General features: G+C 43.8%; 3 protein-coding genes, 2 non-coding genes and 1 pseudogene across 7 annotated transcripts; 4 read left to right on the forward strand and 2 right to left on the reverse strand.

Moving 5' to 3' along the window:
* The first annotated feature begins 38,148 nt into the window (after positions 1 to 38,148).
* LOC126195088 (uncharacterized) lies at positions 38,149 to 167,318 on the forward strand. Its single transcript, XM_049933550.1, has 2 exons — positions 38,149 to 38,269; positions 166,592 to 167,318. Exons 1-2 carry the CDS (start codon positions 38,189 to 38,191, stop codon positions 167,222 to 167,224), a joined length of 714 nt encoding a protein of 237 aa, XP_049789507.1. The 5' UTR covers positions 38,149 to 38,188; the 3' UTR covers positions 167,225 to 167,318.
* Positions 47,019 to 47,093, reverse strand: Trnai-uau (transfer RNA isoleucine (anticodon UAU)). The gene has a single exon. It is a non-coding gene; the product is annotated as a tRNA-Ile (tRNA).
* A 13,364-nt stretch (positions 167,319 to 180,682) lies between the features above and the next one.
* LOC126196665 (U5 spliceosomal RNA) lies at positions 180,683 to 180,801 on the reverse strand. Its single transcript, XR_007539123.1, has one exon. It is a non-coding gene; the product is annotated as a U5 spliceosomal RNA (small nuclear RNA).
* A 166,584-nt stretch (positions 180,802 to 347,385) lies between these two features.
* Positions 347,386 to 405,943, forward strand: LOC126195561 (uncharacterized). Its single transcript, XM_049934184.1, has 2 exons — positions 347,386 to 347,513; positions 405,550 to 405,943. Exons 1-2 carry the CDS (start codon positions 347,386 to 347,388, stop codon positions 405,941 to 405,943), a joined length of 522 nt encoding a protein of 173 aa, XP_049790141.1.
* A 107-nt stretch (positions 405,944 to 406,050) lies between these two features.
* Positions 406,051 to 876,243, forward strand: LOC126195028 (nucleolar protein 4-like). 3 transcript variants are annotated; one of them, XM_049933468.1, is made up of 8 exons: positions 406,051 to 406,651; positions 681,125 to 681,176; positions 860,567 to 860,682; positions 861,196 to 861,360; positions 861,515 to 861,730; positions 862,068 to 862,211; positions 863,414 to 863,795; positions 874,872 to 876,243. In XM_049933468.1, exons 1-8 carry the CDS (start codon positions 406,610 to 406,612, stop codon positions 875,030 to 875,032), a joined length of 1,278 nt encoding a protein of 425 aa, XP_049789425.1. In that variant the 5' UTR covers positions 406,051 to 406,609; the 3' UTR covers positions 875,033 to 876,243. The 3 variants fall into 3 exon arrangements, with proteins under 3 accessions (XP_049789425.1, XP_049789427.1, XP_049789426.1); XM_049933470.1 differs by having other exon boundaries at positions 863,426 to 863,795; XM_049933469.1 differs by having other exon boundaries at positions 861,515 to 861,721.
* Positions 509,961 to 510,078, forward strand: LOC126196368 (5S ribosomal RNA; annotated as a pseudogene).
* Positions 876,244 to 1,153,433: the final 277,190 nt, after the last annotated feature.

Raw genomic sequence — 1,153,433 nt, forward strand, 5'->3', positions numbered from 1 at the left:
ACACACACACAAGCCGCTACGCCTGCCGCCGCTGGCCCCATTGTCATGCAAACGAACTCACTTATTCATAAATTGATTCCGTCAGCTTACGCGGGCGTGCCCGGATGGCTCCTTAATTAGGTGCCGGCCCGCGGCTGGCGGCCCGTCTGCTTTTATCTAATTGTGTGGATAAATTTAGAGGTCGCCATCCTTCGTGGGACACGGCGACTCAGAAGTGGTGTGTGTTGCGATGCGCGAATAGCTTGCGAGCGGCGCGTTACAAAAGCACGCGATGTAGACTCGTGCCGGGGTTCTGCGACCGATTCAATGGAACTGCTCTGTTCGGGAGTGTGAACGTGTGTATACACACGCAGATCGCTTGCTGGTCGAAACATTAGAAAATTTTACTCCACGTTGCCGTGACACACGCAGACTACCCGGAGTGAAGCTCCCGTTGTACCTGTCCCACCAAAACATTATTTCTCTATTTTAATACACTCCTGGAAATGGAAAAAAGAACACATTGACACCGGTGTGTCAGACCCACCATACTTGCTCCGGACACTGCGAGAGGGCTGTACAAGCAATGATCACACGCACGGCACAGCGAACACACCAGGAACCGCGGTGTTGGCCGTCGAATGGCGCTAGCTGCGCAGCATTTGTGCACCGCCGCCGTCAGTGTCAGCCAGTTTGCCGTGGCATACGGAGCTCCATCGCAGTCTTTAACACTGGTAGCATGCCGCGACAGCGTGGACGTGAACCGTATGTGCAGTTGACGGACTTTGAGCGAGGGCGTATAGTGGGCATGCGGGAGGCCGGGTGGACGTACCGCCGAATTGCTCAACACGTGGGGCGTGAGGTCTCCACAGTACATCGATGTCGTCGCCAGTGGTCGGCGGAAGGTGCACGTGCCCGTCGACCTGGGACCGGACCGCAGCGACGCACGGATGCACGCCAAGACCGTAGGATCCTACGCAGTGCCGTAGGGGACCGCACCGCCACTTCCCAGCAAATTAGGGACACTGTTGCTCCTGGGGTATCGGCGAGGACCATTCGCAACCGTCTCCATGAAGCTGGGCTACGGTCCCGCACACCGTTAGGCCGTCTTCCGCTCACGCCCCAACATCGTGCAGCCCGCCTCCAGTGGTGTCGAGACAGGCGTGAATGGAGGGACGAATGGAGACGTGTCGTCTTCAGCGATGAGAGTCGCTTCTGCCTTGGTGCCAATGATGGTCGTATGCGTGTTTGGCGCCGTGCAGGTGAGCGCCACAATCAGGACTGCATACGACCGAGGCACACAGGGCCAACACCCGGCATCATGGTGTGGGGAGCGATCTCCTACACTGGTCGTACACCACTGGTGATCGTCGAGGGGACACTGAATAGTGCACGGTACATCCAAACCGTCATCGAACCCATCGTTCTACCATTCCTAGAGCGGCAAGGGAACTTGCTGTTCCAACAGGACAATGCACGTCCGCATGTATCCCGTGCCACCCAACGTGCTCTAGAAGGTGTAAGTCAACTACCCTGGCCAGCAAGATCTCCGGATCTGTCCCCCATTGAGCATGTTTGGGACTGGATGAAGCGTCGTCTCACGCGGTCTGCACGTCCAGCACGAACGCTGGTCCAACTGAGGCGCCAGGTGGAAATGGCATGGCAAGCCGTTCCACAGGACTACATCCAGCATCTCTACGATCGTCTCCATGGGAGAATAGCAGCCTGCATTGCTGCGAAAGGTGGATATACACTGTACTAGTGCCGACATTGTGCATGCTCTTTTGCCTGTGTCTGTGTGCCTGTGGTTCTGTCAGTGTGATCATGTGATGTATCTGACCCCAGGAATGTGTCAATAAAGTTTCCCCTTCCTGGGACAATGAATTCACGGTGTTCTTATTTCAATTTCCAGGAGTGTATATTCCATCTTAATTTCCAGGCTTCTGTGCTTCGTATTGGATCTAAAACTTTCCTCACGATTCTTTTCTCTGATGTTCCTAGTTCAATATATAGGGTATAACAGGTATAAGTACAAATCTTGCTACTGGTGACTAAGAACGGTGAGGCGCTTCAGTCCGGAACCGCAGGTTCGAATCCTGCCTCGGGCATGGATGTGTGTCATTTCCTTAGGTTAGTTAGGTTTAAGTAGTTCTAAGTCTAGGGGACTGATGACCTCAGATTTTAAGTCCCCTAGTGCTTGGAGCCATTTGAACCATTTTTTGAACTTAGGTCGGTGTAGTGAACAACATTACAACAGTGTTTACGTCACATCCATACTAGTAGTTATAGATGTTACAAGTCGTATGCCCTTAGGCTGGTTACTGACTCCAAGTACATGTGGCAACAGAAAGCCATTTATGCTTATTTTGTCCTGGGCAGCAGGTCAGGTGTTGAACTGCGGACGTGTGGACGCTGAACATTTAGTCTATACTTTCAGCCGTCGTTCACTTCGCGTCCCAGGTACGGCCAAGCAGAAAACATCAGGTCGTAAAATTTATGGCGTGTTTGTGAGAAGACTGTTCGATGCAGACAACAGGATGTCCGAAAATTCCTGTTACAGACGTTTAGGACTTGTAGAGAGGAATGAGTACAGAATATTTCGGGAAACGTACCGTTTCCGTTCTACGACTGCGTCAATTCAGTCGTTTAACTCATTTCTGATGTTTAACTCACTTCAGATGTTTAACTCATGTTTCTGCTCGAGGAATTAGGCGTGATGCATCACAAATATTAGGTAACAATTCGAAAGGAAAGATTTCGAAACACTCGTTTATCACTTGCGCAAATTTGTTTGTATTAACTCTTAAACATTAAGTGTTTGCATTAATCCAAAACAAAACAGAACCCAGCATATTGTACGTACGTACAACAGCGGCTCGATGTGGCGACCACCAACGCTATTACAGACATTGTACACACTCTACATCCTACCTCGTGTCTTGACAGTTTTTAGTGCAGCGGCCATAACTCGTGCCGGCAGATCTTCCGCTGTCTCTTCAGGAGTCTCGTATATTAAATTTTGCATACGACCCCACAACAAGTAGTCCACAGGAGTAGCACACGTCATACTTTCTACCCTACTGCCTACTAGGACAAGCAACTGGCTTTTCTCTTTTCCTCAGCAGACGTGGACGCGCTACACGTCTGAATTGAAACCGTCGTAGAACGGGAATGGTACTTTTCCAGACATGAATTCCTATTCGAAATATTAAGTACTCACTCTCCTCCTAGAAGTTTGCAACGGAAATTTCCAAACACCCTGCATAAAAATGTCTGCTCTTTACCCGTTACACTTTGTACAGTGTGGAGCCAATAGAAATGACCCGGAGACGAGAGTTCCAAGGTACAAAGAAACAAAGCAGAGAAAAGGAAATACAACTCTAACCTGACTATAGCACATGTTGAAAGTGGCCACCATTTATTTCTTGGAACTTAGGGATCCTGGTAAGGAAGCTACTAAAGGCGGATCGAATATGGACTGCTGGAATTACTGCAGTCTCATCCGAAATGTTCTGCAGCAGTTCTTGAAGTCTATGCGAGTTGTTGGGATACACTTTAGACTTCAGGGCTCTTCATGCAAAGTAATCCCACACTGACAGATCAGGCGACCTGGATGGCCAGCTACGGCCGCGACCAGACTGATCTCTGCTAACAACTCTGCCAGGCGTGAAGATTATGTAAATGTGCTCCAAGGAAGCGAAGGTGGATCATGTAGCGGCCGTACACGTGGTGCGCGCGCCACGGGGTGTGGTACATGCATACATTTACGTCCAATCGTACCCACTCGTCCAGTACACTTTTATTTTCCCCACCCTGTATAATTCAGTGCTACGTGTTCGCTTGCTTAGAGATTCTTAGCTACTCAGCAGAGAAAAGCGTGGAAGGCAAGAGTTTAACGTCCCATCGACGACGAGGTCATTAGAGACAGAGCACAAGCTCGGTCTGTGAACGGAAATTGGCCGTGTCCGTTCCAGAAGAACGATACTTGTATTTGCCTTAAGCCAGTTTGGTATACCGCACATAATCTAACAGGGACACCGCACTGCAGTCAGAGTTTTGTATTTTTACATATTTTCAGTAAGTGAAGTTCAGAACTCAAATAACAATCCGAAAAAGACATTTGATGCAACTCTCAAAAATTCTCGAGAATTTCGACTGTGAAGTTTCCCGAGCGTCTGTAATATTTTAAAACAAGGTCATTTATTTGCCAGGCAGTGTAGCTTTGTGGTATTGTCTCGCCTGCTGTGTGACTTGTGCACTTTCGAGTCCTGGCCCTGATAAATTTTTAACAGATCTCTGTTTTCTACGGTCATGAAGCTGAATAGAAATTTTAATTTGTAATGTTTCCTTTAATTTAAACGATATTTATTAACGATATTTTATGAAAGATCGACAGTTAAGAATTCATATTTGCAATCATAACTGAATTTTTGTTTGTGGTATGAAATTAGAAGTAAAACACCCAATTTCACAAAACGATAATTGGGCATGTGTCAGTAGGCATATATTTGATGAACTTTATATTTGAATAACCTAGTTATTCGAACCAAATGGAAAATAAACGAAAAAATTATGACTGAAACGAGACTCGAACAGCAGTTACCCGTTCTTTTGTCGAGCGTTACCAACTTTTTTCTATCTTTTTGTATTTTGTGCTTCAAGGAATAGGACATGCAGTTTTGTTCAAAAATCTTCTTCACCTAGGAATCGAACAGAGGCCACCCACGTAGTATATACAAGCACTCTAACACAGAGCTATGCTGCCTGTCGATAAATTGATCTTTCTTTAGGGTATACAAGATATTCGGAAAATTTCAAAGTCAATTTTCTTGACAATCCTTGAGTAGCATTGACATGCTGAGACTGGATAAAAAGAAATTGGGTATTGGACTGCGTCATTGTAAACTACTAATAAACCTAAATGGTCTAAGTTCCGACCGACTTGCTGCTGTCCTGTTCACGGCGGTTGACTGCTGTATACTGGTGAATGTCCTCCTTTATATACTGCTATTTCCGGTTATTTGGTGACTACCGACGTCACACATCTGAGATGTCATGGGAAAATTTGAAGGAGTTGTGCTACCGTGGTAGTTGATTGAAAGGCAACTCTAATAGGTGACTGACAGAAGGTAGCGTCTAGGCTGACTGTTGCCTGTGCCCCTCTGGTAAGTGACTGGTAGGCAATCTCTTTGGGTAATTGGAAGGCAACAGCACACCGGCAGCTTGCAATCAAGGAGTAGTGTTTTACAGATAACCACAAATGACAGTATAAAGACAAAGACATTCACCAGCATACAGCAGTGAACCACGTAAAGAGGGCCGCAGCAAGTCGGTCCAGTCATCGGCAACTTAGTTTTCTAGTAGTTTACAGTGACGCGGCCCGATGCGCAAAATTATTTTATCCAAATGACACCGGCAGTGGAAGCCTAAAAACTCATACGCTTAGGTTGATTGATGTATGAGTTTTGAACATCACGTACTATAAATATAAAGAATTACAAAAATTCTACTGCCGTGTGATATCCGTGTATGCAACGAAGGCCAGAGAGGGGATCGGTGTGTAACCACTGCGGCACATTGCTCCGTCCCTACACGGGGTGTATCGAAAGCGGTAGACGATACACAGAGATAGGATTCCTCACGTAAAATCAGAATAGGTCTGTAACTGCTCAGTTTCCGAGTGACGAGGCACTAAAAGTACACCGCCTGAAATACACTCCTGGAAATGGAAAAAAGAACACATTGACACCGGTGTGTCAGACCCACCATACTTGCTCCGGACACTGCGAGAGGGCTGTACAAGCAATGATCACACGCACGGCACAGCGGACACACCAGGAACCGCGGTGTTGGCCATCGAATGGCGCTAATTGCGCAGCATTTGTGCACCGCCGCCGTCAGTGTCAGCCAGTTTGCCGTGGCATACGGAGCTCCATCGCAGTCTTTAACACTGGTAGCATGCCGCGACAGCGTGGACGTGAACCGTATGTGCAGTTGACGGACTTTGAGCGAGGGCATATAGTGGGCATGCGGGAGGCCGGGTGGACGTACCGCCGAATTGCTCAACACGTGGGGCGTGAGGTCTCCACAGTACATCGATGTTGTCGCCAGTGGTCGGCGGAAGGTGCACGTGCCCGTCGACCTGGGACCGGACCGCAGCGACGCACGGATGCACGCCAAGACTGTAGGATTCTACGCAGTGCCGTAGGGGACCGCACCGCCACTTCCCAGCAAATTAGGGACACTGTTGATCCTGGGGTATCGGCGAGGACCATTCGCAACCGTCTCCATGAAGCTGGGCTACGGTCCCGCACACCGTTAGGCCGTCTTCCGCTCACGCCCCAACATCGTGCAGCCCGCCTCCAGTGGTGTCGCGACAGGCGTGAATGGAGGGACGAATGGAGACGTGTCGTCTTCAGCGATGAGAGTCGCTTCTGCCTTGGTGCCAATGATGGTCGTATGCGTGTTTGGCGCCGTGCAGGTGAGCGCCACAATCAGGACTGCATACGACCGAGGCACACAGGGCCAACACCCGGCATCATGGTGTGGGGAGCGATCTCCTACACTGGCCGTACACCACTGGTGATCGTCGAGGGGACACTGAATAGTGCACGGTACATCCAAACCGTCATCGAACCCATCGTTCTACCATTCCTAGACCGGCAACGGAACGTGCTGTTCCAACAGGACAATGCACGTCCGCATGTATCCCGTGCCACCCAACGTGCTCTAGAAGGTGTAAGTCAACTACCCTGGCCAGCAAGATCTCCGGATCTGTCCCCCATTGAGCATGTTTGGGACTGGATGAAGCGTCGTCTCACGCGGTCTGCACGTCCAGCACGAACGCTGGTCCAACTGAGGCGCCAGGTGGAAATGGCATGGCAAGCCGTTCCACAGGACTACATCCAGCATCTCTACGATCGTCTCCATGGGAGAATAGCAGCCTGCATTGCTGCGAAAGGTGGATATACACTGTACTAGTACCGACATTGTGCATGCTCTGTTGCCTGTGTCTATGTGCCTGTGGTTCTGTCAGTGTGATCATGTGATGTATCTGACCCCAGGAATGTGTCAATAAAGTTTCCCCTTCCTGGGACAATGAATTCACGGTGTTCTTATTTCAATTTCCAGGAGTGTAGTACTAATCAGTTTTGATTATCAGTATAGTGAACTAAGTAAGTTACTACTGTTCTTCTGACATACTTCGTTAGTGCTGCAGTCATATGGTATTACTGTATGGATTCATGGGACTAAATGTATTATATGAGGGGGAACTTCAACTGAAGGTGTATTCAGGATGTACATTTACAGGTAACAGGAATTTAATAAAAGAACGGGAGATTTACAATGTGCCACTTCTGTGTTGCAGGACGGAATGGGTCGCGAGCGGCAGCTGTTCAAGAAGGTGGCCGTGGTGGAGAACTTCTTCGACATCATCTTCAGCGTGCACGTCGAGATGGAGGGACGGGCCGGCAAGCACGCGGGACAGAAACGCACCTATCGCGCGGTGAGTGCTGCTCTGCTGTGCTGTCCGTCGTTTCACACTAATAAAACTAAACTCCGCCTGGAAACCACTGCACCAATGTACACGGCACTCACTGTGCTGCAGGCGCAGCAGTACTGTTGCCCTTGGGTCACGGATGCGGAACAGCGGCAGTGTTGCATGAGAATTCATTCGTGTGTGCAGACGAAATCCATGCGCATCTAACAATTTGCAATGCGCGAGACAAACAGTGCTACGTATTGCACCACTGATTGGCAGGGAAACGGTCGTAAGGGACTCGGATCACTTCTCCGCAGTACTCTTTTTCGTATCCTTCCCATTCTCCAGGTAGCCCATTCCCGACGTTATTAAATCTGTAGACTGAGCACGCTGCGAAGGAAACCAAGAAGAAATTTGGGAACTAAATTAAGCTTCAGTAAAAATATATGAAATCTCGAGGTTTTACGCGTAACATTGTAATTATGTCAGAGGCTGCAAAATAATTGGAAAAAGCACTTGAACACAATGTATAGTGTCCTGAAAAGAGGGTACAAGATGACCAACAAAAGTAAAGCAAAGCTTACTGAATTTAGTCAGATTAAATCAGCGGAAGCTGAGGATATCGTAGGACGTGTTATACTAAAAGCTTTGTTATTTCAGCATCAAAATAACTGACGATAATCGACGTAGAGACGATATAAAATGCGGATTGGCGATAGCAAGAAAAGTATTCATCGAAAAGAGAAATTTGTTGACGTCGAATAAAAATTTATGTTTTAATTTTCCTTCGATATTCGTCGCAGTTGCAGTAACAGTCATATCTTTGCGGTGACTAGTTCGGACCATCACGTCCATTTCCAAACCATGACATACAAAGATTTTACGGTGTTAACAAAGGCAAAATTGCATTGTACGTCCATGATTGCACATGCAAGTTGGACGTTACACAAAGCATTACAAATATTTTTCACCAGTGCTGTACAGGTTTTTACTTAACTTAGACGTAAGTGTAATCATACAGTTTCCACCAATGTACATGCGAGTAACCGAATATTTATTACTTCTCACCAGTAATCATTACATGGATACAACATGATAAACTTCGGGTAAGTATACATTGTGAATTCGTTCCATTCGAAAGCAACAAACTGAAGCACTGCACTACGATAGAGGTCGCTAGCTATGATAATCAGAGTCATATATAACTGAAACATCAGGCTCTTTTAATTTGTGATAACAGACCACTCTTAACAGCACTAACCTTCGTTACAATTGTTACAGTTAATTACAGTCATTTACATTTCCTTTACATATGTAATTGTGGCACATACGCTTTATAATAAGACGAAACCAGGGTCGCAATATGGCGTGCCCAAAACCTAACACCTGTCAATCATGACAGACATACCAAGTTGCAATTATAAAATTGAATTTTTTTCCTTTGTAAATTTTATTAAAATAATCTTCAAGCGTAAATTGGTAAGACTGACACAATTAAATAATAACTTTTCATACATGCGCTAAGTACCTGGTTGACCGATAGTCCATTCTTTATTTATACATTAGATTACTAACGCTTTTCATTAGCATGGCTGGTAGTCCATAAGTATTGGTACATTAAATTAATAAAGGCTCTCATCTGAGATGTACTTTGAGTACAGGGAAAATAAAGGTTTAATACCCCAGGTTGCTGGTCCTACCCTCCATCAGCATGATGGAACTTTATAAAAATTTAAGTGGTAATATGTCTTTTCTGAAAGTATTTGACTGGAGTGTAGCCTACTGCGGAAGAGAAACGTGGACGATAAACAGTTCACACAAGAAGAGACTAGAACCTTTTGAAATATGATGACGGAGAAGAACGCTAAAGATTAGATGCTGAAGATCGGAGAGATTCTGAATCGAATTTGAGAACAGCTGGTGGAACGACTTAACTGAAAGAAGTTTATGGAACACATTCTGAGACGTAAAGGAGGGAACTGACCAGGATGGTGGGAGGATTTGTAACGGCGGTGGTGGGGGGGATTTGTAGCGGGAGACCTAGGATTGACCTTTTTTTTTTTGGGTCATCTGTTCTGACAGCTTTGATGAGGCCCGCCACGAATTCCTCTCCTGTGCCAACCTCTTCATCGCAGAGTAGTACTTGCAACCTAAGACCTCAGTTATTTGTTGGTTGTATTCCAATCTCTCACTTTCTCTACAGTTTCTGCCCTCTACAGCTCCCTGTAGTACCGTGGAATTCATTCCCTGATATCTTAACAGATGTCCCATCATCCTGTCCCTTATCCTTGTCAATGTTTTCCAAATACTCCTTCCCTCTCCGGTTCTGCGCAAAACCTTCTTATTCCTTACCTTACCAGTCCACCTAATTTTCAAAATTCATCCGTAGCACCGCACCTCAGATACTTCGATTCTCTTCCGTTCCCGTTTTCCAACAGTCCATGTTTCACTATCATACAAGCTGTGCTCCAAACGTACGTTCTCAGAAATTTCTACCTCAAATTAAGGTCTATGTTTGATGCTAGCAGACTTCTCTTGGCCAGGAAAGCCCTGCTTTTGATGTCCTCCTTGCTCCGTCCGTCATTGGTTATTTTGCTACCTAGGTAGCAGAATTCCTTAATTTCATTTACTTCGTGACCATCGATCCCGATGTTAAGTTTCTCGCTGTTCTCATTTCTGCTGCTTTACTTTCATCTTTCTTCAATTTAGTCTCAATCCATGTTCTGTACTCATTATAGATTGTTCATTCCATTCAGCGTATCATGTAATTATTCTTCACTTCCACTCAGTACAGCAATGTCTTCAGCGAATTGCATCACTGATATCCTTTCGCCTTAAATTTTAATTCTAGTCCCGAATCTTTCTTTTATTTCCATCATGCTTCTTCGATGTACGGAAAGGCTCCCAGCATTCGTTCTTGGTCGTCCACTCTTGTTATTCCCCGTCTCTCCCAATACCTTACCCCTATTTTCTCAGAACATCTTCCACCATTTTAAATAGTGGAACGCATTTTCTAGGTCGACAGATCCCACGAACTTGTCTTGATTTGCCTTAGTCTTGCTTCCATTATCAAACGCAACGTCAAAATTGTCTCTTTGGTGCCTTACCTTTCCTAAAGTCAAACTGATCGTCACATAACAGTAAGTAAATTCAAATGGATGTAACTTGCACAGGACATAGGGCAGACTAGTATTGAGACCTACATCAACGACTTTGACTACGGAGGTGGCATATTCATTAGTAGGTAGAGTGACATGTTTTTTTTAATCAGTGTATCCACATCATCATGCGCGTATGAACCACTCCAACCATCACACTATCCCTTTTCCCCATTCTTTCAAATAATTAATTTTTAAAATTGTTTGAATATGTTACGCATGAATGAGAAACGTATAATTAAATGATTTCCTTTGCTAGTTCGTATTTATTGTGCTACGAGAACATTCCCTTCTGGTGTGGTCGATGTTGTAGGTGTTAGGTTCGAGATCACTGGTTTTGTTCACTTGCCTGCTCCTCCCCGTGGAGGAAGTTAATCCCAGAAGGCGTTGGCGCCTTTGAGACTTCCGAGCTAGTCTGGAAACGAGGCGCGGCAAGGAGCGAGTTTCAGGTTCGCGAGTTCGCGGTCTCCGGCACTGCCTCCGCGCACGAGGGCGCTCGTGTGTGTGTGTGTGTGTGTGTGTGTGTGTGTGTGTGTGTGTGTGTGCGCGCTCGAGCGAGTCAGTGTAGACCTGGCGGCGGGCGGAGGAGAGGCGGGAGTGGGGAGACGGGGGTTGCTGTTTTCAGTCTGTTCGCGTGGGCGTGTAATGAGACGACTCGGTGAGGGACGCACAAACAAAACGGCGCCACTCAACAGGTGTGGCGGAACGCGGCGGCACAAGAGGCGCCGGCTGAGAGCGCAGTGCCGCGCCGCTCCGCTTCGACTCGGCGCGTGGCGACGCGTCTCGACTGCGGCCGCAGATCGATGTGCAGGTCGAGAGTCACGTAGCGAGGGTGGGCCGCGCGCCGGGACATGCGCCCTAATCAGGCGGCCCGCGATGGCGTTCGGTTCGCGCCTTTTACGAGTCGCTGTGTGACATCTGACTTATGGTCCAAAGGTTCTAGCTGGAAGCTCAACGGTTTGTTTCTGTGAATCATACCGAGAAACTGTATCTCTTTACCGTAAGGATGGCAGTTTTTCAAAATGACTGTTCGGGTTAACATCGATATTATTGTTTCTTCACAACACTTGTTACTATTGATCGTCGCGCAAATACTGGCTTCGGGCTAGCGCGTGTCACATATAACGCCTGACAAAGTGGAAGATACTTGCCCGCGCAACACATATGTTTCGCAAATCACAGAATTATAACAAGTGCAGGCGTTTCTCACAAGTACACTGAAGGAAATGTAAAGTCTTCAGTCAAGAAGAACCAATCCAGTCCGGAACCGCGCGACCGCTACGGTCGCAGGTTCGAATCCTGCCTCGGGCATGGATGTGTGTGATGTCCTTAGGTTAGTTAGGTTTAAGTAGTTCTAAGTTCTAGGGGACTTATGACCACAGATGTTGAGTCCCATAGTGCTCAGAGCCATTTGAACCATTTTTGAGAACCAATCCAGTACTTAACAAAGAACGGCACGTAACGGGTATTAAATGATTAAACTTTCATTCTATTCGGAATCGATTACCATTGTCAACATCAGTATGTCATCTTGAGGAATTTCTAGCTATGCCTGAAACACCTTGCTGGCTGGAGGCTGGTATGAAAGTATACGTCTTCCCACATGTGCTCTATGAGTGATAAATCTGAGAATTAGGTAGCCAGTCAAGGACCCCTGAATTCCTTCAACTTCTGGAGAGGTATGGGTATCGCAAAATTGCTGCTTCCTGTGACGTTTTACCAGGTCGTCTACGGTCACGTTAGTGTCGATTTGACTTCCATAACCAGAAGCGAAATTTATCATCGAACACCACATAATGCCACTCAAAATCCCTGCTCCACACCATGCAAGAGGCTCTACCCAGCTTGCAGTAATCGGTTGCAGATGTTTCGTGGTGACACACTGCCTGTAACGTTTGCCCTGATTTCCGCTGTGGTCATCCGTCTATTCGTCAGAGCCGCTCCAACAATCATGTGATCTTCTCGTTGTAGTCCTTCTAGAGGATCTACACCACAATGTGCTGAGTCCATTTTGTCACCACTCATATGAAGTCAGTGCATTACAGCCAACTGTCCTCATGCAGTGTGTCGGTATGATTGTCTTCTGTTCCTCATGCCAATGAGTCGGCCTTTCTCAAAATCCTAAAGAAGACGATAAGCTGAACTTGGACGTCCTCTGGGCAAGCTGTAATGCGGTGTTCACATGACAAGTTTCAGTGACGTTAGACACGCTCAGTAGCCTTCAGATGCTCTCTGTGTTCATCATCCGTAGGAGCAGGGTTTTTTTCTTTAATGAAATCAAGGCTGTATAAGAATGAAATATTAATCAGCGTGTTACACAGGCCTGGAAATACTGGAGTATCAGTTTGGTATAGGTTCGGTCAAAGGCTGATGGCACAACACTTCCCATTTCCATCAACATATAAATTAAACTAGAGTTTCCATATGGTAAAATGTTCCAGATGAACACGTTGTTAAAGAAAGGACCTTGTATTATTCAGTGCTCTTTCCTGCTTCATTTCATCGTCCGTTCAGAAATTTATGTCACTAAAAGTTACCAATGCGAATATTTGTGTTCTCAAGATGATTATTAAAATACTTTTATGAATTTTCTTGAGCTCTGCTTTTTTGTGAAAAATCTTGCAAAGAAATGATCGGTGTCGTTTATTAGCTGATGAGGAGAAAGAGTTGATTCACGAACGGCCATGAGATTATTTTTGATGTCTTAGATTGTCTGTGAACCTTCGAAGACCCCAAAGAAACTTGGCATCATTAACTTTTTCTTCGTTAAAGTGCCTGTTCAGCTTTGTAAGTTCAAGCGTACTCGTTACTTGAGATGATCGACACATTCCAATTTTTCTGTGTTGCAATTGAAATTATGTCAATCTCAAAACAAGAAAAGGTAGACCCAAACAACGTAACTGAATATAGGTAAATAAGGCTTGTACACAAAACATATTTGATGTAAATACGGCTCAAAAGCAACCTGTGTCCACAAGTTATCCAGAAGTTTTCCGTACAGCAATCATTAGCCATTTTGGCAGATTAGTTTTACGTGACTGTGTTTTAGTAATGGAGATATCTACGTACCACAACCTGTGAAAATGCTTAAGAATAATAATCTTATCACATTAATTTATGCAGGGCGTTTCGAGCCGCTAGACCACATCAAAAGGCATGAAATCCTATAAATCAGTTAAACATGATTTATGTTGTTATTACTAATGGTCTAGGGGTAGCGTCTTTGACTAGTAATCAAAACGTCGTTGGTACCGGGTTCAGCTCGAGTTATTCCTTAAATCATGAATAAAAAACATAAACATTGACAACCGAAGACTTCCGGCCTACAGAGTCAGCCTCGTTCTGACAACGACCTTGTCAAAGAGGGCGGAGGAACGAACAGAGGTTCAGGACACTCTCTTGCCCTCGAGATAGGAAACTGCCCCTAAAATATGGGAGAATCAGCTATGATCAACGGCATTGAGAACCACTGCATTAAAGACACACAATGTGTATATATATGGACATATTCATTGTAATTGAAAAAGAGTCATAATGATCTCTCCAGTCACAAAAGATTGCAGATCAGTGTCTGAGCCAGAAGTCCGGAGGTGGGGGGAGGGGTGCGGGGGAGGATTGCCAATGGGAAAGTAACCATGAGAGAAAATATCCAATAATCAACGAAAGGGTACCATTCTACGGATGGGAGTATGGACTGTCAGAAGTCTGAATGCGGTGGGGAAGCTAGGAAATCTGAAACGTGAAATAAATAGGGTCATTGTAGATACAATGTGAGTCAGTCAAGTGAAATGGAAAGAAGATAAGGTTTGCTGCTTTGAGAAATATAGAGTAAAGGGGACAGGATTCGTTATGAGTAGGAATGCACGTCAGAGAATGAGCCACTTTGAACAGTTCAATATTATGGTTGCTCTCATCAGAATCGACAGCAAACCAACGCCAGCAACACTAATTCAGGTGTATATGTCAGCGTTACAAGCAGAAAATGAAGGGGTAGAGAGAGTTTAAGAGGTTTTTGAATGAGTATCTCAATATGTGAAAGAAATAGTAATATGTTCATGGGGGATTGGAAGACGGTCGTAGGAGGACAAACTGAAGACGGAATTACGGGAGAACGTGATCTCTATCGTTGGAATGAGGGAAGAGAAAGGCTAGTAGAGTACTGCAAGGAACTTTGGCTGGTATTAGGGAACGCACAGTTCAAAAATCATAATAGGGGGTATACTTGGAAAAGGCCTGGAGGCACGGAAAGACACCAGCTGGATTGCATCGTTGTCAGGCAGAGATTCCGAAATCAGATATAGGATTGTAAGACGTGCCCAGGAGCAGAGATAGACTAAATTTAATAATGATGAAAAATAGGTTGAAGTTTAAGGGAATCTTACCGAGGAATCAGTATGGAAGGAAGTGGGATACTGAAGTGCTGAGGAATGATGGTGAGCATTTTGAAGTTCTCTAAAACTGTAGATTCTGTGATAATGAATATCACAGGAAGCAGTTCACGTGAACAGAAATGACATTTATAAAGAGGTAAATCACAGACGTTGAACAGACGAAGGTGTACTTTTGGAGCACGGCATTGTAGGGAAGTGAATTGTATACTGTAGGAAAAGCAAAAATGAAGCGAATCGAAGCATTTGAGATGTGGTGCTACAGAAGAACTTTGAAAACTAGGTGGACTGATAAGGTCAGGGCTGAGGAGGTTCTCTGTATAATCGGTGAACAAGAAAATCTGTGGAAAGCACTCTCAAGGAAAAGAGACTCCATGACAGGACACGTGTTAAGACATGAGGGAATAACTTCTGTGGTATTACAGGGAGCTGTAGACGGTAAAACATGTAGGGGGGAGAGGGGACAGATATTGAAGTACATCGAATAATTGCGAAGGTAGATTGCAAGTGCTTTTCTTAGATAAAGAGGTAGCGGGCCGCATCAAACCTGTCAGAGGACCCCTCCAAAAAGAACCTAATAACTAGGTTATCACTAATTTCTTGAATTGCCAGTATTTTCATTAGGTCCCCAGCATGTACCTTGCTACTTGTAAAAGGAAAACATGTATGGCATATATCCTGACACGTAAATGCTTACGCTGGTGGTGCTATGTTGCTGAGGTACTACATGTATATTCATTGTTTGTGTTAAGGCACCAGAACAGTACCGCCCCAAACATTTACATGAGAACACGTCTTCTGTGAAGAAATACACCATACATGTTTCTTCCGAGGGTCATTTCATAAATTATGCACAGGTTGGCACCTCTGCAGAGTAACTGGCGCATCAATAGCATTCCTAATGTCAGCGGTAGGATATGGCTTGCGGAAGAAGTATGTTTTTTTTATTATTTTCATCGACATTACGATTTGTTTTGTGTTAACGGAAGTTAGAAATGGCGCCCGCACTGTTCTCATTTATCGTCAGGTATCGTACATTAAGATCGATGCCTTAGGTGGTAAAAATCCAATCGAAATACACACTGTTTAACGTGAAGTTTGTGATAAGAACAGACCATAGCACTTTCTCTCATGGAGCTAATCGTTTTCGTGAAGGTCGTATGAGAATAAACGCCGACTCAACATCCGGAAGGCCAAAAAATTCAACAGATGAACGAAATGTGAAACACGCAGGCAGATGGTGTTGAAGAGGGTCATTGTGCAATGACATTTGTGAAGCCACAGGGATTTCTTAAACATCAGTGCTCCATATTCCGCCAATGAAGTTGAACAAGAGAAAAATTTCTGTGCGACGGTTCCTTCTCCTCTTGAGTGCTGAACAGAAGCGGAAACGCCTAAACACTGTAAGCTGACTGAATCAATGATCTGACGTTAAAGGCCAGCTGTCTTGCATCGAACCGTAAAGTTTCACAGGAATGTATTATTATCAATAATAAAAAAAAGGAAAGACTGAAATAAAGAAATTGTGCGTTGTATATGAAATGACCATCGTATGTCGATATAGGGAAGAAATTAGTGATAGTTTAGAACAGTATTAGTGATTTCTATGCTGGAAAGACTACGCAAGTAAATTAATGTCATGAGAATAATGATCTTAAACACTGCGACTGTTCATGGTACATCCGATCATTTCGCACCTATAGTACATCCATAATTTATCAGCTGACATATCTGAAGAACCAAAGAAAATGGTACAACTGCCTAATATCGTATAGGGCCCCGCGAGCACGCAGAGTCCACAGCTCGTGGTCGTGCGGTAGCGTTCTCGCTTCCCGCGCCCGGGTTCCCGGGTTCGATTCCCGGCGGGGTCAGGGATTTTCTCTGCCTCGTGATGACTGGGTGTTGTGTGATGTCCTTAGGTTAGTTAGGTTTAAGTAGTTCTAGGGGACTGATGACCATAGATGTTAAGTCCCATAGTGCTCAGAGCCATTTGAACCATTTTTTTGAGCACGCAGAAGTGCCGTAACACGACCTGGCACGGACTCGAGTAATGTCTGAAGTAGTGCTGGAGGGAATTGAGACCATGAATCCTGCAGGGCTGTCCATAAATCCGTAAGAGTACGAGGGGGTGGAGATCTCTTCTCAACAGCACGTTGCAACTCATCCCAGAAATGCTCAGTAATGTTCACCTCTGGGGAGTCTGGTGGCCAGCGGAAGTATTCCTGGAGTCACTCTGCGGCGTGTCGCATTGCCCTGCTGGAATTGCCCAAGCCCGTCGGAATTCACAATGGACATGACTGGATGTACGTGGTCAGACAGAATACTTACGTACTTGTCACCTGTCAGAATCGTATCTAGACGTATCAGGTGTCCCGTATCACTCCAACTGTGCACGCCCCACATTATTGCAGAGCCTCCACCAGCTTGAACAGTCCCCTGCTGACACGCAGGGTCCATGGATTCGTAAGGTTGTCTCCATACCCGTACAACTCCATCTGCTCGATACAATTTGAAACGAGACTCATACGAACAGGCAACATGTTTTCAGTCATCAACAGTCCATTGTCGGCGATGAGGGGCCCAGGCGAGGCAAACAACTATGTCGTGCAGTCATCAAGGGTACACGTGTGGCTCTTCGGCTCCGAAAACCCATATAGATGATGAAACTTCCTGGCAGATTAAAACTGTGGGCCCGACCGAGACTCAAACTCGGGACCTTTGCCTTTCGCGGGCAAGTGCTCTACCATCTGAGCTACCGAAGCACGACTCACGCCCGGTCCTCACAGTTTTACTTCTGCCTGTATCTCGTCTCCTACCTTCCAAACTTTACAGAAGCTCTTCTGCGAACCTTGCAGAACTAGCACTCCTGAAAGAAAGGATACTGCGGAGACATGGCTTAGCCACAGCCTGGGGGATGTTTCCAGAATGAGATTTTCACTCTGCAGCGGAGTGTGCGCTGATATGAAACTTCCTGGCAGATTAAAACTGTGGGCCCGACCGAGGTAGGAGACGAGATACTGGCAGAAATAAAGCTGTGAGGACCGGGCGTGAGTCGTGCCTCGGTAGTTCAGATGGTAGAGCACTTGCCCGCGAAAGACAAAGGTCCCGAGTTCGAGTCTCGGTCGGGCCCACAGTTTTAATCTGCCAGGAAGTTTCATATCAACGCCCACTCCGCTGCAGAGTGAAAATCTCATTCTGGAAGCATATAGATGATGTTTGATTGAATGGTTCGCACGCTGACTTGCTGAGGGCCTAGCATTGAAATATGCAGCAATCTGCGGAAGGGTTACTGTCACGTTAAACGATTCTCTTTAGTCGTTGTTGGTCCTTTCTTGCAGAAACTTTTTCCGGCCGCAGCGATGTCGGAATTTCATTTTTTAGCAAATTCCTGATATTCATGATACATTCGTGAAATGGCCGTACGGGAAAATTCTCACTTGATCGCTACCTGAGAGACGCTGTATCCCATCGCTCGTGCGCCGACTATAACACCACCTTCAAACTCACTTAAATCTTGATAACCTGTCATTGTAGCACCACTAACCGATCTAACAACTGAACCAGACACTTGTGTTATATAGTCGTTACCGATCGCAACGCCATATTCTGCCTGTTTACATATCTCTGTATTTGAATACGCATGCCTATACCAGTCCCTTTGGCGCTTGACTGTAAATCTGCTTGATGATAATAGTATAATGATACGAGAAAAATAGTTTCAGGTGACAGTCATGAAGGCTACCGCGACTACTACCCTAAAATTCTCTCATTGACTACAGTCGTGTTGACGCAGCGGGCGCTCCGTCTTATTCGCACTGGGTCGTTGCGGACTCGCTGCTTGATCCAGAAGGGGGGAAGACACGAGAGCGCCCAGCGAGGCGGCCTTGACTTTCCGAGTCCCGCGGAAGGCCGGCCGGCGTCTGTTGCACAAGGCCCATCCGCCGCCCTATAAATCGCGGCGCTTTGCATGCGGCCCTGGCTGCCACTGACGTCCGGGTGGCAGCCGCCGCGCCGCGGTCACAAATGGCAAAGGACGCCGGGCCCTGCCGCGCCGTGTCCCACACCCGGAACCACGCCTCGAAACTCCGCCGCTGCGGGTTGCCCCACTCCCTCCAGCTCGGCGGCATACGATTTACACCTGGCTGTGTGTCACACACCCACGTCAAGACCGAGGTCGCTAACGCATGCCTGTGAGGTGGCGCTCGACTCGGAGGCGAGCCGGTTCGAATCCAGGTGATGGATAGTGTTTGACCGACAAGGGAAGGAGCTGTGGTGGTCAAGTTCCCTGATCACCAGTCTTTGCGCCAGTGCCATGGCTTAAATTCCAAACTTCTCCGCAATCTATATATTCTATATAAAGATGAGTATCCGTTTGTCTGTTGGTTTACGTGTTTGTAATTTATACAAATCTACAGTTTTATTCCGATGTTGGTGAAATTTTGCCCACTTTACCTTCAAGTCAAGATAGATATCACTGTCTACTTTTTCTTAATCTAACTTGAAGCATACATGCATGTAGTATATGAAGGGAAGCACGCCCGGTTGGCCGTGCGGTCTAACGCACGGCTTTCCGGGCAGGAAGGAGCGCCTAGTCCCCGGTTCGAATCCGCCCGGCGGATTTGTGCAGAGGTCCGGTGAGCCGGCCAGTCTGTGGATGGTTTTTAGGCGGTTTTCCATATGCCTCGGCGAATGCGGGCTGGTTCCCCTTATTCCGCCTCAGTTACACTATGTCGGCGATTGCTGCGCAAACAAGTTCTCCACGTACGCGTACCCCACCATTACTCTACCACGCAAACATAGGGGCTACACTCGTCTGGTGTGAGACGTTCCCTGGGGGGTCCACCGGGGGCTGAATCGCACAGTAACCGTGGGTTCGGTGTGGGGTGGCGGAGGGGTGAAGTGGACTGTGGTAGTCGTCGTGGGGTTGTGGACCACTGCGGCTACAGCGGGGACGGAGCCTCTCCGTCGTTTCTATTTCCCCGGTTAACATACAATACAATACAATATATGAAGGGAAAAGTTGTTAACAAAAATCTCTAAAAGTTCTTGGCGATTTATTTCAAATTTCTACAGGATCCCCCAATGAACATTTGGTTAGACATAGGCCATATATTTTTAGTATACACAATATACAGTAAAGCGCCAATGAAACTGGTATAGGCATGCGTAATCAAATACAGAGGTATGTGAACAGGCAGAATTATGTCACTGCGGGTTCGAATCCTGCCTCGGGCATGGATGTGTGTGATGTCCTTAGGTTAGTTCGGTTTAAGTAGTTCTAAGTCTAGGAGACTGATGACCTCAGATGTTAAGTCCCATATTGCTTAGAGCCATTTGAATCATTTTTGTCACTGCGGTCGGCAGCGCCTATATAAGACAAGTGTCTGGCGCAGTTGTTAGATCGGTTACTGCTACTACAATGGCAGGTCATCAAGATGTGAGTGAATTTGAACGTGGTGTTATAGTCGGCGCACAAGCGACGGGACACAGGATCTCCGAGGTAGCGATGAAGTGGGGATTTTCCCGTACAACCATTTCACGAGTGCACTCAGAATATCAGGAATCCGGTGAAACACCAAATCTCCGACATCTCTACGGCTGGTAAAAGATTCTGCTAGAACGGTACCAGAAGAGAATCGTTCAACGTGACAGAAGTGTAACCCTTCCGCAAATTGCTGCATATTTCAATGCTGGGCCATCAACAAGTATCAGCGTGCGAACCATTCAACGAAACATCATCCTTATGGGCTTTCGGAGCCGAAGGCCCACTCTTGTACACTTGATGACAGCAAGACACAAAGCTTTACGACTCGCCTGGGCCTGTCATTATCGACGCTGGAGTGTCGATGACTGGAAATATGTTGCCTGGTCGGACGAGTCTCGTTTCAAATTGTATCGAGAGAATAGAGTTTTACGAGTATGGAAACAACCTCATGAAAACATGCACCCTGAATGTCAGCAGTGGCTGTTCAAGCTGGTGGATGCTCTGTAATGGAGTGGGGCGTGTGCAGTTGGAGTAATATGGGACCCATGATACGTTTAGATACGACTCTGACAGGTGACACGTACGTAAGCATCCTGTCTGATTACCTGCATCCATTCACATCCATTGTGCATTCCGACGGACGTGGCCAATTCCAGCAGGACAGTGCGACATCTCACACGTCCAGAATTGCTACAGAGTGGCTCCAGGAACACTCTTCTGAGTTTAAAGACTTCCGCTGGCCACCAGACTCCCCAAACACAAACATTATTGAGTATATCTGGGACGCCTTGCAACGTGCTGTTCAGAAGAGATCTCCATGCCCTCCTTCTCTTATGGATTTGTGGACAGCCCTGCAGGATTCATGATGTCAATTCCCTCCAGGACTACTTCAGACACCAGTTGAGTCGATGCCAGCCACGTCGTGTTGCGGTACTTCTGTATGCTCTCGGGTGCCTTACACTATATTAGGCAGGAGTACCAGTTTCTTTGGCTCTTCAATGTATTTATTAATAAACAAAATATATAAATATATAGATAAAATGTACAAAGGCGAAAAGTTGTAGCCAAACATTGAAAGGTCTCTGTTGGATTCCTTTCATGTTTAATTTCTCAAATTTGTTGTCTTTTATGGAATAAATTCCTCTTCTAAATTTACTATGGCGTTTCTGACTATCTGGGAGGAGACTGAGTAGTGGAACGTGTTACTTTTACACGTAAACAAGAACGATTTGTCACACTACTACACTTTAAAACACAGTATATATGTAATTCATGTCACACAGTCTCATACGGAACCTACATCCGCTTTCTGTTATATACTGTATATGATAAGATACTGTCATCCCCCTTCCCTTCTGTGTGAGAGGATGAATGATCAAATGTGTTTGTAGTTGCATGCTTGAGGGTAGCAGACAAGGCTGTCTGCTAGAGAACAGTAGGACCAACGTCGGAACAGGTAGCTACGGTTCCTAAAAGCAAAGAGGTTTCTATTCTTAGTATGGTCCGGTCCGTCCCTTGTCATGTTGGTATAGGAAGCTGCCCCTCTGGCCCCTTCCGTTTGTCTTTGTGAGCCACCCTCAGGAAGCACGCTGGGCAGTAGGCAGTTGCAGTCTGGCGGTAGGCAGTTGCAGTCTGGCAGTAGGCAGTTGCAGTCTGGCGGTGGCGAGCGTCTGAAATGGTAAGATCTCCGGCGAAGCGCGTGTCTGCTAAGTCCGTAGGACAATGGATTTGTTTTAAGTTCAGCCTAACTGAGAGTTTAATCACCGTGATTTCAGGTTTAGCTCTAAAATATCTAATGCTATCTTAAATTGCAGCGGAGTGTAATTCTCGTGTCAAGTTCAGATTATTTTGCGGTAGTTGCTTTGTCATTACTTTGTGAGATCAGTACCACGTGCTTATATAACTGTTTGACCCGTCAGGTTAACAGTAAGACGTTAGTAACCAGTTCAAGGTTTTTCTTTTGTCAATTGCTTTTCGATCTAATTTATTTTTATTATCTAAATTATTGTGGAGTTATACGCTTTCTGTAAACCAAGTTGACCACGTGAAGCATGTGGTGTAATCATCAAAGTAGCCCTCAGCTATTCTTCTTGGGAAGATTTCACAAAGAGTTAATATGAATTTAGTATACCAGTGTGTGGTAATTACATGACGGACAGGATTGTGCTACGAACGTAATTTCTTTGACTGAAAATTTGAATCTGTTGGTTGTGGTTAACTTTCTCTTGCATGTGTTTCAATGTTCTTTGTGTGTTGTTTTATGAATGCAGTGTTGTATCCAGTCTCCCAATCTTGGCTCCATATTTTATGTGTTCCGTAAGATTCCAATCTCACATTTTCACAATCGTAAATAAGGCACCAGCTCAGTATAACTCACGTATAATATGCTGAATTTCAATGATCAATCTTAAAACAAATTTGCAAATATAAACTTATTTCTTTCTTTTTATTTTTATTCTCCTTTTTTATATATAGATATATTACCGGTTGTTGTATGACTGTAAAAGATTATAATCAATGTTAGTCTGTTTGGGAATTTGGTAAACCTAGACTAGATACCCAGTCGTGAAACTGTTGCTTAGTAATGCAAGATTAACTTCCCCAGACAGCTCACGGCTTGTAACCCGGTTTCATTGTATATTAGCACCGATTTCAGCATATTATACTTGAGTTATACTGAGCTGGTGCCTTTTTTACGACGGTGAAAATGTGAGATTGGAATCTTACGGAACACATAAAATATGGAGCCAAGATTGGGAGACTGGATACAACACTGCATTCATAAAACAACACACAAAGAACATTGAAACACATGCAAGAGAAAGTTAACCACAACCAACAGATTCAAATTTTCAGTCAAAGAAATTACGTTCGTAGCACAATCCTGTCCGTCATGTAATTACCACACACTGGTATACTAAATTCATATTAACTCTTTGTGAAATCTTCCCAAGAAGAATAGCTGAGGGCTACTTTGATGATTACACCACATGCTTCACGTGGTCAACTTGGTTTACAGAAAGCGTATAACTCCACAATAATTTAGATAATAAAAATAAATTAGATCGAAAAGCAATTGACAAAAGAAAAACCTTGAACTGGTTACTAACGTCTTACTGTTAACCTGACGGGTCAAACAGTTATATAAGCACGTGGTACTGATCTCACAAAGTAATGACAAAGCAACTACCGCAAAATAATCTGAACTTGACACGAGAATTACACTCCGCTGCAATTTAAGATAGCATTAGATATTTTAGAGCTAAACCTGAAATCACGGTGATTAAACTCTCAGTTAGGCTGAACTTAAAACAAATCCATTGTCCTACGGACTTAGCAGACACGCGCTTCGCCGGAGATCTTACCATTTCAGACGCTCGCCACCGCCAGACTGCAACTGCCTACTGCCAGACTGCAACTGCCTACCGCCAGACTGCAACTGCCTACCGCCAGACTGCAACTGCCTACTGCCCAGCGTGCTTCCTGAGGGTGGCTCACAAAGACAAACGGAAGGGGCCAGAGGGGCAGCTTCCTATACCAACATGACAAGGGACAGACCGGACCATACTAAGAATAGAAACCTCTTTGCTTTTAGGAACCGTAGCTACCTGTTCCGACGTTGGTCCTACTGTTCTCTAGCAGACAGCCTTGTCTGCTACCCTCAAGCATGCAACTACAAACACATTTGATCATTCATCCTCTCACACAGAAGGGAAGGGGGATGACAGTATCTTATCATATACAGTATATAACAGAAAGCGGATGTAGGTTCCGTATGAGACTGTGTGACATGAATTACATATATACTGTGTTTTAAAGTGTAGTAGTGTGACAAATCGTTCTTGTTTACGTGTAAAAGTAACACGTTCCACTACTCAGTCTCCTCCCAGATAGTCAGAAACGCCATAGTAAATTTAGAAGAGGAATTTATTCCATAAAAGACAACAAATTTGAGAAATTAAACATGAAAGGAATCCAACAGAGACCTTTCAACATCTCGAAAAGTACTTGACTGATGTACTTCAAATATGCCCTTCGATTAAAAGCGACTGCAGTTTCCCATGCAAATTGCTTCGCTATGAACATTAACAAGGCACCAGGCCAATGACTTTGTGTGGCAGATATTAAACATCCAGTGCAACGTCGGACAATATAGCTAGTGTCCCATAAAGTGAGCAAGTAACAATGTTGATGGAGATCCGTCCCTCGGATGGGAACGTTAAGCTGGACGGCCTCTTTGGCGACACTCCGGATGCGTAGACTACGCGTCTGCACCGAGTTTCCTTCATCCGCTGCAGCACAGACCCAACACTACAACTACAGTGTAAGAGCACTCACCACCGTCAGTCACACGCTGCAGAACATACTAGACACTTCATAACAAGTCGGAGGAAGACAGTAGCGAATCTTGCCACGAGCGGCAAGCGCCGAAGCGGCGGCTCATATCTCCTGTAGGTAAACGTTCGTAAGCGTTCCACAGCTCAGAGCTGAGTTCAAGTGTGCTAGACTAGTTGGCAATGTAGTATTGTTTAGCGACAACTGAGTCATCGATCAGAATATTTATTTCCTGTTGTTCTACTTCTTCGTTCTACGTATACTTCTTGTTCTATTGAAATAAAAAGTGACATTTGCCGAAAGTGTTGTAATTCTGTTGCAAATAACGTAGGATCTGGGAGATCAGCTGGACCAAATGGATAATGGCGTGAAAAAGAGGATACAATGTCAACATCAACAAAAGTGACATAATGGTAATTGAATGTATGCGAATTAAATCCGGAGATGCTGAGGGAATGAAGTTAGAACATGAGATACTAAAAACCGTCGACCTTAGTACTATTCGGGCAGCAAATAGAGAGGATTTAAAACGCAAGATGGGTATAGCATGAAAAAGTTTATGAAAAAGAGAACTTTATCAACATCAAATATAAATTGAAATTGCAGGATTTTTTTTTAGTAAGTGCTTATCTGGGGTGTAACCTAGTACGGAAGTGAAAGGTGGACGATAAACTGTTCATATAAGAAGGTTTTGAAATCTTGTGATATAGGTGGACCTCATAGCTAACGAGGAGGTAGTGAATCCAATTGAGAGGAAGAGAAATTCGTGTCTTAAGTTGACTAAAAGAAGGGACCGATTGATCAGACACATCTTGAGGCTTCAAAGAATGGTATAGTTGCATCAAATCAGCCTTCAACCTGAAAACGGTAACAACAACAATAACAACCACAACTACATCAGGTGTCAGTGCTACATGCAGTCACTACCGTCCTCTCTACCTAGGAAAGCTGAAACTGTAATGATTATCCGTCATTATTACTGACTACTTAATACAGCCCTAGAAATCCATAAGACGTGTCGATATTAAACCTCATCCTATTGCTCAGTCTATTTCAATAATAATTCCAGTCAAGACTGAGTGGTAAAATTAGATCACTTGGAAGTCAGCCCACAGCACCCTCACTAACATCCGGTCAAGTCTTTGTCGTCTTATTATTTTTATCGCTCTATTCCTATCACCACAGCAGATCCCAATAAGGTGTTCCTTCGTCTCACACACACTTTTTCGTTCTTCTTCGTATCGTACTTTACCTGTCGCTTCAATTTTTAACATTTTAATTGACTGTATTTCAAATGCTTCCTGTTTCTTGCTCTCCGGGTTTTCTGTTTCTTGCTCTCCAGGTTTCCTGTAGGTCACGTTTCACTTCGACACACTGCTGTCCTCCAAATATATCATACAAATTTTCTATTTCGATGAAGGGAGGTTTGTGCTCTGGACCTAATGAGGATCCTAGCAACTCAAGAAAATATCTCTTAGCAGCAGAGCTGTATTATTGAAGAAAGCTTTCAACGCCCGCTGTCAGTCATCTGATATATGCCTTGCTCCGACCATCGTGTATAATGTTGCTTGTTAGATGGGAGAAGTCTTTACTTCTCTTTGACGTTAGGGAAGTGGTTATTCTTTTTTTCTGCCACCCTCCATCAATTTCTTCTTTGCTTTGTTCATCCTTAAGCCATTTTCTGCGCTAACTGTGCTCTTCTTTCATTTCAGTATGTCTAAGCCTTTCATAAATCTGGTCAGAAGATTTGTGCTGTCATCTACCTGTTCCATTTACACTTTTGTCCTTATTACAAATTTTTTCTCCACTACTTCTGTTCCTCTCCTACAAAAAAGGCAGAGATACTTGCACAATCCTTCCAGGATTGCTTAATTTCGTAATCTGTTGTCCTGGACACTAAAATGTTGACAAAAATGATTATAATTCGTTCTCTCCTCATCCACCTTCTCGTCTTCTGTCCATATCCTAGCTCTTTTTCCTCCCTCCCCACATTTTCTCTCCCTCTTTCTGCTTCTGTCCCCCTCACTCTGTCTCTATCATCTCCCGTTCTCTTCTCCTGCCTCTATCCCATCTCTCACACAGTCTTTCCCCCCTATCCAAAGTTCCCTCAACAATCTCCCCACCCCTATCTCTCTCTCTCCCTTCCTACCCCACCTGCGAAACAGCAAAGCTCCAGTTGCAACCATCTCCGCACGATACATCGACACGAGATGCGGCGCCGAGTTTGCGCCAGGCGGGCGTCGGCCGTTTGAAGCGGCTCCCTCGGCCGGCGAACCGGTCGCTGTGCAGCCTGGCGCGACACAGCGCCGGAAGAGGCGGCCAAGTTTTACGTCTCACAGCCAAGGCCGGCGTTCAGCTCACAAGCCTCGGCAGCCGGGCCCACCTGATGCCAAAATACAACGGAGTGAAATTATGTGGCGGTAGGGAATGTGAAATGATCCCTTACCACACAAACTGTAAGAGTGCTGTACTTCGGATTTAATTACAGAGGTCTGTTACTCCATTTAGCAAGTTCTAGAAGCAAACCCCAGGGAGTGATGTCAGTCATTTGCCATCCGCATTCCGTAAGGTCCAGTTTGCAGCTCACAGGAAGAAAGTGGCGAGATATACAAACAGTTGACAAAAGAAGATTAACTAAATAAACATTCTTATACCTCAACAACTTTTTTTGTTGCTTTGCACGTAATCAGAATCGCAAATCATTCAGTGTTAGTCCGTTGAGTATTTTGTATTCTTACTCAATATAAACCGCATTTTATACGTAAAAAAAATTAGCTGATAGCGTAACTTCTGCGTAACAACCAATGCAATTACTTTTGATGCAAGTATAGTTTACAAGCACCAACTAAACACAATCTATGTACTTATTGTTGTCGTTTTGTACTGAACAGGGCGTTCGTCATCGTGATAAAAAGGTAACCGTTTTGTTGTTGTTGATAAATGCGAAAGTTGTTTATGAATAACAGAAACATGTTTCACATAATTTCGCCGAAGTATTGAAATGATGTTTCATATACACTAACGGAATAAAAATCGCAACACAAAGAAGGAGTTGTGTGACATAAATGAAAGTTGTTAGGCGTCTTTTTAGTACTGAAAGCTTATGTCTGTTCAAATATAGCGCCAGTCGCATAAGAGTGGCGCCACTATCAGGATGCAAATCAGGTTTGCTTTAGATATGCGCTGTAACGGTCATAAGCGTTACTTACCTTTGGACGTGGTGGGTTGCTGTTAGTCAAGAATGTCTTTAAGACGACAAAGACGCCATTATCAACACATCGCGGTGTTTGAACGAGGTCGTAAAGGGGCTATGAGAAGCCGGATATTCCTTCTGCGATGTTACAGAAAAACTTGGCAGGAATGTAGCCACTAAAAATGATAGCTGGCAGTGGCGGTCAATCGCCAGGGGACCGGTCTACATCTACATCTACATCCATACTACACAAGCCACGTGACGGTGTGTGGCGGAGGATACTTTGAGTACTTCTATCGGTTCTCCCTTCTATTTCAGTCTCGTATTGTTCGTGGAAAGATAGATTGTCGGTATGCTTCTGTGTGGGCTCTAATCTCTATGATTTTATTCCCATAGTCTCTTCACGAGATATACGTAGGAGGGAGCAATGTACTGCTTGACTTCTCGGTGAAGGTATGTTCTCGAAACTTCAACATACCGAGCTACTGAGCGTCTCTCCTGCAGAGTCTTCCACTGGAGTTTATCTATCATCTCCGTAACGCTTTCGAAATTACTAAATGATCCTGTAACGAAGGGCGCTGCTCTCCGTTGGATCTTCTCTATCTCTTCTATCAACCCTATCTGGTACGGATCCCACACTGGTGAGCAATATTCGGCCAATGGGCGAACAAGTGTACTGTAACCTACTTGCTTTGTTTTCGGATTGCATTTCCTTAGGATTCTTCCAATGAATCTTAGTCTGGCATCCGCTTTACCGACGATCAACTTTATATGATCATTCCATTTTAAATCACTCCTAATGCCTACTCGCAGATAATTCACGGAATTAACTGCTTCCAGTTGCTGACCTGCAATATTGTAGCTAAATGGTAAAGGATCTTTCTTTCTATGTATTCGCAGCACATTACACTTGTCTTAAATCGGTGCCGCCACGAGGCACTAACGAGAGGGAAGACCGTTGTGTTCGGCGCATGGCTCTGATGCATCGTATTGCATCTGCAGCAGCAATTTGAGCAGCGTTTAGCACAACGGCGACACAACGAACTGTTAAAAAACGATTACTTCAATAGTATCAAACCAGAGCTCATTCGAGGGCAGGGTGGAGATACGTTGTGTTTTCTGATGAAAGCTGGTTCTTGATCGGTGCCAGCGATGATTGTGTGTTGGTTAGAAGGGGGCCAGTTGAGGTCTTGCAACAAACCTGGCTACATGCTAGACACTCTGGACCTATAAGTGGAGTTATGGTTTCGGGTACGGTTTTTATGACTGTACTCTCGTGGTTATCCCACGCAAACTGACTAGAAAATTGTACGCCAGTCTGGTGATTCGACGTATTGTGCTGACATTCATGAACAGCATTACAGGGGATGTTCTCCAACAGGATAACGCTCGCCCACATACCACTGTTTTAACCCAACATACTCTACAGAGTGTAGATTTTTTGTCTTGGCCTGCTCTATCACCAGATCTGTCTTCAGTCGAGCACATAATAGGACATCATCGGACGGCAACCTCAGCGTCATCCACAAACAGCATTAACCGTCCCTGTATTGACCGACCAAGTGAAACAGGCATGGAACTGCATCCCACAAACTGACATCCGGCAAATGTAAAACACAGAGCATGACATTTTGGCGCTTCAATCGGCTGTTGATGTACCAGTTACAGTAATCTGTGATCCTGCAGTATTAGTTAAATATGTTACCTAGACAAACGTATTCCCGAAATTTAATTACTTTACATTAATTAATTGTTGGTGCTGCGACATTTTTCCGTCAGTCTATTTTTTCGCGTTTCTTTTATCATTATATTGAGGAAATTTCGCTTTTTAGCGCTATAAAAAAATCTGTATTGTTTTCATCATTTTGATTAAGCATTGTTTCACGCTACAAACCTACAACTTTCGAACCTGAATTAAACAGTGAGATATAAAGTTTTGGTATAAACACTGTTTTTTTTCAGTAACAGACAGGAGGATAACAGTATAGAACAAAAATATTTGGTAGGGTAGGCGTTTCTTCCATTCCCACTAAGTATGTTGACAGTTTACAGCGTCCAGTTTTTAGGGGAATGTAGGTAAACACTGATTGCATACATAATGAAAGCAAGCGTTATAACGAAACGCCGGATAAATACGTAACAATACGCAATGTACAGATAACGCGGGTACATCCTTAACTGACAAAAAAAAAAAAAAAAACCGTCCGGACAGACTTTGAAAGCCCAATGGCGCCGACCGGCCGCCGGGTCATCCTCTGCCCTTAGGCTTCACCCACCGGATGTGAATACGGAGTCGCATGTGGTCATCACGCTGCTCTCCTGGCCGTTGTCAGTTTCCGTAACTGGTGCCACTATTTCTCAGTCAACTAGTTCCTCAATTGGCCTCACAAGGGGTGATTGCACCCTGTTTGTTGACAGCACTTGGCAGACCCGGACAGTGACCCACCCAAGTACTAACCAGGCCCGACAGCGCTTAGTTTCGGTGATCTGACGGGAACGAGTGTTACCATTGCGGCAAGCGCATTGGCCTTACCTGATTATAGCCACTACAGACAGTACCGTAGTCTTCGCTTACTTACTATAGTCTACAGTAGCGTAGCCTACGATAGTTTTACAACTCTTAGCAAGTTGATAGCTCCACGGCCCCTGATCATCAGTGAGTGGTATTCATCTGGGAAAGGTATACCTGAAGAAATTTGTGCATTTTCAGCCTCGCCCAGTTGTCCACTGTCAAGGCTAGAGCCGGTACTACTGTCTCCTGGCGCAATGTCTCCAGCGGATGGCCAGCTTTTTAGCCAACAGTGATTTTTTTTTTCACAACGGAATGTTCGACGGTAGGGACGGAAGCCAGAGGTGTCGGGCCTGCGACGCTGGCATTGTTCTAGTGGCAGGAGAGGAGGGACAGGAGAGCTGCAGGGAGCAGTCACGTGCTGTGTGCGGCGGCTCAGCGCCAGGAATAGCGTGGGCAGTAGGCGCTGGCGCCAGCAACCTCTGCTCTTCCGGGAAACTGCGAGCCGAGCGGCCCAGCGTGCCAGGGGTCGCCGGGCAAACGCCAGGTGCAGAGCCAGGTGGTCCAGCCAGAGCTCCTCCCCAAGGTCTGCCGGAACGGAAAGGGGCCAGCGAACATCACAGAAGCTTCGCGTGTTTGGCATTAAATTCGTGGGCAAGGCTAAATGATAATAAGGAAAGAAAAGAGTGGTGGTGGTAACTCGCTATGGGACCAAACTGCTGAGGTCATCGGTCCCTAGGCTTACACACTACTTACTCTAACTTAAACTAACATACGCCAAGGACAACACACCCATGCCCGAGGGAGGACTCGAACCTCCGACGGCCGGCCGGAGTCGCCGAGCGGTTCTAGGCGCTACAGTCTGGAACCGCGCGACCGCTACGGTCGCAGGTTCGAATCCTGCCTCGGGCAGGAATGTGTGTGGTGTCCTTAGATTAGTTAGGTTTAAGTAGTTCTAAGTTCTAGGGGACTGATGACCTCAGAAGTTAAGTCCCATAGTGCTCATAGCCATTTGAACCATTTTTGAACCTCCGACGGGGGGAGCCGCGCGAACCGTGGCAAGGCGCCCGAGGCCGCGCGGCTACCCCACGTGGCTGAATGTAAGAGTTTGATTATGTAACATACAGGGCGATTCCGTGATGATGTTACAAACTTTCGGGGATGATGGGGAATGGTAACTGTATCACTTTGAGCTACGGTACCCTCGTCCGGAAAAGACCGACTCGACAGTTATAAGCAAAAGTCGTTCACATATATCTGACACTGGAACACAATAATACTCCAACCTAGGCTAGCCCTTTTTACACAGATCCGTAGCTACACGATTCTACTTCCGTTTTGCACGAACCTGAGTTACACGATTCTTCTGAGCGCCGCGCACCTCTATTCCTCCACTACGCCCACACTGTGTTCGACTTACGACAGGTTCGGACGTGTTTCGAGCACGATCGTTTTATCCGCGGATCTGGCTTGATTGATAGATTCTACCTGTCATCCAAACGAAGCAGAATTGATTTATTTGCATCGACCAAAAATAAAATCATTATCTTCGAATGTAAACTTAATATTATCAAAGACTTCGACGCAAAAATTAATATTTGTGTTGTGTACATAGTTCCGCGTAGTCAGCGCGTACACAACTTTCCCAATAGAGCGCGCCCCGCTGAGCACAACAGCACAGGCGCAGCGCTCGTCCGTCTCCGCACTACGAGATAGCGCTGTCTTTAGAGACGGACCAAATTCTGCTTCCGCCGATCCGTGTATTGATATGTAACGCAGCCAATGAGATTGCTGCTACCGTAGAACCTTTTCTCCTCGCGGATCACACTCGTGCAGTGATACCTCGAGGTATTATAACGAGTGTACAGACCTCTGATTAGTCAGTCTGCATTAGTCTGCATTAGTCTATAGTCAAGTTTCAGTCTGCACCCAATACGATTACCATATTCCTGTACATAGCCATGATGATAAATGAATAGACACTTTGTCAAGTATCAGAGATATGTGAGAATAAGATTAACGTACCAAGACCAAAGGAACTTCAGATTGTCAATTGTAAACAGCATCCAGAATCAAGTTATCTAATATCTATGCTTTTTATTATTTTAATAAATGTGTGTGAAAATTAATCATGTTCTGTTTAAAGTAGTCACCGTCAATCTGCTACTCTAAGCGTGCAAGTGGCATTTCTATGGTCTGAACTAACGGCAGAAGATAAACACGCCACGATAAGACCACGAGACATATTGCTGACACTCTCCTACTTCGTTAGAGCGACAAGTCAAATAATCTGATGGTGCGTGTACCGAAGGTCTTACAGTACGCACACCACAATTTGTGAACTGACAAAGAAGTGTAATCTACAGGAATCTACACTTAGAACAATAAAAAATAAATAGAAAACTATAGAAGATGTGGAAAATGTTCAGTCTTTGAATTCAAGTATCATTCTTAAACGTCATGGTATTGTCGTTCGGATGAAAACAATGTTAAAATTATGGTGTGATAACCAAGGAAGAGTGAAAAACTGTCTTGTTGGTTAGAATAAGGTCCGCTCTCAAGCTAAGCTGATTTTTGAGATACTGAAAGAAGCTAGGGAGGCGGAGAGAGATGAAATGTTTAAAGCTAGAAACGGTTGATTTAGCCGATTCAAAAGTAGTTGTTATTGGCATAAATATGCAGAAAGTGGAGAGGTGGCAAACGCTGATAAATAGCGTTGCACCATCGATAGAAAGTCAAGGCATTGATCGAAGAAGGTGATTATACCATCCAAATCATATTCAACGTAGATGAAACTAGTCGTTTGGAAGAAGATGCCTAAAAGAACTTTCATTGCGCAATAAAAGAAAACCTTTCCAGGTTTTAAAGCCGCCAAAAATCAAATGACAGTGAAGGCTGTCGCAAATGATGCAGCTGGTCACTGTAAATTAAAACTGTTGTGTCGCTCATACAGCATAGACACAATGAGGTAGCTAGGTGCACGCTAAACTAACGCAGACGGGCTTGAAGTTCTGGAACATGAGACTTATTAATGTATAAGAAGAAAAGTACGTAGATGTTACTTAACTTTTATTCTCTTGTTGGAATACATCTCTCTTGAATATTAGTACGCTATTAGCACTGATACAAATGGCGCCTTGCTAGGTAGTAGCTAGGGACTAAGCTGAAGGCTATTCGATCTGTCTCTCGGCAAATGAGAGGAAGGCGTCGTACTTCTGGTCGCAAGCAATGTCGTCCGTACAACTGGGGCGAGGTCTAGTCCGTGTCTTGTGACCTGCCATGTGGTGGCGCTAGGTTTGCGATTACACAGTGGCGACACGCGGGTCCGACATGTACTACAGGACCGCGGCCGATTTAAGTTACCACCTAGCAAGTGTGGTGTCTAGCGGTGACACCACAAAAACCTCTCCTAGTTTGAGGCTCAGAAAATCCAAAACGTTTCAAAGATACATCTAAAGCTGGGGTGCCCGTGATTTGGAAGTCGAATCTAAGCTTAGATGACAGCTTCCGTTTTTGAGGACTGGTTTGGTCATCACTTCATACCGGAAGTCGAACGTTATTGCCAATTAAAACAAATCTCATTCAAAGTGATGCTATTAGTCGACAATGCACCAGGTCATCCCCATGTTACTGTAATTAATTACGACCCACGTGTGAAAGTTGTATTTTTGCCACCGAATAGAGCCAGCTTGCATCAAGCGACGGACCAGGGACTCATTAAACCATTGAAAACTCACTACACGAGATGATCGTTTCCGAATCTACACGAAACTATTATGAGACAAAACAGCGAACTCTCTATTAAAGACTTTTGGAGGCAATTCAATTTTTTAGATACCGTGAGAATTATTGGACAATATTGGAATGAAATTTCAGAAAAACTTTTATTGGCCTCTGGAAAAAATTGTATCTATTTTTGTACACCACTGAAAACCTAGGGGAATCAGCTCCAGGCCCTGATTAAATCGCTGGATTCCCACAATCAGGAGCTGACAACTGATAAGCTTACACAAATGTTTGAACAAGAGCAAACAGTTGACAAACCTGATGCTTTAGACCCAGTTCAATCAGAAGATCAAATGACGGTTGCTGCCTTGGCAGAAGGCCTCAGTTCAGCTGAAAAAGATTCTGTTTTCAAGACACTATCCGCACATCTGCTCTTCAAAGACATTTACCGTCTCTGACATAATTACAATGTTATCGGCAAACTGCGATGTTTTTATTTCTTCCTCCTGAGCTTCAATTCATTTTCGAAATATCTCCTTGGTTCCTTTCATTGCTTGCTCTATGTACAGGACCGAGCGATGTGGTGCTGTGGTTAGCACACTGGACTCCCATTCGGGAGAATGAATGTTGAAATCCGCGTCCGGCCATCCAGATATACGTTTTCCGTGATTTTCCTAAGTCGCTACAGGCAAATGATTATTTTGGTAAAGACACGGCAGACACTGTCTTACTCCATTGTCGACTACTGCTTCTATTTCATTCCCTCCGAGTCTTACAACTTCAGTTTGGTTTCTGCAGAAGATGGAGATAACTTTTCGCTCCGTGTATTTGACTCCTATTACCTACACACTTTCAAACAGTGGTAGCGCAGTGGTCAGAAGCTTTCTCTAAGAAGAAGGCCACATGCTAATCTCATTTTTGTAATTTTTATGTTTTCGGTACCTGAATCTCAGAACTGAAATATCAGTTAACCAAAGAAGGTCGATGCAATTCTCAAACGTTGTCGAGAAAATCGACTTTGAAATTTCCCGAGAGTCTTTAACATCCAAAGTGAGGTTCGTTTTCAGACAGGCAGCGCGACTCTGTGGTAGAACGTTCTCCTGCCACGGGGAAAAGGCGTTTTCTATTCCTGGCTGATGCAAATTTTTAAACAAAGGTGCATGTTCTGCGAACCAATCCGTGAGGCGTAAAATACATAAAGGTGGGGAAAAAGGTCAGTAGAGCTCAAGTCTGGCAATCGCTGGATCGCTAATCCGGGTGTCGTTTTTGTCATTATTTTTTTCTTTTTTTTTTCGTTCAGTGGAGAATATCTACGTCATTTAAACACAAAATTCATCAAATATATGCTCATTAACACATACAGGGTGTTCCAAAAAGACGTCGACAAACCGCAGAGTACAGGTTTCTTACACAGAAATGAGTCAGAAGTTTCTAGTAAACATGGGCTCTAAAATTTTGGGAGGAGGAAGTATTGACCAAAACAAGAAAAAAGTCTAGTAAACATGGAGTCTAAAATGCATACTTTAAGAGCTACGAGCACTTGTTTAGAATGAAACACATTTCTTCTTCTTAACAAGTGCTCATAGCTCTTAAGGTCTGCTTTTTAGAGCCCATGTTTACTAGATCTTTTTATCTTGTTTTGGTCCATGGTACTGCTGCCGAAACATGAAAAGAGTTTGCAGTAGAAGAGATGTGTTTTATAGTATCGAAGATAAAGAAGTACGCATGTTTCTTAAAATATGCACTTCAGAGCCCTTGTTTACTACATATGTTTTGTTGTTTTGTTTGAAGGAACCTGTTCTTAAAGTTTCTCGACACTGGCACACCCAGTATATAATTCTCATTTTTGTGAATAATGCACATCTTATTACTACTCCAGTTTTCATTCCAAATTTAAATTCTTAATTACCGGTCTTTTATAGAAAAGTGATGATAGAGATGACTGAAACTAAAGAGAATAATTGGAATCCATTTTTTCCACCTTTATGTATTTTACGCTCCACGGAAATGCTCGTAGTATCTTTGTTTAAAATTTCGCGCTGCCCAGGAATCGACCCCAGCCGCCCTTCCCCTCAAGTGCCAAGCAAGTATTCTACGACACAGCCACACTACCTGCGAAATAAATGACCTTACTTAAGGATATTCAAGGTGCTCGGAGAACTTCAAAGTCGAGTTACATTGAACTACTTATGGCAATTCATATTTCAGGTCTGAACCTAGCGTACCATACAGATTAAAAAATATAAAGATCTGAGTGCCGTGTAAGTCTAGAAATGGCATCAATGTAGGTTTGCCTTTCGTCAGTCTTCTAAGATTGCTGCCGGTATCGAGGCCCAAAAATCTGCGGCGCATGCGTTGCAGTACGTGACATTGCAGGTAATACCTGCGCCAGCAGCTGTCTCCGGCGGGGAGACGAACTTAATAATTCTTAAGGGGGGTAGGACGTCAAACGGGCCGACATGGAGCAGGAGAGGCACCACAGGACATTTTATTTGCTACTGTCTACACTTTTAAAAATAAATTCATAAAAGTATGCCAGCATGACCAGGAAGGATTCAGGATTCACACTCATAGTAGTAGAAGTGCAAAAACATAACAAAATAAATTTTTTTTAGATATCAAATTTCATCATTTTTTTCACTTACTGTTGGCTGCATTTGTTGCTATAGGTACATTTTTCTTCACAAGTAAGAGAGATTCTTTGATGAATTTTGCAGAGCATACAAACCATACTTACAGGTGTATGAAACTCTAGAATTTTCCAAATCTATTAAAAACTGTGCTAAAAATTGAGATAATTAACCATAAAATTTGAGATTTTTCTAAACATGAAGTTTAAAATGTAACAGCTCATTCATTTTTTCATTAATTAAATAAATTCTAGAGTTTCATACACTTGTAAGTATGGTTTGTATGCTGTGCAAAATTCATCGAAGAATCTCTCTTACTTGTGAAGAAAAGTGTACCTATAGCAACAAATGCAGCCAATAGTAAGTGAAATAATGATGAAATTTCACATGTAAAAAAAATTATTTTGTTATGTTTTTGCACTTCCGCTGCTACGAGTGTGAGTCATGAATCCTTCCTGGTCATGCTGACAAAGTTTTATGAATTTATTTGTAAAAATGTAGACCGTGGAAATTAAAATGTCCTCTAGTGCCTCTCCTGCTCCAAGTCAGCCCCTTTGACGTCCTACCCCCCTTAACTTCGCGTTTAAATGCATCCAAGCTCTCGATAGCACACGACGACGTTAAGTTCTTTAGTGACCGCCTTTTCAATGACGTTTTGTTTTCCCTTGGGCCTGCACTGAGCCGATCGTTCACGGCATATGGCGGACAAGGTGACTAGTATGACGTCACAGATTCGTTGTGCGGCCCGTACTTCTCGTCGACCCCAGTCGGTGTGTCCTCTCGCGCTCCCACATTCCTCGGGAACCCGAATTGATGTTCCCTGAGATCGCCTCTACACCTCGCGAATAGGACGGGAGTCAATTTCTCATTTGGTCCGTATTTGCCCAGAGCGGAAGAAAGGTAAAATGTTCGGATGAGGACTGTGTGCGACCTGTTGTAGGCAGTGTGTGGCTGGCGCTGATGGCCGCGGGCGGTCGCGTGCTGCAGATCACGGAGACGTACGCGTTCCTGCCGCGCGAGGCGGTCACGCGCTTCCTGCTGGGCTGCACCGACTGCCAGCGGCGGCCGCGCTCGCCGTCGCCCGCCGCCTCGGCGCCCGTGTCGTCGCCGCTGCCGCCGCCGCTGCCCGCCGGCTCGCCCGCGCCCGCCGCCACGCCGGCCACCACGCCGCCCCCGCCGCCCTCGCCGTCGCCCTCGCCGTCGCCCTCCGCCGCCGCGCCGCCCTTCGTGCTGCCGCTGGCGCTGCGCGGCGCCGCGGGGGCCGCCGACCCGCCGCCCCCGCCGCCGCGCATCGACTTCAGCATGCCCATCACAACCACCTACCTCAAGCACATGCGCTCGCTCGGCTACAGCGACGAGGACGCCCTCCGGATCGACGTCGACGTAAGTACACTCGCTCTCTCCTCTTTCCGCCTTCAGCTTTTTACCGATAGACAGAGTAACTCTGCTACCGCCTGTGTTTCCGGAACAAGCTTCCACCTTAATAAACACAGGAGTCGACTGCTGGCGGCATTGAGACCATTGTAACTAATGTACAGAACACAGCCACATGTCACGAATTTTTATTTATTTTGACGGGTTTCGCTCGTCAGACTCGAGCATCACGTGGTTTGGAAATTACTGTTTACAGGAGCTTAAGGAGGAATTTTCTCATTCTGGGAAGACGAAAGAAGCTCTCTGTTTAATTTGCTAAAAACATTCAACAGCTTAGGTCGCATAAATATGTCTTTATTTAAGACAACCGGTTTTGACAGACTTTTAGTTATTACAGACCTTTTATACACAACTCGCCGTTAAAATTGCTACACCAAGAAGAAATGCAGATCATAAACGGGTATTCATTGGACAAATATATTATACTAGAACTGACATGTGATTACATTTTCACGCAATTTGGGTGCATAGATCCTGAGAAATCAGTACCCAGAACAACCATCTTTGGCCATAATAACGGCCTTGATACGCCTGGGCATTGAGTCCAACAGAGCTTGGATGGCGTGTACAGGTACAGCTGCCCATGCAGCTTCAACACGATACCACAGTTCATCAATATTAGTGACTGGCTTATTGTGACGAGCCAGTTGCTCGGCCACCATTGACAGACGCTTTCAGTAGGTGACAGATCTGGAGAATGTTCTGGCCAGGGCAACAATCGAACATTTTCTGTATCCAGAAAGGTCCGTACAGGACCTGCAACATGTGGTCGTCCATTATCCTGCTGAAATGCAGGGTTTCGCAGGAATCGAATGAAGGGTAGAGCCACGGGTCGTAACACATCTGAAATGTAACGTCCACTGTTCAAAGTGCCGTCAAGGCGAACAAGAGGTGACCGAGACGTGTAACCAATGGCAACCCATACCATCACGCCAGCTGATACGCCAGTATGGCGATGACGAACACACGCTTCCAATGTGCGTTCACCGCGATGTCGCCAAACACGGATGCGACCATCATGATGCTGTAAACAGAACCTGGATTCATCCGAAAAAATTACGTTTTGCCATTCGTGCACTCAGGTTCGTCGTTGAGTACATCATCGCAGGCGCTCTTGTCTGTGATGCAGCGTCAAGGGTAACCGCAGCCATGGTGACCGAGACAATAGTCCATGCTGCTGCAAACGTCGTCGAACTGTTCCTGTAGATGGTTGTTGTCTTGCAAACGTCCCTATCTGTTGATTCAGGGATCGAGACGTGGCTGCACGATACGTTACAGCCATGCGGATAAGATACCTGTCATCTCGACTGCTAGTGATACGAGGCCGTTGGGATCCAGCATGGCGTTCCGTATTACCCTCCTGAACCCACCGATTCCATATTCTGCTAACAGTCATTGGATCTCGACCAACGCGAGCAGCAATGTCGCGATACGATAAACCGCAATGGCGATAGGCTACAATCCGACCTTTATCAAAGTCGGAAACATGATGGTACGCATTTCTCCTCCTTGCATGAGGCATCACAACAACGTTTCACCAGGCAACGCCGGTCATCTGCTGTTTGTGTGTGAGAAATCAGTTGGAATCTTTCCTCATGTCAGCACGTTGTAGGTGTCGCCACCGGCCCCAACCTTGTGTGAATGCTCTGAAAAGCTAATCACTTGCATACCACAGCATCTTCTTCCTATCGGTTAAATTTCGCGTCTGTAGCACATCATCTTCGTGGTGTAGCAATTTTAATGGCCAGTAGTGTAATTTGCTGATGTTTATCCACATGACATCTTGGCGTGATGTCCAACGTAAAATGAACACATAACAAAAAGATTGTTTAAGACCGGAAGATGATAGCAAAATCTGTCGAAACGGGTTGTCTTAAGTATATAAATACTTACGCCATTCATACTGCTGAAAATTTTAGGAGATCATAGTGGTGACTATCTCGAATAAAACACTCCGTTTGTGTCCAGATTTTACTGGTTACAGGAATACAGCAGGTTACAGTTTGTATACCTGTCGCTATGTGTTTATTTATCGACTGCCATTCTTGTTTTAAAATTCAAGTTCTGCTTGAGTTTAAACTGCTGTATTTTATGTGATTGTAGTTTGTTGGACAGTTATACAGTGTCGTTGAAGCATATTGCACGTATTTACAAACGCTGAATGTGCCGATTTGGTACTTGCGTTTCGGCTTCGTAATGGAAATGCTACTTGTGCAGTATACCTTAGACGATTTCCTAACTGAAGAGTCCAGATTCAGCAGTGTTTACACGTCTTTTAATTAAACTACGTGTAACTGGTACAGTGCCTTCAGCCGTATTTCTTCAGAATGTGGACAAATGAATGAAGTAGAGGACATTTTTAAAGTATGAGAATATGGCAGACATTACGTATTCACAGCTTCTACGTGTGTCATTTACACCGGATTCAACAACTTATAAATAGCTATGAAGGTGGACGACTGGAATTTGGTGTTTGGGCGATTGCAAATCGACGCGTAATCCATCAATACTGTCCGTTGATGAAGCAATCTGTACTTGTGACGGTATCGGTACCACTGTTAAATCTCATCGGTGGCGCGACGAAAACCAGCCTGTCTTTATGCAGACATTTTGAGGAATGCTTCTCCGTACATGTGGTTGGTCCTGTTGTGTTACCACATCCCCTTCCAGGCCCCGTTACCAGTTCCTGCATCGTTGGAAGAGGTTCCTTTAGCTAGAAGGATGCATATGATCTACCAGCATGACGGGGCCCCTACACATTCTAGGCGTCAGGTACCACAACATCGAAACCTAAGGGAAGATAGGTCAGCCCGGAACGGTCAGGTTTCCTAACCACTAAAGACCCCGGACCTTACGCCTTTAGATCTTTGCCTGTGAGGATGGTTAAAAGCACAGTCTTTAAAGAAAAAGTAAGCCAACTGATCGTTCCGATTATGAATAGTGGTGCCTCCAAAAAAGAGGAGTTACATGTGGTGTTGTCAACAAAATTCGAAAATTTGTTGAAGTCAGAGGTGGAATTTATGAAAATGAACTTTGAACTAAATAATTTTCCTTTGCTTGGACCCTTCTGTAAGTGTGGTTGGGATTACATTCCAACAACTGCATCCCTGTACCTAGTAAAAAGTTGGACTCACGTTATATGAACGATTTACTATTTCTCCTGAAAAAAACCTGTATAACAACAGCATCACACAAACTTAATCACAAAAACTCGTCTTACTTACATTCATTGCCCTAGTGACGATACGTTTCACTTTAAAAGCAGCGCTCGGGACCACCTCAACACAAAGTAGTGGAAGTTGGATCCGCCTTGTTTATTGTAAACCCAGTATCCAGATGTATCATCCAAAGCACAGCTGCTAAAGTTACCATTGGGAAAGTAAGAACATATCAATGTACAAAAGTGAAGAGTTCTTACATCACGTGAACCTCGTTCATACTGGACTAAAACATGCAAATATACAAGCTAGCACAGTTATCAGACACGCTACGAGCTCTTACCGATCCCATCCACATATTTTGTGAGCGTTCTTAGTAGAATGTTTATTCTATTTGCATAATTGTTTAAACGGGAAATGAGATTCATTAACAAAAACAGAATAAGAAGTGTAAAATCATATGGTTCACAAATAAAATACTAAAGGTATAAATGACCACGAAGCAAGAGGTGCTTCTTTTACGTACTTCTATTCGTGTTAATCTGAAAACGACAGGCCTATATTGCTCCCACCAACAATAAACCAATGGGAGCCTGCCGTTTAGTACGAAAATGTCTCAAAGACTAAGACGCCGCCTGTTTCAAGAAAAAAACACAACTCTTGCCCCACTTAAGATTAGGAACACATTTTAACACTTATTGTTTCAGCAATATTTGCAATAGTAGTTTTAGTTTAGTAGTACTGCGTACATAGTATGTTGTGTGCTGCTATACTTTGCAGATCTCACCGTTCTCCAGCAGGTAAGTAACCGCCGTCTTGCGTCACAGCCTTGTTTACTGCCTGAATTCAAAGGTTATCGTCTAGCAAAAGTACTCCACTCGTTCTCATTACTCACCAATGATTCATTATAGAGAGAGCAGCAGTAAGAGACTCTTAGCTGGTGACTCTGGTGTTTGCGAGAGAACATCGTCACTGGATAATTACAAGGAAATGCAGTACGTCTCTTGTACATTGTACAATAGGTCTTCTGGAATGTGGACGAACTGATAAAAATGAAGTATCTCTGTAATATCAGATCACTGCATTCGTTGTTACCTTCTGGTAACATCCGTCTCGTTTAAATCCCTAGAGACACTATGAAGCGGCAAGAAATGGTACGAATAATTTCAATAAGAACGCAAACCCAAGTTTTGAATTTATTTAAAGGACTCTGAGAAAAGTGCATGAGGCAAAGAAACGGCACGCAAGACTCTGGTATGACCTGTTATAAAGTACCACCTCATTGTTTGAGATCAATTAAGGCTGCCAGAAGATGTAAAAGGAATGCAGTCATGCTGTTAGGACCACAGAAGGTTGGCACTGTCCATACGAAAGTGTAACATAAGCGCTCGGTAAAAACTTACCTGGTATTAACAGGGAGACACGCGACGTTCTTTCTTGCTAATTCGTGGAGGATAAAATTGAGGAACCGGACTCGATTTACCACGGTGCACTTAACACCATTGCATACGTAGTGTGAGGAGAACGAGAATTGTATAAGAGTAATTCGGTCGCACACTGAGGTATGTGCTCATTTCTTCTTCGCTACGTAAGAGGATGGGACGGAACCGAGTGTGGCTCATATTGGTATTCTTCGTTCGTTCATTGGGCATTAGCTTGATGAGAATGAATGTAGTTGTCATGCATGCATGGCGTTCAGACATGAACTAATACAAAACGATCGTCGAAACCAGTGTGTCTGGTGTGTTTGTGTTTTTATAAATGGAAAAATGCTCTCGAAAAAGTACTTTTTAATTTTTTTTAAATTGGTAGCATATTTGCGATGGGGCGTATTCGTATAAGAACAACAACAAAGGTAGCTATTTACTTGAGGAGGTAATGGCAGAGAATTAAAAAAACTATGTTTGGGAGATACCACAGCGCATGTGTTACCGAAATGAAATCAGTGCATTACTTCAACGTCACATATTGACTGCTCGTGATGTACACTGCCCGCAATAGTGACACTACCGAGCCGAGTACTATGACAGGCACAAAGTGCTGTATCGCACCAGGAAAAACACAGATAACTACTGGTCAAGTAGATCGCGTACAGAACATTTTTAGTGTAGTGGAAATCGGTTTGTGCAGTGAAACAGACTTCGATAAGTCGAAGTCCACAATCGTTTGTCATGTCGAACACAATCGCTTGCGTCTACCACGTTATAGTCTACTAGTCCTGTTATGTCCAGAGTTCCCATTGTTTTCCAAAACCACTTTCTACACATTTCACTTTCTTATATCTTTAATATGTCATCTAACCACGAGCTTCTCAGCTCGTTGAAGCAAATATTATATTAAAATTAGTAAAAAAAAAAACAGTTTGATCGGGCAATCATTTATTAAAAATACGACCGGTTTCGGCCTCTGGTAGTAGGCCATCTTCAGGTAATGCGCCACACGTCTGACTATGATGAGGCTTGGAACAGCTGTGCTGACCCCAGTCGCAAAATATTTTTAATAAATGACTGTGCGAGCAAGACTGTTTTTTACTGATGTTACTTTACTGACAGATCGCTGTCCCCAATAGTGTTATCCATAATGTTATATTTCCAACTTAAATTCTGACTATCATTGACCCTGTGGTGAACTTACTTTTAAGACTTCCAGAACAATTACATATGTCAGATGACACATCAAGCAAGTCGTTTTCCTGCGTCCTTACAGTCACGATAAGAGTAATGCTTCTTGAAGGAATGACAGTTCATAGACAAGACGTTCTGATGTGTCCAGTTTTTAGACCGAATCAAATGAAGTGTAAGAGGAGAGATTTGTGACAATAGAATAGAAGAAGGCGACGTGAGCGAGGCTTAGGTATCACTTAGAAAATAGCCATGCCTTTGTGCTCACAAGCTTTCCACGCAGAAAACGTCCAGATGTTTCATCGCGCAGGACACTAATTCTAACTTGAAGAGCTAGTAGTCCGACGCATGTTGTAAAACTCTGCTTAGACGCAGTTTACCCTTTAATGAGCGTCACTATAGCGGCGACAAACCGTCACATCTGTTTGCCTGCTTTAACTTCCCTTGATGCTGTACAGAACAACATGTCACCAGCGGAACGACTCGGGCTTCAGTTTACGAATCCCTCTTTGGTGAAGTTGACAATATTTCTCTTTTGCTCTTCGAGGAGATGTAGCTGAAACCAGAGGTGCTTTGTATTTTAACCTTTTCATCAGATGAAAGGTGTTGCGAATCTGAGAATTCCGCAGAGAGAAAAAAAAGTCATTGTTACACGAGCACCTATTGGCTGGCCCACCAGCACACACTAGTCAGCTGTATTAGGTAGTAACTCTTTAAGTAACCTGCATTTCCTGCTACTAAATTTATGATTTAAGCCATTTTTAACTTTTGGTACACCTTTAGGTAATTCGCTGGAAACCTAATTTTTACTGACATGATTCACGTCATTTTATCGTTACTGCGGCATTTATTTCACAGAAGAATTCTAGCATTTTTAATTCTTATTTCTTTTTCTTCTTCTTCTTCTCGTTAACTTCATGGAGCAGTCTGTTCTTTCTCCACGGAAGCCATCTTTTCCTCGATCGTCCTGTATCTCTCTTTTCTATTGGTTTGTACTTGATTACTTGTATAATGTGCGGTCCTGCCCACTCGTCGCTTACAGGGTACCTATAGGATGCTGCGTTCTCGGAATGCTATACAACAATTCAAGCAAGTCATATTAATAGTCTTTATTACAAATAAAGAAGATTGACAATACTTAACTTCGAATTTACAATGGTGTCGCAAGCGATGGGCGATATGCAAACAATCAAAGTCCTTTTCTGTATACAAGGTCCATGTAAGCAACTGAGATGGATCACACGTCACTGCTATCTTAGTGCTCTCCTAGTACTGTGCGTATACTGTGTGCCGAGGCTGGCAGTAGCGGTGCTTATATTCTCTTCGGCTAGAGGGCGAGAACAGTAGCAGTTAGACTTAGCCGGCCGCGGTGGTCTCGCGGTTAAGGCGCTCAGTCCGGAACCGCGCGACTGCTACGGTCGCAGGTTCGAATCCTGCCTCGGGCATGGATGTGTGTGATGTCCTTAGGTTAGTTAGGTTTAAGTAGTTCTAAGTTCTAGGGGACTGATGACCACAGAAGTTAAGTCCCATAGTGCTCAGAGCCATTTGAACCATTTGAAGTTAGACTTATGTACTCGGATTCCGAGTACATAAGCGCTCCAGTCTTGTTAAATAGCCAGCGCGTGATGAATATTGATTCCAAACAGGAACAGAATAAAATTGTAGCCAATCCCCACCTTCCACTGCTCAGTGACCTGGTAAACGCTGTTCTGCAGAGACCATCAGCAGAATCACTTTTGAGGGACAGTTTCAAAATGAACGACCTGTGGAGAGACCATTGGGAAGTCGTCAAACCAGCTCAGGCACCACCCACTATTGGCGCTACTTCACCACAACCAGGAATGGAACTGCCTCGCCACGTATGAAGAACAGTCAACAGCAGAAAGACGTCACTTGGCATCTGTCCAGACTCATTATACAAATGCTGGCTAACCGAACTACGGATCTGCGACTGGCCCGCATCTCGTGGTCGTGCGGTAGCGTTCTCGCTTCCCACGCCCGGGTTCCCGGGTTCGATTCCCGGCGGGGTCAGGGATTTTCTCTGCCTCGTGATGGCTGGGTGTTGTGTGCTGTCCTTAGGTTAGTTAGGTTTAAGTAGTTCTAAGTTCTAGGGGACTTATGACCACAGCAGTTGAGTCCCATAGTGCTCAGAGCCATTTTGATCTGCGACTACGGAGAATCTCGTCAGACTGATCACAGCGTTGTTACCGAATGCCGACTTAACAACATGTCAACGTCATGTCGTGCAGTATGACACAATTCGTCATTCAAATTTAGGATTAATGCATCGCCACTTTGGGATATTTGCTATTATAGATGCACCCCTTTTTCTCGGATACTTCCTGCTGCAGAAGCATCCCACTCTCTAGAAGCACATAAATTTATGTCTATCTGTTCTTAAGCTGCCAGATAAAGCGAAAAGCTGGTTCCCCTCTTTTACATCCCCAACTCCGTGCAGGACATTTTCACCTTTTTTTCATCTTGGTTCCTAAATTTTACTGTATCAAAATTTTGACAGTAGACTGTCATAGCTTGGCAACCGGTGTAGATTTTTGTTGACTAAGGCGACGACTGTTGTGGTATAGATTTCCGTATTGTCTTTCGAACCATGTTACTTATATCTTGGCGTCGGGTGAACCTTTGATAAAACAACAGGACGGCCATTAATTACGTGTATTTTTGTAACTTTTTACAAAATTTGAACTGATTCGCAGAAATTTGAAACATAGAAGTGGCGTGCGTAGAAAAAATTTTTAAAAAAAATGTTTTTCGAGTATATATGACGGTAGTATCTGTTCTCGAAAGAACACATACCGTGGATGACCATGCAGCTTTGCTAGAAATGAAATGATAATTAAATAGACACCCTAGCTGCAAACATGCGTTGATATACTTCACTGGAGAGATGCTGAAAATGTGTGCCCCGACCGGGACTCGAACCCGGGATCTCCTGCTTATATGGCAGACGCTCTATCCATCTGAGCCACCGAGGGCACAGAGGATAGTGCGTCTGCAGGGACTTATCCCTTGCACGCTCCCCGTGAGATTCACATTCCCAAGTGTGGACATGTTGGAAGTCGGCTTTCAGCCGTGATACCGTGCGGACGGGCTCGGCGCGCCGGGCAGTGCTCCGCAGGTGTTGTTGTTTACCCGCTAGCGCGCGGTCGCGTCGTTGTATTGCCGTATAGTACCTGTACCGACCCGACATGGCGTTCTCATATCGAAAAGCTACAATCAAACTAACGTTCAACGCATCGTACACGAGACCGAAGGCCCATGAAATTGAACGGTTTCTACGAGACATCATGCACATAGAACCACAAGAACTGATAGGAATTCATCTGTCTATTGTAACCAGCACAGTGTACCTCAAACTGATTGACGAAGCGGCCTGCGACAGATTACTCCAACGATCTACAAACGGCTTTCGCTTCTGTCACGCGGACGGTAATGTGAGCGTGGTAGGAGTTGACCATGCTGGTCTGGGGGTGCGTACCGTGCGCATCTTTGAACTACCGTTCGAAGTTCCTGCCAACCTAGTCGTTGATGCGCTGCGGCCATACGGCACAGTTCTGAGCCACACAGAGGAGAAATGGAACACATTCGAAACGTACCCTGTCCTTAACGGGGTACGACAAGTGCGCATAGAACTTAAGAAGCACGTTCCATCGTATGTTTTCGTTGGTGGCTGCCGCGCAATTGTTATATATGATGGACAACCGAGGACCTGCTCGGGCTGCGGCCAGGAGGGCCATGTTAGAACTGAGTGTCTGCAGCGTCGCCTCGTTCAGGTGCCCCGCAATGAACTTCCCCACCGATCCACTATGACCTCTCTCCCGCTCACATATGTGGAGGCGGCACGACATGATGTGATGGATGATCAACACCTGCTACCTCCTAAAGCCGCTGCCAGCTCCGTTGGAGAGTCAGCGCCGTCGACGACGCCGCAACCCAACGGTGCAGATGTTCCTACAACCCCTGCCCACCGCAGCGTCGTGGGCACCCAGCCACCGTCACTGTCGGGATCGGACACAGGGATTCCTAGCGACCGAGACTGTGTCGAGCCCCGCCCTCCAGTGGATGTCGAATCTCGGACCCGCAAGCAAAAATCACCCAAGCGACACAAGAAGAGGCGATTGTCAGCTGACGAACAGGACAGGGATGTGAAGCCGGCAGAAGACATCGACTTCGTTGACTCGTCCACAATTGCAACGGACTCCAGTGGCATCATTCACCAGAAGGTGCCTGAAGACAAGGAACACTCTCCTAACTCTGGTGGCCCAGAAACCGAGGCGCATTACGTCGACTCCAAAAATGTGGGCTCCTGTGAAAGCGACCAGCCCCCAAAGACTTCACAATCGTCTCTTGGTGATTGGGCAGACGATATGGAGGCAGATGATGCACAGAAAACATCGATATCTCCACCAGAGCCCATGGCTGACATTGAGCCCGGAGGGCTCTGCCAGTCAGGGACTCATACGGCACAGTAATGCACAGCATGCAGATGGATGGCTGTGTGGTGTGTGAGATCACTGTGGGCTTGCACCGGCACACTGCCTCCGCCACTTGATATGTCTCAGTCATACCGTGTGGGAACAGTCAATGTAAATGGTGTCCACTCCACTGTCAAGACCCGCATGTTACACGACATGATCAGTGCGGCAGACTTGGACATTGCCCTCCTCCAGGAGGTCCGTCCCGAGCTGCGTTTAGACCTATATGGCTACACCACGTACAGCCTACCCGTAGGTGATGGCGCAGGAGGAACGGCCATCCTTCTCCGAGATGGCATAGACGCGACGGACGCGACGTACTTGCCGAACGGGCGAGGCATCGCACTCACACTTGGCGCAGTCCGCCTCATTAACGTCTACGCTCCCTCCGGTAATTCGCACCGTGGTGACAGGCAGGTCTTCTATTCGGAGGAGGTAGCCCCACTTTTTCAAGGCAATATGGACCATTACATAGTGGGCGGCGATTTTAACAGTGTTCTGCGGCCCGAGGACCAGATACCGCATTACGTCCCATGTCCAGCTCTACAAGCATTGATACGTGACCTCGCGCTCCACGACACATGGCTCGTACATCATGGGACCCAGAGTGGATATACGCACTTTACCAGCCATTCTGCCAGCCGTCTGGACCGGATATACGTCTCGCGTGCCCTCCGCACAGCAACCCGTGATGCAGAACTCTGGCCGACGGCCTTCACGGACCATCTCGCGTACATCTGCACTGTCACCTTGCCCCGGCAACTCACAAGACGCAGCAGGGGCCCGTGGACGCTGAACGTCTCCCTCCTTCGCGAGGAAGCGTGTCGGCTAGCAGTCACTGACACGTGGCGTCGATGTATCAGGCGCCTGCCCATGTATGCTTCCACGTTGCTGTGGTGGCTGGGATGTGTCAAACCTGCACTCCGAAAGACCTTGATGGCCTACGGGCGTGACAGATCGAACTGGCAAAGGGCAACATCGGAATTTTACTATACAGCGTTACGTGAGCTGGCGACGCAACCGCCGTCTCCCGAACGTCAGATGTCCGTACAACGCATCAAAGCTCGTCTACTTCGCATCAGGACAGAACAGCTAGAAGGTGTCCGCATCCGTGCGCGAGTGCAAGACTGTATCCCCAACGAAACAGCGTCAGTGTATCACATTGTGCGCGAGAGGCGCCACCGCAAACGTCAGCTCATTACGGCGGTAAACACGGAGGAGGGCGGCCGCGCAGTGACACAAACGGACATCGCGCACACGTTCGCCAGACACTATGGGACCTTGTACATGGAAGATCCGCGAAATGTACGTGATTATGACGAGCTGTTGCACGATTTTCCCGCCCCTCGGGACGTGGCACCCGATGATAGTCTGCTGTTGCCCATAACACCCGACGAGCTGACATCGGCCTTGGCACGTGGAGCACCGAACAAGTCGCCTGGACCGGACGGCTTACCCCTGGAATTCTACCGCACTTTTTACCACCTTATGGGTGACAAGTGGCTCCAAATGTTTCAAGACCTGCTCCGCCCTGATTTCACTGTCCCCACAGAATTCACAGAAGGCATCTTGATCCCAGTACCGAAACCGAATGGTGGTTGTAGGTGGCAGGATTTTCGCCCACTCACACTCCTCAACAACGACTACAAGATCTTCGCCCGTATCCTCCGCGCGCGTCTCCACACCGCTATCGGGACTGCCATCCACACCGATCAGACATGTTTAGGTGGTGTCAGCAACATTCATACGGCGTTAGGAGCATACCGCGACGTTATTGCTTTGACGGCGGCCTGCAAAATACGAGGCGCCCTTGTCGCCGTAGATTTTGACCACGCATTCGACCGAGTCGACCACGGCTTCTTACGCGCAGTTTTGCAACACATGGGCCTCTCTCCGGAGTCTGCACAGGTGGTCCTTCGACTGGTCCACGGAGCGCGCTCCCGCATGATGGTCAACGGTTATCAGTCTGGTCACATTGTTGTTGGACGGTCAGTGCGACAAGGGTGCCCCCTGTCGGGTATATTATTTGCTGCAGCGCTTGAACCAGCTTTACATGGTCTACGGCAGCGATTAACTGGTATCTCCTTGCGGGACGTGACCTTTCGTTGTGGTGCATTCGCCGATGACGTGGTGTTCCTGGCCAGATCAGAGGATGAAATGCATATGGCGCTACAGTGGCTACGCCAGTACGGGGCGGTCGCTGGGAGTGTCATCAACGTGAAGAAGACAAAATACATGGATGTCGGACGGGGGCTTTCCCACACAACGGCGGTGCCCTTTGACAAGGTGCCCGTACTCAAGTGTTTAGGAGTGCAATTCTATAGCAATGTCCGCCGCACGGCGGCGGCTACGTACCGTCGGCTCCTACACCAGACACGTGCTCTGCTGCAGGACAACAAACTGCGTCGCTTGGATATGCTCCTCAGAACACGTTATGTCAACACCTATCTTGTCTCAAAACTGAACTATTTTGCGCATATCCTTCCCTTGACAGCTACGATGGCCGACAGATTTCAAGCAGCATATGGACATTTCGTAAGCACCGGTCTGGTTTTTAAAGTCCGATACGCCACCCTGACACTGCCGCAGCGGGCGGGCGGCATCGGTTTAATTAATGTATATAACCGTGCGCGATCGCTTTATATCAACACTATGCGTCGCCAGTGGACCTCTGCCCACGCCACTCTGACGGGCACCCTGATTGCGGAAGTGGCGCCACACTCTCTGCATCCCCCGGTTTCTGTAGGACACATTTCATCGGCACTCACCCACATCAGAGAGTTCTTGATTGACTTTAGCTACTTACGGTCAGAACTCCCGACGACACGGAAGCCCAGCACAAAAGACTATTATCGCCTCTATCAACAGCAGCAACCTGTAAATACGGTCACCCACAGACAGCCTGAAGTCGCCTGGAACACTGTGTGGCGAGCGGTACACACGCCTTTTCTACCTACGACGGTGCGTTCATTGTGGTACGTGGTTGTGAATGGGAAGTTCGCTACTCGTCAGAGGCTACATTCCATACATCTGACGGACGACCCCTTGTGTCCGACATGCTCAGTCGCTGACTCGGATGCACACCGTCTGACGTGTGCCGCGACCAGCGAGTGCTGGCTACTGACGCAGCGCATGCTGGCGTTACTCTTGCGGCGATTGCCGGTGTCTATCTCCCCTGATGACGTATTGCGCCCCGACGGCGTATACTTTCCATCAACCAGAACGAACGCCGTTAACTGGCTGAAAGGCATGGCCGTTTACTATATATTTTGCGATGCTCCCAAAGGCACACTCGACTTTTGGTCCCTATTGATGACGACACATGCGGCTTTCAGCCGCCACCCGAAGTACAGAACTCGTTTCGCTAATTATTTAGGTTCATTATTTGCGGATCCTCCTGCTCACTGGGGCGTTCCGGGTATGAGACGCTGAAAATGAAGAAGAATTCTGGAGCATATTGATCCTCTACGGACGGAATAGGGGGGAACCCCTCCCAACAGACGAGAAGACGACCCGGACGCTCGGCTACGGCAGTTGTAGGATCTTTCTTTGTAATGAAACAAAATAAATCTATAATACAAAAATAAATGTTATAAAAATTAAAGAAATAAATAAATAAAACAACATCGACAAACCCAGTACATCCTCTTCCTTATCCTTCGATCCTCGAACTCGAACACGTTGCTTGGGCGTGGCGGCGGGATGGCCAGGCTTCGGGTGTCGACCCCTGCCCTACCCGTCGTCCTGCTCCTGCAGCGGTTCATTCGATAAAAAAAAAAAAAAAAAAAAAAAAAAAGATGGATAGAGCGTCTGCCATGTAAGCAGGAGATCCCGGTCGGGGCACACATTTTCAGCATGTCCCCAGTGAAGTATATCAACGCCTGTTTGCATCTAGGGTGTCTATTTAATTATCATTTTGTTTTTCGAGTGTAAAATTCGAATGAAGGTCGATTTTTGAAAGTGAGTTTTCTTTTTATCGTAAAGATGCATTTTTTTGTTATTTTGATTCACTTTAAATCGTTTCCGCACATTCGGTTCACGTAATAAAGAATTTTCCGTGGTACACTTAGCTCGACTTAAAACCATCGTATCTCATCTGTTAAAAATATATTCTAAAAAAGAATTTGTTTCGATTTTATCCATTTATCTACCTTAGTGCAGAGTTTGAAGCGATTCCTACAAGTTTAGAGTACAGAAGTGGCACCCTTCAGAAACCTCCCAGAAAAAGGTGGTTCTTGCACGAAAATCCGATCTAAGCATGAGTTTTTCGTACGGTAAAAATTTATCTTAAATCGAGGTCTGATACACCGGTAGACCAAATTTGAACAATTAATCTCGTTCTAGTCCGTATTATTTAAGGGAGCAGTTTTTGCACGTAAAATTCAAATAGTGCACATACAAATGGTACCATTGCCTGAGAATTGATTTCACGTCATTTAAAATCTTCTGCAGAAGGAATTAATTCTTCGCACAATTTGCCAGACCTTGCTTAACATACTGTAAACAGCTACAGGAAGACAGATGTTGGAATGGCTACGCTAATGGCCACTGATGCGGGCCAAACCAAAACCTTTTTACCCCACATTCCTAGCTCAAATAAGAACCGAGAACCAAGACCCACCAAACCGCTATTCTGCGCCCGGTCTTTCCATCGTACGTTTGTTACAGCGCTTCCGCGTTGTGACGATTAAGTGATACTGAGAATTCTTATGCTTCTGTCATTCACATTTATTTTTGAAGGCATGTGACGATAATGGCTACACTGTCCGTTTTTGTGCAAACAGTTACTGGACTTACAAACTTCATTTATACCCTGAACAGCGATGGGTGAACAGCACTGACATAATGATTCTGCCGAAGTAAAGAAAGTCGTGCCTACAAAAAACTTGTCTCTCCTTTGGGGGGGACCACAGTCAAGTAGAATTTTCGGAAAGAAATTTCCGCCGTTTGACTGTTAATTGATCATGTATTTTACACAATCATAATTTCGGCTTTATAGCATGTTGAAATGTTAAAAAATTTTCTCAGCTGTCTGTGACATGTCATAGCCTAAATACCGGGTGATCAAAAAGTCAGTATAAATTTGAAAACTTAATAAACGACGGAATAATGTAGATAGAGAGGTAAAAATTGACACACATGTTTGGAATGACATGGGGTTTTATTAGAACCAAAATGCAGGATGGCGCTCCACCCCATATTGCTAGACGCGTGAAAGATCTCTTGCGCGCGTCGTTTGGTGATGATCGTGTGCTCAGCCGCCACTTTCGTCATGCTTGGCCTCCCAGGTCCCCAGACCTCAGTCGGTGCGATTATGGGCTTTGGGGTTACCTGAAGTCGCAAGTGTATCGTGATCGACCGACATCTCTAAGGATGCTGAAAGACAACATCCGACGCCAATGCCTCGCCATAACTCCGGACATGCTTAACAGTGCTGTTCACGACATTATTCCTCGACTACAGCTATTGTTGAGGAATGATGGTGGACATATTGAGCATTTCCTGTAAAGAACATCATCTTTGCCTTTGTCTTACTTTGTTATGCTAATTATTGCTATTCTGATCAGATGAAGCGCCATCTGTCGGACATTTTTTGAACTTTTGTATTTTTTTTTTTTTTGTTCTAATAAAACCCCATGTCATTCCAAGCATGTGTGTCAATTTTTACCTCTCTATCTACATTATTCCGTGATTTATTCAGTTTTCAAATTTGTACTGACTCTTTAATCACCCGGTACTTTAATATTTCACTATGCACTTGAGAATGGCCATAAATCCGAAAACACGACTGTGCAAAATAAATGAACAATTGCCAGTCAAAGAGCGGAAATTTCTTTCTGAAAAAAAAAGACTAGAAAATGCCTCGCCTAAATTGTAAAAGACATGACGCACTGTACACAGTGCTTCCTGTAAGGAGTGAGCAAAGACGAGATAGGCCTGCACGCAGCAATCGTGCAGCTTGGCACGCCGTGGCCGATCCCGGTTTAGTAACATCAATTGGGCTACATGCAGCGTGGCCACGGGCGACGAGGTGTTTGCATTGTACACGCGTGTGCTGGCGCCACAGGAGCGCGTGTCGGATCGAATGCCAGGCTCGCCTTTCACGATGCACGCGCAGAAGACAATGGCAGAGCCGTTCGGGTTGCAATTGCAGAGCTGTGTCCCGGGGGCGCCTCGACGACGGGCGCGGACACAGTGGACGCGGCATGCTGTCGCGGGCACGAGGCAGCAGGCCCGAGGGCAGAGATCGTCTGGCCAGCGAAGGGCTCCGCCGGACTCGGCTGCGCTGCTGCCGGAAGCGAGAGCGACGCACAAAGGGCTGCGCGGACCTCGCAGTGCGAGCCCTTCTGACGCAGCGCAGCGCTGTCCGCAAACGCTGGAAAAAGACCAGCGGTGGCTCCTCATTAGGGCAGCCGTGGCCAGCGCTCATACGCCCCGTTAATGACAGCTTGCGCGCGCAAAATTGTTTATGGTAATTAGCGGGCTGGGGGAGGGAGGGGGGGATGGTATGCCGGCGTCGGATTGCGTAGCGAACGCGCTGCATCCCCCCCACTCCCTGGCCAACCACCCCACTCCTCTTCCTACCCCCCCTCCCCACCCTCTGTAATAAATGCAGTTTCGGAGGCGGCCGGCAGCTGGCAGCCAGCGCAGTTGGCGCAATGCAGCGTGATGCCAAACCGTATGCATTTACATTAATTCTCTGCGCACGGCCCCGTACAAGTGTGCGTGAGTGCGTGTGTGTCTGGGGCGGGAGAGGGAAGCTGTGCACCAGTTTTATGCCTTACAGTGGTCTCCATTTCAGTTGTTGATACGAGCGAGGGTAGAACGTTGCACGTATCTCTTCCCTGCAGCGGAAGCAGATTGACGTGCCGAGTGAAAAGTAGAAGCTGTTCTTTCTTGTGAGTCTAGACATCCGCGGCTGTTGTCGTTTTCAACAAAATTTTTCCCACTACAAGACCGTTTAGTCATGTCGTTACTGTGATCAACAGCTGTTCTTTGTAATGCCCAACAGATATAATAATAATAATGGCGTGTGACGAGGGCCTCCCGTCGGGTCGACAGCTCGCCTGGCGCAAGTCTTTCGATTTGACGCCACTTCGGCGACTTCCGCGTCGATGGGGATGAAATGATAATGATTAGGACAACACAACACCCAGTCCCTGAGAGGTGAAAATCTCCGACCCAGCCGGGAATCGAACCCGGGCCCGTAGGAATGACAGTCTGTCGGGCTGACCTCTCTCTCTTTTTTTTCCCGCGCTGACCACTTTTACATATATAATCTTTATTGAACAAACTGAGAGTATATATATATATATATATATATATATATATATATATATATATATATATATAAAGCAACAGTTCTTCAAGGTACCAGTTAAACGTATACAAATGAGTGTTACGGAAACAAATTATTAGAATAACATTAAATACAACAAAATATAACATATTCTGTCTTCTTCCCTTTTTTTTAATAATCTTTATTGAACAAACTGAAAGCACATATATATACACTATGCAAGAGTTCTTCAAGGTACCATTTAAACATATACAAATGACTGTTATGTGATGTCCTTAGGTTAGTTAGGTTTAAGTAGTTCTAAGTTCTAGGGGACTGATGACCATAGCTGTTAAGTCCCATAGTGCTCAGAGCCATTTGAACCATTTTTGAATGACTGTTAGTTAAACAAAAAATATTAGAAAAACATTAAATACAACAAAATATAACATATTCTGTCTCCTTCCTTTTTTTTTTCTTTCGTCGATGCATGAGAACGTGGATAAGGGTGTTGCATCATGTGACAGGTAGGCATGGTACACCCCAACTTTGAGGGGGGTCAAGGAAGACGCTGCGGAGATAACCGGCAAAAATTTGTCGGTAAGATCGTTTTCGGGTGAGGGTGCTATGTGCGGTCTCAACTTTGTACCAGAAGTCAAGGACTGTATGCGGACCACTCTGAAAGAGGTATTCTAAAGCCTATCCACGAAACCAGATTAGGGTATGGTGCTTAGCAAGAGGGTAGTGAAATGTCTGGGGCAACAACAGGAAATCCGGGGTAACCGTCGTTGGCGGGCACGGAGGTAAAAGCCCACGATTCGTTGGATGAGGAGCCATACGTTTCGTTTCGTTTCAGGGCGGCTGGTAAGACGGTGTTCGTCGGTGTCTTCGAGCTGACAGTCAGGGCAGAGTGGGGAGGTGGCCAATCCTATGCGATAAAGTCGGCTATTATCACTCAGCTACTGGGGGCGGACCCAACAGATATAAAATATACAGGGTGTTTCAAAGTCCACGCATCAGTCATCAAGGTCTGACAGATCAAGTCATGGGAAACAATTTCTGCTAGAGACAAAATTTTAAATACAAACTTTCACGGCCGGAATTGTCACAATTAATAAAATATTCCGGGCTATTATGCCGTGGTCGAAGAGATTTCACTTTAAAACCCCAAAATGTTCACTGACGTTTCGCGGTGACACTAGGTATCATTTACTATTCGCCGGCCCGAATATCGCCGAGTTTGTTCCGAATATCCAGCAGAAGTTTCGCTGGGAAGCCCTTACACATCCTCCACAAAGTCCCGATCTCTCTCCACGCGTTTTCTATATTTTTGGAGCCCTCGAGAAAGACATTCGTGCCCTCGATTCGCTTCAGACGAGGAGCACACTCCTGACTACAATAACGATCCCGTAGGCAATTGTAAAAGTCTTCCCATGGAGGCAATGACCGCCTTCTTCCACAGTGCGATAAATATATTAACAGTTACATCGATTACTTTTGAAATAATAAATAGTTTACTTACTTTTTAGGGTTCCGTGCCTACGTCTGTAAAAACGGAACTCTTAAAGAATCGCTTTGCTGTCCGTCTGATGTCTGTCTGTCTGTCTATGCGACTGATACATTTTCTCAGGAACGGGTTCATAAAAATTTTAAGCTTCTGTGTCAATGCAATCAAATGATACGGTCATGTATGAGATATATTTTGATACTCGAAAACTCACTCATCAAAATCTGTAGGGTACTTCCCGTCGACGTAGGATAATGAAATTTGGCAAGAAATAAGGTTTCACAGTACTACTAAAGTAAAAAAAATCTGAATATTCTTCAATTGTAATTTTATCACTTAAAAATATTTTTCGCCGTTAGAATATACTTTGCATTATCATCCGTAAAACATAATAGACGAACGTTCCCGCATGCAAACATAAAATGTAAGTTGTCACATTTTAGTAAGTAAATAATTTTTTTTTATTAAATCTTCTGTATCTACATAAACTGAAGCCCTTGCTCGCTTCTTTTTCTATGTCCGGACTAGTCTGAGGAAACATAGTAGAGATGTTGATACGATCTTGGAATTCCGGGGACCGATATCTTGCACTATCTACATCGAAATTAGGCAAAAATCGCTGAGATTTTCGATTCCCAATATGGACTATATGCACGACAGCCTCAGTACGCGAATCTTACGCGGACTTGGACAATTTCGTTTCATCTGTCTTGTTGTCACTTGACTGTCCCTTATAGTGACGTCTACTAATCAGGTGTGCTAGCTACACCAGTAAATTGTCAGAACGACTGTCTACAAGAAAACTTTAAGAACAAGAGTCTGTGAGTGGAGAAAGATATTTTAGAAACGATGAGGAGCTTTAATTTTGCTTGGCCTACCCATTCCATAAGGAATAGCTGACTGGATTACAGGCAAAACGCAAGGCATAGGCGTACTACAGAGTGGCTACGCTCTGTCGCTCTCAGGGGCATAACCTACACAAAAGGACGCCTTACGTCCCTAGCAAGCGTCAGTTAACATTCTGTCTGTAACAAAAGGTGTTCCCCATGACGCGATCTATCACCCCTAGGCCCTGCGTTTAGACCTAACGATGTCAAAACAAAGTGTTTTACAGAAATGAATAATGTACCCAGTGGGACGGCATAAACGTTCTCAGACATGTTTGGGCGCCAAAAAGAGACAACGAAAACAATCGTTAAAAGGAAGAGGTATTTCCATAAAAGTTGCATCTGAATTCCTATAGTTTACTGTTAGAGCTTGAGATCAAGGCGAGAAAATTCAAGCATCATTTCGGACACAGATGCAGTGGCTTTCCTCAGGGTGATACATTAAATTATATAAAGGTAAATGTTAAAGCCTGTGACAGAAGCCTATCACCGGGATACTGGTCTAATTGCAGGCTGAGTGGAGACTTTCTTCGCCACGGCACTAGGAAGGGGAGGGTGTCGAGCCCATGTGTGCAACTAATGGGCATTTGATGCAATTTTACTAACGCAACTGGCCATTTTCCCTCTTTATTTCGTCCGCAGCTCGTGGTCGTGCGGTAGCGTTCTCGCTTCCTGCGCCCGGGTTCCCGGGTTCGATTCCCGGCGGGGTCAGGGATTTTTCTCTGCCTCGTGATGACTGGGTGTTGTGTGCTGTCCTTAGGTTAGTTAGGTTTAAGTAGTTCTAAGTTCTAGGGGACTGATGACCATAGATGTTAAGTCCCATAGTGCTCAGAGCCATTTGAATTTGAACCTCTTTATTTCCTGCATCTTGCGAGGTTATGATTTACAGCCTGGTTACCTCAGAACGGAGCTTTTAACTACATCGTGTCAGACTTGTTGGTCCATAATTTGAATGCATTTCACTGCATGACTGTAGTTAATGATGATGTTTTTCTGTGCATATTTAATTCTGTTTTACGATTTGAACAATCTGAAGATGGTTGTAGAAAGCATCTGAAACTAATCATCACGCTTTGTGTAACTAAAATTACGGTCTACACGTTAAAAGTCTTTTTCAAAAATGGTTCAAATGGCCCTGAGCACTATGGGACTTAACATCTGAGGTCATCAGTTCCCTAGAACTTAGAACGACTTAAACCTAACTAACCTAAGGACGTCACACACATTCATGTCCGAGACAGGATTCGAACCTGCGACCGTAGCAGTCGCGCGGTTCCGAACTGAAGCGCCTAGAACCGCTTGGCCACGACGGCCAGCAAAAGTCTTTTAGTATTTAATAGATTACGATAAGAACGCTGTCTCCTTCCTGACAATGCCAGGCCTCACTTATTTATTGGATCTTGAACCAAGTGAGCGTTGTTGGTTGGATGTTCATACCACCGTCGCAGCCCGTTGCAGCTCACGTCGGATGAAGTGATACTGCCTGAATCAACCCAGGGTCGTCTGCGTGACTACGGACGAGTTGGTGATGGATCTTATAGGACGTCGGACAAGAGAGACTTATGAGAAGCGATCTTCTCGCGCAAGTTTACCTTAGCTGCTTTCCTCCTCAGATCTTGTGGAGCAGTGTTAGGTAGGACACGTAACTAACGAATGGGAGTAGGTCTAGATAACCCTCATTGCTTCATTAACCTGCACACCAGTCTCTCTAGCGTGGGTGCTATTTCCTCACATATGAGCGCAATATTCACCAGTAGAATACACAAGATGGAGTACAGTAGAGCGTAGAGTACAGGCGTCCGCACCCGAACTGCTTCTGGCAGTCTTGGGTTGGTGCATAAGTTCGTGGGGTTCATCCATGAGTTTAATAATAAACCCATCATGTACACATAACAGAGACTTTAGTAATCAATAATATGATCTCCTTCACTATTTACAACAGTCTGCCAATGCTGGAGTAACTTTTCCATTTTACGACTGTAGAAACCACATGTTTTGAGGTGAACACGTCGAGCTATGTTCGGAGCGCATTGGCATCCGTAAAGGAAGTTCCTTGAAGGTTGTTCAATAGAGGGCGGAGAAATTGAAAATCTGAGGGTGCAAGACCAAGTGAATAATGTCGGTGCGGAATGAATTCCCAACCCAACTCCGGTATAGCGTTTGCTGTCAGTCTAGCAGAATGCGGGCAGGCTTTAACGTGGAGTACCACCAGTTCACGCAGTCTCCAAAAAAATGGTTCAAATGGCTCTGAGCACTATGGGACTCATCATCTGAGGTCATCAGTCCCCTAGACTTAGAGCTAATTAAACCTAACTAACCTAAGGACATCACACCCATTCATGCCCGAGGCAGGATTCGAACCTGCGACCGTAGCAGCAGCGCGGTTCCGGAATGAAGCGCCTAAAACCGCTCGGCCACAGCGGCCGGCACGCAGTCCTCCTGGTGACTCTTCGTGGACTGCTTGTGTAAGACGTCTCTCTTGTTGACAATAAATGTCAGCAGTGATGGCTACACCTCGGGGAGGCAGTTCGTAGTGCACCGTACCGTCGTTGTGCCACAAGATGCGTAACAATATCTTTTGTGGATGCGTGTAGGTCTTGTTGCTTTGTTTGGGAGCAACCATTCCTTTCTTTCTCTTACGTTAGCATGAAGACACCATTTCGCGTCACCAGTAACGATACAGAATAGGAATGGTGGGTTTTGTGCACGAGCCAATTGATGACGAGCAAACAGAGATGCACATATGGTCACACGCTGATTTTTGTGATCTTAGGTTAGAGCATGTGGTACCCATACACCCGATTTCTGAACCTTCCCTACTGCATGAAAATGTCGCACGATGGTGGAATGATCACAGTTCATCACATCTGCCAGTTCTCGATTACACTGACTTGGATCATTGTGGATTACGAGGTGTGGCTAGAAAAAAACCGGACTAGTACTGGTGAAACAATAAAACGAATGCAATAAGGCTGAAAGTCGCGTGGCCTGTCACGTGACTCTCGCTCCGCCTACTGCTCGAGTTTCATCTGCCTCCTGCACTCAGTCTGCCCGTGGCGTCTGTTTTAAGTAGTTGACGTTTTGTCTGTGCGTCGGAAAATGTTGAGTGTACAGAAAGAACAGCGTGTTAACATCAAATTTTGTTTCAAACTAGGAAAATCTGCAAGTGAAACGTTTGTAATGTTACAACAAGTGTACAGCGATGATTGTTTATCGCGAACGCAAGTGTTTGAGTGGTTTAAACGATTTAAAGATGGCCGCAAAGACACCAGTGAAGACACTCGCACTGGCAGACCATTGTCAGCAAAAACTGATGCAAACATTGAAAAAATCGGTAAACTTGTTCGACAAGATCGCAGTTTAACAATCAGAGCAGTGTCTGAGTTAACAGGAGTTGACAAGGACAAGTTTACCGATTTTTTCAATGTTTGCATCAGTTTTTGCTGACAATGGTCTGCCAGTGCGAGTGTCATCACTGGTGTCTTCGCGGCCATCTTTAAATCGTTTAAACCACTCAAACACTTGTGTTCGCGATAAACAATCATCGCCGTACACTTGTTGTAACATTACAAACATTTCACTTGCAGATTTTCCTAGTTTGAAACAAAATTTGATGTTAACACGCTGTTCTTTCTGTACACTCAACATTTTCCGACGCACAGACAAAACGTCAACTACTTAAAACAGACGCCACGGGCAGACTGAGTGCAGGAGGCAGATGAAACTCGAGCAGTAGGCGGAGCGAGAGTCACGTGACAGGCCACGCGACTTTCAGCCTTATTGCATTCGTTTTATTGTTTCACCAGTACTAGTCCGGTTTTTTTCTAGCCACACCTCGTAATGCGTTTAAACGATCTTCATGTCAACGCTCCTCTTTAAAGCGAGAAAACCATTTTCTTGCCGTGCTCTGTCCAGTGGCATTATTCCCATAAACAGCATAACTGTTTCTGGCTGCCTCCGCTGCTGTTACAGATGAATACAGGGTGCGTCAAAAAAACCTATACACACTTTGAAGCGCCATAGAAAATTTATTTCCCGTTCTACAATGTTAAAGTTCTGGAAATGGAAAGCTTAAAGTTCAATTGGAAAAATAAATGTACTTTGCAAATGTGATTAATGTTCAAACTGGTGGCCTTCAGCATCAATACATTTCTGAGTACGAGTCACCACTGATTCCGTACATCGTACGAGATTTCTGCGCACACCACCTGATTCTCATTCCAAAGTGTGTCCAGGTTACGTGGGTTACGTTTGTACACCTTATCTTTTACTGTGCCCCATAAGAAGAAATCCAGCGGCGTGAGGTCTGGAGAGCGTGCAGGAAACTCGATTGGTCCCCTGCGTCCTATCCACTGGCCTGGCACATTGTGATCCAGGTGTGCTCGTACCTCCCTATGATAGTGCGGCGGGGCGCCATATTGTTGGAAATAAAACTCATCATTACGGCATAATGCACGAACGGCAGGGAATATGGAGTCAGCAAGCATTGTTAGGTACGTTTCTCCAGTAACAGTACCTTCAAAGCGGAAAGGTCTAATGAGTCCCCTTGCAGACAAACCACACCACACATTTACACCAGGCAAATTCACAGCCTTTTCAACTGTAATGTGAGGATTATCTTCAGCCCAGTACACACAATTGTGCATATATGTCGTCACTTAGCTGTTGCATCAGCCTTGGAATGTACACACGAAACTCGCCTTTCTTCAGAATGCGTAGCACACTACTGGCACTTACATTACTCTCACGTTCCGCTTGCCTTGAAGATTTTTGAGGCGAACGCTGAAACAGTTCCAAGACCGCAGTTGTGGAATCATCACTTGTAGCTCTACGAGGTCGCCCTGATCGACCTTTATGCACATCACACACTGTTCCATGAATTTCGAATTTGTCTCGAAGACGTGTAATTGTTAACCTTGAAGGTGGTTCTGTACCATACTCACTTCTCCACTGTCTTCGAACCGCAGCTACACTCTCAAACTTCCAATACCTCTTAATGATCTGCTTCCGCGCTTCAAAGCTCAAACGCACGTCCGCCATGTTGCAGTTACTTCCTTGCCACTGCTGCCACCTGTTGAAGAAACATAACATTACTTTCTCACAGATATTTAACCTTGTAGAACGGGAAATAAATTGTCTATGACAGTTCAAAGTGTGTATACATTTTTTTGACGCGCTCTTTATATCGGAATCGTTCTTATTTCTCCACTTCGCACTCCATTTTCTAGCGCCCACAGTTCCACTTACTACCTCCAAAATGATAAAATGACAATATGCAAACTCAAATAGCAACAGTGAACTACAAATAAAAAATTACAACCGATAACGAAATCTATAGCACCCGAAATGCCAGCATGCAAAACAAAAACGCTGCGAACTTACCCACCAACCTAATAGATTCGTTTCTGAGTCAAGTTCCTTACATAACTTGACGCAATGTTGTTTGAATGTAAAGGACGGATCCATAGTGATTCCTACATATATCAGATTGTAGTTATCGGGCACTTAGGTTCACATGTAGCTTCATCTTATCTTCTTTATCTACTGCAAATAACACAATCTGACGGTAATAGTGCTGAAACTAGAAACCTGACAGTTTGACAGATTGGCGATTCAATAAATTATCCTCGATTTACGTATTGCATTGTTGAACAACATGTGCAGCGAGATCGAAAAAGTAGTAATATTTATAGAACTGCAACCGCTGGTGCGGTATTGCGGTGTGGGGCTCCCCTTCTCCGTTCTAGAAATATCTGGCGCAAGTAAGCCAGCGTCGTTGTTGTACTTTGGCTCGGGTGCGAGGACGACGGTAATACCGTATAAACTAAGTGTGTGTGCGCGTCGGAAGAGGCGAAGCCTTCCGGATTTTATGGGAGTAGTGGCTGTGTTTGCTGCAGGAAGAGTGCGGCCGACCGTTGCCCGTGGCAACGCTGTCCTTCCGGCCACTCGTGGTGGAAAAGACGCCGCCCCCGGCAGAGAAACGGGGCGGAAAGGGCGCCGGGCGCCGCCACGATCGAAAGCGGCGGGGGCGGCGAGGGTGCGAACGGGCAGGCCTTCCGCAGACACCCCGAGGGCAGCGAATACCTAGCGCCCAGTCTTCACTGTGTGGCGTTTCCCATTCTCGCTGGTGCTTTTGTTTTCCGTAGGCGAGTGCGTGTGCAAGAAAATACCGCCAAATAAACCGAGGTGGGATAGCAATATGCTCATTGGGATAGCGATGTGTGCCGGCCATGGTGGCCGAGCGGTTCTAGGCGCTACAGTCTGGAACCGCGCGACCGCTACGGTAGCAGGTTCGAATCCTGCCTCGGGCATGGATGTGTGTGGTGTCCTTCGGTTAGTTAGGTTTAAGTAGTTCTAAGTTGCAGGGGACTGATGACCTCACAAGTTAAGTCCCATAGTGCTCAGAGCCATTTGAACCATTTTTTCGATAGCGATGTGCACATATAGAGGTGTCGCATACACAAGGTATAGTAGGGCAGTGCATTGGCTGAGCTGTCACTTGCGCTCATGTGATTCATATGAAAAGTTTTCAGACGTGATTATGGCCGCAGGACGGGAATTAACATACTTTAAACATGGAATGCTACTTGGAGCTACACCCATGAGGCATTCCATTTCGGAAACCGTTAGGGAATTCAATATTCCGAGATCCACAGTGTCAAGACTGCGCCGAGAATACCACATTGCAGGCATTTCTTCTCACCACGGAGAACGCAGTGGCTGACGGCCTTCATTTAACGACCGAGAACAACGACGTTTGCGTAGAGTTGTCATTGCTAACAGGCAAGCAACACTGCGTGAAGTAGACGTAACCACAGAACTCAATGTGAGACGTACGACGAGCGTATTCTTTAGGACAAAATAAAAAAAGTGGTGAAATTTGTCGTTAATGGACTACGGCAGCAGACGACCGACACAAGTGCCTTTGCTGACAGCACGACATCGCCCGCAACACCACTCTGGGATCGTGACCATATCGTTTGGACCCTAGACTACTGGAAAACCGTGGCCAGGTCAGATGAGTCCCGATTTCAGTTGGTAAGAGCTGATGGTAGGGTTCGAGCGTGGCGCAGACACCACGAAACCATGTACCCGTGCTGCTGACAAAGCACTGTGCAAGCTGGTGGTGGCTCCATGGAATGGACTGGATCCTCTGATTCAACTGAACTGGTCATCGACTGGCAGTGGATATGTTGGACCACTTTGAATCCATTTGCAACCATTCATAGACTTCATGTTTCCAGATAGCGTTGGAGTTTTTATGGCTGACACTCCACGTAGTCATTAGACCACAATTGTTACGTGATTAGTTTGAAGAACATTCTGGACAATTCCAGCGAATGATTTACCCATGCAGACCCCCCGCCATGAATCACGTGTAACATTTATGGGACTTCATCGAGAGGTCAGTTAGTGCACAAAATCCTGCACCGGTAACACTTTCGCATTTGTGGACATGAGGCAGCATGGCTCAATACGTCTTACTTGTTGACCCATGCCACGTCGAGTTGTTGTACTACTCCGGGCAAAAGGAAGTTCGACACGATATAAGGAGGAATCCCATGACTTTTGTCACCTCAGTGTAGATGGTCTCCAACAGATTCTTCAAATTTAGCATGTTGTCTAACAAGCACACTCCTGGAAATGGAAAAAAGAACACATTGACACCGGTGTGTCAGACCCACCATACTTGCTCCGGACACTGCGAGAGGGCTGTACAAGCAATGATCACACGCACGGCACAGTGGACACACCAGGAACCGCAGTGTTGGCCGTCGAATGGCGCTAGCTGCGCAGCATTTGTGCACCGCCGCCGTCAGTGTCAGCCAGTTTGCCGTGGCATACGGAGCTCCATCGCAGTCTTTAACACTGGTAGCATGCCGCGACAGCGTGGACGTGAACCGTATGTGCAGTTGACGGACTTTGAGCGAGGGCGTATAGTGGGCATGCGGGAGGCCGGGTGGACGTACCGCCGAATTGCTCAACACGTGGGGCGTGAGGTCTCCACAGTACATCGATGTTGTCGCTAGTGGTCGGCGGAAGGTGCACGTGCCCGTCGACCTGGGACCGGACCGCAGCGACGCACGGATGCACGCCAAGACCGTAGGATCCTACGCAGTGCCGTAGGGGACCGCACCGCCACTTCCCAGCAAATTAGGGACACTGTTGCTCCTGGGGTATCGGCGAGGACCATTCGCAACCGTCTCCATGAAGCTGGGCTACGGTCCCGCACACCGTTAGGCCGTCTTCCGCTCACGCCCCAACATCGTGCAGCCCGCCTCCAGTGGTGTCGCGACAGGCGTGAATGGAGGAACGAATGGAGACATGTCGTCTTCAGCGATGAGAGTCGCTTCTGCCTTGGTGCCAATGATGGTCGTATGCGTGTTTGGCGCCGTGCAGGTGAGCGCCACAATCAGGACTGCATACGACCGAGGCACACAGGGCCAACACCCGGCATTATGGTGTGGGGAACGATCTCCTACACTGGCCGTACACCACTGGTGATCGTCGAGGGGACACTGAATAGTGCACGGTACATCCAAACCGTCATCGAACCCATCGTTCTACCATTCCTAGACCGGCAAGGGAACTTGCTGTTCCAACAGGACAATGCACGTCCGCATGTATCCCGTGCCACCCAACGGGCTCTAGAAGGTGTAAGTCAACTACCCTGGCCAGCAAGATCTCCGGATCTGTCCCCCATTTAGCATGTTTGGGACTGGATGAAGCGTCGTCTCACGCGGTCTGCACGTCCAGCACGAACGCTGGTCCAACTGAGGCGCCAGGTGGAAATGGCATGGCAAGCCGTTCCACAGGACTACATCCAGCATCTCTACGATCGTCTCCATGGGAGAATAGCAGCCTGCATTGCTGCGAAAGGTGGATATACACTGTACTAGTGCCGACATTGTGCATGCTCTGTTGCCTGTGTCTATGTGCCTGTGGTTCTGTCAGTGTGATCATGTGATGTATCTGACCCCAGGAATGTGTCAATAAAGTTTCCCCTTCCTGGGACAATGAATTCACGGTGTTCTTATTTCAATTTCCGGGAGTGTAGTATGTGATCTTCACTGAAGTTGGGCCACAGTTGTGACATATTACTCATTAAACTATTTGACGCAACCTACAGGTCACCACACGGTTTCGAGAACACTCGATGATATGAACTACCTGATAAAAAGTATCCAGACACCTGTTACTGGACATTAATATTGCGTGTGCCCAACCTTAGCCTTTGTGACGGCTTGAACTCTGCCACTGGCACTTTCAAAGAGGTGTCTGAAAGTCTGCGGCGGAATGGCGGTTCATTCTTCCTCAAGACACAAAACTAGAGAAGCTTGTGATGTCTGACGCTAGAGATTGGAGGACGTTGGCGTCCCAGCTCAACCCAAAAGTGTTCCGTTAGCTTCAGGTCGGGATTCTCGGCAGGTCAGTCCATTTCAGAATGTTACTCCACAAACTATTGCCTCCCAGAAACTGCTTTATGATGGGGTGCATTGTCATGCTTTTACAAGGGCGTGCTGAAAAGTCTCTGAAACTTTTTATGTCAAAATTATAAAACTTTTTAAATAAAATAAGCTGTATTAATATCCTACACCATTATTCTTCATGTCTACACATTTATTTTTCGGCTTAGTTATCCTGGTGACGAACGTCTTGTCTGCCATTATCAAAGTGAAGTCCTCGAAGGTGTTCTTTGCGTTTTCGAAACAGATGAAAATCAGACGGACCATTTCGGGAGCGTATAGAGTATGGTCGATGACAGCAAACCCAAGGTGTCAGTATGTTGCATATGTCGCAGCGCTAGTGTGTGGTCTGGCATTGTCACGCTGAAGGACAGGGTGCCCCATGTGTGGACGAACTCTTCGAATTCACACCTCGATTACAACACGCTGTTTCTCACGCACTGACATAGTTAATTTGCACACCGCCATGTTACATGGCACAATTCGGAGTCCTCTAGCCTCAGAAGGTTGCAACTTGCGCCAACAAGACGGTAAAGTCGATCGAGTAACATACACGACATGTAATACTTCAGCTGATATTAGGAACTGAACAAAAAAAATTGGAAGGCATCACTTTTAAGCACGTCTCGAACAGTCATCATCTCCGAACCGTTTCCCTACAGTACACAATGCTATGGAGAGGGTTCACATTCTTCCTCGCTTAGCGCAATAAGAGGACTACACCCAACCACGGAAAAACATACCCACACCGTAGTAATACCTCCTTCGTACTTCAATTTTGGCAGTAGACATCATCGTGGGTAACGTTCTCCAGGTACTTCGCAAACCCAAACCTTTCAATCGGATTGCCACAGGGTATAGCGTGATTGTTACTCCAAATCATTCGTTGCCAGTTACCTATTGTCCTATGGCGTCGCTCTTTACACCACCTTAACCGTCATTTAGCGACCCAAAAAATTGTCTTGCCTTTCAAGGTGATTTTTGTACGCGTGTGGTGTAGTCACAAGTACTATTATGACATTGCAGTTAACAAGGTATTCAACTCAGTGTACTGTACAACTTCTGTCTACGGTCTCCGTCAACGAAATGCTTCTCAAACATTTCAACCTGGAAACGTATCTTCAGGTGCACGTTGAATTCAGCGCTTGTGTGTGAAGGTGTGTGTGTGTTTGTGTGTGTAACACTGGGTTTGTTGCAGAATATTATACGTATAAACCGTTTTCAGAATCACCATGGACGATGCTTTCCTAATACAGTTGAAAAAAAGAAACGAATAATAGTTTTTACGTAACAACTGCTGCAGAAGATGGTCATCCAAACGTACCATTTATTATCTGTATGAAGCTTAAGGCGACGCCAGAAATGTCCTGCACAGGCAGAGGAGTAGTACCGGTAATGCAAGAGTTTGGCCGCGTTCCCCTCAGACACCCGGGAAGGCAGCTTTCTCGAACTTAGGCAACTTTAGCGATTATAGAAGTTTGATGAGACTGTAATTACAGTTCATCATTATTTTTACTTAGCCTCGTTATTTAATCCACAGTTAAGTAATGTTGTTCGCAGAAGAAATATGATATATTTGCGAAGCAGAAGAAAAATGCGGAAATCTTAAAAATGTTTTTTTTTTTCCTTTTTTCCTGACTTCCTCACGGTCGCAAAGTAAACTCTCTAAACGAGAATGTACATGTAACCATGAACAGACAGAGGACATTTGGAACCAGTTGCAAGAGGTCACTGCTTACAGCGGCACACACGAGGGGCGTTCAATAAGCAATGTTACACTTTTTTTTCTCGGTCGGTTTCGATTGAAGAAATGAGGAATTTGAGACGTCGCAGAATACGAGGTGTGGCTAGAAAAAAACCGGACTAGTACTGGTGAAACAATAAAACGAATGCAATAAGGCTGAAAGTCGCGTGGCCTGTCACGTGACTCTCGCTCCGCCTACTGCTCGAGTTTCATCTGCCTCCTGCACTCTGTCTGCCCGTGGCGTCTGTTTTAAGTAGTTGACGTTTTGTCTGTGCGTCGGAAAATGTTGAGTGTACAGAAAGAACAGCGTGTTAACATCAAATTTTGTTTCAAACTAGGAAAATCTGCAAGTGAAACGTTTGTAATGTTACAACAAGTGTTTGAGTGGTTTAAACGATTTAAAGATGGCCGCGAAGACACCAGTGATGACACTCGCACTGGCAGACCATTGTCAGCAAAAACTGATGCAAACATTGAAAAAATCGGTAAACTTGTTCGACAAGATCGCCGTTTAACAATCAGAGCAGTGTCTGAGTTAACAGGAGTTGACAAGGAAAGTGTTAGGCAGATTCTTCATGAAAGTTTCAACATGAACAAAGTGTGTTCAAAAATGGTTCCAAAGTGTCTCACAATTGAACAGAAGGAACGCCGAAGAATGATTTGTTCTGACATCCTGGAAAACATTGAAAGTGATCCCACCTTCTTACAAAATGTTATTACTTGCGATGAATCGTGGTTTTTTACTTACGATCCCGAAACTAAACGCCAATCGATGCACTGGAAAACTCCTGGTTCTCCACGACAAAAAAAAGCACGAATGTCAAAATCGAAATTCAAGGCAATGATGATTGTTTTTTTTGACATCAAAGGGATTGTGCTCATTGATTGGGTACCAGAGGGACAAACAGTGAATCAGCATTACTACATTAGCGTCCTGGCTACCCTATGTGAGCGAGTACGGAGAAAACGGAACGATTTGTGGAGAAAAAAGTCATGGATCCTTCACCAAGACAATGCCCCAGCTCACAGTGCGTTGTCAGTGAAGACGTTTTTGGCAAAACACAACATTCCCATCTTAGATCATCCACCCTACTCACCTGATTTGGCCCCCTGTGACTTTTTTCTTTTCCCTAAAGTCAAGTCAGCTTTGAAAGGAACTAGATTTGAGACTGTTGAAGCAGTAAAAGAAAAAGCGACGGAAGTAATGTATGGACTTACCGAAAATTATCTGCAGCATTGCTATGAACAGTGGAAAATTCGTATGGAGCGGTGTAGAGACCGAGGAGGAGAGTACATTGAAGGAGATAACATGAAATTGTAAATAATTGTAAATAAATGTTTTTTTTTCAGCATCAGTCCGGTTTTTTTCTAGCCGCACCTCGTATACCCACTTCAGTCCCTATAGTTTCATGAATTTCCGATTGTTGGTATAGGTAGCCTTTAAAATGGCCTCTATGATGGAGGTGTGTTACAAGCAGAAGACTGATATTGAGTTTCTTTTGATCGAAAACCAGAACGTCGCAGACATTTATGGGCACTTGCAGAATGTCCCCGGAGATGTGGCACTAAACAAAAGCACGGTGGGCGAGGCGACCTTCGTCATCGCAACAAGGTCGACCGCGTGGGCGATCGCACACAGCAGTGACTCCTGCAATGCTGGAACGTGCGGACACCCGCATTCGAGGTAATCGACGGATCACACTCAAACACCTCGCTGCTTAGATGGACGTCTTGTTGGTCGTGCTGAGACACACGTCCAACAGTTGGTGTTCTAAAAGGTGTGTGTGCTGCATTCCTCGCCGCCTAACAGAAGACTGTTAGTAGCAAACGAAGGACCAACTCTGCACCACGAAGATGACGTGCTACAGACGCGAAATTTAACCGACAGGTAGAAGATGCTGTGATATGCAAATGATTGGGTTTTCAGAGCATCCACACAAGGTTGGCGCTGGTGGTGACACCTACAACGTGCTGACATGAGGAAAGTTTCCAACTGATTTCTCCCACACAAACAGCAGTTGACCGGCGTTGCCTGGTGAAACGTTGTTGTGATGCCTCGTGTAAGGAGGAGAAATGCGTACCATCACGTTTCCGTCTTTGATAAAGGTCGGATTGTAGCCTATCGCGATTGCGATTCATCGTATCGCGACATTGCTGCTCGCGTTGGTCGAGATACAATGACTGTTAGCAGAATATGGAATCGGTAGGTCCAGGAGGGTATTACGGAACGCCGTGCTGGATCCAAACGGCCTCGTATCACTAGCAGTCGAGATGACAGGCATCTTATCCGCATGGCTGTAGCGGATCGTGCAGCCACGTCTCGATCCCTGAATGAACAGATAGGGACGTTTGCAAGACAACAACCATCTACACGAACAGTTCGACGACGTTTGCAGCAGCATGGACTATTGTCTCGGTCATCATGGCTGCGGTTACCCTTGACACTGCATCACAGACAGGAGCGCCTGCGATGATGTACTCAACGACGAACCTGGGTGCACGAATGGCAAAACGTAATTTTTTCGGATGAATCCAGGTTCTGTTTACAGCATCATGATGGTCGCATCCGTGTTTGGCGACATCGCGGTGAACGCACATTGGAAGCGTGTGTTCGTCATCGCCATACTGCGGTATCAGCCGGCGTGATGGTATGGGTTGCCATTGGTTACACGTCTTGGTCACCTCTTGTTCGCATTGACGGCACTTGGAACAGTGGACGTTACATTTCAGATATGTTACGACCCGTGGCTCTACCCTTTATTCGATTCCTGCGAAACCCTGCATTTCAGCAGGATAATGGACGACCGCATGTTGCAGGTCCTGTACGGGCCTTTCTGGATACAGAAAATGCTCGACTGCTGCCCTGACCAGCACATTCTCCAGATCTCTCACCAATTGAATACGTCTGGTCAATGGTGGCCGAGCAACGGGCTCGTCACAATACGCCAGTCACTACTCGTGATGAACTGTGGTATCGTGTTGAAGCTGCATGGGCAGCTGTACCTGTACACGCCATCCAAGCTCTGTTTGGCACAATGCGCAGGTGTATCAAGGCCGTTATTACGGCCAGAGGTGGTTGTTCTGTGTACCGATTTCTCAGGATCTATGCACCCAAATTGCGTGAAAATGTAATCACATGTCAGTTCTAGTATAATATATTTGTCCAATGAATACCCGTTCATCATCAGCATTTCTTCTTGGTGTAGCAATTTTAATGGCCAGTAGTGTACTTGCGCTTTCCGAGGTTGATCGTGACAATTTTTAATTGGACGTGGATTCACCGCATCGAACCGGAAACAAAACGCCAATACATGGAGTGGCGCCCCACAACCTCACTATGAAGAAAAATTTCAAAGCCGCACCCTCAGTCGGTGGTGTCATGGCGACGGTCTTCTGCGACCTCTAAACGGTTATTCTAATTGATGCCCTGCCTCATGGTGGAACGATCAACTCTGAAGTGTGCTGTGCCTCCCTCAGAAAATTGAAGCAACGACTTGAGCATGTTCGTCGCCACAAAAATGCAGACGAACTTCTCCTTCTCATGCCAGCGCAAGGTGTCACGTGAGTCTGCACACCCGAGAGGGGCTCACAAGACGTCATTTGAGTGTTATTCCTCACCCACACTACAGCGCAAACTCGCACCTTCCGACTTACATCTATATGGCCCAATGAACGATGCACTCGGCGGGAAGGAGTACGTGAATGATGGGGGGGGGGGGGGGGGGGGGGGGCTATTGACGCACCAAGACGTTGGCTCAGATGTTCATCAATAGAGTGATAACATGCGAGCATACAGGTCCTCGTAGTAATGTGGCGTAAGGCCGCCGCATTAATCGGAGATTATTTTGAAAAAAATTGTTTTGTAGCGAAACATGTGGGGGATAATGCGATGTATTTGAACCGTGAATATAACCAATCTGCTTTCAGAAAAAATGTGTTGCATCATTTATTGAAGCCCCCACGTAAAGCTGCTCGTGTTCAAGAGGCCAACTTACAAAGAAACTGTTCAGTAGATGACTGGAGACGTGTAATGTGGTCGGACGAGTCGTGATTTTTCCCTTTCTCAGATGATGAAAAGTGTCTCGAGCGAGAGCACCAACGACCCAACGACGCCTTTAACCCACCGTGTGTTGTGGCCGTTGTTCAAACCGGAGGTGGTTCTATTACGTTTCGAGAGACTATCCAACTTATTGGGTTACCGTGCACAACAATTAGTTATTTCAACATTCTAGGTGAACAGGTGTTGCCGTTTCTTCTGCATCTCCGTGATGACTACGCTGCGGACAATTCTGTCTTCAAAGATGACAACCACTGCATTCACAGGGCTGCAGGCACACGTTCCTGGGATGGCGAACACTCGGGCACCCACTGTCTCACTAAATCATCCGATTATAATCCCATAAGAGAAGGCTCGGACTATGTGAAGCAGCGGGTAAAACGTACCAATCAAAGCCCGCTTAGTTTGGTAGCCTAAGGAATGCATGGGTATAGCTGAATTCGGCGTACTTTAAGAAACATATAGAGTATCTTCCAGTTCGCATTGAGACCATTATCAAGGCTGGCGGTGTTTTTCTTAAAAAAATAAATAAATAAAACAACACACACACTTCTGATGTGCCAACCTAATAATTTGTTGGATATAATCCAATTCTGTCCTTCCTACATTTTTTTTTCGTCTACTACCATGTAGATGATTCCTTGATATCTTAACACATATCCTATCCACCAGTCCCCTTCTTCTTGACAATGTTATCCACATGTACCAGTCGTCCCCGATTCATTTCTTGTCTAATCAGTCAGCTAATTTTCAACATTTTTATACAGTACCGCATCTCAAACGCTTCGATTCAATTTTTTCCTAGTTTTACGAAGTTCGCGATTCACTGTCATGCAATGCTCTCGACATTCATTCTCAGAAATTTCTCCTCAAATTAAGGCTATACGTCATACCAGGAATTTCTCTTTGCTTGGGCTAGTCTAGTTTTTATGTCCTCCTTTCTTCGTACGTCATGTGATGCCTCCCTTCAAAGGTAGCAGAATTACTTCACTTCGTCTACTTCGTGGTTCACTAATCTAATTTCTGCTACTTCTTATTACTCTCCTCTTTCTTCGGTTCAATGTCAGTCCACAGTGTGTCCTCATTAGACAGTTCACTCCATTCAGAGTTAAAACACTTCCACTGGCCAGCGAACTCCCCAAATATGAACATTATTGAGCATATCTGGGATGACTTTCAACGTGCTGTTCAGAAGAGATCTCCACTCCGTCGTACTCTTACGGAATTATGGACAGCCCTGCATGATTCATGGTGCCAGTTCCCTCCAGCATTACTTCAGGCATCGGTCCAGTCTGTGCCATGTCGTGTTGTGGTCTTCTGCGTGCTCGCGGGGCCCTACACAATATTAGGCAGCGCCAGTTTCATTGGCTATTCAGTGTACCTTTCAGTGTGACGGCACTTTCTATAACGACAAAACATTTGCTTATGATGAGGCCGTACTACAGAATATGGCGAAGAAAAATAGTTCGAGTAAGAGCACAAATAAATATGAGCGGTATCTGTCCCTATGAAAACAGTACAGATACAGGGTGTCACAAAAAGGTACGGCCAAACTTTCAGGGAACATTCCTCACACACAAATAAATAAAACATGTTATGTGGACATGTGTTCGGAAACGCTTAATTTCCATGTTAGAGCTCATTTTAGTTTCGCCAGTATGTACTGTACTTCCTCGATTCACCGCCGGTTGGCCCAATTGGAGGAAGGTAATGTTGACTTCGGTGCTTGTGTTGACATGCGACTCATTGCTCTACAGTACTAGCATCAAGCACATCAGTACGTAGCATCAACAGGTTAGTGTTCATCACGAACGTGGTTTTGCAGTCAGTGCAATATTTACAAATGCGGAATGGCAGATGCCCATTTGATGTATGGAATAGCACGGGGCAATAGCCGTGGCGCGGTACGTTTGTATCGAGACAGATTTCCAGAACGAAGGTGTCCCGACAGGAAGACGTTCGAAGCAATTGATCGGCGTCTTAGGGAGCACGGAACATTCCAGCCTATGACTCGCGACTGGGGAAGACCTGGAACGACGAGGACACCTGTAATGGACGAGGCAGTTCTTCGTGCAGTTGACGATAACCCTAATGTCAGCGTCAGAGATGTTGCTGCTGTATAATGTAACGTCGACCGCGTCACTGTACGGAGAGTGCTACGGGAGAACCAGTTGTTTCCGTACAATGTACAGCTTGTGCAGGCACTATCAGCAGCTGATTGGCCTCCACGGGTACACTTCCGCGAATGGTTCATCCAACAATGTGTCAATCCTCATTTCAGTGCAAATGTTCTCTTTACGGATGAGGCTTCATTCCAACGTGATCAAATTGTAAATTTTCACAATCAACATGTGTGGGCTCACGAGAATCCGCACGCAATTGTGCAATCACTTCATCAACACAGATTTTCTGTGAACGTTTGGGCAGGCATTGTTGGTGATGTCTCGATTGGGCCCCATGTTCTTCCACCTACGCTCAATGGAGCACGTTATCATGATTTCATGCGGGATACTCTACCTGTGCTGCTAGAACATGTGCCTTTACAAGTACGACACAACATGTGGTTCATGCACGATGGAGCTCCTGCACATTTCAGTCGAAGTGTTCGTAGGCTTCTCAACAACAGATTGGGTGACCGATGGATTGGTAGAGGCGGACCAATTCCATGGCCTCCACGCTCTCCTGACCTCAACCCTCTTGACTTTCATTTATGGGGGCATTTGAAAGCTCTTGCCTACGCAACCCCGGTACCAAATGTAGAGACTCTTCGTGCTCCTATTGTGGACGGCTGTGATATTCCATGGGACGAAGGGTGGATGCATGTATCCTCGCTAAGGGTGGACATTTTGAACATTTCCTGTAAGAAAGTGTTTGAAGTCACGCTGGTACGTTCTGTTGCTGTGTGTTTCCATTCCATGATTAATGTGATTTGAAGAGAAGTAATAAAATGAGCTCTAACATGGAAAGTAAGCGTTTCCGGACACAAGTCCACATAACATATTTTCTTTCTTTGTGTGTGAGGAATGTTTCCTGAAAGTTTGGCCGTACCTTTTTGTAACACCCTGTATACAGATGTGCTCATACAAATGTAATACGCCCGAAGCATTGGGCAGTGTGTGGAGGACGTGCTTGACAGAGTGATTATCTGAGGAGCTCCCAGCTCTCAGCCGGATTGGGGTGGGGCGGAGTTGGGGGTTAGGTGTGGATGGCACTCCTGTGATGGGGCGGGAGGCGTCGCCGGCTCGCGGAATTAGCTGCAAAGCCGCGACCGCGGGCGGCGGCGGCCGCTAAGCCGCCTCCGCCTCCCGGCTGCCGCCCTCCGCCCTGACAACGCCCCATCGACCGGCCGGCGGGCCGCGCCGGATCGCCGGATCGCGCCTCTAACCGGCGGCACAATTAGCAGATTGCGGCGAGGAGCACCGTCCACAGCTCCTCGCCTTAATGTTCAGCCGCCGTGGTCGCACACCGAGAAGATTAACACACTGACTCCTAGTCCGCAGGTACCGAGTTCGAATACTATTCTGGCTTTACTGATTTACATTTCGTGTTAGTTTTCCTAAGTCATTTTAGGTAACCGATTACGTCGTTACCGTGGTTCAAATTGCTAAAGCCGTTCTCACATGGGACGTGTTTGTCATCTGGAAGTCCACTAGACGTGGTATCCGCCGTGGTCACTGCACGGTCTGCTGTGTCTGACGGAACGTGCTCGTCATCGTGACTTGTGACCACTGCGCTCTCCAGCGGCAGTTATCAGTTGGGTGAAAATCACACACTTTGTTTATGGAATTGGAAATGAGCGTTTGGCGTCAATGGCCGAGAGGCCCCTTACGGGGCCTAGTGGCGAACGTTGTGAGCTTGTCTCTGCTATTCTGTCATTCTGCGCAACGGATTAATCTGAGATCTACCCTTTACCCTGAGGCTCCTGCAAGACGCAATTTCCACCCCCACACTACAACACAAGCAGGGTACGATTTGTTCTTTTACCAGTGGGGGGGGGGATGTCTTAGGGGGTTAGTAGAATTAGATATGTTACTAGCTTGGACCGTGGCGTTACATATGGTTAAACAGCTATTTATAAATAGATGTTAACGTCGAAACTCACTATTCACGCGTATGCACTATCAGAAAAGCCATCCCTTGTTATATCTTTAAAAGTACATTATAGGTAAAGCTTATTTACATAATCATCTCATACAGGTATGCGAGAGGAATTCAAAAAGTAGAGGCACATTTGTGAAAAGCTGTACTTATTCTGATGATAGAAAACTGAAACATATTAATAGTATTAATAGTAAGACATATTAAAAACTTTCAGTATTCAGCTCCACAAATTTAAATTATATGTAAAGTTTTACTCCAGTGCGTGGGAAATAAACATCCCAGGTTGGGATGCATAAACTAAAACCAGAGGAGGGGATGGTCTGATGCAGAGGGGGGCAAATCCCCCCCCCCATCCCCCCCTGCAAATCGCACACTGTACAGAAGTCAGACAGACGCTCCTAACGTTCTAAAGAGAAATGCCTGAAAAACTTTCAGCAATAAATATCTTCTGGAGTCGTCCGCTGTAAGGGTATGACACAAAAATTCACGAAATTTCTTACATAACTAGTGGGACACTTGGGTACTGGAGAAGTGCTAGTTAGTGAAAGAAAAACATGAAACTAACGATGATTGTTTTTTTTTTTTTTTTTTTTTTTTTTTTTGCAAAAATTCTGAGAAATCACAATGGCACGTTCAGTTATGAACTGAACAAGTTATTTCCAGGTTCTTTTCGGAATGTGAAGTTACCTCTTAAGGATACGCTAATGAAATTTCTATGCAAAGTTTAAGATTGTTATTGACTTGGCAGAACGGCTGAGAGCCGCGCCTACTCAAGTTGAATAATTATCCGTTAGAATGTTGCTAGGTACGGTCGAGGCTGTCGCTTGTGAAATGCAGTGAAGTGTACTGTTGTGGAGGAAATATGGGGCTCGCAAGAGCTGTAGCGCACAATACCGTAAGCTGCGATGACTGCTGTCTGCGCCGCTCGCTGCTGCCAAATAAGATAACTCTCGTTCTATCTGGATTGACCTTCGCCAATCAAACTCTCCCTACGCCTTGATGAAGTCAAGGACTCCTATTCGCCCCTAGTCTAACTATTGGCGTGGTACACCGGTCAGATAACCAGTCCACCGTGATGCCACTCAAAAATTCGCTCGCAGGCGTTTAACTGTAACTCTTTCCGTTCATACCGCATAATAAGTGTGGCGGCCAACACAGTGAACGACGCTTAATCGCAAGTACTCAATATAGAGTCGCACTCCGATTCGCTCTCGACAGAGGTGCTCTCCCAGTGAAGTGCTGAAGAGAGACTCATTCCTCGCTCTTTGAGTACACATACGAGCGCACACGCTCTCGTTACGTGTTCTCGCTCCAAGAGCGACAACGGAACGGCCCTTCTCCATGCCATACGTGAAGGGGTATATATTTTGGTCTCTTCCATTACTCCTTCAGCTCAAGGCGTCAGGAATACTGTCTGCCAATCACATTGCTCTTCTAAAACGGGAGAATGACGTTTCATTTAAGGCGACCAATCCGGAAATCTGTAGCATCGGCGTTTGGTGTTTGCTGTCTCCTGTGAAAACCTGTGAAACTGTGTGCTATGTTTTTAAAGAATGCGTAGGCTGGGCGATCTCACACAATGTAGGGGAATTTGCTTTTAAGCCAAACATGGGGTCGTTATGCCTTTCACTCGGGTAAACGCTGTCTGCTCTACGGACGGTCGCCGGCCGACGTAGATAGGTTGACTCGTCCTCTGAAGGGACCGGCCCCCCGGCGTGCGGTTTGCCTCTCCCGAACTAAAAGCCTCTGCGACCGTCGTGTCTTGAATGTGTGTGTGTGTACGCCAGCCTCGAGTATTTCAATCTCGGTGCGCACTTGCGATTTACTAGTTATTTGCATATTGTTTACATGAATTCATACAACATTGACTTTATCTAATCGAGTTTGGGTTCGAATGAAGTGTCTTGATGTGCGGAATATGATTGTGAGGGCAGAATATGTAAGCAATGAAGGTCAGGAGACTACGACGTCTTACAGCCTGTTATACAATATTTAATTATTTTTGTCATATTTCACAGTTACGAGTTGACGTGCTACAGGGTCTTTGTTAAGATGTAACGTAACAAGCTGTGTGACTGAACTGAAACCAAATGGAGCTACTGAAGTGTACAGGAGCTGTTGCGACGAAATCCAATAGATAACCACATCAAAATTCAGCTAACGCAACATTGTGACGTCAGGTTTGCTCATCGACGACTATTTCTTCTAAATACTGCTCCGTTTCGTCTAATATGTGTGCGGCATTTCGCTTAAAGTGAGACCATACCCAAATAAAAACCGTAACATTCCTTGATGCACGTGATGAGGCGGACATTGGCCGCAATGCAAACCTCCAATATTTTCGGTGTGCGGCCAGTTTAGCAGCTAAATGCTCAGCCCGGCGCCGCAAAACGTATTTCCTAATTAAAATCACGGACGTGGTGTTGCAGGCAGTTGAGCGGAGGCTTGAGTGAAAGATAGCGCACTTCTTCTGTCGACCTCACCTGCCGCTGCGGGGGTGGGAATATTGCCGCGGGGTAGGAGACGCGGCTGATAATTTAAGTGCGAGCGATTGCGGCCACGAGGGAAACGCCCACGCTGGAACCCAATTACGGCAACTGGCCACTGTACGTAGGGGCGGGGAGCGGAAAACACGCCGGAAACTCAAACTTCCACGTCGAGGAAAAACAAGGATTTATGCAGAAAGGGGAGTTTTCCTCCCGAAATGGTATCGCCGCTATCGTTGCGGAGGAGCGGTACTGAATAGGAATTCACCCTCGGTGCTTTCTTTTCGCCAGGGAAACTGGGGCTGGCGGCTGCTGGGGCGAGAGCCGGGCAGAAATTTGAGATGCAGCCCGAGGGGGCAGCGGGGGGGTTGCTGGCTGGCGTAGCGCCGCGGGGAGGAGATGCGGCAAAATATGAAATACAGAGAGAGCAAGCGGAAGAAAAATAAATACGCGCCCGACTCACCGCTCTGACTGGGGTGAGTGTAAGTGGGAGAGGGGGGGAGGGGTGCGAGGTTCAGACCCGCCCACAAGATACTGTCAGCCGGCCCCCGAGCCTGGGGCAAGCAGTGCGGAATTAGAAAGGGGATGGCCTGGCGCTAAGAGAATAACCCCTGCCACGCTGCCGGACGGGTCGCCTAACTTCTTGCTCGGCGCAGCCTGCGCATCTTCTCAGGGGGTTGCGGACAGCACGGCCCCCGGCGAGTGAGTCACCCCTCGTGGCGGGGACCCGCTCGCTTCGCAAATCCTCGCACCCGTCGCCGGGCGGTCCGTCCCGCACGGCTTGCGGCCGTTTGTGTTGTTGGATTAGGTAAATAAAAGCGGAAGTGCTCGCGGTGTTTGATGTCACCCTACCGCTGTTGGACGACTCTGGTCCTCCGTAAATTATACGCATCGTCGCACTGGATAATCCCATCCGGCTACTTACACCTTTCTTCTTCCCTGCGGTCGTTTGTAAAGCGTAATCTCGTTAACGTTTCGTACTGCTCAGCTCAGTATGAATAATAAGGTAACGTAATAGCTAGCGTCTCTCTTTCCTTCAGGCCAGCCTCCTCTCTCTCCCTCCCTCTCTCTCTCTCTCTCTCTCTCTCGCTCTCTCTCTCTCTCACACACACACACACACACACATACGTACACATACGTACCGGATGGTTATAATTGAAGTGCAGCTACTTACCGAAGTCAAGTGTGGGTTGTAATTTCGTATACCAGCAAAAATTGTTAGATATGGAACAGATTCGAGCTGGAAAATTTAATCCGAAGTTTGGCCACCAACTGAAAATCTGGCGCTGTGATTGGAATGTTTCCATATGTAATGGATTATGAAGAAGACTTGGTCAGAAGCGGTCAAACAAGTGAGAGACGCATAATTTCGATTTTATTATTGACCACCACTTCCACAATTTGTTCCATATGAGCACCTGTCACGTCCACAACTCTCTGTACAGCGTCAGATTTGCACCTGGTGGCGAAAATTGCAACTAATTTTTTCTCCAACGTATATCGGTTCCGCATTAACGCGATAGCGCATCTACTAAGTTTCGGCGCCATATGATAATTACAGCGCACAGTAGACCTCCGTCAGTAGTTGCACTGTTATTATAACCACCTGGTAAATGCACACTGCACGCATCCACAGAGAGAGAGAGAGAGAGAGAGAGAGAGAGAGTGGGGGGAGAGATGGGGCGGAGGGAAGAAGAAAAATGTTGGACCGGGGGGGGGGGGGGGGGGGAGAGTAAGAAAGATACATATTTTCGAAAAGAGTAATATTGAACCTGCTGAAACCAAGCGTCTGATAGAGCTATGACATCATCAAAATGACAGTGAAAAAAAATGTTTCAGATGGCTCTGAGCACTATGGGACTTAACATCTGAGGTCATCAGTCCCCTAGAACTTAGAACTACGTAAACCTAACTAACGTAAGGACACCACACACATCCATGACCGAGGCAGGATTCGAACCTGCGACCGTAGCGCTCGCGCGGTTCCAGACTGTAGCACCTAGAACCGCTCGGCCACCAAAGCACTGAATTCCTCTGTTTTATTACTTCTCTACTGACATTAGCCCTTCTTAGTGTGATTTGTAATACTTGTACGGCTGTCAGTATGTTGTGGCACTTGGTATTTAAATTGTCACTATGGATGTTTTATGAAAATCAGACGTAACCGATAAAACAAACGTTTCGTATTTCACGACTTACGTAATAAGCTCCGACTATCGCTAACCTCTCCTGAACTTGGCAGTACAGGAGCCTACCAATAATGTTTTTGAGTTGGCTCCCCATGCAGCTCGCACGTTAGGACGAGGACCAAACTAATACCCAGCGAGACGATATAGTCTTTCGGTAAACTGAACAGCGAGCAGGCGAGTCCCCACTCCCTCTACTCAATTACGTCACAAGAAGCGCCTGTTTCTCAGTGTTATACCGGCGTTACCGCAGTGTGCTTTTTAAATACGTTACAGCACCGAGCTCAGACATTACTGGTAGTATTTATTTTCCGCTAACAGTGTGAACAACATACGGAGTACAAAAATTAATAACCAATATAACAAACGAAAGAAAAGCACATGAACAGAAGCTATGTAATTCACCATAAGCTGCACCGTACTTCTAGATGGGAAACTGATTCTTTGCACGTATGTAAATAATAATCATGTACTTGGCGTAAGCTGCTTTTTTGTGGCAGCTTCTTTCATATGACTATTTCGGGCTTTCGCCAGTAATCGGAAGTATCTGTATTAGAAAAGTTAAATATTTCTTATAGTATATAGCTTTTTATAAGTATATGGTTTTCTACATGATTGTAATGTGACTTGCCTCAAATGTATTGCTTTTTGCGTGTGCCAAAGATAATGTTTCGTCGTAATAACATGTTTATATGATTTATATATGCAACCAGCATATTAAATTTTTACGAGAATTTGTAGTTGTCAGTGGCATTTGCTGCACATGCAAAGATCATTATTTGTTATATATCATAGACTATATATAATATTACTTCTGGTTTCTATTATCTCTGTTAACAGACTAAAAAATGTGTTGAATGCTACACAATACTACGCAAATTTTTGACGAATTTCTTGTCTATTAGATTGATCTGTCTGTTTCAAATAATGCCAGGCTGTGTCATTACAGTTGTTTGGTTTCCTAGAACGATCTGTACGTTTAAAGTAATCTCAGGCTGTTATATTACAATTTTAAGTGTATAATTAAAAATCTTGAGATCATTTTAAACGAACAGACCGATTTGAAAAACAAAAAATTCTTTGATAACTGCAATGGTATTCTTTAGCATTCCCTTGCTCTTTTAACAGAGCTAACACAAATTAAAAAGTCTATGGTACACCACACATAATGATTTTGCATGTAGAGCAAATGCCACTAACAAAATGTATTCGTAAAAATGTCTTATGCTGATTGCATATAGGTGTATAATCATATTGTTATATGATTATTATGAAACATCGTTTTTGGCATATGCCAAAATGCAGTAACGTAAGGCAAGCCACTATAATACTGGAAACTTCATGCTCATAAAACATTATATGGTATAAATAAGCGCGGCCGAAGTGGCCGAGCGGTTCTAGGCGCCACAGACTGGAACCACGAGACCGCAACGGTTGCAGGTTCGAATCCTGCCTCGGGGATGGATGTGTGTGATGTCCTTAGGTTAGTTAGGTTTAAGTAATTCTAAGTTCTAGGGGACTGATGACCTCAACAGTTAAGTCCCATAGTGCTCAGAGCCATTTGAACCATTTTTGATATAAATAATTTATTAAAAGAAATATATTGTCTTCTATAATACAGATATACGACGTTCTCCATGTAGCAGACCACCATAATGTACAAGACACTCTAATGCTTGTCCATCCTTTGCGGCAGGCAGGGCGTTCTTCTGGGGAAGACCACTTCCCTCGCCATAAGCACTGCTCGTTCTTCAGTTTACCGACAGATTATATCAGGGAACGAGTGTACAGGGTGACTAACGTCACGTCTAGTGTGCTTGCTTCGTTACGTACACTTGGAAAGCATGCCTTTTGCTGTACTTGATGTTGCAGACCGGCCAGCTTACTAGGTGTACATTTAATGAGCAGCCCATTACTCACCACTGGAAGCACCTGCCTGGCGTATTTCTTCCCTGTTACGTAAGCGCAGCCGCGACAGTACGGGGAGCCCCACCCCCTCCCCCCAACCACTCGCGCTCGGTCTTCACTGTGCACCCCTCGTGGGCCCGCAAGGGCTGCACAGCAATTAGTGGGACAGTGGCGACCCCCGCCCGTCGCGCCAGAATTGCCCCCACCCACACACCAACCACCCCCTCCCTCCCCTACCAGCATACCCGTGTGCCTTCCCCCTCGGACGCCAACGGTCGACGGTCTCATTTTCTTCCCCGTCCGGCACTCTTCCCCTAAACCACCCCCCACCTCACCATCCCCCAACCGCGCCGCTGATTTTCCTGGCAGCCACGCCGAATGAGGGCGGCAGGGGGTGATTCCGAGAGGTGGGTTAACCGCCGCTGCCAATTAAATGAGAATATACCTCAATGCGTCAGAAACAAAAGAAATTTATTTTTTCTCGGGCCAGGGGCGGAGGGAAGCGACAGGAGAATTATTTTGTGTCTGAAATACGTCTCGCCGAGGCGGCGAGAGAGAGAAATGGTGCGCCAGGGACCTAAACCAGACGGAGTATACTCGCTGTGATTCAGAAATGTAATAGAATTTAAGTCATCGAATACCAAGAGAACAGAATGGTGACAAGGCGGAGCAGCAGCTGGACAAGAGTACTAGAACAAACCGGGTAGGAGGCACGTCTATGGAAAACCCTTACGAGATGAAACAAGTTCGTGTGAGGTGCGTGCTAAGGCAGTCGCACAAGAGGATCGCACAAAAGAGCGGCACGAGGAACGGAGGGGAGTGGGACTGGGGGTGGAAGTGGAAGGAGAGGAAAGAGGTGTTGAAATGTAGGACAGACCAGAAATAAAATTTACAAAAAGAAATAGCGATTCTGACTGTTGTAGGTAATAAGTCGAAAGACGGGCACAAGTATTGAAGAGATTAAAGGCGCAATGCCCAATCAATCTACAACCATAGGTCCTCTAATCCTGAAAAGGGAGTGACAACGCCTATAATTACTGTTGAAACGCGGCAGGCAAATTCACACGCCTTTTTTATTTAATATGAGATTGATTCTGCAGTCACCGGCCGGGGTGGCCGAGCGATTCTTGGCGCTACAGTCTGGAACCGCGCGAGCTCTATGGTCGCAGGTTCGAATCCTGCCTAGGGCATGGATGTGTGTGATGTCCTTAGGTTGGTTAGGTTTAAGTAGTTCTAAGTTCTAGGGGACTGATGACCTCAGCAGTTAAGTTCCATAGTGCCCAGAGCCATTTTTTTTATTCTGCAGTCAGAGGCTGATAACGATCCGGATTTCATTGGCAATGTTTTTAATAAAATATATGGGATCATAGTGACTGCGTTCAGTAAGCTCTGTGTAGCTTCATTGCCTTTCATTTAACATGACGCTGGACTCACTTGCTTTGCTGCATGATTTTTGTGTGCATGGGAAGCGACAGGCGTGTTGAATCTGGGATATTTAATATAAAGCTGTTCTTATTAACTACATGTGAAATTTTACAATTAGACAGGATTTCGGTCATATTTCATGGCGTTGTGGTCGTTTAACAAAGTTGCAGTTTTCTGTTGTGTACAAGTCCCCGGAAATGTCAAAATGGGTCTGAGCACTATGGGACATAACATCTGTGGTCATCAGTCCCCTAGAACTTAGAACTACTTAAACCTAACTAACCTAAGGACATGACACACATCCATGCCCGAGGCAGGATTCGAACCTGCGACCGTAGCAGTCCCGCGGCTCCGGACGCAGCGCCTAGAACCGCTCGGCCACCGCGGCCGGCCCGGAAATGTCAGCAGGGATCCTTCTGAGTCATTGCTTTAGACAGTCACTACCTTTTAAGCTTACAAGGCAGTACAAAAGCATCCAAAATTTTTTGCACAAAAACCAAACAAATACAAAATCACCACTCTTAAGCTTACTCCTTAATTACAAGTATTAGTTGGATTTTGATAGGGATCCCAACTTACATTATCTGTATTCGTTGCAGATTAGGTTCGGTTGCCTATTTTAAGGTGGATGAAATATTTTCTAGCCCAGACCTATTCGGTCCACCCTTTGTTTAAACTGGGATCTTGCACAGCATTGTGTCTTGTACTGATGTTGTGCTGACATTATGGTGCATCTGAAATGGTTGCATGTACGACTGCGGGAAGCGGATTTTACTGCAGTTATTCAGAGGGAATACGTGAGAATGAGGGGACCTTTATGCTGCTACAGCGCCACTTCACAGTGACGTCTTCTCCCCCCCCCCCTTCCCCTTCCAAAACATCCATGGACGCTAGCACTGTGATACGTTTACCTGCGGTAGGAATAAGCAGGAGGAAGAAACTGGGAGGAAAATTATCCCGTCCATCATATAAGGAGTTTCTTCACCAAACACAGCGGAGCACCCGAGACAGAAATTCTTTCGTCCTCGCTAGGACGAATTCTGCACACTTCGCCGAATACAAACATCAGTGGAAACTCGAGGTAATGAGACTCCGTTGTATTTGAACAGTGGTTAAATATTCTTCCTTCGCATTGTCCGTATGACGTTGAATAAGAAGCACCTTGTACCAGCCGCCAGTTTAAGAAAGCAAAAACATTCGAAGAACAAGAGGGAAGGACACTTTTCTCTCTCGCAAAGTATGACATGAAACAATGGCTGGAACATCGACAGTGTAGGAAAAGATAGGTTGCTACTTACCGTAAAGATGACATATTAAGATGCAGACAGGCACAATTAAAAGCCTCTTACAAAAGCTTTCTGCCACAGCCTTCGTCAGAAAAATAAAAATACACACCATTCATTCACGCAGTCAAGCACATCTTACGTATACATGAGACCGTTAACTCCGACAGCTCGAACCAGAAAGTATAATGTGAGGCAGACTAAAATAACCCAGTCTTCCTCATTTTTCGTCGTTTCCAATCCAGCTCTGAGCACATTCACCTGCGCTTCTTCACTACTCTGGAACGAGTCCGATAATTGGAAGCAAGGCAGGAATCATAGCTATATGTCGCGATCGAGACAAATAGAAAGTAGGAAAGTGGTATTCACAGAAATAAAGCTTTAGGGGCGGCTCATGAGTCAGGCGAAGAGTTTGAATTCAAGCCAGCAACATTGTTACCCGATGGAAGAAGACTTCTGGAAAATTCATGTAAAATTACAAAGAAAAAAGATTCTAAAATGCAGGCTGTTTTGAGACTACAGATGAGAACGCTTGGAGACAAAGTATTGTTTTGGGTAACTTTGATTTTTTTAAGTAACAGCGAAGAAAATTATGTGTTTTGCGTTTCGCATCCAACTTTATTTCTATCCAGTTCTGTTAGCAAAAATTTGCTCAAAATCAATTTCATCTACAACAAATTTCAATAATTCATATTGTTAATGTGGACATCGCATCTTCTCGTTCTTATAATTCACTAAATTTTTTTATTTAGGAGTCACGTATATTTTGTTGCAATAATTGCAATTCTGCTGTTTAATCTCTCTGATCTGTACGTAGTACTAAAACACACCTCCCCCGCCCCCCACCCCTCCCTCACCCATAGCGTTTTTCTGTCGGTTGTTGTTGTTGTGGTCTTCAGTCCAAAGACTGGTTTGATGCAGCTCTTAATGCTATTCTATACTGCGCAACCCTCATCTCCGAGTAACTACTGCAACGTACGTCCCTCTCGATGTGCTTACTGTATTCATCCCTTGGTTTCCCTCTAGGAGTTTTGCCCCTCACGCTTCCCTCCACTACTAAACTGGTAATCTCTTGATGCCTCAGAATGTGTCCTACCAAACGATCTCTTCTTTTAGTCTGGTTATACAACAAATTTCTCTTCTCCGGATTCTATTCAGTACCCCCTCATTGGTTATGTGATCGACCCATTTAATCTTCAGCTTTCTTCTGTAGCGCCACATTTCAAAAGCTTCTTGTCTAAACTGTTCATCGTCCGTGTTTCATTTCCATACATGGCTACACTCCGTGCATATACTTTCAGAAAGGACTTCCTGACACTTAAATCTGTACTAGATGTTAACAAATTTGTCTTCATCAGAAACGTTTTTCTGTCCATTGACAGTCTACGTTTTATATCCTCCCTACTTCGACCATCATCCCTTATTCTGCTTCCCAAACAACTGAACTCATTTACTACTTCAAGCCTCTCATTTCCTAATCTAATTCCCTCAGCATCACCTGACATAATTTGACTACATTCTATTATCCTCGTTTTGCTTTTGTTGATGTTCATCTTATATCCTCCTTTCAAGACACTGTCCTTTCCGTTCAGCTGCTCTCCAAGTCCTTTTCTCTCTGACAGAATTACAACGTCATTAAATGGCTCTGAGCACTATGGGACTTAACATCTGAGGTCATCAGTCCCTAGAACTTAGAACTACTTAAACCTAACTAACCTAAGGACATCACCCACATCCATGTCCGAGGCAGGATTCGAATCTGCGACCGTAGCGGTCGCGCGGTTCCAGACTGAAGCGCCTAGAACCGCTCGGCCACACCAGCCGGCACAACGTCATCGGCAAACCTCAAAGTTTTTATTTCTTCTCCCTGGACCTTAATTCCTACCTCAAATTTTTCTTTTGTTTCCTTTTTCTGTTCGTTTGGTTTTTGTCGGTATGTGAATGCTAATCTCCGAAGCTACTATAGGGATTTTGATACAGTTTTTAGTGACTGACAGACTGATTCACGAGGAAGGTTTGTTTATATATGACCGCTACCCCAGACAATTCGTCCGGTAGTAGATACTGCCAACCGTGCTAAATCGAGGCGTGTCTCTAGTTTACGTCTAAAACCAGTGCGCCATACATCAACAAAGCAAAGAGAAAATTGCAAGAAGAAGTTAAAATCAATTAATGCTTTTTAGAAACAGTTATTTTCTTGTGGACACAAAATGTACTTTTTTAAATTAATCACTTGGTCATTATAAATAATTTGATGCATGTGTTCATTATGATTAAATTCCGCATCACATTTTACAGTTTTGTAGTTCATTGTATTACAGCACTCGTACTAGAGTTAGCTCAGTCGGTAGAGTATCTGTCCCTGTTAAGCAGGATCGGCACTCAGTTTTAATATGCCAGGGAGATTCAAGACCTCTAGAATTATACTCTTATATTCAGTGCTCTATAACGTGACCAAGCCAAACTTAAAAAGAAAAATAAAGTGAGCGAAACGTTGGTACAAGTCCATTAGGTACGACGGTCATAATTTTGAAGTGATGCAGTGTACCATGAAACGGATACATATGACTGAACGAATGTAGTTTGTTTCGTTTCGTCCGTCGTAAATGTGAAGCTTGATACAGGGGCGAAGAGCTCCCAAGTTAGTGCAGGTAAAGCCTTCCTTGTTCTAAGACCGCGTCTAAAACTCCCGTCATACTTTGTAAATCACTGTGACGAGGGTGGCAGAGAGTACGTCCGATTGTACCAGTTATTAGGGCTTTTGCCTGTTCCACTCACGTATGGAGCGCGGGAAGCGTGATCACTTTAATGCCTCCTCGCGCGCAGTAATCAGTCTATTTTGTCTTCGTGATCACTGGATTCATCACTTAAAATTGGCTGTAGAAAGTTCCTAAGTGGGTTTTCACGCGATAGGTTACGCCTGTCCTGATGCGTGTGGCAGTCCAGTGCTGTCACCATCTTCATGACGCTCTCCCGCGAGTCGAACGAACCGGAGGCCATTTTTCTGCCCTTCTCTGCATGTGTTCAGTACCTCCTGTCAATGTTATTTAGTATTCTTCCCACAAAATTGAGCAATACTCTTTTTGTATGAAGTGTCTTTTGTAGACCGATTGCATGTTCCTAGTATTTTACCAATGAACCGCATTCTGCTGTCTGCTTTTCCTACATGTATTCGTTCCACTTCATATCCATATAAATATTTTACATGAAAATATTTGCACGAGTTGTCCAATTTCAACTGTGACTCACTGATACTACAGTCACAGGGCACTATGTTTTTTTGTTTTGTGAATTGCATGATTTTACATTTCTGAACATTTAAAGCAAGTTGCTAATATTTGCACCATTTTGAGATTTTATCATGCTCTGAACAAATATTTGTGCAGCTTCTTTCAGAAGAATTTTTATAGTCTGATTTTTATTGGCTTAAAATGTTCCTTAGAGAATCTATTTTTAAGATTGATTCATATAAAGTGTTCCATAAACTTTGAAATAAGTTAAAACCGCGATTTACTACATAGGGGTCCGGCGCAATGAACACTCGAATGCAAGTGATGCGATAATGTAATAGCTACCGGCGGAAGAGGGATCCTGTTAGCTTCGGATAGTATCGCAGAGGGCATTAGTATCAAATAAGATACTAGTTTCAACAAGCTCTCTCTTCCTAATATGATTCGTTTGTGGTGAACAGTCTGAATGCACGTGCTTGTCTCGCGTCTGCTTAACGTGTCATTTCGCTTGTTTTTTATACGAAGTAAAATGTGAGTGCTTGAAAATGACAAACAAACGTATTTATAAGGTACAGGAAAGGTTCCAAAAGCAATCGCAGTCGTGCAAAAGATGCCTCGATTGATAAGCGAAAGCTAGTTAACCGATATAATTTCGTCAATGTGAGAGTGTTTCGACATTGGCGGAGGAAAGGCCAGCTGTACGCTGCCAGGATTGCTGATTAAAGATATGTTCAACTTCAGTATTAAAAAACACAAGATGTAACTTAAAACGCTTGTTTTTCCAAAACAATATTTTTCACGTGGCGGGAGCTACAACACACGAGATATACGTACATGCAGTTACATCGGTTACATTATAAATCTTTTGGATCCGCAGCTCTTTGCCTTTTTTTCGTCTTTGCAGTTAAATTATACGATACAGGTTATGCCTCTCTGCCAAAATTTTACCGAAACATGTTTCGGCACCTACATCAGTGGGTTTCGTGTATTAAAAACTGTAAAAAGTGAACATATTTTAGGTTGTAACAGAACTATCGAAATGACACAATGTCCATTAATATGGGTGAGCAGTGCCCGCAGAATGCAAAAGAAGAAGGATCAGACACAACAAAATGTGAGTAATAAATATACACGCAAAACATTTTGACACGCCAAAATCACTTTTTTTAAAAGTCAAGGAATGTATTAACTCGTAGATGAAATTCACATTTACGTCGTTTTGTTTGCAAGTGACAAGCTATCAGTGCAGGACACCATACAGATAGTCCTGCAAAACCGTATAATGAAATTCACGGTAAGAAGCAAAACGAACAAAAACTGTCTTAAGGTCTCACTTTGTTAGGGCGGCTACAACCTAAAATATGTTCACATTTTACAGTTTTCAGTAAATATAATCCACTGATGATAGCAGAGAGGTGCCGAAACATGTTTGGGTAAAAAGAAAAAGCAGTGTTTTTGCAAAAAGGTGGAACCTATATCTCACAATACATTATGCATTTTTGTAACTTGTAAATCAGCGTTTTTTCTACAGTAGTATGCAGATTTTTTGCCACATATTTTCATGTCGATTTTTGGTGAACGTTTTATTACGACATTTTTGTCGAAAAAAGTAACTTCTATTTCAGAGCGCCGCCATTTTGTTTAAAAACTTTAAAAAATATATACGTATATACTACGTGAGACAGTATCATCAGTTTCAAACCAGTCTTTGGGATTTTGTTCTAGGTTAAAAATTGTTGCGTTCAGTGCTCCCACCCCTCGCATTCCGCGAGGGCCTTCCGTCGATATTGTGCAGTGTCCTCTCGTACTTAAAGAGACACATAATACCATCTTAAGGGTGTACAATAAAGATGTAAAGTATGTTTTGTAATTTGTTTGTTATTTTATTGAAAATGGCTCTGAGCACTATGGGACTTAACTTCTGAGGTCATCAGTCCCCTAGAACTTAGAACTACTTAAACCTAACTAACCTAAGGACATCACACACATCCATGTCCGAGGCAGGATTCGAACCTGCGACCGCAGCGGTCACGCGGTTCCAGACTGTAGCGCCTAGAACCGCTCGGCCACTCTGCCGGCCAACCAGGGTTAGGAGAGAGTTCTGAAGAAGATCCGAGAGGGGTCGAACCGTCGACTACTGAAAATGATATTCGTGGAGGAACGTGATGCCGCCTTAGAAACAGGAACATTTCGCCTTCAACGACAAAGGGCACGAAAGCCTGTTGCCCTGTATTGTTATTTCGCAGCGTGTAGAATTGTTTTGCGACTGACAGGGACCTTTTCGCTGCGAGTGGCACCGTCGCGACCGCTTTGTACGAAACTGGCAAGAGGAGGAGGAGGAGGAGGAGATGAGGGTGGAGCTCAGAATTTAAGCTGCTAAAACTGGCCGGTCATCTCATTTTCGCGTCCGCCCGTGTTCGGGACTGGCGAAAATTGAAACAAGCGGCGCCAGAGCGGAGGGCTGGGTTTTTCCGCGCCGGCCCGGGTCCCCGCTGGCGCGGGCTCTCTGCCGGCGTTTGCACCCGGCGTTGCAGGTGCGGGTGCGGCCGAGGCGAGGCGAGGGGCACATTAACCCGCGGTCGTGCGCCGCGCTTGTTCGCCGCTCGACCGTGGGCGGCGGGGGTGGGCCGCTCGGTCGCCGCAGAGGGGCCCGCCGAGCGCCGCACGCACACCTTTATTTCTGGCGGCGCCCGGCCTGCTTCTCCGTCTCTGCCTCTGCTCCGCCACCTCTCCCTCCCTCCCCCCCCCCCCCCGTTTCTCTCCCTCTGCCGCTCTTCCTCCGCGCCGCGCCTCGTCCACGACCAGCCGCTCCTTTCTCTCCTACAGAGGTTCGCTTTGCGCCGCGCAGCGAGAGAGAGAGAGAGAGAGATAGAGACCCCTCCCCCACCTCCCGGCCACCCCGAGAGAGAGAAAGGGCGCGGGCGCCGCTGCTCCCCGTGTATCTCCTCCCCCACACCCGCCCCCACACCCCCACACCGCCACCCCTCCGGCAGACCCTTCCCCTCTCGGCGCAGCGTCGGCGGCGGCAACGGCGGCGGCGCCGCACGCAAACCCTACATGTTCCCTGGGACCTGCGAGGGCGAGGGTCTTTGTGCCTAATATCGGAGCGAGCTGCGCCCGCGCCCCCACCCCCGCCGCCGCCGTCGCCACCGCCTCGCTGCCACACCCCCGCCCCGGCCGCAGCGCCAGCCGGCTGCCTGGCTGGCGCAGAATTTCAAGAGACGTCGGCAACTGCCGCCCTCGCAAAGTACGCGACCGTCGCCGCCTGGCGCATCCCTCATCCCCCTTTGTGTCCCTCTAACAACTTGCGATCGCCCGCGCGCAGCGTACAACCCCCTGCGCCCAGACCGCACGGACAGGCTCCGCGCTGCGCCCGCTTCTTTACGACGGCACAAATTGCACGCCTCGCCGTCTGCAGCGAATCATCGAGCCGCCGCAGCTATCCTGCCCACCCCCTTCTTTCCTCACCCCTCGCGGCGTCACTTCTGCTCTCTTAGCCACCGGAGCCATTGACGCGGGTCAGATAGACCGTCCCACCCCTCCTGCGTCTTATCTATTCCCCGTACCGCCCGAGCAAGAGCACCCGCAGGCCGCGTCTGTTGTGCCGTACCTCGGTAGCGCCGCATTTTACGCATTCTCTGAATTGCCACCCCTACCGGGTAGTCGCGTCTGTTTCGTAGACTTTCAAACGCCACGAATTATTAGGAAATACTTCGTGTCACAGGCACAAGCCAAAGCACGCACGGAATGTTCTATGGCAAAGAAACGTGTTCGTCGACAGTACTGCTGACACGTTCAGCGAACGGTCGCTTAAAAAAATTGACAAAAGTATAGTAAATTCCCTAAAGCTGCCTGCAGTCAAAGTCTGCATCGCCCAATATACCGGGTGATCAAAAAGTTAGTATAAATTTCAAAACTGAATAAATCACGGAATAATGTAGATAGAGAGGTAAAAATTGACACACATGCTTGGAATGACATGGGTTTTATTAGAACCAAAAAATATAAACGTTCAAAAAATGTCCGATGGATAGCGCTTCATCTGATCAGAATAGCAATAATTAGCATAACAAAGTAAGACAACGCAAAGATGATGTTCTTTACAGGAAATGCTCAATATGTCCACCATCATTCCTCAACAATAGCTGTAGCCGAGGAATAATGTTGTGAACAGCACTCTAAAGCATGTCCGGAGTTATGGTGAGGCATTGGCGTCGGATGTTGTCTTTCAGCATCCGTAGAGATGTCGGTCGATCACGATACACTTGCGACTTCAAGTAACCCCAAAGCCAATAATCGCACGGACTGTCTGGGGACCTGGGAGCCCAAGCATGACGAAAGTGGCGGCTGAGCACACGATCATCACCAAACGACGCGCGCAAGAGATCTTTCACGCGTCTAGCAATACTTTTTTTTGTTCTAATAAAACCCCATGTCATTCCAAGCATGTGTGTCAATTTTTACCTCTCTATCTACATTATTCCGTGGTTTATTAAGTTTTCAAATTAATACTGACTTTTTGATCACCCGGTACTTCAATTTACTATTACGACGTAGTTTCAGCTATTCTCGTCATTAGATGAAAGCGTTCAACTCGGAAAACAAAGTTCAGTGTCAGTTGCAATAAAACTCAACTCTCTGTGGGGCGTCACCTGTCACTGAATTTTGTTTTACGAGCTCAAAGTGTTACTATGGTTGATAACACTAACCGAAATGTAACAATAAACGTAATGTATCAAGCAATGAACACAGCTTATTAAAAAATAAACACGGGATCCGTTTCTGGTATATAAAAAGCATTTCTAATTTCTAATGTTACTTCATCCTCCTATTCTTGTGCCTTTGTCCCGTATCGGCGAAGTGTCGCCGTTGTGATTAACGGATTTTTCATGGTTCGCTTAAGGGGTGGCCGGATGCCCTTCCTGTCGCCACCTTGTGGCAAATTCATATAGCACGTAATCAATATACAATCTAAGACAAAACAAAAGGAATTATCTTAATGACGTCGGGAGATCTGATTTGGCCTGCCGGTGTGGCCGAGCGGTTTTACGCGCTTCAGTCTGGAACCGCGCGACCGCTACGGTCGCAGGTTCCAATCCTGCCTCGGGCATGGATGTATGTGATGTCCTTGGGTTACTTAGGTTTAAGTAGTTCTAAGTTCTACGGGACTGATGACCTCAGATGTTGAGTCCCATAGTGTTCAGAGCCATTTGCACCATTTTTTAGATCTGATTTACATGTACAGATAAACAAATGGTTGTAGTTTCAGAAAGATTTGATGGTTTACTCAACAGAAAGAGATTCAAAAATTGAGCAAGTCAATATCGTGTTGGTCACCAGAGGTTAATTCGAAGCGGGACTCAACACTGAAGACATTTCTACTCCATTCAATGAGATCCCAGGTCCAAGACGTGTGTGAAGACGCCGCGGACATCGGTGGGATGCTAACCTGACCGTCGCTCGCAGTATAGCCGACAACTAAGAGCGATGCTATGGGGTGCCATTGCCTTTCATAGCAGGACCCCTTTGGTTGTGATCCGCGGCACCCTTACAGCACAGCGGTACGTCGACGATATTCTGCGCCCCGTTTTGTTGCCCTTCATGGAAAGCCATCCCGGCTTACATTTCACAAGATAATGCTCACCTGCACACGGCGAGAGTTTCTACTGCTTGTCTTCGTGGTTGACAAACCCTACCTTGGTTAGTAACGTCGCCGGATCTCTCCCCAATTGAGAACGCTTGGAGCGTTATGGGCAGGGCCGTCAAACCAGCTCGGTACTTTGACGATCCAACGCTCCAATTGGACAGAATTTAACACAGTATCCCTCAGGAGGGCATCCAACAGCTCTGTCAATCAATGCCAAACTTAGCTGCTTGTATAAGGGCTAGAGGTGGACCAACGCGTTATTGACTTGCTCAATTCGTGATGCTCTTTCTCTTAAATAAATCATCCAATTGTTCTGAAATTGTAATCATTGTTTGTACATGTACATCACAACTACGGATTTCCGCCCCATTCGTGTAATTCCTTCTTGAAGCGTCGGGTTTTTATTTATTTATTTATTTTTTGAGAGAGAGTGCGCCATCTGTTGAAGGCAGTTGTTTTCCTTCCCACAGACAGTTTGGCACATGGTTCCACATGCATGAGAGCTATATTTTCAGTACCTTATATGCCCACTTTTTGTGTGGTTTGCTTTTATACTTCATTGTAATTATTCATGAAAAATGCTGTCGATAGTGCATATATTTTTCCAGAGGCATCTTTTTATATTCTGTTTCTTTGATATTACTGCAGCTACGTCTGAAAATGATGTAACGAAACGCGTCAATAATTTGAGACCGAGATTTTCCACAAGTCATTCTGTGCCTATTCTGAATGGTCGACTGCCTCATAGACGGAGGCATTTCTCTATCAGTGGAAGTTGCTATCGTAGTGAAAGGCGAAATCTAGATTTCTTTATGCATCAATAGCTCCTAAAATATAGAAAGCTCTTAGAAGAGACAGACTTGTCTATTATGACTGTCTTAAAAATAATGATAACCGAAAATACGAATAATTATTAAGGGAACCTTTGGAATGATTTATTTAACCCTGCTGACCACATGAGATACTGACGACATTATTACATTGCCTGGTGAAAAAAAGTGGAGCACACGAAAAGGAAGGAGGGACAGAAATAAAATTTCACGGGTTGATACGGTATGTTATTTCAGTGATTATAAAATCGAATCACATTTTCAATAAAAACTTGGCAGTATGAGCCACTTATCAGTACGACGTTGCACCCTCTCTGGCCTGGATACGTGCAACGATTCGGTTGAGAAGCATGTCGTAAGACCGTTGTATTCTCACTTCGGCAAGCCGGCCCACACATGATCAGACTAGTCATTGAAACAACCACTGGGACGGTGCTGACGATCGACTGTTCTATCAGTGACAGGGCAGGGCGGTATCTAAACATCAGGCAAATAGTTTATAGTGATGCGTGCCATTTGTAGACGAGCATTGTTTTGTTGACAAATAGCACCACGATACTGTCGCATGACAGGTGACTCATGAGGACGCATGATTCGCTGATGTAACGTTATGTCGTCAGAGTTTCCTCAATAGCTACTGGACCTGGAATCATAGCCGATGGCTCCTCATACCATGACGCTACGAGTAACACCGGTGTCCTTCTCCAAAACTGGAAGAATGGGACGGCTTCCTCTTCCCAGGTCGGCGCCATACTCACCGATATTGGCCATCCGGGATAGCGCAGAAGCGCGATTGATCGCCGAACGCTGGCCGGAGTGGCCGACCGGTTCTAGGCGCTACAGTCTAGAACCGCGCGACCGCTACGGTCGCAGGTTCGAATCCTGCCTCGGGCATGGATGTGTGTGATGTCCTTAGGTTAGTTAGGTTTAAGTAGTTCTAAGTTGTTCCGTAGTGCTCAGAGCCATTTTAACCATTTGATCGCCGAACACAGTGCGACGCAGTGCATCAGCAGTCTGTGCTTCCCGGTCACAACACCAATCCAAATGCAGCTGTTTGAGTTTGGTGTTAACGGCAGCCTACACAGAGGACAGTAATTCCCCAGTTCAGCTGCTGCTAGTCGACGAGCAATGGTGCGGGATTATACATAATGTTGCGGGGTGTCCATTACTCTCTGATGGCAGACGCAGATGGGAATGGGTTACGATAGGCTCAGTGTGCAGAGTGACAATCCTGCCTTGTGATGGTCAGACGTCGTCGATGGAACCTTGACGACGAATATTAAAACCTTTACGTTCCAGTGCTGTTCAACATTGGGCAATTGTCACTTGCGATTGCCCCACAAATCCGAGTGTTTCACGACTCGACCATCCGGTCACATGGAGAGCCAAGATGAGGCTCTTTTCGAACTTTGTCAGGTGCTGATAACATAGTCTCACACAAGTACGTGGCACTTCCGTGTTCTTCGCAATCACCACTCAATACCAGATACTGTCCACGTCTTTTATACAACCTACCAGGCCTGGTAACACCAGTAAACACGAAAAACTCTAAACAATTCTTGTGGCCGTTCTTGCGGCCACAAAAAATTGGAACTTTAATGATTTACATGCCCGCAGATGGTGTGGACGTGTATGAAATTATATTGACATCCGACCACGTCTTGTGCGTGCTTTACTTTAATTTTAAGTCTGCAGGCTTTCGTAGCCGTTGTCACTGAAGTTGAAATCTTCTGGGTTATTAGGCCGCGTCATGTTTCTTCTAAAATGATCGACGTTTCGACCCCTCTGCTGAGATCTTCCTCAGTATCTTCTGGTGTCCACTACTGCTAGAACACTGAAGACTCAGATCAAAACTGTTCGAAATCTTCACGTTCAAAATAATACAGATAGTGAGGAAATATAGATGCTTCGATGGACTCTTAGACTGACTTGATACCACCACATTAGAAACGAGGACGTTGGACGAAGTTATGGCGTCGCTTCAATTGCGCATAAAGTGAGGGGAGCTGGTTTCCACTGGTAAATGAGGCAAAAACTCCAGTGGACGACCAACTTAACAGTGCACCGACATCAAGTCCGACGTTGACTTAAAACATGAGTGTACCAACAACAGAGCGATATGGATGGGATATAGTAAAACACTAGAACCCGTACTTGCAGAATAAACACGAAGAAAGAGACATCAACGTCCCATCCTTTATTCCTTATCTGTTACAGAGGATGTATTACATATAGTCGAAAGACGTTTAGGATGCCCTGTATATAAGCTGTACACAGTCATTGTGTAAAGGACTTCAAAGTCGCCTTTGACTATAAAACCATTTTCAATATCCTCTACTGCAATTTCAAGTGGAATAATGCAAATTGCAAAAGCCGAGAGTACAAACATAATGACACATCATCCCATGCTTATAGCAGTTATATTGCATAATGAAATATTACTCACATTGTGCTTCCACACACGTCAAAACCTTAAAAAACATCCGACTTGTATCGATGTCGTCATCACGTCCATATTTAGGTGTTTAACTGCAACAATGGGTCTACATTAATCGAGGACGAAGCATTGTACATCATAAAAAGGGCACAAATTGTACATGGTGTTATAGCAGTGCTATCAGTATGTACGGTTCAGACCATTTTTACGAAGTTCGTAGTCTCGTCCTCGATTAATATAGACGTATTCTTGCACTTAAATACTCAAATACGGGCGCGATGATGACGTTTATGCATGTCAGATATTTTTTAAGGTTTTGACATGTGAATGGTATGTTATTTTTTTGCGGTTTTATTTTATGCACGGCATGACGAAAGTGTCATTCCGTATGTACGCTGTTTCTGTAGTCCGCTTGATAATGGCTACACGGTCGAAATTAATAGTCAAATTTATAAATAAGTAATTTTACAGTCAAAAGCGATAATTATGATATTTAAAGAATGCTACATGATTGTGAACGCCAGCTACGATAAGTTAATCTGTACACAGGAACCTACAACAGGAACCTGAGTAATGGCAAATTGCATTTTATTATGAAAAAGGGTATTGTATGTTCTTCTGTCTTTATTAAACTTGATGGTATGCATTTGATAACGAATCCTTATGTTCTGAAAACCGTTATTTTTTGGTGTGCATCAGTAAAGGCGATTTACGCTAATGTGGCTCTGAGCACTATGGGATTTAACTTCTCAGGTCATCAGTCCCCTACAACTTAGAACTACTTAAAGCTAACTAACCTAAGGACATCTCACACATCCATGCCCGAGGCAGGATTCGAACCTGCGACCGTAGCGGTCGCGCGGTTCCAGACTGTAGCGCCTAGAACCCCTCGGCCACTGCGGCCGGCTACGCTTATGTATGGTGTCAGTAACTGTGATGAAGTACTTTCAGTTGTCATGTGATTCAATGTTCTTTTATTCAATTAGGAAATAATGTGGTGAAGACATGACAATTCTGCTGTCGTACATAGGAATAAAATCACTTGTTTGGAAAATAGTTTCTTGAGGTAGCGCTACGAACGTCGACTTCGGATTCAATTGTTTGCTATAAAACAATCCTATGTGTCGTACATAATGCTCATTCAAGATCTCGCTTATTGCCTGAAGTATTCATTTCCAACCACTGGTTCTTTATTTGAGAGCAATGATTCCAGGTTCTTCAACCATGTTTAAAATCTCGATCCTAAAGGGTCCTGACACTATTTTCGAAGTCACTTTGAGACACCACACCAGCCTCCATTTTGAAATACAACTTAGTATCGCAGGTAAGGAAACACTATTTATGGGGAATATACGCTTTTCAGCTACAGCAGGTATTCAACCGCAGTGTAAAGGCTTTTTTGTTTTTTCGCGTGGCTATTTTAAAGCGCCGATCTCTTCAACTCCCGATGTTTTAAAGAAGCCTACTCCGAGATAGGACTGCAGATCGGTGAATGTTATCGGACAACATTTCAGACGGGATCCCGTAACGTTTTCCCAACAGGTATTGAATTTTTAGTAGCGCTGCCAACCCTGTCTGGGGCCCGAGAAATTTCGGGCAGAACGGTAGCGTGGGCGTCGTATCTGGCAACGGCGACCTCCGGGGCTGGGAAGGGGTGGGGGGAGGGGGGACGCAGACGCCTCCTCGCCGGCGGCGGCGTCGCTGAGCGAGGGTGGAGCGGCGGCGGCCTCGGCGTCGGCGCTGGGGGTGTGGCGCTGGGGGTGGGTTGCGGGGGCTGCAGGCCTGGTGGGACGGCACGAGACGGGGCGGTTGAGATTAGTGCCACGGGGAGTCGGCCCCGGCCCCGGCCCGGAAAAGGGGTAAAAAAAGAAGCCCGCCAGGGGGAGAGAGCTTGCTGCGCAGGGAAGGGGGTGAGGGGATGGGTTGCCCATCAGGGGGCTGCAGGGGGGAGGGAAAGGGGTGGGGCTGGGGCTGCAGTGGAATTAGGGGCACACCGCCCTGCCGCCGCCGCCAAACTTGGCCGGCCAGGGCCGGACCCTGCTGGTAGACCTGCCGGCCGACGGACCGGCTGTGCCTACCTCGCGGTTCTTGCCACCCTACGCTCTGCCCAACTCACACTCGACGTCTGGCAGTCTGTGCTGTCAGTGTAAGAGTGAGGATGCGAGCGGCGCTCAGTCCAGGCGTCACTGGTGCCGACTGCTGGATGGAGGAAGGCGGAGACGAGAGGGGGGGAAAACAGCAGCGGACGACAGCGCCAGATGCACTAAATACTGTAAAGAACCCTTATCAGTTTATTCCTCCTCACCTGAATAATGTAACCTCTTCCAGGAGTGCTGGTCCTCCAAAATTCTCAGGAGAACTGCTATGAATTTCGTAAGATAGGAGATGAGGTACTGACGGAAGTAAGCCAGTGAAGATTGGTCGTGAGTCGAGCTCGTGTACCTCAGGTGGTAGACTACGTGTCAGCGAATGGCAAAATCGCCACCTTAGAACGGAAGCTTCCAAATGATTGGAAAAGAGCACAGGTAGTCCCAATCTTCAAGAAGGGTCGTCGAGCAGATGTGCAAAACTATATACCTATATCTCTGACGTCGATCTGTTGTAGAATTTTAGAACATGTTTTTTGCTCGCATATCATGTCGTTTCTGGAAACCCAGCATCTACTCTGTAGGAATCAACATGAATTCCGGAAACAGCGATCGTGTGAGACCCAACTCGCTTTATTTGTTCATGAGACCCAGAAAATATTAGATACAGGCTCTCAGGTAGATGCCATTTTCCTTGACTTCCGGAAGGCGTTCTATACAGTTCCGCACTATCTCCTGATAAACGAAGTAAGAGCCTACGGAATATCAGACCAGCTGTGTGGCTGGATTGAAGAGTTTTTAGCAAACAGAACACATCATGTTGTTCTCAATGGAGAGACGTCTACAGACGTTAAAGTAACCTCTGGCGTGCCACAGGGGAGTGTTATGGGACCATAGAAAAAAACCGGACTAGTACTGGTGAAACAATAAAACGAATGCAATAATGCTGAAAGTCGCGTGGCCTGTCACGTGACTCTCGCTCCGCCTACTGCTCGAGTTTCATCTGCCTCCTGCACTCAGTCTGCCCGTGGCGTCTGTTTTAAGTAGTTGACGTTTTGTCTGTGCGTCGGAAAATGTTGAGTGTACAGAAAGAACAGCGTGTTAACATCAAATTTTGTTTCAAACTAGGAAAATCTGCAAGTGAAACGTTTGTAATGTTACAACAAGTGTACGGCGATGATTGTTTATCGCGAACACAAGTATTTGAGTGGTTTAAACGATTTAAAGATGGCCGCGAAGACACCAGTGATGACACTTGCATTGGCAGACCATTGTCAGCAAAAACTGATGCAAACATTGAAAAAATCGGTAAACTTGTTCGACAAGATCGCCGTTTAACAATCAGAGCACTGTCTGAGTTAACAGGAGTTGACAAGGAAAGTGTTAGGCAGATTCTTCATGAAAGTTTCAACATGAACAAAGTGTGTTCAAAAATGGTTCCAAAGTGTCTCATAATTGAACAGAAGGAACGCCGAAGAATGATTTGTTCTGACATCCCGGAAAACATTGAAAGTGATCCCACCTTCTTACAAAATGTTATTACTTGCGATGAATCGTGGTTTTTTACTTACGATCCCGAAACTAAACGCCAATCGATGCATTGGAAAACTCCTGGTTCTCCACGACAAAAAAAGCACGAATGTCAAAATCGAAATTCAAGGCAATGATGATTGTTTTTATTTTTGACATCAAAGGGATTGTGCACATTGATTGGGTACCAGAGGGACAAACAGTGAATCAACATTACTACATTAGCGTCCTGGCTACCCTAAGTGAGCGAGTACGGAGAAAACGGAACGATTTGTGGAGAAAAAAGTCATGGATCCTTCACCAAGACAATGCCCCAGCTCACAGTGCGTTGTCAGTGAAGACGTTTTTGGCAAAACACAACATTCCCATCTTAGATCATCCACCCTACTCACCAGATTTGGCCCCCTGTGACTTTTTTCTTTTCCCTAAAGTCAAGTCAGCTTTGAAAGGAACTAGATTTGAGACTGTTGAAGCAGTAAAAGAAAAAGCGACGGAAGTAATGTATGGACTTACCGAAAATGATCTGCAGCATTGTTATGAACAGTGGAAAATTCGTATGGAGCGGTGTAGAGACCGAGGAGGAGAGTACATTGAAGGAGATAACATGAAATTGTAAATAATTGTAAATAAATGTTTTTTCCAGCATCAGTCCGGTTTTTTTCTAGCCGCACCTCGTATATAAATGAACTAGTAGATAGTGTCGGAAGTTGTCTGCGGCTTTTTGCGGATGATGCTGTAGTATACAGAGAAGTTGAGCATTATAAAATTGCAGCGAAATGCAGGAAGATCTGCAGCGGATAGGCACTTGGTGCAGGGAGTGGCAACTGCCCTTAACATAGAAAAATGTAATGTATTACGAATACATAGAAAGAAGGATCCTTTATTGTATGATTATATGATAGCGGAACAAACACTGGTAGCAGTTACTTCTGTAAAATATCTGGGAGTATGCGTACGGAACGATTTGAAGTGGAATGATCATATAAAATTCATTGTTGGTAAGGCGGGTACCAGGTTGAGATTCATTGGGAGAGTCCTTAGAAAATGTAGTCCATCAACAAAGGAGGTGGCTTACAAAACACTCGTTCGACCTATACTCGAGTATTGCTCATCAGTGTGGGATCCGTACCAGGTTGGGTTGAGAGAGCAGATAGAGAAGATCCAAAGAAGAGCGGCGCGTTTCGTGACAGGGTTATTTGGTAAGCGTGCTAGCGTTACGGAGATGTTTAGCAAACTCAAGTGGCAGACTCTGCAAGAGAGGCGCTCTGCATCGCGGTGTAGCTTGCTCGCCAGGTTTCGAGAGGGTGCGTTTCTGGATGAGGTATCGAATATATTGCTTCCCCCCACTTATACTTCCCGAGGAGATCACGAATGTAAAATTAGGAGGCTTTCCCGCAGTCGTTCTTCCCGCGAACCATACGCGACTGGAACAGAAAAGGGAGGTAATGATAGTGGCACCGTTTGGTGGCTTGCGGAGTGTAGATGTAGATGTAGATTTCTGGTTTGGCACACAGTTTTAATCTGCCAGGCAGTTTCGTGTTGAATATTCATAAACATCAACTCAGCTCTGCGTTTATTACGCCACACCTTGTTCCATTGTACAGAACTTTAGGTGAAAATGTACCGGCGACTCAAAAAATACCTAATCGCCAGACAAAACGCTAGAAGGCACATGCTAGAACACGAAGAGCACATTGATTCACTTAGCCGAGCGACTGGGACAAAGACAGGCCGACACGCTTGGATCTTGGGCACTACAGAACAAAATTAACATTGACCCTACTAAAGCAGCAACAGTACTGTTTTCCAAGAAACGATCAATACGGTATTAGCGTTATTATGACAATGGGATTCTCTGGGGAGGGCAAACAAAATACCTTGCTGTTCGGCTAGGACTTCTTTTTACCACCCACGTTAAGAAAAAGACCAATTGTGAGTCACCATTCGTGAAGTCAAAGCATACTGCAATTTTTAAGTTTAGTTAAGTGTATAACTTCATATTTATTTACATCGAATGATAAATACCAGTTTCGGTACCAGGTTGAGTATTTGTCGTGATATGATTGGGCATTACAACATTTTTGTCGATTATAATTTCGTCATAGACAACCACATCAGCCAAGAAAAGCATGAAATAACAAAGCATGAAATAACAATAGTTTGGACAAGAAGAGAATAGAAGCTTTCGAAATGTGGTGCTACAGAAGAATGCTGAAGATTAGATGGGTAGATCACATAACTAATAAGAACTTATGAATAGAATTGGGGAGAAGAGGAGTTTGTGGCACAACTTGACAACAAGAAGGGACCGGTTGGTAGGACATGTTCTGAGGCATCAAGGAATCACAAATTAAGTATGAGAGGGCAGCGTGGAGGGTAAAAATCGTAGAGGGAGATCAAGAGATGAATACACTAAGCAGATTCAGAAGGATGTAGGTTGCAGTAGTTACTGGGAGATGAAGAAGCTTGCACAGGATAGAGTAGCATGGAGAGCTGCATCAAACCAAACTCAGGACTGAAGACCACAACAACAACAACAAAACAATTATACCAACCGCTAAGTTATAAATGTAAAACATGGGAAATAATGCTATTTGACAGTTCCCGGTACACATCAAGTATCTCATATGTGTCTACAGCTGAGTTAGCAAACGACCTAATGCGTTGTACCGAGATTTCTCGGTTCAGACCCAAACCTAACAGCAGTCCGGTCAAATCAAGCCGCTGTAATTTGATACCACTTCGTTCTGTTTCTCTTCCCCATCTTCATCGTTATCTCGCTCTTATTTATTACTTATTCCTGTGTTAATGATGCAGCTTCATTATCCAGCAGGTTTGCTCACATTTCTTGAGCCCTATCAGCATTTACCAAATAAATCTGCTCCGTGATTTTTAAGAGTATACGCTCGTAACCATTGATGTAATTAACAAAATACGGGCATGTCTCTCGAAAGGTATAGTGCTGATATATCTGGTCGCCTTAACCACTTTGGCTATGCAAGCCCGCCTCCAGGGACGATCCGAACATCCGTGTGTCACGTAATCACAACCATTATACTCTCACAATTCGTGATTCCCGCACCGGGAGACAAATATTATATCGTCATTTTAGTTCGTTGACGCATGGTTACAATGTCTGCGTGTATTCAGTGTCTGTGTCTTCACAATAGTATGGCCTTCAGACATGCATGCTCGTCTGAAGGAACAGACACTCTCACTGAATATTATAGCTGTGGTGAGCATTACGAAACAGATTCGCATTCTGAGACTATGCATTCGCGATAGCTGAGTGCGACCCATGACAGTTTGTGCCAGACAGACTCGAACCTGAGTTTTTCGCTTATCACGAGCACGTGCCTTACGACTCTGACTATCCGGGCCCGCCTCCAGGAAAGATTCAGATTTCCAGGATATGTCAGATAGCTACAACCCGTATGCTCACACAATACGCGATTCCCGGACAGGGAGATAAACATCACATCGTCTTTTCAGCCCTCGAGGGCATTATATAGCGAAGATGTGGGCACTTTATAAACACAAACACTGCAGCCATCAATGATGTAACAGACAAGTGTCACAGCTGTGAACGTTCGCGCTGCTTCTTCCTGATTTTCAAAAGAGGACACTTCTATGCACACACCGATCTCCAAAATGGTTCAAATGGTTCTGAGCACTACGGGACTTAACATCTGTGGTCATCAGTCCCCTAGAACTTAGAACGACTTAAACCTAACTAACCTAAGGACATCACACACATCCATGCCCGAGGCAGGATTCGAACCTGCGACCGTAGCAGTCGCGCGGTTCCGGACTGCGCGCCTAGAACTGCTCGGCCACCGCGGCCGGCTACACCGATCTCCGTTACCAACGTCATCCCCATGCGCACGTAAGACGTAACACCCCTTTTATTTTGCGAACGGATCCAGATATCGAAATGAGTTTTTCAAATGGTTCAAATGGCTCTGAGCACTATGGGACTCAACTGCTGAGGTCATTAGTCCCCTAGAACTTAGAACTAGTTAAACCTAACTAACCTAAGGACATCACAAACATCCATGCCCGAGGCAGGATTCGAACCTGCGACCGTAGCGGTCTTGCGGTTCCAGACTGCAGCGCCTTTAACCGCACGGCCACTTCGGCCGGCTGAGTTTTTCACCAAATCATAGCAAGCTAAGGGGCACCTATTTTGCTACATGGTAAAGAATCTCAAAACTTGTGTCGATCGAGATACTGAAGCGAGTATAACTTTTGTAAAATAGTGTGATATATATTTTAATGGCATCCGGAAGCGCTTGAAAAGATAAATACTGTGATATAAGCCTTGATAATTTTGACATTGAAACTCTTCGCAGAAGAATCCCAGAAATATTCTAAAATTGAAAAGACGCTCATGCCAGGTTACGTCGTTGTATGAAGTCTTTCGACTGTTCACTTCTCTGCACTGCAGAACTAGTAGGAACTGTGTTGCCCATCAGCAGGCCATTTCTGCTTCAACACATATGCATAGCGACATCTACACCAACGAGAAGTTGCACATGGTGCTTTTATTCGGCGAGTGTCAAAAAATTCCGTCGAAATGGTACGTTTGAAATAGATTTTCTAAGCCCCATCTGATGTGCCAGAAGCTAGAACACGCCGTATTTCAATACACGAAATCCATAGCTGACCATGTATCTGTGTCGTATTGGAAATGAGGTTTTATCTCAGTAGCATAGGCTTGTCTTGCTGCATGTAACTACGGAGCTTGGCATCTGAGTTCTGCTCGGCGTTGTTTACACGACAATGGCCGACACTGACCTCATTGCTTTCCAGTTTCAGCGTATTTCTCGGACTCTTTTGCTGAAGGTTTCAACGTCAATACTAACAAGCGCTATATCACCGTAATAACTGCCTTTCCCAGAGCTGTTGAATGCAGTGACGGAAAATATACAGTTATTCCGCCTCGGTAGCTGCGCGGTCGGCGCGGTGGATTCATAAGCGAAAGGACCCCGGTTCGATTCCCGGCTGAGTCGGAGATTTTCTCTTCTCGGGGACTGGGTGTGACATTGTCCTGACGTTCGTATCGTCATAACTATCGTCCGCAGAGCCTAACAAAAATGAATATAGTTCCATTAAAGAAACGTTATTTGTTTCAGTATCTTGGTTGACATCAGTGTTCAGAACACTATTCATATAATACACTACGTGCCCCTCAGAATACAATCAGTTACAGTTGCGTTACGATATGTGGAACTGTAACTCACCCTCTGTAGTCTCTTCTTCCGTTGACTGCCCTTGCCGGCCGGAGTGGCCGAGCGGTTCTAGGCACTACAGTCTGGAACCGTGCGACCGCTACGGTCGCAGGTTCGAGTCCTGCCTCGGGCATGGATGTGTGTGATGTCATTAGGTTAGTTGTGTTTAAGTAGTTCTACGTTCTAGGGGACTGATGACCTCAGATGTTAAGCCCATAGTGCTCAGAGCCATTTGAACCATTTCTTTGACTGCCCTTATACACTGCGGTGATAAAAGTCATGGGATACCTGCTAATCGTGTCGTACCACCTTTTGCCCGGTGTAGTGCATTTACTCGACGTGCACGAGCTCAACAAGTCGTTGGGAGTCCCCTGCAGACCTACCGAGCCATGCTGCCTCTATAGCCCTAAATAATTGCTACGTGTTGCCGGTGCAGGATTTTGTGCACGAAATGGCCTCTCGATTAAGTCCGGGCGATCTGTGTGGCCAAATCGTTTGCTCCAATTGTCCAGAGCGTTCTTCAAACTAATCGTGAACAACTGTGGCTCGGTGACACGTTAGGGAACATGAAGTTCATGAATGGCTGTAAATGGTCTCGAAGTAGCCGAACATAACCATTACCAATCAATGACCGATTCACTTGGACCAAAGGAGCCTGTCCAAACCAAGCACCTACTATGAAGCCACGACCAGCTTGCACAGCGCATTGCCCGCATCTCGTGGTCGTGCGGTAGCGTTCTCGCTTCCCACGCCCGGGTTCCCGGGTTCGATTCCCCGCGGGGTCAGGGATTTTCTCTGCCTCGTGATGGCTGGGTGTTGTGTGATGTCCTTAGGTTAGTTAGGTTTAAGTAGTTCTACGTTCTAGGGGACTGATGACCATAGATGTTAAGTCCCATAGTGCTCAGAGCCATTTGAACCATTTGAACCGCAGCGCATTGTCGACAACTGGAGTCCATGGCTTCGTGGGGTCTGCGCCACACTCGAAACCTACCACCAGCTCTTACAAACTGGAATCGGTACCAATCTGACAAGGCTACGGTTTTTCAGTCGTCTAGCGTCCAACCGGCACAGTCACGGGCGCAGGTTAGGGGTTGCAGGCAATGTCGTGCTGTTAACAAAGGCACTCGTGTCGGTTGTCTCCTGCCGTAGCGCATTAACGCTGTATTTTGCCGCACTGTCCTAAAGGATACATTCGTCGTACGCCCCACACTGATTTCTGCGGTTTGTTAACGCACTGTTGCTTGTCTGACAGCTCTACGAAAACACAGCTGTTCTCGGTCGTTAAGTGAAGGCCATCGGGCACTGTTTTGACCGTGGTGAGAGGTAATGCCACGATGTTGGTATTCTCGACACACTCTTGATATTGTGGATCTTGGAACACTGCACTGTAGCTCCTTCTCTAGATTGTCGCACAGATGACAAAATGCTAGATATCGAAATAGATGACAGAGGGATAGAAAAACAATTAAAATCGCTCAAAAGAGAAAAGGCCGCTGGACCTAATGGGATACCAGTTCGATTTTACACAGAGTACGCGAAGGAACTTGCCCCCCTTCTTGCAGCGGTGTACCGTTGGTCTCTAGAAGAGCGTAGCGTTCCAAAAGATTGGAAAAGGACACAAGTCATCCCCGTTTTCAAGAAGAAACGTCCACAGATGTGCAGAACTATAGACCTATATCTCTAACGTCCATCAGTTGTAGAATTTTGGAACACGTATTATGTTCGAGCATAATGACTTTACTGGAGACTTGAAATCTACTCTGTAGGAATCAGCATGGGTTTCGAAAAAGACTATCGTGTGAAACCCAGCTCGCGCTATTCGTCCACGAGACTCAGAGGGCCATAGACACAGGTTCCCAGGTAGATGCTGTGTTTCTTGACTCTCGCAAGGCGTTTGATACTGTTTCCCACAGTCGTTTAATGAACAAAGTAAGAGCATATGGACTATCAGACCACTTGTGTGATTGGATTGACGAGTTGCTAGATAACAAAACGCAGCATGTCATTCGCAATGGAGAGAAGTCTTCCGAAGTAAGAGTGATTTCAGGTGTGCCGCAGGGGAGTGTCATAGGACCGTTGCTATTCACAATATACATAAATGACCTGGTGGATGACATCGGAAGTTCACTGAGGCTTTTTGCATATGATGCTGTAGTGTATCGAGATGTTGTAACAATGGAAAATTGTACTGAAATGCAGGAGGATCTGCAGCAAATTGACGCATGGTGCAGGGAATGGCAATTGAATCTCAATGTAGACAAGTGTAATGTGCTGCGAATACATAGAAAGAAAGATCCCATATCATTTAGCTGCAATATAGCAGGTCAGCAGCTGGAAGCAGTTAATTCCATAAATTATCTGGGAGTAGGCATTAGGAGTGATTTAAAATAGAATGATCGTATAAAGTTGATCGTCGGTAAAACAGATGCCACACTGAGATTCATTGGAAGAATCCTAAGGAAACGCAATCCGAAAACAAAGGAAGTAGGTTACAGTACACTTGTTCGCCCACTGCTTGAATACTGCTCACCAGTGTGGGATCCGTACCAGATAGGGTTGATAGAAGAGTTAGAGAAGATCCAACGGAGAGTAGCGCGCTTCGTTAGAGGATCGTTTAGTAATCGCGAAAGCGGTACGGAGATGATAGATAATCTCCAGTGGAAGACTCTACAAGAGAGACGCTCAGTAGCTCGATAGGGGCTTTTGTTGAAGTTTCGAGAACATACCTTCACCGAGGAGTCAAACAGTATATTGCTCACAGAATGACATTTTCACTCTGCAGCGGAGTGTGCGCTGATATGAAACTTCCTGGCAGATTAAAACTCGGACCTTTGCCTTTCGCCGGCAAGTGCTCTACCAACTGAGCTACCCAAGCACGACTCATGCCCCATCCTCACAGCTTTACTTCTGCCAGTACCTCGTCTCCTATATTCCAAACTTTACAGAAGCTCTCCTGCGAACCTTGCAGAACTAGCACTCCTGAAAGAAAGGATATTTCGGAGACATGGCTTAGCCACAGCCTAGGGGATGTTTCCAGAATGAGACTTTCACTCTGCAGCGGAGTGTGCGCTGATATGAAACTTCATGGCAGACTCGAACTCGGGACCAGTTTTAATCTGTCTGTTTTAATCTGCCAGAGAGATTGGAGCCCACACAGAGGCATATCGACAATCTTTGTTTCCACGAACAATACGAGACTGGAATAGGAGGGAGAACCGATACAGGTACTCAAGGTACCCTCCGCCACACACCGTCAGTTGGCTTGCGGAGTGTGGATGTAGATTTAGATATTGAATTTCGTAACAATTTCCGAAAAGGAATTTCCCATTTTTGCAGCTCCAAGTACCATTCCGCTTTCAAAATCTGTTAATTCCCCTCGTGTGGCTTTAATCACGTCGGCAACCTTTTCGTGAATCACATGAGTGCAAATGGCAGCTCCGCCAATGCAGCGCCCTTTTTTAACATGTGTGCGCGATACTAACGCCATCTGCATATGTGCATATCGCTGTTCCGCGACTTTCTTTACATCAGTGTACGTTGTGGTGGAACAGCTCGACACAGCTTGTGCGGTGCGGTATGTTGTTACACGGGGCGGCGGCCAGCTCGTTCCGGGAAGAGCCGGGAGCCGAACCGGCGGCCCGCCAGCCAGTGGCGTGGTGGCTCGTTTGCGTTGGCGCGGTGCGGCACTGCAGCAGGCGGCAGGTAGCCGGTGGTGGCTGGCGGTGTTTTAGCGGCTCGTAGCGCTCGGCGCGGCCTGGCCTCGGCTGACCCCGCGCTGCCAGCCGGGGGCCGGCGCCGCCCCCGCCCCCACCCCCGACCGCCGCCCCCGCCGCCCATCGCCGCTGCCGCTGCGGCGCGCGCGCACACAATTATTTCCGTAAAATATAAACCGGCCGTGGCGGCTGGCGCGGCGCGGCCCGGCCGGGCCAGATTACGCCCACGGCAGGCGCATGGCATGGGCTGCCCAGGCCAGGGATCCAGTTTCTCTCTGCTCCGGTCTGTTCGTGGCTGCGCCACAGATAAAACAGCGCCGCGCCGCGCAGCGCAACGCAGCCCCAAAAGCCGGAATAAATAGAGGCGTGCGTGCGGTCGCCGCCGGCGCGGCACTGCGCTGCGCTCGCCGCATTACAAATTTGTTATCCCTTCCCTCCTTCCCTTCCCTCCGCTGTCCCGTCTGTGTCACTCTGCGCCGCGGCGCGTCAATGATGTCGGCTGCGATAGAGAGCTCCACTGTAACAGCGTTCCCGGCTCTAAAATAACCACGCAGAACGAAAGTACATCAACAAATAGTCGCTGATATTCTCTTCTCTCTCTCTCTCTCTCTCTCTCTCTCTCTCTCTCTCTCTCTCTCTCACTGTGTGTGTGTGGGGGGGGGGGGGGGTGAGGGTGGTAATGCGCAGAGTGAAATATAAACTAATAGGACAGGCCTCGGGAGATGAATGCCGACAAGAATAAGAACAAAAAGTTCATATCCTCATATGCTCGAAAATGGATTGTCAGTCTGGAGTAAAGTAATTACTAACCTCAGGCGCGGATCCGAAGGGGCGGGGTAATGAGGTACGTGAAGCACCCACACATCCCAAAAAACATTTTAATAGAACAAGCTTTAATATTTTTGGCCAACGGCCTTACCGCAGTGGTAACACCGGTTCCTGTTAGAAAAATGGTTCAAATGGCTCTGAGCACTATGGGACTTAACTTCTGAGGTCATCAGTCCCCTAGAACTTAGAACTACTTAAACCTAACTAACCTAAGGACATCACACACATCGATACCGCAGAATTCGAACCTGCGACCGTAGCGGTTGCGCGGTACAAGACTGCAGCGCCTAGAACCGCTCGACGACTCCGGCCGGCTTCCTGTCAAACCACCAAAGTTGAGCACTGTCGGGCTTGGCTAGCGCTTGGATGGGTGGCCGTCGGGGTCTGCCGAACGCCGTCGGAAGCGGGGAGCAGTCAGCCCTTAAGAGGCCAATCGGCGATCTCTTTGATTAAGGAGTACCGGCTCAGGTCATGAAAGCTGACAAAGGCTGCGACCACATCCCCTTCTATATATCCATCCACTGACACCTATCGCCGGCCGGAGTGGCCGTGCGGTTCTAGGCGCTATATTCTGGAACCGAGCGACCGCTACGGTCGCAGGTTCGAATCCTGCCTCGGGCATGGATGTGTGTATGTCCTTAGGTTAGTTAGGTTTAATTAGTTCAGGTTAGTTAGGTTTAATTAGTTCTAAGTTCTAGGGGACTTATGACGTCAGAAGTTAAGTCGCATAGTGCTCAGAGCCATTTTTTGTCACCTATCAGCTGTGGAAGACACGGCGATCGGTCGGTACCGTTGGACCTTCAGAGGCCTGTTGGGGCGCAGTTTGTATGTTTTTCCACACACTGGCAAACAACAAAAGTGTAGCACCTAGGGGAGGAGAAGACAAAATGAAATTTCAGTGCTTACAACACGGAGTCAGATGTACAAAGAAGTAGGTGGTATGAGCTCACATTGCAACCTGTCGTGCCTGCATGCATGCAGTGATTCTCTTCACTACCACTACAGTAAAAAAAGTTTAAATAATAGTTGCCAGCGTCACCTTGAGTCACTGAACAGGGTCAAAAGTACCACTGCCTGTCACACGTACAAATTAACTACTTTCAGAAAGATCCGAGATTCGACAACTGGACAGGAAAATGTGGACTGCACTGGTGCTACCTTCAAGCGGCTCTTAATAACGTTCACTGAAAATTTTCACTAAAATCAGAACAGGATAACAGTACAAGGTCAGAAAGGAAAAAGTCACAAGAAACACTACATCTCGAGTTTCCCCAGAAACAAATTTAATTTATTGGCTTGAGTTTACATTCATCAGAAACCACCACCAGCTAGCTACCAGGGATGGCAGAAACCGACCAATTAAAACCGATACAGCTTCTGAATAAACGGTATTTTTCGGTGTTTGTACTAATAACCGTGCAAAAAAAGCGAACTATCAGCAATAGCAGCAGTGCCAAAATTTTTCGTTATTGAGTACACCTTTTGTAGAAAGAAGTATAGTGTTATACGTAAAATTTTCATTGGTTTAAACTACAGAGTTATTATAGAAAATGGGGAAAGCTATCAGTGATGTTTTGATAGCAATTCCGTCCGAAAAGAACAAAAACCTTGTGGCATAAGAACTCGTACAGAATAATGTCTCTGTTGCCGTGTGTTGTGGCTCAAGGTATGCATGTACGTGCAGTGTGCAAGACCTGTTCCCACCTGGTCTATACAGTAGTTTCTCGCTGTCGTTGCCGGACATGCGTTGTACTGCAGAATAGAATCAACCTAGTCTGGGAATATCTTTATGAAGTGACGCAGCAATGAAGTACAATGTTCCATTTGCTGCAAAAGATTGATGATTTGCTTGTCATTTCGATGAAATAATAAAAAAAAAAACAAGAAAATTATTGTAAGAGTAATAGACTAAGAATTTAACAACAATTCACTCATAGTATACAATAAAAATAGGAAATTGCTGAGCAGCTTCCTGTGGCTACATAATGTGCCTTTATCTGCTTGTAGCCTTTGAAAATCGTCAAATTGACATGAAAAACAGTGTTCTTCGACATCAGTTTCCATCCCTTAACACTGACTATTCGTAATACCACAACAGCGGTGCGATCCCCGGTTACAACATGATTTTAGAGCAGAGTTTCAAAAAATTAGAATACTGCTGATTTTTGTGGTAGTAAACAACTTACAATTTTTCGAGAAAAACAGCGAACGGTGGACGAACTAAGTTTCCTATCATTTCCCTATTTAATTTAACATTTTGATTCTATGTGTAGTGGACTGTTAAGGCAGCCAGTCCACAGTGAAGTAGCCGAAAGGGCACGCGTAAACTCACGCCGTCTTGCGTTAAGTCTGGAACAGGATTCGTAATGAATGTGATAAAGAAAAGAACGTAGCTACTAGAACACTCAACTTTTATATCGTCCTTTGGTATACAGCAATCTTGATGATACAAGTGAGACTATCTTGATATACATGCAATGGTACAAATGGCGCCTTGCTAGGTCGTAGCCATTAACTTAGCTGAAGGCTATTCTAACTGTCTCTCGGCAAATGAGAGAAAGGCTTCGTACGTGTAGTCGCTAGCAATGTCGTCCGTACAACAACTGGGGCGAGTGCTAGTCAGTCTCTCGAGACCTGCCGTGTGGTGGCGCTCGGTCTGCGATCACTCAGTGGCGACACGCGGGTCCGACATGTACTAATGGACCGCGGCCGATTTAAGCTACCACCTAGCAAGTGTGGTGTCTGGCGGTGACACCACACTATGTATCTTGAATCTTTCAATCTTTGTTCGATTTGTACATTTATTACAGGAAATAATAGGAATAAAAACTGAAAATCAATTATTTCAGTCCGGAACCCCGCTGCTGCTACGGTCGCAGGTTCGAATCCTGCTTCGGGCATGGATGTGTGTGATGTCCTTAGGTTAGTTAGGTTTAAGTAGTTCTAAGTCTAGGGGACTGACGACCTCAGATGTTAAGACCCATTGTGCTCAGAGCCATATTAAAGCATTTTTTTTAATTATTACAAAAAACCTGTTATTTTGGGCGGTTTTCATAGTTTAAGATGGCGTGAAAAGAATCCGATGCAATCAAAAACCGGTTGTTTCAGTGGTAACTGCCATCCCTGTTAGCTACTAGCGTTGACTGTTACCTGAAGTATCTGCCCATCGAACATGTACATGTTAACCCGAAAACAACACACACCTAAGTAATCGGAAAATGTTTAGTGAGAATTCTTCATCTATGTATGAGAAAACACACTCAAACACCACAGCCTGCTTCAACTAACAGTGCGCCCCCTCAGAGTGCTTCTCTCTTCCCAGATTTTTGAGAAGTTCATTTTCAGCTTGTGCTGGAAACACCTGCGTTCATGGGAAAGCCCCTAGCTCTTAAGCCGATGTAACAGGTTCACACTAAAAATAGGTTTCTACACTCCTGGAAATTGAAATAAGAACACCGTGAATTCATTGTCCCAGGAAGGGGAAACTTTATTGACACATTCCTGGGGTCAGATACATCACATGATCACACTGACAGAACTACAGGCACATAGACACAGGCAACAGAGCATGCACAATGTCGGCACTAGTACAGTGTATATCCACCTTTCGCAGCAATGCAGGCTGCTATTCTCCCATGGAGACGATCGTAGAGATGCTGGATGTAGTCCTGTGGAACGGCTTGCCATGCCATTTCCACCTGGCGCCTCAGTTGGACCAGCGTTCGTGCTGGACGTGCAGACCGCGTGAGACGACGCTTCATCCAGTCCCAAACATGCTCAATGGGGGACAGATCCGGAGATCTTGCTGGCCAGGGTAGTTGACTTACACCTTCTAGAGCACGTTGGGTGGCACGGGATACATGCGGACGTGCATTGTCCTGTTGGAACAGCAAGTTCCCTTGCCGGTCTAGGAATGGTAGAACGATGGGTTCGATGACGGTTTGGATGTACCGTGCACTATTCAGTGTCCCCTCGACGATCACCAGTGGTGTACGGCCAGTGTAGGAGATCGCTCCCCACACCATGATGCCGGGTGTTGGCCCTGTGTGCCTCGGTCGTATGCAGTCCTGATTGTGGCGCTCACCTGCATGGCGCCAAACACTCATACGACCATCATTGGCACCAAGGCAGAAGCGACTCTCATCGCTGAAGACGACACGTCTCCATTCGTCCCTCCATTAACGCCTGTCGCGACACCACTGGAGGCGGGCTGCACGATGTTGGGGCGTGAGCGGAAGACGGCCTAACGGTGTGCGGGACCGTAGCCCAGCTTCATGGAGACGGTTGCGAATGGTCCTCGCCGATACCCCAGGAGCAACAGTGTCCCTAATTTGCTGGGAAGTGGCGGTGCGGTCCCCTACGGCACTGCGTAGGATCCTACGGTCTTGGCGTGCATCCGTGCGTCGCTGCGGTCCGGTCCCGGGTCGACGGGCACGTGCACCTTCCGCCGACCACTGGCGACAACATCGATGTACTGTGGAGACCTCACGCCCCACGTGTTGAGCAATTCGGCGGTACGTCCACCCGGCCTCCCGCATGCCCACTATACGCCCTCGCTCAAAGTCCGTCAACTGCACATACGGTTCACGTCCACGCTGTCGCGGCATGCTACCAGTGTTAAAGACTGCGATGGAGTTCCGTATGCCACGGCGAACTGGCTGACACTGACGGCGGCGGTGCACAAATGCTGCGCAGCTAGCGCCATTCGACGGCCAACACCGCGGTTCCTGGTGTGTCCGCTGTGCCGTGCGTGTGATCATTGCTTGTACAGCCCTCTCGCAGTGTCCGGAGCAAGTATGGTGGGTCTGACACACCGGTGTCAATGTGTTCTTTTTTCCATTTCCAGGAGTGTATCAGTGAACCTATATTATGAAACGGCTATAATAGCAACTTACTTAAAGCTGCAGGTTGCCTACCTAACTGTTTCCAGGCGCCACAAATATTTTGTTTTCACTATTTCACACAATTACTGACCGAATTTAAAAATTCAAAATGCTGCCGTAATCTAACCATTCAGAAGAATCATCTTAAGTTAAGAATTTAACACAGTAATCCAAGTATTCCAGTTAGGACATGTGTGTCTTGAGACACTGAAACTCACAGTGCCAGATTATATTCATCCAATATTCGAAAACGAGAGAACCTAACGACATCCAACAAAATTGCAAACTACCTCGAAACTTTTCCTTGCTTATACCGCCCGCGCTCCCCGCCTGCCCCACAAAATAAACAAGATATAAAAGGTTACTGATTGTTACATTTTAGCTGTTCATGCAGTAAAACTTCAGCATCAGGAATGGCGTTTTAATTTTTTAGTTCTTTACTACGAACACTATCTGTAAAACATTTTGCAGTCACTATCCATGTACTAGGTCTGTTCAAAAAATTCCGGAACATTCGTAATTGCGCGTCAATGGTGTGTTGGGTGAGCTGGAGCGAAATACGGTTGGCATTCCTACACACTCCTGTGTTTAATGTGAAACTGTTGGAAGTTTCATTGTTGTATGTCTGTTAGTTATTGTTCAGTGCTGCATTGTGTAAAATGTTGTGTCGCATAATTTGCGAATTGCGAGATGAAAGAGTCGGAAGAGCAATGTGTCTGCATTAAATTTTGTGCGAAACTCAAGAAAACCTTTACAGAGACACAACAAATGGCGCAGGAAGCCTATGGTGATGAGTACTTAAGCCGAACTCGGTGTTACGAATGGTTCCCACAGTTTAAAAACGGCCAGATGGAAGTTACTGATGGCCCTGCTCAGGATGCCCTTCGACACCTACCGACATCGCTCATGTCAGGTACGTTAACAAAACTGCGCGTGCCTATAAAAGAGTGACTGTCCGAGAGTTGCAGAAGAATGTAACATTTCAATTGGATCATATCAGCAAGTACTGACACAATGTCTTGGAATGCAATGTTTTGCCGCCAAATTCGTCCCACGGCTCATGAGTTATGACCAGAAAGACATTAACTTCGCCATCTCATAGCCGGCCGCGGTGGCCCTGCGGTTCTAGGCGCTGCAGTCCGGAACCGCGGGACTGCTACGGTCGCAGGTTCGAATCCTGCCTTGGGCATGGATGTGTGTGATGTCCTTAGGTTGGTTAGGTTTAAGTAGTTGTAAGTTCTAGGGGACTGATGACCTAAGATGTTAAGTCCCATAGTGCTCAGAGCCATTTGAGCCTCACTTCGCCATCTGTGAAGCGCTTATGGATCGCGCAAATGAGAACGATATTTTCCTTAAGAGAATCGAAACTGCTGACGAGACGTCTGTTTACGGTTGTGACGTTGAGACCAGGTTAATCTTCACAATGGATCGGAAAAGGTTCTCCAAGACCAAAAACAGCTCGTAGGGTTATTCAAATATCAAAGCCAAGCTGATACCTTTCTTTGACTTCGAAGGGTTAGTTCCACACAGACGTGCCACAGAGACAAACTGTTAATCGACGCTACTATCGGGACGCGCTGCGTCGCCTGCGAGAAAATGTGAGAAGGAAACGGCTTGAAATGTGGCGAGACAATTCATGGCTGTTGCATCACGAAAACGCAGCCGCACTTTCATCCCCGCTGGTGTGTGACTATTGTACAAAAATCAAAATCACTGTGCTGCCTCATGCTACTCTCCAGAAATGTTCCCTGCGAACATTTTTTATTTCCAAAGTTGATACCCCATGGAAAAGACGAAGATTTGCAACAGTAGACGAGGTAAAAATAGTTCGGGGACGGCGCTTCGTGGGATCCAGCAAGAGGCGTATCAAGGCTGCTTCCGGAAGTGGAAACGGCGTTGGGGGCGGTGCATCGATTGTGCAGGAGAATATTTCGAAGGAGACCATGCACAATAAGGAAAAGGTAAGCGCAGAAAAATTTTGTGGACGAAGTTCCGGAATTTTTTTAGCAGACCTCGTATACCACTGGAAGTACGTGCAAAAAAATGGTTCAAATGGCTCTGAGCACTATGCGACTTAACTGCTCAGGTCATCAGTCGCCTAGAACTTAGAACTAATTAAACCTAACTAACCTAAGGACATCACACACATCCATGCCCGAGGCAGGATTCGAACCTGCGACCGTAGCGGTCACGCGGTACCAGACTGAAGCGCCTTTAACCGCACGGCCACACCGGCCGGCGAAGTACGTGCAAAATTAAATCATTTTACGAAACATGGTTCCGGAGATACGACGTCATATATATTGAGATGTGAAAAAAACCACCTTTTTTTAAAAAAAAAAGTAAATTCTCCAGAATACACTCATTTAGCGTTTGACAATAATTTCGTGTCGCTCAGACGCCTGCCGCAAGTCTTTCATAAATTGGACTCAAAACACACAATTTATAGTAACGAGGTATGTATAAAAAGCTTTTTGTCTGTTTTCAAATTTGTGAATACTTTTCACAAAAGCTGAAATTTCTATATCCGTAAATAGTAAAGGGGAATTTTCCTGCCATTTAATAGCATAAAAGCTGAAATTTCTATATGCGTAAATAGTAAAGGGGAAATTTCCTCCTGTTTAATAGCAAGGAAATAAAAAACCCGCAGATAATGCTGTACCTTGATCGAAACGTATGGGTGAAACGCAGAAAGAAAATTGTTTGCTCAAGGCGAAACCTATCCAAACACAATTTTATTTGTAAGGAGATCCGGACACAAGAGTTAGATTCAACCACAAGATGAATACTGGACGCCACTTTAACGACTTGCATGTCGCCCAGTGTTCGTGAGTTCCAACAAACTCTAATGTTTAACACGTTAACTCATTTGTAAAACAATTTGACTTTTCAGACTGTTTTATACGTGGGACTACGATTCTTTAGGGGGGGGGGGGGGATTTACCGATATTATTGTAAAAGAATCACTCAGAATACCTTTTGCTACGGATATAACAGGACGATAGATTTTTAATCCTTCGCTATCCGGCAATGGTTACACGTAACTGACCCTTTTGTATGCTACTTGTGACTGGTTGTGATGCTCCAGTTATAATCCTTGTAATAAGAGTTAGTTACACATAAGAGTTAGTTACACAGGTGTCTCGAGACTGGAAGTGCTTCCCTTTTTGGGAAACCTTAATTTTTTTAACGTCAACTACGTTATCAGCACTGTGTGCCATTGCTACAGGCACCTGGCGCTGGTACGCCGCATCACATTTCCGCTCCTACAGCTGGCATCGCGGGCCGAGCAGACGGCGCGAGCCGTGTGCCCTCCGGGGTCACCGCTGGGCACCGGAGGACGCGCGACTCATTATTAATCCCGTTTGCGCGCGTTATTTATTTCCACGGTTGGGGCGGGTGGGGCGGGGCCCGTGTTTGCGTGGCGATGGCTGCGACTTCGGCGCGGCTGCTGAATTATGCAGCGACGCCCCCTCCCCCCCCCCCCCCTCCCCCCACAGGCCACCGTCACGCCGGGTCGCGTCTTGCCCCTGGCTCTCCGATACCTCCTCGCCGGTCCCCCAATGTCTGCTCTACCGGGCGAGCTTCTCCGCCCCGCCAGCCTCACGATAGCAACATTCGGCATTCCCTATGTATTCCAAGGGCTCTAGCGCCTGTCTCGGCACTTGAATTAGCAACAATAACAACAGGGCCATCCACGAGTTTTTCTACGAGACATGTTGCCAAGCTTGTTTAGAGTATGCTGCAGAAGTTTCGCTGGAAACCCCATAAACACCCTTCATACAGCAAACAGTCATTACGGGTTTGCCGCCGGATGACGTTGTGCAAATTACACAATATTTCCTCAGGGCAACTCTCCGACATCTTCAGGTCGTTGAACCTTTCTGGTGTGTAGATACGACTGACAGTAACAGCACGTCGACGCCCAGTATATAGAACAATCGCGTGAAGAACGCGCAAGTGCGGAAATCACGCATGCGCAATTATGGTGCCATGCTCTTAACGCCCTCAGCCGAAGATCGCAGAGAGACCTTCGTGTGCGTGCGCTGTACTTAATGTGTGCTAACAGTGCGGGCAGACATTACTCACTAAAAAACAGTACTAGAACAATGCCATGACCGGTCTGTTATCGAAAGATGTTGATTTTCTCGTCGTGATTTAATACCAGCTAATGCAGGGTTCCAGGCTGTTCTCAGCTGCAATCCTGCATTCCTGTTGAAGAAATTATCAGCTCTACGGATATGTATTACACTACTGGCCATTAAAATTGCTGCACCAAGAAGAAATGCAGATGATAAACGGGTACTCGTTGAACAAATATATTTTACTAGAACTGACATGTGATTAGATTTTCACGCAATTTGGGTGCATAGATCCTGAGAAATCAGTACCCGGAACAACCACCTCTGGCCGTAATAACGGACTTGATACGCCTGGGCATTGAGTCGAACAGAGCTTGGGGATGGCGTGTACAGCTACAGCTGCCCATGCAGCTTCAACGCGATACCACAGTTTATCAAGAGTAGTGACTGGCGTATTGTGACGAGCCAGTTGCTCGGTCACCATTGACCAGACGTTTTCAATTGGTGAGAAATCTGGAGAATGTGCTGGCCAGAGCAGCAGTCGAACATTTTCTGTATCCAGAAAGGCCCGTACAGGACTTGCAACATGCGGTCGTGCATTATCCTGCTAAAATGTAGGGTTCCACAGAAATCGAATGAAGGGTAGAGCCACGGGTCGTAACACATTAGAAATGTAACGGCCACTGTTCAAAGTGCCGTCAATGCGAACAAGAGGTGACCGAGACGTGTAACCAATGGCACCCCATACCATCACGCCAGGTGATACGCCAGTATGGCGATGACGAATACACGCTTTCAATGTGCGTTCACCGCGATGTCGCCAAACACCGATGCGACCATCATGATGCTGTAAACAGAACCAGGATTCATCTGAGAAAATGATGTTTTGCCATTCCTGCACCCAGGGTCGTCGTTGAATAAACCATCGCAGGCGCTCCTGTCTGTGATGCAGCGTCAAGGGTAACCGCAACCATGGTCTCCGAGCGGATAGTCCATGCTGCTGCAATCGTCGTCGAACTGTTCGTGCAGATGGCTGTTGTCTTGAAACGTCCCCATCTGTTGACTCAGGGATCGAGACGTGGTTGCACGATCCGTTACAGCCATGTGGATAGGATGCCTGTCATCTCGACTGCTAGTGATACGAGGCCGTTGGGATACAGCACGGCCTTCCGTATTACCCTCCTGAACCCACCGATTCCATATTCTGCTAACAGTCATTGGATCTCAACCAACGCGAGCAATGTCGCGATACAATAAACCGTAATCGCGATAGGCTACAATCCGACCTTTATCAAAGTCGGAAACGTGATGGTACGCAATTGTCCTCCTTACACGAGGCATTACAACAACGTTTCACCAGGCAACACCGGTCAACTGCTGTTTGTGTATGAGAAATCTGTTGAAAACTTTCCTCATGTCAGCACATTGTAGGTGTCGCCACCGGCGCCAATCTTGTGTGAATGCTCTGAAAAGCTAATCATTTGCATATCACAGCATCTTCTTCCTGTCGGTTTAATTTCGCATCTGTAGCACGTCATCTTCATGGTGTAGCAGTTTTAATGGCCAGGAATGTACTTCCTTAATTATGCTGGCATAATCTTTCTGGGATTGTGTCATTAGGGAAGGACTACATATCCGTACAGCTGAAAAATCTCTTCAACAGGGATGCGGGATTTCAGCTGAGCATAGCGTGAAACCTTTCATTGGCTGTTATTAAATCACGACGAGAAAACCAAGATTTTTCGGTAAGAGACCCGTCGTAACATTGGTCTAGTACGATTTTTTTAGTGAATAATGTCTGGTCTCGTTGGTAGTAGCGATTGCGTATAGCGTATGCGCAGGAGGACCCTCTGCGATTTTCGGCAGAGGGCGTTTTAGTATGGTACCATCTACCTGCAAATCATTGTGCATGCGTGATTTCCGCGCCTGCGCATTCTTCGCTCGCGTGTTCTAGAAACGGAACGTCGACGTGCGGATACCGTCAGTCGTACTTCGCCGCCATCAAGGTTCAACCACCTGAATATGTCGGACAGTGGCTCCTAGGAAATATTGTTGAATTCGCACAACGTCATCCGGCGGCAAACCCGAGAAGATTATTTACAACATATCCGCCTGGAAAGCTGAAGAGTCACATCCTTCATGTATGGAAGTCAAACGTGGACGATAAATAGTTTAGACAAGAAGAGAATAGAAGCTTTCGAAATGTGGTGCTACAGAAGAATGCTGAAGATTAGTTGGGTAGATCACATAACTAATGAGGAGGTATTGAATAGGATTAGGGAGAAGAGACGTTTGTGGCACAACTTGACTAGAAGAAGGGATCAGTTGGTAGGACATGTTCTGAGGCATCAAGGGATCACCAATTTAGTATGAGAGGGCAGCGTGGAGGGCAAAAATCGTAGAGGGAGACCAAGAGATGAATACACTAAGCAGATTCAGAAGGATGTAGGTTTCAGTAGTTACTGGGAGATGAAGAAGCTTGCACAGGATAGAGCAGCATGGAGAGCTGCATCAAACCAGTCACACGACTGAAGACCACAACAACAACAATATTTGACCGACCGAAACATACTGAGCTACACAGATATTGATTAAAATCCCTAAACTATACACAACCTGATACTGAAATACACACATTGAAGGTATGTATTAATAAATCTTTTAAGGCATAGTTCTTGGAGATCAAAAGTACATGAATATGAAGGATAAAACAGTATACAAAGTGTGCACTGACTCAGACAACTATGGCATATGGGAGAGTTCCAGATATCGGTGAATGTGTTCAGTTGGAAAAAGGAGGGAAAGGGGGAGGTAGGAGACAATGTATTGTAGCGAGAGGCAAACAGTTACATCATATACAACAAGCATGTCATCATAGACTGAGACTATTACTATTTAACTGCTACTACTTGAGCAATTTCTGTATAGATGCATAATGTTTAAATCCCACATATCTTTGGAAATAACAGTTTCTGTACAGATAGAAGCTCCGGTTATATTGCGTCGACTGTCCGTTCGATCTTAAGTTGTCTCACAATGTACTAGAAATTCGAAAGCTGGTTCACAACAAAAGTGAAATAAATATTATTGTGGAACATTGACAATGTGTATATCAGTTTTTAATATGTCTAGGTTCCTCCAAGTACCGCCGGAATATCCCGCAAGTTCCAAAATATTTCATCATCACGTGCACCCTTACTCAAAACTTGAACTCTTCGGTGATCTGTCAACAATATTTTATTACTCCCGCATCATTCGCTTTTTTCTGACGTCTATAAAAAAACAGCCATTCTGTTGTTTGTACTGTATCCAAAAACTACTGACCGATCGAGGAGACATAGTGGTTTGTCCATCGGATTCGCATTGAAGAGGGGCAGAGTTCAAATCTGCGGCCAGTAATTCAGCTAAAGTAAGATTGTTTGTTCTTATCACCACTAATGTTGGTACTAAACACTGATGAGATCTTGAACAGTTGCTACTGAAAGGCAGGATTCCATCCCTTGCATACTTAACGACCTGCAGTTACGTCTACTCTCTTCTTATGCAGCATTTCTAGGAAAGGAAGATGGAGTCTGCTTTATAATTAACATACATCCGCAACAACATTAGCTGTTCACAAGCTATGTGTTGTTAATGTTCTAGTATGCTAATACGACTCGATCCCTTTCCCATCTACTGGAAAATGTACTGTCGATACGTCTCCTCGTACATCTGATTATCTCTAATTTTATCATCATGAACATTACGTGAGATGTGTGTGGGTGGAGTTTTATTCCTGTTACTGTTGGGGACGATGTAATCAAACAATATTTACATAATTGTGAGACATTCACACCTACATTTTTACTCTGAAATTTACAAATAAGTGCCTGGCACGGGGTTCGTCGAACCACATTCAAGCTATTTCTCTACAGTTCCACCCTCGAACGGCGAGCATTTGAATCTTCCTGTGTGAAGTCTGATTTCTTTTATTTTATCATGATGATCATTTCTCCCTATGTAGGTCGGCGCCAAACGGATGTTTTCCCAGTCGAAGGAGAGAGTTGATAGTTGAAATTTCGCGAGAAGATCCTGCCACAACGAAAAACCCCTTTGTTTTAATCATTGCCATCCCAGTTCCCGTATCATGTCCGTTGTACTCTCTTCCCTATTTCACGATAATATAAAGCGAGATCCCCTCTTTTGAACTGTTTCGGTGTCCTCCGTCAGTCGTATCTGATGTGGATCCCATAGTGCACAACAATAATCGGGAAGAGGGTGGACAAGCGTGGTGTAAGTGTTTTGCGAACAAATCGCGGTCTTTCGTTTGCATTACCTACATCATTTTCTACGTGATCTTTCCCATTTAAGTTATTCATAACTGTGATCCCTAGGTATTCTGTTGAATTTTTACAGCCTTTAGATTTGTATGATTTATCGTGCAATCGAAATTTAGCGGAGTTCTTTTAGTACTAATTTGGATGACTTCAGACTTTCCATAACTTGGAATCAATTGCAGCTTTCGCGCCATTCAGATATCTTGTCTAAAGCATTTTGCATTTGGTTTGATCAAAAATGGTTCAAATGGCTCTGAGCACTATGGGACTTAACATCTGAGGTCATCAGTCCCCTAGAACTTAGAACTACTGAAACCTAACTAACCTAAGGACATCACACACATCCATGCCCGAGGCAGGATTCAAACCGGCCGGCCGCATTTGGCTTGATCATCTGATGACTTTACAAAACAGTAAATGACTGCAAACAATCTAAGAGGGTTGCTGAGATTTCCTCCTATGTCGTTTATGTAGATCAGGAAAAGCAGAGGGCCTGTGACACTTCCTTAGGGAACGCCAGATAATATTTCTGTTTTGCTCTATGACTCTCCGTCATTTACTACGAACTGTGACCTACCTGACAGGAACTCACGAATCCAATCACACAACTGAAGCGATACTCCACAGACACGCAATTTGATTAGTATCAAGTTGCCACTGCTGCTACGGTAATATGATGTACCGCTTTCTGTACACTTTCTGTTGCTGGTTCGCGGTGACCTGCCGTGCACCAGCGGTCACGCGGGCCACGTGCTACATCCAAGTTGTTTTTGTTCGACATTGTACGTGTATATTCTGTTCGCTCTGACGCTTCCACGGAACGAAAAAAATTGCATGCAGGGAACTGGCCTGTACACCATTTCTCGTGCTGCTGCGGGGCCAACCAGCGTATTCTCATGCATGGATGTCGTACAGGTAAAACACCGCAGTAAATTCGTCCATTCTACCACCTAACGGCGAACATTGACACAACGTGTATGCTGTACGACTTCTAGCGTTCCGTGTGTACGTTTTCTCTCGTCGCATAAAACGCCGAGTATATCGTTTCAGGTGTATTTTGTTTTGAGGGGAAAAAACCTGGCAACGGTCGTTTTCTAATTGGCATACATCGTTGTATACACACTGCAGCCGCTCAGTATATTTTACAACATTGTGTCCAGCAGTGATCTTCGTTCACCTTATGGGTGAAAATTGAGTGTAGTGCTACACAGCTCATCTTAAAAAAAAAAAAAAAAAAAAAAAAAAAGAGTAGACACCGGTCACATATTATGTCCTTGCTTCCTACAAGGCAGTACGAGGAGTGATCTATGATGGTGGGAAATGTGATCAGCATGTCGTCTGTCCTTCCAGCCGTTATTGTCTGTACATGAATCCTGATGATGATGATGACGCTTCTTTATTAAAGCAGATCAGGACTGAGTGGACCCAGTAGCAGAACCCCCTACCATGGAAAAATCTGAGACGGCACCGGGAATCGAACCCGCGTTCGTCCGCACAACAGGCAGCGACGCTAATCAGTCGGCTACGGTAGCGGTCCTAACCCTAAAATGCATGTGAACATAGAAACAGATACTGCTCGAAAGCTCTACCGCTGAGGAATCTACTTAAGGACTGCAGGGCCAGGAGTGTTCCCTGACTGAAAACTCAGAACCAATACAAAAGTTATTATCTATGTTCTAAGACATGTGTTAAAAAGTTCCGCTCAGCTACAGAGGAAGTGGAGATGGAAAATGGTAGCATTCACCGTTAATAACAATAAGACTTCCCGGAAACCGGAATTCTGACATCTGTGTAAGAAACTATACTCCCTGCCCCTAATATGCAACTATTTCTAAGATAAGGAACAGTGGTTAAGCTTCATGGAAATGGTGTTACAAACATGTTTCCTGAATCCGAGAAGGACAACGCATAGCGCCCTATAGGACGTCCCAAACCTTTTGGGGCAAACTGAAACATGTGACAGTGCGTCCTCAACCGATTATATTGACACAGAGAACCAATGGTCAGAAATGCATATTTATTGTGTTACTGAAATTCACAGGGAACACAGCATAACAGCAACGTAGCTAATACTAATTGTTCAAAGTGAGACCACCAGTCTCACAATCAGTGCATATGTTGCCACAGTTCTTGGAGGCTGTACCACTTGTCCGCGAAAGGACGTGGTTTCAACTCGACGATGCACCATCCCACTTCGATGTAATATCCGCGAGCACAAGAACAACACGTACCTTAATCGTTGAACTGGGGGGTGAAGTACTGTCCCGCGGCCAGCGCGATCGCCAGATTTCACACCAGTGGACTTTTTCCTCTGGGGTCACGTCATGACGCTGGCGCATGAAATGCCCGTAGTAACGGATGAAGACCTGCTTGCTAGGGTCCAAGCTGCCTTTCTGCTGGTATACCAGGCACCAGGAATCTTTGAGAGAGTATGGCAGAACTTCATGCGCCGTTGGCACGCATGCACTGCGACTGGCGATCATCACGTTGAACAATTACTATGAGCTGCGTAGTTGTGCGGTGTGCTCAATGAATACGCATTTCCGACCATTGGTCCCCTGTCTCAGTATAATGAGTTGTGGATCCTCTATCACCTGTTTCACTTTGACCCAAAAAGTTTGAGATACGCTGCGTAACTTTGCGAGGGGCTTAAAATTTTAGCAGCTGAGGAAAACCGACGGCCTCCCACAGGGTTCAAGTTTGAATTCGTTCCTGTACCATATTCGAAGGGTAGTCATAATGCTTTAATGATCACGTCTAAAAGTTCAAGCTCCGATCACGAACTTTGGTTTTAATCCCTTTTTGTGCAACATTCTTTACCCAACAATGGATGACCTGGTCGAGACGTCGGTTGCAGAATGCTATATTTGGCTGTACAGGAAATGCTGGAACTCGCAAAGCACCTCATCGTGACTCTACCAAAAGCCTGCCTGCACAATGGGTGCTTCATCCGAGGAAACGGGCACAAGTCTCTGGGTGCCGTGTAAGAAGAATACGAGTGGGAGCGTAAAGTAAAATACGTGTCCAATTGGTTGGGGCGTTGTCCTTGGACAGCTTTCAAAGAAGCTGCCTCTTGATACCTTCTCATAAACTCGTCAGCGATGTTGGCTGGGTTTTTGTCTTTTTTCGGCGGCGATGATTCTATTTGTTTCCACTAATTGCTTGTCTTAGTTCGGCGGCGTTTAGAATGGCTATGATCACTTTCGGAAACCAACGCGTGGCGACGTCATGTTCAGAATGTCGTGATAATGTTGAAAACTGATCCATGATTGATTTTCAGTCTTCCCACTATCTCGTCGGACGTGATTCACCGGACTCCGAGCATCAGTACTCAAATATAAGCTGGAAAGTATGACGTCACCGATAAATCTGATATTTTGTACGAGGGTGTGCTGAAAAGTAATGCCTCTGAATTTTTTTACAACGTATTCACCCTGCCGACGAACACATTTTCCCCAACGAGACCACTTTTTTGCTACCGGCAGCTGTAGAATGTTGGACTTCACTGACGGAGCCACAGCCTCACCTCTGCTTCCACCACTTCATTACTATCAATGTCCTCGAAAATGTTCTTTAAGCCCGCATCTCGTGGTCGTGCGGTAGCGTTCTCGCTTCCCACGCCCGGGTTCCCGGGTTCGATTCCCGGCGGGGTCAGGGATTTTCTCTGCCTCGTGATGGCTGGGTGTTGTGTGCTGTCCTTAGGTTAGTTAGGTTTAAATAGTTCTAAGTTCTAGGGGACTGATGACCATAGATGTTAAGTCCCATAGTGCTCAGAGCCATTTGAACCATTTGCCATTTTTGTTCTTTAAGTTTTGGAAACAGATTAAAATCGGATGGGGCCAAGTCGGCACTATATGGACGACGATCGATGGCAGTAAAGCCAAGGCGTCGGATACTTCTGTGTTCTTTATCTGGCTGTTTATCACACACCGACACAGTTACGTTATACAGTATAATTCGTCGCTCTGTAGCGGCAGAGGGTTCCAGCCTGCGTCGGCGAAGCGGGCAACTCGACCGAGGAACGTGCATCACGTGTAATACCTCAATCGATATTTAGAAAAGAACGAAAAATTCCGGAACATTACATTTCAGCAAGCCTTCGTATCAGCACACCAACAATATTGCTGTAAGTTTAGTAATAGAAACAGCAAAGCGCACAAAGGAAAATTTCCAACAGAGTTTACAATATGCCAGCATCAACAACCCACTGTAACCGAATCGAGCAAAAATGTCCCCCATCGAAATGGGACGTCATCTGGAGATACGTACAGATCGATCATCATCATCATATGTGAAATCTGAATAGCACATCATCGTCAGTGACAAATTCCCGAGCACTGAAAAACTCCACAAGACACACCTTAGTCTGACCAATGACTGCATTATATGCAAAAATGTTGATGCATTAATCCACAGATTTATTTGTGGACACGCAAGTGATATGTGCAGATTCCTCCCCAGAAATGAGCAGTGACCAACAGGACAACCGCTGACTGAATTGATACGCCCGGAAAGACTCTGGTATCCGTGAACAAAGAACAACGCTGCAGTCTGGATGCTTGTGCATAATGTAACATATGTAACACATCACCAAACATCAACGTAGTATGACTGTTTATCATTTACTGAGAATGAACTCTGCAAAACCACGGCATATGCCAAATATACGAAAAGTTTGGACATTGCATAGTCACAGTCTGGGGTGAAGGGGGAGGGCTGTTTCGAGAACGCATTTTCACTTTGCAGGGAAGATTGGAAGATGGGAGGTGAAAGTGAAGCTGTGAGTGATGCTTGGATAGCTCACTGGGTAGAGCACTTGCCTGTGAAATGTGAAGGCCTCAGGTTCGAGTCACGGTTCCGGTACACAGTTTTAATCTGCCAGTGAGTTTCAAAACTATGACTTCCTCTCGTACTCAGTATTCTTAAGAAAGCGAAGGCTTCATTAGGGCTGGAAGCACAGTAGTCGCAGTAGAGGTGACCAGCCGGTGAGCGGGCGCCCCACTGAGCTGGTAGGGCGGCTCCGATCCGTCAGTGTCAGCTGGCGGTTGCCTCCGCCTCCGCCGCCCCCGCAGCCGCAAGTGTGCGCCCGCTGTCGACGAGAACGGCGACGTGTCGCGACTTGCTGCTGGCGTGCTCCGCGGCGCACCGCCCCTCTATCCATTGTCAAGTACAGACGACTCTCGATAACGGGAAGAGACCTCAGAAAAATATCGACTGATGTGTTCGATTTAAAGAAAGTTTGGCTGAACTAGATCGAACCAAGAAAAAGCCGAAATAAGTATGTCAAGTTGAAAAATTGTACTCTAGTTTCAGTAGAACTAATTTTCTTTACAATGCGAAGCAGAAAGTAAATACTGGCGCTAGCTGCATGGTTACCTACGAGATGACGTTCTTTGTTTACATTTGTGACGTCACGTGACACAGGACACTGGCTTCGAAATGAGGTCATTAGGGGGCTTGGCTTATGACCCCAACGAAAGATCAGTGATCTCTTCTCAAGGTCAATGACCTAGGCTACGTGAAGTCACACATGTAAACAAAGTGCATCAGATATTAGTTAGATATACCATTAGCGCTCATATTATAAGTACTGGCTTGCCTGCTGCCGCTCAACCGCCTTCCTGCTTAGTTCTGCTATCCCCTTCGTTTTAAATAAGGACTACCGCTTTTAGCGCGCTATTTGTTTACAGCATGACGTGAATGATTGGTAGTGACTTTAAGGCAGTTACCTCTCGGCGATGACCGTTAAAAATTTTTTTTATCACTTGAGGATGCGTCTTCTAGTAGCACGAAACCAGTCGTGGCTTTTCATAAAAAATATTCTACAGCCAGTGCGGGTTATATCTTTCAAAACGTTGAAGTTTGGCTGCTCTTGCCCGCAACATGCTCAAAATTAAAAGAAAGTTAACTTTTCCGTATTTTTATTTGATTTCAGACCAACTAAGTACCATACTAGGATAAATATTTATTTCTCTTTTTCTTCATCATTTTCCAAAACTCTTTCATTTTTTTGAGAATGAGCTTTTTTCCTCTCATTTGACCAATTGATTGTTTTGCTGTCTGTTTTATCTTCCTGAAAACCTTCAAATTTCTGGATTTGTGGTCTGAATTTGTTGATTAAGGTCTCCTACTTAATCTATATTTCTTCTAAGTCTTTTTTGTCTTGCCTTCCGAGACACATTCTTTGTTCGTTTTCCTGTATTGGAACAATGTAAGGATCTTTTTTGTCAATGTCTTCCTTCATTCTCTCTGTGTGTCCTTTCCTGATCTCGGCTGACGTTTTAGGGGAGAATGGGTATATTTGGTCTCAAAATCCAATTTTCATCCTTGTTCTTGATTGAACTTAATATTTTTTGCAAAATTCCTCTTTCCGTCTTTTCCAAATGTTCTAATTCCACCCACCCGTTTAGCCGCTCGTGTTAATGCGTACGCTTAGAGGTCTGGGAAGTATCCCGCACGGCGGATTAACGAAAGCGGGGAGGGGGGGGGGTCAATTGTAGTGGACTGTTAAGGCAGCCAGTCCACAGTGAAGTAGCCGAAAGGGCACGCGTCAACTCACGCCGTCTGGCGTTAAGTTGCGAGGTGCCGGGGCCAGCAGTGTATTTAACACTAAATTCTAGAATCTACATATGTAAATGATGCTCTAAGCCCCCCCTATTCTAACTCCGACTTTTGCTGTTGCACAAGGATTAAAAAATTATACGCGAACTGACTGTAATCAACCCTGCAAGTGGAGTAGAAAAGAGTTTGGCACCTGCAATAATTTAATTTGATAAATAAGTTAAATAAAGGAAGGTTTCATAAACGTAGTGAGAAATGATGGGTTGCTCTACCGATTAACAGAATGAAAGTTCTGTCCAAAATAACAATATGATTTATTAAGACTAAACACAAAATAATGAACAAAAACACATGAATTCTAATTTATAATACATCAAATTGGCTCAAATTGGATACACATACAAACACTGTAAAGGTGAAGTTGTCCCTAAACTAGATCGTGAGGTTTAAGACGAAGTGGTATGTGGAGCCAATTCCTTGCCACTCAAATGTCAAGAGAGACACACAGCTAACCCAACAGTAATTGCTGCTACTCAAGACAGAACAAAGTTAGAAAAAGACGAACAGGCGCGCTCTGCTGAGCTCTGATTATCACCTAGGAAAATCCCTATCTGCCGGTGCTGCGGACATACATTACCAAACTGTCTTCTTAACTGCCAGAACACGATCTGGCGTACAGGAGGCGATGGCTGGTTGCTTCGACGTCCTCGACCGAAAGGGGAGAGCCGACTACTTAGAGCACCCGTACAGGCCGAACACACAACATTCCCGCCCCCACGACAGTGGGCGTGGTTAAACGTTCCAATCAGCAACTCGAAAACCGGCGGAAATTCCACTCCATTGCCGGAGCACTACCATTCCACCAATGGAGATTCTTGGCGCCAATTTCTGTGCTGATTTTGCTACGTCACGGAGCTATGCCCTGAGCAAGCCAATCACAGTTACTATTTTACAGAAAGCGCGGGAATTTTCCCGCCACAACTGCCTGGGTACACAAGTCATTCCCACGCCTCGCTGGTAGCCCGCCAGAAAGTGTTTTCGCTAAGATTCTGCGAAGTAACGGAACCTCTAGCCCAGCCGCTACTTCAAACCCCTCCAGGCGTGTCTTTTGACAATGTCGGCGTCTGCAAAGCATCCACTCGACTTCCTCGCACCCGTCGGCTTAACCCTCTCCATTTCAACAGATCCCGCCTGTCACCGGACCACCCGGGTGACGAGAGACGCAGCGTGGGAAGTCCGCGTGTGAAGGAATAGCAACTTTCCACCACATGCAATTAGAGAGGAGAATCGTAAGATAGAAATATGAGAGGGGGCTCATGCCACCTCTCAAAGTCTGGAACAGGATTCGTAATGAATGTGATAAAGAAAAGAACGTAGCTACTAGAACACTTAACTTTTATATTGTCCTTTGGTATACAGCATTCTGGATGATACAAGTGAGACTCTATCTTGAGGTACATGCAACGTTACAAATGGTTAATGGCGCCTTGCTAGGTCGTAGCCATTAACTTAGCTGAAGGCTATTCTAACTGTCTCTCGGCAAATGAGAGAAAGGCTTCGTCAGTGTAGTCGCTAGCAACGTCGTCGTACAACTGGGGCGAGTGCTAGTCCGTCTCTCGAGACCTGCCGTGTGGTGGCGCTCGGTCTACGATCACACAGTGGCGACACGCGGGTCCGACATGTACTAATGGACCGCGGCCGATTTAAGCTACCACCTAGCAAGTGTGGTGTCTAGCGGTGACACCACATCAGTATGCCAGCCAGCCTGGGTGCGACAAATACTTATAACACTTTCTCAGACTTACTTGCAGAATGTACTCTATACACAGACAGATTGGTGACATTGCTTCTGTCCTGGGGGCTGAATGGGAAATCATCGCTATTTGGTCTCCTTAGACACTCAATCAGAATCTAATTCTATTTTGTATTCAGTGTAAACAGTGTTTCCGATCCACTGTGGAGTCTGTTTTCTTAATTACAAAAAATGGTTCAAATGGCTCTGAGCACTATGGGACTCAACATCTTAGGTCATAAGTCCCCTAGAACTTAGAACTACTTAAACCTAACTAACCTAAGGACATCACACACACCCATGCCCGAGGCAGGATTCGAACCTGCGACCGTAGCAGTCCCGCGGTTCCGGACTGCAGCGCCAGAACCGCTAGACCACCGCGGCCGGCTCTTAATTACATTAGAGTGCCTTAAACTAATATCTTTAGAAAAATATTTTTAGATTTTTTTTCTGTTTACTTATATTAAAATTTCAAGCAAAAACAGCTACAAATTACCAAAGATACAGAATAAAACTTCAATTTCTATTTTGCGAAGAAGCTAGGTACCTTTTTCTGTTTTAGTGACCTCCAACGTGCTTGGTGAAGTGCATTTTGTACTTTAATTAAACCCGTCAATACGTTATCATATAGTTCCATTCTAGGGATGTATATAACTACGTTTCGAGCACTGTATTTGCCTCTTTCGTAATCGCAGACTTCCGCGTAAACGTCGAACTGTACGAAATAATCAAATGTTCTATCTGCTCGTAGGTCTGGAAGAGGGCCCCAGGTACCATAAACTTCATAAACATTTTTTATGTGTTTGGTTTGTGGCTCCTTGATGGATCTGCAGTTCCTGAAATAGTTTGAAATCATCGTCGGGTTAAAGCTACTTATAGCCATGAGATAGCTGCAGAAACTTTTGTGCTGGTCTACGACCATCTTCAGTGCTATCCAACACTATCGTCGTAACTTCTACACTGTACAGTTTTACAGTTTTAAATTATTCCCTGGTCAAGCAGCTGTAGTTTTGAAGTGGTGTCAGCAGGGAAAACAATGTTTCACATTGTCTGCAGACTTTAGCTTATTGTGAACTGCGCATTGGTCCAGAAAAAAGTAGATTTTTTTGTTTCCGTTTTTTCATATCCTTGTCAATACTTAACAGCTACTCATTAGTCGTTATTTATGTCTTTTAGCTGTAAGTCTACTTTTTTATGTCATTTTTAAAACTGATTTATGTACTACAGTATGTCATACAATAATCAGTAAACAAAGATGCGACGCCAAGTGTTGTTAGATAGCCACTGACTGCGATGTAAAAAAATACGTAGGATTTATTCGATTTGTCGAGGTTTGTTCAAGAGAGTTTATAGAGGAATCCGGTTTATCGAGATTCGAATTAGCAAGAGTGGACTGATTTCGCTGCCCACGATTCGTTGTGTGTTCGCTTTCCCTTTATTATGCTTCACTATTTCTTTGCTGAAACGAAAATTTTGCGAGCAGTCAAAGGTTGCACTAAGTTGGACAAGATTCATAATGAAAACATTAGACAAGAACTGAATATTTTTGCAGTAAATCACAAAACAGAGGAACATAAGCGAACCTGTAACGAATAGAAGAAACAAGAATTGCCAAGACGGCATTACAATACAAATCCAAAGAAAAGAGGAACATAGAACGGACAGTTAAAAGCTAGAGCTGAGACCGGAACAGATCGATAGGAGTAATCTGTGGGAGATGGTCGAAAGGAATATGTAGATTTTGCTTCTTTTATGTACATGTTTTACGTAGTTTTTTTCCCTTAAACACCATAATGATTAGTTATACTAATACATTTGCAATTATGGTAAAATATTTTGACCTATATTCATGCCAATTCATGTGCAACATCTGGTCTGTTCTTGTATCAAGATAACATACTAAAAGAAAATAGTAAATAAATAAATCTGTGAAAGGCGGAAGAAAAGGAAGAAGAAGAAGATGCGCGGCCAGTTGCATCATCAAGCTAAGGACAGACATACAAGATGTCTGTCTTAAGAGCAATCAGGCGCCTTTTCTATGATGTTTCAATAGATTCTTGCAATTTCACTTTTGCAATATGTAGTTGGTGTCAGCCAAAACGAATACAGCTCATCACATCTTTCATGCGACGCGCAGCACATCACATATTCCAAGCGACGCTCTGTGTCAGCGGAAAGCTCCAGTTCGTTTCCCATCACAAGCAAACTGATTTTTGAAACGGAGTTTTACATGCCCTTTTGTCAGAGCAGCGATCGATGATTGGTCTAGTGCGATATTAGTTTTATCGATGTGTATTAACAGGGACAGAAAAGCGCCAAGAATAGCCAGTACTCTGGCAGTGGCTGACGTGGAGAACACGGCAAGTGCCATAAACCAATTTCCCCGAAACTTCGCTCAGCAGAAGAGGGCTCAAAAGAAGCGAACGCTGTCTCGGCTTGTCCGTAGATAACCGACTGTATCTGAGAAAACGAACATCAAAGTTTTCGACTTAATTTAGATGCCTTTTAGCGCGTGATAACATCAGCCCAAGTCGTGGCACAGTGACTACCGTCGCAACGTCCCGCGTCCCGCGTTCCGCGTTCGAAATCTGATTACTGTATTCATTTATTTTATTTTTCCATTTATGTATCTATGTCCGTGAAAGGTTACTACACGAATGTTTCTTATCAGGTTAGGGCAAACAAGGGCGTCATATTACTTGTAAAATTACAACTGTGTTATGTAGTAAGTGTCATATATTTATTATATAGTATAGATGGTGACAGTTATTGAACTAAATGAAAAAAAAAACGTAAATTAGTTACAAACTACGACGTGCACATACTCTATTCAACATGTAAACATCACTACAGATGTTCGGATTCAGGTTATGACATTTTCGATATCCCTTCCATTATTAGCGATGATGTGGCGCAGACGAATAGTGGAATTCTGCATGACCCGCTGAAGTGTCCGAACAACGATGCTGTCGATGACCTCTTGAATGGCTGCTTTCAGCTCAGCAATGGTTTTGGGGTTATTGCTGTACACCTTGTCTTTAATATAGTCCCACAAAACGGAGTCGCATGTGTTCAGATCCGGAGAATATGGCGGATAATCGAGGCCCATGCCAGTGGCCTCTGAGTACCCGAGAGGCAGAAAGCGGTCCCCAAAATGCTCATTCAGGACATCAGACGCTCTTCTGCTTCGATGGAGTTGAGCTCCGTCTTGCATGAACCACATCTTGTCGAAATCAGAGTCACTTTGGATAATGGGGATGAAATCATCTTCCAAAATCTTCACGTACCGTTCGGTAGTCACTGTGCCATCGAGGAATGTCGCACCGATTATTCTGTGATTCTGTGACTGACATTGCACACCACACAGTCACCCTCAATCGCAAAATACGAATTCTCGGCCCTTCCCCCCCCCCCCCTCCCAGTGCACCACTTTTGCTTATCGGCGAACCCATCGAAATGATAGTCGGCTTCGTCGCTAAACCAAACATGCATGCGTATACCAATTCCCATCATGCCCCGCAGCCAACCGTTCAGTTTCGACATCCTAACGTAAACCGATCAGAAGTTATGACGATTTTATTTCATATAATTCAATAATTGCCACGCTACGTGTTTGTATGATATTTTCAGGTGTTAAATCTTTCTATATTCTTATATTTCATTCTCACATCATTTCTTAATTCTTATATTTTATTATGTTTATTCTTAAGGAAGATTTGGTTAATTCCCTTGGATGATACCGATCGTGTAAACACTCGCAACAAAAAAATTCCGAACACCACGAGCATCGCACAACGGATAACTTTTGCTAATGTTTTTTATTCCAGTTTTTGATCACAATATCAATTCTTTAGACGATGACCGGTTTCAGTCCGTAATGACCATCCTTAAATCTTTTTTACACCATGGTCTAAAGTGATGAGGTCATAATGGCATCGTCAAAACATATAAATATAATCAGCACTGCATCGTCACATAGATCTAGAGTAAGGTGTAGAGTAGGCCACATGGTCCACACAGTCATTATTGGATCTGAGGATGGTCATTACGGACTGAAACCGGTCATCGTCTAAAGAATTGATATTGTGATCAAAGACTGGAATAAAAAACATTTGACAGTATTGGATCACTGTTTGTATACGCGACCATATCGCAGTTGGTGAAACTTTTGCTAAAACTAGCGCTCGCAATTGATTATGAATCAAGATACGGTGCAGAAATTTCACCCGAAACAATATCAAATAATTTTTCTATTCATTTTTTTTTTTTATTTTGACCTTCGTTTTCTCAGAAACGTTCGGATATCTATGGATAAGCCGAGACATATGTTGTCTTATTTTGAACCTTCCTCCACTGAGCGAAGTTTCTGGGAAATCGGATGATGACACTTACTGTGTTCTTCTCATGAGTAGTGCTGTTGCATGGTTTCTCCAGTCAAGGCAGGGTGGCGCTATTCAGTCGCTGCTGGAGTATCAGTTACTTTTCAGGCTTTGCTGGTAAAAGTGATATCGCACTAGACTAACATTTGGCCGTTGTATTGAACAGGCAGGTGAAATTACGCTTTAAGAATAATTTTATTTGTAATGGGAAACAAACTGCCGCTTTCCGTCGACACAGAGCGTCGCATGGAATATGTGATGTGCACTTCTGGCTGACTCCAACAACACATTTGAAATACAAAACTGCAGATATCTGTCACAATGCGAGATACAAAATGTGCATATGGCATATTTTGCCTGTATTCCACTTCTGGGGAGTTCGGCCGTTAGGTGCAAATCTCTTTATTTGACGCCACTTCGGCGACTTGTGCGCCGATGATGAAATGATGATGAGAACAACAGTCACAGTTTCGAGAGAAGAAAATCGTTGGCCTCGTCTGCGAATCGGACCCGGGATCCCACGATCGAGAATCAGCGACGCTAACTACAAGACCGCAAGCTGCTGACCGCAACAGCGACGACTATTAGAAAAATGTGTGTGAAATCTTATGGGATTTAACTGCTAAGGTCATCAGTCCCTAAGCTTACACACTACTTAACCTAAATTATCCTAAGGACAAACACACACACCCATGCCCGAGGGAGGACTCGAACCTCCGCCGGGATCAGCCGCACAAGTCCATGACTGAAGCGCCTCAGACCGCTCGGCTAATCCCGCGCGGTGACTATTAGAAGAAACACCCGGTAGATAAGACGGCATCCACTCAGCGATGATGAAAACGAGTAGTAGATAAATATAAATCCCGTGACTGACGCAAAAACTGAAATATTTTCATCACGAAATCCAGTCTTGCTGAGCGGATCCTCGTTAAAACTTGTCGTCAGCAGCTGCGCCGGCATTTCGCTGGCGAGCAGGTGGTGGGAGCGCACGAAGAGGAAGAAATAATAATTAAGACAGGGGAGGGAGAGGAAAATTTTCCCACAGCGTTGCCTCGCCGATCGCGGTTGTTTTTGCAGGAAGCGGCGCAGAGCGATGTTTATTTTTTCCGCTCTTCTTTCGCCCGACGCCCGCGGGCCCGCGGCGTTCCCACGTTCATTACAGCGCGTTCCGCACGTCTCTTGTCTACCGCCGGCGGTGGCGGCGTCGTAGACTGCGCACCGGCGGCCCGACGGCTGCAGGCGCTACCTAGCTCGCTTCGCCTCCTGAAATATATATTCCCCCGTCCCGGCGCCACCTCCACGAAGGGGGCGTGCGTCGGCGTCGGCGTCGCCCCCCCCCCCCTTCCTCCGCGGGCCGGCGGCTCCCTCGCTGCGCTCCCTGCCGCCCCGGCTTCCATCCCGCCCGTTCCGTTCCTTCGTTAGGCCCCCAATTCCCAACTCGGAGCCAAGTATTCGCGGGGGTGGCGGCGGCGCTGCCTCTCTCGTTACACCCCGGCGCCAAACACCCCCGGCGCAGCCGAGCGGCAAGCGAGCGGGCCGCCCCCACCCACCCACGCCGCCCCCGCGCGCAGTGGCCTGCTCTCATCTGCCTCACCCCCGGGCGCGCCGCCACAGCCGGGCCCCTCCGCGGTCGCTCCGTCTCTGTCTCGCGCGCGGCGCCCGCTAGCTCCGTCCTCGCCTCTGCGCGCCCCCACCCCGGTCGATACGGCTTAGCGCCAAGTCTCGCCCTTCCACCCCTCGCCGTAGCCGGCCTCCTCTATCTCCCGTCTCGGTACCCTGCGATAGGAAGGAAACCCGCGGAGGAGAGGAGGAGCAGGAGGAAGGAAGAAATAACGCTAGCTGGAGGAGGAGGCGGAGGATGCGGGATGAGCAGGGTATGGGCGCGGCGAACGACAAAAAAAAAAAAAAAAATTATATTGTACCGAAGTAGTGGGCCAGGTATACGGCGCGGAGCCCTGGCGAGCGCGCGCTACGCCGCGCCACTCCGTTAATTAAAAATAATTATCAAAGCCCTGCGCGCCGCTGCCGCCGCCGCCGCCAAGTTGGCCCCGGGCTGACGGGGCGGGGACGGGACTGTACCTACTTCCAGCCGGGCCCGCCACGTCAACTTGTCGGCGGAGTTGGAAGTAGCGAGGAGGGGCGGCCGACGGGCCACGCCGGGTCCTGAGAGGCGGGGGCGGAGGAGGGGGCGCTGGCGGCGGAGGCGGAGGCGCCGTGGGCGAAGGCCGAGGCAGGCGGCGCCGCGCGGCAAAAGGAAAAGAGCCGCGCGAGTGCTTCCGCCGTGATGGATGTCGATGACCCGGGTTCGATCCCTCCCGCCGTAATCAATTTGGCGGAGAAAATTACCGGTCAGGGAGAACGGGAACCGCAGGCGTGGCGGCCAGCCTGGGGGGCCGTGCGTTATGCTGATGGCTGAGACGCGTAGGGGGAGCGCAGTTGCATTTGCATCCCGCGAGGGCGGTCCGTGCCCGCGAGATTGTCCGGCGCCTTGTGACGGCCGCCCCATCGGTCACCCCTCGCTACCACCCCTACTCGGGCCTCATTTGTGAAGCACTCAGCGGCACCCCCTGCCCCAGCCCCCGTGCACTCCGTCGGAGGGCAGAGGGAGTTGGGTGCAGCTAGGGGTGACCGGGGCTTTCACGGTAGCTCCCTACACAATGTACCAAGCACTGGCAGCACAATACTAAGACACAACTAGCGCATATTCGAGGAATCAGCAGACATCCGTGGCTTCGGAATGTTGTTCCAGCGTCCCATTTGGCGTGTTTGTGATGTCTGGTTTGTTGCAGTCTATCACGACATCCTTTCCTGCGCCAGCCTCTTTATCTCAGAGCAACACTAGATATCTTATCTGAAGTGGAATTAAGTCGAGCGTCCACTAATAACGTAGAATCTCGAATCCACAGTTTCTGGTGATATGACTGAATTTTCTCATGTTGAGGAGTGAGAAGAAGCGATCTGCTTTGCTTGTAAAAATTTTTGTATAACCAAGATCCCCTAATTACTTCTTTATTTTCGATAATCGGTTTTGACAGACTTTGCCGTTATCTTCTGGTCTCCAAAAATTATTGTTACAAAGCGAGTTCATTGTGAGTTGAAACCTCATGCCAAGTTGTTAAGTTAGTGCGTAAAATGTAACACTTACGCAAAGGTTTGTCAGAAACAAAACGTGTAAAATCAAAAAGCTCCTTGTGCACAAGACCATGTCGGTACAGGGTGTAACAAAAAGGATGGTATAAACTTGCACGGCTGAAAGTACACGATAATAGAAGCACAAATGTCAAGTAAACATGGGCTCGAAAACGCATACCTTAAGAGCTCTGAGATATTCTTGATTTTCAATATTGTGAAACAAATCTCTTCTACTACAAGCTCTTTGCTTTCCCTACTTTGGGAAATGGTAGTATGGACCAAAACAAGAAAAAAATTTCCAGTAAACAGTAAACATGTGCTCTAAAATGCATACCTTCACAGCTATGAGCACCTGTTCATCTTTGGTACTTTAGGATACAATTCTTCTGATGAACAAGTGCTCATAACTGTTGGATAGGTCGGCTGCATCAGAGACTCACAAGTCGCCGAAGAGGCGTGCAACTAATTGAAAATCATGCGCCAAGCCATCGAGACAAACGATATTATTATCATCTCTAGCAATCGATCTGGAAGAGATTGAGTGGACGCAACCGACCTCAGAAATTATGAGAAGAACAGCGAGCTAAATAAGAGTTACACAACACATTTACACCCGAATTCCTCAGCTATGTAATGCTCTAAATTCTGAGGATGCAGCCGTATAAATCTTAACTCTTTTACCAATGTTTTGACCTTATACCTTCCGACCGTCAGACTGACAACAAGGTGCTGCTCTCGACATCCTATTAGTGAGTCTCTTTGTTCACGCCAAGACTGGGCGGAAAATACTCGGTAGAAATATTAGTAGGACAGTTGAAATTTGTTCAGCTGCACGCCCGAGAAGTAGTTGGCTATTCGCTATTCGTTACGCCGTGAAAAGTTGAAAATCCTCATCAATTATTTGTTGCGTATTCCGCTGACGTTTTTGTGTCTCACTGTAGTAGCGTGGAAGTTATTACGTTACCTCTTAGGGCCTATCATTCTGTCGTTTCTTCTACACAGTGTTTTCCATATATTCTTTCCCTCGTCGATTCTGCAGAAGATCACCTCATTTCTTTCACATCAGTCCACTTAGTACTCAGCGTACTTCTGCAGCATCACATCCAAAATCTTTTGATGATCTTCCTTTCCGGTTTTCCCACAGTCCACAATTCACTCTCGTATAATGCTGTGCTCCAAGCGGATATTCTCATTAATTTCGTTCCCAGGTTAAGAATTTTATGCTAGAGCACTTGCCCGCGAAAGGCAAAGGTCCCGCGTTCGAGTCTCGGTCGGGCACACAGTTTTAATCTGCCAGGAAGTTTCATATCAGCGCACACTCCGCTGCAGAGTGAAAATCTCATTCTGGAAACATCCCCCAGGCTGTGGCTAAGCCATGTCTCCGCTATATCCTTTCTTTCAGGAGTGCTAGTTCTGCATGGTTCGCAGAAGAGCTTCTGTAAAGTTTGGAAGGTAGGAGACGAGATACTGGCAGAAGTAAAGCTGTGAGTACCGGGCGTGAGTCGTGCTTCGGTAGCTCAGATGGTAGAGCACTTGCCCGCGAAAGGCAAAGGTCCCGAGTTCGAGTCTCGGTCGGGCACACAGTTTTAATCTGCCAGGAAGTTTCATATCAGCGCACACTCCGCTGCAGAGTGAAAATCTCATTCTGGAAACTATTAGACATCTTTAGTGAGGAATGTTCTCTTGGCCAGTCTGGTAAAGCTGAAGTTCCGTGTTCCTTTGAGGCATGGTTGTGTCTTTTATGTGTACCGTTTGTATGTCCTGGTATCGAGAATATATGTCCCGTGAGATCTAAAACGTAACCTAAGGGCAAGGAATGCAAATAACTGATTTATGTGAAGAAGAGTAACGAAGTTCACTTCACTCATGAAGGAGGTCACTTACAAAACAACTGACCTATAGAATTTTGCGTATTGTTCTTTGGCGTGGAACCCTTCCTATAGAGAATTCGAAGATAAGTAGCGCAGTTCGTCACGGTTTTTTATTTTTATTTTTATTGTTTTTCCTCGACTCTAGACTGACAAAGTAGTGCTGAAAAGCGTGCAGTATCTGTAAAGAATCCTTCAAGCTACCCTGACGTAGAGCTTGCATAACGACCAGAAGTGTAAAACGTTTGAAATTTGGGCGTACACGGACTTTTTTTCTTCCCGCTACCAACCATGAAACGAGAATAGAGAAAAAAAATTCTTGTACATTCTATACCCTCCGCCACAATACGAACGGTGATATGCGCTGATAGGTGTAAACATCAGAACGTTGACAGAAAAAGTTTCAACTGACGGTGGTGTATATCCTCCATACTGGATGCTTTCGAAATGCGAGCTATATTGTAAAAGTGTACCACTGAAGTTAGTCTACAGCCAAGTTACAAACCGCCATCTAAAAATAACTGTTCATTAATTCTTTCATTCATTCATTCACTCACTATGACACTGTGTCCTGCAAATCCGGTACGTTCAGGTATGTGGAACAAGACAAGTTACACGGTAGGCCGAAAGAGTCCCTGAAGGTTACTTCTGTAAAATACACTAACAACAAGTTAATTATGATTATGTTGATCTACTCACACTGATAGTTACGAGGATTACTTGTTGATTATGTATTTCAGGAGAAAAACAGGTATTTTTAAAATGCCTTCTTTTATATCATACAGATGCTTCTGTTATCACATTTTTCGAACAAAGTATTTATGTAACTTTACACAGAACACTTTTAACCTTTCTACTGGAAAGTTCAATATATATATCACATTTAAGTAGAAGTTACATTCTAATTACAAATATTCTAATAAATTTATTTTATATTTGAATGTCTGGGGCTTTTCAATTACCTGCCTTCTTTCCTCGCTGCTGAAATAACAACGTACAGAAACTATAGAGCGCCGATCGGCTCCATAGAGAACTTCAGAAGATATCACAAGGCTTCACGATGCACTGACAATCACAAGGTTCACATTTTATTTATTTCTCTTTTAGGTAGCACAATAACGTACATATAAGCTCTGTGACTTTTGTCTTATTGGCAATAGCGCTCTATTGCATATTTCCGCTGCAAAAGTTTCGTATACTAATGCTCAGAGCAGTTCGACACTACTGCACTGGTTTTCTCCAGCCAGCCCTCTCCTGAACTCGGGAAAACTTGTACGCCCGTTAGATTGCTTTTCGTTCCCTGTATACGACGTTTCTAAATTCTTCGTAAACTCGTAGGACATGTGGAGGAATCAGGGTGCTTGTTGGCTTGAACAGGCACCCTTGCACATGTATTAAACTTTCACTCTACCACATATAGTGAGCGACAAAGTTATAGTAATTTGATTTGTTTTGGATGGTTTATTATATTATTTTTAAATCAGTTAACCAAAACGGCCTTGCTGTTGTGGTATTGCGAACGGCTGAAAGCAAGGGGAAACTACAGCCGTAATTTTTCCCGAGGGCATGCAGCTTTACTGTATGATTAAATGAATGGGGGAAGGAAATACACTAGAAGAAGAATGGGTAGCTTTGAGGAAAGAAATAGTGAAGGCAGCAGAGGATCAAGTAGGTAAAAAGACGAGGGATAGTAGAAATCCTTGGGTAACAGAAGAGATACTGAATTTAATTGATGGAAGGAGAAAATATAAAAATGCAGTAAGTGAAGCAGGCAATAAGGAATACAAACGTCTCAAAAATGAGATCGACAGGAAGGGCAAAATGGCTAAGCAGGGATGGCTAGAGGACAAATGTAAGGATGTAGAGGCTTATCTCACTAGGGGTAAGATAGATACTGCCTACAGGAAAATTAAAGAGGCCTTTGGAGAAAAGAGAACCACTTGCATGAATATCAAGAGCTCAGATGGAAACCCAGTTCTAAGCCAAGATGGGAAAGTAGAAAGGTGGAAGGAGTATATAGAGGATCTATACAGGTGCGATGTTCTTGAGGACAATATTATGGAAATAGAAGAGGAGGTAGATGAAGATGAAAAGGGAGATATGATACTGCATGAAGAGTTTGACAGAGCACTGAAAGACCTAAGTCGAAACAAGGCCCCGGGAGTACACAACATTCCATTAGAACTACTGACAGCCTTGGGAGAGCCAGGCCTAACAAAACTCTACCATCTGGTGAGCAAGATGTATGAGACAGGCGAAATTCCCTCAGACTTCAAGAAGAATATATTAATTCCAATCCCAAAGAAAGCAGGTGTTGACAGATGTGAAAATTACCGAACTATCAGTTTAATAAGTCACAGCTGCAAAATACTAACGCGAATGCTTTACAGACGAATGGAAAAACTGGTAGAAGCCAACCTCGGGGAAGATCAGTTTGGATTCCGTAGAAATGTTGGAACACGTTAGGCAATACTGACCCTACGACTTATCTTGGAAGAAAGATTAAGGAAAGGCAAACCTACGTTTCTAGCATTTGTAGACTTAGAGAAAGCTTTTGACAATGTTGACTGGAATACTCTCTTTCAAATTCTGAAGGTGGCAGGGGTAAAATACAGGGAACGAAAGGCTATTTACAATTTGTACAGAAACCAGATGGCAGTTATAAGAGTCGAGGGACAGGAAAGGGAAGCAGTGGTGGGGAAGGGAGTGAGACAGGGTTGTAGCCTCTCCCCGATGATATTCAATCTGTATATTGAGCAAGCAGTAAAGGAAACAAAAGAAGAGTTCGGAGTAGGTATTAAAATCCATGGAGAAGAAATAAAAACTTTGAGGTTTGCCGATGACATTGTAATTCTGTCAGAGACAGCAAAGGACTTGGGAGAGCAGTTGAACGGAATGGACAGTGTCTTGAAAGGAAGGTATAAGATGAACATCAACAGAAGCAAAATGAGGATAATGGAATGTAGTCGAATTAAATCGGGTGATGCTGAGGGAATTAGATTAGGAAATGAGACACTTAAAGTAGTAAAGGAGTTTTGCTATTTGGGGAGCAAAATAACTGGTGATTGTCGAAGTCGAGAGGATATAAAATGTAGACTGGCAATGGCAAGGAAAGCGTTTCTGAAGAAGAGAAATTTGTTAACATCGAGTATTGATGTAAGTGTCAGGAAGTCGTTTCTGAAAGTATTTGTATGGAGTGTAGCCATGTATGGAAGTGAAACATGGACGATAAATTGTTTGGACAAGAAGAGAATAGAAGCTTTCGAAATGTGGTGCTACAGAAGAATGCAGAAGATTAGATGGGTAGATCACGTAACTAATGAAGATGTATTGAATAGAATTGGGGAGAAGAGGAGTTTGTGGCACAACTTGACTAGAAGAAGGAATCGGTTGGTAGGACATGTTCTGAGGGATCAAGGGCTCACCAATTTGGTACTGGAGGGCAGCGTGGAGGGTAAAAATCGTAGAGGGAGACCAAGAGATGAATACACTAAGCAGATTCAGAAGGATGTAGGCTACAGTAGGTACTGGGAGATGAAGAAGCTTGCGCAGGATAGAGTAGCATGGAGAGCTGCATCAAACCAGTCTCAGGACTGAAGACCACAACAACAACAACAAATAATGTAATAACAATGCCCATATCACCATCAGTTGGTACAGGGTGCTTAATTACCAGAGGCGCTATAAATCATTATCTCTCTTTTACCCATCAATAGAGACGGTGGAACACCTCATTATCTTATATGTTCTCGTGAGACGAAAGAAGTACTTCTCCGGACGTAGCTTCCTATTCATTTCTTTATCTGTCCAGCATTCTTTAAACGTTGTTTCGTTTCTAAGAATAATTTAGATACACTCTGCATACTGTACTCCATTTTCCTTGTTCACAGTCGGAAAACCGTCCACCAGGTCCCACGCTGCTTGCAACGATCCACCCCTGTCCTCATGATAAAACCAACTCCAAAGTTTTATAAGGATGTTTTGTGTTCTACATTTTATTCGTTGGGTCTGTCAGAAGACTACGATTATTTGATCAGGATCTGCTTCGTCTAGTCTCTTCACTTATTTCTCCGCATAAAACTCTCTAGTGCTTCGCTTGTTTACAACAGCAGGATATTTGGTTTGAGGTAGTTATTCTTATAACGTCTTGATGTCTGTGGAGGGTGAAGTTTTTTAACCTTTGACTGTCCACACAAGTAACTAACATCAAGCGATTCTATATGAGCCGTAGATGATGGTCGTGTATCTTCGACTTAAAAGCGATGCTCAATGTATAATTACCGGAAATAATTAAATACATAGTAAAACATTAACCTGCTTTGCTTGATTATGTTTTCGATATTCCGTCATGTATGCTGTCCTAGTGATACGATATATTTTTTTCTGTGCTTGTAGCAAATGAAAGTAATGAGAAAATATGGGATGTTCTCTGTTAACACAGACTGGCTTCGAAATGTAAACAGCAGTAAGTTCTTAAAACTGCTGATGTCACTGTTATTGTACAAAAGAATGAACGAAAACTTCTGATAGTTCAGTTACTGAGTTAAGACAGGTAACGGTCATCATACTGTCAATCTAAGAAACATACTTTAAGCTGCAGATTATTTTCATAGTTTTACATTTTTTCTTTGTGTCCTTTGATAAGCAGTTCCATTCTTACGCAGTTATTGATTCTATTCCTCTGTAATTTAAAATTCTCAGTCCGCTATTCTTCACCAATAACATCTTTAATTGATGAAAAAGGAGAAAAATAAGTTGTTAGATGTATAAAAAAACAAATACGAATATAGTGAAATGGATAGTGACGTCTTGTTGCAATTCAGGAAAATGAGAATGACTTGTAAAGACTTTTTACGTCATGTCTTCTAGCTGGTGTGATATGGTGTGTCGTGCTTTCCTCTCCTGGGATGATTTCTTCTTCTCAGAGTGCTCCATTATTTGTTGAATGTAATGCAATATCTCTCTTTCCCTACAATTCTTGATTTCTAGGGCACCTAATTTCTCGTCCCTATTTTTTACACGGACTTTTCCTCGGTGATTCTGCGAAAAATCATCTTATTTAATATCCATCATCCCTATGCAACAGCCATTCTTAAACGCTTCTTTTCAGTTTTCCCTACTGTCCATCAGTCACTTCCTTAGTATAGTAGTGCTCCAGACGTACATTCTCAGAAAGCTGCTTAACAAACACACGCCTATGTTTAATGCTGTTAGATTTCTTTCAGCGAGCAATGCTCTCTCTGCCTACGTCAGTCTGCTTTTTGTGTCCTCTTTGCTTCGACCGTTACTCGTTATCTTGCTTCGAAGGTACCAGAATTTCTTCAGTCGAGCAACTGTACATAACCTACTCGAAATTCATTTATTTGTGAACCAAGGTGTTGTAGATAATATTGCCGTACAATACCTGTCTGCATAGTTAGCGATGATGCATCGCCACTGCTCATTTATAACAGCCAAATATCTTCCATTTCAATTGCCTTGATAAGTAAAGGGGCTATGAAATACTGCGATGGGAGATAGTACGCTGGCCAATAGCGCTTCGCAGCCGTGAACTCAGAAGTCAAGAAAATCCTCCACTGACATTCCAAGTCTAACCTCTCGGCCGCGTCGCTGAACGGTTCGTCCCCAGGCAAGTTTTAGACAAGGGAATGTTTACCAAACAGAGATACTCCTGCGGAGCCGTCAAACGAACCGCGACAATCGTGTTTTCCGGTTGCGAGCCAATTATTTCTCGAGTGTTTCTTTCTGGCCCCCGCGACGTCTCCGCGCGGAGTGACTGCTCTCCACGCTATCGGAGGGTCGGGAGTGACAGCAGAGAGAGCGGCCCACTCCTGTGGAGAACGTAATACCTCTTCCCCCCTCCCCCTCCCCATCCCCCTCTCCCATCCACAGAGCACCGCTAAAAGCGGCTCAGCTCTCTCCACTTGCTTTGCCATTTCAGCGTCCCTCTGTCTCATCGAGACACGCGGACAATGTTTCCCTCCTGCTGCGGTATACTCAGGGTCCATTACTCCTACAAGAGGTGATGCTGCCTCTTTTGCCTGTTTAACCCAAGTACCCCTCCAGCACATACTGCTTTAAACCACTCTAGCTTCAGTAGCATTACTTCATAGAAACATGCTTTTTGTTTGTCAAAGAAGACGATGTCACACTCCACACAACTGGACATCAAAAAAAATTCAAATGGCTCTGAGCACTATGGGCCTCAACTGCTGAGGTCATTAGTCCCCTAGAACTTAGAACTACACTCCTGGAAATTGAAATAAGAACACCGTGAATTCATTGTCCCAGGAAGGGGAAACTTTATTGACACATTTCTGGGGTCAGATACATCACATGATCACACTGACAGAACCACAGGCACATAGACGCAGGCAACAGAGCATGCACAATGTCGGCACTAGTACAGTGTATATCCACCTTTCGCAGCAATGCAGGCTGCTATTCTCCCATGGAGACGATCGTAGAGATGCTGGATGTAGTCCTGTGGAACGGCTTGCCATGCCATTTCCACCTGGCGCCTCAGTTGGACCAGCGTTCGTGCTGGACGTGCAGACCGCGTGAGACGACGCTTCATCCAGCCCCAAACATGCTCAATGGGGGACAGATCCGGAGATCTTGCTGGCCAGGGTAGTTGACGTACACCTTCTAGAGCACGTTGGGTGGCACGGGATACATGCGGACGTGCATTGGCCTGTTGGAACAGCAAGTTCCCTTGCCGGTCTAGGAATGGTAGAACGATGGGTTCGATGACGGTTTGGATGTACCGTGCACTATTCAGTGTCCCCTCGACGATCACCAGTGGTGTACGGCCAGTGTAGGAGATCGCTCCCCACACCATGATGCCGGGTGTTGGCCCTGTGTGCCTCGGTCGTATGCAGTCCTGATTGTGGCGCTCACCTGCACGGCGCCAAACACGCATACGACCATCATTGGCACCAAGGCAGAAGCGACTCTCATCGCTGAAGACGACACGTCTCCATTCGTCCCTCCATTCACGCCTGTCGCGACACCACTGGAGGCGGGCTGCACGATGTTGGGGCGTGAGCGGAAGACGGCCTAACGGTGTGCGGGACCGTAGCCCAGCTTCATGGAGACGGTTGCGAATGGTCCTCGCCGATACCCTAGGAGCAACAGTGTCCCTAATTTGCTGGGAAGTGGCGGTGCGGTCCCCTACGGCACTGCGTAGGATCCTACGGTCTTGGCGTGCATCCGTGCGTCGCTGCGGTCCGGTCCCAGGTCGACGGGCACGTGCACCTTCCGCCGACCACTGGCGACAACATCGATGTACTGTGGAGACCTCACGCCCCACGTGTTGAGCAATTCGGCGGTACGTCCACCCGGCCTCCCGCATGCCCACTATACGCCCTCCCTCAAAGTCCGTCAGCTGCACATACGGTTCACGTCCACGCTGTCGCGGCATGCTACCAGTGTTAAAGACTGCGATGGAGCTCCGTATGCCACGGCAAACTGACTGACACTGACGGCGGCGGTGCACAAATGCTGCGCAGCTAGCGCCATTCGACGGCCAACACCGCGGTTCCTGGTGTGTCCGCTGTGCCGTGCGTGTGATCATTGCTTGTACAGCCCTCTCGCAGTGTCCGGAGCAAGTATGGTGGGTCTGACACACCGGTGTCAATGTGTTCTTTTTTCCATTTCCAGGAGTGTAGTTAAACCTAACTAACCTAAGGACATCACAAACATCCATGCCCGAGGCAGGATTCGAACCTGCGACCGTAGCGGTCTTGCGGTTCCAGACTGCAGCGCCTTTAACCGCACGGCCACTCGGCCGGCAACCGGACATCAATAGGATTTATTATAAACACGTGCACTATCTAACACTGCCTGCTCACAACTAACTGGTGGAATGCACCATCTGATCATCTGTCTTTTACAGTTGTTATTTCAAGCTGCGACTGTAGTTACTATGCTGACATGGCTTATATCCGTCTCGGAACATTTTTGACGGATGGTGTACAGTAAATGAACAGCCTGCATACAGTCTAGGTTATGTGATGTAACGGATGAACAAATATGTCAATCACTCAATAAGGAAACGTATCGCCAGGTAGACGAACTAAGATATTCGAGGCGTGATAAAACAATCAGATTTTCGAGCCAATTGAGCTTTCAATACCGCTCGTCTTCTTTGACCAATGACGTCGTCAAAATGACGGACATAAACGCCTCATGGAAATCCCATACGCAGCATATTATTCTTATGACATCAAGTTCTTTGGCAAATTATAGCCTCTCAATTTAACCTAGACTTCGAATTATGCTGCAATCAGTTTGTGATAACAACCTACATATAAAAAATATAGACGCGCATGTACACCTGTACAGCTATGACGTCCCACCCCACAACATCTTGGCGGATTAAAGCCGACGTCTGTTGTCAGCTAATAAAATCTACCCCAAACTCTTTGCGAGGTGATTTCACCAGCAAATTTGAGAGGAATCGGACGGATACACTGCGACTTAAGTGTCAAGAAACCCGAGAACAGTTTATCACATCATCAGTTCGGTTCAAATTCCCGTCTAGCAAGCCAAATTTAAAATTTAAATAACTGCATATATTATTTATTTTTAGTTTCAATTCGACATATTTTAAAGCGCGACTAATTTACATCCGATCATCTTCAGATCTGTGTAGTTGCGCAAGCAACCTATCTTGTCTTTATAGAAACGACGCACCAGAGCACTTTGTTGACTTAAGTTCCCCTATGGACACTACATAGATCTACAGATTATCCGGGGTGATATAAACTAATGATACTACACTGTATGACAGTTGCTAAGGAACAGAGACATTGTTGGACAGGAATAATCACAGTCATTGCTGTACAACATGAAACAGTACATACGGAATGGTGGTGGAGTGCTAAAACGAAAACTGGTACAGATTTCATCAAACGGGAAATCAGGGTAACAGACATAAATAACGTTCATGTTTGACACATTTCAGATTCCTAACATAAAGGTCAATAACGCACTCCAAGTGAGGAATATGGCCTCCACGGGCACTAATGTACATTTTGCTTCTGTTATTTATGCTGGCTGCCAAACTGTTGAGGAGTCCTTGAGTGATGGTGTCACATTCCTCTCTCAAGGCGTTTTCCAGATGTTGCACCGATCGGGGAGGAGGTGTTCGTTGAGAAAGGTGTCTGACAAGACCATCCCAGGCCTGCTCTACTGGGTTTAGGTCCGGAAAGTTCCCCCAACATTCCATGCGTTCATTAGCTTCACTTTACAGTGTGTCCAACACCTCAGCGGTCCCATGTGGGCGGGCACTGCCGTCCATAAACAGAAACTCAGGACCTGCCGCACCCCTAAACAGACGGGCGTGGTTTCGAATAGTATCGCTGTGCTGCAAGGTTACCTCACACAAATATATGTAGCAGTGTCACACAGCATAACACCTGCCCACGCCATAAGGCCTTGAACATACAGATGACGCTCATGAACATAATGTGGTATGTAACGTGTTCCCCTCTCTCTCCACACTAACTGGTGGCCAGACAGAGGAGCAATATCCGTCGGAGAACGTCACTCTGGACCACTGTTGTTGAACCCAAACAACATGCTCCCTGGAAAAAAGAACTCTTTCTCGACGGTGGCTTGGTTGAAGTTGGATACATTTAACAGGTTTTCGAGCATACAAATCAGCCGGATTTAATCGCTGCAAAATGGTTCTGGTAGAGATACGTGTACCGGTAGCGGCTGCAAGATCTACAGCTATCTGCCTAGGGGTTAGATGTCCGTTCCTTTTCGCCACTAGGGCTATGTATCGACCATCTTGTGGTGTGGTGGTCCGTCTACGACCACCGGCATGCTTTCGCATACCATTTCCACCCTCAGCGATCTTTTTTAATCGCGAAATGACATTTCTGGCCAGCCCCAGTACTGTGACCACTTTTTATCGGATTCAGCGAAATTTCGCGTTACTTTAAGTGAATGAAGTTAATACTCAAAATTGCAAATTATTTAAGTCTCTGTTATGCAATACAAGAAAAATGGTTCAAATGGCTCTGAGCACTATGGGACTTAACATCTATGGTCATCAGTCCCCTAGAACTTAGAACTACTTAAACCTAACTAACCTAAGGACAGCACACAACACCCAGCCATCACGAGGCAGAGAAAATCCCTGACCTCGCCGGGAATCGAACCCGGGAACCCGGGCGTGGGAAGCGAGAACGCTACCGCACGACCACGAGATGCGGGCTGCAATACAAGAACGAACTGTTACTGAGGCAGGAAATTTAGACAAACTGGTCATTAGCAAACTTGCGATTTTCGTATTTTTGACAACATTAGGTGATTGCATGGAAAGGAAAGGGACTCTGCTTGGGAATAATTGCTGAGGACAATGACAACACGGGTGTCCTGCAAGTTCTAACTATTGCAGGTTGTTACTCAGTCATAAGTTGTGAAACAAATGTCACTTGGTAGTGCCTCTACATGTTTACTTGTATTTTATCACTTTACGGCCTTACGATGTTGTAGCTGTGCGGACGACGAAGATCGTAGCCGACGACAATGCTGATCTGCCACTGTTGCTGGTTGAGAACCCCGATCGTCTACAGGCCATGGATAATTACGGGACAGGCAATAGTTACAACTGCAGCCTCCTCCACCTGTCCACTCCTACCGTGCTCTCAATACTCGCGGGTTAACGAATTAGGCGAGTCTACACTGGCACGCCGGCCGGAGTGGCCGAGCGGTTCTAGGCGCTTCAGTCTGGCACCGCGCGACCGCTACGGTCGCAGGTTCGAATCCTGCCTCGGGCATGGATGTGTGTGTCGTCCTTAGGTTAGTTAGGTTTAAGTAGTTCTAAGTTCTAGGGGACTGATGACTTCAGATGTTAAGTCCCATAGTGCTCAGAGCCATTTGAACCATTTTTTACACTGGCACGAGCATAGGTCCACACCGCCTCTGCGGCAGCGCCCAACAAACACTTCCGCACTCTTTTTCAGGACTCGAGCTGATCTGCCGTCCTCTATGCTCGCAGCCCGAGAGAGATCCTCCGTATGCAAACAACGGCACAGCTACTGCCATTTCGGCGTTGCTATCGATACATTAAAATAGGGTTCCCTCCGCTATTACCCAGCAATTTACAATATAATTACAATGTATTATATACAGTCAGAAACAAATACACCATTACATCGATTACGTATTAACTATAGTTTCTGTAACATAGCTTACATATTCAGAATCAGAAATACAGTACAAGTTATTAACGGATATTAAACGGCGAAAAATTTTGGATAATGGAGAAGGTATTTTGTGTGCATTATCGGTGTTACATCTGTTCGTGTGTGTATTCCGTTCCAGTAACCTCTTAGTCAAGAGATATCTACATCTACATCTACATTTATACTCCGCAAGCCAGCCAACGGTGTGTGGCGGAGGGCACTTTACGTACCACTGTCATTACCTCCCTTTCCTGTTCCAGTCGCGTATGGTTCGCGGGAAGAACGACTGCCGGAAAGCCTCCGTGCGCGCTCGAATCTCTCTAATTTTATATTCGTGATCTCCTCGGGAGGTATAAGTAGGGGGAAGCAATATATTCGATACCTCATGCAGAAACGCACCCTCTCGAAACCTGGACAGCAAGCTACACCGCGATGCAGAGCGCCTCTCTTGCAGAGTCCTCCACTTGAGTTTGCTAAACATCTCCGTAACGATATCACGCTTACCAAATAACCCTATGACGAAACGCGCCGCTCTTCTTTGGATCTTCTCTATCTTCTCTGTCAACCCGACCTAGTACGGATCCCACAGTGATGAGCAATACTGAAGTATAGGTCGAACGAGTGTTTTGTAAGCCACCTCCTTTGTTGATGGACTACATTTTCTAAGGACTCTCCCAATGAATCTGAACCTGGCATCCGCCTTACGAACAATTAATTTTATATGATCATTCCACTTCAAATCGTTCCGCATGCATACTCCCAGATATTTTACAGAAGTAACTGCTACTAGTGTTTGTTCTGCTATCATATAATCATACAATAAAGGATCCTTCTTTCTATGTATTCGCAATACATTACATTTGTCTATGTTAATGGGTCCGTTGCCACTCGCTGCACCAAGTGCCTATCCGCTGCAGATCTTCCTGCATTTCGCTGCAATTTTCTAATGCTGCAACTTCTCTGTGTATTACAGCATTATCCGCGAAAAGCCGCATGGAACTTCCGACACTATCTACTAGGTCAATCTAAAAGGGGCAATCTAAATGTTTCCGTTTGAGGGGTTTTTCTGCGACGTATATGCAACGTACTGCAACTCCAGTACGAGTATATAAGCACCGACATGTAGGCAAGCAGTCAGTGTGGTATTCGTGTCTTTCCGACGTGCGTGTGGTATACGCGGAAACGTGAACTATGGCGACGTTATTATCAAATGCTTCCGAACAGAACCAATGTGTTGCTATTATTTTCTTGGCTGCCGAATGAGACATCCATCGGAGAATGAAGAACGGGTATGGAGCAGCATATCTGTCGAAAACCACCGTTGTGTAGTGGTGCGCTATGTTCCGTGTTGGTAGCACAAAACGCCCATCGATCTGGGAGGCCAGAGGTTACGCCATCTGAAGTGGAAGACATTGGAGCATCCGCTCTGTCTTTTCCCATGCGATTACCATGCCTTCTGGCCCCAAAAAGAAGAGAGCCATGAAGTGTCGACTATTCGTGTCCGACAAGGATGTGCAGCAGACAGTTACGGACTTCTTCACAGAGCAGGATACAGTGTTTAACCAAATAGTTCTGCCGGCCGGAGTGGCCGAGCGGCTCTAGGCGCTACAGTCTGGAACCGCGCGACCGCTACGACCGCAGGTTCGAATCCTGCCTCGGACATGGATGTGTGTGATGTCCTTAGGTTAGTTAGGTTTAAGTAGTTCTAAGTTCTAGGGGACTGATGACCTGAGAAGTTAAGTTCAAATGGTTCAAATGGCTCTGAGCACTATGGGACTCAACTGCTGAGGTCATTAGTCCCCTAGAACTTAGAACTAGTTAAACCTAACTAACCTAAGGACATCACAAACATCCATGCCCGAGGCAGGATTCGAACCTGCGACCGTAGCGGTCTCGCGGTTCCAGACTGCAGCGCCTTTACCCGCACGGCCACGTCGGCCGGCCGAGAAGTTAAGTCCCATAGTGCTCAGAGCCATTTGAACCATTGAACCAAATGCTTCTGTTCAGCCTGGTGCGTCGGTGGTATGAGTTCCTCAATGCTAGTGGCGATTTTGCCTGAGTGGCTTACCAATTCTGGACTGTACGTCCTTCGAATGGAAACTTTTTGATCGCCCAAATACTATCCTTTCTTCTTTTATCCTTACTATTTTAAACTGCGAAGATGACGAAATGACAGTCCGTCTTCGTTACCTTCCGCTTTGTTCGACGAGCGTGCACGTGAAGAGCTGTCTTGTTTCCCGCGGACTAACTCCCAGTGTTCCATCCGCTCTATTCGGCGCAGATGCAACGGGCAGCGCGGGAATAATGCAGGCAGCGGACGTACCTGGCGAAGCGGGGCGGGCGCGGATGGCGCAGCGGCGCATTTCGGCGTGTGCACCGGCCGGGCGCGCGCGACCGCTTGCGCCGCGCCACGCCACGCGACCCAAAAAGAACGCAAAACGGCGGCACGTAATTCGCGGTCGGGTCGGCGTGCGGATTATTTTTGCAATATGCGCGTTGCGCGGGCGGCGGGCCGCGCCGGAGCCGGCCATCCATCAATTAACCGCGATTGGCCTGCGCTCTGGCGGGCGCCGGCTGAGTGACTGTCAACAGCACGGGATGGGCCGATGCATTATACACGAGGCGTCCGCCGCTGCTGGCGCCGCCGCCGCCGCCGCCGCCGCCGCCGCTGCGATTACCTGCCGCTGCCGGCAGCCGGCGCCGATCCGCCGCCTAATCCCGGCTCTCCCAAGCTAGGCCGCCTCTGCCTCTGCAGGCGCGCAACGCAGCCGGCTGTGCAGACCTCCCGCGGGACCCTCGAAAGCACTCCGGCGCCCGGGTCACACACCCTTTTCATCTCGAAGCGCACTGCGGAGCGAGTGGCGGCGAGGAAATACCGAAACCCGTTATTATTATTGGAGTATTCCGGGGATGGGCACAATTATACTGCCACTCGGATTCACATAGCTCATTTCCGGAGCTTGCGGGCTCAGAAACCTTTAACTAGGGACATTCCAGTAAAAGATACGATACGATACGTGATGTCGAAACCAATACCTAAAACCGAATCGATTTCTCGATATTGTCGTAGCAGAAACATTGAAACCGACGGTACTGCAAGATAGTATTTTACATTTTAGTCTGTTTTTAAGCCTTTTTAAAACACGATAGTACTCAGGGAACGTAGGTTTCGCGGCAACATTCTCGAACAAATGCTTCGCGGAGTTCTTGCCGCATCAGATGTGTCAGCCTGAGCTTTCGAATTTCTCCGTCGTCATCGTTAGGAAATACTTCACACGTCATAAGATACTTTAGATGGCGGAGACGTCGCGGAGTCATAGAACTTCAATATGCCACCAGAGATTATGTCGGGGTCTGTGACAAAAAAACTGATTTCTTTATATGGTGGAAGGTTTAGCTAATTTTTCTGTTGCTTTTCAGTTTATGTGGTGTCACCGTCAGACACCACACTTGCTAGGTGGTAGCCTTTAAATCGGCCGCGGTCCGTTAGTATACGTCGGACCTGCGTGTTGCCACTATCAGTGATTGCAGACCGAGCGCCGCCACACGGCAGGTCTAGTCTAGAGAGACCCCCTAGCACTGGCCCCAGTTGTACAGACGACTTTGCTAGCAATGGTTTACTGTTTACATACGGTCTCATTTGCAGAGACAACAGTTTAGCATAGCCTTCAGCTACGTCATTTGCTACCACCTAGCAAGGCGCCATATTCTTCAAGAGCGACGTTCATCATTAATGCATTAAAGTTAAGTATCAAACTAATTACGTCCGCTTTCTGAATTCTAATTCCTTGTCATTTTCCAGACCTCACTTCAGTATAGTTCTTCCCTCCTCACGCCAGCCTGCGTGAGCTAAAACGCGTGCATTTCGGCCTCCATTCGAAACACGGTGTTGGCTCTTCTGCCAACACAACAGTTTAAGTGCCTGTTTCCGTCAGCTAAATCGTTCTTCAGCTAATGAAATTACCGTCGCTGCCAATGTTCTTCCAAAAACATCGAATAATCTCTGGTAGCATATGGAAATGCGTTAGCTCCGTGGTGTCATCACGCGGAGGACTCTAGCACCTAATGACCTCCTCAAACATCTCCTGGCGATGGGGACGGAGAAAGTCCTTGAAAGTTCGAGACTGATAAATCTGACGCCGCAAGAACTCTCGACGCAATTATTCACGGAAGTACTTATTTAGTAAGTTGTTCTGATCTTCAGTCCGAAGACTGGTTTGTGCAGTTCTTCAGGCTACTCTGTATTGTGAGAGCCTCCCCCTACTTACTGTATCCTACAAGATGAGCATAAGTACCTCCCCTCGATACAAAAATTTATTTCTAATAAATTGCGCTAGGTTCACCTTCGCGGTTTTGTTGCGGATGGTACCCTCCTACGTGTGTATGCCGTCCTTCTCAAATGGAAACTTAGCTCATGAGGATTTTCTGCATAAACTTTTCTGCGTAAACTTCTAAACGTGCTCTGGCAGCTCAGTTACCGCAATTTCAACCATCGTAGTGTTTCATCAAGCTGGTGCATCGTAACGCCGGCCGGTGTGCCGAGCGGTTCTGGGCGCTTCAGTCTGGAACCGCGGGACTGCTACGGTCGCAGTTTCGAATCCTGCATCGGGCATGGATTTGTGTGATATCCTTAGGGTAGTTAGGTTTAAGTAGTTCTAAGTTCTAGGGGACTGATGACCTCAGGTGTTAAGTCCCATAGTGCTCAGAGCCATTTGAACCATTTTTGCATCGCAACACTGGGGTCTATTTTTTCGACAGTTGTTAGATGGCACTTTTCCGGACATGCCCGAAGCAGGATTCTATCCTGCGACCGTAGCAGTCTCGCGGCTCCGGACTGAAACGCCTAGAACCGCTCGGTCACCACGGCCGGCCAAGTCCACATCCTTGGGGGTTTTGAACACTTTACACACGAGTCAGGCTGTGACCCACTCCGCAGTGCCAGTCTGAATGCTGGCCTGTGGACGCCACACCCGCCTTGCCATCCCCTGGACATAATCAGCACGACATTTTTACTTTTATGCAGAAATCAAACAATGGAAAATCCAGGATGGAATGTAACAACACGTATTGCTACTTTTATGCAGTAAATTCGAAGGTCCAGACACCGAGGTGCCGCTTAGTTAGCTAACATGCGAGGGTCAGTTCCATTTCAATCCAAAAATTTGGCTTGTTCAATGAGAATGCGTCATGCCACTGAGCGCATGACGAATCACAGTAACACTGCTTCAGTTCAGTGCCAACCCTGTGATGGTAAAATGTGAGTCTTGTACTCAAAAGGTGGTAAGCTTACTGTGCTTTCACCAATTTTTCGTGAATTTTGTTAGGTTTTTGTCCGTCACATAGGTAACAAATTAGAGTCGCCTCTTTAAGTTGAATTGTTCAACAGCTGAGATTTGGGAAAGAGGAAAGAACCCTTTGAGGACTTCGGAAACATTCAGAAACGGAGAGAAGCGGTGTCGGAGCAGACGGGAGCTGTGGCCATCTGGGACTGCTTGTCATACCTTCATTATCCGGAGTAATGCGATCGGTAATCTGAACAGTTAGTACACAAATTGTGTTGCTGATTTAATTCGAACTTGTATTATGTTTCGATAATCTCGTATGCGTGAGCTCCACAGATATCTCCGTGCTTCATTCTCCATGCTTTCATTTGCTACTTCCCACAATATCAGCATTACTTTTTGTTAACCTAATTAGCAATTCGATTACTCTTGTTTCTGTAATAACTTACGATTAACTTTGTGGAACTTAAGAGTAAATAAAATTCTGTTAAAGGCAGACTTGACTTCCATTTCAAGATCTCCTAAATGTCCTGCAACTTTCCCAGTTAGGCGACCCATAACGTATAAATATAACTGGAAATACTACCAAGTTGTGCTTTACTGTGTCGGCATTGTGCTAGGGTACGGTGGCCAAATACAAGGATAATTTATTTATTATTTCGAAGAAGCTCAAAATGGCTCTAAGCACTATGGAACTCAACATCTGAGGTCATCAGTCCTCTAGACTTAGAAGTACTTAAGCCTAACTAACCTAAGGACATCACACACATCCATGCCCGAGGCAGGATTCGAACGAGCGACCGTAGCAGCAGCGCGGTTCCGGACTGAAGCGCCTAGAACCGCTCGGCCACAGCGGCCGGCTTCGAAGAAGCAACGAGCATTGTGCACACTCAGCTTATGTAGCACGATTCTGGTCAGTGCCACTTATAAGGCTTAGAAACTTTCAATATAATCAAACTGAGTGTAAATACAAAACCTTTCGGTATGTTATAAATGCTAGTTTCGTGAGGACTTGAAGTTCAGTTCATGGTAAAATCTCCGGCGATGCCTCTCACTGAGGGCTTTGGCTCCTACGGGAAAACGAAAGTGAATGTGTGGTTTCACTACTATTGGAGTTTCTTATCTTGCCGTATCGTACTAAGTTGTCTGTAAAACAAGTTTGTGGATCTATTTGTGGTTTATCTTGTATACTACTACGTTGTCTGTAAAAAAAGTCTATGGATCTATTTGTGGTGTTTTTTAAACTTGTTTTCGCGTTACTGGCGTGGCCAAGGCGTTCAAAATTTGTTTCATTGGCGTGCCGGATGTGGTACTGACATCATGACGCATAAAAACCTTTCTGTTTCCATTACATATTATAGCTTAAATATCTTTTTATAAAGATTTCTCGCCCGGGTTCCCGGGTTCGATTCCCGGCGGGGTCAGGGATTTTCTCTGCCTCGTGATGACTGGGTGTTGTGTGATGTCCTTAGGTTAGTTAGGTTTAAGTAGTTCTAAGTTCTAGGGGACTGATGACCATAAATGTTAAGTCCCATAGTGCTCAGAGCCATTTGAACCAATTGAGCCAATAAAGATTTCTGTTGTACTTGGAATTTGTTACTGCATGTATTTTATAACAATCTGAAGAAAGAGGGGAATAAGAAAATTTAAGTTGCTGCTAAACAGCTCAGTTCCGATAATCGCCCCCTCTCCAAGTCGTCCTAATACCTTCCACACTGCCATGCCTCAGTTACGTGAATGAAGTTCGGTCCTGCACTAATTTACAAGTTGTGTTTGACTGGAAGGTATCGGCCTACGACTCTCGTCATTGATGTTGATGCATTGCTTAGCGGGATATACCAATCGTGTTCAGTTAACTTTGTGTTGTGGCACTGTTTTTTAATGTACAAAGTACTTACTCTTTGGTTTGTGTATATAGGATGCTTTGATCAAGAGCGTAGGCTCGAAATTAGTCACCAAATAATATAGAAACGTAATATTACAACATGGACTGTTCTCTGCAATTTATTACATAACTTGCTAAAACTGGTGGGAGCCGATACTTACGCTAATTTCACTTACATTAGATCGTGTTGCTAGCCCATCCTGATCACCGCAGACAGTAAGCAATAGCGAACATCTGTGGAATGCACACTAGGCTTTTAACAGGCTTATACCATGCTTGACAGCCTGTACAATCAACTTTTCATTTCGGGGGCAGGTCTGTCTCCTGGTGCAAAGGTAGTGTGAATCTAGTTGGAAGCGAGCAGCCTTAATGCCTTTTCACCTCGTTTCCGCTTTCAGATTTTATGGCACTCATGTTGCAGGAGCGCTTGACATGTGCGTCCTATCTCGGGCTGTGGCACGCATGCACTCAAGAAACATTATTCTGCTAGGCATGACCAAACGTCACGCGCCACATTTGCATAATCATATTCCGCGGGAACACAAATGACACCCTTTGCTCTGTTGTGATACATGTCGGGCAGATAAATCGCCGGTCCTCTCCAGTTACGTAATACAGCACCGGCTGCAGCGCTCTATCTCACCTGATACGAGACACTTGACCATGGCGAGATTTGTGACTTACTCGTACAGAGATGCACACGTCGAACGGCAGCCTTGTAGTTCTTTTAAATGATTTTTAATGGCAGAAAGGAAACAAAAGAGTTTTGGCTTCATTGTTTGGAGGACAGTGCTGTCGTTGGTGAAGATGATGATTCTTTTTTGACAAAAGTAGTCTTCATAAACCTATCACACAACGTTTGAGTTTTGTTCTGTGGATGTACTACTATTTTTGTGTGATCCAGAGCTACCCGTATTTAGTTTCCTCTATTGTTGAGCTAGAGGGCTATGTCCTGTCACCCAATAGTTGCCTCATCCTTTGAAATAGTCTGTTACTCTTCGGACTCCAGTGTTAAGTGGAATGTGGCAACTAGACCAGTCTCCCATTCGTTAGTGCCAGCTTTACCTAATGGTAGACGCTAAGGACTACTTCTTCTCCCAGTTTGCTTATTTGTTTCTCAGTCAGGGAGACACAACTTTCTTTCTGCCTTCTCTTCATTTCTTGTGTTCTGGTACTTTCCTCCTCCTCACTCACCACTTCTCTCTGCGTAGCTGAGGACGCTAACGCACGCTTGTACAGTGGCGCTCTACTCGGAGGTAAGCCGGTTCGAACCCTGTTGGTGAATGAAATTTTCACTGGCAGTATTTGGCCAGCGAGGGGAGAAGAGGTGAGAGCGTAAAGTTTCTGATCACCACTCGTTGCGCCAGTGTCCGAGATTCATGAAGTGAGAGCATGTGACTCTGTTGGTCGGATGGGAACGTTAAGATCGGCGACTTCCTTGTTGCTATTGGAGAGAAGTGGATTCTGTGTCAAGCACCGGGTTTCACCCTCTCCCTTCTCTCATCGACATCATATAACACAAACATAACGCTCCATTATACACTCACCTACACTCCACGAACACACATACCACACAGCACCCAAGCGAGGTGGTGCCGTAGTTAGTACGCTGGACTCACATTCGAGAGGACGACGGTTCGAATCAGAGTCCGGTTATCCTGATTTAGATTTTCTGTAATTGCCCTAAATCGCGCCAGGCAAATGCTGGGATGCTTCATTTGAAAGGGCACGGCCGATTTCCTTTCCCATCCTTGAAATATTCCGAGTTTGTGCTCTTTCCCTAATGACCCCGATATCGACGTGACGTTAAACCCTTATCTTCCTTTTACATACAACACAAAGCTCACATAACAAAGATGTAAGGGGTCAATGTGCACAGAGGAAGAACATCCTTTCCAACAAGTGGTGCAACACACATGTTGGGATTTCGAAGCCAGCAATGCCATATGACATTTATGTTTTTTACCCGTCTCTCACGTCTATTTCTGACGTTGCTCTCGTTTTAAATCCAACGGATCATAATCTGTGTGCTGTTCTACTTAATATAGACCACGCTTTTTTTATATTACCACTGCTACTGGTTTCCACTGTTTACGTTATAGTTATTCGTAATTTTTGGTTCCCATATTAAGTCTTTTTGTAAATATGTGTGATGTAATGGACATAACATAATAGACTGGGTTTTAAGTAGCCCATAACGCCTTCAAATACGAGAAAAAATGAACTGGACCTTTTTGTAGGAAATTTGATGAAGTTAAATTTTGTAATGGCATATGTTTCGCTGGAGGCCACGGTTTCCGAGTTATTCAAGAATAACGAGTTTGAAGATCACTTTTGTACGTTTTCCTTGAATGATTCCAAAACATCCCAGTAGAAGATTCGACTAAGTTAAATATCCCACAAAAATCCCGTTCATTTTTTCTGTAGAGCTAATAGTTTGTATATAGCGAGCAAGACAATATGAAAATCTGGCATGTGGTATTTGAAGGCATTGTAGGTTGCATAAAAGCCAATGCTAGGAGAAGCTGTATTATCCTGCATATCTCCAGAGAGATCAAAAGTGGCTTTGTTTCTTATATTACGTTAGCGTATAAAGGAACTCTATTACGTCTCACAATTTTCCAGTGTGTGTGTGTGTGTGTGTGAGAGAGAGAGAGAGAGAGAGAGAGAGAGAAAGATTGGGTGTGGGGTAGAGAATTGAACTGAAGCTGCTTCTGTTGCTTTTTTTAAAAAAAGAGCATGGACTTATGGACTTCTTTCTCACCATGAATGGCTGTTTCAGCTGTAAGCTCTGGACATGAATCCATGTGCATTACACGGCTTGTTCACTGAGAGTACTTCTTACCGGCAGTCACTAGTTACGCATCTGCAGTCTCCCTTCTGACGCTTTTTCTTCTTCTGTTCCGATTTTCATCTTACTCCTTCCCCTACCATATCTCTTGCTACGCATCTTCACTTCACCGTCCATTTTCTTTGCATCTTTCTTATATCTTTTGTATTTGTTCCTGCAATGTTTTTCAGTGCTTTCGTAACAGCTGGATGCGCATAACTTCACTACTTCTGCCTGCTTAGCCTCCCTGCTTTCAGCGGCCTTTATACCTAAATTCATTGTGTTCACATCCACACTGCATTCAGATTCGCCAAACAACGTTCGCTTAAGGCTGATGAAGCGTGTGGGAAATGCAGTGTAACGTTAAAGACAGGCAACTTTAAAGCGGCGTATCGACTGAACATCAGCATTCTTCAAGGTTTCTTCTTTCATATTAATGTATACACAAACAAAAAATATATAAATTGAGCTTAATACCAAAGCATGTCAATATACACACAAGCAATAAAGAATAAAAATTATGAGACCACCCAGAGGGCGTCAGTGCCACAGTTGCTTTCCAGCCGCTATGGTACCATTTACACTTATTTTATTTATATATGTCCATGATTAGTTAGGTACATTGGCATTTAGCATATTTTTTATTTATTTCTATCATCTTTGAAGATGTTCAGTACCTGAACGATGCCTTTGGAATCCAGTTCGATATTAGCCTATAATAAAAAATATTTCAATAAACTATAACTGTAGTGCTGCCGAATAAGGAAGCAGTCCTTGTCCTATCGTAAGAACTTTCTGCTGTTTTCACACTCCACCTATTAACAGAAAATTTTTATGGACTATAAGAGTCATTGTTTCTGCGTCTTCTCCATTCCTAGAATAAGGGTTTATAGACCACCTATTGTTTATGAATATCCGGATAGTCTGCAACCGCTCTTGATTGATTCCTATTAAGCGTATTGTATATAAAATCATCGATAATGAGTTAACCACGTAGAGCTAGTTACCTGTTAATGCTTTAGCCTTTTCTTCTTTTTTGTTTTTTTAATAATGTTTTTTGCTCTTTTCGCTCTGTGCCAATACACTTTTACTTCTTCTCACGGATCACTCTTAACCTCCAAAAAATCGTACATGTACACTTAAAATGAACACGGTCTATGACAACAGCTACGTGGTCCAATTTTAACGACACGGCGCGCACAAAAGGAACGGGGTAAAATCGACGTCACGTCACATTTCACAAAATAGTTATAGAGGAATCTCTCTACATTCCCTCCAAAATAAATTTTCTGCGTAGAGGCGAGGAAACGCAGCGAGTCTAAAATCATGTTCATGCTTGAAGTACCTGCTTCCAACCTTGTACATGCAATGATTTCCGTCCGTAGCTCCCACCCTTCCCGAAACGCATCCAAACAGTGCAGGAAATTCTACAGCACTTCAAAATCTCGAGCTCCATCCAGCCTCTCTTGGTTCAAATGGCTCGGAGCACTATGGGACTTAACTGCTGAGGTCATCAGTCCCCTAGAACTTAGAACTACTTAAACCTAACTAACCTAAGGACAAAACACACATCCATGCCCGAGGCAGGATTCGAACCTGCGACCGTAGCGGTCGCGCAGCCCCAGACTGAAGCGCTTAGAACCGCTCGGCCACTCCGGCCGGCTCCAGCCTCTCTTCCCTAGATCTTCGGAACATAAAGGAAACAAAAAAACCATCAGACGTTATCCTTTTGTCAAAATTCAACACAAACGACGCGCACGCTGAGCTCTCTAATACATAATTAAATAGCGTTATATATTTCAACACCTGTATATGTTTAAATATCCTGCAATTAAATTAAAACCTTGCGTTCTTTGAGTTTAGGAAAATCGTGTAAGCTGCGTACATCCACTATTGTTTTCATTTATTTATGTTTTTGTTTGTAGTGTTTGGATGGCGCCGCGAGCGAGAAGACTGGCGACTCGGTGGATGAGCCAATCACTGAGTGTAACGTTACGCCCGACCTCGTAGACGAGGGGGACCCAGCAAAGGAGGCGCTCCAAGCCCGAACCTCGGATAGCAATAGTTACAGCTCCACTCCTGAGAGAGAGACCATGGAAAGCTCTGAAAACAAAGCAATTAACGACGTCGACCACGCCAGAGACGAGCTCCTTGCCCTTCTACGGTCAGTGAATCAAAATTATACGAAGCGCGATCACCTATCATCATTCGGAGAGTATGTTTCTGAAAAACTTAGAAGCCTCAGCAGTACACATCTTCAGTCTGTAGCACAAATGCGCATCCAGCAAGTCTTTTTCGATTTGGAAATGGAATCGCAGACCCAGCACCTTATGTCTGGTCTCCTGACGTCTCCACCTTATTTCTCATCACCAATCGCTAGAAACTCCTTGTTTTCCGCAGACCCATGTTCTGCAGGAACTGCTTCACCTTGTGCTTCTCGAATTTCTACTCAGAGAGCATCATGCTTTGCCAGCGAGTCGAATTCACCACAGCAGCAGCAAATTGGTCACATGTTCCAGCCGCTATCTAACGCCTCACTGTACCAGCTCCGCAAGTGAAACAAGATTACGCACTAAATTTTAAAGTGAAGGACATTGAAGTGCCTGATTAGTTTATTTTCAGTGACATTTGCTTTTATTATAAGATAACTGTCTAACCTTTCATTTATGAGTGTGTGTTGCAATGTGTAATTCTTTGAGTGCTTCCATTATATTGAACTGTACAGTGTTGAGAGATCAAAAATAAATCACACATACATGAAATGTTGACTACAAATGTTGAGCATCCTCTAAGTGTTCTCCTTTCCAGCGCAGTAAAAAGTATCATGGGGTCCTAATTTATCTTAAATAGCTTATTAGATATTGCATCACAGCCCGAAGTTCTTCTAGGTTGACGGTACATGTACGTGTTTCAAATTAAAAGTTAAAGCTGTAAAAATTGTCAGTGACAGTAATAAAAAGAACTTCCGAGGTCAATCTTGTTTCCACTGTACAGTTTGTTTGTATTTCTTATTTTAATTTGCTATGAACGCCTTACATATTTTCTCAAAATCATTTTTCCATCTTTATCTCTAGGCCGTAAGCGCAAATACCTCACGAAGCAATTCAACACTTGCATTTTTATTCAGTTCTGTGTTTAACATAAAACAATGTCAGACACGTTAGCAGTTGTAGATAGTCAATTCGGTATCTCCAAGACTGTAACAAGTGAACGTGTCATAATTGAATGCGGATTGCGTGCGTGTCTAAAAAGAGGATTGCACTCCCATACAAACGTCTTCTTGCTTATGAGCCCAGAACAAAACCATGGCCACTAAGCAAAAATCATAGCCCGCCCGGTTGGCCGTGCGGTCTAACGCACGGCTTTCCGGGCGGGAAGGAGCGCCTGGTCCCCGGCTCGAATCCGCCCGGCGGACTTGTGTCGAGGTCCGGTGAGCCGGCCAGTCTCTGTATAGTTTTTAGGCGGTTTTCCATCTGTCTCGGCGAATGTGGGCTGGTTCTCCTTATTCCGCCTCAGCTACACTATGTCGGCGATTGCTGCGCAAACAAGTTCTCCACGTACGCGTACATTACTCTACCACGCAAACATTGGGGCTACACTCGTCTGGTGTGAGATGTTCCCTGGGGGGTCCACCGGGGGCCGAACCGCACAATAACCCTGGGTTCGGTATGGGGCGGCGGAGGGGTGAAGTGGACTGCGATAGTCGTCGTGGGGTTGTGGACCACTGCGGCTGCGGCGGGGACGGACCCTCTCCGTCGTTTCTAGGTCCCCCGTTAACATACAATACAATACAAGCAAAAATCATGCACGTTTAAATACAAACATTTCGAAACACTGAAATAGCTTAAAGATTGGTTGGTTGGTTGATTCGGGGGAGAGGACAAAACAGCGATGTCGTAGGTTCCATCGTATTGAGGAAGGAGCTCGGCCGTGCCTTTTCAAAGGAACCATCCTGGCATTTGCCTGAAGCGGAAAACCTAAATCACGATGGCCGGACGCGGGTTTGAACCGTAGTCCTCCAGAATGCTAGTCCAGTGTGCTAACAGTGTTCTAACCACTGCGCCATCTCGCTCGGTAGAATAAAGATTATTTTAAAATACAGGATATATCAATTCAACCAACTATCGAGCTGACTTATCTGTAAAACATTGCATTTGTGTGTAGTAGACATTTCTACGTCTACAACTACATCTACATCCCTACAAACCAAAATACGGTGTGTAGGCGTCTGGCGGAGGTTACTTACTATACCATTATCACTTTCTCCCTTGTTAACCCACCGTGCGAGTTGGAATCTCTGTAATTTTACGCTCATGGTACACGTAAGGGGAAGTAATTCCAACGAATCTCTGTGCGGCACCTGCCTCACCACCGACTAGTTCTCTATGGTCTTTCCAGTTTAAATCGCACCGTGCACAAACTCCTCGTAGCATATGTAAATACTTCAGAAGAACACAAGTCGCTGGATTGGCAACACCGTGAAACAGGAAGTTATGACCGGCAGATTGACAAGAGTAATAACTGAAGTGTTATTTGGCAGAAACCTAGGTACTCGATTAAAAAATGTATGTTTACACTTCCCGAAATAGAAGTTGCGTTGTCATAGATCTTCCCTTATCAGCACCAAAATTCAAATGTGGAGTTTCAGTGAAAAGTGATTAAAACGTGGTGCTATACGACAGCTCGTGGCAAATATCTGCGTAGTGTGATCACAGTTGCTTATCATATTAGAATACCGCAGTGTAGATACATCAAAAATGATGTAGTAAGTCCGAATGTTGCCTTTGCCTAATGTGTACATTGTTTCATTTTAGTTTGCTGTTAGTCGTTTGAGTTAGGATATGTTTGACTAGAAACTAAACTTTGTACACATGCCATACATATTGCATTTTGAAGAGAAATTCTGAAAGGTTTTTTTTTTTCAAACATTCAATATACGAACCATGATTGACCAGGGACAAACGTCGATACGGTAGTCTAATTCTTGCCATACCGTCCCAGCATGACATCGTCGACTGTGGCAGTCGCTTCCCGTATTCTCTCCCGGAGCTCTGCTACATCGCGTGGTAGAGGCGGTGCATACACCATATCTTTAATGGATCCCCACAAAAAAAAAGTCACACCGAGTGAGATCTGGTGATCGGGGATGCCAGTTCATGAAACAGCTGTCCCATTCTACAGCACCGCCGATCCATCGATGCGGCAGCTCCGTGTTCAGGTACCCACGAACTTCACGATGAAAATGGGGTGGAGTCCCATCCTGCTGAAAGAAGAATGGAGAGTCCGTTTGCATTTGAGGTATCTGCCATTGCTGCAACACGCCCAAGTAGGAATATCCAGTGCCGTACAGTTTCCGGCGAGACAAGGCACAAAAAACATTTACCTTTGGGGAATCACACTCAAATTCAGTGCGTTCGTGTGAATGCTTTGAACCCCAGATTCGACAATTATGCCTGTTCATTTTCCTATTAGTGTCAAAAGTGGCTTCGTCGCTAAAAATTAAGCGATCAACAATGTCATCCCCATCGTCATACAGTTGTTGCAACTCCGAACAAGACTCAAAAAGCTTGTCTTTGTCGTCGTCATTGAGCTTCTGCAGTGGCTCCAATTTGAATTGTTTCATAAACTGCTTCTGTCGCAGGACTTTTCCTATTGTCATTGCAGCGATTTCGAGTTCACGGGATGCACGACGCACCGGTTTCTTTGGACTCCATATGAATGTCCCTCGTACGCGCTCCACATTCACGTCACTCACACTGGGACGTCCGCTTCTCTTTGCCGGGCACAAGCAACCCGTCGTAACGAATTTGTTGTGCCAGTGGTAAACGGCCTTCCTTGTTGGTGGCTTCTTATCGTACTTGGTTCTAAACATCCGCTGAACAGCTGCAGCACACTTGTTTTTGTCGAACTCCAACACACAGAAAGCTCGCTCCGCACCTGAACTCGCCATGTTTGCGACTAGCGCTGACTATCGGCAAATTACCAAACTACGCTGTGGTGGTATACATGATCAAAAACTTTCAGGGTTTCTCTTCAAAATGACATATGTATGATTGTTTTCCCGGACCTTACGTACACCCTATATATATATATATATATATATATATATATATATATATATATATATATATATATATATATATTGTGTGTGAGTAGGGCGAATCACATAAAACTTGCAGCGCGAATATCGCGGAGTGGAAACTGCTATTGACGTGCGGTTTTCACAGAATGGATTGGTAGTGAGAAGCTCGTATTGTTAGCCAATCAGCAGAGTATAATAGTACTTAAAAAGTCTATTTTTCTGCAGACAAATGGCTCTGAGCACTATGGAACTTAACAACCGAGGTCATCAGTCCCCTAGACCTTAAGAGTACTTAAACCTAACTAACCTAAGGACATCACACACCTCCATGCCCGAGGCAGGATTCGAACCTGCGACCGTAGCAGTCTCGCAGTTCCAGAGTGAAGCGCCAAGAACCGCTCGGCCATCGCGGCCGGCTTTTGTGCAGACATACTTTCTTTAAATGGAACAATGCATATTCACATTAAAAAACTAAAAGTAGGGTAAATCAGAGTATCAGTGGTGTTTGTTCTAGGATATCGTATTTCGAAAAGTTCCCACACCGACACTTCTGTGATATCTGTGATAGCACATACTAAAGAATAACACAAGTGCATACACTAATTAAGTGGATTCTGATAAGTAACTTGACAACTGACCATCACAGGCTGTGTTCAAAATGCTCACCGGCAGCACTAATAAACACTTTCAGCGGTATGGAACAACTGCCGCACAAGTTCTAGCATTTCAGCGGAAATGCCCGAGCAGACTGCAGTAATAAGTCGTTTTATATCATCGAGTGTAGTTGGTATGTCCTTTTACGCAGCATTATTCAGCTTTCCCCACAGAAAAAAGTCTACAGGCGTCAAATCTGGGGAAAGGGCCGGCGAAGGTACAAGTCCTCTGCATCCATCCAACGAAACAGAAACAATCCTGGAAGATAAGCTGTAGTACTTCGTGCACTATTTTCTGAATTGTTGGTACCGCAGGTTCCTCCTAGTCTGCAAAGGAACGTCTTCTAGCATCCGTGGAAGATGGTCTTTCAGGAGACTGCGATATTTGTGTGCGTTCAGTAAGTGTTCTGTCTATGAAAAACGGGGCCATGAGCTGATGGTTCACTACCCCACACTAGACGTTTACGCTCCATGGATGCTGATGTTCCACGTCACTAAGCCAACGAGGATTGTCAACAGAACAAAAGTGCATGTTTCGGCGGTTTACCTGGCCATGATTGGTAAATGTGGCTTCATCACTAAACAAGATACATAGCTGGATAATCCTGTCTTAATGCCCTTGTACAGAAGTAAACACGATTATCATAATCGTTTCCATGCAGGTCTTGATGGAGAGAGATGTGACAGCGATGTAATATATGTTGATCGGGAATGCTTAGGAGGCTCGCCTGACTCATGCCACTTCCGCGTACGATTGCGAGAGCTAACTTGCGGATCAACTACAACAGCAGCAAGGAAATCAATTTCCCCCTCTTCTGTCATCACTTGTTTCCTTCTGTTACGTTGTCTATGCGTTACACGTAACTGATTAAAGAAGGTGATAAATAATGGCTGAGATGGTTGACGTCAATTGGGATTTGCTGCCGCATACACCGCACAAGAACGACCTGAATTATTCTTATACTCTTCATACATCATGAGCATGTCGGCTCTTTCTGCATTGGTAAATCCCATCGTCCACTCACGATCCATTGCTTGGACTGCCACACACTAATTGACTAGTAAGTCACAATGCGCTGAAGGAACGGACAAGCAGACTGTAAGCAAACATAACAACATCCTACTTAGCAACCATGCAGGTCGAATTGCACAAACAAGTGTCGGCGTGGAAACTTTTCAAAATACAATATCTCGTAAACGACTAACTAGAATCCTGCAGCACTTACAACTGACATTTTAATTTATCCTATTTTTAGTCTGTTAGTGTCAATAGGCATTGTTCCATTTAAGAAAGTGTATGTTTGCACAAAATATACGCTTTCTAAGTATTATTGCAATATTTTTATTGGCTAACAATACGAGTCCCTGATTACCATTCCATTCTGTGAAAACCGCGTATCAATAGCACTTTCCATTCCTGCATTTTTTTTTCCTTTTGCGATGCAACTTTTAGATAATTCACCCTGTATCCATACAGGGTGAAAATTAGTAGAACGAGAATACTGCATGGACGGATTCCGTACTTGAAGTGAAGGAAAAACTGTCCGATGAACATGTGTCTGGAAATGCATCGTTGCCACGGAAGAAGGCGCTGACGAATGAAAGTTCCTCTGACCACGTTCCATGTGTTCCTCGTGTGCTGCAAGCTGTGTGATTGATGCAGCGTACTGTAAGCAGCAGAATGATCCGGTATTCTTGTCGGGAACAAGCCGAGATGGTGTTTGTGTACGGCAAAGCACATGGAAACGGTCGAGAGAGAGCACGGCAAAAAATGTTCAAATGTGTGTGAAATCTTATGGAACTTAACTGGTAAGGTCATCAGTCCCTAAGCTTACATACTACTTAACCTAAATTATCCTAAGGACAAACACACACACCCATGCCCGAGGGAGGACTCGAACCTCCGCCGGGACCAGCCGCACAGTTCATGACTGCAGCGCCTTAGACCACTTTTTTTTATAAAAACCTTTACTAAAAAACAATGTTACACATTCCAAATACATACTAGGTTATACATACATGAAGTTATTTAAACAAAACGGTTTGATCATTTCAGTTACACTGACATTAAGGAAAGACAACAGAAGATTGTGCTACTGACTAAATTACCAGAAATAATTAAATTAAACATCAAGAAAAAAATTTTTAAAGACATTCAAACTTCAACCTGAATAAGTAAAATCTGCACTTTGAATTATGAGCTGCAATCTTTACAGAAGCATAATTAGTTCTTTATGATGGATATTAGCAAGTTGGTGGGATAATTTTAAATATAAAGCAGTTTAATAATCATATTAGACAATTTCTGAAATACTTGAGAATGGCGGAAAGGAGATATATAATAAAATTGACTAGCCTTCCAACTACACTTTCTGGACATTAATTGAATCTATGTATCTGAAGTGGTCAGATCTATATAATCAGTCTTTCACTGCAAAAGTGAACTGGGCAATGTGCCAGCCATTGAATATTACATTTATCACATAGAATCTTATGATTTTAACCAATCGATAAGGACATTTCTATAAAAACTGTCTATTTCCAAATTTCTAGTAGAAGCCAATAATGCACCTTTAATGTTTTGTGTTTGGCACTATTAGACACACAATCTCAATGTCACATAAGTTCCGTACATTAGCTTATAAATTTCAAAAAACTACTCTCTGAAGCAGAAAAAGCACACATCATAAATACACTCCTGGAAATTGAAATAAGAACACCGTGAATTCTTTGTCCCAGGAAGGGGAAACTTTATTGACACATTCCTGGGGTCAGATACATCACATGATCACACTGACAGAACCACAGGCACATAGACACAGGCAACAGAGCATGCACAATGTCGGCACTAGTACAGTGTATATCCACCTTTCGCAGCAATGCAGGCTGCTATTCTCCCATGGAGACGATCGTAGAGATGCTGGATGTAGTCCTGTGGAACGGCTTGCCATGCCATTTCCACCTGGCGCCTCAGTTGGACCAGCGTTCGTGCTGGACGTGCAGACCGCGTGAGACGACGCTTCATCCAGTCCCAAACATGCTCAATGGGGGACAGATCCGGAGATCTTGCTGGCCAGGGTAGTTGACTTACACCTTCTAGAGCATGTTGGGTGGCACGGGATACATGCGGACGTGCATTGTCCTGTTGGAACAGTAAGTTCCCTTGCCAGTCTAGGAATGGTAGAACGATGGGTTCGATGACGGTTTGGATGTACCGTGCACTATTCAGTGTCCCCTCGACGATCACCAGTGGTGTACGGTCAGTGTAGGAGATCGCTCCCCACACCATGATGCCGGGTGTTGGCCCTGTGTGCCTCGGTCGTATGCAGTCCTGATTGTGGCGCTCACCTGCACGGCGCCAAACACGCATACGACCATCATTGGCACCAAGGCAGAAGCGACTCTCATCGCTGAAGACGACACGTCTCCATTCGTCCCTCCATTCACGCCTGTCGCGACACCACTGGAGGCGGGCTGCACGATGTTGGGGCGTGAGCGGAACACGGCCTGACGGTGTGCGGGACCGTAGCCCAGCTTCATGGAGACGGTTGCGAATGGTCCTCGCCGATACCCCAGGAGCAACAGTGTCCCTAATTTGCTGGGAAGTGGCGGTGCGGTCCCCTACGGCACTGCGTAGGATCCTACGGTCTTGGCGTGCATCCGTGCGTCGCTGCGGTCCGGTCCCAGATCGACGGGCACGTGCACCTTCCGCCGACCACTGGCGACAACATCGATGTACTGTGGAGACCTCACGCCCCACGTGTTGAGCAATTCGGCGGTACGTCCACCCGGCCTCCCGCATGCCCACTATACGCCCTCGCTCAAAGTCCGTCAACTGCACATACGGTTCACGTCCACGCTGTCGCGGCATGCTACCAGTGTTAAAGACTGCGATGGAGCCCCGTATGCCACGGCAAACTGGCTGACACTGACGGCGGCGGTGCACAAATGCTGCGCAGCTAGCGCCATTCGACGGCCAACACCGCGGTTCCTGGTGTGTCCGCTGTGCCGTGCGTGTGATCATTGCTTGTACAGCCCTCTCGCAGTGTCCGGAGCAAGTATGGTGGGTCTGACACACCGGTGTCAATGTGTTCTTTTTTCCATTTCCAGGAGTGTATACTGTAAAATCTTAAATAGTATCCTTAAGGTAACTACAATACATCACTGTCAACACAGTCTTCTTTTTTTATATTAACCAATGCCCATTCTTTCAAATACAATTTTTAGCATATTACTGAACTTTTTCTTGTGATTCGAATAGCTTCTAATTTTGTGGAACTCACACAGCATGTGTACCTTGAACTCTATGATGCTATCGGATCCTAATTTGTTAAGGACTTAGTTAACAAAATTTCCCAGCAACCAGTACACAGCGTTATTTTTTGCTTCTGGGAAATAGCGTGCTTCAGGCCTGTGTATCAATGACGGCGATATATACTCAGGGGATGTTCTTGTAATCAGAGCTATTTGCTCCCGGATCCACTTCCAACTATTCATGTGACCACTGCAAGTATATCTATGAATTACTGTGTCAGCTGGATGGCATTGTTGACATAAATTTGTTTCACAGAGTACGATTGCGTGCAGTCTTTCATTGGTGCTAACTATGTTGTTAACTGTCTTGTACCATGACGTTTTTATATTAGACGTGAGCACATTAGAACTAATGTTTTTCCAAACCTCAGTCCACTCAATGTTTGGAAATTGTCGTTCTATTTTGTTTCTTCCTTCGCTTTTCTTTCGTTCCCGCATTATGGCTCTCGATGTTAAGTGTCGGGACTGCCTGAGTTCGACACTGCCGTAACTAAACTCAACATAGAAAACCTCACATGCTGTAAGCGACTGTTGATATTCTGCACGTCAATCGGGGGAAGCAGGCTTGGAGGTTTAATGATCTCGAAAAGTTGGCTGGTTATGCTTCCTCGCGAGTCTCTTATTAAATTAACTTGCCTTTTGATAAAAAGAGCAGAGGCTTTATCCGTTATATCAGTTAATCCTAGCCCACCATTTTTAGGATCTAAAGTGGCTACTTTAGCAGGTACTCTGAACACTTCACCTCTCCACAAAAAGTTTGTGATTTTGGACATTATTCTCCTCGCTATCATTCTCGGTACTGGAAACAGCTGGGCAGTATAATAAGCCTTAGCAAGGATGCATGAGTTGATATACTGTGTTCTTTGAACTTGGTTCATATATCGAGTTAAATTCTCTACAATGGCTCCTTGCACTTTATCTGCTGCAACTTTCCAATTTAAAGCCGTCATTTTCATAGGGCATGCTGTCAGGGTGATCCCAAGTGTTTTATGTTGTCGGACTAATTTTGCCCACTCGACGTTGACATTATCAAAACCTCTGAGATTTAACATCTTACTTTTTTTTCCGTTTGCATTGGCTCCAGATGCTCTACAGTACGAATCAATCACTGTTGCTAGCGTGGTTACCTCGTCATTATCCCTTATAATGACCCCTATATCGTCAGCATAGGCTCTTATAACTGTTTTATTTCCTGATAATGTTAAGCCTTTTAATGTAGCATGGACATGTCGGAGGAAAGGTTCCAGCGAAATGGCGAAGAGCGACATGGGCAGAGGACTTCCTTGAGGAACGCCTCGTTGTATTTGCATTGGCTTGGATTGTTGACAATTCACCGCTATTTTAGCATTTATTCCAGTTGCTATGTTCTTAATCAACTGTATGACCCTATCGTTGAAACCTATTTTCTTCAATGTCTGTAGAAGATATTCATGGTTTACTACATCGAACGCTTTATAAAAATCTAAAAACAATAAAGCACACTTTATGTTTGTTACAGAAGTTATTGTAATGATATCTCTGAATTCCGCTAGATTTTGAAAATTGGTTCTGCCTTGCGCACAGTTCTGATGTTGACTAATAATTTTATCTGTAAGGCATGAAATTCCCTTGTTTATTATTCTAGCTATTACTTTATAATCAGAATTCAGCAGTGAAATTGGACGAAAATTATTTAAATCTTTGTTTCCATTATTTTTTGGCACCAGAACAATTTTACTCTCCTTAAACTCAGCCGGAATCATTTTACCCTGAATAACCTCATTTACAATGTCCGTGATTTTCTCACCTACTATTGGCCAGTAACGGATGTAAAACTCTGCTGGCAGACCATCCGGTCCTGCGGATTTTTGTGGTGGTGAGGCGCACAGAGTCTCATACACGTCTTCTTCACTGACAACCTCGAGAAAATTTTCGTTGTCATCTTCTGTCAGCTGTGGGGCTAGGATCTCAAGGAATTCTTCCAAGGAAGCATCACTACTTTGATGTATAGAATATAGCTCGCAATAATAGCGATATATCTCGTCCATGATATCCTGCTGGGTTCTGAGAATCGTATCGTGTTTTGTTCGAATTTCTTGAATAAAAGTCCTTCTCCCGTTTTTCGTATGCTTCACTAAATGATATAGGGAAGTAGTTTCATCTTCTGACACCGAATTTGCCTTCGATTTTATTTTCAACCCTTCCATTTGACTTCTCTCGATATTAAGTAACTTGGCTTTGACTTTCTTGATGTCTGCTATCCGAAGTGAGGAACCTGCTGAGACTTGATCATATAGATCTCTCAAAACGGAATAGTAATACTCTATAGTGCATTTCATTTCCCTTGCGCTCTGTATTGAATAAGAACGTTCCTCAACTTTGGCTTTGCCATCTTAACCCACCAGTCAATAGCAGTGGCATATCTACTACGGGCTCGCAGGCATATTGCCCATGTTTCTTTAATCAGATCTTCTAAATCATGATTTACTAACAAGGAAGTGTTCAAATTCCACTGATTCTTGAATCGGCGAACCGGCTGTCTTGTTAGATTTATGCAAGCTAAGACACTTGAATGGTCAGAAAAGTACGTAGGAATGGTTTCTACTTTTGTCACGGAAGTTACAAGATTTTTAGAAATATATAGTCTATCAATCCTGGTACGTGATGTTGCTGTAACATAAGTGAACTCAACAGTGGAGGGGTGTTTGATTTCCCATATATCCTTTAATTCTAAACCAGTAACTAATTGTTTTAGTTCACTTGAGAAATTAAAATTTGGTAACTGATCTTTTCGATTTAAAACACAATTAAAATCACCTCCAAGTAATAACTGTCTTGGCGATTTCCTTAACAAGTATATCAAGTCATCTTTGAAGAAACGTGCCCTGTCAGCTCGATGAGAACTTCCTGAAGGGGCGTACAAGTTGATGATAGTCACATCATAGATATTTAGTCCTATTCCCCTTCCGGACTCCAATCGTTCCACCTCGCTTACTGTAATCCCTTCCCTCACCAAAATAGCTGTACCAACACTTGTTTCGGGAGACACATTTATGTCACTGACGAAACCGGGAATTACCAAATCCGAAATTAAAACTTCTTGTAATGGCAATATCAGTCGCGGATTCGTACAAAAATTCCTTAAGGGCCGATAATTTCAAAACGGTCGCGATTTTATTTATGTTTATAGTGGTGACAGAATAAGATTGCGTCATTGTGCTGTCACTATGTAGTTGTTTTCATGAACTAATTTAATTTACTGTGGTTCAGGGTTCAGTTAAGCTGTAACAGTTTTCTCGGAAGGCTGAACGTGGAATAACACTTCAATCAGTTTATTAGTTACTGTCCCGTTTTTTTCTACTTCTGATGTTTTCTCTTGTACCGCAAGCAGACTGATTTCCTGGTAAACTTTCTGATTTTTCCTCTAGTGATTCGTGTACGACCGTTTCGGACCGAACATTCTTTGGGCTTGGGTCGCCCCTACCGGATTTTCCCTTCCCTTGGTTACGAGCTACATTCTCATTTGGTTGCGTCGGTATTTTACTTCGCGGCTTATCTGGAGCAGCAGCAGACGCTTTAGCAATTTCGGTTGCCGGCGCCTGCCCTGAGGTGTTGACCGTGATTTCAGTTTGGCCACCACTTCCCCGTTCTTTATTAATTTCACTCACTTTCTGATCGAGGGAAACAAATGGAGACTGCAGTTTTGCAACCTCTCCCTGAGTTTGTTTATTAACAGATAGATTCTGATCTTTGCAATCGGCTACTGCACCTGTTGTTTCTTGCAAATTAACGCTGCTTACACTCCCTTCATTTTCTGGTACCGTATGTGTATTATCTTTCTGTTCATTAGTTGCCATTCGCATTTTGCCTTCAGGTTCCTCTGCCTTCTCATCGCACTGTTTTTGCTTGCGAAGTGAGGGAGTGGGACAAGACAGCTCGTCCTCTGAACAACTATCAGATATCTCCAGAGGTCGTTTTTTCGGTTGCGTTTTCAATTTCACAAGTAGTGGCAACAGGGTTTCCTTTTGTTGTTAATGGGGGAAATTGGCTGTTATCGTGAAGGGAGACATCAGCTTGGCCCGCTGCGTTAACATCCTCAACCAGTTGTTCCGGGGTATTCTTTGGTAACAGATCATTTAAGGTAAGCTTCTGACGCTGTACCAAATTACTTTTAAGAACAACAGTTCGCCGCGGACATTCCTGTCTGAAGTGGCCGGTTTCGTTACATATATGACATGTAGCTTCCTGACCTGTGTAAACAATTTGTGCCTTATACCCACAAACAGTTATGTGAGGCGGAATATTCGTCTTAACGTCCATCTCTACGCAGCGGACCCCGTTAAAACACTGCAGTTTAAAGCGAGGCGACCATCTTTCATTTGCAATTGATTTAACGTCTCCGTAGTTTGAAAGAGCTTCCTTAATCTTATCATTTTCAATTTCAATGGGAATATTCAAGACACGAACGGTTTTGTAATGAATTTCCGCTCTATAAATGGAAACCTTACTTTTATAACCATTTCTATGCACAAAATCTACTTCATAGCCCCACTTTCGTAACACTTTATCAACAGTCGAAGCACTGATTAACTTGACAAAAACACAGTGTTTTTCCTGATCCAGTTACCAGGTATGAACGGTTTCAGAATTTAGACCAGTTACCTGTGTAATCCAGTCATCTATTTCCAGGGATGTCGGCTGAACAGGACGGGATTCCTTGTCAAAAGCAAATACCAGAGTATTCTTCCTTAGGTTTGTAGCCATGGTTAATCCAGCGAAGCAATTTCGGTTAAACAACCGAAATTCCAATTAGCAGCAGCAAGACCAGAAAGAGCGATCAGATCACAAGGAACAGGAACGAGCACGGAGATAACGGACGGACGGCACTCGGCGGAGCACAAGTACAGCGATGTAAACACTGAAGTGCAGCGCAACAGTTAACAGCGGCCACTCGCGAGCGCGGCTGAAACGGAACTATGTTTATAAATGGCTCAGCAATAGCCGAGCACTACGAAAAATACCTTATAGACTCATTTAATGTTCCCCTCCACGAAAATCTTTGGTAAAAGGCGAAAGATTTATTCGTTTTGAAGGGAAACCAGAGTGACCACTCGGCTAATCCCGCGCAGCTGAGCACGGCCACAGCAAAACAAGTGCCCTCACAGACACCAACGACATCACAAAACAATTCAAGCTCTTTTTGGGCGTTTGTGTGATCATATTGTGTTCTTTCAGACAGACGAACGTGCAGGGAGGCAGCGGACTCTATGTACACCAGATGGACCAGGTCCTACGAGACACTGAGACGAACCTAGTACAAGATCCAGGCAAGAGTCCCGCCAACATGGTATAAGCAAGAGTACGATTATGCGATTTCTGCGTTACAACCGCTACTATCCCTATCTAATGCAACGAACGCTTGAATTATCAGCAGTGGATTTCCCTCTACGGGAATGATTTTGTCGGTTGCTCTTGCCCCGGACCATCACAATTATGGGATTTCTGCGATCCGTCCCCTTTACCGACGAAGCAACTTTGCCAGAACTGGCGTCATCAGTCTGAATCATCGTCATCTGCGGGCTACAGACAATTCTCGAGGCGTCTCAACAGCAGCATTTCAGCATCAATTTGTGTGTGGGGATTCTTGGCGACCGCTCTGCTGCTATTCATGAACAGCATTCCAGGCAGTGTTTTCCAACAGGATATCGCTTGCTCACAAACCGCTGTTGTAGCCCAACATGCTCTACTATCTACATATTGCCTTAGCCTGTTTCATCCACAACCAGCATTAACCGTCCCTGTATTGACTGACCAAGTGCAATATGCATGGAGCTCCATCCCACAAACTGACATGTGACACCTGTACAACAGAATGTCCGCACATTTGTATGGCTGCAATCAACATCTGGCCCTTGCACCGGTTACTAATGCAACAGCATTTCACACTTGTAATGGCTTATCCCGCACTTGCATTAATCTGTGATCTTGCAATGTTAATCACTTAAATATGTTATCTAGACAAACGTATTCACAAATTTCGTTGTTCTACAGTAATTATTTTTTGGCGCTGCGATTTTTTTGCTTCATTATATACACTCCCGGAAATTGAAATAAGAACACCGTGAATTCATTGTCCCAGGAAGGGGAAACTTTATTGACACATTCCTGGGGTCAGATACATCACATGATCACACTGACAGAACCACAGGCACATAGACACAGGCAACAGAGCATGCACAATGTCGGCACTAGTACAGTGTATATCCACCTTTCGCAGCAATGCAGGCTGCTATTCTCCCAGGGAGACGATCGTAGAGATGCTGGATGTAGTCCTGTGGAACGGCTTGCCATGCCATTTCCACCTGGCGCCTCAGTTGGACCAGCGTTCGTGCTGGACGTGCAGACCGCGTGAGACGACGCTTCATCCAGTCCCAAACATGCTCAATGGGGGACAGATCCGGAGATCTTGCTGGCCAGGGTAGTTGACTTACACCTTCTAGAGCACGTTGGGTGGCACGGGATACATGCGGACGTGCATTGTCCTGTTGGAACAGCAAGTTCCCTTGCCGGTCTAGGAATGGTAGAACGATGGGTTCGATGACGGTTTGGATGAACCGTGCACTATTCAGTGTCCCCTCGACGATCACCAGTGGTGTACGGCCAGTGTAGGAGATCGCTCCCCACACCATGATGCCGGGTGTTGGCCCTGTGTGCCTCGGTCGTATGCAGTCCTGATTGTGGCGCTCACCTGCACGGCGCCAAACACGCATACGACCATCATTGGCACCAAGGCAGAAGCGACTCTCATCGCTGAAGACGACACGTCTCCATTCGTCCCTCCATTCACGCCTGTCGCGACACCACTGGAGGCGGGCTGCACGATGTTGGGGCGTGAGCGGAACACGGCCTAACGGTGTGCGGGACCGTAGCCCAGCTTCATGGAGACGGTTGCGAATGGTCCTCGCCGATACCCCAGGAGCAACAGTGTCCCTAATTTGCTGGGAAGTGGCGGTGCGGTCCCCTACGGCACTGCGTAGGATCCTACGGTCTTGGCGTGCATCCGTGCGTCGCTGCGGTCCGGTCCCAGGTCGACGGGCACGTGCACCTTCCGCCGACCACTGGCGACAACATCGATGTACTGTGGAGACCTCACGCCCCACGTGTTGAGCAATTCGGCGGTACGTCCACCCGGCCTCCCGCATGCCCACTATACGCCCTCGCTCAAAGTCCGTCAATTGCACATACGGTTCACGTCCACGCTGTCGCGGCATGCTACCAGTGTTGAAGACTGCGATGGAGCTCCGTATGCCACGGCAAACTGGCTGACACTGACGGCGGCGGTGCACAAATGCTGCGCAGCTAGCGCCATTCGACGGCCAACACCGCGGTTCCTGGTGTGTCCGCTGTGCCGTGCGTGTGATCATTGCTTGTACAGCCCTCTCGCAGTGTCCGGAGCAAGTATGGTGGGTCTGACACACCGGTGTCAATGTGTTCTTTTTTCCATTTCCAGGAGTGTATATACAGGGTGTGCCTGAAATGAATGTAGAAAATGAGAGGGCTGGTAGAGTGAATCACAGCAAGCATATTTCACATAGCAACCCTTGTCCGCATCCCTTTGCATAACGTGCTAGGCGTCGCAGAACAGCGTCGCGCGCTCCCAAGAGGGTAGGCACACGACATGCCATCCGAGACGTCATGGCAGTACGTCTGTAGGACAACGTTTACATTGTATTTGTGTAATCAAGTTAAATGAGAAGACAGGTTGAAGTTTTATAACATTTATTTGAAAATAGTTACAAAAAGTGCTCGAAATTACGCCCTCCTGCTTGAATGCAAGCCGTACAGTGACGCTGGAGTAACTGTCGCACTCATTCAAACACTCCTGCTGAAGTGGAAATTGCATCGGAGGCTCCCATAATGCACGCTTTCAGCTCTTCATCAGTCTCAGTGGGTGTTTCATAGGTAACACATTTCAGGTGGCCCCAGAAAACAAATTCAGTGGGCGTCAAATCGGTGAAACGTGCAGGCCGTGGCATTGGCCCACCGCACCCTATTCAGTTCTCACCGAAGATTTCATAAAAATCCATTCGCACTGCATGTACGAAGTGCACAGTTGCACCATCGTGTTGGTATCAAGTATCCACGTTGAGTGGGACATGTTCCAACAACTGTGGCTGACTTTTTAGCAAAAAGATTAAGTATCTGTTTGCGTTCAGTCGCCGGGAGAACATGTATGGAGATATCGCCTGCCAAGCCGCCCCAAATGTTGGCAACGAAGCAATCTTCGTGACCACGAACAAATGTGGCGTGCGGATTTTCCCGTACTCAACCGTATTGATTGTTGCTGCTGAACATACCGTCTCGTGTAAAGGATGCCTCATCCGTAAAAGGTTGTACGTGAGTAGCCTTTACTTGTGTGAGTGTTATCGTAAATAAGATCCTGGGAATGTGAACTGACAACCTAAATGTGCTATTGAGCTCGAGGTCACATCACTCACGAAACTGAAAAGAATTCTGTGTGTGTGCGAAAACCGTTCTTATTCATAAGCAAATAAATAAGCAAACTAATAATTTCATGCTCAGTAAAGTTGGTCATTGCGAACTGTCTGAAAAATGTAACTGTATAAAAAAAACTGTAATTTCGACCTGTATAAGAATGCAACCTGAAATGAACGAAAATTTCTGCAATGGCGTAAGACACTGGTAAAATAAAGAAACTGACAGAACCCTCATTGCGCAAAGGGAACGAACCAGTTATGTATTATGAATCGCACCTGCAAAATGATGTACTGGCCGAAACATCAACACAGCAAGAAATCGGCAACTGCTTCAAAAATACTGCTAAAAACTAACTACAGCTGGTCCAGGGAAACTGGGTTCATAATCTTGACACAAAATGCCAATGAAACACATGACTCAATCTTTAAGTTATGAAATTTCAGTTAGGAACGAACTGATTAAAAAAAAACAGTTATAGACTTCCATGGCACAGTAAATTAACTCAGAAGATCAATCAATAGAATAACTCGACTGTGACGAGGGTGAACTGGACCAACAGTACAAGTCTAGAAAAATAAAAATAAACTTGTTCTTCATTTCAAGATCTTTTTTATGCCCATATGCTACCCAACCGTTGTTCTGAGTCATAATTCCTCCACGTAATAAATCTGCAACTGACATCGTTTCAAAAGTGCGTCCATGTATTACACTGTACACCCAACGAAGCCCCGCCTTCTGGACACCGCAGCTTTCCACTCCTGATTGTCAAAGATTTTACGACTCCGCAGTGCTGTCATCGTAGACACAGATACTGTTGCCTAACAACTGTTTCTCTGACCACAGTTCTTCAAATATATATGATTTTTCCTTTACAAATATTAACAAATCCAATACCATAATCAAAAAATAGCCATTTACAAGGTACACCGTTCTAAAAGACCGGTTGAATGGCGCACCTTTGCAAAAACCACTCGCAGAAAATTCGACATGGAAAATCGTCTAGGTTAAGAGCCTGAATCTTCCGAAAGCGGTAGGGACGCAAACAATTTTCATGCACAAACGCCAAACTGTGGAATGACTTGCACTCGTTTCCCATCAACACACCGCGAGCTTGATGAAAGTGTGCTAACCGCCGAACGTACAAACGTACGGCAGCATGAGCTTTCCAGTCCGTCACCCCCGTGAGCAGTGCATTCGTGTCCTTTCCTCCAAAGAATAGCGCTCCATTTTTCTGTCCGCTTCACACAGTAACAAACAAGAGTGTCCCCTTCTGGTGACAAACTGGCACAGGGCGAACCAGACTCCGCAGAGTGTACAGGTGCTGCCCTCTATGTAACACCTATCGAACAGGCATTTGCACAGTCAAACGCAATGCGTTCACGTCCCAGTAAGAGGAGGAAAACCCGTAGTGTTGTCCCGACTGGAATATCCACACCTATGTCGACTACAGTGTTTGCAAATAAAGGTCATAAAACCAACCGACATCTCTTTTACCCTGATGTGACAAATACATTAAAATCGTTGCAGTGCAGACCTGCCGGCCGCGGCGGTCTCGCGGTTCTAGGCGCGCAGCCCGGAACCGTGCGACTGCTACGGTCGCAGGTTCGAATCCTGCTTCGGGCATGGATGTGTGTAATGTCCTTAGGTTAGTTAGGTTTAAGTAGTTCTAAGTTCTAGGGGACTGATGACCGCAGCAGTTGAGTCCCATAGTGCTCAGAGCCATTTGAACCATTTGAAGTGCAGACCTGCTACCATGATGGCTCGTATGACATGTTGTGTGCCTACCCTCTTGGCAGCGTGCGACTCTGCTCAACGATGCCTAGCGCCGTACGCTCAGGAACGCGGACATGGGTTGCTACAAGGTGTACACCTTTGCTTCCACCGTTTGCCGACAGGTGGCGACAATGGTAAGTAGCGGTCGAAAGAAACAAATCGCAGACGTCAGGCAGTTAGCTTGGACCTCCGTCAACATAACCTCATTCAAACATTAGTCGAGTTGTGTCTGCATCATGAAGTTGTTCTTGATTGAAAATGTCAGTTTACGAGCCTAATTCTCGTCATTTGCAGGAGGTGTTACTGTTTTGTTTCAATATGAAGAAAACAGCGGCTGAGTCTCATCGAATGCTCTCAAGTACGTCTGGTAAGGACGTTATTAGTGAAAGAACGTGTCGTGAGTGATTTCAACGCTTCAAGAACGGTGATTTTAACGTCTTAGTCCGGCATAGTGATGGAAGAGTGAATGTTTTCGAAGATGCAGAATTGGAGACATTGCTGAGTGAAGACTCGCGTCAAACTCAAGAAGAATTGGCACGATTAGTGGGAGTGACACAGCAAGCCATTTCAAAAAGTCTCAAGGCTATGGGCATGATTCAGAAAGAAGGAACCTGGATCCCGTGTGAGCTGAAACCAAGAGACGTTGAACGGCGTTTGTGTGTTTCTGAACAGTTGCTTCAGAGGCAAAAACGGAAGAGATTTCTGCATCGCATTGTGACCGGGGACGAAAAATGGGTTCATTACGACAACCCTAAACGCAAAAAATCATGGGGATATCCCGGCCATGCTTCCACGTCGACGGCCAAACCGAATGTTCACGGCTCCAAGATCATGCTCTACATTTGGTGGGAACAGCTCGGCGTCGTGTACTACGAGGTGTTAAAACCACGTGAAACAATCACAGGTGCTCGTTATCGAACGTAATTAATGCGTTTGAGCAGAGCATTAAAAGACAAACGGCCACAATGCAGCGAGAGGCACGGTAAAGTGATTTTGGAGCACGACAACGCTCGACCTCACGTTGCAAAAGAGCTCAAAACGTACTTGGAAACATTAAAATGGGAAGTCCTACCCCACCCGCCGTATTCCCCAGACATTGCTCCCCCTGACTGTCATCTATTTAGATCAATGGTGCATGGCCTGGCTGACCAACACGTCCGATCTCATGAAGAAGTCACAAATTGGATCGATTCGTGGATCGCTTCAAAAGACGCGGGATTCGTACACTGCCCGAAAAATTGGAGAAAGTAGTGGCCAGCGATGGAAAATACTTTGAATGATATATGTGTAACCAATTTGTTTCTTAAAGCCTCAAATGTTGGGGAAAAAACGGCGGAAGCAAAATTGTACACCTTGAATGTGAAATATGCTTGTTATGACCCACTGTATCAGCGCTCCCATTTTCTACATTAATTTCAGACACAGCCTATATATATCCATGGTCGTGTACCTTTAATCAATCTATGACAAGCTTGATAAATCCAAAAAATATGCTCCAAACATTATACGAAAATTGCGTATATCAAAAATTAAAATTGGAAAATACACTGCTGGAAAAAGTTGCAACATCCTCAAAGGCTGTGTACAGTAGTACCAGGATGTAATATGTGCATACTGAATGGTTGCAGTGTTAGTGATTCATTTGTCACAGTCATCGGCGATCACATGGCGCTGAGCAGGCTGATCTGTGCGCCCTTGTTTTTTCTCAGCGAACACTGACAGTGCTGAGTTTAGAGGTGAACGGTGTCTGCAACGTTAACTCTGGAGTCTAACCACGCCTCACCGTCGAGTACGTACTCCTGTTGGACAACTGCAGCAGTTTGAAAGGGGTTGCATTGTGACATGCGGGAAGTTGGACGGACGCATCGACGGATCGCTGCACATGGGCATAGTGTACCATTGGTGTGCCGCTGCTTTCAGCAGTGGTCTGTAGAACATTCCCACACCTATAGACTAGGTTAAACATTACCCAGGTAACCAGATTCAAATAAATGATGCACCTGCTGTGCGGCCGATCATTGGGAACTGCCTGCTTGTAGCAGGATTAAGATCACGAGTGCCTCTGGACAGACAGCCACCGACACCACGAAACTGCCAAGCACGGCTACTCAGGCGTCGTGGAAGAGTCGACTGGAGAAGGTATGGCTTTCTGATGTCTTCTGTGCCGAGATCAGGTTTTGTGTGTATGCTAGTGATGGACCTACACGTGTACGGCATAGATCTGGTGAGTGGCTTATTCCGGAACGCACGCACCCACGAAGCAAAGTTTCCAAGTTTCCACACCAGGCATCATGGGACATTGAGCCATCAGTTACAACTCGCGGTCATATTTGGTGTTTTGGCAGGGTAAAGTAGCCCGCGCTACTTTGCACAGGCTCGTACCTCCGTGCTCCTGCCATTTCTGACAGGAAGGTGGTGTGCTTTTTCAGCAGGCCAATCCAATCCGCATACAGCTGCTGCGAAGCAGGGTGCCATAAATGGTGTACAACGCTCTGGCCAGAGAGAGCACCAGATCTCTCGCCAATTGAACACGTACGGGACATTGTACAGTGGGAACTTACTCATCCTCCAGAGCCCGCAAAAATCGCTGCCGACTTGCAACGAACAGGAAGCCAAGGCCCTACACGGGCTGTAGTGCTAAGAAGTAAGTACCTACTAATTGCAACAAAGGGTGCACAGTGCTTGGGACAACCTATTGCAGAATGTCATTCGGCACCTTTATGATCGTTTGCATGCGAAAATAGACGCTCGCGTTGCCACAGGAGGGGGTATATTGTGTGCTGATGCGAATGTTTGGGCATCCTTTTCTGTGACGTGTGTGTTTCATTTGGTCTGAATTCGTTATCATATGCTCCTGCAATAATGAACTACCTTTCACATTACTTGTTAAAGAAATAACCATGTCTGTGTTGCAATTTTTTTCCGGCAGCGTATGTATCACCTGCATCTGAGATTAAAAAAGGATTACACCAGTGATCTTATGTATTACCCACGAATACAACATATACACAAAAGGAACTCTACAGCATTGGAAGAAGAAAAATGAAAAAACCAGGGGATCCCAGTGAATGACAATGCAGTGAATAAATTACAGTTTGCAGAAAACCAACTGATTTCACAGCAAGACTTTAGGATACAGACAGTACGACAAGAAAATTCATACACGAATACACAAAGTCGGGTCCACATGTAAACATCTCTGAGACAGAATATATGCTGTCTCGTGGTCTAAATGAAGATTTGGTCTTGGAAGATTGGATGGGAGCAGTAGCAAGTGTCGAGAAATATAAATTTGGAAAAAATTACTTTATTAGGTAGAAAGAAATGGGGAGAGCACATGAAGTTCCACAATAAAACAAGACTTTTCATAACAGTGATTAGGAACATTATTAAATATGGTCCGGACGTTTGGACAAGAATTGACAACTAAATTCAAAATTACGGTTTATAGAGATTAATTTTTGCAGAGTTTCAGCAGTGATACAAAGAAATGAAAATGTAAGGAACTAAGTAATCGGAGGTAGAATTGATGTTCAGAATTCAGTTATTCATTTTATTAATCAGAAAAAAAACTACAGTGGAATTAGCTTGTCAAATGTTTGCAAGGAAAAAAATCTTGCAAACTGTTTCACATCAAATGAAAGAAGAAAGAGGTGACCACCTAATACACTCCTGGAAATTGAAATAAGAACACCGTGAATTCATTGTCCCAGGAAGGGGAAACTTTATTGACACATTCCTGGGGTCAGATACATCACATGATCACACTGACAGAACCACAGGCACATAGACACAGGCAACAGAGCATGCACAATGTCGACACTAGTACAGTGTATATCCACCTTTCGCAGCAATGCAGGCTGCTATTCTCCCATGGAGACGATCGTAGAGATGCTGGATGTAGTCCTGTGGAACGGCTTGCCATGCCATTTCCACCTGGCGCCTCAGTTGGACCAGCGTTCGTGCTGGACGTGCAGACCGCGTCAGACGACGCTTCATCCAGTCCCAAACATGCTCAATGGGGGACAGATCCGGAGATCTTGCTGGCCAGGGTAGTTGACTTACACCTTCTAGAGCTCGTTGGGTGGCACGGGATACATGCGGACGTGCATTGTCCTGTTGGAACAGCAAGTTCCCTTGCCGGTCTAGGAATGGTAGAACGATGGGTTCGATGACGGTTTGGATGTACCGTGCACTATTCAGTGTCCCCTCGACGATCACCAGTGGTGTACGGCCAGTGTAGGAGATCGCTCCCCACACCATGAGGCCAGGTGTTGGCCCTGTGTGCCTCGGTCGTATGCAGTCCTGATTGTGGCGCTCACCTGCACGACGCCAAACACGCATACGACCATCATTGGCACCAAGGCAGAAGCGACTCTCATCGCTGAAGACGACACGTCTCCATTCGTCCCTCCATTCACGCCTGTCGCGACACCACTGGAGGCGGGCTGCACGATGTTGGGGCGTGAGCGGAAGACGGCCTAACGGTGTGCGGGACCGTAGCCCAGCTTCATGGAGACGGTTGCGAATGGTCCTCGCCGATACCCCAGGAGCAACAGTGTCCCTAATTTGCTGGGAAGTGGCGGTGCGGTCCCCTACGGCACTGTGTAGGATCCTACGGTCTTGGCGTGCATCCGTGCGTCGCTGCGGTCCGGTCCCAGGTCGACGGGCACGTGCACCTTCCGCCGACCACTGGCGACAACATCGATGTACTGTGGAGACCTCACGCCCCACGTGTTGAGCAATTCGGCGGTACGTCCACCCGGCCTCCCGCATGCCCACTATACGCCCTCGCTCAAAGTCCGTCAACTGCACATACGGTTCACGTCCACGCTGTCGCGGCATGCTACCAGTGTTAAAGACTGCGATGGAGCTCCGTATGCCACGGCAAACTGGCTGACACTGACGGCGGCGGTGCACAAATGCTGCGCAGCTAGCGCCATTCGACGGCCAACACCGCGGTTCCTGGTGTGTCCGCTGTGCCGTGCGTGTGATCATTGCTTGTACAGCCCTCTCGCAGTGTCCGGAGCAAGTATGGTGGGTCTGACACACCGGTGTCAATGTGTTCTTTTTTCCATTTCCAGGAGTGTATTTCGAGTGAGGAGATCCAGTCATTAATGAGGGAGAACAATATTCCTTAAGAGTTATGTAGGAATAGAGATGAGTGGAAAAACAGTGCTATTCTGTGATATGTGCTGCTAAAACGTATTTGCATTGTTAACTCAGATATATGCGTACGATTGAATATTAACCATTGCCAGTATCATAATATATTTCAAATCACGAACACTATAGCAGAACAGTGGTTTCAGATTTCTTGATGTTATCAAACTACATCAGTTGCTGTCTCGTTGTCTATAGTGAGATTTGCATTTTATCTCTTTTTTATGTTATGACATCTGAAACATTACAAGTCAATCTCACTGATGGATAGCAAAACTGATCAGACACGCGAATTGTAACTTTCCGGTTTCAGACACATTACAATCGTAGTTTTGAAAACTGCCTTCAGTTTATCAAAAGCTTCAGAGGCGTATACAGGGCAACGAGCGGTTTGCAAGTTGTGAATGGCATTACAGAACCGAGCAGTGAATAGGGGAGTGTGTTCTACTTTGGAGCACATGTCAGACTTCCACCTCTAGCCAGTCATGTAATAATAGTTTAATATAGTTCCTTATTCAATTTTTTAATTAATGGCATTCACTTAGTGTGTGCTGCCGTCTGCATCTGAAATTACAAAAATTACTCCGGGAAAGTAAGGTTTTGCCAAATGTGAAAAACAGTTCCAAGGTACATCTTGGTCTTATAGTTATGAACAAACATTCTATTCAAATTTAGAAGTGTGGCAGTGGAGAAAACATTGGCAGTAATGTATTTAATGATCTATACGTTACATTATTTCTCCACAACACACCGTTAATCAGCAAGTGAAATCAAATGAAGCAGAAGTGCAGTCCAAAACCAGTTACGAATTAAGTACTTTTTGAAACTGAAGCTATTGGAATCAACACAAAATTTCCTCTCCAACAAAACTGTTAAGACGTCAACGAAACTGAGTTAATTTGCAAATATCATATGTTCGATGGTAAGAGATCTCCTTCTTTTTCAACGTACAAGTTGGTTCACGACCGACCAAGTACGGCTTAACCATCCACTCGTAATATAACTAGTTTTAAAAATGTATAGAATTTTAATTGCCATAACATTCTGTTACAGAAGAATTAAAAATATATTCCAAACACCTTTCATATTTTAAACTGCACTTAAATATGTAGATCTCGAAATATTTAAAAATTTTGCACAAAACACGACCTCATGAGAGTCAACAACAAACACTGTACGAAACGGTAGAAGTTGTTATGACGGTCTCTCGAGCTATTCCTTCAGGCGATTCTAAAATATGTCACTAGATTGTAATACCGACCAGGAACTCCCCCTTGCTAATTCAAAGAAGAGTTAAGCAAAGAAACCCTTTATCGCCAAAATATTTATGTGTCCTTAACTTCGAGTAAAGAAAATGGCTCTGAACACTATGGAACTCAACTGCTGAGGTCATAAGTCCCCTAGAACGTAGAACTACTTAAACCTAACTAACCTAAGGACATCACACACATCCATGCCCGAGGCAGAATTCGAACCTGCGACCGTAGCGGTCGCGTGATTCCAGACTGAAGCGTCTAGAACCGCTCGGCAACTTCGGCCGGCTAACCTCGAGTAAAGTTCACGCCTCTTCACTCTGCTAACGACAGTGTACTCTTTGCCTCTAGTACACATAAACTTCAGCAAATAATGGAATAACTTAAAACAGCAAGTTTAAAAAAAAAGCATCAAAATCAATAAGATTACAAGAAGTAATTTTAAAATGTCGCAAAGAGCATGTTACAAATTAACAAAATCAGCTGTGCTTGGCGTAATTGTAAAGAATGTGGGGCGGACAGCAAACTAAATTAATCAAAGACTAAAAATGGCAAAGAGTTTAAGATAAACTAAACAGGTTTTTCAAAACCGACTTCCCTGTGTTTTTTAAAATGAAAGTTTAGTATCAGCGTCTATTAGCAGTTTTGACTTACGACAATGGTATGTAAACTTTTTATGTGAAAATCATTTAAAAACTGACATTTCCAGCGCGAGAAATGGAGAGAAACATTTGTTAATTAATCAAAATTATAAGAAAGTAAATAAGTGGTTCAGGCAACTGACAGGACAGAAATATCGTACGTAACTGTAACTGTAATCGAAATGAAATAAAGGCGGGCAGGATATACAGCCATTAGAATTGTAAGTAGATATACGAAGCAATTCTTTCTTGGAATCTAGGAGCTAAGAAGAACGGGGACGGCGAAAGAAATGGAAGGGTACCTAGATGACACACAGTATGTCAGAGCAACGTGGGTGCCCAGAACTGCATACTAACCCATGGAGAATTACACTAAGGAGCTAGACATAATAAATCAAATAGCTAAAAAAATGGATACCAAGAATCACTACTTAAAAATTGAATAAAAAATGCGAGAAAGGCATATAAAGCAGAAAGCAAAACGCCACACAAATCCAGGGATCTTCCAACGCTCACCGCACACACGCACACACAGACACACACACACACACCAACAACACCATTACTACACAAGAAAAATGCAACACTGAAGATCAGCAGACAAGCTGATACCCACTCACATACGCAAACAAACCGACGCAGCAAACTGATAACATCGCTAAGAACTTGAAGGAATGTGACACTGATGTGTATAAAAAAAAAAGTCGTTTACGAACTTCAGTGTAACAGCTGTGATGCTCTGTACTTAGGACAGAGTAGCAAAACATTTGAAATAATACATAAAGAACATAAATGGGCTAGAAATATGGCACCAGCCATTCAACATTTGCAGAACATCTCCAACAAGGAAAACGCCATCCAACCACAATGAAATCTGACATGAAAAATAATGAGATTCAGTAACAGAAAACGTCTTCTGACACTACCAGAAAACTTCCAAATGGAAAAGACAATAACAGAAAAGAAACACAATAAATGGTCGAATAAACATCAACAACCAAATGTCATTTAAACTAATAAAAATATAGTAGATAAATAACAACCATCTTAGCCCTAAACGAACAGAATCACACAAAGACAACATACCCACTTAAGATCACCCACCACAATACCACAATAAAGGAGCTTTAACGAAGTGATAATATGTGCACCACTTAGAAGCTAGGACATACGATCTCCCCCCCCCCCCCCATCAACCTTCAACCTCACACACACAAATACATTCTCTCTCATATATATATATATATATATATATATATATATATATATATATATATATATATATATATATATATGTGTGTGTGTGTGTGTGTGTGTGTGTGTGTGTGTGTGTGTGTGAGAGAGAGAGAGAGAGAGAGAGAGAGAGAGTCAAAACATACATACAGACAGGGAAATAGAAGAATAGAAGATGCCTCCATAAGTAAAAAAAAATTAAAAAAAGAAACAAACTATCACGTCTTACAACATAAAAAACAAAGCAGAAAAGGTGTAAGTAGATGTACACAACATGGAAACGAAAATATATTCTGAGTCGTAAAGAGCAATGTACTAAAATGGTACACTCTTGTGTAGAAGAAAATTAGAAATGAAGTAGGAAAGAAAAAAAACGTGAGTAACGTAAGGTGCAGTCAACAAGATAGATGAAAAAAGTAAGTAAACTGTTTATTACTTCAAAGGTAATTGCCATAGCTTTTAATACATTTATCCCACTGTTAAACAAGACGATCAATCCCTTCATAGAAAAACATTTGCATTTGCCTACCGAACCATGATTCTACCCAAGCATGCCACTCTTCGTCCAAAGAAAATCAACGACCACGAATGTTTTCTCAGGACTCCAAAAATACATAAATCGCATGGGGACATATGTCGACTGTATGGAGGATGTGTAAGGACTTCCCAGCGAAACTTCTGCAGTGTATTCGAAATAAACTTGGAAACATGTGGGCAGTCACCACGTCAGCTTACCATCACTGCCCCAGCCAGTTTTATCTGGGGGTAATGGCAGCCAACATATTGCAAGTGACCGATAATGGCAGTCCGTATGAAAGCTCACCCTTATTGCCCAACTAAGTAACATTTAAAATGGTTACACTGGAAAACAGGTACACTGGAAAATGGCTACACTGGAAAACAGCTACACTGAAAAATGGCCATAATGAAAAATGACTGCACTGGAAAATGGTTGCACTAGAAAATGGTGGCACCTGGAAAACAGCTACACCAGGAAACAGCTATACTGAAAAATGGCCAGACTGGAAAATTACTCCATTGAAAAACACACTGGAAAATGGTTAAACTGGAAAAGGGTTGTTCTTGAAAAACAGCTACCCTGGAAAGCAGTTACACTGGAAAACAGTCATGCTGGAAAATGGTGTAACATTATATTGGAAAATGTGCTGTAACATGGCAAATTGTTGCAGTAATACTGTAATATGATGGGCAACTTGTTACAATTGTGCTGTAGCACAGAGGGCAATCCCAGTAATTGACAGCCCCCCCCCCTCCCCCCGCCTCGCATTACGTAACACCCCCACCCCCTTCCAGCCAACATCGGAAGCAACTGACAACCAGTGGATATTCACATTGTCGGCTACTGGAGTGAAATTATAGTTCAGGCATCCAAGTATCTGACACTTGCTGTCCAGTTGTGGTACATGTACAGGCAAGTGATGCCACATGCACTGTCAACTTCTAGTTTTAGAACATGTTTTCATTTCTTAATGACTTCATGTCAACTGTCAGTACCATACCTGCTTAGCATTATCAGCAGAAGATGACAAACGTTTCGTACTTCAACATAAAATTAATACCCTAGCATGAGTCGCGATATTGTGTGGGTGACTGAAAATGTGTAGGTGAAAGCACAGAAACCCTCATTTCTTTGGTGTGGAAATACAGTTTGTAAATGTTTTAGAAAACTGTGAAACCATCATTTAAATTATTAAAAATTGCAGCCACTCTCAGAAGTTGTTTTAGTACTTAACTTCGAGTACATCTGGGTCATTTGTAATAATAAGCAATAATTGCTACTCAGTATCTTTGAACACATTTTTGTAGTGTAGAACACGATGCAGTGTTTTTCCGTCCTAAAATAGTGCTTGCGACGGTTAAATACCACTGAAAAACTTGTAAAAACATCTGTTGCTGAGAGTTTGTTCTTTGAATCACCAATAACATAGTCTCAGATTGAAACGCCAACACCCTTTACCCATTTCAGACATGGAGATACCACAGTAACACTTGATAAGCATCTTAGACAATTTAGATGGAAAAGTACGTAATCTGAAGGTTCTTTGTGTCTAACACCAAGTGCAAGCCTAAAACCGGAAATAAATTACATTCTAAAAGCAGTTGAAAGTAATTACGACTGCCTATTCGTTTGTGTGTTTGCCTTCTTAGCATAGTATTTTAAGCAACATGTATTTCGTGCAGGTATAAGCTTGGTCATATACTGCCTCATTTAGGTCTAACACGAAATGTTATTTTTTAGCCACAGGTGTTTTGTAACTACCCTCTCGTGCAAAACTTACGGACGAAAGGGTGTGTAGGGATGCAGCACATTGTCAAACAAACATATCATATGTGGGAAAATATTAATGTGCCGCATCCCTACAAGACGTTAATTTTGTACAATTTACATAATGTTAAGTAAATGTATTGAATTGTGTACATGTCATCCTGCGCAGTACGCAGTAAAATGATATTAATGGTCTAAGAAGATAGTACTCGATAATAGCGTTAAATAATATGTCATCCTGCATAGTGCACAACGAAATACTGTACTCGATAATGGCATGAAAGCTGAAATCTAGATTGTACACAGGAAGTATACAGTCAAATGGCGGTATTTTCCTTCAAAACAGAAAAAGAAAGGAAAAAACTCGGATGGAGCCAAATCGGGACGGTGTGGAGGATGATCGATGACAGTGAATCCAAGGCGTCAGGTTATTTCAGATGTCGCAGCACTCGTCTGTGGTCTAGCACTGTCGTGCTGAAGGACAGGGTGCTCCATGTGTGGACGAAGTCTTCGAATCCGAAACTCGAATATAGTTCGCTGTTTCTCACGCACCGACATAGTTACGTTACACACCGCCGATTTACAGAATACAGTTTGGAGTTTTCTAGCGACGGAGAGCTGTAAATATGTAGGCATGAATAATTTGTATGTCGAATGTTAATAACGTTCGTTTTATTTAAAAATCTTAAAGAGTTTTCGCACAAAGGTTCGGAGGCACTACTTTTCATTATGCCTTCGTATTCGGATGTAGATATCAAAACGGCAGTAGATACTGGAAGTCACGTTTAAGCTGTGTTCCTTGACTTGAACGTAGCTTCGATAAAGTCACCTACTGATCAAAAAAATGTGTATACTTAATTTACGAAGAGGTATGCTGTTGCAGAAGGCTTCCTAGTAGACGGAATAGAGTTTGTCTTTCTTACTTTTGATGCTATCAGAAGCCATGGTAGCGTCCTGTGAACCTCAAAGTAGGGTGATAGGGCCGCCGTTGTTCATCATATAGCGATGTTTTTAGTTCTAGACGTCTTGTAATCGTTTGATGGAAAGAACTGCGCCTTTTTTCCATTCAATTTATAAGCTTTCTGCTTCTCGTTTAATTTCTAATTACATGCTGACATGCCCTCTTGTATATGTAGCTTAGACCTATGAAATGACAAGATAATGCTGTTTAACTAAAATTTCTTAAAGTAATAGAATAAGAGAAGGTTATGAATACTTTGCGCAACATAATAAAGGTGGACATAAATGAACACTTGACTGGATTCTACGAACGTACTAATTCTGTGAAGAGCTTCAACAGCAATATCAATAACCTATAAGTAACCCAGTCGTTGCCAAGTTACATGCAGTAAGTATGCTTGATAGTCTAGTAGCCTAGCTTTTCTGTTAATCAATATAAAATTCAAAGACACGAGCAATCATCTCGTATATAAAATGATGAACCGCCGGCTGCCTCTGTGATCCCAAATGGTGACTTAGATTCTCATCTGTAAAACATGCAAAGAAATAGACGAAGTGTACTAGTGTCTGCAACTCTGAGAAACATATATGATGAAAAATAAGGGGTCATGAAAATTGGTATCGCTGAAGAGATAACGCGACGCCGATAGCAAAATCCGTGTTAAGTTGTCGAGGTATTAGAGTTTTAAAGCAGTGGCTAGGAATCACGAGTAAACCTTAGAATCTTTGATCAATAATATACAATTGCATTTAAAGCATAATTATGGCCAGCACGACGCGTACAATATCCGCGGGTGGAACACGTGGTACAATAAATCACCAAAAACGAAAGACTGAAACAAGAGAACCGTCTGTGATGACCTCGATGTCGACGGGACGGCAAACTCTCATCTTAGTTCCTAAACAAAGAGAATTCCATTTGCATTACAAAATATTGGAAAAGACTCACTAAAAGCAGATGTGATGAATTTAACTGCCTTAGTATTGGGATGAATTAATGCAAGCCCGATTCTGTACCACGCTTCAGAAACTGCTCGTCTCACCAAACTAAACACCTGAAAATTTTGTAAACATTACACCAACCGTTACAATACGTAGCAGAACTTAGGCACCTAACATTTATAGCGTGAGATCTGAGAATGAACAATAGAAAATGACTTCAAAATCTATGCGGACCGACAGCGTCGAAAGGAACACACTTTGTACTTTTAAACTAAATGTTTCCAGTGAGCCACGCGGCGCGTTCGCCCCTGATTGGCCCGCCTTAACTACTGGTCAAAGTGTTTAGTCACATACTCCTACAAAGTGATTCAAAGACGTTTATGCTTTCAGAGGTCGATTGCTTGGTACAGAATCATGGTTACGGGGTGTCTGCGATTTAGAGAACGTGAAAAATAATTTAGTACTGAAAGTTGAGTTTGTGACAGACAACTTTAAACTTGGTAGGCTCATTTGTTCCAGCAACGTACGCTTACCTGATGCCTGTAGGGCAGCCAATTCCTCCGCATATACGTACTCATAATATCATAGATGCGAAAGTAAGTCTCCCTGTTACGTTTTCGCGACTAAACAGCTGAACGGATTTCATGAAATTTGATATGGAGATCGCTTGAACTCTGAGGAAGAAAATAGACTACTTTATGGTTCAAATGGCTCTGAGCACTATGGGACTTAACATCTATGGTCATCAGTCCCCTAGAACTTAGAACTACTTAAACCTAACTAACCTAAGGACATCACACAACATCCAGTCATCACGAGGCAGAGAAAATCCCTGACCCCGCCCGGAATCGAACCCGGGAACCCGGACGCGGGAAGCGAGAACGCTACCGCACGACCACGAGCTGCGGACAGGCTAGTTTAGAAACTGTGTAGCGCAAGATAGTTTGGAATCGATATGACCCCACTGTGCGCAGCGATCGTTGAAAATAAACAATGGAGAAAAGAAAAGCAATCTTTTGGTTTTATTGTTCAGTATATTTTTTAAAAAAATTCTTTAAAAATTGTATAGCTTCACTATTATTTTGCCACTCGTCGGTGCCTCAATAGAGGGCACCACACGTCTCTGACGTCACGTTTTCTTCATGTTCAACCATGTAAGCGTCCGCCCCCTGTAGCTGAGTGGTCAGCGCGACAGAACGTCAATCCTAAGGGCCTGGATTCGATTCCCGGCTGAGTCGTAGATTTTCTCCGCTCGGGTACTGGTGTTGTGTTGTCCTAATCATAATCATTTCATCCCCACCGACGCGGAAGTCGCAGAGTGGCGTCAAATCGAAAGACTTGCACCTGGCGAACGGTCTACCCGACGAGAGGCCCCAGTCACACGACATTACCTTTTACCATACTGGCAATGGCTTCAGTTCATGTTAGACTCCTGTATGCTCTACATCAACCAATACTGTTTACCACGTGACACTTTGGACTAAAGTTACTTGTGTGATGCTTATTTCTGCACGTAAGATACGTTGTTAAACACCTTACATTCCTTTCTGATTCTCCTGTTCTGTATTTTTTTAGTGCTGAATATGAATATGTAATAGAACCTGCTCTAATAGAACGTCAGATTTCGCGACCGATTGCTGTTCTTTTCTCCACTGTCTACAGGATATTTGTTGATTTGAAGAATATTAAGCGAATTAGAGAGAAGTATTTTCTCTGTGACAAAGATACTTACTCTTTGACTTTTGAACGTTATCATATTTGTGAAAGCGCTTTTATTTTGTTGATATATTCTACATAATACGCTTCAATGTAATGAATATAATGCTTATACAATCCTCAACGTGTCTGATCCACACGTCCATACTAATATCATTAAATGCAAAAGTAACTCTGTCTGTTACGTTTTTACGATTAAATCGTTGAACCCAGATCGATGAAATTTGGTACAAAGATAGCTTGAATCCTGAGGAGGAACTTAAGTTACTTTAGGAGATAAAACGCCTCTAAGAGGGTAAAATAGGGAACCAACACCTTTTACGTCAATGATCGTAAACAATGTTAAAAACTTAGTAAATTTGCTGCATAATGTACACGTTGTAGAATGCACAGGTACTGCAACAGCAAGATGCATTGATACTCATTCATGCGCATGCCGCTCTGCGCACACTACGTTGTGCGCTGGGGCAGTTGGAAGGGAGCACATCATAACCTCTGCTTATCCGGACGTTATTGTACATACAGTAGCTTACTTGCTCAGCTATGGTCATCACAACGAAACTGTTGGTAAGCGAGTGCGGCTTTGGGTAACAGCTAGTTCAGTAAGTAGGATGCTGTCAAATTAAAACCCAACACCCGCCACAGTGGGACCGTGGAATGTTTCCATTGAAAAGTAATCACCACAGGCATGAAGGCATTTATCCCACAGGACACGAGACGATCAACTGCTGTTCTGTAGAATGCAATCGGTCGCTCATAGACCCACAACTACACCCACGCTTGCACTTCCTCGTTCAACTGAAACTAAAGTCCATCCTTGCCTTTCATCAGGTTGCCGATGATGTGAAAACCACATGGTGAACTATCTGACCAGTGCTTCTCAACTAAATCGCTGACGTGTAGCCTTCGTTCAATTGATAGCGTGTGGGACGTATTGTCGTGCAACAGAATGACTCTGTCCGACAGCATTCTGACAGCCCGAGAGCAAATCACAAAGCAAATAGTGGGAACATCCCACATCTTCCTCGCCAAATAAACCCAAAGCACAAGTTCCAGTTAGGTCATGATGATCTCCTTCTTTGGCTACAGAGGCCTCGAGCATGGAGCCACAAGCAATGCGTAGCACTCTGAAGACTTGAAGACTTTGCGTAACACCCAGGAATCCTGTCAGACGGACTCATCCAGTTCCATGATAATGTCCGTCCGCACACTGCCAACTGGACAAAGGCTAACTTCCAGCGATTTGATTGGGGAACGCTGTGACATCTTCCATACAGCCCAGAACGTTCACCGTGTGATTTTCACATCTTTGGCGACCTGAAGAAAGACACTTGTGGACGTCGGTTTCAATCGGACGCGGAAGTGCAAGAATGGTGCGGCTGTGGAGTCGTCAGTGGCCGGTCGCCTTCTACGAAACAGAAGGATAAACGTTTTAATGCGTTTGGAGTTACTTTTGAATGAAATCATTCCATGGTCCCATTGAGGTGGGTGTACGGTTTCACTTGGCAGCTCCTTGTAAGATCTAAAGTGGATCTCTGAGAACATATCGCCCCCGACCCCTTTCTGATTCCATGGCACGGCTCTCAGATTGTGCCACACAAAGAGTTTCACATTACAGCGATTTCAAGTCAGACATCATGAACTTTTTTGGGTCCGTAATTGTTTGTGTACTGTGTGCTTGACCTGTGGTATAAAGGTTGTTTCAATCCTATGTATTCTTCTTTTTGTAACAAGATTCGCAGATGGAATGAATACAGCTTAAAACCAACACATACGAGGTGTGGCTAGAAAAAACCGGACTAGTACTGGTGAAACAATAAAACGAATGCAATAAAGCTGAAAGTCGCGTGTCCTGTCACGTGACTCTCGCTCCGCCTACTGCTCGAGTTTCATCTGCCTCTTGCACTCAGTCTGCCCGTGGCGTCTGTTTTAAGTAGTTGACGTTTTGTCTGTGCGTCGGAAAATGTTGAGTGTACAGAAAGAACAGCGTGTTAACATCAAATTTTGTTTCAAACTAGGAAAATCTGCAAGTGAAACGTTTGTAATGTTACAACAAGTGTACGGCGATGATTGTTTATCGCGAACACAAGTGTTTGAGTGGTTTAAGCGATTTAAAGATGGCCGCGAAGACACCAGTGATGACACTCGCACTGGCAGACCATTGTCAGCAAAAACTGATGCAAACATTGAAAAAATCGGTAAACTTGTTCGACACTTTCCTTGTCAACTCCTGTTAACTCAGACACTGCTCTGATTGTTAAACGGCGATCTTGTCGAACAAGTTTACCGATTTTTTCAATGTTTGCATCAGTTTTTGCTGACAATGGTCTGCCAGTGCGAGTGTCATCACTGGTGTCTTCGCGGCCATCTTTAAATCGTTTAAACCACTCAAACACTTGTGTTCGCGATAAACAATCATCGCCGTACACTTGTTGTAACATTACAAACGTTTCACTTGCAGATTTTCCTAGTTTGAAACAAAATTTGATGTTAACACGCTGTTCTTTCTGTACACTCAACATTTTCCGACGCACAGACAAAACGTCAACTACTTAAAACAGACGCCACGGGCAGACTGAGTGCAAGAGGCAGACGAAACTCGAGCAGTAGGCGGAGCGAGAGTCACCTGAGAGGCCACGCGACTTTCAGCCTTATTGCATTCGTTTTATTGTTTCACCAGTACTAGTCCGGTTTTTTTCTAGCCACACCTCGTATTCCTCTCCAAAGTGAAAGATTCACCTACAGTGTGACTAAGCTATTTCTCCGCAATTTCCTTTCTCCCCAGAGTGCCAGTTTTGCAAGGCGAGCGGGAAAGTTTCGGTAAAATGTGGAAAGTAAGATGGAGACTTGCGGTAAGGAAACTGGGTGGGCGCATCGTCAGTCCCGGACAGTTGGTTCTGTAAGAACACCGTCCGCGGAATGTAAGGCTCCAGGATCGACTCTCGGACCGACACAGTTTTAACTTTCAGGAAGTTTCAAAGAAAAATTCATTCTGGAATAGGAGCAAGACTAGCCGTCAAGCACACAACATATCGTAGTGAGGTACAAGAGGCGTGCTTCAGAGCCGCTTGGAGGGCAGAGGTGGGGAACTCCGGGCCCGCCGCCTTGACCGCTGCAGTGGCACCGCCGGCGGATCACTGACCCGCGCGCCGTGGCCGCCTGTGATTGCGGGCCAGGCTAATACGTCTTGATAAGCGCGCCGCCCCACCTGTTGAGCGGCTGATAGCTGCCGCCGCCTCCTCCTCCTCCTCCTCCTCCTCCTCTTCCTCCTCCTCCGCCCCCGCACTGGAGGCGCCGCGGCTGCCGCGTCTGCGCGTCCGTCTTCGCCGTGCCAGCTGCCGAGACAACCACCAGTCCGTAAGCGTGGAATATACGCTGAGTGCCTCACGGCATATATCCGTCTACATATACACCTATAATCTGCAAACCGTGTAAAGTGCATGGCAGAAAGTAATTCTCATTGCGCCATTTCTTGCAGTTCCAATTGCGTGTCGAGCGAGAAGAAGCACGACTGTTTTAATACCTCTGTGCGTGCTGTAACCAACCCAAACATTTTGTTGAAGTAATCAGCAACCATTTGCGCAAAAGAAATTTTATTCCTTTACCGGTTTCAGGCACCTAGTGGCCTTCTTCAGAAGGATTATTGGCGACACATTCCTTATTAATGTGGTTGGGGTTTTGAGCATTTTCGGTTTGTTTTTCCTGTAGGAGTAGACCGTTCTTTGCGTCTGTCTTGACTACTTGTACAGGTGAAACAACCGAAACACTCTCAAGATCTCCAACCAAATTAATTTTAATAAGAAATGTGTCGCCAACAAGACTTCTGAAAAAGGGCACTACGTCCCTGAAACTGGTAAAGGAATAAAATTTCTTTCGTGCAACTAATTGCCGATTAGTTCAACAGATAGGAACACAGTTGTTGAGGATGGATAAAATGCTAATCCAATCTCGTCATCGCTATCCCTGAAAGAGCAATACGTAGACTGTCATTTGTATTCATTTATTTATACGTCATAATTACATCCTATCATCTGAAAATCTAAAACAGGCCACACAATCACATTTCCTTGGATAGTAATAAATTTATATATTAACTATTTATTTCTGATAGCTTTTAAATACTACAACTACTTCTATTACTACAAAACTAAAATAAAACCCTTAACCAGTTACCGATCTACTAATACTGCTATAAGCCCCACAGAATCTGTTCTCTGTTTGTTTATTGCTTTTGGTGCATTTAACTTGTTGATGGTTGTTTCCGCTGCTGGATCCGTCCTCATACTACCACTCTCAATAGCCAACGATGGGGTTGCTGTACTTTTCTAGATTCCTCACTTAACATTGGAATGTCATGTCAAATGTTCGTGATATACTTGGCGTCTATCTTCAGACACCGGCCAGTTCATGTTTTTGAACACCTCCAATGATGCTCTCCCATGGGTTAAATAAACCACACGTGCTGCCTTTTTTGAAACGTTGCATATCCCCAGGTACTCCTATTTGGTATAGATCTGACACACATAAGGATTGGGCTGCACTAATGTTTTGTAGATAATCTCCCTTATAGACTGTGCTTTCCCGGTTTCCTACCAATTGATTGAAGTCTTCACCTGTTTTACCTACAGATGAGACTCTGTGGTCATTCTATTTCATATCTCTACAAACAGTCAGACTCACGTACATGTATGAGGTGAGTGATACCAGTTGTGACACGATGATATTGTATATATGAAGTCTTCACGGGTTGTCAGCCGAGTGGCGTCGTCGTCTCATAGCAACGTTTCGATGGAATGCGTCTCCATCATCTTCAGGCGAAGATGATGGCAACCGTCGGCACTATCCCTTTGAATATCTACGACCATGTAGCATCCATACCTTGATCCATCTGTATTCCCTAAGCTTATTGTTCGCTACAAGTACTGGTAGAGTTTGAAAGCGTACTATTTATCCTGACAGTTGTTGGCAAGTGCATGGTTACCACTACCTTTGAGTACATTCCATCCACCTGAGATGTGACTAAAAACTCTGCTGTTGCTCTAAGAAGTAATTAATCCCTGAGAGCTGTCGACGAACATCCTTCAGTAGTAACACTAGCTCACTAGCTACCATACGACAACGGACTTTGATACTTGCCCTGGAGTACTAAGAGTAGAAAGCAAGCAATTTACGTAAATTTTGTCCCACTTTTTCCCGCCATGTGAGCAATATCGACTTGTTCAGGACGATTTATTATCGTCGCCAAACCCTAATATTTTATTGCGCAACAGTTATGTCTCTGTGATATGGTTACAGTGAAAATCTTATTAAACGCAATTTTGAGTCAGATAATTCTTGATTCCTTTACTCTTGGGGTGAACAATCATAAGATGCAGCAGTGCATGGAGAGGGCAAAAATTGGGAAAGCAACCTTGGTTAAAATTTGTGATTTATTACTGTAATCAACAACCAATATGAAAGAAACATGAGCTGATACCATACCAATTCTAAATTGTACAGTCCCTTATTTGCATGGTAATCACACTTAAAGAAGACTACAGGGAAATCCAGGGCGATTATTTCGAAGGCAAAGACTTGGAGACTGGGAATGCATTCAAAAAGGAGAATAATTTTGCACTGACAACAGAATAATCACACACAACACAGTGGCCAAAAGAGACAGTTCCCTCTCCACCACCTCCACCGCCAAAGAAGCACCCAAGTGAAAGAGAGTGAACTAAAACGTAGTTGAATTCGATTTCAGAGCCTTTCGACTAAAATTGATGCATTCCATAACTACCACCATATTTTTAAATAAAATTAAGAAAATAAGGAGTTCACTGAGTAAAACCACTTACTGTACTTAGTAGCAAAGCCTGTGTTCACAATATATTTCCTTTGTTCACATATGGTGACAAGGTAACACGTAGGTTTCTACGCCAGAGACACAACAGCTACTTCAAATTTGACCATGACATTCACATCATACTCTTTGCAACTACAAGTTGGCCAATGAAGACAATAACTTTGAGTAGTTGCAAACTGTCAATCATCAATCTGCTTATGTTGTAAAAATTGATTGACATCAGCACCGTTATGCTCGCAAACTGAAGGAAACTCTTCTTTTAAATTAATGCGAAAGAACCTCGAGTAAATAAACGCCAATGCTTGTGGCACATGGTTGATTCAAATGGCCCTGAGCACTATGGGACTTAAATTCTGAGGTCATCAGTCCCCTAGAACTTAGAACTACTTAAACCTAACTAACCTAAGGACATCACACACATCCATGCCCGAGGCAGGATTCGAACCTGCGACCGTAGCGGTCGCGTGGTTCCAGATTGTAGCGCCTAGAACCGCTCGCCTCGGCTCGGCCGGCGTGGCTCATGGTCGGTAGTGGTGTGAACAATGGAAGAAGTCAAATTCAAACATCCAAGATTCGGAGTAAGAAACAGTCTCGAATATTTAACGAAATTAATGAAGTGACAAAAGTCAAGTACCTGTCCTCAATAATCGAAACAGAAATTGTGCCACAGCATGCTGCAAGGAACATTCATGCTTACCAGCCCGGTAGCTAAACCCAGAATGTCTTCCAAAACCGCCAGCTAATGGCCGTTGCCGTGAGGGCCCGTTTCCTTAAGAAGAGAACAGCAGTGTTGGCACTACTCTACCCCAGAGCACAAGAAGGTCTCGGTTTCCCTCAACGCCAGATTTGAATACGTATAGCCACACATTCACAGTTGCTGAGATTATTTTTGGATATGAAATGGACGAGAAAAGGATGCTTGTTTTTAAGCATAATAAGTATTTTCGCACCTTGCGTGTTCTCCTACAAAGAGACTACAACAGACGGAATACGATCTGTGCAACCAGCTGTGCATGAGATTATCAAGCAATGTTATAAAAGAAACATGAAAGTAATTATCACTTCGAAAAAGTCAGCTGCGACCATTAAACTTGGTGATGACGTTCCACCTTCTTTAGATATTCATCCTTCAACGGGACACGTTTTTGTCCAACGATCCATGACTTGTCGGAGACCTTAAATGTACAAGACTGCCTTTAGGCTATTCAGGAAATGATTCACCTCGAAAACTTCCTCGTCGTCATTCTGGGAATGGCTGCCATGCATTGGTTCCTTTATCTCGCGAAAGATAAAGAAGGTACTGGGTGTCATGGTTCAAATGGCTCTGAGCACTATGGGACTCAACTGCTGAGGGCATTAGTCCCCTAGAACTTAGAACTAGTTAAACCTAACTAACCTAAGGACATCACAAACATCCATGCCCGAGGCAGGATTCGAACCTGCGACCGTAGCGGTCTTGCGGTTCCAGACTGCAGCGCCTTTAACCGCACGGCCACTACGGCCGGCTGGGTGTCATGTAAGTAGAGTATGGCAGTGAGGAAAAATCTGATAGCGGAAAGAAGCAATATGAGTATGCTTTTCCGTGTACTGTGCAGAATGAGCTAGGGCGTTGTCGTGAAGCCCTTGGACAGCTTCCTACGACAGAACCTCCCGTATCCTCGGGAAGAGAGTCTGTAGTTTGCTCCTGCGACGGTTTGACTGTTACGAGTGTCATCTGTCAAGCACCATACCAAAACAGTGCCGAAAACAGTAAGCATAATGATTGGATTTATATCTTCTTCAGTGGTGGTGAATCCAGGTGTTTCCACTGCTTGCTTTCCTCCGTTGCCTTGGGATCATAGAGATACATACTCCTACAACACTCATCCATGATGATCAGGCGGCTAAAGAAGTCAACAGCTTTGGCCTGAAACAGTTGCCTACCTCGGTTCGGGAGGCTTTATGAATGAGTGGAGCAGTCGCAGTACCCAGTGCGGTGCGGAAGGGGGGGGGGGGGCGTCAATCAGTACAGGTAATTTTATTTCTCTGTCACCGTCACAATACCCGGACGGTAGCCACACGGGGCATGTTTCCAGAATGAGATTTTCACTCTGCAGCGGAGTGTGCACTGATGTGAAACTTCCTGGCAGATTAAAACTGTCTGCCGGACCGAGACTCGAACTCGGGACCTTTGCCTTTCGCGGGCAGGTGCTCTACATCCCCCAGGCTGTGGCTAAGCCATGTCTCCGCAATATCCTTTCTCAGGAGTGCTAGTTCTGCAAGTTTCGCAGGAGAGCTTCTGTGAAGTTTGGAAAGTAGGAGACGAGGCACTGGCGGAAGTAAAGCTGTGAGGACGGGGCGTGAGTCGTGTTTGGGTAGGTCAGATGGTAGAGCACTTGCCCGCGAAAGGTAAAGGTCCTGAGTTCGGGTCTCGGTCCGGCACACAGTTTTAATCTGCAAAGAAGTTTCAAGAGCATATGTTAATCGGAAAGCGTACAGTTCGCGACTTAACACAGACATGGCAATCATTATTGACGATGGTTTTTTTATTAATTCAGGAGGGCTGAAAACTTTATCTAGCCATGCCAGTTGTTACTCTGTGGCATTCTGTAACCTATTACATAGCATTTATAATTGCAGAACATGCGACTATAATGTTGCGAAACTGGTTATGTGGATTTATAAGTGACCTGAAAAATTCAGATACAGCGGACCATTGGACATTTCATTCAGTTTCATTTGAATACTTTTAACACCTGTATTTAAAAAAAAAAACTGTTCACTTTATGAATTGTCAAGCAACCATGGACGTCAGTCACGTTCAAAATGTCGTGCAATGCTGATATACCAGACTTTGAATAACAGGACCCCACACTTCTCTTCCAATTCCAGGTTCTTCACAGATAGTCTTCGTTCTCCGTCACAGCACACTGGAAGTTTCTGCGTCACCTAACCACTATGTCATCTGGTGGTATATTGTTGCTGTACGCTTCCATCAATTCAATGTGGATTGTTGCTGCTTTGTTCTTTAACTCTTTCAGTACGATTTTTTCGGAGTGAAAGACATTAATGTATGGTTATCTTAAGTAATATAGTCAGACGCAAAAATAACAAAAAAGTTATTCCCGTCGTTCCATTTTCCAGCGCGGGGAGGGATGGGACATTTGCGCCCCGCTGGTATTTTGATGTGGGACCTTCAGTGGTTTGACAACCACATGGAAACACTGTAAGAAATGCATGCTTGAACATGTGTGCAGATGCCAGCCGAGACTACAGGCCGTGCTGTTGTATTTGTCGACGAACGGCACCTGTGAAGTGTCCTCAATACGTTGCAAGTTGTCAGTCGTGTCGTAACAAGTGTTCTCTGTAGCTGTAACAGCGTATGTTGCGGCTAAGTGAATTAGAAATGGGCAAATTGTTGGTGCTTGAATAGCGGTTGTTTCCGTAGCCGAGAACTTTTCTAAGATTTATAGAGCATACAGGGAAAGGAGAAAAACATCAGCCGCTAAGTCACAATGCGGACGAAACTGTCTGTTGGGTGATTGTAGTAAACGGTCATTGAAGAGGACTGTAACGACAAATGAGAGGACGACAGCTGCAGAAAGTTACTGCAGAATTAAATGTGCCACTCGCGAACTCTATCGGCACGAAAACAGCAAGAAGGGAGCTCGATTAGCTGGGAATTGCTCGGCGAGCTGGAATTCCAAAATCACTCATCAGTTATGCAAATGCCCGCAACAAGGAAATGTGATGTATAAAAACGGGACTCTGGCGTAACGAAGGAAAGTCTTTCTTCAGACAGTTTACTGACTTGGTTTACGTCCCATGAGTGAAAAATGGCAGGGGTTCGGCGATGTTTTGGACAGCCACATCGTGAGATTCCATGGACTCCGTCTGTGCTCTGCCAAAGAAAATGTGACCGTTTTGGCTGATCAGGTCCATCCCATCGTACAAAGTTTGTTCAAAAATGGTTCAAATGGCTCTGAGCACTATGGGACTCAACTGCTGAGGTCATTAGTCCCCTAGAACTTAGAACTAGTTAAACCTAACTAACCTAAGGACATCACAAACATCCATGCCCGAGGCAGGATTCGAACCTGCGACCGTAGCGGTCTTGCGGTTCCAGACTGCAGCGCCTTTAACCGCACGGCCACTTCGGCCGGCGTAAAGTTTGTTCCCCAGTGGTGATGCTGTAATGAAAGAGCCCTTGGCCACACAGCTCACATCGTTCAGGACTTCTTTTGTGAGCACAAGGACGAATTGTCACGCCGCCCACGCTACCCCAGTCACTAGATCTCAATCTTATTGGGCCTGTGTGGTCTTCTTTGGAGAGGAGGAAGCATGATCGCAATCCACTTCCAGCATCGTTACCTGAAATTGCCACTGTTTTTGAGCAGGAGTGGTTAATGATTACCTTGAAAACCGTACAGGATACGTATTTATCCATTCTGAGACCGCTGGAAACTGTTTGGAATGCCAGCTGGTTCTCTCCACCGTACGCCTATTACAAGTGTTCCCACGTAAGGTACCCATTATTTGCAGATAAGTGCGCATTTTCTTTACTTCCAGATTTGCTATTTCACATACGTGAAGTGAATGTATCAGCGCTGCAGTACGTACGGAGTAAGGAGCGAGCGGTTGGTTCCCATGCTGGCCTGCAGAGGCGGTTGGACATCTGGCGCTTTGAGTCAGTGGGATGAGGTGCCGATGCAGAAATCGCTCGTGAAGTCAGCAGAGAAATACGCAGGGAAAGTACATTTATTCCGGCACGAATGAAGTAGTTGTTATTAATAAATACTTGCTAACAAAAGTTGCCTTTTACCACTCAGACATTACGAGAAGTGTGTGGGTCATAATTACTACCTTTGAGTAAATTTACGCTGCCAGAAAACGTTGATATTAATGAATAAATGAATAACTTTGACATAACGAAGATGTAGGATACTATACGAATTTTGTCGATTGTATGCTCAAGTCACAGACTGTGCGCCATATTCGGCTGTCGTCGATAGGATGCCTTTCGATCTAGTCATGCGGTAGACCAGTCGCTCGTACCATTAATAGTTGGCTTATAATCAGTGTGAATAAGTTCATTTTACGATGTTTCTTGAATAAACGCACCATAATGGCTAAAAATGGTTCAAATGGCTCTGAGCACTATGGGACTTAACATCTGTGGTCATCAGTCCCCTAGAAGAACTACTTAAACTAACCTAAGGACATCACACACATCCATGCCCGAGGCAGGATTCGAACCTGCGACCGTAGCGGTCATGCGGTTCCAGACTGTAGCGCCTAGAAACGCACGGCCACACCGGCCGGCACTCCATAATGGCGTCTCGTGTAAAAAATGATTTGCACAACAAACACCTTCCCGGTTCATTACGTAAATCACAGACATTAGTGTTTATTACACCGTCAGTGACAGAGCAATTCGAGTTCCTGCTGCTAATAAGGCGAGTACACCGTTCGTTTGTTACATATTTTTATGAGCTTCAAAGAGGAGCGACTTCAGTAATGGATAGGAAATGTGATTGCTGTGGACAGACGCGAGATGAGTTGGTGGCCCTTCGCTCACAGCTCCAGGCAGTGTTGGCTTCCGTCACACAGCTCGAACCTGCTGCCAATGGCCGGCCGCTGTGGCCGAGCGGTTCTAGGCGCTTCAGTCCGGAACCGCACTGCTGCTACGGTCGCAGGTTCGAATACTGCCTCGGGCATGGATGTGTGTGATGTCCTTAGGTTAGTTAGGTTTACGTAGTTTCTAAGTCTAGGGGACTGATGACTTCAGATGTTAAGTCGCATATTACTTAGAGACATTTGAACCATTTTTTTGCTGCCAAGGGGCATCACTGTGATGGTTGGACGCGGGATGCGAGGGACGTCGAGCCACTGCTATGGCCGCCCCAGGTACTGCCTGCACTGTTGACCTCTCACCTGTAGTCGAGTGGGAGATCATTCCAAAGACTGGCAGGCAGCGAAAGATTTTGCGAGGGGGCGATCTTAGGGGCTCCCCGGTTCGTTTCACAAACAGGTTTCGGGCGTTATCTGTGGCTGACGAAGTCTCTAAGCCGGATGCAGTCGTCCACCCTGTTCCAGAGGAAACTTCTCGGCTCACAAGGTCTGGGCATTCAGAGAGGGTAGGTTTGCTAGTAGCTGGGAGGTCCAACCTTAGACGCATAATGGGGCCCCTTACGAACATGGCTGCCAAGGAGGGGAAGGAAGCCCGTGTGCACTCCGTGTACATCCCGGGGGGAGTCATTCCGGATATGGACATCACACACATCCATGCCCGAGGCAGGATTCGAACCTGCGACCGTAGCGGTCACGCGGTTCCAGACTGAAGCGCCTAGAACCGCTCGGCCACACCGTCCGGCACCGTTCCTCACAAGCGTCTTCTAGCCATACTGCGTGCTTATGCAATATCGCCTCAGTTGTGCGACTGGATTCGTTATTTCCTGCCACAAATGTCACAGTTCGTAGTAGTAAACGGAACGTCATCGAGTAAACAAGTAGTAATATCCGGCGTTCCCCAAGGAAATGTTAGGCCCTCTGTTGTTCCTGATCTACATTAACGACATAGGAGACAATCTAAGTAGCCGTCTCAGATTTTTGCAGATGATGCTGTCATTTACCGTCTTGTAAAATGATCAGATGACCAAAACGAATTGCAAAATGATTTAGATAAGATATCTGTAGGGTGCGAAAAGTGACAATTGACCCTGAATAAAGGAAAGTGTGAAGTTATTCACATGAGTACTAAAAGAAATCCGCTAAATTTCGATTACGCGATAAGTCACACAAATCTGAAGGCTGTAAACTAAACTAAATACTTAGGGATTACAATTACAAATAACCTAAATTGAAATGATCACAAAGATAATATTGTGGGTAGAGCAAACCAAAGACTGTGATTCATTGGCAGAACACTTAGAAGGTGCAACAGGTCTACTAAAGAGACCGCTTAAACCTCGCTTGTCCGCCCTATTCTCGAGTACTGCTGTGCGGTATGGGATCCGCACCAGGTGGGACTGACGGATGACATCGAAAAAGTTCAATGAAGGATGGCTCGTTTTGTATAGGGGAGATAGTGCCACAGACGTGATACGTGAATTGGAGTGGCAATCATTAAAACAAAGGCGTTTTAGGTTGCGACGTGATCTTCTCACGAAAGTTCAATCACCAGTTTTCTCCTCCGATTGCAAAAACATTGTATTGGAACCCACCTACATGGGGAGAAATGATCATCACGATACAATAAGAGAAATCAGGGCTCGCACAGAAAAATTAAGTGCTCGTTTTATCCGCGCGCCGTTCGAGAGTTGAATGGTAGAGAGAGACAGCTTGAAGATGGTTCATTGAACCCTCTGCAGGTACTTTATTGTGAATAGCAGAGTAATCACGTAGATGTCGATGAGTACTGTACTTTCAGAATCCTACGGTGCAGCTACGGCTCGGCAAGTGGACATAATACCACGAGAGCATCTTCACTTAACAGGCAGAAAGTGTCCCTACGCCGAAGCTCACTAAGTCAGTTCAAGAATGGACTGGTTTAACTATCGCAAAACTCGGGTGGCTTAGCGTGGCCGCCGGCCGCAGTGGCTGAGTGCTTCTAGGCGCTTCAGTCCGGAACCGTGCGACTGCTACGGTCGCAGGTTCGAACCCTGACTCGGGCATGGATGCGTGTGATGTCGTTAAGTTGGTTAAGTCTAAATTGTTCTAAGTTCTAGGGGACTGATGATCTCAGATGTTAAGTCCCACAGTGCTCAGAGCTAAGCCCCCTTATACCACCTTCTACGGACTCACCGAGGCTCACTGAGACATTTCTGGAGGTTTAGTATGAAGAGGGGATGGGGGGGGGGGGGGGTCTTGCAACCCACTGCACGTGTCCCAGAGGTAATGAAACGAATGATCATCTGTTATTTTTCATTTATGATACATACTTTCTGCAAAGCACTTGGTTTGTATTAATGATTACAAATATTTGACATTAGATAGATCATTCCAGATGGCAAGCTGCTTAACATTACATGCAAATTCGAGTGTCATATCGCTTCTCTTATTTCTGGTACGGTGTGGAACAGTTTTTGCACAAAACAATGTGACACGTCACACATAAAGTCATTGTTCTAGTTTCCTTCTTTCTCTTAGCACGTCCAGTGCACCTTCTTCTTGTTCCACTTTCAGATGGTGGGCGGTCCTCAACAGATCTGTACGCAGTACTTGAGCTTCCAGTATCTCTCATCCTTTTGAGAATCGCGTCTTTCTTTCCCAGTGTAATCGTTTTCTCTATAAGAGAGATAAGAAAGAGTTAGTTTAGAAACGAAAAAGTTTAGCATTACTACAATGGCAAACTAATATTTCGGTTTTTTAGTCAGTTATTAGTAAAAATTAGAAACGCCTGTCATTACGGAGACCAAACATTTACCGAAAACTACCGGTTATTCAAAACTAAAATACTGGTATCGCCTTTAACCGGCCGGTTTTTCTCATCTCTCATATTTGTAGATAACCAGTTAATAACAATACGATGTTGCAGTGCCTGTGTTATACTGACTACCATTTAAAATTCCTTTGGTCATGCATGCATCAAACGAATTCGCAATTGCGCATAAGGATTACCGTCGGCTGTAGAATGGAATGACGGCAGTGAAAATTTGTGCTGGACCAGGAATCGTACCCGCATTTCTCAGTTATCGCGAGCGGTTATCTTACCTTTTTTTATCAGAATGATTTGGTACTATCATGACACTTCAGTAGACCATAGTCAAATCATCATGTAATATAAGCTGGAAATGGGAGAAAAAATTATTTATGATAACAGAATAAGAAAAATGAAAAGAATTAAAGAAAGAAAACAGAACATTGCCGACAAACCACCACCAACCTCACATGATAAGTGCTGTTGTTGTTGTTGTTGTCTTCAGTCCTGAGCCTGGTTTGATGCAGCTCTCCATGCTACTCTATCCTGTGCAAGCTGCTTCATCTCCCAATACTTACTGCAACCTACATCCTTCTGAATCTACTTAGTGTATTCATCTCCTGGTGTCCCTCTACGATTTTTACCCTCCACGCTGCCCTCCAATGCTAAATTTGTGATCCCTTGATGCCTCAGAACATGTCCTACCAACCGGTCCCTTCTTGTTGTCAAGTTGCGCCACAAACTCCTCTTCTCCCCAATTCTATTCAATACTTCCTCATTAGTTATGTGATCTACCCATCTAATCTTCAGCATTCTTCTGTAGCACCACATTTCGAAAGCTTCTATTCTCTTCTTGTCCAAACTATTTATCGCCCATGTTTCACTTCCATACATGGCTACACTCCATACAAATACTTTCAGAAAGCCGGCCGAAGTGGCCGAGCGGTTCTAGGCGCTACAGTTTGGAACCGCGCGACCGCTACGGTCACAGGTTCGAATCCTGCCTCGGGCATGGATGTGTGTGATGTCCTTAGGTTAGTTAGGTTTAAGTAGTTCTAAGTTCTAGGGGACTCATGACCACAGCAGTTAAGTCCCATAGTGCTCAGAGCCATTTGAACCATTTTTGAACTTTCAGAAACGACATCCTGACACTTAAATCTATACTCGATGTTAACAAATTTCTCTTCCTCAGAAACGCTTTCCTTGCCTTAGCCAGTCTACATTTTATGTCCTCTCTACTTCCACCATCATCAGTTATTTTGCTTCCCAAATAGCAAAACTCCTTTCCTGCTTTAAGTGTCTCATTTCCTAATCTAATTTCCTCAGCATCACCCGACTTAATTTGACTACATTCCATGATCCTCGTTTTGCTTTTGTTGATGTTCATCTTATGTCCTCCTTTCAAGACACTGTCCATTCCGTTCAGCTACTCTTGCAACTCCTTTGCTGTCTCTGACAGAATTACAATGTCATCGGTGAACCTCAAAGTTTTTATTTCTTCTCCATGGATTTTAATACCTACTCCGAATTTTTCTTTTGTTTCCTTTACTGCTTGCTCAGTATACTGATTGAATAACATCGGGGACAGGCTACAACCCTGTCTCACTCCCTTCCCAACCACTGCTTCCGTTTCATGCCCCTCGACCCTTATAACTGCCATCTGGTTTCTGTACAAATTGTAAATAGCCTTTCGCTCCCTGTATTTTACCCCTGCCACCTTCAGAATTTGAAAGAGGGTATTCCAGTTAACGTTGTCAAAAGCTTTCTCTAAGTCTACAAATGCTAGAAACGTAGGTTTGCCTTATCTTAATCTTTCTTCTAAGATAAGTCGTAAGGTCAGTATTGCATCACGTGTTCCAGTATTTCTACGGAATCCAAACTGATCTTCCCCGAGGTCGGCTTCTACTAGTTTTTCCATTCGTCTGTAAAGAATTCGTGTTAGTATTTTGCAGCTGTGACTTATTAAACTGATAGTTCGGTAATTTTCACATCTGTCAACACCTGCTTTCTTTGGGATTGGAATTATTATATTCTTCTTGAAGTCTGAGAGTATTTCGCCTGTTTCATACATCTTGCTCACCAGATGGTAGAGTTTTGTCAGGACTGGCTCTCCCAAGGCCGTCAGTAGTTCCAATGGAATGTTGTCAACTCCCGGGGCCTTGTTTCGACTCAGGTCTTTCAGTGCTCTGTCAAACTCTTCACGCAGTATCGTATCTCCCATTTCATCTTCATCTACATCCTCTTCCATTTCCATAATATTGTCCTCAAGTACATCGCCCTTGTATAGACCCTCTATATACTCCTTCCACCTTTCTGCTTTCCCCTCTTTGCTTAGAACTGGGTTTCCATCTGAGCTCTTGATATTCATACAAGTGGCTCTCTTTTCTCCAAAGGTCTCTTTAATTTTCCTGTAGGCAGTATCTATCTTACCCCTAGTGAGATAACCCTCTACATCCTTACATTTGTCCTCTAGCCATGTCTGCTTAGGCATTTTGCCCTTCCTGTCGATCTCATTTTTGAGACGTTTGTATTCCTTATTGCCTGCTTCACTTACTGCATTTTTATATTTTCTCCTTTCATCAATTAAATTCAATATTTGTTCTGTTACCCAAGGATTTCTACTAGCCCTCGTCTTTTTACCTACTTGATCCTCTGCTGCCCTCACTACTTCATCCCCCAGAGCTACACATTCGTCTTCTGCTGTATTTCTTTCCCCCATTCCTGTCAACTGTTTCCTTATGCTGTCCCTGACACTCTGTACAACCTCTGGTTTAGTCAGTTTATCCAGGTCCCATCTCCTTAAAGTCCCACCTTTTTGCAGTTTCTTCAGTTTTAATCTACAGTTCATAACCAATAGATTGTGTTCAGAGTCCACATCTGCCCCTGGAAATGTCTTACATGATAAGTATGAACTATTATTGTTGTATGGTTTTTTCAATAATTTTTTTATTTTGTGTTTTTATTTATTTTTATACTTTGTAATAGAATCTACAAATAGAATGAAATCTAAACCAGATTACATTCGAAACAGCAAATTAAGAAAAATTGCAAAGATTGTCGACGCTCATGTGTATCCATACTTCATCTATACACATTTAACAGTAGAACTGGAGCGATGCTGAGTCAGTACACAAAACAAAACGAACAACGAAACCAGGAGAGCACAAGCCGAAGCAAATCATATGGGAACATACATAACAAGAAAAATACTTATCAGAAAAATGAAATTAACCAACACCTTGCCGACGGAAAACAAGATTCAACATGCTAGCGAAGAGGTCTCGATATCGAGGCATTCGAAAGCTTGTCCAATAGGCAGTGATCATGTACTGCATGAAGTTAATGTGATCTTCCCCCTCGCCTTCTACAACATTGTGAACGAAATGTCCCAGCAACCACATAACGGTATGGGTTTTCAACCGTGGAAAGAAAGATGTCGGTAGTGTATGCAGCCTCAGAAGATCGAGTGAGGAAGGCCAATTGTGTCCTGATCCAAGGCCAGTTTGCCGTATGACCTTCGCAAGTAAAGCGATGTCGTATCGTATCTGGAGACTTACAACGACTACATACATCCGTGTCACTAACCCCAATACGGAAAAGTCGCTCGATCGTTGGAATCTAGTTATTTACTACCTTATACCACGAGGAAGCTACGCAGATCGGCAAAATCTGAAGATTGAAATTGAACCAAACTGTCGTCCAGATGGTATGCGGCGATTCTCTTTCAACGAGGTTCGGGCAAGGGACTGCTTACCATCGAGTCTTTAGGAATTTCATTGTGAGGACAGGTCTCCATAAGATGTCAGCCCCTAAATAGCTCACCGCAAGATAGAAGTCACGAATGTGTTTTAACTTACAATTTATTGGACGAACATCAATAGGGGGCTCAAGACTAGCAGGACCGACACAGAGAAATAAATGAGACGTGAATGTGTAAGTTTCTTGAGTCATCGTCAAAACAGTACGCCGCACATATAGCGTCTGCGTCTTCCTCCGTATATCAGTCAGGCCTAACCCCCCAAAAGGAGCGAGGCTTCGTGATCACCTCATACCGTAAGCGAAATATACGTCTCTTTCATAAGAAACAACCAGACAATTGTAGTTTTTTCGCTATCATCGAGGGAAGCGGATAAACTTGGGCTACGTAATAAGCCTTGCATAAGGCATATATATCCAGTATTCGGACTTCCTGGAGAAGAGTAAGAGAACGCCTTTCTTGCTTAGTATCGCTCCCTGAATTTTGTCCATAACGGACTTCCAGTTGAGCGCCGCCATTTTGAGTGGACATCGATCAACGGTGATACCGAGAGAAGTATGCCGATGCACCGCAGTAGCCCATGGTTCAACCGCGTCATCAAAACCTCGCAAGGGAAGAAGCTTGCATTTACCTTCATTAAGTTTTGCACCTGAACTACGACAAAAATCGTCGATTACAGCCTTCAGCCGGGGTATCTCAGCAAGATTGCGAAGTAGAACCATCACGTCATCCGCGTATGCACGAACTGCTACAGTTCGGCCGGAAAGCGTCCAACCTGTCAGCTGGGATGCTAATATCCGAAGGAGGGGCTCCAGAGACAACACAAACACATTGACAGCGGGCTTCCTTGAGGCACTCCCCTACGGATATTTATTGGGGGCGTCAGTTGGCCATCAACAACCACCGAAGCCGAAATAACCCCAAACAGATTTGAGAGCATCCGCCGTGTGTCAACAGTCAAACCAACTGCCTCCAGAATCCGAAGCAGAAAGTCGTCATTAACACCATGAAATGCCTTATCGAAATTTAGAAAAGCAAGGGCACAAGGAACGGATGTTACAGAAGCAACCGAAACCACATCACGACACTCGACTATAGGAGTAAGAATGGTACCACCAGGTACGCAGCTCTGATGTCCTCCATCAGAGCCGACATCCTGCTATTAACTGCCCTCGCCATAGTCTTATAATCAAAGTTTAACAAAGTAAGTGGGCGAAAGCTATCAGGGGCAGCTGGTCCAGTGCGTTTCTGGATTAAAACAATTTTTCCCACTTTGAACGAGGTCGGCACGACTCTACCCTGTAACACTTCACTTGAAAGGAAGGTAAAGGTAGCACCCAACAACGGCCAAAAGCGCACGTAAAATTCCTTGGGAAGTCCATCCAGACCCGTGGACTTTTGAGAAGGCGATCCCACCGTAAGTTTGTAAACTTCCTCAGGCTGAAAGGCAGTTAAGAGCGTTGCATTATGTTTACGTGTAATTGTCGTATCCAAGATGCTGACTCATCGATTTCACAGATGTCTACGTAGTACTGGTGTAAGATACGCACTATGTCAGCTTACGCCATTACGGACGTCCGTCATTTGTCGTGAGAGAATGAATACAAGCCCGTCGTCGACGGGTCTGATGCCGAAGCAAATGATACAAGGAAGTCAGTTCTTCCGTCACCAATGAACGCGGCTTCGATCGGATGTTCAAACCTTCCATTTGTATTCTCTTCAAGTTCAACAGTTTTACTTTTACATGACTAACATCTGCAATTCGCAGAGGGGCGTGATCCGAAGCAACATGAAGTTAACGCAGGATGGAATAGTAATATTCATAAGTTCTCCGAAAGTCTCGCGCTTTGGATACACAAAAAAGTATCAAAGTTTGCCTGAGTCTCTGTTTTGCTAACTGTGTCCACCAGTCAAGTGTGGAAGAGTATTTCCGAGTGGACCGTAGAGTACGCTCCCACACGACTCGCATCACGTCATCGAGAGAGGGGTCAGCTAGGTGGGCGACGTTTAACATCCGCGGAGTTCGAACCAATTTGACTGGTTGCCGTTCAAGATTGAGAGTTGTGGCCACAGCACAGCGATCCGTAAAGGAATCTGGGATGACTTCAACATTAAAAATACTATCGTTGAGGCAGTCTGATAAGTAAAACCTATCTAACCTGCTACTCGAAGTCGCAGTAAAGTGGGTAAATTTAATTAACGTCGGGTATTTACATATGCAGACGTCTTTCAGGCGTAAGGAGCGGACCAATTCATGTAATTCACGAGATCAATTAAAATTAGGAGATTGATCTACAGGACGCAATACACAGTTAAAATCACCAACCAACAGAATACCCGGAGGACTCTTACGCAACAGATAAACAATATCCTCTTTAAAAAAACGCGAACGATCCACCGCGCGACCAGTGCCAGAAGGGATGTATAAATGAACCAAGCTAAGATTAAGAAGTTGAGAACCTATGCCCGGCCACAATCCAACATTTCCACCTTAGCAATACGAATGCCTTCGCGAAAGAATAAGGCGGTCCCCGTAGAACATTCGGGTGCTACCATATGAAAACCAGGTAAGAAGAAATTACTAAATAACACCTCCTGTAAGAAGACCATGTCCGCACATGAATCATAAATTAACTGACACAGCAAAGCCAATCGCAGTTCTGATTCCATAGGATGAACGTTTAAGGACAGGAACGTGTAGGCATGGGTCATTGATCACACCTGGACAGGGATGTACGGAACCGCCGAGGAGAATTAGGTAAAAAGCTGAGAGTCAAAGTCCATTGCGGAATCCACACAGGAATCAGACATTGGGGGACCAGAACCCCCGTCATCGGAACCTTTTTTCTTAGATTTCTAACTTGCCACCGCACGGTCAGGTTGTATACGCTGTTTCTGTCGGCTACGTGGGCTGGCGACCTCTGCAGACGGGGGTGTGGGAGGGATCATAGGCACAGCTTCCTGCCTCTCAGAACTAGGGTCATGTAGTGCAGTTCCAGTCACTAACGCGGAAGAATGCTGTGCAACTGCCAATGCAACAGGTGATACTTGGTCGCTACTTTTATTCTCCTTGGGAGTTGCTGTAGTCGGCAAATGCAGGAAACCGTCGCGGCTGAAGACGAAGGAGCAGGTGGACATTGCATCGTCTCATACTGTAACAGAGGACACAAGAAGGGGGGGGGGGGGGGGAGACTCCGCTCCCTCTCCACACACAAGCAGCTCAGAAGGGGCCACCCCGCGAGCACGAGGGGTGCTGGAGATAACTTCTTCGCCACTCACCGAACCACGCACGGAAGGTATCGCAACATCGAGAGCAGCAGGGGACACAGTCGATGCGGAGGAGGCTGGCGCAGAAGGCACAGCCAAATCCTCACCATCACCATCCTGAGTGCGACGTCGTTTGTTTGTCGCCGTTATGGGTTCTATCCTGGGGCCAATAGGATTCTGAACCTGTCACGGAGGTAAAGGCGGAAATTCATTGACACGATTATCAGAACTGACTGTTCATTATAATCCGAAGCAGAAGTAGGCCCGACTGCAGGAGTGGAAGGAACAAGATCAGCAACCGTCAATTTGCGACGCTGCAATAATGACTGCTTTAATACAAAAACCCTCCGCGGACAATTAGACTGAAAGTGTCTACTTTCATTACATAGGAAGCAGGTTCCCTCTTGACCAGTATACATGACACCGACGCGGTAACCACACACTTGTAAATGCGATGGAAGATTGCGTTTAACATGCATTTCCACGGAACGAATTCCACTATAACACTGTAATCAGTGTTGAGTAGACCAGTGCTCACGAGGGACGTTTTTCACGTTACCATATGGAGTCAATATGTCGGTCAGAAAGTTGTCATCAACTTCCGGTGGGAGGATGATCACTCGAACATTGGTATATTCGATTTCAGCATCTGCGAGGGACACCGTACTAATGGAATTATCGCGATGGTTGAAAGGGACTTGAGAACCATGTCACGATAGTAATCTTTCAACGTGAAAGGGATCCACAAACTCCACGTAAAACACGTACTCGTCTGCATCAAAATAAGCGGTGAGGACCTGATCAGAGTTCACATGAACTGTATCGCCAAGCCAATCGTCGATTTCTAGAGACCCGGGCTGCACGTGTAGCGTTATTTTATCGAAAGGAAAGCTCACCGTACCTTTTCGTGGAGCACAAGTGGAAACGACGGTAGCCATAGCGAAACGGCCGACGCCGCTGCAAGTAAACGAACACAAACAGGCAGTAAAGGCGGGGCGGAGGCGCTACGATTCACTCGGCAGACAGAACAACACTAACGAGGAAAACTCCACACAAGCGACGCTGCGGCAAGTAAAATAAACAAGAACATTCCCGCTCGGTGCTGAAAGCGGAATTGCCATTTGGGTATTCGTGCACGGGTCACGGCCAGACCGAAACTTCCATATGTCGTGAACCATGCGTCTACGACCTGTACTCGTACGTCCATTGTGCATATTCTGGTACAGGTCAGAGGTTGTATTTGAAAGTCGCTTGCCCAGTATCGGCAGATAAATACGATATTGCAGTGCCTGTGTCATTCTGATTACAACACAAAGTTCCTTTGGACATGCGTGCTGACCCGTACGGGAATATACATAATGGATGTACGAGTAAAAGTCGTAGACGCATGGTTGGCGACATTGACCGTGACCGAGCCAAATATCTCACGAAATAAGCGTCAAACGAAAAAACTACAAAGAACGAAACTCGTCTAGCTTGAAGGGGGAAACCAGATGGCGCTATGGTTGGTCCGCTAGATGGCGCTGCCATAGGTCAAACGGATATCAACTGCGTTTGTTAAAATAAGAACCCCCATTTTTATTACATATTCGTGTAGTACGTAAAGAAGTATGAATGTTTTAGTTGGACCACTTTTTTCGCTTTGTGATATATGGCGCTGTAATAGTCACAAACATAAGGCTCACAATTTTAGACGAACAGTTGGTAACAGGTAGGTTTTTTAAATTAAAATACAGAACGTAAGTACGTTTGAACATTTTATTTCGGTTGTTCCAAAGTGATACATGTACCTTTGTGAACTTATCATTTCTGAGAACGCATGCTGTTACGGCGCGATTGCCTGTAAATACCACATTAATGCAATAAATGCTCAAAATGATGTCCGTCAACCTCAATGCATTTGGCAATACGTGTAACGACATTCTTCTCCACAGCGAGTAGTTCGCCTTCCGTAATGTTGGCACAAGCACTGACAATGTGCTGACGCATGTTGTCAGGCGTTGTCGGTGGATTACGATAGCAAATATCCTTCAACTTTCTACACAGAAAGAAATCCGGGGGCGTCAGATCCGGTGAACGTGCGGGCCATGGTATGGTGCTTCGACGACCAATTCACCTGTCATGAAATATGCTATTCAATACCGCTTCAACCGCACGCGAGCTATGTGCCGGACATCCATCATGTTGGAAGTACATCGCCATTCTGTCATGCAGTGAAACATCTTGTAGTAACATCGGTAGAACATTACGTAGGAAATCAGCATACATTGCACCATTTAGATTGCCATCGATAAAATGGGGGCCTTTATCCTTCCTCCCATAATGCTGCACCATACATTAACCCGCCAGGGTCGCTGATGTTCCACTTGTCGCAGCCATCGTGGATTTTCCGTTGCCCAGTAGTGCATATTATGCCGCTTTACGTTGCCACAGTTGGTGAATGACGCATCGTCGCTAAATAGAACGCCTGCAAAAAATCTGTCATCGTCCCGTAATTTCTCTTATGCCCAGTGGCATAACTGTGCACGACGTTCAAAGTCGCCGCCATGCAATTCGTGGTGCATGGAAATATGATACGGGTGAAATCGATGTTGATGTAGAATTCTCAACACCGACGTTTTTGAGATACCCGATTCTCGCGCAATTTGTCTGCTACTGATGTGCGCATTAGCTGCGACAGCAGCTAAAAACACCTACTTGGGCATCATCATTTGTTGCAGGTCGTGGTTGACGTTTCACATGTCGCTGAACACTTCCTGTTTCCTTAAATAACGTAACTATCCGGCGAACGCTGCGGACACTTGAATGATGTCGTCCACGGTACCGAGCACACGCCCGTTGGGCATTTTAATCACAATAGCCATACATCAACACGATATCGATCTTTTCCACAAATGGTAAACGGTCCATTTTAACACGGGTTATGTATCACGAAGCAAATACCGTCTGCACTGGCGGAATGTTACGTGATACCACGTACTTATACGTTTGTGACTATTACAGCGCCATCTATCACAAAGCGAAAAAAGTGGTCCAACTAAAACATTCAAATTTCTTTACGTACTACACGAATATGTAATAAAAATGAGGGTTCCTATTAAAAAAAAAAAAACGCAGTTGATATCCGTTTGACCTATTGCACCGCCATGCAGCGTGCCAACCATAGCGCCACCTGGTTTCCCCCTTCAAGCTAGACGAGTTTCGTTCTTTGTAGTTTTTTCGATTGATGCTTATTTCGTGAGATATTTGGTCAGGTCACTATCAATGGACCACCCTGTAGAAGATGGAGTCTGGGAGTGAGACGTGCACGGATAGGGAAATGGTAAGGCAACCGATCGCGGTAAGCGGGAAATCCAGGTTCGAGTCCAGATCCGGCACAAATTTTCATTGTCGTCATTCCATTCTACAAAAAAATGGTTTAAATGGCTCTGAGCGCTATAGGACTTAACTTCTGAGGTAATCAGTCCCCTAGAACTTAGAAGTACTTAAACCTAACTAACATAAGGACATCACGCACATCCATGCCCCAGGCAGGATTCAAATCTGTGACCGTAGCTGTCGCGCGATTCCAGACTGTAGCGCCTAGAACCGCTCGGCCACCCCAGCCGGCATTCCATTCTACAGCTGATGGTAGTTCTTGTTCGCAGTTCGGAATTCATCTGATGAGTTAACAGTAAGGTCGCCACGTATGCAGCTCTAAGTGCCGCTCCACAGTCTCTGTAGTGGCTCTTGAACAACAAAGCTTGACGACCACTGCTATAGATCGATTGAGTTTTACTTCGCTAATAACATTTCGCGTATTAATCTTCATTGATTGCATCCCGATTACCCCCATTCATTTCATGTCACTCAAATGTATTCCACTAGCCGACGAATTACGCTCAGCTGATGAAGAGTCCTTTAAACACTCGCGTTACTGGAGCACAGTAGCGAGGTTGGGCCCGATCGATTTCGGACAAACGGCACCTGCCTTTGTGACGATTGTCGGTACGCGCCGGGGGACGAGTTATTTCGATCGGCGCCGCCTTGCGGAGCAAAGTGTGTGGGCGGTCGCTAGGTGGGCGTGCGTGGCTGCCGGCTACCGGCTGGCGGCAGGTGCGCCGATGATTTAGTGGCAGTAGCGGCGGTGGCGGCGGCGGCGCTGCGCGGGTCGAAGCCCGGGTCTCGCGGGTGCACGCCGCAGAACGCGCCCCATCCCACTGCCCCGGCCGCCCCCACCCCGCCCCCTCCGCCCCCAGCTCGCGGCCCCACCCGCCCCCAGTGGCCGCCGCCGGGCCCGGGCTGCGGTGCCGTGGGGTGGGGTGAGTCAGCGCCGGAGCGTCGGTACAGTCGCGGCGCTCTCGCGATAGAGCACCGCCACACGGGGGCAGGTGCCGGGCCGTGCCGCCGCTGCCTCCCTGCCCTCGCAACTAAACGTTACACTGAGATGACAAAAGTCATTGTACAGCGATATGTTCATACACAAACGGCGATAGTACCGCGCACACGAGGGATAAAAGGGCAGTGCATTGACGGAGCTGTCATTCCTACTCAGGCTATTCACATGAAAGGTGTCCGGCGTGATTATGGGCGCTCTACGGGGATTAACAGACTTTGAACGCGGAATGGTTGTTGGAGCTAGACGCACGGGACAATCCATTTCGGAAATCGTTAGGGAATTCAATATTCCAGATAGAGGGTGACAATTATTGAACCACATGAAATAAAATCGACATAACTCCTGAACGGTTTGCGTTAGGACGTTCAAACTGCACGGTTGCCCGCGGGGCATGATGAGAATTGTTGGTGTGAATATGGTTTGGATTACTTACGAACCCGCTTTCATTTGGATGGCTTTGTCGATAAATTGGTGCATTTGGGAGACTGAGATTCCGCATTTCGACATCGAGAAGTCTCTTCACCTTCAACGGTTGACTGGGTGGTGTGTAATGTCCACTCACGGAATAATCGGTGCGATATTCCTTGACGATACGGTGACTACCGTACGGTATGTGAGGCTATTGGAAGATGATTTCATCCCCATTATCGAAAGTGACCCTGATTTCGACAAGATGTGGTTCATGCAAGACGGATCTTTACCCCATCGAAGCAGGGGAGTGAAGTCCTGGAGGAACACTTTGGAAACCGCATTCTGGCTCTGGAGTTCCCAGAGGCCACTGGTATGGTCCTCGATTGGCTTCCATATTCTCCAGACCTGAACACATGCGACTCCTTTTTCTGCGGCGACATTAAAGACAAGGTGTACAGCAGTAACCCCAAAACCACTGCTACACTCAAAACAGTCATCCAACAGACTATCGACAGCTTCGATGTTCCGACGTTTCAACGGCTCGTGCAGAATTTCGCTATTCGTCTACGCCACATCATCGTCAATGATGACAGGCATATCGGAAATGTCATAACCTAAATCCGAATATCTGTAGTGACCACATGCTGTATAGAGTGTGTGCGCGACGTAGTTTGTAACTAATTTACGTTTTTTTTTCATATAGTTCAATAACTGTCACCCTGTACACACTGTCAAGAGTGTGCCGAGAAATTTCAGGCATTACGTCTCGCCAAGGACAACGCAGTGGCCGACGGCCTTCACTTAAAGACCGAGAGCAGCGGTGTTTCCGTAGACTTGTCAGCGCTTTAGGACAGTGCGGTGAAATTTGCTGCTTATGGGCGCGCAAGCGACGCGAGACTCTTTGCTAACAGCACGACATCGCTTACAGCGTCTCTCCTGGGCTCGTGACCATGTCGATTGGACCCTAGGCAACTGCAAAACTGTGGCCTGGTCAGATGAGTCACGGTTTCAGCTGGTAAGAGATGATGCCGTGGATCCAAGTTGCCAACATTGTCAAAGCTAGTGGTGGGTCTGAATGGCGTTTATATGGAATGAACCGGGTCCGCTGGTTGCTGCGCTATTTGAAGACCATTTGTAGCCATTCGTGGACGTCGTGTTTCCAAATAACGATGAAATTTTTGGGGATGACAATGTCTTATGTCACCGGGCCACAACTGTGAGTGATTGGTTTGAAGAATATTGTGAACAACGCGATTAAAGATTTGGCCATCCAGCTCGCCCGACGTAAACCCCATCGAACATTTATGGAACATAATCGAGACGTCAGTTCGTTCACAACATCCTCCACCCGCAACTCTTTCCCAATTATTGACGGCTATGGATCAGTATTTCTGAAAGGCACTTCCAACTACTTTTTGAGACCAATGCCACGTCGAGTTGCTGCACTACGCACGCAAAAAGAGGCCAGACGTGATATTAGTAGAAGCCCCATGACTTTTGTGACCTCAATGTATTCTTGTGTTTTCCATAACGGACTAAGGTACACTGTGACTGTGATATACATTACGGGAAAGGTTTTTAAAAGATTCAATTCCACCCGTGTCACTTTTTCGTTTATTTTCTATAATATTGTGATGTTTATGTCTTTGGCTAATATCAAATATCAAAATTCAGTGCTGGAGACACAAGGTGCGATTTATGATCTGTGTTTGTTGACTGTTGATGACTCTGTAGTGTACGGGAAAGTGTCATGATAGATTGACTGGTGGGGCATACATGATGATTTAGATAGGTTTTCTATTTGGTGTGATGAATGGCCGCTTGCTCTAAATGTAACAAAATGTAAGTTAATGCAAATGAATAGGACCCTATAATGTTTGAATAGAGGACAGGACGTTTCAAAAAGATTACATATAGCCTATTAAAGTATAATGTGCTTCAAAAAGAAAGACCTGATTTCAAAACTCCATATTTATTGATAAAATCATACTATAAACATGGAATAAATTCCAAAATTTTCATAAAATTTATAAACATGGGATTTTGAAGCCAGCGCACTCTTTTTGACACGCCCTGAATTTTGTTGTCAAAACTATCGGTCGCTGAGTTAAGGCTCGGTTATTGGAGGGACGAATACATTGTCTAGTTTATATTCATTATCTATAGTTGTCGGTTTTCTTCTGTTTTCTTGATTACCGTCACATGTTGCAAAATGGCTATTCCGCAACAGAAATTATATTGTGTCCTCGAGTTTGCGAAGGGTAATTCCGCGATTACAGTGCAAGCATGTTTCAGGTTGAAGTACAAAAACTGATACTCTGAAAGGACGGAACATTCGCAGATGGTATCGATAGTGTTTAGACACAGGATGTGTACATAAACGAAAGAGTCCTGGCCACCCTCGTGTTTCCGACGAAAATGTCGCACGAATTCAAACCGCCTTCCAACATAGTCCTAGAAAATCAACTGGGCGTGCTACTCGGGAGCTAAAACTGCCTACAACAACAGTTTTCCGCGTTTTGAGACGTTGAATGGTTATGGACTTGAAAAATTACAGCTGTTATGGGCTCTACGTCATGACGACAAACGCAGACATGTGGCATTTTCTGACGAGCTACAGAATATTATTGACAATACTGACACTATCGCACAACGCATCACTTTCAGTGAAAAAGCGATTTTCCGCCTTAGTGGGAAAGTAAATAAACCCAATGTTCGGATTTGGGGCCTACATGACCCACATACACACACTGAAAATGTAGGAGATTCACCAAAGTCATTGTCTTTTGTGCCATGTCCCTCTCGTCTCTTTACGAGCAATTCCTCTTTGACAGAAACACTGTTAATGGTTATCTTGCTATGTTATTAACTGGTTGTTTCAGAGGCTGAATGACGACAGGTGCATTTTCCAACACGACGGGGCACTCCCTCACTGTAGTCGCGAAGTGAGTGAATATCTGAATGAAACTCTACTGAGTGTTGAATTTATCGTCAGACAGCCGGGGACGTAGCACTTGTCAGCTGACCTCCACGACCACTGGATATAATACCCTGTGGGATTTCATTAAAGACACCGTTTCAAATGGTTCAAATGGCTCTGAGCACTATGGGACTCAACTGCTGAGGTCATTAGTCCCCTAGAACTTAGAACTAGTTAAACCTAACTAACCTAAGGACATCACAAACATCCATGCCCGAGGCAGGATTCGAACCTGCGACCGTAGCGGTCTTGCGGTTCCAGGCTGAAGCGCCTTTAACCGCACGGCCGGCGAAAGACACCGTTTATGCGCCAACACTACTACAGAACCTAGAAAAGCTGAAGAACCGCATCGGTACTGCCACCATATCAGTGACGATGGACGTGCTTACCCGTGTATGAGAGAAATTCGAGTATCGATGTGATAATAAGTGCGTCGTGGTGGTGAACATATTAAACATATGTAATCTAAACTTGAGAGGTTCGTAAATATGTCCCAAGTTTCACAATTCTATGTCTAACAGTTTTATTAGTTGTATTAGTGTTATGCCGCTTGACAACGATAACGTCGCAGAGCTATATAAATTAAAGGAGCACGTGAGCTCAGTAGTAGGGAAGGCGAATGTCAATTCTGTTTTATTGGGAGAATTCTAGAAAAAAAGTGTAGTTCATCTACAAAGGAGACTGTCTATAGCACACTAGTGCGACCCATTCTTGGGTACTGCTGCAGCGTTTGGGATCCACACCAGGTCGTATTAAAAGGAGGCTTAGAAGAAATTCAGAGGCGGCCGCTAGATTTGTTACTAATAGGTTCCCAACACACGAGTATTATGCAGATGGTTCGTGAACTTGAATGGGGATACGTGCAGGGAAAACGACAATCTCATCGAGAAACACTATTGAGAAAATATAGAGAAAAACAATTTATGGCTGACTGCAGAACGACTCTCCTGCAACCAACGAACATTTCGTGTAAAGATCTCAAAGACAGGGTAAGAGAAATGAGGGCTGTCATTTTTCCCTTCTTTGCGACCAGAACGGGAAATGAAGTAACTAGTAGTGATAGAAGGTACCCTCCGCTATGCAGCGTATGGAGGCTTACCGATTATGTACTTATATCTAGACGTATATGGCTAAATTTGTAGGTGATTTGAAGATATGTAGCATGCGAAGTTTAGTAAACAGAGCTGTTGGCTCTGGCACCAACAGTGGGTTAACTTGCCCACGCGTCGAGTCCAACTGATCTTGGATGACAGATATGGGCCAGTCATTCCATGCTGCTTCAACTCCGCGCCAGAGCTCGTTAATCGTACCAACTGGCCGAAATCTAAGTGCAAGCCTCTACTGCGGTCACAGCGAGTGCTACACATAGGTGCGGCGGTTCTAACACTTCACAGTGCGGTCACCAATCTGAAATTTTTGCGTAAAATTATAAACCGTCAAATATTGTGCATTTCACGCAGAATTTCTTACGCTGTAGAGGAACTGAGGAGGTTGAGAACAAACCACGCTGGTGCGAAAGTAACTTCGTATGACGTGTCACTGCCAAGTAACATGGCTCTATGAAACTTGGACCATACATAGAAAGAAATACTACAGTATAGTACTGAAAGTAACTGAAAGAAATATGCAGTGAGAAGACAATAATTACACTGGATTCATCGCAATTTTGACCACCACGGACGGCAATGCACGCTCACCAGCGTGCTCCCATGCTGGAACAAGGTCAGTCCTTGTAGTAGCGCCTTCAATTCCCCCACCACTGTGACTAACATTTGCTGGGTGATCGCTGGTGCATGTGGACGATCTGAGCTTCATATAATGTGAAAAATACAGCTTATATATCACATGGTACAGAAAAACATTCAGGAGATTTTGAGTACAAGTAGGCTGTTCCTTATTGTACAACAAAGGTTTGTGAATTTATGTCTCTAAATGTGACATTTTAAAGTGATGCTATCCCATGTTTACCAGATGTTCATGTCTCAGAAAACGGAGTGTCGTCAACTGTGATTTCCAGAAGCTGTTTAACCTTGTCTACGATTTTGCTGCTTAAGAATGAACACTCCAGGTCATCAAACATAAGCACTTGAATAAATTGGTATTCTTCAACGATACTTCCAAATATTAAACCATATGGTTGTTTAAAGGCGCCTCTGCACGCATTGAGTATGAGCTAATGTAATTTTTATACGGCTTCCAATGAACTCGCCACATTTTAACATCGAATGTCTGAGGGATGCAGTACTGTCCTCGACAATGATGGTATCAACGTGGCTAATTTACCTCCATCTGAATGATGAAGGATTTTGAAATCTTTATAGCTAACAGTTAAAATTTAGATAAATATTTAAAACAGGGAATTAGAAACGCTTGTCACTCATCATAATATACTTTATATAATATAGGTTAAGAGTGGAATATTGCGGCAATTCATCTGCACTAACTTGGGCTATGGTATGGTTATGTCAATGGCCCGAAGATTTTTGCTGAAGGTCAACCGTCGCTTTTCTTCTTGTTCTCCTTCTGCATCTCTTCTATGGAATCCGTCATGAGGTAGCATACAGGCTTGCTGTCTGTAGGTTGGTGGTCGTACATAATTTTCATATGTAGCTTTGGTGGTGTCTGTCTGTGTGTTAAGTTTGGTTCATCGCTCTTCGCTTTTAATTAATGCGTATACAGGTGTTCCACGAGGAATGATCAGTATTCAGGGATATGACAGGAACCATCATTTGAAGCAGAATGAATCTAGCAAACATGGGCTCTACAACGGATACTGTAAAACCTATGAGCACTTCTTAACTTTCGATACTGTAAAACAAATCACTTCCACTGGAAGCTCTTTGCCTCTCTCTTGGGAGGAGGTAGTATGGACTAAAACAATAAAATATGTCCAGCAAGCACGGGCTCTAAAAGCACATACCTTAAGAACTATGAGCACTTGTTCAGTAGAAGATATGTGTTACACAGCAGCGAAGATAAACAAGTGCTGATAGCTCTTTCGATTTGCATTTTAGAGTCGATATTTACTCGTATTTGGCATTTTTTTCGTATTTTGGTCCGTACTAGGACCTCCCAAAACCTGGAATGCAAAGAGTTTGTGGTGGAAGAGATTTGTTTCACAGTATCGAAGATGAATGCTCATAGCTCTTAAGGTATGCATTTTAGAAATCATGTTTACTGGACTTTTCGCTCTGAATGATCGTTCCTATCCTATACTGAGTATTGACCATTCCTCCTGGGGCACCCTGTATATGTGGTTCTGTATTACTGTAGTCTTGGTAAGATGTTTCTCTGGTGTTTCTGTGCTGTCTGCAGAAAAATACTGCGTGTTCTGGGGCATTTTATGTTCTTGTCATTTGGCATGGTCTCTATATCACATAGGTACCAGGATGGCGCGTAGTGATGTACCAGTGTCTCGACAACCCATTGTTCATTTTTTCCAGTGGGTGACGGATCTGGGGAACGTGCTGGCCTGGGAAACAATCGGATACCCTCTGCATCGAGCAAAGTCGGGACGGTTCGGGCAACATGTGGTCCAGCGTTATCTTGTTGAAATATAACGCCTTTGAGAATCGAAGATAGAGGACGCCACTGGCCTCGAAATGTAACGGCTGCTCTTCCAAATTACGCGCTATGCGAACCAGAGGCGATCGTGATGAGCACCAAGAGGCAACCCACACCATCAACGCAGCTGCTGGGCCGGTATGGCGGTGATGAATGCAATCTGACAGTGTATATACCCTCGGAGCCTCCATGCACTGTAGGTCCGTCGTGATTCTGCCTGCAGAAATGGAAGTCATCCCAAAAGACAACGCGGTGTCGTTCCTGTGTCCACAGTTGTCGTTGGGCCCCTCAAAAATGTCGATGAGCCTCTCTCTCTCTGCCGTCGCATTAATGGTACTCGACATGGTCGCCATGCTGACTGTCCGTGGTGATCAAATGGTTCAAATGGCTCTAAGCACTATGGGACTTAACTTCTGAGGTCATCAGTCCCCTAACTAACCTAAGCACATCACACACACCCATTCCCGAGGCAGGATTCGAACTTGCGACCGTAGCGGTCTCGCGGTTCCAGACTGTAGCGCCTAGAACCGCTCGGCCACTACGGCCGGCGTGGTGATCCAGCCGTCGACGCACCGTCCGTGTGAATACCTGCCTTGCTACGACCAAGGGCATTTCCTGACTAAAGGCGAGGCCCACGAGAAAGACAGACGCTGGTACGTACGTCAGAGCACGTGACACTGCAGGTCTTACCAGTGCCAGCAGCCGTCTCCGGCGAGAAGCCACACGAGTTTACTAATTCCTGAATGCGCTTTTAAATGCACGCAAGTTATCGATACCACATGAAAAAACTCAGACCTTTAGTTGGTATCTTCTCAATTTCATATTTATTTCCCGTGGGCCCTGCACGGAGCCGAGAGTTTGCGAAGAGTGGCGGACAATCCGACTAGTGTGACGTTACAAGTTCTTTGCAGGGCCCGTACACCTCATTGGTCCCGACTAAAAGTACGTGACGTGGCTGTATCATACCGTATGAAAGAGCGAACGGTGTTGATAATCACACTGTCAACATCTGCATTTAGGCACTTGAAAACCGTTACCATATTCATATATAGTTAAATGGCTACCCGGCCATAGACCTTCGTTTGTGCGAGTGCGCACAGGTTGCCCGAACTCTTACGGGAATCGTCAACTTAAGTGGGCGCGAGTAACGAGTGGATGGGCAGTTGGGAATATAGGTCTCAGAGAAGCGTGCAAGGGATAAGTCCCCGCAGTCGCGTTGTTCACGTGTGTCCTCGGTGGCTCAGGTGGATAGAGCGTCTGCCATGTAAACAGGAGATCCCGGGTTCGAGTCCCGGTCGGGGCACGCATTTTCAGCTGTCCTCATCAAGGTATGTCAACAACACCTGTCGGCAGCTGAGGGTTTCAATTAATTATCACTTGAAAATCAGTCGAGGCCGATATTGTGCTGCAGTACCGAAAATAAACCAGGCGCTACCAGTTTCTGGCGGAATGAAATCATTTAAAACTTCGTAGCAGCTGTGGATCAAGAAAATACTGATACTGTGTTTGTTTGCATGACTGTGGTTCAAATGGTTCAAATGGCTCTGAGCACTATGGGACTCAACTGCTGAGGTCATTAGTCCCCTAGAACTTAGAACTAGTTAAACCTAACTAACCTAAGGACATCACAAACATCCATGCCCGAGGCAGGATTCGAACCTGCGACCGTAGCGGGCTTGCGGTTCCAGACTGCAGCGCCTTTAACCGCACGGCCACTTCGGCCGCCCGCATGACTGTGGTAAGATACATTTTACACTAGAAAAATAGCACAATAGGCAGTTAAATTTCATGGACATCACCTAAGAGATTCAAAACAAACAAGACACATTTGACATATACCGAAAACCGTCAACAACAGACACATTTATGCATGAGACATCACAACACTCGAATTCTCAACTTACATATATACTTAGATACAACTCTACAGACTAAACACAGTACCATTAGACAGAGACAACAACCAAAAAGAAATGAATACCGTTATACGAATAGCCACAAACCATGGATACAAAGGTGAATAATAAAATCAAAAAACAGGAAAGAGCAAACACCCAGCTGTCACCAACACAAGGAGAGAATCCTTTACGAACAAACAAAGAAAATAAAATAACAGGAATAACGCAAAGTGAGAAAGAAACAGAAAACAAAACATGGTACACAATGGATACAACCACAAGTACACAAACGTAGAATAACCAATATTTTCAAAAACAAGGCATAAAAAACCCACCAAACCAACAATTCAGTTCAAAAATACTACACAAAAACAATAGAAAAAACTGATCAAAATCGGAACTATACCAACTGAAATGCAATACATGTCATGGAAGATACATAGTTCAAACCAGAGTAACATATGACACCAGGTACAAAGAACATATAAGAGCATGGAAGCATAGAAGAAATCGTTCAGTTTTTGCAGAACACTTACACCAACGCCAATATAAAATTACCACCAGAGACACAGACACGAAAATCCTATTGATAAACAACAACAAAAAAACACCTTCTCGCCTTACAAGAAAACTACCACATTCAATAAACAATAACCAAAAATAAACAGCTTATAAATGATCAAACGAACCTGGCCAACCATACAGTCTCTAAGCTGATTGACCATTTATTGTAACGTCAAATATACACATAGAACCACAGGCTTCATTTGCCGTTATCGTATCCTCCCAGTTTCTTTCCTATAATTACCACTCCCGCCCAAAAAAATCGAGCCACAATTTACAATCACTCCTCCCCCAGTCTCCTCTCATGTCTCTGCCGAACATACATTTTCACTTATTTATAGTAACTCATACATTCACACACACACAACCCACAACCTGAACTCTAACCTTCCCCACCTAATCTCTCTCTTTCTCTTTCTCTCTCCTCTCCTTCCTCAACTCCCCCCACATACACACACACACACACACACGAATTATGTAAAAAACATGTAGCTCCACAGGTTGGAAATCCACACAACCTACAAAAAAACAAACGAACAAACATAAACACTGTAATACTGTGCTGAGTGAGAACAAGCGCAACTTCAATTCGATCTCCAAAATTGAGGTGAAGTGTAAATGACGCAGATGCAGCGTAAGAAAAAGTGCAGAAAGGCGAAAGGTGCCAAGTGTATGAGTGATGTCTTTCGACATAATCCTTTGCTAACAAAGAGCGAAGAAGCAGTGGTTTGAAGAATATGTAACTAAGAGGCAGAAACGCTGTAAGTAAAGTGCATACGAACTTTACTAACAAAAATGCTGTTTTTAATGTAAAACGAACAAAAATGTAGAAACATACGTTTCCAGTTTACAGAATGACCACAGAAGATGCTTCATAAGTAAAATCGTAATGCGTCTGGTGTAAAACTCTCTTTAATTAAACTTCAGTAAAGTTAAGGCGGAAAACCAATAATAATTGGAATACTAATACAAATGAGTCTTGTCACTTTTTTTTAATCATCAGATGCACAAGTTGTTTGTTTCCATCGTCCATCTCCTCCTATGTGTGCTATCCTTTTATCTCTGCATACATATTATGTCAAACGTGCTCGACCATCTTACGTCTTGTAATCATTATTTGTTCAAAAAAATGGCTCTGAGCACTATGGGACTTAACTTCTGAGGTCATCAGTCCCCTAGAATTTAGAACTACTTAACCCTAACTAACCTAAGGACATCACACACATCCATGCCCGAGGCAGGATTCGAACCTGCGACCGTAGCGGTCGCGGGGTTCCAGACTGTAGCGCCTAGAACCGCTCGGCCACTTCGGCCGGCAATCATTATTTGTGCTTACAGATTTTTCCGTCTACTGCTTCTTCTCGTGCCAAGACAGCTAATCCTTGATTCATTAGCACTCGTTCCACTAATTTGTGCCGTTCTTCTCCTAAGAGGTCCCTATGTACTATCTTAAAAAAACGCTGTAAATTACGTACTACAGGGGAAGATCATGAAATAATTTTTAGTTAGATCCTCTACCCACTCACCACACAGGACGACTTGTAGGGGGCACCACAGCACTTTAGTCTGCTTCAGGAACACCCAGTTTCTGTATTCAGCCATTCACCCCGCAGGCCGATAAAAATCCAAGCCTGGCTTGAATTACATCAGCTGCGCTCCAGAGTAGCCTATCAGCCAGGCGCAGCAGGTATGTTCCCTCTGCTCGAGCAGTGTTAGAACAGAGCGCCTACGGCAGTCGTATTAGTTTTGGATCAGAAGGTTCGAGCAAAATGATGCTCGTTCAAACATGGCAGTTATTTAGTATAGTATTTGCTGTACTTTTAACCCAGCGCTAAAGAAAAAATACCAGACTGCACACCAGAAGCTGCCTGTTACATCGGACACTGCCGTAACGATCTTTCAAATTTCGAAGGAGGTAGTCATGAAAATATATTAACCATATCGTAAGTCTACAAGGTACGGACAGTTTCGAACTTCACGTGATAATGGGCCCGGAGAGAGACAAACAAGTGCAGCTAGTATGATAACAGAAAGAAAAATGTTATTTTATGCGACAAGTATTGGGAATATAGTTGAGAGCTTCTGGGAGAAAAATGAGAAAGTAATGATTGGGTATGTAGTCTAGGATACATCGCACGAGTTATTTGTAAGCAATTTCCTTTGTGGACTGATTGCATTTCCCCACTATTCTACCAATGAACTGTTGCCTGTCAACTTCTTTACCTACGACTTAGTCTATATGATCGTTCGTTTCACATACCTACAAATGGTTACACTCATTTATTTGTGTGCGCTGTGATTCGTTGATATTGTACTCATAGGATACTACGTCTTTGAGTGAGGGCAAATATTACATTCCTGAACATTAAACACATGTTGCCAACGTGTGCAGCACTTTGTAATCAAGATCTGACTGAATATTTGTCAAGCCTTTTTCACACAGTACTTCATACAGGTACCTGCATCTTCAATGAAAAGTCTGAGCTTACTATTAATAATGCCGATATAATCATTAACATACAGCATTAACAGCAAGGCTCACAACATACTTCCTGGGGCAGACCCGAATTTACTTCTAGCTGTCGATGAGTCTACATCCAAGGTAATTGTATTGTGATATTCCGTAGAGAAATGATTTCGGAAGATCTAATTCTCTGTGTTCCAGTAATGTCACTAAGAGACTGTAAAATTGATTTGGATACATTAGTGACTACATAAGACCATATCTGATTATGATTTCTCGTCAAATAGGTAGGCGCAACTTTTTCTTCAATATCACGGAACCATTGTCGTATCGCGATCGTTACGTTCATTCTGGCTTCGTTCGTTTGTCAACAAGGTGTTAACACGGTTATAATCAGCGATGAATCTGTTTCGCGTCTTAGTAGTCTTTTGACCTGGATACTAAATCGTCAGTTACCTGCTATGCCCGTACGTGACTGAGCAGCACTGGTTCCCTTGAATTTTATCCATTGATACTCGACATTTTCGTCCCTATAAATGAAAACTGGACATTGTTTGTCCAAATAATATGCAATCGGCTTTGTTACCACATTTGCTAAGCATAAATTTTGTTATAAGCACCTGTAGACGTTGGTGCTATACCTAAATCAAAAAGTTTGGGACAGTTACCAGGATATTTACGACATTGGCCTCACAAGTCGATTGTGTAAGTGCTCAAGGTATTATTTATTCGACTCAGAAGCAAATACATGGTAATTACCTTTAAAAACAGAAGAGAGAGTGAATTAACAACAGTACCACTGCTGCCTAAAATCTTGATGAGTCAATTGCGCTTGGAGTCGCTAGCAGAAGATGACCTTTGCCAGCTGCAGGAAACAGCTGATACAGCAGTAGGTATTCCATGGTGTGTTATCCGCAGCCACAGTTGGTGGTATCCGCAGGGAAGTGCCATTTCTGGAGATTACTCCTGGATCTTAGGCCTCCAGTTCTGTTCATGCCCAAGTAGAAAGGTCCACGAATGAGGTGGCCAGGACTCTTTACTTGCTGTAGTGCTGCTGTTTGCAACACTGAAGCGCCGTTGATGAAACTTCTGCTGGACCTCAACCTTGAGGCTGTTGGAACGGGCCCATATAATGGATGGCTTTCCCGATAACATACCTTCACGAATCCTTGTCCATGACATTTGTTTTAACCGCGTGAGTCTCTCAGTCTGTTTATGGCAACGGTCAGGAAATTTACGCGCGACATTACCGAAGTTTTCTCTAAGGCGTCCAGCCATTGCAGCTCCTGAGGCAGGCAGTTTATGACAGGAACCATCTACTTCACTGCCTACCTTTGACACTTACCTTTTTCCAGATTGTTTTGCGTTCAGATTTTATAACCTAACTAGATATTTTATAGATCCTTAAGTCGATAAACTGTCGGTGCGATATATGTTCCAGTAGGGATTTAAGGTTTCACTGCTGTACGCTGCTAGTTTCATTCATGTTTCTGTTCTAATGTTATATGGGTACTATCGCTTTTTATAAGAGAAACTAATTCCGGTTGGTTGGTTTATTTAGGGGAGAGGACCAAACAATAAGGACGTCGGTCCCATTGGGCTAGAGAAGGATAGGGAAAGAAGTCGGCCGTGCCCTTTTAAAGGAACCATCCTGGCATTTGCCTGAAGCGATTTAGGGGAATAGCGAAAAACCTAAATGAGGATGGCCGGATGCGAATTTAAAACCTTCGTTGATCCATTATGGATCGAGGGACGACGGCTGGCATGAACTTCTTGATGCAATAATTTAACAACAGCCGTATGATTCGTAGAAGTTTATTTTATTTTATGAACTTTTATGTGCTACCAGTTTCGGTATTACATTGATGCTATCTTCAGGCCCCACTCGTCATAGTCGTAAAATCGCTATACACGGAAGGAGCCATATAACTGGATCCGTAAATCAATCGTCCTGCAACAGGTCTTGGTGGCTAGGTGACACAGGCTGAGGCGGTTTGCAAACATCATCATTTGTCATGTGTCATTTAAAAGGTCGTCCTCCCGAATGCGAGTCCAATGGGCTAACCACTACGCCACCTCTGTCGGTAACTAACTCCGGTACCTTGAAACACTCTCTCTGTAGTATTCACACAGTGTTGGTAGAGATCTCTCCAGTGGGCCGAATTATACGAGGGCACTGAAAAGTAATGCCTCCGATTTTTTTATGTGAAAACTCTTCAAGCTTTTAAAATGAAACATATGCTATTAACATTCTACATCTTTATCCTCAATATCTACATAACTGCAGCCCTCTGCCGTTAGAGGGCTCCGGATTGTAGCGTGTAACACGGTGGTGTGTAGCGTAACCATGTCGGTGTGTGAGAAACAGCCTGCTGTAATCGAGTTTCGACTTCCAACAGTTCGTCCACATATGCAACCCCCTGTCCTACTGCATGACAATGCGATATCACACACGAGCGCTGTGACATAAGCAACAGTCCGACGTGTTGGTTGCACTGTCTTCCTCCATTCAGTCCCGTCTTGGCCCCTATACGATTTTCACCTGTTTCCAAAACTTAAGGAACACCTTCGAGGACTTCACTTTGATAGTGATGAAGCGGTGTAAGCAGTGGTGAGGTTGTGGCTCCGTCAACAAAGTCAAACGTTCTACAGTGACGGTATCAACAACTGGTCTCTCGTTAGGAGATATGTGCTCGTCGGCAGGGCGACTATGTTGAGAAGTAAATGGGTAGACATGTAGAATATAGATTTAGATTGTTAATAAAGTTTGTTTTATTTAAAAAGGTTTCGGAGTTTTCACATAAAAATTTCGGAGGTATTGCTTTTCAGCATGCCCTCGCATAATGGTTAAAGCACGGTTGGAGCGCGGCATTGAATATAATCGAATCGTGGACTGTGGAAAAACCGGCAAAGAAGATGATCGAAGAGTTTGAGATGTGGTGCTGTTCAAGGATATCGTGAATTGGGTGGACTGATAAGAAACGACGAGGTTCTCCGCAGAATCGTTAAGGAGAGGAACATGTAAAAAACACTGACAATGAGAAGGGGCAATCTAATAGGATAAGTGGTAGTTGTAGGATGGAAATAATGTAGAGGAAAATCATACTGTAACAAATCCAACAAATAATAAAAGAAGTTCCTACGCTAAGATGAAGTGATTGGCAGAGGAGGGGAATTCGTGGCGAGCCGCATCAAACTCTTAGAAGACCGATGATATGGTATACAAAACAAACTTCCCTAGACAACACATGTTTAAATGACGAAAATTGGGTGAAGAGGTAAATACATGGGAGAGTGTGGTACCTTGAGGCTAGTGTGCCTAGGAACAAATGATATTTCTTGGTCGATGTTTCACTCCAGTGATAGATGTTAGTGTCACGTGAAAGAATACGCGCTAGAGACTGCTATAAGCATTTCCGGCATTTTCTGCTGTTTTTGTTGTTGTGAGACGAGTTGTGCTTTGTGTTTCATTTGTAAATACTTTTAGTTCTACAGATTTAAGGGCTGAATAATATACTAAAGCTATCTGGAAGATGCCGTTACTCCTTCAGTTACAAAATTCTATTATGAGTGAAATTCTGTATATTTTTAAAAGTAGTTACGTAACGTATGAATGGTTAAACTATACTTTGTCGATCTTGCATCATCATGTACCTTGAAACGGTCTTTTACCATAGAAAATTTAATATATGCAGTTGAATTTTATCTATCTAGAAAATGGAAACTTGTATTAGTTTCCAACAGCTTTTATTTCAAAATATATTCAACTTGTAACACTTTTATTTATTTCGATAGCACATGCTGATCGTGTTGTGATAACATAATAATGTAACAGATAGACTATTAAATACAATTTTGACAAGATTTTCTCGATCGCTATACTTTTAAATTTCCGCGGAATATTTATTCCTGTGTAAATAGGCATTATGTGCCCTGGAATATTTTTTCACGTTTTGAAAAACCTCACTTTCCCGAACTAATTTTTGTAATTCTAAAAAAAAAAAATACTGCAGCACATTAAAAGTGAATGCTCTTATTTATAAATGGAATAAGGAGCTATATTAAACTTCTATTACAGGGCTGACTAGTAACTATTATCCGACAAGTGTTCCAAGGTCCTCATTCTCTCCTACACACGATCGGTTGTCAGAGGACACGAAGCACAATATACATTAGGAAAGACATTGAAATCTTGTGTGTTGCATTATTTTTCAAATGGACGTGGTGACCACGTGGTCACAACGATTAACTGATAAAGTGAAAACAAATCGGAGATGTCACTGCAAAGGTAGGCCTACACGCAGTTTTAAATATTTCAGAGCAGGAACTAGCGTAAGCTCAACTGGGAAATATTGCGTTCAGACCACTGCCTTCAACGACATGAAGAAACGGCAAGCCGTGTGAAATAAAATAAAATTGTATGTTGCGTAACAGAGTGGCAAGCGATGTATGAATCTGTTTAGACAAAATCATCATATTGGAATAGTAAAAGCGTTAAGCCCAGCACGGATGGATGTACATGGATTTACCTATCAGACAATGTGGCCCTGATCATTAGGAATATACTCTGTGCGTCACTGTTCGTATAAACAAGTCGTAGCAAATACGCGATTGAATGAAGAATAAATTGCAATGTGATAGCGATCAGGCCGCAAAATTATCCAGGTAAAGCAAGCGACTGTATGTGCGATACTTGCAACTCCCTTCTACCCTGAAAGTCTGTATTAGGTGTGATTTCCCAGCAACCAGCTCAGAAAGATCTAGGACAGAGACTGTTCACGCTGTCTCATCTTCAAAGATTGCTGAAGTATAGTGTAACTCTCGTCTCAACGAAGTTGATGCACATGTGCTGTCATCTACAGGTATATATTTTCCACGTACAAGTACAGTACTACGGAGGCGATCCATCGAGTGTCAATACGAGTATGCTGTAGAGAGAGGTGACATCATGAAAGGAATAAAATGGTTTAGACTTGTTTCGTCCATAATAAATATGCTCCTGCGGTTAACGGATGTCACTCTAACATTATCTCTGTCTCAGGACAAATGTCCACTCCGCTCTCAGATTAAACCAAGGATCTAACCAACGAACGTGCCACACTAAAGATCGATGTGGATACCATCTCAATAACTGCTTCGTGTGTGAAGTAAACGTGTGATTGTGTGAGATGTGACGTACTGAAATCGAGCAGGAAGGGAGAGGAGGGGGAAATTCTCGAGGTAACAACAAAAGTAAAGATAACCTCGTCTGAGATCACCGCAGAATCGTCTGAACTTCTGGTTTATGCCCTGCACTCGGCTCCAAACCACCGACCGACCGACAACGATGACATGCCATGGCACCATTGAACAAAATCACAGGAATATCGTACCCGCCTACTTTTTCTTGAGTCGTGAGATCCTTAGTTCTTCTCAACTGGTTAAGTCAGAACACTTCTTACCTTAAGCACTTTTACTCTCGTCACTGCCAACATTTGCAGTTAAACAAAGCTTGCAAGCTTGTTACTCCTATTCATTCGAAATTATCATACTCGGTTTATACCCTTAAATAAAGCCCCAACGCTGAGTATGGCCCATTAATAACAAGATCTGACTTCGAATTTGAGTTCGACGACAGCAAAGCTTACCGAAAGCATAATAATAATAAAAAAAAGGCGGCAACCTCACTCAGAAGTAACTCACTTCAGTATTGAACCAGATTATTAACGGCAAATCTCACATCAAAGCGGGCATTATAGGTTTTATTTGTGACAAGCACAAATGTTTTTGTCCTCTATTGCCTACACCACCTATTACCGCCGGCCGCTGTGGCCGAGCGGGTTCTAGGCCCTTCAGTCCAGAGCCACGCTGCTGCTACTGTCGCAGGTTCGAATCCTGCCTCGGGCACGGATGTGTGTGATGTCCTTAGGTTAGTTAGGTTTAAGTAGTTCTAAGTTTAGGGAACTGATGACCTCAGATGTTAAGTCCCATAGTGTTCAGAGCCATTTGAACCACCTATTACCCTAAAACGAAGTTTGTGTGGAGAAAGCAATAATTTGCGATGTCGTCTCCGTCGCCTGGTAGGATTGCTAAAACTTTCTACAGCAAATAAATGGAAGCATTACAAGCATCCGTTGCGTGACACCTGGGCAAATTGCAAAGGAAGCGAATCGAGCACGTTTGATATGAAACAAATGTTAATTATTCGAACAGGCATGCAACGTACACGTGGCAGACTTTACGAACAAAGGAAGGGGGTAAGATAATGAAGCGTACGATAAATCCAATTAATACGTGAACACATCTGTTATACAAAGTCAACCGTTATGGTAAATAACTGACATCGAATCCGAAATTTTAACATCTATTACGAACATTATGACAAAAAATTGCGTTGAAATAACTTTACAAACTGTTTGGAAAAAGCTTTGCGAGGGAATGAACTTTTTTGTATGTCACTTGAATTTACAGGTGGGCAGCTCAGAGAAAGATATCGATCCTCAAATCTTCTGAAGCAGCTAGAAACGACAACAAAGCCACAACATCATCCACGGCAAGTCAGACATACTACGCAAAGCTAAAGGGCCCGACTTCACACAATTTCACCTCTCCCGCAGTTTTTCAATCATGTGAATACAACCTAAATGCTCGCAGCTGCCTGCAACCTCACCATTCTGACGAAAACTGCTGGTCGAATGCGCCTATATCAAATACGCGTGACAAGGGTCTGAACTACTTCTGCTCGCCGGTGTGCTGCCCGGAACGAAAGACGAGACGAAAGTGCTTTTGTGTTTCAAACTACATGAGGCAGCCAACCGAATTGTGTGTGTCCAGCATTCTGATAGGCCGGTACCGGTCAAAGCTCTAGCGTAGCTACAAGAGATTCCGTCTCTGTCCTGTTTGGCAAAGACGTAACGCTCCCTCAGACAGACACGGCATGTGAGTGGTCGTCTGTGAGTCGACAAATGACTTACGCATAGCGCGGATGCTCGGCGTTTGAAAGGAGGTCACGACAAAGCGAGCGCGTTTCAAGCTATAGCACAGTAGCATCCAGAGGCGACTTAGTCGGGTGTATACACACAGTGACCTGACAGGCACAGGAATTCCCTTCATTTCCAGGAAGTGATTACAAAATATTATCCTTAGACCTGTTGAACATAAAATGGAAAGAACGAATACAAATGTGGACAGAAATACGCTTTATAGAAAGTCAGGACGAAGGCGTGTGCCTGAATACAGATAGATAGATTTAAACATGATCCGTAACTGAGACAAAGCTGCATCGTCATAAGGAAAGTGTAAGGCCTGGAATGTAGTCGAATTAAGTCGGGTGATGCTGAGGGAATTAGATTAGGAAATGAGACACTTAAAGTAGTAAAGGAGTTTTGCTATTTGGGGAGCAAAATAACTGATGATGGTCGAAGTAGAGAGGATATAAAATGTAGACTGGTAATGGCAAGGAAAGCGTTTCTGAAGAAGAAAAATTTGTTAACATCGAATATAGATTTAAGTGTCAGAAAGTCGTTTCTGAAAGTATTTGTATGGAATGTAGCCATGTATGGAAGTGAAACGTGGACGATAAATAGTTTAGACAATAAGAGAATAGAAGCTTTCGAAATGTGGTGCTACAGAAGAATGCTGAAGATTAGATGGGTAGATCATATAACTAATTAGATTCAAATCACACGGAAGCTTACCCGCGCACTACTCAAGACTGGAACAGGGAAGGAAAGAAGTGACAATGGTACATAACGTACACAGAATCAAAATATTAAATTAAATAGGCAAATAAAAGAAAACAGTCCGTGCACTGTTTACGTTTTTTCTTGAAAACTTATAAGTGGCTGAATTCTACAAAAAGAATCAATAGTATTCTCTTAGTAACAGTAATTTTTTGAAACTCTGATCAAAAATCACGCTGTAATCGGGGATCATACCACTGTTTGGGCAAACTGAGGTTGAAAATATTTTTCGTGTTAATTTGGCCATTTCAAGCGGTACAAGTAGATAAAGGCATATTTCACAGACACATGCAACACATCGGCTACTTTATATTTCTGCCGTATAATATGAATGAATTGCAGTTAAGTTGTTAATGCATTAATGTTGTCATAATTTCCTTCCTCTTTTATTATTTCATAGAAATGGCAGACAAATCTGTAATTTTTTAAAGTAAATGAAGCACTGCACTGCTGCCTCCCTTCGTAAAAATGTTTCCAGACTTGGGTTGGTGCCATTCTCCAATACAACGGATGCCGGCGACAACAGCGAGAAAATACCGTACAGACCAGTCCTGTACACTCAACTTACACGCGTATCTTAAGCCACAACACATGAAAACAATTCTTAATTCATGTGTTTGATGCTCGTTTCTATTGGCACTGTTACTAAACTAGTACTGATCGCTCTTCCCATTGTGTACAATAACACAATATTTAAAACCAGTGCAAATTTTACTAATAAAAATCACTTCTTTTTTTAAAACAAGTTTATTTAAAAACGAAAAGTTTTAGTACTACCGTTATGGTTAACTGACATTTTGTTTTTTTATCGGTTACTAGTAAAAAAACTGCTATAACCGAGACCACATACAGATTATACGGGACTAAAACCCTTACTCTACATCGATGCAGGACACAGTCTGCTGAAGTAAAACCCTATAGATGTATGAGCCATCTTCGACCATTGTCAACCCAAATACGAATAAACTGCAGTGCCAGTGCTGAATGAAATGATCATGTTTCACAGGACTTGCTTCGCCCTTCCTCTGGTTATGATGACCAGCAGCTTACTATGCGTCCTATTTCTCTTGCGTGGGATATTACAGGGGGTAGGATGGAGCGGGTGGAGGGTATAATGAATCTAGTCGTATTGGAACCTGTTTTCAGTTAACGAACTGTACGATATAACCTGAACTGAAGCCAGGTCTGAACTAGTTTCCATGCGTAAATTACACAATAGATGTTTGTGAATATTCATTAAATTTTCTGGCTGTTTGGCACTGTCTTTTCGTAAATATAATGTTTCATTTATATGTGGAAATATCTGCAAAATTCGGTCTTACGCTATGAAAATTAATCGGCAAATAATCAACAGCAAATAAACTAAAAACAAATCTATATTAATTTTGCTATTTTCAATATTCAGTTTTAAATGCATATAAAACATATGTTTCTATTTACTTTTTATTTATTTTACAATCAGTACGTAATCGATATTACCAGATACCAGAAAGTTTCTACTTTTTATACTTCCAAATTTTATAACTTTTGTCATTTGATATTATCACTAGGTGTCTTTACAAATACGTATCGTCGAACTATATTATACACAATAAATGCGATAAATAATATAAAAACGGAAGTTACCTAAATTGTACTTCGACTGACAGATTATTCAGGATTGCTCTAGAACACTTACACATCTTATATTCCGTTCTTTTGGCGCCAGTTTCTTTTGTTTCGCGTCATTCTGTTCTTGATATGGTTGGGGGTAACGCTGGAATGTGCATTAGACACAGTATTTTATATTTTGACACATGCTTGCGACAGTCTGAAAATGTATGTGAAATGTTTTGCAAAAGAATAACCAAACAATGATTTATAACTCATAGAATACCACCTAATACCGTGTCTGATCTCCTTTTGCCCGACATATTACGGCAATTCGACGTGGCATGGACTCAACGAGTCAAATGGCTCAAATGGCTCTAAGCACTATGGGACTTAACTTCTGAGGTCATCAGTCCCCTAGAACTTAGAACTACTTAAACCTAACTAACCTAAGGACATCGCACACACCCATGCCCGAGGCAGGATTCGAACCTGCGACCGTGGCGGTGGCGCGTCTCGAGACTGTAGCGCCTAGAACCGCTCGGCCACCCTGGCCGGAAATCCCCTGCAGAAGTACTGAACCGTGTTGCCTCTGTAGATGTCCATAATTGTTAAAGTGTTGCTTGTACATGGAGCTGAGTGATGTCTCGATTACGTCCCGTAAATGTTCGACGGTATCCATGTCGAGCGATCTGGGTGGCCAGATCATTCACTCGAATTCACGAGCATGTTCTTCAAACCAGTCTCAAAAAAATAGTGGCCAGGCGAAATGGCGCATTGTCATCCACAAAAATTCTATCGCTGTTTGCGAACATGAAATCCATGAATGGCTGAAAATGATCTTCAAATAGATCAGTTGGACCAGAGGACCCAGTTCATTCCATGTAAACACAGCCCACACCATTTTGGAGCCACCACCAGGTTGCACAGTGCCTTGTTGACAAACTGGGACCGTGGCATCGAGGGGTCTACGCCACACTCGAACACTACCGTCAGCTGTTACCAACTAAAATCAGGATTCATCTGACAAGGCCACGATTTGTCTCAAGTCCAACCGATACGGTCGCAAGCCCAGGATAGGCGATGGAGGTGACAGCATGCTGTTAACAGTGACACTCGAGTCGGTCGTCTGCTGCCATAGCCCATTAACGCCACTTTTCGCCGTACTGTCCTAGCGGATACGTTCGTCGTGCGTCCCACACTGATTTCTGCAGTTATTTCACGAAGTGTTGTTTGTCTGTTAGCACTGACAACCCTACGCAAATGCCGCAGCTCTCGGTCGTTAAGTGAAGGCCGTCGGAGATTGCGTTCTCCTTGGTGAGAGGTAATGCGTGCAATTTGCTATTCTTTGCACATTTTTGACACTGTGGATCTCGTAATATTGAATTTCCTGACGATTTCCGAAATGGAATGCTCCATGCGTCTAGCTCCAAATACCAGTCCTCGTCAAACTCTGTTAATTCCTGTCGTGCGACCATAATCACTTCGGAAACCTTTTCACGTCAATCGCATGAGTTCAAATGCCAGCTCTGCCAATGTAGGTCTACTGCCCTTTTATGCTTTGCATACGCAATGCCATCGCCATCTGTCCATGTGCATATCGCTATCCAAGACTTTCGTCATCTCAGTATAATATTACGCAATGCTCTATTGCCTATCGATGCCGCCTTAAAAAGTATTTTTTTTTCCATCAGTCTTCTGATGCCGGCCGCCACTAATTCCTCTCCTGCGCTAACCTCTTCATCCGAGAGTAGCACTTGCAACCTACGTCCTCACTTATTTGCTGGGTGTATTCCAATCTCTGTCTTCCTTTACAGTGTTGCCCTCTACAGCTCCCTCTAGTACCATGAAAGTCATTCCCTCATGTCTAAACAGATGTCCCATCATCCTGTCCCTTCTCCTTATCAATGTTATCCACATATTCCTTTCCTCTCCGATTCTGCTTAGAACCTCCTCATTCCTTGCTTTACCAGTCCACCCAATTTTCAACATTCGTCTGTAGCACCACATCTCAAATTCGTCGATTCTCTTCTGTTCCGGTTTTCCCACAGCCCATGTTTCACTACCATACAATGCTGTAATCCAAACGTACATTCTCAGAAATTTTTTCCTCCAATTAGGGCCGATATTTGATTTTAGTAGAATTCTCTTGGCCAAGAATGCCCTTTTTGCCATTGGTAATTTGCTTTTGATGTCCTCCTTGCTCCGTCCTTCATTGGTTATTTTACTGCCTAGGTAGTAGAATTCCTTAACTTCATCTACTTCGTGACCATCAATCCTGATGCTAAGTTTCTCTGTGTTCTCATTTCTACTACTTCTCATTACCTTCGTCTTTCTTCGATTTACTCTCAGTCCATACTCTGTACTCATTAGACCATTCCGTTCAACAGATCATGTACTTGTTCTTCAGTTTCACTCAGGATAGCAATGTCATCAGCGAATCGTATCATTGATATACACTGCTGGCCACCGTAAATGCAACACCCTGAAGGAAGCATCCGAATCAAGTGAAATTTACACCATGGGTCTGCAGCGATGAGATATGCAACTGATTAGAATTTCAGCGCAGACGCGCATCACGCGCGCCTGTGGCGCCACCTCATAGCGCCATTTAAGGCTTGGCGATTTCGACGAGTGTACGTTCGGCACGTGTGTTTACCTTGTGGTTGTTTCACAAGACGATCAGTTATGCCTCGTAGACAACAGCGAACATCGTTTGATCAAGTATCCGAGTTCGACAGAGGAAGGATAGTGGCTTACCGAGATTCTGGATTATCATACAGAGAAATCGCTAGTCGTGTTGGACGAAACCAAACAACTGTAATGCGGATATGTGACCGTTGGATGCAGGAGGGTACAACGGACCGACGTGGTCGATCGCATTCACCTCGGTGCACCACTGCACGTGCTGATAGGCAAATTGTGCGCATGGCAGTGACGGATCGCTCAGTGACATCCCGAACCGTAGCACAGCACATTGCGTCTGTAACGCATCATCCAGTGTCTGCGCGTACCATTCGACGCCGTTTACAGCAGAGTGGTCTGTCCGCAAGACGTCCATTGCTTCGTCTACCGTTAACGCAGAGCCACAGACGTCTCCGTCGCCAATGGTGTGATGACAGACGGATGTGGACGGCAGGATGGAATGACGTTGTCTTTACTGACGAGGCACGCTTCTGTCTGCAGCACCACGATGGTCGGATTCGAGTGTGGAGACATCGTGGAGAGAGGATGCTGGACAGCTGCATTATGCACCGCCACACTGGTCTTGCACCGGGTATTATGGTATGGGGCGGTATTGGATATTACTCTCGCACGCCTCTAGTACGCATTGCCGATACTTTAAATAGCCGGCGCTACATATCCGAGGTGCTGGAGCCAGTTGTCCTTCCTTACCTTCAGGGCTCGGCCACAGCCATATTTCAACAGGATAATGCGCGACCACACGTGGCACGCATTGTCCAAAGGTTCTTCGTCAATAACCAGATTGAATTGCTTCCCTGGCCGGCTCGCTCTCCGGATCTTTCGCCGATAAAAAACATGTGGTCCATGGTTGCTCAACGAGTGACCCAGATTACATCCCCAGCTGCCACACCAGATGATCTTTGGCTACGTGTGGAAGCTGCTTGGGCTGCTGTACCCCAGGAACACATCCAACGTCTCTTTGACTCAATGCCGAGACGTGTGGCAGCGGTGATCTCCAACAATGGCGGCTACTCTGGCTACTGATTCTGGCAGGAACCACATGTCACAGACGTCTGTAAACGTAATCATTTGATACTTGGTCAACATGTTATCTACAAAATAAATTTTGTTGTGCTACCTCTTGTCTTTCTTGGTGTTGCATTTACGGTGGCCAGCAGTGTACTTTCAGCTTGAATTCTAATTCCACTTCTGAACCTTTCTTTTATTTCCATCATTGCTTCCTCGATGTACAGATTGAACAGTAGGGGCGAAGGTTACATCCTTGTCTTATACCCGTTTTAATACGACCACTTCGTTCTTGGTCGTCCACTCTTATTATTCCCTCTTGGCTGTTGTACATATTCTATATGACCCGACTCTCCCTATAGCTTACACCTGCTTTTTCAGAGTTTCGAACATCTTGCACCATTTTACATTGTCGAACGCTTTTTCCAGATCGACAGATCCTATGAAAGTGTCTTGATTTTTCTTTAGCCTTGCTTCCATTATTAGCCGTAACGTCAGAATTGCCTCTCTCGTGCCTTTACCTTTCCTAAAGCCAAACTGATCGTCATCTAACGCATCACCAATTTTCTTTTCCATTCTTCTGCATATTATTCTTGTAAGCAACTTGGATGCATGAGATGTTAAGCCTTGCAGATACCACTTGACGTTGGCGAACTATCGTTTCTTTGATCAAGAGGCTCATTTTCCTTTTTTGCACTATAATCGGATCGCCCACTGTACTAATTACTTGTAATTTTAGGACTCAGTGTTATGGTCTTGTCCCACGGTTATTTTGTCCATTTGAAAATCTCCTTTTCTCGAGGGACAGCGTGAGGGAAAAAGTTCCTACTCGTCCAGTAACGGCCTTAGGAGAAAAACAAATCTGGAATGCGATGTTGTGGGATCGGGCCGAAATTGTTCCCGCCACGCTGGCACTACGTGTACCTCAACCATATCCCGCTTTCTAGTTACTTTGCAATATCCAACAAATAATTGAGAATATTCGGTGTAAATACTACTCTGAGATGAAGAGTGTAGTGACTTATGCCATGCGTCAGATATACTTCGTTCGGAATTCGTTATGTCACATAACAATTTAAAACTTTTTCGTTGACTCTGTACAGGTACGCTCACACCACTACTTTTTTATATTTATTTGTTATTTACTAACTTACATCGTCGTCTTCTTCAGAAGAAATAGGGGCGCTAATGTCTGATGACTTCTTGTTAGAACTTTAAATTAGTGGTCGTATTACAGTCGTTGGTTAGTTGTTGCGGTGCTCAGACTACCACCTCAGTACACCGGATCTCTGGATTTAGCGCTATAACTGAAACTGAAATTAAATGATTTCAGTATTAATGTACTTTGTAAGTATTTTCTGTTTCGTGTAGCTAAACAGTCTTCACTCACTTTCCAATTAAGTTTATACTCTTCTTTAAAAATATTTATTAATCAGTTAAAACCATACTCCATCAATCTGTTCCAAGAATCAAAGATATTATTAGTTTATTATTTTCCACAAAGTTCACCATTGCAACCCTTTCTTCTTTTCTAAGTAAGCAATCGTTATATTAATCATGGAAACATAAATTTAAAATAATGTTTTATGTTGAGAGGCACCCACATGCCTTGCTCATACTGTGGCATCAAGCAGTCAGGCCTGCAAGATGAGTGGTCTGCCAAGCGAGTGGATTCATTCTTATTTATCGAGTAACATGAACTCTAGTACTCACACTTAAGTTACAAATTATCCTCCTGTATGAATAATACGCAACGGAAACACGCATCTGACTATCAGTAATTTACAGAACTCTGACTGTACACTACGCACTGGCAATACCACATTTTCTTTTTGTCTTTTATTTAACGGCTTTTGTCAACACGTGGCCACCGCACTGAATATGAATGGCGCACACATTATAAATTCGGGACATTATGACAACATACAATTCAATGGAAAAGACCACCAATCTTTTTCTTTTCACTATCATTTATTCCGATAAATTCTCTAACCTAAACACACAAATTCTATAACCTACAACAATATCACATGAGAAATTCCGCCCAGTGGGCATGGCTTTACATTAGTGAATCTCTATATTATGGTCTCGTAATTTATTTAACGCTACAGAGCACTTTCTGGATAGGATGATGGATCTTTTATTATATCTCACGCTTCGACTCTCACAATCATCATCACTAAACTTTCCTCCAGATCGAGCGATACAGAAGGAACAAGCATAACCCACAAATCTTTTGAAACTACCTTGCTACTCTCCCATGCAAACCACACATACCCAAATTACATGACATACACCACACAACAATATGAAATACTACACAGAGAATGGTTACAACATTATCACTTTCAGCTTTCCCACTTCAATTAATATTTATCCCAGTTTCACACGACACTGCCCCACTTTGTAATTCTACTTTCCTACTGTGAACTCTGGAGATATATGCACGTCTTCCTGTGCAATGCAAGCCAGGTGGCATTGCTGGATAGACGGCCGACTCACCTTGATTCTCTCTCAGAGTTTAAATCTAGCGTCACACGGAATCATATCACGCAATTTAACATTAAGAACATAATCATCACACACGCGAGTCCTCAACTGATACCATGGACGAGTACTTCTCTTTATCTTTTGTCTCATACACAGTTTGAGACTCACACAGTACTCACCACGTGGAAGTACTCGTCTGTAATTTCAAGTCCTGCACACGCCATTTCTTAAATATTTCAACTTATGGTACACACGCTATTTCTTAAATATTTCAACTTATTGTACACACGCTAGTAATTCAGCTTAACTTAAGCACACAGAAGTATTTCATATTTATTGCTACACGTGGTTTCATTGTGACCGTTGGTCACTTCCGAAGATTACTACAGTCCCATTAATATTACCTGCCTGACATCTAATTCTCCCCACAAAAGTTCCTGAGATAGAGAAATTATTATTTCAAACTACTCTTAAATATTCCACATGCATACCATGTCTCCACTCTTTCGTCATCACGGAGCACAACTAAAACAGGTCTTAACAGCACAAGATCCAGCGGCAAAGTGCTGAAACATGGCCGTATTCAGGTTCTCTCGCACCTCTGTCGAAGTGGGAGAAGCACCTTGCTACCTTATTGGTCAGCCACATTTCAGGCGCTCAAAGCTCAGGTAAATTTCATCTCTTTGGTCCCACCAAAGGTGGCCGAAGGATCGACTCAAAGATGATCATATATTCACATTCACTATCTGCGGTTAGCAGACGACCATACATTCATTCATTTCACAGATCTCACCAAATTGGATGTAGGGATTTATTTTGTGGGAGTGCACATGTGATCAATTAAATAAATAAATTGTCATTCTTTCCCACACTGGTATCCGGCTTCGCTGTATTAATTGAAATTGAGTTAGTTTTACAAAAAAAATGTGTTGTTCTGACAAAAATAATGAAGTATTTCGTACCTATTTTCAATGTCGGGCGGTACTGTACCCTTTCAATGTACAGTATTTCTGGAAATATTCAGAGCTCAAGGATGTATTTATCGTCACACAGTACAAAATAATTCCACATTTTTCAAAAAACTTAAGTAATGTAAAACATAAATGTTTATTGAAGCTTCCCGGTTGATGAAAACTGTGTGCCGGACCGGAACTAGAAGCCTGGATCTTTGCCTTTCGCGGAGAAGTGCTTCACCAGTTCAGCTACCAGAGACAGCTCAAGACCCGTCCTCACAGCTTTATTTCCGCCATCACCTCATCTACTTTCCAAGCTTAATCCTGGACACGATCGCTCAAGTTGTGGCTAAACCATGTCTCCATAACATCCTTTCAGCCAGGAGTGCTAGTCCCGCTTGTTATGCAGGAAAACTTCTGTGAAGTTTGGATGGCGGGAGATGAGGTACTGGCGGAAATAAAGGTGTGAGGACGGGTCGTGAGTCGTACTCGGGTAGAGCACTTACCCGTGAGAGGCAGAGGTCCGGGTTCGAGTCCCGGTCCCAGGCACAGTTTTAATCAGCCAGGAAGTTTCATATCAGGGCACGCCCGATCGCAGAGCGAAAATTAATTCTAGATATATGTGTATTGCATCGTATCCAAAGGTAAACAATCCTAATATTAACAGCAATATTTTTAATTTTACAATATGCATTTACTAATAATCATTGAAGTGGATACCGCGTAGCCTGAGGCGTCTTCGTGCGGCAGACGACTTCGTGAAGATTTAATCCGGTGGCGTGACACCCCCGTGACGTGCAAAGAACAGCCGTCGGCTCTTGCCCCATCTCTGCGTCGCTCCTACAACAAATAAATCTCAAAATAAACACTTTGTAGTTTTATCAATATCAAGCAGCAAATATGTTCCAAAGCGCCATGCGTGAAAGCGGAATTTTTCGGTCCTCATACCTTGGGTTCTAGTGCAACGAAAAGATACGGTCACGTGTTTTGGGACCATTTGGTCATCCAGCAGTATAGGGCCAAAGTATGAATGCATTTCATGTGGTCTGTGGTGGGGTTGATGGGACTTATGGAGGTACCATTAGTTCATAGGCGTTTTCTCAGAAAACCCCAAAAAATGATTTTTTACTACATTTTCGCCGTCATTAGCGGACCATAACCCAGTCGCAGATTCCGAGGCGGCTATGCGCAGCAAACAGTTGTAATTTTTACGATGTTTCCCTAAGATTCCGATTCGAAAAACTTTGAAAATTTTTTACATATCTTTATCCGTTTCCGAAATAAAGACGTTCAAAGTCACCTTACTTTTTCAGATAAAATACAAACGTAAAATCCGGAGTGAGGCGAAAGCGTAGCGTATGAAGTGATGAAGCATGGAGAAATATGCTGTCGAGTGTCTCTGGTACCATCTGGGAACCCGATGTTGTATTACTGAAGAACACGAAAAATATTTTTGCACCTAAAATCCGGTCTGAGGTGTAAAATTTGTTCTGTGTTATTTCAGTTTCACATAAGTCAACTCAATTTTACTGACCAATACATTTCTTCTCGTATGAGATACATACTCTACTCCAGCAGGGAAAAGAAGGGAACCAGCGGAAAAATGCTCCTATCGCAGCCCAAAAAAGGCGAATATGTTTCTATTTCTTTAAAAGACCCTGACTGAAAAGTGGCGTAGCAGCTGCCTCATTCAGCATTCCTCAGTAGCTTTAAAAATTTTCCCATAAATTTTGCAATGCAAACATATTCGCGTTTTTAATGCTGAGAGAGAAGAAGGCAGTGGCAATGGCAAAGAGGCTGAAAAGTAGTAGATACTGGAAGATAGTAGACAGTGGTTGAGTTATAGAGAGGGCAAAGGAGACAATGGCAATGTGAGAGAAAGAGGGGGACATGGTGGAAGTGGAACATAGTTGACAGTGACAGAACAACAGTACAGTGCCAGAAACAGAGAAGGAGATAGTGCCAGGGGAGGGAGAGGGGGGGGGAGAGGAATAAAGAGAAAGAGGAAGTGGGTCAGAGTTAATGATAATGAGAGACAGAGTATATGACGGTGGCAATGAGGAAGAGAGAGATAGTAAGAGTGACAAGGGACAGTAGCAACAGGAAGGAGATGATGAGATATTTGCAGTAAGAGAGAGCAAGAGGGAAACAGTGAAACTGAGAGGAGACTGTAACAGCAGGACAGAACGAAGAGCACTGTGGCTGAGATGCAGAAGAATGACAAAGAGACACAAAAAAATAATGACTGAATGAGTCAGTGAGAAAGTATGAGCGAATTACAGCGATGGGTGTGATTGAGTTACAGTTTTGGGAGCTAGTGGGAGTCTGAGGTGAGTTGCATGTTAAAAAAAGCGTGAATATGTTCGCATGGCAAAATATTTGGTGATAGGGGAATCTTTCTGCATGTATAACATATTGTACGGCATACTTTACTATATTATCACAGAAGTGGAGAAATCCACATTGATACAAGCCAAATTATGTACCACTACAAGAGGTTGACACCAGAGAGGAAGTATGTCGAGTCCTGTCACACCAGTAAAAGGACTGATGAAAATAAATCAAATGTAAAAATGTATATCAACGGAGGAAGCCACCTGACAATCGATAAAGTCATTAAATGTGAGTCAAGTGTAGCCCACAGTGATGTTAACACAGCAGTGACTTTGTCAGCCACGTGCAGTTATAATGCCATTCTGAGTGACCCAAATTTCATCAGCCCCGTAGTAGGGAGGTGACGGGCGTGTGCACCGATCGAAGCTGGCACTGTATCGACAGGAGAGGGGTTGAGGGAGGGAGGAAGGGGCCGGCTGTTGGGGAGGAGACCATTGTTGGGGATGGAGGGCATGGAGTGGAAAGGGAGAGGAGGTAGGGCCGGTCGGTGCACTAGGGGACTGGGTTGGACGCGGCGGTGGCAGAATTTGCGTGCGGTTCAGAGTTCGATATTATCAGGCTGGCAGCGGCGTGGCCGTCTCCGGGCTAAATGACTGCCCGGCTGATGCTCGTCAATTATTCGTAAGGCCGGGCCGGCGGCGGGGGCGGCGTGGGCAGCGCGGGGGCGGTGGAGGCGGCAGCGTAAGGCCGGCCGCCGTGGTCGATAACATCGGATTTTCGCCGTGGCGGCCTCTCGCTGCAGGCCGCGTGTCCGGAAACATCGTGCATCGTTCATAAAGCGCCGCGCGCGATCATAACTGATGAATAATTCGCAAGGGGGCCGTGCCACAGATAATGGCGCTGCGGTATCAAGTGTTTTCTGACGTGCCCCTCCCAGTCGCCGTCCGGAAACCGCTGTGCGCTGTCGGTTCGTATGTGGAGAGTTCAACGCGACCACCACTCCCTGTGACTAGGAGATGCTCAAACCCACACCACATGTCGAAACTAATTTGATGAATTACTATCATTTCCACTTCTGAAGGTGGCAGGGGTAAAATACAGGGAGCGAAAGGCTATTTACAATTTGTACAGAAAGCAGATGGCAGTTATAAGAGTCGAGGGACATGAAAGGGAAGTAGTGGTTGGGAAGGGAGTGAGACAGGGTTGTAGCCTCTCCCCGATGCTATTCAATCTGTATATTGAGCAAGCAGTGAAGGAAACAAAAGAAAAGTTCGGAGTAGGTATTAAAATCCATGGAGAAGAAATAAAAACTTCGAGGTTCGCCGATGACATTGTAATTCTGTCAGAGACAGCAAAGGACTTGCAAGAGCAGTTGAACGGAATGGACAGTGTCTTGAAAGGAGGATATAAAGTGAACATCAACAAAAGCAAAACGGGGATAATGGAATGTAGTCGAATTAAGTCGGGTGATCCAACAGTAGAAATGGCATGACCATTTACTACATACAAATAACAGCAGGATATTAAGGAAAAGCTATGCCTACAGACCCAAGGGTAGAGGAAGGAGAGGACGATCACCAAGAAGATAGGGCGATCATCTTCAAATTTCTTGGTTTCGGAACAGATAAAGATACACTACTGGCCATTAAAATTGCTACACCACGAAGATGACGTGCTACAGACATGAAATTTAACCGACAGGAAGAAGATGCTGTTATATACAAATCATTAGCTTTTCAGAGCATACACACAATGTTGGCGCCGGTGGCGACACCTACAACGTGCTGACGTGAGGAAAGTTTCCAACCGATTTCTCATACACAAACAGCAGTTTACCGGCGTTGCCTGTTGAAACGTTGTTGTGATGCCTCGTGTAAGGAGGAGAAATGCGTACCTTCACGTTTCCCACTTTGATAAAGGTCGGATTGTAGCCTATCACGATTGTGGTTTATCGTATCGCGACATTGCTGGTCGCGTTGGTCGAGATCCAATGACTGTTAGCAGAATATGGAATAGGTGGATTCAGGAGGGTAATACGGAGCGCCGTGCTGGATCCCAACGGCCTCGTATCACTAGCAGTCAAGATGACAGGCATCTTATCCGCATGGCTGTAATGGATCGTGTAGCCACGTCTCGATCCATGAGTCAACAGATGTGGACGTTTGCAAGACAATAGCCATCTGCACGAACAGTTCGACGGCATTTGCAGCAGCATGGACTATCAGCTCGGAGATCATGGCTGCGGTTACCCTTGACGCTGTACCACAGACAGGAGTGCCTGCGATGGTGTACTCAACGACGAACGTGGCTGCACGAATGGCAAAACGTCACTTTTTCGGATGAATCCAGGTTCTGTTTACAGCATCATGATGGTCGCATCCGTGTTTGGCGACATCGCGGTGAACGCACATTGGAAGCGTGTATTCGTCATCGCAATACTGGCGTATGATTCGCCGTGATGGTATGGGGTGCCATTGGTTACACGTCTCGGTCACCTCTTGTTCACATTGACGGCACTTTGAACAGTGGACGTTACATTTCAGATGTGTTACGACCCGTGGCTCTACCCTTCATTCGATTCCTGCGGAACCCTACATTTTAGCAGGATAATGCACGACCGCATGTTGCAGGTCCTTACGGGCCTTTCTGTAAACAGAAAATGTTCGACTGCTGCCCTGGCCAGCACATTCTCCAGATCTCTCACCAATTGAAAACGTCTGGTCAATGGTGGCCGAACAACTGGCTCGTCACAATACGCCAGTCACTACTCCTGATGAACTGTGGTATCGTATTGAAGCTGCATGGACAGCTGTACCTGTACATGCCATCCAAGCTCTGTTTGACACAATGCCCAGACGTATCAAGACCGTTATTACGACCAGAGGTGGTTGTTCTGGGTACTGATTTCTCAGGATCTATGCACCCAAATTGCGCGAAAATATAATCACATGTCAGTTCTAGTATAACATATTTGTCCAATGAATACCCGTTTATCATCTGCATTTCTTCTTGGTGTAGCAATTTTAATGGCCAGTAGTGTATCTAAACGAAAATATACATTACGATGATACTATCTCCACACATCTCTATACGCACCTTGCTCGGTAATACCTTGCAGTTACATTGATCCCGTTGAATTGTTCTATATTAACTTGCTTGCCCCATTACAAACTTCCTTCTTATTATCTTCACAACAAGAATCATTCTATTACTTTTGGCTCTGTCAAGCGCGTTCATTCCTCCCAATAGCTGCTGTTTTGATTAGGAAGACAATTCAGAGTGAGGCGTGTCGGTTGAGTTGTTTGGCATGACAATAAGGTGCTATAAACCCGATCCCTGCTGACACACTGAGAAAGAAGCTCCCCATAAGATCACGCAAATATAAGAAAAATAATGTCACGCAACAAATAACTTCTTTTTGAAGGAAAGTTACTAGAGGTGGGCCAATTAAGCATAAAATTACGGTTATCACATCTCGCATGGTTATGTTAATGGATGGTGTCATCAACTAAAAAAGGAAACTAGCGCTCACTATGGCAATTTGCTTTATTTCCGTAGGATATTGAACAAATTATTTACCCTTTCTGTCAAGCATGTAAACATTCAGTAAGTAAACAAAAGATTGTAATTACGGAATATAGCCTTAGCACACATGGGTGGACACAAGAAAGCATAACATGAAACTATATCGGAGATAGTCAATCACTGCAAAAACATTAGTGGCTTTGAGAAAGAACCCCGGAAAAACAAGTATGAACACCAACAGAATGGCGAAAGTGCATGTTGGCAGCAGATAGCTGGCTGTGAACTTTGAAAGTGCGCAAATGAACTTTCATGTAAATTAACGAGCCGTGAATTCCACCCCCCACCCCCCACCCTCCCTCCCGCTTCCGCAGTGTGTGCATCGACGGATCGACGGCCCACGCTTACCACTTCTGAACGCTGTGATTTTAGAAGCTGGTGGCTGTAGCGACTAGTAAATCTGAGTCCAACTCGACCTCAGTACTTGCCTCTCAGATGAATACATCACTCTCTGCGGTTGGCTATAATGGTCTGCGTTCTCAATGGCGCCCCTGGAGCAAGTGTATACTCATTTAACTCCCAGCAGCATGTGTCCTTCGACCTTCCTCTGCGAAACTTGGCTGGATCCGCCACCAGAGGAATGTTGCAGGACAATTGCAGCAGACCTTGCGAGTCCCGAACAACAACTATTTTCTAAATAAGTTTAACGAATTCCTACGCTCACAGATTTTTTCATACTAAACCAATACTGCTGTGGCACGGAAGGAGGACAGAAAAATTTCTCCCACTACATGACAGGTTTCTAACCCCAGCCAACCAAAAGGCATGAACATAGACACACGGAGAAAAGAGTGTCTCCTACTCAAATAATCACTGTGAACCAGTCAGAGTCCTTGTTAGTAAGGTTTAAACAAACATTCCTTCATGGTGTGGCCACGGACAACAGCCACTCCCTTAGCCTTAAGTACTGACTACCTCTGGGATTTTCAGATTTTTCTCTCTCTAAAAGGGATTCCTCCTTGTGGCTCACTCATCGCAGTTCTACCGTAACAGATACCATCCCCCAGCACACCTACTACGTGAGGACAAAACGTAGCCAATTCCCTCCCCCATGTCCACTTGGGAGCCGTTTTCAGCGCCGAGCAAGTTTATGATTCCCTGGTTCTTGTAAGTTAACTTCCATGTCATGAGCCAGCTAAGAAAGCGACCAAGGCTGCGGAAAATAATAGGGGCTCCTCACCATAATAAAAGAAAGGAAAAGAAGAAGTAAGAAGGAGGATATTAGTGTTTAACGTCCCATCTGTAACGAAGTCATTAGAGACGGAGCACAAGCTCGGATTCGGGAAGGATGGGGAAGGATGTGGAAGGAAATCGGCCCAGCCCTAAGTCAAAAGAACCATTCCAACGTTTGCCTGAAGCGACTTAGGAAAATAACGGGAAACCTATATCAACATGACAGCATCCGAGTTTGAACCGTCGTCCTCCCAAATTCGAGGAAGAAGAAGTAATTAGCTGCGCAATAAATAACAGTAGTGAGTACTGTCTGTATTTCTTGTGTAGCATTAAGGAATCGACTAGAGTAGTCTCTTCTTGTCTATACTGTTTGTTCTCCTCATTTCGCTGTCAAATCATGCTACACTCCAGAAATATACTTTCAGGTATGACATCCCATCATCTACACTAACATTCAGTGTTTATGTATTACCATTTTTCAGAAGAGCTTTTCTTACTATTCCCAGTTCACATTTTAAATCCTCTTTACTTCCGCCACTGTCGGTTATTTTGCTCCCCAAACAGCAAAACTCATCTATTACTTTTAGTGTCTCATTTCCTCGTCTAATTCTCTCATCATCGACTCGTTTTTTGACTTATTTCAACCACAGTCCATTACCATCGTTTTACTTTTACAAAAGTTCATCATATAACCCCTTTTAAAGTCGTTATTGATTTTATCGGATTGATCGTCCAAGCGCTTCACTATTTCTGAAAATTATAATTTCCTCGGCAGACCTTAATGTTTGCCGGCCGGTGTGGCCGAGCGGTTCTAGGCGCTTCAGTCTGGAACCGAGAGACCGCTACGGTCGCAGGTTCGAATCCTGCCTCGGGCATGGATGTGTGTGATGTGCTTAGGTTAGTTAGGTTTAAGTAGTTCTAAGTTCTAGGGGTCTGATGACCTCAGATGTTAAGTCCCATAGTGCTCAGAGCCATTTGAACCATTTTGAACCTTAATGTTTCTGTCTCTCCTGTCTGAAAGCAAATAAACAATTTTTGCGCGGCTTCCTGGTGCAGGCCTTTTGATCTGACGCCAGTTCGGCGGCTTATAAGTCAGCTTGCTTCTTGTTACAGCAAGCAGCTTCTCGTTCGGTCTCAGGTGGCTCAATGGTCACCGCTCCAGACGTTTCTGCTCCGGATAAATCTGTCGCTGGGAACCGAAACCTGGACCTAATGTTAGTTGCCAACAACACTAAGCATGGAGGCTGTCCATTATAATGATTTTTTTTAACTTAAGCTAGAAGTAGTAAGGCTACAAATATGTAATACTGCGTGGATCTCAACGTGTGCGAAACACCAATTGTTGGTGTACAACTGTGAGAGGTCAATAGAATGGATGTTATGGTACGCGACTTCAGAGCAGCGATAGCCAGCGAGGTGGCCGCTTTGTAGTCCGGGGGAGATTCCTGGATAATCGTTACTAACGTGAACGTGCCGTAAGTTCCTATGAGCTTATGTCCTGCAATACGTTGGTCATATGATACAGTCATTACACATCACCTCAATACCACAACGTACTTCAGTGGACAGTGTGTCGTGATGAACTTCTACATTAGCCATTTCGAAAAGCTAATTATTTCTTAATTACATTAATCATTGATAAAACGCGCACTTAAGTGCAACGTTTTCAATCAATAAGAAATAAACGGAATGGGTGCGCCTGCTGTAAAATGTAATTAAATTACTTCATAATTGTTTCCATTTTAAAAAAAACTATTGTTTCACAGTTTCCAGATAAGCTGAGTGTAGATACTATCTATAAAATTTATACCGAAAGAAAACTTTTCCATCCCACTAAGATTGAAAAGTAAAATAAATATTCCCATTATATTAATATAAACCAACTTTGTCAACAATTCAACATGAAAATCAGCTCAACGTCGTTCAATAAGAAACCAAGAAAACAGAAGACCTGGAGATCCCCTATAAGCCAATTGGGAGAATTTCAAATTGACCATGTGGCCGTCTCATATAACTTCCAAAAAGAGATCAGAGATATCCAGGTTAGGAGAGGTGCAAATATTGACTCAGATCATTATCTCACAAGAGTTCGGGTCCAATTCACCCCAAGAAGGAAAACACCAAGAATTCCACCAGCAATCCCAAAATTTGACCTACAAAAACTAACAGAATCAGAAACAATTAAAAAATGGGAAAATTCTCCCGCAAACAACTGGGAAACATTCAAGGAAAAAATCACAAAAATAGCGAAGGAGCAAATACCACTGAAGAAGATGCACAAACATCCATGGTGGAATATGGAATGCGAAAAGGCAATTCAAGTTCGTACAGAAGCCTTTGCGAAGTACAGTTCAAATAAAAATGAGAAAACTCTTCAAAACTTTTTAGAAACACGGAAACTTTCAAATAAACTTATTAGACAAGAGAAGAGAAAGTATGTAACTCAGCAACTGGAATCAATAGAAGCAGATTTTAAAAATTATAATACGCATGGATTCTACAAAACTTTTGCAAACCAAATTAAAGGGTATATCCCTCAAAATGTCTGTTTTCGGAAATCAGATGGGAATCTGGCACTAAGCGACGAAGAAAACTGTGAAGAATTAGCCAAATATTTTGAAACGCTACTAAACTGTCCAGAACCAACAGAAGCTCTTCCAATATCCAGCACTAAAGCCCCGCAACAGCAAGACTCTGTACCGCCAACTGAAGAAGAAATTATCAAACACATAAACAAACTAAAAAATAACAAAGCATCAGGAGAAGATGGAATTGTAGCCGAATTTCTCAAAAGTCTAGGGTCTAACTCAAGAAATGAGCTAGTTAAAATTATTCAAAACATATGGGTTACTGAAGAAATACCAGAAGATTGGAAATGTGCCCTAGTACATCCGTTACATAAAAAAGGGGATAAATCGGATGTGAACAACTATAGAGGAATCTCCTTACTTGCCGTCACATACAAGATATTATCAGCTTCTCTTCTTGAAAGAACACAAAAACTGCTAGAACCCAAAATCTCAGATTTCCAAGCTGGTTTCAGACCAAACAGATCATGTCCAGAACAAATTTTGAACTTGAAATTGATTACAAGGATGAGACAAATGCGAAGGAAGCCTACAGTATATGTCTTTGTCGACTTTAAAAAGGCATATGATTCAATTCACAGACCCACACTATTTAAAATTCTTGAAGAACAAGGACTGGATAAGAAGACACGGAACATCATAGAGCAGACATTAACAAATACAAAATGCAAAGTGAAATTCATGGGAAAACTTTCAGAATCATTTGAGATAAAAACTGGGGTTAGACAAGGTGATGGATTATCACCTCTGTTATTTAACTTAGTTCTGGATAGAGTCATGGCAGAATGGGAAAAAGAACTCAAAAAAGAAAAGTACTGGAAACCAATATCACTGGGAACCAAAAAAGATGACCTACAAATCCCCTACTTAGCCTACGCAGACGATCTTGCAATAATGGCAGATTCTAGTGAAATGGCAGTCAAACAGATAGAAACCTTAAAAGAGTGTGCAGGAAAAGTTGGCCTACAAATATCTTTTGAGAAAACGGTGTTTACAACAACAAATCTAGAAATTTCTAAGTTACAAACCAAATATGGAGAAATTAAGAGGGTACCATACTTTAAATATTTATGAGAGATAATTTCTGAAAAATACTCACAACAAGAAAGAATATTAAAAGCTCGTAGGGGTCTAGGGCTGGTCCAAAACATTTACAATAAAAAATGTCTATCTATAAATACAAAAATTAAACATTATAAGTCGGTAATTAAACCAATAATGCTATATGCCAGCGAAACCTTGACACTTAAAAGGAAAACAGATATGGAAAACCTGAAGAAAGAGGAAAGGAAAATCATTAGGAAAATTCTGGGACGAAGATGGACCAAAGAGGGGTATAGATTACAGAAAAATTCTAAAATTGAAGAATATTCTAACATAGAGATAGACATGAGGAAGAGGCGTCTAAAATTCTATGGCCACATAATGAGACTTCCCGATCACAGACTTACAAAAAAAATAGTAAGATACGTAGCATCCCTTGTTAATGGAGGAGAATGGATCAAAAATGTAAAGAAAGATCTGGAATTAGCCAACATTACTACTGAAGACATGAACAAAAGAAACAATTTCAAACTTAAAGTTGACAAATGGGAGGTCAAACCAGAGACAAAAGCGCCGAGAACTGGAACAAAATGGAGCGAAGAAAGAAAAGCTGAATTCTCGCAAAGAATGAAGACCTGGTGGGCAAACAAGAAGAATAAGAAGCCCCAGAAGTGAACCATCTTTACTTAGCGTCTTCCATGTTGGGAGCTTTACGACTAATAATAATAATAATAATAAACCTCTGGGTCGGTTTCCTGAGTGTGATCTGTTACTTCAAAACAAAGGACTCATTGCAGTAGACTTTGACAGAGAGCTTCAGTGCATATCATTATCAGGCATTGAGCAATCTATTGCCAGCTTAGGCCTTTGTGTGGTGTCTACACTGCACCCACGGAGATAAACAACATCTACAAGTGGCAGATGAGTACGCGGGAAAGGCACTGGATATTATGGGATTGGGCGAGGCACCTGCTGGCTCTCGTACTAGTACCAAAGTTTTGAGAACTTTCCAAACAAGGTGCTTCACAGCGGAATTTGTAACAGAATTAGATCTAAATTAATAAGTGGTCTGCGCTTATAGAAAACTTACATAAATGAGAATTGTAAAGCGAGAAATTTAAAAAGCACTAAATAAAATTGGTGGTTTGAAAACAATTCTAAATATTTTGGATAAATGTACAATTAGAGATCTCGCTGCCTTGTGGTCCAGGATGAAAGCCTCGAATTGCAGTGTCATCCTAAAATTCCAGGAGTATGCTGGCGCTAGATGTTCTAAATTCTGAGAAAAACGGGATAAGAGAAAGGCTGAACAGTGCGATTTAAACTGTTCGTGAAATGATATCGATGATAAGATTCGCTGATGATATTACTGTCCTCAGTGAAAGTGAAGAAGAATTATAGGATGTGTTGAACGGAGTGAACACTCTAATGGTTACAGAATGGTAGGACAGTGCAAATACCACTGGCCGCTAAACGGTGGGATTCGGAGGCTTGTCTGGTCTGTAAAGTAGGATAGATGGTGATCTGTGGCATGTCAGCCGAAAGAGGACAATGCTCGTCCATGCACAAGTGTTTCGGAGCACATGGTTCATCGTACAATATTGAACACGGAGCTCCGCAGCAGACCACCCCTGCGTGTTCACATGTCGACCCAACGACTCTGTCAGTTACGATTGTAATGGGCACGGCACTATCGAGATTCTACCGTCGATCGATGGAAACGTGACGGCTGTTCGGGTGAATCACGTTTTTGCTCACTAGGTCGATGGTCGTCTCCACAAACGGCGGCTCGGAACGTGCAGCGTGCCACGGACGCAGGCTGGTGGGAGGAGTATTATGCTATGGGAGACATTCTCCTGCACTTGCATGGGACCTACGGTGTAATCGAAGATGTGGTGTCACCGCTAGACACCACACTTACTAGGTGGTAACTTAAATCGGCCGCGGTCCTGTAGTACATGTCGGACCCGCGTGTCGCCACTGTGTGATCGCAAACCTAGCGCCACCACATGGCAGGTCTCGAGAGACTGAGGAGACCTCGTCCCAGTTGTACGGACAACATAGCTAGCGATTGGACGTGCTAAGCCTTGCTCTCATTTGCCGAGAGATAGACAGTAGAATAGCCCTCTGCTAAGTTAAATGGCGAACACCTAGCAAGGCGACATTTGTATCAGTGCCTATAGCTTACTAATATTCAAGAGAGATGTATTCCAAGGACTAATTAAAAGTTAAGTAACAAGCATCTACGTACTTTTCTTCTTATTCATTTATAAGTTCTCATGTTCCAGACTTCACGCCCGTCTGCGTTAGCCTTGCGTGCCCTATCGGCTACAGCATTGTGTCTAGGCTGTATGGTCTAGACACAACAGAAGACACGCTGACAGTTACGAAACACCTGTATCCCTTCATGCTTGATGTCTTCTCCGATGGCGACGTCCCTGTCTCGGAGCTACACTCCTGGAAATTGAAATAAGAACACCGTGAATTCATTGTCCCAGGAAGGGGAAACTTTATTGACACATTCCTGGGGTCAGATACATCACATGATCACACTGACAGAACCACAGGCACATAGACACAGGCAACAGAGCATGCACAATGTCGGCACTAGTACAGTGTATATCCACCTTTCGCAGCAATGCAGGCTGCTATTCTCCCATGGAGACGATCGTAGAGATGCTGGATGTAGTCCTGTGGAACGGCTTGCCATGCCATTTCCACCTGGCGCCTCAGTTGGACCAGCGTTCGTGCTGGACGTGCAGACCGCGTGAGACGACGCTTCATCCAGTCCCAAACATGCTCAATGGGGGACAGATCCGGAGATCTTGCTGGCCAGGGTAGTTGACGTACACCTTCTAGAGTACGTTGGGTGGCACGGGATACATGCGGACGTGCATTGTCCTGTTGGAACAGCAAGTTCCCTTGCCGGTCTAGGAATGGTAGAACGATGGGTTCGATGACGGTTTGGATGTACCGTGCACTATTCAGTGTCCCCTCGACGATCACCAGTGGTGTACGGCCAGTGTAGGAGATCGCTCCCCACACCATGATGCCGGGTGTTGGCCCTGTGTGCCTCGGTCGTATGCAGTCCTGATTGTGACGCTCACCTGCACGGCGCCAAACACGCATACGACCATCATTGGCACCAAGGCAGAAGCGACTCTCATCGCTGAAGACGACACGTCTCCATTCGTCCCTCCATTCACGCCTGTCGCGACACCACTGGAGGCGGGCTGCACGATGTTGGGGCGCGAGCGGAAGACGGCCTAACGGTGTGCGGGACCGTAGCCCAGCTTCATGGAGACGGTTGCGAATGGTCCTCGCCGATACCCCAGGAGCAACAGTGTCCCTAATTTGCTGGGAAGTGGCGGTGCGGTCCCCTACGGCACTGCGTAGGATCCTACGGTCTTGGCGTGCATCCGTGCGTCGCTGCGGTCCGGTCCCAGGTCGACGGGCACGTGCACCTTCCGCCGACCACTGGCGACAACATCGATGTACTGTGGAGACCTCACGCCCCACGTGTTGAGCAATTCGGCGGTACGTCCACCCGGCCTCCCGCATGCCCACTATACGCCCTCGCTCAAAGTCCGTCAACTGCACATACGGTTCACGTCCACGCTGTCGCGGCATGCTACCAGTGTTAAAGACTGCGATGGAGCTCCGTATGCCACGGCAAACTGGCTGACACTGACGGCGGCGGTGCACAAATGCTGCGCAGCTAGCGCCATTCGACGGCCAACACCGCGGTTCCTGGTGTGTCCGCTGTGCCGTGCGTGTGATCATTGCTTGTACAGCCCTCTCGCAGTGTCCGGAGCAAGTATGGTGGGTCTGACACACCGGTGTCAGTGTGTTCTTTTTTCCATTTCCAGGAGTGTATAACCACGCTACAGTGGTTTGAGAAGCATTAGTGAGCTCAAGGTGATGTCTCGGTGACCAAATTCGCCTGATGTAAATCCTACGGAACACATCCTGTATCGCTATCGGGCGTCATCACCGCTTAAGGACATCAGCGGTCCGTTATTTACGCAGATTACATGACCTGTGCGTAGACATCTAATGCCACATACCTCCATAAACATACCAACAAACTTTCGCATCCCTAATACGCAGAATAATATTTTTATTTCGTTCCAGAGACGGACAGACAAGCTATTAAGGAGGTGATCATAATGTTTTGGCGCTTCAGTGTATCTCGATGCCAAAACTTTGGTAAAGAGGTTTCAACATTGTTCAAATGTGTTATGACATCGACTTTCTTTTAATTTAATAACGAATTTTTTCAACAAATTGACGGTGTCGCAACGGATAGTCCCTTATCGCGATTGCTGATCTACTTGTTTAAGGAGGACTTTGAAGACAACAAGCTGGAATCTGCTTGTTTGAAACCCGCAGTATTTTGGTACGTTTGTAATATAGCTGCATGTTGAAGGTAAATTACAAGAATTTTTAAACCACCTAAATTGCATCCAGGAAAAATTCTAGTTTATTATGGAAACCGAAATGATTGATTGCTTTAAATTTAGGATATTTTCGCTCGTTGCAAATGTAAGGACACTTTGTGACACGCAGTTTACTGGAAACCGACCCATACAGAGTGATATTTACATGAAAATAGCTGCCACCATCCTTCCCAGACGATGAATATTCTCAAAATGTTGGTTCACAGTACACATACCATTCGTGACGAGAGTGGTCTGCGGGATGAACTTCTACACTTAAAAGGAGTTCTTTAGGCAAATGGGTATTTTTCACAAGAGATACGTAAGTCACTACGAAAAAGTCGAAAGGTGGACGTAATGGATGAGGAAGAAGACAGAAAGTTTTAAATCCCCGGCTTACCTGTCACGTCTAGAAAGCCTGTCGTCAAAAATACGACGCATCCTCATGAAGCACAAACTGAAAGTGATTTTTTGCCCTCCACCGAAAACAGCATACTTTTGAATTCTGTTAAGGATGACTGCGCAAGCCTGTGCTTGACAAGAGCCCCTGTGAATGTGACCTTTCATACATCGGATATGTGACTCGTACAGTCCTTGAAAGATGTCCGAAACACCCTTGCAGCCCAAAAAATCGGCTGTGGCATAGCACTGCATCGACATAAGTCGCTCTCTGCGAAATGAAAAAGCCAAAATTCTGGGACCTGGCGGTGAAAGAAAGAGATCCGGACTGCATGATGGATGAGGAAGAACAGTCCAAAGAAGCTTTGTCAGCTCTTTTCGGGTGCGCAGACTTGGGTGAGGTCTTGCTTTGTCGTGGAGAAGAGGAAGTTCGTTTGCATTTTTGTCAGGACGGACATGCTAATTCGTTACTTACAAGGGAATCTCCCCATCGCACCCCCCTCGGATTTAGTTATAAGTTGGCACAGTGGATAGGCCTTGAAAAACTGAACACAGATCAATCGAGAAAACAGGAAGAAGTTGTGTGGAACTATGGAAAAATAAGCAAAATATACTACCTGAGTAGTCCATGTGCAACATAAGTAACATCAAGGAGAACTTGGGCTCGGGAGCGCCGTGGTCCCGTGGTTAGCGTGAGCAGCAGCGGAACGAACGGTCCTTGGTTCAAATCTTCCCTCGAGTGAAAATTTTTTTTCTTTATTTTCGCAAAGTTATGATCTGTCAGTTTGTTCATTTACGTCTCTGTTCACTGTAATAAGTTTAGTGTCTGTGTTTTGCGACCGCACCGCAAACCCGTGCGATTAGTAGACGAAAGGACGTGCCTCTCCAATGGGAACTGAAAACATTTGATCGCAAGGTCATAGGTCAACCGATTCCTCCACAGGAAAACACGTCTGATATATTCTATACGACACTGGTGACGGTATGTGCGTCACATGACAGGAATATGTTGTCGACCCACCTAACTTGTATACTTGGCGAATGGGTAAAAAGATTCTTCTACCTTGCCCGATTTAGGTTTTCTTGTGGATGTGATAATCACTCCCAAAAAAGTGGTGAAAACATAAGAGTTTGTGACATAAACTGAAAATAAAAAATTAAATTTTTCATTCGAGAGAAGTCTTGAACCAAGGACCTCTCGCTCCGCAGCTGCTCACGCTAACCACGGGACCACGGCACTGCTGAGCTGATGTAGTCCTTGATGTTGCAGATCTTCCAGATGGACTACTCAGTTTGTATATTTTGCTTATTTTTTCATAGTTCCACACAGCTTCTTCCAGTTTTCTCGATTGATCTGTGTTCAGTTTTTCAAGGCCTATCCACTGTGCCAACTTACAATTAAATCTGAGTGGGGTGCGATGGGGAGGTTCCCTTGTTAGATATACCTGAGGGTAGCGCAATACACTCCATAGTTGATCGTTGCAACATGAGCGAGGACATCAAACAGAATAACACCTTCAGAGACACAGGAAACTGTCGTCATGACATTAACGGCTGAAGGTACGACTTTGAATTTTTTTCTTCGGAGAATAGGTGGATAGGTGGTGTGGCGCTACTTCATTGCCACTTTGTTTCCGATTCGAAGTGATGTCGTGTGACTAGGGCCTCCCGTCAGGTAGCCCGTTCGCCGGATGCAAGTCTTTCGATTTGAGGCCACTTCGGCGACTTGCGCGTCGATGGGGATGAAATGATGATTATTAGGGCAACACAACACCCAGTCCGTAAGCGGAGAAAATCCCCGACCCAGCCGGGAATCGAACCCGGGCCCTTAGGTTTGTCATTCTGTCGCGCTGACCACTCAGCTACCGGGGGCGGACATTCGAATTGATGAACCCATGCGCGCGACTGCTACGGTCGCAGGTTCGAATCCTGCCTCGGGCATGGATGTGTGTGATGTCCTTAGGTTAGTTAGGTTTAAGTAGTTCTAAGTTCTAGGGGACTGATGACCACAGCTGTTAAGTCCCATAGTGCTCAGAGCCATTTGATGAACCCATGTTTCATCACCTGTGACGATGTTCGAGAAAAAAATGAAAAAATCGACATGTAACGCACAAGCCTCGTAACGCGCAAGCAATTCCGCACAGATGGCCCGTAGTTGCTCAAAGGCGAGGAACCAAGCGGGCACACACACTTTTGGGTAGCCCAAATGATGAACGAGTGTGTCAGTGCTACCAACAGAGAGGTCCAATTGTGCAGCGAGGCGATTGACTGCGATCCGTCGATCACCTCGAATGAGATTGTCCCTTCGTTCCAACACTGCAGGAGTCACAGCTGTGAGCGACCGACCGATACGCGGGAGATCGGACAGGTTTGCGCGACCTTGTTGCAATAATGACAGACGCCACTCCCAACGACTCAGTGTGCATTTGTTCACTCCCAGGTCTCCGTAGACATTCTGCAAGCACCTGTGAATATTTGCAATGCTCTTGTTTCCAGTCAAAAAAAAAAAAAATAGAAACTCAGTGACAGCACTCTGCTTGGAACGTATCTCCGTTAGAGACGCCATTTTGAATGTTACTTATAACGTCGTCACTAATCGGAAATTCATGAAACAATAGCGGTTGAATCGGGAATTTTACACGATTTCCCACAGCAAATTCGGCATTTTTTTTCAGCCTAAACTGGAGGAGAAAAAATGTGTGTATCATTACTTACGTCTCGGGATGGCTTATCAGAGAACCAGTGAGAATTGCTGTATATTATTGCCGTGTACCATTGCTCCACTTGTAAATGGAAGCCTGCTAATCGTTTCCACGACCCGTGTAATTACAGCTTACATCTGCCTTTAACGTTCATTGTCAACCTTTGCTCCGTATTATCGCATCAAAGTAGTTCGCTCCTGCAGATAGATAACCCAGTTAACAGAGTTGGAAAGCGGGCTGCTTTTGCTCCTACCCAGCAAATTCGTGTCAGTGAACTGCAGGCACATCCTGATGTTTGCCACGTTACAAACTGCTCTCATATTGAGCACCTGTAGTTTGACTCACAGACCTGTAGAGACGCTATATCCCCCCTGATATATGTCTGTTTTCTGTACGTCTTATAGTTTCTGCGCTGTTTTGCTGTTGTGCTGTTTTATCACTATAGAAATTATCGACATTAGTTGGTAGGAACCAAAAAAATGGTTCAAATGGCTCTGAGCACTATGGGACTTAACATCTATGGTCATCAGTCCCCTAGAACTTAGAACTACTTAAACCTAACTAACCTAAGGACAGCACACAACACCCAGCCATCACGAGGCAGAGAAAATCCCTGACCCCGCCGGGAATCGAACCCGGGAACCCGGGCGTGGGAAGCGAGAACGCTACCGCACGACCACGAGATGCGGGCGGTAGGAACTAGTTGGATACAATGCATTATAAATGTTGTATGAGGTGTGATCAAAAAAACATGGCGAACGACCTTTTTTTTTAGCAGCAAATGCCGATATTATAACCATTTGATGTAATTTGACCGGCCGGCCACTGTGGACGAGCGGTTCTAGGCGCTGCAGTCCGGAACCGCGCTGCTGCTACGGTCGCAGGTTCGAATCCTGCCTCGGGCGTGGATGTGTGTGATGGGAATCAGTGATCATAAGGCCGTTTCAGCATCCCTGAATATGGAAGTTAATAGGAATACAAAAAAAGAGAGGAAGGTTTATCTGTTTAGCAAGAGTAATAGAAGGCAGATTTCAGGCTACCTAACAGATCAAAACGAAAATTTCTGTTCCGACACTGACAATGTTGAGTGTTTATGGAAAAAGTTCAAGGCAATTGTAAAATGCGTTTTAGACAGGTACGTGCCGAGTAAAACTGTGAGGGACGGGAAAAACCCACCGTGGTACAACAACAAAGTTCGGAAACTACTGCGAAAGCAAAGAGAGCTTCACTCCAAGTTTAAACGCAGCCAAAACCTCTCAGACAAACAGAAGCTAAACGATGTCAAAGTTAGCGTAAGGAGGGCTATGCGTGAAGCGTTCAGTGAATTCGAAAGTAAAATTCTATGTACCGACTTGACAGAAAATCCTAGGAAGTTCTGGTCTTACGTTAAATCAGTAAGTGGCTCGAAACAGCATATCCAGACACTCCGGGATGATGATGGCATTGAAACAGAGGATGAAACGCGTAAAACTGAAATACTAAACACCTTTTTCCAAAGCTGTTTCACAGAGGAAGACCGCACTGCAGTTCCTTCTCTAAATCCTCGCACAAACGAAAAAATGGCTGACATCGAAATAAGTGTCCAAGGAATAGAAAAGCAACTGGAATCACTCAACAGAGGAAAGTCCACTGGACCTGACGGGATACCAATTCGACTCTACACAGAGTACGCGAAAGAACTTGCCCCCCTTCTAACAGCCGTGTACCGCAAGTCTCTAGAGGAACGGAGGGTTCCAAATGATTGGAAAAGAGCACAGGTAGTCCCAGTCTTCAAGAAGGGTCGTCGAGCAGATGCGCAAAACTATAGACCTATATCTCTGACGTCGATCTGTTGTAGAATTTTAGAACATGTTTTTTGCTCGAGTATCATGTCGTTTTTGGAAACCCAGAATCTACTCTGTAGGAATCAACATGGATTCCGTAAACAGCGATCGTGTGAGACCCAACTCGCTTTATTTGTTCACGAGACCCAGAAAATATTAGATACCGGCTCCCAGGTAGATGCTATTTTTCTTGACTTCCGGAAGGCGTTCGATACAGTTCCGCACTGTCGCCTGATAAAGTAAGAGCCTACGGAATATCAGACCAGCTGTGTGGCTGGATTGAAGAGTTTTTAGCAAACAGAACACAGCATGTTGTTATCAATGGAGAGACGTCTACAGACGTTAAAGTAACCTCTGGCGTGCCACAGGGGAGTGTTATGGGACCATTGCTTTTCACAATATATATAAATGACCTAGTAGATAGTGTCGGAAGTTCCATGCGGCTTTTCGCGGATGATGCTGTAGTATACAGAGAAGTTGCAGCATTAGAAAATTGTAGCGAAATGCAGGAAGATCTGCAGCGGATAGGCACTTGGTGCAGGGAGTGGCAACTGTCCCTTAACAAAGACAAATGTAATGTATTGCGAATACACAGAAAGAAGGATCCTTTATTGTATGATTATATGATAGCGGAACAAACACTGGTAGCAGTTACTTCTGTAAAATATCTGGGAGTATGCGTGCGGAACGATTTGAAGTGGAATGATCATATAAAATTAATTGTTGGTAAGGCGGGTACCAGGTTGAGATTCATTGGGAGAGTGCTTAGAAAATGTAGTCCATCAACAAAGGAGGTGGCTTACAAAACACTCGTTCGACCTATACTTGAGTATTGCTCATCAGTGTGGGATCCGTACCAGATCGGGTTGACGGAGGAGATAGAGAAGATCCAAAGAAGAGCGGCGCGTTTCGTCACAGGGTTATTTGGTAACCGTGATAGCGTTACGGAGATGTTTAATACACTCAAGTGACAGACTCTACAAGAGAGGCGCTCTGCATCGCGGTGTGGCTTGCTCGCCAGGTTTCGAGAGGGTGCGTTTCTGGATGAGGTATCGAATATATTGCTTCCCCCTACTTATACCTCCCGAGGAGATCACGAATGTAAAATTAGAGAGATTCGAGCGCGCACGGAGGCTTTCAGACAGTCGTTCTTCCCGCGAACCATACGCGACTGGAACAGGAAAGGGAGGTAATGACAGTGGCACGTAGGGTGCCCTCCGCCACACACCGTTGGATGGCTTGCGGAGTATAAATGTAGATGTAGATGTAGATGTAGATGTCCTTAGGTTAGTTAGGTTCACATAGTTCTAAGTCTAGGGGACCGATGACCTCATAGTGCTTAGAGCCATTTGAACGATTTTTTTTTTATTTTTTTAATTTGACCGACAGCGTGATCAGTTGAGACAGGCAGCGTCAAGAGACGTTAGGGTGAGGTTGTGTTCACCGTATCAGTCACGCGCCATGGCTTTCAAACAAACCCTGAACATTAAGTCTTGTTTCAAATCGCAAAAAAGTGCCAAAGAAAAGCATGAAATGTCGAAATTGGTATATGGCGATATGCTGAAACTCGGAAGACTGCTAACAAGTGATGCGAGCGATTCAAAATCGGAAATGAGTCGGTGGAAGACGAGCAATGTTCGGGACGGCCATTAATTCGAAAACAGAAGAAAACGTGCAAAAAGTGAGGAAACATTGTTCGTTCAAACAGGCGAATAACTGCCGATAAGCTGAGTGAAGAACGTAGCGCCTCTTACGGATGCATGCAAAGCACTGTAACCGTTAATTTGCAAATGAGACAAGTAAGTGCAAAATTTCTTCCCAGACTTCTGAGTAATGAACAGACGGAAAATCATGGGTCAGTCTGCACGGAGTTGAAGGATCGTCTTCATTCATATGAAAATTGTATCTGGAGATGAAACTTGAGTCTATCGGTATGACCCTGAGAAGTAAATGCAGAGTTCCCAGTGGAAAACAAGCGAATCTTCTTGTCTAAAAATACACGTCATTCAAAATCGAATATTAAAGTCATGCTGATTATTTTTTCTGTTTTTCTTGTTTTTTCAATACTGAGGGTATACGAGGTGGAATACAAAATTTTCGGGACTGTTGCTGCCATCTGGAAAGTAGGAGTAGTAGATCATTGCAGCGCTAGGTGGCGAGAGCTGCATATCTGATGAGTCAGTGTGCGGAGTGGCATTCAGCTGGGAGAACGTGTTGCGTGTCTACAGTGGTTTCCGTAATACTCTGTGTTTGGTGTGTGGCGATTTTACGATGGATTCGTGAACAGAACAGCGCGTGTGTATCAAATTACACTGTTCTACAAAAAAAACCTTTTTTTCTATTTCTGATAAAAATATTGTGATCCTAGTTGTATTTTGAGTGCTGAATTGAAAACTGTTTTTGGTTTTTTTCTGTCAGGGATAGTTTATGAGTAATCGCAATTTTATTTCTCTTTTCAGTTTCTGATATAGTGCAGCAAACGTGAGGTGAAATTCGACAAACAAATGCACATCTTTATGATGTTATAAGTTCATCACATTAATGGAGGGTGGGATCTAATATATAACACAGTAACCTTTGTGTATACACTTTGAAGCATTTATTTGACATGAAAAATTACAGAAAATTGACAAACAAAGAGCCACTGCCTTGTAATGCACATCACTTTTTTCTCTTGTATTGTGAATCTTTCTTCTCTCGAATGATATTCCAGCAATAATCTGCTAACATAGAAGGTACCCACTTCCCTTCATAGCGCCTTTCTATGGTAGAAATGTCTTTATGGAATCTTTCCCCATGTTCATCCGATACGTCACTACAACTCTCTGTGAAGTAGTCCAGATGAGAATCCATCATATGTACCTTCAAAGACAAATTGCACCGCAAATCCTGATATTCTTTGATCATATCCTTCACCATTGCTTTGTAGTTAGTAGCTCTTCTTCTTCCGAGGAAGTTTTCCGACACCATCTTGAAACAGCCCCATGCGGTTTTTTCTTTATCAGTTAAACATGCTTCAAAATTTGAATCTTTCTGCAGCTCCCTGATTTTTGGGCCCACAAATACACCTTCCTTTATTTTTGCAGCTGAAAGACAGGGGAATTTGGTAGCTAGATATGCAAACCCACATCCTGTTGGATCCATGGTTTTCACGAATTGTTTCATCAGGCCAAGTTTGATGTGAAGCGGTGGAAGTAGTATATATTCAGGGGCTACCAAACTTTCACGTTGTACATTGTTTTCGCAAACTTTCCATCTTCGCCTAGGTCATTTCTTTTTCACGTAGTGAGAATTTCGGTCTCGACTATCCCACTCGCAAAGAAAACAGGCATACTTTGTGTAGCCTTGTTGCATTCCCAGTACCATAGCAATTACCTTGAAATCTGCATATATTTTCCATTTGTGTTCATTGTATTTTAATGAATTTAGCATCCTTTGTACGAATTCGTAATTCTCTTTTGTCAAACTAGCGTAAGATACTGGAACAGAGGGTATTTTATTTCCATTATGGAGCAAAACACCCTTCAGACTTGTTTTAGATGCATCTATGAAAAGTCTCCACTCCTGTGAAATATAAGTGAAGTTCAGCACTTTCATCAGGCCAGAAACGTCATTGCAAAATGTCAGTGCTTCATCAGTTGAAAAATAAGAAATAAAGGTATGTTCTCTGTGCCTGAACACTGATTTTAGTACTTTGGTGTAGTAGATTATACTCTTGTAATCTTGAACCAAGCAGCTGCGCCTTTTGTTTACTTAGTCCTAGGTCACGTACTAAATCATTTAAATCTGCCTGTGTTAACAAATGTGGCGATGACTCACTTGTGTAGTGATATAAAGAATCATCATCTGTGATTTCTTCAGTACTACTTATTTCACTGTCACTCGGAATTTGACCTCAAGCTCTTGAAGGTACTGGAAGGTTGTCGGAATGCTGCACTGGCATTCTCGCTGAAGGCAGATCTGGGTAAACAATGTGCCTCTTCGACTTTTTGTTTGTAAAACCCTGAATTTTTGTTAGACAGTAATAACAATCAGTAACATGGTCCTTCGGCTCCCTCCACACCATGGGAACAGCAAACAACGCCACATTCTTTCCACCACTGAATTAGTTTGCAGTAACATGTAGCACAACAGAAATGTGGTGCCCTTCTTTATCTTTGTCTCCTACCTCTACTCCAAAGTAATGTTTGTATGCTTTCTTTATGACTGAAGAAATTTTCTTCTTATTTCTGGTAAAAGTGAACTTCCCACAGATGTAGCAGAAGTTGTCCGGCTTATATCGACATCCACGACGACGTGGCATTTCTGCACATTTAAAAATACCACTTTGGTAATACACCTGTATTAAATTAATAGTAGGGAACTAGAGGAACGCTGATGTGTAAAAACAAGCAGTCGTTTTAACTTCAGCACCAGGCTCAATCAGTTTACACATAGGAACTAAAAAATTCAACCGTGCTCGGAAATATGACAGACAGTTACTTGTCAGCCAAAACACCCACTCGTTAAGGCTGACACAAGTTGCGGCTAACACCACTGTTGTAAACTCGATGCACCTGCCCCTAGGAGGTTTGAAGCTTTACTGCCGAGGCAGCGACCGGCTGTCGCCGTTCGAGTTAATGAGATGTTTCAGGTGGTCTTAATGACATAGGTGTGGCGGGGGATAACCTAATGATGTCTGATTCTTCCCACCTGCTGTTGCACAAGAAATTATCACGTTCTATCACTACTGGATGCGGCAACATACCCGTATCTCTCTATAACGTCTCTGTGTTTGCCATGAATTGTGAATATATATATATATATATATATATATATATATATATATATATATATATATATATATATATATACAGATTACATAAAAAGTATCCCTGACAACGATATTTTGTTTACATATTTGAATTTCCCACGGTAAAATGGTCTAGAAGCACATACTTTAATATCAGAAATAGAACCCATGTCGAACAGTGTTATGTGCGAATTTCGGGAAATGCTACAGAGACCCTTGCAACGATTCAACAAGTGTTTCGGGGACAGAGCATGAGCCGTACGCATGTGCTTGAGTGGCATGCTCGGTTCAGGGCCGGCCGTACAGACGTCGAAGATGATGCTCACACTGGAAGGTCCGTTAGCCGCACAACGCCAGACATTGTTGCCAATCGACAACAATTGGTTCGTGCGGATCGACGTCGAACCACTCAAGACCTTGCGGGTGAAGTGGGTATTGGTTATGGGACAGCATGCATCGTGTCGCAGCAAAATTTGTGCCAAAGATCTTGACTGCCGATCAGAAGGCACAGCGTGTTAAAGTGTGCACGGACCTCCGTCAGACCGCATCTGATGATCCAACCTTCTTGTCACGGGTTATCACTGGCGACGAGAGCTGGATTTACGGTTATGACGCAGAGACAAAGCAACAAGCCGGCCGCGGTTGTCTAGCGGTTCTAGGCGCTCAGTCCGGAACCGCGCGACCGCTACGGTCGCAGGTTCGAATCCTGCCTCGGGCATGGATGTGTGTGATGTCCCTAGGTTAGTTAGGTTTAAGTAGTTCTAAGTTCTAGGGGACTGATGACCACAGATGTTAAGTCCCATAGTGCTCAGAGCCATTTGAACCATTTTTGAACAAAGTAACAACTGCTCCAGTGGAAGAGCCCGGGCTCTCCAAGACTCAAAAAAAGAGAGTCAGATGAAGAGCAAAGTGAAGAGCATGATCATCGTTTTCTTTGATACCAAGGGAATTGTGCTCCAAGCATTCGTACCACCCAACCAAACAGTGAATTCCGTGTACTTATGTGACGTTTTGCAACGGCTCCGTGAAAACGTGCGGCGACGACAGCCCGAACTTTTGCCTCAGGGAACTGGCTGCTACATCACCACAACGCGCCCTGTCACACGTCCTTGCTCGGCAAGACCTTTTCGGCAAAAAAAACATGGTGGTTGTACCCCACCCACCATACTCGCCAGGTTTGGCACCTTCCCAAAACTGAAACTCAAGTTGAAAGGCCGTCGGTTCGACACTCTAGAGAGCATTCAAGAAGCATCGCTGGCGGTGATAAACACACGCAAAGAACAGGACTTCCAGAAGACGTTTGACCAGTGGCAGAAGCGCTGGGATCGGTGTGTACGTGCGGATGGTAACTACTTCGAGAGTGATGGTGACCATTAGTCCAAAGGTAAGGTTTTCAACAGATGGCAGCACCAGTCCTGAAATTTTTTGATAGCACATCGTAGTACGATCGGCGTTCGTTCCCATGAGAACGAATTTTACAAGGTCTAACTGCAACGGTGGCTTAAAGATGTACGAAGTAAGGGACCACAAAAATGGGCCGTGTCATATCTCATTTTTGATTCGCGAGTTTTTAGCCGGAAAACATGTTCCTGCATTCCAAATCCGTCTTACTCGCCAGATTTAGCACCGTGAGACCTCTGGCTCTTTCCAAAAATTAAAAACGTACTTAAAGGAAAACGTTTTGACACCATTGCTGACATCGAGACGTCTACGACAGAGCAACTGAACGCCCTTCCAAAAGAAGCCTTCCAGGACTGCTTCCAGTCATGGACTCAGTGTTGGGATAAGGGCATTGCTAGTCAAGAACAGTACTTTGAAGGAGGTTAAATGAAATTAAATGTAAGCTTATTACTTTGTTTCCAATAAACTTACTCACCGGAAGTTTTGATCACAACTCTTACGTTTTCCTGTCCAGCGTCAAATCTCGAGATTTTTCTGAATACCGTTAGGTACCTACAGAGCATTAATCACTAACTTTGGAGAAATTGCAAGTTTAACGTTATCTCGCTGGTCAAAGTGAGACTGTCACCCCACATTAAGAGTATTTTGTGTCACAGAGCAGAGAACTGATCGTTTCCGCCAATAACCCCTTCCTAGTGAACCAGTAATTTGTCTCGTGTGCCGACAGTGTGTGGTTTCGGACCGCACCCTCGGGTGAGACTTGGCACGACGACCGAAGACGAGACAATGGAACGTTTCAACTTTAGTACATCAGAACGGAAACTAAACGGTCGGCGACGCTGCACCACAACAGACAAAATTGATTTCTCAATGATATAATTAAATTCCTTATAAGAGTACGTGTTCATAATGAATTTTTCTTTTGTTGTAATATTTCGCGTAACACATTTCGGCTATTGCCGTCATCTGACCCAAACGTAAAACTTCCGAAATAAAGTTCAGCGTCACTACAGGATGAACCCAAACTCCACTGACACATTTTCGGAGGCTGATCAGCGATATTTTCTTAGTATTGTGGTGTAAGAGACCAGTCCATCTTCGGCGGCTCGTTAGAGTGTAATTCAAATTCAAATGGCTCTAAGCACATCTGAGGTCATCAGTCCCCTAGACTTAGAACTACTTAAACCTAACTAACCTAAGGACATCACAAACAACCATGCCCGAGGCAGCAGCGCGGTCCCGGACTGAAGCGCATAGAACCGCTCGGTCACAGCGGCCGTCTAAAGTGTAATTACGCAGTTTTGATTCATTCAGTTTGTTGCCCCCAATTACCTTTGTTTCTGTGAAAGTACCTTCTCGACTTCTATTACCCTCGATGAACCCATACAGGGGACGAATGTCGGCCAACCTATCCATACTGAGGTTTATCAGTCTTAACGTACAACTAACCGTGCAGGAAAAAACAAACCCGAGACAGAGCTGAGCAGCACTGAACGCAAGCTTGAGGGGGAATGAGTAAAGTCGGCATCACTATTTTCAACAGCAAGACCTTGAGTGTCTGAAACAGGTTTGTTTCCGAACGAGGCACACAGCACAGACCGTCGTCATTTGCACTGATCTGCAGATATTTCCAGAGCAGTGTGGATACAAATATATATGGCGTTAAGAAATCAATTGACATGCAGTTACTCTAACGAGGTAGCGAATTTTGTGCCACAATACTCAGAAAGTATCCCTTAACAGCCTACAAAATTTTGTCCGTGCTCTTCCGGTTCCACCCATGTACATAAATCCTATACCGAATCATGAACTGACATCACGGCACTCTATGGGGTTAACTTTTTATTAACATTAGACTTTTTTCATTCGGATGCTCTAAGTTCCGATGATCGCAATACCCGAAAAATGTTACGCATAAGAATATAAAATTTGAAACATCCTCAAGTGATCTAGAAGTCATTATTGCTAAAGTTGTTTTCGTCTGTTTGGAAACCTGATGGGCGGTGTTCTCATGATTCAAATGGCTCTGAGCACTATGGGACTTAACATCTTAGGTCATCAGTCCCCTAGAACTTAGAACTACTTAAACCTAACCAACCTAAGGACATCACACACATCCATGCCCGAGGCAGGATTCGAACCTGCGACCGTAGCAGTCCCGCGGTTCCGGACTGCAGCGCTAGAACCGCACGGCCACCGCGGCCGGCGTTCTCATGATTGCAAAAGAGATTCTTCTTATTGACTGCCTTACAAAAGGAAGCACAATAACTGCTTACTACCACGCAAACCTTCTGAGTGAACTGGATGAAAAAGTAATTAAGACAGGACAACGCGTGCGACCGCAAAGATGACCTCCAACTGAAAAAAGTGCGCGGTTTGAAGCAGTTTTAGCAACCTCGGTATGCCACGTTATAAATTATTTATGGCTGAAAAAGTTTTGAGTACAATTAAAAGGTGGGTTCTATGTAGACCAAGCGTGTAATTTTCAAAAGTTAACCGGGCATCTTGAATTTACTTAGGTATGCAGGTTTATCTTGTTTGTATAGTAAATAAATGCAGAAATTGGCACTTCTATCGACAATTTTGACTTTCGTCAGTAATTTTGTTTACTACTACCATTTGGTTGCGATAGAGCCGTGTAGAATGCGAAGGGCTGAGAAAAGTTAATAATCGTTACGTGACAATAACCAGTAGAGCTTTGCGAAGAAAGTTACTTGTCTTTTTAACCGTAACTTACTGCGCACTATATACTATACATGAACTTACTTCTCTTGTGACACGTTTCATGGATAGAGCTATTGGATATTGTAAGTATTCGTTACTGAGTGACGAATATGCTAAGAATGTAGAAGTATGTTTCAACCTGAAATGTTTCTGTACTGCCTGAAAGGTTTCGTTACTCACTTGCTTTCTTGCCCGCATGAAGTTCGACCCCAATTTCGATCAAGTCAGTAGTTTTCTCATTCTTCCAGTTCGTTACCCTCAGAGGACTGGGAGTTTCTGGAACGTTTCGTTCTTCCCTTCACGCAATTCGTGACAACTTGCTAGTTTTCGAATTTCTTATTCTCAGCGGTCCAAGTTGGCAGTGGCATGGAATGCCGAATACATTTTGTCACTCGACATGTTTTCGTTTTCACATTCAGTTCGTGTTCGGCTCGGGCCGTATCGGCAGTATTCGTAAGCCTCCGATTCCTTACTCCCAGATACGTTTCACGCGCGTCTTGTGAATTTAAATGCCGTGCGCCAGCAATGGATGGGGTGAGTGACTTGTGCGGGAACTGTGTGTGTCTCTGACATAAATTAGTTCGACATATCTGCTCTCTTATTAGGTTCAGTTCGACCAAAAACTAAACTGTGATCGCAGCTGAATGGACTGATCAGTTCTGTTTTACAATTCGTTGATCTGTTTATCTGTTTTTTTTTTATATTTCTTTATTTTGAGTCATCTATCTTCTGACTGGTTTGATACGCCCACCCATGAATTCGTCTCTTGTCCCAACCTCTTCATTTCATAGTAATATTTGCACCCAATTCCCTCAGTTATTTGTTGGCTACATTGTAATCTCTAATATTCTAAGCTCTTCCCCCACAGCTTTTACGTCTACCATGGAGGTTATTCCTTGTTGCCTTAGCATATATCCCACTATCCTCTTCTTCTCGTCAATGTTTTCCACATAATCATATCCTTCCCTCTTCTGCGGAGATATTTCTCATTTCTTATCTAATCAGCCCACCTAATTTTCCAGTATCTTTCTAGAGCACCACGTCTCAAACGTTTTGATTCACTACTTTTCCTTGTAAAACAATAAACTGGTAGCAAAGATCGCAGGAATACTTTTTATTCCATGATTTCCGGTTTCAGCGAAACTAAAGCCGCCATCATCGGATCTTAGGACACATACAGGTTACAACATCAAGGCAAACAACAGGTGCCTATAACACACAGGCCTTACAAAATTTTCGTAAGTAGCACATAGGCGTTCAAGATAGATGACATTATAAATGTTAAGTGTCTCCATCACACAGAAGCGCAAGCTAGGTACTACCGCAACTCCGGCTCTGTTCTCACACTACAGGCCGCGTCGTGAGATGGCGTTAGCAGAAGAGGGGCCAATGAATGTCACAGCTTGCGTCAAAAAAATGGTTCAAATGGCTCTGAGCACTATGGGACTCAACTGCTGAGGTCATTAGTCCCCTAGAACTTAGAACTAGTTAAACCTAACTAACCTAAGGACATCACAAACATCCATGCCCGAGGCAGGATTCGAACCTGCAACCGTAGCGGTCTTGCGGTTCCAGACTGCAGCGCCCTTAACCGCACGGCCAGCTTGCGTCATAACAGGCTCTGCGTTTGTTAACGTCATTAGGGCTTGTACATAATTCTAGAGATTACTTTATCACGTAAACATATATAAAACTTATGAAAGCTGCAGACCTACACAATTGCACATCTGCCTGGTCACATATACGACTTATCGAAAAGCAAATGCAAAATTTCATGAGAACTGCGGAATTGCAAAAATGTACATCTGTCTGGTCCTATACGTAATAAGATACGATCACACATAGATATTTTATGCGACCTGCAGGGTTATACTCAGCACATCAGTCTGGTGATATACAGGGTGAGTCACCAAATGTTACCGCTGGATATATTTCGTAAACCACATCAAATATTGACGAACCGATTCCACAGACCGAACGTGAGGAGAGGGGCTAGTGTAACTGGTTAATACAAACCATAAAAAAATGCACGGAAGTATGTTTTTTAACACAAACCTACGTTTTATTAAATGGAACCACGTTAGTTTTGTTAGCACATCTGAACATATAAACAAATACGTAATCAGTGCCGTTTGTTGCATTGTAAAATGTTGATTACATCCGGAGATATTGTAACCTAAAGTTGACGCTTGAGTACCACTCCTCCGCTGTTCGATCGTGTGTATCGGAGAGCACCGAATTACGTAGGGATCCAAAGGGAACGGTGATGGACCTTAGGTACAGAAGAGACTCGAACAGCACATTACGTCGACATGCTAACACTTTTTATTGGTCTTTTTCACTGACGCGCGTGTACATTACCATGAGGGGTGAGGTACACGTACACACGTGGTTTCCGTTTTCAATTACGGAGTGGAATAGAGTGTGTCCCGACATGTCAGGCCAATAGATGTTCAATGTGCTGGCCATCATTTGCTGCACACAATTGCAATCTCTGGCGTAATGAATATCGTACACGCCGCAGTACATCTGGTGTAATGTCACCGCAGGCTGCCACAATATGTTGTTTCATATCCTCTGGGGTTGTAGGCACATCACGGTACACATTCTCCTTTAACGTACCCCACAGAAAGAAGTCCATAGGTGTAAGATCAGGAGAACGGGCTGGCCAATTTATGCGTCCTCCACGTTCTATGAAACGCCAGTCGTACATCCTGTCAAGGGTCAGCCTAGTGTTAATTGCGGAATGCGCAGATGCACCATCATGCTGATACCACATACATCGACGCGTTTCCAGTGGGACATTTTCGAGCAACGTTGGCAGATCATTCTGTAGAAACGCGATGTGTGTTGCAGTGCTCTCCGATACACACGATCGAACAGCGGAGGAGTGGTACTCAAGCGTCAACTTTAGGTTACAATATCTCCGGATGTAATTAACATTTTACAATGCAACAAACAGGACTGATTACGTATTTGTTTATATGTTCAGATGTGCTAACAAAACTAACGTGGTTCCATTTAAAAAAACGTAGGTTTGTGTTAAAAAACATACTTCCGTGCATTTTTTTATGGTTTGTATTAACCAATTATACTAGCCCCTCTCCTCACGTTCGGTCTGTGGAATCGGTTCGTCAGTATTTGATGTGGTTTACGAAATATATCCAGCGGTAACGTTAGGTGACTCACCCTGTATAAGATCTCCCGAGAGTATATACAAATTTTAAGAAAATTACAAGGTTGCACAGTGTATACCCGTCTGGTCATATATTTAGAATTATGTACAAGCCCTAATGACGTAGTGTTACCACACACGCAGAGCCTGTTATGACGCGAGCTGTGACATTCATTGGCGCCTCTTCTGCTAACGCCATCTCACGACGCGGCCTGTAGTGTGAGAACAGAGCCGGAGTTGAGGTAGTACCTAGCTTGCGCTTCTATGTGATGGAGACACCTAACGTTTATGTCATCTCTCTTGAAAGTCTATGTGCTACTTACGACAATTTTGTAAGGCCTGCGTGTTATAGGCAACTATTGATATCACCATTGTTTGCCTTAATGATGTAACCTGGTATGTGTCCTAAGATCCGATGATGGCGGCTTTAGTTTCGCCGAATAAAAAGAATTCCTGCTATCTTGGCTACCAGTTTATTGTTTTACAAGCATCTAGATTGCTCCCACATGAGCACAATATGCTTCCTACAAAACACTACTTCTCTGTTTCCGACCGTGTATCACTTATTTCTATACAATGCTCTTATCCAAATGCAAAAATGGCTCTGAGCACTATGGGACTTAACTGCTGTGGTCATCAGTCCCCTAGAACTTAGAACTAGTTAAACCTAACTAACCTAAGGACATCACACACATCCATGCCCGAGGCAGGATTCGAACCTGCGACCGTAGCGGTCGCGCGGTTCCAGACTGTAGCGCCTAGAACCGCTCAGCCACACCGGCCGGCTATCCAACGCACATTCTCAAAAATTTCTTTCTCAGATTAAGGCCGATGTTTGATAGTAGTAGACTTTTTTTTGGCCACGAATCCCACATTTGAAATTATTACGCAGTGGAAGGGAAGCAAATGGTGTGGTTGTTTTCAGAGAAGACCCAGTCAGACTCAGAGGAGTGTCGACTACAGATTTAGAAAAACAGGACAAGTACTAATGGGACTCGCGCTCTAAGGGTTCTTTGTCAACTTAATTAAGTACATAGATAGTTCATTTACAGGTTTCGGCGAGTGAGCTTGCGTGTATCAAAACACATAAATTAACGTATCTTTTGTTTGCATTGACTTAGAAACTTAAATTTTTTACACCGCCAAGGTACCGTAGACCTCAGTATTTGACATAAATTTCAACGTGATACCGTTACCCGTTCCTGAGAAACAGGAGCCCTAAAAGACGGACTACAAATGGCAAAAAAAATATTTTTATATGATATAATTACAAATTAACAATTTTCGTTCTTTTCTATATTTTGAAACCTTGATTTTTGCTAAATTTCATTATTCGAGGTCAGCGGGAAATAACCAACATGTTTTACTGAGTGAGTTACCGAGTATCAAAATGTATGTCGTAAATGGTCGTATCTTTCGATGGCACTGACAAGCTTAAATTTTTTGCGCCGCCCGTAGACCTTAGAATTTGACGCACATTTCAGCTTAGCACTAGTACCGTTTCTGGGAAGAAAAAGGGCCTCATCAGACGAACAGACACACGAACAACAAAGTGGTCCTATGCGGAAACTTAAAAAAGCATTTGTACATAATGACATTCAGTAGCTGTAGTAACGAGAAGCGTATACTTTGCAACGGATATGTGTACCGACGACACCGAAAACATACGATCGTTCCTTTTACAGCCCCAGGCATAGGCGCAACTACATTCTCGGGTAATGGATTAGTAAATCAGTGCTTCCTAACTGTTGGAAAGAAATTCGGAACCAGGGAGTAGTTTTAAATGGGAACGCTTAGCTCATCCTCTCAGGTTTTTTTTTTTTTTTTTTTTTTTTTTAGATTTTAGGGAGAGCTAGTTATGACAGAATTATTCCAACGTGTGTGAAAATCTGTGAGACTTCAAGAACAATGCAATAACTCCACCAATGAAGGCAGGTGCCGACAGGTGTGTAACTGAATCATCAGTTTAGTAAACAAAGTTGCAAAATACCGACACCAGTTACTAACAGAACAAAAGAAAACTGGTTGAATTCGAACTGTGAGAAGATGAGTTTATGTTCGGAGAAATGTAGAAACACGTGATGCAATACTAATCCTATGAACTACCATAGAAAAAAGGTTAAGACAGATAAATCGACGTTTATAGCGTTTTTAGATTTAGATAAAGCGTTTGACAATGTTACTCGGAATACACTCTTTGAAATTTTGAGGCCAGCAGGAATAAAAAAAATACTGGGAGTGACAGGTTACCTACAACGTATACAGAAACTGATTAAGGTTATAACAATCAAAGAACATGAAAGGGAACCCATAGTTGAGGAGCGATTGAAACATGGTTGAAGGCTCTCCCAGATGTTTTCAGTTAAGACATTAAGAATAAGTAAAAGAAACAGAGAAGAAATGTGGAAAGAAGATCGATCTCGAGGGAGAAGAAATAAAAACTTTGAAGTTTGCCGATGACAATGTATTTGTCAGAAAAGAAGGCAGAAGAGTGTGGAGTGGATAGCAACAGGAAAAGAAGCTATAAGATGAACATTAACAAAAGTAAAATGGAATGTGGTCAGATCAGGTTCTGCTCAGGGTATCAGATTAAGAAATAGGACACTAAAATTATTAGACGAGTTTTGCTGCTTGGGCAGCAAAATAACTGATATTGGTTGAAGTACAGAGGATATAAAATGCAGACAGTCAGTAAGAAGAGAAACATTTCTGAAAAAGAGAAAGTGTTAACATAAATACAATTTTAAGTCTAGGGAAGTCCTATCTGAAAGTATTTGTTGGATTGTGGCCTTGTGCGGAAGTGAAATATGGACGATGAGCACTTCAGACGAGATGAGAATAGAAGATTTTTAAATGAGCTGCTGCAGAAAAATGCAGAAGGACAGATGGGTATACCGGATAACTAATGGAGAGGCACTACATCGAATTTGGAATACAAGAAATTTGTGGAACAACTGAAAGAAAGTATATCATGAAAGGACGCATCTTGAGGCATCAAGAAATCGTCACTTTGGTAACGTAGGCAAGTGTTGTGGTAAACAAGTAGTAGTTGAAGACGAAGGCCTGCCTTCAGGTTGCAGATTCAAATGAATGCAGGTGCAGCAGTTATGTAGAGATGAAAAGGACGCCGAGTTGGACAGCTGCATGGAACCAGTCATTGGACAGAAGACAAGGACAACATTTTCAACCGTTAAAATGTGTAGCTCTTTTCGAACGTCGTCACTTCTAATATAGTGCGTGCGCAAAGTCTCTCCGCAGCGGCAAGCTCCGCGTTTCTCACTTCGCGGGGCGCGTAAGGTTGGCAGCACTGGCATGTCGCTGTATAAGCCAAGGGCCGTGATTCACTGCTAGTGGCTGTAGTTATGTTGGGAGTTGGGGGTTTAACATTATTGAAATTAAAACAATGAAATTAAACAATTATGTTAATTACAATTAAATACACTCTACACACCAATATCACAGTAGGCGATGGAAATGTTCTTTTCGTGCTTGAAGGCGTAGTTCAACATGTTTACATTTACATGCGAACACGTTGTAAGAGGTCCATGATTAAGGAATTTGTTGCTAGCGCACTCGAGCAGATAATTTCGATGGATTGCTCACGCGCTGCCTGCGATATGTAAACTGTAGCCGGCCGAAGTGGCCGTGCGGTTAAAGGCGCTGCAGTCTGGAACCGCAAGACCGCTACGGTCGCAGGTTCGAATCCTGCCTCGGGCATGGATGTTTGTGATGTCCTTAGGTTAGTTAGGTTTAACTAGTTCTAAGTTATAGGGGACTAATGACCTCAGAAGTTGAGTCCCATAGTGCTCAGAGCCATTTGAACCATTTTTTGTAAACTGTAAGAGAATCTCAGACCAGAGAGCAGTGCTGTATGCAGTAGGAACTGTGTAGCAGTAGGAGTAAGTAGTAGCTAGCAGTCTGGTGTATGGAGTTGGTGGGCCGGTCGTGTGGAGCGATGGCGGTGCCTGAGCATTGTAGTATAAGGTAAAAGCAGCCTCGCGCATATGTAGTATTGTTATATCAAGTCCCATGTAAATGTTTTAAAAAAAATCTCTTAATAATAATCTTTCTCATAAAAAGTAACTTTTGACAATCATTCATCTCAATTTAAAGAATTTACTAATTTCTCCAATCCATGGTCATCCCGATTATTGTAAAGAAAAATCAGTTGTTTCTTTTTATACATGACAAATCTATCGGCCAGCATTGCACTGAGCTGTGCCAGAAAAATTTCTTACAGGAGCAGATATATATATGCCGTATCCGGCGACTTTATTGAGGTAAGAATTTTCAATTTATTCAGTATGATCTTTCAGGGCCATGACGCAGCACTGCTGACGTCCAAATGTCAAAGTTTAAATTCACAGTCAATTATTGAAAGATTATAAGTGAGCCACAATTTTATTGAGAAATTAGTCACGTTATTATTGGTAGGTTACGGAATAATAAACTGTTGCTAGGTTACACTAAATGTCAATGCTATACATATTTTCACTGTTGGGTAGTTACGCTAAATGTGAATATTATTTATATTATTTTATTGTAGGGAGGTTACAACGTTTACCAATGTTTCACGTGCGATCGAATGCAGATAATCAATTATCGCTGCTTCAGTTCATCTACTGTCCTTGGGTTATTCTGACACACATGAGTTTTAGCCGCACCCAAGGCGAGACAGATTGAGGGCGGGGGCCGAAGACCTTTTTCAATTACTCTGTCTCCAAAGACTTCATCTAAAAGTGGAATGGGCTGCTGTGCTATATGAGAAGTAGCGTTGTCTTGTTGGAAAAATGAATGATTGATTCCATTTTTATTCAGCAGAGCAATAAATGGATAAATTATTTAGGAACAATAAACACGGGAAGTGACGGTAGCATCGCAAAAGGTCGGCCACATAATTCGCGCTCGCGTTATGTCAACACACGATCTAGTTATCTCTGCGTGCAATGGCATTTCTCTGAAGGCATGTGGATTTTCTGATGACCAAATTCGCGAATTTTGGCAACGAATGTAGCCAGATAGATGAAACCAAGCCTTATCAGTGAAAAAGGTTCGATCTGAAACGGTGACTCCTTGATGGGTTAACAAATCGCTGAAATCATTCATAATACGCTGTTCGTTTTGCATGGTCCATACAATGTAACTGTTGCGCGGCAGTGATTTCAAACGGGTACCCAGTTCTTTGGTTACTACCTTATATGCTGTTGAATGAAACACTTTAGCCCCTTTGATACTCTCTTATTTTGTTGGACTTCGCTACGTGATGCCCAAAATGTCGTTAAGCTTCCATTCTGTTAAAATTGTGGACGTACCGTTTCGTAGTGCATCATGAACTGAACCTGTGTTCTGGAATTTTCGAATTAAATGACGCACGGTGTCACGATGTGGAAGCACGAAAACACAATCAGAATTGCCGCTTCACGTGCTCTGTAAAAGTTTCCTCCTTCACTAAAGACGCTCTCTCTGCAATAGTAAGCATTCTCACTACACTCGCCTTACACAACTGACAGCTACAACGCACACGCAACACTACTACCACCACCCTACTTGGTATTTTTAAAAATATCGGGAATCCGATATATCAATATTTAAAAAAATATCATTAGTGGCTCTCGATATATCGAGAAAAAGTATCGGTACATAAAACTATCGGTACATCGATATTTCCACGGAAGAAATATCGACCCACGAGCCCATAAGAATATTGGCTTCACATTTTAAATATACTTCCGGCTTTAGAGTTGTATATTTGGGTATTGATTTAATATTAGATATTCTGTATATCAACAAACTAGCACCCTGGCTGTACCCCTTAGAGCAAGAATAGAAAAGAAAACGATGCACGTTCACGCTTGGCGATAACCACAGAATGGTAACTGCATGTAAATGGCTAAATTGCACAATAAAAGGTGTCTGATGGGTCTGCCGTTCGGTTTCGTCACATATCGGATTTGTCCGTAACATCTCGTGTCGAGTTCCCTATTTTTTAATTTCTGCCAGTGACAGCGATCTAGCAGTTGCAGTGGCTCAGCCCACTGTAAACACCAGTCTTGTCATTTCGATTTTTGTTAATCATTTTGTTTTGAAGATAACGCAGTTGGTGCGCAATTTCTTCACATCGGGAATCTTGTTGTTCCATTCACATCGCCCCTCCCCACCCCACCCCCACCCCCTCCCAGTGCAGTTGGAATCTTCTTTTGTGCCACATTTACTTGATTCAAGCAAAAAGAAAGACTGGACGTGTCGAAAGTTCAAAAACTAGCAAGACACCTTCACACAGTAGAAGCAAAATTATGTTCTACTACAATTTCAAAAGAACAACTTCAAATATCTACCGAAAATTATGAAAAAATGTAATGTAAAATAAAAATACCGGCACTCGATATGGCCATTTTCATATCGATAAATTGTGAGTTAAAATGTCGCCTACACACATCGATATTTTTGAAAAATATATCGATATATTGATATTTTGTCAACAGCCCTACACCCTACCACTGGAGGTCCATGGAACACGTGCAGACTAGACTCGAATGTGCTGCCAACCTTAATGCGCCCTGCAAGGGGAGACACACAAGGCTCGCCCCTGCGAAGAGAATTGACAGGCACACGGTATTAGACTACGACAGCATAATCAGAGAAATTGAGGCTTATACCGAGAGGTACCGTAAGATGTTCTTCCCGCGTCTAAACCACAAAAGGAAGAGAGTAAAGCGATACTGGTGCCACTTGTATCCTCCGCCTCTCACCGTCCGACTGACAACGCAGTGGACTTGCAGACGTAAATGTATTGCTTAAACTAAAAAAACGACTTATGGCACAACTTTAAAAAAAGCACTCCGTCTTCAGGTCACAAGTGGTCCATCGGGATATAATGAATTCTCTCTACTTTTGTAAATGATGAAAGTCTATGTGAATGCAGCTTGCCGCTAACTTGGTGTAATGTTTTGTCTGTACAGAGGTGTATCTGTCGCCTTTATTACTCCTTCACTCTCACATATAAATCAGTACAATAAAGTCAGGGCTTCGTGGTTTATATGTAGGCTGATCCGTGAAAAGACAGACAAACAATTATGCTAATGGAGGATTCAGAGTAATTTCTCGAATTTCATTCGCTCTCTCTCTCTCTCTCTCTCTCTCTCTCTCTCTCTCTCTGTCCTTTATCTGTGTACAGTTTAAATATACACTCCTGGAAATGGAAAAAAGAACACATTGACACCGGTGTGTCAGACCCACCATACTTGCTCCGGACACTGCGAGAGGGCTGTACAAGCAATGATCACACGCACGGCACAGCGGACACACCAGGAACCGCGGTGTTGGCCGTCGAATGGCGCTAGCTGCGCAGCATTTGTGCACCGCCGCCGTCAGTGTCAGCCAGTTTGCCGTGGCATACGGAGCTCCATCGCAGTCTTTAACACTGGTAGCATGCCGCGACAGCGTGGACGTGAACCGTATGTGCAGTTGACGGACTTTGAGCGAGGGCGTATAGTGGGCATGCGGGAGGCCGGGTGGACGTACCGCCGAATTGCTCAACACGTGGGGCGTGAGGTCTCCACAGTACATCGATGGTGTCGCCAGTGGTCGGCGGAAGGTGCACGTGCCCGTCGACCTGGGACCGGACCGCAGCGACGCACGGATGCACGCCAAGACCGTAGGATCCTACGCAGTGCCGTAGGGGACCGCACCGCCACTTCCCAGCAAATTAGGGACACTGTTGCTCCTGGGGTATCGGCGAGGACCATTCGCAACCGTCTCCATGAAGCTGGGCTACGGTCCCGCACACCGTTAGGCCGTCTTCCGCTCACGCCCCAACATCGTGCAGCCCGCCTCCAGTGGCGTCGCGACAGGCGTGAATGGAGGGACGAATGGAGACGTGTCGTCTTCAGCGATGAGAGTCGCTTCTGCCTTGGTGCCAATGATGGTCGTATGCGTGTTTCGCGCCGTGCAGGTGAGCGCCACAATCAGGACTGCATACGACCGAGGCACACAGGGCCAACACCCGGCATCATGGTGTGGGGAGCGATCTCCTACACTGGCCGTACACCACTGGTGATCGTCGAGGGGACACTGAATAGTGCACGGTACATCCAAACCGTCATCGAACCCATCGTTCTACCATTCCTAGACCGGCAAGGGAACTTGCTGTTCCAACAGGACAATGCACGTCCGCATGTATCCCGTGCCACCCAACGTGCTCTAGAAGGTGTAAGTCAACTACCCTGGCCAGCAAGATCTCCGGATCTGTCCCCCATTGAGCATGTTTGGGATTGGATGAAGCGTCGTCTCACGCGGTCTGCACGTCCAGCACGAACGCTGGTCCAACTGAGGCGCCAGGTGGAAATGGCATGGCAAGCCGTTCCACAGGACTACATCCAGCATCTCTACGATCGTCTCCATGGGAGAATAGCAGCCTGCATTGCTGCGAAAGGTGGATATACACTGTACTAGTGCCGACATTGTGCATGCTCTGTTGCCTGTGTCTATGTGCCTGTGGTTCTGTCAGTGTGATCATGTGATGTATCTGACCCCAGGAATGTTTCAATAAAGTTTCCCCTTCCTGCGACAATGAATTCACGGTGTTCTTATTTCAATTTCCAGGAGTGTATTATTTACGTGAAATCAGCCTAGTAGAATCTCTGGTGGAGCCCTTCGTCTTAATATTCAGCGGCTGGCTTGCTGGAAAAGATCTTTACATTTGTTATTATTATTAAGCGCTGCATTCAGTTGGGAAAATCGATCGTTTGAACAATTCGTTCAGTTTACGACAGATCTGCAATTTCAGATGTGGACGAAGCCTTTTTGGACGATTTATAAAAACTCAGAGATTGCAGGCTCTCTTCGTCACAGCTGAAACTTCCCAATTAATTACAGGGCCCAGACAATCATCAATGATTCAGACATAGAACTCATTCGTCATTCACTCTAGAATAAAATGGTCACAAACCTTATTTCTGAGGAAAATTGTATATTGAATCCATTTCCGTACATGTTCCGTTTTCTGTGGATTTCAAGTCTCATATAATTTGCTTTTACAGGTTTACTTTCTCTTTACCTATCACGCTAGCGGCACAAACGTTCCTAGCTCGTCTTAGCGCGAAGAAGAGTAAATAAATCTCTTTTAGCAATCCGACAATCTTCCAACCGATACTTCCGAAGCTGTTCCTTTTCCCTCTATAATGACCATGGAGCATACATCTCTGTATCTCTGTTATTCCAAAGAATAAACGTACTAGAAAAATACCTTGGCGTCGACGAGCTGTCGGCGCATATATTACTAGAAAATCCGATCAGATACTTTTCAAACGTAAATAAATGTGGATGATTTGATTGACCATTATTAATTATTGCGTGGTAGAGGGTAATTTTCCGTGGGGAGATTACAATGCCCCTCGCAGCGAGCGAAGTTTGTGAGCTCAATTTTGATTCACCGAACACACTTCGCGAGCTATCTATTAGCGTGGATAACCCGGAAGTGATGATTGTCAGTCCTCCGACTGAAAAAGAATATTATGTTTGAGACAGACGAAGAAAAGAAATGTTGAAGACAGAAGAAATGAAGAGACAGGTACCGCGGCTGTATTGCTTTTACGTGCATCTAGGTGTTATGTTTGCTATGCACAACCAAGGAAGATGATCTTTCATGAACTGATGTCAGGGTCTACCCATTCGGGAACTTTCTTAAGCAGGGAAACCTTGGAAAACCTCTTAAGCTTAGACCCCCAGCCTACGGTACATAGAAGATAGGAAAGCCTATAGAAGAAAAAAAATAAATTTGAAATTCATCTCTAAAGGAAAGACAGGGATCAATTTGTATCACGATTTGGAGAAGAGTGGTTTGTGCCTCTAGCAAAAAAAAAAAACGTTTTACAATGAATAACGTGAATTCTCGTTTTACAATCTTGTTCCTAGTACAATATCTTGCGGTGCTAAACTCCCCCGGGTCTTGCATGTCCCCGACGTCCACATTTGCAGTCGGTCTTCTACGCGGCCCCCTTTGTAGTTGATCTTCTACGCGGCCCACAATGGGAAGAGTAGAAGGAACAGGGATACTCGAATTCACATGTAACATTCATTCCAAAAGAATTAGAAATGACCAAAAGGGAAACTCTTCCTGTAAGAGAATTGGTTAGGTTGCACCGTCCAAGATTCTCCTTTTTGAAAGCAAAATCCTTATGGCTTCATGGATCCTCTTTGTTACGACGTACTTCAATGAATTCAACCATTAACTAATGATGTTGCCAAAAGCATCATCCGATTTATTCTCGTTTGAATACTCCTTTTGACTTTGCCTCCCCACTTGTGCTTATAAGTCCAAAAGTTCTAATACATTTTCTATCACTGATTTGTTCTTCGTAATTTAAAGGATTCATGTAACTTACTATAGATTTTGGATTCAAATCATCGAATAATGGAAAGTGTAGTTCATTTGATACAAAACATACTCCATATTTCCTTGATAAGTCATATAATTTAGCTATACTCAAAACTTTTTATTCTAAATACATATATTTTTACGCTTGAGTGTTGAAATGTAAAAGTTATTATCATTGAGGAATGCGGATTCACTTCTTTCATTTACTCTCTGATTCATACGGCGTTCATCCATGCTCATATATGGAAATGGATTTTTTCACACAAAATTCCCAAACGAACACGAACCATTAAATAACTCCTAATTCTATGAATATTACTTTCTTTAATCATTCATTAATAAATTAGAAACTCTTAGCTTCTAATTATAACACCTATTCTTTTTTAAAGTTCAACATGAATCAGTTTATCCTCGCGTTTGGTGCGAGTCTCTTACAAAGCATATCTGTATCGTCTATATCGATTTTAACTCTCGCGCCGACGTCAACTGTTTTGCGCGGGAAATTATCTTTGCGGCGTCAACCGTCACTCACGATTCACTGCCACAACACATCCCTTCACACGTTTACACATGTAAGCGTTCACATGAGATTATATATGAATATTCACTCGGAACCTCTTTTGATTATTCAGCCTCATTTACGGGAAACATTTCATTCTTCTTGAAGGTCAGTTAGATCCTTTATACATCTTGATAACATTAGCAATGCTAAAGTTCTATCTTCACCCAAACCACAGGTGAAGCCTATCTCCATTATCTTCTTTACAACACTCTGTAGTAATAATTAGTCACTATTTCTATACTCTATGTCACTTATTAACTATTTCAATTTAAAGGTTTCTATCACTACACACACAGTTTATTGTTATGTTTTTTACGAGCGTTCATTTCTGTCACTCGGAACACCATTCCTCACTATCTTCTAATCTTCATTATTTTTTTTTAAGTCATTACGAAAAAATAACCCTTTTATTTTGTTCGATCCCGGGTATGTTTTTGGCACGACCAACAATGGGGAGCAGTATGGGCTTGTGGAGGGTTCGATCAAACCCCATTTCAACATGCGATCTATTTCTTTTTGAACTTGAGCCTTTAACCTCCAGGGAACAGGATAGAAAGTTCTACAATACGTTTCGTGCGGCTTAACGTAGAGATAGCATATGTATCCCTTAATAACTCCTGGCCTTTCATCAAACACGTTTTCATCCACTAATAATAATTCTTTGAGCTGCTTCTTCTGATTTTCAATAATGCAGTCAGATTCATTTAACTTCTCATACACTAATTGACCGAAATCTCCTTTAACTTGGACCTCATTATTTACGTGCGGTTTAGAATTTTGTGCAGTCCTAATTACTTGCACACTGATCCCACTAATATATTTTCTGGTAAGGCTTTCCTTTTTCAACAAGTCCAACTCAATTTCTTGTTTATTTACATTTAACCAAATTTTTCCTGTTTTAAAATCTATTCTGCATCCGTATTGACGTAGGCTGTCGACTCCGATAATGCAGTCTACCACCAAATTTTTCACAACAAGGAATGTGCTTAATATTTCTACATTTCCGACTTCTACACTAAGTAGTGACTGCACTTTTACATTAGCCGATCGAGCCCCAACGGCGCATATTATTCTACAATTTTGAACTGGAAAAATTGGTACTCGTCTTATATTTCTGATCTTGTTGAATAGAGCCTCCGAAATAACATTTGTGGTTGCAGCTGTGTCTAAAACCGCCACTATAGGTACAGTCTCCAAAATGACTTGCACTTCGGCTACTGCCACCTGTTCCTTATCCTCATCTCGGGGTTCTAAGTCCTCGGTCAATTCATCTGCCAGTAATCGTCCATCATTATACGTTAGCATGGGTACACATATCCTGTTGCCCCTCAACCAATTGTTGACCGCTCCTCCGGGGCACGAGTGGGTCCTTACAAGTTTGTTGGATTTTGATTCGCCTGGTGGTTGACATCATCCGTCACTTCGGTAATTACCGGTTGATTCGCAGATGTCCGTCCCCACTGATGTTGGTTATTTGAGTTTACTCCCCCCGGTTGATTCCACTTTCTATTATTGTTATTGTTCCAGGCTTGCGGTCTGAAATTCCTTTCGTTCCCCCATACGGGATTGTATCGTTTCCCATTCCTGTTGTTCCTTGGATAGCTCCTCGCAAGACTATTGCCGGTATTATTATTGAGATTTTGAGGGGTTTCTCCACTATTTATCGATCTCTGTGCGTTCCCTTGCCTACCATTTGGCGGAGGTTCTATCTCCCTATATTGGAATCTGTTGTTACGGGCTTTCTGGTTGTTCTCTTCTATAATGTCTATATGATCTAACGTCGTGAGGAACGACTCCAAGTCTTTATCGTTCCCGTAAATTAATTGATTCCGGATGTTAGTTGGTAATCTTGCCTTAAGTATGTTTATTATGTCTGGCAAAGGCATAGGTCTGTCCCAATATCTAGTTTTATTTATATATTTCTCAAAATACTTCCTAAGGCTTCCTTTTGAAAAAGAGAAAGGCTCTGGGTAGAGCACCTCTTGCCTTAGGCGTTCCTGTACCCCTTCTGACCAGAACTTTGCTAAAAACGCTTTCTCAAAATCGTCATATGTCGAGCATACAGAAGTCATGTCCGAGGCCCAGATCGCCCCCGAACCTTGTATATACCCCGTAACGAAACTGATCTTCTGCCACTCCGACCAATTTCTGGGTAGCACTCCTCTAAAACTTCGGATAAAAACAATCGGATGGACCCCCCTTTTGTCAGTGTTAAAAATCTGAAATTGCCGATGCTTTATCATTTTTTCTTCGGCATGGCAAAGACTTTCGTAATCTCCGTCAGATAAAACTTCAAGCGAACAACTAGCTCGTGGCAATTTAATATTTGAGTTACTTACACAAGTCGGTACTGTGCGCGAATGTGCAGTAACTGGCTCTATAGTCGCTGACAATTTCTGCTGTTGGCCTGTATTCATTTGTTCTGAGCCTTGTTGTGAAACGCGTATCGACTCTGCTATCGTTTGTTTCCAATGCTCGAGATCAGCACCTAACTGCTGTCGCACTTCCTCAAGTCCTTTCGCAAACAAATTCTCTTCCTGTTTGTCACATAGACTCTGGAATGCTGCTTTAACATTTTGCTCAACGTTTTCACACATTAGCCTTTTATTTTCTAATGTGATTTCGGATAATTTACCCGTTAATACATTAATTTGGTGGTCTATAACGTCTTGACGTTCTGTCAGATGTTCAACACTTTCCTTTAGGTTAGTCTGCGTACGTGCCAATTCAGGAAATTGCGCAATTGCACATGACATGGCATCTTGCTTTTGTACTAATTGCGGAACCATTTCTACCTGTTCGCGTACGGTGTCTATCTTAATAGCCACATACTCTTTCATTTCTACACGTACGCGGTGAGTAGATTCCTCACATTGAGCTTTCACCAATTCTATTTGTGCTGTTAATTTCCGTTCCGTCTCTTCGGCCTGATCTTTAATCTCCTTCGTCTTCGCCTCTATCCGCTGCTCTAATTCGGAAAAACTGTCGTGTAACTGCTGCTTAATCTCAGCTTTCAGATTTTCCTGCCCCTCAGTAACTGAGGCTAATTTCGCGTTCAAATCATTTTGCCCTTGATTAACTGAGGCGAACTTCGCGTTAATGTCGGTTTTCAAATTTTCCTGCCCTTCAGTAACTGAGGCTAGTTTTGTATTCATATTATTCATGGTCTCAGTTAACATCTGCATCTGCCTCATGATAATAACCAATGGATCTAATCCATGTTGCGTACTTGCTGTTACATCTCCAGCCGTATCTACCGGGCGTTCTATTGCGCTATCTGTAGCGATCGGTTCTACAACACTTCTTACTACATCATTATTCTCAGTGCTAACAGCTGAAGGCTGTTGCGTGTTGCTCTGCTCTGCTTGACTCATCTTAAACATTGCCCTAGTTAAAACCATATAAATGTTCTATCGTCAATATGTATATATCTCCCTTCACACAAGAATACTTCTGTGGCTACTTTCTTATAGTACTTATACAGGTAAATGCAACTAGGGCAGTTCAATCAAACTACATCTGGCATGAACACAATTAGTAAATGTTCAAATCTACGTCTACTTCCTCAATACTAGCAAGCTTTAATAAAAAAACCATAGATCTGGCCTTTTATTCTGCGCCCAGCGTGCTGTTTATATGTGTAGATCCACTTAATTTGACTGCGAGTATTTCTTCTCTTTTCCAAGTCAAGTTGTCTCGTCGTAGTTCACATGAAACAGAGAACAAAATTATTTTAACAACGTCCAAAAACGTGTCCTGTCACGGATTGGCCATTATAACGAATTCTCTCTACTTTTGTAAATGATGAAAGTCTATGTGAATGCAGCTTGCCGCTAACTTGGTGTAATGTTTTGTCTGTACAGAGGTGTATCTGTCGCCTTTATTACTCCTTCACTCTCACATATAAATCAGTACAATAAAGTCAGGGCTTCGTGGTTTATATGTAGGCTGATCCGTGAAAAGACAGACAAACAATTATGCTAATGGAGGATTCAGAGTAATTTCTCGAATTTCATTCGCTCTCTCTCTCTCTCTCTCTCTCTCTCTCTCTCTCTCTCTCTGTCCTTTATCTGTGTACAGTTTAAATATATTATTTACGTGAAATCAGCCTAGTAGAATCTCTGGTGGAGCCCTTCGTCTTAATATTCAGCGGCTGGCTTGCTGGAAAAGATCTTTACATTTGTTATTATTATTAAGCGCTGCATTCAGTTGGGAAAATCGATCGTTTGAACAATTCGTTCAGTTTACGACAGATCTGCAATTTCAGATGTGGACGAAGCCTTTTTGGACGATTTATAAAAACTCAGAGATTGCAGGCTCTCTTCGTCACAGCTGAAACTTCCCAATTAATTACAGGCCCAGACAATCATCAATGATTCAGACAGAGAACTCATTCGTCATTCACTCTAGAATAAAATAGTCACAAACCTTATTTCTGAGGAAAATTGTATATTGAATCCATTTCCGTACATGTTCCGTTTTCTGTGGATTTCAAGTCTCATATAATTTGCTTTTACAGGTTTACTTTCTCTTTACCTATCACGCTAGCGGCACAAACGTTCCTAGCTCGTCTTAGCGCGAAGAAGAGTAAATAAATCTCTTTTAGCAATCCGACAATCTTCCAACCGATACTTCCGAAGCTGTTCCTTTTCCCTCTATAATGACCATGGAGCATACATCTCTGTATCTCTGTTATTCCAAAGAATAAACGTACTAGAAAAATACCTTGGCGTCGACGAGCTGTCGGCGCATATATTACTAGAAAATCCGATCAGATACTTTTCAAACGTAAATAAATGTGGATGATTTGATTGACCATTATTAATTATTGCGTGGTAGAGAGTAATTTTACGTGGGGAGATTACAGGGACCATCCGACCGCCGTGTCATCCTCAGTTGAGAATGTGGATAGGAGGAGCGTGTGGTCAGCTCACCGCTCTCCCGGTCGTTATGATGGTTTTCTTTGACCGGAGCCGCTACTATTCGGTCGAGTAGCTCCTCAGTTGGCATCACGAGGCTGACTGCACCCCGAAAAATGGCAACATTAAGGATTCGTCAGCTTGGTAGTGGGAGGGGGGAGGGGTTCGGGAACGAAAGGGAGGGGGATAAAAATTGTGGAGGAACTCGTGCTGGAAAACAAATTAGTTCCAGCTGTGGCCTCCAGGTGCAAATCTGTCGCTGTAAACTATTTGTACGATGGTACGAAATCCACGTTGTCATTTGAGAAGCTATAAAGTGAATGAACACTATGGCTATCGAGAATGCGCGGTTAGTGAAACTGTATTATTTGAACGGCAGCAATTACAGTGCTGCATTCAGCGAGCATCGCCGACTGAAATGCGTGAGGAGATGCCTGACGTCGTTAAATGGTTTAAAGAAGATGATAATGAAACTGGAAAACACGAGTGTGCTTGATGTGGCAACTGGAAGTCGAAAACGTCCTATCCCGGTGAAAGTTACTGACAAGGTTGCTGTTGCTGTAACTGACCGTGCAACGCGTGATCCGCGTGGTGCTAGTGCTCGCGCAGTGTTACGAGAATTGTGCATCCCATGGCGCGGGCTTTCAAAACAATGAGTGAATGCTGATGGTGTGGCCTTCAACTACGTACTATCCGACTCAACGTTGAAATATTAAAAGTTTTGGCCGGTTTCGTTGTCTAGGGGCTGGGATACGTAGTTGCCGCATTACAGGCCAAATACTGCCGAGTCTACAGTATGCGATAAGAATACACACATGAATCGAATGGTCGAAGGTTTCTATCACTCGGCAATTGCGAATTATGAAAGTAACATATAAATTTATAAAAGGAAGATTGCAATAAAATAAAATCTGCAGATGCTATCTTAACGACTTTAAATGATGAGTACGATAGTAGAAGTACTTTTGAGAATGCGGTATATTTCTGCAAAACATTTATTGGTACCGATGGTCCAGCAATTAATTAAAATATAAGTTGAATAACAGGGAAACAATACATTCCTACTTCACGTACTTAGCTATGAACAACAGCTCGCGAGATATTCACTTCTAAACGCACACTACGTCTTCACTGCAGAAGCCACAAGTCAGTACTACGAAATATTTCTATCTCTCGCGACCACGCGCAATCACGCGACCGCGCGTTCGGCGCGCCGTCCAGCACTTTCCGTGTCCTGTCCCGTACTCCCCAGAACTCTTCACCAGAACTCGCTTCCATCCAGTCTCCCCATTCACGAGCGCTGTGATTGGCTAGAGCGCTCGCGCCATGTCTTCATACCAACGCACCCACACAAACATAATGAAACACATTCGAAGTACTGGATTTACATTTAAATAACTTGAAATTATATAAATATTCCTACTGCTGGACCATAAACATGCTCTAACACTGATTATTAAAAACATAAACAAAGTATATATATATATATATATATATATATATATATATATATATATATATATATATTCCTGGAAATTGAAATAACAACACCGTGAATTCATTGTCCCAGGAAGGGGAAACTTTATTGAAACATTCCTGGGGTCAGATACATCACATGATCACACTGACAGAACCACAGGCACATAGACACAGGCAACAGAGCATGCACAATGTCGGCACTAGTACAGTGTATATCCACCTTTCGCAGCAATGCAGGCTGCTATTCTCCCATGGAGACGATCGTAGAGATGCTGGATGTAGTCCTGTGGAACGGCTTGCCATGCCATTTCCACCTGGCGCCTCAGTTGGACCAGCGTTCGTGCTGGACGTGCAGACCGCGTGAGACGACGCTTCATCCAGTCCCAAACATGCTCAATGGGGGACAGATCCGGAGATCTTGCTGGCCAGGGTAGTTGACTTACACCTTCTAGAGCACGTTGGGTGGCACGAGATACATGCGGACGTGCATTGTCCTGTTGGAACAGCAAGTTCCCTTGCCGGTCTAGGAATGGTAGAACGATGGGTTCGATGACGGTTTGGATGTACCGTGCACTATTCAGTGTCCCCTCGACGATCACCAGTGGTGTACGGCCAGTGTAGGAGATCGCTCCCCACACCATGATGCCGGGTGTTGGCCCTGTGTGCCTCGGTCGTATGCAGTCCTGATTGTGGCGCTCACCTGCACGGCGCCAAACACGCATACGACCATCATTGGCACCAAGGCAGAAGCGACTCTCATCGCTGAAGACGACACGTCTCCATTCGTCCCTCCATTCACGGCTGTCGCGACACCACTGGAGGCGGGCTGCACGATGTTGGGGTGTGAGCGGAAGACGGCCTAACGGTGTGCGGGACCGTAGCCCAGCTTCATGGAGACGGTTGCGAATGGTCCTCGCCGATACCCCAGGAGCAACAGTGTCCCTAATTTGCTGGGAAGTGGCGGTGCGGTCCCCTACGGCACTGCGTAGGATCCTACGGTCTTGGCGTGCATCCGTGCGTCGCTGCGGTCCGGTCCCAGGTCGACGGGCACGTGCACCTTCCGCCGACCACTGGCGACAACATCGATGTACTGTGGAGACCTCACGCCCCACGTGTTGAGCAATTCGGCGGTACGTCCACTCGGCCTCCCGCATGCCCACTATACGCCCTCGCTCAAAGTCCGTCAACTGCACATACGGTTCATGTCCACGCTGTCGCGGCATGCTACCAGTGTTAAAGACTGCGATGGAGCTCCGTATGCCACGGCAAACTGGCTGACACTGACGGCGGCGGTGCACAAATGCTGCGCAGCTAGCGCCATTCGACGGCCAACACTGCGGTTCCTGGTGTGTCCGCTGTGCCGTGCGTGTGATCATTGCTTGTACAGCCCTCTCGCAGTGTCCGGAGCAAGTATGGTGGGTCTGACACACCGGTGTCACTGTGTTCTTTTTTCCATTTCCAGGAGTATATATATATATATATATATATATATATATATATATATATATATATATATATATATATATATATATATCAAAGGAATAGAACAAAAGGTAGGACAGTAGCTTAATGTCTCTGTGCTTTCTATAACACAGTAAATAATTGACCAATTTCCTCATGAATTGCATATATCGGATACAAACAAAGACATAGATGAATAAATATATTTATAAGCATGCTGCTACCGTTTTTTTCGTGTAACTTATGGCCTGACGCGATCGATAGTAAACGGCCACTTTGGCTTCCAATAACTCATGTACTATTCAGGTTACATGCCTGTAATTTACACCAATTTAGGTTTAAACTAATAGCTTTCTAAAGATGCGTGCTTCGACGAAATCGGATGAAGCGTTTGTATTTTGGAATGCGTTACTTGGTATTACTTATATAATTTACCGTCAGATACTAAACTTTAAACTAATAGAGATATTGATAATCTGATTACACCATCAGAATCGTCGTGCAAATAATAGTAATGTACATGTTTCTTTTTGAGGTATTATGATTCATCTGGCTACTATTGATTTCTATACTAACTGTTAAATGTCTGCCATTAAGGTTTCACAAAGTCCGCCATCTTTGGCACTCCCGTCATAGACATGTCCTTTATCGACACAAAGCACCGTCCTCGTCACCCTGGAATTCCCAGCTACGCGGCTGGACCATACGCTGTGGCTACCCCTATGGCACCACGTGTTTGCTGCCGGGCCCCAGCTAGCCGACCGGCCGCCCCAACTCCGAACGTATATTTCCAGGGCGCCACAACTCGCCCTTTACCTCACAATGGTCAACAGCAAAGAAAGTTTTTCAGTTTATTTATTCAGTACAAGATGGAGACGGTATAGCAACTGAGACCTCATGATTCGCAGTTACGTTCTGAATTTTCTCTTCAGTTTCTGGCACTTCTCGAAGTTAATCACATGTGGCGGGGCAATATTCTGTGGAGTGACGAGGCACATTTTACACTACAAGTAGCTGTGAAAACACAGAACTGGCGAATTTTAGGTACTGTTAAGCCGCATGTTGTGCGTGTAGAGCCATCGCACTGCCCGTATGTCACTGTGTTGTGGATTCAAAAGCATCTTTTGTTCTCGGCCCGTTCTTCTTGGAAGACAGTACACCAACAGAACCTGTCAGGTGTACAGTGACGTCTGCACGTTATCGAGACCTTCTTGTACACCATGTGATTCCTGTTTTGTAAGAGATCAACTACGTGGAAACCGCATTGGGCGCATGTCGCTCGCCCAATGAAATATCTGATTCATGCAATCCTCCATGAAAGTGTTGTCTCCAGAGATTTTCCAGATCCATGGCCTGCAAGATCAGCTGATCCGAACCCAAGTGACTTTTGGCGCTGGCGCGTTTACCGTGGATACGTTCGGACTCTGTCTGATCTGGAGGCCAGTATACAGGAACACGTCGCTCAGATTCCAACGGGGCTCCTGCGAGTAACGTTGATCACGTCGTTTTTCAGATGCAGCGTCTCGTCGATATCTCCGGTGCTCGTACTGACCAAATTGCGTATGTGGCGGTAATAATGTCGCGTGGTTAGGGCCTCCCGTCGAGTAGACCTTTCGCCGAGTGCAAGTCTTTCGATTTGACGCCACTTCGGCGACTTGTGTGTCGATGGGGATGAAATGATGATGAGTGGGACAACACAACAACCAGTCCCTGAGCGGAGAAAATCTCCGACTCAGCCGGGAGTCGAACCCGGGCCCGTAGGATTGACATTCTGTCGCACTGACCACTTTTTTTTTTATTCGTACAATTGTGCTGTCCTAGGGATAAGAAAAGTATCGAGACAGCAAAAACAATTTGGAAACCATAAAATCAACGCAAAGGCCGCCCTCCTTTTTTTTTTTTTACAGGAATAAAGTAAATGACAATCCTAGTCACGGGCGGGAGTGAAAATAAAGTTATCATCTGCATCACAACCCCTACAGCAGGCGGTGTCGCATCATAAACCTGGCGGAAAGCCGTATAACCTTGACCATTTCTGCCAGTGTGGGCGGTATGTATTTCTCCTGCGTCGACCATTCGAAGGACCATTATCTGAGGCGGTTTCGGTGTTTACCATCGTTGTGTGTGTTTTTTTTCTTTCACGCTAACATAATCCAGTCATAACTGGTGCCAACAGGTAGGGGCCAGTTTTCTTCTCAGTGTGGTATATGCCAATATAATTGAACCGCGCAGTACTGTCTCTAGTCGTTCTGCTGCAGGAGTCTTCTCAGTTCTGGGACACCACAGCTGTCTGGCGAATTGTGAAAAACACTTCCTAAAAAATTGGAAAAGTAAGTCCTGTATTTCGTATGACTCCGTATGAGCTCGTGTTGTTCTTGTAAATACATCCAATAATCCATCACGGACTTAATATCGTACGAATACAAATATTTCGTCGCATGTCCAGCGATCCAATTGACCGCATACGTCTTTTGTTTGGGAAAAAAGGTCTTGTCCGGTAGAAAAAGTACATCCGATGTGATTTCTGTGTAGGTAGTGCGCCGAAGGAAGGCCAGTATTCGACGCGTCAGCATCCAGACGTCCCTCGCTGCGCCACACACTAAACCATGTTCTTCCGTTGTTAACAGTCCACAGTTTGTGCAAAGAGGAGAATCGACCATATGAATTTTATGTAATCGACTCCTGGTCACAAGTTTACGGTTTATAAGAGTATACCACATCGATCTCGCTGCTGTTGACAGTAATGGAGTATGCACTGCACACCAAATGTAGTTCCACGTTCTCGACGGGTATTTGAATTCCATTATGTTGCGGGCATGGTGATCCATCAAGCACCTATAGATCTCCCGAGTCGTGGGTATTCTCGTCGAAGGTACTTTCAGACGAACATAGCTGTAATCAACAAGAAATGAGGCAATATGTGCAAGAGAAGGCGAAATATTGCCCACCGCAATAGGGGGTTCGTACGAAGGCGGAACAAGTGCTTCTATCAGAGATGTCGTTATGGTATGCTTTCTTTGTTGCCAATTTCGTATCATCGCTCCCATGTAAAGCGCCAGAGCTTTGTTTCGCACGTTTGTGAGGTTGAGGCCACCGTTCCGGAACTGTAGCGTTAACGTATCATATTTGATCTTGAATAACATCCCAGTGCTAACATAGTAACCAAAGGCAGCCATGAGGCGGTCTGCAATACCCTTCGGTATTGGTAGGATCTGCGCTAAATGGGGCAGTCGTGACGCTATGTGAACGTTGGTGTATGCCACACGTTGGATCATGTCAAAGGCTCTCAGTGAGTTGTTGGGTATCGTCAGACGAACATTCTGCAGAAGCCGCCGAGAACTCGCCGCCGCTGACCGCCGTAGTGAACGGGTAAATGTAATCCCCAGACATCTCAGCGATTCCACCGTCTGAAACGGTCCCGGTACGTCTTCCAGACCCCGTCCAATGTGCATCATTTTGGATTTCGTCATGTTAACGACACTGCCTGCCGCCGTCCCGTAAGAGTCGAGATGTTCAACAGCCTCACGCACTTCATGTCCTGATCTGACAAGAAGGATCAGGTCGTCCGCATATGCGCGACAAATGAAAGAGTTCTCATGAAGCGCTATCCCAGTAAGTGAGCGCCTCATAACACACATCAGCGGCTCAAGCGCTATCGCAAACAGCATCATGGAGAGTGGGCACCCTTGTCGGACTGAGCTGTTAATAGGAATCGAGCCCGCTTCCCGACCGTTTACAATCACCTTCGATGTAGCCCCTCGTATTAGCCTCATAACGATGGAGATGAAAACAGGTGGAATCGCCATTCGGCTCATGACTGTCGCCAAGAAGTCATGGTTTATCCTGTCGAACGCACGATCGAAGTCCACAGATATCATCGCTGCTCGCACTTTACACGTTTCCGCAAGGGCAATAACGTCACGGTATTCACTTAACGCCGAGGAGATGTTGCTTCGCACCCCTAGGCAAGCCTGATCAGGGGATATTGTCCTGGATATCGCCAGCTTCAGACGAGAAGCTAGTAGTCGTGCAAAGATTTTATAGTCGGTGTTTAGCATAGTGAGAGGCCGATATTGATTAACACTGCGACTCCCCGCCATCTTCGGGATGGGAAGAAGGAAGCCCGTCACAAAATCCGACGGTAGGCGCATGTCCGCACGCATCGCCTCATTGTACATCGACACCAACTGTGGCATCATCATGTCCACGAATTCTCGATAAAACTCTAGCGTAATCCCATCTGGCCCTGGTGATTTATGGGCCGCTCCTGTTGTGAGTGCCACCTTTATATCGTCTTCTGTAAGTGGCTCCATAAGCGCTGCGTTATCCGTCTCTGTCAGTGCCGTTTGCAGATGCTGCAGTATCTCTTCCCCCACCAGACGGTCCGTCGGTGTACCGGCATAGAGGTGGCGGAAATGCTCTAAAAATTCATTTGCAATGTCCTGTTGTGTTGTCAGTTGACGGCCATCTAAACCGTGGAGCACTGTTACCAATGCCAGGCGGTAACGTTTATGTTCCCGCGACACATGGTGCATCGAGGTACGTTCCCCAGTGATGGTGTCGAGACATCTTGCCCGTATTGGGATGCCACCCAGTCGTCGTCGCGTGATCGATAGGATTTGTGCCTTGACACGATGAACTTCCGCATGATGTTCTGCAGACGGCACCTGGAAGGACAGCTCACGAAGCATGGTGTAATAATAATCAAGAGTGTCTCTTTGCCATCTCGTCTTATCCCGACCATACTGTATAAGAGCTCTTCTTATTGCCGGCTTAGTACACTCGAGCCACCATTGAAGCACGGAGGTACATGTTGGTAGACGGCGTTGACATGTGGCCCATACCTCCTCGACTCTCTGACGACATTCGGGGTCCGCCAAAAGTGACGAATTGAGCTTCCATGTCCACACACTTTGCCTAGGGAGTGATATGGTACAAATATAAGCCAGATGATCAGTAAATGCCGCAGGCCATCGTTCCGCGTCGACCACATTATCCTGTAGGCCAACCGAAACATACATTCGATCGAGTCTGCTCGCCGAGTGACTGGTATAAAAAGTATACCCCTCACGGTTCCTATGAATCATGTCCCAGGTGTCGCTTAACTCCAGATCCCGGCATAGCACATGCAATTCACGACAGGTATTGTAATGTGGAGTCTGGTCTTTTTGGGCTAAAACACAATTGAAGTCACCACCTACAATGAAATGATCGAATCTGCCGGTAAATAATGGCACAATCTCTTCCGAATAATATCTCGCACGCGCCCGTATGTTGTCTGTGCCGGAAGGGGCATAAACATTGAGAATGCTAATTCCATTACCTGTTATCGCCAGTCCTCGTGCCGAAGGTAGATAAGCCAGGTCACGAACCGGAATCCCGTCCCGGACCAATATCGCCGTTCCACTGTCGTTGTTAGAGTGCGGCGAGGTGTAGGAGGTGTATCCATGGACTTCCTGGAACTCAGGAATGTAAATTTCCTGCACCATCAGTATATCCACATCCGACGCGTATATCATGTCCCTAAACAACTGCTGTTTCACGGGCGATCTAATGGTATTTACATTCACTGTCCCTATTCTGTATGCCTGGGGTCGAGTAGCTGTCATCTCCACATGATGTTAAAATGACAAAGTTTCACCGTGTCGATAATCCCTTTGCACATCCGCAGAGGGTCGCCCGACGGACGTGTCCCTGCGGCATTAGGTTTCTTGAGATGTGGACGGATGCGAGTCCCCACCAGTAGAATGGTCCGCATCGGTGATGTCGTCGTCCTGCTCATACCAGCTGATATTATTGGGGTGCTCCAAACTTTCCTGTGCGGCATTGACGTGTGACATCTGTTGTTCTTTCGCAGCTATAGACTCCACCGCAGAAGGGGTAGCAGGCCCCTGAGCGGATGCGTCGTCTGAACGACAGAACATCTTTTCACTGTCCGAATTCATATGGTCTGCGACATCCGAAGCTTGTGGTTCCAAGTCAGACAGGTCCATAGAGTTAGACTGATCTGGGCTCCCAAGAAGAGAAGGGAGCGTCTCCGCAGAGTTTAGTCGGCGCTTCTTGCGGCGCTTTGGCGAGCGTTGTTTGCGGGCCCTAACCTCGGCCTCTGGTGTTGGCGAATCTTGCGTCACCTGCGTTCTCGCCGCCGCCACAACGCCCTGGGGCCGTTTCACTTCAGCTTCCATGCCTGTTGTGATGCTGTCATCCTCTTTCTGCACCACCTGTAATGTCTGGGATTGGAGGTTGGTCGGAGCCATTCCTTCTCCAGTGGGGTCCGAAGGCGCCTCAGTCAACTGCGGCGTCGGTTCGATAGTGCGCTCCGACCTCGGCGTCACCTCCCCGCGAAGCGCCGCCACGTAAGTCATCGGCAGTGACGTTGGTGTAGTCGGATTCTGGAGGTCTCCGCTGGGGAGTTGCACGAGTCTCCTATGCATACACGCAGATCGAAGATGTCCTTCACCACCACACCCGGAGCATGTCCGGGGCTGTCCATCATCTACATCTACATCTACATCTATACTCCGCGAGCCACCTTACGGTGTGTGGCGGAGGGTACTTATTGTACCACTATCTGATCCCCCCTTCCCTGTTCCATTCACGAATTGTGCGTGGGAAGAACGACTGCTTGTAAGTCTCCGTATTTGCTCTAATTTCTCGGATCTTTTCGTTGTGATCATTACGCGAGATATATGTGGGCGGTAGTAATATGTTGCCCATCTCTTCCCGGAATGTGCTCTCTCGTAATTTCGATAATAAACCTCTCCGTATTGCGTAACGCCTTTCTTGAAGTGTCCGCCACTGGAGCTTGTTCAGCATCTCCGTAACGCTCTCGCGCTGACTAAATGTCCCCATGACGAATCGCGCTGCTTTTCGCTGGATCATGTCTATCTCTTCTATTAATCCAACCTGGTAAGGGTCCCATACTGATGAGCAATACTCAAGAATCGGACGAACAAGCGTTTTGTAAGCTACTTCTTTCGTCGATGAGTCACATTTTCTTAGAATTCTTCCTATGAATCTCAACCTGGCGCCTGCTTTTCCCACTATTTGTTTTATGTGATCATTCCACTTCAGATCGCTCCGGATAGTAACTCCTAAGTATTTTACGGTCGTTACCGCTTCCAATGATTTACCACCTATGGCATAATCGTACTGGAATGGATTTCTGCCCCTATGTATGCGCATTATATTACATTTATCTACGTTTAGGGAAAGCTGCCAGCTGTCGCACCATTCATTAATCCTCTGCAGGTCTTCCTGGAGTACGTACGAGTCTTCTGATGTTGCTACTTTCTTGTAGACAACCGTGTCATCTGCAAATAGCCTCACGGAGCTACCGATGTTGTCAACTAAGTCATTTATGTATATTGTAAACAATAAAGGTCCTATCACGCTTCCTTGCGGTACTCCCGAAATTACCTCTACATCATAGATGACAATAGCTCGACAGCCGCCGATGTTGATGTACGATGGCACATGTTTCGTAAGGGCAATTCGCATCTGTCGGACACCATTGAGCACTGGATACGTGCTAAAACTTGCCCAACGTTCGGCCGTATGACTGATAACTCTGCCATATGGCTGGAGCGATTCAGTGACCAATGATTCTGGTACCTCGAAAGACAGCTCGAAGACTCGAATCGTACGCACGCTCAGGCCCGAATGAGCGACTAAAACTTCGCCAATATGACCATCGGAGTGTCGGAACTGGAATCCTCGTTTGGCGGCTTCAATGATCCTATCGCATGCTGCGTCGTCAATCATCTTTACGTAAAGAGTGCTGCTCACGATTGATAAATGAATTCCAATAATCTCCGTGTAATTAAGTTGCACTTCGTCCCTCAAGAAACGTTCGATTTCGAAAGCCTTCGGTCGTGCATGCTCGTTACAGAACGTGAACTGTATCGTGGTTTTTCGGAAATTGTGTGCCATTGCGTTCGATTCAAACAGTAACACACGGGAGTAACGACGGTGTAAACACCACTTCTTCCGCGAACGTCCGCCGCCGGGACGTAAACAAGTCCGAGCTGCTCCACGGCTAAAGGCGGACTGTCACTCAGCTACCGGGGGCGAACTACGTGACGGTTAATAATAAAATCAACGTTAAGCGTTTCTCACTTGTTTGAATTTTCTGGCCGCGTCCAGTTCCCTATCCATTACATATGGAAACGTTTCTAACCGCTTGCCTTGCAGTCACAACGCTTGATTTGGACCTGGTAGCCAAAATTGGAACTAAATTTTTTTTTCCAGCCTAAATCGCTTCCGCGTTAACGTATTAGAATACCTACCAAGCTTCGCTGTCATACGATGCTTACATCTCATACTCGACCTCCGTGAGTAGCTGCTTTTTAATTATAACGACACGGTGGTTGAGATGAAACTGAAGATGCTAGTGCGGAGAATTGCATCGAACCAGTTTTCGGACCACAACACAGTGAGAGTGTCTGTTCACGCGAGTCAGACTAGACGCGTAGGAAATTGCGAAGTGGGGTCCCTTTTTTCGGTGCGTGGAGCCTCGCAGCGCAGCGAACACCTGGCCAGGTTATGCGTGGGCGCCTCCGCACTGCGAGAGGGGCCACGCCCTGCCCTGGCCGGCGCTGCGCTGCGCGGTGTTTCGGACAGCGCACCAGAGCGTACCGGCCGGCCGCAGCGCCTCTCCCCAGCGTCCAGGCCGCTGTGTCTGCCGGCCCCGGTTGGAGGAAGGGGAGGGTGAGGGCGGCGGCGGGGGCGGCGGTGGGGGCGGAGGGCGCCGCTCCAAAAGTCCGCGCCACGACGCCGCTCTCCTCTTTCATATCGGCCCTGCCGCTGCCGCACGGCGCGGGCCCCTCGCCTCCGCCGCCCCCGCTTCCGCCGCCGCCCCCAGCCCGGCCGCCGGAGTTAGGTCTGGTTCAAGGGGCTTTGCGCTGCGCCGCGTTCCGTCCCTGTCTGGCGCTCCCCCGAGCACACCCTCTCTCTCTCTCTCTCTCTCTCTCGCTCGCTCGCCGGCAACTTGCGCACAAAAACCCGGGGCCGGCTGGCCGCGACTCCCGCCGCAAGGTACCTGCTGTTGCCGCCACCCCCGCCGCCCCCGCCGCCTCCGCCGCCGCCGCCGCCGCCTGGCCGCCCGCTCCTGCCGCGCCGCGACGCCAAAAAAACACTGGCTGCGTCGGTCGCTCGTTGTGCCACACGCGCGCGCTTTTCTATAACGCTGCTTTTGCAAACGTACGCGCACTGCGAAGTTTTTCCTCTCTTTCCGTCTCGTTATTTTTTACCGTCGCCGTTCAGTGTAAATTGGCGCGAGCGAATTTAGCGCCGTATGCGTGCAAAGCAAATGCATTTTGTCTCTCTTACATTTCCCGTGCCCAGGCTGCTACTGTACGTGTAAGACAATTACAGGTGCAACTGAAGTGATACCTTTTAGAGGATCTGAACCATCAAGAAATGAATCTTCAAAGATTTAGGCATAGCTGTGGCACCATTCGGATCGTCGTTCGAAAGGAATCCCTGCTCGAACTACAGAAATTATTACTCTTCCATTATTATAAAGAACATAACGGGTATAAGTGGAGATATTTTTATTGGTGACTGAGGATTGTGTACTGTACTTTCATCAGTGCTTACGTCATTTGTAGACTAATAATCGTAGCTATTACAGGTCTATAATTTTAAGCTGGTTAGTATCTCCAAGCAGGCAACGGCCTTGCCGCAGTGGATGCACAGGTTCCCGTGAAATCAGCGAAGTTAAGCGCTGTCGGGCATCGTCGGCACTCGGGTGGGTGACCATCCAGACCGCCATGCGCTGTTGTCATTTTTCGGGGTGCACTCAGCCTCGTGATGCCAACTGAGGCTTCGGTCAAGAATACCATCATAACGACCAGGAGAGCGGTGTGCTGACCCCACGCCCCTCCTATCCGCATCCTCCAGTGAGGATGACACGGCGGTCGGATGGTCCCGGTAGGCCATTCGTGGCCTGAAGACGGAGTGCTTTTAGTATCTCCAAGTACATGAGGCACGAGCCAGCCATTAATGTTTATTTCCCCCTGGGCACCAGGTCAAGTGTAGAAGTGTGGACGGTTCGATACAAAACGGTTAGTCTATGCGCAGACCACTTAGCGATGCAGCTACGATCGTGCAGAAAACATCAGATAAAGTTTATGCTGTGTTTCGACGCTGAGAAAAGACAACAATCACACTGATGGACGCACATCTTAAGATACCACACATAAAACATCTGCACTTATACCCATTACATGCTGTATACGTTTGCAGGCTTCCGTAGACGTTGTCATTGAAGGTAAAATCTTCTAGGTTGTTGGGCAGCGGCATCTTCCTCTTCAGTTTCTTCTTATAATCGGCGTTATGACTCGCCTGCTGGAATTTCCTTCAGGATCTTCCGGTGTTTCCGGTTACGTGAATACTGTGAAAAACCAGTGTCGTGTTCACTTATAACAAGTAAGTTTTTCGCGCTTATTCCAAGGACGTGAACATGAAGCTGGTCCTTGACAGTGTTCACCTAATGGCGGACACCGTAAGATCCCGAAGAAGATCCCTGCAAAGGAGTCGAAACATCGATTAAAAGAAATTTGAAGAGGAAGATGCCGTGGCCCAACAACTTAGGAGATTCTTCCATTACTCTTGTACAAATGTGAAACCCTGAGTCTAACTTATGATCATACAAGACAAACTTAATCCTCTTAATAGAGGTTTCTTCGTTGTCAAGCGTGATATTCGGTCTTAAATCATAGGAACAATATATCATACAGAATTTAAGTGTCGAGTCAGTTACAGAAGTTATAAAGAAATACGCAATAACCTAGAGGGATAATGTGCGGCTTATGGAGGAAAACACATTGGCTAAGATTTCTTTGCAGTAAAATTCCAAAGGCAAATATTGGCTACAGTATAAACAGCCTTGCTGCAGGGTAACAACGGTTCCCGTCAGATCACCGAAGTTAATCGCTGTCTGGCTTGGCTAGCACACGAATGAATGACCGTCCGGTCTGCCGAGCGCTGTTAGTAAGCGGGGTGCCCTCAGTTGAGGAGCTACTTGACTGACAAGCAGCGGCTCCGGTCACGAAAACCGGCAACGGCAGGGAGAGCGGTGTTCTGAACCCATGCCCCTCCGTATCCGCATCCATAGTCTTCTATCGGCAGAAGATGGCACGGTGGTCGGTTGGTGGCGTTGGTATGTCGAGGCCCATTCGGATGGAGTTTTAAGCAGGTGACTTGAACAGCTTTGTGGCTGAATAGAGCCGTATCTCTGTGATGACGGTGATGGTAATGATGACGGCCTCCACGGCTTTTTCTACATCATCAAGTCAGTGCCGCGCGATATTCTCTGTAAGGGCTGCTAACATTTTATCTGATACATACGTTGCCACGTGTCTAGATATTTGGCAGTTTTGTACTGCTGTGCAATATTTAAAGGGCTCACCAAGTCACCTCCATCGTTTGTTGCGAACAATGATCTAGTACACATGTTGCGGCTGTGCGGTGGGTACCAATTCACTGCTCACTTACCTCCGTAAGCTCGACAAATAAGCTGCCTGATTAACGGTGACGAACTATGTCACTCGTCAAGAATAGTTGCTAAAAAGTGACTGCATGGGGTATGTATAGGAAGCTGGAGTATAACCGGATATAGAGGTGAAACTGGGAACCCTCATATTTCTCTTTACGAGCAGGTAACTTTTAACAAGCTTTATGAATATATGCCATGTTAAACGATTCTTCACCTTATTTCTTATGCAGGAGGAATTTTGCTAATAAGATACAGTTGGGGTAAAACCGGGTAGGAGCAATAGGGTAAAACCACACTGCTTGATATTACTCCATGACTTCGTTGCACTTAACTTACACTGTATGTGTGACGTAAGAAGTATATGCTTTTGGGGTATGCTCCTTCTGTGTACACATTTCAATAACCTACGATTTAATAATTACAGGTTCAATTTACAATTGTTTTGCACCAATTTTCGATTATTTTTGTCACTGATAATTTGATTAATTATCGCTTATTGAAGAGGTATAGGGACAGTTAAGCGCTTTATACGGTCAGGAACTTAAGACATGGCTTAACAGTCGTCCGGGAAGAATGGGAATCCAGTATCAAATAATGCAAAATGTCCTAATTGGGGTAAAAAAAGACGGATGTTTTTCCGCTTAATGCTAATGTATTTGGCGAAGAGGAATCTGCACCATCAAATACAACAGAAAGAATAATGCCAGATTCTCAGAACTCAACAGTTACTACTTCTTCTCCACATCCTGGTCCGTCGACTGCCGTGCAAACACAGTCTTCATTCACTGTATCACCGGAGAGTGTAAAGCCAGTGCCTCATTACGAGAGACCATCATCAACCAAAGAAAAATGCACCGCGATCGCGAAGTCTTCCTACAAAAGTGAACTTAATGCAACAAAAACATCTTCCCGGCAGATTGGAAAAATGTGGAAAGACTCCATGTCTAGACCATAAAAAAAAGAGTCAGAAGAGTCTGAAGACGTGTGAGGCAAACATCTCTTATGAGGCGGAGAATGAGAAGCCTTATCTTCTTAGCAAAGAGACCTAATCGTCAACAAAACAAATCAGAAGACTTGGTAAAGTATTTAAAGTTTGAGAAATGAGCCCGTGAGGATTGTACAGGGTAGATTGAAGATATCTTGCAAAAGTATCGTGGTATCCCGCTTGAAGTTTATCCTATACATCTGGTCTAGATTCACTAACTAAATGAGTTAATTACTTTGAAAAATAATGAAGTTGTACTTTCAAATAGAAACGCCACAAAAACTGCCACCAAGTGACTTTTTACTAACAGGTCTGAACTCGAACAGTTTCGGAAGTTGTTCCGCAGAGACCCTTTTGGTTGTACTCGGCTAAGTGATGACGACGTGGAGGCTGTGGAATAGCAGTCTTGTACTCCGCAATATTACGTTGTGCTAAGCCCGAAGATTATTAAAAAAACTGCGTCCGTGGATTTGAACTGTGTGGGAGGTGGCAGTTTAATAGATGAAAATTCCTAATAAGAAGTGCGAACTGTGTTAATTAGATGCTAATGTGTATCTAGCTTTGATCTGTTCTCCAGTGCTGTATCAAGGAGAGACTAGATCCCCTTTTACACGATCGACTTTCTTGTCTCAATTGCCTTCTCGAAACAAGTGGATGTATTGCAAAGCTCGTTACGCTTTATTCCTGTACTAGATCTCGACCGTTTCGAGTGGTCATTTTCTTTTATAAGTCAGGGCCAAATTACCGTGATTTGTGAGAGCGGTCAGCTGTGCAGTTTGGCATCTTAATGGTGGAAGTGAGGTCATGAGTGACTATTCCTTTTACCAAAAAATCCAAATATAGTAACAAAATTTAGGAGCAAGCAATAATAATAAAGTTTATGAATGACTAAAACAGAATTCATAGTAGAGGTTATGGTAAACGTCGTATGGTAAATACTTTACACTCTTGAGAACGGAAGGAATAGGAAAAGTGTCATCGAAATATTTCAAAACATATACATTTACTTTCTCTTGTAAATTTATACTCACAAATACATCAGACAAGATCTAGAACGCAGCAAATAGCACCACTCCGCCTTATTCTCTGTACCTTGTTTCGTGTAAATAACATCGATATGACTTTTCTAGTCAGATAATTCTGGCTTTTTCACTGCTGAAATAATTTTCATTAAAACACATTTATCTGTTTACGTTCTGGTATATGCATAGTGTACCCTTTTTCTCTTTAAAATGTAAATACCTGTTTTGTTTCCAGATATTTCGTTTCTCTTGCAGAACACTAGTAGGAAAAAATACCAGGACCCCATGTATATTTTCAGTTGGTCACGAAAACTAAGCAAACAATACAATAAAGATTGAAAAAGCCCAAAAACACAAAATCCATTCCTGTAATCGCAGTGAGCTCGTTCGACCTGAATAGTTGAACTTCCAGTGTTAGCAGACGCCGCCACAGTGCCTTGTTCCTGAGCATGTGCAATGTGCAGCATTCTCAGAAATTTAAAACTGCGCGCTCATACTCAGACCTCGAGATGTCAGACATTCAGATCGGTACCAAACGTTATATGTCGATAGAGTATCCACCAAAACAATAATTTAGTTCGTGCTGTGTGCTGTCTCCCAGTAGAACACGCGTAAACGTCGTAACTGCGGAGGAGAGGAAAAGCGCATCTGTGAAAAATTGGTTTGTAGATGTCGCGCGGGTGAGCTGGTTGAGCGTGCGGTCGTCTTGTGAATGGTACCCCGTTCAAATCTCACTGATGACAGTTTTTTTTAACTGTTTACGCGTGAAACTGTTATAAGGGAGCATATTTTCCGGACATCTAAACGGACTTTTCGGAGGTTGTAGCAATGTACTTTCTGCAGTCTGCTTTCGCTTCGTTAGTTGAACGTTATGTGCTTATTATAGATCTTATTATTTTGTTTGTTACTAATAAAACTACTGCTATTATTATTATTGTTATTATTATTATTATTGTTGTTGTTGTTGTTACTTCTGCACATTTGATGCAATTGTTTCTTTATTTTTCTGTTCTGATTGTATATTTTGTGAAACTACAAATATACTCTACAGGTTTACTATTTCACACAAACCAAGAGAAAGCAGACTGCCAAGACAACATAGCCGTAGACTCCAAACAGCCCTTTTACATATCATAAACAAACTGTCCCGTATAACACGTTAACGCAAAGACAGTAAAAAAATTGTCGTCATTTGGGTTTGAACCAAGGGCCCTGCAAACGATGATCTAACGTTCTACCCAACGGAAGCTGTGCCTGTAGGTCCTCACAGTTATGCTTTTCCTGTGCTCCGCAGTTGTGGCGCTACTTTTAATTGACGTTTACGCAGGGTCTGCTAGACGGCAACACATGGTACGAACTAGATCGGTGTTTTGGTTAATACTCTATCAAATGGTTCAAATGGCTCTGAACACTATGGGACTTAACTTCTAAGGTCATCAGTCCCCTAGAACTTAGAACTACTTAAACCTAACTAACCTAAGGACATCACACACACCCATGGCCGAGGCAGGATTCGAACCTGCGACCGTAGCGGTCGCGCGGTTCCAGACTGTAGCGCCTAGAACCGCTCGGCCACCCCGGACGGCAATACTCTATCGACATACAACGTTTGATACCAATTTGAGTGTCTGATACCTGAAGGTTTGACGTCGTAGACACACCCACCAAGGCCCACGAGAAAGACAGGCCGTAAGTCACAGCCCTTACAAGTGCCAGCGGGCGTCTGCAGCTGGGAGCGAGTAAATATTTCATACGAGTTTAATCATTCTTGACTACGTGTTTAAGTGCATGCCAAGTTCTCGATAGCATACGACAAAATTAAGACCTTTAGTGGGTATCTTAACAATTAAATATTGATTTCCCGAGAGCCCTGCACGGGACCGATCGTTTGCGAAATGGGTGGACAAGCCGACTAGTGTGACGTCGCAAGTTCGTTGGCAGGCCCGTATTCCTCGTTCGCTCCGCACACTCACGTCGTGGTTAGTTGCTGATTTAGACACAGGGACGAAAGCCACACGCACTTCGAGTATTCGATTTTGACGAGAAAATCGTTGGTGTAAAACGGGCTTTAGATTCTAAGCGATCGACTGAAATTTCAACGGACAGAAACTGACCGATTGTATAGGATATTCGTGCATTATAGTTGTTGTGTACCATATTTAACCATTTTCTTGTTGGTGTGCTCAGTTGTTGTCAAGTCTTCGAAGCACACACTTCACAAAAAATTCACGGAATCCAGGTACTGATGGGTCCGGTTATGCATGCATCGATGTTTCTAGTCCTCTGTACATGGAGTACATAGGGGCCAGAAGACGACAGTAATAAGATGCTGAAACTGGTTGTAAATAAAATGACAAGTTCTGAAAACATAGGGCCCTTTGGTGATATTTCTTTGGTAATTATCTGACTGGCCGTTGCCTCGTATCCAAGATGGATCAACAGAGAAACACAAAGACCTTCTCAGCAACACTTATAAAGAGCAGTCATAAATATCAACGTTTATCTCACGTGAAACTATGTCTCACTCCAGAATGGTATTTACAGGGTGACAATTATTGAACTACACACATCAAAAAAGGTTTTGCATCACCTTGGTTCCCAGAAATCCTGAAGATAGACGTTGACTGTGGATATTGTTTCACAGACACAGTCCCTTTGAGTGTCCAGACATGTCACGAAACCCGCCCAAAGGTGTAAACAACTATCCATGAGCAGCGCCTATTAGACAGAGGGGGCCCGACAACCGATCAGTTCCAGTCATTCCACCAGGAAGGAGGTACACGGCTCGTGTTGTCTGTAGTTCAGCCATGCCTAGACGGTTAATACCGCCGTTTGATCGCGTCCGCATTGTTACTTTGTGCCAGGAAGAGCTCTCAACAAGGGAAGTGTCCAGGCGTCTCGGAGTGAACCAAAGCGATGTTCCTCGGACATGGAGGAGATACAGAGAGACAGGAACTGTCGATGACATGCCTCGCTCTGGCCGTCCACCGGGTACTACTGCAGTGGATGACCGATACCTACGGATTGTGGCTCCGAGGAACCCTGAAAGCAACGCCACCATGTTGAGTAATGCTTTTCGTGCAGCCACAGGACGTCGTGTTACGACTCAAATTATGCGCAATAGGCTGTATGATGGGCAACTTCACTCCCGATGTCCATGGCGATGTCCATCTTTGCTATAACGACACCATACAGCGCGGTACAGAAGGGCCCAACAACATGCCAAATGGACCGATCATGATTGGCATCACTTTCTCTTCAACCAGACAAACGTCGGAGACGTGTTTGGAAGCAACCTGGTCAGGCTGAACGCCTTGGACACACTGTCCAGCGAGTGCAACAAGGTGGAGGTTTCCTACTGTTTTGGGGTGGCATTATGTGAGGCCGACGTACGCCGCTGGTGGTCATGGAAGGCGCCGTAATGGATGTACGATACGTGAATGCTACCCTCCGATCGATAGTGCAACAATATCGGCAGCATATTGGCGAGGCATTCGTCTTCATGGACGACAATTCTCCATACATGAATCGTATAGCACATGCCTGGAATAGACTGGAAAGGGCAATTGATGGACGACGTGACCCACCAACCACTCTGAGGAATCTACACCGAATCGCCACTGAGGAGTGGGATAATCTGGGCCAACAGTGCCTTGATGAACTTGAGAATCGTATGCCACGATGAATACAGGCATGCGTCCATGCAAGAGGAGGTGCTACTGGGTATTAGAGGTACGGGTGTGTTCAGCAATAAAAATGGCGGAAATGCTGTTAATGTTGATCTCTATTCCAATTTTCTGTACAGGTTCCAGAACTCTCGGAATCGGGGTGATGCAAAACGTTTTTTGACGTGTGTATATGAAAACAACGTATATTAGTTACAAACTACGGCATGTAGACACTGTATTCAAATGTAAACGACACTACAGATATTCGAGTTAAGGTTATGACATGTGCGATATGCCTACCGTAATTGGCGATGATGCGGCGCAGACGAATAGCGAAATTCTGCATGACCTGCTGAAGTGTCATGCTGTCGATGACGTCCTGAATGGCTGTTTTCAGCTCAGCAGTGCTTTTGGCGTTATTACTCTTCCTTGTCTATAATACAACCCCACAAAAATGAGTCACATGTTTTGAGATCCGGAGAATATGGCGGCCAATCCAGGCTCATGCCAGTGGCCTCCGGGTATTCCAGAGTCAAAATCCGGTCCTCAAAGTACTCTTCCAGCTCCTTCTGCTTCTATGGGGAGCAGCTCCGTCTTGCATGAACCACATCTTGTCGAAATCAGAATCATTTTGGATAATAGGGATGAAATCATCATCCAAAACCTTGACGTAGCGTTTGGTAGTCACCATGCCACCAAGGAATATCGCACCGATTATTCCGTGACTGGACACTGCACAGCACACAGTCATCCGTTGACAGTGAAGAGACTTCTTAGTCCCCCAAATGCGTCTATTTTGGTTATTGACGATCCCATCCAAATGAAAGTGGGTTTCGTTGCTAAACCAAACCACGACGCGCATACCAGTTCCCATCGTGTCCCGCGGATAACGTCCATTTTGAACGTCCTAAAGCAAACCTTTCAGAAGTTATAACGATTTTGTTTGATATACTTCAATAACTGTCACCACGAATCTATTTCGTAGTTATATCTGTGTATTTGTATCTTCCGGAACAATTATTCTGAAGGAAAAAGAAAAAAAATAGCCATTTCATAAACCGAAGTACTTTATGTTTGAAAGATTACGAAACACGAAAACACTTTTCATTACATTCCTAGGTGTTTGTTATTGTCGAAGAGAATATAAATTATCAATGACTTTAACGCTTGGGCAGATATTTGAGGTGACATGAGTAAAGGATAGAATGACACATGTGGCACATAGTTTGATGTCAGCTTTTCAGAAGATAAAGCCAATTATCTGTACTGAGGGTAGACACGTGTAACAAAACACGCTTCCTTAGCACCATTCCTCTTCCTAATGATGCTTGCTTCACCCGTTTAAAATAGTCGCCGGCCGCTGTGGCGGAGCGGTTCTACGCGCTTCAGTCTGGAACTGAGCTGCTGCTACGGTCGCAGGTTCGAATCTTGCCTAGGGCATGGATGTGTGTGATGGCCTTAGGTTAGTTAGGTTTAAGTAGTTCTAAGTCTATGGGACTGATGACCTCAGATGTTAAGTCGCATAGTGCTTAGAGCCATTTGAACCTTTTAAAATCATCCAAATTAAAGCGTGTTTACTATATACTTAAGCCTACTGTTTGTAAATCACTTGACAGATGTATTTCTTACTTCTGAACTGGCACAAATTGGTTTTCAGGCTGCCAGTGCTTTGTGTTTGACCATTGTTACTAATACCAATAATAGCAATAATAATAATACAGTTTAAGCCCCACGGCATTGTAGTAGCCATTGCATAAGTACTGTTGTGTTGTACTGTCAATTTGTTTGTGTATTGTTGCAAAGTGCGAAATGACAATTTCTGGTCTATTGCAGTGGCAACATACAAGTCGTAGAAGATATTTTCATGAGGTAGTTAAGTATATGAGATGTAAATGTCTCAGTTTTACTGTCAAAGATTCATGGCACAAAATACAAACCATGCGTGTCGAGGGTAGGCTATGTGAGGACGGTGTTCATACATTCGTTTCACGAACTGTAACGTCCACCACATTGTGTCACATGTTAAAGCCAGTATTTTTTTAATGTGATTTTATTACAGTCTTACGAAATAGTGACAGTAGCATGATCTATTAAAATAATTGTTTCGTGACCGAAATACAGTAGAACCCTTTTATTTTTGCCCTCGGAAAATTATATTTTATCTGTGGGAGTGGGGCAGGGGGAGGTTAGTGATGAAATTTAACCTAGGACTTCGGAATAGAGCTAGATGACCAGGAACTGGACACTATCATCTCTCTTCACCTTGCCAACCGAATAACAACTTATTCACCATCGTGATTCCAATTCCGAGTCGAGCAGCCAATTTACATGCGTTCGTTAGCGATGTCGGCTAGGAAGACGGGTAAGGCATTACACGTATGTGGTTGATAATGAACGATAAGGAGAAATTACGAGAGGCGCTCCATTACAAGAGAGGTAGGTTCTCTTGAACGTCCGTCCGGAAATGCCTGTTTCTGTGCTAGAAGCCGTATTATTCATACCACGCAACGGGTTGTGCAGTACGTTCCGGTGGGCGTCACACAGTCCTTCCCTGCAAGAGGGCGGTGCTGGTGTCCATGACTGCTCGTCCTCGCTGCACTCTCATACGACTCCTCTGTTGATAAGATACGGTATCATATAGACAGTTCTTTTTTTTTCTAGCGCCATTTGCGAGTGGGACAGGTGAGAGGCACCCACATGCCTTGCTCATACTGTGGCATCAAGCAGTCAGGCCTGCAAGATGAGTGGTCTGCCAAGCGAGTGGATTCATTCTTATTTATCGAGTAACATGAACTCTAGTACTCACACTTAAGTTACAAGTTATCCTCCTATATGATTAATACGCAACGGAAACACGCATCTGACTATCAGTAACTTACAGAACTCTGACTGTACACTACGCACTGGCAATACCACATTTTCTTTTTGTCTTTTATTTAACGGCTTTTGTCAACACGTGGCCACCGCACTGAATATGAATGGCGCACACATTATAAATTCGGGACATCATGACAACATACAATTCGAAGGAAAAGTCCACCAATCTTTTTCTTTTCACTATCTTATTTATTCCGATAAATTCTATAACCTAAACACACAAATTCTATAACCTACAACAATAACACATGAGAAATTCCGCCCAGTGGGCATGGCTTTACATTGGTGAATCTCTATATTATGGTCTCGTAATTATTTAACGCTACAGTGCACTTTCTGGATAGGATGGTGGATCTTTTATTATATCTCACACTTCGACTCTCACAATCATCATCACGAAACTATCCTTCAGATCGAGCGGTACAGAAGGAACAAGCATAACCCACTAATCTTTTGAAACTACCTTGCTACTCTCCCATGCAAACCACAAATACCCAAATTACATGACATACATCACACTACAATATGAAATACAAAACACTAAATAGTCACAACACTATCACTTTCAGCTTTCCCACTTCAATTAGTATTTATCCCAGTTTCACACGACACTGCCCCACTTTGTAATTCTACTTTCCTACTATGAACTCTGGAGATATTTGCACGTCTTCCTGTGCAATGCAAGCCAAGTGGCGTTGCTGGATAGACGGCCGACTCACCTTGCTTCTCTCTCAGAGTTTGAATCTAGCGTCACACGGAATCATATCACGCAAAGTAATATTAAGAACATATTCATCACACACGCGAGTCCTCAACTGATACCATGGACGAGTACTTCTCTTTATCCTTTGTCTCAAACACAGATTGAGACTCACACAGTACTCACCACGTGGAAGTACTCGTCTCTAATTTCAAGTCCTGCACACGCCATTTCTTAAATATTTCAACTTATGGTACACACGCTATTTCTTAAATATTTCAACTTATTGTACACACGCTAGTAATTCAGCTTAACCTAAGCACACGGAAGTATTTCAACTTATTGCTACACGTGGTTTCATTGTGACCGTTGGTCACTTCCGAAGATTACTACAATCCCATTAATATTACCTGCCTGACATTTAATTCTCCCCACAAAAGTTCCTGAAATAGAGAAATTATTATTGCAAACTACTCTTAAATATTCCACATGCATACCATGTCTCCACTCTTTTGTCATTATGGAGCACAACAAAAAAAGGTCTTAACAGCACAAGATCCAGCGGCAGAGTGCTGAAACATGGCCGTTGTTCAGGTCCTCTCGCACCTCTGCTGAAGTGGGGGAGCACCTTGCTACCGTATTGGTCAGCCACATTTCAGGCGCTCAAAGCTCTGGTAACTTTCATCTCTTTGGTCCCACCAAAGGTGGCCAAAGGATCGTCTCAAAGATGTTCATATATTCACATTCACTATCTGCGGTTAGCAGACGACCATACATGCATTCATTTGACAGATCTCACCAAACTGGATGTAGGGATTTATTTTGTGGGAGTGCACATGTGGTAAATTAAATAAATAAATTGTCATTCTTTCCCACACTGGTATCCGGCTTCGCTGTATTAATTGAAATTGAGTTATTTTTACAAAAAAATGTGTTGTTCTGACAAGAATAATGAAGTATGTTGTACCTATTTTCAATGTCGGGCGGTACTGTACCCTTTCACAGGAAAGATAATGATTAGCACCGGAACAAGGTACACTCCGCCATCCTCCGTATGGAATATGTATGGAGGTGTAGAAAATTGTTATCTACAGTATTCAGCATAACTCCCGTATCAACACCAAATATCTGCCGTGGCAGAATGTGGTAAGCTATGGCAATACACATACACTGCCCACTACTTCCTCTAATAAGTAAACCCAAAAGAAAGAGTCTCTTACATCTACATCTCCATCAACACTCTACAAACCACTGTGAAGTGTGGGAAAGATCATACTTTACAATGAACCACATATTAGTATTTCTTCCTGTTCCGTACACGCTTGGAGTACAGGAAGATTAGATACTTAATAGCCTCTGCGCGAGCTGTAGTTAGTCTAATTTTGTCTTCGTGGTCCGTACAGGAGCGATCCGAAGTGGACACTAAGTTGTAACTGGACCGCTCACTTAATGCTGGTTTTTCAAGCTTTGTGAGTAGGCTTCTGCGGACAGTTAATGCTTATCTTCAAACGTCTGCCAGTGTCCCACGACTTGTTTGCTACATCACAACAGCTGCCAAGCGAATGTGGAAGTATTCAAAAATGCTTTAAAATATCACCTCCACCCTAGAGGGCCCCGTGATTTGTCTCCCACACCCACGTAGCCTGCTGGCTGACTCTCAAATTTGCAAGCTATTAACTGCTCCGTGAAATTGTTTTTTAATACCCATTCTTTTAGAAGACTAATTACGAGCAGCATTTTCAGTGGCTGTTTCATGCTCCTATTAATAGCACTCCTTTTCAAAGTGCTGCTTCATACCTGGACTTTTCAGACATTTATTTACAACAGGTTCCAAAAACCACCTGGCACAAGGCGAAGTTATTAGCCTTCAAGACATCATATAGGTCCCAAATGCAACCCATTTTGAAGCATTATGAAAGACTTACCCATCATCTCTAGGGCAGACAACGCCCTCCTACGCAAATAACGGATGTATTTTTCTGCTTTTTAAAATCAGTCTTCTGACTGGTTTGATGCACTGCCGCAGATTCCTCCCCTGTGCCAAACTTTTCACCTCAGAGTACCTCTTGCAACCTCGTCCTCATTTATTTGCTGAATGTACTCGACTCTCTGTCTTCCTCCATAGTTTTTACCCTCTTCAGCTCCCTCTAGTACAAAGAAGTTATTTTATGATGTCTCTAACTGATGTTCTTTCATCATGTTCCTTCCTCTCGCCATTGTTTTCCATTATTTATCAGTCCACCTAAATTTCAGTACTCTTGTGTAACACCACATCTTAAATGCTTCGGGCCTCTTCTGTTTCCGATTTCCCACAGTCTGTTTTTCACTGCCATACAATGCTGTGCTCCAAACACACATTCTCAGAACTTTCTTCCTGAAATTAAGGACTATGTTTGATACTAGTAAACTTCTCTTAGTTAGAAAAGCCCTTTTTGCCACTTCTAGTCTGCTTTTCATGTCCGCCTTGCTCCGTCAGTCATCAGTTATTTTGGTGCCTAAGTAGCAGAATTCCTAAACTATAGTGAAAGTAAAATCTTCTGATCAATTATTCAAAATGACAGTCACAATCGCATTATTTATTTTGCCGCCAACCGGTTTCAACCCACGATGGGGTCATCTTCAGGGCAATTTACATCATTTGATCGCTCGCTAGTTACCAACCGTGCACAGACAGGGTGACGACTCCAGCGAGCGGGTTGAAACCGGTTGGCGGCAAAATATATAATCCGATTGTGACTGTCATTTTGAATAGTTCATTATAAGTAAATTAATCGCTGTTTATCTCCATACAACTATGTTGTCTAAAAAAAAATCTTCTGGGTAATTAGGCCACATAATATTTCTTCCATACGATCGACGTTTCGACCCCTCTGCTGGGATCTTCCTCACGATATTGTGGCTTCCAGTTAATTCTGGATTTGAATAGCAAGTGATGCAGTGCTTGTGGTAGATAATTTCACTGGCATCACGAGATTATCACAATGTTTGTGAAGTGTAGACGAAACCCCAATTTTTGAAGGACTCGGTGCTCACCGAAATCACCTGATAGTTCGCGAGTGAATGATGGAATAAAGAAATCTTTATTTCGAAAATATGAACAGCCGAATGAGATGTTCACTCTGCAGCGGAGTGTGCGCTGATATGAAACTTCATGGCAGATTAAAACTGTGTGCCGGACCGAGACTCGAATTCGGGACCTTTGCCTTTCGCGGGCAAGTGCTTTACCATCTGAGCTACCCAAGGACGATTCACGCCACCTCCTCACAGCTTTACTTCTGCCAGCACCTCGTCTTCTACCTTCCAAACTTTACAGAAGCCTTCCTGCGAACCTTGCAGAACTAGCATTCCTGAAAGAAAGGATATTGCGGAGACCTGGCTTAGCCACAGCCTGGGGGATGTTTCCAGAACGAGATGTTCACTCTGCAGCGGAGTGTGCGCTGATGCGAAACTTCCTGGCAGATTAAAACTGTGTGCCGGGCCGAGACTCGAACTCGGGACCTTTGCCTTTCGCGGGCAAGTCTCGAGTCTCGGTCCGGCACACAGTTTTAATCTGCCAGGAAGTTTCATGAACAGCCGAAGTTGGCAATGTGATTTTTACCTTCGAAAAGTTTCCTGCGGCTGTGAACTCGCTCACAAGGAAACTAATGAATCTGAATTCGTTTCATTCCCACGACTGGCCAGAAACTTCGTGTTTTTCTCACAACATCTCAATGGATAGTGTAGATTGTAGTAATAGGACTATTCTGTTTTCGCAGTACTTACGCGATAGACAGGCTAGACCAGAGGTCTCTACATATTTGGCGATATCCAGTTCATGGGGACCGAAGCCAAAAGAGATTTTGAGTGAAAAATTAAAAAAAGACCTTGCGAACGTGTACGACATTTTTTTTTGTCTGCATAGCTGTCGGCCGTCCTACCGGAATAATGGGTGCTTGGCGCGGCGGCAACCGACGCTGGCAGATATATCGGAAATCTGTCTGCAGTGGCGAGACCACTGACACGGCATCTGTGCGGTTCACAAACGCCGGAGAGCGCGAGCACATAATTAGCTGCAAATTGACCGTCCCTATTCCGTTTCAAAAAAGGGATCGCAGCCAACTGCGGACAAGTTTTAAAGCTGCACGTGGCCGGCAAATTGGTCCGTCCGGAGTGCGTAAATGTGCGTGTGTGTGTGTGTGTGTGTGTGTGTGTGTGTGTGTGTGTGTGTGTGTGTAGTGTGCGCACACGCTCCCTGGTATCGCGTGCGCGGGATTCGGCTCGGGCAGAGGGAGGCGGCCGGAGGGGTGTGGCGTGGCATATCGCGTGTTCTAAACATAACACGGCCGATGTCGGTGGGTAAACACAGCAGATGTTTTGCTACGATTCGCCGCGAGCCCGAGTTACGATCCGCGGTCGCCTAAATACGTGACAGCTACGCATCGTCGGGCGTCCGTGCAACCTCCCCTCTGCGCCGATGGGCTACGCTCTCGTCTATCACGGCGGAGCGCGGCGTGGTATGCGGCCAACAGAGACGCCAAATATCGTCTTCATTTCCGCAGTTAACGTGCATCCTATGCGTTAGGATGTACAGAAGTGGAGGGCCAGTCGTACAACAAGTGGAAGGAAGCGCGTGTAATAATACACTTCTGGCCATTATATATTCAACGTAATGACGGCAGTAAGTAGTAAAAGTCACACTGGCATCAAATGTACCATATACAGGGTGATTCAAAAAGAGAGAACAGATTTCGACTGTTTATTACAGACAAACTGTGAAAGATAGAAACACATTGCGCATGTCACTGCATAGAGGAAGGTTCAATGTTTTACACCTGCCTATTATCGTGTAGGACCCCCGCGATCACGCAGAAGTGCCGCAACACGACGTGGCATGAACTCGACTAATGTCTGAAGTAGTTCTGGAGGGGACTGACACCATCAATCCTCCAGCGCTGTCCATAAATAGTACGAGGGCGTGGAGATCTCTTCTGAATAGCTCGTTCCAAGGCATCCCAGATAAGCTCAATAATGTTCATGTCTGGGAAGTTTGATGGCCAGCGGAGTACTTTAAACTCGCAAGTGTGTTCCTGGAACCACTCTCTAGCAATTCTGGACGTATGGGGTGTCGCATTGTCCTCCTGGAATTGCCCAAGTCCGTCGAAGTGCACAGTGGACATGAATGGATGCAGGTGATCAGACAGGATGCTTACGTACGTGTCACCTGTCACAGTCGTATCTAGACGTATCAGGGGTCCCATATGACTCTAACTCCACACAACCCACACCATTACAGAGCCTCCACCAGCTTTAACAGTCCCCTGCTGACATGCAGCGTCCATAGATTCATGAGGTTGTCTCCATACCCGCACACGTCCATCCGCTCGAAACAATTTGAAACGACACTCGTCCGACTAGGCAACATGTTTCCAGTCATCAACAATCCAGTGTCGATGTTGACGGGCCCAGACAAGGGGTAAAGCTTTGTGTTGTATAGTCGTCAAGGGTAGACGAGTGGGCCTTAGGCTCCGAAAGCCCATATCGACCATGTCTCGTTGAATGGCTAGCACGCTGACACTTGTTGATGGTCCAGCACTGACATTTGCATCAAGTTGCGGAAGGGTTGCACTTTTGTCACGTTGAAAGATTCTCTTCAGTCGTCGGTCCCGTTCCCGTTCTTGCAGGATCAGCCGGCCGATGCGCCGAGCGGTTGAAGGCGCTACAGTCTGGTACCGCGCGACCGCTACGGTCGCAGGTTCGAATCCTGCCTCGGGCAAGGATGTGTGTGATGTCCTTAGGTTAGTTATGTGTAAGTAGTTCTAAGTTCTAGGGGACTGATGACCTCAGAAGTTAAGTCCTATTGTGCTCAGAGCCATTTGAACCATTTGCAGGATCTTTTTCCGGCCGCAACGATGTCGAAGATTTGATGTTTTACCGGATTCCTTATGTTCTTGGTACACTTGTGAAATGGTCGTACGGAAAAATCCCCATTTCACCGCTACCTCGGAGATGCTGTGTCCCATCGCTCGTGCGCCGACTATAACCCCACGTTCAAACTCACTTAAATATTGATAACCTGCCATTGTAACAGCAGTAACCGATCTAACAACTGCGCCAGACACTTGTTGCCTTATATGGACGTCGCCGATGGCAGGGCCGTATTCTGCCTGTTTACATACAGTATCTCTGTATTTGAATACGCATGCTCATACCAGTTTCTTTGGCGCTCCAGTGTATCTTCGCACACACACTATACCATAACAGTCATCATGAGCACCATGCCTTGCTCGAGAAACATCGAAACGGTAGTGCATCTCATTCCACACACAACAGGTCCCTGTTTATTGAATCGACAACTTCAACAATTATATTTCTCAGTTCTCGAAGAGAAGCTGCTCCATATGGGACAAAGACTCCGTCTTTCATGTACCCCCACAGAAAAAAAATTGCAGTGTGTGAAATCTGGTGACATGAGAGCCAAAAACTATGAACAAGATCCTGTTCTCTACATCTACATCTACATCCATACTCCGCAAGCCACCTCACGGTGTGTGGCGGAGGGTGATTTGAGTACCTCTATCGGTTCTCCCTTCTATTCCAGTCTCGTATTGTTCGTGGAAGGAAATATTGTCGGTATGCCTCTGTGTGGGCTCTAATCTATCTGATTTTATCCTCATGGTCTCTTCGCGAGATGTACGTAGGCGGGAGCAATATACTGCTTGACTCCTCGGTGACTTCAACAAAAGCCCGTACCGAGCTACTGAGCGTCTCTCCTGCAAAGTCTTCCACTGGAGTTTATCGATCATCTCCGTAACGCTTTCGCGATTACTAAATGATCCTGTAACGAAGTGCGCTGCTCTCCGTTGGATCTTCTCTATCTCTTCTATCAACCCTATCTGGTACGGATCCTACACTGGTGAGCAATATTCAAGCAGTGGGCGAACAAGTGTACTGTAACCTACTTCCTTTGTTTTCGGATTGCATTTCCTTAGGATTCTTCCAATGAATCTCAGTCTGGCATCTGCTTTACCGACGATCAACTTTATATGATCATTCCATTTTAAATCACTCCTAATGCCTACTCCCAGATAATTTATGGAATTGACTGCTTCCAGTTGCTGACCTGCTATATTGTAGCTAAATGATAAAGGATCTTACTTTCTATGTATTCGCAGCGCATTACACTTGTCTACATTGAGATTCAGTTGCCATTCCCTGCACCGTGCGTCAATTCGTTGCAGATCCTCCTGCATTTCAGAACAATTTTCCATTGTTACAACCTCTCGGTATACCACAGCATCATCCGCAAAATCCTAAGTGAGCTTCCGATGGTATCCACAAGGTTATTTATATACATTGTGAATATCAATGGTCCTACGACACTCCCTTGCGGCACACCTGAAATCACTCTTACTTCGGAAGACTTCTCGCCATTGAGAATGACATGCTACGTTCTGTTATCTAGGAACTCTTCAATCCAATCACACAATTGGTCTGATAGTCCATAGGTTCTTACTTTGTTCATTAAACGACTGTTCTCCATCTCTTCAAATTCAACGAAGCGTCTAAACGTTAAAGTGAGGTGGGACGCCGTCAAGTTCAAAAACTGAACTCGCTGGAATGGTCGTGAAGTTGGGGTGACAATCAATTTGACATTCCTATCACAGTTTCGTTCGCAGAAACGAAAGGTCCACAAACTTTGTGAAAAGAAAAGGCAAGAAACAGATACGGTTCCGTTGAGTTTCTTTCATGTTCGATGACGACGGCAGGATTTTGAGACCCCCAAATTCTTACACTGTGTCGGTTTACTACACGCGATGGATGAAAAGTCGATTCGTTCGAAAAGATGAGTCGTTCGGAAAAACTGTCCTCTGCCATAACCTAGGTAAGTGAAATCCAAAACTTGTACCTTCTGTTATGGTCGTCGGGACGCAGTTGCTGTAGTGACTGCAGCTTGGAAAGCTTCAGATTCAGGCGTCGTTTGAGAACACGCCACACCGTATTTTGAGGTGGTTGAAGTTCCTGCCCTTCTTGTGGACTTCCGAGGGCTCCGTGTGAAAGCATCTCGGATACTGTCGACGTTTTCATCAGATGTGTGAGACCGAACAGTGTTTTTCCCTTTGCTTGTGCAACCAGCTTCCGAGAAATTTTTATACCAATCATAAATCTGCTGGTGCAAAATCGGCTTCTTGCTGAATCTCCGGCGGAATGCACGTTGCACTTGAAAATGGTTCAAATGGCTCTGAGCACTTTGGGACTTAACTGCTGTGGTCATCAGTCCCCTAGAACTTAGAACTACTTAAACCTAACCACCCTAAGGACATCGCACACATCCATGCCTGAGGCAGGATTCGAAACTGCGACCGTAGCGGTTCCAGACTGTAGCGCCTAGAACCGCTCGGCCACTACGGCCGGCAACGAATTGACGTTGCGAAAATTCCAAGGCACAAAATGATTTCTTTTGTGGTCGAGCCGCCTTTTTGCTACAAACAAAAGCGCATCTGTGGCAAAACTTTGAACCTGCCTCTGTCCAGCGACATGCGCATTGTGTTTTTATCTTTTATAGTTTGTAATAAACAACTGAAATCTGTTCTTTCTTTCTGAATCATCCTGTACTTCCATATGCAATTTATTGGCATTCTAGCTTAACCACACACATTGGGTAGGACTAATGTCATCCACAGGGCGAACCAAAACTCCACCGAGAAATGTTCAGAGGTTGTTCAAAAAATGGTTCGAATGGCTCTGAGCACTATGGGACTTAACATCAGTGGTCATCAGTCCCCTAGAACTTAGAACTACTTAAACCTAACTAACCTAAGGACATCACACACATCCATGCCCGAGGCAGGATTCGAACCTGCGACCGTAGCAGTCGCGCGGTTCCGGACTGAGCACGTAGAACCGCTAGACCACCGCGGCCGGCAGAGGTTGTTCAGTGATACCTTTTGCGTATTTTGGTATAAGGAACCAACGGTCTCCCGTGACTCGTTACAGAGTTACAATGTAATTATGATTTATTCGGTTTGTTGCCGAAGTCGCCCTTGTTTCCGTGAAAACACCTTGACAGCTGTGGTTGGTTGGTTGGTTTTGGAGGAGGATACCAGACAGTGGGGTCATCGGTCTCGTAGGATTAGGGAAGGAAGTCGGCCGTGCTCTTTCAAAGGAACCATCCCGGCATTTGCCTGAAGTGATTTAGGGAAATCACGGAAAACCTAAATCAGGATGGCCGGACGCGGGATTGAACCGTCGACCTCCCGAATGCGAGACCAGTGTGCTAGCCACTGCGCCACCTCGCTCGGTTTGACAGCTGTGAGGAAGCATGTAATATACGAGGGTGAGTCAAATGAAAACCTTAAATTTGTAATAACAAATCGAAATTTCACGACGTTATCCTGTAAGCTGGTAAGCGTGCTACAAACAGCGTGCAGAATGGCCTGTAGGTGGTAGCATAGCGCAGATGCACACATACCGTCGCAGTATCAGTATAAAGATGGCTGCCCCACTTGCGACTTGCATCAGGGAACAACAGCGTTCTGTTATTCGGTTTTTGCGTAGTGAAGGTGTGAAACCTATTGAAATTCATCGACGAATGAAGCTTCAGTACCGTGATGCATGTTTGTGACAGCAGCATGTCTACGAATGTCGAAGGAAGTTCGCAAATGGTGTGACTTCAGTGGAAGATGCTCCTCGTCTAGGTCAGGCACGAGTTGTGACTCCACAGAACATTGCAGCAGTTGAAGCCATAGTGAAGGAGAACCGCCGAGTGACACTGAATTACTTGCAGCATGTTTAGAGATTAGTCATGGGTCGGCACACCACATTGTGCACGATGTGCACCAGTTTCACAAAGTGTCTGCAAGATGGGTGCCATGGCAGTTGACTCCTGAAATGAGAGAACGACATGTTGATGCTTGTGAAGAACTTCTTCGGCGCTTTGAACGAGAAGTGATGGCTTCCTTGCAAGAATCGGTCCTGGGGACGAAACCTGGGTTCACTCCCACCAACCGGAAACGAAGACAGCGAGCAAGGAATGGCGCCATTCCTCATCACCAAAACCAAAGAAGTTTCGAACAGAACCATCAGCAGGGAAGCTTATGCTGACTCTCTTTTGGGACATAAAAGGCGTCAGTTTGGAGCATTACATGCCTAGAGGGACCACTGTCACCAGTGCAACATACACAGATCTCCTAAAAAAAATCATCAGCGGCCTGCAATTAAATCAAAGCGACGTCGATTGCTGTCAGCAGGTGTCCTTTTGCAACATGACAATGCAAGGCCCAACAATGTCCGTACAACAGTTGCAACAATCACAGACCTGCATTTTGAGTGTCTTCCTCATCCACCATACTCACCAGATCTTGTCCAAGTGATTTCTATATGTCTGGACCACTCAAAGACGCAATGGAAGGAAATAAGTTCCGTTCTGATGAAGTGATGAAGAGGTACACCACGCGGTGCATGAGTGGTTGCGCGGACTACCAAAAGAATTTTTTTTTCTAAAGGAATGTATGCACTTTGTAAGCGCTGGAGGACTTGCATTAAGCGTGGGGGAGATTATGTTGAAAAGTGATAAAGCTTTGTTCCACTTCTGTACAGTAAACAGTATTTAAAAAAATATTTAAGATTTTCATTTGACTCGCCCTCGTACAATAACCAACACATACAACGCACAATAAAGAGGAATGCGAGAGTCCTCAGACGCAAAAGTAGTGAGGTGCGGTTGCAATCGGTGCGGGAACAAGTCAGCATAGCACCATTGTGTTGCACCTCCATTGCAGTCAGTGGACCCATACACGGTAGGCATGTCAGCTAATTCTTCATCAGTAAACCTATCAACAGTACTGCTGTGTATTACTGTTAACATTACCGGATAATAAAGCCTTAGACAGAACCTAGCAGTATTAACTGCAGGCTTGTGGGCATCGAGGTGGCGAGGGCACTGCTGTTTGTCAACAGCAGGTACCGTGACGGAATGGAAACGAGACAAGCAGCGCAAATTGTTTACAAATGGTTCAAATGGCTCTCAGCACTATGTGACTTAACATCTGTGGTCATCAGTCCCCTAGAACTTAGAACTACTTAAACCTAACTAACCTAAGGACATCACACACATCCATGCCCGAGGCAGGATTCGAACCTGCGACCGGAGCAGTCGCGCGGCTCCAGACTGAGCGCCTAGAACCGCGAGACCACCGCGGCCGGCCAAATCGTTTACGCTTGCTGTGTTCTGCACTAATTTTCAGTGCAATCTATATTTCTATAATACCCTGTATATAGACAAGTCGTTGTTTAACGTTGTTACTAAAAATCTCGAAAACTTCTTGAGCTATTTACCTCACATTTTTACGCAATACTCTAGCAAACATTCGGACGGACACAGGCTATATATTCTTTTAGTATAATATCTCAGAAACTCTTTCCCGATTTACGTCAGTTTTTTGCCGCTCAGCTTGTCTAATCTAATGTACCATCACGTAATGTAACAAGTGAGTACGCTTACCTCACAAATACTTTTTTATTGATATTTTATTATGATCATTTGTAAAAATTATTTTGTAACTGGTTTTATACATTGTTAGAGCCCACTACTTCTGAAGAAGATATTTTCACAAATATCGCAACCTGGGTTAAGGTCTAATAAACCTTCGTTTGCAACTGGTTGTCTGATTTTTCAAACCTCTTCGGATTTACACAGTTGCTGTTTCGCAGCCACGTTTAACATTTTGCACGATAGTCTAATCGTTCGCATAGACGTAGGCTACAAATTTTATTCACCACACATGACATATAAATACACTCCTGGAAATTGAAATAAGAACACCGTGAATTCATTGTCCCAGGAAGGGGAAACTTTATTGACACATTCCTGGGGTCAGATACATCACATGATCACAGTGACAGAACCACAGGCACATAGACACAGGCAACGGAGCATGCACAATGTCGGCACTAGTACAGTGTATATCCACCTTTCGCAGCAATGCAGGCTGCTATTCTCCCATGGAGACGATCTTAGAGATGCTGGATGTAGTCCTGTGGAACGGCTTGCCATGCCATTTCCACCTGGCGCCTCAGTTGGACCAGCGTTCGTGCTGGACGTGCAGACCGCGTGAGACGACGCTTCATCCAGTCCCAAACATGCTCAATGGGGACAGATCCGGAGATCTTGCTGGCCAGGGTAGTTGACTTACACCTTCTAGAACACGTTGGGTGGCACGGGATACATGCGGACGTGCATTGTCCTGTTGGAACAGCAAGTCCCCTTGCCGGTCTAGGAATGGTAGAACGATGGGTTCGATGACGGTTTGGATGTACCGTGCACTATTCAGTGTCCCCTCGACGATCACCAGTGGTGTACGGCCAGTGTAGGAGATCGCACCCCACACCATGATGCCGGGTGTTGGCCCTGTGTGCCTCGGTCGTATGCAGTCCTGAGTGTGGCGCTCACCTGCACGGCGCCAAACACGCATACGACCATCATTGGCACCAAGGCAGAAGCGACTCTCATCGCTGAAGACGACACGTCTCCATTCGTCCCTCCATTCACGCCTGTCGCGACACCACTGGAGGCGGGCTGCACGATGTTGGGGCGTGAGCGGAAGACGGCCTAACGGTGTGCGGGACCGTAGCCCAGCTTCATGGAGACGGTTGCGAATGGTCCTCGCCCATACCCCAGGAGCAACAGTGTCCCTAATTTGCTGGTAAGTGGCGGTGCGGTCCCCTACGGCACTGCGTAGGATCCTACGGTCTTGGCGTGCATCCGTGCGCCGCTGCGGTCCGGTCCCAGGTCGACGGGCACGTGCACCTTCCGCCGACCACTGGCGACAACATCGATGTACTGTGGAGACCTCCCGCCCCACGTGTTGAGCAATTCGGCGGTACGTCCACCCGGCCTCCCGCATGCCCACTATACGCCCTCGCTCAAAGTCCGTCAACTGCACATACGGTTCACGTCCACGCTGTCGCGGCATGCTACCAGTGTTAAAGACTGCGATGGAGCTCCGTATGCCACGGCAAACTGGCTGACACTGACGGCGGCGGTGCACAAATGCTGCGCAGCTAGCGCCATTCGACGGCCAACACCGCGGTTCCTGGTGTGTCCGCTGTGCCGTGCGTGTGATCATTGCTTGTACAGCCCTCTCGCAGTGTCCGGAGCAAGTATGGTGGGTCTGACACACCGGTGTCAATGTGTTCTTTTTCCATTTCCAGGAGTGTATATTTATTATACATAAAGGGGACACATTGTTGGAAAAACTTTCGAAAAGTTCTTGGTCGATTTACTTCACCTTTTCACTTGATATTCTAATAAACGTTGGGACTGCCATAGGCTAGGCTACATATTTCTTTAATGTATATGGTATATAAATACATATATAACACGTAAAGAGCAAACACTGTTAGCAAAAATTTAGAAAAGTTCACAACCGATTTACATCAATTTTTATACGATAACCTAATAAACATTCTGGCCAACACAGGCTACATATTCATTTCCTGTATGTAAATATATCTGTAATACATAAAAGGAGGGGGGCTTTTCAGCAAATATCTCACAAAGTTCTGATGAACGATTTGCTTCAAATTTTTACTCGATACTGTAATAAACGTTCCGATGGACATCAGCGACTAATTTTTTAATATATATCGTATACATAAAGGAAAAATATTGTTCGCAAAAATCTCCAAAGTTCTTTACCAATCTGCTTCAAATATTTACAAGAATCTCCAACAAAGGTTCAGATGGACACAGGCACATATTTCTTTAATATACACACATCAAAAAAAGTTTTGCATCACCTCGGATCAGAGAGTTCCGGAATCTGTACAGAAAATTGTAATACAGATCGACATAAACATCATTTCCGCCCTTTTTATAGCTCATGAAAACCACACATTGCATGTTGTACCACTATACAGCGAGACCTTCAGAGGTGGTGGTCCAGATTGCTGTACACACCTGTACCTTTATTACCCAGTATCACGTCATCTTGCATTGATGCATACCTGTATTCGTCCTGGCATACTACCCACAAGTTTATCAAGACACTGTTGACCCAGATTGTCCCACTCCTCAACGGCGATTCGGCGTAGATCCTTCAGAGTGTTTGGTGGGTCACGTCGACCATAAACAGCCCTTTTCAATCTATCCCAGGCATGTTAGATAGGGTTCATGAGTGGAGAACAAGCTGGCCACTCTAGTCGAGCGATGTCGTTATCCTGAAGGAAGTCATTCACAAGATGTGCACGATGAGAGCGCGAGTTGTCGTCCATGAAGACGAATGCCTCGCCAATATGCTGCCGATATGGTTGCACTATCGGTCAGAGAACGATGGCATTCACGTATCGTACAGCCGTTACACCGCCTTCCATGACCACCAGTGGCGTACGTCGGCCACACATAATGCCACACCGAAACAGTAGGGAACCTCCACGTTGTTGCACTCGCTGGACAGTGTGTTCAAAGCATTCATCCTGACTGGATTGCCTCCAAACACGCCTCCGACGACTGTGTGGTTGAAGGCATATGTGACACTCATCGGTGAAAAGAACGTGATGCCAATCCTGAGCGGTCCATTTGGCATGTTGTTGGGCCCATCTGTGCCACGCTGCATGGTGTCGTTGTTGCAAAGATAGACATCGCCATGGATGTCTGGAGTGAATTTGCGCGTCATACAGCCTATTGCGCACAGTTTGAGTCGTAACACGACCTCCTGTGGCTGCACGAAAACGTTATCCAACACGGTGGCGTTGCTGTCAGGGTTCCTCGGAGCCACAATCCGTAGGTATCGGTCATCCACTGCAGTAGTACCCCACGGGTGGCCAGGGCGAGGCATGTCATCGACAGTTCCTGTCTCTCTGTATCTCCTCCGTGTCCGAACAACATCGCTTTGGTTCACTCCGAAACGCCTGGACACTTCCCTTGTTGACAGCCCTTCCTGGCACAAAGTAACAATGCGGACGCGATCGAACCGCGGTATTGACCGTCTAGGCATGGTTGACCTACAGACAACACGAGCGGTGTACGTCCTTCCTGGTGGAATGACTGGACCTGATCGGCTGTCGGACCCCCTCCGTCTATATGCATGGTTGTTTACATCTTTGGGCGGGTTTAGTGACATCTCTTAATAGTCAAAGGGATTGTCTCCGTGATACAATATCGACAGTCAACGTCTATCTTCAGGAGTTCTGGAAACCGTGATGATCCAAAACTTTTTTTATGTTTGTATATGCCATATAATTACATATAAATACAAAATACATAATGCGTCTCTTACTTTCCAAACTTCACAGAAGCTGTCCTGCAAACCTCGCAGAACTAGCACTCCTGGAAGAAAGGATATGGGGAGACATGGCTTAGCCACAGCCTGAGGGATGTTTCTAGAATAAGATTTTCACTCTGCAGCGGAGTGTGCGCTGATATGATACTTCCTCCTAGCAGATTAAAACAGTGTGCCGGACCGAGACTCAAACTTGCAAACATCGTCTTCCAGCAGTACTAGTTCTGCGAGGTTCGCAGGAGAGCTTTTGTGAAGTTTGGAAGATGGGAGACGCGTACTGGCAGACGTAAAGCTGTGAGGACGGGGCGTGAGTCTTGCTTGGGTAGCTCAGGTGGTAGAGCACTTGCACACGAAAGGCAAAGGTCCCGAGTTCGAGCCTCGGCCCGGCACACAGTTTTAATCATCCAGGAAGTTTCATATCAGCGCACATTCCACTTCAGAGTGAACATCTCATTCTACATATGGAATCGAGTCGATATGGTGATACTCGGCTCAAAAATGGTTCAAATGGCTCTGAGCACTATGGGACTTAACATCTATGGTCATCAGTCCCCTAGAACTTAGAACTACTTAAACCTAACTAACCTAAGGACAGCACACAACACCCAGTCATCACGAGACAGAGAAAATCCCTGACCCCGCCGGGAATCGAACCCGGGAACCCGGGCGGATACTCGACTCGATCATGATGGACGTATCCGTGTGTGAATACTAAGGGGAGAACAAGCGTTTCTATATTGCAAACACCGTCTTAAATGCATGGGGTGGTGGCACGGGGTGCCACTGGTTACATGACATGATTATAGCTGGTCCACATGTACAATTTGGTCATCAGACATTAGATTTATGGTGTGTTAAGCCGGGTGGCTGTGCCATTGGTCGTCATCTCGGCGACGTTATTTTTCAACAAGATACTGGTCATATTCGTCGCAGGGAGTTACCTGAGATCCTTATTTGTATAAAATGCTTTGCGTCTGTCGTTCGCTGTTTTATTTCAGACTGACTAGTACCGGGCAGTGTTGCAAATCTTCAGGTTGAAAGACAGTTGTTTTGTAACGAGCGCCTTTCATAGGAAGCGGTCTTGTTATTTCACAGGCAGTCAGGCAGAGCGATGCACCTTTACCAAAACAAGGAAGTGCTGGATTCTCGTGCTACGAGGTCAAAGCTTTGACCAGAGAACTGCGTTTCTTTAGTTTCATCTTGCACCTGAAATACAAAGGCACTCTCGTCTCAATCCTCCGCCATGGCTGTCACGCAGCTGCAAGCAGTACTAGTATTCAGACATTTGTCTTGTCTTGCGTTTGACATGGCTGCATTCGACAGGCAACCTCTAGTCGCGTCAGCGTTTATTACGGTGTTTGTAGCGGAGAAAGAGACAGTGAAATACGCCTTGGACCATGGCCTAATGTTTTTAAAACATAAATCACCAAGGATGCAAAAACGGGCACTACATGATTAAAAGTGTACATGCTATAGTTCATAGACCTAAGACAACCAACATATAGGTTTGTATAATAATTTACAGAAATAAAACTAGAGCCACTGAAGAACACGTAAGTTTTAAAATACGTTTGGATAAAAAATTTAAAATGTAAAGAAAGAAATTGTGTTTCGCCTAATTTAAAAACCTAAATTCAATTAGCAAACACGAAAAGCAGTAACAGGAGTTTCCAACCGCAGAATTTCTTTCATTCTAAGTTTTTTTTAACTCGTAAAGCTTCATAGGACGGTGGGAGAGAGTTACTGACTGATTTCTTTCAGGGGAAATGGTCGCAGAGAGTTAGGCAACCACGTACTTCGGGTACTTGAGTGCGTACGCACTTCATTACTACGTTTGCTTACTGAAGTTCCCGAAGCACTCAGTCCCAGCGAAAATAGTCTACGTCCGACCACTGCAACGCGGCCAAAACGCTGGTAATTCCAAGTATTTTGCGTGACGGGGCAGCCGCACACGAAGAAGGATTTTATGAAACTGTCGCAAATTTCCGTCCCATAGCTTCCTAACGATTGCCTATTGCTGAACAGTAACATAGAACAATAGGGCCATTCTGGATGGTCAGGAGACTCTCCTTCGAATTCCAACCCACAGTGACTCGACGAAAATAGATATTTATCAAAACCTTGCTGAGCTCGGGATGCCTTGCAGTGCCTCTTTTTCTTTCTAAGTGATTACGCATATGCAAAGCGGACACAATTAACTGTACAACCTAAAAAAAGACTGATTTTTTGGTGTGTTAAGTTAAATCTGAAAATGTTTATTGAGTGCTTTGGAATACACAGTGTTCTACATCTACATTCTACATTCATACTCCGCAAGCCACCCAACGGTGTGTGGCGGAGGGCACTTTACGTGCCACTGTCATTACCTCCCTTTCCTGTTCCAGTCGCGTATGGTTCGCGGGAAGAACGACTGTCTGAAAGCCTCCGTGCGCGCTCTAATCTCTCTAATTTTACATTCGTGATCTCCTCGGGAGGTATAAGTAGGGGGAAGCAATATACTCGATACCTCATCCAGAAACGCACCCTCTCGAAACCTGGCGAGCAAGCTACACCGCGATGCAGAGCGCCTCTCTTGCAGAGTCTGCCACTTGAGTTTATTAAACATCTCCGTAACGCTATCACGGTTACCAAATAACCCTGTGACGAAACGCGCCGCTCTTCTTTGGATCTTCTCTATCTCCTCCGTCAACCCGATCTGGTACGGATCCCACACTGATGAGCAATACTCAAGTATAGGTCGAACGAGTGTTTTGTAAGCCACCTCCTTTGTTGATGGACTACATTTTCTAAGCACTCTCCCAATGAATCTCAACCTGGTACCCGCCTTACCAACAATTAATTTTATATGATCATTCCACTTCAAATCGTTCCGCACGCATACTCCCAGATATTTTACAGAAGTGACTGCTACCAGTGTTTGTTCCGCTATCATATAATCATACAATAAAGGATCCTTCTTTCTATGAATTCGCAATACATTACATTTGTCTATGTTAAGGGACAGTTGCCACTCCCTGCACCAAGTGCCTATCCGCTGCAGATCTTCCTGCATTTCGCTACAATTTTCTAATGCTGCAACTTCTCTGTATACTACAGCATCATCCGCGAAAAGCCGCATGGAACTTCCGACACTATCTACTAGGTCATTTATATATATTGTGAAAAGCAATGGTCCCATAACACTTCCCTGTGGCACGCCAGAGGTTACCTTAACGTCTGTAGACGTCTCTCCATTGATAACAACATGCTGTGTTCTGTTTGCTAAAAAATCTTCAATCCAGCCACACAGCTGGTCTGATATTCCGTAGGCTCTTACTTTGTTTATCAGGCGACAGTGCGGAACTGTATCGAACGCCTTCCGGAAGTCAAGAGAAATAGCATCTACCTGGGAGCCTGTATCTAATATTTTCTGGGTCTCATGAACAAATAACGCGAGTTGGGTCTCACACGATCGCTGTTTCCGGAATCCATGTTGATTCCTACATAGTAGATTCTGGGTTTCCAAACACGTCATCTGTAGAAACACATAAATTTTTAAGTTGCTCCACTCCTGACCATGCAAAAGCATGGATTTTCCCGCATACACACGTCACATATGTTTCGTAAATACGTATATTCAACATTCGTTTTACATATTTCAAATATATCCTTAGCGAACTTCTCACTGCAGTTTCATCTAAAATCTGAGGAATGCTGGAATTCTGCCAGTAACAGACTATCGTTTCGAGAAAAAGAACTGTCTGATTCTCCGCTGGTTACACCATGCAACTGTAGAGATACGCGTGGCATGATCTTTGGCCCCGAAACATGCATGCAAAATTATTGGCTGTCTGCAGTCCTCATTATCAGACGTGATTGATGCTTTTAACAATGTAAATAGCGCGACAAGGTGCTACATACTTTAAAAGTATTCCAAAATAACTAATTGCAGGAAATAAATACCAACAGGTCGTTTTTGTTCGTTTCTAAATGCCCCCTTCTCATCGTCACCCTCACAGTACATATATAAGGGGGGCGTTTGAAAAGTCCGTGTAAAGTACGAGAGATTGCACCACCGGCACATATCGAGGTCATGTTTAGTTAGTAGCATCTTTGGAAAGAAGGCACACCAAGTTTCAGCCATATTGGTCAATTTCTTTGTGTTTGGCATTCGTGTGAATCAAAGAAGTCGAGTGATTGTCAAAAAATGGATGATAAAGAATTTCGTGTGGTGATTAACCATTACGCCTCAGGAGGCTAAAGAAAAGCTTGCTAAACATTACGGTGACGCTGCACCTTCGATTAGGACAGTTTATAAGTGGTTTTAAAATTTTCGGAGTGGCCATATTGGCTAAAAATGGTTCAAATGGCTCTGAGCACTATGGGACTCAACTGCTGAGGTCATTAGTCCCCTAGAACTTAGAACTAGTTAAACCTAACTAACCTAAGGACATCACACACATCCATGCCCGAGGCAGGATTCGAACCTGCGACTGTAGCGGTCTCGCGGTTCCAGACTGCAGCGCCAGAACCGCGCGGTCACTTCGGCCGGCTATTCGGAAGGGATCAACAAATTAGAACAGCGTTGGACGAAGTGTGTAAGTCTAAAAGGAGACGATGTCGACAAATAAAAAAGTTTTACCCCAAACACGTAAATAGTTTTTATTTCTGCACCAGCTTTTCAAAAAAACCTCGTATATTCCTGAATGAACCATGTATGTCACGCCTTTCCAAAAATGGTTCAAATGGCTCTGAGCACTATGGGACTTAACATCTGAGGTCATCAGTCCCCTAGAACTTAGAACTACTTAAACCTAACTAACCTAAGGACATCACACACATCCATGCCCGAGGCAGGATTCGAACCTGCGACCCTAGCGGTCGCGCGGCAGGCCTTTTCACTCCCACCCTCAGACGTAGAGGTTTTCCCCAGAGAGCAAGTAGTAAGATTTCCAATTTTGAGACAAATCCCTTCAGACATTACAGACATATCCACCCCTCTGTCCCCAAATTTACGGATGAAACATAAACTTGACTGTCACCAACAAGACTAGCTACTCAGAAAACTATGGATTCTATATTAATATCGTTAGTTATCGAATATGAATTTTTAAATGTCACGTCTTGTCAACCCCAGCCACACCCCTGTGGACAGCTGCGTTATATTATCCCACAATATTTATATACAAGTAATTACAAAAATATGGTTCAAATGGCTCTGAGCACTATGGGACTTAACTTCTGAGGTCATCAGTCCCCTAGAACATAGAACTACTTAAACGTAACTAACCTAAGGACATCACACACGTCCATGCCAGATGCAGGATTCGAACCTGCGACCGTAGCGGTCGCACAGTTCCAGACTGAAGCACCTAGAACCGCTCGGCCACACTGGCCGGCCAAATAATTACACTAACAATGAGTAATTTAATACAAATTTTGATTGAAACTGCTCCAGAGGTAATTGAGTTATGGCGCCCCTATAGGTGGGTGGTAGGTGACTCTTATCCCCCACAGAAGCCTCCATGGGCGTACGTACAAAAATTCAGCTTAAGTTTCATTGCCGGAGAAGAAACAAATATTCACTTTTATCTATTAGACTATGGCTGATTTTAGTTGCTGCTGATGCCGTGCCTGAAATTATTAACCATCGCCTGATCATACCCTAAGGAGAGATGGGCAGTCTAGTATTCTATCCGCGTGTGGCATGATGGGGAGGGTTGGGGTTAGTGTGCCGCACCAGCGTCGGAAAAATTGTCGGGCAGTTACCGGGAAGTGCTGGCGTGGCACGGCCCCCGCTGGCGGACGCTAAAGGCTGTTACGCAAGCCCACGTGCAAACAAGTCAACGGCTCCCTGACTATAATAAAATTAATGCGGCCCGCTGCAAACGTGTGGATCGAATTCGACTTATCGTCAGCCAATTTTGTACCTACAGCTCGCCCGGCGTTCGGCCGGGTGAAAGGAGGAAAAGAGGTGGACGGCTAGGGCTGGGGGAGGAAGGTGGGAGGCGCGGCGGGCTGCGGCGCGAGGTGTCGCCGGGGATGGGGGCGGGCAGGGTGGGGGGAGAGGGAGGGGAAAAAAGCGAGGCCATTCTGCCGCAGCCAGTTGCAGGCGCCGGCGCCAGCGAGGGACAAACACTCCTGAAAGTAAATTGGCGAGTACATTTAGCTGGGCCGTGGGTGGCTGGGTGGTTGTTATAATATCGCTGACGCCAGCCGGCGCGCCGATGGGGTGGGTAGGTAGGGGCTGCGGCTGTTTTTTGGAAGGGCTGGATGGGGGCGGGAGCGGGGGCTGGGGGCGGGGAAGCGGCGGAGGCCCGAGTGCGCTCCGCTCGGCTGCGCCGCTGCGGGGGCGGAGGGACGCGCCGGCTCGGCTGGCTGGCTATGATGGGGGAGGGGCCGTGAGCGAGCACCTCATCCCTCTTGTCACACACCCTCTACCCTCTCCCGCAGAGGGGGGAGTCGCCGCTCTTGCGGAAGGGCTGTGTGTCCTCCCCTCGGCTTCCTAAGCCGTACGCAGACGCCGCCTCTTACGCCGGCCCGACACACTGCACGTCATCCGCCCCCGACACTGCGCCGGTTACGTATGCGTTAGGGAACGATCACACAAAAAGGACTTGTCTTCCAGTTGATTGAAACAAGAACAACAGTTCGTATATGGCGACGAAATACAGCACGGCTATTTTCTGATATTTATTTTTTATTCAACTCATAACTGGTTTCCGAGCACCCACTGCCCATATATGGAGACACGTTGTGAGGTGTCGAAGACACACACTTCTATGTTAACTATTATTTATTCATTTGCAAATGACAAGCAAGACTTGTATCATGACATGACAAAGGAGAGACAGGAGTCGATATAAAAGAGATAGGTGATCTAGTTTTAGAACCAGAATCTAAAAGAGTTTTGGAAGACTTGAGGTCGAATAAGACAGTTGCTGTTGTGGTCTTCAGTCCAGAGACTGGTTTGATGCAGCTCTCCATGCTACTATATCCTGTGCAAGCTTCTTCATCTCCCAGTACCTACTGAAACCTACATCCTTCTGAATCTGTTTAGTGTATTCATCTCTTGGTCTCCCTCTACGATTTTTACCCTTCACGTTGCCCTCCAATACTAAATTGGTGATCCCTCGATGTCTCAGAACATGTCCTACCAACCGATCCCTTCTTCTAGTCAAGTTGTGCCACAAATTTCTCTTCTCTCCACTTCTATTCAATACCTTCTCATTAGTTATGTGATCTACCCATCAAATCTTCAGCATTCTTCTGTAGCACCACATTTCGAAAGCTTCTATTCTTGTCCAAACTATTTATCGTCCATGTTTCACTTCCATTACATGGCTACACTTCAAACAAATACTTACAGAAACGACTTCCTTACACTTAAATCTATACTCGCTGTTAACAAATTTCTCTTCTTCAGAAACGCTTTCCTTGCCATTGCCAGTCTACATTTTGTATCCTCTCTACTTCGACCATCATCAGTTATTTTGCTCCCCAAATAGCAAAACTCCTTTACTACTTTAAGCGTCTCATTTCCTAATCTAATTCCCGCAGCATCACCCGATTTAATTCGACTACATTCCATTATCCTCGTTTTGCTTTTGTTGATGTTCATCTTATATCTTCCTTTCAAGACACTGTCCATTCCGTTCAGCTGCTCTTCCAGGTCAGCCGACAAGTGCAAGAAATATCCCACAATCAGGTTAACAAATGGTTCAATTGGCTCTGAGCACTATGGGACTTAACTTCTAAGGTCATCAGTCCCCTAGAACTTAGAACTACTTAAACCTAACTAACCTAAGGACATCACATCACACACATCCATGCCCGAGGCAGGATTCGAACCTGCGACCGTAGCGGCCACGCGGTTCCAGACTGAAGCGCCTTTAACCGCTTGGCCACTCCGGCCGGCAATCAGGTTAACAGCTCATGCGTCCAAGTTGCTGGAAGAAGAATGGAAAAGAAAACTGACGATTGTTTGTTGGTTGGTTTGAGAGAGGAGACCAAACTGCGAGGTCATCGGTCCCATCGGATTAGGGAAGGATGATGCAAGAAGTCGGCCGTGCCCTTTCCAAGGAATCATCCCGGCCTTCGCCTGAAGCGATTTAGGGAAGTCACGGAAAACCCAAATCAGGATAGCCGGACGCTGGTTTGAACCGTTGTCCTCTCGAACACGAGTCCAGTGTGCTAACCACTGCGCCACCTCGCTCGGTGACGATTGTTAGGTGACGATCAGTTTAGCTTTACAAAAGGTAAAGGCACCAGATTGGCAGTTCTGACGCTGCCGTTCATAAGGGAAGCAAAACTAAAGAAAAATCAAGACACGTTCATACTACTTGTCGACCTGGAAAAGGCGTTCGACAATGTAAAATGGTGCAAGGTCTTCCAAATTCCGAGCAAAATAGAGATAAGACATAGCGAAAGACGGTAATGTACCATATGTACAAGAGCCAAGACTGGAAGACGAAAAACGAAGGGTCGAATTAAAAAGAGTGTAAGACAGCGATGTAGTCTTTCGCTCTGACTGTTCAATCATTACGTCGAAGAAGTAACGATGGAAATAAAAGAAAGGTCAAGAATGGAATTTAAGTTCAGTAAGAAAGGATATCAATGATAAGATTCGCTGAAGACATTGCTATCCTCAGCAAAAATGAACAAGAAATAGAGGATCTGCTGAGTGGAATGTATAGTCTAATGAGATCAGAATATGTGTAACGTTGTTGCTTTAATTTGCTATGAAAGCGGTGCTGATAGACAATAAAAGCGGGTTAAAGCTGTGAGCTGTCTGAGGAAGTTAACTTTGCATTACTGAGCAACTGTTTCACCTGGTATCCAGTCTAGCTTACCGAATTCCCAACCAGACTAACATTAATTATAATCTTATAATAGTCATACGACAACCGGTGATATATATATATATATATATATATATATATATATATATATATATATATATATATATATATATATATATATATATCAAAGAGAATTTAAATAAAAGAAATAAATCAGTTTATATTTGGAAATTTATTTTAACATTGATCATTGAAATTTCAGCATATTAAACTTGAGTCATAACTAAGCTGGTACCTTATTTAGGACTGTGAAAATGTGAGTTTGTAATCTTACGGAACACATTAAATATGGAGCCAAGATTGGGAGACTGCATACAACACTGCATTCATAAAATAACACACGAAGAACGTTGAAACATATGCAAGAGGAAATTAACCACAACCAACCGATTCAATTTTCACCCAAAGAAGTTACGTTCGTAGCGCAATCCTGTCCGTCATGAAATTACCACACACTGGTATACTAAATTCATACTAACTCTCTGTGAAATCTTCCCGAAAAGAATAGCTGAGGGCTACTTTGATGCTTTCACCACATGCTTCACGTGGTCAACTTGGTTTACACAAAGAGTGTAACTCCACAATAATTTTGATAATTAAAATAAATTACATCGAAACGCAATTTACTAAAGAAAAACCTCGAACTGGTTACTATCGTCTTACTATTAACCTGATGGGTCAAACAATTGTATAAGCACGTGGTACTGGTCTCACAAAGTACACCCAACGTGGGTTGAACATAAAGAAAAGTTGCTATATTGAAAAATATTGTCAAGACGAGACGTTAAAATCTCCCGAGCATTCGCATTTAAGATTGATGACCTTAGTTAGAGTTACTGATCAACACGTGGTTCCACTTAACTCACAAAGTAGTGACAAAGCAACTACCGGAAGATATTCTGAACTTCACACGCGAATTACACTGCGTTGCAATTTAAGATAACATTAGATATTTTAGAGCTAAACCTGAAATAAAGGTGATTAAATTTTCAGTAAGGCTGAACTTAAGAAATCCATTGTCCTGCGGACTTAGCAGACACACGCTTTGCCGGAGATCTTACCACTTCAGACGCTCGCCGCGGACAGACTGACCTGCGCTCCTACCGAGCGTGCTTCACAAATACAAACGGAAGTGACCAGAGAGGCAGCTCCCTATACCAACATGACAAGGGACAGACAGGACCATACTAAGGATAGAAACCTCTTTGCTTTTAGAAAGCGTAGCTACCTGTTCCGACGTTGGTCCTACTGTTCTCTAGCAGACAGGCTTGTCTGCTACCATCCAGCATGCAACTAGAAATACATTTGCTCATTCATCCTCTCACACAGAAGGGAAGGGGGATGGAAGTATCTTATCATATACAGTACATAAAAGAAACCGAATGTAGCTTCCGTATGAGACTGTGTGACATGAATTACATATAAACTGTGTTTCAAAGTGTAGTAGTGTGACAGATCGTTCTTGTTGATGTGTAAAAGTAACACGTTTCACTGCTCAGTCTCCTCCCAGATAGTCAGAAACACCACAGTAAATTTAGAAGAGGAATTTATGCCGTAAATGACAACAGATTTAAGAAATTATCATGAAAGGAATCCAACAGAGACCTTTCATAACCACAACACTCCAGGAAAAGACTGTGCAGGGAATTTTCTGGCCATGCTAGGACATTCCGAAGCAGGCTTTACGAGGTGCCGGGGCTAGCAGTGTCTGTAACACTAAATTCTTCGAGAATCTTCATATATAAATGATGCTCTAAGCCCCCCCTATTCTAACTCCGACTTTTGCTGTTGCACATGGATTAAAAAGAAACGCGAACTGACTGTAATCGACCCTGCAAGTGGAGTAGAAAAGAGTTTGGCACCTGCAATAATTTAGTTTGATAGACGTTAATTAAATAAAGGAAAGTTTCAGTACCGATTAACAGAATGAAAGTTCTGTCCAAAATAACAACATGATTTATTATGACTAAACTTAAAATAAAAAACAAAACACATGAAAAATTTACAATACATCAAGTTGGCTCACATTGGATACTCAAATAAATGCTGTGAAGGTGAAGTTGTCCCTAAACTAGATTGTGACATTTATGACGAAGTGGTATGTGGAGCCAATTCCTTGCAACTCAAATCTTAAGAGAAAACACACAGCCAACCCAACATTGATTGCTGCTACCCAAGACAGAACAAAGTTAGAAAAAGACGAACAGGCACGCTCTGCTGAGCTCTGATTATCACGTAGGAAAATCTCTATCTGCTGGTGCTGCCGACATACATTACCAAACTGTCTTCTTAACTGCCAGAACACGATCTGGCGTACCGGAGGCGATGGCTGGTTGCTTCGTTGTCCCGTCGTGGCGATGATAATGTCGCGAGTATAGCCCGAAACAAATTATCCTGGTTTGGTTGTTCCAGACTAAAGACTTCCTAGCAATACAAATGCGCCTCTGAGGGAGACGAAGAAGGTTCGCCACACAATCACTGTCGGTACAGTGATTGATTTTAACAAGCGAAGTCACACTGTAACTCCGATACAGTCAACTTTAGCCAAAACTGCTCAAGACAGACAACATAGGCCGCTTGTACGCAGAACGCTCAATTGCCAACTGTACTCGGAAAGTTATGTTGAAGTCGAAACTTCAGCAACTTCGTTAAACAGTTACAATCAAATAAAAGTATATTAGACTGCCATCGGAAGGCAGGCTGTCCAGAGCAGCGAGAGCTCAGTCTTGTAACCTACTCCGACCGAAAGGCGAGAGCCAACTACCACAAGAGCACCCGTACAAACCGAACACAGAACATTCCCGCCGCCCGAATATCGTGGTCGTGCGGTAGCGTTCTCGCTTCCCACGCCCGGGTTCCCGGGTTCGATTCCCGGCGGGGTCAGGGATTTTCTCTGCCTCGTGATGGCTGGGTGTTGTGTGCTGTCCTTAGGTTAGTTAGGTTTAAGTAGTTCTAAGTTCTAGGGGACTTATGACCACAGCAGTTGAGTCCCATAGTGCTCAGAGCCATTTTCATTTTTTTCAACATTCCCGCCCCCGCGACAGTGGCCGTGGTTAAACGTTCCAATCAGCAACTCGAAAACCGGCGGAAAACGCGGGAATTTGCGCGCCAAGGCTGCTTGGGAACACAAGTCATTCCCACGCCTCGCTGGTAGCCCGCCAGAAAGTGTTTTCGCGAAGTTTCTGCGAAGTAACGGAACCTCTAGCCCAGCCGCTACTTCAGGCACCTGCGAGTGTCTCCGCTGCTATTCTACAATGTCGGCGTCTGGAAAGCATTCACTCGACTCCCTCACACCCGTCGGCTTACCCTTTCAAGATCAGCAGAGCCCGCCTGTCACCGGACCACCCGGGTGACGAGTGATGCTGCGCGGGAAGTCCGTGTGTGAAGGAATAGCAACTTTTCACCGCATGCAATTAGAGAGGGAAATTGTAAGACAGAAATATGAGAGGGGGCTCATGCCACCTCTCAGATTCTCACACCAAATTTAACCCAAATGTAAAGAAACGTCAAAAGGTCACCAGGTACTTGTTAAAACACAATAATTTCAACACATCTATAGAATCTACCAATTTCAAAGAGAAAAAAAAAACCATCTGTGATACCTATTTAAAAGATAGTGTAGACCTGATTCGGTCAGCAAGTAAAAACAACGGTCCCTGTGTCATTAATATGAAAACAATTTCGGTTGTTACCCTTATGGAGTTCACCAGTATTTGTTCATTGCAAGAGCCAACTGATCACAGGAAAATTTATGACTGTTTATTAACAAGTAAAACTTATGAAAATAGTGAAGGTGCCACAGCAGTTAAAAAAGAACATGAAAATAACATCAGTATTATAAATCAGGACATTGCAATGAACAATCCGCAAAAGCAAAAAAAAAAAGGATAAGAGAAAAAACATGTTTTACAAAGTGGTTATCGCAAAAAAATTCTATATCTTATAAAACTAATAACTTGTAGAATTAAAATAACTTTGTGGCACTAATTTAATCACTCTACTATATTTCAGTTAGTTAGCAAACAATGATCACTGTGTCATTATACTGAAACTACAATTAATTATGTGATTGTTACACTTAAGGGGTTCCTCATTATAAATATGCCCAATGCAAAGGCTAATCGATCACTGTCCAATGAGCATGAATAGCTATCTGACTGATAAACAAAGCAATGCCACAGGAATGAATTTACGAAACAAAATATCACAAATCAAATACAACACACAAAAACAAACATTGAGAAATAAAACAGCTCTGAAAGTACAGTAGCCAAAGTCTAAAAAAACACCAATAAATAAAACACCTGCAAAATACGTCAGTCTAATAAAAAACACCAGTAAATCGAATCCCTGCAAAACACACGATCAAAGTTTCTCTGAAAGAAACACACGTATATGCATTGGACTAAGAACTGTTTAATCACTGTTCACTGACACACTCAGTAGTTCCGCTGTTCTGAGGCACAATATAAATAAGGGGGGGGGGGCGGTTTGTCGCCGCAGCTGTCAGTAGGGATTTTTGTCCATCTGTTGCATGCAATCCCGCCATCTCTGCCCTCTCATGAAGTTTCTCTTGGTGGCCCGTGTCACGTACATCTCGATTTGGTTCTATATTTGTGTTGTAAAATTCGTGCGGTATCCTCGTTTGACACGCCAGGTTGATGTTCCTGGGCAAGGATGACACTTAATGGCTCTTCTTTGTGCCACCCTTAGCAACCAGAGAACATCGAACTATGGTTTACTGTCGCTTGACAGTGGGCATCTGTCAGGAAATTTTGATAGTCGTCGTTGACGCCTGCAAGTTTCTCTGGACAGTACCTGTCAAAAGGCTCCATGCCCCTTTATCCCCTGTCTTCTGTCGTTTCACCGCGGCCGTCTCGTCACGGTCACATGCGTGTGGTGTGTTGCCAGCAGATGTATTTCCGCGCGGTGGACCGCTCGGCCATCTCAGGTCATCACCTCCACGAAGGGTCGCACTGGTGCGGCCGGCCATTAGCTCCGGGTGCAAGGGAAAGTGTTTGTCCTGTACCCTTCTTTTGTTGTGACCGCGCTCCCGAAGTGGCCCGGTTGACAGTGTGTCCTGCTGGGAAACCCGCCAGTTTACAACTAGCCCTCCTCCTCGCTGCTCCCGCTGTCTCGTAAGAGTTTAGCCGGTTCGTTTTCACGTTCTCAACTGCATTCACAGAAATTGTTCATCATAGTTATGTGATTACAAAATGTCATACATAATACCACTTAGTATTGTCTTTCCACAATTTTTAAGAACAAAAGTGAGACTTAATTTTTTTAAATAAAAAAGTTAGATGAATCGACAATATAAAAATAACAGTTAAATGACTTGACAATATAAAAAGTAAAAGTGAAATGACTTGACAGTATAAAAATAAAAATTAAATGAACTGACAATATAATATCTAAATTCATAGCACTAATGTGGTTCACTTCCGTTTTAATAAATAAAATGCTACTTATTAATTCACTAAAATGAATAGGATTATGCCTTGTGCAAGTATAGGTCAGGGCAGCATAGGGTTCACATGTTATTTACACACACACACACACACATGCACACCTGTTGTCTATACTACAAACTAACTACCCATAAACATGTATTACTCAAAATTCTACTTCTATCCCCTACTAGTTAATCCAACAAGCTACTTCAGTGCTACTTCAACAAAGTGTTTACACCACTACAACATTGTTCTAATTCGTCCTCTTCCTCACGCTCGCCACATATGTCTTGTCATATGATAAATATGGAGAAACTTTCCTTAAACATACACAGTAAAAAGAAGAATGGTTATTTACACACCAAAACATTTCTACCAGTTGACACACCTGATAAGAGACTCGCAATTATACATTTATCATACTCGTATATTCACACAAAAAACAGTAAGAAAATTTCATCTAAAATTACATTGTCACAAGAATTAATCACGCAGATGACTCTGAGAAGGATAAAAATATTTTCATTATACAGGTTATACTACATTTTCTTACCCATTTCGTTCCTTCTTTAAGTTACCTTTCACTTCCAAATCAGTTATTTCGCCTGTGGTGGTCATTCTGGATTCATTTCTCATGAATGGCAAAATTGTGGTCACCTCTATTCTGTAAAACAGTTTCATCTTAACATCCTATTGAACTTACAACTGACACAAAAGATCCGAATCCTCCTGTAGTTTAAATGACAAATGTTTTGCTTCATCCTTATTACATTAAACCAAGCTTTCCTTCGGTCCCATAATCAAAATTATTTAATCCTCCTCTGCCTTCAAGAGGTAAATTTCCTCAGTACAAATCATATAGGCTGCAGTGCATCCCGCATCAGCGAAAACAGTAAGCTGTAATGCTCACAGCATCAGCAAAACACATAAACGTCGCTTTTCTAGGACAAGTATTAACGCAGAATAATTTTTCAGGCTTTGGCTCAACATCAATCAAGACTACAGAAAGGATCCATATTTCTGTTCCATTCTCCATTTGCTGAAAAACGGCTCGTATTTGACTACCACAATAATATTTCAGGGCCACGTAAATTACACAAACCACAATTCTTCTTTCACCTTGAAGGGAATCAATATACTGACGAAATCCACAGCCAGCACTTTACATACTCAGCTATAAAGAACAAAAAAGACATATATCATCAATATTAACATATCATCGCATATTGGGAAGCCAATGGTTAAACAATCGTATTATTGCCTCCTGTTTTCAAGATTCTAAACTTCTAAGAGTTCCCCTATCTTAAAATATTCATACAGCACGCATACTATAGTAAGAGATCCTCATTTATACTGACAGATATAGAATAGTAATAGATAGATAGTAGCGCTGAAAGCAGAAAATCGGAAACACGGCTACTAACAGCTGGGGACCTGGGTTTGCCAGACCCATAATACCCACAGATCGGATATTCCCCTGAGTTTTGCATTAATTCAACACAGATCTTGCTTCCTTCAGGAGCGACTCGTTTCAATTTACACAAAGAAAACATAAACAGCATTTCACTCGTTCACAAAGCAACCTTTTATCTTCACATTTGAACCAACGTAAATCCTAACTGCACAAGGAAAGAAAAAAAAACTAAAAACATCACTTCAATCAATCACATAGAAACATCTTTATCATTAATTTTACGAACAAATTATTCAAAATGCATATGTCACAAATGTAAACCAATCAATTCATTCTCCTCTCTATACACCCTATGTACTCATTTGCCATGTCACTCATTTGTTCCGATTGGGCGCCTTCTGCGCTGATCGTTTGTCATTGCCGGTTTTGCTCTTTTCCATTTGCTGGATTATGTCTAGGGTTAGCCGGCCGAATTTCAACATCATGAGGTGCTCCGCCTACAGTCCTATTCCCACCGTGTTCACCGTAGTATCGATTCTGGTTGCCGTAACTGTTGCGTTCACGATCCTGTCCACGTCCTCGATCATTTCCGTTGTTCCACCTGTGTTCGCGACTGTTACCCCAGTTTCTATACGGCAGGTCCCGATTATTGTTCCGTTCGCGTCGCGACGACCAGTCACGCCGTTGATTAGTACTACGGCCACGACTGCGATCGCGCTGCTGTGCCCCGTAATAACTTTTTGCCTGATTAGGCGGGCATTCTGCTGTATTATACTCCAACTCTTGGAGAAGTGTCTTAAACGTTTCCACGTCCTCTTTGCATCGTCCCGCAAGAATGACGTGGCGCAAGTGCATCGGCAATTTGGTGATGCATATCATAATTAGCTCCGCAGGTCCGTATGGATCGTATAGAAATTGATTCGCCTGCAGCATGTGGTCGAATAGGCGTGCTGGGCTGCCGAAACCAGACTGGTTCAAATTTGGCAGCATAATTATGCCATGCTTGACCCTATCTTGTGCCGCTTCCGACCAATAGGCGGACAGAAAGGCTTGTCGAAACTCCCGAGTGGAGTTGCAATGACGCGCTGCCGACCTCATGCGTATCGCCGTTTCGCCTTCCAAATAGCCACACATATATTCTATCTTATGTGAACTTGCCCAGTCGGGGGGAAGACAGAACTCAAATTGCTCGAGCCATGCTCGTGGATGTATTCCTTTTTGCGAATTTCGAAATATCGCAAACTTTCTCACTGTAAGGAAATGTTTGAAATCAAATCCCCGCATTTCCTCCCGGCGAGGCCCTTGAATGTTTCTATTTTTCTCATGTCTGCCCCTCAAAATACATTCTTCCCTGTCATCAAAATCTCCCTCGTGGCCGGAGTCCCTCTCTGCACTGTTCGTACGGCTATTTTTAGTGCTATTGGCGAGTTCGTAATCACACGCCATGCGGTTTTCTAGATGCGCCACGCGTTCTTGTAATTCGCCTGTTACAGCTTTGTGCCGCCTGTTAACTTCGAACTGTCCCTTCTGAAATCTAAGAAGCGAACGCACTTCTTCGGTCTCTGCGGCCGCTACCGGTGTAGTATTGTTCTCGCTTTCCGTCACCTTCATCGTGCCTACGATGTCCGCTAATGCCGCAATTTTAGCATGTATTTGTCTGTTGTCCTCCGCCCCAGTCTGCTTCAATTGTTCTACTTGCTGTTCGAGTGCGTGAATCGCTTGACTGTTGTCCGCTACTGTGTTGCTAACAGACGTGGGACAATGCGTTTCCGCTTCCTGGACCCTCGAGAGTACCTGCTGGTGTTCTCTATGGCATTCTTCTCTCAGCGCTTGGAAATTCCTAAGTAGCTGTTCTTCGCTCTCTGTAGATTCCGCATCGTGACTCCGCTTGCCCTGTTCTAAGGCTTGCAGACGGTCATCGATTTGTTCAAATATACGGCCTAATTCTTTCATAATATCACTTTTTATTTCACTTGCCAGATTGTTTATTCTTTGTGAGATATCATCGGACACTCTCTGCATCGACTTGTCGACTTTATTTGTCTGCTGGATTAGTTTTTCGTCTATTTATTGGCCTAGCTCGCGGATCGATTTTTCAGATTCCTGCGTCATTTGTTCGTCTAGCTTACGGATCGATTTTTCAGATTTCTCTGTCATTTGTTCGCCTAGCTCGCTGATCGATTTTTCAGATTTCTGCGTCATTTGTTCGCCTAGCTCACGGATCGATTTTTCATATGATTCTTTTTGTTCTCGGAACGATTTTTCAGATTTTTGCGTCATTTGATCGCCTAGCTCTCGGATCGATTTTTCAGATTTCTCTGCGTTTTCTTTATTTTGTTGCAATAAGGCTTTCATGAGTTCTGCCAAATCAGTTTGGTTAGTTGGAGGCAAATTAATTTCTGGCTCTGATGTGAGCCCGTTCGTCCTGTTTTACATTTCCTCTGAAGTATTCCCCAATGCATTTTCGGAACCGTCTGACGCGTTAATATTCGAAATCAAATTATTCCCTTGGTCCATGTTGCTTAAGTTATTGGACCGCCTACTTTCAGCTTGGTTACGTGTCTGCATTAGTTCAATTTATACCCGGTACGCAACACACTAATCAGAATAAATGTATCCCCCAAAAATTACGACAGTCACACGAAAGGTACCCAACCTAGTACGCACTTTCTCACACGCAAAACAAATTTATATATTCGATCGAAGTCAGTGCAATTTACAAGCGAGAAGAAAAACACATACATATAAAACACACAAATATAGAAAACAAAACAATAGAAACAACACAACGCCGCTCAACAACGCCGTGAATCTTTTGAAAGTCTGCTCAGAAACAACGCAGAAGTTGTTTGAGCGCTGCAGGGAAAAAAAATTAAGAAATATACAACGCTCGCAATCTAACGTTTCAGGGATTCCAGAGTCTAGCGGAATCACAGAACAGGGTCGCCATGTGTAACGTTGTTGCTTTAATTTGCTATGAAAGCGGTGCTGATAGACAATAAAAGCGGGTTAAAGCTGTGAGCTGTCTGAGGAAGTTAACTTTGCATTACTGAGCAACTGTTTCACCAGGTATCCAGTCTAGCTTACCAAATTCCCAACCAGACTAACATTAATTATAATCTTATAATAGTCGTACGACAACCGGTGATATATATATATATATATATATATATATATATATATATATATATATATAAAAGAATTAAATCAGTTTATATTTGGAAATTTATTTTAACATTGATCATTGAATTTTCAGCATATTAAACTTGATTCATAACTAAGCTGGTACCTTATTTAGGACTGTGAAAATGTGAGTTTGTAATCTTACGGAACACATCAAATATGGAGCCAAGATTGGGAGACTGCATACAACACTGCATTCATAAAATAACACACGAAGAACGTTGAAACATATGCAAGAGGAAATTAACCACAACCAACCGATTCAATTTTCACCCAAAGAAGTTACGTTCGTAGCGCAATCCTGTCCGTAATGAAATTACCACACACTGGTATACTAAATTCATACTAACTCTCTGTGAAATCTTCCCGAAAAGAATAGCTGAGGGCTACTTTGATGCTTTCACCACATGCTTCACGTTGTCAACTTGGGTTACACAAAGAGTGTAACTCCACAATAATTTTGATAATTAAAATAAATTACATCGAAACGCAATTTACTAAAGAAAAACCTCGAACTGGTTACTATCGTCTTACTATTAACCTGATGGGTCAAACAATTGTATAAGCACGTGGTACTGGTCTCACAAAGTACACCCAACGTGGGTTGAACATAAAGAAAAGTTGCTATATTGAAAAATATTGTCAAGACGAGACGTTATAATCTCACGAGCAATCGCATTTAAGATTGATGACCTTAGTTAGAGTTACTGATCAACACGTGGTTCCACTTAACTCACAAAGTAGTGACAAAGCAACTACCGGAAGATATTCTGAACTTCACACGCGAATTACATTGCGTTGCAATTAAAGATAACATTAGATATTTTAGAGCTAAACCTGAAATAAAGGTGATTAAATTTTCAGTTAGGCTGAACTTAAGAAATCCATTGTCCTGCGGACTTAGCAGACACGCGCTTTGCCGGAGATCTTACCACTTCAGACGCTCGCCGCGGACAGACTGACCTGCGTTCCTACCGAGCGTGCTTCACAAATACAAACGGAAGTGACCAGAGAGGCAGCTCCCTATACCAACATGACAAGGGACGGGCAGGACCATACTAAGGATAGAAACCTCTTTGCTTTTAGAAAGCGTAGCTACCTGTTCCGACGTTGGTCCTACTGTTCTCTAGCAGACAGGCTTGTGTGCTACCATCCAGCATGCAACTAGAAACACATTTGCTCATTCATCCTCTCACACAGAAGGGAAGGGGGATGACAGTATCTTAGCATATACAGTATATAAAAGAAAGTGAATGTAGCTTCCGTATGAGACTGTGTGACATGAATTACATATAAACTGTGTTTTAAAGTGTAGTAGTGTGACAGATCGTTCTTGTTTATGTGTAAAAGTAACACGTTTCAATGCTCAGTCTCCTCCCAGATAGTCGGAAACACCACAGTAAATTTAGAAGAGGAATTTATGCCGTAAATGACAAAAGATCTAAGAAATTAACATGAAAGGAATCCAACAGCGACCTTTCATATGGATTGATACTAAATCGAAGAAAGACGGAAGTAATGAAAAGTAACAGAAATAAGAACAACCAGAAATTTAACATCAGGATTCGAGAGCACGAAAGAAATGAAGTTAAGGAATATTGCTACCTGGGCAGCAAAATAACCCATGACGGACGGAGCAAGGAGGACACAAAAAGCAGACTGACACTGGCAAAAAGAAATTCCTGGCCAAGAGAAGTCTTCTAGTACGAAACATAGGCCTTAATTTGAGAAAGGAATTTTGGAGAATGTACGTTCGGAACACAACACTGTATGCTAGTGAAACATGGACTGTGGGTAAACCGGAACGGAAGAGAATCAAAGCATTTGAGATGTAGTGTTAAAGAAGAATGTTGATGATTAAGTGGACTGATAAGGTAAGGAATGAGGAGGTTGTTCAGAGAATCGGTGAGGAAAGGAATACACGAAGAACACTGACAAGAAGAAGGGACAGGATGGTAGGACATCTACTAGGACATCACGGAATAACTTCCAGTGTATTAGAGGGAGCTGTGGAGGGTAAAATCAGTAGAGGAATAGGGAGACTGGAATACAGCAAGCAACTAATTGAGGACGTAGGTTGCAAGTGCTACTCTGAGATGGTGTGGTTGGCACAGGAGAGGAATTCGTGCCGGTCCGCGACGAACCAGTCAGAAGACTGACTAAAATACCATTTTAGCATTTCCAGTAAAGCTTCTCTGTGTATTACTGCTATTTCTTCTTCCACTGGCGCTTGCGAATAACTATGTCTTCAGCTATCGATTCAGACATGCCTTGCCAAAGACTAACGTTCCACCCGTTGAAGTGTCATGCCTGTGTCTCTCATGCTCCATGTGATAATCGAACAGTCTTTGTACAGAGCCACCTTTGGTTGGCATTCTAGGAGAAATGGTGAAAGTCTCCATTTCACAACATCACCAACAAACCCCTTGAGCAGCTGTAAAAGAGTTGAAATCTCCCTGATGGATTTGTTACTCAGGTGACATTCAGTAACTACTCCATGTTCGCAGTCGCGGAACTCTACTGGCCGACTCATTCTGTAGTTACTGCTTCTATGTTCTCCTCACCTCATTTTACACTGGTGGGAGCACCTCACGTTGAATCTAGTGATCAGTTCCGCATTATTTAGAGGTGTCCGGATACTTCTGATTAGATAGTATAGAAATTTTGGACATCAGCGATGTTCCTGGGTTCACTGTGTTCTGTGAAATAAATGGTAATACACCATCCCTCTATAGTCGCAGTAAGATTCATCAGAGCAAGGCGTCCCTCTGAAGACTTCCAACATAACTGTGGACCAAATGTCAGGAATGAGGAAGTTCCGTGGACCACCACCGTACAACCTGGAAGTTTACAAATCAACCGGTCGTGGAAGCTTTCATTGTAAGAATCTAAAGCCCGGACATTCCAGAACTCAAATGAATATCGAAAGAAAAATCCTCGTTTAAGAGAGTAATATTCCCACAAACTACCCTACTGGCCATTGAAATTGCTACACCATGAAGATGACGTGCTACAGACGCGAAATTTAACCGACAGGAAGAAGATGCTGTGATATGCAAAGAGCATTCACACAAGGTTGGCACCGTTGCGACACCTACAACGTGCTGACATGGTGAAAGTTTCCAACCGATTTCTCACGCACAAACAGCAGCTGACCGCCGTTGCCTGGTGAAACGTTGTTGTGATGCCTCGTGTAAGGCCGCGAAAAAAAAAAGATGGAAAAACAAGACCTGCACAAGAAAGCGGCACACAACAGGCGCACCATCACGTTTCCGACTTTGATAACGGTCGGATTGTAGCCTATCGCGATTGCGGTTTATCGTATCGCGACATTGCTGCTCGCGTTGGTCCAGATCCAATGACTGTTAGCAGAATACGGAATCGGTGGGTTCAGGAGGGTAATACAGAACGCCGTGCTGGATCCCAATGGCCTCGTATCACTAGCAGTCGAGGTGGCAGGCATCTTATCCGCATGGCTGTAATGGATAGTGCAGCCACGTCTCGATCCCTGAGTCAACAGTTGGGGACGTTTGCAAGACAACAACCATCTGCACGAACAGTTCGACGACGTTTGGAGCAGCATGGACTATCAGCTCGGAGACCATGGCTCCGGTTACCTTTGGCGCTGCATCACAGACGGGAGTGCCTTCGATGGTGTACTCAACGACGAACCTGGGTGCACGAATGGCAAAACGTCATTTTTTCGGATGAATCCAGGTTCTGTTTACAGCATCGTGATGGTCGCATCCGTGTTTGGCGACATCGCGGTGAACGCACATTGAAAGCGTGTATTCGTCATCTTCATGCTGGCGTATCACCCGGCGTGATGGTATGGGGTGTCACTGGTTACACGTCTCGGTCACCTCTTTTTCGCACCGAATGCACTTTGAACAGTGGACGTTACATTTCAGATGTGTTACGACCCGGGGCTCTATTCTTCATTCGATCCCTGCGAAACCTTACATTCCAGGAGGATAATGCACGACCGCATGTTGCAGGTCCTGTACGGGCCTTTCTGGATACTGAAAATGTTCGACTGCTGCCCTGGCCACCGCATGCTCCAGATCTCTCACCAACTGAAAACGTCTGGTCAATGGTGGCCGAGCAACTGGCTCATCACAGTACCCCAGTCACTACTCTTGATGAACTGTGGTATCGTGTTGAAGCTGGATGGGCAGCTGTACCTTAAACGCCATCCAAGCTCTGTTTGACTCAATGCCCAGAAGTATCAAGGCCGTTATTACGGCCAGAGGTGGTTGTTCTGGGTACTGATTTCTCAGGATCTATGCACCCAAATTACGTGAAAATGTAATCACATGTCAGTTCTAGTATAATATATTTGTCCAATGAATACTCGTTTATCATCTGCATTTCTTTTTGGTGTAGCGATTTTAATGGGCAGTAGTGTAATTTGACACTCAACGCGGTACCGGAGGGGAGCGACTGTAAATGGAAAATGCCTCCACGGTCGCTCCCATCAGTCAAGGCGTCGAGTATGAACTTCGTTTGCGCGTACAGTGCGAGACTTGCCCAATAGCTCGTCATAAATTACGCCAGCTTAAAAACAGTTTCGTCGGGCGCTGTATCAGATTATACAGCACGTGTCCGGCTGCTACAGTGGACACAGAAGGCAATCCTTCAAACCCCTCCCAGCCGCTTCGCTGCCCCCTTCCACTGTGGCACCGCCCTGCATTACCATACGGCCCCTGGCGCAAGTGTTGCGCCGCGTATTAGTCGTACGTCACGCAGGGGATTAGCGCGATAATGAAGCGGGACCACGCCAGGAAGTGCGCCGCTGCGCTTATCGGGCCCTGCCCTGCCCCGTGCGAGAGGCCGCGAAAAAAAAAGAAAGAAAAACAAGACCGGCACAAGAAAGCGGCACACAACAGGCGCCGCAGTAGCAGCCACAGCCGAGCCGGTCAAGGACGAACCAGCTGTCCGCCTCGGTCCACGGGCAGAGCTCGGGCGCCGCCTTGCAACCCTGTTTCGCAACACAGCAGAAACGTTCATTTCGTCCGTCTTAGGGGCTTTCGTGGCGTCGCGCGAAGTTCTACACGCGCCTTCCTGGCGACATGCGGTCCCCGAATCAGATTACGAGATGTACTGATCCACAGATTTCATCAGAAGTGTTTACTTACTTACTTACTCACTGGTCATACCGGACTCGAGAGTCCATTACCGCAGCAACGTATTTTCGCCATCTGTCCCTGTCTTGGGCTATTTCCTTCCATTCAGCTTCAATACCTAGGCTCCTTAAATCAGCCTTCACATTGTCCTCCCATCTACGCCTCGGTCTCCCCACAGGACGTTTTCCCTCTAAGTGCCCTACCAGTATTCTGCACGCTGCCCTGCCCTCATCCATTCGAGCTACGTGACCCGCCCATCGCAGCCTACGTGATTTACTAATACTGATTATGTCAGGGCTTGAATAGAGTTCGTGAAGCTCTTCGTTATGCAGTTTTCGCCACTCTCCGCTAATGTCATCCCTTTTGGCTCCGAAAATTTTCCTCAAAATTTTGTTTTCAAGTACTCGAAACGGCTTTTATTTTTGCACAGTGAGAGACCAAGTCTCACACCCATACAGCATAACTGGTAGAATAATAGTTTTGTATATTCTAATCTTTAAATTCCTAGACAATATCCGTGATGAAAGTAATCTATTCAGTGAGAAGTAGCACGCATTTCCCGCCCGTAATCTCTTCTTCAGTTCGGATTCAATTTCATTTCTCGAAGTGATGTCCACGCCTAGATACTTAAATGTGTTCACTTTTTCAAATTGTATGTCTCTAACTCTTATCATTTCCTGATCTACTGCTGTTGGCATTCTAGTAGTAACCAGGTATTTAGTTTTGTCTTCACTTATCCTTAGACCTACATCATCACTAGCCTTGATTAACGCATTCGCATTTGCTTTTACGGATTCTTTCCTATCGCTACCGATGTTTAGATCATCTGCATACCCTAATATCTTAATGTATCCATTTAACTCCACACCCTCTGAATTATCTGCTGCCATTCGTGCAATATATTCTAGGACTAAATTAAAAAGTAGCGGAGACAGGGCATCTCCCTGCTTAAGTCCGTTCTTTATTACGAATTCTTCTGACTCTAACCTCCCCACGCGTACTCAACCTTTTATGATTTTCAAACTCGCTTCTATAAGTGTAACATACTTCTTTGGTATTTCAAGTTCCAAAAGAATTCTGTACAATTTTGATTGCAATACTGAATCATATGCTTTTGTAAAATCTATGAAAAGATTATGAACTGGTTTATTGTATTCCCATTTCTTTTCCAAAATTTGACGCAGGGTGAATATTTGGTCAATAGTTGATCTGTTCCTCCGAAAGCCGGCTTGGTAATCCCCCACAATTTCATCTGCATATGGTGTAAGCCTGGTTAGCAGAATATTCGAGAAAATTTTGGAACATACTGGTAGTACCGATATCCCTCTATAATTACTACAATCCATTTTGTCGCCCTTCTTAAAAATTGGGATCAGTATCGACTCCTGCCATTCTTCAGGTATCATCTCTGAGTTCCATACTTTAGTTATCACTTTGTGAAAAGTGTTTACAGGATTAATTCTCAGCACTGTCAAAATCAGACCGATTAAGAGTCTCCTGCCTCGTTTTGACCCGCGAAACAGAGGCTTCTTTTTATTTATTGGCTTTCGGGGCTTGCTTATACAGCCATCTCAACATAGAAATGTCAATTATGACCATACGAACGTGAGGACAATATCAGTCGCCGAGCGGAGAAAACCTCCGACGCGGCCGGGAATCGAATGCGGGCCTTTTGGTTGAGAGGCACCCACATGCCTTGACATCAAGCAGTCAGGCCTGCAAGATGAGTGGTCTGCCAAGAGAGTGGATTTATTGTTATTTACCGAGTAACATCAATGACTGATTATGAGCTCTAGTACTCACAATTAAGCTACAAATTATTCTCCTGTTTGAATATTACGCAACGGAAACGGATAACGCACATCTGACTGTTAGGAATTTACACAACTCTGATCGCTCACTACGCTCTGGCAATACCACATTTTCTTTCTTACCCAATGGCTTTGTTCAACACGTGGCCATCGCACTGAATATAAATGGCCCACACATTGTAAATTCTGAATATCATTAGTACACACTGTTCGAAGAACAAGGCCACCAATCTTTTTCTTTTCACTATCTTTTTTTAGTCCGATAAATTCTATTATGATTCAAAGATAACCTAAACACACCATTACATTTTATACAACAATTACACATGAGAAACTCCGCCCAGTGGGCATGGCTTTACATTGGTGATTCTCTGTCTTATGGTCTCGTAATTATTTAACGCTACAGTGCACTTTCTGGATAGGATGGTGGATCTTTTGCTATATCTCACACTTCGACTCTCACACCCATCATCACGAAAATTTCCTCCAGACCGAGCGGTACAAAAGGAACATGCATAACCAACGGCATCTGAACCTATCTTGCTACTCTCCCATGCAAACCACACATACTTAAATTACATGAAATACATCAGACTGGCAACCTACAATACATCACAAAGAATAGTCACAACGTTAGAATCACTTCACTTTCAGCTTTCCCACTCCAATTAGTATTCATCCCAGTTTCACACGACACTGCCCTACTTCGTAACTTTTGTTTCCTACTACGAACTCTGGAGGATATATGCACGTCTTCCTGTGCAATGCAAGCCGAGTGGCGTTGCTGGATAGACGGCTGACTCACCTTGCCTCTCTCTCAGAGTATTAGAGTTTGATCCAGCGTCACACGGAAACATAACACGCAACGTAATACTAAGATCATATTCGTCACACACGCGAGTCCTCAACTGATACCATGGACGAGTACTTCTCTTTTTCCTTTGTCTCATACACAGATTGAGACTCACACAGTACTCACCACGTGGAAGTACTCGTCTCTAATTTCAAGTCCTGCACACGCCATTTCTTAAATATTTCCAACTTCTAGTACACACGCCAGTAATTCAGCTTAACTTTAGCACTCGGAAGTATTTCAACTTAGTACTAGCACTCGCAAGTATTTCAACACGTGATTTCATTTAATATTACCTGCCTGTCATTTAATTCTCCCCCCAAAAGTTCCTGAAATAGAGAAATAATTATTCCAAACTATTCTTAAGTATTCCACATGCATACCATTCTCTCCACTCTTTTGTCTTTACGGAGCACACCTACGACAGGTCTTACCAACACAAGATCCAGCGCCAGAGTGCTGAAACATGGCCGTTCTTCAGGTCATCTCGCGCCTCCCTCAAGGTGGGGGACCACCGTGCTACCGTATTGGCCAGCCACATTTCAGGCGCTCAAAGCTCATGGAAATTTCATCTCTTTGGTTCCACCAAAGGTGACCAAAGGACCGTCTCAAAGATGATAATATATTGCACATTCACTATCTGCGATTAGCAGACGACCATACATTCATTCATTTCACAGATCTCACCAAATTGGAGGTAGGGATTTATTTTGTGGGAGTGCACATGTGATCAATTAAATAAATAAATTGTCATTCTTTCCTACACTGGTATCCGGCTTCGGTGTATTAAGTGAAATTGAGTTATTACTACAAAAAATATGTTGTTCTGACAAGAATAACGAAGAATGTTGTACCTATTTTCAATGTCGGGCGGTAGTATACCCTTTCATGGTTATCAAACCGCCATACTGACCGCGACGTGACCGATGCAGAGTTAAAAAGCTTTGGCGATTTTAGTTGTTTGGGCATGTGGCCGTGGTCTTACGCCATCCTCACACGTGGCATGTCCCTCGTCACGGTAAACACCAGACGTGGCATCGGTCGTCGCTGCTGCACGCAGGGAAACGACTCGCTAGGTCTCACAGTCGTGATTTGCAGCCGCAGCGCTCTCCAGCAGCAGTTGGCTGCATCTGGCGCACTGATCACATAATTTGTTTACAAAAATGGACGCGCGTAAAATAGCTGCATTAACAATCTTAACGATCGTCGAAGAAGGGTAGAGAAAATTGTAAAGATGATTCTGTACTTACCAGTGACTTGAACAGCTACATGTGCTGCACATCGATCTCAGATACATAGTGTAAGGTTGCTATCGATAGGTCATATCATTCGATGGATCTAATCGATTTCTCTGTGGAGATCGACAATAGGCGGATGCTAGCGATCATTAGCCACACTCGTGTTGCCACAGATACGCCGTCTTAGTCGTCAGTTGTTCCACAAAGACACCAAGGAACGTTGAGAAAAGGTAGGATTTGTACTGTGTTCTTGTAACTGACTAGTATTACTGATTGAAACATCATAGTGATATGCTAATAGTGATTAACCTTCTAGAGCTCATCAATTCGCATAATTATATCACATTGGCCTTGGATGGATGCTAGCTGTTCTTAAGCAATGCAGTGCGAGTTGCCCCGAATACGCCGTCTCGAATTTTGTCTTGACTTGGGCGTAAGCAGACCACTGTGCACTAATTTTAACTAACGGTTTTCATCACATCTTTTTTAATAGTATGTAAGTGTTTTGATAATCAGTCAAATGTGATTTTTCTTTACCTGCGAAGGCGACATTTTTACTTCTAGCCACGTTGGTTTCGAATAGATTATAGTCGGTTTCAGATGCCAACAAAAAGCTCCAAGAAAACAAAAAATATGAAACGTATTGCTACTTATTTAGACGTGTGTAGCATTTAACAGGTATTATGCTGCGGCTCATTCGTGGAAATTGTCTGGCCCAATGAAGCCGATGACATACGGTTTCGTTTTTCAAAGATTTCATTAATAGTGAATACTTATGACCTCTGTGTCTACTGTAGTGACATGCAAAAGAAAAAGTTCACATTAAACCGGAAATAAAATATTTATTACAATATCAGAGGGACTTATTACACATTTTCTTTAGGTGGTCCACTGATTGCAAACTTCCCCTACTGACAAAAGTTATTCGTTAATTCAACTGCATCGCTATCAAATTTTCGGTCTTCAATTGAATATCGTTGAAGTATAGTGTCCAATGTCAGTTTCCACGTGCAGTAGCTACCGCCACTAGAAGTGATCACATAGATTTCAAGATCGAAATTCGTTTCGTAATTTCATATGAATGAAATAGGAGATTTTTTCGAAGCTTCTCACAGTCGTTGAGAAACATATTTATCTGCGGGACACAAACATGAGGCAGCCCATAAAACCTTTACTAGCTGACCCAGCCACACGTTACTGTGGCTTTGTGGTTATAATAGGCGAATTAATTTTGTACTCATCTCTTAAATACCATAAAATTTATATTCACTAATAAAGCTGAAAATAGTTTAGCCAATAATAAAGCATACGGAACAGAGAATGAAACGATATGCCAAAATTTGAAAGTGATTGGTAAAGTGTCGGAATGTTGAAATTAATCACAAACCAACATACAGTTTTTAAATTTACATTTTATTCATCTCAGATTAACTGTAGTTTGTAATCAACGACATATTTACAAAATATTTAATAAATTAATAGTACATAAAAATTTAATTTTATGTGTGAGGCAGATAACATTGATTTTTAACTATTATTTCCATTATTTTAAATTATTACAATTTAAAATTTAAAATTATATCGAAGCGCTAATTGGTGCACAATATTTTTGGTTCACCTGTCTTTTCCTAACACGAATAGATTTGATGGTTTTCCAAATGTAAGTGGGCGACATATACTTGCCCATGGGCGAAACACGTACTTTCCAAGTGTAAACTGTAAGAAGGCATTGTTTGGCCTTGAGACTTATTGACGGTAATCGCGAAAACCAAACGAATCGGAAATTGAAGCCTTCTAAATGGTAATGGAGATCTGACGGTATCATTGGAATACGTGGTAACAGGACGATTTCTCCTTTAAACTTTCGCGTCAAAATGACTGCTTCGAGAACATTTGCGGTGGTCCTTTTAATGACCAAACGTGTACCGTTGCATAATCTAGGTGAGTTTAAATTACGAAGAAGAATAATCTATCAACCAATCTTCAAGTTAAGATTGTGTGGTGGCATTCCTCGTATATCCAGAGAATTTAAAAATTCAGTTGGAAAATTTATGGCTTCGTTTTCATCAACTATTGTGTCGATTGATTTAAAAGGTATCAAATCACCGGGCTACGACTGTTGTATCTGGAAATTAATTTCGTCAACGTAAACATTTCTTGCTGCCAAAATGGCACGATTACTGGCCCAGTTATGATATAAGTAATTATTCAATATATCCGGGAAGACACACACGACTAGTTCACTTTTTGTATCAACAGCAGTGCAGAAATTGCCTGGCAATCTGATGTATTGTGTATTTTGATGCCGTTCAATTTCACCATTTCCAATATCCAGTAATTTCTTAGAAAATATTTGTGCCGATGGGTCACTTTGCAATCGTACTCGCATGTTGAAACGTCCCCTTTTGAACAATTTATACAGGACTGTGCTTAACCTGATACACAATATTTTTAGCGCAACGCAATCTGACTTTCAAAATTCCCTACAAAAGAATGGCCCTGACTAACATTAAACTATACCTTTCACAAATCACTTACCTCACAAAAATCTTCGCTACTCAAGCTACTGCAATACAGCGAACGCCACTACTGCCAGCTAAATAAAAGATTCAAACTACTGAAGGCACTAACTACTGATAGGGATAGTTAGCAAATGAAAGATATTAATAGAGAACAAACAATGTATTTACCTTGATATTATCATATATATATATATATATATATATATATATATATATATATATAGCAGTTCATGACAAATTTCAAAACTCCGCCACCACTGCTGGCGGCTCACCTCCAACTGCCCAACGCTACGCGCTGTTCACAGCCAGCTGCCTAACACTACAATGGCGAGTATTACAACAATGCAAAGCAGCCACAGGCTGCACACAGCACAGCCAGTGATTTTCATACAGAGGTGGCGTTACCAATAAAAAAACCTAAAAAGCCTACTTACATAGCCCCCATGCTCCTCACAAAAAATTTTACAAATTGGTTTGGGCAGTGCCCAATACAGATTTGAAAAAAATTTTTCATAATTACAATAACAAAGAAATCAAATGCACACACTTATTGATACAATGTTGGTCAAAAGCTAAAATTTTCTCACAGTCCATAAAGACAGTCCTGATCATTCATCACATTGCAGTATTTTTCTCAAAGTCTGAGCAGTAAAAGAAAATGCACACGGAAGTAGTGGATTTCCATGCAGTCTTGAAGAAGTAGTGTTGTCCTTCCAATGGAAAGACAGTGCTGACTCTTGACATGCTGACAGGTAATGGGCCACAACAGAGCAAACCCACAGCGGAGTCAGTCGAAGTTTTGAAGAATATCGTTTGGTAGGTCATCACAGAGCAGACCCACTGTAGTCCTGGTAGAGATTACGGTATTGGTGGGCCACCAGAGGCGCAGACCCACTGCAGTCCTTGTGGAAATAATGGTATTGATGGATCATCAAAGAGGTAGACCCACTGTAGTCCTTGTAGAGATAATGGTACTGGTGGGTCATCAAGGATGCAGACCCACTGTAGTCCTTGTAGAGATGGCCAGCAGCCATCTGTTGTGACTGTGCAGGTGCACAATCACCATTGAAGAGTCTTGCGGCTAATATAGCAAGTCCATAAACCACCACTTGTCCACTCACAAAGTTTTTGGAATTGTCCTTAGAACCAGCAATGCTGTTATCCAGTCCCTTGCTGAATTATTAACACATGTGCAAACATTAACAGTCCCTAATTGTCACATATTGTCCATATAGTATGACCAACAGAAACGTGTGCAGTGAAATGGAACTTACAAGTTACTTAATTTGATGAACTGCTGTCAATTACAATTTTGTAACATGAGAGTACAATTACAAAGGTACAAAATACATCATTAAAGAACATAACAATACAGATAACATTTGTAGTACAGGCTTTACAACACAATAGAAATAAACATATACATCAATGTTACAGGAATTATGACATAAGTAAATACATAAAAGATCAGAATAATTATTGAAACATCAACTTCACACATGAGCATTAAAACAAAACAGAATAAATAATATCTAAGCATATTTACAAGTTAAATAACATATTATTAATACCAATTATATTTGAGGATAACAGTATTCCTCATCATAGTGAATAGTATTAGAAAAAAAATTCTATGAAACTACACAGAGACAGGAAGAAAACAAATACACAAGGGTACACAAACACATAGAGGGATAACACAAAAGGAAAGGAGAGGGTTTGTTTTACTGCAGTATTTTGCAAACAAAACTTTCTTTTCTTCTCGGAGATCTCCCTGCGTTCTTCATTATTTCCAAAAGGTCCTATCTAAACCTTCTTCCTGTATTCTATTCATATTTCTCTCAAAATAATTATTTCTCATTGTACAATACTCATTTGGCCCAAATCTTTTTCATATACCTTGTTAATGCATTGCTTCCAATTCATCATAGTTAGTTTCTTATATAGTCTACCCCCTCTTAAGCTAACTTAAATCTACTGAGCTCAGATATATATACCAAGGGACGAGGCAATGCAGCATCACATAAAACAATTAATATAAACAGCAATGAAAAAAAACGCAGATTTGCGAAGCAAGCAGCATTAAGAAATTAGCAAAGCAATTGTAATATTACAACTAATCTAAGGCAATGTGCAGCAAACAATAAAAATAAATCATTAGTAAAACTGGCTTAACAGAATAATACAAAGTCAAATTCAATAACACTATGCCTGGAAAACAGCAGCAACTTATACCTAAACATGACATAGCTCAAGCAGAAAAAATATTACAGTAAAAATGGCCATGTTTAAAACTTACGTCACATCTTAACACTAGAGTGATGCATCACAAAAAACTTACTCTACGAAAAAAAATTACCAAGTAGTTGAAAAGAAAATTATGTATGCAGTTCCTGTTATTAGTCCCTTCTTATTGTTCTTTCCATTCCAAGAGCTCCTTTTTCGAAGAATGTGGGTCATAAAATAATTATTTAATAGATCTGTTGACAGAAAGTGTTCACATTAGCAAATGAATTTTTTTTTTAGAGAACAAACAATGTATTTACCTTGATATTATCATATATATTGTTGTGTCGATTCCCTAAGGTCTCGACACAATGAGTGCTTAGGTGCACGCGAAACTAACGCAGACGGGCGTAAATTCTGAAACAGGAGACTGGATGAAAACTATAAAGAAAAGAAGAGAGATTGTCATCTACTTAACTTTTAATGATGTTCTTCTTGTTGAAATACATCTCTTGCATAGTAGTAAGCAATTAGCAATGATACACATGGCGCCTTGCTAGGTAGTAGCGATGGACTAGCTGAAGGCTATTTAATCTGTCTCTCGGCAAATGAGAGGAATACTTGGTAGGTCTAGTCGCAAGCTATGTCGTCCGTACAACTGGGGCGAGGTCAAGTCCGTGTCTTGTGACCTGCCCTGTGGTGGCGCTACGTTTGCGAATACACAGTGGCGACACGCGGGTCCGACATGTACTACAGGACCGCGGCCGATTTAAGTTACCACCTAGCAAGTGTGGTGTCTAGCGGTGACACCACATTCCTCCCCCGCAAATCGGCGAACGGTCGTGAGATAAGGCTTCCGCCCGCCGTGGGGAGGACCCCATGTTGACGTATGCGATGAGGTGGGGAGCCTAACAACAGGCGAGGCTGTGCCACCCGCACCCGGCCATTCGGTCCGAGGGGAGCTAGGAAACGCCTGCAAACCTAGTCCAGGGTGCACGTCAACATGAGGTGTATGCGCACTTAATGAGACAGAAGGGTCGACCTCCATGTGGTCGGAGCACCCGACGGGCGAAGACGACATCTGGTCCGGAGCGGGCAAGAGGTCCATGGCGGAGGACGGCTGGTCACGGGAAGCAAGCGGCGGCGCGTGACCCAGGGAGGCGCCATGCGGTTGCAGCGAAGCGTCCGCTGCGGGCGGCGCCGGCGGCGGCTGCGGCGGCGCGACGCCATGAGGCAAAATGGAAGGCATCGTCGGTAACACCTGGGGATGAGGCGAGCCAGTAGATGGGTCCCCAGGGCGCTGACCTGACGGCTCCGTCGCTGAAAGCAGACGGGGAGCGGCAGAACCCAGGCGACGACAGAGGCGCAGCTGATTGAGATGCCGACGCACCTCACCAGAGGCCCCCAAAACCAAATACATCGCGCGGCCGAGGCAGCGAAGAATGCGCCCTACGAGCCAACGCTGTGAACCGCGATAGTTGCGATAATAGACAACGTCGCCAGGAGCAAAAGCAGGAGTCTGCCGCTGCACAGTAACCTGATGTGGCGGATGCAGCAAAGACATCAGAGTTCGATGAGTGCGACCATGGAGCAACTCAGCCGGCGAGCGACCATCGCGGGGCTGAGAGCGATATGAGGACAAAAAGAGCAACAAAGCGTCCTCCCGAGAATGCGACTCTTTCAACTTCAACATCTGCGACTTGAAAGTCCGGACCAATCGTTCAGCGGCACCGTTTGACTGAGGCGAAAACGGCGCGGATGTCAGATGTTGAATACCATTGGCCTTGCAGAACGACTGAAATTCTGCGGACAGGAATTGCGGGCCATTGTCGGAAACAAGAGTCTGCGGAAGACCTTCAATGCAAAAGATAGCAGACAAGGCTTGGATTGTGGCAGAAGACGTCGTGGAAGACATCCGGACAACAAAAGGAAAATTACTGAAAGCATCGACCACAACCAACCATCGAGCATTCCAGAACGGCCCAGCAAAATCGATGTGCAATCGTTGCCAAGGGGAAGTGGCTTTCGGCCAAGCAAAGAATTTCCGCGGCGGTGCGGATTGTTGTTCGGCACACGCCACGCAAGAGGAGCACATATTCGTAATCGCAGCATCGATTCCGAACCAAGTACAGTGCTGACGAGCAAGTTGTTTCGTGCGCACTATACCCCAATGTCCTTGGTGAAGAAGCTTTAAGACAGAGGACTGTAACGAATGTGGGACTACGACTCGGGATTGATCATTATCGGAACGCAACAACAACACACCACGTCGTACAAAAAGTCTCTCCTTGTGAGCAAAAAAACGGCGAACCAAAGGATCCTCGATCCGTGACTTTGACAAGGGCCATTGCGTAGCAACAAAACGCAAAACAGTAGCAAGGACAGGGTCAGCAGCTGTGGCTGTAGCTACACGACGAAAATCAATCGGAAACGATGCGACCACGTCATCGGCTTCCGAATCAATGAACATGCAAGCAAGTTCGGAAGAATCGAATGCTTTATCCTCAGCAACAGGCAAACGGGACAACGCATCAGCGTTTCCGTGCTTAGCAGTGGACCGATACAAGATATCGTAGCGGTACTGCGAGAGAAAAAGAGACCAGCGAATGAATTTCTGCGCTGTACGTGGAGGTACAGGCTTGTTCGGATGAAAAAGTGATGTCAAAGGTTTGTGGTCCGTGATGATTGTAAAGTGACGACCATACAAGAAATCGTGAAACTTTGTTACACCAAACACAAGAGCCAAAGCTTCTTTCCCTATTTGTGAATAATTTCGTTGCGCAGATGAGAGCAATTTGGACGCAAAGGCAATAGGGCGATCATGCGAGCCATCTTTGTGCGCAAGCACAGCACCGATCCCGAAATCCGAGGCATCTACCATCAACAAAAGGGGTTGTCGGGGATCGAATGGCGTAAGGCAAGTATTGGAAAGTAACGCCGATTTCAACTGGCGAAAGGCGCGTTCGCATTCCGTCGTCCAGACGAACGGAACACCTTTACGGCGTAAGCGATGAAGCGGAGCTGAAATGGAAGAAGCATTGCGCACAAACTTTGAATAATAATTTACCTTACCCAGCACACTCTGTAGCTGTTTTAAGGTCTGCGGTGACGGCAAGTCCTGAATGGCACGAAGGTGCTCTGGACTCGGATGTATACCTTGGGCATTTATGACATGCCCCAGGTACGGTAAGTCACGAGCAAAAAACACACATTTGTCCTTCCTCAAGCGAAGACCATTCTGACGCAATACCTGAAATAATGTTCGGAGATTTCGCAAATGTTCTGCTTCTGTCTTTCCTGAGATTACAATATCGTCCAGATAGTTCGCAGCAGTAGGGACCGACGCACACACAGTTTGTAAATATTGCTGAAACAAAGCAGGGGCGGACGCACACCCGAATGGCAGTCTTTTGAAGCGATACAAGCCAAGATGCGTGTTTACCACCAAGACGCGCTGGGAGTCTTCGTCCACAGGTATCTGCAAGTACGCATCTGCTAGGTCCAATTTTGAAAAATATTTTCCCGGGCACAGTTTGTCAAAAAGATCTTCCGGGCGGGGCAAAGGAAAAGTAGCAGTCACAAGTTGCGGATTCACAGTTGCCTTGAAGTCCACACAAAGTCTCAGTTTTCCGGAAGGTTTTGGCAAAATTACTAAGGGTGAGGCCCAGAGAGAAGCCTGCACACGTTCAATTACACCTTGAGATTCTAAATCGTGCAATGTTCGTGCGACCTCATCACGCAATGCGTGGGGAACATTGCGCGCTCTGAAAAATTTCGGGTGCGCGTTGTCTTTCAGTTCCAAATGCGCTTCATAGTTCGTAGCGCAACCAAGGCCCGGTGCAAAAATGTCTGCAAATTCTTCACAAAGACTAGAAACACTGGCGGAAGGCACAGTCTGATTCACTGATAGGACCTGATTTACAATAGACAAATTAAACAATTGAAACAAATCTAAACCAAACAAGTTCACTGCACTAGAGGAACGAAGAACATAAAATGACACAAGTTTTGTCTGTCCCTTGTATGTTGCAATAAGGCTGCACTGTCCTAACACAGGTATGTGCTGTCCTGAGTAACTAGTTAACGTAACATTTGCGGCACGCAATGGCGGGGCGCCCAGTTGTTTGTACGTGTCGTGATTGAGCAATGAAACTGCAGCTCCGGTATCGAGCTGGAATGGTATCACTTTTCCTGCAAAGTCTAAGTCCACAAAAAGTTTATTGTCTTGTTGACGACAAGAGCGACTGTCTCGTGCAATTTGAACTGATACAGGTCCAGAAGCACTTGCAACTTTACGGGATTTCCGGCGACGTCGACGCACACTTTGGGTGGGACGAACACAGTCACTGTTAGCTAAAGTGTCACTGGACGGGTGGGAATGAACTACATTAATGTCCATGGGCGAAGGTCCACGAGCCTGATTGTCCTGGGTTCGATTCCGGCGCGAAGCAAAGGGCCTGGAATTTGTGTGATTGTCTGACCTAAGCTTTTTCTGGCAAACACTTTGTACATGTCCTTTCTTTTGACAGTAAAAGCAAATAGCTTGGCGTGACGGGCAATTTTCACGCGAATGTCTAGTTGCACACCGCGGGCAAGATTTCACTGCATTTGCTTGCTTACGCGGCGCACGTGGTTGCAAGCTAGGCGGCCGCAGCGAAGTCGGGCGCGAGGGCCGCTGAGCGTCCCGTGCAGCGGGCCCGGCGGGCCGATTAATGTGACACACTGCTGGCGAAGTTTCAAATGATTCCTGAGCAAAGTCAAGTGTGTCTTGCCTGTCCAATATGTCTATCACTTGTTGCAGGGAGGGATTAACTAGCTTCAAAATCTGTTCCCTTATGCGAACATCAGAAACGTTCTGTGCAATTGCATCACGCACCATAGTATCTGAATATGGGAGGCCACATTCACAGGCAAACGCGCAGTCTCTAGTAAGGCCTTGCAAAGTTGCTACCCACTCCCTGTTAGTCTGACCGGCGGTACGTTTTGTACGAAAAAACGTATACCGTTTTGCAACAACATTAACTGTTTCTTTGAAATAGGCATCTAAAGCCGACAAAATTTCCTCGTAGGTCAGAGTTGCTACGTCTCGTCGGGGAAACAATTTCACTATCACACGGTAGGTAGACACACCGACACAAGAAAGCAAAAACGGCTGCCGCTCTTTACCTTGAATTCCATAAGCAGTGAGGTGGAAGTTGAACTGATCGGCCCACTCAGTCCAGCTTTCGGTTGTGGCCTCAAAGGGCCTAAATGGCGGTGCGACAGCGTTGTGTGGCTGCGGTAGCGAAGAAGCGGCTGCCGCCGCATCGGTTTGCAGCGCACGTTGACCCTGGACGAGCTGTCCAAGGGCTTCCAATAACGCCTGCGTCTGCTGATTCTGCAAGCGAAAAAATTCGGACAGTACATCTGGAGAATGCGGCGAAGCCATGACACAAGCAAATTAGAGCAATTATAACACAAAGACTGCAACGTGGGCGCGGCACCACTCCTCGGCGCCAAAATATTGTTGTGTCGATTCCCTAAGGTCTCGACACAATGAGTGCTTAGGTGCACGCGAAACTAACGCAGACGGGCGTAAATTCTGAAACAGGAGACTGGATGAAAACTATAAAGAAAAGAAGAGAGATTGTCATCTACTTAACTTTTAATGATGTTCTTCTTGTTGAAATACATCTCTTGCATAGTAGTAAGCAATTAGCAATGATACACATGGCGCCTTGCTAGGTAGTAGCGATGGACTAGCTGAAGGCTATTTAATCTGTCTCTCGGCAAATGAGAGGAATACTTGGTAGGTCTAGTCGCAAGCTATGTCGTCCGTACAACTGGGGCGAGGTCAAGTCCGTGTCTTGTGACCTGCCCTGTGGTGGCGCTACGTTTGCGAATACACAGTGGCGACACGCGGGTCCGACATGTACTACAGGACCGCGGCCGATTTAAGTTACCACCTAGCAAGTGTGGTGTCTAGCGGTGACACCACATATATATATATATATATATATATATATATATATATATATATATATATATATATATATATATATAGAGCAGTTCATGACAAATTTCAAAACTCCGCCATCTCTCTCCCCACATCCACCACTGCTGGCGGCTCACCTCCAACTGCCCAACGCTACGCGCTGTTCACAGCCAGCTGCCTAACACTACAATGGCGAGTATTACAACAATGCAAAGCAGCCACAGGCTGCACACAGCACAGCCAGTGATTTTCATACAGAGGTGGCGTTACCAATAAAAAAACCTAAAAAGCCTACTTACAATGTTCATGGTCAATCTAGAATATTGTCGTCGCAGGAGGGTACTGTATCCATGATAAATATCGCAACATAAGCTTATCGTGTAAATTATTATTCACCCTCTTAAGAGAGCACACTGGTCACTCTGGGACGGTGTAACATTGTACCAGGTGACCAAGTGACCCTTCGCCGTTGTTCTATGTCATGTCAATGAAATGATGTGTTTGTGCCATCGGTTGTGTGCAATCAGATAAGTAAGATGAGTCGACATGAAGACATCGCGAAATGGCAGAAAAGAGCTACCGTGTTTGGATGCGCTCATAAACACACCGCGAATGGAGTTGCGCTGTTTGTTTGTGTATCAAAGCGGATTGTCCAACGTGTCTACATGAATGGTGTACTACTCGCTGCCAGGCAACACGGCTTAAGAACATTTGTGGTAAAATGAACCTAACAGACACAAATTCGAAAAGAGTGTCACACCTAGTCAATGACAATTGTTCAAACAACCCAGGAATTTCTCCTGCCATTCAGTGCATGCCGATCTCAAACAGTCTCAATCGGAAAGAATACAACTGAGGTGATCGGTAACGAAGATTCCAATTTCTGTTCGTCTTCCTGTTTAATATTTAATATTTGCGAAGGCTTATTGTTTGAGTAATGGATTAGAATAGTGTAATTTTGATGCTTCGTCCTAGCGATTCTTTCTCAGTATTTGTGCTAGCCAAAATTAGCTCAGTTATCTCCTCAGTGCTTTCCCTTAATTTTGGTTTAACTGCTATAGTGTAAAATGAAAATGCTTCATCTTATTTAACGGGTCTTTTTCTTTAAATTTCAGATCTTTTACTACTACAGAAGTCTTCCCATTTTCCCTCCTTATTAGGGTAGGGCGGGACTAGTTGAGCAATTTTCCACTTGACTGGTTATAGCTTCTCAACAATAAGTCTTAATGGATTGTTATACATACTGATGGGTAAGTAATTTATCCCTTCGCAAGAGTGTCCGTAGTAACTTATTTCCATGGGATTGCAGTCTTTCTCGGCGTACTCCAATGATGAATTCTTCTCGGCTTATCAGCCGAGTGGCGGCGTCGTCTTCTCGCAACGTTTCGATGAGTTTCGTACCCATCATCTTCTAACAAGTCGCATTTAAGAGCTAGAGCTGTTTAAATGCAAACAGTCAAGTATGCTCAACGTACTCCATAGGTGAGGCAAGTTGAGCAAGGATATGGAGCAAATTGATCACTCAGAGGTCTGGCCAAACCATGGGTTCAGTATTAGCTAGACATGAAATAAAATTTCTATTTGACAATCAACTTTTTATTTATAATCTTTTAATGACATAACAGTAAAACTAAAAGTAATTTTCTTTTAATAATAAATAAAAAATAGAATCAACAAAACATTAATGTTTCTTAAGATTAACTTTTGGATTAGACTCAGTCTTTCTATTCAAAATCGGACTTGACTATTTATGTAATTATCAATATAGCTTATATTGAAAACTATAATATTAATAAGATCTTGGAAAGTTAATGGTCGTTGTCACTGTTACAATTTACACAAATGAAAGTAAGACCAGCACCTGCCGCACATTTTATATGTGCCCATTGCCTGCAAAATTGACACCGGATCCATGTTTCCCCTGGTAAACTTGCAGAATAGCCTTCGCAACAAAAACAGTCATCATCGTTGCTTTCCTCACTTGACTGAAGTATTTTTTTAGAAACACTCTTCTTTCTTTTTTTAACAATGTTCTTCCTTGGATTTTTAATTTTTGTAGTGGTTTTATTTTGTTCCTCTTTCAATGCGTTCTTTTCGGGAGTGTCTGGTAGAACAGTAGTTTTCCTCCTTCTTCTGTTAGTTTTGGTAGCTTTCCTACGACCTGCTTTTGGATATGGTCGAACAATTTCTGGAGACAATGTATGCATTAGATCGAACAGCTCTTTTTTTATTTTATTTTATTTTTTATTTTTATTATTATTGCTTGTACCAGGTTCGGGTTCACTTTGGCTGGTGGACATAGAAGGAATGTGATTAGGTTCAGTGTTGGACATTAGGTCTACAGGTTGCTCTGGACCATCTTTTTCCAACTCGGCAGTTTCTGGGTCTGGACGGAATGTTACAAATGATGGTGAAAACTTATCCTCACTAAAAATGTTCGCATTATACGTGAAGATACAAGTCTTTCGGAAATCGTTGACAGTATTTATACTTGTCAGAGCAGCGACAATTTTTGATACATCTTAAATACTTAGGGTCTTGCCCGGGTTATTTCGTGGCCACGTATCTTGAGCAGCAGCGCAATATTTTTTGAGTGGCCCAAACACAGAAATTCAATGGCTACAGGTTGTGGCTACAATGCGGCGGAAAGGACAAGATTACAACTCCGTTCTCTTTGGCCAAATTTAGTGACACCACGTTCATGTGAGAGGAGTGATTATCTAATACTAACAAAACACAGTTTTCCATGTCCGCAGCTCGTGGTCGTGCGGTAGCGTTCTCGCTTCCCACGCCCGGGTTCCCGGGTTCGATTCCCGGCGGGGTCAGGGATTTTCTCTGCCTCGTGATGACTGGGTGTTGTGTGATGTCCTTAGGTTAGATAGGTTTAAGTAGTTCTAAGTTCTGGGGACTGATGACCATAGATGTTAAGTCCCATAGTGCCCAGAGCCATTTTTTGAACGGTTCTCCATGAATGGTTTCACATGTTTTATAAAATGTTGCATAACCTCATGGAATTCTTCGTCTTTAATCCATCCACTGGCATTGCCTGCTCCTATATAATCAGAGGGACCACCATTAAGAAAGTGTCTCTTAAATTTTTTATGGGAGATACAAACATAGGAAGGACTGGATTTCCATAAGCAGATACAGCAGTTACTGCTGTAACGTTAGTCCCTCGCCCCCTCCCCCCACCCCCACCCCCCAGCGGTAATGGCGCCGACGTTACGCTTACTCTTGGGAGCTACAATTTTATTTGGTTTCAGCACAGTGGACACTCCTGCTTCATATACATTCCATATGTCTGACTCGCTCTATCCATGTTTATCCATTACTTTAGTTAATCTGTCAAAAAAAAAAAACTTTGACATTCTCAGCATTAAATGATGTTCTGGTTTTCGAATGGATAGCTCCGGATTTCGTTTTAAAAACATCGTAAGCCAATCTTTTCCGGCCATCTTATTTGCAGTCCAGGAGGATGGAATTTTAATGCCAAATTTAGCTGCACACTCGTAGGCAAGGCGACGAACATCTTTTGGGGAGTATCCATACAAAATTGATGCCATTTGTAACACGTATTTTTTTAAAGAGTCATTTTGCCTGGGAGAAGAGTACCTGCCTCGGTGTTACATAACCTATGGATTAATTACCACCTGTAATTAATTTCTTCAAAAATATTGTCATAGTCATTTGTTTGATACCGAATTCTTTGGCGGTGGCATTCACACTTTTTCCCTCAGCATTGACAGCCTTTGCAGCATCATTTAAGTCTTCAGTAGTGTAAGAACCTCTTGTAGTCTTGCTTAAGCAACTGAAGTTCACGAAAGCGCAGTCGAGACTCTGCTGAAGAGCGTGCCGTGATTCCGCGGCCTATAGAGGGCGGCCGCTGGCGCTCTCATATAGAGAGAACCTGTCTAGGGAAAGAGTGGCCAACCGGACGATACGGCGGCCATTTTTCTGCCAAAGTGCGGGCGGGACTTTTGAATGGCCAGTAGTGGAGTACACACTCACCGAATCAAAAGCACAAGACAATATGGCGAAATCATTCGTTAAATGCCTCTCTTTACAGCTATAATATACCCATAGTAGCCTACTACGTACAGCACAGGAAAATTTGATACAGTGGCTGTAAAAATTATTCGTTACTTGCATTTATCTCCTTTAAAGTTCGTTTACTGAATACATTGCAATGAAAGTAACGTAAATAAAAAAACAGTGTATAGCATTTGTTTTGTATCGGAAGTGCATAACGCTGAAGATTTAACGCACCTGTATTACGTCAGATGAATGACAGTCGTAAGCAGTAGTTTACTTGTGACATGCAAAAAGTGTGAGAAGTATTAGTACTTCTTGTCACGTCTTCAAACTTTTTGCATGTCACAAGTAAACAACTGCTTACGACTTTCTTTCATATATATTGAATACCTCTCGTAGATAAGAAACGAAAAAGATTACAAAAATCAGGTAATGTTAAATGTAGGCTACTGTAATAACGACCAAATACAACAAGAAAACTACCGTATCCCTTCTACCCCACAGTAAGTAGGCCTATTAAAAACTGTCTTCAAGAGTACCTACGATTATTTACTACGAATAATGTTTCAGCAACCACAACTGCGAAAAACGTGCTTACAACTTGGCTGCGTCAACAATCAGGCAATAATACCGAAACCAAAACAATGCCTAGTGTTCTGATTCGGGACGAAATAAAGTTTGACGCTATAAAGTCGAATGAGCATGGTACAACAATTACAGGAACTTTCCGTTTCCAGCAAGGACTCTCAGATATTGGCTTCAGAAAAGCTTGTGATGCTACCAGTATGCACACAAACGCTAATTACGTACTAAAAACGATGTACAACTAAATCGAACATGCATGCATAACGCATAGCAAGTCTTTCAATAATTCAAATACCTTTTAATCGTTTCCAAACGTCCTCTGAACTTCAATTCAACTCAAAAGCACGACGAACATAGGAAGCGCGAGAGACGTTTGGCAGAAAAATGGCGCCAAAGCTAATCAACCAATCACGGGCAACTAAACCTACGGCCACTCTCTCTGTATACAGGCTCTCTACTCTCATAGGTTGGCTCGGTGGGCGTGTCTCCGTGCGCCGCGCTGTGGCGGCGACGGCAGCGCTCGTGGGTTTGACAAGTGCTTTCTAGCAGCCGTCATCGAAGTCCGTGCCTCCCGGCAGGCTTTCCAAATCATCGGACCGGGTTACCAGATTACTTTCGTTCAAAGTCATTGGGTTGGCTGAGCGACTATTGCCCAAAAATTTAAAACAGAAATGAGGTTATGAAACAACTGTTAGAATTATATCCAGAACTTTTATACATATCAAAAATATACTAAATTTATGTAAGTTTAACATTTACCTGATTGAAAACGGATAACATTTGACTAGTTGTTGTTGTTGTGGTCTTCAGTCCTGAGACTGGTTTGATGCAGCTCTCCATGCTAATCTATCGTGTGCAAGCTCCTTCATCTCCCAGTACCTACTGCAACCTACACCCTTCTGAATCTGCTTAGTGTATTCATCTCTTGGTCTCCCTCTACGATTTTTACCCTCCACGCTGCCCTCCAATGCTAAATTTGTGATCCCTTGATGCCTCAGGACATGTCCTACCAGCCGATCCCTTCTTCTAGTCAAGTTGTGCCACAGACTTCTCTTCTCCCCAATCCTATTCAATACCTCCTCATTAGTTACGTGATCTACCCACCTAATCTTCAACATTCTTCTGTAGCACCACATTTCGAAAGCTTCTATTCTCTTCTTGTCCAAACTATTTATCGTCCATGTTTCACTTCCATTACATGGCTACACTCCATACAAACACTTTCAGAAACGACTTCCTGACACTTAAATCTATACTCGATGTTAACAAATTTCTCTTCTTCAGAAACGCTTTCCTTGCCATTGCCAGTCTACATTTTATATCCTCTCTACTTCGACCATCATCAGTTATTTTGCTCCCCAAATAGCAACATTCCTTTACTACTTTAAGTGTCTCATTTCCTAATCTAATTCCCTCAGCATCACCCGACTTAATTCGACTACATTCCATTATCCTCGTTTTGCTTTTGTTGATGTTCATCTCATATTCTCCTTTCAAGACACTGTCCATTCCGTTCAACTGCTCTTCCAGGTCCTTTGCTGTCTCTGATACAATTACAATGTCATCGGCGAACCTCAAAGTTTTTATTTCTTCTCCATGGATTTTAATACCTACTCCGAATTTTTCTTTTGTTTCCTTTACTGCTTGCTCAATATACAGATTGAATAACATTGGGGAGAGGCTACAACCCTATCTCACTCCCTTCCCAACCGCTGCTTCCCTTTCATGTCCCTCGACTCTTATAACTGCCATCTGGTTTCTGTACAAATTGTAAATAGCCTTTCGCTCCCTGTATTTTACCCCTGCCACCTTTAGAATTTGAAAGAGAGTATTCCAATCAACATTGTCAAAAGCTTTCTCTAAGTCTACAAACGCTAGAAACACAGGTTTGCCTTTCCTTAATCTTTATTCTAAGATAAGTCGTAAGGTCAGTATTGCCTCACGTGTTCCAACATTTCTACGGAATCCAAACTGATCTTCCCCGAGGACGGCTTCTACCAGTTTTTCCATTCGTCTGTAAATAATTCGTGTTAGTATTTTGCAGCTGTGACTTATTAAACTGATAGTTCGGTAATTTTCACATCTGTCAACACCTGTTTTCTTTGGGATTGGAATTATTATATTCTTCTTGAAGTCTGAGGGTATTTCGACTGTCTCGTACATCTTGCTCACCAGATGGTAGAGTGTTGTCAGGACTGGCTCTCCCAAGGCCGTAAGTAGTTCTAATGGAATGTTGTCTACTCCCGGGGCCTTGTTTCGACTCAGGTCTTTCAGTGCTCTGTCAAACTCTTCGCGCAGTATCGTATCTCCCATTTCATCTTCATCTACTTCGTCTTCCATTTCCATAATATTGTCCTCAAGTACATCGCCCTTGTATAGACCCTCTATATACTCCCTCCACCTTTCTGCTTTCCCCTCTTTGCTTAGAACTGGGTTTCCATCTGAGCTCCTGATATTCATACAAGTGGCTCTCTTTTCTCCAAAGGTCTCTTTAATTTTCCTGTAGGCTGTATCTATCTTACCCCTAGTGAGATAACCCTCTACATCCTTACATTTGTCCTCTAGGCATGCCTGCTTAGCCATTTTGCACTTCCTGTCGATATCTTTTTTGAGACGTTTGTATTCATTTTTGCCTGCTTCATTTACTGCATTTTTATATTTTCTCCTTTCATCAATTAAATTCAATATTTCTTCTGTTACCCAAGGATTTCTACTAGCCCTCGTCTTTTTACCTACTTGATCCTCTGCTGCCCTCACTACCTCATCCCTCAGAGCTACCCACTCGTCTTCTGCTGTATTTCTTTCCCCCATTCCTGTCAACTGTTTCCTTATGCTGTCCCTGAAACTCTGTACAACCTCTGGTTCTTTCAGTTTATCCAGGTCCCATCTCCTTAAATTCCCACCTTTTTGCAATTTCTTCAGTTTTAATCTACAGTTCGTAACCAAGTGTGGTCAGAGTCCACATCTGCCCCTGGAAATGTCTTACAATTTAAAACCTGGTTCCTAAATCTCTGTCTTACCATTATATAATCTATCTGATACCTTTTAGTATCTCCAGGATTCTTCCATGTGTACAACCTTCTTGACTAGTACGGACGAGCCGGCCGAAGTGGCCGTGCGGTTAAGGGCGCTGCAGTCTGGAACCGCAAGACCGCTACGGTCGCAGGTTCGAATCCTGCCTCGGGCATGGATGTTTGTGATGTCCTTAGGTTAGTTAGGTTTAACTAGTTCTAAGTTCTAGGGGACTAATGACCTCAGCAGTTGAGTCCCATAGTGCTCAGAGCCATTTGAGCCATTTGAACTGTGTGTCTGTTTATTCTACGTCCGCGCCAGTAGCTACTTCCTTGTGACGTCTTCGGCCGTTCCAGTTGAGTAGGCAGAAGCGAAGAATTTTATAACAGATATCAGGCAGGTAAATACCCCACAATGTTTAATGAATTTTCACTCTGCAGCAGAGTGTGTGCTAATTTGAATCTTCCTGGAAGATTAAAGCTATGTGCCGGACCGAGACTTTCGCAGGCAAGTGCTCCACCGATTGAGCTGTCCAGGCATGACATACAGCTTCACTTCCCACGAGTACCTCTTTTTCTACCTTTCAAACTTCACAGTAGTTCTCCAGCACACCTTACGGGTTGGTTGGTTGATTTGGGATAAGAGACCAAAGAGCGACACCTTATGGAAATAGCACTCATTAATGAATGATTACGGAGGTGAAATGATTTAGCTACAACCTAAGTGATTGTTTCCAGCAAAGCTATGAAACCAAGTCGTGAGTTTTGCTTGAATAGCTCAGTCGGTATAACACTTTCCCCCGAAAGGCAAAGGTTCCAGACTCCTGTCCCGCTCCAGCACATAGGAAATCGCAACCAATCATATATCACAAATGAGCGGAGCAGTTATTTTTCTTAGTATTTGGCATAGTATGGCCAATTTCCGGTCATCCGGGTGCTTTCCTCCTTTGTGAGTTCTAAGAGTTCTTTAGTGTAAGATTTTAATTAACTTAGCAGCGATTTGATTTCTCCGCGTGCTTTATCGTTTCAAGTTCTTCGAATAACTTGGTGTATTCCCTTTTATGACGATGTAGTGGCCTCCACGTCTACGTGTCAGGCATCTTGAAGACGAAAGATTCTGTTAGATCCTCACAACGCAGTAGCTGAGAGACATGTTTCACCTTTCTGCTGCCTGACTCCTTGTCGTTAGTTAACCGCTTGCTATTTGTGTCTCAAATATATGTCTCCCTTTTGTTTATTTTCTGAGTGGACTTCTTTAACTTCTGGTACATTTTTCTTGCCTCATGGTGATAGAAATATCCTCTTTCTCTGAAATAGCTGCTGTTGCACTGGTAAATGAATTTTGTTACCTCGGTAGCAGACGCATTTCCTCCTTACTGTAACATATTTGTCGTTATAAAGGACACGTTGCTATGTTTCCCAAACACCCTGTGTTTCCTCTTCTCTATTTTTCTCGGATAACTCCTCTATTATTTCATGAACTATATTCTGTCCAGCTGTGTTTTACATCTGATTCCCCGAATCCCTGTCTTTGCTCTTTGGCTAACTGGAGCGTTGGTTCCTCTTCAAATTTTACTTTGAATATTGAGAAGTTGATGCTAGTTAAGACATACCTAGCAGTTCTGGAAACTGGCGTGTTACCTCTTTCAGTTTTAATAACTTTTTCTAACAACTAGAAAGCCGTCAGCATCACAGTCGATACCTCTGTATGCTCTGACATAAACGATGCTATTGGAAACTCCAGAATGGTCCTGCGATCTCTTTGGTTCACAATATGCCTTCGTGAAAATTAATGCTCGAGATATGCAAGTCATAATCTATTGTTAACAATCCGGAAACCGCATGCCTCGTGTAAAGTAATGTTTACTGTTATTCGTCTATACATTTTTAGTCTTCTTACTTTCGCAATGAAATGGTCTAGAGCTATGCGAACGTTGTGTTTGGGTATACAGTTACACTATCTGATCAAAAGTATCCGGACATATGTATGTAAAGTGGAACTGACCAAAAGTACTTCCGAGATGCGGAGCCCCCTCCCAGTATACAAGGAGGTGGGGAGTTTTGTATTGTCTGTAGAGAAGCAATAGCGGCAGAATGCGTCCGACGAGAGAGCTCAGTGATTTTGGACTAATCATCATCCGGCCGGGGTCATTCAGCAATGCCACAGCAGCCCATGTCGACTGTTGGTGAGGTTTGACTGTGAAGTGCAAACACGAAGGAATGACCACAGCTAAAGCAAGGCCAGGTAGACCTCATGTTCTAACTGACAAGGACGGTCGAGCACTGCAGAGAATAGCTGCAAAACATCGCACGAAATTAATGGAAGGAGTCGCTTGTGAGTTCCAAAGTTCTTACATCAGTCCAACTAACACAGTGGTCCCCAATCTGGGCAGGAGGTAAAATGAAATTTTCTGAGGAGTACAAACTAAACGATTCGATTCTGTTCAGTCACAAACTAAATTATTTTCAAAAAATCATTACCATTTTCACAGTTTTGTAAGACTGTAATACTGTAGATAAGTTATCAAAATCAAATGGTTCAAATGGCTCTAAGCACTATGGGACGTAACTGCTGTGGTCATCAGTCCCCTAGAACTTAGAACTACTTAAACCTAACTAACCCAAGGACATCACACACATCCATGCCCGAAGCAGGATTCGAATCTGCGACGGTAGCGTTCGCGCGCTTCTAGACTGAAGCGCCTAGAACCGCTCGGCCACTCCGGCCGGCGATAAGTTATCAATATTTACTTTTCCTCAATTAGGAGAATTAATGCGATGGAAGTTCCATGTTCCTCACATAGTCCATCCACTACAAACATGTGTTGCGCTTTGTCCCATACACTGCTGATGATAAAAGTGATATATAACGAATGTCAAATATCTTTAGAAAATGTGTTCTCCAAGTTGTAGAGAGTACCTGCTGTAGTCCAGAAATTCCTTCATTACTCGCTTCGAAACAGATACATGTATTGCCGAGCGGTTCTAGGCCCTTCAGTCCAGAACCGAGCTGCTGCTACGGTCGCAGGTTCGAATCCCGCCTCGGGCACGGATGTGTGTGATGTCCTTAGGTTAAGTCTAGGGGACTGATGACCTCAGATGTTAGGTCCCTTAGTGCTTAAAGCTATTTGAACCATTTTGAACCACATACATGAATTGACGGCATGGCACAGCAGTAACTACACAAGGGTTACTATATTATTATTATTATTATTATAATTATTATTAGTGTAGTTAGACTCAAAGCATTAACAGCCTGAAGACGTCCAATTTCTGCCAATACGGAAGTAAGAAGCGCAGCAATGAAGTAATTTACGAACAGTGCATACATCTGAACTTGTTTGATTTTAAATAGGATTGCAGGTGTAGAGGTCAAGCAAGTGCCGCAATGGAGAGGGGTAATGCAGGGGAAGCATGTTTTATAACAAGAGTGTACCCTCACTGTGGATCGTTAGCTTTGTTTTCTAAGAAGTTGTGGGTAGCACTTGCGATGCACAACGAATTTCTTCGTCATTCATTCTAACAGACACACACATACAAACATACACACAAAATCTAAATACCACTCATCTTTCATCATTTTAAAAATAAAAGTGTTCCAAGAAAAGTCTTTGATTCCACAGTTTAGTTAGGTGCTAAAGATGGTGATAATGTGCGGTAGAGAGGAGCAACAGATGGCAGTGGGGCCGGGGGGAGGGGGGGGAGGGAAGGAGAACTAGCTAATGTCTAATTGCACTCAGGGATAATGGTCTAAAAGAGGTTGGGAACCACTGAGCTAGCACAATGACCGTGCTTAGGGAGTCAAAAAGGACGACGTAAATTGGTCGAGCAGCTTCTCATTAGCCACAAATTTCTGTAGTCTGTGCCGGGCGACGCTTGTTGTGCTGTAAAGAGCGACGCCACTGGATATTGGATGACTGGAAACGGGTGATATGGAGTTATGAATCACGCTACACCCTGTGGAAATCTGATGGAAGGGTAAAGTTTGGGTTTGGCGAATGCTCGGAGGACTTCACCTCTCGTCAGGTGTTGCGCCGAAGATGATTTTATCGGTATGGCAATGTGCCTTGTCATAAGGCACTATCTTCGAAGCAACCGTTTGTGAACAGTAAGACTTCTGAAACGGACTGGCCTGCCCAGAGCCCTGATATGAACCCAATCGAACATCTTTGGGATGAGTTAGAATGTCGATGTCGCTTCAGACCCCAGCGTCCAACATCATTACATTCTCTGGTTTTGGTTCTTGAGAAAGAATGGTCTGCAGTTCCTCCACAAACATTCAAACACCTCTCTGAAAGTGTCGCCACAGACTTCAAACCTTCGAAAGGTGAAAAGGAAAGTCCTGGCATATTAATCTTTTGTCTTTATTTACTAAAACGGACATGCTTTATTTTACCTCTTTTACTATTTTCTGTGCAGTTTCATCAGGTTCATCTGCAGCAGTAATATTTAAAACTGCCTCTTCTAAGATTCTCTGTCTTCCTTCAGAATTAGTACTGCACATATTAATGTCCACAAATATTTTTCATCACAGTACCTGCACGTCCCATATTCATCTCCAATAATACTTTTGATCAGATAGTGTATAAGCGATGTCAATTTCAGTATACAATTCCTCCGATAACTCGATTTCTTTATTGTTACAAAACCATATATATTCAGAAAATAACGACCACTAGGCTGCCACGGTTGTCTGTTAGTCTTTTGTTTGTTGATTTGAATTTTTACCATGTTTTTATTGAGCTTTGCACATAAAATACATTTTAGTATTTGTGTTAATCATCACAATAACCATATAGAATATTACCCGAGTCGATATTTGTAGACATGAAAACCCAAATGAGATAAAGTTTTGCTAGTAATTATGCGCTGACATAAAAAAATTCCAATTTTTGCAGAGAGCTATTAGAAATGTACTTGCAAGTAAAAATGTGCTCAAGGGTGTGACTGTTTCTTATGAAATGCCACAATATGCGTAAACCAACATAGTATTTAATCATCAAATAAATCCTGAAAGAGTATCTTATTTTGTTGTTAAATAAACCAACAAGTTTACTGTTACCAGTCACTGTTTATTTATCTCCACGAATCGTTTCAAAGGTTTAAACCTCCATAACCAGGTGGATTTACATTTGTTAACATGACATTTGTGTGTGTTGTTTACTGTCATATTAACAAATGTAAATCCACCTGATGATGGAGATTTAAACCTTTGAAAGGTGTCGTGGAGATAAATAAACAGTGACTGGTAACAGTAAACTTATTGTTTCATTTAATGTCAATAACAGTCACGGTAAAGCCTAACTTAAAGTTATCTTATTTTAAAGTATCCTATTTTGCTTAGAAACATAATAGAAAATATTTTTGTCTAACACTTTGCTTTATGCACAAGAATATCAAAACATGTGCTGCCTTTAGGTAGATACATTTCACAGTGTTATAAAGGCAAACCAGTATCATGCACGAGAGACGACGTGTCTGATAGTCATGGAAAGCGACAGCACATACAGATGAGCCGCCTGGACAGTTTCTTGGCCCTCATTTGGAAAACAACACAACAGCGATTCTTCGTGGAATCGGTTGGATTCGTTCTTGGCAGGTTTCCGGAGATATATGGCACCATCAGAGTTGGCACTCGATAGCGTTCCAGATGTTTTCCATCGCGATACGTTCAGTTGAATTTGGTGGCTAAGAAATCATGAGTTCATTGTCATGCTCCTTAGTTCATTGTAACACGATACTGGCCTTTTGACAAGGGTAGTATCCTGCTGGAAGATACTGTGGCCGTCGAAAGAGTCATCAAGCATGAAGGGATGCTGGTGGTTCGCAATGATGTTCACAAAAAGCTCGTCTGGTGCCTTCGATTACCACGTAGGTTGCATGGGAGCCCAGCATAATGCCCCATGGCATGATACTGACGCTAACGGGCTGCATCCACAGTGCAGCGCGTACTTCAAGCAGTTGTTCCAATGGATGACAGTGTATCCCTAGATGACCACCGACCTGCATACCAGGCGATACGTTTCCATCTCGACAATCCAGTTCCTACTGCAATCGCATTCGGCGATTTCATTGGGTCAACGTTGGAACACGTCGCTGCTGCATAGGCCAATGTTCAACAGTGTGCGTCCGCAGCTCGTGGTCGTGCGGTAGCGTTCTCGCTTCCCGCTCCCGGGTTCCCGGGTTCGATTCCCGGCGGGGTCAGGGATTTTCTCTGCCTCGTGATGACTGGGTGTTGTGTAATGTCCTTAGGTTAGTTAGGTTTAAGTAGTTCTAAGTTCTAGGGGACTGATGACCATAGATGTTAAGTCCCATAGTGCTCAGAGCCATTTGAACCATTCAACAGTGTGCACTGAACGATATGCTCTGGAACACTTGTGCCTCCTCCATCATTGTGCCATGTCGTCAGATCTGCCACAGATCTCCGGCTATCCTGCTTTACAGGGGGGGGGGGGGGGGGGAGAGAGGGGGGGGGATGCCTCCGCCGCGCCGACATCGACGTTCTGTGACGAGGCGCTGACATTCGAAACATTGTTGCATAATTGTCATTTCACCATTCTCCAGAGATGTTCAAGGCAGTAGCGTGTGAACAGCCTTTCAGCCTCAGATGGCCAGATCATAAAAATCTGTCCATTATCAATGCCCCTTATATAAATGGATTTTCCCATCTGCATCATGTACCGTCTGTGGAATGATTCCCCTTTGGTTCTGCTCCGATTATACACTGAAGACCCAAAGAAACTGGTACATCTGCCTAATATCGTGTAGGGCCTCCGCGAGCAGGCAGAAGAGAAGCAACACGACGTGGCATGGACTCGGCTAATGTCTGAAATAGAGCTGGAGGGAACTGACACCATGAATCCTGAAGGACTGTCCATAAATCCGTACGATAACAAGGGGGTGAAGATCTCTTCTGAACTGCACGTTGCAAGGCGTCCCAGACATGCTTCGGAAGAATGTCCTTGGAGCCACTCTGAAGCAATTCTGGAGGTGTGGAGTGTCGCATTGTCCTGCTGGAATTGCCCACGTCTGTCAGAATGCACAATGGATATGTATGGATGCAGGTGACCAGACAGGATGCTTACGTACGTGTCACCTGTCAGAGTCGTATCTACACGTATCATAGCATAACTACACACGACCCACACCATTACAGAGGCGCCACCAGCTTGAACAGTCCCCCGCTGACATGATGAGCCCATGTATTTATGAGGTTGTCTCCATACCCGTACGCGTCTATCCTCTCAACAAAAATTAAAACGAGACTCGTCCGACCCGGCAACATGTTCACAGTCATCTACAGTCCAATGTCGGTGTAGGTGGGCCCAGGCGAGGCGTGAAGCTTTATGTCGTGCAGTCATCAAGTGCGGACGAATGGGCCTCCGGCTCCGAAATCCCATATCCATGATGTTTCGTTGAATGGTTCGCACGCTGACGCTTGTTGATGGCCGAGCACTGAAATCTGCAGCAATTTGCGCAAGGACTGAACTTCTATCACTTTTAACGATTCCCTTCAGGCGTCGTTGGTCCCGTTCTTGCAGGATCTTTTTCCGGCCGCAGCCATGTCGGAGATTTGATGTTTTTCGGATTCCTAATATTCTCGGTACAGGCGTGATAAGGTCGTAAGGGAGAATTCCCACTTCATCGCTACCTCGAAGATGCTGTGTCGCATCGCTTTTGCGCCGACTATAACACCACGTTCAAACTCATTTAAATCTTGATAACCTGTAAAAATATCAGTAACCGATCTAACCACTGCGCCAGACACTTGTCTTATACAGGCCTTGCCGACCGCAGTGCCGTGTTCTGCCTGCGGCCGAAGCTTGGAGCATTCTTACACAGTCTTCACGCTTGACAGAGTTGTTGGCAGAGGTCACTCACCTGATCTATCAGTGTGACATTACTTAGTGTGGGGAGCCCTCAAGCCTAAGGAGTAACGCGACACCCCTGGGCCCAAACTGCAAAGAGATGAATTGTGGTCACTTTCAACATGTGCTTATTCAGGTTAGTAGTGTGTTTCCTTCCCTCTGCTGTGTTTCTTTGTACCCTGGAACTCTGTTCTCCTGGTCACTTTTATTTGCCTCACACCCTACAACCCAAATCGACAACAAACGAGAAACGAAAAACTTTGAGAGATGCTAAACGTTTTACAACAAACCAAGATCCTCCTTTTCAAGTAGATCCCAAGTTATGCTTTTTTTCAAATGATACCGGGACTTTATGCACACCTTAAAAATATGGTTCCCATTGTAGTTTATTGTCCTGTACTGTGTCATTTGTACTGAAAACTTACAGTTCCTTCCGTATATAATTACTTCTTTTTTAAAACGGGATTTTATAATCATCGTTTGGTTTAAAGCTCTAACTCCAGCTAAATTATGGGAATTCGGGACCGCCTGTTATGCAAACAGCTGCTCTTTTTAATGCTGAGACATGATGGCATAAAGGTGCTGGAACATATTTCGGCTTTAAACAGAATAGCTGTCTGCAAAACAGACAGACCTGAACTTGCTTTGTCGGTAACTGTATAATCTCTCACTTAAAAATCTCACATCAGCTTCTAGTTTGTTCTTGTCTGACCCGTTTATTTTCCAGTTCTTGCTGCTATATGTTAACACGAGGACTGGTGTTACCTCATTTGTGCTAATTTCTGGGCTCCCTCCCCTAAAGCACGGATAACTGTGCCACACACTCTTTGGAGTTCGCTTACAGTATTGGTAGTTTCCATTCTCTCGCAGTCAGATACGTTGTCCGTATTTTACGGCAATTTGTGGCTTTAATAGTGTTGTCGTCAACGTTGCTGCAATATAGCTACAGTATAAGGTAACAATATAGTACAGATGAGCAATATTGCTGATGGAGCAGGTTGTTGCAGTTTGTGACCGACATGTCACTGAGGATGTTGCCGCTGTTGTCTACCAACTGTAGAGAATATCTCTTATGGACGGGCCTTAACTAACTCCGTCCTCGTTTGTAAATGCTTCCATTTCACTTTCAGCCTTGCTTCCTCTTTCTCACGTCGACAGAGCTTCACTGCCAAGTCACGTATGTAAGCGGCGAAATAATCTTATTTCACACTAGGCCGCAAGTTGGTGCTCGTACATAAGAGACTCTCAATTTGTGTGTTCTCTACGAGGAATGTAGAAGTGAGGAAACGAGTAACATCAATTCTATAAATGTGATACGTACTTCTACGATCAGAGCTATGGAATACGGAAAGTGATACATACAAAGACCGCCATTCTCTCTGATATCGTCTTAGTAGAAGATCTGCAGAGTAATCAGCTATAATTTTATTCAGCATGGGTTATTAAGACTCCTACAATTTTTTAAGCATCATCGCGTGTGTTTCCATGCTCGTGCGCGGCAACATGCCAAATATAGTGCCTTTTCTTCTTTTTTTAAAATTGTGATATTCCTACATATTAGTCATGTCTCCTACCTCTGATCATATATATAAGTATCGGTTTAATGAATTCCTAGGTCTACCACTGCATTGGTGAACCGCCATAAAATACGCTATTAGACAAAAAACACAGTGCACCACGAAGGAGTTATCCGAATGGGACAGAAATCAGTAGATATCATGTCCATGTAATGACAAACAAACAATTACAATTTCAGAAAAATTGGATGATTTATCCAAGAGAAAGAATTACACAAATCAAGCAAGTCAATAACGCGTTGGTCCACCACTGCCCTTATGGAAGCAATTTTTCATCTTGGCATTGATTGACAGTGCTGCTGGATGGACTCCTGAGGTATAATGCGCCAAATGCTGTCCAAATGGCGCGTAAAATCGTCAAAATACCAAGTTTTTGGAGGGCCCTGCCATAATTCACGGAACGTTCTTAATTGGGGAGAGACCCGGCGACCGCGCTGGCGAAGGAAGGGTTTGGCAATCAGTCGAAACTCTCGCCTTGTGCGGCCGGCATTATATTGCTGAAATGTAAGCCCATGATAGCTCGCTATGAAGAACAAAAGAACGGGACGTAGAATATCGTCGACGTTCCACTGTGCTGCAGATTTCAACCGAAAGGGTCCTGCTGTCAAAAAACATGGCACCCAGAACATCACTCCTCGTTGTTGAGCCGTATGTAGATTCTTGTTATGACCGTACATGAAACCGGATCCTCCCAATTTACAATGGTGAAGGTACCTGAAGATGGTGCAATGAAACACCGAAACTGGCTGCGTAAATAAATTAAATGCAAAAGAGACGGCTCCAGGTCTTCTAATTTTCATTTCTTACTGAACAGTCGAATTTCCTGGGGTTGGGTTGGGTTGTTTGGGGAAGGAGACCAGACAGCGACGTAATCGGTCTCATCGGATTAGGGAAGGATGGGTAAGGAAGTTGGCCGTGCCCTTTCAAAGGAACCATCCCGGCATTTGCCTGGGGCGATTTAGAGAAATCACGGAAAACCTAAATGAGGATGGCCGGACGCGAGATTGAACCGTCGTCCTTCCGAATGCGAATCCAGTGTCTAACCACTGCGCCACCTCGCTCGGTCGAAATTCCTGTGCCCATCTACTACAAGAGTAGACATACGAACAATTAAGAATGATTGTCTCTAAGCGGAGAAAGATATTTTAGAAGCGAATCAGGAGCTTTAATTTTGCTGGATACAGACTCCATCTCCAACAATCGGCGCGCAGATAGTTATGGTTACATTGTCAGGGCCTCTCGGCGATTTTTCAACTGACGAACTACTATGTAACGTTTTCAAGAATATATTGTTGTGTACAGACGTTTTATTCTGTAACTTGGTTATGCTAGTACTATTCTGTCCTCCTTTCTCTTTCATTTTTGACAGATCATCAGAGAAAGACTTGCCAAGAAATCGAGACCGTTTACGATACCATTTGTGTGACCTGACGCCTGACGCTGAAAAATATCGTAATAAAAACAATTCCTCTTAACTGTTCTGTGTTCTATCATTCATACTGAAACTTTCCACTTCATTCCGTTCGTCATTTCTTCTTATTTTATCCTTAGCTAAAAAATGTGATGTAGACAGCTGACAATTTCCCTTGTCTTAGGTGTTTACCGTCCAGTGTTCGCTACCATTTTGTTAACCCGAATCTGCCACAAGCTATCCAAGTTTACTGCCCTGTATTTTATCAGTCATACGGAAAATTTTGCGGTCCATCCGTGTATCACTTCCTTTTTTACCCAGCGGCGATTACCGTACTTCGGAGCTTAAAATTCTCGTTTCGGCACCTGGTAGTTTTCCTTCTCTGTTCTTTTTATTGCCCAGTTTTCACAGTCCCATGTTAACATGAATCTGCCATCTACTTATAGAGTTTTTTTACTGATTGCTGGGTTTTCTACATTAAGATCTTTTAAATTTGCTTATTTTGTCGGAGTGGGCGACCTCAGAAGCTAATACAGCAGTGGGCGAGATACTAAAATTGCCACTTCAACGTAGTAGGTGTGGTAGCTTGACATCTCTGCCCTACGAACTTCTGTTGACAGGAAGTAAACAAAACTCATTTACCTCAAATGTTTGGCAGTTATACACTAAATATTTTTTGAAGACTAAATTACTTTCATACCTGTAAGATGAGTGTATTTCATTGGTACCTGCGAAGTACATATTTTCATGTGTTATACCCAACGAGTTACGAAATAACGCCTGAAAATATTTGCAAAATTTATTTTTGTTTGTGCGTCAGTAATTTGAGGCTGGCACAAAAGATTAAAAATCTGAAACAGAAAAAAGTAAGACCCGTGGAAGAAATTCTGTTGGATAACAGGAAAAATAACGAACAAAGAATGCCACCATTTGATACCTCTCTAATTGGAGAAAAACGAAATGAACTTATACAAAACGCTTATCCAACTTTGATACCACCTTTTTTGCTTACAAAATTCACACCTGATCATGCTGGTGGATTTATTTCGTTACTTTCATGAGGCCTACATTTTATTATTGTTTGTCGTAAGAAAAGTTCAACAAAACGGTTTTGAAAGCTATATTTTTTGTTGTTTCGGTAAAATGAAACCCAGCGCCAGTATTCGAATGTCAGAAATCTTCGAGAACAAACCTCGAATGGATCGGCGAAACCGACTGCTCACAATTTAGGACTGAACTAATCCCGTCGTCGTGTCCTCAGGTTGGTATGTTGCTGTGCAGTCAGATCGAATGGACTCCACAGTAAGGGTGGGAAAAACCTAGCGATTAAAACCGATACCGGTATTTTCTTCCTGAATAACCAATATTTTTCGGTATTTGTTTGGTCTCGGTTACAAAAGGTATCCTTTTTTTTACTGGTTTTACTGGTAACTGGGTATAAAACTGATGTATCAATTTGCCACTGCTGAGGGGTAATTTTTTTCTGTTTTACATTTTTTGTTGTTGTTGTTGAGAAAACATGTTTCGTAGGGAATTCTGTGGCTTCTGAAACACTGATACTGTTTTTGAATGATGGTTTTTCTGATGAAACGATTCAGTTTACAGATCAACACATTACAGAATGAACACAAAATATTCCCCATTGCATTAATCCTTTATTGAAATTTTTACTGTTGTTATGTCGTTGTTCCTGGTAAACGTTATGTTTGCTCGCTATGTAAACTGTTTATTTGAATTTTTTAAAAGAGCATTTTGGTTCTGTCAGCAAAACTCAGTTGTATTCAAATTCCCGTTAGAAAGTAAGGACACGTGTTTGCCTAAAACCGGCTCTTTCATTCAAAATAGTTAAAAGAATGCCAAAAATTTTACACAAAACCTTATTATTTGTCTGCCATTTCTATGAAATAATAAAAGGGAAGTTATTGCATAAGTAATAAATTTAAAACTCAACAATTCTTTAAAATTTATAATAAAAACAGAAATTAGTTGATCTGCTGCCTGTGTCTATAACAGAGCTCTCGAACCTCAGTTTTCACCCTTTAGCACTGACTATTCACAATACCCAGGTAGTAGTATGATCCTGGATTAGGGCGTGATTTTTTAACAGAGCTTTAGAAAATTTGGTTCACTAAGAGAATACTGGTGAATTCTTTATAGTATTCAAACACTCATTACTTTTCGAGAACGGTGGGCAGACTAAGTTTACTTTTATGTGCCTACTTTATTTCATGTTTTGATTCATATGTCTTGAAACATATAACGCAAAAGTCAGAGGGACTTTTTTTCAACCTTTGTGCGATGTCTACTTTTATTGTTGGAAATAACGGCAATAAAAAGCCGAAAATATGTTATTTCAGAAACCGGTTGTTTTAATTGGTTTCAATAATCAGGTGAAACTAGAGATGAAAACACTGGCGTATCAGAAAATCGGTTGTTTCAGCGACAACCGCCATCCCTACTTCACAACTGGTGCTAAAATGTGTTGGAAAGGCAGGGAGTATACAGGGTGTCTCTAAAGTCACTATCCATTTCAATGAAGGAAGACAGTGACTGAAAAATCAATTCTACTGCCCTTCTACATGACCGCCATCTAGGTCAAAACATGTACTCCATCTTTCAGTACTGTAACAAAATGTAGACCTTAACATTTCAACCGTAATGTGGCCTGCTGCTCGCCTGATACGATTCTCTAGATCAGGCTGACCATTCGCTTTGCTAGTGTACACTTTGAACGTCATGTACCCCTATGCAAAAAAGTCTAAAGGAGTAAGGTCTGGCGAACGGTAAGTCCATAGCCGAGGTGACCCTCTGGCTATCCTCCTCCCTGGAAAGGTTCTGTTCAGGTACTCGCGGTCGATGTGTGCAAAATGTGGAGGCGCACCATCTTGCTAAAACATAATTGTATCCAGTATGCCATCATCCTGTTCGGAACTGTTGTAACCTGTCGGGGTAACTGTTACCTGTTAGTTGCAGAGAAAATTGGGCCATACAGTTTTGCTTTTGTCATTGTATTGTATTGTATGGGACTGAGGACCTAGAAACGACGGAGAGGCTGTGTCCCCGCCGTAGCCCGCAGTGGTACACAACCCCACAACAGGCTACAGCAGTCCACTCACCCCACCGCCGCCCCACACCGAACCCAGGGCTATTGTGCTGTGCGGTCTCTATATCCAACGTAACAAAACGTAACTGTAACATTATAACGTCTTTGGACTGACAGTATAAATGCAATGTGCAGTGGTGAGGACACACATCAGATAACAGCAAGCAGACTTTTCACAACTCTACCGTCCCCGTAAGAAAAATTCACTGTCAGACATTCATGTTTTTTAACTTCTGACATGCCTTTTCCAAATAAACAATTTTTATCAGTAGCAAGAGACGCAAAATAACCTGCAATTCCCTTGGTCTGTTACTGTGAAAAGACGTCTCCACTCTTCACCAACGTCAGTCAAGTAAATACTGTACATTTTGGCAGATACGACGATAGTTGAAGCATTAAAAAAAAGGCACCCAAAGACGGTTTCGTCTTATACGACAGATGTAATAAATTTTTTATCGAAATTTTATTAATTAAATCTACTATAAAATGAAATAAATCACTCGCCAGTGCATTATAACGCTGCAAAATCCTCGCAGTCATCTCAGGAAAGCAGTCCTCAAGTACATCCTCACTTTCGTTGTTGCGCAGCTCGCCATATGTATTCCATACTGCACCTTGTGAATCGATTTCCGCTTTGTCATCAGGCCCCATAACAAATTGTTCTCGGTGCCATCCATAACACTGGAAATCCCACACTTCTTGATATATGTGATCACTTTCTCCACTTTCACTTTTTCCCATGATTTGATCACGAAGTCACACAAAATATCAAGTGACGCAGACTGCGTAGCTCCACCTTTCATATACGGCTTCTCGCCACTCATCATGCAATCGTTCCATAGTTCAAGAATGTGGTTTTTGAAGAGCTTATTCAAAGAGACGTCTAAGGGTTACAGCATGTAGTCAAACTACCGTCATAACAGCAACCTTAGAATTGCTTCTTGCTGTGGTCGCCTCTGCCACACATTTTCCATCCACAATTTTACACCACTCTCGTCCATACATCGCTTTTCGTAAAAATGAACCAAAATGACTGGTAAAAAATTTAATTTTAGGAATGGTTTTCCGTTTGAAAATAACCATAGGTCATATTCCATTTGCTGTGCATGTCAGTACTACTGTAAACCTGGTCTTTTCGTGGCCTGTGCTTCTGACTTCGAACAGTTTTTACGTCTTTTGTTTCCGGAATTCTATTGTTTATTATATAGAAGTTCATCAGTGTTTCTCTATATTCCCAGTATGAGATAGTGGAAAGCTGTATTTTGGATTCAGATGAATAACAAACGTAAGAAAACTCGTAACTTTATGGTCAAGATCTTTTAGTAACTTCTGCATAATTTTTGTGTTCTGCCAGATATTTCGTGTACATACAACGATTGCACCAACCTACTGTTGCTTTACATTCTTTGCCGTGCTCTGGATGGGCTCGTGCCAACTTCAGCGCATAAGCCCTATCATATTTCTTGTAACAATATAATAAATCTGCCTGTGTTCTTGTACCCATTCTACAACGCTATTTTCTAAATCTGTCCAGCAAGCTATTCCTACCCTCGTAGAACACTTTTTCAATGGCGTTTTTTTAATAAAATCTTGATTCTTTCGCCAAGTTCTTACAATGTTCACTGTTATATCGAAAGCCCTTGCTGCAGCACCGTTCTTCGATTCTTTAGCCTGTTTTATGACCTGCAACTTGAATCTTGCTTCGTATTTTCTTCCTTTTGTGGGTTCCATAATTACGCACACACATTGCAAATTTTAAGACGATTAAACCTTCAGTACAAATTGTCCGAAGACACAACCTAAAACAGTACTTGTTAGCTGTACATGTAACTTCATTATTCCGCAGTGCCTCTACAAGCAAAACCGTAACAGTGCAGAAGGAGGCGTTTGCTTGATGGTGTGTGCAACCTACCATTTGCTCAGTAATAAAGAGCGAGTACGTCCGCAGAGCTGAATAACCAATACGACACTTTTATAAATACTCAAGGTCGTTAACTGAACCTATGTGCGTATTATCATCCAGATGATCACTGTTCTAAATTAAAATCACAGGTTATTAATAGTTTGGGGGTCGTCTAATAGGACGGACATACGGTAAAACTACAGAGTGGGGCAAATAAAAGTGGCCCGGACGAGTGAATATGACTGGACGCGAAAGTATATATATAACCACACTCCGTAACGAATATACCACGTGTACGCCCGTCACGTGATCCACATCGGTTCAGAGCGTAGTACAGGCTGTGTCAGTGTGAGTGGAACAGTGCAAAAAGGAGGATGATACAGTGGAGCAGCGGGCGTTCGTCTTGGAAAGTTACGTGACAACAAAGTCGTGGAAACGTTGTGGTCAGTTGATTGCTGAGAAATTTAAAGGCGCCTGCAAAGAGTGCCATGCGATGATTAATCCGAAAATAGCGTCAGACATGATCTGTTTTGAACAAGTCAAAAAACATTCCGAAACGTGCCCGTGGGCCGGCCGCTGTGGCCGAGCGGTTCTAGGCGCTTCGGTCCGGAACCGCGCTGCTGCTACGGTCGTAGGTTCGAATCCTGCCTCGGGCATGGATGTGTGTGATGTCCTTAGGTTAGTTAGGTTTAAGTAGTTCTAAGTCTAGAGGACTGATGATCTCAGATGTTAATTCCCATAGTGCTTACAGCCATTTGAACCATTTGAACGTGCCCGTGCATCAGAATATATGCCTATAGTTCATCAGAAAATGCTTCAGAGTCCTACCAAATGTAGCCGACGCCTGTCGCCTGTTTTTTATTAACAATGTTTCAAGAACCGACTTTAAATGATTACTCTAAGGATATACTACAACCCTCTACGTATCGCTCATATAGGGATCGTGAGGATAAGATTAGGATAATTACTGCACGCACAGGGGCCAGCAGATGATCCTCAGCGCCTAGTTTTGTGAGTGGCTGTTCACCGAGATAACTATAAATGGCTTGTACATGGGTGTGTCTTTTACGTCGGTGAAGCATGGTTTCACCTGTGTGGTTACGTCAACTCACAGAATCATAGGTTCTGGGCCGCGCAGAATCCACATAACTTCACGAGACACAATTGCATGATCAGAAGGTTGAAGCCTGGTGTGCAGTGTCTGCGCGCCACTTTACTGATCCCATCTTCTTTCATCAGACGGTGATTTCGGCGAGTTACATTGCCAAGATTTTGAAACCATTTGTGGCAACATTGACGGATGAGGAAAAGACATACAGCTACAGGTTCAAATGGCTCTGAGCACTACGGGACTTAACTTCTGAGAACTTAGAACTACTTAAACCTAGCTAACCTAAGGACATAACACACACCCATGCCCGAGGCAGGATTCGAACCTGCGACCGTTGCGGTCGCGCGGTTCCAGACTGTAGCGCCTAGAACCGCTCGGCCACCCCGACCGGCTACAGCTACGGGATGGACCTCGTCTTATCTGAAGGTCGTCTTCTCCGCCGAAATATACGGTAAACAATTTTCCACCTGAATATGGTCGTGTGAACCATTGAAAGATTTAGTGGCGTGCGATTCTAGGCGCTACAGTATGGAACCGCGAGACCGCTACGATCGCAGGTTCGAATCCTGCCTCGGGCATGGGTGTGTGTGTTGTCCTTAGGTTAGTTAGGTTTAAGTAGTTCTAAATTCTAGGGGACTGATGACCTCAGAAGTTGAGTCCCATAGTCCTCAGAGCCATTTGAACCATTTGATTTAGTGGCAAAATAAACAAGTGACTGACCCAGAAACTGTTTTGTTTGCACATTAGCAAGGTAGCGACAAGTAAACAGTCTAGTAACGTGACCGCCCGCTCTGAACGACGCTCGGCGTTGGGGAAGACTGAGAGAGAAGTGAGTTCTTATTGAATAGCGTGACTGAAAACCGCGTCTATTGATGCGAGCGCGATGTTAGAAGCGCGGCGCCAACGGTGCAGCGTCAGTGCCTGCGAGGGACGCCGGCGGCAGTACGTGCGAATGTGTGTGTAGTCCGGGATAACGCAGACGGTAAGGGGGGTAGGGTGGCCCCCACACCCACACCCCAGGGGTGAGGCCCCCCTCTCCCCACGGTTATTACAAAATGCGCTTCCCTACCCTCCTCTGCCGCCGCGCTGCCGGCGGCTGGTGCAGCGCAGCGCCGGCGTGCGGTCGCTGTAGTTGTAGTGGTAGTTGTAGAGTACTGGGGCCGTGCGTGCGCGAGGGGCAGGGAACGGGGTAGGGGGCTCTCTCTACTGTGCGGCGCGGCGCGGGGGAACGAGAGAGACAGAGCGGGCGGCGGCGGCGGCACACAGAGTGATACATCGAGCTGCGGTGTCGGCCCGGCCCGGCCCGGGAGGGGCGGCGTGGGGTGGGGCGGGGGCGGGAGGGGTGTGGGCGGCGGCGTCTGTGTGAGTGCGCGTGGGATGGGCGGCGCGCCCGGCCCCCGACGGCCGCTCCGAATTTCAGCGCCCGCTCGCTACGAGCCGGGCCACCGCACCGCAACGCCGGCAGCGAGGGGGGGCCTGGGAGAGAAGGGAAGAAAACCTTGGCTGCGAGCGCGCCGGAGGGGTGAGCGCGCGCGCGGGCGGCGGCGGGGGCGCGGCGGGGGCGGGTAGGGGGGCCAGCCCGACGGGGGGCCGTACGCCGGCGAGCGGGGCCGCACGGCCGGGCGCAGCACGGCACGCCGAGCGCCGCCTCAGTGCGCGACCAACCTCCGCAGCGAGCAGCGACACGCGCCGGCGCCGGCCACGGCTCTCAGCTGACCGCCGCACGTGTGCTCCTCCCCCCCTCCTCCCACACCTCTGCTCGCGCTGCCGGCGCTACACCCGTACCACCTCGCTACTCGCCGGCGTCGCTGTGCGGATAACACGTCGTCACTCGTCGCCAGTGTGATTCGCGTGTGTACCTCACGACACCGTGACGCCGGATGCTGCACTATCTCGTTCGGCACCTCGCGCCGCCTCCGACAGTGATAGCGTTTAAGATCTCGACAAACAGTACTCTGCCCTATCCAACTGTTACCGAATCGACGATGGCACACCGTAGCCTCTTTGTGTACCACCTTTGACAGTTTCGAATCCGCATACAGAACCACGTTCTCTACCTATTCGGAACAACCAGCTTACCCTCAGACTTACGCGTTAAAAATCAAAAGAAACTTGGTCGTCATTTTTCCTCGTGTCACAAAGAAGTGTGCTAGATGCGACTCGGCCCGCTAACTGAAGACTGCGCCCGCACTGCCGAGTAATCGGAGAGAGCGAGTCGACCAACTGTCACCACCGATGAAGATGTCGCATAAAAGGAAGCCGAGCAGCGTTCACAAGGTAAGTCGCTGCGCTGTGATCCCCTACCGCCGACTGTGTCCCTTTTCTTGCTCGATGCCTTCATTGACGAGTGTGCCTCTTGAGACGGAACGAGGAGAACGACGGCGGGGGTGGGGAATTGTTTTGATGTGTTTTCCCTCTCCCTCCCCCCTCACCTCCCCCAGCGCTCACAACCACTGTCTTCTCCTCTCTTCCCCCCCTCCCCCCTCATTCTCCCCACCAACAACGCATGCGGCATCGGGAGACGTGCGGCTTACGAGTCAACAGGTGAATTTTAAAGTCGCGGACGGCGGCCGCGTCGGCTGTGGTGGGCGTGTCAGGGGCGCGGCGTCGTTGCGTGGGCGTCGGCTGGCTAGGGCGTCCCTATGCGGCTCTGCGCACGCTGATAGCGGATACGCTCCCGTGTTTCAGCAGAGCGATATTTTTTTGCAAACAAAACACAGCCGTCGCTTTTCTTTTGTCTTCGTCTTGGACGATGTAGCTTGTCACAGATTCAACTTCATTAACGTAAGCTTTGGAATGCGTTGCATGTGCTGCGAGACATAGATAATACGCATCGGCGTTTATATCCGCTAATAATCCAGGCAACAGTATATTATTGGTAAATTATAAGTTCTGTGGTGTATAATAATGAAAGAAGTATACAAAGTTGTCACGTGCTACACAAAACAAAGGAAGTGGCAGTAACATCTTTCTTTGTGACATCTCGTTGTGTAGTTCTGCCAGTGCTACTTCTAAATTCAATAGATACAAAATATTACGGATGAATTTCAAATGCTGTGGCGGTTTACGTCTCAACAGATAAGGTACTAAATGATTTTCAAGTACTTTTTGTCTGTTTCAGTGTCTTAATTATTGATTCTGTAGATGAGTGTTATTTCTTCGGTTGATTTTAGCATAACTTTTACTTTACGAAAGTATTGCGTATTTTACGTTGGGAAGTATTCGTGAGTTTCGACTGTCGAGTAGTGTATTGTCTTTTGGACTTTCTTTTTCGAGTGAAGGTTCAAAGTTCCAAAGGAATTCTGCTGGTTGATTAACCATAACCGTTACATTTTGTGTAGCATAACCATCTTAAACTCTTTCTAAAGTAATTTTCAGCCTGCGAAAAACACTTCAGAAAGAACATTTGACTTTGGTAGCGCCAATGTTGGCCGAATATTCACAATACGTAAACGTCATATTTACCGCTGTTATACAAATCAAGTACAGGTAAAACCTACATATGTTGAAATTGTATTGAGGTGATGTTAGTTAAGTTCGTTTCTATTACACAAAGTTCACGGATGACAGATAGGGAGTGAAGTACTTTATACACATTTTTGTGACAGTTGATAGCTACAGTGAAACTGAACATTACAGTTTTGTCCTAGAAATATGAATTTCCGGAATAATTAGGCGCCTTCCGGAATAATTAGGTGCCCCGTGAACACAAATTTAAATATAGGTAATAATAATGATAATAGGAACAGTGAAAAAAATTTAAAACAAAATGATAAGGATCTGGGATAACCCTAATAACAACTAATTGTTCAAGGACGGTTCTGTGGTAGTGTGGAAAAGTTACAAATCAAGATCACTTTTTAACCGGGAAGCCCAAACTAAAACCTTCTACAAGTGGCGTTCGAAGATAAACCGATCGGTGATGCTTGCAGTTGTGTTGGCAGCATTGAGAAATTTGCTTGGATTCGGAAGCAGTTTTACAGCATGTGTGTTTGCACGGAAAATGCAGTAATGCATCAGTACGGGGTCCCACTGATCTTCAGTCGTTATACCATACTCAGTCTCGAGACCCCTCACAGTAATCCTCACACAACCTAATGACAGTAAACATCATCACCGTGTAATCTTCTGACGTCACAGAATGCTCATTATCACCGTACCGAGTGCTCATTCCGTTTGGTATGTTCCAAAACAACTGCTTCTAAATATTCATAAGATCATACAAGCAGATGGCAGGTACACGCAGAAAAATGCCGAGTATTCTTCGGAGTAACGAATATTTCGAAATGCAAACACGTATCTCCCCTCAGTTTCCTCTACAATGCACGGAATCGGCATCATTATTGAGCTGTCGCATCGCTACAGCCGCCTTAATAGTCTAATTGTTAGAATGTAACCATTATTATTTGGCGCATTCTTAGTTTCAATGGATATAGATGCAAAGGGTACTTTTGCAATACAATCCTATCTTTGGAGGTTTATTGGAACTAATCCAAACTGGCACCGCGGGGAGAAGATGCCCTCTGAAATGAAATACCGACAAAAGCTGGGTTTTACATCTCGTATGGGGTGTTGGTGTTAATGATGCTTGTCTCTTCCTGTCAACCAGTTTCTGCCAGATCAGCAAGAAAGTATTGTTGAGCTTTGTTTGTGGTTAGCGGACTCTACGATCACATAACTACTATAAATTAATGTTTCATCCTGGTTTCCTCCCATGGGCAAAGTATTTTAACGTATTTCACAAGCGGTCTGGAATTTTGGTAATATATCACGTACCAGGGAAGGGACGATTCAATAACCTGCACCTATGGGTCTGATAATTACATTGCCAGCTTTTTCTTCTGTCTAATTATTCTTGCCGAAAGAAGAGAACACTAACATAAGAGTGGTTTCAAAATGTTAATCCGGCGAAAATTATCTTTGCTACATTATGGGTTGAAAGAAGGAGCAGTTGTTAAGGATCAGTTCTTCATTCCAGCGGAGGATTGTAGTAGATCACGTAAAGAATATTCTCAGACTAGCCAACGGTGCCATCAATTACTTTTAGTAGTTTATGTAATCGTCCTGATGCCACACATTTGCTTTATGACCATTTCGACTCCTTAAAGGGCTCATAAAATCTCATTGTTGATATTGTTACTCAAGAAACTTGTAATCGCGTCTAAAACACCTGTTCCATATGCAACTGTAACAATAACGAGGGTTGTAAATGATAAAAATCGAAATCAACCATAAAGCTAAATATCGTTTGCGAACAACAATGTTGAAAATATATCACGCGGTGTAACGGCGATCGCTGTAAATATTTCTGTAAAGGATACTGCGTCGAAGTTTGTTGATATCCTCTTTTGCGAGTCTTCCCTATGTGCAATTCGACTCGGTATAATCCACATTACAAAGTTTTGTTCGCATGGACGACGATTCAAACGCGTCCGACTATTTCCCTAAACCGCTTAAGACAAATGCCAGTGCGGTTCCTTAGAAATGGCAAGCCCGACTTCATTCCCCTTCCTTCCCTAATCGATGGGACCGATGACCTCGCGGTTTGGTCCCCTCCCCCAAATCAACCAACCGACCAACAAAGTTTTGTCATTCGTTATCTTTAGCCAAACTGTTGATACGCTATTGCGAATAAAACGAAAAACTAGAAAATAAACGACGAAAACTGTAACAAGAAGAAAGAGAAACAGTAGTAATAGAAGAAACCTCCATCATACAGGCCGATTTCATGGACTGGTCGTTGCGTCTGAGACTGAGTTCTCAGTTCTCATTTCATGGAAAACAAGAAATTCAGATATTTACGTCTCCTTTTTAACCAAGTCATTGGAGGAGGAATAGCGCCTCGTGTAAAACACCTGATGGAATTTACCGTGGTTTGTTTTGGAAATCATGCCGTCATTCGGCTAAAGATATTTGGGAAATTACGACCAGGTGGGATTTGATTGGTTCAAATGGCTCTGAGCACTATGGGACTTAACTTCTGAGGTCATCAGTCCCCTAGAACTTAGAACTACTTAAACCTAACTAACCTAAGGACATCACATATATCCATGCCCGAGGCAGGATTCGAACCTGCTACCGTAGCGGTCGCGCGGCTCCAGACTGAAGCGCCTAGAACCGCTCGGCCACACCGGCCGGCGCGGGATTTGAATCCTGCTCCTTCATAAGACGAGTCCAAGTCTCTTCACCGCTGTACCATCTGCCTCGGATCATTTTTCGAGGTATCTCGCGTAGCAGTGTGACGGTTACTGTAAAAAGCAGCTTTTGTACGTGACGCGAGTGTAGCACTTCTCAACGCGATCATTCTCTTCACGTAATCATCCTTGTTGTACCAGTCCCTGAAGGGCTTTTCTGACTTTAACACCCTTTCAATGAATCTGCAACCATTGCATCCCCATTGTGTCGCCTACATTCGCGCAGGATCGCCGCGTTTGGTTATATTCAGAGCCGGTTGCCGAAGCGCGCATCAGGTAATAATTTTGCCCGGGGCGCTGGCGCGAGAAGCGTATCATTGTTGCGGGCGCGCGTCCGCCATTGTCGCGTGACTGACGCGCATTGTGCGCGGCGTGTTTGGAGAGCCACGTGCGCCTTTTTTATCCTTTTTCCACTCTGCCGTGCGCCGCAGCTGCGCACCGAGGGGGCGTGGTCGCCGCCGCCCGCATTTCGCCATTCGTACAAATTTGCCGCCGGCATCTCTCGTCAAATTAACTTAACACCCGTCCGGCCCGCCGTGTTGTGCGTTCGCTGGATGACCTCTGCCCTGCGGCGGGTGGTAACGGGCTGTGGACTTCTTTTTTCACGAATCAACTGCGAACGAGTTGATAAGAGTTAGCAGAATCGGCGTGAAGAAACACGAAATTTATTCTACTGTGCTACCCTTGTTGATACTCTTCACAATTCTCCCCAGCTGTCGTTAGTGTGAGTACTCTTTCAGCGTAGTCTAGTCCACCATTGGCTGCCGAAGATACCGCAGAGATATTACTTGAACTAAGTCCTTTACTCTTTCCCTCTTTTTGCATCGATATTGCGATTCATCCATACGGCATCAGACTTCGTGGCTATGCAGTTTATTAAAGCAGCGTACGAAAGATTTTACTGGGAATTTTTAACAGACACGCCAGACGGTATGATTTTATCAAAGAAGCGTTTCTGCACTGTTTTTCCTTTGGATCCAACAAATCATTCCCGACTTCTCAGAATTAATGCGAGTCTGAGGCATTCATTGATCAAGTTCCGTCGCAGCACACAGCTGTATTTGGCTTTAGCAGTGATTCTATCAGTACCTGGGAATTTTCTTTTTGGAAGTTTAAGAGTAATCTGGTAACGATGAAATCTATCACGTTGGTTAGTTTCAAAGATTTTTTGCTATTACTTTTGGCACGTAGGTATGATATGATAATGGAAGATGGATCTTTAGTCTGTCATTTCGTAAGAAACCTCAAAATAGCTCATTAAGGGAGGGCTGTGCGTTTAGCGTCTCCGACGCATTCACTCTACAGGCCACGAAGTGGTACCACGTGAAATGAAACGGAGTAAAAATTACAGTTACATATAGGAATTTTTGTGCAGTTGTTGCAAATGTTTGAATGACGACCGTCTGTCGATAGCGAAGTAAACACGTATCGCTTGCCTCATTCATTCATTCACACATAGTTTCCGTGGAGAGGGGTATAAATTTCCGCACGGAGCGCAATAACGTTACCAAGTTGATTCATATAGCCCAGTTTGGTGATTGTAAGTGAAGTTCCGAAAACGCATTGCTCTTTGTTTCATGGTTTCTTGGACGTATTGGTCTAGATTAAGAGAGATTACAAATATGTGCAAGATATCGCAAGTTGCTCGAGGTGAAAAAGTGAGACACTGTATGGACTTGGACCTCTCTAAAATCGTGCATCTATTAGCAAGTTTACAGGTCATGTACTCTACGCAAATACGGCCTAGACGCATTGCTTTTTTTTTTCAGTCAACAATGTTAGGAAAGCCCCTTTTACACGAGCGAGTTACGGTACTTGTAATCGACTATTCGTTTCTGTACCGAGACACGGTTGTCACGAGTGAGCGTTCCTGTTCTGTTCTGAGAGTTTTCTGCTTTGCAGTTTGGCGCCTGAATGATGGAACAGGTTTTGAAGGCCGTAACTAGCCATGGTAGTAGAGTTCATTAATTACCGAAGCGAATATTCATGGCGGCTGTTCCTGAAAAAGGCAGTATAAAAAATTCTCCACAATGCTGGCAACTGAAGCCAAAGGCCTCGTCGCAATGGTAACACTAGTTCCCGTCAGATCACCGAAGTTAAGCGCTGTTGGGCTTGGCTAGCACGTGGATGGGTGACCATCCGGTCTGCCGAGCGCTGTGGGCAATCGGGGTGCAAATTTAGGCAAATTTAGGAGTTACTTGATTGAGAAGTAACGGCTCCGGTAACGAAAACTGCCAACGACGGGAGAGCGGTGTGCTGACCACATGCCCCTCCATATCTGCATCCAGGGAGGATGACACGGAGATCGGTCGGTATCGTTGGGTCTTCCGAGGCTTGTACTGACCGATTTAAGTTAGTTTATCTGGTAACTAAAAGAACAGAATAAGTGTCATCCAAAGATTTCCAGAAATTAACATTTATATTTGCCCGATTAATACATTCATAAGCTCACCGGAAAAAATATTGATCACTCCAGTTCACACGCAGTGCGGAGTCACGTGTTCAATCGTTCGCGCACTGCCTCTACATAAGCATAAGCAAGTAGCGATCAGTGGGACATTAATGTTTCAAGCGGGCAATGTACGGAAACATGTGTGAATGGGAGGACGTGACAGAGTAGCAAAACGGGACAATCGTGAGTAGCCGTGCCCATGGCCATACGGTCTGCGTAGTTGCTGGGTTTCTTGGTGTTCGCGGTGGCCCGTTCAACGAGTGTACAAACAGTGGTGTAACAGACGTGACCGCGAAACACGACGTCAGAATTGTGCTCCGACAACAATCTTGGCTCCGGAGGGGCGTCTTACTGCTTGTGAATCAAAATCGCTTCCAAATCCGACAACAATTTCTGCAGGCAGTGAGTGAATGAATGTCCATACTAACCTGTTGGTGGGGGATCATTGCGACGGGAACTGCAGGCAGTGAACATCTGGAGTCGGTAACTTCGCAGGAGATCATTGCTCACTTAGGTACGTAAAGTCGTTAACTCACTATAGCAAAGTTCAGCGGACTGCATGAATATGCGGCTGGTTTTCTGAACACCACACTGTTACAAATGGACTGGTCTGCAAGGTAACTGACGTGAACCTGTAGAAATTCTGGGGGACATGTTGAAACAGGGGATGAAATGCGGACACCAGCGTCCCCGCAATCCTCAGCTAGTGACTTACCGTGAATGCGAAGTAGCAGCGAAGCATTGTAGACGCTCTTCTTCTCTGAATCCAGTCGGTTATAAACTCCAAGAGGTGAATTACACGGTATTAAATTATGCCCGTGATGGTTTCACTGTTGTTGTGGTCTTCAGTCCTGAGACTGGTTTGATGCAGCTCTCCATGCTACTCTATCCTGTGCACGCTGCTTCACCTGCCAGTACGTACTGCAGCCTACATCCTTCTGAATCTGCTTAGTGTGTTCATCTCTTGGTCTCCCTCTACGAATTTTACCCTCCTCCACGCTGCCCTCCAATACTAGGCGTGACTAATTTTTTGTAGACTACAAGATGAAACCATATTTAGAAGGCAGTTTATAGCGCCATTTTATTTCATCTTTTGTATCTGCTTTCTTTCTGTGTCTGAAATTAATATCCAAAACTGTTTTTCTACTTACGTAGAGCTCCCTTTTTCACTGTTCATACAATTTTTATTAAAAAACGTTTTGAACTATTTGCGTTACGGCTGTTCCCGGCGGAGGTTCGAGTCCCCTCTCAGGCATGGGTGTGTGTGTGTTTGTCCTTCGGATAATTTAGGTTAAGTATTGTGTAAGCTTAAGGACTGATAACCTTAGCAGTTAAGCCCCATAAGATTTCACACACATCTGAACATTTTATTTACGTTATTACTCGTGCACAGTGTTCGCCTTCCCTTTTTCGAGAAACTGAAAACCCAAAAAACTGCTTTCAGATGACTGATCTGTCTTGTGGGAGAACACTCGTAGGAAAACCCGTCATGTCCTTATGCAACTTTGCAGCGAGACTCAAAACGAATCAGACAGTAAGATAAAGGTTGACATACTAACAACAAACCTATTACGTAACAGATGTAAGCGCGGCGAGAGTGCTACTAAACAATGGAAATTCCAGGTTGGAATATCAATAGTATGAGGTTCAAATGGCTCTGAGCACTATGGGACTTAACAGCTGAGGTCATCAGTCCCCTAGAACTTAGAACTGCTTAAACTTAACTAACCGAAGGACATCACACACTTCCATGCCCGAGGCAGCATTTGGACCTGCGACCGTAGCGGTCGCGTGGGGTTCCAGACTGTAGCGCCTAGAACCGCTCGGCCACGCCGGCCGGCAATAGTATAAGGAAAAGGGTAGATTGCTACTCACCGTAAGGATGACAAGTTGACAGGTGTAACGAAAAGACTCTTACACGTTATAACTTTCGGCGAAAGTCTTCTTCTTCACAAAAAAAAAAAAAAAAAAAAAAAACACACACACACACACACACACACATTCACAGAAATAAGCACATCTTATGCATGCATGATCGCCGCTATCACCGGGAGCTGCGGTCGGTCGGTTCGTTGCACCTGTCTACAACTCAGCAGCTCATCTTGACGGTGAGCAGCAATCTATCCTTTTCCTAATGTTGTTTGTATCTCCCTACGTTAGGAGACGACGCCACTGTTCACTCTCCCGCAATCTTCAGCATACATAGGAGTTTACGTCTCTACACTCGGCACAATCAGGTGATCGTTGACGAACTGACTCACTTGGGCCGTCGTTGGCGGCTTATTACAGCTCTGGCGTGTGTCGCGCACCCGCCTCCACTGATTTTGACTGGAAAGTCGTTCGCGAGAAACGGGCGTAAACAAAAGGCTTGTACGGTAGGAGCGGACCCGCAGTTGGTACAGAAATGCACGTAGCGTCCGCGGTGCAGTTGGTGGCTAGGCCGCGGCGAGATAATCGCGGCACGTGTCGCCTAGCTGAAAGTCAAGGCCGCCGTGTCCCCGTCTGGCGGCCGGGCCCGCCGCTGGACTTGATGCTGGGAGGGAGGGGGGGGGGGGGGGCGGGCAGCCGCTGGCTGAGGCGACGCCTACCTGCGTGCCGGAACGGGCCTTTAAAACTGTCCGGCCGTCGGCCCTCCAGCGCCTGTGTCAACACTGCGCTGCTAAATAGGAGGGGTGCACGAGTTGCTAGGCTTCGTCACGACTCCAGCGAACGAAATAAAGATCCCACAGCCGTTTCCGTGAAGGAGCTTCTTCCGACCATTCGGTTTCTGTACTGTTGAGAAGGGGGAGACAGCAGAAGGTAATCGAGATTACCGGACAGGACATTTCCGAGAAGTGCCAACTTGTTTAATGGCGGGTGGATACATCTACATCTACAAACATACTCCGCAATCCACCATACGCTGCGTGGCGGAGGGTACCTCGTACCACAACTAGCATCTTCTCTCCCTGTTCCACTCCCAAACAGAACGAGGGAAAAATGACTGCCTATTTGCCTCTGTACGAGCCCTAATCTCTTATCTTTGTGGTCTTTCCGCGAAATGTAAGTTGACGGCAGTAAAATTGTACTGCAGTCAGCCTCAAATGCTGGTTCTCTAAATTTCCTCAGTAGCGATTCGCGAAAAGAACGCCTCCTTTCCTCTAGAGACACCAACCCGAGTTCCTGAAGCATTTCCGTAACACTCGCGTCATGATCAAACCTACCAGTAACAAATCTAGCAGCCCGCCTCAATTGCTTCTATGTCCTCCCTCAAACCGACCTGATGGGGATCCCAAACGCTCGAGCAGTACTCAAGAATAGGTCGTATTAGTGTTTTAAAAGCGGTCTCCTTTACAGATGACCACATCTTCCCAAAATTCTACCAATGAACCGAAGACGACTATCCGCCTTCCCCACAACTGCCATTACATGCTTGTCCCACTTCATATGGCTCTGCAATGTTACGCCCAAATATTTTATCGACGTGACTGTGTCAAGCGCTACACTACTAATGGAGTTTTCAAACATTACAGGATTATTTTTCCTGTTCATCAGCATTAATTTACATTTATCTATATTTAGAGTTAGCTGCCATTCTTTACACCAATCACAAATCCTGTCCAAGTCATCTTGCATCCTCCTACAGTCACTCAACGACGACACCTTCCCGTACACCACAGCATCATCAGCAAACAGCCGCACATTGCTATCCACCCTATCCAAAAGATCATTTATGTAGTTAGAAAACAACAGCGGACCTACCACACTTCCCTGGGGCACTCCAGATGATACCCTCACTTCTGATGAACACTCACCATCGAGGACAAAGGGAATGGGAGTTCAGCGATAAAGGCCGTAGAATATATCAGTTCTTCCCGGACAGTAAGGAAAGTCTGAGACCGTGTCATATCAATCCCAGTCGGGCTATGGTTCACTTTCTGACAGATCACGGCCCTTACCCTGCGCACTAACACCGCGTAGGCCGCAGCCAGAGTGTTACTTGTACATGTGGGGAACACGGATCCCCAGAACACATACTTTTCCACTGCCACCGATACATAGCAGCACACTAGACATCAACGCAGTACAACAATGGCATGATACGGACAGTAAGAGACAAAGAACAGTAGGAAATAGTAAAGCCGCGCGGGATTAGCCGAGCGGTCCCTCTGTAATAAAAAAACTGAGTGGAAGGATCAACAAAAACGAACTTTAACGGATGTCATGTGACGTCCGCACTGACCAAACTCAACGATCAACAACGAACCAAAATGCAAAAGAAAAAAAAGAAAAGCGGTCTAAGGCGCTGGAGTCATGCACTGTGCGGCTGGTCCCGGCGGAGGTTCGAGTCCTCCCAAGGGCATGGTTGTGTGTGTTTGTCCTTAGCATAATGTAGGTTAAGTAGTGTGTAAGATTAGGGACTGATGACCTTAGCAGTTAAGTCACATAAGATTTCACACACATCTGAACATTTTTTTAGGAAATAGTAAATAAAATCGCCGATGATGTCTTAGGGACATTACATGACGAATAAGACAGACACGGCCGTATAACAAAACACTGCAACACACACGAAGCACATAAGAAAGCAGTTCCAACTCATGCACCAACACAGCAGCACCGAAACGCACACTTACTCAAACAGAGAACACTTTCACCCACATGTACCACAGACAGCCTTACATAAAATATAAACTAATTAAATTGTATCAGAATAAACAGTGTTATTGCAATCAACCCTGTAAATCTGTTCTAGCTTAAGTAGAAACAGCAGGCATTTGTAACTGAACACTCAGTATATAAGGGCATCAACAGGTAAAATACAAGATACACAATATAGGAACTGAAGGTTAATCAATTAATCTGTGGTGTCTTCCTGTGGGACCGAACTGCTGAGGCCATGGGTCCCTAGTCGTACACGCTACTTAATCTAACTTTAACTAACTTGCGATAAGGACAACACACACTCCCGTGCCCGAGGGAGGACTCGAACCTCCGACGGTGGGAGCCGCGCGAACCGTGGCAAGACGTCCTAGGTTAATCAATAACCCCCCAAAAAATAACGTACTTTAGACTCATACACCACTGCGCTTTCCACAATGTACATAATACTTATAGTGCTTTTATAAATACTGATTAGAAATATTAATCCGTAAATTAAACTGTAGCGAACCGGGACTGCAAGACTCGAAATAGTTCCGAGGCTTTCAGACCAGGCTGGCTGAGAAAGAGAAACATTTCTCTCACTCTTTCTAGCCGCGTGGTCTGAGGCCCTTTGTTACGGTCCGTGCGGCTTCCCCCGTAGGAGGTTCGAGTCCTTCCTCGGGCATGGGTGTGTGTGTGTGTTGTCGATAGTGTACGTTAGTTTAAGTTAGATTAAGTAGTATGTAGGCTTAGGGACCGATGACCTCTGCAGTTGGGTCCCATAAGACCTTACCACAAATTTCTCTCTCTCTCTCCATCTCTTTCTCTCTTACTATCCTAGTGTTTCCTATCATCTATTATCATATCTTCTTAAAATTTGAATATTTTTTAAATTTCTACTGTATTTTTAATGAATTATTACTTCCATTATAATTGCTGAAAACAATAATTGCTCTTTGTAATACGAAATATGTTTTGTAATCTACATGAAAATCTGTGAAATGAACGCCCTGTTATAAAATGTAGGGCAACAGGTCTCTAAATAAGCAGTAAATCAAATTCAGTCAAATCAATCTGCCGATCTTTGGCCGATATACGGAGGTTAACCTGAAATTTAATTACACGAAGGGCTATAAGTACAGCGGACGCAATATTAACCCATCCTTGCACATGCGGATCTGAAAAGAACTTTTCACTCTTACGTTTTTACGCATATCCTTTTCTTTTTCCTTGCGTCTTTGCGTATGTTCACGAAATTGACATCTTAAATCTCAATTCGTCAATGTTAGCAATGAAACTGAAGGAGAATTGCAGGGCGTGTTGAATGGATTGCACAGTCTAATGAGCACAGAATATGGATTGGGATTAAATCGAAGAAAGACGAAAGTAATGAGAAGTAGTAGAAATGAAGACGGCGAGAAACTTAACATCAGGACTGGTGATCACGAACTAGATGAAGTTAAAAAAATTTGCTACCTAGGCAGCAAGATTACGCATGACTGACGTAGCAACGAGGAAATTAAAAGAGTACATGCAAAAATGGCATTCTTGGAAAAGGGATGTCTACTAGCATCAAACACAGGCCTTCATTTGAGGAAGAAATTTCTGAGAATGTTCGTTGGATCACAGCATTGTATTGTATTCTGCAAGGGGCGGAATTTCTGCGCCTCATCTGCCTACGTGTAAAGTTACCCATGCGTGAGAACGTGGAAACATGGACTGTGGGAAAACCGGAACACAAGAGAATGGAAGTATTTCAGATGTGTTGCTGCGGAAGAATGTTAAAATTAGGTTGACTGATAAGGTAAGGAATGAGGAAGTTCTCCGGAAAATCGGAAAGGAAACGAATATATGGAAAACATTGACTAGAAGAAGGGACAGGATCGTAGGACAACTATTAAGACATTACAGAATAACTTACATGGTACTAGAGGGAGCTGTAGAGGGTAAAAACTGTAGAAGAAGACAGACTGGAATACAGCCAGCAAATAATTAACGGCGTAAGTGATATGACAAGGTTGGCACAGAAAGGAATTCGTGGGGGGCTACATCAAAACCATTTAAAAAAGAAAAAACAAGGATAACCTTCATCTCGCCTTTCTCCGTCCACTCGCGACCAACCATCGCAAGGGGCGGAATTTCTGCGCCTCATCTGTACACGTATAGACTTACCCCATGCATGAGAACGTTTTCTAAATGTTTATGGATCGTATAATTGACGTGGGACGTGGGTACCAACCCGGTATTCACCTAGTCGGACGTGAGAAAATGCCTAAAAATCACATCCAGTTAGGCCGGCTCAGCGATCCTCCTCGTTAATCCGCCGAGTGGATTCTATCTGAGATCGGCGAACCTCCCCATTCCGAAAGCAGCACTTTAACACGTGCGACTATCCTGGCGGGAAAAAACAGTGAAACATATTAACCTCCCGCAATACCAGTTGGGGGGGGGGGGGTTACTTTGTGCCTACTTTCTGAAAATATTGTAATCCATTCACTATATTGTAAAAGTTTGAAAAAACATGTATTGTTTTTAATCAACTCTTCTACCAGTTTATATAAATCTTTTAAATTTTTCGGTTAAACTTAACCCAAAAATTTAAGTTTAGTAGTAGATGACACTTTCTACAGTGAATGTCACATTCAATTTTTTCAGGTTCAGGACCTTACTTACATAACAATATCTCAAAATAACACCTTGTGAGGAAAAGTCAATAGCAGTTAAAGAACTTTGCATTTTGTAATTTCTTTGTGATTGTCATAGCGCACTGCCATCTTCGTAGCACACATTATTGAAAATGCACTGGTACTGCTAAAAGTGTGCTGAAAGACGTTTTCAGGTTCTGGACTTTACTTACACATCACTTTGGCTTTAAAAAATTATGTTTTTAATGTAAGTCAACAGTAATTAACGAATTTTGTTCTTCTTTATAGTGGGCATAAAGTACTCCCTCCCTCGGTAATGGGTGTTGTTGAAACTCTTCGACGCCAATACTAAGGGTAACACAGTTCAATGCATTCAGTTGCACAGGATGGTTTATTCTGTTACAATAATATTTCTATTGATGCGAAAACACCTACACTGACGTAAATTAATCTGTTACCTGATGTTGATCGTTGGTCAAAATAGTAGTGAATAAAGATTTATTTCATTAACAGCTCATGGTGGTTTTTAAATATGGCTGTCTTCAAATATGATTTACGACCTGCTGGACGCCACCTAAACAAAGTACCTTTTATTCCCTTCTTTTTGTCGTGCCAGTTCAGCTGTATTTCGTCTTTACGAGTTTAAATACCACCCTTTTCGACGCCTTGATCTATATGGATCGGAAATCGACGAACATTCGCAACATATCTCATCTGAACATGAAGTTACTTCTCATCCATCCCTGTTATAAGCAAGTACGTGTAAATGAATGCGAACACTCTCGTGGAACCCCAAGGTGCCGAATTTCATGTGGAAATGACACCGTTCATACTTACTTCATGCGCAGAGTTGTCGCCATGAACGCTGACCGTTACTGTGGAACACTGCAAAAATTCCAACGATCCTTTAGAAAAGCTAACTGCACATGACTTTTCTGCTGAAATGGCGCTGGGTGTATTTTATCCTCGATCCTGTAGTCTTGATCTTGCTCCCAAAAATTTCCATCTTTTTTTATCACCGGAAGATAACGATGTCCGATCACCGTTTCCACAGTGACGAAGATATGTAAACTGTTGTCACAAAAACGGTTTCAACTCCATGCCTTGAAATTCTTAGACACAAGAACGTGAAAGTTGATGGTACGGCGCAACGAGCGTCACAATTTGTTGCCGCTTATGTTGAAGTGGAGTTCAATTATTTCTGTATTATGCAAGAAATTAGTGAAATTTACTTTTTGTAAAAGCTTTGTATGCCGCATACGGAGGTGTCAGTGGAGAAGACCTACGGAAGAATCAATACGACGAGTTTTGACGAATCATTCGCATACTTTTTTCTACCCTGGAGTAGCTCTTTCACATTTGTGGCTAAGGAATCAGTATATTCCCCGACCCCGTATCTCCTCACTTGCAGACAACAGACTATCCTTGGCATGCTTCCAAATGTTATAAACTGTGTTCTTCTCCTTTTACTTGCTCTTAAACAAATACACCAGAGCTCATAATCGCTGTTGGGGCAAAGACGGAAAGATACCGCCAAGTCGGATCCGGCATTTCGTTTCCATACACTTTTCTTCGCTCGGCGAAGACGAGGAGGGGACGACAAAAAAATGTCCCGGCCGGAATATGAGAGAATTTAAAAGTCAGATTTGTGAATTCCAAATGAGTCAGTAGGCGCATACGGAAATGATGACGAGAAGGAGAGCGAATAATAACAAAATTTGTTTGCACCTCTAATAAGGTACCAGCGATCTCGTTGGTCTCTAACGGCCTGTGCTTGCCACCGACCACGATGGTCTGAAACGTGCAACGATGTGACTCCGTATACGGAAATACTTGGCGAAGAGGGAAGAGGGAACTCCTGGAATGATACCAGAAAAAATCTCGCTATCGTCGGTTGTAGAGAGTTATTCATTACATTCTACGACACTGTCTTCATTGCATTTACTGACGTTCGTAGATACCCTACATCAGCGCTTGCAGATCCACGCTTCTATTGTAGAACAACAGAAATTTCGCATTATTTTATGAGTTTTAAGTGGGGAAGTTTACGAAAAACACACACTGTTTAAAAGTTGCGTCAAATCCACAATTTTGAAGATACGGCATTGAAATTTTGTACCATTCTTTAGATGAAATTAACACGTTACTATTAATTTCCTTGAATTATATACATTGAACTTTTTTTAATGTGGTTTACACAACGAGTGTAACTCCACAATAATTTTGATAATTAAAATAAATTACATCCAAACGCAATTTACAAAAGAAAAACCTCGAACTGGTTACTATCGTCTTACTATTAACCTGATGGGTCAAACAATTGTATAAGCACGTGGTACTGGTCTCACAAAGTACACCCCACGTGGGTTGAACATAAAGAAACGTTGCTATATTGAAAAATATTGTCAAGATGACACGTTATAATCTCACGCACATTCGCATTTAAGATTGATGATCTTAGTTAGAGCTACGAATCATCAACACATGGTTCCACTTTACTCACAAAGTAGTGACAAAGCAACTACTGGAAGATATTCTGAACTTCACACTCGAATTACACTGCGTTGCAATGTAAGATAACATTAGATATTTTAGATCTAAACCCGAAATAAAGGTGATTAAATTTTCAGTTAGGCTGAACTTAAGAAATCCATTGTCCTACGGACTTAGCAGAGACGCGCTTAGCCGGAGATCTTGCGAGGTGCCGGGGCTAGTAGTGTATTTATCACTAAATTCTACTAGAATCCACATGTGTAAATCATGCTCTAAGCCCCCCCTATTCTAACTCCGACTTTTGCTGTTGCACAAGGATAAAACAAATACGCGAACTGACTCTAATCAACCCTGCTAGTGGAGTAGAAGAGAGTTTGACACCTGCAATAATTTAATTTGATAAATAAGTTAAATAAACAAAGGTTTCATTAGCATAGTGAGGAATGATAGGGTTGCTCTATTGATTAACAGAAAGAAAGTTCTGTCCAAAATAACAATATGATTTATTAAGATTAAACGCAGAATAGTAAAAGAGACACAGGAAATATAAAACATCAAATTGGCTAAAATTGGAGATTCATACAAACACAGTAAAGGTGAAGTTGTCCCTAACTAAGATCGTGAGGTTTAAGACGAAGTGGTATGTGGAGCCAATTCCTTTCCACTCAAATCTCAAGAGAGACACACAGCTAACCCAATAGTAATTGCTGCTACTCGAAACTGAACAAAGCTAGAAAAGGAGGAACAGGCGCGCTCTGCTGAGCTCTGATTATCACCTAGGAAAATCCCTATCTGCCGGTGCTGCGGACGTACATTACCAACAGTCTTCTTATCTCCCAGAACATGATCTGGCGTACCGCAGGCGAGGGCTGGTTGCTCCGACGTCTTCGACCGAAAGGCGACTGCCGACTACTCAGAGCACCCGCACAGGCCGAACACCGAACATTCCCGCCCCCACGACAGTGGCCGTGGTTACGTTCCAATCAGCAACTCGAAAACCGGCGGAAATTCCACTCCATTGCCGGAGCACTACCATTCCACCAATGGAGATTCTTGGCGCCAATTTCTGTGCTGATTTTGCAGAAAGTGCGGGAATTTTCCCGCCACAACTGCGTGGGTACACAAGTCATTCCCACGCCTCGCTGGTAGCCCGCCAGAAAGTGTTTTCGCAAAGTTTCTCTGAAGTAACGGAACCTCTAGCCCAGCCGCTACTTCACACCCCAGCGGGCGTGTCTCTTGACAATGTCGGCGTCTGAAAAGCATTCACTCGACTGCCTCACACACGTCGGCTTAACTCTCTCCAGTTCCACCGAGCCCGCCTGTCACCGGCCCACCCGGGTGACGAGAGACGCTGCGTGGGAAGTACGCGTGTTAAGGAAAAGCAACCCTCCACCGCATGCAACTAAAGAGGAGAATCGTAAGATAGAAATATGAGAGGGGGCTCATGCCACCTCTCATTGCCCCTACGCCATTTTAGATTGTAATTGGTGAGTGGTTGGCTCACTTAGGAGCAAGGTAGTGAGTCAATCGCCCAAGAACAATCTTACAAAGTGACACCACATACCGCACTCTATAAAAAAGATCATTGCAACTGAAAAATGCAACTCATAGAGGGAGGATTATTTATGATGTAGCCAACTTCACCTTCTTAATATGGAACACTAACACTCACATCACACATCCATACCCAGGGAGCCCCTTCCAAACACCGATTCACGCAGACATTCACTCTCTAAATATGGCCCGGGCATCTGAGCCAAATATGGAGCAGTTTATTCTTTACAATCAGAGTTGGAGTGCTCCGCAATTAAATGCCCAAGATGTTACAACAATTTTAATCATTAAACTAACCTGACCTCACTCACACATGATAATATTTAAGTTAACAATCTCTTTGTGAGTTTTCAGAATCTAGTTACAACCTCCGATTCATTCTGTCTCCCTGCAGCAAGAATAACCTTTACAAAATGTTCCCTGAACTGATGGTCCATTCACAATGACAGTGGTGGTATCTGCTTCAGTTTATGGGGACTTCAGGCACACTGTTAGCATACACACAACAATAAACACAAAATACAAAAAAAACATGATGTGGAGAACAATACAGTAATCTGTAATAAGAATTACAGTGTAAAACACAAACGCATACAAGGTATAACATACATTACAGAAACAACATAAGAGAAAGAAATTTAAGAAAAACAAAAAAAACAAGGTTCATGGGGCATCAAATTGTGCATGCACATTGCACAAAGTTCACGACTGTGCTGAGAATGAGGCACTAAATCACATTGTTAGAAATATCCGTGGCACTTCACTGATTCCACTGTACTGACATCACATAAGGCTAAACGTCGGTTGTAGTAGCTACGTTGTGGCAACAGCAATAGGGAGTTCTGGAGTGTCTGCAGTACGCTGTTGAGATTGTAGTCAGACCCACGCATACGATCACGGCAGTACGGTAGGAAGACACAGTGATAGGTTCTCCTCACGTCGATTAATTGTCTCTGAGATCTCCTTGTTGGGATACATCACTAGTCTAGGTCTCTTCTCTCGCTGGACAGAACTTTACGTTTCCCAGTATTGCAGTTCGACGAGGGATGATGGCACGTGGAGTGACTCCACAAGTGTGTGAGGTCATCCATACAGGATCGAACTAGGAGCGACTATTGTTAAAAACTGCTCTCTAATAGAGAGGAGAAGTAAGACATGAGACCATACATTTGTTAGTGTGGCACGATACTGCTTTGTGTATGCAGATCGGCCAATGCTAGTGAGTTGTAAAAACCCAAACAGGTGAGTATAGAGCGTCCCTTTCTGTCCTGAGGCACATGAGGCGCAGGTTCTGACACGATATGTGATGTTCTTCGTGTACTCACGACAACGTGGTCTGCCGCAGGGAATCCCTCCAAGCGGCTGCCGCGTCCGGAGAGCTAGCAGGCTGTCGCGTGTCAGGGTCAACGGCCAGCCCCACTTTCGCTTGTGGCGGGGCGAGGGTCCCGTGTAATCCCTCAGGTAGGCAGCCGGGTGACTGTCAGCGTGTAGGACGGGACGCTCGCCCTCTAGCAGGTAGCCGAAGACCTCTTGTTTTTGCGCTGGCTGGCCTCTGCATTGCCACGTTCCTCGTCATCTGTACAATTCTTACAAAAGTCTTATGCCTAACTTTTTCCCATGACCTTCTATGTTATAATAAATTTACATAATGAAACATTGATGGTCTGTCATTTCAGACACTCTTATTTTACTTTTATAGTTATTAATCTATGGCAATCATTATAACATCTAATCTAGACATGGAAATAATTTATTTTGATATATGTGTAGAGACCGATCTCAGTATGTACATGGTGTGTGATAACTGATGCTTTGTAATGGATGAACAACTAAATGTGCGGGCCCGCACTAATATTACTATTAATTATATAGATCGACAGTAGACATGCTTCAAGAATTAACTACCATATCCCAACGATCTACATTCTACGTCTTTTAATTAAATTATGTTGTTATGCAGGTCTAAGTTTTACTGTGCTATAAAGAACATGCAACTACGCTACTTTCGCTCGCCCGTCGTCCCTCCATCTCGGGTCTGTGGTTTGGTGACCTGAAAAATAGCAACTCAACAGGCGCGCGCCACACTTGTGGTAGAAAACCCCACAATATTAATCTAGTTATTGTTAAATCCTACAGTTTAACTTATCCTAGTATCGTACTTTCCCTTTTATTTATTTATTTATTTATTTTATTTTATTTATTTATTTATTTATTTATTTTTTTATTTACCTTATACAATACCCTTACATAGTTCCTGTTACGCTGAGATGTCTTGCTGCTCGCCGCTATTGACGACAGTGATGTGCGCGCCGTACGACATGACCTCCGAGTTTTCATTACGCCTCACTGAAACTCCAGAGACTGGGTTAGCCATGGCTATACACGACAATAAATTTATAGTTGCAACTTCCTTCTCTATGTGAAGCGGTTTTCGCGATCGAAGTACACCTTTCCAGAAGCAATGTAATATGACCAAGCCAGGACTGGTTCCTGTTGAGGATTCAGACACCCCAACACACGCCAGCTACACAGTATGTCACGAATATCCAAGTACAATTCCTTGGTGATTCATCTGTGACAAAAACGAGCAGCACGCTAAATCCCCAACCAGCACATTAGCATGGTAGGCTTTTATGCCCTCATTTCTCTCGTCTAGGGCACCATTAGAGTCAAATGCTCACAGGTTCACCCCGACTTGCAAGACAACGATACCGGCGCAGCTCTGCAAAAACTATACTGCCCATATTCACCCTCGAAATCGCGCAATATACCACAATCGTGCAGTGCACTGACGCGTGCCTGCAAGCATTGGTATGAACGTCTCACGAACTGGTTGTGGCCGCTATGGAGCGTATCACGACCTCTCAGAACGCTTCTAAGAGCACGTTCTTGTATGCGCCCGTTTGTGCGACGTCTCGTCACTCATCCTTATCCCTTAACATGGACACCAGATAGGAAAGGACAAAAACATTGCTCATGAAAAGGTAGTGTCTCCTACTCCATTGACATTGGAGATCGCAAACATAAACAAAAAGAGGATAGCAGCAGTAAATTCTTATGCAAGACAACGCAGCGTGTTAATACTTTAGCAATCTTAATCTATTAATGTAACGATTATTGTTCCCCGAACAAATGTTCATATATTTGCCTATTCTACTATGTACATTTCTTACACTACTACTATTCTACGAACTCCTTTATGTGAGATATGTGGTGGAGTCCTATGGACTTCTTTCCTTTCAGCGTCTCCAATTCATAAGCATTGTGGTGAGCTGCTCTCCTTATACGGTACGGGCCGTTGTAAACAGAATAGAATTTTTGGCATTTCATTTTTTGTTTGTTCGAAAGTCGGAAAGACTTAACGAGCACCTTTTGTCCAATTTGGAAGTGTCGTAGACGAGCGCCCCTGTCGGCACGTCTCTTCCTGACCTCTGCTGCAGCCCGTATCCTCTTGAGAGCCAAATCCACTATGGCTTGGTGCTGCGTTCGCGCCCTTGGTGGGAAGTTTACGACCTTGGTTATCAAGTCCTTAGGAATCCGGTTTTTCAGTACTGTAATGGGTGCCAATTTTGTTATCCCATGGGGTGCCTCATTGATCACCTCCTGGAAGTCTTTAAGGAAAACGTCCCATGTCGTGTGCTGTTTGTTACAGTACAACCGGCACAAGTTTCCGAGTTCTTTGATAACCCGTTCTGCAGCATTCGAGCTCGGATGGTGTGAAGATATAAAAATGGGATCAATTTTACATCGACGCAACATCTCCTTCCATGTTTTTGACTTAAACTGTGGCCCGTTATCAGAAATGATTCTACTCACATGACCAACCTGTGGTAGGAAATCCCGGATGAGGGCTCGTGATACAGTTCGTCCTGTCGCCCTCTTCAGTGGCGTAAAGGTAACGTATTTGGACGTTAGTTCAACAAACACTAATACGTAAGTATATCCTCTTCTTGTTCTTGGCAAAGGTCCCATCAAATCTGTTGCTGCTAATTGTCTTAATTTGGTCGGTACGATTGGGTATAATGGTGCCTGCATGCTCACAGTAGTGTGCTTAGCCTTTTGGCAGTCTTTACACACCGACAGTACCCTCCGAATTCGACGCTCCATGTTTCGAAAGTAACACATGGTCCTTAGCTTGAGATTGCACTTGCGTGGTCCGAAGTGTCCATAGCTGAGGTGAGTATGCCATATAACCTTGTTTATTAGGTGTTCAGGGATGCATACCCCCCATTCAGTGTCATTGGTATAATTTCGGTGGAAAATTATGCCTTTCCGCAAGAGGTAGAACTGCCTGATGGTGGCGTGTCTTCTGTCTATCCATTTCTGTTTCAATAACACCAGGGCAGGGTCCTTGTCTTGCTCCTCCTTGATGTCCTGCATACTACAGGTAATAAAATTTTCAAAGGCTACTTTCTGCATATAGTAAAGGCAGTAGTGATTTTCCTCCAGATCTTCTTCCATGTTGTGCTCAAATCCGATCGGTGACCGTGATAAGGCGTCTGCAATGATGTTCTGACTGCCGGGGATATATTCTATCGAAAAATTGTACTGCTGTAGATACGATGCCCACCTAATGAGCCGCCTGTGATTAAGCTTTGCAGTCATCAAGAACTCGAGTGCCTTGTGGTCTGTGTAGACCCTCGTCTTGCGACCAAACAGAAGGTATCTGAATTTTTCAAACGCCCATACAATAGCCAGCGCCTCTAACTCGGTTACTGAGTAATTCCTCTCACTCTTGGCTAGTACTCTGCTAGCAAACGCAATTGTCTTCCACACCCTGTTTCCTTCATGTACATAGTCTTGGAACACCATGACACCCAGACCGGAGTATGAACTGTCCGTTACTATGCAAAGCTCTTCAGCTAAATTAGGGTGTGATAGGATGGGTGCTTGTAATAATGCGAATTTTAATGTTTTCCATTCGGATTCGGCCGCCTCATCCCATTCCCAAGGAATCTTCTTTCCTGTAAGTTGATGCAACCGAGGACTGCTCTGAGTTTTGACATGTATAAAGCGGTTGTAAAAATTTATGATCCCCAAGAACCCCCTTAACTGCTTCTTTGTCGTAGGAATGGGAAACTTTTCAATCGCTTCGATCTTTTCGGGATTTGGCGCAATGCCCTCACCCGTGATGATATGTCCTAGAAATTTCACAGAGGACGTCCCAAAATTCGATTTTTCGATATTGATAGTCACACCGTATTCCTTGAATGTCGCTAGGAGTTCACCGAGGACCGCATTGTGCTCTCCCCAAGATTTCTCCGCGATCAGCAAATCGTCCACATAGCTGGTGACATGACGTTTCAAATTATCGCTTAGTATGCCGTCCAGCCCCCGAATGAATGCGGCAGATGAAACGTTCAAACCAAATGGTAGACGACGAAACCGGTAACATCTTCCAAATGCTAAAAAGGCTGTGTACTGTCTGCAATTTGGATGGAGCTCGATCTGCCAGAAACTCGATTTTAGATCAACTGATGAGAAGATTGATATTCCATGGAAGTTTTGTAAGAGTTCCTCTAATCGTTCCGGTCTGTCTGTTTCGGGTTCTATTATGGTATTAATTTGTCGCGAGTCCAAGACTAAACGAATACTACCATCTGCCTTCTCGACTACTCTTAACGGGTTATTATAGGCTGAAGCCGTAGGTTCTATTATTCCTTCACTCAGCATTCGCGTAATTTCAGCTGCTACTTTCTGTCGATATGCCAAGGGGATTGGATAGGGTGGCACACGAAACTGGTTGTGCGGACGTACACGAAATTCATATTGGAAGTTCTTTATTGATCCTGTCTTGGGAAGGAAGACCTCCGCATGTTCTACTAGTAATTTATGAAGTTCTTTGCGGTGTTCGCCCCTTATATTCTTTATTGCTTCCACTTTTTCTCCTATTTTCTCCTTTATTTCTCCCATTATTCCGACTTCATTCTCATCCGTGTCCTCTCCCCTATCCGCAACGTCGTCCTGTTCTTCCTTTCTGTCTTTCAGACACGCATAGTTTATCCGAACACAGTTAGACGGTAGTTGAGCTGGGATCAGCTGATCGTCGAACTTAATGTGGACGGGATTCCCTTTCCTCAAAACCACTTCACCTCGTCCTAGATCAACTATCGCTTCATGTTCATTTAGGAAGTCCGTTCCTATTATCATATCGATCGCCAGATTTGGCACGATCCAGAAGTTAGACTCTATTTTGTGTCCTTGGCAGGAGAATTCCAGCCTTGTTTGTTGGGTGACCTCCGTACATTTACCCGCTAATGCCCCTTTTATTTTGGTTTTCTTAACCGATAGGACAGGCCAGTCCATCTCTTGAGAGCACCTCTTGTATGCTGCCTCAGATATTGCTGTTATGTAGCTTCCACTATCTATTATCGCATTCAGACTCTTTTCAGCTATTGCTACTGTGATAAGAGGCTGCCGATCATGTCGAGGAGTTGCTTTATGTTCCTCGAGCAGGATTTCTGATAAATCTTCGTAATGTATCATCCGTAGTTGGCCAGGTCCGAGATTACGTGCGAAATTCCGGCGGCCTGTGTTCGCACTAGTCTGGCGTCAATCCCTAGTTAGGCTCCCCCTCCTCTGACGTGCATTAGGATTTGCGGGTCTGGTTTCAATCTCCTGGTTCCACCGTTGTCCTTGGTTTCGCTCTCTCCAATTACGGTCGCTTTGCCGTTCGTTATTCCTTCTATCCCAGATTCCTTGTCTAGATTGACCCTGCTCCCTGACGTTCTGGTTTCCGTGTCTTTGGTTTCCATAACCTTGAATAGCGTAACCTTGACTTCCGTAACCCTGGTTTCCTAACTGACCAGTGCGATTATGCAATCTGCTGTCGTCTTCTGTTCCTGGCCGGTGGTATTTGTTACTTTGCCCCTTCTTCCTGTCCTTTGCGTCTTGTTTATCAAAGACTACTTCGAGTTCGCGCAATAGAATCTTGAATGCTTCTATGTCAGCTCCACACTTGCCGACAAGTGTCTGTTGGTACCTAACTGGCAATTTGGAAAAGCAAAATTTAATGATTTCTCCGTTACTATATGGACTATCTAAAAATTGATTCTTCTTGAGTAAATCATCAAGAAATTTGGTTGCGCTCCTATGCCCGGACACTTCCAGTTCAGGACAAAATATTATTTCCTCTTTAATCCTATCTTGCGTTTCCTTTGACCAGTAGGTCCGCAGGAATGCACCAACAAATTCCTGATAAGTCCGACACGTCACTGCCACACCCCGCATCTTTTCCGCGGCTTGGCCTTCGATGTGTCCACACATGAATTCTAATTTTGCCTGGGTTGGCCATGATGCCGGTAATGAATTTGTAAACTGCATCACCCAGCTCTTCGGATGCATCGACCCTCCATTTTCTTTGAACTTCTGGAATTTCAGTATCGACAGGAAGTGATTGTGATCAAAATCCTGTCTGATCCTCGCACTGGTGTTGTCACTCGTTTCCGATACTTGCACGTCTGCTGAGTGTCCTGTTCTATCTTGCTGATAACTGTGATGTGCAACCTCTGTATCACAGTGGAAGTGGCACTCAGAATTCACTCTCCTAAGTGGGCTATAATTATTGGAGCTATTACTTGCTGTTTCTGCGTGTGCATTGTTAGTTCCGCACTCTGTCACTGGGCTAGAGCACGGCGGGCTTTTCCTCGGAGACACAATTCTGTGTACTCCATCATGGGTATCTGAACGCGCAGTGCTCGTGTGCCCGTTTTGCTCTAGTTTTGCTATCCGACTCTCTACTTCTTCCATTCGTTTCGTGGAGTTCGCAACCGCGATATTACCTTGAGTTTTTAAGAATGCTAGGGTTTTTGAGTGGGATTGTGTTGTACGTCGCAAGCGCCCTGCGAGTTTAGAAGTTGCTTCCGCGACTTTCATTGCCCCTGTTGCTGCAGTTTTGGCAAGGCCTGCTACTTTTTGTGCTACCGTTGACATTTGTTTTGCTTCTCCACATTCTTTCTTTATTGTTAATAATTCCCCACGAATTTCCCCTATATGCGAAATTATTGCCTCCGTGTCCTTCTTACGCTGTTCGTCAGCTTCTTCCTTCTCCTTCTTACGTTGTTTCTCCTCTTCTTCCTTCTCCTTCTTACGTTGTTTCTCCTCTTCTTCCTTCTCCTTCTTACGCTGTTCGTCAGCTTCTTCCTTCTCCTTCTTACGCTGTTCGTCAGCTTCTTCCTTCTCCTTCTTACGTTGTTTCTCCTCTTCTTCCTTCTCCCTCTTACGCTGTTCGTCAGCTTCTTCCTTCTCCTTCTTACGTTGTTTCTCCTCTTCTTCCTTCTCCCTCTTACGCTGTTCGTCAGCTTCTTCCTTCTCCTTCTTACGTTGTTTCTCCTCTTCTTCCTTCTCCCTCTTACGCTGTTCGTCAGCTTCTTCCTGCTTCTTACGCTGTTCGTCAGCTTCTTCTTTCATTGATCGTAGGAAGCTCAGTATTGGGTTTACGTCATCTTCTTGATCCTCTTCAAACATGGGCGATGTAACTCTGGACACCTGGGCGCTAGAGCTCTGACGTGACCGAGCTGGCCTCTGTCTGCACTCGTTCGTTTGACTATAAACTTCTGCTACCGTCTCGACCTGTGTGCCTGTCTCTGTTTCATCCTCTACTTCACTATCATAATCACGGCCGCAACGCTGCTCTGAGATCGCGTCCAAATCACCTTCCTCATCAATGCCCCTGGCGTCCTGTCCTGCTAAAAATGTGCCCATCTCATCTCCGAACCTATTCCCGTCAGTAAACTGCCCCTTATCCATTATGCTATCCTCTTTTGTTTTAGCTTCGCCCGATAATAGTCGTGCCTTACTTCTCGTTATCATTCATAAAAACAAATTCATCTAAAATGCACAATAAAATTAATCTACTCCATACATTTTTTACACATAAACATAAAATTTCAACAACGCTGTTCCAACGCTGTAATCACAAACACAATTTGATGTGGTACAGAAACCGCACACAAATCCGACAAAGTGCGATGCGGTACAGACACCACATCAGCGAAACACAAAAAAAACAATGAACAAAAAATATATACACTGAAAACAAAAACTGTAGTCATGCGCCGCTACTTAAAACTAAACGCGGAACTACCAAAAAAAACTTGGGTATTAATCATTAAAAAAAATAGAGAGAAAAAAAATTGAATGTTCCTACTAAGAATCCTGTTTGTTTATCAGAGATTCACAGGAAAGATCCGAGGCCAAGGGTCGCCATATTATGCGAGATGCCGGGGCTAGTAGTGTATTTATCACTAAATTCTACTAGAATCCACATGTGTAAATCATGCTCTAAGCCCCCCCTATTCTAACTCCGACTTTTGCTGTTGCACAAGGATAAAACAAATACGCGAACTGACTCTAATCAACCCTGCTAGTGGAGTAGAAGAGAGTTTGACACCTGCAATAATTTAATTTGATAAATAAGTTAAATAAACAAAGGTTTCATTAGCATAGTGAGGAATGATAGGGTTGCTCTATTGATTAACAGAAAGAAAGTTCTGTCCAAAATAACAATATGATTTATTAAGATTAAACGCAGAATAGTAAAAGAGACACAGGAAATATAAAACATCAAATTGGCTAAAATTGGAGATTCATACAAACACAGTAAAGGTGAAGTTGTCCCTAACTAAGATCGTGAGGTTTAAGACGAAGTGGTATGTGGAGCCAATTCCTTTCCACTCAAATCTCAAGAGAGACACACAGCTAACCCAATAGTAATTGCTGCTACTCGAAACTGAACAAAGCTAGAAAAGGAGGAACAGGCGCGCTCTGCTGAGCTCTGATTATCACCTAGGAAAATCCCTATCTGCCGGTGCTGCGGACGTACATTACCAACAGTCTTCTTATCTCCCAGAACATGATCTGGCGTACCGCAGGCGAGGGCTGGTTGCTCCGACGTCTTCGACCGAAAGGCGACTGCCGACTACTCAGAGCACCCGCACAGGCCGAACACCGAACATTCCCGCCCCCACGACAGTGGCCGTGGTTACGTTCCAATCAGCAACTCGAAAACCGGCGGAAATTCCACTCCATTGCCGGAGCACTACCATTCCACCAATGGAGATTCTTGGCGCCAATTTCTGTGCTGATTTTGCAGAAAGTGCGGGAATTTTCCCGCCACAACTGCGTGGGTACACAAGTCATTCCCACGCCTCGCTGGTAGCCCGCCAGAAAGTGTTTTCGCAAAGTTTCTCTGAAGTAACGGAACCTCTAGCCCAGCCGCTACTTCACACCCCAGCGGGCGTGTCTCTTGACAATGTCGGCGTCTGAAAAGCATTCACTCGACTGCCTCACACACGTCGGCTTAACTCTCTCCAGTTCCACCGAGCCCGCCTGTCACCGGCCCACCCGGGTGACGAGAGACGCTGCGTGGGAAGTACGCGTGTTAAGGAAAAGCAACCCTCCACCGCATGCAACTAAAGAGGAGAATCGTAAGATAGAAATATGAGAGGGGGCTCATGCCACCTCTCAATCTTACCACTTCAGACGCTCCCCGTGGACCGACTGCCGTGGGCCGCTACCGAGTGTGCTTCCAGCTACAAAACGGAAGTGACGAGAGAGGCAGCTTTCTATACCAAATGGCAAGGGACGGACAGGACCATACCAAGAATATAAACCTCTTTGCTTTTAGAAAGCGTAGCTACCTGTTCCGACGTTGGTCCTACTGTTCAAAAGCAGACAGGCTTGTCTGCTACTATCAAGCATGCAATTAGAAATACATTGATCATTCATCCTTTCTCACAGAAGGGAATGGTGAAGACAGTATCTTATCATATACAGTATATAAAAGAAAGCGGATGTAGGTTCCGTATGAGACTGTGTGATATGAATTACATATAAACTGTGTTTTAAAGTGTAGTAGTGTGACAGCCGGCCGAAGTGGCCGTGCGGTTAAAGGCGCTGCAGTCGGGAACCGCAAGACCGCTACGGTCGCAGGTTCGAATCCTGCCTCGGGCATGGATGTTTGTGATGTCCTTAGGTTAGTTAGGTTTAACTAGTTCTAAGTTCTAGGGGACTAATGACCTCAGCAGTTGAGTCCCATAGTGCTCAGAGCCATTTGTAGTAGTGTGACAAATCGTTCTTGATTATGCGTAAAAGTAACACGTTCCACTGCTCAGCCTCCTCCCAGATAGTCAGAAACACCACAGTAAATTTAGAAGAGGAATTTATGCCGTAAATGACAGCAGTTTTAAGAAATTAACATGAAAGGAATCCAGCAGAGACCTTTCACTTGAGAAACCATTTATCGTGTTTACAGAAATAAGTACACAAACTTTCACAATTCTAGCGTTCATAGATTCTGAGAAGAAGGTACATAAACTTTTAAAAAACATAATTTTCAGGAATCGACTGACTTTCCAGGTGCAGAGTGGCACTGTAAATTTATTTCTCTCAAGATGTCCTGAGTGAAATTTCCCATAGTAAAGTCCAATCTCTCTAACACCTTCATTCTCCCTGCGTTCCCATCAATAAATGAGCTGAAATTCTGACAACTGTAGCTGAAGAGCATGTGATTTTGGGACATCGTTTCCATGAAAGTGAATTTAGAGACTCATTTGGATTGTGTGTTTGCCATGAACACATTTTTGAGAAGTTCAAGATCGGTCAGAAACCTTTAAGTGGGCTGGACAGCATCCAGGATACAATTGGGAAGCATCTCCTTGTGAATGTACGGGTTGTTATCCCTCTGAGCGTGCACATATCTACACCATCTAATGTGCCACAGATTATGAAAGGGGTGTTCATCTGTTGACACTACGTGGAAATAAGTAGGCCATCTTGCGCTTTTCATGTCACTTACACTGAGTAGGTTCTATCTTACAGCCTTGCCATAACACACTTAAAGTTGTGGATCATCTTGTTTTTGAGTCTGTTGTGTCCACCAGTGCCCTTTCATCTTCCAGATTTTTGCCGTTCACATTAGTGACAAGTTTCCTCAATCTAGAGCTCGTTCTCTTCTGGTTGTGTCCAGTGCATTAAAGTTTTTCAACTAAAAGTTAACTGGAAAGTAGCCCACGGAATTGATGTTCACCGATCTAGTCGTGAAATGTTGCTTCAAAAAGTGGGCGTGGCAGGAAGGGCGCGTCACACATTTAATTATTTTTCAGGCACTTCGGATGCGATTTCATCGTTGAAACTCTGGGAACTTATTGTCCACCAGTTCTACTAATAAATAAAAAATAAATTGAAAGAAGTTGACACTCTCGATCAATTTCACGAACTTCCCCCCTTAATGTATTGCCTACTTGCAACCCGACTTGTGCACAATTGAGCGAAGACAAACTAGATTACAATCCTCATAATAAAACGAGCCAGACACTCCCTGATATTAAACATGGTAGTTCGACCTTACACCTGTCAAAAAAATTTAATAAAAAGGGAAAAACAGCTGTATTTGATACCTGTTGTATTTAAAAATTACATGCCGGCTGTGAATCCGTTCCATAAGACTACTTCCCTGTACATACAACGTCACTTTCAAAATGTTCATGTATTTTAAATATGTAAGCCCTTTTTTAGCCATCATAAACGAAAGTACGAGATACAGGAGACAGGCAGAATACCGTCAGACTTCAAGAAGAATGTAATTATTCCAATTCCAAAGAAGGTAGGTGCTGACAGATGTGAATATGCCGAGCTATCAGTTTAATAAGTCATGGACCCAAAATACTGACACGAATTATTTACAGAATAATGGAAGACCCGATAGAAGCCGACTGCATCGATCAATTTGGCTTTCGGAGAAAAGTAGGAACACTCACGACAATAATGATAATATAGGCTATGTTATCTAGAAGGCAAGATGAAGAAAGGCAAACCTGCTCTTGTGGCATTTGTAGATGTAGAGGAAGATATTGACAAATTTAACTGGACTACACTCTGAAATTTTGAAGGTAGCAGGGATAAAATACAGAGAGCGAGAGGTTACACACAACTCGTACAGAAACAGAAACGAGATTGCAGTTTTAAGAGTCAAAAGGCATAAAAGAGAAGCAGTAATTGTGAAGGGAGTGAGACAGATTTGTAGCCTGTTGCCGGATACTAAAGTTCAAGAAGAACAAATGAAGACTCTGAGGTTTGATGATGACATTGTAATTCTGTCAGAAACGACTAAATAGCTCGAAGAACAGTTGAAGGATAATGTGTTCAAAAGAAGGTATAAGATGAGCATCAACGAAAGTAAAACAAGGATAATTAAATGTAGTCGAGGTAAATTAGGTTCTGCGGATTACGTTAGGAAACAAGTCATTTAAAATAGGGGATTAGTTTTGGTATTTGGGTAGCATAATAACTGATGGTGGCTGAACTAGAGATAATATGGAATGCAGAATAGCAATAGCAAGAAAATAATTTCTGAAAAAGAGGAATTTGTTAACATCTATAATTTCAATTTAAGTGTTTTCTGAAGGTATTTGTATGGAGTGTAACCTTGTACGAAAGTGAGACGTGGACGATAAGGAGCTCAGTAAGAGAATAGAAGCTTCTGAAATGTGGTGCTACAGTAGAACGCTGAAGATTAGATGGACAAACCGAATACAAACGAGGTGGTAGTGAACGGAAGTGAGGAGAAAAAAAAATTATCGTACAACTTGACTACTCGTGAAAGAAGGAAGTAGTTGACGGGACACATTCTGACGCATCAAGGAATTATGAATTTGGTACTGGAGGTGAGTATTGGATGGGAGGGGAGGGAGGGATTTTAGAGGGAGACCAATGGACTACTGCAAATAGGCAGGGTCCGGTGGTCGTTGGTTGCACTAGTTAATAGGAGACGAAGTGGGTCGCACAGGATGGACTCGCGTGGAGAGCTGCATCAAACTAGTCTTATGACAGAAGACTGCAACAACCGAATTTACAACAAATCTATTTATGTGCCATAGTTCCGATCACGGCAGAGCCTTTAGCTTCTCCGACATTCAGGAAAAAGATTACTTAAAGAAATTACTCCTACCAATCACTCCTTGGTCCAATATTACTATACGAGAGCCACACTAGCCCGACAATAAACTGCCTAGAACTGTGTTTAAACCCATTGTCGACGAGCGTTCCCAGACAGGGAGGATGGGGGAAAAATCAAGAACTGCGAAGTGAAGAATGCTCCGTTGGGTTGCGGATATGCCAAAATAGTGTAGAACAGATCAGACTACAACTCGTATTACTTTCCATGAGACCTGATGCAACTAGAAAAGATGAAAAGAATGGAAGGAAGACCATGATTTAACGTTAGAAGAAACGAAAACCCAAGACCAGTATTTCTGGATAATTTCGAGGACAATATGGAGAAACTAAGTAAGAGTCACGAATGATGGTCATTGCTCAGGACAGGCTCTGGTGGAGGAGAATTACGAGTGGTAAGAAAGGAAGGAAGATGTGGTTACGTCTCGTCAGTGACGGGGTAATTAGCGATGGAGCACGAGATTGGCATTTGTCTTAAACATTTTATGGAAACCACGAGAAACCTAAATCTGGATTGCGAGACGGGGATTTGCGTGTTCTACAAATTGCGAAACCAGTGTCATAACCGCTGCGCTACTTCTCCCGGTGGAAGAAGGTTGTAAACAGTCCTGTGTTAGACTAGTACCCCGTGACAGCTAAAGTTATCGGAGGTTTTCCATGGTGACCCTCAAGTTATTTAAGGCAAATAGTGGGCCCAGGACTATTTGCTAATCCGTTTTTGTGTTCTATGGTGTCGTCCAAAGATCGCGGCGCCACACCAGAATCGGCAGTGCACACCGATAGCGCAGACATTACCGATGTCGCGCTGCAATCCGCAACGACGAGTGGGAGAGCCTGAAGAAGGCACGTCCTCTATGTTGAACATTGTACTTTAAGAGAAGTTTGTTAATTAGTGCATCGAGGGATGCTTTAATAGCCAATGACAGTTGTAAATTATCAAGCACTTCTGTGACAAATGATTGTTTCAAGTTAAGTAAAACTTGTAAGGACATTATGTGTACATTAAGCCAAAACGCTTTGTCTAGCAGTAGTTATTATTGTGATTTTATTTTCATTGGCTATAGGCATATTTCGGCTCAAAGGCCATTTTCAAGCAATCTGCAACGTATAGTACGGTATTTAGACCATATATCTGTGAATTTTCGTAATAAATAATTATTTTGTACATTTGGCGTAAGACTTACTTCCATATTACGTCGTTGACGCTCTTGCTGTCAGATATCTTACTTGGTGCGTTTTTAAGCAAAGCACAGGTGAAATTATAAATTCCTCGCCAAGTAATGCCTCAGCATTGGAATTTTTCTTTGTTGGCCAGCATCGTTAGATCTTGTTAACATTTTGTTAGTTTTACAGCTTCGAGTTATGTCAGCGATGTTACATGGTTACAGATTTGTTTTTATAAATCTATGGAGTTGTGTCATAGTAAAATCTTTGCAGCTGTATATTGGTGTTCGTTTTATGAAATTATCCGTGGTCAATAATTTCAATAAAATTATCAAAATAGTTTTTATGTTTTAATTCTGTTTGTTCGTTTAAAATTTTTTCTGGATATTTGCGGGTTTGTATATAGATTTCTATCTCTTCTAGAAAGTATTTTGATAATTTTATTGAAATTATTGACCACGGATAATTTCATAAAACGAACAGAAATATACAGCTGCAAAGATTTTACTATCACACAACTCCAAAGATTTATAAAAACAAATCTGTAACCATGTAACATCGCTGACATAACTCGAAGCTGTAAAACTTACAAAATGTTAACAAGATCTTAACGATACTGGGCAACAAAGAAAAATTCCACTTCTGAGACATTACTTGGCGAGGAATTTATAATTTCGCCCGTGCTTTGCTTAAAAACGCACCAAGTAACATATCTGACAGCAAGAGCGTCAACGTACTTAGCGAGGAATCTATAATTTCGCCTGTGCTTTGCTTAAAAACGCACCAAGTAAGATATCTGACAGCAAGAGCGTCAACGACGTAATATGGAAGTAAGTCTAACGCCAAATGCACAAAATAATTATTTATTAAAAAATTCACAGATATATGATCTAGTACTACCGTACTATATGTTGCAGGGTGCCTGAAAATGGCCTTTGAGCGGAAATAGGCCTATAGCCTATGAAAATAGTCACAATAGTAACAACTGCTACCCAAAGCAGCGTTTTGGCTTAATTTACACATAATGTCCTTACAAGTCATATATAACGCTGCAGGCCCAAAAAGACTTTAAAATTAAGTAAATCTGTTTGTGTGTTCATTTAATAAAGTAAACAAATAATTCGTATGTTGTATGAGTCATCTCTCAGAGCAATCAAAGAAGCCATGATTATGGCCAGACGACTGTAGTTTCGTCTTGTCAACATGTTCTGTCTCTGGTGACTTCCCCATTGGCGCGCGGAATAGCCGCGTGGTTTGAGGCTCCATGTCACGGATTGCGCGGCCCCTCCCGTCCGTCGGAGGTTCGAGTCCTCCCTCGGGCATGGGCGTGTGTGTGTTGTTCTTAGCGTAAGTTAAATGAACACATCGCCATTTGACTGTGTTCTCGTTTATTAAATTACGACCTAGGTTTCGGCCTTTTATGCCATTTTCAAGTGACCGAGTTTATGTCATTAACATATATTTTGAGCTTGATGTCCTGCAATGTATGTTAATGACATAAACTCAATCACTTGAAAATGGCATAAAAAGGCCAAAACATAGATCGTAATTAAATAAACAACAATACAGTCAAATTGCGGTGCGTTCATTAAAAAAAAAAGAAAGTAGTTGAGTTTTCAATTGGAAAAGATGGACCATGGTTTCGTTGGCGGGTTCATCCACATTCTGCTGCAGTCAAGCAGATAGTTGAGAGATGCTTAAAGCAGCGGAGAGTACAAGGATTTAACCTCTCTGATAGAGCTTGTCGGCCAGTCTTTCCGCCGTCACAGTGCCCCTCTAGGTATTTGCATTTCTCCAGCAGTCCGCCAACCGGAGGCGTTGACCGCGACATCTACTTCTCGCCCGGACGGAGGACACGGTCTCAAAACGGTGGACGCCGCCTGTTGGGAGCCCGTAATGAGATTGCGAGCGGGAAACGAGCGCCTGATTATGCGCGCCTCGTAATTGGCTTAGGAGAGCAGTCGCAGACACTTGTTTCCGCGCCCTCCTCAGTCGCCTTACTCGTGGCGCGCCGTTGCTGGAAGAGGCGGAGAATCACTGCGAATCCACTGACGGCTCACACCAGCTGTGGCTTTTTCCGTACGGGACGGATAAGCTATCCTGCGATATCAGCCTGCTGCAAAACCGATGGTAACGGCGCAGTCTGACGCATTTACGTCTAATGGAAAATACACGTTGACTTCAGGAGTGCTTCAAAGTTACGGGTGGGTCTCCTGGCGATAGCAAAACAAACAATCTAAACTATATATATTCACTGTAAGGGGTATCCGCCTCCGTAGCTGTGTGGACAGCGCCGTTGAAAGTCATGCGGAGGACCCAGGTTCGATTCCCGATACTGCTAGGAATTTATCCTTGGGGAATTGACTGGAACGGTGTGTACTCAGCCTCGTGTGGCGAACTGTGGCGCTACTTGACCCAGTAGTAGTCCGTCCAGATCACGAAAACTAACAGCGGTCGGGAGAGTGGTGTGCTGATCCCACGCCTCTCCAATGACGCCGTTGGGGAAGGATGGCACGGCGATCGGTCGATGCCGATTATCGCGCCAGGGCCTCTGTACAGACTTAACGTTACTGTAAGGGGCAAAGCGGACTGTCTGAGATCTTTCAGGCAAATACCTGGCGAGGTGACAGCGGGGCAAATGGGTAGGACCAATTGGGAGTATTTAGGAGGTGTAACCGATTTCAAGCATTTACCTTACAACCAAGGAAAACTTCCCAGGAATCCTGATGGGAGCTGGGGCGTTGGCCTATTTTTAATTACCAGAATGAGATTTTACTCTAAAGCGGAGTGTGCGCTGATACGAAACTTCCTGGCAGATAAGAACTGTGTGCCGGACTGATACTCGACCTCGGGACCTTTGCCTTTCGCGGGCAAGTGCTCTACCGACTGAGCTACCCAACCACGACTCACGCCCCGTCCTCACAGCCTTATTTATTTTTTGTTCCAGGCAAAAGTAATTTTCTTATATGTGTGTGAACATCAGATCTGAGAGCAGTGTAAACGACATTTCGTTGGCACATATGACCAGCATTGTAGAAGTGAAACTCTTTCCCTTAGGGGGAATTACACGAAGAAGCGTCTGTGAGCGTCTGACCACATATACACTCCTGGAAATGGAAAAAAGAACACATTGACACCGGTGTGTCAGACCCACCATACTTGCTCCGGACACTGCGAGAGGGCTGTACAAGCAATGATCACACGCACGGCACAGCGGACACACCAGGAACCGCGGTGTTGGCCGTCGAATGGCGCTAGCTGCGCGGCATTTGTGCACCGCCGCCGTCAGTGTCAGCCAGTTTGCCGTGGCATACGGAGCTCCATCGCAGTCTTTAACACCGGTAGCATGCCGCGACAGCGTGGACGTGAACCGTATGTGCAGTTGACGGACTTTGAGCGAGGGCGTATAGTGGGCATGCGGGAGGCCGGGTGGACGTACCGCCGAATTGCTTAACACGTGGGGCGTGAGGTCTCCACAGTACATCGATGTTGTCGCCAGTGGTCGGCGGAAGGTGCACGTGCCCATCGACCTGGGACCGGACCGCAGCGACGCACGGATGCACGCCAAGACCGTAGGATCCTACGCAGTGCCGTAGGGGACCGCACCGCCACTTCCCAGCAAATTAGGGACACTGTTGCTCCTGGGGTATCGGCGAGGACCATTCGCAACCGTCTCCATGAAGCTGGGCTACGGTCCCGCACACAACATCGTGCAGCCCGCCTCCAGTGGTGTCGCGACAGGCGTGAATGGAGGGACGAATGGAGACGTGTCGTCTTCAGCGATGAGAGTCGCTTCTGCCTTGGTGCCAATGATGGTCGTATGCGTGTTTGGCGCCGTGCAGGTGAGCGCCACAATCAGGACTGCATACGACCGAGGCACACAGGGCCAACACCCGGCATCATGGTGTGGGGAGCGATCTCCTACACTGGCCGTACACCACTGGTGATCGTCGAGGGGACACTGAATAGTGCACGGTACATCCAAACCGTCATCGAACCCATCGTTCTACCATTCCTAGACCGGCAAGGGAACTTGCTGTTCCAACAGGACAATGCACGTCCGCATGTATCCCGTGCCACCCAACGTGCTCTAGAAGGTGTAAGTCAACTACCCTGGCCAGCAAGATCTCCGGATCTGTCCCCCATTGAGCATGTTTGGGACTGGATGAAGCGTCGTCTCACGCGGTCTGCACGTCCAGCACGAACGCTGGTCCAACTGAGGCGCCAGGTGGAAATGGCATGGCAAGCCGTTCCACAGGACTACATCCAGCATCTCTACGATCGTCTCCATGGGAGAATGGCAGCCTGCATTGCTGCGAAAGGTGGATATACACTGTACTAGTGCCGACATTGTGCATGCTCTGTTGCCTGTGTCTATGTGCCTGTGGTTCTGTCAGTGTGATCATGTGATGTATCTGACCCCAGGAATGTGTCAATAAAGTTTCCCCTTCCTGGGACAATGAATTCACGGTGTTCTTATTTCAATTTCCAGGAGTGTAGTTTAAAGGAGGAAAGTCTCGTCGGTTCGTTCTTTATGTCGTTTAGGCCGAACAGTAACTGCTCGTGCCATTGTTATCTTAAATAGAAAACTATCGCGAAGATCTGATTGTTATTGATGTTTCTGTTGTCGACGTCCATCAAACATCAAACAGCTATAAGCCACTATCATGAAAGGGATGTCTGTCCCGTGCAATCGCTGGCCATGATAGTCCTCCATGACTCAGGTCATCTCACATTCTTCTTCTTTGTTTAATCTTCCTCGTTTATCTTCCACAGACATCTACTCTGTTGTTAATTTACTTCATTGTCATCACAGCTTCTTAAAACATTTCCCGTCCATTGCCATTTTAGTGTTTCAACTTGGGTTAGCGTTTCGTTTACTTCTGTTTTGTTCAGTAGGACTGTATTTCTAACCTCGTCTCTTCCTGTTATATTTAACATACTGCATTCTAGTGCCCTTTGATTTTATTTTCCTGTTCATGTGTGACACATAAATCTGAGAGCCTTGTGCAGGCGAAGCGTTGATACACGAACTGAAGATATGTATATATATTTTAGACATAACGGTGGGCCTCCCTTCATAATACATCTGAAGCTTCAACACTTTTTCCACGAGTCTGTGGCGCAGGTGCGTTTCGAGTGCTGCATGATAGGACTCGTTCATCTGACGCCCAGGTTTCTTTGCGCTTCGCCGTAGCCGCAGTCGGTAGTGACAGCTACTGGAAATACACGTTTTTGGATATTAAATCTGCATATTCCTTAGATGTTTGAGAGTATACTTTGTAGCCCACCTCTATTGACGGCCAGGAGCGGAATTGTCAGGTGGGTGAAGCTAACAAAGATTTTACAAGTTGTCCCTCCTCATTTCTTTTCTTGTTTCGATGGAGTTGTTTACAAGATATTGTTGGTTTTCACAGAGCTTTTCCTGGCCCCCAATCTCTGGGCGGTTGTTGCATAACAGTGCCATTGATATTTGGACTTGGTGAACACCTGGTTTATTCTTTCCGCGCTGGCAGCAACGTAACGGCGGATGTCTGGGGGACCAATACATACCAAATAATTTACGTTGGCAAGTGGTGCAGGTCTCAGACATCCAGTAATAAACCTGAAGGCTTGATCAAGCGGATTAATAGATGTAACGAAATATATCTGAGGTACAGTGACAGTTTCAAATACGGAAACTACCCATTCAACGCAATACCGTGCGAGGGGAAAAAATCTGCTCAAGTCGCAAAACTTAATAGAGAGTTACAAATCAGCACTTTGAGTCTCGTGGAGTGCCTGCTACCCAGTAACGAATACATGAATTAGCAACGACCCAAAGTACAGCAAGTCCCTCTTGAATTCGAGGAGTTTCCCGTAGACTACGTCTGTATGGAATAGATTAACAGAAACCCTGACAGCCAACTGTAGCTGAAGGTACGGTAGTGTTTAAGAACCCGTCGACGTCAAGGACGTTAGTGGCGGAGCACTAACTCGATTTCCACATGAACGAGGAAATGTACCGGCCATTACATTGTTATACTCTTGACAGCCGCCTGAAATGACTTAGGGAAAGCATAGGAAATCCAATTCAGCATAGCTGCACGCGATTTAAGCCATTTAGTCGCCCAGATATGACCGTCAGATGAATAGATAACAGATGCTTCAAGAAATTCTTTACTGGAGTGCTTCTGATGAGAAAGGGGCCAGTGACGAAGTAGTGGAACACAAAAACGAAATTAGTATGTATGTACGATATGTGTGGAGATGTAAATCGGTAGAGGACATCGCAAACGCTGATACATGAAACTTAAATTCGTATCACTTGCAGAAGTGTAGATGTGATCTTTATTTAGAAATAAAGTAGCTAATTCAAGACATTTAATCACTTCATGGGAAACTTTGTTCAGCATAAAGTGATCAAATAAAATAAGATATTTGTCGGATAAAATATTTCATTTACTTATCATCCAGTTGAACACAGTGGGCGTTAGTGTGCTGTAACTTCATTATATGGAGAAAAAAAACCCACGTGCCGTTGTACAGCGTCATTGCTTCCTGGTTTTCGACAGTTCTCACAATTCGTTTATAGTTAACACTGCTTGGTGCCTGCAAGAACCAAAAGAAACTCCGCACATGTCGAATGCGAAAATCGTGTAACGTGCAAACTTGCCCATCGTTCCCACGTGCTGAAGCGGTTTACCTCGCCGTCGACTTAACGGCGTTAGGAGAAAAAAAAGTCCGTAATTAGTGCGTGCTGTCTGTAGGTTGCTCGCCACGCAGAAGAGAAAAAGGACTGTATCATTGCTCATCGTTTCAGGTTTTTATCACGATTAGAGAAACACTCTCGTTTCGCAGTGAACTTGCTGACAAGTCGCACTGTTCAGGATGCTCAAACGTTAGACACTGTGTTCTCAAAATTTACGCTGTTCTTCCTTTACAGTGTCTACAAAATGGGTCAAATGGCTCTGAGCAGTATGGAACTTAACTTCTGAGATAATCAGTCCCCTAGAACTTAGAACTACCTAAACCTAACTAACCTAAGAACATCACACACATCAATGCCCGAGGCAGGATTCGAACCTGCGACCGTAGCGGTCGCGCGGTTCCAGACTGTAGCGTCTAGAACCGCTCGGCCACTCCGGCCGGCACAGTGTCTACAGTAGTACAGTATGGATAAATGTTAGTCAGAGACTAAGGTTGTATATTTGAACTCTGGAAAACCACTCTCAGTTTTGATTTATATATTGTATTTTGCAAAACGATTTTTGTATCCACAATTCGTCTCAGGACACAAATAAAAGTTTCCTCCAACATGCGAGTCGGGGCAGGGACCTCATTACAGATGTCGTAGTAGAATCATCGGGCAACAGAAAAAGAAGTTATACGATCGTATTCATTTGAAAATATGGCCTAAATTCCAAACTTCTTTACCAGCTTTGTGGCGGGACACTTTTCAATCATAGCAGCAACCAGACACAGACGGAATTACAAATTTCATTAGCTATACAAACGTAATTCAGTTACTCCTTATTATTTAAACGATAAAATCGTAGATATCTATCTGAATTGTTTTGAAATGGCTCTGAGCACTGTGGGACTTAACATCTGAGGACATCAGTCCCCTAGAACTTAGAACTACTTAAACCTAACTAACCTAAGGACATCACACACATCCATGCCCGAGGCAGGATTCGAACCTGCGACCGTAGCAGTCGCGCGGTTCCAGACTGAAGCGCCTAGGACCGCTCGGTCACCGCGGCCGGCGAATAGTTTTGCCAAAATTATGAATTCTGATATGTTTTCTTCACATCAGATCACAATATTTCTCTTACAGCACTAAGAAGATGAAACTAAATGATGATAGCAGATCACAATATTTCTCTTACAGCACTAAGAAGATGAAACTAAATGATGATAGAAAATTACTGGTACCTTCATTTTATTCGCCATGGTATGCACATTGAATTTCGCACTTCGACAATAGACGGTCTTGAAGATAGAATTGAGACGTTGTGAATGTGACTCAGGACTCCTTTTTCAAAAGTAGCTTTTGACTACAAGCCAAACAGCTAGCTTATTTTTTGTGACGCCTCACTCATTTCTGAACTTAAAGCCTGACACCTTCATGCTCCACACTTCCAGTTGTTTCGGTGCACTTTCCTTAATATTTCATTTGCAGTCAGCGCAGATACGTCGCACCCTACAACTATGGACATAGAGATAAAATTTCGTGCTGTCGTCGTGAATTGAAATTGCTACCTTTCTACTCATTCACGAAATTGGTAAAATATTGTTAAAAAATATAGTGCGCTGCGGTGGAGTAGCAAATGTACCTTTTTCCCTGGCCATTTCGCTTCCTTTCCCGTAGAAAAGAGAACAACGGAAAATCACCTTTCGCGGCCGCTACTGACGCCCTATTATTCGAAAGTCCTCGGGGAAGAAGGCTCGTTTTGTCGTAGGACGTGTCCCACATCCGTTGCTCGGCCATCCGTGATGATGCTGGCCGTGCGACAGCGCTAACCGAGGGTACGCGAAATAGAGCGAACCCAGTCGACGTGCATTTCGATGCCCGCTTCGAGGGCGAACTGGCTCCGAGCCAAACGGAACTTCGGCCAAGCTACCCCTTTCGGAGGACGCCAGCAGACGTCGGCATTCTTCGAGGGTGTTACTGCGGCGCACACACACACACGAACGGTTAAAACATTCCGCGTGATTCTAGCAACCTAACAGGTCATGCATGCCTCAGAATACATTCGTCCCATAAACAAATGTTTATTTGCAGGTCTATAGTCACCCGACTGTCCACTAATCCAGCTGTTTCCCCTAGACAGCCAAGAATTCAACGGAATAGAAAGTAAGTTGGCGGCAGTAAAATTGTACTGCAGTCAGCCTCAAACGCTGGTTCTCTAAATTTCCTCAGTAGCGATTTACGAAAAGAACGCCTCCTTTCCTCCAGAGACTCCCACCCGAGTTCCTGAAGCATTTCCGTAACACTCGCGTGATGATCAAACCTACCAGTAACAAATCTAGCAGGGAGGAGACGGCACTCCACATGTTGATGGTTAGAAACCCGTATTATAGCGCACTGTTTCTCACGCACAGACATTAAGACTCCTATAACCTGAGGTGATGTGTCCGCCATGTTTTCCCCAAAGTATAGAATATTCATACTTGTTTAAATACGTTTGAGTCACGATGATAGTGGAGATTTCTACTTAAATATATTGAAGAATTCGCCATAAATACGAGTTGCCACTCAGTTGTGAACTTCACTAACTATTGCGCAAATGGTTTTCGCAAGTTTAGATCGGCCATAAACTGCAGGAGAGCAAACTGGGAACCAAGACCTGGCGCTCGATTGTGTATTTTAAATATACGTTTATACAAGTAGTTTTAAACAGGAAACTAATTTTATGCTGTTTCGTTTATTTACCCAGTCGAAAATATACTGAAGCAAAAATTCATCTAAAAATTTTCGAGTCCTGAGATATTTTCGCAACTGACAATGTGGTGAAGAATATTTGTGATTTATTTATACATCGTTATCGCAAATATATATACACAAATTGAATAATACTTAATCCCATGTCTTACGTAGGTACTGTAGGATAAACGATAATTACTATATTATAAATGATTAATGGAAAATCTCATATAAAGATGTGAAACAAATACTAACGAAGAGACAGAGGGGCTGCCCAGTACTTAGCTCAGGACAACCGATAGATACACAAAACAGCACAGAAAATTTACGTATCCTAGCTTTCGGAACTTTGTTCCTTCATCAGGGAGGAGAGAGGGGAAAAAAGGGGGTGAAGGGAAAGTGGATTCAGTTACTCACAACCCAGGTTATGAAGCAACAGGGGAAAGGTAAACAGGGTGGGTGGCAAAGATGGAGGCATGGGTGTCAGAGGAAAGCCAAAGATATTGTACTGTAAGTACTGTGCCAGCTTCAAACCAAAGAGGATGCATACAGAAGTAAAGAGGTATATAGTATAAAGATAAACACAACTATGTAGGATGAAAAGATGCATGAATGGCTAAAGAGCAAAGGGAAAGAGGAGAAGAGTAAATGGGAGTGAGGTTGGTTAACGTTGGTTACTAATTTTTATAGCGGATTGGTCATTGTGAGGGAACCTGCACACGTAGCATAACCTTCAAAGAATAAAGTTTTTACACAGTTCAACAAGCAACAAACCCGTCATACTCTCCCCTCTCCCCCCACTCACTGTACAATAAAAATGTCGCATCTCCTAAAGTACTTACGATTAAAAAATAAACACCACTTTTACAAGTGCCTGTATACGGGCAAAAACTTATTAATAGGCACAGGTTGTTTCTGCGTAACACCCAACCGTTAATTGAAGACATTGCTATCGAATTACATTTAACGTTAACAAACTACCACGTAAGTTCCGAGCCTACATTTTGTATAGCCCTGTAATATTACATTTTAGTTTTTCTGTTGTGGTGTATCTAAAGGGCATTCTCAATATCTCTATATACATTATTTACTGTTTGGTACACTTAATACACGCAATATCAAATATTTTATAAGAATACTGTAAAAAGTTTCATGAATAGTCTAACCACCTACAAGGTGAACATCACCGAATCTTCGTAGTCGGGGAAAATATGGCGTACGACTCAGCCGATCATACAGGTGCTCTAACCGACATAGTCACCTACGCCAAGTAACACGCTACTACTCGAAGCCCTCTAGCGGCAGAGGATTACAACTTCCGTCAGCGAAGCGGGAAGGGCCACAGAGTAATATGCATGTCATGTCAGCCAATAGGGAGAACAGAATAAATATTCCGGACGCATTACTTTTCAGCACACCGTCGTATTTTCTGTGGAGTCATTCATCGCCATTCTCACTACAGCGTATACTCTGGTCTCTTCAAGTAACCCTTGTGTGCCAAATCGTACTTGGGGAGGCCGCATCACCGCGGAACAGGACTAGACGTTTGGAGTCGCAGCTGTGGCGCCCGCGGCGGCGATGTGCCTGACGCAGCGGGCTGGCGGGTGAGGGGGGGGGGGGGAGGGGGGCGCCCTGCGTGTGTGCGTGCGTGAGGCAGCCAGCGCCTCCTCTGCTCCTGCCCCCCTCCCACCGTCTGCACCGCACCGTCCTTCCCCATTGCGCTGCGCTCCTCGTTTTGTGTTTTTGTCCCGGCCCCTGCCCCGCCGTCTGGCTGGTAGCCGAGGGGTCGGAAACCCCATTTATCTCGGAAATACGGGCGGTCGGGCGGTGGGCGGTGTGCGTGGTCTTCTTATATGTAAACCCCCCGCCGCCCCACCCCACAGCCAGCACCCCCTTCCTCGAGCCGCGCCGACACAACAATGGGAGGGTGGGAAGGCACGCAGGCCGGGCGGAAAGGCAACTCTTGTCTTTCTTTCTGTTGTCTCCCTCGCCCCAAGAACAACGGCGGCGACCAACCTGACTGCCCATGTGTGTGTGTGTTTGGAGGGGGGGAGGTCATTATCGCTGCCCCAGGATGAGGTGCTCCGGTGCCTTCCAGCCCCTCCTCCGCGGCGGAAGTCGGCGTTGGCAGATGCGATCGCCGTCACGGCCAGAGAAACACTGGGCTCGGCGCAACGAGTCTTAACGCGCAGATTCATGGCCGCAAGCTTGTGGATAGGTGCCTCAGTTAAGCGAAGGAGGTTCAGGATTCGAGTCACGCGTCGGGCACGGTTGTGTGCTTTACGTGAGTAGTCTACCTCCTCTACAGTTCTGGAATTTGAAGAACCGCATAATGGCACTACCGAAAGTTGTTGTATATGTCGTGTACGACATCGTACACAACGGTAAGGAAAGTTGTGCTACGAAGTGGTGCGGCAACTATCGTCTTAGGAAAGCGTCCAGGAGCAGAAATGATTAGGGAACAAGTTAACACAGTTAACAGAAGGTTTACGTAACTAATATTTCTACAAACTTACCTACACACGTTACAACAGTCCAGGTTACACAATAGCAACAAAGATGAGGCTCTCTGAACTTAAAACTAGAACGATGCTGTCAGAGGCACGATTAGGTGGCATCTGCGTAACGTCAGGTGATGAAGTGGCTCCATTTGCAAGTGGGCTGTATGGCTGCTCAAACTCCAGTGGCAGACGCTATAAGAATAGGCGTTCTGCATTACAGAGAGGTTTCTTGCCAAAACTTCGAGAACCTACTTTCCAAGAACGGTCAGATAATATGTTACTTTCTCCCACGTACGACTCTGGAAATTATCACGACGGAATTAGAGAAATTAGATGTCATACGAAGCTTTAGCGACAGCCATTTTTCCCACTCAGCAATCGTGATAACAGTAGGAAAGGCGCGGAATGGGGAAAGATAATGGTACCAGAATTACCCTCCTCCCCACATCGTAAGGTGGCTTGCGAAGTTCAGACAATGTTTATCTTATCATTAAGTTACCTTCCATTAGGAATGTGGGTGCACTCAACGACTGTGATACGACTTCCAAATGATAAGAACACAGCAGTCAGTTGTCTTTTTCTTTCTGGTTTATTAGGCAAATCTAGATTTCGGATAGTGCCTAGTCATTATCAATGCAGTGTTTCATGGTATCAACGCGTGTCCTACTACGTTAGTCCCCTGTTGTTCGGGCTTCTGTTACAGTTTGTGAACGAACTCGATCAAATAGCCCCTCAATTGACGAAGCTGTGTGTACACCCCCCCCCCCCCCTCCCGCCACAGACACACAAAATCCAACGCGGATCCTCCGCGCGACAGTGAGACGCGCTGACCGCTTCCTTATTTTTTTTTAAACATGTGTGAAGTTTATTCCACACTTCTCACAAGGAACCACCTTAGTAACATTACAGAATGACATGAAAGAAAATTGTAACAAAATAATCAGGTACGCTCGAGCCACTATAAATGAAAATACGAGGGCTATTCGGAAAGTAAGGTCCGATAGGTTGCGAAATGGAAACCACGGTAAAAATCAAAAATGTTTTATTTGCAACAGTTAGATACACCTTGCAGCTACTTATCTCCATAGTCGCCGATCCGACTTAGACGTGTATCGTAGCGTTGTACCAACTTTCCAATACCCTCGCTATAGAAGGCAGCCGCCAGTGCTTTCCGCCAATTCTCTACGCTGGCCTACGGCTCGTTGTCTTGTGCCAAAATCTTGTCTTCATAGCCAGCGGTTCGTGTGAGCAGAGATGAAACTCAGAGGGAGACAATTACGGGCTGTATTGTGGGTAACCAAACATTTCCAATTGAAACGATGCAGGAGCATCTTCATTGCCCCTGCAGAATGAGGCTGAGAATTGTCTTGAAGAGGAAACAGCACGACAGTTATGTAATGTTAGCTGCATAGCTTCAGGCGAAATTTCTCACCAGGCCCTCGTACTTGGCGGCAGACACTATTTTCTAGACATCTTTACGCACTCACTGCGAGCTCAGAAATGAGAAGAGCGACGTGATGCTAACTGGGGTTATACTAGAGACACTACCCAACACATCTGTGCAAAGCTTTATCGGATTTTCATAGTCGTTTCCATTTCGCGACCGATCGGACCTTACTTTCCGAATAGCCCTCGTAACTGACGTGCGAAACGAACATCCGAATCTCCAACTCTTAAACAGAGGAGGGGTAGTCCATATCTCAAAATCCACAGTCGTGTATGCAATCGAAACTAACCATGCAGCAAAACTTCTCAGCACTGCGACACACCCAACTGTGCGGAGGATCCATGGATACTCTTCTTAAGAAATTGGGTAATGTGTTCCACATATTTTTCGGCGCTGTATCTTCTCATTTGTCCTTGTATGCACATCCAAGATTACAGCACGTCCATTCCATTGTCGTCATGTATGCAACCACCGCCATTCCTGTGGTCCAATTGATCGCATTGATTTTTTGTCGGGGGAAGTACACCGAGGTGGCAAAAGTCATGGGACAGGGATATGCACATATACAGATGACGTCAGTATCGTGTACACAAGGTATAAAAAACAGTGCATTGGCAGAGCTGCAATTTGTAGTCAGGTGATTCATTTGAAAACGTTTCCCACGTGCTTATGGCCGCGAGATGGGAATTAACAGATTTTGAACGCGGAATGGTAGTTGGAGCTAGACACATGGGACATTCAATTTCGGAAATCGTTAGGGAATTCAGTATTCCGAGAGTCACAGTGCCAATAGTGAGTCGAGAATACCAAATTTCAGGCATTACGGCTCACCACGGACAACACAGTGGCCTACCGCCTTCACTTAACAACCGAGAGCAGCTGCGTTTGCGTAGAATTGTCAGTGCCAACAGACAAGCAACAGAGGGTGAAATAACTGCAGAAATCAATGTCGGACATACAGCGAACGTATCTGTTAGGACAGTACGGCGAAAGATGACGTTAATGGGCTATGGCAGCAGACGACAGATGCAAGTGCCTTTGCTGACAGCACGACATTGCCTGCAGCGCCTCTCTTGGCCTCGTGATCATATCGGTTGGATCCCTTCTTTTTAGTCATCAGTTTTCTAACTAGTTTGATCCAGACCGCCTCGAATTCCTCTCCTGGAGCCTAGACGGCTGGAAAACAGTGGCCTGGTCAGATGGGTCCAGATTTCAGCTGGTAAGAGCTAATGGTAGGGTTCGAGACTGGCACAGACCCCAAGAAGCCATGTACCCAAGCTGTTAACAAGGCACTGTAAAAGCTGGTGGCGGCTCAATAGTGGTGTGGGCTATGAAACTTCCTGGCAGATTAAAACTGTGTGCCCGACCGAGACTCGAACTCGGGACCTTTGCCTTTCGCGGGCAAGTGCTCTACCATCTGAGCTACCGAAGCACGATTCACGCCCGGTCCTCACAGCTTTACTTCTGCCAGTATCTCGTCTCCCACCTTCCAAACTTTACAGAAGCTCTCCTGCGTGAGTCGTGCTTCGGTAGCTCAGATAGTAGAGCACTTGCCCGCGAAAGGCAAAGGTCCCGAGTTCGAGTCTCGGTCGGGCACACAGTTTTAATCTGCCAGGAAGTTTCATATCAGCGCACACTCCGCTGCAGAGTGAAAATCTCATTCTGGAAGCATCCCCCAGGCTGTGGCTAAGCCATGTCTCCGCAGTATCCTTTCTTTCAGGAGTGCTAGTTCTGCTAGGTTCGCAGGAGAGCTTCTGTAAAGTTTGGAAGGTGGGAGACGAGATACTGGCAGAAGTAAAGCTGTGAGGACCGGGCGTGAGTCGTGCTTTGGTAGCTCACATGGTAGAGCACTTGCCCGCGAAAGGCAAAGGTCCCGAGTTCGAGTCTCGGTCGGGCACACAGTTTTAATCTGCCAGGAAGTTTCATATCAGTGCACACTCCGCTGCAGAGTGAAAATCTCATTCTGTGTGGGCTATGTTTACAGGGAATGGGCTGTGTCCTCTGGGGAATGGACTGGGTCCTCTGGTCCAACTGAAGCAAATGGTTCAAATGGCTCTGAGCACTATGGGACTTAACATCTGAGGTCATCAGTCCCCTAGAACCTAGAACTACTTAAGCCTGCCGGCCGCAGTGGTCTCGCGGTTCTAGGCGCGCAGTCCGGAACCGTGCGACTGCTACGGTCGCAGGTTCGAATCCTGCCTCGGGCATGGATGTGTGTGATGTCCTTAGGTTAGTTAGGTTTAAGTAGTTCTAAGTTCTAGGGGACTGATAACCACAGCAGTTGAGTCCCATAGTGCTCAGAGCCAACTACTTAAGCCTAACTAACCTAAGGACATCACACACCTCCATGCCCGAGGCAGGATTCAAACCTGCAACCGTAGCAGTCGCGCGGTTCCGGACTGAAGCGCCTAGAACCGCTCGGCCACCGAGGCCGGCCCAACTGAACCGATCATTGATTGGAAGTTGTTATGTGTGGCTACATGGACTGCAGGCATTCACGACTCCTCGTTCCCAAGCAACGATAGAATTTTTATGGATAACAATGGGCCATGTCACCGGACCACAACTGTTCGCGATTGGTTTGAAGAACATTCCGGACACCTGGAGCGAATGATTTGGCTGCCTAGATCGTCCGACATGCATCCCATTTATGGGACATAAAAGATAGGTCAATTCGTGCACAAAATTCTGGATCGGCAACATTTTCGCCATTATGGACGGCTATAGAGACAGCATGGCTCAATATTTCTGCATGGGACTTCCAATTATTGAGTCCATGCCAAGTCCGAGTTGCTGCACTACGCCCGGCAAAAGCAGGTCCGCCAGAATGTTAGAAGTATCTCATGACTTTCGACACCTCAGTTTATGTCACACTTGGTTGAAGAATTACCGCCGGCGTGACCTCTGTATAAGTGGTACGGCTGAGAGTACATACTCCCATCATCTTTCCATGCGCTAAACGACTCAGCTACGGAGGCGGACTCCAGAATACCTTTGCTTGCCAATATTTTTTCCTCGTGCCCTCTGCTCCGTCTTCCACACATTAGCTAGCCCTACGCATCTGAACTGATGGAGAAAGCACAACGGACAGACTACCGAGTGTCGTTCCCACGAGTGTTGACGTGATTTGTCGAGTGTAAAAGTGGGATGAGCGGCGGAGTGGGGGACGGCGCCGAAATAGAGGTGGTCGGGGGCGCTGCCCGAGCGACTTCAAAGCGCATTCCTGGCAGCGCCGGTTGCAGGCGGGGCACGCACGCCGTCGCGTGAGCCCGCCGCTGGCCGCTGCGTGAGTGCGTGCGCGCGTGCGTGGCCGCCGAGGCGTCTGTCTGCGTCTCGGCCAGCAGCCGCTGCCACCGCCGCCGCTTCCTTCTCACGCCGAGGCGCCAGACAGCCGCGCCGTTGGGCGCTGCCCAGTGGCCACCGTCTCGGCAAGAGATGAGGCAGCCACGCCTGGGGATGGCCGTTGTTGCGCAAACAGCCGATTTTCGCCTATACCAGTTTTTTTTTTTCATTCAAATGGCTCTGAGCACTACGGGACTTAACTTCTGAGTTCATCAGTCCCCTATAACTTAGAACTACTTCAACGTAACTAACCTAAGGACATCACACACATCCATGCCCGAGGCAGGATTCGAACCTGCGACCGTAGCGGTCGTGCGGTTCCAGGCTGTAGCGCCTAGAAAAAGCAGTTTCCGAAATAACCGGTTTCCTGTTTTTTACTCCTAATCTTTCCTGCAATAGACGTAGAAATCGAAGAAATATTGAAAAATTTTGACTCTCTCAGCTTTAAGACACACAGAATCAGAATAGTGAATTAAATAGTCACATAACATAAAACTTAGCCTGTCCATCATTCGCTCCGTTTCAGGAAAAGTGATAAGTTGTTGAATACAGTGTTCTCCTATTGATCCAAGCTTTTTGAAACTCTGCTGAAAACTCATGTTGTAACTGGAGATGATGCCAGTATTTGGACACAATGAATAGTCAGTGATATAGGGTGAAATGTGAGTTTAAAGAACGTTGTTTTCGTGTTAATTTGTTGGTTTCCGAGGGCTACAAGGAGAAAATGGCATATGAAGCAACAGATCAGCTACTTTCTATTTTTAGTTGTATACTATCAATTAATTCTTGCTAAGTTTTTAATTTACTTCTGTTACTATAATTTCCTTCTTCTTGCATTATGGAGAAATGACGGACAAATAACTAATCTTTTAAAGCAAATAAAGCCTTGTACTTCATTGTTACGACACTTCGTAAAAAAATATTCCCAGACTAGGGTTGGTGCTATACCGCAGTACAACAGATACACTTTGACGACAGCGAGAAATTACCGTATAGACCAGGCGAGGGCAAGTCTTGCACACTTCGTGTTCACATACGCCACGACACATGGCAACAGGGCTCAAAATGGCTCTAAGCACTATGGAACTTAACAAAAAGAAATGGCTCCAAGCACTATGGGACTTAACATCTGAGGTCATCATTACCCTAGACTTAGAACTACTTTAAACCTAACTAACCTAAGGACATCACACACATTCATGCGCGAGGCAGGAGTCGAACCGGCGAACGTAGCAGCAGCGCGGTTCCGGACTGAAGCGCCTAGAACCGCTCGGTCACAACGGCCGGCATGGGACTTAACATCTGAGGTCATCGGTCCCCTAGACTTAAAACTATTTAAACCTAACCAACCTAAAGACATCACACACATCCATGCCCGAGGCAGGATTCGAACCTGCGACCGTACATTAGTATTAATAATAAAGGGACTGGCAAGGGCATCAGATCATGACTCTATTGAATTATGATAAATATGAGGCACTCTCGAGCAGTATTCCCTGCATGTCTGCATGACTGAGCCACTAACTTAAAGCGTTGGTGAAAAGTATCGGAGTTGAGGATTTTGCAATGTAAAGTCTACAGATGGCCGTAGCTCGCCGGGCCGCCGTGGGCGGCAGGTAGCGCTCACCGGAAACGCGGGACAATACGGAGCTTTTGGTGATAGCTCGGCACCCGGAGCCACCCGTGCTGGGCAACACGTGGCGAAGACGGGAATTTCGTTTGCCTAGGGCCGTTATGACCTACTCGATCACTGGGTACATCTCAGTGGAGAGATTTCGACGATGATAGAGCGTTCGACATTGGCCGAAACTGAGTATTCTTCCGCCGCGTTTTCGTACGCGTGGGAGACGAGAGAATTGTGGAGGGACTTCGCCTTCAGCCATGGAGCGGTACGGACTTGGAGACGGCGTCTTGGCCATCGTCTTCGAAGGGAGATACACGGTCTGTATCGCAGCACTGCACCAACGCGTGTTCCGTGCAGAGTTCTGCGGTTAGAGCTCTTTGTGTGCTCAGAAGCGAGATTTTCACCAACGCCTAACCACTTCCAACAACTTACCTAATATTCTCGATCTAGAAGTTATTCTTGCGAGGTGCCGAGTATTTATCAACGCAGCTGCCGGTAATAGGGGGCGCGTAATTGAAAATTATTAATGTGCCATTCTCAGGAGTGTGTGGGTGGACAAAGAGATTCACATTTCTTTTGTAAATTTTGTCAGTTGTGAGGAATATCAAATTAAAATGCCAATATTAAGATCGAATTATCGACTTCATTGTAGCTAGCATTTACCCTGTCCCAGTAAGCTTTACATGTACTCTAGTCACTGCACAGCTTGCCCAGACGGGAAGGAAAGAAGGTTTGCAGTCTTCTTGTCAGCGACGGACTGATAAGCTTACACAGCTATTTCCTGCAATAGACGTAGAAACAGAAGAAATATTGAAAAATTTAGACACTCTCGTTTTAAGACACACAGAATCAAAATATTGAATTAAATAGGCACATAAAAGAAAACTCATTCGCTCCTTTTCTCGAAAAGTGATAAGTGGTTGAATACTACAAAATATCACCAGTATTCTCCTATCGATCCTAGTTTTTTGAAACTCTGCTCAAAACTCATGTTGTAATTGGGGATCATGCCACTATTTGGACACAATGAATAGTCAGTAATATAGGGTGAAATGTGAGGTTGTACAACGCTGTTTTCGTGTTAATTTGTTGGTTTTCAAGGGCTACGAGGAGAAAATGGCATATTAAGTTGGCACAGGCAACAGATCAGCTACATTCTATTTTTATTGTATACTATGAATGAATTCTTGTTAGTTCTTTAATTTACTCCTGTTCCCATAATTTCCTTCTCCTTGCATTATGGAGAAATGACGGACACATCTTTAATCTTTTAAAGCAAATTAAGCTTTGTACTTCATTGTTACGACACTTCGTAAAATACAAACTAAATGCCACTATGGGAACCGTCACCAGCACTCTCAAGCCAACCCCCGTTGAGTGGCTTCTGGTGCTGGCAAACATCGCCCCTGCTTCCAAACGTAGAGAGAAAGCAAACCAAGACGTATTAGAAAAAATTGAAGCAAACGCAAGGCTACTCATACATGCCGACATGGGAGGGACCCACGAGACTCAAGTCCACGAAACCTATCGTCTGGAGCAGAACATTGGGCACAGAGGGTCTCGATGCTGAATGGAAGAATGCATGGCAGGGTCTGAGAAGAGGCGTCGTGGAAAACCATCACCCAATCCACGACCCAACCAAAAGGGTTGAAGGCTTCAATCTCAACAGGAAACTCTGGTCGGCTCTAAACAGGTTTCGCACGGGAGTTGAACGATGCAGACAGCAAACAACCAAATGGGGCTATACAGACGATTCGTGTTGTGACTGTGGCGAGGTACAAACTATGGACCATCTTCTGGTTTGTAACATTCATGGTTTCAGAGACGGCTCTCTGATGTCAAATGGTTCAAATGGCTCTGAGCACTATGGGACTTAACATCTATGGTCATCAGTCCCCTAGAACTTAGAACTACTTAAACCTAACTAACCTAAGGACATCACACAACACCCAGTCATCACGAGGCAGAGAAAATCCCTGACCCCGCCGGGAATCGAACCCGGGACCCCGTGCTCGGGAAGCTCTCTGATGTCGCTCCACAAGTTAACGGACAATGCCAGGAAATGGCTCCATAATCTGAATGGTACTGTGTAATTAATTGTGTTCAATTTATGTGATTTTTATTCCATTTAATGTAATAATGTAGTTTCCCTGACATAATTGTAATGTAATAACTGATATAATTTGTTTCCACATTGTAAGTTCCAAACGTTTATTGTGATTCATATTAATCTTATCTATTCTTCGTAAAATGTATCTGGCAGATCGAACCAAAAAGAATTCGTAAAAAATATTTACAGACTGGGGTTGGTGCCATTCCGCAGTACAACGGATACCCGTCGACGACAGCGAGAAATTAACCGCGTAGACCAGGTGGGGGCAGGTCTTGCACACTTCATGTACACACACGCCACGACACATGGCAACAGGGGCAGTATAGTCTCAGCAATACTGTACCAATTCTCATCCCATGTGTTTGTTGCTCGTTTCTGACAATGTTGTTATTAGAATGGCACTGATTGCTTTTCCCATTTTCTATAATAACGAAGTATTTCAAACCAATGCAGATTTAAATAATAAAAATTACTCCCTTCTAAAAATGTTTGTTTGTAAAATTTTATATGTCTTTTTTTTCGCTGTTATTCGTAAAAAAACATATAAACGAGACCAAACAAATACCGGTTACTTGTAACTAAAATACCGGTATCGGTTTTAACCGATCAGTTTTTCCCATCCCTACCCATGCCGTGCGCCCCAACATTGTACGAACTGGCCACTTGCGGGGTCCCTCAGGGGGCTCTTAAAAGGGAATTTTGAAAGTCTCTAGGGAGCTACAAATCTCTCTGAGTTTATGCTTTGTGAACAATCGGGTGGAGGTTGGAACGCTGAAGCTGGAGTCACAAACGATGGCAGTCGATTTTAGACTTGTTCTGCGCACCTGCATCACGCAATCCCCGACAGCCAATGAGCGTTCAGCAGTGTCCTGAACGCTCTGCCGTGAATGCCGTAGTCAATGCGAGCATTAAACGTGATCGTAGCTAGTTATTTTTTTGTTCCATTTGTCTCGAGTTGTCATCGCTGACGGTGGTGGCGAGCGATTAAATTCCACACACGCAAGCGAGAGACTTATTTGCAGGATACATGCTTTCATCAGGATCAAAGCACGTGCATTCGCGTACCGCAACTGTCTCTTAGAACAGGCACAATGCAAACCCCGATGATGCCTCCACTTGGCGTGTACCGCGTTCATTTGTGAATCGAATGGCGCGGAATGTCACTCCCTGTGGACAGACATTTCTGCGGTGCCTTGCGCCTCTTGCTGGGATACGAGGCTTTTCGCAGGTAACATACAGGCACTCTAAGCATTTGTTCCCTGTCTATCAGTGAATCACTGCGTTCTATACTGTACGGCACGTGTTACTAGTATTTAGTTTTAATGTCAGCAACCTCCGATTTTTTAAAGAATAGAACTGTCACGTTTAAAACAGCTCCAGACGTGTGATTACTTTACAGATGATTTTATATGTTAAATATTTGACGTTAAACATATAAGCCAGAAAAAGTTTAGAGAAAGTTTGAAAATATGCTTAACGTTTGTTGGCAGTCGCCAAGTGCTCTCATTATGAAACGCTGGATGAATATAGACTGGATAATTTGCTCTACATTTTGTGCGAAAGTAAGTTTTTCGCGTGATGACTGGGTGTTGTGTGATGTCCTTAGGTTAGTTAGGTTTAAGTAGTTCTAAGTTCTAGGGCACTGAAGACCATAAATGTTAAGTCCCATAGTGCTCAGAGCCATTTGAACCATTTGAACCACTTATCAGGATGTTGCTGGACCCTGTCTGGACTGGAGGTATTCACTAATTCGACTAGAAAGGATGTCTTAAGTGCTTGTATCCTCTCCTCTCCTGTGCTGGCCCACAACTGTCGTAACAGGTCGTTGATATCTTGCTACTACCGCTGGGACGCAGTGAACGACCGATCTGGTCCCACGCATGTTCTGTCGAGGACCGATCTGGGGATCTTGCTGGCCAAGCTGGTAACTCAGTATCATGTAGACACGTGCTATGCGAGAACCAGCATTGTCATATTGAAAAATGACACCACGATACTGTCGCATGAAGGGTTGCACATATGGGCGCAGTGTGTCCGTACTGTCAGAGTTTTCTCAGTCGCTACCGGCCCTGACTTGAAGTCATACGCGATGCCTCCCCCACACCATGACGATGGGGGTAACATCGCTGTGCCTCTCCAAAACATTTAAAGAATGGAACATGTCACCAGGGGTCGCCGCCTTGATAGTCGACGATGGTCATACGGGGTATGTAAACAACGTTTCACTGCTGAACACAATGCGACGCCTTTCACCAGCAGACCATGTTTCTCAGTCACGTCACGGCACCATTCCAAATACAGCCGTTTGTCTTTTGGTGTGAAAGGGAGCCTACACATGGGATGGTAATTCCCTAGATCCGCTGCTGCCAGTCTCCGACTAATAGTGCAGGTTATTATTGTTGTTGTTGTTGTGGTCTTCAGTCCTGAGACTCGTTTGATGCAGCTCTCCATGCTACTCTATCCTGTGCAAGCTTCTTCATCTCCCAGTACCTACTGCAGCCTACATCCTTCTGAATCTGCTTAGTGTATTCATCTCTTGGTCTCCCTCTACGATTTTTACCCGCCACGCTGCCCTCCAGTACTAAATTAGTGATCCCGTGATACCTCAGCACATGTCCTACCAACCAATCCCTTCTGCTAGTCAAGTTGTGCCACAAACTCCTCTTCTCCCCAATTTTATTCAATACCTCCTCATTAGTTATGTGATCTACCCATCTAATCTTCAGCATTCTTCTGTAGCACCACATTTCGAAAGCTTCTCTTCTCTTCTTGTCTAAACTATTTATCGTCCATGTTTCACTTCCATTACATGGCTACACTCCATACAAATACTTTCAGAAATGACTTCCTGACACTTAAATCAATACTCGATGTTAACAAATTTCTCTTCTTCAGAAACGCTTTCCTTGCCATTGCCAGTCTTCATTTTATATCCTCTCTACTTCGACCATCATCAGTTATTTTGCTCCCCAAATAGCAAAACTCCTTTACTACTTTAAGTGTCTCATTTTCTAATCTAATTCCATCAGCATCACCCGACTTAATTCGACTACACTGCATTATCCTCGTTTTGCTTTTGTTGATGTTCATCTTATACCCTCCTTTCAAGGCACTGTCCATTCCGTTCAACTGCTCTTCCAAGTCCTTTGCTGTCTCTGACAGAATTACAATGTCATCGGCGAACCTCAAAGTTTTTATTTCTTCTCCATGGAGTTTAATACCTACTCCGAATTTTTCTTTTGTTTCCTTTACAGCTTGCTCAATATACAGATTGAATAACATCGGGGATAGGCTACAATCCTGTCTCACTCCCTTCCCAACCACTGCTTCCCTTTCATGCCCCTCGACTCTTACTGAAAAGATGAAAAGAAAGATGAACACAAGGTGACAACACTGGAGAAGGAATGCCGACAAAAGAAACTCCAAGCAAAGAGAATTGTGAAAGAAGAAAAGAAGAAGGCTTGGGAAGTATTCACCCAGAAACTAGAGCAGGATAGGAAAGGGAACCAAAAACTGCTATATGTTGTTGTTGTTGTGGTCTTCAGTCCTGAGACTGGTTTGATGCAGCTCTCCATGCTACTCTATCCTGTGCAAGCTTCTTCATCTCCCAGTACCTACTGCAACCTACATCCTTCTGAATCTGCTTAGTGTATTCATCTCTTGGTCTCCCTCTACGATTTTTACCCTCCACGCTGCCCTCCAATGCTAAATTTGTGATCCCTTGTTGCCTCAAAACATGTCCTACCAACCGATCCCTTCTTCTAGTCAAGTTGTGCCACAAACTTTTCTTCTCCCCAATCCTATTCAATACCTCCTCATTAGTTACGTGATCTACCCACCTTATCTTCAGCATTCTTCTGTAGCACCACATTTCGAAAGCTTCTATTCTCTTCTTGTCCAAACTGGTTATCGTCCATGTTTCACTTCCATACATGGCTACACTCCATACAAATACTTTCAGAAACGACTTCCTGACACTTAAATCTATACTCGATGTTAACAAATTTCTCTTCTTCAGAAACGATTTCCTTGCCATTGCCAGTCTACATTTTATATCCTCTCTACTTCGACCATCATCAGTTATTTTACTCCCCAAATAGCAAAACTCCTTTACTACTTTAGGTGTCTCATTTCCTAATCTAATCCCCTCAGCATCACCCGATTTAATTTGACTACATAGCATTATCCTCGTTTTGCTTTTGTTGATGTTCATCTTATATCCTCCTTTCAAGACACTGTCCATTCCGTTCAACTGCTCTTCCAAGTCCTTTGCTGTCTCTGACAGAATTACAATATCATCGGCGAACCTCAAAGTTTTTACTTCTTCTCCATGAATTTTAATATGGGTTATGCCATATTTAATATCGGTTATTGAAAAGTAAAAGATCTGACAGAATTACAACGTCATCGGATAGTGCAGGAAACACAGAAATGCCGCAGGGAGTCCATTACTTGTTCGCGAATGGCTGGCGCAGATGTGAAGAGATTGCGCCGTAATGGGCTGCACGATATGTAGATGTGGTGGTTGGACACAGTCCACAGAAACTCTGACGAGTATGCCTACCGTCACTTTACCAGGCAGTCAACATAGCGCCACTGTCGCATCCGAATTCTTCACAAATGCGGATACTGCGCTATTCGACCAGCCTTATAGGCCACTCCCAAACTCTGTCAGGTGCTGATAACGCCATTTCACACGAGCACACGACATCGCCGTGTCCTTTACAGTGTTCGCTGAATATCGGACGCTGTTCACGCCCCATGTATCCCCTACCAGGCCAGGTAAGAACACGAATCAGGAACAACATTAACGCACTCGGCTGGCCGTTCTACCACTAACATAAGCAGTCGCGACACTGCGGTAAACATGAATAACTGTGATGAAAGGAAAAGAATGGAAACGGGCTGGGAAAGAGACAGAAAGAAAATAATGATTTCCAGCCGCACAGGGCATTGCGGCCGTGTAACGGCGAGAGTCGAAAATTAGTACCGCGTGGACTCGAACCGGGATACCCCGCATCTTTAGAACGGTTGCCTTAACCGCCTCTTTTTTTTCAGTCTGGTGTAACAATAACAAACATAAACTGCTTCTAGCATTTTTTTAAAAAAAACTATATAAGACGATGACTTTTATAAAATAAAATATTTCTGGGAAACGTAAATAAGTGGACTTTTTTTACATAATAGTAAAAAAAAATTCTGCTTCTGTCAGTACAAAACAATAACGGTCTACATTCCTCTTTTGGGCGCGTACCTCGCTAATCCCGTTATACCTCGCGTTGGTGTCGGGTACGTCTTCACGTGTGGTTGTGGATCCTCTCCACTGTCCTGGTCCTTTCTTGTTCTGATACTTAGTCAATAATTACATTCTCTTACCCGGGACACCCCAACTGTATGGGTGATCAAGCAAGGCACTCCCTAAAAAATTTGCGTAATACGTTCGATATCTCGGATGTCTCATAAGCTGTGAGTGATGATCTTGTAGTAAGGCCCAAAAGTCGAGCACATTCTTACTGCCGTCTCGGAAAAGATAACGCACAGTCAAACCTCGAATCCAGGTCACTGCGTTTGTCTTTGTTCGGAGATAATATGTCCTATCTGGGAGAAGTAGTATCCGTGGTTCTATTGCTTGCGGCCCCACCCGAAGGAGCAAGGCGATCATTTTTTTGACCAAACACCATACGTCCGCCGAAGGTCCGCATATCATGCGATGCTCCTCTGTGTCTATAACATTGCACTGCGGACACAGTGGCTCGTCTGCCATATGAATTGTATGCAACCTGGAACGAGTCACGTATTTCCCATTTACCACCTGATACCACAGTGCGCGCGTTCCCGTATCAAGGTGTGGGTGGTGCACTGTACGCCATACCACTGACCACGTAACTGTTGGTTGGCGGCGCTCTACGGCATTATTCGGCCGTCGTCGAGTCAAGATGCGATATATATCACGTGCCGTTGCCGTCCTGGTTGTCGGTAGTTCCATATGTACATAACTGTGTTCCACAAAAAAGGTTCGCATATGGGCAAGCGATGGTGAGATGTGAGACACCGCTACCGGAGCCGAACGTGAAGGTGGAGCGAGTTCGTCTATCAAGGTGCCCGTCAGACTTGTCTGGTGTCGTGTCCACATCTTTATCATTGTGGTTACATAAATAGCCACTGCTCGGTCGCGTACGTGGACTAGTCCAAGACCTCCACGACTACGATGAAGGGTGAGGGTTTCGTATCCGACCTTAAAAAGCAGACCTGTGCTCACAAAATATCCTAGTGCCGCCAGGATTCGGCGGGCCAACACCACCGGCATAGGAAGAACTTGTGCCAGGTGGGGGATGCGAGAAGCTAGATAAGTGTTGGCAAAGGTGACCCGTTGTATCATATTCAGTGCCCTTAACCTGTGACTTCGGACACTCGCACGAATTGTTTGCAGAAGGTGTCTGTAACTTAGTGCCGCCGTGCGTCGAACGCCTGTAGTGAAGATAATTCCTAGGCATTTCATCTTGTTAATCGGCTGGAATGGTGCTACACTTCCTGTCGGGAGTCCTCTCCCGGTGTTCATCGCTCCCGACTTTGCCATGTTCAGGCGACTTCCCGTAGCCATACAATACAAATTAATCCAATGCAAGGCCACTCTTGCCTCGTCGCCTGACCGTGCTAAAAACACTAGGTCATCCGCGTATGTTCTGCATATAAACTTGTTGTGCCTTATGGTCATTCCTTGGAGTCGACTCCGGAGCCCGCCGAGCAGCGGCTCGACAGCGATGGCATATAATATAGTTGACAGCGGGCACCCTTGTCTGACCGATCGTGAGATGGTGATGGTCCCCACCAAGCGTCCATTGATGAGCACTTTGGATGCGGCGCCGTGGAGTAGTCTCATGACGACGGTGACAAAACTTTCCGGAAACTTCATTTGCGTCATCACGTCCGTGAGATAAGCATGGCTCAGCCTGTCAAGCGCGCGATCGAAGTCTATCGATACCAATGCACCCCGGAGACGACATGTAGCTGCCAGTGCGATAACATCGCGGTAGTCGCTGAGTGCCGTTTGTATATTGCTATCTCCTCCTAGGTGGGTTTGGTCGAGTGATATCACTTGGCGTATTACGCGTTTAAAGCGTGCTGCAAGTATCCTGGTGTACATCTTGTAGTCGCAATTAAGAAGGGTCAGTGGCCGGTAGGCCTGTATCCCTGTGCCGCCGGATGGTTTGTGGATGGGGATGATCATTCCTTCCACGAAGGAGGGTGGAAGAGGCACGTTGGGAGACATCAATTCGCAGTACATGGCAGTCCATCGTGGAGTCATGAGATCTTTAAATGTACGATAAAACTCCAACGGAAACCCGTCGGGCCCCGGCGATTTGTGCGACGCTCCCTTATCAATCGCTTCCATTACGTCGTCAACTGTGACTTCACCTGTCAACTCCAGGTTGGCCGTCTCGTCGAGACACGTGGAGAGCGTTCGTCGGACCTCATGAAAGGCTGCCTGATCGTGTTCCGCTTCTTCATAGAGATGACCGTAGTGTGCCACAAAAGCGTTGGCAATGTCTTTTTGCGTTGTCATACGGCGACCATCTGGCAGTAAGACCGTCTGTATTAAGGTTCTGCGGCTACGTTGCTTTTCTCTCACAATGTGATACATCGACGGTGATTCTCCACGGACTCGTTCAAAGGCCCTTGCACGGATTGCGACACCCTCCAGACGGCGGCGCGTTATGGAAATTATTTGGGCCTGTGCTCGTTTTATACCGGCACGACGCTCCTGTGAAGGTGCTTCTACAGAAATTTCGCGGAGCATCGTGAAATAAAATTCCGTCGTGTGTCGCCTCCACATCATCTGCTCTCTTCCGTATGCAATTAACGCTCGGCGCAATGCAGGCTTAACGCATTCCAGCCACCACTGCAATGTCGTCGGATATGTCGGGAGGCGTCGTTCACACACGTGCCAAGTGTCTTCGATTAAGCGTCTGCACTCAGGTTCCCTGAGGTGTGCTGTATTCAGTTTCCAAACACTGCGGCTCCTCCACACTTGTTGACGACTCAGGGAGACCGTGCATATATATGCTATGTGATCTGAAAAGGCGACCGGCCACAATTCCGCATCGAGGATCGCAGGTTCGAGACGACGTGTTACGTAAATGCGATCGAGACGACTTGCAGAGTGACTCGTGACGTAGTGTATCTACGTCTGTCGCCATGTATCGTCTCCCATGTATCAATGAAATTCATGTCCTGTATGAGTTGCCGCAGCTCCGGGCATGAAGTGTAACGTGGGTGTTGATCTCTTGGTGCGAGCACGCAGTTGAAGTCGCCTCCAAATAAGACATGTTCATACCAACCTAAGAATAGTGTTGCAATCTCCTCTGCGTAAAATCGGGATCGATCGCGCCGTCTGTCGGACCCCGACGGTGCGTAAATGTTAACGACCCGTACTCCCAGCACTGTGAGCGCCAGTCCTCGCGCTGACGGCAGGTACACCACGTCCTCGGCCACTATGCCGCTACGTAGAAGTATCGCTGTTCCGCTTCCGCCGTCGGTAGTAGGTGTAATGTATGTATCGTACTCATATAGGTCGGGGAAGCTGTCAACACATACTTCCTGCAGAAGAACGATGTCGACGTCCGACGCTTGCAACATTTCACGTAATAATTGCAATACGACAGGCGTTCTGATCGTATTAATATTAATAGAGACAGTTCGATACGCCTGCCGCTGTTCCTCTGTGCGTAAAGCGCACATGAACGCTTATGTTAATTTGTGTGCCGCTGCTCGGCGACATGCTGTCTGTGCGGCAGTCTGCATCTTCTGCGTGGTTAACATCCTGTGGACGCAGCACTCGCCATTGCGGGTGCGTCGTCGGTCTGTGGCTCAGTATCGGATTCGTCGGCCCAGTTCCTGTGCTGGAGGTCCAGCCCCCGTCGAGTCTCTCCGGCCTGGCTGACCGAAGGCTGTGGCGTTGCTGCGGTGGGTGGAGGGACTCCTTCCGTCGGCTTTCCGTCCGGTGTGTCTGTATTCAACCCCTGTCTAGCGTGATTCGCGTCGTACTGCTGTGTGGGAGGTAGAACCTCTCGTTGCGCATCCGGATGCACTGTATCGACGTTACACCCAAGTCCGTCTGACGTGGACTGCAGTAAGCAGGTATCCGACGGCGCTAGTCGTCGTTTCTTGTGGCGCTTCGGCGATCGTTGTTTGCGCGTGTGCGCCTCCGTATCCGAGTGCGGAAGTGACTCCCGGTGCTCAGGGACGAAAGCAGCTGTCGGCACAACGGCAGGATCAATTTCCATACCTCCTACCGATCCGCCGGTCGCGGTGGTCTCGCGGTTCTAGGCGCACAGTCCGGAACCGTACGACTGCTACGGTCGCAGGTTCGAATCCTGCCTCGGGCATGGATGTGTGTGATGTCCTTAGGTTAGTTAGGTTTAAGTAGTTCTAAGTTCTAGGGGACTGATGACCAAAGCAGTTGAGTCCCATAGTGCTCAGAGCCATTTGAACCTTTGAACCTACCGATCCTTTCCGTTCAGTTAAGGGCGTCGTCGTCTCCGGAGCGGTAGAAGTGTGCGTCGTTTCGTCACTGGAGGCGGTCTCTGCTGCAGTCGGTTGCCGTAAACTTCAGGATTCTGTAGCTGGTCATTCTTCGGGATGGGATCTGTTCGAAATGCGTCCGCATACGTTAGTGTCAGCGGCGTCAACGTGGACTGAGGCACGGGTTCGCCGGTTGGAACTTGCACTATCCTCCGCTGCATACATTCGGAACGGACGTGGCCCTCTTTCCCGCAGCCTGAGCATGTTTTGGGTTGTCCATCGTAGATGACTATAGCTCTACATCCGCCGATGAACAAGTACGAGGGTACATGTTGTGTCAGTTCTATTCTCATTTGATGCACCCCATTGAGAACGGGGTAAGTCATGAAGTTGGACCATTTTTCCTCAACGTGGCTAAGCACTCTTCCATATGGGCGTAAGGCGTCAATGACCAAGTCAGACGGAACCTCGAAGGAAAGTTCGAAAATACGTATGTTTCGTAAGCCCAGTCCTGCGTGATCAATAGTTACTTCTCCAACATGTCCATCAGAGTGACGAAATTTGAGTCCATGTTTAGTATCTCGGATGATTTTGTCACATACTGCATCGTTAATCATCTTGACGTAAACGACACTGCTCACTATGGAGAGGTGTATTCCGATAAGTTCGTTGTAGTCAAGTTTAACTTCGTCTCGTAGTAACCTTTCGATTTCGTAGGCTTTCGGTCTCGCATATTCATTCGAAAAACTAATCTTGAGAGTCGACTTTCGGTATGCATGTGCCATTCTATATCGAGTCGTCTAAACGCGCGAGTACACCGAAGAGGTAAACAACTGCGCGAGCGCGAACGTCTCCGGCTGGGACGTAAACAGAAGTCCGTGCCGCAGCACCGCCGAAGGCAGACTGTCCGCCCCGGCCATACGGACTTCCGTCAGACCCATTTCCCAAATTCCTGCTCGCCGCACCTCAACGATTCCCGCCCATTAACCCCGTACTCGCATTTTTCTGATTCCCTTATAAGGAAGGATATTGATTGTGCATTCGCACTGAAACTTTTTCATGAAACAGCCACCGCGCCCCATAGAATTTTAGATATGAGTGATGTATTTCTGACCGAGGTGTCCGATCAACTCACATTACGCACATCTTTAACTGCTGCGAAAGTTGTTACCGTTTGACAGATGAAGATGGTGTAGCGCTCATGTCGGCAAGGAAGAAACCATTAGTCTCGTAACGTCATATTTGGCATGGGATTAATGTATGTTTTTAATTCATTTTCTACTTAATTTTCAAAAGCACGTTTATAAACCCTCGAGACACTAGAATAATCGTGAAATAAATGCAAACAAAGCAGAGGTCAAACTTTACCTCTCTCAAACACAAAGTTTGACCTCTGCTTAAGACAGTATTACTACTCAGGGCACATATTGGTTGAAAGCACCGATGATGGCTGTTAATCAGTTGAAAGCGATTTGCAAAAGTGAATAAATAAAACAAGATTTTGCGAATGGTTGCTGCATATTTGGTAATTTTATGGTTTACGGCCGCTGCACAACTTGGGAACCACATAGAGCCCACCATTCATAAAATAACATATGTTAGAATGTCTTCATGATCAAATACTCTTGAAATTTCACGAAACTGCAGCTTTTCCCATTGAAAGTAATAGGATGTAAACACAGTATTTCATCCATAAGAAGTGCATATTTCTTGTTACTGATGGTTCTGCCTTACCGCAGTGGTAAGGCCAGTTCCCGTCAGATCACCCAAGTTAAGCGCTGTTGGGCTTGGCTAGCATTTGGGTGGGTGACCGTCGGTCTGCTGAGCGCTGAGGGCAAGCGGGATGCACTCGGCCCTTGTGAGACCAATTGAGGAGCTACTCGGTGGGAAAGTAGCGGCACTGGTCACAAAAACTGACAATGGCCGGGAGAGTGGTGTGCTGACCACATGCACCTCCATATCCGCGTTCAGTGATGCCTGTGGTCTGAGGATGACACGGCGGTAGGTCGGTACAGTTGGGCCCTCAGGCCTATTCGGATGGAATTTAGTTTTTATTAGATTGTTCTTACGGTTGTTACTTTCTTTGACACGCAACAGTTTTGCAAAACAGCTACCCAATTAACGAATATGTGTTTAATATGATGACTACTGCCGGCATGAGTGGCCGAGCGGTTCTAGGCGCTTCAGTCTGGAACCGCGCGACCGCTACGGTCGCAGGTTCGAATCCTGCCTCGGGCATGGATGTGTGTGATGTCCTTAGGTTAGTTAGGTTTAAGTAGTTCTAAGTTCTAGGGGACTGATGACCTCAGATGTTGAGTCCCATAGTGCTCAGAGCCATTTGAACCATTATAATAACTACTTCTTAAAATGACATCGTGTTGAGAAATTCTGACGTTTGTGGCTCTGGTCGTTTTACAAGCACGTCACTGTGGTAGTTTTGTCTTCAGATATAGTTAACGCTGGCTTATCTGGTACGTTAAATCACGTAAACAGTACATTCCATACCAGTTCCCTATTCACACGTTCATCAACTGGTTCGTTTCGATGTGTGCAACAAAATTTCTAGTTGTTGTGTAAGCATACGACGTCTTTCTGCAATATATAATTTTTTCTTCCGTTTACCATCTATTTATTGTTCTTAAAAAGAAACATATTCTTATGTAAATATGTGTAGGCTACGAGAAAATCGTAAGCTAGAAGTCCTGTAATGAGATGTTTCGTGCCTCTTGTGGTCCTATAGAATGACAAACGTGTGTTTTTTTTATTACTGTAATTTATTGCACTACGTATGTTCGCCGTCATATACATCGATATTAACAATATATTCACACTCATCGCATATCGTATTCACTAATGTGGTTTACTTGGCGCGCTGCTGTCTGTTACATTTCCCTGAAAGAAAGGATGGTTGGTAAGCTTGATAATTCCAAGGACCGCATAAAGAATTTTAACACTGTACAGCGTAGAGTTCATTGTTGGCAACCTTTTGAATTGGTCAGTATGTGGACTGCGACTGAAAAAGGAGAAAACAAAGCTTCATGCTGTTACTAAAGATTTTCATTTGAAGAGTTGGACTGCCGCACGTATCAAAACAGAATTGGATGCAGCTCACGCGAACTCTGCACCATCACCGAAGACCATTTACCATTGGATTACTGAAAATAAACGTGGTCGGACAAGCGCCGAAGACGAGCCGCGATCCGGTCATCCAGTTGAGGTCACCACAAAGGGAACCATTGAAGAAATCCATTATATGGTAATGCAAGACCTCCGAATAAAAATACTTGAGATTGTTTGGTGTAGGCATCTCAACTGAGCGAGGGCATAATATCGTGCACTGAGAATTGGCTGCACTGTGTCCGAGGTTGGTGCCTCGATTGCTCAGACTCGATCAAATGTGCAGAAGGCACATCTCAGCACAGTGTCTGACTATGTTTACTCGCAACCCGCAAGACTTTTGCGACGAATTGTGACTGTCGCTGAAATCTGGGTCCTACATTACACACCAGAATCAAAACGACAGTCAAAACAATGAACAAAGACACGGAAGAAGGCTAAGACCATTTCGTCAGCTGGTAAGGTGATGGCCACTAATTTTTGGGATTCCGAGGAGTAAACCTCGTCGATTGCTTGGAAAAATGCGGAACCATAACTGGACCCTGTTACGCAACATTGTTGGTTCGTTTGAAGCTTGCGTTGGCTGAAAAAAGACCTAGATTGGCACGCAAAAAAGTACTCTCTCATCAAGATAATGGACCACCCTACGCATCAGCGATACCAATGCCGAAAGCACATGAACTGGGCTTTATATTAGTTCCTCATCCACTATATTCACCAGACTTCCTACCAGGCGACTTCATCCTGTTCCCTAATTTTGAAACTTTGGCTTGCTGGGAAGAAATTTTCATCAAATAAGGAAGTGATAGTTGCCGTCGGCGAGTGTTTTGCAGAGTTTGACAGAACCTGTTTTCAGATGGGACGCAAAAGCTGGAGGGTCCCTGAACCAAGTGTAAATAGCTCAAACGAGACTATGTCGAGAAGTAAGGTGAGCTGTTTACGAAACAAACATTTTTCCCTGCTTTTTTACCAGACTTATCAAACTTCCCTCGTATTAGCGTCCCATGTAATAGACAAACAGGGGTGAGAGTATAATGCGAAGATTCCAATAGAAGGAATATCAGGCTTCGGATAGCTTCGTATCAATTTTAAGTAATTACTTAAGTGACCTCCGAAAGGATGTGAGAGATGATGTAACGCAGTGGGCGCGAATTCATACGCCCAAGAGCCAGTAATGACGTTATAGGCCGCCACCTCTGGCCGCATATGTAACGATCTTATTATTAATTGGTAACCTACATAAATTCATACGTTATGATGGCCAAATAGACTGGCTAAAGTAAGAGTGCTGTAAGTTGCTCATTGTCTTCCAAGTACTCATCGGCAGAGATCTACATCATTTTGATTGTTCTCTGTTTCAGATTGCTGTCGCCCTCAGTGCCCCAAAAGTAGTGACACTGTAATTGCATGACGAAGTGCTGTGCTGCATGTGTGGGCGCATGACTGATTAATAACAGTAATTTTACTGAGATTTAAATGCATTGAGCAATGTGAGGCAAAGACTCCAATGTTTTGTAAATATTCTGAATGCCATTCTTTCCGTAGTCGTCGCATTTCATTACAACAGCCTTAACTAATTTAACGTTTCTTGCTAGAAAATTAGTACAGCATTTGAAGATGGCCGTCTCTGTAATGCACATTCACGGACCTTTGTTACTTCCGTGTCATAATTGATACTACAGCTGCTGATCAGAACGAATCGCGTCAGTGATTTGTCAGTAGTACAATATAAACGATAAAATATTCCCCCTCTCACCTTTTCTAAACACTACGCTACTTTCCCCTCTAACACTGAGGCAAGCGGCCAACTTTACTTCGCTCACGGCCATATTCACAAACGTTAATTAAAATTAAGCACAGCTTAAAATATTGCTGTTTTTTTTTTTGTTTTTTTTTTTTTGTTACTGAACACGAAAACTCTATTCAGAAGCCTCTGACGTTTGTTGACGTTTTTGGATTCAGCCGTTAGTTGCTAGATCCATTTTATTCTTCCCTGAAGCGCCAAAGAAACTGGTAAAGGCCTGCGTATTCAAATACAGGGATATCTAAACAGGCAGAATACGGCGCTGTTGTCGGTAACGCCTATATAAGACAAGAAGTATCTGTAGCAGTTGTTAGATCGGTTACTGCTGCTACAATGGCAGGTTCTCAAGATCTAAGTGAGTTTGAAGGTGGTGCTATAGTCGGCGCACGAGCATCTCCGAGGTAGCGATGAAGTGAGGATTTTGCCGTACAACCATTTCACGAGTGTACCGTGAATATCAAGAATCAGGTAAAACATCAAATCTCCGACATCGCTGCGGCCGGAAAAAGATCATGTAATAACGGGACGAACGATGACCGTAGAGTATCGCTTAATATGAAAATTTCAGTGGTGTGCCAACGATAAGTTTCAGCGTGCGAGCCGTTCACGAAGACGAAAGCCCACTCGTGTACCGTTCATGACTGCACGACATAAAGCTTTAGACCTCGCCTGGACTGTCGATGACTGGAAACATGTTGACCGGTCGGACGGGTCTCGTTTCAGATAGTATCGTGCGGATGGACGTGTACGGGTATGGAGCCAAACTCATGACTCCATGGAACCTACATGTCAGCAGGGGACTGATCAAGCTGGTGGAGGCTCTGCTATGGTGTGTTGTGTGTGCAGTTGGATATGGGACCCTGATACCCGCCTCGCTAGGGCCCGTCTACACCGACATTGGACTGTTGATGACTGAAAGCATGTTGGCTGGTAGGACGAGCCTTGTTTCAAATTGTATCTAGCAGATGGACGTGTACGGGTATGGAAGCAACCTCATGACTCCATGGACCGTACACGCCAGCAGGGGACTGTTCAAGTTGGTGGAGGCTCTGTAATGGTGTGGGGCGTGTGCAGTTGGAGTGTTAGCGGATCTCTGATACGTTTAGATACGACTCTGACAAGTGACACGTACACAAGCATTCTGTCTGATCACCTGCATTCAGTCATGTCCATTGCGCATTCCGACGGACTTGGACAATTCCAGCAGGACAATGCGATACCCAACACGTCAAGTATTGCTACAGGACACTTTTCTGGCTTTAAACACTTAAGCTGGCCACCAAACTCTTCAGACAAGAACTTTGGCTCTGAGCACTATGGGATTAGAGCTACTTAAACCTAACTAACCTAAGGACATCACACACATCCACGGCCGAGGCAGGATTCGAACAAGCGACCGCATCGGTCGCGCGGTTTCAGACTGTAGCGCCTAGAACCGCTCTGCCACTCCGGCCAGCAGACATGAACATTATTGAGGGTATCTGGGATGACTTGCAACGTGCCGTTCAGAAGAGATCTCCAACCCGCCCTACTCTTGTGAATGTATGGACAGCCCTGCAGGATTCATGGTGTCAGTCCCTCCAGCCCAACTTCAGCATTAGTCGAGCCCATGCCATGTCGTGTTGTGGCACTTTTGCGTGCTCGCGGGTCCCTACGCGATATTAGGTGGATATACCAGTTCCTTTGGCTCTTCAGTGTAGTGAACGGCTGAGAACGGTGGGCCGCACAAATATTTGATTACGGTCGCATGCTGCCCGCGGGCGCAGTTTGACGAGCTTATGTAAGGGAGGTGAAACAGACTTCATTCTCAGGGTATACCAAAAAGGAGTAGAGTTAAATTGCGGAAAAGGAAGACAGTTTTGTACAGGGTGACACACGGGAGACGGACGGTTTTTAATGAAATAATACTCAGCCAACTTTAAAAGTAATGCATGTTTATTTACACAAAATCAAAGCTCATTATTTGTAATTAACAAAGTTATTTGTGAAAATAATGTCGTCAAGGTGATGTCCATCATTTCGAATGCTGGACTGAAGTCTCTTCTCAAAATCCTCTATCACACGGACTAAAATCCCTGCAGGGATGGCAGCAATTTCTTAAATGATTGCATTCTTCAACTCGTCAAAATTTCGTGGTTTGTGATTATACACACAGTTCTTAAGGTACCCCCACAGAAAAAAGTCACATACTGACAAGTCGGGAGACATGGGAGGCCAAGGAACATTGCCAAAACCTGAGATAATCCGGCCAGGAAACATGCATCTAAGAACTGTCATTGAAGTGTTTGCAGTGTGCGATGTTGCCCCATCCTGCTGGAACCAGACGGGTTTTAAAGGTATCCGTCGTCTTCTTAGTTCTGGTTTCAAGAATGTTTCAAGCATACGAATGTAACGAACCGAATTAACAGTATCTGTGACTCCGTTCTCTTCAAAAAAATATGGTCCAATAATGCCAACAGAGCCAAGAGCACACCAGACTGTTACTTTTTCTGAGTGTAGAGGGCGCTGGTGGATAACGTGTGGATGCTCTGGAGCCCAGTAACGTAGGTTTTGCTTATTCACGGTCCCATTTAAATGAAAATGAGCTTCATGCTCATAAATAAAATTTCAATTTCATTCGATCCCAAAATCACTTGCATTCTGTAAGCGAAGTCTTCTCGTACAGAAAAATCAGGTTCCTTAAGTTGTTGGACAATGAGAATTTTGTAGGGATGGAATTTTAATTCTTTATGCAAAATTCGTCTAACTGATTCACGATTTATTCGTAACTGACTATCATGACGTCTAGCTGACCGTCCTGGGCTTCTGAGTGCCGCTTGCCTTACCCTTTCAACATTTTCTGGTGTCGTTACTCTGCGTCTCGGGCCAGGATGCTTCTTATCAAGTATGTTTTCAGTTGATCTGAAGTTTTCCACCCATCTGAGGATTGTGTTACGGCTCGGAACACCTCCATGTCAACCGACATTAAACCGCGCACGAAACAATCGCTGCTTTGCGATAATAGACTCACCACTTTTCACGAAACTGTCATAGACAAACACTCGACGTTGCAAGTCCCACTGCTGCACAGTAAGTGAGTAAATGAAATGGCGTCTTGTGTGGATCAGAACTATCCCCACCACGACCATCTCCCACCACCGCGCCCTCAGTACTACGCAGTTCAAAGCCGTCGTCTCCCGTTGTAACGTTGATGCATTAATTTGTTCTGAAAGCGGTGCTGATATTCAAGACAATAAAAGCGGGTTAAAAGCTGTGAGCTATCTGGGGAAGTTAACCTTGCATTACTGAGCAACTGTTCCATCAGGTATCCAGTCTAGCTTACCAAATTCCCAACCAGACTAACATTAATTATAATCTTCTAATAGTCATCTTACAACAACCGGCGATATATATATATATATATATATATATATATATATATATATATATATATATAAAGAATATTTAAATAAAAAGAAATAAATCAGTTTATATTTGGACATTTATTTTAACATTGATCATTGTTCCGTTAAAATTTCAGCATATTAAACTTGATTCATAACTAAACTGGTGCCTTATTTAGGATTGTGAAAATGTGTTGTAATCTTACGGAACACATCAAATATGGAGCCAAGATTGGGACACTACATACAACACTGCATTCATAAAATAGCACACGAAAAACGTTGAAACATATGCAAGAGAAAATTAACCACAACCAACTGATTCAGTTTTCACCCAAAGAAGTAACGTTCGTAGCGCAATCCTGTTCGTCATGAAATTACCACACACTGGTGTACTAAATTCATACTCTCTGTGAAATCTACCTGAAAAGAATAGCTGAGGGCTACTTTGACGATTGCACCACATGCTTCACGTGGTCAACTTGGTTTACACAACGAGTGTAACTGCACAACAATATTGATAATTAAAATAAATTACATCGAAACGCAATTTGCAAAAGAAAAACCTCGAACTGGTTACTATCGTCTTACTATTAACCTGATGGATCAAATAATTGTCTAAGCACGTGGTACTGGCCTCACAAAGTACACCCCATGTGGGTTGAACATAAAGAAAAGTTGCTATATTGAAAAATATTGTCAAGACGAGACGTTATAATCTCACGCACATTCGCATTTAAGATTCATGATCTTCGTTAGAGCTACGAATCATCAACACGTGGTTCCACTTTACTCACAAAGTAGTGACAAAGCAACTACCGGAAGATATTCTGAACTTCACACTCGAATTACACTGCGTTGCAATTTAAGATAACATAAGATATTTTAGATCTAAACCTGAAATAAAGGTGATTAAATTTTCAGTTAGGCTGAACTTAAGAAATCCATTGTCCTACGGACTTAGCAGAGACGCGCTTAGCCGGAAATCTTACCACTTCAGACGCTCGCCGTGGACAGACTGCCGTGGGCCCATACCGACGGTGCTTCACAGATACAAACAGAAGTGACCAGAGAGGCAGCTTCCTATACCAACATGACAAGGGATGGACAGGACCATACTAAGAATAGAAACCTCTTTGCTTTTAGAAAGCGTAGCTACCCGTTCCGACGTTGGTCCTACTGTTCTCTAGCAGACAGGCTTGTCTGCTACCATCAAGCATGCAACTAGAAATACATTTGCTCATTCATCCTTTCACACAGAAGGGAAGGGGGATGACAGTATCTTATCATATACAGTATATAAAAGAAAGTGGATGTACGTTCCGTATGAGACTGTGTGACATGAATTACATATAAACTGTGTTTCAAAGTGTAGTAGTGTGACAGATCGTTCTTGTTGATGTGTAAAAGTAACACGTTCCACTGCTCAGTCTCCTCCCAGATAGAGTCAGAAACACCACAGTAAATTTAGAAGTGGAGTGTATGCAGTAAATGACAATAGATTTAAGAAATTAACATGAAAGGAATCCAAAAGAGATCTTTCACCGTGTGTCACCATGTATTTTTTGGCGGGCTCGAGTTGTGACACGGCTACACTGGGGACTGTGGACCGGACGCGCAGGCAGCAATGTGGGTGAAGACGGGCGGCGCCTGGCGCGTGTGGGAGCCGTGCCGCCCCGGCGGTCCCCCAGGCCCAGGGAGGGGGTCGTTATCTAGTGGCGCGGCTGCGGGCGGCGGCCAGCCACGAGGCAGCGCGCCGCACCGCGCCGCGCCGGCCGCCGGTCGTTGACCGCCCACGGCCCCCGACGTCCGCGTCCGCGCCCACTCGCCGCCCGCCACGGCGCAGGTGCCGGACGCCGGCCAGCGGCGCAGCGACAGGTGCTCCGTCCCTCTGCGGCCGCCGCCCACCCGACCACCGGCCACGCTCGCTGCTGGTCATACGCCATAACGGCTCAGTTGTCCTCTTGTAGACAACGTTTCTCTGTTTCTTATTTGAACGCGTGCATACAAACATTTAAGAATTACCGAACTATCAGTTTAATAAGTCACAGCTGTAAAATACTAACGCGAATTCTTTATAGACGAATGGAAAAACTGGTGGACGCCGACCTCGGGGAAGATCTCTGTGGATTCCGTAGAAATGTTGGAACATGTGAGGCAATACTGACCCTACCACTTATCTTAGAAAATAGATTAAGGAAATGCACACCTACGTTTCTAGCTGTGCGCTGTCGGTTCGTATGTGGAGAGTTCAACGCGACCACCACTCCCTGTGACTAGGAGATGCTCAAACCCACACCACATGTCGAAACTAATTTGATGAATTACTATCATTTCCACTTCTGAAGGTGGCAGGGGTAAAATACAGGGAGCGAAAGGCTATTTACAATTTGTACAGAAAGCAGATGGCAGTTATAAGAGTTGAGGGGCATGAAAGGGAAGCAGTGGTTGGGAAGGGAGTGAGACAGGGTTGTAGCCTCTCCCAGATGTTATTCAATCTGTATACTGAGCAAGCAGTGAAGGAAACAAAAGAAAAATTCGGAGTAGATATTAAAATCCATGGATAAGAAATAAAAACTTTGAGGTTCGCCGATGACATTGTAATTCTGTCAGAGACAGCAAAGGACTTGGAAGAGCAGTTGAACGGAATGGACAGTGTCTTGAAAGGACGATATAAGATGAACATCAGCAAAAGCACAATGATAATAATGAAATGTAGTCGAATTAAATCGGGAGATGCTGAGGGTATTACATTAGGAAACGAGGCACGTAAAGTAGTAAAGGAGTTTTGCTATTTGGGGAGCAAAATAACTGATGATGGTGGAAGTAGAGAGGATATAAAATGTAGACTGGTAATGGCAAGGAAAGCGTTTCTGAGGAAGAGAAATTTGTTAACATCGAGTATAGATTTAAGTGTCAGGAAGTCGTTTCTGAATGTATTTGTATGGAGTGTAGCGATGTATGGAAGTGAAACATGGACGATAAATAGTTTGGACAAGAAGAGAATAGAAGCTTTCCAAATGTGATGCTAGAGAAGAATGCTGAAGATTAGATGGGAAGCTCATATAACTAATGAGGAGGTATTGAATAGAATTGCGGATAAGAGGTGTTTGTTGCACAACTTGGCTAGAAGAAGGGATCGGTTGATAGGACATGTTCCGAGGCATCAAGGGATCACCAATGTAGTATTGGAGGGCAGCGTGGAGGGTAAAAATCGTAGAGGGAGACCAAGAGATGAATACACTAAGCAGATTCAGAAGGATGTAGGTTTCAGTAAGTACTGGGAGATGAAGAAGCTTGCACAGGATAGAGTAGCATAGAGAGCAGCATCAAATCAGTCTCAGGACTGAAGACCACAACAACAATAACAGCGTCCAGTGTAAGATAAATTTCATTTCTTTTTCCTTTAAGCATATTTCATACATGGCGTATGAAATACGAGGTGCATTCAAGTTCTAAGGCCTCCGATTTTTTTTCTCCGGACTGGAAAGAGAGAGAAACATGCGCATTTTTTTAAGATGAGGCCGCGTTCATTGTCAATACGTCTCACAGATGGCAGCACCGTATGGCAGATGGAATTTTACCGCCAGCGGTGAGAATGAGAACTGTTTTAAATGCTTAAAATGGCGACGTTTTCCTTACTTGAACAGCATGCAATCATTCGTTTTCTGAATTTGCGTGGTGTGAAACCAATTGAAATTCATCGACAGTTGAAGGAGACATGTGGTGATGGAGTTATGGATGTGTCGAAAGTGCGTTCGTGGGTGCGAAGTTTAATGAAGGCAGAACATTGTGTGACAACAAACCGAAATAACCTTGGGCTCGCACAAGCCGGTCTGACGACATGATCGAGAAAGTGGAGAGAATTGTTTTGGGGGATCGCCGAATGACTGTTGGTCAGATCGCCTCCAGAGTTGGCATTTCTGTGGGTTCTGTGCACACAATCCTGCATGATGACCTGAAAATGCGAAAAGTGTCATCCAGGTGGGTGCCACGAATGCTGACGGACGACCACATGGCAGCCCATGTGGCATGTTGCCAAGCAATGTTGACGCGCAACGACAGCATGAATGGGACTTTCTTTTCGTCGGTTGTGACAATGGATGAGGCGTGGATGCCATTTTTCAATCCAGAAACAAAGCGCCAGTCAGCTCAATGGAAGCACACAGATTCACCGCCACCAAAAAAATTTCGGGTAACCGCCAGTGCTGAAAAAATGATGGTGTCCATGTTCTGGGACAGCGAGGGCGTAATCCTTACCCATTGCGTTCCAAAGGGCACTACGGTAACAGTTGCTTCCTACGAAAATGTTTTGAAGAACAAATTCCTTCCTGCACTGCAACAAAAACGTCCGGGAAGGGCTGCGCGTGTGCTGTTTCACCAAGACAACGCACCCTCACATCGAGCTAACGTTACGCAAAGTTTCTTCGTGATAACAACTTTGAAGTGATTCCTCATGCTCCTTACTCACCTGACCTGGCTCTTAGTGACTTTTGGCTTTTTCCAACAATGAAAGACACTCTCCGTGGCCGCACATTCACCAGCCGTGCTGCTATTGCCTCAGCGATTTTCCAGTGGTCGAAACAGACTCCTAAAGAAGCCTTCGCCGCTGCCATGGAATCATGGCGTCAGCGTTGTGAAAAATGTGTACGTCTGCAGGGCGATTACGTCGAGAAGTAACGCCAGTTTCATCGATTTCGGGTGAGTAGTTAATTAGAAAAAAAATCGGAGGCCTTACAACTTGAATATACCTCGTAAGGGAAGAAAATCGTAACTGTTTATTTGTAGTGACGTGATTCAGGGAAAAGGTTTCCGACGTTATGGTTGCCGCTCGACGGGAATTAACAGACTCTGAACGCGGAATGGTAGTTGCAGCTGGACGCAAGGGACATTCCGCTTCGGAAATCGTTAGGGAATTCAACATTCCGGGATCCACAGTCTCAAGGAAGGAAGGAAGATTGGCTTTAATGTCCCGTCGACATCTAGGTCATCAGAGACTGAGCACAAACTCGGATTGCTTCAAGGATGGAGAAGGAAATCGGCGGTGTCCTTTCAGCATCTACATCTACGTGACTACTCTGCTATTCACAATAAAGTGCCTGGCAGAGTGTTCAATGAACCACCTTCATGCTGTCTCTTTACCGATCCACTCTCGAACGGCACGCGGGAAAAACGAGCACTTAAATTTTTCCGTGCGAGCCCTGATTTCTCTTATTTTATCGTGATGATCATTTCTCCCTATGTAGGTGGGTACCAACAGAATGTCTTCGCAATCGGAAGAGAAAACCGGTGATTGAAATTTCATGAGAAGATCCCGTCGCAACGAAAAACGCCTTTGTTTTAACGATTCTCACTCCAATTCAAGTATCATGTCTGTGACACTATCTCTCCTATTTCTCGATAGTACAAAACGAGGTGCCCTTCTTTGTACTTTTTCGATGTCCTCCGTCAGTCCCACCTGATGCGGATCCCACAACGCACAGCAGTACTCCAGAATAGGGCGGACAAGCGTAGTGTAAGCAGTCTCTTTGGTAGACCTGTTGCACCTTCTAAGTGTTCTGCCAATGAATCACAGTCTTTGGTTTGCTCTACCCACAATTTTATCTATGTGATAGTTCCAATTTAGGTTATTTGTAATTGTAATCCCTAAGTATTTAGTTGAATTTACAGTCCTCAGATTTGTGTGACTTATCGCGTCATCGAAATTTAGCGGATTTCTTTTAGTACTCATGTGAATAGCTTCGCACTTTTCTTTATTCATTGTCAATTGCCACTTTTCGCACCATACAGATATCTTATCTAAATCATTTTGCAAGTCGTTTTGATCATCTCATGACTTTACAAGACGGTAAATGACAGCATCATCTGCAAACACTCTAAGTCGGCTACTCAGATTGTCTCCTATGTCGTTAATATAGATCAGGAAAATTAGAGGGCCTATAACACTTCCTTGGGGAACGCCGGATATTCTGTTTTACTCGATGACTTTCCGTCTATTACTACGAACTGTGACCTTTCTGACAGGAAATCACGAATCCAGTCGCACAACTGAGGCGATACTTCGTAGGCACGCAGTTTGATTAGAAGACGCTTGTGAGGAACGGTGTCGAAAGCCTTCCGTAACTCTAAAAATATGGAATCAATTTGACATCCACTGTCGATAGCACTTATTACTTCATGAGTATAAAGAGCTAGTTGTGTTTCACAAGAACGATATTTTCTGAATCCGTGCTGACTATATGTCAATAAATCGTTTTCTTCGAGGTACTTCATAATGTTCGAATACAGTATATGTTCCAAAACCCCACTGCAAATCGACGTTAGTGATATAGGCCTGTAATTCAGCGGATTACTCCTACTTCCCTTTTTGGGTACTGGTATGACTTGAACAATCTTCCAGTCTTTAGGTACCATCCCGCCATTTCCCTGGTGCGACTTAGGGAAATCACGGAAAACCTAAATGTGGACAGTCGGACGCGGGTTTGAACCGTCGCCCTCCCGAATGCGAGTACAGTGTCAAGAGTGTGTCGATCGAACCCAGTTTCAGGTATTACCTCTCACCACGGACAACGCAGTGGCCGAAAGCCTTCACTTAACTATCGAGAGCGGTGGCATTTTCATGGCGTTGTCTGTGCTATCAGACAAGCAACATTGCCTGATATAACCGCAGAAATCAATGTGGAATGTACGAAGAACGTGCATCGAAATTAGCGAGCGCCTTTGCTAACAGCACAACATCGCTTGCAGCGCGTCTCTTGCGCTCGTGACTGTATCTGTTGCAGCATAATCGACTGGAAAACAGTGGCCTAGTCATATGAGTCCCGATTTCAGTTGGTAAGAGCTGTCGTACAGCTGCAGTGGGCCGCAGTGAAGGCATGGATCAAAATTGTCAACAAGGCACAGTGGAACCTAGTCAGGGCTTCATAATGATGTGGACTGTGTTTATGTGGAGTGGACTGGTTCTTCTGAGCCAGCTCAACTGATCACTGAATGGAAATGATTATGTGTGGCCACTAGGAGACCGTTTGTCCCCAAAAAACGACGGAATTTTTATGGATGACAATGCGCTATGTCACCGGGCCACACGTTTTGAAGAACGTTTTGGTCAGTACGAGCGAATGATTTGATTACCCAGATCGCCCGAAATTATCATAGAACATTGGAAGGGCTTATTTCAATAGTGGTACAAGTCCATTTTTGTTTATATTGCGATACAGAGTCCTAAAGTTAAATGAGCGCTGAAAAGTCTGCGGTTGAGATACCAGAAATATTTAAGCATATGGCTTCTTGCTAGAGATGAACCTTTCTTTCTGTTTTTTTGGCTCATTAATTTCAGAAGTATTATAGACAGAAAAGTGGAGGTAATGGACTTGTACCACTATTGAAATAAGCCCTTCATTTATGAGACATAATGGAGTGGTCACTTCGTGCACAGTACCTTGCAAAGAAAAATTGAAAAACAGGTAGAGACAACGACAGCCGAAAGTTTCTCATCTGTTTCTCACCAATAATTTCCTCCTTAATCCACCGATAAAATTTTGCGATAAAATGTTTACCTTCCAACTCCTGCCATACAATCTATATCTCAGTTCTATAAAACTGGTTCGGAATCTTGGAAAGAATAAGATTCGTAGTCGTAGTACGTCTACTATCTCGCTCTATAACACGATAACACGAAAAAACAACGACTTATCCTTTTTATGCTGGTAAATAATTGAGTATTGCCTAGCCTGATGTCAACTCTCGACGTAATGCTACTTCAGCGACTTAAGCGTCAAATTCGTTGCTTTTATGTTCACCACGAATCTAACTCAAGACCTCGGCGTTTCTGTTAAAAAACACTAACTGCAAGACCACGTGGCCACTTCGCTGTGGTTGCTGGGACATTATCTTTTACAGTTATGATATGAGCCGACTAGAAAGATCGTGTATCACGCCAAAAAGTGTGTGCCGACTGCTGGAGGAGATATACTTTGATAGCAGACGAAACTGAAAATACAATAAAATATGTCGGCCTAGATCCGAACGTTGAGTCGCCATTATTATCCGCTACTGGAACAGCAAGCAACGGAACAACAGTCACACCTGTGGAAAACAGCAACATCACTCGGGCAGTTAGTTCTACGGACACTGCCATCGAAGTGTCGTCAGCAGACGAGATGAGATGTACTTTACGTCCCGTCGTGTTCTTGTTCTGAATGTGCACTTCACTTAGTGGTGACGGTGTTTCACTTGTAAGAGTTCCGGAGTACGCTGTTACTACCTGCCCCATTCACTGTCTCTCGGGCATAAACACGACAGCGCTGTCACCCCAGCCAGGTTGGTTGGTTTTGGGGAAGGAGACCAGACAGCGTGGTCATCGGTCTCATCGGATTAGGGAAGGATGGGGAAGGAAGTCGGCCGTGCCCTTTCAGAGGAACCATCCCGGCATTTGCCTGGAGTGATTTAGGGAAATCACGGAAAACCTAAATCAGGATGGCCGGACGCGGGATTGAACCGTCGTCCCCAGCCAGGTAACCAGCTCGCTTTGCCGAGTATTGAATAAACTGAAGCGTCAAAGAAATTACTATAGGCATGCGTATTCAAATACAGAGACATGTAAACAGGCAGAATACGGCGCTGCGGTCGGCAACGCCTATATAAGACAACAAGTGTTTGGCGAAGTTGTTGGGTCTGATACTGCTGCTACAGTAGAAGCTCACAAGATTTAAGCGAGTTTGAACGTGTTGTTATAGTCGGCGCACGAGCGATAGGACACAGCATCTCCGAGGTAGCGATGAAGTGAGAATTTTCCCTTACGACAATTTCACGAGTGCACTGTGAATATCAGGAACCTGGTAAAACATCAACTCCCTGACACCACTGCGGCGGGAAAAAGATCCTGCGAGAACGGGACCAACGATGATTGAAGATAATCATTCAACATAAGAACAAGTTGCAGCAGATTTCAATGACGGGCCATAAGTGTCAGCTTGCGAACCATTCAACGAAACACCATCGATATGGGCTTTCGGAGCCGAAGGCCCACTAGTGTAGCTTTGGTTGCACGACACAAAGCTTCCGCCTCGCCTGGGCCCGTCTACACCGACAATGGACTGTTGATGGTTCAAATGGCTCTGAGCACTATGGGACTCAACTGCTGAGGTCATTAGTCCCCTAGAACTTAGAACTAGTTAAACCTAACTAACCTAAGGACATCACAAACATCCATGCCCGAGGCAGGATTCGAACCTGCGACCGTAGCGGTCTTGCGGTTCCAGACTGCAGCGCCTTTAACCGCACGGCCACTTCGGCCGGCGGACTGTTGATGACTGGAAGCATGTTGCCTGGTAGGACGAGTCTTGTTTCAAATTATATCTAGCGGATGGACGTGTACGGGTGTGGAGACACCCTCATGAATCAATGGACCCTGCATGTCAGCAGTGGACTCTTCAAGCTGGTCGAGGTTCTGTAATGGTGTGTTGCGTGTGCAGTTGGATATGTGACCATGATACGGCTAGATACGGCTCTGGCAGGTGACACGTCGTATGCATCTTATCTGATCACCTGCAACTATTCGTGTCCATTTTCCATTCCGACGGACTTGGGCAATTCCAGCAGGGCAATGCGACACCCCACACGTCCAAAATTGCTACAGAGTGACTCCAGGAACACTCTTCGGAGATTAAACACATCCGCTGGTCACCAAACTCCCCAGACATGAACATTGTTGAGCATATCAGGGATGCCTTGTAACGTGCTGTTCAGAAGATATATCCACCCCCTCGTACTCTTACAAATTTATGGACACTCTGAAGGATTCTTGGTGACAGTTCCCTCCTGCACTACTTGAGATTTTAGTTGAGTGCTTGCTACGTCTTGTTGCGGGATTTCTGCGTGCTCGCCATACACGATATTAGGGAAGTGTACCAGTTTCTTTGGTTCTTCAATGTATAACTACCGGAAGACAGATGCCATCGATTCTCAAAACATGAAAGGACGAGGACTTGCTCTCAAGGAATAAAACTGACAGTGGTGTTATGCGGTGTTTCAGCTAGTGGAGTTTTAAGCAAGTTGACACCGGACACATAAGTTTACATTCTTATATGCTGGTTAAAAGCTAGTAATTCTTTAGATTAACTAAGATCGCTTTTGAATGCGGCTGCGACTGTAAAATAAATTAGCAGAGAAACATATACAAATAAAAAAAAACGAACTGAAGCTGTGGAAATGCTCTTTTCGGAAAAATACTTTATCAGCTACGGATCCACTGACAAAATTCTCCTCCTAACTTGATGGAGAAGATCAAGAAAAATTGTTTTACGAATATTTAATCTGTGCGTCTAACGCTGGTCTCAGAGAATGAGAGAATTCAGGTTGTTCGAGGTGGGGCAAGATTCTACAATTGCCATTCGTTGGTGTAACTAATTCAAAAACTACGGTGCGTCGAACACGAAATTTGACAGGAATTACGCACAACAATTGTTCAGTATCCACTCAATGTGTTTACATAAATTGCTTTGATACAAAAATTGTAAGCGTGTTGCGTTGGTACATGCGAAGTGCACATTTTTATGTGATTATGGCACCATTTTGATTCAACGATCTGACATTGCATTCTTCTTATGATAAACGCAGGTTATTTAACAAGTCATTAGCAAGAAAAAATTTTCTTCATATACCAATAACATTAGATCGAGAATGAAATTTTCTCTCTGCAGCGGAGTGTGAGCGTATATGAAACTTCCTGGCAGATTAAAACTGTGTGTGAGACCGAGACTCGAACTCAGGAACATAGCCTTCCACAGACAAGTGCTCTACCATAATTTACTAAAGTTAGATATCACATAACTGTTCGCTAGGAAGCCTTCGGCACCATTTTTCGTACTCTGTTGTGAATGTATAGTGCGAGAGGACTCTGTGAACTTTCTTCACTTCTTCTCAAACGATGAAAGATAGAAGACGTTATCTAACTCATAAAGCACCTTATTATAGCAAATGACAAGATAAACAGTACTTTCCGCGCACTGCGGAGCTTGCCAGGCTGAGACGGACGTCCGCTCTGCGATATCTACGAACTACCTGCTTGCTCTAACACTGGGCTCATATATAACAAATAAACATCGTCCGAACAGGCCTTGGAAGGCCCCACGGTACCGTTGGGCCGCCGTGTCATCCTCAGCCCTTAGGCGTCACCGGATGCGGCTATGGAGGGACATGTGGTCAGCACACCTCTATCCCGGTCGCTGTCGGTTTTCGTGACCGGTGCCACTACTTCTCAGTCAACTATCACGTCAGTTGGCCTCACAAGGACTGAGTGCACCCTACTTGCCAACAGCTTTCGGCAGACCCAGACGTGACACATCCAAGTGCTAGCCAAACCCGACAGCACTTAACTTCGGTGACCGATGCCACCACTGCGGCAGGGCAGTTGGCAGTGGGGACATCTAGGAACACACAAATAAAGATCCACCTTTGAGCAGGTTACAATGAACAGGTTAACCTGTCCAGTTGGTAATGCCACTAGTAGTGACAAAAGTGACTGAAAGAAGTTCACATTATGTTTTTACGTATAATTTAAAATTCTGAATAGAAACGAAAGAAATAAAACGATTGAGAAAATAATGTTAGCAACAAAAACAATCAGGAAAAATGCCAAAATAAAAAGACTGCTTACATTATACTTGTCCGTTGTGAAGTACTGTTGCACGGCATGCGTAGGGACCGATGACCTCAGCAGTTTGGTCCCACTGAAACTTACCACCACTGTATGCGTTCTTTACCAGATAGGATCGACGGAGAATATCAGAAACGTTCAAAGAAGGGCAGCTCGTTTTGTATCATCGCGAAGTAGGGAAGAGAGTGTCATCGATATGCTGCACGAGTTGGAGTGGCAGTCTGAAACACAGGCATTTCTCGTTGCGGCGAAATATTATTACGAAATTTCGATCAACAGCTTTCTCCTCTGAAAGCGAAAGTATTTTAACGACTCCCACGTACAAAGAAAGAAATTGCCATCGTATAAAATAAGAGAAAGATTTAAGTGTCCGTTTTTCCCGCTTGCTAACGGGGAATGTAACAGTAGAGAAAGAGCCCAATCGGTTGTGTGTGAATTGCAGAGTAGTAATGCAGTTGTAGACGTTTCTGTAATACACCTCAAAGTGTAGGAAAGCAAGTAAACTTTAAAAACAACTGGCCAAGTGCTCGTAGGACTCACGTATGTATATAGTTCAGCATCCTGGTAATTGAGAGTCTCAACAATGTTTGCGTGTTATCGATAATCGCAAGAGACTGGTTCTGGGAATTCCAAGACTGTATGAAAATCTCTTCAGTAGTTCCTCAGACTAGCTCGGACATATAATAAGAGGCGAGCGGGGATTCCAGTTACATATACAGAGAGAGGAGACTGAGTAAAACATTTTTTGCTTACTTAAACATGACTACAACTAAAATTTCATTTTTGGATTCTGTAATGTTCGTCTATTATGCTTGTGACGAATGATGACTGTGATGTATAAGTTCCAGTGGCAAAAGACACTTTTATATGTATAGTTACAGTTCAATAATTTTCAGACGTTTTTTAGTTTACGTGTACTGCAAAACCTTATTTCATTCCAAATTTCATAATTCAGGAAGTGAGTTAGCGACTATTGAAATGAGTGACATGAATGGTCGAATCTTTTGACTGAACTGATGTAGAAGCCTAAATTTTTTACACCATAGAATTTGGTATGTGGCACTAATCTGAACTTGATACGCCAGCCTGTTACAGAGAAAAACGACTTTAACAGACGAACATACAGACGGTTAAAAAAATGACAAAAATATTTTTCCTGTGGTATAATTACAAAGTAGCAATTTTGGGTTTTTTCGTTCACTTGTACTGTGAAAACTCGCTTCTTGCCAAATTTCATGACTCTTAGTCACTGGGAAGCGCCCTATAGTTTTTGATGAGTGAGTTTTCCAGTCTCAAAATACGTGGCATAAATGGCCGGAACTTTTGACTAAAGTGACTTGGAAGATTAAAACATTTATGACTCCAAGGGATCATAGACCTTAAAAATTGACACAAATTTGAACTTGGTACGTCTACCGGTTCCTCATAAAAATGGTTCTTAACAGTCATACAAAAAGACGGACGCAAAATGATCCTATAATGGTTCCGTTTTTACAGACTGAGGCAGGGAACTGTAAAAACCACATTATTTTACATTGTTTCTTTGTAGCGCAGTCAGCAGCAATGTTGAATCTGCGACTCACCAGAAATGCGAGAAGTTTGTAATAAATATAATGTGTGTACGTCCAGATTCCTGGAGAGACTAAGCGGTTCCTCTTGCACCCTCCTCCCTAGTGGAAGCCTATGTCTGCAAGTAAGGAAGACCGGAATGCAGTAGCTGGTGTATTGTAGAGTTGCGTCCCGCCCCCTCCCCTTTTCCCCCCGCACAGGAGAAATCGGACTGTGTCACGGCGTAGCCCAACCGGGGGAAAAAATGGAAAAAGCCATTAAATAACTCTAGAACATTTCGATGCAACGAAGCTTCAAAATTGTATGGAAATTGATTCGCGCGACGAGCCGCGAATGGTGGCAAATTTGCCGGGGCAACGGCACGCGCTGTTGTCGGAACATGCCCGCTTTTAGGAAGATTAAACGAAACACAAACAGGCAGGCGAGGGCAGAGGTGGCGGGCGGGGAGGGGGCAGCGTTCGTTAATCACTGTGGCGGCCGGGCACGAAGCCCGGACGCCTGGGAACGGCCTCGCCGCATTATACATACAGCCAGGTAGGTAGGACGCGGCGGCGCGCTGCGCAGTATGACAAATGATGCATTATTGACCCTATATATTCGGCGAGCGGGGCCCGGCCTAGCCCGTACGTGCGCGGCTCGGGGAGGGGTAGCGTGGATCTACTGCCGGCGCCCGCACACACGCACGTACGCCCCGCACGCACGCACGCCGGCCGGATAGAGGCAGCGCCGAGGGGTCATTCCCGTCCCGCCCGTATTGATTTCCCCGCCCCTGCACCCCTGTTCCGCTATGACAAGGGGGAGAGGTATATAACATATGTGGGTGTATACCCGGGGCGGCGCGGCGCGTGGGCGGCCGGCGCGGGTGGAAGTGGGGTGGGGTGGCGGCAGCGGCGGCTGCGGGCGGGGGCACAAAATATACGCTGTGACGTCACGCGCTGCGGCCGCGGGTGTGGGGGCGGACCGCGGGAGTTTTGTTGGCCGTAACAAGTGTGCAGCGGCGCTGGCGATGGCGATGACGAGCAAAAAGCCGCCGCCGCCGGGGCCCGGTCATTACGGATGCGCAGTTTGTAGCGGTCCTCCCGGGACGGCCGCGGTATTGCTCTGGCGCGCTTGGCACCTCTTCCCGGCGCGCCTGTTATATCATATTCAGCCGCGTCCGTTCTGCGGAAAGCGCGCCGGCGGTCAGCGTGCCCGCCCGCTGTTTAGATAAAAGCTGTCGAATAACTCATTGCCCGGCGCGTCTCACGCCGTTTGGATGCAGCGTCGCGACGCAGTGAGTTCTAATCGAGTTTAGGGGGGGGGGGTTTAAAACTCTGTACTATTTACAGCAGTACGATTTAGCTTTTGCCTCAGAACATAATACAAATCAAAGCTAAACCATCAGACGTTGAAAAATGGCAATACAGAGAACGAATGTGTAGTGACCATGGGACCTACTCTATAGTTTTAAATAATGACACTTATTTGGAGTAAGCATAATCGTTAGGATAAGGGTGGTTGGGAGAATGAAGAGAAAACATCTTTAAAAATGAATTGAACGTCGTGAAATAGTAGTCATGAATTATTATACATCCTTGCATGTACAAAAAAAATTGTTCAAATGGCTCTGAGCACTATGCGACTAAACTTCTGAGGTCATCAGTCGCCTAGAACTTAGAACTAATTAAACCTAACTAACCTAAGGACATCACACACATCCATGCCCGAGGCAGGATTCGAACCTGCGATCGTAGCGGTCGCGCGGTTCCAGACTGTAGCGCCTAGAACCGCTCGGCCACACCAGCCGGCTAACCACTAACTGTACGACGGGCAGAGGTAATGGACTACCGCAGTAGTCATGGTTATTATATGTGACAATGCTGTATACAAACTATTCAGTTAATAAATACTTCAACACAAATAAAATGGTGTTTGTAATAAGGTATTATGAAGAGGGAGTCTCTTACTCTTGATTAATAAGTTAGCTTCGTGAAAATAGGCATGAAGCTGAGTATCTATGCCTATGAAACTAAAAGACTCTTTCATGTTAAAATTTTTCACAAATCGTAAGTTTTAGCGCAAAACAGGTATGCAATCTCAGAAACAGGTTAAAAAACCTTTCTAACGATACCTCATTCACCCCTCTACGATTAGGATATGTTGAGAAAAAGGGGTAGTGACGTGAGAAATAATATACATAATAATAAAACATTTGTGCCAGATAAAGATTCACCACAGATGCCTTGCTTCTCACGAATAGTCGTTCTAAGCACTAGGCCATCCGAGTTCGTCCCAAGGATTGATGTACACTTTCACTCTCATTTACGCCTTGTAATGTTCGTCTCTCCAGTATTCCGCGAATTTCATTCTTTGAATACCGTATCTTAATAATGTATTCTTCTAACGCTTGTCATAGCTATTTCAGTACATATTTGTCCTGCTAGAAAAGAACCAACATTAATTAAAAGTTCAATGGGTAATAATATAACTAGGTGCTGAACTCATCTTTTAAGCTTCCCGTGATTTAGGCTCGTCGTATTCTCTAGGAGTTGACCAGACGTCCTGGGGCTTAAATAACCGAGTGGAAAGGTATCTTCATACTACCACTGTACACAATTTATTCCACAAGCTTATTTATCACAACGATAAAAATTAGATTATTCATCTTTTAGCTCTAAAGAGAACTTACTCACTCGCGCCTTTGCCATAGTAACTAAAGACATACACTGATGCGCCAAAACATTATGATCACCTGTTTAATAGTTTGTTTGTCTCTTGGAGCGAAATACATCACTGATTCTGCATATCAGATATCCGACAGTTTATTGGTAGGTTTGTAGAGGTATGTGGCATTAGATGTCGACGCACAGGTCATGTAACTCGCGTAAATAACGGGACGTTGATTTGCGTACGCTGTAGTGGAGGCTGATAGCGACCCAGATAGGTTACATAGTTTTTCCATCAGGCGAATTTGGACACCGAGACATCAACGTGAGTTCTATAATGCACCTCAAACCACTGTAGCACTGTTACGGCTGCGAGACTCGGACAATTGTAATGCTGAAAGCTAACATTGGCGTCGGGGAAGACATCAAGCATGAAGTTATGCAGACGGTTCTCAGCTGTCAGCGTGTCTTCCATTACTACCACAGATCTCGTGCAAGCGCAGGAGAAAGGCTCCCGTAGCATAATATTGCTCCCACCAGCCAGTGTCCATGGCGTGCTGTACTCCTCGAGCCACCGTTCACTTCGATGACGGCGTTTGTGGAGGCGACCAGCGACCTAGTGAAGTAAAAATGTGAGTCACCCGAAGAACAGAAACGAATCTCGATGGTTCCGTGTGCACTGCAATCGCAAATGAGGATGTCGTTGGGCCAACATGAGAACATGTACGAGTGGACTGCTGCGGAGCTCCATATTCAACCATGTACGATGGACGGTGTGCGCCGAAACGTTGTGCGTGCACCAGCATTGTGCTCTTTCGGCAGGGATGCCACAGATCACCATCTGTCCTACTTTGCAGAGCAGACAAGCCTCCGAACCCCACTTTCTGTGAAGAGTCGTGGACATCCAACCATTTAGAGACTGTTGGTAGTTTCACCGTGCTTCTACCTCTTTCCGTAAATGCTCGCTTCAATAGCACGTGAACATTCGACAAGCTCCGCCGCTTTCGGGGTTTTCATTCACAGGCACTGTGTGATAATAATCTGCCCTTTGGGAAAGTCGTTTATCTCAATGGATTTTCCCATATGCAACCCATATCTTCGCTAGGGTGATCCCCCGTTCGTGTCTGCTCCGCTTACATACTTTTGGTACCGTGTCACGTGTACGCAACGCCACCAGGCGGATCCAACGTCGCGATGGGGCAGTGGTCATAATGTTTTGGCTTATGAGTGTAGTGTGTTTCTCGTTCAAAGCTTACAGATACACAGATGCTGTGTAAAGCATTATATGTACAATATATCATTCTTTTCCAGAATGTTTCATAACCTGTATTGTTCAAATTAATGATTGTAATAACGTTCGGACTCTCGTCTAGAGAATTACAGGGCTATTACAAATGATTGAAGCGATTTCATAAATTCACTGTAGCTCCATTCATTGACATATGGTCACGACACACTACAGATACGTAGAAAAACTCATAAAATTTTGTTCGGCTGAAGCCGCACTTCAGGTTTCTGCCGCCAGAGAGCTCGAGAGCACAGTGAGACAAAATGGCGACAGGAGCCGAGAAAGCGTATGTCGTGCTTGAAATGCATTCACATCAGTCAGTCATAACAGTGCAACGACACTTCAGGACGAAGTTCAACAAAGATCCACCAACTGCTAACTCCATTCGGCGATGGTATGCGCAGTTTAAAGCTTCTGGATGCCTCTGTAAGGGGAAATCAACGGGTCGGCCTGCAGTGAGCGAAGAAACGGTTGAACGCGTGCGGGCAAGTTTCACGCGTAGCCCGCGGAAGTCGACGAATAAAGCAAGCAGGGAGCTAAACGTACCACAGCCGACGGTTTGGAAAATCTTACGGAAAAGGCTAAAGCAGAAGCCTTACCGTTTACAATTGCTACAAGCTCTGACACCCGATGACAAAGTCAAACGCTTTGAATTTTCGGCGCGGTTGCAACAGCTCATGGAAGAGGATGCGTTCAGTGCGAAACTTGTTTTCAGTGATGAAGCAACATTTTTTTCTTAATGGTGAAGTGAACAGACACAATGTGCGAATCTGGGCGGTAGAGAATCCTCACGAATTCGTGCAGCAAATTCGCAATTCACCAAAAGTTAACGTGTTTTGTGCAATCTCACAGTTTAAAGTTTACGGCCCCTTTTTCTTCTGCGAAAAAAACGTTACAGGACACGTGTATCTGGACATGCTGGAAAATTGGCTCATGCCACAACTGGAGACCGACAGGGCCGACTTCATCTTTCAACAGGATGGTGCTCCACCGCACTTCCATCATGATGTTCAGCATTTCTTAAACAGGAGATTGGAAAACCGATGGTTCGGTCTTGGTGGAGATCATGATCAGCAATTCATGTCATGGCCTCCACGCTCTCCCAACTTAAGCCCATGCGATTTCTTTCAGTGGGGTTATGTGAAAGATTCAGTGTTTAAACCTCCTCTACCAAGAAACGTGCCAGAACTGCGAGCTCTCATCAATGATGCTTTCGAACTCATTGATGGAGACATGCTGCGCCGAGTGTGGGAGGAACTTGATTATCGGCTTGATGTCTGCCGAATCACTAAAGGTGCACATATCGAACATTTGTGAATGCCTAAAAAATCTTTTTGAGTTTTTATATGTGTGTGTGCAAAGCATTGTGAAAATATCTCAAATAATAAAGTTATTGTAGAGCTGTGAAATCGCTTCAATCATTTGTAATAACCCTGTATTTTTATAGTTATGAAGGGTAACTCTTGTAATTATGGAATACGTCACGTGTAAAAGATAGTATACGTGGTGTCTCTCGTAAGGGCTGTCACGTGCATTTTCTCTGCTGTTTCGGCAGATACTTGCAATTTCGTTTTTTCAAAGTGCAAAGGAAGTCAGTCCAAGTAAATTCTGCTCATCATGTCTTTCATGCGATGCAAACCATCGACGAAATGCGTCAGTCTGCTTCCCATTACACGCACAACACGACTTTTAAAGCGGTATTTTACGTGGCCATTCGATAAAGCGGTCCAAAATTAGTCTAGCACGTTATTCGTTTTATCGGTACGTATTTACGGGGACAGTAAAACACGAGGAATAAGCATTACTCCAGTAGCGACAACACGACCAGCACTGCTTACTCGCTTCTGGAGAACTGCCGAGATAATGCGCCTGTTGACTCTTAGGAGAGACACGCAGTATATTTTGCCTTTACATCAACTTAAATTATTTCTGGTTAACTTTGATTCCTTGTTTAATGAGGAACAGTGTTTTGTTTGACATCGCGTAAATTAAGTTTGAAAAATAGTCGTATACAAGAGGCACTTGTTATGAAGGATGTCAAGGAAAAATGAAAACTAGATTATATTTTGAGTAATTACGTACTCTATTTTGAATCTAGGTCATTGTTAAGTGAAATTTGTAGGGTAACTAATTTTCGTTAATTAACATTATCTTTGCAGAAACACGCAAAATTATTATTACTTTATACACAAATTTGAAAGTATATAAAATTTCGTAAATGTACCAATGTATAACGTAAAAAATGGAAATGAGCGTATGGCATCGCTGGCCGGGAGGCCTCTAGTCGGGGAAGTTCAGCCTCCAAGTGCAAGTCTTATTCCATTCGACGTCACATTGAGCGACCTGCGCGCCGGTGATAGGGATGAAATGATGATCAGGACAACTCAACACCGAGTGAGCCGAAAATCGGAATAAACATTAGTGAAGCGAAGGCGATATGACAAACTTCGGTTAACCGGGGAAGTCGCCGTTAAATTTTGGTTTGTTATAATCTACATTTCCGTCCAAAACTTTCAGAGGATAATGCTATTTCTGACGTATAAACGCCGAGCGCAGTAACACGATGGAAGCTTTAGCTGACAACTGTAAACCACAGATGTACATTCGACCAGTCAGTTGTGAACAGGCTGTGTTAAGTTGTGGACGTGAGACTGTAGTGTCTCAGCGTTCTTCTGTCACAAACTTCAATGGAGCAACGAGCCGAACACCTCTAACTCAAGTGTTCAAGACATTTTCCAGAAAGTTTTGAAGAAGAGAAAAATTTGTACAATGTTCGCCCTGTACACCTTGAATTTCGAACAGAAGACAACGACGCAGGGATGCCCGTCACGATACAACTCTTTTCTGACAAAAAAAGAAAAAAATCGTTGATGACGAGACTCGGTGTTATCAATACGAACCTACCACAAAATTACAAACTGTGCAATGGGTCTCTGATGGTTCGCCAAGACCGAAGAAGGTGCGAATGAGCCACGCGAATTGAACAACATCCCGAACAAGAACTTCTTGACAATTTCGAATGGTCGTATGCACGTTCTGTGTGTGTACTCAAGTGAATGGAGACCATGTAGAACACTTGAAGCATTAAAACCATCATTTTAAGTGTTCTCAGTTTTTTTGTTGATGCAGTCTCGAAATCTATTCATTGACAACGCACACTCTGTAAGTTATCGTACGATGTGTGATGGCGGATACTTATGTAACATTATCTATTCTTTCCCTTCTCTGTTCCAGTCGCGAATGGTTCACGGAAAGAAGCCTCCGGGGCTAGACTCTCTGATTTATATTCATGATCTTGTCGCGAGAGATATGTAGGAGGACGAAATACATTGGTTGACTCTTCCAGGAACATACTCCCTCGACACTCTTAACAATAAACCAAACCAATAGGCAGAACGCCTCTCTTGCAGTGTCTGCCACTAAAATTGGCTGAGGATTTCTTTCTACATCTACATCCAGATGTATATTCTGCAAACCACAGTGAATTACATGGTAGCGTACTCTCCCATGTATTAAAAAATCCTGTGACCATTCATGCTGCCCTTCTCTGTTTACTTTCAATGTACCCTGTTAGTCATTGTAATCATTGAATACTATGTTTTTTTCGTTTTGTGGAGTGTCAAAATTTTGCATTTCTGAACATTTAAAGCAAGTAGCGAATCTCTACACCACTTTGAAACCTTATCAAGATCTGAATAAATATTTATGCTGCTCCTTTGAGATACTACTTCATTATAATAACTGCATCATCTGGAAAAAGCCTGATTTTACTTTAATATTGTGTGCAAGGTCATTATTATACAACATGAACAGCAGGGATCCCATCACACTTCCCTGGGACACACCCGAAGTTACTTTCGACGTCTGATGATGACCCGCCACCCTAGATAACAAGCTGCGTCCCCCCTACCAAAAAGTTCCCAATCCATTCATAAATTTCACTTGACACCCCTCTGACGCTAATTACTAAAAGCGCCTTCTTTGGATCTCCTGTATTTCCTTCATCAATCCTATCTGGTACGGATCCCAGGCTGACGAGCAGTATTAAAGTATCGGTCGAACGAGGGTATTGTAAGATACACTGTGTGATCAAAAGTATCCGGATACCAGGCTGAAAATGACTTACAAGTTCGTGGTGCCCTCAATCGGTAATGGTTCAAATGGCTCTAAGCACTATGGGACGTAACTTCTGAGGTCATCAGTCCCCTAGAACTTAGAACGACTTAAACCTAACTAACCTAAGGACATCACACACATCCATGCCCGAGGCAGGATTCGAATCTGCGACCGTAGCGGTCGCGCGGTTTCAGACTGTAGCGCCTAGAACCGGTCGGCCACCCTGGCCGGCTTTATCTTAGCCTTGATGACAGCTTCCACTCTCGCAGGCATACGTTCAATCAGGTGCTGTCAGGTTTCGTGGGGAATGGCAGCCCATTCTTCACGGAGTGCTGCACTGAGGAGAGGTATCGATGTCGGTCAGTGAGACCTGGCACGAAGTCGGCGTTCCAAAACAATCCAAGGGTGTTGCATTGGATTCAGGTCAGGATTTTGTGCAGGCCAGTCCATTACAGCGATGTTATGGTCGTGTAACCACTCCGCCACAGGCCGTGCACTATGAACAGGTACTCGATCGTGTTGAAAGATGCAATCGCCATCCCCGAATTGCTCTTCAACCGTGGGAAGCAAGAAGGTTCAAATGGTTCAAATGGCTCTGAGCACTATGAGACTTAATATCTGGGGTCATCAGTCCCCTAGAACTTAGAACTACTAAAACCTTACTAGCCTAAGGACATCACACACATCCATGCCGGAGGCAGGATTCGAACCTGCGACCGTAGCGGTCGCGTGGTTCCAGACTGAAGCGTCGAGAACAGCTCGGCCACACCAGCCGGCAGCAAGAAGGTGATTAAAACATCAATGTAGGCCTGTGCTGAGATAATGCCACGCAAAACAACAAGGGGTGCATGTCTCCTCCATGAAAAACACGACCCCACCTAATAAAACCGCCTCCGAATTTTACTGTTGGCACTACACACGCTGGCAGGTGACGTCAACCGGGCGTTCGCCATACCCACACCCCGCCATCGGAGCGCCACACTGTGTACCGTGATTCGTCACTCCACGCAGCGTTTTTCCACTGTTCAGTCGTCCAATGTTTACGCTCCTTACACCAAGCGAGGTGTCGTTTCGCATGTACCGGCGTGATTTGTGGCTTATGACCAGCCGCTCGACCATGAAATACAAGTTTTCTCACCAATAGATAGTGGTGTTATTTTAGTAGTACACCAAAGAACCAGTAGTTGGAGCTATTAGTTTTTTTTCCTACCTCAGTGGCAGAAGTATTCTCCGAAGTTCACGTCAGTGACAAAATTAAGTTCCGCAATCTTATCTTGATGGATACCAACTAACATTGAATTTACTTGGCTAGGATATAAGGATTTACTTATTCCGCTTTTTGTATAAAAATTTAACGAAATTGCTTTGCTTCTTTCGATAGGATTTATTCGTGTTTGACTTCTTGATTACGAAAAATGAATTCACTCAGTGGAATTAAGCGAAACGTGTCTCGGATTATCTGTAGATAGTCGCTCGTTTATGAAAAAGGATGGTCAAAGTTTTCGAAGTATTTTCCAGGTACTTGATGTGCTCTTTACAGCATGATACCCTACGACGAAATGGTGGCACCTTTTTTCCGACCAGCGTCCGAATCCCAATTATTACTTTTATTTTTGTTTTTCATTTATATACCCATTTCTGTAGATAATTACCGCACGAATGTTTTCCAGTGTATACTGATATAACATTGTCCTTATTCGTCTACTAATTGTGTTTCAGATGAATGGATTAAAGGAAAAAAGAAGAATAAAATTATTTGAAATTGTTTTCGGTGAAATTTCTGTTCTATATATTGATTCATAATCAGTTGAAAGCGCCAGTTTTCGGAAAAGTCATCTGTTTTGCATGGTTTGCTGCGAAATTACTACCAGCGCGCGAAATCTTCACTATTGTTGACGACGTTTCTTTGTCGAGTGAGAGTCATACGACGAAATGTCACTGTGGCGAACCTGTCATCGCACGATGCTCATAGTGTTTGGAATATCTGTGTTTCGAATTTTTCTACGATCGGTATCGTGCAAGGGCATGCACGAAATCTTCCTGAAGAATAAACACATGAGTGAAATATGAGAATTAATATTAGAATTGATTTGAGAATGAAATATCAGAATATGAGAATTCAAACAGATTATAACCCCTCAACGGACCACACACACACACACACACACACACACACACACACACACACACACACACACACACACACATATTATGTGATAAATGTGTGACTCTGATTGTGAAATATAGTTGTAATTTCATAATTAATGTAACGCCTTTCTATCCCCTAATTTGATAAGAAATATTCGTGTAGTAACCTTCTGTGGGCATGGGTAGATGATTGAAAAAATTCTGAAGCCGCGTTACTAACCAGTGAGCCAGCCACCAGTTCGTCTGAGGATATCGCCCGATAAAAGGCCCATAAAGTAAGTCGAAAATACTTCGAAAACTTTGACCGTCGTATTTTCAGAAGCGGTCGATTACCTACGGATAAGCCGACACATGTGTTCGCTTATTTTGACTCCACTTTTATTGAGCGAAGTTCCCGGGAAATCGGGTGATGGCATATGGCGTGTTCTCCTTGTTAGTGCTACCCTGGTGAAGGCGGGACGGGTCTGTGGTAATTAAATAAAGATCATTAAGAAACTACTAGAGCAAATCTAACGTCGCTCAACACACAAACAACATTAGAAAGTGTCGAATATAAACAAATTTAGAACCATGGCATTCTAAAATTTTTCAGTCTCCCTAGTACGTAGGAAATTTCTCCCTAGTGTACAGTAGAGTTACTTGCGGCGTATATGTGCGGATGCCAGTTTCTATAGTTTAGATGATAAGAGCCCGTTTTCAAACCTGCATTTATTCGCCGGTACGCGTGCGCCGTCGTAGCCGCTCGCAGAGTTATTAGCCCGGACGCGGGCCGTCACGTGGGATTCGGCCCATTTGTCCGGCGCTCGCGAAAACGCCTGCCGGACCGGCCGCGTCTGCGACGCGCTTAATTAATTGTTTTTTTGTCGCCGTTCTTGTTGTCGCCGTTGTTGTTTTAAATTAACTGCCAATACTCGCAGGGACACACTGATATCATTTTAATTGCTGTAATTTAATTAGTACCGCCGGTATATTCTAAAACGCTCCTTTTTTTCCCCTCACTGGCGCCGGGCGTGTACGCTTGTTGGGAAGGGCTACGAGTTATGAATGTATAATAGCGTCGCAAAACGTAATGCAATCGCCGCCCCTGATTGGGCTAATGCCGGCATTGTACTCGTGCTTAGCGGACAGGCGCGTACGCGCAGTTGCAAATAATCCAGCTATTTTACTGGACAAATTAAAAATAAATCTCGCGGCAGGTAAGGGCAAAAAAATGGGGGGGGGGTGGAGGGGGCGGGGGTACGTGGGACGGGAATGAGTCTAGTGTACTTTTTTGTGGCCGCGTTTCCGAACTGAATGAAATTAAACATACCGAAAAACTGTCACGCCCAACTTTTTTATGTTTTTATTTTTATGTCTTTTCTTTCGGCGCGTCGAGGGCAGTCCCTAACAGCAGCGTCAGCGGTAGAGTTTCGAAAAAAAAAAATAAAACCTAATTATAAGCCGCAAGCGGCGTTAATTGCGCCACGGCGGCCTCTGTAACAGAAGAAATAATTAGCGGGTGGTAAGCCCCTGTCCCGAAACTTGCGGCCTCCATAATACAATATTCCCTTTTGCACATTGACCGTCTTTTCTCTTTACGGCTGAATGATTTTGTGTGGGTACATTATTTTTAGTTAGCTCCCCCCAGGCACCGTTCTCTTACCCATCGTAGAGAAGGTCCTAGCCGTCTTAGAAGGCATCAGTTAATATATTTTTGACATTTATTGGGTTGGTGCATTTTCTGTCATTTATTGGGTTGGTGCATAAGTCCGTAGTCTTTTTCCATACGTTTAATAAACACAACAGATGATGCGATTAAAATTATTTTTCGTTGTCATGTTTAATTTTGTAGTTCTGAAAGTAAAGTGTTTAATGGGGTGGTTTTTGCATCATAGCTTGAGTGCGATGTTAATGCTGTTTTCTAACCACCAGCGAATTGACGAGCTATTAAAAATGCGCCTTTTGGTGCGATTTGCTGAAATAAAGGGTCGGAAGACGGCATGTGGACATAAGCTGTCAAGCAAAGCAGTTTTCAGTTAATAATGTGATGGAATTGTGTTACAGGATTTCATGTAATATATCAGCTCACTAAACCTCAGTCTTCTAAAGCAGAAAATGGCTGGAGATCTTTGAGAGAAAGTTTTAGGTCTAACTCATTTCTTCCGTAGCATATTCACCGATATTGTGACATTAAATAGGAAGCACTTTCCTGCTACTCTGCAACATCAGAATAGTATATAAAATTTTTCTGCCAGACACCGATGGAAAATTCAGATAGTGATATTCACAGCTCCTTTTACGAAGATTTGAAGCCGTGACTTGTCATTGAAGAGTTTTCAAATTGCACAACCAAGGATCTGGTATCTTTGTTATGGGCATTTTTACGCTTGTGACTCGAAGACGATGGAAATACTCGTGTAGATGTTGCATCTCTGATAGAAATAAATTACTATTATTAGTGTCATTATTATTTCAAATTTGTTGCCTATCTTCATATGACCGAATGTGATGGTCGACACAAATCACACTTTACTTTGTGTCCTGGCCCTTCGCTTTACTCCTCCACAACGATTGCACTACACAGTGCGAAACTGCTCTAAATTACCGTGCATGTGAAATCACACGAATAGTATGCTGTCGTAACAAAAAATCAATCTCTTCAGTCACTTTAGTTGTAGCAGGATCCACTACCATGATAAACTTCAGTGAAAAACAAGTCTGCTGCGCTCTCTATTATTCATTTGCATCTTATTTTTATTTTATGTACATCGATGTTTCGGCTGTGTACCAATTCTCAAGCAAATTGTTAAATTAGACTTTAAAAAAGTGTATATATTTTGATGAATTTTTAAAATGATCTTAAGGCATGAGAGCCACTAACGTATGTATAAGTTCTCAGTTTTTCATATAACGTCTTAAAAAATCTTTTTTAACAAAACTTCAAAAAATTTAAGGTTTTGTAACTTCAGTTGTTTGTGCTCCTCCCAATTCTTTTAAATGACTTAAAGTACGCTGTTTTCCGCCCTGTTTAGCATGCACTTTTCTCCCTGCCCCTTTACCCTCCCACCATTGTTTCTTAACCCTCTCTCCTGTAATCCAAATATAATAGCAGGGGGCGATATTTTAATTTCAGTCTTTTTCACCATGTAATGATATGATGAACAGTCATTGAAATATTTTAGTTGACTTCATGATGTCCGACGTGTCTAATTTTTTTTGTTATGTGTCTGTACGAAGCTTTGTAGTGTATTTTTTCACATCTGAAGATGACAGTTCTTTGCCGAAACCAGCAACGTGAATATATAAGCATTCGTTGACGTAATAAATTATTATACAGACAATGTTTAACCCGTTAAAATATGTATGTTTTGTGGTCGTCATTATCATCATCGGTGTTCTGCCCATAGGCAGATTTTTACGTGGTTACTCTCCATGCTTTCCTGCCATCCTCTTCAGGTCCGGGTAATTTACGCTTCCCTGGATATCGTCTATCATCGTATATCTCCTCCTTCCTCCCAATCTCCTCCCACATCGTAGACCTTCCAGAACCTCGCCTGTTCGAATGTCCCATTCAGTTCTTCTTCCTTTCTGTTATAACCTGCAGCGTTTTTGGGTAAAGTCGCGTAAGTTCATGGGCAGTCCGCCGCCGTCGTTGGCCAACCAGTCCGTTGAGGATAGTGATTTAGAGGAACGAGAAAATCATCGACTTGTTCCGAGAGTAAGAAAACGTTTCGGGCTTTTTATGTATTTGGTGCCTGTTCTTTTGGACATATTCGAAAGAACAGACGCCACGTGTATAATTAAGGCGATGAAAGTAAATGATCTCTTCAGTGCAGGTGCACACGACGTTTGAACTCTTACGGGAATCGGCGAAATGCCGCGAGTAATGAGGATGATGGAAGAGGGCCACTACATCAGTAGTGTGTGGATAAGTTGAGAATTTGAGTCTCGCGAAAGTTGTGCTGGGGTAGTCAGTGCAGTTGCGATGAGTACTGTGTCCTGGTGGCATAGTGGTGAGTACATCTGCCTAGTAAGCAGGAGTCTCAGGTTCGAATCCCACTCCGGTACAAATTTTCAACTTTACCCATTGATTTAAATCAGTGCCCACTGGCAGCTAATGACTTTAACTCTTTCTTGTCTTAACCGTTGCTTTGATTCTCGTAGAATATTTGTTCCTCGTGGGGAAATACATGATATGCAACAGCATCCCACGATATGCAACAGCATCCAGTGGCATCGATTACGAGGTCATTGCGGCTCTTACTTCCGATTGTTATGCTTCAAAATGCTTCACAGCACGTCTGGTCGTGCTCATGGATGTTGAGGAACTGATAGCTTACTCTGACTGTGGCCTTCAAAGATGTCGGGTAGGGGTAGTTGTAAGACGACAGCTTAGCGGCAGTTTGTCTGCGCTGCATGGCACAAAAAACGGGCAGGTGCGGCAGCAGGAGCGCTGAGTCGGTGTAGGCAAGTTGCAGTACAGTCGACAAGTTGGGCTGGGAGGGGCGCGGTGCTGGAGTAGGCGACGCTTGGGAGGCGGCAGGCGGGTCCATTAGAAGCGGGCGGCGGCTCATGCATACTGATGCACCGCGCCGGGCCCTGCGTGGGCGGCGGCCGGTCCTTCCGGACTTGTTGTCGGGGCTGCTTTTCCAGATCCGGCTCAGCCTGGAGGGGGCCGCGGCTATAAAAATCTGCACGTGGCAAGGAGGAGGTTGTGGCGGGTGGGGGGCGATGAGGTGGCCCAAGAAAATCGACCTATCACTCTACTCGCGAAGTTTCGTACAGTGTCGTGATGTCGTCCATGTAAGCGTCGTTTACCATCTAGTATTAGACTAAGACAAGTCGTCACTGTTTCGCTTTTACTATGCGCAAATAAAATAATTAGGGCCACTCTGTCGTGAGCGTCTATGCGGATAGTACGTGACTACCACACAGTGTGGTGAAAGACATAAATTGCTATCGACTACTTTCATCTCGTAGTCAATATTTTTTTATTCGGTATTTTTCAACTGACATTTTTACTCTTATCAAACCTTTATAACAAGTGCCGTATAGAATGACCATATCAATGATTTATTACATAAAATGTAGACTTTCACGGCCGGAAATATCATGTCCATTATAATTATGCGGGCTGTTATGCCGTGGTCGGTTGATGAATTCTGTGTCAATCCCCAACGTTTCGTCTCCGACTGCGGGAGACGTCTTCAAGGGGTCCGTAGCTCGATGGAAGGTCCAACACACCCACTGACTGAGTCAGTAGCGAGCCAGTGGGTGTGTTGGACATTCCATCGAGCTACGGACTCCCTTGAAGACGTCTCCCGCAGTCGGAGACGAAACGTTGGTAATGGACACAGAATTCATCAACCGACCACGGCATAACAGCCCGCATAATTATAATGGACACGATTTATTACATCTACAACTACAATTTTTTGTTTATTTATTATCATTTATTTGATTTCGAACAACTGGAGGTGCACTCTAAGACAAAAAAATTGACATTATTACAGACATAGACGGAAAATTATGAACTTTGGCGGCCGATGCATGAATGTGTGACGCTGCAGCACAATTTCACCGCGCAGCCGGCAAGGATACTAGAGCAGGACATGGCCTAGCGAGGTGGCGCAGTGCTTAGCACACTGGACTAGCATTCGGGGGGGAAGACGGTTCAAACCCGTGCCTGCCCTTCCTGATTTAGGTTTTCCGTGATTTCCCTAAAGCGATTCAGGTAAATGTCGGGATGGTTCCTATGAAAGGGCATGGCCGGCTTCCATCCCCATTCTTCCCTAATCCGATGGGACCGGTGATCTCGCTGTTTGGTCCACTGCCACAGGTCAACCAGCCAACCATCCAACCAGCCAGGGGACATGTCGATACCAGGGCGTGAAGTCTCTGCGAATTTCATTCCGTGTACTTCAAATGGTTCAAATGGCTCTAAGCACTATAGGACTTAACATCTGAGGTCATCAGTCCCCTAGACTTAGAACTATGTAAACCTAACTAACCTAAGGACATCACAAACATCCATGCCCGAGGCAGGATTCGAACCTGCGACCGTAGCAGCAGCGCGGTTCCGGACTGAAGCGCCTAGAACCGCTCGGTCACAACGGCCGGCGTTCCGTGTACTCAGCTGGACAGTAACTAAGTCTCAGAGACTGGCGCATGAACAATATACGCAGATGTCCTCATTTGAGAGAGGTCGTGTAGTTGGCCTCAAAGAAGACAGTTGGAGAAATCGGCGAATCGCTTGACATTTTGAATAGGAGATAAGAATGGCTGAACCATGCTCGAACACCGCGTGAGAAGAAGGAAGCAGTCGATCTGTATTTCGCCTGTCTCATACATCTTGCTATCTTGCTCACCAGGCGGTAGAGTTTTGTCAGGGCTGGCTCTCCCAAGGCTATCAGTAGTTCTAATGGAATGTTGTCTACTCCTGCGGCCTTGTTTCGACTTAGGTCTTTCAGTGCTCTATCAAACTCTTCACGCAGTATCTCCCATTTCATCTTCATCTACATCCTCTTCTATTTCCATAATATTGTCCTCAAGGACATCGCCCTTGTATAGTCCCTCTATATACTCCTTCCACCATTCTGTATCCCTTCTTTGCTTAGAACTGGGTTTCCATCTGAGCTCTTTATATTAATACAATTGGTTCTCTTTTCTCCAAAGGTCTCTTTTATTTTCCTGTAGGCAGTAACTATCTTACCACTAGTGAGATAAACCTCTACATCCTTACATTTGTCATCTAGCCATCCCTGCTTAGCCATTTTGCACTTCCTGTCGATCTCATTTTTGAGACGTTTGTATTCCTTTTTGCCAGCTTCATTTACTGCATTTTTATATTTTCTCCTTTCATCAATTAAATTCAATATTTGTTTTGTTACCCAAGGATTTCTACTAGCCCTCGTCTTTTTACCTACTTAATCCTGTGCTGCCTTCACTATTTCAGCTCTCAAAGCTGCCCATTCTTCTTCTACTGCATTTCTTTCCCCCATTCTTGTCAATCGTTCCCTAATGCTCTCTCTTAAACACATAACCTCTGGTTCTAAGCAACGCGAATAAAATATTTTGGCACTTAATAATATCAGACCTTGGCGTAGTTGGCTATTAACTAGAGAAGGAGCTAGACAAATTAATTGCCAGATCCACCGACATATTTAAATATTAAAAGCAAACACAGCACCAGAATTACTTGGTGCAATTTAATGGCAGGAATTTAAATTACCAAAAAGCTTACTTAACAAGAAAAGAAGTTCGGCAGACTCAAGTGACAAATTTAAAAGTGTATAAATTGCACGTCAACGGCTTTGTATTAAAACACTCTTTAAATTTAAGGACGTGTTTCCGTCGTCTTACTACCTGGTCAGTGGAACTAAATCAAAGTATGGTAACCAGTATGGCGAACTTCACCCATGTTTGCTTCAGTCCGAGTTTTTTTAGAGCAGAATAAGTGCTTACCAAATGTAAAACTTTCATTGCGTCCTTCGTCGTTAGTGCTGCTATACCATTCTCATATACATTTGGCACACTACAAGGCCCATCTAAAGTAGAGCGTGCTGCACACACTAGAACCAATAACTTGTATTCCAGCTGCTTTGCCGAAAGTGCGGTCCACTCGTGAAACTGAGCCAAGCTAACATGTGCCGCTTGCAGACACTGTAACACTACGGGCTCCACTCAGCTTGGCAGGGCGCAACCGGCACATACTACCTACCGCCCGCACACACACGACACCATAAACAGCGGCTCCACTAATTATCTATGTGAGGAAGCACTCACTCCACAGTCGCGATCTTGCTCTCTCTCTCTGTCCCTGTCTTCTTCCTCCATATTCTCTCTAGTGCCTGCGCCCTTTTCAGACTAGCCGCGAAAGGGTTTCTATAATAACCAAGCTGCGATTTAAGGCGAGGTATCGAACCCCGATGAAAGCTAGAGCAAGGTCTACCGCGCCACGATTCAGAAATCACACCAAATGCAATTATTCTGTGACAAGCTACCAGGGATCACGGGTTCCTTGTACCAGAATAAAAATGTTCAAATATGTTTGAAATCTTAGGGGACTTAACTGCTAAGGTCATCAGTCCCTAAGCTTACACACTACTTCACCTAAATTATCCTAAGGACAGACACACACACCCATGCCCGAGGGAGGACTCGAACCTCCCCCGGGACCAGCCGCACAGTCCATGACTGCAGCGCCTTGACCGCTCGGCTAATCCCGTGCGGCTGTACCAGAATACTCAGAAAATATCCCTGACTAGCATCCGAAATTTTGTGAGTGGAATTATGGTTCACACTTTTTATAACAAAATAATGATCGCGATTATTAAGAAAAATGCCCTCTGTACTGTAAGCAGCAGAATGGCCCGGTGTTCATGTCAGGAACAGGCCGAGATGGTGTCGGTGTACGGCCAAGCATGTGAAAATAGTCGAAATGCAGTACGCCTATACCAAAACAAGTACCCTCACAGTCACCAATCGCACCACACAACATTTCAAGCCCCTCTTGGGCGTTTGTGTGATCACGGTCCTTTCAGACAGACGAACATGCAGAGAGGCGACGGACTGTGAGTACGCGAGATTTGGAGGACCAGGTTCTACAGGATATCGAAACGCAGCTGTAGTACAAGCTCCATGCAAAGTAGCCCGCCAACATAGTGTAAACTAAAGTACGATTAGAGTATCCAGCATGATAGCCGCTACTATCCCTATTACCTGCAGTACACAAGGAACACACGACACATGGTCAGAGGGACTGTCATTCACCGTCTACCATGGCAGCGATGCATTTCCGGACACGTGTTCATTGGACCTTTCTTCCTCTATGTCCAGTCAGGTGGGCGACGGTCTTGCCGCAGTGGATACACCGGTTCCCGTCAGATCACCGAAGTTAAGTGCTGTCGGGCGTGGCCGGCACTTGGATGGGTGACCATTCGGGCCGCCATGAGCTGTTGCAATTTTTCGGGGTGCAATCAGCCTCGTGATGCCAACCAGAAACTACTCGACCGAATAGTAGCGGCTCCGGTCAAAGAAAACGATCATAACGACCGGGAGAGCGGTGTGCTGACCACACGCCCCTCATATCCACATCCTCAGCTGAGGATGACACGGGGGTCGGATGGTCCCTATGGGCCATTTGTGGCCTGAAGATGGAATGAGTGCCAGTCAGGTATCTGTCCCTGCGGTTAGTCGGTTTTATTAATGTTCACCCTGTATATTACAGTAAAGACGACAGAGCCGTATACCACCTTACACACTGAAAACACCTACGAATTAGTGGCTTAAGGACACAGACAAAAAAAACAAAAACAAAATAAAAGCATAAATAAAAATGCAGCTGAAAATGGGAATGGTTTCCGGAAACTCATCGTGCAAAATACAAATTAAAAGGAAATCGTGACTGGTAGCAGAAGAGTAACAAACCGAATATTATTATTTATTTATTTGGCAACACCTGTGTCACCACTGTGGGCTAATCCTTTCGAGCAATGCGAAGACATGAAAGTTTTATTCTCCCAGTTGTGTATGCTAGCCACAGATTACCTGATAAATCCAGCGATGTGAATGCCCTCCGAGCATTTATTTTCGAAGGCACACACAACACGTTGTCATACGCACGTAAAAGAGTATCTACGAAACGATTGGAGAAAATATCGTTTTTGAGTGACAAAACGGAATTCTAGGTAAGATTTAATTTACTTACTTTCGGGTACTATTCAGCTGTTTTTCTGATAATCTATTCTGTGATTTCCTATTTCATCTTCCAAAATTTTTTTTGAAATATTAATATGTCACGGAAGTAGCAACATTCGTTCATTTACCGTTTGTATTATTCAGTTTAAAATTTGTATGACGTCCTGTATTTTTATAAGTAGATTTTAAAAAAGGCATGAAGATGCTGGAGCTGATAGTCTCTTCACTCTAATCTTTTCATGGATTATAAGTGTCAGTATATCAAACTGTCGATGTTATATTACGATACTTTTATGAGTACGATAATTAGAATACTGCTTATGATTGAAGTATCGATAATTTTCTGTCGATACCATGTCTTTACACTGAGTCGAATCCTAATCACGTGTTGGACCTCCTTTTGCCCGGCGTAGCAGCAACTCGAAGTGGCAGGCTCTCAACAAGTCGTTGGATGTTCACTGCAGAAATATTGAGCCAAGTTGCCTCCGAAAGCGTGAAATTGTTGCTGGTGCAGGTTTTTGTGCACGAACTGACCTCTCGATTGCGTCCCATAGATGTTCGATGGGATTCACGTGGGTGATCTGGGTGCCTAAATCATTTGCTCGAATTGTCCAGAATGTTCTGATACCGCACATTTTAATCCATAAAAATTCCATCGTTGTTTTGGGACATGAGGACCATGAATGGCTGCGAATGGTCTCCATGTAGCCGAACATAGCCATTTACAGTCAATGATAGGTTCAATTGGACCGCCGACCGGGGTGACCGAGCGGTTCTAGGCGCTACAGTCTGGAACCGCGCGACCGCTACGGTCGCAGGTTCGAATCCTGCCTCGGGCATGGATGTGTGTGACGTCCTTAGGTTAGTTAGGTTTAAGTAGTTCTAAGTTCTAGGGGACTGATGACCTCAGAAGTTAAGTCCCATAGTGCTCAGAGCCATTTGAACCATTTTTTTTTTTTTTCAGTTGGACCAGAGGACCCAGTCCATTCCATGTCAACACAGCTCGCACCATTATGGAGCTACCACCAGCTTGCACAGTACTTTGTTGACAACTTGGGTCTATGGCTTCGTGATGTCTGCGCCACACTCGAACCCTACCATCAGCTCTTACTAACTGTAATCGGGACTCACATGACCAAGCCAGGAAGTCGTCTACGATCCAACCGATATGGGCACGATCCCCAGGAAAGGTGCTGCAGGTGATGCCGTGCTGTCTGCAAAGGCACTCCCGCCCATCGTCTGTTACCATACATAGTCCATTAACGTCAAATTTCGCCGCAGTGTCCTAACAGATACGTTCGTTCTACGTCCCATACTGATTTCTGCGGTTGTTTCACGCTGTGTTTTGTTATCTTTTAGCTCTGACAACTCTACGCAAACGCCGCTGCTCTTGGTCTTTAAGTGAAGGCCGTCGGCCACTGCGTTGGTGATATTCTCGGCATCCTCTGGATACTGTGGATCTCGGAATACTGAACTTCCTAACGATTTCCGAAATAGAATGTCCCACGCGTCTACCTCCACCTACCATTCTGCGTTCGGTGTGTGGTAATTCCCGTCGTGCGGCCATAATCACGCCGGAAACCTTTTCACATGGATCACCTGCGTAGAAACGAGAGCTCCACCAATGCACTGCCCACTATCGCCATCTGCATATTGCTGTCCCATGAATTTTGTCACCTCAGGGTAGCCTCCACAGTAACTTCCCCTCCCACCCCCCACCCCTTTTCTCTCCAGTGACCGTAAGACTATATGGCTGTGATTCGAATCGACGAGCAAAGAATAAGGACAAGAGCAATGGTTGTCTTCAGAACTGATATAATAGGAAGTTAGGAGTGAAAGAAGTCAATGACTTCGGCGTTTCACGGTTTTGTGAAACGTGAAAATGGATAGGAAACTGTACTTTTAAACTAAGTTCTTTACAAAGAGATATTTGGCTCCATACTTGTGTTTATAGAAATAAGATCCGCATCTTTAGACCACTAACACTTTTACTCTCTTTTAGATTACAGATACGAAGTATACAAGTCCAATATTTTTATACCTTCATTTGAAAATACAGAAATAAACGTTCATTTTTTCAGCTAGGAACGAATAAATTGACAGTATTCTTATTCCTCCAGAAAACTGAAAATCAGATCTAGCGCTCACAGTGTTTCTTAAGGAGCAGAAATTTTTTTGTCTGATGATTCTGTCCACTGTGGAATTATCTGATCGTTCGTAACGTTTGCCCCACCTTCTTATCTCTGTTTCCACTTGTGATATGTATAAAACACGCTTCCTTTCATACTTTTACTGGTCACTTTATTTTAACACAGTTCCATAATCGTGTGTTAAACATGCTCCCCTTTCTTTTTTACTTGTCATTTTCGTTCGCTGTGGGGAAACGTTTGACCACAGCGTCCGCATCCTTGGTACAAAATGGTCCAAAAAATGTTCAAATGTGTGTCAAATCTTATGGGACTTAACTGCTAAGGTCATCAATCGCTAAGCTTACACACTACTTAACCTAAATTATCCTAAGTGCAAACAAACACACCCATGCCCGAGGGAGGACTCGAACCTCCGCCGGGACCAGCCGCACAGTCCATGACTGCAGCGCCTTCAGACCACTCTGCTAATCCCGCGGCAAAATGGTTCAAATGGCTCTAAGCACTATGGGACTTAACATCTGAGGTCATCAGTCCCCTAGAACTTAGAACTACTTAAACCTAACTAACCTAAGGACATCACACATATCCATGCCCGAGGCAGAATTTTAACCTGCGACGTAGCGGTCATGCGGTTCCAGACTGAAGCCCCTACAACCGCTCGCCACAGCGGCCGGCATCCGTGGTTCAGTGGCTCGAATGTCTGCCACGAACGACCCATGTTCGATCGTCAAGGGGTTCTACCTGACTGGAGTCTGGAGTTAATCGTATGCGGACAGTTTGGAGGGTAATTGAAAGAAATCTCTCGCCTGGTCCATGTGCTACATTCTCCGTGTTGCCGAGGAGTAGACTTATACTTAATGTCAATAGACTGAATTTTGTCTCAGCTGCTTAGTTACAGGAGCGTCTGCTACACAGTTAAATTCTTCCACTTGTCACATTCAGTCATCGATAAAGATGAACTGTCATCAGTTTGTTGGCCTGGTTTGTGCGTATTTTTATCTTAGGAATTGTCCATTTTCTGATCCGTAAATATTGTCAAGCATCTGTTAACAGATGACGATTTCATCCGCAAACCTTAAAATTTCTCTTTTTTCATCATTAAAATTGTTGAGAAACCGAGGCAGCGAAAAAAGGTGGCTAGCGTCGGTGAGTATCAGGGAGCTGGGATGTACACTACACGGAGGGTACGGTATCTAATTACTCAGGTCGAAAGTAGCGGGGGTAGGAGAAACTTTGCGCAGAAGAGTTGCCGGGGGTTCTTATGAGGAAGCCCGGGCGGAGCGGGTACAGAGCAAACAGTACACTCGCCGCTCCGCGACGCGACGCTACGCAAGACCTAACATTTTCGTATTTGCACACGAGAAGCCGCGGCGGCGACCCCGGCCCCTGCCACAGCAGCTAACGCCAGCCGGGAGCGAGAGGCAGCTCCACGCACTGTTGGCGCCCTCAGCTCCGACACACAGTCGCTTTGCCAAACCAGCCCTCCACGCAGCCACTGAGGAAAACGTGTTCACACAGCCGCTGCGACCATCGCAGCTCTGTCGTCATCGTCATCAGCCGCTGCAACCATCACGATTCTCTCATCACCGTCTTGCCCGACGTCACTATCAGGATACTTTCAACACCATCTGTTCCGACCACGGCATCGGGACTCAATCTCTGTCATCATCTCCGACATCACTGTCTTAATTCTATCATCATTATCAATATCTTCTGACACCACCTTCGGAATGTACGTGGCACATCAGAATGTACACAGGGCGTTCTGTAAGTAGTACAACACTTTTTTTCTCGGCCAGTTTCCGTTGAAAAAATGCGGAATTTATTGTGAGACATCGTGAAATATTCCCGCTTCAGCTCCTGTAAGTTCATGACGTTCCGATTCGTGGTAGCGCTATACGTAGCCTGTAAAATGGCTTCTGTAACGGATATGCGTTTCAAGCAGAAAGTTGTCACTGAGTTTCTGTCGGCGAAAAACCAGATCATCGCACATATTCATAGGCGTTTGCAGAATGTCTACGAGGAACTGACAGTGAACAAAAGCACGGTGAGTCGTTCGGCGAAACGTCTGTCATCATCGCAACAAGGTCGCGCAACCCTGTCCGATCTCCCGCGTGCAGCCAGCTGGTAATAACTGTGAGCTGTGTTCCTGCCCAAATTACGTGCTAGAGAAACCAAAATTGCAATTTAACCACAGCTACTCAAAGGAGATGGGAAGCTAGGGATCTTTGCTGATGGACAAATTCGTGGTTGGTACATAATTTTAATTTCAACTAAAGAACAAATTTCATTATTACAGAATCGGAATAACAATATAAAAATTTAGTTCGGACCTTTGCCCTCTTAAAAAAATACAAAATCGAATTACCAAGGACCAAGTCTTTAAATTTCGGACGCTTGTCCTTCACCAAACTTAGAAAACTATGTGGTTGGATCGTGAATTAATGTCACAAACAGCATTTTAAAAATAATGATTACATCTGATTGCAAAAGGATCACAGACAGTCACCACCATAAGCACACTATTAAGTTAATACATACGTAACCAAAATTCACACAACACTAATGATTCACCTTGACTTACTTATGGAAAAGATCTCGTCCGTCCCGGCGGACAGACCGGATATTTAATTAAAGGATGGAAGTGCGGCTTATACACGGTGGTACTGGGAACAAACGAGTAGAAGGCAACCGCCAAGCAATTTCGAAGACGATCAGGCTGCAAGCCAGACAGAAAACACGCCGACACACACACGATCTCAGCCTGCCCGACAAGGCGACAAACCCCATCTGCCTCACATGCCAGACCATTTCTGTAACAGCAAATAATTCACGCCGCAGACAAATTCAAGCCCTGATTCGCCTTTTTCAAGACCATACAAGGCTTACTAACTACGCGACTATCTGTAACATACCTGGAAACCAAAATGAGACATTTACCAAATAAAGAACAATTAAAATTACACTGACTTAACAAAAGCTCTGCCTTTCATATTACAGAAAGTCTAAAACCAAAACTGGGCGAATAGCACACTAACTAACATACTACATCAAACTAACACTGCCAGGAACCTTTAAAACAAGCAGTAAAACTCTATTCCCTTTTGCATTAGCCGAAATAATTAGATTCCGCGGATAACACTTGAAAGCCTTCGACTTGGTAGCGTCAGTATAACACTCTCTTATTCAGAACCATCCTTAACTGATCTCCAGCAGATACAACATGCCACCATAAGTTTCACAAATCTTCAAAGGTTAACAGCAGAATATGAATCATACGTAACGTAATGCTTCCAGTTACGCGATGAGAAGATGTCCAGCATGAGATGACGGACCCGCCACCGTTTCGCACGCAAACGCGTCGACTAATCAGCACCGCACACCCGGCGCAGGGCAAAACTGCAAGGACGGCGAGGCCCAGGCACAGCGGATGGAGAGGAGGGGCTGCCTTCAAAATATGTTGTCTCGTTGAACGCCGACCGGAGAGACAGCCCCCGGCCACATACCAAACAGGAAAACCAATGGCGGAACAGTCAGAGATACAAGACCAGACGAGTGTCGGTATCAGCGACGCAAGTGGAGCATAACTAGCGCCAGTCGCAACGGCTCAACTGTGACTCCTGTAATTTTGGAACGTGCGGACACCCTCGTTCGAGGTTGTCGACGGATCACAAAAATCTCGCTGCATTTTGAAGGTCTCTATTAGTATTTAGTAGTAATGGCACACTCGCCCACCAGCTGGGTACTCAAAGTTGTGTGCCCGCTGGATTCTTCACCCGTCTAACAGAAGACCATAAAGAGGAACGAAGGACCATTGTGAGGAATTGCTCGCGCTACGAGGCTGATCACGATAAATTTTCGTCCAACATCGTCATACGCGATGAAACATGGGTTCATCACCTCGGACGAAGCGAAACGGCAATCCATGATGTGGCGCCACACTAGCTCTCCTCCGAAGGCACAGTTAATAGCCGCACCTTCAGTCGATCAAGTCATGGCGACTGTCTTCTGGGACTCTGAAGCGGTCATTCTGTTTGATGACCTCCTTCATGGTGCAGCGATCAGCTCTGAAGTGTATTGTACTACTGAAGAAACGACTTTAGCGCGTTCGTGCCATATAAATGGAAACTAACTTCTCCATGACACCACAAGGCCTCACCCATGTCTGCGCACTCGAGAGGACCTCACAAAACTTCCTTGGACTGTTCTTCCTCATTCACCCTAGCGCCGGATCTCACACCTTCTGACTTCCGTCTGTGTGGCCCAGTGGAGGATGCACTCCGTAGGAAGCAGACAGTACGTGGTGCTGGTGAGATTACTGATGCAATAAGACGTTGGCTCCGACGTCGACCAATAGAGTGGTACCATGCCGGCATACAGGCCCTCCCAGTAAGGCGGCGAACGGTCGTCACGTTCTACGGAGAATATGTTGAAAAATAGGGCCTTGTAGGCAAAAGAGTGGGTAACAGTATGTGTATTGGAATCCTGAATAAAACCAACCTGCTATCAGAAAGAAAGTGTTGGAGTATTTACTGAACGCCCCTATTACATATTATTATGGCAGACCCAGTAACTTTTAATGAACGATGCACTACACTTCAAAGTGACGCAGATACATTACTGTTTCTCAGCATAGACATCAACGTTGGAGTACTTTTCCAGTTAGCGAGCCACTTCACTCTCACCCTGTGTTGCACCTGTTACCCATACCGAAGCGCAACTGCGTCTGCAGGAACACCGGACCATCTGATCTCTTCTGACAATATGGCTTTCCTGTTGCTGAATGGTTCAAATGGTTCAAATGGCTCTGAGCACTATGGGACTCAACTGCTGAGGTCATTAGTCCCCTAGAACTTAGAACTAGTTAAACCTAACTAACCTAAGGACATCACAAACATCCATGCCCGAGGCAGGATTCGAACCTGCGACCGTAGCGGTCTTGCGGTTCCAGACTGCAGCGCCTTTAACCGCACGGCCATTTCGGCCGGCTGCTGAATGGTCTTAGCGAGAGAAGACATTTGTAAAGCACCCACGCATCGTCATCGTTATCTCTGACATCATCTGTGACATCATTATCTCACCATCATCACCGTCATCTTTCTCCGACATAAACTACATCATCATCTCCTTCATCGCCGCCACTACCTCCTCCACCACTGCCGCCACCGACATTACCACTATTGCCGACATTACTACTACCACCAGTACCAACTTACTATCCATTGCTGATTAAGGCCTACTCTAGGCTTATCATGCGTTAACGTGTTGAGCTGTAGACACCCATGTAGCTGCTGCGTGTTTTGTAATGTTTTCTGGCCACATTCTAATTGGTCGTTGGATGTAAGTATTGATGCAGGGCGGAATAATAGGAGAAACGGTCACCTCCAGGTATCAGGTATCCTTTATGTGCTTAGGAGGGCAAAATTGAGACTGACTTAATTATTATTATCTCGAAAAACATATCAGGTATCCTTTAGGTGCTCACAGCGGCAATATTGAGACTTAATTACTACGACCTCGAGACATACTTAAGACGATATTTACAGTCTAATACGTGCAGATCAGACGGCAGAAGTGTGTTACCTGCTAAACACCATCCATTGCAACGTTTTAGCGCGTGAATGTGGATGTGGGAAACTCGCGTGCTCTATGCGCATTAGCAAACTTCAGCTTCGCATCGTATAGGAGAAGAGTGGATGTACCACGAAAGTTCTGCTTATTCGTGTAATAGTACTACAGGCAGTGTGAGACCGCCGGTAGAAATACCACCCCTTATCCAGTGGAACGGGTTGTTGATTTAGTTATGCCTTCTTATTATTTCAACATTTTATCCTAAGCATAAAATACTCTATTCATAAGAAAATTGGAATCGCAATGTCACTTTCTATTCATTTACTTTTTTCCACCTACCTTCCTTCCACATTTCCTCTTCGTTCCTTCTTTTCCCTTTCCCCTTCCCTCTCTTTCTCCCCCCCCCCCCTCCTCTTCTTTATTTTGTTTACGCTTCCAATTTTTCTTACTTTCCCTGTTTTTATTCTACTCCTTTTCGTTTCATTTCTACTTATTCCTTTAATTTCCTACAATATTTCCCATTCTATGCATAACTCATTCCTGCTTGCCACCATTCTTTATTCTTTTAATTTCTATTCATATTTCCTATTCTATGCATAACCCAACTTACTCCTTTCTTCTGTAACCTATTCTTCACTCCTGCCTTCACTTTTTCTTTCTTCTTCGTCGTCTTCCTCTCCTCCTCTTACGTCCGCTTTCTTTTTTACTTCATCCAAATCTCCTTTTCTTTTTTTCTTCTCTTTTTTCGGTATCCCATTTTGAATTCTTTTTTATTTTCGTAAATTTACATTCTGTGAGGTCACCTTTCTGTCTGCTGTATTTGTTTTCCTCCTCCCCCCTTTTGCTCTTGCTCTCTTTCTTTCTTTCGTTATTTTTTCTCTTCTTTGACAAATATTATTTTCAAATACCCAAATATTTTCTTATCTGATCGATGACCTGTTATGAAGTCTTTACTGCCTTACGTAGGATTCAAGAAGACGACCTCTTTTTTACGAGGAAATGATGCTCTCCTGTCATCACAGAAGACTGCCGTCGGCAAAGCTTTGTTCGTAGGTACGGTGGCTTAGTGGTAAAACGCAGACTACGAAACCAAAGGTCTTGGGATCGACCGCTGTTCAGTTCTACGACTGTTGTTTATTGCTCATCGCTTCGTTCGCCTTTGGCAAAGTTTGTTAATGTGAACAATGCTGAGTTTCACATTGGTTCAGAATGCACGTCGAGCTGTACGTCCGCCTGTAAGTGGTTTGTTTAATCAGTTCAAATGTCGGAGAAGGTTCGAAGAAGTCGCGCTAACAAATTAGCTCGAGAAAATCAGGTATTGGAGGTCGTAGCGAGGTTTACTGACAGTCATTCTTCCAAAGCACTGTTCACGAAGGGAACAGGAACAGGAAGGAGGGAGGTAGGAGATAGTGGTACGACAAGTACCATCCGCCACATCCCGTAATTACCTTTCGCAGCCGAGATGCAGATGTTGTTGCCTTTGATGGCATCGTCAACTCGATCAGCGACCTTCTAAAAATATAGCAATCTTTACAGTCACATTAAAGACATCAAATTCGCGTCCAAAGTAATTTACGAAATGGCAGACCCCGTGTTAACAACACAGGCGCTGCTGTTTCGTATTTATTCGCTAATACCAGGCCCTCGACTCTCAATAAATATGACCTTTCAGGAAGGGAAAATAAGTAATGCATAAGCGCAGTTTGGGACATATGGACGACAGTGTACAGAAACTTGGGTCTGAGTGTGATTCGTGCACGGATAGCCGAAACGCTGAAGGTGATCACTCGCATAAAGCGGGAAATCCGTGTTCGAGCCCTGGTCTGGCACAAATTTTCATTGTCATCATTACAGTATACAGCCGATGGTGGTCCACATTCGCAATTGCGAATACATTTACTGTGGAGTTATTTACCTTGCGTCGTCATTCCCGCTAGTGGACGGAGGTGCGCGCAGTACTCCGTCCGCTGCGCCCAGTTGGTTAATCTGCGGCAGGGCAGCCCAGAAGCCACAGAAGAATCCGTCGGCCCGCGGCGCCGGACATTTCCGGCAAGTCAAAACAAGGGCGCGCTCGCGCTGTCCATCGAGCTCTGTCACATTGCGGTTCGGAAAGGGGGGGTCGCGTCCTTTCAGATTTTACGAGCACCGCCGGTCGCCGGGCCGTGTTTGATTAAAACGCGGGACCCGGCGGCCGCGGCACAAAGACGGGGGCGGATGTAGCCGCGCGGCGCAAACCGCAAGCGGCCGCTGCAAGGAAAAGCCACGTGGGCGCTGACGCCGCGACGTCAATAGCAGGCCCGACTGTCACCGCAAAGATAGCAGCTGCGTTCGACACGCCATCGGCCAAGGCTGCGGGGAAATGCGAAATAAAACACCGGCGCACCGGCACGGGGGGGACTGCTCCGAACGCTACTTCCGCCCTGGCCGAGTGTTTGTTTTCGGTCGTTTTCATTTCGAGCGCAGAAACCGCAGATGGGCGACGCGCGCAGGAAGAGAGTCCCCGGCAGCTTTGTGACTGGCCGATGATCGACGAGAATGAACCTTTCGTTCTTGCCTCTCGCGGACCGGGGCGCCACGGGCAGGCGCCCGATTTTTGTGGTCGGAGATGCCAGTTCCACACGTGCTGCTTCATGCTTGTCGATTTTCAATGTGTCGCTTTATGCTGGCTGATACAGACAGTAAGAAAGGAAGAAAGATGGAAGAATGGGGTTTAAAGTCCCGTCGACGATTACATCATTACAGACTCAGCATGAGCAAGGACGGGTAACGAAATCGGCCATGTGCTTTTCAAATAGAAGCGTTCGGGGAGAAAACAGGAAACCTAAATGTGGATGGCAGGGTTGGGATTTTAGCCGTCTCGGTCACTGACAGTGACGTAACGAAGATATGAAAATCGCAGTGCGTGTCCGGTTCCCCCTTCCTGTCGGGACGCAAAAGAAGAAGAGGATGGCTTGGAGGGCATTAGAATGTACAAAGGAGAATCTTGAGGAGATTGGAAATGGACTGTGTTGAGCAACCTTTCCGTAACAAATTTATCAAAAAACAATTCATTTAGATGGTGCTAGGAGCTACCTATCGTCAACAGCAGTTGTGGTAGTTATGAGAAAAGTAAACACGATTTCGCCATCTAGACTGATTGCGTTTTGCTAAATTATGATGCAAGATCGTTGTTGTTCCAATTACGACTTCAAAACTTGTTCTCCATAATAACTGCGTTTCTCTGATACACACGCTTCTTTCTTGTCTTCAGTTACTACATGGTGCCGCTCTCGTTATGCCAAGTGTCCCAGAGCAACGGAAATATAAAGGATACATTTTCAGTTGGCTGTTTTCAATGTTGCAGCTTTACGTTGATCGGCAGTGGAACAATGAAAGAGATGTGGCGTTATTGCAGTAAGCAACCGAGCTTTGGACTGTTCTATTTTTTAACTGTAACATACAATAAAAGAGAATCGCTGAAATGAAATTTGTACCTTTTATTTCGTTTTAAATCAAGTTGATAGACTACCAGTTTATGGACAAACAGGCCAAGCAGCGATGATGATGGAACAAAAACTGGGGTGATATCGGCAGGGGATCTCGCAGAGTTGAAGTTTGCCCTAGGCACCAGTTGCCTTAGTTGCGCCATTGACTTTTCGATAGAAGAGGTTGCTCAACCTCATTTCGAATGGCATTCACATTTCAGCATGGTATCATCGTAATTAAAGGACCGCAATGAACTCTTACTGCATTTCTCTGCAACATGTTGATGTAGTGTGTGCACGCACATCCACTGCGTTGATACCGGTTGCCTTTTCTTCGAGTTTTGGTACGTTCCTAGGATGTTTTTACGAAAATTTGCAACCACAAGGTACCCGTAACAAATGTTATATCAGTGTCCCCATGTTTTGAAGAGCCTTCGAATGCCGTAAAAAGTGTATCGCTTCATTAAAAAAAAAAAACTTCTTCAGTTTCTCTGTTCATAGAGCAGTCAAAAAGTTTAAACATGCGAAACAGTTACGTGCTCCTCTGCGTACTACTATTTCGTGAAAGCGTCGCTACGATATCTTGAACCTTTCACGAAATAATAGGGGTGTTACGTCTTATGCGAGTCACCTTGTAAACATCGTTAGCACAGATCGCGAAGGATATACTGGATAGTTAAAAATGAATATAAAAAACGCGCTCATTTTGTCTAGGCCCTGAAAGCCTAAGGAATGTCGGCCGTGCGTAAGGAATGTCGACTCCAGCACTTGGAACACTTGGAACTGCTGTTTCTCGAAGAAGTTGCTTCTCAGTTGCGATAACGGCTGAGTGCACACCGTTCCAGTCATCCCACCAATAAAAAAATCCCTAGCAGTACCGGAAATCGAACGCAGGTCCTCCGCATGGTAGTCATCTACGCTGGCCACTCCGCTACGGATGTGGACTCAAAATGGATATAGCGATTACGGATGGCTATAACTGTTTAATGCGTAGCCATCTACCAAGAAGAATAAAAAAGGATGTAAAAGAAAGTTCACAACTTCGATCGTTGCGCCAAGGCAATGGATCAGACCGGACGCATGCGCGGTGATGCATTAAGTAAAAAGTTCCGTGTGAAAACGGTGTATCCCGTACAGAAGGCATTCTACCTCTTAGAATTTAATAATTGTTCAAATGGTTCAAATGGCTCTGAGCATTATGGAACTTAACATCTGAGGTCATCAGTCCCCTAGACTTAGAACTACTTAAAACTAAATAATCTAAGGACATCACACACATCCATGCCCGAGGCAGGATTCGAACCTGCGACCGTAGCAGCAGCGCGGTTCCGGACTGAAGCGCCTAGAACCGCTCGGCTACAGCGGCCGGCTTATCTTCGTATTCGAATACATTTGCATATACCCGTTTCTTTGGCGTTTCAGTGTAGAACGGTCAGGCCAACCATCAGTTGTGACTGACGAACTCAGATCGATGATCAAGGAAAAAATTCAACATTCTACTGTTGATGGAGTGAACGTGTGCCTTTCTGAAAGATCCTTGTCAAATTATTATGTTGATTTTGGATAAAGAAATTTAGTTGCCACGTGAGTTCCCCGACTTATGATAAATGAACGCAAAAACAAACAAATGGGAACTGCAGTGACGTTCCTCACTCGATTCCTTAAGGCGGGCGGCGTGTTTGAACTACCGGTGATGAGACCTGGGTGTCGCATGGAAGTCCAGAAACAAAGCACCAGCCGGTGGAACGGTATCATTCACGGTTTCCAACAAAACAAAAAATTCAAACAAATTCTGAGCACGAAAGGAATGGCATCATTCACGATTGCAAACAAAACCAAAAAAGCCGAACAAATTCTGAGCGCCAAAAGAGGTTACGGCTACAGTTTAGGCAGGATTCTAAGTGGTTCCTCATTTCAGTCACTCGTAAGGTTGCGAGGTGCCGGGGCTAGCAGTGTATTTAACACTAAATTCTTCTCGAATCTTCATATGGAAATGATGCTCTAAGCCCCCCCCCCCCCCCCCCCGTTCTAACTCCGACTTTTGCTGTTGCACATGGATTAAGAAGAAACGCGAACTGACTGTAATCGACCCTGCAAGTGGAGTAGAAAAGAGTTTGGCACCTGCAATAATTTAATTGGATAGAAATTAATTAGATAAAGTAAAGTTTCATTGACTTAGTGAGAAATGAAAGGGTTGCTCTACCGATTAACAGAATGACGGTTCTATCCAAAATAACAATTTGATTTATTATGACTAAACTCAAAATAATAAACAAAACACATGAGACGTTTACAATACGTCAAATTGGATACTCAAATAAATGCTGTGAAGGTGAAGTTGTCCATAAACTAGATTGTGACATTTATGGCCAAGTGGTATGAGGAGCCAATTCCTTGCAACTCAAATCTTAAGAGAAACACCCAGCTAACCCAACATTAATTGCTGCTACAGTAGTGATAACTCAGACAATGAACAACCAAGACAGAACAAAGAAAAGACGAACAGGCGCGCTATGCTGAGCTCTGATTATCACCTAGCAAAATTCCCTGATTTGCCGATGCTGCGGACGTACATTACCAAGCTTTCTTTTTAACTGCAAGGACACGATCTGGCATACCGGAGGCGATGGCTGGTTGCTTCGACGTCCCGTCGTGGTGATGATAATGTCGCGAGTATAGCCCAAAACAAATTCTCCTGGTCTGGTTGTTCCAGACTAAAGACTTCCTAGCAACACAAATACGCCTCTGAGGGAGACGAAGAAGGCTCGCTACACAATCACTGACAGTACAGTGAGTGATTTTAACAAGAGAAGTCACACAGTAATTCCGATACAGTCAACTTTAGCCAAAACTGCTCAAGACAGACAACATAGACCACTTGTACGCAGAACGCTCAATTGCCAACTGTACTCGGAAAGTTACGTTGAAGTCGAAACTTCGTCAAACAGTTACAATCAAATAAAAGTATATTAGACTGCCAACGGAGGCAGGCTGTCCAGAGCAGCGAGAGCTCAGTCTTGTAACCTACTCCGACCGAAAGGCGAGAGCCGACCTCCTTCAAGAGCACCCGTACAAGCCGAACACAGAACATTTCCGCCCCGACGACAGTGGCTGTGGTTAAACGTTCCAATCAGCAACTCGAAAACCGGCGGAAAATTCCACTCTATTGCCGAAGCACTACCATTCCACCAATGGAGATTCTTGGCGCCAATTTCTGCGCCGATTTTGCTACGTCACGGAGCTATGCCCTGAGCAAGCCAATCACCGTTATGATTTTGCAGAAAACGCGGGAATTTGCCCGCCAAGACTGCCTTGGAACACAAGTCATTCCCACACCTCGCTGGTAGCCCGCGAGAAAGTGTTTTCACTAAGTTTCTGCGAAGTAACGGAATCCCTAGCCCAGCCGCTCCGTCAGGCCCCTGTGGGCGTGTCGCCGCCGCTCTTATGACAATGTCGGCTTCTGGAAAGCATTCACTCGACTCCCTCACACCTGTCGGCTTAACCCCTCCAAGCTCAGCGGAACTCGCCTGTCACCGGACCACCCGGGTGACGAGAGACGCTGCGTGGGAAGTCCGCGTGTGAAGGAATAGCAACTTTTCACTGTATGCAATTAGAGAGGAAAATCGAATTACTCAGAGTAATGAGAGGGGGCTCATGCCACCTCTCAAGATGAGGCTAGTGACCGCCCCTGTTGTTGCGCGTTACTTGTTTGGTAACACGAGAATGGAACAGCTGAGAGCGCAGTGGGCTCCGCCGGGCGGAGCAAGGCGGCGGGCAGTAGCGAGACGGGCTGGTCCGGTCCGGGCAGGCCTCAGTGGGAGGCAGGGCAGCTGCGCGTCCTTGCGGTCTACGGCGCTCGCTCCACCTGCCCGGCGCTGGACCGCCGCCGCATTCCTAGGGCCGCGTCACACTCTTGCCTGCTCGCCGCTGCTCCCCGTCTGCGCTCCCTTACGCTGCTGGTCACGTAACGCTGTGGCGCAATCCAGTCCCTTACGCACCTTCGGAACGTGTGCATTTCTTTAGCCGTCCGCGTTCCGCTGCGCAGATCGTGATGAATGGCGTTTCGAGGGACTCGACGGCGTCGTTATTACTCTCTTTATTCTCGTAATCAACAGAGCTGTTTTGTGGCTAATACCGATAAAGTCGGATCAAAAGCTGGAACCTGTCACAGGAGAATAGTTTTGCTCCTCGTTTTTAATAAGACGACTCGCGTAATTAGGGCTGTCCTAATTTTAATAGACAGTCTGGTTTGATGGTCACGAGAACATGAAGGTCGAACCTACACGCAAGGTACACGTGCCTGGACAGCCAATTGGCCGAGCGGTTCTAGGCGCTACAGTCTGGAACCGTGCGACCGCTACGGTCGCAGGTTCTAATCCTGCCTCTGGCATGGATGTGTGTGACGTCGTTAGGTTAGTTATGTTTAAGTAGTTCTAAGTTCTAGGGGACTGATGACCTCAGCAGTTAAGTCCCATAGTACTCAGAGCCCTTTTTTACACGTGCCTGTTAGACGATGCTCCCTATCGTGTGTCTGCCTACGTGTCCCACCTACAACACCAATAGCTCGATGAATAGCTAACCGAAAGGGCCCGGGTTCGATTCCTTGCCGGCTCGTGGATTTTCACCACTCGGGGACTGCGTGTTGTGTTGTCCTCACTTTGAGGCGTCATAACTGACATTTCACTATTGAGATCGCTGTATGGGCATGCCCCGAAAGCCAATAAAATAAAATTTTAAAAACCAAAATTAAAAAAAGTTCCAGTAGCTCTGATCATAATTCCAAATGATAAAGTTAAGCCGGCCGGGGTGGCCGATCGCTTCTAGGCGCTACAGTCTGGAACCGCGCGACCGCTACGTCGCAGGTTCGAATCCTGCCTCGGGGCATGGATGTGTGTGATGTCCTTAGGTTAGTTAGGTTTAAGTAGTTCTAAGTTCTAGGGGACTGATGACCTTAGAAGTTAAGTCCCATAGTGCTCAGAGCCATTTCAACCATTTGATAAAGTTAAGTGAAGTTCGCACTAATTTAATAGCACTCGATTTATTGTACCTGAGCCCGCGTCTCGTGGTCGTGCGGTAGCGTTCTCGCTTCCCACGCCCGGGTTCCCGGGTTCGATTCCCGGCGGGGTCAGGGATTTTCTCTGCCTCGTGATGGCTGGGTGTTGTGTGCTGTCCTTAGGTTAGTTAGGTTTAAGTAGTTCTAAGTTCTAGGGGACTGATGACCATAGATGTTAAGTCCCATAGTGCTCAGAGCCATTTTTTTATTGTACCTGAAACACGACAAACAAATTCATCCCAACGAACCTAACGACACTCGCTCTGTCTCAGCGTTCATTCATACACTGAAGCGCCAAAGAAACTGTTGGAGGCATGCATATTCAAATACAGAAAAATGTAAACAGGCAGAATACGGCGCTGCGGTCGGCACGCCTGTATAAGACAACCAGTGTCTGGTGCAGTTGTTAGACCGGTTACTGCTGCTGCAATGGTAGGTTTTCAATATTTAATTGAGTTTGTACTTCGTGTTATTGTTGGCGCACGAGAGATTGGACACAGCATCTCCGAGATAGCGATAAAGTGGGGATTTTCCCGTACGACCATTTCACGAGAGTGCCGTGAATATCAGGAATCCGGTAAAACATCAAATCTCTGACATCGCTGCGGCCGGAAAAAGATCTTGCAAGAACGTGACCAACGACCGCTGAAGAGAATCGTTCATCGTGACAGAAGTGCAACCCTTCCGTAAATAGCCGCAGATTGCAATGCAGGGCATCATCAAGTGTCAGCGTGCGAACCATTCAACGAAACATCGTCGATATGGGCTTTCGAAGCCGAAGGCCGACTCATGTACCCTTAGTGACTGCAGTACACGAAGCTTTACGCCTCGCATGGGCCGGTCAACACTGGCAATGGACTGTTGACGAATGGAAACATGTTGCCTGGTCGGACGAGTCTCATTTCAAATTGTATCGAGCGGATGGATGTGTACGGGTATGGAGACAATGTCATGTATCCATGGAAGCTGCATGTCATCAGGAGACTCTTGATGTTGGTGGGGGCTCTGTAATGGTGTGGGCGTGTGCAGTTGGAGTGATATGAGACGCCTGATACGTCTACATACGACTCTGACAGGTGACACGTACGTAATCATCCTGTCTAATCACCTGCATCCATTCACGTCCATTGTGCATTCCGACGGACTTGGGCAATTTCAGCAGGACAATGCGACACCCCACACATCCAGAATTGCTACAGAGTGGCACGCTCTTCCGAGTTCGAAACACTTGCGCTGGCCACCAAACTTCCCAGACATGAACATTATTGAGCATATCTGGGATGCCTTGCAACATGCTGTTCAGAAAACATCTCCACCCCCTCGTGCTCTTACGGATTTATGGACAGCCCTGCAGGATTCATGGTGTCAATTCCCTTCCAGTACTACCTCAGACATTAACCGAGTCCCTACCACGTTGTGACTGCCACGAGTGTAGACAACGGTAAAATGTTAGCTGTGGATATGATATCTAAATATTGCAAATGTTGTAAAGCCAATGAACATAAAGTACACAACTGTGTGGCTAATTTTAGAGGAACAAGTGGTGTTATGGAAGTTGATGGAGTACAACAAATATTTCATCGCTCCGTAAAAACAAGATGCGTACGGTACACTAAATATTTGGGCGATGGTGACAGTAAGGCATACAACAATGTGGTGAATTCTAAGCCATATGGAGATGCCATTATTAGCAGGCCGCAGCTCGTGGTCGTGCGGTAGCGTTCTCGCTTCCCGCGCCCGGGTTCCCGGGTTCGATTCCCGGCGGGGTCAGGGATTTTCTCTGCCTCGTGATGACTGGGTGTTGTGTGATGTTCTTAGGTTAGTTAGGTTTAAGTAGTTCTAAGTTCTAGGGGACTGATGACCATAGATGTTAAGTCCCATAATGCTCAGAGCCAGAGCCATTATTAGCAAAATAGAATGCGTAGGCCATGTTCAAATACGTTTGGGAACAAGGCTGAGAAAACTAACTGTTGATATGAAAGGAAAAAAATTAGAAGATGAAAAATAGTTGACAGGACAGTGTCGGTTAACTAAAACTGAAATAGATAACTTGCAGGTATACTATGGGCAGGCAATTAGGAGAAATAAAGAAAATCTGGAGGCAATGAAGAGAGATGTTTGGGCCATATTCTACCATAAGTCCTCTACTGATGATAAGCCATGTCATGGATTGTGTCCATCAGGAGAAAATTCGTGGTGCAAATACAATAGGGCTGAGGCAACTGGAGAAACTTATTCTCAATAGCATTCTCTTCCTGCTGCTGTTATTACAGCAGTTAAACCTTTTTTCAGAGACTTGGCTTATCCTGACCTTCTAAGGAAATGTCTGCATGGGCAGACACAGAACCCAAATGAATGTTTCAACAGCATAATATGGAAGCGCCTTCAAAAAAATGGTTCAAATGGCTCTGAGCACTATGGGACTCAACTGCTGAGGTCATTAGTCCCCTAGAACTTAGAACTAGTTAAACCCAACTAACCTAAGGACATCACAAACATCCATGCCCGAGGCAGGATTCGAACCTGCAACCGTAGCGGTCTTGCGGTTCCAGACTGCAGCGCCTTTAACCGCACGGCCACTTCGGCCGGCGAAGCGCCTTCCTAAAATTGTATTTGTAGGCATGCATACAATGAAACTAGGAGTTCATGATGCTGTTATTAGATTCAGTTGTAGTAATATTGGAAAGTGTTGGATACTGAAAAAGCTGGGAATTAATCCTGGTGAAAATATGATCAATGGGCTGCAACATTGCGACAAAATGAGGATAGCCGATGCAGACAGATCAGCATCTAATATGGCCAAGAAAGCAAGACAAACATCCAGGAAGGTGAAAAAGAAGCTGGAAGACCTGCTAGAGGCCAAAGAAGGGGCATCATATGCAGCAGAGCAGTTTTAATTAACTGTAAGTAACAAATTTCAGAAGTTTTTCTTTAGAGTCAATTTCCGGAAACTAAAATTTTCAGTACATATGTCCCATTACATCAGAAACTATCATAGATACATGAATGAAATTTTCGGAGACTCTGCATAACATATTAGCCACCTCTGGTACTACGTTCATTAATATTCCCCCATTAGGAAGTTCACAAAAAATATTTTCTGTAGAAAAAAACTTAATATTTTTTGTTAATAAATTTAAAATAGTATTTCTTAAAAACTATAAGATGGATAAAGTAGATTTTAGTACAGTTGACTCTACTAGCATCATGTAACATACAGTAAAAATATTAAGGTCTTGCATCAAATAATGTTTTCAGAAAGGGGTCAAATACTTGCCTAAATTAACATGGGTTAGATACGAACATTTTTAGGTTAGGCTTTAGCGTGACTGTTACTGACATTAAGTGAAACAACAAGTTTACTGTTACCAGTCATCGTTTTATTTATTTCCACGACGCGTTCGAAGGTTTAAACCTCCATCATCGGGTGGATTTACAATAGTTAGTATTACATTTGTGTGTCTGTTGTGTTACGATTTTTGGAGGAACTTGTGGCACTGCCTAGTGGAGAAACAAGGCACTATTTCAGAATATGGTTATGATTGCTTTTGACAAAAAAATTAAACTGATATCTAATGGTAAACATTAAATAAGTAAACTAGAGTACCTCGCCGGCCACGGTGTCCGAGCGGTTCTAGGCGCTTCAGTCCGGAACCGCGCGACTGCTGCGGTCGCAGGTTCGAATCCTGCCTCGGGCATGGATGTGTGTGATGTCTTTATGTTAGTTAGGATTAAGTAGTTCTAAGTTCTAGGGGACTGATGACCTCAGATGTTAAGTCCCATAGTGCTCAGAGCCATTTGAACTAGAGTACCTCCAGTGGTCACGACAGCAAAAGGAACCTGTGACCACTGGAGGTACTCTAGTTTACTTATTTAATGTTTACCATTAGATATCAGTTTAATTTTTTTGTCAAAAGTAATCCTAAACTATATTCTGAAATAGTGTCTTGTTTCTCCACTAGGCAGTGCCACAAGTTCCTCCAAAAATCGTAACACAACACACACACAAATGTAATACTAACTAATGTAAATACACCCGATGATGGAGGTTTAAACCTTCGAAACGCGTCGTGGAAATAAATAAAACGGTGACTGGTAACAGTAAACTTGTTGTTTCATTTAATGGGTTAGATAGGCAAGGTGTGTTCCCCTTAAATAATGATAAGCGACAATAACGTCCTCTTCAGAAGCGCTCATGATTGCAGTTGGAACTGGAAGAGATACGTCGTTCCTGATCTCTTTTTGAGTGTCGTATCGCATATCGAATCATCGCAGCAAGAAGAGATTGTCGTACCGATAAGCGTCGCGCTGCGCAACTTTTATTGCACTTGTCACATCGCATATCGCTCTTCTCTGTGTGAATCGCGCCTTACAGAGGATATTTTCGGCATTTGTGCTTGTACGCCCTACTGAAGAACTGTTAAGTTGTGGTACACATTCGCCAAATTCGTTCCCTTTCCTTCCGGGAACTTCAGTCGGAGCGGTACCTGGACAAAAATAAAGAGCGTGCGGCGCCGCAGAACCGCCGATCTGCCATCTCATTTAATTCCTCCGCACGGACAAACCGACTGCGGTCCGTCGAGGGCCACTTGGCAGCAGCAAACGGCGGGAGCGATTTGGAAGAATTATCCAATTAGCACAGTGGCGATCGGCGTCGGCGGCGCGCTCCATCAGGCGCTGAGGGGCGCTGGGGAGCGGCCGTGATTGGCGCGGCCGCGCTTTTAATTGGCAGCACCTGCTGCCTCTCACTCGGGGACCGCGTTTTTGTTGTGCTCGCCTTCCTCGCGCTCCGCGCCCTTCCCGATCGCCGTACTGGTAATTACGTCTCGTTTCCGATAGCGGTCCCGACTTGCCGGCCCTGCCGATACGGCTGTTGACAGGGGTGGAGGGTGTCACCGGCGTCCCTGCAGTTGCGGCGGTGTAGATGCTGTTTCAGCTGTGGACCCGATTTCGTTCCAGGTAGTGAAGCTGCAGGCATGAAAGGCCAAAACACAGGACAAGTGCTGCGCGGGATTAGCCGAGCGGTCTTAGGCGCTGCAGTCATGGACTGTGCGGCTGGCCACGGCGTATTTAGAAGGCAGTTTATAGCGCCATTTTATTTCATCACTTGCATCTTGTTTTCTTTCTGTGTGTGAAATTAATATCCAAAACTGTTTTTCTACTTATGTAGAGCTCCCTTTGTCACTGTTCATACAATTTTTATTAAAAAACGTTTTGAGGTATTTACGTTACGGCTGGTCCCGGCGGAGGTTCGAGTCCTCCCTCGGGCATGGGTGTGTGTGTTTGTCCCTAGGATAATTTAGGTTAAGTAGTGTGTAAGCTTAGGGACTGATGACCTTAGCAGTTACGTCTCATAACATTTCACACACACACACACACACACAGGGCGACTCAAAAGTCCTTGAACACATTCATAATTGGAAAATTAAAGGGAAAATTGAAATGTGATGATGGTAACATAGGTTTCACGTAGGCCGCAACTTTTGGAGTGATTGTCATTCATGGCCGCCATCTCGAAATCCGCCATTTTGGTTTCAAGTCATTTTTTTTTTTTTTAAATGGGAAGGGGGTGTATGCGACATCAAATAACACTCGCTTGCGCTCTGGAATTGAGTGGTGTAATTTGTTTTTGCCGATCTTGAACAGTTTAGAAGTTATTAATGTTCAAGGTTACCTTGATACCGACTCATGTCTCTCTTTGCTTCAGGTGATCTAAAATGGGTCTGACACGTGAACAACTTTGGACATTAATAACCTCTAAACTGTACAAGATAGACAAAAACAAATTACACCACTAAATTCCAGAGCTCAAGCGAGTGTTATTTGATGTGTGCCGCGCGGGATTAGTCGAGCGGTCGAAGGCGCTGCAGCCATGGACTGTGAGGCTGGTCCCGGCGGGGGTTCGAGTCCTCCCTCGGGCATGGGTGTGTGTGTTTGTTCTTAGGGTAATTTAGGTTAAGTAGTGTGTAAGCATAGGGACTGATGACCTTAGCAGTTAAGTCCCATAAGATTTCGCACACATTTGAACATTTTTTGATGTGTCATACACCCCCCTTCCCATTAAAAAAAAAACGACTTGAATCCAAAATGGCGGATTTCAAGATGGCGGCCATGAATGACATTCACTCCAAAAGTTGCGGCCCACATCAAACCTATGTTCCCATCATCACACTTCAATTTTCCCTTTAATCTTCCAACTTATGAAGGTGTCCAAGGACTTTTGACTCGCCCTGTATTCTTCTTAAGGCGAATGTTTCAAGGCTTTACGAGGAACTTATCAGAATATGCAGCGTTTCCTACCCCGTCCTAACTATTTAATTAATTAGGGCGAAATAAGGAATGTTGCTGCTGTGACACATTACTGCGTCGGACACGCCAACAGCGCAAGTTTTTCCTCATGAACTTTGAAAAATATGGAGGGCAAGATTGACCAACTCGGAAAGAGATGGTTCAGCACACCTGCAAGTTCCCTAATTCACAATTAATATATTTGCTTACCTCGAGGCTTGTAAAGTTGTCTCGGTGTCGCAATTGGTCTTCTTCTAATACAGAAGTCCTGGTTCCATACAAGCGTACAATCGACTGTAGATAAGCCGGCCGGTGTGGCCGAGCGATTCTAGGCGCTTCAGTCTGGAACCGCGCGTCCGCTACGGTCGCAGGTACGAATCGTGCCTCGGGCATGGATGTGTGTGACGTCCTTAGGTTAGTTAGGTTTAAGTAGTTCTAAGTTCTAGGGGACTGATGACCTCAGATGTTAAGTCCCACAGTGCTCAGAGCCGTTTGAACCATTCGACTGTAGATAACGGAGTGGCAAGCGGGAAAATCTCAACGCTGCTTTAATGAAATAGTACTATTCCATCTCGTTCTCAATAGAAAAAACAAGGAAAAAACATTCCTTAGAGCCAATGTAACAGTAATACTTTAGTGTAAGTTCGTGGATTCCAGTCATCACATATCGAGCACCAATTCAAGTTTGTACATTTATTTCTACACAAACTTGGAGCAGTTCGCAGCCGCACAATAGCTTACTAACAAATAAACGTTTTTCATCTCGCTTCTAACTCACTAAACCACTTTGAAGCGAAAACACATTCAATCGATTGCACACACGTGGTGCCTCTCCAGCAACTAGTTCCAGACTGTGTGGTGAATTAGTTTTAGTATTTTGTGCCTGTCTGCACAGGGCGGGTCGTTTAATCGTCCAGTGATTGGCAGTCTTAAGTAAAATTCTAATTAAAATGTGAGCTTGATTTTGGACTTACGGAAATCAAGCTGTCAGTGTGGTTAATGTCGACAGTCTAGTTTGACTCGTACACTGTCCAAGATGCTACTCCAGGCGGGTGTAAAATGAATGTGCGCAACGGAAAATAATAAACGCTAAAATGAAGATTTGGACCTGTCTGACTACCCCCTGAAACAGATCTTAGGATCTCTTAATTCTATAAATTACAATCTAAACATAGATGAATGATGAAGCCAACTAACCCTACAAAATGATAAACATTGTTTCTGCTAATATATTTATTGAAGATTAAAAAAACTTTATATTACAAAGTTTACATTTCCTAAGTAAAATTACTAATCAATTGCCCTTATTACGACTGCGCGGTCTAATATCAATAACGCGAAATGACTGACATCATCTACGTACCAAACACTAGAAGACACTACTTTCAAATATGGTGTGGAACTTCAGTGGAAATAAACTAACGTGATCACAACTGTTTAGCCACTCCGTCATCTTTCATGTAATATGCGTTAATAATTTTTTATAAAGAATACGTGACAATGTCAGTCTCCTTTATATATTCGTATATGCGATGTACAACCTGTCATATGATACCGAATTGTGTTTGTAGGTCACGGCAAAGTACGTGGATGGGTGCTTGTAAGGTGGGAAATTGTAGCCACCTTACAACTGATACGCCAAAACCGCAACGTCGGATGCCGCCTGGTGGCGTTGTGGGCATGTGACGCGGTAACAAAAGTATACAAGCGGAGCAGACACGGACGGGGTATCACCCTAGTGAGGATATGGACTGCAAATGGGTAAATCCATTGAGATAAGTGACTTAGACAAAGGGCAAATTATAGTTACGCAGAGCCTGTGAACGAGTATCTCGAAAATGGCGAAGCTGGTCGAATATTCATGTGCTACTGCCGTGAGCAGCTACGGCAAGAGGTAGAAGGACGGTAAAACTATCACTAGACGCTAAATGATTGGACTTCCACGACTCTTCACAAACCGTGGCGTTCGGAGGCTTGTCTGCTCTGCCGAAAGAGCACAATGCTGGTGCACGCACAGGTGTTTTGGAACACACCTTTCACCGTACATTGTTGAACTCTGAACACCGCAGCAGACCACCCCTACGTGTGCACATGTTGATCCAACGACACCGTCAGTTACAATTGCAGTGGGCGCGGGACTATTAGGATTCGACCGTCGATCAATCAATAGAAACGTGTCGGCTCTTCGGGTAAATCACATTTTTGCTACAGTACGCCGCTGGTCGTCTCCACCAACGCCTTCATCAAAGCGAACGGCGGCACGAAACGTGCAGCGCGCCACGGACGCAGGCTGGTGGGAGCAGTATTATGCTACGGGAGACATTCACCAGCGCTTGCGTAGGATCTGTGGTAGTAACTGAAGACATTCTGACAGCTGTGAACCACCTGCATTGCTTCATGTTTGATGTCTTCCCCGACGACGATCTCATATCTCAGCAGTAAAACTGTTCGAGTCTCAGAGCCAGAACCACGCCACAGTGGTTTAAAGAGCATTATGGGGAACTGACGTTGATACCTCGGCGACCAAATTCACTTAATGTGAATCCTATGGAACCGATCTAGGTCGCTATCGGGCGCCATCACCGCGTGCGCAAATCAGCGTCCCGTTATTTACGCCAATTACGTGACCTATGCGTAGACTTCTAATGCCACATACCTCCACAAACCTACCAACAAACTGTCGGATCTCTGATACGCAAAATCAGTGATGCATTTAGTTCCAAAGACATACAAACAAAGTATTAAGCAGGTGGTCATGATGTTTTGGCTCATCAGAGTGTGAAAACATTGAAACAGTCTTAATAAAAGAAATTTATGCATTTGCCACCAAGCCTCGCAGTATGAAATCACCGTGTTCTCTATATACTGCAGTACGTTGATGCTCCTGATCATGTCTCCTTTCTCAAGCTCCGTGACCATCTGTCAATTTTCCGGCCGCTTGTGGCCGAGCGGTTCTAGGCGCTACAGTCTGGAACCGCGCGACCGCTACGGTCGGAGGTTCGAATACTGCCTCGGGCATGGATGTGTGTGATATCCTTAGGTTAGTTAGGTTTAAGTAGTTCTAAGTTCTAGGGGACTGATGACCTCAGAAGTTAAGTCCCATAGTGCTCAGAGCCATGTGAACCAGCTGTCATTTTGTGGGATGTCGTGCGTTACCGATCCCAGTTGGCGGCTGGCGTTTAGCAGTGTAAACCTGTCTGCAATATATGATAAAATATAATAAAATGTAGGCATAAATGCTATAAATATACCAAACTAAACAAAAATACGCGGATGAGTGACGGTAAGAAATATCTGGATTATTAATACGTGTAATTTAAACTTCGACGTTTCACACCATTTGCAGGGAACTTCTTCACGGCGCTTCTGATATCTCCGGTACGCTGAACACTGAAAACTAGTGTCGCGATCGCTTATAAAAGGAGGCTTTCACGCGCTTATTCAGAGGAAGTGCTATTACTGGGCAATCGTCATTAGATACATAAGTTGTTTGTATTCACCTCTGGGTAGTTACTATCTTGCAAGCTGGAAACTATCATGTCTATTGAAATTATTTTGATCCTTGAAGGGCTGTCTCTAAGTGTTACACTCTTTTCATAGCATTTGTTCGTTGCTAAATCTCCAGTCATCCTGCTGTTCCGCTGGATGTGCTAAGCGGGAAGTGTGGTATCTGAAGGAATTGTTATTTTGCGTAGGGCAGCCACACTGTCCAAAATGCAGCCGATATACACTGCGGTTCTAAACTTAATAACGAAAGTAACTTTCGCAGGATGTGTCACTGCCAAGTAACGTTGCACCCGGAAGCTACGACATTATGTAGTAGAAGTTGCTACAGGATAGTACAGTACAGAAGGTAACTAAAAAGAAATACGCAATGAGACGAGCGCAAATGACACATTCATTGAAAGACAATAACTTACGAGGGCCACTCCAAAAGAAATGCACACATATTTTTTTTTAAATATATCTTTTATTCTAGACGTTTGAAAGTTTTACAGTGTGTAGATACATCCTTTAGAAACAACATTTTCATTTCTCCACATAATTTCCATCCCTCTCAACTGCCTTACGCCATCTTGGAACCAGCGCCTATATACCCACACGGTGAAATTCTGTATCAACCTGTTGGAACCACTATTTGGCAGCGTGCACAAGGTAGTCATCATCTTCAAACCTTGTTTCACGAGGAGAGTCTTTCAGTTTCCCAAAGAGATGATAGTCACATGGAGCCCGGTCAGGACTGTAAGGCGGGTGTTTCAGTGTTGTTCATCCGAGTTTTGTGATCGCTTCCATGGCTTTTTGACTGACATGTGGCCGTGTATTGTCGTGCAACAGCAGAATATCCTGCTTTTGCCGATGTGGTCGAACACAACTCAGTCGATCTTGGAGTTTCTTCAGTGTCGTCACATATGCATCAGAATTTATGGTGATTCCACTTGCCATGCTGTCCGCAAGCAAGAGTCCTTCGGAATCGGAAAACACCGTAGCCATGACTTTTCCAGCAGAAGGTGTGGTTTTGAATTTTTTTTCCCCTTGCGTGAATTTGCATGATGCCACTCCATTGATTGCCTCTTCGTCTCTGGCGAAAAATGATGGAGCCATGTATCATCACCAGTCACAATTCTTCCAAGAAATTCATCTCCACCATTCTCGTACTCTTCCAAAAGTTCGCTGCATACCGTTTTTCCTGTTTCTTTGTGAGCCATTGTCAACATCCTGGGAACCCACCTGTCACAAACCTTTTTTAACGCCAACACTTTCAGTATTCTGCAAACACTTCCTTCCCCTATCCCAACGTAGCGTGACAATTCGATCACTGTGATGCGTCTGTCAGCAGTCACCAATTCGTTAACTCTCTGCACATTGTCTGGAGTGTGTGCAGTACAAGGCCTGCCGCTGCGAGGACAGTCCTCAATATTGCCGTGCCCGCTTTCATCACGTAACCCGCTTGCCCACCGACTAACTGTACTGCGATCGACAGCAGCATCTCCATACACCTTTTTCAACCTCTTGTGGATGTTTCACATTGTTTCGTTTTCACAGCACAAGAATTCTAAGACAGCACGTTGCTTCTGACGAACGTCAAGTGTAGCAACCATCTTGAAGACATGCTGGGACGGCGCCACTCACGGGAACAGGTTGAACTAAGTTTGAAAACAAGCGGGTTCAAAAATGGCTCTGAGCACTATGGGACTTAACTTCTGAGGTCATCAGTCCCCTAGAACTTAGAACTACTTAAACCTAACTAACCTAAGGACATCACACACATCCATGCCCGAGGCAGGATGCGAACCTGCGACCGTAGCGGTCGCGCGGTTCCAGACTGTAGCGCCTAGAACCGCTCGGCCACCCCGGCCGGCAAAACAAGCGGGAAGGATGTATCTACACACTATAAAATTTTCACACAGGCAGAATGGAAACCGTACTTTTACAAAAATAGTGTGCATTTCTTTTGGTGTGACCCTCGTATGATCCTTCCCTGGGCATTACAAAAAAACGGGATCCCTAGAAGATATTAGACAGTGTACCAGTTTCTTTAGCTCTTCAGTGTATATAGAGATAAGGGTTTAATACAGTGCTACGTTTGTGTCAGACGACCTGCAACAGGAATAAAACTGGGGGTCTTGATGAAATAGCAATAAATAAATGATAAATAAGAGCAGGGCCCTACCTGACAAAAATCTGTGTAGCGTACGAAACGAACGTACGCAACTCTTAATAAGAAACACGTTTTCTTGAAGGTATTAGGAAACTGCATTCACGATAGCATAATCTGCGTGGCACTCCGGGGTGAAAAGCCGCAGACAGTAGCGGAACGAGCAGCACGCCCGTGGCTTCACCGCGGCTGGTCGGACAGAGGCGCTCTCCGCGCGTCCGCTCTCCCCCGTGCGTGGCCCACTTCCGGGGCATTTCAATACAATGGCCGCGGCAGCTGGCGGAAACCACGCCGGCCACCAGCAGCAGTCAAACGCTTGTTTAGTGCCAGCCACGGGCTGCATTCCACGGTCGTCCGCCGCTCGTTAGGGAGCCAAGTATCCGACGGCTGTAGCAGCCCAAGTGTCGTCGGTGACTTCGGCATACAGGTACAGGTCACACGTTGAAACGTAGCTTTCGTCCGGGCCTCGGAGCTTCCGTATCGTCGCACCACGTCACGCTTGCGGCTCGCGAGACAAGTTACGTGACGTACTGCTCCACAGACAGGTGGAAACTTTTGCCGGACCTGGATTAAGGCTCCGCTCCATTATACTATATCAAATGAAACCCTGTGGTTCCAGAGGCCTTTTCAGGTCTCAATCTATGATTTACATGTACAAAAAAGCGACGAATCAAAATGTGTACCTAGACCGGGATTCGAACCCGTGTCTCCAGCTCACTGTGCAGTTGCGCTAACCACTGTGCAAACCTGGCGTAGCAGCTCAGCACAATTGCACGGACTACCTTGGCACGCCTCCCTCCTCAATCCAAATTCCCATTCACGCCTGAGCCCACTGGTCTTTCCGAGAAACCGAACAACATTGTAGAGGCACTCCAACTATAATCTAATAGCATCTCAGTATCGAACGAAACGGGGGTTGCTGCCTAAAACCCAGGCATAGGTGCTTTTATCCAAATGAAACTGCCTAGTGAGCAGGATACCTGTCTCCGAGTGGTTGGTTGGTTTGTTGTTTTGGGGGAGGTCCCATCGGACTAGGGAAGGATGGGGAAGGAAATCGGCCGTGGCCTTTCAAAGGAACTATTCCTGTATTTCCCAGAAGCGATTTAGGGAAATCACGGAAAACCTCAATCAGGATGGCCGGACGCGGGTTCGAACAGTTGTCCTCCCGAATGTGAGTCCAGTGTGATAACCACTGCGCCACCTCGCTCGGTTCCTGAGTCCGAATCCCAGGGTGGGTTCACATTTTCATTCGTCGCTGCAGCCTGCATAGAAACATCATAGATGTTTGAGATTTGGTAAGGTCTCTGGTACCACATAGTTTAATTTGATTAAAAACACCTATGTCTGGGTTTCAGGCGGGATTCTCCGTTTCGTTCGACGTTGAGATGCTATTCCAATACGGTTGGAGAGTTCCTGAAATGTTGTTCGAATTTAGAGGAAGTACGAGTACGCTGAGGCGTGAATGGGAATTTGAATTGATGAGGGAGGCGTGTTAGGATAGTCCGTACAGTTGTGCTAAGCTACTGTGCAACGGTAGCGTAGTGGTTAGGGTATCTGTCTAGAGAGCAGGAAGCCTAGGTTCGAAACCTAGCCTTTGTAGCGTTTGTAGAAATTTTCATTCGTCTCTTCAGTCTGCATATGTAAACTATAAAATGAATCTCAATCAAGGTAACCAGCCTCGTTTGACCCGCGGGACAGTGTTAAAAGTTCACAACTCGGAAGTTAATAATTATAAGCCCTGTAGCTGTCTAACTACTTTCAGGAGAGATTTCGACATCCGAACGTCGTCCCGATTGCGACGGCGCAAGTGCGGCTGATGCAGTAGCCGAAGACGTTGTCAATTCTGGTGAGGTGATGTATGTTGCTAATAAATTCAGAGATGAACGACTGTTGCCGAGATTGACGTGGGGAGCACTGGTCAGTGTCTTTCGAGAGGACAGAAGTTACAGGCTTGTGGTTGGTAAAGACTGTGAAATAAAATAATGTTTTTTAATCTACACGTTGTACCCTCAAAGATAACGAATATCTTGCCAATAACATCTCTTTCACTAAAAAAACTACTCATCTGTTAAAAGTGTTTAGTTGGCCTTATTTTTCAAAACAAATGTCAACATAACCTTCGCGTTCTGCATAACAAATTTTACAATCATGCAGTGTGAATGACTCCATACTCTTTCCATACACTTTTAGACACAGCATAATCGCCAAGGTTAAGGACAGTGGCAGGTGGTTCTTCATTTCCGTCAAATCCTTTGTGTTCTTCTGAAGAAATACTAAGATTACTGTTTCTGTTCATCCCACAAATTCCGAAAACGCAATCCTACATTTTCAGTTAGCCTAGACACAAGCCAGATTAAAATATAGTTTAAAACTGAACTTTTGATTGATGAAGCGGGATTGTAAATTTGTCTACCACCTACATAAATTAAAGCAACACAATTGAAATTGGTACTTACGAATAAACTTCGAAGTAAGCACATTCAGCATCACATCTCTATAAGATTTAATCGCCATTTGACTGTATGACAAGCTTTATTACACGATCCAGGTTTCGGTCTTACGCCAAAATCAAGTGTTACAAATGTCAAAAATCATTTGACTTGTGAGGAACGCAAGTCATTGAAATATAATCTTCGGTCACTTGGCGTGTTCGGAAATTCCAGTTTTAAACTTCTAGGACTTGCAATGGAGACTGAGTACATAAAATATTGAATAGGAAACCATGTCCAGAAACGTCGTCCAACGATATAACATAGCGTCAGACTTAAAAGGCGCCTGTAATGTGCGTATATACTGGGGCACTCCGTGATGATGTTACAAACTTTCAAGGACGATGGGGAAGGATTAATGTATCAGTTGGAGGTAAGGGCCCCTCTACCGGAAACAACAAAAGAGTCGAAAATTACAAGAAAGTTATAAGCGAAAACCGTTCTGATAACTCTGACAGGGGAATAGAGTTACTCATACGGTTGTTGCTAAGCTTGTAGAGTAGGCAACTTTAGAGGTGGTAGTATGGACCAAAACAAGAAAAAATGTCTAGTAAACATGAGCTCCAAAATGCACACGTTCATCTTCACCAGTGTGAAACACATCTTCTCTATTGAACAAGTGCTCATAGCTGTTAAGGTTAGGAGATGCATATTTAACGAAAAAGGCGAAAGAAATAAGGTGTTACCTCGACACAAACAAAGTAAAAACACCACATCATGAAAACTATCAGAAGCTGTAGATTGCGTAGTAGACCTGTAGCTACCGGCATAAATGCCCTGTAACTTCATGTGAGAAGGAAAATAAACAGATAAACCCACTGAAGATATACTGAGCGAGGTGGCGCAGTGGTTAGCACACTGGACTCGCATTCGGGAGGACGACGGTTCAATCCGGGTCCGGCCATCCTGATTTAGGTTTTCCGTGATTTCCCTAAATTTCTCCAGGCAATGCCGGGATGGTTCCTTTGAAAGGACACGGCCGACTTCCTTCCCCGTGCTTCCCTAATCCGATGAGACCGATGACCTCGCTGTTTGGTCTCTTCCCCCAAACAACCCAACCCACTGAAGATAGCACAAAAAGTGCTGAAACATGTAAAGGTGTAAACAGAACGAAAATGGTGTCTTGCAAAAGGCGGAGTTCCTCTCTAATTTTCTAACCAAGCACGGAAATAAGAAGTGCAAGATGAGTATTGATATTCATAATTTGTCTGTTAGATTGGTTCACTACCAACGTAGACGAACATATCTTTGAATAATATTCGCATTGGTCTTTCGACACAATAGCAATGTTAACCGGGGACCTAGAAACAATGGAGAGGCTCCGTCCCCGCCGCAGCCGCAGTGGTCCACAACCCCACGACGACTACCTCAGTCCACTTCACCCTTCCGCCGCCCCACACCGAACCCAGTGTTATTGTGCGGTTCGGCCCCCGCTGGACCCTCCCCCCCCCCCCCCCCCCAGGGAACGTCTCACACCAGACGAGAGTAAACCCTATGTTTGCGTGGTAGAGTAATGGTGGTGTACGCGTACGTGGAGAACTTGTTTGCACGGGAATCGCCGACATAGTGCAGCTGAGGCGGAATAAGGGGAACCAGCCCGCATTCGCCGAGGCATATGGAAAACCGCCTAAAAACCATCCACAAACTGGCCGGCTCACCGGACCTCGACACAAATCCGCCTGGCGGATTCGTGCCGGGGATCGGCGCTCCTTCCCGCCCGGAAAGCCGTGCGAACGACCGCACGGCCAACCGGGAGGGCAGCAAAGAACTTACTTGGAGGTTTCGTTTCTATTAACCCTATTTCACGTTACCTAGAGACAACAACGTGTTAATGTTTAAAAGTCCATTTATTCCCTTATACATAGGAGCAGCCTGGAAATTACCGAAGTAGTAGGAGATACGGAAGTGTGCGAGTCCCACAAAAGCCTACAGCAGTGTTCTACTGACGGCGGAAGAAAGAAAGTGGAATAAAAACGGTCCGTGGCGCCGGTGCGTCGGCCATTGTCATTGGCGGACTACAGGTGTAGTTCGGCGCTGGGTTGTTTGTAGTTGAATGCGACGGGTAACGCGGCTCTGTAATTGCGTGGAAGATCGAACAGTGGCGCCGCGGATGGCGACCGGGAGGGGCGGAAGGAAGAGAATAAAAGATACGGCGGCGGACCGGAACAAAAGGTGACTCGTTAGAATCGGCCGCGTCGCGCCCGGCCCGGTTCGGCGTAATAATGCGGCGCTTACCTGGCGAGGCGCGAGCTCCCATTGTGGGGCCGTGGCGGCTGAATGACGCGCCGATTGTTGCGGCACCCCTCCCCCTCCCCCCCACCCCAACCCCGCTATCCGGGTGAGGGTGGTAGCGCGGCGTGGCGTGGCGGTGACTCAGCCCGCAGCACAAAAACTGACTCACGCCCGCTGCTGCCGCCTTATCGCCAGACCCGCCGCCTCACGCCCACTCTGCTCTGCACACTGCACTCCACTGCGGGACGAGCCCTGTCTCTGTTGACGGACGTGCACCAGCCAGGGCACGGAGAAAGCACCTAGTACTTTCATCTAGACGCCGACATTTTTTTGCTCAATACATTTCAGTTGACAAAGTTGATTCTGGATAGGGTGGCCGTTCATGCTGTGACAATACAGGATTACTATAAATGTTTCATTCGTTTTCAAATTTTTATATTTTTCAAACTGTTACGTGCGCAAGTATCACTGATGCATGAATTGAACTCACCAGAACGGTGCCCAACAGTTGGCGGTACGAATGCAGTGCCTTGAGGAAATGACGACAAAGCAAAGAATTTTAGTGTTGGCCGGCCGCGGTAGCGAGCGGTTCTAGGCGCTTCAGTCTGGAACCGCGCGACTGCTTAGGTCGCAGGTTCGAATCCTGCCTCGGGCATGGATGTGTGTGATGTCCTTAGGTTAGTTAGGTTTACGTAGTTCTGAGTTCTAGGGGACTGTTGACCTCAGATGTTAAGTTCCATAGTTCTCGGGGCCATTTGAACGTCGGGGCCATTTGAACCATTTTTGTTGGAATATGCTAGAGTGTGGGCACTGATAATCCTCACGAGATTGTGAAAAGACAGCGACCGTTACCTCGTACCTTGATATGTGGCAGTGGTAGTTATTTCCACATCTGACTGATGATTCCGAGAATTTGGTTCAAATGGCTCCGAGCACTATGGGACTTAACTTCTGAGGTTATCAGTCCCCTAGAACTTAGAATTACTTAAACCTAACTAACCTAAGGACATCACACACATCCATGCACGAAGCGGGATTGGAACCTGCGACCGTAGCGGTCGCGCGGTTCCAGACTGTAGCGCCTAGAACCGCTCGGCCACTTCGGCCGGCTCCGAGAATTTCATCTCCCAGCAAGACCCGGCACCCCGCTACGTAAACGATGAACTTCTGCATCGCAGGAGTGAGCGTAATGGTGAAGATGGGGCGGCTCTATTTCCTTTGCTTCCTCAGGTCTCCTGACCTAACGCCTTTTGACTTTTTCCTTTGGGACAACTTAAGCACCGTGTTTATGTACCCCACTGCAAGCTGGAACAGCTCAGAGAACGCACCAATGCTGCTGTGATGATCACTGACAGGGTGTGGCTACATCGTATGTGGGACGAACTTGACTCCCGCGTCGATGTGTGTAGTGTAACCGCAGGAGCATTCTTAGAACATTTCTGGAGTGCAAAATGCGAAGTTGACCAGTTTATGGTTCTATTCATCTTTCAGTCATATTTGTACATGTAATACTTTGGAATATATGGAGCTTATAAAACGAATGAATCATTCGTAGTAGCCCTGTATATGCACTGTGAAAAGAAATGTAGAGAAACGAAGAGAAGAAAATTCAGAGACTTATAGCTTTTATTGGCTTCGGGAAAGCTTTTGGCAGTGCGAACAGGAAAGAATATGGGACCAATGACAGAAGCTGGATATCCTTTACATTTTATTGAAACTATAAAAAGCTCATACAACGACACAAAAATGATAATAAAAATTGGCAACAGTAGTGTATAGAGATTAATAGAAGTCAGCGTGTTAATATCCTTATGTATGAAGGTCATTCAACAGTTCTGGAAGAAAGTCGAGATGAGCGACAAAAACCTTCGTATATCAATAAATAAAACTTAAATCATGGCTCATCTTGGGAAATACACCATCTGCTCAAAAATAATAATGGATACTGTTCAAAATGTGTGTGAAATCGTATGGGACATAACTGCTAAAGTCATCAGTCCTCACCTTACACACTACTTAACCTATATTATCCTAAGGACAAAAACACACACCCATGCCCGAGGAAGGACTCGAACCTCCGCCGGGACCAGCCGCACAGTCCATGACAGCAGTGAGGTGCTCTCCAGCTTTAATGTTTTAGGTTGTGATGTAAGCCATTATGTGGGTAAGGATATGTAATATAAGATTAACAAATGTCAATCAAAATGCACAACGATTACCAAAACAAAACACAGAAGGAAACAATATTAAAATTTTATAAATCCTTGGATACGCCCGTTTGCTATATGGAAGTGAATCATGGATACCTACGAACCGTTATAAAAGTAAACTACAAGCAACAAAATGAATTTCTCAGGAAAGTAAGAGGTGTTACCAGCGAAAATCATATAAGAAATGAGGTTTTGGGAATCAACAACATATTTACAACATTAACGAAGAGATTGAAGAAAACAAAACAGCGTAATATCAGCTAGAAGGAATGAGTGTAGAAAGAATCCCAGATCAGGCCAAGCTGTACCATCCAAGAGGAAAAAGGAAAGTGAAGACCCGGAAAAAAGTTGCAGTGAAAAGCGAAGACGGAACAGGCAGTATTGCCTAAACCTTTAATCACAAGAAGAGAAAGAATACATTTCAGTTCAGTTTTTACTCATATCAGTAATTTACAGCACGTATCGTCTCGAAGACGCTAATAACGTTTTATTACATTTTTCTTTCTTTTTATGGGACTTAACTGCTGCCGGCCGGTGTTGCCGAGCGGTTCTAGGCGCTTCAGTCTGGAACCACGCGACCGCTACGGTCCCAGGTTCGAATCCTGCCTCGGGCATGGATGTGTGTGATGTCCTTAGGTTAGTTAGGTTTACGTAGTTCTAAGTTCTAGGGGACTGATGAACTCCGATGTTAAGTCCCATAGTGCTCAGAGACATTTGAACCATTTTGAATTTAACTGCTGAGGTCATCAGTCTCCTAGAACTTAGAACTACTTAAACCCAACTAACCTAAGGACATCACGCACATCCATGCCCGAGGCAGGATTCGAACCTGCGACCGTAGCAGCAGCGCGGTTCCAGACTGTAGTGCATAGAACCGCTCGCCCACACCGGCCGGCATTTTTATTATGGACCCAAAATTTTTGCCGTGTGACTCAGTTCCTACTCTTTCAACAGTTGAATGCTTGCGAGGACTAACAGGCAGACAGTTATGGTCACAGTGAATTAACAAAAGAATATTACGAAATTATGTGTATAACGAAAATGACTTCCTGAACCTCACAATTCGCTAAAGGATCACGATGAGAAAAGTAAGACAAACGGAAGCTCATACTGAGGTTTATTGACAGTCGTTCTTCCCGTGTATCACTCGAAAACAGGACAAAGAAAGGGAAGAAATATTACCGTTCGCAGCATTCTACGAGATGTTTGCGGAAAAAGTTTGTTAGCCCAAAGTGGTCAACAGTTTTTCTACAGCCTTCTAGCAGAATTGAAAAAAAAATTGAGCCATAAATCCCAAATATTCAAGTCCAGTTTAAAAGGTTTTCTTGAGCTACACCAAAGTTCTGTACAGGAGTTGCTCGTAGCAGCTGAGAACTTTTTAGTAGATGAGAACTTTTCTCTGTACTGTGTTATTTAATCGTATACTTTCTTACAAATTGCTTCGTTCTTTATTAATTATTTATCACTATTCTAGAAGATTCATATTAATTCATTTTAATGACCAAGTAGCTTTGACTCTTAAGAGCGCACGGAACCTGATAAATAAATAAAAATTAAGAATGAAGTACAGGAAGCTTTTTGGTAATGAAATGGTCGACCCACATTCAAGTATAGAAGGTTAGGAAGATGTTTGCAATAGATTTCAGTTCGAAGTTAGAAAATGCCCAGATTGATGAGAGAGAGCAGATGGAAACAACAGCGAATGACTGTTTTAGTCTGATACACGACATTACCCGAAGAAAAACAAAGTCGTATGAGGAAGAGATTGTCTGGTTTTGCACCTGGCACGGCAGCTGTGTATGGACACCTGCCAGCGGTGTGCGTGGCGTGCCCGAGTAAACGCAGCGCTCCCTGCCAGCAGTGCAGTCGCTCCCGCGGCCGTGAGAGGCGCAGACCGGACCGGACCAGTGGGGTCCGCCCGGGCCTCGAACCGGGCGACCTCCGGCCAAGGGGACAGCCGCCAGGGCTGTGCAAACGCGGCCGCCGCGGCAGCGCCGCCAGCACGCACCGAGCCAAACTCGCTGCCTCGCCCTTCACACCTGCCTCGCGACCCCTGCCCCCCCCCCCTCCCCCCTACCTCCTCACCACGTCTTTTCGTACCATTCAGGACTCTCCACGATGGCAATGGCTGTTACGAGACTTACATTACAGCATGCTCCATTTTCAGAACTTTGACGACGCCTGCCAACATTTTGTTAGCCGAGGTTTAGTGAAGGTATTGAGCGTTACGTAATCCTCGAGGTCAACAGAATGTTGACGTACTCGTATTTCATCAAACTTCTGCTGCGGTTTACAGACGCTATAAAATTACTGTAATGTCATTTTACTATGTGAAGCTTTTTTTCAGGTAAACACTTTATCTCAATTAGCGATTTGCTGATATCACCCCCTTAGGCACAATCGACCGAAATTACACAAAAATTATATCGCATGCTTACTAGACATAATAGTGAGTGTGAAGAATAACTTATAACACCGTTCCTCTAAAAGGCACTGCAACCATAGCAGATACGGGCACAATAATCGCAGATTTGGAGTTTTGTGTGTGGAACGGCGAGATAACAACCCACTAAAAGGTTCGACTTTTTCCGTCATATACACTGAAGAAGCAAATAAACTGATACACCTGTCTAATATCGTGTAGGGCCCCCGCGAGCAGGCAGAAGTGCCGCTAAACGACGTCGCATGGACTCGATTAATCTCTGCAGTAGTGCTGGAGGGAACTGACACCATGAATCCTGCAGGGCTACCCATAAATCCGTAAGAGTACAAGGGGACGTGGATCTCTTCTGAACAGCATGTTGCTAGGCATCCCAGATATGCTCAATAATGTTCATGTCTGGGGAGTTTGGTGGCTAGCGGAAGTGTTCCAAGCTCAGAAGAGTGTTACGGAATCTATTCTGTAGCAATTCTGGACGTGTGGGGTGTTGCAGTGTCCTGCTGGAATTACTCATGTCCGTCGGAATGCACAATGGACGTGATACTTAGCGGCGTGAGATGATGAAGACCCTATCGACGACTCGTCGCCCATGAGGTCGCTTCTTTCCTCGTGTCTACGACCCCAGGAAGGTTGTGTGTCGTGTTGAGGTTTGCAAATACCTTCTCAAGCAGATGCTGCCGACGGCCGCTGCTTACCTCGCCATCTTCACCGAAATCCTTCGGACCTGCTGCTTCCTCCAGTCTTGGCAGCTCGCAGAAGCCGTGGCGATACAGAAGTTGGGGAAGTATCTCCATCACGCACAGAATTACCGGCAGATCAGTCTTTGCCGGCTGCAGCGTCACGTCGATGCCGAAGACCTGTTGCCCGCATAGCAGTTCGGTTTCCGCAAGGGTCATTTGGCAATTCACCAGCTCCTCCAAATGACAGCTCCGCCGATGCAATGCTCTGTTATATCGTGTGTACATGACACTACCGTCTTATTAATCTATATATCGCTATCCGATGACTTTTGTCTCTTCAGTGTATAGCGATGTCTTCTGAATACTTTGGAATAAGAGACCTTTGCTGTACTGTGGCTGGCTGCAGAGTGATAATACGATTATGATTTATTCGAATTGTTACCCGAATTACCACTGTTTCTGTTAACTTACCTCCACAACAGTATGCTATCACTATAAAGCGGAAGTATCATCACAAGAGTGAAAAAGCAGTCGTAATAGCGATAAACATCCGGTTTCTCGTAGGCGCGTATTTATAATGTAGATACAAAATAACTGGGATGCGATTGCCGTGGGGCCGGGAGCAGGTCGCCACAGCTTCGCTTTGTCGCTCTTCCGCTGCATTCAGTGAACCCATACACCAGTTGCCCATCGGCCAACCCCTCATCAGTAAACCCACCTATACTGCAGTCTGTCACTGTTAACACACAACAAACACTACGGTGTACATGACCCGAGACAGAACAGAGCAATACTAAATGCAAGCTTGAGAGCGAAGACTAATACGAGCATTAGTACTAGCAACAGCAATGGCACAAGCTTGTTCCCAAATAGACACACAGCATATGCCGTCGATATTTCCACTGCTATGCAGATAATCTCAGTGTAATACAGATACAAAGATGAATGGGGCTAAGAATCCAAACCAAACACACAACAAACACTACGGTGTACATAACCCGAGACAGAACAGAGCAATACTAAATGCAAGCTTGAGAGCGAAGACTAAAACGAGCGTTAGTACTAGCAACAGCAATGGCACAAGCTTGTTCCCAAATAGACACACAGCATATGCCGTCGATATTTCCACTGCTATGCAGATAATCTCAGTGTAATACAGATACAAAGATGAATGGGGCTAAGAATCCAAACCAAATGCCATTACTCTAACGAGCCGCTGGATACCAGTCGTTCATTGTACCAAAATAATCAGAAAGTATCTCTGAATAAGGTCAGAAATTTTGTCCAGCGTAGTTCCGGTTTACCATGTATACTTTTGTCAGCAGCCCAGTCATAATACATTCGTAAGAGAATAACAGAGAAACACAAATGCGTTAATGGAAATTATAACCACTTTGTAATCAATCCAGCTTTCGAAATGCAAGTGAAGGAGGAGCCAGAGTGTCTCCCTGCAGGTTTCAAGAGATGTTAGGATTCCTGGCTCGTCAGGAATCCAGCCGGGACGTCAGGGATAAGACGCGCCGAGCGTCTTTGAGGTCGCACCCTTTCTTCCGATTCAGCGTCGTTTCACGAACTGCTGTGGCGAGTCTCGCCGTGCCTGGGCTCTCAAATCGGCGGCCCAGTAACGAGATACAGCACGTGCTGGGCCGGCCTTCATTAACACACAAAGCGCGTTACGTAAATATATGCACGAATACTTGTTGTCCGAGGGTTACACTCGGTCAGCCGCCGTCTGTGTGTGTGTGTCCGTGAGTGAAATCACGTCCAAGCTTCTACGCTGCACTAGGTGCAGCGGTAGCAATAAAGACTGTCATCAGCACTTCACTGCCGCGAAGTTCATTAACTTCTTACTCGATCATGCATACAGTGGATACAGCTACTAATCAAGACGTATTACCGCTGAAGATGTCTCCCGCATTCGGAGACGAAACGTCAGGAAGTAGTTCTATACATCGATCACGGCTTATCAGCCCGGAAGCTTTATTGTAGACAATTCAATTTGTTATTTCGATATTCAAAGATATGTTGTGTTGTAATCAAGCGTGATACACATTCTGAACACATCAATAGCAACGGGTATCGATAATTTCGTTTATAAGCGAAAAAGTTCGTCCAACACTATGTTAACTAAAATTTATTATTTTAAGCATAAATATTTACATTTTATGTAATTAGGACTATTTTTGAAGTTTTAATACGAAAATCCGTAGATCTGTTTTACCAAATTTTGCTAAATTATGGTTCAGTTATTCGAAACAATATATTTGACAATGATGAAATCATTTAAACCTTTTTGCCTCAAATGTGATCTTTGTGTTCCTGCTTGTTGATACGTTGCGAGAAGCGTGGTTGTGTGGTGGAGTGTAGGTAAGACGATTGTATAAAGCAGTCACGTTGGTCGTGGAAAGAAGAGCCATGTGGAACCTTTTGTGAGGCATATCTTGTGAACCAGTTACCTACGAGTGTATGAATACAGATAATTCAATGAAGATTCTATTTTATCTTACATTTAACAAACCACCAACTCGACTGGGCTACAGCCGGCCTGAGTGGCCGAGCGGTTCTAGGCGTTACTGTCTGGAACCGCGCGACCGCTACGGTCGCAGGTTCGAATCCTACCTAGGGCATGGATGTGTGTGATGTCCTTAGGTTAGTTAGGTTTAAGTAGTTCTAAGTTCAAGGGGACTGATGACCTCAGAAGCTGAGTCCCATAGTGCTCAGAGCCATTTGAACCATTTTTGACTGGGCTACAGGTAGTATATTTCTTTGCACAGCCAAACCTGGAGGCCTAAGCCATACTCTGAAAGGAAGACAACGAGGCCATCTTGAAGGCAATCACTAAGTAAATATGTACGAGGATTTAATGAAAAGTAATGCCTCCACCTTCGTTAACTGGGTTTGGATGGGAATATTTTAATAAATCAAACGCAGAAATAATTCTTAGAATGTGATTATCAATATTCACTTGTCCACATAATCACCAGCCAGTTGGATACATTTCTGCCAACGATGAACAAGTTTTCTGAAGCTGTCACGAAGAAGTCGACACTCTGTTTCCGCAACCACAGTCTCACAGTTCTCTCAGCGTCTTCATCAGAAGCATAATGATGTCCCCGCAGATCGTCTTTCATTATCGGTAACAGATGGAAGTCAGATAGTGCTAAATCTGGACTGTACGGAGGATGCCGTACGGTGGTGATATTTCAGTTCAGGAGTCAGCATCCAGGGTACCCATCGTGCACAGATCTTCTGACAGCCAAGCAAAGCAATAATGTGACCACACGGTCTTGTGAAATGCGGATTGTGCTTGCAATTTCTTTCCTGTGTGATAAGACGATCGTCTTGTATCAATCTGTCAACATTTTGCTTGTGAAACTCGGTGGTTGCTCTCACAGGACGTCCAACTCTTTGTTTGTCACGCAGGTCAGATGTTCTCGACTCAGCATCTTTAAACTTACTCGCCCAACGACGCACAGTACTCACATCAACACTATCACCATAAACTGCTTTCATTCTATGATGAATCTCCTTTGGGGTGACACCTTCTGCTGTCAGGAATTAAATGACTGCATGTTGCTTAAATAGCTTAGACCGACCGTCTGCGCAGGGTTCCATACTTTACACTGTAACAACACAACCGTTCAATGCTAAGGTTTCCTGCCAACTGGAGCTGTAGAGAAGAGGCTACGAAACAAGTCAGTACCTGCTACATACCAATGCTGCCAACTATTGAAGAGTTAGGAAGGTGGAGGCATTACTTTTGAGTCAACCCTCGTATTTTAGTAAAATTAACATGCTCTTCATTGACAGCTCCTTCAGAATAATGACGGAAGTCATGGTGTAGACGTTATTGAAGAAGTTTGTGATGTGTCGGCAGCTGGGCCAACACCTTGTAAATAGAGGTGGCTTAAAGGGCACGCGAGACTAACGCAGACGGGCGTGAAGTACTGGAACAGGATACGTAATTAATGCTATGAAGAAAAGAACGGAGCTTCTCATATACTTATCTTTAATGTCTTCTTGTACATCTCTATGGTGAACACAAGTGAGACTCTAATTACAATCACTGTAAGGCTAATGGCGCCTTGCTAGTTCGTAGCCATTAACTTAGCTGAAGGCTATTCTGTCTCTCGGCTAATGAGAGAGAAAGGCCTCGTACGTCTAGTCGCTAGCTCTGTCGTCCGTACAACTGGGGTGAGTTCGAGTCAGTCTCTCGAGACCTGCCTTGTGGTGGCGCTAGGTTTGCGATCACACAGTGGCGACACGCGGGTCCGACATGTACTACGGGACCGCGGCCGATTTAAGCTACCACCTAGGACGTGTGGTGTCTGGCTGTGACACCACAGTTTGTTACGAAGAAAAAGCGAAAAAAAGCAACAGAGGTAAATTTCCTGAATTTGACGGTCCTTCTACACAGTTATTTCGGTGTATGAATGAAAATGGCATAATCACACAATGGTGTAATTACATTGATAGTACTGAATCATAGATTTGTAATGAAAAGGAACGCAGGGAATGAGCAATGTGTTTTCAGAAAGGAGAGAGGTAACCGCAACCGTCTTTCTTACAGAAGCTCAAAATATAAGGATAGCATTAAGGAGCTAACAAAGAGTATAGAGTTTATTAATGATCAAAGCAAAATGTTGATGATAAAGGTCGTATAATAAATCCTCCACTGTGCTGAGAATAGAAAGAATAGGATTCAAATGGCTCCAAGCACTATGGGACTTAAAATCTGAGGTCATCAGTCCCCTAAACTTAGAACTACTTAAACCTAACTAACCTAAGGACATCACACACATCCATGCCCGAGGCAGGATTCGAACCTGCGGCCGTAGCAGCAGCGCGGTTCCGGACTGAAGCGCCTAGAACCGCTTGGCCACTGCAGCCGGCAAGTATAGGGAAAAAAATCTCATCCAAACACATCATAACATGAACATTTATTTTCTCTAGAAAATACGTCTTTTGAGTCCTCAGTCTTCTGGCTGCTTTGATGTGGCTCGCCACGAATTCCTCTCCTGTGTCAGCCTCTTCATCTCAGAGTAGCACTTGTAATCTACGTCCTCAATTATTTGCTGAATGTATTCCAGTCTCTGTCTTCTTCTACAGTTATTGCTCCATACAGCTCCCTCTAGTACCATGGTACTTATTCCTTGATGTCTTAACAGATGTCCTATTATCCTGTCCTTTCTCCTTGTCAGTGTTTTCCACACACACACACACACACACACACATATATATATATAATTTTCTTATGTGCCTTATCTATCTAATTACGGAATAACAGTCAAAACCCCTTTTCTCCTTTAATAATCTTTTTCACTGCCGATACGAATTTGATGGAAAAAAACCTTGTTTCGGTTATTTGTTATTTACGCACCGTGTAGGCTTTTTATTTGTCCAGATACTGAAAAACATTTTTTCTTTCAGGTATTTGGTATCTGTTGTAGAAGAACTTCTTCTTTTGCCACCGCCTTTATCCCGCAGTGTGCGCAGGGTCGGCAGGGTTAAGTACGGAATTGGCATGGTTAATTTTAAGGGGTGGCCGGATGCCCTTCCTCCCGCCACCCCAACCCCTCGGGACAGAAGGAGTGTACCCCAGCTGTCTGCGTCTAGTGTAAATCGTGAAATAGTGTGAACGTGGTTCAAATGGCTCTGAGCACTATGGGACTTAACTTCTGGGGTCATTATTCCCCTAGAACTTAGAACTACTTAAACCTAACTAATCTAAGGACATCACACACATCCATGCCCGAGGCAGGATTCGGACCTGCGACCGTAGCGATCGCGCGGTTCCAAGTAGCGCCTAGAACCGCTCGGCCACCCAGGCCGGCAGTGTGAACGTGTTTCAAATGTCTGCGAGTCGTTTAACTGAGGCGGGACGTGGGGACCAGCCCGGTATTCACGTAGGAGGATGTGGAAATCCGCCCTAAAACCACATCCAAGCTGGCCGGTACACCTGCCGTCGTCGTTAATCCGCCGGGCGGATTCGATCCGGGGCCGGCGCGCCTACCCGAGTCCAGGAAGCAGCGCGTTAACGCTCTCGGCTACCCTGGCGGGTCTGTTGTGGAAGAATATTAGTAGAAAATATATCTTCATGCTACTTTTGTAATGTGTCACGAAAACAAAGCAACACATAAAATACAATTCGGTACTAAAACGAGAGTGAATGTGGCGATAATTTGATAACTTACGATGTTGCCAGGCGAAGCTGCTGTCCCCTGTTTCTGGGCGTGCACAGTCTTTTTAACACGTTCAGAATTTTAGAAGTCGACAGTCAGCACAGCCAGATGACCAGTAGCGTCACCGAGCCATTCGCGATTTGGTTGGCGGCAGAAAATCACGATGGCATGTGACATGCACCCACCGTAGGCAGCCCATTTTGACCAGAAAGTCGCTCGTGTGAAACAGACCTTACGCGTAATCGAACCGGTGGGACAATTATCAGCCCGCATAACTGACGTGGCGAATGGGTTGCCTACCTGCCGGGCGCGAATATTTGTGGGCTGAACGCGTGGAGCGGGATTGACAGGGGCGGCGGCGGCCCGGTAGGCGGCGTGCGCGACAAAAAGAAGACGGCGTGGCGTGGCGGAGCACAGGAGCCGGCCGACTGCGCGTGGCGGCCTAGGCTAGCGGCGTTGCCGCTTCAGCCGCCCGCTTCTAGCCCGCTGGCCACTTGGCCGCCGGGCATCGCGCCCTGGCGGCAACGCCGCTCCATTACCTGATCCTGTAAGGTAAATACGTTAGTCGACGATTACGAGCAACACCTTCACATTAGACGCTCCGTGATAGATCCTTCTCCGCCGTATACAGTCTTTCCTACTGAGAGTTACAGTTGTGACCCTGGCCAGAGAGATGAACCCAACCAGGAGACTGTTTCGAACATCACAGTACTTTACTAGGAATAGTCCTGTTGCAGGTGTATGCTCTTCCCCCGATCTTTCATCTACATCTACATACATACTCCGCAATCCACCATACGGTGCGTGGCTGAGGGTACCTCGTACCACAACTAGCATCTTCTCTCCCTGTTCCACTCCCAAACAGAACGAGGGAAAAATGACTGCCTATATGCCTCTGTACGAGCCCTAATCTCTCTCGTCTTATCTTTGTGGTCTTTCCGCGAAATATAAGTTGGCGGCAGAAAAATTGTACTGCAGTCAGCCTCAAATGCTGGTTCTCTAAATTTCCTCAGTAGCGATTCACGTAAAGAACGCCTCCTTTCCTCTAGAGACTCCCACCCGAGTTCCTGAAGCAAACCTACCAGTAACAAATCTAGCAGCCCGCCTCTGAATTGCTTCTATGTCCTCCCTTAATCCGACCTGATAGGGATCCCAAACGCTCGAGCAGTACTCAAGAATAGGTCGTATTAGAGTTTTTTAAGCGGTCTCTTTTACAGATAAACCATATCTTCCCAAAATTCTACCAACGAACCGAAGACGACTATCCGCCTTCCCCACAACTGCCATTACATGTTTGTCCCACATCATATCGCTCTGCAATGTTACGCCCAAATATTTAATCGACGTGACTGTTTCAAGCGCTACACTACTAATGGAGTATTCAAACATTACAGGATTCTTTTTCCTATTCATCTGCATTAATTTACATTTATCTATATTTAGAGTTAGCTGCCATTCTTTACACCAGTCACAAATCCTGTCCAAGTCGTCTTGTATCCTCCTACAGTCACTCAACGACGACACCTTCCCGTACACCACAACATCACCAGCAAACAGCCGCACATTGCTATCCACCCTATCCAAAAGATCATTTATGTAGACAGAAAACAACAGCGGACCTACCATACTTCCCTGGGGCACTCCAGATGATACCCTCACCTCCGGTGAACACTCACCATCGAGGACAACGTACTGTGTTCTATTACTTAAGAAGTCTTCGAGCCACTCACATACTAGGTAACCAATCCCATATGCTCGTACCTTAGTTAGGAGTCTGCAGTGGGGCACCGAGTCAAACGCTTTCCGGAAGTCAAGGAATATGGCATCCGTTTGATACCCTTCATCTTTAATCACCTAGCCAGTTCTAGGCGGACCTAGAGTTTAATGTGGACTCCAAACTACGGTAAAACTCAGCATTTTCACATCAACAAACATTACAGTACGTGAAAAATTTGGTAAATAACGGATAAAAATCCTGTCTTTCCGGGGATGGAACCCGAGAACTATATTCTAGCATGTTAACACTGAGCCAACCTCGCTGGACTTACAAAGGCCTGAACCAGAATCTTGGCAGAAGGATATTTTCATGAGTATCGAATTCACTTTACATCTATAGATATAGTCAAATTCAAATGGCTCTGAGCACTATGGGACTTAACATCTGTGGTCATCAGTTCCCTAGAACTTAGAACTACTTAAACGTAACTAACCTAAGGACATCACACACATCCATGCCCGAGGCAGGATTCGAACCTGCGACCGTAGCAGTCGCGCGGTACAGATATAGTCCGGCCGGGCGCTGTGACCGAGTGGTTCTAAACGCTTCAGTCAGGAACCGCGCAACTGCTATGGTCGCAGGTTCGAATCCTTCCTCGGGCATGGATGTGTGTGATGTCCTTAGGTTAGTTAGGTTTAAGTAGTTCTAGGCGACTGATGACCTCAGAGGTTAAGTCTCATAGGGGTCAGGGCCATTTGAACCATTTACAGATATAGTCCGCAGGTCACTGTACAGTGCATGACAGAGAGTACTCAGGAAAAAAATTGTTATTTTATTTATGTACTGACTTATTTAACCTGGCAAGAATGGGACTATCAGGTTCTCTCTTACAGCTAACTACGAATTCTTCGTCTTATGCACTGTATTCATTAAGTTTAACATGCTATAAGCTACATCTAATTTGCAGCACTATAAAACATATTGCAGAAAGAGAGAAAAAACACAGCTTATATTCGTTTATGAAAACAGCAATGGAGACAAGTTATAGAAGGTAAATTTAAACTTTGGGGACTAGCAGCATTAGTTATGAGAGAAGGGATAGAAGCGGGAGACTAAGAGAAAACGATAAAACTCTATTAATGAAGATAAAGGTAAAGAAAGTAACGTGAGTGACTGAGAAGTAAAAAGAGCAAAAAGCGCAAATGGGAGAAGATGCCAGCATTTGCTTTACTGTTTGATAGACGGGAAAGTTGGCACATTTGTTTAATTTCGGGAAAAACGTTATGAGGGTGATGGAGGAAAGTGTTTCAGCTTCTTGAAACCAACAGGGCATTTAAAGGTGCGCAGACTGTGAGGGAAACTTGTTTCAGAGGCGGAGAACAGCGACACAGGAGGAGTTCGAATGTTTTCGTTTTAGAGATGGGCACAGCTAAGGTAATAGATAAGTGAGAGCTTACGCTTCGATTACGATGAGATGACAAGTACATAGTCCCTGATGCAAGGTACTGCGGTGCATGTGCACGGAGGAACAGAAGTAGTAAAATGTAGCACGTACTATTCAAATAACTTGTCTGGCCGCAGACAACCTAACTGGGGGTATGAAGTGCTGATGGTCAAATAGACAGGTGTTGTAAATGTAACATATACAAGCATACAATGTCAGTTCCAACTGTCTAATCTTCTCACTGCTCGCGCGGTGCTGGATTACATCGTAATAGTTGAAGTTCGGCAGAACGAGCGATTGCACATCTGCACGTCTCATGCCCTCTGAAAATTTACTCCGAAACTTTTCAGGTGCATAGAGGCAAGCAGAAATCTCTATGTGGCGACAGTATTTGCTGCCTAGTTTAGGTGTTCATCGGTCTGTCTGCTTGTGTCCCCACCCCCTCTCTCTTCAACGCAGATGGCCACTTACACTCTACGTTATCAATTATATGGTGCATACTGCTTCACTCTGTCTCATCTTGTATTAATTTTGCTGCAGCTTATGCTAGCTTTGACTATAGCCACATAGTCAGGAAATGCCACATCATACAGTGCTACCAGTTTACTTTCACTGTTACTATCGAAGGTTATTAACTTCTGAACATTTGGATATAGCATGTAACTGGTCTCGTCAGCAGACCGCAGATTCCGTGACTCTAGGACTGAGAAGAGGAGATGACTTGACCCTTACTTGCCGGCGTCTGCAGGCTGAAACCGCACATGATTATCTTTGTTAGTATGAAAGCTGAATCGTAGTAATGACATGCGGCAAATAAAACGTAAATTACAAAACGACCAACACCTTCAATCAACAAAAATTGAAGCACTCTGCACTATGTAACCACGAACAAGAAATGACATACAGACAGCGGCGCCCGTAAGATCCACGAGTTACAACAGCGTTCTCAAAGTTAGGAAAGACGTGAAATATGTTGTGCTGTTTCAAAATCGAGTTGCAGAGTGCTTGGCAGAGGCCAGTGACTACCAGTAGACGTCATTGTCCGATATCAAACCTAGAAATAATTTGATATGCACCTGCGCAAATGGCGCATAAGGGGGTAGAGTCAACAGTGCTGGCGGTGGCTCCATTGTGAACAGCCACAATGCGGTACGGAGCTGCAGTTAGACAGATCAAACCTATACACATGACTGTATGTCGCTTAGCTTGTAAGCTACAGCCAGCAAGTGTGCAAAGGATTGTATTAGCAGATTACGTGATTGCGACCAGTAATCCCACAAACGTATACTTTCAAAGCCGATGGTGTCGATGGTACTGACAAGGAAGTTGACACACAAACAAAAGATCGACCAAAGCAAACAAGTCCGACTTCGACCACGTGCTGCTAGAAGAAAATCTCATACAACATAAAAATATGGTTCAAATGGCTCTAAGCACTATGGGACTTCACATCTGAGGTCATCAGTCCCCTAGACTTAGAACTACTTAAACCAGACTAACCTAAGGACGTCACACACATCCATGCCCGAGGCAGGATTCGAACCTGCGACCGTAGCAGCAGCGCTACAAAATAAAAGGGGGTGTAAAATGTAGCGCAGCGAAAGCTTCGCTCTCTACGATATTGACAGAGGAAAACGAAGAACATTTGTGAATCCTCTCGAGCACCATTTTAATAAGAGTTTTGCTTCGCCCTTTGCTCTTTCCTACGTATATTTAACTGCATTGCATATAATCAGATGTGCCTGATTATGAATAACTTCTCCTGCATCTACAGTGTGCGACGATTACAGGGCCATGATTGTAGCAAAGAGGTGGCAACGAGGACACCCAAAGTGCGCGTTTCTGCGCAGGGTCCACGTTATTTTGCGCCAGTCGTAAGCCAAGTATCGACGTAACGTAGCAGGAACCACTGGCAAATAAAGGATTCTCGTATACTAATGGAACGATGACACTCTGGGACTCAGTATTTACTCTAAAGTACTTATACTGACCCAGTACCTGCATTCGTCTGGCTGTCATCAACCACAACTACACGCTGAAGTGTATACTATACCTCTTGCGGAAAGCTTACTGTAGGAGGTTGAACACCTAAAGTATGTATTTAAATGGAACCCGTTCTCTGAGAAGCATCACCGGGAACACAGCGAAATGAATCAGTTGCTTTCCCACCCTATGCTGGAAGCATATCAGCTGTAACAGGGAGAATTTTAAGACGTTTTAACGTCAAGACTGTGTTCCGTTCGCCAACCAAATTAAAGCACTTCTGGATTCTCTTGCAGATGAACTGCACCTGAGGATGTCTGGTGTTTATCTGATTCCAATCCGCTGTAATAAAGCATACACTTGTCAGACTATCACTGTTGATGACAGGTCTGTGGAAACAACGTCGTAATAAACCGAAAAATTTCAGTGGCAGATCATTGCGTAGTAAAATATAATGAGACACAGGTGGTTTCTGGGATTGTGATCTGAAAGAGTCCATTGAAATTAGGCTGGCTAGAAATGTTATTAGTAGCGCCAAGCGCTATCCCTTGAGCAATTTGTGGAAACTTGCACTGACCACCATTAAAACACAACATCCTCAATCGGCAGAAGATTTTGAAGATTAGTTACACTATTGATACCTCTCCTTTGTGTGCTTTCACTACTTGTGATGCTGCTAATATCTGTTTCAGTGGGGGCAGTACTCACGGCACTCGGCGCGTGCGCTCTGCAGCCTATACGGAGCGGCTCAGCTGCCTCTACCCATGGGTTCTGTGCAACCCGCAACGCCTTCACATACCACGCGCCCGATTTCCAAATTCTCTCGCTCGTTATGTGCAACCTGTTACCCCACAGAAAAAATGAACAGAACCTTTTGTAGGAAATTTATTGTGACTAAATTTTGTATCAGGGTACGTTTTTGCTGGAGGCTGTAGTTTTAGAATTTTTTAAAAAACATATATAAGTGCTTTTCAAACGCGTTTTTCTTGAAAAGCTCAAAAACCGTGGCCGACAGCGAAAACGTATCCCCGTACAAAATGTAACTACTTAAAAATTCCTACAAAAAGGCCATGTTAATTATCTCTGTAGGACTAATACTGTAGTTTGCGCATCGCGAGCGAGGTAATATGAAAATATCACGCATGGTTTTTGAAGGCACTGCGGGTTGCATAAAACCTTTCCGTAGGAGCAAGTGAATCACCCTATATAGGAGCACCAAGTACAGAGTAGCATTAGTTCGAGGAGACTCAGTAACAGCAGCGTCTCACCTGAAGATGACGTGGATCGTCGAAATGTTATGTCAACTTCATATGGAGAATCAGCTACAAACGCGAGAAGAGTATCACGGAGGGTAAATAATAAATAGGTTTCTGGTATGGTTGGAGCTGGTACTCTGTTACCTGTTGCTCGTATTAACAGTTTTGCTATTCCTATTCGGAACGCACCTGTTTTGCGGTTCCTTGGCGAAAGGAAAGCCACGAACTCACTCGCTCACGAGCAACTCGGTACTTGGCGCTTTACGACGGTCACGCGGCAACTTGCAGCGTCGACACAGACAGCTTCCTCGGAGCCCCTCTGGCAGCGGGGCCTGTTTGTGGGCAAGCTGCCGGCAGGCCGGGCCGATGTCGCAACCGGCGGCTGCTGCTGGTCCGGGTGCAGCCCGCGTCCTTATCTGGGCCCGGCTGGCGCCGCGGCCGCAGCGAAAGGTCACGCGCCCACAGCTCTGCCGCTCCACCTGTCGTTCCGACGCCACTGCCTGAGGCGAGCGAACGGGGCCGCCCTCGCTTCTCTCGCACAGTTGTAAAACTACCGTGGGCTACCGTAACCTGTCAGAAGTAAACGTAGACTTTGGTAGTTTCCTAGTAGTTTTTGTCAGTTAACGTCGTACTCGTTTTACTTGTACGTCTGGTGTGTTGCATACTAATCGGGTGTTACATCATTACGATCGCCTTCTTAACGTATGCGGTCAGTGTCTTACTGGGTTCCACTAAAGACTGGAAGTTCAAAAAGACTGGAAGCAATGCACCGTCTAGAAGTTGAGTAGGATATATAAGGGGCTGGGTAACTACGGAACATTTTCGTTCTACACAATTACCCACCAGTCTGTTATTTAAAAGTAAACAATATTTATAGCAAAATTGAAACCGTCAATGTTTAATTCAGGTTTTATCCGCAAATTGTTGATTTGTAACATGAAACAGAGGGGTGTTATAGTAAAAATGAAGAAAACAATACAGATTATCACATAGCGCTAGAAAACGCAATTTCGTCAACAAAAAGGTAAAATACAAAATGAAAATACAATAATATGTCAAACTTCGCTTCAATAGTTCTTCGATCTTAAAGAAACATTTGCATTTATCAATAACAACAGCAAACTCTGGCCTTTAATCATGATTAATAACGTTGTATTGAGTGCAAAAGAACAACAATAATTTTATATACACTGAAGAGCCAAAGAAACTGGTACACCTGCCTAATATCGTGCAGGGCCCCCGCGAGCACGCAGAAGTGCCGCAACGCGACATGGCATGGACTCGAGTCATGGACTCGAGTAATGTCTGAAGTAATGCTGGAGGGAACTGACACCATCATTCTTGCAGGTCTGTCCATAAAACCGTAAGAGTACGAGGGCGTAGAGATCTCTTCTGAACAGCACGTTGGAAGGCACCTCATATACGGTCAATAATGTTCGTGTAAGGGAAGTCCAGTGGCCAGCGGAACTGTTTAAACTCAGAAGAGTGTCCTGGAGGCACTCTGTTACAATTCTGGACGTGTGGGGTGATGCATTGTCCTGCTGGAATTACCCAAATCCGTAAAGCTTTGTCTCGTGCAGTCATCAAGGGTACACGAGTGGCCCTTCGGCTCCGAAAGCCCAATCGATGATGTTTCGTTTAATGGTTCGCACTCTGACACTTGTTGATTGCCCAGAATTGTAATCTGCTGCAATTTGCGGAAGGATTGCAGTTCTGTCACGATGAACGATTCTCTTTAGTGGTCGTTGGTCCCGTTCTTGCACGATTTTTTTCCGGCCGCAGCGATGCCGAGGTTTTGATGTTTTACCGGATTCCTGATATTCACGGTACACTCATGAAATGGTCGTCCGCTCTTCATCGCTACGTCGGAGATGCTGTGTCCCATCGCTCGCGCGCCGACTATAACAGCACGTTCAAACTAACTTCATCTTGATAATCTGCATTGTAGCAGCTGTAACCGATTTAACAACTGCGCCAGACACTTTCTGTCGTATATAGACGTGGCCGACCGCAGCGCCGTAGTGTGCCCGTTTACGGATCTCTGTATTTGAATGCCAGTTTCTTTGGCGCTTCAGTGTAGATTCCACTAAATACTGGAAGCAATGCACCGCCTAGAAACTGAGCAAGGATATATAAAGGGGCGGGCAACCTTAGGAACATTTTTGTTGTACACAATTACCCACTTGTCTGTTACTTAAAAATAAACAGTATCTAAAGCAAATTTGAAACAGTCGATGTTTAATTCAGGTTTTATTCGCAAACTGTTGATTTGTAACGTGAAAAAGAGGCATGTGGTAATAAAAATAAAGAAAACAATACAGATTTTCGCATAGCGCTAGAAAACGCAATTTCCTCGACAGAAAGCTAAAATCAAAAAATGAAAATAAAACGGTGTGGCCGAGCGGGTCTAAGCACTTCAGTCTGGAACCGCGCGACCGCTACGGTCGCAGGTTCGAATCCTGCCTCGGGCATGGATGTGTGTGATGTCCTTAGGTTAGTTAGGTTTAAGTAGTTCTAAGTTCAAGGCGACTGATGACCCCGGAAGTTAAGTCGGATAGTGCTCAGAGCCATTTGAACCATTTTTGTTGGTTATCCATGTAAACTGTACTTACATCAGAAGTAATTGCTTTGGTTGCATAAAAGCGCTGAAGTTACGCGATCAACTAAGTTTTGGCACTTATAAAACGCAGTTTATACTCTGTAAGGATATAAAATACACAATGGGCTAACAATGAAGTATGTGAGATTTTAATTATGTGGAAAGCAAACAGCCAAAGAAAGAAAAAAAGAAAGAGAAATCGTCGGCTCCCAGTTTCTCTCTTACACTTTCATTTACGTTTCTTTCCCTACAAATGCTATCAATAATACCGGTAATCCTAACATTTACTTCGTCATTTACGTACTGTACCAAAACTACCGAACGATAGTTTTGGTAGAAAAAAAAAAGTTCAAATGTGTGTGAAATCTTATGGGATTTAACTGCTAAGGTCATCAGTCCCTAAGCTTACACACTACTTAACCTAAATTAGGGACAAATACACACACCATGCCCGAGGGAGGACTCGAACCTCCGCCGGGACCAGCCGCACAGTCCATGACTGCAGCGCCTGATAGTTTTGGTAGAACGCGACTCTATTCTCTCGTCTCCCTTATCCGTCATGTTGCCACATGTCGCACGGGATATTTTCCGAAGCACTCGTAGTCTGCCCAGATGGTTCCAATGGCTCTAAGCAGTATGGGACATAACATCTGAGGTCATAAGTCCCCTAGACTTAGAACTACTTAAAGCTAACTAATCTATGGACATCACACACATCGATGCCCGAGACAGGATTCGAACCTGCGACCGTAGCAGCAGCGCAGTTCCGGACTGAAGCGCATAGAACCGCTCGGCCACAGTGGCCGGCGTAGTCTGCCCTCTCTGTACTTCTTTCTCCTTATACTGTTCGCCATGTTGCAACGTACTTCAAGTGTTTAACATTGCTCAAGTTGACAGTAACTCTGTCTCTCGAGTATGATTCTGGGAGGTGGAGCCAGTGGGCGTCGCCTTGTCCACTGCTGGCCTTCGGTGCAGAACGCCCACGCGATGGCGGGGCGGGGGCGGTGTCTGTAGCCGTCCGAAGCGCTGGGCCCGGCGCGTCTTTGTGGCTTTGTCACGTAACGAAGCGTCGTCTGTGTTTCTGCGGCTGGCGCTGGCCGCCCGGCTGTCCCGTAAGTAGATCAAAGACGGCAGCGGGCAGAGAGAGGCGTGAGGCGCCAGCGGTCAGGCGCTGTCGTGTCGGGGCGTGGCACGGCGCCAGGCGGGGAGCAGTCTTCTGCACGCCTCGGGGCAGACTCCACATGCAGGATGTCAGCGTAATTCCAGCTTCTTCTTGAAGCATCGCATATACGCCTATACTCGGCAGACCACTACGAAGTGCATTGCTGAGAGTGCCTAGCATTTGAGCTTCTTCGCATTCCATTTGCGTACTGAGCGCGGGAAGAATGACTTCTCAAATAATGTACTCGTAAATTGAAGGTAGAGAGGCGAGAAAGGAAAGAAAATGGTAGTAACATCTGCATGGGGACTTTATGCGGAATCGGAGAGGACACGTGAAGACATATGACGGATAGGGACTGGAACCCGCGGTCCTGCTTACTAGGCAGTTGCATTAACCACTGCACCACCCGGACACAGTGTTAATCGCAGATGAGCGGACTGTCTCGCCACGCTTCTCTGCCGATCCACATTCCCACCACTTAACCACAGTTCCCGTCCGTGTTCTCTGTGGCAAAGGTGAAATACGGGGAGCGAAAGGTTATTTACAGTTTGTACAGAAACCAGATGGCAGTTATAAGAGTCGAGGGACATGAAAGGGAAGCAATGATTGGGAAGGGAGTGAGACAGGGTTGTAGCCTCTCCCCGATGTTATTCAATCTGTATATTGAGCAAGCAGTAAAGGAAACAAAGGAAAAATTCGGAGTAGGTATTCAAATCCATGGAGAAGAAATAAAAACTTTGAGGTTCGCCGATGACATTGTAATTCTGTCAGGGGCAGCAAAGGACTTGAAAGAGCAGTTGAACGGAATGGATACTGTCTTGAAAGTAGGATATAAGATGAACATCAACAAAAGCAAAACGAGGATAACGGAATGTAGTCGAATTAAGTCGGTTGATGCTGAGGGAATCAGATTAGGAAATGAGACACTTAAAGTACTGAAGGAGTTTCGCTATTTGGGGAGCAAAATAACTGATGACGGTCGAAATAGAGAGGATATAAAATGTAGACTGGCAATGGCAAGGAAAGCGTTTCTGAAGAAGAGAAATTTGTTAACATCGAGTATAGACTTAAGTGTCAGGAAGTCGTTTCTGAAAGTATTTGTATGGAGTGTAGCCATGTATGGAAGTGAAACATGGACGGTAAATAGTTTGGACAAGAAGAGAATAGAAGCTTTCGAAATGTGGTGCTACAGAAGAATGCTGAAGATTAGATGGGTAGATCACATAACTAATGAGGAGGTACTGAATAGGATTGGGGAGAAGAGGAGTTTGTGGCACAACTTGACCAGAAGAAGGGATCTGTTGGTAGGACATGTTCTGAGGCATCAAGGGATCACCAATTTAGTATTGGAGGGCAGCGTGGAGGGTAAAAATCGTAGAGGGAGACCAAGAGATGAATACACTAAGCAGATTCAGAAGGATGTAGGTTGCAGTAGGTACAGGGACATGAAGAAGCTTGCACAGGATAGAATAGCATGGAGAGCTACATCAAACCAGTCTCAGGACTGAAGACCACAGCAACAACAACAGCAGCAACAGCTAGAGATCGGACGTAAATATGCATCTGCACTGGTGGTTGTGGGTTTATAGCCTATTGAGGCATATCAGTTAGATGAAGGCGAGGTGTCTGTTCTTTCGGACGAGTTCGAAATGCCTCTGTGCACGCTATAACTAGCATAATCTTATCTTTCGCTCTGGGGGGCGGTACGAAGAGTATTATACGCTTTCCAGTCGCATTATTGTTATCACTGCCTATCTTCGACTTTAACGTGCAATAACCGCTCACATACGGCAGATGGCAGGACTGGCAGTGAAGGGTGTATAAAGCGTGTCCGGGGGGGGGGGGGGGGAGAGGGGAACAGTGCAGCCGTTGTCGTGATGCGATGCGGAAACGGAGTGATTTATCTGACGTCCGAAAGGGCATGATCATTGGCTTTCGGGCCAAGGGTGGAAGTATTTGCGAAAGTTTATAAACTGTTCGCCTACCCCCTGTTTAAAGTATACCGTAGCTGGCAGAATGGCGCCATTCAAACCCGGTGCTGAGGCAACTGCGGTGCACAACAGGCCATAGATGACTGCTGTGAACGACGGCCGTGGCCCAGCGGTTCTAGGCGCTTCAATCCGGAACCACGCGCCTGCTACGGTCGCAAGTTCGAATCCTGCCTCGGGCGTGGATGTGTGTGATGTCCTTAGGTTATGTTAGGTTTAAGTAGTTCTGAGTGTTGGGTACTGATGACCTCAGATGTTAAGTCCCATGGTGCTTAGAGCCATTTGAACCATTTGGCTGCGGGGCGAACAGACGGGTAAACTGTTGAGTCACTGACCGTCCAGATAAACCGAGGGGCTACGAACAGTGTCTTCTCAACGACCGCACAACTGTGCAGCAGATTCCCGGTTCATTCACACATGCTGACTGTTGTTCATCAGCGACGGAGGTTGGAATTTGCATTGCAGTATCGAAACTAGACGTCCACCGAGTGGTGACAGGTGGCCCTTTCGGATGAATCACGTTCACTGGTGCAGTGAACAGATGGTGGCTGTTGGCGTGTACAGCGTGAAACGTCTGAAGGCAAAAACCCTGCAACAGTCGTTGCGAGGGTGCAGGCCAGAGGGCATTCGTTGGGTGATCTCGTCATTCTCGAAGGCACAGTGGATCAACACTAGTATGCATCTATCCTTGGGGGTCATCTCCACTCCTACATCAGTTTGTCCTTGGCACGATGGCATCTACCATCAGGACAATGCAATTTGTCTAACGGGCTGCAGTGAACCGCGCAATCCGTGACATGGCTCCCTAAACCACGCGTCCACACCGCGCGGCGCGGGTTTGAACCGTCGTCCTCCAGAATGCGAGTCCAGTGTGCTAACCACTGCACCAAATCGCTCGGTCACCTCGACTGGTTTTCAAACTGTTAACAACCTACGATTTGTTGATGACACGGTGCTTTCAGCCATCAACGAAGATGAACTTGATGAGATTAGTACATATATGGATTGGACCTCAATGTGAGCCAGCCCAAACTCATAATAATTGATCGAGGAGTACAGGTTCAACTCAAAGGTCCTATAAAGGAACTGGTAGTCCTGTATTCTTTCATCTATCTTCGGTCAACCATCTGTGAAACAAGAAGCTGTGAAGATGAGATAAGAAGGTGGATGACGCTAGGCCGAGTGGCTATGAAGAAGCTCACACCAAGATATGTCAGAGCAGAGCAATAACAACCGCCACAAAGGTCCTGCCTCTTGAAACACTTCGTGTTTTCCGTTTTCTGTTATGGTAGTGAAACTTGAACCCTTAAAGCCAGAGACAAACAGCGCATCGGGGCATTTGAGCTTTGGTGCTAGCGCAGGATGCTGCGCATAAAGTGGACTGAAAGAAGAGTAAATGCGTCCATTATTGAGCAACCATTATCTTTAGGCTCCTTTTTGTCGTGTCAACCAAAAATTTCTCGAAATCTTTGGCCACATTGCGAGAAGAAATGCAGAAACTTAGGGCAAGTAATCATGGAAAGGAAGATTTAGGACAAGAGACCAAGGGGAAGAGCAGCGAGCAGGTGGATTGATCAGATCAAGACGATCTCTTGTCTACCACTTCAACAGGCTCTAAGGGAAGGATGGAGACGCTTGGTTCATGGGGTCACGACGCTCAGCAGTGACTGTAACGACTCGTGATGTGATGTCTACTTACTCTTATGAATATCTCTGTCACGATGAGAGAAGAACAATAAAGAAAATTTTGTAGCAATACCTACAGTGCAATGTGGTGACAGCAGCAAAGATACCGACCCCGGATTCTCCAAGGGTGGAAGCCCCTTAGAAAAGAACTGGGGAGTGAGGTTGGGTAGGGTGGAAGAGGCGGCTCGGATGGAATCTGCCTGAGACGCAGCAGTCGGGGCTATGTGAGAAGGTAAGCCGGAGCGATGGGTCGGGCGGCACAAAAACGCCCTCGGCCAGCAACTGATTACGGCTCTGGGGTGATGCATCCGTACCCTCTGGCGGGGTCGGCCCCTTTCTTCCCGCTGCATCGCAACCTCCCCTCCCCCAGGGGCAGGCTGGGTCTCCGGGCCGGCACCCTCCCCTTCACAAATCACCGCTTCTTTTTCGGTGCCTTTGCAGTAACCCCTACCGCACGACCGGCAGCGGAGTTTTTGTGCACTGAAGGACATCACTGTCGGCGCATCAGCTGCTGTAGGTGGCACCTATCTACTACCTCCACCGTCCCCACAATGTTCATGTACAATCACAACCTGACATCGGTCATCGTTGCTTGTACAGAGGGCAGAGGATCTAGTTGCTTACGGTGTGTGTTGCTCTCTCTTCTGCATAAGTCACTGTTGTCTTCACTGTTGGCGCAGCCCAACCCACCAATCAGAGTTTAAGTTGCTGTACATAGTTATATCTTATGTCATTGTGCCTTGAAAATGACGGGATGATCACTTTTCGAAATTTCGTCAGTTGTCGAGAATGTTACCCGGCTGAATTCCCGTAAGTTATTTTAACTTTTGTTGTGCCGAGAGAAGCTCAAGTTTGAAATTGTTTCCTTGTATTGGAATGATTATATAAAATTAATTGTTGGTAAGGCGGGTGCCAGGTTGAGTTTCATTTGGAGAGTCATTAGAAAATGTAGTCCATCAACAAAGGAGGTCGCTTACAAAACACTCGTTCGACCTATACTTGATTATTGCTCATCAGTGTGGGATCCGTACCAGGTCGGGTTGACAGAGGAGATAGAAAAGATCCAAAGAAGAGCGGCGCGTTTCGTCACAGAGTTATTTGGTAAGCGTGATAGCGTTACGGAGGTGTTTAGCAAACTCAAGTGGCAGACTCTGCAAGAGAGGCGCTCTGCATCGCGCTGTAGCTTGCTGTCCAGGTTTCGAGAGGGTGCCTTTCTGGATGAGGTATCAAATATATTGCTTCCCCCTACTTATACCTCCCGAGGAGATCACGAATGTAAAATTAGAGAGATTCGAGCGCGCACAGAGGCTTTCCGGCAGTCGTTCTTCCCGCGAACCGTACGCGACTGCAACAGGAAAGGGAGGTAATGACAGTGGCACGTAAAGTGCCCTCCGCCACACACCGTTGGGTGGCTTGCGGAGCATAAATGTAGATGTAGATGTACACTGAACAATAGAAAGTAAAAGAAGTAGCGATCGTTAGAGACCCTTATCGTTTTGGACAAGGATGTAGGACGTAACAGGCATGGTTTTTTTTTGAGTAAGTATTCCGTCATTAGTCTGGAGTAATCCAGGGAGACCACGGAAATATTCCTAGATTTCCGGAAAACTGCAGACTGGTAATGAAGGTCCGAGCATACGTGAGTGGTTTGAAGACATCCTAAATAACAGAACCCTGTACGTTGTCCCCATATTGGAGACAAGTGTGTTGTGACGAGTACTCCATGGAAATGTGACAGGCCCGCTTTTATTCTCTGGTCACATAAACGATCAGCCGGTCAATGTGAGCAGCAGTTTGCAGCTGTCTGCTGATGACGCTGTATTGTACGTAAGTTAATGCAGATGAGTAGGGAAAACAATGCTGTAATTTTCGAACACAGTATTAACGGTGTGCAGCTTGACACAGTCACTGCGATTAAATATCTGGGTTTAACGTTGCAAAAGCGATATGAAACGGAACGAACGCGTAACGTTGGTAGTAGTGTAGGCTAATTGTTGTTTCGGCTTATGGGAAGAATTCTAGAAAAGCTCTACGTAAGTTTATCTATGAAAGAGACTTCGTGTAGACGCTAGTGCGACACATTCTTGAGTACTGCACAAGTGATTGAATTCCGTACCAGGTCGCACTAAAGAAACACATCGAAGCAATTCAGAGGCGTGGTGCTATATTTGTTAGCAGTAAGTCCGATCAACACTCAAGTATTACGGAGATACTTCGTGATCTCAAATGGGAATCCCTGAAGGGAAGACAACGCTCTTTTTGCAAAACACTGCCGAGAAAATTTAGAGAACCGGTATTTGCGTCATAACTATTTTACTGCTGCTAACGTACATTTCGCACAAGGACCGCGAAGACAAGACAGGACAAATTAGGGCTCATATGGAGGCTATAGACAGCCTTTTTTTCTCTCCATTTGCGAGTGGAACGGGAAAGCGTATGTCTAGTGGTAGTAAAAGATACCCTCCGCCATGCACCGTATGGTGGCGTGCCGAGTATGAATGCAGATGTAGAACTCTAAGAAATGACGACGTAATGCAAAATTTGAACTCCGCTCGTCCGGACAACGTTTCTGTTCTTTGAACTGTTCGCCACATTTCCTTTCTAGTTGTTCTCGTACATTATCCATCATCGCGACTTTCATGTACTCTTGTCAGCTGTATCAATTCACATCGACGTTACCAAAGACTTCGGAGCCACTAGAATAATAATGATCGGCGATATAGTGTAAAAGAAATGCTGAAAAACTTTTAACAGGCAGACAGTCTTGCGAGAACCTGATTTGTTAATGTCGAGCTTTATCTCTCAGGACAGAAATTGCGCTTATTCTTCAGTCGACTACATATCTCTCGGGCAGGCCGATCGCAGCCCGTACAGAGGCGTACAAGCAGACATTCTTCCCACACTCCATCAGTGAATGGAAATGAAAGAAACTATAATACGTATCACAGAAAAGAGTGTTCTATGCCACATAGACCGCACTCTGCAGTGATTTGAAGAGTATTGACAGGATGCGCAACACGGTAATAGCCTTTCAAAGAGATAAACGTCCTTTCGCTTTCAGGAGAAGTGTCCATGCTGCGGTAAACTTTTTTTTTTAAACAACTAAGTTACACAGGCGTGACAATAGACAGATTCCTACATAATAATAGTTTTACATCCACAGGAAACTGAAACGAATAAACAACACGAATCTGTAACATAGGATACACTGACAGATGTAGTATGCTGCATCCTCTTGCGGATCGAATTTTGTTTCTCTTGTTTCTGTTCCCGTGTTCAGTGGTCTACTGGAGAGACAGAATGCGGTTTGTAGACCACTACATTTACTTCCCACTCCTTACGGCAACTGAATCAAGCGTTCCAATGTTCACAGAGGAAAGTTAATTAAATTACGATGTTCCGAACTTTGTTTCTGACAGCTGACAGGGTAGCTGAAGTTCGTGCGTTGCACTAGACAGGGAATGTAACTAAGACTACAGTAGGAAGGCGTGTCTATTTATCAGTGTCGCCGAGAAACCAAATTATGGACCAATTATTTGCTGCACCACCAAGACGGTACACGTTCACGGTATCGTATAATATTTCGCCGCAAGAAGAATAAAAAACAAATGTAGGTCATGCGTAGATCCCTTACGAGAAAAACGAGCACGGCGGTAGAACTGAATTTTATTTACTTTCGTCATTATGACTCCATCACTGGAAGTAAAGTAGATTCTAATGCTAAGCTGCACCATTAAGTAAGCTCCTCTCGCATGTTGCGTGAGCAAGCAAGTGTCATTTGGCACTATGCCAGCAATGTTTTTATGTCAAAATCATGGTAATAAAGAGTCTTCTGGTTTCTTTTTTTCTCTCTTAATTTTATTTCGCCTTGCTTGTTCAACCTAGACTCGTGGCTTTCACTTTGTCATCGTTGAGGAAAGCTTCTCTTCGTCATATTTTCTTCATTTTTCCAATCAGGTGAAAGGGATTGCGAACAGAAACGTAGCGTTGATTACGACGAGGCCTCATGTCTGTTACTTCGCGAGGTATCAGTGTTTTCCCCTTCCATCGCGTATTCCTTGCATTGTAGCTACGAATTTTCACCTACTTGGAGAAATACAAAGCTGTATAGATCACATGCTTTCCAGGAGCGACAAAATTTGTGGCTCAAGAAAAGTAAGAAGTTTTATCGTGCTAGAGGGAGCCAGAGGGTAACAATTGTTGGAGAGAACAGAGATTGGAATACATCCAACAATTCCTGTATTCGCTAAGGAAATTCGTCATAAATAATCCATCGAACTTTGGAGAAAACGATGATGTCTATACCTACAACACCAGAGGCAAAAATAACCTTTATTGCTCATTGTTAAAGCTGTCAGTGGCTCAGAGGAGTTCAACATTCAGCAACAAAGATTTTTCATCATTTCGCCAATAACATAAAATGTCTGACAGGAAGCGAAACAAGTTTTAAATCTAATTTACAATCGTTTCTTCTTGACAAATCTTTCTATTGTACTGACGAATTTCTACTTAAAAACTGATAGCCAGTAAACTGAGTCGTTTCACATCATTTCGATAAAAGAATCGTTCGGACGATCTGTAGATCATGTAACTAACTAACTGACAAATAATTGGGAACATAGTAACCAAGTGGCACTCAGAGTTGGATGAGATGGATAGGTTGGCACAGGAGAGGAAGTCGTAGAGAGTCGCATCATACCAGTCAGAAGAAAAAAAGCCTACATACCTGAATGTAACAATGGGACATAGTACAGTAGATGCGTCAAATACGCAGTTTTAGATATTTTAACGACATTCACGTCGGAATATCTTAGTAATGGTTGAAGCAGGCTCGGGATTTGCAACCAAAAGCATACGACTACGCCATACCAAGAAAATCATAGATTTATTTTGTTGATATATCGACAATGTACAGGGTGTATCAAGAAGAATCATCCGATTTAGCACGTCTATATTTTTGAAATAATAAACATATGCAATGAATTTTGTTTTTTGATGAACGGGAAACTCAAAAAGTTTTTTTCACACCTTTTCACAGGTGTTCAATATACCCCCCTTGAGATGCACGTAGCAAGTCAATGTGGTATTCGAAATGTTTCCCAAACTGCAGAGAGCACGTCTCGAGTTACAGTTTCCACAGCTGCTGTTATGCGATATCTCAGTTAATTCATTACTGTTGGTAACGGGGTTGACCTTGGAGACCAGTAATGTAAATCTGAATCATTCGGTCCAGTGCGACCGATCCATCGTTCAGAAATCCTTTGATTTAAAAATACCCGCACTTCCGGATGACAGTGTGGCAGTGCCCCATCCTGTTGATAAATGAAGTCGTTCGAATCTGTCTCCAACTGTGGGAAAACAAAGTTCTCAAGCATATCGAAATATGTGCATCCTGCATCGGTGTTGTCGGTAAAGAAAAATGGACCTTTTCCCGTGAAACGCACAAAACACATTAAATTTTGCAGAGTCTCTTGTACAACTACATGTGGTTGTTCCGTACCCCGTATTCTCATATTATGACGGTTCACCTTTCCATTTAAATGGAATGTTGCCTCGTCATTAAACACGAAACGTGGAAGAAACCTGTCATCCTCCATCTAGCCAAGAACGGAATTACAGAATTCCACACGTTGTTCTTTGTCACCTTCACGAAGAGCTTGCAGTAGCTGAATTTTGTATGGTTTCATGTGTAAACGTCCACGCAACGCACGCCAGACAAACATGGGGGGGGGGAGGGGGGGGGCATGTTGAGCTGTCGAGTTGCACGGCGAACGGAATTCTGCGGAGCCCTTGTGAAACTATGGCGAATGCGTTCGACGTCTGTGTCAGACACTCGGGGACGGCCGGGCGATTTGCCTTTACACAGACAACCTGTTTCTCGGAATTGTTCATACCATCGTCTAATGTTCTGTGCTGTAGGAGGATCAATACCTTACCTAGCACGGAAGTCACGCTGAACAGTTATTACTGACCCGCACTGCGCAAAACGTAGAACACAAAACTCCTTCTGTTGTACCGACACAATTTTTACTAGAAATGAAGTGCCCGCACACTCATGTAGAACTCGATAATTTGCTCTTTCCAACAGTAAGTTGTTCACGTAGATATCTCAAATAACATACTACTACTACTACGTGATCAGGCCCAGTGGACCGCACGCATCTACAAGTTTCCTCCTCCACTGTATTCTGCCCATTGTTGCTATCCGCCATCCGTTCACATCTATTGACACTTGGTTTAAATCTTCATGGAGTCCATCCCTCCAACGCTTCTTGGGTCTCCCTGGCGGTCTCTTTCCTGTAGGTGTGAAACCCAGGAGCTTCCGAGGCCATCTGTGATCCTCCATCCGGGCCACATAGCCGGCCCACTGCATTCGTTTGGCTTTGACAGTTCCTGCTATGTTGGGCTGCTGGTATAGTTCCTCAAGCTCTTGGTTATATCTGATCCTCCAATCCCCTGTATCTGCATCCAGAACCGGACTGAAGATCTTCCGAAGCACTTTTCTCTCAAAAACAAGGAGCTGATGGAAGGCCGTTTCCGGATACTCCATGTCTCACAGCCATATAGAACAACAGGCTGGATCAGGGTTTTGTACAGTTGAATCTTGAACTGTCTAGAGAGATATCTGGACCGAAGTAGTTGTGCTAGGCTGTGGTAAGATCGGTTTCCTGCTTGTATTCTGGCATTTATCTCTGCTTCACACGACGAGTTCTCAGTGAAAAGTGCCCCTAGGTATTTGAATTCATGCACTCTCTTGTAGGACTGGTCCCCAACCTGCAGTGATTGTAGATGACCAGCAGTCTGACAATGACCATGCTTCATAACGAGGTACTCTCTCTTGGCTTCGTTTATGTTTAGCCCAAATTTGCTGGCAGCCTCCTTTAGTTAGTTATAGTTATCATAATAGTTATGTATTTTTAAAAGCGGATGATTCTTTTTCATATGTACTGTATTTGAAACTTCCTGGCAGACTAAAACTGTGTGCCCGACCGAGACTCGAACTCGGGACCTTTGCCTTTTGCAGGCAAGTGCTCTATCATCTGAGCTACGGAAGCTCGACTCACGCCCTGTCCTCACAGCTTTACTTCAGCCAATATCTCGTCTCCTACCTTCCAAACTTAACAGAAGCTCTCCTGCGAACCATGCAGAACTGGCAGAAGTAAAGCTGTGAGGACCGGGCGTGAGTCGTACTTCGGTAGATCAGATGGTAGAGCACTTGCCTGCGAAAGGCAAATGTCCCGAGTTCGAGTCTCGGTCGGGCACACAGTTTTAATCTGCCAGGAAGTTTCATATCAGCGCACACTCCGCTGCAGAGTGAAAATCTCACCCTGTACTGTATTTATTTATATGATTAGAATCATGATTGTTTTCAGTCATACTTGACGTCTTCGGAATCTATTCCTGAAAGACCCAGCTGTCCTATCGTTTTCAAAATACGCCGGTGTGCTGTGTAGTACTCATTTTTGAAACTGACAAATGTTGATCACCAGTAGTCAATAGAACAAGCAACGTCCCACTTCGACACGATATTCCAGGCGACCTTTCCACCGCTCGCAGCGGCATATTTAGAGAAGAGAAAGAGAACAGCGGAGCGGGGAAGCGTTAACGGAACCACGTGAGAGTCAGCATCTTCGGTATGACGTGCGCTGCTGCGGCGCGGAGTCGGACGCCCCTTCCCCTGGCAGCACATGCCGTACTTCCGCCGCTGCCAGCTCGCACATTTCATTAGCGCTTTTTTTCCCTTCCCTCCTCCTCCCTGCCGCGCCGACTTCTCGTTTCCTTCCGGCACCCCCGCGTCGCATCGCGTCGCATCGCGTCGCATCGCGCATAGCCGTGTCTTCCCGCTACAGAAAGCCAATTCTGGCTCGTCGCACAGCGGCTCCTGACGTGGGCGGCGCGCGCTACCACGTCCCCACGTTTTCGGGACGCACCCTTTATCCGGCACCCTCGCCCCGGGCGAGCGGGCCCTGCTTGCTCCCCTCGACAGCGACAGCGCCCACTCACCCCACCTACTCCTCCTCCTCCGCCACCACTCCCTCACCCCATTCCAAAACGATTCCCCACCACCCCTCCCCCTAAGTCTTCTTTCTTCCTTTTTTTTCAGAAACTCATTTTTCCCCTAGCTTTCAAGATCCTCCCTTTGCTCTCTCTCTCTCTATCTCTCTCTCTCTCTTCCACTCCCTCCCCTTTTTTGTTTTCCGCTTTCGCCCCCTCGCGCGCTAGGGAGGCAGCGCCGCACCCTCTACCGGCGCTCTCCCCCCCCCCCCCCCGGCCCTTCTCGTGCCAGCAGCGACCTTCCCTCAGGGTTGCGCGAGTCCCTTCGCCTCTTCCGGCAGCAGAGAAGTTTTGGGACTAGCAGAGTAAAAAAAAAAAGTGTGGAGGGGGTGGCGGGGGCCAGCGTCGGGGGCGGTTAGAGAGGGTCGGCGCCTAGCTGGTGCGCCGGCAGAACAAAGGGTGGCGAGAGGCTAGCCGGCACGGCGACTGGCGCCGCGCAACGCCCACCGCCGGCCGTGCGGTCGCACCCAAAATTTTTCGCTTGACTCGGCGTCGTACCCAGAGCGCTGTCCGCGACCGCGCGACTCTGCTCTCCCGCCTCTACTACACTATTCCCCTACGCCGCGCTTGTGTGGGTGGAAGGGAAAGAAGTGAAAAATGGACCAACGGCTTCTGCCGCGTCGCTGGCAGCTCTGTATTCTCGCTGTTGGCTCACGTTTTGGAACGCTCTAGGTTTCTACAACACGCCCCATTCATCAACTGCTGCACCGTGTTTTAGTGCGTTAGATATACAGGGTTATTCTAAATGATGGACCCATTTTCAAAACTTCGTATTTATTCAAGTACAAATCCAAAATGAACAAGCTTTATGCCAATGAAAAGAGGAAGTTTCGAAGTTTCTTTTGCTAGTGTTTGATACCAATTTAATAATTTATAATAATTTGTAATTAATTACTTTTAATAATTAGAAATGTGATAAATGTTATAAATGCTCAGTGTGGCCATCACTGGTTGAACGGCAAACATCGATGCGGTAGCCAAACTCGTCCCAAACACGCGAAACCGTATCTGCTGTTACCGAGAGCACGGCAGCGGTGATCCGGTTCCGCAGATCGTTCAGAGTGGCTGGTAGAGGCGGGACGTAAACAGCTTCCTTCACATAACCCCATAAGAAATAGTCGCGAGGTGTGTGGCGAGAAGTGCATAACCAGGTCCTCAAGTCCCCTGCGACCGATCCAGCGCTGAGGAAGGGAGTCATTCAAAAAGCCTCGTACATCACGATGCCAATGGGGCGGAGCTCTATCCTGTTGGAAAATCAAGTCTTGGTAATCTTCCATGAATTGACGGAACAACCATTGTTCCAACATGTCCAGGTACGTGATTCCCGTTACAGCTCTTTCCGCAAAGAAAAATGGTCCATAAACCTTTTTACGGAATATGGCACAGAACACGTTGATCTTCCGCGTGTCTCTTACCTATTGCAATGGTGAATGTGGATTTAAAATAATTACAGGGTGTTACAAAAGGGTACGGCCAAACTTTCAGGAAACATTCCTCACACACAAAGAAAGAAAATATGTTATGTGGACATGTGTCCGGAAACGCTTACTTTCCATGTTAGAGCTCATTTTATTACTTCTCTTCAAATCACATTAATCATGCAATGGAAACACACAGCAACAGAATGTACCAGCGTCACTTCAAACACTTTGTTACAGGAAATGTTCAAAATGTCCTCCGTTAGCGAGGATACATGCATCCACCCTCCGTCGCATGGAATCCCTGATGCGCTGATGCAGCCCTGGAGAATAGCGTATTGTATCACAGCCGTCCACAATACGAGCACGAAGAGTCTCTACATTTGGTACCGGGGTTGCGTAGACAAGAGCTTTCAAATGCCCTCATAAATGAAAGTCAAGAGGGTTGATGTCAGGAGAGCGTGGAGGCCATGGAATTGGTCCGCCTCCACCAATCCATCGGTCACCGAATCTGTTGTTGAGAAGCGTACGAACACTTCGACTGAAATGTGCAGGAGCTCCATCGTGCCTGAACCACATGTTGTGTCGTACTTGTAAAGGCACATGTTCTAGCAGCACAGGTAGAGTATCCCGTATGAAATCTTGATAACGTGCTCCATTGAGCGTAGGTGGAAGAACATACTGACGAAACTAAAATGAGCTAACATGGGAATTAAGCGTTTCCGGACACGTCCACATAACATCTTTTCTTTATTTGTGTGTGAGGAATGTTTCCTGAAAGTTTGGCCGTACCTTTTTGTAACACCCTGTATAAATCGACAATTTTCTGATTTTTTTCCCCTTTATCTGTACCGTGAAACCTTTCTTCTTCGCAAATTTCATTATTCTCCGTCAAGGGGCAGTACACTATAGGTTTAATGAGTGAGTTTGCGATTATCAAAGATGTGACATAATGACCATATTTTTTGGCTACATTGTCTTAGAAGCTTAGATCTATTACACAGCCAAGTGACTATTGACCTAAGTATGTGACATAAATTTCGACTTGATACGCCTACCCGTTCCTGAGGAAAAGGGTTCTGGACAGACGGACAGACAGACAGACAGACGGACAATAGTGTGATCCTGTAACGATTCCGTTTTTAGCGACTGAGGTACGGAACCGTAAAAAGGAAGATTAAGGTTCACGTCACATCGACTTCGTGGTAATGTTTCAAGGAAGGGGACGGAAACTGACTGTGCCCTTTGAAAGGAACCATCCCGACGTTTGCCTGAAGCGATTTAGGGAAATCACGGAAAACCTAAATCAGTGTGGCCGGACGCGAATTTGGCCATCGTCCTCCCGAACACGAGTCCAGTGTGGTAACCACTGCGCTACCTCGCACAATCGACTTACAATAGAGGTTACTGAATGTAGCAGTTATGTGTATTTCGAAAACCCCAAAATCTGACCAAAGAACCGGAAGACAAAACATTTCGTCACCACCAAATCACCTAATAGTGTTCCATAAAACAACTATGACCGGTTATACAATTTGCGGAAAAAGTTAACAGTTGCGAGGAAAAGAATTGTCAAGTTATGCAACCCATGTGGACACCGACAAGTTTCTCTATTTATATTTTCAACTTTAGTCGTAAATTTATTCGCACGACGCGTTTCGGCAACGTGCAGTCATCATCAGATGCTTAACTGTTACTTCTACATCAATTTTTAATTACCGATTCCAGTGAAATTCGAAAATAAATGTGTTAAGATAGCACTAAATGGAACTGTAGAGGGCGGAAATTGTATAGGAAGAGAGATTTTAGAATATATAAAACAGTTACTCAGAGATGAAAAGGTTGGCATAGGAGAGGAGTACCATCAAACCATTCAGAAGGCTAAGACTAACAAATGCTCCCTGCACAATTTTCAGTCCGGAATCGCGCTGCTGCTACGGTCGCAGGTTCGAATCCTGCCTCGGGCATGGATGTGTGTGATGTCCTTAGGTTAGTTAGGTTTAAGTATTTGTAAGTCTAGGGGACTAATGACCTCAGATGTTAAGTCCCATAGTGCTCAGAGCCATTCGAACCATTTTTTGACAATTTTCTGTTGGCACATATTGCGTGGTTCCTGGATTGTGATACCATGTGATGATCTACGGGTTGAACATGAATCACAAAGACATATACTCAGAGATTTTTCTGAGTATGTTTGATATAAGAGATGCGAGGTTCGCGGTGGTTCTTTACAAAGCAATAATTTGATTGTGATAGCACCATCCTGCTGGAAGCAACATAACTAACGCTTCTCTTCTGTCAAGCTTGAATAAAACTCCTCCGGGATTCCTAAATACACGTCGCTGTTCACTGTCGTCTCAAAGAATATAGGCCCCATAACACGATTGGCGGAAATGGCACATCAAACACCAATCTTCTCTCATGCAAGGTGGATCGCGTCTGGATTTCGTGACGAAAAATACCGGTTGGTTTGAGAATTCATGTAAACAGACAGATGGAACCCCCTCTCCCCCGTCACTCGTGATAACCCTTAGTGGGTTTTCCATTATTATTACGCTGTCGCACGCTCTGGAGCATTATCATTGCGTACGAAAGGCCGGTTTTACGTATCGCATCCCATACAAATATAGTTCAAAATTCAACCACCATCACCTGATTTCTCTTAGACGCCTAAGCATGCATGCCAAAATAGTACAATTTGGTTACCATCGCGACAGGAACAAGTCAACATGCACTATCTGATCAAAGCTGTCCGGTCAGCCGTATGTAATGCGTAATTGACCACTAGATTTCACGGTAAGAGGGCCCACCACTATAAAAGGAGGCGGGAGTATTGTGTTGTCAGTAAAGCAGGACTAATAGAAGAATGGGTCGGTGAGGAGAACACAGTGACATCCAAAGTGGAGTAGTCATTGTCTCGTGAGAACCAGATTCATCGGGGACATTGCAGCCTTTCTAAAGCTGTCCATCTCGGCGGATGCTGATGTGATTGTGATAGTCGAAAAGACTACGCTGCAGAAGTTTCCTTATACGAGGGCAGTTCAATAAGTAATGCAACACATTTTTTTTCTGAAACAGGGGTTGTTTTATTGAGCATTGAAATACACCAGGTTATTCCCCAATCTTTTAGCTACACAACACTATTTTTCAATGTAATCTCCATTCAATGCTACGGCCTTACGCCACCTTGAAATGAGGGCCTGTATGCCTGCACGGTACCATTCCACTGGTCGATGTCGGAGCCAACGTCGTACTGCATCAATAACTTCTTCATCATCCGCGTAGTGCCTCCCACGGATTGCGTCCTTCATTGGGCCAAACATATGGAAATCCGACGGTGCGAGATCGGGGCTGTAGGGTGCATGAGGAAGAACAGTCCACTGAAGTTGTTTTGTGAGCTCCTCTCGGGTGCGAAGACTTGTGTGAGGTCTTGCGTTGTCATGAAGAAGGAGAAGTTCGTTCAGATTTTTGTGCCTACGAACACGCTGAAGTCGTTTCTTCAATTTCTGAAGAGTAGCACAATACACTTCAGAGTTGATCGTTTGACCATGGGGAAGGACATCGAACAGAATAACCCCTTCAGCGTCCCAGAAGACTGTAACCATGACTTTACCGGCTGAGGGTATGGCTTAAACTTTTTCTTGGTAGGGGAGTGGGTGTGGCGCTACTCCATTGATTGCCGTTTTGTTTCAGGTTCGAAGTGATGAACCCATGTTTCATCGCCTGTAACAATCTTTGACAAGAAATTGTCACCCTCAGCCACATGATGAGCAAGCAATTCCGCACAGATGGTTCTCCTTTGCTCTTTATGGTGTTCGGTTAGACAACGAGGGACCCAGCGGGAACAAACCTTTGAATATCCCAACTGGTGAACAATTGTGACAGCACTACCAACAGAGATGTCAAGTTGAGCACTGAGTTGTTTGATGGTGATCCGTCGATCATCTCGAACGAGTGTGTTCGCACGCTCCGCCATTGCAGATTTGATGTTTTAACGGATTCCTGATATTCGTGGTACACTTGTGAAATGATTGTACGGGAAAATCCCCACTACATCGCTACCTCGAAGATGCTGTGTCCCTTCGCTCGCGCGCCGACTATAACACCACGTTCAGACTCACTTAAATCTTGATAACCTGCCATTGTAGCTGCAGTAACCGGTCTAACAACTGCGCCAGACACTTGTTGTCTTACATAGGCGTTTCCGACCGCAGCGCCGTACTGTGCCTGTATTTGAATACGCGTGCCTATACCAGTTTCTTTGGAGCTTTAGTTTAAAATCACCCAGCGAGTTAAATCCTGGATGGTGTGATTTATTACTGGTAAAACTTGGCAAAACGCTGTGAAACTTTTCTCTGTGAGGTACTGGATGGGTTAAAAAAAAGTTTTCGAACCCTTGGCATTTTTTTTATTTAACTAAGACATTTGAGTGTGTTGATTACAAAATATTGCTCCTGAAGTTGGACCATTACAGAATACGGGGAGTAGCTCAGAATTGGTTCACCTCTTAGTTTAGCAACAGGCAGCAAAAGGTCGTTATTCACAATGTTGATAACGGATGTGATGTGGGGTCTGAGTGGGGTACTGTCAAGTGGGGGGTGCCGCAGGGATCAGTGTTGGGGCCACTAATGTTCCTTATTTATATAAATGATATACCCTCTAGTATTACGGGTAACTCTAAAATATTTCTGTTTGCTGATGACACTAGCTTGGTAATAAAGGATGTTGTGTGCAACATTGGCCCGGTTTCAAATAGTACAGTACATGACCTCAGTTCATGGCTTGTAGAAGATAAACTAACGCTAAATCACAGTAAGACTCAGTTTTTGCAGTTTCTAACACACAATTCAACAAAACCTGACATTTTAATTTCACAGAACGGGCATATGATTAGTGAAACTGAACAGCTCTAATTTCTAGGTGTTCAGATAGATAATAAGCTGTTGTGGAAAGCCCACGTTCACGATCTTGTTCAAAGACGTAATGCTGCCATTTTTGCTATTCGAACGGTATCAGAAGTGAGTGATCGTTCGAGACGAAAATTAGTCTACTTTGCTTATTTTCATTCGCTATTGTCGTGTGGTATTATATTTTGGGGTAACTCTTCCCATGCTAAAAAGATATTTTTAGCTCAGAAACGGGCGGTTCGGGCAATAAGTGGTGCTAGTTCACGAACCTCTTGTCGACCTCTGTTCACGAGTCTGGGTATTTTGACATCGGCCTCTCAATACGTATATTCCTTGTTGTCGTTTCTTGTTACTAATATTAGTTTATTCCCAAGAATAAGCAACTTTCACTCGGTTAATACTCGGCAGAAGTCAAACCTGCATTTGGATCGGACTTCCTTAACTCTTGTGCAAAAAGGTGTGCAGTATACTGCTGCATCCATTTTCAATAAACTACTACAAGAATTCAAAAACCTTAGCAGTAATCCAAGCGCTTTCAAATCGAAATAGAAGAAGTTTCTCATAGGTCACTCCTATTCTGTCGAGGAGTTGCTTGAAAAATTAAGCTGATTTTTGTTGTATTTGTATCTGTTATTCCGTTTGTGTTGTATTGCATGTACTGACACGTTCCATGACCTTGGAGATTTGCTCCTCAATTTGGTCCTACGGAACTTGACGAGTAAATAAATAAATAAACGAAAGTATTGGTTAAAAACAGTCTTGGTTGCATTTTTTTTATTTTTCAACGACGCGTTTCGCCTTATTTCGGCATCATCAGGTTATCTTTTCTAGATGGACGCTAGAGGCCCCAAGATCTACATAACGCGTTCCCGTTCACAGGAGCGAGTAACAGAGTAAGATGGGTTCAAATGGCTCTGAGCACTATGGGACTTAACATCTGAGGTCATCAGTCCCCTAGAACTTAGAACTACTTCAACCTAACTAACCTAAGGACATCACACACTGTGCCGGCCGAAGTGGCGGTGCGGTTAAAGGCGCTGCAGTCTGGAACCGCAAGACCGCTACGGTCGCAGGTTCGAATCCTGCCTCGGGCATGGATGTTTGTGATGTCCTTAGGTTAGTTAGGTTTAACTAGTTCTAAGTTCTAGGGGACTAATGACCTCAGCAGTTGAGTCCCATAGTGCTCAGAGCCATTTTTGAACATCACACACATCCATGCCCGAGGCAGGATTCGAACCTGCGACCGTAGTGGTCGCGCGGTTCCAGACTGAAGCGCCTAGAACCGCTCGTCCACGCCGGCCGGCGAGTAAGATGGGGGCTCAGGTAGTAAGCATACAGGATTATGCTTACTACCTGAGCCCCCATCTTACTCGGTTACTCGCTCCTGTGAACGGGAACGCGTTATGCAGATCTTGGTGCCTCTAGCGTCCATCTAGAAAAGATAACCTGAAGATGCCTAAATAAGGCGAAACGCGTCGCTGGGAAAAAAAAAGAAAAAAAATTGCAACCAAGACTGTTTTTAACCAATACTGTTTAGCACTGGTTTGCTGTATGCCACAGATGGATTGAAAGAAATAAACGAAAGGTGGCGGTGGGAGAGGGCCGCGTTTGGTTGCGGCAGCTGCTAGCGACAGCGGGTAGGGCCGAGTGCGGGTGTCGCCGGGCGGTGTTACGCAAGCGGCGGGGCCGCGACCGGCGTCCTCGCCGACAGCCGTCCTAATTCCAGGCCGCTCGGCGACCCCGAGGCTTGGCCCGGCCCGGCGCTGTCCGGCGCGCGTCTGTAACGTCCTAGCATCAACAGCCGACACCGCCGCACCGCTCCTGCTGCTCGCCACTCGCTTCTCCAGTGGTCATCATTACACTCCAGCATCTCTTCATCACTGAACTTTATCCACGTTATGGGAATCTGATGCACGCCTGCCGAATTTTACGAACAATTCGCTGTGCCGCTTCTGTCACGAAAGAATGTTTGCGGGAGGTGGTCTTAAAATTTTATTTGTCATCACTCAGAAATGAAGTTTTCACTCACACGTCTGCAGCACTGGTATATATTAGAATCCTCGCGCCTGATTATCGTAGCACACCGCTTGAGGAGCCAAAACACACTGTATCGCCACAGAAACTGGTATAGGCACGCGTATTCAAATACAGAGACATGTAGCCGGCCGGTGTGGACGAGCGGTTCTAGGTGCTTCAGTCTGGAACCGCGCGACCGCTACGGTCGCAGGTTCGAATCCTGCCTCGGGCATGGATGTGTGTGATGTCCTTAGGTTAGTTAGGTTTAAGTAGTTCTAAGATCTAGGGGACTGATGACCTCAGATGTTAAGTCCCATAATGCTCAGAGCCGTTTGAAGAGACCTGTAAACAGGCAGAATACGGCGCTGCGATCGGCAACGACTATATAAGACAACAAGTGTCTGGCGCAGTTGTTAGATCGGTTACTGCTGCCACAATGGCAGGTTATCAGGATTTAAGTGAGTTTGAACGTGGTGTTATAGCCGGCGCACGAGCGTTGGGACACAGCTGCTCCGAGGTAGCAATGAAGCGGGGTTTTGCCTTCGACCATTTCACGAGTGTACCATGAATATCATGATTCCGGTAAAGTATCAAATCTCCGACGTCGCTGTGGCCGGAAGAAGATACTGCAAGAATAGGACCAACGACTACTGAAGCGAGTCATTCAATGTGATAGAAGTGCTAACCTTCCGCGAATTGTAGCAGATTTCAATGCTGGGCCATCGACAAGTGCCAGCGTGCGAACCATTCAATGAAACATCATCGATATGGGCTTTCGGAGCCGAAGGCCCACTCGTGTACCCTTGATGACTGCACGACACAAAGCTTTACGCCTCACCTGGAACCAAAAATGGTTCAAATGGCTCTGAGCACTATGGGACTCAACTGCTGTGGTTATCAGTCCCCTAGAACTTAGAACTACTTAAACCTAACTAACCTAAGGACATCACACACATCCATGCCCGAGGCAGGATTCGAACCTGCGACCGTAGCAGTCGCACGGTTCCGGACTGCGAGCCTAGAACCGCGAGACCACCGCGGCCGGCCCACCTGGAACCGTCAACACCGACATTGGACTGTTGATGACTGGAAACATGTTGCCTGGTGGGACGAGTCTCGTTTCAAACTTTATCGAGTGGATGGGACCTAATGAATCCATGGACCCTGCAAGTCAGCAGGGGTATTCAAACTGATGGATTCTCTGTAATGGTGTTGGGCCTGTGCAGTTGGAGTGATATGGGATCCCTGATACATCTAGATACGACTCTGACAGATGTCACGCACGTAAGCTTCCTGTCTGATCACCTGCGTCTATTTATGTCCATTGTGCATTCCGACGGACTTGGACAATTCTAGCAGGAAAGTGCGATTTCCTACACGTCCAGAATTGCTACGGAGTTGTTCCAGCAACACTGTTCTGAGTTTAAACACTTCCGCTGGCCACCAAACTTCTCACACATGAACATTATTGAGCATTTCTGGGATGCCATGTAACATGCTGTTCAAATGAGACCTCCATCCCCTCGTACTATCACGGACTTATGGACAGCTCTGCATGATCTATGGTGTCAGCTCCCTTCAGACATTAGTCAAGTTCATGCCACGTCGTGTTGCGGCACTTCCGCTTGCTCGCGGGGGCCCTACACGATATTAAGGAGGTGTACCAGTTTCTTTGACTCTTCAGTGTAAAATAGCGCAGCTCATTTACAAAGTGGAAATAGGCCACAACTTTCCGTTTTGGCTCATCTACCGGCGTGCTTCGATACTCATGAGCGGAGATTTCTTCGCATACAGTGAATGAAGACTTGTAACCCCAAATAATAAACAGATAATAATTGCGTAACTTTATTTTTCAGCGGTGACAAAGCTTTACGGCTACATGCGGTCGAGAAAAATATGGAAACGACAAAAACGTAACCCATTACCGCCACGCGGATTGGCCGTGCGGTTTGAGGCGCCATGTCACGGATTACGCGGCCCCTCCTGCCGGAGGTTGGAGTCCTCCCTCGGGCATGGGTGTGTGTGTTGTCCTTTGCGTAAGTTAGTTTAACTAGTGTGCAAGTCTAGGGACCGATGAGCACAGCAGTTTGGTCCCTTAGGAATTCACACTCATTTGAACATTTTTTTAAGCCCATTACCATCGCCAATATGATGTAGGAAACCCGTTGGCATTCAGAGCACCTTCCAGTTCTCGTAGAATGGATAAATACACAATCTGTATTGTTTACAAGGGAATCTTATACCATTCTGCGTGTAAAACAGAGGCAACTTCAGGCGGCGGTGATGGAGGCGGGCAGCGATCACCCAACCTTCTACCCAAACTGCACCACAGAGGGTCTTTGATACTGAGATCTAGTGACTGTGGTAGCTGGGGAAATGCGACAATTCATTCTTGTGCTCACAAAGCCATTCCTCGACGTTACGAGGTATATGAACAGGACGCCTGTGGTCTTGGAGCACTGTATGACCATTGCGGAATAAACATCGTACCATTGGATGGACCTGATCCTTGGCGCTAATTAGATCTTGCATGGAATACGACGATATGTCTACCTGAAGCATCAACCCCCGCCATGTTCCATACTGGGCTGTAAACTGGGCCAGAAGTTGGAAGCAGTGTGGAAGAGGTCTACTAGTCCGACCAAACGCGTTTCTTCCATTGGTCCACAGTCCAGGTTTTATGGCTTCGGCACCACGTTTTCCTGTTATGGGCATTTACATTACTGCAGTTTCCTGCTTATGGTACTCCTTTCGAGCTATTTTGGTGCTGACAGGATTCGTTAGTGAGAAATAGTGATTTTTTTCAGTTGCGTCCTGTTATTTTTCGACAATCGCCTGCCACGGTTAGACAACACGCACCTTTTTCAGCGTTGGACTTGGCGGATGATGTTTTTCCGATTCCCCTGTATGCGGTCTATACCTTCGATATGGTGACACTTGAAACACCAAACATTTCGGCAACCTTGGTTACGGAAGCACCAACAATTTACCCATGCATGAATTCACTTAGCTCCAACATAATGCTATCACGAGCATACAGAACACAGTTCTGATGGCGACTGTAAATTGCAACGTATTGAGGACATTGCATAGGTGCCGTTCGTGATCAGATACAACAGAGCAGCCTGCAGGCTTGGTCAGCGTCTCCTCGCGGTTTTTCCATATTTTTGTCCAACGCCTGTACCTCTCGCATTGATTTGTAAACTTTCTGGTTGTACTAATGTGCCATACACCAGCCCCTTGTATGAGGGGTGTTGAAACTGAGTTAAAAGCCTTACTGGAACGCCTGAACTTCAGACAAAGTGGGAATTCAATGCAACTGCGACTTTCTATAATTTCATTCTTGACTTGCAAATAGCCCGTTGTTCTGTAACAAAGACTCTTGTCAAATTAAAATTATGATTTCGAATCAGTTTTTGGTACTGATAAACTTGTAAGGTAGTATTAATAAGGGTCGCCAGCCTCACTTTGAGCTGCGAAACAACGATAAAATAGCCATTACACCAATATCAATGTTAAATGCCTCTTAGCTATGCAACTGTACTCAAAATGAAACCTAAGTGCGACCAGTGGATTGGAAAACGAGCATTCTCAACATTCAACAGAACACCTCGAATTTATTACGTAAAACTTCCATAGAAATTTCCACGTAGACAAAATTTGCTAACAATGTGAAGATATGTAGGTCAAGAGTCAAACTGAAGTCGATACGCTTCAGGTTCCCATGAAGACAAACAGAATTATTTACTTTAGCTATCCGGCTCTCCGTCAACACCACCACCAGCTACTAGCTAAAAGCTCTGCTACTTAAGACCAGACCTGAACTCCAAATCACCACCTCAAGCGCTAGGCAGCCACAACCGCCTTCTAAAATCTGAGCTAATTCTTGTTATGTTTTCTCAATAGGAAGAATTATTAACTTCATACACTACAGAAGACTGTCGACTGACTTTCAGTTTCCGCAAAATCGAAGAAACTTTATAAACATTTGGAACATTCAGACAATCGATACTCCGCCCCTCCCCTCGGCTAATAACACTTCTAAGGTAAGTGCTGCCTTCTGGCAAAAACTCGCCCTTTTTTGTATCCAGTATACCACAACAAATATATTCTTAATAACGAGAGCAATCCAATTTCTCTTCTGTTCATGCCAATTCCCAAGTGGCATGTTACGCTGAGTAATCAGAGACCTAACCTCCGTATATATCACACAAAAAATATACGAAACTTTGGCACAACGTTGTGTTTCGAAGTTATGAATAGGCATAGAGACATCCAATAATAAAATACCCAGAGGCACAACGTCAGCACCTTATGAGAATTAGTTGTAGAGGACTACAAGTCTTCCTCCAGTCACATGATAGACTGGGAAATATATAAGTACTCCTCCAAGGATCTGGATCAAAATTACATTTGACCTGTACCAATATTTTTCTTTAGTTTTCCGATATATCTTTTCCCACAGATCGTTGTTTACCAGCGCTCAAAAATTTGGGAGAAAAGCGTGAACTGAAACGAGATACCACAATCTATTGATTATGAACTGTAGATTAAAACTGAAGAAACTGCAAAAAGGTGGGAATTTAAGGAGATGGGACCTGGATAAACTGACTAAACCAGAGGTTGTACAGAGTTTCAGGGAGAGCGTAAGGGAACAATTGACAGGAATGGGGGAAAGAAATACAATAGAAGAAGAATGGGTAGCTCTGAGGGATAAAGTAGTGAAGGCAGCAGAGGATCAAGTAGGTAAAAAGACGAGGGCTAGTAGAAATCCTTGGGTAACAGAAGAAATATTGAATTTAATTGATGAAAGGAGAAAATATAAAAATGCAGTAAATGAAGCAGGCAAAAAGGAATACAAACATCTTAAAAATGAGATCGACAGGAAGTGCAAAATGGCTAAGCAGGGATGGCTAGAGGACAAATGTAAGGATGTAGAGACTTATCTCACTAGGGGTAAGATAGATACTGCCTACAGGAAAATTAAAGAGACCTTTGGAGATAAGAGAACCAGTTGTATGAATATCAAGAGCTCAGATGGAAACCCAGTTCTAAGCAAAGAAGGGAAAGCAGAAATGTGGAAGGAGTATATAAAGGGTCTATACAAGGGCAATGTACTTGAGGACAATATTATGGAAATGGAAGAGGATGTAGATGAAGATGAAATGGGGGATATGATACTGCGTGAAGAGTTTGACAGAGCACTGTAAGACCTGAGTCGAAACAAGGTCCCGGAAGTAGACAACATTCCATTAGAACTACTGACGGCCTTGGGAGAGCCAGTCATGACTAAACTCTACCATATGGTGAGCAAGATGTATGAGACAGGGGAAATACCCTCAGACTTCAAGAAGATAATAATAATTCCAATCGCAAAGAAAGCAGGTGTTGACAGATGTGAAAATTACCGAACTATCAGTTTAATAAGTCACAGCTGCAAAATACTAACGCGAATTCTTTACAAACGAATGGAAAAACTGGTAGAAGTCGGCCTCGGGGATGATCAGTTTGAATTCCGTAGAAATGTTGTAACACGTGAGGCAATACTGACCTTACGCCTTATCTTAGAAGAAAGATTAAGGAAAGGCAAACCTACGTTTCTAGCATTTGTAGACTTAGAGAAAGCTTTTGACAACGTTAACTGGAATACTCTCTTTCAAATTCTAAAGGTGGCAGGTGTAAAATACAGGGAGTGAAAGGCTATTTACAATTTGTACAGAAACCAGAAGGCAGTTATAAGAGTTGAGGGGTATGAAAGGGAAACAGTGATTGGAAAGGGAGTGAGACAGGGTTGTAGCCTCTCCCCGATGTTATTCAATCTGTATATTGAGCAAGCAGTAAAGGAAACAAAAAAAAAAATTCGGAGTAGGTATTAAAATCCATGGAGAAGAAATAAAAACTTTGAGGTTCGCCGATGACATTGTAATTCTGTCAGAGACAGCAAAGGACTTGGAAGAGCAGTGGAACGGAATGGACAGTGTCTTGAAAGGAGGATATAAGATGAACGTCAACAAAAGCAAAACGAGGATCATGGAATGTAGTCGAATGAAGTTGGGTGATGCTGAGGGAATTAGATTAGGAAATGAGACACTTAAAGTAGTAAAATAGTTTTGCTATTTGGGGAGCAAAATAACTGATGATGGTCGAAGTAGAGAGGATATAAAATGTTGACTGGCAGTGGCAAGGAAAGCGTTTGTGAAGAAGGGAAATTTGTTAACATCGAGTATAGATTTAAGTGTCAAGAAGTCGTTTCTGAAAGTATTTGTATGGGGTATAGCCATGTATGGAAGTGAAACATGGACGATAAATAGTTTGGACAAGAAGAGAATAGAAGCTTTCGAAATGTGGTGCTACAGAAGAATGCTGAAGATTCGACGGGTAGATCACATAACTAATGTGGAGGTACTGAATAGAATTGGGGAGAAGAGGAGTTTGTGGCACAACTTGACAAGAAGAAGGGACCGGTTGGTAGGACATGTTCTGAGGCATCAAGGGATCACAAATTTAGCGTTTGAGGGCAGCGTGGAGGGTAAAAATCGTAGAGGGAGACCAAGAGATGAATACACTAAGCAGATTCAGAAGGATGTAGGTTGCAGTAGGTACAGGGAGATGAAGAAGCTTGCACAGGATAGGGTAGCATGGAGAGCTGCATCAAACCAGTCTCAGGACTGAAGACTACAACAACAAAAACAATAACAGCTAGAGATCGGACGTAAACGTGCATCTGCACTGGTGTTTGTGGGTTTATAGCCTATTGAGGCGTATCAGTTATATGAAGGCGAGGTGTCCGTTCTTTCGGACGAGTCCAAATTGCTTAAATGCCTCTGTGCACGCCATAACTGGTCTAATCTTATCTTTCGCTCTGGGGGCGGTACGCAGTGTATTATACACGTTCCAGTCGCGTTATTGTTATTACTGCCTATGTGCAGCATAAAGTGCTGATGGTAGTAAGAATACTTGGAAACTTACAAGTAAGGAAGCCCAGTTCTATGCAGCGTCCCGGAAGACAAATATCAAGATGATGATTATCTGTCAAAGACGACGATGACCTGATGATAGTAAAATAACAAACACTGTGGCTCCCGGACAGTGCCGTCTTTAACACTCGTATAATAATGTTAAGAGAAGTGTAGGGAGGAAACGATTACTACAACAAACACACATACACAAAGACACATCTTGGCGCGCGCCTTAAAATCAGTGTGGCTCTAAAATTTTACCTTAGCTTAATACTGAGTACAGTCCGCAGCAACTAAAAAACAGCAATAGATAAATGTGACTGCCTCAATTCCGTGTAACAGCCTCAGGAAACTGAATGATTTGTTTCGGAATAGCGGCGCTTGTACTGAGAAAAATAGATACAATCTTCTAGCAAGAATTTAAGCTACACATTAATATTGTTCAAATACTTGTTGCAATTCAGTTGCTACGTACAAGGCGCGTTTCGTGTTGAGATAGGAGAAACAAGAGCGACGGACGCCGCTGAATGAATTTGGTAACAAGACTGCCACAGACAATTGAGGATTAAACTAAAATAAGCTTACCACTGGTTGGCTTTGAAGCTGTGACAACAGCCGTGTTTGCAGATTAAATTATGGGAGTTCAGAGCCGCCTATTAAGCAAACAGCTGTTATTCTACTTTTTTAATCCCCAAACGTGTTTCGTCAAATTTGTGCTGTCAGTACTATTATTTAGGTTTGTAAATTGTGAATAATTGTTACTTAAATATGTTTGAATTGTACTGATGTGAAGAGAATTATCCATTGTTGATAGTACATATGTGTCGAAACATTGAAAAGAATGAATATTTCGTCCATAAGAGGTGGCATTATGAGGGCTGAGACTGTTGATAAATATTAAAAAGAATACCACCATAGTAGTTTTCAAAATAGGCGTACATGAATTCCTATAATCGAAACTAAGCTGTTGTATAGTTGTATGCGTTCATTTCAAGCTAAATGCATTTGACACATTCTGAAACACTTATCCACCTCTCAAACAGATAACGTAATCTTGTCTTGAAATTTCGGAAAGTGGATGGGCGTTGAGAGATTTGATCGTAAATTTCCAGAGCGGAGGAGCCACTGGCAGGTGAATAACAGACTCTGAGATGGAGGTAGAGTGAGTGGACTGTATGCGGAGCCTAGCAAAGAACTATCCGCGTGCATATGTTGTTCCAGAACCAGTTGGGGTTCTTGCATAAAGCTCAAAGAGTCCGTGTGTTGCTGAGGCAAAAGAACTGAGCCGATGATCGGCGAAACTCGGTCAAACAGAAAAAGCGGGGCAGTGTACTCTTTCCGCAGCGTGTAACTCCATTACATAATAGCCATTCCGCATTACGCGCAAATCACGATAACGCGCCCTCGCTGTTCGGCATGGGAAGAGCGCAAAGCGGAATAGTGTTAAAGCGGGAGGGAGGGCAGTAGCGAAGGACAAGGAGTGTCGGGCGGGGAGGGGGCAGCCGGTCCGGCGGGTGGGGGAAAGCCGCTGGCGGGCGTGCGCGGTGCAGCGGCGGCCGGCTTTTGTTTCCGCGGGCACCTGTTTCCAAGGCAACGCGGCAGGTGTGCACGCACTGCATTTGGCCCCCGCGCTTCCTGTCCTCCTGCCTCCTGGCCGCGTCCTCGCCGTTCTCTCTCTCTCTCTCCGTCGCTCGCGATGCCCTCGTCGGGTGGGGCAATAAAAAAAAAAAAAAAAAAGAGGGAGTGAAACCCCGTGGGAGACTGGAGAGGGGGTACGTAACGAGCTTATGAATAGCTGACCCCCCCCCCTCCACTCTGCGGCTTCCTTGTTCTCGGCGTACGAGTGCCCCTTCCTCATCCCACACCATCCACCGTGTGCGCTGCCCACCTCTCTCGCCTTTTTCCCCCCCTCTGCTTTATCCCTGCTAGGTGCGTAATTTTTGCTGCTCCTCTACAATCAAACAAACAAGATGAAATGGAAATTCAAACTGAATGAAAGCGAAGCGTGTTTCATTACGGCATATAATGCAGTACGGCATTACGCGTAATAGAGCGTAAAAGCAAACGGCGAAGTCTGTACTGGGCCCCATGAGTGCGTCATTTGCCTTCTGTTCGCGTTTTCGCTTTTTTTGTGCTTCTCCTTCAGTTCTCCTGCGCGGTCTATTACAGCAGCGAAGGGCAGCGATTTCTTCCATTTCTCTGCTCTTCGGAATTATTTTTAGTCGTGGTATGTGGTTATTCCATTACTGAAAGTAGATCACATGTTTTCCATGTCAGCTGAGAGTTAGATTTAACAAGAGATTTTCAGCGAATAGCTGGCCCAGCTATTCTCCCGAGCAGTGTCGGGATTTTCGAGTCTGCGGTTCTGTATATGCGACATCACAGCCCTAATGAAGAAGATATTCTGATGAAATTAGTTAATGGATCAGAATCGGCCGGCTGAAGTGGCCGTGCGGTTAAAGGCGCTGCAGTCTGGAACCGCAAGACCGCTACGGTCGCAGGTTCGAATCCTGCCTCGGGCATGGATGTTTGTGATGTCCTTAGGTTAGTTAGGTTTAACTAGTTCTAAGTTCTAGGGGACTAATGACCTCAGCAGTTGAGTCCCATAGTGCTCAGAGCCATTTGAACCATGTTTATGACCACTGCCAAACCAACCTAAGGTTCTCTCTTCGGCTGCTGTTAGAGAAACGGAAGATCGTCGCAAAATTGCCATCGTTCGTAAAGGACTATTTTGTGCTTGACATGTTAACATCATCAGTTTCATCGTATTTTATACTTAGTTTCCTAACACAGAAGACTTAGACTAATGAGAATTATAACAAAAAATAGATCCTTATTTTTTTCACCTCTGTTGATACACTGTCTTCCAAAAACATTGATGTAGTGTGCTTATTGATATCCATTGTGACGCTCATGAATGAAACGAATGGCCACGTTCCATCCTTTTTCTTTCGAAGAAATATGTCGTAACGGCGCAAGTTCGCATGTAACATTATTTTTGTTGGTCATAACACACATTTCTCATGCATTGTTCAGGGCACTGGCATGATCGCTTACGCACTAACTGTTATGTCAAACATAAAGTGCTAATGTATTTAAAGTTATCCATTCCTTTCGTCCAGTTCATGATTTGCAGACTGCAAGATATCGTAGTGTGAACTATTATTCTGATCCGCATAAATAATGTGTTACTTCGTCTACTATGTTTGTTACTGTTACGTCTAATTCTGTTACTAAATGTAGCTAGCAAAAGAGCTAATCTTCCTTCTTTGTAGTAACTTTCAGATTAGATGCCGTCAGCTTCTCCCAATGATGGTGTGTTTTATATGTGTAAAGAAACCTACTATGACCAATAATTATTATGTTAATATACACTGGTGTCCAAAATTAGAGCAACAAATAGAAATTTTGCAAGGTGATAGTAAACTAAAAACAATGTAAAGAATACAGATCGTAAACAACTGCAACATGCATAACGGTAGACAAAAATGCTCTTCGTTTTTTCCGACTTAACGGCTTTATACATACATTACGACAATTGGTTGATGTGCTCAGTAAGGGGTGTGACCGCGTCTGGCAGCAATAAAGGTCTGACAACGACGGGGCAGGCTGTGAATGATGTCATCAGTCACATGTTGAGGCAATAACGCCCATTCTTGCTGCAGAGCTGCTCACAGCAGGCCACGCCATGCCTGCAATATCTTATGTTTCCAAGAAAGCATCAACCACCCGTGCTCTGTGAGGTCAAGCATTATCGTCATAGACTAAAACAGAGGTGATTTCTGGCATTCCCCAAGGTAGTGTTATAGGTCCTTTGCTGTTCCTTATCTACACTCCTGGAAATTGAAATAAGAACACCGTGAATTCATTGTCCCAGGAAGGGGAAACTTTATTGACACATTCCTGGGGTCTGATACATCACATGATCACACTGACAGAACCACAGGCACATAGACACAGGCAACAGAGCATGCACAATGTCGGCACTAGTACAGTGTATATCCACCTTTCGCAGCAATGCAGGCTGCTATTCTCCCATGGAGACGATCGTAGAGATGCTGGATGTAGTCCTGTGGAACGGCTTGCCATGCCATTTCCACCTTGCGCCTCAGTTGGACCAGCGTTCGTGCTGGACGTGCAGACCGCGTGAGACGACGCTTCATCCAGTCCCAAACATGCTCAATGGGGGACAGATCCGGAGATCTTGCTGGCCAGGGTAGTTGACTTACACCTTCTAGAGCACGTTGGGTGGCACGGGATACATGCGGACGTGCATTGTCCTGTTGGAACAGCAAGTTCCCTTGCCGGTCTAGGAATGGTAGAACGATGGGTTCGACGACGCTTTGGATGTACCGTGCACTATTCAGTGTCCCCTCGACGATCACCAGTGGTGTACGGCCAGTGTAGGAGATCGCTCCCCACACCATGATGCCGGGTGTTGGCCCTGTGTGCCTCGGTCGTATGCAGACCTGATTGTGGCGCTCACCTGCACGGCGCCAAACACGCATACGACCATCATTGGCACCAAGGCAGAAGCGACTCTCATCGCTGAAGACGACACGTCTCCATTCGTCCCTCCATTCACGCCTGTCGCGACACCACTGGAGGCGGGCTGCACGATGTTGGGGCGTGAGCGGAAGACGGCCTAACGGTGTGCGGGACCGTAGCCCAGCTTCATGGAGACGGTTGCGAATGGTCCTCGCCGATACCCCAGGAGCAACAGTGTCCCTAATTTGCTGGGAAGTGGCGGTGCGGTCCCCTACGGCACTGCGCAGGATCCTACGGTCTTGGCGTGCATCCGTGCGTCGCTGCGGTCCGGTCCCTGGTCGACGGGCACGTGCACCTTCCGCCGACCACTGGCGACAACATCGATGTACTGTGGAGACCTCACGCCCCACGTGTTGAGCAATTCGGCGGTGCGTCCACCCGGCCTCCCGCATGCCCACTATACGCCCTCGCTCAAAGTCCGTCAACTGCACATACGGTTCACGTCCACGCTGTCGCGGCATGCTACCAGTGTTAAAGACTGCGATGGAGCTCCGTATGCCACGGCAAACTGGCTGACACTGACGGCGGCGGTGCACAAATGCTGCGCAGCTAGCGCCATTCGACGGCCAACACCGCGGTTCCTGGTGTGTCCGCTGTGCCGTGCGTGTGATCATTGCTTGTACAGCCCTCTCGCAGTGTCCGGAGCAAGTATGGTGGGTCTGACACACCGGTGTCAATGTGTTCTTTTTTCCATTTCCAGGAGTGTATATATACGATTTGGGAGACAATCTGAGCAGCCGTCTTAGGTTGTTTGCAGATGACGCTGTCGTTTATCGACTAATAAAGTCATCGGATGATCAAAACAAATTGCAAAACGATTTAGAAAAGATATATGAATGGTGCAAAAATTTGCAGTTGACACCAAATAACGAAAAGTGTGATGTCATCCACATGAGTGCTAAAAGGAATTCGTTAAACTTCGGTTACACGATAAATCAGTCTAATCTAAAAGCCGTAAATTCAACTAAATACCTACGTATTACAATTGCGAACAACTTAAATTGGAAGGAACACATAGAAAATTTGTAGGGAAGGCTAAACAAAGACTGCGTTTTATTGGCAGGACACTTAAGAAAATGTAACAGATCTACTAACAAGGGAACCTCCCCATCGCACCCCCCTCAGTCTTAGCTATAAGTTGGAACAGTGGATAGGCCTTGAAAAACTGAACACAGATCAATCGAGAAAACAGGAAGAAGTTGTGTGGAACTATGAAAAAAATTAGCAAAATATACGAACTGAGTAGTCCACGTGCAACATATCCAACTTCAAGGGTGACATGCAGCCAGGAGCGCCGTGGTCTTGTGGTTAGCGTGCCTAGCTGCGGAATAAGAGGTCCACGGTTCAAGTCCTACCCCGTGTGAAAATTTTACTTCCTTTATTTTCGCAAAGTTATGATCTGTCCGTTCGTTCATTGACGTCTCTGTTCACTGTAATAAGTTTAGTTTCTGTGTTTTGCGACCGCACCGCAAAACCGTGCGATTAGTAGACGAAAGGACGTGCCTCTCCAATGGGAACTGAAAACATTTCATCGCAAGGTCATAGATCAACCGATTCCTCCACAGGAAAACACGTCTGATATATTCTATACGATACTGTTGACGGCATGTGCGTCACATGACAGGAATATTTTGTCGGCCCACCTAACTTGCACGCTTGGCGAATGGGTAAAAAGATTCTTCTACCTTGCCCGATTTAGGTTTTCTTGTGGATGTGATTATCACTCCCAAAAAAGTGATCGCATCGGACGGACAGACGGACAGATAATAATTGTCTGAAAACAAAAAATTAAAATATTCAGCTGCGGGAAGACTTGAACCGTGGACCTCTTCTTCCGCAGCTAGTCACGCAAACCACAAGACCACGGCGCTGCTGGCTGCGAGCCACCGTTGAAGTTGCATATGTTGCACGTGGACTACTCAGTTCGTATATTTTGCTAATTTTTTCCATAGTTCCACACAACTTCTTCCTGTTTTCTCGATTGATCTGTGTTCAGTTTTTCAAGGCCTATCCACTCTGCCAACTTATAACTAAATCTGAGGGGGGTGCGATGGGGAGGTTCCCTTGTAAGGAGACTACCTACACTATGATTGTCGGTCCTCTTTTAGAATACAGCTGCGTTGTATGGGATCCTTACCAGATAGGACTGACGGAGTACATCGAAAAAGTTCAAAGAAGGGCAGCACGTTTTGTATTATCACGAAATATGGGAGAGAGTGTCACAGAAGTGATACAGGAATTGGGCTGGACATCATTAAAAGAAAGGCGTTTTTCGTTGCGACGGAATCTTCTCACGAAATTCTAATCACCAACTTTTTCCTCCGAATGCGAAAATATCTTGTTGAAACTAACCTACATAGGGGGAAACAATCACCACGACAAAATAAGGGAAATCAGAGCTCGTACGGAAAGATATAGGTGTTCGTACTTTCCGCGCGTTATACGTGATTGGAATAATAGAGAATTGTGCAGGTGGTTCGATGAACCCTCTGCCAGGCACTTAAATGTGATCTGCAGAGTATCCATGTAGATGTAGATGTAGAATACGAAGTCTGGGCCCACAGTACTTCGTAACAACCGCAAATGAGGTCCCAAGATTTCATCACGATACCTGACAGCCGTTTTACTTTTCCGATTCACCCGTACAATTTCATGAAAAGAGGTTCGATTGATAAACACAATCCCTGTCCACGCCATTAGGAATCCTCCTCGATATCGGTCTCTTTCCACAATATTTGTGTCCCGAAATCATGTTCCACGTTCCCTCCGGATGCGAATCCATCGAGAATCACTCTCCGTACTAAATCGGGACTCATCTGTGAGAACAACACTGGCCCTCTGTTCTACCGTCCAGGTGTCATGTTGATGACTCCAATCTAGACATTCCCTTTTCTGAAGACGCGTTAGAGGTAGACATACAGCAGGTCTCTGACAATAAACGCCACTCTGCCGAAGACTTCTGCACACCGTTAAGCCGTCAGCACACGGACCGTGCATCCGAACGTTGAGCGTGCCGAGTTTCTGACGTCATAGTGTGGAATAGCACGTTCGGGAGTCTTTTCGAGCGTGCAGAGCAATATCTGCGTGTCAGATATTCTGAGCGTGCGTGTGAGCGTTGACCAATGAGATGGCACAACGCCACCTACGTCACACGCACGCCGTCTCCCTTCAGTACAGAGTTTGTGAGGCGCCATATTGGCATTCATTTCAAGCCTATATGTATATATGCCGTTTCTGAGCACCAGCAAATCGAGAATCACTGGAAAACCCGTTGTTAACCGTGTGATTCGTTCCAATAAAATAATGAGAAACATCATATTCGAGGCAAAAGAATTATTGTAACTTGCGTATTATGAGAGTAGGCTATTTGAAGGCAGCGACACACTGAAGATACACCCAAAACGCATTGTTCTTGGTACAACTTGTTATAATTAAATTTCAATCATTAACATATCTACGATTAAGGTATTCAGCAAGAGGTAACATAATATTATTAGGTATATGGCTAGTGTTGTTGGCTTGGTATAAGCCGGCACGGTAGCTCAGCGTGTTCGGTCAGAGAGCCGGTTGGCTTCCGTAATAAAAAAAAAAAAACTGAGTGGAAGGATCAACAAACGAACTCGAACGGATGTCATATGCCGTCCGCAACGACCAACCACAACGATCAAAGTGTAATGAGAAGCACCACTGTCAAGTATTGAGTTATTTGTTGGGGCGGTGGTTCGCGTCTTGAAACTTCTAGATTTTTTTCGTAACATTCGCGTTTTTATTAAGTTCTGATACTTTATTATTAGTTTAATATAAGTATATACTATGATATTTGATGTTATGTAAATGTAAGTTCACCGTTTTTTGAGGGGTGACTTCGTTCGATTAGCTTAATCTACGGGACAGCTAGCACTACTTGTAGAAAGATATTTTGCTCCTTTTTCTTTTACGCTTCGTAATTCACATGTTACAAAGATTCTGCTACTGGTTAGGAACAGTGATCAAGTAAGACTGACCTTGGGGTTTTACTAAAATGTGGGAATGAAGAAATAATGTTTATCTTATGCGGCGAAGTAGTCCAAATTTGTACCGCACTGTTTGTAATGGAACTTTTATAAGTCTGTGTCCTTATTGATTGGACATGGTACTTTCTTTTTCGTGGACGATGGAGTAAATGTGCGTTTTAATAGAGCTAACGTGGGCATCTTACGCGCGCCCGTTTAGTAAACAGTGTGATTTACGAACTGGAAACATCCCGCAACTGCCGCTGGAGCGCGTTGTGATCGCGTACACCACGTTGGGCCCCACGTACCGTGCACAAGTCGCATAGTTCCTGAGCCGTTCAGCAGCACGTTGAACTTGGCACGCTCAACGTTAACGTTCGACAGCACGGTCCGTGTGCCGACGGCTTTAGCCTCGTTACAACACGTCCAGAGGATGCTGCGAGCTCATACGCCAGTTCTCGTTCTGTACTAAGGCGGTACCGTCGTGCCCTTACAGCCAAATAACGATCCTCTCTTCTGGAGTCACACGTGGTCTGTCGTTCCCTGGTCTTTGACATACAGTTTTGGTCTCCATAAACAGTTGCTACATTCGAGAAACAACAGAACGATTCACACTACGCCATCGGGTCACATCAGTTTCCGACTCCCCTGCTTCCTTCTATTTTGTAGCTCTCCACTGCAGGGAGTCTGGTAGGCGTCTTCTCTGTGCCATACTGCACCGTCTGTGACTGCGCACACAGCGATTGTGGATGTGGGGTTCAAATGGTTCAAATGGCTCTGAGCACTATGGGACTCAACTGCGGAGGTCATTAGTCCCCTAGAACTTAGAACTAGTTAAACCTAACTAACCTAACGACATCACACACATCCATGCCCGAGGCAGGATTCGAACCTGCGACCGTAGCGGCCTCGCGGTTCCAGACTGCAGCGCCAGAACCGCGCGGCCACTTCGGCCGGCGTGGATGTGGGGTTACCCGGCAAACACTACCTCTTTTCATAGATGTCCAGACATCATCGTTGGCAAGGTTGTCCATTGACCGGAATGCCATCTTCCGTGCAGAACACGATGGTACGGACATCTGGTTGACAGTTTGTACGATAATATCGTGAATTGGACACAGGACGGGGAAATAGCGGTTTGCCGTTTTAATTTTGGACTGCACTGTAGTATGCTACATATCGCTCTCCGAAGCTTTCCCTATAAATACCAGCCGGTTTATGTCCGCCACTGAGAAGTCGTACGCGCATTAGCAACCAAAAATACTCTAGGTTAAAACCCACTTTTTGTGTCTACATTGCATTTAAATAAATGTTTTGAAACGGATTCTGCCTTGAATAGACGCAGTTTTCTTATTGTTTCACCCATACATGTTTCAGTGAAGGTTCAATATCATCATTGGATTCCCATTATTTTCGTAATAGACACTGTTGTTCATGTAACTGTCTGTCTTCAGCAGTGCAGTAAATATTTTAATATACCCGTACTGTTTTATCTATAATTTTTATTGTATTGCACTAAAAATGTACTCAGAAACATACACTGTCTAAGACTCTAAGTGTTTCCGAAACATAAGAAAAACATATATGGATGAATATAAGGGAAATAGTGTTTTTGCAAGGCGGACTCTTTTCCAAAACGTATTTACAATAGTCATTTCGTCTGGTAACAGTTGCGCACAAACTCGATCCGGAGCGCGTTTTGTGAAAAACATCTTCATTCTGATCGACTGCAGTCTTCGCTTTTTAGCGTCGTCACCAGCAACAAATGGCTCTGAGCACTATGGGACTCAACTGCTGTGGTCATCAGTCCCCTAGAACTTAGAACTTCTTAAACCTAACTAACCTAAGGACATTACACACATCCATGCCCGAGGCAGGATTCGAACCTGCGACCGTAGCAGTCGCACGGTTCCAGACTGCGCGCCTAGAACCGCGAGACCACCGCGGCCGGCCCTCTTTTATCACTCCACCTAATTTTCCACATACTTCTATAATAGCGTATCTCAAACGGTTTCATCCTGTTTTCCGTTTTTCCTGTAGTTCATGATTTATTTTGCATACAATGCTATGGTCAGAACATATGTTCTCTGAATTTTCTTCCTCATACTAAGGTCGATGTTTGATACTTGTGGAATTCTTACAGCCAGGAGTACCTTTCTTGCCTGTGCTAGTCTCCTTTTTATATCCTCCCCGCTTCGTTCGGCTTGTGCTGTTTCGCCACGATGGTAGCAGAATTTTTTCCGTTCATCTACTTCGTGATCGCTAATTACGATGTTAAATTTATCGATTATTTCGTTTCTCCTACTTCTCATTACTTTCGTCTGTCTTCGGATTACTCTTTATCTGTAATTTGTACTCATCAGATTGATCCACTTTTTCAGCAGTACTTGTAATTCTTCTTCATTTGCACTCAAGATAATAATGTCAACAGCGAATCTCATCAATTGTTTTCTTTCACTATGAATCTTAATCTCAGTCTTGAATCTTTCTTTTATTTCTGTCATTGCTTCTTAGTTGTACGGACAGAACAGTGGGGGTGAAAGACTGCATTCCTGTCCTCCACCCATTATGATCCGAGCACTTCCTACTTGGTCTTCCATTCTTATTCTTCCTTCCTTGATTTTTTTAGAGATATTGTTTATTACCCGCCTTTCCCTAGAGATGACGCCCATTTTTCTGAGAATTTTGGACATCATGCACTATTTTAACTGTCGATCACTTGTGGGGCCGCGCGGAGTGACCACGCGGTTAGAGACTCTATGTCACGGATTGCGCGGCCCCTCCCACCGGAGGTTCGAGTCCTCCGTCGCGCATAGGTGTGTGTGTTGTTGTTTCTAGCGTAAGTTAGTTTAAGTAATGTGTAAGTCTAGGGACCGATGACCTCAGCGTCCCGCGCCCGGGTTCCCGGGTTCGATTCCCGGCGGGGTCAGGGATTTTCTCTGCCTCGTGATGACTGGGTGTTGTGTGATGTCCTTAGGTTAGTTAGGTTTAAGTAGTTCTAAGTTCTAGGGGACTGATGACCATAGATGTTAAGTCCCATAGTGCTCAGAGCCATTTGAACCATTTTTTGACCTCAGCGGTTTGGTCCCTTTGAACATTTTTGAACTTTTCGTGTGTCAACAAATCCTAAGAAATTGTCTTTAGTTTTCTTATGTCTTCGCTCCATTATCATGCTCAACATCAGGACCGCTTCTCTGGCGACTTTACCTTTAAAAAGCCGAAATGATCGTCATCTAATAGAGCGTAAAGGAAAAAAAGAAGATGAAGTTAGATTATGTCATTAACTTAAATGTATTGTGTACTATATTTTTTTGTTGATTACAGTTTTTGGAATGCGGATGTATAATTTGTTAACGAGGTCCTCGTCAGGCCGTGAAGGCCCAAGGGATGTCTACCAGTCGCCGTCTCGTCATCCAGCTTGCGATGTCGTGCGGATGCGGTATGAAGGGGCATAAGGTCGGCACGCTGCTCTCCCGGCCCTTTTGCATACTTTTCAGATCGCGGAGCCTCAACTACTAGGTCAAGTAGCTCCTCAGTTAACGTGACGAGACTGAGAGCACCTCGTACCGATTCTGTCACGAAAGGAAAATCTCTGACGGTACTGGGAATCGAACCCGTGTCCTCCACATGGCAGCTGCGGCAGCAGACAATTTTTGATTTGTTGGGACAACAAAAAATATATGACATTTAAAACGCTGAAAATCGAAAACAAAGCAGTGGTGGCGATAAGGTGAGGAAGGGGAGCAGTGTCTTGTGCCTCAGTTATTCTAACAGTTTCTCAGAGTAGCATCGCATGGCGTAATAATATTTCCCGCAACAACGAGTGTGACTGGTTTGATGCGATCCGCCACGAATTCCTCTTCTGTGCCAACCGTTTCAGCTCTGAGTAGCAATTGCTATGTACGTCCTCAGTTAATTGCTGGCTGCATTCCAATCTCTGTCTTCCTCTGCAGTTTTTATCCTCTAAAACTCCCATGGAAATTCCCTGATGTTTTAACAGATGTCCTACCATTCTGTTCTTTCTTATCGTCAGTGTTTCACATATGTTTCTTTCCTCTCCGATTCTGCACAGAACCTTGTCATTCCTTACCTTATCAACATTCGTCCTAGCACCGCATCTCAAATGTTTCGATTCTCTCATTTTCGAGTTTTCCCACTGTCCGTATTTCACAACCATATGATGCTGCGCTCCAAAAGTAAATTGTCAGAAATTTCTTCCTTACATTCAGGATTATGTTTAATAGTAGTCGATTCCTCTTAGCCAGGAATGCCCTTCCTGCTTCTCATTATTTTCGTCTTTCATGGATTTACTCGCAGTTCATATTTTGTACTCATCAGACTGTTCATTGTATTTAGCAGACACTGTAATTTTTCCTCACTTTTACTGAAGATAGCAATGTCATCAGCGAATCTTATCACTGATATTGTTTCACCTCGAATTCTAGTTCCTCATTTGAACCTTTCTTTTATTTTAATCACTACTTCTTCGATATGTAGAATGAACAGTCTGCCCTTGGTAGGAGAGTGGTAGCCGTGCCGGTAGCTCAGCGTGTTCCGTCAGAGAGCTGGTTGGCCTCTGTAATAAAAAAACTGAGTGGAAGGATGAACAAACGAACTTCAACGGATGTCATGTGACGTCCGCAACGGGCAAACACAACGATCAACAACGAACAAAATGCAAAAAAATAAAAAAAATCAAATGGTCAGCGCGACGGACTGTCAATCCTAAGGGCCCGGGTTCGATTCCCGGCAGGGCCAGAGATTTTCTCCGTTCAGGGACTGAGTGTTGTGTTGGCCTAATCATCATCATTTCATCCCCATCGACGTGCAAGTCGCCGAAGTGGCGTCAAATCGAAAGACTTGCACCAGGCGAGCCGTCTACCCGACGGGAGGCCCTCGTCACGCGCAAGTTAGTCATCCTTTTTAATCCGCACAGTTCTTTCTTGGTCTTCCACTCTTATCGTTGCATCTTGGCTCTTCTACATATTGTACATTACCCGTCTTGTGTATAATGTACCCCTATTTTCCTAAGAATTTCGAACATCTTGTACCATTTGACGTTCTCGACAAATCGTATAAACGCGTCTTGATTTTTATTCAGTCTTGCTTCTGTTATCAAACACAATGTCAGAGCTGCTTCTCGTGCCTTTAACTTTCCCAAAGCTAGTCATGGAACAGATCCTCAACTTTCTTTTCCATTCTTTTGTATATTATTCTAATTTTTATAATGGGAAGCATTCAGCACCGGATGTCGTTACGAGCGCGTGCAGTGGTGAAGTGAGCTTCCGCCCTCGGCCGCGCCGCGGCGCCAGGAGCGGCGATCCGTGCGGTGGCAAAGGGCACGCGGAGGCGGCAGCCCCGGCTCCGGTGGGCGTGGGCGTGTTCCACGCAGCGCGGCGCAGGGCCGCGTGGGACATTAGCGGCCGGCCGGTTGGCAGCCGTGGGCCGCGCCCTGCCCTGCTGACGTCACGCAGCGCCGGCCTGGCCTCCGCAAATATTGCGCCGCCCACTAATTGCCCGCCGCCCACGCGCGTGCCCCTCCTGCGGGCGACACCGCGCTTCGCCTCGGCTGCGCCGGAATGCCGCCACCCCACTGTCTAGCCTAGCTGGGCACGTGTCGCCGCCGCCACGTGCGTCGGCGGCGTAAATAAACAAATGGGCAGGACCATGGCATATCCCTGCGTACTCTAGAGATTACTGTTTCCCTGCTGTATTAGCTAGGTGCACCCCTCAGCTGTCGCGTTGTAGGCATCCCGCCACACATGTTTCAACCGTACTCGCGTGTGGTGGCAATACTGTTCGCTTATATTTCCTGTCATCAGATCGACCGGAATTGTAAGAGTGTCTTCGAGCGGTCTCCGCACCTCTAGATCAAAACAGTATCCATACGTATCTCACCAAGTTTAACTCCACAGGGTAGACGAATACGGACAATAAAAAAGCACGGGTCAATATGCACATGGCACAAAATCCACATAGTCAACGTGTAAATATAACCTAATCATAAAGTAAGCTTAGACACACAAATGGACCATAAAATCAACCTTTTAGTGCCCTACAAAACAAAAATGTATGTAGTAAAATTAGATAGCGACCGTGATTGCTCCGCGAGTCACTAAGCTTGTACTTAGATATGTGGAATTATAATAGTTAAAAAAGCACATTACAACAACATTAGCAGACTCCCTCTCTACAACGCATATAAACTCTGTTTCGGATTAAAAATGGAGTTTATAATAACTGAGCATAATTAAAGGTGTCCGGAAGTCAACGGCTCGCTGAACATACTGCGACTTTCACCCCCGTCCGCTTGAGGTGACGGGACTCACCTCTCCGCTCTACTCTATCCAATCACCCATTAAATTTAAATTCTTTCCTAGCCTCTTTCAGTTTTCCTTCTGTTACATAAATTGTTAGTTCTAAGTATATCCATTCTATAATTAGTTTTAAGTTTATAATTCTTTGCCGGCCAGAGTGGACGAGCGGTTCTAGGCGCTTCAGTCTGGAACCGCGCGACCGCTACGGTCGCAGGTTCGAATCCTGCTTCGGGCATGGATGTGTGTGATGTTCTTAGGTTAGTTAGGTTTAAGTAGTTCTAAGTTCTAGGGGACTGATGACCTAAGATGTTAAGTCTCATAGTGCTCAGAGCTATTTGAACCATTTTTTTACAATTATTTAAAGCTACAACATTGTTACACTTATTAAAATTAGAAGACTTCACCGTGTTCTGTGTATGTAAAAGGTGAGACTGAAAAAGCACGACCTGCCTTAGCATCTATGTGACAGATCTTTGTTAATGGCAGCAAATAAATTAAAATTAAATTTAAAAAAATGCATATCTCAAGCCGGCAACAACAGTGACACACTCATAAGAGCAATACTTGTGAAAAATCTACTTAATGTATTCTATAAAACTTAAACTGAAATTGTATAAGCTTCCCTTAGATTCTGAGTATTTTTGGCAGAAGAGTTCATTATATTCTATGCAACAGTAATTTGGAACTGTAGTTCTGTTCGCGTCAAATATGAGGTGTTTTCACGTAATTATTAATTAGATTTTTTAGTTGTGTCACTTTTCTAAAAATACTTTTATTTTTATTATGGCTCTGAGCACTATGGGACTTAACATCTATGGTTATCAGTCCCCTAGAACTTAGAACTACTTAAACCTAACTAACCTAAGGACATCACACAACACCCAGTCATCACGAGACAGAGAAAATCCCTGACCCCGCCGGGAATCGAACCCGGAAACCCGGGCGTGGGAAGCGAGAACGCTACCGCACGACCACGAGATGCGGACTTTTTATTATGACCGCTCGTTTAATACTTTTGCCAGTTTTCCACCCCATATATATATATATATATATATATATATATATATATATATATATATAGTTGTTGCATTAATTTGAGGTGTAAGCGGTGCTGATATTCAAGACCATAAAAGTGGGTTAAAAGCTGTGAGCTATGTGGGGAAGTTAACCTTGCATTACTGCGCAACTGTTTCACCAGGTATCCAGTCTAGCTTACCAAATTCCCAATCAGACTAACATTAATTATAATCTTTTAATAGTCATACGACAACCGGTGATATATATACATAAAAAGAGAATTTAAATAAAAAGAAACAAGTCAGTTTATATTTGGAAATTTATTTTTACATTGATCATTGAAATTTCAGCATATTAAACTTGATTCATAACTGAACTGGTGCCTTATTTAGGATTGTGAAAATGTGAGTTTGTAATCTTACAGAACACATCAAATATGGAGCTAAGATTGGGAGACTGCATACAACACTGCATTCATAAAATAACACACGAAGAACGTTGAAACATATGCAAGAGGAAATTAACCACAACCAACCAATTAAATTTTCACCCAAAGAAGTTACATTCGTAGCGCAATCCTGTCCGTCATGTAATTACCACACACTGGTGTACTAAATTCATACTCTCTGTGAAATCTTCCTGAAAAGAATAGCTGAGGGCTACTTTGATGATTACACCACATGCTTCACGTGGTCAACTTGGTTTACACAAAGAGTGTAACTCCACAATAATTTTGATAGTTAAAATAAATTAGATCGAAAAGCAATTTACAAAAGAAAAACCTCGAACTGGTTACTATCGTCTTACTATTAACCTGATGCGTCAAACAATTGTATAAGCACGTGGTACTGGTCTCACAAAGTACACCCCACGTGGGTTGAACATAAAGAAAAGTTGCTATATTGAAAAATATTGTCAAGACGAGACGTTATAATCTCACGCACATTCGCATTTAAGATTGATGATCTTAGTTAGAGTTACAGATCAACACGTGGTTCCACTTTACTCACAAAGTAGTGACAAAGCAACTACTGGAAGATATTCTGAACTTCACATTCGAAATACACTGCGTTGCAATTTAAGATAACATTAGATATTTTAGAGCTAAACATGAAATAAAGGTGATTAAATTTTCAGTTAGGCTGAACTTAAGAAATCCATTGTCCTACGGACTTAGCAGACACGCGTTTAGCCGGAGATCTTACCACTTCAGACGTTCCCCGTGGACAGACTGACCTGGGCTCCTACCGAGCGTGCTTCACAAATATAAACGGAAGTGACCAGAGAGGCAGCTCCCTATACCAACATGACAAGGGACGGACAGGACCATACTAAGAATAGAAACCTCTCTGCTTTTAGAAAGCGTAGCTACCTGTTCCGACGTTGGTCCTACTGTTCTCTAACAGACAGGCTTGTCTGCTACCATCCAGCATGCAACTAGAAATACATTTGCTCATTCATCCTCTCACACAGAAGGGAAGGGGGATGACAGTATCTTATCATATACAGTATATAAAAGAAAGAAGATGTTTACAACATCAGGAATCGCCAAACTATGTCTGTTCCTTCAGTTATGCAGGCATGTATTTGTACATTTTAATGTAAGATACACTGTATAAATACAGATATTGTAATAAACAATGATCTTAATAATTACACTCAGCTCACCTTATACATGAAAAGTGTCACACTCAGAATGAGCCGTTCTTCTTGAATAACCCATGCAGAACTGCTAGCAGCATCCCTGAAGAGACACTGTTCCTGCTGTGGCCAGTTGAGATGTAGCGTATACAACAAAACTGCCCTGTAGTGAACAAACTGCGGGATAGAGATGTGACGTTTTTCGTGCGCGTTGGAGAACTTCGCACGTATTTTTCTGTGCCGTAATCCAAAAATTGCCTTTTTTACTTGTGTCACTTTTCTTGCTAGGCTGCGATATTATAAAAACGTATGTATGCATGGTCCACATCGCCTCCACTGGATCAACTTCAACCGAACTTGGTACACATATTACTTACTGTCTGGAAAGAACCACTGTCTAAGATAAGAAGACGTACCTGTCAAAGAGGTGAGAGTAACAATGAAAACGAAGCGTAGCCTGCAACGCGCAAAAAGCCAGAGTACAATCATTCTGTATTTCAGAATGAGAGCACTTCGTTTTTTCGCAACAGATTTCACACATAGTTTCTAACTTTAACAAGTCTTGTTCTCGCTGACACCTCCCACAAAATGATGAAGCGAAAAAAAATTATTGCTTACTATATTTTCGTTGATCGTGGGGTAAAACTGGCGCATCAGGCATGACCATATAATTTGTTACTTCTTTGCTACTAACTCTATTCGTAACATATTTTGCAGACAGCACTCACACATACAACTGAATATACCTGCAAAATTATAATACACATGCAAAATTATATCACTGTACGACACATAGTCCAGTAGATATGACGTCATAACCGTTGAGCTGCGCCAAAACGAAACTGCAGGACGAAATTCCCTACAGATGCGAGTGAAATATGTGTACAAATACGTCTGAGATATTTTAAATATATATGAAATATATGCGACATGCGCGTACGCGGAAAAAGTCACGGGTAAAAAGCCCCTTCTGAACCCCTGGATCGATTTCAACCACACATTGAAAACATTTTACTTACAGTCTGGAAAAAAATGCTGTGGGGGTGAAAATCAGCAACCACCTATTAGATTGGGGATGATAACGTGGCAGGAGAAGGGTAGAGGACGAGGTGGACATACAGAGAAGGGGAAGGGGGAAAATGACACAGATATGGTGAAGGAGGAGATGGACAGAGAAAGGGGGAACGAGAAGATGGACAGGGAGCGCTAGAAGAAGGAGGAGATAGACGGAGAGAGGAAGATGGACAGAGAGAGGGTAGGAGGAAATGGTGGTGATGATGTTTGGTTTGTGGGGCGCTCAACAGCGCGGTCATCAACGCCCGTACAAAGTCCCAATTTTTTTCACAGTCCAATTTTTTTACACAGTCCAATCTAGCCACGGTCACGAATGATGATGATGATGATGATGATGAAATGTTGAGGACAACACAAACACCCAGTCCCCACGCAGAGAAAAATCCCTCACCCGGCCGGGAATCGAACCCAGGACCCCGTGATCCAGAGGCAGCAACGCTATCCGCTAGGCAGGAGGAAATGGACTAATAGAATTGGAATAATACATACCAAGGCAACGCCAGGTACTCAGAGAGTATTAAATATTGGGAGTACTTACATATAACAACTATGTATCTAGTGGACTTTTTGTGTGCCATCAATCCTTACACAGAGATGTATGCGTCCCCACGCCCTCCTTGACATCTTGCGGATGATCTCAGAAGGTATGCGCAATTCTTCATTAATCATGTAACGACGCTGAGCCACATAGGAATTGATTATCCCGCACAGTGAGATGTCTGGAGTGTTAAGACCCAGGTTTGTGGTGGCCATTTCAGCGTGGCTGAAGATCGTGATGAACCACGGCGAACCCATCGGCTCGAAATTTTTCTTTAGGGAACTCAGGCTCGTGAATAGAAAGACGTATTGGTGCTCCGTCTTGCTGGAAGTACACCTGATCAATGCATAATTCCCATGTCTTCCAGCTGAAATATTAAATACGTTTCAAGCATCTCAGAATCAGAATTTCTGTTCTCGAACTCTTAAAAGTTCCGAACGGCGGCCCATATCACAATATAAGGCATGTGCCCTTTCAGGTCTTGCACATAATGGGGATTTTTCTTATACCAGAAAACCACAATCCCCCTGTGTGAATTGCGATGTATCGTACATTCATGAGAAGTTAACACCCTTGAGGGAGACAATGACATTTGCAAATTCTGCCAACAAAGCACTACATGCTGTAATTCGCTGCTCCATGTCGTTGTCTGATAATTAACTCATAAACATCGGTCTAAGTTTATTATCTACTCTTTTTTAATGTAGTTAGACACTGCTTGTCACGGTATTTAGGTTCAACTACTGTTCTGCAAAAGAATTTTATTGGAGGTACAACTGTACAGTGTTAAGAGGCGTTAGGGGAAATCTCGGGCACCCTGTACATTTCAGTCCTTACTTTTCGATCCTCTGTGGTAGGAAGGAGTTTGCGTTTTCATGATCTTTGAAGCAGTACTTCGCTCTTTGAGCCTTTGGCTTCCACATTTCATAGGTCCAGGAAAAAAGTACATTAGATATGACATTTTGTCCTAGAGCATCCAAAGAATTTATTTAATAATTATCAGTACACCTCTACCAGTGAGCCATTTGTATCAACCGAAAACATTGAGTCTGTTTTCAATTGCCGGCCGGTGTGGCCGTGCGGTTCTAGGCGCTTCAGTCTGGAACCGCGTGACCGCTACGGTCGCAAATTCGAATCCTGCCTCGGGCATGGATGTGTGTGATGTCCTTAGGTTAGTTAGGTTTAAGTAGTTCTAAATTCTAGGGGACTGATGACCACAAAGGTTAAGTCCCTAAGTGCTCAGAGCCATTTGAACCATTTGCTTTCAATTTCTTGCCTTATTCTTCATAACATGTCCTCTGTCATATTGGCAGTGATATAACATGTTAACATAGGACTGTCATCCACTTTCGTCGCATACTTGCGGCTCTTCATGAATCCTCACAAGAAGAAATCCAGCTGGCTAATGTCGGGGCAACATGGTAGCCAGGCAGTGGGTCCCTGGCCTCCGATCCAGCGATTTCGAACTTTCGTATCCAGGAAGTTACGAACAGCCGTTGACCAATGCAGCGGAGCTCCAACGTATTGGAAAGGTGATGTCGGATTGCAAGTCTTGCATCTGGGATCATGCAAACTGCTCCAACATGTCCTTATGTACTGACACATTCACTGTGTTTTGTGCAAAGAAGACTGATCCAACAACGAGCGGGATTAGCCGAGCGGTCTGGGGCGCTGCAGTCATGGACTGTGCGGTGTGCGGCTGGTCCCGGCGGAGGTCCGAGCCCTCCCTCGGGCATGGGTGTGTGTGTATGTCCTTAGGATAATTTAGGTTAAGTAGTGTGTAAGCTTAGGGACTGATGACCTTAGCAGTTAAGTCCCATAAGATTTCACACACATTTGAACATTTGAACTGATCCAACCGGCCCGACGTACATTATCCCGCCGTTTAGGACTATCATGCACATGTTGAACGTTACCGTGCGGATGTTGGCGACCTTCAGTTTCGAACTAATTATGCCAATTAGTCGTTACAGATATATGAAAGGTGGTGTCATCTGAGAATAAACTGCAGGAAGCTGGCATTACTGTCAATACGTTGCAGAATATACGTATCAAATTGTTGTCGCCATGGTTTGTCATTCGGTTTAAGATACTGCAGATTTCCACTTTGTAAGCACGCTAACGAAGACGCTAGTATACCACACAATGCAGCTTTGCTCCAGGTTCATTAAGTTACCTAGATGCCTGGTCGAACCGACTTACGCAGATGCGGGCTTCTGAGGAACGATTGGTTTATGTCTTCCACTGTCTCTTCCGAAATACTACGACTTGAACCGCCATAATGTTTCAGAACACTTCCAGTTGCCAAAAACTGACACCATGAACTGTTTTCACGTCGGGTTAATCACATCCAAACAACCTACGATAGTTTCTTTGCACAATAATCGGCGATTTTGATTCTGTAAATCACACTACAGCTTGTGCGCACTACTGTGGAGTCGCCACTTTGACTTCATGGGGTCACGTTGCACTCTGTCGAAAACAGTAGGAAAGTCTGACGTGGAAATATACACTACTGGACATTAAAATTGCTACACCACGAAGATGACGTGCTACAGACGCGAAATTTAACCGACAGGAAGAAGATGTTGTGATTTGCAAATGATCAGCTTTTCAGAGCATTGACACAAGGTTGGCGACGGTGGCGACACCTACAACGTGCTGACATGAGGAAAGTTTCCAACCGATTTCTCATACACATACAGCAGTTGACCGGCGTTGCCTGGTGAAACGTTGTTGTGATGCCTCGTGTAAGGAGGAGAAATGCGTACCATCACGTTTCCGACTTTGATAAAGGTCGGATTGTAGCCTAACGCGATTGCGGTTTATCGCGTCGCGACGTTGCTGCTCACTTTGGTCGAGATCCAATGACTGTTAGCAGAATATGGAATAGGTGGGTTCACGAGGGTAATACGGAACGCTGTGCTGGATCCCAGCGGCCTCGTATCACTAGCAGTCGAGATGACAGGCATCTTATTCGCATGGCTGTAACGGATCGTGCAGCCACGTCTCGATCCCTGACTCAACAGATGGGGACGTTTGCCAGACAACAACCATCTGCACGAACAGTTCGACGACGTTTGCAGCAGCATGGACTATCAGCTCGCAGACCATGGCTGCGGTTACCCTTGACGCTGCATCACAGACAGGAGCGCCTGCCTGCGATGGTGAACTCAAAGACGAACCTGGGTGCAAGAATGGCTAAACGTCATTTTTTCGGGTGAATGCAGGTTCTGTTTACAGCATCATGATGGTCGCATCCGTGTTTGGCGATACCACGGTGAACACACATTGGAAGCGTGTATTCGTCATCGCCATACTGGCGTATCACCCGGCGTGATGGTATGGGGTGCCATTGGTTACACGTCTCGGTCACTTCTTGTTCGCATTGACGGCACTTTGAACAGTGGAAGTTACATTTCAGATGTGTTACGACCCGTGGTTCTACCCTTCATTTGATCCCTGCGAAACCCTACATTTCAGCAGGATAATGCACGACCGCATGTTGCAGGTCCTGTGCGGGCCCTTCTGGATACAGAAAATGTTCGACTGCTGCCTTGGTCAGCACATTCTCCAGATCTCTCACCAATTGAAAACGTCTGGTCAATGGTGGCCGAGCAACTGGCTCGTCGCAATTCGTCAGTCACTACTCTTGATGAACTACGGTATCGTGTTGAAGCTGCGTGGGCATCTGTACCTGCCCGCATCTCGTGGTCGTGCGGTAGCGTTCTCGCTTCCCACGCCCGGGTTCCCGGGTTCGATTCCCGGCGGGGTCAGGGATTTTCTCTGCCTCGTGATGGCTGGGTGTTGTGTGATGTCCTTAGGTTAGTTAGGTTTAAGTAGTTCTAAGTTCTAGGGTACTGATGACCATAGATGTTAAGTCCCATAGTGCTCAGAGCCATTTGAACCATTTTTTTTTTTTTTTTTGCATCTTTACCTGTACACGCCATCCAAGCTCTGTTTGCCTCAATGCCCAGGCGTACCAAGGCCGTTATTACGGCCAGAGGTGGCTGTTCTGGATACTGATTTCTCAGGATCGTTACCCCGCAATTGCGTGAAAATGTAATCACATCTCAGTTCTAGTATAATATATTTGTCCAATGAATACCCGTTGATCATCTGCATTTCTTCTTGGTGCAGCAATTTTAATGGCCAGTAGTGTAAATTCTTTGAGATGCTCTAGCATATAGTGCCATGCCAGTTCATCACCATGTCTACTGTAGCCCTCTGTTTTAGTGGGACACGCTGTACATTGAGAAGATTAGAGGTTTCCATTATGTTTCCTCGGGCTACTCCAGCTGTTACTTTCGTTGCAGCATGTAACAAATGGTTCAAATGGCTCTGAGCACTATGGGACTCAACTGCTGAGGTCATAAGTCCCCTAGAACTTAGAACTACTTAAACCTAACTAACCTAAGGACAACACACACATCCATGCCCGAGGCAGGATTCGAACCTGCGCCCGCAGCGGTCGCGCGGTTCCAGACTGTAGCGCCAGAACCGCTCGGCCACCAGCGGCCGGCAGCATGTAACAGTTAAGTGGTTATTGTTATTGTTTAGTGTCGGCGTACAAACATTTATTTTCGGTGTCCCTCACTCTGTCCGCGGTCGAGTCGGCCTGGCCCTAGAAGTGCGTGCGGGTGTCCAAATCCTGTTGACAGCGGGCTGGGAACGTCCGCGTTGGGCAACCGCGGGCAAACAAGTCGCGCGGCCTCCTCTCGGCTGACGTAAGACTGGCTCCCCCCACAGGCCGCCTGGCTGTCCCCTGTGCTCATCTGCAGAACAGAGCGCTGCATCCAACACACCGCGGAGCCGAGCTCGACCCGCTGCGAGCTCTGGCGACAGAGGAGTGGCGAAGAAAGTTCGCGAACCGCGAGGGAAAGAAAGACAATAAACCTAAGGAGCCTCATGATATCGTTGCAGTTCTTTTTACGGGAAATATACATTGTTTACGAAGGCTTTATTGAGTGAGTGCAGCACTTCCATAGTATTTACGGACCTAGAAAAAGAATTCATTTACGTGTAGTAGTCTAATTTCTTCTATATCCTCCGAAAAATAGGTATATGCCATGGCAAAAAACGTTAATACACAATAAGTGGAGGAATCAAGAGGGAATAATAGGAATGGAAGACGAAAAGAGAAGAGCTCATGTTAAAATGGGCTTAAGGGAGGGATACAGTCTCTCTCTTTATTCATCCACGTGTATTTCAAAGAAGCAATGAAAGAATTAAAGGAAGTGCTCAAAACTGGGAGTCAAATTCTAGGTGGAAGGATATCAAAGACAAGATCGCTGAAGACATTGCTATACTCTGTGAAAGTGAGGAACAGTTAATGGACCTCTTCAGTGCAATGAACAGTCTACTAATCACAGAATGTGCACCGAGAGTAAGCCAAAGAAGAAAGTATTGAGAAGCAGAACCAACTGAGTTAGGACGAACATCAGAATTGGGGAGCACGTAGTAGACGGTAGAGGAGAAATTCTGCTACTTCGGAAGCAAAATTACGGATTACGGACGAAACAAGGAGGACATAATGAGCTTATTAGTGCAGACAAAACTGGCATTCCTCAATAAAAGAAGCCTAAAAAAAAAGAGAAAAAGAAAAGAAATGGTTCAAATGGCTCTGAGCACTATGCGACTTCACTTCTGAGGTTATCAGTCGCCTAGAACTTAGAACTAATTAAACCTAACTAACCTAAGGACATCACACACATCCATGCCCGAGGCAGGATTCGAACCTGCGACCGTAGCGCCTAGAACCGTAGCGCCTAGAACCGCACGGCCACTCCGGCCGGCGACTATAGTAGCTCGCACCCTTATGACTAGAGTTGCGCTCTACCAAAACTACGTTTCGGTGGTTTTGGTACAGTACATAAATGACGTAGTAAACGGTATGGTTACCGGTAGTACTGGTATGAAAAGAAACATAAATGAATGTGTGAGAGAGGAACTGCGACGACTTCTCCTTATTTTTTGTCTGTCTGTTTCGCAAATAATTAGAACAGCACATCGTAACACTTTTAGTCCATTGTGTATTTCATATGCTTAAAAAATATAAATTACGTTTCATAAATTTTAAAAATTAGTTGCACACGTAACTCGTGCGCTTTTATGTAACAAAAACAAATACTTTTGATGCAAGTGAAGTTTTCAAGCAGTAAACACACAAAACTATATAGTTATTGTTGTTATTTTGTACTGAGCAGAACGTTGCTCGTCATGATCAAAGGCCAAAGTTTCCTGTTATAGCTGATAAGTGTGAAAATCGTTTAGCAATTACAGAAACATGTTTGTACACGGAATCGCCAAAGAAACTGGTATAGGCATGAGTATTCAAAAACAGAGATATTTAAACAGGCAGAATACGGCGCTGCGATCGGCAACGCCTATATAAGACAACAAGTGTCTGGCGCAGTTGTTAGATCGGTTACTGCTGCTACAATGACAGGTTATCAAGATTTAGGTGAGTTTGATGGTGGTGTTACAGTCGGTGCACGAGCGATGGGACACAGCATCTCCGAGGTAGCGATGAAGTGGCGATATTCCTGTACGACCATTTCACGAGTGTACCGTGAATATCAGGAATCTGGTAAAACATCAAATTTCCGACATCGCTGCGGCCGGAAAAAGATCTTGCAACGACGGGGCCAACGACGACTGAAGACAATTGTTCAGCGTGACAGAAGTGCAACCCTTCCGCAAATTGCTATGGTCGGCCATCAACAAATGTCAGCGTACGAACCAATCAACGAAACATCACTGATATGGGCGTTTGGAGCCGAAGCCCCCACTCGTGTACCCTTGATGACTGCAAGACACAAAGCTTTGCGACTCACCTGGTTTCGTCAACACCGACATTGGACTGTTGATGACTAGAAACATGTTGCCTGGTCGGACGAGTCTCGTTTCGAGTTGTATCGAGCGAATGGAGTGTACGGGTTTGTTGACAACCTCATGAATCCATGGACCATGAATTTCAGCATGGGACTGTTCAAGCTGGTGGAGGCTCTGTAATGGTGTGGAGCGTGTGCAGTTGGAGTGATGTGGAAACCCTGATAGGTGTACATACGACTCTGACAGGTGACAAGTACGTAAGCTCAGACAGGTGACACGTACATAAGCATCCTGTCTGATCACCTGAACCATCCATTGTGCATTCTGAGGACTTAGGCAATTTCAGCAGGACAATGCGACACCCCGCACGTTCAGAATTGCTACAGAATGGCTCCAGGAACACTCTTCTGAGTTTAAACACATCCGCTGGCTACCCCATCGTACTCTTACGGATTTATGGTTCAAATGGCTCTGTCCGCAGCTCGTGGTCGTGCGGTAGCGTTCTCGCTTCCCACGCCCGGGTTCCCGGGTTCGATTCCCGGCGGGGTCAGGAATTTTCTCTGCCTCGTGATGACTGGGTGTTGTGTGATGTCCTTAGGTTAGTTAGGTTTAAGTAGTTCTAAGATCTAGGGGACTGATGACCATAGATGTTAAGTCCCATAGTGCTCAGAGCCAGCCACTTCAAATGGCTCTAAGCACTATGGGACTTAACATCTGAGGTCATCAGTCCCCTAGATCTTAGAACTACTTAAACCTATCTAACCTAAGGACATCACACACAGCCATGCCCGAGGCATGGTTCGAACATGCGACCGTAGCGGTCGCGCGGTTCCAGACTGAAGCGCCTAGAACCGCTCGGCCACAGCGGCCGGTACGGATTAATGGACAACCCTGTAGGATTCATTGTGTCAATTCGTTCCAGCACTACTTCAGACGTCGAATCCATACCACGTCGTGTATCGGCACTTCTACGTGCTCGCGGAGTCCCTACACGATATGAAGCAGATGTACTAGTTTCTTTGGCTCTCCAGGATATAACGTCGTCGAAGTATTAAAGCTATGTTTGATATGATTTTGTTTTGCATTTTTTTAATTATACTTTTTTTCCGTTTTCTATCGCTGTATGATAAAGCTTTTATTTTTTTTATTTTTACGACGACATCCCTCTGTTTCACGTCACAAATCAACAATTTTCGAATAAAACCTGAATTAAACAATGAGAACTTGAATTTTTCTCTAAATCCTGCTTATTTTTAAGTAGCATGTTCCATTCGTTAAGCGGCCCTTATACCTCCAAGCTAAGTTTCTAGACGATTGACCACTTTCAGGGAGGGGGAGGGGATTGGGTTGTTTGGGGGAGGAGACCAGACACCGAGGTCATCGGATTAGGGAAGGACTGGGAAGGAAGTCGGCCGTGCCCTTTCAAAGGAGCCCAACCCGGCATTTGCCTGGAGCGATTTAGGGAAATCACAGAAAACCTAAATCAGGATGGCCAGACGCAGGATTGAACCGTCGTCCTCCCGAATGCGAGTCCAGTGTGCTAGCCACTGCGCCACCTCGCTCGGTACCAGTTTCGGTTCCTTGGGGAATCTAGTAAGGAACTGATCGCATATGCAAACAAAAGCGGTTGAAACGCGGTAACGTCCGATAGATATGCAACACACCTAACAGACAGGTAACGCTGTTACGATCTTACCTGACCAAAGCTACTAGGAAAAGTGTTTAGCCTACGCTTACTTACGACAATCTCCAGTAGCTTGCTGTAGTTTTACAACACAACGTACGACATTTATCTCTTTATTTTAGGGGTATAGATTTTTTTTCTGTTAGGACATTACTGAAGGGCGGCCGTTGGTGAGCTGGTGCAGAACTCGGAGTGGTCGCGGCCCTTGACGGTGCGCGCAGTCGCGACGCGGCGCTGCAGCGGGCGAGGCGTGTGCCAGCCGCGAGACGGCGTGTGGCGTCAGCTGGGGCCCGGTGTCAAGGTCCCCGGGAATAGCCGCAGGCCCGGCCCGGCCCGCCTTGCGACACGGGCAGCCGCGCCGCCTGTCCCACATCCAGCCGCGCACCGCGTCTCTCTCACTGGCCTTTCCACTTAGTCGCCCAGCCCGTCTGCTGCCCTTCGTGTGCGGGCCTGTTAGCTGCCAGCCTGACTAATTCCTCACCTGCTGTAACTGTCGCAACTCTGAGAAAGCCTAAAACTGAATCACTTTTACCCAAGTTAGTTCGAGGTGATGTCCAAAACAGGGTAACGGCGCTCAGAAATGGGCGATTGTGAAAAGGTCGGAAGCAATATAAACTGATGAGCCAAAACATACACAGCCCACTGCGAGAATGAGTGCTTCGGTTACGTGGAGCGTAAGGAAAGCAGAACGAATACGTATGGGGAATCATTCCAGTAACGATGTTGTTGTTGTTGTTGTTGTCTTCAGTCCAGAGACTGGTTTGATGCAGCTCTCCATGCTACTCTATCCTGTGCAAGCTACATCCTACTGAATCTGTTTAGTGTATTCAACTCTTGGTCTCCCTCTACGACTTTACCCTCCACGCTTCCCTCCAATACTAAATTGGTGATCCCTTGATGTCTCAGAATATGCCCTACCAACCGATCCCTTCTTCTAGTCAAGTTGCGCCACAAACTCCTCTTCTCTCCAATTCTATTCAATACCTCCTCATTAGTTATGTGATTTACCCATCTAATCTTCAGCATTCTTCTGTAGCACCACATTTCGAACGCCTCTATTCTCTTCGCCCATGTTTCACGTCCATACATGGCTTCACTCCATACAAATACTTTCAGAAACGACTTCCTGACACTTAAATCTATACTCGATTTTAACAAATTTCTCTTCTTCAGAAACGCTTTCCTTCCTATTGCCAGTCTACATTTTATATCCTCTCTACTTCGACTATCATCCGTTATTTTGCTTCCCAAATAGCAAAACTCATTTACTACTTTAAGCGTCTCATATCCTAATCTAATTCCCGCAGCATCACCCGATTTGATTCGACTACATTCCATTATCGTCGTTTTGCTTTTGTTGATGTTCATCTTATATCCTGCTTTCAAGACACTGTCTATTCCGTTCAGCTGCTCTTCCAGGTCCTTTGCTGTCTCTGACAGAATTACAATGTCACCGGCGAACCTCAGAGTTTTTATTTCTTCTCCATGGATTTTAATTCCTACTCCGAATTTTTCTTTTGTTTCCTTCACTGCTTGCTCAAACGATACGGGTCGAAAATGGGGAAATCCACTAATTCAGCAGGAGGATAAAAAAAAAAGACGAGACACCGTAAACACAACACATAACCATGCCTAATACGCTGTACAAAGCCCGTTGGCATTAAAAGCAATTTCCAGTAGTCCCTGAACGAATAAATACAAATCCTGTATGCTTTTCATGGTCATTTTATACCGTTATTCCTGGAAAATATTGGAAAGTTCAGGTAATGATGATGGAAGTCGATAGCGATCACGTACCCTTCTCTCCAAAGTAGACCTCAGGGGCTCAATAATAGGTGCCTGTGGTCCCAGGAGATGCGACAGTTCATCCAAGTGCTCAGAAAACCACTCCTGGACGATGTGAGCTGTGAGAACAGGGGCGTTGTCGTTTCGGAACGCTGCATCACCATTGGTGAACGAACATTGTACCGTGGGATGCTCCTGATCAGCCTAAATGGTCACACCATCCTTCGCATTAACGTGCCCTTGCAGAGTAACCGTGGAGCCAAAAGAATACGACGATGTAGCTTCTCAACTCACCTCATTGTCACTATTTGTTTGTGTCCCTCCGTCACTCTCCTGCGTCACAACCACAGTCCCTTTCGCTCTGTCCTGCTGCTACAGTCTCTCACTGTTACTGTCTCCCTCTTGGTCTCTCTTAATTCCAGTATCTCGTTCGTTCTTGCTTCCTACTGTCGCCGTTTCTTCTCAACGTCACTATCTCTCTCTTCCTCGTTGTCATTGTCATATATTCTGTCTGTGATTACCACTGGCTCTCATCCACTTCGACTTTCTCTTTATTCTCCCCTCCCCCTCTTCTCACCCACCTGGCACGGCCTCCTTCACCCTCCTCCTAGTACTGTTCTACTGTTCTATAACTGTCACCTATGTTTCACTGCCACTGTGTACTTCTCTTTCCCCCACACTACCATTATCTCGTTCGCGAATATATTGGAACGCCAAAGTTTTTGGGAAAATATTTAATAGGGTTCGGACGGTAGATTGAGGCCGCTGGTACCCTATTTTTCAGACAGTGTCTTAACGTAAACAGGAACATATTCGCATTTTTTGTGCTCCGATAGGGGCATTTTTCCGCTGGTTCCCTTCTTTTCTGCGCTGCAGCAGAGCGAGTAACTCTTATAAAAGAAATATATTGGTCAGTAATATTTAGATCGTTTCCATATGTAAAATTAAAATAATGCAAACCCAATTTCATGACTTAGACTAGATTTTACGTGCAAAAAGATTTTGCGTGTGCTTCAGTACTACAATATGGGGTTGGCAGATGATAACGGAGACACTTTACAGCATATTTCTCTCTGTTGTTCTCCGTGCTACGTCATTTTACGAACTACGTTTTCGCCCCACATCCGATTTTACGCACGTATTTTACGTATAAAAGTAGGGTAATGATGGACATATGTATCTTGCAAACGGATAAAGGTATGAAGAAAATATTCATGGTTGTTCGACAATTGTTTCTTAGGAATACATCTTAAAAATTACAGCCATTTGCTATGCATAGCTGTCGCGGAATCGGCGGCTGGGTTTTGGTACCCAAAAAACAAGTTTTTAGGGTCAGTCTCTATAACGGATACAGACTTTTGAAAAGGGGAGACGGAGCCTCTATATAACTGCCTAGAGAATATATCGTTAAAATTTGAGTAATTTGATAGAGTAACTTGTTATTTAGATTTCGCTTCGTACAGCATTTTACATGTGGAGGTAGGGTAACTTACTTCTATATCTTGAAAACGGATAAAGATATCAAGAAAATTTTCAAGGTTGTTCGAGATCGGGATCTAAGGATAATATCGTAAAAATTGTCAGCCATTTTCTGGGCACAACCGTCTTGGAATCCTAGGTCGGGGTTTGGTCCTCCGGTTACGCCGAAAATACAGTAAAAACACCTTTTGTGGGGTTTTCCGAAAACTGCCCATGAGTTAATGAAGGCTTCATAAGTCCCATTAAGCCCACCGTATACATCAAATGCAAAAAGAACCAACCCATTTGCCCCATTTGCCTAAGCAGGAGGAAGTGTGCAGTATTCATACTTTGACCCTGTGTTGCAGGATAGTGACACTAAGTCGATCCTTCTGCTGGGTATACACACGGTCCCTAGGCGAAAAGGTATCCAAAACACTTCACCCTACCTTTTTATCACCAACAGAAGCGAATGTATGAGCACTGGAAAATCCTGTTTTTATGCGCGGCGTTGCGGAACATATTAGGTACGCATGCTGTCGCATGCATGTTGGTTGGGATAGACGACAACGTAATAGCAACACTTGAAGTCTGTCCGAGACAAACGTGAGACGTTGAGCGTGTGTAGGACATAAACTGTGGTACGACTACCACTAGGGCTGTCTGTTTGCTACTGGTGGTGGTGGTGGTGGTAAGCTGCTATGGGACCAAACTGCTTGGGTCATCGGTCCCTAGGCTTACACACTACTTAATCTAACTTAAACTAACTTACGCTAAGGACGACAGACACACCCATGCCCGAGAGAGGACTCGAACCTCCAACGGGGGGAGCCGCTGCGCGAACCGTACAAGGCGCCGAAGGCCGCGCGGCTACCCTGCGCTGCGCTTTTTGCTAGTACACGGACCGTATCCATATGGTATGCTGTGCTGTATCGCATCATGCCCTCGGTGGGGAATTCCAGCCTGCTACAGGAGACGTTGGTCCTGGTAAGCCGCCTCCGAACAGGCCCGATTTTAGGCGGCGGGGTGGAGGGCGCGCTGCGCCGTCAGCGGCTGTGGCGGGGGCGGGCGCGGGGGCGTTTGCGAGACGGCCCCCTCGTTATTGGCGTTGCAGCCCCAAGGCCGGCCCGATATTGCCGCTACAGCCCCCGGGGGAGGCGCGCTGTCCCCGGAGCTGCCCGCAACCCCGGCAGCACGCCTCTTTTATATTGGACATTCCACGTTGCTCATAAATTCACTCACGTCCCCGAAGTCTTGCAGTAGTGACTCATTCTCTCGTCTCTGGCATGCCTCCACTTGTTTTCACCACTCGAGGGGCAACAGCCGGTAGTGTTTCTCATTACGCTTACACGATGCTCTTCAATATAGCGTGCTTCTGCTTTCACTCATTTTGAAACAACTGTAGACATTCTTTATGTGGTCTCACGTAATAGTCTGGTCTGCATATTGCCATTGTTGACTTCCGACATCCTTTTTTGTATATGTCTTTCAGCAGCTTTAGTAAATTCTATCAGTTGCATTTTTTATTTATGTATTTCCACATTATTTTCACTCCCAGCAGACACACACACGTATATAGGTGTCTGTGAGTGTCTGCCGGCAGGGAAAATAACGTGGAAACACACAAACAAAAAATACACTGATATAATTTTATAATTTACCAAAGCTGCTGAACGGCATATACAAAAAGGATGTCAAGAATTCAACAATGGCAAGATGCAGAACAGATGCCTGAAATGAACAGTACGGGGTGTAACAGGAATAAGTGCAGGTACTTCTACTGTTGACTGAGGACAGTGTACTAAACAGCATTATATCAGTATTTACGTCATTTGGAGACTGATAATTATGGGTACTAGGAGCAGTATGTTCTTAGTTTGGTTAGTACCTCCTAGTCATGTGTCAAATGCAAGCCATTAATGCTTTATTTCCCCTGGGCTGCACGCCAGGTGTGGAAGAGTGACGCGTTGAAGCGAAATGGCCATGTATACCGACAGGCGTGGCCCACTTAGTGGTGCAGTTACGACTTTGCAGAAAATATCAGGTAGTAAATTATGTGACGTGTTTGTGGAAAGTCTTCGACGCAGTGAAAGAGACAACCAACACACTGATGTGTGTACATTTTAAAACACCAGATATAAAAATTTCTGCACTTATACCTGTTACACCCAGTATAGCATTAACAAAAATAAAAAGAGGGTGATCGAATGTAGTCGAACTAAGCAAGGTGATGCTTAGGAATGTTAGTGTAGCAACAGAATAACTATAGCCGAGAGGATATAAAATGCAGACTGACAGTAGCTAGAAAAGCGTTTCTGGAAAAGAAATTTTTTTTAACATGGAACATAAATTTAAATACACTCCTGGAAATTGAAATAAGAACACCGTGAATTCATTGTCCCAGGAAGGGGAAACTTTATTGACACATTCCTGGGGTCAGATACATCACATGATCACACTGACAGAACCACAGGCACATAGACACAGGCAACAGAGCATGCACAATGTCGGCACTAGTACAGTGTATATCCACCTTTCGCAGCAATGCAGGCTGCTATTCTCCCATGGAGACGATCGTAGAGATGCTGGATGTAGTCCTGTGGAACGGCTTGCCATGCCATTTCCACCTGGCGCCTCAGTTGGACCATCGTTCGTGCTGGACGTGCAGACCGCGTGAGACGACGCTTCATCCAGTCCCAAACATGCTCAATGGGGGACAGATCCGGAGATCTTGCTGGCCAGGGTAGTTGACTTACACCTTCTAGAGCACGTTGGCTAAATGGTTCAAATGGCTCTGAGCACTATGGGACTCAACTGCTGAGGTCAGTAGTCCCCTAGAACTTAGAACTAGTTAAACCTAACTAACCTAAGGACATCACAAACATCCATGCCCGAGGCAGGATTCGAACCTGCGACCGTAGCGGTCTTGCGGTTCGAGACTGCAGCGCCTTTAACCGCACGGCCACTTCGGCCGGCCAGAGCACGTTGGGTGGCACGGGATACATGCGGACGTGCATTGTCCTGTTGGAACAGCAAGTTCCCTTGCCGGTCTAGGAATGGTAGAACGATGGGTTCGGTGACGGTTTGGATGTACCGTGCACTATTCAGTGTCCCCTCGACGATCACCAGTGGTTTACGGCCAGTGTAGGAGATCGCTCCCCACACCATGATGCCGGGTGTTGGCCCTGTGTGCCTCGGTCGTATGCAGTCCTATTTGTGGCGCTCACCTGCACGGCGCCAAACACGCATACGACCATCATTGGCACCAAGGCAGAAGCGACTCTCATCGCTGAAGACGACACGTCTCCATTCGTCCCTCCATTCACGCCTGTCGCGACACCACTGGAGGCGGGCTGCACGACGTTGGGGCGTGAGCGGAAGACGGCCTAACGGTATGCGGGACCGTAGCCCAGCTTCATGGAGACGGTTGCGAATGGTCCTCGCCGATACCCCAGGAGCAACAGTGTCCCTAATTTGCTGGGAAGTGGCGGTGCGGTCCCCTACGGCACTGCGTAGGATCCTACGGTCTTGGCGTGCATCCGTGCGTCGCTGCGGTCCGGTCCCAGGTCGACGGGCACGTGCACCTTCCGCCGACCACTGGCGACAACATCGATGTACTGTGGAGACCTCACGCCCCACGTGTTGAGCAATTCGGCGGTACGTCCACCCGGCCTCCCGCATGCCCACTATACGCCCTCGCTCAAAGTCCGTCAACTGCACATACGGTTCACGTCCACGCTGTCGCGGCATGCTACCAGTGTTAAAGACGGCGATGGAGCTCCGTACGCCACGGCAAACTGGCTGACACTGACGGCGGCGGTGCACAAATGCTGCGCAGCTAGCGCCATTCGACGGCCAACACCGCGGTTCCTGGTGTGTCCGCTGTGCCGTGCGTGTGATCATTGCTTGTACAGCCCTCTCGCAGTGTCCGGAGCAAGTATGGTGGGTCTGACACACCGGTGTCAATGTGTTCTTTTTTCCATTTCCAGGAGTGTATTAGGAAGTGTTTTCGGAAGGTATTCACCCGCCAGGTAAGCTGAGGGCGCTATTGCGCTGCTTCCTGGACTCGGATAAGCGCGCCGGCCCCAGATCGAATCCGCCTGGCGGATTAACGATGAGGGCTGGCCAGCCTGGATGTGGTTTTTAGGCGGTTTTCCACATCCCACTAGGTGAATACCAGGCTGGTCCCCATGTCCCGCCTCAGTTACACGACTTGCAGACATCTGGAAACGTTCGCACTAGATGCAGACAGTTGTGGTACACTAATTTCGTCCAGGGGGGGTGTGGGGTGCTGACAGGAAGGGCATCCAGCCACCCTCTGCCACTAACCACGCCAATCCGACCCCGCGTTGACGTGGGACAAAGGCCCAAGGAAATGATGATGATTTTCGGAAGGTGTTTGGTCTGCAATCCTGAAAGAAATAAGAAGTGGAAGACAGTCATCGCAGAACAGAATACTGTAGAAGTTTTTCAAACATGGTGCTAAAGAAGAATGCTCAAGATTAGGTCGAGTAACTGATGATGAGGTATTGAATCGAGTGTGTGTGTGTGTGTGTGTGTGTGTGTGTGTGTGTGTGTTTTGACTTTAGACCACTCAAAGGCGATGCTGAATCGAATTTCGGAAAAAAGAATTTTTTTGTCACAGCTCGACCGGAAGACGGCCCTATTGGTTGATAAGAATACATCCTGAGGCATAAAGGAATTGTAAGTTTGGTAATGGAGCATGTCTAGGGATGGGGGAAGGGGATTAAGAATTGTAGAGAGACAATAAGGGCTGAATGCAGGAAGCAGGTTCAAATGGTTGTAGTTTACAGTATTTATAACGAGGCTTAGACAGAACGAATAGCGTGGAGAGCTGCATTACTTCAGTCTTAGGACAACAACAGCAGATATATATTATCTGCTGGTTGTATAATGTATATTCACAAAAATGTGCCGGCCACTGTGGCCGAGCGGTTCTAGGCGCTTCAGTCCGGAACTGCATTGCTGCTACGGTCGCAGGTTCGAATCGTGCCTCGGGCATGGATGTGTGTGATGTCCTTAGGTTAGTTAGGTTTAAGTAGTTCTAAGTCTAGACGACTGATGACCTCAGATTTTAAGTCCCATAGGGCTTAGAGCCATTTTTGAACCACAAAAATGTGTATTTACAGTGGCTTGATTTTATTCTGGTATCCCTTGAAATGAGCCATGCTCGAGACTAGTAGTGGAAAAAATAAAATAACGTACTGGCGTGGAATACACATATAAAAATGCACTTTATACAATCTGATACGGAAAGTTTTTAGTTTTTCGGCAGGATGAGATTATGAAACCTTGAATGTTTTCCACAAAGCAATAAGCGAATTCAGAACTCATATATGTATTGTATATAGCGGCAGCTTTAATGTAGCCAAAAGAACATGGTATTGTGGAGGCCGGTATGTCATTAGTCATATTAAGTTACTGTGTACGTTCTAGGTAGCTGTGTGAAAAGTAATTTTTCCGTCTTTTCAAAAGTGAACTCAGCTGCAAACAAGATTTTCGTAATGGCCGGCTAAATCTCTCAGTACCCTCCATAAGTTGGAAGTGGGACTCAGGATTTCTGTCAGCTTCTCTCTAATCTGACATGTACAACAGGAGTGTAGTGCTCGCTGTTGTGTACTTTGCCTTGTACCTTTTGACTTCTCCCTCACCATGTGATTTCAAAGAGGTCAGCGACCTTTGTTTAAACCCCAAGTAGCGTCTTCGAACTGCTGCTTGTTAGACACCGCTGAAGCTCGAGGTGAGGGTGTAAGGGTCAAAAGTTGCGTAGAGGCGCCCTCCGACCCCAGACCGGTCGCCCGGCCGCACCGTCTCTCCAGAAACAAACACGTCTCTCCGGGCCCGTGAGGTTCGCGCTTTCTCGCCTTCTTCCATTATCGGCTCTCTGACACTATTTCGCTGCGTGCAACTTTCAGCGCCTTTCGCCAGTCTGGATTGCAGTCTTGTGCGTAATTAGTTACCAGTACGGCATTACGTGATAATAAAAAGTGAAAAAAACATGCCAGGAAGAAAACATGGCTAACGGTTTAACGTTCCGTCGGCGTCGATGTTATTATAGACAAGCACAGTCGCGGATTTTAAAGGAATAGCGCCAAGAAATTAGTTTTGTTCTTTTGGGAGGATTCTTCCCAGGCCATTTCGAACCTTATAAAACGGTGACTGCGGATTATGTAATTTAATAATCGTATCGTAAAAAAATGCGAGTAGTAGAATTTACATATTCATTGAGATGTCGATGCTAAATTAAATGGAACTCCTAGAACTTAATGGAAAAGTTGACGCGCTAAGATTACATATAAGTTAGAGCAAGGGAAAGCAATAGTAGTAAAGCTGCCATCAACATAACGGTTGATTTGAAAGCCACGGTTGTTTACTACGCATGGAGGTGGCACGATCTTACCTTCCTCCGAACCTTGAGCTGACCTCTAGTTCAGCGTGGACGCCGATTAACGGTGCAAGTTGGCATTTATCACATCAACGAACATTTCAAGAAATGAAGGAAGAGGTAACAGAAAAAAATCGTAGTACTGACCAGGGATCGATCCCCATACACTTGTCTCCTAATGTGACACTTACATACTGAGCCAACGAAGGATACTAAACCAACAGTAAGCGTCGCAAAAAAAATCTTAAAATGTGATCAGCTCTTATTGATACAGAACTGCTGAAAATAAATATTTAGATGAAATACGTGAAGATTATAAATATGGAAAGTAACAATTTGCCATGCTTTTTATAACGTCAATACTATTTTATTAATCAGTTAAGTCACTTGAAACGTCACTGTATACAGGGTGTTACAAAAAGAGGTACGGCCAAACTTTCAGGAAACATTCCTCACACACAAAGAAAGAAAACATGTTATGTGGACATGTGTCCGGAAACGCTTACTTTCCATGTTAGAGCTCATTTTATTACTTCTCTTCAAATCACATTAATCATGGAATGGAAACACACAGCAACAGAACGTACCAGCGTGAGTTCAAACACTTTGTTACAGGAAATATTCAAAATGTCCTCCGTTAGCGAGGATACATGCATCCACCCTCCGTCGCATGGAATCCCTGAGGCGCTGATGCAGCCCTGGAGAATGGCGTATTGTATCACAGCTGTCCACAATACGAGCACGAAGAGTCTCTACATTTGGTACCGGGGTTGCGTAGACAAGAGCTTTCAAATGCCCCCATAAATGAAAGTCAAGAGGGTTGAGGTCAGGAGAGCATGGAGGCCATGGAATTGGTCAGCCTCTACCAATCCATCGGTCACCGAATCTGTTGTTCAGAAGCGTACGAACACTTCGACTGAAATGTGCAGGAGCTCCATCGTGCACGTACCAAATGTTGTGTCGTACTTGTAAAGGCACATGTTCTAGCAGCACAGGTAGAGTATACCGTATGAAATCATGATAACGTGCTCCATTGAGCGTAGGTGGAAGAACATGGGGCCCAATCAAGACATCACCAACAATGCCTGCCCAAACGTTCACAGAAAATCTGTGTTGATGACGTGATAGCACAACTGCGTGCGAATTCTCGTCAGCCCACACATGTTGATTGTCAAAATGTATAGTTTGATCACGTTGGAATGAGGAATTAAGTACATACTGACGAAACTAAAATGAGCTCTAACATGGAAATTAAGCGTTTCCGGACACATGTCCACATAACGTCTTTTCTTTATTTGTGTGTGAGGAAGGTTTCCTGAATGTTTGGCCGTACCTTTTTGTAACACCCTGTATATGGCAGTAGTTATCACGTAAGTCTAACACATTTGATTCCGTGGCTGAGTGCGTGTCAGACCTAATTCCGAGCAAACCTAGGTATTTTTGTTATTTTTTAGCTTCTTTCGCCTGTAAAAACTCTTTGTGTATGTGAAAAAGTTAAAGCAGCACCATGTTTCAAATACTGCATTAAATATAGGTCTTCGAAACATTGATTGCGTAACTTAGTTCAGACGTCAATGGAATATGAGGACGTAACAGTTCCAAAAGGCTTAATGTGAGGTTGAACCAAATTTTGGGAAGGGGGATTTGACGTGTGAGCAATGCAAGAATACTAGTTAAATACTCGAATAATTTTCTACCGCTTGAAATATGGTATAGTATTTTGGCGTTCAAATAAACGTTTGGATAAGCATCTTTATTTAGGCCTCTGTTAAACAATGCAGCGAAGTGCGAATGACTGTGAAGAGTGAAGTGCATTGTATACTGATTTACAAACTGACCAATAGGAAATCATACACTCCCTAGACTGATGCATACTGATCAAGAAATCAATGTCTCGTAGCTACATTTTACTTCTTTCTTCTGTCACAACAAGTTTTGAGGTTAACTCCTCGCTGGCGACCATGTGGCGCAGACGAAAAGCGAAATTCCGCACGACCCGCTGAAGTGTCGGAACGTCGATGCTGTCGATGACCTACTGAATATCTGTTTTCAGCTCAGCAGTGGTTTTGGGGTTATTGCTGTACACCTTGTCTTTAATATAACCCCTCAAAAAGGAGTCTAATGTGTTCAGATACGGAAAATATGGCGGCTAATCGAGGTCTATGTCAATGCCCTACGGGTGCCCCAGAGCCAGAATGTGGTCCCCAAAGTGCTCCTCCAGGACATCAGATATTCTCCTCCTTCGATGGGGTCGAGCTCCGTCTTGCGATGAACCACATCTTGTCGAAATCAGGGTCACATTGGATAATGTGGGTGAAATCATCTTTCAAAACCTTCACCTACTGAAACTTCCTGGCAGATTAAAACTGTGTGCCGGACCGAACTCGAACTCTGGACCTTTGCCTTTCGCGGGCAAGTGCTCTACCAACTGAGCTACGCAAGCACAACTCACGCCCCGTCCTCACAGCTATACTTCTGCCAGTACCTCGTCTCCTACCATCCAAACTCTGTAAACTCTCATGCGAACCTTGCAGAACTGGCACTCCTTCAAGAAAGGATATTGCAGAGACATGGCTTAGCCACAGCCTGGGGTATGTTTCCAGAATGAGATTTTCACTCTGCAGCGGAGTGTGCGCTGATATGATATCAGCGCACACTCCGCTGCAGAGTGAAAATCTCATTCCTTCACGTACTGTTCGGTAGCCACCGTGCCGTCAAGGAATATCGCACCGATTATTCCGTGACAGGACATTGCACACCACAGTCACCCGTTGTGGGTGAAGAGACTTGTCGACCGCGAAAGGCGGATTCTCAGTCCCACAAATGCATCAGTTTTACTTATTGACGAACCCATCCAGATTGAAGTGGGCATCGTCGCTAAACCATACCATACTAATTCGCATCATGATCCGCGCCCAACCGTGTAGTTTAAACGTCCTACGGCAAACCGCTCAGAAGAGATGACGATTTTGTTTCTTATAGTTCAATAATTGTTCCCCTGTATCTTACTTCATTAAATGAACGAACAAGTAATAGCAGGTATCGCATTTGTTGTTGTTGTCTTCAGTCCTGAGACTGGTTTGATGCAGCTCTCCATACTACCCTATCCTTTGCAAGCTTCTTCATCTCCCAGTACTTACTACAACCTACATCCTTCTGAATCTGCTTAGTGTATTCATCTCTTGGTCTTCCTCTACGATTTTTACCCTCCACGCTCACCTCCAGTGCTAAATTTGTGATCCCTTGATGCCTCAGAACATGCCCTACCAACCGGTCCCTTCTTCTTGTCAAGTTGTGCCACAAACTCGTCTTCTGCCCAATTCTGTTCAATACCTCCTCATTAGTTATGTGATCTATCCATTTAATCTTCAGCATTCTTCTGTAACACCACATTTCAAAAGCTTCTATTCTCTTCTCTGTCTAAACTATTTATCGCCCATGTTTCACTTCCATACATGGCTACACTCCACACAAATACTTTCAGAAACGACTTCCTGACACTTAAAACTTGTTCAGAAACGCTTTCCTTGCCATTGCCAGTCTACATTTTATATCCCCTCTACTTCGACTATCATCAGTTATTTTGCTCCCCAAATAGCAAAACTCACTTGCTACATTAAGTGCCTCATTTCCTAATCTAATTCCCGCAGCATCACCCGATTTAATTCGACTACATTCCAATATCCTCGTTTTGCTTTTGTTGATGTTCATCTTATATCCTCCTTTCAAGACACTATCCATTCCGTTCAACTGGTCTTCCAAGTCCTTTGCTGTCTCTGACAGAATTACAATGTCATCGGCGAACCTCAGAGTTTTTATTTCTTCTCCATGGATTTTAATACCTACTCCGAATTTTTCTTTTGTTTCCTTTACTGCTTGTTCAATATACAGATTGAATAACATCGGGGAGAGGTTAACAACCCTGTCTCACTCCCTCCGTTATGGTTGCACCTACGGTACGGCCATCTGTATCGCTGAGGCACGCAAGCCTCCCCACCAACGGCAAGGTCCATGGTTCATGGGGTATAGGGTATCGCATTTACTAGCAATGAAACTGTTACGGAAAATCAAAAAGAACTTTTGGGCAATAGTGGAATCAGGAAGAGCAACACCGTCCGTAAACAAGTTGGAAAAAAAGTGAGGACTCGTGGCGGTGGCCCGGTGACAGGGAGGTCACGAGATGGCCCGGGGCGGTGGGCCGGCCTTGCGCGTCATTATTTGCGGATAGTTAATTAATTAGCCGCGGCCTTGCGCGGCGCGGGGAACCCCCGCCTCTCCGCGCCACACCACACCACACCAGCTCTGTGTCCCCAGCGATGTCGGGCCTTGCGTGCGTGCGCGCGCGCGAGTGTGGCGGCGGTGTGCACGCAATAAAAGGACTGCGCGGATGGCCCGGAGGGGGCGGGGGAGGGGGGATGCGGTGGGGCGGCTTTCCTAAAGATAATTGCGCTAATTAATTACTGCGAACGAATTTGATTTAGTAACGGCGTGGCCTTAGCCCGCGTACAATGCCTGGCTCGCCGAGCAAACATAATTAGCTGCCTGTATTGTTTTCTCCGAAAATTTCGGTCAGAAAAGCTACCCCTACCGCCGTCCGTCCGCTCCCCTTCGCAAAAACCATTAATTTCATTTCGATAGACCAGCGCGAACTTTATTATTATAATTATTGTTGTTCGGTCGATGGCGGTTTGTGTACTGTGCAACGTTTCTTTCTTTTGCCGCCTGGTTTCGGATGCACCTAATACGGACAGACGGACCGAAAAAGTCGCATCAGAGACCAGATTACATCGTTCCGTGCGTGATGACGGGTCGACGGGATTAGTGCATCGAATGGACAGAATTTGGGTCGCTAAATGCTAGTTCCAATTCATAATGTGTAATCCTTTGCGCGGTTATTCCCGAGCCTACCGCAATCCGTGTGCTGCAGCGCTTTTGGTTAGAGGCATTTCGTCGACTGCATATTTGACTGGCATGACTTCTGCATTCATCTCTTTCTGTCACTTTGAAATGGCAAAAAAACTGGAATCACGGCTGCATTGGCAACGCATTTCGATTGTTGTGCTACGGTGTGTCATTGTATTTGGCTACATCAATGCCCATCCCAGAGGCGCCTCATCGTACACAAGCTAAAAAACAAGAAACGTAAATTACAGAATTCGTTGCCATTAGTAGTGGATCAATGTCCATTATATACTACTTGATATATCAGATTGAACGTTACGAAAGTAAAACGTAACAATCATAATTCCAAGTAATAGGCCAAGTGGTCTGTTACGACATTCTTCCATCTCTTTTAGGGCTTATGCCACTAATGTTTTTTCCTCTACGTATATAATTTACAATTTTTAGTGAGAATTCGAAACATTTCATTGTAGTAACTTTCTAAAGCCAATTTTGTCCGTATTCTTGAAGATTATTTTTTGCATGTGATACCTTAAGCTCTTTGATTATGAAACTTCCTGGCAGATTAAAACTGTGTGCCCGACCGAGACTCGAACTCGGGACCTTTGCCTTTCGCGGGCAAGTGCTCTACCATCTGAGCTACCGAAGCACGACTCACGCCCGGTACTCACAGCTTCACTTCTGCCAGTACCTCGTCTCCGACCTTCCAAACTTTACAGAAGCTCTCCTGCGAACCTTGCAGAACTAGCACTCCTGAAAGAAAGGATATTGCGGAGACATGGCTTAGCCACAGCCTGGGGGATGTTTCCAGAATGAGATTTTCACTCTGCAGCGGAGTGTGCGCTGATATGAAACTTCCTGGCAGATTAAAACTGTGTGCCCGACCGAGACTCGAACTCGGGACCTTTGCCTTTCGCGGGCAAGTGCTCTACCATCTGAGCTACCGAAGCACGACTCACGCCCGGTACTCACAGCTTCACTTCTGCCAGTACCTCGTCTCCTACCTTCCAAACTTTACAGAAGCTCTCCTGCGAACCTTGCAGAACTAGCACTCCTGAAAGAAAGGATATTGCGGAGACATGGCTTAGCCACAGCCTGGGGGATGTTTCCAGAATGAGATTTACACTCTGCAGCGGAGTGTGCGCTGATATGAACCTTCCTGGCAGATTAAAACTGTGTGCCCGACCGAGACTCGAACTCGGGACCTTTGCCTTTCGCGGGCAAGTGCTCTACCATCTGAGCTACCGAAGCACGACTCACGCCCGGTACTCACAGCTTCACTTCTGCCAGTACCTCGTCTCCTACCTTCCAAACTTTACAGAAGCTCTCCTGCGAACCTTGCAGAACTAGCACTCCTGAAAGAAAGGGTATTGCGGAGACATGGCTTAGCCACAGCCTGGGGGATGTTTCCAGAATGAGATTTTCACTCTGCAGCGGAGTGTGCGCTGATATGAAACTTCCTGGCAGATTAAAACTGTGTGCCCGACCAAGACTCGAACTCGGGACCTTTGCCTTTCGCGGGCAAGTGTTCTACCATCTGAGCTACCGAAGCACGACTCACGCCCGGTACTCACAGCTTCACTTCTGCCAGTACCTCGTCTCCTACCCTCCAAACTTTACAGAAGCTCTCCTGCGAACCTTGCAGAACTAGCACTCCTGAAAGAAAGGATATTGCGGAGACATGGCTTAGCCACAGCCTGGGGGATGTTTCCAGAATGAGATTTTCACTCTGCAGCGGAGTGTGCGCTGATATGAAACTTCCTGGCAGATTAAAACTGTGTGCCCGACCGAGACTCGAACTCGGGACCTTTGCCTTTCGCGGGCAAGTGCTCTACCATCTGAGCTACCGAAGCACGACTCACGCCCGGTACTCACAGCTTCACTTCTGCCAGTACCTCGTCTCCTACCTTCCAAACTTTACAGCAGCTCTCCTGCGAACCTTGCAGAACTAGCACTCCTGAAAGAAAGGGTATTGCGGAGACATGGCTTAGCCACAGCCTGGGGGATGTTTCCAGAATGAGATTTTCACTCTGCAGCGGAGTGTGCGCTGATATGAAACTTCCTGGCAGATTAAAACTGTGTGCCCGACCGAGACTCGAACTCGGGACCTTTGCCTTTCGCGGGCAAGTGTTCTACCATCTGAGCTACCGAAGCACGACTCACGCCCGGTACTCACAGCTTCACTTCTGCCAGTTTCACTATGTTTATCGTCTAGAAGACAATAGCCAAACATTTATATCACACAGTTAATTTCAATGGCTGTCAAGCCTGCCCCTTGTTCACTTCCAATGGCCCATGGTTCGCTATCGCAAACAGAGGGTTGGTCGTGCTGAAACTTTATTACCTGTTTGTTTTTGATCTTTTATTGTTTTGAAAACGTAATTGAGCATTTAGAACGATCAGTACTTTTTAATTCTGCAGTGTGAAAGATGACGTGTAATCTAATTATTTAAAAGAATTATTTTGCGCTGTTTTTTATTATTTAGCTTCTGGAATGCACTTTCTCTTGACTTATTTTTTGTTGTTGGGATCACCATATTATAATTTCCTTCATGTGGCATTTAGATGATAAAAAATGATTCAAATGGCTCTGAGCACTATGGGACTTAACTACTGAGGTCATCAGGCCCCTGGAACTTAGAACTACTTAAACCTGACCAACCTAAGGACATCACACACATCCATGCCAGAGGCAGGATTCGAACCAGCGACCGTAGCGATCGCGCGGTTCCAGACTGTAGCGCCCAGAACAGTTAGGCCACTCCGGCCAGCTTTAGATGATAAATGGAGTGTTCAGTTAAGCTTTTGTTAATATAGTATGAGTCTTCTCGGCATGTGACCATATCGGTTATACCCTAGACGATAGGGAAACTGTGGCCTGGTCAGATGAGTCCAGATTTCAGTTGATAAGAGCTGATGGTAAGGTTCGAGTGTGGCCGAGTGTGGCGCAGATCGCACGAAGCCATGGATCCAAGTTGTCAAGGCACTGTGCAATTGGTGTTGTATCCATAATGGTGTGCGCTGTGTTTACATGGAATGGACTGGGTCATGTGGTCCATCAGAACCAACTGAGACCATTTGTAGCCTTTCATGGATTTTATGTTCCCAAGAGCGGTGGAATTTTTATGCATTTGCCATTGGTTTGAAGACCATTCTGAGTAACTCGAGTGTATGATGTGGTCATCCAGATCGCTCAACATGAATCCTATCGAACATTTATGGGACAATGTGGATAGGTCAGGTCATGCACAAAACTCCGCAACAATTAAGCAATTATGGACGGTTGTAGAGGCAACATGGCTCAATATTTCTGCAGGGGACTTCCAAAGACTTGCTGAGTCCATGCCACGTCGAGTTGGTGCACTACGCCGGGGGAAAAGAGGTCCAGCACGATATTAGAGGGTATTCCAATATTTTTCCAATAATGTTCTATACAAGATGGTCTGAAACAGGCTGAGACGATTGTAGGGGTGTTGTAGGGTAGGCTTTTCTGGGAAATAGCTATTAAGAAAAAGTTAGATTCTTTGTGCCGTTTCTGGTTAAATTACCATTGAAGGTGGCCAATTAGGCCGTTGCGTTCGCAGTTTCAAACGGCCTGGTAGATACAGTTAGCATCAGCTGTTCTCATGTTGTCTCGGGTTCGATCCTTGCGACCGTCCCATGTCCAGTTTTTGTATAGCTCTCTTGTCCGCCCCTGGTAGCTGAGTGGTCAGCCCGATGGAATGTCATACCTAACGGCCCGGGTTCGATTCCCGGCTTGGTCGGAGATTTTCTCCGCTCACGGACAGGGTGTTGTGTTGTCCTTATCATCATCATTTCATCATCCCATCGACACTCAAGTCGCCGAAGTGGCGTCAACTCGAAATACTTGCACCAGGTGAACGGCCAACCTGACGTTTAGCGACGCCGTCTCTGGAAGGCTGCTTGAATTTGCGTGCACAATGACATGACTGGCTAATTTCAATGCTAACTAAATCGGAAACGGTGCAACGTATCGAATTTTTCTCTTAACCATTATTTATCAACGCAGCGCAGCCTACGCTGAACACAATTACAAGATTTTTAGACAGTTTCTGACAACCCGTATACATTTAAATAATAACATGAGTTACTTTGAATTACCAATTTATATTAAAGCACAAGTCAGGACCCGAAAATGACGGTACAATAAACATAGAATGAATGTTTCCATGACAAGAGGGCACTAGTTGCTTATTTTTTCTGACAACGGCAAGCATTCATATTTACGCCTATGCGCCATGCGCAGCATTATTTCTAAGTGTCGGGATTCATGAGGATCTTGGTAGATACTCCTCAAAGGTCGCCTGTCAGGTACGAAGAATTAGTACGTTGTTCCCACTCGCGACCAGCAACAGAAGGGAGAGAAAAAGACGAACCTGTGTTATAGTGCTCATTTGTCTACCGTGCTCTCAGTTACGCTATTATGCAATAGTGGAGTACAAATAAAATGAAGAGTACAAGCGTGGTGTGGAACATAGCGATTTTATTTGCTAGAGGCAGAGCGCCCAATGTTTTATTTGTACGTGTTGTTCTCGTCTTATTGCATGCTTCCGTACTGCGCAACAGGTGGCTGTCTGCAAAGGCTAACTGGGATCAGGTATTGTGTCATAAAACTTCTTCCCGAAGTTCCGTCTACCTGCAGCGTTTCTGTCTTTCATTTTCCTTTTCTTTCTTTTTTCTCATCCTTCTTTCCACTTAAAAATTAATACGGTCACGCTAATTACCAATTAATTAACCCGCAATAAAAAGAGAAACAGCTGACTCCTGGTTTCTCATAACTTGTAACGTATTGTTCGTGAAGGGAGTAAGTTAGCCGGAGTGTTCCACTGTCGAATACACAGTTACAGAGTTAATTCTCGTGATTTTATTATGTTATATTTATTCCTCAGTATTTATGGACAAATAGCGACGCATTAAATCAGAATAAACTTATTCACATGTGGAAAGTAAGGCACGGAATTTATGTCACTGGAGATGTCAGCACCAATGCTTGCGTTCGATTTCAGTATTTGTCTAAGTAATTAACTCACGCAGAGCCATGGATCTTGAGATAATTGTTGTGTCGATTCCCTAAGGTCTCGACACAATGAGTGGCTAGGTGCACGCGAAACTAACGCAGACGGCCGTAAATTCTGAAACAGGAGACTGGATGAAAACTATAAAGAAAAGAAGAGAGATTTTAATATACTTAACTTTAATGTAGTCTTGTTCTTGTTGAAATACATCTCTTGCATAGTAGTAAGCAATTAGCAATGATACACATGGCGCCTTGCTAGGTAGTAGCGATGGACTAGCTGAAGGCTATTTAATCTGTCTCTCGGCAAATGAGAGGAATACTTGGTAGGTCTAGTCGCAAGCTATGTCGTCCGTACAACTGGGGCGAGGTCATGTCCGTGTCTTGTGACCTGCCCTGTGGTGGCGCTAGGATTGCGAGTACACAGTGGCGACACGCGGGTCCGACATGTACTACAGGACCGCGGCCGATTTAAGTTACCACCTAGCAAGTGTGGTGTCTAGCGGTGACACCACAATAATCATAGAGACTGGAAGTGCTGTCGTAATTTACTTCGATACCTCTGTTCACAGGACAGAAAGAGAAAGGAAAATTATTATTATTTAACGTCCCGTCTACGGCGATGTCATTAGGAAGGGAGCAAAAACTCGGATCGGACAAGAAGGGCGAAGGAAAACGGCCGTGCGCTGTTCAAATGAGCTATCTCGGCATTGTCCTTGAACAGTTAAGGGAAATCATGGAAAACATCAATCTGGACAACCATACTGGAATTTGTACCCTACCCCTCCCGAATGTATGTCCAGTACCTTAACCATTTCGTCGCTTTGTTCGATGTTTGTAGGAAAGTCTACGGACCCGCCACTATCCATACTTACAGCAACCATCTTGTACTTTCATAACGGTACTACGAATCAGTTGTCCATTGTGTCGTGCGGTAGCGTTCTCGCTTCCCACGCCCGGGTTCCCGGGTTCGATTCCCGGCGGGGTCGGGGATTTTCTCTGCCTCGTGATGACTGGGTGTTGTGTGATGTCCTTAGGTTAGTTAGGTTTAAGTAGTTCTAAGTTCTAGGGGACTGATGACCATAGATGTTAAGTCCCATAGTGCTCAGAGCCATTGTCCATTGTGGCCGTGCAGTGCCCTGGTGTAACACAAAAAAGAGCGAAGTATTCAGCCGTAAAAATGTAAAGGTATTAACTTCAAACACAAACTGAAGTCATATGTGCATGATATCTCCTTCTACCTCGTAGAGTGGTTTCTTATGGTGGTGGTAGTAGAGGTGATGATGGTGTGTGTGTGTGTGTGTGTGTGTGTGTGTGTGTGTGTGTGTGTGTGGAGAGAGAGAGAGAGAGAGAGAGAGAGAGAGAGATGGAAAGGGAGGGGGAGGGGGAGAGCGGACAGATTGAACAAGACTAAGTGTAAGCAAAAAAAAAAAAAAAATCTGGTTCAAGAGGATCCTGCAAATGACCTGCATGCTGCCATATTTTTCAGTGAGAAAATGTGCTTCACACGTAAAATATACCGCGCAGATAAATCGATGACGACATTAACATGGCGCAGTTAGGAGCCTCAAGGAACTGCTAAGCTCGATAGCTTTCACCTCACTCACAGAAACTGCCAATCGATGAAGTCAGTTATGACACGAGAACAGCAGCAAAACAAATACAAACAAATTAACGGGACCAGAGGGTTTTGGGTTCGTATATTCTTGTTATTAATGGCTTCGAACATATAAAAACTTGAAAATATCAGATCAAAGAGAGGAATGTTTTATCAAGAATGAATACAAAACTGCGGAACGCGTCACGTAAAAAAACGGAAAGAAACTGTCCTGAACACATTTGGCGACTCAATCGAGTCGCCACCAATCTATCACCTTCCAACCTAATACAGACCTCGATCTGTATCTTCGTTACACATTGAGGTTATAAAAGTCAAGGGATACCTCCTAATATCGTGTGGGACTTCCTTTTTCCGCTGTAGTGCAGCAGCTCGATGTGGAATGGACTCAATAAATCGTTGCAAGTCCCTTGCAGAAATATTGAGCCATGCTGCCTCTATTGCCGTCCATAATTGCGAAACCTTTGGCAATGCAGGATTTTGTGCACAAACTGGCCTCTTGATTATGTCCCATAAATGTTCGAGTTTGATGACCAAATTATTCACTCGAACTAACCAGAGCCGGGCGGGGTGGCCGAGCGGTTCTAGGCGCTACAGTCTGGAACCACGCGACCGCTACGGTGGCAGGTTCGAATCCTGCCTCGGGCATGGATGTGTGTGATGTCGTTAGGTTAGTTAGGTTTAAGTAGTTCTAAGTTCTAGGGGACTGGTGACCTCACAAGTTAAGTCCCATAGTGCTCAGAGCCATTTTTTTTAACTGACCAGAATTTTGTTCAGACCAACGGCGAACAGTTGTGGCCCAGTGACATGGTACATTGTCATTTACAAAAATTCGATCGGTATTTATCAACTTGAAGTCCATGAATGGCTGCAGATGGTCTCCAAGTAGCCGAACAGAACCATTTCTAGTCAACGATCAGCTCATTTGGACAAGAGGACCCAGTTCATTTCATGTAAACACAGCCCTCACCATTATGGAGCCATCAACAACTTGCACAGTGCCTTGTTGACAACTTGGTTCCATGGCTTCGTGGGGTCAGCGCCACACTCGAAACCTACCATCAGCTCTTAACAACTGAGATCGGGATTCATCTGATCAGGCCAAAGTTTTCCAGTCGTCTAGCGTCCAACCGAAATGGCCACGAGCCCGTGAGAGGCCCTGCAGGCGGTGTCGTGCTGCCAGCAGAGGCACTTGCGTCGGTTGCTTGCTGCCGTAGCTAATTGATGCTACAATCCGCAGCACTGGCCTCACGAAAACGTTCGTCGCAGTCCGACACTGATGTTTGTGGTTTTTTCACGCAGTACTGTTTGCCTCTGACAACTAAGCAAACGCTGCTGCTCTCGGTCGTTAAATGAAGACCGTCGGCTACTGCGTAATACGTGATGGGACTTAATGCAATGCAATGTGGTGTTCTCGGTCCACTCTTGACACTGTGGATCTCGGAATATTGAATTCGCTAACGATTTCCGAAATGGAATCTCCCGTGCGTCTAGCTCCTATTACCTTTTCCCGTTCAAAGTCTGTTAATTTACGTTGTGCGGCCATAAGCACGTCGGAAGTCTTTTCACAGGAATCACCTGAGTACAAATGACAGCCCCGCCAACGCACTGCCCTTTTGTGGCTTGTTTTACGCGATCTGTGTATGTGCATATCACAATTTCGTCACCTTGTTGTACATCAGGTTGTCGAACGTCAGTGGTCAAGGCAGAACAGCTTTATTGCAATCTTCATCGCCCTTTCCACTAGACCAATATAGATCCAGCAAATGAGATGATCTAAGCCAACAACCACAAGAAATAAACTATATGTCGCAAACAAAACATGCGAAAGATAACTGAAACATACAAACAAAAACTTCGCAACACCATCTACGTACAGTATGACGCCATGCTTCATGGAACATTTCTGTGTGTCATTCAAGTTTGGTTTTAGCCTGCGATATGTAGTTGTAATACCTTGTTGAGAGGAACGGTAATGATCAAACATAAATAAGGAATACGTCATCTAATAACTACGTTTTACAGGAACCACTGCCCGTATCTGTTGGTATCTCGCTTAAATGCTGTACACAGTCGTCGGACAACCATGACCATACACGGACATTTAGCCTAAGTACACATTTTTGTTTTATTTTTTTTTATTTTAATATTGCCGTGAAGACTCGCGCTGTCGGAATTGGAACACATTTTGTTCACTTGTAAGTTTGTACCCAGATATTTAATAAAAAGTAACTCAATTTCTTGCCCGTCTGCCTATTAATTAGACCTTCTTTTGATGCGCTACCTTTCGCCCATGACAATCGCTGATTTTAATTTCTACATTCTCTGTCTAAAGTCCCGTGCTTTTCACTAGTTTCGCGCTGTTTGCCATGTACTACATCTACATCTACATTCATACTCCGCAAGCCACCCAACGGTGTGTGGCGGAGGGCACCTTACGTGCCACTGTCATTACCTCCCTTTCCTGTTCCAGTCGCGTATGGTTCGCGGGAAGAACGACTGTCTGAAAGCCTCCGTGCGCGCTCTAATCTCTCTAATTTTACATTCGTGATCTCCTCGGGAGGTATAAGTAGGGGGAAGCAATATACTCGATACCTCATCCAGAAACGCACCCTCTCGAAACCTGGCGAGCAAGCTACACCGCGATGCAGAGCGCCTCTCTTGCAGAGTCTGCCACTTGAGTTTATTAGACATCTCCGTAACGCTATCACGGTTACCAAATAACCCTGTGACGAAACGCGCCGCTCTTCTTTGGATCTTCTCTATCTCCTCCGTCAACCGAGCGAGGTGGCGCAGTGGTTAGACACTGGACTCGCATTCGGGAGGACGACGGTTCGATCCCGCGTCCGGCCATCCTGATTTAGGTTTTCCGTGATTTCCCTAAATCAATCCAGGCAAATGCCGGGATGGTTCCTCTGAAAGGGCACGGCCGACTTCCTTCCCCATCCTTCCCTAATCCGATGAGACCGATGACCACGCAGTCTGGTCTCCTTCCCCAAACCAACCAACCAACCAATCCTCCGTCAACCCGATCTGGTACGGATCCCACACTGATGAGCAATACTCACGTATAGGTCGAACGAGTGTTTTGTAAGCCACCTCCTTTGTTGCTGGACTACATTTTCTAAGCACTCTCCCAATGAATCTCAACCTGGTACCCGCCTTACCAACAATTAATTTTATATGATCATTCCACTTCAAATCGTTCCGCACGCTTACTCCCAGATATTTTACAGAAGTAACTGCTACCAGTGTTTGTTCCGCTATCATATAATCATACAATAAAGGATCCTTCTTTCTATGTATTCGCAATACATTACATTTGTCTATGTTAAGGGACAGTTGCCACTCCCTGCACCAAGTGCCTATCCGCTGCAGATCTTCCTGCATTTCGCTACAATTTTCTAATGCTGCAACTTCTCTGTATACTACAGCATCATCCGCGAAAAGCCGCATGGAACTTCCGACACTATCTACTAGGTCATTTATATATATTGTGAAAAGCAATGGTCCCATAACACTCCCCTGTGGCACGCCAGAGGTTACCTTAACGTCTGTAGACGTCTCTCCATTGATAACAACATGCTGTGTTCTGTTTGCTAAAAACTCTTCAATCCAGCCACACAGCTGGTCTGATATTCCGTAGGCTCTTACTTTGTTTATCAGGCGACAGTGCGGAACTGTATCGAACGCCTTCCGGAAGTCAAGAAAAATAGCATCTACCTGGGAGCCTGTATCTAATATTTTCTGGGTCTCATGAACAAATAACGCGAGTTGGGTCTCACACGATCGCTGTTTCCGGAATCCATGTTGATTCCTACATAGTAGATTCTGGGTTTCCAAAAACGACATGATACTCGAGCAAAAAACATGTTCTAAAATTCTACAACAGATCGACGTCAGAGATATAGGTCTATAGTTTTGCGCATCTGCTCGACGACCCTTCTTGAAGACTGGGACTACCTGTGCTCTTTTCCAATCATTTGGAACCCTCCGTTCCTCTAGAGACTTGCGGTACACGGCTGTTAGAAGGGGGGCAAGTTCTTTCGCATACTCTGTGTAGAATCGAATTGGTATCCCGTCAGGTCCAGTGAACTTTCCTCTGTTGAGTGATTCCAGTTGCTTTTCTATTCCTTGGACACTTATTTCGATGTCAGCCATTTTTTCGTTTGTGCGAGGATTTAGAGAAGGAACTGCAGTGCGGTCTTCCTCTGTGAAACAGCTTTGGAAAAAGGTGTTTAGTATTTCAGCTTTACGCGTGTCATCCTCTGTTTCAATGCCATCATCATCCCAGAGTGTCTGGATATGCTGTTTCGAGCCACTTACTGATTTAACGTAAGACCAGAACTTCCTAGGATTTTCTGTCAAGTCTGTACATAGAATTTTACTTTCGAATTCACTGAACGCTTCTCGCATAGCCCTCCTTACGCTAACATTGACATCGCTTAGCTTCTGTTTGTCTGAGAGGTTTTGGCTGCGTTTAAACTTGGAGTGAAGCTCTCTTTGCTTTCGCAGTAGTTTCCTAACTTTGTTGTTGTACCACGGTGGGTTTTTCCCGTCCCTCACAGTTTTACTCGGCACGTACCTGTCTAAAACGCATTTTACGATTGCCTTGAACTTTTTCCATAAACACTCAACATTGTCAGTGTCGGAACAGAAATTTTCGTTTTGATCTGTTAGGTAGTCTGAAATCTGCCTTCTATTACCCTTGCTAAACAGATAAACCTTCCTCCCTTTTTTTATATTCCTATTAACTTCCATATTCAGGGATGCTACAACGGCCTTATGATCACTGATTCCCTGTTCTGCACTTACAGAGTCGAAAAGTTCGGGTCACTGATCACCAAAACTAAGATGGCATCAAAACAAAACTTTGTTCGACTTCACCATCGATGTGTCGATGCTGTTGTAGTCTGTCAGGGTGTAATTTCTGCTGTACCGTTGGACAATACGTCTTCGATTTTTTCAGGAAAACAGTGGGATGATTATTTATGTATACCTCCCAGGAAGAACAAAGTTATCACTGAGTGATCAAATCAGTGTCTCTTTCAATTTAGAACAAATACCTGTTTCTCCTTGATATTAGGTACTCAATAACATTATTGGATACAGTCATTTTACTTCTCATTTCTTGGTGGAGGTTACGTTACCTCTGAGATAACAAGATAATTAGCAACGTATTGTATCGAACAGAGATAGAGAAGCGACGTTATTTTACCACTGTAACAACTATATGATTGAGCCTTTATTTTCTCTACCAGTTTCAGCAAAACCTCACTACCAGATAGTCGTTAAAGATAAACAGCTTAAGATAACGTAAAATTTATTATTTCGTAACAATGAGTTAAATAATTATTCAAATCAAACCCATATTGACGTCCTCACCAGTTAGTAATTAATTCATTCTGTGAAGCTTCAGCACAAAAAGTAATTTGTCAATAAATTATAATTTGTCAATGTAGTAGAACAGTAAAACGAAATATATGTTTAAAGAGAGGGATAGAATGTGTGTGTGTGTGAGAGAGAGAGAGAGAGAGAGAAAGAGAGTTAGAGAGAGAGAGAGAGTGAGAGAGAAAGAAAGAAATACTAGAAAATATTTACTGTGCATTTATTCATGGATTCAGAATAAATGGCACTGTTATTTGTTGACACAGGTCTCAGTCATAAATGTTGACTGAGTTTAGCATAATATTATTTACAAAATATTACACACTATAAATAAAGTCAATATTTAAATATAAATATTGGCAATCACAAATATCTGCATTAAAGAATCCCAGTACTAACCTCATAACACTCAACTAATCTCTCGTCTTTTGCGGATAACGGCAGTTAACATACCTGTATTTTGTTTTTCATATCGTGGCTTGCGTAACATGATGCTTGTGTTAGACGGCTGCGTTATTGAAAAACGTGTTTTAAAAGGAACGTGCGTTGTAATGGCGAGGTTTTCATAGGACTTAATCATGTGATGGAAAGTACTTGTTTCAGTTAATCTTCACGGAATGCCCTAATTTATTGTTTTAAAAGCTGCGTTACGTAGAGGGAGTGCGAGAGCATTCGTCATTCACACTGACGTGTGTTGTTCCATACATACGAGGGCTGTTCGGAAATTAAGGTCCGATTGGTCGTGAAATGAAAACCACAGTGAATTTTTTTTTATTCGGTACATTTAGCCACACCTTCCAGCTGCCTTTCTAAATAGTCGTCGCTCCGACTTGGACGTTTGTCGTGGCGTTGTACAAACTTTCCAGCAACCACATCACAGAAAACAGCCGCCTATGCTTTCCGCCAATTCTCTACGCTGGTCTGTATTTCGTTGTTTGTGCCAAAATGTTGTCTTCGTACTCAGCGGTTCATGTGAGCAGAGATGAACAACGGAGGGAGCCAATTAAGGGCTGTATTGTGGATGATCAAACACTTCCCATCAAAAACGCTGCAGGAGCGTCTTCGTTGCCCCTGCAGAGTGCGGCTGAAAATTGTTCTGACGGAAGAAACGCACGACATTTATGTTCTGTGGGTTACATAGCTTCAAACGAAATCTCTCACAAGATCCACATACTTGGCAGGAGACACAGTTGTTTTAAACATTTCTACGTGATCACCTTGCGCTCTGAACTGAAAAGAGCGACTTGAAGCGATCTACAGGCACACTAAAGGCACTGCCCAACACATTTGTGCGAAGTTCCATCGGATTTTCACAGTGGTGTCCATTTCGCGCCTAATCGGACCTTACTTTCGAATACGCCTCGTACAAGCGCTTTACAGCAGGGAAAGTGCTTATTTTTGTGCCGGCATAGCCATTAGTCACTCTCTGGTGCGACGTACCTGTATCTTCTACCTCATTATTAACGATATAAAGCTTGTCTTTCGTTGAGAGTGTCTACATCTGAAATGGTACAAACAACGGAAAAAGCAACTACGATGTACTCCATTTCTACTGTTACATTGTTTTACATTTTTCAGTTGCCCTATCTCATACACAATGAATACCGTTTTCGTGATTCTGCGTCCGTATTAATCATCTAGTAAACAATGTCTTCTGCGTCACATACGTTCACAACTTCTTTTATGTGAGTATTCTGTTGCACTTTAGACAGATTGCTGAAAAGCAAATTTACGTTTATAAAATTTGTAGATTAAGAGAAAGCTTTTGGCGATTTTCACCGGAATACTCTTTTTTGAATTTGACAAGGCAGCAGGGATGAAATGCAGGGACCGAAAGATTATTAACAACTTCTACAGAAACCAGACTGCAGTTACAACAGTTTAAGAATATGAAAGGGAAGCAGTAGTTGAAAAGAGAATGAGACAGGTTTGTGGCCTATCCCAGTGTTATTCATCTGCATACTGAGCAAGCTGTAAAAGAAACAAAGGAGAAATTTGGAATGTGAATTGAAATTTAGAGAAAAGAAATAAAAGGTTTGAAGTTTCCCAGTGACATCGTAATTTCTGTCAGAGACAGCAAAAGACTTGGAAGAGGAATTGTACGGAATGGATAATGCCTTGAAAGGAGGTTATATGGTGAATTTGAGAAGACTTTATAAGATGAACATCAACAAAAATAAAACAAGGTGATGCCAAAGGCATTAGATTAGGAAATGGGACACTAAAAACAGTAGACGCGTTTTGTAATTTGGGCACAAAATAAGTGTTAATGGTCGACGTAGAGAGGGTAGCTGGCTGTAGCACGAAAAGCGTTTCTGAAAAAGAGTAGTTTGTTAACATCTAATATAAACTTAAGCGCTGGGAAGGTTTTCTGAAGGTAGATGTCTGGAGTGCAGCCTTGTGTGGGAGTCAAACGTGGACGATATGCAGCTCAGACAAAAAGTGATGCAGAAAAAACCTCAAGATAGATGAGTAGGTCCAGTAACAAATAAGGAGTTACTGAATCGAATTGAGGAAAAAGATGTTTATGGTACAACTTGACTTAAGTAAGAGATCAGCTAATAAATCACGTCCTGAGGCATAGGGGAATCAACAGCTCATAATGTAGGGGTGGTTAGGGGGTAAAAGTTGTAGAGAGAGACCAAGGGATGTATACAGTAAGCTGGTTCGGATGGGTATAGGTTGCAGCAGCTATTCAGAGATGAAGAGGTTTGCAGAGGACATAGCAGCGTGGAGAGCTCCATCAAACCAGTCTTCGGACTGAAAACTGCAACAACATACTGCGCGTTTACCCCGCGCGGTCTAAGGCGCTTTGCCACGGTTCGCACGGCTCCCACTGTCGGAGGTTCGAGTGCTCTCTCGTGCATGAATGCGTGTGTGTTGTCCTTGCCGTAGTTAGATTAAGTAGTGTGTAAGCCCAGGGACCGATGACCTCAGCTGTTTGGTCCCATGCGAACTTACTACCAAGCAACATACTAAAGAACACATACATCAGTACGTCAGCTTCCATTAGGCTTCATTTGTTGTATTTCCCACACAATAAACTTAAGTATCTCTCTGCCTACTATCATTTACACGAAACCTCGTTTAGATTTCTTGAAACGTTAAAATTGGTACAATTTTTAAGTGATTCCCCTGTATGTAAACACTGAGCCAGCATCATTGAACGAAGAATGATACATTGTTGGCATAGTTACTTTCGACTTGCCAGCAGTCACCAGACAAGTGTTAACGTCCCACGCGCTTAAGCGAAGCAGGCGTGAATAGGAGCGAAAAATGGCAAGGAGCTCTTGGTGAGGGGGTTGCGACTGTACGGGAAGGCATTAGTCGGCCCTGTAAGGAGGTGGTCGCGTGACTGGTGGTAATACGTCACGAAATGTCGCGCAGGGCCTCCCCCGGAGGCATGAAAATAAGAAACCGGCCCCGTCGCCTTCCACTCCCCTCCACTCGGGCGTTTTGCGAAACGACCGCTGCTGACCTCACACTTCTCACCGCCCATCTCCCGACTTCCGACTCCCTTCCGCATCATGTGGCCAACATCCCCCTATTTGTAATTCCACGACAGCACTCCGCATCTGCCAACAGATAACGGGAGTCCATTCCCAAGTTGCACGCTGCTCCTGCAACCATAATCTACGCAAATATATCAGGAAGCAGAGGGTGTAACAAATGATGAGTGCTATCATCACGTTCAGGTTATTGCACTGGAGGAACGATTTCGCGAAAAGTAGCAGATACATAAAAGAGAAAAAGTGCGTCACATTTCTCACGTACTTTTAATTTAAACATTGACTGCTACACTGGAGAGCCAAAGAAACTGGTACTCCTGCCTAATATCGTGTAGGGCCACCGCGAGCACGCAGAAGTTCCACAACACGACGTGGCATGGACTCGACTAACGTCTGAAGTAGTGCTGGAGGGAATTAACACCATGAACCTGCAGAGCTGTCCATAAATCCGTAAGAGTACGAGGGGATGGAAATCTCATCTGAACAGCACGTTGCAAGGCATCCCAGATGTGCTCAATAACGTCCGTGTCTGGGGAGTTTGGGGGCCAGCGAAAGTGTTTAAACTCAGAAGAGTGTTCCTAAAGCCACTACGTTGGAATTCTGGACGTGTGGAACGCCGCACTGTCCTATTGGCATTGCCCAAGTCCGTCGGAATGAACAATGGACATGAATGGATAGAGGCAATCAGCCAGGATGCTTACGTACGTGTCAGCTGTCAGAGTCATATCTAGATTATCAGGGGTCCCATATCACTCGAACTGTACACGCCCCACACCATTACAGAGACTCCACCAGCCTGAACAGTCCCCTGCTGACACGCAGGGTCCATGGATTTATGAGTGGTGCGTACTTCTATGTTCAGATGTATTAACAATGCAGATTTTAATTAGTATAAATTGGACCACAGTTCGGTGCCAATGTTCCTAACTGTAGTCCACCTCACATATATTGTGGTGGATTATAGTTACGGCTCTTAAGCCCACACAACCACACAGCATGGGACAGAAATCCTGACGCTTAAATATGGCTGGCCGACCTTGCCGTTTAACATTATTACTGCGCCGTGCCTTCGATTTAAGATATAAGATGCTGCGAGGAATCTTGAATTTTGTTCACAGTTTGCCTCTGACAGCTTTTGTCAAGTATTTCTCTTAAACATACGTCCAGTGTAGCTCAGGTGTAAAGGTGATGGCTGCCCACCTTTTTGATGTTTATTGCTCATTACTTACTGTAATTTAACCTGCAATTTGTGTTAGAAAGAGCTGCAACAAAGATTGCGAAGGTGAAGAGGGCGGGTCCGACAACAGCTACAGCGAAAAGTCACCAGTTGATGACTTTCATGCATCGTGACTCTCGGATGGTATTAATTTTTCACCCCGAAGAAATCACGAAATTAAGGGTTCAATTATAATCCCAAGTTTATAGCGCTTCGATAAAACGATGGATATATCAATCAAGTTTACCTTGCAGATGTTTTCTCATTGTATGATGCGGAAGTTTGTCCTGCCTCCTCCCGTTTTTAATGTTTTAAAGCAAATGGAGAATTGTTCGTCGTTGCTACCACGCTTCGTAAAATACAGGGTGTATCAAAAAGAAGCATCCTGTTAAAAAATCATAACTATTATGTTATATGAGATATGTGCGTGAGCAACGTAGTATTGGAAAGAACAAACTCTCGAACGCGCTAGGTAGCAGCAGCATGCGCCCACTTCAATTCTAGTAAAAATAGTATCTGGACAACAGAAAGCGTTTTGTGTTCTACGTTTTGCGCAGTGCTTGTCAGTATTAACTGTTCAGCGAACCTAACCTAACCTAACCTAACCTAACCCAACCTAACCTAACCTAACCTAAACTAACCTATCGTACCTGGTATGGTGTGGATCCTCCTACAGCACAGAGCATTAGACGATGGTATGAACAATTCCCAGAAACAGGTTGCTTGTGCAAAAGCAAATCGCCGGGTCGTCCCCGAGTGTCTGACACAGACGTGGAACACATCTGCCACAGTTTCACAAGGAGTCCGCAGAAATTGTTCACCGTGCGATTAGACAGCTCAGTATGCCCCCGACGTCCGTCTGGCGTGGGTTGTGCCGACGTTTACACATGAAGCCATACAAAATTTAGCTACTGCAAGTTCTTCGTGAAGATGGCAAACAACAATGCGTGGAGTTCTGTAATTTCGTTCTTGGCAAGATGGTGGATGACAGTTTTCTTCCACGCTTAGTGTTTAGTGGCGATGCAACATTCCATATAAATGGAAAGGTGAACCGTCATAATGTAAGAATATGGGGTACGGAACAACCACATGAAGTTGTACAACATGAGAGGGACTATCCAAAATTTAATGTTTTTGGTACAGTTCAACGGGAAAAAGGTCTGTGGTCCGTCTATCTTTGCCGGAAACACTGTTACAGGAAGAACATATCTTGATATGCTTGAGAACTTTCTTTTCCCGTAGTTGGAGACCGATTCGAACGACTTCATTTACCAACAGGATGGGGCACCGCCACGCTGGCATCTGGAAATGCGGGAATTTTTGCATCAGTCGCGCTGGACCAAATGATTCAGCCTTACATTACGGGCCTCTAAGGTCACGGACCTGACTGTATGTGACTGTGTCTTGTGGGGATTTGTAAAAGACTCTGTTTATGTGCCTCCGTTACCAACAACAGTAAATGAACTGACATCACGTAACAGCAGCTGTGGAAGCTGTAACTCAAGACAGGCTCGCTGGAGTGTGGAAACAACTTGACTACCGCATTGACATATGCCGTACATCTCAAGGGAGGCATATTGAACATCTGTGGAAAAAAAAAGAAAGAAAAAAAAACAGTTTTCGAGTTTCCCGTTCATAAAAAAAACAAAATTAATTGTGTATGTTTGTGCTTTTAGAAATATAGACGTGCCAAATCGGATGATTCTTCTTGGTACTCCCTGTACATACAAACTAGGAATGATGCCATCCTGCTATACAACCCATATCCGAGGACGACAGCATGGGCACGTCTTCGACACTACACGTGCATTCATAGCGTAATATGCCACGTCACAAGGCAGCAGGTAAATTATTCTCTCTGCAGGGCTGGACCGATTCTTATGTCATATGTCTGTTTCTCTTTCGTAACTGCCGGCGTTGTTATTAAAATTGCTCTGATCGCTTTTCCGATTTTCTACAACAACTCAAAATCCCAAAGCGATGGAAATTTTAGGAATAAAAGTTACTCGTTTATAAAAAATAAGTTTTATTTAAATGCCAAAAATTTTAGCTCTGCTGCTACGGAAAATTGATATTTCGGTTTTTAACCGGGTTATTTGCAAAAAATGAAGGAAACTTGTTATAATCGAGACGAAACAAATATCGCGATATGCTGGTTATTCAGAACTAAAATACTGGTATCGATTTTAACCTGCAGGTTTTTCCCGTCCCTAGAGAGCAGCACCTATCAGACTACCAAATTCAGCAAAAAAAAAAATGAAAACAACTTTACTGTATTGTAGTTGTTGCGGTCTTCAGTCCTGAGACTTGTTTAATGCAGCTCTCCATGCTACTCTATCCTGTGCAAGCTTCTTCATCTCCCAGTACTTACTGCAACCTACAACCTTCTGAAACTGCTTAGTGTATTCATCTCTTGGTCTCCCTCTACGATTTTTACCCTCCACGCTGCCCTCCAATGCTAAATTTGTGATCCCTTGATGCCTCAGAACATGCCCTACCAACCGGTCCCTTCTTCTTGTCAAGTTGTGCCACATACTCCTCTTTCCCCTATTCTAATCAATACCTCCTCATTAGTTACGTGATCTACCCATCTAATCTTCAGCATTCTTCTGTAGCACCACATTACGAAAGCTTCTATTCTCTTCCTGTCCAAACTATTTATCGTTCATGTTTCGCTTCCATACGTGGCTACACTCCATACAAATACTTTCAGAAACGACTTCCTGACACGTAAATCTATACTCGATGTTAACAAATTTCTCTTCTTCAGAAACGCTTTCCTTGCCATTGCCAGTCTACATTTTATATCCTCTCTACTTCGACCATCATCAGTTATTTTGCTCCCCAAATAGCAAAACTCCTTTACTACTTTAAGCGTCTCATTTCCTAATCTAATTCCCTCAGCATCACCCGACTTAATTCCGCTACATTCCATGATCCTCATTTTGATTTTGTTGATGTTCATCTTATATCCTCCATACACTGTCCATTCCATTCAACTGCTCTTCCAAGTCCTGTGCTGTCTCTGACAGAATTACAATGTCATCGGCGAACCTCAAAGCTTTTATTTCTTCTCCATCAATTTTAATACCTACTCCGAATTTTTCTTTTGTTTCCTTTACTGCTTGCTCAATATACAGATTGGATAACATCTGATCATAACAATATAACATCTGCATAACAATATAATTCGCGACTGGCAGCTTCGGTACCCAAATGGGACGTGGCTACCTGCAGCGTTATTCTGTGGTGCGGGGACAGCCAAGAGGTCCTCGGGGCGACGTGCGGCGTGTGCGCACGTGGGCACCTGCGCCTGTGCCCGTGCAGGCCCCCGGGGTGGACGTGGGCGGCGGCCGGGTGACCCTGTGACATTCGGCCGACGCGCCGCCCCACCCTGCGACAACAGAGGCGCCGCGGGCGGCAGCGGTGGAGCGGCGGCGCGCACGCAGCCCACCAGGGCGGCGCGGCCGGACCGCTCGTATTTTTAGGCGCCGCAGTCGAAGTTGCCGGCGCCGGCCGCTTTCACCTGCCCAGGGTCTGCCGGTGTCCGTCAGCTCGCCGAGGCGCGGCGGTGAGAGGGGCAGCGTCGGCGGCACCTGTCCCTAGCTGGTTTTACCGTGGTTCTGTCTTCAGGATTCGTCTGCTGCTGTGTCCTCCAGAGATATGACGCACAGCAACACAGTGAGGGAACACCACACGGCAAGACCAGCCACCAGAGAGGCGCTACACATTCCCGAAAAAAAAAAAAAATTACACCTGGAAGATTAAGTCGATTTTGATCCGATGACTGCATTGGGGGATGGATAGCAGATGTGCTGATAATGGTTTCAACGTCGTACGCCAAAATGATAGCGTAGTAAAATAGTTACAAGAGCGCCATCTGTGTCTACCCATTAATAGGGAATGCTCACTGCCAGAAGGCTCAGCGTGGAGCAAACGTGTGAAGCAAGCAGGCCACGGTGCCACCAAGCCACAGAGATGCACTCAAGCTTCCTACAGCGAACTGAACGAGTTCGAAAAGAGACAAATTGTGGCCTTACGAGTGGCCAGATGGTCCTCACGGAGAATTGCCACAGAAGTTGGACGTGCTGCGTCAGTTGTGCGACGATGCTGGTATCAGTGGTCACGTGAACATCCTCACGCCCGTAGAATAGATTCTACCAGGGAGCACAGGCGCCCGCCAGGAATGTCGCATTGTAAGGGCAACAGTGGCAGACCATACAGCTACCACAGCACAGACAAGAATCTTGCCAGCCGAAACATGTCAGCATGAACTGTTGCGAGACTAGCAATGAGACTACGGGCACGCACACTCTACCCCATCTTCCACTCAAGCCACAGCATCGATGTGCACGGATCGACTGTTGCCGTCAGAGGATCACGTGGAAGATGGAATGGCGCACCGTGGTCTTCAGCGAGGTCCCATAGTGCTCAGAGCCATTTGATCCATTTTTTTGGTCTTCAGCGATGAAATCAGATCCTACTTGCACACAAGTGATGGTCATTTGCGCGTGTGACTAGATTTGGTGGAGCGCTGTCGCAGAGTGAATTCGTCCAAGACCCACTGGCCCCTCCCGAGGCCTTATGGTCTGGGGTACAATAAGCTACAACTCTCGTTCACCTATGGTGTTTCAGGAGGAGCGCTAACCAGCACACGGTACGTGTAGAAAGTAGTTACACCCGTACTTTCGCCGTTCTTGCAACAGAAAGGTAGTGTGTTGTTCCAACAGGATAACGCTCGACCACACTGCCCGTGAAACTCAACGTGCTCTCCCACGGAACCTCCAATCGAGCGCGTGTTGGATGTGATGAGACGAGAAGTGACCCGTTCGCGTGATTCGTCAACCAACAAATCTAACAAAACTACCTTTACAGGTAGAACAGGCTGGTATAACGTATCCCAGGAGAGTATTCGCCATCTGTCTGATCGACTGGATGCCAGATCAACATCTGCACTGCCGCCCTTGGAGGCTACACCACTTACTAACATCGGTGTTTCACCATCGGTCGATGCCTAGTAACTAAGAAACGCTTGTGCTGAAGCGCTATTGCAACGCAACAGAAAGTCTTGTGTGAACTGGAAACCTCTAAAAGGGTGTACTAATTTCCAGAATGAGATTTTCACTCTGCAGCGGAGTGTGAGCTGGTATGAAACTTCCTGGTAGATTAAAACTGTGTGCCAGACCGAGACTCGAAGTCGGGACCTTTGCCTTTCGCGGGCAAGTGCTCTCCCAACTGTGCTTCCCAAGCACGACCCGTCCTCACAGCTTCAATTCTGGCACTACCTCGTCTTCTACCTTCCAAACTTCACAGAAGCTCTTATGCGAGCTACTGTTCTCATATGCAACTGCGATGCCACTGCAGTACGTCATTTGGTCGGCAAGGGAAGGAGAGGTGGTGGTGTGAAGTTCCTGATCACCAGACCTTGCACCAACGTCCAGGGTTAAGTAGCAAACCTATCCTCAGTGTCTAATGAAGTGAGGGATTCGCCCTCTCCATTTTCTCGTCGTCATCGCCATCGTCATCGTCATCATCATCATCATCATCATCATCTTCATCATCATCATCGTGCAGTACAAACTACACACACACACACACACACACACACACACACACACACACACACACATACAGATACACACATGTACGAGTAGTATTACAAATAGTGTGTAATGGAACATGTTGTAGATACACAAACTGCAGTTCGGCACTTGCAGCTGCGTCACTTCACTTGCGTGCGTGAACGTCGCTTTATACTCCGTCTCGACAAAGACGCAATTATACTGGCCTGAGCGTTGGCTAAAGTCTCGCAGTGTTGAAGGTGGCGCGCTGTGTGGACACTTTTTAGCGTTTCTCACAGCGTCGGCCCGGGTCCTTTGGAAGCCCGGTGCGGCGCACGCGTGGGCGGCGGCGACCTCTGTCGGTGGGAAAGCGCGCGGTGGCCTTTGGCCCAAGGCGGAAGCCGCCCACTCGCGACGCCGGCCGGCCACTAATGCCACCGGAGGCACTACACCAGTGTGCGCCCTCTCGGGGATCGATCCTGCTCGTCTCGCTTCCCTCTTGTCTGGCTGTATGTTGACTGCATTACGGAAAAAGAAACCCGACTCATCGTGACGTGAAGTGACATCTCGTTCGTACTTGTAGCAGCGAATCGCAGAAAAACGCTCTCTGTCACATTTAGATGTCTGCCATATCAAAATCAGTTTTCTCTTCGGTATGCGAATTCTCTAAAATTACACGAAAGAATATTCCAGGATGATTCTTTGAAAGTGCACGACCATTTTCATCCACATATTTTCCCACTCGCACTGTAATGATCACGTCGTCGACAGGACGTTAAATACTAGTGTTCCTTGCGGCAATCCTTCCTGCGTCTTATTGGCAGCTGGAATAGGAAATGGGGGGAGGGACGATAAAGGGAAGGAGTATTAGGTGGTAGAGTTTCGCTGACGATGATGTCATTACAAATGGAGCACACACATCTGGAAAGACGGGTGCAATAAATTAGCCGTCCCATTTTCAAAAGAACCATCCAAGAATTTGCCTTGCATGATGCAGGTATATATTGGAAAACATGAGTATGGATGATCAGATGAACTGAACCGCCGTCCTTTCGAAGGGAGACCGAGAGGCTAGTCAGTCACCCTCCTCGGTGGGCAAATGGTAGCGATACCTGAAGTACAATCCGCTACGCACCCCAGTGTGGCTTGCGTTGATATAAACCATGACAAACTGATGATTAGTTGCATAAGATGTACAAAAAGATTAATTTGCCCCGCGAGAGTGCCATTGCGAGTTATGGATGGGAAAAACCAACCATTTAAAACCTATTCCGGGATTTTAGCTCTGAATTACCGGTTTCGGTAATTGTTTCGTCTCGGTTATAACAGGTCTTTATTTTTTACTGAAAACCGAGTAAAAAATACGAAATATCATTTAGCCCTAACGGCAGTGCTAAAAATTTTCGTTTTTATATGAACTGTTTTAAAAAAGCAGTAATTTTTATCTTTATCTGGTTTGAAATATTGCGTTATTATAGAAAATGGGAATAGCTATCAGAGCTATTTTAACGACAATCCAGATAGAAGCGAACAACAGACACATGGCATGATACTTTCCAGTCTTTGTTCAATTGATATTTTTATAATGAGAAATAATAGAATCAATTATTTCAGAAACTGGTAATTATGAGCGGTTTTAGTGGGTTCAGTTAGCGTGTACGAGGGTCACTCCAAAAGAAAAGCACACTACTTTTTTTTTTAAATCCATCTTTTATTCTTCATGTTTGAAAGTTTTACAGTATGTAGATACATCCTTTAGGAACAATATTTTCATTTCTTCACATAATTTCCATCCCTCTCAACTGCCTTACGCCATCTTGGAATCAGCGCCTGTATACCCGCACGGTAAAATTTTGGATCAACCTGTTGGAGCCACTGTTTGGCAGCGTGCACAAGGGAGTCATCATCTTCAAACGTTGTTCCACGAAGAGATGATAATCACATGGAGGCAGGTCAGGACTGTAAGGGGGGGTGTTTCAGTGTTGTCCATCCGAGTTTTGTGATCGCTTCCATGGTTTTTTGACTGACATGTGGCCGTGCATTGTCGTGCAACAGCAAAACATCCTGCTTTTGCCAATGTGGTCGAACACGACTGAGTCGAGCTTGAAGTTTCTTCATTGTCATCACATATGCATCGCAATTTATGGTGGTTCCACTTGGCATGATGTCCACAAGCAAGAGTCCTCCGGAATCGAAAAACACTGTAGCCATAACTTTTCCAGCAGAAGGTGTGGTTTTGAATTTATTTTTTTTTCATGGGTGAATTTGCATGATGCCACTCCATTCATTGCCTGTTCTTCTCTGGTGAAAAATGATGGAGCCATGTTTCATTACCTGTCTCAATTCTTCCAAGAAATTCATCTCCACCATTATCATACTGTTCCAAATGTTCGCTGCATACCATTTTTCATGTTTCTTTGTCAGCCACTGTCAACATCCTGGAAACCGACCTGGCACAAACCTTTTTCAACGACAACACTTTCAGTGTTCTGCAAACACTTCCTTCCCCTATCCCAAGGTAGCGTGACAATTCGTTCATTGTGATGCGTCTGTCAGCAGTCACCAATTCGTTAACTCTCTGCACATTCTCTAGAGTGTATGCAGTACGTGGCCTGTTGCTGCGAGGACAATCCTCAATCCTGCCGTGCCCGCTTTCATCACGTAACCGACTAACTGTACTGCCATCGACTGCAGCATATCCATACACCTGTTTCAACCTCTTGTGGATGTTTCCCACTGTCTCGTTTTCACAGCACAGGAATTCTAAGACAGCACGTTGCTTCTGACGAACGTCAAGTGTAGCAGCCATCTTGAAGACACACTGTGACGGCGCCACTCATGGGAACAGGTTGAACTAAGTTTGAAAAAAAGCGGGAAAGGTGTATCTACACAATGAATAGCTTTCACACATGCAGAATGAAAACTGTATTTTTACAAAAATTCTGTGCATTTCTTTTGGAGTGACCCTCATAAAAAGCCGATATAAGCGAAAATAGGTTTCTTCAACGATAACCGCCATTTCTGGTGTGTGTGTGTGTGTGTGTGTGTGTGTGTGTAAGAATCAGATACACGTAAGTATCCTGGCAGGTCCACAAAGAGGACACGCCCTTAGTGAGTGACAACGCCAGGAAAAGAAATGTTATGGCAGCGGCAGAGGCTGCCTGGTCCAGTTGCTTCCTGAGCGGCTGTAGGAGGGAAGGGTGGAGTGGGATGCGACTCCGCCCCTGGCGCGCGTGCACCCATTGTTTTCTCATCAGCGTCCGGAAATGGAAGGAGCTGGCGCCCTAGCCCCGCGAGCGCAGATTGTATTTCTTTGGCGGCGGCCGGCACGGGGGCTGTGGGGGTGGCGGCAGGAGCCTCGGCCCCAGCGGCCACCCCCGCGTCAGATTTCAGAATTATCGCGGCTGCCCCGCTAGCCTCCGCCCACACGGGCCTCATCCTGTTACACCAGCAGCCACACGCCGGCGGAGCTGCCGGCCCGTCGCTTCTCCCGAGCTTTCTTTTTGTAAAACTGCCAAAGAATTCCTCTGCACGTGCACGTTGCAACTTCGTTTGCTGAGTCGTGGTTGGCGGTTTCGGCTTTGATCCACATATGATTATGAAACTTGTAAATGTGATTGGCGCGAGGACAGGAATGAGTATTCATTGACGCAGTTCACAGTGAGCTTGTAAGAAGTTCAGTTTAAAAACAATTGTGAGATGTCCTGGTAAACAGGACACACACAGACTCACGAGGGTGGTGCCTGCCATGAGAGTGAGAAGAGTCCAGAGGAATACGATAGTGAGATCAGTGGGGGCATACAGGACTACCCCGGGAGGAGCCCTGTTAGTCATAATGGGGCTCTGCCCCCTGGACATCAAAATTCGGTAACAGGCCGCTGGGTACTGGGCGAAGAAGGGGAACATAGAGAAAACAGAAGAGATTTTAGGCAGCAGGGCTGGGAACAGGGTTGAGATCAGATTAAGAGGGGACCAGTTATGGCAAGAATCCTGGGAAGCTGAAGAAACCGGACGTGGAACTTTTGATCTTCTTCTGGATATTAGGGAACGGATGGGAGTGACATACTTAGAACCAACGTGGGGACTATTTCACTTTCTCACTGGTCGGGAAAAAGGCGACACCCGCGTGTGACTGTGGTGCCCCGGAGGGTACTCCTGACCATGTTGTCTACGAGTGCCCCCTTTTCAATGACCAACTGCCACACCACGACAGATACAGCTTACTTAGACAACACGACACCTTTCAGACCATCAACAAATTAGACTTGAACTAGCAAGAATATGAGAAATATTTAAACACCTACAGAGTCTGGTACCCTATTCTCATACCGCCTGCGCGGACAGGCCGACTTCTACAGTCTGGAAATCCGCCGCGATCGGGACTTAGGGGGAGTGGGGTGCAGCATTACCGATCATGGACAATGCACCGAACTTGACTTTAGGATAGGATTAGTTGTAGAACTATGTCGATATGACATACCTTCCGAATATTCGCCACGTCTGCGCTGCCTTAGTCAAATTGTTGGCGTCATTTCACTATGGCTGGACCCGACATGACATTTGATCCATAATTTTATGGTGAATCTTTGAGCAATTTAGTCTTCCTGCTCACGAGAATCGTACTGCTCCGCCTATTTCAACTGTGAAGACGTTTCCAGTTGCCGAGCTATTTCATTCGCCCCTGTGATGCACCTGTTATCCGTGCTACAGCAGAACTGTCTCTGTAGGAATACCAGAACATGTGCAACTCTTGTTGCGCAATGCTCTTAGCGTCGGGCACCATGTGAAACCTACCTTCTGGAGCCCCTGCGTGGGAGACCACATAGATGGATATCGCCCATACCCTCTCACTGGTCGAAATGTTGTAATCATCACTAAATCGGCCTACAGTTAAATATATCGTAGGAACTGAGCTGACACTAACTCCGAAACTTTCACCTGCTCAGTACCCAAACTCCGCAGCCAACAGCAGCACTTTGATATCCTTCTGGTCAGTCCCTGCAACACGTCGGTATGCCACATTGTAGGAGTGTAGCTATTTGATGCAAAAGAGTATCGTAACATTTTTATTACAAAATTTAAAAAAAGATACACTTCTGGCCAATAAAATTGCTACACCACGAAGATGACGTGCTACAGACGCGAAATTTAACCGACAGGAAGAAGATGATGTGATACGCAAACCATTAGCTTTTCAGAGCATTCACACAAGGGTGGCGCCGGTGGCGACACCTACAACGTGCTGACATGAGGAAAGTTTCCAACCGATTTCTCATACACAAACAGCAGTTGACAGGTGTTGCCTGGTGAAACGTTGTTGTGATGCCTCGTGTAAGGAGGAGAAATGCGTACCATCACATTTCCGACTTTGATAAAGGTCGGATTGTAGGCTATCGCGATTGCGGTTAATCGTATCGCGACATTGCTGCTCGCGTTGGTCGAGATCCAATGACTGGAATAGGTGGGTTCACGAGGGTAATACGGAACGCCGTGCTGGATCCCAACGGCCTCGTATCACTAGCAGTCGAGATGACAGGCATCTTATCCACTTGGCTGTAACGGATCGTGCAGCAACGTCTCGATCCATGAGTTAACAGATGGGGACGTTTGCAAGACAACAACCATCTGCACGAACAGTTCGACGACGTTTGCAGCAGCATGGACTACCAGCTCGGAGACCCTGGCTGCCGTTACCCTTGACGCTGCATCACAGACAGGAGCGCCTGCGATGGTGTACTCAACATACTCAACGACGTGTACTGGGTACACGAATGGCAAAACGTCATTTTTTCGGATGAATCCAGGTTCTGTTTACAGGGTCGCATCCGTGTTCGGCGACATCGCGGTGAACGCACATTGGAAGCGTGTATTCGTCATGGCCATACTGGCGAATCACCCGGCGTGATGATATGGGTTGCCATTGGTTACACGTCTCGGTCACCTCTTGTTCGCATTGACGGCACTTTGAACAGTGGACGTTGCATTTCAGATGTGTTACGACCCGTGGCTCTACCCTTCATTCGATCCCTGCGAAACCCTACATTTCAGCAGGATAATGCACTACCGCATGTTGCAGGTCCTGAACGGGCCTTCCTGGATACAGAAAATGTTCGACTGCTGCCCTGGCCAGCACATTCTCCAGATCTCTCACCAATTGAAAACGTCTGGTCAATGGTGGCCGAGCAACTGGCTCGTCACAATACGCCAGTCACTACTCTTCATGAACTGTGGTATCGTGTTGAAGCTGCGTGGGCAGCTGTACCTGTACACGCCATCCAAGTTCTGTTTGACTCAATGCCCAGGCGTATCAAGGCCGTTATTACGGCCAGAGGTGGTTGTTCTAGGTACTTGTTTCTCAGGATCTATGCACGCAAATTGCGTGAAAATGTAATCACATGCCAGTTCTAGTATAATATATTTGTCCATTGAATACCCGTTTATCATCTGCATTTCTTCTTGGTGTAGCAATGTTAATGGCCAGTAGTGTATGTTTGAAGCGTGACGAAGGGTGGCGAAAATCCGCGTAAAAGAGAGAAAGTATACAATAACGAGTTTCAATTTCAACTTCCTTTATTGAAAAGATACTTTTCAGCTTAGTACGAAACACACTTTCGTAAGTGCAATCTGTTCATCTCACCATTTTGTCATTGCTCCTTTTTTCTCTTGTCTTTCTTGGATTTTTGATTTTTGTAACAGAATCTGAGCCGACACTATTTCCTGGAATGTAAAATAGTATGTACTCTTCTTAAGTTACGCACAAATATGCAAGATTTCAGGTAACGCCGATTCAAACAGAGAGTGAAAACGAAAATGAAAACTCATGTGCAAATTTGTCGTTCTCCAAAATGTAGAAGACCAAATGTATGTACACGCTCTTCCCCCCCCCCCCTCCCCCAAAGGGCAAGTCGCGGAGTTTGGGTAGTGGTATTCGTGAATCCTTCGTCGTCCTTCTCTGAGTTGCAGAGTGTTTTATGTCTCCCCCTTGAGGGACGCCCTGTGAAGATTGTAATCTGCCTTGTCATCAAGCGTGACAGCGTTAGGAAGTTGCTGAGGGAAGTTAAATGGGAAGCAGGAAGGTGTTTTGAAATGTTTCGGCCCGGGCCCCTACGTTACCTGCGGAGGCCCCGCCGCTTTCACGCGTCATTAGCGACCCAGCCTGAGACACCCCACACCAGCTAAACACCTGCCTCTCTCGTTGCGCAACGCACAACACCAGGCTCCACGCTCCACTCTGTTCTGACCTTTGTTTCCAATAAGACTCGACACTTCCGTGCTGGGGCTAAGTTTTATTTACCACTCGCTTTGTGGCACCGATACTGTGGATAGTGTAGCCTCCACCGCCTGTGGTATTTCGTAGAATCTGACGTAATATTCTGGTTATGTTACTGCATACTGTCAAAAAGATCTTTTCCAGAGCTCGCTTATTTTCAGTGTTCAATGTCGTAACGGCCTACAAGTGTGTGGTAATTATCAGGGAACGGTCTATCACGTTTTCTCGGCATTATTGGTCCCTTAACTCACGAGATGTTGTCTCTCAGTCCGCGCGAAGATTCTCAAACTCACTCTTCGAGGTTAGTTCTGACGGAATCCTTCAATATCCCTTCTAACCTCCGTAAACTGCCAACCATCCAATGTTTTAGTGTCGGTTGCATTATCGCCGTTTTTGTTTGTTGTTAACACGTGTTGTTGACATTTGTTGGGTCTCCTAGGCCGCGCCTTGTGAACTACGAACTTGTGTTCTTCAGTATAGTAGAAATTGTGTTCCCAGATAAGTGTCAGTGTTAACCATCCTAAGCTTGACGAAATTCTTAGTCGACTAATGGAGTAAGATGATCAAGAAATATACGAAAAAGACGATGATTTTACAATAGCCACTGATCGCAGTTATGCTAGCGGAGGATCATTCAGAGAAAGAACTAAATCAGATGTGTTCTGACTGACGATAAAGAAAAATGTAGGACCTAGCACTGAATGTCAGTTTTGCAGACTTTCTTTTTGTACCTGTGGAGCGAAATTTTTATGTGAAGTTTAAACCCTGGAATTTAGTTTTATACGAAAGCTTACTTGCTACAGGGATACTACAATTTTTCCGAACGTAAAATCCAGGTCTCTAACAGTTTGTTTATGTGCAGTATTTAAATAACCGCAAAAAAACTATGTGGTTTTGTATGACAAAAAGTAAAATTCTGCTGTCTCTATTTAGTATATAAAATCAACAACGAGTGTTTACACACCATTTACATAATGGCAAAAATAAATTCTGTATAATTTAAATTAAAAATTTCAAATGATTTGACCCTAAAATCTTGGTTTAAACTTAAGGATCCCAGAGACCCCAGCTCGTAGTATAATTACAGAAAAGTCACCTCATGAGTTTAGGGTTAATGGTGTCCTTTCTTTAGGGTGTTCAGATGAGTTGTTAATTCGGTTTTTTACAGAGTCTGGTTGGGAATCCAAGTGGAGAGTAAAATTAAAAGCACAGCTCATAGCAGTGAAGAAACAGGGAAAACGTTACGTTCCACAGGGAAAAGGCATGAAAATCAAAGTTCCACGTTCTTGCCCTAGACGGGCCAAGCAGGACTGATCGACTGCCGTGTCATCCTCTGCCAATGACGCCATCAGGATGCGGTATGGAGGGTCATGTGGTCAGCGCACCGCTCTCCCGCCCATTTTCAGCCTTATAGACCTTGGAGCCTTTACTTCTCATTCAAGCAGCTCCTTTTCCAATCCTCGCTTCAAGGAAAAATCCCTAGTGGTACCAGGAACCTCAACCAGGGCCGGCCGAAGTGGCCGTGCGGTTAAAGGCGCTGCAGTCTGGAACCGCAAGACCGCTACGGTCGCAGGTTCGAATCCTGCCTCGGGCATGGATGTTTGTGATGTCCTTAGGTTAGTTAGGTTTAACTAGTTCTAAGTTCTAGGGGACTAATGACCTCAGCAGTTAAGTCCCATAGTGCTCAGAGCCATTTGAACCATTTGAACCTCAACCAGGTGCTTTTCATAGCAGCCGAACACACTGACCACTGAACTATGGATGCAGACGAAGGGTACGGCTTTCTTCATTAAATTATTCTACTCATCTGACTCGCAGCTATAACAGCAGAACTTCCAACCAGCAAATAAGAGTACCAGCTCTCATCATAGCAAAGACGTTTCCAGTATTTGTGTTTGGATAGCACAGAATTTGTACCAATTATTATTAGAATAATTATAGTTTGAAATCGACAACATCACTATTAGATGATGAATACCAACTCAGCCACGAGTACAGAGACGGCTGGCGAGGTTGAAAATCGCACCCTTCTCTTGAATAAGTATAAAGAATCAGTACAAGAAGGAAATGAATCTGTGTCATTGTTCACAGTGTTCTCTATTTCGACTAAGCTTTCCACGTGTTTCGGCACTGGCACATAATGAACAGCTACATCTACACCCTACAAACCACTTTACTGTGTATGGTGGAGGGTACTTTTGTTACCACTATCATTTCCTACCTTTCCTGATCCATTCCCGAGGGGCTCCTGTTTCCCGATTCTTCTTGGAACGTATGCTCTCGGAATTTGAAATGTAAATACCACTTTGCAATATTGTAGCGCTAATTAAACGACCCGGTGACGAAACGTCCCGGTCTCTGTCTCTCCAATTAAGCCAGCTTATTAACGGTCTCAGACTGATGCGCAAATTCAAGAATCGGCCTTATGTTTTGCAAGCCACTTCTTTTGTAGATATTTTCATTTGCTTAAGATTATTCCAATTAATTCAGCCTGGTTTCTTCTTTTCCTTCAATTTGTTACGAGGGGCGTTTAGTAAGTAATGCAACACATTTTTCTCTGAAAGCTGGCTGGTTTTATTCACGATTCCAATACAGCATATTATTGCCCACTCGTTTTGGCTACAAACCCATATTTTTCAACATAATCTCCTTACACCATCTTGGGCCTGGGAAGGCCTCTATGCCCGCATCGTACCACTCTACTGATCGACATCGAAACCAACTTCTTGCTGCATCAATAACCTTCCCATTAGCCACGTACTGCTTCCCGCGGAGTGCATCCTTCGTGGGGGCAAACAGATGGAGGTCGGAAGGTGCGAGATCCTGCATGTAGAGTGGATGAGGCGGAACAGTCCAGCGAAGTTTTGTGAACTCGTCTCAGATACGCAGACTTGTGTGAGACCTTGCGTTGTCACGGGGAATGAGAAGGTCGTTCGTGATTTGTCGATCATGTCGAATAAGAGTGTCCGCACGTATCACAGCTGTGTGCGGCCGGCCGGGACGCGGGAGATCGGACAGGTTTGCGCGACCTCGCCCAACGACTCAACATGCTTTTGTTCACTGTCAGGTCTCCGTAGACATTCTGCAAGCGACTCTGAATATTTGCGAGGCTTTAGTTTTCTGCCAAAAGAAACTCAGTGGCGACTGTCCGCTTAGAACGCACCTCCGCTGCAGACATCATTTTGAAGACTACGTATAACACCGCCGCCTATCGGGAGATCATGAAACTAGAGGGTCTGAAGAGGGAATGTACTATGATGTCCTACCGGAAATTCCGTATTACTTACTGAACGCCACTTAAACATGTGGTGTTGTGCTGTTATAGCCTGTACGTAAGTAAACGCGTCCCCTATGAGACTACATACAAACTGCACCCAGGCCGTCGTCTCTATTTGATTTCCAACATCTAAAAATTTATAATTTTAGCGAAAAAGTCATTACAGACTCGGGAAATATCTGGATCCGGCTACCTAGAAACAGGGAAGAGAAACCGCTACGGTCGCAGGTTCGAATCCTGCCTAGGGCATGGATGTGTGTGATGTCCTTAGGTTAGTTAGGTTTAATTAGTTCTAAGTTCTAGGCGACTGATGACCTCAGAAGTTAAGTCGCATAGTGCTCAGAGCCATTTGAACCATTTTTTGGCCGAGCGGTTCTAGGCGCTATAGTCTGGAACCGCGCGACCGCTACGGTCGCAGGTTCGAATCCTGCCTCGGGCATAGATGTGTGTGATGTCCTTAGGTTAGTTACGTTTAAGTAGTTCCAAGTTCTCGGGGACCGATGACCTCGGAAGTTAAGTCCCATAGTGCTCAGAGCCATTTTTGAACCAATGTGGAGGTATGTGGACTCTCTAATAACTAACATGAAAATTAAATTGAAGGATTTTTGAAACTAATAATCTACGGCATTGAAACCGTGTCGCAATTTCTTATGAATAACTCTGGTGCAAAGTCTCGCAAACTTACAACAGTTACCGGTTGTCCGTCCTGCTCTGAATAACGCGGATACCAGCCAGCACCTGCAGACATAGATGCGGTAGCCCCGTGTGTGTCTAGCCAGGCCGACACAGCTCACGTTGCCAGAGAAGAGCCTCGGGGCCCCACTATTCTCCGATAGGATCTGCTTTATCTTGTTGACGCCTGGGCCGGAGCTTCCAAAGTAACGCCAGACATCCGCCTAGCCCGGAGGCTGAACTTCGCGGTACAAAAATACCCCCTCCCGAGACCTTGGCTGATAACATCTCTAGGCGTAGCGCTGTATTGGAAAAAATCGTGTAAGACAGCCTAAGACAATTTATTTACCTGTATCAATAAAAGCTGCTTCACTTGTCCTATTGCTTAATTTCCATTTCTGCTTGTAGGAAACTTATAAGCAAGCTGGAGTGAAGAAGAAATACGCTTATAATTGAATAATTTGCAAAATCGATGTTTTTAAACCAGATTGTTAGCTAATGCATGTTGTGAGGATTCGTGTGAATATGAAGAGCATAAAGCATGCTTTCTACCGCTGTGTAAGATCGGCGCATTTTGGGAGAATTTTCGCTTCTAAAATTTATATGTGTCGATGAATAACTACTTCTTTTGACATCTATCAGTTCTCATTGCGAGGGTAGTATTTCGCGAAGTAGAGACGTGCCGAAATATACATATATCTCATTTAGCTGCGTAGCACTTAGACCGAAAATTAGTTTTCTGTGACTATATCGAGGTCACCCCCCCTCCCCCCCCCGCCCTTTTTTTTTTTTTTACTTAGCGACAACATAATTTCGTTTTGCTACTGTCAAAGGTTGCTATTTGCAGATGGCTGTTGGAATAATTGCACTATACACTATCCCTTATAACGTGTTGACACCTAATATTTAATAAACTAAAACGCATGCATGAAAATGGAATCTGCAAATTTTCTGGTTAATGTGAGAACATACTTTCTTGCAATGACCCTGAGAAAACCTCAGAAATTGTTTAATAAATTGTTATATGTATCAAAGGAGGAGGGAAAGGATATTACCCTTTACCTTCCATTTCAAAGGAACCATTCCAGAACATGCCTTAAGCGATTTACAGAAACAACGGAAGATAACCCAGACATGAATTGAACCACCGTCCTCTCAAAAACAAGTCCAATGTCTTAAATACTGCGTCATCTTGTTCGCGCGTTGAATACTGAGTGAACACTGACTTCAGCGACAAAATTTCGGAAGTTGTTCAGGATTATTTTTATTGGTATTTCGGTATAAGGGACCTGTGGTTACAGGGTAGTAACGTAATTGTGATTTTTTTTGGTTTGTTACCGGAATTATTTTTGCTTCCGTGAAAAAACATTCACAACAGTGAAAAAGCCTGTAACATGCAATTACCAAAAGGTACTAGCACGAAAGGATCCGGTTATTCGCGGACGCCCATAAGCAGATGCAAATTTTCTGTGATGTGGTTGTCGTCGCTGCTGGAACAGCTGAGCATAGTGTCGTTATGCCGCTTTTCCATTTTTCTTTTAACACGTAAACGAAATGCATATCGGTTGATTCTCCATCAGTAAACCTACCCACACTGCTGTGTACCACTACTAGTGTGCAACTAACACAACCGGAAGAACAAACCAGAGACAGGACCGAGCAGTATTGAACGCAAGCTTGAGGGCCAGGAATAAAGTAGGCTGTGCTGTTGACAACAGCAAGTACCTTGAGTAAATGGAACAAGTTTGTTTCCATACGAGACACAGCGCATACCGTCATCTGCGTATTTGTGCATTGTTTTCAGTACAGCACAGACACAAAACTAACTGGGTAAGAAACGACACGAAACGCAATAACTCTGCAACGAGCCGCCAGAGACCGTGTGTGTCTTATAACAAAATACTCGGAAGGTATCACTGAACAAGCTCTAGAAGTTCGTCGGTGGAGTTCCGGATCACCATAAACATCGTGACAACGTTTTCGGCAAGTGGTGGGACTCCAACGGGAGAGCATTCTACGTAATATTTGTTAAGCTGTCAGGTTTTACGATAAATGTAACGTTAAACTTTATTTCGGTTGAATCCGGCCTCGCATTGCCGATTTAGCCGACTTTTTTAACGTATTCGCGAATGATTGCCATGTGGTATATTATCACAAGAAGTTTCTTGGAAAGAAGTGTCATAGTTTTGAAAGAAAGGGCACACGATTAGAAGTTAGTAGAAATATTAGTTGTATATTTTTCACTGGCCGCCAGCTCTGTGTAATTTGTATTTTTTGCTATTTTATCAAGACGTGCAGTCTTCAATCTCTATGGTAGGTCGTTCAACGCACAAGTGGCCCTATTTTATAGTACATTGTTTTTGGAATTACAATATAAAGTCATTTATAAAAAAATAAGTTACTTTAACATAATGTCTAGAATACCATGAAAATGGTTTAAACCGATCCCCAACTAAGTAGAAGAATATATAAAGTTCTGTGGGACCAAACTGCTGAGGTCATCGGTCCCTACGCTTACACACTACTTAATCTAACTTATGCAAAGGACAACACATACACCCATGCCCAAGGGAGGACTCGTACCTTCGTCGGGGAGAGCCGCGCGAGCCGTGGCAAGGCGCCCCAGACCACACGGCTACCCCGCGCGGCTAGAAGAATCTGTGTCCTATCTGTTTACTAAAATTTTACATCTATTCAACTCACTTTCAAGGTTCCACGGCTGTGTCTGGAAGAATTCGAGTGTCGCCAGTCCCTTTTTTTTTTTTTTTTTTTTTTTTTTTTTTTTTTTTTTTTTTTTTGCATCCTAGCCTAAGAAGCGACACTAAATCTAATCTCCAGAATGAATTTTTACTCTACAGCGGCGTGTGCGATAATTTGAAATTTTCTGGCAGATTAAAACTGTGTGCCGGACAGGGACTCGAACTTGGGACCTTTACTTTTCGTAGGCCGGTGCTCTATTGACAAAACTATCCAAGCTCGACTCACGACCTGTATTCGCAACTGAGGTACTGTGGAAGTAAAGCTGTGAGGGCGGATCGTGACTCGAGTTTGGATAGCTTGGTCGGTTGAGCACTTGCCCGCGAAAAGCAAAGGTCCCGTGTTCGAATCCCGGTCCGGCACACACAGTTTTATTCTGCCAGGAAGTTCGCATCTAATCTGCTTGATACCTTACGTCTATTACGTATCTCAGAAGTATTCGTGTCTTCAAAAATGGTTCAAATGGCTCTGAGCACTATGGGACTTAACTTCTGAGGTCATCAGTCCCCTAGAACTTAGAACTACTTAAACCTAACCAACCTAAGGACATCACACACATCCATGCCCGAGGCAGGATTCGAACCTGCGACCGTAGCGGTCGCGCGGTTCCAGACTGTAGCCACCCCGGCCGGCATTTATGTCTTCATAAGCCAGTGAGTTTACGAGCGTTACCCAAGTAACAATATTAACTGCCCCTCAATATACTATCGTTTGACGAAAACCTCTTCTTCATATATCGAGTCGAGAAAAAAAGGGATGTTACTTCTTGCGCAAGTCGCTCTCTAGATACAGTTGTACCTGAAGTTTGTAAGGTGGCACTGCTGATTGTCACTGTGTAACAAGTGCGAGCAGAAAGTGCTCTGCGTCCTAAGACGAAAGAGAACGAACCGGCTTGGTTTGGTTTTCGCGGCTCGGCGCGGCGCGACGGCCTTGCGGAGCCGCTGGGCGAGAGATCAGCTGGCGTTCCAGTTGGGAAGCCGTCAGGTGGGAACGCCGCCCGCCTTCTGGTTTTTGCACCGCTGTCTCCTTGGCCCACAAGCCGCGTCCGGCCGGACCACCGACCAGCTCTGGACCCGTCCACCTCTGCGGCCGAGCTTGCCGCTGCCGCAGTACACGACGCGGACCAAATAACATACGATATACAGCGTCAAATAATATTTTCTTCTCTCTGTATCGTTTCTTCCACTAAAACAAACATAATGATACTAAGTGTATTTCAAAAAGATTTATCCGATCAAAAAACAATTCGGATGTATCACGAAGACAGCCATCAAGTCTTCAAATTTGTCCTGGATTTCGCAATCTCCTCCTTAGAAATCGTTTTTCACAAAGGCGCCATCTGTTACATCGTGCCTCCCCATAAATGAGATGTACGTCAAGGAACTCTGTTAGCGTGTAATCAACCATTAAGAACCTGTAAACATCATAGAAACATTCATATAAACATAACGTATAGAAAAACATTGCAGCTGTTTATCCGTGGACGTGGACACTGCTACCAGTAATGAATACTTACCCTACCCAGCAGTAAGATGCAACAGTGTTACAAATCATATTCCAGTGACTACGTGTTGTCCACGAAGCAGTCAAGACAATGTAAACATTAAGTCGTTTACATCCCCACCAAAAAACTCCAGCCTCAAGGAAGGTAGTACGTCGGATATATTACACTCTGAAAAAAAATAGTATTGTACCATTCATTCCATTCCATCGGTCGCCGATTGATAAGCAACCGTTTTTCATGATTATCTTAAAAATAAAACAGTCACGTTTGCAATTGTGACTTTTATTTTTAAATTAGTCACGGGCGAGTAGTGTCATTAGGCGTCATCTGAGTAACAGATCCTACCCAAGCCGACAGCTCTTGATGTGACAGTGAAGTGAAAACGCCGGCCGCTATGGCCGAGCGGTTCTAGGCGCATCAGTCCGGAACCGCGCTGCTGCTACGGTCGCAGGTTCGAATCCTGCCTCGGGCAGGTTTAAGTAGTTCTAAGTTCTAGGGGACTGATGACGTCAGATGTTAAGGCCCATAGTGCTCAGAGCCATTTGAACCATTTGAATTTGAACTGGAAACGCGAAAGTACAACAGCTAAACCAAGGCCTGGCAGATACATGATACCGGCGGTAAAGATAATCATGAGTTCCAAAGTCCTACCACGAGTATTAACATAATGAGTGTGTGCATAGGGAGAAAAAAAGAATTAGGCATAATGGTCGAGCGCTCCTCATAAGTCACACATTTCGGTAGTCAGTGCCACTGGACAGAGAATTAAGGGAAACGAGTTATTTGGAGTGATGAATCAAGCTATACTCTGCGGCAATCAAGTACTAGACAGCTTTTTGCGCCATCAAGTGTAGTGCCAACTGTAAAGTACAGAGGATGTGGTGTTACCGTTTTGGGGGGTCAAGGGTGCGTCGTGGTTAGGGTGTGGTCACATTACCGTGCTTAAGGAAACGCTAAATGCGGAAGGATATGAAGACACTTTACAGCATTGTGTACTGCGTTGCGTGTTCGGATACTTTTGATCTGATTCTGCATTTTCAGTCTATAACGAAAATTACACTGAGACGACAAAAATCATGGGATAGACGAATGTCATGTGAAAAGGTTTTCGACGTAATTATGGCCGCACAACGGGAATTACCTGATTTTTAACGCGGAATGGTAGTTGCAGCTAGACGCATGGGACATTCCATTTCGGAAATTGTTAGCGCATTGAAGGATCCGAGATAAACAGCGTCAAAATTGCGCCGAGAATACCAAATTTCAGCCGTTATCTCTCCGAACGGACAACGCGAAAGAACGCAGTGGCCAACAGTCTTCACTTAACGACCGAGAGCAGCGGCGTTTGCGTAGACTTGTCAGTGCAAACCGACAAGTAACACTGCGTGAAATATCCGCAGAAGTCAGTGTGGGATGTACGACGAACGTATCCATTTCGACAGTGCCGCGCAATTTGGCGTTAATGGGCTATGGCAGCAGACGACTGACCCAAGTGCCTTTGATGACAGCACGACATCGCCTGCAACCTCTCCTGGGCTCGTCACCATATCGGGTGGACCCTAGGCGACTGGAAATCAGTGGTCTGGTCAGATGAGGCTCGATTTCAGTTGGTAAGATCTGATGGTTGGGGTCGAGTGTGGCGCAGACCCCGCGAAGCCATGGACACAGGTTGTGAACAAGCCCCCCTTATTGTTGACTGGAAATTTTTATGTTCGGCTACTTGGAGACCATTTGCAGGCATTCAGTTAGGGAATTTTTATGAATGACAATGTGCCATATCACGAGGCCACAGTTGTTCGCCGTTGGTTTGAAGAACATTCTGGACAATTCGAGCGAAGATCGTCCGACGTGAATCCCATCGAATATTTATGGGACATAATCAAGAGGTCAGTTCGTGCACAAAATCCTGCACCGGCAATACTTTCGCAACTATGTATGGCTATTGACGCATTATGGCTCAATATTTCTACAAGGACGGCGGGATGAGGTTCTCCTCACTCGCCTCCGCATCGGGCACAGTCCTTAACGCATGTTTTTTTACTCCGGCGGGAGGACCCCCCCCCCCTCCCCCAATCTACAGTGCTTGTGGCGTCCAGATTACTGTCCGCCACATTTTACTTGACTGTCTTTTATTCTCTGACCAGAGGGCGGTGGTTTCCTTGCCACCGGATTTGCCCTCTATTTTGCAAGACGACGCAACGACTGTGGTTGAGGTCTTACGGTTTTGTGTCCTGTCCAATTTGTTGCCTCGGATTTTAGGGAGAGGATTTTAATGTGCTGCTGGGTGACTGGCTCACCCATGTTTTAGGCAAGAGGTCCGCCAGTCACGATTACCTACTTGTTTCACTTAGATTTCTGTTCTCTTTTCCTCCGTTTCCTTTCCTTTTTTAGTGCGTTTCTTCTCCTCTTGTTTTGCCTCTGTATGTGAGGATTTGGAACTGCGTCAGGTCTGTGTCTTTTAGCCGCTCTCCTTGTTCGCTGTCCGTCTTCGTCCCTACACCGCATGTGTTCCTGTTTCTATGCGTTTAGGCGCTGATGACCACGCTGTTTAGCGCCCGAAAACCTCAAACCACACACCCACCCACCCACACACACACACACACACACACACACACACACACACATTTCTGCAAGGGACTTCCAGCGACTTGTTGAGTCCGTGCCACGTCGAGTTTCTGCACTACGCTGGGCAAAATGAGGTCCGACACGATCTTAGGAGGTATTACATGACTTTTGTCACGTCAGTGTATGACGAATATCGCGTTAACTGAACGTCACTCACTAGTCGCCTAGAAGAGGGAACGTGTACATACGCTGTCTTTCCGTAAAGTTCAGTACACGACATGCCGCGACAACGCGAGCGGCGACAACTTGTGGGCGCGACCTTGAGCGCGGGTCAGCGCCGGCCGCCGGCAGCACGCCCTATTTATTCGGCCTTTTCGGTCCGACTGCGGCTGCGGCTGGCGCAGATAAGCTTGGCAATTACAGCCACCTCTCGGCGCTCCCCCCGCGCAATCATAAATTGTCTCAGGCCGCGGACTCCCCTCCTAACTCTCCCACCCCCACCCACTCCCCTACACTCTCGCGGTCGCCGTTAAAGACGCGGAAAATTGATAGATGCAACAGGTGGGCCATCTCGCGGACTCGCGCGCCTGCCAGTCGACCTGAGCTTATCGATCTCCACACACACACACACACACACACATACATACACACACACACACACAAGTATTCGTATCTGCATTGCTATTATGGTATTGTATATACGAGACGCATTTCCGACTGTGTCTCATTGAAAGAAACTGTGGCACGTTTCTAGTAATTCTATCGCTGTTGCATAACAGAGTCACGGTGTTGCTACACCTCTTTCGAAGAGTAGTACGCCCTTCTCTTTCATGTTTCTTCACATGGATGTAACGCTTCTCTAACCTGGTCCCTAATGCTCGCCTGCATGGTGGCGCTCGACTCGGAGGTAAACCTGTTCGACTCCTGGTGATGAGTGAATTTTTCGCTGCGAGCATTTGGCCGGCAAGGGGATGAGAGGTGCTGGCGTGAAGTTCCTGATCACCAGTCTTTTTGCCAAAATCCGCCATTAAAATCCAAACCTCTGCGCAGTATCTCACGAAGTGATGGCCTGTGACATTTTATATCGTGATCAGTCTGCTGTGTGAGGAAGTTAAACTCGGCGGCCCCCTTTCTGTTTCTTTTTTATTATTTTTTTTAAAGCCATCCGTCTTCAGACTGGTTTGATGCAACCCACCACGAATTCCTCTCCTGTTCTAACTCTTCAACTCAGAGTAGCACTTGCAACCTACGTCCTCAGTTATTTGCTGGATGAATTCCAGACTTTGTCTTCCTTACAGTAACTACCATGTACATCTCCCTCTAGTACCATGGAAGTTATTTCGTGACGTCTTAACAGATGTCCTACCATCCTCGCCCTTCCTCTTGTCAATGTTTTCCACATATTCAAATGGCTCAAATGGCTCTGAGCACAATGGGACTTAACATCTGAGGTCATCAGTCCCCTAGGACTTAGAACGACTTAAACCTAACAAACCTAAGGACATCACACATCCATGCCCAAGGCAGGATTCGAACCTGCGACCGTAGCGATCGCGCGGTTCCAACCTGAAGCGCCTAGAACCGCCGGCCACAGCGGCCGGCCCACATATTCCTTTCCTCGCCGATTCTCCGGAGAACGTCCTCGTTGCATACCTCATGAGTCCACTTATTTTTCAACATTCTTGTGTAGCACCATACCTCAAATGCTTCGATTCTCTACTTTTCCGGTTTTCCAACAGTCCGTAGTTTGCTACCATACAGTGCTGTTGTCTAAATGTACGTTTTTCAGAAATTTCTTCCTCAAGTTAAGTCCTATATTTGATATCAGTATACATCTTTTGACCACGAATGCCCTTTTGCCAGGGCTTCTACGCTTTTAATATTCTCCTTGCTTCGTCCGTTCTGGGCTATTTTGCTGCCTAGGTAGTAACAGAATTCCTTGGTTCTGTTCAAGAGCAGTAAACTGTTCAAGAGCAGTAAGCTATGTGCCGGCACCGGCTTTCACCCTGTTCATTCTCTCATCGTCATCTTGATCACAACACCATCACTACACTATACACGCATTCGTTACACTCATCTATACACAACAGATTCACATATAACACAACTATGACATACTCGCAATGAAGGGGGCTAGTGTGCGCGGAGGAAGAACACTCTTTCTGGCAAGCAGTATATCCGACCTAGTGGCATACTCCAGCCAACAGTTTCCAACGAGTTTCATGTTTATATTTTTCTGAAACCAACGTCCAAGAATCGTGCAGCAGACGTAGATACTATCTCGAAACAACGTTATTGTTTCCACCAGCCCCTGGGCAATACAGTACCGGTAGCAATCGACCCGAGGAGGACATTGGCCGACTTCATTGGTTTCTTTCATGTAGAACTAAATTACTTGGGTGAATCTTTTTTTTCTTTGCCTTGTGCCGGAAGTCATTAGATTTCCTACAAAATCAAGTGCCTAAAACTTCAGTTTTCAAGAAACAAGGATTTTAATTTTAATTTTCATGACCGAGTTACTTAATATCTAATTTTAAAAAAGAAAAATTTTAATTGTGGTTTCAAGAGTGAAGAATTTTCATTTAAAGCTTAAAAAAAAATTGTTAACGCATGTTTGTCCATTGCTGCTCTACGATAAGGTTGCTGGTTAGACTCCTGGCAGTGGGAGAAAATTTTTACCGCCAGTATTTGATCGGGAAAGGGAGGAGAAGCGGTGAAGCTCATGACCACCAGACCTTGCGCCAGTGTCCTAGGCTAAATCTAAAACCTCGTCAAAGCGTCGCATGGAGTGAAGCATCTAGCGATTCGTTCGTCGGATCGAGGAGCTACGATCGGTGGCTCCTTTTAGTGCTTTTAGAAAGTTGTAGGTTATTTTCCGGCACCGGTTTTCTCGCTCTCGTCACCAACAACACAAACACGCCACTAAGACTCCAAAAGTATTCATCGTATTCACTTGCACACTGTGCTATTGCGCACAAACAATGAAACCATTCCAGTAAGACGGTTGTACTTTACTCTCGACATGTCCCGGTCAACCACGCCGTCCGACGTTTTCCTTCCTATGTTTCACGCGTGTAGGTAGAGCTTGTGTTGGTGTACACTTGTCTTTAATTTGTACGGCATATTCGTTGAATTTGGGAGATAGCTTCAGCCGAATTTAAAGACAATGTTTCACTGTAATACTAGCACGTGACAAGAGTAATAAATTCCGTATAGAGTTATAGATTTAACGTAACAACATAAATAACTAAAATTATATACTCACATCCAGTCCGATTTTAGACTGAGTTATTAGTCAGGAAATCTCCGAGCAGAGAGATTCCACGACTTTTACGTAAGTTGCTAGGCACGTTGAGATTTCAAACTGAGTAGCCATAATCATGGGAAGGATTGTCCCATTTTAGGATATGCCATGTATGACGTCCGAATACTGTGCCGTATGGTGCGAGTTTAGACACGGTATCTGAGCAGTTGCAGACAGTGAACAGAGCAGCAAACCTTGAGTTAGCCGACTTTGGAGCTAGAATAATAATCGATACAAAACACTGGATCACAGTATATCGGAGGTTACCCTGTAATAAGTTTCAAAGGTCAACAGCAGATCTTCAGAATCCCAGAGATAATGTCCTCACACGTGTAAACTGCCGCACAGAACGACCAGAAGCGTTTGACGAAAGGAAATAATGTCACCTCCACAGGGCTACACGGGGCGGTCGACGGCCTACCATGAGTCACATCCCAGCCGAGTTGAATTTGGAGCGTCAGCATCCTATTACTACCAGGAATGTGCGGATTCAGATACACCCGCACAGGCTACTGCTGTAGAGGGGTCACTCGCTATATCTACACCTACATTTGTATTCTGCTACGTCTACATCTGTACTCTGCAAACTACCGTGAAGTGCGTGGCAGAGGGTACGTCCCATTGTACCAGTTATCAGAGTTTCTTCCCATTCCAGTCACATACGGAGTGCGAGAAGAATAATTGCCCCTGTGCGTGCTGCAATTATTCTAATCTTACCCTCACGATACCTATGTGAGCGATGCACAGGTGGCTGTAGTATATTCCTAGAATGCTTATTTAAATGGCTCTGAGCACTATGGGACTCAACTGCTGAGGTCATTAGTCCCCTAGAACTTAGAACTAGTTAAACCTAACTAACCTAAGGACATCACAAACATCCATGCCCGAGGCAGGATTCGAACCTGCGACCGTAGCGGTCTTGCGGTTCCAGACTGAAGCGCCTTTAACCGCACGGCCACTTCGGCCGGCGCTTATTTAAAGCCGGTTCTTGAAACTTTGATTGTAGACTTTCTCGGGATAGTTTTGCGTCTATCTTGGAGGGAGTGTGCCATTTCAGCTTCTTCAGCATCTAGGTAACACTTTCCCATGGATCGAACAAACCTGTGACCATTCGTGCTGCCCTTCCCTGTATACGTTCGATACCCCCTGTTAGTCCTATTTGGTACGGGTTCCGCAAATTTGAAAAATATTCTAGAACCGGTCGCACTGATTCCACTTCCCCAGTAATTCTACCAATAAACCGAAGTCTAACATCTGCTTTATCCACGACTGTGCCTCTATGATCATTCCACTTCATATCCGTACAAAGTGAAACACCCAGTTATTTGTGTGAGTTGGCCGATACCAAAAGCTATTTCTTGACATTATAATCATATGAGCCTATGTTTCTTTTCGTTTTCTGAAGTGCACGATTTTACATTTTTCAACATCTAAAGCAAATTGCCAATCTTTTCACCACTTTCAATTTTTATCAAGATGTGACTGAATATTTATGCAGCTTCTTTCAGACAGTACTTCATTACACAATAGATGACTGCACCATTTGCAAAAAGCCTGAGCTTACTATTAATACTGTCCGCAACGTCATTAATATACAACATGGTCAGTAAGGGTCCCAACATATTTCCCTGGGCCACACCCGAAATTTCTTCTTCATCTGACGGTGACTCTCCATTCAAGATAATATGCTGCGTTCTCCCTACCAAAAAGTCCTTAGTCCAGTCACAAATTTCACTTGATACCCCATACGATCGTACTTTTGACGATAAGCGTAGCCATGGCACTGAGTCAAATGCTTTTTGGAAACCAAGAAATATGCATCTACCTGCCTGCCTTGGTCCAAAGCTTTCAGACTGTAATGTGAGAAAAGTGCAAGTTGGCTTCACGCCTACTACCCTTCTTCTAGACGGGTGTGACCTGTGCTTTTTATTTCAAGAACTGGTCACGGTTTTTTATTAGAGGCATCTACGATAGATTATAGTTAGAAGAGGGGCTAATCCATGTGCAAATTCAGCATAATGATAGGAATTTCATCAGACCTTGGTTCCATTTTAACGATTTCAGCTGTTTCTCAGCACCACCGACACCAATACTTATTTTAGCCCGCCCGGTTAGCCGATCGGTCTAACGCACGGCTTTCCGGAGTTGGAAGGAGCGCCTGGTCCCCGGCACGAATCCGCCCGGCGGACTTGTGTCGAGTTCCGGTGAGCCGGCCAGTCTGTGGGTGGTATTTAGGTGGTTTTCCATCTGCCTCGGCGAATGCGGGCTGGTTCCCCTTATTCCGCCTCAGCTACACTATGTCGGCGATTGCTGCGCAAGCGAGTTCTCCACGTACGCGTACACCACCATTACTGTATCACGCAAACAAAGGGGTTACACTCTTCTCGTGTGAGACGTTCCTTGGGGGGTCCACCGGGGGCCAAACCGCACAGTAACCCTGGATTCGGTGTGGGGCGGCGGAGGGGTGAAGTGGACTGTGATAGTCGTCGTGGAGTTGTGGACCATTGCGGCTGCGGCAAGGAAGGAGCCTCTCCGTCGTTTCCAGGTCCCCGGTTAACATGCAACATACAATACTTATTTTGCTCTTAACATAACACCAAATGCCTTCCTATGACTTTTTGTCATTCAGTGTATATTGTAATATTAAGAACTTTGGGATGGGATCCTATCAGCTTCATGTTTAGCTTATCTTCACTAAGATAGGACTCCGGTACAATATATCACAAAATATTGTTCCTCTAAGCCTAGATCAGTAAACTACTATATTTTGTTTGTGATTGCATTATCCACACTATTCTGACTGAAATTCTAAAACATTTTCTTCTATTCGCAGGACAACGTGTCGACACCGGAACCCGAGATGCCTGACGAGGAGCATTTTCAAGGTAAGTCGTTTTTCAGCACAACGAGTTTCTGGGGCTTCTGTAATTACCTTGCAGTTACACACTGCGCATTTGTCGCCAGTAACAGAAGCAAAATGCTTAAGGAGGGGAAATCAAGTAGGTGGTGATATGAAAACAGAATCACTGCCGCTACTATAATTTTCTCGTAGTTTACAGTTACTCACTACATATTCGCCGTTATTAAGAGGAACAGAAAGCTTTAAGGGGAGAAAATCAAGTAGGTTCAAATGGCTCTGAACACTATGGGACTTAACTGCTGAGGTCATCAGTCCCCCAGAACTTAGAACTACTTAAACCTAACTAATCGAAGGACATCACACACATCCATGCCCGAGGCATGATTCGAACCTGCGACCGTAGCGGTCGCGCGGTTCCAGACTGTAGCGCCGAGAACCGCTCTGCCACCCGGCAGGCATCAAGTAAGTGGTGGTATGCAAAACTACTAGTGTGAACTTCTGGTAGACAGATAGGCAATCATCAAAATAATTGTTCAAGGTAGGATCAACTTCGAGAGCAGTGATGTAACCAGTAAGCGGTAGACATAAGCGACTTCCCGAATCACGTATGCAGAAATATGGTGACTAAATGAAACCAAGAGGGTGTTGCAGCAAGTATTCTTATGGGCTGGAGCTTCGGTTGGATGGATTCCATATCTCCAATTTAAATACGGAACAGAGTACTGATGCAATGCTAACTTTTCCCACAAATAACAAATTAAGCTATTACTAACAGTAAGTGCAAACATACCGATAAAAGAACGCAACGTAACTAACAGATTATAATTTGGAAGTTGCCCTGCCTTGTACGTCACGAAAAAAATGAACTTCCCGCGTACGGTATAAAGAAACGACACATATGTTTTCAGGCTTAAAAAATGTTAAATAGCCAACCATACATAGGGCAACATAAACACTCTGATTCGTGTACCACCTGAAAAAAAAACGACTAAAATTGTCTGAACTAATTGAAATAATTATGCACAAAATAAAATTTCCAGATAAGAACGATCTCAATCAGCCACAGTTTTTCCATCAATTTTATGAAGATACTAGTTGACAAACGCGGCGTTTCTTGGGTATTCATTTTGCCAATTTTCTATTAGAAACGAAAACACAAAATGAACTATGTTTGTACTGTAATATCCCGGACAGTTTATGTTCGCTGGCTGCAGCTGTTTCGCATCCGTACAACGCGATTTTGTAAAGGTCTCTATGGCAACACGTCTTCATAGCTCTATAGATGGCGACTACGCTTCTGAGCTGAAACCCGTCAAAAGCATTGCCAGGTGTCAGAGATTTCTTTTAGTTGACTCGACAGCATGAGTCTCTCAGTAGTAAAGAATAAATGTATTAAAACTTCATGCATGACGCCGAATTTTTTTCACACATCTCAGTGTTTATGACGTCATATCTCTTGAACTATATTTCGTAGGATGATATATTTATGCCGGCCGGTGTGGCCGAGCGGTTCTAGGCGCAACAGCCTGGAACCGCGCGGTCGCAGGTTCGAATCCTGCCTCGGACATGGATGTGTGTGATGTCCTTAGGTTAGTTAGGTTTAAGTAGTTCTAAGTTCTAGGGGACTGATGACCTGAGAAGTTAAGTCCCATAGTGCTCAGAGCCATTTGAACCATTTTTTAAAAATATATTTATATGGGTACTTTGAGCTGCATATATGTATAAAGCACTCCGTCTTCAGGCCACAAGTGGCCCATCGGGACCATCCGACCGCCGTGTCATCCTCAGGTGAGGATGCGGATAGGAGGGGCGTGTGGTCAGCACACCGCTCTCCCGGTCGTTATGATGGTTTTCTTCGACCTGAGCCGCTACTGTTCGGTTGAGTAGCTCCTCAATCGGCATCACGAGGCTGAGTGCACCACGAAAAATGGCAACAGCGCATGGCGGCTGGATGGTCACCCATCCAAGCGCCGGCCACGCCCGACAGTGCTTAACTTCAGTGATCTCACGGGAACCGGTGTATCCACTGCGGCAAGGCCGTTGCCTGCATATATGTATACTGTCTGCAAAATGTGTTGCGAATATAGTTAGTAGCATTTAAACGTCATACATAAGGTGACCGATTTTCACGCATCTCAGTGTTTGTGGCGTCATATCCCCTGAGCTATGATAGGTAGGTAGTTCTTACCCCCACGGCGACTATTGCCAGACAGTAAGGGATGTGTGTACCACTTTTCTTTGAAGTCGGCCCATTGGCTTAGGAGGGGATGTGAAAGACAAACACACACACACACATGTTTATAACATTTATGAATTCCGACTTTCTCAACGAAAACCGACAAATTCCAACGATAATAATCTCATACAGTGTACAAATCCCCTGTGAATTCTACGGAATGTTATCATCTTAGCAATATCAAATTCATAGTATGCAAACGTGTAATAGCTTTGTATTTGAGATGGTGTAGACTTGCTTAGGTTGTAAATGTACTTAATGGCTGAAGATTTTGCGTAAGGCAAAGAAACTAAATTTCAGTTCACAATACATGGTTTTTCAGAAATCCTGTTACAGGCTTCTTTGTGTTTTATAGGGGACTTAAGTTTTGATGAGGGACTCATGTCCGAAAAAGTACCGTTTGATATAAAATAATTATGAAGGTCGAATCATTTTCAAATCTACCGCTTTACGGTAACCACACATGCCGCATTGTTGCTTTTTTCATGCAGCATTTGGACTAATAGGCCCCGCCATCTAATACGTTTTGTGGGAGTCGTAGTACTCCACTGATTCCACTTTTTCCGGGAACAACATGGTTTGTATTTGTGTTAATTGTCCATCACTATTCCTCCGTGTAGCTCGATTATTCATCACCGCAAATGTACCACAGTGATTATCGTGAAGATTAGGATTTACCAGTGCCTGTGTTGTTAAGATGTGCGAGTACGATGCAACACATGATTGATGAAATACGGAGGTTTGGGTCTGTTCCTGAAACATTCTCGGATAGCCTAGAGGTGAGGCAACCGCTGGCGATAGTGGGAAATCCGCGTTTGCGCCCCAGTCCGGCACAAATTTTCATTGTCGTCGTTCCATTATACAGCGATAACATTTCGTGACTATCATTATTATTCTTTCCCGTAGAAACATGTTCCTTTGTAGCGCAAGAAGCTTTTGGTGGAAACTTAGGAAAAAAAAAAAAAAGAAAATAACGCGACACCGAATGCAGTAAGTGCGAACTTCTAGTATGCAACATAATCTTTTTTTCCAGATTTTATCTTAGTTCTCTGTAACTAAATGAAGTCTTTTCTTTCTGTTTTTATTCTGGCCTAGGCGGGCCAATAGGAACTTACCGACCACCATGTCATTCTCTCCCAATGTCATGACTCGGATGCGGCGTGGAGGGACATGGGGTCAGCATATCTACCTTCCGGCCTTTCTTGATCTTGGAGCCGCTACTTCTCACTAAAGTAGTTGCTCAGTTGGCATGACGAGGCTGAGTGCTGCCCGTTCCAGTCTACTCACCAAACAAGAATCCCTGGCAATCCGAGGAACCGAACCCGGGTCTTCTGCTTAGCAGCCAGACACATTGACCCCTGAGCTATGGAGGCGAAGAACTTTTCTTTCTGTCTTGTTCGTATCTTTTTGTGGTTGCACTAACGCCGCTGCGCAGAGAGAAAAATCGGTGACACCTTGGGCGTAAGCTTCCCTCGTAAAATAAAGGGTCAATCCGTCTTCTCCACAGGCAGAGTGTCATTTTACCCAGAATTCCACTTATCGCTATTCACATGCAGCACGTTCGCGTCCTTCGCCGTACGAGTGAAACCTTTTCACACGGACCAGCTGCGCGCAGTGCTGGAGAGCGCCGGAGAGCAGCCAGCGGGCCTCCTGGAGGCTCCGGGCGTGACTCGCCGCTTTCCTCCGTCGCCGGCTTTCCCTGGCGCGTCTCGCGACGGCGCAGCCAGATACGCCCCGGAATATTAACGCGACGTCAACATCGTCGGCGCGCGCGCGGCAGGTACGGGGCTAATTTGGCTGCACATAAACACTTCCCCGGGGGTAAACAGTTTCCCAACGCCTGCCGCCGCCAGCCGCGACTCGGACGCACTCGTAAATACGCGGCAGCGGCAGAGGAGGAGCGCGCCTGTTGTTTTTTGGCGGCGCCCGGGCCCCCGCCGCTCTAATGGCCCCATTACCATTATTGAATAACCGGGCCGGCTCCCATTAGCTCGTCGTAACGAGGGCGAGTAATTTGGCTCCCGGAACGTGACGCCGAATCACTCAATCATCGCTCGCGCGCCGCGCATTGTTGTGTGCCGCCGAGTGCATTTCCCGGTCGCGGATGCTCGCCGCCGAAAATGGCCGCGGTTAGGAATTATTCCGGCCCGGAACGACGGCCGTGGTTTCCGGGCAAGCCGTCGCGGAATACGAGACGAGTGCCACCGGGCCAAAATGCGCCACTGCCGCCGCGTCCCACTTTCCAGCTCTTCGACGCGTTGCGGAAACCAGCTACACGTTCTGCTCTTCATTACTGTGGAAATCGCATAGCGCGCCCGTACTAGCCGTACTGGTGCCGTAGCCTCCAAACTTTACTCAGACTTGTTCAGAAGTACGATGCGATGTTTCTAGGGGCATGTATGGAGGTCCGAAGGAACAGGGACTGCGGTTAATTACAGCCGTTTTGAAATATATGAAAAATTTTTCGCATTTGCGAATATGGACACGATCAGTTGTATAATAGAATGACGACAGTGAAAATTTGTTCTGGACCAGGACTCGAATCCGAATTTCCCACATATCGGGAGCGGTCGCCTTACTATTAGCCCTAGACTCACGTCTAGACCCAAACTTCTGTACGTCGTCAGCCATGTGTCTACAACCTGCAGTTGTACATCCATTATGTATATTCCAGTACAGGGGAGACATTTTAAATGAAAGTCACGTGCTCTGTATATAAATACTGTATTGCAGTGCCTGTATTGCTCAGAAGTTTGATGCAGTGTTCCTTTGGATATGCATACGCATAGAGGATATACGAGTGTAGGTTGTGGACACATGGTTGACATCATGCGGAAATTCGGGTCTAGCCATGTAGCGTGCCCAGACAGCCTAATGGTAAGGCAACCGCTCGCGGTACGAGTCCAGGTCTGTCACAAATTTTCACTGCGAATATATAATCATGCCTACATCCATACCACCCAAGCGACCATGTGGTGTGTTACGTGGTATTCCCCACGCCCACCTTCCCCTCCCCATATTCCATTCGCGTATGGTGGCTGGTACGAATGACTGTCTATAAACCTCCATACGAGTTCCAATTCCTCCTATTTTCTGATCGTGTCTATTTCGCAACACATATATGGGACGAAGTAATATATTTTCCGATTCTTACTACTACGTACGATCTCGGAAGTTCAACAGCAAAACTCTCCGTCATACACAACACCGCTCTAGCGGTGTCTTCCACTAGAGTTTGTTGAACTTCTTCATAAGGTTCTCGCACCGTGTAAACAACCCTGTGACGAAAAGCATCAATCCTCGTTGGATCTTCTCTATTAAGGGGGGGGGGGGACATGGGGCATGTATGTAAAATTAGCCAAAAATGTTGAAATTTTTTTGCCACTAAATAATTCTGGAGCATGTTAGAAATGTTATCGCCAATTTTCATATTTTAATTCGTGCTGCGAGTGATGTAAAATCCACATGGTTTCAACCAACGCGCTGTGCCACGCCCCCTTTTCTACATGACTCTGACCTTGTTCGTAATATTTTGTTATTTCCTGCCATCAGAGAAGACATCTGTAGACTATAAAAGGCTGTGAGCCCATTTACGATACGATTAATTACGATTTTTTAAAATAAATGCGCACTTGGTTGGACATTAAACCTTAACGACAGGTTTAATAACCTCATTGAGAAGAGACGCCCAACTACAACATTTTGCTCATCTATTATTGTTAAAATTTCCTCATATGATGCTTGTCTGGTGTTGAGTAGTGGTAACACCTGCTGTAACACAGTTTCCTGTGGTACAAAATTTTTCAAAGTGCATTACTGTCAAATTTACTTAATTTTGTGAAACAGAAGTTATTACATACGACTCAAATAAATGTAAAAAAAAAATTGTTGCGAGATTTCTAAGACTGATGTTAACAGACTGATGTACCTACCACTTAATGAAAGTGATAACTAAAGCAACAGTTGAAAAAATGTTTCTCGTGTCATGGGATATGTTCTAAAAGTATACAGCAACGTCCTGATCAAATTATTCGACAAAAATTTAAAAAAGTCTATAGTGTATAGTCAATAACGTAATAACAACATGTACCCTCACACACACCGTCAGGTGGTTTGCGGAGTATGGATGTAGATGTAGATGTACAAAATTTGGTTCATTTATCCCAGAAACTGTAAAAGTTACATTAGCTTACATGCACCCGGGATTTTCTCATATGTCCTCCTTAATACAATCTTGCAGGCGTCCAAGACTGTCCAACAATATTTAAAAATCTGTCGAAAAAGAGTTATGTAAGCCACTTCTTTCGTAGATTGGTTACATCCCAATTAATGTCAGCCTGGTTATCTGTTTTTCCTAAAATTTAATTTACGTATTCATTCCAGACGTCGTAGCGTTTTCCAGGTCGGTTCTTGTCTTACTGCAAACAAGCGCATTTCCTGACCCAAGGTATGTGATGGTGCTGTACGATACTGCACGGCCGAAGGAACAGTGTGTCCGTTCTCTCTTGCGCTAGTCGAATGGACCCGTTAAGATCCTTCACGGTCCTCCTGAACTCGTAGATTCCATATTCGCATGACATACATGGAATTCCAACCATTGCGGGAAGCAATATCGTGGAACTATAAACGGCAGCCACGATCCTGCCATTGTCGAACTGCAGTACTTGGTGGTAAACGTACTTCCTTCTTACATGAGGCATGAAACGATCTTCTCACCGACGACCAACATTCAGCAGCAATTTCTGATTGAGAAGCCCGCTGCGTGCTCTTTCGTGATACGGAGAATATAGAAGGCGTTACTCCTAGCTACTTTGCGCGGTTATGTTTATCATTTGGGTATCCAAGCATGAAAGTACACTTTATACCAGTTTGATGTTTCTTGCATGCTGCCTTCGTGGTATTGCAGTTTTGACGTCCAGCAGTATAGAATAACAGGGTTAGGTTCGCAGCGGCGAAGTTAGAATTCCCAAGTCCCTGGTAAAGAAATAAACTGAACATAAAAATAAATTTTATAATGACGAAGATGGTGATACCTTCGCAAGACGTAATTAGTGAGTGAGCTTTTCTGCTGCTGCTGATGATAATTTGAACGATCTCCTCGTAAAGGCCCAAGGGGGTCAACCTTCCGCCATGACATCCTCGGCCTTGCAGCTTATGCGAATGCCGCTCTCCCGGCCTTTCTGCCCACCCACAGACCGTGGAGCCGCTACTACTACGTCAAGAAGCTCTTCAGCTGACATTACGAGACTGAGTGCACCCCGTATCAGTCCTCCCATCGAGGAAAAATCCCTGACAACGAAATCGAACCCGGATCCTGAACATGGCAGTCATCTAAGATGACCACTCAGCTAAAGGGGTGGATGATATGGCGATGATCGTGACGATGGTTCCTAGTAATTTGGACGAGGGAGGTATTGGAGAGGATAATATTAAAAAAGGAAGTCGAATATGTAGGGGAGTATGAAGTGATAGTTGGAATGTAGGAACTGGAAGATTGTAGGATCTCAGTTACGGAGAACGACGATGGGTTAAAAACTTACTTTTTATATAGGGCAGCTGCCGTAGACTACAGTTAATAATATGGGTATATCTATAGGATTATGGTTTTGTCGTTGGTGATGGATGCAGTAGTGCTGTGTTCGGACTCATGTTTACGTGAGGCGTCCAACGGGGCTACATCGCCAATCAGGCAATAATAAATCTAGCGTTAAAATTATTCGTATAGGAAATATAAAGTAACTCTGTTAAAAGAAAGTAGAAAGCTTTTAACTCATTTGACGTATGTATTAATCCGATATCGTGCCAGATTGATACTGTAAACTTTAGTTACTGTAACTAAACAGCTTTAAAAAGCCACATGGAACGGTGACAAATGGAAAATGATGAACAAGAATACAAATCGTATGCAGCTGATGTTTTTGAATAAAAGACGAAACACGCCTCGTAAAAAAGAAATATCTAAATTGTAGAAGTAAAAGACGTTCTTTCAGTATAAACGGACTTGATTGCCCGATCGATTTTGTATAACATATGTACATGAATAAGGTGTGGACTATAAAACAACTAACTTAAGCCACAAGGATTAATTGATAATGAGGTTTTCTCAGTGGTTGAAGCACGTTACTGATTCCGTCTTATGACCTAAACATGGACAGTGACGGCCGAAAACAGTAATTTCTTATCGAAATTGTTGGAAGTATGCCGAACAACGAACTATTTTCATAACAAGAATTAAATACCATTGATTTCATATACACTTCCTCAAAATCAAAATTCATGGGCAGAGTCACGGAAATTTTTAAAATAAAAAACAGATGTAATCTGTGGTAACGTCAGCCTCGATAGCTGAGTTTTCTGCGTGATGTAATGCCATGCAAAGGGGTACGGGTTCTATTCCCAGCTGGGTTGGAGATTTTCTCCGCTTAGGGACTGGGTGTTGTGCTGTTTTCATCAGCATCTCATCCCCATCGACACTCAACTCAAAAGACTTACACCATGTGACCGGTCTACCCGACGGGAGGCCCAAGCCACACGACATTTCATTTCACTGGTTCTCCACTCCTTTCCAATCCGGTACCGGTACTTGATAAGATCATGAAAAGATAGAAGGTAGAAATCGGTTAAAGAAATACTGTGGATTGGTCTGACTCAGATGCAATGTTTTCGCTGCAGCTGACAACGAATTTCCATACGAATTGGATGCTTCATTTTGTTTTCGCTGCTCCAGTGGCGTGCAGTGGTACTGTGGCGCAAGAAGTGCAATACGTACAAGCGCTTGCAGACGTGTATCGGCATACATATAGCATTACGCAACTAATTTTTTTCGAGTTGAGCGTTAAAACTTTATGGCTATCCCTTATATATCACCAAAATTCTTCTGGGCTGTTGACTGCATTGTCCATATATAAAATTGTCCGACATCTGTGATCGTCTCTCACATTGCATAATGCATTTAAAAATAAGTACAATTACTGTTATTAATCAGTTAGTCAACCAATCACACGGATCACACAACAACACTTCATTAGTCAATTACAGTGACACAGCTTTGGTATCACTGAGGTTGGCAGCAATCTGAAACAAAGACTAGTCGACACGAAGTGTTCCGAACGATACGGACTTTGAAGAGTCAGTACTTGGGGCCAGCGGCCAACTTATCGCACCATTGATACAGTTAGTCTACTACGGGATCGTAACTTACTAATTTATGTAGGTTACCAGTAATAATACACTGAAGCGCCAGAGAAACTGGTATAGGCATGCGTATTTAAACACAGAGATATGTAAACAGGCAGAGTACGGCGCTGCGATCAGCAACGCCCATATAAGACAACAAATGTCTGGCGCAGTTGTTAGATCGGTTACTGCTGCTGCAATGGCAGGTTATCAATTTTTGAGTGAGACTGGCCGTGGTGTTATAGTCGGCACACGAGGCAACGATGAAGTGGGGATTTTCCCGTACGACCATTTCACGAGTGTACCGTGAATATTAGGAATCCGGTAAGACATCAGATCTCCGACATTGCTGCGGCCGGAAAAAGATCCTGCAAGAACGGGACCAGAGACGAATTTAGAGAATCTTGCAACGTGACAGAAGTACAACTCTTCCGCCTAAATAGAGGACAGAGCTCATGAGGATATCGACCATATAACCTAGGAAATAGAAGATGGTATAGAAACGAAGAAAGAAGGGGGAATGGATTTCCTGAGCAAAGTGCAGAGCGGCAGTCATTGGACTCGCAGCAGGGCGATGAGCATCGTAATGACGAAGGGTCGAGCAGGTGACTAACACTAAAAGGACTGGTACCATTCATGCTGAGCCATCAACATGTGTCAGCGAGATACCATCGATATGGGGGCATCCAGAGCCGAAGGCACACTCGTTTACCCTTGATGAGTGCACAACACAACGTTATACGCCTTGCCTGGGCCCGTCAACACCGACATTGGACTGTTGATGACTGTAAACATGTTGCCTGGGCGGACCAGTCGCGTTTCAAATTGTATAGAGCGGATGGATGTGTACGGATACGGAGACAACGTGCTAAATCCGTGGATCCTGTGTGTCAGCGGGCGGGCGACTGTTCAAGCTAGTGGAGCCTTTGCTATGGTGTGGGGCGTGTGCAGTTGGAGTGATATGGGACCCCTGACATGTCTAGTTACGACCCTGGCAGATGACACGTATCTAAGAATCCTGTGTGATCACTTGCATCCATGCAAGTCCATTATGAATTCCGACAGACTTCTGCAATTCCAGTAGGTCAATGCGACACCCCACAGCTCCAGAATTCCTATAGAGTGTCTCCAGGAACACTCTTCGGAGTTTAAACACTTCCGCTGGCCACCAAACTCCCCAGACATGAATATATTGAGCATATCTGGGATGCCTTGCGACGTGCTGTTCAGAAGAGATCTCAGCCCCTGGTACTCTTACGGAATTATAGACAGCCCTGCAGGATTCATGGTGTCAGTTCCCTCCAGCACTACTTCAGACATTAGTTGAGTCAACGCCACGTCGCGGGTGCCATACGCGATATTAAGGAAGTGTACCAGTTTCTTTGGCTCTTCAGTGTAACATTGGTACATCTGCGGCCCGAGATGCCACACAACATCGTCAGTATTGGCTCCTGAGCAACGAAGTTTGACAACCACTGGACTTATCGCGGTCCGTAACTTTCTCCCTCTTCTCTCTGTCTTTAACATCCAAGAAATTGACCGTTCTTACTCTTAACCCCTACACTGTGTTGCGTGAATACACGACTAGTCATAATAAAATGAAGCCCGCTGCGGTTCGGCTGGGATCTGGAGAGGCGATAGGTGGCGCGGCGGAGATGACGCGGTGTGGGCCCGGCCGGCGTCGGCAGCTGTCGGGACGGGACAGGCAAGGCCGCCGCGAGACGACAGCGACAGCGGCTGCGAGAGCGAGAGCGTCCGAGTCGGAATGGAGTCAAGGTCGCGCCGCGCGCAACAAGTTCAGCAGCGCCTGCCGGCCGCCGACGCAGCCCGCGCCGCACTCCGGCCGATTGGGTTGCCTGCTGAATGCCAATTCCGGCCGCCCGTCGCAACCGACTCCCACGCTGCGGAAACGACTGCTGGCTGGCGTGTTTCCCACAGCGTGCACCATCGCCCGGTAGCACCTTCGAGTGCGATTGTAACAATGACGTACCATCGTCAGACACTAAAGGCAACGCCTTGTTGACGCAGCGGTCTTTGTCTGTCCACCGCCATCACGTGCAGTGAAAAGTGCACGTAAGCCATAGCAATATAGTAACAACCAGAATTCGCCAGTGAGAGCACAAGAAAACGTAATTGTACACATAACAACAACAACAATACGTTTAACTGACAACGAGTAACCAAGTGCGGCTCCGGACATGCTGTATTACTAGAGACTTGAGGCTGATTTCTGTCGGCAGCCACAGGGCACACATAACATAAAAAGGAAAAGAAATAATAGCGGAAAGCGGCTACTAAAGATGCCGCCGCTGTAATGAAACAAGTCTCAGGATCAAACAAAACAAAAAAAATTGTGTCCTTGCAAGGAGGAGGACACTCTTCAGTTCGCCGGCCTGTGTGACCGAGCGTTTCTGGGCGCTTCAGTCTGGAACCGCGCGACCGCTACGGTCGCAGGTTCGAATCCAGCCTCGGGCATGGATGTGTGTGATGTGCTTAGGTTAGTTAGGTTTAAGTAGTTCTAAGTTCTAGGGGACTGATGACCTCAGATGTTAAGTCCCATGGTGCTCAGAGCCATTTGAACCATTTTTGACACTCTTCAGTTCACCACCATTTATTTACCAATTGGTTTCAGTTCGTGCGGGTATTCCACAGATAACACCATGATATGAATGATTTCCGCCTGCTACTTAATTTTTCCCCAGGATTTATTCTTCTAAGATGTTTTTTTTAAGCTGTTTTGTCGAATGAGATGCCCAATTAATTTTTCTTCTCCGAATAATGTTAATGTCCTTTTCTCTTTATTTTCTTTTAATTTTTATCAATTAGATTTTATTTTAGTCTTTTTCATTTCCACATATTGATTGCGTTTAATTTTTTTTTTTTCTTTTCTCGTTTGCCAGAGCCCACCATTCACGGCCATAGCTTATAAAGCTCCATAGAAATGCCTTGATGAATTTATTTCTTGTTTCTATAAGGTGGTTGTTTACTATTATTTCTCAACTCTTCTGTAGTCAGTGCAATCCTTCTTTTAATCCGTCATCATCTGTTATTTTACTTTGTAAGTAGCAAAATTCCTTTACTAGCATTAGTATTTTATTTCTTATGTTCATGATCGTACTTACTTTTACGTTCGATTTGTATATCTCTATTATTTTAGTACTGTTTGAGTTTGTTTTCATTTGTGATAGTCCAAGGTATGAGACAAAATTTTTAACATATAGGTCATATCCTTTCCAGAAAATGCTAAGACTACTATACAGTCATCAAATCGAATACAATGTATTTGGTTACTATTAATTTTGGTCTCCTTGGTGCCGCTTTTGATTTATTTTGTTTCAGTTTCTATAAAAATTAAATAAATATGGATAGAGAGGACAGCCTACTTGCACACATCTTCTTCTACCCTCTTTGTTAGTGCCATTGATATTTATTTTTGTATTGTGCTTTTTGTATAGTCGAGTATCAATCTTTTATCTCTCCAGTCTTTTCCAATTTTATTCTCTTCTCCAAACAGTATCTTCCAGTCCACTCTATCAAAAACCTTCTGCAAGTCAATAAATGCTCCATGTGTTTTCTTGTTCATCACAGTATTTCTTCCTAAGATCATTCGTTGTGCGATTATCTTGCATGATTCCTTTTGCTTTCCTAAACCGAAATTTTTCTTCTCCTAAATGGTAATTAATCTCTCCTTAAAAATATCCAATAAAATTTTTCATCGTGGCTTAGTCATGCTAATGTAATACGACGAAAAAGAACAAAAGTAAGGAATTTCATAGCCATACTATTACTAATACATAAAATTAGAGAAAATTCCGACATTACGCAAGACACAATTCCCCTGATGACGGCACTTAAAATGCTAAAACGTGTATGCGTACAAGGAAACGAAAAATAAATTGATTAGACCGTACATAAAGAAAATCTTATTTTTATTTGCAAATAAAAAATACCTAGAACATTTAAAAAAATGTTTAGTCACAACTTGGTCCACAGCCAAAAGAAATTTTCTGAATGACAGTAACATGCCGCGTTCGCTGTCGTTATTTCGATTAAAGTATCCGTTTACTTTGCATTCTTCACTACTGCGCAATTTCAATTGTGTAACCTTTTTCAAGTATATAACCCGTCAAACGCACATATTTTGATTACAGTAGAAAATCTATTAGTTTCCTTATACTTCCTTAAAATGGACGTAGCACTACATTTTAACAATGTATGGCCAACCTAATTTTTGGCTGTAATGCAAATATGCCGTTTGAAGGGTTATATACTTGCAAATGATTACACAGTCGAAATTGCACAGTAGTGAAGAATGCAAAGTAAACGGATACTTTAATTGAAGTAACGACAGCGAATACGATAAATTATTGTTATTCAGAAAATTCGGATGGTTGGCTTACTTTCATATGGTGTTACAGAGCAACATTCGCAGAACTGCTTAGAGTGGGTCAAGAGACTGAGGCAATTACTTGTATATTGTGCATAAACGATGATCCAAAGGTTGAAAATGTCTAGAAAGAGACCAGTAGAGATTATTACAGTGAAAAAAATTTTATGCGATTTAATCTAAAGCGGCAGACTGTCCTTGTATCGCATAATTTTGTTTTCACGTGCGTATGAAAAAATTAAGCAGGTGACTTTAGTCTACTTGCGGAGCAGCTCTGCTTAGAGCTTCGAGGTCCATTTCAGAGTATACGGGTGTGGAGTAAACAAGATTTTTGGTACAATCTCAGAAGACAAACCAAAAAAGCAATCGTTTCAATTTGAGGGCATCAGTGGCCAAGGAAGTGGCTGTAAATGTAATTCATATGGATGAAACACTTTACTTGTAAATATCCAGCAGTGATTCGGGTTCACCGCCCAGCCTTAAGTACAGATTTGGAGGAAAAGTTAAAGGCGAGAGGTCCCTGCACTTGTTCCTCAGATCCTCGGTATTTTCTAAAGCCTTCGGTATGCGCCGTTGATAGTAGAGTGACTGACCTTGCCTGTGTTTATTTTTCGATTCAGATCGATCGCTCGACTGTTTTGCACACCTTTACGATGACGCTACTCTCTGGACTTCGCTTCTGGCTAGCAGTTGAAAAGAAGTGGTCGTCGGAGGGATTGATTCACATAAAGAAAATCAAAAGCAAGAGTACTAACATTAAGAGTGGGAATTCCACTGTTAAAGACAGAGGAGAGAATGGATAGGTGGAAAGATGGACACTGCAGTGGTCACGGTCATTATCTATGACAATGTTGTATACAAATTATCCAGATAATAAGTACATTGAAACAAAGAAAATGGTTTGTATACAAATTATCCACTTAATAAGTACAACAAAACAAATAAAATGAAATTTGTAATAAGAGGACAAGGTAATCTTTTATTCTTGTTAGTTAGCTTCGCGAAATATAAGTCTAAACCTGCCCTTTTGCCTATGATAGTTAAAAGTTTCTTTTATGTTAAAATTCTCCACGAAGAGTAAGTTTTAGCGCTAAATCTATGTGTAGTGTCAGAAGCCGGTTAAAAATCCTTTCTAACGATTCCTCGTTCATCCCTATACGATTAATGTGTGTTGAGAAAAGGGAATCTTGATTTGAGAAATAATGCACATTATTATTATTATTATTTCTTTACTTTCTCAGACTTTTTAGAAGTCTGGTTAAGAATGGAGTGACGCGGACCTTTATCAAGCGTCACTTCCTTTTTGCTGTACGGTACATGTTATATTGCATTTAGGAACTTTCGGGTAATTGAACATGTATCAATAATTACGGATTTCTGTAGTTGTATATATGTGTTTGGATGTAGCTGTATTGCATTGATGTACTGGTGGATATTGTGTGGTATGACTCCTGTAGTTGATAGTATAATTGGTATGATGTCAACTTTATCCTGATGCCACATGTCTTTGACTTCCTCAGCCAGTTGGATGTATTTTTCAATTTTTTCTCCTGTTTTCTTTTGTATATTTGTTGTATTGGGTATGGATATTTCGATTAGTTGTGTTAATTTCTTCTTTTTATTGGTGAGTATGATGTCAGGTTTGTTATGTGGCGTTGTTTTATCTGTTATAATGGTTCTGTTCCAGTATAATTTGTATTCATCATTCTCCAGTACATTTTGTGGTGCATACTTGTATGTAGGTACGTGTTGTTTTATAAGTTTATGTTGTAAGGCAAGCTGTTGATGTATTATTTTTGCGACATTGTCATGTCTTCTGGGGTATTCTGTATTTGCTAGTATTGTACATCCGCTTGTGATGTGATCTACTGTTTCTATTTGTTGTTTACAAAGTCTGCATTTATCTGTTGTGGTATTGGGATCTTTAATAATATGCTTGCTGTAATACCTGGTGTTTATTGTTTGATCCTGTATTGCAATCATGAATCCTTCTGTCTCACTGTATATATTGCCTTTTCTTAGCCATGTGTTGGATGCGTCTTGATCGATGTGAGGCTGTGTTAGATGATACGGGTGCTTGCCATGAAGTGTTTTCTTTTTCCAATTTACTTTCTTCGTATCTGTTGATGTTATGTGGTCTAAAGGGTTGTAGAGGTGGTTATGAAATTGTAGTGGTGTAGCCGATGTAGTTATATGAGTGATTGCTTTGTGTATTTTGCTAGTTTCTGCTCGTTCTATAAAGAATTTTCTTAAATTGTCTACCTGTCCATAATGTAGGTTTTTTATATCGATAAATCCCCTTCCTCCTTCCTTTCTGCTTAATGTGAATCTTTCTGTTGCTGAATGTATGTGATGTATTCTATATTTATGGCATTGTGATCGTGTAAGTGTATTGAGTGCTTCTAGGTCCGTGTTACTCCATTTCACTACTCCAAATGAGTAGGTCAATATTGGTATGGCATAAGTATTTATAGCTTTTGTCTTGTTTCTTGCTGTCAATTCTGTTTTCAGTATTTTTGTTAGTCTTTGTCTATATTTTTCTTTTAGTTCTTCTTTAATATTTGTATTATCTATTCCTATTTTTTGTCTGTATCCTAGATATTTATAGGCATCCGTTTTTTCCATCGCTTCTATGCAGTCGCTGTGGTTATCCAATATGTAATCTTCTTGTTTAGTGTGTTTTCCCTTGACTATGCTATTTTTCTTACATTTGTCTGTTCCAAAAGCCATACTTATATCATTGCTGAATACTTCTGTTATCTTTAGTAATTGGTTGAGTTGTTGATTGGTTGCTGCCAGTAGTTTTAGATCATCCATGTATAGCAAATGTGTGATTTTGTGTGGGTATGTTCCAGTAATATTGTATCCATAATTTGTATTATTTAGCATGTTGGATAGTGGGTTCAGAGCAAGGCAGAACCAGAAAGGACTTAATGAGTCTCCTTGGTATGTTCCACGCTTAATCTGTATTGGCTGTGATGTGATATTATTTGAATTTGTTTGGATATTAAGTGTGGTTTTCCAATTTTTCATTACTATGTTTAGGAACTGTATCAATTTAGGATCTATTTTGTATATTTCCAATATTTGTAGTAACCATGAGTGGGGTACACTATCAAAAGCTTTTTGGTAATCAATGTATGCGTAGTGTAGCGACCTTTGTTTAGTTTTAGCTTGATATGTCACCTCTGCATCTATTATCAGTTGCTCTTTACATCCTCGTGCTCCTTTGCAACAGCCTTTTTGTTCTTCATTTATAATTTTGTTCTGTGCTGTATGTGTCATTAATTTCTGTTTAATGACTGAAGTTAATATTTTGTATATTGTTGGTAGGCATGTAATGGGGCGATATTTAGCTGGGTTCGCTGTGTCTGCTTGATCTTTAGGTTTCAGATAAGTTATTCCATGTGTAAGTGTATCAGGGAATGTGTATGGGTCTGCAATGTAACTGTTAAATAATTTAGTTAGATGTGAATGTGTTGAGGTGAACTTCTTTAACCAGAAATTTGCTATTTTATCATTTCCAGGGGCTTTCCAATTGTGAGTTATTATTATTATTATTATTATTATTATTATTATTATTATTATTACCAGTTTACAAACACATTCTTCTTTAGTCAGAGTTGTGCTTCGTTTTTAATATCGTCGCCGGTAGGTCAAAACCTAATCTTGCTTCCTTCTTCGTACTCAAGTGCTGTTCGTTCAGTTCTAACGAAAAACACGTTACCCTTTAAGTGTCTGGGTATTTCTGTCTGGCTCTCTCTTATCTTGAAAATAAGACAGCCTTGCTAAGTTAGAAGGAACCACCTAATTTCTTTCCGCAAGGTAATCAAGAGCTCCACTGACCTCGCGCCTGGAATACTTTCCGGTTTGAATTCTACCATTGGAAACACAGTAGACGAAACACTCCAGGAGAAGCCATATTCATTTCTAGTGCTGACACTACTCTTGATTTTTCCATTCTAGTCGTTATTTGCCAACATAGATGTCATTTACCATGTTTTCGGTGCCGACCACCTCATCTAACATCAGCTCTTTCAGCCAATTGCCGCTATAGTTAGCGACTTGTATGTGTTTGCATCAGTAACAGGCGTTGCCACTGCAACTGTCCCAGCTGCTGCGGTTCTATACTTGCTACTGCCTCGTAGAAGAACGGTGGTATTTTTTTTTTTTTGTCACAATCCTCAGAATAATTTCCGCAGACATAGTGAGAAATCTTCTGACTCTTAGGCCGCCTAGAAACACAGTCATGTGTACATGGAAAACATTCTGAAGCCAACTCCAAGCCACTTCCTGGTATGTCTACAAAGTACTAGTGCTTATGGACGCATCCACACACGGAAATCCACCGAACGCCAACAACTCGTTTCAGTGTGTCACTGGTAAGATAAGCGAGTGGGGTGACAGCCATTAAAACAATAGCTATTGTCGTTGTGGCGAGATCTTTTCTCTAAATTACAATTACCGACTTTCTACTCTGAATATCAATGTACACTCCTGGAAATGGAAAAAAGAACACATTGACACCGGTGTGTCAGACCCACCATACTTGCTCCGGACACTGCGAGAGGGCTGTACAAGCAATGATCACACGCACGGCACAGCGGACGCACCAGGAACCGCGGTGTTGGCCGTCGAATGGCGCTAGCTGCGCAGCATTTGTGCACCGCCGCCGTCAGTGTCAGCCAGTTTGCCGTGGCATACGGAGCTCCATCGCCGTCTTTAACACCGGTAGCATGCCGCGACAGCGTGGACGTGAACCGTATGTGCAGTTGACGGACTTTGAGCGAGGGCGTATAGTGGGCATGCGGGAGGCCGGGTGGACGTACCGCCGAATTGCTCAACACGTGGGGCGTGAGGTCTCCACAGTACATCGATGTTGTCGCCAGTGGTCGGCGGAAGGTGCACGTGCCCGTCGACCTGGGACCGGACCGCAGCGACGCACGGATGCACGCCAAGACCGTAGGATCCTACGCAGTGCCGTAGGGGACCGCACCGCCACTTCCCAGCAAATTAGGGACACTGTTGCTCCTGGGGTATCGGCGAGGACCATTCGCAACCGTCTCCATGAAGCTGGGCTACGGTCCCGCACACCGTTAGGCCGTCTTCCGCTCACGCCCCAACATCGTGCAGCCCGCCTCCAGTGGTGTCGCGACAGGCGTGAATGGAGGGACGAATGGAGACGTCTTCAGCGATGAGAGTCGCTTCTGCCTTGGTGCCAATGATGGTCGTATGCGTGTTTTGCCCCGTGCAGGTGAGCGCCACAATCAGGACTGCATACGACCGAGGCACACAGGGCCAACACCCGGCATCATGGTGTGGGGAGCGATCTCCTACACTGGCCGTACACCACTGGTGATCGACGAGGGGACACTGAATAGTGCACGGTACATCCAAACCGTCATCGAACCCATCGTTCTACCATTCCTAGACCGGCAAGGGAACTTGCTGTTCCAACAGGACAATGCACGTCCGCATGTATCCCGTGCCACCCAACGTGCTCTAGAAGGTGTAAGTCAACTACCCTGGCCAGCAAGATCTCCGGATCTGTCCCCCATTGAGCATGTTTGGGATTGGATGAAGCGTCATCTCACGCGGTCTGCACGTCCAGCAGGAACGCTGGTCCAACTGAGGTGCCAGGTGGAAATGGCATGGCAAGCCGTTCCACAGGACTACATCCAGCATCTCTACGATCGTCTCCATGGGAGAACAGCAGCCTGCATTGCTGCGAAAGGTGGATATACACTGTACTAGTGCCGACATTGTGCATGCTCTGTTGCCTGTGTCTATGTGCCTGTGGTTCTGTCAGTGTGATCATGTGATGTATCTGACCCCAGGAATGTGTCAATAAAGTTTCCCCTTCCTGGGGCAATGAATTCACGGTGTTCTTATTTCAATTTCCAGGAGTGTATTTTGATGGCTCCTACCTATTTAGGGTGAAATGATTATCATGATAAAATAAGATGAATCTGAGCTCGCACTGAAAGATTTAGATGTTCATTGTACCCTTGTGCAGTTCGACAAAGGAATGGTTGAGAAAGAGTCTGAAACTTTCTCTATGAAACCTCTGTCAAACAGGTAACTGTGAATTGCAGAGTAATCATAAATATGTTGACGTGAAGTGTCAAGAAAATTCCGTCCAAGATACGGGGCTCTCCCGCCTTGCACTTAATGTACATATCGCCACTCTCCAATTTAAAATCTAGATTGGATAACTAAAATATGTAAAAGTCCAGCCCTACAAGGGCAGCAACTCTTGAAATGTAAGGCTGAATAAATTCATTGTACCATCTGGAGAGCTGGGAGATAGGAAGGGAAAGCTGGAAGTTGCTGAACGACTTGGAACTGGTGCTGCTAGCAGCGAAGGACACTTTGCCTCTCGAGTTTTCCTTAGTGTGCGCTCTGTGGACTAAGAGCGCGTGGTGCCTTAAACGCGTTACAATTTTTTTTTTAATTTCATTTTAAATGTAATGTGTAATCTAGACTTCAACGAAGGTAGTTGTGCACTGCCATATCCAATTATTTACAAACCACTTTCACCTCGTCTGTGTCATCAAATCAGTGATCCGGAAAATTGTCGTTCGCTAGATCAGACAGGCATTAGTCACAGGGCATTAGATGTGAGATGTATGGTGGATTTATAACGACATGTTAGTTCGTAGTTCGGTTTGCCAGTCACCTGATATGTTCGCAGAGAAGTGTGAGAACGATAATTGTAAAGGGAAATTTAAATTGCTTGGAAATTCTTGAGCGGTCTGTTCTTCTAGTAGGTTTTTCAACGCTTCCGGGCAGTCTCAACGTCCGACTTGATAATATGGCCACCTTCCCAGAAAACTATCACTGTAGCTTTCTGTGCTGGTCGCTGATTCTTAAAATTACTATGTCTTGAAGAAGAAGAGTGACACCATTCTGTGGACTGGTTCTTTGTTGCCGTATCAAAAATACAAGATTGCCTTGTATCCAAGGGCGCCGTTACGATAGTTTGTAGGGGGAGAGGCCTAGACATGGTGGTAAGGCGTATTTTTTAATATTTTAGAAGACGAATGGCGACTTGTAACTAGCCATAAAAACTTTCCTGTTCCGACTCTTTTAAAAATCTGCGTAATACCGTCTTTTAAATCATTTTCTTGAAAGAAAAACACCTGACTACACTATATTTTTTTCCTTTCCCTGAGAACTGGGGGGGAGGGGTAACCCTCTCCCCCTCGCTCTTGCCCCTAGGTACGGCTGCAGTCGGAAGAAAACATCTGTTTTGGATTCTAGTGTCCGTAGCTCAGTAGTCAGTGTGTCTGACTTGCTATGTGGAGGGCCCAGGTTCGATTTCCGGACTGCCCGGGGTGTTTCCTTTGTGGGAGGACTGGAACGGGGTGCACTCAGCCTCGTGATGTCAACTTCCAGATCCAAGCCTGGAACTGAACTGGATGAAGGAGAAAAGAAATATGGCACAACCTGACAAAAAGAAGGACACAGTCTGAGGCGTCATGGAATAGTTGACTGGTTGGCGGAGGGGAGTGTTTATGTGTGTGTGAAGGGGTGCGTGGGAGGTGGGCGGGTGTTAAAATTGTAAAGAGCGACCGAGGCTTCAGCACAGTGAGGTTGAAACAGATGTATGTTGTTGCAGCTGTGTAGCTGAAGAGGTTTTCACAGGACGTACTAGAGTGGATAAGTGCATCAAGCCAGTCTTTGTCTTTCCTTTTTTCCTTTTATTTATTTTATATTTAGAAACCTGTCGCGTAGTATTTTTAAAAAAGTCGCAAATTTTACAATTTTTCATGCGATAACATAAATTTTCGTTATTCCAAGCAAATATTGTGTTCCATAACAAAAATCTATGTAATAATTATGTGTTACAAAGAAAAATTAAATTAAATAACGGAAACGGAGGGTGATAATTATGTTTGTCAGTAATTTGTTGAAATTCAAGGAAGTTAGGAAGTTTTAAGATGCTACGAAATACTACAGATGAGTTGTAGATTGCCACCCCCGAAGCCCACTGTGGGAGATACCTCAGAGACATCGAGCCATGCACCCACTGCTGGTTCTTATTGTTACTAAGCTATGTAGTAAAAAAACATCATTGGAAAAACAGCAATGAAAGTGAAACGTTTTTAAAAATTAAAGCCGTCTGGATAGCATAAGAACATTTGTTAAAATGGTGCTAAGTTTTAGTCTAGTTGCTAAGGCCATCTTCAAACCATTCTCCAATGGTGGAAGGCGGAAGTGGTGAATGGAGAGGGCACGGTCTACTATGACACGAAGGACAACTACTCAGTAAGCTATGTGCCCAGGTTTTACTTGATTCTAGGTACAATAAACTGTCCCATCTTAAACGCAGCGACTCAGCTGCTCCTCCCTATAGGTTTTATGCAATCTGCAGTGCCTTCGAAAACCTTGTGCAAGGTTTTCATAGTCTCTCAGCCGCTATGCACAAACTACACTCCTGGAAATTGAAATAAGAACACCGTGAATTCATTGTCCCAGGAAAGGGAAACTTTATTGACACATTCCTGGGGTCAGATACATCACATGATCACACTGACAGAACCACAGGCACATAGACACAGGCAACAGAGCATGCACAATGTCGGCACTAGTACAGTGTATATCCACCTTTCGCAGCAATGCAGGCTGCTGTTCTCCCATGGAGACGATCGTAGAGATGCTGGATGTAGTCCTGTGGAACGGCTTGCCATGCCATTTCCACCTGGCGCCTCAGTTGGACCAGCGTTCGTGCTGGACGTGCAGACCGCGTGAGACGACGCTTCATCCAGTCCCAAACATGCTCAATGGGGAACAGATCCGGAGATCGTGCTGGACAGGGTAGTTGACTTACACCTTCTAGAGTACGTTGGGTGGCACGGGATACATGCGGACGTGCATTGTCCTGTTGGAACAGCAAGTTCCCTTGCCGGTCTAGGAATGGTAGAACGATGGGTTCGATGACGGTTTGGATGTACCGTGCACTATTCAGTGTCCCCTCGACGATCACCAGTGGTGTACGGCCAGTGTAGGAGATCGCTCCCCACACCATGATGCCGGGTGTTGGCCCTGTGTGCCTCGGTCGTATGCAGTCCTGATTGTGGCGCTCACCTGCACGGGGCAAAACACGCATACGACCATCATTGGCACCAAGGCAGAAGCGACTCTCATCGCTGAAGACGACACGTCTCCATTCGTCCCTCCATTCACGCCTGTCGCGACACCACTGGAGACGGGCTGCACGATGTTGGGGCGTGAGCGGAAGACGGCCTAACGGTGTGCGGGACCGTAGCCCAGCTTCATGGAGACGGTTGCGAATGGTCCTCGCCGATACCCCAGGAGCAACAGTGTCCCTAATTTGCTGGGAAGTGGCGGTGCGGTCCCCTACGGCACTGCGTAGGATCCTACGGTCTTGGCGTGCATCCGTGCGTCGCTGCGGTCCGGTCCCAGGTCGACGGGCACGTGCACCTTCCGCCGACCACTGGCGACAACATCGATGTACTGTGGAGACCTCACGCCCCACGTGTTGAGCAATTCGGCGGTACGTCCACCCGGCCTCCCGCATGCCCACTATACGCCCTCGCTCAAAGTCCGTCAACTGCACATACGGTTCACGTCCACGCTGTCGCGGCATGCTACCAGTGTTAAAGACGGCGATGGAGCTCCGTATGCCACGGCAAACTGGCTGACACTGACGGCGGCGGTGCACAAATGCTGCGCAGCTAGCGCCATTCGACGGCCAACACCGCGGTTCCTGGTGTGTCCGCTGTGCCGTGCGTGTGATCATTGCTTGTACAGCCCTCTCGCAGTGTCCGGAGCAAGTATGGTGGGTCTGACACACCGGTGTCAATGTGTTCTTTTTTCCATTTCCAGGAGTGTATTAGTCGCACAGGAAAAAGGAACAGGACCTTTTTGAATTACTCAAGAAAACAGTACAAAAGTGAGCTTCAATCGCGTTTTTCTTGAATATCTCGAAAATCGCGGCCTGCAACAAAAATGTACCCCAAAACAAAATTTAACTACATTAAATTCCTAGAAAAAGGTTCTGTTCATTCTTTTCTGTAGGACTAACAGTTTGCACGTAGCGAGCGAGCGAATATGAGAATCTTGCTCGCATGTACGTTTTGAAGGCGTTGCAGATTGCATAAATGCCATAGGTAGGGGTAGCTGAATTAACTGCATACTAGGTGATTCAGTCAAGGAAGATGTCGTCATCATCGTCTTTATCAGTCTGTCATGTTAATTATTTGTTGTGTCCTGCATCTCGTCACGTCTATTTTTTCTTCTGTGTACTGAAGGTCCAAGGCCTTCGAGATTGAGTTGCCATTCTGTTGATTTTTTTCCACGCTATCTCATCTCTAATCGTGTTGTAAAGTATAATAGCCTGTGCAGTGCAATACAACGTGCTCTGGGGAACCTCTCTTCCCACATGTACATTATTCCCTTTCACTGAGGTGCATATGGTTGAAATGCATCGGGTAAGGTCTACGTCAATTCAGGAAGTGGACAATGTCTCATTCTTAACCGTTCCATGTTGTTGAGGAATAAGGTATAAACTCTTCGGCCTTTATCGCTGCTATCCCATCCTGTTGCCAGCTATGGCCGCCACCTCTGCAAGTGGCGTTTGTCCTATTTCCTCCCCTTTCATGGTGGTTATCATGTAAAGTCTTCCCATCTTTAGCCAATATACAGCGGCCCAATATCTAATGGCATAGTCTATCACATACATTTCCAAGACTGCACAAGCTTCAAGTCATGTCGTCCGAAAAGCCCCAGATGGCTTGAGCAGTACACTTCATTGATTTCGCCTAACAGCTGTCTTGTTAGTAACAAAGCTCAGGCGGTGTGTCCATTCTATGGCCGTTAATTATACGATTGACTCAAAAATCGCGCAGTGATCTGTCCAGAGTGTGAGAAGGGTGACCTAAGGGTCCATTGTTTACATTTACTAGTTTGTGTAATAGTTAGAATTGCACTTTTTCAAAACTACGTTGTGCCAACGGCCCTGCCGCAATAGTACCACCAGTTCCCGTCAGAACACCGAAGTTAAGCGCAGTTGGGCTTGGCTAGAACTTGGATGGGTGACCGCCCGGTCTGGCAAGCGCTGTTGTCAAGCGGGGTGCACTCAGCCCTTGTGAGGCAAATGAGGAGCTACTTGACTAAGAAGTAGCGGCTCCGGTCGCGAAAACTGACAACGGCTGGGAGAGCAGTGTGCTGACCATATGCCCCTCCATATCCGCATTCAGTGACGTCTACGGGCTGAGGATGACACGGCGGTCGGTCAGTACAGTTGGGCCTTCCGTGGACTGTTCGGACGTACAGAAAACTGCGTTGTGGTGTTTTTGGTACAGCTAAATGATGTGGTGTATGGTAGAGTTACCGGTAGTATTAGTAGCAGTGGTAGGGAAAGAAACATAAATGAAAGTGTAAGAGAGAAACAGCGAGCCGACGGTTTCTCTTTGTTTTTTTGGTTGCTTGTTTTCACATAATGAGAACCGCACATCATTCAGCGTTAGTCTATAGTGTATTTTATGTTCTTACAGAGTATAAATTGCATTTTTAAGTAATGAATATTAGTTGATTGCATAACGCCTGCACTTTTATGTAGCCAAAGCAATTGATTCTGATTCAAGTACAGTTTACCTGCATAAGCATATAATTGTTGCTGTTATTTTGTACTGAATAGAACGTCCATCATCATGATCGACACCAAGAGTTTTCGGGTATTATTGATAAATGTGAAAGTTGTTCATGAAACACAGAACATGCTTTATATAAGTTCGACGAAGTACTGAAGCAATGTTTGATTTTTTTTTTTTGCCTTTTTGTTGAGGAAATTGTGTTTCTAGCGCTGTATGATAAATCTGTACTGGTGTCTTTATTTTTATTACAATATCCCTCTTTTTCATGTTACTAGTCAACAGGTTCAAATAAAACCTGAGCTTTAAACATTGATAGTTTCAACTTTGCTATAAATACTCTTTATTATTAAATAACAGACAGGAGGATAACTGTGTAGAACAAAATTGTTCCTTTGGTTACCCGGTCCTTTGTATATCGTCACTCAGTTTCTAGACGGTTTACTGCTACTTGATTCAAGGGGGTTGTAGTAAGATACTGATTGCATCTACATCTACTACATCTACATCTACATTTATACTCCACAAGCCACCCAACCGTGTGTGGCGGAGGGCACTTTACGTGCCACTGTCATTACCTCCCTTTCCTGTTCTAGTCGCGTATGTTTCGCGGGAAGAACGACTGCCGGAAAGCCTCCGTGCTCACTCGAATCCCTCTAATTTTACATTCGTGATCTCCTCGGGAGGTATAAGTAGGGGGAAGCAATATATTCGATACCTCATCCAGAAACGCACCCTCTCGAAACCTGGACAGCAAGCTACACCGCGATGCAGAGCGCCTCTCTAGCAGAGTCTGCCACTTGAGTTTGCTAAACATCCCCGTAACGCTATAACGGTTACCAAATAACCATGCGACGAAACGCGCCGCTCAACTTTGGATCTTCTGTATCTCCTCTGTCAACCCGACCTGGTACGGATCCCACACTGATGAGCAGTACTCAAGTATAGGTCGAACGAGTGTTTTGTAAGCCACCTCCTTTGTTGATGGACTATATTTTCTAAGAACTCTCCTAATGAATCTCAACCTGGCACCTGCCTTACCAACAGTTAATTTTATATGATCATTCCACTTCAAATCGTTCCGTACGCATACTCCCAGATATTTTACAGAAGTGACTGCTACCAGTGTTTGTTCCGCTATCATATAATCATACAATAAAGGATCCTTCTTTCTATGTATTCGCAATACATTACATTTGTCTATGTTAAGGGTCAGTTGCCACTTCCTGCACCAAGTGCCTATCCGCTGCACATCTTCCTGCATTTCGCTGCAATTTTCTAATGCTGCAACTTCTCTGTATAATACAGCATCATCCGCGAAAAGCCGCATGGAACTTCCGACACTATCTACTAGGTCATTTATATATATTGTGAAAAGCAATGGTCCCAAACACTCCCCTGTGGCACGCCAGAGGTTACTTTAAGGTCTGTAGACGTCTGTCCATTGAGAACAACATGCAGTGTTCCGTTTGCTAAAAACTCTTCAATTCAGTCACACAGCTGGTTTGATATACCGTAGGCTCTTACGTTGTTTATCAGGCGACAGTGCGGAACTGTATCGAACGCCTTCCGAAAGTCAAGGAAAATGGCATCTACCTGGGACCCTGTATCTAATATTTTCTGGGTCTCATGAATAAATAAAGCGAGTTGGGTCTCCCAGGATCTCTGTTTTCGGAATCCATTTTGATTCATTCAGAGTAGATTCTGGGTTTCCAGAAATGACATGATACGCGAGCAAAAAACATGTTCTAAGATTCTACAACAGATCGATGTCAGCGATATAGGCCTATAGTTTTGCGCATCTGCTCGACCACCCTTCTTGAAAACTACCTGTGCTCTTTTCCAATCATTTGGATCCTTCCGTTTCCCTAGAGACTTGCGGTACACAGCTGTTAGAAGGGGGGCAAGTTCTTTCGCGTAGTCTGTGTAGAATCGAATTGGTATCCCGTCAGGTCCAGTGAACTTTCCTCTGTTGAGTGATTCCAGTTGCTTTTCTATTCCTTGGACACTTATTTCGATGTCAGCCATTATTTCGTTCGTGCGAGGATTTAGAGAAGGAACTGCAGTGCGGTCTTCCTCTGTGATACAGCTTTGGAAAAAGGTGTTTAGTGTATTAGCTTCACGCGTTTCAACCTCTGTTTCAATGCCATTATCATCCCATAGTGTCTGGATATGCTGTTTCGATCCACTTACTGATTAAACGTAAGACCAGAACTTGCTAGGATTTTCTGTCAAGTCGGTACATAGAATTTTACTTTCGAATTCGCTGAACGCTTCACGCACAGCCTTCCTTACGCTAACTTTGACATCGTTTAGCTTCTGTTTATCTGAGAAAAATTTTGAAACTGAATAAATCACGGAATAATGTAGATGGAGAGGTACAAATTGACACACATGCTTGGAATGACATGGGGTTTTATTAGAACCGAAAAAATACAAAAGTTCAAAAAATGTCCGACAGACGGCGCTTCATCTGATCAGAATAGCAATAATTAGCATAACAAAGTAAGACAAAGCAAAGATGATGTTCTTTACAGGAAATGCTCAATATGTCCACCATCATTCATCAACAATAGCTGTAGTCGAGGAATAATGTTGTGAACAGCACTGTAAAGCATGTCCGGAGTTATGGTGAGGCATTGGTGTCGGATGTTGTCTTCCAGCATCCCTAGAGAAGTCGATCGATCACAATGCACTCGCGACTTCAGGTAACCCCATAGCCAATAATCGCACGGACTGAGATCTGGGGAGCTGGGAGGCCAATCATGACGAAAGTGGCGGCTGAGCACACGATCATCACCAAACGACGCGCGCAAGAGATCTTTCACGCGTCTAGCAATATGGGGTGGAGCACCATCCTGCATAAAATCCCATGTCATTCCAAGCATGTGTGTCAATTTTTACCTCTCTATCTTCATTATTCCGTGATTTATTCAGTTTTCAAATTTATACTGACTTTTTGATCACCCGGTATACCCGGTAACGCCCGATAGGTATGCAACACACGTACCTTACAGGTAATGCGGGTACGACTATAACTGACCAAAGCTACTAGGAAAACTACCGCAGTTTACGCTTACTCATGGTAGGCTACGGCAGTTTTACATCTCTAGTAATAGTCGATCAGCGTTGTCGAAAACTATTTGTATGCACTTATGAAAGTTTAGTCGTTAGTCAGTGTGCATACCGAGGCAGCGTGTTGTTGTATTACGCCTTGTCTAGTTCGATCACGGTGTCAGTTTCTAGACGGTTTACTGCTACTAGATTCAAGGGGGTTGTAGTAAGATACTGATTGCATACGTAAAGAAAGTGATAAATATGAGGTAACGCCTGATAGGATGCAACACACCTACCTTACAGGTAATGCGGGTACGACTATAACTGACCAAAGCTACTAGAAAAACTACCGCAGGCTACAGTAGGTTTACATCTCTAGTAATAGTCGATCAGCGTCGTCGAAAGCTGTTTGTATGCACTTATAAAAGTTTAGTCGTTAGTCAGTGTGCATACCAAGGCATCGTGTTGTTGTGTTACGTGTTGTCTAGTTCGATCACGGTGTCTGTCTGTGGCTTGCCTTTTAGCATTATGTCGACTCGATCGGAACAACACACAATACTGTCGCTGGTCGGTTCGTAGCGCTGCCGGCCCAGCAGAGCGCGGTGCGTGCCGGCTGGCTGCTCGGCTGCCGTGCGCTACCTGCCGCCAGTGCAGACCCTGCGCCAGCGCCGGCGCGACCCAGCCGGGACGCCATGAATTATGCATGGCCCGGGCTGCCGTGCCGAGGCACGCACGCGCGCCTAGCTGGCTGCCTTCTTTGACCGCCGTCGGCGCCCGGCCGGACCCCCGAGGTCCCACCCGCCGGCCGTCTTCATCCTCCACCAACTTCATCAGCACACCACTAACCCTACCGGCCACACGCTTGGGGGCGTTAGGGTGACGCTCTTGTCTGGCGCTGCTTCCTTCGAACTTAGCCACTTCACCACTTCCTACTCAGATTCAATGCAGTAAATGAAGCAGTCAAAAAGGAATACAAACGTCTCAAAAATGAGATCGTCAGTAAGTGCAAGACTGCTAATCAGGGATGGCTAGAGGACAAGTGTAAGGATGTAGAGGCTTACCGCACTAGGGGTAAGATAGATACTGCGTACAGGGAAATTAAAGAGACCTTTCGAGATAAGAGAACCAGTTGTATGAATATCAAGAGCTCAGATGGAAACCCAGTTCTAAGCAAAGAAGGGAAAGCTGAAAGGTGGAAGGAGCATGTAGAGGGTCTATACAAGGGCGATGTACTTGAGGACAATATTATGGAAATGGAAGAGGATGTAGGTGAAGATGAAATGGGAGATACGATACTTCGTGAAGAGTTTGACAGAGCACTGAAAGACCTGAGCCGAAACAAGGCCCAGGGAGTAGACAACATTCCATTAGAACTACTGATAGCCTTGGGAGAACCAGTCATGACTAAACTCTACCATCTGGTGAGCAAGATGTATGAGACAGGCGAAACACCCTCAGACTTCAAGAAGAATATAATAATTCCAATCCCAAAGAAAGCAGGTGTTGACAGATGTGAAAATTACCGAACTATTAGTTTAATAAGTCACAGCTGCAAAATACTAATGCGAATTCTTTACAGACGAATGGAAAAGCTGGTAATAGTCGACCTCGGGGAAGATCAGTTTGGAATCCGGAGAAATGTTGGAACACGTGAGCCAATACTGACCTTACGCCTTATCTTAGAAGAAAGATTAAGGAAAGGCAAACCTACGTTTCTAACATTTGTAGACTTAGAGAAAGAATGTTGACTGGAATACTCTCTTTCAAATTCTAAAGGTGGCAGGGGTAAAATACAGGGTGCGAAAGGCTATTTACAATTTGTACAGAAAGCAGATGTCAGTTATAAGAGTCGAGGGGTATGAAAGGGAAACAGTGATTGGGAAGGGAGTGAGACAGGGTTGTAGCCTCTCCCCGATGTTATTCAATCTGTATATTGAGCAAGCAGTATAGGAAACAAAAGAAAAATTCGGAGTAGGTATTAAAATCCATGGAGAAGAAATAAAAACTTTGAGGTTCGCCGATGACATTGTAATTCTGTCAGAGACAGCACAGGACTTGGAAGAGCAGTTGAACGGAATGGACAGTGTCTTGAAAGGAGGATATAAGATGAACATCAACAAAAGCAAAACGAGGATCATGGAATGTAGTCGAATGAAGTCGGGTGATGCTGAGGGCATGAGGAAATGAGACACTTAAAGTAGTAAAGGAGTTTTGCTATTTGGGAAGCAAAATAACTGATGATGGTCGAAGTAGAGAGGATATAAAATGTAGACTGGCAATGGCAAGGAAAACGTTTCTGAAGAAGAGGAATTTGTTAACATCGAGTATAAATTTAATTGTCAGGAAGTCGTTTCTGAAAGTATTTGTATGGAGTGTAGCCATGTATGGAAGTGAAACATGGACGATAAATAGTTTGGACAAGAAGAGAATAGAAGCCTTCGAAATGTGGTGCTACAGAAGAATGCTGAAGATTAGATGGGTAGATCACGTAAATAATGACGAGGTATTGAACAGAATTGGCTAGAAGAGGAGTTTGTGGCACAACTTGACAAGAAGAAGGGACCGGTTGGTAGGGCATGTTCAGAGGCATCAAGGGATCACAAATTTAGCATTGGAGGGCAACGTGGAGGGTAAAAATCGTAGAGCGAGACCAAGAGATGAATACACTAAGCAGATTCAGAAGGATGTAGGTTGCAGTAAGTACTGGGAGATGAAGAAGCTTGCACAGGATAGAGTAGCATGGAGAGCTGCATCAAACCAGTCTCAGGACTGAAGACCACAACAACAACAACTCAGATTAATCCGTCTGCGATCCTTTACTTTCTTTTTCCTGTCCTTATACCGTCTTTTCACTGGTTCTGCAAGTTATTCTGGAGTTCTCAGCGTCTGCGGTAAATGGTGGCCAGAAACCCCCATCCCCCAAGCAGCGAAATTGACGTACTCCACTTGTCTGCCTCTACCATTATCCCAAGTGGAAGGAACTTTTGGGAAGTATTTCGAATTCAGTAATTGAGGTGTAACATGGGCACCAAACCGATATTCACGTAGCCAGATGTGGAAAACCACCTAAAAACCACATCCAGACTGGCTGACATACCGGCCCATGTCGTTACCGTGCCAGTTGGATACGATCCCTGATCGGTGCACCCTGGTCTAACAACTCTACCACAACAAAGGTAAAAAATTAATTATGATTGTAGTGTTGCTCCCGCTGCTACATATTGCATTTTCGGGCAACAACAAAAAAATGGTTCAAATGGCTCTGAGCACTATGGGACTCAACTTCTGAGGTCATTAGTCCCCTAGAACTTAGAACTACTTAAACCTAACTAACCTAAGGACATCACACACATCCATGCCCGAGGCAGGATTCGAAGCTGCGACCGTAGCGGTCTCGCGGTTCCAGACTGCAGCGCCAGAACCGCACGGCCACTTCGGCCGGCGGGCAACAACAAAGTTATATTATGTGGCAGGTGTCATTAGAGCACAGTTAATAAAGTCATTTCTTGAAATAATAGATAAACTAGGCACTCATCTTTTCGTGTTTCCCACGCTGGTCTCGTTGTGAACTCATGGCTCAATCGTCGAAAATCTAAGTAGTGATGATTCCAAGCTCGGATGCAAAGAGGCCTAGGTGTTATTCTGCGATATTCAGAAGTTTTATAGATGTGTTTCATAAAACATTCTTGAAGATTAAACTTTTGTAATTTAGGACAATGGTGATGTAAAAAAGTAACCAGCACTCCGAATTTAAGTTACACTTCTTTTTTATTACTTTTGTTGCAATTTCACGTACCTCGTTCCAAAACATCACTTCACAATATAAAACATAGTTGAAAATATCTTTCTCACTGTCAAAGTTCACATTTCGTAAACTGACTACAATTTGCGTCTTTTTAACATGACGACCAAAGCTTGACTCTCTAATAATCGCTTACGCGCCCAAAAATCAGAGTTACAAGTACGTCAAAGATCATAGTGACAAAAGAAAGAATACACATAAGAATAATATCATTGCAATATAAACATATCGATGTATCGAAGTACCTCTACATTAATGAAATCAAATCTGAATGTTCAAAAAATGGTTCAAATGGCTCTGAGCACTATGCGACTTAACTTCTGAGGTCATCAGTCGCCTAGAACTTAGAACTAATTAAACCTAACTAACCTAAGGACATCACACACATCCATGCCCGTGGCAGGATTCGAACCTGCGACCGTAGCGGTCGCTCGGCTCCAGACTATAGCGCCTAGAACCGCACGGCCACTTCAGCCGGCCAAATCTGAATGTTCTCACAGGAATATGTTATCTATTTCACAGAAACACAGTAGAATATTGCTGGTATGGAGAGGTTAAGGTGAGGTGTCGTAATGGTTACACAATTCAAGTACCATTACACCTGCCAGTGTGGCCCAGCGGTTCTAGGCGCTTCAGTCTGGAGCCGCGCGACCACTACGGTCGCAGGTTAGAATTCTGCCTCGGGAATGGATGTGTGTGATGTCCTTAGGTTAGTTAGGTTTAAGTACTTCTAAGTTCTAGGGGAATGATGACCTCCGATGTTAAGTCCCATAGTGCTCAGAGCCATTTGAACCACTTTTTTGATCGGCGCGCCACCCCGAATCCCTGAAATGACATACTAACGCACGCTGCTATCTTTAGTGTAATCCATTATTCATCTCTGATAAGAAACTAAACTCCGTCCCATCAGGGCTCAGAAGGCCCAACCGACTGACCTCCGTGTCATCCTCAAAGGCGTCACTACATTTACATCTACATCCACATGGATACTTTGCAAATCACATTTAAGTGCCTGACAGAGAGTTCATCGAACCACCTTCACAGTTCTCTATTATTCCAATCTCGTGTAGCGCACAGGAAGAACAAACACCTATATCTTTCCGTAGATGTGGATATGAGTGGGCATGTGCTCAGCACACCGTCCTCCCAGACGAGGTCAGTTTTCGTGACCGAAACTGCTATTTCTCAGTGAAGGAGCTCCTCAGTTGGCCTTACAAGGGCTGATGATTACACACCGCTTGCCAAAAGCGCTGAGCAGACCTGGACGATTAGCGATCCAACTACTAGCCAAGCCCGACAGCGCTTAAATTCAGTGATCTGACGAGAACCGGTGTCACCACTGCCACAAGATTGTCGGCTGTTCGTCTATGATGGTGTGCCAAAAGCGTAAATGAGAGTCATAAAAATTATAATATTTCCTGGCCGCCACTGCGTGTTCTCACTGTTGCTATTGACTAGGCCAAGGTCTCTGTTTCGGGGAATGGTTCAAATGGCTCTGAGCACTATGGGACTTAACATTTGAGGTCATCAGTCCCCTAGAACTTAGAACTACTTAAACCTAACTAATCTAAGGACATCACACACATCCATGCCCGAGAAAGGATTCGAACCTACGACCGTAGCAGTCTCGCGGTTCTGGACTGAAGCGCCTAGAGCCGCTCGGCTACCGCGACCGGCGCTCCGGGGACTGAAGTGGTTCTCAATGTGTTCGTGGTGAACCAGTTTTCCCCTATTTTTGGTTCATGCAGACTGCCACAAATTCCTCTCCTGTGCCAACCTCTTCATTTAAGAGTAGTTCTTGCATCCGACGTTCTCAGTTATTTGTTGAATGTATTCCTGTCTCCCCTACTGTTTTTAACTTCTACAGCTCCCTCAAGCACCATGAAAGTTATTCCCTGTGTCTTAACAGATGTCGTATCATCCTAGCCCTTCTTTTTGTCAATATTTTCCACATGTTCCTCTCCTTGCCTATTCTACGGAGAAAGTCATCATTTATACCGTATCTTACTCCATAGAATTTTCAGCATCCCTCTGTAGCACCACACCTCTTCTAATTTTTCTCCGGGTTTCCCGCAGTCCTTGTTTCACTACCATTCAATGCTGTGCTCCAAACATATATTCTTCGAATTGTGTTTCTCAAAGGCAGACCGGTATTGGATACTAGTAGGCTTCTTTTGGCCAGGAATGCTCTCTTTCCCTGTACTGATCTCCTTTTTATATCCTCCTTGCTTCTTCCGTGATGTGTTATTTTCCTTGCTAGGCAGCAGAATTTCTTCACTTCGTCTATTTCGTGGTCTCCAATTAGTGGTAATTTCATTTCTGCTACTCCTCATTACGTTCAACTTTCTTCGGTTTACTCTCAGTCCATATTCTATGCTCATTAAATGATGATTCCATTCAACTGGCCCTGTAATATTTTCTCGCTTTCACGGAGGATAGTATCATCATCAGCGAATTTTATCATTACTATCCTTTCACCTTGAATTTTAACCCAGTCATGAACCCTTATTTCTGTCAATGTTTCTTCGATGCACAGACCGAACAGCAGAGACGAAAAACTGCATCCATGTCTCATACCCTTTTTAATCCACGTAGTACTCCTCTGTTGACTGTAAATGAAGAAGAAAGGAAGATAGGTTTTAACGACCCGTATACATCGAAGTTATTAGAGAAAGAGCCCATGCTTGAATTGCGTCAAGTATGAAGAGGAAATCAGCCGTGCCCTTTCAAAGGAACCATCCCGGCATTTGCAAAAAGAGATTAAGGAAATCACGGAAAACCTAGATCTGGATGGCCAGCTGTGGGTTTGAACCGTCGTCCTCCAGAATATTAAGTCCAATGTGCTAACCACTGGGCCACCTCGCTCGGTGATTATGGAAGAGACCTAATAAGCTAGCTTCAGGGCGAGTGATTTTACAAGTATGGCACGTGTTTCTCAGCGGATGTTGAGAATAAACTTTTGCAAAGCTCTGGAGTCAGGCAACATTTTACTTTATTAGTGCTAGTGAAAACTTGCAGTAAAGCTGCTCGAATGCGACTACTAAGCCTGAGTAGATGAAAGGCAGGTATGTTAATTTCGTGGAAGGATTTGGAACTCGCGATATCGAAAAAACGGTAGACAGTACGACTGGATGAAGGAGTCTGCGTTGTCGAATGGAAGCGCTGATTCGAGAGTATTACTGACTTTTGCGTTCGGAGACCCTCTATGATTTACTAAGTATTTTTTTCCTATACAAAAAGCTGTTCTCGAAACTTGCCAACTTTTGTACAGGATGTCCCTGGATATCCAGGGATATGACAGGAACGATCAAAAGAAGCAAAAAAGTCTAGTAAACATACCTTAAGCGCCATGAGCACTTGTTCATCTTCACAGTGAAACACATCTGTTCTACTGAACAACTGCTCATGGCTCTTAAGATAGCCATTTCAAAGCCCACCATTCCTCCTGGGACACCCCGTTAAAATATGTCATTTGTAGTCCTCCCCCTGGATAAATTTCTGTGGGCTTCCATGACCCCGTATGCGTATCTGTTGTATATACTACTGCAAGTAGACAAACTGTACATACCTTGAGAGTAAATGCATTCTACGCCTTCCTATAGGTCAAACGAAAACAGATGCGGTCAAATGTCGATCGCTGTGAGAATCTACAGACGTTTTTAATTTCCAATGGCTGCTGATCAACCAATTTTTGATAATACATATTAAACAAGTTCAAAATATCAAAATGTAAAAGGGGACTGGCAAATTTTATTAAGAAAGAGTATAACAGTAGACTGTAATTCTTTTTCTGTCATTCGTTGCCTTGCATGTTATTTTACTATACCTGTTATAAATTTCGCACACATTTCTTGTCATGTGTCCCTTTCTTTTCTCAAATTCCCTAAGAGAGAGACGTACCTGCCAACCTGGACGTAGAGAATAATTATCAGCGAGAAAAGCCACTTCAGAATTGCTTTTGAGAAAACGGTTAAATTAGAAACTTCTTAGCGAGAAAAAAATCCCAGTCCATTTAACTCTCGCTTATCCAATGTCGACTGTATGTACTTTCGCAGATGAGTAGAATTTGTTCTTACAACGCGTTTCGCGGTGTAAAGCAGAACGGTGTCCGCCTCATTGTTATTTCATGCTGGCCGCTGTGGTCGAGCGGTTCTAGGCGCTTCAGTCTCGAAACACGGTGCTGCTACAGTCGCAGGTTCGAATCCTGCCTCGGGCATGGATGTGTGTGATGTCCTCAGGTCAGTTAGGTTTAAGTAGTTCTAAATCTAAGGGACTGATGACCTCACATGTTACGTCCCATAGTGCTCAGAGCCATATTATGATTTCATGAACTTCGAAACAAGTAAACCAGTCGTAGCTCTCGTAAAAAGGCCCTTAGGGGAGAAATAGTATTTGGACGTGTGAAGGTATGTAGCGTGATTGAGGTCGGTGGAATGTAAAGGGTCCGTGTGAGTCAAGAGGTGCAGGGAGTGTTTCGGAAACATGTGATTTGTCACACCTGACTGGCGCAGTATTTCAGTGTGGCGGGTTGCTTCCCGCACAGTTAGCTACAGGTAAGAACTGCCGGCTTTGAATGTAAAATCTCGTCCGCGTAGCTACCTTGTAGCTCTCTAATCGGCTACCTGTGTTTCAAACGATGGGTGCCAATTGTCAGATTTGCAGTGCTGTCGTTTTGTCTCTTAAACAACAACGTTTGGATTGAACGTGCATTGGAATTACAGGAGGAGGACAAAAATATAGAAACATAAAAGAAACAGGACATTATCATGACTAATACGGTGTAGGAAAACCGTTGGCGTTCAAATCAGCTTCCAGTTATCTCTGAGTGGTTAATACAAGTCATGCATTGTTTTCAAGGTAATCTTATACCATTCTTCGTGCAAAATTGTGGCAAGCTCATGCATTGATGATGGAAATGCATAGCGATCTCGCATCTTTCTCTCTAAAGTAGACCATATAGTCTGAATAACAGTGAGATATGGTGACTGAAGTGCCCAGGAGAGTTGCGACAATGCATCCTCGTAACTAGTGGACAATGCGAACTGTATGAACAGGGGCCTGTCGTATCACCATTGGGGAACAAACATTGTACCATGGGAAGGACCTCATCACCCGAAGTTGTCACATAATCCTTGGCAGTAATACGATCTTTTAGAGCAATCATGGGGTCCGTAGATAACCATGACATGGCTGCCAAAATCATCACCAAACCCCAGCCATGTTTCCCTCTTGGGACGTAAACTCAGCCAGAAGTTCTTCCATTGCTGCATAGTCCAGATTTCACGGATTCGGCGTCACGCTTTCCTCTTGCGGTCGTTTATATCACTGATGAGTCATTTTGGAATTCTAGCTCGCCTCACAATTTCCTGCTTATGGAGCTGCCTTGTGTTGTGTTAATGTCGACAGGGTTTGCGAGTGCGACATGCAGCTGTTGCCCTCATATTTCTCGTCCCAATCCTTTTCAGTGACCTCCCGGCACAATCATTCAACACACACTTCCGTTCGTGTTATGACTTAGCGGCTGACATTTTTCTGCTTTCTCTATATGCGGTATAGATCTTCGATACGGTGCCTCTTAAACTACTTCAGCTACTTAAGCTGCAGAAGCTCCCACCAATTTGCCCATGTTCGAATTCACTTACCTCTGTCATAATGCACTCACAACTACACAGAACACTAAGTCTGGCCAGGACTAACACTTGCGACGTACGAGTATTGAGGGCATTGCACAAGTGCCGTTCGTGGTCCAGTACAACAGCGCAACCTCAGGCTTGACTAGAATCTGGATTTCTGTTCAAGCACGCATTTCTCGCTGTGTTTCCATACTTTTGTTCACCACCTGTATCTCCGACGGTCGCGCTTGTTTTCACGACCATGTACTACGTACAGCAGTCGGTATGAAAACTGTATCGCAACCCGCACGCAGATGGCGACTCCCTGATTCCACCTCTTCATTCCTCTGATGTGCGTGACGTCACTCGTGCCTCTTTCACGAATATCATCCCCCTGTCATTTACATTATATGTTATTCCGCGCAGTGGGTTCACCATGCCCCCGGTTCTACATCACCAGCATATTGAACTGCACAAATTTGCGTATGTTTTATTTGTATTTATTTCCATTTTACACGCACGACCTCTCATCCCAAAGTTTATAGCCTTTTTTTTTTTTGTCGGTTCGTCCATGATATTAATGTTTGCTAATACAGAGGCACGGGATCGAAAAGGTTTGGAGCCACATGCTCGAGGCTACTGTCGTAGCTTGACACAGTATAAATTTGAACACAGTATTCGTCACGCTTTGTGACCTTGTATGCTCCTGCGTCTGGTGCCACTACGTGTATCTCCGCAGATAAACACAAAATACGGTCGCGGAAGCACAACAAGTTTTAAAGACGCTAGAGAGCAATGACTAAAACCGTAATAAACATTGTGTTGTTTCAAATAAAAATAGTATCACACAGTAGGGGTGAAACAATAAACGGTAAAAAAATCTAACTTCCGTGACGGAAGTCACTTTTAGCACACTAGTGCAATGGCAATCAGCCCCGATGAACTTACGTCACCGTCAATGGGAGAAATGAGGTTGCAATAAGTTACTGAGCACAAAGAAAAGGAACCTAAATCATCATTACAGAAACTTATATAGCTCAAGGATATGGGACGATATCGTCAATGACCTTTTCAAACGAATCGTTCCCATTCGCCCTCTACATCTACATCTATATCTACATGGATACTCAATCATTATTAAGTGCCTGGCAAAGGTTTCAGCCAACCACCTTCACAATAATTCTCTGTTATTCCAATTTCGTACAGCGCGCGGAAAAACCGAACACGTTTTTCTTTCCGTGCGAGCTCAGATTTTCCTTATTTTATCATGATGGTTGTTTCTCTCTATATAGGTCGGCGTCAACAAAATATTTTCGCATTCGGAGGAGAAAGTTAGTGACTGAAATTTCATGAGAACATTCTGTTGCAACGAAAAACGCCTTCGTTTTAAAGATATCCACCTGGAATCCTGTATAATTTCAGTGACATCCTCTCCCCTATTTCGCGATAATACTAAACGTGCTACGCTTCTTTGATCTTTCTCGATGTACTCACCGTCATTCCTATCTGGTAAGGATCACACACCGCGCAGCAGTATTCTAAAAGAGGACGGACAAGCGTAGTGTACGCAGTCTCCTTACAAGGGAACCTCCCCATCGCACCCCCCTCAGATTTAGTTATAAGTTGGCACAGTGGATAGGCCTTGAAAAACTGAAAACAGATCAATTGAGAAAACAAGAAGAAGTTGTATGGAACTGTGAAAAAATAAGCAAAATGTACAAACTGAGTAGTTCACTAGAAGATATCCAACGTCAAGGACACTGGGAACACAGGAGCGCCATGGTCTCGTGGTAACGTGAGCAGCTGCGGAACGAAAGGTCCTTGGTTCAAATCTTCAATCGAGTGAAAAATTTAATTTTTTATTTTCAGTTTATGTGACAAACTCTTATGTTTTCATCACTTTTTTGGGAATGATTATCACATCCACAGGAAAACCTAAATGGGGCAAGGTAGAAGAATCTTTTTACCCCTTCGCCAAGTGTACAAGTTAGGTGGGTCGACAACATATTCCTGTCATGTGACGCACATGCCGTCACCAGTGTCGTATAGAATATATCAGATGTGTTTTCCTGTGGAGGAATCGGTTGACCTATGACCTTGCGATCAAATGTTTTCGGTTCCCATTGGAGAGGCACGTCCTTTCGTCTACTAATCGCACGGTTTGGCGATGCAGTCGCAAAACACAGACACTAAACTTATTACAGTGAACAAAGACGTCAGTGAATGAACGGACAGATAATAACTATGCAAAAATAAAGAAAATAAAATTTTCACTCGAGGGAAGACTTGAACCAAGGACCTCTCGTTCAGCAGCTGCTCACGCTACCACGGGACCACGACACTCCTAAGTTCATTTTGTCCATGATGTTGCCTGTGCAACCCGTGGACTACTCAGTTTGTATATTTTGCTTATTTTTTCACAGTTCCACACAACTTCTTCCTGTTTTCTCAATTGATCTGTGTTCAGTTTATCAAGGCCTATCCACTGTGCCAACTTATAACTAAATCTGAGGGGGGTGCGATGGGGAGGTTCCCTTGTTAGTACAAGGTGTACAACTTTGCTTCCGCCGTTTTCCCCAACATTTGAGGTTTTAATGAAACAAATTGGTTACACATGTATCATTCAAAGTATTTTTCATCGCTGGACACTACTTTCTCCCATCTTTCGGCCAGTGTACGAATCCCGCGTCGAAAAAATTGTTCATCTTTTGAAGGAAGCTACGTATCGATCCAATGTGTGACTTCTTCATGAGATCGGATGTGTTGGTCAGTCACGCCATGCGCCATTGATATAAACAGGTGATAGAGGGAGCAATGCCTGGAGAATACGGCGGGTGGGTGTGGGACTTCCCCTTTTAACGTTTCCAAGTACATTTTGACCTCTTTTGCAACGTGAGGTCGAGCGTTGTCGTGCTGCAAAATCACTTTATCGTGCATCTCGCTGTATGGCGGCCGTTTGTCTTTTAATGCTCTGATCAAACGCATTAATTGCGTTCAATAACGAGCACCTGTGACTTTTTTGCTTGGTTTTAACACCTCATAGCACACGACACCGAGCTGGTCTCACCAAATGCAGAGTATGATCTTGGAGCCGTGAATATTCGGTTTGGCCGTCGGCGTGGGAGCATGGCCGGGATATCACCATGATTTTTTGCGTTTAGGTTTATCGTAATGAACCCATTTTTCGTCCCCGGTCACAGTTAGATGCAGAAATACCTTCCGTTTTTGCCTCTGAAGCAACTATTCACAAACACACAAACGCCGTTCAGCGTCCCTTGGTTCCAGCTCACACGGGACCCAGGTTCCTTCTTTCTGAATCATGCCCATATCCTTGAGACGTTTTGAAATGGTTTGCTGTGTCACTCCCACTTATCGTGCCAATTCTTCTTGAGTTTGACGCGAGTCTTCACTCAGCGATGTCTCCAATTCTGCATCTTTGAAAACATTCTCTGTTCTACCACTATGTCAGTCTACGACGTTAAAATCACCGTTCATGAAGCGCTGAAACTATTCACGACACGTTCTTTCATTAATGGCGTCCTTACCATTCGTACTTGAGAGCTTCGATGAGACTCAGCCGCTGTTTTCTTCATTTTGATACAAAACAGTAACACCTCCCACAAATGACGAGAATTACGCTCGGAAACTGACACTTTCAATCAAGAACAACTTTATGATGCAGACACAAATCAACTAATGTTTGAATGAGGTTATGTTGACCGAGGTCCAAGCTAACTGCCTGACGTCTGCGATTTGTTTCTTTCGACCGCTACTTACTGTTATCGCCACCTATCGGCAAACGGCGGAAGCAAAGTTGTACACCTTGTAGATCTGTTACATTTTCTAAGTATCCTGTCAATGAAACACAATCTTTGTTTAGCCTTCCCCTCAACATTTTCTATGTGTTCCTTCCAATTTAAGTTGTTCGTAATTGTAATTCCTAGGTATTTAGTTGAATTTAGGTAATTTAGATTTGATTGATTTATCGTGTAATCGAAGTTTAATGGATTCCTTTTAAGACTCATGTGGGTGACTTCACACTTTTTTCACACTTTTGGTTTTTTGGGTCAACTGCCAATTTTTGCACCATACAGATATCTTTTCTAAATTGTTTTGCAATTTGCTTTGATCGTCTGATGACTTTACTAGTCGATAAACGACAGCATTATCTGCAAACAATATAAGACGGCTGCTTAGATTGCCTCCTAAATAGTTTATATAGACAAGGAAAAGCAAAGAGCATACAACACTACCTTGGGGAACGACAGAAATCACTTCTGTTTTACTCGATGACTTTTCGTCAACTTACCGACAGTCGGATGGCTGTCTTGAAAAGGGTAAGCCCAGTTTCTTTCCCCGTCTCCATTCCAGACTTGAGCACCGTCTCTAAAGATCCAATCGTCGACGGGGTCTTAAATCCTAAAACAGCTTTTCTTCCTCGCAGTTTGTAACGTCGTATATCAACCATTCTTTACCCTTTTTTCTCTCAGATGTTGGTACTAAAGCAAACATCACACTGATCGTAAATGTGAATTATATATGCAGACTGAAGCGACGAATGAAAATTTGTATCAATGACGGGATTCGAATTCCGACCTTGGTGCAAATTTTCATTCGTCGCTTCCTTCTGCATATATTCAACATAGATGTTTGAGAGACTTGAAAAGGTCTCTGGAAGTATATAGTTTCATTTGATCCTAAATGTGTTCATGTCCAAGTATCAAGTATGCGAAGTTCGAATTATTCTCATACATGTATTTAATGGCTACTATTTCGCTCTGAGCGCTTTTATTTTTTGTAACTGATTTACATTTAGAACTTATCCCAAACTGCGCTATTTGCATTATTTGAATGCATTGTTTTTAAGTTATCTTTGTCCAGGTCTATACGAGTGGCTGAGATTGACGTAAACGTAGATGAAAAATCAAATTTTGAAAGAATAACCACGACTGAATCCTCGTGCGTATTTGTTCGAAAGTAACTGGTCACTAGCACATCGGGTGCTAATATTGGTAGCTGCAGAAATTAATGTAGGAGAAATAAGGAAAGGCGCGACAGCGGTACCAGTTTCAACCTTCTCTCCCAGTTTCTAGACGTTTTGCGATTCGGATGGTCTGTGGCGGTATTGTCTTTGCCAGGCTTTGACTGGTTTCATGTGGCCCGCCACAACTGTGTCAACCTCTGTACCTCAGGGAAGCATTTACGCACCTAACGCCCTCAGTTATCTGTTAGATTTATTATTTTGTGGTGACATATTACATGAGGAAAGTCTTTTACGAAAGTGAAACATGGACGATAAGTAGTTCAGACAAGAACGGAATAGAAGCTTTAGAAATGTGCTGCTGCAGAAGAACGCAGAAGATTAGATGGGTAGATGGAGTAACTAACGTTGAGGTACGGAGTCGAATTGGGGAAAAAAGGAAATTTATGGCCTGTCTTGACTAAAAGAAGGAACCGATAGATTGGACACATCCTGAGGCATGAACGAATCATGTATTTGGTAATGGAGGATAGTGTAGAGGGTACAAATTGTAGAGTTAGACAAGGGGTGAATACAGTGAGCAGGTTCAAGTGGAGGTAGTCATTCTGAGATGAAAAGTCTAGCATAGGATGGAGTAGCTTGTAGAGTTGTATGAAACCATTCTTCGTACTGGAAACAACGATATTTGTACATTCCAACTCCGTCTTCCTATATAACTTTGCGCTCTGTGGCTCCCTTCAGTATCATGGAAGTCATCCCCCATGTTATACCACATGTCGTATTATCCTGTCCGTCCTTCTACTACTTACAGTTGTCGATACACTGTATTTCTTTCCTTTCCGATTCTGCGGAGAACTTCCTCGTTTCTTATGGCCAATTTGCAGCATTATTCTGCAACATCACAGCTCAGACACTTCGATTTCCTTCTTTTCCGATTCCTACAATCCGTCGTTCACTTGCATGCAGTGCTGTGTTCCAAGTTCACATTCTCAGAACGTTCTTCCACAAAATAAGGCTTTCTGGTAATGAAAGTAAGTGTGTGTTTGGGGGCAGGGGGTTAGTAAAATGTGTATAGGGAAATCAGTGTCTGACTACGGCAAACCGGTTCATATCGATGTAGGTGCAATAGTTACTTAGAGATGAAGAGGCTTGCACAGGACAAATTGACATGAACTGCTGCGTCGAACTAGTCTTCGGACTGAAGACTACAACAACATTTTCGCCGCGCGGGATTAGCCGTGCGGTCTGAGGCGCTGCAGTCATGGCCTGAGCGGCTGTTCCCGGCGGAGGTTCGAGTCCTCCCTCGGGCATGGGTGTGTGTGTGTTTGTCCTTAGGATAATTTAGGTTAAGTAGTGTGTAAGCTTAGGGACTGATGACCTTAGCAGTTAAGTCCCATAAGATTTCACACGCACACAACAACATTTCCAAGGTTTTACCTTATTATTATATTTTAACACCATACTAACTGGTTGGACATAGTATCATTAACAACAAATTTTCTCTCGTTTATCGAACTAAAAGTCATTTAACCTTCACAGCCACTACTGATCCGGTGTAACAGTAGCAGTAAAGTCAGCGTGTATTCTGCCTATAGACATAACTTCCTTCGCAGTCTATCTTCTTTGCTTCAGACCATTCAACATCATCCATCGAGCGTATATTATTCAACAACCATCGCCCCTTCACCAACAAGCTCGAAATAATGTACAAGAATACTTATTCTTTCCGTCTGTCCATCCACTTAAGTACAGTCTCCTCTAAACGACAGCCCGTGTTGATCCGCGGGGAACTCACAAGGAGAATACCTTGAACGCACGCTACGAGACTATTGCCGTACCCCAGCCCACCCAACGTGACCTGGCATCTGTCCGCAGCTGTCTGGTAGCTGTCTAGTGCGAGTGCAGATTTTGCCGCTAGGGGCGCTGATGATTGGCGCGACGGCCATGGGCGCTGTACCTGCCCTCTCTGGCCCGGCGGCCGAACTAGATTGTCACACGAGTTGGCTTCGTAAGCGCTGTCGTGACCTGAGGTGTTGACAAGATTATTCCGGTTTGGAAGCGCTGTGTTTGAATAAAGGCCAAACAGTAGCGGAAGAAAATAAATTATCTGCAGCTACTGCGAATAGGGTTACTGGGTGTATAAGTTTTTCCATGCGCTTCACGCAGCCGAGATCATATTACCACATTATTTGCAACGGTCTAAGAAGACATTTGAAATTATCGCTAAGTTGCTTGTAAATCGTCAAAGAAACATTTCCAAGTCTAAAAATAAATTAACTGCTTTAAGTTTTCACACTTATTCTTATCCTTTTTGTAAGTGCGGATAAGGTAGCATGTAAGCACGAGTAAAATAAATGACGTGCAACAGAAGTTCCACGATGCACGGGAAACACCCTCTGTAAAATGTCTGTATAAAAGAATTTTCCATTTATTTTAGTAATTAAGACTGGTAACGGCATGTTTAACTTTTTGGAATTATATAAAGGTCAATTTCATCGAAAAATAATTATTTTTATTTTTTGTATGCCCCAGCATTTATTTAAAGCTTAAACTACGTAATATATTTAAACCACGTCTTTCGTTAGTTATTATTAGTATTATCTATGTTTTCCTAGTAATTTGCTTCCAGGAAAAAATCATATTACTGGGTGAAGATTTCCCACTGAGGCTATCTTGATCTTTGTCCGTTCTGCAAGCCACTGTTCAGTGAGATATTGACAATACTACACACTGGTCTGGATCGGTTGGCCAACGGTCATCCGTAAGGAAATGGTAGCTCGATACAAGCACTTGTTTTCGTAAATACTCTTTCATACGTTCGACGATTTTCGTTTATTTCTTCTGTGTCCTGAAACCGTTCCCCTGTAAGGTCACTTTTCATTCTAGGTAACAGGCGACAGTCACAGGGGGCTGTTGATGGGGGGGCGGAAGGTAGTGTCGAAATCGGGAGGGCAGGGTTTCTGCGAAACCCTTGCCATTCGTTTTCGACCAAAACGATGTAATTAAAAATTAACAATTACTGATTTTTTCCTTACTTGTTGTATGAAGCCTTTCTTCTTGCATAATTTCATAAGTCTAGGCCAACGGGGAGCACCCTACAGGTTTTAATGAGTTAGTTTGCGCGTGTTAAAATATGTGACATAAATGGCCATATCTTTTAATGGCACGGGCGTAAACATTTCAATGTTTTACGCCGTCAAGTGACGATAGACTTCTGCATGACATAAATTTCAACTTGATACATGTACCCGTTCCTGAATCCGTCGCACAGACGGACAGAGACAGACAGACAAGACGGCCGGACAGGAAAGTGATCCTACAATGGTTCCGTTTTTCCCACAAGGGTACAGAAACCTAATAAAGGTAGCATATACAGGGTGTTCCAAAAACCTTTCATCAAATGCCAAGGGTGATATATCACGTTATGAGAAACAACTTTTGTTGGAGACAAGTGTTCGCTGACACTCCCTGGGGACGTTGACATCCTTTAATATTCTCCGGCTCTGGGATCAGGTTTCACCAAACTAGCAGGGTCTACGAAACAGATGTGCTGCATACTACCTACCCCAGTATATTGACAGAGTGATTTTCAAAAAGAAAACCTTAAGAATGAGTTTCTCAAAGCGGAAATTTTTAATTTTGCAGAGCCTACCGCCTTTAATACACAGTAGATGACTTGCGTATTGACAACACACAAGACATGGGCACGTCGCCTCTCAGGGGCGTAACCAATACAAAAGGACGCCTACCGTCACTGGGAAGTGCCAGCGAACATTTTGTCTCTAAAAGTTCGTTCCCCATGACGTGGTCTAATACACCTACACGTTTGAAGCAAACACTTTGAAATATCGTGTATATTAGGAGGTAAAACTGATGTTTTCATGTGATTTATGTACTGGTATTTTTTAAAAGTTAGTCTTCCTTGCGCCACCGCTCAATTTCTTTATTTGTGTATTGTGGTTTGTGAACGCAGATCTAGACCAATACATTTTCGTTCAGCAAACAACAGAACCGGGACAAAGAGGTATAGCGCCCCATAATGAGAAATTTGGAAAGCAGCTATCTGGCGAGGTCTGGAGCGCGTCCCGCACGGTGTCCTTGTGTTGTTTTCGGGAGCGCGGGACATCTCCCGGGCGCAGCCGAGATAGCGCGCGCAGCCGCCCCCGTAGGCTGCGGAGGCAACCGGAGGAACAGTTTTGTTTTTCGCCGCCCCCGCCCGGAGAGGCGAAGCGGCAGCTCGGAGCACTGCCCGCCCCCAGCCCCTCGCCGGCCCAGTCGTAATCATCCCTCACCCCAGCCCTGCGGAAGGGCCCGGGTGCCGGCTCAGCCCCTAGCGCCGCCGCCGCCGACGACGACGACGGCGGAGGGAACGTCTTCAATCATGTCCTCAGGGACCCTACAAAGACGGTCTCCCCCCACTACCAAGCCTGGTAATTAATTTTTTTCTCCTTCCTTTCTTTCCCGAGCGTCCGCTCCGGCCGCGCCGCCTGTTACTCGGGTTCTCCTGCCCCTCTTCGCGTCCTTCTAGGGCTGCTCCTCCCGCGCGGCGACCTCCCGGAAGCCCTCCGCCCCCGCCGCCCTCCCCCCAGCCACCCGCAGCCCGCTGCTGACGCTCCGGGCTGCACCGCGCCGGCCGGGCGCCCCGCCTCGCCTTGAAACATTTTTCACCACCCTCGCTCACATCGGCCCGGCGGCCACGACGCGCGCTAATGCCGGCAGCAGCCAGCCGAGGCGCTGCGCGCGGCGCGGACAGACTCGCATTCATTTATTTTTGCCCGCGAGTGTCTGTAAGGACGGGGAGGGGGGACTGGGAGGAGGGAGGTGTTAGGCAGGGGTGCAGCTCGTTAGCGAGTCCCAGCTGCACGATTTATCGGCTCGCGCGCAACCCCACCTCTTCCGTCCTACTTCGCACGCTTTCGTACTCCTTTCCACACTCCCCTTACCTTCCAAAAACCTCCTCCCCCCTCCCCTTCTCCCGACCGGCGGCAGTCATCCCACCCCTCTTCTCCCTCTCTTTTCGTCACCGTGCCTGACTCTCTGCCTTTCGCCGAGTGCGTCGAGTCTGTCGCGTTCACTTGTCTCATTTGCGGTGGACTCTTCCTACATTTACCGTGCTCCGCGCTCCAGGTACAATGCGCGCACCTTATGAGACCCTGTCTGCAGAAAGCACTGGCCCTGCCATACCGCTACGCCAGCTCCACCCTGACTTTATTTCTCGTTCGATCAGCCAGATACATTTTACAAAGAACAGATAAGATTAATATAAATCACAATAAACGTTTGGAACTTACAATGTGGAAACAAATTATATCAGCTATTACATTACAGTTATGTCAGGGAAACTACATTATTACATTAAATGGAACAAAAATCACATTATTACACAGTAATTACACAGTAACATTAAGATTATTTCCTGGCATTGTCCGTTAACATGTGGAGCGACATCAGAGAGCCGTCTCTGAAACCATGAATGTTTTAAACCAGAAGACGGTCCATTGTTTGTACCTCGCCACAGTCACAACACGAATCGTCTGTATAGCCCCATTTGGTTGTTTGCTGTCTGCATCGTCCATCGCCCGTGCGAAACCTGTTTAGAGCCGACCAGTGTTTCCTGTTGAGATTGAAGCCTTCAACCCTTTTGGTTGGGTCGTGGATTGGGTGATGGTTTTCCACGACGCCTCTTCTCAGACCCTGCCATGCATTCTTCCATTCAGCATCGAGACCCTCTGTGCCCAATGTTCTGCTCCAGACGATAGGTTTCGTGGACTTGAGTCTCGTGGGTCCCTCCCATGTCGACATGTATGAGTAGCCTTGCGTTTGCTTCAATTCTTTCTACTATGTCCTGGGTTGCTTTCTCTCTACGTATGGAAGCAGGAGCGATGTTTGCCAGCACCGGAAGCCACTCAACAGGGGTTGGCCTGAGAGTGCCGGTGACGGTTCTCAGAGTGGCATTTAGTTGTACATCCACTTTTTTGGCGTGCGGGCTTCTGCTCCAGACTGGTGCACAGTATTCTGCAGCGCTATACACCAGTGCCAGTGCAGCAGTTCGTAGAGTGGCAGCATCAAACCCCAAGTGGTGCCTTCCAATCTGTTGAGCAGGTTATTTATCGTCTTTAGCTTTCGGGCAGTATCAGTTAGGTGTTGTCTGAAAGTCATACTGCGATCTAGCTTAATACCGAGATATTTTGGGAAATTCTCGTGGCTGACAGCTTTACCATTTATAACCAGGCGCAGTTCCCTTCTCGCTTCCTTGTTGTTTAGGTGCATGACTGTGCTTACTGTTTTTGTCACATTGATTTTTACATGCCATGTGTCATAGTATTTTTTCAGTCTAGCTAGATCTTCATTTAGTGTTGATTCCAGGTTTTCAAACGAGTTACTTTGCGCTGTAATAACTAAATCATCTGCGTGGGCAAATTTACGTGAGTGCAGATCAGGAAAGTCTGCTATATAGATGTTGAAGAGCCAGGGAGCTAAGACTGATCCTTGCGGGAGACCATTTTTTAGGGTATGGCACTTGCTGGTTTCACCATTTAATTTGACCCTGAACTTCCTTTCGCTCAGCATGTTGTTCATGAGCTTCAACGTTGTTTTGCATTTGACTATCTTTGCCACTTTTAACATGAGACCATTTAACCATACAGTGTCGTACGCTGATGTCAACTCAATGAGGACTATCCCTGAGTTAACATGTTACTGACTGCCACGCGGGACGATCTTTGCTGGTTTTTTAAGTATATGTTGTTGTTTCGAGTGGTACCTATCCGTAAACGAACTTCGCTAGGATATAATTAAAACACGAGAACAATTCAAAAAAAATTTATTTGAAAAATCTTGAAACCACTCTTTTGTACACTTCTCTACGTAGTCATCAATCAGATTTAAGCAGTTGTCATATATCTTAACGATTTCCCACATGTACTTGGCATAAAATTCTTACGCTTTAGAAGTTCGAAACGCAACGAGCACAAAACTTCTGGTACCCTAATGTTTTATTATTATTTTCTCCATATTTGGATGCTGCTGCTGATTCTGCACCTGATGTTCAAAACAAATTTGCAAATCGATTTAAACAAGGTGTGTGTATGGTACGAAAAGTGTGAATTGACTCTAAATAATGAAAAGGTATGAAGTCGAAACTTTCCTGGCAGATTAAAACTGTGTGCCTGACCGAGACTCGAAGTCGGGACCTTTGCCTTTCGCGGGCAAGTGCTCTATCAACTGAGCTACCCAAGCACGACTCACGCCCCCTCCTCACAGCTTTACTTCCGCCAGTACCTCGTCTCCTACCTTCCAAACTTTACAGAAGCTCTCCTCCGAACCTAGCAGGACTAGCACTCCTGAAAGAAAGGCCGCGAAAGGCAAAGTCCCGTGTTCGAGTCTCGGTCCGGCACACAGTTTTAATCTGCCGGGAAAGTTTCATATCAGCGCACACTCCGCTGCAGAGTGAATTTCTCATTCTGGAAACATCCCACAGGCTGCGGCTAAGCCATGTCTCCACAATATCCTTCCTTTCAGGAGTGCTAGTCCTGCTAGGGTCGCAGGAGAGCTTCTGTAAAGTTTGGAAGGCAGGAGACGAGCTACTGGCGGAAGTAAAGCTGTGAGGACGGGTCGTGAGTCGTGCTTGGGTAGCTCAGATGGTAGAGCACTTGCCCGCGAAAGGCAAAGGTACCGAGTTCGAGTCTCGGTCCGGCACACAGTTTTAATCTGCCAGGAAAGTTTCATATCAGCGCACACTCCGCTGCAGAGTGAAATTCTCATTCAGGTATGAAGTCATCCACTTGAGTTCCAAAAGCAATCCGCTAAATTTCGGTTACACGATAAATCAAGAATCTAAAGGCTGTAAACTCAACCACATTCTTAACGATTACAATTACGAATAGTATGTTAGAAAGATCACATAGATAATATGGATAAAGCACACCAGTGATAACGATTTATTGGCAGAACACTGAGATAAAGCAACAGTTCTACTAAAGGCACTGCCTACAATACGCCTGTACGTCCCATTCTGCAGTATTCCAGCGTATTGTCGGATCCGCATAGATAGGATAGACGGAGGACATCGAAAAAATTCAAAATAGGGCAGCTCGTTGTACTATCGCGAAATAGAGGAGTGAGCGCCGGGAATATGATACGTGAATTGAGGTGGCAATCATTAAAACAAAGGCGTTTTTTGTCACGGCAGGATCTTCTTATGAAATTAATAAAATAAGACAGAATCTGAACTCGCACAGAAAGACTTAAATGTTCGTTTTTCCCGCGCGTTTTTCGACAGTGCAACGATAGAAAAATACCTTGAAGGTGGTTTGATGACCCCACTGCCAAGCACTTAATTGTGAATTGCAGAGAAATCATGCAGATGTAGATGAATTAATGGATAGCCACTCCAATTCCTCCCTCATTTTTTAAAGACAGTTTAGTAAGTTCACACCACCGGTTTCAGGCTTTATATTAGACCATTGTCAAATTCATATGAAACTGCCACATGTTAATACATAACATGGTGGCATATAAATATATTTTTTTATAGGAGATGAGGGGCAATGCTAATTTATGTACAGTACAAGTGCAGAAATAATTTACAACTTACATTATGATAAAGAGAAGCAGCGTCAGATGATAAAAACTGTAGAAGTCAAGTGGATTTAAAAAAGGTTCGTGCCTAATGCCGTCATGAGAAAAATTGGCGTGTCATAATTATAAAAAGCTGTACACTCCGATACATTAAAACAATTCTAATGCATCAGTTTGTACAGTCTCTTGGGATTGACTAATTTCTTTTTCGATGTGCTTGTAAACCTCATATAAAAACATAAAGAAGACTGGTGCGTGACTTACAAATTGAGTAATAAGACGTGGACTGATGCTCGACCTTCGTAACAGCCAGAGGACAATATGCAACAAGTCACCAACAAAATATCGCCGAATAATATGTAAGCACAAATACTATTTTTTTCAGGAGGTGTAGTATCTTTTCTGTTTCGATGTACGGAGGCACACGATCTGAAACTAATGGAGACTTCGCAACCAGACAACAGCACTGCAGTCTTAGGAGCGTAAACAACATTTAAACGGTTTGTATTTCTTGATGCTTGAAGAAGAGCACCTGTGGGTAAAACACATCAGAAATAAATTATTATAAAATCAATAGTCCATAAACATTACTTCTGGCCGCAGTATATCTACAATAAAAAAAACTAAACTCCCACCGAACAGGCCATGAATGCTTAACGGTACCGACTGGCCGCCGTGTCATCCTCAACCAAGGGCGCCACTCGATGCGGATATGGAGGGTCATGTGGTCAGTACATCCTTGATTTGCGAATAAGTTGAACGACGCGTGGACGCCTGCTGCGACTTGATTGAAAATGAAACGGGTGGACAGTTCTTTCGTAGAAATCTGAGAAATGGCGTTATCAACACGCATCTATCACAGAACAACAATTTGCAGGGATTCACACGAAACGTCAACGCTTTGACGACATGACAAGCATTCAAGCCAATTTGACGCACGAGTTGAACATCCCAAACAAGGGCTTTTGTGAAAGTTCCACGTTATTTATGACGTGGAGTGATGCTATGTGGAACATCTGAAGCAGTAAAAGCACCATCTTAACTTTTCTATATTCTTTTGATTAATGCACCCTCGAAATATTTTAGAGTGACAGGGTAAATAAGATACCAAAATAAAATTTCCTTCGTATTTGGGATAAAAATGTGTGGAAAAACAAACGCTAATTTTTTAATGATATTTATACGAGTTGTGATCAAAAAGTAACGAGAATTTTTGTTTTTATTCATCAACATCAACATCGTCCGCTTCAAAGTAATCCCTCTCAGATATAATACACTTGTGCCACCGCTTTTTTCAGTCTTGGAAGCTCTTCCGCAGTTCACTTTCTGTTATGGTGTTCCTTCAGAGATTCTGTTTTTATCTCAACGACGTGTTTTCAAGGGCCTCTTCAGCCTCGGGAACAGAAAGAAGTCGCAGGGGGCCATGTCTGGCGAATATGGTGGCTGAGACAACTTCCAGATAGTATTCCTTATTGACCGTAAGACCATAAGGTAAGAACTCGTGAGGCACTATCCCGCTGTAATCGAAGAAAACAGTGAGTTTAACCTTCACATGTGATCGAACTTGCCGAATTTTTTTTTCATCCTAGCTCTTGAGGCAGTTTCCGTTAGGAAGAGGCCTTGTTGTCGGCGTCGTATCCACGTTTCGCCACTTGATATAATCGTCATTATAAGCTATGGATCGTTGTCGACCTCATTCAGTACTTCCTGAGCGGCGTCTACTCGACGTCGTTTTTGGTGAAAATTCAACAGTTTCGAAACAAACTTTGCTGCTACATTTCATGTCCAAAACATCCGAAAAAATTGCTTGGTATGAGTCAAAGTATTTGCCGACATCATCAGCAACCTCTCTGACGGTGATTCGGCGATTTTCCAGAACCAGTTTCTTCACTTCTTCCACACTTGTCAGTAACTGATGTGCTAGGGCGCCCGCGACGGTTGTCGTCTTCAACGTCTTCTCGGTCCTCTTTGAAACGTTTATACCACTCGTAAACTTGCTAATAGTAGATTCACCAAAAGCCACAGTCAAAATTTCGAATCCAGTGCTACACTCTATTGCATTTTTCAAGCAAAATTTAATGCAGATTCTTTGATCCATCTTTCTCGAAAGTAAAAGTTCTCCGAGTACTGGAAAACACGTATAATCTTTTCGGATGTCAATAATAAAATGAACATTCAAAACAGCTGTAAATTCAAATGTACATTAGGGACACCAACGTTATAAAAAAATTTAAAACTCGAACTTATAAAGCCCACGAAATTAAAAAAAATCCTGTTACTTTTTGATCATACCTTGCATATGTAATCTACATTGTAACAAATTTGCGGAAACTAATACTGCCAATACGGGAAATAATTGTTAAGTAACAATAACAGCACTCAGCATTCGATACCATTCAAATGACTATAAAAATTACAACAATTAAAAGGCAAGATGGATGAGGTGTTTCCAAAAGCCGCGTAGCTGTATGAAGCTGCTGTATTTGCAACTATCACTTTCAGATCAATATACGCACGTCTTCAGGTTTATATGGGTTACGTTTCCATACTGTAGAAAGTTTCACTTATATTGGTTTTATGAAGTTGGTGACTGCTGAATCTTATAATACACACATCAAAATAAGAGTTGCATCACCACGGTTCTAGGAGTTCTTGACCCTTGCATAAAACTGGAATAGAAATATAGAAAAACAACATTTCAGCTCTCTTTATTGCTAATAAAAACAAAAAAATGTAAGTTGTACATTAATAATCTAGACTTTCTGAATTTGTGTCCCAGATTGCAGCGTACGGCATACCCGGTAACACATTCTCTTGTACTGATACATACTGTATCCGTTGCGGCATATTGTCCACTAGACCTCCAAGGCTCTGTTGGTTCAGACTGTACCATATCTCAACGGCGATTCTGCGTAGATTGCTCAGATTGGTTGGTGGATCATCTCGTTAGAAACGGGCCTTCTCAATGTATCCCAGGCTTGTTCGATAGGGTTTATGTCTGGAAAGAATGCTCGCCATTCTAATCCAGCGATCTCGTAATAATGAAGGAACACATTCGCAAGATGTGCACTACGTACGTGAGAACTGTCATCCATTAAGACGAATCCCTCTCTGAAATGCTGCCGACATGGTAGCACTATAAGGCGAAGGTTGTCGTCCTTGAATCACCTAGCCATTTGATTGCCCTCAGAGACCACTAGCGGCGTATGTTGGCCTCACGTAATGCCATCCCAAAACATCAAGGAACCACCAACTTGCTGCAGTGGCTGTGTGTCTAACAAGGGGACCCTCCATACTGTAAATCACGAATTTTGATGCGTTTAAAATTTGTTGTAGAGGCACTTACCCTGAGTACCTGGCTATCCGGTTTTTTAGCGACGGGCCTCGGTTTTTGAGAAAATCGATTTAGAAGTTCATTGCCCGCTTCGTATACCCCTAACATTACATATATTCTAAGCAAGTCAGCGTAGTGTAGCGGTAAAGGTTCACGGCTACCGCGCTGGAGATGTTCGAATAGTGCTCCCATATGTTTTTTTATGTATGTAAATGGGGTTTTTTATGTATGTAAGTGGTCCTAACGTTCAAAAACGAGTAGACGAATTAACTGGGAAATACAGAAATGTAGTCGTGTCCCGCGCGAAAGACGGCCGCGGTGGTCTAGCGGTTCTAGGCGCTCAGTCCGGTACCCCGAGACTGTTACGGTCGCAGGTTCGAATCCTGCCTCGGGCATGGATGTGTGTGACGTCCTTAGGTTAGTTAGGTTTAAGTAGTTCTAAGTTCTAGGGGACTGATGACCACAGATGTTAAGTCCCATAGTGCTCAGAGCCATATGCGCCTGCGCGAAATCCGGGAAGTTCACGAAACTGGTGTACGAAGAATTTTTGCGTTCTGTAATTCTTCCGTACGTGGGATAGAAAAAATTTCTGTACATTATCGATTCGTGGGGAGGACAAACCGATTCAACTTCATAAGATCATCTATTCACTGACGAAAGGAAAGCGAGCACCTGCACCCTAGAAGTGGTCCCACCAAAGTGCACTCCTTATTGTCAGCCCTGCGACGTTTATTTTTACCGACAGGTGAAAATCTTCACGAAAATTATTCAGAATGCTCCCGACTTGATGAAAGACAATAGAGAGATCGCTTCTAGGGAAGATTCGATAAAATTACATTCGCTAATCCTACATCAATTCAGCGCACTTAATTTTGAAAGCATGGTTAGATACGCATGGTTCGCATCGAAATTAGCGGATGAAAGAGAAATTAGGCACTTCAGTCTGGAACCGCGCGACCGCTACGGTCGCAGGTTCGAATCCTGCCACGGGCATGGATGTGTGTGATGTCCTTAGGTTAGTTAGGTTTAAGTAGTTCTAAGTTCTAGGGGACTGATAACCTCAGATGTTAAATCCCATAGGGCTCAGAGCCATTTTTTGAAAGAGAAATTGTTCTGAATGCAAAAGAATTGTGTTTCCCGGTATCGCTCATGAAGAAACCGTGCGTCTGCAAGACGGTTGCTTTCATAAAATGCGCGTGGTGCTGCAAAAATTTGTGCTTCGGTCGTTTCTATGATACGTATCACCCACAATATTGTTCTGGCACATCAAGCAATGTGGACGATGAATAATAGGATTTTGTAATATTGTATGACAGAAAAAATTAATAACTGAATATATCTTTATAATTTGGCGCATCTTAAACTGTGTTGATATTCTTTGAAATAAAATTGAAAAATTCGGTCGATTTTGAAAAAAAAGTAGAACCTATAACGCTGCGCTACGCTGACTCGCTCGGAATACGTGTAGTGTTATTACGGGTATACAAACGGCGCAATGAACTTCAAAATCGATTTTCTTAAAAACCAAGGCCCGTCGCTAAAAAAACCGGATAGCCATGTACTCAGGGTAAGTGCCTCTACAACATATTTGAAGCGCATCAAAATCCGTGATTTACAGTATGGAGGGTCCCCTTGTAAGATGTTTAGGCTGACCTGACTGCCTCCAAAAACGCCTCCAACGATTCTCTGGTTGAAGGCATATGCTAGTCTCATCTGTGAATAGAAGTTGATGCCAATTCTGACGAGTCCATTCAGAAAGTTGTTGGGCCCATCTGTACCGTGCTGCATGGTGTTTGTGTCAAAGTTGGAGCTCGCCCTGGAAGTCGGGAGTGAAGCTGCACATCATGCAGCCTGTTTCGTACAGTGAGTCGAAACATGATGTCCTGTGGTTGCTGGAAAATCATCATTCAGCATGGCGGCTTTCCTCGCAGGATTTCTCCGGGCTGACATCCATATGTAGCTGTCATCAGATGCACTAGTAGCCTTTGGACGGCCTGAGCGAGCCAAGTCATCGACATTTCCTGTATCTCTGTACTTCCTCCATGTCTGGAAAACATCGCTTTGGTTCACTTTGAGATGCCCTTCCTGACACAGCGTAACAGTGCGAATACGATCAAATTTTGGAACTGACCTTCTAGACATGGCGGACACAACACAAGTTGTGTGCTTCCTTCCTTGTGTTAAGACTGGAACTGACCGGCTGCCTTACGCACTCCGTCGCAAAGGCATTGTGCATGGTTCAAATGGCTCTAAGCACTATGGGACTTAACATCTGAGGTCATCAGCTCCCTAGACTTAGACCTACTTAAACCTAACTAACCTAAGGACATTACACACATCCATGCCCGAGGCAGGACTCGGACCTGCTACCGTAGCAGTAGCGCGGTTCCGGACTGAAGCGCCTAGAACCGCTCGGTCACAACGGGCGGCCATTATGGATGCGTGGATGTTTATACAGGGTGATTCAAAAAGAATACCACAACTTTAAAAATGTGTATTTAATGAAAGAAACATAATATAACCTTCTGTTATAAATCATTACAAAGAGTATTTAAAAAGGTTTTTTTTCACTCAAAAACAAGTTCAGAGATGTTCAATATGGCCCCCTCCAGACACTCGAGCAATATCAACCCGATACTCCAACTCGTTCCACACTCTCTGTAGCATATCAGGCGTAACAGTTTGGATAGCTGCTGTTATTTCTCGTTTCAGATCATCAATGGTGGTTGGGAGAGGTGGCCGAAACACCATATCCTTAACATACCCCCATAAGAAAAAATCGCAGGGGGTAAGATCTGGGCTTCTTGGAGGCCAGTGATGAAGTGCTCTGTCATGGGCTGCCTGGCGGCCGATCCATCGCCTCGGGTCGTTGACGTTCAGGTAGTTACCGACAGATAAGTGCCAATGTGGTGGCGCTCCATCCTGCTGAAATATGAATTTGCAGCTCTCTGCTAGCTCTGCGAGTCGATTTTCCTGGGCTGCGAACAAATGCTTGCTCGATGCGTGCTACATTTTCATCACTCGTTCTCGGCCGTCCAGAACTTTTCCCTTTGCACAAAGCCGGCCGAAGTGGCCGTGCGGTTAAAGGCGCTGCAGTCTGGAACCGCAAGACCGCTACGGTCGCAGGTTCGAATCCTGCCTCGGGCATGGATGTTTGTGATGTCCTTAGTTTAGTTAGGTTTAACTAGTTCTAAGTTCTAGGGTTCTAATGACCTCAGCAGTTGAGTCCCATAGTGCTCAGAGCCATTTGAACCATTTGAACCTTTGCACAAACACCCATTCTCTGTAAACTGTTTATACCAACGTTTAATACACCACCTATCAGGAGGTTTAACACCATACTTCGTTCGAAATGCACGCTGAACAACTGTCGTCGATTCACTTCTGCCGTACTCAATAACACAAAAAGCTTTCTGTTGAGCGGTCGCCATCTTAGCATCAACTGACGCTGACGCCTAGTCAACAGCGCCTCAACCGAACAAATGTACAACTAAATGAAACTTTATAGCTCCCTTAATTCGCCGACAGATAGTGCTTAGCTCTGCCTTTTGTCGTTGCGGAGTTTTAAATTCCTAAAGTTGTGGTATTCTTTTTGAATCACCCTGTATATTTGTGCGGGTTGAGTGACATCAATGAACAATCTAAGGGACTGTTGTGTCTATGCAATATACAGATTGAACGTCAGTGTTCAGGAGAGCTTTGAACCGAGGTGATGCAACACTTTGTTTTGATGCGTGTAAATTCTTCGGGGTGTTATCTAGCCTGACTCATTCAACAGTGATGTTCATTTTGAGAAGCACTTTTGGGTGCACTTATATTTATTATGACAACCCACCAGTGTGGTTTCAGTCTTAATGTGGACAACTTCCTGAAAGCTGGGACTCCGTAATTGTTCATCTACACTATGGAAATCTAATCATTCGAAACTTGGTTAAAAATGGTTAAAATGGCTCTGAGCATTATGGGACTTAACTTCTGAGGTCATCAGTCCCATAGTACTTAGAACCACTTAAACCTAACTAAGCTGAGTCCATCACACACATCCATGCCCGAGGCAGGATTCGAACCTGCGACCGTAGCGGTAGCGCGGTTCCAGACTGTAGCGCCTAGATCCGCTCGGCCACTCCGGCCGGCTCGAAACTTGGAGATGCGTCTATACTGACGTGAAACCGGTAGTTGCGAATAAAGCACCTTGATGAAGCTATGCGGTTTTTGGAGACACTTCATCATTCTCGATTTTGTAATTGTCATAACTTTTATGATAATTTTAATGGTTATCGAGTGTTGTTATCGTTATTCATAATGCCTCTGAGCTATGGTTGCCCTCCCCACAAAATTGTTTGAATTATTATGTCCGGGGGCTACAGTTGGCAGTGTGGAGTATTTTTGGGCCAGACAGCAGTGCAGGCGCGCGCCGGTTGGCCGCCGGCGTCGGCAGGGCAGAGCATCCTGCCCGCAATCGATGTTGCATCGAGCGCGCCCGTATGGCCCGGGTTCGCTGCCGCCCGCTAGCAATTATCGCCGCCGTCACAGCCGGTCGTTTGCACCCCCACCCACCCACCCGCGCACCCGTCAGCCGCCTCCCCCCCTCCGTTCCACCACCAATCGCGCAGCCCACCGGCCGGAAAAAGCGGCTGGGCGGCGTGTTTGTCGGCTTGTCGCGGGCCGTGGGATTGTGTTTGGATCTGATAACGGCCGCGCGCGGACACGCGCCTTCATTAAGCAGGCCCGCTTCGCGTGCGGCGAAATAATCTGCGACGCAGTCCGTCCGTGTCCGGAACATGGCCGCTGCCGCGGCTCTGCTTCAGAAATTTGAGAACCCGTTCTGCAGCGTAGCTGCTCGCGACCGGTGGACCGCGTCACACGCGTACTGCTCTACACCGTTCCCCAATTTCGTTCTCGTCTGTCTGTCTGTCTCTCTCACTCTTACAATTTTCCCATTTCAACTGTTTTCGTTCACTTCAACTCTTCCTCAGTGGCGGGTGTTGCAAGTGTACGGGATAAGCCTGGTTTATTCACAACAAGTAACTGACCAACTGACACAGTTTCTTGAGCCGTACATTCACCCTGTTTCACCAAATCCCTCCGATCCATTACCAGGGTGTCTAAGACCCGGGACAACCGGGAGATCCGGGAAAAACCCGGGAATTTTTTCATCCGGGAGAAAACCGGGAAAAACCTGGGAATGTTTTTGAATTCCGGGGATTTTTCATTGTTTTAGTTTTCAGTTAACTTTTTGTGGTTTTGACTGGTAAGAACCAATACTCTTACAAAAAAAAATAATTACTGTATCCCGCTTCTGCAGAACAATACTGCAGCAACAAAACATGAACGAGAGAAAAGAACGAAAATAAAAACTTAAGTCGTGAAGAAAATACGCCATATACAACAACAAAACACAGTGCTCATACAAGCGTCTGCCAACAGCAAAATGTGTCAAAGGCTTTAGGAAGACTGTGCAGTGCTTCTTAACAACAAATTGCCTCCAATGAGCGTGACGTGACAGTTTTTTACATCAGAATCGTTTTAATGCAAGATCTTTTAATGTTTCACACGCACGAACATGCGGGCTTCCTGCGTCATCGTAGCTGCGGAAGTGCAGTGACGCCTGTTATCTGGCGCTCTCTAGCAACTGCTGAAACGTACCTTTCTAATAGGTCACGGAAAAATATTGCGAATATTACTTTGAAAAGCGTTACTTTCAAAGTAAATTTCCTTTTATGTAAGATAAACTATGTGAGAGAGTGTACGACGAATTTCTTAAATCACAGAGCGTTTGACTCTCATTTAAAAATCAACTCTTTGGGGACGACCATATGAAGAGTTTCGAGCCCAGAAGATCAGACATTTACGTCGTTATTAAAAAATTTTACTGGCACATTTATGTGATGTATGACGCGCAAAAACGACCAACAATATATGTGGAAGCTTAGCTTCTCTTGCAGCTTATTAATCTTAGAGACCAATATGATATGTGATAGCTTTTCTTTTCTTGTAGCAACAATTGTACATTAATTTAAGCCATTAATTTTTCTTATTAGTGTGTTCGCGCTACTTAAGAGTGATCTTGCTATTGGCTGACTACATCACGTGTCAAATGCTGTCATCAGCTGGCGAGATCATGTGACATGAGCTGTGACTGGCTTACAAAAGTGCGTCGCAATCTCCATTTTAATACTTCGGAATATAACATGCGGTGTTTGGTGGAATTCGAATTTATACCTTCGTAACACGAAAATATGCAGTGTATATGTTGCTGCACATCAAGGATCTTTCCAAAACGTGTTTTTTTCCTCTGAGTTTCATTTTCTAAAGTGCCGAAATTCTACGCCGGTGTATAAAACCATAAAAGGATTGATAAGTGCCGAGAAAAAGTATACTGTCACTAAACACGGAAAAAGTATATTTTCACCCGGGAGAAAGTGTATTTTCTACCGGGAAATCCGGGAAAAATCCGGGAATTATTTTTCCTTGTCCCTGAAGATACCCTGATTACGAAAAATCTTGCTCTCGGCCATAGTACCAAGCTGCGACGCTAACACGACAGCCTACACTGCCACCAGCGCTCCCAAATCCTGGCAAGGTCCATTGTTCTCCGACCAGTCAGTTTGCTTCCAGCGCTGTCCCAACTATTTGAACGTTTGTGCCTCAGAAGACTGCTGCAACACATAGCGGATGAGTATATCTTACCTCAAGAACATCAGGATTCTATATCTTACCTCAAGAACATCATGGATTCTATATCTTACCTCAAGAACATCATGGATTCCTCCGAGGACACTCGATCACGCACCAACTTCTGCGTTTAGTAGAAGTCACGGAAGCCCAAGACAGGACGAAATACAGCGTTGGACTCTGTCTGACACGAGGGTCTGCTATATAAACTGTACATGCTGGGAATCCCCACATCACATGTATGGCTATTGCACAGTTATCTACAAAGCCACACATTCCATGTTCGGACTGGTGATGGCACCTCAACAAGACGTTGCTATAATCGGCGTACGAGCGATGGGATACAGCATCTCCGAGGTAGCGATGAAGTGGAGATATTCCCGTGCGACTATTTCACGAGTGTACCGTGAATACCAGGAATCCGGTAAAACATCAAAACTCCGACATCGCTGCGACCGGAAAATGATCCTATAAGAACGGGTCCAACGAGGACTGAAGAGATTCGTTCAACGTGACAGATTTGCAACCCTTCCACAAATTGCCGCAGATTTCAATGCTGGGCTATCAAGTATCAGCGTGCGAACCATTCAACGAAACATCTGCGATATTAGCTTTCGGAGTCGAAGCCCCACTCGTGTACCCGTGATGACCGCACGACACAAAGCTTTACGCCTTGTCTAGGCCCGTCCACACCGACATTGGATTGTTAATGACTGGAAACATGTTGCCTGGTCCGACGAGTCTAGTTACAAATTGTATCGATCGGATGGACGTGTACGGGTATGGAGACAGCCTCATGAATCCAAGGACCCTGCATCTCAGCAGGGGACTGTTCAAGCTGGTGGAGGCTCTATAATGGTGTGGGGCGTGTGCATTTGGAGTGATATGGGACCCTTGATACTTCTAGATCCGACTCTGCATTCTACCTGTTCACCTGCATCCATTCATGTCCATTGTGCATTCCGACCAACTTTGGAAATTCTAGCAGGACAATGCGACATCCCACACGTCTAGAATTCCTGCAGAGTGGCTTCAGGAACACTCTCCTGAGTTTAAACACTTTCGCTGTCCACCAAACTCCACATACATGAACATTATTGAGCATATCTGGGTGCAACGTTGCTGTTCAGAAGAGATCTCCACCCCTTCGTACTCTTACGGATTTATGGACAGCCCTGCGAGATTCAAGGAGTCAATCCCCTGTAGCACTGCTTCATACATTAGTCGAATCCATGCCACGTCGTGTTGCGACACTTCTGCGTGCTCGCGGGGGCACCTACACGATATTAGGCAGGTGTACCAATTAGCAACTGACGCTGCAAATAGAACAAAAAAGTTATGTATTATTTTTACTATTTGATACTAGAGGTAAAATAAATTACTATCTGAATTCTCTGTTCATGAACTGCATCTGATCCTGAGTCCTGTATCCACTGAAGAACCGCACAGCGTGCTAAAGACGTCATAACATACAGCCGACAGTCACATACGCATCAATTCACTGCCATGACCTGGGTAAGTGGTGGAGAATCACATGTCAGGTTCGTACCAGTTCCACAACAAACACACTTTGAAGGTGATGGCTAATATTTTGTCCGGTCAACTTATGTGGCACTATTAATTCAAAAGGTATTATTGCCTGAAATATCAATATTGCTAAATGGCTAAAACTATTATCCGCTTCCAAATGCCGGTTGCCTGTCAACTTTCAGGGGCAACAAAAATTTAATGTTCAATATTTCATATAATTACTGACGGAATTTTAAATTTTAAGTTGGTTTTCATAATCTAGCCACTAAAGAGTATAATCTGACGTTCGAGGTTTAAACTTCAGCACCAGACATGTCGTTTTAATTTATTATTTCTTTACTAATAACACTATTCGCAACATATTTTGCAGACGGTATCCTCATATACAAATGAATATACTTACAACATTCTTTCATTTTACGAGGCGTAGTTCAGGAGGTATGATATCATAAACATTGAGATGCGTGAAAAGTTAGCTGTTCGTGAACCAGGCCGCAAACTACCCAGACTTTTTACCAAAAAGGTCTTGCAGAAACATAGGGGTGTCCCGGGAAGAATGGCCAGTATTCAGAAATATGACAGGAACGATCATTCGAAGCAAAAAAGTCTAAACTTGGGCTGTAAAATACTTTAAGAGATATGGGCAGTTCTTCGTCTTCGATACTGTGAAACAAATGTTTTATGTTGCAAGCTCTTTGCTTTCCATATTTTCCGAGGAGGTAGTATGAACCAAAACGAAAAATGTCTAGTAAATACGGGCTACAAAGAGTGTACCTTAAGAACTATGAACTTGTTCAGTAGAAGAGATGTATTTCATACTAGCGAAGGAGAACAAGTGCTCATAGCTCTTAAAATATGCATTTTAGAGCCCATCCTGGGTCGTATAAATGTTTTTTTTCTGGTTTTCACTTTTTTGTGGTATATGGATGGATAATATGACAGTAATAAAACCAACATAATTAGGATTTTGGATCTTACCCACCATAAACATTTTCCAAGCTTAACATCAAATACATAACATATTAATTCATCTGTAAAGTAATCAGATATATGAAGCTATTTTGTACATGGGAATGAGACTCTAAAGAATTTCTTATTTCAAAATACTCTGTTAAAGATAGAGTATCTATGGTGTAATTTTTAGCTTATCTGTTTGCGACGCGCCGCGCGCGTGCGCGCACGCGCGCGCGTGTGTGTGTGTGTGTGTGTGTGTGTGTGTGTGTGTGTGTGTGTGTGTGTGTGTGTGTGTGTGTGTGTGTGAGAGAGAGAGAGAGAGAGAGAGAGTGCGCGCGCGCGCCTGTTTGACAACCTGATCGCAGAAAGAAGTGTGTGTTTGACAACAGCGCATAGATACGAGAAGCGTCTGCACAGCATCTGCACATCAAGTAGTGAATACAGGGTGCGGCGCTTAAATAATGAGAAATGAAACTTTTTTAACAAAATTTATTAAAACAAAATACAAATGCAAATTAAAATCAGAGTAGCATTACTAGGTGTAATCCCCTTCAGCAGCAAAGGTCGCCTCCAATCTTGTCCTGAAGCGATTGCACGCATTCTTCAAAACATCGCTGTCCATATTCGCGAATGCTGCTTCGGTAGCGGTGCTTAGAGATGCAACATTAGGCGGCCTGGTCTTATTGTTAGCTCTTTCGACTATGCTCCAAACATAATTGTCGAGGGGGTTCAAATCCGCGCTACGGGGCCACAACTCCATTGACCAGAACATGTCAACGTTATCCGAGAGCCAGTTTTGGACTAAATGCCTCGTATGAGGTCCTCCTCTGCCATCCAACGCATTGTTCGCTCGCTGACATTCTGTATTGACGCCAGTTTCCCCAGCGATTGCCCCTGGTCCTCCGAAATCAGAGCCTGAACCTTTTCGATGACTGTCACAGTTCGCGAAAAGTGTTTCCTCGAATGAGGTTTGCTCGTCAGGTTAGCGGAACCTTCCCCAGACTTCTCCTAAGTATTATACTTAGTCACCACAATGTCGTAACAGCTGATTTCGGGTGCCCGAAGAATAGAAGTATTTCAGTGGGCGAACGCCCAGCGCCAAGACTTCCGATAATCGCGGCTCTTCGGTTATACTCCGCACTAATCCGCAAGATCTCGGTCATTTTGTTTACTAGATCCTATGACTTTCAAGAACGCCAATCGCGACCTCCGGCGGAACTACGGTATGTCGGGAAATTCAGATTGAAATTTGTCCGGATTTAAGCGCCGCACCCTGTATACAGAAGCGTTATCGATGACGTATAGTCTAGCCTGCTGTTGCAGGTTCATGTTGCTAACTGAATGCGCTAAAAATAAGAAACTATGAAAGCAGACAGAGGAAAACTGTTGTCACATCAAGGGAGAAATTAGTGAGGCTTCCCCTACGGCACTCAGAACTAGTTAACTAGAGCGAACCCTGGTTTCCATACATCAAGAAAATAATGATGACCAGTAAAAGTCTTTTGTCGAAAGTGGTTCAAACTAGCTAAAGCGTAAAACACACATATGTTATAAATAAACATTCAATTGGAGGAAAATATGTCACTGTTCAAACTTTGGGAGGTAAACCGGGATTAATCGGTCGACAAGTCGGTGGTTAGGTATAATACACTATGTGGTCAAAAGTATCGCGACCTCCGGCGGAACTACGGTATGTCGGGAAATTCAGATTGAAATTTGTCCGGATTTAAGCGCCGCACCCTGTATACAGAAGCGTTATCGATGACGTATAGTCTAGCCTGCTGTTGCAGGTTCATGTTGCTAACTGAATGCGCTAAAAATAAGAAACTATGAAAGCAGACAGAGGAAAACTGTTGTCACATCAAGGGAGAAATTAGTGAGGCTTCCCCTACGGCACTCAGAACTAGTTAACTAGAGCGAACCCTGGTTTCCATACATCAAGAAAATAATGATGACCAGTAAAAGTCTTTTGTCGAAAGTGGTTCAAACTAGCTAAAGCGTAAAACACACATATGTTATAAATAAACATTCAATTGGAGGAAAATATGTCACTGTTCAAACTTTGGGAGGTAAACCGGGATTAATCGGTCGACAAGTCGGTGGTTAGGTATAATACACTATGTGGTCAAAAGTATCAGGACCCCTGGCTGAAAATAAGTTCGTAGCGCCCTCCATCGATAATGCTGGAATCCAGTATAGTGTTGGCCCACACTTAGCCTTGATAACAGCTTCCACTCTCGCAGACATACGTTCAATCAGGTGCTGGGAGGTTTCTTGGGGAATAGGAGCCCATTCTTCACGGAGTGCTGCACTGAGGAGAGGTATTGATGTCGATCGATGAGGCCTAGCACAAAATCGGCGTTCCAAAACATCCCAAAGGTGTTCTATAGGATTCAGGTCAGGACCCTGTGCAGGCCAGTCCATTACAGGGATGTTATTGTCGTGTAACCACTCCGCCACAGACCGTGCATTACGAACAGGTGCTAGATCGTGTTGAAAGATGCAATAGCTATCCTCGGATTGCTCTTCAACAGTGGGGAAGCAAGAAGGTGCTTAAAACAACATTGTAGGCCCATGCTGTGATAGTGCCACGCAAAACAAGGGGTGCAAGCCCCCTACGTGGAAAACTCGACCACACCATAGCACCACCGCCTCCGAATGTCACTGTTGGCACTATACGCGCTGGCAGATGACATTCACTGGGCATTCGCCATACCCACACCCTGCCATCGGATCGCCACGTTCTGTATCGTGATTCGTCGTTCCACACAGCGTTTTTTCCACCGTTCAGTCGTCCATTGTTTCCGCACGTTACACCAAACGAGGCGTCGTTTGCCTTATGAACAGCCGTTCGACCCTGAAATCCAAGTTTTCTCACCTCCCGCCTAACTGTCACAGTACTAGCAGTGGATCCTGATGCAATTTGGAACTCCTGTGTGATGGTCTGGATAGATGTCTGCCTATTACACATTACGACCCTCTTCAACCGTTGGCGGTCTCAGTCAGTCAACAGACGAGGTGGGTCTGTATGCTTTTGTGCTATATATGTTCCTTCACGTTTCTACTTTAGTATCACATCGGAAACAGTGGACCTAGGGATGTATAGGAGTGTGGAAATTTCGCGTACAGACGTATGACACAAGTGACACCTAATCACCTGACCACGTTCGAAGTTCGTGAGTACCGCGGAGCGCCCCATTCTGCTCTCTCATGATGTCTAATGGCAACTGAGGTCGCTGATATGGAGTACCTGGCAGTAGGTAGCAACACAATGCACCTAGTATGAAAAACGTATGTCTTTGGAGGTGTTCGGATACTTTAGATCACATAATGTATGTATCTGCTGTCGCGTTGGGGAGTTTACAGCAAACACCGCCTCCTCACAGGCGGTGGACGGGACAGAGGTGGGTGGTCGCCTTTATCATCTTCACGAAGCCTTCTGTACACAGATCATATCGCCCATCTGACGGCCTCGGCAAGGACAGGCCGTAGTTGATCCAGTCTCTTTAAAGTCGCAACAACAAATATTACTCGTAGGCCTTGGACGAATCTTGTTGGTGCCAAAACTAGAGTTACAAATTGTTACCACAGTCTATGAGCAAGAGAATGACCAATATTTAACCAGCAGGCTACTGTCTCCAATTTGCTAATGGCCCTCCAACGCAGTTCGACGACTCGGCTGAATTCGAACACGTCTGCTTTCACAGTTCTCCTCCCCCACCCCGCCGCCCCTCCTGCCCCCCCCCCCCAAATCTCTCTCTCTCTCTCTCTCTCTCTCACACACACACACACACACACAAACCGCTGTGTGCCATGGCTAGAAGAGGTAGGCGTACTGCAGCGCTGGTGATTTGCTTAGTTGGATGTAGCAGTGATACAGGACTAGCATACTTTACTTTTGTGTCCACGTTTTAATCCTTCCTTTGATGTTTCTCTAATTTTCCCCTAATTTAGGTAGCTCAGTATAAACATGGTAGTCGCATAAATGGCGCCCAAGACAAACGTCGTCTCTACACCCTCTGCTCCCACCAGAAACCACAGCCAACTTTTCCAACTATTTAATAGTCGACTCCTGATCTCTCATTTCCCGCAACAGCAAATGTCTGTTTAATATAACGGAATGATCCATTTGACAAAATTTACAGTACAATTACAGGAAGCACTGAAATAGCGGATAAAAACAACGGAAGAAAACAAAGAAATAAAATAATTAAAAATCAACAGGTTAACAGCACATAACACACAAACTTAGCCTCGTCTCTGAAAACAAGTAGCACACCGCACAATAATAATATTGTGAAGGTAATTATTCTAAAGGTAGCTGTATTCATAAATAACTTCAAGACATCATAAATTATGCAAGTCCGCAGGCTTTGGCGACCGTTGTCATTGCAGGTAAAATCTTCTAGGTTGTTAGACCGTACCATGTTTCTCTTCAATTTCTCCGATGTTTCAACCCATTTGCTGGGGTGTTCTTCAGGATATTTTGGCGTTCACGGTTAGATGAACACTTCGTGAAGCGCAATCACTGTTTCCGCTCGTTACTAGCACAGTCAAAAATAAAATAATTTGGGGTACTGGGCCGCGTCATCGAAACTATCAAAAAGCTAAATTGCCGACGTTTCGACCGACTTTCTGCAGTCCTCTTTAGGGCAGTTCACTGTGAAACGCCCTGAAGAGGACTGCAGAAAGTCGTTGGAAACGTCAGCAATTTAGCTGTTTAATGGCTCACAGTGATGCAAGCGAATACCCAAAATTATTTTATCCAAATTGACAACCACCGTGGAAGCCTACGAACTTAAAGATGATGTTTAAGCTTACTTATTAGGAGCGTATCCTCGTTAATGAATGACATGACCTACAACAACAGTACTACATTACGGCTCAAAGTCGATGGCAGTAACCGACATCTGAGGTTGATCCAGTGAGTGAAGTAATGTCTAATGTTTATGACTATTTACTGAAAACAGGTCTTTGAGATGTTAGTACATCTAGCAGAGGTGCTGAAACTTCCTGGCACATTAAAGCTGTGTGCCGTACCTAGACTCGAACTCGGGACCTTTGCCTTTCGCGGGCAAGTGCTCTAGCATCTGAGCTACCCAAGCACGACTCACGGCCTTTCCTCACAGCTTTACTTCCGCCAGTACCTCGTCTCCTACCTTCCAAACTTTACAGAAGCTCTCCTGCGAACCTTGCAGAACTAGCACTCCTGAAAGATAGGATATTGCGGAGACATGGCTTGGCCACAGCCTGGGGGATGTTTCCAGAATGAGATTTTCACTCTGCAGCGGAGGGTGCGCTGATATGAAACTCCCTGGCAGATTAAAACAGAAGTGCTGCTACGAAGATTTCTGTATTGTGAACCACAAAGTGTTCGTGCGCAGTGACAAGAACAGCCTTTCTAACAAAGTGGCCAGAGCAGTAGAATCATACCAGCCCCCCTCCCACCCCCCACCCCTCTGTCGCCACTACTACGTCACGTTGCTTCTTTTCCACGTAGACCCGCTTCTGTCGGATGAGTTGTACAAAGACAGGATAATGTTCACTTTTCTCTCGTGAATCTCACCGGGTTTTTTTCCCGCCACAAAGTCGGCTCGCTAATGAGGCCGAGAATATCAGAAATGCATAGTGCCGCGGCTGACCGCCTGGGAAGACGCAGCGCCGACCGCTGATAGCGTAGCGAGCGGCGAGGCCTCGGGAATGGCCCCGCGCGGCCCTCCGACCCGTGCGCGGCGCCTGTTTTTTGTTTGCGGCGGTTGCTAGGCGATGGCCGCCCCTCTGTACACACGACGCCGACGCCGACGCCCGGCCGACCGCAGAGTGCGACGAACTGCGACGGCCCGCGCAGCGACGCAAGCGCACGCTTCGATCAGCGGCGGCCGCACCGCCCCCCACCCCTCCCGGCCCCGCCACGCCCACGCCCGGAGCTGACCCGGACGTTTCAAATCGCTCGGCGCGCCGCCAGAGCTCGCTCTTAATTAAATTCGACACGCCGCGGGCTCGCGCTTGGATTTCCACACCCGAAATGACGGCGATATTTGGTGCAGCGTCACCTGTGAACGTCGAAAGATCCTGAAGAACATCCCAGCAAAGGGGTTGAAACGTCGGAGAAATTGAAGAGAAACATGGTACGGCCTGACAACCTAGAAGATTTTACCTGCAATGACAACGGTCGCCTAAGCCTGACTTACACAATTTATGATGCCTTGAAGTTATTTATGAATACAGCTACGGTACCTTTAGAATAATTACCTTCAGAATATTATTATTTCGCAGTGTGCTACATGCTTTCTGAGACCGAGGCTAAGTTTGTGTGTTATATGCTGTTAACCTGTTGATTGTTAGTTTTATTTCATTGTTTTGTTCCTTCAGGAATTGTCGAAAAATAATTCCAGAAACGTTGCAGCCATCGCAGTAGAAAGTTCCTCAACTGCTCTCTCAAGTGCTTCACAGTCTCCACAGCAGATGTATCATATAGAATAAATTATTCAGGCTGTCCAAGATGCCATAGACACGGGTTCCCAGGTAGATGCCGTGTTTCTTGACTTCCGCACGGCGTTTGATACAGTTCCCCACAGTCGTTTAATGAACACAGAGCATATTGACTATCAGACCAATTGTGTGGTTGGATTGATGAGTTCCTAGATAACACAACGCAGCATGTCATTCTCAATGGAGAGTAGTCTTCCGAAGTAAGAGTGATTTCAGGTGTGCCGCAGGGGAGTGTCGTAGGACCGTTGTTATTCACAATATACATAAATGACCTTGTGGATAACATCGGAAGTTCACTGAGGCTTTTTGCGGATGATGCTATAGCATATCGAGAGGTTGTAACAATGGAAAATTGTACTGAAATGCAGGAGGATCTGCAACGAATTGACGCATGGTGCAGGGAATGGCAATTGAATCTCAATGTAGACAAGTGTAATGTGCTGCGAATATATAGAAAGAAAGATCCTTTATCATTTAGCTACAATTTAGCAGGTCAGCAACTGGAAGCAGTTAATTCCATAAATTATCTGGGAGTACGCATTAGGAGTGATTTAAAATGGAATGATCATATAAAGTTGATCGTCGGTAAAGCAGATGCCAGACTGAGATTCATTGGAAGAATCCTAAGGAAATGTATTCCGAAAGCAAAGGAAGTAGGTTATACAGTACACTTGTTCGCCCACTGCTTGCATATTGCTCACCAGTGTGGAATCCGTACCAGATAGGGTTGATAGAAGAGATAGAGAAGATCCAACGGAGAGCAGCGCGCTTCGTTACAGGATCATTTAGTAATCGCGAAAGCGTTACGGAGATGATAGATAAACTCCAGTGGAAGACTCTGGAGGAGAGACGCTCAGTAGCTCGGTACGGGCTTTTGTTGAAGTTTCGAGAACATACTTTCACATAGGAGTCAAGCAGTATATTGCTCCCTCCTACGTATATCTCGCGAAGAGACCATGAGGATAAAATCAGAGACATTAGAGCCCACACAGAGGCATACCGACAATCTTTCTTTCCACGAACAATAAGAGACTGGAACAGAAGGGAGAACCGATAGAGGTACTCAAAGTACCCTCCGCCACACACCGTCAGGTGGCTTGCAGAGTATGGATGTAGGTGTAGGTGTGGATGTAGATGTCTTGCAGCAGATCTAAAATCAAGGCTACAAGGGAATATTCTGCTGCATACCGGGACGGGGAAATAACGCAATTGTCAAATCAACCTCACCCAAGGAACGCGTACATGAGGTACTGCGACTGGAACGCTATCGTCTAACTGTCCGACAGAAGATCCTTTTTTTCTAAGTTTATTGGCTTTCAGGATGCGTCCATTCAGCCATCTCATAAGTGGCATGAAGACGATACGAATGTAAGCATATTCCCCGAGTGGAGAAAATATGAACCGCTCCCTTGGCAAACCGCCGCTCTGACAGCACAGCTACCAAGGCAGGACAAAAAGTCTTTCTTCAGTGGAAAGATGAGTGATTGGAGGTGGTAGACAGCTAACTGCAAGCAAACAGCTCGACCACCCACGCGTATCGAACCTCATATCAGTCACACCTATAGAAGGAAATGTTGCTCATTAAATTACGAATAGGACACTGTCAACTGACACAACATACTTTAATTAAATACGTTTAATATACTGACTAAAGGGTAACTCTCAGCTCGGCTGGAGATCTGTCCTCCATTCTAGCCAACGACGGCAAAATTTTGTGCATTATCAGACCTCCTGCCTAAAGCATTGGCGAGAGGATATCATTAGGCTCTGAGTGGATGGCCCAGCCCTGTTTTGTTTGAGTGGACAGCTATTCATACATCCGGTAGTTTCAGCTTTTTTACTCAGCTGATTCTTCTTACATTAACTAGGATCTCAAGTTAGAATCAGCACAGTTGTCTTCAACTACAGTGAACTGAATATTTTTACGTGTCTTAGTTTGGTGTGTCATAAGGGATGATTGGTTGATTTAAGAAAATGACAAAGTAATAGATTTTATGTGTGACGAACCACATATTTGTGTCAACGTAGACTTTCATTCCCTCCAAGATGTCTATTGTAGTCGGCAGCATTAAGTGAGAATGGAAATTTCTGTGCTCTGTTTAAGAAGGACCTGAGTGCGTCTAGTTTATGTGAGTTGGGGTGTGTGGAGCATTTACTAATGTGTGTGTGTATGTGTGTTGGTTTTTTGTGCACATTGATGTTCAGGGTTTGGTTTGAATTGGATACAGTGATGTCAAAAAATTTTTTTTGTTGTCTTTTCATGTGTTCTCTTGTGAAGTAGATGGTTTCTGGATGTTTTGTGTAAGTTATTGACTCTATTTCACGAAGTTTTTGTTTCTTCTTCATTTCCATTGTGTACCGTGAATGTGTCATCTAGCCGGCCGGTGTGGCCGAGCGGTTCTAGGCGCTTCAGTCTGGAACCGCGCAACCGCTACGGTCGCAGGTTCGAATCCTGCCTCGGGCATGGATGTGTGTGATGTCCTTAGGTTAGTTAGGTTTAAGTAGTTCTTAGTTCTAGGGGACTGATGACCTCAGATGTTAAGTCTCATAGTGCTCAGAGCCATTTGAACCATTTTTGTGTCATCTACATACTTGCGGCAGTGTACAATTTTCTGGGTGATGTTGTCTTTGTTGTTCAGTAGTTTATTTTCAAGGTGGTTAATGAAAATTACTGCAGTAATGCCATTCAGTTGACTACCCATTCCTAGGCCTACATCCTGTTTGTCCATTTTGCACTGAAAGTCAAATTGTGGGAGAGAACAAGATCTAGTAATTTTATTTGTTCAACTATTTCAGCTGTCGACATAGTTTGATATTTTAATAAATGAAATATAATCATATCTACAAAGGAGAATGCTACATTCAGGTTTACGAAACCAATAGAAATTTCAGACCTCTTTTGCAGTGAAAAATAGTTACGCAGCAGTTCAAGTTATCAAAGATCTACATATATCGGTAAATAGTATCTTCTTTTCTCCTTGTTAGCAGAACAATTCGACATCTTGCTACGACTTATCATAGTATCGGGCTCACTGCTTCTTACTCGATGTCAAGAGTTAAAACTGTACGTTGACAGAAGCTAAATCAATGGTTAAATCTCATACCATATCAGTGAATTGTTTTGACGGATACGTAATCTTGCTTGCCTCGATCTTACTGATGCGTAAAGAGCAGTTATTAACACCAAACATCACTATAGCTAGAATAGTTTCTCCTCGCTTTACCGGAAGTGTTTCACGCTTTCTCATTTTAGTCTCTTCTGGTTTTCAGGGTTCGCCATTTTCAAAGTTCAACGCGTAACGTTCTCGTAAAGGGAACGCAAATTTCTACTGCCTCACCTCCTTCAATGCCAAGAAAAATGATGTAAGAATTAAGTTACACCTGATGATAGGTCTACAGGGTAATAAATGCATTGTATAATACTTGCGGGTGAAAGCATTGGTTATTGTACTTCCCACGTACTGAAAAGTTCGCTTTGCGTATTACGGATAAAATTAGACTCGGCAGGAACCCTTCATCATGCAATCGATGTCAAATGACTGATGATGATGATGATATTTAATGAAAGAATTTTCCTGCACATTTTAAGAAAGCTAAAGCGGCTGCGGAATAAAGCAAATAAACGACTTTAGTTGAACTTTCTCTCTAGAGTCGCATGGTGTATAATAGTGGAGGGCAGGCAGTTGTTAGCGACAGTCCTTTTCCTTGAAACAATAATCAGCTACTGGCAGAATTACGAGTTTCCTCAGAACTCATATGAAACTGCGGAGCAACATTCGCCTGAGGTACGGATTACATATATGTACAAATATTTTGTGATATGTGTTAAATGTTCGTAAAATATATATATTTATGTGTGAAATATATGTGACGCGCGCGTACTTGGGAGAAGCGGAGTGCATAACGCTAGTAATGTAATATACAGGGTGACAATTATTGAACTACATGAAATAAAATTGTCATAGCTTCTGAACTGTGTGCGTTAGGCCGTTCAAACTGCGTGGTTGGCCGCGGGGCATGATGGGAATTAGTATGCGTTGATGGTTTGCTTTAGCGACGAAGCCCACTTTCATTTGAATGAGTTCGTCAATAAGCAAAATTGGCGCATTTGGGGGACTGAGAATCCGCATTTCGTGATCGAGAATGTCTTCACCCTCAACGGTTGACTGTGTGGTGTGCAGTGTCCAGTCATGAAATAATCGGTGCGATATTCCTCGATGCCACGGTACGTAAACGTTTTGGAAGATAATTTCATCCCCAGTATCAAAAGTGACCCTGATTTCGACAAAAATGGTTCAAATGGCTCTGAGCACTATGGGACTTAACTTCTATGGTCATCAGTCCCCTAGAACTTAGAACTACTTAAACCTAACTAACCTAAGGACATCACACACATCCATGCCCGAGGCAGGATTCGAACCTGCGACCGTAGCAGTCCCGCTGATTTCGACAAGACGGAGCTCGACCCCATCGAAGCAGGAGAGAGTTTGATGTCCTGGAGGAGAATTTTTGGGACCGCATTCTGGCCACTGGCATGGACCTCCATTGGCCGCCATATTTTCCGGATCTGAACACATGCGACTCCATTTGGTTTGGCTGCATTAAAGACAAGCTGTACAGCAATAACGCCAAAACCATTGCTGAGCTGTAAACAGCCATCCAGGAGGTCATCGACAGCATCGATCTTCCGATACTTCAGCGGGTCATGCAGAATTTCGCTATTCGTCTGCGCCACATCATCGCCAATGATGGCAGGCATGTGGTAAACTAAATCCGAATATCTGTACTGACGTTTACATGTCGAGTCATAACCTAAATTCGAATACCTGTAGTGACGTTTAGATGTTGTTTAAAGTTTGTGTACGCCGTAGTTTGTAACTACTTTACTTTTTTCCCGTATAGTTCAATAATTGTCACCCTGCAACAGAGATAGAGAGAGAGAAATTCAGGGAACGTGAGTATGCTGCCTGTGAATCTTCGGTCACGATCGGACAGCAGGCCGGGGTGTGCCGTGGCGATCCCGTTGCTTGGGGGGAGCCTGGTTCTCGGCTAGCTGTTGTGGAGGCCCGCGCTGACTTTCACGGCCAGAAATAGTGCGTGGCCGCAGCGGGCCGGGGTGCGTAGCACAGCACCGAGCCGGCCTGCGAGATGCCTATCGCCACCGCGGGAAGAATGCGGCCCGCGGGTTAAAACCGGGCCGCCCAGAATACCGCCTCCGGGAACAGCTCCCCAAACGACAGGTCGCCTCCCGGTCTGGACCGTCAGCACACACACCTTACGCCGTCACGCAACCTTACGCCTCATGCGTAGCTGTAGTTTAACGTCCCTTCGTGCACTCGTCTGGACCGAAGCCATCAAACGCGTCTGTCCAGTAACAGAGGCGTGCGCGTTCAGTCGGGCTGAGGTACTCAGTCCCAGGTTGATGGCGTGTCCTAAGACTTCCAGAAGGCGTCGACACTGTTTCGCACTGTCGCCTAATGAAAAAAATACGAGCGTACGGAACGTTAGACCAGCTATGTCATTGGACTGAGGAGTTGTAAAACCTACGTTTCTAGCATTTGTAGACTTGGAGAAAGCTTTTGAGAATGTTGACTGGAATACTCTCTTTCAAATTCTGAAGGTGGCATGGGTAAAATACAGGGAGCGAAAGGCTATTTACAATATGTACAGAAACCAGATGGCAGTTATAAGAGTCGAGGGACATGAAAGGGAAGCAGTGGTTGGGAAGGGAGTGAGACAGGTTGTAGCCTCTCCCCGCTGTTATTCAATCTGTATATTGAGCAAGCAGTAAAGGAAACAAAAGAAAAATTCGGAGTAGGTATTAAAATCCATGGAGAAGAAATAAAAACTTTGAGGTTCGCCGATGACATTGTAATTCTGTCAGAGACAGCAAAGGACTTGGAAGAGCAGTTGAACGGAATGGATAGTGTCTTGAAAGGAGGATATAAGATGAACATCAACAAAAGCAAAACGAGGATCATGGAATGTAGTTGAATTAAGTCGGGTGATGCTGAGGGAATTAGATTAGGAAATGAGACACTTAAAGTAGTAAAGGAGTTTTGCTATTTGGGGAGCAAAATAACTGATGATGGTCGAAGTAGAGAGGATATAAAATGTAGACTGGCAATGGCAAGGAAAGCGTTTCTGAAGAAGAGGAATTTGTTAACATCGAGTATAGATTTAAGTGTCAGGAAGTCGTTTGTGAAAGTATTTGTATGGAGTGTAGCCATTTATGGAAGTGAAACATGGACGATAAATAGTTTGGACAAGAAGAGAATAGAAGCTTTAGAAATGTCGTGCTACAGAAGAATGCTGAAGATTAGATGGGTAGATCACATAACTAATGAGGAGGTATTGAATAGAATTGGGGAGAGGAGAAGTTTGTGGCACAACTTGACTAGAAGAAGGGATCGGTTGGTAGGACATGTTCTGAGGCATCAAGCGATCGCCAATATAGTATTGGAGGGCAGCGTGGAGGGTAAAAATTATAGAGGGAGACCAAGAGATGAAGACACTAAGCAGATTCAGAGGGATGTAGGTTGCAGTAGGTACTGGGAGATGAAGCAGCTTGCACAGGATAGAATAGCCTGGGGAGCTGCATCAAACCAGTGGCAGGACTGAAGACCACAACAACAACAGCGGAGAGAAATCTTCAGGCGTAAAAGGAGCTCCGAGTGTACCCCAATGGAGTTTTACGGCAATTTAGCATGGAAGGAAGTGTGTGGGGTAAAAATAGAATAGTCAGACCGGAGCAAAATTACCGACTTTGAGGCGAAGAGTTCTTGTCCAAAAACCGGCACGGATTTAGGAAGCATCTCTCGTGCGAAACTCGGTTTATCTTTTCCTCACATGATACCCTGCGAATCATGGATTTAGGGCAACAGGCAGATTCCATACTCCTAGATTTCCGGAAAGTGATTAATATGATGCCTCTCTGCAGACTGTTAACGATGGTTCGAGCATACGGAATGGGTATCCAGATATGAGTGGCTCGATGACATCTAAGTAATAGAACCGAGTACTGGCAGAATTAAAGCTGTGAGGGTGGGTCGTGAGTCGTGCTTGGGTAGCTCAGCTGGTAGAGCACTTGCCCGCGAAAGGCAAAGGTCCCGAGTTCGGCTCTCGGTCCGGCACACAGTTTTCATCTGCTAGGAAGTTTCATATCAGCAGAGCACACTCCGCTGCAGAGTGAAAATTTCGTTCTGAACCGAGTACGTTGTCCTCGACAGCGAGTGTTCGTTAGAGGCAGCGGTAACGTTTGGAGTGCCCCAGCGGTGTGTTGCAGGACCATTCTTATTCTTTATACACTAAATGATCTGACGGACGAGGTGAGCAGCAATCTGTGGATGTTGGCTGGTGATGCTGCGTTGTATGGGAAGGCGTCATTGTTGAGTGACTGTAGGAGGATACAAGATGACAGACAAAATTTCTAGTTGGTGTGATGAATATCACTTTGCTCGAAATGTGGAAAAAATGTAAACTAATACACATGAGTAGAAAAAACAGTTCCGTAATGTTCGAATACAGCATTAGCAATGTGCTGTCTGACACAGACACGCCGATTAAATATCTAGGCGTAACGTTGTAAATCGATTGGAAATGGAAGGCGAATGGTCAACTTCGGTTTATTGAGAGAACTTTAGGAAAGTGTGGTGTATCCGTGCAGGAGATCGCATATAGAACACTAGTACGACCCATTCTTGAGTACTGCTCCAGTATTTGGGATCCTCGCCAGGTTCGAGTAAAGTAAAACATAAAAACAGTCCGCACACGTGCTGCTAGTTTTGTTACCGGTAGGTTCGATCAGCAAGTGAATATTACAGAGAAGCTTAGCGAACAAAATTTGAATCCCTGGAAGGAATACGACCTTCTTTTCGAGGAACACTATTGAGAAAATTTGGAGAACCGGCATTTCAACGACCGTACTGCCACAAAGCGTATATTTCACATAAGGACTACGAAAATAAGATTGGAGAAACTGGGGCTCGTTTTGCTCCGACTGTTTGCGAGTGGAACAGGTAATGCAAATGATTAGTAGTGGTAAAAGGTAACATCTGCCACGCACCATACGGTGGATTCCCGAGTAAGTATGTGGATGTAGCTGCAGGAAGTTTGAGTACAGTAAGCAGGTTCAAATGGATGTAAGTTGCAGTAGTTATGCGGAAGTGTTTGCACAGGATTGAGTAGCGTAGAGGGCAGCATAAAATCACTGTCCAGACTGAAGACCACAAGAGCAAAATAAATGACCTAATGCACAAAGTCGTAGGGTCCACTTGGATGTTCGCGGATGATGCTGCTACATACAGAAAAACCGCAACGCTAGAAAGCTGTAACGAAATGTGTGATTATTTACAGAGCGTAGGGGAACGATGCGGGAAACCCGCACCGCCTTACTAGGCAAGGTCCTAATGGAGGTGGTTTGCCGTTGCCTTCCTCCGACCGTAATGGGGATGAATGATGATGATGAAGACGACACAACAACACCCAGTCATCTCGAGGCAGGAAAAATGCCTGACCCCGCCGGGAATCGAACCCGGGACCCCGTGCTCGGGAAGCGAGAACGCTACCGCGAGACCACGAAGGGCGGATATATATATAAATCGACGTGTCTGTGTCAGGCAGCACACTGCTAATGCTGTCTTTATTGTTTTTCCTACTCATGTGCATTAGTTTACATGTTTTCCACATTTATGTGTGTATGTGTGTGTGTGTGTGTGTGTGTGGAGTGACTTTAACTGGAACGATCACAAAAAAACTAATTGCGGTAATGGCACATTCCGGAGCGAGATTCATTTCAAGACTCTATAGGGAAGTCCATCCATGAAGAAGGTAGCTTACGAAGCCCTTGTTCGACCATTACTTCAGTATTACTCTTTGCCTGGCAGCTTTACGAGATAGGATCGATAGAAGAAATAGAGGAGATCCACAGAAAAATTGCGCTTTCCGTCATGGATTCGTTTCGAAAGGGGGAAAGCGTCAAGGAGATGCTCATCCAACATCACTGGTAGACGCTACAATACAGATATTGTAATCATCTGTTTGGGACTTCGATGCAGACGACGCAGTCGCTTTTGGGAGGAACAGACTTCATACACCATCAAACTTTCCAGATTATCCTTAGTTTTTGTAAAAGAACAAGTCATTGCCAAGCTGATTATAAACTAAATTATTCTTATATCCTTTTCAATCTCCGAGGGAGATAACAGTGGTGAAAGCACTCGGCAACTATTTGCGTGTAGTGAGCTTCAAGTCTTCGTCTGGCCATTCTAATTTATGGTTTCTCTGACTTTCCAAGATCGTGGCCGATTCCTTCCTCCGTCCTTTTAGCCATTCCATGCTAGTGATCCGTTCCTAAAGGTCGCGACGTCGACGTGACTTTAGAATTATGTCTCTAATGCTTTTGCCGTCGGCAGGAAGTTAAACTCTATACTTCAGAATTCATGCATTCTCGCTGGCCATTTTCTTTTCGCGCTGACAACATTCCTATGGAAATTGCTGTCTTCTGCCTGGCCTTTTGGCAGGTTTATTTCCAAAACACCTGATGTCACAGGATAGTTACTAGTTCTTCAAATATCCTAGTAGGCCCTGATCACATTCCACTTCAGATAGTTAGGGAAACAGCGTTTCATCAGCGCCACACTGGACGAAGCTTGTATTCGCAAGATGTCTGAAGCTGGCCGGCTCTTACCTCGAGCGAAGGACCCATTCGTCCGCGGTCAGAAGAATAGAAATCGTGCCTCCCGGACGCTGAAGGATCCGCTTGGGGAACAGGATCCAAGCCCCTCCCCCCTCCCCCCACCCCCCGCCGTTACAAAGGGGCCCAGTCCTCTCTTTCCAAGCAGGTACGAAAAAAAAAACACGTACTTCTAGCCGAAGCTGTTAAACATTTTTCTGTCGCAAGAAATGAAGAAAAACTGTTCTGATTATCCCTGCACACTGGGATCGAAAGAAAGTCACCCCCTAAAGTTTAAATATGATTTAGTAGTTTTTGTAGTGTTACCCAGGGTGCACCACAAGGAGATAAACTGTGTCACACCGCAAAAGGATTTACAAATTTATAATGTTTCCTATTTGTAAATATATTTACAAATTTACTGCCATACTGGCCTATTACGTATGCCCATCTTTACAACTGGCAATGTCTGTCATTTTAATTTGTACTTCAGGTTCTGCTGTATAGGAAACTAATTTCACATATTGCATTCTTGTAATTTTTTTCAACTTTGAAGTTCGCCAATTGTTGCTTCATGAATATTAAATCCGGACAAACCCTTTCCTTTTTCTTATTTTTTGAGGCATTGATTGCAATTTTGGCGTCGAGCTGAATTTGTCTCAGTACCTCAAGAAATGTGAATATATTTGGACTGTAGGAGCAGAGCTGACTTCTGTATTTGCTATGCAAAACTTTCGCAAGCATTGGTGGATCTCTGTCTACAGCAATTTAGTTCTGTCCACATAGAAGTGAGTTTCTCGTCCGTATAAGGATCAACTAAGTAGTCGCTAAACGTTTTTTTTTTTTTTTCAGAAACAGGCATCGCTGACATTAATTCCCTAATAAAGCAGTCACCAAACATACTAAATCCAGCTTTGGCCAGCCAGATGAATAAGACAGAAACTTTCCGATTTCGTTTTTGGAATAGTCGTCATGTGCAAGTCTCATTGTTAGTATCTATCGCTACCAGCTCTCTTAGGTGAAATTTACATCCTTAAATTCTTATATTAGTCCAAACCTCACTTCATGTTTCCATAATTCTTTCTTCAGAGTCTGCAAACATTGTTCATGGAGATAATTTCAGACTTAGATTGTCACATTTATCAACAAAATGGCTCTGAGCACTATGGGACTCAACTGCTGTGGTCATAAGTCCCCTAGAACTTAGAACTACTTAAACCTAACTAACCTAAGGACAGCACACAACACCCAGCCATCAATTTATCAACAATTGTTGAAGAAACATACAGATACCGTTCAAGAAAGAAGAAAACCGTTGGAATGTAATCTCCATTAGCAACCCCATGGATCCTAAATAGCTGTCAAAAAACTTCTTGCAGTACTGGAAGTTCCATCAACATGTTGTCTCACATTGGCTACTTTGAGGTTTTGGCTTCACAAAGTATTACAGTGTTTTTGTCAGCATTATTATGTAGCAACAAATATGCCCCATCTGTGGTTTTCGCATTTAATGTGTTCCGAATAACATGAACGTTGTGAATAATTGTAGGTAATTTCGGTAGAATTTTAAGCGTAGCTTTGTAAAGGGATTTACAAAAGCTGTCGACATATTTAATGATTATTCTTACGAACTGATTATGCGTAAGTTTTGACGTTCCTCTTCAGATCACGAACTATTTTGTGCCTCTGAATTTTGTCACCAGCTATTTCTGTGTGGTTGTGATCGTTTGGACTCTCGGTCACATCGGTGTCTTCAACAGAAGCAGTTTTAATGAAGCTTTTGCAATTCTTAACGTTGCACGTCCATTGTTCCACATTATACTTCAACAATTTTTGGAATACGAAAACGTAATCTTTCTGAACTATTATCTTTCCCATTCTGCTAGCAGTAACGGCAACAGCGCCGGAGGACTTGTTGACAATGAAACGGTCTGTCGTAGACAGACGTCAACCCACAAACAACCCTTCCGAGGAGACAAAGAAGTCTCGGGGATTCTACCTGCTGGTAGACTTGCTCGGAGGCCAGACGGAGCAACGGTTCTGTTACCTGTTAAGCGTACTTGGTTACGGGAGCCGTGGGTCCTATGCGTTTGCCTCCGTGAGTGCTAAGAGGGAGACACCGTTGAGTAGCCAAGAATGGTAAGTTAAAGTGGTATTTGTAGGACGTCATGTCTTTATTTATTACGTATGGTTCCCAGAAGGAGATTTACGCGACACCTCTTTTATCCTAGCAGTATCAACATAGTTTCCATAACGCACATTACCGGCGGGATTGGGGGATGGTACTATATGCTCACCCTAAAAACTGTTAAAAAACAAAATTCGTTAATTGTTGTTGACTTCTCGTAACAACATACGGTTTAAAGACGTTCTGATGTGTAAGTAGGGTCCAGAACCTCGAAATATATTTTAGCACGCTCTTAGCAAGATCAATGTAATTTCAATAACGTATACTGCCAAGCTGGGGTAACTTTATGGCCACTACAATAAAAATGAAAAAAATGCGAATTTCGTTAACTGTTTTAGGCTTTTACCCACAACATACCTTCAAAAAGATATTGACGTCTAAGTAAGGTCCTGAACGTGAAAACATTGACGTTCATTGTGGAAAGTGACATCTGTTACTAAAACTTAAATCTCTGGGTTCATTTTAACTGAAAAGTTTAAAACATTTATGGAATCTGATCAGATGAACTCATTATAAACAATAAATATTTTTTCAGAATTTAACAAATAAAATAACCGACTGGTTTACAATATTTTTAAAAGGTGAGCTTAGAGTAGACCAACCCCCCCCCCCTCTCACAGCCCCTCGGTATTGCGAGGATTACAGCTTATCGGCTGAGAGGCCGTGGTCCAATGCATAAAACTGTTTACTGACGTTTCGTCCCCATTTGCAGGAGACATCATAAATAACATCGAAACCTCACGGGGTCCAGAATTTGTAGGCGTATTATTGAGCTTGCAAGATCCGCTCGTGAACTAGACCTCAGTGTTTCTATTTCAGAATAGCCACCAGTCCTTCGGCGGTGACATGGAAGCTGTATAGTTAAACTGAAATGTGCTTGCCTTTTCACCTGAGGCTGCAAGAAAAAGAAATCCGTTCATTAATTAACTTTCCTAATCGACACGTAAGACATCCTCCTACCTGCTTGTGTAGTCCTTCCCTTCCATTGTTGTCGTCCCTCGCAGCAAATGATGTGCCACCTCTGGAAAAATTCTGACCTGCAACATTTCTACTTTAGTGGCTATAGATGGATGTGCGGCCAGCAAATCTACGCCAAATGTTCGGCATGACATTACAGTGCGTTTGTTGATAAACACAGTAAAATAATACACAATTACACAGTGTAAAACTTGTAATTCCGCATAATAATGAAGACCGAAAGCATGACTGACACGCAGTTCAGACCTACAGAACGTCCTAATGCCCACTGACGTATTTCGGCCTATCAGGAATCACTAGCAAACATAGTACGGCAACGGGAGGATTCGTTCTTTGTCGGTAAATTTTCCACCGTCGTTTGGAACTTATTCCAATTAGTTCACTGCATATTACAATAATACAGAAGCTTTTATGACTATCGGAATGTCCCTAACATTTATTATGTTAAAATTGGAATTAAGTAAGCAATATTTGATACTGAAAAAGTGACTACTTCGCGCCTGAATGTTGGTTTGTCCCCGGCGTCTATATTTAAGTCGTTAGATACGCTCTCACGCAACTATCGGTTCTTCACAGTATCACCCTAGCTACAGTGACATCTGGCGCTTGCCGACCGTGGGAATAGCCTTCCTGTGCATTGCAGTAGTGCTCTGTAATGCTGCTCATGACAGGAACGTATCCAGCTCTCTCACAGTTGATTAAAAGTAATCCATCGTTTCCCTTTTGCTGCAAAATCATTCACATTTTATTTTATTTAACTCTCTCTTGTCCTTCGTGTTGAAGTTATGAGAGTGTATATAGATTTCTGTTGCCTCTCTGAGCAAGCGCATGTGATATAGAGCTGTCTTCGCTAAATTTTATTTAATATAATTTTATATGTTTCCCGTCGTTCCTTCGTTGGTTCTAGATCTATGGAGGTGTACTCCGTCTTAGCAACTAAATCAAATTAAGTTTGTTTTGTGCCAGTCACGTTTCACTTCTTTTATTTGTGAAGCATCCTCAGTGGCCTGTAATGCATGTCTGTTTTATGTATGTGATATAGCGATGAGATTAAATTACTGTCTGGTACTACTTACGATTTCTGGTGTTATTAATCCATGTCTGTCGTCCTGAAGCCGTATTTAGTAGGTCTGCGTACTTCAGTTGCCGATTTTCGGCGTTTTTTCTAACAGTTTTATTTGAACACTACACTTCGACGTGTATTCACATTGTGTCGTGTTGCCAACTTTTGCTGTGTGTGTATCATTTGTTTGGTTATGTTTTACATCTCTGTTCGTTGTTATTTTAGTTGCTAATCTAATCACTGAGTTGTTGCTTACATTCATTTGGTAATTTATTACTTTTTTGCTCATTGCAAGTGCCCGTAGGATTTGAACGTTTTCCTGCAACGCTAGGAGTTTTCTGCTGTAATGGTTCATTCTAGTAATTTTCATGTTCTGTTCCATGTTAGAAGGATCATGTCCACGTTTTAGCAGTTGTTCAGCAGAGGTAGACTGGCTGTTTTCATACTTTCAGCTCCGTATGTGTCCTTTACATCCGGTTTTGGAATTTCAGCCTGGAATGACTGTAAAAACACTGATTTGCATTCACCAGCGTCTTGGTATTTTCTTGAATTAGTCTTTTGGTGTTTCTAAATATCCACTATAGTCGGCATAATCGTCTCGAGAGATTAAGTAATTGTTTAGATAATTAAGATAATTCTCATTTATCGTTTTGTTTCAGTTGCAAATTTTTAATTAGATTACGTGTTTCTATCATTCTGGGCAATCTTCAGATCTAAAACAAAGTAAAGCTGAATATGAACCATCTAATATTTTATAACAAGTAGAAAAGACAAAAATTGTACATAAACGTAGAATTTATCTAAGTAGTTGTGACAGCAACCCTCTCGTGTACTCAAACACATACTGTATCAGAGGACTGTGTTTTGCAACTGCGGCCAGTGGTTTAAATAGGTATATGTTGAAGGTGGGGGGGGGGGGGGGGAAGTAATGAGGCTGATTGGGGGATGGGAAAGGAAGCAGGGAGTGGGTGGTGGCGACGTCGTGAGTTTAACAAGAAAGGTCACGCTGAAATTATACATACATTACATTTTACATAGTTACATGTTCTATAATTTTAGCACGACCTCTCTTGTTAATCTCATGACATTCCCACCACAACCTCCCTGCTTCCTTTCCCATCCCCCAATCAGGCTCATTCTGTTTGCCCTTCCCCCCTGTCCCCCTTACCACCAACGCATACCTATTTCAAACAATGATTGCATTGTAAAATATAGTACTGGGTAGGTAAGCTGGGTTGCTGACTCAACTGGTTAGGTAAATTCTACGTCTGTGTGCAATTATTGCCTTTCTTACTTATTGTAAAATATTAGATGGTACAAACTTAGTTTTACTTTGTTTTAGATCTGAAGAAGATGTATAATGATGGTAACACGTAATCTAATTAAAAATGTTCAACTGGGATGGAACAATAAATGAGAATTATCTTAGTTTGTAAATACGACTGGAGTATTTTTCTTGCTCTGTTCAAAATGGTTCAAATGGCTCTGAGCACTATGGGACTTAACATTTGAGGTCATCAGTCCCCTAGAACTTAGAACCACTTAAACCTATCTAACCTAAGGACAGCACACACATCCATGCCCGAGGCAGGATTCGAACCTGCGACCATAGCGGTCGCGCAGCTCCAGACTGTAGCGCCTAGAACCGCTCGGCCACACTGGCCGGCTCTCTTGCTCTGTATAATGGCCTTCATATTGTAATGCACGTTCCGCTACAGCCGACTTGCCACTTTTTCCAAACAGACAGTTCGTCTCATGTTCGGCTAAGGTCTTGCTGCCTTGAGTTCAGTGACTTAAACATGAGGAGAAAGGGGAATAAGTGAACGGTAGGACGGCATAGAGAGTGGGAACTGGAGTGTTTTTCTTGCTGTGTATAATGGTCTTCATTTGGTAATCCATGTTCCGCTACAGCCGACAAGGCAGTTTTTCCAAAGCGACAGTTCCTCTCATGTTCGGCTAAGCTCTCTCTCTGCCTTCAGTTCAGTGACGTAACCAGGAGGAGAAAGGGCAATAGGCTGTAATTTTTCCTCCTATCTATGTAATTATGTAGCTTTCAATTCGTTCGAGCAACCAATCATTCATAATAGGAAACACAGTCATAACTCAAGTCACTCAAAATGATTCAGAAATTTTACTTGTTAGAATGAAATCAGGCGATGATTCTTCTTCTCTGCAGGCTCGTGCTTTGCGGCAGTCTGCTAATCTGTACAAATAAAATGCCTCGTAATTTTGGGAGCGTTCTATAATCAGTCGGGAAACCTCAGATCAAGCGGATATTTGGCTTTGATGAAGTTTAACCTTCCGAAGAAGTAATGGAGCTCTTGGATTATTAAAAGGTTCGTATCCAGTCTTTCGGAAGTTCCCTTCTGATTAACAACTACGCAATATATCGATGAATATCATTATTCTCAAATGTCAAATACACGCCTTTTGTATGAAGGAGCGATATATATATATATATATATATATATATATATATATATATATATATATATATATATATATATATATATATATATATATTTCCCTTTTTATGGTACAATTTCGTATCAGTTATCTTCTGTCATAAATCGCAATATTCAGATTACAATTCTTCAAACAAAACTCAGGCTAATCGGCACGAAGACAATCTCGGAAGCTTTTTTTCTAACAACCACCAGAGAGAGTACTACAAAGAATAATTATGCGCTCATGGCATAGCTATTGTATGAAACTACTTTGCGCATGGATTCTGCGAGCATGAAGATAGAAAATTAGTAAACGTGATTCAAGGGTAGAATTGTATCAGAATAATTCATCGAATATAAAGAGATATTACAAGGCGAAAGGTAGGAAGGTATAGAGAGTGGGGTGGTTGGAGGGTTTGGGGAGGAGGGGGGGGGGAGGAAACTGGGGCAGGCGGTAGGTGAGGGAGTAGGGACAGAAAGTAAATAAGGGGCGACCAAGAAAGAAAGGAAATAGGGTGTGTGGGATACAAAATAGCGATGAGGAAGTGAGGGAAGGTGGTGAGGTGGCTAGGCAGAACAAGAAGAATAGAGTAAGGAGTGGGAGAGGGTGCAGTAGCTGGAGGGAGATGAGGAGGAGCGGTTAATGAAACGAATAGTGTTGTCGGACGCCAGGGCAGAGAGGCACGTTGCCCAAGAGCGGGAGCGGCCTCCGCCGGTTTATTTCGAAAGGTGGGCCGGCGAGCGGCGGATGTGCGGCCAGCGGTAAATATTTGCGCGCTCCGCACCGCCCGCCTTGGCTGCCCCACGCCTCGCGCGACGCCCAGGCCGACGCCGACGCCGACGCCGACGCCTGGCTCTATTTCCGAGCGAGCCGAGCGCCGTGTCGCGAATTTTCGTGGCCGCGGTCACGTCGGCCAAGGTAGGCCGCACCTGGTCGCTGCCCTCTTGCTGCTCCACGACGAGGAGCACTCTCGTCTGCAAACACACTGGTGTGCAAAACTTAAGCACGAATGTAACTTTCACCTCACGTGTCACTGCCGCGTAGCATAGCTAGATGAAGCTTGGACCGTACACAGCTACAGCGTAGTGCAGAAGGCAACTGAAGGAAATTCGGAATTACACGAACAGAAATGATACTTTTACTCAAAAACATTAATTACACTAAAGTCACCCCGAAAGAAGGCACATGGTTCTTAATGTGTGGTGTGTGGTCACCACGGACATCAGTGCACGCTGTGCAGTATGCTCCCACGCTGGCCGTAAGTTGTGGCAGGGCGTTTCATTCCTCCATCAGCGTAGTTCACGACTACTGAATGGCATGTGGACGTGCTGCAATATGTCTCCCCAATGTATCTCACACGTGCTCTATGCGATTTTGATCGGTAAGGGGGGGGGGGGGGGGGGGGCACGCGGCATGCAAGTCCATTCGCCAAACATCCTCATATCCTCTCTTTCGAAGAGCTCCTCCACTTGCGCTACTTGATGCGGTCGTGTATTGCCATTCATAACAGTGACGTCAGGGTCCAACGCACCTCTGAAAAGAGGTAGGAAGGAGTACACTGTCACGATAACATTGACCGGTGCCGAAGATATGAAGGGCAGTACGGCCGTGCAACATTGTGACCTCCCCATACCATTACACCTGGACCATCAATACCATTATGTTCGACAATGTGCCCACCTCTAGCCATTTTAAGGTACCTCATGCATTCTGAACATGATCGTGTTGGTGGTCCAAGTGTTATACACTGAAGAGCCAAAGAAACTGGTACAGCTTCCTAATATCGTATAGGGCAACCGCGAGCACGCAGAAGTGCCGCAACACGACGCGGGAGGACTCGACTAATGTCTGAAGTAGTGCTGGAGGAAATTGACACCATGAATCCTGCAGGGCCATCCATAAATCCGTAAGAGTACGAGGGTGTGAAGATCTCTTCTGAACAGCACGTTTGTAAGGCATCCCAGATATACTCAATAATGCTCATGTCTGGGGAGTTTGGTGGCCAGCGGAAGTGTCTAATTTCAGAAAAGTTCGTCTCTGCTCCGCTTATATACTTTACTTATCACGTTACGTATCCATAGCGCCACCAAGCGGCATTCAACCTCGCGGTATGTAATCGTCTTGGTGTTTTGGCCCATCACTGTACGTAAGGCACACACTGTTTCATACTGGTACGAAGTACGAATTGTCATGCACTTTACACGGTTATGGAGGATATATGAGGTGTGATCAAAAAGTAACAGGAATTTTTTAATTTCGCGGGCTTTAGACATTTTCTATTTTTTTTATCTTGTTGGTACACATGTTCCTGATGTATGTATTACATTTTCAGCTGTTTTGAATTTAGTTTATTGCTGACAGTCGAAACAGTTATACTGTTTTCAGGTGCTCGATGAATTTTTGCTTTCGACAAAGATGGATCAAAGAATTGGAATTGAATTTTCCTTGAAATAAGAAATTAAAAGCAGCACCGCCTTCGAAATGTTGACTGTGGCTTTTGACGAATCTGATATAAGACAAGAGATAGCTGGAGGTACAAACGTTTCAAAGAGGGTCGAGAAGAAGTCGAAAATGATCACCAGTCTGGACGCCGTAGCACATCAGTTACTGACGGCAGTGTGGAAGAAGTAATGAAAATGGTTCTGGAAAATTGCCACATCACCATCAGAGGGTTGCTGATGGTGTCGGCATATTCTTTGGCTCATGTCAAGCAATTTTTTCGAATGTTTCGGGCATGAAACGTATACCAGCAAAGTTTGTTCCGGAATTGTTGAATTTCGACGACGAAAAAAGACGTCGCGTAGACATCGCCCAGGCTCCTGGTCGGGGCACACATTTTGTCCGCTGCTCGTGGTCTAGTGGTTAGCGTTGCTGCCTCTGGATCACGGGGCCCCGGGTTCGATTCCCGGCCGTGTTGGGTGATTTCTCCGCCCGGGGATTGGGAGTTAGTTTTGTCCTCATCATCTCATCATCAGCCATAAAAGTGGCGAGATTGGACTGAGTAAAGATTGGAAATTTGTGCGGGCGCTGTTAACCATGCAGTTGAGCGCCCCGCAGACCAAACATCGTCATCATCGCCCAGGAACCGCTGAACAAAATCGACAACCATCCAGAACTTCTCAATAATGTTTTAAATAGGTGACGAAACATGGGTAGACGGGCGTGACGTTAAAATCAAAGTCCAGTCGTCCCAATTGAAACTGCCTGAAGAGATAAGACTGAAAAAAATTCGACAAATCCGATCACATGTGAAGGTTCTTATCACTGTTTTCTTCGATTACAATGGGATAGTGCGTCATGAGTGATCATTCGTTCAATAAGGAATACTACCTAGAAGGTATGCGCCGTTTCTATGCAGCAATCCGAAGAAAAAGAGCAGAATTGGGCAAAACCACTCCTGGAAATAGCATCATGATAATGCTCCCGCTCGCTCCTCAATGCTTGCTTCTGATTTTTTCCCAAAAAACAAAACCGTTATGTTGTCTCAGTCACCGTATTCGGCGGACATGGCCACCGGCGACTTCTTTCTGTTTCCGCGGCTGAAGAGAACCATGATAGGACATCATTTTGCCACCACTGATGAAAGAAAAACAGAATTGCTGAAGGAGGTGAACACCATAACGAAAAGTGAGTTCTAGATGTGCTTCCAAGATTGGAAATAGGGCTGGCACAAGTGTATTATAGCTGAGGGCGATTACTTTGAAGGGGACAAAATTGATGCTGATGAACAAACAGATTCCGTAAGAAAAAATGAAAATTGCCGTTACTTTTAGATCACAGCTCGCATGTAGCTGTAATGTTGTCTGACCATCTGACGACTTTTATTGTTACCCTTTTTATAAAAGTTGCCTGTAATGTAGTTTATCAGTAATAATTCAATGAAATGTTGCTGAGGGGATGTAAGGAGCTACCACAGAAAGTTGGCCCCTTGTATAGCGACAATTTCTCAATAACACGACCAGGAAGGTTTCTTCCCGAAAATTGAGTATACCTCTTATCTCATCATCGTGCTCTCGCTTTACATTTCTGTATCTACATCTACGTACATACTCCGCAAGCCACCATATCGTGTGCGGTGGAGGGTGTTTTGTACCGCTACTATCACTTTATTTCTTATTCGACTCGCTAAAGCAGCGAGGAAGAAATGGTTCAAATGGCTCTGAGCACTATGCGACTTAACTTCTGAGGTCATCAGTCGCCTAGAACTTAGAACTAATTAAACCTAACTAACCTAAGGACATCACACACATCCATGCCCGAGGCAGGATTCGAACCTGCGACCGTAGCGGTCGCCCGGCTCCAGACTGTAGCGCCTAGAACCGCACGGCCACTCCGGCCGGCTGCGAGGGAGAAATGACTACCTATACGCCTCCGCACGAACCCTAGTTCTCTTATCATCGTGGTCTTTACGCGAAATGTTAGTGGCAGTAAAATCATTCTGCAGTCAGCTTCAAATGCCGGTCCTCAAAATTTTCGCAATAATGCATCGCGAAAAGAGCGTCGTCTTTACTCAACGGATTCCCCATTTGAAACTGTAATAATCGCCTGCTGATCGAAACTACTGGTAACAAATCTAGTAACCCGCCTCTGAATTGCTTCTATGTCTTTCTTTAATCCTACCTGCTTGGGATCCCAAACACCCCAACGGTATTCGACTAAGGGTCGCACTGGTGTTCTATACGCAGTCTCCTTTGCAGATGAGTCACACTTTCCTATAATTCTGCCAATAAACTGAAGCTCCCAGTACATTACTAATGCTATATTCGAACACTGCGGAATTGAGCATCAACTTCCACTTTTCCATTTTTCTACATTTAGAACAAGCTGCTATGCATCACACCAACTAGAAATTTTGTCTTCCCGCACCGCTTCATTAGCAAATAGCCGCAGGTTGCTGCTCATCCTGTGCGGCAGGGTTTCATTCACTCATGCCTAAAGATTCATTAATATCATCTTGAATTTCAGCTGCATTAAGCTCCTTCGCATTGAGGAATCAAATCGTTGAGAGTAAATTACAAACGGTGGAACTGTTTATTTTCACAGAGATTTTAATCTATGGTCAAAGAACAATGATAAATTTGTGAGATGGTTCAAATGACTCTGAGCACTATGGGACTTAACATCAGGTCATCAGTCCCCTAGAACTTAGAACTACTTATACCTAACTAACCTAAGGACATCACACACATCCATGCCCGAGGCAGGATTCGAACCTGCGACCGTACTGGTCACGCGGTTCCAGACTGAAGTGCCTAGAACCGCTCGGTCACTCCGGCCGGCTAAATTTGGGAGACACTTTGCCTACTCGTGCGCGAGGTTTCTAGGGATGACATTCCGCAAGCTGCAGACAACAGTGGTACTCAGGAAAGACGATGGCAGATTATCTTCACAACCCCGGAAAGCTCATTAAGGCTTCGTACATTCTTCTCTTCCAGACTTCAGCCATGGGTATTTCTTCATTATTCATTTAATTTTTCACTTTGCTAGAACAGACAAAGCTAGCCCGACTGAATGCTTTCAGTGAAATGCCTGGATCTGGACCATAATGTTGATTAGGGCATTAACTTTATGGCGAAGCTCCATCTCCAAATGAATGCAGTAATTATATCCTGCAGACCGACCTCTCCTAGGATACTTACTGTATTTCAACTAGATTACCAGTACTAATTTGTGTATGAGGTGTCGCTGCGAAGTACTGAGTTCCACAACGTCGTGATAGCGAATGGAAGGCGGTTGGTAGTAGTGTAGGGCAGCAAATACCTGTCCGAAGCAATCAGCAAACCGCACTGATGAACTGGACGACAGTTTTCGATGCAGGAAATGGCGCAGCTATTTTCGATACAGCTGTGAGGTTGTCAGTGGTTCTCGTGGGAATGGACGTACGCATTAGAGCACAGGACATTCCCAAAAGCACTGAAGAAGGTTAAAAATCAATAATCAGTACCACCAGTAGCGCTACGTGGATGCCGCGCAAATTCATTGATAGACTTCGGGTTTTTTAAAATCGAAAATAACGTAACTGCCCGAATAACCGTTTCCCACCGGCAGGCGGTTGTGCAGCGGGCCCTGGGCGTTGTTCAAACAAATTTATTGGCTGACACATAAAGTAAGAAAATGGGATCTGTTGCTAAACATTCTAGGAAATATAAGATGTTTTCATCAAGTGGCAACGCAAATCAGCATACCTCTGAACAGCACAACTATACGGATGGCTCAATTGAAGAGCCATCTGATGATGAAAAATGTAACCACTCTGGTAATAACTGTTTCCTTACTGAAATATCTCATATCTATTCCTGCATTTATGTGAAAACTAGATGGCTGTAATTTACAATAGTTCCTCGATCATTGATGATTTCTTCTGATCGTCCTACCCATGACAGGTATGACACTGGAGGCCGCAAGTCATCTAATTGAAAGTTACAGATAAGGGGCCGCAACCCAAAGAGTATTTGGAACATAATTCTTTATTCCCGAAGGTGCTATCGCCGTGCCTTCTTCCATCAGACTAATTACTAGGCGACCTGTATGTGTAGCCTGGTAATTGCGTAGCAAAAATTCTCCACTATATTGCTGGCTATGGCTGCAACAATGATCACATTATAAAGTTGTACATTATAATTGCTTGTAACGTAAGGTCCTTTTCCTTGTCAGTCTTAGAAACCTTAAAAAAGCATGATACCATCCACTATACCGCTGTACGCAAATGGATCGTTTAGGACACATAAAAGCCATGGATAAGGTTTGAGCATTTGTGTAAATTAATCGTAAAACAATTTAATTACAATTGATTGAATTTTCTCATTATGAGAGCACTGAAGGGCGATCTGTTTTAATTGTTACAAACCATTCAAAAACCAAGATCGTACAAAATATTTTTTTATCCAAGACAACCGATTTCAACAATCTTAGCTGAAGACCTGAAGCTGACAGCTAAGACTGTAGAAACCGGTTGTCTTGAATAAAAAATATTTTGTGCGACCTTGATTTTTGAGTGGATTTTAACAATTAATTATTAATTACAGTTGGGTGGCATAATTTGGGTATCACAACATAAGCTAAAGTCACCTATTGTATCTGCATTAGACAAGATAGATATCTGCTCAAAAATGTTCGGATTTGTGTGAAATCTTATGAGACTTAACTGCTAAGGTCATCAGTCCCTAACCTTACACACTACTTAACCTTAATTATCCCAAGGACAAACACACAGAGCCATGCCCGAGGTAGGACTCGAACCTCCGCCGGGACCAGCCGCACAGTCCATGACTGCAGCGCCGTACACCGCTCGGCTAATCCCGCGCGGCTAGATATCTGCCTCTGATTTTTGTTTGACTCTTGCAATGTGCCAAATGGTTACTTTTATACTGCAAACATAAAATATTACAGCGCTTCCAAATGTTTCCTTTGACCACTGAAGTCTTAACAATTGCACACTTCTTGTGGACCTGTTCTTTATTACCAATGGGCCCTGCCTGTATTAGTTTCTATTTCTTATAAATACTGCAGTTATTTGAGTGCTACGTTTCTTAAACTGTTCCACTTACTTCCCAATGATAGTTTCCAATAGTGTATGACAGATCACACAATGTTACAAATTTTAATGGAAGAAGATTCGTTTCATATATGGCTGGGTGTTTTCTCGTTCCACGGAACGAATCTCCTGATCTTCTACAAACTTCAGTCGACAGTGGCCGCTGCCGAATGCTGTTTGGTAATTATTTGCAGTATTTTATACAGTTCACATTTCCGCATAACGGCAAAACATAAGAGCCGATGATCGAAAACATGAATGGCCTCCAAACGTGGATTGGCAAACACGTTGTAAAATATCATGGCGTGGAACAGTTACCTCATTCGTCAGAGATGAAGTGATTCGACCATTAATCGAATTCAGTAAAGAGATCCTCCACCTTCACGTATAAATAGTTCACCTACTGAGAATAGTTTTCCAAACATTTTCCATCCCATGTCTGACTCCTCAGCGGTATCGGAGAGCTATTCCGTGACTTTTTCTTGTACTGTTAAATCGGAAACGTATATCGTGTGTTGACCACGTTTCCATTTCGGTTGTAAAATTAATTTATGGAACAGTTCAAATTCTGTTTCTATCAAATAATGACACTGAATGCTTGGACGTTTCAGGCGCTTTAATTTTATTCGATTATATACGTAAATGTGCGTTCATTGCTATTTTCGTGACATGACGTCGCCATGTGAACACGAATTCGAGTCCGGACATAACGGCGTTATTATGACAGAATTATCCACCTGCGTTCCTCACTCATTTTATTATTATGCACCAATTCTAAACAGAAACATGAACCATATCTTGCGCTGTTGACATAAAGAAGGAATGTCTATGGAACGAGCATAGCGTACTGCACATTCACCAACTTCAAAGTGAGTTTTTCATAGAACGCTGTTTATACTTCGCGATAAAACGAAGATTTTAATGTTACACGTATTTGTCCTATTTTCACACATTTATGTATTACAGGGTGTACAGGCAGACAAGAAAAAAACCCGGATTTTTTCCCATTAAAAATAAACCTTTGCTCTGGTGAAAATCCACTTTTTCCCGAGTGAAAGTACATTTTTTCCGCGTTAAGTGACAATATAATTTCCCCTGGAGCGTGAAACTTAACAATCCTTTGAATCGTGAGGGATTTCTACACCAGCATCGAACTTCTCGGTACTTCAGTAAACACAACCCTGTCATGTGATCTCGCCAGCCAATGGTAGCAAATATCCAGAGCGTAGGACAAGTGGTGCCACAGACCGGTCTATGCGTGATGTAGTCAGCCCATAGCAACATCATCGAAGTACCACGAACACACAGATAGAAAACTGTAATGGTTTCAATTAATATACAAGCAGTATAACCACAGGAAAAGCAAAGCTTTCAGATATAATATTGGTAGTCAAAAAATTTTTGCCGTTTTTTCCGAGAGAGTGGTTAGGCGGGTTCCTAAGTGCACCATCTTAAATTGCAGCAGCTGAATATTTCTGACAAGCACGATAGTAAATTTCACTGCTGTGCACCGAACATTTCGTGGGTTAGTAGGCTGAATACATGATCCGTCCAGCACTTCGACTTTTCCACACAAAAGCTGATAAGGTGTGCAATTGCTGAAGAACTTGCTTCGCACTTTTTTGTTGAAGGATTCTTATATTTTATATCATCGTTACTGCATAATTTACAATCTATGAAAGAACTAAAACAAATAGAAAAATACTAACGTTGAGACTTCAAATGGTTTTGAGCACTGTGGGACTTAACATCTATGGTCATCAGTCCTCTAGACCTTAGAACTACTTAAACCTAACTAACCTAAGGACATCACACAACACCCAGTCATCACGAGGCAGAGAGAAAATACCTGACCCCACCGGGAATCGAACCCGGGAACCCGGGCGTGGGAAGCGAGAACGCTACCGCACGACCACCAGCTGCGGACTAACGTTGAGACTTCGTCTTTCTTAGCGTGTGTTATGTTTTTAAGATATATCAAACACAAATGTGCCAGAAAAATTTTAAATAATGGCATAAATGTCTGATCTTCTGGGCCGGAAATTTTTCTTAGTGGCTGGTCCTCAGTGTCATGTTTTTAATGAGAGTCTGACGTTCTGTAATTTAAGAAATTCATCGTACGTTCTCCCACACGTACATCTAACATAAAAGGAAATTTACTTTGAAAGTAACGCTTCTCAAAACATCATTCGCATTATTTTCCCGCGACATCTTAGCAATGTAAACAGCTGTGACGTCGTGCTCATCGAAACGAATCACACATCGAAAGCAGTTTGTTGTTACAAAGTATTGCACAGTCCTTGGTACATTTTTCTGTCACATGACTCTTGTGTGTGCACTGTTTATTGTTGTAAATAACGCATTTTCTTTGCTACTAAAGTTTATTTTGGTGTTTCTCTCGCCTGCCTTGGGCATGGATGTGTTTGCTGTCCTTAGGTTAGTTAGGTTTAACTATTTCTAAGTTCTAGGGGAATAATGACCTCAGAAGTTGAGTCCCATAGTGCTTAGAGCCATTTGAACCATTTTTAAAGCCGGCATGGTAGCTCAGCGTGTTCGGTCGGAGGGTTGCTGCCATCTGTAATAAAAAAACTGAGTGAATGGATCAATAACGAACTTCAACGGGCGTCAGGTGACGTCCGCCACGAACAATTGAAACCAACAATAACGAACAAAATGTGATTAAAAAAAAAAAAAGCGGTTCTAGTCGCTACAGTCAGGAACCGCGCTACCGCTACGGTCGCAGGTTCGAATCCTGCCTCGGGCATGGATGTGTGTGATGTCCTTAGGTTAGTTAGGTTTAAGTAGTTGTAAGTTCTAAGGGACTGATGACCTCACAAGTTAAGTCCCATAGTGCTCAGAGCCATTTTTTTTATTCAGAGTAACACAGGCAGTGCAACGTCGTAAACTCATAACAGGGAGCGAATGGAAATTCTTAAAATGCCTAACCAACGATTCTTTTGAACGGAATCTGTCTGTATTAGCCACGCAATGGCGTTCAAAATCAGCAGGACAGGTAAACCTTACGCCGTACCATTGTCAGGTGGTCCTGGAGGCAAAAAATGGTGATGAAAAATCCACACAATTGGGTGCTTTCTCCATAGATATTTCTACTTTATAACTATTTGAAAAAGCAATGAAGTAGAAGAACGGACTGTAGTAGAAGGCGCGTTCTTCTTTTGCCCAGGGGCAAGTCTTGTCAACCGCTGTGTAAAGAGACAAATTTATGGGTATGTTGTAGGCAACGTGCTACGGAAGGTCGAAGTATAAATAATGATGGACAAACAGAGGGGACGGCATTTCGATACAAAAATAACCGGGGGTCCAAATTGGCCACCACGGCTCGGGGGCTCCACACTGAACGGCGGCCGTGCCCTCGAGTGGGATTTTTTTAATTTTTTTAAAAACTTTTAGCCGAAATATTCGTCACGCAATTTTAATTCGGGATGCAGGGCTGGGTGGTTTAATTAAAAAAGCTGGGCAGGAGCCCCTGACGAGTCAATGGTGGTCGCGAGAGGAAACACGGAAGGCATTCTCTCGAAGCCAGCCGCAGTCCGCAGCGCGCTCCACGTGAAGCAGAACGCCACGCCAAGGCCACAAGGAGCGACTTTTGTCCGATCCGATTGAAATTTCAGTTTCGCTAGTGAGCACATAGTCAATCGAATCTTTTCTTCAATTTTTTTTTTTTTTTTTTTTTTTTTTTTTTTTTTTTTGTAGCTTGTTTCGGAATCCTTGTTTACGGTTCAGCTACGATTTTGTAGCGGATTAGTGGGACTTTAACGAGTCTGATTTTCATAATAAATTACTTTTAAATCAGACTCCTTAAACTCAGACTCCTTCAAGTCCGACTCATTCGCTAAATTTAAAGCTTAAGAACCCAGTATTTGGTTTGGAGCAAATAGCATTACATTGTCTTCAAAAAATGGTTCAAATGGCTCTGAGCACTATGGGACTCAACTGCTGTGGTCATCAGTCCCCTAGAACTTAGAACTACTTAAACCTAACTAACCTAAGGACATCACACACATCCATGCCCGAGGCAGGATTCGAACCTGCGACCGTAGCAGTCAACATTGTCTTCATATAAACAGCACATCCAGCAATTTGTGTATGTTTGTGGGTTTTTAAATCAGCATTTACCTAGCATTGTCAAAAATGAAAATCAAATACCCCGCAGAGAATTATCAGAGTCGCCAGGAAACTACATCTCCTTTATTTTTATCAGCAATACGCAACTCAGCTGACGTAATCGATTGCTATGCGAGTGGCTGGAAGACTTTTTAATTAACAGGGCCCAGCACATTGTCCTGGATGGCGAGTGCTCATCGGAGACGAAGGTATCATCGGGAGTACCCCAGTGAAGCGTGATAGGACCGCTACGCTAACAACCTGAAGGAGTGTGTGAGCAACAATTTGCGACTGTTTGCTGATGACCCTTTGGTGTAAGTATCATCGTAGATTGATTGGAGGAGGATGCAGGATGACTTGTACAGAGCTTCTGTTTCGTGTCATGGTTCAAATGACTCTGAGCACTATGGGACTTAACTTCTAAGGTCATCAGTCCCATAGAACTTAGAACTACTTAAACCTAACTAACCTAAGGACATCACACACATCCATGCCCGAGGCAGGATTAGAACCTGCGACCGTAGCAGTCGCGCGGTTCCAGACTGTAGCGCCTAGAACCGCTCGGCCACCTCGGCCGGCTTCATGTCATGGAGGACAGCTAGCTCTAAACGTGGAAAAGTGCAGGTTAATGGAGATGAATGGCAAAACCAATCCTATAATGTTCGAATACACTATTAGAAGTGTGCTGCGTGACACAGTCACTTAGATTAAATACCTAGGCCTAACGTTGCAAACCGATATGAAATGGAACGAGGACGAAAGGTCGGTTGTAATGATAGAGAATTGTCGACTTTGGTTGATTGCCATAATTCTAGGAAAGTGTAGCTCATCTATAAAGGAGACTATGTACCGAACCCATAAATGAATATTGCTCGAGTGTTTACGATCCCCACCAGGTGGATTAAAGGAAGAAATCAAAATAATTCAGATTAGTTCTGCTAGATTTATCACCGGTAAGTTCGACCAACACGCCCTGGTGTGTAGAGCTGTATCAAACCAGACTTCATAGTGAATTCCACAACAGCTTTCAAGTGATTTTTGGCGGCATAAGCAGATAGCGCTTTAGGAATTTAATAGCCCTGGTCCTAACCATTTTGTGTAGCCCGATTAAAATTACTTGATAGATGACACTTCACGCGTTGTAGCTGGTTTCCTCCAAACAGAGCGCTTGTCACCCCCGAACTGTTCGCCGTTGCCAAACTGCCACAACAATTAGTCACTTCACTTCCAGTTCCTTTATCGGATTTCTTTCTTGGTGTGTTTGGATCCCAAATCCTGGCAGTGGCCCTTTTATTTCGTATTTCGTCACACATGATAACCACACCAAAAACAGCACACACACAGACACACACACACACGTTTCATATACGGCACTAACTAAACACTACTGGATTCTTTCGCACAAGACACAATTCAGCGTCACATATACGGTTACCATAACCATAGAGATCTGCTTACATTAGATAAGCTTCTCACGACATTGGGTAAAGCCGAATGTGTGAAGGTTGCAGTTACTCGATGCGATTGAATCTCTAGTCATGAAAACAACCACCTTCCGAAATGTAATGGCCTAGCGCACAGGTAAGAGTGAAAACCTGAAAAATATGTCATAGATTAGAATATTGTCAAATGAAGCGAAATCTTTTATTTGTCTAAATCTAATCAAAATACTTTGATTATTATCTTTATTCAGTTCATTGGTTTAAATGCTTTTTTTCGTTCCTGTACTTCGCCGCGTCATTCTCATCGTCGTGCTGACTTTTTATTTGCTCTTATTTCCCTCCTATCACTGTTTTTTCGTATGGAATCTGCATGTCCCCCCTGTAATCTGCAACCAAGTGCCAACCAGGACTGCTCATCGGTTGGTAACGAGACATCCCGTGTAGCCAGTGTGAGGATAATAGTTCCTGGCAACCAATGACAGCGAGAAATTACAGCTCGCTTTTCCCGCTGAAACTGACATTTTTCTGTGTTTAGTTTTCTCGCAGAGGTTAGCCATAAACGCTGTGAACAAAGCAATCGTGATTTTAACTCTGCCGCAGATTGTCGATCGCTTTTTCTCGGATGCACTAAACATCACGCGGTTGTTGTTAGTTTAGGACACGAGTTTAAATTCAGGGCTACAAAACGCGTCGTCTGTCGATCAGTCGTTGATCACTTAACCCATTGGCTTATACAGTCGGCTCACAGCCGTACGCAGGTTTAAGTCCGTTATTACGCTGTCGGCTGTGGGACGGTCCGAGCATCTATAGCTTCTTCTAAGTGTTTATTCTTCTCTGTTAATAGATGGCACGACATGTTACATTCCATTGGAAAACTGAGAAATCGATCTATTTAGTGGTGTGCAAACACTCGTTTTCTTTCAGTATTTTGCGACTTATAAGTAATCGTTTCCAGGTTTTGTTATGTTTATCCTCCACATTTCAATAAAGAAAACGCCCTCCAGAAGTCGTGTAGCGTGCAGAGCAAGGAAGAAGAAAAGTGCTACACGGTAAGAGTGTGAAAATGTCTAGTGGCGGTAGACATTCCTGTATTTTTTCCGGTACACCACACCAACAAAAACTTCTAAAACAGTATTATCTTCACTGCTCAGCACTTCAGTAAATAGGAAGAATAGATTAATAAGGGATTCTTATATGTAACTATATTATTTTGAGGAAAAGTGTGTAATACAAAATATGCTAAATTTTAATAGTAAATATAGGGTCTACTATTGGGAAAAATATGCTGACCATACACCATCTCCCATTTCCGTCATTCCTCGCGGCGGCCGCTTCCAACATTGCTCCGCGTTCTTCGACCATAAATATAATAGACTGGCCCTGACGTCATTTTCGTGGCTCCAACATCTCTGGGCTGAAGTCACGTGAATGTTGGCAAAACATGGTTGTTTCGTGTTGCGCTTATGGCTGTACTCAGCGTTTTGTCCGGGGAAATGGCATTACATTTCACGTGTAAATGTTTCTGTGATAGTGCAGATGCGTTTATTGAAATCTGTTGAAGTGACTTTTATATGTTTTTTACACTTGAAATAGAGTATCACGTAAATTAAAGTGTTGAAAGTGATGCCTGTAAAGTCAGATTCATATTACGTTTTGGAAAGTATCTGTGATAATTCGGTTACAGAAGTAAGTATAACTGTTTCTCGTTCCTACTCATAGGTTCCCTAAGGATGAAAAAAACCGAAGGCAGCTTTACATACAGGCCCTGAAACGGAAAAACTTCAAAGTCTCGCCTTTCATCTGAAGCATCATTTTTTTTAAACTGATAGTTTAAACTTTTGTAAAAATAGTGGAAACTGAACCTTTGAAGTGCACCTAAAATTGATACTCTAAAATGGACCTGCTCCTAAAGTCGACAATTTTGGCACCTATAGTTGACGTAATTCCCATATCCCATTTTCTTTTATAAGTGACTAGAGCTCAAAACGCGGCGAAACCAATGTTTAAAGTTTTGACACGAGCCCACTCTTTTGTTTAAAAGAATTTTAACGACATTTTACTTTAATTGATAGTTTATAGTAATTTCGACCCGCTGCCCACCAGAGTGGCGTTCGATGTATTTGTTAGATTTTATAAATGGTACTGTGAACAAATCCAGGTAAAAATGTAGTTCTGACAAAATTTTTCGCAAATAAAACAGTAATTTTTGTTGGAAGCGTTTGGCAGTCAATTGAGAAATGTGGAGAAAATACGATACAAACATAGGATGCCAGACCGCTGATTTGAAATCCCGCCACGTTTTGCCAACAGTCACGTGGTTTATGCTGGAGCCACACCAGCCCTATAGCTTCTGCACAGCAAGGCCAGTCTACTAGTATCTATGGTTCAAGTCCGCGTTACACATTAACAGCATCTGTGAAGTGACCCACCATGTTTTTGTGTGACGCTTATATCCGATCGGTAGCTGGACGGATGTAGCGGCAACTGACAGGCCTTAACTTTAATCAGACTACAGTCACGTTAGAATTACACAAATTACTTTCAGCAGCCAGATTAGTTGTATCGTGGCGCAGGACTTTTTGCAGTCCATATCGGAGGGACGATGCGGCCAGCTGTGTGCTGCAGGGGAAGGTGTCCGTTTGTCGTAGGAATGTGGGGGAGTTCGCCACCGCCTCTTGGTGGGTAAGAGTGGGGAGGAATGGCTGGTAATGGAGACGAGCGAGCGGGTGTTTCGACAGGTGTGTGTCACACTGCGGGTGCAGCTCGGCCTTCTGTCGTAATAGCTGGGGCAGGTAGTGAGGGCAGGAGCCCAGGGGGGGGGGGGGGGGAGGGGGGCAGGTAGGCCCGCCGGAGCAACCCTTCAGTCCGCTCGGAACACCCAGCCAAGCCGCAGTTTTCCATGGCCACCAGGGCGCGCAAGCGGCTGCGCTCCACTCCTGCAGTCGTCACGGAAGCCGACGATCAAGGTCAGCTCACCTCACTGGACCAACATTTCTGTCTCAGACAACGGTGCTCCTCTCTGGATGATAGGCCTACATGTGAAAAGTCGTTCTGCTGTACAAAATCTACCAATGGAGAATCGTGGACGATGCTACCCCGTCAGTTCGTTGAAATATCTTATTGGGGTTTTTCAGGTGCTACAGAACGTCAGGTACACAGGCATTATAGTGAGTCGTGTCAGCCACCCGCATACTATACTTCTGTCTGGTGTAGGACAAAGCAAGTAGCAGTGCCTTGTCACACTTCACTTCGCCTTTTCTGCCGTACAACTTGCGTAGGCAAATGTAACTGTAATTTTAATGAATGTCGCGTCAAATGACTCGTCATTGCCTCTGCCTAAAAGGATAAAAAGTATGATAGTGATTTCCCCCTCCCCTTTCCCACACGGTCTGTAGGTAGCCCCATGTCTAGTTAGCCTGAAAGATGACAGTCCGGTTGAGTTGATGAAGCCAATGAATGTGAAAATGAAATAAAGACAGGCAGACTGATCTGTAGCCCCGCCTACGTTCATTTATGGTACTCATCGTTATACGAAGCAGCAGAACAGATGTATTGCGTAATGGACAAATTTCCAGTTAGTAATTTGGTCTAATTTATCTTACATTAACTACGATAAATACAAGGGAGGCCACTGTGTAAATCTTTACCGCCTGATGAGTACAGTTACAATCTTCTAGCTCGGTTACGCCCTGTGCAGCAATGCCGTTATCTAGCGCTTTATCACAGGGTGTCGTGTATATGCTGCTCGGATTCTTGCTAGTGCGACGAAATACTGTAGCTAAGCACTTGTGCAGCCATATATTTCTATAATATACGATTCTGTGAGATGATAAAACTGGTAACATTGTGGTAGGGTGCTCTGAAATTAGCGTTGTTTGCAAGTGACGCCTTTTTGCTCAACGGTATATACATTCGAATTGTTCTTCGCAGCGATCAGCTTATACCGATGCACCCTCTCAATTAAGTAGCACTGAATTAGTGCGGTGAAGGTATATAGTTAATGGGGACGTGTGCGAGACCAATTCGAACAGGGAAAACATCACATGACGCCGTACGATTAAGGGAAACGAGGTAATTGCGAGACGTTTGGTTGTTCATGGTTCAAATGGTTCAAATGGCTCTGAGCACTATGGGACTCAACTGCTGAGGTCATTAGTCCCCTAGAACTTAGAACTAGTTAAACCTAACTAACCTAAGGACATCACAAACATCCATGCCCGAAGCAGGATTCGAACCTGCGACCGTAGCGGTCTCGCGGGTCCAGGCTGCAGCGCCTTTAACCGCACGGCCACTTCGGCCGGCTTGTTCATGGTCTTCCGTTGCAGTTTACTGAATAAACTTTTGAGGTCTGTCACTGAAGAACTGATTGCCACGCAAAAGCTGACGGGTGTGTCTTTGCTTTCTTTTTTATGCTGTATCGGCGCACGTGGACATTCAACTCATGTGAACTACGCTTGCTGTGGGAAAGCTACTTGTGTTTAGGAAATAATGGAAGCGTCCTCGCTTTTTGTGTCATCGACGCACGTGAAAATTCACCCGTTTCTGTTTTTCAACAGTTCAAGAAGACCCTCGTCATAATTATAAAGAAGGCTTATCCGTTACCGTTGTTGGTTGTAGAAGCGACGCTCCCTGTTCAGTTAGTAACTTGGATTTTTCTATCGTATCAGAAGTCAGATTCTCTACTCACTATCATCAGGCTGCACGGCGCAGTTTCTTCACTAAATAATTAGCGAAACTGACATGGAAGTTGCCGAAATGACGCGAATCAAAAGTTCCGCATGAGGCTGGAAATAAAGCTACATTAGTCGGCCTTGAAACGCCACTAAGTTTTCGAAGTTATTTGCGAAGCTACTGTAAGTATAGGAGAACAGCCTGAGGCAGCCAGCACCAAGATTAGAATTTGATGCAATGTCGACGGTGCGGTCATTAGTGAAGGAGAGTGAATAGGGTAAGGTGTGTGTGTGTGTGTGTGTGTGTGTGTGTGTGTGTAAAACTGCACAGGTTGCAACGAAGAAACGTGTGATCGGTCGCATTCGGGGGAGGGGCAGGTGGGATTAGGTTGAGTTGTCAGCTGTGCAGTCGAGTGCTACGAAGCATTTAACCATCAGCAGTGTCTCTTCCATGTACAAACTACCAACGACCGTTTCAGTCACAACCAAAGGACAACGTATATTTAATGGACATTAGGTACTTCTAAAATTAACTGTTCTCCAATTTAATGTGCAAAATGTTTCGTTTATTTACTTCCGGCGTATTTTTGTTGCTTAGATCATTATCACATATACAAATTTCGAATTTAAAGGGAGTGTGGCATAAATCCACGATTATTCGGACGCCGCTTTCTTTTTCGCGTAGCAGGAAAATTCGTTTTTCTAGAATATGTGTTGTAGGACGTTTCATTGCTACTAGACTCAAAATTCTCTGTAATCTGCTTTAAATGTTATAATCATTGTCTCCACCTACAGTATTCGTACTGCTCTATCCAGTACTAACTTTTATGCTTCAGTAAATGTCTCTTTAACTTGTCACATCTTTTGGTAGGAATTTTATACACACATAGATCAGCGTACATATTTTGTTTTTGTAGCGCACCACTGATTTTGACACATTATCACTTTCACACAGCATTCAGAAGATTTGGCCTATTCGACGAACAGACGTTGGATTAGTAAAGATCGCCCTGCATAAAATTTTGTACGTTAGTGTCATACACTGCTGTTAGCTATGTGCACGAAACTTGTTCCATCCGATTGAAGCTGACATTTTACTTTTAGATTTTAATTGCTGGAGTTTCTGTTTGACTGCCACATAAAGACCAAGACAGGTCGTATTTTCACAGTGTTAAATTGTACACGTAGTTAAAACTTGAAGGTAATATGATTTCAGGGATATAGGGAAGAGTTAAGATTTATAGGCTGCCACCGCAGATGCCGTCCAGGGTGTGGACAGAGAATAATTTTTTTGCACTCCACTGATAGGATAAAGAGCAATTCGGTTTTATTTTAATCTCACCAAACACAGCGCGAGACACACCAAGAAGTAAAAATTCGCTGTATTACGTTGTTTCACGTTTTTACTCAAGTTTCCCCTTGTCTGGGGATTGTTAGGGCGCTCTGGGCGTGGCCTGCTTAATGTCAAACATCATTTCCGCGGATTATGTGAACAACTGCGCTTTTGGTCCTCTCCAAATACTGCTCCTTCATATGTTGCTGATCGTGTGGGCAGAGGTTACCCGTCAAATATTAATAGCAGCTTCAATATTTAATCACATTCGGCAGATGACAGAACGATTAATACAAAAGTATGCGGTAATTTCCCTCCAAAATGAAAAGGAGACGTTCGAAGCGGCGACCACAGTTACCACACAAATCTTTGTTTTGTCGTAACATTTCAGCTGTACAGCACAGTGCAGAGAACCGCAAATATAGCGGAGTGCGTCGACCTCTGCCAGGTTTTGGGATCGTTGTGTGTGTGCGTATGTGGGGGGGGGGGGGGGGGCTCAGTGGAAGGGGCGGAAGCGTGTACTGCAACCGATGTATGCACGTGTATGTGTGTTTGGATGCATTTTGCCCCGCGCTGCACCGCCTGTGGGGTACGGGTGCTCGTTACGCGTTGCACGTTCGCAATGAGCTGTGGACGCCCCTGCGAGGCCTCCGAGCTAGTGTTTGCGAAACCGGCGTACCTCCCCGCCTTACCCTGCGGTAATATATTCCAGCCCAGTTTTCGCACATCGCGGAGCGGCGTGTAGCGGGGGATGTCTTTTCGCACATATCTTCCTCCGCATGAATAATGAAAGTTGCGAAGGGGGGCTTGCTGGCACACCGAGGGAGAGCCGCGACCGTTTCGCGAACCTCTGCCGAGTGCAGCTTCGTGTAGGAGGGGTTGTGGGTAGCGGTGGGGCGGAACCTGTGGAAGTGGTTTCTGAGTCTTACGGGATGTCGGGATCCGACCCCGTCAGATGCAGCTGAAACCTTTCTTATTAGCCTGCTTCCCGGTTTAGTTCTCTTCAACGGTGTATTTTCATTACTTGTTGCAACTGTACTGCGCAAGGTCCCTAACAGTGTGTGGGAGGGTACTTCTGCCTCCTGTATTATTTGCCCCTTTCCTCTTCCATTCGTGAATGGTGGTGCCTTGGAATAGCTATTGTCGCATGAGCCCTAATTTATGTGATTTTTTTTGACTTGTTCATTTCACAAGCTTTATGCGCAGGTCGCACCAATGTTTAACCCTTTCGTGGATAAAATTCATTTTTTACAGATTTTTAAAATATTAAGGTGATAACAGTTTCTTTTCAGTCCCATTATTATATTTTCACCACCAAAATATTTTTTAAGTTCTCCATTTTTTCACAACAGGAAGTGGGACACACATGTCCCATGAACCAACGCAAGATACCTTTTCTGCTGACTGACTGATTTTGTAATTTTATTTTTTTTAGCCATAAACAGGATTTTGCAGAGAATAAAATAACTACAAATTATACATGCATGTAATCTTTTTATTTGTGTAGAGCCAGTGTAAAAAATATTCATTACATTTCAGTTTTCATGATACATGATCAATACTTACAAAACTTTACATGCCATGAAACTTGGAAAAACATGGTGTGGCACAGAGTGGTACACCACAAGCAGTGCAAACAACTTTTGTTCTCTTCTCTTTAGAGTTTGTGCCGCAGAATCTGCATCGCTTCCTAGTGCCTCTGTCTTTCGGTACATGTTTGCCTACGTTCACGAGCCGGACGTCATCTGACACACTGGAGACTCCTCTCTTTGCTGGGAAGAAAGTGGGCATTGATCCCCTCTTTTACCTGGATGAATACCCATTAATCAATTGTCTTGCTAATCTTTACAAATAATGTATGCTGGGACACATGTGTCCCACTAATTTTATTTCGATTATAAGATAGTGCAGTCGCTGAGAAGTACATTCCACACTGTATTTGTACTAAAAAATGATTATTAAGTTAATAATAAGATGAATTACTTACTTCAGACATCGCTGGAAAGTGAGAAATGATGAAAACTGAAGAATGACATAAATAAGTGGCGTTGCAGCGGCCATATATACACGCCAGTCAACAAAAGTAGTCACCGCTTCTCTACTGCCTTTGCAGTGCAGTCCCGATTTTTTTCTTAGGTTCAGTACAGTCGTCCCTAGATGGCAGCACCGTGCCGAGCTGGGTAACATATATCCCGACACTCGAACTGGCGCTCAAAGTTAGTGGGACATATATGACCCATCAACCACGAATGGGTTAAGAAGGGTAGTAGGAGTAATCCATCGAACTACAGACCTATATCATTGACGTCGGTTTGCAGTAGGGTTTTGGAGCATATACTGTATTCAGACATTATGAATCACCTCGAAGGGAACGATCTATTGATACGTAATCAGCATGGTTTCAGAAAACATCGTTCTTGTGCAACGCAGCTAGCTCTTTATTCGCACGAAGTAATGGCCGCTGTCGACAGGCGATCTCAAGTTGATTCCGTATTTCTAGATTTCCGGAAAGCTTTTGACACCGTTCCTCACAAGCGACTTCTAATCAAGCTGCGGGCCTATGGGGTATCGTCTCAGTTGTGCGACTGGATTCGTGATTTCCTTTCAGGAAGGTCGCAGTTCGTAGTAATAGACGGCAAATCATCGAGTAAAACTGAAGTGATATCAGGTGTTCCCCAGGGAAGCGTCCTGGGACCTCTGCTGTTCCTGATCTATATCAATGACCTGGGTGACAATCTGAGCAGTTCTCTTAGGTTGTTCGCAGATGATGCTGTAATTTACCGTCTAGTAAGATCATCCGAAGACCAGTATCACTTGCAAAGCGATTTAGAAAAGATTGCTGTATGGTGTGGCAGGTGGCAGTTGACGCTAAATAAGGAAAAGTGTGAGGTGATCCACATGAGTTCCAAAAGAAATCCGTTGAAATTCAATTACTCGATAAATAGTACAATTCTCAAGGCTGCCAATTCAACTAAGTACCTTGGTGTTAAAATTACGAACAACTTCAGTTGGAAAGACCACATAGATAGTAAGACACTGGACTCGCATTCGGGAGGACGACGGTTCAATCCCGCGTCCGGCCATCCTGATTTAGGTTTTCCGTGATTTCCCTAAATCACTCCAGGCAAATGCCGGGATGGTTCCTCTGAAAGGGCACGGCCGACTTCCTTCCCCATCCTTCCCTAATCCGATGAGACCGATGACCACGCTGTCTAGTCTCCTTCCCTAAAACCAACCAACCAACCAACCACATAGATAATATTGTGGGGAAGGCGAGCCAAAGGTTGCGTTTCATTGGCAGGACACTTAGAAGATGCAACAAGTCCACTAAAGAGACAGCTTACACTACACTCGTTCGTCCTCTGTTAGAATATTGCTGCGCGGTGTGGGATCCTTACCAGGTGGGGTTGACGGAGGACATCGAAAGGGTGCAAAAAAGGGCAGCTCGTTTTGTATTATCACGTAATAGGGGAGAGAGTGTGGCAGATATGAGACGCGAGTTGGGATGGAAGTCATTAAAGCAAAGACGTTTTTCGTCGCGGCGAGATCTATCTAAGAAATTTCAGTCACCAACTTTCTCTTCCGAATGCGAAAATATTTTGTTGAGCCCAGCCTACATAGGTAGGAATGATCATCAAAATAAAATAAGAGAAATCAGAGCTTGAACAGAAAGGTTTAGGCGTTCGTTTTTCCGGCGCGCTGTTCGGGAGTGGAATGGTAGGGAGATAGTATGATTGTGGTTCGATGAACGCTCTGCCAAGCACTTAAATGTGAATTGCAGAGTAATCATGTAGATGTAGATGTAGAAGGAAGTGTTACGAGGAAGTGCTAAAAACGAACATTCTTCATGTCTACTTATTTATTTCTCAGCGTAGCCACCCTGGCGACGAACACTTGTCTCCCAACGAGGGACCAGTTTGTTGATACAGCTACTGTAGAGCGTTTGACTTTGTTGACGCAGCCACAACCTCCCCTCTGCTTGCAACGCGTTATCGCTACCAAAGTGAAGTCCTCGAGGATGTTCTTTGAGTTCTGGAAAGGAGGAAAATAGGATTGGGCCAAGTTGGGACTGTATGGGGAATGATCGATGACAGTGAAGCCAAGGCGTCGGATTGTTGCAGATGTCGCAGCACTCTTGTGCGGTCTGACGCATACTGAAAAAGAGGGTGCTCCATGTACAAACGAACTCTTCTAATTCGTGAAACTCAGTTACAGCACGCTGTTTCTCACGCACCGTCATGGTTACGTTACACACCACCATGTTACACGGCACAATTCGGAGGCCTCTGGCGGCAGAGGGCTGCAAATATGTAGGCATGAAGAATAAAATGTAGAAAGTTACTAACGTTTGCTTTATTTAAAACGCTTTAATGATTCCAGGCTGACGAACAATACTCAATTGTCAGTGGAACGAATATATTGTAACCTACGTATTCGTGAATGACTTTTGAGTAAAAAAATCATCTATTTCGATTAATACACATTAATTTATTAATACAGTCGGCTACTGCCAGTCAGGTCAACACTCTTGAACTCGTATGACTAATTTCAGTGTCAGTTGCAGTGAAACGTATGTCTAAGTGGGCCGTCAACTCGAGGTATGTTTTACTGCAACTGACACGGAATTTTGTTTAGAGTTCTACGTTTTTAAGCAGATGATGGCAGCAGCTCAAATGTATTAATAAATTAATGTATATTAATCGATTTAGAAGGCTTCATTCTCAAATCTCCCAAAACGCTCAGACACATTTAGGAAATTTATTTCCTTCATTCATATAACATGGGTTAATTACATTTCCTTAGGATTCTTCCAACTAGTTTCATTCTGGCATCTGCTTTTCCTTTAGCTTGGTTTTCGTAATGATTGCACTTCCTTTCACTCTGTACGATTACTTCTAGCCATTTTACGGTTGTTAGTTCTACGATAGCAGCAGTTCATGAGATAATCAGTCACCGTCCATATTCATGAGATGACTACGTTAATATTTTTGAAAATTTAACACCAACGAAAAATGGACCTACTATTCGATTAAATTAATTCTGTGATGGGCGTTTAGACGAGCTGAGTGGTAGGATCCAGCCCTTAGCAAATCGTCAGTCAGTCAGTCAGATTTAAGTTAATTTGTTTGCAGCTGTTTTTGTCTGGAATGTCAAAGATATTGGCTGGAATGCCCATTGGAATCAAACGGTTCAACATCAGCGTATGGGGGAGTTCGAATAAGTTAGAATGATCAGTCACCTGGAAATTAGTTTCTCATACGGCGACACACTTTTTTAAATATTACGGGTTATGCTGTCGAAAATTGAACTTCTTGGAGAAACCCAACGTTTCGTTCCCATTTGCGGTGGACATGTTCAAGGGGAGTGGGCGGGGTGGAGCTTGTTGTAGCTTCTGTCAAGGTAAGATTCACAGCCTGTCTCGGTACTGACGGTGTAGTTGTGTTTCCGCTTGCTCCCGCGCAAAGGTGTGATGCCACATTCACATGTTTTCATAACTCTAGCTCATATTGGCCGCTGTCGGTTGCTATCTTCGGCTATTGTTATCTCCCAGAGGCGGAAGACTGGTATAACTTCAGAGCTGGAATCCAATATCACATCCTCCTCCTAAAGACTACATTTATTGGCTCGTTTACTACCATAGTGCCTCTGTACAACCTTTCGTGGTATCCGCCCGTTGCAACTAAAACCTGTTCAAATGGCTCTGAGCACTATGGGACTTCACATCTGAGGTCATCAGTCCCCTAGAACTTAGAATTACTTAAACATAACTAACCTAAGGACATCACACACATCCATGCCCGAGGCAGGATCCGAACCTGCGACCGTAGCGGTCTCGCGGTTCCAGACTGAAGCGCATAGAACCGCTCGGCCATTCCGGCCGGCAAAGACCTGTATCTTATCAAATCGTGTCCGATGGTCTCCTAGCTACAAAACATATTCTGTAAAAGCTTATTTATTTCTTTCTCCCCCTCTACAGTTCTTCACTTACCGACGTATCATATCCATGCATTTTCACACTGCAAACTACCCTCTGTTCGTAGACCTTTATTCCTCGACGCTGCATATTTTCGTTGCACGCTCGTTATATAAAAACCACCAAACTGGCAACGTCTAGTCCTTTGGCAAGAAAATCTGCCATAACAAAATATTAGAACCACGTACTAAATGACATGACAGACATCCGCATACATTCATTAGCTTGGAGGAAGACGCTAGGAATGCGAATACCATAACATCGTAAAATCATCTGTAATTGCTTCGATAAGCGACCCTTTTTAGTGGCGTTATTTATCGCGATTTTCGTTTTTCGCTGCCGTTGGGAAGTTCGTCCTTATCGTTTGCAGTAGAAGCATTAATAAATCACAAAAGACGTTCGAAATGAGTTTCTTACCTCATGCTTAACAGAGAAATTGTACCACATCTTTCAAATATCCAAGGAATATTTCTAGTGCTACCCCAGGCTGCTACAGTCGTGGAGATTAATTCTACCAATACGTTTGTAGTTGTCAGGTATGAAATTATCTGTTGCTACATAAGCACTGCAAATGATTTGGTAGCAGTTGACACCTCTCAATAAATGTGAACAGATCTATTGTTAACATGAAAGTGAACAGTATATCAACGTTCATCGAGAGGAAAAAGAATTAAATTGAAATAAATTATGCTGAACACCAAGCAGTGCCAACAAAAACTTGATTTGTGGCCACTGTTTCTTAAACTAACTTCGAAGGCTCCAAGTCCCCGCCTGAAAATATCCAGTAGAGCATATGCAAGTAAACAAGCCCAACGACCAATCATACTTTCAAGTGTCGGTTCAGGGCTGCACTTAAAAAAAAAGTACGTTTACACTGCACTACAAGGGAAAAAAATAATGTCTTCAACAACAATATTTGTTCAGGTTATATCCGTCTGAAACTAAAATCTTGTCTGCTACAGCAAGGGCATTTCCTTGTATTTTGACGTAGCGGAAGCGCAAACCAACTTCGTCAGTATCCTCCGTGTAATCACCAAAGAAAATATTTCCCGTATAACGAAGATAATTTGAAGTGTCATTTATGCAGAACAGTAATCTTGAATATTGTTTTGTTACCGCCAGTGCGATTACACAGGGCCAAAACAAATTAATATTCCATCACCTAATAAAATACTAATAATGTTAAAAGCAAAATCCATATTATTATAGTCGCTGAAAAATATGTAGAACCTGTTTTAAATCATTAGTGTTACTAAAACTTTTATAGGATTTGAAATATATAATAGTTTCACCTCATACCACAGACTTGTGTAAACGTCAGTGGAATTTTGCACGTGCGGACAGATCCCATTCCTGGCATTAAGAATATGGGCAGTTATCGAGGAAATCATGCTTTTCTCAGTTGTGTCGCTGATATTTTTTCACAACCGAAAGTAGTTAGCGGAATTTGAAACTTCGGGTAACAGTACTTTTCTACTACTGAGACATAATTCGTATTATATATCACTCTCTGTCCTCATACGTAATTGTTCTAAATATCCCAAGTGAAACAAAAATCCGAATAAAAGCGAAACCAGGCTTTTCGTAGGCTTTTGATTTGACGTACATTTGGACAACTGCCGTGAATATATTCGTCGAAGATTACGAGCATTGAATCCATATGTGCGCACTGTCTGCGTCAGTGTAAAACGTTATTTCTACTTACAGTTTTTTCTTTCCAACTGTTTCTGTTATACACCCGAACTAGTCACTGTTCAATGCTTACATAGTAATTTATATGACTGTGTGCATTCCGTATGTTTTGATTTGCGCGGCGGACGTACTATTGGTCACGACGTAGTGTGTGCTGCCCTCTGCTGGCGGAATGACGAACTGCATTGGCGCTCGTGTTCCTACGCGCAGTTGCCCTCTACCGGCAGAAGTCTGAGTTACATGTGAATCACGCTGGTATCGGCGCGACTGGTGGTGAAATACTGAACTACAAGAGGCGTACAAATGTGAATAAAAGCGGATCGTTTACAGATACTAAATTTGTTGTTAGTAATTGTCAGTGTATGAAGATTCTTGCTATCAGTCCTGTAAAAGCCGAGCACAACACACACGTACGTTCACTTCGAAGAATTTGTGGATAAGCAGTGTATATAAATGATTATTTGCTAGGTCATTTTGCACAACTACAATTTAAGAAATTGATACGAAGTTTAGTGTGAACTGCTCAAAAAGTTCTAAATAGACGTTTAAAACTGTGAAGAAGATACTAACAACTTTCGGACTCATGCTTTTTTTAGTTGTCAACCCAACAAAACCATAACCTGTACTTACTGAAAGTCTACGCAGCTCTTTCTTATTCGTAGAATTGATCGTTTGGTTTGGGCGAGACACACAAAAATGTACCTTATCATAGACTATGAGAACAATTTGTAAGTAAGTAACCTCACACAAATTATATCTTATGGCTTTTCTTCCTCCAGGGCAGAATTACGCAACGAGAGTTTTAAAGACGAATCCCCTACATTCAGATATTGACTCGAAGGGAAAAATCAGTTTGGTGTACAATAATTATTCGATTCATTTCCAAACACGAGTGATAAGCACACCACCCTGTACCACCATCGGTAAGTAGAGGTCCCACAAGCGCCATACCTGTTAGATTCGGAGGTTGGCGGCGCGGGAAACTGCTATTCTGTACCTTCGAGACTCTTCGTTTCTCATCGGCGGCCAACCGATGTCATAACAGCCAAACATCGATCGTAGCGGACCGCACATCGGAAACGACCACGCCCCATTCTCGATCAGTGCTGACAGCGCTGCGATTCGCTAGAGGAAATGGAATTATTTTTTGGTGCGTGATTTTAATCTAATTGTAAGAGAGAGCGTCACACTGTTTAACTTTGTTATGTTCCCCTGCAACCCCTCTATTTCTGAACCTGTGTTACACTGGAGACAAAATAACAACCGCCAAAAGTTGCAAGGTGACTTGAACTTTGGCCACTTGATTTCTTTACTATACAGTAACCGAAATAAAACTGCCACATGTCGAAATAATGAATTCATCGAATAAATATGCTTTAATCTTATTGTCCCCCCTTCCCCCGAAAAACTGCAAGTATAGTTTCAATTTAGCCACCTTAAATATGTTGGAGAATAACATTTTTTCACGTATTAATGAACGCTAAAGTAAAGCGACTTTTCGAAAATTGGTGCATACATTTATTATCTTAAAACTGGTTGCTTTTGCCGATGCAGTTATGAAGCCTTTTGTGAATACTACTGTGTGGACGTTCATAAATTATATACCGTAGTCTATTCCAATTAGCAACCTTCTCAGTTGTGTACCGGAAGAAGTTCGTTTGGCGCTCATCTTTCTGCTTTCGCAAATAGTATTTTAAACACATATCTACCTTATATGCTAGCTAAGTGCTTCTTGCGTTTAACATTAGCAACCTCCATAACACTTTACAAAGCGGCCCATTTGATTTTTTCCCCTTGACTTATTATTTTGAGTCTAAAAGATCCGTTATTCTCTAAAACCCACGTGCCGGACCTTTGGCCTACAAAAAGTACTTTCTGTGACAGAAGTAAGTCATGTGAGAATTCCGATTTGGGAACTGTTCACGTATTCGATGATGAAGAAGTGAAACAATTATTCTACATGATTCTAAAATTAAAAAAAAACTTTTTTGCTACATGTATGCATTTATTTTATGAAATCTAGCAGTGAAGGAAGAATAGCCGTTTACCCGAAGTCTGGTTTGTCCACCACAATCCTTCGCTGGACATGGGGTACGTCTTCGATACTATTCAAACCATTCTTTCCCATTCGCGGTAGATGGCAATGTAATCGACAAATGTCAGGTATGCCGATTTTTGTAATTAAGAACCGGCGCACTTGATTCTACATTTCTTTTATGAACCCACCCCGTAGGAACAGGAAACTACGTTACTATATAAGTAGCTTATTTGCCAGGAAAGTCAATAGCGAGCCATATTGTACTGTACAATCACATCCTCAAAACTCAAAAGTTTTTAACACCAGTGTCAACCGTTAGAACACAAAGGTTTACATTTACATCGTAAATGAAATGTAGAATTAAATGCACCGTCGCACTTGGTATTTGTCATTATAATATCATGTACCACTAATGGTAAACGATTATCTGAGAAAATCGTACGTATTTTTTGGCGTAGAATCCGAATATGCAATAAAATGGGGTTGCCATTTAAAAATACAAAACCGGCCCCGCCCACGGAGGGGCGGTGGTTACGAGATGGCCAGGTCTAGTACAAACACATGTCCCCTTTAGTAAAATCACCTTTCCACATATATAGTTGACTCAAGTCAAAGCAGACACCACGTACATGTCGCTCGTTCACTGTGGAGCTTTATTTCGTCTGCTCCTGTTTGACGCCGCGGCGCCAAATAATCCTATATACATTTTAATCGCAACAGAGGCTACTCTGCAAAGTTTTGCATATGTCGTTGCCACATATCAAAATAACTTATTGATATACACAACTGAAAAATTCTTTTGTACAGCTGATTGCTGATTTTTCACCAATTATACTTATAATTTCTGAAGGTGGATAAAACAGTAAACATATTCATTTCCTCGATTCTGCGGAGAACGTCTTCATTTCTTATCATTCCACGTAATTTTCAAGATCTTTCCGTAACACAACATATCAAATGCTTTGATCCCTACATCACTTCCACACAGTGCTGTGCTCCACAAGTATAATCAAATCAGTTCCTGTGTTCGATATTAGTAGGTTTCCTTTAACGAGGACTGGCCTCTGTGTCTGATGGTCTTGCTCTCATATCCGTCGTGTTCCGTTCAACATGCATTATTTTGCTTCAGAGGTAGCAGAATTGATCCAGTTCTTCGTCATGTACAATTTTTATGCAAAGTACATCACTAATCTCTTTGGAGACAGTCCGCATTACGTTAGACTTTGGTTTTAGTGTCAGTCCATACTCACAAGGGAACCTCCCCATCGCACCCCCCTCAGATTTAGTTATAAATTGACACAGTGGATAGGCCTTGAAAAACTGAACACAGATCAATCGAGAAAACAGGAAGAAGTTGTGTGGAACTATGAAAAAATAAACAAAATATAAAAACTGAGTAGTACAAGTGTAACATATCCAACATCTAGGACTGTATAACACGAAGAGCGCCGTGGTCCCGTGGTTAGAGTGAGCAACTGCGAAACGAGAGGTCCTTGGTTCGAGTCCTCCCTCGAGCAAAAATTTTACTTACTTTATTTTCGCAAAGTTACGATCTGACCGTTCATTCATTGACGTCTCTGTTCACTGTAATAAGTTTAGTGTCTGTGTTTTGCGACCGCACCACAAAACCGTGCGATTAGTAGACGAAAGGACGTGCCTCTCCAATAGGAACAGAAAACATTTGATCGCAAATTCATAGGTCAACCGATTCCTCCACAGGAAAACACGTCTGAAATATTCTATACGACACTGGTGACGGCATGTGCATCACATTACAGGAATATGTTGTCGACCCACCTAACTTGCACTCTTGGCGAATGGGTAAAAAGATTCTTCTACCTTGCCCGATTTAGGTTTTCTTGTGGATGTGATAATCACTCCCAAAAAAGTGATGAAAACATTGAGTTTGTCGCATAAACGGCAACAAATGAATGCAACAGTTTTTTCCCCTGTGCTCTGTCAAAACAAACGTTTTTAACCTTTTCAAGTTTTTCCGTGTGTAGACCGTCAAATCCTGCATGTGTCCAAGCAAATCTGAACATGTCCTGGAATTTTGGAGAGCAAAGTTGATCATGTCTGAGTGCATGAACTTTGATAATTGTCTGAAAATAAAAAATTAAAACTTTTCAATCGAGGGAGAATTGAGCCAGGGACCTTCCGTTCCGTAGTTGCTCACGGTAACCACGGGACCACGGTGCTCCTCAGTGAACAGCTACCTTAATGTGACCTATCATGCACACGGACTACTCAGTTTGTATATTTTGCTTATTTTTTTCATAGTTCTATACAACTTCTTCCTGTTTTCTCGATTGATCTGTGTTCAGTTTTTCATGGCCTATCCCTGTGCCAACTTATAACTAAATCTGAGGGGGGTGCGATGGGGAGGTTCCCTTGTCAGTGCTCTTTAGACTAGTTATCCGACATGGTATGTAATTTCTTCTCATTCTCACTGTGTTTAGGAGCGACAAGCGAATATTATCATTGCTAACCTTTCCTCTTGAACGTTAATCCCACTCCTGAACCTTTCATGTATACACTATGGCTTCTTCGTTGTGCAACTTGAACAGCAGGGAAGACAGGTTGCAGCTATGCTGTAGGCCATTTCTATTTTGAATAATTCTCGTTTCGTCGTTCATTCTTATTGTTCCTTCTTCTACATCTTGTGTCACTTGTATTTCTCATACTCTACGTATATTCCGAGAATTTCGTCATCTTGCACCATTTTTATGCCTTCAAAGTCGTATTTCTAATACGTTACAAATATCCTGAGAATTTCATCATCTTGCACCATTTTTGTTGTCGAAGTCTTAATACTTTTTTACGATGGTGAGTCACTTTCCACTTAAATAAAAGTTTGTTAGGTGAAAAATTTGAATTTGACCTTGTTCCGCAAAGTCTGTTCTCCAGTCCACTGCAGCAGTAACTTTCTGTGTCAACAGATGCCAGTACTGCAGTCGCTTGCAAAATGGCCGACATCGGTGCTCGCAGAAGTTATAACAAGGGGATGTGGAGCTCCAGAGTTATGCAGTACATTGCTTTGAAGCCGGCGCTGCCATGTTAGAAACCCCTGAAGATTAGCAGACTGCTGTTTACAATAGGTTCTTATTCTTAATTTCTGTCGTGTCCACATATGACTTTTATTAAATAGTAAATATTACAGTGCTTCCGTGAATAACACAGTGCTACAAAGGCATTTCCAGACGTTTTTCTGATCCTTAAAAGGCAAATTTGATGCAGTAATACGACGCATTGGCCTCGTTAATGTAACATTCTTTTTGTTACACTTTTCCAGTGACCAAGAAGCGAAGTACGTGATGTGAAAAGGCTGTCCTCGTAACCCAACATTTTCCTAAATACGAAATGACGAAAGTGATGTCCTATCTGTGTGCTTTTCCCGAAAATGTCGAGAAAATATTTTGCAGTCTTGAAGGTTTGCAGTATTTCCTTCTCTTATCCTTCAACCAGAGTCCTCTTCGAGTTGTATTGAAAGGAAATCTAAAATCAGGTACAGAAATAGAACCACCACAGTAAACTAACCAGCACAATTAAAATTAATTTATCGCTTGAACGAGTCCAGTTACCAATGAAACGTGATTCCTTTACATTTTACACTGTAACGGGAAGGACTAGTATACTTGTAAATGATGCAAGCTGGCATTTTTTCTCTACGAACATGGCGGATGTCTGTTTCAAATTTCCGTCATCATGACAAGTCTCCTTACTATTCCTCTATTGATGTTCGTATTAGGCAGCGGTGTGTGATACAGTTTTTGAATGCAGAAGGTGAAGCTTCCATGAGAGACTGAAAAATGTGTACGGTGATGCAACAGAGGATTACAACAGTTAGACGATGGGCAGACACCCCTGTTTGATGAAACGCGCGGCGGCAGGCCGGTGACTGCAGTGCAAACACAACATTCAGCGAGTCGATGATATCATTCGTGGTGACCGCCGGTTGACTGCAGATGTTTTCCGCCGCATTACCTCTCTCAGTAAAGGCTGTTTGAAGACGATTGTGCAACGACTGGCACGCCAAAAGGTTTGTGCAACTTGGGTGCCAAAAACGTTAACCGACCCGAATAAAGAGACAAGACAAACAATTGCCTCACAACTCTTGCAGCGCTTCCTTTTGGACGGAGAGCGAGTTTCTGGAAAGACATGCGTCCAGATACAAAACATGAGTTCATTTTCTTTGAACCTAAATCAAAGAGACATTCAGTGGAATGGCATCACAGAAAGTTGCCGAAGAAGAAAAAGCTCAAAATAGTTCGATCGGCAGGGGAATTTATGGCTACAGTATTCTGCGATGCAGAGGGTGTGATAGCGATTATTGTTTGGAGTATGGATGCAAGATAAACTCTGTCCAATGCGTCGGAACCCTTAAACAGCTTAAATCACGTCTTCAGCGAGTTCACCCAACAAAAGCTATGGCGGATGTTGTTCTTTCGCATGACACCGCAAGACGATACACCAGTTGTCACACCGCTGAAGAGATGGTGAAAATTGGATGGCAGGTCTTGCCTCATCCCCCGTACACCCCTGACCTGGTACCATCAGACTTATATTTGTTTGGGCCGCTAAAAGAACCTCATCGTGGGATTCACTTTGAAGATCAGGAGGCTGTGAAAACGTCCATGCGTCAGTGGCGTCGGCAATAGGATCGTGCGTTTTACCACTCTGGAAAACACGGCCTTGTTAAAAGATGGACCAAAACTGTGAAAATGGGCTTTACTTTTTGACTGACACTCGTAGATCCACAAATCCTATGGACGGGGGGGGGGGGGGGGGGGAAGGTTGAGCTTCCTTAAATACGAGGGGGTACCCAAAAAAAGGAATTATTTTTTTAAAGCAACCTTATCTCCTTCAAAATACTCTCCATTACAACTAATACATTTGCCCCACCGGTGCCTCCACTATTCGGAACATTTTTTGTAGTCATCTTTAGAAATGGCTCCTCCCTCGTGTTTTTCATGACTTATTCAGTACTGTCAAATCGGTGCCGTTTCATGCACATTTTCGAGTGGTAATAAGAAAAAGTAGCACGGGGCCAGGTCAGGCGAGTGGAGCAGCTGAGCCATGTCATTTTTAGCCAAAAACTAACGGAGATCGCTGTGTATGCATGTGCGTTGTCGTGGTGGAAGAACCAGTCTCGTGTCTGCCACAAATTGGGTCTTTTTTTGGCGAACACTGTTGCTCAATCTTCTTAAAACTTCCAAATAAAAGGTTTTAGTGACGGTCTGACCTGGTGGAACAAACTCTGAATGAACTACGCCCTTGTCATCAAAAAAGTAAATCAGCCTTGTTTTGATGTTTTAAATCGAGCAGACTATTCGTTCACTTGAGTTTTTCCCATAGGGCCATCTTCGTAAACTGTTTTCAACATTAAAACAGTTTTAGCAAGAAACCTTAGGAGATAATGAAGGAGAACAGTTGCAGGTTTTAGTGACGGTCTGACCTGGTGGAACAAACTCTGAATGAACTACGCCCTTGTCATCAAAAAAGTAAATCAGCCTTGTTTTGATGTTTTAAATCGAGCAGACTATTCGTTCACTTGAGTTTTTCCCATAGGGCCATCTTCGTAAACTGTTTTCAACATTAAAACAGTTTTAGCAAGAAACCTTAGGAGATAATGAAGGAGAACAGTTGCAGGTTTTAGTGACGGTCTGACCTGGTGGAACAGACTCTGAGTGAACTACGCCCTTGTCATCAAAAAAGTAAATCAGCCTTGTTTTGATGTTTTAAATCGAGCAGACTATTCGTGCACTTGAGTTTTTCCCATAGGGCCATCTTCGTAAGCTGTTTTCAACATTAAAACAGTTTTAGCAAGAAACCTTAGGAGATAATGAAGGAGAACAGTTGCAGCAGTGACGCAATCACAGAACATAAATTTTATAGCGCCAATGATTCCTTCAGTTTCTCATAGTGAAGATCAATAAATATTGGCTAGGGCATCCAAAACCGGTACATTAATTTATCATCCGTCACTGTACGTACTCACTCCACATTTAACATGTTTATCGAAACGACATCGCCAACATCAGCCAGCAATTGCGCTGTAGGCGTTACGGAAAGTTTTGTGTAATCCACTTGGTTTTGTGTTGCGCGTTCCTCATTGTTTTCTTTTCGCATTTTCTAATGACTGAAGAGAATATTCCTCGTTCATCATTGGATTTGAGTACGACTCTCACAACACCAGATGGGATTCGTATGGCCGCACGTAAGTTCTGATTTCGCCGAAGCACAGAACACACATCCGTGTGAAACACAAGCTTTCCGCACAGGCTGTCCTAGTCGTCATTTGTTTACGCTCACGGCCAACTGCCGCATTATACCACTGGTGTCCGCATTTACACTAGTAACAATACAGATATAAACGGTTCCCTACTGCGCATCCACGTTTAACGAGACAGAATTCTCCTCCATTTTTGTAGTGCCTTTTGTAACCGCACGAATGATAAGCATTTGGAAGTTACGTATCAACAATCGGGTGACAGCGCCGTCGATGTTGAACTGTCGATGCTGAATTCGAAATCAGCGTCTTTGATTTGCCAATATCGCAAATCCTTACCGAGAATGAAAATGATGTCTCGATAACATAGTCTCACAGATGCAGGTGCCTGTATGTGTAATTTGGTCTTGCGTCCGAGATTTCTGATGTAGCTCCTGTTTCATTCCATTAATTTGTTTGTTTGTACTGGTCAGCAGCGACTCAGTTTACGGTCGATTATATACTTTTGCTGTTCCCACTAGTCGAGTAATAATTATGAGGCTATAGGTCATTAAAACACACGTGTTTCGAAGACTGTTGTTTGTTAACTGATACGTGCTCCTTTCCTACTGACACTGGTGACAACCGCTCAATTCCAGGTACATAGCTCGATCTATAGTTAACGGCTACTGAAGACATCCATTTCAAATCATGTGCCTCGTGCAAAGTGATTTCCCGTGCAGAGGTAGACTCGAAGAATTCATATATTTTTATTCGCAAAATTTTGTGAGATTCCATGGACAATAGACAATATGAGCGTGACAGTTCTCTCATGTAAGGAGCAACTATTGTACTTACGTAATCAATATAGTTCTGGTGTTTTTCAATTTTATTTACATCAGATTATTTTTCGTAGTACTTGTATACACTTCTTACCCCCAGAGGTATACGGGTACCAAGTTTGGTTGAAGTCGATCCAGTAGTTTAGGAAGAGATAGGCATCCACATTTATAATATATATAGATTCTATAAGCGAATTGCAGGAGGGAAAAATGACTGTCTAAATGTCACTGAATGCATCCTAATTTCCGTATCTTGTTCTTACATTCCCTACGCGAGATGTACGCTTGTGGCTTCTTCGAACACAGGTCCTTTCATGGAAAAGGACGAAACAAAAGCGACAAACCTTTGTGTTGACTAAAAGGAATGTACTGCAAAGAAACGATGAAGTGAAATTAGTTGCTCAATTTTTAAACGTGTATATTCATGTGTGTGTGTGTGTGTGTGTGTGTGTTCGTTCGTGCGTGTGAGTGTTAGAGTTAGGCATTTAATTTGTTAAGGATTATGGTGATATGTCTTCGAATTTGTCACATAGATGTACATGCCTGAGAGAAAACACGAAGTTTGTCCCTCGTATGCTGTACGAATTGAATATGGAAATCGCAGAATGATACACACTTCAGTAAGGCGCTTAAGTAAGTTTTGCAGTAACTGCAAACGTTTTCCTGTCTACTGTTAAATATTATTTTTTCACTGTTTGATGTATTCATCGTTATACGTTGCACATGGAAATAAGCACTCTATTTTCACTATTGTGCAAACTTCGGCATGTGTCCAGGCAATCAAGCGACATTTATTAATACGGAATCAGTAAGTGATACGACAGTAGTATTTGAGTCTTTGACGACAACACACTAATAATGTTTGATATTTGAAATGGCACGTAATGGCAAATAGCACAGTGTTTACATTGTTGGTTTTTTTTATTTACAGTGTGACAATTATTGAACTCTATGAAATAAAATCATAAATTACTGAACGATATGCGTTAGGACGTACAAACTGCACGGTTGGCCGCGGGGCATTACGGGAATTAGTATGCACGTTGTTGTCGGCCATTTCATTTGGATGAATTCGTCAGTAAGCAAAATTGACGCATTTTGGCGACTGGGGATCCGCATTTCGCGATCGAGAAGTCTCCTTACCCTGAAAGGGTGACTGTGTGGTGTGCAATGCCCAGTCGCGGAATAGTCGGTGCGATATTCCTTTTAATAGCACGGTGACTACCGAACAGTACGTGCAGGTTTTGGAAGATGATTTTATCCCCATTATCCAAAGTGACCCTGATTTCGACAAGGTGTGGTTCACGCAAGACGGAGCTCGACCCCATCGAAGCAGGAGAGTGTCTGATGTCCTGGAGAAGCACTTTAGGAACCGCATTCTGACTCTGGGATACCCACAGGCTACTGGCAAGGGCCTCGATTAGCCGCCACACTCTCCTGATATGAACACGTGCGACTCCTTTTTGTAGGGCTGTATTAAAGACAAGATGTACAGAAATAATCCCAAAATCATTGCTGAGCTGAAAACTGCCATTCAGGAGGTCATTGGCAGCATCAATGTTCCGACACTCCAGCGGGTCATGCAGAGTCTCGCTGTTCGTCTGCGTCACATCAACGCAAATGATGGCAGGCGTATCGAATATTTCATAACATAAATCCGAATATCTGTAATGACGGTTACATGTTGAATGAAGTGTGTGCACGCCATAGTTTGTAACTATTTGCCTTTTTTCATGTAGTTCAATAATTGTCACCCTATATAGTAATTAAGCGACTTTACTTTCCTTTGTGATCATTTCTAGAATTGGCATCGCGAGTCGGCGATAAGGCTTTATGTAGCGCAATGTGGATAAAAAAGCCATAAATATTTCCTTTCAACTGAAGGTGGCTTATTTCCTTTGTCTCTAAAGCGAAGAATTGTTTAATCGAGGCTGATGTGATCTGAGCTTGAGAACGCAAGTGAGATGACTTAGTAGTTAAGACACTAGACTGTCATTCTGGAAGCAGGAATTTTCATATACCCGTCTGGGTATAGGTTTTCCGTAGTGTCCCTCAGCAGGCCACAGGCTCTTTTATCGGCAATCCTAGCGTTTGCTCTGTCTTAATGACATAGACGTCAACACCGAGAGGGCCACTAAGTAGTTTCTTTTCTTCTCTTAGTGACAGGTGCTCATCTACGATATTCACCACCTTCGTCAGACGTTAATACACGTCACCAACGTGCCATTCAACTGATTAATTATTCGACAGCGGTTTAGTTTTCTATGCTTTGTAGCGATATGCCCTGCAGAACACAGTTCGAGTGAGCTGGAAAACACACTGTCCAGCGTGATCACTTTACACGATGACGTGGCACGTGATGAAATAGCACGAAGTGAAATCACTGGACAGCCCTTTTCTGCAATAAGGCAGTTTTACTAGCCAGAAACTTCAACTGATTACTAGTACCACCATGACTCACATGCGGCGTATTCTTTCTGTGCTTGTCTGATGATTGTTTGGTGCGTGTCGCAATCGCAGCATTCAGCCTCATACGCAGGCTCGCGCCGTAAATTAACGGACAATAGCTCTCTCTGTGTGTGAATCACGTACGTTGCTGCTTCCCGACGTTCTGCCCCCGTCAGTCAACACGCGCACGTCTCAAAATTATCGTTTCAGTTGACTACGACTGCCTCTGTGGAACTGCGGCATCGGCTCAGGAATTCTCACCAAGCCGTATCAAAAGATAAGCAAGAATCGGGCGTCAGCAACTCTGCTGTGAGGCTCAACAGCTGACGCGGTACAATTCCAGGTACTTCGCACCCTACACGCAGTTGCGCGAGAGCGTGCCCTGCCACGTGGTGGGAACGAAGTCTCGACCTTTCTGTTGGAGACTAGCAAGCATTTCTTCTACATCTACGTATATACTCCGCAAGCCACCATTCTTGGCGGAGGGTACCATGTTATCTGTTCCACTCGAAAATGGAGGGAATAACGACTGTCTATATGCTTCCCTATGAGCGCTAATTCCTCTATCTTACCTTCGTCTTCCGCACGCGAAATGTATGTTCGCGGCGTAGAAAGCTTCAAATGGCGGTTCTCCACAATTTTCTCCTTTCTGTTTCCTGAAAAGAACGTCGTCTTTCCTCCTGGGGTTCCGATTTGAGTTCACAAAGCATCTCCGTAATACTTGCTGTTATTCTAACCTACCGGTATCAGAACTAGCAGTCCGCCTCCGAATTGCTTTGATGTGACCTGGTGCAGATCTCAAACACACAACCAGCACTAAAGAGTAGGTCGCACTTGCGTCCTATATGTCGTCTTCCTTACAGAGAAATCACACTTTGCTAAAATTCCCTCAATAAACCGAAGTGGGCCATTCGCCTTCTCTCCCACAATCCTCAAAAGCTCGTTCCATTTCATATCGATTTGCAACGCTACGCCCAGATGTTTAAATCACATGACCGTGTCAAGCAGAACACTACCAATGCTGTATCGGAACATTACGAGTTTGTTTTTCTTACTCATTCGCACTAACTAACATTTTTCTACTTTTAATGCTAGCTGCCATTCATCACACCAACAATTTTGTCTAAGTCATCTTGTATCCTGCTATGGTCACTCAATGTGGTCCTACCACGTTTACTTGGGACACTTTTGACGATACGGTTGTCTCTGATGAATACCCACCGTCGGGGCAACATAATGGAATCTGTTACTTATGAAGTCTCTAGAAAATTTATTATATTCGAACTCAGAAAATGTTCAAGAATTCTGCAGCAAACCGAATGGTTCAAATGGCTCTGAGCACTATGGGACTTAACATCTGAGGTCATCAGTCCCCTAGAGCTTAGAACCACTTAAACCTAACTAACCTAAGAACATCACACACATCCATGCCCGAGGCAGGATTCGAACCTGCGACCGTAGCGGTCGCGCGGTTCCAGACTGAAGCGTCTAGAACCGCTCGGCCACATCGGCCGGCCACCAAACCGATGTTAAGGATATTGGTTTACCCCTTCTCTCATTCCATCTGCTCCTTCTCCCCCTGGCCACTCCTGCTCCCCATCTGTCTCTCAACTCCTTATCCATCTCTCCTCCTCAACCGCTCTAAGTCAATCTCCGCCTCCCTTATCTGTCTGTCCATCTCCTCCAGCCCGACTCCCGGTACATCTTTTCCGCTTCTCTCTGTCCGTCTCCTTCTTCCCCCTCCCACTACAGTTTTAATAACCTCGCAATATGCGATACACTTCGCCCGACACACGCGAACAGCAAGATGGCGTAATGTTGTGGATCACGAACGAGCTGCGAAAGTTATGTTTCTGTGTGTCTAAAAGTAGCTGCAAGCCGCCAAATGAACGTGAGTACATGACAGATTGCGTAACAACTTAGTACACACGAAAACTGTATCGACAACACACCACAATCCCAATTGCGCAACGGCTGACATACATAAGTTCACGCTTTTGTATTTGTTTACTTACTGCCACTCATACAGCTGCAGATAATATGATGTATGCTGAGAAAAACGGCAAAAAGAAAACCAGAAAACAGCAACAACTGGAAAACCATGATGTGACGTGTAGTATTAAGGTATTATGAAATTATTCACGGAAACAATATTTGCAACAAAAAAGTACACATATAATAATGTTTTATACAGTGTTTTATAAGTGTGCTATTTCCATGTATTTTGGAATCGAAGAACCCATTGATGATGGCGTTGTTTGTCGCTGAAACTAGTTTGGGGAATAAATAAAAAAAAATAACAAAAGTATTTTGCATCAAGGCGGAGCCACATTTCCATATTATTGTCTTTTTTCTCAGGTTGCACATGAGCAATTTCATCATTGCCGCCGACTCATTTTCACTTGTTTCAAAATAAACGGGAAAGGCAGACGTAATTTGTCTTCTACATCTACACCCCGGAAGTCATCTTACGCTGTGCGGCGGAGGGTACTTTGTGCACCACTGTCATTGCCCTCTTTTTCTGTTCCAGTCGCAAATGGTTCACGGAAAAAAAAGATTGCTGGTAAGCCTCCGTGTGGGCTCTAATATTTCTTGATTTTTCGAGAGATATGCGTCACAATACATTGGTTGACTCTTATAGGAACATCCGCTCTCGGAATTTTAACAGTGCACTATACCGTGATACAGCAAGCCTCTCTTGGAGTTGACTGCGCATCTCCGTGATGCTTTCGTGCCCCCTAAATGAACGTGCAGCTCTTCTTTGGATCTTTTCCATTTCATGCATCAGTTTTGGCTCTGAGTACTATGGGACTTAACATCTATGGTCATCAGTCCCCTAGAACTTAGAACTACTTAAACCTAACTAACCTAAGGACAGCACACAACACCCAGCCATCACGAGGCAGAGAAAATCCCTGACCCCGCCGGGAATCGAACCCGGAAACCCGGGCGTGGGAAGCGAGAACGCTACCGCACGACCACGAGATGCGGGCATGCATCAGTTTTATCTGGTACGGGTCCCATACTGACGAGCAGTATTCAAGCACTGGTTCTTATAGCTACTTTCTTTGTTGATAGACCACATTTCCTGAGGATTCTTCCAAAAAATCACAGACTGGCATCTGCCCTCCCGATTAATTTAATGTGGCCGTCTCACTTCAGATCGCTCCGTACGCTCACTCTTATGTATCTTATGGAAGTAAACTGCTTAATCACTTTTCAGCAATCGTGTAATCATACAATAAAGGTTCTTTCTCTCTATCTATTCCCAAGTGAGCGTTAGCCGCCAGTTTGCCACACCTGCACCAAACGCCGAAACTGCTGATCTTGCATTTCGCCACTCTCAGTATACAACAGCATCATTAACGAAACGCCTCATGGAGCTTCCGACGTTATGTACGTCATTTTATATATATTATGGAAATACAATGAAGCGCCATAGAAACTGGTATAGGCATGCGTTTTCAACTCAGAGCTATGTAAACAGGCAGAACACGGCGCTGCGGTCGGGAAAGCCTATATAAGACAGTGTGTCTGACGCAGTTGTTAGAGCGGTTACTGCTGCTGCAATGGCAAGTTATCGAGTTTTAAATGAGTTTGAACGTGGTGTTACAGTCGCATAGCGATGAAGTGGGGATTTTCCCATACGACCATTTCACGAGTGTACCGTGAATATCAGGAATCCGGTAAAACATCAAATCCGCTACGACCGGAAAAAGATCCTGCAAGATCGGGACCAACGACGACTGAAGAGAATCGCTCAACGTGAAGGGTTGCACTTCTATCACGTTGAATGTGCAACGGACTATGTCAGTTGACCTAGAAGGATCAGGATTCGAATCTAGTCGTGTTTAATTTTCTTAAAATTGATCTGTTTTCCACAAATATCGACACACTGAATGTGGAACACGTCCTAATTGACTGCGAAATGCTTCGCTCCCATCGCTCTCGATTTCCCAAGTCGTAGCCGCCGTCGCCAACGGCGCAACAGCGCATGGCCAATTGAACTAGTATAATAACACCTCAGCAATTTATTTAAACAATTGCAGCGATAGCGCACGGCAGTAAACAATTACACAAGCTAATATATTTCGAAGAACCATGCCTATAAACAATTTTGAGGTGTATGTCCTATTATAAATAGTAATCACTTCAAACAATGTCTTGATGAAAAGCCACACATGTACTTCCCAGCGCACCACTTTATTTAAATAATTGGAACGACGGCGATAACTGCCACACAAACAATTGATGCAACATGCTCACCGTTGGCGTCGTGAGGAGTGCATTATGTGTACGGCAAAAAAACCTCTTCCCTCGAAAATTTCTCTCCTTCCTACCTCCTCTGTGTTACCACAGACGACGTGTCACTGGTCTCATTCGTACTAAGACTGCAGTACACGTGAGATGCCTAGTGCCTATTTGCTTCCACCGCCCTGAGTCGAATGTTTAAGTTTTAATTAATGTTCACCAACCTGCAGTCTTCTGTAGTTGTTCCCTGCGCAGGGAATCCAGTGAATCCAATATCACGAGGCTGTAATAAACTCTTAGCGAGAAACTGATATTGTATAAATAATTATGTTTACAGTTGGAGTGTTTATACTGGCTGTCACTCGCTTTTTATTAGGTGAATACGAGAAACTGCACAGATATATTCCACTTTATGAATCACAAATAATTTCCGTTCTTCACACGTTCATAACAAATATAACTATGAATTACTTATTTTCTTGTTTCCATCAAATTGTTCTCGAGTTACATGTATACATAACCAGGCATTGCTAATTAAGTTCTTAACCGATGCCGAACAAGGCAGACAACATGCATGTCTTCCGAGACTGCCGAACCAGCTCTAATCTTAACAGCCGGACCACATCTCCCGCCATACAACTTAGGCGCTATCCGAATGTGTCCGAAGTGCTTCGTCTGCCTTTTCGTTTAGCAACTATTTACTTTTCTGCTGGTAATTAACACTTTTGAAATAATGGAATGATAGTCTGCTGTTGAGAGATGCTTTTATATGTAATGCAAGTAAATACACTGTTTAGTTTTTCTGATATTAATAACAGAAGATTATCATTTTGGCGGGCAACTTCCGAACGCAGCAGCCAATCGCGGGGAAGGACCACAATTTAGGCGGCTTTTCTCACGATACCAGTAGCGAATAAACCATCTGTCAGCGGTACCTTGCACCACATTACGTCATTTTGCCACTGCTGCCTTCTCAACTGCTCTCTTCCTGCAGCCGAATATGATGGCAGTAAGGCCAGAAATATTACATGTGCAGGTCTGTAGTTCAGGCTGGAGGTGGTACTGTGATAGTTACGGGGCTGTTTTGCATACTATGGCTTGGGACCACTCATTTAGGTTAGCGTGGACATGAACCATGGCGTTCATTTCAACATCCTCCCTTTCTTTTACATCATCATGGTAAGATTACTGTCGAAGCTCACGTCTTCCAGGATGACAACGGTGTTGTTCACAGGTCTACAGGCATGCTTTCGTGGTTTGACGCTGCATTCACAGGGCTCTACACCTACCTTACATTTTCCACGAACATTCACGCAGCTGTCTGACGTAGACTGGCGTGATAAATAACATTACAGAAATACTTACAGCCTTAACCAGTGGTTCTGAATCTTTCCGATAGCTCGCACCCCCTCTTATTCGGAAAGTGATCGCCGCTGCAGTGCTATCTGAAATTTCGTATGGTATTAAAAAATGTATTAATTAGACGTACCACTGAAAAGAAAAAAAAATCAAGAAAAATAATAAAATATGTAATTTGTTCTAAAGATGCATGATTGTTACCTAGTGAACTAAACTTCAATTGAAAATACAGTAACATACAGTAATTCCGTGACATTACAGTAACACAGAAAATATTCTAATGCAGTACAGTACAATACAGTATGCACAGTAAATGAAAACCATTTTTTAAGGAGATCCGCTTGTTAAACAATGTTCTCAAATGTGGGTTCCCTAGTGTGAAGCACGAAATTCTATTTTTCCATAATTCTATCGAAATTTGGAATAAGTTATGTCGCCTTCAGTTTTAGGTCCAATTTCACATTTAGACGATTTTACTTTAAGGTTTTAATACAGCAAATAGCAGAAAAGGTCTGCTCATATAAGTAGGTGGTAGGGAAATGCATGAAACGTTGCAGTGTCTTTTTAGACAACTCTTCATTCTGGTAATGAAAATTGGTAGATATTCTAATGTGTCAATGCGGAACCGATTTACGCTGGAAGAAAAATTAGTTTCAGTTTTGGACACCATTTGGAGATGTGGCGCTGTGAATGCAAGAAAGATTTATATAAATATTTCCGTATGTAATAATTAGGAGCCAACGGCCTTGCCGCAGTGGTAACACCGGCTTCCGTCAGATCACCGAAGTTAAGCGTTGTGTCTGCCAAGCGCTGTTGGCAAGCGGGGTGCACTCAGCCCTTGTGAAGCAAACTGAGGAGCTACTTGTTTCAGAAGTAGCGGCTTCGGTTTCGTAAACTGACATACGGCCGGGAGAGCGGTGTGCTGACCACATGCCCCTCCATATCCGCATCCAGTGATGTCCGTGGGCTGAGGATGATACGGCGGCCGGTCGGCACCGTTGGGCCTTCCAAGGCCTGTTCTGACGGATTTTAGTTTTGTTTTTTAATAGATTAGGAACTGGACTTGGGTAGAAAAGATCAAACAAGTGAGACTGGCATAATGTTGATCTTATTATTAACTACCGTTTACACAGTTTGTTCAATATGAGCACCGGAGACTTTGACGAGGTGCTGTAAAGCGCCAGATAAGCACCTGGTGCCCAAAATTAGAACTAATTTTTTTTTCGGCGTAAATTGGTTTCGCATTAACGAATTTGCACCCCTTATAAATGTCAGGCGTCCTGAGAGAACACAAAACGACTTATGAGACGAGATGTTCTAGGAGGCGGCATTTAAATAGAGGAGGAGCAACTTAGAAGGGAAGCCTTTTGAGGGCAGTAAAAGTAAGGTGGGAGAGACTAAAAGTGACAAAAATGTAGGTACAATGTTTTAAAAGCAATACGGAATTACATAGTATATAAAAGTTTAACAGAGATACATAGCAGAAAGAAGTGAAAAGTGATACTAGGAAAAGAACGAAGGCAAGAGACGACGCTCAAAGAACCAAGAGTCTATCTTGGAAATTTGTTGACAACACGTGACACTCATTTCCATTCCTTTCAGTTAGGATCTTTTTATGAACATTTTCAGCGCAGAGTTTCATGGCTGCCAGTGCTTCAGATTTCTCATTGTTTACTTTAGAACTGTCTGGAAAGACTGGTGAAACGTAAAAGTCAACATCCCTGCAATTTGGAAGCTCTACGGGGTCTAATGATGAATGAGTGGCTTCTGCTGAATATGGCATACTTGAAGAGACTGGTGGAGTCTATTTCGCCAGAGTGAAGACACAGTCGAAGCTTGAGGCGGTTTTGCACAGTATTAGCGTCACCTCTCTTGGTCATGACAATTTTTTTATGCGTAGATTGCATAAGCCGAAAGCGAATCATGAACGGAAGGCGCAGGAAGTGAAACATAGGTGACAACGATGACTTGAAAGAGGGAAGGAAGAGGAAAGGGAAGACGATGTTGCCTAGAGAGGACTTCCGGGGAGGCTGGGGCGAAAGTTGGTTGTCGTGACCGCACTGGGCTAAGACATGGCGGGGTACCACACTAAAGCCAGTGCTAGGGCATGGTGCGGGGTCGCAGCACGTAGACACCCATATGTTGGCAGCAACGGAGAAAGTTGCTGTGGGGAGGCGCCTGGCGTTTAAGGCTACGGGGTAGAGTGTTCCCACAAATCCGAAATAAATGGGGTGCAGCTTCTAAACAAGAGCCGATTTATCTGTAAACGTCTATAGGGTGTCGCAGGATGAACGGTCAGTATTCGGGGGAATAAGAGGAACGATTACTGTAAGCAAAAAAGTCGAGTAAAAGTGGGCACTAAAATGCACCCAGTAAGAGCTACGAGTGCCGGCCAGAGTGGCCGAGCGGTTCTAGGCGCTAAAGTCTGGAACCGCGCGACCGCTACGGTCGCAGGTTCGAATCCTGCCTCGGGCATGGATGTGTGTGATGTCCTTAGGTTAGTTAGGTTTAAATATTTCTAAGTTCTAGGGGACTCATGACCTGAGAAGTTAAGTCCCATAGTGCTCAGAGCTATTTGAACCCTACGAGCACTTGTTCAATAGCAGAGAGGTCTTTCACATTAGCGAAGATGAAGAAATGCTCATACGTCTTAAGGTGCACACTGTAGAGCCCATGTTTACCGGGCATTTCGTTCTTGTTTTGGTCCATACTGCCACCTCTAAAAATATGTAAAGCAAGGGCTTGCAGTAGAAGATACGTTTTTCACGGTATCAAAGATAAACTGCTCATAGCTTTTAAGGTATGCACTTTAGAGTCTATGCGTTCCTATCGTATCCCAGAATATTGGCTGTTCCTCCTGTGACACTTAGCATACATCGCAAGTGGACGGTATTTGCTGTACCATTATCTTGTCTTAGCTGCTCCGCTTGACAGTCAGCATTTAGGTTACAAAGAGGCCATTATATACGCAGCATTTATATTTAAAAATAACAAAAATATACTAATTTAGGAAGTTATATTTTAAGAAGAGAAAAGAAAGGACATTGGGATGGACTGTAGAGTAGAGGCTGGTCCCCCCACTATGGCGTCCGGAGGTGAAACCCTCGAAATGTTTCATCGAGCCATTGAAATCCGGTCTCCTCCTGCTTTCATATGTTAACTTTGTTTATCCTACACGTTATAGTATTAATGTGTTGGTGTGTTTATTTGTAATACACTGAGGTAACGAAAGTCATGGGATACCTCATAACAACGTGTCGGACCTCCCTTTGGCAGTTCGACGTGGCATGGACTCAACAAGTTGTTGGAAGTCCCCTCCAGAAATAAAGAGCCACGCTGCCTCTCTATAGCCGTCTAATCCCGAAAGTGTTGCCGGTGCAGTATTTTATGCACAAACTGACCTCTTGATTATGCCCTTAAATGTTAGATGGGATTCATGTCGGGCGATCTGAGTGGCCAAATCATTCACTCAAAATGTTATTCAAACCCATCGCGAACGATTGTGACCCGATGACATGGCGCATTGTCATCCATAAAAATTCCATCGGCGAATGACTGCAAGTGGTCTTCAAGTAGCCGAACATAATCATTTCCAATCAGTAATCGGTTCAGCTGGTCCCGAGGACGCAGTCCATTCCGTGTAAACAAAGGGCACACCATTATGGAGCCTCTACCAGCTTGCCAAGTGCCTTGTTTACAACTGGGCTTCGTGGGGGTCTGAGCTACATGAACCCTACCATCAGCTCATACCAACCTGACACTTGTCTTAGCAGGTTCTGCAGTCATGTAGGGTCCAACCGATATGGTCACGAGCCCAGGAGAGGCGCTGCAGGCGACGTCGTGGTGTTAGCAAAGACACCCGCGTTGGTCGCATGCTGCCACAGCCCATTAACACGCTGTCCTAAAGGATACGTTAGTCGTACGCCCCACATTCTGCCGTTATTTCCCGCATTGGTGCTTGTCTGTTAGCACTGACTCTACGCAAACGCCGCTGCTCTCGGCTGTCAAGTGAAGGCCGTCAGCCACTGCGTTCTCCGCGGTGAGAGATAATGCCTGAAATTAGGTATTCTCACTGTGGGTGTATCTCGTAGTTGAATTCGCTAACGATTTACGAAAAATGGAATGTTCCATGCGTCTAGCTCCGACTACAATTCCACGTTCAAAGACTGTTAATTCCTTCCCGTCGTACGGCCGTAATCGCGTCGGAAACTTTTTCACATGAATCATCTCAGTATGACATACACCTCCGCCGATCCAATGAACTTTTATACCTTGTGTACGTGTTATTTTCGCCATCTGTATGTGGGCATATCGCTATCCCATGGCTTTTTGTCACCTCAGTGTATACAGGGTGTTTATAAAAGAATATCGGGGTTGTAACGCTTTATAATATTTATTATATTAAACTTACAGTTATAAATGATATGTCAAATGAAGGAGCAACTCAAACACTTTTACCAAGAACCTTATAAATGTTCAATGTGAGCACCATTTGTCACACGCACACATCAAGTCTATAGCCAAGTTCTTCCCAAATGTTTATAAGTGTGTCTTTAGTGATTGTAGCAACAGCTGCTTCAATCCGGTTTCTTAATTCAGGGAGGTCTGCTGGTAGCGGAGGCACGTACACACGATCCTTGATGAAGCCCCAAAGGAAAAAATCGCATGGCGTTAGGTCGGGTGAACGTGGAGGCCATGCAAAGCGAGCCCTGTCATTAGGCCCTTGCGGCCTATCCAGCGCTTGGGTACAGTGAAGTTCAACCAATCGCGTACTTCGCTATGCCAGTGAGGTGGCGCACCATCTTGCTGGAAAATGATGTTCTCTGGCTGTTCTTCCAGCTGAGGGAAGAGCCGTTGCTCTAGTGTATCAAGGTAAGAAGTGCCAGTTACAGTAGGTTCACCAAAAAAGAAAGGTCCATAGACTCACATTGAACATTTATAAAAGCACTCCGTCTTCAGGCCACAAGTGGCCCGTCGGGACCATCCGATCGCCGTGTCATCCTCAGTTGAGGATGGGGATAGGAGGGGCGTGTGGTCACCACATCGCTCTCCCGGGCGTTACGATGGTTTTCTTTGACCGGAGCCGCTACTTTTCGGTCGAGTAGCTCCTCGATTGGCATCGCGAGGCTGAGTGCACCCCGAAAAATGGCAACAGCGCATGGCGGTTCGGATGGTCACCCATCCAAGTGCCGGTCACATCCGACAGCGCTTAACTTCGGTGATCTCACGGGAACCGGTGTGTCCAGTGCGGCAAGGCCGTTGCCCGGACATTTATAAGGTTCTTGGTAAAACTGTTTGAGTTGCTCTTTAATTTGGCATATCATTTATAACTGTAAGTTTAATGTAATAAATATTATTAAGCGTTAAAACCACAATATTCATTTATAAACAGCCTGTATTTAGACTAAAGAAGACAGATGCATCAAACCAATCATAGGACTGAAGACCGCAACAACAACAACGACTCGTGTTACGCGAAAAACATAGTTCATTGCAACGCGCGTTGTAAGAAGACAGGTTTTGGAGCGTGCAGGTAGCCCTGTCTCGGGACTGAGCCTCGCGTTCTGTGCTCTGTATGACCTCTATTGGCAGGCGAAGCGGTGGGTGGCGTGGGGAGGCCTGTTGTCAAGGGAACGCCTGCAGCCGACGTGGGGTCCACGTCAACGCAGTTGCTGGTGTATCGATTGCCTACTTGATGCCACCGGCGTGGGTGGGAGGTGGGGGAGGACACACAGTTCCGCTCGTTTGGCCAGCAGCGCTTCGCCCGCCCGCTATGACTACTGTCTGGCCGGTAGGCTGCTGCTACCCTCAACTCTACTAGCTACTGCGTACCTCCGTCTCGCAAGCTCGCATGTCCTCCATCTGCAGCCGCCGAATGTAATCTCACCGGACAAAATTCACTGACGGGAAAAAATCGCTACACCAAGATGGAGTTGTGCGACATAAACGAAAGTTAGGAAATTTGTGGTAAGGTCTTATGGGAACAAACTGCTGAGGTCATCGGTCCCTAAGCTTTCACACTACTTAATCTAACGTAAACTAACTTACGCTAAGGACGACACACACACCCAAGCCCGAGGGAGGACTCAAACCTCCGACGGGGGGAGCCTTGCGGAATGTGACAAGACGCCTGAGACCGCGCAGCTACCCCGCGCGGCAAACGAAAGTTAGTTGGTGTGTTTCTGCATCTGGAAGATGGTGTTATTCAGATTTCTTGCTTGTCACTTAAGAGTGAAGCTAGTAGCGCCACTTTGAGGATGCAAATCAGGTTTACTTTAAATGCTCGCTGTAACGGTCGTGGGCGTGTTTTTGAGATTGGACGTGGAGAGCGGATGTTTGTGAAGAATTCCTTAAAGACGGGAAAAACGCCATATCGACACCCCACTCAGTTTGAACGATATTGCAGAAACTTGGCAGTAATGTAGCCACTCAACATGGTTGCTAACAGCGGTGGTCATGAGAATGTACGGTCGCAAGAAGACCGGGCTCCGCACGGCTACATGGCACTACCGAGAGGGACATCGAGTTCGGCGTATGGCTCTGGTGCATCGTGCTGCATCTGCAGCAGCAGTGACATAACTAAGGGCACCTCCGAGCTAGACGGCCTGTAGCGTGAACTCGTTGGAGGGCAGGGCGGACGTCTGTTGTATTTTCTGATGAAAGCTGGCTCTGCCTTGGTGCCGGTGATGGCCGTGTGTTGGTTAGAAGGAAGGCAGTTCAGGGTCTGCAACCATGTCTGCGTGCTAGACACACTGGATCTACACCTGAGTTAGGGTCAGGGTTGTGATTTCGTATGGTAGCAGGAGCGCTGTCGTGGTTATCTCACGCACCCTTCCTACAAATTTGTACGTCAACCTGTCGTGCTGCCATTCATCAACAGCATCCCAGGGGGTGTTTTCCAACAGGATAACGCTCGCCCACTTACCGCTATTGTAACCCACATGCTCTGCAGAGTGTCGACATGTTGCTTTGGCCTGCTCGATCGCCAGATCTGTCTCCAGTCGAGCATATATGGGGCATCATCGGATTACAGCTCCAGCGTCATCGACGTACATCCTTATCCGTCCCTGTAATGTCCGATCGGATGCAGCAGGCATCGAACCCCCTCTCAGAAACTGACAGCCGGCTCCTGTGTAACACAATGCACGCACATTTGAATGCTACGTTCAACATTTTGGTGATTGCACCGGTTATTAATGTACCAGCGTTTCACATTTGCAGCGGCTCATCTTGTGCTTCCATTAACCTGTGATCTTGGAATGATAATCACTTAAATGTGTTACCTTGACAGATGTATTCTCGAAATTTCATTACTCTACTTTTTTTTTGTGTGTTGCGATTTTCTTTTCCGTCAGTGTATGTATACCCGTTAGAAAGCACAGTGCATATGGTTATGCTCCCCCCCCCCCCCCTCCAACCCGCTGGCTAAATCGTGCAAATGAAGTGTTGTGGCCAGCATGCTGGGTTTAATAGCGGGCCAGCAGCTTGTGTTCACCAGTGTGATTTAGAAAACAGCCGAAGTTGCTAGATTCTGGTGTTTTTTTTGTGGGGGGCGGGGGGTTTCCGAGCCTCAATCGGTAAAAACAGAACCATTATATGACCGCTTTGTTGTCCTGCTGTGTACGACCATTAAAAACACTTTCTCTCAGCAAGTGGTACACGTACGTCTTATACTGAGGTCTATAGTCCCTTGGCGGTGTAAAAATTTTAAGCTTCTAAGTCAACTCAGTCAAAAGGCACGGCCATTTATGCCACATGTTTTGATACTCAAAAACTCACCCATCAAAACCTAAAGGGCACTTACCGTTGGCCTAGAAACATGGAATTTGGCAGAATGGAGGGTTTCACAGTACAGCCAAAGGAAAAAAAAATCCGAAAACTGTAAACTTTTAACTATCTCACACGAAAAAAGTTTTTTTGTCATTTCTTATGTGACTGTCCGCCCCGATAGCTGAGTGGTCAGCGCGGCGGTCTATCACGCCAGGGGGCCCGGGTTCGATTGCCGGATGGGTCGGAGATTTTCTCCGCTCACGGACTGGGTGTTCTGTTGTCCGCATAATCATTTTATCATCAGTGGAAGGCAACGGGAAACTCCCACTGGAATCACTTCCCTAGACGCTCATGCGGTGGACCTCTCTTACGAGGCTTCCCCCATGACAATACCTGCCGTGAGGCAGAACACAAAAGTAAGAAATACCTGACTCTCTGTCTGTTCATCCACCTATTAAGACGCATTTCAGGATTTGTCCCTCATCAGATAACCAGGGGCGATTACTCCTTGCGAATATGGCGTCTAGTATGCGAATGTTTGTTTTACATACAACTGGAAACGCTGTATCTACGTGCAGTAATCGCTCCAGGATCCCAGTTGATGGATAAATTTCGAAGTGAGTCATATGATTAATAAAGTCATTCCTTGCCTGACGGTTGATTTATCGCGACCCAGTAACCTTCAACGGAGAATTACTGATTATTATAATAAAAGCCAGCTGCCTCCTGCATGACTTTACGTCACATTTATGATATTGAAATTAACAGATTCTCGAAAATTTGGGAATCCCTAGGACCGATATTTTGCCGGCATCAATGTGGATAACAGGCAAATATGGTCGAGATTAGCAACTCCTGGAACGGATGAACTGTCTATATATACAATTTTTTATTAGCCTAGCTGTAATGCACCTCGGATTGTCCCGTAAATCATCCGATCATAATCCAATAGGAACTTTGATGGCTCTACCAGACACAGGCTCAAACTTGGGCTTTTTGGCAAAAGGTGTAAATTTTTGAAGAACAGGAGAGAAGTAAGGGCGATGTAAGAGTAGAGTTGAGCTTGAGGTCTACACGAATGCCTCAGTTGGTAAGAACGTTATCTGCAACAGATAATGGCTTCGGTTCAAGACATAGTCCGGCATACAGTTTTAATTTGTCAAGAAGATTTATTCCTCAAAAGAATTCTTGGGCTCTAGCGGAACAACTGTTGGCTATATTCTTCCTTCCAGTAACGCTCGTCGAACAGTGTACGTCGCCTGGAAGAGCAGGAGAAAGTTAATTGAAGGATGGACGTTTGCATTGGGCCGTGAGGCGTGGTCCAATTAGCAAAGCGTTGCCGGCGATAGGAAAAGGTCCGGGTAATTTCTCTGTGTGGCCATTCAGTCAGCTTCAGAGGGCTATGCCTTGTCGCTGCAAGTGCTCTTCTCCGTTTTATGCTGTCTTATTCATTTCTGGGCGATTTTGCCGTTTTTCATCCCTTATTATTTGTTTCCTCGTCATTCTCTTGCCTTTCTTTACTAAATATTTTCGTCCAGTACACTGATTAGAACCTTACTGTCCCTAAACAAGCCAGTAAACCCCATATTCTTTAAAGAATCGAACTCCTATGTATAAAACAGCTTAAAATTTCTGATTACTTTATAGATTAGTCTGTGTATTAAATATTTGACATTAACGGAGAAAATGAGTAGAAAAAGTTCTAAACTCTGTCTATGTTTGTTGGTAGTCGCAAAATGCTCTCATTATAAAAGACTAGTGGAATATAATCTGGATAATTTGCACCCCATTTTAAACAAAAGTCAGTTTTTTACACACCTCAAATGTTTATTACGGCGTATGTACTGAGCTATGACTCGTTTGTAGTTACGTTCAGTGATGCATATAGTTACGATCCGCAAAGTATGTTGCGAATAGAGTCAGCAGTAAAGAAGAAAAAAATTAAAACGACATGCCTGATGGTGGTCTTTAACTGCGTGCCATTTTAAGCAGAATCTAGTTTTTCACGCATCTAAAGGTATATGACATCATATCTCCTGAACAGTGTGAATATTGAGAAACCACCACATGTCCATCTACGGATGTTCAAATGTGTGTGAAATCTTATGGGACTTAACTGCTAAGGTCATCAGTCCCTAAGCTTACACACTACTTAACCTAAATTATCCTAAGGACAAACACACACACCCATGCCCGAGGGAGGACTCGAACATCCTCCGGGACCACCCGTATGATTTTGTACTTTGAACATACAAACCGATCATGGTACAGGAAACCCTCTATGTTCTGGTATTTTCTGTAGTGTCATGTAGCCTTCGTATCACCTAAACCGAAGAGAAACCACACATGTACAAAAGGTACGGGCTTTCTCAAAATTTTAAGTTGGCAGCATTCTTGGATATCAGTTTTATTTTAAAGTTTCCTGTGGGCACTTTAATTAAAGTTTGGGCAACCACAGGTGGATGTGCGTCGCACATGTGAAGAGCTCGGTGTAAAAATCAAAAGTCCATCTGAGAATGATGCTGCTACAAGGGCAGCAGCAGTGGAGTTAATAGTGCACAAGAGGCGTGCTGATAAATTATTTGGGAAATTATATGCAATTAAAGAGAAAACTGAAACAAATTCTAACATTGCAGACTGCAGAACCTGCAGCTGCCTCAGATACTAATAAAGGGCCTTGTTAAAGTTGGGCTTTTTATTGATGGAACAGAATAGCACATATTCCAAATGGCTGACCCATCGATAAATCCACCAAGGCTGGTTTATCGAGATCATATGTCTATATATGAGAATCAAATGCCTGACCTAAGACGATTTCTAACTTTCCTACCAAGAGAAGAAATCATCCAGAAGTCCAACTCTGACATATACAGCTGACCAACATGTGTGAAAGAATTAATAGCGTGTGGAGTGTAATGCGAAAGAGAATGGAAAATAGATATAATTTATTTGATTTTTGTTGTTATTGGCAATAAAATAGGAGTCTAATGATTAGTGCTCATTCATTACAAAATATTGAGAAAGCCCAGATGTTCGCTACATAAATTTTAACTTAATGTCTAGAAAGTGTATCGAGATTTCCTACAGTGCGTTGTCATTCTTTCTTCTACATTTATTTTAAGTAAAAATGAAAAGTAAAACGGAATTTTAGCGTCTTGAATGTTTTTTGTATCTCCTGAAAAGGTAAGTTTTTTGGACGCATGTCGTTTCTCAATATTCCCATTTGTATGCCTACAATGATAGCATTTTCAGGTACATTTAGTGGTATATGTGGGTACTGGTTGTAGACTGTCTAGGGAAAAGAGTCGCTAGTAAAGCAGTAGTAAATTAAAACGTCATGTCTGATGCTGACATTTTACTGCATGAACAGCGAAAACGTAGTGGGTGATAAATTTTTTTCATTTCTTCATTTCGTGAGGGATATCAGCGAGAAAAAGTTTTGTAAACGTTTGAATTTATGTGTAAAGTTTGCTGGAAGCCGCTAAGTGCTTGCATACTCAAATACTTGATGAATATAGTCCGGGTCAGTTACACTGCCGCAAGACAAACACACAGTTTCTAACTATAATACTTTCTTAGTGTGTCGAACTTTTAATATAAGAATATAGCTCTTAAGCAGAAGATTTTGTTAGGAAAGCATTTGTAAATTTTTAAATTCGGTCAGTAATTACACGAAATACTGTAAATCAAATTTATAGCGCCTTTGGAGACGGTTAGGTTGGCAAAATGCAACTGGTACTGGTATCCGAGTAGTCGTTTTATAATGTACAGGGTCCGGCAGGAAGACCTGTCGTATTTCGAGAGGGCGTTGTGTGAGCTGTGGTGGGGATACTGATGTGGGATCGATAGCGGTATACCTGCCATTTTCAATGGCAGTGGCTGGGTGAGCATCGTGCTGTTGCTGTGAAGGAGTATATTCTGTGATTACTACGAAGCGACTATTTCTCATTTGGTTCAAACTTGGTCGACTTGATTCTGTTCCTCGTAGAAAAGTATTCGAGTTTGGGTTCAGACTTCAGGAATCAGGTCCTGCACTGAAAAGTAAATCTACTGTCCACCTCGGACTGCAACAACGCAGGAAAATGTGGAGCGTGTGAGAGCTTCCGTCCAGCAATCTCCAAAGCGTTAAGCGCTTAAACGTGCAGGTGCCCTAGGGTTCTCCTGCATGGAGATCTACCGAAGAATTAAGTGAGAGAGATTTAGAAACTCGCAGAGCTGTGCTTGTGGAGATTCTTCATAGCATTCCCCCAGCCGCTGTTTTGATTTCTCCAGATGGCTTACTTCCACATGTCAGGTACCGCAAATAAACAAAATTTCCGGTACTAAGCAGCAGAAAGCCCTCAGAAACTTCACCAGCGACCACTTGTCACCCATTGTGCGACAATTTGGTGCACCGTTGCCGAGTTTGTTGTTGGATTCCGTATTTTTTCTAAGAAGATGGCGTAATGATAATGGTTAATTCACATCTCTGCTGTGACATACTAGAGACCTTCCACCGACCAAGTTTAACCAATAGGTTGGGGTCTATGAAGACCGAGAAGATCTGTTCCAACAAGATTGAGCCAAAGCTCACACTTTTCGGCACTCTGTAGAAATTTTGAGAGAGTTCTTTCCTAGATGTTTTCTCTCTTCGCGAGGATAAATTGCCTACACCCCAAAGTCACCCGATGTATCACCTTGTTATTTTTTTCTTTGAGGCTCACGTGTACAAAAATAGTCCCACAGTCCTACTAACACTTAAGGTGGCCATCACACAGAAAGCGGCTGTCATACCACCGGAAATTGCACGAAGAACTATGGACAAATTCCGGGAAATGCGTCGTCAATGTTTCAGCAATGGAGGACGCCATTTACCGGACATAATTTTAAAAACCGCGTAATGTAAAATGTCATAGTATATGTTGTTCACAGATAAAACTATTTTCTCTGTATATTTGTTGGTTTTTAATTACTTTCTCAGATATGGGGGTCGTTTTGCCAGACCCTGTAGTTTCTTTTCCCTCTTGTGAATAGCTTCTACTAGATTTCTTCTCTCTTTGTTTTAATTCTAAGCAGCTTCATTGGATTGTCTTCAATTTCAAATGTCCGTCGTTAAGCATTTCTAAAACTCAGTTTCCATCATTTCTAAGTGCTTTCTATCTGCTACCAACAGTGTCCATCTTTGACAGCCATAGGGAAGCGTTTCTTTCCATTTCCTGATCCCCACGCACCAGCTGTTGACTTCTGTAATTAAGGTGCCTAAATAACATAACTTATCAACTCTTTCACTATATTTCTTTCACCTTTAATATAAAATGTTATTCTCGCCTTTTACTTGCGTATCATCACAATTTTGGTTTTATTATTATTAAATTTGAGTCCGAAATTTGTCAGAATTGTTACAGAACTTCTCACTGACAGTTTACTTGTTGTTGTTGTTGTGGTCTTCAGTCCTGAGACTGGTTTGATGCAGCTCTCCATGCTACTCTATCCTGTGCAAGCTTCTTCATCTCCCAGTACCTACTGCAACCTACATCCTTCTGAATTTGCTTAGTGTATTCATCTCTTGGTCTCCCTCTACGATTTTCACCCTCCACACTGCCCTCCAATGCTCAATTTGTGATCCCTTGATGCCTCAAAACATGTCCTACCAACCGATCCCTTCATCTAGTCAAGTTGTGCCACAAACTTCTCTTCTCCCCAATCCTATTCAATACCTCCTCATTAGTTACGTGATCTACCCACCTTATCTTCAGCATTCTTCTGTAGCACCACATTTCGAAAGCTTCTATTCTCTTCTTGTTCAAACTATTTACCGTCCATGTTTCACTTCCATACATGGCTACACTCCATACAAATACTTTCAGAAGCGACTTCCTGACACTTAAATCTATACTCGACGTTAACAAATTTCTATTCTTCAGAAACGCTTTCCTTGCCACTGCCAGTCTACATTTTATATCCTCTCTACTTCGACCATCATCAGTTATTTTACTCCCTAAATAGCAAAACTCCTTTACTACTTTAAGTGTCTCATTTCCTAATCTAATTCCCTCAGCATCACCCGATTTAATTTGACTACATTCCATTATTCTCGTTTTGCTTTTGTTGGTGTTCATCTTATATCCTCCTTTCAGGACACTGTCCATTCCGTTCAACTGCTCTTCCAAGTCCTTTGCTGTCTCTGACAAAATTACAATGTCATCGGCGAACCTCAAAGTTTTTACTTCTTCTCCATGAATCTTAATATCTACTCCGAATTTTTCTTTTGTTTCCTTTACTGCTTGCTCCATATACAGATTGAATAACATCGGGGAGAGGCTACAACCCTGTCTCACTCCTTTCCCAGCCACTGCTTCCCTTTCATGACCCTCGACTCTTATAACTGCCACCTGGTTTATGTACAAATTGCAAATAGCCTTCCGCTCCCTATATTTTACCCCTGCCACCTTCAGAATTTGAAAGAGAGTATTCAAGTTAACATTGTCAAAAGCTTCCTCTAAGTCTACAAATGCTAGAAACGTAGGTTTGCCTTTTCTTAATATTTCTTCTAAGATAAGTCGTAAGGTTAGTATTGCCTCACGTGTTCCAACATTTCTACGGAATCCAAACTGATCTTCCCCGAGGTCCGCTTCTACCAGTTTTTCCATTCGTCTGTAAAGAATTCGCGTTAGTATTTTGCAGCCATGACTTATTAAACTGATAGTTCGGTAATTTTCACATCTGTCAACACTTGCTTTCTTTGGGATTGGAAATATTATATTCTTCTTGAAGTCTGAGGGTATTTCGCCTGTCTCATACATCTTGCTCACCAGATGGTAGAGTTTTGTCATGACTGGCTCTCCCAAGGCCATCAGTAGTTCTAATGTAATGTTGTCTACTCCCGGGGCCTTGTTTCGACTCAGGTCTTTCAGTGCTCTGTCAAACTCTTCACGCACTATCTTATCTCCCATTTCGTCTTCATCTACATCCTCTTCCATTTCCATAATATTTTCCTCAAGTACATCGCCCTTGTATAGACCCTCTATATACTCCTTCCACCTTCCTGCTTTCTCTTCTTTGCTTAGAACTGGGTTGCCATCTGAGCTCTTGATATTCATACAAGTGGTTCTCTTCTCTCCAAAGGCCTCTTTAATTTTCCTGTAGGCAGTATCTATCTTACCTGTAGTGAGACAAGCCTCCACATCCTTACATTTGTCCTCTAGCCATCCCTGCTTAGCCATTTTGCACTTCCTGTGGATCTCATTTTTGAGACGTTTGTATTCCTTTTTGCCTACTTCATTTACTGCATTTTTATATTTTCTCCTTTCATCAATTACATTTAATATTTCTTCTGTTACCCAAGGATTTCTATTAGCCCTCGTCTTTTTACCTACTTGATCCTCTGCTGCCTTCACTACTTCATCCCTCAGAGCTACCCATTCTTCTTCTACTGTATTTCTTTCCCCCATTCCTGTCAATTGTTCCCTTATGCTCTCCCTGAAACTCTCTACAACCTCTGGTTCTTTCAGTTTATCCAGGTCCCATCTCCTTAAATTCCCACCTTTTTGCTGTTTCTTCAGTTTCAATCTGCAGTTTATAACCAATAGATTGTGGTCAGAGTCCTCATCTGCCCCTGGAAATGTGTTACAATTTAAAACCTGGTTCCTAAATCTCTGTCTTACCATTATATAATCTATCTGATACCTTTTAGTATCTCCAGGATTCTTCCAGGTATACAACCTTCTTTTATGATTCTTGAACCAAGTGTTAGCTATGATTAAGTCATGCTCTTTGCAAAATTCTACAAGGCGGCTTCCTCTTTCATTTCTTCCCCCCAATCCATATTCACCTACTATGTTTCCTTCTCTCCCTTTTCCTACTGACGAATTCCAGTCACCCATGACTATTAAATTTTCGTCTCCCTTCACTACCTGAATAATTTCTTTTATCTCGTCATACATTTCATCAATTTCTTCATCATCTGCAGAGCTAGTTGGCATATAAACTTGTACTACTGTAGTAGGCATGGGCTTTGTGTCTATCTTGGCCACAATAATGCGTTCACTATGCTGTTTGTAGTAGCTAACCCGCACTCCTATTTGTTTATTCATTATTAAACCTACTCCTGCCTTACCCCTATTTGATTTTGTATTTATAACCCTGTATTCACCTGACCAAAAGTCTTGTTCCTCCTGCCACCGAACTTCACTAATTCCCACTAAATGCTATCTTCTTTTATGATTCTTGAACCAAGTGCTAGCTATGATTAAGTCATGCTCTGTGCAAAATTCTACAATGCGGCTTCCTCTTTCATTTCTTCCCCCCCAATCCATATTCAGCTCCAGAGCTAACGAATTCCTCTTAAAACATCAGTTCTCTGCTGTTCCAGCATATACTTGTTACTATACCGTTCATCAAAAACTGATGAGAGGAAATTTTAAACGCTCGAACCACGAGATCTCATATTCGGCCTGGAGGATGAAAGACTACGTATTTATTTTTGTACATAACTTATTTGTATCGAAAAATTTGGTAATGTATTCTGATATTACAGAATTATGCTGCTCACCTTAGCACTGCAAACAATGAAACAAATTAGAAAGTAAGTAGTTTGTTAAGACTGGTCTAATTGTCATACCAGGAAACTGATTGGTTCTAAATACCAGTAAGAATGATTTTATTTCAAGTGCCATTCATACTGAGGCACTACGTTTTATTTGTGATAATATAAGTAAAAAATAAAGCAGTAATGTTTTAACTCGTAAAAATGTAGACAAAAAATCATTTCTCATAGCTTTCAAATTTTTTTAAACGAAAATGGCGAAATTCAGTTCAGGGGAAATACCTCTCTGTACTGACTTATATTTCTTACACAACTCCATCTTGAGATCAGATGTTGCGAAGTCTGCTGTAGAAGTTCCTGTGGTATTGAGGAAGAAACGGCAACATTATCAACAGGTCTGTGTATTTTGCAACTGATAAACATCGCCAGTCTTTCAGATGAAGGCATGCGTCAGCCAAGACCTTTCCTGTATTGAAGACAAATGACATTTTCCATTCTTCTGTTACAGAGTAAGAATTTTTGACAGGTATTTGAGATCATATTGCATTTAGATGTCGTACAGGCCTGCATTTACAACATTGTTTCCGCAGCAGCTTTAAAACCAAAGAAGTCGTTTGTTTGCATTGGCATTACGCTGCTCAAGAATTAACTAGGTATTTTTCAACGCTCGACTGAATCCGCTAAGTCCGATGTGTGAAAGTCTATCCTTTGGTCGCAGTACGAAGAAGTCATCTTAATGGGATAGAAATCGGTAGATGTGATGTACAGACATGTACAGACAAATAAGTGATTACAGTTTCAGAAAAACTGGACGATTTCTTCAGAAGCAATAGCGACACAAATTGAACAAGTGAGCAAAGAGTTGGTCCAGATCTGGTCATTGTGGAAGCAGTTATTCGGATAGGCCAGTTACTCGGATAGGCATTGATTGTTAGTGTTGTTGGATCTCATCCTGAGCGTCGTCGTGCCAAAATCTGTCCAATTAGCGCGTTAGATCGTCAAAATCACGAGATGACTGCAGGACACAGCCCACAATGCTCGAAACATCTAGAGTTGGGGAGACCTCGCTGTCTAAGGTAGGACTTGTAAAGGATTGAGACAAGCATCACTCCTGGTTGTCAGACCGTAAGGCGGTCAACAGCCACGTTAATATCCCAGTGTTGTCCGGGGCGTCCCAGAAACTTCTTCACTGGCCATAGGGGCTTATTTGGAAGCAGGACTCATCACGAAACACAGTTCTATTCCAGTCAGTGAGATTCCAGGCCGAAGACGTGTTTGGAGACACCCCAGACAATGGTGGGATACCAAGCTGTCTGGCACCCGCTGTATGGTCCGACAACCTGGAGTGATGGTCTGGGGTGTCATTTCATTTCATAGCAGGACCCGTTTGTAGTCATCCAAGGCACCCTTACGGCACAGTGCTGCTTCAAAGATATTCTACGATACGTTTTGTTGCCCTTCATGGTGAGCCATCCTGGGCTTAACATTTCAACAAGACAATGCCTGCCCGCACACGGCGAGAGTTTCGATTGTTGGTCTTCTTGCTTGCCAAACCCTACCCTGGCCAGCAAAGTCGCCGCATGTCTCCCCATTTGGGAACGTTTGGGGCATTCTGGGCAGGGCTCTCCAGCTAGCTCGGGATTTTGGGGATCTGACGCGACAGTTGGACAGTATTTGGTACTATGTTCTTCAGGAGGACATCCAACAACTCTGTCGATCAATGCAAGTCGAGTAATAGCTTGCATAAGGGCCAGAGCTGGACCAATGTGCTATTGACTTGCTCAGTATTTCTGAAATTGTGATAATTTGTTCGTAGTTTGCAGTGCCGTGTACATCACGTCTCCCGACTTGCGTCCAATGCGGTTAATTCCTCTGTGGTGTATCATTTTTTATTGTTTTAGAGTGTATTTGCGGCTGGCTGCGGAAACAATGAACGCAGGAGAAGAATTCAAGCCAGCGGAGCTATCTCGATCTCCCCTTTATTCTACTTAGCTCATACCGAAAAAATTTTAGCGGACAGCGAAGGAACACAGGGACACTTGTTGATGGAGCGTATCGATCGTCGGGCAGCGCGGCCGGTGTTTCTCGCCTACCGCCTGTTGCTCCCGCGTCAGATCTGCATTCGTAGTTAGCGAACCTCGGTGATTACTGGGTGTCACTTCTATCTTAAGCTTGGACCATAGTTTGTTGCGTGCGACAGAGCTGAAACTAGCACAGCTTCGTAGTCTTGTAATGTTGACCGTGTACCAGAATGGTTGAAATGGCTCTCAGCACTATGGGACTTAACATCTGAGGCCATTAATCCCCTAGATTAGAAGTACTTAAACCTAACTAACTAACCTAAGGACATAACACACATCCATGCCCGAGGCAGGATTCGAAACTGTGACCGTAGCAGCAGCGCGGTTCTGGACTGAAGCGCCTAGAGCCGCTCGGCCACAGAGGCTGGTTGACCGTGTACCATTCGCGCCGATCAAGTTGACACTCGGTGCGGTTTCTCATGGGAGCGACCTGAATGACAGACTTCTCTACGCTTGTTCTCATCAGCCACTGCGCCTTTTTTCAGCTTGGACGGCGGGAATAGCAAGCGTAAAAGACCGTTTGACCATACTTAACGGGGACCAAGTTCTTTGGGAGACGGACGGTGGGCATCGTACTGGTGACAATCAGAGTTGTACGACTTCGCTCTGCGTTGTCCTGGTGTTAGTGTGGTCACTGTGAATCGAAGTAGGATGAGAGGAACGATATTCATTAGAGGAGAAGGTAGCAATAAGGAGTTATTTAGTAATTACCGTAAACAATGTTTCATTTCAGCTTTTGTTATTTTGATAACTTTTGTTTACAGAATGATGCTAACCACAATGAGAATATTACTGGAAAAGTAGTGGCGAGAATAAGATGAAACTTTAGCTTAATAAACAGTGACTATAATCACAAGTGTCGAGCATCAGGTTTATTGAAAATAAACTGTGCACATCTATTAAATTAGAAGAAACAGTAATCAGAAAGTACTAAAACTGAAACAGGGACGTGGTGTTTGTACCAGGCACGCGGTCACAGGTCTTACCTGTAGGAGTTTTCACACTCCCTACAAAACAATTTCCGACGCCTCTAATTAAATTTGCGACCGCTAATAACCACTGAAGTGTAGCAAGACGAGCTTACCAAAGACATTTCGTTAAAGAAGCTGTGACTACGAAAGAGAATAACGGAGGAAGGAATGTCTCATTGTAATGACGCAGTGCCATTTCATGTTTTTTTCTTGTCCGTGGCTTCCAGCTGTCCATCTAATTTGGGAATTAACTTAATTAAGTGACTGCGTATTGTATTTATAACTTTTCACTATACAATCTGTAATTTACCGACAAAACTGACACCACTATAAGCCGGAATGGTCGCTTCTGACTCAGAAAGGCTGATAAACAGGCGGATTTTTTTATTAATGTAGAAATGTTATTAAATACTAGTCCAGCAATTACTCACCTCACCATGTGGCTTGTTTTAGTCCTCCACTAAGAAAACTTTCTGTGTAGTTCGTACGTGCGTTAGTCAGTCCATAGTGGCGTATGTTGGATTGGGTTGCGAAATTTAGGCCCTCTGAAACGTGTACCCAGACAAGCTGGAGGAAAGATCCACATATTTTCTATCCAAACTGTCCAACTTTCTCGACAGGTGGAGTAGCGTAGTGATGTTTTACCTTACAATAACCAGTGATGAAGAGGACTGGAACTGCTGGAAGATGAACTGTAATACCAAATTTTTTACCATCAAAAGTGATCGTAATTTATTTTATTTTCTGACTGACACAATGACAACACTTTTCACTTGACCAAATCTTCATCTTCTTGTTCTCACTATTGACACGCTCACCGAAATGGCGGTGAATAAGAAGACTTGCACTAGATGATGGAACTACCCTGGATGGGGTCTCCCAGACGGTAATGCCATTTGAGCTTTTCTTTACCAGAAAGGGCAAGGAACCTTCCCTCGAGAAGACACACAATTTGAGGAGCGCACAAAATTCAACTTTTTTTTTTTTTTTTTTTTTTTTTTTTTTTTTTTTTTTTTTTACATCAATGACAGATGCGCCGATTCTGTGCCAGCAGATTTCCGACCACATAAGTGGAATTTTGGATTTTTGCATCTCACTTCTCACGGTGGTGGAACTGTACTTCACGTACGACTTGAATTATTTGGGCAGTCCCTGTGCACCTATGTATGACGGTTATTGGGGAAGTAAGAAACGATCGGCCGTGAAATGGAAAATACAGTGAAAATCTGATGATTTGTGACTTTTTATGAATTTTGGAACCCTCATGACACATCCGAGTCAAAACGGCAGTTAAATCAGTGGACAAAGGCTGGTGAAAGTACACCGAAGAAGGCAAAGATCGTTATATCAGCTGGTAAGATGGTGGCCGCTGTTTTTTGGGGCAATCCTAAGGAGTAAACCTCAAAGATTGTTTGGAGAAAGGCAGAACGATAACTGGATCCTATTATGCTTTACTGTTGGATCAATCGAAACTTGGTTTGGTTGAAAAAAGAACAAGGTTGGCACGCAAAGGGGTGCTCTTTGACAGAGATTATGCACGATCCCACACATCAGCGATAACAATGGAAAAAGTGCATAAATAGAGCCTTGAATTGGTCCTCATCCACCCTACTCACCAGAGTTAGGCCCAAGTGACTTCTTCTTTTGCCCTAATTTGAAACTTTGGCTCGCTCGGAAGAAATTTTCGTGAAATGAGGAAGATATAGTTGCAGTCAACGAGGACACTGACGTGATAAAAGTCATGGGTTACGTCCTACTATCGTGTCGGACCTCCTTTTGCCTGGCGTAGTGCAGGAACCAGACGTGGCATGGAGTCAAGAAGACGTTGGAAGCCCCCTGCAGAAGTACTGAGCCATGCCACCTCTATAGTCGTCGATAGTTGCGAAAGTGTTGCCGGTGCAGAATTTCGTGCACGAATTGAACTCTCGATCGTGTCCCATAAATGTTCGGTGGGATTCATGTCGTGCGATCTGGGTGGCCAAATCACTGTCTCGAATTGTCCAGAATGTTGCAAATTTGTGGTAAGTTCCTATGGGACCAAACTGCTGAGGTTATCGGTGCCTGGGCTTGTACACTCCTTAATCTAACTTAAACTTACACTAAGGACAAAAAAGACACACACACACACACACACACACACACACACACACACACACACACACACACACACATGCCCGAGGGAGGACTCGAACCTCCGACGGAGGGAGCCGCGCGAACCGTGACAAGACGCCCTAGACCATGCGCGGCTGTCCAGAATGTTCTTCAAACTAATTGCAAACAATTGTGACCCGTTGAAATGGCAGGTTGTCACCCATAAAAATTCCATCGTTGTTTGGGAACGTGAGGTCCATGAATGGCTGCAAATGATCTCCAAGTCGCCAAACAGAGTATACAGAGAAGTTGCAGCATTAGAAAATTGCAGCGAAATGCAGGAAGATCTGCGGCGGATAGGCACTTCGTGCAGTGAGTGGCAATTGATGCTTAACATAGACAAATGTAATGTATTGCGAATACATAGAAAGAAGGATCCTTTATTGTATGATTATATGATAGCAGAACAAACACTGGTAGCAGTTACTTCTGTAAAATATCTGGGAGTATGCGTACGGAACAATTTGAAGTGGAATGATCATATAAAATTGTTGGTAAGGCCGGTGCCAGGTTGAGATTCATTGGGGGAGTCGTTAGAAAATGTAGTCCATCAACAAAGGAGGTGGCTTACAAAACACTCGTTCGACATATATTGAGTATTGCTCATCAATGTGGGATCCGTACCAGGTCGGGTTGACAGAGGAGATAGAGAAGATCCAAAGAAGAGCGGCGCGTTTCGTCACAGGGTTATTTGGTAAGTGTGATAGCGTTACGGAGATTTTTAGCAAACTCAAGTGGCAGACTCGGCAAGAGAGGCGCTCTGCATCGCGGTGTAGCTTGCTGTCCAGGTTTCGAGAGGGTGCGTTTCTGGATGAGGTATCGAATATATTACTTCCCCCTACTTATACCACCCGAGGAGATCACGAATGTAATATTAGAGAGATTCGAGCGCGCGCGGAGGCTTTCCGGCAGTCGTTCTTCCCACGAACCATACGCGAGTGGAACAGGAAAGGGAGATAATGACAGTGGCACGTAAAGCGCCCTCCGCCACACGCCGTTGGGTGGCTTGCGGAGTATAAATGTAGACGTAGAATTTTCAGTCAATAAACGGTTCAGTTGAGCCAGAGGACCTAGTCCATTCCATTTAAACATAAGGTACACCATTATGAAGCCTCTATCAGCTTGCACAGTGCCTTGATGACAACTTGGGTCCTTGGCTTTGTGGGGTCTTCGCTACACGAACCTAACCAACGACTCTTACCAACTGAAATCGGGACTCATCTTACCAGGCTACGGTTTTACAGTCATCTAGGGTACAACCGATGTGGTCACGAGCCCAGAAGAGGCGCTGGAGGCGGTGTCGTGGCGTTAGCAAAGACACCCGCGTTGGTCGCATGCTGTCAAAGCCCACTGGCACACTGTCGTAACGGATACGTTCTTCGTACGCCTCACATTGATTTCTGCGGCTACTTCCCGCATTGTTGCCTGTCTGTTAGCACTGTGAACTCAATGCAAACGGCGCTGCTCTCGGCCGTTAAGTGAAGCCGTCCGTGGTGAGAGGAAATTTTGTTTTTTCACTTGCCGCCCTGATTTTACGACCCACCACCTAATTGCTTAAGGTTGGTCTTTATTGACCACTTAGCTGCTGCGATCGGTATATGGGCGCTGATATAGCTGAACCTCAACACCAGTTCCCACATCCGATCGCACCGTTGCCCGTGTCCCGCCAAGTGGAGGCGAGTTGATCGTGTTTTGTTTTTGTTTCTTTTTTATTTTGTTTTCTTTTACTTGGTTATCTTTATTTGCTGTTTATCTTTCTTTTCTTTTCTTTATGGCAGCTTTTCCAAGATGTTGTTGTTGTGGTCTTCAGTCCTGAGACTGGTTTGATGCAGCTCTCCATGCTACTCTACCCTGTGCAAGCTTCTTCATCTCCCAGTACCTACTGCTACCTACATCCTTCTGAATCTGCTTAGTGTATTGATCTCTTGGTCTCCCTCTACGATTTTTACCCTCCACGCTGCCCTCCAATGCTAAATTTGTGATCCCTTGATGCCTCAAAACATGTCCTACCAACCGATCCCTTCTTCTAGTCAAGTTGTGCCACAAACTTCTCTTCTCCCCAATCCTATTCAATACCTCCTCATTAGTTACGTGATCTACCCACCTTATCTTCAGTATTCTTGTGTAGCACCACATTTCGAAAGCTTCTATTCTCTTCTTGTCCAAACTGGTTATCGTCCATGTTTCACATCCATACATCGCTACACTCCATACAAATACTTTCAGAAACGACTTCCTGACACTTAAATATATACTCGATGTTAACAAATTTCTCTTCTTCAGAAACGATTTCCTTGCCATTGCCAGTCTACATTTTATATCCTCTCTACTTCGACCATCATCAGTTATTTTGCTCCCCAAATAGCAAAACTCCTTTACTACTTTAAGTGTCTCATTTCCTAATCTAATCCCCTCAGCATCACCCGATTTAATTTGACTACATTCCATTATCCTCGTTTTGCTTTTGTTGATGTTCATCTTATATCCTCCTTTCAAGACACTGTCCATTCCGTTCAACTGCTCTTCCAAGTCTTTTGCTGTCTCTGACAGAATTACAATGTCATCGGCGAACCTCAAAGTTTTTACTTCTTCTCCATGAATTTTAATACCTACTCCGAATTTTTCTTTTGTTTCCTTTACTGCTTGCTCAATATACAGATTGAATAACATCGGGGAGAGGCTACAACCCTGTCTCACTCCTTTCCCAACCACTGCTTCCCTTTCATGCCCCTCGACTCTTATAACTGCCATCTGGTTTCTGTACAAATTGTAAATAGCCTTTCGCTCCCTATATTTTACCCCTGTGACCTTCAGAATTTGAAAGAGAGTATTCCAGTTAACGTTGTCAAAAGCTTTCTCTAAGTCTACAAATGCTAGAAACGTAGGTTTGCCTTTTCTTAATCTTTCTTCTAAGATAAGTCGTAAGGTTAGTATTGCCTCACGTTTTCCAACATTTCTACGGAATCCAAACTAATCTTCCCCGAGGTCCGCTTCTACCAGTTTTTCCATTCGTCTGTAAAGAATTCGCGTTAGTATTTTGCAGCTGTGTGTGTAATTTTCACATATGTCAACACCTGCTTTCTTTGGGATTGGAATTACTATATTCTTCTTGAAGTCTGTGGGTATTTCGCCTGTCTCATACATCTTGCTCACCAGATGGTAGAGTTTTGTAATCGCTGGCTCTCCCAAGGCCATCAGTAGTTCTAATGGAATGTTGTCTACTCCCGGGGCCTTGTTTCGACTCAGGTCTTTCAGTGCTCTGTCAAACTCTTCACGCAGTATCTTATCTCCCATTTCATCTTCATTTACATCCTCTTCCATTTCCATAATATTGTCCTCAAGTACATCACCCTTGTATAAACCCTCTATATACTCCTTCCACCTTTCTGCCTTCCCTTCTTTGCATAGAACTGGGTTGCCATCTGAGCTCTTGATATTCATACAAGTGGTTCTCTTCTCTCCAAAGGTCTCTTTAATTTTCCTGTAGGCAGTATCTATCTTACCTGTAGTGAGACAAGCCTCTACATCCTTACATTTGTCCTCTAGCCATCCCTGCTTAGCCATTTTGCACTTCCTGTGGATCTCATTTTTGAGACGTTTGTATTCCTTTTTGCCTGCTTCATTTACTGCATTTTTATATTTTCTCCTTTCATCAATTAAATTCAATATTTCTTCTGTTACCCAAGGATTTCTATTAGCCCTCGTCTTTTTACCTACTTGATCCTCTGCTGCCTTCACTACTTCATCCCTCAGAGCTACCCATTCTTCTTCTACTGTATTTCTTTCCCCCATTCCTGTCAATTGTTCCCTTATGCTCTCCCTGAAACCCTCTACAACCTCTGGTTCTTTCAGTTTATCCAGGTCCCATCTCCTTAAATTCCCACCTTTTTGCAGTTTCTTCAGTTTTAATCTACAGTTCATAACCAATAGATTGTGGTCAGAGTCCTCATCTGCCCCTGGAAATGTGTTACAATTTAAAACCTGGTTCCTAAATCTCTGTCTTACCATTATATAATCTATCTGATACCTTTTAGTATCTCCAGGATTCTTCCAGGTATACAACCTTCTTTCATGATTCTTGAACCAAGTGTTAGCTATGATTAAGTTATGCTCTGTGCAAAATTCTACAAGGCGGCTTCCTCTTTCATTTCTTCCCCCCAATCCATATTCACCTACTATGTTTCCTTCTCTCCCTTTTCCTACTGACGAATTCGAGTCACCCATGACTATTAAATTTTCGTCTCCCTTCACTACCTGAATAATTTCTTTTATCTCGTCATACATTTCATCAATTTCTTCATCATCTGCAGAGCTAGTTGGCATATAAACTTGTACTACTGTAGTAGGCATGGGCTTTGTGTCTATCTTGGCCACAATAATGCGTTCACTATGCTGTTTGTAGTAGCTAACCCGCACTCCTATTTGTTTATTCATTATTAAACCTACTCCTGCATTACCCCTATTTGATTTTGTATTTATAACCCTGTATTCACCTGACCAAAAGTCTTGTTCCTCCTGCCCCTGAACTTCACTAATTCCCACTATATCTAAGTTTAACCTATCCATTTCCCTTTTTAAATTTTCTAACCTACCTGCCCGATTAAGGGATCTGACATTCCACGCTCCGATCCGTAGAATGCCAGTTTTCTTTCTTCTGATAACGACGTCCTCTTGAGTAGTCACCGCCCGGAGATCCGATTGGGGGACTATTTTACCTCCGGAATATTTTACCCAAGAGGGCGCCATCATCATTTAACCATACAGTAAAGCTGCATGCCCTCGGGAAAAATTACGGCTGTAGTTTCCCCTTGCTTTCAGCCGTTCGCAGTACCAGCACAGCAATGCCGTTTTGGTTAATGTTACAAGGCCAGATCAGTCAATCATCCAGACTGTTGCCCCTGCAACTACTGAAAAGGCTGCTGCCCCTCTTCAGGAACCACATGTTTGTCTGGCCTCTCAACAGATACCCCTCCGTTGTGGTTGCACCTACGGTACGGCCATCTGTATCGCTGAGGCACGCAAGCCTCCCCACCAACGGCAAGGTCCATGGTTCTTGGGGGGGTTTTCCAAGATGTAATGCGTGAAATTGGATATTCTCAGCACTCTCTTGACACTGTTGATCTCGTAATATTGAATTCCCTAACGATTTCCGAAATGGAAAATCCCATGCGTCTAGCTCCAACTACCATTCCGCGTTCAAAGTGTGTTAATTCTCGTGGTGTGGCCGTAGTCACATCGGAAACCTTTTTACATGAATCACGCGAGTGCAAATGACATCCCTTTTATACCTTTTGTGCCCGATGCTGCCGTCATCTGTACAGGGTGAAAAGTATTTAAACCGACAAACTCTATGAGGTTGTAGGGAACATCAAAACAAATATTTTCCTATTTTCCCCCAATGTCATTTTTTCCTACGAGGATTATTTAAACCGTTGGAGGCCGTATAACGCTCTTCAGGTGATAGAGGCCGTATTACGATATTGAGTAGTTAGAGGGAGTATTACGCTCTTCAGTTGTAGGCAACTGCTGTCCACCAGTGTAGTAGTGCATTGTCTCTGTTTACTAATGGAGCGATACATCTGGAGAGAGTACACTGATATGGTTGGTGCGTACTACATAGCGCACCACAATGGACGAGCTGCACAGCAGGTTTATCAACAACAATATCCTAATCGCCGTATCCCGCATCATACGACATTTGATGCAGTGTACCAACGTCTGCGTGAGACCAGGTCATTTAGCAGATTACCTGGACAGGGATGCCGTCGCACGGTAAGAACGCTGCAATTTGAGGAAGCTGTCTTGCAGCATGTGGAGCGGAATCTTCCAATCAGCACTCGTGCAATTGCACGTAACATGGGGACGAATCAGAAGAATGTAAGAACAGTCCTCCGAGAGCAATTGTTACGTCCATTTCACCTACAGCGTGTCCACAACGTGGAACCAGTTGATTATCCACCCAAAGCACAGTTTTCGCAGTGGTACCTGGAGCAGTGTGAAATGCGTCCTTCATTTCCAACCTCTGTGTTGTTTACCGATGAAGCAACGTTCGGGCGTGATGGAGTCTTCAACATGCACAATTCGCATGTTTGGAGTGAGGATAACCCACATGCCACAGTACTAGCGCTCATCAAGTGCGGTTCTTCGTTAATGTGTGGGTCGGTGTTGTCGGAGACTGTTTAATTGGGCCGTATCTGCTACCTAGTTGTTGTCTCTTGGTCATAAAAAAATGGAAAAGTGTTTGTTGGTTTAATTAATTTGCCGCCAGAGAAATCTTCCTCTATCGGTTTAAATACTCCTCATACGAAAAAATGACTATAGGAAAAATATTTGTTTTGATGTCCCCTACAGCCGCCTAGAGTTTGTCGGTTTAAATACTTTTCACCCTGTATACAGGGTGTTACAAAAAGGTACGGGCAAACTTCCAGGAAACATTCCTCACACACAAATAAAGAACAGATGTTATGTGGACATGTGTCCGGAAACGCTCAATTTCCATGTTAGAGCTTACTTTAGTTTCGTCAGTATGTACTGTACTTCCTCGATTCACCGCCATGATTTTATATGGGATACTCTACCTGTGCTGCTAGAACATGTACCTTTACAAGCACGACACAACATCTGGTTCATGCACGATGGAGCTCCTGCACATTTCAGTCGAAGTGTTCGTACGCTTCTCAACAACAGATTCGGTGACCGATGGATTGGTAGAGGCGGACCAATTCCATGACCTCCACGCTCTCCTGACATCAACCCTCTTGACTTTCATTTAAGGGGGCATTTGAAAGCTCTTGTCTACGCAACCCCGGTACCAAATGCAGAGACTCTTCGTGCTCGTATTGTGGACGGCTGTGGTATAATACGCCATTCTACAGGACTGCATCAGCGCATCAGGGATTCCATGCGACGGAGGGTGGATGCATGTATCCTCGCTAACGGAGGACATTTTGAACATTTCCTGTAACAAAGTGTTTGAAGTCACGCTGGTACGTTCTGTTGCTGTGTGTTTCCATTCCATGATTAATGTGATCTGAAGAGAAGTAATAAAATGAGCTCTAACATGGAAAGTAAGCGTTTCCGGACACATGTCCACATAACATTTTTTCTTTCTTTGTGTGTGAGGAATGTTTCCTGAAAGTTTGGCCGTACCTTTTTGAAACACCCTGTATGTGCATGTCGCTATCCCATGTCTTCCGTCACGTCAGTGTATTTTGCAGAGTTTGGCAGTACGTATTTTTCCGAGGGGATGAAAAAGCTGGAGGATCGCTGGACCAAGTGTATTTTTTTTACCAGTCTTACCAGACCACCCTCGTAGGGGTGTCTCACTAGTTTTGTGTAAATACTGTGTGGTATTTAACATACCTACCGTATAATGCTATTTTTTGCGGAAAAATCAGCTGGAGAAGAAGCAAGTGCGTATGTGGCGGTGGATGGTGCGACGAGAGGCGGGAAGGCCTATTAACTCAGAGAACCGGATTCGAGTCCTGGGAAACTAGCGAAACTAGATCTGCCGCGAAAAACAGATTTGGCGACGCACCCGGCATCTCGTTATCCGATTTGCGACTAGCAATTCGATTACCGAAGTGCGCCGACGGAAGCGCCCGACTGGAATCTGAGCACTATGGGACTTAACTTCAGAGGTCATCAGTCCCCTAGAACTTAGAACTACTTAAACCTAACTAACCTAAGGACATCACACACATCCATGCCCGGGGCAGGATTCGAACCTGCGACCGTAGCGATCACGCGGTTCCAGACCGAAGCGCCTAGAACCGCTAGGCCACCCCGGCCGGCTTGCGGTGTTTGACAGTACGTATTTATCCGAGGTGATGAAAAAGCTGGACCAAGTGTATGTCCCTCAAAGGAGATTATGTCGAGAAGTAAGGTGAGTTGTTTACGAAACAAACATTTTGCTTTTTTTACCAGTCGTATCAGACCACCCTGGTAGGGGTGTCTCACTAGCTTTGTGTAAATACTGTGTCTTCTTAAACGTATCTACCGTATAATTCTATTTTTTGCGGAAAAATCAGCTGGACAAGAAGCAAGTGCGTATGTGGCGGTGGAGGGTGCGGCGAGAGGCGGGAAGGCCGAGTAACTCAGAGAACCGGATTCGAGTCCTGGGAAACTAGCGAAACTAGATCTGCCGCGAAAAACAGATTTGGCGACTCACCCGGCATCTCATTACCCGATTTGCGACTAGCAATTCGATTACCGAAGTGCGCCGACGGAAGCGGCCGACTGGAAGAGCGCGCGGCAGGTGGGTCCGCGCGTCGAGCTGTGTTTATCGACTTGCGGCAGCTCTGCCGTGCCGAGCCCCGGCCGCCGGATATGAATAGTGCCGCCTACCACCGCCCGCCGCCTCCCCCAGCGCCGCACAACGCGCCCGGCCGCGTGTTTCCGAGAAATCCGACCGCCCTTCCCACACGACAGACAGATCGATGGAGGCAACCAACGGCCGGGTCGCGTCGCCTCGCGCCGAACACAGCTTTTGCTCCCAACTGGAACGACGGGCGCTGGGCTGCGGCTGCACTGGCTGGATGGACTCTGCCGTAGGCGCGCCGGCGCAGAGGCGGCCTTGGTAGCACATGCAGCTGTGATTGCCGCAGTCACGGTCATCATTAGTGAAATGATTTTAAGGTGCAAATTATGGTCAGGAAAGGGGGGAGGGAATTCCGAAACACATGCAAAAAGTTGCTGGTGAAATATACACAACTGGCCATTAAAATTGCTACACCACGAAGATGACGTGCTACAGACGCGAAATTTAACCGACAGGAAGAAGATGCTGTGATATGGGAATGATTAGCTTTTCAGAACATTCTCACAAGGTTGGCGTCGGTGGCGACACCTACAACGTGCTGACATGAGGAAAGTTTCCAACCGATTTCTCATACACAAACAGCAGTTGACCGGCGTAGCCTGGTGAAACGTTGTTGTGATGCCTTGTAAGGAGGAGAAATGCGTACCATCACGTTTCCGACTTTGATAAAGGTCCGTTTGTAGCCTATCGCGATTGCGGTTTATCGTATCGAGACATTGCTGCACGCGTTGGTCGAAATCCAATGACCGTTAACAGATTATGGAATGGATGGGTTCAGGAGGGTAATACGGAACGCCGTGCTCGATCCCACCGGCCTCGTATCACTAGCAGTCGAGATGACAGGCATCTTACCCGCATGGCTGTAACGGATCGTGCAGCCACGTCTCGATCCCTGAGTCAACAGATGGGGACGTTTGCAAGACAACAACCATTTGCACGAACAGTTCGACGACGTTTGCAGCAGCATGGACTATCAGCTCGGAGACCATGGCTGCGGTTACTCTTGACGCTATATCACAGATAGGAGCGCCTGCGATGGTGTACTCAACGACAAACCTGGGTGCACGAATGACAAAACGTCATTTTTTCGGATGAATCCACGTTCTGTTTACAGCATCATGATAGTCGCATTCGTGTTTGGCGACATCGCGGTGAACGCACATTGGAAGCGTGTATTCGTCATCGCCATACTGGCGTATCACCCGGCGTGATAGTATGCGGTGCCACTGGTTACACGTCTCGGTCACCTCTTGTTCGCATTGACGACGTTACATTTCGGATGTGTTACGACCCGTGGCTCTACCCTTCATTCGATCCCTTCGAAACCTTACATTTCAGCAGGATAATGCACGACCGCATATTGCAGGTCCTGTACGGGCCAGCACATTCTCCAGATCTCTCACCAACTGAAAAAGTCTGGTCAATGGTGGCCGAGTAACTGGATCGTCACAATACGCCAGTCACTACTCTTGATGAACTGTGATATCGCGTTGAAGCTGCATGGGCAGCTGTACCTGTACCTACCATCCAAGCTCTGTTTGACTCAATGCCCAGGCGTATCAGGGCCGTTATTACGGCCAGAGGTGGTTGTTCTGGGTACTAATTTCTCAGGATCTATGCACCCAAATTGCGTGAAAATGTAATCACATGTCATAGCTAGCAGCCAGTCGTAGACTCACCTCAGATGATGTTGCCCGCAGCTGGCAACGAAACGTCAGGGAGAAGTATTTCTACTATTGGACCACGGCCTCTTAGCCCGGAAGTTTTAATTACTAATCACATGTTAGTTCTAGTATAATATATTTGTCCAATGAATACCCGTTTATCATCTGCATTTCTTCTTGGTGTAGCAATTTTAATGGCCAGTAGTGTACATGCAAAAAGTTGCTGGTCAAATTTATTTGGGTTTAAACCAGCTGCATTAAATTTTTTGTCCCAATTACAGAGTTCTGTTGTTGGTATGCATGCGGCGGCATATGTTCCAAAACACCGCGCATAATAATGAGCCTTTCCGATGCTCATACCTCGGGTCCTTTGATGATACAAGATTAGGGTCAAGTGTTTTGGATAGTCGTTGGGCTAGGGACCATTTGCATACCCAACAGAAGGATTGTCTTAGTGTCACTACCCTATGGTACAAGGTCAAAGTATGAATGTTACACAATTCCTCCTGCATAGGCAAATGGAGCAAATCGGTTGGTTCTTTTTGCATTTGATGTGTTATACGTTGGGGTTGACGGGACTTAGGGTGGCACCATTGGTTCGTTGGTGGTTCCTCGGAAAACTCAAGAATAAGGATATTTTTGTCATATTTTCGCTGTCACCAGCAGACTGAAACCCAGCCCGGGTTTCCAAGACGGCTATACACACCAAATGGCCGAAATTTGTGCGATATATTCCTAAAGGCCCGATCTCGAAAGCCTTCAAAATATTTTTGATGTATTTATCCGTTTCCAAGATACAGAGGTTCAAAATTACGCTACTTTTCACGTAAAATCCTGTATCAGGGGAAGTCTAAATAACAAATAACCGTAGCAAATTGCTCAAATTTTAACGATATGTCCACTAGGTATTTATCTAGAAGAGCCAGCTCCCCGTTCTCAAAAGTCTGTGCCCGTTATGTGGGACCCTCCAATAACTTGTTTTTTGGTACCAAAACCCACCCGCGGATTCCGAGACGTGCATGCGCAGGAGATGACTGGTTTTTACATTGTATATCTAAGATCACGATCTTGTACAATTGAAAATTTTTTTCATATCTTTAAAAGGAAACGAAGGGGACCAGCGGAGAAAAGCTCCTACAGGAGCACAAAAAATGCCAATTCGTCCCTGTTAATTTAAAAGACTCCGACTGAAAAGTGGGGTACCACCTGCCTAGTTCTACCTTCCTCAGCAACTTAAAAAAATTTTCCCAAAAATTTTGGTCTGCGAACATATTTTCTCTTTTTTATGCTCAGAGAGGAGACAGTGACAGTGGTAAAGAGATGGTACAGTAGGAAATACTGGAAGATAGTAGACAGTGGTTGTGTTATAGAGAGAACGAAGGAGACAGTGGCAGATTGAGGGAAAAAGAGGGACACAAGTGCAGTGGAACACAGCTGACATTGACAGAACAGTGCTGGGAAAAGAGTGAAGAAGACAGTGCCAGGGGGAGAGAAATACAGAGAAAGTGGAAGTGGGTGAGAGCCAGTGTTAAGAGAGTATATGGCAATGACAACGAGGAAAAGAGAGTTGGTGACATTGAGAAGAGACAGCAGCAATAGGAATGAATGAATTAGATATTAACAGTCAAAGAGAGCAAAAAGGGAGACAGTGACAGTTAGAGGAGCTATAGTAGTAAGACAGAACAAAGTGTACAGTGGCTGTGACGCAGGAGACAATGACGGAGAGCGACACAAGGAGATAATGAGAATGGGTTGGGCTGAATGAGTGAGTGAGAAAGGGCAACTGGGAGTGGATGTGTATGATGTGATGAGCTGGTGGGTGTAAATGAGTCCAGGGCACATATGAAGTGTTTGAATTCACCTAAGTTTTAGCACCAGAGGTCTACGCATCTTATTCAAGTGGGCCGCCTTGTGATGACGCGGCCGCGCGGGATTAGGCGAGCGGTCTGAGGCGCTGCAGTCATGGACTGTGCGGCTTGTCCTGGCGGAGGTTCGAGTCCTTCCGTGGGCATGGGTGTGTGTGTTTGTCCTTAGGATAATTTAATTTAACTCGTGTGTAAGCTTAAGGACTGATGACCTTAGCAGTCCCAAGATTTCACATACATTTGAACATTTTTTGTGATGACAGGAAAATGTAGAAGGTGGAGCTCTGTCATTTCTTGATAACGAAACTTGACGACTGGGAGCCTTTACCGGATTCTTCTTCAGAGCAGCAATAGAGTCATTAACCGTGCAGTAATTCTTTCTGATACTTTCGCCAACACGGTGTAAACCATGTGCAATACGTGTCACATGGTTGAGGTTGGGGTATATGCTAAGAGGATATGGTGCTTGAAGCCTGACTTGTTCGTACCTTATGCCCGTGGCCAAAGTTTCGTACATGAGTCGCTGAATGATTGCTTTATCGAGCAGGAATTTGTCTTATCGAGTTGGTACATTTCAAAAAGCATAGGTTTTACCCATTCTCCAGAGAATGGAAAAACCAACACATTAAGTATATGTTTGCAGCTCATCGGTAGTTTAAAACGAAATCCATTTCGTATTTACCGACCGCCTGTTACGTTTTCTCTAAATATTCTCGTAAACAGGCTGTATGTAAGTTTTTGTCAGAGTGCTGTCATCCGGCATTGACCTTTGTGTTTATTTCTCAAGAAATGATTTGAATGCAGCATTATTTACCTTGTGGATTGGAATTTATGATCGGACTAGCGCCATGGCAATATCCACAGTAAACTCAACCAATGACCAATGCGTTTCAGATTCTGAAGCCACGCCGTGTATCGGAGTACTTTTATTAGGTTTTGACTTGCGAATTTCAGTGTTCTTTAAATGTTTATTGTTCTGAATGTGCTGGTTAATTCTATTGCATTGATGCTTGTCATCAGTTGCAGTATTTACTTCGCAGAATGATGACATCAGTTTCGATAAAGTGAGCCTTGGATTCTTGTGAACGTTTACTTCGCTCCAGACCTCAACATCCAGCTTCACAACCTTCTCTGGTTTCGACTTTCGAGGAAGAATGGGCTACCATTCCACCACAGACTTAACAGGTACCTCACTGAGTGTCCACAGCGGAATACAAGTCGTCTGAAAGGCGCAACGCATTTTAATGGCCACTAATAGTTGTCCAGATACTGTTGATCGGATAGTGTATGTTTTATAACGGAGGTCGTTGGTGATGCGGGACACATCAGTTATGCTGAAGTGAGAACGGTAGTTGGCAAACCACTGGTATGGAGACCTGCACGAATCCACCATTAGGACTGATGAGTGGCATGGAGCTGCAGTTCAACCAATCAGGCACCTCTGAGCACTGGTGCCCAAATGGAGCGCAGACAGTAACAAGTTAAAGCTTTGTTTTGGTTCTTGAGTCAGAGTTATGCCATCTATAGCAATCCCCCTAACTCTACGAAGAGTAAAAGACTTCTGTTGCTCTTCCTTGTTCTTCTCCTCCTGCTGCTCCTCGTCATCATCATCCTCATATTCACCATTTAAATTGTCACCAGCATCAACCTCACCGCTAGCGCCCTCATAATTTTTTTGCCCTTCATACAATTAGAAATACCTGCATTTTTTGAAGAAAAAATATTAATCTGCTGACTGTGAGGTCTCTCACAAGCAGCTAAACGCACCGGTCACAAACTGAGATGGAAGATACAAGTGTGCGAGAAGAAACAAATGCTTTTCCAGTAAGACGAATGGTACCTCACGTTGTCTCCCAGCAACATTTTATGCTACCATTTATTCCTTTTTTCATGAAGCTGTTTTATAGTTCGCAGAAACTTCTGATGGACACATTACAGTTGAACATGACCGCCAGTCAGCCACCGATTTCGCTGTTTATTTCGTTCATTGTGAATTTAGTCTGCATGCTCACAATTTGTAAATGCCGTTTAAGTCACTGAAGCAGTTTACGAAATAAGGTTTATTACCCGTGATAGTCTGCAAATGGACAAGCATTTTGTGGTATGCACCAGCGCTCGTAAATTCATAATCAACAGGGATATTGAAAGTGAATGACGCTTGTAACTGTTTGCAGTAAAACTTCTTGTGCAAGGCGGCGGAGGACGCTGTCAACGCCTCTTAGTTACTTCCTCAGATACCGAAAAGATGCGGAAAGAAGAAAATAATCAAGACCCACAAATCATCCCAAATGAACTCAGCCACTAAAGCACAAGACCGCCTAGAGCTGAACAAACTTCTATCTCTTAAAACCCTATCTCTACACAAAAAGGGCAGGAATGAAATATGTAAGTTAATAAATGAAAACTTGACAAACACGATAAAATGGTTCAAATGGCTCTGAGCAATATGGGACTTAACATCTGAGGTCATCAGTCCCCTAGAATTTAGGATTACTTAAACCTAACTAACCTAAGGACAACACACACATCCATGCCCTAGGCAGGATTCGAACCTGGGACCCTAGCGGTCGTGCGGTTCCAGACTAGCGCCTAGAACCGCTCGGCCACTTCGGCCGGCCAAACACGACACACATGCGCCTAGAACCGCTCGGCCACACCTCTGGCGGTGTATTCGACTCTAAACACTTTATAAGTACCACGTTTGCTTACATTAACATGGTAGTAACGTTGTTAGACTTTTGTTGATTGACATAAGTCATGTTAATGGAAGCTGAACATCTTCATCGTCCGAAGAAGACGTTGTATCGCTTTAGTAAGGCCGAACCACTTTTGCTGACGTCATACCGTCAGCCGATGTGGCCGAGCGGTTCTAGGCGCTTCAGTCTAGAACCGCGCGATCGCTACGGTCGCAGGATGGTTGTGTGTGATGTCCTTAGGTTAGTTCTAAGTTCTAGGGAACTGATGACCTCAGCTGTTAAGTCCCTTAGTGCTCAGAGCCATATGAGTCATACGCGCATACCACGCCGCTACAGTGTATCTGCTACACCACTTCTCACGCCACTCGTCACGTTTACCGACGACTGTGGCGTCTCGAAGGGAATCCGCTCACAAAACTTGAAATAAAATAAAATTGCGAAATCATGATAACATCTGTCCCAGAACGATTGGGTTGACGCTAGGAGGCCCTAGAGGTTATCCATTCATTGCCCTGGCTGAAAGGATGGCGAGCTGTCTGCTGGCGCCAGGGCGTTTTTACGATTGGTAAGAAACTGCGCAGTAAACGGGGTTTCAAAGCGCGTGACTTGATGCTCACATGATTTAGTGCCCTCAGCCGCGTCCGACCAGGCGTTTCTTCTAAGCGAGGCGGCTCGAAGCAGTGGTGTTGATAGCGGCGTGTCGTGGTCGGAGCGAGATGCAGAAGAGAGGGTTTATTGTTAGCTCATGCTACTACTCCCATACTCTTACCCTCGTCGTCAAAGGAGCGGACGCCACTGGGGAACAGCCATTTCTCAGTGCACTGGCCGTTCTCAGACCCTAACAACGGTGGGCGACAGTTACTACAGCAACGTTAAAATTGTCCTAGCAAGTGGAGACTGCTAACACCGAGCATATGAGTTGATGCTACAATAGAACGGGACTATTGCTGTGAAGCATTTTATTTCAAAAACATACGTATTTAGTTATTGTCAACCTCCGTATACTCCCCTCCCGTATCCCTGCAACGCTCCGTACGAATTTTCCATTGAAGGAGACAGTGATCGAAGTCTTCCCCTGCGAGATCTTTGATGACGCGTGCCGCTTTTTCTTTCACTGCTTCAACAGGCTGAAATCTTGTTCCTCTTAATCCAGAGTTGACCTCGGTGAATAGATAAAAGTCAAATGGTGCTAGGTCAAGCGAATAAGGGAAGGCAAACAGTCGACTTCGTTTTATTTGAAGAGTTTTGGGAAAATGTAGCTCATGCGTAAGAGAGACGGCGTGTAGAACGCTAGTGCGAGCCATTCTTCAGTACTGTTCGATTGTTTGGGATTCCCACTTTGTCGGCTTAAAGGAAAACAACGAAGCAATTCAAAAGCGTGATGCCAGATTTGTTACCAGCAGTTTCGATCAGCACGCGAGGTTTACGGAGATGCTTCGGTAACTCAAATGGGCACTGTTGAGAAAATCTAGAGAACCGGCATTTGAGCCAGACTGCAGAGCTATCCTACTGCCGTTAACAAACAAGAGAAATTAGGGCTCTTACAGAAGCTTATAGACAGTCGTTTTCCCCTCGCTCTCTTTGCGAGTGGAGGGGGAAAGGAAATGACTATTAGGTCTAGTGGTACGTCGTACCCTCCGCCTACGGCGGCTTGAGGAGCATGTTTGTAGATGTAGATCTTATGACCTCATTTCAAAAGACACTATCCATTTCATTGAACTGATGAATACTGCTCTGAGGAACCCCAGATATCACTATGACCTTTCTGGAAGGAGATCACGAATCAAGTCACACAACTGAGACGATAATAGTGACGCATTTTAATTAGAATCCGCTTGTAAGGAACGCTGGAGAAAGTCTTCTGAAAAGCTGGAAGTAAGAAATCAGTTGGAGATTCCCTGTCACTGGCACTCATTACTTTGTGTGAATAAAGAGCTGGTTGTGTTTCAGAACCAACGATATTTTCCGAATCCGTGCTGTGTGGCAATAGAGCGTTTTCTTCGAGGTAATTCCTGATGTTGCCGGCCGGTGTGGCCGTGCGGTTATAGGCGCTTCAGTCTGGAACCGCGTGACCGCTACGGTAGCAGGTTCGAATCCAGCCTGGGGCATCGATGTGTGTGATGTCCTTAGGTTAGTTAGGTTTAAGTAGTTCTAAGTTCTAGGGGACTGATGACCTCAGATGTTAAGTCCCATAGTGCTCAGAGCCATTTTGAACCTGATGTTCGAACATAGGCCTGTTCTTTTTCGCCAATTGGGTTTCTTTTTGATTAATCACTGTTTAAGACAAAGAATACGTCCTCGCAACCTAGGACAGAAAAGCAGACACGCCACAACGCGTCATTATTGCTCAAAGTAGGTGATTCCTTGTAACGTTAGCTATGAAAGTATACATGAAACTCCTTTGAAATGTCTTCGATCTATTGACTGAATCAAACATAACTGATAATGTAGAATGTTTCTGCCTTGCCCATGTCTCGCCGTAGACTCATTTCTCTCACTGTGGCTAGCAAACATCCACACGTTAGGAACAGAATTCTGTACTCTATATGGACAGTGATGGAATTTCCTGCTATTGCTGAGAAACAGACTCATATGTTAGGATCTTTTCTACTGGATTCGTCAACAACATTGGAAGTCGAACATCGCTACGTTTCTCTTGCCTGCCACGAACGACAGACGTCACAAACGGAGCAATGTTTAGTTACATGGCGTGCACACATCGTACAAAGCTATTCTGAGGTAGCGGAAGTGTATGCGGTCTGTTATGGCTACGGCAGTCCAGGAAGACTGGTGCTTCTTTCAATGTAGCCCCACCGTCTTACCACCGCCATTCTCATTTCTTCTGGAGTTATGTAAACATAATTTATTGAAAGAAATCATTGCGTGGAATGAGAGACTGTCACGCACTGTAGCAGCTAGGATACACCAGTGTTCCTAAACATCGTTGCACTATTTCATCATTCACATTAAGTCTACATCTGGGAAAAAAAAACCTGACAAGCTTTAGGGACAGGTTCTTTACACCAAAACAATAAAATGGTGTCTTAGTGAACCAAGGACTCTGAAATGCATAGGCCTACCACAAGAGCATTGAACACTTCTTCGTCTTTGATACTGTGAAACAGTTCTCTTCTACTTCAGGCTCTTTGCTTTCCATATTTTGGGAGGAGGTAGAATGGACGAAGACAAGAAAAAACATTTAGTCAACGTGGGCTCTAAAATTTGTATCTTAAGAGCTATTAGCGCTTGTTCAGTAGAAGAAATGTGTTTCGCACTAGCGAAGATGAACAGTCGCCTGTAGCTGTTAAAGTATGCATTTTAGACTCGATTTTAACTGGACATATTTTCTGGATTTGGGCCATATTACCTCCTCCCAATATATGGGAAGCAAAGTCCTTGCAGTAGAAGAGATGTGTTTCATTGTATTGAAGATGAACAAGTGCTCATAGCTATTAGGGTATACATGTCAGAGCCCATGTTTACTAGGGATTTTTGTCCTGTTTTGGTGTAAGGAAGCTGTCTCTACAGTCTGTAGCTGTTTTTTGGGACATCCTGTATATCTACAATTACATACATACTGTTAAGTGCTCGGTAGAGGGAACTTCCCATTGTACCACGTGTTAAGACTTTTCCCACCCCATTTCGTGTATACAGCTCGTTGAAGAGTGATTGCTTAACGCCTTTGTGCGGGCTGTAGTCAGTCTAATCCTGTGTTCGCAGCCTCTACTGTTGGTATTATATTCCTAGATTCACCGCTTAAATGTGGTTCTTGAAATTTACTAAGTAAATTTACTAAATCTTCCGTCGATTCTTGGTAGACTAACCTTATAATAAATGAAAAGCGCTAGTCTGCTTTTGTTCTACAGTATTACTTATGTTAACCGATTTTCGGCTTACAATGCCATCTTCAGACTTTACTGACTATTATCGCCAAAAAAGTTACAATGTTTGTAAACGACATTTGAAAAGATGTGTAATGTCGTGGAAAAGACGTTACACATCTTGATTGAAGCTGAAACATACAGCAAATAACGTCTTTGACAGTGTGGTCATAATGCAGTGAAAATTAAAAAGTTGGACAGTAAATAAATTTATGTGGTTCATTTATTTAATGCAAACTGTTACATAGGAGCAGTTTGAGTATAATGTTAATGATTTTCCTGTTTGCTTCTTTTATATTTGTATATTGTTCAACTTTTTATATTTTGAAATGCAGTACCACCACACTCTCAGAGATGGAAATTACTGTGTTTTCGTTCACACTCCTCCGTTTTCCTGCATTTATTCGTTTCTGTTTATCTTATAGATATTGCTTAAGTTCCTCATATATTCTGTAGTTACAGTGATAATTCTTTTAATTGGTTTGTGTATCACTGTCCATATTTGATGCCTCCTGAAGTAGCCTTACCAAGTACTCATTTTATTTTACTGGCTTTGTTTATTTAATTTTTTCCTATTTATTCCCTTTATAATTTTTTCTGTTCAGCTTTTTTCTTTACGACCACTCCGTCAAAGATCATAGGTGCTGATTTTGGTTTCATTGTCGACTTATAGGTATCTGGTAATAGTCGACTTACTTGATGCGGACTATCATTACAAACATTTAAAACAATTCCAATCAATGCGGATAAACACTACTCGACACCACAAAATCATGAACTGAATGAATAAATCTGTAAATGTGGGCAATGTTCTCGCCATAGCTCGTTAAAAAATATTTCACTCTTCTGACCTCATGGCCACATTTGGCAAGTCGCGAATGTATTGCACTGGTCACATGAGACACGTTCAGAAGAAAAAGATTCGTTTAAATGAAGGGAAAAAATGACGGGTTGATATTTTTGTAACCAAGTATAAATAAAGCTACAGCAATATTTTCATTTCTGATTTATCAGAGATGGAAATACAGCTGTTGGTTTATTTATTGCTGGTTATACACGGTATAACCAGTATCAGTGCAGACATTTTTATTTATGGTACCTTAACGTTAACACACGTCAATGTGTTGACTGTTTTTTTAATGTGTAGAACAGTCTTTCCACAAACACGTCACAAATAGTACGACGTGATGTTTTCTGCAGGGTCGTACTGCACCACTAAATGGACTGCGTCTATCATAGACTAACCGTTTTGCGTCCACAGTTCAACACCCGACTTGCTGCCCAGAGGAAAATAAGCATTAATGGCACGCTGTTGCCAAATGTGCTTGGAAGTACTAACCAACCTAAAAACATACGACTTGTAATGGCTATAATTATTAGTCTGCTGATGAGGTAAATACTGAAGTAATGTTGTTCAGTACACAGTCCTTTGTCACCAATAGAAATATCTACTCTTACACCCATTACATCGTGCTGTAAGCCCGTCGTCTCCCCGAGCAAGGATGGATTTAATTGAAAAAAAAAAGGCAGATGTTTTGTTAACATGGGTGTGAAGATGTTTCCAAGATTTCATTGTCGATATTGAAACATCGATTTTTAACCTCCCGGCATCGACATTTCGTAAGTATCTATGATCATCGAACACACCCCAGTTTGTGATAACTCTGAGCACCGTCGTGCTAGGAGGTAATGTCAGCTATTCATCAGCCCCTTAATGATGTATATAGGTAAGTGCGCCAATCGCACAGAGACTTCTCGCGCAGCCTGTACTGGGAATGAACAGTTGATGTGTGCTGTAGCCACACGGGCGGGGAACAGGTGCGCCTCCTCCGCTGAAGCCCCACTTGTCAGGTAGCGCTGGTACCGATCGATCGGTTGCTATAGCGACGGCACGGAGCCAGCTACTGATTTTCTGCTACACGCCTTTTTCTTATGTTTCCGGGGCGCAGTATTTCCACGCGGGCGTGAAGCGACATCGCTGATATGTAGCGCCCTGTTTTCGCGCACAAGTAACGGTTGGACGGCAAAATCCAACACAGTGAGCCCCAGAAACCATACCGGAGGAATATTAAACAGAAGAACACGCATCTACGTATTATTTTCAACTTAAATTTCCCAATGAATTGTGTACGTAGCAACTGCAATTAGTTTATATCACTCACACATATTCCCAAGTGTTATGATCAGGCGATTTTATTTTGGCCCTGTAAGTCGCAGTTTCGATTCAGTAGTGATTTTCAATGTATCAGCGTCAGTAAGGCTCCAAACGGCGACTTAATATATGGGAGGAAGTAATTGCAGTATTGCACACATTTTCGGATTTGTCCCGTCCAAGTGTGATTTCCCGTGCGCAGAAAACCTGCGAACTGCATTAGTCTCTTGGTGTCTCATTTTACGTAAACCGGTGTTTTCATTAGCTGAAGTCCCGTATTTAATCCCCGTTTGTTTATCAGTCGTCAGATAAATATTTAAAAGCAGAGTGACAGGTTGGAGGTATCTTCGACATTGTAGTATTCAAAGACAGCAGTTGAACATGGGTGGGATACGAAATCGCTCACCATCTGACTAACGGTAACATCTCAGTTTTCCCCCGAAGAGATTTAGTGATTTTGTTGCTGTCCTGTTTAGGCTTGCCATCCGTTGGCAAAGAAAAACCGTCCTATTTATTACAAAAAATGTCGATGTTACGTAAGTAGACTACTTGCTTTAAGTCTACAGAAAAGTAGTGTGGTTACGAAGAATTTACATTATTTAAGGTCTTTTGTGATTATTAGTCACTACTAAGATTATATTCTATTTTTGCCATGCGCCGGTATCAACCAAAGCCGTCTTAACACCGGATCGAACTGATTTAGGGAAATTACACAAAATGCATTTTGTCTAGTCGACTGGGAATCTGAATTTCCGAAAACGAGCCCAGTGCATTCAACACTGATCCAGCTCTCTTGCTGATTAATTTTATAAGCGTTGACAGTAGTTTGTTACCAATGCCGTATTTGCTTCTTTAAATAAAGAAGTAGTGAATTTTTCATCTGTCTGGCCATAATTGTCCGTGATTGCTGTATTATTACTTAAGATATTTCAAATGTGTACCCGTTTCATTTCATTCATTTAAAACTTCGTGAGTACACTGAATAATAATAATAAAAATACAAATTTGGTTTGTTGCGACAGATATGGACGTGTGATTTCACCTACTGCTTTTTAATGGTTTTGAGGGAAATCGGATCCGCAGTGGCCATGAATTTAAATACTCCATGTTGCCTTCAACTGATGAATTTATTTATGCACTATTTGAAAATTTTGGCCTTGGGCCATTTTGCAGGACCATTTTTTACGGAAGTGTTGTTCGATCTTCAGTAACTCGATTATATTTTAGGTTTAAGTAGTGACTAAACAGAACACAGAGGTGTCGTATGTAATAAAATAGTACACAGAACATAGATTGTGTTTTATGTAATAAAATAGACACACATTTGTTGGCTGTGTAGCCACCAAATTCTGTGATGACTGATATTGGCCCCAATGATCTGCAGAAAGTGCTGTACATTAAGCAAGCTTTTAGAGTAATACTTTTCAGTGGTAATTTGATATGTATGATTAAAACGTTCCAACTAACATAGTTGATATGGTAGTGCATCATTAGGTCTTGTTATGACTGCTTTAGAGTCATTCTACGGTACTGTGGCGAGGGAGTTTAAATGTGTATCAGGATTGCAGAGAAACAAAAAATTAATTACGTATCTTTATTTCTGGAGTTGATAACTCAGTTTTATGAGCTCTCCTCGTAGATGCAAAGATGCATCTTTGAAATACCTATCTAGACTAATGGAAGTAGCAAATAATAACTTTCGTTGCTCATTAAGACATTGTGTCATTTCGTTTAAAGAATACTACTAAACCTCCATTTCTTTGAAGAATCGAAGTGACATGTGTAAAGCAGGTTCAAACTTCTGATAATATAAAGCAGGTTCAAACTTCTGATAACTTAGCAAATGAGTTAATGGGTTAAATATTTGATTTAAGCATGCAAGCGAGAAAGAGTTTAGAAATGGTTAGAAATTATGTTACTAGGGTTGTTGGAAGTCACTAAATGCTATCATTATCAAACACTGGATGAGTATAGTGTACGTAATTTGAGCTCTGTTTTAAACGAAAGCTCAGTATTTATGACGTCACATTTCTTGAACTGTGCGTCGTACAATGATATAATTTTGCAAGCACATTCAGTGATATACGTGGACACTATCTGCAAAATGTATTGCGAATAGTTTTGCTAGTAAAGAACTAATAAATTAAAACGTCAGTCCTGATGCGCCAGTTTTACTACATACCAGCCAAAACGTAATAAGCGACAAAGTTTTTTACCTTTCATCGTTTTGTACGGGGTGTCAGCGAGAAGAAGTTTTGTTGAGGTTTGAAATTGTGTGTTTAGTTTATAGCAAGTCACTAAGTGCTCTCATTCACAAATACTGGATGAACAGAGTTAAGGATAAATTGCGCTTCGTGTGTTATGCCGCCTGGTAATATACAGTGTGTCCCAGAAAAACATCGACAAATTTTAGGGACAGGTCACTTATACAGAAATAAGTAATAAATGTCTATTAAACATGGGCTGTGAAACTGCTGAACAAGCTCTTGTAGCTCGTAAGGTACGCGTTTTAGAGGCCACGTTTATTAATAATTTTTTTCTTTCTTTGGTCCGACTACCTCCTCCCAAAATATGAAAAGCAAAGAGCCTGCAGTAGAAGAGATGTGTTTCATAATATCGAAGGTGAAGAAGTGCTCATTTCTCTTAAAGTGTGCCCTTTAGTACCCTTATCCTATCCCTGATATATGTCTCTCTCTCTCTTTCTATTTTTTTTGTCACTGTACACACAGTTTCTAAGTTTAATATGCGACCTTAACGTAAGATTGTACCTATCAGTGAGTAGATTCCGACCGCACTTTAAATTTTTAAGTTCGCTCAGTAATTAAGTGAAATAGTGAAAATCAAATTTTTGTTGGCCCCTGCAACTGGAAACGGCTGACCGTATTTCGAGTCTGCCATTTAGTAACATAAAGAAGGCTGCCAAGGAAAGCCGCAAGTTAATAAGAGAACAATCCTCAAAAACATAAGCATCTCACAGTGCAAGCACGGGCTGTTAATTGTATTGGAAGAAGCACGGGCTGTTAATTGTATTGGAAGCAAAACACAGTTTTAGTGCGGTGAACAGGCATCTCGAAGATACCAACACAAGCCTGCTGTCTAGAATGAACGCGGAGAGCAACAGGTCGGCCTGCGACGCCGCAGCTGCGCGGCGGGCGCGTCCCTCTGGGGACATTCTGCCGGCGTCGGTTGGCAGCCCTAGCGGGGAGACCGCTGGGTTGTAGGAGGATAGCAGAAGCTGCGCGCTCAGTCTAGTGCGCGCTCTGGATGGGCGAACAAGTGCCGCGTGTAGCCGCCGCAGGCGCCGTTGCGATGGCGACGCAAAGACCTCCGGACGGGAGACGCCGTCCGAGGAGGATACCGTTCCTCACCCGATGGCGCATGTGCGCCGATTTCGTTAACCACGGCCTCTCGTACAAGCAGGTCGCGGCCAAGTACAATGTGCACGTGAACACCGCGAAGCGCCACATTGATGCTCTCAGCGCGTTCGATACGGAGCAGTGGAAGAATATACGCGTCGATTACTGCAAGATAGAGCTCTTCGACGAGAAGGTGCCGGATCCGCCGCAAAATGACGACGCCACGGTGACTGTAGAGGAAACACAGCGGCTGCCCTGCAGACGCCGCAGAGGACCGCTTCCGGAAGGCGACGACGAGTGCCGCATAGTTTTCGAGGGATACGCCAATACTGACGCCACACAGAGCGGCTGTGACACTGAGGCACCGATCGTTCACAATCAAAGCGACGAAACCAACGATAGCCGCCCGGCCGCTGAGAATCCCTCCGCATCGGACTCAGCTGTACCAGAACCTCCGGTTATCCGCCGCAGGGGCCGGGCGACGCGTATCTCGACGGGGCCATCTCTCGTGGCTATCCAGCAGCAGCAGCTACGGGAGCAGCAGCAACAGCGGATACAGCAGCAACAGCAGCAGCAACAACAACAACAACAACAACAACAACATCTACAACAACTACAGGAGCAGCAGCAACAATATCTACAACAACAGCAACAACAACAACAGCAGCAGCAATATCTACAACAACTACAACAGCAGCAGCAACAACATCTTCATTATCATCAACAGCAGCAGCAGCTTCTACAACAACAACAACAGCAACAACAGCAGCAGCAGCAGCAGCAGCGGCAGCAACAACAACAACAGCAGCAGCAGCAGCAGCAGCAACAACAACAATTACAACAGCAGCAAGCAAAGGCAGTAACATCTGCAAATTTTTCGTACTTTGATTGGGGCAATGGACAGCATTCAGATGGTTCAGGAACCTCTCATAGTGTTGGGCACTACCCGGCAATTCAACAAGCAGCCTTTGGTAGTACTGTCGGAGCACAGACTCAGGCGACAAACGCGGCCACAGGAACGCCGAGCAGCTATTCTGTACCAACCTGGCAATTTGCACAAGACGGGAACTACCAGGGACATCTTCCATTGACGCACCACTCCAAAATGACCAGCAACTCAAATGTTGACATTTGTAACAGACATGAGGCGAAACAGCAAAAAACACATCTGTTTGGTGATGTTTTCCAGCAGCCAGTAGCTGTCAAACAAGAACAGAGTCATTTGTACGCTTCTAGAAATCCGCACGCATCTTCTAGCAATGGTGTTTCATATCATATGACTCCATCGGAAGCTGTTCGTGGCTACAGACCGGCGAGTAGAGCAAGCAGCAGTGCGTATGTAGACGCCAGAAATGCTGAATTCTTGGCGGGACTTGCAAATAGTCTAGCGCCTGCTATTCAGATGACTGCTGCAGCTGCTAGATCTATTGCGAGGCCTCCACTTGACAACAAGGATCATCTCCGTGACTGGATGGACACTGGCGACAGAACAGCACTTTCACAGCATTCCGTGACTAACACTAATGCCTCCAATGGAAATCAAAGCAGTGTGGAAACTGCTATTGCACCATATAGAAAACAGACGGGAATGATCCAGCCGTATGCATTGGCAGAGGGTTATCCGTACCTGCCATCATACCTCATGTCTCCATTGAGCTGGATGCAGTACGCCTCCACCAACTGCTACACTCCATACGACACACCTTTGGCAAGTGATGAAAGGTCATACAGCTTATTGAATGGCTCGAGTAGCCATTCTCAAGTTGACGTCAAGCCGTTTACTTACATTTCGTCCTGGAATGAACAATTCACCAATTCCGGGATGAACAACTTTGGCACTCCATATTCCCACACTGAAAGTGATCAAGGAGGTCGTCGAGGTCCAATCCCAGACACTGAATCGAATGGCACCCTTGTTGACACCACCCCAGAATGGGCAAGGCGTTTGGCAGCAGGTGGAGTTACAGTGACACCTGTTTCTTCTGAAGTGACCTCCAAATCTCCCCAACAGCAGACAAATAATCCTGGCGATGGTACACAGCCTCTCGACTTTAGTCTTCCTCGTGTCACAAATCAGCTACCATCCTTTTTAGATGCGGGAAACAGGGAAGCCCAGCATACTCGTGAGCAAAATCACCAGTGCAGTGAACAATGTGTAAACTCTAGCACTGGCTGCAAGTGGCAAACAGTATGCAGCGATGCTGGCATATCGTCAACTACTGAGGTAGACGATAACAATTCTGGCAGAGAGTGGCTTAATGGCCAAACCGTACTAAATCATCCCCAATCTCAGGTTAATTATCCATCCAACACGAACAGGGAGAATGCCGGTGCTCAGAAAATGGATGAACATGCTCTCGGCACAGGAAGTGTCAGTGTGACGCATCGATGTGCAAATGGTACCAATAGTGTTGCTGTCACAATCTCCTTCCCACCTCAGACAAGTTGTAGTACTAAGGAGCAGGATCTGAACAACAACATTCTGATAGCTAACACCCCAAAAGTTTGTGGGCAGGGAGCCTCACGTGAAGTGACAGCCTCCGGAAGCTGTGGCGATTTTACAATGAGTGAGGCTTCACACTCAGACAGGTTCCTTCAAAATACATCAAGCAATGTAACAAACTGGACCCAAGAGAATAGTTTTGTGGAAGCCTCTGTTGAGAGAATGGAGAAACAACCAGTTGCAGGCAGACATATTCAGTTTGTGCCAGATCCAAAGAGAAGCCTTCTTGGCTTTAGTAGAAGATACTCCCGGTGTCCTTCAAATACTGGTCACTGAGTTAACCGTGTTTTACTTTCTGACTGTAAACATTTGGTATGTTTGTTGGTGATAAAGGTGATGTAATTGTAGCGGTGTTGGTGGTGAAAGCAAGTGAATGGCCATAAAATATTTGTGTAATAATAACATAGTCACAAATGTAAATAAATCCTTTCTTGAAATGAAGCTGAATATAGTTACTGTTTCATGGATCCCTCTCCATTATGTGTGCAATGTACTGGTTACTGCAGTGATATTGGTTTTAGTGTTTTCATGACACGAACGGTTATATTATTTATTTGTGGAAGACATTTCTTGTATGACGGGCATGTGGAGAATACACACAACTATCAAGAAAGTGCCTGTCCCCCTGTGTTCTGCATTACGGTTCCTATGATGATATAAGAGGATGATGGCAGTTTTATTCATATGTTTGTATACTAAAAATGGGGGAAATAAATTTTCTGATTCCACCATTTTCTCATGTGTATGTATATGCATAGTAACTGAGAGCATCATTTTGCAGGTCGTAATGGTGACCTACGTCTACATGAAGAGAGAGATGGAGTTGCTGATGAGGTCTTGTGGAGCGGATACCACAATGCCCTCGGCCTTAAGAAGTCTGCCCAGCGTGAACAGTCTGTAAGCACATTTTAAATATAATTCTTAATGTATTGAACTTTTCCTCAAAGTACTTTTTGTGTTTATTGTTATACTCATTTCTCTTCCATTCAAAATGAGCTTTTATTGCCAGTTTTTTAAGTCCTTTGCCTTTGGAAAAAAATGTGGTTCATTTACAAGTTTATTTGATTACTGAGCCTTGTTTTGAATGAATTAAATTCAATACTGATTAAGACATTTTTATGCAAGATTCACATAGCCAGTGGTAAAAGAATAAGGACCAGTTCTTTTACCTGGAATTGTTGAAATGAGCTAGCATTCTACTTCTCATGTTTTTACTATCATCCTTTAAAAATCTGTTTCAAATACGGTCTACTTCACTTAAATGAATAAAATAATGACTTTACTTTCATGTTTGTTGGCTGTCTTCTGATTTGGAGAGCAGGCAGCTTTACTATTCTGATAACAATATTATGATTATTTTAGTACCATATTGTGGGAACTCACAAAACGAAATATTCTTCTTCTTTGTAGAGCCCTCTGCTGTTAAGTGATCGCAGCCTTACTCAGGAAACAGGTTCTGTGCATGATGAGACATCATCAAGTGGCAACAAGGAAGACGAAGATGATGATGATGATGATACTGAGGACAAGATTGATCCCCAGCAATACGACCCTGAGAGGCTCAAAGCTTTTAATGTAATTATTCCCCTTCATTACAAATTCTATTAAATAGAACAAGATTTTCATTGCAGTTCTGAGACAGATTTGATTTCTTGTTTTTGATTCAATGACATGGCGTTTGACATATTCAGATATTAATAAGAAGAAAAAATATTCATTTACATTTCAGATGTTTGTACGCCTCTTTGTGGATGAGAACCTGGATCGTATTGTACCAATTTCGAAGCAGCCCAAGGAGAAGATACAGGCGATAATTGACTCCTGCACAAGGCAATTTCCCGAATTTGCCGAGAGAGCACGCAAGAGGATCAGGACTTACCTTAAGTCGTGCCGCCGCAATAAGCGCTCTCGGGATGGAAATGGAGCATGGGAAGCTGTAAGGACTGTGAGGATCACTTTCCATGAGTCCCCATTATCTGATAAAATTAATTGTTAACAGTTATACATTCTTACTAAAAAATATATTTCACAAGGGGACTCAGTCTCTTTGCATGTTTAATAACCTCTGGATCATTTATAAAGCTTATGAAATTCATTTTCTATAAGACTGTTTGGAATTCTATTTCACATTGTACGTACAGTTAATGTGATTGAAATTAGAAACTAGTCATTAAAATGTAATTCCTGAAATATATGTGGTATGTGTATCTAAAATTGCTTAAGAATACTGATCGTAATACTAATGTAGTGTACGTGTGACTTAGATTTAATGTTTCTTACAGACACGACCCACCCCTGCACATCTGACTTCAGTTCAAGCTGAGCAAATTTTGGCGCAGGCCTGCGAGAATGAGAGCCACAATGCAAAACGAATGCGACTTGGTCTGGACCCTGTCAGTCAGCCATTACCTCTTACACCACAACCTGTAAGTGCTTCAGGCCTGAGATTTTATTTGCTTGTTTATTTATTCATGTATTTTTTACCTTAGTACTGAACAACTGGAATAGCACAGAAACTCTAGTTCCCGTACTTTTCATGTTTTTTTTTCCCCATTAATCTTCCGTCTTTTCCCCATGTTGCCTTTTTCTTTCTTCTGTTTGTGTCCTATTTTAGTTTTTTTTGTTTTTACTGCCTTTGTAGCCTTCTAAATTGAGGATTCATAATGTTTCTTTTGCTTTTTTATTTTATTTTATTTTATTTTTTATTGTAAACTTAATGTGTTCAGTTTTTGTTGGGCTATCCAATGGGCCAACTTACCACTAAATCTGAGGGGAGTGCAATGGGAGTTTCCCTTGTGAGTAAAGATGAAGAACCACCAGCATTTCCGAAATTGTTCACTATATTTTGCATATTGTTTGATGCAGACACTTTAGTTTAAGTGAAAACATTTATTTGTCTCTTTTTTTCCTACTCCCCCCCCCTCCTGACACACACACACACACACACACACACACACACACACACACACACACACACACGCGAAAACTGAGGCCTTCTGAACTTTGTAATTCCTGTGCTTGAAAGTTCTCTGGCATGGAAATAGAATAGTTAAGTGACACTCTGTGTGAAACTCAGACTGTGAATCTAGTGGTTTGAGGTGCAATCATTGTTTGATTGTTGCATTTATTTATGATACTTAACATGACTTAATCTTTGCCTTACTCAACAAATCTGAAAATGGCAAATGTCAGTGTGATTCAGTACCACGTGAAATATTTTTCAATTTAAATGGCCAGGTGAACTGAAACACTGGGTAGGACAAGGCAATAATAAATCATCATGAGCAGAATCATTCTTTACTGACCGTTGTGGCATTCAAACTGACTTTCAGATTGATGAGGGCTTTATCATTTTGCACTAATTTTTTAAACTGGTAGTAGGTTATACTTAGATAAACTTGTGGTCAGACCACTGTATAAATAGGGTAATACACCAATACTAATGCTTTAGTGATTTAATAAATATTTTATGTTTATTGCCTAACACTAAGGAAGTTAGCAGTAATGATTTTTTCTTTGAAAATTCACTCATATATATATCTGTGACTTCTGTTAAGAGGAGAGTCTCAGTCATTTTTAAGGAGGTAGCTAAAGTTACACTATTATTGACAGACCATTATGATCTTAGATATTGTTGCAGGCAGAGGGCAGGCCACTTGCATTGGACTTCCCAGCCACCACATCAGGCAGTGATGTTCGTCCCGCCCATGCTCGAGGTTCAAGTGACTTGCCAGATGGAAGCCCCAACATGCCCCCGACATTTGGCCCAGTTACTGTAAGTTCTGGCCTGAAGAGCTCAGTTCCGTCCCCAGTAACAGACTCCACTGCAAAGGTAGCAAGTACTGTTGGAGTTGTGAATGGTGCAACCCCTATCACGCCAACGACGACACCTGCCACTGCCTACCGCCCTAACTTTGGACAGGCTTTCCAACGTGTTGCTACATCTGGCCCCTATTCAGCACCGCTGTTTCCAGCACCACCATTTGGAGCTGCTGGCATGATTAGCAATGGTAAGTACAGTTTGTAGCCAAAATCTTTTTCAAATAAATTCCAAATTCTTATAATTAAACAGTGAAAAGTCCAGGATGTAGTAACAACAGTAGTTTGCTACTCGCCACATAAAGGGGGTGTTGAGTCACAGACAAGCAGAATGAAAATGACTGCTAAAATATTAATCTTTTGGAGAAAGGCCTCCTGCTGAAAATAAAACACACACACTCACATTGTGATGTGGTGCTCACACAGATAGAGGTGAAACAGTGACAACAGTTAACAAAAGTTTATTGACCAGAGAAAAAAAAACCACCTGCTTCAACAGTAATAACAAAATCACAATTACAGTGTTTCACAGGTATGAACACTTGTCAGTACGACGATTCTGGAGTTTGACAAAGTAACGCAATTAGGATATTCATAGACAAATAAATTTGTGTGGAAAGTGTTCAAGGTCCAGTGAAGCTGTCCTGAATAACGCCAGCGTAGGAACAAGATCGTCTCTCCTAGATACAGTCTGAGTGCCCCAGGTGAAACAGTGATGAATGCTGAATACAGCACCGTCAGTCCCCACAAGTCCCCACAATGGAGTTTGATTGTGTCCTAAGATGACAGGGTGTGTAGCAGGTGCCTGGGGCTGGGAGTGGCTCTCAAAGCCAGAAGAACTGACATGTGCAGCTCTGGTGCCAACCTTTGTAGCAGCAGGTGCACTATTTTCTGGTCATGTGTGTGGCAGGGGCAAATAGGTCCCTTGGAAGTGAGAGCCTGTTCTACCCCTGATTGCGACAGGGTAAGTGTACAGGGACCATGTAGGCTGCATGTGTGTCAGAGGTGCCTGAAGGGTTGCTGATCACTTTTGCAAAGATCTCCGGTGTAACGCACTGTGCTTTTGTGAATGTGTGTGTGTGTTGTATTTTGTTAGAAGGACTTTGTTTGAAAGCTTAATATTTTTGGAATCTTTTTATTGTGCCTGTCTGCAACTCATCACCTTCTCTCATATAATTTGTTTTTCAGACAAATAGTCATACACTGTAATGAGTTGCTTGAAGGAATATTATTATTTGTGCCATATAAGTGAGAATCAATATATTATGTGTACATTTCAGAAGCAATCATATTCTTATTGTCATTATTTCTACTCTTTATTCTTTTGATTTGCCATATTTTATCATGTTTTTAATGACAGTATCTGTTATTGTCTAATGCGATATTCTTTCGAGTTGCCGTATGTTATCATTTTTTTAATGCCAATATCTGTTAATGCCCAATGTGATGTGTATGAATTTATAATTTAATGATTCTGATATTGTAAACAGTACTTCTTAGCCATATGTGCAGAATTTTGTGTTTTTGAATTTTATTTCACTTGTGGTTAGAAACGTCAGTGACTTAGTAATGTTAGAGTAGTTAGGTGGTAAAATCCTGTAGAGAAGAGAGTGGTGAATTCACAGATCCAGTAGAAGATAATGTTTCATCTACATGCACGTCACACTCCATAACCCACCATATTATGCATGGTGTTGGTTTCCCTGTACAACTAGCAGTCATTTCCTTTTCTGTTCCACTCGAAGATAAAACGAGGGAAAAATGACTGTCTATATGCCTTCATGCGAGCCGTAATTTCTTTTATCTTACCTTTTTGGTCATTATATGAAATATAAGTTAGTGACAGTAGAATCATTTTGCACTATACTTCAAATTCTGGCTCTCTAAACTTTCTTAATAATGTTTTACATAAAGAGTGTTGTCATCCCTTCAGGGATTCCCATTTGAGTTCACGAAGCATACCCGTAATACTTGGAAGTTGATGAACCTGCTGGTAACAAATCCAACAACATGCCCCTGAATTGCTTTGATGTCTTTCTTTAATTCTATATTTGCAGTTTATTGAAAAGGAGGAAGTTATTGAATAATTTAAACTCCAGAAGAGCCAATCTGTAAATGACTATAATTGATTATTTTAATTTACTATTGCTGTGAGAAAATGCCCAACTGTGGTTGCCACTGCTACATGGTTTTGTGCTGACGTTTGAATAAAAAACTTCGTGGCAGAACTGATGCTTGAGATGTCCTGGAACTGTTACGTTATTGGTGACTCATTTAATTTTGGGGAAAAAAATCATAGTCACTAAGAGTCACGTCAGGCAAGAACAGATTTGTTGTAGTGGCCCCAACCTCACCACTGCAGTGAGTTATGCATTTTGGTGTTGTTGCGGATGACAATGGATAGCAATTTTCATGGATTCAGGAGAGGAGCTAGTGATGTTGCACTATCATCACCACTTTCATGTTCCAGCTTCTTTGAGTAGGATAAAATTGGGTAATATCACTCATTTTACTGCCATGTTAATTCCAGTCCATAGGTTTTAAGCCAAGTCCATTAATTGAAACAACATGCCAATGCTATGCATCCTTCACATTTCTTTTCATGTTGTCCTATTCTAGGAACTTATGCAGTCATATCCCTCCAGGTTAAGACTTGAGTAAAGTGTTATGTCATCCATACCTTTCCCATTCTCCAATTCACTAATAACAGCTGATCCACTGCTGGTGATAAAAAGTGTTTACATATTCGTGTTGTTGGGTTTTTCAGTTCGAAGACTGGTTTGACGCAGCCTTCCATACTAGTCTGTCCTGCACAAGCCTTTACATCTCTGCATAGCTACTGAGATGTGCATCCACCTAAAACTTGTTATTCTAGTCGTGCCTTGGTTTCCCTCTACATGTTACCCTGTTGTTGTAATCATGCCCTGATCACCCTCTACATTTTTAACCTTTGCCCCTTTTCCTCCAGTACCAAACCGATGCTTCCAGTTTTGTGCAGTCAACTGATCTCTTCTTTTAGTCATGTTCTTCTTGGCTCCTAAGGGATTTGAAGATCCCATGCCGACCTAGCACCTTGCCTCCAAATGCTTCTATCTTGTCATATTTCTTGCAAATTTTGTATGACCATCATGTCGCATATTATTTTAATTTCATTTAGGTATGTACTCATGGGCCTCCCCCTTCACCTTTCACCATATGACTTATCCTAGAATATCCTTGAAACCATTTCATGCTCCCCTTCATCTTTCACCATATGACTTTTCCTAGAATATCCTTGAAACCATTTCATGCTATTTCAGTCTCATCACATGGATTGTCCATTGAAATCTTCAGATTTTATTGTGCTGATTATTGTTGCCTTTTGTGATAGCATCTGGATTTGTGTTTTGTCTTTGCTTCCAGCTTTGCGATTCACTATCATAGCATGGACCAAAGATTTTGGTATAAACTTTGTTTTCAAAAACCTTTTAGCTGGTTTTCTTCCATTTTAGTTAAACTTCATGTCTTCATTTTAATTTTCCTTGTCAGCAGTTAGGCACTAGAAGTTTTCATGTGGAGTAGTTGATGCTGTTAGCATTTTCCAAACTCATTTTTACTTCTACTTGTTCCTATTTTCTTCATCTATGACTGCACCCAGACATTTGAACTGTTTAATGCTTTCAATTTTATGTATACCAATTATTAAATGTGATTTTTTGACTTATTCATCTCTACTTCTTTGAAGTATCATGTATTTTGTTTCCTGGTCATTTACTTTTAGACCATGTTTGGATGCTTTCTCTGTGGGCTTACAAATAACAGTCTAATCTCTGTTGTATTTTTCCCATTGAACATTATATCATCTGCATATGCAAACACCTTAACTTGATACCCATAGAGGACAGAGCATCTCTCTGTCTTAGTCCAGTTGTGTTTTTAAAATTGTCAGATGTTATCCCATTTAGCAAAACCCTGCTTATATTATCATCCATGAATATTTTACAAAGATTTATATGTTTAATTCGAAATCCAAATTGCATCATTACATTCCAATGGCTTTTCTTGTCAGTGGAGTCATAAGCTTTAAAAAAATCAATACACAAGTAATGTATTTTCTGTTTATATTCCCATACTTTTTAATTTATTGTTCTGATTACAAATATATTGTCAATAGTAGGTCTATTTATGTGAAAGCGATTCAGATAATGCGTGATGATTATATTTTCTTCATATGGTTTCAAGTGGTTTAGCAATAAACAGAATAAAATCTAACAGGGTGTGTTGAATAACTTGTAATTTCTGAGGAATTCCCTGTCTCTTTTTTATGCATTGGGACTATTAATGATTCTCTTCATTCTGTTGGAATAAGTAAATGGATAGATAAAAAAATCTACTCACCAAGCGGCAGCAGAACACGCATATTAAAGCTATTACAGTTTGCTAGTTTTTGGAGCTAGTGGCTCCTTCTGGCAGAAGGGTTGAAGGGGAAGGAAGATGGGTGAAGGAAAAGGACTCGTGAGGTTTAGGAAAAAGTGTAGAGTTTGGAAAAGTTGCCCAGATCTGCGGGTCAGTGGGAGACCTACCAGACAGGAAGAGAAGGAAAGACTGATTTCTGAGGACTGCAGTAGCAATATACATATAGTGGTTAGAAGTTACTGTACTTACACAAGTAAAATATGCACGTAATGTCCAGTCTGAAGATACAGGATGTTCATTTTAAGTGAAGGTGTGGAAGAATCTCCAAAACTAAGCATCAGATCAAAAAACATTATAATTCTGATTTGTTTTTCTTGGAGTGGGCGTCCAGTCGTATGACATCACCCCGCCACATCACCATCTGGGGGCGAGGGGGGGGGGGGACAACTTTGAAATCTTCAGTGGGAACTCCCATTTTTTATTGCAGATTATGACTCTATGTCAAAATCTACATACATTTCGTCCAAAGCATTTTCATTGTTTTGCCATGATGCTGTAATCGGAGGAATAGAAATGGGTACACATTCATAATTTATGACGTGCTACTCAATGGCTCTTGAATATACAATGGCACGTGGGACCCTACCTCCATGCTTCGAGGGTAGGACAGGCCAGTATTTCATAACTTATAATTGGAAACCCCATTTGCGACATCTTATTAATCTGACATATCAAACAGAGGACTACTCGATGTGCCACCATGGCCGTGTAGTGAACTGTGATGTATCATAACAGGCAGTACTCTGCAACCAGAGCTCACCTATTGTGCAGATGTAGAACAGATAGCAGCTCTAAACATAACAATACTTGGCTGTGTTTATTGCCTGTACACCTACCTATCATTTGGAGAATAGATGTGGAAGTGGACCATGGAAGAAAAAATTGAAATGATCCTGATTTATGGAGAATGTAGGAGAAATGTTTAGGCTGCTGTTACCATATATGCCGAGCATATTCCAGGGAAAGCTCACTCTCATTTGTTCTTTTACAAGGTTGTGAATGCTTTTATGTCTGATAGCAGCATGTGGACCAGCAAAAGGAAACAAAACAAATATGTTACCAGACAAGTTAGTGAAATATATGAAGTAGCAGCAGTGCACCACAGCCCACAGATAAGTGCCTGGAAATTACACTGTGATTCCGGTATCTCCTTATGTAGTATTGTCACAATACTGTATCGTCCTAAGTATCATCCACACCACATGTCACTGCATCAAGAACATCATGGTGCCGATTTCCATAACTGGGTAGTAATTTGTGAATGGGCACATCAACAAATGCAAATGGCCCCCATGCTTTCTGGCGAGGTACTATTTTCCAATGAGTCTACATTCACAAACCATGGTAGTGTTCCCGACCGGTTACGGCAAGTTGATCATCAATGTCCTTGGTTGGTTAACATTGGTGTGGCATCATAGGGAACAAACTCATTGGTTTGTATTTTATTGATGGCACATTGAATGGACACAAATATTGAATGTTTTTGGAACAGAAACTACCAGTACTACTGCAGGATGTTCGACAATGTATGTGGTTTCAACATGTCGTTTGCCCAGCACATTACGCAACTGAAGCACAGGAAGTATTAGACCATGTTTACACTTGTCGGTGGATCAGCAAATGTGATCCTATTAATTGGCCAGCTAGGTTGCCAGATTTGATGTTTCAGGATTACTTTCTGCAGGGATATTTATAAGATAATGGGTAGTAGCAAGTGCCAATAGGCTGTGAAGACATGGTAGACCACAGTGGCACATTGAGTAGTCTGCTGTTTGTTATGTTGGAGGAATACAATGTTGTGAAAGGGGTTGCCAGTTAGAAATCATGAAATACTGGCCTGTCCTACCCTTGCAGCATGGAAGTGGGGGTCCCATGTGCCAGTGGATATTCGAGCCATTGAGTAGTGTGTTGGAAATTACAACTGTGTACTCATTTCTATTCCTCTGATTACAGTACCATTTGTGGTGTTCCCATTGAAGATTTCAAAGTTTTATCCCATCATCCACTTAGGGGGTGGAGGTGTGGGTTGAGTGTGGTATCACTACATCTCCCCCTCTGAGACAAACGAATTGGAATTATATCTTTTTCTGATCCAGTGTGTAGTTTTCTAGATATTTCAAAGCCTTCAGTGAAATAAACACCCTGTATATCTACACACACACACACACACACACACACACACACACACACACACATACACAGGGAAAGGCAGCTAAGTCATAACACCCCTTGTATCTCCCAATCTGTAATAGATACAAAGATGCAATTTGGTCAGTGAATTACAGGAGCAGGGGCTACTTGAATACATCACATTTCATGTTGGTGCTATTTTTTTATTAGAGATATGAGGCCATCTTTGGTTTTTTTAAAATGGAACCCTATGTTAAATTTTAGCATAACATGATGGGCTTAAAAAGATGGTTTCAAATATGTGTATATCATAATATTTAGGCGTACAGTTTTTGAGACACAGATCCAGGTACTGACTTAGGCAGGAGCTGACAATAAGTATGAACACAATTAACTTTGGCCGTCGGCCGAAGCACTGAGCCCAGACAGCGGAGCCAGGAGTGAACTGGAATGAGGGCCACACCAGTGGGCATTGATGGGGCAGCATGAGCACATGCAGGAAGGTGCATTGCTGGTAACCATGGAGTATTCCCCTTTGTCGCCAACCTGTAGGAATGCAAGAAGCATGTCGAGAATTCGCCCGTGGAGGAGTCTGCAACATACTCCTTCATTTGAACCTTGAACTTTCTTTTGAGAGGATCTGCCTCACTGGTAGATTTGGGGTGAAGAAAAGGAGCAGTCACCTGGCAAATGCCTTGACAAGCGCAGAGATTGTGGAAGATCTGAGAGAAGGATCATTATTCCTCACAAGCATATAAGGCAGTTTTTCAATAGAAAAACTTTTGGAGATGGCCTGAAACATGTGGCTGATATTGAAGGACAGCAGATAGTGTAGGGAAGTCCAGAGAAAGCATCAACAACCAACAACCAGTAAGAATTTAGGAAGGATATTGCAAAATGAACATGGATGTGTTCTCACAGAAACTGCGGTGTGGTCCATGGAGAGAGCATTACCTGTGGCATTGCCTGCTGGGTAGAACACAGAACAGGCTACAAGGAACAATGTCACTGTCAATGCTGGGCCAAAATGCATGCTGATGGGCCAATAACTTGGTATATGAATTCCCCCCACCCCACCCCACCCCCCTGACCCCCAAAGTCCCTGCTGTAGACAGTACTTAAAGGATCAACAGACCTGTCTGTCTACCCAAGCTGAATGCGGTGTGGTCCATGGAGAGAGCATTACCTGTGGCATTGCCTGCTGGATAGAACACAGAACAGGCTGCAAGGAACAATGTCACTGTCAATGCTGGGCCAAAATGCATGCTGATGGGCCATTAACTTGGTATATGAATCCCCACCCCCCACCCCGCCCCCCTGACCCCCAAAGTCCCTGCTGTAGGCAGTACTTAAAGGATCAACAGACCTGTCTGTCTACCCAAGCTGAATGAGGTGAATGACTTGATGCAAAACTGGATTGGCTGCAACAAAAGCTGCGATCTGGGATCATGTGATAGGAAACTCATCCACCATTCATTGTTCCTCAACACCTGAGTGAAAGTAAAGGCGTTAATCCTGATCAAAAGTAGTATCTGGCCACAAGTAGTATCTGGCCATATTGGAAGCCAGAACAGCACATTGTTTCACTCTGCATTATTCTGTTGTTATTCCATTCTCAATCATCAAAAGTGACTTCTCACAACATCATAAATAAAGGAACTGAAGGCCAAATCACTGGTTTGAGTTACAGCACTTTACTTAATAATGCCAGAAACATACGTACATCTTTACTTATAGGATATGAACATTAACAAAAATACTTCATACAGATTGGTATTATAAGCACTATCATTTCTGCTAATAGTTAATGGAATTGGCTAATTAATATCCCCCCCCCCCACCTGGGGAGAGCATGTAAGTGGACACAACTTCCAGACAAGGATATAGTGCATTGTCTCTTCACACCATGTTCCCATAATGTCACCCATAGGCAAATGTCCGATGGTGCATGTCAATCATCACACTGCCAGTTCCAGAGCACAGCCTGTTGAGTGTATTCCATACAGACCACCTATACTCGTGACCTGAGGGGAGGCTTTTGGAAGGCATCAGCCATCCTGCAAGGTGGTTGGATCAGGAACACCAAGAATGAAGAATTACAATTAGAGATTTGGAAGCGAAGCAGTGCTCTATTTGCACACCTTACTGGATCACCTGAACATGTCTTGCTGCTTGGGAAGGTGGAAGGCACAGACTTTTATTTTTGATGGGTTGTCTTGACAATAATGCATAGAATTTGTAGTACAAGTTGCTTCTGGAGCTAATACGGCGACATTTTATACATAAATAATGCTATTTATTCTTTATGAGCAGGGTTGATAATTAATGTAAGTATTATAGAGTATAGGAGCTAGTACACTTCCAGGCCATTTTTTAGGTTTCTCTATCTGCTCTGTTGGCCTCGAAATTAAACAGAAAACTATCTATTCTGCAGAAAGCATCCAGTTATTTGAGTGAGTTTATATTCCTATACAGTGACTAACCATGTTGTAGGCTTATTGCATGTCAGTGAAAGCTGCTGCAGTGTTTGTTGTTTTTATAGCTGTATTCTATATACTGCATGAGGTGCAGTACTTGGGAAGTAAAACTTCTCCCTTGTTAAAAGCCTATTTGTTCTGGCACGAGCAATGGGTCTACCACTCAAATAGTTGATCTAGACTCATTCATTGTAAGATTTTGTCTTAAATGTCCCATCAATGTGATTCTTCTGTCGTTCTTGGGATCACTTGTGTTGTCAGGTTTGAGTATTGCAGTGACTGATTTTTCTCCATAGTTTAGGGATTTCGCAGTTGTTGAATAAGTCCAAGAGCCATTGCTACTAGCAGCACCAAATCTTTTGAGTTGCTTGGTATAGATATCATCAAGACCTACTGCTTTACCATTTTTACATTTGTTGAGCTCTCTGTTCGGATCTTCCAGAACAAAATGACCAGAGGGAATGCTGTTTTCCTGACATATTTCTTTTATTTGATTCCAGCTTTACTGGTCTCCCACTCTCCTTGAGTTGACTTGCAGTTTGATTTGCAGATAAGTTGCTATATACTGAGCTCTCAGTTTTGTAATTACGGAGATGTGTGTGTAACTGCCAAGCATAGTAGCAGTTCATTCTTATATTCAGATCTTGTGTTAATTTAATCCATTGGTTGCATCTGGATTCAGAATTTGAGTTTGAGGCACACTGCCTGCTTGAGATAGTTTCATCATTGGAAGAATCTTTTTGAAAATGTTCTGATATTTTTTCAATAGAATTGATGTTTCAGAGGTTAGGGCCTAGAATGTAACTAGACTACATCCTCTATGACTGGACATTTTCCAGAAATGCTACATAAACATCTGGATAGGGATTGATTGCTGTAATCCTCACATTGAGCATTGTGATGAATTTCTGCCACTTTGTCATATTGAAATTGTGTCTTTGCATGAAGCACATTGTGTGTGGGTGGACTGACTCGTAATGGATGACGTTGTTTGTGGAGGGATCAGTGTGCTAGCTGATTTTGTACTTTGTTTGCCTAATTGTATCTGTGTTTCCATTTTCCATTATTAAAAGATGAGGAACTTTGTTATCATGGACCAAAGATAGCTGATGTAGTTCTGTGTGCTTTAGTACAGCATTTTAATTTAAATTGTCTTGAGAGTAGCTCCATACAGAGCTATAACTATTGAAATCATCTACAACAGATTCTTTCTGACTCCTCAAATTAGCAGGAGGATTAAATGAAAAAATCTCATTAGGAGGATTGAGACAAAGGAAATGATAAGGTTGCTGTTCTGTGATGGAAGTTGTAAGAATCTGGTGATCTGATTTGGTGAAGATTGCTCTACCATACTGGCATTGAGGTCTTTTGGTCACTAGTTTCATTACTGCAACCAAAGTATGTGGTTGGTGAATATCTCTGTGTGTTTTTTGGGCATGTTATAAATTACATTAGTGTCTACTATAAAGGTCATGTAATAGTTCCTCTTTACAACAATATGCTACTCGTCACATAGAGGAGATGTTGAGTCACAGAGAGGCACAATGAAAAAGAATGCTACAAACATTCAGCTACTGGAATAAGTCTTTCATTATATATAGAAAATACACATACATTCACACAGGCAGAACTCACACATAGATGATCATTGTCGTTTTTGGTCACTAAGGTCCAACTGCAACTGTGTCTAAGGTGAACAGAAATCTGTCCTTAATAGTTTCTGAGGAAACTGATGAAACCAGGTGAGAACAGGACAAATGCAAGTGATAGTAAATAAAACGTTGTGATCTAATGTTTTGCTTAAGTATGTACATTTCCTCACTAAAGATCTTCAAAAACTTCACCATTAACTGCAATGCATTTTTCAGCTCTTGTAGACAGCTGTTGATATGAGCTCATTTGTACAGTCTTTTACTTGAGCACATGCATGTCAAATACAAGCAAGAAGTTCTATGTTACATTGAATGTCTTGGCTGTTGTTTCCATCAAAATGCTGTAACTGGAGAAGGATTGGCCCAGCTGGAGTACTAGTCAGTTGCATTGGAAATGTATCAGAACCCTACTGCTTTAAGTATGGGGGAAAACATGGTTTCAAAAAAATGACCTACATTCAGTAAAGACAACACTATGTAGCCTAATGTCGCTTTGGTTATATTTTCATTGTTAGCATTTAAGTGGAGTTAACACTTTTTTGTTATGTTGCAGGACCTACAGATCTAAGCATGAAGACAAAACCACTGCTCAGCCACAAACTGAGCACCGCCGAAATAGTAGCAGTAAGGCAGTTGATTACTGGGTACAGGGAATCTGCTGCATTTCTTCTCCGGTCTGCAGATGAGTTAGAACAGCTCTTGCAGCAACAGTGATTGACCTGAGAATGGACATGGTGATCTGCACAGAGAGACTGAAGCAAAATGAATGCAGGGATCTCAGATTTCTCCACTGTGTACAAAATGTGAAGACATTGTGTCAAGGGATGTTTGGTTCATTGTGCATTTAAACATCTTATTTCATGATCTGGTGTCCTTGTGTGTGTGCTGATAGTACTTCTTTGACTTTGATGTATTTCATGTGAACACTTTGCTTAAACTGATGTGTGATACAGAACAAGTTTTCTGGGATATTCCAGCTGCGTGAAGAAGGAGCAAATTGCTTCAACAACTTATTCATGATGAGTGTAATAATGGAAAGCACTTAACATTATTAAACTGTGCTAAACATTTTTCAAGATGAAAAAAAAAGACTTTAAACTCTGTAAAGATATTTGATGGACCAATTACATGCTCTCACTCATGTAATAGCTAATGCAGCACTTTTGTACTTATTTATAACAATTTTTTCCTGACCCTGCACTGTCACATGCCTTTGTTATCATTATCAATATCAGAGTCACTATTTATATCAGTCATTTACTATGAAATGTATATTTTTGGTGTTGACTACATTTTGTTCCTAACAGATACATTTGTAGACAAGTTTTGGTCATGTTTTTCATTTCTTCAACAGGAACATGACTCACAGACAGAACTTACCAATAATTTGTGATTATAAAGAGTTTACCAGTTGTTTGAAATTGTAAGTTATAGGCCTCTGACTCTGCAAAAACGAAAAAAAAGAAACATCCTCTTGTACAAATATGGTTGATGTGTTTTTCATGAGATAAAAGCTGTGTTTAATTCATTGATTAGGAAATGTCTGAGGACAATACACAGAGTAAGCGTATTGGACATGTTTGTCTTTCATGAAACCAGAAACATATTTGCTAGTTTATAACATTTGTTGCATGCATGCAAATACAAAACACACTTTGAGGAAGATGTAATGGTTGTGTGACTCGTTGTCAGTTTCCTCATATTCTTTCTGTGTTTCTTGTGACATGTATTTTATATTTGTGCAATCATAATGTTAATTCGAACCTCTATATGTGGATATTCCTAATTCCATCCATAGCATTAGCTGATGCACACTACTTAATGCAACTTCTCTAAAAAGAGAAAATTTATTTGGCAAAAAAATTTTAAAATATTCTCAGCAGCACTGTGCAATCGATGTTTCAAATGTTTTGTCTGTAAGTCAAAAATGCGTTTTTCATATATTCATATTTGTAGTATTTGTCCATATATGTAAATAAAATTTGTACTTAAATATATATAGCAGCTTCAAAGATTTAATACTTTATACCCACCACACAGTCTTGTTTCAAATTTAAGTAGATGGATACATCTTTTCATTTGTGACAAACTCTCGGTGTTGTGTTTTTGATATTAATCTGTGTTGATGTTTGTGGCAGCTACAATAAGGAATTCAACTGTTTTGTGGAAGTGTTTCCAGACTGTTCTTCCATGTTGGAATTTACTGTATAAGAGAATTTACAGAATGATGAACTGCATAAAAGAATTTACAAAATGATGAACTGGCTAGTGAATAAGTCCTTGCTTAGATGCTTTACTTTTGTTATTGGGAGCACTTATTGTTTTTACATTTAAAAACTGGAAATTTTGCACAACAAAATGTTATTTAAATTTTATAAATGCTCAGATATATGCACATAAATATGTGAACCTTGGTGGTTTTCCCGATAACATGTAATTGCCAAATATTATTTCAAAATGTGAGTCTTACACTGCCTTTCCTTCTTGATAAAATATTGGTGATGTGGCAGCACTGGTTTTTAGCCATTGTTTCTTAATACATTTTTTCTTTGAGCATCATCATATTTCTTGTAGATGAGTTTCAGTACCCATTACTGCATAACGTATTCTTAAATTTGCTTTGAGACCTTCGTATCCCTTATATTTTATGTTGAATTTCATAAATTACTTGGGCATGGAATTTGAATGTAGCTTCCATATTCATTAAGCAAACACTGGAGACATTGGTTCCAAGCAAAACGCAACTCAGCAATTCATAATTATAGTGCCATTTTAAAATATATGATGAATAAATTAAAAAATAATGCAAGGCATTTATTTAATAAATATGGTAAATAAAAAAGAAAACTTGCATAATTGTAACTGTATTTATTTTGAGTTGTAATTTTATTTCAAATTTTGCACAGTTTGTTAAGTAAACTGGCAAAGCCACTACACTGTATGCGTGTACCAAATTTTTTAGTGACAAACACTTTATTCTTTTTATATTCATGAAAGGTATCTGTGTTATAAACAGATGAAATGTACACAAAACACAAATGACTGTACCAAAATAGCGTGTGAATGTGTTAGGTTCTCTGTGCTGCCCTCTCTGTATTAATTAAGCACAGTATATTGTGTTTTTAGAGGATTTACCGTTTTGGATGTGCTCATACTAACATTCACAGTACATCTTTTCCATTAAATATGGTTATTTGTTACTATGTAAAAGATGTTATTGTATTGTGTTGTATTTCCTGTGGTTAGTTTTGGTGGTGTAGTTCCAAATATAATTGGAACATTACATCTGAATTTTAATCATGGAACATTCTTCTGGAATGATTGCAATATGGGCAGTGTTACCAGGTTTCTGGCCATCTGTAGGGGTCAGTCTAACTACTGGAGGCCTAATTTTAATGCCTTTATGGCTTTACAGAAAACTTGGTTTCAGCATCTGTGCAATCATGAAGTATGACATGTAGTTTTCAGAGTGCATCTCTATATGGCAATCATTATTGCAAATTTTGAATCCCATTTTCCAACACACACACCATTTATAGCACATTTTCAATTATCTTACTGTGCTCTGTAATCATTTTCCTACATGGGCTGTATATGTGTGGTTACAGAAGTGTTCTAGGATATGTTTTTGGCCAAAAGGAATAAAAAATACTAAGTTTCTATAGCATATCTGTTACTGACAGATTGAAATTGAAAGGGGTAGTGCTTGTAACTTCTATTACTTCCTGCTTTATTGTTATTAAATTGTTTCAGTACATTTTGGGGTAAAACAGATTGACTCATGATAGCTACAGAATTGTGTCACATGTAGCATATTAGTGTAAGTTGAGGGGGGGATGGTGGTTCAGATCATTTAATTTTAAGGGAATAACTCCTTCAACATAGAAATTTATTTCCCTCTTATTGTAATATACCTCATGTAAGTTTGGTTTGATAGGTAGACGTATTAAGCAAAGATGTTAAGTGTGCATATTTGTCTTCCAGCATGTTCTTATAAATGAAAAGATACTGTCAACAAAGTTCCTAAGTCTTTCTGATTTTTGTGGTACTATCCTGCTTCATCTTATCCAGTACATCAGTTAAGTACATTACCAGGTGTGATTTATGACTGTTTCATTAACAAGTTTGAAAAACAAAAAGGAAGCCATTAAAGTTGATGATAGGCACCTCCTTGTCAAGTTATGGAAAGACACATTTCTCAGTCGATAATTGCTACATCGTTTTTTCCATTTATGGTACAAGTTTATAGTTGTTTATGTCATGTAAGGTTATATGTTCTATAGTAACAAGCCAATTAACAAAATTTTTATCTTAGCCCGTCAAACACTAGGCTCTTTTAGTCTGTAATAGGATAAAGCCAATTTTCCAGAAGTAGTGTTCAATATAAGTTGATAACAGAGGATCCAACATTCTGTCAGCAGAAAAGATATTAGACAGCTGTCATGTTAACTGCTTCTTATTTAACAGTAGAATGTTTATGAAATGGAGACTTGGTGTACACAACCTTGGAAGATATATCAGTGGTATTTTCAAAAATCTGATTATGTCAGACATCAGTGTCTTTGAACTTTAATTGAAAATGAAAACTGCATGTCTGTATGAACACTAAATGCAGTGGTCAACCATCCAAGTCCTGTTAATTTATTTGTAAAACAACAGTAAAATTTCGCCCTGACACTGTCACTGTTCTAACCTTCACACATCTTTTGGTGACATTGACAGCATGCAGGTGGGAGAGAAACTACAGTCCAAGAATTGCCTCCAGACTAGTTCTGAGAAATTGTGGAGTGTGTCAGAATGGAATAGGAGTGCTGCAGATTTAATTTTGCTAAGTGTACTTTTTCTGTAGAGTCCTTGCTCTGCGAATAGCTAGTTCTGCAATGCTATCCACCACATTTTTTCTAACTAAAGTTCCTTTTGGCACATAGAGAGAAAGAAATCATGCTGTAATCTTGTTTCTGGTTGATAGAGTGGTTCCCATAACCTATTTCTCACTTGCATACACACATTTAATTCCTGACTCTATAGTTAACTGATCTCCGTGTAATTGTTTACATCTTTCGCTAAAGTACCAAAATTGCATCTCACTGTATTAACACTCACTAACTACAACAGTTAGGTCTGTACACAGTTTGGTCGAAGAAGGAGCACTATTTCTAGTACATTATTAAATATGTGTAATATATCTCAGAGAAGAGTATTGGACATAAATGTACAGGTTCCAACAATCATGGCCACATACAAAATTTTATCCTCTCTGTGCTGAATGGCCCCGAACTGTAAATTTCTGATGATAAATTATAATTAGTTATCTATGCTTGTTAGAGCTGGAAATAAAAGTGAGGTGGAATACATGTTAAATATATAAACGCTTGTATATTCCAGATTGTATTTTTAATCAGTTTTAGTCTTTCTATTAGCAAAAATTACACGTGTAATTTTTTAGCAATTTGAAATATACCAAAGAAGGCTGTAAATATTTGAATTATTGATTAGTGAATTTTGTAATTGTAATTGGACCACTGCATCATTCTTTATGTCTTGCAAGGAATCTTATTGTTTATATATTTTTAACATATTTTACAAAATGATTAAATGATATATGTGTACTTCAGATTTGTGTAAATATTCAATAAAAATCTTTAATTAGCACTAAAATATTTAATGAAAAAGAAATGAAAGTGCATTTTAATTAGCCCAAAGAACAATTATCGTTAATGTTCCCTGCAGCTAAACTGATACTTAATCTAAAATTGACTTTAGAAGAAAGAAATTATAAGCTAAGATGCCCTTAAATTGTTCGGTATGAATGGCAAAGTGCTCTCACCATTCTCGTGGCTTGATCTCATTCACGCTTACAAAGTTCCCTTTTCCGTTAATTGGCATATAACCTCCTAACTTCTTAGTGCTTGACTTAACTTACCTTCGTTTATTACTCTTGAGATGGTTATATTACAAATACATATTTAGTAATTACCTTTCAATGTTTTTACGGGCTATGAGTCTTGCCTGGCAAAAAAATCAGGTAAATGTCAAATAACATAAGAGACAGATACACTGCATAATTAGATAAATTACAATAACAATAAATAATTGCACAATAGTCACTTATGAAATACATTCAGTACATTAATGTGTGAATGACAAAGACAATAAAATATTAAACAATTTGACAAATGAAAGTAAGTACAACCAGTAATAAAATATGGGCACAACATGACCTAAAGATGCGTACTACAGTCTGTTGTTATTTATAGTAGAATCACATAAGAAATGATCATTAGTCACATAATCTTGGAACTCTTTGAGAAGAGTAAATTCCTTAGCTTTTCAAACATTTTGCAATGCTAGTTTCAAATGTGTGTATTTCAGACCACTGCCTTCAAGTGGTGTTTAAAGTGGAGATAGATAAATAAACTTTGGAGGAAAAAAATCACTGAAACTAGGCATATGTGTACTACATACTGATTGTACACATTCAGAGTAATTAAAGACCCATGAACTTAGCTTCAACATGCACAGTTTTTGCAGCTATAACAGAATTTTAGCTAAAAATAAGATTTATTACCTCATACTGTATGAATAAAATAAGAATTTGAAATGAAGTGGGTGAAGTTGTAAAAGACTCCAAGAAAAAGGGGTACATGGTGGACATGCTCCTTTGGGTGTGTGTGAAATCTGGCATTACATACGTCTGATTTATTTTGCTGCAAGGCCACATGTAGCAATCTAGTGGTTTCTTAAAGGTAAAAGCTTAGGTCATAGATGCTTGTTGTGTAAGTGGGTGTTAATACTTTCACAACTGAAGACCTCAGCTGTAAGCAGTGGTAAGGGACATTCACTGAGAAACAGAGTTACTGGAAGTAAGAATGTTAAGGAACACTCTTAATATCATAGGTTACTTTTTGAGATTGTTATACTTAATTATTTCAAAATGTAGTAATGCAAATCTTAGAATTATAAACTGAAACAATTTGAACTTCCTAAATTTGTATTTTTAGAGGTTTCACAGTAATGTTTCATTAACTCTCCCAGCAAGTAAACAGTAATAAGCCAATGGTAACTCTTGTTAATTGCACACAACTAGCAAGTAAACAATTTTCAGTACCCAATGACACATTTTTAAGAAAAAATTTAAAAAAGAATTTACGATTTTTTAAACTTGTTGTTATGCTAGAAATCTTTGGAAGCAACAATTTATTTGAATAAAAAAATTGCAATGGATCTACTTGAAATATTTGTGAGATTTTATTGAAACTTTACTGTGAAATTTTTAAAAACAACCAACTTGCCTGTTACTATTGCTTACAGCTGAGGTCTTCAGTAGCCAAAATTTTAACAAAGGATGTTGCTTTAAAATTTCAAAAACATTTTAAAAATATGAATTTTAAATACAGGGTTATTACAAATGATTGAAGCGATTTCACAGCTCTACAATAACTTTATTATTTGAGATATTTTCACAATGCTTTGCACACACATACAAAAACTCAAAAAGTTTTTTTAGGCATTCACAAATGTTCGATATGTGCCCCTTTAGTGATTTGGCAGACATCAAGCCGATAATCAAGTTCCTCCCACACTCGGCGCAGCATGTCCCCATCGATGAGTTCGAAAGCATCGTTGGCGCGAGCTCGCAATTCTGGCACGTTTCTTGGTAGAGGAGGTTTAAACACTGAATCTTTCACATAATCCCACAGAAAGAAATCGCATGGGGTTAAGTCGGGAGAGCATGGAGGCCATGACATGAATTGCTGATCATGATCTCCACCACGACCGATCCATCGGTTTTCCGATCTCCTGTTTAAGAAATGCTGAACATCATGGTGGAAGTGCGGTGGAGCACCATCCTGTTGAAAGATGAAGTTGGCGCTGTCGGTCTCAAGTTGTGGCATGAGCCAATTTTCCAGCATGTCCAGATACACGTGTCATGTAACGTTTTTTTCGCAGAAGAAAAAGGGGCCGTAAACTTTAAACCGTGAGATTGCACAAAACACGTTAACTTTTGGTGAATTACGAATTTGCTGCACGAATGCGTGAGGATTCTCTACCGCCCAGATTCGCACATTGTGTCTGTTCACTTCAACATTAAGAAAAAATGTTGCTTCATCACTGAAAACAAGTTTCGCACTGAACGCATCCTCTTCCATGAGCTGTTGCAACTGCGCCGAAAATTCAAAGCGTTTGACTTTGTCATCGGGTGTCAGGGCTTGTAGCAATTGTAAACGGTAAGGCTTCTGCTTTAGCCTTTTCCGTAAGATTTTCCAAACCGTCGGCTGTGGTACGTTTAGCTCCCTGCTTGCTTTATTCGTCGACTTCCGCGGGCTATGCGTGAAACTTGCCTTCACGCGTTCAACCGTTTCTTCGCTCACTGCAGGCCGACCCGTTGATTTCCCCTTACAGAGGCATCCAGAAGCTTTAAACTGCGCATACCATCACCGAATGGAGTTAGCAGTTGGTGGATCTTTGTTGAACTTTGTCCTGAAGTGTTGTTGCACTGTTATGACTGACTGATGTGAGTGCATTTCAAGCACGACATACGCTTTCTCGGTTCCTGTCGCCATTTTATCTCACTGCACTCTCGAGCGTTCTGGCGGCAGAAACCTGAAGTGCGGCTTCAGCCGAACAAAACTTTATGAGTTTTTCTACGTATCTGTAGTGTGTCGTGACCATATGTCAATGAATGAAGCTACAGTGAATTTATGAAATCGCTTCAATCATTTGTAATAGCCCTGTAAATCATTCTAGGTAGTGCTTTCGAGCATGCCCAAAATACTGGTTGATGGTTTTTGTACGTACATTTGGAGCACTGACTTGTATTCCACATGAAAAACACTACAGGTATAGTGCACGAGACCTGTTTGTTTCAAGTAACTTTGGGGAAGGTACTGGTAAAATATTGCCATCATAATTTTATCAATAATTAAAATTTCCAAACTGTCTACAAATATTTAAAAAGAGAGATACTCAACTCAACCTGCTATATCTGTATATATATCATCAAGTACCCCACCATATTTTTCTGTCTGTATGTGATGGAACTATGTTATGGATTCTAATACAATTTCACTAATATACAAAATGAGTCACAAGAAAGATTTGTGTGTACAAGTTATAAATATTTCATGCGAATTGGCTCAACTATGATGAATTAAAGACCCCTGCAGCATTTTTCTTTCTGTGTATGATTCACAAATAGATTCATGAGGAAGGTTTGTGTATAAAATTTATTACCCATATGCTATACAAGTTATCCGGCCACAGATACTGAAGTTCAACACATGTGAAGTCGAGGTAGGTCACTATTTATTCATACATATGAGTTTCTGATATAATATGCATCTAAATTCACTGTTATTAATATAATATTGCCTTTTCTTTTACTGTTTGCTAATCCAAAACTTATCCAGAGAGCTTCAGTGCTTGGTCCTTTACTGTTTAGTATTACAGGAATGGCTTCTCAAATAATTTCATACCGGGGCAGTGCATGAGGTTATAGCAATGTTACACAACTCTCAGTTACTTTTCACATATTTTAGTTCAATAAACTTAACATAGTATATCAGCCATCATTGATGTTTCAACACCATATTCATAACGGGACAAAAACACTGCTGGTTTTGGATCAAACTCAAGAGATTGCTTTCCTATTGGTACTCTCCAACAGACGGAATGCTACAGTGTAGTGTCAGCAATGACAAGCCTGGCTCCATACATATCAGTAGGTGGAATTTTCACCTGTACCTCTCCTGCAGTGGTGCCTGTGATGAAACAGTTTCAGATGTCCCCATTAGATAGCACCACTGTGTGGAGATGATTACATTCCAGCATTCTCATCTCTCATAAAAGCAATTGCTTTTCACACCACTAGTTTACCCATTACTGTCTACTCACAACATTACCAACACTGGTATTTAATGAACAGTCATAAATATTTTGGTTCATGCAAAAAATGTTTTGAGAACAGAATTTCAGAGGAAATGCTTTCCCATCAGCATAATTTTATTTTAAGATTAATAATATTGCTATAAGCTGTTAACAAGAGAATATCGTACATAGTACTTGGAAATCAAGTGTCAGACATCACATTCATCAATGTTCATGCCCCGGCTGAAGATAAAACGGATAAGAAAAAGGAAGAGTTCTATGACCAACTAGAACAAACAATTGAGAGCACACCAACTAGAAATATCAGGATAGTGCTGGGAGATTTTAATGGAAAAGCAGGTAAAGAAGAAATCTATATACCAACTATAGAAAGGCACAGTTTGCATGATGAGACTAATGAGAATGGTCAGAGGATGATCAACTTAGCTATCTCAAAGAAAAGAACCTGAGTGTAAGTTCAACTTACTTCGAACACAAGAGAATACATAAGAGAATACAGTGCTCACTGGACAGAAGAACCACCAATCAGGTAGATCACATCTTGGTGGACCAGCACTATTGCCATAGAATGATGAATGTCAGGTCGTATAGAGGAGTCAACTGTGCATCAGACAAACTTGCTCATTGTGTGCAGGTTTAAACTCATTTCCACCTGCATGGATAAGAAGAAGGGGCACTAGTACCAGCTTTGAATGTTGAGAAACTACAAGAAAGTGCCGTTAAAGAACAATATTCTATAGAAATCAAAAACCATTTTCAGGTCCTAGAGACCTTGGAAGCAGTAGAGAACGTGGACGAAAAGTGGAAAGAAATAAAGTCCATGGTTCTAAGTGTGGTGGAGGATATATTGGGAAGAAAGAAGATAATGAAGAAGAGGAAATGGCTCAACAAGACGTGCCAGAAGACAACAGAAAAGAGAAGGAAGATGAGGAAGAAGTGGCTAGCTGACAGGGAGAATGAGCAGAAAAGGGCACATTTTATCAACGTCAGAAGGGAGACAAAGTGAATCCTAAGAGCAGAGAAGAGAATATATCTAACCAGTTCACTAGAACAAGTTGAGGCAGAGAGCCAAAACAAGAATTGAAGACAATTCTTCCAATACATAAAAAATCGGAAACATTGTTTTCAAAGCCCAGTTTTTTTCATTAGAGATAAGAACGGCAACTTGATACATTACAATGAAAGAATTATAGAAAGATGGAAAGAAAATACTTCTCAGAACTATTGAATCGCCCAGACCTGGATGAGATGTTACCTGCAGACACTACAGAGGAAAGGAAAGACGAAGAAGAGTGGGAAGACATGAAGATTGCAATCAAAGGACTCAGGGGAGGACAGAATAACTTCAGTATTGATGAAGGAGGGAGGTGAGAGCTTACACTTATATATATATATATATATATATATATATATATATATATATATATATATATATATATATATATATATATATATATATATATATAGATTAGGAAATGAGACACTTAAAGTAGTAAAGGTGTTTTGGCATTTGGAGAGCAAAATAACTGATGATGGTCGAAGTAGAGAAGATATAAAATGTAGACTGGCAATGGCAAGGAAAGCATTTCTGAAGAAGAGAAATTTGTTAAATCGAGTATAGATTTAAGTGTCAGGAAGTCGTTTGTGAAAGTATTTGTATGGAGTGTAGCCATATATGGAAGTGAAACATGGACGATAAATAGTTTGGACAGGAAGAGAATAGAAGCTTTCGAAATGTGGTGCTACAGAAGAATGTTGAAGATTAGATGGGTAGATCACGTAACTAATGAGGAGGTATTGAATAGAATTGGGGAGAAGGGGAGTTTGTGGTACAACTTGACGAGAAGAAGGGACCGGTTGGTAGGACATGTTCTGAGGCATCAAGGGATCACAAATTTAGCATTGGAGGGCAGCGTGGAGGGTAAAAATCGTAGAGGGAGACCAAGAGATGAATACACTAAGCAGATTCAGAAGGATGTAGGTTGCAGTACGTACTGGGAGATGAAGAAACTTGCACAGGATAGGGTAGCATGGAGAGCTGCATCAAACCAGTCTCAGGACTGAAGACCACAACAACAACAACAAGGCATCGCGGGGAGTGGCCGTGCGGTTTGAGGCGACAAGTCACGGATTGCGCGGCCCCTCCCGCCGGAGGTTCGAGTCCTCCCTCGGGCATGGGCGTGTGTGTTATGTTGTTCTTAACATAATTTAAAGTAGTGTGTAAGTCTAGGGACCGATGACCTTAGCAGTTTGGTCCCTTAGGAATTTACACACATTTGAACATTTTTTATACTAAGGCATAAATTGGGTTTAGCAAAGCTGTGTCAACGACAGCAGTCTTCCTTTCTAAACATTAACCACATCTAGTGAGCCGAGCTGCTATGTACTCTTACCAGTCTGCTGTGGCTGTAAATCGGAGACCGTGGTCATAGTGGAGAGTCAGAATCTCGTTCGTCAGAACCCGGACACCTCCAAGCGCCACAATGTCTCGAACCAGCGACCTATATTCATCCACAATCAAATCATGACTGCCCCTTTTGTTTTCACCAGCTCCCAATTTGACAGATTGTGCTAATCTGGCCGCAAACGCCAATCAGGAAAAATGTTACTCATTTCCGCCAATAGCGTGTCATTGCCTCGTTTAACAAATTCCCACCCCAGAAAGTCGCCACTCACAGGCCAATCAGATCTCATCTTCCTTGATTGTTTGTCCTACAAATTCCCATTGATATGAGCCAGCGATAGCTGTTGTTTAATTTCTATGAATTTCTTGAGACCAGACCAATGTGACGTGCCCTCTGCGAGGTTCCTGTTGTCACCGTGGTTTGCCAGAACATTCCAAGACTTGCGCTTTCCGCCGTAAATTGTGGTGTCCCAGCAAACACTTGAAACTGTTGCCTGTTCGGTGGATCGTGCCACAGGCTGTCAACCCCGACTTAGGTAAAAATACCGGTAGGTTCCATGAGCTTTGGACAATGGCCACTTGACACTCGCAAGTCAGCACAAAAAATTGGGTGCCCAAGAGCACGCATGCCGCATTCAAAGCAGTAGCGAGTTGTGTATTTCTCACTTCTTCACAGACTGTGACTACTAGCTCATTTAGCGACGACCACAGGAATTTTATAAAATAAATTTCCCTGTAACAAATAAAGGTAATGAGACCTTAAGTAGATGTAGCCGAAGTGTCCTGCCTATCGCTAGTCTTGATAAGGGGCAGATAAATTTAGTATAAATGGAAAGAGGCAAGCTAGACACATCGTAACATTCCAGCTCGGGCTCCCAACCATTGCTCAAACTCTTAAGGGAATCAGTAGATTGACTGCCGCGAGTAATGATTATAGTGGGCAGGGGCACTACAAATGTAGTGTGTGGACAGTAAGTTGGAAATGCTGGTCTCACGGGGAGCGTGCCAGACATAAGTCCCTGCAGTCGTACTATCCTCGATGGCTCAGTCGGATAGAGCGTCTGCCATGTAAGCAGGAGATGCCGGGTTCGAGCCCCGGTCAGGGTACACAACTTCAACTGTCCCCGTTGATACTTATCAACGCCTGTAAGCAGCTAATGGTCTGGCTTTGACTGGAATTTCATTCTTCGAGAGCTGCAAGGTCATCAATGGTATTTGTTCTTTCGGACATATCCGACTGAACAGATACATTCTTTACACATATTCGTACATTACTGAATTGTGTCAGATTAGTTTGTTGAACATTCTGTGGATATAGGGTGCTTTTGAACTTAATAGAAAACATCTGGGACGGCACTGTTTGGAACGAGCCAGCCGGCCACTGTGGCCGAGCGGTTCTAGGTTCTTCAGTCCGGGACCGTGCGACAGCTATGGTCGCAGGTTCGAATCCTGTCTCGGGCCTGGATGTGTGTGATGTCCTTAGTTTAGTTAGGTTTAAGTAGTTCTAAGTTCTAGGGGACTGATGACCTCAGATGTTAAGTCCCATAGTGCTCAGAGCGATTTGAATCATTTGAACCATTTTGGAACGAGCCGCCATGGACCAAGCTTCCACCTAACTCAATGCTTTAATTTCTTATGCAGACCAAGCCATGACGCTGTTATTACGTTGGAAAGTTGTTCTGTGTGCTACTGGGTAGGTGTAGCTAATTTATCTGAAGATATCCATTACACGACTGGCCAACAGATTAACGGGGTATATGAATGCTGTTACATTTATATATTACGTATACAGATATTTTGGGCAGTGAATTGTCCGCTGTCTGTGAGATGGTTCCAGGACTTTGGATTTTGAATGAGATCATGTAGTCAACATCAGATACCGAATAATATGGGAAGTGGTTATTCTTGGACGATTTCAATACTGAGAGAAAGCCGTGCAGAAATATGGAAGTGTCTTTAGTTGTAATCGAAAGTCTGCATTTCGTCATTCCAGTGTGTTCTAAGGATGCTCTGGGCGATTTAGATCAAAAATCTCGCCAGATCTTCTCGGGAGAAGAAAGTCATTCACTAAAGCAGTCTGCTGCAGACAAGCGTTGCTGTCCTTAAAGATGAGATCTAGACCAACATCTTTGAGAAGTTTTACGCATGGTTCAGTAATACATCTCTGTACCACAGACCACTTATGGAGATGTGAAGCTCTACAGGTCCATCCAGATGACGCCTCATCACACTAGTATCCCCTCATGAAACTGTACAGTTTCCGCGAAATACCTTCGGTTTTATCCATCAGACTGATGGAGGAATCATCTGAGAAGAGTACGTATCGGTACGTTCATGGTCTAAAATCGATTACGTTATTTTTATTTATTTTACGTGCATAGAACATGAAGTTGTTACGATACTGGTAGAATATTTATAAGATAAATACAGAGACTAATTACATACAAAGTATCAAATCAATAAAATATAGACAGAAGGAAACAACAATAAAAATATAGGGATGTCGCTGATTCGATAACAATCTCTGTACTTTATTGGGCAGGATACACATTCCCTGATAACCGACATACAGGCCTACAACTCTGGGCTTCCGACTTACAGTTTTGCAGCCATAAGCTCTCCAGACAGCTATTGTCTTGCGGACATAGTTGCATTTACTCGAAACTGTCACCAGTCTTGAAGTAGGACATAGTGGCATGCCTTGTTCCTTGATTTCAGAAAGATATTAACTCCATCCCGCAGTGCTACTTGGTGAAAAAAAGAGCTTAGCGAGTATCGGACCAGATTTGCGACTGGATTCAGGATTTCCTTGCAGTTAGAATTAAACACGTCGATCTTAATGGAACAAAATCGACAGATGTAAAGGTAATTTTCGGAGTATCCCAAGGAACGGGGATAGGGCCGCTGCTGTCTACAATGTATATAAACGTTTTACTAGAAAGAGTCGGACTGTTCACAGATGATGAGGTTGTCTATAAGAAAGAAGCAACTCCAGAAGCCAATATCGATTTGCAAAATGACCAGCAGAGAAGTGATGAATGGTGCAGGCTCTGGCAGTTGATCCTGAACGTCAATAAAGATAACATATTGCGCATATATAAAAAAAGAAGCCCACTACTGTAGAATTACACCATTAATGGTAAATTACTGGAAACTGTATCTACCGTAAAATATATATCCAGAGCGCCCTTAAGCGGAATGACCAAATAAAACAAATTGTAGGGAAAGCAGATGCCAGACTGAGATCCATAGGAAGAAGTTTAAGAAAATGTAACTCATCCACGAAACAAGTGGTTTAAAAGGCTCCTGTTCAACAAATTACCAGGTAGGGCTGACAGAAGAGAGAGACAAGATCCAACGAAGAGCGGTGCATTTCGTTGCGGAATCATTTGGTCGGCGCAAGAGTGTCACAGAGTTGCTCAACGAACTTCAGCGATGTGCCTCACAGAATGGTTTTCTATTGCAATTTCGAGAGAATACTTTTCAGGAAGAGTAGGTCAATGTATTATTTCCTCCCACATACACTCTCTAAATGACCGCGACGAAAAAATTTGAGAAATTACACCTAATACGGAGGCTTACCGAGAATCATTCTTCCCACGCACCATTTGCGAGTGGAACAGGGAAGGGGGATTCAGTCAATGATGCCAGAAGTACCCTCCGCTACACATCACGCTTACGGAGCATTGATGCAGATGAGGATCAGGGCTGTCGAGAGTGTACTCCACGTCTGAATCACTTCAAGGACCCTACCCATTAAAAAAAGATCGAGTTACATTTTTACAGCGTAATCTCGCCTAGAGTCGACACTGTGCTCACAACAAAAGTGAAAACACCATTGAGACATACACTTTCAACTTGCGTGACAAGTCTTCTGACTGATTTGATGTGGCCTGCAGCGAATTATTCTCCTGTGCCAAATGCTTCATCTCAGAGTAGTTGTTTCTCCCAACGGCCTCAATTATTTGTTGGATAGGCTCGTATTCCAATCTCTGTCTTCCCATACACGCTTTGCCATCTATGACTCTCTCTAATACAACTGAAATTAACTCTCGATGTCTTAACACATGTTCTATCAAATGGTTCAAATGGCTCTGAGCACTATGGGACTTAACATCTATGGTCATCAGTCCCCTAGAACTTAGAACTACTTAAACCTAACTAACCTAAGGACAGCACACAACACCCAGTCATCACGAGGCAGAGAAAATCCCTGACCCCGCCGGGAATCGAACCCGGGAACCCGGGCGTGGGAAGCGAGAACGCTACCGCACGACCACGAGCTGCGGACCATGTTCTATCATCCTGTTTCTTCTTCTTGTCAGTGTTTTCCACATGTTCCTCTCCTTGCCGATACTGCTGAGACCCTCCTCATTTATTATTAGACCTCCTAATTTTCATCATTCTTCTATAGCACTACATACGAAACGGTTCGATTATATTCCGGCTTTTCTGCAGTCCATGATTCTCTTCCATACAACGCTGTGCTTCAAACGTACGTTATAAAATATATCCCCCTCAGACTAAGTCCTTTTTTGTAGAGATAGTAAAAGTCTCGAAGTTGCGGAAATGGCTACTATATTTACGGTATCGCTCACTGTTTTCGTTATTTGAAGACAAAGTCGCAGTCTGGATACAAGAGCAGTAAAACTGCTCGTCAGGAGATGTCGGTAGTGTGCTCCTGTGATAGTTTGTCACTCACGATCACCATTTGTTAGCAACTCAGCATGGTACACCCACAAAACGCTCAGAATCACCTTGCCCGATGATGGTTGGTTCTGTGCCTTCTCCGGCGGTGCTGAATGCGCGTTTAGTCTGCTTGCTTATCGCCTATGACTCGGGATCATAAATGATGGTTATTAGACGGCTCAAGAAGTCATCTGGACTGGCCGTACATTTCTGCTGCTGCTGAAGACGAGCTACCGCTCGATATTCCACTTTATCAACTGGTTCCGTCATTATCTTTTGGGCTCCTACTGGTATGCCGTGAGCTGTAGTGTGAGATTTTCCATGTGCACCGGGGCTGTAGCAATGTACAAGGTACGGATAAAAATGTGGAAGCACCACATACACAACACAATATCGTGCCTAATACGGTATATACACTGAAGAGCCAAAGAAACCGGTACACCTGCCTAATACCGTGTAGGGCGCCCGCGAGCACGCAGAAGTGTCGCAACAGGACGTGGCATGGACTCGGCTTATGTCTGAAGTCGTGCTAGAGGGAATTAACACCATGAATCCTGCAGGACTGTCCATAAATGCGTAAGAATACGAAGGGCTGGATATATCTTCTGAACAGCACGTCGCAAGGCATCCCAGATATGCTGAATAATGTTCATGTTTGGAGATTATGCAGGTGATCAGACAGGGTGCTTACGTACTCGTCACCCGTCAGAGTTGTATCTAGACGCATCAGGGATCCCATATCACTCCAACTGCATACGCCCCACACCATTACAAAGCCTCCACCAGCCTGAACAGTCCCTGCTGACATGCAGAGTCCATAGATTCGTGAGGTTGTCTCCATACCCCTACATGTCCATCCACTCGATACAATTTGAAACAAGATTCATCCAACTGGGCAACATGTTTCCAGTCATCAACAGTCCAATGTCGGTGTTGATGGGCCTGGGCGAGGCATAAAGCTTTGTGTCATGCAGTCATCAAGGGTACACGAGTGGGCCTTTGGCTCTGAAAGCCCATATCGAGGAAGTTTTGTTGAATGGTTCACACGCTGACACTTGTTGATGGCCCAGCAATGAAATCTGCAGCAATTCGTGGTAGGGTTGCACTTCTGTTACATTGAACGATTCTCTTCAGTCATCATTGGTCCTCTTCTTGCAGTATATTTTTCTGGCGGCAGAGATGTTGGAGATTTGATGCTTTACCGGATTCCTGATATTCATGGTACGAGGTGCGGCAATAAAGTAATGAGACTGATTTTCTTTGCAAGATGTGGCAACCCTGCAGGCTTGCATAGGCACAATATCTTTGACCTTGGTGTATAAGCTGCATCTAGTTCAAGCGGCACATTGATGCAACGGCTCATTCGTGCATTGTGCTGTAATAAATTAACATGTGTTTGTGTCTCTCTTCACGGAAATGGAACTGCATAATATGAGTTCCAGGGATGTTACCATCAATGGCAGAAGCGCTGGAAAAAGTGTGTGCAATCAGAAGGGAACTACTTTGAAGGAGACAACACTAAACTTGACCAAAACGGTAAGCAACATTTTTATCTCAGATCAGCTCATTACTTTATTGTCGCACCTCGTATTATGCGGTTCCATTTTTGTGACGAGAGACACAAACACATGTTAACTTACTATAGCACAACTCATGACTGAGAAATTGCATCGATGTGCCGTTTGGACTAGAAGCAGCTTATAGACCAATGTCAAAGATATTGTGCTGAGCAAGCCTGCAGGGTTGCGACATCTTGCAAAGAAAATCAGTCTCATTACTTTATTGTCGCACCTCGTATACTCATGAAATGGTTGTATGGGAAAATTCCCATTTACTCGCTACCTCGGAGATGCTGTGTCCCATCGCTCGTGAGCCGACTATAACGCCACGTTCAAACTCACTTAAATCTTGATAAGCTGCCATTGTAGCAGCAGTAACCGATCTAACGACTGCGCCAGACACTTTTTGTCTTATATAGCAGCTGCCGACCGCAGTACCGTATTCTACTGTTACCTATCTCTGTATTTGAATACTCATGCGTATACCAGTTTGTTTGGCGCTTCAGAGTAAAATATCTTGCACTTGCGGCGTGTACACGGGTGCTACGAAAAAGAAGCATTAAAACCCGCCTCGAAGAACACAAGAGCAGTTGTCGCCTGGGCAAGATTGGTAAATCAGCAGTAGCAGAGCATGCACTAGGACGAGGAAACTACCAGTTTCCTCTCTCTGACCCTGTGGTTTTAGCAAGATCTGATAATTACTACGCTAGGATGCGTAGAGATGCAACATAAATTCAAACGGACAAAATTGTTTCAGCTGAAAGGAAAAAGGATTGAAATTCGACAAGCTGTGGGCCCTAGTGCTAAATATAACAAACAACGCCAACTCTTCTCCTCTACAAGCTACGCAATATACGTGGGCGAGACTCCGTGACCGTCGTTAGCCGTCTAATGACATTCACGAACTGACCGTATCGTGGTTACACATAAACAGTTCAACTTGCTGATCTTGTTTTGAGTCTATGTCGTTAAAACCTCTGATGAAGTCTCGAACAGTGGAAGACAAAACGTTGGGCAGAGAACTGTGCCTTGGACCATGGCCTCATGCCCATAAATCACAATTCATTAATAGGACATACATTTTGTTTTTAGGGTTCTGTGCTTCAGTCTGTAAAAACGGAGCCCTTACAGCATTGCTTTGTTGTCGCACCGTCTCTCTCTCTCTCTCTCTTCGACAGCTAAGAACCTTTTTCTCAGGAGTGAGCAGATTATCGAGCTCAGATTTATGTCACATATTTAGGTCTACGGTCCCTTGGAGGCGTCACTTCAGACAAAAGATAACAGCCATTTATGTCACAAATGTCGATACGCGAAAACTCACTCATCAAACCCTGTAGGGTGCTTCCCATTGATCTAGAAGCAGGAAATTTAGCAAAAAAGAAGGCTACACTGTACTAGAAAAGGACAAAAATCCGGAAATAGTTAATTTATAATTATATAACACGAAAAAATATTTTTTCGTTATTTTTACCTGTCTTATAGTTTGTCAGTCAGTTGTTAGGACCCTTTTTCTCTGTAACAGTTTGGCATAGGGCCTATGAAATTGAAATTTGTGTCATGTACTAAGATCTATGGTTCCTTGGCGGCTTAAAAATTGTAAGCTTCTAAGTCAATGCAATCAAAAGATTCGATCATTTTTGTCACATATTTTGTTACTCGCAAACTCATTCGTCAAAACCTATAGGGTATTTTCCGTTGACCTAGAATCATGAAATTCGGCAAGAAGCAAAGTTTCAAAGTACAAGAAAACCAAAAAATCTGAAATTTGTTACATTGTAATTATATCTCATAAAAATATCTTATGCCTAGTGAACATATATTGCATTCATCATCCATCGAAAGTATAGTAGACGAACATTACTGCATGCAAACATTACATGTTAGTTGTAGGCATGTTTCGGTAACCAAATTATAAACATTTTATTAAATCTTATCTCTCTCTCTATGTATAAACTGAAGTCGCCTGCTCGCTTATTTTTATATGTCAGCGCTGGTCAAAGGAACTGCTGTAGAGATTTTGATACAGTCTCGGAATTCTCGGCACCAATATCTTGCCAGTACCGATATCGATAACAGGCAGAGTCGTTGAGATTCTGGAGTCCCATAATGGATATACTATATACAGAACCCGCAGTGCGTGAGTCCTGCTCACACTCGGACTGTTTTTTACAATTTTTATACGGTTTCTAATTTATTTGCTGTATGCTATAATTTTCATTAATTTAGTAGACTTAAGTAATATTTTCAGTATCGCTTTAGTTTTTTTTAATGTTACTAGGAGAATTATAAAATTTGCTAAATAGCCGTAGAAAAACTTACAGACTGGAAGTCTTACGGGTGGGTGTTGGTGGGGTGAAGCGCGGAAAGTGGGGGGGGGGGGGGTGCAGATTTCGCAATCCATCATCAACGCTGCAGGATTACCGCGGTACGACTGTACGCACAGGATAGAGCAATACGAAGAGCTGCATCACACCAGTCTTCGGACTGAAGACCCCACGATTACCAATTCTCAAAAGAAAAGTTGGGCGTGGGTGACAATATGTGTCGTTGCACTATCTCCAGTTCACAGATAGGTCGAACCGTAACTGGAAGTGGAAAACTTCCGTCTATTCCTTTCCTTACCGAGGACATCGAAAGAGCAGCTTGTTGCATCCTTCTAAAGGAATGAAGAGCGCCCCAGAGCGTGCAGGAATGTCGTAGGTTCTAAGAAGAACAGAGCTGTCACGTGTACGACTCCCCGTGCTTTTATCAGGTTGTGCTGAATTAGCGGCACAGAGAAGTGTTGCGTAGAGTCCTATCTGCCGGGACGGTGGTTGGGGTAGCTGCCTGTTCTCGGAACAGAGGCTTGCTTCCGGCCTTGCCGATCTGAGCGGACATTCCAGAGACCTGCACGTTGGCGTTAAGAAACAAAGGCGACACAGTTGTCAGCGTTTCGAACGAAATTCTCCCAAGAAGGAATGGTTCTTCTTATGAATTCATTAATCAGCGTAGACCAAGGCTCCTACGGTAGTAATTTTCTATTTGCGCCAACACTTCGCTCGCCTTGGGTTTGCAGCTCATGATGCAGACCACTGAAAAAGTGTGATGAAAATAATAGTCTTGGCTGTGGAACTGATTTTATTGCTCTATTTATTCCTGACGCGCGTTTCACATAATTCAAGACATCTTCAGATTGACGAGTATAGTGTTGTAAGTGGGTTTTGGGTGCCAAGATTATGGCGTCGGCAAAAATAGGTTGACATCGTCGTGCATAGTAAAATGTAACTCGAAGCAAGTCATACGTTAAAAGCATAACACCCGATATCCTTCCATGTCTTTGTTGTATAGCCAGTGGATAGAAGGCAGGATCAGACCTCCACATAGGGTAAATATCCCCAGCGTAGTGTATCAGTCCAGAGAACAAAGAACGGTGCCTCCTTTCACTGAGAAAATTTTGCTTGTCCTGCGCAAGCGTAATGTCATTTCACCGCCACGTGATTTGACTAACTAAGAGAAACATGTATTCAGTCTGAGAGCGAAGCTATGGTCCACGTGCCCATGAGTGTGTGGACAGTAGGGAAACAGTTCACTACCTTGAAGGGGTGCGGCAAGAAGTATTTTCGCCTCAGGATCAGTGCTGACAATACACACACACACACACACACACAAACACAGGTTATTTACTGTCAATGTATGTGCTACATACTGACAGATCGCAAACGTTGGCAGTAAGCGACACTGGCACTAAAATTAGCGATTAGCGACTGAAGAGCGGCAAAAGTGGCCATACCTTTGTGAACAAACAAGTGATGTGTTGTCAGTTCATGCGTGAAATTGCATGCTAGTTGTTTGTTAAGTTCGTTCTAGTGTTTCTGTGCTTCTTCACCGACTTTACTCGCAAAAAACCTGGCATTTAGAAGAGAGAAGTAGATGCTGAATGTCGCCAGTTCCAGGAGAAATGGACGGAGGATTACATCATTACCATGTTGAAAGACAAACCTGTTTGCTTCCTGTGTGAAGGAATATACACTGACGCAAAGAAAAAAAAAATCACAACATTTGGAAAGAGTTGTGAGACATAAACGAATGCTAGTAGGTGTATTTCTACATCTGAAAGACGAAGTCTGTCCAAATTTCGCGCCAACCGCATGAATGGCGCTAGTAGCGCCACTACGAGGATGATGCAGGTCAGGTTTGCTTTAAATATACGCAGCATCGGTCGTGAGCGTTAGTTACCTCTGAGATTGGGCGTGGTGAGTTGATGTTAGTCAAGAATGCCCTTAAGGCAACAAGGATGTCATTATCAAAACATCATGGAGTTTGATCGAAGTCGTGTAATAGGGTTACGAGATGCTGGATAGTCCTTCTGCGATACTGCAAAAGGCCTGGCAGGAATGTAGTCACTGTACATGATTGTTGGTAGCGGTGGTCATGGGAATGTACGGTCGCAAGAAGACCGGGCTCCGGACGGCCACATGGCACTGCAAAGAGGGAAGACCATCGTATTCGGTGTATGATTCTGGCGCATCGTACTGCGTCTGCAGCAGCAATTTGAGCAGCAATTGGCGCCACAGTGAGACAACGAACTGTTACAAAATCGGTTACTTCAAGGACAGCTCAGAACCAGCCGCACCGTAGCGTGCATTCCACTAACCCCAAACCACTGCCATTTGCAATCTTAGTGGTGTAGTGGTGTCAAGTGAGAGCTCACTGGTGGGTAGATGTAGGTCTGTTATGTTTTCTGATAAAAGTTGGTTCCACCTAGGTGCCAGTGATGGCTATGTGTTGGTTAGGAGACCAGTTGAGGCCCTGCAACCGACTTGTCAGTATGCTAGACACACTGGCCTAAGTAGTAGTGTTCTACACCACTTTTGATACGAAATTGAAATCAAATTAACTACACGAATTAATTAAGTTGATCAATTAATTACGCCCACCCCCTGATGACGTCATGGGTTTTTCCCACCGTCATGTGCCCCTTCCATCCCCTCCCCTCTCCTCCCCTCCCCCCAGAGAACACTGCGGGAAGTTTAGAAAATGGGGGGAAATTCAAATGTTTCGAGAGAAATGGGCAACTGGACTGGAAATTCACATTTTTTGGCGGAAATAGGGCAGTTGGACTACCAAAATCCTCCCTCCACTCCTATGATGGCATCCACCCACAGCATCAGCCCTCCACCACTACACCACATCCCGTCCCCTCTTCCACTTGTGAGAGAGCTTCCGTCTGTGCTGAGCCGTCAGACAGGACTGATGTAAGTCTTTATGTGTGTGAATTCCTAAGGGACCAAACTGCTGTGGTCATCAGTCCCTAGACTTACCCACTACTTAAACTAACTTAAACTAACCTATGCTAAGAACAACACACACACCCATGCCCGAGGGAGGATTCGAACCTCTGTCGGGAAGGGCCGCGCAGTCCGTGACATGGCGCCATCTGGTGGAGCCGCTGGGTATCGATCCCAGTACTTCTCGCACGCCAAGCGAGAGAAGCCAATTCCAGGACGACGAAGATGAACTTGAAGATGTGGGTGCAGGACGACGTAGGTCACCATCGCTGCAAGCTAGCCGCTAGAGAGGACGCTCCCGAACACGCCAATCAAGGTCTCCATCGCCGTTTAGAAGCTCCAGCCGACCACCTAGCTGCCGCAACTTGTAAAACTAAAGGGTGCGACCTTCCTTGGAGGTGAGGCAACCGAAGAGAAAAATCTTCCACCGTCGATCACTACAAAAATGATAGGAAACTACATTGACATCCTCATGGATGGCCGACCAGCTCAAGCTGTTGTGGACTCTGGAGCATCATATTCAGTCATTTCGGAGGAGTACCGTCGTCATTTGTAGAAAACCGTATTCGTCGACAACAAAGCATCTCTGCTGAAGGTGGCTAATGGGAAATATGTAAAACCTACAGGAAGATGTACCATTCGTGTAGGTATAAGGGGCCATACACAGCCCTTAGAACTCGTCGTCATACAAGAGTGTAGTCATGACGTCATTCTCGGATGGGACTTTTTGAAAGCTTCTCAGGCAATTATAGATTGTGGTCGCTCGAAGATTATGCTAGACGAGATCAGATACTGTGGACAGGAAGATGTGCATCCGAGTGTGTGGAGGCTATGTGTGCTGGATGAACTGATCATTCCTGCAGTCAGCGCTAGAATGGTACCTGCCACGTGTCATGCCATGCAATCCATGGATCTTGTAGTGGAATGTAAGAGAAGCATACCGCTGAAGAATAACTTGGTCATACCAGCTTCTGTCGTGAATTGTGGATAGTTAACTGTCGCCGAGAACCACAGATCCTTCCAAGACGCATGTGCGTAGCAAATGCTGAGCCATTAATTGTAGGACAAAAATGGCTCTGAGCACTATGGGACTCAACTGCTGAGGTCATTAGAATCGTAGGACAGCTGAGCGTCATAGAAACCTCCCATGCCGAGTCTGTGGGCGAAATTAGCGCTACCACTACGCGACAAGATCTTCTAGATCGACTATCACCAGATCTCACTAAGGAACAACAGAAGAAGCTACTTGCTATTCTTCAAGAGTTCTCTGAATGCTTCAATCCACAGGTGAAGAGTAAATTAGACAAATCGACGGTGAAGCACCGGATTAGCACTGGAGACCATCAACCAATAAGCCAGAGAGCACCTACGGAACTACACACAAATGCCAGTGGGTATGGGATCGGTGCTGTTCTGGTGCAGGTTTCGGATGGAAAAGAGAAGGTTACAGCCTATAGTTCTAGGACACTTACAAAAGTCGAGAGAAACTACTCAACTATAGAAAGAGAATGTCTTGCTGTGATCTGGGCCATGTGCAAATTTCGACAGTATCTCTATGGAAGGCCATTCACAGTTGTTACAGACCATCATTCACTTTGTTGGTTGATAGGTCTTAAGGATCCAACAGGATGACTCGCCAGGTGGGCACTACGTCTTCAAGACTATGACATTACAATAGTGTACAAAAGTGGATGAAAACACCAAGATGCCGACTGTCTCTCAAGAAACCTTGTGCAAGACCATCAAGACTTTGATGAAGATAGTGAGTGTCTCGCTGCACTCCAGGATCTCTCTGCTGAACAGAAGAAGGACGCCAAGATATCTCAAATTATGCTTGCCTTAAATCGGCCAGAGAATGTGAAAGGCCAATTTAAGGTAGTTAACGGATTACTTTGCAAGAAAACTTTGATCCGTTAGATGTTCTACAGAAACTCCATGACACGCCTGAGGCCGGACATTTAGGATTTATTAAGACATGATAGAACCCGCAAGAGATTTTTCTGGTCAGGTTTATTTAGGAGTGTCCGTCACTGTGTGTCACACTGTCGAGAGTGCCAGAGGAGAAAGGCAGTTCCTCAGAAACCACCTAGCCGACTCATACCAATTCCACCAGCCGAAACGCCTTTCCAGCCTGTTGGGATTGAGCTCCTCGGACGATTTCCAACGTCTGCTAGTGGCAATAGATGGATTATCGTTTGCACTGATTATCTGACACACGATACCATTACAAAAGCCGTGAAAACAGCCGAAGTATCCGAGGTAGCCAAATTTATCGTGGAAGATATTGTATTAAAACACGGTGCCCCAAGGTCTTTAATTACGGATCGAGGGAAAGTTTTTCAGTCGAATCTTGTGACAAAGATAAAAGGTCGGTGCAACATTACTCATCACATGACGACTGCCTACCAGCTGCAGACTAACAGGCTTACTGAACGTCTTAATAAGACCTTGGCCGACATGCAATCAATATTCGTCAATGTTCAGCAGAGCAACTGGGATGAGGTGCTACCTTTCGTGATGTACTACATCGGTCAGGTGTTAACCAGGGCTGAGTAAGCTCGGAAGTTAGTTCGTGTCCTTACGCTGCAGGCTCAAAAAAACGATCGCCGAACGTATGACGTGAGCCACCGCCCTGTTGTCTACCAGCCTGGTGACCTCGTCTGGATCTTCACTCTTGTTCGGAAGGTTGGTCTCACTGAGAAGCTCCTCAGGCGCTACTTTGGACCTTTTAAGGTAGTAAGACGGTTGTCCGATGTTACTTATGAAGTTGAAGATTTTGACCCTGACACAAGACGACGAAAGATCAGAGATATGGTCCACGTCCTTCGAATGAAACCGTGTAAGGATCCTGCAACCCAGGGTAAATTCGAAGCTCCAGCGACAGGCAACGAGCGGAAAGGTGACGAAGAGCGTAGCGGCAAAAGAAGTTCTAAGAAGATCACTGCCAGGGCGAGAATCAGTCATCAGGAGTCGGAGTATGCAGCACCGATGACTCGTTCCCGGACTAGGACGACGTAACAGCAAGACGCTGTTCTCTTAAGGAGGGAGCAATGTCGCTGAAGCAGCTGACTAGCACTGTGGTGTAGTGGTTATGATACTGAACTGTGGCATAGAGGGTCCTAAGTTCAAAACGCACTTGGACTTTACACTTTTAATTTCTATATTCGGTTCGAGTACACTCTAGACGTGTCCACAAATGTCAAGAATCATAGTACTGGAATGTTCTGTAGCTGTATATATACTGTATGTGTTCTGGCCAGAGGCTATACGCTCTAGTATGTGCAAGTGCTGAATAAACCTTCGTTAAGTGAAGTTAGTATTCGTCATTCATCTAATTATATCTTTTTCTACGTGATAATATAATTTAGCTTCACTACAACTCCATTTTTTCCTTTGTTCGCGTCAGGGCAATCGTCAGCATTGGCACCATGGGATCCTGTTGTGTATCTGGTCAGGATGCTTATGTGTTGTTGTCTATACCACTCAATCATAAACACACGCAGCCTGTCCCTTACTTTCAGAAGTGTGGAGGTGGTCCTATCCTACATGGTAAAGGTCAGTACTGGCTGCCAACATACGAGCTATCTCCGAAGATTCTGATGCCACTGCAAGAAGAACGAGGTGTACATATTGTAGGTGAGAAGCTCGCAGCTCCGGATGGTTATCTTCCCAGAAAAAATTGCACAGTATAATTGAACCAAACATAGCACAATAAAAATGAGACTAATCAATGTTTGTGATAATGGACTCATGGGAATGGTGTAGTATCATATTAAAATTCTCGATCCATCTAAACAGAAATTTAATATGGGTGATTTGGTACATGTCTCATAACACAAGACAGAATTTGGGAAGTCATACCTCCCAAACTGGTCAAGTGAGTTATTCACAGTTCCCAAAGTGCAGAAAACAAATCACAGAACAGGACAGCAGTGGCATTGAAATTTCAGTATGCTTTTACAACAATGAAACGCAGAAAAATTCAGAACCACAAGTGTTTCTCATAGAGTGTGTCATAAGATGTCAAGGGAATAGAACACTACTTAAATGGTTTGGTTTTACAGCAACACAAAACAGCTGGAGTGACAGACAATTTACTATATGAGTATAATGAGTGCACAGAGCACAACCAGCACAATAGGATAACTTGTACGGTGAGAGACACATTATAGGAAGCGGTTGTACTGTCGACAAACTTCCCGTCGAATTGTACATTCCGGTGTTTAATTACTGTGGACCTGATACAATCCTTCAAAAACGTTTGGCTCGTGGTGGTAAGCAGATTAACCTGCTTGACAAGGAATGTTTGGAACACGAAACTGCATACACAAAACATAAAGATTTCCCAGAAGGTCACGCTGCAGATCAAATTTTAGCTGATAAGGCCAAGGCAGTATTTGCGAGGAAGGATATTGATATAGGACAATGCATTCCAGAATTTGCAGTTGATAAAACCATACGTGGTAAATTTAAGTTGGGCTTGGGTGTGAATTTCAAACAGGTTATGAACGCAGCACGCCGTGCACAGAAAAAGAAGACAACGATGAAGAAGAAGAAGGGGCATTTAAAAAATTATATCCTGACAGCAATATATGCAGCTGAAAGTATCCTGAAGCATAAAGGACTGGTTAAAGCACCCAGCATTCTGTCGATATCCAAGACATCAGGGGGAATTATCCCCATCCTCATTCCCGCCCTCGCAGGTCTCTCAGTGATGGGTTCACTGGCTGGTGGTGCTCCAGCTATTGCCAGAACAGTGAAGGATGCACAGAACTTCCAGCAACAACTAGAGGAAGCATATGCACCCAATGTGTTCTTCAGTTCTAAGACGGTCTGATGCAGCTATTCACATTACTCTATGCTGTACACAGATTCATACATAGGTAAACCTGTCGCTGACAGACCCCTCCTTCCCTGCTTCCAACAGTGCACTCTGGTGACGGTGCTGATGGCGGTGTTGTGAACTACGTCAGCTAGTTTCCAAACAAACCTCAAAGCAAATACACAAAACTTGATACTCCCACCAATAAATTTGAATTTGCTGCCATTTTTTGAATTTTCCACCAAAATATCAATATCCCACCATTTCCAGGTGTGGGGGTTAGCTATTTTTTTCCCCACCAGTGTAATACTAAAAAGCATGAAACACATTGCTCAACGACGGCTTACAGGACAGCTGTGGGAAGACAAAATTGAAATATTAAATTCCAGTTTGGACAAGCAACAAGATATATTTGCCAAACAGAGGACCAATCACAACAATTAAATTTAAAACTAGTTTTATAGTGAGTAGAAACTGTCAAATCTTTAAAGCCTTTTGCTGAAGGCGAATTCGTAAATGCATGCCTCTTGGACATTGCAGATGTACGAAGTCCTGATGCTGTTTTTGCTTCATGTCCTATAAGCTGACGTTATTATAAGGCATGTCCAATTGAAAAAGATACCTTCAATGTTGCAGCCTTTTATGTAATCCCAGTGGGTAAATTTGTTTGCCGAGAGATGGCATGGTAATATTCCCAGTTACAAAAGTGGAGTTAACGGCTTCCAGGAATTTCCTCATTTCTGGAGAGTTGTTTCCACAGTTCATTGCTCAATGGATTCCTCCGGATCAGCACAAAGAGTGGTTATCCAGTTGCTTTGCGGAGTAGGGGAATATTCTTTACAAACTTATTGCAGGGTGAAAGAGGTGTAGAGGGTGGTGTCTCACATGTTAAATCTCATAGTGTTTAAAGCCATTTGTTGAAATACTTGGAGCAAAGAACAGATTTCATTGCTCAGATTGTGGCTTGTGATGAAACGTGATGTCACCACTTCGACTCTGCCTCCAAACTGGCCGCCATGGGATGCAACAGTTAACGCTGAGCAGTACTGCAACACATTGACAGGCTAATTGGTTCAAATGGCTCTGAGCACTATGGGACTTAACTTCTGAGGTCATCAGTCCCCTAGAACTTAGAACTACTTAAACCTAATACTACCATTTTACATTGTCAAGCACTATTTCTAGGTCAACAAATTATATTGTCATGTTCTGATTTTTCCTCAGTCTTGCTTCCATTACCAAGTGCAATGCCAGAACTGCCTCCTAAAGCCAAACTGATGGTCATCTAACAGATCCTCAATTTCCTTTTCCATTCTGTAGATTATTATAATTATCAGCAGCTTGGATTCATGAACTACTAAGTTGATTGTGCATTAGTTTTCACAGTCACCTTCTCTTGTTATTATCTCTTCTATATCAACTCCTGTTTCTTCTTCTGTCACATCAGACAAATCTTCCCCCTTATAGAGGCCTTCAGTATATTCTTTCCATCAATTTGTTCTCTCTGCATTTAACAGTGGAATTCCCATTGCACTCTTAATGTTACCACCTTGCTTTTAATTTCATTGAAGGTTGTTATGACTTTTCTGTACGCTGAGTCAATCCTGCTGACAGTCATTTCTTTTTCAGTTCCTTCACACTTTTCATGCAGCCATTTCACCTTAGCTTCCCTGTACTTCCTGTTTATTTCATTCCATACAACTTGTATTTCTGTATTCCTTATTTTGCTCGAACATTTTTGTATTCCCCTCTTTCACCAATCAACTGACTTCCATGTCCCGTTTCTTTGTGGATTGATTCTTTCTGACTAGTTTTTAAACTTCAGCCTACTCTTCAGCACTACTAAATTGTGATCTGAGTCTATATCTGCTCCTGGATGTGCCTTACAATCCAGTACCTGAGTTTGGAATCTCTGCCTGACCATTGTTTAATCTAACTGAAATCTTCTTGTTTCTCCCAGACTTTTTCAAGTATACCTCCTCCTCTTGTGATTCTTAAACAGAGTATTTGCTATTACCAGCTGAAATTTGCTGCAGAACTCAATTAGTCTTTCTCTTCTCTCACCCAAGTTGTAGTACCAAGCGCATATTCTCCTGTAACCCTTTCTTCTACTTGTTCCCCTACAACTGTGTTCCAGTCCCTCATGACCATTATGTTTTCATCTCCCTTTACATACTGAATTATCCATTCAGTATCCTAATATACTTTCTCTGTCTTTTCATCTTCAGCTTGTGACGATGCCACGTATACCTGAACCATTGTCAGTGTTGATTTGTTGTCATTCTGATGAGAGCAACTCTGTCTCTGAACTGTTCACAACAACACACTCTCTGCCCTAGCTTCCTATTCATAATGCATCCTACTCCTGTTCTAGCATTTTCTGCTGCTGTTCATATTACCCTATGCTAAACTGACCAGAAATCCTTGTCTCCTTACCATTTCACTTCACTGACCTCCCACTATATCTAGACCAAGCCTTTGCATATCTGTTTTCAGATTTTCTAGCTTCCTTACGATATTCAGACTCATAGAATGTTATCCTTTCATTGGTTACTCAGTCTTTTTCTCATGGTCACCTTCCCCTTGGCAGTCTCTTCCTGGAGATCTGAATGGGGCACTAGTTCAGAATCTTTTGTCAATGGAGAGATCATCATTACACTTTCACAGCTGCAAGCCACATATTCTGTGGATACACATTATGTGTCTTTAATACAGTGGTTTCCATTGTCTTCTGCATACTCATGCCACTGATCATTGCTGATTCTTCCACCTTTAAGGGCCATTTCCCAAACCAATGTCAAGAGAGTGCCCTGAACCTCTATCGTTCCTTCACCCTCTTTGACTGGGCTGTTGGCAGAAAGAGGGTGATTTCTTATCCCAGAAGTCTTCAGAAACCAAAGTTGATGGTTTTTATTCAAAATGTAGGCAATGGCATGTTTGACACCCAGGACGGAGGACATTTCAATAACTGTTCAGAGTCGCTACCCCTGGACCATGGATATTGGAAATTACACCACTATATAGGTGGTTTTGGGAAGTCCATTTCACCCTTCTGAGTTTCTCCTGGGAGAACTTATTCACTCTTACAACTCACACAGCCAACAGGCACTGATTTCAGTACAGAATGGGTGTAAATTATAATACTGAGGTGTAATATCATCTGATTAAATAGTATATTCCCATTTTATTTTGTAATTTATTTTCCCTTCTATGCAGACGGAGGTAGCCAATGTGAGCAGCTTTCCTAGAGATATAGGCTGACACTGTGCATCTGGAAGTGCAGAGAGTAAAGCAAAAAATGAAGAAAGAAAGAAAAAAGTTATACCATAACACATAAGCTACCTGAGTTTTTTTAATGTTTAGAATGATGTTGCTGAATATAAAGAAATTGAAGCCAAAAATATAGGAGATGCACATCATTGTACAATGATAGCAGTGGTCCCACAATAAAATATTTATTAGGATTTGCAACTCTTTCCAATGCAACCACATTTTTTACAAGTGATGCACATAGTAGAAAGGACAACTAGACCTCCCAGTTCAGCAACATAATCTTCCAGCCAAAGAGAACTTAAAAAAATGGCATGCCATTCCTGAGACATTTTCTTCAAGGCAAAGAGAGGTGGGGAGTATATTATGCTTTTCTGATGTTATTACATATTCTGAAAGCCAAGAACAAAATAAAAATAAATTGTACTCCAATAATGCTGGTGACTGGCTGAGCAACGTTGTTCGAGAATACTGGACTGTAAATGGAAATATCAAAGTACATTGAACATTAGATTTTTGTTTTCAAAGAAATGTATGACAAAATAGACCATGAACCTGTCAAGTCATTTTTTCACATATAGATGTAAACTAAAGAATAAAATTCATGTGAGAAATTGGTTGTGTTATTCAGAACCTAAAGTCAACATTTTATGTTTTGATCAAAGTTATAGACTCAAATGGATTGTCACAGTTTGTGAAAGATGGGATAGATGAGTGGAGGAATGCAAATATTTTTCTGAGAAGGAACAAAGAAAGCAATTCACACAGACAAGTGATAATCTCAATCTTAGTTCATAAAATAAAGGCTGCACATGTAATTCTCAGCTTGTGAGTCAAAAAGAGACCACACAGAAATATTAATGAAAATAATCAATTGCTAAAAATATAATGTAATTGGACAGATAAAGAATCTACTCAACAAGTGGCAGCATAAGAACCACCCATTTCAAGGTATTAAAGTTTGCAAGCTATCGGAGCCAATGGCTCATTCTTCTTGCAGAAGGGTTGAAGGGGAAACATGAGAGATGAAGGAAAAGGACTGGTGGAATTCAGGAAAGTGGGCAGAGTTTAGAAAAGAAGCCTGCAGAACTGAAGGTTAGGGGAGATTTACTGGATAGGATAAGAAGTAAAGATTTTTTGTAGGGGTCTGCATCAGATGATATTTAAGACTATGAGAGCTTAAAGGTGGAAGACGAGTAACTCACAAGACAGAGATTTCTGCAAAAAATATCATGCATGATTTAATAATAGCTGAAAGCTATGTGCATTGTACATGATAGAGGTAAGCAGCAAAAAATAGATCAGTCAGAAAATGAAGGATACAGAAAAATAAAAGAGAGTGAAGAAAGGAATAGTTATTATGAAAAAATGCTGAGACTGAAGAAGTTAAATTAAATCCAGGTGAATGGTGAGAACCAAGGACATGATATAGTACCATTTCCCACCTGTGAGGTTCTGAGAAACTACTGTCTGGTGGAAGAACCCAGATGTTGAATGTGGTGAAAAGGATTAGTCATGACTGTCATGTTATTGAGCAAGCTCTGCAACAGAATATTGTGTTGCCAGTATACACCCTCTGCCAATGCCCATTCATCCTGATTGATAACTTGATGGTGTAAAAGGCCAAACAGTGTTTATGTATTAACTAGTGAACAACATGTGTCAATGTTTTGCCAGTTACAGAGCTGGTATAAATGGTAGGAAGAAGGTGCATAGGGCAAGTCTTACAGTGGGGATGGTGACAGGAATAGGAGTCACAGGGTAGGGAGGTGAGTGTAGAAGGGGTGTAGGATCTGACATGGATATTGGAGGGACTGGGTAACAAAAAGTTATTTTAGGTGTGGTGGGTAAAGCATCAGACAGAATGGACCTCATTAGGGGCATGATTTTAGGAACTCATATCCTTCTTGAAGTAGATGATTAATACATTCAAGACGAGGATAATACTGAGTGACAAGTGGTGTACTCTTATGTTGTTCTCTTGGATGGATCAGCAGTATCAGGATTGGATGTGATGGCCAGGGAAATCTGCTTTTGAACTAGGCTGGTCAGCTAATTACATCCAGTGAAGGATGAGATGAGAATGCTGGTGTATTGGTGTAGAGGGTTTGCATATGAATAAATACAACTGCCCCAAATGTATGGGTGAAAATGCTTGATGTGGAAAGGATGGCAATTGCGAAAATATAAGTAGAGGGCTGTTCATAAAGTAAGGTAGCTTTACAAATTGCTTGAGCAATGTACATTCGATTATGGATCTTTTTTTTTTTTTTGTTATGTTGGTACACATGCCTCGAACATATGTTCACAGGTTCACATGTTCAGCATACTTCGTTTGTTTTTGACAGTGGAAAGGTTAGACATGTTTTAGTGTGCTCAGCGATTTTAGATTATTATAAAAAATGTGACAAAGAATTTGCATCAAATATTATGTGAAAATGGAATCAAGTGCTCTAAAACATTTGAAATGTTGACAGTGGCATATGGTTAGTCTGATCTATGTAAAAAAATGTTTGCAAGTGGTACAAGCTCTTCCAAGATGGCCGAGAAGATGCAATTAATGAACCTCACTCTGCATGCTCCAGCACATCAACAACAGATGATAATGTTGAAGGCTTGAAGAAAATTGTTTTGGAAAATCATCAGATTACTGTAAGAGAAGTTGCTGAGGATATTGAAATATTGGTAGGCTCATGTCATACAATTTTTTAGGATGTTTTGGGCATGAGATGTGTGTCAGCGAAGTTTGTTCCAAAACTTCTCAATTTTGATTAGAAGAACCATCATATGAGCATCGCTCAGGAGCTCTTGAATTATGTCAATGATGACCCTGATTTGCTCAAAAGTGTCAACACTCATGATGAAACATGTGTTTACAGTTATGATGTCGAAACCAAAGTCCAGTCATCCCAATGAAAGCATCATGGAGAGCCAAGAGCAAAGATAGCACACCAAGTTCGATCAGATGTCAAAGTTCTGCTCACTGTTTTTCAATTACCATGGAACAGTGCATCATGAATTTTTGCCTCGAGATTGTACGGTCAATAAGGAGTATTACCTTGACATTATGCACCATTTGTGAGAAGCAATACACAAAAGACATCTGGAATTGCGTTAAAACAATTCATGGCTTTTACATCATGACAATGCACCTGTTCATTTGACGTTGCTTGTGAGAGATTTTTTGACCAAAAACAACACAACTCATGCCTCAGCCACCATATTCACCATATTTGGCCCGCTGTGACTTTTTCCTGTTCCCAAAACTGAAGAGACCTATGAAAGGACGAAGATTTCCAACTATCATTATCAAGGAAAGCGGCATGGCATTTGGAATAGGACCATGTGAAATTTAATTGGGAGAGTGTATTCAGAGTTTTCAAGAATATTAACAAATCAGCCTCACCATGTGCCCATATGGCAAATATATCATCAATGTATTTAAACCAAACCAGGGGTTGAAGGCTTATGGACCCAGAAACACTCCATCCATGTGGCCTATGAGAAGGTTGGCATAGGAAAGAGTCATCCTGGTTCCCAAGTCTGAGCCCCTAACCTGTTTGTAATTGTTGGTAAGTACAAAGTTAATTAAAGTGAGCAGGAAGAATGTCATAGGTTTGGAATCAAGTGGGCCCTGACTGAGAAAATGTTCAGCAGCAGACAGACCATGCACATGGTGGATGTTGGTACAGAGGGAGGTGGCATCAGTGGTGACAAGCAAGGTGCATGGTGGGAGTGTGATGGACACAGAGAGGGAAGTATTTGTACTATGGGTTGCAGGTGTCAATCACCTAAGGCAGAGAAACATCTCACGGCTGCTTTGAAGCCAGCAACTATGGGATGGCCACAGTGATTGTGTTTGTGGATATTAGGATATTAGGTGGGACTTCATGATTTGCATGGGGTAAGAAGTTCTGTGAATTGTGGTATTAGTCATTGTGAGAGGCCTGAGGTTTTAAGGAGGGATTGCAGATCAGTTTGAAACAGCTGGCATAGACCTTTACTTACATATATGCAAAGGTCTTGTCTGCTGGGAGGATAATGATGGAGTCACCAGCTTTCTGGAAACAAGGAGCCCGGAGTTCCATATCATCCACACAAAAGGTCAACTGTACTCTTCTGTTCACATTAAACTGACTAATGAACAGAAGTACTTGCATTTTGAAAACTGCCATTCTTTCCATGTCAAACATACCCTCCCATACAGCCTTGGCATTCAAGGCAAACTTCTTGTTCAGATGAAGTCTCTTTACAGCAACACACCACCATTATCGCCTCAGCATTCGCTGGACATAAGTATCCCATCAACCTAGTTCAAAGGGCCATCACATCAATTCTTAGTACTGATGATCACTCCAAAAAGCTAGTTAGGAGCACATGCCCTAAAATGAAGTCCATTCTGTCTGACTATTTGCCCACCATGCCTAGCTTTATGTTACCCCCTCCAATCTCTGCAATGTCCTTGTGAGATCCTATGCCCATTCTGTGCCAGTCTCCTCATCCTATGGCTCTGCCCATGTGACCATTCCCACTTTTTGACTTGACGTGTGCACCCTCTTACCACCATCTGTACCAGCCCTGTAACTGGTAAAACATATACCTTCGAAGGGAGAGGCCTGTGAAATGACACATGTCCTTTACCACCCGTTATGTAAATACAGTTTGGCCTTTTACATAGGCATGACTACTACCAAGTTGAGTTTGGATAAATGGGCTTAGGCAGAGGATGTATTCTGGCAACACACAATATCATGTTGCAGAACTTGCTCCACAACATGACAATCATAACTTTGGTGCCTTTTCACTACACATGACATCTGGAATCTTCCCCCAGACAGCAGTTTCTGAGAATCTCACAGGTGGGAAGTGGTCTTACAACGTGTCAGTGGTTCTTGCCACTGACTTAGCCTTAATTTATTTAAATTTCTTTGGTTTTGGCATTTTTTTGTAGTAACTATTCCTTTCTTCACTCAGTTTTAGTTTTCTGTATCTTTCATAAATACATGCATGCATACATACATACATTAATCCTTGTTCCATAGATCATGAATATGACATTTCATAATGATGTGGAATGTGTCACTTAACACAAGTTTTCTTCACACAAAATAATTTGTTTTACAGTTTCTACTTCATATATAAGAATTCATCTATTGAGTAGAAGGAGTTTTCATTCAGTAATTCTTTTAATTTGCTTTTAAATGTTGGTTGGCTATCTGTCAGACTTTTAATACTATTTTGCAAATGATCAATGATTTTTGTGGCAGCATATTTCACCCCTTTCTGTGACAAAGTGAGATTTAATCCAGAATGGTGAAGATCATCCTTTCTTCTGGTGTTGCAGCTATGCACTTTGATGTTATTTTTGAATTGGGATGGGTTATTAATGACAAATTTAATAAGTGAATACATGTATTGCAAAGGTACTGTGAGCATCATGAGTTCCTTAAATAAATGTCTGAAAGGTGATCTTGGGTGGGCTCCAGCTATTATTCTGATTACACACTTTTGTGCAATGAATACTTTCTCTCTTAATGACGAATTGCCCCAAAATATAATGCCATATGAAAGCAGTGAATAAAAATAGGCATAGTAGGCTAATTTACTGATATGTTTATCAGCAAAATTTGCAATAACTGTAAAACTGTAATAGCATAAGTAGCTGAACCTAACTGTTTCAGTGGATCATCCATGTGTTCCTTCCAATTCAATTTCTCATCAGTGCACATACCCAGAAATTTTGAGTATTCTGCCTTAGCAACAGACTTCTGTTCATAGTCTATATTTATCAATGGTGTTATGCCATTTACTGTACAGAATTGCATAAACTGTGTTTTCTCAAAATTTAGTGAGAGTTCATTTGCAGAGAACCACTTAATAATTTTCTGAAAGACATTATTTGCAATTTCCTCAGCTGATTCTTGCTTGTTAGGTTGATTACTATACTTGTATCATAACAAAGAAAGAAAAAAAAAATTGCTACGCATCTTCACGAGTATAGCGTAGCAAGTTGTTAATATACATTAAGAACAATAAGGGACCCAAGATTGAACCCTGTCGGACACCATGCTTGATACCTCCCCAGTCAGAGGACTCTGCTGGTTTTTGCCGACTATGTGTACTGTTAATTTCGACCTTCTCCATTCTTCCAGTTAAGTATGAATTAAACCATTTGTGCACTGTCCCACTCATACCACAATACTTAATCTTATCTAGAAGAATTTCATGATTCACACAATCAAAAGCCTTTGAGAGATCACAAAATATCCCAATGGGTGATGTTCAGTTATTCAGTGCATTTAATATTTGATAAGTGAAAAGCATATATGGCATTTTCTGTTTAAAAGCCTTTCTGAAAACCAAATTGACATTTTGTTAGTACTTAATTTTTACAAATATGTGATGCTACTTTTGAATACATTACTTTTTCAACAATTTTGGATAAAGCTGTCAGAAATGAGATTGGGTGGTAGTTGTTAGCATAGCATCTATCCCCTTTTTTATGCAATGGGTTAACCATGGTGTATTTCAGTCTATCTGGAAAAATGCCCTGTTTCAGTCAGATACTATATATGTGGCTGAGATTCCTACTTATTTGTTGGGAACAGGCTTTTAGTACTCTGTTGGAAAAGTCATCAATTCCATGTGAGCTTATACTTTTGAGTGACTTTATTATTTTCCTAATTTCAGAAGGAGAGGTGGGTTGAATATCAATTTTATCATATACTGCCTTGCATTTTTTTTCTCTAAAACACTTAAAAATGATTATTAAAATGTTTTCTACTTCTAACTGTTTGTTAACAAACTTTTCATTGTGTTTGACACAAATATAGTCTTTCTGTGCTCTTGGTTGCACTGTTTGCCTTTTAAAAATATTTCAAATTGATTTAATGTTACTATCAGATGCGCTAATCTCAGACATAATGCACATCATTCTGGACTTTTTAATAACTTTTCTTAATACAGTGCAGTAGTTTTTATAATGTTTCACTGTTTTGGGATCATTACTTCTCCTGGTTATTAATAAATTTCCCTTTTCCGTTTACAAGATATTTTTGTCCCTTCAGTAAGCCATGGCTTTTTACATGGTTTCTTACAATTATATTTTACTGTTTCCTCAGGGAAACTGTTTTCAAATACACTCACAAAGGTATCATCAAATAGGTTAAATTTTAAATTAGCATCATGTTCCCTTTACAACTTATCCCAGTCTAACTGTTGCAAGCTTTCCCTAAAATTTTGAATTGTTAAATCTTTAATTGTGTGCAGTAGTTTGGAGGACTGTTTTGCATTATTGTATGGAGCTGTATCATATATTGTAACTAGCTGTGCATCATAATCAGACAGACCATTCTTAACAGGAAAAGTTTTTATTTGATTAAATATATCTTGATCTATGGAAACGTTATCTATTACCGTGCTGCTTTCCTGTACCACCTGAGTAGGAAAATCAATAACTGATGTTAAATTGAAAGAACCAAGTCATACTTCAAGGTCAAGCTTTCTTTCAGACTCTTTCAGAAAATCTATTTTGAAATCCCCACAAACAGTAATTTTCTTTCCTTTGTCTGACAGGTAGCACAACAAAGAATGCGAGTTTTTCAAAAATAATTGAAAATTTCCCAATGGGGCCTATGGGTGCAGTTATAAAAGTGCAATTATTTAGTTGCTTCTATATGTTGCTCTATGCAAAAGTTTTTAGTTTCCAAATTTTTCACACTATGACTTATTTTAACATATATGGCAACTCCTCCTCTCTGCATAGTGTCTCTACTTACATGTGCTGAAAGCTTATATCCACCAACATTTACCATTTCCATACTTGTGACTGTGTGATGTTCGGACAGGCATAGTACACCTATTTCACCATCAGTTTCTAAATCTTCTAAGCAAACAAGAAGCTCATCTACTTTGGTTTTTTAACCCCTGATATTCTGATGTAATATATTAACATTATTTTTCATTGTGCCTTTATGTGAATCTTGTGACATACTAGAATTATTTTTCACTGTACTGTTATGAGAATTTTCACAGCTCTAGTACCTGCCTGTCTGAGCTCCTCATTAAGCCTAATTTCAATCAATGTAGGATGATTGGACACTGATCTTAGCCTAAAAAAGTACTCCCATGAGTTTCAGTGCCTCCACCTTAAAGATTTTGATTTCATCAAAGCCAGTTTACCCTTCCTTTTCCTATTGAGATGCAGGGCATGTTCTGTGAAGTCCCACCTAACAATACCATCAACAGGAACAAAACCTATGCCTGACAAAGTAGCTGCCCGAAGCAGCTGATCTAGCTCCATATAGACCCTCCTGACAGGCCTGTTCAATTGGGGCTGATCATATCGCATAAAAGCAGGAACCAAGCCAACATCTGTATCGTTCATTGCAGATGCTACTTTTAGCAGGTCACACTCAGTATTGTAAGCCTGATCCCTATCAACTCTGTTTCCCTCACCACCCACTAGCACTTTCTGACTTGTCTATTTTTTGCTGCCCACCTTTAGCACATACAGTGCACATAGCTTTCCCTCTTGTTAACTCGTCCTTGGTGTTTTGGTAGTAATAACTGTCTTGAATATTATCTTATCTTCCTTCTTTAAGCCCTCAGGTTTTCATATCTCATCTGGAGCAGTCCCAATAATTAGTCTTTCCTTCTCATCCTGTTTGGTAACTCTCCTGACCTGGTGTTCTGGGCTTCTTTTTCTGAACTCTATCCCTTTTTCTAAACCTGACCAGTCATTTTCCTTCACCTCTCTTCCTGCCCCACAACCCTTCGGCCAGACAAAGGAGCCACAGCCTCTGAAAGCTTGCAAACTTTGATGCCTTGATATATATGTTCTCCTATCACTGCTTGGTGAGTACATTTTTTGTCTATCCAATTACATTATATATTGTCAAAGAGAAATATTGGTTTACACTCTTCAAACAAATTAATGCAGTAATAATTTTTTTTAGCAGAATGAGGTACTGTGTTTCAGAGTAGTGATGAAATTGTTGGATTATAGCACAATGGAAATTATTTAGGTTTATTAGAATTAATAGTCAAATGGGACGTTATTCTCTCTGATCATATACATATTCACGCAAATTAAGGAAGGGGACATATGCCACACCTGTCAAAAACAATTTACAAGGAACTTATTCATTTAATTTCATCAAGCAAACTGGAACATTTGTGAATTTAATAGATGCAAATATTATTCTGTTTCATTAGATTCCATTACAGATATATCATATGTAGACCAGCTGACTCTCATTGTGAACTATATCCTGCCACTGGGACCAGTGGAAAGAATTGTGAGGTTCTTGGACTTGGAGCAACTCACCAAAAGCTTACTAGATTTTTTAAATGAGAATGACACCTGTATCAAAGATCGTGATGGGCAAAGCTATGACAGTGACGGCAACGTGAGTGGGAAGTACAGTGGCTCAGAAGCACGAATTAAGAAGATAAATAAACATACATAATGCTTTCCCTGCTTTGCATATTCATTAAATTTTGTTCGAATTGTGCTGCAGAATACCATACAGAAACATCCATTTACTTCAATTTTGTTGAAAGCATCTGTATACTTTTTCCATTTCTAGCTATTGATGGGGTCTTCTTTAGAAAGTACTGAAATAAAGTACATCAAAAATTTCGATTTTTAAAAGGTCATCAAGGGCACTATGCAGTCAATCCAAGCAGGTACCACTGAGGCACTTGTATTCTGTTTTACCACTATGAAGAAAGTTTTGGATTACATATTTAATAACATACAGTTTCAACACATTTCACTCCAAGACACCATTGTTGTGAAATTATGAGCGTTCCTGAATTTTTTGAGCAGATGTCATATAACATGCCTTTTAATGAAACCAAGAAGGTGGACTCTTGTGTCTGATTAGTGTGTTTGTGAAATTATGTTAGTCACATTAACTGAACAATAAGGCTCTATACTTATAAAAAGACAAAGACTTTTTGAAAATTCATGCCTGTAAACTCCTGATATTGTACTAGGCTTTGTTTTAAAATTTGCACAATCATATTAGCTATGTAAAAAATGATGTGAGTTTGTTTCCTTCTTCCCTTTTTCTCAGTGGCATGATTTGGATGTAAATGTCTCTGTGCTGATTATATGAAGTAAGTAATCTCTGGCTGTTTAATTTAAGATGGAAGTGACAAGCTCGGTGATGCAATGATCGATCACCATAGGTGCTTTATCATTAGTTCTTTTATCTTTTGAAAGTCAAGCTTACATCTTTGCTTTGAAGTCTGATTAACTTTTCACAAAGTTATTTCCTTGATATGAATATTTACTATGACAGTTATTTGTGATCAAGTGCACCTAATGAACAATGACCATTTTGACCTTCATTTAATTTTCAATTTAGGCAATAATTTCAATAAGTCAGACTTTATTCAACCTGAAAATAATGAGTATTTAAAACAGTTTCAGTAAAAACGAAAACAATTTTAGTTTCCCATCTTTTGAAGCCTTTGAAGTGGATTCCCTGTCTTTAAGACTTTATGATACATATGAAGAAAAGAACAACATCTCATCAATTTATGTCAAGGGAACCACTTCAATTGCTGACCATTCATCAGGACTGTAACGTAAGTTTAGTGAGCTTAATGTACAATGCAATAAAAATTTTTGAATACGCTTTTAGAGCTTCAAATTTACTCAAGATTTATTGTTGCAATGTTGATTGTGGATTATGTGAAATGATTACATCTGCAGATCAGTAGGACAAGTGGTTCTGATGTACCAGGTATCAACCTATGCTGAAACACCTGCATTAGTATGCGGTGTACCCTCCACAGGCAACAATGCCGGTGCTGACTCTGGCATCTAGGCAGTCATACAGATGACAAACACTGCCCTGGGAAATGTTATACCATGCCTTCTTGGTCTGTTCAGCAGTTCTGTAAGTGTTATTGTTCAATGAGTCACGTGAGTCACTTCTCATCCCATCATATTCCACATATGCTCAATTGAATGCAAATCTGGCCAGAGAAATTGCTGCACAGCTTGAAGAGCATGTTGAGTTTCATACCAATGTGTCAGTGAGCATTATCCTGTTTGAACACCTTTGCGCCACACTGAGCCTTTTGCTACTAAAGGGTAGACGCACGTGGTGCTCTGGTAGTTATGCCACTATGCTATCTGTTTGCAGAGAATGCTGAAACCATTATCAGTACACCTACTATCCCACAGGTGGGATATACTGTCATCAGATCAAAATTAACATCATATTTCCAGGTATACAATTTTTTTCCCAGCATTGTATTTATAAATGATGTTGTTACATAATTACAAGCTGTGTTCTTCTTTTTAATGTTGACATACATGTATTATAATATGGTCTGACATGTACAAACAAAACAATTAAACAGCAATAAGCATTGAAAAAAAGAAGAAAAGAGTTCACACAATTGCCGAGATAACATTTGCAAGTAGAAATATTTTTTCCAATGATTGAAAATACACTGCTACACACAAGGCAAAGGAAATTATTTTTATTCCTCTGTTTATGCTTGTGACAAACTTTTGTCAGCCAGATGGATAGTTTATTGTCTGTAATCTGTCTTAATTCAGTGTTACAATTTGTTAATTAGTTACATTATGCATGAATTTATGTTTAACAAGGTGACTGACTTTGTGTGCAGCTTGAACAGTATGGAACATGCTATTACACTGTTTCCACAGATCAATAACTTCTTTTTTAAAATTCATGCTTTGAGACAATATTGAGTGTACAAAAATTTGTGGTAAGGTCTAATGGGACCAAACTGCTGAGGTCATCAGTCCCCAAGAGTGTATGATGCTATTTAAAATGGAGGTACAAAATCCATTAAAACCATTTCAGTTATCTATGCCATGGTAAAAATAGGAAAATCTATAAATAAGGAGTCTGCAGAAAATAATGACCAAGAATCACATACTGATGACAGCGAATATGCTGATCCAGCAATTGGTAATAGAGAACCTTCAGCTAGTGAAAAGAAACTGCAAGCCAAAAGTGACAAGTTGATTCTTCAAACAAGCCACACTGTGAATTGTGGAATTGTATATAAGGATAGAGGCAATGATGAAATGAAATTTGAAGGCAAATTTTGATTGCTAATCATCAAAACAGGACACTTTTCAAACCAAACTGGACACCATTTAGTCCACCCAGGATTCACTGAGACATGACTGTCATAACTATGGGTAACCCTTGATACGTGGCTTCAGAGTGATATTTCGTTATTGTTTGATTAAACACTGATTTAGTTTATATAATGTAAGTTTATTGTATTGATGTTTAGTTAAACTAAGGTTAAACTATGTTTTTGCTCATACATGCTTACCTTGACAATATAAAGACAGCTATTCTTGTATGTGTACAAAGTGCACCACATGCCTGCTCATGTTATAAAGAATAGCACTCTCACTTGAGGGTTAAATGTCTGTTCAGGTGTTCGTATTATTGCACTAGATTCTGTGCTGCAACTGAACTGTTAGATAAGGTAACCTTGTATGTTGATGAGTTACTTACTGCAACACCCACCTTACTTTACCAGAAAAAGTATTACAGAGAAATTTTTAGACGCAGGAGTTACTGCAAATCTCCAAAAACCAAAATTTTGATAAGGATGAGATCAAATTTCTTGGACATATAATTTGTTCTACAGGAATAGTACCAGACTATGACAAAATCAATGCAATGGAAAATTTCCAAGCATCTAGGATAAAGAAACAATTGAAAGCATTCCTAGGCTTAATCATGTTTTACAGACATTTTGTGCCTAATCAATTACTGAATAATCATGAAGTGCAAATTTACTGAGAAAAAATACCAGTGGATTTTGTCAAAGGGTGTCAAATAGCTTTTGATTCTATTAAACAAGCCTTCATGAATTCTCAACTACTGTACCATATTGACATGGATTTGACTAAGAACTTTTGCATTGCAACAGATGCTGCCTGCTGTGGCTTGGTTTGTTTATTCCAAATCAATGAAGATGAGGGCAAATCTAACATTTGAAGCGTAAGACTTGCCTGCTGTATTCTCTCTGAGTGTGAAACACCATTTCTGCTGCTGAATTAGAAACGTTAGCCACTGTACGGACTTTTTAAAAATCCAATTTTTATCTTTACAGTGAGCCAACAAGTCATGGGACACCTCCTAATATCATGTCAGATGTCCTTTTGCCTGATGTAGTCCAGCAGCTTGGTGTGGCTTGGACTGAACAAGTCACTGGAAGTCCTTGCAGAAATACTGAACCAAGCTGCCACTATAGCCATCGATAATTGTGGAAGTTTTGCCGGTGCAGGATTTTGTGCACAGACTGACCTATTGCTTATGTCCCATAAATGTTTGATGGGATTCATGTCAGGTGATCTGGCTGGCCAAATCATTCACTCAGATTGTCCAGAATGTTCTTCAAATGAATTGTGAACAATTGTGGACCGGTGACATTTTTGGGAACATGAAGTCCATGAATGGCTGAAAATTATCTCCAAGTAGCTAAACATAACCTTTTCCAGTCAGTGGTTGGTTCAGCTGAACCAAGGACCCAGTTCATTCTGTTTTAATATAGTCCACACCATTACGGAGCCACCACCGTCTTGCATGGTGCCTTGTTGACAACCTGGGTCCATGACTTTGAGTGGTCTCCACAAGACTGAAGGCCTACTATCTGCTCTTACAAACTGAAATTGGGACTCATATGAAACGACCACATTTTTTCAGTCCTCTAGGCTACAAAAAATGTGGTCACGAGCCAAGGAGAGGCACTGCAGGTGATTTAACACTGTTAGCAAAGATACTCGCATTGATCGTCTGCTGCCATAGCCCATTAACGGCAAATTTCGCTGTACTCTCCTAACAGATACATCCATCATACATCTCAAATTTATTTCTGTAGTTATTTCATGCAGTGTTGCTTGTCTGTTAGCACTGACAACTCTATATGAATGATGCTGTTATCTGTCTTTAATTGAAGAGCATTGGCCACTGTGTTGTCTGTTGTGAGAGGTAATGTTGTAATGTGGTATTCTTAGCACACTCTTGACACTGTGAATCTAAGGATATTGAATTCCCTAATGATTTCTGAAGTGGAATGTCCCATACATCTACACTCCTGGAAATGGAAAAAAGAACACATTGACACCGGTGTGTCAGACCCACCATACTTGCTCCGGACACTGCGAGAGGGCTGTACAAGCAATGATCACACGCACGGCACAGCGGACACACCAGGAACCGCGGTGTTGGCCGTCGAATGGCGCTAGCTGCGCAGCATTTGTGCACCGCCGCCGTCAGTGTCAGCCAGTTTGCCGTGGCATACGGAGCTCCATCGCAGTCTTTAACACTGGTAGCATGCCGCGACAGCGTGGACGTGAACCGTATGTGCAGCTGACGGACTTTGAGCGAGGGCGTATAGTGGGCATGCGGGAGGCCGGGTGGATGTACCGCCGAATTGCTCAACACGTGGGGCGTGAGGTCTCCACAGTACATCGATGTTGTCGCCAGTGGTCGGCGGAAGGTGCACGTGCCCGTCGACCTGGGACCGGACCCCAGCGACGCACGGATGCACGCCAAGACCGTAGGATCCTACGCAGTGCCGTAGGGGACCGCACCGCCACTTCCCAGCAAATTAGGGACACTGTTGCTCCTGGGGTATCGGCGAGGAACATTCGCAACCGTCTCCATGAAGCTGGGCTACGGTCCCGCACACCGTTAGGCCGTCTTCCGCTCACGCCCCAACATCGTGCCGCCCGCCTCCAGTGGTGTCGCGACAGGCGTGAATGGAGGGACGAATGGAGACGTGTCGTCTTCAGCGATGAGAGTCGCTTCTGCCTTGGTGCCAATGATGGTCGTATGCGTGTTTGGCGCCGTGCAGGTGAGCGCCACAATCAGGACTGCATACGACCGAGGCACACAGGGCCAACACCCGGCATCATGGTGTGGGGAGCGATCTCCTACACTGGCCGTACACCACTGGTGTTCGTCGAGGGGACACTGAATAGTGCACGGTACATCCAAACCGTCATCGAACCCATCGTTCTACCATTCCTAGACCGGCAAGGGAACTTGCTGTTCCAACAGGACAATGCACGTCCGCATGTATCCCGTGCCACCCAACGTGCTCTAGAAGGTGTAAGTCAACTACCCTGGCCAGCAAGATCTCCGGATCTGTCCCCCATTGAGCATGTTTGGGACTGGATGAAGCGTCGTCTCACGCGGTCTGCACGTCCAGCACGAACGCTGGTCCAACTGTGGCGCCAGGTGGAAATGGCATGGCAAGCCGTTCCACAGGACTACATCCAGCATCTCTACGATCGTCTCCATGGGAGAATAGCAGCCTGCATTGCTGCGAAAGGTGGATATACACTGTACTAGTGCCGACATTGTGCATGCTCTGTTGCCTGTGTCTATGTGCCTGTGGTTCTGTCAGTGTGATCATGTGATGTATCTGACCCCAGGAATGTGTCAATAAAGTTTCCCCTTCCTGGGACAATGAATTCACCGTGTTCTTATTTCAATTTCCAGGAGTGTAGCTCAAGGTACCATTCTGCATTCAGAGTCTGTTAAATCCCATTGTGTGGCCATAATCACACTGGACACCTTTTTGCATGAATCACCTGGGTACAAATGACCACTCTGCCAATGTACTGACCTTTTATACCTTGTCTATGTGCTACTACTGACAACTGTATTTGTTGATTTTGCTATCCCATTATTTTTGTCATCTCTGTTCTTGATAATCATGTCAGTCTTCTTTGTTCACCAGGAATTGAGGTTTCTTTTAAGTTGCAAGCTCTTACAAGCCCACCTAGGAACTGATCTTTATTTTTACTAGAATATGACTTTGAAATAATTCATGTGAGTGAGAAAGTAATTTGGTGGCAGATTCCTTATTCTGCCTTCCCAAGAGCTGCCATAATTTTGAGAATTAGTTGAGCAAGCCTATAACTGCAAAATCTTGCTTGTAAAGGGTAACACTTGCAGGCAATATTACACAGACATGTGTAGGAGTGTGGAAAATATCCAGGATGCTGACTACATGTGTGTGTGTGTGTGTGTGTGTGTGTGTATTCCTACAACCTTTGAAGCTAATCTGATCTGGTTTATTTTTTAAGCATGGTGGCATTATGGTGGTGCAAAATGTTCAAAGACAATCAGCCTTTATTTCTACTCTCCAAACAGGCACAGAAGAGTGCAATGACTTTTAAGAACTTGCGTGCTCAGCCAGAAGACTAAATCATCATAAAAACGCTGTCAAGTGGAGCTACACTCAATGTTGCCAGCTAAACCCCTACAAATTGAGTTGACTGATGTCTCTGGTCCCATGTCTTGAGCCTGAGGTGGAGTAAAATACTTGGTTGCAGTTTATGATATCTTCTCTAAATATGTCAGGTTGTACACAATGAAAACTACTACAGATTTACCTACTATTAAAAGAATTATAAATAATTATGCGCCATGGATTTTTAGACCTTAAACATTACCGTGAAACAATCCTTCTAACTTTACTAGTACAAGGTGGAAAGCATTCCTAAGAGAACGAAAATCTTCACAAATTTTAATGTCAAAATTTCATCCAGAAGCATTTCCCATAACAAGGATCTTCAGAGAATTTAATCAATTCCTTCATACCTATATAGATGTTGACTCTGAAATTATTGGTATATCTGAACACTTCTTAAATAAGGAGATAATTCAGAGGCTTCCTTTACCAGGATACAGGTTGGCTGGCAGCTTTTCTAGGAGCACTTTGCGGTGTGGGGGAGTAGCAATGTATGTGAAAAACGGTATCCCATTTGAGTCAATTGATGTTTCAAAGTACTGCACTGAAAAGGTGTTTGAATGTTGTGCAGGTGTGGTTAAATTTAGTGGAGCTAAACTTCTTACTGTTGTTATTTATAGATCCCCAGACTCCGATTTCACAACATTTTTGCTAAAGCTAGAGGAGGTTCTTGGTTCACTTTATAGGAAATACAAAAAGTTAGTTATATGTGGTGACTTCAATATTAATTGTATAAGTGATTGTGCAAGGAAAAGGATGCTGGTAGACCTCCTTAACTCATATAATCTTATGCAAACCGTATTCTTTCCAACGAGAGTGCAAGGGAACAGTAGAACAACCATAGGCAATATTTTTGTTCATTTGTCATTATTAGAAGGGCATTCTGTTAGCAAAAAGGTGAATGGCCTTTCAGATCATGATGCACAAATTTTAAGTCTAAAAGATTTTTGTGCTGCAACACATGTTAAATATAGTTACCAACTTTTTAGGAAAGCTGACCCAGTTGCTGTACAGACTTTTGTAAACCCAATCAAGGAACAAGAGTGGCAAGATGTTTATAGTGCTGATACAGTAGACGATAAATATAATACTTTCCTCAAGACTTTTCTCATGCTCTTTGAAAGTTGCTTTCCATTAGAACGTTCAAAACAGGGTACTAGCACAAACAGGCAGCCTGGGTGGCTGACTAAAGGGATAAGAATATCTTGTAGAACAAAGTGGCAATTATATCAAAACGTTAGAAACAGTCAAAATCTAAATGCAGCAGCCCATTACAAACAGTATTGTAAGGTGCTTAAAAAAGTTATTAGGAAGGCAAAAAGTATGTGGTATGCAGATAGAATAGCTAAGTCTCAGGATAAAATTAAAACCATATGGTCAGTCGTAAAGGAAGTGGCTGGTCTGCAGAGACAGGTCGAGAATATAGAATCAGTGCGTAGTGGGGATGTCCGTGTTACTGATAAGTCGCATATATGTACAGTACTTAATAATCACTTTCTGAATATAGCAGGTGAACTAAATAGTAACCTAGTCCCAACAGGGAATCATATAGCGCTCTTAGAAAAAAGTGTTCCGAGACTGTTACCTGAAATGCTCCTCCATGATACTGACAAGAGGGAGATTGAGTTAATAATTAAATCACTAAAGACCAAGAACTCTCATGGATATGACGGGGTATCTAGCAGAATACTGAAGTATTGTTCCACGTATGTTAGCTCAGTACTTAGCCACATCTGTAACTTTTCCTTTAGGAGTGGTCGGTTTCCTGACCGATTAAAGTACTCGGTAGTGAAGCCACTTTATAAAAAGGGAGACAGGGATAATGTTGACAATTATAGACCTATTTCTATGCCATCGGTGTTTGCTAAAGTTATCGAGAGGGTTGTATATACAAGGTTACTGCAGCATTTAAATTCACATAATTTGCTGTCAAATGTACAGTTTGGTTTTAGAAATGGCTTAACAACTGAAAATGCTATAGTCTCTTTTCTCTGTGAGGTTTTGGACGGATTAAATAAAAGGTTGCGAACGTTAGGTGTTTCCTTTGATTTAACGAAGGCTTTTGACTGTGTTGACCACAAAATATTACTGCAGAAGTTGGAACACTATGGAGTAAGGGGAGTAGCTTACAATTGGTTCGCCTCCTACTTTAAGAACAGAAAGCAGAAGGTAATCCTCCGCAATATTGAGAGTGGTAATGATGTTCAGTCCCAATGGGGCACTGTTAAATGGGGCGTTCTCCAAGGGTCGGTGCTGGGGCCACTGCTGTTTCTTATTTATATAAATGATATGCCTTCTAGTATTACAGGTGATTCAAAAATATTTCTGTTTGCTGATGACACCACCTTGGTAGTGAAGGATCTTGTGTGTAATATTGAAACATTATCAAATAATGTAGTTCATGATATAAGTTCGTGGCTTGTGGAAAATAATTTGATGCTAAATCACAGTAAGACTCAGTTTTTACAGTTTCTAACTCACAATTCAACAAGAGCTGACATTTTAATCAGACAGAATGGGCATGTTATAAGCGAGACGGAACAGTTCAAGTTCCTAGGCGTACGGATAGATAGTAAGCTGTTGTGGAAAGCCCATGTTCAGGATCTTGTTCAGAAACTAAATGCCGCTTTATTTACCATTAGAACAGTATCTGAAATAAGTGACATTTCAACACGAAAAGTAGTATACTTCGCATATTTTCATACGCTTATGTCATATGGTATTATTTTTTGGGGTAATTCTTCTGATTCAAAAAGGGTATTTTTGGCTCAAAAACGGGCTGTTCGAGCTATGTATGGTGTAAGTTCGAAAACCTCTTGTCGACCCCTATTCAATAGTCTGGGAATTTTGACATTGCCCTCACAGTATGTATTTTCTTTAATGTCGTTTGTTGTTAGCAATACTAGCTTATTCCCAAGAGTTAGCAGCTTTCACTCAGTTAATACTAGGCAGAAATCAAATCTGCATGTGGAATGCACTTCCTTGACTCTTGTGCAGAAAGGAGTGCAGTATTCTGCTGCATCCATTTTCAATAAGCTACCACAAGAACTCAAAAATCTTAGCAGTAGCCCAAACACTTTTAAGTCTAAACTGAAGAGTTTCCTCATGGCTCACTCCTTCTATTCTGTCGAGGAGCTCCTGGAAGAGTTAAAAAATTAAGCAAATTCCAGTGTTACATTCTTGATTTTCTTTATTTAAACTAACAACTTGTCGCCTGAATATGTTTCTTATATTTCATTTTATCTGTTTCTACAATCGTGTTATAATTTCATGTATTGACTCGTTCCATGACCATGGAGACTTCTCCTAAATGTGGTCCCACGGAACAATAAATAAATAAATAAATAAATAAATATAATGCCAATCAGTAAACACACAGGCTTACCTTGGGTCATATGAACAGATAATCAATAATTTGCCACTAATTTCTATCCAGGAAACATACTTGAATTAATGGTTAGATAGTCAGGAACAAATGAGTGGATACACCCACTTCCCTGAATATCAAGGAGGAAAGCTCTTGGGAAGAGAAAATATGACAAACACTAACTACATTCACAGAAAACTCTTGCCTAAGGAAAACATACTATTGCAAGAGGTTAAAACATGCCTGAGAATTTAATTTGGAAGAAAATCACCTGAAACCATATGTTTCAAAGAAGAAAAATCACAAATGGCAACTGATTTATTCAGGTCCATTTATAATAGTTAGAATACCTTGTGAAGAGAATTACTTATTAGCCTTCCCTGTTTCAAACAAAGTTAAAGGATACACACTTACCAAGACCTCAGGAAATACATAGAGTAACTTTCAGTTCTCTTCACATACAGGTTTTTGTAACTATGTAAAAGCTCTGACCAATGCAGAAGTTAACTGCCTTGTAAGAATTGAAAGGGAGAGCCTACTTACATCATCTATTTAACAGTACAAAGGGTATAAGTAAACTCTAGTGGGTAATATGACCTGAACTCCAGTACTCCTGTAGTTATTTAATACATAGTCCAAAGAATGTGCAGAAGCAGAAATTGTTTTCTGTCAACTAAATGATTTTGGATGTAAAAATAATTAAGCTGTGTGTTGTGACTCGCCGATCATTCAAAGCGCCACCGCGCAATTACGCGCATCCTCTACGTGCTGCGCTGTCTGCCAGCCATGCAGAGCTGCGCCACCTAAGCGGCCAGCCGAGCAGCGGCCGCTAGACTGGGACTCAGTGCTCATTCGAATGCTAACGTGTACACATGTCTTGCTTTTCAACTTACTTTGTGACTAACATGTGTTGTGTCGTTCTGAAATATGTGTGTGAAACTTGACGTTATAACACTGTGAGACAGTGTAAATGAGTAACTAGCAGATTCTCTTCGCGTCTGCTGTCTTTGTATGTATGTGCATTGTAATGAGAAAGTACACAGAATGAAATTCTTTCAAAGTATGTCAGAAATCTAACTACAGGACTATGGATAAATATATCTGTGTTGATAACTGTCACTGACCTGTTGAGTTATGAATGTTAATGATATTAAATAAGAACATTCAATAGATTGCACCAATCAACAACAGATTCAAGTGTTCTGTTAGAAGGGCTAATACAGAGTCTAACGTTTTCCTGATGACCGGATACTGTGTGGTACTGGGGTGTAAGACTCACATGTCTCTCAGGGGTGATTTATGTATTGTGTGCAGCTGATCTTCTTCTCAGAACAGACAGTTGCTTCGATCTTCACAATGCTTCTTCTCCAAAGATTTTGTGATGGTTAGGGAAATGACACTGAACTACTTCTCTACTTTTGAAATGATTTCTTACTCTCACAATACTTTCATATCAACTCCACTATATTTTCTTCTTCACAATAAAACAACTACACATGTTAATCGTGCGCTTTCTAGTCTCGCAAATCAATCCCATCTCGAAAACCTTAGTACTTAACATATACCATTACAGTCTCTTTTGGTTTTAATAAACCTTGCCAAAACAGTTCTTGCTCCTAACAAGTCAAACAATTGAGTATAAGAGTCTCTAGATAAAACATATTTAGTTTGTTCCCAACAGTCACTACTATTTCACTGCGAAAGAGTAGCCCTTGATTACTCTCTTCTTTCTTTTCATTTTACTACAATCATAAAACATGAACCTTTTAATCGATGCTAAAGTTAGCTCTCTTTTTTCTTTTTGTTTCAATAATAATTATCTGAGCATTGAGCTTAATACTGAAGTCAGGACTTTCATATATATTAATAGAGGGAAACATTCCATGTGGGAAAAATATATATAAAAAACAAAGATGCTTTAACTTACCAAATGAGAAAGCATTGGTATGCTGATAGACACAATAAACAACACAAACAGACATACAAATATTCAAGCTTTTGCAACCCCTGGTTGCTTCATCAGGAAAGAGGGAAGGAGAGGGAGAGACGAAAGGATGTGGGTTTTAAGGGAGAGAGTACGGAGTAATTCCAATCCCGGGAGCGGAAAGACTTACCTTTGGGCGCAAAGGACAGGTATACACTCGCACACACACACATATCCATACACACATATACAGACACAGGCAGACATATGTAAATGCAAAGAGGTTGGGCAGAGATGTCAGTCGAGGTGGAAGTACAGAGGCAAAGGTGTTGTGGAATGACAGGTGAGGTACAAGGGGTGGAAACTTGAAATTAGCAGAGGTTGAGGCCTGGTGGGTAATGGGAAGAGAGAATATATTGAAGGGCAAGTTCCCATCTCTGGAGTTCTGATAGGTTGGTGTCAGTGGGAAGTATCCAGATAACCCGGACGGTGTAACACTGTGCCAAGATATGCTGGCTGTGCACCAAGGCATGTTTAGCCACAGGGTGATCCTCATTACCAACAAAACTGCCTGTGTCCATTCATGAGAATGGACAGTTTGTTGCTGGTCATTCCCACACAGAAGGCTTCACAGTGTAGGCATGTCAGTTGGCATATAAAGGCCTTTACATATGTCTGCTTGTGTTGATATATGTGCGGATGGATATGTGTGTGTGTGTGTGTGTGTGTGTGTGTGTGTGTGTGCGAGTGTATACCTGTCCCTTTTTCCCCTAAGGTAAGTCTTTCCGCTCCCGGGATTGGAATGACTCCTTATCCTCTCCCTTAAAACCCACATCCTTACGTCTTTCCCTCTCCTTCCCTCTTTCCTGATGAAGCAACCGTGGGTTGCGAAAGCTTGAATTTTGTGTGTGTTTTTGTGTTTGTTAGTGTATGTGTGTATATACAGGGTGTTACAAAAAGGTACGGCCAAACTTTCAGGAAACATTCCTCACACACAAATAAAGAAAAGATGTTATGTTGACATGTGTCTGAAAATGCTTAATTTCCATGTTAGAGCTCATTTTAGTTTCGTCAGTATGTACTGTACTTCCTCGATTCACCGCCATGATTTCATACGGGATACTCTACCTGTGCTGCTAGAACATGTGCCTTTACAAGTACAACACAACATGTGGTTCATGCACGATGGAACTCCTGCACATTTCAGTCGAAGTGTTTGTATGCTTCTCAACAACAGATTCGGTGACTGATGGATTGGTAGAGGTGGACAAATTCCATGGCCTCCACGCTCTCCTGACCTCAACCCTCTTGACTTTCATTTAAGGGGGCAATTGAAAGTTCTTGTCTACGCAACCCTGGTACCAAATGTAGAGACTCTTCGTGCTCGTATTGTGGACAGCTGTGATACAATACGCCATTCTCCAGGGCTGCATCAGCGCATCAGGGATTCCATGCGACGGAGGGTGGATGCATGTATCCTCGCTAACGGAGGACATTTTGAACATTTCCTGTAACAAAGTGTTTGAAGTCATGCTGGTACGTTCTGTTGCTGTGTGTTTCCATTCCATGAGTAATGTGATTTGAAGAGAAGTAATAAAATGAGCTCTAACATGGAAAGTAAGAGTTTCTGGACACATGTCCACATAATATATTTTCTTTCTTTGTGTGTGAGGAATGTTTCCTGAAAGTTTGGCCATATGTTTTGTAGACACATCTCTAAAACAATTGCTACACCAAGAAGAAATGCAGATGATAAACGGGTATTCATTGGACAAATATAGTATACTAGAACTGGCATGTGATTACATTTTCACGCAATTTGGGTGCATAGATCCTGAGAAGTCAGTACCTAGAACAACCACCTCTGGCCATAATAGCAGCCTTGATATACCTGGGCATTGAGTCAAACAGAGCTTGGATAGCATGTACAGGTACAGCTGCCCATGCAGCTTCATCACGATACCACAGTTCATCAAGAGTAGTGACTGGCGTATTGTGACGAACCAGTTGCTCTGCCACCATTGACCAGACATTTTCAGATGGTGACAGATCTGGAGAATGTGCTGGCCAGGGCAGCAGTCGAACATTTTCTGTATCCAGAAAGGCCCGTACCAGGACCTGCAACATGCAGTTGTACATTATCCTGCTGAAATGTAGGGTTTCGCAGAGACCGAAAGAAAGGTGGAGCCACAGGTCATAACACATCTGAAATGTAATGTCCTCTGTTCAAAGTGCCATCAATGCAAACAAGAGGTGACCAAGACGTGTAACCAATGGCACCCCATACCATCATGCTGGGGGATACGCCAGTATGGCGATGACGAATACATGCTTCCAATGTGCGTTCACCACAATGTTGCCAAACATGTTTTTGACCATCATGATGCTGCAAACAGAAACTGGATTCATCCAAAAAAAAGACGTTTTGTCATTTGTAAATCCAGTTTTGTCATTGAGTACACCATCGCAAGCACTCCTGTCTGTGATGCAGCATCAAGGGTAACCGCAGCCATGGCGTCCGAGCTAATAGTCTATGCTCGTGCAAACATCGTCGAACTGTTTGTGCAGATGTTTGTTGTCTTGCAAAAGTCCCCATCTGTTGACTCTGGGATCGAGACATAGCTGCATGATCCGTTACAGCCATGAGGATAAGATGCCTGTCATCTCGGCTGCTAGTGATACGAGGCCATTGGGATCCAGCATGGCGTTCCGTATTACCCACTTGAACCCACCAATTCCATACTCTGCTAATAGTCATTGGATCTTGACCAACGCAAGCAGCAATGTTGCAATACGATAAACCACAATCATGATACACTACAATACAACCTTTATCAAAATCAGAAACATAATGGTATGCATTTCTCCTCCTTACACGAGGCATCACAACAATGTTTCACCAGGCAACGCTGGTTAACTGCTGTTTAGCACGTCATCTCCGTGGTGTAGCAATTTTAATGGCCAGTAGTGTGTGTGTATATATATATATATAATAGAAGGAAACATTCCACGTGGGAAAAAATATATCTAAAAACAAAGATGATGTGACTTACCAAACAAAAGCGCTGGCATGTCGATAGACACACAAACAAACACAAACATACACACAAAATTCTAGCTTTCGCAACCAACGGTTGCCTCGTCAGGAAAGAGGGAAGGAGAGGGAAAGACGAAAGGATTTGGGTTTTAAGGGAGAGGGTAAGGAGTCATTCCAATCCCGGGAGCGGAAAGACTTACCTTAGGGGGAAAAAGGACGGGTATACACTCGCACACACACACATATATCCATGCACCCATATACAGACACAAGCAGACATATACAGAGGCAAAGAGTTTGGGCAGAGATGTCAGTCGAGGCAGAAGTGTGGAGGCAAAGATGTTGAATGACAGGTGAGGTATGAGTGGTGGCAACTTGAAATTAGCGGAGATTGAGGCCTGGTGGATAACGGGAAGAGAGGATATATTGAAGAGCAAGTTCCCATCTCTGGAGTTCGGATAGGTTGGTGTTAGTGGGAAGCATCCAGATAGCCCGGACGGTGTAACACTGTGCCAAGATGTGCTGGCCGTGCACCAAGGCATGTTTAGCCACAGGGTGATTCTCATTACCAACAAACACTGTCTGCCTGTGTCCATTCATGCGAATGGACAGTTTGTTGCTGGTCATTCCCACATAGAATGCGTCACAGTGTAGGCAGGTCAGTTGGTAAATCACGTGGGTGCTTCCACACGTAGGTCTGCCTTTGATCGTGTACACCTTCCGGGTTACAGGACTGGAGTAGTTGGTGGTGGGAGGGTGCATGGGACAGGTTTTACACGGGGGACGGTTACAAGGGTAGGAGCCAGAGGGTAGGGAAGGTGGTTTGTGGATTTCATAGGGATGAACTAAGAGGTTACGAAGGTTAGGTGGACGGCGGAAAGACACTCTTGGTGGAGTGGGGAGGATTTCATGAGGGACGGATCTCATTTCAGGGCAGGCTTTGAGGAAGTCGTATCCCTGCTGGAGAGCCACATTCAGAGTCTGATCCAGTCCCGGAAAGTATCCTGTCACAAGTGGGGCACTTTTGGGGTTCTTCTGTGGGAGGTTCTGGGTTTGAGAGGATGAGAAAGTGGCTCTGATTATTTGCTTCTATACCAGGTCGGGAGGGTAGTTGCGGGATGAGAAAGCTGTTGTCAGGTTGTTGGTGTAATGGTTCAGGGATTACAGACTGGAGCAGATTCGTTTGCCACAAAGACCTAGGCTGTAGGGAAGGGACCGTTTGATGTGGAATGGGTGGCAGCTGTCATAATGGAGGTAATATTGCTTGTTGGTGGGTCTGATGTGGACGGACGTGTGAAGCTGGCCATTGGACAGGTGGAGGTCAACATCAAGGAAAGTGGCATGGGATTTGGAGTAGGACCAGGTGAATCTGATGGAACCAAAGGAGTTGAGGCTGGAGAGGAAATTCTGGAGTTCTTCTTCACTGTGAGTCCAGATCATGAAGATGTCATCAATAAATCTGTACCAAACTTTGGGTTGGCAGGCCTGGGTAACCAAGAAGGCTTCCTCTAAGCGACCCATGAATAGTTTGGTGTACGAAGGGGCCATCCTGGTACCCATGGCTGTTCCCTTTAATTGTTGGTATGTCTGGCCTTCGAAAGTGAAGAAGTTGTGGTTTGGGATGAAGCTGGCTAAGGTAATGAGGAAAGAGCTTTTTGGCAGTGTGGCACGTGATCAGCGTGAAAGGAAGTGCTCCATCGCAGTGAGGCCCTGGACGTGCGGAATATTTGTGTATAAGGGAGTAGCATCAATGGTTACAAGGATGGTTTCCGGGGGTAACAGACTGGGTAGGGATTCCAGGCGTTCGAGAAAGTGGTTGGTGTCTTTGATGAAGGATGGGAAACTGCATGTAATGAGTTGAAGGTGTTGATCTACGTAGGCAGAGATACATTCTGTGGGGGCTTGATAGCCAGCTACAATGGGACGGCCGGGATGATTGGGTTTGTGAATTTTAGGAAGGAGGTAGAAGGTAGGGGTGCGGGGTGTTGGTTGGGTCAGGAGGTTGATGGAGTCAGGTGAAAGGTTTTGTAGGGGGCCTAAGGTTCTGAGGATTCCTTGAAGCTCCGCCTGGACATCAGGAATTGGATTACCTTGGCAAACTTTGTATGTGGTGTTGTCTGAAAGCTGAAGCAGTCCCTCAGCCACATACTCCCGACGATCAAGTACCACGGTCGTGGAACCCTTGTCCGCCGGAAGAATGACGATGGATCGGTCAGCCTTCAGATCACGGATAGCCTGGGCTTCAGCAGTGGTGATGTTGGGAGTAGGATTAAGGTTTTTTAAGAAGGATTGAGAGGCAAGGCTGGAAGTCAGAAATTCCTGGAAAGTTTGGAGAGGGTGGTTTTGAGGAAGAGGAGGTGGGTCCCACTGTGACGGAGGACGGAACTGTTCCAGGCAGGGTTCAATTTGGATAGTGTCTTGGTGAGTTGGACCATTAGGAGTAGGATTAGGATCATTTTTCTTCGTGGCAAAGTGATACTTCCAGCAGAGAATATGGGTGTAAATCTTTGACGAGGGCTGCTTGGTTGAATCTGGGAGTGGGGCTGAAGGTGAGGCCTTTGGATAGGACAGAGGTTTCGGATTGGGAGAGAGGTTTGGAGGAAAGGTTAACTACTGAATTAGGGTGTTGTGGTTCCAGATTGTGTTGATTGGAATTTTGAGGTTTTGGGGGGAGTGGAGCTGGAAGTGGGAGATTGAGTAGATGGGAGAGACTGGGTCTGTGTGCAATGAGAGGAGGTTGAGTTTTCCTGGAAAGGTTGTGAAGGGTGAGTGAGTTGCCTTTCTGGAGGTGGGAAACCAGGAGATTGGATAGGTTTTTAAGGTGGAGGGTGGCATGCTGTTCTAATTTGCGGTTGGCCTGTAGGAGGATACTCTGAACAGCCGGTGTGGATGTGGGAGAGGAAAGATTGAGGACTTTTATTAAGGATAGGAGTTGACGGGTGTGTTCATTGGCTGAGTTGATGTGTAGGTGAAGGATTAGGTGGGCGAGGACAATGGGTTGTTCAGTTTGGAACTGGTATAGGTACTGATGGAAAGAAGGGTTACAGCCAGAGATGGGAACTTTAAGTGTGAGGCCTTTGGGGGTAATGCCAAATGTCAGACAAGTCTGAGAAAATAAAATATGGGAGTGTAATCTGGCTAGGGCGAAGGCATGTTTGCGGAGGGAATGTAAATAAAACTTAATGGGGTCATTGTGGGGATGTTGTGAGGGTGACATGGTATTAGAAGGTGGAAAGTGTAACATGAGGCCGAAATGAAAATGAAAATAAAAATATATGGCGAGAGATAAAGGTGAACTAGAAAGCAACTGGAGATCTGGTGTGAAAAAGGCGAAAATGTGTTGGTTATAGCTGGGCTATGTTGATCCCGTGGTGAACTTGGGTTGGTAGACAACGATGTGTGTTGGTTATAGCTGGGCTATGTTGATCCCGTGGTGAACTTGGGTTGGTAGACAACGATGTGCACAAAGGTTATGTGGTTGTGTTGCCGCCAAAACACGTTAAAGGGTGGAGCAATTCGGGAAAATTTCGAAAAAACTGAGAGTAAATGTATTAAAAGGAGTGGTTTTGTGGTGGCAGATTGTGAAAATGAGGCTAACAATTGTCTGACTAAGAAATAATGACGTTAAAACCTGTGGGAAGCGGCTAAAAAAGATCAGTGATGTGGAAAAAACGGAAATGTAAAAAAAAGCGAAAGTTATTAGAACTAGCTGAAATGGCTGTTTAATAGTTGAAAGGAACTGTTTGTGAACTGGAAACGGTGGATTTTGTAGCAGCGGTAGTGTTGAAAGCGGAAAAAATTTTTTTGGTTATGGTTTGGAAGTGGGTTACGTATTATTGAGTATATATAGGCGGGATAAAATTGTATGGTAGATTCGGTAAAGAGGAGAAGGTGAATACAAAGTGAAACTACTTGCAAAAACAGAAAGAGAAAATAATATGACAGGAAAGATTTCGAAATGCAACAGTGACAATAACAAACGTAAGTGTTGGGTTCAAATTAATGATATGAATATAATAGAGGGAAACATTCCACGTGGGAAAAATATATCTAAAAATAAAGATGATGTAACTTACCAAACGAAAGCACTGGCATGTTGATAGACATACAAAGAAACACAAACACACACACAAAATTCAACCTTTCGAGACCAACTGTTGCTTCATCAGGAAAGAGAGAAGGAAAGGGAAAGACGAAATGATGTGGGTTTTAAGGAAGAGGGTATTCAAGCTTTCACAACCAATGGTTGCTTTATCAGGAAAGAGGAAAGGAGAGGGAAAAACAAAAGGATGTGTGTTTCAAGCTTTCACAACCAACAGTTGCTTCATCAGGAAAGAGGGAAGGAGAGGGAAAGACAAAAGGATTAATTTGAACCCAACAGTTACGTTTGTTATTGTCACTGTTGCACTTCGATATGTTTTCTGTCATCTTACTTTCTCTTTCTGTTTTTGCAAGTACCCTCTTCCTTAAAACCCCACATCCTTTCGTTTTTCCCTCTTCTTCCCTCTTTCCTGATGAAGCAACCATTGGTTGCAAAAGCTTGAATTTTGTATATATATATATATATATATATATATATATATATATATATATATATATATATATATATATAAAACAGTGACAATAGCCGGCCGTGGTGGCCAAGCGGTTAAAGGCGCTACACTCTGGAACCGCGCGACCGCTACGGTCGCAGGTTCGAATCCTGCCTCGGGCATGGATGTGTGTGATGTCCTTAGGTTAGTTAGGTTTAAGTAGTTCTAAGTTCTAGGGGACTGATGACCTTAGAAGTTGAGTCCCATAGTGCTCAGAGCCATTTGAACCATTTTTTGAACAGTGACAATAACAAACGTAATTGTTCGGTTCAAATTAATGATATGAATGTAATAGAGGGAAACATTCCAAGTGGGAAAAATAAATCTAAAAACAAAGATTCTGTAACTTACCAAACGAAAGCGTTGGTACATTGATAGAAACAATAACAAACACAAACACACAGACAAATTTCAAGCTTTCGCAACCTAAGGTTGCTTCATCAGGAAAGAGAGAAGGAGAGGGAAAGACGAAAGGATGTGGGTTTTAAGGGAGAGGGTAAGGAGTCATTCCAATCCTGGGAGCAGAAAGAGTTACCTTTGATATCCATTTGCACACCTTATGTTGCGAAAGCTTGAAATTTGTGTGTGTGTTTGTTATTGTTTCTATCAACGTACCAATGCTTTCGTTTGGTAAGTTACAGAATCTTTGTTTTTATATATATATAAAACATAAGAAAACATTCCACGTGGGAAAAAGATATCTAAAAACAAAGATGATGTGACTTACCAAACGAAAGCACTGGCATGTCGATAGACACACAAACAAACACAAACATACACACAAAATTCAAGCTTTCACAACCAACAGTTGCTTCGTCAGGAAAGAGGGAAGGAGAGGGAAAGACGAAAGGATGTGGGTTTTAAGGGAGAGGGTGAGGAGTTATTCCAATCCCAGGAGCGGAAAGACTTACCTTAGGGGGAAAAAAGGACAGGTATACACTCGCACACACACACATATCCATCCACACATACACAGACACAAGCAGACATTTGTAAAGGCAAAGAGTTTGGGCAGAGATGTCAGTCGAGGTGGAAGTACAGAGGCAAAGATGTTGTTGAATGACAGGTGAGGTATGAGCGGTGGCAACTTGAAATTAGCGGAGGTTGAGGCCTAGTGGGTAACAAGAAGAGAGGATATACTGAAGGGCAAGTTCCCATCTCCGGAGTTCTGACAGGTTGGTCTTAGTGGGAAGTATCCAGATAACCCGGACGGTGTAACACTGTGCCAAGATGTGCTGGCCATGCACCAAGGCATGTTTAGCCACAGGGTGATTCTCATTACCAACAAACACTGTCTGCCTGTGTCCATTCATGCGAATGGACAGTTTGTTGCTGGTCATTCCCACATGGAAAGCTTCACAGTGTAGGCAGGTCAGTTGATAAATCACGTGGGTGCTTTCACATGTGGGTCTGCCTTTGATCGTGTACACCTTCCGGGTTACAGGACTGGAGTAGGTGGTGGTGGGAGGGTGCATGTGACAGGTTTTACACGGGGGACGGTTACAAGGGTAGGAGCCAGAGGGTAGGGAAGGTGGTTTGGGGATTTCATAGGGATGAACCAAGTGGTTACGAAGGTTAGGTGGACAGCGGAAAGACACTCCTGGTGGAGTGGGGAGGATTTCATGAAGGATGGATCTCATTTCAGGGCAGGGTTTGAGCAAGTCGCATATCTGCTGGAGAGCCACATTCAGAGTCTGATCCAGTCCCGGAAAGTATCCTGTCACAAATGGGGCACTTTTGGGGCTCTTCTGTGGGAGGTTCTGGGTTTGAGGGGATGAGGAAGTGGCTCTGGTAATTTGCTTCTGTACCAGGACGGGAGGGTAGTTGCGGGATGCGAGAGCGGTTTTCAAGTTGTTGGTGTAATGGTTCAGGGATTCCGGACTGGAGCAGATTTGTTTGCCATGAAGACCTAGGCTGTAGGGAAGGGACCGTTTGATGTGGAATGGGTGGCAGCTGTCATAATGGAGGTACTGTTGCTTGTTGGTGGGTTTGATGTGGACGGACATGTGGAGCTGGCCATTGGACAGGTGGAGGTCAACGTCAAGGTAAGTGGCATGGGATCTGGAGTAGGACCAGGTGAATCTGATGGAACCAAAGGAATTGAGGTTGGAGAGGAAATTTCTGGAGTTCTTCGTCACTGTGAGTCCAGATCATGAAGATGTCATCAATAAATCTGTACCAAACTTTGGGTTGGCAGGTCTGGGTAACCAAGAAGGCTTCCTCTAAGGGACCCATGAATAGGTTGGCGCATGAGGGGGCCATCCTGGTACCCATGGATGTTCTCTTTAATTGTTGGTATGTCTGGCCTTCGAAAGTGAAGAAGTTGTGTCAGGATGAAGGTAATGAGGAAAGAGGTTTTAGGTAGGGTGGCAGGTGATTGGCGTGAAAGGAAGTGCTCCATCGCAGTGAGGCCCTGGACGTGGGGAATATTTGTGTATAAGGAAGTGGCCTCAATGGTTACAAGGATGGTTTCCGGGGGTAACAGATTGGGTAAGGATTCCAGGCATTTGAGAAAGTGGTTGGTGTCTTTGATGAAGGATGGGAGACTGCATGTAACGGGTTGAAGTTGTTGGTCTATGTAGGCAGGGATACATTCTGTGGGGGCTTGGTAACCAGATGTGTGCATACCAGCGTGTGCATACTTTCTTATGTGCACTTACTCCCCCCTACAACACTTGACATTTCTCACATTGTCTCAAAATGTACTTTTCCTGTTTGTGTCTTTGTGTGTATGCATATGGGTAGTTGTGTAGCCTGACTCTTTGGCCTAATTACGTAAAATCAGTTGAAGGGTACAGAAAACCACAGAAATTGAGAAGGACTTCAGCGATAGAAGTGTATGCATATGGAAAGAGGGAAAACTAGACCAGTACTCAATAGAGAAGAAAGAAAGGAAAAAGTAGAAACAATTTCTAAGATCGAGGAAGTGAAAGAAGACAGCCCCAAAGAGAGGAAACCATTCCCACCCCCCTTCCCCAGGATCCCTACTTCGCTGGTACCTGAGTGAGAAGCCAGAGGAGGTACAATGTTAAGCGTCTCCTGCAGAATGGACATTCTCACCTTCACCTTCGAAGCCCCCAAAGAAAGATCTTAGCAACTCCTATGGAATGGCAAATGGTGAAGAATCAGTCACACTTGTTTGCGAGGGTTGTCTGAAAGGTGAGGTGCGTGTGTGTGTTGAATTAGCCATGTTTGTAGCTGCACTAGCCACCCCTTTCAAAATTTATATAAACCCTCCCCATTCACTTTACGTCTCACAAACAGTATAAAATATTGTATAAGAATAGAAAATTATACACTATAATTAAATAGTTACTTCATCAGTCACTTCGTATTATATTATTCTTAAATATAATACTCTTGTTCATTCTGTGTTGATGTCACTCTGTTTGTATAGTACCATCATAATATACCTTCTACTAGAATGTTATTCTGTTTGTTCTATTTTATGTTTAGAGATCACTGTTTATTTGTGATTCTCTTAAATTAGCTACAGTCTTGTATTCGTACTCAGTCACTTACATACTAACATGATATGATAGTTTAAGATGTTATGAATAGATTACAGAATAGTTGAAGATTTGAAGGGAATTAGGTGTAGGAAAACTAATGTGGAAGTAACTCCGAGACAGTCATCACTCCGCCTGTTAACACAGAATGTTACCATCCCTGGGGAACAGATGTCACTCCACCCGGATCCCATGGATCTGACATTAACCTCACTCAATTGCTTACAGACCAATACTTCTTGCTGAATTTTAGGTGGAAATCCCATTGTAAATCTGTCACCATCTCGCTAGTTAATACTACATTCATGAAGCCACCCTTTTCTCTACCTTATCATGGATAAGTTTAAACTCTTTCCACAAATCATCCATGCCTCTCTTAGTATCATTAAGTTCTGAAGCTAAACGAGCTGGAACGTTGTCTGGGTTTACCATCTCAGCAACTTTTCGGTCAATTATTTTCTCTAACTGTTCCTCCAGACTGCTTACATTTATGGTGTCTGATGTTGCTAGCTTTTCTTTAAAAGTTGTCTCCACAACATCAACTTGAGTGTTGACACCTGCAATTTGCAATTGGACAATAGGGATCAACTTATCCAGTCTTTCTAAGCTATCTTTTAAGGTATGTAGTCTTTGTTTCACTGTAACGAATGTAACATTACACATACTCTGAAATGACCCTAATTTTTCATATTGTTACACTTGTCTTGAATATCAAATTCTAATTTCTGTGTCAACTTCTTAAATTGATCATCCTGCTTTTGGCTAAAGTCCATAAACATTTGATTCATTTGGACAGTTAAAGAATTACTTAATTCATTCTTTAAATCTAATTGTTAATTTTCCACTTCATCATTTAATACATCGAACTTAGAATTTAAAGTTTCACCCTGTGCTTCTAGTTTTTCAGTTAAAGTTGTACTTATTTCATTTCTCAAAGAGGCAATTTGAGCAGTTGAAGCTGCATTCTGGCCATCTATGTTTTTACTTGAAGTTGCACTCAGTTCTTTTCTCAAGGAAGTATTCTGAGAATTTAAATCTGCTCATTGAGCATCTAACTTAGCATTTAGTTCTTTCCTTAAAGAAGCATTTTGATCACTCAGTTCTTTTCTTAAAGCCACTGAATCTGCTCTCTGGGCTTTAAGTAAATTCACTACCTCAGACCAGTCTGGTGCCTCTTTACTCAATGTCATGGTCATGGCTGGTTCTGAAGTTTCCTGTTTTTTGAATACTATCCATATCCCTGTTGATTTTCGACCAAGTGATCATCTAAAACAACTTCACCTCAAAATGTATTAGGTACAGTACTATAGTCTTTGAACAGTTTCTTTTTGAATTTTATACTCGAACAATTATTGTCTTTCACTCATCCTGTGTAGAGTTTTAGGCTGCATTGGTGAGCAGGTGTAGAATCAGCGCTGGTGAATAGCACAAGCACTGGCAGCATCGAACATTGGTTGTGGTGTCAATGTTGGTAAGCGGACACAAAGACAGCAGCTGGGTACTGTGTTGGCATCGGTGGCTGGTTACTGCGTTGGTGTCGGCTGGTTACTGCGTCGGCGTTGGCTGGATTGATGTAGGTGTGAGGACTGCTTACTCCCCCACATCATATCTCCTTAGTCGAATTATCCTGTGCATCTTCCTTTGTACAGTGCTTATTATCTCTTTCACCACTTTTTCCTTTTAGGCAGAATCCAATTCTGCATAACAGTTAGTTTGTCTTGCAACTATCGGTTGCTATGGCAACTCAGTATCTTCATATCTCAATTTCTGTCTTAAGATGCTTGTTTTCCTTGGGTTCTGTCACTTGGGTTACCACATTCTAACGTTTTCCTGACAACCAGAGACTGTGTGGTACTGGGATGCAAGACCCACACATCTCTCGCGGGTGATTTACGTATTGTGTGCAGCCGATCTTCTTCTCAGGACAGATAGCTGCACCAATCTTCACAATGCTTCTTCTCCAAAGATTTAATGCTGGTTAGGAAAGTGATACTGAACTACTTCTCTACTTTTGAAATGATTTCTTACTCTCAGAATACTTAAATATCGACTCCACTATATTTTCTTCTTCACAATAAAACAACTGCACAAGTTTCATATGCGCTTTCAAGTCTCGCAAATCAACCCCATCTGGAAAACCTTAGTACTTAACATATATCATTACAGTCTCTTTTGGTTTTAATAACACTTGTCAAAACAGTTCATGCTCCTAGCAAGTCAAAAAACAGAGTATAAGAGTCTCTAGATAAAACATATTTCATTTGTTCCCAACAGTCACTACTATTTCACTGCCTAAGAGTAGCCCTTGATTACTCCTTGTACTGGACAAACAGCTTCCAAGGTGTGTACAGCCACCACTTGTCAATGCTGATACACTGCCACAACTTTAGTCTTCTTGTAACACTTGCCCGTTCTGCACACACATAAACTGTGGCACAGTAGACATATTTCCATTCTCACACACTCATCCTTAAAATATCGTGTGTTCAAGACAGTGGAAATACGAGTGTCTCTAGAATTTATCCTGAAGTTCTCGAGGAACTACAAGAGGACTGTACATTTCACTACATAAATTTTTCACACAATTTTTCAGAGCCAAACCCATTTCCACTAAGATGTTGGTTGACACTCATTGTCAGACTAGTGAACACCAGAGATTAACTATTGATAGTATACATAGTACAACAGCTGTGCTTTATGAATAGCCATTGACATAAAGTAAAAGGAAAATTTCTGTCGTAATGACAGGCATAACTGATACAAAAGAAAATGTGAGAAACTAACTTTGGATGACCACTTGCTTCAAGAATCTACCCGTGTATATACGAGGGTCATTCTGAAAGTAATGCCTCCTATTTTTTGTGGGGATACCTGTGCCAGATGTTGTTCACCTAGTGCTAATGCTTGAACCTTCCTCTTTCATTTGTAGGTGGTTCCGTTGTTCTGCGATAGTTGGTGCTGGCAGAGGAGTGTTTCAAAATTGAGTCTGATATGGACATATGTATAAAACAGCATTGTGTGATTGAATTCCTCACTGCTGAAGAAATTGTGCCAACTGAAATCCATTGACACTTGCTAAAGGTGTATGGAGATGAAACAGTAGATGTGATCAATGTGTGGTGATGGGTACGGCATTTTTGAGGTGGTGGAAAGGGTGGGCATGACAAGCCATTGCGTGGTTGAACCTGTACTGCTGTCAACCCTCATAATGAGGAGTGTCTTGATCAACTCATCTGTGCTGATCAACAATTAACGATCAGAGAACTGTGTGTGAAGCTGAATGTTGGCTGCAATGCCTTGGAAAGAATATTGGAACACCTTGGTTATTGTAAAGTCTGTGCGAGATAGGTCCTGTGGATGCTTACAGATGAACAAAAAAACTCATCAAATGGAAATCTGTAAGGACCTGCTGGACCAATATGAAGCTGAAGGTGACAGTTTTCTGAATAGTATCATCACCAGAGATAGGACTATGAGCTGGAACCCAAAAGACAGTCCATGGAGTGGCATCATGCAAATTCTCAGTCAAAGAAGAAATTCAAGACACAGACAACTTCAGGCAAAGTAATGTGCATGGTCTTCTGGGATAGCCAAAGTGTGGTTCTTTTGGATCTCCTGGAGCCTGGAGAAACTGTCAGTTCAGCACACTAGAGGCCAATACTGACTAAACTGAAAGCCTGAATTTCCAGGGTAAGGCCCGAGAAAAAGACCAGCTTTCACCTCCAACATTATAATGCCAGGCTCCATACCAGTTTTATGACCACACAACTCATTTCAAAATTCAGCTGGACTGTCTTACCACATCCACCATATGGTCCCAATATAGCGCCTTCAGACTTCCATCTCTTTGGGCTTGTGAAAGATGGACTATGTGGTGAACATTTCCAAGACTCAGAAGCTGTTGTCAAAACTGTAAGGAAGTGGTTAGCCTCAGCTAGGTCCAATTTTTACAAGTGTGTATTGCAGGTTCTGGTTCATTGTTGGCAAAACAGCATAACATATGGTGGTGACAGTCTGTAGCTGAAATATTGCTCTATTTACTTGTGCTGTTGTGATTTATGTATCTCCTGTAGTTTCCATGAATAAAAATAAGAGGCATTATGTTCAGAATGACCATCATATATGTGTGTATGTCCAGTAATTGAAGACTGTAGCATAAGAACTGTTTTCACGTTCATGTCTGTATATGTTTGTGGACCTAAAGATAATTGATCTGTATGGGTTCTGAACAATCTACTGTGTTATTGACACTAGTCTGTAGCTAGAAAAAATTCTGTTCCTGTCATCTTGAGCTTCTGGTTGCTTTTTCTTTCATGTTAGTTAGAGTCTGCTTCTTGTATTATGGTATGGAAATAAACAATGATACCCTATACTGGTATGGAAACAAAAACAATGATACCCTATACTGTCAGTAAGTATAATAGCGTTTGTATAAGTAAGGAAGTATAATAGTTTTTGTGATGCCACACATCTGTACAGTTCAGCCAAAATGCTAACTCTTAAAAAAGTACCGCATCTGGTTGTTATGGACTCAAGTTTTTGTTTCCTAAGAAACATGTAAGTATAAAGTAAATATTTTCAGTTGTACTCTGTATTTTAAAAAGGTATGATCCACAGGGATCCATGGGGACAATATTTAGAACATTTATTCATGTAAAATGGAAATGTAAGACTGCAGTACTGCAAACTCTGTATAGAAGTGCTTCAGCTTCACAAGGGGTACAGTAAAATATGCTATTCTGAGTGATGTTAGCAAGTGCTTATATGGAAACTCTAGTGTTGTTGTTGTTGTGGTCTTCAGTCCTGAGACTGGTTTGATGCAGCTCTCCATGCTACCCTATCCTGTGCAAGTTTTTTCAACTCCCAGTACTTACTGCAACCTACATCCTTCTGAATCTGCTTAGTGTATTCATTTATTGGTCTTGCTCTATGATTTTCACCCTCCACATTGCCCTCAAATACTAAATTTGTGATCCCTTGAGGCCTCAGAACATGTCCTACCAACCGGTCCCTTCTTCTTGTCAAGTTGTGCCACAAACTCCTCTTCTCCCCAATTCTATTCAATACCTCCTCATTAGTTATGTGATCTACCCATCTAATCTTCAGCATTCTTCTGTAGCACCACATTTCGAGAGCTTCTATTCTCTTCTTGTCCAAACTGTTTATCGTCCATGTTTCACTTCCATACGTGGCTACACTCCATACAAATACTTTCAGAAATGACTTTCTGACACTTAAATCTATACTCGATGTTAACAAATTTCTCTTCTTCAGAAACGCTTTCCTTGCCATTGCCAGTCTACCTTTTATATCCTCTCTACTTCGATCATCAGTTATTTTGCTCCCCAAATAGCAAAACTCCTTTACTACTTTAAGTGTCTCATTTCCTAACATAATTACCTCAGCATCACCCGACTTAATTCGACTACATTCCATTATACTCGTTTTGCTTTTGTTGATGTTCATCTTATATCCTCCTTTCAAGATACTGTCCATTCTGTTCAACTGCTCTTCCATGTCCTTTGCTGTCTCTGACAGAATTACAATGTTATGGGCAAACCTCAAAGTTTTTATTTCTTCTCCATGGATTTTAATACCTATTCCAAATTTTTCTTTTGTCTCCTATACTGCTTGCTCAATATACAGATTGAATAACATCGGGGATAGGCTACAACCCTGTCTCTCTCCCTTCCCAAACACTGCTTCCCTTTCATGCCCCTCGACTCTTATAACTGCCATCTGGTTTCTGTACAAGTTGTAAATAGGCTTTTGCTCCCTGTATTTTACACCTGCCACCTTTAGAATTTTCAAGAGAGTATTCCAGTCAACATAGTCAATAGCTTTCTCTAAGTCTACAAACGCTAGAAATGTAGGTTTGCCCTTCCTTTATCTTTCTTCTAAGATAAGTCGTAGGGTCAGTATTGCCTCACGTGTTCCAATATTTCTACGGAATCCAAACTGATCTTCCATGAGGTAGGCTTCTAGCAGTTTTTCCATTCCAAACTCTAGTACATGAATGAAAAAACTGCAGTTTCTCACTGACCTTATTCAAGTTTGAGGCAAAATATATTGACATCTATGGTCTAGTCAAGGACATCACCTACAGAAGAACTCTTTGGTGTAACTGTATTGCAAGAGCATGCCAGGCCACTGTGAAAGAGCAATTAAACAGCCACTGTGTCCTCACTCACTGACTGTGCTGTACCGACCTGTTGAGGTGTAACACAGGGCATGTGACCATTATTGATGTAAATTGTACGGTGCCAGATTTTAAATTTAGCTCTACAGAGCATGTAGTGAACACTGACATTTATACTGAAGTGGCAAAAGTCATGGGATACCTCCTAGTATCATGCCAGGCTTGCTTTTGTCTGTCATAGTGCAGCAACTCAACATGACAGGGACTCAACAAGTCGTTGGAAGTCCCCTGCAGAAATATTGAGCCATACTGCCTATGTAGCCACCCATAATTATGAAAGTGTTGGTGGTGCAGAATTTTGTACATGAACTGACCTCTCAATTCATCATCATCTTCGTTTCCCCTCTATCCAACATATGGTTGGGTTGGGGTATCAATGATTCTTTGCTACTTTACTTGGTCTTTCCACCATTCTTATTCCACAATTTGGTTACATAGCATGTTCCTCCTCCTTAAACTCATCTTTATTGTATCAATCCATCTTGTTCTCTGTCTTCCTCTTGGCCTCTTGCCCTCAATCTTGAACTCCATCATTCTTCTTGGTATTCTTCCCTTTCCCACCCTCTTCACATGCCCAAACCATTTTAATCTATTCTTTTCAATTTTCTCAGTCAACTAATCCACTAAACTTTCCTTCCTAACATCTTCATTTTTCACTCTGTCTCTCCTTGTCTTCCCTAGCATACTTCTCACAAAGTTCGTTTCACTGGATTGTATTCTAATCTCCTCTCTTCTAGTCATAGTCCAAGTCTCTGAGCTGTAAATTAGTATGGGTGTGAAGTAAGTCTTGTATAGCACCAGCCTGCGCCTCATTGGCACTTCCCTTCCCCACACCAAGCCCAACAAACATTGGTAAAATCCACTACTCTGTTGTATTCTTTCGCTAATTTCCATCTCCACATGAGCATTCCCCATTAATACACTTCCCAAATATTTAAAGTTGTCCACTATTTTAATATCCCCCCCCCCCTTAATATGCATTCATCCCTTGCCCTCTCTATCCCCTCTGGTTACCACCATGGTCTCGCTCTTCTCCACATTAAATTTCATTCCATATTTCTTGACCTTATCATTTAGGATGTCTATTTCTTTTTTTACCTTGTTATTGCTTGTTCCCCAAACCACAATATCATCAACAAATAGTAACAGCTTCATCTCCCTTCTTCTATGGGCTTTTTTCATCTCTTTCCTATTTCATCCATCACCATTATAAATGTTTAATGGGATTAACGTCAGGTGATCTGGCTGGCTAAATCAGTTGCTCAAACTGTATAGAATGTTCTTCAAGCCAATCATGAGTAACTGTGGTCCAGTGACATGTTCGGGAACATGAAGCTGATGAACAGCTGCAAATGATCTCCATATAGCTCAACATAACCATTTCCAGTCAATGATCAAGTAAGTTGGACCAGGGGACCAGTCCATCCCATGTAAACACAGCCCACATTATTATGGAGTCACCAGCAGCTTGCATAGTGCCTTGTTGACAATCTGGGTCCATGACTTCATGGGGTCTGTGCCACACTAAAACTCTACCATTAGCTCTTACCAACTGAAATTGGGTCTCATCTGACCAGGCCAGTTATCTAGGGTCCAACTGAAATGGTCATGAGCCCAAGAGAGGCACTACAGGCAATGTTGTGCTGTTAGCAAAGGCACTCGCATTGTTCATCTGCTGTAATAGCCCATTAATGCCAATTTCTAATGATTTCCAAAATGGAATGTCCCATGTGTCTAGCTCCGACTGCCATTACATGTGCAAAGTTCATTAATTCCCATCATGGAGCCATAACCATGTCAGAAACATTTCCAAGTGAATCATCTGAGTACAAATGTGAGCTCCACCACTGCTCCATCCTTTTACACCTTGATACGCAATACTTCTGCCATTTATATATGTGCATATACTGTCCCATGACTTTTGTCATCTCAGTGTACAAAACTTGCCTGTGAATTATACTACAAGTCATGAATAATATACACTAAACAATCAGTATACAGAATATACAATTCAATGGACAGTGAACAGATTCATAGGCACTAAAGAAAAGAAAAACAGGTTCCCAATAAAAGCATGGACCTATACAATATATTGAAACTAAAAATTTGATTATGTTCTCATATAAATTATATATATGTGTTAATAAGAGTTTTATTTCAGAATAGTCCGGCCCCGGTAGCTGAATGGTCAGCGCGACGGAATGTCAATCCTAAGGTCCCGGGTTCAATTCCCGGCTAGGTCGGAGATTTTCTCCATTCAGGGACTGGGTGTTGTGTTGTCCTCATCATCATCATTTCATCCCCATCAATGCGCAGGTCGCTGAAATGGCGGCAACTCGAAAGACCTGCACCAGGCGAACGGTCTACCCGACGGGAGGCCCTAGCCACACGACATTTCATTTCATTTCATTTCAGAATAATCTAATGTAAGTCTTATGTTATGTTTTACTGACACAGACACATAACTGTTTTGTGTTATCCATATGCGACAAGCTGCCTGAAGTTTTCTTGAAATGAAATTAATATATCCTGAGGTCTGTAACTACCTATGACTTTATTGGCCTGATTATATGGCTCCCTACCTCTCTACAATGAGTACTGCATGGCTGTGTGCTGGCACTGCCGCTGCACAAGGCGGGTGACCTTGAAACGAGTTCCACTTGCTGCCGCCAGGGCTCGCAGGATCACGCTCTAGTTTTTAACAGAGCGCGATCCGCTGGAATTGCTCCTTCCTGTCGGGGCGACGCCCTTCCGGCATGCGCTGATTGGCTACTGGGGTGCTGTTATCAACCGCTACATCCGCTGGGGGCCCAGTCTCACTCGTGAGGCAACAGCATGCTCATTCTACTCGAGGCAGCTGCACACTACACACAGCCATGCCTTACTGCAGCAGCACCAGAAGATACAGAAAGAGAATGAGATTACCAGTGTACAAGAATGTAGATACATTTGATCTTACACCAAAACCAACATCACAACATCAACTACTTGGAGGACCAATTACTTTTGTTGGTTGTAAGATAAATTTTTCTTGTACAACGACAGAGGTAGTGAGTGGTAATTCTTGGTTGACTGTCGGTATACTACGAGGAGGAGAGACATCCCACCTGGTGTCCAGTTCACCTTATAGGCAGAAGATCATACATCAGCAGTTACCATTCAAGACGCTCAAATTTTCAAAACAGGTTGTTCTAACATACAGGCTAAAATTTGAACCTTTCCTCACATGCTAACAAAAGTACATGATTTTGTGAAGATTATTTTGACCTAATGAACTTCATAGAATTTAGTTATTTATTCTCAGACAAAACATGTAGACAACAACTGCATATTTCTTGCTCAAGGACAAAATTTAAATTTTGTTGAATTCTATACATCCCAAAATATCTGTACTTCTACTAATCCTATTTGAAGCACATGAGCTTTTTCTGAAAGCTATATATTTATACTAATTTCCAGATACTTGAAATTCATTGTATGTAAAATAGATTTCAAACTTTATGTGGCCTGTACCTTCTGATCCACACTACTTGTAATTATGAATGATGTTCAAGGCTGAAGGCTCTGTCGTGGTTTAGGTCAGATTTCCTGTTGACTTCACCTGAATTTGGGGAGGTGTGGGGGGGGGGGGGGCGAACATGTTAAATACACTATGTGATCAAAAGTATCTGGACACCCCCAAAAACATGTTTTTCATATTAGGTGCATTGTGCTGCCACCTACTGCCAGGTATTCGATATCTGCGATCTCAGTAGTCATTAGACACCATGAGAGATCAGAATAGGACATAATGTGTAATAGGCAGACATCTATCCAGACCATCACACAGGAATTCCAAACTGCACCAGGATCCAATGCAAGTAGTATGAAAGTTAGGTGGGAGGTGAGAAAACTTAGATTTCGTGGTCGAGCGGCTGCTCATAATACACACATCAATGCAAACGATGCCTCGCTTGGTGTAAGAAGCATAAACACTGGACGATTGAACAGTGGAGAAATGTTGTGTGGAATGACAGATCACGGTACACAGTGTGGTGATCCGATGGCAAGGTGCTGTTATGGCGAATGCCCGGTGAACATCATCTGCCAGTGTATGTAGTGCCAACAGTAAAATTTGGAGGCAGTGGTGTTATGGTGTGGTCATGTTTTTCGTGGAGGAGGCTTGCACCCCTTGTTGTTTTGCAAGGCACTATCACACATTAATGTTTCTAGCAACTTCTTGCTTCCCACTGTTGAAGAGCAATTTGGGGATGGTGATTGCATCTTTCAACACATGAGCACTGTTCATAATGCATGGCCTGTGGTGGAGTGGTTACACGACAATAACATCCCTGTAATGGACTAGCCTGCACAGAGTCCTGACCTGAATCCTATAGAACACCTTTGGGATGTTTCAGACTGCCGAATTCATGCCAGGCCTCACCAACCAACATGGATATCTTTCCTCAGTGCAGCACTCCATGAAGAATGGGCTGTCATTCCCCAAGAAGCCTTCCAGCACCTGATTGAAAGTATGCCTGCGAGAGTAGAAGCTGTCATCAAGGATGAGCAACTTAATATTTAATTCCAGCATTACCGATGGAGGATGCCATGAACTTGTAAGTCATTTTCAACCAGGTGTCCAGATATTTTTGACCATAAAGTGTGTGATTCTGAGCACTGATAAAGTAATGCAGACTTTAACCACCTGCTATGATCTCTAATTATCTAGCATAGATTTGATCACATTTATAACTAATTTAAAGAGGTAACTAACATGCCATGGACAGACTCTAATAATAATAATAATAATAATAATAATAATGTTGGTTTTTCAAACATCTGACAAGCAACATTGTTCAGTTGAATAATTCTCTTATCTTGAACATTATGTAATGAGTTATAATGGGCAAGTGAATGGTTTTTACTATTTATTTTCAAAACTTTCATAAGAATTTAAGTGAATCATATATAGCTGGATGCCAAAAGTGAGGTTACATTAGTAAACACTCCCTACACCACTGGAAGGGACTGTATAACACATCTTTTAATGAAACCAAGAAGATATTCTTGTGACTGATTAAAGTGTTTGTGGAATTATGGTAGTTACATTAATCAAACTTACAAAAATGGCAAAGACTTTACAAAAAATCATATCTGTAAGCTCCAGATATTGTAATAATCTTTGTTTTACAAATATACAGCCAAGTTATCTATGTAACAAGGGACACTAGTTTGTTTCCTTTTTCCCCTTTTGATGGTAGCACAATAAGTATCTTTGTTGCAACTTTCTGCCAATGATAAGTAGAACACTTTGTTTCAAAGATGTATTCCTGGCCATTGAATTTAATTTGGAAGCAACTTGCTTGGTTATGCAACAATTGGGTGCAAATAAGCTCTCTATCATTAGTTCTTTTATCTTTTGAAAGTGGAGTATGCATGTTTATTGAAAGCCTACTTTACTTTTTACAAAGTAATTTCCTTTGTGAGAATATTAACTAAGTGCGTCGTTATCCATCCCCAGGCCCACCATTGACCAACTATGAGCATTTTGGCCTGAATTTAATTTTCATTTTAAGTGGTTAATTAAATAAGTTAGACTCTATTCAAATTGAAAGTAATCAGTATTTACAACAGTTTCCATAAAAATGAAAACAATCATATTTTCCTCTTTTTTACCACCTTTGAAGCAGATTCCATTTCTTCAAGACTTTATGATACACATCAACAAAAAAATCTCATCAGTTTGTGTACAGGAAATCACTTCAGTTTGTGCCATGCAGCACAAAATTTTTATCCCATACTTCATGGGCTGGTTTGGTATACAATACACAGCTGTATCTTCCCTGGAAAGACTTTAATTTTCTTTCAATTGGGGCAAATGTATCTTAACTATACATATATCTACAGCTGATTATAAATTTATCTTAAGATTTATGTACGTTATCATTTTTTTTCTCCCGGTGTGCTGTGTTGTCTGCAATTGAAATGTAGAGCTCAGAGCAACAGCTAAAAACATAGCTCACACTTGGTCTCAAAATTCTGTACTGTCTCAGCTGAATCCCATATTTTGACTACATTTGCATGGCTGCCTTTGTTTATATTTGTGAGATTCAGTAACTCAATTTTCAATGTTTCTTATCATTCCTGTCGTTTTGCAAAATTTGACATTGTTTTGTAATGTCATTGGTGTTTTTAAGTGAAATCATCCATCTTATCATTATCTTTAGTCACACAAAAGAGAAAATTCATGTCACTGATATCCCAGTTGCAGGTTTCAGAGCAGAATGTAGTTTTATAGTGTTATCTTCAGAACTGTCAGGCTTGGTGATCATCATGACCTTCCTCCTACATTACCAATAATAATCAGCAATTTTTCTCACACAGCCATTTAGAAATTCTGTCACTATTTGTGTACATACATTTTAAGTGAAAAGGAAATTCATAAAAACCCTTAAAACTAAAAGATGTACTCATCTGGTTCCTGTAGATCTTCATCAAAATTTTGGCTCATTCAATAATTGTTTACAACTAGCAGGCATGATAGGTTTGCTTCTTGACCTATAATGACTTTGCTAATTAACAAATTTGTATCCATCCTTTTTTTCTTCATATCATATATAAGTATAATTTCACAACTCTAGTTTCCATGCTTTAACACCACAATTTCATGGCAGAAACTTCACAAAATTTCTCCATAACTTACAGGAACACTACTACTTCAGCCACTCCAGAACTGGCTAACATATGCTTGTTTCTCTGTAACAGAGTCTACTGCACTGCTACACAAAAATCAACGTCAAAGATACAACTGCTCACAACTCACAGATATTTGAGTACATCAGTATTTACATCCAAAGATATGTGTACAGTACTGATATAATCAAAATTATTTCCAAAAAGACACAAATGTATTTAACATTTCGTAAAAGCAATGACTATAGGAAACAATAACTATTATATTACTGATGTATCTAGATTGTAAATACTTTAGCATTTGGTGTATCATAATCTACGATACTTGGTGAAAAACAAGGTGTGTTGAGCAGTTCCATTACATAGTCTATTGGTAAAATGTGAACGGGGGACCATAAAATCATGGGACCAAATCTCAGGCAGATACCAGAATTTTTCAGTTTGCTTTTACACCTGCCTTCAGATCTCAGCAGTGTGAAGATATAGAAGGAACAACATATGGTTCAGATTCCATGTTAAATTGTAGGTCTTCTTTCCCAAGTAGGATTATAGGGGTAGGTTAAGAGCATATAAGCTGGTCAAGTTTAGTACAATTGACATTAGTTTCTTTTTCTCAGCATCTATGTAGACCCAGGCCTAGGGCAAGGAGTGTAAAGGGGAGGCACAAAAACTCCATCAGCGCTTGTGTTTTCAGTAGCTTTGGGGGTGGTGGAGAGTAGCAAAGAAAAAACGGGGCTAGCCAGAAGGACAATTACAAGGGCAGCATTTGGTTCAATGTTGAGTTGTGTCCCTTCGGTGTTATTGGGTCACTAACTGGTCTAAGAGGGACACACTTGGCCCATGGATGTATAGGATGCCTGTTGCCGGGATACCAATTACCAAATCAGATCCTCTACATCACAGTTCAGGGGCACCTTCGCTTGATACCCCTGATATATCTGGTAAGTGACTTTTTGCGCCGATCTACGATGCTGAACTGACTGCTCAAGCACTGAGCAGTCAGTTAAGTGTCATGGATTGGTGCACCCTGCTCCATGGAAGTCCACCTGCCATTCTGGAGTCTGAAGATCATCCTCAAGGATCTAACTGGTCATTCCAAATAAAAGAAATTTGCGATCAAGACTGTTTTTTAATTATAATATTTAACTGTGTGCCAGACTGTGATTGGAACTCAGGCAGGATCTTTGCCTTTTGTGGGTTGGGCCCTGAGTCACGCTTGGGTAACTCAGTTGGTAGAGCACTTGCCCGCGGAAAGCAAAGGTCCTGAGTTCGAGTCTCGGTCCAGCATATGGTTTTAATCTGCCAGGAAGTTTAAAATCAGTGCACACTCCACTGCAGAGTGAAAATTTCATTCTGGAAATATGAAAACTGTCAATCAACAGCACTATATTACATTTATAACAAAAGTTTTTAAAATCATTTATAAATTTTTACTAGACAAAGACTGTAATTCTTTTATGCAGAAATATACCTGAGAATGCACCTTTAAGGTCCAAAACTGGTCATGGCTCTTTGAAAGGACTACAATAAACAGATAATGTAGTGATATGAACTTTCATTTATTTTAATTCTAATTTACTAATAACACCTTGCATTATATTATTGTATAAAAGTTCCAGTTCCATCAGTCATGTTTGTTAATAACAGTTCTGTATGGTTGTGTTTTGCATCAATTTGTGTACAAATTGATATAGCCTTTGTTTTCAGTTGTCAGAATTTCTAGTGTTAGCTATTACTCTTTTTTTTAAAAAAAAGTAGTCTGTCCAACATAGTGAGAAGTGTGTAGGAACTTAGAAATGTACACAAAATAGGAAACAAACTAATGAACGAAAAAAGGAAGATGCCATTTCAGTTAAAAGACTTAGCAAACTTTATTCTGCATGTAAAAAAGTGAACTGGCACTGTCCAGTCAGTATTATAAACATTAGCAGCCAAGGTGAAATTTCTAACTTCATTTAATGAAAGTGTTGATGTTGTTGTTGATGTTAATACTTAAGAAGCATTGAAGTATGGCATTTGTGATGGTAGCCTGGAGTTTCCAACATTTGGAGAGAAGTAAGAAAGAAGAAAAATTGTGAAGAGTTTATTGAGGAAAAAGAAAATTATCACACATGGATATTATCGCATGCATGGATGTTGTCATAAAACTGTGTTTTACAGGTGCAAAAAACAAAAACGAAATGTTCAATAACTTGGTGAATTAGGTAATTAATGATGAATTTATTACTGTTCATGGTACTCTGCAACAACTACTGAAGTAAAACAAAGCCTTTTAATAGTTTTAGAAAACTGTTCTTTGTTTCCATTTGTCATAAAATGGTGTTTTTCTCTTTTCTCTACCAAAACTATATTATACATTATTGTATTATATATTACCTGCACTGTATTTTGCTAAACTTCATTATTCAATTTAAAGTTTACAGGCAACTGAGGATGACAGTATAATTAATTTCTAATGAAACATTTTCTTTCATGAAATATTCAAAATTTACCATTCACTAAAACCATATGTTCTTCAAAATTCAAGCCTGCTGATAAATATTGTATTTACTTTAGGTTGACATGCATTAAGTAAGAGCTCTTGTTCTCCAATTAGCAATGAACATATTTCTTTTTCAGGGACTGTCTATTAAAAACCTTAACAGTATTCAAAGTTATCATATTGTGGGATGTTCAAATCTTAAAATGTAATCTTGTCAAGGCTCCACTGTTATAATTTAGCAGCCTTGATTTCCTGAACAGAAAAATGAGTTACTTTTCTAGAATCACATGTTAGTTTGTAAAATATTCCAATTAGAAAATTTAACCTCCAACTATATTATTTATGGGCTTTGGAAATTCCAGTGCACTGAACTTCAATTTCATAAAATAGCACCAGTTATTTTTCAGTTTTATGGGTTACCGTTAATTAAGATAAGTTCATTGCCTCATGTGATTTTGTATTTTTTACTTTTACTGCCTTTTATATTAATACCTAAATTGTAATAGTCTTATACTTGCCATTGTACAATTTTGTATAGGCATCACTCACAAAGCCAGATGTATTTTGTGGTGAGGATTCAGTCAGTGTAAAACTACGTCATTCATTCAGTTATTCATCATGTTTGAATGGTCAAGATGTCTGTTATTTCTGTAGCCACTTCTAGACTAAATGGGTTGCTGACTTGTGCAGTAATAACTGACAAAACTATTGCTTAAAAGCTGATCATATTACCTTTAAAGCAATGAAGGAAAATGAACTGAAAAGTAAATATAACAGTATTGTGACGAATTTTGATGTACTTTTTAAGTTAACCATTAACCACTGGAGAAAGACTGGAAAATATGAACATTCATGAGATTTAAGAGACTTCAAAACCAGGTCAGTAACTTTGCAAGTGCAGTTCTGGCTTCAGAGAAAAAGGCTGATTAGAAAAATGCTGCAAAATGTTTTGCTGAACATGAAAATTTGGCAAAAGAGCACAGTGCCTGAGGGATATGATAAAAAGGCTCAAGTTGGCAGGGCAGAGTAACAGAAAACTATGGGAAACTTTCAGAAGGAGAAATAGTATTGACAGGGTGTCCTTAACCTTGTTGCCATTGTAGTCAAGTCACTGGATTGTTATGATTATACATTGCAATATTCGAATGAATATTTTAGATCATATTCTTGTGGGAACTACACTATGTGATCAAAACTATACGGACATCCCCAACAACATATGGTTTTCATATTAGGTGCATTGTGCTGCCACCTGCTGCCAGATACTCCATATCAGCGACCTCAGTAGTCATTAGACACTGTGAGAGAGCACAACAGGGCACTTGGCGGAACTGGTGGACTTCAAAAGTGGTCAGGTGATTGGGTGCCACTTGTGTCATATGTCTGTATGCAAGATTTCCACACCCCTATACATCCCTAGGTACATTGTTTCCAATGTGATAGTGAAGTGGAAATGTGAAGAGACACATACAGCACAAAAGTGTACTGGCTGACCTCGTCTGTTGACTGATAGAGACTGCTGACAGTTGAAGAGGGTCGTAATGTGTAATAGGCAGACATCTATCAGACCATCACACAGGAATTCAAAACTGCATCAGGATCCACTGCAGGTACTATGACAGTTAGGCAGGAGGTCAGAAAACTGGGATTTCATGGTCGAGCGGCTGCTCTTAAGCCAGACATCATGCCAGTAAATGCCAAATGACGCCTCGCTAGGTGTAAGGAGCATAAAAATTGGATGACTGAATAGTGGAAAAACATTGTGTGGAGTGGTGAATCATGGTACACAATGTGGTGATCCAATGGCAGGGTGTGGGCATGGCGAATGCCCAGTGAATATCATCTGCCAACATGTGTAGTGCCAACAGTAAAATTTGGAGGCAGTGGTGTTATGGTGTGGTTGTGTATTTCATGGAGGGGCCTGGCTTCCCACTGTTGAAGAGCATTTCGGGGATGGTGACTGCATCTTTCAACATAATTGAGCATTTGTTCATAATGCACGGCCTGTGGCAGAGTGGTTACATGACAGTAAGATCCCTGTAATGGTCTGGCCTGCACAGAATCCTGACCTGAATCCTTTAGAACACCTTTGGGATGTTTTGGAATGTCGACTTCATGCCAGGCCTCACTGACTGACATCGATACCCTCCTCAGTGCAGCAGTCCATGAAGAATGGGCAGCCATTCCCCAAGAAACCTTCCAGCACCTGACTGAACATACACCTGCCAGAATGGAAGCTGTCATGAAGGTTAAGGGTGGGCTAACACCATACTGAATTCCAGAATGACTGATGGAGCATGCCATGAACTTGTAAATCATTTTCAGCCAGATGTCCAGATACTTTTGGTCACACAGTGAATATAAGTTTGCTGGAGGTCATAGCAGAATTTGATCTCCTTCTTATCTGAGCTTATAAGGCAATGTGGGTCCAAAGGAAATGATGGGACATCAAAATTGTCAACCGAAATATGAAGGTTACCCAGAAAGTAATGCACTACATTTTTTTCTTCAACAATTCTTTATTGAACATAATGAGAATTACACACATGAAAGAATTGTGTTTTATCCACACACCCTATTTTTCCATGTAATCTCCACCTCATTCTATGGGCCTTCCCCCAGCATGAAACAAGGATGTGTATGCTCTGTTGGTACCAATTCTTGTCCTGTTGGTGGAGCAAGTGCTTCACTATGTGAATCCTCATTGTCCTCAAAATGTCTCCCATGAATGACATCCTTTAATGGCCTAATCAAGTGCTCACTGCAACATGTCATAGTGTGACAGCTGTGGATGTGCTCCCTGACTGCTGCAAATCATGGAGCTCCACCAAACTGCTTTCCAATGACCTCGCCACCCATGCTCAATGACTAACTGTACTTCTGTAGACAGCAGATGATTCACAGACTTTGCACAAGCATTTGTGAAAATTCCCCACAGCTGTTTTCTCTACAGTAAGGAATCCAATGATGGCATATTACTTACAGACACCATTTTGAAACTGTCCTGCAGCTATGCTATCTATAGGAAGAGATGGAAACTTGGTGGGTTCAATCTGGAGACTTCAAATACTGCTTGTGTCTGTATATGTGTGGATGGATATGTGTGTGTGTGCGAGTGTATACCCGTCGTTTTTTCCCCCTAAGGTAAGTCTTTCCGCTCCCGGGATTGGAATGACTCCTTACCCTCTCCCTTAAAACCCACATCCTTTCGTCTTTCCCTCTCCTTCCTTCTTTCCTGATGAGGCAACAGTTTGTTGCGAAAGCTTGAATTTTGTGTGTATGTTTGTGTTTGTTTGTGTGTCTGTCGACCTGCCAGCACTTTCATTTGGTAAGTCACATCATCTTTGTTTTTAGATATATTTTTTCCCACATGGAATGTTTCCCTATATATATATATATATATATATATATATATATATATATATATATATATATATATATATATATATATATATATATATATATATATATATATATATATATATATATATAATGTTTTGTATATGTAGCATTCCTACATAAAAAAATGTTGTGCATTAGTTTCTGGGCAACCCTCGTATGTGAGAAGTATGTTCTCATAATCACCAAATGAGTGAAGAAATTGATTGTTAAGGAAACCATGACTGTAAAGCAATTTTTGTCTGTTGATTCTATGTTCAACTTATCCCACATGGAACAATTAGCTCTTGTAATTCAATATGTACCTCAAAAGAATGGAAAACTTGAAACATAACAAAGTGGATTTATTCCATTTGCTATTATTCTACTTCTCTCAAATAACTATATTTTTTCTTTTTCTTTTGACCCTATTTATATACATAATACACAGTGTGCAATCAGAACTGCTAAATTCTTATTTATGTAATATATTATGTAATTTTATTAGTTATATCATAATATTTAACCTGTTGAGTGCATAGCATGGATAGATTTCAGAAAAATAAATTCCTTTGAGATAAATTAATTACTGCAGTTACTCCATTAGCAGTTGATCATCAGAATAGTGTGAGCCAGTCAGTAGATATGAGAGGATTTGCACTACTTATTATAAGGCCTTGAGTTCCTTTTTTCCAATAACTATTTTCATATTTCCAAAATTTAATTAACTTAACAGATATTTGCAATTGAAGTTTGGCCACACCCAAATTTATTTTTGACAATTGAGTCATGATGCTCGTTTGATTCCAGGATTTGACATTATACTTTTGTTACACTTATTTTTCTGAACTGGATACCATTATTTATTATTCAGTTAATACTTTTGTTGCACTTATTTTTCTGAACTGGATACCACTCTTTATTATTCAGTTAAGCTACTAATTAAGAATTTGTAGAAATTACCAAAATTTCAAACACGGAAACTTTACATAGAAGTAAGGAATTCACCATAGAGGCATACAGTGTGCTAATCAAATAGTACTGCAAACTTGCATACTTTTCTAACCAGATGTCTTTTGGTTATAACAAATCATTGTTGAAATGTATAGATCATGTAAATTTGCAAATTTTCATCTGGCTGTTTTATTAAGTCATGTAAAATATCTAAGGTCATAAAATGTCATTAAAACAGTCTACATGTACTTACTGCCACTCAAAAACACTTAGTTTGTGTCAGGTAGCCACTTGATAAACATCTACGTTTTAAAGTTTGTGGTTGGTTATGACTACATTAACATGTCTTTGTGAACATCTTGTGGTCACTAAACTTCTTTGTTTATTATAAATATGAACTGAGCCTGTCAGTCTGCACTTAATGTTGGTGTTTTTTACCATTGCTGTATTAAATGTTTTGGTGACTTTGATAACTGTGCATTGGACTTTTTTCATATAAACTGCAATCTGTGGAAGGCTGATGTTTATGAAGTGTGTTGCCACCAGTGGCAGCTGTTGTGTAAGACCACAAGAGCACATGAACACCCTACCTTTTGTCGTCTTTTGGAGTTTTTGATTATTTTTCTTTGAATGCTGTTAGCATAATGTAGTTGTGTTAATCTGAAATACATGGCACTAAATCTATTGCACTGTGCTACATTACTACTGACTCCATGGAAATTGGCATCACTGTCATGACCACACCTTCAGTAGTGCATGTTTTAAGAAGCTTTTGTGCACGTGCAACAGGCTTGATGTAATTGTCAAATGGTCAAAATACATACACATTTGATAAATAACATGCATGGTTCACAGTGTGTATGGCTAGCCCTTACACTCAACTACAAGATTATGTCAATGCCACCAGTTGGTAGCACACTGCAGCAGACTTTTATCCCACTAGAAGGTAGCACACTCCTCAGATATGCCAATTCACTCACTTTATAGTAAAATTAGATCATATGTCAATATATGTTGTAGTTGTTGTTACTGTTTTTGTTGTTGTGATGTTCAGTTCAAAGACTTGTTTGATGCAACTCTGCATGCTACTGTATCCTGTGCAAGCCCCTCCATCTCTGAGTAACTACCGCAACCAACATCTTTCTGATCTGCTTACTTCATTTATCTCTTAATCTCTCTCCATGATTTTTATCCTCCATGTTTCCCTCATGTACTAAATTGGTGATCCCTTGGCGCCTCAGAATGTGTCCTACCAACTGATCCTTTCGTCTAGTCAACTTGTGTCACACATTCCTCTTCTCCCTAATTCTATTTAGTACCTCATCATTAGTTATGTGATCTACGCATCTGATCTTCAGCATGCTCCTGCAGCACCACGTTTCAAAAGCTTCTGTTATCTCCTTGTCTAAATTGTTAATTGTCCATGTTTCTCATCCATACTTGGCTACACTCCATACAAATACTTTCAGAAATGACTTCCAGGTACTTAAGTCTATACTTGATGTTAACCAATTTCTCCAGAAATGCTTTTGTTGCCACTTCCAGTCTACATTTTATATGCTCCCTACTTCGACCACCATCAGTTATTTAGCTTCCTAAATAGCAAAACTCATTTACTACTTTAAGTCTCTCATTTCCTTACCTAATTCCCTCAACATAACCTGATTTAGTTTAACTACACTCATTTATCCTTGTTTTGCTTTTGTTGGTTTTCATCTTAAATCCTCTTTTCAAGACACTGTCCATTCTATTCAGCTGCTCTTCCAAGTCCTTTGCTGTGTCTGACAGAATTACAATGTCATCAGCAAACCTCAGAATTTCTATTGCTTCTCCCTGGACTTTAATTTCTACTCCAGATTTTTCCTTTGTTTACTTTACTGCTTGTTCAATATACAGATTTAGAAACGTTGGGGATAGGCTACAACCCTGTCTCACTCCCTTCTCAATCATTGCTTATCTTTCCTGTTCCTTGACTCTTATAATTGCCATCTGGTTTCCATAGAGATTGTAAATAGCTTTTTGATCCCTGTATTTTACCCCTGCCAGCTTTAGAATTTGAAAGAGAGTATTCCAGTCAACATTTATCAAAAGCTTTCTCTAAGTCTGCAAATGCTATAAACATTGGTTTGTCTTTCCTTAACATATCTTCTATGAGAAGTCATAGAATTAGTATTGCCCCATGTGTTCCTACATTTCTCCAGAATCCAAACTGATCTTCCCTGAGGTAAGTTTCTACCAGCTTTCCCATTCATCTGTAAAGAATTAATGTTAGTATTTTGCAACCACTGCTTATTAAATCGGTAGTTTGGTAATTCTCACACTTGTCACCACCTGCTTTCTTTGGAACTGGTGTTATTATATTCTTATTGAAGTAATTGGATGTTGTCTATTCTTAGAGCCTTGTTTTGAGTTTGATCTTTCAGTGCTCTTCACACAGTATCACATCTCCCATCTCAGCTTCATCTACGTCCTATTCCATTTCCATAATATTGCCCTCAAGCACATCTCCCTCATATAGATCCTCTATATACTCCTTCCACCTCTTTGCTTTCCCTTCTTTGCATAGGACTGGTTTTCATTCTAAGCTGTACATATTCATACCAGTGGTTCTCTTTTATTGAAATGTCTCTTTAATTTTCCTGTAGGCATATGTGTCTACATCCTTACAATTGTTCTCTAGCCATTCTTGCTGAGCCATTTTCCCTTCCTGTGAAACTCATTTTTGAGATGTTTGTATTCCATTTAACCTGCTTCATTTACTGCATTTTTATATTTTCTCCTTTCATCAATTAAATTCAATATCTAATTCCCACAGTATCTAACTTTAACCTACCCGTTTTCCTTTTTAAATTTTCTGTCCTACGTGACCGATTAAGGGATCTGACATTCCATGTTCCAATCTGTAGAACACCAGTTTTGTTTCTTCTGGTAATGACATGGGGGTGGGGGTGGGGAGGTGATGGTTGGGGGAGGGGGAGAGGGAGGAGGGGGAAGGGGGATGTTGTATTTTTACTGTCTAAGTTTTGGATTTTATCATACAGTAATCCATTTGAGACCATGAGTACCATAAAGTAAATCATTGATTGTGAGACTGTAGCATTTCTTCATGCTTCTGACATCTGTTGATCTTATGGTGGGTCAGGTTTATCTATGCTGTTGGTCCACATTGTATACAGTATATGAATATTCAGTGAAAGCTGTCTCACTGGTTTCTTGGATAGTCACTTAAATGTGGGATCGATGATGGCGTGCTTTTGATCCTTATGGTTCTCAGCGCTTCATTTCTATTCTAGTCGTGTGAATTCAATAATTTCCACAAACAGCAGTTTGTGTTTGGTGTGAGCTGTTCACTGTGCAGGCATCTGCTTTCGTGTGTAGTGTCAACTTGAACTCTGCTGACTCTGTGCTAACAGAAAAGAAAATTAGCAGGAAAAGTTGGCTGCAAAGGAACAAGGGCCTCCCAGATCAGATTTGTTGACTAAGGAAGTGACAAAATCAAATAAGCGTGACTGCAGGTGCACAAAGAAGTGTGTAATAAGTGTAAATTGTTGTGTGGGCGCAACATAAGAATGTCTGATCTTCAGCCAGAAAGTTAGTTCATTAAGTAATACATGTATTAGGGATCTTATGTGTTTGTCTGAAAAAATAAAGAAGCCTGAAAACTTCCACTTACAAAACAATGTGAAATGTAGAGCAACAAAAGTTTAAACTTTATTTCATCCTTGCCCTAAACTGTACTTGATTATGTACAAAACAACAAAATTCCTCAAAAACAACTCTCTCTCTTTTTGGTAAGGAATGTAGTATGTAAGATGATGAGATTTCTTAAGTTCTGCCTTATCTATTGATTGAGGTTAAATCTATGCCACACTATATTAACACCTTCATACAAGTATGAATTTGATAAATACATGCCATATACTAAATGAGTAGATTCTTTTACAAATTTTTACAATTTTGAAATGGGACAATGCCATTAATATCTAGTAATAAATTTTCTTATTTTCTACTGTAAAAGTTAGGAACAGTATCTTAGTATATGTGTGTGTAGCACCTTACTAGTTCAATTTTCATTACATTTAGCTCTGTTTATTGAAGTTCCATATGTGAACATTTTTTAATCCAGTCTGACGTAAACCCTGTATACTTCTCATATGCCATGTGACATGAGGGAGGTATTGAACAGCATACTTGGTACACAAAACAGCTGCAGGATTTGATGTAAATGTTAGACAGGAAGTAACCTATACATTGGAGTGTGTGATGAGAAATCTAGGGAGGAAACTGAAAAATGTGGGTAGATCTACTGCCACACTGCTGTATAGCTGTACCCTTACTGGTCCAGTCGACTTACAGGAGATCATAGGTGCTGGGTAATGTACTAAAGCGTCTAACAACTACATCAGTGGTGTGACTGAGATTTGTAAATTGCTAGCCAAGAAATTAACTTATATGAAAAATTCATGGAACTATTTGTTAAGAACAATTGTCACTGGCATGGACAGTCGTATTCCACATAAATGTGCGTTTCTTCAAGTAGGGGATTAACTTCCCAATACGCCCAATACGTTATGTAACTTTAAATCAGAATGTATTTTTTTTATCAACTGTAAATGAATCTTCTAGGCCTCTATGTATGTAGGTTAGTTTCTATGAACAACTCTCAAATAATGTGGAAGACATTTACAAGTATAGGCAGTGTAACAAGATGTATACATTTCTGATTTCACACATTGGTTTTGGTCCTCAAGCTACTCAACTATGTCGTCATTTAAAGCTATTTATGACACTGATACCTGTATTTATCCTGAGTACTGCAATATTGTACCTCATTGGAACTGGAGTTGAAGGCAAACTCATGCTTAACTCTGTTTTTGGTGCCCCTGGTCACTGTGACTGTGTGTGTGTGTGTGTGTGTGTGTGTGTGTGTGTGTGTGTGTGTGTGTGTGTTTGTGTGTGTGTGTGTACTCAAGGAGAGCGTGCAACTATTGATTGAGGCTGGTTGCTTCCTATAATTACTCTTTAGATTGAACTTATTGATATATGATTGTGAACTTTATTCATTTTGTTGTGTCGAAACATTTTTGTTGGTCTGTACCCAGTGTGGTTTCGATTCATGGGTCGGTCCTCATATTATAGGCTTAGGCCCTAATATATTTTCATTATTTTCTCCTTTCATGAGTCAGCATATAATTAACTACTCTAGTTTATGTGGCTGATTGGTTTTGTGTTATATTCCTACTCATGACTGGGTATATTCTTCTGGTCTGTACCCGTCATTATGAGTTTTTTGAGTCGGCTCACAAGTTGTATACTTAGGCTCAGAATTTTTATCTCTTCTCTTTTGAAGATTTTGAAGATGTAAACTTGCAATTTGTAATCCTAGTAATTTACATTGTCTCTGCACTTATTTCTATAGTTAAGTGTTGTAATGTTGTAGTTTTGGGCTTTGTATCATTTGTCTTGTGACAGAATGTTCCACAGATCCAAAAATCAGAATTTCATGTCCTGATATGTGAATAGATTATGACTTGTATAATAGATACTTTCCTTACATTTTCTGTAATATGTTATGTTCCAGATACTTCTGTTCATCTGTGTTCCATCTTTTGGCATCATTTTCTACATTGTTTGCCAAACCTTACAGTAGGTCACAAAATACTGTAAACACATTGTTTCCAAATTTTGTGAGGTGGATATTGTAATGGGACACCCTCCTCTAGCATTACTTTTCCACAACAGAAGTAAGTGATATCAGAACTAATTTTCGAATTTTGGATACGTCATTATTATCTCAACCTTTTATCTGAAAAATTTCATATAATTTTATACACAGTACATTATATTTCAAGTTAAAAACTGTGAAATTGAATTACTTTATTTTCGTAGTTACAGTTGATATGTATTAGCTCTCTGTATGCACAGTTGAATTTTTTTTTTTAGAAACTTTTGAAATTACAAAATATTTGTCACTCTTAAAATTTCTGTTATTAATTACGCAATCTGGTGCTGTTTATTATATTTATTTCTGGCTTTATATCTAAATCAATAGAATTTCATTTGTCAAGAAAATTTCTAAACCCTCTGGAATATTGTTATTACTGCAGAGTGAGGAAGTACACCATGTGATCAAAAGTATTTGGACAACTGGCTGAAAATGACTTACAAGTCATCGGTAATGCTGGAATTCAATATGGTGTTGGCCAAACCTTAGCCTTGATGACAGCTCCCACTCTCACAAGCATGTGTTCAATTAGGTGCTGGAAGGCTTCTTGGGGTATGGCAGCCCATTCTCCATGGAGTGCTGCACTGAGGAGAGGTATCGATGTCGGTCGGTCAGGACTGGCATGAAGTCAGCATTCCAGAAATCCCAAAGGCTTTCTATAGGATTCACATCAGGACTCTGCACAGGCCAGTCCATTACAGAGATTTGATTGTTTTGTAACCACTCCATCACAGGCCATGCATTATGAACAGGTGCTTGATCGTGTTGAAAGATCCAATCGCCATCCCCAAATTGCTCTTCAACAGTGGGAAGCAAGAAGGTGCTTAAAACATCAATTTAGGCCTGTGCTGTGATAGTGCCACACAAAACAAGCCACCTCCGTGATAAACACTACCACACCATAACACCACTGCCTCCGAATTTTACTGTTGGCACTACACAAGCTGGCAGATGACATTCACTTTGCCTTTGCCACACCCACACCCTGCCATCATATTGCCACATTGTGTACCATGAATCGTCACTCCACATAACATTTTTCCACTGTTCAATCATCCAATTTTTATGCTCCTTACACCAAGCGAGGCATCATTTGGCATTCACCGGTGTGATGTGTGGCTTATGAGCAGCCGTTCAACCACAAAATCCAAGTTGTCTTACCTCCCACCTAACTGTAATAGTACTTGCAATGGATTCTGATGCAGTTTGGAATTCCTGTATGATTGTCTGGATAGATGTCTGCCTATTACACATTACGATCCTCTTCAACAGTCGGCGGTCTCCGTCAGTAAACAGACGAGGTCAGCCTATACATTTTGTGCTGTACATGTCCCCTCACGTTTCCACTTCACTATCACATCAGAAACAGTGGAGTTTAGGAGTGTGGATATCTCATGTACAAACTTATGACACAAGTGACACCCAATCACCTGACCATTTTTGAAGTCCGTGAGTTCTTGTAGAGTGCCCCATTCTGCTCTCTCACAATGTATAATGACTACTGAGATCAGTGATATGGAGTAAGTGGCAGGGCAGCACAATCCACTTAATATGAAAAACATATGTTTTTGGGGGTGTCTGGATACTTTTGATCATGTACTGTAGTATTGGACATGCCTCTGATGTAATTGGATGCGTTTTTATATTTTGGAAGAACAATATAATTTTGGCTTTGTTAACTGAAAATTCAAAAGACAGTGTGATATAGTAAAATTTGAAGCAAATAAAGATAAAAAAGCAAAATATCTCCACAGGCATTCATCAAATCTATTTATTTCAATTGGAACATGAGAACCTGAAATGTGATAATTTCAACTTCAGGAATCAGACCCCTAGACATGAAGAACTGAAGCCAAGTATGAGAAAAGAAGAAAAGTAAAAATTTTATTGTAAATATTACTCCTCTTGTATCTTTTTAAAAGACTTTATGATCAACAATAGTAGTGACAACAACACAGGAGGGAGGGGTAGAGTAGAACTTCCATGTTGTTTAGTCTTGTTTGTGTAATTTATGTGTATTACTTGGGTATCAAATAAATCTCATTTATTCTTTTGCATCCATATATGTGTAATATTTAGTTTGGTTAACATTCCCCCAAATGGTGACTCCAGTGAAGAAGATGTACACTGAGCAGACCATTAAAAATGAGGTAACCATGCAGGCAGTAACACATAAGATTCTACCAGAATATTCTTGTTGTGCTTTCAACAGTGCAATTTGTGATCTTCACCCTCAGCTGGCTCCGATCTGTAGAGTATTCAATGGACTGTTGATTTTTGTGCTTCCTATGAATGCTTCATCTCCCACTACTTGGAAAGTGAAGAGCTGAAAGATGGATTAGATGAAGCTTTTCAATATCCAAAAATGTGATGGAGATAATTTTAAGTTGTGGAAGTATCAAATGGAAAATATCTTTCAAGGTGAGAAATTGCTAGACATCATTGACAGAATTAAAGTAAGACCAGTTAAAATACAGATGCATAGAACTTGAGGAGTGAGCTTAATGCAAAATCAATGCTTTTTATTTTGTCTGCTATGGAATATGACCAGCTGCAAATTATCATGTTGTGTGATACAGTAAATGGTATGTGGAACTGGCTTAATTCATGAGCAGTGATCTGCAATGAAGAAAGTAGTGTTGAAGTAACAGTTCTTTAGTTATAAGATACCACGCTTTGATACTACTGTGTAACATATTAGTAAAGTTGAAGCATTAACACAGTCTCTTGCAGATGTTGGTGAAACAGTGGGAGATATAGACAAGATTGACAAAGTTTTAGATGGATTTCCAGCAAAATGTGGTTCATTTTTTACAAGTCAAGACTTGTGTGATGAAAACAAGCAGACTTTTGAAAATTTAACAGCAAGGTTCTTGAAAGAAAAGCAGTATTTGTCACAGATTAAAGAAATAGCAACTGCATTTGCTGCTATTAACAGTAATCAGAAGAGGGATATAGACAAGGATCACTTTTTGCAAAGCAGTTTAAGCTTAAGTTCTGTGAATAAGAAGAATGCTGAGTGTTATTATTGTCATAAGAAATGTCATTATAAGGCTGAGTGCAAGAAAAGGCTGACGAAATTGTCAATAGAAAATCAAGAATCTAAACAGCAAGGTCTGAGTGCAGAAATCAGGAACATTTTGGCTACTAATTGTGATAATGTTTGACCTTGCTGATAACACTGCATCAAGCTGGTGTTGCTTCTGTGTTCTTGTTACTTGGTGGAAAGACATACAAGGAATACACTTAAAGTTATTAGGGCTGATAATGGGCCAGAGTTAGTTAATGATCAACTTTATAATCATTTCAAGACAATTGGTATCATTCATAAAATCAGTTCACCATATACACCAGAGCGGAATGGTGTAGCTGAATGTGTAATCAGATCTATAGTGGAAAGTGCTTGCACAATGCTTATTGAATCTGGTCTTCCACAATTTAGGCAGAAGTTGTCAACATAGCAGTCTATACATTGAGTCACTGTCTGTGTGAGGCTGATTGTGATGAGATACCTTGTGAGGGATGGTTCAGAAAGAAAACATTGTTAAAAGGTATGAGGAGATTTGGTGTTGAAAACTTTATGCACACTCCCAAACAGTTTTGATTCAAATTTCGAAGTAAATCAAAGAAGATGGTAATGATTGTTCACAATGGTTACAGTAACAATTACAGGCTGTATGATCCTGTAGCAAAGAAGATAACTGTCTCATGAGACATAGTTTTGACTGAAAAAACACAGGATATTCTGGAGAACTCAGGCCCAACAATGTTATATACGAATACAAGTTTCTGACAGATGTAGAAGGAAATGAAGTTTAACAGCCTGTTGAAAACAAAGAGGAATTTGTGCAAGACCAAGGACCCCATGCTACTGAGAAGATTATGAACGAATCTTAGGAATGATGATAAACTTTGCCATCCAGTTCATTTCCAAAACTATGTGGCTTATACAGCAGTCACTGATGAACCACAAACTTACAGGGAGGCAATGGCATCTGGAGACTCTGAGAAGTGGTATGAAGCAATGGAAGATGAAATGTCTTCATTGGCACTAAAAATAATGCCTGAGATTTAGAAGATCTATTTCAAGACCACCAGACTATTGGTTGTAATGGGTTTACAAAATTAAATGTAAACCAGATGATGGCATAATGAGGTATAAAGCTAGATTATTTGCAAAAGAAGGCAATGGCCTTGCCGCAGTGGTTACACCGGTTCCCATGAGATCATCGAAGTTAAGCGCTGTCGGGCGTTGTCGGCACTTGGCTGGGTGACCATCCAGGCTGCCATGCACTGTTCCCATTTTTCGGGGTGCACTCAGCCTCATGATGCCAATTGAGGAGCTACTCAACTGAATAGTAGCGGCTTTGGTCAAGAATACCATAATAACGAGCGGGAGAGTGGTGTGCTGACCGCACACCCCTCCTATCTGCATCCTCCACTGAGGATGACACAGCGGTCAGATGGTCCTGGTAGGCCACTTGTGGCCTCAAGATGGAGTGCATTTGCAAAAGGTTATTCTCAGAAACCTGGAATTGCTTATGGAGAAAACTTTTCACCTTTTATTTGGTATGAATCAATTTGCATTCTTTTGGTTTTGGCAAGATTGTATGATTTGGACATGAAGTAGTTTGACATGAAAACTGCTTTTCTCAATGGTGATTTGCAAGAAGGCATATTCGTGAAACAGCCTGAAAGTTTCATGAATGAAAACGCAGATTTAGTTTACAAATTAAACAAAAGCTTTTATGGACTGAAGCAGTCTTCTTGATGTTGTGATCAAAAATCTGTTCAGTTTACTAAGTGTATTGACTTCAAACAGCTTCATTCAGATAACTGTGTGTTTTATGCTCAGGTTGATGGCCAAGAAGTGTTTTCGGCTATTTTTGTCAATGATGGACTAATTATGTGTAAATCAACAGCAACTATAAATAAAATACTTGAAGAATTCAAAACTCACTTTGAAATTGTGGTTGATAATCCCAGTTACTTTGTAGGATTGGAAATCAAGTGAGACCATGAAAGTAAAGAACAGTTTATCTGCAAAGAAGGGTACACAAGTCACCTCTTAGAAAATTCAAGCCTTGTACACCATTCATCAATCCTCTTCAGGTCCTTACTTTGCACGCAGTGATGAAAAGAAGTTCATATTTGCCATCTACAGTTGCATTTAAGACAGCACCCAGCAAATGAAGATAAGAAATCTACAGAAAAAGCTGTAGGTGGGCTGATGTTTGCTACTGCAGTGCAAGACATGATATAATGTTTTCTGTCAGTCATTTAAGTCAGTTTCTTAGCAACCATGGGCCTGAGCACTGAACTGCTGTTAAAAACATTTTAAGTTCCTTCAGGGTATAGGAGACAAAGGTATTAAATATGGTGGTAATAATCTCAAACTTCATGTGTATTCAGATGCAAATTTTGCTAGAGATATCAGTACTCATCATTCAACAACTGGCTACAACAGGGTACTGACCAATAGACCTGTTATAAGGGCATCTTGCTGGCAATAATGTGTTACGAGGTCCATGATGAGAAGCACAGTATCTTGGAGCATCTGATGCAGCTTCTGAAATCACCTGGCTTTATACATTCTTACATGCTGGATTTAACGTAGAGCATCCAACACCACTCTTTGTGGACAACCAAAGTGCATTACAATTAATGAGAAACAATGAACACCATAAAAGACTAAACATATTGCTGTAAAGTTTCATTACATATTTGAAAAAATAAATAACTGTTGTATTTTGTTTCTTAGGTGAAGGCAGACGGTCAACTGGCAGACAAGATCACAAAAGCACTGTCAAATGAAAAGTTTCAAACTAATTGTAAATCATTATCAATTGTGTTCTTAAAATCAGCAAACAAGAGAAGGAGTGTTGCATAGTACAGCTTGTTGTGCTGATATAATGTCTTTGTATGTTTATATTTTATTATCTTGACCACTTCTGACTAGCACACAGACTTTCTTTCCTTAGTATAAGTTTTCTTTGTATTTCAAGGAAATGTTCTGTGTCTTGAGGTTTTTTAAGTGCTTTCACTTTATTTGAGAAATAAAATTAATTCATTATATGTTGTTATAATTTAATGACAACCTGTCCAACAGAATGATTGTCAGTAAACCTCTGTGTTAGATCTAATTTCTCAAATTTTCTTGTTGTGGTCATTTCATGAAATGTCTGTGGCAGCAAGTAATATGATTTCCAACTCTTCCCAGAACATACTCTCTCAGAATTTCAGGAGTAAACATCCCCATGATGTACAGCACCTCTCTTGTTGCATCTGACACTTGAATTTGTTGTACATCTCTGTAACTGTTTCACACCGACTGAGTGACCCTATGATGAAACACACTGCTCTCTGTTGGATCTTCTCTAACTCTTCCATTAGTTCTACCTGGTAAGTGTCACAGTGTGATTAGCAGTACTCAATAACTGGTTGAACAAGGTGTTTTGTAGGGCACTTCTTTCATGGATGAGTTATATTTACTTAAGATCGTTCCTCAGAATTTCAGTCTAGCATCTACTTTTCCTATTACTCATTTTATGTGGTCGTTCCAGTTATGGTCACTCTGGAGGGTTTCTTCCAAGTATTCCATGGTGGATATTGTTTTCAGTAATTTGTAATCAATGGTGTGGTTGTAAAGTAGTGCATTTCTTCTGCTATGGGTGTAGAGTATGTTACATCTATTTATGTTCAGGGCCAGCTGCCAGTCCCAGCACCATTCATCAATCCTCTTTAGGTCCTCATGCTGTGCACTGTGATGAAATGCAATTCATATATACCATCTATGCTTTGGATGCTCAAACATTAATTTTAGTGTCAGAAGATATTCATCACACACAGGTACAATGCAAATATGAACATCTTAAAAGTTGTGTTTTACACAGAGTGTGTAAATATTCAGATCAACATATATGATGAGTATAGTACAGTGAACTGTGGCAGGAAAATTATTTCAAGTGTAAAACATGGTGACTAAGAGATGATTCATGTACTTCCACATTGGTCAGACTTGTTCACAATCTGGCTCTGTAATCTATGTATAAACTTTATTTGTTCTGTTGCATCTGTTTATAAATACGTTTATAGTTCCCACAAGTCTATTAGCTAACAGATACTTTTTAACTGCCTTTTAAATAAGTTTGTTTTACTAATCCCTTTAATATCTTTGGGGAAATTATAGAACAACTTTATTTCTTGGGAGCAAATACTGTTTTGAGATTTATATTTATTCTTTCTTGGTGAATATCAGTGCCTTCTATTTCTTGTTCCATGATCATGGTCAGAGCTGTTTGTGTAGTAACTATCAAGGCTATTTTTATGTGCATGATGGAGTGGTAAATGTAATCACATGATTCAGCTAAAACTCCAATGTTTTGAGCAGATGTTTCCAACGGGTATGATTACTATTTCTGATTATTATTCTTATTATTCTTATACCCCTTTTCTCTGACTTGAAAGCTGTGTTTATATTTTGTGCATTTGTCTCCCAGAAAGAATTCCACAACTAAGAATTAGTACAAATGAATGACAGTCAGCAAGTATCTTGGGTGTTCACACTACTTCACTGGAGAACCAATACTCATTCCTAGAAGTTTTGTTTGTTACAGGTCGATACAGGTACCATATACAAGTAATTTAAGTGTATTTTCCCTCTTCAGACTGAAAGTGTGGCATTTGTTTTCATTGTGAATTTGTTACATATTGACCAATGGCAAACTTCTCTTGGGGGTTTCATTTGCTTTTTCTGCAAGATGTTGTGTTGTTTTCTCAGCGACTATAATATTACTGTCATTAACAAAGAGAATTTTTTCTCCATACCTTAAAACCATTGGGAAAGTAATTTATGTAAATCAGGAACAGTATTGGTCTTAAAAACCTACATTTTACAACTACTATATAAATGTATTTTGGCTCTGTCAAGTGTTTCACTAAGAGTTTAGCTATGTTTGAAGTTTGTGTTATCTCTAATCTTTGTAGCTTATGTGCTAGGTATGATAAAACTGTTCATTAACTAGGCCCGTTATTAATAATGGTTGTAGATTATTTGGTAGAATGTTGTGGTCAACAGTGTCAAAAGCTGTAGGAAGCTCTAAGAATATGCCTGTGACGTACTATCCTTGTCAAGAACATCAAGAATCGCTTTTATGAAATCTGCTATGCCCGATTATGTACTTCTATCAATTTGGAGCCCAAACTGTGATTCAGTTAAAAGGCTGTTGTATTTACTGAAGTAATTCATGACAGTAGGGAAACTGACTTGCAATTTGATATGTATTCTGCATTAAATTCTTTTAGCCAAGGTAAAATTTTTGACCATTTTAAATAATCTGGAAACTTCCCTGATGTGAATGACTCATTTACTGTGTTTTTTTAAGGAAGGTTGTATACTCTGCAAGCACTGTTTCAGCACAAGGCTGGTACTTCATTTTTTAAGTTTTCTACAGTTTTCCTACCTTCACACTCTGTGGTTGGTTATAACATGATTATACTTAGAGAACTATTATTTACAGGTGTTATATTTGTGTTGGAGATTTTTTGATTCAATGTCTCCACAATATTTGAAAAATGAAACACCCACACAAACTCCAGGTTGTAATATCAACAATATAAGAAAGAGAGAGATTGCTACTTTTGTTCATGTAGATGTAGAAAGATGACATGTTAAGTTGCAGACAGGAACAACACATTAGCTTTGGTCACAGCCTCCATCAGAAAGGTAAACACACATACATTCATTCACACAAGCAAGTACATCTCACACACATATGAGCACCATTTCTGGCAGCTCAGACCATGAAGCTAGTGTGCAAGTGTCTTTTAGTTGTGTCTGTCTGCCACTTCAGATGTCATCTTTATGGAAAGTAGCACTCTATCTGTTCCTTATATACTGGAAAAATGATCATACAGATAGAGTCCAAATTTGTGGCCAAATGGTCAGTTACTGAGATTGTGACTGTAGTTACCCTTTGTAAGGTAACAGGGGATAATATGGAACTCTTTCAAGTAATTTAAAATTTAAAGCACGGCAGCAGAGATAATATGCTGGGCAAAATAGACCGGAAAATACTTGTTTGTGTTTTGATGGACGTTGTAGTTCCGTGGGATAGTGTTTTGGTTTTCTTTTAATTGCAACGAATTATATAAGTGTGGTGATAATTTGTAAAATTATATAATGTATTTAGATTTAAGTATTTAAATATTATAAAATATTGTAAACGAATTGTGGCCATGTTTAGCAATTGTTTTGACTACTGTGGTGTCATGTGACCCGACTCAGGACTGTGGATGTGAGCGGGAAAATCGGGGTCTTTTGTCGTTGGCCGTTGTGGTGGTGAGTTGGGAGCGGGAAAGTGCCGCGAGTGCAAGCATGGACGCCAGGGTATGTGAAGGAACAAAGTGAAAGTGTGTGGGTGTGAGACAAACAGTGTACGAATTGCACCGATTATTATTTGTGAACTTAAAAATGCATGGCCACAATGTTAAAGTGTTTCTTTTGAATAAATAAGTTACAATCTGAACGTGTATAGTTCAATTCACTGCTCTTCAAAAGCCAGCCAATATCAGGCTCAATAATAGGGGCGCAAATGCAACCGTTTACTACCAACCCCCTTTACAGATGAGCCACGTGAAAAATAGGTAGTAAACGAGCCCGAGTAAAGTTGCAATTGGGGGCTCGTCCGGGATAGGACTTTCTTCCATATTCCATAGTATTTCGGAATTGAATGTTCGTCTGATGTTAGGCTTTTGAACAGTCAGTGTGGGGGCTCTGAGCTAAATCGGTGCATTAGGAGTACCGGAGTGTTTGTGCTGGACAAGATAGCGCTGCCCCGTGGTTACGCCGATATAAGGCCACCACGATTGTGAAGCAGTCAGTTACACAGTCTAATGAGTCGACCACGTGTTGCCGCGGGTAAAAACCGCCGTGCTTGCCGTATCCACGTGTTGCCGCGGGTAAAACAGTCGTCCGTGCCGCGATACGTGCTGCCGCGAGAAGAAACCGTCGTCCGTGCCACGTCCATGTGTTGCTACGGGTAAAGCAGTCGAAGCTGTATCCGCTTGCTGCCGACGATCAACGCTGTCGTCCGTGCCACCGACCAACACTACTACATGCTGCCAGGGGCCTACGCAATGTGTTCTCGCTCCTGATTGAGTTTGCTGTGTGTCCACGCCGCCGATTAAGATTCATTGCATAGCTGTGCCGCGGAGCTCACTGCAGACGTCGCGTCACACGGGGATTTAAAAGATAAGTACAGTCAGGAGCTACATTGCAAAATTGTGTCCTTTCATTAGCCATGGCCGATGAGACGCGTGAATCTAAAAGTGAAGGCGAGTCAGTGGATGTTAGGAGTACCTGTAGTAGCCCTAGCATGCCAAAAGAAATAGGCTGGATACCAGGAAGTGACCTCAGCACATTTTTTGTAAAACTTACTAGTAAATTAGGAGAAATAGACTCGAAAATAGGGAATATAAAAACTGCAATAGTTGGAGAAATGGATTCGAAAATAGGGGATATGGAATTAAGGCTTAGTGATAAAATAAAGACAGTGAGTGAAAAATTTGATCAGCTAGATCTCAAATTCACTCAAATTACAGATAAAGTTGAAAACACAGTTAAAATTGTTGAGGGAATTATTGAGAGAGTTGATGAGGTTGAAAGAGGCCTAGTAGCCAAGGTGGACACTGTGCAAAGTAATCTCGTGGGGCAGATTCAGGTACAGGAACAGAAATGCACATTATTTCAGTGACAAACAGAGGCAGACATTGAATCCATTAAGATAGGAGTGCTGGATTGCCATAAGGGAATTACTGACAATAAGAAGGAATTAGAAGGGGAAATAAATGTCTTGAGGGAAACAGTTAATACTGTGGCAGCAGGGAATGGAAATTTATTGTTGGGATATCCTCTGGGGCATGGATTTCAGTCAAAACCTTTTAATGGGGAGAATAAATACCATGCAGTTGACTTCCTAGCTGCATGTAAGGATAACTTTGTGACAGGGATGAGTGAGCAGGCAAAAATTAAATATGTTAAGAGGCAGTTGGAAGGGGGAGCTCAAACATGGGCAAACCAAAATGATGATAAATTTTGTGATTTTAAAACTTTCGAAAACCTGTTCTTGAACAAATACTGGGGCCAAGCAAAACAATTAAGATTGCAAAACGATTTTTTGAATGGATCCAGTTACAAGAGTGAAAAGGAAAGTATGAGAGAGTTCTGTGTTATAGAACTGAATAAATTAAATCGTCTGGATAGGCCACTGGGCGTATTAACAGAAATATCTGCACTAAAGAGAAGATTACCAGAGCATTTGCAATGGGATTTGATTCAGTGCAACAGATTCAGTGGAAGAATTTCTTAATTTTGTGGATAATATGGACAGGGCATTGTGCTACAGACCTAAATACATGGAACATACGGAGAGTGGAAGGTATCATGAAAGGGGAAACAGTATTAATTATGAATACAGTAATAACCATAACAGGTGGAGAGAAGATAGAAGTAATCAGAATAATCAGGATAGAGATTGGAGAAGCATGCCACAAAGGTATAACAGAAATTTTGGAGGGAGAAGAGACAATTTTGATCAGATGAGGAGTGATAGAGAAGGTATGAGAGTAGGAATGCCAGATGCAAATGGACAGGGTAGGCAATCAAAAAACTAATTGATGCCTCACTTAAGGTCCGCAGGGGGGCTGGTAATTATGTGAACAGGGCCAGACAAGGACATGATGGGATGAGTAATAAAGTCAGCAAGGAGAATAGGGAAATTGGGATATGTCATATGGATGCTGTCTTAGGAAATGAAAATCTATGGGGGGTTTTTTAACAATTATAGAAATACAGATAAAAGGTATAAGAGGAAAAAAGGGAACAAGGCTAATATCAGCAATGAACAGTGTGAGTTTTACATTGATGACATGTTTAAAAGGGAAGAGAAATTACAAGCAGAGGAGGACAATATTGGTTTGTGTGCAGCAAAATTCATTGAAAGATCAGAGACAGAGGTAGTTTCATCAAAAGGGGGAACAGAAGTGGATATGGAATTAAGGGGCAATGTTCACAGTAATAATGGGTGTGATGAATGGGTAGAGATGTCTATTGGAAATAGTATGGAGAATTGTGGAAAAGGTGAGGAGAGGGTTATTCAGTGTGATGTAAAGGCTAATATGAGTGGTGTATTTGACAATGTGGAAAATGCTGGTAAATTACCTACTGATAAGGTTACTGTGCTTGTGGGTGCAGGTGTTAACTGTGGTAGTGATAATGACTTCAGTGTGGATATGGAAATGCGTAATGATATGGAGAATGTTGCTGTAGGTTGCCCAGAAGATAAAATTGAAACCTATGTTTTCTTAACTGATGATGCAAGCCTCAAAGATGTTAATTGTGGATGGTTAGGAAAGGAGGAGGCTGATTATGATTTGAGTGAATGGGTGTCCTATGCAAAATTACATAAAGCTTTGATGCCTGAAGAATGGGGTAAAATAAAACTTAAAATTGCCAGAAAATTGGAAGAATTAAGTGAAGAAGAGAATGTTGAGTTTGCTATTAAGGATCTGTTTGAAGGGGATACTGATGTATGTTTTGGAGAAAGACCTAAAGATATTTGCATTATGCAAGAGGAAAGCGGGAGTGAAGTAGAAAGAGATTTATTACAGGAATCAGGGCTGAACAGAGTAGAAATAGAGGTGATACAGCCAATAATTGATATCAGTGTGGGAGGAGTTGCAGATGTAGCATTATTAGACTCTGGCTCAAGTTTATCTGCAATCTCTGAATCTTTCTGGCAGCAAATTAAAGGTTTAGGATTAATAGAATTACCAGTTACAGGAGTCAAAATTAAGACAGCAACTGGGACATGTAGCAAGCCCATCAGCAGGGAAGTATTACTGGAATTTAATAGTAATGAGTATTGTTTTGATATTAGTTGCTTTGTGGTGAAGGGTTTGGCGTTGAATGTAATTTTGGGTATGGACTTCTTGTACAAGTATGACTGTAGCATTTTTGTAAATGACAGAGTGGTAGAATTTGATGCTGGTGGAAATAGACGAAGAATAAAATTTAAAGGGGAATTAAAAGGAGGTGAGACAATTACTCATTTACAAAGGCTAGAAGAGGTAGGTGATGAGATCTGCACTGAACAGCAGATACATGACAAAGTAAATGAAATGGGACTTTTAAATTAGGAACAAAAGGTGCAGCTTACAGGTTTATTGTGTAAGCATAAGCATGTGTTCTCTGACAGACCTGGAAAAGTTGTAGATTTCAGTTACGTTTTGAGGGTATTGCCACATCCTATAGCAATAGCTAATAGAGAGGCTGTAAGGGCAAGGATACAGATGATGTTGAAGTGGGGCATACTGGAAATGGGGAGGAGTGAGTATTGTAATCCAATAGTAGTGGTGAAAAAGAGGGATGGTTCTATAAGAATAGTACTGGATGCAAGAAAGCTAAATAAAATAATAGTCAAAGAAAATGATCAGCCAGAGAACATGGATGAGCTGTTGCAAAAATTTTATAATGTTAAAATTCTGTCAAGTGTTGATTTGACTTCAGGGTTCTGGCAGGTGCAATTGGCTGAAGAGAGCAGAAAGTACACTGCTTTCTTATTTGAGGGCAGGACTTATATGTTTACAGTTGTGCCATTTGGTTTATCAATATCTGTAGCAGTCTTTGTAAAGGCTTTAAGTCATGTGTTGGGTGATGAACTAATGAGAAAATTGACAGTGTACGTAGATGACATTTTGATTACGAGTAGCAATTGGCAAGAGCACTGTCAGCTGTTGGAGGATGTATTCAAGGCTATATCTAAAGGGGGGATGACCCTAAAGTTAAGTAAGTGTGAATTTGTTCAAGCAACATTACTATTTCTCGGTCGTCAGTTAACTCCTGATGGCATTCTGCCCAATAAAGAGAAAATCAAGGCTATTGTTGACTGCAAGGTGCCAACGAACAGGAAACAATTGAAATCATTTATAGGACTATGTTCATTCTATAGGAAGTACATAAGTGATTATAGCCTGAATTCACCTAACTTATGTAGACTATTAAAGAAAATTGTAACCTGGTGCTGGACATCTGACTGTGACCAGGAATTTAAAGCCATCAAGAATAGCTTAAAAAACAGCAAAATTTTGTTCTATCCAGATTTGTCTTTGCCTTTCTGTATTGGGGCAGACAGCTCAGATTATGGGATAGGGGCAGTGCTATTTCAGGAGAGGGTAGTAGATGGGAAGACTGAGCACAGGGCAATCGCTTTTGCAAGCAGAATGCTGTCCAAACATGAATTGATGTATGGTATCTCAGAGAAGGAACTGTTAGCCATAGTTTTTGGATTTCAGAAGTTCAGGATATATGTGGAAGGTAGGAAAGTGATTGTTTACACAGACCATAAGGCTCTGAGCTATTTGCAAGAATGTAAGCTGTTAAATAATAGACTCATGAGATGGGCCATGTTTTTGCAGCAGTTTAACTATGAGATAAGATATATTAAGGGCACAGACAACAATGTGGCTGATGCCTTATCAAGATTACCTTTCATTGGAGAAGAACATGAAGCGAATGGAGACGAGAAAGAACTACAGATATTGTATATGAAAGGAGTGGGTGGAGAGAAGGAAATCAGATCCATCTGTAAGGACATGAGGAGACTTCAGAATGGGGACCAAACCTTGAAGTTTATCAAAACAAACTTTGGAAGTAAAGAACATGAAAAAATAGCTAAATATTATAGAATTTATAAAGGTATTTTATTTAGACGAAGAAATTTGGACAAAGAGGAGTGGAAGGTATGTTTTCCAGATGAGCATGTGGAAAAATTAATAAATTACATCCACCTTAGCCATGGGCATTATGGGGCTCAAAAATGTTTGGAAATACTGCAGGACTATGTTAGTTTTAACAACATGGCCAGGAGAGTAAAGAGACAGTTGGCTTCTTGTGACAAATGTCAAAAAGTGAAGTATAATACTATTGCAGTACAAGGAGAGATGCAGAATATTGTTCCTAAAAGAAATGGTGAACTGCTGGCTATTGATTTATTTGGGAGGCTGCCAACAGGCCGAGGGGGTGTAAAGTATGTTCTTTTAGCTGTTGATGTATTCTCAAAGTTTGTAAGGCTGTATCCACTGAAAAAGGCCACTAGCCAGAATATAATTAACAAGCTAGAGAAAGATTACTTTGTGAATGTTATAAAACCAGAGAATGTTCTGTCTGATAATGGAGCACAATTTGTATCTAGTGTGTGGGGGAAGTTTATGCAAAGATCTGGGATGAAGCATATAAGGATTTCAGTGTATCACCCTGCGGGAAACCCTGCTGAGAGGTATATGAGGGAGCTGGGTAGGCTATGTAGGAGATATTGCAGTAAAAAGCATAGTACTTGGGCAGAATATATAACTGTGTTTGAGGATCTTATGAACACAGTGAAGAGTTGTTCAACAGGATTCTCACCCTATGAGCTCATGAAAGATATCAAGCCTGACAATCTAATAGCAGAAAACATAGATTTTCCTCCATCTCAAGACTTGACAAGTCAAGAGAAGATGCAGGTGGCCAGACAGCAAATGTTAAAGAAAGGACATGAGAGACAGAGGAGGCATGGAGAAAGGTATAAGACAACAAAGTTCAAGGAGGGGGATAAGGTGCTGGTGAGGAACAAGAAAAAATCCAGTGACATTGATGGCGAAATCAAAAAGTTATTTGAATTATACCAAGGACCCTTTGAGATAATGGGTTGTCCACACCCTAATGCATATAGGTTGGTATATCCAGTGTCCAAAAAGCCATTTGGACTGAGAAATGCAACGGAGTTGAAAAAATATGTGGTAAAAGAATAAAGATTAAGGAAGTGAGATTCCCATGTACACTATTGTCGAGTTAAAAAAAAAATTATTGGGGGCTATGTATACGTGTATTTATAATTGGAGTATTATTTGTGTTACTGTGTATGTTGCGATGCCATTGTTGGTGGTCAACAAACTTCATTATACTGAATATATTTGCAATAAGGGAATCTGTTGTCCAATGGATTTTCACAACTGGTGTGGGTGTGATAAAAGCCTTGTTGAAAGTCATACGGGAACTGAAACCTACTGTGCATATAGTCTATTTCTGTATAAATATGTGGAGAATATAGGAGGGAGGAAATCTGCAAATAGTTTGTTAAAAAATAGTTGATATTTTTATTAAAATTTCTAATGTATCTGTGGCACCTGGAGTTGATACTGGTGTGTGGGGGTAGAAGTGTCGGAGGTCCTGATCAGGGAACATTTGAAGGGTGAAATAGAATATATTTAACTATGCCATGTTTGTGTTTGATTTGTGTGCATGTTTGTCATTTGTACAAACCTCAATAAGAACTGATCAGTGAAAACAGGATGTTCCAGGGAGGATTTGGATAGCCTGATTCCTGGGAAATGTGGGTCTGCATGTCTAGGCAAGATTTATGAGGATTTGATTAAATTTTGATAGGATGACTTGGCTAATGAGAGGAAGCACAGTGCTGTTGGCTGACAAGTTTGGAAAGACTGTATTCCAATGCATAAACCTGTGAACACAAGGATCTGGTTACAACAACTTCATGCAACTTACAGAAACAACTATGTAAAAAGTGGAAGTGTTAATGTGCAGTGAGTGGGCAACCTACATATAGACTAACATGGGCATTTATTTTGCCTGCCCAGTCGCTCAATAGGATACTATCTAATTGTATATTTGAGTTGGATACATTGTTGGATTATGTATGTATGTTTTCCTAATGACAGTACATACACTGATTAACTCACCACTATAACACTGTTCTACGTGTTTTGGTGCCATTATAGTTATAATTAAAATGTTTAATATATAAAGTAATATGGGTTCACTCCATTTGGTGCTACTTCATGTTGCCGTTACTAAGGTAATGTCACCATGAAGTGGGGGTATGTAAGGTAACAGGGGATAATATGGAACTCTTTCAAGTAATTTAAAATTTAAAGCACGGCAGCAGAGATAATATGCTGGGCAAAATAGACCGGAAAATACTTGTTTGTGTTTTGATGGACGTTGTAGTTCCGTGGGATAGTGTTTTGGTTTTCTTTTAATTGCAACGAATTATATAAGTGTGGTGATAATTTGTAAAATTATATAATGTATTTAGATTTAAGTATTTAAATATTATAAAATATTGTAAACGAATTGTGGCCATGTTTAGCAATTGTTTTGACTACTGTGGTGTCATGTGACCCGACTCAGGATTGTGGATGTGAGCGGGAAAATCGGGGTCTTTTGTCGTTGGCCGTTGTGGTGGTGAGTTGGGAGCGGGAAAGTGCCGCGAGTGCAAGCATGGACGCCAGGGTATGCGAAGGAACAAAGTGAAAGTGTGTGGGTGTGAGACAAACAGTGTACGAATTGCACCGATTATTATTTGTGAACTTAAAAATGCATGGCCACAACGTTAAAGTGTTTCTTTTGAATAAATAAGTTACAATCTGAACGTGTATAGTTCAATTCACTGCTCTTCAAAAGCCAGCCAATATCAGGCTCAATAATAGGGGCGCAAATGCAACCGTTTACTACCAACCCCCTTTACAGATGAGCCACGTGAAAAATAGGTAGTAAACGAGCCCGAGTAAAGTTGCACCTTCCTGCATTTTAGACCAACACCAACATGCCAACACTTTAAGAATTTTTTTGAGAGTGCTACTAGTTTCACCTGTGAAATTTTTGTTTATGTTTGTATCTACATACAAAATTATGTTAATTTTCGTAATTTACATTTTACATAGAACTTTTGTTAATTTATGAGAAAAGTAACCACACTATCACTGGGTGGACAATACACACTCAAAATGATTAATTTCTTATTGCTGTCAACCACTATTTATTCAACTGCTGATATTGTGAAGTGTTTACCTCCACTGGCTGTACTAAGATCATGTCTCGATTAAACTGTATTCCTTTTCTGATATAAATGCCTGATCATCCACCCTTTATGGCAGTTTCCTTTCCCACAGTGAAGCACTGGGCAGAGGAGATCACCAAAACAAGACTGATTGTAGAATTGTAGCACTTTATTACTAATAACATCATATACCAATACAAACTAGTGCACACAATGGAAATTCATACCAGACTGAATCAAAGATTATAGGATCATGAATCCAAATAGTTCTTCTCAAAATTAATAACCACATGTTTGATGTTGGTGGTCACCATAGAAACCCCCCACCACTCACCTCCTCATGACAATGTGGAGCATGGAGTAGGAAATGAGGTAGGAGAGCCTAGGTCAATGAGGTGACATAGCAGTCAGTTGGCATGGCAAGTTTATCTGACCAGTCCCATCAAATGTGGCCAGTGAGAGGGGCATGGTTGGATCATTTCTTGTAGCATGGGCAGAAGCAGAGCAGTGTAGGGTCAACACGACATAGTCTTCATGCGATGCTGAAGGGTGGAGAGGGTGGCCAGCACGGGAGCTGCCAATTGAATGGTCTCATGACATGATGGCTGTGCGCAGAGCGAGAGGCACGCAGATGGGGAAGCAGTCAAGGATATCGGCTGAGGTGGTGATGCTATGTTCTCCTGCATTGGAAGGAAGGTTGAGGGCATGCAGGAGTGTCACTTGATGTGTGGAGTTGTCAACCCTGTGGGGAGGTGACTGAAGCACGAAGAGAGTGCTGTCCTGTAACTGCAAGTAGAGTTCATCGACTGACAGAGAAGAGATGCCAACATAGAAGTGTGCAACATGGGAGGGAGCAGGTGATGTGGAAAGGAAGAGACAAATGCTCATGATGGCATTGCTGGAGGAAGGAATGACATACGCAGTACTCGAAGTACTTGGAGCACATGAGTCACTGTCACCACTGGGAGAGCTGGATAGCAAGGAAGGGTGAAGAGTCAACTAATCAGCCAGAAGAGATGCTGAGGTATCAGTCGGAGAAGGTCATCATCAAGACTCCAAGCTTGCTTGAGTCTGTTGATGAAGACAGTTTATGGCTTACCATAAATATTGAAGGCATGGGCAGAGTGACGGAGCACTTTGTGGGGGCACGAAAAGGGTTGCTGGAGAGTGGTCTGCATGATGTCATCATGGAACATTACTTAGTCACAGTGCTTTAGGTTTTATGAAAAAGACATGTGGTGCAGAGTGAACATGCAGAGGTTGGGTGCAGATGTGAGCAGTGTGAGCACAGACACGCTTGACCAAAGCTGAGAGCTTGGAAGGGGGCAGAGACTTGTAATAAATGGCCTACATGTGAATCATCCTGTCTGAGCTGTGCCAGTTCGTCCCAATCCAGTCTTTGATGAATTCAGCAGGCAAAATTAGGGGTTTGCCATGAAGTATATCAGTCAGGGAACCCTATAAGTCCTCCTTAAATGTCATGTGAATTATGAGCAGGATCCAGGAGAGGGCCTTGGACCAGGAAGCAGAAAGACCCATGAGCGCTGCCTTAAGGTTGTGGACCAGTGCTCGACTAACCCATTGCTCTGTGAATGGTAAGCCATAATTCAGAGTTTAGTGACACCACACAAGTTATACAGCCTGCTGAAAAGGATGGATTTGAACTGTCACCCCTGATCAGTAGTAATACAAGAGGGGAAACTGAAGTGAATAATTCAAGAGATGAGAAATGCATGAGTGATAGTATCTACAGAAATGTCCTGGAGAGGAATAGCCTTGATCCACCTGGTGACATGGTCAGTAATAGAAATAATATATTTGCAACGTTCTGAGGGGTGTGTGGTGGGGGGGGATGGGGGGGGGGGGAGAGGGCTGATGAAGTTGAGAGTTGAGGTGAATGTGTTGAAAGAATATAAAATTGACCTAGGGTAATATGGACGTGGCGTCTGACTTTACTGCATTGGCATGGGAGGCATGTATGTGTCCAGGCACAACAGTCCAACTTTCATGCCAATTCAAACAAAACCTTTGGTAAAAAGGGGAGTAGTAGCCTTAATACATGGAAGGGCAAGGTTATGGATCACTGAGAAGACTGTGCGGAGTAGGGGAATACGAATGAGGAGGCAGAAAGTACCTGTGGAGGTGTCACATAGCACCAGGCGTGAAGAGCCAGGTAGGTGTCGTGGACCAATGAGGTAGTGTCATCTCATATCAAATGGATTAGATTAGATTAGATAAGATTAGATTAGTTTTTCATTCCATACATCCATGCTGAGGAGATCCTCGCGGATGTGGAACATTTCAACTTTTTTTTAAAGCTGAAATAATACAATACATCATTTGTTTCTATTAAAAAATTCGTCAATGGAGTTGGCCACTAGTAAGTCTTTCAGGCTTCTTTTAAATTGATCTTAATTTGTAACTAAATTTTTTATGTTTGCTGGCAAATTATTGAAGATGAGTGTTCCTGAGTAGTGGACCCCTTTTTGAACTAAAGTAAGTGCTTTTAAGTGTTTGTGCAGATCATTTTTGTTCCTGGTATTGCATGTATGAACTGAGCTGTTTGTTGGAAAAAGAGATATATTATTTAGGACAAATTTCATTAAGGAGTAAATATACTGAGAGGCAGTGGTTAGTATACCCAGTTCTTTGAAGAGGTTTCTACATGACGTCCGTGAATTTACTCCACAAATAAAATGTATTACACGCTTTTGGACTCTGAAATCTTTTGTTTGACTTGAAGAGTTACCCCAAAATATTATACCATATGACATTATGGAATGAAAGTAGCAAAGTATGCAAGCTTTTTCATTTTTATGTCGCCTATGTCTGCTAACGCTCGAATTGCAAATACAGATTTGTTAAGGCGTTTCTGCAGTTCTGTGGTGTGCTCCTCCCAACTGAATTTATTATCAAGTTGTAATCCCAGGAATTTAAGACTGTCAACCTCTTCTATCTGCTCTTCTTCATACTTTATGCATATGCTGGGTGGAAACCTCTTACAGGTTCTGAATTGCATGTAGTGAGTCTTTTCAAAGTTTAATGTCAATGAGTTGGCTGTAAACCATTTATTAATATCCATGAAAATATCATTAGCAGATCTTTCTAGAAATACACTCGACATACTATTTATTGCAGTACTTGTGTCATCTGTAAACAAAACGAACTCTGCTTCTGGCAGCGTAACTGATGAGAGATCATTAATGTGCACAAGAAAAAGCAATGGCACCAAGATGGATCCTTGTGGGATACCACATGTAATTTCTTCCCATTCTGATGATGACTGATGACTTAATTCACTAGTCCCTTGTACAGTTTGCTAGGTATGACTTGAACCATTTTGCAGCACTGCCCGTGACACCATAGAATTCTAATTTATTTAAAAGGATGTTGTGGTTCACACAATTAAATGCCTTTGACAAATCACAGAAAATACCAGCTGCTTGTAATTTGTTATTTAATTAATGAAGTACATTTTCACTGTAGGTGTAAATAGCCTTTTCAATATCAGAACCCTTCAGAAATCCAAACTGTGTTCTTGATAATATGTTATTTGTGGTCAGATGGTTGAGAAGCTGCCTGTACATTACTTTTTCTAAAATTTTTGAGAATGCTGGCAAAAGTGAAATCGGTCTGTAGTTTGATGGTATCTCTTTATCCCCTTTCTTGAATAGAGGCTTAACATCTGCATATTTTAGCCAGTCAGGAAATGTTCCAGTTATAATTGACTGGTTACACAAGTAACTTAGAATTGTACTAAACTCACAAGAACATGCCTTAATTAACTTTGTTGATATTTCATTGTAACCACTAGAATGCTTTGTTTTCAAAGATTTTATTATGGAAGTTATTTCTTTTGGTGAAGTAAGTGACATATTCATGTAGCTGAAGCTATTTGGAAAGGCTAGTTTTAGATATTCAAGGGCATTATTTACTGATCCTGACAATCCCATTCTATCAGTAACGGATATAAAGTACTTGTTAAATAGATTTGCCACACTATACCCATCGTTTACTAATGTGTCATCTACCTTAATGCTATTTGCTCCTGTTCCTTTCTGATTCTACCAGTCTCCTCTTTCACTATATCCCATATTGTTTTTATTTTGTTCCCTGACATTGCTATCTTCTTCTCGTAGTGCATTTGTTTAGATGTCTGAATTACTTTTTTAAATATTTTACAGTATTCCTTGTATTTAGCTAAATCATCAGTATTGGAGCTATTCTTGGTCGACAGATACATTTTCCTTTTTGTCTTACAGGAAATCTTTATTCCTTGTGTAATCCATGGTTTTATAATAGACTTCTGTTTAATTTGAGTAACTTTTAGAGGAAAACAGTTTTCAAACATGGTACTGACATTGTTCATGAATGTATTATATTTTTCATTCATGTCATGGGCACTATAAACATCTTTCCAGTTCATATCTTTGAGCAGTTTTCTAAAACACTCAATTTTTGGTTGACTGACTACTCTCCTGTACTCAGACTTAGCAGTCTTGATAATCTGCTCAGAATTAACATCTAAAACAAGGAGCTGCATGTCATGATCTGATAGTCCATTTATTAAAGGTTTTATGATATGATTTTGTTCCTTTGATTTTCTATAAAAATGTTATCAATGGCTGTCCTTGAGGATTTAGTGATCCTAGTTGGAAAGTTTACAGTGTGAGTTAGATTGAAAGACAACATTACTAACTGCAGTAAATATTTACTGGAAGATTGCATTAGAAAATCTGTATTAAAGTCACCAGCAGTCAAAATTTCTTTGTTTCTTCCTGTTAAATAACCCAAAAGAGCTTCTAGATGATTTATGAATAGATTATAATTTCCTGCAGGTGCTCGGTAAATAGTTACTATTATATAGGATCTGTTATGGAACTCTACTTCTGTTGCACATGCTTCTAGATGCTGGTCTAAACAGAATTTATTAATGTCAATGTTCTTGAATTTATGGCAGTTTTTAATAAATGTGACAACTCCTCCACCATCCATATCTACTCTGCAGAAGTAGGAAGCTAGCTTAAATCCTGAAATGTCTAACATATCTATGCCAGTGGTCACTTGATGTTCAGAGAGGCAGATTATGTCAATTTGGTTAGATGAATTCATTTCATCAATACAAATGAGTAGTTCATCAATTTTATTTCTGAGTCCTGGAATGTTCTGGTTATATCTGCATCGTCCTGTTTAAGCTTTGCCAGTTTGTCCCAGTTCAACAGTGAAGAGATGGTGTGTAAGTGAGACATGTGGTCAGCTATGCCATTCTCAGCTCTCTATATATAATGGACATCAGTAGTGTACTCACAAATGAGTTCCATGTGATGAAAGTGCTGAGGTGGTAAGTCATTAGCAGTATTAGTGATAGTATCCATGATTGGTTTGTGATCCTTGTAGATAGTTACACAATGGCCTTCTACATCCTTGTGAAAGTGATGGACCACCTTGTGTATTGCTAACAGTTCTCTGTCGAAGGTACACCGCTTACATTGTGAGCAGGATAGTTTCGTGGAAAAGAAACAAATGGGTTGTGTCGAGTTGCTTGGATGCTATTGTAGGATGGTGCAAATCAAAGACTCACTCACATTAGTGGTGACAGAAATGTGTGCATCATTGATGGGTTGAGCGAGGGGGACAGCATTGGCCAGTGCAGTTTTAAGTGTATCAAAAGTGCACCTCATATCATTAGACCATAGTACTTTGTGGGCATCAGAAGTGTTCTTGCCTGCAAAGTCACCCGTCAGAGGGGTTTTGTGGATGCAGTATGAGGGATGTGCTACTGGAAAAAACTGATCATTCTGAGGAAATGACAGAGGTTGCAAAATGCCTCAGGTAATGAAAAGCACAGATGAACACAACGTGGTTGGATGTAGAGCAAATACCATCAGCAGGGATGGTATGGACCAGGAAAGTGACACAAGTCACATGTAATTGAGACTTATCATGGTTTACCTCAGCACTGTTGTTGATGAGTGCTTTGAGAGCTTGAGATAAAAAGAGCCTGTTCTCTTCAGTAGGAGGGGAGTAGATGAGAATATAATCAAAGTGAGCATAGCAGAAAGGGAGAGGGAACAAGATTGAGTCAATGAAACGTTGCCATGTATGCACGGCATTTTTAAACCATGAGGCATGTAGCAGTATTCAACTAAGCTAAATGACATTATAATGGCCAGTTTAGGTATATCATCACAGTGAATAAGGATCTGGTGATAAGCCTTTTGGCAGTCAATAAAGCTGCAGATCTGCACACCATGCAGTTTTTGCAGGAAATATTGGCTGTTCGAACTCAGATAACTGACAAGGATCGTCCAAGCACTGAGTTTCCAGTAGTCCCACACAATTAGAAAGAACCATCCTTTTTAAGTATAAGGTGTATAGGCAATGACCAATTACTGTCTGAAGGATGTACAATCCTGGAATCTAAGAGGTCCTATATTGTGGCCTTAGCATTGCAGAGTTTTGTGGCATTGATGTGGCGAGCCTTATGCTGGACAGGAGGCCCTTGGTAGTCACTAGTCTATGGCAGGTGCCGTTGGTAATAACGCCTGTAACAGTGGTGGGAATATGCAAGGCAACACTGGACGATGCAGGTTAGGTACATGAAACACCGTATGTTTGACTGTCATCAACCTGTGAATTTTGCAGTGAAAGTGGAAATGGATCAGGAACAGGCAAAGCCTCGGTGATGTTGTGTTGCTCTGATGTGGTGAGGTTGGTGACCCTACAAAGAGCATGTGCTGAGTTGTCTGATGTGTCAATGATCAGCTGATGCAGGTTGTTGTTGTTGGCACGCATGTTAGTGCTCTCTTGGTGTCGAGTCCTAAGCTAGGCCAGCAAGCTGACAAGATCTGCTGACAGACATAAGCATTTGGAGGTAGTGTGGATGAGCGCAATGCATTGAGTGGGAATGGAGGTGAGGGGTGAGGAGGTGAAGGTACCTGGAATCTGAGAACCAGATGCATGGTGAAGCAGTGAGACCAATTGGAGGTCTGGTGGGAGACCTAAGAATTTGAGGAAGCTGCCCCGAGGATGGGGCACTCAATGTCAGTGACCTGGAAGGCCCAAGTAAGTAACAGACCCAATGTGAGCTAGAGATGAAGGTCTGCCAAGCTGTGGTCAGGTATGTCAGAGCTGTTGGTTCCACAGAGGAACAGCGATGCAGGAAGAAGGCTTGACGCATTGCACAATGGCACGATGATTGTGGCATTGGCCTTGGTGTCTGTGAGGGAGTGGAGGCTGCTGGTGGAATCAAAAATGTAGAGTCTGCCCATGGGAGGATTCACTTTGTCAAATGACTGAGTAGCTAGGCGGCACCCTAAAGTGGTGCTGTGAGTCGTGGCAACTAGACAGTCCTGTGACCAGAGTTAGGATATGTACATGGTGGAAAACAAGACCATGCAGAGTCACTGAAAATTTCACACTACCACCACAATGGGTAAGTGGAATGCGGCATCTGCTGTGCATCACCTGAACTCCTGGGATGCTGCATGCTTGCCATGGCGGAAGAGGGGCGCAGATAGTGCCAGAAGTTGACTGCCAGCTGGCACTGGAGGTAGCTGTCGAGAGTGCATGCTGCATCCACGACCTCTGGCTGCCAGGTGAGGAAGAATCTAGCCCAACGCAGGAGCATTACTGTCATTTGAATCCATGGGGGAGCTACCAGAGGGAAGGAGCTGGTGATGCCAGATAATACTGTAGGCTTGATCAGTGAGATAGAGTTTCCCTTCTAAAACAGCAAACTTGTGAGACAGAAGATGTAGTTGAGGGTCAGACAGCAATGTAACCAGCCAAAGAGTCCACAGTGTGCCATCAGCAGGTGCCTTGGATGTGACTTGGGAGTGGAGATGATGCCACAATTGGATGAGGTCCAATCCTGCAGCTGTATGTTGTAAATGATGTAATGAATTGGTCCAGCAGCTGCTGTGACAAGCATTTAATAATGCAGGACTGAGCTGTAGCGTATTTATGTTGAGGTGGTGGATCCAGCAGCAGGCCACTGATGAGCTCTGGTTCGTCATGTGAGGGCTAAGCAAACATACGAAGTGTACATCGTCGCCCAGAATTCCATAAATGGAGAGCTTATTGACCAAGGCGAACCACATTTTGGGATTCTTCACCTGCAGGTGAGGTAGTTTAGGAAAATGTCCAACAGGTACCTGCTGCAAAGTCGCAGGAAGTGGCAAGTGGCAGTGTTATGATGGTGATGGCAGCATGGTCCCAGTAAGTGGTATGTTGCCTGAAGTCTGTGTGTGTGTGTGTGTGTGTGTGTGTGTGTGTGTGTGTGTGTGTGTGTGTGTGTGTGTGTATGTGGGAGGTGGGGTTGTGATACTTTGTCCACATGATGCAGTTGTCGTGGATGAACTTGTGGTTATCATGGATTATGTGACCATGGTCACAAATTTACAAATAGGAATGTTGTCAGTATGAGGACTGCATGGAAGCAGATGTTCACAAAGGAAGGAGCAAGTCCACATTATGTACGTATGTCTACTGCAGTGGCACTGGGAAAGCTGATGACACCTGTTGTTTCATTTGGCATGGGATGAAATTGGGGTATCGTGGCACGTTGGGGAAGTGGACAAGTGCTGTATGCAGTTCCCACCAAGGAGGCTGTGTCTCAGAGAGATTAGAGTTCACATTCATGGACACATTTGAGTGTGGAATCAGTATAGGTTAAATGGTAGGAGTTTCACTACCGAAAACACTGTCTGTGCACCCATGACAGAATCAGAGTCACAAAACTGTAGCCAGTCGATTGTGAAAGTTTACATGCAAAGGCATAAATGCATCACAATAGCATGATCAAACAGAAGACATCAGTATCATGAATCAAAGCAGTTGTTCTCAAAGTTAACAACCACATGTTTTGATGTTGGTGCTCACCACAATTCTGTCCTTTTCTACAACAATAATACTATTTGTTGTATTTCTGTGTCTCTACACCAGTGCTCAGCGACAAAACAACTGTGTAATTCGTCAAGGGATCACAGGAAATACTGAATTTCAATAATGAAAGGAGAACATATAAAAGTACAGCAAATGAAATAGGCGCAAGGAAATACAAACGTCTAAAAATGATATTGACAGGTAATGAAAAATGACTAAGCAGGAATGGCTACAGCACAAATGTGAGGATATGAACTAGACAGATACCGCCTACAGGAAAATTAAAGAGGCCTTTGGCAAAAAGAGAAGCCTCTATATGACTGTCAAGAGCTCAGATGGAAAATCAGTACCAGGCAAAGAAGGAAAAGCTGAAAGATGGGAGGAGTGTATAGTGGGGCCATACGAGGGGAATGAACTTGAAGGCAACATTATAGAAAGTGAGAGGTCGTAGATGAATATGAGATGGGAGATATGATACTGTGAGAAAAATTGATAGAGTGTAGAAAGACCTAAATCGAAACAAGGCCCGTGGAGTAGACGACATTCTGTCAGAACTACTGATAACCTTGGTAGAGTCAGCCATGACGAAACTATTCCACATCACGTGGAAGATGTATGGCACGTGTCAAACACTCTAAGAAGAATGTAATAGTTCCCATTCCAAAGACTGCTGCTGATAGGTGTGAATATCACCGAAGTATCAGATTAGTAAGTCATGGTTGCAAAATGTTGACACGAATTTCTTACAGAAGAATGGAAAAACTGGTAGAAGTCTACCCCAGGGAAGATCAGTTTGTATTCCAAAGAAATGTGGGGACACGCGAGGCAATATTGATACTACGACTTCTCTTAGGAGATAGGTCAAGAGATGGCAAACCTATGTGTACTTAGAGAACGCTTTTGACAGTGTTGAGTGAAATACTTTCTTTGAAATTCTGAATGTAGCAGCGGTAAAATACAGAGAGCGAAAGGCTTATGGGTTTAGCGTACTAGGGTTGCCGAATTCAATGATGCACGCTACACCACATGTAATAAACACTGTTTTTATTTTTCGTAAGCACACATATACAGTTGTTTACATTCTGAATTCTCAGTACACGTCCGTACACTTTCGCGTGCGACCACAGACTAAACAAAGAGCTTGCCAAAAACAAAGATATTACCCGCGACTTGGTCGATAGTCGCCACATTAGCCCCCCCCCTAGAGTGTGGAGCACAAATATAAATATTGGGGCATACATGTAAAGGGAACACCCAGGGGGGAGGGAGAGGGTGTTTAATCAGAAATCATACCTTACATTACATTACGTTAGTAATTGAAGTCTTCGAGCCAGCGAGGGGGGCGGATGGTCCTGCCTGACCGGGTGAATCCTCGTACAGCAGTTGAGGGATCTGGGGAGGGGATGGTGGGTTGTGAGGGGCCAGGATAGCGGATCTGAATGCCTGTGGCGGTACGTAGGACTTTGACCGTTGATGGGTCAGTACCAACAGGCAAGGGGACAGACTGGAGGAGATGAATGTGAGTTAAGTTGTCCCTGGGGAAGCTGGCTTGTTCGTAGAAGATGTACACATTACCCGGCTGTATAACAAAAAACACATTAGAGCTGCAAATAAGATCAGTGTTGACATTCACTACCACTTCCTGATACGGGTTGACAGAATCTCCACACGAGTCGTCATCGGTGACATCACACGCTCTGGGGCTGGTCCCTGATACATCACTGAATCCTAACAGGGGAGAGGCGAGGGGCTGCCTGTAGGAGGGTAAGTCATCACACGCATCACTCTGCATAGGAATGTCACACGCACCTGTAGCACTGTCACACGGCTGGGAGTGGGGAACGTCACACGTGTGGGAATGGGCGTCGCTCATCCATGGACTGTCGGTAGATGCCTCATGCGAGGTGGGTGCAGCAGGGGATGGGGTCTGACTGGGTGGGGTATCGGGCAGTTCTCCCAGAGTCCATGCAGGTTTGAGGCGGCAGACGGATACCGTTTGAGGCGTGCTGTTAATGAGCACTTCGAACGTGTTGGTACGCCGTGATATGACTCTGTGCGGGCCCGTATATGGAGGTCTGAGTGCCGGTCGGATGGTGTCATCTCGCACCATGACATGAGTGCACGACGCCAAGTCCTTATGCAGAAATACGGGAGGGGGCGTGTGTGGTCGAGGAGGCGGCACGCGGATGTTAGCAATTAGCTCCTTGACCTGCCCGACGAATGTCGAGTCGCAGATTTGATCTGGAGGAAGTGAAGGCTCGACTAACTCTGCTGGGAGTGTGAGGGGTTCTCCATACAGTACCTCTGCCAGGGATGCGCCAAGGTCCTCTTTGTACGCGGCCCGAACGCCTAACATTACCCATGGTAAGGCATCGGCCCACTCACCTCCGTGGCACATCAGGGAAGCTTTAAGCGTTCGGTGCCAGCGTTCCACAAGCCCATTGCTCTGGGGGTGGTATGCTGTAGTCCTAAATCGTTTCACCCCACACAGTTCACAAAGCTGTCGGAAGAGGGCAGACTCGAACTGGCGGCCCTGGTCGGTGGTGACAGAGACTGGGCAGCCGAAGCGCGAGATCCACATTAACAGCAGGGCTCGGGCCACTGCATCGGCTGTGATATTAGTGAGAGGAATTACCTCTACCCAGCGGGTAAACCTGTCAATGGCGGACAGTATGTAACGGAAGGGGCCTGAGGGGGGTAAGGGCCCGACGATATCAATGTGTATGTGCTGGAATCTTCTTTTTGCCACATCGAACATACCCATGGGGGGCTGTGCATGACGTCCTACTTTTGCGCGCTGACAAGCCACACATGCTCGTGCCCAACTGCGACACTGTTTTATCACCCCGGGCCAAACAAAACGTTCAGATACCAGACGTGCGGAGGCGCGAATGCCAGGGTGTGCCAAGTCGTGGATACTATTAAATATGTCCCGGCGGAGAGGTGCGGGAATCACCGGGCGTATGCGTCCTGTTGAAATGTCGCACCAGATGGGTGATGAAAACCCAGGAAGTGTCCGTAACTCTAGTTTGAGTCCTGTTTTGATATCGGAACGCAATGCTGCGAGTTCAGTATCCTCTGTCTGCAATTTAGGGAGCTCACTGAGGTCCAGTTGTGAAGATAAAACCGACACCCGAGACAGAAAATCAGCGACGACATTGTCTGCGCCTCTGACGTAACGTATGTCATTCATAAACTGACATATAAGGTCCATATGCCTAAAACGTCTCGGGGATGAGTCCTTACCTGGGTTACGGAAAGCGTAAACCAATGGCTCGTGGTCGGTAAATACCACGAGATGGCGACCTTCGATATCGTCTTGGAAATATTTGATAGCAGCGTAAATAGCAAACAGTTCCCGGTCGAAGGTCGACCATTTACGTTGGGAAGCGGTCAGTTTGTGGGAGAAAAATCTGAGCGGCTGTACAACAGAACCCACGGATTGCTGAAGTACTGCCCCCACTGCTGTATCACTTGCGTCTGTAGTAAGCGAGATGGGAGCATCAGGAATGGGGTGAGCAAGCGTAACAGCTGTCTGTAAGGCTGACTTTAGATTATCGAATGCGCGACGCATATCTGGAGTCCACGTGACCGCCCGAGACCGTGATGTGTTTTTTCCTGCGAGGGCATCCGTCAGTGGGGCTTGTATGTCGGCGGCGCGGGGAATATGTTTGCGGTAGTAATTTACCGTTCCAAGGAAGCGGCGGAGGCCCTGAAAATCTTTGGGCAAAGGCACCGTACTAATGGCCTCCACCCGTTCAGTTAGGGGGCGGATGCCGTCGCCAGAAACTCTGTGGCCCAGAAAAGTGACACTGGTGCGGCGGAGTTGTGACTTAGTATTGTTCACTGCGATACCGTTTGCTTTTAATAGTTGGAGCACTGTATTTAAATGTTGTTCATGTTCCTCGAGGGAGGAAGAAAAAAATTAACAAGTCGTCCAGGTACGCATATGCAAAGTCCAGTTTTCCAACCAGTGAGTCGATGAACCGTTGCCACGTCTGTGCAGCATTTTTAAGGCCGAATGGCATAAACAAATACTCGAACAACCCGAACGGGGTGATGATAGCGGTCTTTTCAACGTCCTCAGGTGCCATTGGCAGTTGGTGGTACGCCTTATGACAATCGACTACACTGAAAATTTGTGCCCCATGCAGCTGGGAAGCAAAGTCTTGAATATTTGGGACGGGATAATTATCTAAAATTGTTCTGGCGTTAAGCGCCCGATAGTCACCGCAGAGGCGGAAAGTGTCATCTTTCTTAGGCACCAAATGAATGGGTGACGACCAACAACTAGAAGAAGGGCGGATAGTCTTATTATCTAAAAGTTCCTGAACAATAGCTTTAGCGTGTTTAAGTTTTTCCGGATTTAAACGCCTAGCCTTTGCACGTACCGGTGGGCCTTCTGTGGTATTTATTCTGTGGACAGTACCGTTATTGATCACGAACACCGATGGGGATGCTGGACCAGCACCCGTTGCACTGTGACTAACCTGTAATGCACACGTGTGTGTGTCCAAGGCCGGCAGTTCAGCAGCGGTGGCGGTGATCCACTGGTAGTCCTTGTCGAAGAGCTCGGTGGGGTACCTGGTAGCGTCGCGGGTACAGCTTCCGTCCGGCAGTAGAAATGTCACGCGGCGTCGGCTGCCGGTGCGAGGAAGTGGTGCGGGGGTTGGGGGCGTGGCCGTGTGCGACAGCTGGCCGGTCCGCTTACGCGCGTCCGTGAGCTTGGCTTGCACGGCGGCGATGCGTAAGCGGAGGGCCCCATTGCTGTCCCGAAGTTCGTCGTTGTGTGATCTAAGAGAAAGCACTGCAACAGCAGTTTCCGCTAGCTCACACAGCAGAATGGCACTTTCGGATGAGAGGGGTAAGATATCTGAACCGGTGGTACGGTCTCCCGAGTTAAAGGTTAGTGTACCTCGTTGTAGGTCGGGTGACAGTGCGTGGGCTAAGAGAAAATCTACCCCAAGCACGGGTTCATCCACATCCGCGATAACGAAAGTCCACTGTAAGGGCGTATTAATGTCCTGCAGTTTAAGGCTTAAATTCGTTATTCCATGAGAGCGGATCAGGGAATTATTGGCGGCTCGAAGCGGGGGGCAAGGCTGAAGCACGAATTTAATACCTGCGGACAAAGGTATCACACTAACCTCGGCCCCCGTGTCGACTAGAAATGAAAGGCAAGACACTGCATCTTTCACGTACAAGCGTCCTGGCGCGTGAGGAGAAGAAGTATTTAGTGATAGGCGTCTGTGCGGTTCAACGCGGCCCGTAGCGCCTGAATTGGGTCGCGTTATTAGTTTGGGAACGCGCATGGAGAACGACAGTTCTTAGCCGCGTCGCCAAAGCGGGAGTGGAAATAACACCAAGCGGGGCGGCGCGTGGCGTCACCCGTCGTGCTGGTTGAGGTCGAAGCGGCAGTGGAGGGGGACTTGTTTGTAGTTCCCTCCGATGGCGACGCTGCAGTAGTGCTGGTAGGAGAGGAGTTACTGCGGCGGTTGCCAGGCGGCGTTGGCTCCGCGCGCATGCGTGGAGCGAGTCGTGCGCACTCTGTACTGCAGGATGGGAACTGCCGCGCAGGTGTGCCAACCCCTGAGGCCTGAGGGCACCCTGGGGGGGTATGCGGGGGGGGCAGAATGTTGTAAACCTGGTCTGCGATCTTCAGTTTGGCATCTAGTGGGGCCGAAGTTACATGTAGAAGGTGAAGTTGAACTTGCTGGGGAAGTTTCAGCAACCAGATGGTCCAAAGCGTAATGTCCGGCATGTGATGCGTGTCAATCATAGCGCGGAGATGACGCCAGAGTTGCGACGGGGACCTGGATCCCAGCGATTCCTGACTGATGAGGCGGATAGCTTCCTCTGGCGATGTGGATAGTCGCTCGAGGATGGTGCGTCGGGCGAACGCATATTTGTCCGTAGCGGGGGGCGAAGCCACAATGTCGCAGATCAGATCCAGTTCGTCATGGAGGTGACACAGTAAACATAGGAACTTCGAATTGTCGTCGGCGACGCCGTGTAGCTGCAGGACGTGGTCGACCAAGGCAAACCATGTGCGTGGGTGATCCTTGCGAAGGGGTGGTAGCTTCGGCCAACGGGTGGGAAAGTCTTGACGTAAATGTTTATCAGAAACTGTCTCTCCCTGTCCATAGTTCTGCAACATAATTGTCTCGGGTGCAGTAGCGGTGCACCAGCTTCCGCCACTGTCAGTGGCACGCGGCACGGTAGGCGCGGCTGGCTCGACCTTGGTCGAGAAATCAACGAATCGGGCGGTCGACGGAGTAACGCCGACGGGCGTAGAATGGACCGGCGCGGTAGAATCGACCGTAGTCGACCGATGTGCGGCGAACGACGGAATACAGTTTCCGGGCCCCTCCCCTACAGGTGCATTAAAATAGTTAAAATCACCTAATGTTTGTGTAACACACGCGGCAGGAACGGCGTGTGCCGTCGGAAACACTCGTAAAGCGGACGCTGGTGGTGTAGGGGGGGTTGGTGCAAAATCCGGAGTTCCGGCAGAAATATGAACTCTCCAGTCTTGAGCGTCCGGCTCGATTTGTACAGTCACTGATTCGGGTGGAAAATTCACACTTGCACTTGGGAAACCTGTAAACATAGTCACTGGGGTTTGAGCACATTGTGTCGGCTGTTGAGCACTCGGAACACGTGGCTGTGGAATTGTATAAACACTGTCCTGTTGAGTACAGCTAGTAGAACTATTGCGGACGCCCGGTGGATAGTTGTAAAACCATGCCGAAGCGTCCGTTGGAACACTTAGTTGGCACGTGGTCGGTGTAGCAGGCGGCAAGCGCTCCATTGTGTACTGTTCGACGGTCTAAGGTTTCGTTGTAGCACTCGCGAACAAAATTCGGGGTCACCAGTATGGGTTTAGCGTACTAGGGTTGCCGAATTCAATGATGCACGCTACACCACATGTAATAAACACTGTTTTTATTTTTCGTAAGCACACATATACAGTTGTTTACATTCTGAATTCTCAGTACACGTCCGTACACTTTCGCGTGCGACCACAGACTAAACAAAGAGCTTGCCAAAAACAAAGATATTACCCGCGACTTGGTCGATAGTCGCCACAGGCTATTCACAACTTGTACAGAAACCAGAAAGCAGCTATAAGAGTCGAGGGGCATGAAGGGGACTCTATAGTGGTTGAGAAGGGAGTGAGACGTGGTTGTAGCCTATTCCCGATGTTATTCAATCTACGTATAGAGTGGGTAGTAAAGGAAACAAAAGAAAAATGTGGAGAAGGAAACAAAAATTCATGGAGTTGACATTGTGTTACAGACTTGTAAGAGCATCAGAATGGAATGGACAATGTCTTGAAAGGAGGATGAACATCAACAAATGCAAATAAGAGTAAGAAACGTAGCAGGCGATGCTGAGGGAATTAGATTAGGAAACGAAACACTAAAAGTAGCAAATGACTTCTGTTACTTGGACAGTAATATGAAGGGCGAAGCAGAGACGATATAAAATGTAGACCGGCCACTGCAAGAGAAGCGTTTTTGAAGATGAGAAATTTGTTAACATCGAATACAGAATCAAGTGCTTTGAAGTTTTTTCTGGGGTGTAGCCTTAAATGGTAGTGAAGCGTGGACAATAAACGGTTCACACAGGAAGAGAATAGATGCTTCTGAAATGTGGCGCTTTAGATTTGATAGGTATGTCGTGTAACTAATGAGGAGGTACTGAAAAGAACTGGGAAGAAAAGAAATTTGTGGCATAACTTGACTAAAAGAAGTAATCCTTTGACAGGACCCGTTCTGAGACATCAAGGGATCACCAGTTTAGTAACAGAGGGAAGAGGTGGGGGTAAAAGTCGTAGAGGAGCGCAAGAGATGAATACAATAAGTAGCTTCAGAAAGGTGTAGGTTGCGGGTAGTTATTCGGAGACGAAGAGGCTTCTAAAGGGTAGGTTAGCATGGAAAGCTGCGTGAAACCAGTCTTCGGACTGAAGACCTCAGCAACATCAACAATAATACGACCCTTTAACGGACCTATAATCGAATTTTCTTATTAATGACAGTTAATTTGTAGGATCTGACAATCTCAAATTAAGGAGGCACATGTTAGATAATAGTTCATATAAATATCGTCTGCACTACAGAATTGGAGGATCACTGTTTTTGAAAATACGTAATTGTCTCCCATTCCACCGCACAAGTTTAAAATTTGGCTCAAAGGCGCCTACGTCCTACCTCTGTAATGGTGAACAAGCCTTGCTACCTCACATCGGGCTCGATGACGTCTGAAACAACTTGTCGGCACAAGCAGAAAATAAATGCCAGAGCTCAGACGTTCATGTGACTTGTAAAGTGGGTTAATGACGTCCATTGGCACCAAATTTCACCCACAATTCTACTTAACGCCACCGTGACGTGTCACACGATAGGTAGGTTGTCACAGTCCCTCTTATCCACGTCTCATCCCTTCTTTTAACGCCTCTGCGACGGTCAGAACCGCAACGCCCGGTACTGAAACCACGCGGTTTTCTTGTGGTTGGCAAGAAAACAGTTCAGACATATCGTCGCTCAGAAACGAAACGAAAAGGCCTCAGGGGGGCGGCATAAAGGGCCTCTGTGACACCACCCCTTTTCTTGGGACGCTGATTCCATACATTTCACGATAGAGAACAACAGTTCGCAGTGTGATGAGCAAAAGGATGACATGATTGACAATCTTTGACACTGTTGACATCTGACGTGTTTGGGTCTCACCGAGAGCTTTACCTAACTGGGAGGTCTTAGAGGGACTCTTCGCCGTTTTATTCTCTGTCAGTGATCACACTACAGGAGGGGGTGAAAAAGGAGCACTGAAAAAGCATAAGGACCCTTCGCCACTAGCCGGCCGAAGTGGGCGAGCGGTTCTAGGCGCGCGGTTTTGGAACCGCGCGACCGCTACGGTCGTAGGTTCGATCCTGCCTCGGGCATGGATGTGTGTGATGCCCTTAGGTTAGTTAGGTTTAAGTAGTTCTAGGTTCTAGGGGACTGATGACCTCTGAAGTTAAGTCCCATAGTGCTCAGAGCCATTTGAACCTTCGCCGCTTCGGATCACGTTCGAATTTTGTCGCATGGTTTTGAACGGTTCCTAGTGGTTCCAATCTGTACACGACAGCAAAAATTATAGTCGCACTGCACTCCAAAGGGGTGAGATTATGTTCACTGTTGTTGCATCAGTCTGTCGACAAGTGTTGAATCGCCTACGAAGTGCCAACAATGCTCATCGCACTGCGAACTCTCGTTTTCGACGACTAAATGTGCGGGCATCAGCTTCCCAAGGAAAGGGATGGTTTCATTGACGTCATTTACACCACCCACCCTGACGCCTATTCATTTCGATACTGAGAGTCTGTTTGTCTGAAATGTTTTCCCCGTGGTCCGCCTGCTTAGCTGAGTGGTAACTTGTTTACCTATCATGTAGCGGGCCCGGGTTCAGTTCGCGGTTGGGTTGGAGATTTGCTCCGCTAGTGGACTGGATGTTGTGTTGTCCTCATCCTCATTTCATCACCACCGACGTGCTAGTCGCCCAATGTGGCGTCATCTGAAATAAGACTTGCAAAATGGTTCCAAATGGCTCTGAGCACCATGGGACTTAACTTCTTAGGTCATCAGGCCCCTAGAACTTAGAACTACTTAAATCTAACTAACCTAAGGACATCGAAAACATCCACGCCCGAGGCAGGATTCGAACCTGCGACCATAGCGGTCGCGCGGTTCCAGACTGTAGTGCCTAGAACTGCTAGGCCGGCTAAGACTTCCAACCCGGCGGCCGAACTTCCCCGGATGGGGCCTCCTGGCCATCAATTCCACACGATCATTTCATTTTTCCTCGTCCACTCATAAGAAAACCGCATCATTGCAACGCTGGGCGTCGCGATTCTCACCTCCACGGCAGAGGCGTGGAAATGTGGGATGAACTTAAGCAAGAGGGACTGTGACGATCTTCCTATTGTGTGACACGTCCGCGGTGGCGTTGGGTAGAGTTGTGGTGAAATTTGGTGCCATAGCGACGTCATTAACCCACCTTACACGTCATATGAACTTCCGAATTCTGGCCTGTTTCCCCCATGTGTCCCTCACCTTGCTGTTTGTATCGCCACCGAGCTCTACTGTGACGTCGCAGAGCGCCATGCTTGTTCACCATTACAGAGGAAGATTGTAGGCACCTTTGAGCCAAATTTCAAACTCGGACATTGGATAGTCAGTTAAGTTAGTAAATTATATTTTAAAATTTTTAGTATATTGCATTACTGTCGTTTGAAAATTACAACTGGCATACATATCATCCTAAAATGTAATTGATTTCAGACTGAAGTATTTTACTTTCAAATGTGATGTGTTACTGTCATAAGACATCGTGGTCTCCTGACCTTCATTGCTTACATATTCCGCCCTCACAGTCATATTCCGCACATCAAGACGCTTCATTCGAACCCAAACTGGATAAGATAAAGTCAATGTTGTATGAATTCATGTAAACGATACGCAAATAACGAGTGCGCACAGGGGTTGAGATACTCGAGGCTGGGGTACACACACACACATTCAAGACACGACAGTCACAAGAGCTTCTAGCTCGGGGGAGGCGGACCGCACGCGGAGAGGCCGGGCTCTCAGAGGATGATTCAGCATATCTACGTCGGACGGCAACCCCCCGTGGAGCGGACAGCGTTTGCCCGAGTGAAAGGGGAGAACGACCCCGTGTTCAGCTTAAAAGCAAATTCCGCTACATTGTGTGGGAGCGCCCAGCCTACGCATTCTTTACAAACATAGCACGAAGTTTCAGAGGTTTTCACAGGGAGACAGCAAACACCAAACGACGATGCTACAGATTTCCAGATTGGTCGCCTTAAACGAAGCGTCATTCTCCCGTTTTAGAAGAGAAATGCTGATTGGCAGACGATATTCCTGACGCCTTGAGCTGAAGGAGTAATGGAAGAGACCGAAAGATATACCTCTTCACGTCTGGTGTGGAGAGGGCCCGTTCCGTTGTCGCTCTTGGAGCGAGAACACGTAACGAGAGCGTGTGTGCTCGTACATGTACTCAAAGAGCGAGGAACAAGTCTCTCCTCAGTACTTCACTGGGAGAGCACCTCTGTCAAGAGCGAATCGGAGTGCGACTCTATACTGAGTCCTTGCGATTAAGCATTGTTCACTGTGTTGGCCGCCACACTTATTGTGATGTGTGAACGGACAGAGTTATAGTTAAACGCCTGCGAGCGAATTTTGAGTGGCATCGCGGTGGACTGGTTATCTGACCGGTGTACCACGCCAATAGTTAGACTAGGGGCGAATAGGAGTCCTTGACTTCATCAAGGTGTAGGGAGAGTTTGATTGAGAAAGGTCAATCCAGATAGAACGAGAGTTATCCTATTTGTCAGCAGCGAGCGGCGCAGACAGCAGTCATCACAACTTACGGTATTGTGCGCTACAGCTCTTGTGAGCCCCATATTTCCTCCACAACAATACACTTCACTGCATTTCACACACAACAGCCTCGACTGTACCTAGCAACATTCTAACAGATAATTATTCAAGTTTAGTAGGCGCGGCTCTCAGCCATTGTGCCAAGTCAATAACAATCTTAAACTTTGTATAGAAATTTCATTAGCGAATCCTAGCCTTAAGAGGTAACTTCACATTCCGAAAAGAACCCGGGAATAACTTGTTCAGTTCATAACTAAAAGTGCCATTGGGATTTCTCAGAATTTTTCCAAAATAATAATTTTCGTTAGTTTCATGTTTTTCTTACACTGACTAGCACTACTCCAGTACTGAAGTATTCCACTGGTTACGTAAGAAATTTTGTGAATTTTTGTGTCATTTCCCTACAGCGGACGACTCCAGACGATATTTATTCCTGAAAGTTTTTCAGGCATTTCTCTTTAAAACGTTAGGAGCGTCTGTCTGACTTCTGTAATAGTATGGGGGTGGAAATTGCACCTTGCAGGAGCCACAGGGTAAAGGGTACATCTCAGATTAATCCATTGCGCAGAATGACAGAATAGCACCCACACGCTCACACTGTATTTACTTTTATGAGTGAAAGTATCTGCCGATTTAAAAATACGCATTTGAGGTACAAGGACACCTGAGAAAGGATGCAGGTTGGTTCTTTCGAAACGCGAGGTGGCTCTGTCTCGTGTGCAGGACATCTCTGAGCTGGCAGGAGACTCAGAGCAGAGGGCAGACAGCGGCAGGGGGTGGACAGCGCCTGCTATCGGCGCCGGCCGCCGACGGACTAGATTTATCCCTTACGTCCTTTTTTCATCTGGTGCCCCTAACCACTGAGCCGCTGTCTCCCGTCATTACTCATGGCTTCCACCGGAGGCGTCGCCTTCTCCGGAAGGGAAAAGAGCAGCGCTCAAGGAAAGAATTCCGAGAAGGGCACGTCGCAACCTCTTCATCCGCTGTGTCTTGTCCTGCAAGTACGCTGAATCTCTCAGGGACTGCTGACATACGTCTAGATCTCGGTCGTTATAAATAAATCAAATGGAACTCTGCAGATCGCCAGTCACTCAGAGGAGTCGCGACTGTGATTTATTGAATGATGGAAGAGTGCATCACTCACATTTATACAAAAACAAGCACACCACACGAAAAGTTGGTCGCTTCCCAAGGGGCATAACGCGAATACCGTGTGACGCTGTTTCTGTCCTCGATAATGGCCGAAATTCGGCGAGAAAGAGAAGCAGCAAGTTTCTTCAGATGTTTATATCCAGCTGAAGTCACGCACTGATAATTACGTCCCGTGGCACTATCAAATTTCGGGGACGTTCTTCTAATAATTTCCGGGTATGCAGCCGGATCCCGTCGACATTCTGCCACGATATTTCAGCCCAGAGACGTCATCAGATGATGAAAACCTCCATGCAGAATTAGAACACTTGGAGAAAGTTTTTAAAGAGAATGGCTACACTTCACGCCAAATAATGAAGGCCATGGGCAACTGTCATAACAAGAAGCAACGCACTGAGGACGCTGATGACGACTTTAAATCAACTGCGTTCCTTCCATACGCCGGGAATGTGTCGTCGAAAATAGGCCGATTACTGAAGAAAAATAAAATCAAGGTTATCTTCCGTCCACCAGCAAAGAACCGCGCCCTGGTTGGATCCGTTAAAGACGATTTACAACTGAAGAAAGCAGGCATCTACAAAATTCCCTGTGAATGTGGCTCTGCATACATTGACCAGACGACAAGAACTGTACATGAACGATGTACAGAACATGAAAGATACACCCGTCTGCGGCAACCGTCAAAATCGACAGTAGCAGAGCACTGTATTTCTTTGGGACATTCAATGGAATACAATGGAACAAAAATTTTAGCTCCGGTTTCCGGATTTTGGGATTCCGTAATCAAAGAATCAGTGGAAATACGTCTTGCCGATAATCTTATAAATCGTGATAACGGCTTTCAGCTGGAATCCTGTTATTAAAATTATACAGTCACAGCGGAATCGACAGCGTCATTCGATACTCAATGACTAGATGATCTTTTACTTTCACCACTGAGGGCAGCACGTACAACTCGGCTATGTCGCGGATGTAAACACCTGACGCATGCGCTGTAGGATGCCAGTACATTTCGCATGCGGGAGATTCGGCATAAATACCGCGACTGCACCTGGGCTCTTCAGTAGTTGTGTACTCACCTGATGATGGCCGGACGTCTCTGGACCGAAATATCGTGGCAGAATGTCGACGGGATCCGGCTGCATACCCGGAAATTGTAGAAGAAGAAATACGCCGGGAAAATTTCAGAAGTCACATTCGGGGACGTTGACTGCTACGCCTCATCCACCATTCCAAATACTGCCAGATATTTTCTATGGGATTTAGATCGGGTGAATTTGCGGCACAGTACAGGTGCGATAGTGTGCCTGAGTGTTCGTCAAACAAAAGAAGTGAAGCACGTAGAAGACAAGGTCGGATGTCAATGTAGCTTCGTGCAGGTACACATCAGCGGCGGGGACGTAAATGAGTTGCAATTCTCAGTGACATGTAGAACGGCCGCTAGAATTCATTAGTGTTCTTCACGTTTACGGTTGTTACCAGGTCTGCTAGAGTGTATAAGGGGCACTAACAGCGTCAGATGTAGAGTGATCACTGTGTAGAGATGCCACGTACTTTTCTGAGGCAGCATTATCAGCAGCTGACAGGGTGGAATGGTGCATTATTTTGGGTCGCTGGGCGGCTGATCGAATCGTTCACTATCAAGATTCGTGGGGCATTCGCATGTGACAGTGGCTCGATGTTGTACAGTGTGGTAAGGGCAAGGATACACGTGAAGATTCTGGTCGACCACGTCTGACCTCTACAGAGGAAGCTCGCCGTTTTGTGCACTAAGTTGACCTTAACCCATTTACACCTCTGCCTGTGGACCCCCTGATTCATGTTATGTCATCCCATACCACCGAGTGGAGACTAGTAGCAGTCGGAATGGGGAATTACTAGCCCATGCGTAGGCTCCCATTAACCCCAGAGCACGAACGGCTGTGTGTAGAGTGGCTGCGAGTCCGGCAAGTGTGAACTGCTGATGAACGGCAATGCATTCAGCAATGGATCGCGGTTCCGCACTACCCCGGATGACTGTCGTAGCGGAATATGCGGCGACCTGCGGAGAAATCGCGTATTCCAATGTTTGGAGAGGCACAGCAGTCTACTCCTGGCATTGTGGTGTAGGAAGCCATGTATGTGTCTTCAGGTACAGCTGGTAGTGACTGAGAGAACTCTGATGGCTCAACGATACGTCTCGGACTCATGCGTCCTCCTGTGTTAGCACTCAGGCGACGGTATCATTGCGCCATTTTTCAACAGGACAATGCTCGTTCACATACGGCACGTATCTCTATGAACTGTCTACGAAATGTTCACGCACTCCCGTGGCCAGCAGTATTCCCATCCTCGATAAAACACGTGTGCAGCCAGCTCGGACATCAAATCTGCCCGCCGGTTAAAACAAGGATCAGACACGACAGTTGTGGACCAACTTGTCTCAGGAGAGCATACAACGGCTTTGTGTTATCCTTTCCAACCAAATCAGTGCAAGTATCCGGGTCATATGGGGTACGAGGTCGTACTGATTAGTGGGCTGGCTCTGAGCACTATGGGACTTAACATCTATGGTCATCAGTCCCCTAGAACTTAGAACTACTTAAACCTAACTAACCTAAGGACATCGCACAACACCCAGTCATCACGAGGCAGAGAAAATCTCTGTCCCCGTCGGGAACCGAACCCGGGAACCCCGGCGTGGGAAGCGAGAACGCTACCGCACGACCACGAGCTGCGGACACTGATTAGTGGGCTCATACTGCCGAGATATCCATAAATTTCACTCGATTTCATAACTGCTGAAATAGCATCATATATCCTCGCACCCCATAGTTTCGTTTCGTTTCCTCCTCCACTTCTGCGTGTTTCACATTTTTTTGTGAGTCCTGTAAACATTGCTGTTGTCAGTGGGGAAACGAAAGTTTGTTTGTTGGGGCCTTAGGGCGCAAAACAGCTATAGCCGTAAGCGCCCAGATCATGACTTAAAATGGAATCGTTTTCTAGGGAAACTACTCCGTGCTTCCGGAAGTTAGGTGATTCATAGGTGCCTAACCGGCATCACCAGGCTGGCAAAACCGTAACAAATAATGGCAGTGAACCTGGAACACTAGCTGAAAAAAGCAAAAAGACAGTGTAAAAGTAAAGTGAGTTTCTACGACAAGCGGTGTCCACAGTAAAAACTTAAATCTGTTGCCATATTAAAATGAAAGGGATCAAAACACTGACGCTGAGTGAGAGAATAGAGAAATCGTTAAGGGTTTGTTACAGCGAGATAAAGGTGGTGCGGGGTTGCCACTTAACGGATGGCGATGGCAGAAAAAACAGTGTTCCATATGAAGTCCAGTCATAATTATTCCCTCACGACGTGGCGGAAGAGAGAAAGTCGCCGAAGGCTGAGGAAGGGGTGTTATCTCCTTGAACGTGTTCCAAGGTAGATATAATCTGTGTTCATGCCAGAGTGATAGAATATTTCTACATATAGCAATGCTTAGATCGTCCAAGGGGACAGAATTGCTGAAACCCCTGAGTAGTAGAATTACAGCTTTCTGGCTCATGTTCATAGTAACCTGAATGAGTGAGACCAGTTCATAGTGTGTGATGGATCCCCATCACATCATAGATCTATCCCCGGCCTGAAGTAAGCAAAATGCCTCATTCGACCGTCAGCGCTCTCGACTCCTTTTACTAAGTGAACAGAGGAAAGAAAGCCACTCGCTGGACCACATTACATTGCATTCCTAGAGTCAGTTACTGACCGGTTCCTGTACTGTTTATTCCTCCAAAAACTAATGTAAGTAGGCTGTTTAGGTTCTTATGTTGGTAACGCCACGTAGCGCTATGTATGAAAATCACTGACTGTGCTGTGTGCAGTCTGTGGCTGGTTTGCATTGTTGGAATATTTGCTATTGTAATGTTGGGCACTTGCATGTGAACAGCGCGTAGCGTTGCGCAGTTGGAGGTGAGCCGCCAGTAGTGGTGGATGTGGGGAGAGAGATGGCGGAGTTTTGAGAGCAGACGATCTGGACGTGTGTCCGCCAGAAAAAGGAAATTTGTAAGACTGGATGTCATATATATAATGACTTTTGAACACTATTAAGGTAAATACATTGTTTGTTCTCCATCAAAATCTTTCATTTGCAAACTATGCCTATCAATAATTAGTGCCTTCAGTAGTTAGAATCTTTTATTTGGCTGGCAGTATTGGCGCACGCTGTATTGCAGTAGTTCGATTAACGAAGATTTTTGTGAGGTAAGTGATTCATGAAAGGTATAGGCTATTGTTAGTCAGGGCCATTGTTTTGCTCACCAGTTTGAAAATCAAATAACGTAGAGGTTTTCCAGCACCGCCATTTATATATTTTTCTATGGGGATGTTTTACTAACAGTTTTTCGTGGCGTTGGGAGCAACAGTCTCGTGTGCGGTATTCGTCTCTATATGTCTATTGCATTCAGTTCCCTTCACAATGTGAGCAAATAAACTGATAGAAAAGCACACTACTTGATCAAAAGTATCCGGACTCACCCGCGTAACTCAGAATTGAGAGTTAGATGTTATGAGAGGCGGACTCACCAATATAAAAGGTGGCGCATATTGTGTTGTCAGCAGAGAAGCAGCAACGACAGAATTGGTTCGTCAGAAGTGCCTAGTGACTTCGAATGTGGATTAATCATTGGATGTCACCTGAATAACAAATCCATCCGGGACATTTCAACCGTTCTAAAGCTGCCAAAGTCTCCTATTGCTGAGGTGACTGAGGTGGGAAGCATAGCATCAACCACATCTAAATCAAAAGGGCACAGACCTCATGTACTGATGGACAGGTACCGTCGTGCTCTGCGGAGAGTGGTTGTAAAAAAATGGCATGAAACTGGTTGGTTTGGGGAGTAAAGGGACTAAACTGCTTGGTTATCAGTCCCTTTTTTCGTTGTCACACAGATCTGGGTTGAAAATCATTCCCCAAAAGAATCCTATCACCTAAAATCTGGGAAAGGAACTAAGTGTAAAACGAACTGTGTAACGATAGTGGAGGAGAGAATGAAGCAAGAAAAAAGTGAAAACATTGATTAAAAGGAAAAAAAGCGGTAGAAGGCGTTAAGACAATGTAGCAGATGGCCTGGGCTGGCTTATCTCGAGAACAAAAAAGTATGAGCCAGCCACCCTGTAACACACTAAAATCTCCAACGTAAAAACACAAGGCAAGTGAAACACAGATGGTGAAAAGACGAAGTCATGGGGAGTGAGGAAGAGTTCAAATGGAGGTAGGGTGAAGGCCAAGGAGAGAAGGCTATATGCTCACCTTTAGATTGAGTGATAAACCCCCCTGTCGTATAAAACTTAAAACTACGTGAGCTGTTGAGGCATCGTCGCCTAACACCATATAGTGGCGCCAGGAACGTTAAAAGTCCGCCCCAGGGTGGCTAAATGGCTCTGAGCACTATGGGACTTAACTTCTGAGTTCATCAGTCTCCTAGAACTTAGAACTACTTAAACCTAACTAACCTAAGGACATCACACACACCCACGCCCGAGGCAGGATTCGAACCTGCGATCGTAGCGGTCACGCGGTTCCAGACTGTAGCGCCTAGAACCGCTCGGCCACCCCGGCCGGCCAGGGTGGCTAGATTGGGACAGTCCAACATGATGTGAGCTTCTGACAGTCGAGAACCGCATCGACATAGGGGTGGTTGGTCATGACGGAGATGACCGTGAATCAGCCAAGTATGGCCAATGCAGAGCCAGCAAAGGACAACGGAGTTTATGCGAATGGCTCGCATTGATGACCTCCATGCATTCGTTGCCTCATTTATAGTACGTAATTTATTTGGCGTACTTAGGGTGTGCCATTCGGCATGCCAAACGTCGAAAACTTCACGGCGTAAGACCGATCGGAGATCAGTCTCTACTGCGCCGATCTCCAGAGTCGGTTTACCGGTAGCCTGTTTGACCAGCTTATCGGCAAATTCATTTTCCGGTATTCTGATGTGTCCTGGGGACCAGATGAAGGCCACTGAACGACCACGGTTTTTGAGGGCATAAACAGACTGCTGGGTAGCCATTACCAAAGGGTGTCAAGGGAAGCAGTGGTCGAGAGCTTGTAGACCTCTTAAGGGGTCACTACAGATGGGGAAGGACTCACCTGTGCAGGAGCGGATATGCTCAAGAGCGCGAGAGATGGCCACCAACTTTGCAGTGAAAGCCAGCCAGAATGGCCCAGCGGTCCTAGGCGCTTCAATCAGGAACCACGCGACCGCTACCGTCGCAGGTTCGAATCCTGCCTCGGGCATGGATGTGTGTGACGTCCTTAGGTTAGTTAAGTTTAAGTAGTTCTAAGTTCTAGGGGACTGATGACCTCCGCTGTTAAGTCCCATAGTGCTCAGAGCCATTTGAACCATCGGCAATGAAAACATTGCAGCCATCCGGCAAGGAGCGCAGTTTGAGCATAAGCGAAGCCAACGTGACAATCTACCATGGAGCCATCAGTTCTGAACACTGGAACTCGCCGAGAATAGAGAAAAATTGGCGATGGAGGCGCTCAGGAGGAACTGTGCCTTTCGGGCCTTGTGATAGGTCCAGACGAATCTGTGGTCGAGGTATACACCATGGAGGTGCACGTGAGTAGACCTGGAGGAAAGGCGGTAGGGGGAAAGTGTCAAGGTCATTGAGAAGGGACTGGACACGGACCCCAATCGTAATCCCCGATCTGGGCCGCCAATGTGGGAGATGAACTGCCATGTTAGGGAAAAGAAGACGGTAATTTGGATGTTGAGGCGAAATGGAATGTGTGCGATATAATTTGCAAGCAGTTGTCACCTGATCTGCAGTGGAGGAACCCCAGCGTCCACGAGGAAACTGTTCACTGGGCTCGTTCGGAAAGCTCCCGTCGCAAGTCGAACTCCAGTGGTGAACAAGGTCCAGCATCCACAGTGCTGAGGGCGATGCTGAACTTACGCTATGCTTCGATAGTCAAGACGGGACTGTACAAGGGCTTCGTACAGCGGCAGCAGTGCAGGGCGATCTGCAAGCCAGCCGGTGTGACTCAGCCATCGAAGAATGTTAAGATGCCGCCAGCACATTTCCTTAAGCTGATCAAGATGGCGAAGCCAAGTTAAGCAGGGGACGAAACCAGTCTTAAAAAGCGATAAGTATACACTACGTTCAGCAGTTTGTCATCGAGGTAAAGTTCTGGATGTGGATGGACAGTATGACGACGACGTAACGCAAGTCTTGGCGGCTGAAAACTGAAAGCCGTGGGAGAGGGCTCATGACTGCGCCTTCTGTATTGCTCCCTGCAGTCTACATTCAGCCACACCAACAGTAGATAAGTAAAAGGAAATACAAAAATCGTCAGCATGTAAGAAGTGTGATACTGAGGACTGCACTGCCGCTGCGAGACCATAGGCTTCTAAAAAGAGGGGGACGCTCAGTACAGAGCCCTACGGGAACCCATTCTTTAGGACATGGGAGAAAACTGTGTGAAGCACCAACTCGAACTCTGAAGGTCGGAGCGACAAAAAGTTTTGTATAAGATTTGGGAGCGGGCAACGGAGACCCCACTAGTGCAAAGTGGTGTCGCCAAGTGGTGTCATAGGATTTCGTCAGGTAAAAAAGACGGCAATGAGGTGATGACGGCGCGAAAAGGCCGTTCGGATGGCAGACTCGAGGTATACCAAGTTCCCAGTGATGGAGCGACCTTGGCGAACACCACTCTGGGACGGAGTCAGAAGGCACCTGGAATGAAATAAGTGGAAGGAATCACTCGTGAGTTCCAAAGCTTCCAAAGCGCTACCAGAAGTCCAGCTAGCACAAAGACTGCGTACGGAACTTCCTGGCAGATTAAAACTGTGTGCCGGACCGAGACACGAACTCTGGACCCGTCAAATAAATTATGTACTACAAATGGGACCACGAATGTATGGAGGTCATCCATGCGAGCTACTCGCGGGGACTCCGTTGTCCTTCGCTGGCTCTGCATTGGCCATACTTGGCTGATTCACGGTCATCTCCTCCGTCGTGAGGACCCATTTGCGGTTCTCGACTGTCAGAAGCTCGCATCATGTTGGACTGTCCCTATTTAGCCGCCCTGAGGCAGACTTTCAACGTTCCTGGCGCACTATTTGGTGTTAGGCGACGATGCCTCAACTGCTCACATACACTCCTGGAAATTGAAATAAGAACACCGTGAATTCATTGTCCCAGGAAGGGGAAACTTTATTGACACATTCCTGGGGTCAGATACATCACATGATCACACTGACAGAACCACAGGCACATAGACACAGGCAACAGAGCATGCACAATGTCGGCACTAGTACAGTGTATATCCACCTTTCGCAGCAATGCAGGCTGCTATTCTCCCATGGAGACGATCGTAGAGATGCTGGATGTAGTCCTGTGGAACGGCTTGCCATGCCATTTCCACCTGGCGCCTCAGTTGGACCAGCGTTCGTGCTGGACGTGCAGACCGCGTGAGACGACGCTTCATCCAGTCCCAAACATGCTCAATGGGGGACAGATCCGGAGATCTTGCTGGCCAGGGTAGTTGACTTACACCTTCTAGAGCACGTTGGGTGGCACGGGATACATGCGGACGTGCATTGTCCTGTTGAAACAGCAAGTTCCCTTGCCGGTCTAGGAATGGTAGAACGATGGGTTCGATGACGGTTTGGATGTACCGTGCACTATTCAGTGTCCCCTCGACGATCACCAGTGGTGTACGGCCAGTGTAGGAGATCGCTCCCCACACCATGATGCCGGGTGTTGGCCCTGTGTGCCTCGGTCGTATGCAGTCCTGATTGTGGCGCTCACCTGCACGGCGCCAAACACGCATACGACCATTATTGGCACCAAGGCAGAAGCGACTCTCATCGCTGAAGACGACACGTCTCCATTCGTCCCTCCATTCACGCCTGTCGCGACACCACTGGAGGCGGGCTGCACGATGTTGGGGCGTGAGCGGAAGACGGCCTAACGGTGTGCGGGACCGTAGCCCAGCTTCATGGAGACGGTTGCGAATGGTCCTCGCCGATACCCCAGGAGCAACAGTGTCCCTAATTTGCTGGGAAGTGGCGGTGCGGTCCCCTACGGCACTGCGTAGGATCCTACGGTCTTGGCGTGCATCCGTGCGTCGCTGCGGTCCGGTCCCAGGTCGACGGGCACGTGCACCTTCCGCCGACCACTGGCGACAACATCGATGTACTGTGGAGACCTCACGCCCCACGTGTTGAGCAATTCGGCGGTACGTCCACCCGGCCTCCCGCATGCCCACTATACGCCCTCGCTCAAAGTCCGTCAACTGCACATGCGGTTCACGTCCACGCTGTCGCGGCATGCTACCAGTGTTAAAGACTGCGATGGAGCTCCGTATGCCACGGCAAACTGGCTGACACTGACGGCGGCGGTGCACAAATGCTGCGCAGCTAGCGCCATTCGACGGCCAACACCGCGGTTCCTGGTGTGTCCGCTGTGCCGTGCGTGTGATCATTGCTTGTACAGCCCTCTCGCAGTGTCCGGAGCAAGTATGGTGGGTCTGACACACCGGTGTCAATGTGTTCTTTTTTCCATTTCCAGGAGTGTAGTTTTAAGTCTTATACGACAGAGGGTAGGGGTTTATCATTCAATCTAAAGGTGAGCGTATAGCCTTCTCTCCTAGGTCTTCACCCTACCTCTTTTTGAACTCTTCCTCACTCGTTCCTGGCAGATTAAAACTGTGTTCCAGACCGAGACTCGAAATCGGGACCCGAGTTCGAGTCTGGGTCCCGCACACAGTTTTAATCCGCTAGGAAGTTTCATATCAGCGCCGCTGCAGAGTGAAAATCTCGTACTGCGCATGGAGTTAAAAAGAACGGAGTACTTTGGTCGAGCAACTGCTACTCGATTCTTGAGAGCGACACCACTGCACAGCGCCACGTGAGATTTTTAATATCCTCTTGCCCTCTTACGCCACCGGGTTCATTTTGCACTTAGAGATTGTAAGATTGACATTTTTGTAAATTTTTCATCAACATTTTGTGAATTTTAACAGCGTAAAATTAAGAATTAAATCGTTTTATTTCTCCGGTCTACTTACTACATGACTATTGTAGTGGTTAAATTTAGTTAGAAATGTAAGCATATCTAGTTCTTGCATAACGTTTGATTAGTCTTTTTCATTTCATTACCCTCACGAGGAAGTTTAAATTACTAATAGTAACGAAAATTAAAAAAAAATTCGAAAATCTAACGTTCTAATCCGGTGGCATAAGAGAGTGAAAGGATATTCAAAATGTCGTCTGGGGTGCAAGTGCAATAGCTTGGCTGGTTTCTGTTGGCAAATTTCAGGTTGTTTCCCGGCTTGACTGACAAGAAGTATCTTTTATCAAATTATTCTTCACGACTTCCCCTCAACCACTGAGGTACGTTGTAAACATTTATGTTTTTCATCACGTATGCGTACTCTAGCGATCCGCCCCCGGATTCGCAAGGGTAGCATTTTCTTCGGCAGAAGTAGTTGTCTGGCGTATTGATAATAAAGTATATACAAATGTTTCTTGGGAATCAGTCTATCTATTAGTGAAAACCGTATTAAAATCCCTACATTAGTTCCTCTCATTAGCCTTCACATGTAGAAAAAAAAACATTGTGACTGTTGCTACATGCAAATATTTCTGCCGTGTTGTTGTCGATTCAGAGACAAATAAGTACGTTGATCTATCGTGTAACTTGTTCGCATGCACCTGTAGGCAACACGACTTCTGTTGCACAGTTATAACTACAGCTACGTTACCTTAATGTTCCTCTACCGCAGGGCCGGCCACGGCGTGCCAAACTTCACGTATGCATCGTGTGCGAGCCAAGGCTCGGCTTGTCACTCGGCTTAACTCGGTCCTTCTCGAAAGTATCCGAAACAGTGCAATATTTCATTTAGCTTTGCGTTGCAGCATGTTTCGGTCGGCAAAACTTTGAGATCGGCAGAATCGTAGTCTCAAGGCTGTTTACCCTTCGCTATTTGTTCGTGGTATGAAGGACGTTCATAGGTCGAGTGTCTGTCCGAACAAGAAGAGGCAATCCAGTGACCTATCAATTCTTTAAAACTGAATGGGAATGACAGAAGAGAGGGATGAGATTTCTCACTTCGCACAAGGGATGGGGATTGCATATTTGTTATGAAACAACATCACAAAACAATGCAGAAAGAACAGACGCCATCCACATATAATTAAACCGAGGACAAACAATGATCTTTTCAATGCAGACGCACACCAGGCTTGAATTCTTACAGGAATCGGCGAAATTCCGCGAGTAGCGAGGATAAAGGGCAAGGGGCACTACGATAGTAGTCTGTGGATAGGTCGAAAATTTGGTTGACGGGAGGTGTGCTAGTGTGCAGATGTAATGACCACTGTGTCCGGATGGTGCAGGAGACCTGCGTTCGAATCCCAGTGCAGTATACATTTTCAACTTTCATCATTGATTTAGGTCAATGCCCACTCGCATCCAATGTCTGTAAATCCTTTGTATCTCTGAAAGTTTGTCGGTGGAGTTCTCGTTCAACCTATATATGTCCTTCCATTTAAAGTATACTCATACCCTACTTGGATAACCCTGAGAACGCCGAAATGGCACTCACAGCTCGTACAAGCAACAAGCAAACACTGAAGCTGTGATGGCGCACGAAATTGGTCACGACATTGTTGCAGAAGCGAAGAAAAAAGCAGATTTAAATTAATGCAAAACATACGAGATTGCAATGGTTTACAGAATCTAAAACCTTAACGCTGACTTGAATGTGCAATGCCTTTAACTGTTTCCACAATGACTGTGTGTATCGTGTACTGAACCGGGGACCTAGAAACGACGGAGAGGCTTCCATCCGTCGTAACCCTCAGTGGTTCACAACCCCATAACAGGCCACAGCAGTCCACCCACCTCACCGCCGCCCCACACCGAACCCAGGGTTATTGTGAGGTTCGGCCCGCAGTGGATCCCCCCGGGAACGTCAGATACCAGACGAGTGTTTGCATGGTAGAGTAATTATGGTGTACGTGTACGTGGAGAAAGTGTTTGCGCAGCAATCGCCGACATAGTGTAGCTCAGGCGGAATAAGGAGAACCAGCCCCCATTCGCCGAGGCAGATGGAAAACCGCCTTACAAACCATCCACAGGCTGGCCGGCACACCGGGCCTCGACACTAATCGTGCTGGGGACCGATAGGCCTTCCCGCTCGGGATTTCACAATGATACTCAGGCTCGAAATCTGGCGGAAATCCAAAGAGACAATCGATATCTTCAAAAAATGGCTCTGAGCACTATGGGACTCAACATCTTAGGTCATAAGTCCCCTAGAACTTAGAACTACTTAAACCTAACTAACCTAAGGACATCACACACACCCATGCCCGAGGCAGGATTCGAACCTGCGACCGTAGCAGTCCCGCGGTTCCGGACTGCAGCGCCGGAACCGCTAGACCACCGCGGCCGGCACAATCGATATCTTCACTGCCTAACAGCAGTCGTAGTGTTACTGATGACAGCGCCACGGTTTACCGAAATTCCTTCAACAAAGAAGATTCAGAATATATTCTAAAATTAGAATCAAGAACAGTTACCTACGTAAGTACGAGGGTAATCCCAAAAGTAAGATCTCCTATTTTTTTAAAAGTACAGAACTCTGTGTGGCAGTTGGTCACGCTGTTATGAAGAGTGCTTCACGCTATTTGTAAACATGGGCACGACGCGATGAGGCGCTCAGTGTTGGCTTGGCAGCCGTTGAGAATGGAGCTCCCGTTGGATGTTACCGTCAAGTGCGAATTGTGCGCAGTTATTCGGTAACTGAACGCAAAGGGCACTGCGCTGATTGAAATCCATCGCCAGTTAACGGAAGTGTATGGTGAGTCGTGCATGGATGTCAAAAACGTTCGTAAGTGGTGTAGAGAGTTTGCAGGTGGTCGGACCGAAATTCACGACGAACAAAGGAGCGGGAGACCGTCAATTTCTGAGGAGACAGTATTGAAGGTTGAGCAAAGCTTGCGTGAAGATCGGCGGATCACCCTGGATGATCTCTGCACGTTGGTTCCTGAGGTTTCCCGAAGCACCGTCTTGTCGAAGCACCGCTCACAGGATTTTAACGGAAACGTTGAATTACCAGAAGGTGTGCGCAAGATGGGTGCCACACTTGCCGACTGAGGACCACGCAAGGGCACGTACCTTACGTGACGCGGCTGGCACCCGCGCGGTCCCTTAGCTGTCTGTGTCGTTCCTTCATTTTTCCGTTTCGCGGCATAGTCCATCCTAACCACTTTCATCTTTTTACTATCAACAACACAACACATGAAGAGTCATGCCACACCCGCAAGGGCACGTATCTTACGTGATGCGGCTGGCACCCGCGCGGTCCCTTAGCTGTCTGTGTCGTTCCTTCACTTTTCCGTTTCGCGACATAGTCCAACCTACCCACTTTCATCTTTCCTCTTTCAACACAACACATGAAGAGTCAAGCACCACCCGCAACGGCACGTACCTTACGTGACGCGGCTGGCACCCGCGCGGTCCCTTAGCTGTCTGTGTCGTTTCTTCACTTTTCCGTTTCGCGACATAGTCCATCCTACCCACTTTCATCTGTCAAATTTCAACAGACACAAAACTATTCAGCCCCACGTGCGGCAACGAGTTGATGCTTCCCGCGCATTTCTTCACCGCCTTGCAGCCGAACAGGACAACTTTCTGGACTCAATTGTGACGGGTGACGAAACCTGGGCATACCACTTTACACCTGAGACCAAGCCACAATCACGCCAATGGCGGCATCCTTCTTCGCCAAAGCCGCGGAAATTCAAACGAACAAAGTCTGCCGTTAAAGTCATGACAGCCGTTTTTTTGGGATCGGAAAGGGGTATTGTTGGTCGACTTTATGCCCACTGGGACCACAATTAATTCTGCCAGGTACTGTGAGACTCTGAAAAAACTCAATCTGGCAGTTCAGAACCGGAGACGAGCAATGTTGAGCAAGGGCGTACACATTATCCATGACAACGCTCGCCCACACATCGCTCGGCAAACCGTTGCTCTCCTGCAACAATTTCAGCACCCACCCACCCTATAATCCTGACTTGGCGCCCAGTGACTATCACCTGTTTCCTAAGTTAAAAGAACATTTGGCAGGAAAGCGATTCAGCTCCGACGACGAGGTGAAAGATGAGGTTCATAACTTTCTGAACAGTATGGCGGCGAGCTGGTATGACATGGACATACAAAAACTGCCACAGCGTCTACAAAAATGCATCGACAGAAATGGTGATTATGCCGAGAAACAGCTAAATGTTCAAGCCGTAAACTGATGTAAACCATTGTAGAAATAAACAGGTCTATGTACTTATAAAAATATAGGAGACCTTACTTTTGGGATTACCCTCGTAATTTAGAAGTGTAGAGAAGCAAGTAAAGTCACTTAATAAAAACTAAACTCCATCAGGACAGGAGTATAAGGCCCAATGGTTCAGACCGACCGTCTTGTCGTCATTAGGCTGGATGCGGATATGGAGGGGCATGTGGTCAGCACATCGCTCTCCTGGCCATTGTCAGTATTCGTGACAGCAGCCGCTACTTCTCATATAGCTCCTCGGTTTGACTCACAAGGGCTGTGTGCACCCCGCTTGCCAGCTGCGCTCGGCAGACCGGATGGTCACCCATGCAAGTGTTAGCCCGACTGATCTTAACTTCGATGCTCTGACTGGTTGGTTGGTTGATTTGGGGGAAGGGACCAAACAGCGAGGTCATCGGTCCCATCAGATTAGGGAAGGACGAGGAAGGAAGTCGGCTGTGCCCTTTCAAACGAACGATCCCGGCATTTGCCAGAAGCGATTTAGGGAAATCACAGAAAACGTAAATCAGGATGGCCCGACGCGGGTTTGAACAGTCATCCTCTCGAATACGAATCCAGTGTGGTAACCACTGCGCCACCTCGCTCGGTTTGTGATCTGTAGGGAACCGTTGTTATCACTGTGGCAAGGCCGTTGACTATGCCACTTAATGAAGGTAAATATTCCGGTCCAGAATGTATGCTAATTAGGTTCCTTCAGAAGTATGCTCATAAAATAACTCCATTTATGACAATCACATAGAACCGCTCGCTCGACGAAATTGGAAATTTGTGGTCAGGTCTTATGGGACCAAACTGCTGAGGTCATCCGTCCTTAAGCTTACACACTATTTAATCTAATTTAAACTATGTTACGCTCAGAACTAGACACACACCCGTGCCCGAAGGAGGACTCGAACCTCCGACGGGGGGAGCCGCGCGGACCGTGACAAGACACCCTCGACCGCGCGGCTACCCCGCGCGGCGCTCAACGAAAGACCCATAACAGTTCACACCAATACACAAGACGGTAATAAAAATATTGCGCTGAGATAGAGATCTATATAACTGACATCAACTTGGAGTAGGATTCTGGAGCACGTAATGTCTTCAAATCTTGTAAAATACCTCGGATAAATGATTTACTGAACATAAGCAGCACAGATTCAGAAAATATCGTAAAAAACAATTGGCCTCTTATTCAAATGGAGTAATGAGTGTCATCGAAAGAATATCTCAAGTTGTTTCTATATTTCTTGCTCTTCAGAACTCTTTTGACACCATTCCTAACAAGCATCTTCTAATCAAATTGCGTGACTATGGAATATGGTCTCAACTACGTGACTGGATCTGTGGTTCCCTATTATAAAAGTCGTTGTTCGTAGTAGCTCTCAGTCATCTACTGAAACCTAAGCGAAATCTGAGGATTATCCAGGAAGTGTTACAAACACTCTGCTGTTCTTAATCAATAAATAGGGCTAATAAATAAAAGTAAAAAGGTCAAAACCAATTGTAAAATAATTTAGACAAAATGGTGCGAAAAGAGGCAACTGACCTTAAACGGTAAAACTTGGAATCCTTCTACAAGAGTACTAAAAATATTCATTTAAGTTTCAGTTAGACGATAACTCATACAAAGTTTAAGGTTAACGATTCAACTAAATACTTAAAGATTACAATAACGAAATCTTAAAATGAAACCATCACAAAGAAAATGTTGTCAGGTTTCGTACCAAATACAATGTTTTATTGGCAGATCACTTAGAAGATGCAACAAACCTACTAAAGAGACTGCATACAGTACACTTGTGCATCATCTTCTGGAGTATTCCTGCGCGCCATGAAAACCTTACCAGACAGTTGTGACGGAAGAAATCGAGAAGGTTCAAAGAAAGACAGCCTGATTTGTACTATCGCGAGATGGGGAAGAGATTGTGAATTTGGTGGAAATGATAAACGAGTTGGACTGGCAGTCTTTAAAACAAAATCGTTTTCGTTGCGGACAGATCTCCCGCGGAAATTCAGGTACCAACTTTCTCCTCTGAATATCAATTTTTTTCCGGCACACATAAAAGAACAAATGTTCAACGTAAAATAAAGACATCAGACATCACACAGGTCGATTTATTTCATTTTTTCCGCGTGCTATTCGAGAATATGTGCGTCGACAAATAGTCAAAGTGGTTTTATGAGCTCTGTACCAAATATTTAATGTGAACTGCAAGAGAAATCTAGATAGGAAGGTGGGACCAGTGGGCAACATCAAAATCACAACGCGTTGCTTACGGATCGGGGCTGCTTTTATCTTAGACGTGCTACATAAAAGTAGACACAATTGCGATCAGGTTCCTCTCCTATCATTGTTCAGTACGATGTTGTGCTCTGTTACTAAAGATCCCGCTGATGACGTGACAATAAACCCTAAACTTTTAGTTTGCTTTTCATCTTTTGTGAACGTTTAGTGCTTGTATCGTGTAATGTGTAAATGGCGGAAAAAAGTACATGGCACGGGTTTGTCACGTAACCCTGAAATATGTGATTTTAGCAAACTAGCTACCTGGCCGCGTTAAATGATGAGCATGCTTTATTTGACAATAATTACCATTTAGAAGCTGCATATCGTTATATGTATCGATAGTGTGCCGTTAGCGTTGTGTTTGTTTCTTTGGAGTTCAGTCGGTGACAGTTGCTGGTACTCCCCGATAGAGAGTGATGGATGCTCAGCCTGCTCTTTGGATCACAGAACGGGACGTGAAGTTAAAAGGTTTATTTGAGTTCTAAAAAGAAATGTATTTGGCGGTGAGTATAGGTGTATGCCAAGTAATAGTTGAAGCGATACCTTCAGTGCACAATTTAAGATAATTCAAGTATCTTTTAAATTACATTCGTATACATCTGTCGCACTATGTTGACTGAATCAGGATGCTCGTGCTAATTCTCACTTGAAAGAAATCAGTAGACTTGTGTAGGTGACTATTTTACTGAGGCGCCAAAAGTATTGTGATAAAGATACGCACATATGCAGATGGCTGTAGTATCGCTACACAATGTGTAGTATCCTGCCCACTTGTCTAATATAGGGTGCCTAGGAAGCTGTTTTGTCGGATCGCTAGAAAACAATTCAAACAAATCATATTCATGGAGTTTATTACAGTAAATTGAACTGACAGTACTTAACTTTGCGTATCTACGAAGGTGTGTCGCAAGCAAGTGGCGACATGCAAATAATCAATGTCTTCGATATACACAATTTCAATGCAAGCAAAATAATACAGTCCCTAAGTCATCGCTGTAGCGTTTGTATGACGCCTTGTTTTCTACTCCGGTCGCGGCTAGGGGGCGCGGCGCTTATATTCTCTTCGTATAGATGCTGCTCCTGCCTTGATGTTGTCCTAGTCAGCGTACTATTGGCTGACGTCGTCTCACAGCCCTGTCTGCTCTACCTTTCTTCATCGTCGTGCTGGTGCTCGTCGTTACGCCAGAACGCAAGGCATAAAAGAGGCGGAGCTGTAATTTATACTCAGATGATTTATGTGAAAAGGTGGCCAACGTGATTGCGGCCGCATGTCTCGAATTAACAGAATCTGAACGCCAAATGGCAGTTGGAGCTAGACGAATGGGACATTCCATTTCGGAAATCGGTAGGGAATTCAGTAATCGGAGAGCCACAGTGTCAGTAGTGTACCGAGAATACCAAATTTGAGGCATCACCTCTCACCACGGCAAACGCAGTGGCCGACGGCCTTTACTTAACGACCGGCAGCAGCGACATTTGCATAAAATTGTCAGTGCTAAGAGACAAGCAACACTGCGTGAAATAACCAATGTGGGACATGCGACGAGCGTTTCCGTTAGGACAGTGCGGCGAAATTTGACGTTAATTAGCTGCGGCAGCCCAAGACGACACGAGTGCCTTTTCTAACAGCACGGCATCGCTTGCAGTGCCTCTCCTGAGCTCGTGACGATATCGGTTGGACGCTAGGCGACTGGGAAACCGTGATCTGCTCAGAAGAGTGTGATTTCACTCGGTAAGAGCTGATGGTAGGGTTCGAGTATAGCGCAGATCCCACGAAGCATGGACCCGAGTTGTCAACAAGTCACTGCGTCAGCTGTTGGTGGTTCCATAATGGAGTGGGCTGTGTTTACATAGGATGATCAGGGTCCTGTGGTCCAAGTGAACTGATAATTGATTGGAAATGGTTCAAAATGGCTCTGAGCACTATGGGACTCAACTGCTGTGGTCATTAGTCCCCTAGAACTTAGAACTACTTAAACCTAACTAACCTAAGGACATCACAAACATCCATGCCCGAGGCAGGATTCGAACCTGCGACCGTAGCAGCGCACGGTTCCGGACTGTGCGCCTAGAACCGCGAGACCACCGCGGCCGGTATTTTGGAAATGGCTATTTCCTGCTACATGTAGACCATTTGCAGCCATTCGTGGGTTTCATGTTCCCAAACATTGATGCTATGTCACCGGGCTGCTGTTGTTTGTGATTGGTTTGAAGATCATGCTGGACAATTGGAGCTAATCTATTTGGTCACTCATATCACCCAACAGGAATCCCATAGAACGATTGTGGGACGCAATAGAGACATCAGTTCCTGCACTGGCAATACTTTTGCCATAATGGATGGCAGTAGAGGCAGTATGGCGCAATATTTCTGCAGGGGACTTCCAACGACTTTTTTTGAGTCCATGCCACGTTGAGTTGCTGCACTATGCCGAGCAGAAGGAGGTCCGACACGATATTAGAAGGTATCTCAAGACTTTGGTTACCAGTGTATGGGTAAGAATAGCTTGTGAACTGTGCAGACCTAAGAAAGAACGAATGTCATTACAGAACTGATATTACCAGAAATGAGTTACCTGAATTGATGTAATAGCCGCCATTCCTTCCACGTCGAACTTTTATACTATGATGAAGCATTTCAGCATCTCTACAAACGGCAGCGCCAAGGAGAAAGGAACAGCTCATGCTGAAGCTTCATGTGGTCGTGAATGTAACAGTCAAAAACAAGCTTTCCTAAAAGTTTTTTTATTACTACAGAAGTCGAAGCACTTTGTAACCTTCCCGTATAAATAAAAAATATGTAATAATGATGTGTAACCTTCCCGAAAGGAAAATAAAAAATATAAATAATTAAATTTGGATAATTAAGTTCTGACGTACGAAAACTGATAAATCTTAACTCATGAAAAACTGATAAATTTTGACGTAAGCCGCGCTACGCCATTGCCCTGTGAAATCAATCTGAATCTGTCCGTGAGAAATAAACTGAAAAATTCTTACCTCGTGGTGGTGTCGCTGGATAACGCTGTCTATATATCTACTCGTAAATGGCACAGCTTAGTGCAATGCTGGCCTATCTGCTAACACCGGATAACATTTGTCTGGGATCTGAATTACTAGAAAAACTGACTTTACTTAGTGACACAGCTGCACAGCTGGTCGTCTGATTACTAAAGAACACGTGACTATGATCTGACAAAAGTTCTTGAATGTTTTAATTTAGGTAAATGGATTGGGACTGGAAATGACTTAAGGGGAAATTATACTTTTATAGTTGACTGGTAAAAACAACTATATTCAGAAAATTTTTTACGTTATTGATAAAGATCTACAATCCATTACAAGAGAAAATTGAATATATTACAAATCTGGGTCAACTGGTGCTAACGAATCACAAAAGAAAAGATTGAAACAAATCTCGGACAAGTGACTTAAATACGCGCATGCCAAAAAAATAATAAAATTTACCTTACAATAGGTGATTGACTTAATTACACTGTTGATGTTTCATTATATTAGCAATTATTCATTTGTTCATCATCATCTCATTCCATGGTATCATTTAACTCTGCGGCTGATCACAATTATTATTCAGTTCCATATAATAAAATTTTACAACTTGTTCTGCACTGTGACTTTAACAACTACTAGCTGTAAACTGCGCTGTACCAGCGATAGACTACAACTACACTGTAGCAGCGAGCGACTGCAACTACTGCCGAGACTGCCCTGACCTGCTTCTCTACTGCAGCTCTCTTTTAACAGGGGCAAAGATATTTTATGTCTCACGCAGCGCCTGTGAATTGTCGTTCTAGCAAGTGAGCAGTACATCGAGATTACATTTGCTCCAGCAGGGTGGTGAACCCCTTACAACTTATATGGCGACCAAGACAGGACTTAAATTTTCGCCTAGGGGAGATTACTATATTTATTAATAAATGAAATGCACTGAATATTACAGTCAAAGAACCTGAATGAACAGTGACTGCACACAAGACAGTAGCAGGGCAGTCACTCACAAAGAACCTGAAGTCAAAGAAGTGACAACAGAACATCGCCTGCCATGCTGTGCACTCCCCCCCTCCCCCCCCCCCCCCCCCCTCTTCGACCCCATCGCTCACATCCATTAACATGTGGTTTCTGATTACATTAGCGAAAAACAAAATGATATAAAATTCATGCCTGCCTTCTACGTTTATATTTAAGCAATAATTCGTTCCCTGAGACCCATCAGTGTCAAACATAACACTGTCAGCGCCCTAATAACTTTCGATCATGTTACCTTCGTCTACGGTACAGATAGTTTGTAATTACAATTCAGCCCCAAAATGAAAACTGCAAAAATTCATTTTCTATCTACGTCCCTCTGTGACTCGTGTGCTGCCGAAACTGGTAGCTGAATGACAATGTGTTTCAGCATTTGTGACACGGTAATCATTTTGTGCTGGTACTTATGAAAGCCTGTGAGTGTAAGGTTCGTTCGACGATATGCGGAAATTTCCCAGAAAATTAAGCCGTTCAGTACTGAGAGGCCATTAATAGCTTCCTTCTAAACATTTTCCCGGCATGAGCTGTCAGTGGCGCCGAGAGCGCGGTCCCGCCGTATACACAGCCAGCTGTAGCTGTTGCTGTCAGGCAGCCATAACGTGCCCTGCGTCTGACCTTATTCCCTCGGTGTTTATAACAGGGCCCGCATCGGGCATGCGTGGCTGGAGGCATATACGGCTCCCCTGCGCCCAGCGTGCTATATGACGTGTGTGAAACCTTTCCGATCGCTTCTCCAACTGGAGCCTTCTGGAACGAGTCAGTTCCTTCTGCAGGATTTTGCTCGAATCTGCTTTACGTGGAACACATTATATGAAATTAGTTACTGTATTAAGTATGAAGTTACGACTTTGTACATTCCATTCATGAGCAGGCTATTATTCAGAGCACAATGACACATTACTACAGTATAATGGAGTACCTGTTTCTTAATTGATGAAGGTCGAAGAATTAGTGTAATCAAATTGAAACGTCCCCTTAGAACAATTATACAGGACTGTGCTTAAACTGACACACAATATTTTTAGCGCAACGCAATCTGACTTTCAAAAATCCCTACAAAAGAATGGCCCTGACTAACATTAACCTATACCTTTCACAAATCACTTACCTTACCAAAAATCTTCGTTACTCGAACTACTGCAATACAGCGAGCGCCACTACTGCCAGCTAAATAAAAGATTCAAACTACTGAAGGCACTAACTACTGATAGGCATAGTTAGCAAATGAAAGATTTTAATAGAGAACAAACAATGTATTTACCTTAATAATGTTGAAAACTCATAATATACACATCAGTTCATGACATCCAGTTTTAAAAATTTCAAAACTCCGCCATCTCTCTCCCGACATCCACCACTGCTGGCGGCTCACCTCCAACTGCGCAACGCTACGCGCTGTTCACATCCAGCTGCCGCTGCCCAACACTACAATGGCAGACAACAATGCAAACTAGCCACAGATTGCACACAGCACAGCCAGTGATTTTCATACAGAGCGCTACGTAACGTTGCCAATAAGAAAACATAAACAGCCTACTTACATAGCCCCCATGCTCCCCACAAAAAATTTTACAAATTGTTTTGGGCAGTGGCCAATAATGATTTGATAAAATTTTTCATAATTACAATAACAAAGAAATCAAAGGCACACACTTATTGATACAATGTTGGTCAAAAGATAAAATTTTCTCACAGTCCATAAAGACAGTCCTGATCATTCATCACAGTAACATTGCAGTGCTTTTCTAAAAAGTCTGAGCAATAAAAGAAAATGCACACGGAAGTAGTGGATTTCCATGCAATCTTGAAGAAGTAGTGTTGTCCTTTCAACGGAAAGACAGTGCTGACTCTTGACATGCGGACAGGTATTGGTCCACAACAGAGCAAACCCACAGCAGAGTCAGTCGAAATTTTGAAGAGTATTGGTAGGTAGGTCATCACAGAGCAGACCCACTGTAGTCCTGGTAGAGATTACGGTATTGGTGGGCCACCAGAGGCGCAGACCCACTGCAGTCCTTGTAGAAATAATGGTACTGGTGAGTCAGCAAAGACGCAGACCCACTGTAGTCCTTGCAGAAATAATGGTATTGGTGGGTCATCAAAGGTGCAGACCCACTGTAGTCCTTGTAGAGACGACCAGCAGCCATCTGTTGCAAATGTGCAGGTGCACAATCACCATCGAAGAGTCTTGCAGACAATATATCAAGTCCATAAACCACCACTTGTGCACTCACAAAGTTTTTTAATTGTCCTTAGAACCAGCAATGCTGTTATCCAGTCCCTTGCTGAATTATTAACACACGTGCAAACACTAACAGTCCCTACTTCTCACATATTGTCCATATACTATGACCAACAGAAACGTGTGCAGTGAAATGGAACTTACAAGTTACTTAATTTGATGACCTGGTGTCAATTACAATTTTATAACATAAGAATACAATTACAAAGGTACAAAATACATCATTAAAGAACATTACAATACAGAGAACATTTGTAGTACAGGCTGTACAAAAGAATCGAAATAACATATACGTCAGTGTTACAGGAATTATGACATGAGTACATACATAAAAGATCAGAATAACTTTCGAAACATCAACTTCACACATGAGAATTAAAACAAAACAGAATAAATAATGTCTAAACATCTTTACAAAGTGAATAACATAGTATTTGAAAAATTCTACAACATAAATCTTATTAGGTAAACACATAAAGACAGGAAAAAGACAAATACACAAGGATACATAAACACATAGCGGAATAATACGAAAGGAAAGACAGGGTTCGTTTTCAGGGTAACATTTGGTACTGCAGTCCAACCCAAAACTTCATTCCATAGATCTTTCGTCTTATTTCAACCTTTGTTTCCACCAAAAAAATCCTATCCAAGCATGCTTTCTGTATTTATATGTTCACATATTTCTTACCTCATTATTTATTTCCAAGAAAATCCTACCTAAACCTGTTGTCCCTAAACCCTACTTTTTTGGTTCATATTCTCTTTCAAAATACTTTTTTTTTGGCCAAACCATTTTCTTACAGCTTCTCAATGCATTTCTTCCAAATCATCACAACTCGTTCTCTCATATAGCCTACCCCATCTTAAGCTAACTTAAATCTACTGAGCTCAGATGCTAAACCAAGGGACGAGGCAATGCAGCAGTACAAAACAATTAACACAAACAGCAATGACAAAATATTCAAATTGGCCAAGCAAGCAGCAATATTACAACTAATATTACACAATGAGCAGCAAACAAGAAAAATAAATCAGTAGTAAAACTGGCTTAACAGAGTAATGTAAAGTGAAATTTAGTAGTACTATGCCTGGCAAACAGCAGAAGCAAATGCAATAAATTATATGTAAACATGACAGAGCTCAAGCAGAAAAATATTACAGTAAAGACAACAATGCAGATAAGGGAAATGTCTATTCACATCTTAATATCTATGTCATTAAAGTGGTGCACCACAACTTATTCTACAAAATAAATTACCAAGTACTTGAAAAGAAAATTATATATGCAGTTACTGTTATTAGTCCCTTCTTATTGTTCTTTCCATTCCAAGAGCCCCTTTTTCGAAGAATGTGGATCATAAAGTAATTATGTAATAGATCTGTTGACAGAAAGTGTTCACATTAGCAAATGCATTTAATTTTATTTTATAAAACCAATGCTGCAACACAGCTGGAAAACAGATATCAAATGAGATAAGCAATTACGCAAACCAAAGCATAAAAACATCATTCAACAGCTATGTGGCATTTCATAAGTCAGTAGAAATTCTCTCAATTCTCGTAGAAAGACACTTGTCATAATCAGGTGTGCAGATGTAAGTATGTTTCCAAGTAATAAGCGTGTTGTATTTGCGATGCTTTCTACAAAGGAATGTCAATAGCGAGGATAATGGCCTCCTTTTTTTTTTTCTCCACCTAATGGCTTTCTTTTGTCAGACGACTACCTCTCAGTTGGGCGCCCAAAACGCATTACGTGAAGGTCACTTACCTTTCGCACTGAAATATTTACAACAGCAGTTTCCGCTACAGTGGCAGTCTCATATAAAAAAATTCACAGGTTGAGAATTTGCGTTACAAATGTGTAAAAACAAAATCCTATTGATATAACAGTGCTCAAAAAATTTTCGGCAGCATTGTAATACACTCACGCATTTACATACATTTCATAACCCTTAAAGTACGATTCTTGATTTCCAACAACCTTTTCCACAAATCAGAGTCCCTAACCACTACTCATTATTCCTTACCTTATTATACATATACATATTCGTCGACACTTCTTCAATATTTCATCATAACAGATACGTAGCATAATCAAGTTCCTTATATAGCATCAACTTATAGATCATAAACATATCTCAACAGCATAATACACATCGTCGTCGTAATAATAACATCTCAGTCAATTCTCAAAATCGTCATAGGTTCCTCCAATAATTTCAAAACCTAAAAAAAATATTCTCTGCTCATTTCAATAGTGTCATCTACCTCAAACGTACTTTAAAAATCATACTCCCTTACCAGATACATCATTCAAAGCTCTCATAGTATCACAATGGTTCCAAAAAAATATGAACAGTTCACAAAGTACAGACAAATTACAATTTCATAAGTGTGAAGTTACCCAACTGTGTAATTGCGTAAACATGTCACTGATGTAGCAAAAAAAATGTTTGTCTCTCTGTTAAATGATCAGATAGCTGTGTATTTCTGTGTTAGAGAAATGAGGTACCGATGTGTAAAGTTGTATAAGCAAATACCATATTAGCTAGGGCTCCTTGTGCTTGCCAAACACATGGTACACAAAGTAGGCGTGTACCCCCCTGAGGATTAATGTAATTATACCCTCAGGTGTTATAGATTACAGCAATGGAATGAAATGTATCACGGAAAACTTTCTTTCTAATTCAAAAATCTTTAAAAGTAAAGGTTTTAAGTACAAAATTAATCACTCAAATACGTGTACTGTAGCGCTAAACTGTGCGTCTTGTTGTAAGATAATCTCTGTGGAAGCTAAGTTCTGCAGAAGTCAATGAACAAAAGTGAAAAGCTTTGCGTATAGATATCGTAGTTATTACGTACCTGACCGTGATCAAGAAAGCACTATAATGTAACGTATTGTTGTGCTACAGAAAAGGCTGTCTCATTGTAGCTATACCACAAAAGTTACTACTAAAACATGTTTTACTTTCCAGAATAAAACAGAAAACTGTGCAGATATAAAACAGAAACACTGCAAAAGCAACATTGTAAATTGACACTCATTAGTAGCGTCGTGATAAAATCGTGTAGCTGTCACATAAACTAACCACTGTGTCATCTGGTATCTCACAGAAAGTACTTTAAATCCAGAATGTATTTTCAAGTAAACCAAAATGTTGCATTAAAATCTCATTAGCAGTACCAGTATATGTTCTAAGTATGTAAGCCTGATAGTCGTTATGTAATCGTGCAACTAACAAGCAAGAATGTACAAATACAACACCGTGTCGTCTGTTCACTATAACAATGCATTCGTAATTTCTGTTTAAAAATGTTCCCTAGGTTCTAGACTGGATATTTAACTTCAAACATTGTTGCATGTTAACAGTTTCTTAAGTCTGACAAAGCATATTAGAAATGTCAAGTGAAAAGTTTTATGGCAAAGACAAAGTTAAAAAGCAGATTATCTTTCAATAAACGGTTTTACGTGTGAAATGTGGTGTAAACCTTTACTCTTCCTAGTACGCAGAGTTTCAACTTCAACGCAATTATCATGTGGTATACGTCGGATTCTGTAAGGTCCATTGTAAACTAGAAAGAATTTGTGACTCAATTGTTTCTTCTTATGTGACAATGAATGAGCTTTAATGAGAACTTTCTGACCAATATATAATTTCTTTGCATTTGCTTTACCGTATAGTTTTCTCCTTTTGTCTGCTGCAGATTTTATATTTTTAATAGCCAAATCAATTATGTCTTTGTGTCGAAGTTTACGTGTATTTGGGAAAGGTACAAGCTCTCTGATTCTGTTCGGTGGTTCTTCATTCATCAGTACAAGAGTAGGTGGTAAAGCAGTGGAATCATGAGGCATTTCATTCAGCACATTTTGAAATAACTGTAAATATCTGTCCCAATGCTGATGCTTTCTGTGACAATAAAGTCTGCAAAGCTTATTGATTTCTTTCATAATCCGTTCAGACGGGTTACAATGTGGTGAGTACAATGAAATAAAAACAGGTTTGATTTTATGATTCTGAAACATGCGTGTCCAAACAGCAGATCTGAATTGCGGTCCGTTATCTGAAATGACTTTACTAACGTGTCCAACTTCACGTAAGAAATTTTTAACAAAGGCGTTGGATACAGACCGTCCAGTGGCTTTACGTAACGGAGTGAAAGAAACAAATTTTGAAGTAAGTTCAACAGCGACTAGAACGTACGAAAATCCATTAGATGTTCTGACAAGCGGTCCCAAGAGATCAACAGCAGCCAATTCTTTTAATTTAGAAGGAATAATAGGAAACAACGGAGCACGATGTGAGACAGTAGATGGTTTCGCCTTTTGACAAAGTTTACAAATAGACAAGACTCTTCGAATTCTCTTTTCCATATTGTTAAAATAACAAGTCGTTCGAAGAATATGATAACATTTTCGTGGACCAAAATGTGCGTAGCTGAAATGAATGTACCAAATGAGCTTATTAACAAAATCGTCTGGAATGCAAAGTACCCATAGCTTGTCATCAACAGTGCAGCGTTTGAAGAGTATGTTGTTTCTAACCAGGTAATAATGCCGAATCTGTGTGTGTGTCTTTTCATGCCATTTGCTCTTGATGTCTTTCCAAATCGGATCTTTATCTTGTTCATGAGCAATGTCCTTTAAAGATGTGGTGATGAAGTTTTCAAAGGCGACTTTCTGAATGTAAAGAATACTGAAATTTTTCTCGAGGTTGCCTTCTGTGTTACTTTTCTCAAGCCCCGCCGGTGCGCGTGACAGCGCGTCCGCAACAATGTTCTCCTTGCCGGGAATGTAGACTATTGTGAAGCGGAATTCTTGCAGAAACAATGCCCAACGTTTTAACCTGTCATGATTTAATTTTGAAGACATAAGAAATTGTAATGCACGATGATCACTGTATACTTTTACGTGCTTACCAGAAAGAAAGAAACGGAATTTGTTAAATGCCCAAACGATAGCTAAAGCTTCTAATTCAGTAACGGAATAATTTTTTCCAGATTTTGTTAGCACTCGGCTAGCAAAAGCAATGGTTTTCTGAACAGTAGTGTCATTTTCTATGGCTTCTTGAAATAAATGGGCACCAAGACCGACTTTAGAAGAATCCGTGCTAAGGCAGTAATCTTGAGACAGATCTGGATGAACTAGAATTGGCGCATTAAGTAGCGATTCTTTCAAAGAATTGAATTCCAACTGTGCTTGCTCGTCCCAGTTCCAAATAGTATTTTTTCCAGTGAGAGAACAAAGTTTTGGTGTAACTAGAATTTGCATATTCAGAAAACGACGGTAAAAATTTACAAGACCTAGAAAACTGCGGACTTGTTTTTTTGTGGATGGAACTGGAATGGCTCTTACTGCTTCTAACTTTTCAGGATCCAGCTGAATACCTTCAGAAGAAAGAATATGTCCCAAAAACTTCACCTTTGTCCTACCAAATTCAGACTTTTCCAAGTTAACTGTAATTCCAGATTCTGCAAAAATATGTAACACGCTGTTGAGGATGTGATTGTGTTGTTCCCATGAGGCTTCTGCTATCAGAATATCGTCCACATATAAGGTGATGTGACGTTTTAAGAACTCAGGTAATATGGAATTTAGCCCGCGAATGAATGCTGCCGAAGAAATGTTCAAACCAAAAGGAAGTTTCCGAAACTGATAACAAACGCCGAAACAAAGGAAAGCTGTGTATTTTCTACATTCTGGATGAAGTTCGATCTGATAAAAGCTGGATCTGAGATCAATAGAAGACAACACTTTTTCGCCATTAAAATTTTGAAGAAGTTCATCCATCGTTTGCGGCCTGTCTGTTTCAGGAATGATGATAGTATTGATTTGTCTCGAATCTAAGACAAGTCTGATCGATCCATTTTTCTTCTCAACAACATGTAATGGATTGTTGTATGAGCTTACTGCAGGCTCAATAATGCCCTCATTAAGCATAGATTGTATTTCTGTTCTAACACGGTCCCTATAATGTGCTGGAATTACGTATGGCCTAACACAAAATTTAGTGTAGTGGACTGACAAGGCAGCCAGTCCACAGAGACGGGTAGCCGAAAGGGCACGCGTACACACACGCCGACTGGCGCGAAGTCTGGAACAGGATTCGTAATGAATGTGATAAAGAAAAGAACGTAGCTACTAGAACACTTAACTTTTATATCGTCCTTTGGTATACAGCATTCTTGATGATACAAGTGAGACTATCTTGAGATACATGCAATGGTACAAATGGCGCCTTGCTAGGTCGTAGCCATTAACTTAGCTGAAGGCTATTCTAACTGTCTCTCGGCAAATGAGAGAAAGGCTTCGTCAGTGTAGTCGCTAGCAACGTCGTCGTACAACTGGGACGAGTGCTAGTACGTCTCTCGAGACCTGCCTTGTGGTGGCGCTCGGTCTGCGATCCTGACAGTGGCGACACGCGGGTCCGACATGTACTAATGGACCGCGGCCGATTTAAGCTACCACCTAGCAAGTGTGGTGTCTGGCGGTGACACCACATTTAGTATGCTCACGAACAAGAAATTGGTATTGAAATCCCTTGATTGTTCCTGTTTTGTGAGAAAAAACTGTGGAATGTGCTTGTAAAATCTCAAAAAGGTCTTGCCTATCAGTGTCATCACAATTCTCAATTGTTCGAATTTTATTCTGAATTAACTCATTAGTATCAAATATGTCGTCGATATCATCCCTGTCAGTACTTGCAGAGTGATTGTTAGTGTCTAGTTCCGTAGAAAACTCCGAACTGTTGTCTAACAGAAGGTAAAGCCGATTAATTTCCTCGTCATGGTTTGAGAGCCAATCTTCAAATTTCAAAGCTATTGACTTACCTTCTTTCTCTAAACTTATTTCAGCATCGTGAAAGTTTAAGATTGCTTTGTATTCATTCAAAAAGTCTACTCCCAATATAATTTCCGTCGACAATAATGGAACAATGAGAAAGTTCATAGAGAAGCTGTGGCTTTGACAAAAGAATTCTAAGGTGGTTTGTTGGCGTACATCTACACTTTTTCCAAAGATTGCACCTTGTAATTTAATCTTACATAACGGAAGTGTGGGGCAATCGTTCGATTTGTTACATTTGCTAAAGGCTGTTTCACTAATTACTGAAATGGGACTGCCAGAGTCAAGTACTGCCGTAAATTTTACGTCATTTACTGTAATGTGAATCACAGGATATGCAATGTTGTTCTGTTTTACGTCGTGTTCCTGGAGTAAGATGTCTCTAATGTCTTCCATTCTTACGTAATTACTAGCTACGGCAGCTGCGTCGTCAGTTTCATATGTACGTTTTGTGGCTGCCAGCGGTATGAGTCAATGCCTATTGTCTCTTTGTTGGCGCGCGTCGTTATTGGGATTTGGAGACCTAACTTCTACAAATTCGTCTTGTCGAGAGAGCCCTGCTCTGTTTGAATCGCGCCAGTTCTGATGCAATTCAGCTCCGTCGTTACGATCATATCGTCTGTCGTCATGTCGGTAGATTCCGTAGTTTCTTTCTTGTCGGTCACGTGGTGGAGAATTTCTCCCTGAATCGTAACTGCGCGCTGGACCGTTGCGTCTAAAGTTATTCTGTCTCCCTTGATAATAATTATTTTGGTTCCCATATTGTCTGTTTCTCTGATTGTCTCTGTGATAGTCACTACCGCGGAGAGGTGATCTTTCCCTGTAATTATTACTGCTCTGCCAACGGTTGTCATACGGGTGGTGTCTGTTTTGGTCACGATTTGTGTTGTGAGAATAGTCTTGTCGTGTCCAGTTATTGTTTCTTTCATCGCGGAATTGCGACGGATGTGACCTATAATTGTTGTGTTCCTGTTTTCGCGTTCCGTGATTGTCAGTGTCAATTTCTAATTCTTGTAAGAGTCCCTGAAAAGCTTCAATGTCGTCTTTGCAACATCCTGCCAAAATAATATGCCGTAAATGTTCAGGTAATTTGATTAAGCAAATGTGGATGAGTTCTGAGGGGCTGTATGGGTTTGACAGGTATTGATTCTTGTGCAACATGTCTTCAAAATATTTCACAAGACTGGAAAATTCAGATTGTTCGAAATGTTTCATCATTATGATGCTATGTTTTACTCGGTCTTGTGTAGTTTGAGACCAATATGCTGAGAGGAAGGCATGATAAAATTCTCCTTCACTGTGGCAATCGTGAATGACCGATTGCATTCTTACAGCTTGTTCATTCTCTAAATAGCCACACATAAATTCTAATCTGTGCTCTAATGACCAGTTGAGAGGAAAACAATGACAGAATTGATGGAGCCACGCTTGTGGATGAATGTCGTTGCCAGAATTCTTAAGCGTTTTGAATTTACGTGTAGTAATGAACAGCTTATAGTCAAAATCATCATGTCGGCGAGTCGCATGTCGGTCATTGTTACGTCGTGTCGGCGGTTCCATTTCAAAATTCGGTGCACCTTTCCAATTTCTTTCATAATTTCCGAAATGCCCTGTGTTATTATTTTGTGGCTTTTCCGTATTTCTATGTCCCTCTTCCCGTATTGGGGCGCGAGTGTCCTCTGAAATACGTAATTCTTGTATTACCTGTGTCAGCTGATCTTGTACTTCCAGGATTTCTCTTTGGTGTTGCGTATTTATTTGATTCTGATTTTGTTTGAATTTCTTAATTTGTTCATACTCTTCTGTGTCAGTGATGGCTACAGGCCTTGTGTCATTCAGATTATCATCTACCTTCGTAGATAAATTATTTAGCTGATCCGAAAGTTCAACTAATTTCTCTGATAATGAACTAATTTCCTCCATGTGTCTTTCTGAACCAATTTTCAGAGTATCTACTGTGTCCTTTAAGTTTTCCTGAGTTTTTGCAAGTTGCGTAACCGAATCGGTAGGTGCAACTGAGTCAATTTTAACTTGCAAGGTCTCATGATTGTCATGAACAATAGTTTGCAGTTCTTTTATGGCTGCTTCGTGATTCAGTAACGCATTTCCATGCCGCGAAAAAATAGGTTGAAAATGCTCACAAATTTGTGTTTTTACATCATTACAGACTTTTTGACATTTCGATTCAATGTTATGTAACTCAGTAGTTAAATCTTCACGTGTTTGTTCAAGCTTATGTTCCACTGAGTCTAACTTTTGAAGCTTTTGTTCCATTGCGTCTAACTGTTGCTGTGTTTGTCTCTGGTGTTGTTCCATTGTGTCTAACTTTTGAAGCTTTTGCTGTGTTTGACTCTGATTTTGTTCCATTGTGTCTAACTTTTGAAGATTTTGTTCCATTGTGTCTAACTTTTGTAGCTTTTGCTGTGTTTGACTCTGATTTTGTTGCATTGTGTCTAACTGTTGCTGTGTTTGTCTCTGATTTTGTTTCATTTGTTGCATTAATTGCAATAATAATGTATTAGTGTCTGGAATCTGTTCCTCTATGCTTTTCGGCAGTGCATTTGCACCGGCAACATTCACATTTTGACACGCAGAAAATATGTCTTGACTTATTTGAGAAAACCGTGAGGACCCAAAACCTGAATCTACAGTATTTGCGAGATTGTTCCCTATCATTTCGGATTCCTGAGGCGAGCTGTTGCCGACCGATCGATCGATAATGCTTCCCTGTTCACTAATTGTTTCACTGTGTACACCATTATTTGCAACCCGCTCCATTTCCCTATGCGCAATTACCAAATTACTACTCTGAACATTAGTTAATTCATTACTCTGCGGCGCTAACACACTGCTTTCGTCTTCACTGTCATTTCTCAGTTTACTTTGGAGCCTAGTATTACGTTTTTCACACGCCATGATTGTCACAATATTTCACACGATAACACAGAAAAGCACAATTTGAAGAGCAAAAATAAGAGAACACATTAACATAGCACTGAAAATAATATCTAGTTAATTGCAAGCGCAGCTGCGAAATACTTGGTGTAAATTTACATGCATGCCACACCTGTTTTACTGTACAACAATGAAAGACTGCAACTACAAAGGAGATTCTCTCTACAATTAGGCGCTAGCAATAAACAAAATCTACACTAATTACACAAACTACAAGAAAAAATCAGAAGATTCCAGTGAGGCATCCTCGGCTAAGGGTCGACGTATGAAACGTCCCCTTAGAACAATTATACAGGACTGTGCTTAAACTGACACACAATATTTTTAGCGCAACGCAATCTGACTTTCAAAAATCCCTACAAAAGAACGGCCCTGACTAACATTAACCTATACCTTTCACAAATCACTTACCTCACCAAAAATCTTCGTTACTCGAACTACTGCAATACAGCGAGCGCCACTACTGCCAGCTAAATAAAAGATTCAAACTACTGAAGGCACTAACTACTGATAGGCATAGTTAGCAAATGAAAGATTTTAATAGAGAACAAACAATGTATTTACCTTAATAATGTTGAAAACTCGTAATATACACATCAGTTCATGACATCCAGTTTTAAAAATTTCAAAGCTCCGCCATCTCTCTCCCCACATCCACCACTGCTGGCGGCTCACCTCCAACTGCGCAACGCTACGCGCTGTTCACATCCAGCTGCCGCTGCCCAACACTACAATGGCAGACAACAATGCAAACTATCCACAGACTGCACACAGCACAGCCAGTGATTTTCATACAGAGCGCTACGTAACGTTGCCAATAAGGAAACATAAACAGCCTACTTACAAAATACGTATGGGCTGACTAATTTTTCCATACAGCGCAAGGAGCCTTGTGTTCTACACACAGTTGTTGTGAGAAGACAGCAGATTGACTTGCGGTAAGTTTACTGCAAGCGTCGTGGCAATGTCACTTCCCGTCATTTTTCATATGACGCTATTTTTGTTTATTCCACCTTCGTGATTGAAGCTGCTAATGCAAAACTGATGTGTTTAAACTTCAGCCACAGGTAATCTATGTAATATGGGATTATTGTGATGAAACTAGCACTGTTGATATTAAATTATCAAATGTTGACCGTGAATCTGCCTAAAGGTTTAACTCAGAATCGTTACTTACGGAGTTAAGAGCTGGAAAAACTGGTTTCGATAGCAAAGTTTCTGTAACAATCATTTCGTAATTAATCGAAAAAATCCTCAACAAACATAAACTACAAAAATCTGATGAATACCTTCCTAAAAGTAAGCCAGAGAAGTCATAATATTAAAATTCCTTGGCAGATTATAAACTGTGTGTCGGACCACGACTCGAACCTTGTATCTTTGTCCTTTTGTACTCATAATATAGGTCAAAGATAACTGAAAAAGAAAGTAAGTTCCCTCACGACTTCAAGAACGTGTAATGGGGTGAGTTACAGAACGTAAACGTAGCTTTCTGTCATCATAAGGCTGTCAAATTTAAAATCTCCACTCTGTTTAGACCGTGAACAAATGAGAAATAACCTATTTAATTCTGATTGATCGAAACAGAAACCTAATGGCGGACGTGACAGCTCGCGTTTATTTCACAGAATGCAACATATGAACAAGTAAAATTGCCTAACAATATCAGTGGACACACATATGTATCACCACAGCCTCCAGCCGGCCTTCGTGACCGAGCGGTTCTAGGCGTTTCAGTCCGGAACCGCGCAGCTGCTACGGCCGCAGGTTCGAATCCTGCCTCGGGCATGGATGTGTGTGATGTCCTTAGGTTAGTTAGGTTTAAGTAGTTCTAAGTCTAGGGGACTGATGACCTCAGATGTTTAGTCCCATAGTGCTTAGAGCCATTTGAACCATTTTGAACAGCTCCAGAATAAATATAAGGACTCATATAATGGCAAAGAAAGCAAAAAGACGGTAGTTTCGGCAAACAGTAGCAGTGAGACACACAGAGTCAATGCTGAGAACGTGGATATTTGAACGTAGTTATTAGTGATTGAAACGCACGTATTGGATCGAGCCAGTAGGAATAAAAATGTATTTGAAATGATGTGAACTGCTTTCAGAGTATTTGCAGGGAGAGAGATTTATGGTGATATGGCGTTATGAACTTAATTATCCATGCGTCAGGGCTGAAATCGTCCGATGTCGTCAGAATCTATGTGGTGGTGGCGAAGTTTTAGCAAGTCGGTTCATTTTAAAGTACAGCCGTTACATCTTCTCGATGTGTATAATCCAATTTGCGACAGTAATATTCCCTTGTCAGCACCCGCTAGATACAGGCCGGTCGGCAGCAGTTAACATTGTACTTAACTTCACATTTGCACTGCGATAACGTACTTGTCATATTATATAATTTTCTACACAACACGATTTTTAATATTTCCGTAATTTTCATTGATTCCAGACCTGTTACTAGTTTTTTCACCATGTTCTATTTTTTCACATATCAAATAAACTTGAAACTTCCTGGCAGATTAAAACTGTGTGCCGGACCGAGACTCGAAATCGGGGCCTTTGCCTTTCGCGGGAAAGTGCTCTACCAACTGAGCTACCCAAGCACGACTCACGCCCCGTCCTCACAGCTTTACTTCTGCCAGTACCTCGTCTCCTACCTTCCAAACTTCATAGAAGCTCTTCTGCGAACCTTGCAGAACTAGCACTCCTGGAAGAAAGAATATTGCGGAGACATGGCTTAGCCACAGCCCGGGGTATGTTACAAGAATCAGATTTTCACTCTGCAGCGGAGTGTGCGCTGATATGAAAGAGCACTTGCCCTCGAAAGGCAAAGGTCCCGAGTTCGAGTCTCGCTCTGGCACACAGCTTTAATCCGCCAGGAAGTTTCATATCACCGCAGACTCCGTTGCAAGGTGAAAATCTCATTCTGAAACATCCCCCAGGCTGTGGCTAAGCCATGTCTCCGCAATATCCTGTCTTCCAGGAGTGCTATTCCTGCAAGGTTCGCAGGAGAGCTTCCGTGAAGTTTGGTAGGTAGGAGACGAGGTTCTGGCGGAATTAAAGCTGTGAGGACGGGGCGTGAGTCGTGCTTGGGTAGCTCAGATGGTAGAGCACTTACCCGCGAAAGGCAAAGGTCCCGAGTTCGAGTCTCGCTCCAGCACACAGTTTTAATCTGCCAGGAAGTTTCGTATCAGCACACACTCCGCTGCAGAGTGAAAATCTCATTCTGTCAAATAAATTTATTTCTCATTTAAACCTAAGTTCCACACAGAAAAATTTTATTGCAAGTAAGGAAAATTTTATTTCAGTAAGATGGACAAGTTGGCTACACTTTTCGCTCCCATCTGGCTGTTAGGCAGGAAACTGCAGATTTTTTAAAAAACGTATTGGCTTTTAGAACGTGCCGTACAGCGAGGAGGACGCAGTAAACGCTGCGCAGGAGCAAACTGGTTTCTACCATTGTGCTAATGACAAAGAGTAACACTTCGCACCCATATTTGTGCGTTGTAGGCTGTTTGACTTCGTAAGTGTTGCCATTTTCGCTTACTTACTTTTGTGTAGTGAGTGGCTTGCTAGTGAAAGTGTTCCGAGTGTATGCAAGCAGTGCCAGGTAGTGCTGATGCTGGCTGTAATTCTCACAATCAAAATACTGTAGGCACTGAAGTAGTACTTCACGCTTTGCTAGCGATGCAACTTTTCTGAAGATTTGGATGTCGAAATGTTGTAGACAAGACACTCTGAAAGTTGCAAGTGCTAGAATACACTCTTGTCATTTCGAAAAAACTGATTACGTTAGAGACTTGCGTTCAGAACGGCTAGATTTACAGCGGAAACGAATTTTTAACAACGATGCTTTCCGATCGTGTAAGTTGTCTTGTGGCAACAGCGCCGCGTAAGATTCACAGAGTTATTACAATTACAAAAGCTTTCGCGACGGAAGGAGGGGTTTAATAAATGTACATTTGCAGATGTTGTTTGTAGTGATTCAGATAAATCCAATTTACAGAATTCCGTAGCGGCATAGCAGAGTAGGAATGCTCATCTAAAAAACACATGCATGAAAATGCGGGCACATAATAAAGCTTTAAGAAGTCAGTTGAAAGCAACGAAACGGCGCCTGCACGATCAGGAAAGTTATAAGAATGCATTTGTGCGTCGTAAAAATAATCGAACACCGGGCAAAATATTGTCAGCCAATCAAATGAGTAATTTGTTGCGGGGGTCAAAACGGGTTTGATGGATCATAGAGGATATTTGGAAGTCGATTACTTTGCACCTCGTTTCGCAAAAAAAGTTACAATTTTCTCAGGGAAAAATACGAATATTCTTTACCTGCAGTGTCAGCCTTGCGTTCTTGGCTAAACCACAGATTCAGTTGCCACCCAAACATTTTGAAAGCTATTTCGCTTAGATTAGCTAATTTAAATGCTTTCTACAAATAACCCATTTGTATAATTTCTTGAGTGAAAACGTCAGTGTGCACCTATTAGTTGAAGTTCTTTTAAACATTTGGTGAATACAAAATGAAAAGGAGCGTTATATAGATCTTGTTTACTCGTTAAAACTTTTGTCAGTGCCAGCTCATTTTGAACATTTACTTTGAAAAACTGCTGTAACAGACTATGCTTTGCCCGTTTTTTCGTGTTTCGATTCGATAAATGCATAATTTTTTAAAAAGAAATCAGCAGTGTTTGCTTAAAAGCTGGACAAGTTGCAGAACGTAGCAGTAACATTCTATCAACAGCAGAACAGCAGTTTTCATTTCGATGATACACAGGAAATAAAATACCGTCTGCGGCCAGCTATCATTTTTATGTTAATAATTGGCAACCAATGCTGTACAATCGCAATAAAGTCAAGAGATGTTCAACTCACTCTTTTATTAGAACATGTTACGCGTTTCGGGATTACACCCATCTTCAGACATCACAAACGTCAAAAAATGGTTCAAATGGCTCTGAGCACTATGGGACTTAACATCGGAGGTCATCAGTCCCCCAGAACTTAGAACTACTTAAACATAACTAACCTAAGGACATCACACACATCCATGCCCAAGGCAGGATTCGAACCTGCGACCGTAGCGGTCCCGCGGTTCCAGACTGAAGCGCCTACAACCGCTCGGCCACACCGGCCGGCTCACAAACGTCAACTGCTTCCTAAGCAACCAGGCGTACAGCCTTTGAAACCAACCCCTTTTGAACAATTATACAAGTCTGTGCTTAAACTGACACACAGTATTTTTTAGCGCAACGCAATCTGACTTTCAAAAAAATCCCTACAAAAGAATGGCCCTGACTAACATTAAACTATACCTTTCACAAATCACTTACCTCACAAAAATCTTCGCTACTCAAGCTACTGCAATACAGCAAGCGCGACTACTGCCAGCTAAATAAAAGATTCAAACTACTGAAGGCACTAACTACTGATAGGCATAGTTAGCAATTGAAAGATTTTGATAGAGAACAACCAATGTATTTACCTCAATAGTCATAATATATATAGCAGTTCATGACAAATTTCAAAACTCTGCCATCTCTCTCCCCACATCCACCACCGCTGGCGGCTCACCTCCAACTGCGCAACGCTACGCGCTGTTCACAGCCAGCTGCCTAACACTACAATGGCGAGTATTACAACAATGCAAAGCAGCCACAGACTGCACACAGCACAGCCAGTGATTTTTATACAGAGGTGGCGTTACCAATAAAAAAACCTAAACAGCCTACTTACATAGCCCCCATGCTCCCCACAAAAAAATTTACAAATTTTTTTGGGCACTGGCCAATACATATTTGTTAAAATTTTTCATAATCGTAATTACAATAACAAAGAAATCAAATGCACACACTTATTGATACAATGTTGGTCAAAAGCTAAAATTTTCTCACAGTCCATAAAGACAGTCCAGATTGTTCATCACACTAAAATTGAAAGTGTTTTTCTCAACGTCTGAGCAGTAAAAGAAAATGCACACGGAAGTAGTGGATTTCCATGCAGTCTTGAAGAAGTAGTGTTGTCCTTCGAACAGAAAGACAATTCTGACTCTTGACATGCTGACAGGTAGTGGTCCACGACAAAGCAAACCCACAGCAGAGTCAGTCGAAATTTTGAAGAGTATTGGTAGGTAGGTCATCACAGAGCAGACCCACTGTAGTCCTGGTAGAGATTACGGTATTGGTGGGCCACCAGAGGCGCAGACCCACTGTAGTCCTTGTAGAGACGGCCAGCAGCCATCTGTTGCAAATGTGCAGGTGCACAATCACCATCGAAGAGTCTTGCGGACAATATAGCAAGTCCATAAACCACCACTTGTGCACTCACAAAGTTTTTTCTAATTGTCCTTAGAACCAGCAATGCTGTTATCCAGTCCCTTGCTGAATTATTAACACACGTGCAAACACTAACAGTCCCTACTTCTCACATATTGTCCATATACTATGACCAACAGAAATGTGTGCAGTGAAATGAATGCTTACAAGTTACTTAGTTTGATAAACTGGTGTCAATTACAATTTTATAACATGAGAATACAATTACAAAGGTACAAAATACATCATTAAAAACATAATAATACAGATAACATTTGTAGTAATACGGGCTTTACAAAAGAATAGAAATAACATATACATCAGTGTCACAGGAATTATGACATAAGTACATACATGAAAGATCAGAATAACTTTTGGAATATCAACTTCACACATGAGCATTAAAACAAAAGAGAATAAATAATATCTAAGCATATTTACAAGTTAAATAACATATTATTAATACCAATTATATTTGAGGATAACAGTATTCCTCATCATAGTGAATAGTATTAGAAAAAAAATTCTATGAAACTACACAGAGACAGGAAGAAAACAAATACACAAGGGTACACAAACACATAGTGGGATAACACAAAAGGAAAGAACAGGGTTTGTTTTCAGTGTAACATTTGGTACTGCAGTCCAACCCAAAACTTCATTCCATAGATCTTTCGTCTTATTTCAACCTTTGCTTCCACCAAAAAAATCCTATCCAAGCATGCTTTCTGTATTTATTTCACATATTTCTTACATCATTATTTATTTTCCATTATCTTACTTCATCATTTATTTCCAAGAAAATCCTACCTAAACCTGTTGTCCCTAAACCCTACCTTTTTTTGGTTCATATCCTCTTTCAAAATACTGTTTTGGCCAAACCATTTCCTTATAGATTTTCAATGTATTTCTTCCAATTCATCACAACTTGTTCTCTTATATAGTCTACCCCCTCTTAAGCTAACTTAAATCTACTGAGCTCAGATGCTAAACTAAGGAACGAGGCAATGCAGCAGCACAAATCAAGTAACACAAACATCAATGACAAAAATTTCAAGCTGGCAAAGCAAGCTACAGTAAATCTAAATTACCAAGCAATTCAACATTACAACTAATATGAGGCAATGCGCAGCAAACAAGAAAAATAAATCTGGCTTAGCAGAGTAACACAAATTCAAATTCAGTAGCACTATTCCTGGCAAACAGCATAACTTATAGCTAAACATGACAAAGTTCAAGCAGAAAAAATATTACACTAAAGATAACAATGCAGATAAGGGAAATTTATAATCACATCTTAATGTCTATGTAATTAAAGTGGTGCACCACAAAAACTAATTCTACAAAAAATTACTAAGTACTAGAAAAGAAAATTATGTATGCAGTATGAAGGTAAATGTCTTTTTGTGCTCCATCATTTTTTTTGTGAAAAAATTATTATTTACTCGATCTGTAGACAGAAAATATTTACATTAATACATCTATAAAATTTTATTTTTACCAATGCTGCAGTGCAGTTAGAAACTAGATATTAAATGAAATAAGCAATTACGCAAACCAAAGCATAAAATATCATTCAATAGTCATGTGACATTTCATAAGTTAGTAGAAATTCTCTCAACTCTCGTAGAAAGATGCTTGTCAGAATCAGGTGTGCAGATGTAAAAATGTTTCCAAGTTATTATTAGCGTGTCGTATTTACGATGCTTTCTACAAAGGAACGTCAATGGCGAGGATAATGGCCTCCCTTTTTTTTTCTACCTGTGCCGCTGAAAAGGGCTCGCAATAATGGCTTTTTCTCAAGGCGGCTGGCACACCTGGCCGCTCACAACGAATTACGTCACGGTCACTTACCTTTCATACCGAAATATTTACGACAGCAGTTTTCGCTACAGTGACAGTCTCACATAAAAAAATTCACAGGTTGGGAATTTGGTTACAAATGTGTAGAAACAAAATCTTATGAATATAACAGTGTCCAAAAAATTTTCGCCAGCATTGTGATACATTCACGCATATACACACATTTCATAACTCTTAAAGTACGATTCTTGGTTTCCAACAACCTTTTTCACAAACCATAGTCCCTAACTTCTATTCATTATTCATATACGTATAAACACGTAATCACATTTCTTATATAGCATCAGCTTATTGATCATAAACATACCTCAACAGCATAATACACATCGTCGTCATAAAAATAACGTCATAACACCTCAGTCAAATCTCAAAAACGTCGTAGCTTCCTCCAATAGTTTCTAAACCTAAAAAAAATTCTCTGCTCATGTCAAAAGTGTCATCTGCCTCAAATGTACTTTAAAATCATGCTCCCTTACCAAATACATCATTCAAAGCTCTCATAGTATCACAATGGTTCCGAAAAAATATGAACAGTTCACAAAGTACAGACAAAATGCAATTTCATAAGTGTGAAGTTATTCAACTGTGTAATTACGTAAACATCTGTCACTAATGCAGTAAAAAAAAATGTTTATCTCTCAGTTAAATGATCAGATAGCTGTGTAATTTGTGTGTTAGAGAAATATGGTACTGATGTGTAAAGTTGTATAAGCAAATACCATATTAGCTAGGGCTCCTTGTGCGTGCCAAACACATGGTACACAAAGTAGGCGTGTACCCCCCTGAGGATTAATGTAATTATACCCTCAGGCATTACAGATTACAGCAATGGAATGAAATGTATCACGCAAAACCTTCTATGCAATTCAAAAATCTTGAAAAATAAATGGCTTAACTACAAAATTAATCTCTCAAATGCGTGTCCTGTAGCGCTAAATGTGCGTCTTGCTGTAAGATAATTCTGTGGAAGTGTCGTAGTTATCGTCCTCCGAAAGCTAAGTTCTGCAGAAGTCAATGTACTTACCTCATGATACACAAAAGTGAAATGCTTTGCGTATAGATATCTTAGTTATTACGCTTATTGGCGTGATGAAGAAAGTACTGTACAATAATGTATTGTTGTGCCACGAAAAAGGCTGTCTCATTGTTGCTATACCACAAAAGTTACTACTAAAACATGTTTTTCTTTCCAGAAGAATTCAGAAAACTGTGCAGATATAAAACAGATACACCGCAAAAGCAACATTGTAAATTGTCACTCATTAGTGGCGTCGTGATATAATTGTGTAGCTGTCAAAGAAACCAAGTGCTAAGTCATCTTTAATCCCACAGAAAGTACTTCAAATAAAGAATGTCTTTTCAAGTAAACCAAAATGTTACATGAAAATCTCATTAGCAGTGCCGGTGTATGTTCTAAGTATGTCAGCCTTATAGTCGTTACGTAATCGTGCAACAAACAAGCAAGAATGCACACACACAATAACACTGTGTCGTCTGTTCACAATAACAATGCATTCGTAATCTCTGTTTAAATAAGTTCTCTTGGTTCTTGACTGGATATTTAACTTCAAATATTGTTGCATGTTAACAGTTTCTTAAGTCTTACAAAGCATACTAGTAATGTAAAGTGAAAAGTTATATGGCAAAGACAACGGTAAAAAGCAGATTATTATTCAATAAACGGTTTTACATGTGAAATGTGGTGTAAACCTTTACTCTTCATAGTACTCAGACTTTCAACTGAAAAGCAATTGTCATGTTTTATACATCGGTAAAGAATGCTAAAAGTTTTCTCAAGGCTAGCGTCTTATGTTATTTTTCTTGGAGCCAGCGGGCACACGCGCCTGCCTGCTGTGCGAGTCATTGTCTGTCTCTTTGTTGGCGCGCGCCGTTATTGGGATTAGGAGACCTAACTTCTACAAATTCACTTTGACGAGAAGGCCCTGCCCTGTTTAAATCCCGCCAGTTCTGATGCAATTCAGGTCTGTCGTTACGAATATATCGTCTGTCGTCATGTCGGTAGTTTACATAGTTTCTTGTTTGTCGGTCATGTGGTGGAGAATTTCTCCCTGAATCGTAACTGCGCGCTGAACTGTTGCGTCTGAAAGTATTCTGTCTCCCTCGATAATAATTGTTTTGGTTCCCATATTGTCTGTTTCTATGGTAACCTCTATCATATTCATTACTACGGAAATGCGATCTTTCTCTGTAACTATTGTTACTCTGCCAGTGGTTGTCATATGGGTGGTGTCTGTTTTGTTCACGATTTGCGTTGTAAGAATAGCCTTGTCGTGTCCAGTTATTATTTCTGTCGTCACGGAATTGTGACGGATGTGATCTGTAATTGTTGTGCTCCTGTTTTCGCGTTCCCCGATTCTCAGTGTCAATTTCCAGTTCTTGTAGCAGTCCCTGAAAAGCTTCAATGTCGTCTTTGCAACGTCCTGCCAAAATAATATGTCGTAAATGTTCAGGTAATTTGATTAAGCAAATGCGGATGAGTTCTGAGGGGCTGTATGGGTTTGAAAGATACTGATTCTTATGCAACATGTCTTCAAAATATTTCACAAGACTGGAGAATTCAGATTGTTCGAAATGTTTCATCATTATGATGCCATGTTTTACTCGGTCTTGTGTGGCTTGAGACCAATATGCTGAGAGGAAGGCATGGTAAAACTCTCCTTCACTGTGGCAATCGTGAATGACCGATCGCATTCTTACAGCTGGTTCATTCTCTAAGTAGCCACACATAAATTCTAATCTGTGTTCTAACGACCAGTTGGGAGGAAAACAATGAGAGAATTGATGGAGCCATGCTTGTGGATGAATGTCGTTGCCAGAATTCTTAAACGTTTTGAATTTACGTGTAGTAATGAACAGCTTATAGTCAAAATCATCGTGTCGGCGAGTAGCATATCGGTCATTGTTACGTCGTGTCGGCGGTTCCATCTCAAAATTCGGTGCACATTGCCAATTTCTTTCATAATTTCCGAAATGCCCTATGTTATTATTTTGTGGCTTTTCCGTATTTCTAAGTTCCTCTTCCCGTGTTGGAGCGCGAGTGTCCTCTGAAATACGTAATTCTTGTACTACTTGTGCCAACTGATCTTGCACTTCCCGGATTTCTCTTTTGTACTATGTATTGATTTGATTTTGATTTTGTTTGAATTTTCTAATTTGTTCGTACTCTTCAGTGTCAGTGAAGGCTACAGGTGTTGTGTCATTCAGATCATCATCTACCTTTGTTGATAAGTTAGTGACCTGATCCGTAAGTTAGGCTACTTTCTCCGATAGTGAGCACATTTCCTCAGTGTGTTTTTCTGAACCAAGTTTCAGAGTGTCCATTTGTGTTGAAATCGAATCTACTGTGTCCTTCAAGTTTTCCTGAGTTTTTGCAAGTTGCGTAACTGAATCGGTAGTTGCAACTGAGTCAATTTTAGCCCACAAGGTCTCATGATTTTCATGAACAATGGTTTGCAGTTCTTTTATGGCTGCTTCGTGATTCTGTAATGCATTTTCATGACGCGAAAAAATAGGTTGAAAATGCTCACAAATTTGAGTTTTTACGTCATTACAGACTTTTTGACATTTCGATTCAATGTTATGTAACTCAGTAGTTAAATCTTCACGTGTTTGTTCAAGTGTGGTGTCTAACTTTTTAAGATTTTGTTCCACTGTGTCTAACTTTTGAAGATTTTGTTCCATTGTGTCTAACTTTTGTAGCTTTTGCTGTGTTTGACTCTGATTTTGTTCCATTTGTTTCTGATTTTGTTCAAGCGTTGTGTCTAACTTTTGTAGCCTTTGTCCCATTTGTTGCATTAACTGTAATAACAATGCACTGGTGTCTGAAACACGTTCCTCAGTGCTTTTCGGCAGTGAAGTTGCACCGGCAACATTCACAATTTGACAAGCAGAAAATGTGTCTTGACTTATTTGAGAAAACGGTGAGGACCCAAATCCTGAATCTACAGTATTTGCGAGATTGTTTCCTGTCATTTCGGATTCCTGACGCGAGCTGTTGCCGACCGATCGATCGATAATGCTTCCCTGTTCTCTAATTGTTTCAGTGTCTACACCATTGTTTGCCGCCCGCTCCATTTCCCTATGCACAATTACCAAATTACTACTTTGAACATTAGTTAATTCATTACTCGGTGGCGCTAACACACTGCTTTCATTTTCACTATCATTTCTCAGTTTACTTTGGAGCCTAGTATTACGTTTTTCACACGCCATTATTGTCACAATATTTCACACGACAACACAGAAAGGCACAATTTGAAGAACAAAAATAAGAGAACACATTAACATAACACTGAAAATAATATCTAGTTAATTGCAAGCGCAGCTGCGAAATACTTGGTGCAAATTTACATGCGTGCCATACCTGTTTTACTGTACAACAATGAAAGACTGCAACTACAAAGGAAATTCTCTCTACAATTACGCGCTAGCAATAAACAAAAGCTACACTAATTACACAAACTACAAGAAAAAATCAGAAGATTCCAGTGAGGTATCCTCGGCTAAGGGTCGACATATGAAACCAACCCCTTTTGAACAATTATACAAGTCTGTGCTTAAACTGACACACAGTATTTTTTAGCGCAACGCAATCTGACTTTCAAAAAAATCCCTACGAAAGAATGGCCCTGACTAACATTAAACTATACCTTTCACAAATCACTTACCTCACAAAAATCTTCGCTACTCAAGCTACTGCAATACAGCAAGCGCGACTACTGCCAGCTAAATAAAAGATTCAAACTACTGAAGGCACTAACTACTGATAGGCATAGTTAGCAATTGAAAGATTTTGATAGAGAACAACCAATGTATTTACCTCAATAGTCATAATATATATAGCAGTTCATGACAAATTTCAAAACTCTGCCATCTCTCTCCCCACATCCACCACTGCTGGCGGCTCACCTCCAACTGCGCAACGCTACGCGCTGTTCACAGCCAGCTGCCTAACACTACAATGGCGAGTATTACAACAATGCAAAGCAGCCACAGACTGCACACAGTACAGCCAGAGATTTTTATACAGAGGTGGCGTTACCAATAAAAAAACCTAAACAGCCTACTTACACCTTGACAACTCAAAGAAAGTGTCCAATAACATATGGCTATAACTGCGACACAAGCAGTCTTGAAGCAGAGCATATACGTCAACCAAAAAACTAGTTGTTCCCACCAGAGGCCTGTACATTAAAGACTGGGTGGGCAGCGTGCTGTATACGCGCATAGATCTCCAGATCTTCAAGGTTATCTAAAATCTTCCCTTTTGGTTCTAAATGCAGATTCCGTAGGCTATCTTCTATCGGGGCCAGCTTATGGCCTGTATCAGTCATTGGCACCCCAGCCCACTGTTATTACTATAGTTATGTTGTCCAAACCTTGTGGCGAAATCCCTACCCGTGTGGCCAATGTATGTCCCAGGACATCATTCCATTATATCAAGAGAAACTAAAACATCCCACAAATACAAGTCGTAAATGCGTGGCTCACGTGTTGTAGCGCTGATCCCGAGGCAGATGATGTTCCTTAGCGATGTCACAGCTGTAGGTGGAGGGAGAAGAAAGGAAAGGAAACGCAAGAGACTTTTGATGTCTGCTGCAGCGGGACGTCATGAGGAATCAGCGGTGACGAGTCAAAATGTGTGCCGAACCGAGATTCGAACATGTGATCTCCTGCATATTAGGCAGCTGCGTTGACCACTGCACCACCCAGACACAATATTTATCGCAACTGTACGAAATATCTTGGCACGCCTCTCGAACGACCCACATTACCGACTTGCGCCACCGATCGCTACTTTGAGATTTCAACAGGAGGTTGTACGAAGTTAACCATCCGCATTGAAGGTGGTGGATTCATTGCCCATCAGGGCGGATCAACTATACGAACGCATTCATATAAGGGTAGAAATTGGATGAAGTTTTAGTGTCTGCCGGGGGTACTATCCTACTTCCTACAGAAAATTCATCTCGAATTTTTCAGTTTGGAACACCTGTAACAACCTCATTATACATATTTTACACCAGTAGTTACATATACAGGGTGTCACAAAAAGGTACGGCCAAACTTTCAGGAAACATTCCTCACACACAAATAAAGAAAAGATGTTATGTGGACATGTGTCCGGAAACGCTTAATTTCCATGTTAGAGCTCATTTTAGTTTCGTCAGTATGTACTCCAACGTGATCAAATTGTAAATTTTCACAATCAACATGTGTGGGCTGACGAGAATCCGCATGCAGTTGTGCAATCACGTCATCAACACAGATTTTCTGTGAACATTTGGGCAGGCATTGTTGGTGATGTCTTGATTGGACCCCATGTTCTTCCACCTACGCTCAATGGAGCACGTTATCATGATTTCATATGGGATACTCTACCTGTGCTGCTAGAACATATGCCTTTACAAGTACGACACAACATGTGGTTCATGCACGATGGAGCTCCTGCACATTTCAGTCGAAGTGTTCGTACGCTTCTCAACAACAGATTCGGTGACCGATGGATTGGTAGAGGCGGACCAATTCCATGGCCTCCACGCTCTCCTGACCTCAACCCTCTTGACTTTCATTTATGGGGGCATTTGAAAACTCTTGTCTAGACAACCCCGGTACCAAATGTAGAGACTCTTCGTGCTCGTATTGTGGACGGCTGTGATACAATACGCCATTCTCCAGTGTTGCATCAGCGCACCAGGGATTCCATGCGACGGAGGGTGGATGCATGTATCCTCGCTAACGGAGGACATTTTGAACATTTCCTGTAACAAAGTGTTTGAAGTCACGCTGGTACGTTCTGTTGCTGTGTGTTTCCATTGCATGATTAATGTGATTTGAAGAGAAGTAATAAAATGAGCTCTAACATGGAAAGTAAGCGTTTCCGGACACATGTCCACATAACATATTTTCTTTCTTTGTGTGTGAGGAATGTTTCCTGAAAGTTTGGCCGTACCTTTTTGTAACACTCTGTAGATCTTAAGTTATTCTTCCATCAACATACAACTAATTTACTTGACTTACAATGGTTGATACATCGAAGCAGTAACGTACGTCTTTGCGGAAGTCATTTCATACACACTAACACAATTATTCATATTCTCATAGGTTCATCTATTAGTTTACACATAGTTCCCTTACTATGTCTGAGCTTTATTTACAAACCAATCAACGAGTATTTGGTGCGCAATTAAATCTGAGTGGTGCACTAACTTTCTTTCAAGACGGGAGTAGATTACACATTTCGCAATCTGACCCACTGCAGCGCTGGTAGATGTCATGCTATAACCGTGATACTATGGTGTTGTCTATCGGAGTATTTCTGTATGTGCACCAGCATTTCTGCATTGCTACTAGCTCGTCTAATGAGCGCACAATGTCTAGATTCAGACTATTATTTAGGAAGGTTAAGTTTTGGGCAGGCAGTACCGCTAGTGGCTTCTCGGGCCAGTGCTACATAGCTTTTTCTATTTAAGTGTGGCTGTAGCTGGTAGACAAAATATCGCCCCTACTAAGTTACGAGTCGTATCGTTTATTACTATTCCGCTGTCCTGTAATTCCACTCTTTTCATACTTACTGGTTTCCCGTGTTCATAAGTTTACTGTGCTTATTTCTGATGAAAAAACTGGGTAGACCTATTGGGTGCCTACTCTCTAGAAATGTGTGTATGGCGTTAACACTTCCCTTCGACGTTCACTTACTTCTGCTTAAGTAGACCTCGCATGCCTGCATACCAGTCTGTATCATCCTGCTTGGGCAGATCATAACACTTTCCCTCTGGAGTCTCTGTAGATATTCCAACGACGTTGGGGCACAGACATCTCTCTGGTTTGAAACTGTTTATACATCTTTGGCCCGTACCTGCACTGATTTTGGTATGCGATCTGAGAGAAAGGAACCTTTATCACTATCTCCTCCCTCCCTTCAGAAGGCGAGATTACAACAACAAAACTAGACCTCCATATACAAAAGCAACAGCGTATCGATCCCTCGATAATGAAAACTAACAAAAACACTTTAAAAATGTATTATAAATACAACAAAATAAAACTGTATGACGTCCCAGTAATTTGTGCAAAACAAAGTGAAATATAGGCAAACAACAATCTGAAATCTTATCCATCGATTTGCCCTAAGGGCAAAAGGCATTTTAGACTACTGTGGTCACCAGTCATCCATTTCTTCTTTGTTCCACGAGACTTCGCATTCTGTACTGCAGATGCTGCTGGTATCTGTGACAGTTCATTGGCAGCTCCCTTAAAAAGATTAACTATTTCCCATGCGAATAATCCAAGTCTTCGTTGGAATCTGTATTTTAACATTGATAGGTGACATCATTTGTACTGCTTGGTATGGTCCATGGTGTCAGGTCAGGAATTTCTTTGTTTTACCTTTTGGTGTATATGAATTTGTTACTAATACCCCTTGGCCAAGCCTGTATTCCGGTAATTTCCCAATGTATAGTCCTATCTTCCCCTGTCATTTTAATGCTTTTGTATTTTTGCATTTTACCTATTGCCAAATGTCTCATAATTTCTTAGCAAATTTTTTACTGACTTGACTTTGGACCCAAGCTTTGGCTTAATCGCTTTCAAAGGAGTGCAAATTTTTTGCCCACATATTACCTTGTATGGCGGAAGACTAGTAGCTGTATGCACTTTAGAATTACAAAATTACAAAATTTAAATATTCGTCACAATGTTCATGGGTACTGCTAACGTAATAGTTCAACACCTTCAAAATCGTGTGATGAACTGTGTGTTTTCTTCAATTGTCTTGAGGGTGGAAGAGGCTTGTTCGAAGCCTGCGTATTTAGAGCAATCGACGTAATGGGTTCACAAGATCGGACATGAAACTGGTGCCCTGGTCTGAAATTAATGTGTTCAAAATGCCAAATGTGAGCAGCCAATTATTTACTAATGCTTGAGCAAATGTACTCGCTTCTTGGTCACGAATTGCAGCCATTACATTAACTGAGAAAATTTCAGTTATAGTCAATATGTTTTTGTTTCTTGGTGGTGTTTTATTAAACAGGCCCAAAATGTCCATAACAAGCATTTCAAATGCTTAAGGTGCTTCTGGTAGATGTTGTAATGAAATCGGTTGGTAGCTAAGGTTAGCTTGTTGCGCACAGGGCCTGCTGGAGTGGCCGAGCGGTTCTAGGCACTACAGTCTGGAACTGCGCGACCGCTACGGTCACAGGTTCGAATCCTGCCTCGGGCATAGGTGTGTGTGATGTCCTTACTTTAGTTAGGTTTAAATAGTTCTAAGTTATAGGGGACTGATGACCTTAGAAGTCCCATAGTGCTCTGAGCCATTTGAACCATTTTGCGCACAGGGTACGCAGTTCCAGAGATATTGCTTGACAACTTGTTTCATAGCCCCCTACCAAAACTTTTCGGCACTTCATCTATCAGTTACTCCACAACCACCATGGCCTGACAACATATGGTGCCATGAATTCGTCCCAGGAAGCTGCAGTATTAACATTTATAATCTGCACTTTGTTGCTCTGCACAGCAAGTCATCAAGCGTCACAGCTGAGGTTGTGACTTGAATGCTGACAGTCAGCATCAACAGCTTGAGCCTTTCGCCATTCAGCAATGCTCGTGCACTTTGTTTGTAGAGCTGCAATTTTTCTGCTCAAACTGTTGACATTAGCATGCCTATTCGCTGCCTTGTGTATTACCTCGTCATGAAATTCACTCAAACAGAGTGCCCTCTTCGTTAATCAGCTGCAAGGATCCTTCAGTTCTAACAACCATTTGGGAGTGGCATGGTCCATCACTACCTTGAACTTTTGGCCATATAGATAACAGCAGAAATACTTAATGCCATAGATTGCTGCTTTGTTCAACTGCTGAGGTGCGTATACTTCAGGATTCTCTTTACCACCAAATTCTGTCCTAACCCCAAGAGCTGTATTACTTGCATCACAAGACACAATAAATTCTTTTTCAAAATTTGGGAATATCAGAACTGGGTCTGATGTCAGTGCTGACTTTAAAGCATCGAACGCCATCTCACGTTCGGTAGACAATTCAAATTTTTCTCCTTTCTGTAAAAAATAGTCCAAGTGTCCATGAATTTGAGCAAAGTCCTATAATAATTGACGAAAATAACCATAGAGACCGACGAAACTCTGAAATTCTTTAATTGTCTTTGGCGGTGAAAAATTCTGAACTTCTGAAACCCAAGATAATTTACTCTTGTTGCTGAAAAATGACCGTTATCGATGCTTAATATTATTCGTGCTGTTTTCAGTCTTTTGAATACCTCCTTGAACTGTCGTACATGCTCTTCCACGTCCTTTGAAAACACTATTATGTCATCCAAACCGATCAAACATTGTTTCGGTTTTAGTCCTCTAAGAACACCATTCAGTAAGCTCTGAAAGGTGGTAGGTGCATTCTTCAGTCTGAATGGCAATTGGCGATATTGGACATGACCTCCCGGAAGGGAAAAAAAATGTCTCTGGTCGCTCCTCCGACGCTATTTCCATTTGACGATATCCGTTCTTCAAATCTATTGTGGAGAGCTACTTACGCTGACCCAAGTTGTCAAAAGCCTCTGTTATGTTTGGTATTGGTTGTGCATCGGTGATCATTCGTGCATTGAGGTACTGGTAGTCATAGCAAAATCTGTATTTTTAGTGTCATATGGTGATTTTTTGGGACCAAAATTACAGGTGCCCCCACTATATTCAGTAATGCCGTCAACTAGCTGCTGGCCGATAAATTCTTCCATTACCAGTTGCATACAGTTCGGAAGTCGAAATGAGGTCTCGTACAGTGGAGCATTGTTCTCTGTGCTGCATGAGTGGCATCGCTGGTAACGGACCAATCGGATTATACAAATTCATGAACTGCAGTAACAAAGCTTCCATTGCTTCTCTATAATTTCCCTGTAAATGTATCACTTTCTCACTTAATGTATATGTACTGATGGTTTGCTTGTGCAGAGGTTCTCACTTGACCTATCCATGTCTTCCTCCAAAATATCCAAATTAGCAGTTAGTAAAACCATTTGGCAAACTCACTTCGTCCTTGCCAAAATTATCAAGACTGACTGGAACCATAAAATCATCTGTCCATGTCTTTGACACCTATTACACTTCTGCATAGAAAGCAAGGTGAATTACCCAATTATTCATTAGTTTCCAATGCCTGTAAAACATAAATCCTTAGGTAGGTCCATATCTATGCTCACCCAGATCAACTTCCCTATACCTTGCAGTATCGTATACGATGATTTGATTTTAGTGCCTGTGTCCACAGTTTGATGGATACCACCTTCATGAGTGGTGAATCTAGCGAGAGTGTGACACTTGTAGCTGTTGCCCCTAACGGAAACAATGTCCTACCAAGTTGAATTCTGTACTGCAAAAGGTCAATTTTTTATGATGTTTAGCAAAAAGTCGAGCCCCACTATCGCACAATACCCCTCACAAATACGCAGCAATACTTCTACATGCTCTCGAAAACACTTATTCCCAATTTTACAAAGGAACAGCGTTGTCTTCAAGGACTTCACATCATTATCACCTTCCTCCTAGTAAGCTATACCATGGCGACTGCAGTCCATTTCTGCCAAAAAGATCCACACTGAATACTGAGATGTGAGCCCCTGTATCCGCCACAAATTTATGTTCCATACCATTTACTTTGCCTAGAGAGCAACACTTCATCTCTGCACATGTTTCTACAGTCTTGTGTTCTTCTGGGAATGCCGTCCGATGGATGAGGCAACCCCGTTTCTGTTTAACGACTGAGTTTTAGGACCTTGCCTGTCCTGTATTTTTTTTCGACAATTAGACGCTTTGTGGCTCACCTCCCCACACGCAAAGCACTGAGGCTGACGACATTGTTTCCTGATGTGGCCCATGTACCCACATCTAAGACACTTCACTTCAGAAGAAAAAACTCCTCGAGCTCTCTGTCTTCGTGTAGCAACATCGACCCCTCTAACTCCTAACGGCAGCAGAGGTAGATCACTTGGGTTCTACACTCTGATCTTCCTGGATATATCAGCGGAAATACCTCATAGAAACACATCTAGAGATCTATTCTCTGCCTTACGCATAATTACCCTATCGGCCTCCGCAGTCTGCATTAGCTCATACATTTGCGAATTCACTTTCCTAATCTTGTCAGAGAAGGATTCCACTGATTTGGCATGCTTCTACGATAGTCCATTGAGGTATTCCCTAAAGAACCTCGTGCTGTTCTGCTTCCGATAGCCGTGTATTAGACCATTAGCCAGTTCGTCAAATGTTTGTGCCTTTCTGGGTGTGTCGTGGTACATAACGTACGTTTTTGCGTCACATACTAACCCTGATTTAGCCATATTCAAGGACATTTGTTCCGACTATATTCCCAATTTGGCCGCAGCCTTTACGTTACTAATAAAAATGGAGACATGCTTGGTTGCTTTCCCTGAAAATGGCGCTATGAGACTAGCTGCTGCGGGATCAAGGAAATGGGCAGGCACACTCAAAACGGTTTTCAAATTCAAATGGCTCCAAGCACCATGGGACTTCACATCTGAGGTCATCAGTCCGCTAGACTTAGAACTACTTAAATCTAACTAACCTAAGGGCATCACACACATCCATGCCTGAGGCAGGATTCGAACCTGCAACCGTAGCAGCAGCGCAGTTCCGGATCGAAGCGCCTAGAACCGCTCGGCCACAGCGAAAACGGCTTTATTTCCTCCTGAATCAAGGAGTCCTATCCCATAACTTCTTCCCATTGTTCTAATCGTTCACTCAATGCTTCATTGTCTTGCCCCTGTAGCGTTGTAGTTTGTAGCAACACAACTATCTGCCCCTTCAAAGTTCCATCATTTCATTCGCTTCCTGGAATTAAAAGGGAACCTTTACGCCGTATCATAGTCCAACGATATTCTGAGCACTGGTGTGAATCGTGACCAACTCTCCTACACGTTGTACAGGTAGCTGACACTGCCTCCACACATGGAAAAACTACAGTACAGATAAGTTACAGTACTGGCACTTCTCTGGCTGCAACTAAACTTCTGCATTGTGAGACAAATGTGCTCACTTTTAACGTATTATGAAGGTCCCTACGGCTCAACATGGCCAAAAGAAAATTAAGGGTAAGAAAGCAAATAAATATCAGTCGCTCACAACACCGCATTGTTCCAAACTTTAAGTCATAGCTACTGACCTCGCGTTGGAGCTGCATAACAGTCGGTTGCCGTTGGATTAGATCGAACATAATTGTGCGTCCACACTGAAGTTGCGGATTTATTGACCATCGAAGTGAATCATTCGCATGGTGTCTGTTCTTTTGGACATGTCCGAAAGAACTGAGACCATGCAGAGTCCGTAGCTGATGCCGCATAAAGTCCTGATGCAGCTGATATCAATAGTTCCTTTCTTTTCCTATGCAGTCTCCCCTCTCGACCTCCAATTTGCATAAACTATATCACAGCTGCAGATTCCGTATGGTGTCTGTTCTTTCACACTTGTCCGAAAGAACAGGTATCACGCATTCATGTAAGTTATCAACCATATTACTGATAAGAGCCGGCCGAAGTGGCCGAGCAGTTCTAGGCGCTACAGTATGGAACCGCGCGACCGCTACGGTCGCAGGTTAGAATCCTGCTCGGGAATGGATGTGTGTGATGTCCTTAGGTTAGTTAGGTTTAAGTAGTTCTAAGTTCTAGGGGACTGATGACCTCAGAAGTTAAATCCCATAGTGCTCAAAGCCATTTGAACCATTTGAACAGATAAGACTTAAAGGTAGTTTTCCTTGTATTTTTCAACTTTTAACAGACTTTAAATAAATTAGTTATAGCAGCAAAAGCCTCGCACAATGATAATTCAGTCAGCGCAGAAAAAAAAGAATAATACAACTACTGGCTCTATAAATTAAATTTTTAGACTTCATTCTCCTGAAAACAACGTCTGTTTGTGGTCGGCGTGACTCTTACTTCATGACAAATGTGCTATGCTTCCACCGCATCTGCTTTGGTCTTCGGGTACTCCATTACCCGGGATGTCATGCTGCATGGCTGCTCGGACGTTCCTCACTTACAACACATTTTCACAAAATGCTAGATAAAAAGATTTTCTTCCCACTTGCCGCCCTTCTCCACCACTCAGCAAACGTTTGAAACTCATTATCCCAGCCTCATAATTGGAATCGGTATATCAGCGGGGAATAAAACAAAAACGAATTAAACTGAACCATTACAACGGAACTCCATTTAAAGATATATAAGCGTATCCATAACGTCTATACAGCTGTTCAAAAGGGACCATGCGCCATTAAGCGTCAGCACCAGTTTGCTTCGAAGCGTTGCTGCTGACGAATGTAAAGTCGTCATCAAAAGATAAATAGCATCCCATTGTCTTACTCCATGGGCCACTGCGGAAAGGTTTGTGATTTAATGTAAGACGATGGCGTGTAAACTAGTGATAAATAGCTGTGCACAATGTAAAGACACTGATAATTCTTTGAGGCACTATTTTCATTTTGTCACGCTCCAGAACGGTATACCTGATAGACACTAAAATTTTGTCCGAGTTCTAAGTTGGCAGCTTCCAGAAGCTAAACTACGTCTACATCTACATGGATACTCTGAAAATCACATTTAAGTGCCTGGCAGAGGGTTCATCGAACCACCTTCACAATTCTCTATTATTCCAATCTCGTATAGCGCGCGGAAAGAACGAACACCTACATCTTTCCGTACGAGCTATGATTTCCCTTACTTTACCGTGGTGATTGCTTTTCCCTATGAAGGTCAGTGTAAACAAAATATCTTCGCATTCGAAGGAGAAAGTTGCTGATTGGAATTTCGTGAGAAGATTCCGTCGCAACGAAAGACGTCTATCTTTTAATGATGTCCAGCCCCAAATCCTGTATCATTTCTGTGACACTTTCTCCCATATTTCGCGATAATACAAAACGTGCTGCCCTTCTTTGGACTTTTTCGATGTACTCCTTCAGTGCTATCTGGTAAGGATCCCACACCGCGCGGCAGTATTCTAAGAGAGGACGCACAAGCGTAGCGTAGATAGTCTCCAATAAAACGCAGTCTTTGGTTAACCTTCCCCCACAACATTTTCTAGGTGTTCCTTCCAATTTAAGTTGTTCGTAATTGTAACATCTAGGTATTTAGTTGAATTTACGGCTTTTAGGTTTGACTGATTTATCGTGTAACCGAAGTTTAACGAATTCCTTTTAGCACTCATGTGGATGACCTCAAACTTTTCGTTATTTAGGTTCAACTGCCAATTTTCGCACCATTCAGATATCTTTTCTAAATCTGTTTTGCAATTTGTTTTGATCTTCTGATGACTTCATTAGTCGATAAAGGACAGCGTCTTCTGCAAACAACCTAAGACGGCTGCTCAGATTGTCTCCCAAATCGTTTATATAGATAAGGAACAGCAAATGGCCTATAACACTACCTTAGAGAACGCCAGTAATCACTTCTGTTTTACTCGATGACTTTCCGTCAATTATTACGAACTGTGACCTCTCTGACAGGAAATCACAAATCCAGTCACATAACTGAGACGATATTCCATAAGCAAGCAAATTCACTACAAGCCGCTTGTGTGGTACAGTGTCAAAAGCCTTCCGGAAATCCAGAAATACGGAATCGATCTGAAACCCCTTGTCAATAGCACTCAACACTTCATGTGAATAAAGAACTAGTTGTGTTTCACAGGAACGATGTTTTCTAAACCCATGATGACTGTCTGTCAATAGACAGTTTTCTTCGAGGTAATTCATAATGTTTGAACACAATATATGTTCCAAAATCCTGATGCACACCGACGTTAACGATGTGGGCCTGTAATTTATTGGATTACTCCTACTACCTTTCTTGAATATTGTCGTGACCTGTGCAACTTTCCAGCCTTGGGTACGGATCTTTCGTCGAGAAAACGGTTGTGTATGATTGTGTCAGTGAACATCAGCCTGCCAGGTAGGGGGAAACGCTTAGCGAGGATGCAAACACTAAAGCTACCGTACTACAGAGTACCGACCGAGCGCCTAAGTCTGCAAGAAAATCATAATGACGTAATGGACGCCGAGAGACACCGTCTTGCTAGTGACAAAGCAGAGTGTCCAAGAACGCTATGTTCAACGCAATACTAAGTATTCGGTGCTGAACCATCAAAAAAAGTCTCTGAAAGGTGAAGTTAATAGGAGAGCTGACAGCGAGGGAAAACCGGGACTCATTATGTCATAGGCATCCCCACTCTCACAGAGCGCATGGGAAGTGCCACATAAATACCCCATCCTTCTTAACAAATGTCTGATTACTGAGTGTTGAATGCCAACTGCCGAGTGGGTTGTCTCAGCCATTGTATCAGTTACAGGTATCCAGTGATAGGTCGACCCAGGACACGTCTAACAGTCTTCGAACGTCTATGGTACCACAAGCCCGGCTGAAAGGACACTGCAGTTGCCAACTGCATTGCCAACTTCTGAGACAGCGCTGATGGAATGCAGACACCATCACCCTGCAGGTCTGTTGGAGGCTTGACCATCGTGACCTGGATGCTGTCCGTCATCCGCCTTAGAGAGGGAAGGCCACTGTTGCTGCTTATCCCGTTCCTACGGCAGTCACTGATTTTGTCAGCTTCTGTCTCCAAAACGGGGGTTGAGAGCCGACCCGCGCGAGCCAGCGAGTGCTTCTGGTGGACCTGAATGCATGACTCGACTCTTAAGCGCAAATCTTCGAGTTCGACGAGAGAACTTTGGAGATGCATACGTAGAGCTGGAGGCCACCAGCGTCAACAGGTCGACGGCCACCCCATGACCAACATCCACACGACACCTCGCCGCGCTGGTGAAACTACAAGTCGATTGTATCCCGGCCCTCCGCTGCTGTCGAGGCCGCTGCTCTGCCGGCCCGGCTGTGGTGCGACGCCTTGAAAGACAATCCTGTACTACTGCCTAATAAATGTGATATTATCAATGTTGTTTTCTTGGTGCTCTCCATTGAAGCTAGGTCCTCACCATCACCAATGCATCTCGCCTGGCTCTCTCCTGGTAACTGTAGGACAAGACTCCTCTATCTGTTGTCAGCAAGGTTGTCAGTGATGATGACGTCTATGCCTGGTGCCACACCCACACATGTAGGACAACAGCAACCGAATGTCTATACAGTTACGACATGAAATCAACACCTATGAGCTGAAGTTCTTAACAATGCGTTGTGGTGAATGGCTGATATTTGTTTGCTTTCTTGTTCTGTACTTTCTTATGCGATGAATGAAAATGTGTACCACGATATCCTGCTTCCTTTTTTTTATTTTGATCGTTATTGTTCTCGACATTTTGTCTGGACTTACGTCACATGGCACGTATTGAAGTTGATCGTTCGGTATGCGGCGGGTCAAGTTGGTCTCTCACTGTCCTTTAAAGAATCAGTCCACCTACCTGGACAGGTTTCAGGTTGTCTGTCCCTTCGCTCTGTCATGATAGATACTGGTTTAGCCGACAAAAGCAGGATTGACGAGAATTCGGCGAAATACCTACTACGCAAAGGTGACATAACTTCAGTCCACAGGTAATAGCTGAAAGTTAGCTAAACTATTGAGCATTGGGGATTCTTGAATGGTTCGTTTGAAAAAATGCCTAAAATCTCCAAAGTCTAAAATCTTCTTTAAGTTAGTTTATTTCCTTAAAGCACGGAAAATGGCTATCAAGTCCGTATTTAATACCCCGACATCAATTACGAAATGTTACTGAGTGTCTCTGTTACAAGTTCACCCCTGAAAGCAGCCAGAAGATATTTAGTACGACCCGATGTTTTGAACATCCTAAACAGTCACTGACCTGCGACTACCTGCGACTACATTAGACATTCAGTAGGCTTTTTGTAAAGAAGTGCTCGCCATAGAGTCTGGTAATCTGCACGAAACACACCACGCGCAGTTTATGTACGACGTGACATGTTCACATGTGAATCTCTCCTAAAATAAACCACTCACAAAGCTCGAAGTTTCACAAAATACTCAGTACTGTACCACTGTCGGCTCCTGGTAGTTGAGTGGTCAGTGCGACGGAATGTCATACTTAACGGCCCGGGTTCGGTTCCCGGTGGGGTCGGAGATTTTCTCTTCTCGGGGTCTGGGTGTTGTGTTATTCTACTTAGTATCATTTCATCCCCCTCGACACGCAAGTCGCCGAAGTGGCGTCAAATCGAAAGACTTGCGCCCGGCGAACGGTCTGCCCGATGGGAGGCCCTAGTCACACGACATTTTATTTTACTGTAACCACTTTTCGCCAACGACACGAGAACCAATCAAGCGCGCGAATTTCTTCATTATGGTACAAATTTGATCAGCGCGGCTTGACATACGTATTAACCCGAGCGACTGTATCGACTCTTAGATCTGAAGCACAAAGCCCTATTCAAACGCTTAATTACTGTTGGCCTGTATGTTAAGCAGCTAATAAGCTCATCTCGAGCACTTCTATACTCACTGTATTTTTAATGTCAAGCAATCATATTACCACAAGTAATTTAGACCAGAAATCTTGTGATTCCAAAACTAAATAAAATTTAATGAAAACGAAATGCGATTCCTTACTACAAAATAAATTACTGATAAATGTAAGACTCAACGCCCCTTCTGGCTGCCTTTTACAGAATCAAGCTCACTCGGACATACGTCACAAATTCCCTTGTTGCACAACTTTCTCACGCATACATTTACATAGTTTCAATAAAGTATCACATTCTCACTTTACAGATGTCCTCCATTCACTCTCTCAGTCTCTCCAAAACACGATGAAATAATAATTTTACCAGTGTACCTTTAACTATATCAGAAAGCTGCGGTAATGAAACTAAAGAAAAATCCAGAAAATTAGAGTATATGAACCTATCCTCTTTGTTGTAGTTTGAATTGGTGCTATAGATTAACACATTACAGTACCTAACTCAGTTATTAGGCGTTTTAGGTGAAAATTAATATCTACAAAACTACTGAAGCTATTGATTTGAAATTTTAACAGTATGGTTGTGTTATCAACAGAATTTGTTATACTAAGTGTGAAAAAACCGATATGTATATAATAGTACTTCTTCAGTGTAACGCGTAACGTTTTACACGCAGCGTTAAGCAAGTACACGGCTCGCTGCGCCAGCATGAGGAGAAAAATCTGCTTTGCTGCCGGCTCCACCGTAAACTACGCTTTCAGTGCAGGATGACTAGTCGTAATAATCTGCTGTGTTACAAGTACCTCAGTCAGATTTTTTATTGCGGAGAGCAGCCTGCCCTCTGACTGAACACACTGAACTACCGAGCTGGCGTTTACTAAGCAGTTGTTTTAACCACTCCACCATCTAGACAGAGTGTTTATAGCAAATGCGTAGACTACATCTGCACGCTCCCCAACTGACCTACACTCCCACCTAGTGCCACCAATCTGCAGCCCCTGTCCATGTCACCATGCTCACTAATTTTAGATTCCCGCTGGGAGTCGGCCATATTTGCGTATCCGCACTGAAGGATGTGGGTTCATCACCCACTGAGGCTAATCATTTATATGAACGTGTGACGTCTGTCCTTTTGGACATGTCCGAAAGAACAGACACCAGCTTGAATCTAAAATTAGCGAGTATGGAAGACACGAATGGGGGCTGCCGACTGGTGACGCTAGGTGGGAGTGCTGGTCAGCCGAAGTGCTTGCCGAGATAGTCCACACATTTGAGGTTAACACTGTGTCCTTACTGGGCAGTGGTCAGCGCAACTGTCTAGTAAGCAGGAGGTCCCGGATAAGAGTCCTGGCCTGCAGCCAGGCGACGGCGCGAGTTTTGGTGTTCTCGTAAAGATAAGTCATTTTAGATTATAAACTATATAGTTTACTACTGATTACGTGGTAAATCGGTGTATTAGTGTGCGTTTTAAGTGTACCATTAAAAGTTTCATTTTTCTTTACGTAATATAGCAGAAAACGCGAAAAGATCATACAGTCGTTTTTTCTGTTTAGGTTTTGCTGCAGCAAATCTATAGAATTTCGTTTAGTTGTTCTTTGCTCTCTCCAGCAATTTAACTGCAGCGTACCTCTTCATTATTTAACTAGCATTTCCGGAAAGTAGCGTAAAGTTTAAGTTGTTGTTTGAGAAACTTTGCACTGTTGTCTTTGTTTACAGACATTTGCGTATAGGCCAAATTTGTGTAACCATATTTTCGTGTTTATCTGTAATTTAACTGACTTATTCTTAATAAACTATTACGTTTATCATGAGTGAAAAGTGCTTGACTTGCCGTAGAATTTTTAGGTCGGGGCTTTGGTGTGATGGGTGCTGTAGTTTTTTCCATGTGGGTGACTATAGTGGGTTGGGAATAGGGGAAGTAAATGAGACTCATAAGTGGTTTTGAAGGATTTGTAGTAGAGACAGGAAGATACTAGAACAGGAAGGGAAAATTGCCGCTCTTCAGGCTGAGTTAGACAAGGCCAGGGGAGATCTTGATAGGTTAAGGTGGGAGAAGGGTAAAGAGAGGTGGGAGGTGGCGACAGGCAATAGGAGGAACAGGCCTAGAACTTTGTCTGACAGTTTCGTGGTGAATGTGGAAAATAAATTTGACCTGTTGCTTCAGTTAGAAGCTGGTGAGCCTCAAGCAGTTGCAGGTGTAGACAGGACACAACAAACTTTCAGCAGCAAATTGAAAAGTAAGAATGTAGGGAAATCAGTAAAGAAAAAGAAAGTGTTGTTGTTAGGTAGTTCCCGTGGCAGAGGTGTTGGCCAACTTTTGCAGGATGAACTACGATCAGAATGCCAGGTCACCAATTTTTTTAAACCTAGTGCTGGTCTGGAGCAGGTGACAGAGGATTTAGGATCACTTTGCAAAGATTTCGCTAAGGAAGACACTGTGGTTATAGTGGGTGGGGCAGGTAATAGTATTGACTGAGATCCAGGGTGCAGTATAGAGTGTGACCTGGCAAAGATTGCATCAGCATCGAAGCATACTAGTGTTGAGTTTGTATCTGTTCTTGGGCGCCATGACCGACCTCATTTGAACTCTTCTGTCAAGAGAGTTAATTTGGTCGGGTGCAGGGTCACACATTGGTGTGGTTCCTGTTGATTCTCTCAATAGGTGGGATTCTACTAGGCATGGCCTTCACCTCAACAGGAATGGGAAGGGTAAACTGGCTGGGAGAATAGCAGGAAAGTTAAAGGGGGGAGGCACTGTCCTGAGTGATAAAATACCAGTGGTTATAGGGTTCAGAAAAGACCCTTTTTTAGGGTAGCGAGGACAGAAAGAAACCAAATTTTAATAGAGGTTTGGACTGAGACAAACCTTTAGTTTGAGAAAGAAACCAAAAAACACAATTCTAGCTTATTACATCTGTATAAACAGCCATTGTTTAAGAATCTTCAACAGTCAGTAAATTTTTTAACTCTACCCAATTTTAACTCAGTCAATGTGAAATGTCAGCTATGTTTATTGCATCAAAATATCCGAGGACTGAGAAATAAAATTAATGAATTAATTATCTCCATAAATGAATTAGAGTCTTCAAATCCAGCTGACATAATCTGCCTTTCTAAACATCATGTGACCACTGGTACAGAACTTTTAAGTGTTACAGGGCTTAGGTTAGCATCTCACTTTTGTAGATCAGAAATGGAGAAAGGAGAGGTTGCCACATTCATCAGGAACTGTCATAAATTTAAGAACATAGACATTCATAAATTTTGCCTAGAACATCATATGGAAGCATGTGCAACAGAAGTACAATTTCACAAAAAATCCTTCATAATATTAAATGTATATCGAGCACCTGCAGGTAACTTTAATCTGTTTGTAAACCACCTTGATGCTGTACTGGCCGATTTAACAACCAAAAACAAAGAAATAGTGGTTGCTCGCAATTTAAATGTAGATTTCCTTAAAGACTCTCCCAATTAGAACTTATTTGAGTTAGTAACACTATCATTCAACTTAATTCCCACTGTAAAGTTTCCCACTAGGGTAGCCAGTTGCTCACAAACAGCCATTGATAATATCTTTATAGAAAAGTCCAATGAACAAAATTATATTACAAAACCAATAGTCAATGGCCTCTCAGACCATGACATGCAGTTCCTTCTGTTAAATGTTAATACTGAACAGGATATAACATCTGTTAAATCTGGGCTCAAGAGAGTAATCAATAAGCCAAAAATTGATTATTTTAGGACACTCCTCAGAGACATTCACTGGACTGATGTTTAGAGTGCTCATGGCATGAATGAAAAATATAACACTTTTAGTAATAAAGTGCTTACCTTATTCGAACACTGTTTTCCCCAAAAACTTAACAAGGTTAGAGAAAAGTCTACAAAGAAGCCATGGATTACTCAAGGAATAGGGGTATCTTGTAAAACAAGAAGAAAGCTGTATCTGCCAATCCGAAACAATTCCGACGTTGATGCTATAGCACATTACAAGAAATACTGCAAAACATTAAAGACTGTAATATGGACATCAAAGCAAATATATTACAAGGAAAAGATAGTCATATCAGATAACAAAATAAAGACAATATGGGATATAGCGAAGGAGGAGACCAGTAGAACCAAATATAAAGAGGGGCAAATAGCATTAAGAGTAAATGATACATTGGTGACAGATGTGTATAGTGTTGCAGAACTTCTTAACAAACATTTTATAACTGTTACTGAAAAGATGGAGTTGTCAGGTTCTGTAGATGCTGCTATGGAACACTTCAGACCAGACATTTCTAGTAACTTCCATAATATGAATTTGACCCTCACTACCCCAGCAGAAATAATGTCCATCATAAAATCTTTAAAATCAAAAACATCTAATGGGTATGATGAAATATCAACAAAGCTAATTAATGAATGTGATTCTGAGTTAAGTAACATATTAAGCTATCTGTGTAACCAGTCGCTCAGTGGAATATTTCCTGAATGGTTAAAACATGCTGAAGTTAAGCCACTGTTTAAGAAGGGAGATAAAGAAATAGCATCAAATTTCCGTCCAATTTCACTTTTGCCAGAATTCTCAAAAATTTTAGAAAAAGTTATGTGCAAACCAACAGCTCAATTCATGGAATCAATACTAGAAATAAGAATAATCTTCACAAGGATTTAAAGTCACTTAGTCTTGTACAAAAAGGTGTGCATTATTCAGGAACACACATTTTCAATAACTTGCCAGTAGCCGTAAAAAGCTTAACAACCATTGAAATTCAGTTTAAGAGAAGCCTAAAGGATTTATTGGTGGCCAACTCCTTCTACTCCATTGTTGAATTTCTCAGTAGCACCAACTGATATATATATATATATATATATATATATATATATATATATATATATATATATACAATGTAACTTCACAGTTTCAGTGCAGTAATGTGTTCATCGTAAGTGTGTGTGTGTGTGTTCACAGTTTCAGTGCAGTAATGTGTTCATCGTAAGTAAGTGTGTGTGTGTGTGTGTGTGTAAGTACAAACTAACTTCTGTACCCTTTCAGCGTGGTAATGTGTTCATTGTAAATTAGTATTATAGTAGTTGTATTACACGTTTATCACCTTATAAATAAATAAAAAACTTTTTTATTTTAAATTCAGTGCACTAGTATTTGTAAGATGATCCTTTCATATAGTGTTCATTAAAAAATGACGATCATTCCACTTGGGACCTGTGGAATGGTACATTAGCTTATTTGTTTGAGTTGTAAATAATTGTCATGTATTGTTGTTTTTATGTGATGTCCTTAGATTAGTTAGGTTTAAGTAGTTCTAAGTTCTAGGGGACTAATGACCATAGATGTTAAGTCCCATAGTGCTCAGAGCCATTTGAACCATTTTTTTGTATTGTTGTTTTTCTGACATGTTCTGCATCCTGGAGGGCCTGCTCACTACGGATCAATTGGAATGAAAGTAAATCTAACATAACAAAAATCTAATCACACATTTTCAATCGTTGCTGCTGATTCTGCGTAAGTCCCAATGCAGCTGATATAATTATTTCCTTCCCTTTTCTTTCCTGTATCCTTGTTCCAACTTCAACTTACATAATATGGTTGATAACGTTTTTTGCTGACATTCGTCTCTTTTACTTAGTGACTTTAAGAGAAAATGTGTTTGTCTTAATATCAATCAAGTTGCGTGATATGCAAAACTTTGTTCTATTGTGTGAAGCTATCAGAACTGTTAAGGTATTTTTTTATGACTGAAAACTTCTTGGTTATATGCAGGGAGCGGAACATTCTTTACAAAGCCAGATGCATATTTTAGGACTCCAGTAACGTCTTTTTTTACGTTTGTTAAATAATTTTTCAAGGGGGTTTTCATGTTTGGCGTCCTATCAGTGCTGGTTTGCCCTAGATAATCTTTCATATCTACTATACGCTCAGGAACTCAAATACTTTAAAACAGACTCAGTCATTTATATAATAAAGGAATCACCACAGTGTAATCAACAAGTTACATGTATCTCTACAACCGAATGTCCGTTTGATTAGGATCAGTAGATGCCACAAAAGTACTAGACTTCAACCTCGATCCTTTATCTTGGGAAGGCGTTGACCGAGAACCAGCGTATATCTAAACTGAAGTGCAGATCCATTTATCTTTTGTCATCTAGCATGCGTTACATCACACTTCAAGTCCAGTCGGTGTTGATCATTAGTGGCCACCACACCGTGCAAATTGGCGCCAGTGAAAGTATGAAAGTTTTTTTTAAAAAAGTTGTTACGGCATATCATCCACATGTTGCCCCATAGACGACAAAAACTTTTAAACAGAAATAATTGCTGTACAGTGTCGGGAATGCCTGATTTTTTACACAAATGCATTATGGACCATATTTTCAGGGGACATTTGTCTGGTTTTCATACTAGAAATCACGCCTCTGATTGTTGTTAAGAACACTAGAAAAATCTGCACGTACGTAACACCACTCAGACAGATAAAGTGCGTAATAAACTGACAGATGTCTTTAATAAATACATTTTCAGTCATTTGGAGGAATTCCAGTTATAAATTTAAATGGTATGTCACAGCAAGGCACCATAAATCTTTCATTTTAAGGATTTGTGCATTGAAAAGGTGTGTCGCAACAAGGGAGTGAAAAAGTTGGTTTGTTAAGAATTTGGTATGCGAAGCAAATTACCGTATTCTATTTACTGTACTGTCATTTATATTTAATCTTGAACTGAAGCGAAAAAAAGTCTCTCTCAGTTTATGAACTCCACTCTATGTGTCTGTAAATGACAGACAGCAAGCATGAACTACATGTGTTTGCGGTTCTAGCATGCAAACTGTTGAAATCTAAAATATCACATAGATGTGATGAATTCAGTTGCATATAAAAACAGATTTCACAATATTTTTACAGCAAGATTAACTGTTCTAGGAACGCTCTTGGCAGTTCTCTGTATGCTTCATTTTGTTATACTACCTAAATACTCTAAGGAATTCTGAGGCATGCAGCGCTGTCGAAACGAATAATTCACTTACAAGAACTGACAAAGCCTATTTTTTTTTTCAAGATCGACCAGTTGCGAAACTGAAATCTCAACGAAAAATCAAAAATGTGTTTTTGGTTCGCTGAGCTACACTTTCCAGTTGCTTCTCTACAAATTCGACGCTCCAACTTGGATATTTGTCGTAGCAACTTTCCAGTACCTTCGTCATAGAACGCAGCCACCTATGCTTTATGTCAGATCTGTACACTGAGGTGCAACTCATTGGTCTGTGCCAAAACGCTATCCTTATAGCTAATGGTTCATGTGAGCAAAGAAATGAAAATCAGAGGGAACCAAGTCCGGATTGTGTCATTGGTCATCAAATACTTCCCCTCGAAAACACTGCAGAAGCGTTTTCTTTGCACCTGCAGTGTGCAGCCCAGCATTGTCAAAAAGAAAGACGATACCTCGCAACATTCGTCTTTGCCTTTTTACATCTGCCGTTCGTAGACGATTTTCTCGAATTGTCTGATTCACCCGCTGAGCGAGATCGTCGCCTTACACTCGCTTCCTCCCCTGACCACCTGCATGATGAAACGTCCGTACGAGCTGCTTTCAACTTCCTACACCATTGCCACAATCTGCTGTCACGCATGGCAGCTATGCTATGTGGGCTGCATGAAATCAAGCTGGACCCATGAGCTTGAACTAAAGAAATGACAGCACGCAGTTAACTCTTGGCGGGAAACTATTGTTCTAGGCATCTTTACATATTCACTGTGCGCTCAAAACTGAAAAGTGTGACGTGACGTGATCGGCGGGCGTACTAGAGGCATTGCACGACACATTTTCGGAATGTTTCCTCAGACTTTCACGAGGGGTTTAATTTCGCGACCGATCGTGCCATGAAAAAAAAAAAAAAAAAAAAACAAACCCACCCTTGTATTGTCTTGGACAAATTGCCGTAACTTAATGGTTATTTCAAGGAACCGTTTCTGAGTCGTACGACATGATAAATGCATTTACTTTAAACCATTAATCATCTGCAACCTAACGATGGATTCAAATTATCACCAGACAACAAGATTTACAAGAGAGAAGAAAAAAAAAGACACCAACAATAGCAGATACCATACGTCTTCCCCGGAGTTCCTTAGAGGAATTCGACTCAAGGAATCCGACTGAGACTTTATTAATAATAGACAGCAGATTACCTTGGTATAGATGTAACGAATGCAGCACACTACAAACGAATGGAAAAATGATCCCTCACATGCACGTGGATCGGAGCTGAACCGTAGACTCACGTGATGACCCACACATTTTTAATACGCTCCATGTTCTTGAAAAGTCCACGCACCTCAAAGTCAGAGAGAGGGGATTCTTTACCCACTTTTCTCAGCTGTCGTGGATTTTCAGCTAATCACAGTGCATATTTCAAATATTGTTCGAACATGGTTTGTAAAAGATGCATCAGTCGTAAACACAGCCTTGCATAGAAAAGCCGCACCATTATACAGTTTCCAAAGACACCGTTCGGACAAGTGAAATCGATTCTGAAAATTATTTCAATCGTGGAATGAAATGCTAAAAGCATGAAAAGCCTTAGAATGTAATATTGGTAGAATACTTCTTTGTCTGATCTTACCAGCACACTCAAGCTTCCTCTAAGTGATAGGTGAATTGCATGCTACCGTTACTTACATTTCTCTCATCAGTTGCTGATCTTTCTCCTTGGCGTAATTTATCCTTCACATTTCCGGTAACTCGAAAATATTTTATTTTCTTTGCAAGACAGTTCGAGGGAGCTGGATGCGACCAGGGTAGTTTTCAGCGTACAGGCGCATCGTTGCTCTTGGAGCCGACAGTCACGATAAACGAAGATCATATCCTCTTTTTTGACTGTCGCAGACATTGTGAAAGTCTGTGTAAATTAATGAGCAAATTGTGCGATTCTTACAGTAGCAGACAAGAGACAGACAGGGTTCAAGCGCAGTGGTAAACACATCAATAGCACCTTAGATATGTGTTTGCTTACACTTGGTACAGTAGGGCCGACATTTTTTGGAGAGGAGGGGCGAGAGTGATCACGTATCTCGCCTGGATAGCTCAGTGTGTAGAAGCATTGCTTTTGAAAAGGATGGTTACAGCTTCGAGTGAAGGTGCGCCACACGGTTGTATTCTGCCGGGAAGTTCTTTATATTCTCCTTTTTCTTAGAGAGCGTTGAATCCATCTGTCATCAGTACTGATGTAATTTATCATTTTCATATATTCCGGACATTGTCAGACTGGGGGGGGGGGGGGATCTGTAATATAACGAAGTTTGGAAAAACTTCATGCAGCTACGATTTCTAGTAAAGTATTTGTTTATATGACCTGTTTCGGTAAGACTGTTACAATTTTCGGATCTTCAACTTTACAGTTCATACAGTCTCCGCCATCTGCGCTTTGTATCGTGCGATATGACAAATGTACTAGGTCTACAACTTTGCTTCCGCCATTTTTTCTCCAAGTTCGTGGCTTTATTGTGAAAAACTTACAAAAAAATTATGATTCGTAGTATTGAACATCGCTAGTCACTACATTCTTCCATCTTTCGGATAGCATTCGAATCCCGTGGCGCAAGAACTGGACGTCTTTTGTGGGGATCCATTAATCGATTCAATTTTGCACTTGTTCATGTGATCGGAAGTGCTGGTCAGCGAGACTGAACGCCATGATCGAAAAAAGTGGTTGTCAGAGAGAGCAGCGTATGGAGAATACGGCGGGAGGGATACGACTTCTCATTTCAACGTTTCCATGTATATTTTCTCATTTCAACGATTCCATGTATATTTTGATGGGTTTTGCGACATGGGGTCGAGCACTGACCTGCTGAAAAATTACCTTTACGTGTCTATCGCTGTATTGTGGGCGTTTGTGTCTCAGTGCTGGGCACGAACGCACCAATTGTTTCCATAATGATGTCCTCTGACTGTCTTTGTGTGCTTCAGTGGCTACGAAAACGTTCTGTCTTCCACCGCCAAGCCGGTCTTCGACATCAAAATAACCGTTCTTAAGGCCTTGAAAAAATTCTCTGCACGTTCTTCCACTAATAGTTCCCTCACCATTGGTCTTACCCAGCATTTTAAGAGCCACAGCCGCAGATTTCTTCACGTTAAAGCAGAAAATTAAAACTTCCCGCATATGGCGAGAAATGGGTACGTAAGTTGACGTACTTAATCGAGAATAACCTTATGATGCAATCACAAATCGACTAATATTTTATGGCATTGTGTTTACAGATGTCTAAGCGTATTGTATTACAACTATGACCAACCACCTGAACCCCACTTGCCGCTACTGCCGTCTATTGCAAAACGGCGGAAGCAAAGTTGTAGACCTAATATTTGTAAGGATCTTGGAATACAATGGATGTCGGTATGTCATAGTTAAAATATTGTAAATATTGTATATACGAAACATAAGACATTAGTGCAACGACAATCAGTGTTCACAGCTGAGTAAAGTATGACGCTGTTCATACTGTTGGAAGATGTGTGTGTGTGTGTGTGTGTGTATGTTAGGAAGAAGGTTTACAGTTAGTGTAATAATCTGTCTCAAACCAGCCCTGACGGTTAATGAAAATTGTATTACTCAGCGTAATTTAAGTTTCATGTATGTTATTTTATGCCACTTAGATTTTAGCGTCAACTTGTTGAGTTATTCTCTGACTGAGGATTTCTAGAGTGGTTGAGCCCGAAGTACATAATGAATTGCGGGATTTTGTAGAATGCATGTACTTTTGTCATATATTGACGATGTAATGACTTGTACGTCGTAACGGAGGAGATTAGTATTTAACGTCCCGTCGACAACGGGGTCATTAGAGACGGAGCAGAAGCTCGAATTAGGGAAGGATGGAGAGGGAAATCGGCCGTGCCAAATCAAAGGAACCATCCATGCATTTGTCTGAAACTATATAGGGAAATTACGTAAAACCTAAATCAGGGTGGCCGGACGCGGGTTTGAACCGCCGTCCACCCGAAGGCGAGTCCAGTGTGCTAGCCACTGCGCCACCTCGCTCGGTATACGTTGTTACGCTTAAGGCTGTTGGGGGCCGTCAAGGATACGCCACGATAGGAAATCAGAGACCCAATGCAGAGAGCAGACAAAAGTGGTTGCGATTAGGTCACCAAAGCTAAATAGTAACACTAAAGCCCTGCAGATTTCAGACGCTCTGGGGAGATGTTTCCCTTCAGAGAATGAACTAGTAACTCCATCCACCACTTAGACGCTGTTGTAAAGCTTCACAGTAGAAGATGGCCACGAAAAGGCACGTCTTAGCACAGGCAGAAAGCATGATAGTTGCTTATACGAACTGCAACGTCAGCGGGTTTACACAGGTTATGGTGGTACAACAACAGCCCTCTACCCACAAAAGGAATGAGGGCGGGGCCAAGTGACGTAAAACAGCGTTGTTGCTGGCCATAATAGGAGAGGCAGTGACGTTTAGCTTTCAGTTGAACGCTGTTGCTGCCAAATTTGGAGTTTGTTAACGTTAAGTCCAGAAAGATCCCAACCTACCGAGTAGGAAAAGGGGAAGAATCTAAATGTGGTTGGCCAGAGGCGCCCTGGAGGTTCAGGGCGATTTCTCAGATTGGCCGAAGTTTGTTAAGTGTGTCGACTATAGGAAGGGAAAAATGGTGCGCCGCCACGATTCTTTGAACACGCATGTTTTTGTATTCAGACGGAGTTCTCAGTCAGATCGTTGGGGCGCCGATTCCGTCTGGCTTGCGGCCAGCCTCGGTAAGCACCGACATTCTCATTTTGAGTATTGCTCTCAAGTTTGTACTTATCATGCCGCCAGTGTTCGCTACTTCCGTTAGCGCTCACAACCGCGAAATCAGGCACTGACTTCTGTTATACAACCAATTACCTCCTTTGCTTTTTCTAATTCTTCGAATTAGCCTTCAGTATAGAAGTTCGTCTGATCGCTAATACATAATGTTAATCTGATCCCTGAATTCCTTGAGTCTCCAGCTGCAAGCACCCTGTTGACTCCCAAGACCTGTGCCTCTCGTGAGTTCCCTGTGACAGTGATTGGCGCTGATCCAAGTCATCAATCTGCCTTCACTGACAATTTGTCTTTATGCATTTGCTCCTCACCATTCGGAAATTGCAGGCTGACCTCAAACATCCTGTCTTTCCACCATCCTATGTTAGGGCACGACATCTTGAAGACTGATTTACACTCATGCTCATAAATTAAGGATAATGCTGATACATGGTGCAACAATGCTCTGGTGGGCGGTTTGCGGGTTTAAATCACCTCAGAGTATGACCATGGAGTGCATTTGACCTGCGGTCGTCACACGGTGGCGCTGGCAGCAGTCCACATACGCAGAGGTGTGTTGGTGCATGTCAAAGTACGGTGCAGCGATAAGTGTGCAGACGTTTTCAGACGTGCTAATGGTGGCTGTGTGTTGAAAATGGCTCAAAGAACACATATTGATGACGTTATGAGGAGTAGAATAGTAGAGCGACTGGAGGCTGGTCAAGCACAGCAGGTTGTAGCACGGGCCCTCCGTGTGCCACAAAGTGTGATCTCAAGATTATGGCAACGATTCCAGCAGGCAGGAGACGTGTCCAGGCGCTACATCACGGAACGACCACAGTGTACAACACCACATGAAGACCGATGTCTCACCATCAGTGCCCACAGACGGCCACCGAGTACTGCAGGTAGCCTTGCTCGGGACCTTACCGCAGCCACTGGAACAGGTGTCTCCAGAGACACAGTCTACAGACGACTGAACAGACATTGTTTATTCGCCCAGAGACCTGCAAGGTGCATTCCACTGACCCCTGGTCACAGGAGAGGCCGTAAAGGCTGGTGTCAAGAACACAGTACATGGTCATTGGAACAGTAGTTCCAGGTTATGTGCACGGACGAGTCCAGGTGTAGACTGAACAGTGATTCTCGCCGGGTTTTTATCTAGCGTGAGCCAGGAACCAGATACCAACCCCTTAATGTCCTTGAAAGGGACCTGTATGGAGGTCGTGGTTTGATGGTGTATGGTGGGATTATGATTGGTGCACGTACACCCCTGCATGTCTTTGACAGAGGAACTGTAACAGGTCAAGTGTATTGGGACGTTATTTTACACCAGTATGTGCGCCTTGGGGGGTGCAGTGGGTCCCACCTTTCTCCTGATGGATGATAACGCACGGCCCCTCCGAGCTTCCATAGTGGAGTAATACCTTGAAACAGAAGATATCAGGCGAATGGAGTGGCCTGCTTGTTCTCCAGACCTAAACCTCATCGAACACGTCTGGGATGCTTTCGGTCGACGTATCGCTGCACCTCTTCAACACCTAGGACAGTTCAGGAACTCCGACAGGCACTGGTGCAAGAATTTGAGGCTACACCCCAGCAGATGCTCTATCACCTGATCCAGAGTATGCCAACCCGTTGTGCGGCCTGTGTACGTGTGCATGGTGATGATATCCCATACTGAGTCGGGGTACATGCGCAGAAAACAGTGGCGTTTCGTAGCACATGTGTTTCGGGACGGTTTTCTCAACTTATCACCAATACCGTGGACTTACAAAACTATGATATGTGTGTTCCCTATGTGTCTATGCTATTAGCGCCAGTTTTGTGTAGTACCACGTTGTGTGGCACCACATTCTGCAATTATCCTTAATTTATGAGCATGAGTATAGTTTCACCGTTACTGAACTTTTGATTACGCTATTTCTCTCACTGAACATTATTTTGGTACTCTTTTTGTATATGATTATCGTTAATGAATGCTAATCAGCAAGGATTTATTTAATTTTTAAGTGACTGTGTTTATAGTAATGTTGTTAATGGTATTATTGCTTCATTACAACTACACCTTCACCTTCACCATCCCGCCGGCCGGAGTGGCCGAGCGGTTAAAGGCACTACAGTCTGGAACCGCACGACCGCTACGGTCGCAGGTTCGAATCCTGCCTCGGGCATGGATGTGTGTGATGTCCTTAGGTTAGTTAGGTTTAAGTAGTTCTAAGTTCTAGGGGACTTATGACCACAGCAGTTGAGTCCCATAGTGCTCAGAGCCATTTGAACCATTTCACCATCCCCAGCCACTGCCACTCCACAACCGGCGCTGCTGCTAATTTCCAATAACATCTCACCAAGCTTAACAGTTCTCACCCGTTAAGACAGTGCAATAAAAAGAGATTTTCTTGGATAATTTTGCTTTTCATAAATCAAAAAAGTTGTAGAAAGATAGAACTGGTTTTAAAACCGTATTGTATTCGAAATTTGGATGTTGAAGGCGGAAAATGCGGATACATTGGCGCAAATTTTGGTACCTATTGTGTATTTATGCATTATACGTGGACGCTGTGTACAGTGCAAGAAACGTGCAACCGATGCACCGATTTCCTGCCTTTACTGGCTGGCTCTGAATTAGTGCATTCATAGCGGCATGGGTATCAGATACTGGGTAATGCTTGGAGGCCTCCAAAGTACTAACATAGCGATGAGAGATTTTTGTATCAGCCAAGTATCGCAAAGCTTTAGAAATATGATCGGTTTCCGATTTATAAATGTGCTACATTCGTATCAATTTTTAAAAAAGGAAACAGAATATTATAGTTTATAAATGTGCTACATTCGTATCAATTTTTAAAAAAGGAAACAGAGTATTATAGTTTATAGGTTACAGATCTAATAAAAAGGAAGATGGGGTTTAACATCACATTGACAACGATGTAATTAGAGAGGGCCTACTTTTTAGCCGTAATATGCAGTGGTTGCCATTAAAATTCCAACACGAGGAAAGATAGCAAAAGACGAAATTTTACTTATTGTGCGTATCTAACACTAGGGTTGTCCAGAAAGTAAGTTCCGATCGGTCGCTAAATGAAAATCACAGTATCAGAAACATTTTATTTGAAAGAGTTAGCTACTCTTTCCAGATACTTCTCTACATAGTCGCCGCTCCGACTTAGACGTTTGTCGGAGCGTTATACCAAATTTGCAACGCCATCGTCATAGAAGGCAGCCGCCTGTGCTTTCCGTTAATTCTCTACGCTGGCCTATAGCGCGTAGCCTGCGCCCAAGCGTTGTCTTCGTATGCAGTGTTTCATGTGAACAGAAATGATACTCAGTACGAGCCAATTAGGGCTATGTTGTGGGTGATCGAACACTTCACATCGAAAAGGTTACAGGAGCGTCTTCACTGCCCCTGCAGAGTGCGGCTGTGAATTGCCATGAAGAAGGAAGTGTGTGGCAGTTGTGTTAGGTGGGCTGCATTCATTAAGGCGAAGCCTCTCAGTAGGCCCTCCTACTTGGCGGGAGACATCGTTGTTCTAGGCACCTTTACTCGCTCACAGTGCGCTAACAACTGGAAAGAGCGCCTTGATGCGATCGACAGTCATACTAGACACACTACCCATCACATCTGTGCAAAGCTTCATCGTGTTTTCGCTGTGGTGTCCATTTTGCGACCGATCGGAACTTACTTTCTGGACAACCCTCGTCTATTTGCTTAGCTATGCAGCTAGTTGCCATTTTAGCGTCAAAGCACAAAGTAGATACTGGGCAGTTAGAACTGAAGTGCAGATACACATAGAGGCCCAGTGTGGTCAGTAATTATCGTTTATGAGTGAAACTTGGTAGGTATTCCACTGTGTTAACAAGGAACAGATTTACGCTGAAAACACAATTAGTTCCAAATTTGACCACCAGGTGCAGGTTTGGCGAGGTGAACGCTAAAAATACACGCAGAAATGTTTCCATATGTAATGGATTATGATAGGGACGGAGGTAGAAAAGGTCAAACAAGTGGTGGTTGTGTTATTAACCATTGCTTGCACAGTTTGTTCAATATGAGCACCGGACACGTCGATGAGATGCTGTATCCGTAAAACGACGTGATGAATAGTTGCTCGCAGCAATTACGGTGGAATCTGAGCAATGTCTTCCTATATACTGGCGTTAAGATAGGGTAAGACCGAACGTGTGACCGGTGAACGCTTTAATTTAGATATTCCTAGAACCAAATGTCACATGGATTCAGACCAGAGGTCAGGTGATCTTGCAGGCCAGGCAGCTAGTGATAGCAGTTCGTGGAAGGCTGCATTAAGCAGATCTTCATTGGGCGAGGGACATGAGGTGTTGCTGGAGTGGTAAACAAAAAAAGAAAAAGAGAAGAAAAAGAAAAGAAAATGTTGAAAATGTGGGAAGGAATGGTGAATAAAAACGGGGTAAATAAAAAAAGAAAAGAAAAGGTTGAAAATGTGGGAAGAAATGGTGAATAAAAAGGGGGTTTTAAAATCGTAAATGACCGTGAAAAATGGAAAGAATGAAATGCAAATCGGACTTCGTATTACAGAAAAGCTATCAGACTTCGTGATTCGGAAAAGCTATTGATGGGGTGGTCCTTGTGGCGTTTCTGAGAAAATGTTAAACCAATTTCCACTACAAAAATTATTGAAAAAGAACAGAGAACAACAAAATGTAACTGACATGGGGAAATGGCGTAGATAAGAGTTCATTATTTACCATGTTAACATGTCTTCTTTCGTGCGGCGTCCAGGTCTTCAAAAATCTCCTACTTCATTTCTGCGTGAAAAGTCTGCTCCGAAATCTTGCAATAAGTTTCATCGTCCAGGAATTTCTAATGTATACAAAACCGTCTTGATATTAAATACAATTTATTTTACGCTGCTTCCCTCCTCCAAATGTCATAACAACTTCCACAATATGTCTATACATTAATAAGTTTTTTTTTTCGTCTTCATCAGATCACGTCTGCATTAAGCTTCCACTCTCGAGAGACAATAGACGGATAGAAAAAAAAGGGTTCCAATTTTAGTATTTTCTCTGCCGTCGAACGCTCATACCACTGCGACGGTATAATTTATGTCTGAGGGAACGAGTGTAGCGCGGCGAAATTCAAAGTCCCGCTACATTGCCCTATCTTGTACGCAAACAGTGGTTTCCACATAGGTGCGCTGTTACAATGCAGGAGTCACGTACTGCACGAGGAAATTCCGATAGCGTCAGCATACTCCTGGTAGGCCCTCCGGGTAGATTCTCTTCAATGAAGAACAGACTGAGAACAGAGGTGCTTGTGAATCCACACCACGCAATCACATATGTTGAGTGCGATGGCTTTTCGTGAACGACACACAGTTTAACTGTACCACAAATGCACTAGCTCTATGTATTACTGCATCCTGCTGTGTAAAATGTGCCTCGTCAGTCCATAGAATATATCCAGGCCACATGTCATCAACTTCGATTCCTGACATCTTGGGTTGTCGGGTGTTCTGACGGATATCAGCGTCGTACTTGCACGATATTTCGGTCACGTAGCTCGTAACCTTCATCAGGTGCGACCTGAGACTGCTCCTCGAGTGGACCTGGTCCAGTATTTATGCCTATGGCCTTCCCCCTCCACCAACGGCTGCAGGCGCTTCCTCTGTGGTCCGCGCCCATTCCCTGCGACCTGCTGAAGCGTTGCTGCTCCGTTTTCCTTCTGCTGCGGTTCTAGGTGTTCCCTCTGCGGTCCGCGCCCACCAAACCCGCTCCTGGGGGTTTCATCTACGGTCTGGGGTACCAAGCGTACCCCCTGCGGTCCGCACCCGCTCACCACGACCTGTTGGAGCGTTGTCGCTCCGTTTTTCGTCCGCTGCGGCTCTGGATGTTCCCTCTGCGGTCCGCGCCCACCAGTCCCACTTCTGGGTGTTCCATCTTCGGTCTGGTGCGCCTGGCAGTATACACGTCGACGAGTCGCTGAGATGTGCAGCTGCGAGAAGGATGTACCTGCGCTTGCTAGCGACGCGAAGGGTGTGGCAGATATCCGTCCGGCCGCGCTTGCGCCGTCGGCGGCCCCATCTGGCCCCCCACTTACGACGACCAATGCTATGGCTATGGATTTGATGGACACAGCTCCGGAAACCTAGAAGACAGGGTGCTGTCTGCTCCGCTCCCCGATTCTGAAGATGAGAGCTCCACCGCCCCTCAGCCACGCGGACGAAGCGGGAAACAGAAGAGGAGGGCAACGGCCGCGACGTCCACTGTTCGCAGCTCGCCGATCGAGAAGAGGGCCAAGCAAGATTTCGCCCCTGACGCCGATGGTTTTGTCCCGGCCCGGCGAACTGCAAGACGCATGCAGTCTTCGACGACGCTTCCAACTGCCGTCGCCAACTCATTCGACGCGCTCGCTGACGCGCCGGACCAGCTGCCTCGCGATCCTGTGCCGAAGAAAGACTCCCATCTTTCGCCGGTGGTCCTCCAGTTTCGGCCGCCCTATGGAGAACTGCAGAAGTTGTTGCGCAGATGGACAACGGCCGTGTACACCATGAAGCCTGCCGGGCGTGACCTGTACACGGTCACACTCCGCACTGCTGACGATTATCGCCGGGTCACTCAGGAGGCGTCTGAGCGTGGTATCCCATTCTATACCCACGCTTCCGCACCTGACAAGGTCTCGAAGATTGTAATCCGCGACCTCCCGTTCAACATGGAAGCCGATCACCTGCATCGTGAACTCGCTGACCTAGGCTTCTACATCCGGGCAGTCGTGAAGATGAAGTCGCCTAAATCACGCGATGATATGCCGCTCTTCCTGGTCGTCTGCTCCGACACCGTGGAGAACCGCAAACTCTACCAATTAACGCGAGTCGCCGACGTTCCGGTTCAGACCGAAGGTCTTCGTTTCCGGAGAGGCCCTGTGCAGTACTTTCGCTGCCAGGGGATAAATCACGTCGCGCGCCACTGCGCTATGCCGGGCAGATGTGTTAAATGCGCCGGCGCCCACGCAGGACGTGCGTGCCCCCGTCCGCCCACCGAGAAGCCGACATGTGCACTCTGTGGCGGTGCTCACGTGGCCAGTTATCGTGGGTGTGAGGTGTGGAAGCGTGCCATCGCTCGCCAACGTGCCCATACACCAGCGCCACGTCCGAAGAAGCCGGCAACGAGACGGCCCGGCGTCTCTTTCGCGGCGGCAACGTCAGGGGCGCCCTCCACCGTCCCAGCTGTCACCAATGCCCTCTCCTCAAAACTCTCCATCAACATGTTGGCAACCACAGGGGACAGTGGGCTGCCCATAGCTACACCTTCAGTTTGCTCGTAATATTGGTTTCTGTACAGGAAATAAGTGAATGTCAGTGTATGACTGAACAGGTCCAACAGAGCACTGTCAAATTTCTCTGCAATCAGTTCTAGTGAGTCCTTCAGTGGGACCCTGGTGAACAGTGATACCACATCAAAACTAACCATGATGTCCGAATCTGTGATGTGCAATTGCTTGAGGCGTTGCAGGAAATCTTCTGAGTTGCGGATGTGGTGAATACATTTCCCCACATATGGAGCCATGAGACCTTTCAAGTACTTGGCTATTGTGTTATGGAGAGTTTTGAGGAGAGGGCATTGGAGACAGCCACATTTAAACCCACATGCTTCTTTAGGTATGTGGATGACACCTCCGTGATCTGGCCTCATGGGATGGACAGGTTCAATGAGTTTCTTGAACATCTTAACTCATGCCACCCTAATATCAAGTTCACCATGGAACTGGAGAAGAATGGCCAGCTGCCATTTCTGGATGTACTAGTCCAGAGGAAAGCAGATGGATCAATTGGCCACAGTGTGTACCGAAAACCACCACACACTGATTTATATCTGCAGGCCAGCAGCTGTCACCACCCTGCACAGAAGAATGGGGTTCTGAAGACTTTGGTCCACAGTGCACGTGCCCTGTCAGACGAAGAGAATCTACCTATAGAGATAGAACGTCTCAAAACAGTTTTCTCCAAGAATGGATACACGGACAGACAAATTGAGAGGGCACTGCAACCAGCCACTATACCACAGGTTCCTGAAGAAGATCAAGATGAAGCAAAGAAGGTGGCATATCTGCCCTATGCTGGCTCTATTTCTGCCAGAATCAGTAGGATCCTCCGTAAACACAATATCAAGTGTGTTTTCTGTCCATCCAACAAGATCGGGGGACTGCTGGGGAGTGTCAAAGACGACCTGGGGTTACGAAAACCAGGGATTTACAATATACCTTGCCAATGTGGCATGTCCTACATCAGAGGCACACTAGATTAAGACAGGTGACTAAGTCAGCCATTGCTGAACACTGTCTAGAACTAGATCATGCCATGAAGTATGAGGATACCAGGATTCTAGCACAAACACCCAGATTTCAAATGGTTCAAATGGCTCTGAGCACTATGGGACTTAACATCTATGGTCATCAGTCCCCTAGAACTTAGAACTACTTAAACCTAACTAACCTAAGGACATCACACAACACCCAGTCATCACGAGGCAGAGAAAATCCCTGACCCCGCCGGGAATCGAACCCGGGAACCCGGGCAAACACCCAGATTTTGGGACAGTGTGATAAGAGAATCGATAGAAATTAAAATGGCTGACGATCTTATGAACCGTGACACAGGGTACCATCTAAGCAGAGCCTGGGATCCGGCTCTGGAATTGTTAAAGGAGCAACGGGGCCAGCTGCAACACTACACAAACAGAAGAACCAGAGACATGGAGATGGAAAACGAGCCCCTGACGGACTGCCAGGCGCACCAGACCGAAGATTTTTTTTTCCTATGTGGTGTCGTCGCCGAAGTGCTACCGCCTTTGGCGGCTGGACTTCCAAGGTTGAAAGGTAGGTTTTGTACATCTTTATTGTAATCGTTTGTAGGACTTTGGGCTCACAGGGGTCGTTTGTGCCCTACATACCTTAGCTTCACTTTTTAATGCGTTGTGAGGGCCCTAGGAACCTTGACTTTATGCCAGGGTTCAGGTTGGATGGTTGCGACTCCTTCGAGTTGCCTTGTCGACATCCTTAAGTCGTCGATTTTGGTGATGAGACGCTGGACATGTAATTGGATTACTTGATCTATCGGTAAAACCTGCAGTTCATCATGTAAGGAAATAATCCGGGACCACCTGGGCGCTTTGAGTATGATTCGTAGACACCGGTTTTGCAAGCGTTGTAGTTTGCGGATGTTGGTGGTGGATGTGATTCCCCACGTAGCGCAGCCATATAGCATCATCGGGAATATTGTCGCTCGGTAGATGCGGAGCTTCGTCGCGACATTCAGCTCAGTGCTTGCTGAGAAGGGGTAGAGTCCATGGATGGCGCGAATGATTTTGAGGCTTTTGTCGTTAACGTTTGCTGAAAATGTAAGTTTATGGTCCAGGGTGACCCCCAAATACTTCGTAGTGGTGGACCAATCGATGGCGTGGTCATTGATCTGGAGGCTACGGTGAAGAATCGGTCTCCGGCGAGTGAAGAGTATAGCCTTCGTCTTGAGTGCATTGATCTTGATTTTGTTGTCCGTTGCCCACAAGAGAAGGATATCGATCTGGTGCTGCAAGCGAGTGATGGCTGTATCTAATGAACGGCTACTGGTAAGAAGAGCCGTATCATCAGCGAATTGTGCGAGCATAATGTTCGGCAATTTGGGCATGTCATTCACGTAGATGGTGAATAGGATGGGAGAGAGTACCGATCCTTGCGGTATGCCGTCTGAGAGAGGTTTGGTGTCTGAGTGTTGATCGGCCTGTTGGACATAAAAACGGCGGTTGGTCAGGAAGCTGTCGATGATCTTGATATAACAGTTGGGGATGTCGGTGGTGTTCCGTAGTTTACTTAAGAGCTTCTCTCGCCACACCTTGTCAAATGCTTGTTGGACATCCAGAAAAATGGCTGCTGTGTAGTGGTTTAGGTTGATTTGGTTTGTAAGGTGTTCCGAGATCCGGAGCAGCTGGATTTCGGCGGAAAGTTTCGGTTGAAAGGCAAATTGGTCGGGTCGAATGACGTCATTTTCCAAGAGGGGCGGCTTGATGCGGGCCAGGATGACACGTTCAAATGTTTTGCCCATCGTGGAAAGGAGACTTATTGGTCGGTGGTGCTCAGGCTGGAGTAGGTCCTTACCCGGTTTCGGGATGGGTATAATCTTGGCCAGTTTCCATTGTGGGGGGAAATGTTCCTTCAACAGACATTCGTTGAATATTCTCGTTAGTAGCACTAGCGGTTTCCGGGGGAGGTGTTTTAGATGGTCATTCGAAATTCCGTCAGGTCCGGGAGCAGATGTGGAGTGTAAGTTCCTGAGAAGGCGACGAATTTCCCTTGGCGACGTCAGTTCTGGCCGGTCTTCGCTGGGGTGGTGTCTTATGTGGTGTGCCTCTGCCCGAGTGCGCGCGTCCTCTTCTGCGTCGTTGTGAAAGTCCGCAAAATTCAGGCGTGATTGCGTTTCGTAAGTTTCCGCAAAAAGTTCGGCCTTTTGGAGGTTGTCGAAGATGAGGTTGGTTCCATCCGTGAGCGCCGTTTTCGGTGGCCTGCGTTTCTTGATGTTACGGATGAATGCCCATTCATCACGCGATAGGTGTTGGATTTGTGCCATCCGGTCCTCCCACAATTCAGCACGCCATTCCTGGCAACGCCACGTGAGTTCCCTGGAGAGCTGGTGCATTTCGCGTTTATATGCTGGGTGGCGAGTTTGTTGCCATTTTTTACGAGCTCTATTCTTCAAATATTTCAAGTCTTGTAGTGCTGGCGGCAGTGGTTCGCGATATGGTGTCGAGAAGAGTAACTTCGTGGAGGCCTGGTGGGCGGCTTTCTTGATTTTCGAAGTCAGACGAGTGATGGCGTCTTCGAGTTGCTCTGGGGTTGCTAATGGCTCTGTGGGGCGCACGTTGTTGTTCAGCCACCTGGGGAAGGATATCCAATCTGTGGAGACTTTCGTTTTCGGTGGCAGTGGTTGAAGAGCTCCAGACAGGGTTCCGAGAACAGGTTGGTGATCGGAAGTCAAGTCATTGATCGTTTGGAGTGATAGATCGGGATTCACATTCTTTACTATGGCCACATCGAGGACATCTGGCTGATGGCGTTGAACAGTAGGCAGGTAAGTCGGTTCCTCCGGACCTTGGGTGAATGCTTGGAGCCGAAGTTCAAGTTCGTAGAGACGGGTGCCTTTGGCGTTCGTCTGCCGCGAGTTCCAAGCTACATGTTTCGCGTTAAGATCCCCACAAAGGAGGACCCTGTCGTATCTATCAAAGATGGAGATGAAGTCTTCATCTGTGAAGGCCGCGCCAGGGCTGAAGTAGGCTGCGACGAACGTGGGCTTCCCGTGTGTGGTGGTGATCGTGACTGCGGTGGCTTCAAGACTCGTCATGACAGGCAAGGTTTCGAGGGAGTGAGTGAGGGAAGATCGCAGGTAGATTGCTGTACCTCCACCCTGACGATTGTGGCGGTCAGTGCGGTATCCCACCATGTTGCGAATGTTGAAGGTTTGGGTGGATCGCAGATGCGTTTCTGACAATAGGAGCACGTCAATTTTATGTCGTTCGACGAAGTCGGTGAGTTCTACTTTCTTGGGAGCGACGCCGTTGGCATTAAAGAAGCAGAATGTAAGGTTTCTGTGTTGATGCCGCTCTTGATCCATATTAGTCGGTGAAAAAGGCCATGATTCCTTCAAGGAGAGTGAGTAGTTTGGATAACAAATCCGGTGCGTCGTTGAATTTGCGAGCTGTATCTGCTATGATGGCAAAGACGTTTCTCGTTTTGAGTAAGTTGATTATTGAGCCCATGTTAGATAGCGCAGCGATAATATCGGACAGACCGAGGGCGTTGTCCATGGATCATTGCTGCTGTTGTTTCTGGCGAAGATCTTGCAGTCGTTGGCGCACCGTGTTTTTCGGGCGAGTTGGTTGTTGCTGGGACGGTGTTTGAAATGAGGACGATGCAGCCGTCCAGGGTGTTCGGAGAGATGGGAAGTCCTTCCGTGTCGCCGCAAACGACGGCTGTGGTGGGTGTTGTGGCTCCTTGGATGGTGGAGGTCGCAGTTGGTAGGCGTGTATCGCCTTCTGGAATTGAGGGCAACCACACCAAGTCGCAGGGTGGCCTTCTTGGCGACAGTTTGCGCAGATGGGTGGCTCTGTGCGTGGCTTGGTACAATCCTTTGCGTGGTGGTGGCCGCCACAGCGTACACACCTGACCGGCATCTGACAGTACCGGCCAGTGTGGTTGAATTTGAGGCATTTCTTGCACTGGGCAGGCCCGTCAAGTGGCTTGTAGTCTTCTACCTTTACTCTGGTATGGAACAGATATTGTATATCGTAGATGGTGCGGCTTTTCTGTCCATGTGGCAGAGATACACAGTAAGCCGACTGTGGAATCAGTTTCTTGGAGGTCAGGTCTCGTTTCTTGAACTGGTGTACGTTCGCGACCGTGGACTGCATGTGGCGAAGTTTGGCGGCGAGTTCGTTTTCGGTAATTTCCTCTGGGATATTCTTGAGAACCACTTGTAGTTCTCTGTCTTCTGCTGCTTGGTGGGTGAAATATGGCATGTTGATGGAATGGAGGTAGTCCAGTGCTGCCCGTTGGTCCGCCAGCGTTTCAGAGTGGTATTTAATCTGATTGTTTTTGTAGATCGCCTTGAGTGGTACGCTGATCTTCTTTTTTAATTGAGCGTTGAGTTCGAGGTATTTTCCTGTGTAGTTGATTGTGACAGGCGGTATTCTCGGTTTCGGCAGTGGCGGAGCTGCGGTGTCCTGAGTAGTTGTGGCGTGAGGTTGAGGCTGGTGTTGGTCTTCCATAGCTGCGTCCTGTTGCTGTAGTGGGGCATAGTAGTTGGTGGTGGGTACAGCTCGTGATTCCGTCTGCATGGGGGTGTTTTCCTCGGCTTTCCTGCGCTTGGTGCCTTTCCGGCGGCGTCTGACTTCCTGGAATGGTGCATCAGAGTCGCTGGATTCATCCTGATAGTCCATGGCATGGTGTTGTTCCGTCGGAATTCGACTCGTCGTTCTGCAGTCGTCAGAAGATGTTACTGGTGGTGGGGCCATCTTGATCCCGCCGTCTTGCGAGTTCCTTTGCTCGTGCATCGCAGTCGCGGCAGAGTTGTTCGAGTTTCTCTTGAATCATCGCACTGCATAAGTCTTCAGGCGTGGGGGCCGGTGGGGCGGGGTGTCGCGGTCGAGCGCCCTGAGTGGTCCTGCTCGCGAGTTCTGCCTCCTCCCTGTGCGTCTGTTCTGGCCTAGAGGAACGCGGGCTTGCCACCCGCGGGTGGGGCCCTGGCTCCTCGTCGTCCCCTACTCTGTCTATCCTACAAGTGCGGCAAGTCCGCACTATCTTGCCTGCTCTCTATGTCGGTCCTATAACACGACAAATTGCTTAGTACTCGCTAAAAAGCAAGTGAATCGCAGAGTTTTAGTAGCTCTCGATAGCGGCGAGTCGCACAAGGCTTCCACACACACTACGATCGCTAAGGGACTCCAACCCTTTCTTCCAGACCGAAGATGGAACACCCAGAAGTGGGACTGGTGGGTGTGGATCGCTGAGGGAACATTCAGAGCCGCAGCGGACGAAAAACGAAGCGAAAACGCTCCAACAGGTCGTGGTGGGCGGACGCGGAGCGCAGGGGGAACGCTTGGTACCCCAGACCGTAGATGAAACCCCCAGGAGCGGGTTTGGTGGGCGCGGACCGCAGAGGGAACACCTAGAACCGCAGCGGACGGAAAGCGGAGCAGCAACGCTCCAGCAGGTCGCAGGGAATGGGCGCGGACCACAGAGAAAGCGCCTGCAGCCGTTGGTGGAGGGGGAAGGCCATAGGCATAAATACTGGACCAGGTCCACTCGAGGAGCAGTCGAGTTGTGGCAGCCATAGCGCGCGGGTCACTGTAGCATGCGGCGCTCTACTACTGCGGGAGAGTTAGTGAGAAGAACGTACTGCGCGCGGGGTGGCAAATTGTCGTGCTGCTGTTCTAACAGCAAGGAAAGCAAATTGTCAAAACCTAGCGCGCGGTATGGTTAAAATGAGCAGCGTGGGAAGAGATGTCGCGAGAGGCGGCAACTCGGCGACTGAAGAAGAAGTTTCCCCCGCTCCCGCCCTGTACATCAAGTGCAGGGAGGTCGAGTGGGTGGAAATCTACGATGAGATGGCGCAGAACTGCGACAAGGAGGTTGTCGTTGAGTCCGTCGACTCCGACGCCACCATCAAGCTCCAGGCCGCGAACTGGGACGACTACAGGGCCCTGAAGGCTCTTGTGGCCGCTTACACGGTGGACGCCCCGGAAAGAGGTGCGATGGATCAGAAGATTCGTCGCAAAGAAGTCACCAAGGCGCTCCTGAGGGGACTGCCTTGGATTCTCACGGAGCGAGCAGTGAAAGAAGGGCTGCGCCGCCAAGGTTTTGTTGAGGCAACCGTCAGGTTGCCACACCAGCGGCAGACAACTGCGGGGACATCCTCGGAATCCGAAAGCTCTTAGGCTTTCACGTGCAGCCGGAAACTCTCCCCCCCCCCACCCTCCCCCCACCTGGACACGAAACCACAGTGCTTCAAGTGCCAGGAGGAAGGGCACGTGGCAAAGCACTGCCGCAACGCCGCCAGGTGCGTCAAGTGCGGACGTCACCATGACACCCGCACCTGTACCAGCACCAAAGACGTCCAACCGACGTGCGCCCGCTGCGGCGGTGAGCACGTCACTAACTGGCGCGGATGTCAGGCCTTCAACGGCCGAAATCCCGCCACAGCACAGGAAACGGCGCCCCAGGCAAGGAGGAGACGCCGCAGAAGAAGGAGACGGCAACGTCCTGCAGCCGCTGCGAACAACGGAAGGACAGAGGCAACAGCGAGAGGAGGAGGCAACGCCGCGGGAACAACGGCGGCACCCGGAGGAGAGGAGACGACGGCCACCGCTCACGTGCGGCCGCTTTCTCCCGCCGCCAGTGGCAAAGGCGGTGGAGGGGGGCGGCGGCGGCGCGACGCAGCGTGTGGGAAGACGGCGACGACAGCTGGTCCCGACATCGACTCGGCCCTCCAGGAGGCGGAAACAAGATTCCGCATGGTTCTCCATGCGGAGATGGAGGCCGCCTGCCTCACTCTCCGTGAATCCCTCCGCCGCAATACAAACAAGGAAACGCAGGCGGTGCAGACGTATGAGCAGCACAAGGACGACGGGCCGGCAACAGAAGCAACACATCCCAGTCGTGACCAGGCCACACAAACGACCTGGCCGAAGAGGATGACCATCAGTCGAGCCACACAGGCCTCGTCAGAAGACAAAGGAGCACCGGCAGCACGTAAGGACACAAGCGTCCAGACCAAGGAGTTCTTTAATCACTGGGACGTCCTTGTAGACAACGAAATCCTGGACGTCACCAACCCGAACTTGGTCGACCGCGATGAACACCAAAAGAGCTTCCTGCAAAGCAGGGAGCTCATAAGAAGAAAGGCGGAAGCCCGAGAGAAGAAGTACAGAAGAGAGCAAGAGGAGGAGCGTAACAGAAGACGTGAATCCGCCCTTGTCCGCCGTGAACGCCAGCGCCAACGCTGGCAAGACGGCAAGTAAAGAGAAAGCAAGACATGGCAAGCAGTTCTGGCCGGGTTTTGCAGGTTTTCCTTGGCCGCTAAGGTAAACACCGGAACTGTCACCAACAAACTCCTGCAAATAAATTCCCAATTGGGAGAAACCCCCCCCCCCCCTCTTTGCACCCCAGCGGGATAAATAAAGAGTGCCACGACAGAAAAATTTTTACCCCATGGCTGAAAAGAGCAAATGCACGCTCTACAACAGCCCGCCCTTCTCCATCTGGAAAAAAAAAAAAAACAAAGAAAAACTCGAGGAGCAGTCTCAGGTCGCACCTGATGAAGGTTACGAGCTACACAGCTACGTGACCGAAATATCGTGCAAGTACGACGCTGATATCCGGCAGAACACACGACAACCCAAGATGTCATTAGATCGCCGGGAAAGCCTGAAGAGTTACAACTTCGATTCCTGCTAGAAACTGAAGAGTAAATTCAGAATGTTGCTGTGGATCAAGAGGTTTCTGTTGCTGCACCGTCTGGATCTGGTACGGCTACCAGCATAATACAGTTCGCAGAACTTCATGTAATCTTGATCATGGGATGGACAATTTCCTTGACACTGGAGAATAATTTGGGTCCGGGTCACGCGCTGCTTCATTAGTAGCAAGAGAGCTAATAGGATTAAGGAGCGTGGCAGCCAAGCACTGATAGGAGAACACACTCGTTTTAGCCGCAGACAACTAGATATTGTTTCCAAAGATTTATTTTACTTACATTTGAACTTGTCATCACTGTTTTCAAGAGATGTGTGGCAGTGGGTTAATGATTCCACATCGGCACTGTCGGACTGGGGACAGAGGAGCGCCATTACCAGACAGTCCTCGAAATGTGAAAGGCTTCTTTCTCGTCCTACAGCATCAGAAGGGCTAAACTTCGGCGCGCTGTGGCTAATCTTTCTAGCAAGACGTTGAATGGGCTCACAGTGGCGGTGTTGCAGAAAGGTTTAAATTCTGCTCCCACTCCAAAGAGACTTCCTGCCACATAATTTATCTGCTCAGTAGAACAAGCAGTACACAGTCTCGCTGAGGACCAGGCGGAAGAAATAAGGCAAGAAGTGTCCCACTCATTACGTCGGGCTCGGCCACGGCGGGATAACATTTCTTTCGCAGAGAGAGCAGCCGTATGTTCCCTCAGGAATGATGATGAAGTAGTATTTTTACGAGGTGAGAAGGGGAATGCCACGGTTGTATTGACACGGGATGATCATGTCCTTAAAATGGATTTACTGTTCAGCGAATCGGTGTACAGAAGATTATCTAGTTATTCCAGAGAAAGGATTAAGCGCAAGACACTTTCACTTTTGAAAAAGAGCTCCTTGTCCGAAGATTTACGCAAGAAACTTTATCCCGGTGTTGCCGTCCCGCCTAGATTGTATGGTCTGCCTACGTTACATAAGGAAGGGCTTCCTCTACTCCCTATTTTTAGTAATATGGTTGAACCCACTTATAACCTGGCGAAGTATTTAATATCAGTTCTCAGTCCAGATGCTGGCAAGTGTAAGCATCATATCTCCAATTCGGTGGATTTTATTCGACGATTGAAATCTTTGATGCAGGGTCCTTCACATTTATTAGTGAGTTTTGATGTGGTATCTCGGTGTACACGAGTTCTTCTGGAAGAGTCCCTTAGTTTGGTTAGTGGAAAAGTTGATGAAGAGTTGGTGGAGCTTTGTCGTCATGTGCTGACATCCATGTATTTTTCATTTAATAACGTTTTTGAACAGAATGACGGAGTGGCTATTGGCAGTCCTTTATCGCCCATAGTCGCCAATTTATTTATGGAGGACTTTGAAGATATGGCACTTAGGACTTCGGCTTTACAACCAACGCGCTTCTGGAAGTATGTAGATGATACCTTTTTCGTCTGTCCACATGGACGTGATTCCCTCAACAGATTTTTGGATCACTTCAACTGTCTTCATCCCAGCATTAAATTTACCATGGAAATTGAAAGTGATGGGATGCTTCCATTCTTAGACATCATGGTTTACAAAAAACTAGATGGTACTCTGGGACATAGTGTTCACAGAATGCCGGCACTCACTGATCGGTACTCGCATGCTAAGTGTTGTCATCCACCATGTGAACGCAATGGCGTCCTTAGGAGCTTGGTACGCAGAGCATAAGCCATTTCCGACGCGGAGAGTTTAATCCAAGAACTTGCGCATTTAATGGCTGCTTTTAAGGAAAATGGATACTCTGAGAATCAGATTCGTCGGGCTATGGAGTTTGGACCATCACCGGCGGTGTAAGAAGAGGAGCGTAGATCGGTGGCATTTATTTCCTTGTGCTGGGGGGATATCGTTTAAGATTGGAAGAATTTAAAGAAGTTTTAACATTAAGAATGTGTTCCATCCATCTTCCAAGATTATGGTACAACTCTGCCCTGTGAAAGAAGAAGGGAAGGCTTACATCGACCTTTCGATTCGCACTGTTGATGAGATGTGCGTGGAACATCGCCATCATACGAGGCTACAACAGCCGGAAAAATCGGCGCTAGCAGAACATTGCTTAAACGAGGGACACGGATGAAATCTGACGAAACTGCGATAGTGCCAACACTTTCGGTTTTTGGAACAGTGTTTGTTAGAGCAACTGAAATTAGGCTGGCGGATAATCTGATTAATAGAGGCAGTGCATTTCCCCTCAGCAGGACATGGAACCCTGTACTATACAGCATCAAAACAGAACGTTATTTCAGTGCGGCCAGTCCGAGCGTTCGAAAATCATCTCTGAGTGCGATATATCGTTGCTCCGGTGTTCAAATAAGGGCAGCGCCCGCTGCCCAGTCTTGGAGGGCAGCAACTGTGATGGGTGCCACATGCGCCGTGTACGGTACGGAGGCCTATATAGGACGCCGATTTGTAGCCTTGGCATCAGTTCTCAGCGGGACTCAGCAGCAGAAGCAGCATTCTGCCGAAGATGGCGAACAGTTTGATCGCCGAAATACTGAATCGAGTTGATTTTGGTATCCGGTAGCAAACCCGAATAGACTTTCAAGACTTATTATACCGGGAAAGCCTACGGAGTCACTATCTCGACAATAACTTCCATAGGGTTAGGACGCCTTCTTCTTCGAGGTACCACACCAAGCTCACCCGTGTTTTTGAAATTCATTATCATCTTTCTGCAACCATTTAATGACATCGGGCCTCTCCTCAGGAGGCCATAATATGACGTTGCTTTTTATTTATTTATTTATTGTTCTGTGGGACCAAATTAAGGAGAAGTCTCCATGGTCATGGAACGAGTCAATACATGAAATTATAACACGATATTAGAAACAGATAAAATGAAATATAAAAAAACATATTCAGGTGACAAGTTGTAAGTTTAAATAAAGAAAATCAACAATGTAACACTGGATTTTGCTTAATTTTTTAGCTCTTCCAGGAGCTCCTCGACAGAATAGAAGGAGTGAGCGATGAGGAAACTCTTCAGCTTAGACTTAAAAGAGTTTGGGCTACTGCTAAGATTTTAGAGTTCTTGTGGTAGCTTATTGAAAATGGATGCAGCAGAATACTGCACTCCTTTCTGCACAAGAGTCAAGGAAGTGCATTCCACATGCAGATTTGATTTCTGCCTAGTATTAACCGAGTGGAAGCTGCTAACTCTTGGGAATAGGCTAATATTGCTAACAACAAACGACATTAAAGAAAATATATACCGTGAGGGCAATGTCAGAATTCCCAGACTATTGAATAGGGGTCGATAAGAGGTTCTCGAACTTACACCACATATAGCTCGAACAGCCCGTTTTTGAGCCAAAAATACCCTCTTTGAATCAGAAGAATTACCCCAAAAAATAGTACCATACGACATAAGCGTATGAAAATATGCGAAGTAGACTACTTTTCGTGTTGAAGTGTCACTTATTTCAGATACTGTTGTAATGGTAAATAAAGCAGCATTTAGTTTCTGAACAAGATCCTGGACATGGGCTTTCCACAACAGCTTACTATCTATCCGAACGCCTAGGAACTTGAACTGTTCCGTCTCGCTTATAATATGCCCATTCTGTCTGATCAAAATATCGGTTCTTGTTGAATTGTGAGTTAGAAACTGTAAAAACTGAGTCTTACTGTGATTTAGCATCAAATTATTTTCCACAAACCACGAACTTATTTCATGAACTACATTATTTGTTACTGTTTCAATATTACACACAACATCCTTCACTATCAAGCTGGTGTCATCAGCAAACAGAAATTATTTTGAATCACCTGTAATACTAGAAGGCATTTCATTTACATAAATAAGAAACAGCAGTGCCCCAGCACCGACCCTTGGGGAACGCCCCACTTAACAGTGCCCCATTGGGACTGAATATCACTACCACTCTCAATATTGCGGAGAATTACCTTCTGCTTTCTGTTCTTAAAGTAAGAGGCGAACCAATTGTAAGCTACTCCCCATACTCCATAATGGTCCAACTTCTGCAGTAATATTTTGTGGTCAACACAGTCAAAAGCCTTCGTTAAATCAAAGAAAACACCTAGCGTTCGCAACATTTTATTTAATCCGTCCAAAACCTCACAGAGAAAAGAGAGTATAGCATTTTCAGTTGTTAAACCATTTCTAAAACCAAACTGAACATTTGACAGCAAATTATGTGAATTTAAATGCTCCAGTAACCTTGTATATACAACCCTCTCGATAACTTTAGCAAACACCGATGGCATAGAAATAGGTCTAAAATTGTCAACATTATCAATGTCTCCCTTTTTATAAAGTGGCTTCACTACCGAGTACTTTAATCGGTCAGGAAACCGACCACTCCTAAAGGAAAAGTTACAGATATGGCTAAGTACTGGGCTAACATACATAGAACAATACTTCAGTATTCTGCTAGATACCCCGTCATATCCATATCTTTAGTGATTTAATTATTAACTCAATCTCCCTCTTGTCAGTATCATGGAGGAGCATTTCAGGTAACAGTCTCGGAACACTTTTTTCTAAGAGCGCTATATGATTCCCTGTTGGGACTAGGTTTCTATTTAGTTCACCTGCTATATTCAGAAAGTGATTATTAAATAGTGTACATATATGCGACTTATCAGTAACACGGACATTCCCACTACGCACTGATTCTATATCCTCGACCTGTCTCTGCAGACCAGCCACTTCCTTTACGACTGACCATATGGTTTTAATTTTATCCTGAGACTTAGCTATTCTATCTGAATACCACATACTTTTTGCCTTCCTAATAACATTTTTAAGCACCTTACAATACTGTTTGTAATGGGCTGCTGCATTTAAATTTTGATTGTTTCTAACGTTTTGATATAATTGACACTTTGTTCTACAAGATATTCTTATCCCTCTAGTCAGCTACCCAGGCTGCCTGTTTGTGCTAGTACCCTGTTTTGAACGTTCTAACGGAAAGCAACTTTCAAAGAGCATGAGAAAAGTCTAGAGAAAAGCATTATATTTATCGTCTACTGTATCAGCGCTATAAACATCTTGCCACTCTTGTTTCTTGATAAGGTTTACAAAGGTCTCTACAGCAACTGGATCAGCTTTCTTAAACAGCTGATGACTATATTTAACACGTGTTGCAGCATAAAAACCTTCTAGAGTTAAAATTTGTGCATCATGATCTGAAAGTCCATTCACCTTTTTGCTAACAGAATGTCCTTCTAGTAATGAGGAATGAACAAAAATGTTGTCTATGGTTGTTCTACTGTTCCCTTGCACTCTCGTTGGAAAGAATACGGTTTGCATAAGATTATATGAATTAAAGAGCTCTACCAGCGTCCTCTTCCTTGCACAATCACATGTACAATTAATATTGAAGTCACCACATATAACTAACTTGTATTTCCTATAAAGTGAACCAAGAACCTCCTCTAGCTTTAGCAAAAATGTTGTGAAATCGGAGTCTGGGGATCTATAAATGACAACAGATGGAAGTTTAGCTCCGTTAAATTTAACCACACCTGCACAACCTTCAAACACCTTTTCAGTGCAGTACTTTGAAACATCAATTGACTTAAATGGGATACCGTTTTTCACATACATGGCTACTCCCCCACACCGCAAAGAGCTCCTCGAAAAGCTGCCATCCAACCTGTATCCTGGTAAAGGAAGCCTCTAAATTATCTCCTTATTTAAGAAGTGTTCAGATATACCAATAATTTCAGAGTCAACATCTATAATCAGTTCACTAACTTTATCTCTAATACCTTGTATAATTTGATGAAATATACTAATTTCCTCATTACTCGGATATCTAAGTTTTGTCAAAAGTGGTTCCTTTGTTAGAGAGACTTCCCTTAAGCAGGAATACCTATCAGCTGACTACAATCTAAAAAAAGTGCAGCTCTAACACCCACTACTGCAGGAGTTTTCCCATGAGTGATCCCACCAACCCCACCTATGCTGTCACCTATAAGCTTTGCCAACCTCCCCTTCCCATACCTGTTGAGGTGCAGGCCATGTCTAGTGAAACCCGTCCTGCTGATAGACTCCACCGACACCACTGAAATATGACCCATGCTTTCTGTCATCAACGCACCCCCAAGTCTCATGTTATTACGCCTGACGGCTGTATTAAGGTGAGGCCGATCGTGACGCTGAAACAGTTCCACGAAATGCACATTCGTGTTGCCAGTCTGAGTGGCTATCTTTTCCAGGTCACCATCTATGTTATACTCCCCATCCCTGTCAATACTATTACCAGCCCCACCCACAATCACTACCTGATCTTCTTTAGTAAAGTCCCTACATAACCCCCCTATGTTAACAGTCACTTGAGCCAGTCCTGCATTAGGCTTCACAATGCTGGTGACCTGGTACTCACTCCCCAGCACTTCCTGCAACTGCTGGCCTACACCTCTGCCATGAGAACTACCTAACAGCAGAACCTTCTTCTTCCTCTTCGACTTTGCAACTGTTCTAGCCACTGTAACTACTGAGGTCTGCTGCATACTTCCTACATCTACAGATACTAGAGATTCCTCTCCACTAGACTCTGACAGTTGGTCATATCTATTGTAAACACCAATAGTAAAACTATCTGAAAATCTTCTTCTCCTAGCAGATCTCTTGCCAACAGCCAGCTCCCATTCCCCAACCCCCTTCTCCCTCCTCATCCTGACTAGCTCCTCCTGTGCGATTTTCAACTGCACCTGAAGGGCACAGATCTTACGCTCCTGCTCCTCTATCAACTTACTCTTGCTACATAACCTGCAGTTCCAGGAGAGGATCTCACCAGAATGCCCACTGGCTTCCCCACTGCATTCCCCCCAGTGAAAATACTTCGAACAAGTCTCACACCGCAATCCACTACTCACGAACCTACGGCAAAGCCCACACTTCTCACTCATGGTAAAATTTTACTTTTTCTAAGTTCCGCTACTACAATAAGAAGATGTTAAAAACCTGACTACGATAATCACAAACTTACTCTACAAGGGAAGTAACTACTATTATTAACAGTATTAATAAACAACAAATGTGAATATAACAAAAGACTAATACAGAAAGAGAATCAAACGTCTAATGACACAGTAACGAAGCTGAAAACAGTTCCCAAATGGTTCTTCTGAAATTATTTCACCAGAAAACACCAAGAACACCGGTCGAAGAATTCTAAAGTTCCTAAATAAACCACTATACACAAACAATTAATTAGTACTTAGTTTTTGATGCGCCGCTACAGCTGCAACTGGTCAGCACGGAATGTAAACACAGGCAAGAGGTTAAGTTGCTCGATACGAAACACTCACAAATATCAGGTCACAACACAAGAAAGGCAGAGGTGAATGAAGAAACCACTAATACGTCACTTTTATAGTAAATATTATCACAAAAACCGTTAAAATATGTATCTGAAACCTAAAAATATATAAAAACTTGGAGAGCGATCTCACACGCAGTCACTCGTTTATGACGTCACACCAAAGATGCTAGGTCGTGTCGCGTCAGAGATATGAAGGTCAACACTGTTTTTTTTAAACGGCATGCTATAGTTTGGTACTTATTTTCTGATAGTGGCTATCAAGACGAGAAAGATGATGTGTAATAGTAAGGTCTTTGGAGGTCAGAGCACGCGTTTCGGTAAGTGACAAAGTGATAAGGAATACCACTCAATCCATGATAAGAAGATTGCAGCACTGCATTGATACCAATGGTCATCACTTCGAACACCTTCTGTAAACGGACGTTCATGCCACCTATTTGACCTTCGTTGACCTTCAAAGACCTTACTGTTACATATCATTGGATTCGTCTGGATAGCCACTATCAGAAAATAAGTACCAAACGATAGCATCCCATTAAAAAAAACAAAAAAAACAAAGTTGACATTAATATCTCTGAAGCGACCCCATCTAGCAACAAAAAACCAACGTCATATTATGGACCCCGCTGTCCCATACAACTTTTGTCCCACAAACTTTTCAGCTCCTATCATACTTTAGGAGTTATTCTTGGTGGCAATAGTTAGTGACTCACCCTGTATAGAAGTATTAGTCAAATACACTGCTCTGTAAAAATTACGGACGAGGTAGATAAAGTAATATAACATACTAACAACTCTGTGAAAATGAATGAAAGTACGGGAGATTGTTGCCACGGTCTTCCAGCCGTGCACAGAAAGCTGGATGTCACATGGTTTGAGGTTAATGTGACTACAGTGCCAACTGGTGTGGTCCTGTAACACGAGGCAGTTGAAGGCACGGACAAAGACAGAGTGACTCCAGTAGCGAGCAGTTGCGGTGGGCTATGATGGTATTCTTCATTACGACATGGCCACGGAGATAACGTTTTGATGACTTCACAGAGGGAAGAATCATCGGGGAAAGTAATGGCGTATCATAGCACAAAATACGTACTGCTCAAAGGAAAACAAAACTTTTCTGGTTCCACATACCGCCGCTACGATTCCCGTCTTCATCGTTAACTTTTACTGCCCACTGTTTGCATGTTTCTTCATTTATCAGAAATACTACCGTCATGAAGCCCACGTCACTGAAGTTTTTCGAGTCAGTAGCGGAACAATCTCTGTCGTATGCGGCATATCAAAACCTGCTGCACTGTGGAAAAAGCTGCGCAGTTTCGGTATAGGGAAGCAAAGAGCTGACGCTGTTTATCAAGCGTCTGCAGAAGAATTAAACGATTTCTTCTCAACAGCTGCAAACTGCCACGCAGCGACAAATTACCAGCCCCAAGATATCAATCTCTCGAGAGACAAGTTTTTCCTAAAACATGTCACTACCAGCACAGTACACAAGGCAATTATGAGAATCTCTTCCGAGGCAGTAGGAAATGATGGAGTGAGCATTGGCATGATTAAGAACGTCGTAGACACTATTACTCCAGTTATCACAGACATCTTCAACCTGTCTCTTGTCAGTAGTACATATCCCACTGAGTGGAAGGAAAGTTTAATTCAACCTATACCCATGACTGACAACCTTAAGTCGCCTGGTGACTACAGGCCGATCAGCATACTACCTGCAATATCTAAAGCCCTAGAATACATCGTCCATGAACAGCTGACGGATTACCTCAAAACTCATAACATCCACGACAAATATCGGTCGGGCTTTCGAAAGCAACATAGTACAGAAACTGCATTAATCAAAGTAACTGATGACATTAAACATGCTATGGACAGACGTGAAGCTACCATCCTAACACTGCTTGACTTTAGCAAGGCTTTTGATACAGTTGACTTTGATATATTACTGATTAAAATGAAGCAGCTGAATTTCTCAAACAGCGCAATACACTGGTTCGACAGCTACCTCAAAAACAGAAGTCAACAAGTCATTTGTGGGTCGGAAAAGTCATCATGGAAAAACGTGCGCTCTGGAGTTCCCCAAGGCTCCGTCCTTGGTCCATTACTCTTCTCACTGTACATTAATGATATTTCTTCAGTGATTCACGCCTGCAACTACCATCTATATGCCGACGACATCCAACTGTACATAAGTGCAAGCCCCAAGAACATTGCTGACGCAGTAGCGAGTATGAACGCAGATCTTTGCTCTGTTTCTCGATGGGCACAGAACCTAGGTCTGAAACTAAACCCCAAGAAATCCCAGGTCATACTTATATCTCATCCAAAGTTAATCAGCCAGTACTTTCGCGAAACAGTCCCTCAAATACTCCTCAATGGTACCCAACTACCATACCAAAAAACAGTAAAAAAACCTTGGAATAATCTTGGATGAACACCTAAACTGGGAAGAACAAACAGTCACAGCTTGCCGGAAATCGCTCTCCTCCCTACATGCAATTCAAAAATTTAGAAAATTATTTCCAACCCATGTTAAACAAAAATTAGTCCAAACACTAGTCTTACCTAATCTTTACTACTGTGATGTAGTTCAACACGGCACAAATAGTGAAAATTCGAGATGCCTCGAGCTAGTGATGAATGCTTGCGTTAGATACGTATGCAGTATACGGTTGTATGATCATATTAGTCTCCTTCATACTCCCAGCTAGGTTGGATACGCCCACATAAGGCACGCGATCTCCACACGATGTGCTTACTTCATCGATTTCTTAGCCACTGGTGCCCCCAATACTTATCTTCTCACATTAAATACCTATCATCATTCCACAACCGCAATACCAGATCGGATACGTCTAGCATCTTGGCTGTACTTTTACATAACACAAAATCTTTCTCCGTGTCATTCTCCATCTCAGCCATAAGACTATGGAACGCGCTCCCCTGTGATCTGCGTCTTATCCAGAACCACTCAACATTCAAGAGGGAACTCAAGACTTACATATTAGGGACGGTATAGCCACCATTGTTGTGCCCCTCTCATCTCTTTCTTTCTCCTCTCCATCATAGCTTCGAATTTTACCACTCTATTTCTCTTTCTCTAACCTATCTACCTCTTCCATATCTCTTTCACCCCATTCTATCGTCTTACGACTCTGCTTGATGAGAATAACTCACAAGCTGCAAGAATATAACGAGAAAATTCCCAACTAGCAATAGGACTGACATTCATAAAAGAAAAATATGTTTACTTTCATATACATAGTCACTATTATTATTATTATTATTATTATTATTATTATTATTATTCTTGATTGTTATAATTATCATTGTACTACGTTTATAATCTCTATTTTTTTCTTTAACATAAATACCGTATAACATGTTATATGTCCTTAATGTTCTGTAGAAACTGAAATTTGTTGAATCTGAGTATGCCTGGTTAGGTGTAAGAGAGGGCCTGATGGCCCTAATCTTGCCAGGTAAAATAAATGCATAAATAAATAAATAAACAATCTGAAATTTCTCTTTATCGTTCATAAAAATTACGTAATCCATATTTACTGAAACCCTATCACTCAAAAGTTAATTACCAAAAGATGATGTGAAAAACTAATACCACAGTAATCGCTGCAGATTTGACTTGCGTGTATTAAGCTGACAAATCCCGTTTCATTGAAAAATAACGAATAAATTACGGTTCCACACCATACTACCTTAAAGACAAATAAATGGTAGGCGGACCACTTCTTAACCCATGTCGGCTTACAGGCTAGCATCTTGGCTGTACCTTTACATAACACAAAATCTTTCTCCGTGTCATTCTCCATCTCAGCCATAAGACTATGGAACGCGCTCCCCTGTGATCTGCGTCTTATCCAGAACCACTCAACATTCAAGAGGGAACTCAAGACTTACGTATTAGGGACGGTATAGCCACCATTGTTGTTCGGCACCATGTTGTTTGAGCCAGTGAACGCTCAAACGTCACTGTTGTGGCTCGTGTAGTCACTGCTGAAAGACGTAGAATATGTTCTGATCCCACATTTAACACACTTACCTTCATTTCACCATATACTCTCTTCAACAGCGCAAATACAACACTGAACGCACATTCTTGAAGCAAATCACACTGTACAGACTGGAGATGCTACCCTCTCTATCTACACTTGGATAACACTTGGCGCTCCAGTCCGGAACCGAGCTGCTGCTACGGTCGCAGGTTCGAATCCTGCCTCGGGCATGGATGTGTGTGATGTCCTTAGGTTAGTTAGGTTTAAGTAGTTCTAAGTCTAGGGGACTGATGACCTCAGATGTTGAGTCCCATAGTGCTCAGAGCCATCTGATAACACTTGCTATACACTATTCGGAGAAGCGTACACTACTTGCACGATAAACTTTTCAATAAAGGTGAGTTCCAAGTCTCAGATTTCCAACTCTGATTAGAAAGGCTTCATCGTGGCACACCACTTTTATTTTTTAGACTTCTGTCAATTTCTCCTAGTATTTCAGAGCCTTTCGCTGTCTTGTTACTTATTTACACCAACATTCGTAAATGAGTGTATTGTTAAAGTATCTTTTCAAAACCATTTATTCGTGAATCCAAATATAATTATTTGTAATCTGAGGAAAAAGTAATAGTCAATTGTGCAATGATCAGCATTTCTATTTAGTGAGCAAGGAGACGTGGGTTCAAGTCCTGGCTGTGGCACAAATTTTATTTCATTTATCGAGCTTCTATCATTATCGGAAATCAATGTTGCATTCCGTTTCTCGAAAGCTGGCGAAAGAGCTCCACAAAGACTTCGGTTCTAACTAATGATTACACAGATTTTCTCTTTCCCAGTCTAAGTCTCAAAGTCAGAAAGGCATACAAGGGAGCTTCTATGCCCTTTGGAGGCCAGGATAATCATATTAGCAGATCTGAAGCTGTGAACGTTGGTTTGAATAATTACGTTACTAAGACCACTGCAAGGCCTAAACTACTTTCATCTCCAAACTTTTTCTAACTACGCACACCTCACTGAAGAGTAAAAATTCAAAGTTTCGTTCTGGGACAACCCGCAAGATTTGGCCAAGCCATTTTTGCCGCTATAGTCCTCTCTTCCACAATAGCAAGTACACCGAGCAATGAAGCAGAGGTTCAGCGGTGTCTGAAAAGCAAGAGACAGCTACTAACAAAGTGGAAGCTGTAAGATTTCATAGCGTTTGCTTAAAAGCTATGAGCATTTGTTCAGCAGAAGAAATGTGTTTCACATTAGCGAAGATGAAGTGTTTATAGCTCTTAAGGTATGCGTTTTAGAGCCCATGTTTACTAGATTTTTTTATTGTTTTCGTGACATATCCCTAAACAGTGACCATTCCTCCTGGGACACACTGTATTTTCTACGAGTATGTACGTTTTTTGAGTTATTTATTTTCATTGCATTGTGGTGAAAAATCCAGTATCGTTGTAAGATGATTTGTGGGTAAATAAATACGCAAATAAATAAATACATCTACTAGTACTGGTAGGTGTGAGTGTTGTACCAAGAGGATTGTGAACTTAGGAATATACGATATTTTTCTGTCTAATAAAAGATTTTAGAATGACATAGAAGGAATGCACTATAAGCTGTTCCCGGCATTTTCTATAGTTCTTGTTGTTGTTAGGCATGAACGGCATTTGTAAATATTTCGCAATCTACATATTTAAGTGCTGTATAAAATATTAATGAAATATAACATTAATTCTTCAGTTAGAGAATTTCATAGTGAGCTTACGTCATACTTCGTCAGTGGTGCACCATGTTCTACTATGAAACAGAGAAAGGTCTTTTATAAAGGGACATCCACATGCAATTGAACTGAGTTTTTTTAATGTCCTAAAACATTTTTTTATCTGTCTTGCTAACAGAAATTTGTGTTGGTTTCCGATAGCTTCTGTTTCGAAATGCATTTAGCTTGTAACCAGTTTCTGATAATACTTCTGCTTCATTTAGTTTTCACTTATTGATTACTGGTGTGAATTAGAGTAATAACGTAATACAGACGACTGAACATCATATTGACAAGATCTGCTCAATTGCAACAGTTTAAATATTGCAATTGAATATTTGTTTCTAGGTGCATGACTGTGGCATATGTTCTCACGTTAGTAAAAACCTTTACCTTAATTTCCCGATTATCTTCTGTCATTTTTAAAAAAAGAAAAGAAAGACTGCAGCACATAAAACGTATGTCTGCAAAGTGTACCAACGTATAACAGTGTCCACTACTAAACAGTCTCCCTATACAATCCTTATTTATTTATTTTATTTAACGTGATCCGTTTAGGGCAATAAGACCCTCGCTTGCACTGGACCATGGTTTCACACATAGAAGACTTTTTGCCTAATAGTTACGTACGAAATACCAATTTTTATATAATAAATACTATTAAAATGATCTGGGTCTCCATCTCAAAAGTAATTAAGTTAACAGGACTTCCTCAAACCAACATCAAATCGAAAGTGAAGTTTAGAGAAGAAATTTCCGAAGCATTCCTTACTACTGTGCGCTGGAATACATAACTAGAGAATAGTACAGGATAACACAAAGAACATAAAAATTGGAAGTGCTAAAATTGATATAAGTCTGAACTGCTTGGGATTCGGTGATGATCTTGCTCTCCTAAACAACGATGTTCAAGAGACCAGGCAACAATTTCAATCACTACAAGAAACAGCACAGAAAATTGGCCTCAGAATATCATTTGAAAAAAGAGAGATTAAGCTAACTGACTCACTACAAGCAAACAAAATTACGATAGGAGAACAAGAAATCAAAACAGTCGATAAATTTAAATATTATGTGAATTCGTAACTTACAAACTAAATGAGAAACCGACATGACAGTATAGAATGAAAAACTGAACGAAGCAAATTATATTACCAAAACACATATAACAAAAAAATGTAACCATAAATGCAAAATTAAAACATTATAAGACAGTTAGACAACCAGAAATAACTTACACAGCTGAAACAAACTTCAAAACAACCAATACAGCAGAAGTTGACAAAAAACAGAAGACAGAAAGAAGGATAATTAGGAAACTCATGAATAAACAATTTCAAGTAAATGAACATTGCAGAATATCTTCAAATGAAATAATGTACAAGAAAATAGAACCAGTAATAAGCACAATCAGGAAGACACGTCTCATTCATTGGACATCTGATGAGAACACCAGAAGACAGAATTTATAAGAGAATGATAGAAAAGCTGTGGAATAATAAGAGCAACATTAAATAGATCACAGAAATTAAGCAAGATATATGAGAACTGCAAATTACAGTAGATGATCTAAAAAACAAAACACAGAAAACCACAATACTGCAAGACGCAAAAACCAGACTACAAACGAAGATCGATAAAAGGGCTGCAGGAAGACGAAGAAAGAAAGAAAATATCTGAAGGAATGAAAAAGTATTGGGCAATCGAAAGAGCAAAACACCCTTTATATAACAGTTAATTATAATAATACTTGTATAGCCACTATACTATTGAATTTTATTATTGAATACTAAACACTTGCATAAATCTTTGTACAACTGACTAGAGTGGTCCAATGAAGATCTTAAAATAAAAAATAAAAATGATCTGAGTGTCTATAAAAACAATGTCACTAAATGATACTGACTGCTAACTAATAAAGTTAAAACTGGCAGTACTTCTGCTACTGCTGGTACTTCTGCTGCTACCGCCGCTAATAATAATAATAATAATGAGAGTGGCAAACATAAAAAGAATTTGTAGGTCTTTAAAAAAGATGTTTTCTGATACAAAGAGTTCTTGGGAAAGAAAATTTGAGGAAACTGCACCAAATAGGAATATTGGGAAATGAGTAAGACCTGTCCGCAGCTCGTGGTCATGCGGTAGCGTTCTCGCTTCCCGCGCCCGGGTTCCCGGGTTCGATTCCCGGCGGGGTCAGGGATTTTCTCTGCCTCGTGATGACTGGGTGTTGTGTGATGTCCTTAGGTTAGTTAGGTTTAAGTAGTTCTAAGTTCTAGGGTACTGATGACCATAGCTGTTAAGTCCCATAGTGCTCAGAGCCATTTGAACCATTTGAGTAAGACCTGGTTGGAAAAAAGGATGTAGAGGGTTAACGAGTGCGCACAGGGACAATGGTAGTCATTATTGTTGCTTCAGTAGGTATTTCGTCAACCGTCCTATGAAACTGGAGATGCTATTCATTTCTCTAATACAACGCTGGAGGTTAATGCATAGTCGTCTTCATGCTACTGAGAAGAATTTTGAGAAAGTGGCTGAACGAAGGAGTGAGACAGAAAGGATTTTGCTCTAATGAGAACGTATGTTTCTGCCACGGTGTTGAGACAAAGGCCTTAAGACCGAGGAGAGATATGAGTGACAGTTTGCGTTTATAAAACGGTAGAAAAAGGCAGAGGATATGGAAAGCTCTGTGTTTGTCTGCACGCAGCCAAGACAGTTGTGCATAAGATAGTGAAATATATTCAGTGAGTCGAACGTCACAGATATAACGAACACAGGCATTTACATCCAGTTAGAGGCGGCGTGTGCTTTCCTGAGAAAGGTCTTCCCGGATAACATCGCTGTAATCAGTAACTGGAAGTATAAGTGTTTCTACAAGTTTCTTTTTCAGATCAAGAGGGAAGAGCTTTTTACAGTTTTACAGCGCATAGAGAGATGGTCGTGCTTTTTAGCACATTGATGGTATGCTCTCAGCCCAATTTAGGTTTTCATCTATTACTGCTTCTAGACTCTTCGCTGAAGGAGAGAAGTTGATATTTGTCCCATTTAGGGTTAAAGATGGTAGCGATTCCTAATATATTTGCCCAATTAGCCTAGAATGACAAACTAGTATCGCTTCGATTTTGGATGAGATGAGCTTCGCCGGCCGAAGAAGTTGTTTGTGATAAACCTGTTCAGAGTGAAATAACTCACTCTGTTATAAAAACTAACATCTCAGGAGTAACAGTGCGTTGTCTTCTTGAGAGCGGCAGTGAAGCAAGTGCTTTGTCCCAAGCATTTTTTCATTCTCTTCCTAATGAGAAGCCGGCCGCTGTGGCCGAGCGGTTTTAGGCGCTATAGTCTGGAACCGCGCGACCGCTACGGTCGCAGGTTCGAATCCTGCATCGGGGATGGATGTGTGTGATGTCCTTAGGTTAGTTAGGTTTAAGTAGTTCTAAGTTCTAGGGCACTGACGACCTCAGAAGTTAAGTCCCATAGTGCTCAGAGCCATTTGAATTTAGTTGAGCTTCAACTCTACATTTTGTCCCATTTTGATAGTGCACAGAGGTCGATATTAAGATTCTCGATAGCTGTCTTCAGATTTACTGGTTTTGCAATTAGATACAACTGGATTCATCAGTGTACATGGGTATTTGCAGTAGAACAGAACTGATGACACATCACTGACAAACAATGAAAATAGTATAGGGCCTAATACTGAACCGTGAGGGATGGCTGATACTACCAGCCTCCATTGCAACTTCACGGTGCCGGACACGAAGCACTGGTGGCGAGAAGTTTAGGCTGCAAAGTATGACAATTAAAAATGTTTCTTTTCGCCCTTCAGAGACTCAATAGATATCTCTAATAGTACAGATCAACAGAAACAAAAAATAATCCTGTCTGTAGAAATGGGACGCTGTATCGTGACACAGTGTAGGTGGCCGTAATCGAATCCTGGCATACAGAAACTTGTAGATCGTGACCGCCGATATTTTGCCGTGACGTAGCGGGTTCTAGTGGGGATTACAGCTCGGGCGATGTCTGTCTGACGCACAGCGCCGCTAAACCCTCTGCCAACAGTTACAGAGCTAACTTGGGAGGTCGTGGCGCAAGGCGTAATCCGTTCTGTTCTCTCGCAGTCGGCGCCACCCCGCTACCGGAGTTCGACTTGGGCCGTATTTCAGCGGCACACCCGGACCGCTCCTCCGGTTGCTGCGGAAACGGAACACGGAACCCACCGGCGCTGCGGCCCCGCCTAATATCCGGCGGAGCAGCGGTGAGCAGAGGCGCCGACCCGGGGTCGGTTGGCTTCTCTACCTGTAGAGCGCGCCAGCAGGAAGGCCGACTCGGCTCTCCCCGCGTTATCGAAATTGCGGAGTCCCACAGGCTCCTGACAAAAGGCTGCGCCTGCCCTTATAGGCCACGGTCAATATCTGTATTTAGCTGTGCGTATCTCCTCGTACCACAACTTACAATGTTGATATCCGAATTTCGAGGAGTCCATCAAAAAGGTGTGTAGCAAATCGCAGAATATTAGCCATGCTGTTTTGTTAGACTTATGTTTGGGTACATCTTAAAATTTAACACAAACCGGAAAACAAACTCTTAAGAATTCAGCTGTCAAAGATATGGGAGAGTTAAGCGTGTGCCAAACGCTGCTGCTAGTGGTCGCCATTTCTTGTAGCCGCTACTGTAGTTCAATTCATTTATCTTGGCGGTTCGCGCATGTCCGCCCAGACGCGGGAGATTGCTGCGTTGCCAGTTGTGCGCGCCAAGAGAAGCACCGCCATAGTATACTTCGCAAACTTACGTTTATGAGGGATCGCGCAGTTTATGAAGTAAAGCCACCATGGCCCCATTAACCCTTTCGCTGCTACAGAGAGGTGCTCCCCACATTCCGCACTGTGCGCGATTTTGTCATCATTGCACTGCTCGCCTGTGCAGACACATGGTGTTTCGACTGCTTTGCCACACTTTATCATTCGATTTCACAAAAACTATTTGGCACAAAAATTTGATTTTTACACCTCTTCTTGACTGATACCTTCCCCCCATAAATGACTTAATTTTGTTTCGATGTTAAAAGCAGTTATTGTGCAGCATTAGATGTAGTAAACCATTGCACGAAATTTTGAATAGTTTGCAGAGGTAAAAGTCGATGGCGTATACTTTCCGTATGGTTGATTTTAGTTGCTACTAGAAATTTCAAAAAAATACATTGAAACGAATAAAATTCATGAAGTAAGACACTTCTATATTGTTTTTAAATAAGGAAAATATTAAGCACCAAACAAGGTTTGAACTCAGAACCTTTCACTTAGTGGTCACACACTTTAACCATTACGCTTCTTTTTTTTTAATTGATTTTGTTCGATATTGTTCGTTGTGTTTGGTCTGGGCGGACGTCACACGACATCCGATCAAGTTCATCGTTGATTCTTTGACTCAGTTTTTTTTATTACAGAGTGCACGCAACCCTCTGACCGAACACGCTGAGCTACCGTGCCGGCATTTTTTTCTTTTTTTTTTTTGTTCGCTTTTGTTCGTCGCAACTGCTCGGGGTGGACGTCGTAAGACACCCTTTAAGTTCGTTGTTGATCGATTAACTCAGTTTTTTATTTTATTTTATTTTATTTTTTTTATTACAGAGGGCAGCTACTCCTCTGACCGAACACGCTGAGCTACCGTGCCGGCTAACGCAGCTCATCATTCAGTACAACTCCCGGAGGACTTTAAAATGTCACGCAAAATAACGACAAACACTGGTATCACTATCAATTACTCACGTTTCGTCGAAGTACAATAGGAAATAAACAATTACCGCTGTTCTTTATTGCGAAAAAGCGATTAGTGAGAATGATACAAACACCTTTCCTTGCTATCGCCTGAATTAGGAGGCTTATTGCTTGTTTGGTTTAATTAATTAATAGAATATGAAGCAGTTGGTATAAAGAATGCTTTTCCCAAACTTTCTATAAAACAAAGTCTGCTATCAAGACATTGCTTTTGTTCAATTGATTTATTTATGACTGAACGTTTCTAAAACTGAAGACACTGGTCCGTGCTCTGCACTCCAGTCGAGCACTGGCAAAGTCGTTTTCTGTTCATTGGCTGAATGTGTTTTGTGACGTCAGATGCGCAGAACAAACCTAAACTCGGCCGTCGTCGTAAATGGCATGCACTTTATACTCCGTAAGGCGAGAGAAGAGTTCTGACAGCTGGCAGCGTTGCTGCTGTTGCCAGTCAGTAGAAGCCGCCGCGGAGTACCTCAGATCAACCAGTACACATAAGTCCGTCAACTGCACATACGGTTCACGTCCACGCTGTCGCGGCATGCTACCAGTGTTAAAGACTGCGATGGAGCTCCGTATGCCACGGCAAACTGGCTGACACTGACGGCGGCGGTGCACAAATGCTGCGCAGCTAGCGCCATTCGACGGCCAACACCGCGGTTCCTGGTGTGTCCGCTGTGCCGTGCGTGTGATCATTGCTTGTACAGCCCTCTCGCAGTGTCCGGAGTAAGTATGGTGGGTCTGACACACCGGTGTCAATGTGTTCTTTTTTCCATTTCCAGGAGTGTAGATTATATAATGGTAAGACAGAGATTTAGGAACCGGGTTTTAAATTGTAAGACATTTCCAGGGGCAGATGTGGATTCTGACCACAATCTATTGGTTGTGAACTGCATATTGAAACTGAAGAAACAGCAAAAAGGTGGGAATTTAAGGAGATGGGACCTGGATAAACTGAAAGAACCAGAGGTTGTAGAGAGTTTCAGGGAGAGCATAAGGGAACAACTGACAGGAATGGGGGAAAGAAATACAGTAGAAGAAGAATGGGTAGCTCTGAGGGATGAAGTAGTGAAGGCAGCAGAGGATCAAGTAGGTAAAAAGACGAAGGCTAATAGAAATCCTTGGGTAACAGAAGAAATATTGAATTTAATTGATGAAAGGAGCAAATATAAAAATGCAGTAAATGAAGCAGGCAAAAGGGAATACAAACGTCTCAAAAATGAGATCGACAGAAAGTGCAAAATGGCTAAGCAGGCATGGCTAGAGGACAAATGTAAGGATGTAGAGGCTTGTCTCACTAGGGGTAAGATAAATACTGCCTACAGGAAAATTAAAGAGACCTTTGGAGAGAAGAGAACCACTTGTATGAATATCAAGAGCTCAGATGGCAACCCAGTTCTAAGCAAAGAAGGGAAGGCAGAAAGGTGGAAGGAGTATATAGAGGGTTTATACAAGGGCGATGTACTTGAGGACAGTATTATGGAAATGGAAGAGGATGTAAATGAAGATGAAATGGGAGATAAGATACTGCGTGAAGAGTTTGACAGCACTGAAAGACCTGAGTCGAAACAAGGCCCCGGGAGTAGACAACATTCCATTAGAACTACTGATGGCCTTGGGAGAGCCAGTCATGACAAAACTCTACCATCTGGTGAGCAAGATGTATGAGACAGGCGAAATACCCACAGACTTCAAGAAGAATATAATAATTCCAATACCAAAGAAAGCAGGTGTTGACAGATGTGAAAATTACCGAACTATCAGTTTAATAAGTCACAGCTGCAAAATACTAACGCGAATTCTTTAGAGACGAATGGAAAAACTGGTAGAAGTGGACCTCGGGGAAGATCAGTTTGGATTCCGTAGAAATGTTGGAACACGTGAGGCAATACTAACCTTACGACTTATCTTAGAAGAAAGGCAAACCTACGTTTCTAGCATTTGTAGACTTAGAGAAAGCTTTTGACAACGTGAACTGGAATACTCTCTTTCAAGTTCTGAAGGTGGCAGGGGTAAAATACAGGGAGCGAAAGGCTATTTACAATTTGTACAGAAACCAGATGGCAGTTATAAGAGTCGAGGGGCATGAAAGGGAAGGAGTGGTTGGGAAAGGAGTGAGACAGGGTTGTAGCCTCTCCCCGATGTTATTCAGTCTGTATATTGAGCAAGCAGTAAAGGAAACAAAAGAAGAATTCGGAGTAGGTATTAAAATTCATGGAGAAGAAGTACAAACTTTGAGGTTCGCTGATGACATTGTAATTCTGTCAGAGACAGCAAAGGACTTGGAAGAGCAGTTGAACGGAATGGACTGTGTCTTGAAAGGAGGATATAAGATGAACATCAACAAAAGCAAAACGAGGATAATGGAATGTAGTCAAATTAAATCGGGTGATGCTGAGGGGATTAGATTAGGAAATGAGACACTTAAAGTAGTAAAGGAGTTTTGCTATTTAGGGAGCAAAATAACTGATGGTGGTGGAAGTAGAGAGGATATAAAATGTAGACTGGCAATGGCAAGGAAATCGTTTCTGAAGAAGAGAAATTTGTTAACATCGAGTATAGATTTAAGTGTCAGGAAGTCGTTTCTGAAAGTATTTGTATGGAGTGTAGCCATGTGTGGAAGTGAAACATGGACAATAACCAGTTTGGACAAGAAGAGAATAGAAGCTTTTGAAATGTGGTGCTACAGAAGAATGCTGAAGATAAGGTGGGTAGATCACGTAACTAATGAGGAGGTATTGAATAGGATTGGGGAGAAGAGAAGTTTGTGGCACAACTTGACTAGAAGAAGGGATCGGTTGGTAGGACATGTTTTAAGGCATCAAGGGATCACAAATTTAGCATTGGAGGGCAGCGTGGAGGGTAAAAATCGTAGAGGGAGACCAAGAGATGAATACACTAAGCAGATTCAGAAGGATGTAGGTTGCAGTAGGTACTGGAAGATGAAGAAGCTTGCACAGGATAGAGTAGCATGGAGAGCTGCATCAAACCAGTCTCAGGACTGAAGACCACAACAACAATGTAGATAGCCTTTGCGGTACTAGAACCCATTAGAAATCCGAACTGAGACTTGGACAATGTATCATTGGTTGTCCGATGGTTAAGAGGCCAACTGTATTACCTTTTCTAAAATTTTTGAGAATTCTGACAGAAGCGAAACTTGACGGAAATTTGACGGTATATCTTTATCTCCTTTCTTAAACAAAGGCTTAACTTCTGCATATTTCAACCATTCAGAGAATCTTCCGCTGATAAATGACTGGTTACACAGGAAGCTTAATATGTTAGTTAACTCAGCGGTACACTCTTTAATTAACTTTGTTGGCATTTTATCATAACCACTAGAATTTTTTTGACTCTAAAGAATTTATGATGAACAGTACTTCCGCTGGGGTAGTGAGGTCAGAATCCACATCTGCCCCTGGAAATGTCTTACAATTTAAAACCCGGTTCCTAAATCTCTGTCTTACCATTATATAATCTACACTCCTGGAAATGGAAAAAAGAACACATTGACACCGGTGTGTCAGACCCACCATACTTACTCCGGACACTGCGAGAGGGCTGTACAAGCAATGATCACACGCACGGCATAGCGGACACACCAGGAACCGCGGTGTTGGCCGTCGAATGGCGCTAGCTGCGCAGCATTTGTGCACCGCCGCCGTCAGTGTCAGCCAGTTTGCCGTGGCATACGGAGCTCCATCGCAGTCTTTAACACTGGTAGCATGCCGCGACAGCGTGGACGTGAAGCGTATGTGCAGTTGACGGACTTTGAGCGAGGGCGTGTAGTGGGCATGCGGGAGGCCGGGTGGACGTACCGCCGAATTGCTCAACACGTGGGGCGTGAGGTCTCCACAGTACATCGATGTTGTCGCCAGTGGTCGGCGGAAGGTGCACGTGCCCGTCGACCTGGGACCGGACCGCAGCGACGCACGGATGCACGCCAAGACCGTAGGATCCTACGCAGTGCCGTAGGGGACCGCACCGCCACTTCCCAGCAAATTAGGGACACTATTGCTCCTGGGGTATCGGCGAGGACCATTCGCAACCGTCTCCATGAAGCTGGGCTACGGTCCCGCACACCGTTAGGCCGTCTTCCGCTCACGCCCCAACATCGTGCAGCCCGCCTCCAGTGGTGTCGCGACAGGCGTGAATGGAGGGACGAATGGAGACGTGTCGTCTTCAGCGATGAGAGTCGCTTCTGCCTTGGTGCCAATGATGGTCGTATGCGTGTTTGGCGCCGTGCAGGTGAGCGCCACAATCAGGACTGCATACGACCGAGGCACACAGGGCCAACACCCGGCATCATGGTGTGGGGAGCGATCTCCTACACTGTCCGTACACCACTGGTGATCGTCGAGGGGACACTGAATAGTGCACGGTACGTCCAAACCGTCATCGAACCCATCGTTCTACCATTCCTAGACCGGCAAGGGAACTTGCTGTTCCAACAGGACAATGCACGTCCGCATGTATCCCCTGCCACCCAACGTGCTCTAGAAGGTGTAAGTCAACTACCCTGGCCAGCAAGATCTCCGGATCTGTCCCCCATTGAGCATGTTTGGGACTGGATGAAGCGTCGTCTCACGCGGTCTGCACGTCCAGCACGAACGCTGGTCCAACTGAGGCGCCAGGTGGAAATGGCATGGCAAGCCGTTCCACAGGACTACATCCAGCATCTCTACGATCGTCTCCATGGGAGAATAGCAGCCTGCATTGCTGCGAAAGGTGGATATACACTGTACTAGTGCCGACATTGTGCATGCTCTGTTGCCTGTGTCTGTGTGCCTGTGGTTCTGTCAGTGTGATCATGTGATGTATCTGACCCCAGGAATGTGTCAATAAAGTTTCCCCTTCCTGGGACAATGAACTCACGGTGTTCTTATTTCAATTTCCAGGAGTGTGAAATAACGCGAATATTAGTACTATCTGACTTGTGTACAAATTAAGTGCATTAATGCGATCATTGTAAATAAGTGTTTTCAAATGGTTCTTCTACTCAGTGTTTCTTACCTCATAAATGAAAATTTGTGCGAAAATGTGACTGATTCCACATCCAAGACAATCATTCCACTTGGAAACTGTGGAAGGTACATTAGCATACTCGTATTTGTTTCTCATTGTAAACATTTATAGTGTGTACTTGTTGTTTTCACATGTCCTACATCCTGGAGGGTCTCCTTACAATGGATCAGCTGCAGTGAAAATTACTTCTAATATAACCTACTGTTGCCAGAGCCCGGCACGGAAGCGCAGTGGGCCAGCAGCCATTGGCGTGGTGGGGAGCAGGGTCACAACCCTCCGAGGCTCCCACCCTTAGGGCCCGCGGAATCACAAACAATGGCGGTCGAGATTAAACTTCTGCGTACCTACGTCACCCAGTCTCCAGCAGCCAATGAGGGCCCAGTAGTGTTCTTCGCGCTCTGCTGTGAATCTCGTAGCCAATGCCAGCATTGAAGGTGATCGTAGCCAGTTATTTAGTTAATATTTAATCTATTTGTTACGAGTTGTCATAGCTGTTGGTAGTGGCAAGCGACAAATCCTACGAGACATAATTCGCAGTACAAGCGCTTCCTTCAAGCATTGGAACCGTGCGTTTAAGCGCGCACTACAGCTGTCGCTTGGAACGGACAACACTGCAACAGTCTACGCAGTCTACCGCCCCCCCCCCTCCCCCTCCTTACCGTACCTCATCCTGCGCGAACTGCCATAGTTCATGAATGGAATTTATCAGTAAAGTAACGCTGCATTCTTGTTGGCAGCATTCTCCTAAGCTATGTGTTCCTTGATCAAATGTTTTTTTTCTCACGCGCTATCAGTGTTTCCCTCTTTATACAAACACAAACAAATAGATTTTCGACATTACCAAGGTTCAGCACAATCCGTAAATGTTATGTATAAAATACTGAATAAAGTCTTACCTTTATTTTTGGTGCGGGAGAACGGAAACCCCAAGACCATCGTCATGTGATACATCATCTCTCGTTACGACCACACAGGCTTCTATATCTTTTCCACCGCTGCTTTCCTCATTGTCTGATAAAAACATTTCGATATTTTGTACGGATTATTCTGCTACGTCTTCTTCTATCTTCGACCTCTCTTTTCACACACGGCCCAACACGTTCTTCCAGTTTTCTGGAGTTATTCGTGTGACAGCCTCATTTACCAGTCCCTCTGTGTCTCGCAACGTAAATCTTTTATTTCGCTCCGCGGCATCAGCTTTTATTTGAGCCCGGACAACTTCGATGGCGTTGTAATAACTGTGGTACGATGGAAGATGTATAACTTAGGGGCCATGGTTCTCTGCTAACGTATCAATTACATACTGTGTCTTCTGTGGCTTGTACCGTTTCACTGGTTCCAGAAGTTCCGCTTTTCGCATATTATTTTCAAAGGCTATTTTATTCTTTTTCAAACAGCTGACTATTTCGTCTCTCCATGCAGCAGCCGTTAGTGCGCAGAATTGTACAGAATGGTACGGCGCGCTATCCATTACAAAAACACTATCCGGACTGGCATTTGGTAGCAGAGGAGTAACGAACCAGCTTTAATGGTATCTGCATTCATTTCCTCATGGTAACCAACATTTTGTTTTTTACTGAAAAACCCTTCATAGGCGAGCATCAGCAGTAATTAGTCGCCGTCCTGTACCACTTGCACACTCATAGTTCTGTGGCATGTGTCGTCTTTCCGTGCGAAGGATCATGCATAATGTACATTGACCTATGTTTCGTCAATCTATGTTACTTTCTCCGCATTCATTGCTAGCAACTCACGCAGGAAAGGGCATCTTCATGCCACAATGTCTCTGCGTTCCATTAGTGCCTTTCTTCCTGAGAACTTTTTTCACCGGAAGCCAATTTTTCATAAAACAACGGCGAGACTTTTCGTTCTGTCTGTGAACAACCCGCTGTCCGACACTGATGTCATCAACTTCTTAAGTGCCAAGTACTCCTTCCTCCTGTAGTATGTTTATATATCTTATGGTAACCGATAGCACTTCCATCAACGTCATCTGTTTCAGTCACACGACACGATCTCTTCCTTGACTCTCTAGGCACCACAATAACAAGGGTCCCAGCTAAATCGACAGCCTCTTCATCATTTGTGACTCTCTCGCTGTAGAGATTTTGAATGCTTTTGCCCCCCCTATCAGTCACTTTACTCACTGGTATCAAAGGCCCACAATTGTCCCTTTCCTTTCCGAAGTAAACACGCAATCTGTGTATAAATTCGCGTGCTTGAGATTTCAGCGCTGGTCCGTTTTCAAAAGTACTCTTCTCTGCAGTTCATATAGCCATTTTCCACACACACGGCAAGAAACTCACAGAATTAGTGGAACACACCCACAAACCTGAACGAAGCACGCGGCACCACTAACTGAAAGTAGGGGTCGCCTAGTACTATAGCAACACTGGGGCGTTGCCACGGTAACGTAAACAAAATTTCACAACCTGATTCGACGTCGTGTACGCGCCAAGTACGTGCACCAAGGCTGCTTCAGTTGCCAGAGCCCTTCTCTCGCCATACGGAGTATAGCGAGGCACAATGAGCTGTTGGTTTGCACGAGTAGATAGTAGCTAGTGGAGTATCATGCAAACCCCATTCCGCATTTATAATGTGAAACAAACCAATTTTTGTAGTTTTGAAATGATTGATTCGTTCGGCTTGTACTGAATAGGGTAAATGTTTGTTAATTGAAAAACTTTCTTTTCTGTCAGGGCAGGCAAATGAAAACAAGTCTGACGGGAAAAAGTAAATAAACAGGTTAAATCAAACAATGGAAAATTCAGGATGGAACAATGACACTATTGCGAAAAGGGTAGATCACTATCCACAACACAGAGGAGATGCTGAGTCGCAGATAGGCACAACAAATAGACTCTCAAACAAGTAAGCTTTCAGCCAAAAAGGCCTTCATCAGAAACACACACACACACACACACACACACACACACACACATACTCAACCCACACACACGTAACCACAATCTCTGGCTGCCGAGGACTTATCCCTAAACTGAGCACAGTCCCACATTCCGTTCCTTCGTCGTTACTAGTCTCATGAAAACCCCCCAAATGATTTTTCTACGGAATCTCTGGCTGAAACCTCTCCTTCTACGACCTCCAACTGTACAGATTCCGCCAGTCCTTAACCCCCACGAACAATTTCTTGCAAACTCATATCACTGAGGCCCAAACCTCCTTGCAGTACCCCCTCTCCATCTGTAAAGTTACACACTGAAACTATTGTCCTCAAGGAACTAGAGCAGCATACACAACGGCAACAAAGAGCTCTCCACCCTGTTCACTTCCCACTCCCACCTTGAACTACCTCTGTCCACCACCATCACAACAACCTCCAAACCTTCCCACACCCCCTCACAGCTGGTAAAAACTGCCTCCCAGACTTAATACATTTACCCCACCCTCAAAGACTCGCCCCCACCACCATATAGAATCCAGACTCTATACAGACCTGAAACACTATCATGAACCATTCCTACTTCCCACAGAAGCATCAGTCCTTTCCCTAAGGTCTCACTCCTTGCCCTACTCACAAATTCAATCATGAAGGACTTTTTAATGACCTTCTATACTTCTGCTGGTCCCGCCCTACTTGTCAGACTCAACCAAAGACCAATGTTGAACGTAACTCAGTTCACTCCTCAATCAAACCATGATCCACACCACTGCCCCCAAATCTCCCCACATTAAACTTCTAGACTTTCTTAACCTCGAACCTTGCGTCACCATCATTCCCCATATCCCTCAACGTGCAAGCTGACCTTACCTCCGCAGACACCACCAGAATCCACCACCTAAAGAATGGTCCCAACCTGATAATCCTACCTGATGACAAAGGCTCCACGAAAGTTATTTTGAACCGGAAAGATTACCTGGGAGAAGGACTTCGCCAGCTGTCAGATTCATCCACCCACAAAACCTGTCGCAGTGATCCCATTCCAGAAACCCAGCAGGATCAACAGTCTTTCCTCAAATCCTTAGGCTCACCCCACAACCTCTTCCTGGAGTGTATCTGTCTCCTCACCCCTACCACTCCCCACACTCCTACCTTTTACATCTTCTTAAAGTCCAAATCCAATGACAGAGGACACCCCACTGTGGCAGTTTATTGTGTCCCCAACGAGAGAATCTCTGTTCTCGTAGACCGACACCTTCAGCCTATGCCTACTACCTACCTTCCTATATAAAAGTTACCAACCATTACCTCCACCGACCCCCCACAGTTTCTGTTTATCATATGGTGCTCTGCTCGTCAATATTGATGCCACATCCCTTTATACTAACATCCCTAATGCCCACGTGCTTGCCACTATTGAACACTACTTTTCCCAACGACCGACGGATTCCAAACCTGCAATCTCCATCCTACTCGCCATGACTAACTATATCCTCACTCACAACTACTCCTTTGAACGCATCACTTACAAATAAATCCAGTGTATGACAATGGGCAATGCATGGCACCAGCCTGTGTCAACCTACTCATGATCGATCTAGAGGAATCTTTATAAAGTGAATCTGGCCTCGGCAGCCAGAGACTGTGATTATGGAGTGCGAGTTGCGTTTGCGTGAGTGTGTATGTGTGTGTGTGTGTGTGTGTGTGTGTGTGTGTGTGTGTGTGTGTGTGTTGTCCGATACCGACGAGGCCCTTTTGGCCAGAAGCTTACTTGTTGGACAGTCTTTTTCTTGTGGCTATCTGCGACTCGGTGTCTCCGCCATTTGGTGAGTAGTAATCTAAGTAAACAGTTCATTATTTCAAAATTAATCGATGTAAGTCTTAATAGATTTACCCATGAGGCAAGACTGTTAATAATTTCATATAAAAATGTTTGCAGTTGCCTACCGAAACATGATTGTACCCAGGAGTGCACCTCTACGCCCGCAGAAAATCAATGGGCACAAACGTCTTTCTTCATGGCTTCAAAAATACGGATATTGCATCGGGAGAATTTCGGACCGTACGGAGGACGTGTAAGGGCTTTCCAGCCTAACTTCTGCAGCGTACTCAAAACAATTTTGCCCACATGTGAGCAGGCCCTCAGGCCCTCATATAATCGATAAACATGCAAATTTCAATTCGTCGTTGCCTGATCACTTACACACATGTCCTTCCCTATCATCGTGACAAAGAAACACTAAAAAAGCAAAACCAAGGAACAAACAAAAAAAAGTTGAACGCCACGACTGCTAACAAGAGAGCTACTGGTGATTGAGCTGTCAGACGATGCGATAACAGCGCCGTGTTGCAGCAGCTAGGTCACATGACGGCCACACTCGGCTACTGGAAGTGAACGTGCTCAAATCTTTCGCCGCTAGTTTTTAATAGCTGCTAGCAGAGGCGGGTTTACATATAGGCCCACTAGGCAAGCGCCTAGGGGCGGCACCGTAAGGGGGGCGGCAATGTTTGCTCCGTACTCGTTTCAACCTTTTACGTTTTAAAATAACTGCGCTTACAAACGACAAAAATTTTTAATGCTGTTAAACAATTTGCTAGTTTAAATAAGACTCAAGAACGAAATTCGACAAATCAAGCTTGAAAATATACATTGTTTACTTGGTGACTGGATGGAAATTTAACATTGGGTTTCTGCCTGGCATCATCTTCATGATAGTTCAAAATATTTTGACGTAAGCTGTCAGGACGGCAATATACAATACAATGTTTGAAACGTTATTATTCCGAGAATGTTGTCGGCTTCTACGTAACCTTACCATATTTTCCCTTGAAAATACCGGGACCCCTGAAAAGCTGTGATAAACTAATCAGCAGTCTCTTAAATACTGTAACGTGTGTGGGCCTCAGTATGTAAAACCCGACACTACTTAAATTTCTTGTAGAAACTGCGGGGAAGTATCAGTCAACCCTTCACTACCGTAATTAATGTGAAAGCTCTGTGGTCTACAATATGTGAGCTTTTATTTAATGACTTCCGTTTAACAAAACATGTTGATACTGGGAATGTTTTACGTTTTTAAACACATGCTTATACGAAAAGAACGTAAAAAGAATATCTATTATTGTGTAAAATACACTTCGCAACAGTTAACAAATTTTATTTATTTATTTACTTAGTTACTTTTTTTGGCGAAAAAAGAAGAAGAAACCATCTTTCGTTTGTCTCATTTATTGTGCTGCAGCCTGCACGATATCAGAGTTCCCACTCTATGCAATCGAAGAGTACGTGGCATTGCAAATTTTATATTAAACTTCTTAACTAAGATTTTTTTTTCTTCGAGCAAAGGTTATTTTTGTTTTATGTTGGAACAAATGGTGCATTTGCGTGTAAACATAACAGAACTGTTCATACAAATGACAATACACTACGTCAGCTTCCAACAAGACTACTTAAACTTTGTAGTCTGTCTTCTCTGCCCACAGAAACTGCTAAAATTTTGTAAGAATAAGTGGGATAATAGTCGATTCAGCACACCTCACTCCAAGAAATTGCAAAAATTATTTGCTTTTTAAATTAGAAAGACAGTGTCAAGAATATACAGAACATATTTGCATCCAAGCTGAAATTCCGGTGACACGGGAAACAAAAGCCCAAAAAGGGGCTGTCCCATTTTCTTTACGAGACGAATTCCAGCTGTCGGGTGTGCTTCTACTGTTCACTGGCAACAGAGAAACAGGCGACAATGAAATTAAATTATTCTGCTTTGACGTTCTTTTATAGCACAGTTACGTTGAGTAATCCGAGTTGGTCAGTTCATCGCTCTGTGTTCAAAGGAAAAATCTTTGCGCTAGTGTGTCGATTTTAAAGTAAAAAGCTTTGTGCTCAGGTGGGGTGTAGTACGATCGGAACTGCATACAGCCTTTCTTTCTTTTCTTTTACAATTTTTTTCTTTTGTTTCGACTGTTGGTTGACAATTTTGTAAGTACCTTAACATGAATAACAGTGAAAAAAGCAAACGTGCAAAATTAAGTGGGGCGACATTCCGGAAATTATCAAAGGAAAGGCGAGAACGAGAAACCAATGGTCTCAAACCCTTGCCACAATAAACAAATTTTTCGCAAAAAAATGTTGCTGGTTCAAGTAGTACGGATGATATTTCTGGCACTGCGGCTGTTGTAATAGAAGTAAATACAGACGAAACAAAAGTTAAAAATGAAGAAAAGCAAATTGTTCCTGATTTCGAGTTTCACGAAAAACTAAGTGTCGAGTCAGACATTACAAAATGAAATTACCTCGTTAGCGCTGGTCCTGCAGAATGGGGTGTCAATGAATCGACAGTCGACATTCTCTTACAAAGTGGCATGAATCAAAATTGAAACGGTGATTTTTCTAATTAAGGAAGATCTATAGGCGATAAAACCAGATATTTGATTAAGAAATGTATTTTACCGTAAACTTATATATGGTGAATCAACTTTGTGTGATTTTCTAGTATACTCCCGTAGCTCTGGTGCTGTTTTTTGTGCACCGTGTAAATTGTTTAGAGGTAAGGCCGCGATTGCTACTAATGGTACTGCAGATTGGAAAAATATTTATAGTATTTTATCTCATCGTGAGAATTCACTTGAACACAAAAGTTTTGAGTTATCACTATTAACAAGAAAAAAAGTGACTTGGAACAATAGATAACCATTCTGAGTCATATGTTGAGACATAAAAAAAATGTACTGGCGCAGTGTGTTGAAAAAGGTGTTCAAATGGCTCTAAGCACTATGGGACCTAACATCTGAGGTCATCAGCCCCCTAGACTTAGAACTACTTAAACTTAGCTAACTTAAGGACATCACACAAATCCATGCCCGAGGCAGGATTTGAACCTGCGACCGTAGCAGCAGCACGATTCCGGACTGAAGCGCCTATAACCGCTCGGCCACCGCGGTCGGCTTGAAAAATGTGTTTGCAGTAGTGAAGAAACTAACAAGTCGTGGACTTCCCCTGCACGGACACGATGAAAGATTCCATTCATTACATAATGGTCAATTTACGATGTCTCTTGAACTTATAGCCAAGTATGATCCTTTTCTCGCAGAGCACATTGAACGGTATGGAAATCCAGCTCAGGGACATACAAGTTATCTTTCTTCAACAATCTGTGATGAAATAATAGAGCTTCTTTCTGAACGAATAAAAAGAATTATCATAAATGAAATAAAACAGGCCAAACATTTCTCTGTAATATTAGATTCTATTGCGGACATTTCACATATTGATTAATTACCTTTCATATTAAGATATGTGAACGAGAATGGTGAAACTGTTGAACGTTTGCTTTCGTTTTTACCAAACCCGGGACACAAGGCCGAAAACTTAGCTGAGGCCATACTGAAAGTCCTGTCTACAAATTTCACTGATGTTACTGACTGTAGAGGCCAGTCATATGACAACGCAAGCAATATGTCAGGAACCTACACTGGTTTGCAGGCACGCATTAAAGAACGAAATCCGAAAGCACATTATGTGCCTTGTGTAGCACATTCTTTGAATTTAGTCGGCGCTACTGCTGCAAGTTGTTGTCGGGAAGCATGTTCATTTTTCAATGTAGCACTGTAGTGCAAAACATTTATAATTTTTTTCTTTGCTTCTACACAGTGCTGGAATAAACTTCTTTCTTTCACGAATCCAGGAAGAAAAATGGTAAAACGTTTATCAAAAATACGTTAGTCAGGAAGAGAGGAAGCGTGTGTAAGTCTATATGAAAACTGGGAGGGCGTTATCAATACCATCACACATATTGCCAATAATACGTTTGAAAAACCACTTGTGCGAAATGAGTCTTCAGTTTTATTGAATCAAGTCAGCAGACTGGAAACAGTATTCCTGATGAGAGTTTGCAAGGACATACTCCAGAGATTTAATAACATAAATCTGAAATTGCAAAGTGTAAATATTGATACTAAAATAGTGCATCTGTTATATGAAAAACTTGTAGAATTTATTGCCCCTATTCCTGGCATGTTCGACTATTATGAAAATAAATCCATGCAGATCGTGACTGATATAGATTATGAATGCACCTATTAAAGATCGCGAAAACGCAAACTTCATGAAGACAAAAAGTGGATTTTGAAGAAGTTTTTCTGACTGGAAGGGAAGAATTTAGAGTCGAAACATTTCTCCCAGTACTCGACAACTTGTAGACCGAATTAGTGAGGAGCAAGAAAAGCTATAGAACACTGTTAGACTCTTTCATAGTTTTCAGTAACCTTATGAACAGTTCACCTGACGATATTGCTGAACGCGCAGCTAAATTCCAAGCGTCATATGACACAGATTTAGAGCCTTCCTTCCCTAGTGGATGTGTACATCTCATGGAACTTTTGATATCTTCTGAGATTAGTAATATACCAGTCGAAATGCGTACATTTTTGCTCAAATGGAGGTTACAGTCTGTGTTTCCAAATGTTGACATTGCTCTTTGAATATTTCTATGAATGCACTTTCAAATTATTCAGCAGCACGCTCGTTTTCGGCTCTTAAAAGACTGAAATCGTACCTACGTTCTACGTTGTCTGAGGAGCAATTGAACGCCTTGTCCATTCTTCACATCGAACCCGGCCTCCTAACTGATAACCGTCTGAACTATAAAGGTATGATCAACGAGTTTTCTACCGTCAAAGCCAGACGCAAACTTTGCTGAGTGGTGAGTTTGTTTATTTATTCATATTAGTTTTAAAAATTTAAAATTATAATATGACTTTTATTATAACTTAGAGCACATTCATTGGATTCACAAACTACGTATTACCTGTTTATTTCACAATTTCCGATGGCAGAACGCGGAACGAAACCTCGTTTACGTGCAGATGTGACCGAAGGCGTCCGACAGTACTAAACAATACCCGAATGACCCAGTCCGTTTCGTGCTGTACAGTCAAGTCATACTGATACTGTAGTATATTACAACCGATACGTATTCTTGGAGTATGCTGAAATGTGTAGTTATCTCGGAAATACACGTTATCAGAGAGTACGCTCAGATGAAAAAGTGTTAATAAATAACGTAGTTCAGTTCTGTCTATAAATTCGTAAGAGCTTTGCTAATACCGTTAGAAAGAGCCACGGTTGAAGCAGTATATAACGTGCCCTAAATACTCGTAATAATGAGGTTGTTTTACTTATCGTATCTGGCAATCTGTCGCTGCATAAGGCCTGAAACAGTAACTGTAAAAAAATAACTACAAAGTTATTTTTTAAATAATTAATCCTATTTTTTGTTTCCACTGATTATTTATTGTATTCTCAAATTAATTAAAAAACATCTTGAAAAATCTGAAATAAGTTGTAATATACCTACAATAATGAAATAAATCATACTTAACAAGCTACATGCTTTCTGTCTAAAATCCAAAAAAAGACTGACTCCCCTATGCCAGTATGGCTACCCATGTATATATGTTCTAAACAATCCCGAACAATCCTCGGCATTGCTTAAAATGAATATTTGATTAATCAACAATTAAAATTTATACAAAAAATGAAAATACATATATAAACGTATGTCTGCTCAGTATAGAAAATACACTATGATATTAGTACATGTCTGTTATTTCATTCGAGAATAAACTCTCAAATAATAAATTACAATAATACATTTATATTTTTTATTAATTACTAGAGACTCCCTTCGTGGGAATTATTCCCTTCATTTACAGAGCTTCTACACTTTGAACTGAAATAGATCAAACAGTTATTTTTTTAGTTGTAAGTTTTTCTAGGCGAGTTACAAATTTTCTTTACATATGCGATCGCGAATTAGACTGAGAAATGTTTGTTTTAAATAGGTCTTAATGGGCTGTTACGTTTCAAGTAGCTGCAGTACAAAACAGTTCAGCCCTTACATGGATTAAAGGTATTGTGTACACTTATTTTGCAGCATCTAGCTACACAGACCGTAATGATTTACACGTTAACTATTGGACTGTAAAACAAATTTGATTTTTCCACACAGGTCTGTAAAATTATGTAATAGCAAATCCAGTTCTGCGTTTGTTCGTCTGTATTTAGTTATTAGCTCGTGCTCCGAAATCTCCATTTCATTTTAATTTCTTAGGCTTTCCTATAGATTCACGTTTTAATACCGAACGTGTTTTTTTATCTGCTACACATTCAAGTTATTAGATCGTAAAACGGCAGTTTAATTTTAATTATGGACGTATCTCAGTAAAAGTACGTATTAATTTCTAATGTATGACACGTTCGATTCAATGTTTGGATCAAATAACAAAATTTTTTTATTTTCCTTTTCAACGGTTTCGTGTAAAAGAATATATTAAAAGTGAATGTATAACAAAAATCCGTTGTCTCTTACACGCTCTGCTGAATTTTTAGGCCATAAAAGAAAAGTTATTTTCCTAATGTTCGTTTCTGTTGTCTTTAGACAGAAGGATGTGTTAATACAATGCAGTTCTAAGCTTTTTTTATCCGCTGCCGTACACCAAGTACAGTTCAGAAAAAATATCACATTTTGACTGAACGTGACTAGCCCGCTGACGCATCCTTCAGAACAATGAATAGCAGCAGAGTACGGAAACAGCTCACAGCGCTCCCACCCAAAATGACAATTGTGAAGTGATTGGATAACAGTTATTAATTAAAACATGTTTTTTGGGGGGGAGGAGGTGCATATAATAAGGAGTCCCTAGGAGTGCAAAATTTTTAAATCCGCCACTGGCTACTAGTCGAGTCAGTAGCAGCGGGTACTTTATCACACGAGACGATTACTCGCTGCTATTCAAGTAACAGCGACAACGATCGCACCGTGTGGCACGATCTTTAGTACTCCCTTATTTATAAGCTGCGACATAATAGCAATAACGAAAGTGGTCAAGGGAGTGTGGTCGAAGAAGTACAAAATTTCTTTCTTTAATTCCGGTCAGTGCTTACAAATAAAGTGTAGTCAGGCTACTGACTTCATTCCGTAGTTTGAAGATCTGACGGACAGAGGACAAGTTACTCTCTCACCTATTTTTCGTATACAGAAAATTGTTAAAGATTTTGTTTCAACCTTACGCACCTTGAGCGAGACTCTAGAAAGTTAATGGACTGAGCAAACGGTGATGGAGCCTGGTAGGGTGCTAAAAGCATGAGGTATTTTTATGGTTCTTAGTTCGTAGGAATGGCATGTTGGAAGAAACGCTATGTTGGAGGCAGGGGATGCCAAATTGATTCCATATTTTTAGATTTCCAGAAGGCTTCCGACACCGTTCCTCACAAGCGTCTTCTAACCAAACTGCGTGCCTACAGAGTATCGCCTCAGCTGTGCGACTGGATTCGTGATTTCCTCTCAGAAAGGTCACAGTTCTTAGTAATAGACGGAAAGTCATCGAGTAAAACAGAAGATACCCGGCGTTCCCCAAGGAAGTGTTATAGGCCCTCTATTGTTCCTGATATACACTAAAGGCATAGGAGACAATCTGACTAGCCGTCTTAGATTGTTTGCAGATGATGCTGTCATCTACCGTCTTGTAAAGTCATCAGATGATCAAAACGACTTGCAAAATGATTTAGATAAGATATCTGTACGGTACGAAAAGTGGCAATTGACCCTGAATAAAGAAAAGTGTGAAGTTATTCACATGAGTACTAAAAGAAATCAGTTAAATTTCGATTACGCTATAAGTCACACAAATCTGAGGGCTGTAAATTCAACTAAATACTTAGGGATTACAATTACAAATAACCTAAATTGGAACGATCACATAGAAAATATTGTGGGTAGAGCAAACCAAAGACTGCGATTCATTGGCAGAACACTAAGAAGATGCAACAAGTCTACCAAAGAGACTGCTTAAATTACGCTTGTCCACCCTATTCTGGAGTATTGCTGTGCGGTGTGGGATCTGCATCAGGTGAGACTGACGAATGACATTGAAAAAGTACAAAGAAGGGCAGTTCGTTTTGTATTATCGCGAAATAGGGGAGATAGTGTCACAGACATGATACGTGAATTAGAGTGGCGTTCATTAAAACAAAAGCGTTTTCAGTTGCGACAGGATCTTGTCATGAAATTTCAATCACCAGTTTTCTCCTCTGATTGCGAAAACATTCTGTTGGCACCCACCTACACAGGGAGAAATGATCATCACGATAAAATAAGAGAAATCAGTGCTCGTACAGAAAACTTAAGTGCTTGTTTCTCCTGCGCGCCGTTCGAGAGTGGAACGGTAGAGAGACAGCATGAAGGTGGTTCATTGAACCCTCTGCCAGGCCCTTTATTGTGAATAGCAGAGTAATTACGTAGACGTAGATGTAGATGTAGATCGCTCAGTAAATCTTGCCAGACAGGCTCACAGCTATACAGGGCAGACAGAGCAGCCCCTGGTCCACACAGGTCTCCGGTAGGACAATGCCGCTATACCTGCACTGGCGCCAGCCGAAGGCTGGGCTGGGGGTGAGCGACTGAAGGGACGCATCTACACAATGGAGTTGTAAATCAGGCATTGTGTGCAGAGCTGTGGGTAACAAAAATTCACAAGTTTTTGTGTTCGATGATACTGCAAATAGGCCTGTGGCTCACTTTCATAGGCTGCTTAGTTGTATAAGAAACTCTGGCGTCTGCGAAACGTTTAGAGATAGAATCTTTATTACACCTCATAGCTAGGACTAACATGATCCAAGGCACAGGCGATTTAGATAAAGATTTTTAAGATTGTATCTGTTCACTTGTTGCCACGGGAAGCAACGTAACTTCAGAGAAAAACATCTTCTCCCTCCACGAAAACTTAAAAAAGCCAGTAACTGGCGGTTTCTTTTTTTTTTTTCAGAGATGCAGGTTTCTTAACTCTTGCGCTGGTTTGACAAGAGTTGGTGCTGTCGTGTAGGAGGGGAGATTTAGCGCCTCTAAAGCCCTGTGATTGGCTCAAGACGGGTTGAAGGTGGTGTCGTTCGTGCACTTTGTGGGAAAACGGAATTTTTTTGTCTGGAGAGGTGTGAGGCTCTCGAGTGCTGGACTTTGGTCTGGTAAGGGACTTCTGGTCGATGCTCTGGCATGTGTGGTTGGTGCTTGGGACATGTCCTGAGACTGAATTCACTTGTGAGTAGTTTAGACAAAGTAGCATATGGTGAAGTTCTTACTGTATCGACAGTGTGACTTCAAACGTCTCAGACTACCTGTTTGCCGAGGACACACTTATTCTATTTTGGTTTACCTGTCTTGATGTTTGGTATTCTTGTGCGCTCTGTCGCATTAGTGAGGCATATTGGCCCTTGGTACGACCAGCGTATGGGTGTGTCACACACTGAAATCTACTGTGATTTCGGGGCTCTGGTAGAGACTAAATCGCGACCCGTCTGCCTGATCGCTAGACCGTGAGATTTTGCATTTTTTTCGTGGCCGCGATCGATTCACAGGTGCCGTCTTACGCCTCGCCTCCTCCGCACGCATCTCGACAGCTGCAAGGTCACATCGAGGCACGAAGCAAACTGGGAAATGTACTGCTGTTACGGCCTTGTCAAGGTGTACAGATCTCAATCGCCACTTGCTCTCAGCTGCACCTATATAAACTTATGTAGATTTGAACAACCAAAGTTTGCTCAGCGTCGGATCAATTTAGATTGCATTATCCACATTTTTAGGGCCAGAGTACTTGTCTCAATTCTGCCACCCAGGATCCTTGTCCATTGTGGTCATAAACCACCTGTTAATTGTTTACGATATTAAAACATAAATTGTTTAGCATAATTTATGTCTGTCTTTGTTTTGGGAACATAAATGTCAGTAAAGTAGCTGTTGCATACATTCTCAATCATTTTTATGTAGTCCTTATAGTGTTAACTTTCATTGTGGCGTCCCATTCCAGTATAACTCTCATGATTAAAACAGAAGAAGCCTAATATAATTGAGCCAAAGCGCCAGCGTAATAAGATATAAACGAAGTTAGCGTCGTCAAACAGTATAAGGAACACTGCTATCTTTGAGTTTATGAAATGGTGATATGTTTCTCCTTACTTATCGCTGCCTTCTGGAATTTTCGGAGCTGAGCACGCTTTTTTCCTGGAGGGTATCGTCTTACTATTTTATCGTCAACAATGGCCAATCGCTACTGGTCACGGGCCAAATGTATGTGGTCCGAGTCACTGTTGGGGTAACATATGGCGGAATATCGTGTTGTTGTGTGGCGCATAATGGTGGGAAGAATTTGCCAGAAAGTATCATTATCGTTTGTAAATGTAACGTCGCATCTGAGGATTTCGGTGATTCGATTTACTCGCAGGAAGGCGAGCGGGATTATTTACAACACGAGTGTGAGACATACTTGAGTACTGCTCGAGTGTTTTGGATCCCAACAAGGTCGAATTAAGGGAAAACGTTGAAACAGTTTAGATAAGTGCTGTATAGTGGAGATGCTTCGTCAATCACTGGAAGGAAGACGACATTATTTTCACGAAACACTATTGAGAAAATCTAGATAACTGGCATTTGCAGTCGATTGCAGAACGATCCTACTGCGTCCACGTACATTTCGCGTAAGGACCGCGATACGAGAAACTAGAGCTCGTGCAGAGGAACATAGTCGTTTTTCCCTCGCTCCACTTGCGAATGGAACAGGCAATATGGCATGACGAATAGTGGTACAAGGTGCCCTCCGCCAAGGAACATATGGTATGTAGGGTAGAATATTGTACCTTGGTACAGTTTTCCGACATACGCCTCTAGATAGCCTTGTAAAAGTGTCCTGTTTCGCTCTAACTGCTTCTGTGACTGCGTGATTAAAGAAGCCGTAAAAAAGTCGTCAGTATAATTCTTAACAGAGACGGAGACCTGCAGCCTCAGCACGTTGTGGGACTCACTGATTGTGAGGCTGAAGAAGGCGCAGCGAACGTCGACTCGTGGCGGCGTCGTGGGCATGAGAGACGTCACAAGCGGCAGTTAGGGAACATAATGCGTAAGGCCGGTATTACACTATCAAATTTCTTTGCCAAAGATTTGATCAAAGATGTGATCAAATATTCCGTCAAATATATTTGACAAAGATCTTTGACGTAGCGCTAGAAGGGGTATTACACTGTCATCCAATTTTTCGTCAAAGTTCAAGATGACTGACAACAACAACTCTTAATTAACCGCAGCAGTTGCATGTACCACAGTTGCACTGTGTGCATATGCGGAAGAGAAGCGGCGGAAAAAAAGGAAACAAACCTGGGTAAAGCCGTGGGTTTTACGATGACACGATAAAAGCATTCAACAAAACTTGTTACGTGAGCTTATAGTGGAGGACGTCAAGTCGTACATCAATTACTTAAGAATGGATGAGCATACGTTTCTGTATGTGCTCTATGAAGTGTATCCTCATATCACAAAGCACAATATTCACTTAAGAACTGCTACATCTGCAGAAGACAGGCTCACTGTAACACTCCCGATTCCTTGCTACAGGAGAGGGTTAGGTTAGGTTAGGTTAGGTCAGGTCAGGCCTCCAACCTTCGTAATCTATTTTTGTATTCAGAGTGCCTCACGTTGTAAAGCGCCTCATCAGCATCATACATTTCTATTAATTTTGTAGTTGTCGGCACACACCAATTGTATTTACCTGCAATGTTTATAAAAACACTACAGACGACAGAATGCAGCGATGCTAGCGCTCCATGTGGTAACATGTCACATTACAGTGAACAGAAGACAAGCGACTTCTTTGATCAAATCTACAGCGAGGCCCTACATTTGATCAAATATTGGACGACATTTGACAAAGTTCCCTATGACACCATCAAATATCTTTGACAAAGATATTGGACAAAGATATTTGACAAAGAAATTTGATAGTGTAATACCGGCCTAACCAGGAGCTTACTGGTGGCCGTATCGCTCGACAATGGCCTGGGAATGCTTGGCTGAAAGGCCGTGGCATTGTAACTACCTGACGCAGCTGGGAGTCCGAGAATATTTTGTTCAATTTTATCGCTGTGGGACTCTACATTCTTATATCGTCGGTAAATCAGTCTTAATTCATTTCTAACTTAACGCTGGTTGTGAATGATGCTGTAGTTGTCATCCGATAATGTCCCGTATGTGCTCGGAGGGAGACAGATATGGTGATCGAGCAGGCCAAAGCAACGTGTCGACGCTCTGTAGAGCATGTTGGGTTACAAGAGCGGTGTGCTGGCAAGCGTTATCCTGTAAGAAAACACCCCCTGGAATGCTGTTCATAAATAGCAGCACAACATACCGAATGGTCTGATGGACGTACAAATTACAGTCAAGGTGCGTGGGATAATCACGAGGGAGCTCCTGCTGTCAAACGAAATCGCACTCCAGACCAGGTGAAGTGCGTCTAGCACGAACACAGGCTCGTTGCAGGCCCTCAATTGGCCCCCTTCTAACCAACACACGGCCAGCACTGACATCGAGGCAGAACCAGCTTTCATAACAAAACACAACAAACCTCCACCCTGACCTTCAATTAATTCTCGCTTGAGACCACTTGTGGGGCGGCGGGTTGAAAAAATTAATGTGATAATATGTAGTTATAGGAGGAATTTGGAAGTGTTGTAAATATTATTCGCCGTCTTTTACGAGAGGCTGGCAACTACTTCTGTGGTCATCCAGAAAGCGATGGAGGACATACTGACCATAGCTTCCAGTCTGCGAGTCCACATTTTTGTCCAGCCCACTGAAAGAAATGTTTCCTCTATTTGGTCAGCGGCATCAGGACTATGATTATAAATGAAATTTTGAGTTCTAATTGATTCATATATTTGGTAAACTTTCATACGCACAACATTGTAATATTCATTATATTCATACTGACAGTAAATCTCTCTATCCTATACAGTACTATGAGCGCTTCAGAGGCGACCTCTACGGTAAGTTCCCGCTACTTTGTCTTTCGCCCTGACTATTGATAATCAAAATAAATGCTCGTATCTAATATTTAATTTTGTTCAAAAATAAATTTTTCACAAAACTACATAGGAGGTGATGTGGCGAAACAAGCGCTGCATGGTTTGTGTGATACAGAAGCGAGCGAGTGTGCCGGGACTTACCCCAGTTCACTGCTAGTAGCGCCACGTCACCATAACGCGTCTGTGCGTAGCACTCAAGTATTGCACCATAATTAACAATGAAATTAAAAGTTAAAGTTGCTTTTTTAAACTTTGTGTAGTGTTAAGGAATTCTGCTAAAAAACACTTCATTCAAAAGAGGTCAACTATAATAACATACCTTGTTGAATGACATAATGGACTTTTACAAATCATGAACATAAATTACATAGAAACATGAAATAAAACACTAATTTTCAGTACTCACATATTTAATCACAATCGTAGGCACAATGTGAGTGTCCGTACGACACTTTCACTAAATCATTAAAAATGGCTCTGAGCACTAGGGGACTTAACATCTGACGTTATCAGTCCCCTAGAACTTAGAACTATTTAAACCTAACCTAAGGACGTCACACACATCCACGCCCGAGGCAGGATTCGAACCTGCGACCGTAGCGGTCGCGCGGTTCCGGACTCAAGCGCCTAGAACCGCTCGGCCACCGCGGCCGGCACACTAAATCATTATAAATAGGCGTGGGAAGTCATTTCTCCATCATATGTTATTAGTGAATTTATTAGGGAAAGGAAAGGGGATGATTCACTGAAGCTCATGTCGTCCTTGCTTCCTTTTCCACTACAGCTTCTAGGTTGCCTTTCATGAAGCCTCCATGCTCCTGAGAAACAGATAACATAGCCTAAGCTCCTGTTATCAACTTAAACCTAAGTGAGGACAAAACACTACAGATACATTCACTTCCCCCATGAACCATGGACCTTGCCGTTGGTGGGGAGGCTTGCGTGCCTCAGCGATACAGATGGCCGTACCGTAGGTGCTACCACAACGGAGGGGTATCTGTTGAGAGGCCAGACAAACATGTGGTTCCTGAAGAGGGGCAGCAGCCTTTTCAGTAGTTGCAGGGGCAACAGTCTGGATGATTGACTGATCTGGCCTTGTAACATTAATCAAAACGGCCTTGCTGTGCTGGTCCTGCGAACGGCTGAAAGCAAGGGGAAACTACAGCCGTAATTTTTCCCGAGGACATGCAGCTTTACTGTATGATTAAATGATGATGGCGTCCTCTTGGGTAAAATATTCCGGAGGTAAAATAGTCCCCCATTCGGATCTCCGGGCGGGGACTACTCAAGAGGACGTCGTTATCAGGAGAAAGAAAACTGGCGTTCTACGGATCGGAGCGTGGAATGTCAGATCCCTTAATCGGGCAGGTAGGTTAGAAAATTTAAAAAGGGAAATGGATAGGTTAAAGTTAGATATAGCGGGAATTAGTGAAGTTCGGTGGCAGGAGGAACAAGACTTTTGGTCAGGTGATTACAGGGTTATAAATACAAAATCAAATAGGGGTAATGCAGGAGTAGGTTTAATAAGGAATAAAAAAATAGGAGTGCGGGTTAGCTACTACAAACAGCATAGTGAACGCATTATTGTGGCCAAGATAGACACAAAGCCCATGCCTACTACAGTAGTACAAGTTTATATGCCAACTAGCTCTGCAGATGATGAAGAAATTGATGAAATGTATGTCGAGATAAAAGAAATTATTCAGGTAGTGAAGGGAGACGAAAATTTAATAGTCATGGGTGACTGGAATTCGTCAGTAGGAAAAGGGAGAGAAGGAAACATAGTAGGTGAATATGGATTGGGGGGAAGAAATGAAAGAGGAAGCCGCCTTGTAGAATTTTGCACAGAGCATAACTTAATCATAGCTAACACTTGGTTCAAGAATCATAAAAGAAGGTTGTATACCTGGAAGAATCCTGGAGATACTAATAGGTATCAGATAGATTATATAATGGTAAGACAGAGATTTAGGAACCAGGTTTTAAATTGTAAGACATTTCCAGGGGCAGATGTGGATTCTGACCACAATCTATTGGTTATGAACTGCAGATTGAAACTGAAGAAACTGCAAAAAGGTGGGAATTTAAGGAGATGGGACCTGGATAAACTGAAAGAACCAGCGGTTGTAGAGAGTTTCAGGGAGAGCATAAGGGAACAATTGACAGGAATGGGGGAAAGAAATACAGTAGAAGAAGAATGGGTAGCTCTGAGGGATGAAGTAGTGAAGGCAGCAGAGGATCAAGTAGGTAATAAGACGACGGCTAATAGAAATCCTTGGGTAACAGAAGAAATATTGAATTTAATTGATGAAAGGAGAAAATATAAAAATGCAGTAAATGAAGCAGGCAAAAGGGAATACAAACGTCTCAAAAATGAGATCGACAGAAAGTGCAAAATGGCTAAGCAGGGATGGCTAGAGGACAAATGTAAGGATGTAGAGGCTTGTCTCACTAGGGGTAAGATAGATACTGCCTACAGGAAAATTAAAGAGGCCTTTGGAGAGAAGAGAACCACTTGTATGAATATCAAGAGCTCAGATGGCAACCCAGTTCTAAGCAAAGAAGGGAAGGCAGAAAGGTGGAAGGAGTATATAGAGGGTTTATACAAGGGCGATATACTTGAGGACAATATTATGGAAATGGAAGAGGATGTAGATGAAGATGAAATGGGAGATACGATACTGCGGGAAGAGTTTGACAGAGCACTGAAAGACCTGAGTCGAAACAAGGCCCCCGGAGTAGACAACATTCCATTGGAACTACTGACGGCCTTGGGAGAGCCAGTCATGACAAAACTCTACCATCTGGTGAGCAAGATGTATGAGACAGGCGAAATACCCACAGACTTCAAGAAGAATATAATAATTCCAATACGAAAGAAAGCAGGTGTTGACAGATGTGAAAATTACCGAACTATCAGTTTAATAAGTCACAGCTGCAAAATACTAACGCGAATTCTTTACAGACGAATGGAAAAACTGGTAGAAGCGGACCTCGGGGAAGATCAGTTTGGATTCCGTAGAAATGTTGGAACACGTGAGGCAATACTAACCTTACGACTTATCTTAGAAGAAAGATTAAGAAAAGGCAAACCTACGTTTCTAGCATTTGTAGACTTGGAGAAAGCTTTTGACAACGTTAACTGGAATACTCTCTTTCAAATTCTGAAGGTGGCAGGGGTAAAGTACAGGGAGCGAAAGGCTATTTACAATTTGTACAGAAACCAGATGGCAGTTATAAGAGTCGAGGGGCATGAAAGGGAAGCAGTGGTTGGGAAAGGAGTGAGACAGGGTTGTAGCCTCTCCCCGATGTTATTCAATCTGTATATTGAGCAAGCAGTAAAGGAAACAAAAGAAAAATTCGGAGTAGGTATTAAAATTCATGGAGAAGAAGTAAAAACTTTGAGGTTCGCCGATGACATTTTAATTCTGTCAGAGACAGCAAAGGACTTGGAAGAGCAGTTGAACCGAATGGACAGTGTCTTGAAAGGAGGATATAAGATGAACATCAACAAAAGCAAAACGAGGATAATGGAATGTAGTCTAATTAAATCGGGTGACGCTGAGGGGATTAGATTAGGAAGTGAGACACTTAAAGTAGTAAAGGAGTTTTGCTATTTAGGGAGTAAAATAACTGATGATGGTCGAAGTAGAGAGGATATAAAATGTAGACTGGCAATGGCAAGGAAATCGTTTCTGAAGAAGAGAAATTTGTTAACATCGAGTATAGATTTAAGTGTCAGGAAGTCATTTCTGAAAGTATTTGTATGGAGTGTAGCCATGTATGGAAGTGAAACATGGACGATAAATAGTTTGGACAAGAAGAGAATAGAAGCTTTCGAAATGTGGTGCTACAGAAGAATGCTGAAGATAAGGTGGGTAGATCACGTAACTAATGAGGAGGTATTGAATAGGATTGGGGAGAAGAGAAGTTTGTGTCACAACTTGACTAGAAGAAGGGATCGGTTGATAGGACATGTTTTGAGGCATCAAGGGATCACAAATTTAGCATTGGAGGGCAGCGTGGAGGGTAAAAATCGTAGAGGGAGACCAAGGGATGAATACACTAAGCAGATTCAGAAGGATGTAGGTTGCAGTAGGTACTGGGAGATGAAGAAGCTTGCACAGGATAGAGTAGCATGGAGAGCTGCATCAAACCAGTCTCAGGACTGAAGACGACAACAACAACAACAACATTCACTAGGTAGATATTACAAACTAATAGCCTACATACAACAAGAAGACATATGTTCCTTACTTACTGTGATAGGACAGGAGAAGGGAATAAAACCTGAAAGGGAAATACAGTTTCTTCCAGCTCGGACCGCACAGTACGCCAAACCGTGTGACCGCCGAAGAGCGGCAGACTCCCTACGGTAACTAGTTACCGTTGTTATCATCCTAAATGGTCCTTGACGCCCTTGCATAAACTTCTTGGTTTTAGATCTTTCTTTAGTTTTGACTACTACTAGCTTATCAATGCTAAAACTACTAGGGGAAGTTTCTGCGACATGCCTTCTTTTTTTTGAACGAAACCCTTTTATTCGATATTTGATTTATTGGATGTACCTTAGCATCTATTTCTTTTAGGATATCGTTCTCTGCTATCTTAGCATCTTGCACCTTACTAGCGCATTCAGTATCTTTGTGGAAATATCCATTATTCCTCATTACTGTAATAGGCAGTTCCCATACTTTATTAGTACTGTCTCTGTTTTACCCGGAATCTGATCTATTGTTACGTTATCTATATCAACTGGTATCAAAGCCTCGTGCTCTATTGGTCTAGAACTTTTCCAGTAGTACCTGCTATTCTTAAACGACTTCCTTTCATGTCAGCTAGTTCATTCTCATTAGGTTCAAATGGTCCAAATGGCTGTGAGCACTATGGGACTTAACTTCCGAGGTCATCAGTGCCCTAGAACTTAGAACTACTTAAACCTAACTAACCTAAAGACATCACACACATCCATGGGCGAGGCAGGATTCGAATCTGCGACCGTAGCGGTCGCGCGGTTCCAGACTGAAGCGCCTAGAACTGCTCGGCCACAACGACCGGCTTCTCATTAGGAATAGAATGAAAAAATGCTTGGGACAAAGCACTTGCTTCACTGCCGCTGTCAAGAAGACAACGCACTGTTACTCCTGAGATGTTAGTTTTTATAACAGAGTGAGTTATATCATTCTGAACAGGTTCATCACAAACGACTTCTAATAAATCCTTCTCAATTTGTTTCCAGCTAAAGTAGTTTTGCTCAGTTGCAAGTACGTTCACACTTAGATACTGAGGTTCATCAATCTCTACATTTTAGCTGCCTTTTCCTACCTGTCCACCAATTTTAAATCAAAGCACTTCACGACTCCCTCCTCTTCCGTTTGCTGCACGTCAGCTAAACTATTCTCTGCCTCTGAGCAACTGCGGTCCTGCGCAACATTGCTACCTATAATACTGAAGTCGGCTTTTACCGTTTGTGGCAAGTCAATACAGCTATCAGGTTCCTTGACTTCATTATTATTGGTACCCCCCTTCATTCATTAATTCCTCCGCTTTAAAACTTTGCAAAACTGACTCTACTTCCTCTACAGCAACTTTAGCCTTCAGATTGCCATCATTGTCGAAGATGTAAGCTTTTACCCCATCTTCGTCCACATCAGACTCAAACCCTGTTAACTATAGCGTTTTCTTTTTCTTCCTTGACCCATTTTTCTAAAGTATCCAAAATGCTGTCAACTATATTATGAGAGAGGTTTAACACATCACTGGTACTATATGTTTCTATTTTATCATCCCTATCTTTTGTTTGAGTGTGTTGGCTGACTGTGGTCTGTCTTTTTATTACTGGCTGTGTTACTGTTACCGCCTGTTATCTTCATTTGATACAGAATCAGATAGGGTAGCATTTTGCTCTCCATCTTGTCTTAACGGCACATTATTTACATTTCTGCTTTCGTCATAATAACTGTTGCGAAAGTGTGGTGACTTTTTACCCCCTCTTCCTCTACCACAGCCTTGATTATGATAAGTAGACGTCGTATTCCGAATCCTCACACTTCTAACTTTCACGTTCCCACTGTCATTATTTTCTGTTGTTTATGTGATTGTTAGAAGATCTATTATTATTCTGCATCTGCTCCTCAGCAGCAGCTACTCATTCTACTCGCTCTAAATATCCGATGAACCCATCCACATTATCCCTACGTGCGGCAATGATCCTCTTCTGCCAGTACGAAGGCAACTTACCTTCTAGGCCCCTGATATTCATTTGCGGTTTCATCTTTTCTGTCAGATGTGACAGCGGTGAAACCCACTTCCTAGAGAACTCTTTTACTGACTCACGTCCTGGAGCAAACTTTTTACCACTCCATAATTCTCTTAAAATATCGTTTTGTTTGTTGTGTGACCAGTACTCATCGAGAAATTCAGATTTAAATTCAGAAAGAGTTTTGAATCTTATCATTACGTCTGCTGATCACGGTATAGGATCTCCTGACAAATGACTTCTTTTCAAAGAAATTTTCTCTCTCTCTGACCATGCATTAGGCAAAACTTCCTCAAAATCATTCCAGAACTGTAATGGATGAATTTGTTTGTCTGGATCAAAACGTAAAAACTGACAACATACGATGAAAGCGGCGTCAACTGAAGCCACATGCTGTACAGTAATATTAGAGGAACTATCAGAGGTTACTCTATTTTCTATGTTAGTAATATTAGTCTTTAGTTCCTGAACTTGTAATTCTATTGTCAGAGAATATTTTACCAACATCTTCAAAAAATTTTGCACAGTCAGATTTTACTTTCTTAATAACTTTCTGGATTCGTTGCTTATTATTTCTGACAACCTCCCTTCCAAAAGTTCATCCGTGTCTTTGAAATTTGTACCAGCTTGCTCAATTTCGCTTTTGAAGGTACTATGCAGTTTGTTAACTGTTGCCCTTCTTTGACTGGTAGATCATAGTGGATAGCATCAATTTTATGATTTAAATTACTTAGTTTTGAGGTCATTTCATCCTTTAATGATTTATTATCAGGCTCAATCTTACTTCTTAACTATTGGATTCCATCTTATAGTTTAGTTCTTTGTTACTAGACTCAATCCTACTTTTCAGTCCTTTATTACTATCCTTCAGTTCTTTATTACTATCCCTTAGTTTTTTATGATGTGATTCAAGTTTAGCAAACAGCAATTGCATCCAATTTGGGGCCTCTACATTGCCACTTGGCATTTCCACAAATTTTAAAGGAGTTTCTAGCACTCCCTGACTTGGTTGAATTTGAGACATATAGAGCTCATTTTCCTGATCTGATAATGTTATTAATTCTATCTTCTCCTTTTTGACCTCTACTTCAATTACTTCGTCATCATCAAGAGGTTCTAACTTTGCAGTATCATTCAAATTCAAATGAGATTCTACTTTTGACAAATCACCCTCCGATTTTCGATTTATTGGTTGGACAGAACCATCCTCATTAAATTCAGTTTCTGATTCTTAGGACTCATTGTCAGAGACTGGTTCCAACTTGACTTTCACATAGGTATCCATTTTTGGTAGCCTGTTAGCAGCAACCAAGAAATGCTTTAAATATTCTTGATTTAACTTAATTGCTTGACCTTGATGAATGGTGCTCGTGCAGTGTACGAGCAAACGTGATGCGACGCGTTGCGACGTAATGCAGGCAGTAGCAGCAACTGTGACTGTCAGGATGGCGGCGGGCAGCGTCTACTGCAGTAGCTCCAGGAAGGGGCTGGACACAGGTGAGCGCGCGCAGCTGCTTGCAGATGTCTCGCAGGTCTACGCAGCTCCGTGATGACGCACCGTCTTCTTCTAACCTCAGCGCAGGAGGCAGCCGCGATCTAGTATCGTCTTCTTCCGTCGACCGCCCCCGGTGGGCGAGTGGTGCCGACACGGTAACTCAGCGTGTTCGGTCAGAGGGTTAGCTGCCCTCTGTAATAAAAAAAACTGAGTTAATGGATCAACCACGAACTGAATCGGGTGTCTTCCGATGTCCGCCCCGAGCAGATGCAACGAACGAAAAAACGAACAAAATGAGATAAAAAAAAGTGGTCAGCGTGACAGACTATCAATCCTAAGGGCCCGGGTTCGATTCCCGGCTGGGTCGGAGATTTTCTCCGCTCAGGGACTGGGTGTTGTTTTGTCCTAATCATCATCATTTCATCCCCATCGACGCGCAGGTCACCGACGTGGCGTCAACTCGAAAGACTTGCACAAGGCGAACGGTCTACCCGACGGGAGGCCCTAGCCACACGCCATTATTATCTTACCGTCACGATCAAGGTTACTGTGGCTAACACTCTCAGTTTATGTACCACACTCGTGAGTAAATCTTAGCATTGTTCTCGCACTGGTTTCTGCCTATTTCACTTCGGTATCCTGTTAGTACCTACCAAGTTCATTGTTTTCTTCCGATCACTTTCACTGTTCAGTTTCCCGGATGATACACACCATATGTGGGGCGGCGGCTTAAAAAAATTATAATGATAGTATAGAGTCGTAGGAGGAATTCGGAATTGTTGTAAATATTGTTCGCCGTCTTTTACAAGAGCAGTTCCGTTTCAGCCGCGCTCGCGAGTGGCCGCTGTTAACTGTTGCGCTGCACTTCCGTGTTTACATCGCTGTACTTGTGCTTCGCCGAGTGCTGTCCGTCCGTTGATCTCCTTGTTCGTTTCTATTCCTTGTGATCTGATCGCTCTTTCTGGTCTTGCTGCTGCTAATTGGAATTTCGATTGTTTAAGCGAAACTGCGTCGCTGGATTAACCATGGTTTCAAACCTCAGGAAGAATACTCTGGTATTTGCTTTTGACAAGGAATCCCGTCCTGTTCAGCCGGCATCCCTGGAAATAGATGTCTGGATTACACAGGTAATTGGTCTAAATTCTGAAACCGTCCATACCTGGCAACTGGATCAGGAAAAATACTGTGTTTTTGTCAAGTTAATCAGTGCTGCGACTGTTGATAAAGTGTTACGAAAGGGGGCTATGAAGTAGATTTTGTGCATAGAAATGGGTATAAAAGTAAGGTTTCCATCTATAGAGCGGACATTCATTACAAAACCGTTCGTGTCTTGAATTGAAAATGATACGGCTGGTCCCAGTGGAGGTTCGAGTCCTCCCTCGGGGCCGGCCGGAGTCGCCGTGCGGTTCTAGGCGCTACAGTCTGGAACCGAGCGACCGCTACGGTCGCAGGTTCGAATCCTGCCTCGGGCATGGATGTGTGTGATGTCCTTAGGTTAGTTAGGTTTGATTAGTTCTAAGTTCTAGGCGACTGATGACCTCAGAAGTTAAGTCGCATAGTGCTCAGAGCCATTTGAACCATTTGAACCTCCCTCGGGCATGGGTGTGTGTGTTTGTCCTTAGGATAATTTAGGTTAAGTAGTGTGTAAGCTTAGGGACTGATGACCTCAACAGTTAAGTCCCATAAGATTTCACACACATTTGAACATTTTGAAAATGATAAGATTAAGGAAGCTCTTTCAAACTACGAAGACGTTAAATCAGTTGCAAATGAAAGATGGTCGCCTCGCTTTAAATTTCAGTGTTTCAACGGGGTCCGCTGTGTAGAGATGGACGTTAAGTCGAATATTCCGCCTCACATAACTGTTTGTGGGTATAAGGCACAAATTGTTTATACAGGTCAGGAAGCTACATGTCATATATGTAACGAAACCGGCCACTTCAGACAGGAATGTCTGCGGCGAACTGTTGTTCTTAAAAGTAATTTGATACAGCGTCAGAAGGTTACCTTAAATGATCTGTTACCAAAGAATAACCCAGATCAACTGGTTGAGGATGTTAACGCAGCGGGCCAAGCTGATGTCTCCCTTCACGATAACAGTAAATTTCCCCCGTTAACAACAAAGGGAAACCGTGTTACGACTACTCGTGAAACTGAAATGCAACCGAAAAAACGACCTCTGGAGATACCTGTTAGTTGTTCAGAGGACGAGCTGTCTTGTCCCACTCCCTCACTTCGCAAGCAAAAACAGTGCGATGAGAAGGCAGAGGAACCTGAAGGCAAAATGCGGATAGAAACTGATGAACAGAAAGATAATACACATACGGTACCAGAAAATGAAGGGGGTGTAATCAGCATTAATTTGCAAGAAACAACAGGCGCAGTAGCCGATTACAAAGATCAGCAGCTATCTGTTAATAAACAAATTCAGGGAGAGGTTGCAAAACTGCAGTCTCCATTTGTTTCCCTCCATCAGGAAGTGAGTGAAATTAATAAAGAACGAGGAAGTGGTGGCCAAACTGAAATCACGGTCAACACCTCAGGGCAGGCGTCGGCAACCGAAATTGCGAAAGCGTCTGCTGCTGCTACAGACAAGCCGCGAAGTAAAATACCAACGCAACCAAATGAGAATGTAGCTCGTAATCAAGGGAAGGGAAAATCCGGCAGGGGCGACCCAAGCCCAAAGAATGTTTGGTCCTAAACGGTCTTACACGAATCCCTGGAGGAAAAATCAGAAAGTTCACCAGGAAATCAGTCTGCTTGCGGTACAAGAGAAGACATCAGAAGTAGAAAAAAAAAAAAAAAACGGGACAGTAACTAATAAACTGATTGAAGTGTTATTCCATGTGCAGCCTTCCGAGAAAACTATTACAGCTTAATATTTATCCAGCTATTCCTCGTCGGACGCAAAACATATCATTAGCAGTACGTCAATAATTGACTATGCGCGGGAAATTTAAACTGCCGCGTTGAATAAACATTGGCTTAGAAAAGATCAGACTATTAAGTGCTGCATAAAAAGTAAATTCAGTTTTAGTAAAATATTTATACTTTAAGAAGAATCGATCTCTGGCTGTTAACGTCTGGCCCTATGTTCTAGTCAACATAATGCTTCCAAATTCTGATGAGTTACTAAGAGATTTTTGTTAACATTTATCAGCACGATACAGTGTCCAACTCCTTGAAATAAAGCAAATTATTATCTGAATTAATTACTGTGCAACTAATGAAATTAGACTAGTGGATGAAAGCAGATGATTACAAGTTTGGCTTATGATATCAAACGGAAGTGAACAATAGTCGGCGGTAGCCTTTTATGGGCGACAGAAAATATTATAGAGTTGACTGTTACTAGGTCAATGATAAAAATGATAAAACTGATAATGATGACTGTCCAATGCAGTATTAATTAGCCATGATTTTGTAGAGAAGTTTCTAACACCATTTGGAGGCGTTACACGGTGATCAGTTTCAGTCATTTATATCTCAAAACAAGAAAATAAAGTTTACGACGATCTCCTGTTCTTTGAAACAAGATTTTTCGGCATTACTGTTAAGTATTTACGATTCGCAGCATTTTAATTGGCCTAGATGAATGATGTTATTAAAATTATGTGTAAGAACAAACTAGAATGGCTGGAAAGGGAGGCACTGCTGGTTTCTGGAAAAGGTTTCCAACACTGACGTCGTGGTCAAGTGCCCAGGACATAAAATATTGGTCCACGAAAAGCGCGCGACTGTTGATGAGAACGAAAATGACTATTTGTACAAAATCTATGCCTAAAACTTATTGAATCTTTTTACTTTATCTAGGTAGTAATAATGTTTTTTTTCTTGAAAAAATAAAATTATAATGTGTATATTTTTTTACTCTTAGCATGTAATTTGTGGTACAATTAAGTTTTTTTCTCCCGATACACTTTTTAAATGTTAAATCTGGTTTCCTCAATTTATTTGGCCCTTTTTTTAACTATGTGGTCATTATGCGCTACTACTTATGGCACAAAGGGCACTGGCATTTTTCAGACTATTAATTTTTAGGTTATTTGCTTTTGTCCAGAGGTAATGAAGAAACCAGTATGGTAGGAGAATAGTCTGACTGTACAACCTTTAATTTTGAAGTTTTTAGATTGACTGAAACTTGGCCAAAAAATCGCGAAACGTTAGGGTGGCAGTAACATCCACCGTTCTCCTTCAGTTCGCTGCTCGTTACTGTAATCGTATAAATCACATTAAAAGTGTAAATAGTGCAGATTAATATTAACATAAAATAAATACAAATTTACAACTAACTTGCTAATAAGAATCAAGTCTACCATAAAAATACCACATCAGTTACTAAGAATGCAGATTCTATGCGGGATTGATGAAAGTACTGACTACCCGGAAAATTACCGTCATTGTGGAGGACCGCTGAATTACAATAAGAAGCTCGCAGATGCTAGGATTAGATGTTAAGTTCCAAGCTCTGCATCTCTTGCTGGTGGTGATAACGAGACTACCCAATTTCCTCTCGCACTCTTCTATCCTCTTTCTTTTCCTTCGTGAAATATTGACAGTTGTTAATACCTTCCGTCTCCTTTAACTAATTTGCAATTCGTAATTCGCGAAATGTTCTGTCCAATTAGTATTGTTACTTCAATAAACGTAACACCCCCGGATAGCCGTGTGTGTTAAAGCGCCGCTTCCGGGACGGGGAGGTGCGCCGGCTCCGGAGCGAATCCTCACGGCGGATTAACTAGGTGAATATAAGGCTGGTACCGAAGTCCCGCCTCTGTTACACGATTCGAAAACATTTAGAAAAACTTTCGCCCGTAACACTGCACACAGACTGTTGGGTCCATATATTCCGTACCGGTGGGTAATGGGGTGGCGACAGGCAGGTCATCAGGTCATCCCTTAAACTAAACATACCAGATCCATTAACAACCATGCCGATCTTGCACCATTGCGGGACATAGGGGTGAGAAAAAGAAGAAGAAAGCATGTATAATAAGCTTTTATGAAAACCCTATGTGTTTGTAATATGGAACAATTTACACGATTAAAATCTAAAATATATGACTTTTTAAACTATGTTTGGTAACAGGTTTTTTGAAAGAAATTAAATGAAAAAAAAATCAATGGGGAGGCATAATGCTGAATGCTGTAAGAGCACAGTGTAGTTGACGCTTTTATTTTTTGGCTTAGCTTACTCAAGCCAGTGAGCATTTCTTATAGTATTTTTTCGTTTTTGCGAGTCTTTTCTGGCGGCTGGGGCATTATCGTGTCGCGTTGTTGATACTTGTAGTAGCGAGCAAGCGGTGTCATTAGTGGTTTGGGAGCTGTAGGTTGAAGTCGGCCGATTTAAGATTCGTACTGAACCAACGTTAACATACAGCAACTTTTCTTGAATAAACGGATTGTAGTTAGTGAATTACTCGGTCCAGTAACATTAAAGTGATCATCGTCTATGTCCGACGTCAACATTTATAACAACTCGGAGACGCCGTGATAGCACTAGAAGGGGGGGGGGGTACATAGAGTGTGTCGAAGGTATGCAGAAATAGTGCAGTCGTAATGCGGAAACGAAGCGATTTGTTTGAGGACGGCATGTTCGTTGGGTTTCTGGCCAACGATGGAAGCATTTCCGAAACGGGTAAGTCTGTAAACTGTTCGCGTGCCGCCGTGGTTAAAGTAAACCGTGCATGGCAAAATGATATTATCCAAAATGGACACCAAGGTAACTGTGGTGCACCATAGGGTGAGCGACGGCTTTGTAGATATGTACGGGTGAATGGATGCACACATTTTGGGCAACTGATCGCCCAGATGAAGCAAGGGACTACCAACAGTGAGACGGACACGGTGGACGAGCGGTTCTAGGCGCTTCAGTCCAGAACCGCGCGACTGCTACGGTCGCAGGTTCGAATCCTGCCTCGGGCATGGGTGTGTGTGATGTCCTCAGGTTAGTTAGGTTTAAGTAATTCTAAGTTCTAGGGGACTGATGAGCTCAGATGTTAAGTCCCATAGTGCTCAGAACCATTTGAACCATTTTGAACCAACAGTGCTTCCTCAACGACCATTTAGCGAACGTTGCAGCATACGAACCTCCGCAGCAGCACCTGGTTTATGCCACCATGATGACTGCCGTCCATCGGCGACGAAGGATGGAATTTGCACGCCAGTATCACAGCTGGACGTCCTCTGAGTGGCTTGAAGCGGCCTTCTCAGGTGAATCATGTTTTATGCTCCATCATGCAGATGGCCATTGGCTTGTATGGCGTGAAAATCTGAAAGGGTACACCCTGCAGCAATGATGCGAGGGATCCAGGCTGGAGGAGGGAGCTTTGTGGTCTGGGTAATGTTTCCGTCCCATTCCTTGGGTGACCTCGTCATTCTGAAGACGCAAGGGATCAACATATGTATGTATCTATCCTTGGGGACCATGTACACCCCTACATGCTTTTTCTTTTTCCTCGGCTCGATGGCATCTACCAGGCGGACTATGCAACGTGTCACACAACTCGCAGTGTACGAGCATGGTTCGAAGAGGACTAGAAGGACTTTACCATAGTCCGCTGGCCACTGAAGTACCCGGAGTTAAAGCCGGCAGAGAATCTGTAGGGCCACCTTGATCGGACTGCCATGGATCCCCAATCGAGAAATCTAGTGCAGATGGGGACGGCAGTGGAGTTGACATGGCTTTATATCCCTGTCGGTTCTTTTCAGACCCTCGTTGATTCCCTTCCTGCACGTTTCGCAGCAGTTCGCGCTGCAGTGGTTGGTTGCTCGGGCTTTGAACTGTTGGTCACATTAATTTGACTGGACAGTGTATATCCATGTTAATGAGAAGGACTTAGGTAATAACATTCTGCTGTTTGAAGACAAATGAATTGACTATAGATCATCTTTTACGCAGGGTATCTTTGCCACCACCAGTCCTTAATTTTATGTGGCAGGTACGCCGCAGGTAGTAGGCATTGGATTTGGTCATTCGCTTTGGTCGTTTGGCAGGTGATATCGATTTGTAGGTTGCCTCCATGCGAAAGATGCGAGTGCCATTACATTAGATTAGATTAGGTTAGTTTTTCGTTCCATAGATCCGCGTTGAGGAGATCCTCGTGCATGTGGAACATGACACTTTTTTTTTTTTTTAAAGCTGAGATAACAATACTAATAGTATGAATATATGCAATACATCATTTGTTTCTATTAAAAAATTCATCAATGGAGTAGCAGGAGTTGGCCACTAGTACGTCTTTCAGGCTTCTTTTAAACTGATCTTTATTTGTAACTAAATTTTTTATGTTTGCTGGCAAATTATTGAAGATAAGTGTTCCTGAGTAGTGGACCCCTTTTTAAACTAAAGCAAGTGCTTCTAAGTCCTTGTGCAGATCATTTTTGTTCCTGGTATTGTATGTATGAACTGAGCTGTTTGTTGGAAAAAGAGATATATTATTTACGACAAATTTAATTAAGGAGTGAATATACTGAGAGGCAGTAGTTAGTATACCCAGTTATTTGAAGAGGTTTCTACAAGACGTCCGTGAGTTTACTCCACAAATAATACGTATTACACGCTTTTGGACTCTGAAAACTTTTGTTTGACTTGAAGAGTTACCCCAAAATATTATACCATATGACATCATGGAATGAAAGTAGACAAAGTATGCAAGCTTTTTCACTTTTATGTCGCCTATGTCTGCTAACACTCGAATTGCAAATACAGATTTGTTAAGGCGTTTCTGCAGTTCTGTGGTGTGCTCCTCCCAACTGAATTTATTATCAAGTTGTAATCCCAGGAATTTAAGACTGTCAACTTCTTCTATCTGCTCTTCTTCGTACTTTATGCATATGCTGGGTGGAAACCTCTTACAGCTTCTGAATTGCATGTAGTGAGTCTTTTTGAAGTTTAATGTCAGTGAGTTGGCTTTAAACCATTTATTAATATCCATGAAAATATCATTAGCAGATCTTTCTAGAACTACACTCGACATACTATTTATTGCAATACTTATGTCATCTGCAAACAAAACGAACTCTGCTTCTGGCAGTGTAACCGATGAGAGATCATTAATGTACACAAGAAAAAGCAATGGCCCTAAGGTGGATCCTTGTGGGACACCACATGTAATTCCTTCCCATTCTGATGATGACAGATGACTTAATTCACTAGTCCCTTGAACTGACACCCTTTGTTTCCTGTTAGCTACGTATGACTTGAACCATTTTGCAGCACTGCCCGTGACGCCATAGAATTCTAATTTATTTAAAAGGATGTTGTGGTTTACACAATCGAATGCCTTTGACAAATCACAGAAAATACCCGCTGCTTGTAATTGTTATTTAATGAATTAAGTACATTTTCACTGTAGGTGTAAATAGCCTTTTCGATATCAGAACCCTTCAGAAATCCAAACTGTGTTCTTGATAATATGTTATTTGTGGTCAGATGGTTGAGAAGCTGCCTGTACATTACTTTTTCTAAAATTTTTGAGAATGCTGGCAAAAGTGAAATCGGTTTGTAGTTTGATGGTATCTCTTTATCCCCTTTCTTGAATAGAGGCTTAACATCTGCATATTTTAGCCAGTCAGGAAATGTCCCAGTTATAATTGACTGGTTACACAAGTAACTTAGAACTGTACGAAACTCACAAGAAAATGCCTTAATTAACTTTGTTGATATTTCATCGTAACCACTAGAATGCTTTGTTTTTAAAGATTTTATTATGGAATTTATTTCTTTTGGTGAAGTGAGTGACATATTCATGTACCTGAAGGTATTTGAAAAGGCTAGTTTCAGATATTCAAGGGCATTATTTACTGATCCTGACAATCCCATTCTATCAGTAACGGTTATAAAGTATTTGTTAAATAGATTTACCACACTATGCCTATCGGTTACTAATGTGTCATCTACCCTTAGTGTTATTTGCTCCAGTTCCTTTCTGGTTCTACCAGTCTCCTCTTTCACTATATCCCATATTGTTTTTATTTTGTTCCTTGATATTGCTATCTTCTTCTCGTAGTGCATTTGTTTAGATGTCTGAATTAATGTTTTTTAATATTTTACAGTATTCGTTGTATTTAGCTAAATCATCAGCATTGGAGCTATTCTTGGTCGACAGATACATTTTCCTTTTTGTTTTACAGGAAATCTTTATTCCTTGTGTGATCCATGGTTTTATTATAGACTTCTGTTTAATTTGAGTAACTTTTAGAGGTAAACAGTCTTCAAACATGGTACTGACATTGTTCATGAATGTGTTATATTTTTCATTCATGTCATGAACACTATAAACATGAATGATAGTACTGCGAAAAAGTACAAGGAATAGGACATGTCAAAGTATTTACAAATTAAGATCAATTTAAAATAAGCTAATTCGTATACACATATATTTACAGTTAGAGACAATCATTAGATTTACTTCTGGTATACAATACTTCTTTTACAAATGCCTTATTAAATAATGTTATGCCACACTGTTCACTCATATCTCACTATCAGTCACTGCACGCACTATACACACATTGTTTCATAACACTTCATTCACTAAACACGCACACACACACACACACACACACACACACACACACACACACACACACACACTGGTGATCTCTGGACCATTTTTCTATACCGCAACTTCCCATTTGCTATCCTGAAAAACTGAGTCAGCATACCTCCATAACGAATGAGATGTTGAGCTCAGAAAGAGGAAGAGGTATTAGTACTGTGCTGTGCATAGCTTGGGGGTTTGTTTTTATAGAAAAGGAAAAAAGAAGGAAAAAACATAGTGTGAAGGTGTTATGTGGGATGTTGGATGTTTTATAATTACTATTATTATTTATTTATATAGCATTATTTTACCCAACTGCTACTCTGTTTTATCTAAGTAATCCTTCAATGTATAAAATGTATTACATATCAGGTACTTTTTATCTGCCTTTTTATATAAGTGTATTTTTGCAGTTTCTTTAATCTCTTTTCGTAATTTATAGTACAGTTTTATTCCTTGGTAGAAAATGCTGTTTTGAGTTTGTGTTTAATTTTTCTTGGTAAATGTAAGTTGAGTATATCTCTTGTTGCATGGTCATGAACAGAGCTGTTTGTGCAGTAATTACCCATGTTATTTTTGATGTGTACAACTTACTGGTAAATGTATTCAAATGGAGCATTTAAAATCCCCAGTGTTCTGAACAGATCTTTTCGATGAGCTCGACTAGTATTTTTGGTTATTATTATTATGACTCTTTTCTGTAGTTTGAAAATTGTGTTCGTATTTTGTGCATTTGTTACCCAAAAAAGAATGCCATAGCTAAGAACTGAGTGTACATATGAATAAAATATAACTAAAAGACACTGCATGTAAAACACTGATGGCAGGATTCTAAGGGCATAACGTGCTGATGACATTCTGTTTGAAAGTACCGTTGCGTGTTCACACTACTTAAACTGAGAATCAATATTCATTCCTAGAAATTTTGCATTTGTTACAGTCTATAGAGGTGCCATCCACATTTAATTTAACATTGTCATTTTTCCTCTTCAAACTGAAATTCAAGGCATTAGTTTTCTTTATGTTCAATGTCACTTTATTACTTATTGACCAATCATAAACTTCCTTGAGAGTTTCATTTGCTTTCTCGGCAAGGAGTCTACCAATGCATTCAACGTTTCAGCTAAGAAGATGTGAAGCATTCATGTTCACAATAGTGCCGTATCTGTACATGGGAGTGACCAGATTGTATGTATTTCACTTAGGTAAAACACTTTGCTATTTCGGGGCAGCAGCTGATATGTGTGTAATAAATATCTTACAAACCCGTGAGCTGTAAGTCCATCTAGAATTATCATTTATACGCCAACGTTTTCAGCGACATAATACGCAATCAACAGCCCTCTGTTCCGCATAGTGGCTGAACTTTTCTGTGACAAAATGTAGGTGCGACACGTATGAAAAATAAACAGTCTGTGCACTAGCACGACTTCAACACACGTCGACTATCACAATACCACTCTATTACCGTACCGTCAGAACACTGGCACTATTTCAGAGCGCCTGCCAAGCGCGGCGCCTACATCAGAGTGAACACTGCACTTGGTTGATGGCGAGGCTTGCGTGCATACCTTGATTCACGACCAGTGCAAGAGCTCATTTTTCTCTCGCTCGCGGCGTACACCCTTTTCGATTTAGCGGTCAGACAAAGATAAATTGCAGCGGGAACTAGTGCAGCTGCTAGCCGGGTGTTGTTATTTCCTGCTTCGAACCTAAATGTTCCGACATGATGACGTATGACTTTTTCCGCACGTCGAGAGGCAGGATCTTATGTACGAGACAAGTAAATTTCCCTTAACAAGCTCCTCTAGAGCCAATCTGTCATATAAGAAGCGACAGAGACAAATTGTTGTTCGTAGAAAAAACCAACAGAATATACTCATTTTCTCAGCCTCTGGAGGCTTTTATTAAAGATAATCTGTTTATCAGAGTATCAGAGTGTATGATAAACTACAGATAATCCAAAAAAAACGGTATGACATGTAACGCCGATACCATTAAAACGCTGACGGAAATTGAAACTATTACGCCATGGAACGGTAACCCGATATTTATCATACTTCGCGCACAAATTCATCGCAAAGAGGGTATTATATGATTGAACTTCCACTCCATTTGCAACATCCATCATCAACATCAGTATGAGGTGTGAGTCCCAGGGCACGAATACATCCTTGTATTCGTTATGGACTGATACGGTAAGCAATTAGGAACAAGAAGGGACAGGATGGTAGGACATCTATCAAGGCGTCACGGAATAACTTCCATGGTTCTGGAGGAGCTGTACAGGGTAAATACTGTAGATGAAAACAGAGACTGGAATACATCCAGCAAATAACTGAAGACATATGTTGTAAGTAGTACTGCGAGGTGAAGAGCTTGGCACAGGAGAGAAATTCGTGGCGGCCGCATGAAACCAGACAAAAGACTGGTGGAATAAAATGGATGCGTGGAACCAAACAGTCCAAGAATGTGATGTTGACAACTTTTTGCCAAGCCTGAAATGCATGTTGTGTCAGTGCATGAGACTGTTAACTGGCGTCTGATATGAAAGTGTACGTCTACCCGACACATCCAAGATTCACCATGTGAGTGACAAATTATTGGACGGCCAAGCCGGTCAGGGATCCATGCGTTTCTCAATGCATTTGTGTTGTAAACTGCGATGTAGGGTCTTGCATTATTCTGATGGATTGCACCATTTGGTAGACTGGTCATGTAGGTTGTAACAACTGTGAGATCGAAAATATCTATTAGCAATTGGCAGATTGAAAATATCCGCTACAGCTGTGAATTTGTTTTATTATAAACGTGACCTTTTTCGGAAAAATAATATTCCCATCTTCAGGTCTACAAAATTACTGAAAGAAGGGAGAAGAATTTATTATTTTTTTCGTAACAAGCCCCCCCCCCCCTCACACCTTCCTTCCCTCGTAGGCGAGAAATGTATAGAGGAATGTGGATGTATTACGACATCCCCATTCCTCTACGTATCTCCCTCCTACTCGTATGTCACCGAAATTATTTTTGTTTTCGGTTTCCTTTTTATTATTGTTCATTCATTTAGATCACAATTATACGGAATATTGTTACTAATTCCCCCACCTCCAACTTCCTTCCCACTGCCCCTTTTTCCCTTTCATTTTCATTTAGTTCTCTTGAATGCTTGTCCTTTCTCATCACTGTTAGTAGTGTCGTTCATAACAGTTTTTTACGAATATTGTTTCATTCATCAAGAACCATCATATTTACACACACGCTGCATTAGTACCATTAGAGTTTTATTTAACTTCCCCCTAAAGACGTTTTATAACCGATTTTAAGAAAATTGTTTTTCCACTGAGGTATTTTTATGGGAATTATTTTTCTACTAAGCGTTATTATAAGTATTTGTACCCGTATGGCATTAGTAATATTAATTTATAGGCAGTTTACCACCATGCAGGCCTACTTCCAATTTAGCACAATTAGTAGTTTTTGTACTATCAGTTCATTCATTATGGAACCATAGATTTACTTTCTTTTATAATTTCACCCAAATTTCAGTTTTAATTTTTACCTTTAACTGTTTGTGGTGTTTAGGCTAGTCAACTGTCGTAGTTCTT

The sequence above is a fragment of the Schistocerca nitens genome, chromosome 7 (genome assembly GCF_023898315.1).
Source record: "Schistocerca nitens isolate TAMUIC-IGC-003100 chromosome 7, iqSchNite1.1, whole genome shotgun sequence".
In the NCBI taxonomy this organism is placed as follows: domain Eukaryota; kingdom Metazoa; phylum Arthropoda; class Insecta; order Orthoptera; family Acrididae; genus Schistocerca; species Schistocerca nitens.

What these genes read in the sequence shown, in the direction of transcription:
- LOC126195088 (XM_049933550.1), top strand. Translation starts at nt 38,189, where the DNA reads ATGCCCATCACAACCACCTACCTCAAGCACATGCGCTCGCTCGGCTAC. An exon ending in CCCTCCGGATCGACGTCGAC is followed by an intron (nt 38,270 to 166,591) that starts GTAAGTACACTC and finishes TTTTGTTTGTAG; the next exon opens with TGTTTGGATGGCGCCGCGAG.
- LOC126195561 (XM_049934184.1), top strand. Translation starts at nt 347,386, where the DNA reads ATGGGGGCGGGAGCGGGGGCTGGGGGCGGGGAAGCGGCGGAGGCCCGA. An exon ending in GCTATGATGGGGGAGGGGCC is followed by an intron (nt 347,514 to 405,549) that starts GTGAGCGAGCAC and finishes TGCGTGCGCGAG; the next exon opens with GGGCAGGGAACGGGGTAGGG.
- LOC126195028 (XM_049933468.1), top strand. Translation starts at nt 406,610, where the DNA reads ATGAAGATGTCGCATAAAAGGAAGCCGAGCAGCGTTCACAAG. An exon ending in AGAGGCTCAAAGCTTTTAAT is followed by an intron (nt 861,361 to 861,514) that starts GTAATTATTCCC and finishes TTTACATTTCAG; the next exon opens with ATGTTTGTACGCCTCTTTGT. An exon ending in TACCTCTTACACCACAACCT is followed by an intron (nt 862,212 to 863,413) that starts GTAAGTGCTTCA and finishes TTATGATCTTAG; the next exon opens with ATATTGTTGCAGGCAGAGGG.